This window comes from Manis pentadactyla, chromosome 3 (genome assembly GCF_030020395.1).
Source record: "Manis pentadactyla isolate mManPen7 chromosome 3, mManPen7.hap1, whole genome shotgun sequence".
NCBI lineage: Eukaryota > Metazoa > Chordata > Mammalia > Pholidota > Manidae > Manis > Manis pentadactyla.
In genome coordinates, this window is record NC_080021.1 from 73459335 (window position 1) to 74612767 (window position 1153433).

The 1153433-nt window shown below is 38.0% G+C and overlaps 4 protein-coding genes, 1 long non-coding RNA gene, 1 other non-coding gene and 2 pseudogenes across 22 annotated transcripts; 3 read left to right on the forward strand and 5 right to left on the reverse strand.

The window, feature by feature from the left end:
• Positions 1 to 109745: 109745 nt before the first annotated feature.
• YTHDF3 (YTH N6-methyladenosine RNA binding protein F3) lies at positions 109746 to 147950 on the reverse strand. Of its 8 annotated transcripts, XM_036907507.2 has the most exons (7): positions 147579 to 147808; positions 147089 to 147113; positions 145665 to 145732; positions 143688 to 143833; positions 141306 to 141391; positions 130780 to 132378; positions 109746 to 112841 (listed from the first exon to the last, which is right to left on the reverse strand). In XM_036907507.2, the coding sequence occupies exons 4-7, from the start codon at positions 143743 to 143745 to the stop codon at positions 112818 to 112820; spliced, it is 1767 nt and encodes a 588-aa protein (XP_036763402.2). In that variant the 5' UTR covers positions 143746 to 143833; positions 145665 to 145732; positions 147089 to 147113; positions 147579 to 147808; the 3' UTR covers positions 109746 to 112817. The 8 variants fall into 8 exon arrangements, with proteins under 8 accessions (XP_036763402.2, XP_036763404.2, XP_036763403.2 ...); XM_036907509.2 differs by lacking the exon at positions 145665 to 145732 and having other exon boundaries at positions 147666 to 147820; XM_036907508.2 differs by lacking the exon at positions 145665 to 145732.
• A 47703-nt stretch (positions 147951 to 195653) lies between these two features.
• TTPA (alpha tocopherol transfer protein) lies at positions 195654 to 231758 on the forward strand. 8 transcript variants are annotated; one of them, XR_008996302.1, is made up of 6 exons: positions 195655 to 196257; positions 202466 to 202619; positions 206601 to 206794; positions 207363 to 207445; positions 208377 to 208487; positions 231740 to 231758. XR_008996302.1 is itself a non-coding variant. In XM_036907516.2 (5 exons), the coding sequence occupies exons 1-5, from the start codon at positions 196054 to 196056 to the stop codon at positions 209857 to 209859; spliced, it is 741 nt and encodes a 246-aa protein (XP_036763411.2). In that variant the 5' UTR covers positions 195656 to 196053; the 3' UTR covers positions 209860 to 209926. The 8 variants fall into 8 exon arrangements, 4 of the variants coding, with proteins under 4 accessions (XP_057354017.1, XP_036763411.2, XP_057354016.1 ...); XR_008996300.1 differs by lacking the exon at positions 231740 to 231758 and adding an exon at positions 213151 to 213302; XR_008996301.1 differs by lacking the exon at positions 231740 to 231758 and adding an exon at positions 209782 to 209926.
• LOC130682880 (uncharacterized) lies at positions 205389 to 206129 on the reverse strand. The gene is made up of 2 exons (XR_008996303.1): positions 205748 to 206129; positions 205389 to 205692 (listed from the first exon to the last, which is right to left on the reverse strand). It is a non-coding gene; the product is annotated as an uncharacterized LOC130682880 (long non-coding RNA).
• A 48-nt stretch (positions 231759 to 231806) lies between the features above and the next one.
• Positions 231807 to 252396, forward strand: GGH (gamma-glutamyl hydrolase). 2 transcript variants are annotated; one of them, XM_036907517.2, is made up of 9 exons: positions 231807 to 231958; positions 234753 to 234867; positions 238887 to 238937; positions 241720 to 241804; positions 244312 to 244450; positions 246554 to 246660; positions 246745 to 246835; positions 250403 to 250540; positions 252027 to 252396. In XM_036907517.2, the coding sequence occupies exons 1-9, from the start codon at positions 231850 to 231852 to the stop codon at positions 252146 to 252148; spliced, it is 957 nt and encodes a 318-aa protein (XP_036763412.2). In that variant the 5' UTR covers positions 231807 to 231849; the 3' UTR covers positions 252149 to 252396. The 2 variants fall into 2 exon arrangements, with proteins under 2 accessions (XP_036763412.2, XP_057354015.1); XM_057498032.1 differs by lacking the exon at positions 231807 to 231958 and adding an exon at positions 232082 to 232195.
• A 59500-nt stretch (positions 252397 to 311896) lies between these two features.
• On the reverse strand, positions 311897 to 929606 carry NKAIN3 (sodium/potassium transporting ATPase interacting 3). 2 transcript variants are annotated; one of them, XM_036907519.2, is made up of 6 exons: positions 928948 to 929606; positions 613583 to 613720; positions 604584 to 604664; positions 466597 to 466794; positions 347722 to 347782; positions 311897 to 314739 (listed from the first exon to the last, which is right to left on the reverse strand). In XM_036907519.2, exons 1-6 carry the CDS (start codon positions 928999 to 929001, stop codon positions 314726 to 314728), a joined length of 546 nt encoding a protein of 181 aa, XP_036763414.1. In that variant the 5' UTR covers positions 929002 to 929606; the 3' UTR covers positions 311897 to 314725. The 2 variants fall into 2 exon arrangements, with proteins under 2 accessions (XP_036763414.1, XP_057354018.1); XM_057498035.1 differs by lacking the exons at positions 311897 to 314739; positions 347722 to 347782; positions 466597 to 466794 and adding an exon at positions 549881 to 550114 and having other exon boundaries at positions 928948 to 929054.
• LOC118923549 (bridging integrator 2-like) lies at positions 348901 to 360315 on the reverse strand (annotated as a pseudogene).
• LOC118923582 (U6 spliceosomal RNA) lies at positions 568783 to 568889 on the reverse strand. Its single transcript, XR_005029241.1, has one exon. It is a non-coding gene; the product is annotated as a U6 spliceosomal RNA (small nuclear RNA).
• Positions 929607 to 1094405: 164799 nt separating the features above from the next.
• On the forward strand, positions 1094406 to 1095621 carry LOC118923580 (probable G-protein coupled receptor 160; annotated as a pseudogene).
• Positions 1095622 to 1153433: the final 57812 nt, after the last annotated feature.

Here is a 1153433-nt window from a genome sequence, read left to right on the forward strand (position 1 = left end):
AAACCAAGAGCTGGTTCTTTGAGAAAATAAACAAAATAGATAAGCCTCTAGCCAGACTTAAGAGAAAAAGAGAATCAACACACATCAAAAGAATCAGAAACGAGAAAGGAAACATCACGACAGACCCAACAGAAATACAAAGAATTATTAGAGACTACTATGAAAACCTATATGCTAACAAGCTGGAAAACCTAGAAGAAATGGACAATCTCCTAGAAAAATACAACCTTCCAAGACTGACCAAGGAAGAAATACAAAATCTAAACAAACCAATTACCAGCAAAGAAATTGAAGCAGTAATCAAAAAACAACCCAAGAACAAAACCCCCAGGCCAGATGGATTTACCTCAGAATTTTATCAGACATACAGAGAAGACATAATACCCATTCTCCTTAAAGTTTTCTAAAAAATAGAAGAGGAGGGAATACTCCCAAACTCATTCTATGAAGCCAACATCACCATAATATCAAAACCAGGCAAAGACATGACAAAAAAAGAAAATTACAGACCAATATTCCTGATGAACATAGATGTAAAAATACTCAACAAAATATTAGCAAACCAAATTCAAAAATACATCAAAAGGATCATACACCATGACCAAGTGGGATTCATCCCAGGGATTCAAGGATGGTACAACATCCAAAAATCCATCAAATCACCACATAAACAAAAAGAAGGAAAAAAAACCACATGATCATCTCCATAGATGCTGAAAAAGCATTTGACAAAATTCAACATCCATTCATGATAAAAACTCTCAACAAAATGGGTATAGAGGGCAGGTACCTCAACATAATAAAGGCCGTATATGATAAACCCACAGCCAACATTATATTGAACAGTGAGAGGATGAAAGCTTTTCCTCTGAGATCGGGAACTAGACAGGGATGCCCACTCTCCCCACTTTTATTCAACATAGTACTGGAGGTCCTAGCCACGGCAATCAGAAAAAACAAAGAAATACAAGGAATCCAGATTGGTAAAGAAGAAGTTAAACTGTCACTATTTGCAGATGACATTATATTGTACATAAAAATCCCTAAAGACTCCACTCCAAAACTACTAGAACTGATATCGGAATACAGCAAAGTTGCACGATACAAAATTAACACACAGAAATCTGTGACTTTCCTATACACTAACAATGAACTAATCAAAAGAGAAATCAGGAAAACAATTCCATTCACAACTGCATCAAAAAGAACAAAATACTTAGGAATAAATTTTACCAAGGAAGTGAAAGACCTATACCCTGAAAACTATAGGACACCCTTAAGAGAAATTAAAGAGGTCACTAACAAATGGAAACTCATCCCATGCTCGTGGCTAGGAAGAATTAATATGGTCAAAATGGCCATCCTTCCCAAAGTAATATAGAGATTTGATGCAATCCCTATCAAATTACCAACAACATTCTTCAAAGAACTAGAACAAATAGTTCAAAAATTCATACGGAAACACCAAAGACCCCGAATAACCTAAGCAATTCTGAGAAGGAAGAATAAAGTGGGGGAGGGGATCTTGCTCCCCAACTTCAAGCTCTACTACAAAGCCACAGTAATCAAGACAGTTTGATACTGGCACAAGAACAGAGCCACAGACCAGTGGAACAGAATAGAGACTCCAGGTATTAACCCAAACATATATAGTCAATTAATATGTGATGAAGGAGCCATGGACATACAGTGGGGAAATGACAGTCTCTTCAACAGATGGTGCTGGCAAAACTGGACAGCTACAAGTAAGAAAATGAAACTGAATCACTATCTAACCCCATACACAAAAGTAAACTCCAAATGGATCAAAGACCTGAATGTAAGTCATTAAACCATAAAACTTAGAAAAAAACATAGGCAAAAATCTCATGGACATAAACATGAGTGACTTCTTCATGAACATATCTCCCTGGGCAAGGGAAACAAAGGCAAAAATGAACAAGTGGGACTATATCAAGCTAAAAAGCTTCTGTACAGCAAAGGACACCATGAATAGAACAAAAAGGTATCCTACAGTATGGGAGAACATATTCATAAATGACAGATCCAATAAAGGATTGACATCCAAAATATATAAAGAGCTCACATGCCTCAACAAACAAAAAGCAAATAATCCAATTAAAAAATGGGCAGAGGAGCTAAATAGACAGTTCTCTAAAGAAGAAATCCAGATTGCCAACAGGCACATGAAAAGATGCTCCACATCGCTAATCATCAGAGAAATGCAAATTAAAACCACAATGAGATATCACCTCACACCAGTAAGGATCACCACCATCCAAAAGACAAACAACAACAAATGTTGGCGAGGTTGTGGAGAAAGGGGAACCCTCCTACACTGCTGGTGGGAATGCAAATTAGTTTAACCATTGTGGAAAGCAGTATGGAGGTTCCTCAAAAAGCTCAAATTAGAAATACCATTTGACCCAGGAATTCCACTTCTAGGAATTCACTGTAAGAATGCAGCAGCCCAGTTTGAAAAAAACAGATGCACCCCTATGTTTATTGCAGCACTATTTACAATAGCCAAGAAATGGAAGCAACCTAAGTGTCCATTGATAGATGAATGGATAAAGAAGATGTGGTACATATACACAATAGAATATTATTCAGCTGTAAGAAGAAAACAAATCCCACCATTTGCAACAAAATGGATGGAGCTAGAGGGTATTATGCTCCATGAAATAAGCCAGGTGGAGAAAGACAAGTACCAAATGATTTCACTCATATGTGGAGTATGAGAACAAAGAAAAACAGAAGGAAGAAAACAACAGCAGAATCACAGAACCCAAGAATGGACTAATGGTTACCAAAGGGAAAGGGACTGGGAAGGAGGGGTGGGAAGGGAGGGATATGGGCAAGGGAAAAGAAAGGGGGCCTTATGATTAGCATGTATAATGTGGGGGGGGTCATAGGGAGGGATGTGCAACACAGAGAAGACAAGTAGTGAGTCTACAGCATCTTACTACGCTGGTGGACAGTGACTGTAATGGGGTTTGTTGGGGGGGACTTGGTGAAGGGGGGAGTCTAGTAACCATAATGTTCTTCATGTAATTGTAGATTAAAGATAATAAAATGAATAAAAAAAATAAAGAAGGTAGAACAGCTAATTATTAAGCAAATGAAAAATTAGACTAACTATCCCAAAACTCAATTAAGGGATAGACAAAGAGTACAAAATATGATACCTAATATATAAAGAATGGAGGAGGAAGAAAAATGAGGACAAAAAAAGAACCTTTAGATTGTGTTTGTAATAGCATACTAAGTGTGTTAAATTCAACTCTTAGATAGTAAGGAAGTTAACCTTGAACCTTTGGTAACCACAAATCTAAAGCCTGCATTGGCAGAAAGTACACACCTATCAATAATGAACCTAAATGTAAATGATCTGAATGCACCAATCAAAAGACATAAAATCACTGAATGGATAAAAAAACAAGACCCATTTATATGCTGCCTATAAGAAACTCACTTGAAACCCAAAGACATGCACAGACTGAAAGTAAAGGGATGAAAAAAGATATTTCATGCAACTAATAGAGAGAAAGAGCAGGAGTTGCAATACTTGTATCAGACAAAATAGACTTCAAAACAAAGAAAGGCACAAAAGACAAAGAAGGACATTACATAATGATAAAGGGGTCAATCAAACAAGAATATATAACCATTATAAATATCTATGAAACCAACACAGCATCACTTACATATGTGAAACAAATACTAATGGAATTAAAAGGGGAAATAGAATGCAATGTGTTCATTCTAGGAGAATTCAATATGCCACTCACTCTGAAGTACAGATCAACCAGACAGAAATAAGAAAGGAGACAGAGGCACTGAACAACACATTAGAACAGATGGACCTAACAGACATCTGTAGAACTCTACACCCCAAATCAGCAGAATACACATTCTTCTCAAGTGCACATGAAACATTTGCAAGAATAGATCATATACTAGGCCACAAAAAGAGCCTTGGTAAATTCAAAAAGATTTAAATTGTACCAACCAGTTTCTCAGACCAGTAAGGTATGAAACTAAAAATAAATTATGCAAAGAAAATGAAAAATCCCACAAACACATGGTGGCTTCACAACATGCTCCTAATTAACGAACAGGTCAATGACCAAATAAAAACAGAGATCAAGCAATATATGGACACAAATAACAACAATAATTCAACACTGCAAAATCTGTGGGATGCAGTGAAGGCCGTGCTAAGAGAAAAGTATATTGCAGTACAGGCCTACCTCAGGAAAGAAGAACAATCCCATAAGAGCAGTGTAAACTCACAATTAACAAAACTAGAAAAAGAAGAACAAATGAGTCCCAAAGTCAGAAGAAGGAGGGACATAATAAAGATTAGAGCATAAATAAATAAAATCTAAAAGAATAAAAAAATAGAAAGAATCAATGAAAGCAGGAGCTGGTTCTTCAAGAAAATTAACTAAATAGATAAGCCCCTATCCAGACTAATCAAGAAAAAAAGAGAGTCTACTCACATAAACAGAATCAGAAATGAGAAAGGAAAAATCAATATGGACACCACACAAATACAAAGAATTATTAGAGAATACTATGAAAAATAACATGCTAACAAACTGGATAACTTAGAAGAAATGGCCAGCTTTCTACAAAAATACTATCTTCCAAGGCTGACCCAGAAAGAAACATAAAATCTGAACAGATCAATTACCAGCAATGAAATCAAACTGGTATTAAAAAATTTACCTGATTACAAACCTCTGGACCAGATGGCTTCACCACTGAATTTTATCAAACATTTAGTGAAGACCTAATATCCATCCTCCTTAAAGTTTCCAAAGAGTAGAAGAGGGAATACTTCCAAACTCATTCTATGAGGCCAGCATCACCCTAATACCAAAACCAGGCAAAGACACCACAAAAAAAAAAAATTACAGACCCATACCCCTGATGAACATAGATGCAAAAATATTCAAGAAAATATTAGCAAACCGAACTCAAAAATACATCAAAAAGATCATCCAACATGATCAAGTAGGATTTATTCCTACTTGCAGGACGGTACGACATTCGAAAATCCATCAACTCATCCATCACATCAACAAAAAGAAGGACAAAAACAACATGATCATCTTCATAGATGCTGAAAAAGCATTTGACAAGTTTCAACATCCATTCATAATAAAAACTCTCAACAAAATGGGTATAGAGGGCAAGTACCTCAACATAATAAAAGCCACATATGACAAACCCACAGCCAACATTATACTTAACAGCGAGAAGTTGAAAGCTTTTCCTTTAAGATGAGGAACAAGACAAGGATGCCCACTCTCCCCACTTCTATTCAACATACTACTGGAGGTCCTAGTCGCAGCAATCAGACAACACAAAGAAATAAAAGGCATCCAGATTGTCAAGGAAGAAGTTAAACTGTCCCTGTTTGCAGCTGACATGATATTGTACATTAAAAACCCTAAAGAATACACTCCAAAACTACTAGATCTAATATCTGAATTCAGCGAAGTTGCAGGGTACAAAATGAACCAACAGAAATCTGTTGCATTCCTATACACTAACAATGAACTAGCCGAAAGAGAAATCAGGAAAACAATCCCATTCACAGTTGCATCAAAAAGAATAAAATACCTAGGAATAAATCTAACCAAGGAAGTGAAAGACCCATACTCTGAAACCTACAAGACACTGGTGAGAGAAATTAAAGAAGATACCAATAAATGGAAACACATCCCGTGCTCCTGGATAGGAAGAAATAATATTGTCAAAATGGCCATCCTGACTAAAGCAATCTACAGATTCAACGCAATTCCTATCAGAATACCAACAGTATTCTTCAGCAAACTAGAGAAAATTGTCTTAAAATTCATATGGAACCACAAAAGACACTGAATAGCCAAAACAATCCTGAGAAGGAAGAATACAGCTGGGGCATTATGCTCCCCAACTTCCAGCTATACTACAAAGCCTCAGTAATCAAGACAATTTGGTGCTGGCACAAGAACAGACCCATAGACCAATGGAACAGACTAGAGAGCCCAGATATATACCCAACCATATATGGTCAATTAATATATGATAAGGGAGCCATGGACATACAATGGGGAAATGACAGCCTCTTTAACAGCTGGTGTTGGCAAAGCTGGACAGCTACATGCAAGAGAATGAAACTGGATTATTGTTTAACCCCATACACAAAAGTAAATTAGAAATGGATCAAAGACCTGAATGTAAGTCATGAAACCATAAAACTCTTAGAAGACAGCATAGGCAAAAATCTTCTGAATATAAGCATGAGCAACCTCTTCCTGGATGCATCTCCTCAAACAAGGGAAACAAAAGCAAAACTGAACAGGTAGGACAACATCAAACTAAAAAGTTTTCGTACAGCAAAGGACACTATCAACAGAACAAAAAGGCATCCTACAGTATGGGAGAATATATTTGTAAATGACATATCTGACAAGGGGTTAACATCCAAAATATATAAAGTACTCACATGCCTCAACACCCAAAAAGCAAATAACCTGATTAACAAATGGGCAGAGGATATGAAGAGACAGTTCTCCAAAGAAGAAATTCAGATGGCCAACAGACACATGAAAAGATGCTCCACATCACTAATCATCAGGGAAATGCAAATTAAAACCACAATGAGATATCACCTCACACCCATAAGGATGGCCAACATTGAAAAGACTAAAAACATCAAATGCTGGCAAGGATGTGGAGAAAGGGGAACCCTCCTACACTGCTGGTGGGAATGTAAGCTAGTTCAACCATTGTGGAAAGCAATATGGAGGTTCCTCAAAAAAATAAAAATAGAAATACCATTTGACCCTGGAATCCCACTCCTTGGAATTTACCCAAAAAATACAACTTCTCAGATTCAAAAAGACATATGCACCCCTATGTTTATCACAGCACTGTTTACAATAGCCAAGATATGGAAGCAATGAAAGTGTCTATCAGTAGATGAATGAATAAAGAATTGGCACATATACACAATGGAATACTATTCAGCCATAAGAAAGAAACAAATCCTACCATTTGCAACAACATGGATGGAGCTAGAGGATAATATGCTCAGTGAAATAAGCCAGGTGGAGAAAGACAAGTGCCAAATAATTTCCCTCATTTGTGGAGTATAACAATGAAGCAAAACTGAAGGAACAAAAAAGCATCAGACTCACAGACTCCAAGAGGGGACTAGTGGTTACCAAAGGGGGGGGGGGGAGGGTGGGTGGGGAGGGAAGCAGAAGGGGATTGAGGGGTATTATATTTAGTACACATGGTGTGGGGGATCACAGGGAAAACAGTGTAGCACAGAGAAGGCAAATAGTGAATCTGTGGCATCTTACTACAGTGATGGACAGTGACTGCATTGGGGTATGGGTGGGGACTTGATAATATGGGTAAATGTAGTAACCACATTGTTTTTTCATGTGAAACCTTCGTAAGAGTGTATATTAAAAAGTAAAATAAATAAAAAATAAAAATAAAAGAATTCTATCCAGTGGTGATAAACCAGTGACCCACAGTGCAAATCTGGCTTTTCAGATGTAAAATTCATTGCATAATTTTTTTAAAAATACAAGGTAGTTGCCAACATTTTTAAATATATTAAACTTTTTTAATCCAAATTTTCAGCACACCTGGCATTTATGTACAGACAAGATTAGTAACACAGGAGGAGCAACTGCCCTTTTAGGCTGAGCATGTACCCTGCAATTCCCCACCACCCGCAACACCCTGTTCACCTGTATGTCGCTACCTAATGGGCTCCAAGGGCATTTCAATTTGCTGTCGGATCTCCTTACCTCCAGCTGCTTACCAGCTTCTGTGGTTCAGGCTTTGAAGGGCATTAACATGGATCTCCTCAGGTGCAGAGAGGAGGGAAACTTTTGTGCACCACGGATGAAATAGGGAGGCATGTCAGTGGATGCAGAACATTGGAGAATGGCCGAATGCAGTTTCTACAGGGCCATGAGACTTGGGCAGCTCTGGGAAGCATGTCAAAAATACCAAAACCACTTGAATGGATCAGGTAAGGACTTGATAATAAGTTTCGGCTCCTTATAAGCCTAGGCAATGTGTAGCGGTGTGCTATCCTCAGAAGCTTCTCAGTACTGAAGGAATCAGACTGGCCTGTGAAGTAGGATGGCAAGCCATACTGACCCATATGAAGACATGTGAAATGTCAATATCTGACTGCAGCACCATAGACTGTGAAGGAAAATGGAACATTCTCCTCCAATAGACTCCTTTACAATTCATGATGAGCAACTAGGGCTTTGTTACCCTCCTGAGAAGGCCCACTATGAACAAGTAATACTGAAACTCCCACCATTCTGAGTGACAGCAAGGTGTGAGGGAGGTGGGAGGGCAGGAACCCAGATTTTCAACAAGCCTCCCTGGAGATTCTGTGACATGGATCACTTTGGGATCCACTGCACCAGGGTTTGCTCAATGAAGTTCTTTACAGTTAAAAAATCCCCTGACCTATAGTGTTCTTTTGCATAAAAAAGTGCTCATGGATGGAGAAAAGATGCAGGATGTGGAAACTAGTGCTGAGCACATTGGTTGACAGGGGAAGTGATAAACATGAAACTTACTACCAGGGTATAGGTTCAAAGTAGGAATTATAATTGGCCAATATACTGGTGCCATAATCAAAAACTGAAATCTTTAATTCACAAAAAGGCATGTACCTCATAAGCAAAACAATGGCATTAGCTGTAAAGGACGCTTGCCACTTCGGCCACCCAGCATGTGTTTCCCTATCCTTGAGGCTGTCTGAGTTCTCTTCATGGACTTGTCTTTCCCCCAGTAGCAGATTACAGATGAGGCTGCTTCAGTGAGAGCTTGTGTAAACAAGACAGTTTATTTCTATCTTGAAACATTTAAGTTATTTATTATATAACATAGAAGTTATACAATAAAGAAGTTATTTTTACCAATAACAGGAAGTTATTTCTTTTATAAAACACATAACTTGTAATATTCAAGATGGCGGTCCAGTCCTGAGTGACAGCTCACTGGTGTTGAGCACACACATCAGCTCCTTCCGTCTTGTTTGCTTTGCCATCCATATGGTATGGCCTTTGTCTGTGAGGTCAAAGGTGACACCACAATATTTATATTCTGCTATAAAAAGAGGGAATGAGATAAAGGGTGCATGAATATCTTTCCTTTTAAGGGTACAATTCAGAAGTTGTACAAACCATGTTTGTTCACATGATCCCATTGACTAGAATTAAGGTATATAATTTAGTGTGAGAGAGGCTGGGAAAAAACATAGTTTTTAGCCCAGCTAAAACTCCTATCACCAAAAAAAGAAGAGGAAAGCAGACAAGGGCGAAAGAGTGGCCAAAGAGCCCCATCCTTCCTTCCCCAGCACAAAGGCAGCCAGGAGAGAGCAACTGAATGCTCTCTCCCAGGGTTTTGAGACCTGGGTGAGTGAGGCAAGGATAGAAACTAACACCAGAGGTCATACATTTGTGGTGGCCACGTGCTGAACCAAGGTGCTGCCAAAGGTATGTTGCCATACTTCACCCCACGTCCTGGCACTCTGGGTCCCTGCCCACTCCCTAACCTGGACTCAAAGCCACCTGTTGGTTCTACGGCCCCTACCCTACCCATGGCACCCTGGACACCATTCCAATAGGTTTCTTTTTGCTTTAGTTGGCTCCATTTCCATTGCATTCAATGAAGAGCCTCAAAGACAGAGATTTGGCCTAAGTCTAGGAGATGATAACAACTCTGAACCAAGAGGTCAGATAAACTCTTGCCGGTGCCCTCAGCACCACGGCCCAGGGGAGCCTAGGGATCGTGTCATTACAGCTCCCTGTTTCCAGAGACCAGGACACATTCCAGAATTTACTATTCACATACTGCTCCCCATATATATTAGTTATATTTTGCCACATACAAGTAAATCCCAAAATTTCACAATTTAAACCAACAAGTATCTATTATCTCATAGTTTCTGTAAGTCAGAAATCTGTGTCACTTAGCTGAGGCCCTCTGGTTTAAGATCTCTCATGGGGAGACCACAAAGTTTACTGAGCTTTGGTTCCGGTTGCGGTCTCCTCCGGAAGCCCAGCTGGGAGAGGAGGGTGCCAGGGAGGGGCTCTGCTTCCAGGTCCATCCATGTGGCTGTTGGCAAGACTCAGTCTCCCTCCTGTGGCTCTCCACAGGGCTCTCCCCACGGGGCAGCTGGTTTCCCCAAGATGGGCCATCTAAGAGAAAGCACTCAAGATGGAAGTCACAGCCTTCCACGACCTAAGATCAGAAGTGGTATCCCGCTATTTCTGTTAAAAGTGAGTCACTAAATCCAGCCCACACTCAGAAAGAGAGGCTGACAAGGGGCATGAACACCAGATGGCAGAGATCCCTGGGACCGTCTTAGAGTCTGCCTGCCACACTCTGTCATTTCCTACATGTAAATAAATCACAGGGGAGAGGGAGGACCAGGGGTAAAGCTTACCTAAGAGTATGATTTCCCTTTTTTTTTTTTTTTCATGAAATGGCCTAAAAATATTTAAGTGCCCATTTGCTTTCAAAATATCAGGCAGCAATTGTCAGGCAGAACCCACCATCACCAATTTTTTTATTATAGTATAATTTACATTGCACTGCTATAACTGCTATTTTATATAACATTGCCAAGGATGGTTTAAGCAATGATAAAAAGGACAGTTATAACAATTTCTTAAATGTTGTTATTATTATTAACAATAACAACCAGATGAGCAAAAAGATGTAATGTGTCCTCTTCCCCATTTATCTTATTTTAGTCCTCTATTATGATTTCCTTAGCTACCATTGTAGCTTTCAAAAAGCTGGTTCAATTACTGAAGTACTACCTATTAAATTAGAAATGATGGGTTTGCCAAAGAATTCAGCTATAATTTTGAAATAAAAAGCATAGGAAAAAATACTGCTAACCCTCAGTGAATTTCCAGAAGTCTTAAACCTTTTCAAAGCCACTATGCACAGCAGAACTAAGCTGCCGCTTTTGCAATCTAACAAATTGTTAAAGGCATGAAAGTGACAACACCTATAAATAGCTAGGTTTTCTCAATTATCTAATAAAAGAGCTCATGTGTAAATAAACTTATGTTTAAACATCTATATGCCAATTGTTCAAACATTGGAATCCTTGTTATTTTCCAGAGTTTTCACCTGCACCAGAAAGATGAGGTCCTCCCTCTTGGGGTGGCCAAAAACAGTGAGAAGTCATACAGGGTCAAAAAAATTTTTGCAACATTTTATTTTAATGTACAGGAGGACAGGAGAGGAAACATTCATTGACAGGGTGCTCACACTTCCTTTTAACAAACACATTATCTCATTTAATCCAAGCTTAAATGTCACTTCCGTCAAACTAAATTTCCCTGATCACCTTTCTGAAGGATCTCCAAGACCTGTTCCCTCCTGTTCTCTGCCCCGCACCCTATTTCATTTCCTTCAAGGCAGTTAAGTCTAATTACGCATTTCTTTGTTTCCTTGCACCAGGCGGCCTGGGTTCCAGTCCTGATCTGTCTATCACCAGCTGTGTGACCTCGTGTACAAATTTCTTAGCCTCTTTAGGCCTTACTCTTATATATTCATTACCACTGAATGCCTAAATTGCAGCTCAATAAATACATATTAAGGAATAAGCTCAATTCTCACAACAGTTCTACCAAACAGACATCATTGCTTCTGAACTACAGAGGAGTAGCCCAAATCTCAGAAGCCAGCCAGTATCACACACCAGTTAATAGTCCCCGAACCTGTGTAACACCAAGAAATCTATATTTCCCAGCCCAAATTATCTAGTTTTACATGGTTTACCCTTTATGTTAGTTAGTTCTATTTTCATTGTTTCCCAGTCTTTAGGGAAGATTTCAACCTTAGATGAACTAACTGTATTATGGGGAGTTAAAGGGAAAATCAATCACTTAACGCTTTTGAGCCTTAGAGTAAAGCCCGGAGAGGGTGCCCCCTGCTGGAGGCTTGCAAGGGGTCCCAAGGCAAGGGGATCCTCAAGACAAGAGTTGGGGTTATGGGATCCAGGAACTTTTCCCCACTTTAAGGCTCTTCTCCCTTCATGGCTAGCTTGGAGGAACTGGGCCTTTTTATTAAGGACTCCACGGTTTCCTTTCAATATTTTTGCTAATTTTCACAAGAATGCTGCTAATAGGTATTTTTATCCTCATTTTACAGAAGATATATTGTGGAGAGGAGAGCCCTCCCCGCTCCCCATTCACAGGTGTGGAGCAGGACTGTGATATAAACTAATGGCCCATGTGAATTCAAAATATAACAGTTGATAAGTGACATGTAAAGTCAGATCTCTGAGGCTCTGAATCCTGGCCCACCGACTTAACAGCTAAGGCAAGTTATTTACTATCTCTGAGTTTAGCTTTCTAATCTGGAAGAGACAAGTAATAATAACTATCTCAGTAGGTTGTTGTGTAATTTAAAGTCTGCACATGGAAAGTGCTGAGCAAATGTGCCAGTTGAGGTGGGGGATAGTGATGGCATTTCCATCACGCATGTGGTGATTCTTCACAAGTAAGATGAGTTGCTTAGATGGGCAAGAAAAAGCAGGCAGGTGGCCATTCTTCCAAAGGTACAGCCTGGGAAAGCATAGGACTGGATGGCCCATTTGTGCAACATGGCGTAAGGAGAGGAGGCAGGAAAGACTGGAATTGTCATGAATTTTAAATGGAAGAAAGACATAGGCAGATTTGCATTTAAACTACAGTCTTGGAGCATTGAGTTCAAGGGCTGCACCAGAGGAGACAATGACAAAGACCAGGGCTGATGGTGGTGGAAACCTGAGCTGTGGCTGAGCTTGCAAACAGTGACAAGGGGCACAATTTAACCCTGGGGGAAGCAGACTCGTCAGGATATGACTGTAATTTGAGGGGAACTAGAAGGAGAGGAGGCTAGGATCCTGTGTCTAGCATGCACAACCAAGCAGATGGACCAGCCATTCACAGAGGTAAGACAGAAGGGAAACCAAGCTTCTGAGTTAGGGCAAAAGCCTTCTGAAGGCAGACTTACCAGACAGTTAAATCCTATACAAAAAAGCTCAGACACTGGATGGACATCCTCTTCCTCTATTTTTACCAAAGGAGCCTGACTGGTTTTCCAAGCAGGGTTCCCTGTTCCTTACCCTTGTTCCTGGGCACTGTGCCTGGCCCCAGTATCATGGATGGGAAGTAGGTTCTAAAACAGGCACTGTTTCTTCATTTGGGCACCAGACAAGTAAGCTGGCTTGTGTTTAAGGGTATAATGTGAGAACAGGCTGTATGTTTAAACACTAGAATAAAACTCAGAGTAAAGAGGTACTCACACTATGAGAGCTTCCAGGCCATGAGCCACCACCTTCCTCTCACTCAGTACAAACCTGCACTGAGCCTATCCAGTCAATGCCAGTTGTTATTTCTTTCTCCTTTTCTCCCCATTGTAATTTGCTGAGTAATTATAGTTGGATTCACGTAAATTAAGCATATATGAGTCTTCTATGGAGCTTCAATTAGTCTTTGATAAACAAACTAGTTAATAAGTGATTAAACCTAAGTATCATGTGCTTTCCCAAATTTGCCCCAGTTGGAAGGGAATGTTGTATACAAACTGAAAAAATGGAGTCCCACAAATGATGGTCTTCAAATTTTCTTGTTTGCCTACTCCTTGAAGGAATTTTGGAAGAGTACAATGTGCCCACTAGTGTATTGTAAGTTAATATATAAAAATTTTTCATCATAATTTAAACAGTTTCAAAATGTGTTATTTTAAACATAATATAATAATAATTTTTAAAATAAAGCTATGAGATTACTTTTAAATATATCCAATGGAATATACTATATACTTTTGATATCATTCTTATCCATTTCTAAAATATATACTAATAAGCTCTTCTTTAATACTGAACATTTTTATATTAATCTTTTTCTCCTATATACTTATTTCTATTCCACTGCACTTATAGAATTTTATCCTAATGTAATGTTTCATCCTTAATATTATTTATTATTCTACCATAAGAATACTGGGAAAAATATGTAAACTCATGTTTATTATTAAATTATTATTAATATATTAATTATTTCCTGTGACTCTAAAGTGCTAGGTGTTAAAGATATTTTTCATTCAGAAAGTTATCAACTCAGATACTACTACTGATTACAATTGATCAAAACAACATAAAATACATTAAATATATTGATTAAATATCATTAAACACAGAAAGTTCCTCTCCATTTCCTATTGCTACCATAACAAACTACCACAATTTTAGCAGCTTAAAGCAATACATTTGTTCCCACTCTTCTCTGTGGGTCAGAAGTCCAGGTACAGTGAGGCTCAGCTGGTTCCTCTGCTCAAAGTATCACAAGGTGGAAATCAAGGAGCCAGCAGGGCTGCATTTCCTTCTGAAGGCTCTAGGGGAGAATGCGTTTCTAGGCTCATTCAAGCTGTCAGCAGAATTCAGGTACACGCTTCCATAGACCTGATGTCCTGTTTTGCTATGCTGGCTGTCAGCTGGGAACCATCCTTGTCTTCTAGAAGCTTCTCTCTGGTCCTTGCAGGTAGCCACCTGTGCCTCAGAAACAGCAACTGTGCAATGCATCCTCATTCTCCAAGTCTTGTGCCTCCCCTTCTGCCACATCTCTCTGACTGATGCTTCTACCTTCCTCTTCTGCTTTTAAGGGTTCATGTGATTACACTGGGTCTGCCAGATAATCCAGGATAATCTTCCCTATTTTAAGGTCAACTGATTCGTGAATTCTGCAAGGTTCCTTCACAGAGTACCTAGATAGGGCTTGATTAATTAACCATGGGTCAGGAATCTTGAGAGCACGTCTTAAGAATTCTGCCTGCCACAGTAACTTCTCATTAGAAAAACATTTAATGAGATACATGAGGCTGTTTTATTTTTTCAATTACTCTCTGTGTTTATGGATGAATATTACTCACCAGGAGATATGGTCAATAAAAATTATGTTTCTATTTTTCATTTTCAAGTATGCAAATGCTGAGGAACTTCTCCCTCATAAATTAGTAAATGAGAATGGAAGAAATTTTGTCTTAGCAATGTAACTGAATTCTTCAAACTCCTAAATTATTCTCTAAAAATGTCATGGTGTGATATATCATCTGAAGTCTTTTTTTATTGATCCATCAACTAAACAGCCACTGAGGGTCACCTTCACTTTTACAGAAAGTGAAGAATTAAAAACCATCTGGCCTGCAATAGGCTCTTTTACCCAATAATCCACATTCTCAATTTCTGGGACCTATACCAAAAAGAGTTTGCAAGACTTATTGAGTGACTTCACCACACCTATTGCTCTTTCACTTATAGAGATAATAGGAATAATTTTTTTGGCGCAAACAGATCTGGGGAGAAATAAATGTATCAGTCCCCAGCTGTGTCTTACTAAGTAAACCATATTTTTAAATGTACATACCCAAGTTCCAGAGATTGGCATGGTCCCCTCAATAACCAAAATCCCTCCTAGACAGAGCAAAGGGCAAGGCTTCTTTTATTGTACATGAAGTACCAAGAAAAGGTTCGGAAGTGGTTTAATCACAAAGTCTAAATTAATCTACAATACAAAGTATTTTTTCTCAGGTTGACAACAATAACAATAATAAACTGACTTCCTCAACACCCCTCAAAACTAAAAAAGAATATCTTTTTTAGTTAAACAGATTAATAATCTCTTTCAAAAGCAGTATAACCTCAATAGAGAACAATTGGCAGAACAGAGACAAGATGTTAGGAGTTGAATAGCTCACATATCACATAGCCCAATCTACTTGCTGCATCCTGAGAGGTCACACAACAAGAACCAAAACCAGAATTTTTCCCTTAGCCCACTTTACAACTTACCTGTTACTGTCCCAAAAATATCCCTGTACTAGTTATCAGTGTATTGTCTGCCTCATCTGCAAAATCACCCTTGATTACCTGCTCAGCAAAAATTGATCAAGAGCCTTTACATAGTTTTTCTCCACCAAGTGGAATGATATTAAGCTTTGCCAGTAGAGGGCACTGGAGAGGCACTACAGGAAGAAGGGATTTTCTCTTCTAGTCCAGATGTGCTTTCTCAGAAGGCTCCTGAAGCTCAAGGGATGTCTCTGGTACCAGTTCCTGCTCACGCAGTGCTCACAGCTCCCAGTGGCCAGTTCCTACAGTACACAGCAGCCACCACCTCCACCAGGTACCCCATCTCCAGGCAGGTTTGTAGCAGAGTGCTTCCAAGGAGGTGCCTTTTTACCAACAGGTTTCCCTGGTAGCCTAGAGGGTGGAATCCCAGCAAGTTCCAGAGAGGGGGCTTCCAGCAACTTGAACCAGAGCAACACCACAGTGCCTTCTCTGCCAATCACTGAGCCACAGCCATGCCTTCTCCAATAAGGGCTGACTCTCTACCTGAGGGTCCAGGAGAGGGCCTCTTCCTCAGCTGCCCTACAGCAGCCCTAGGAGTAGTGGCTGCTCCTTATACCTGCTCTTCCTGTATCCTTTGAAGTTCCCTTTACTTCTTATGAACCAATTTTTTGTACCTCCAATTCCCCATTATAATTAATAATTCTTTACCTTAAGCTTTCCCTGTTCAAATTTCTGTGTGGTTTCCCTCTCCTGGTTGGACCCTGTTATAGCCCTAAAATCAGACACCACCAGAAGAATGTCCTTCCACCCAGCTAAGGTAGATATGTCTCTTTAAGATTCACAAAGAAGGAAAGATGTTATAGTATTTAAAGATGTTATCATTTCTCTTTTTAACAAATCACATTGTCTGAGATGAATTAATATTATTTTCAGCAAATTCCCTTATTATACAGGATGAATAATCCCAATTCACTTAACCTTTCGTCAGAAGCTCTCATTTGATTTATTCATCAGTTTTCATTGCTCTTTTGGGATCCTGTAAATGTGAGGAGGGATTCTATAATCTCAGACAGACTTCCAGACATGCTACTGTGCAATTCCGTTATAATAGTTACATTTTCACAAATTAGAACAAGTGAGAAACTTGCTGATGCAAAGCAAAATAATTTTAATAAGTAGAAAAGGCACTCCTTCATCTTTCTTTATAAAAAATGGAAGTGTAGAAAGCAGAGGAGAAAAGAAGAGAGACCACAAAATTGAAGCGACTTAATCAAAAGTAGGAAAGAAGTTGGTAATGTTTAAATAACACAATGGCAACATGGAAGTGAGAATAGGGGGTCTGCTCAGCTTTTAAATCTAAATTCAGACTTTTAAAAAGACTTCTAGTTGGTCTTGGAATTATCTGAAGGACCCTGAAATACATCACCCATCATTTGAATTAATCCTGCTTTTGCTACTGTCTTCTGAAACAAGCCCAGAGAATTCTTCAATACTTCAAGGTAATTTTCTGTGCAAGGGCAATAGAATTCTGCAGTCAATGTAGGTCGATTCAGCAGCTGTAATAACATGAAGCCATCTGTAGCCCTGCATTTAGTATGCACTTGAGAGAAAGCAAAGGTCTAGCAGGCAGTGCAGTATCTTAAATTCTGTACTTCTCTCTAGCTTTCTGTTTACCTCTGGTAAGATCTGATTCATTCATTCCTTTATCAAAGAGCTACTGAGTGTCTGGGGATACAGGCATGAGTTTGAAAGGAGCAGCCTGCTCTGGCCACATGACTCATTTTTTTTCCTTTAGTCTTCCAACCTCCTTTTGGATTTACTTGCCTCTAAAATTCCAGGACCTGTCAGTCATTTACTTCCTCAATTACCACTTCCAGGCTGCTAAGCCTTGTGACTGTCAACGTTTTTGATGATCCTTTGGCCCCAAGCCCATTCTTATGCTAGCAGCTCACTGCAAGTGATGTCACCTGGTTTTTTGGAAACCTGAAGCCATACAGCATTAATTAAGCCCTTTAATTTCCTTTCTTTCCTTCTCAACATTTATTCTAATTTGTCCTTCTTATCCCTCAACCTCCTCCTTATCAATCAGTGAAATCCATATTAGAGAATTTTCCTAACATCTTTCACATCAAGGCTCTGCATCCATCTCTAAACTTCCACCCTGAGGCAAGCCCTAATCTGTTCTCACTGGAACAATGCCAATATACTCTTTGATATCATCTTGTATTGATTAGCATTCTTAGTTGCAAGCAACAGAATCTCCACATACTGGGTAGCTCACAGAATCTCCAAAAGGGCCAGAGATCCAGTTTGAGCTATGCATCCAGAAACAATACCCAACATACCACCAGGGCTGCTCCAGTAAGAGCACTGATAACACCATCATCCAGCACCTGGGTGGATCGAAACTGAGGGCCAGAGACACTGGCATTGCTGCTTCCAAAGAGTCAGGTATGCTGTCTCCACACTTATCACAAGACCAGTTTCCCCACACTCAGTTCCAAATCCAGCACTTGTGCAATTCCGTCTGAATAGTGGAACCAGGGTAACATGCCTGTACTCTAGCTTCAAGGAGAGGAAACTTCGAAGATGAAGGGGAGGACTTTTTATTTGCTTTTATTAAATAAGTATTTCTTCAACACTTATTATGTGCCAACTCTCTTCCAATCATTTTATCAATATTAATGTATTTACTCTTCATAACAACAAAGTGAAGTAAGTACTACTATATCCCAATTTTCAGATAAGGAAACTGAAACATAAGAATTTACAAGATTTGCTTAAGTCACATGAGTACTATGTGATGAAGCTGGGATTCCCAGACAATGTCTCCAGATCATGTGCTCTTCCCACTGTTCCGCACTAACTCTTGAGAGAAGGGATAGGCAGGCACAATTCCAAGAAGGCAGGAAGGGCAAATACAGGGTGCAGGTGAAAGATAAACACCAGGTAAGAAGCACTCTTATCCCATGTAACAAGAGAAAAAGAAGGGGTGGGAGAACCACAGGTCAGTATCACGAGGAGATCATCATCTGGTAACTTCTGCATCTTTTCGTCTAAAGTAAGAGCTAACAGTTTGTTGAGAATAAGGTGAGGCAGGAGGAGCACACATTTGGGAAAGGTAGAAAATGTTTTAGCCATTGCAAACACTGGGGAAACAGTTGTTCAAAGACACACAAAGGGCTGGCTGGCAGGCTGTGTTGAAAAACCATCGAGGGGGTTGGTAACCATGAACTCAGAGTGGTTGCAATCAAAGCCAGCTATGTAGTTTGGAAGGCCAAGCACAAAATGAAAACGTGGGTCCCTTGTTCAAAAAGCAATATAAAGGACTACTAAAGGTATGAAAATATACAACTTGTTTCCTTTCTTCCACTCTCTGTGAGCTTGTAGTGGTGGTTTTTATTTGCTACTTAACATTACACTCCCTTAGACATGCAATACCTCAAGTGAGCCCAGGTACCTCACCCCATGACGCAGCTCACATACGTGTGTGACTCACCTACTGGGTTTTGCTTCCCACCAGTCTCTGGACCAAGACTGCATCCTGCAGGTCTGCCCACACCTATGGCCCACCTACCACCTCGGTCGGATTCAAGCCCCACACAGAGAGGTACCTCGTACCTGGATGAAGGTTGGTTGGAGAGAGGCTCATGCCCACCTGGTCACTCGCCAAATATGCTGTGGTGCTGCCAGCCTGGGACAAGGACGGCCACGACAGGGCCACCCAAGACACAGCCCGGGTGGAACGTGGCCATGGCATGAGGACCAGGAGGGCCGCGGGGGATGCTCGGCGGGGAGCGCGAGAAAGCCTGAGCTGCCTAGGGAACACTCCTGAACGCGGGTCCCGAGCCACCGCGGGCAGAACAGCGGGCTTAGCATGTTTCCCTTATTTCCATCTTTAACACGGATGATGGGGGTGGAGGCAAGAGGGGCACCGTGCTCGCCCATGCACTGCGTACTTCCAGAAGAACAAGCTCTGTGCCCTATTGCTGCCTTTTGCGGGAAGGACGAGGACACTAGGGTAACAGAGTGAGAGGAAAAGTCAGTCTCCATTTTTACCCCCTTGTGTTTTTTTAAGTTTTTTCACCATATATATTACTTCTTTAATTAAAAATTAAAATTAATCACTAAAAGAAGAAAACGAGTGAGTGAGAGGTGAGAAAATAGGGTGGATGATTCTGTCTGTAGATTAGCTATGATGGGAAGACGGGGTTTGCGGTGAGCAGCAGAGGGCGAAGCGCTTTGGGCGCTCCTCTCAGAATGGGGGACACTGTCCAGGCCGGCGGTTCTAACCAGCGATGGGAGGGATGCTGAGCGCCCGGGCCCAGGGAGATGGAAAGACAGAGCGGTATGTGGGGGGTACCCGGGGTCCCGCCAGGAGTACAGGGAAAGAATTAGCCTTGACGAAAAAAGACCTAAATTTTCTAAGACAAGGAGGGGATGTTCATATAGATGTAGGTGAACACGCAGGTGGGCGTGGAAGAACCCCGGGGCCAGATCGCCGCATGTTTTCTGTGAAGGAGGTGACATGGCAGCTTCTGAGACGGGAGGAAGAGGGTTATCTATATGCAGACATTTGGAAAAGGCTTGAAAGAAATACATCAAATAGTTAACACTGGTGGAGTTGGAGTTGGGCGATAATTTAATTGATTCTTTGTACTGTACTACTTTTTCTAAATGCTGAAAAAATGTTTTTTGTTTTTTTTTTAATTTTTTAAATTTCCACTGAACATATTTGTTTCCTCAGGACTCTGGGGAGGCTGGACAATACCTCTGGCTACATACACATCAAAGCAGCCTCTCAGGAAAGGGGCTGGTAGCTGCCATACTCAGACAAAAAATCTCTGCCACGTCCACCTCTCCCGGGATCCACCTCACCCAGGCCCTGGCCGCCTTTCACCAGGTGATGCTCCCCAGAAAGGATCCCAGGCTCCAAACACTGATAACTGAGCACTTTAACAACATCTTTTTCAATAATAAATATATGCAGAAAAGCCAAAACCTAAGCACAAGATAGATCCCTGACTAACTTGAAAGAGTGGAGATTATGCAACTTGAAAGAAGAGAATGTGTAGGCTTAGGGTTTACACGCGTAACACTTCAGAGCCACATATGCTTAGGGAGCATTTCCTCGCCCAACTCATACTGCCTAGTTCACACACCCAAATAACTTGGTCATATTAAACTGGACTTATCTTGTGTTCACCTTGTCACATGCAGAGCAAACGTCTTGCTTCCAAACACTAAGGTGGAAAATAAGCCTATGTTTCTTTTCTGGAAACTCAGATGGTAACTAATCTGCTCCTGCTAATCTGTGTCTCAGGCACCTACCTGTGAAATTCCTGTCTACTCCAACAGTGTTTGCTTCAGACTGACTCCACCCATGTTAACCATAAAATCAGCTTTTATTCCAGGACAATTTTGATAAACTTAATCCACTACTAGTTTCAACTGTGAAGAAAACTCCTGTAAAGAGGCAAGCTTCTGAAGCATTTTCCAAAAAGTTTGCAGTTTACAATATACTAATAGTAAAGCTGTCATTGCTAAGGACGAAGCTTCTGATCTGAAATTCTCAGAGATTCTGCCCAATTTTAAAATTCTTTGAAACTTTAGAAAAGAATTGAAAAGTGAAAAGCCCTCTCTTGTGTCACTCCATCTCATGCCTTCTCTGTGGAGTCTTAAAACAGATATGGAAGGATTTGGACTGTAGTATCTCTCTTTGAAATTGGTAGTAAAAAATTAGTAGTTATGCAATTTAAATAAAAAAAATAGCTTTAAAAATTGTAGACCCTTCCAAAATTGATTGAATTTGAAGAAAAAATGTGTATCTTTTTATTACCTCTGAACTCAAGGAAACTGAACTGAGTGAATGCCTATATTGAACCAAGAAGAGCCATCTTTTTAAACTAAATGAAATAGTGATGATTTTCACAGCGTTTAAATAAAAATTCATTTCCCTCACTCTTAAGCCTAAATCGCATTCAATTCTGTAACTCTATAGAATGATTGTGATTTGAAGACTTTTATAATCTAGCTTTTACTGATGACCTATACACCCTAAAAGAGCCGAGATGCATTTTCCCTAAGAGAAAAGGTGGTGGGGTTAACCCAGTTTATTTGAAGGGCTACTAACTTCCGATCCCCATCCAACTTGGCTTAACACAGAGCACTAGTATACGCATTATTCTTAGAATCTTTGAACAGGGCAAAGTTTTAGAGATCACCAAGTACAACGTTCCACTTTCTTCCACTCATGAATTCCCACACTTGCGAATAAATAACTTTCTCCAAATGTACAAGGCACAAAAAAAAATTTTTTTTAAGCTCTTAGAGAACCAGAAGTGCATGATTGGATATATATAAATAGCAAGAATCTTCTATATCTAGAATGTTGAGGGAAAGAAATCACTTGCATTTTGTCAAATTTTGAAGGAAATGTTTCTAGGTGATTATTACATTTGAAATACTGCATTTTGGGCCAAATCAAATAAATCAGTACTTATTATAGAAGTACTGTTTGCCCTAAACTATAACAAGCTATACCATAAAGTCCATCATGTAAAAGGTACAAACTAATGTGAATTCATTCCGATATTTCTCCCAAAGAGTATAAAGAAAAAAAAAAGGATATTCCACTCCCTTCTGAGAGGAGGAATGCTTGGTTTAAAATAATATTTATGTTAGGGTAATTTCCCTCTTTTTAATTTATTAAGTGGAAAATATTGAAGACTTTTTAAATGCCCAAGATGCAGTCTCAATAGATCGCCTTCCAATACAATCAGCCGTTGGGCACAGTGATCACTCTGCCCCTTCAAACTATCTTCAGTTCCCCTCCAGTCACTGCGCTAGCTTGATTGTTCCTGCTACCCATGGGGTGCCCCTTCTCAGTGTCTCTTACTAGTCCTTCCTCATCTTCTCAGCTTCTTACCATTGAAGTTCCTGGACTTTCCCCTGGCTGTTTCTCTTCTTCACTTGATTCCTCACTGATCCCACCCAAGCTCACAGCTTTAAAGGCCAAATATTCACTGAGTTTTCCAAATGTACATCTCCAGCCCAGAACTCTCCCCTGAACTTCAGACTCATGTATCTAACTACCAACTAGATGCTCCATTTGAATCTAATAGACATCTCAAATCTAACATGCAGAGAACTGAGCCTCCAAACCTCCTTCTTCAAGAATCATCCCTATATCCATCCTTCCAGATACAAGGCAAAGACCTTGGAAACATTTAATTCCTCTTTTTCTCTAATACACCATATCCATCCTGTCAGCAAATTTTGTTTACCTTCTCAATGAATACAGATTGCAACTATACCTCACCACATCCATCACTCCCACCCTGGTCCAAGCCACCATCAACTCTGCTTAGATTATTGCCATAGCTTCCAAACTGGTCTCTCTTTGCCTACCTGTTCTCAACAGTGCAACAAAAATGATCCTTTTAATCTTATCTAGTCTTGCTAGTCTGTATCTCAAATATCTACCTGTGAAGTTTCTATCCTACTTCAAGACTGAATACCTCCAAGTTACTTAACACAGATTATATGATGCCTATGCTTGAAACCCTCCAATGACTTCCCAGCTCACTCAGAGTGAACTGTACCTTACAACTGTACCTTTCCACTTAAGAAAAAAAGATAGATGTAAGACAAAGACTAGAGTTAAAAGTCATGAATACATATTTTTAACTTACTTTGGCTCAATTTTATATCTCTGTAGAGGTCAATTAATGGATATTTTTTACCTTGGACAAAAATGTATATATCAGTTTTTCATGCCTTTTTCAGCCTTAAAAAGTTTATTTCCCATTAAACAAAAAGATATAGATATATAGGGTCATTTTCTTTAAAGCTATAATTTAATAAAGGGCAGTCATGAAGATTGATGTGGTTAATATGGATTTGATTTATTTACAGTGTTTGAGAAATCTGTCTGCCAATCAGTCTAATGGAATTATTGTTATTTTAATAAAGTGTATTGAATATTTAAGCTTAAAAACTCATAAAGCATGCTGTGCTATTACCAGAAAATTGATTACAAGTATTTCCTTGTTATTTACTGCCTGATGTGATGGAACCAAGTGCAACAAGATCTTACTGTCTCTCTTACATACACACATGCACATATACACAGGCACAGACATATATAGTTGGAAAACTTTTGCCACAAAAGAAAAATATTTAATTCCAATTTTTGAAGAGAGCAAAGACCAGGCAAATACATTCAGTAAGATAGGCAATTAGAAGTAGAATAGCACCTTTCTTTAATTTTCAGTTTAGTGCTCAATCCAGGACTAGAAAAAGCATTGTTCTCTCAAGAACAGTATGAAGAATAGACTGTCAAGATTAAAGATGGCAGCATGAGAGGTGAGACAGAGAACTCCTCCTAAAACCACATATAATCTGAAAATATAATCAATACAATAATTTTGAAAGAGCAACATAAAAGAAGGCTGTGCAGACTGCATATACATGGAGAAAAGAACAGACCTCACAGAACAGGGTAACATACCAAAGCTGTGACCCAGGGAGACCCAAGTCCTTCTCCCACCCCAGCACACTGGAAGGAGGAAGAGAAATGGAGCAGGAAGGGAGTGGAGGCCTGGGACTGCTGAACACCAAGCCCTGGAGATCTGCTCGGGGAGCATGAACCTACATTGCATGGTGCTCTGATGATTAGTGGGGCTGGAAAGCTAAGACAGGAGGAATATCTAGAGAGACTGAAATTCCAGCTGCTTTTGGAAAACAGGGATCCATATCTGGCTGCTCTGGATGGGCAGGCAGAGAGACTTCCTAACAGTGAGAGGTCTGCTAAAGGGGCAAGGTATGCACACAGCTCACTGTTCAGGAGAAATTACAGGTAGACAAAATTGTCCAGGTGCACTCCACTCAATAGGTTGGGAATTTTCAGGATATTCATGCACTCCATTCCCCTGGCAGGCTATGCAACTCCAAGGCTCCCCACCATGATACACAGCCTGCTACGCCTTCCTCCCGGCCAGCTGCACCTGGCTCACAAACTGGTAACCCAAGCCCTGGCATCAGGCTAGCCAGAGGGAAGCCCTGCCTACAGCAGCTACAAACGCAAAGTACAGAGGCTTACACCTGTGTGTTTGGCCCACTGGTTATGGCAGTGGATACAGGCATAGCAGCCAGGAAGCAGGAAACAGCACTGCTCCCCTGTGACTGCAACATTGCTCCAGGGGTTGAGCAGCTCCAGAGTGTAGAGCTTCTCGGCACTTCATGAAATGTCAAAGGAATCTGGATCAAACAAAAATACCACTAACACCAGAAAGAGAGACAAATGAAACTGATCTCATCAATCTTCCTGAAAGAGATTTCAAAATAAAAATCATAAACTTGCTCCTGGAGGTACAGAAAAATATTCAAGAACTCAGGAATTAATTTAGGGTAGAGATCCAGTCATTAAGGAACACAATGGAGGGTTTAAAAGCAGAATAGATACAGTGGAGGGGATGATAAATGAAACAGAAATTAGAGAAGAGTAATACAAAGAAGCTGAGGCACAGAGAAAAAAACGATCTCAGGGAATGAAAGAATATTGAGAGAACATTGTGACCAATCCAAATGGAACAATATTCATGTTATAGGGATACAAGAAGAAGAAGAGAGAAAAAAGGGGATAGAAAGTGTCTTTGAGGAGGTAATTGCTGAAAACTTCCCAACTCTGGGGAAGGAGATAGTCTCTCAGGCCATGGAGGTGCACAGACCTCCCAACACAAGGGACCCAAGGAAGACAACACCAAGACATATAATAATTAAAATGGCAAAGATCAAGGATAAGGACAGACTATTAAAAGCAGCCAGAGAGAGAAAAAGATCACAAACACAAGAAAACCAATCAGGCTGTCATCAGACTTCACAGCAGAAACCTTACAGCCCAGAAGGGAGTGGAATGATACATTTAATGCAATGAAATGGAAGGGCCTCAAACAAAGAACACTCTATTCGGCAAGATTATTATCTAAATTTGAAGAAGGGATTAAACAATTTCCATAGAAGCAAAAGCTGAGAGACTTTATATACCACAAGCCACCTCTACAGTGCATTTTGGAGGGACTGCTATAGATAGAAGTCAAGGGATAGACAAAAGAGTACAGAATATGATGCCTAATATATAAAGAATTGAGGAGGAAGAAAAAGGACAAAAAAAACAACTTTTATATTGTGTTAGTAATAGCATACTAAGTGGGTTAAATTAGACTTTCAGATAGTAAGGAAGTTACCCACAAACCTTTGGTAACAATGAATCCAAAGCCTGCATTGGCAATAAATACATACTTATCATAATCACCCTAAATATAAATGGTCTGAATGCACCAATCAAAAGACAAAGAGTCACTGAATGGATAAATAAACAGGACCCATCTATATGCTGCCTACAAGAGACTCATTTCAAACCCAAAGACATACACAGATTAAAAGTGAAGGAATGGAAAGAGATATTTCATGCAATTATAGGGAGAAAAAAGCAGGAGTTGAAGTACTTGTATCAGACAAAATAGACTTCAAAACAAAGAAAGTCACAGAGACAAAGAAGCACATTACATAGTGATAAAGGGGTTAATCCAACAAGAGGATATAACCATTCTAAACATCTATGCTCCCAACACAGGATCACCAACATATGTGAAACAAATACTAACAGAATTAAAAGGGGAAATAGAATGCAATGCATTCATTCTAGGAGACTTCAACACACCACTCACTCCAAAGGACAGATCAGCCAGACAGAAAATAAGTAAGGAGACAGATGCAATGAACAACACATTAGAGCAGATGGACTTAATGGACATCTATAGAACTCTATTAGAATTCTATAGAACTCTAAACCCAAAAGCAGCATGAATCACATTCTTCTCAAGTGCACATGGAACATTTTCAAGAATAGATCATATACTAGGCCACAAAAATAGACTCAATAAATTAAAAAAATATTGAAATTATACCAATGAGCTTCTCAGACTACAAAGGTATAAAACTAGAAATAAATTACACAAAGAAAACAAAAAAGCTCACAAACACATGGAGGCTTAACAACATGCTCCTAAATAACCAATGGATCAATGACCAAATAAAAATAGAGATCAAGCAATATATAGAGACAAATGACAAAAATAATTCAACACTGCAAATTCTGTGGGACACTGTGAAGGTCATGCTAAGAGGGAAGTATACTGCAATACAGGCAAACCTCAGGAAAGAAGAACAATCCCATATGAACAGTCTAAACTCACAAGTAACAAAACTAGAAAAAGCAGAACAAATGAGGCCCAAAGTCAGTAGGAGGAGGGACATAATAAAGATTAGAGCAGAAAAAATAAAATCTAGAAAAATAAAACATTAGAAATAATCAATAAAAACAGGAGTTGGTTCTTAGAGAAAATTTTAAAAAATAGATAAACCTCTAACCAGACTTACCAAGAAAAAAAGAGAGTTTACACACATAAACAGAATAAAAAATTAGAAGGGAAAAATGACTACAGACACTACAGAAATACAAGAATTATTAGAGAATACTATGAAAAATTATATGCCAACAAACTGGATAACCTAGAAGAAATGGACAACTTTCTAGAAAAATACAACCTTCCAAGGCTGACCCAGAAAGAAACAAAATATGAACAGACCAATCACTAGCAATGAAATTGAATTGTTAATCAAAAAGCTACCTAAGAACAAAACCCTGGACCAGATGGCTTCACTGCTGAATTTTATCAAACACTTAGTGAAGAACTAATACCCATCCCCCTTAAAGTTTTCCAAAAAGTAGAAGAGGGGGGAAATACTCCCAAACTCATTCTACAAGGCCAGCATCACCCTTATACCAAAACCAGGCAAAGACACCACAAAAAAAGAAAATTACAGACCAATATCCCTGATGAACATAGATGCAAAAACATTCAACAAAATATTCGCAAACCGAATTCAAAAATACATCAAAAAGATCATCCATCATGATCAAGTAGGATTTATTCCAGGGAGGCAAGGATGTTATTATATTAGAAAATCCATCAACATCACCCACCACGTCAAAAAAAGAAGGACAAAAATCACATGATCTTCTCAATAGATGCCAAAAAAGCATTCGACAATATTCAACATCCATTCATGATAAAAACTCTCAACAAAATGGGTATAGAGGGCAAGTACCTCAACATAATAAAGGCCATATATGACATACCCACAGCCAACATTATACTTAACCGCGAGAAGCTGAAAACTTTTCCTTTAAGATAGGAAAGAAGACAAAGATGCCCATTTTCTCCACATGTATTCAACATAGTTCTGGAGGTCCTCACCACAGCAGTCAGCAACACAAAGAAATAAAAGCCATCATGGTTGACAAGGAAGAAGTTAAACTGTCACTGTGTGCAGATGACATGATATTGTACATAAAAAACCCTAAAGAATCTACTCCAAAACTACTATATCTAATATCTGAATTCAGCAAAGTTGCAGGATACAAAATTAATAAACAAAAATCTGTTGCATTCCTACACACTAATGATGAACTAGCAGAAAGAGAAATCAGGAAACAACTCCATTCACAATTGCATCAAAAAGAATAAAATACCTAGGAATAAACCTAATGAAGAAAGTGAAAGACCCATACTCTGAAAACCAGAACACACTCATGAGAGAAATTAAAGAAGATACCAATAAATGGAAACACATCCCATGCTCATGGATAGCAAGAATTAATATTGTCAAAATGGCCACCTGCCCAAAGCAATCTACAGATTCAATACAATCCCTATCAAAATACCAAAAGCATTCTTCAACAAACTAGAGCAAATAGTTCTAAAATTCGTATGGAACCACCAAAGACCCAAAATAGCCAAAGCAATCCAGAGAAGGAAGAATAAATCTGGGGGCATTATGCTCCCCAACTTCAAGCTCTACTACAAAGCGGCAGTAATCAAGACAATTTGGTAGTGACATAAGAACAGACCCATAGACCAATGGAACAGACTAAAGAGCCCAGATATAAACCCAACCATATATGGTCAATTAATATATGATAAAGGAGCCATGGACATACAATGGGGAAATGACAGCCTCTTCAACAGCTGGTGTTGGCAAAACTGGACAGCTGCATGCAAGAGAATGGAACTGGATTATTCTTTAACCCCATACAGAAAAGTAAACTCAAAATGGATCAAAGGCCTGAATGTAAGTCATGAAACCATAAATCTCTTAGAAGACAACATAGGCAAAAATCTCCTGAGTATAAACATGAACAACTTTTTCCTGAATGCAGCTCTTCAAGCAAGGGAAACAAAAGCAAAAATGCACACATGGGACTACATCAAATTAAAAAGCTTCTGTACATCAAAGGAAACCACCAACAGAACAGGAAGGCATCCTACAGTATGGGAGAATATATTTGTAAATGATATATCTGACAAGGGGTTAACATCCAAAATATATAAAGAACTCACACACCTCTACTACCAAAAAGCAAATAACCCCATTAAAAAATGGGCAGAGGATATGAACAGACAGTTCTCCAAAGAAATTCAGATGGCCAACAGGCACATGAAAAGATGCTCCACATCACTAATTATCAGGGTAATGCAAATAAAAACCCCAATGACATATCACCTCACACCAGTTAGGATGGCCAGTATTGAAAAGACTAAGAACAACAAATGTTGATGAGGATGTGGAGAAAGGGGAACCCTCCTACACTGCTGGTAGGAATGTAAGCTAGTTCAACCATTGTGGAAAGCACTATGGAGGTTCCTCAAAAAACTAAAAATAGAAATACCATTTGACCCAGGAATTCCATTCCTAGGAATTTACCCAAAGAATTTAATTTGTCAGATTCAAAAAGACATACGCACCCCTGTGTTTATTGCAGCACTATTTACAATAGCCAAGAAATGGAAGCAACCTAAGTGTCCATCAGTAGATGAATGAATAAAGAAGATGTGGTACATATACACAGTGGAATACTACTTAGCCATAAGAAAGAAACAAATTGTACCATTTGCAACAACATGTACGGAGCTGGAATATATTATGCTCAGTGAAATAAGCCAGGCAGAGAAAGACAAGTACCAAATAACTTCCCTCACTTGTGGAATATAACAACAAAACTGGAGGAACAAAATAACAGTGGACTCACAGACTCCAAGAAGGGACTAGTGGTTACTAAAGGGGGGTGTGGGCAGGTGGGTGGGGAGGGAGGGAGAAGGGAATTGAGGGGTATTATGACTGGCACACACGGTGTGGGAGAATCATGGGGAAGACAATGTAGCATAGAGAAGGCAAATTGTGACTCCATGGCATCTTACTACACTGATGGGCAATTACTGCAAAGGGGTATGGGGGGGACACGATAATATGGGTGAATTTAATAACCACATTTTTTCATGTGAAACCTTCATAAGAGTGTATATCAATAATGCCTTAATAAAAAAAAGAATAGACTGTCAGTTATGTCAATGAGAACTCAACACTGCTATCACGAGTTGTCATCTCCCCATAACTCACAAACACAATAGTCATAAAATTGTAAAACAGTAAAAATCTAGGTGGCTGCAGTAGGAGGAGAATTTTTGGAGAACTCAAAAGTGGAACTCCCAAAGAATTGATGTTCTCTTTAGGGCTGAAGAGAATGTTTCTGGTAATATTCAGTCTAAAATATTCTAAAGTCCTAAGGAAAGAGGAGCTTTACATAGACCAGCCTTCTCCACCACAGGACAGAGAGTATTGATCCTCAGGGAAAACACACTGGAATTACTACTAAAAGTGGGTGTCACTGAGAAGGAACATCAAAGGAAAGCAAATCATATTTTCCTCTATCATAAATGAGCTAGCCTGAAGGCTCAGGTGGCCAAGTCACTCACATGAATCCCAGTTCTTACCCAGTATCAAGCTTTATTAATAATTTCAAGAAAGCAAATAGCTAAGAGGCCTAGGTGAGATCTGTTATCTCAAGCAGTCTGATATCTCAGGACCCTACTTTCTGCATCAGTTATACCCTCTAGCTCAGAGCAATGGGTGAGATCTCCAGGGAAAGTACGGCTTTTTGTCCTGGAAGGAAGCATCCCAGGTTATGAAATATGTCAGAATAATATCCAGAAAGTTAGATGTGTGACATTTTCTAAGAAGCCCATGTCCCAGAAGCCATAGATCCTAGGTTGGTTTGCCGTAAGCATTCTAAAGCAGATACTTCTTGCTAAAATATTCCACAAAGACTCCCCTCCTATAAAATGCCATTCATTAGGCTGAATTAATAGCATTCTTATCAGGATGTTATACTTGATCACCTGCTTTCTCTCTTGGGCATTGACAAAGAGTCTCTTCTTGACCATACTTCAGTCAGCCTCTTCTAAGCTTGTTTTCAACCAGACTTTGACTTTTGGACTTCTGTATTTGTTTCTGAATTGTCTGATTTTAGCAAGAATCTTGCTAAATCAGTCCAAGCAGAGTGCCTGCCCATTCTTCATATCTAATCATTCTCGATTCTAGTCAGTTTCCTCACCCTCTGCCCTTCCCCAAGTGATATCTCATCTCCTGGGCCTGCTTCCAGCAAGAAGCATGTTGGGACAGTTGGGACAGAATCCTCTCTTACCCCCATGTTTCCTCTTAGTAAATTTCCACTTGCTTACCATTACCCTGCTCCCTGGCTATAAATTCCCAATTTTTATTGTTGTAGTTATAATTGAACCTGCTCTCTCTCCCCTACTGCAAAACCCCATTGTAGTAGTCCCATTGAGGCAAGTCTTCCTTATTATCATCTTAAACAAGTGCCATGAATTATTTTTTCCTTTAACAGTATGCACCCCCATCTTTCCATAAAGAAAGTGAAGGAGGCCACAAGCCAATTTCCTGAGTACCTTAACAGACTAGAAATTACAGCAACTATTACTAGGGAAATGAAGTTAATAATCACCCAGTACTTAGAGTTTGAACCTTAAACCAATGTAGACACACTATCTGGCAATCCTTTGCAATTAGTTCATAAGTTCTGAAATGAGGCAGAAACATTCCAGATCCAATTAACACAAGTTTGAAACACTGTGGCAGTTCAGTCAACAATTTCCCAAAAGGCAACTAAACACACAGTCCCAAGAACACCAACACAGACCTGGGGCACTTAGCTTATACACTACATAGTATTTGCAACTTGTTGTCTACAAGATTATGCTTAAATGAAATATTTATTAAATTGGTATCTATTGCATGGGTGTCATTTTTCTCAAAAAGTCTTCTTATTGTCATTAATATGGTTCCAATGCAATAACTCCCTTCTGGAAGTGTCGTTGAACCAGATGACTCACCAGAACATCAGCAGCATCAAGATTATGGTACCCAAAGTTGGTTTTAAAAAATTGTGCAGAGTTGCTGGAGTGCAGAGTACATTACATGCTCTCATTATTTTTATAAAGTTCTCCCATTTACCATAAGGAGCAAATTAAACACACAAGGTCTTGGCCCTCAAGGAAATTATGGTTTAAAAGGGTCAACAAACTAAGAAATGAGCAAAGGGGCTGTTCTCACTCTGACTCCGCTGAACTGACAGATGCCATTAACACAAGCAGTTAGGCAACAGAAGAACGTGCTCTCCATGAATAAGGAGACCTAAGTCCTGGCTCTGCCACCCACTGTCCATTGGACCCCAGCACACCACTTCCATTTCCTGGATCTCAGTTTTATCATCCATGAAATTTGGATTATGTGAGATAGCTGCCCCTTCAAAGTCTAAGTTCATGGAGGAAAACAAGTAAGGAAGAGAATTAGCAACCATGGCATTGGTATCATGGGATGGATCATCAAGCCCCAAGGCTGCACTTAGCACAGTGTGTATCCGCTGGGAGAATTCGCAGGAATCACCACATAGGGAAAGTGAAGTGTTTTGGTTCTCGTGCTTCTATAAATATTGTGGCTCATGTTTTGACCCCTAGTTACCTGAATTCCATGGGTCTTGCTTAGTCTTGTACTCAAAGGCTATTTAGGTAAAATGTCCTAATGACCTTTATGCCTTTTGTTAAGTTGCATACAAAAATGGCTTGTTTGTAAGAAAAGCAAATATCATTTCAAACTATTAAAAGGTAAATGCAAAAATCTCAGAAAATACATCCATGTTTTCTGATCAAGAGACTCCCATAAGCAGCTGAACTATTTCTGTGAACATTTGAAGGTTCACTGTTAGTGTAACCCACGTGGTCCAGCATATGGAAAACCAGGGGCCTACATGCTCCAGTCACAGAAGGGCTTCTTCCCAGCCCTGACCAGAATGAAAAGGATTATTATAAGTGAAATAAGTGTAACACAGAAAGACAAATGCTGCATGATTCCCTTCATTTATGGAACCAAAAAAAAGTGGAAGTCATAGAAACAGATTATAGAATGGTGGTCAAGCAGGGACTGGGGTTGAGGGAAGAGGGGGAGATGTTGGTCAAAGAGTACAAACTTCAGTTGTGAGATGAGTAAGTTCTGGGATGTAATGTATAGCACAGTGACTATAGTTAATAATGGGGAATGGTAAGAGAGTGGTTAGTTCTTAAGTGTTCTCAGCACACACAAGCCCAAAAATATGTGAGGTGATGAATATGTTAATTAACTTGATGGTGGTAATCATTTCACAAAGTAGAAGTATATCAAACCAGTACCTTGCACACCTTAAATACATACTATTTTTACTAGTCAGTTATACTTTAATAAAGCTGGGGTGCTTTTTACTGGTTTGCTAGGATATTAACCCTTGAAACTGACAAATCATAAGCTGACTGAAAAAGTCATATATTGTTTTTGAGTCTTCCATAACTCTAAAATAAAGAGGAGGGGGGAAAAATCCAGTTTGAATCCTTTTTCTTAAACACTCATAATGGCAGGAACATTTGAATTTCTTAACTAGTGCACAAGAGAGAAAAAGAAATGAGATGGGTAGAGATTTCAATTCAATTCTTTTCTTCTATTGTGTGAGATTACAGCGTCAACAACTGGCAATTGAGAGAAGAGATACATCATTATACTTATTTATAGCATTAACTACTTTACATTCATCCACACAAGTGAAACTGTATAAAAAATTATAAAGGGAGTATGTGGTTCTTTCATTAGCTTGTCTGTGATACTGGATTGGTCCATAAATTAATGTGTATAAGCGGATGGGGGAAAAAAGAATTCAAAGCTCTGCCATTGTAATTACAGCTCTTTAAATATCAAAAGACACAAAGAAAGATTCCTTTTGAAAAGCCTACCAACTCTCTTGGCAAGACACTATTAATTACTTGCATAAATCTGCAGTTTGTACACCCAGATCTATGGGTGACATTATTACATTATCCAAGCTTTTAACAGTCCCCATTGGTCTCAGCACATGTTTCCACAAATTCTTGTTTACCAAGAGATCCCTCTGTAAACTTCAGCTTCCTGCTCAGAGGGAATGAGCAGAGCTCTGGGACAACAGGTAGCGTTGAGTCCCTCAGCCCCGTCTACAATGCGCACAATTCAATTAGAGAAACTGTGCCATGCGAATTATTAAATTAGGCTGGAGATTGCCATGAGCAGTAATAATATCACAATCTTATTTAAAAACAAGACATTTAGCTTCCATAAACAAACTGTTTATAACCAAACCACGTGGGCAAATGGAAAATACAAAGTGGGTCTCAGATCTAAATTAATAGTTAAAGCCCTAGAGAAAGGACATCTAGAGAAGCAGTTATATCTTAGAAAATATTTGCTTCCACATTTCTAGCTTTTATATATAAACTTAATCAACATTTCTCTTCTGAGCATCCATTGCACAGCAAAGTTAATAGAATTAAAATCTGGCCCATGGCTCTATATTCTTGCAATAAATAGAGACTCCCAGAAACACTCTCCAAGCTGCTTTGGAAGAGAGAGGGGGAGTGTGTTACTTGAGAAAATGAAAACCTAAATTCAAAGCAGCAAATGTGTCCCCTGCTGTGCCCAAGTGCCAATTTTCAGCTTTAACCATGCATAAGAAGGTTTTGCAAAAATTTTTAAAAGGAAAATGGACTTATGATCAAGCTGAACTGGCCGACATCATATATTGGGGGAGACAGAAGTGGGAAAAGCAGACTGTGTCAAAACCTAAACTACCCAAAGGACCTGCAGCAGAGAAGAAAGTAGAAGGTGTCGGTGTCGTGCCTCACAGTGGAGGCAGTGCAAAGCCAATGCAGCGGTAGCCGGCGCTGACCCCAAGGCGGCTCCTTGCAGTGGCTGTGCTTATCAAAGAGTCCAGCATTGATCTGAGAGCTAACCCCACTTGCACAGCCATTAAACCCAATCCGGCACCATTTAATAACACAGCTTGTTGTATTCTCCAAATGAATAATAAGCCAATTAAGTATAAGCCAATTCTTTTGATCTCATGAAGCTTGATCACGTTAACAGATTGGAGCAGCTTTGCATCTTCTCAATCTTCATGCTTCTAATCCCTTAGATGAGCACAGGAATGTTTTGCAGTTTGGAGGTTTAGGGAAAAAGCGAGAGTTGCATGTAGGTACACATGTCAGTACATACATTCATGTCAGTAGACTGACCCAATAATAGAGACAGTAAAGTAAAAACAGGAGTCATCTTAAGTAGATGTCTGTGTATTTGTTAAAACTTCCTTGGATTATCCAATGCCTCCTAGGGAAAGATTGCAAAATTTGCAAACTGAAAGATGTTTTGTAGATGTTCTAATACAATTCTTTATTTTACAGACAAGGAAACAGAGAGAGAGAGAAGGTGATAGTTTTCAAATTTTCACAAATAATTTGTGGTAGAGTTAGCATCCAGACTCAGATGTATCTCTTACACGTGAATTCTTCTCCTCTTATGCTGAGAGCAGAAAGTGTAATTTGGTGAACAGTATTTTCCTTCAATCTAGCAAATGCTTTTTGCTATGTTAGCCACAATCTAGCTAGATAAATATGAAAAGAAAAGAAGAAATAAAAAACCAAATATAAAAACAAAGGTATGAGAAATGTTTTTAAAAATACTTGTCTGGAAGGAGGATTGTTAGTCACAAATTGGGTCATGTAATTTTCTTACTTAAAACTTTCAATTACTTCCTTCCATTACTCTTCTACTGAGATTCAAACTGCTTGGCCTTCAAGGCTCTTCTTGGGCTCTCTATCCAACCTTCTCACATGCCTTTCTCCTCAATCACTCCATTCCTGGGCCATCAGCTCCCTCCATTGGTGGAGGGTGTCATCTCCTTCCCTGGACCATAAACCTCTTACTTGTCTTTCTTGTTCATAATTTTACCCATGGTGCCTTGCACACATCCTAGCATACAGTTGATATTCAATAAATACATGTTGAATAAATGAATGAAGTCACACATATAAGAATGCTTGGAAAATTTACAGGATATAAAGCACTATTAAAATGTTAGGCATTTCTTCTATTTAATTCTTAATGCGTTTAGAATCAGATTCTTATCATTTCTAAGGGACAGATTTATGGTCTAAAGCTGCATGCATTGTATTGTACAATGATATCTAGATGAGCCAAAGAAATTAAAAACACACTACTTTAATTACATGTCACCCAACTCCTTGTGCTAACCAAACTGAGCATTACCTCTACCTTATCAAAGAAAAAAAGGGTGATTTAATGTCCAGTAAACACAAAGGAAAAGACAAGTGCCATTCACCTCGGCTCTTCTCTCACCCCTGGTTGCAGAGCAGGGCACTCTCAGGCCACACACAGTCCTCCTCAGGGACAGATGTGTGCAACGGCAGGTATGATGTCACTGGTCCCTCTCTGACCATAATTTGTTTGACTGAGCTGTATTTCTGCTAAGATCCTCTCCAGACAACATGGAAGTGGCCTCAGGGCATCATCCAAACAGAAAACATGACCACCAAGTCTTCCCCTCAGAGGGAGCCTCAGTCCCTCTGTGGATGTTCCCACTTGCTTCTCCCCCTCAGAGCCGCAGATGATTCCTACTGGCTCACCTCCCCAAACATTTCCATCAGGAGCTGGACTTCTCTCTTACTGTGTGTGTTTGTGGGAGTATGATACGTGGGGAAAAGTGTCAACTGCTTTATTTTACTGGACATGCCATGTGAATTAAAACATCTTAATGACTGTGTCATGCTGCCTAGTGTAACATTATTTCTGGCCCATTTATTCAAAAGAAAACACAATCAGTATCTCAAATTAAGCATTTCATCTATTCATTTATTCAGGTCCTAAGGATGGATGGAGGTGTGTGAGTATGTGTGTGTTTAATATATACATCAGACAAACAGGATAGATAGATAGATAGATAGATAGATAGATAGATAGATAGATAGATAGATAGATAGATAGATAGATAGATTGACTGACAGATACAGATGAAACTCAAAGTCTGTATATTCTATTTGGGGGAGACAACAATAAATAAATACATGTCAAAAACTGGTAAGTGCTAAAGAGAATGGGACAGGAGACAGATGATGTGGCTGAGGCATGGGAGGACCAAACTGAGCAGGGTGGCCACCAAGGAAGGACTGTGCAGTAGGGTGATACTGGAAGAACAAATCTATAAGGAACAATCTATGCAAATACCTGTGGAGATAACAATCTACACACAGGGAACAGGAAGTGCAACACTTGCATGGGAATCATGCTATATGAATTATATTTTCTTATTTCTGGGGACTTGCTGATCATAGAGAGAGAGACCCTCCCAGGGTAGCTGATTCCAGGAGACAGCAGACAACTCGCCCAGGGAACACACCTGTTCCATTCAGGGGCACCAGTCCAAAGCCCATGGCCCCAGCCACCCCTTTGATTGTGCTTTTGCACTCAAGGCCAGTACCCCCCTGTCCTAATCTCCCAAGGAGTGGGTGTCAGACACCAAAGACAGCCTCTATACCCTGGAGCCCACTGAAATTATTCAAATAGCCAGTCCCAAACCTGCTTGATCTGCCTTATTTTGTCTTTGCCTGCAGAAACCACAAAAAATGGCTTTGGCCCCTGCTTTCTCCTCACTTCTACCTCCTGGCTGGCTGTGGTCCTTTCTTGTGTGGCCCTGCATGGTGTGCTATGCCTCCTGCTTCTAGAGAACTTTGAATAAAACTTTCTTCCCTCATGACAGTCACTTCTGTCTCTGCATGTGCTATTATACCTGATTAAAATAAATCCAGGTAACATTTCAAAATGCATGCCTAGTGTGTCCATGAAGCAGCAAGAAGGCCAATGTGGCCAGAGCAAAGAGAGTGAGGGAATGAGGAGGACATGACAGAGGAAGCAAAGACCAGCCCATGTAGGGCCTTGGAGACAATTAGGAGAATGTTAGCTCTTCAGCTGAGTCAAATAAAGAGTCATTGAAGATTCAGAACAGAAAGGCATGATTTGACTTACATTTCAACAGGATTAATCTGGCTGCTATGTTGATAATAGACTGAAGGGCAGCAATGGCAGAAACAGGGAGATAACTTGGGGATTTATTACAATAATCTGGGCAAGAGATGCTGGTAGCCTAGACCAGAGTGGCAGTGGGGGAGAAAGCAAAGACAGTTGGGTTTTGGAGATCAAGTCTTTTGAGGGTAGAGTCAATAGGATTTGCTGATAGCTTGACATGAGGTGTGAAAGAATGAGGGAGAAGTTAGAGACAAGGCCAAGTTCTTTGCCAGTGAAACTATAAAAACATAGTTACCATTTACAGGAAGGCAACATCTGCAGGAGGAGCTTATTTGGGCTGGGGGAATGGGTTGCAAATTAGGAATTCAGTTTGGGACATGTCAAATTTGAGATGCCTATTACACACTAATTTTATGAATAGCTACAACAAGCAGGAATAGGTAGAAGTAGGTCTTACTTAAAAGATGGTAAAGTAATCTTCCACATCAGAGAGGCTCATATGGCAAGCAATGAGGATGACCTCCAGGAGCCAGCCAGCTAGTAATAATCAAATAAACAAGATAATCACCACCCTGATTTCATCAGTCTGAAGGAACTGAAACTTGCCAACAACTATGTGAGCTTGTAAACACCAAACAGCCTTCCCCAGATAAACCTTCAAATGAGACCCTCACCTCTGCTGTCACCCCCAGTGCAGCCTCCTAAGAAATCCTAAGTTAGAGGGCCCAGCTATGCTGTGCCAAGATTCCTGACCCACAGAGCTGTAAGATAATATATGTGGATTGTTTTAAGTTGCTAATTTGGGGGTTATTCATTATGCAGCTATAGATAATTTACACAAGGTCATTAGGATGAATGTAGATGGAAGAGAAGAGTTGGGTATGGCCCTGGGCATACCACTGTTTAGAAATCAAGATGAGGAAGACAGACTGGTCAGTGAATAGCAGGGTAACAAAGAGACTGCATGACAAAGGGATCAATGAGAAGGAAATTATTAAATGGTCAAATGCTATTGGTAAAATCAAAAAAGATGAGGTCTGAGTATTTGTTGGACTTGGCTATGTTGATATTATTAATACAATATAAAAATAGTAGGGAAAAAATATTATAAACCTTAACTTCCTCTAAAAGATAGTCAACATGTCATAAATGAGGTCTCTTTTAAGTAAGATACAGCCAGCTCTACCCATGCCTGCTGGCAGAGTTGGACATAAAATCTTAACACTAGAAACGGATTTACAGATTTTCAACTTCAAATATCTTTTATAGATTAACATAATTACCTAAGTAAATTATTCAAGGTCACTTAGTTAGCTAATAAAAGAGTTAGGAATCTAATATGACTAAAGTTCTTGATCTACTGCTCTTTCTGCTACATCACACTACATATCTCCTTGATTTCCTACTTCAAGGTGGATGATTAAGAATCCTAAATACTGTATAACAGCATCAAATATAGTCAACCCCTCTTACCTGAAGTCCAATTTATTTATACATTCTCATATTTAAAAGTTTGTAAAGTTTTTTTATTTTTTATTATAAAGATTTTCCCCTTTATTTTTTATTAAGGTATCATTAATACACAATCTTTTTTATTTATTTTGGTATCATTAACATACAATCACATGAGCAACATTGTGGTTACTAGATTACCCCCATTATCAAGTCCCCACCAAATAACCCATTACAGTCATTGTCCTTCAGCCTAGTAAGATGCTATTGAATCACTACTTGTCTTCTCTGTGCTATACTGCCTTACCCGTGCCCCCCACCCCTATGTTATGTGTGCTAATCATAATGCCCCTTATTCCACTTCTCCCTCCCTTCCCACTCACCCTCCCCAGTCCCTTTCCCTTTGGTAACTGTTAATCCATTCTTGGGTTCTGTGAGTCTGCTGCTGTTTTGTTCCTTCAGCTTTTGCTTTGCTCTTATGCTCCACAGATGAGTGAAATCATTTGGTACTTCTCTTTCACTGCCTGGCTTATTTCACTAAGCATAATACTCTCTGGATCCACCCATGTTGTTGCAAATGGTAGGATTTGTTTCTTTCTTATTGCTGAATAGTATTTCACTATGTATAGATACCACATCTTTATCCATTCATCTACTCATGGACACTTAGGTTGCTTCCATTTCTTGGCTATTGTAAATAGTGCTGCAATAAACATAGGGGTGCATATGTCTTTTTGAATCTGACAAATTAAATGCTTTGGGTAAATTTCTAGGAGTAGATTTCCCAGGTCAAATGGTATCTCTACTTTTAGTTTCTGAGGAACCTCCATACTGCTTTCCACAATGGTTGAACTAGCTTACATTCCTACCAGCAGTGTAAGAGGGTTCCCCTTTATCCGCATCCTCGCCAGCATTTGTTGTTCCTAGTGTTTTCTGTGTTGGCCATCCTAACTGGTATGAGGTGATATCTCATTGTGGTTTTAATTTGAATTGCCTTGATAATTAGCAATGTGAAGCATCTTTCCATGTGCCTGTTGGACATCTGAATTTCTTCTTTGGAGAAGTGTCTGTTCATATCCTCTGCCCATTTTTTCATTGGGTTATTTCCTTTGTGGATGTTGAGGTGTGTGAGTTCTTTATATATTTGAATGTTAACCCCTTGTCAGATATGTAATTTACAAATATATTCTCCCATACTGTAGGATGCCTTTTTGTTCTACTGATGGTGTCCTTTGCTGTACAGAAGCTTTTTAGTTTGATGTAGTCCCATTTGTTCATTTTTTATTTTGTTTCCCTTGCCTGAGGAGATAAATTCAGGAAAAACTTGCTTATGGTTATATTCAAGAGATTTTTGCTTAAGTTTTCTTCGAAGAGTTTTATGGTTTCATGACTTACATTCAGGTCTTTGATCCATTTCGAGTTTACTTTTGTGTATGGGGTTAGACTATAATCCAGTTTCATTCTCTTGCATGTAGCTGTCCAGTTTTGCCACCAACTGTTGAAGAGGCTGTCATTTCCCCACTGTATGTCCACAGATATTTATTGTATATTAATTGACCATATATGGTTTGGTTTATATCTGGGCTCTCTAGTCTGTTCCATTGGTCTATGGGTCTGTTCTTGTGCCAGTAACAAATTTGTCTTGATTACTGTGGCTTTGTAGTAGAGCTTGAAGTCAGTGAGTGTAATCCTGCCAGCTTTATTCTTCCTTCTCAGGATTGCTTAGGCTATTACAGGTCTTAGGCTGTTCCATATGAATTTTAGAACTATTTGCTCTAGTTTGTTGAAGAATGCTTTTGGTATTTTGATAGGGATTGTATTGAATCTGTAGATTGCTTTGGGCAGGTGGCCATTTTGACAATATTAATTCTTGCTATCCATGAGCATGGGATGTGTTTCCATTTATTGGTATCTTCTTTAATTTCTCTCATGAGTGTGTTCTGGTTTTCAGAGTATGGGTCTTTCACTTCCTTCATTAGGTTTATTCCTAGGTATTTTATTCTTTTTGATGCAATTGTGAATGGAATTGGTTTCCTGATTTCTCTTTCTGCTAGTTCAACATAAGTGTACAGGAATGCAACAGATTTCTGCTTATTAATTTTGTATCCTGAAACTTTGCTAAATTCAGATAGATCTAGCAGTTTTGGAGTGGATTCTTTAGGGTTTTTTATGTACAATTTCATGTCATTTGAAAACGGGGACAGTATAACTTCTTCCTTGCCTATCTGGATGACTTTTATTTCTTTGTGCTGTCTGATTTCCATGACTATGACCTCCAGAATTATATTGAATAAAAGTGGGGAGAGTGGGCATCCTTGTCTTGTTCCCATCCTTAAAGGAAAAGATTTCAGCTTCTAGCTGTTAAGTATAATGTTGGCTGTGGGTTTGTCATATATGGCCTTTATTATGTTGAGGTACTTGCCCTCTATACCCATTTCGTTGAGAGTTTTTATCATGAATGGATGTTAAATTTTGTCAACTGCTTTTTTGGCATCTATGGAGTTGATCATGTGGTTTTTGTCCTTTTTGTTGATGTGGTGGATGATGTTGATAGATTTTTGAATGTTGTACAATCCTTGCATCCTTGGAATAAGTCCTACTTGATCATGAAGGATGATCTTTTTGATGTATTTTTGAATCCAGTTAGCCAATATTTTGTTGAGTATTTTTGCATCTATGTTCATCAGGGATATGGGTCTGTAATTTTCTGGTGTCTTTGTCTGGTTTTGGTATTAGGGTGATGCTGGCCTTTAAGATTGAGTTTGGGAGTATTCCCTCCTCTTCTACTTTTTGGAAAACTTTAAGGAGGATGTATATTAGGTTTTCACTAAATGTTTGATAAAATTCAGCAGTGAAACCATCTGGTCTAGGTGTTTTGTTCTTAGGTAATTTTTTGATTAACAATTCAATTTCCTTGCTGGTAATTGGTCTATTCAGATTTTCTGTTTCTTCCTGGGTCAGCCTTGGAAGGTTGTATTTTTTTAGAGCGTTGTCCATTTCTTCTAGGTTATCCAGTGTGCTAGCATATAATTTTCCATAGTATTCTCTAATAATTCTTGTATTACTGTGGTGTCTGAAGTGATTTTTCCCTTCTCATTTCTGATTGTGTTTATGTGTGTAGACTCTCTTTTTTTCTTTATAATTTTGGCTAAGGGTTTATCTACTTTGTTAACTTTCTCGAAGAACAAACTCCTGCTTTCATTGATTCTTTCTATTATTTTATTCTTCTCAATTTTATTTATTTCTGCTCTAATCTTTATAATGTCCCTCCTTCTACTGACTTTGGGCCTCATTGGTCTTCTTTTTCTAGTTTCGTTACTTGTGAGTTTAAACCGTTCATATGGGATTGTTCTTTTTTCCCGAGGTAGGCCTATATTGCAATATACTTCCCTCTTACCATGGCCTTTGCTGCATCCCACAGATTTTGCAGTGTTTAATTATTGTTTTCATTTGTCTCCATATATTGCTTGATCTCTGTTTTTATTTGGTCATTGATCCATTGGTTATTTAGAGCATGTTGTTAAGCCACCATGTGTTTGTGGGATTTTTTTTCCTTGTGTAATTTATTTCTAGTTTCAAACCTTTGTGGCCTGAGATGCTGGTTGGTACAATTTAAATATTTTTTAATTTACTGAGGTTCTTTTTGTGGCCTAGTATATTATCTATTATTAAAATGTTCCATGTGCACTTGAGAAGTATGTATATCCTGTTGCTTTGGATGGGTTGTTCTGTAGATGTCCGTTAGGTCCATCTGTTCTAATACATTGTTCAGTATGTCTGTCTCCTTATTTTCCCCTTTAATTCTGTTAGGATTTATTTCACATATGTAGGTGATCCTGTGTTGGGTGCATAGATGTTTATAATAGTTATATTCTCTTGTTGGACTGACCCCTTTATCAATATGTAATGTCCTCCTTTGTCTCTTGTGACTTTCTTTGTTTTGAAGTCTATTTTGTCTGGTACAAATACTGCAACTCCTGCTTTTTTCTCCCTGTTAGTTTCATGAAATATCTTTTTCCATCCCTTTACTTTCAGTCTGTGCATGTCTTTGGGTTTGAAGTAAGTCTCTTGTAGGCAGGATATAGATGGGTCTTGTTTTTTTATCCATTCAGTGACTCCATGTCTTTGATTGGTGTATTCAGATCATTTACATTTAGGGTGATTATCAATAGGTATGTATTTATTGCCATTGCAGGCTTTAGATTCATGGTTACCAAAGGTTTAAGGGTAAGTCCCTTACTATCTGTCTAGTTTAACTCACTTATTATGCTATTACAAAAACAACCTAAAGGTTCTTTTTTTTTTCTTCCTTTTTCTTCCTCCTTCTTTCTTTATATATTAGGTATCATATTCTATACTCTTTGTCTACCCTTTGATTGACTTTGGGGGTAGTTGATTTGATTTTGCATCTGTGTAATAATTGTTTTACTTCGTTGTGGTTTTATTTCCCCTGGTGACAGCTATGTAGCTTTAGGAATACTTCCATCTATAGCAGTCCCTCCAAAATGCACTGTAGAGGTGGTTTGTGGGAGATAAATTCTCTCAGTTTTTGTTTATCTGAGAATTCTTTAATCCCTCCTTCAAATTTAAAGTATATTCTTGCTGGGTAGAGTATTCTTGGTTCAAGGCCCTTCTGTTTCATTGCATTAAATATATCATGCCACTTTTTCTGGCCTGTAAGGTTTCTGTTGAGAAGTCTGATGATAGCCTGATGGGCTTTCCTTTGTATGTGGTCTTTTTTCTCTCTCTAGCTGCTTTTAATAGTGTGTACTTATCCTTGATCTTTGCCACTTTAATTATTATATGTCTTGGTGTTGTCCTCCTTGGGTCCCTTGTGTTGGGAGATCTGTGCACCTCCATGGCCTGAGAGACTATCTCCTTCCCCAGATTGGGGAAGTTTTCAGCAATTACCTCCTCAAAGACAATTTCTATCCCTTTTTCTCTCTTCTTCTTCTTCTGGTAGCACTATAATGCAAGTATTGTTCTGTTTGGATTGGTTACACAGTTTTCTCAATATTCTTTCATTCTTAGAGATCCTTTATCTCTCTGTGCCTCAGCTACTTTGTATTCCTCTTCTCTAATTTATAGTCCATTTACCCTCTCTTCTACTACATCTAATCTGCTTTTAAATCCCTCCATTGTGTGTTTCATTTCAGATATGGAATTTATTAATGATTGAATCTCCATCCTAAATTCCTCCCTGAGTTCTTGAATAATTTTCTGTACCTCCAAGAGCATGTTTATTTTTATTTTGAACTCTCTTTCAGGAAGATTGGTGAATTCAGTTTCATTTGGCTCTTTTTCTTGTGTTTGAGAGATTTTTGTTTGTACCAGGTTCCTTTGACGTTTCATATTTGTATGTGTCAGCCTTTATTTACCAGAAGCTCTACTCTCTGGAGCTGCTCAGCTCCTGTAGTGAAGTCAGAAGTCACAGGGGAGCCATGCAGGAAAGAGTTGTTTCCTGCTTCCCAGCTGCAGCACCTGCCTTCACTGTCAGAACCAGTGGGCCTAGCACACAGGTATAAGTCTGTGCTTTGCATCTGTAGCTGCCATAGGCACGGCCTCCCTCTGGCTAGCCTGACGCCATGGCATGGACTGCCAGTTTGTGTGCTGGTGTTGGCAGGCCAGGAGGGAGGCACAGCAAGCTGCATATCACAGTGGGGGTCCTTGGAGCTGAGTAGCTTGCTAGAGGGGTGGAATGCCTGAAGCTCCTGAAAGTTACCAATCTGCTGGGCAGAGCGCACCCAGACAATCTTGTCCACTTTTCCTTCCTCCCATGCAGCAAGCTTTGTGCGAACCCATTCAACAGCCCTATCACTGCTAGGAAGCCTCTCAGGTCCCCCACCTTTCCTTTGTCCCAGAGTGGCCAGATGTGGATCCCTGTCCTCCACAAACAGGTGGAATCTCAGTTTCTCCAAGTATTCTGCCTGTCTTAGCTTTCCAACCCCACTAACCTCCAGAGCACCATGCAATGTAGGTTTGTGCTCCCATAGCACATCTCCAGGGATGGGTGTTCAGCAGTCCTAGGCTTCCACCCCCTCCCTGCTCCATTTATCTTCCTTCTGCCGGTGAACTGGGGTGGGAGAAGGGCTTGGGTCCCACTGAATCAAAGCTCTGGTACATTACCCTCTTTCATGAAGTCTGCTCTGTTCTCCAGGTGTATGCAGTCTGGTGCAGCCTTCTTTCCTGTTGCTCTTTTAGGATTAGGTGTATTAACTATATTTTCATAATATATGTGGTTTTGGGAGGAGTTCTCTGTCTCACCTCTCATGCTGCCATCTTGAATTCAGTCTCTGTAAAGTTTTATTTTAAAAAACTCAGTGAAAAAAAAAAACTCAGTGGGATAATTTTTAAACCATTGAAAAGATCAACATGTAAAAAGACACAGGGATATTGATATGAGAGGTCCCAGAGGTTAATTTAAGAGCTCAATAAAGCCAATAAGAGGAATTCAACTAAAATATTTTCCAATAATCACACTATTTTAAAGAATGCTCTACAATTAGTCTTTAATATAAAATACACTTACTTCATAACATTCTTTCAGAAATCCTTAATTATCTTGTTAATTTGATAATTATTGTTGGTTCCATTATACTAAAATGTAGGTTCGTGCGAGTGGTGATCTTAGGTCTCGCTCTGATGGGAGGGGTATGTTCAGCATCAGCAGCGCAGGACAGTAATCCCGGAAGAGGGAAGAGCACAGTCCAGGGACAACAGGGACACTGGCCCAGAGGAAAGAAAGGTTCAGTGAACAGAGAAACAAGAAGGTAGTAAGGGCCATTCAAACTAGAGGATCATAAAGATTCCATGAAGGTGAACACAAGCAGGTGGGCATGGAAAATTCTAAAACCTTGTAGCTATCTTGCAGGAATATTCTAAAACCCCATAACTATCTTGCCGGCACCTTCCCAGTCTGTATTTACATCTCCAAGCCCCCTCCCATACCTGCCCCCAAAGGGAACCATTATACCATTATTTTAACTGTCATCACCATAGATTAGTTTAGACTATTTTTAGATTTCATATAAGTGGAATCATAGAGTTTGGTCTATATTTTGATCTGAGTGGTAGTTGCACAGGTGTGCATATGCATAAAACCAAGCTGTGTATTTAATATTTCACAAGATGTCAATTGGAGTCACAAAAAGGGGCTCCATGTTCAAATAAGCTTGAGAAATGCTGGGTTAAGTCAAGTTAAAACTTATTTTGTTCTTCAAGTCTTCTCTGAGATTTTACTCCATTAGGAAGTATTGTGAACCTCCAAAGGGATGATAAATATCTAGAATTTCTCAAATGTTTTCTTATAGAGTATCCCTCAAGATTCATATATTAAGGAACTCACTTTGGAAAAGTTATGTAGCCTGGACAGTGTGGGAAATGGATTATTGAAACAAGAACTGGTCCCTGAGGGAAATAACTGTCATGGGTATATTCTATCTGAGGTGCCCACAGGTGAATCCATCAGGCACCAAGAGTCCGGGAGTTGCTGAAATGCAACAACAGCATTTGGAGAGTAGGCAGGCCTGGGGGTATTTTTGAACTCTGACAAATGGTTGATGTGCGAAAATCTGTGGATAGATATGGAAAACATCCCCCAGGAAGAGATGGCAGGTGAGATACACCCAGGGCCTCATAGTTAGCTGGGAAGAGGGGAAGGGATCAGGTAAGTGATACAGAGAGAGGAGTTATGAGGTAACAGGGCTTCGGTCTGCGTAAAGCTGAGGCAGGAGAAAAATGCCCCTCCTCCAGGCAACAACACAGGTTTACTGACTCCAACCTCATTTCTCTCCCATCTTCAGCCTTTTGCTCAAAGCTCATCCCAACAGCCAGAACTCAGAGATCCTTAGAGGTTCTATCAGAGGGGTCAGACTTTACAGGATTCTTAAACTAGTAAGAAGAGATGCTTAATATCCACAATACATTTACTTTCTTAAGGTGTTTACAAATTATAAATAAACACATTCTAAAATAACATTTCTGCTCATCTAAAACTGGTTTAAAAGAAAGAAAGAGAAGAAGGGACAGTATGGGTGTGTTTTGTTTCTATCTTGTTTTGTTATGTTTTGTTCACAAAAAAAAGACAATTCAAATTTCATTTGAGTTAAATATTTTATATGCCTGGTTCGACTTAATTAGTAATAGTTACACCAATAGTTATGTACTTTGCTTTCATTATTAGCAGGTATAACAACATTTGCACATAGCATACAGCAAAGGTAGGTTTAGATATGAAGTTAAAAGTCAAGCAAAAAGAAAAAACTAGTTAAGAAGAGGCAACAGGAAGGTGGAAAAAATCATTAACATTTTATGAAAAATTTAGAAAAATAAGATTTTGCAATAACAAAAAGACAACCAGTAAAGATCTTGTTTCTTCCATCTGACTAATCTTGGAGCAGCAGAAAATGCAGTTCATTTTAACCATCTTAAAAAAATGATCTTATAATATTGCCATCTGTTGGCATATGACAGATACAGCATTCCAACGATGCAGATAATGAAGCAAAAATACAGAAAATTAAAGGGACAGATGTGAAAACCTCACTCACTCATTTGGCTTAGTGTTCCACATCTGTTCTCTCAGAAGCCATCCCAGTAACACAAATCTAATTCCTGGATTCAATATCTTGCAATACTATGCTATACAGCGAGCAACATGCCTATGACTTACTGAAGATCCAGTCACGCCAACACATCATGTGTTTTCTCATCAATATTGGTGGGTCTTCTATCCAAAAACTGTTTCTGCTATCAAGGGAGAATCCAGGTAGGTGTACATAGGTGTCTATTATACTAAATTTACTTATCCATGCTTCTAAAACTTTGCCTCACTGGCATTTGAAGTTAACTGCGAAAAGAAACACAAAAAGATTGTCATCTGTATGTTCTGCATACCATTCTATGATCATTCATGTTTTGATTGGCAGAGAGATGAAAAGTAGTAAAAATATTAACCGATTCCTGCATAGCATTTGAATATGTTATTTTAAACATCAGATCCCCTTTTTATACTTTAAAGAATTTTAGCATATATTGCCTACTCAGAAAATTTAGTTAAAAATTATTTCACAACACTTGGCACACACTTGCTGGGGCCAGATACTTTCTATGCACCTTCACTGTGGAGGTACTGAACTGTCCTCATTGTGGAGACCAGCACTTCCCAGTATGGAGTATCTCAAGACAACTGGGAGCCCTTGGCTGCATTCATTTTCTCCCTGGTTTTATTGAGATTTAATTGGCATATAACACTGTGTAAGTTTTGGTTTAACATGTACAGTGTAATGATTTGATATATGTATATTATGAGATAATTACCACAATAAGGTTAATTAATACATCCATCTCCTTACAGTTACATTTCTTTGTTTTGTGTGGTAAGAACATAGAAGACCTGCTCTCTTAACAACTTCAAAGTATACATACAGTATTGTTAACTATAATCACTATGCTGTACATTAGATCCCAAGAACTTCACTCATCTTACAACTGGAAGTTTGTACCCTTTTGACCAACAAATCCCATTTCTCCCATCCCACAGCCCCTGGCAACCACCATTCTACTCTCTGTTTCTGAGTTCCTTTATTTTTTTTAGGTTCCACACATAAGCAAGCTTATATAGTATTTGTCCTTCTCTGTCTGACTTATTTCACTTAGCATAATGCTTACAAGGTCCACCCATGTTGTCACAATGGCAGGATTTCCTTCTTTTCAAGGCCGAATAATATTCCAGTATGTGTATGTGTGCTATACAGATATGTGTATATATATATCTATACATATATACACACACATATATATCACATTTTATACATATACACACATTTATACATCTCACATTTGCTCTATCCATTCATTCATTGACTGACACCTAAGTTGTTTCTGTACTTTGGCTGTTGTAATGCTGCAATGAGCACGGGGATGCTGATACCTATATGAGATCCTGATTTCATTCCCTTTGGTTATACACCCAGAAGTGGAACTGCTGGATTATATGATATTTCCATTGTTTGAGGAAGCTCCACACTGTCTTCCATACCAGTGGAACCAGTATACAATCCCACCAACAATGCCCAAGGGTCCCCTTTTTCCCACATCCTCGTTCAGCTGTATTCTTGATAGCATGACGTTTCTTAGCAAAATATTTAAATTTTGTTTCTCCATTAAACAGTCTTTCAAAAAGTAACAAAAGCATATTGACAATCACATAGATAATAAGTTTATAACTAACCTAATAGGGCAAGAAATGCTGTTTTCCATTTGAAAGGGTCTATCCATCAATAAAATTTGAGAACATTGGTAAAGTGCCTGCCTTAGCATTTGTTTTTATGAATGTGCCAGCACCAAACTGCTCCACATCAAAGGCTCATGTACAATCGACAGAAGTGAACTTGATTTGGAATCATGCTTTGCAGCCTAATGAAGGCCAAAGGACGTCAAGAGCAGCAAGACAGAGATGCTATGCAGCAGTTCCCATGGAGAAGCGGCAGGAGAACGGAGCTCTCACAGGGCACGTGGCGGAGGAGTTACACTGGTCTCAAAAGCTCTAAGTCACCACACCATACTCATGTGGTTAAGAGCAAAGTGGCAGTACTTCTCATGTCCTGTCAAACATATGCTTAATTGTCAGCTTATAGAAACTGAGCGATATTTAACAAAAATAATTTGCATCCATTATAGGGACCTGACAATCCTCTCTCTCACTCCCCTGCCTGACTATTAAAAGGGTTAGCAGAGTCCTTACACTTGAGAAAACCTGTGTTAATGTCATGGCCACCCTTTGGGACACAGCAGCCTGGGTCCCCCTGGACTCTAGCTCTTACTGACTGTTTGATGTACAGTTAGTTACTCAACCTCTCTAAACCTGTCTCTTCACTTGTAACATGAAATAACAACAAACAGCCTCATAGCTTGTCAGGAGGATGAAATGCTGTCACATTTGTTTATAAAAGATGTAGCACAGAGCTATCTATGAGCAAGATCCTAATATATGTTGGTTATTTTTGTAATTATTTATTCCTCACAAGAAGGCTTCAAGGTAGAAGTTATTGAGCCCATTTTAGAGCTGATGAAACTGAGACTTAGGAATTTCTGGGAGCCACTACCCAGCAAGGACCTGAGGGCCTTGCACCATGAAGCCAGGTTGGGCAGGCTCTGAAGCTTGCAATCTTCCCAGCATTCCACATGGCTCCTCTGGAAGGAACCCAAGAATTCCCACTCTCCACAGCTGAAACCACTACTTCCTGGCCATTGGCCAGCACCACCAGCTACAGCTTCTTCTCTTTCATTCCTAGAATCTGGCAGCACTTCTGGCTGTAGTGATCAAGGGTTACCAGTACAAGGGAAGCACCAGTATCATCTTAGCAAGTGCAGCTTCCCTGGACATGACAGAGTGACTGTTTTCAAATTAGATAAATAAAAGCTCTTCTACTCTGCCACCTCCTCCTCTGCCTCCCTGGGCTATAGGAAGCCATGAGCAGATAGTTGTCAATGTCTTATGTCCCTTCAGTCAGATGGCCTAAGGAAGAGGTTAAGATAAGAAGCATGCACACTGAATATATGTTTCCTTTTTCCTTCCAGTGAATCTCCCTAGTTAGCATTACAAGTAGGGAATTTGCTATTTCCATTACCAGAGTGAAAATAAATAGTTGTGAGTTGTTTTTTTTCTGAAGAAACTTCTGCTATACCATGATGTGCCCTCAAAAATCAACTGGGGAAGCAAATGGAAGGAAGAATTGGATGTATAATGAACGTGGCAGCTCACATTTCAGACATTACATTTTCTTCTCTACACAACAGGGAAATAAAATTCTCTAGACTATCAAATGTGACAAGTCTGCAGAACAGTCAATCCTTTTTATTTCTTATCATTAAATGAGTTCTGCATCAGTATAATATGTAATAATTGTCCATGAAATGGATGCCTTTAGACTGCCTGACTTTCAATGAAGGGGAAATAATAGAGATTTGTGATGTGCAGTTATTAGTGATGAGGAGGAGGAAGAGGAGGCAGTATTTTTGAAATGTCTTCTTTTGAAACACTAAAGGCAGCCTATTAAAAGGCCTTGACCACAATCAGTGAGCAAGTCTTCTAGAGACATTTTCTTTTTAAATAAACCCTTGTAATCTTATCATATATCACTGTCCAATTTCTGTAGGATTCCTATTAGTGGCATGAGTCACAACATGGATTGGGAGACCTATACCATGAACACTCATGTTTGTTCCCATTGACACGGAGACACTGAGGCACACCAGGGTGATAAGACCTGTGGGAAGCCCTTACTCTCATGGTATCCTACTCTTCCCCATAAGGTCCAGTTCAGCTTCCTAGAAGTTAAGTTGAAACTCCACAACACATTCCCATCAGTATATACGAGCTTATGTCACATCAGTTGCCTGGAAGGTCATGCTCCTACCAGTCCAAGAAGCTCATAATCAACTGAACTGGGCCCTGAAGAATAGTGGAGTAAGTGTTAAAATGGGAGTTAACATGAGGCTCTGTGGGGGCCCATAAGAGGGGATCTTAATGGGCTTCTTAGCCCAGTCCTACAGGATCAGGGAAGACTTACGCCAGTAAAGTGTATCTAAACTAAGACCTGAAGGCTGAATAGGAAATATCCAGTTTAAGAGAAAGTCACAAGAAGAGTGTCTCAAGCAAAGAGGATATCACACACAAAAGCACAAAGGCGAGGGAGACAACTTGGTGCATTTGCCAAACAGTAAGTGATTCGGGAAGCCCGAGGGAAGAGCCGGAGGGGAGGGGGAAAAGTGAGGCCTGAGAGCTGAGAAAATGCAAATTGAAGAAAATAAAACCTTGGAAGCTTTATTTAGAAGTTTGGTCTTTGGTCTAATGGTCATGGTAAACTATCACAATATTTTAAGAATGGAAATCACATAAGCAGACTAGTAGTTTAGAAATATTATGTAAGTAAGAAAAATAAGATAGAATAGAATAAATAGAGTAGAATAGAACAGAACAGAGGAAAGTGGAAATGAAGACCTACAGCCGTCAGGATAGAAGTTCCCAGGAAACAATAAATAGTATATATATATATATACACACTAATAATTTAGTAATAGTGAAATGACAGAAAAGAAAGGATGGAGACATGTGTAGGATGAGGAGAATATCTATCACTCCATGACTATTTAGCTATAGTAGTTGAAAAGCCAGGAGAAGTCAAGGATGTCTAGGTCTTCTGAGGTGGGCAACTAAATACACGGCTGCGGTAGTCACTGGCATGGGGCCACAGGGAAGGAGTATGTGTGAGGTCACAGAAGTAGAATTTATTTAGGGACAGTTTTAGCTTCAGGTGGGCAGCAAACAATCCTCAGTTGATTTTCCCTGTCCACTCACTTTTCCTTTTTAATTAATCATTTTAGCCATTTTAAACCATACAATTCAATGACTTTCAGTCTATTCACAACATTCTGCAACCATGCCCATTATCTAATTCCAGAACATCTTCATCATCTCAAAAGGGAAACCTCTTATCCATTAAACAGTCACTCCGCACTCCCTTTCCACCCAGCCCATATTGGTAGCTATGGGCTTTGCCTATTCTGGATATTCCATACAAACGAAATCACATCCAATATGTGACCTTTTGTGTCTGGCATGCATGACTGTTCATAGTAACATTACTTATAATAGACAAAAAGTGGAAACAACCCAAAGGTCCATCAACTAGTCAGTAGTGGTATACCCATACAATGGAGTATTATTGAGCCATGAAAAGGAATGAAATACTAACACATGCTACAACATGGATGAACCTTGAACACATCATGTTTTATAAAAGAAGCCAGCCACAAAAGACCACATATTACACAGTTCCATTTATTTGAAGTCTCCAAAATAGGCAACTCAGTAGAGACCAAAAGCAGCTTTGTGGTTGCCAGGGCCAGGAGTGGGCTGGGGCGGGGTGGGTAGTGACTGCTTGGAGGGTGCAGAGTTTCTCTTTAGGGTGAAGTTTTGGAACTTGATAACAGTGGCACAACATTGTAAATGTAGTTAATGCCACCAAATTATATACTTTAGAATGGCAAATTTATGCTATACATATTTTACCACAATTTTTAAGAAAGAAAAAAGAAAGGAGTGAAGTACCGGCATATTCTCTCTCTTCTTTGAAGAACAGCATTCCCACCTCTGAATGGAGTAGGAATGCTGCTTGTGGTTAATACAAACTCTGAGGTCCAATTGCCTGGATCTGACTCATTGCTCCTCCTCTTACCTGATGTGTGACTTTGCATAAATTACTTCACCTTTTTAACTCAGTCTTCATCTATAAGATGGGAATAAAAATGGTACCTGTGTAAGGAGTTAATGCAAAGATAATGTGAAATAATACCTGTAAAACGTTGAGCCTAGTGCCTGCCACATAATTGTTCAACAGTATTAGCTATCCTTAAAATTACTAGTAGTAGTAATATTGGTTATTACATGGCCATAGTGATCAGTTTTTAGAATAGGCACGTGTATAATGGTCCATTAAAGTCCTTCAAAAGACTCTATTTTTTAAATGAAGCTGAAGAAAAGAATTATTTCCCTATCCTAGTAAGATGTTCTGAGATAGTAGCCTACCTGTTGAAAGGCCAGGAACTCCTTAGTGGAAGAAGCTAAGAGAAGCCAGGACAAGTCACTGCGGTAAGTAAGGTCCAGTGCACTAGAGTCCCTGATTCCAGGTACCCAGGCTTTGGTCCCATAATCCAACAAATTCCTTACTTTGGCCCAAGCAAGTTCAAATGTTACATCTGTTCACTATGAATTTGCAACCAAAGAGTTCTAAGCAATGTAACTGTTGACCAGTGGGTCCAGAAGGCCATTGAAATAGAGATATTCAGCAGGCAGCTGGCCTGATACAAGGCTCCAAATGAATCTGGGGTAGAAACATGGATTTAGGAGTCATTAGCCAATAGAAAGTAACAAAATTCATCAGAGTAAATAAGATCAACTGGAAAGAAGATAGAGTGAAAAGACAAGATGGCAAAAAAACAAACTTCAGGGAACAGAACTATCTAATGGGAAGTCAGAAAAAGATAAGCTGGAAGATGAGAAAGTGAGCTAAAAAGGAAAGAAAACCCAGAAGAGTACAGTATCACAGAAGCCAAGAGAGAAAATGCATTTGAAGGAACTGATCAATAAGTATTGTAAAGAAATCGAGTAAGAACAGGACTGAAAACTGTCCTTTTCCATCTGTCAAGTAAGTACAAGTCACTTGAGAAAAAGCAATTACAGAGACAAATACAGTGGTCACCTCCTCAAGAGTGACATGAAGAAGATGAGGGAGAAACAGAGGAGGACAGGGAAAATAGCATGGGTTTGGAGTTATTATTCTGATCCTAACACTAGTTATGCAACTTTGGGCACGTTGCTTACCTTACTGAGCCTCAGCCTCCTTGTCTACTAAAACACCAAAGGTGGCCTACAGGTGCACCACACCGTTAACAGGTAAGTATTAAGATGGAGTGCTGGGCATGGTAAACCCACCCAAGGACCTCTCAGAAATTCCTCTGAGATTTCCTAAAATATTTTTGGCAGCTGTTCCCTTGAAAAAAAGAAAATGGTGATAGGACTTTGGGATCAATGTTCAGTTCCAGGAACTAAGTGATCCTGTACAGCAAATGCCTTAAATCCCTGAAAGAAAGGAGGGGGTGACTCCCGCTGTAGCAGATACTGTGGTGTGTGCTGCCTGGCTGCCCTCATTAGGACTGAACGCTCACATCACACTGCAGACAGTGCCCATGGCAGGCAGTGCTCTGCTCTACCCCAACCCAGGAATTGCCCTTAGTCAGAGAATCATGTGGCCAAGGTCACACCCTCCCTGGGCTTCATCCAGGGACTGGCCTGTGGTTATAAAGTCCAGAGAACCCACGGCCAGCAGAGCCTGGGCTGAGACTGCACCCTGGTTCATACCCGCGCCCAGGCCAGCCGCCTCCACTGCCCACAGGGATGGATCCTGAGGGCCCTCCCAGGAAGGCTCCTCACCCAGGTCTCTACCTGGAGTCTGTTCCACAGGAAACCTCAACTAAGTTTCCATATTTGAAGTTTATTATGGATGAGAAGGAAATGATGGCAGACAGGTGTTAGGAGTAAGCTGGCTTCTACTCTGTACCCCAGTATTGGGAGAGACAAAATGAGGTTCTAGGTGATACTTTGCAGGTGCTCCCTGAACTGCTCTCTAGAGGCCTCAGACCTGAAAGACCCAGCAGCCCTTTGGAGAACCTAACACAAAATTTGTATGGATGAAGGGGGTCAAAAGACAAAAACTGCCAGTTATAAAATAAATAAGGCCTAGGGATGGAATGTGCTGCATGGCAACTACTGTTAATAATACTGCACTATAAATTTGAAAGTTGCTCAGACAGTAAGTCATAAAACTTCTCATCACAAGGAGAAAAAAATCTGTCTGTGGTGATAGATGTTAACCAGAACTATTGTGGTGATCATTTTGCAATATATACCTATACTGAATCATTATATTGTACATCTGAAACTGTTATAATATTGTATGGTCAATTATATCTCAATAAAAAATAAATCTGTAACGTGAAGCAGTGGGCTCCCACGTGGTCCCTGTTGGAGCCACAAATCCATAGAGTCACTTAGCAGCCACCAGGAGCAAGAGTGCCACCAAGGGTCTGCCAGGCCAGTGGGCAGAGCAGGTGAGGGCGGGGCTTGAGGGAGTGCGGCTGACACCGGCATCTCCCCAGGGGCAGCCACATGGAGGAGCTTTTCCTGCACACCAGGGCCCAGATCCATCTATGGCAGATGAGAAGAATAGCCATATATAGTGACACTCACGGGAAGCAAATGTGGTCTGCACAGAGCTGAGGCAACTTGCTTCTACTCAAAAATCATAAAAAAAAAAAAAATATCAGCCCATTATCCTAAGTAGTTGAAAAGTAATTTACTTTTTTACTTCAGAAAACACCAGAATTTTGTAAAGTCCTCCTTCCCCATCTTTCATTCCTACACCCCACAACCTCTCTCCTGTCCCCAAGCTTCCACTTCTTAAACTCAACTGGCTTCCTTATCTCACCTGCTCCTTCACCCTGTCCGTATATTTTTCTTTGCCAGTGGCTCATTAACCTCTCAAATACACCTCCCCACCCCCTCTCAAGCTTCTCCAGTCTGCAGGAGGGTGTGTTTGGTGGGAGAGACACCCTGCCTGTCGCCCCCAATGCAGGGGACACAAGGGCGTGGCCTTGCACTGCCCTTGACACAGGTGCCTTCCTAACAGACCACAGCAGCACCTGCACGCCCATTCCTGTCCTACTAGATGTATTACATTTAAAGACTGACCTTATTTCAAAATTTTATCCTACCTACCTGTGTATGTTAAAATATCTTATCTTTTTATGAAATGATGGTGACAATAAATGGTAGTTTTTTTTTAACATACTTGGCCAAATAAAATTTTGGCTACCTCTTATCAGCCCTCAAAATTTTCTTTGAATAGTCCAAGTCCCCTAAATCCAAAGTCTGGGAATCATTATAGTAAGACAATATGCACAACAGAAACTAATATAATGCTGTACGTTTATCATACCTCAGTCAAAAAAAAATTTAAACACTATGCAGTGAAAGAACAAAATCAGGAAGGAGGAGGCATTTGAGACTCCCCATCTGCAAGATACTTTTGGAATTTGAGAAGAAACTGGAAAAAACAGAAAGGAGCAAGAAGGGTTAGGAACACCCCAGGCAAATGTGAGGGCTGTTGGCATACATCTGCGTGCATGATCTTATGCAGCCCTCACCACCTCCATGTTACTAATGACGACACGGAGGCTCCCAGAACTGGAGGAAGCTGCCCAGGACCACTCAGCAGGGAGGCGGCCAGCTGGTCATGGTGGGGGGCCCTCACAGCAGCGGAGACAAGAGAGCCCACCTGGCTCAGCAGCTGGGTTTAGGAGACAGCAGAATTGTTGGTTAGGCCCTAGGACTCAGCATAAAAGACCCTCAAAGATTGGGGGAGAGCCCGCTCTGTCATCTAAGGACAGACAGGGACATTCATCTGAGGTATAAATCAGTTGAAGAAGCTTACATATAGAGCCAAACCAGTAAAGGATTATTATCCTTAACTCCCTAAATCACCAGCCACCACACATCAACACACATCTATATGATGGGTTATATGGAAATTGAATTCCCTGTCCAACAAGTGTTCCTACTGTATTGTCAACCTCAGAACTTGGCCTCAAGTCATCCATGGCTTTTTCTTTTCTTTTCTTTTCTTTACTTTCTAACAAAGTTAATTCTACCACTGCATCCTGACAGTATAATTAACACAAGCCAGGGGAGAGGAATTGTTCTGCATTAAAAAATAAGTATTATAGACAGATACTTTCAGATCTTCTTGCACAGCTGAGGAAGAATCAGCACACTGAGCGTGAAGCCAAGAGAAGCCAAAGAACAAAGGGAAGGGAACACTAATGAATTCTCAAATGTGCTAGAAACCTGCGAACTCCTGGGCTTAATACTAGATGTAGGGTTAAGTGATTTGGAATTTTTTTTAACTGTAATTTTAAACTCAATATAATCCAAGAATCCTGTCTCATTTTACAAAACTATTAATGGTTACACATGAGCAACATATTACTCCTATCAAAGGGAGTCCCTTAGGAATCCGTCTTCTAAAAGTTTGGGACAAAGATGATTTTCCATGAAATTATGCATCTATTTTCCTGCATGTTTTTCAAACTGACCTTTTTTTGTTTGTTAAGAAGGCCACTTTGCAAAATCATAGGTTTTTGGAGGCTAGAAGGAAGTTCATCAAGTCTTCATACCTTTACTTAAAAGGCAAGGCAATAGACATATCACAGTCCAATACCAGGCAGGGACAACTTCAGGATGACAGCACAGGCCCTGTGGATCTTGGTCCAGGACCCAACCTATCCCATCACTAGCCAGTTCTGGAATTCAAGGGCTCTCTGGGGACTATTTTCCTAATCTATCATCTTGTAGGTTGTCCTGTCAGCTTACTATGAATGAGTTGCTGTCCTTCCTAAATCAGCAACTTCTTAATTGAATACAATGGCATTTACCCCAAATAATCGTCTAGGAAAGTATGAAAGAGTTAGGGAACTACTCCCTGAACTAATATTACGACATCTTTCTGCATGTATATGTAAATCAGTCTACCAGCTATTAATCACAAAATGGGATAGCACATAGGAAAATGCTTGGTCAACTATTCAGAACTCCTTTAATGTAATATATTGTTAATATCATTATTATTATAACTTTTACCATTGCCATATTTGAGTTTGGGATTGAAGCATACAATAAAACGAACAGTAATTTAGACTAACTGGGAGAAGAGTCTGAATCATACACTATCTTGTTAAAACGTAGTGTTATTATCATGAAGCCTGTAGTCTAATTTAATGCTACTGCAACAGATGCAAGTACAGTTTTTGTCTGTTCTGCTTCAAGATAAGAAACATTTGTAGCTTAAATTACACATTTAAGAATCCTTAAAAAAGAATTTATCCTGTTAATTATTGTGACATATCTATATATTAAGACCTCATTAATCCAGGTTTCCAATAATTCAGAGTTTAAGCTCATTTTCCCTATGCTGAAATAAAATATACCTTTCTTTCCAGGGCAGAAGCTGAATTAATAAAGTTTAAGAATACAATCTTTGAAAAGAGAATTTACTTGAAAGGCTTTCAAAATCCTACGTTGCTGCCATCTGGTGGCCAAATGTGGTTAACTAATGAAATTTTCAAATTAAAACTATATATGGATATGTAACAATTTGAACTCTACCATTAGGTGTATACTGTTGCAAATTTAAAAATATTGCCAATAAAGCAACTGAAAGTAGAGAATTTGATAATTGCTTATAAAAATGCACATTTATTTTAGTGACATGCCCAAAGAAATTCATCACTCAAGTATGTTCTAGTGTATTATTAAGAGCTACTGTTTAGAACAAGGTCCCTGCCTATGAATACAACCCCAAAATAATGAGGCCTAGCCTTTATTAAGGCCACTTCATGTTACCTTATTGGTATAATACAGAATCTGTGTGGATTCATGGGTTTTGAGTTCTATTGACATAGATCCAAGCCCCATAGGGTACTACTTATTAGCTAAGGGACTTTTGGTAAAGAACCTAACTGCTATATATGATCTAAACCTTAATTCCTCATCTGAAAAATGGGGATAATTACACTTGCTTCTCAGATCTGTTGTGAGGATTGACTGTGGATGTGTATGAAGGTCTGACACATACTAAGCAAATACCTAATGGTAACTATTAACTTGCCTTTCTGTCCTAAACAGCAACATAGACTAGCCTCCAGGATAATGCAAAATTCTTGTTTGGACTCTACCCCTGAGTTTTGAGTCAGGTTCTACCTAAAGTGAAAAACAATCACACAGAAACATCTAGGAGGAATTTCTTTGTAAATAGTTCTTGTACTAGGAATTTTGCCTTTTGAAAGACAAAAGATTTTCTTGGTATTTTCAAAATAGCCAAGAACATAAGGAATCCACTCAAATATGGGGAAAATGGGAAACCTCCATGAACAACATACATTTTTAACTTCCTTAACCAACAACTTCCTTAAATGGCAAAGTTCTCAGCCCAAATATATTCTTCCAGTGACCCAGCTAAGAGAGGTGCTCTGATTCTGATAATTCCCCACCTGCCTGGGCATTCCAGAACAGAAAAGGGTGTCATCTGGACAGCCAGTTGCTACACCCTACTCCCAAAAAGAGGCAGTGGGCCACCCAGTAGCTAACAATAACTCGTCAAAATTATTTCATTCACTCTCTGGTTTCCCAAAGGACCTGACTCAGGTGTTTAGCTTTAAGTTGTCATTTCTGCATTAGGATGTTCTGTAGCAGGAAAACAGCACGAGAAATTCTGTCGCCTTGATATGGTACACAGCCATGACTCCGTAGCCATAACCAGGACAGACTGGACAAACTGGATCCACCAAACATGCAAGTGGTTAACTTCCCTTGTCTTTTGTATGCATGCATGGATCACTGTGCCAGGCAAAGAAGATCGGTCAAAAATGAATAAATAAAGACATATCCCTATTTTCAAGGAGCATAATGTCTAGCTGGGAGAACCCAACAGTAACAAGGGAAATACTAAGAAACTGCATTCACATAATGCAGAGAGAGGACACGGCTTTTTGCAACATGGAGAAGAAAGGAATCAGAGTACACGGACATGATCCTAAAATGTCTCCCTCACAGTAAACATGAATATCAGGCACTCGGTACAATTCTGTCCGCCATCTAGCTCATCCTTAGTCTACACTGCCTGCCGTCCCCCTGCAAAAAATTTAATAGCAGCTTACTTAGAGAATGTTTTATTGGTCAACAATTACTATGCACATAGAACCTCTGAAACAATCCAATGTACTTGTTCTAGGAGAATATAAACAGGAACTGGTTTATAAATTTCAGTTAATAAGCTTGAAAACAACTAGAAAGGGATTAATGTACAATTCAGATTTGTCATAATCAACCCCTAGATGTGAGAGTCTAGACAGGCAATAATAAAGATTAACAATCTTATCAGGATTATGGGGCAGCAAATTATTGGAAAAGATATCTTTCATTTATTATAGTCATCAAAGGAATTATTCCAGAGTTATAGAAAATGATATGAGTCAAATTCCAGAAGAGATGGAGTTAATTGTTAATCACTGAAATAATTTATATCTTGATATCTCAAAAATCATTTGAAAACACAATGATATTAATTTTGTCTACCTCAGACAGAGGGATATATAGCCAGGTTATCAGCACACTTTTGTAAGAGCCTGAATGACATCAGATCATCTCAGATCTTTTGACATAATTGAATACGTACATAGGAATAACAGTAATGATAATCTATTTACACATTAACATAGCAAGCAACACTGTTTTGTGATAAAAATCCATGAGAAGTCTGTAGTTATGTGGATAAAGGAGCTGAAGGTGACACAGTAACTAATGAATTGGTTTCTAGAAAGTTTTAGGTAAGTAACAGTAGTTGCCTGTGCCTTTTCCTCTTGAGTTCCAAATGGCAGTGTCGGAATTTATGATTCATCCCATCTTTTAAATTAAAAGATTTTGTCTTAGGGCACCTAAACTCTGAAAGCATGTGAGGCAGAAAAGAAAAGATGCAATCAGGAAATAGAGGTGGGGTGTTTTTTGGGGGCAGGGGTTGGGGTGGGAGAGTAGTATAGAAACCTTTGAAGGTGGCACAGAGAATTCAGAAAAGTCAGACTGTGAAGGAAAATCACTCTCCTGGTTGATCATCATTTGCCATATCCCGCAGGACACCATTACATTATATAATGTTATCTATGTCAGTTACATAAGTTATATATAAACTCCGAATTTGTCCGTTCCGCCTAAGCCCCTCACTCTTAGTGACTTGGGATGGTATTTCCCACTGGGGTTACAATAAACATTGGAATGCGAGTTCCCTCAGGGCAGAGGTTTTGTTTGTTTTGTCAATTCCTATGCCCCTAAAATGTGCTCAATAAATAGTTGTCAGATGAATGGTAAATATGATCAGTATATTCACTGAAATTATCTACTTGATACAAGATAAGTACCCCTAAATCAACAGCTTTTCTCTGTAGTAATAATAGCACTTACAAATGCAAATTGAAAAATATCCTATTCACAGAAGTGACCAAAACTATAAAGCAGTAATGCTCAAAAGCACAGCACATATATGAAGAACAGTACAAATACAACTGAAAGACAGAAAGCAAAATTGGAACAAATGCAAAAATACACCATTGTTGGATGGAAAGCCAATTGTGAAAATGTCAATTCTCCCAAAAGTAACAATATAAACCAATGCAATTCTAACAAGTATACACAAAGCATCTTTTATTTTAGTAGGATTATCCTGAATTTCATATGGAAGTATAAATTCCAGAATAGCCAAGAAATCTATTTAAAAATCTAAGGACAATGGGAGATATACTATAAAGACACTGTGATAAAAATCAGTATGGTATTAACCTGAAAATAGATTAAAAAATAAATCAATGGAATAGACTATCCAGAAATAGATTCCAATGTACATAGGACAAAGGCACACATGAATTTCATGACTAATGAATTGATTACTTTAAAAAGCATAATGTCACACAAGCCAGAGCTCCATACAGAGAAAATAAAGTCAGATGGGCCTCTACTTAGAATATATACAAAGCAAACTCCAGGTGCAGACAAGAGTTAACCATAAATAAATAAAATGAAATGAAATAAAAAATGTTAGAAGAAATGTAAGAGATTGCATATATAACCTTGGCATAGAAGAAAATGTATTAACCACGCGAGAAAACCCAAAAGCTGGAATAAAGAAACAAAGAATTAATAAAGGAGAAAGAAAGGGAAGGTAAGGAAGAAGATAGCTTTGACAATATAATTTTTTTCATTTGGGTAAAAGTATCATAAATAAAATAAATGTATAACATAAATAGGGCTTTTTTGGGGGGAAAAAACATTTCACCACACCACATAGAAGACTAACAAAGAGTTACATTTATAAGATATGAAAGGCTACTACAAAAATACTATTAATAACATGGACAAAAGATTTAAAGACTCAGTTCACAGAAAAGCAAACTCATACAACCAGCAAACATGAAAAGATGACTACTTAGAACCCAAGTAAATTCATTAAAAAATAATAGTAATAACAGTGAGATCTCATATCTGGCAAAAATTGAAGTACAATAGATACATGCTACTGACAAGAATGGGGATGGAGGGGAAGGAGATTCACAAGATATAAGTAAAATGTCAATTTCACAGTCTTTCTGGAAAACAATCTAGTAACATCTATTATAATTTAATATACTTACCCCCTCTAATCTAGTAATTCTATTGGAAATCAATGATATAAAAATAAAGTCATCTAAAAATATGTACAACTATGTTTATGTAGTATTGCTGATAGTGGTAAAGGACTTCAAACAACATTAATTTGGGAAATGGTTAGATGTGTTAAGGTGAATTGACATCATGAAATATTCTACATCACTTTAAAGAATGAGTTAGGATTATACTACATCACTTAAAAGATTGAGTTTTTTGAAGTTTTCTGAAGTGAGAAAAAGAAAATGCAGAAAGGTAGCAATAATATAATTCCTTTCTTAAAAACAACTGAAAAATGGCCTTCTGTTTGTATATTTGGGCTAGATGAATGCATCTATATAAAGTTTGTTCACAATTATAGAGCATAGAGTAAAACATGTCCATAAGGGGTAAGGTCTGCCTGATTTGTGGAGGACAAGAGAGAGGCACAGGAGGCAAAGAAGAGAAAGAATTTACAGCCTTACAAAACGTTATGATGTGATCAATCCCATTTAAGCACTTAGCAAAACATTATATAGATACATATATGTGTGCATAAATATAAAGAGAAAAATTTATTTTTTAATTTTAAAAATTGAAAAGAGAAAGGAAGGGAGGGAGAGGGGAAAAGGACAGAGGGGTGGAAAAGGAGAGAGGAAAAGAGACAGAGACAGATAAAGTAGTGTTAACAATCATATGATAACATCATATCAACGACCTACTTCATCTGCAGTGACTAAAGACTGACTCAACCTTGACAGCTTTCAACCATATCAGTCCCAAACGTAATTTTTCTTTCCCTTTTCCTGCCCTTCCCACCTCTTCTTCTTTTAAAAGCATATGTCCTAGTACCAATGTAGAATGTTACAGACATGGCTCAGAATTTTACCTGACTGCCTGCATATCTTTTATCTTTTATGCTGACATGTTTACAATCTGATATTCTTAGCCGTTTATAGCTTATATGATGCTTCAGATAATCTATTAAGGTGAGAGGCTTCTCCTAAAAGCAAAACTGTCCAATTCCAAGAAAAGCTTGCTTTTTCAAAACAGTAACAAAACTTCATCTTCTAAGTTATAAAAGACTAGAGGCTATGTTTCCAACAAAGAAGAAACAATTTCTGAAAGACTTCAATAAATCTCAGGAATTGTTAGAACACCATGAAGTCAAGTAGAAAACAAAGGATAACAATTTCTCAAAAGATCAAGGTCAATAGAATTAGTTTCAGCAACCACTCAATGATTTATAATGAGATCAAATTTGTCACCAAATATCTTGAGAAAATAATTACAATGGACATACTTTGAGGCTATGGATTAGCATAAGGTGTCACCAGGAATTAAGAATGATGATGATATCACAGGTTTAGAGAACAATGGATGAGGAATATGAATACCAGGGAAAGAGGTTTAATATAGACATCAAGTCTACAGAATAAAATTAATATAAAATTTGAATTCAGGTTAGTATCATTCAAATAATCTATATCCACTAAAACTTTATATTCAACCCTCCTTTAGTCATTCATTCAACCTGCCTCCATCACCTTTTCTCTGCTTTCATAGGAATAGAGGACAGACCCTGAAGTACCTCAGTTAATAATCCCAACTTTCTTTTTGTTGATCCCCTATGCTATAAGAAGCACCCTTTATATCCTACCTCATTTAAGCATAATTGCAATTTTATGAAATAGGTATTTATTTCACCATCTTAAGATGAGGAGGCCAAGGCTTGGAGAGGTACAATGAATATGACCACAGTCAAACAGCTAGTAAGTTTCAGAGAGGGGATGCCTGGCCATGACTAACCTCAAAATCTGTGTTTTTTCTGCTCCATGCCATGGATCTCTTAAGTTAATCCTGTCCTGGAGACAGCCAAACACAGAGAACCCACCAAATCCACAGCCATCTAGTTTAGAATCACTGACTCATTATTATTATATTAGGCTATCGTTAACTCAACATCTGCGGGATAGATCAGAAGACAGAGCTGCCCACCCCCACCTGCTTAGCATCCTTAGACCCTCATCTTATGGGAGGACACTCAACCCATCTGCCCCAGTCAGGACATAATCCACTCCCACCTGGCCATCATCAATATTCCGGACTCCTAGAACTCATAGGCAAGTGACCTCCAGAAATGAATCACGACCCAACTCCATACCACCTTTCCTTGGGCAACATACATTTTCTCCTCTTAAACTCAGAAAATCTCATGGAGAGAATATTAAAGGCTAACAGGTGATTTAAATAAGGCTCCAGAATCTTATTCCTGAGACAACTGTGGGTTAAAGCACTCAGGGATTCTATGAGCTAGACATCTCTAAGCTAGCACCCTGACTTCCCTGGTAAGGAAACTGGACTCAAAGAGGTGACATTACCCCATTACAAGGTCCTCCTTGATACAGTCCCTGCCTCCCTTCCCAACCTCATCTCAGGCCTCTGCCATCATTCATGTCCCAATTATAACACATTAGAGTAGCTAAGTGCAATCGACAAACTGCTTCATATTTCTGTGCCTCTCATTTTCAAAGCAGCGATGTTCAACTTTCAGTCCTTCAACACATTTTTAATGAGCCAACATCAAGAACTTTCTAGATAACCTCATAGAGTTTATATGAGGATTCATTCTTTACAATTGATTAGTGAAGTTCAAATTCCATGTAAAACTCTAAGTCTCGTGAATGCTAAATAATTATTCATAAACGTATTAGCTATTGTTAACATTGTTATTTCCTTATCTCACCTCTATACCTTTGTACCTGCTGCCCTGTCTTCCTGAAATGCTCTTCCCAGTATATTCATCCTTTAGGACTCAGAATATCCCCTTCTATGCAAAGTCTTCCTTTTTCTAGGAAGTTAATGGCTTCCTTCTCTGGGGTGTCTTTGTACATATGTCATGTATAGAAATATCCACATTGTACTATATTTTTTCCATATCTGTCTTTTCCTGTTGTCCCCTGGACTCTGAGTTCTTTGAAGACAAATGTGAATGGTGTTTTATTCATACAAGTTCCTACGTTTTAGCACAGTGGCAAGGACAAAATAGATTCTCCATGCATTCATAAGAAGTGAATGCTCTGCCTGAGCATTTTTAGTCAATTGGTCACAGAAGCAGAGATCTCTGGTTCCCTGATCTCCTGCCCCTGGTGCTTTATCTTGCTGATTCTCTGAATCACTGGGGAGAGGAGTAACAATGTACTGAAGCCAAGATACTGCAGAGCACCCTGGCTTCTCAAGAGACCTGACAGTCTGGGTCCACTCAGGAGACAGCACCTACACAGTGATTTAAACAGGGGAAATTTAATATAAAGAATGGTTGCACCATGACTCAAGGATAATTTTAATATAACCCTTAATAAAAAAAAACTCTTAAGGTGCCCTAAAACAGCGGGAGAATACCTAAGAAAAGACAAATACAAAAAACAATCCTTCCCCAAGGCTGAGGATCAGATCGCAACGGAGAAGATAGAGTTTCAGTCCACTAGATGGCAGAGAAGTTTGCCAGTCCATAGCCACAGGGCAAATGAGCAGCAGTCCTCTGTGGAGTGGGCACACAGGTGTGCAGAGGGTGTGGGGCCACCAGCACATGCATGGGTGTGGCCCTTCCTCCTCCAATGTCCTGCCAGTGCCCTCTATGAGAAAGAGAAAGCTTAACATCATGCTCACTGTAAAGGAGAAGTGTTTTAAAGTCACCCTGTCCATTATTGTGGAGAACATACTGAAAGATGAATTTGGAGCTGACAGACAATAAATGGATAACTAGCATAAGCCTGAATGGCAATTTCAGGGTGCAATAACTGCTTAGGATAATTCTGTTAAAGTCTGAAAATATCAGTCAAAAGTGAACAACAGGGTAGATCTGAAGAATAATTAGATAATATAAGTAAATGTGTAGCACAAAGTACACCTTCAATTAATATTTTGTTGTAAAAGCTTCTTGTATTGGTTATGTATGACTGTGTATGAAATTATGCCAACACTTAGAGATTTAAGACACTAAAACATGTATTTATCCTCTTGTAGATTCTGAGCACCAGGAATCTGAACTCAAGTCTAATTGGGTCCTCTGCACCAGAGTCTCTCGCCCGGCTTCAGCCATGGTGTCCTCTAGAACTCCAGTTTAATCTGAAGGCTCAAATGGAGAAGGATTTGCTTCTAAGCTCGTGAAGCTGGTTGTTGGCAAGACTTAATTCATCAGGAACTGTTTGGACTGAGGGCCTCAGCTCCTTAATGGTGACTGATTTGAGGCTGTATTCAGTTCCTTCCCACATGGGCCTCTCCAGCTTGTTTCATCAGAGCAACCTCATGAGAGGAGCCAGAGAGGGTGCCAACAAGACATAAGAAACGGTTTCTCACGACCTAGTCCCAGAAGTGATATTCCTCACCTTTGCCATATTCTACTCATTAGAAGCAAGTCACCAAGTAAAGCTCACACCTGAGAGGAAGAGATCCACAAGGACAGGAGCGTCCGGAGACGGGAGCGTTGCAAGCTCTGTCAGGAGTCATCTACCACATTGCCTTTGCTTGGCACTTCTCACTATTTTCCCTTAAGAGTGTAAAATTAGTAGATGAAATTGCAATTGTTTTTAAATCCCTATTAGAAATCTGAATATGTTATTCTGGTTACATAACATACTTAAAAGAGTTCTGATCATGTGGGACATGAACACAAAACCAATTCTTTAAAAAAATGTTTCATAATTGATCCATTGGCTAGCAATCACAACATCTTAAGTTAGACAATTCAATTATTTGAAATAATGAAATGTTTCAAGAGTAATCTCCAAATTAATAATATGCACTGTCTAGTCATGCACATTTGTAAATTCTTTCTCAAGTGTAATTAGCCATTTTGTATTTATAGCTACCCAAAATAACTGACTACAAAGCATTATTATCGTAGTGAAAGAGCATTTATCAACCATTCAGTTATGCCCACCACTGTATAAATATACATGTAAAGGTTTCACCTTCTAGCACTTCACATTCTAAAGAATTTAACCCTGCTGTGACTAAACACAGATATAGCACAGGAACAGAATCTTACATTACACTTTCTTATTACTCACAGTGCCCTTGCAGGACCAATAGGTATTCAGAAAATGATATATGTGAATTCCACAAATTGTTATTTTTCAAAATGCTGTTATGTCCCAGAAGTCACACTAGCTACTGGGAATACAGTGGTGAATAAGGCAAAAAAATCCACCCTGATAAGAATTGTGCTATAGTGGGAAAGCTAGACAATAAACATGGAAACAAATAATGTAAGCAGATTGCAGTAAGTGTTAAAAGGAAATCAACATGATTATGTAATAATGAGAGAGGTTAGCTTATAAAGGATGGTCAAGGAAGGCCATGTGAGAAGGTGATATTTGACCCAAGATCTCAAAAGTGAGAAGGAATTTTCCCTTCCAAAGAGCTTGAGAGTATTCCAGGCAGAGAGAAGGGTAGGTACAGAGACCCTGTGTGGCAAAGGGTTTGAGTGACTAAGAAATAGAAAAAGAGACACTGTGGCTAGTTCATGATGGTGAATGGGGAGAGAACATGAGATCAGCCTGAAGAGGTAGGTAGAGGTCAAATCATGCAGGACCTTACAGGCCTGAAAAAGGAGTGTAAGAGTATAGAAGTGATATAAACTGATTCATATGTTTATATGAATCTCCCTCATTACTCTGTGGTAAATGGATGGGGTTTGAAGTGGGCAGGACCAGTGAGGAAACTGTTACAGGTGCCAGATGACAGTAGCTCAGACAACTTGCTTAGAAGTTGAGGAAAGGCCAGATTGGAGGAAGGTGATATCAGAAAAAGAAAAAAAAATAAGAGACATTTACAATGAGAGAAATGATAAGGGCACGAAATAAGGGAGTCCTGGTGGAGATAAGACAATTGATTCAAATATCAATGAAGCAATACAACTTCCCAGATTTAGTGACTAGATGGGAGAAATAAGGGAAAGGAAGAGTCAGATACGGCACCAAATCTGGCCTAAATAATTTGATACAAGATGATGCAATTCACAAACATGAAGATGAGCAAATTTGTGATGGAGGAAGGGGGAAGAGGAGTTCAGTATGGGTGCACAACCAGGAGGATCTATCCTATAAGCAGCCGGCAACATACTTCTGAGGTTGAGAAGAAAGGTCAGACCAGAGGTTGCTCTCAAACTCCTACACCTGCTTCTCTCCTCTGCCTTCTCCAGTTCTGTGTTAGATTTCACCTCATCCTTTACTAGCCAATGGGTATGGCTTTTCTTGTTTGCTCCCTCAGCTCTCTGTGTTTATACCACTGGGGAATTTATATGGTAACTCTGTTCATGAGCCTCCCCAGTAAAACATAAGCCCTTTGAGGGCAGAGGTTATGATTCATTCATCTTGTGTAGAGTGCCTAGCACTCTATAAGCACCTATGAATGAATGATGAATAAACTGTACACTTGTAAGTCATTAGTATAAAGTTGAGGGCTGGATTGCTACAGTAGATATAATATTAAAAAGTCTAAGGATAAAACATGATTATCATATACAGATACAGGTTAAGTTCATATTAAAACAGGGCCCCAACAATTGATGTGTAGTTGCTCTTACTATAAATGGAGAGTTTTCCAACTCCTTTTCCTGTAAAATTGTTTATCTTCTAGATACAGACAACATAGTGTTTTCAAACAAACAGCCTCAAACACCATGCATAAAATTAAGGCTATTCTTGTTTCTTTTTGGAAGCTTGTTTTGAAGTCACTAATTCAGCAAATATTAACTAAAACAACTATGCTTCAAAATGTGCCAAGAACTGGTAATACAGCATAGAACAAAAGGGTCATGGCCTTTACCATAAAGAGGACTATTTTCTGTAGAAGATAGATCAGTGAACCAGTAATGACCAAAGTGTGAAGAACAGCATTATAGAGGACAGGATGCCCCACAGGAGATAGAACAGGGATCCCTACCTGGGCATGATATCTGGGAAGAATAGGAATCAGCTAAATGATTGAGGCCCAGGTGAGGACAATTTCAAACAAAGAACAGAGTGTGAGAAACCCCGGGGGTTGTCAAAGGGTATCTTCAAGAGCTGAAAGAAGTCCACTATGGACACAACATAGAGTGTGAAGGGAAGAGTAGACAGAGCTGAACCTGGAGAGGGCTCTGAGGGTCGCTGGCTTATGAAACACTTAAGTTTGGATTTATCCTCAGAGCAGTGGAAGTCACTGAGGGCATTAAGCAGAGAGAACGGTGTGATTTGATTTGCACTTTTAAAAGCAGTCTCTGGCTGCATAGATTGCAAGTGGTCAATGATGGAAAGAGGGAAACCAGGGAGAGGGCAGGAGAGATACTGCCAGTCTGGATGAGGGCAGTGACTGTGAACATGGAAAGAAGTGGGCAGAAGAGATATTTAGGATTACAACTGGATTGATTAGATACTGGGAATGAGGGAAAAAGAGCATTCAAGGATGGTCCCAGAGTTCAGGCCTCGATGCCTGCCTGGCAAGATGGTGGTGACATAAGGAAGAGGAAGCAGGGTGTAGAGAAAGATAATGAATTCAGTGATAGACACAATGAGCTGAGGAATCTGTGTGACATTCTAACTTGGTGTCCAAAAGATAATGAGACCCCTAGATCTGGACCTCGTGAGTAGGGTCAGCACTGGGGGCAGATTTGAGAATCATCAGTATATTTAGATGCTTGAAATCATGAAATGGGATAAGATTCCCTAGGAAGAGAAGTTAAGAGTGAGAAGAAAGAAGTCTCCACCACAGTCCCGAAGGAGACCGGCACTTACGGATATACAGGAAAGAGGAAGGCAGCAAAGGAGCCTGGGAAAAAGCTACCAGAGGGTAAACATCAAGAGAGTTCAGTGCCGCATGAGCCAAGAAAGGAAGGTTTCTGGCCAGAGAATGTAACCAATACTAACAACAGCAGCTGGGACTTCAAGGAAGCTGTGGACTGAACATAAAGCTCGGACTCAGGAACACAGGGATGGGGCCTGTGGCGTCCTCGGAAGCAGTTTCCGTTGGCAGCTTAGCGGGGAAACACACTGCGGGAGGCTGAGTGGTGGGCAGGCACTGAGCGGTCTGAGGAACGCCGGCTGTCACGGAGGACAAAACCAGGGAGGTGGCTGCGGGGATGGCGAGCGGAAGCTGCGGCTGCTACAGCGCGCAGGGGCGGACCACCACCGGGGCTGGGAGGAGCCCAAAGCAGAGAGGCCGACAGGGGGAGAAACGAGACGCGCGCGAGAGGACTGCGTGGGCGGGAGGACCCGGGAGCCGCGGCCTCCAGGGCAAGATTCTGTTTGGTGGGAGAGGTGCCCCGCTCTGCAGCTGACGGAACGGGGCGAGACCAGGCAGGCTGCTGGTGGGGCCGTGAGGGAGTGCCCCTGCGATTCCGAAGCTCTGTGCGCAGCAGGAGGAAAACTGCTGCTGCGGCGGCAGGAGCTGGGGGTCAAGTCTTGTGAGAACATGAATCAGCAGGTGTAAATTAAGGACTGGGAGGCTGGGTGACCTAAGAAGGAAAGAAAGTAGAATTGACCACTAGTGCATGCAGACCTCAATAGGATTTTCCATTGCCATTGTGTCTCTTATACCCATTACACTAGTGGTGGAAACATCATGAGACCCCATAAAAATCAGTGCAGTGGGCATTCTCCCCAAACTCCAAGACCAAGGGAGTGCTAGCGCCTGATGTCTGCCTGTAGCAAATCATTTCTCTCGCATCTCCAGCTGAAGGGAAGTGGAGCCGCATCCATACTCCTGCCCTGCCTTGTATTCTTTGGTTTGTCACAAGGTCTTTTCTGTCCATGGTACTTGCCCCTGCCCTAGTCCTTCGCTTTGGAGGGCCTTGTTTAGGTGCTCCCTCAGCAAGCCCCTTCCCACCAGCCAGGAGCTCACCCCAGACCTCCAGAATAGGCCGGTGCAGGCCTCTCCCCATGGCGCATCCATCTGAGGGGGGGCTATTTTCAGGTTTCGGACAGCTCGGATTGCGAGCTGGGGCTCCACTGCACGCCTTGGCAGCCTTCCTGGTGCAGGCCCCGGGGGGAGGAGTCAGTGCCGAAGGGGCGTCGTGAGCTGGGGCCTACCACGGTCCTACCATGTTCTGACAAGAAATTCTAAGAAACACAAGAATTTTAAGTTAACCTTGATTTATTAGGTCATTATGAAATGTATGTTATCATGGCAGGACAATAAAAGGCTTCCTCTTGCCTTACAATATTTAAGTATTTGGCCAAATGGCACGGAAGCCTCCATTTGTTCTCTCGCCTAGGGCTCCTTGAGAGGTCGGACGGACCCCACAGCCACACAGGCCTACCAGCTGTCCAGGCACAGCGTGTTTGCGGTTCTCCCACTTACCTTAACACGTTGGCATTGCTGCTGCGGCGGCAACCTGAGGAATTCAAGTTGTAGACTAGCCAGATCCAGAAAATTCTCTCTGAGAAAGGTGGCTGTCTTGCCAGTGGGTTCAGCCCCAGACAAGTTCACTATGGATTCAGTGAGGCCGAGGAATGACAGTGGAACGTTCTTGGAGTGAAAAGGCTGTGCCCAACTTTATTCCCACAGTAGCAGGTCAATCCCTAGAATCCCGTCCACTCGGAGCGAGTCTGCAGGTAGCATCCCGGTCTCTGCCTCTGGGCCTCTCTGCCCCCGCAGCCATCTCAGTCTCTGTTTTCCCCGCTGACACCACTCCAGTCTCGTCTCTGCTCTCCTGCAGCCTTGTAGCTGTGCCACCACATCACCCTTGAGCACTGGGAGGAGCTCTTCATATAGAGTCAATAACAACGTATTGCCCACACATGTGTAGTGAGCTAGCTGACCAGGGCCAGGTGAGAATCCTGGCCATAGGAACCTTCATTTTATCACGGTAGCTTCATTCTTCGTGAATTCTACTCCAGGTAAATGTGTCTCACCACGTTTGGGCCAGGCACAGAGACTGCTCTTGAGCTTGGAAGGGGGCCTAGAGTTGTTTCCCAGCTATCATTTGAATGAGGTCTGAAAAACCTATGTCTCTCCCCTGGAGGGTCTAGGCTCTTTGAATTTTCCTGCAACTCCAGCTTCCATTTCCTCTTCCACAGCTGAGCCAGGCCTCCTCTAAAGAGTCAGTTCTGTAGGAAAAGCAGATTTGCCTCATTCACCTTCTCATTTCCTCTCTCCCTCGCTCTTTCTGTCCCTGACTTGCACAATTCAAGAATACAACTCTCCTGTCTCCCACAGTCGCTGTCTCCTCCGCCCTCTCCCTTCCCCTCACTGATCTGCCAATCCAGCTGCCACAGCTGATCCGCCTAATAAGCCACAGGTGACTTACCTCACCATTTTTGTTATATGGCCTTAAACTTCTCTACTCACAACTTTGCAGACAAGTTTCAAATCATTTAGTGTAGACTTGGAAGATAGGAAAGAGCATCTTGAAGGTCATTTGTTTGGAAGATTACACACATACACACGTGAACATAATATGAACTCCTCAGTGGCTTCAATGCAGTTACTTATCATGGCCCCCAAACTGTTGCTCTTGTGGCAAACTTTGATCTTACATGGTTTTTCCATTCGATAAATTCAGATTTCTTTTCAGAGTTAGGGGCATGAAGCAGATTATGGTCATCACTATAGAAAATGTAAACACTTCGCAACTGCAAAAGGATGCACCAACACGAGATCATTTCAGTTCAGAGACAGGAGCTGTCACAATGAGAAAATCAGTTATCCCCCGCATCTCCTCCAAGAAATTAGGCTAATGACATTCCTCATGAGAGCAATAACAAATGTTTCTTCATGCTTCCTTGAGAAATCATTCCTGAACTCCCAGGGGCAGGGTGTGTGTGGGTGGGGCTCTGGTTTAAGGGCTTATTCGATCTCTAAGTTATTCTACTCTACCCTTTTCCCTACAATAGGGGAACATATGCCTACTCCAGTAACACATACTAATGTCCATTTTCTGTCCTTCAGCTTTAGTTACATTTCAGCAAAGTAAACATTCATTCTTTTCCAGCTGCTTGTAATAAGATTTAAAATTTTTTCTTTGGACTTAGAGCTGTATTAAACTTAGCAGGATTGATGATTTCTGTTTTGATCATGTCAGCTTACATTAGCATAGGTCTTGGTTTCATTGCTTAAATTCCAGACTACTAAAGAAATTTAACTGTCAAAAACTACATATTATATATTGGTGTGCAAAGAGAGAGAGAGAAATCACCACACTGTGTTAAATTAAAAGTCCCTGATAACTCCAAATATATAACTTAAAATACTCTATTTTAACAAAAATCCAAGACACCAAAGAGAATTATGTCATTAGAATTGTCAAAGAGAATTATTTGATTGTTGTGAACACAGAGTTATCTGAAAGTGATTCCTTTGCTAAGCAAACCTATACTGGAAAATTTGTGAGAGAAATGTGCCCCTTTTGCATCTTATGAATTGTGGAAGAAATACCTTCTAAGCCTCAGATTAACAGCTGGATGTTATGGGATTTCACCTGCCTTATTTCAAAAAGAAGATGCTCCCAACTGTCCCTCCTTCCCTTGCATGTTTGTATGTTCTAGATAAGGAGGATCACTGTTACTTCTCTTTTGTGTTGCCATTGTATAATTTTTTTCATTTCTGTCTTTTATTAGAACTCTGAGATGGTGAAAATGGCTTCAAATGAGGAATGATGGGAATTTTTTTCCCCAGTTTCACTGAGATATAATTGACATATAACATTGTATTTGTTTAAGGTGTACAACATAATGATTTGATATGTATATATATTGTGACATGATTAACATAGCCAATTTAGTTAACATCTTTCGCCTCACATAGTTACAAATTTGTGATGAGAACTTTTAAGATCTTAAAATATACTCTCTTAAAATACACTTTCAAATAAACAGTATCATTAACTATAATCACTACACTGCACATTACATCCCCTGAAGTTTGTTATCTTATAACTGGAAGTCTACATTTTAATCACCCTCACCCATTTGCCTGACCTTTGAGACCTATACTGCACTAAAAGAGCCATTCTCTTGTCTTAGTCCAGCTTCAGTTGGTTTTCTGTCACTAGCAGCTAAGTGTCCTAATGTGTCTATTTTATTGTATGCTTTCATAGAACCCTGGTCCTTTTCTCATATCTCAGTGTGTTAGTATTCATTTATTTGAATGTATTTTGCTCATGTCTCCTCCTCTCAACAGTAAAGTCCATAAGAAAAAGAAACATTTTATTTTATTCACCATGGTAGTTTAATATTTCCCAGAACAAGTAGGTGCTTTTACATATTTGTTGAATTAATAAGTAAATAAATAAATGAGCATGCAAGCATAGGATTCCAACTCAACTTTTGGATTCATGGAAGAAGCTTAATAGCAGAGAAAACCTGCACTCAACTACTCTTATAATACTCTACCTAGGCTTTCATTTATAAACAGAAATGAACAACCAAGGATCACCATATATTTGGGGAAGACATTTATTAGATGTACTTGATGAGAAAGTCTATCAAAATGTGGAAACTTGAAGACAAAGAATAAAATTTTGATAGAGGAACAAAAGTTAAAGACATTAAGGCTCACTTCAGAAAGCTCAAATCATCTAATATAATTCTAATAAGAGAAAAGAGGTAAAATAAGGATAGAAGGTAATAAAAAAATAAAGAAGAAAATATTGCAAAACTAGAATGGCATGGATCCTGGGTTTGAAAGTACCCAGAACCATGAGTGAAATAAGGTCCATATGTAGACATATCTGTGGAACTCAGAATACCAAAGCAAAGGGAACATACTCTGAGGAAAACTGAAAATAAGTTATACGCAAAGGAGATAGTTCCAGATTGGCCTTAGAATCTTACCAACAACACTAGACTAAGTAAGATAACAAAGCATTGCTTCACAATTCTGAGAGAAAAACAATTTTCAATCTAAAATTATACAACCTTGTAAAATATCAGTAACTGTGATATGAAACATTAGACTTTTTGGCACATGCAAAGACAGAAACTTTACTGTGTACTCACCCTTTATGAAAAAAACATTTACTTGGAAATACTTAGACACAAAAATATCTACTCGATTATGTCATCCAGCAGATGAAAAGAGATCCAAGAAAGATAAAACAGCAGAGTCAAGAAACAATAGAACTAAACTAGGAAGCAATGAAAATAATCCTCAGAAGAGAAATGAGCAGCAGGATCCAGAGTAATCAACCTAAACCAAAACAGGAAGCGAGAGGGCTCAAACGTCCTCAAGAAAAAAGTAAATTTCATGCCCAAGATGAAGCTATTAAAATCTTAAAAATTTTAGTCAAATAGGTAAACCAGCTACAGACTTCTACCATCACCAACAAAAAGCCATTGAGCAGGCGAGAGGGAACAGGAAATAGCTGTACCAGAAAATTGCAGTACCATGTCTAAAATTTTGCATGATTTCAAAAGATTTCTATGTAAGAAAAAATAAATACATTTGACCTTGTCACTTGGGATAGGATAAAAGTGTTTAAAACCTTGACTATGTGAAAATAATGGTACCCCTGACTGAAGCTGGGAAGTTGAAGGGAAAGATGCTGGCTTCCTCATAAACAATATGAGTCAAGAGAAACCGTCTAAAGATGATATATATCTCAAGTATTAAATATACAAAGGTAATTAGTGAGAATTAAAATTAATGACAAAAACAAAAAATTGGAGTTATAACAATGGGGCAATATGAATAATTTCCTCATGTTTCATAGGAGGAAGACATTGAGTACTGTATAAATTAACAAATTAGCTTCTAGTGATAAAAGATTAGAGAGGTATGCTCTAAAACAAGTTAAAATAAAAAATAATTAAAAGTGGTCAATTCAGGGGGTAGTACTGGAAAGACAGAGAATATAGGAAAGTTTTACTCTTCATTGATACCCTTCTGAATAGCTTGAGGTATAATTTTTTCCATAAGTTGGAGTTACTTGTATAAGAAAAAAGGAAAAAATGACCAAAAAAATACATGATCACTGTAGGCATTCTGAAAGATAATTATAAATTTGTTTTTTAAGTCAGATTCATTATAGTATGATTTATCTGAAATAAAATTCACTTTTTGGAATAAAATTTCATGATTTTGACAAATATATAATCATGTAGCTACCACTACAATTAAGAAATAGAATATTTTAACCAAACCTACCATGGACCCTTCCCCAGCCCCAGCCCCTGGCAACCAATCATGTAATCTCAGTCCCTAAGGTTTTGTTTTGTTCAAAATGTCATATGAAATCAAGTCATATGGAGTACAGCCTTTTGATATTCGTTTTTTTCCATTTAGCTTTTGAGATTTATCCATGATGTTGCGTATATCATAGGTTGTTCTTTTTATTGTTGAATAACATGCATAAACATGTATCAACTTATTTATCTATTCTAGTTGGTGGGCTTCTGGGTTCATTCTAGCTTTTGGCAATTATTACTAAAGCTCCTGTAAATATTTGCATATAGGTCCTTTGATGGATATATGTTCTCATTTCTCTTGGGTGAAAACGTAGAAGTGAAACTACAGCACATATGCTAAAGCTATTATTAATTTTACAATAAATTGCCAGACTGCTTTACAAAATTATGTTAATCATTTTGCATTCCTCATGTATGAGAGTTCATTTTGCACCCTGACAAACACTTGATATTGTCAGTCTTTTTTAATTCAGCTATGCTAGTTAAGTGTAGAGAAGTATCTTATTATTTTCATTTTTCATTTCCCCATGACTCATGACTAAGCATCTTTTCATGTGCTTATTTGGCAGCTCTTCTTTGGTGCACTGTCTGTTCAAATCTTTTGCCCATTTTTCAATTAAGTTGTCTCCATATTATTGAGTTTTAGGAGTTCTGTGTAAATACTAGTAACAAGTTATTTTTTATTTATCTGTGTCGCAAATATTTTTACCCACTGTTTGGTAAGTAATTTGGTCTTTCTTTTTATTTTATTAACAGGATATTTTAAAGAGCAGAAGTTTTTAACTTTAATGAATGCAATTTATCAATGTTTTCTTTTACAACTTGTGCTTTTTGTGTCTTAAGAAATCTCTGCCTACCCAAAGTCACAAAGGTTTTCTCCTGATTTCTTCTAGAAATATTAGTTTCTAGGTTTTATAGTTAACTTTATGATCCATTTTGAGTTGATTTTTATATATGAAACAAGGAAGAAGTCAAAGTATTTTTTAATATCGATTTCCAATTGTTCCAGTACCAAATGTAAAACAAAAAATATTTCACTACTGATATATTTGCTTCCTATGTCAAAAATCAATTTGTGGATCTACTTCTGGATTCTCTATTTTTTTGATATATATGTCTATCCCTTACTCTAATGCCATACCATCTTGATTACTGAGGTTTTATTTAAGTATGTGTTAGGTCTAGTGTGAGGTCTCCTACTTCATTTTCCTTTTTCAAAATAGTTCTTTTTCCATTTAAATTTTAGAATCATCTTGTTAATTTCCATTTAAATTTGAGAGTTATCTTGTTAATTTCTACATAAAATATCCTCCTGGGATTTTGATCAGGATTGCATTGAATCTATAGGTTAGTTTGGAAATACTGACATGTCAAAAACATTGAGTTTTCCTTTGAACCTGATGTATCTCTATATTTATTTATGATTTTTTTCATTTCTCTCAGTCCAACAAATCTTTCACATATTTTGTTAAGATTTCATTAAAACTAATCAAATACTAAATCATTAAGTACTTTACGATTTTTTTAATGCTATTACTAGGATATAGAAATATAATTTATATTTTTATATTGAACTTTTATCCTGTAAACTTGTTAATACAGTTATTAGTTCTGGTACGTTTTCTGCAAGCTCTTTAGAATTTTCTACATGTATAGTCATATCATCTGGAAATAAAATTTTACTTTCTCCTCTCCAATCTAGAAGAATTCTATGTCTTGTCTTTGAATGATTGTGTTGTTAAGAACTCAATTACATATTGAAAACAAGTGGTAAGAACTGATAATGTTACCTTGCTCCCAATCTTAGTAGGAAAGTTTTTTTTCTTCCATCACTATGATACTAGATAAAGACATCATAGATACCCTTTGAGGAAGCTGACAAAGTTCTCAGTTTGATAAAAGATTTTATTAACAAGTTGGCATTGGATTTTGTCCAGTGCTTTTGATATATGATCTTCCTCTATATGGCAATTTACATGAATTGATTCCTCAATATTATTAAATTTTACATTTATGGGGTAAAACTTACTAGTTCACAACCTATAAATTATACATATTTATAAATATTTAATCAATCATATACATATATATGATTTGCAATTATTTTGTATTTATTCATGAGAGGTCACAGTCTGTAGTTTCTTTCTTTGTAATGTCTTTGTTTCAGTGTAATGATAGTTTCAGAAAATAGAGAAATATTCCCTCCTCAATTTTGAAAGAAGCATGTGTAACATAGGTGTTCTTCTTTTAACTTAAATATTTGACAGAATTAACCAGTGAAATCATCAGGCATAGTTTCTCTGTGTATGTGAATGTTTTAAAATATGATTCTGGTTCATTTTATAAATACAGGTCCCAGGTCTCTTTGTATTTTCTATTTCTTCTTGATTTGTTTCCATAATTAATATTTTTATCCATTTTTTAGATAAAATAATTTTTCCATTCCATCTAAGCTGTCAAATCTATGAGCATAAAAATATTCCTTTTATTACCTATTTAATATCTATAGGATGTGTAGTGAGGTTGTCTCTTTCATTTCTGATTTTGGTTATTTGGGTATTTTCTGTTTATTTCTTGATTAGTCTAGCTACATGTTTATTAATTTTATTTATCTTTACAATAGCCAGTTTTAGGGGTCTTTGATTTTCTCAACTGTTGTTTTCTATTTCATTGATTTCCATTTTTTGTTACTATTATTTCCTTCCTTCTTTTAACTTTAGATGTAATTTTTTTCTCTTTCTAGCTTCTTAAGGTGGAAGTTTAGATTACTGACTTTAAAGCTATCTTCTTTTCTAATACAAACATTTAAAACCATAAATTTTCCTCTAAAGCACTCTTCCACTTGCATTCATGATTTTACTGGATTTTGTTTTCCGGAACATTCAGTTCAAAGTGTTTTTTTAACTTTCCTTCTGATGTCATCTTTGACCAGTGGTTCATTAGAAGGGTAATGTTTACTTTCTAAGTATTGTTCTATGTCTGATTTAAATCCTTCATATTTGTTGAGACAATTTTATGATCCAGGATGTGATCTATTTTGGTGAGTTATCCATGTGCACTAGAAAAAAGGTGTATTATATCATTGCTGGGTGTAGGGTTTTATAAATATAAATTAAGTCCAGTTTGTTGATAGTGTTGCTCAAGTCTTCTATATCCTTACTAATTTTTTGGTCTCCTTGTTCTCTCAGTTACTAAGAGTATTAAAATCCAACAATAATTATGGGTTTGTTTATTCTTTCAGTTCTGTCATAATTATTGCTTTGTGTATTTTTAGGTCTCTGCCATGAATTGACATTTTTATCATTAAAGAAATGTTTTTCATTATCGCTGGTACTATTCCTTGTCTAGAGTCTACTTTGTCTCATCTTAATATAGGCACTCCAGCTTCTTACAATTAGTATTTTCATGGTATATTTTCCCACCCTGTTTTTATAACCTGTGTCTCTACATATAGAACTAAGCTAGTCCTAGAATAGAGATTACTCTTGACCTGCCCTATTAAAGCTTAATAACAAGCCTCAAAAAATCAAGCTAATCCCTACGCAACATAGCCAACATGTCAAAATGTAATTCAAATATTTTTTAAAGGAAGACAAAATCTAGGAACTAAACTACTTAAGATTATGACAATAAAAAATTACCAGACATGCCAAGGAGGAGAAAAATGTGACCTATAACCAGGATAAAAGATGGTCAATAAAAAGACTCTAAAAATGAGAGTGAAACTGAAATCAATATATAAAGACAAATTCAGGCACTGATGCTGCCTGCCTATGTTGGACAGGCCTGACCGGCCACATCATTTCATTGTTATCTCAGTATGGATTCTTCACAATGTGTTCATATAAGTTATATAAAAGTCCCATCTGGCCTTAGCAGTGGCTTTCCAAAGCCCATAGCTTCACAGAGATATACCTTTAATATACTAGCCAATCATCACTCAGGTGCCCAACCAGATACTTTTGCTGTTAATCATAGCTCAAAAGTCAAAAACATAAAACAAATCTGGCCCTTGGGAGGGTGATCTAGAGCAATAGCAGTAACTTTCTTTTCTTTTTTTTAATTAAGGTATCATTGATATACAATCTTATGAAGGTTTCACATGAGCAACATTGTGATTTCAGCATTCACCCATATTATCAAGTCCCACCTCAGCCCAATACAATCACTGTCCATCAGTGTAGTAAGATGCTATAGAGTTACTACCTGTCTTCTCTGTGCTATACTACTTTTCCCGTGACCCCACTACATTATGTGTCCTAATCAAAATGCCCCTTAATCCCTTTCTTCCTCCATTCCCACCCACCCTCCCCAACAAATTCCCTTGGTAACCGCTAGTCCCTTCTTGGAGTCTGTGAGTCTGTTGCTGTTTTGTTCCTTCAGATTTGCTTTGTTGTTATACTTCACAAATGAGTGAAATCATTTGGTACTTCTCTTTCTCTGCCTAGCTTATTTCACCGAGTATAATACCCTCTAGCTCCATCAATGTTGTTGCAAATGGTAGGATTCGTTTTTTTCTTATAGCTGAATAATATTCCATTGTGTATATGTACCACATCTTCTTTATCCATTCATCTATTGATGGAAACTTAGATTGCTTCCACATCTTGGCTATTGTAAATAGTGATGTGATAAACATAGGAGTGCATATGTCTTTTTGGATATGGGATCTTGTTTTCTTAGAGTAAATTCCTAGGAGTGGAATTCCTGGGTCAAATGGTATTTCTATTTTTTGTTTCTTGAGGAACCTCCATATAGCTTTCCACAACGGTTGAACTAATTTACATTCCAACCAACAGTGTAAGATGGTTCCCCTTTCTCCACATCCAGACCAGCATTTGTTGTATCTTGTCTTTTGGATGGTGGCCATCCTTACTGGTGTGAGGTGATATCTCATTGTCCTTTTAATTTGCATTTCCCTGATAATTAGCGATGTGGAGCATCTTTTTATGTGCCTGTTGGCCATCTGAATTTCTCCTTTGGAGAAGTGTCTTTTCAGCAACTCCACCCATTTTTTAATTGGGTTATTTGTTTTTTGGGTGTTGAGGCATGCGAGCTCTATATATTTTGAATGTTAACCCCTTATCTGATAAGTCATTTACAAGTAAATTCTTCCATACTGTAGGACCCCTTTTTTGCTCTGCTGATGTTTTGTTCATTTTTGCTTTACTTTCCCTTGCCCAGGAGATGTGTCCAGAAAAAAGTTGCTCGTTTATTTATATTCAAGAGATGTTTGCCTATGTTTTCTTCTAAGAGTTTTATGGTTTCATGACTTACATTCAGGTCTTTGATCCATTTTGAGTTTATGTTTATGTATGGAGTTAGACAATAATCCAGTTTCATTCACTTACATGTAGCTGTCCAGTTTTGCCAACACCAGTTGTTGAAGATGCTGTCATTTTCCCATTGTATATTCATGGCTCCTTTACTGTATACTAATTGACCATATATGCTTGGGTTTATTATCTGGGCTCTCTATTCTATTCCATTGGTCTGTAGGTCTGTTCTTGTGCCACTACCAAATTGTCTTGATTACTGTGGCTTTGTAGTAGAGCTTGAAGTCGGGAGTGTAATTCCCCCAGCTTTATTCTTCCTTCTTAGGATTGCTTTGGCTATTCGGGGTCTTTTGTGGTTCCATATGAATTTTAGAACTATTTGTTCTGGATCGTTGAAGAATGCTGTTGGTATTTTGATAGGGATTGTATTGAATCTGTAGATTGCTTTAGGCAGGATGGACATTTAACAATATTAATTCTTCCTATCCATGAGCACAGGAGGTACTTCCATTTATTGGTGCCATCTTTAATTTCTCTCATGAGTGTCTTTTAGTTTACAAGGTATAAGTCTTTCACCTCCTTGATTAGGTTTATTACTAGGTATTTTATTCCTTTTGATGAAATTGTAAATGGAGTTGTTTTTCTGACTTCTCTTTCTGCTAGTTCCTCATTAGTATATAGGAGTGCAACAGATTTCTGTGTATTGATTTGTTATCCTACAACTTTGCTAAATTCAGTTATTAGTTCTAGTTGTTTCTGGAGTGGATTTTTTAGGTTTTTTTATATACAATGTCATGTCATCTGCAAACAGTGACAGTTAAACTTCCTCCTTACCAACCTGGATGCCTTTTATTCATTTCTTTGTGTTGTCTGATTGCTGTGACTAGGACCTCCAATACTATGTTAAATAAAAGTGGGGAGAGCAGGCATCCCTGTCTTGTCTTGTTCCCGATCTTAGAGGAAAAGCTTTCAGCTTTTCACTGTTAAGTATGATGTTGGCTATGGGTTTGTCATATATAGCTTTTATTATGTTGAGATAGTTGCTCTGTATACCCATATTGTTCAGAGTTTTTATCATGAATGGATGTTGAATTTTGTCAAATGTTTTTTCAGCATCTATTGAGATGATCATGTGGTTTTTGTCTTTTTGATGATGTGGTGTATGATGTTGATGGACTTTCAAATATTGCACCATCCTTGCATCTCTGGAATAATCCCACTTGATCATGAAGGATATTTTGATGTATTTTTTTGAATTTGGTTTGCTATTTTTTGTTGAGTATTTTTGCATGTATGTTCTTCAGGGAAATTGGTTTGTAATTTTCTTTCTTTGTGGTGTCTGTCTGGTTTTGGTATTAGAAAATAAGTAGAATGCTGGCCTTGTAGAATGAGTTTGGAAGTATTCCCTCCTCTTCTATGCTTTGGAAAGCTTTAACAACGATGGGTCTTAGGTTTTCTCTAAATGTTTGATAAAATTCAGCAGTGAAGCCATCTCTTCCAGGGATTTTGTTCTTAGGTAGGTTTTTTTGATTACCAATTCAATTTCATTGCTGGTAATTGCTCTGTTCAGATTTTCTGTTTCCTCCTGGGTAGCCTTGATAGGTTGTATTTTTCTTAAAAAATTGTCTATTTCTTGGAGGCAAGCTAGGTGTCCATCAGTGGATGAATGGAAAAGAATATGTGGTACATATCACAATGGAATATTATTCAGCCATAAGAAGAAAACAAATCCTACCATTTGCAACAACATGGATGGAGCTAGAGGGTGTTATGCTCAGTGAAATGGGCCAGGCAGAGAGGGACAGGTACCAAATGATTTCACTCATGTGTGGAGTATAAGAACAAAGAAAAACTGAAGGAACAAAGCAGCAGCAGAATCACAGAACCCAAGAATGGACTAACAGTTATCAAAGGGAAGGGGACTGGGGAGGATGGGTGGGAAGGGAGGGATAAGGGCGGGAAAAAGAAAGGGGGCATTACGATCAGCATGTATAATGTTGTGGGTGGGGCACGGGGAGGGCTGTACAACACAGAGAAGACAGGTGGTGATTTTAAAGCATCTTGCTATGCTGATGGACAGTGACTGTAGTGGGGTGTGTTGGGGGGACTTGGTGAGGGGAGGAGCCTGGTAAACATAGTGTTCTTCATGTAATTGTAGATTAATGATAGCAAAAATAAAAAATAAAAAATAAATAAATAAATGAGAAATTGTCCATTTCTTCTAGATTATCCAATTTGTTAGCATATTATTTTCTAATGATTTTTTGTATTTCCGTGGTGTCCATAGTGATATTTCCTTTTTCATTTTTGAATCTGTTTAGTGTGGAGACTGTCTTTTTTTCTTGATAAGTCTGGCTAGGGATTTATCTATTTTGTTTATTTTCTTGAAGAAACAGTTCTTGGTTTCATTGATCCCTTCTATTGTTTCATTCTTCTCAATTTTATTTATTTCTGCTCTGATCTTTATTATGTTCCTCCTTCTACTGACTTTGGGCCTCATTTCTTCTTCTTTTACTAGTTTCATTAAGTGTGTTTAGACTGTTCATATGGGATTGTTCTTCTTTCTTGAGGTAAGCCTGTATTGCAATATACTTCCCTCTTAGCACAGCCTTTGCCGCGTCCCACAGATTTTGCAGTGTTATTGTGGTCATTTGTCTCCATATATTGCTTGATCTCTTTTTATTTGGTCATTGATCCATTGATAGTTTAGGAGCATGCTCTTAAGCCTCCATGTGTTTGTGGGCTTTTTCATTTTCTTTGCATAATTTATTTTTAGTTTCATACCTTTGTGGTCTGAGAAGCTGGTTGGCACAATTTCAATCTTTTTTGATTTACTAAAGCTCTTTTTGTGGCCTAGTATCTGATCTACTCTGGAAAACGTTCTATGTACACTTGAGAAGAATGTGTATCCTGCTGCTTTTGGGTGGAGCCTTCTGTAGATGTGTTAGGTCAAGCTGTTCTAAAGCTTTGTTCAGTACCTGTCTCCATACTTATTTTCTTTCTGGTTGATCTGTCTCTTAGTGTGAGTGGTGTATTGAAGCCTCCTAAAATGAATGCATTGCATTCTATTTCCCCCTTTAATTCTGTTAGTATTTTTTTTTCACGTATTTAGGTTCTTCTGTGTTGTGTGCATATTTATAATGGTTACATCCTCTTGTTGGAATGACCCCTTTATCATTATGTAATGTCCTTCTTTGTCTCCTGTTACTTTCTTTGTTTTGAAATCTATTTTGTCTGATATAAGTACTGCTACTCATTTTTTCTGCCTATTATTTACATGAAATATTTTTTTCATACTTTTAGTCTGTGTATGTCTTGGGGTTTGAAGTGAGTCTTTTGTAGGGAGCATATAGATGGGTCTTGTTTTTTTTATCCATTCTGTAACTCTATGTCTTTTAATTGATACATTCAGTCCATTTACAGTTAGGGTGATTATCTATAAATATGTACTTATTGCCATTTTAGGCTTTAGATTTGTGCTTACCAAAGGTTCAAGGGCGTCTTCCTTACTAACAGTCTAAGTTAACTAGCTATTTCAAACACAATCCAAAGTTTTTTTTTCTCTCCCTTCTTTTTCCTCCTCCATTCTTCATATATTAGGTGTCATATTCTGTACTCTTTGTGTATCCTTTGATTTACTTTGTGGGTAGTTGTTTTAATTTTGCATTTACTTAGTAATTAATTGGTCTACTACCTTTACTGTGATTTTATTTTCTCTGGTGACAGCTATTTAGCCTTAGGAGCACTTCCATCTAGAACAGTTCCTTCAAAATACACTGTAGAGATGGTTTGTGGGAGGTAAATTCCCTCAACTTTTGCTTATCTGGAAATTGTTTAATCCCTCATTCAAATTTAAATGATAATCTTTCTGGGTAGAGTATTCTTGGTTCAAGGCCCTTCTGTGTCATTGCATTAAATATATCATGCCACTCCCTTCTGGCCTGTAAGGTTTCTGTTGATAAGTCTGATGATAGCCTGATGGGTTTTCCTTTGTATGTGGTCGTTTTTCTCTCTCTGGCTGCTTTATTAGTCTGTCTTTATCCTTGATCTTTGCCATTTTAATTATATGCCTTGGTGTTGTCTTTCTTGGGTCCCTTGTGTTGGGAGGTCTGTGCACTGCCATGGCCTGAGAGACAATCTCCTTCCCCAGATTGGGGAAGTTTTCAGCCATTACCTCCTCAGACACTTTCTATCCCTTTTTCTCTCTTTTTTTCTTCTGGTACCCTATAATGTGAATATTGTTCTGTTTGGACTGTTCACATGGTTCTCTTATTATGCTTTTATTTCTAGAGATATTTTTTCTATTTGTGCCTCTGCTTCTGTTTTCCTGTTCTAATTTCTATTTCATTCATTATCTCCTCTACCTCATCTTATCTACTTTTAAATCCTTCCATTGTATGTTTAAGGTACTGTATGTTTCAAAGTTTGTATCTCTTTCTTGAAGTCCTCCCTGAGATCTTCAATATTTTTCTGTAGCTCCTTGAGCAGGTTTATGATTTTTATTTTGAAATGCTTATCAAGAAGATTAGTGATTTAAGTTTCACTTAGCCCTCTAGTGCCTGATTAATTTTTGTTTGTACAAATTTTTTTGCCGTTTCATTTTTCTAGTGATTCCTATGGAATAATAACTTTGTTTCCTTGGCACCCTCTAATGCCAAGAAGCTCTACTCTCTGGACCTGCCAAGCTCTTGGCGCAAAGGCAGGGGTCTCAGGTGAGTGACACTAGTGCCTGTCAAAAGGCAAGAGCTTTTTCCTACTTCCCGGCTGCAGTGCCTGCCCCCACTGCCAGGTCCAGTGGGCCCAGCACACAGGGATAAGCCTCTGTATTATGCTTATGTAGCTGCTGTATGCAGGGTCACTCTCCAACTGGCCTGACAGGATGGCAGGCCAGCAAGTGTGTGGACTGGAGCCTGCCAGGAAGGAGTGGCAGGCTGCATATTGTAGTGTGGGGCCTTGGGGCTGTGTTGCCAGCCAGGGGAATGGAGTATCTGAAGCTCGTGAAAGTCTCCAACCTGCTGGGCTGAGTGTGCAAGGACGATTTTGTCCACCTGCTCTTTCTCCTGAGCAGCAAGCTCTGTATAATCTTTGCCCCTTTAGCACCCCTCTCACTGTTAGGAAGTCTTTCCGACTGCCCACCTTTCTTTTGTCCCAGAGCAGTGGGTTATGCATACTTGTTCTCCACAAGGGGCTAGAATCTCAGTCTCTCTGAGTATTCTCTCTTTGCTTTCCAATCCCACTAATCTCCAGAACACCATGTAATGTGGGTTTGTGCTCCCAGAGCAGATCTCCAGAAATGGGTGCTTAGTAGTCCTGGGTTTCTACTCCCTCCCCGCTCCATTTCTCTTTTTCCCACCAATAGTGGTTTCAGTTTAGGCCAGTGTGCTGACCTGACCTTCAGAGTTGTCTTTGTTCTAGCCAGCTGCTGCCACCCATAAATACCATTACTTTTACGTTTGGCTCAGCTATCTGAAAACTAGACGCTCTTTGCTGGAGGCTCAGATATCCATTGCTGACAGCAATCAGCATTGTTGTCAGCAATACATACCTATAGTTCAAGGAGAGTTGGGCTCACAGACCCCATAGCAGAGCTGATGAGACAGTGACAAGAACAATGGCAGTGCTTCTCAGTGGTTTGATCAGCCCAGTTCACAGTTACTTCCCTTCCACATGGTACTCCCTTTTCATATCCAGCCAATGGAATGTGTGGCCCTCACTGCCCAAAAGAACCTAATAAGATAATCATGTGAACACTTGTATCCAAAGGAGCCATAAAAATTTGTACCCCTAGTCCTTCCATCCTATTACATTGTACCTTCAAATAGTGTAAGTTCTTCAGTTCCTTACAGGGTCAAAGAGTTCTTCCTAGGATCAGTTCTTTCTTGGTTCTATCCTCACGTTATATTTTTCCAATAAGCTGTCGAACCAAGATAGAGGAATGTAGGGTCAAGCAGCTCCCTGATTTATACCCTCCAGTAGCTGGAGGTTAATCACTATAGAGGAACCTGAAGAGGCACTTCCTCTTTCAATTGTGAAGACACTGCCTCCTGGATCCCACCTCCCCCACTTGATATATAGACCAAATTTCTGCACTGCTCACACCTTCTATCTCTTCTTTGGGAAAAGCTTATTAATCCATATTCATATGGCCTTATTGCTGGTTTACTTTGAAGAGGGTTTGTTTTTATCCCCATTCTTGGTTTTGTCTCAGATTGAGGAGGCATGGCTTTGTCTGTGGGGTGGGAAGGTCTACCTTTAACCTGTGTAGTCACCACAGCTCCTGCACAGGGAATCTGGGTATTAACAACACTATTCCTGGAGTTTTCCACATGGAAGGACAGATTTTAAGAATCCATCAGTAATTCTCTGGGAAGGGGGCTTGTTATTAGAGTTGCCATTTTGTCCCTTGTACAGCTGATCTAAAGAAGCTATAGCTCTCTTGCTTCGAACAGCTTATTCCATGGTATTTCCTGAGACTTTATTAGCCTGGAAAGTCTCCCTGAGTTGGCCATGATGTGGTCATTGAAAGAGAAATCTAAAGCCTTCCTCTGGAGCATGATTCTGTCCCAGCTGATTAATTTGCATAAAGGTTAGAGGCATTGGGGCCTATGTTCGACAGCCTAGTTGCTGCCAGTCACCCTCTAAAAACAGAACGTTTCCCATTTTCTTGTCAGACAGATGCACTTACTGAGTCTCTGAGATCCCTGCTGGGAAATGTTCCCTCTAAGTTCTCAAAAACTCAAGTTTCTTCTTTAGTTCATCTGTCTATGGATACCTTCTCATATATAGCTAAAGGAAACTTTTGGTACTTTGCATTCTGCCTGACAATCCCCTTAGCCAAACTATGTTAAAAGTATGACTTGGCCTTTCACCAGCTCTGTGATATTGGGCAAAGGTATTTAACCTCCTTTACTTTGAATTTCCTCACATCAGTAACAGGGATATTGATGCCATCCTTGCAAGGCTGTTGGAGGGAAAAAAGTGAATGTATGCCAAGAACTCTGTCCACAAGTTCATTAGTGTATTTCCTGTTTTCTATACTATCAGCTTTTTGCCAGTCATGGATAATATGGGTCACCTTATCTCTAACCTCCATTGCCAAGTTCTTCTTAGTCCTCCCAGGGGTCACTAACAATCTCTTTGAGTCCCTTTCCAGCTTCTACCTATCCCAAAGCCAAACACATGTTACAGGTTTTGTGACAGGTCTCTGCACAGGAGGATGAGACAAACCATGTAGAGGCTTTCCTTAGACACTGGAATGGATTGATCTTTTCCTCCATGTAGCATCATGTGGTCTCTCCAATGGGGTAGCCAGATGAGTCATATGACCACTCACAGCAACCCAAAATTTAAAACCAGAAGTTTCCAGACCTTTGTAAGGTCTAGAATCACTTAGGCAATATCTCTTGCACTGCCTTCTGTTGGTTAAGCACTCACAGGCAGGCCAGAGTCTAGGTAGGGGAAGATGGACTCTACCTCCTAATCAGGTTCATAACGAAAGAACTATGGCCATTTTTATCACCCCAAATGGGCTTACTAGAGATGTACTTTAGGAAGATGTACTTTATTTCCCCCCAGATGTATAACCTGGCATAGTGACTTGACTGGCAAAGGTTTCGGCCACTGTGATCTGAGGGAAATCATCTGACTTCTTTGCTGAGCTCTGGGCTCTTCCTAGAACAATGCTTTTCATTAAGAACAGGTTTTGCTAATGCTATTTTATGCAGACACAGTTTTCACTGACTCATTTCCTGGGATAACAATCCTGGCTATCAAGAAAAATAAACCTTTAATTTTTTCTTGGATGGGGGCAGGGGGCAAGGTTTCAAACAGAGATTGAAAAAACAGAAGATAAAACAACACATTTCTTGTTGCTGATAAAAAGCAAAGTGTCAAAAGAAACAGAAAGCTAAAACCAGGCACACTTCGAGCTTGTCACTGAAAGGAGGAACCCAAAGAGTCAGGCAGCACTAAATTTTTATAGGATGTATTTCCAAATTGTATTTCACTTACCTGGATGCAGCACCTTATCACATAGATGCAGTACCCAGTTCCAGAAACATCTTCTAAGCAAGTGAACTATGCCAGTAGTGTTTTTATCTTTTTGGAACAATCAAGTTGATCAGTGGTTCTTGCCATCTAAATGCTTCTCAAGAAGCAGAAGAAAATGCTTGATTATACCTCATTCAACAAAATGGCATAAAATTAGGTGCTTGAGAATATTATCAGACTTGGACAAAAAGCATAGATTAATTCATTCATTCAAAAATGTGTGTTGACAAGACTCTGCTACAGGACAAATGCTGTGTACAATTTCAAAATAAAGCAAAATATAATGAAATATAGGAAAAATGCATTTAAAAAGCAGTAATTCGTAAAAAAGGGGTGACACTGCTAACATGGTAAGACCACTCACTATCTCTGATGCAGGTGATGCCCTCAGGTGCAGCACCTTGTTGACTTCTTTTCTCTGCTCCACGCTGGCTAAATAAAACTCATACCCACCCATAGTAGAAACTACCTGTATAGTTTATTTGAAAATGCCAAATCTTCATTCTGAATTTTCTATACCTATACTTGTCCTAATGTGGTGCCTGGATCTCACCATTTAAATTCACCTTTTAGGTAAGTCATTAGAGGACTGTTGGAAACAGGGCAGGCCTTGCATTGAGCCAAAATCAAGGCTGTTCATACAAATAGCTAGCTGAGAGCACAGCTTGAAGTGAATGAGACATAATACAGGCACAATTTGATACAGAAGTCTAGGAATGGTGTCATGCCACAAAAGAAAAACCTAGTACAAAAAATTACTGCATATATTCAACAAAAGACCAAGGCTATTAAGAATGGAGAAAACAATCTCCCTCCTCAAAAAAATACCTATTACCTCTTACTGAGCACCTCCATCTGTCTGTTATCGTGCTATGAGCCTTCACACAAATTCCCTCTGTCCCTCAAAACAGTCTTGCAAGAATTGGCATAGGTAGCCCCACTCTTAAGTGAAGAAACTCAGGCTAAAGGAGGCTAAATATCTTGCCCAATATCACATGGCAAGTAAAGACTGTATCATGATTTTACCCCAACTACTCCTGAGCAAAGTCCCTTCTGGTTCTACTATATACAGCTGTCTCAAGTGGAGAAGAGGATTACAATTCTGGGACCACAAATGAACACCAGGTAGATCAGAACAAACAGGGTCATGAAAGGCTTCAAGGGAAACACTGATATTGGGATACAATCTTGGAAGATGGTAGATTTATTCATTTAAATTTAACTTATTTTGTTAACTATAAGTAGAAGATCTCAGTAGATGGTTAAAACCAAAGAAACATACAAGACAAAAAGCAAATCTCTCCTCTTTCCTCCCTAATGCCCAGCAAGTCTAGCACCATACTGCAGAAGTAGCCATTGTTATGAACATCTTGTGTATACTTCCAGAAAGTTTACTATAAAATTTTTAAAAATTTCTTTAAATTTAAATTACATATTGAAAGTATATGCAAATTTTGTTTAAATTGTTAAATTTTATAATTCATACCACAGATCACACAGATATGTGCCATGAGTTTTTTCATTTAAGAAAATACATCAACATCTTTCTGCATCAGCATTAATGTCTATGCAGTATTTCTTTGTAAGGAATCCCACAATTTATTTTTTAGATGAACAGTTCATTCCTATTTTTTAATTTGCTTTTACAAATCATACTGCAAGGAGTATCCCCACCTACCCACCCATTTTTTGTGCACTTATGCACAAAAGGAGAAATTCATGAAGAGGAATTATGAGTAGTGTTGAAAAAATGAAGACTGTGGCTGAAGTGTGGAGATTAACTTGGGGTGAGGAGACCTCTGAGGCTGAGGTGGATGTCCACTTAGGAGGCACAGAGCCAGCAAGTAGGGTAGGAGATGAAACATGCCAAGAGCGGAAGTAGATCATATACATGGATGTGACCAAAAGACTGTGGAGAAAGGCCTTAAACAAACCTTTCCACTTCCCTCCCCTAGACACCACTTACCTACATATTGAACATGCATGATTGCGCCAGATCTAGTCCAGGTATAGTCTAGACAGTTATTGTCCCCCCTTCTAATGAGGGTTTTTCATAAAATGCTGTGAATTTTAACCCTTTCAGTCTCATAATCTACCACATATAATTGAAATAGAGCTGAATGATGACCACACAAGCAGTCACTGTTAAGACTTTGGAAGCCCAGCAGAAGTCTCCAGGTAGCCAGGCAATAAACACAATCTGGGACAATAGCCTGTACAGCAGCTGTTTCTGATGCCCCAGATTTACACTAATGGAGTAGACTCATTTCTAAAATTGCCACTGTAAAATTATCATTACTTTTCTTATACCAACTACATTTATGGGAGTGTTGGAGATGATAGGGGCATTGAAGAGGGGGCAAATAGAAAAAATCCCCATTTTCTGTAATCCCAAAGTGCATACACATACTCAAAACTTTTCCTGCATATTGGTAATTGAGATAAGAAAGTCTAAGTGAAAATATTAGCGTTTAAAGAAAACCAAAGGCAAAAAACCTCAACCAGTGCATTGGAAAATGTAATCGAAACTCAATAGCTCCCTCTGCTGTCGTTTTGTGTAATTAAAACAATTATTTGTTTTATTTATCTTTGTTTTAGTTTGTAATTAATTACCCAATTAGGAACCATATTAAGCTGGATAGCATAAAAATCAAGTGTTAAAATACTTATCACTTTTATCTAAAATTGAAAGCATCACTCCTGTATCATGAATAATGACCATCTTATGGTCAAACTTTCCTAATTGAAGGAAGTGATTACATTACTCAAGTGAGAAGTGATACATACTTCAATGACAAGGAAACATCAATCTCTAAAGATCAGACTAATTGTTAAAACAACAGCTTCTCTTGTCTAGACAATTTTGGTCACATGAAGCTTCAAAGCTGATGGCTTCAAAAAGGATCTAGAGAAACTACAGCTGAATGCAGAAAAGGAAACAAACACCTGTCAAATTAGGGAAAGAACAAGTTCTACATGAAAATAGCCAGAACTGCTAGAGAGAAGAAGAGGAGAAAAAGCTGACACACACTGAAGGCTTCAAGATGCCACACAGTGTGCATTTGCATTTAATTCACCAAACAAATCTGAGAAAGGATATTTCTCATTTTACAAATAAGAAAGCAGACAGAGGCATTTAATTATTTGGTCAGCCAACAACTAAGCAGTAGGTTGGGCACAGATTTAGAAGATGGCTTTGAAGTAGAAACTAGAAAATCTGGGCTTGATGTGCTAGTTCCACCACTAACTGGGATCTTGGGATATTATCAGGCAGTCAACTTGTACCTGGGTAAGGAAAATGAGTCACAAAGGCATTTTATCAAGCAATAATAGCAGCACCAACTTTTCCCTACTCTATACATCACCAGCTCATAGACTGACTTCTTGTCCCCAGGCAATGAAGTCCACGACTGCAGCGTCAAAGGACAGGATTGGAAGAGTCAATGACAACATTAACCAGGAGACCCTGAGCAGCACTTTATTATGAGTCAGGAAATGTCTGCGGCAATAAGGAAGACAAAGCCCCTTAACCTTGTGAACCTCATACTTTATAGAACAAAGACAGGGTCCTACACAAACAATTTTAGGTACATTCTATGAAGAAATAACATTCTATGAAGAAATAGAAATCAAGGGAACAGTGTGGCAGAGTAACTATTTGAGATAGGGTGATCAGGGATATCTCTGAATGTTATGTTATTAGCAGAGCCCTGTGACCACAAATATCTGACAGAGGCAGGACAGAAAACTCCAGAGGTGGGAATGAATCTGAAGTCTGTGGGAAGACAAGCCAGTGTGACTGGAGCACACAAGAAGGCAGAGAGAAGGGGGTGTGGGAACCCAGCCGGCTACACTGGGAACCAAGGCTGCTGGTTTGGACAGAAGAGAGAACCAGCTAAGGACATGGGGAAAGAGGAATCACCGAGTACTTGACAATTTCCCTCAGTTTTGTTGACTTTTGCTTGGAGCAGATACAGAGTAGCGTCACAATATTCTCTTACAAATACAAATCAAAACTAATTTTGACTGTTAAATCCATCATGTTCTTCTCAATTTTATAGGGAATAAGCACCAGATGAGGTGAGGAAATGATATCAAGTTAAAGGAAAAGACAGTTCAGTGATAACTAGAAGCTATGAGCCAATAGATTCCTTTTAATGAATGTGTTAGGATGTGTATTCAACTTTGTGTCACCAGACAAGAAGGAAAGCGATTGGTGTGTATCTGTGGGAAGCTGGGGGGCCTGGGGAAGTGTATGGTGGAGAGATGCCAAGACAGGACAACTCAAAAAGTGACTCAACAGAGCTTCTTAAGAATATCCATTTACGCAGAGGAATAGGAACACCAAGTAGTCCACCAACAGTGTGTACCAGAGGAGTGGCCCCCAGGAGTCTGCAACGCCAGGTTTCTGTTCATAATCATACTGAGACTTTTTCACTCTCATTCTCCCATGAATACAAAATCTATTTCCAGAAGATTACATGGCAAGTGATAGTGAAACAGATTCAACACAAGAAAGGTGAGAATACAGCTGTTATTAAATAAAACAATAGTGCCTTCATCTCCAATATTTAATCTCCAATGTTTAATCTCCAATACAGTAAATAGCCAACAGTTATAACCCACATGAACAAAAGTTATTTGGGTACCTCAATAATTTGTGTGTAATAGGGTCTCTAAATTGAAGGTTTGAGAACTGGTGCTCAACCTGTTAAATTTGAAATGTATTATACATTATCATATATTTTATGTAAATATTACAAATATGAACTTGATTGGTGAGAATTTTATTAGCAATAAATTAGGAGCCCATTAAGACCAGATACCTGGGACAGTAGATACAAGCATCAAAATCACTCAAAAACCACACTCGAAGATAGTAATGTGTCTACTGTTGTTCTGTACAATACTCCTGAATGGTATAAAAAAAAGATACACAACAAGAAACATCTGAGGCTTCCCTTGAAAGCAGTGAGCAACTTCATTGTGAATGAAATAGCTTCCTCACTAAACTATAAATATGAACTGAGAAGGAAGGAGAGGCTGTGTCTTTGTGTGAATAAAACTTGGTATTAACCTGTCTTTAAAATTTGAGCCTTTGTTATTTAGAAAGCTGTTCAAAATATTTTCTGTGAAATCTAGTTTTAATCCCATTGAAATTAAATATTGATGCAAATAGTTTATTTCTTATACACATATGCCTTCCCTGGTTTTTCATTGTTTTTAATGTGTGACCTTTCAAATATTGCCTGGAAAACAGTAGAAATTTTTTTTTAATGGGGTGGGGATGACAAAAACAAACAACAACAACAAAAAACAAGCCTAACTGGAAAGCCTAGGCCAGTAATTCCAAGATAGGTATTTAATGGCTAACATCCTCTTCCACCTGCACTTTTTTCCCTTATTAAAAGACAGTGACAGGGGAATACATGTGTTTTTATGAGCTCCTAGAAGTGAAACATTAGCCTTTCCAAAAGAGAAACGATTTACTCAAGGCAATTCCCAAGACTTGACTCAGTTTCAGTGGCTTAAAATTTAGATACTAGGAATTGTTCCTGGGTACATTTCTTCTCTCCAACATTTAATACAGAAAACATTTATGACCATTTAGATATTTGAAATAACTGTAAGTGCTAGCATATTATATTGTCTAAATGGTCTGAATAAAGAGATTATTATATTATTTACCAGATACCATAACAGCTTACCATTATACATGTACATATGCAGCCAGATGCAGAAAATGGCTAACCTGTTTAATGCAGAGGAAAAAAAATCTTGGGACTTGAAAAAGAATAATTTAGATTAAAATCTTAAAAATGAGCAGTGTTAAATAATGAAATTGGTGTTAGGGAGTGCAATCAAAGAAAGTGGCACAAACTTTAAGCATTTAAATTTAAAACAGATGGTTGCTTTAATGCACTAATGATTTCATATATATTCAAGACTTTTTCTTCAAATAGGAAACTATTGATTAGAGCTCCCTGATGTCTTTCTTCTTTGAAACATACCTCACTTCTAATGTATCATCTAAGATTACCCACTGAAGAGAGAACTGAAAAGTTACTTGCAACTATGTGCAAACATCTACATTCTTATGATTTTCCTGACAAGTTTTTAATTTTCTATACCTAATTAGACAACTCACCTTTATAAGGTATTTCCAAAGCAGTAAATTCAGCTTTCATAGAAACAACTCTCTTTCACATTTTATCAGTTCATTTATTTAAATCTCATAAGAGAAACTGGAATAAGCAAATTTAGAGAGAAGCACAGATGACTCTTGGTAAGCACACAAACATAGGTGAACTACAAAATAGCTCTGATATGAAAGTACTCATTGTGCTCTCAGCACTAGGTTGCTGCTTTACAGAAGAAACCAAATTAGTTACTGCAGCAAGCCCAAGCAGAAATAATAAACTTAATGTATGCACTGGAGATCATAGCTTTGACAGTAGCATGCAACAACATTACGCTGAAGCTCTCTCTGTAAACTTTTTAACCTCAAGATATAACCTTCCTTTTGAATACATACTAGAATAGTTAGAACTGCCATCTTACTTTGTGTATATCAAACATCTCTTCCCTCTAACTTGTACAATATCACTGATGAAATACGGAGGTGACACAGCCATAGTAGTGTTTCCATTTTGAATCATACTATTCATAATGATCTTACTATTTCACAATGATAAAATTCATTCATATGTTAGCACCCACAAAATGGGGGCTACCCCATTGGCCAGGCCCACATCACAAATTTAAACCCAAGTCAGCCCAAAAGTAAACCCCTGTCAAGGAAACCTAACACCTACCAATCATGATCCTTCAACTCAGTTTTTGCTACTTTACCCTAGAAATAAGACATGCTAGCCTTATAAGGAAACTCCCGACCTAGCCTGTCCTGCCGTTTCCCCATTGCCTCTACTTTTTTTATGTTTTTATTTTTTTTAAGGTATGATTGATATACACTCTTATGAAGGTTTCACATGAAAAAACAATGTCGTTACTACATTTACCCATATTATCAAGTCCCCACCCATACCCCAATGCAGTCACTGTCCATCAGTGCAGCAAGTTGCCACAGATCCACTATGTCCCTTCTCTGTGATACACTGTTCTCCCCATGACTGCCCACACCATGTGTACTAAACATAATACCCCTCAGTCCCCTTCTCCCTCCCTCCCCACCCACCATCCCACACCCCTCCCCTTTGGTAACCACGAGTTCATTCTTGGAGTCTCTGAGTCTGCTGCCATTTTGTTCCTTCAGTTTTGCCTCATTGTTATACTCCACAGATGTGGGAAATCATTTGGCATTTGTCTTTCTCCACCTTCCCATTGCCTCTTCTTAACACTCAATGAACTTGCTCTTGGCCCATATCCCTTGGGAACAGTGCTCTGCTGCCTCTCAGGCAGCATACTCTCTCAATCTATATATTTTCCTTTGGATAAAGGATATCAAGCTCATTACTAAATTGCTTTAGTTTTGTCATTTGACACTTATATACTTTAAGGACAATCACTATCAGTGGGGCACTTTGACAAGCAAAGCAAAAAAATTACTTTTCAATCTAATTTTCATCTTAGGCTTCAATTTTCTTCTGTTGCTTTTAGGGTGTCTTCTATTCCCCCATATTTGCTTTCCTTTTTGGCCTAATTGCCTTTGGTACTGCCATCTGCTCTGCTCTAGCTGGATTAAAGAACTCTATGTTGGTATATTTCATTTACTTAGAAAAAGCATGGCTGACAATCACTAAAACCCTGGAAACCAAAACCTGCAAAAACAAACGCAAATGATAACTTGAGATTTATTCAGGCAGTGGCTCTTCTCAGGGTCTCAATAATAGAAGAGTATGAATTGAAAATAGTCAACTCTCTACAACCTCTAAACTGAATGTAAACATGTAAAGATTACCCTTGGAAATAAGTATCTTCAATGGTCATCAATACATTCTATTTCCCCTCAAGAGGATAGTAACAGTTAATACTTGAGGATTTGCCACAAGCCCAGAAATTGAGAACTTTGTTACTTCATTCAATCCTTCTGAAATGGGTTCTATTGTCATTCCATTTACTTTTTTAGTCAAAAAGTAAATCTAGGCGTGAAGCTAGTTTAGTGGACACAGGAGTCAAAGCCAGGGCCATAGACTTCCAAAATCCACACTCTTGGCCTTTGAAGGAGCCTCAGAAGTGCTTCAAAAACTTCCATCAAAAATAAAGATGCCAAGCCATTTAAATCACCTTCTCTTTTAACAGGGAAGCAACATTCTAACCGTAAGGTACTGTTTAATCCTACCTGAGTTGTTTCACACCAGTGAAATCTGAATGACCATTTTTACATAAAAACATAAGATCAGGAGCCAAGATGGCGGCGTGAGTGGAGCAGCGGAAATCTCCTCCCAAAACCACATATATCTATGAAAATATAACAATGACAACCCTCCCTAGAATAAAGACCAGAGGACACAGGACAATATCCAGACCACATCCGCACCTGAGAGAACCCAGCGCCTTGCGAAGGGGGTAAGATACAAGCCCCGGCCCGGCGGAACCCAAGCGCTCCTCCCCCCAGCTCCCGGCGGGAGGAGAGGAATCAGAGTGGGAGGGAGACGGAGCCCAGGACTGCTGAACACCCAGCCGCAGCCATCCGGGCCAGAGCACAGACACAGTGCATGCGTGGGGTGCTGGAAACTAGGGAAATAGGGCAGCAAGACCAGTGAGCGGGTCCCTCAGGCCAGTGCCTGAGGACAAAGAAAAGCAAGCGGCTTTTTTTGTTTTTTCTTGGCGACTGCTTTTTGGAAGTCTTAAAGGGACAGGGACCCCAAAAACAGACGGAAGCATCCTGGGACACTTAGTCCAGAGGCAGGAAATCTGGAGATCACTGGGCACTCTAACCCCCTGGGCAGCAGGGAGCACGGAGGCCCCTTACGGAGATAAATAGCCTCCTCGCAGTTCCCCTTCCAACGCAGCTCCACCATTTTGGAGCTGCAGCCCGAGCCAGGCCACGCCCACAGCAACAGCGGAGATTAACTCCATAGCAGCCGGGCAGGAATCTGAAGCCCTGTCTGCGCGCACCTGCCCAGCACAAGCCACTAGAGGTCGCTGTTCTCCCAGGAGAGGAGGGCCACAAACCAACAAGAAAGGAAGTCCTTCCAGCCGTCACTCGTCCCAGCTCTGCAAACTATTCCTATCACCATGAAAAGGCAAAGCTACAGGCAAACCAAGATCACAGAGACAACACCAGAGAAGGAGACAGACCTAACCAATCTTCCTGAAAAAGAATTCAAAATAAAAATCATAAACATGCTGACGGAGATGCAGAGAAATATGCAAGAGCTAAGGGATGAAGTTCAGAAGGCGATCACAGATGCCAGGAAAGAGATTACAGAAGTGAAACAACTCTGGAAGGATTTATAAGCAGAATGGATAAGATGCAAGAGGCCATTGATGGAAGAAACAATGGAAGATGGCCATTGATAAGATGCAAGAAACCAGAAACAGGAACGGATAGAAGCTGACATAGAGAGAGATAAAAGGATCTCCAGGAATGAAACAATATTAAAAGAACTATGTGACCAATCCAAAAGGAACAATATCCGTATTATAGGGGTACCAGAGGAAGAGAGAGAAAAAGGGATAGAAAGTCTCTTTGAAGAAATAATTGCTGAAAACTTCCCCAAACTGGGAGAGGAAATAATCGAACAGACCACGGAAATACAAAGAACTTCCAACAGAAATGACCCAAGGACAACACCAAGACACATAATAATTAAAATGGCAAAGATCAAGGACAAGGAAAGAGTTTTAAAGGCAGCTAGAGAGAAAAAGGTCACCTATAAAGGAAAACCCATCAGGCTATCATCAGACTTCTCGACAGAAACCCTACAGGCCAGAAGACAATGGCATGATATATATAATGCAATGAAACAGAAGGGCCTTGAACCAAGGATACTGTATCCAGCACAACTATCATTTAAATATGATGGAGGGATTAAACAATTCCCAGACAAGCAAAAGCTGAGGGAATTTGCCTCCCACAAAACACATCTAAAGAGCATCTTACAGGGACTGCTCTAGATGGGAGCACACCTAAAAAGAGCACAGAACAAAACACCCAACATATGAAGAATGGAGGAGGAGGAATAAGAAGGGAGAGAAGAAAAGAATCTCCAGATAGTGTACATAACAGCTCAATAAGCGAGCTAAGTTAGGCACTAAGATACTAAAGAGGCTAACCTTGAACCTTTGGTAACCACGAATTTAAAGCCTGCAATGGCAATAAGTACATATCTTTCAATAGTCACGCTAAATGTAAATGGACTTAATGCACCAATCAAAAGACACAGAGTAATAGAATTGATAAAAAAGCAAGACCTATCTATATGCTGCTTACAAGAAACTCACCTCAAACCCAAAGACAGGCACAGACTAAAAGTCAAGGGATGGAAAAACATATTTCAGGCAAACAACAGAGAGAAGAAAGCAGGGGTTGCAGTACTAATATCAGACAAAATAGATTTCAAAACAAAGAAAGTAACAAGAGATAAAGAAGGACACGACATAATGACAAAGGGCTCAGTCCAACAAGAGGATAGAACCATTCTAAATATATATGCACCCAACACAGGAGCACCAGCATATTTGAAACAAATACTAACAGAACTAAAGGGGGAAATAGACTGCAATGCATTCATTTTAGGAGACTTCAACACGCCACTCATCCCAAAGGATAGATCCACCGGGAAGAAAATAAGTAAGGACACAGAGGCACTGAACAACACAGTAGAGCAGATGGACCTAATAGACATCTATAGAACTCTACATCCAAAAGCAACAGGATATAAATTCTTCTCAAGTGCACATGGAACATTCTCCAGAATAGACCACATACTAGCCCACAAAAAGAGCCTCAGTAAATTCCAAAATATTGAAATTCTACCAACCAACTTTTCAGACCACAAAGGTATAAAACTAGAAATAAATTCTACAAAGAAAACAAAAAGGCTCACAAACACATGGAGATTTAACAACATGCTCCTAAATAATCAATGGATCAACGAACAAATTAAAATAGAGATCAAGGAATATATGGAAACAAATGACAACAACAACAACACAAAGCCCCAACTTCTGTGGGACGCAGCGAAAGCAGTCTTAAGAGGAAAGTATACAGTGATCCAGGCACACTTGAAGAAGGAAGAACAATCCCAAATGAATAGTCTAACATCACAATTATCGAAACTGAAAAAAGAAGAACAAATGAGGCCTAAAGTCAGCAGAAGGAGGGACATAATAAAGATCAGAGAAGAAATAAACAAAATTGAGAAGAATAAAACAATAGAAAAAATCAATGAAACCAAGAGCTGGTTCTTTGAGAAAATAAACAAAATAGATAAGCCTCTAGCCAAACTTTTTAAGAGAAAAAGAGAATCAACACGAATCAACAGAATCAGAAATGAAAAGAGAAAAATCACGACAGACACCACAGAAATACAGAGAATTATTAAAGACTATGAAAACCTATATGCCAACAAGCTGGAAAACCTAGAAGAAATGAACAACTTCCTAGAAAAATAAAACCTTCCAAGACTGACCAAGGAAGAAACACAAAAGTTAAACAAACCAATTACGAGCAAAGAAATTGAAACGGTAATCAAAAAACTACACAAGAACAAAATACCTGGACCGGACGGATTTACCTCGGAATTTTATCAGACACACAGAGAAGACATAATACCCATTCTCCTTAAAGTTTTCCAAAAAAAAGAAGAGGAGGGAATACTCCCAAACTCATTCTATGAAGCCAACATCACCCTAATACCAAAACCAGGCAAAGACCCCACCAAAAAAGAAAATTACAGACCAATATCCCTGATGAATGTAGATGCAAAAATACTCAATAAAATATTAGCAAACCGAATTCAAAAATATATCAAAAGGATGAAACACCATGACCAAGTGGGATTCATCCCAGGGATGCAAGGATGGTACAACATTCGAAAATCCATCAACATCATCCACCACATCAACAAAAAGAAAGACAAAACCACATGATCATCTCCATAGATGCTGAAAAAGCATTTGACAAAATTCAACATCCACTCATGATAAAAACTCTCAGCAAAATGGGTATAGAGGGCAAGTACCTCAACATAATAAAGGCCATAAATGATAAACCCACAGCCAACATTATACTGAACAGCGAGAAGCTGAAAGCTTTTCCTCTGAGATCGGGAACAAGACAGGGATGCCCACTCTCCCCACTGTTATTTAACATAGTACTGGAGGTCCTAGCCATGCAATCAGACAAAACAAAGAAATACAAGGAATCCAGATTGGTAAAGAAGAAGTTAAACTGTCACTATTTGCAGATGACATGATATTATACATAAAAAACCCTAAAGACTCCACTCCAAAACTACTAGAACTGATATTGGAGTTCAGCAAAGCTGCAGGATACAAAATTAACACACAGAAATCTGTGGCTTTCCTATATACTAACAATGAACCAATAGAAAGAGGAATCAGGAAAACAACTCCATTCACAATTGCATCAAAAAGAATAAAATACCTAGGAATAAACCTAACCAAAGAAGTGAAAGACCTATACCCTGAAAACTACAAGTCACTCTTAAGAGAAATTAAAGGGGACACTAACAAATGGAAACTCATCCCATGCTCATGGCTAGGAAGAATTAATATCTTCAAATGGCCATCCTTCCCAAAGCAATATACAGATTTGATGCAATTCCTATCAAATTACCAGCAACATTCTTCAACAAACTGGAACAAATATTTCAAAAATTCATATGGAAACACCAAAGACCCCGAATAGCCAAAGCAATCCTGAGAAAGGAGAATAAAGTAGGGGAGAATCTCACTCCCCAACTTCAAACTCTACTACAAAGCCATAGTAATCAAGACAATTTGGTACTGGCACAAGAACAGAGCCACAGACCAGTGGAACAGATTAGAGACTCCAGACATTAACCCAAACATATATGGTCAATTAATATATGATAAAGGAGCCATGGACATACAATGGGGAAATGACAGTCTCTTCAACAGATGGTGCTGGCAAAACTGGACAGCTACATGTAGGAGAATGAAACTGGACCACTGTCTAACCCCATACACAAAAGTAAATTCAAAATGGATCAAAGACCTGAATATAAGACATGAAACCATAAAACTTTTAGAAAAAAACATAGGCAAAAACCTCTTAGACATAAACATGAGTGACGTCTTCCTGAAGATATCTCCCCGGGCAAGGAAAACAGCAAAAATGAACAAGTGGGACTATATTAAGCTGAAAAGCTTCTGTACAGCAAAAGACATCATCATAGATAAATACCATCAATAGAACAAAAAGGTACCCTACAGTATGGGAGAATATATTTGTAAATGACAGATCTGATAAAGACTTGACGTCCAAAATATATAAAGAGCTCACCCACCTCAACAAACAAAAAACAAACAATCCACGTAAAAAATGGGCAGAGGAACTGAAGACAGTTCTCCAAAAAAGAAATACAGATGGCCAACAGACACATGAAAAGACACTCCATATCGCTAATTATCAGAGAAATGCAAATTAGAACCACAAAGAGGTATCACCTCACACCAGTAAGGATGGCTACCATCCAAAAGACAAACAACAAATGTTGGCGAGGTTGTGGAGAGAGGGGAACCCTCCTACACTGCTGGTGGGAACGTAAATTAGTTCAACCATTGTGGAAAGCAGTATGGTGGTTCCTCAAAATGCTCAAAATAGACTTACCATTTGATCTAGGAATTCCACTCCTAGGAATTTACCCTAAGAATGCAGCACTCAAGTTTGAAAAAGGCAGATGCACCCCTATGTTTATCACAGCACTATTTACAATAGTCAAGAATTGGAAGCAACCTAAATGTCCATCGATAGATGAATGGATAAAGAAGATGTGGTACATATAAACAATGGAATACTACTCAGACATAAGAGGGCAAATCCTACCATTTGCAGCAACATGGATGGAGCTGGAGGGTATTATGCTCAGTGAAATAAGCCAAGCGGAGAAAGAGAAATACCAAATGATTTCACTCATCTGTGGAGTATAAGAACAAAGGAAAAACTGAAGGAACAAAACAGCAGCAGAATCACAGAAGCCAAGAATGGACTAACAGGTACCAAAGGGAAAGGGACAGGGCAGGATGGGTGGGTAGGGAGGGATAAGAGGGGGGAAGAAGAAAAGGGGTATTATGATTAGCATGCATAATGGGGGGGTGGGAGAAAGGGGAGGGCTATACAACACAGAGAAGACAAGTAGTGATTCTACAACATTTTGCTATGCTGATGGACAGTGACTGTAAAGGGGTTTGTGGGGGGACCTGGTATAGGGGAGAGCCTAGTAAACATAATATTCTTCATGTAATTGTAGATTATTGAAACAAAAAACAAAAAAAAAGAAAGAAAAGGGGGATTACTCCGTGATAGGATAAAAGTAACTGTAAATCAATGATTAATGCATGCTTTAAATATCCTTAATTTTGATCATTTAAAGGGTGTCACATGATCAGCTATGGAAATACATTTTTCTTATAATAAAAAAAAAACAAAAGCAGTTCCTGTGTGGTGATCTCCAGTAAGTTCTTCACAATGGTATAAAGGGCATATCAAAGTGTGGGCAAAGGGTTTGTTTGTGTTTATACAGAGGATCAAAGCCTAATTTGGCTACCCAGAAAACAAATTAAGATACAATATGAAGAAGAACTTCCAACATCAACATTCTCTGGAAGAGTCATTCCAGAAGATGATCATCAAAAAAAACTTCAACACAGATCCTGGTGCTGTTGCAGTTGTAGCTGCATTCATCCCACCGGTTCCTGGACTTGCCATGGGAATGAAGAAGATATCTAAGCTGGCCTGTGCATACAGTAAAACAACAAATTTGACTGGATCTATACTGTTGGAACTCAACCAAGAATTAGGAGAAGTGCAAGTTCCAGTGCTCCAAAATCTTGCAACTACAGACTATCTACTGTTAAAAGAACACATGGGATGTGAACAGTTCCCAGGAATGTGTTGTTTTAATTTGTCTGATTTTTCTCAAACTATTCAAATTCAGTTAGACAATATCCATCATATCATTGATAAGTTTTCACAAATGCCTAGGGTGCCAAACTGGTTTTCTTGGTTTCACTGGAGATGGCTGGTAATTGTAGGTCTGCTTTGGTTATGTAGCTGTATTCCTATTATGTTTATGTGTGTAAGCAATTTAATTAGTAGTTTAAAACCTATACATGCTTATGTTACTCTACAAGAAGATATGTCAAAGAAATAATCAATCTTCCCATGTTTTCTTCTGTCTGCTACTTCTATAGCTTTTCTTCTTCCTTCCTAATTACAACCCTTAAGTAGAATTCGTGCCTCATATCAAAATTACCAAGTATCGTAATTCTTCCAAGTGGTAAAGATACCTCAAGACAAATGCTGGGCATAAAAGCCACAGTGCATAAATCTGCAAAGAAGTAAAAAGCTAACCTTTTCAAACAATATTGCTTCTCTCTCACTTACCAACTTTACATTTCCCTGTATGGCCCCAGAATATGAATGGTTAGCCAGAGACGGGTAAGATTCCTCAAGGGAGGAACAACCTAAGACAGGCAGAGTAGCAGGTGGGCCATCAGGTGAGAAATTGGGGATCAACAGAAGTGAGGCTTAGAACCTCACCCCGTTTTGAGAGAAATCTTCTGCATCCGTGAATGTTTTGTTGCCTTGTCTAGCTTGGATTAATACTTAGTCTATAGGCACACACCTGATCATCTACATTTGCCCTCTTACAGCACTAAACTATGTTTTCTACCTTTATCTTGCGACTACCTACCACTTCAGCATTTTATTAAAAATAATAATAATAATTAGGGAGAAATGTGGGATTCACATATAAATCAAGTATAAAAAATCAAACGAATATTCATATTTGACCTGATTGTTTATAGTTCATAATGTGGGATCAAAACCGAAAGTTTCTGTGATGACTGCCCTTGCACTGTTCACCATGTAAGAACTTATTCACTATGTAAGAATTTGTTCACCATGTAAGAACTTGTTTGTTATGCTTCAGAAGATTGGAGACTGACGAGAATTAGGCTTGGGGTGGATTAATGATTGTGCATTGAGTCCCCTATACAGAATTTTATTGTTGTTAACAACCATTTGATCAATAAATATGAGAGAGGCCCTCTCAAAAAAAAAATAATAATAATAAGATCAGGGTATTTTGCCATTGTCTAAATCTTCTCTATTAATAACATCTTCAATCCCCTTATTAAAACCAGTGCTCCACTACACACACAATTAGAATTCAAGAAGTAATATGAGTCTGCATTAGAATTCCTCCACTATACATCTGTTCTGTTGAAAAATGAGGAAGGGGAAACAGGGAATGGGAGTAGTTCTAAAGACAGAAGCAGATGGAAGAGGTACTGACACACAGCCTGCTGGGATGAGACCGAGTAGTAATAACACGGTCCCAAATTCCTCTTCAAAGGTACAAGCATAAGAAGGAGCATAACTGCCCACTCAGGTGTGGACTGTGACTCCCTTCCACAGAGCGCAGTATGGAAAGGAGGAAAAGGGTGACTTTACAATGGAGAAAGCTAGTATCACCTCAGTCAGGTAATCAAGGTCAATAGCATAAGCCTATGTTGGTAGTGTGTGTTCTCAATAGGATGTGATGGAAATGGCACTTCACCTATGGGGGCTCCCTCCCCAAAAGCTCATAATCCAAGTCTACTCCTAAGAAAATCACAAGATAAATTCCAAGGAAGGAGCATCCTACAAAATACGTGACCAGCACCCCCCAACACTGTCAGGTCATCAAAAACAAGTCTGAGAAACCACTGCAGTAGAGAAACCTAAGGAGACAGGACAACTAGAAGTGGTATCCTTGATGGCATCCTAAAACAGAAAATGGGTATTATGTCAAAACAGAGGAAAATCTGAAAAAAAGTATGATAATATTATGATCAATATTGGTCTATTAATTATAACAAATGTACCATACAAATGTGAGATGTTAATAGGGCATGGGTGCAAGGTATATCCCTGTACTGTCTTCCCAATTTTTCTGTAAAACTGTTTTTTTTTAAATATAAAGTATATTTTAAAAATACAATGTAAAATGAGAATATATGAAGAAAAACTTGTATTTCTTTAACACACACATTATCTTGCTTTCTACCAATGCTGTGGTAGAAAAGATGGTGATTTTGTACCACGAGACCTCAAAATTCTCTGAAGAGATGTAGTGGTCATATTTTATCAGAGTCAATGAATAAAACATAATTGGAAGTATTTATTACGTGTACTCTGAAAACCAGGGATGACTATTAAAAATTATACTGGTTTCCACTTATTTCCAAAAGAACAAACATTTGCCACTACTAAGTTAAGTCACAGCCTATAAACCTATTCAAATCACAAATTATAAAATTTCATAACTACAAAGATTCCTTTGATGCATTCTATAGCAACCTCCTGATTTTACTAGTAAGTATGCTGACAACTAAAGTAATGATACACTCAGTGTCAATCTACCAGTTAGAAGTATCTGAAGTCTGGTCTTTCAACTCCCAATTCTAAAATCTTCCTCTATACAGTAATTCCATTCTGGTTACAGATGTGACAGAAATGCCCAAGAATGCTTTACAATGACAAGCAAATATCTTAAATTTCTAATTGTGTTCTATGTAAAGGGTAGTCTTTGGAAGAGCAAGCAGGGTGGCAGGATGAGTTGGGGAACCCAATGTTATGAACTTTGCACTCTTCCTTGCACAGTTTTACAAAAACAATCTTGGGGTGATACATAAGGAGAGGTCTGCTTTTCATCATTGCAGCAAGATAAACAAGGGAAGAATACACATCAAGATTATGCAATATCAAGTACTCCAATTAGAAAGTAAAGAAAAATAACCTTGGTCAGTTGACTTCAAGAAAATTTTAGCTCCTGGTCTACAATTACTAAATCTAGGTATCCCTAAGCAAGATAAAGCTGAGCCAGGAAGAATTAGGGTCCCAACTACAAATAAAGCCTCAAATATAAGTATTCTAATGAGCTGCAAACCCTCCCTTTACAAGATTACCAGCAGAAAGGCTTCTGATGTTGCAGCGAGACACCTGGGGTGATTCTGTAAAACTGTGCCTTGGTCAGTAGGCCCGCACTGCTGTAGGCATCTAGCAGGTTTTGACAGCACAAAACTAAACTCTTATGCACCATCCAGATTCACTATGATCCTACTACGTAAGTTCTATGTATCCAAAAGGATAATGTACAGACTGTTAGAAAAGCATTCTTTGGTACCAAGAATGGGGTATTAGGGTTACTAGATAGATCATGCCACTATGAACACCTATTAAATGAAAAGAGCGCTCTCTTGCTCCAAGTTTTAGTATTAAGAGCATGTGATTTGATAAGCTCACTGGAGCAGGTAAAGATTAGTATGAACTGTTTTCCTCTCATTAATTCCCCACTTAATGTAAATGGCCAACTAAAACACATGGTATGATTTGCTCAGTGTCAATCTACAGCAGTAAGAAGTAACAGAAGTCTGTCTTTCAACTCTACTTGTACTGTATGTCAGAGGAATTCCATAATTAGTGGACAAAAATGTTTTCTGTCAGAAAATACCTATTTATAAAGATAAAAAGGGAAGAACACAGATATGAGTGAACAATTTTTATTGAAACCCTCAAAGATTAAAGAGGACCAAATGGTGAGTTTGGGTACCATAACAGAAAATCTCACCTAACTGTACCATCATTCACAGGAATGAACAAACCCAAACACGACAAAATTCAAATTCTCATGTAATTGCTACAAGTGAATGTAAATGAACTAATCATTTTATCATAACCTTTCTTTAATCATATGAAAAAGAAGGGAATTTACATGGCATAACAAAAGATATGCAAAACTTAATGAAAACACAATTCTCTTAAGTTTCTCAAACTTGTATAGGATGCAGAATGCACTTGAAATGATTAAATGACTTAAGCTGATTCTTTTTTATTGCAAACTGTTTCAACATCAGCTTAACCTTCATGCATGGTATTCAAAAAGAACACAGTTTTTGAATTAGAAAGATCATTCAGGTTAAAATGAGCAATTAAGTATTGAAATTAGGAAAAAGGCTGGGGTTTCTTCTGAATCTTCAAGTACCAGTAGGTATAGAGAAAGAACACTAATTTTGGTTACGTTTTTCCCCCTTACTGTTAAATATACAAACAATAATACCTTTCGAAATAAAATACCCATGTAAGATAACTTTAGTAATAAACATTCAAACCAGATCTTGGAAAAATATTAAGAAATCAGTAATTACTGGGCCAATAATGTCTTACTTTGTGAAATTTCAAACATCTGATTACGTGTCTCCTTCTGTAGAGCCCAGGTTCTCTCCCTTTTGGTCCCTACAGTTAAGAAACATTCAGTTAGTTGTGCTATTGAGACAACCTGTGATAATTTCACTTAGAGGAAAAATCATTTTGCAATACACTGACAGACCAAGGAGGAAGAGAAGGTAGGTGCTCTGAAGAAAACTTGAAAGAAAAAAAATTACCAATTGAAAAGATAAAGGTTTTTTTTTCCCCAAAAGGAATGCTGCACCCATGTCACTTAATTTTAGAAATCCAGGTTAAAGGCACTGGGATGTACTCCTTACCATGAACAGACTACTCATTTACATCTGACATTTCTGAGTCTGCTATTGCAATAAGCCTGCTTGCTGAGTGTTTCTGCGACACTTCTTACATAGAAACCTAAGTTGAACAAGTTTGAATCCATTTATAATGTAACTAGTTTTATAAAAATATTCAGAGTTGCTAATAAAGCACCAAGAAAGAGAGAACCTCAGAGAGAGGACTCAAGATCCTTTCTACAAGGTCACCCCTTTAGTTTTCTCTAATAGGACCTCCAGAGTGACAAGAGTCATCCTTGACATGTCCTACCTATATAATCCTCGGGACAGAACACTGCTGTGATGACTATACCCAAATGCCAATTTTCATTATAAATAGTTAAGAGACATGTTACAAGATTTCATGGCTTACTTTTATAAAGGTAAAATAGGTGCAATTTTCCTTTAATAAAGTCTTTATTTTGTAATAAACCATTACTATATTGATGTTCCCTTCAGTAAACACTGATATAACTACACTGGGACTACCAAAGAACTGTAAAGTAAATACAATTATCTACAAATACTGTATTTTTTTCACTTTAGAATACAGTATTTGTTCATTTTAAGAGAACATTCTACAAAAAAATATATAAATGAAAGCCTCAAAGATCTTGTCACTAAATTTTTGAACTGAAGCAACTGAAGACCATAGTAAATGAAAACACTTCTAAACATGATGTAAACATAAATGGAGTAATGTAAAACATCAAGGTATTCAAATCTACTATATTGCTATTTCACCCTTAATGTATCTTCCTACATAGTTTTCTCCTTTTGGAACAGTAATATAAGGGGCAGTACATTATCTTCATAACTTTATGCCATCAAATCAGTTAATACAGATTTTTGACACATTTAATTATACAAAATCAATTTGTTTCAAGTTACAAAATTAATGTTGATATGTAATTAATGAAAAAAATAAGATGTTAAAAAGATAACTATAAGAAGAATACCCAGATATATGCTGTATTCCCATTTATATAGATCTGATCAATAAAACATCAACACATTCACTTAGATACTGATTTAATCCATGGATCAAGGCCATATTTTCAAAGTATTTTAAGGATGCCAGGACACTGCAAAAGCTGGAGAAAAGAGTTGAGGAACAGTATATGCTTGCTAAACAAGAACTATGTTTATTTAGCTAGTGAATACCTAGAGTAATAAATTTTACTTCATGATAGCAATCAGGCTCGCAAACACCCAGAAATAGGAATTAAGGGTTTTAAATGTAATTATAAAGGTCATAAAAAGTCTGATTAGACTGAGGTACATTTACTCAAAATTTTGAGATTCATTAAGTGGTAGCAAACAAAATAATTCCTCAGACAAATGCACATTTTTCAGTATACATATTATTGGGGGAGGAAGGGGAGAAGAATGTGCATTAACTGGTGAACTCCACCAAGCTGCATATCAATATTCTGTTACACCAAACAGTTTGAAGACAAGGGAAATGTTCTAATATAATTTCAGATTATGTTTCATTTGGCTAAAATAGAGCTTAAGAGGTTGCTTTGCCATATTAAAAGTTTACTACAGTAATTTTTCACATAAACATTTAGACTTGAACTCCAGGACTAAATATGGCATGATTATTTTGCTTTTAATCTCTCAAGTAGCTAAAAATCGACAATTTAAAAACTACAACAAAGAAAAAGTTGAAGCAGTGTGACTCTTACATCATTGAACCACTTCTAATGGTTAACTGTTAGTATTTAACAAATTCAAAGAGTTAATGAATCCTTGCATTCATTCAGTCTTCTGTGCCTTAGCTAGGATGCATAATTACAAAAGACAGCAGATACTGGTAAAAGCTTCAGGACAGAAAGTGCTTGACGAAGTTACAGTTCTCAAGTGTGTTTGGTGAGCGTATAAGGGCAGATGCGCTGATGAAAAACCATTACAAGAAGAGTCCATTCTGTGTTAGAGTTCAAAGATGTCACCTTAAGCAGAAAAAAACTTTAATAACGTCTTCTTTGACTTATTAGGCATTTCCAGAGTCTACATCATTAGTGTTGTAATTCTAATAGGACATCTTCATCTGGTTATTGTTTGTTTCTATTTCTCTCCTAAAAAAAAAACAAAACAATGAATTTTAACAAAATACTATCATTAAAGATTTAAATTATATGCACATATAATGTAAACCATCTCCATAAAAGCTTCTTCAAATATTAATTCAAGTAAGTACTTAAAAATAGTTTACTATTACCTACACACCCCCCAATGGGATGATTACAATAAAACATTTTATGGTAACAGACCTCCGAACACAAAGACCTACTTCAGTAAAGTACAGGCCCTCTCCACAGCCTTATTTTCCCATGCAATTTTGTTTAAGGTGGAAAAATTACAATAATGTCCTTCTAGCCCTCAACGAGTTTTTGACGGTGAGGTAGCAAATAGACTAAAAGGCCTCTGTAGCAAAATAGGTACGGTTAGACGGAAAGGAAAAGAGCTACATTAAACTGCATTAAAGTTGCACTGAAGTTCAACTTCCATGTTAAGCAAAAAATACTTTCAATCTCAAACTTCCTCCATATTATATTCTCACATTCAGTGTATTACAACTGTCCATATCAAGAAATACTAATGCATATTATTAGTAATTTGTTCTAAGAAAGTGGAAACCCTTGAACAAAAGTTAAACTGAGTGACCCCTTCACTATGTTTATTAACCAAGTATTTACCTGTAAACTTCTGTCCTTTGAGAAAAAAAAAACTATGGCCAGCATTGTGCAGCCTATCAATTCTATGCACAATGTAGTTTGTTTGTACCACCTTGTTTTAATGTGTAACTCAGTGATTCTCAAACTTGAGCATCAGAATCACCTGAAAGGCTTGTGGAAACATTGACTATTGGGCCCTAAAGGTCTGAACCTAAATCTGAGTCTTTCTAACAAGTTCACAGCTCATTCAGATACTGCTGGTCCAGGGACCACACTCTGAAAACCACTTGAGTTTTTTAACACATTATTAAGATTCTCTCCTTTTGTTTTTAATACTCCCATTTTATTTCTGCCTGAGTAATACATGTTTTATAACAAAGATGAATAAACTTTGCAATAGTCAAATTGGTTTCCCATCCTGTGACACAATCAGAAAACTGTATTTTAAATTCCAAAGAGGCCTTTAAGTTTTGTTAATAAATTCCTTTCTTTTTCATTTTAATATATCCCTAAACCTGAAAAAACAGCATTTAACTCAGAAAGTTAGTAAGATAAATGCCCTAATATATGGTAATTACAATTGAAATTATTTCCTAGACTCTTAAGTATCAGTGGGATACTATGAAATTAAGGAATATGACAAAATGAAAAGAGACACAGAGCTACCTTATTAATCACATTTCAAAAAGATAAACAAAACAAAATCCAGCAATACAAAGGAAAAAAAAGGCAAGAAAAGATTTTGGTACCAGGAAGTTGTAATCTAATTTTATAAAGGCCCTAAAACTTTTAAAAAACCAGCCTAAACAGAAAGTTTAGTTCTCAGCTGAAAGAAATAGATTTCTATGAATATTTTGAAGCCTGCTTTAATTACCCAGATATAAAACAATATAACAGATGAAGCAAGAAAAGATACCAGCATACTGATCATTCTTCCCTATTAAATGGATTAAAACTAAAGAAAACTCATCAACTGCATAAAGAGCCCCAAACTCACAGAAAAAAATATGACACTATTTAAGTTAAAGAGGTTTAACTTAAGGAATATGATCAGTTATCAATGAAGATGTGTTATTTCAATTTGTTAGAGATGCCTCTTTGGTTTGAACTATAATCAACTATGCACTTTATCAATAAAATATACAGATTACATATATGAATAAATATATAAATTACATACAATAAAACAAATAGATTACATCTATGTATGTAATACCTAACTTGTAACTCAGTGGAAAGGAAAAGAGAAAAAAAATAAATCTGATAGGACAGAAAAGGGAAGGGCAGGTGGGGTGGAGGAGGAGGAGTACTTAAAAGATCTAGATTAATTAGAAAGCACAAAATAGAGGGCAGCAGAAATACACATTTACATCACGTAATCAAAAAAAGTAAGTTAATTGATGAAAGCAAAGTAACAGCTTGGATTTTTTTTTTTAAATCATTTACACATGATTTACAAGAAATAAATTTAAAACACAATGATTATTAGATGAAATGGATTTGAAAACAAAAACCATTATTAGAGACAAAATGGCCAATGTATTTTGAATAAGTAACATTTTTAAAATAAGCAATAGTAATATTACACTAAAAAAATAATTACATTTATTAAAAGTTGTCAGAATTGCAAAGAAAACCTGACAGGTCTCTAATTATAGCAGGAGAATTTAATACAGTTCTCTAATTGGAAAAGCAGACATATTAGTAAAATACAGATTGAGAATAAGAATATATAAAACTGGATTGGATTAAAGATGGTGGCATGAGAGGAGAGACAGAGGCTTCCTCCTAAAACTGGATATAATTAGAAAATATAGTTGGCATAACTAATCCCGAGAGAGCAACAGGAAAGAGGACTGTGCCAGACTGCACACACCTGGAGAAAAGAGCAGACCTCAGTGAACGAACGGGATAACATATCAAAGCTGTGGCCCAGGAGGACCCAAGCCCTTCCCCCACCCCAGCTCACCAGCGGGAAGAAGAGAAACGGAGGGAGGGAGGGAGTGGAAGGCCTGGGACTGCTGAATACCTGACTCCGGAGATATGCTCTGGGAGCACAACCTACATTTCATGGTGCTTGCATGATACTCGCGTGACTACCGGGTTGTAAAGTTAAAAGAGGCAGAATTCCTGGAGAGACTGAGATTCCAGCTGCTTGTGGAAAGCAGGGATCCATATCCAGCTGCTCTGGGACAAAAGCTTATACCTGTGTGCTCGGCCCACTGGTTCAGGCAGTGGAGACAGGCACAGCAGCCGGAAAGCAAGGAACAGCTCTTTCCTCCCACCAGGCACCAATACTGCTCCCCTGCGACCCCCGACTTGCTTCAGGGGCTGAGCAGCTCCAGAGTAGAGCTTCTGGACACTAGAGGGCGCCATATACAAACATGAAATGCCAAAGAAACCTGGTCCAGAGTAAAATTAATATAACTCCAGAGAAAAATTTACATGACATGGACCTTACGACTCTTCCTGAAAGGGAGTTCAAAATAAAAATCATCAACATGCTAATGGAGGTACGGAAAGATATCCAAGAACTCAGGAATGAATTCAGGTCAGAGATCCAATAGCTGAAGAGCATGATGGAGGGTATTAAAAGCAGGTTGGATACAGTGGAGGAGACAATAAATGAAATAGAAACTAGAGAAGAGGAATACAAAGAAGCTGAGGCACAGAGAGAAAAAAGGATCTCTAAGAATGAAAGAATATTGAGAGAACTGTGTGACCAGTCCAAACGGAACAATATTGGCATGATAGGGAAACCAGAAGAAGAGAGAGAGAAAGGGATAGAAAGTGTCTTTGAGGAAGTAGTTGCTGAAAACTTCCCCCATCTGGGGAAGGAGATAGTCTCTCAGGCCATGGAGGTGCACAGACCTCCCAACACAAGGGACCCAAGGAAGACAACACCAAGACATATAGTAATTAAACTGGCAAAGATCAAGGATAAGGACAGACTAATAAAGCATCCAGAGAGAGAAAAAAGATCACATACAAAGGAAAGCCCATCAGGCTATCATCAGACTTCTCAGCAGAAACCTTACAGGCCAGAAGGGAGTGGCATGATGTATTTAATGCCATGAAGCAGAAGGGCCTGGAACCAAGATTACTTTATCTGGCAAGATTATCATTTAAATTTGAAGGAGGGATAAAGCAATTTCTAGATAAGCAAAAGCTGAGAGAATTTACCTCCCACAAACCATCTCTACGATCTATTTCGGAGGGACTGCTATAGATGGAAGTGTTCCTAAGGTTTAATAGCTGTCACCAGAGGAAATAAAACCACAGAAAAGAAAATAGAACAGCTAATTACTAAGAAAATGCAAAATTAGATTAACTATCCCCAAAGTCAATCAAGGGACAAACAAAGAATACAGAATGATACTTAATATACAAAGAATGGAGGAGGAAGAAAAAGGAGAAGGAAAAGAAAAGAACCTTTAGATTGTGTTTGTAACAGCATATTAAGCGAGTTAAGTTAGACTCTCAGATAGTAAGGAAATTAACCTGGAACCTTTGTTAACCACGAATCTAAAGCCTGCAATGGCAATAAGTGTATGCCTATCAATAATCACCCTAAATGTAAATGGTCTGAATGCACCAATCAAAAGACACAGAGTTACTGAATGGATAAAAAACAAGACCCATCTGGTATTATTTTTAGTACATATGGTGTGGGGGATCATGGGAGAACAGTGTATCACAGAGAAGGGACATAGTGGATCTCTGGCAACTTGCTGCACTGATGGACAGTGACTGCATTGGGGTAGGGGTGGGGACTTGATAATATGGGTAAATGTATTAACCACATTGTTTTGTCACGTGAAACCTTCATAAGAGTGTGTATCAATCATACGTTAATAAAAAATCTTTTTAAATGTTTAAAAAAGACTTTAAATGACATGTAAAGCATATAATTTTTATTCTATCTTTATATATTTCTGTATGATGTATATTTTTCAGAGGAGGAAATAATATACAGTCAACTTGTAAAAAAAAAAAGAGTGTATAGAACGGAGCCAAATAATTACAGGGTCAAAACTGAACCACCACAAAAACTGACTATATGCTAGACCAGAAAGCAAATCTCTAAAATAGATATCAAAGAGTCCTATCATACAGATCACATTTTCTGATATCAATTTTATAAGCAAAACAAACAGATAACAACAAAAACCTTACTACTACATTAGGAAATTCTGAAGGACACTTCTTTAAGTATTCCCCGAAAAATCACAATGGATATTTGGAAATTTTTTCACCAGTGTAATAACAAAAATGCTCAGTCTAAAGCCCCTCCCCTCAAATTAGAAATGTACCTGTGCAGAATTAAAAATAGAAAAGCTGAAAAGTGAACAACTCATCATTCAGCTCTGTCAGTGCGTCAGCAAATGACTAACAGTAAGCCCCCAAAAGGAGAAGGAATGTTACAGCAGAGGACGTGATGAAACAGAAAACAAAACCAAAGAACAAAAGTTTAGAGGTTGTGTTCTGGGGGGAAAAAGGGAGGGTAATCTAACAATATATAAATCTCTGGAAAAATTCAAAGAGAAATGAAGCATAAACAATATCATAAAGACTTGGGTAAAAAAAAAAAAAACCACTACTGTCAATATGCCAACATGCCAAAGAGCCTAAGACAAAACAGACAACTTCCAAAATACAATTGACCACATACAATTTACCAAACTCAAGAGACTTATAACTAGATAACTTTAATCAACAATTAAAAATCTACCTCAAACAAAAAACCACAAGGCTCACAGTGATTTTAGAGGTGCATCTGATTAATTCTCCTAGAAGTGATCATTCTAAACTCACACCAACTGTTCCAGAGACTAGAAAAAGAGGGATTCTTTTGAGATTACTAACACTTTGATATTAACATTGTCAAGAAAAGCAAGAGAAACCTAAGAGTCCAGTCTCACCAATAACGAAGGAACTCTTAAGGGCTGTTTTGCTGGTAACAAGAGTGTAGAGAAGCAGAAGTGGGAACAGGAAGGCAACTAAGAAGAGCACAGTAATAATCCACCAAAATAATTGCTCTTATATGGGGGTGTAACAAGGAGAGCTAGTGAAAAGTGTTTGGATTTGGGATATGTTTTCAAAGGAGAGCCAACAAGACTTCCTGATAGATTGGATTAGAGATGGGGTGAGAAAGGTAAGTATCTGGAATGACTCCAATATTATTGGCCTATACAACTGGAAGGGCACTGGTGCCCTCTACAAAGATGGAGAAAGTCTGCGGCAGGCAATGAAATTTTAATATAATTGAATTAAGATGTTTTTTGAACAACTAAGATGTCAAAAAAACTCCTGGAATCTGGAGATAAAAGGTCCAGGATGGATATATAGATTTTTAAGTTCTTAGCATGGTAAACATCTGTCAAAAAACTCAAGTCCTCCTGAAGTTTATGGTCCATACCTCTGCTTAAAGACAAAAAATCAAAACAAAAATATCCCACACTTACATTAACAAGGTCTAGAACTGTACCTGAAATTGTTAATATTAAATATCTGAATACAGTAAGATACCTATGGGCCCACCATCAGCCAGAGACCACTAGAAATAGGAGATTAAGAAATAATGAGGTATCGGTGATACCACTAACTTGTTCTGTTCTAAAATGAAGTACATATTACACAGCTGACATCAAAATTACATGTACTAGTGTGCTGCTGATAAGTAACAGAGAGGGAAAGGAAACCTGAATTACAGTAAAGGAGTCTAGTGATAGTTCCAAAGAAGGAACTTGAGATCTCCTGTACACTCTTTAGGATACAAACTTTCCAAAATGATTCAGAGAACTCAATTTTTAATTCTAACAATGACTGACAATTCAAAAAAATTTTTGCAGAGATATCCCTCCACATCCCTTTTCCATTAATACAGTCAGGAGGGTTCAACCAGGCAGATTGAGATTTGAGGGCTTTAAGTCTCTGTTATAGGGCTTCTTCACTACCTTGAGGTGAGCCAAGTCTCTGGACACCAACACAGGATTCTAAGGCCAAGACCCAGAACCTGGCCTGTGGAGATTAATTCCAGGAGAAAGTTTACTTGCCAACCCATGTGTTTTTGACTGAGCTGAACAGAGTTAAGACTTCCTTACCTGGGGATGAGATGGAAAACAAAATTATTTTTCAGTGTCCTCAGAGGAGCCAACAGCTTGCCCTCAACATTGCAGGTTAATGACTTATTTCCTTTTAATAATATGTAGGCTTAACACCATTAGTAATATTTCAGTAATGAGACCTGAGTCCAAATGAGCCATGAGGGAAAAGTAACTACGTATCTAAGAAGCCACATCATCCAGAAAGAAAATCAAGATAAACTACTCAGGACACAGTACAACACAACAGAACTGCTGAAAAGAGACAGTGATCACCTGCAGGGGGAGAAAAAAAAAGAGAAAAAGCAAGCAAGCAGGCAGATGAGATCCAAATGCAACAAAGATAAAAACCCTTTTTCTAGCTTAGAAACCTGATTTGCAAACTGAAAATGTCAGCAGATGAATTAAAGAGGGAAACAGTCACTGCTTCATTTGGAAAGTAGAATATTATGTCCAAGAACTATTTCGAATTACAGAGCAGAAAAAAAAGAGCTACAAATTACACAGAAAAATATCAGAAAACTGGAGCATAGATCCAAGACAAAATGAATATTCTAGAAGCAGGAAGAACTGAAGAGTTAAATAAATAACAACTAAATAACAAAAAATTCCACAAATATTTTAGTGTTCCTCCTCGTTTGGGGTGGGACTTGATTTTCCTCCTCTAGAGTGTGGGCTGGACATACTAACTTGCTTCTAAGAATAGAGAAGTAATAAAGGGGAAAACCTAGCAGATACAACCTTAACCAAGTAATCCAAGTTAATAGGACCAGAATAAGTTATGGTCAGATGAAGAGGACACATCACTTATATGGTATTCTTCCCATAACCTCAGTAATCAGATAGACACTGAGATACCTTACAAAACACCAATTTAGTTAGCCATGAGAGAGACAAGGAAAGACAGAGAAACTATCATAGCTGGGAGGAGATTAAGGAGACATGACAACTAAACACAAAGCTGATGTTCTAGATTTTGAACAGAAAAATACTTTGGTGGGAAAAGTGGGGAAATCCGGAAAAAAGTCTGTTTAGTTAACATGTTGTACCAATGTTATTTCTTAGTTTGAATAAATGTGCTATGATTATGTAACATGTCAATATTAGGAACAACTAAATAAAGGACATACAGAAACTCCCTGTATTATCTAAAACCTAAAGGAATTTCAAAATAGTTTCAAAAAATCATAATAAAGTTAGAAAAACACAACTCCCCAACATCACATTGCAGCAGAAATATGTATCACATATATGTTCTATAGGGAATTCTCATTTTAATGCTTCTTTGTATTGTTTATGAGGTTTAAAATGTTACTTTACTTAAATTCTGCTCCAAAGTAAAACCATGTTAAGTATCAAACTCTATTTTTAAATTTAAAAAATGAATGGTATGCATGTTTTAAGAACAGGCAAAGTTTATAGATGTACAATGGCTGAAGTTAAAATATATAATATATTCAATTTTTCAGGAAAATTAATGATGTACCATGAATGAAATCTACACAGATTGGCTTACAGGACTGGAAAAATTCATGCTAAAAAGTAGAACAAGGGCAGTAACAGATGGATAAAACCCCAGCTGTTCAAAAGACTGTACATTTGTCCAAAGCCATTAAAGTGCTTTAATGCTGAGATAACTGACATGCACTGTCCAACAACATGATGGATCCTTTTGCATTAAAAGAACAAAAGAAAGAGAATGTAAAGGAAATAGACCAATTCTGCACTGTAAAAGAATTCAAAATCAAGAAATCAAAGGGAAGGAACAATGATTTTGCTTTGGAGGTTGTTTTTGGAAGTCAACTGTGAGTTTTCCTGTTTCCATTGAAGTGAGACACTAACATTTGAATCTCTGCATGGCTACAATACAATAAAGAACTGCTTTAAAAAACTCCAGTGCCTAAATATGTGTTTATACAATTAAGAATTATTTCAGGTTTCAGAAAAGAATAGATGTAGTCAATAAGCTATTCATCACCAAAGATCAAAAAACCTCAAAGTGTACTATAAAACTGAAGAATTAGGAATAAGTTCAAATACTGAAAAATGGTGGAGAAGAGTCATAACCGTGTTAGTTTTAAGTGGTCCAAATGAGAGTTAAAAATACGATTCTAAGAATTTGGACTAATTCATGTTTTGAGCTGTGATTTCGTTTCAGCAAAATAACATCACCATACCATACTAAACTAACTTTTTTGTTTATATGTTGTCTTATTTGGGTTTTAGAGTTCTTAATTTCATGTTTAAATAATACTAGATTAAAAATATAATCCAAGAAAAAAGAAGCCTAAAGATCTAAAAGAAATAAAATGATCTTTATTTGTAGACAACGTGACAAATGTCTAAAAGCAAAAAATCCTCAGGATGTACTGTTAGAACTACTTGAACTAATAAAAGTGAATTTTAGCAAGGTCAAGCATACAGGCCATTTCTATAAACTAGCAGCAGACAACTGGGAAGTAAATCTGAAAATGCAATTACATTTACAATAGCATTAAAAAATATAAAACACTTAGCAATAAATTCAGCAAAAGACGTGCATGCCTCAACACTGAAAACTATAAAATGTCATTGAGAGAAACACTCTCTCCAAGATTGAGTTCTATGAAGGGCTATCATCTTTAATCGCTTACTGGTAACCTTTAATATTTATCTGTTGAAAGAATAAGGGAACATAGTCCATAAAAGAACATAAAGTGCTACTAGACTAGGCTGACTAGAATATAAGATGTGTGCAGCAGAATTTAATATTCAGTAAGTAAATCAATTCAATAAATTCAAAGTTTTCTGCCAAGAGACTGTAGTCAGTTTTATTCAGAAATTAAAGTGCAATATAGTCAGTAAATTTCTAAATTAAGAAATTACACATCAAACTTCTAAAATAAACTATTAAAATATAATTGAACAATTTAAGTTACTTCCTGAATTTTTTTCATATTCACTGGAAGTTAAATATAAATGTTCCTTAAGTAATTATTAATTATGTACTTCCTGCTGAAGAAAAATAATTGAAATACATTCAATTTAATAATGACTGTTCATAACATAATAGATACAGAAATATCTCCCCAAGACTTATAAGTACCTGGATAAAACTATAGTAGTTCATTTACTGAAAATTCGTAAAATTCTTTATCAGCACTGGAATATAACACAGCCTCCTTTTAACTCTCCTATGGAATAACAAAATTAGTCTGAGGAAAAAAAACAAATCACTATTATAAAGACGGTAACTGAAACACCTCGTTTCCCACGTATGGAAGCAAAGAATATTTACCAACTCTAGGATAAAGTATTACTGCATTTAGAACAGAATCATTTGACTACTCAAAATATCACTCCATGTTTTATATTAATCAGATAATTCAATATAAAAGTTCATGGTATTAATGTGATACATTCTGGGCCAAAACTAATTACAGGGATTTGAAAACTAATTATTCCTATATGGAATTGAGAGTCACTGAACCAAAAGCTCACCTCAGTTATGTTTCCTGATCAATAAGGATTTATAAAAATAAAAGAATACACTAGGATCTAAATGACTTGCGTTCAGTACAACAAAAGTACAATTTCAATGAAAGCATTGTCTAAGTAGTCAAAAATAAATTGTGTAGATTACTTGAATTTATATTGGACAAATATACACTGAACATTCTTTTATTTTCCAATTAAACTAGCTTTGTCATGAGAATACAAACAGCAAGTTAAAGTAAAAAGTAAAGCTCCCCTACCCTCTTCTAGCTCTTTCTACTTTAAGTTCCTTTATGAGTTGTAACTTTAAGTAGCAAACTGATACATAAATGTCCTACTTTATCAAATGAGACACTATCAATTTCCAGTGGATATAGTATAAAGAGTAATTTAATACAGTGAATGCTGTATTCTCCTTTTCTTTCCCCTACCTCCACTAAGAAGCCACACTATTTTTAGTTCTACTGATTGTCCTTATGACTTCAAATAATATGTTTCGGCACAACTGCTTCATATCATCTTTTAACAATTATCCTTTATCTTCAGACAAATGAGAAAAATAACGTATTTATTTACCTTTCCTCAAATCTTACCCTCCCACTCCATCTTACAACATTTTGTTCTAACTATAATTGAATCTTTATATACTATTGTCCATTTCTACAAATGGAAAAACCAATAGGCAGCATTATGTAACTTGATTGAGTACACAGTTCCTGAAGTACAGTAATTAATTTAAAGAAAAATTCTATGACATTCAAACTTTCTAAAAAGAAACTCTTCAAAGCATTTACTCATTTAACAAATGTTTACTAAACATCTACTTACTATGTGCCAAGTCATTAGGTACTAGGAATTCAGCAGAGAACAAATCAAGTCCTGGTCACAAAGAGTTTATGTTCCAATGACAGCAAAGATCATTAGACATTTTATGTTTTCTTTTTAGCTTCCTTCACTTCTCCAAGGTCAGTGGTTCCCCACTAAGGGCTGATTTCATTTGTCAGGCTTCAAAGACTACAGTGCCACTAACAGAGTGGACAGATGCTTATAGTCCTGAGATACATTACATACAATGAAGACCTGTCTGACTCAAAATGCATGAGTCCATGTTGAGAGATATATGTTCTAGTATAACCGGCTAGCAGACGGTATTATCTTTCTTGAATTTCTTTTTCATCCTGCTGAAATAACTTCCTCATGAAGGATATGCAGCTAAGCTCTTGTGCACCTGAAATATTTATTTTGCACTCCCCTTCACTGATATAATTCAACAATCATCTTTAAGAACATAATTCTATATCCCATTCCATTCTACTCTGAAATAATTTTACATACCAGTACCCAGAATTGTAGATGAGAGAATTCTGATAGTCTGATTCCCCTTCCTTTGTAGGTAATTCATCTTTTGCTCAGGAAGCTTAAAATTTTCTATTCTGTCTTTTATTATTTTTTTCCTTTTCTTTTCCTTTCTTTTCAATTTTATATAATCCTGATGTTATTCTGTAAGCCCAATCCTTGTTACTCTTTCAGCTTCGGAAATTTTTCTTTATTTATTCTTTCCTTTGTCTTTTCCATTAGAGAGATAGTCGGCCTCCTCTCTTTTATCACATCTTTTATCATTTCTGTTTTTCATCTCTATTGCTCATTTGGAAATTTCTTTAATTCCAGATCATCAACTGGATCTAAAGCATGAACATTTTATTACTCTTGTTTGCTCATGGATTTTTTAATTTTGACAATCATTTTCTCTTTTCCAAGAACATTTTCTGGTTTTCTTTTACTTTTACTTATGAATACTCCCTAACAACATCTAAACAACATATCAAATTTTGTTTTATATTTTATTGTCTGCTCCCTGAATGAACTATTTTAGTGGATTTGTCTTGACTGTCTGTCATCAAGGTTGATTTTAATTAAAAAAATACCAATATTATATCAGATTATCTGTTCAAACCCAAGAATGGAAGAACTAGAAAAATATTACAATAACTGGCATGCATTTCTCCTGAGGCTATAAATTTCACAATACCCTTTCACTCAGAGAGCCTGGACTCTTAAGTTTTATAGAGCCAGACAGTATATGCTGGTTGGCTCCCCCACAGGGTGCTTTGCTGCCAAGGGAAACTGGGGAATTCCTGGAAGGTCAAAATAACAAAAGAAAAAAAAAATTAGTAATAAAAAAGACCTAGCAATGACAAGATGGAATTAGCCTTTTAAAGCCCTTGTATGCTATTACAAGCAGGTTCAAGAAATTAAAGAAAAACATGAACACAGAAAGAAAAGAGTGTTGTAACCACAGACCCAGACCCAAATGTAAAATTTTAAACTACAAAAACCTATTATAAAGCATAAGAAAAAATCTTCCCAAAGCTGGAAAAGACAAAGATTTGAAGTCAGGTTAGTATAAGCCTTCTAAAATTATTATTATTATTGAAAACTGTTTTGGCTACTAGGTCCTTTACCTGATCATGGCACAGATCATAAACTGGAAAAAAGATAAAAAGGCTTAAAGGACACTCTGGATCAACTGACAAGAATACTGTGGTTGTTAAGAGAATATTCTTATTCTTAGAAAATACACACTTTACTTTTTTGAGGTAAAGAGCCATGACGTATGGACCTTACTCTCAAATTGTTCAAAAAATCATAAAGCAAGCAGGGAACAATGTTAATCGGTCAACCTGGATAAAAGGCATATGAGCATTCTATGTACTATTCTTATTCTTCCAAATAAACTTAAATTATTTCCAAATATAAAGATTAAGAAAAAAGATTCACTCATAATGCTGCATATAGCTGTAGGCCAATCACTCCACTGTATTATTACAGCACCTATGTATTCTGGCCATTTTCCTGCCGTTGGATATTTGAGTTGTTCCAAGTGTTTGTTTTCTATTATCAACTGTGCTCCTAAGGACATTCTTGTGTCTTCTGGGGTATTTGGGAAGTTTTTCTTAGGTATATATCCTAGGGAAGAACTGCTTAATTACAATGTATATAAAAATGTTTGGCTTTCTAAGAAAAGGAAAAATGCTTCCCCACTGTATCAATTTAATGAATCCACAATTATAACAGCTTTTGTTGATCTATAGTCTCTCCAATGCTCAATACTATTAAATTTCTTAGTTTTGCCAAACAAATGGGTAGAAAAGTCTTGATTTGTATTTCCCTAATTATAAGACTAAATAAGTTTTTATGTACTTTATACATACATATTTGTTTCCTCTCTTGTGCAATGACTATTCATATATTCCACCTATTTTTCTACTGGATTTAACTTTTTCTTAAACTGATTCCAAGGAGTCCTTATATATTCTTGATATTAATCTTTGGTCAGTGTGTCCCAATTTCTCCCAGTTCCTAGCATGTCTTTTTACTTTCTTTAAAGTGCCTTATAATAAATAGATGTTAATCTGGTCAAATTTTATCAATCATTTATTTTATAAGTAGTGCTGTTTTGTGCCTTAAGAAACCCTGCTTTACCCAATGTCTGAAGGATATGCACCTGGAAAAATGACCACCACATATCGAAAGCTTTTGAGGAATTTCAGCTACATACAAGACCAATGGTATCATTTTAAAAGAGAACACTAAATCACTTGTAACTCTTTTAATTAAAAAAAGAAAAAAATGTTAAGAAAAGGAAATTCTAGGAAAACATCACTAATTTGTCCTTTTTCACGGAGCCAAGGATAACATAGGATAGGGAGCACATCCTTCATCACTGGAATGCCAAGAGTACTTAAAAGCAATTATGCTCTAAAGCCAAAATGTAAAAACAAGCCTATTAAAGAGAAAATCTACAAATGAAAATCTCCAAGTTCTTTCTGGACAAGGGGTAACAACACCAGAAAGAAAACTGGGCAAAGACAGATGATACCCCAAATACTAAAGAGTGAGTAAGCAGGAAAATCTCTTCCCTGACATGGCTTCAAACTCAAGCTGCAGTCAAAATTAATGTCCTAGCATAGCCATTGTACTGGCTCCCCCTTCTTACACTTCACAGGCTGATGAATCATTTAACTGGTAAACTTACATCATCAATCTCATCTCCACGTCTGAAATGGATGAAAATATGCAACTAACACCAAAAATTAAAGGGAAGAGGGAAAAAGACAAAAGCAAAAACCTATTTTGGAGCAAATACCTAACCTGAATTCTCTTCCTCGTTCAAGGATGAAAGAAGAAAGCCAAAACAAGTCTTGAGAAATTTATTCACAAAACAGAATACTAACAAAACTATGAGTTCAGATCACAGCTGCCAGAGGTTAGACATGGAGGAAGTATATAGATACAAAGTACTTCTGCTTTGTATTTGGTACAGGGCAGTTTTCTGGGGATGATGAACTATTCTGTATCCTGATGGTGGTGGTGGTTACACAAACCTATGAGTGTATTATAATTCACAGCACTGTACATACCAAAGAAGTTAATTTAAACATATGATTTTTACAAAATGTTTAAGAAAGGATATGTACATGAATTTATAGGATATGCACCTTTATTTACAATCTCCATAACTGTAAACAACCCAAATGTCTCTCAAAGAAGGAAGAGATAAATTGTGGTAAATTCATATAGTGAAATGGTGTGAGTAATTAAAAGGAACAAAGTACTGATATATATCAAACAACATACATAATCTCCAAAGATTATACACTGTGTAGTTTTATTTATATGACTTTATGGAAAATGCGTTATGACGACAGAGAACAGACCAGTGAATTAGAAGAATGGGGGAAGAGAGTGCTAGTTAGTTACAAAGAGTCAGCAAAAGAGAATTTACTGTTTTACTGCATGTAAATTTTAAAAAAAAGAAACAAGTTGGAAAGGATATGGAAGAGGAAGACGTTTCTAAATACAAACTAAAGAGGAAGCAGAAATAAGCTTTAAACAGTCATCTTTGTGCTCAATAAAATCAAGATGAACTCTGGATCAAGAAATTCAGATAAGAAAAAAATCAACAGATGTAAAGGAGATCAAAATGTGATGATATGAGCAAACTAAAACTTGTCACTGAAGAATTCAGAACATCACAAATCAGAATTAACACAAAGCAAACCAAACCAATGACACAGAAGACTCCAAATACAGAGGAAAATACTAGAAATAAGGACTAATGGCACTCAAAGACAAGTATATATTTTTTGACATTACAAGAAAAAGGAAAATAAAAATAAAAAGTTGGCATACAGATAAAGTACTAAGGAAAATTAGAAAACTCTAATATTGTACACATTCTACATGTTAATATTGCAATAATCTTTTGTGCACAGACAGAAACAGTTATTTCCAAAGAAAAAAGATTTAGGCTGGCTTCAGACCTCTCCATAATATAAAACTGTAAATAACATAATGTAAATATAAAACTATAAACCAAAATATCAAAGACTGTGACCCAAGAATTCTATATCCAAGTAAACAGTTGTTCACCTATCATGGCCAAAGACACATTTTTTGCATCTAGAAGGGCTTAATTAAACATATTATCAAATTACTCTTCCTAAAAAAAAATAAAGAAGATTCAAAGTAAACATTATCAAAGGTAAGGTAGACATACTATGAAAAGACTAGAAGTAAATCATGAAACAATTTAAATGTAAAATTAAAAATTTTTTAACTATAAAATTTAAGTCACTGTTGTATATGTAATTATAAGATAATATGCAACTGTCATAAACAATTCCTGAGACAATTATATAAAACTAAATTAGGACTGCATTTTCAGACTGGGTAGGGAGGAAATGTGTCGTGAAACTGACCCATGGCAGAGAAATTGCCTTAACCCATCTTTGTTTGAACTGGGCAAAATGGCAATTGTTTTAAGCCACTGCTTGAGAAGTCAGCACAAGAGCAGACATCCTGATCACAAGACTGATGGCTGTGGACTTTCTGAAGATAAAATTAATAAGTCAATTACTATATAACCAGAGTAGCTTAGCTTTTCTTTTCTTCAACTCATTAAATTTTCCTCATAAAACCCCTTGCTTTCACCCTACAAGTGGAACACTTTAAGGATTTCTACCTGAATCTGTGCTCCCATATTGCAATTCTGATTCCAAATAAATGCTCATTTGCCTCTCATTGTGGCTCTTTATTTGCAGGTTAACAGTGGAAAGACTCACAAGGATGATCTCCCCTTCACTGTGGTAGACATAGAAATTGATAAATATTTCCTTGCCATATATCATTTCACCAAAAGTAATCCCATCCCATTTCTGTGGATTCCAACTGTTTAAGAACAAAACTCCCCAACTCTGTGATTCCCACACCTAATTGCCTCATCAGAGATTTCACTGTCTGTATTTCTCAAAGGTATCTTACAACAAAATCTTCACCTTCATCCCACCTTTCACACCTCAAATCATTTTTCCTGAGCCACTATTTGTAATGACAGTTACAATAAGAGTATTTACTCAGCTGCTGATCTCAAAAACTCAGAAGCTAAGCTTTAGAGTCCCCTTCTTCCCTAACTTCCCACATTTAACTGGAAGAAAACAACTGCATTCAGCAATCCATTTAAATAGTTGAGCAGAACCTTAAACAGGCATCTTATTATTCAAAAGCAGTACATCACCACTAGCACCAAAATCACCTGTGGTGCTTCTGAAAAATGTACCCCACCAAGTCCCTTATCAAATATATAACATTTCTGGGGTGCATTTCCAAGAAGCACCGCATTTAATATTTCTGTGCCTTAAGGTTTGGAAACTACTGCTCTGGGGTCATTTCAACATTATTCACCAGTGAGGAATGTTAGTTGAAACAGTTCCCTCTTCTGCACAAACCAAAAAGCCACAAGACACAGTTCAAACACAAATGAATCACTGATGTTTTACATAGTTAAGCTTCTGCTTTATCTTAATTTTTACATAGGAGCTTTCCATAGTAACCAACCTAAATTACTGAAGAGGCTTCTAACTTAATCTCTGCTTCATTTGAAAAGAAACGTGAATATATTGTCTATGGAAAAATCTGCTAGCTGCCTACACCATTCAGTCTCTCTTCTCCTCCTAAAAACAGGACTCCCAATTTTCTTTTTTAGTTTGGAACAGGAAACGTTCCCCAGCCTTTCTTGCTCTTTGTGACCTGTAATCAAATATTGGCAGATGTGATGCAAGCCTAGCAGTGTGTAACCTCAGAGAAAGTTTTCCCTTAGAGTGTCAGAGAGAGTAAATAACAATTAGAAATCAAATTCTGCAGAGTCTAAATCTAAAACCCATGTCTTCCCAATTCTAAGCTGCCTTCCTAAAGTCAAAGCTTTACTCTATTTTGTACAAGTGCTTTAAGTGTACAAATTACAAAAATGCTTCAGGAGTTTCAAGAGAAAAAAATCTATTTTATTTCTCACAAATACAAAATGGATAATATTCAAGCATTTATTTATAAGCTGTTTCAAACTCCTAAGACATTTTCCCATAAAATTAATGTTGCAGATTAGTGATGGTGATTGGAGTGCCTAAGTGTACTTAATTATAAATGTAGAACTCATTAAACTTTGATGAACAAGACTGAGCAACCTTTATCACCTGAGGAGTATGCAGAACTGGCAAATTCAGAGGAAGGGCAACCTTAGGGAAGGAAGAGGAAATGATTCAAACATGGCATCAGAGGCCATCAAGGGTGTCTGTAGAATTGTTTCGTAAACTAAGTGGGTGGTTTCCTTCAGACTAAAAGTTCTTGAATTCAGAAAGTACAATTAAAAGGCATTAGAGCATACCCATCCATGCACACCCCAGAAAAAATTACTATACTCTTACCCTACGCATGGCTTCCTCCTCCTCTTGACGCTTTTCATAATGTGCAAAGTCATCAAAGATTGAGGTGGTATGCTTGAAAGTAGCAATTATTTTAAGCACTTGCTTAGCTTTTTCTAGGGGTACCTCTTGAGTGTCCCTTGAATTGGTAACTGGTTTGTTGTCATTATTTTCTAAGCGAATATGCCGTAACTGGTTATTAGGAACATCTTTGACAAAGATCCATTTAACTTCAAATTTGCCCTTCCACTTATCCTGAGACCAGACACCAGCATATGCATTATAGTCCACAACAGACTTCATTTCAGCCACTCCACAAAAATGTCCACTGCCATTCACACTGAAGAGTAAATAGAGTGGGCCTTTCCCATTCAGGGAACGGTAAGCTGCATCCAAACGCTTATTACCATGCTCAGTACTACACCAGATAGAGTACTTAATGGAACGGTGTATGTCATCCTCAGAATAGCTTTTAATTATAAACACACGTCCATTCTTCAGGTTCCAGTCAAAGTCTTTGGGATTATAGTTGTTTATGGCCTTTAGCTTTTCCAGCACTGGATGCACTTCCACACTAGAAGGCGAAGCACTGACAGGAACCACACCTAAACCAAAGTTTTCACTGCCCACTCCATTGTTCTGATTGAAGCCAGCACCCCTGTTCCGAGGGGCCACCCAGCGGTTCTGCAGTTGCTGCTGCGGGGGCTGCACTTGGTGAGGCTGGGCCTGCGGCTGAGGTCCTGGCTGCTGTGGTGGCTGCGGCGGCTGAGGCTGCTGCTGAGGCAGTTGGCTTTGCACCAGTGGTGGTGGCTGAATTAATGGCTGAGGCTGTTGGATTATAGTTTGAGGAGGCAGAACTGGTTGGGTTGGTGGAGCCTTTACCACTGACCCCTTTTCATCCCAAGTTCCAATATTCATGTTGTGTTTTATAGGAGGCGGTGGCACGGCAGAGCCCCCAATTCCCACATTGCCCTTGGGTTTAAGTTTCGGTTGAGGTTTGGCGGGCTTTCTGGCAATGGCAGCCCAGGAGGTTGGTTTAGGTGCTGCACTGCTAACTGGGGGCACACTATTGGTGGCGATGCTAGTCATACCACTGCTACTCAAGGCTGTACCTACAGTTTTTGTCACTGCAGCTGTCAGGTCACCACCTATTTTCAGTCCGGTCATACCTTGCTCAATACTGCTAATGCCAGGCACCTTACTCAAAGTATCATTGCCAAATCCAGCCTGTCCATCACTAATAGCTCTCCCAAGAGAACTAGGTGGATAGCCATAACTGCTACTATAAGCAGAACTTTGCGTTGATTGTCCCTGAGATCCACTTGTCCCCCATGTAGAGAAATCAGCATTACCAGGAAAAAAGTTAAATCCATGTTGACCAAGAAATGGAGGGGTATTTCCTAATGCCCCAGGTTGACTAAATACACCATCTGGTATATAATGGTGTTCTCCATTACTCATTTGTCCATAGGTTGTCAGATATGGCATAGGTTGGTCTCCAGCCGTGGACCATGCTGCTTCCCCAAGAGAATATGGAAATCCAATGGATGGAGCATAGTAACTAGGCATGTATGGATCTGACATTGGTGGATAGCTGTTACTCTGGAAAACAAAAGACTGTAATCAGAAGAGAAATGTCCTCTGAAGAATAAGGGGGAAAAAAATGACACCTGAAAGATTAGAATCAAATAGTTGTAAATAAATGAAAAAGACAACTACTCTGAGAACACAAAATTAGAATTTCACACCTATTTGTATCAACAGAAAATTTGCTGATGAGTACTTTTATTTTAAAATATTTGTTAAAAAACTATAGGGCTTGATCGTTCATAGACAGCTTTATTTTACGCAACTGAGGTATCCAAAAATTTATATGCAAAGGTTAAACACACCTGGAAGGTATGCCAATAGAGTTAAATTACAGTACATCTATATGTATGATGGAATCTACAGCAATTAAATTTTGTACTTTCATAAACAAAAAAATAACATGGATAAATGCTCAACTCTGAGAAGAAAAAAGATTCAAGATTACACATATAGCAAGATCCAAATTTACTTCCTGCTTTGTTTTGAATTTTAAAATAGAAGTGAAACAAAATCCATACTGTGGTTTCTTAATGGTGGGATAAAAACTGCCTCTTTTCTTTGTCCTTCCAGATTTTACACAATAAATGTATAACCTTCCTTATCAGAATTTCAAGTTAGAAATAGTAAGTTCCTGTAACTCTTTTCTAAAATCACTGTAATTAACTTTTACTTTTAATGTTAACTATTCATTTAGTAATTTGACAAAAATAAAGATACCAAATTCTATTAAAGGAAAAAAAACCTCAAATTTATTAATAGCCAATGTAAGAAATAAAATATTTTAAGGATTTCTTTTGATGATTTGAAAAAATTAAGCTAATATCCAGTCAGGACTAGTCCCCTTGCAAAGATGAATACCATTTTGAAGGCTGATTATTCATCTAATTTATATAGACATTCTCAATCCAAGTTCCAGGGAGCAAAGTGTTTAACCTCCCCCCACAACCCACTTCTTTTCTGTTACTGTCTTGGGACTATTCTGCCACTGCTTTCCCATTCGAGAAAGTATGTCTACATAAATGTGTGACAATAACATCACAGATACTACCTGGAATTCATTTGCAATTATTTGTTAAAGGCCTATCACTGAAAACTGAGATGCTTTACTACTATTAAATTACTTGTGAAATAGCCTGCCAACTGTTACAACTGCCTATGTTACAATTAGCCTATGAAAAAGCTAGTATTTTGTCTTTGGAAATGATTCTGACATAACAAATTAAAACAACTTAAAAAAATCAAAAAAGGTTGCATTTAAATAAATAGTTATGATAGTTACTGAGTATTTCCAGTAAAGTTTGGGCTAACAGCAAGAAATAACTCTATCACTTACTACTATTTAAAGAAAAAAATGACCTTTAAATACACTTGATATTACATATATTTTACTGTATTCAAAACTGGAAATATATGTGTTACTTATCACTAATCTAGTTGAACACATTCTTTAACTATACTGGCTAATTATTAATCATCTTTGAAAATATATTCAAAGAACGATTATAGTATTATTAGTATGAAGGAAATAGTGTCTCCAAAACCACCACAGTGCCGGTATCACTAGGGAGACCAACACTGGAAATACTGTTACACAAACAAAAGAGAAGTCTGAGGAAAGCTCAGAAGCACAACAGTTCTCAAAGAAAAAATTCTTGAATAAATAATGGGTAAACTTTACTATCCATGAAGATGATGCACTCACACATGTAAACTGATCACTGGACTATTTGCTATAAATAAAAGTATTCAAAGTGCTTCATAGTGACAAGTCACTGACATTAACTCTAAAAAGCTTAATAAAAATGAACAGAAGTTCAGACAATATACATGAACATATAATCAATTAAGATTTTAAAAACTCTTTTAAACTAAAGGTATCCTTTTATTTATTACTTTAACTACCTACGTTTACCATTTACTGAATGCCTAATTAAAAAATAATTCTAAAAGAAATCAGTTAAGAAGATAAAACACAAAGAAGTAAATAAATTCCACATGGGGGAGAAGAAAGAGAGCTAGGCTGAATATGGAGGTAATCAGTTTTGAAATTTTAATTTAGAATGCTGGCACGAAAATCTGGACTCAGTTAAGTCCTTACCTGGATGTGGAAATGGAAAAGCAGACCAGGCAGAAAAATTTTAAGTTCATTCTTTATATTAACAGTGTTTGCAAAATTACATTCTTAACTTACGTATATTCAATGTAAGTTTAAATACAGTAAGAATATTCATCTTTTCACCATCGCAAATGCTAAAGTTTGCATGTCAGTTACATGCCAAGTTCCTGAAATAACTATACCCGTATCCATAGAGTAACTCAGGTATCAGCAAACTAAAGGGCCAGAGAAATAATTTTTGCTTTGCAAGCCAAATAGTTGCCAGTCACTATCATATAGTAACATTTTTAACAACCCCTTTAAAATAAGCTACTAGCTCCATGGTCTTCTCATTGAAAACAGTGCATAGACCAGATTTGGTCCCTAGGCCAGTCTGTCAAACTCATTTTAACTGATTATTTCATCTGTACTGTTTCCTAAAAAATGAAAACCCCCAACCTACACTATTCAATTGATGGGGAACAAATTATTGCTAATCTGTCACCTCTGGGTCTGGAAACAGGCCCAAACCCTTTCAGGTGTGGGGGTTTTATTAGATATCTTCAATTATGTTTAAATATCATGATTTTTACTATGACTATTTCAACCCCAAATTAGTGATTTTGTCAAAATAGTCAGTTTAAATGCTTTAAAATGTTCTCCTTTAATCCAACTGGCTATCAAAGATAACTCTGGCTAACAAGCAGAGATGCACTGCTGTCCCTATCTGACTACAGAGCTGTCCACAGTCTTACTATTACTATACTCCTTGACTATACTGGATAAATGCCTGCTTTCTCCAGTTTATTAAACAACATAACCATTTATTTCCCTATTCTTTCAGCAGTTTTGCTGAATTAGAGTTTTCCTTAACTCTATGAAAGTAACTTAAACAGTGTCCTTTCAAAAAGCAAGGCTTCAGTCTGGTTCTAGTAAGAAAAAAGTCACAGGAAACTCTTCAAAGTTTGGAAGAAAGGTAAGGTCAACACATTTTGAACTGGTAGAGTTTTAACTGTAACTGGAAATATTTTGAAATACATTTTGCTAAATTTAAGATAAAATTTTAATTACTAGCTAAGTGGAACATCAACTAGAGGGATGTATCCTCGTAGTGCAAGAGGAACAAAATTTCCACTTACTGATGATGGAAAATAAACTCAAAATTTACTTTCACCTTTTACTTCAAACGTGGTTATAATTAGACATAAACACTTTATGTCATGTCCAAATAGCTTATTTAAACCAAATGATGTGAAATGTTTAATATTTCTCTCATACTCAAAAGAGTTAGCTGGAAGGAGAAAAATAACATTAACATGTGGTGATATAATAATCAGTGAATACAATTAAAAACACTTGTGCGAACAAATCCACGGACCCTTTACCCACAGCCTAAACTTAGAAACACAACCTATAATGGCCATTTACTGTAAGGCTGCAGTGAAGACCTGAGGTATCTAAATTCTAATCCCAGCTCAGGTAGGGAAAGTAGCCAAGTTACTTAAATTCTGAATCACTTTCCCATCTATTAAAAGGAAATAAAGACATAGTACCTAGGACACAAGTATTCAATCAACATTATATTACAATAGCTTAACTTGCTCCCTTAAGATGTAAATTAATCACCAAACACATAATATATCAAATAGTAAACTGCAAACCTATCCCAAATCTTAAGAGTATGAAGTCATGGCATGATGTAGTAAAGGATATGGGCTTAATGCTTTACTCTTCAACATTCTATGTCAGTGATCTCATCAGATCATTTAACTTCCCTAACCCTGTTTCTTTGATAATACCTGTTGCTCTAATCAACAGTAAAGATTTTTTTAAATCTACTTTGTTAAATGCAAAATGTTATATAGAAATAAAACAGAGTTAATTAAGACTTTACCTTTAGTCTTTGTTTTGTTTTTTTCATTTGGAAACTATAATATAAAAAAAAAATCAATGTTCTTCCTTAGAATTATAAAGTCATTATAATTTTTATTCCTTAGCCTTGTGATATAGGTCAACTGTTTTTCTATTATCTCAAAAAAAACTTGAAGAAGAAAAAAGTTCATGACTACTGTTCTGACCTTAGGACATTTTAACACAGCTCAACTAAAATTAAGGCCTTTTCAGTTACAGTAACTTAACCTTTTTACTTCATAAATACCCAAATTTCCAAGAAAGAGCAATGTACCACATCTTAAAAGTTCAACTAAAAAAGTTAAAGCATTTCACCAATAACTGCACTTCTGCACAGAGGAAAACAAAAACTGTTTTCCATTAAGAACTTGAGGTTTTTCAAACTCTAGAACTGACTTCTAAATTAAACAACAAAAAGTTAAGTTTAGTATACTTTTAATGCTTCTGTATATTTTGTTTTAAAAATGCTGTATTTTCAAAAAAATCTAATCATAAAGATATAAGAAAATAGTATTATATGTCATATTCAATTAACCTGAATATTTCATCAACAATAATTCTTCATCCCTTATTTCCAACAGACAACCTAATGCATTCATTCAATAAACACTCAATGAATCCCTTCTATGTGCCAGATACAGTTCTAGTCACGAGAGGCAAAAACATGAAGAACACGGCCTCTGACCTGGAACACTTCACAGGTCTAGTAAGAAATATGTTACCCTACAATTTGATAGGTACTGTACTAGAAGTACAAAGCAAACACTCATACAAAGAGGACAGAGCAAGTATCCAATTCTGAGGAAATCAGAATTCATGAAATGACAGATATAGGAGTATGTCTGTGTGTACATAAACTAAACATGTAAATACAAAGGTTGAGATCATGAAAAAAAATCCAGAAAATAATGGTACGTCCTATTTCCTTGAGCAAGTTAGATGAAGGTTAACCCAAGATAGGGCAGAGTGTGAAGTAGAGCTATTTTAATAAGAATTCATATAATAAATGTATCCACTGTTGTTAAGTTGTGGTAATTCTTTTCATGGCAATAGTACAATCAGACTTGGACTTCATGAAGACTGACGAGTAGCAACAGAGAATTACCACTTAAAAAATTATGCCAACAGGCAGAGATAATATAAACCTTAACTAAAGGCAGTGATGACAGGACATAAAATAACAAAATTACAAATATTATTTTATTTCTTAGTTCTCTATACCTCTTCTCTGGTAAATATGGCTAGGATTTTCGCCATATGTACAACAAACTCAAATTTCATTTTTTTCAATTTATTCTTCAAATGTATATGCACAAATTGCATATCATCTTTAACAGTACCAAATAAATCTGAATTTTCCAATCAACAACTTGTTAGATTATCCTGAGGAACTTTATAGACAACTAGTTTTAAGATGTAAAGCACATTTACTTTAAAAATTAATATAAAAGCTATTCTAAGAATCTTCCGCATACGTGGATGTTTTATTGCCCGTGTCTAGCGTGGATTAACACAGAGGCTACAGGCACACACCTGATCATCTACATTTGCTCTCTTACAACACTAAACTATGTTTTCTACCTTTATCTTGTATCTACCTACCACTTCAGCATTTTATTAAAAATAGTAACAATAGAGAAATGTGGTATCCACATATAAATCAAGTATAAAAATCAAATGAATATTCATATTTGAACTGACTGTTTATAGTTCATAATGCATGAGCAAAACCGAAAGCTTCTGTGATGACTGCCCCTGTAATGTTCACCATGTAACTTATTCACTATGTAGGAATTTGTTCTCCATGTAAGAACTTGTTCGTTAAGCTTCAAAAGATTGGAGACTGATGAAAATTAGACTTGGGATGGATTAATGATTGTGCATTGAGCACTGACCCCCCTATACAGAATTTTATTGTTGTCAACAACCATTTGATCAATAAATAAAAGATGCCCTCACAAAAAAAAAAAAATATATATATATATACATGCACTTCCAATTATAAAATAAATAAGTAACCGGGATGTAATGTATAGCATAAGGAATATAGTCAAAATATTGTAACAACTTGGTATGGTGATAGCTTGTACCTAGAATTATCATGTATATAAATGTTGAATCACTGTGTTGTACACCTGAAACTAATGTAATACTGTGTGTCAACTACCCTTCAATAAAAAAAAAAAAAAAAAGCTATTTTAAGAAGCGGAGCATTAGAAAATGGAAGAAGTATGTTGCCATAAGCCAACAACTTGTTTTAAAGTACCTTTGGGTTTGAACTGAATTAAATCTAAGTACACAGAACAATTTAAATCACTACTCAAAAACATTAAATACCTCTCCCGATAAAAGACTCATTTTTTTACAATATTAAAATCAGATGAAGGGACTTAATTTTAAAGACATATTATATATTTAGTTGAAAATTCTTTTAATTAAACAATTATTTCAGCTAGGTTGATTCAAGGAACTGTACTTGCATAACTTTAAATCTGCAAATAATTACTTGAGATATTTCACCATAAATCAAGTTTTCAGAAGTCTGCCTTAAAAGCCAATTTTCAAAAATATCTTTACCTAAGTAACTATGAGTTACTTAAATTACTGAATAACTCATCTTTAAGATTTCAGCTAGTTTTCAGTTTTTCTCTCCAATACACTCAGTTTTCAATGTTCTAGAGTGTTAGTATTCTTTAAAAAGTATGTGCCCTAGTTACAGACAATTATTCTTAGTATTAGAGAAGGATAATAGTTTAAAAACTACTCATTAGTACTGGCAAGGAGAGCAAGATAAAATATAGCCTCCCTGAGTGAGTATCAAATTTTAAAATTTCTCTATAAAAGCTTATGAATATGTTGATTGAAATATTAGATGAATTAAAATGATTAATATAAAGCACAATATTTCCCATTTAATCACATTAAAACAAATCTTTATAGATACTTTTGCCCTAATGTAAGGAAATTTTTTAAATACAATTTAAAAACTGAGTTCACTAAATGCCTTTCACACATAAAAAATAATGCTTTTCCAACACTCTTAAAGATTTTTTACAAGTGAAATCTTATGCAGAATTCCAATATACAAAACAGATAAAAAGCAGAGCAGGGCTAGTTGCCACACCAATGGGATATAAGGTACCCCTCCACTGGTTCCCCCGCCTTAGGCGGACCTGAAGCACCACTGTAGAATGCCAAAAAAACAATCTTCTAAGCCCCTGTGAGAAATAAATTATAAAATATCTGTTACCATGGGGTATGGGTGGGGGACTCGATAATATGGGTGAATGTAGTAACCACATTGTTTTTCATGTGAAACCTTCCTAAGACTGTATATCAATAATACCTTAATAAAAAAAATCTGTTACCAAGTAAAACAAGAGGATTCTTACAGGTAACAATTCCACTAAAATTCATTGAAAACAGAGTTTGCACAAGTCAGAGGATCTTATATCCCATCCCTCCTTGTCTTAAAAACTCATTTTACATTATATGAAGTATGAAATCAAGAGCAAAAAAAACAATGATTTAAAATCGAAACCAAACAAATTTTCCCAATTTATCTAATCCATGGAGACTTTTCTGAGGAAGTTATGTATTATACCTCAGAATATCAGAGTTTCTCAAAAAAGTTGGGAAACTGCAGTAGGAGATGTTAACTGAGATCCCTGTAGGGACCTAAATCCTACATATTTCTTTTAAAATATGCACTACATTTCACAACAAATTATCTTCCCCTATTTTCCGGTGATATATTATTTTATAACATTCAGGTGAAAAGTAAATTTATTGAGATTCCAAAATTAGATTATGTAAGTACTAAATGAATTTTTTAAGAGTTGGCAAACTTCCACACATATTATCACCATTATTTTCTTTGTCATTTATTTACTCCTTCTCAACAATGTATACTAGGAATGTAGATCAACAGATAGAAGTGGGTGGTTAAAAAGAAATGATCAAGTGGTAGATCAGGGAGAACATAACCATGGATTTCCACAGTCCTAAAAATAATCTTACATTCCACAAACTGGGAACTACTTTTTGTTCAGATTTTCCCTGGAACTGTGATAATGTTTGGTTCTTTGTTCTTTTATAGTTTAAAAAAAATCTAGAGGTTAAGATTTCAGGTATGTTTTTCGTATCTTTCTTAAAGCATAACAACAAGAGCAGTTTCATTCCAATGTTTTAAATAAAATGGTTAATAATTAAAGTGTATTTTTAAAAAATCTATTTCTAGTAGACATATTTTTTATTATTTAAGCAAAAATGGTTTCTGAAATGATAGAGACCAAATAACATTGTATCTTTGTTTGTCAATGTTTAAATATAAACTATTCCTACATACAAATTCACAAGGTTATTTGTGGGGAAAAAAAAAAAAACCTAGACACAAAGGAACCTCAAAAACCACCAGTTACTTGAACAAAGTTCTCCATGCCTACATGTACGCTTATAAAGCCTTTAATACTACTCTCTACATTACCAGGTTATATTAAAACTCTAATAATCAATGACATTCAAAATGGAATGCCTTGCAGAGAAAAAAAAAACTGTATTTAACCAAAAATTTCAGGCACAAACTAGTCCTCTTACAAACTTCCAGGTAATTAAACCTTGGATTTGCTCTGGCTAGGAAAACATGGTAAAGACATTAAAAAGGTAAATTCTTTCACATTCAAGAAAAATAACCATAACATATACAAATAATGCTAATCTTCAAATCTTCACATTTCAAAGCTAGTTTCAGCCACCTACAATTTCTGAAGAACTCTCCTCCTGTGCCATAAACCTGCAACTGCTATTCATTATTAAGCAAGCACAATAGACTAATTCATGTTATGGCTATCCCATTCAATTAAAATGTTTATTTGAAAAACCATTTAATACTAATATAAGTTTAATTTCCTAAATATGAGACTGTCAGACTTACCTGATTTGTCTGGCTACTTAAGTATGGCTCAAAATCATCATCATTTACAGCATCTTTTTGATGAATCGAACCGTTTTGTACTGAAACTAAAAAATATGTTTGTATTAGATGCGTTATAATTATCTTTATGAAACTCACAGAATAACCTAACATTTTCAGTGTTTTTCAAACCAACTCAGAAAAAATTATCCTGAGTTCTTTCTTTTCATTTAAACACCCTCTTAAGGTTTAACTTAATTTTGGGTACAAATATTTTTGTACTGCCAAAAAATTACACATCTCTTATATATAAGCTCAAGATTACATAAATTCAAATTATATATATACTCTTCCCATTACCAAAAACACAACGTAAAACCCCTATCTCCAGACTGTAGGGGGCAATTAAATTAAAAGGTCTGGCGAGTTCATTAATACTGTATTTGATTGAGTCTAAAATAAACACTTCAAATAGTGTTGCAGGTAAGAGAGATTTCTGAATGTTCCCCACCTTTGTTAAATCTCTATATTATTTAGTCCAATAAGATATATAAAGAATATAACTTTTTTTGGTAACTAAAGTTGCAGTAAATCAATGTCTCCAGTTACAGAAAGTGGCTAAAATTCACTTAAAGCAGTATCAAAAATAATAAACACAATATGAAAAATCTAAATTAAAAAGGGCTTTAACTCTAAACCAAAAAATTATGAAGACTATCACATCAAAGTACAAATAAATATCAAGACACTAAAGATAACCATGATTACTCTTGCAACACGAGAAAACCAGAAAATCATTTATAATGCCATATATGTTCAAAACTCATTCCCATAAATGATCAATGAAGTTGTTATGCTTTGGACTCTGTGTCAGAGTGCTTTTAAGCACAGGCTTGAGGTAAGAGGGTCCTGGGTTTGAATCCCATGTGCAACATGGACAAACTGGGTGATCTCTAGGTAATGACTTAGCCTCTCTCACTCTACTTCTCTGTTCAAGATTATTAATAGTACCTACCTCATGTCATCTGAGTATTCAATGACAGTTCCCAATCTTGGATATCATTACATAAAATATTACAAGAACTAAATAGGATTAAAAATTACTTTAGGACCACATAAATGTGTTAACACTGTCTATGTAAACATACTATTCTAGTTTACTTTTGAAACACACAAGATGAAAAAAGTTGCAAGTTTCTGATGGATGCTGACTAATCGTTTAGAAACAAATCTCAAGAGTTATTGCTCAAAAACAGTGTCACAAAGTACTAGAAAACAAGGTTGAAGGCAATGGATTTAAGTTGTGTGTTCCTAATCTATAAATATTGTAAACATTTTTATTTTCTCTAATTTTCCCAGTTTAGATCACCTAAAATGTAGTAGACAGTGACATGAGAACAAAGACAGGTGAAATATCTTAGTTCCTTGCCACTCACTGGGTAGAATTAATCACTCAAAGAAATGATACTCCTACTCTGTGGAGCCTTTAAAGTACACCTCATATGATACTACACTTCCCCTGAGACTACAAGGGCACCTGAAGGTCACCCTGATCCTGGCTCCACTAAGGTAGTTTAACTGTATTTGATAAGAATTGCATCAGAGACAGGTCAAGCTAAATGTGCTTCCCAGAATTTTAATGTTAACAGCCACTAGAATGAAGAGGAGGGATACCTCAGGTTATTTCTGGTGGACTAATCATTTCAGCCCAAGAGATTGTAACATACCTTTTCTCTTTTACCACTAGCTTTACCACTAGTTTATCAAAGGCAATGGTAAAGCTTTATACATAGCCTATGGCTCTGGAAAAAAATTCTTCACCACACTACTAGACTACACTAGTAAATTCTAGTATCTGAAACAGCTACCCATTTGACAACTATTCATTTCTTGTATTCATTAGAGTCTCAGAAATTTAGTCTATACGGCTAATGTAGGAAAAATAAGTACCTACTTAAAATTTATCTAAATATGTATTATACTGATATTCTTACTCTTTTCCTCTATCCTCTCTAAGCGGCTGAGACTTAAGAACAGAATATTCCCATACAGTAAGTAAATACAGTCTATAGTCATTCATAAATGATGCATAAATGTCTAAGAAGTCCTAAAAGATTATTCAAGGAGTATATCAATCTAAGAAAAAAAATGTTTAATTAGAAGTATTTCACATACTGACAAGCAATTTGCATTAAATCAGAATCTGAATAAGAAACTAGCCCTTGAGTTTCAGAAGTATATCTTTCTTTAAGAAATTCAATTGTCATAAAGACTTTAGTATTTGAATATTACTTAATGACAATCTAATGTCTTGCAGACTGAAAGCCATTAAAGAGTAATGAAATCCAAGCCAGTTCCATAGTCTGTACAAGTTCTTCAGGGAAAAAAGAACAGATGACTTACATGATTCTTCGCCTGTTTCCTCTGCTCTATGAAGCAGAGTCAAATCAAGATAGAACATGGGCCTTAGGAGCCAGGTGATTCTCTGCTCTGGTCCTGACTACATCAAGTTAGGAAAGTCAACAGATCTGGGCATCATGTTTTCCCACCTACAAAAACAGCGACAATACCATATACCCTCTATCTCCTTATAGGAATGTTTTGAGGATTAATAATAAAATGAAGCCCAAAATGACAGTAAAGTGCTTTGCAATCATTTCCAGAGGAGGGGGAGAGAGGAGGGAGAGGAGACAAAAGAATATTGCCAAAATACAAGGCATTTTCCACTACTTTTCTGAAACACTAAAGGATAGGCAAACTCAACCTAATTCTTTTAAATTGCAGTAGTACCACACAATGAGTCTCTCTCTGTGTTGGGTGGGGAAGAGACAGGAGAGGGAAAAGATCAATTCCATTCCAGAGATTTGCCTATATATAAACTTAAGGGAAAGGAGGAAGCAGGCAGCAAGGCCTGAGGTTGCTAGGGATCTGACACTTTTATCTGGGTTTCCTGCAGGGAAAAAACAGTACACTTTCATTCCAGCAACTAAAAATTCTACTTGTTAAAAAACAGAAGTGATAAAGTCAGTTTTAAATTATAGACCAACAGGCAAATAATTATCCTTAAATTTATACTATTCTTCAATACTGTCCTGGCAAAGAACAAAGAGTTCTAATATTTAACATAGGGAAAACCACAATTAAAAAGAATTCACACTTAAAAGTAAACCTAGAATTATTTATACTACAAAAGCATTTCTGCATTAGAAAGAGACTGACTCCTTTTAAATTTTAGTTCCTTTAATGCCTTTAGGCCACTAAGGATACACAGAAAAAAAATTAGCAGAAAACCAAAGACACTGAAGAAAAGTGTTAGGCTACCGCTCTCAACTGAGGTAATTCATAGAAATATAGCATCTCTGAAATTATATTAACTGAAAAAAGATTATGCTTTCAAAACTTGTGGCACCTCCTCAGTGACATGCATTTTTCATAAGTTTGTTAAGTTCTGAGTTCAAGTTTAATACTCATATTCTCAGAATGCTGAGGCTGTAGTTCAAGAAATACAACCTCTTTCTGCTTCATAAAAGTAAAGAGAGTAATTGTAAAATAATTTTATTAGCTTGAAAACCAAGCCAGCTAAGGCAGAGTAGTTTTTCTCAAACGCACACTTAGCTACTCATATCAATTCACTGCAGGTGATGCCTTCACCTTGTAATTCTCCCTGCAGAGGCATAAAAATACAAGCAATGTGTATGTATTTGTGCATTTGCAGTATCTAACACTTTAAAGCATTTTAAATGATTACCAATACTTTTAGGCCAGTAGTTTTTCCTCCTGCCATGTCTTAGGCAACAGTCTTCCTGCACCTTAAAAATAGATGTGGTGAGGAAGGTGAGAAGAAATCCAGCAAATATAATAGCTACTAGATAAGTGGACTATTGTAATTACAACAATTTTCATGAGTTACAATGGGATTTACGGCTAGAATTGTTACTTGGACTTTAGAGGAGAAATTCTGACCAAAAGGTGAATTGTGTTCAAGTTCACTTGCCAAGTCAATAGCCACAGCAAGTATAACAATACAGGTCTTCTAGGATTCCCAGTCATTCATTCTCACCATGACTGAAATTATCAACTGAACAATAAGAGGGAAAGAAGGAAAATTTCTAGGAATGAAGAACTATCCAAGTAAAAACCTTGTAAGTGTGTCTAAATACAACTAACAGAGGTGACACTGATGGATCAAAAAATTTAATAACCAAAAAATATATATTTAGTCAATATAAATTTGTATCTATAATATCAAGATATCACTAGGTCATACCTACATGAAATGACTATGTCATAAATCAAACTGACAGTAGTAAAAGCTTATAAAGCTGTAGATGCTCTATTTTGTTAAACAAGTTAAATACTTCAAAGAACTTGCATACTTACCTTAAAGCAGGTAACACAAAACACTTAGCATTTCAAATAGCCTTGCAAAGTGCCACCTCCCCACAGATCTAGGATAAAATAATTTATGCTAGGCAATAATGACCACAGATTTCACATATGTCCAAGTCTATACACTTCGTAATGGGCAGACTAGCAAAAAATTAATGGATCATCCTTTTTAAATTACAAATAAAATTTTTAAAAACTCATTTAAAATAATTTAACCATATGAAATTGAGGTTTATGCTTACAACATAGGAAAAAAAAAACCCTAACATTTATACTCTAAAAATTATATTACAAAATTAAAATTTATAAGTGTTTATATACTGCAAAAAATACATCTTTAATCAAAACAAAGCAATAAATTTGTTACCTAATACACTGCCTCTATCTGGTATATACAAATACCCAAATAAAATGTACTAAAACTCAAAATTAACTAAGCTGTGTATACAGAACCTGTTCCTTTCAAATCTGCAATAGCAAATAAAAACCCTAAGATTATAAAGAACACCAATAAAGACATCAAACTTACATCTAAAATGCTGCTGCAGATCTTATTTTCAAGAAAATACTTTGCTACTGAAATAAAAAACAGGAAGCATAATTCTATTTAGACTTATTTCAAGCCCTGTTATAAATATGTAATTTGATGTAATGTTAACCGGCACTGTCCCAAGAAAGCAGTTATTGTTCTATACATACTAATGTCACATGACTGTTTCAGTCAGCTGATTGTATTACTCCATATTGATAAAAACAAAATACAATTTTTTAATACTTTACTTTCAACAGTACTTTTTTTTTTTAAGTCTTAAGAGTTAATCAGATAATCCTGCCAGAAACCTCACACTTTATTTCCTTCCCATTTCTTTCTAAAACATCAGATTGAGTCACACCTTGCAATCAGGACTAAACAGAAAGATGACATGCCTTGAGTTTTTCTCTCTCACGTGCTACTGCCTCGTTGCAACTGATTTCAACAGAATCAGTGATAAACAGTACAATTTTCACCAATGTGACACGGAATGCTGTGTGAGCTGCATGTTCCAGTGTAACCAAGGCATGTCCAACAACATGTCCACTGACCGACACATTTGTAGAAATTTTATGGCCTAAGTTATGTAACACAGATAAGTTGCAAAATTAAAGAAATGTTACTACACTCATAATACCTCCTTAACTGAAAATGCAACTAGAAAAACTGTTTCTTGGACCGCTCTGGTTTCAGTAAAACTAGGTTCAAAGCAAGGAACTACCAAAGTTTTGAATAGCATTCGACTGCCTTAGGCGTGATCGATGCTTCTCTAATCTTACGTTTCAAAAAAAAAAAACTGGAGCAAAAACAAAAAGCCCCTCAGCGCAGTTTTAAAGTGACTCTAAAACAACACTGCGAAATAACATAAAATACCCAAACTCACCTTTATTTCCTTGCCCTTTAGGTCTCTGTGACGAAAGGTGTGGTAATGAAAAGAAAAAAAAAAAAGGAGAGAGAAAGTGTGTTAATCAAAGACAAGTTATTTTAAACAATCCGCGTAGGAGTTAAAACCCACCACATCCTCCATAGCCAATCACCCGACCACCTCCAGCCTTTAAACCTCCTCCCAGCCGCTGGAAATCTGGCCCCCTGAGCCCGCTGGTCCCCGCCCCGCATCTGTCGCCCTCGGGATGCGCCCAAGACCCTGAGGGCAGTGCTTCCCCACCCACCGCGGCCCGCGGCCTGCAGCCTGGGCCGCAGGCTCCGGGGCCAGGACGCACGCCCTGGCCCAGGCCGCAGGACCGCAGCAACTTGCGCCCGGGGCACCGTTATGGGGCCAACAGCGGCGGCGACGGGGAGGAGCCGAAGCCCAGCGCGAGGGTGGAGCTCCGGGGCTCGGGCCTTCGCCGAACCTGAGGCCTCTGCTCCCTCACCTGATCCACGCTAGTGGCTGACATTCTTCACCGCAACCCGAGAGCTGCCGCCGCCGCCGCCGCCTGGGCCTCTCCCCGTGCACTCACAGCAGTTGGCTGCCGCTCTCGGCCGGGTGACGTTCCAGCCGCCGCCGCTACCGCCGCTCGCTGGGAGGCCAGAAAGAGGGCTTCGCGCTCGGGAGCCGGTGGAAGGGGCCCGTCTTCTCCGCCTGCAGGCTCCTCTTCCCTCTCTCGCTCTCCGCTCCTCGGGTCCACAATGGCGGACAGGCTCCCTAGTCTCACTTCCGCTCCAAGCCTCCCTGACCTTCCGCTCTCCAGTCTGACGTCCCTGCTCACCTCGCTCTTCCTCCCCCGCCCGCCGCCGACCTTGGCTCCGCCCGCGCATCGCCACGTCACCGGAGACGGGGACCGCTGGCCGGGCCGTGGGCGCGCGCGCCGCCGTGAGAGCCGTCTTCCCGGGCGGCGTTGCCGCCTTTCTTCTGGCCTGCGCGGAGGCCCCTGGAAGCGTTCCGAACGGCGGCGGTAGCGGGAAGCCGGGCCGGAACCGTGTTCCCTAGCACACTCCGGGAAGGAAGCGGCTCTGGGCGGGAGGAGAGTGTGCCCGGTGGTAGACCTGGGCTAAGGCGCGGTGCCCGCACTGGCAACGCCTTCCTGGCGGCGGGGTAGCTGTGGACCTGCTGGGGCCCCAGCCTCAGCCGCGCCGTCCCGGGTGTGCTCCCGAGCCTCCCCAGGGCCACGTGGCGGCTGGGTATAAGCCGCCCTCGGGACAGGGTTGCTGGGCCTGCCGCTCGAGCCAGGACGTGCGGCGAAAGTGTCTGGGCTACTGCCCCAGGCCTTGACACTTAAAAGCAAATAGGTGCGCCGGCAAGTATTTGATATCACGAAACCCTGGGAACATGATAGGAATAACAATTCAACTGGAACCTCTAGAGGCAAACTTTGCCACCCAACTCCTGGATTTATGTTCCCCTGTCCTGGTGTTAAAAGCTGATATACATGAATGAATAAAGTTACCTTGGGAAAGATGCGCATAGTTGCAGGACGCTTTTCCAGCCCTAAAAGGAGAAACATTTAAAGTTCCAATAGAAAATGGTAAAGTTACTTTTCTGCAAATGGGCAAAGCCAAGGTGGCCGATATGCGACAGTTTAAAATAACATCTGTGCAATAACGGTGGAGTGGATGTAGTAAGGACATAATTTAAATGACCAACTCCTTTCTTCAAAGCTAACAAGTAAGTGATAATTTTGAGAGTATAAAATTACTGAATTATAGGATTAATTTTAACCATGTAAGAATATTTTAGAAGCACTGAATAATAAAACTGAAATATCTGGGTTGTCAACTGCTGAAGAGGCATTTTTCAGATCTTCAGCTTTCCATTTTGGCACGATCCCAGGAACTCAGCCTGATTTTCAGCCCTCCTGCCATTTCCCAGTACTACCCCTACCCTTCCAGGTCTTGTTCTCAGTTGCCCCAGTTCACCCAATCCTCCACTCCCATACAGAACTTGTTAGCTTGAAAGAGTTTGCTACTAATGAGTGCGGGAATTGACAGTATTCAAGAGGAAGCTTGTGAAATCTTGGCAGGCCTCCTCTTTGATTCTTAATTATCTTAGTTGAAAAACAGAGTTTAGGAATCCAACCCATCTGAGCTGGAATTCCGGCTAGACTAGAATTAGTTGTATGACCTTCAGAAAGTGACTGAATCTCTCTAAGCCTCACTTTCCTCATGAGTAAAATAGTCAGATATGTACAATTCCTGGCAAAAAGTAAGCTTTCAATAAGCATTGTCTATATATGGCTAATTTCTGGTTCCTTTGCTAAACAATTCTCAGAAAGGTGGCAATAGCGTATATTCACTGAGTGTTCATTTTATGCAGGCACTGTAGTAATCATTTAAATCCTTTCAGCACCCTTGTGTGTTAGAGCTGTTATAAAAAAATGACACCCTGTGAGATTTAAAAATGTGCCCAAAATAACACAGCTAGTCACTTGAGAGCCAGCATCTGAATACAGGCAGTATGGCTCCAAAGCATGTGCACTAGCCCCCAGATAATACTGCCTAATGACATGATGTTTCAATGAGCTTCTATTTCATTCCTGCCTCTCAACAAATATTTTCCATGGCATTGTCCTTACTAGCATTGAGGTCTGGACTTGCAGAATGGAATGGCAACTACTATGAAATAAACCCATTTAATAAAATATTAACTATTTTATTTGAAGTACATCTGGGAACTGCCTAAAGTCATCTACATGAGTACGCAGATGAAATTCTGGAAAATGCTACTCTATTATCTAGATTCTAAAGAAAAATTCACTTTTCCACAGGGTGATTGGTATATCAGCCTCCTAATGAAAAAAAATGCTCTTCAAAGCTTGCAAAGGAGAAGGCAGGCTGGCTTTTAGCCCCCATTTACCCATCAGCCACCTTGCTACCTTTATCTAGTGAACTTATACTCTGCACAATTGTAGGCAAAGGCCCCACACTTCTGCATAACTCCTTGTATCAATTCAAATTAGGTTCAGTTGCAGGTGACATCAAGTCCAAATAAGGTGAACCTAAGCTAGAGGTCTGGTTTTGGTTTTTTCTCTCACACAAAAAATGTCTGGAGGTGGTCAGTCCAGGGCTTGGGCTACTGTCAGTGTCAGGTATCCAGACTCCTAACTTGTTGCTCCACCAAACACTTCCACCTATGGTCCAAGATGGGTGCTCAACTTCCAGTCATCACAATCAATTCCTAGTGGCAGATAGCAAGGTGAAGAAAGATACATCTTTTCTCTTTAAGGACATTTAATAGAAATTTCATTTCCCACTTCTGCCTACCTCCTACTAACTAGAACACAGTCTTCTAAATATACCTAGTTGAAGAAAAGTTGGAAAATATATTCTGGGTGGCCACATGCTCAGCTAAAAATCAGTAAGTTTACTACTAAGGTAGAAGGGGACAATGAATAGTGAAAGATAACTAGTTGGTAATAAATCGTGTGTGCTTAATTACCCAGATACACTTTCTTATCTAGTACTTGAGTATTGGGGGTTACAAATAAATTTTAACTGAGTAGGTATTTGCAAATACAGAATTCAGGAATAATAAGAATCAACTGTATTTAAAGTAAAGAGCAGAATGATTAACACAATGTAAGTGATAATTGTTTTCTTCTCCTCTCTAGGTATAGACTATGTACTGAATTACTAAGGAAAAGTTTACATGAGATCTGTGGTTCTCTGAGTGAGTTAAATATATTAGAAAGCAATGTGGATATTAAACAAATATGTCATTTGTACCTCATTAAAAGTGGTGGTTGGGTTGGAAAAAAGTCAAATATGACCTCCTTGTCTATAAGAAAATCACATTTAGCTTAAATGTTTTAAATGTACAACATTTTTCCAATGCTACATCCACCATAATAAGCTCAAATACTGACTACATGTGACTGAGATTTGTGCTTCCCCGAATTTCACATATACAGAAAAAAAATTTTAACCTAAAACTATGGATTTTGATGTGAAAGTGTTAAAGAATTCCAGTTTTATTTTGTTTTACAGAAACAATTTTTTTGAAGTTGGAAACTTCAAATGGAAAATATTGATATTTCTGATAAATCTAGCTCAATGAAATGATATTTGGATTGTAAAAGAATACAAAAAGACAATGCTCATAAATGTCATTAAAAAATCAGAACTGCTGGATTTTAAAACATTGAGTGAATGAATGTATTATTTAAAACTTGTTTAATAAATTTCAGTGTGTAAAACTGGAACTGACCAAAGACCTTTTTCTTAGTAAAAATAAAATTGTTTCTTATTAATTAACAAATATTGAACATTTCTGTGATTATAGCATTGTGAGGCGTATTTGGAAAGATGTAAAAAAGACATGAACTGACCCTTATCTTCAAAAGAACTTGTCTCGTTATGAACATAAAATATGCCCACATTAATACCTCTGTTGGATAGTGATTAAACTTTTTATCTAGATTCTTACACCAGCATGACCTCAGTCCTCTGAGGCAGGACAGGTAGCATATGATCCATTTGCAAAAGAAGAAGTTTAGACTTAGATTATAATAGGAAGTGATAAGATGATGCAACTGGAAATAAAACACAGATTTTTTCAAAGAGTTAGCCAAGTTTTCTGAATAAGTTTTAGGCAATATTTGAAAAGGCCTCTGCTTTTTCCAAAATAGTAAGGTTCATGTAGTGAGTTCCATAGGAGTTTTACAAGATCAGTCACGGTTAGGAAGTACACCATGGAGAGTATCGTTTACATGGGCAGTGAAGGGGAAAAATCTAGATAGTGGGAGCATCATGGACAGAAGCAGGGGAGCAGAAATGCAGCAGTGGTATAATGAAGTGGAGGGCAAGCCCCCTGGAATTGCGGAGTTGTAAAAAAAGATTAATTTTTTCCCATCAAACTTAATAGTGCTCTTACTCTCTCTCTCCCCTATTCCCCTCCAACAGTGTAGTAAGAAAAGACTAGAGAGTTCTCTTCTGGGTCACTGGATCATGGCCAATGAGCAATGAGTTACCACTGACTTCAGCCCAGCCAGGCAGGTGTTGAAATAAAGTAGCTGCCCTCCCCTCCACTCTAAACCAAAGCATTTCCCTCGCCCTCTGGATATCATGCCCTCTGCTCTTGGGCTGCTGTGACAGTCCTAGAGAGGAAAAGGATCAGGTACCTCAGACTAGGATACAGCGGGAGAAGGGTCAGTGCAGTGCCTGCAGCTATTTCTACCACTACAAAAGTGAACCTACATTGGTAAAAAGGAAAAACAATATATGGGTAGCTGGCTTTGGTCCACACCTGTGAATAGAGAATTGCAAAATGTTGATGGCTATGGAAGGGACATTTTTCTACTCAGCAACACTGGTGAAAATAACAGATTTGAGGGTTATGGCCCCCATAATTTTGTATCAAAAGGCTCAATATTGTGATCTATAATGTTCATTAAGGTAGGGGAGGCTTGTGGAATCAAGTTTTTACTTTCAAAGGTTTCTCTGAATAGAATGATCTGAGTTCCTTCAAGCTTCTATAACAAAGTACCACAGACTGGTCAGCTTATAAACAACAGAAATTTATTCCTCACAGTTCTGGAGGCTGGGAAGTCCAAGATCAAGGTCCCAGCATGGTCATAGTCTAGTGAGGAACCTTTCTCTGGTACAGAGCTGGCACATTCTTTCTGTATTCTCATGTGGCATGAGGGGTGAGGGATCTCTGTGGGGTATCTTGTAAGAACACTAATCTCATTCCTGAGAGCTCTGCCCTCATGACCTAATCACCTCCCAAAGGCCTCACACCTTCCTAATACCATCATATTAGACATCAGGATTTAAAAATATGAATTTTGGGAGGACACAAACATTCAGACCGTAGAACCCTCCCTCACCTGTTAATATTTTCCCATTCTTAAAGATCCAACAGTTACTTTTCCTGCACCACCTTTGCTCTTACCAGGCAAAATTAATTGGTCCCTCCTCCAAACCCCCAGAGTACTTTTTAAACAGTAAACTATCATCAGTTTGACTCACAAATACAATTAACAGAGTGTCTATTATGGGACTGATGTGTGCTAGGTCATTTCTATGTTATTTAACTTAACTTTCACCACAGTATATCTCCCATCTGACACTTAAGAGAACTGGCATTTAGAGGTATTACATAACTTGCTTGAAGTCATTTGGCTAGTCATGCATTTATGGGCCAATAAACACTGTCAAGTTGGTTAGTAATGTGTAATGAGAAGTTGAGTGACAAGGACTCTGTGATAGAGACGGTGTAGGAAGGCTTCCCAAGGTCAGGGAGGCCCTGTGCAAGTGGTATAGAGGCAGGCTCTGGAGTAAGACCACCTGAGTATGCATCTGGCCTTCACATCTAGTAGTTGTCAGCCTTGGGCTAACTCTTCACCATCTCCATGTTGTGTCGTTGTACCTTCCACTTAGGTTTCTTGAGAAGATAAATGAGAGCTAATTATGTGCGGTGTTTGGCACCATCCTTGGCAAATAGTAAACATTCAATAAACATTAGCAGTTAGCATTGTCATCATCATCCTTATCACTAAATATTAAAATGTACCAAGATGTGTGACAAGAGCTCCAGAATTTTACTAAGAAAATCTAAATTCACATTGCAAGTCTTCCTCTTCAGAAAGCATGTCTTAAACAAATATTTAACACTCACAATTCCTATTTCTAAATTTTTTAAATGGAGAAAAATATATTAGGGTTGCTTTGAGTGTTAAGTGAGAAATCCCATCCAAAACTAATCTGTGAAACTTAAATGTTTAACAAATCTGTTGTATCAGTATTTATTATGAATTAATCTTTAAATATTTTGAGCATTTTATACACTGCTATGGGTAAAATTGTAATATTTCCAGAATATCTCACCTAGCTTTAGTGCATCTGCATATCAACAGGCATTCCTCAGGGTTGAATAACTGTTCATCTCTGTATCAATGCGTAATTACCTGGGCAACCAAGAGCCTATATGAACCAGAGAGGTTGGCTTGCTTGCTTCTGCTGGAGTAGGAGAAAGAGACAGCCCAGACTGTAGTTTGTAAGCAATAAATGAGTTTTAAACTTTATTTCTCCCTTTGACTGATTTCAGTTTTCAAGATATTTTGCCCCAGGATTTCCTTTCCCCTAGAGTGACTGCTTTCACACTTAGACTTAAAAAATAATTACTAAATTCAAAAGTGTATGGCTAATGATGAAAAACTTTAGATCTTCACTATCCTTTTTTTCCTTCTTACTTTAAATGAAGACGTTAATGACCAAGGGTTATTTTACTGTATGTAATATATTGTTTTATGCTGTTTAAAGTGTGACAATTCAATCTTAATATACTTAGAACATTGTTAGGAGTTGAATTGTGTCCCCCAAGAAAGGTAAGTTGCCCCCCTAACTTAATATTTTCCCATTCTTAAAGATCCAACAGTTACTTTCCCTGCACCACCTTTGCTCTTACCAGGCAAAATTAATTCGTCCCTGAAGTAAAAGGTACTTCAGAATATGACCTTTTTTGTAAGTACGGCCATTACAGATGTAATTGATTAGGATGAGATAGGAGTAGGGTGGATCCTTAATCCAATCTGATAGGTGTCCTAATAAGAGGAGACACAGAAACAGAGATGCACAAAGCAAGAATGACACATGAGGACAGTGACTGAAAAGATCGAAGATTGGAGTACTCCAGCTACAAGCCAGGAAAGGGCCACGATTGCTAGCAAAACCCCCAGAGCTAAAAGGCAAAGAGGGATTCCCCCTTATGTGTTTCAGGGGGTACATGGTCCTGCTGAAACCTTGATTTTGGACTCCTCGCCTCCAGAACTGAGAGAGAATAATCTTCTGTTGTTTTAAGCCATGCAGACTGTGCTACTTTGTTATATGCCCTAGGAAGCTAGTACACTACTTTATGAACCCCTTTTAAGAATGTCAGATGCTCTTAATTTTTTAAATATCAGGTAATTATTTTGCAGAATTAAAAAATATATATAAGTTATAAAAATAAAGTGAAAAATAATAAAATACTATGCTGCACCAATATTTTTCATGAGTCCAGAATTGTATGAGAGGCAATGAAAAATAGTGAGAACACATTGATTTTTCAGTCATACATAACTGGATTCGAATCCTTGCCGAAACAGCTGTGTGAATGCAAGTCATTTAATGCTTGCTCAGTTTTCTCGTATTAAAAATGAACCATCAGGGTTATTGAGAAGCTTTTGTCCAGTGCTTGAGCCAAGCAGTAACTCAGCCAATGGCAGGTAGTTCTCTCTGAGAAGACACCACAGGATGTTCTATATAGGAGTATGGCAATTGCATTTTAACTCATTCTCAAATTAAGAAATGTAAATGACCCTGAATTCTCCTTGTAGTAACCCATAGGAATATTTCATTCACAAGTCAAGAATTTACTTATGAATATGAAGCAGAGTGTTGATTTTCAGTATTTATCAGTTTTCATCCAAACCCTTTCTCCTCTTTCTTCCCACATTTCCTTTTATCTTCTTGGTTTTTTCCGTTTTTAAGCAGCAGCTAAGCTCGTTTGTATTCAGGGAAGCATTGAGGCTGGTGGGGCAGGGTGGTTTTTTTTTCTCTGGCCTTTGAGTTTTAAAAGCAGAGGCCTAATGATAAAAGAAACTAATGAATAGGCAACAGATTGGCAAGATTGCATCAGTAAGAATACAGTGTCCTCTCCCTCCTCCCAACCCCTCTGCTCCCTGCACACAAGAACCCCCCAAGTGGAGAGGACCTGAGAGATGAGGGTGGAAGATGTGGGCATGCAGCAGAGTCCTACAGAAAAGTACTGTCCCTATAGAGAGTCAGAGGCAGCACCCTCCCAGGTAGGTGTGAGGAGTCCCAGTGGTCAGGAGCTTCAGGGGCAGACTCCCTGGAGGCAGCGGGGCCCAGAGGAAGTGGCTGTGTTGTATGCTCACTGCAGTTCCAAGGTAGCAGAATGAGTCCCAGGACTCAAGGATGGAGACAAATAGAGGAAAGAAACCCTGGCTCAACAGATTCATAGACTAGGAAAAAGGAAGTCTCCAGAGAAACCTGTTGGACTAATTCATGGCCAGATGGGGAACTGATATCTCTAGTGACTGAGGGGACAAATGAGCTTTCATTTCAGTATCTTCATGCCAATATTAGAGAAAAAGAAGGGAAAATAGTGAATTGACCAAGATAAAATTTCTGACAGCCTGGTGAAATGATGTCTTGAAATAGAAATTAAGTTTAATTGTAGAAATTAAGTTGTATTTCTTACACATGTGAATCTGTAGGTAGAGATTCTGTCCTAATATACCAATTTATAGGTTTGGCCTATTAGCCTCAATTTAATCCAATTACTGCTTATGCAGTGTCAGGCAGTGTTCTTGCCCACATGATGCCTACAGTCCAGCGAACTGATAGGTACTAAAAACAGTTGCAAGTTAGATAAATGTTACCAAAAGCGAAGTACATAGAACCATTGATCAAAATGATTTAAAGTACATACTGGTACAATAAATGCCTCCTTCAGGAAATTTTGTTTAAGCTGAAATATGAAAAATAAGAAGGAATACACCCAAGGCCAAATATAATTAGGGAAGAGTGGTAGAGGTTAACAAGAGAGAAGAGCTTGTGTCAGGCCTGAGGGAGTGAAATTCAGTATAGAGAGGGCACAGAGGGCAAAGGGGAAAATGCTAGTGTTCAGGTCTTCAAAAAGTGTTTTTGCTTTTATTATTTCTTTGCTAGGTGAGTGGCTAGAAAATAAAGTAATGTAGTATATGCTTAGGTCTTAAAAAGAGGGACAAGTCTAGCCAACCTTAAAATAGCATTCCATCACCATGTTCCAAATTAAGTAGTAATGACTGATATTTTTAGAGTAAAAATATTTTCACTCCCAGTGCCTATTTCTAGACATTATCTGTAGCGTTATCCTGTGCCCAGATGGGGGCTCTCTGAAGGTTTTAGAGATTATATTCTTGTAGGGATGTCACTATCTTTCATAATGTTTTATGGTGTTCACATGTATAAGTGAATTCTGAACGTTAGCCACTTCCAATGGCACTCATTACATTCCAGGTGTTTTCTTTGGATCAGAATATGATCATTGGTTTTACTTCTGGGTTGGCAGTCCCCAAGAACACATTTATTTTGTTATATCTGTGTGGGCTGGAAACCTAGAACTTAAAATGTATCCTTATGTTACCCTAATATTACAAACAGTGGCTTACATGAGGGTATGCATACTGTAACAGTTTGATTTGGCCCACCTATGGTCTTTGCTTTACAAAGCATCTGTCCTCCTCTTTCTGTTTCTGTTATTACTACCCTCCACATCACACCTTGTGTCAGTTTCCCAAGCCCTATCTCCATTATCTTCTACATGTCCCTCTTTCAAACCCCTCATCCTAGCTCAGGTTCCCATCACTTCTCTTTGACAAATGCCTTTGAACTGCCTGCACTCTCTTTCCCATCAACTGTCCTCCACTCTGCTGCCAAAGTTTCAGGTCTGTTGCCATACCTGCCTCCTTAAAACCCTTCACTGTTCCCCTTCACCTAGAGCAGTTGTCTTCAGGCTTCATGGAACCCAGACCTTTAACCAGAAGAACAATTCTGAACATTCATCCCCAATGCAGCCAAATTCATTTTTAATAATGCATATATTTATATTGTTGTGCTAATATTAGGACTAATATAAATTACATCATAAGAAGGACATTTTAGGATACAAAGGAAGCTAAAATAAATACAAATGTATATAAAAGATAAAAATAAATAAAAATTGTAACTTTTTCTGTGAGTACCATTTTCAGCACACTCACTTCATGGACCTTTGTCTTCCGATATTCCGCCCTTCAATTCCCACCAGCTTACACACACATATGCTCCTACCTTCCAGCTGCAAAAGGATTCTCTCAACATAACTAACACTCGATGTTGATTCTCTATGCACAGGTCATTGCTTCTGCCTGGAAATTCTTTTGCACTTCTATTCCCCCCAGCTCTTTCTTTGCCTCATACTCAGCCCTCAGGGTGTCCTAGCATTACTATCTTCAAAGATATTTTCCTTGATCCTCTCCAATAGGGTCAGATACCTTTCTCCTGTTCCCAAAGCCAACTGGGTGTTGTTTATGTTGGCGATGTCCCTCACTGGTTCTTCAAACTGCTTGGGGATAAGGATCAGGGATTTCATCTTGATGTCATCATCACCAAGCATAATACTCAGTACAGAATATAATATTATATTCAAGCTGAAAACAATTTGGCTAAAAGGTAGTTTGATAGAAAGAAAGCTGGACAACCTGTTGTTCTGGTCATAGGGGTGTTTTTGTACTGTTTTAAGCAACTTTAAGAATTGTTGCCCATTTTGCTTTCCTTTTCCCCCCAGGGGTAGGATTGTACTTTTTTCTTCTGACTTACTTTCATTTCATTTTAACTGCATTGCAATATTCATCATTTAAAAAGCTTGTTAAAGCCTAGATAGCCAATAATTGGTGAACTTCAGAAGAGAATGCATGATATTAGATTTTAGAAAAATAACACGTTTTATAGAGAAGAATCATGGAAGATATAATCTAAGGTATTAATAAACATTTTATTTCAGAAATGGGTTTGTATTATTGAAACTGTTCCTGCTCATTACAGAAAATCAGAAAGCACAAACAAGGAAATAAAAGAATAGTTAAAATTTCATCATCCTAGACACATCCCTATGTAAAGAGAGACGAAAGGAGAAATGTATATGAATTGATTACAAATTGATTAGGAAAGGGGTAGTCTTGATAAAATTTTTAGAGGGAGGCATAGATAGATGATCAAAAGAATTTGATGGGAATCTAGGAGGGATGGCTTGAAATAAACGAGGAATTCTTTTGAAGTAACTAAACTGATCTTCTACCTCACATTAAAGTACAATTCATTCATTTAATTTGAGCCCTGAGTCTCAATAAATTAAGCATACATTCCTAAGCCTTTGTTTCCAGTTGCATTTTCTTCTGTCCCTGTATTGCAGCCAATTTATGCTCCTTATAGTCTCCCCAAATTGTTCCTAACGTTTTCTTGGCTTTCTGTCTGTGCACAAGTCACTTATTATAGAAAATACCACCAATCATTGTCTATTGAAATATGTCCACCTTTCAAAGCTCACCTGAAATGCTTCCTTCTTTATGAAGTCTTACTTCCCACCCCACCCCTACCACTCAACTGATATCTCTTAATTTCCCTTTGACAATTTTTTGCCCCCATTGTCTAACATAATGACCAGCACATTATTTATTTAATAAATATTTGTTAAATAGCATATAGAAATTATTTTCTGCCTCTCCCTTGCCCTTATTCTTTAGGAGTGGCCTTAGGTCTTAAAGAAATGTTTTTTGAGTTTGTTAACCTGTCATCCACGAATTTTTAAAAAGCCTCTGCTCCAGTCACAGCGGAAGTTAAGATGTGCATCTCCCCCACTGAGTTTGTGAGATGTTGGTATATTGTTTATTTCCAGGTATGATAATCTTCAAAGAGTAGGTAATGAGGAATTTTCTTGGGCCTTTACACTTGAACCACTGTATGGATTTGTGCTTGGCATAGATGAGGGACTCATGATATAAGGCCTTCTCTAAGGCTCTCATAATACAGGTAGACCTGCCCCAACTGACAGTGCAGACACTGGTCTTCAGAGTGGCACATTCCAGTTACCTGTGTTCACTTTGGAATATCTGCTGCATATTCTCTCATACCCCAGATCTTGTTTTATGGTGCCACCAAAAGATTTTCCCTGCAACGAATTTCTTCCTGGCCAGCATTTCAAATTAACTTGTCCCTTTGTCCTTTATGGACAGACAGAGCCCCACATAAAATGAAGATGCTTGTCTCTCTCCTTCTACTGGCTGTTTCTAGACCATGTTAGCCTACTAGTCAAACATGAATTTTGGTTTTTAGAATATGAGCTCTCAAGGAGGAAAGTTTGAGACAAATCTCCATTAGATACAGAATTATATTGTTAGATTTATTCGTCAGCAAATTTATTTCATAGATGTGCATTCATGCATTCATATGTATTTACAGAATCATTTGTCTCTGCAGAGACCATTCCTTTCCATTCAATACACATTAATTGTAGTCTTGTTTTGTGCCAGACACCGTACTAGCTCCTGAGGAGAGGGACTTGAATGGATTACAGGCCTTGCCATGTGACTTAGAAACACCTTCTAATATGCCCAGGAGCTCAGTGAATTGAGGAAGACAAATAATTGTAATTCACTGTGAAATGCAGGAGAGTGGACACAAAGCACATCAGTAGTTCAGAAAAATGCAACATTATCTCAGTCTAAGAGAATCAAGGAAAGCTTCACAAAGGTGGCAGGAATTTTGAAGGATATGCAGGGGTTCATCAGGCAAATGGTGGGGTGAGAGCATTCCAGGCACAGGGAACAGGCTGTGCAATTGCACAGAGGTATAAATTGTGTGACACTTTGAGGTACTATAGTCATTAATGTATTTGCCTCAGGGAATTTGCAAGATGATCAGCTGGAATATCAGATAATATATTAGGGCTTCTGTATAAAGACAAATATGAATTAAATCTACATTGACATGTCATGTCCCTGTAGAAAAATCCAAAATTTCTACACACTTTTGATGAGGTTATAAGGTAGGTGCACTTTCCACTGCTGGTGGGAATGTAAATTGGTACAGTGCCAAAGGAAGGCCATTTTGAAATATCTATCAAAATTATGAAACTACAAACACACATGCCTTTTGACCAAGTAATCCCCCTTCTGATAATTATATCTATACATTTTCATACTAGTGAAATGACATATATAGTGTAGTTTATTCATTGTTGCATCATCTGTAATATTTTTGTGATTCATCCATGTTATTGCATGTATGATTTTAATTCCTTTTTATTGCTGAGTAGCATTCCATTATATAGACTTGCCACAATTTGTTTATCCATTTACCAACTGACAGGAATTCCAGTTTTTTCCCCAAAATCTTAGCTATTATGAAAACACATTTGTCTACAAATCTTTGTGGTGTTTTAATTTCTCTTGAATAAGTATGTAGGGATGGATTGCTTGGTTGTATGGTAAATATATGTTTAAGTTTATAAGAAACCACTGAACTGTTTTTCTAAAAATGGCAATTCCCATAGGCAATTCATTAGAGTTCCTCTGCTCTATAGCCTTGTGAGCCCTTATGATTGTCAGGCTGTGATATAATAATGAGTTACAAGAAATACATATTTGGTCATTCTCATGACCAAATATATATTTTCCAAGTATATTTGGTTTTCATCCGTAGTTCCTGACCATGCAATAAAGCCCTCACAAAACCTGTAAGAGCTCACTCTCTCTTTCTAATTTGCTGCTCTGCTTTGCCTGCTCTGCTCGGTTGGATCCTGCTTCTTGGTCGGAGAGAGCTTCTAGCCTTGGGGAACCAGATCGCCTCCAGGTGCCACCAAGCCAGGCCCCAAGCTCCACGGGGACAAAAGCTCCTTTATTTGGGACCCTGCCCTATGTCTCTCTTCCTCTGGCTGTTAACTTTTATCCTTTACAGTATACTTTATTAAACTGGTAAATGTAAGTGTTTTCCTGTGTTCTATGAGCTGCTCTAGAAAATTCAGTGAACCTAAGGGGAGGTTGTAGAAACCTCTAATCTGTAACCAGTAGGTCAGAAGCACAGGGAACTGCCTGGGGCTTGTGACTGGTGTTTGGAGTTGGAGGTGGAGGGCAGTCTTGTAGGACAGAGCCCTTAGCCTGGGAATCGAGGGCTGTCTCCAGGCAGATAGCATCACCATTAAATTGAGTTCTCCAACATCCTGCTGGTGAATTGTTTGGTATAAATACGTGTGGAAAGACCCCCTCCCACATATTTACACACATTGGAATAGGGTCTGGATACACGAATGAAGCTATACTACTATTACTGCTGTGTATAATAATATTGTTACTGTTATACATATATGTAGGGGAAAAATACACCATTGCATTTGGTGTTGGAAGAGTGGGAACAACATTCTAGTGGCTGGGTAGAGGTATCTTATTGTGGTTTTAATTTGCTTTTCCCTAGAAATTAATGATGTTGAACATTTTTCATGTCCTTATTTGCCATCCATACTTCTTTGGTGATGTGCTCCCATATTTTGCCCCCTTTTATTAGATTGTTTGTCTTATTATTGACTTGTAAAGGTTTTTTGTATATTTGGGATATAAGTCTTTTACCAGGTGCTTTAGAAACATCTCCCAGTCTGTGGTTTTCCTTTTCCTATTCAAAGTAGTGTCATTCAGAGATCTGGAGTTTTTATATTTTTATTAAATCTAATTTATTAATTTTGCCTTTTATGGTTTATGCTTACTGTGTCCTATCTCAGAAATCTTTACCTAAACCAAAGTCACAAAAATTTTCTTCTGTTTTTTTCTTAATGAAAGTTTTATAGTTTTATAAACCTAATTCTTGAGTCTATTATCCTTATGGAGTTAATTATTTGTACATGGTGTGTATATATTAATCTTCAATTTAAAGTAAAAAACAAATTCCGGTTATGCTGACCTCTATTTTGATAAGCAACTCTTAGTACTACTCCACCTACTGGACATTTATAACCACTCTCACATTTAATCTGTCAGTTCATATTATGGACACTTAACAATTAATGTAAAAGCAGCTTTTTTTTTCAAAATGAAACAAAAGTGTTTTGAAAACAAATGTTTGCAGATACCATTTAATTTTATTATTGAAACAGATATAAATATATCACCTGTAAAATTAACTCCACACACTTAGAAAACTTGAAAACAGGTTTTTCTAACTTATTTTAAAGTATCCCACTTTAAAATGAAGCATGTGAGGGGGATTCAAACAAGTTTTTAAAATCTGAAAGTATAGCACCTTCCAATTACTTGTCAAGAACAGTTAGTTGACATTAGAAAAAGGTGGAAATTTACTAATAACTGATTTTCAATTAAAATTTCTGAATAAGTGGATGGAATTGAAAATTGAGTATTGGCACTATGTATCTTTGTGAGGTATTTTTTTTAAACAACCTAGTATCAAAATAACCTGAACCGACAACTCAATTTTTATATTACTGTATCAAAAAGTGATAGTCCAAGATTTTTAAAAATGATAATACATATTCATTCAGCACCCACCAAAAACATTGTTGATTGTAAAAGCAGAAAGGATTTTTGTGTGATTAATAAAATAAAATGATTTTTAAATTATTTCTTCTTTATATCACACTATAAAATACTTGTCTTCATAATTTATAACTATGTTACTATATAATAATTAGATGTTTCCCTGAACATATTACTCTATCTAGTTCCTATATCCTCATTTATAAAATGAATGGTATTAATGACATATTCTGCTCAACCTGCTTGAAAACCCTTTGATTTTGTATTTCTATGCCTAGTGATCCCTTTTTTTGGCCTATATGTCTACATTTTTTAAATGACACTATCATTGGCATTCTTTCACATATTTGAAAGAATATAAGACTTAGTTTTCCTTGGAATTCAGACAGCTCATGCCTGAGGTCAGTCCCAATGTTATATAAGTATTTTTTTAGATAAATATTCATTTTTCTCCATTGGGGAATACTGACGGCAAGGAGACAGCATCACTGTGATTGAAGAATGACAAGAAGGATTTACTTAAGGCAGAGGGAAAGCAAAACAGAACAGATGTGAGAAATGACAGTGGGATTTATTTTGAAGAAAGAAATGACAGATCTGGTGATAGGTTGCAGATGTAAGGGATTTTACAGAGAGAAGAGTTAAAGATAATTTAGAAGACTCTAGTCTTGGCAATTAGAAGGGTGATATTATGGACAGATTTATGAACATATTAAAACCACGCTAGTTCATTATAGAAGAATGTTGAGCTTAGTTCCAAGGGTTAAATTTGAAGCAATTTTGTAGATCCAGTTATGATTTTCTCTACTTTTCTATTAAAAAATAAATCACAGATTAGAGAAAAAAGTGCATTAAAATCTCTAATGGATAATGATCATCTATAAATCAATAGGAAAAAAATAAATTTCCAATAGAAAAATGGGCAAGGACAATGGCCAGGAATGTATCAAAGAAGACACCATCAAATGACCAAAAAATGTGAAAAATGCTCAACCTCATAAATAATTCAAGAAATTTGAAATTAATATAATAATAACTTATAGATTATTAGGATGGACTTTAGCCATAATTATGTTGCTTCTTTGAATAAATGGTTCTTTTTTCTTATAGAATTAGACTTGAATGTACTTAGAATATACTTCAAAGCTATGGCTTCTGTGCTCTGGCTTAGAGAAATGAGAACCTGAGAGGTTAACAGAGGCAGAAGCCCAGCTGGCACACAGTAGGTTGATGTGACACAACAAGTGGTCCAGGAATGTGCTGAGAAGAGCTGACAAATGTAGGAATTAATGATGAATATATCAAGCGATAAAGATAACCTTTTGCAAATTGAAATGATGTACCTCATTTCCAAAGATGAAGAAAAAGTGATATACATCCCCTCAAACCAGCTAATCATGGATTCATTAACATAATAATCCCAACATATCTGGAGAAGCTGAGAAGTTGAGAAAGCACCAGATAAATATTGAAGAGTACAAAAGGTGCAGAATCTTAGGTATATCAGTACCTAATATATAAATATATATAACTTTATATAAATACAAAGTTTGTCATATACATACCAATAATATCCAAGAAATGGAATTTTGTTTGAAAATAGCAGAGATGCCCTAGGAATTCAGCAGAGAATGACATTAAAGAAAAAACACCAGAAGAAAACAACAAAATTTCTCCAACTCCATTTGGAATCCACAGAACAAATTCAGGAACAAAACAATGAAGAAGAAACTTCATTCCACCAGCTTCATGACTGTTTGTGGTGTATTTTATGACAAGCCTCTTTTTCTTTTTTTTATTGGAATGGTTGGTATATAGTATTATACTAGTTTCAGATGTACAACATAGTGATTTGATAAATACATGCATTACTAAATGCTCACCAGAGTAAGTGTAGTTACCCTCTGCTACCATACCAAGATATTACAATATTACTGGTGATATTCTCTGTGCCGTACTTCCATTCCTGTGACTAATTTATTTTATAATTTGAAGTTTGTACCTCTTTATTCCCTTCACCTATTTCACCCATCCCTCCAACCCCCCCCAACCTATGACAGGTCTTAATCTTTGTAATAATAGTGCAATTAATTTTTTAGTCTCCATATATATGTATACTGCTGATCATGTATATATCTTTAGCGACTACCTGTTATTCTAACTGAATAAAGCTTAGACTCCTAAAAGTGCATCCTCATTTTGCAGGATGAAATTTTTGAAGCCAGTTTCCACACTACACAGAGTGGAATTTCTGAGGCTAAAGCTCTCACTTACATATGCTTTGGAAAGAAAGTATATTAAAATTCTAACGAGAATCTGAACCTTATCTTCAGTGTACTTCCTTGAATCATCTCTCTCCTTGGAGAGGTACTGGCCTTCACTGAGAAACAATTTTTTGTTAGTTTTCTGTTTTCACAGAGGACTTCTGACTTCCAAGTTGTCTGATAACACATGTGAGTCCGTATTTAAATAACACAGTGTGGATAAAGTGAAGGTTTCTGTGGCCAGGATTCTCAGCTAGCCCTGGTTGGCTAGCTCACTACACACATGTGGGCAATGCGTTGTTATTCATTCTGCATAAAGAGCCCTGCCCAGTGCTCTGGGTGCCATGGTGGCATGGCTACAAGGCTGCAGGAGAGCAGAACAGAGGCTGGAGTGGTAGCAGCACTGAGGACAGAGACTGAGACAGCTATGGGGGCAGAGAGGCCCAGAGGTGGAGACTGGCTTGCTGCATGCAGACTCACTCTGAGTGGATGAGATTTTAGTGATTGACCTGCCAATGTGGAAATAAATTTGGGTATAACCCTTTCACCCCAAGAACATTCTACTGTCATTTCTTTGGTTACATTGAATCCATAGTGAATTTGCTAGGGGCTGAAACCCATTGGCAAGACAATTGGCAAAGTCAGCAGGGTTCATTGTTGATCGAGGAAAAAGACAGGCTACCCTTATGGGAGGCGTGCTTCAGCAGGCTGCCCCTGTGAATGGGGAGACAGTGGATTGTCCCTCAATGGGTATGTGGTCTGAGGTGGCTTGCCTCCTAGAGGGCTGGACGCCACCCCAGGACTGGAGGCAGGTGGAGGTGATACCTGAGGCAGTAGGGGTGGCCCTTGGTATAGTAAGTAGGTCTTTTGAGAAACAGAGTGCCCGTGAGGCAGCAGGGACTGTGGGTTGGCTGGTTCTCACTTGTCTTGCCAATGAGTTTCAGCCCTGGGCAAGTTCACTATGGATTCAATGTGACCAAAGAAACAGACAGCAAAATGTTCTTGGGGTGAAAGGGTTATACCCAACTTTATTTCCAGGTGACAGGTCAGTCACTAAAATCCTGTTCACTCAGAGCAAGTCTGCATGCAACAAGCTGGTCTCTCCCCTTGCCTCTGGGTCCCTCTGTCTGCACAGCCATCCCACACAGGCATCCTCTGGGCCTCTCGGCACAGTCATCCCACACAGCTGTCCTCTGGGCCTCTGTCCTAGGTGCTGCCCCCACTCCAGCCTCTGCTCTGCTCTCCTGCAGCCTTGCAGTCGTGCCACCATGTCACGTGCAGAGCATTGGGCGGAGCTGTTTATACAGAGTCAAATTGCCCACAGGTGTGCAGCAAACTAGACAACCATGGCCAGGTGAGAATCCTGGCCACAGGAACTCTTATTTTATTCACATCATAGTATTAAAAAAGTCTACAGATGATAAGAACATGCTCCCGAAAGAGACACAAGAAATGGTGGCACGAGAAAGTGAGCTGAGAACTGTGGATTCATTGAAGAATGAAATGGCATTGATACCAGAGGAGGCAGCACAAGAACACTGGCAGTGAGGTCCAGTGAAGGAGGTAAAAGATTCCTTACAGAATGATACAGCAGTGCTGCCAGGTGCTCTGAAGGAGGAAAAGGCCATAAAGGAAAAAGACAAACGCCTGAGGGAAGCACAGGTGGAGGTGGCACGAGAACACCAGCTGCGAGGCATTGAGGTGAAGATAAGAGCTGCTGAAGACCGAGGTAGCGTTGCTGCGAGGCAGTGTAGAAAAGGTAAAGGATGTAGCAGAGGAGGCACTTGGGGGAGGGGAGAGAAAGCTGCCAGCAGCCTCAGAAACGGAGGAGCTGGGGAAGGATGAAGGGGTGGTGCCAGGGGCACTGATCCCTCCTCTACTGAAAGCACACCCAGCGGTTGAAAAGAAAATTAAGACACAGCAGCAGAGGGTTTCCCTAGGAGAGGTGCAGCCATCTCCCCAGGTCATGGAGCACTCTATGCTCTGCCCCTATACTCAGGCTGAGCTGGTGGATTTGGGCTCCCAGTTTGGGGAAAATCTGTAATTTAGGTAATAGTCAAGCATAAAATATTAACTCACTGTTTGCTGCAATGTAATCACTGCCTTGACTGAGAGAAAGAATGTTTACGGAAAACTGACCAATTTACTCTGTAATGGATGCTGTGGGGCATGACCCTGGGAAAAGTGAAGCAGTCACTTCCTCAGCCTCCTCCGGGCTGCTGCTGGGTCACAGCTCCTCTCCAGGAATTAACCTCAGCAGATGCTCTTTGGTCCGGCTTACAACACTGCCCCAGCGACAGCTTGCAGCCAATTGCTGGTGGGGTGGGAGACCATGGATCTTCCCTTATCTCTGAAGGGGTATCCAGCTCGGAGCTTGCTCTGGGATTAACTGGGGCCCCCCTAGCTGCTGCAGTGCAGTTCAACTTCTGGCAGCTCTACTTCACTGGCAACCCTAGGGGTGCTGCTCCTGTGCACAAACCCTCAGACACCTCTGCACGCAGGTCGCCAACTCAGACTCTATGTGCAGAGAACCTAAACAGACCTATTCCAAACGTGTTGTCAGGTGTTGTCAGATCAGTCCTTGGGTCTAGCTAGATCATAAGACAGGTGGCTTTCTTGGTAACTTAATTTTGACAACCCTGCAATTGTTTAGCTTAATATGCTTTGAATTAGCTTAACTTGCTTTAAATTTAAATTGCTTTAAATTAATGAGAGGACATCCATCAGTCTTTTCAGAGTGATGAAACAAAGAACAGGCCAGTAAAATTTGTCATTATTTCTACAATTTCATTTGTAAGAAGTTTATACTAAGGAAATAATTTGACTTGAATTCAAGGATGTATAAATAAAGATAATGACTATAACATTTCATCATTGGAAAGGAATCAGGGAATATTGGAAACTATATAAATATTTACCATATTATATGTTAATTAAAATTTAAAAACACATGTAATAATATACACAGTTTGATCTCATGTTAAATGCCTTAAGTATGTTCATAGAATTTAGTCATGATGGGTCATGGCATTAGATGTGGATACAGTAATTACCTAAACAGAGGTGAAACTTGAAGCCATATCATTCTTACAAAACCATAAAATTACATATATTTGACACATTTTTTGTTGAATTTTAGACATATCTAACAAAATGTATATGAAAACAACATTTTATTGAGTTGATATGGTAGAATTTTTAAACAATTTCTATTAATGATGTCCAGGTTAATTCTAATAGCCATAAAGTGAATTTCCAACATACCTAAATGATTTTTCTATCCAGTTTGCATCAACAAACTTATATAGTTCTTTATTGATCATCTATTTGGGTAGTAGTTATTTTATTTGCACTATGTGTCATTTATTACTATCAACTTATGAAGTCAGCTTTTTTCCTGGTCTCTTGAGAAGCAACTGACCTTCAACTAATGTTAATACTAGTCTGAGGTTGAATTACTAGTTCATGGAATTGTTCAGACTCAAACTTGAGACCATCTTTTTAAATTTTTTTGCTCTTGCTAGTTTGCCAAAGTGTATGTTCAATATATATGCATTTTTAGTGGATTCATCCATGAAACATTATTATAAATGTTTGAAACACTTGATGGAACCAAATAAGTGTTGAATGAAACAGTACTAAACATAAACTCCATTTAAAAATATAAATGTGCACACATGGGCATAGAAAAAAATGCTTGAGATCACATATTCTTGAATAGTGGAATAATTAATGACTTTTATCTTATACTTTTTCTTATTTTGTAAAATACTTAAAATAAGTATGTCTCAATTTGTAACTAGAAAAAATAGGATTCTTCTACAAATATAAAGCTGCTTCTCTTTTTAAATGGAGTGTATCAGTCTTCTTGATCCCTTTAGAAGTACAATTTATATTGAGCTTATTTTTTGGTTTTTTTAAAGTATCATTGATATACAATCTTGTGAAGGTTACACATGAAAACATTGTGGTTTCAACATTCACCCATATTATCAAGTCCTCACCCTCTCCATTGCAGTCACTGTATATGAAGCTTACATTTATTTATTTATTTATTTATTTTTGTATGTGCCAATAAAATTTTATTTATAAAAATGGAGGTACACCAGACATGGCCCATGTGTATAGTTTGCCCACCCCTTGAATAAAGTGGCAAATAGATTAACTTTAAGAAAATAAATACTGCAATACTACAATCATCTAATGGTCTCTAAACGAATTACATGCAGAGTTAAAGGGCATAACACATTGATCTCCAAGGGTGATTTCCAAATGCTTGTTTGGAACTTTAAGTTACTTGAACTCACAAGTCATCCTCCCTGTGGGATGGCATTTACCCTTTTATGTCTGATAATCACTTCTGTTGACTAAATTACAAATTGAAACAGTCACTTAAATCACATGCTAAGATGTATCAGGAAAATCTGGGGTTCAGATTCGTTTACATGGCATTCCACAACACACCGAAATTCACTATTGAAATGCCACACGAATTTTCCAATTAAGGGAGTCTTTGGGGATTTGAAGCTTTTCAGACTGATTGTGAAATTTGGCAGAGCCCACCTTCATTGAAAACACGGAAGCCTGAGCTACTGGAGTAATATAGTGCAATTAATGAGTTACATTCTGCATTCTGAGTTTTGAACAAAACTTTTAACAACTCGATTCTATATTTTGTGGTAGTTATTTTATCTTCCATTCCTATGGGAAGTTTTTATGCTTTCAATCATGATTTGATGTGATCACATTCAATTCTGTTCAAACTTTTTGTGAGTTGGCATATATGTTAAAAAAGTTTTTCCCAAAGATATGCAGATGACAATGGGTTTTTCTTGGGTTTGAAAAACCTTTTCTGCCTTCCTTCTTACTGGTCATCTTTTGCTCTCCCAGAGGCTTATGCATAAGCCAGCCAAAGATCATTTTTTAATCCAGCATATTAATTCTATGATTAGGATGATTCCTTAATTAAGAAAGACTTCACTGATGAAAAATGCTAACCATCCTCTGAGCTTTCAGGAGTTCGTAATCTTTTTTGCTGGTGGAGGGTTTTTGCCTCAGTGTTGACGGCTGCTGACTGATCAGGGAGCTGGTTTCTGAAGGTGGGTGTCTGTGGCAATTTCTGGCTTTTGTTTGTCTTGATTGCAGTCCTCTGGCCCTGGGACTTGGACTCGCCCAATGGAAGCGCTCCTCAAGCTTACTTTCAAATGCATCTTTTCTCACCTTATCACTCTTTTTAAGACTTAGAAAACCAATTGCTTTCTCCTAAAGTTCCACTAGGTGGTGCTACAGTAGAATTAATTAATTGCTTTTTAAGACCCAATAATTCTCAAACTGATCTTGTTTTGAAGTTCAAGTAATTTATTTATCCCCCAATCAATCTCTTCATTGTATCACTATCAATTAACAAGAACAGATCACCTCACTGCAACTCTAGTGCTGATTTAAGGCAATACTAAAGCAATATTTCTATTAAATATGATAGAAAATTGATTCATGATTAAGTGATAATATAAGCAATGGTTTATCATAAACATTAGACAGGCATATATCTAACCCTGTTAACCGTGAGGTGCTTGGTGATAACTGAAGATATCTGGACCACACTTTGTGAAGCACTAATCTACAATCTAATACTTGAAGCAATCTGAATCAGTAATTTTTTCCAATTACTAGTAGTTCTCAACTTTCAGATATTCAGCTACAGTAATCTAAAATTATGGCACATGGATGATTACATGCATGTGATTGTGTATGGCATTTAGAACAGTCTCTGCAAAAATCCTAACTGTTCTGGTCCAGAGGTCCTTTATTAGTAAGGCTCAGGAAATTTTCCCCTTTGCTGCACATTTGTTCTCTGTTCATCTCTCTGGTTCATAGGTTCAGTGATCAAAATTTTATCTCATTCTGATATATTCTCTTCAACTTTTTTCTTGGTAATTTTGTCAATAAATGCAACTGAACTTCAGTGCCATTAATTGTAATATTGTACTATTAGACAAATGGAGCAACTAAAAAATATGTCAGAGTTTATTACCTGTGAATAAATTATGTACTATCTATAAAAGGTTGATGTCATAGGCTGAATAATGACTTCCAAAGAGCCATTTATTCCCTGGAAACTGTGAATGTTATCTTATACAGCAAAAGAGAATTTGCAGGTGTGATTAAATTAAGGACCTTGAGCTAGGGAGACAAAACTGGATTATCCAGGCAGATGTGAAGTTATTACAATAGTTTTCATAAGAGACACAGGAGATGTCAACAGCAGCAGAGAAGGCTGTGTGACAAGGGAAGCAGCTTGGAGTGGCGTGCTTTGAAGATGAAGGAAAGGGGCACAAGCCAAAGAACATAGGCTAGAGGCTGAAAAATCCAAGGAGGTGAGTTTTCTTTTAAAAGCCTCTAGAATATAGAAGCCCTGCAAACACCTCAACTTTAGCCAAGTAAAATTGATTTTGAACTTCTGGCCTCCAGAACTGTAAGAAAATAAATTCATGTCATTTTAAGTTTGTGGCAATTTGTTACAGTGGCGGTAGAAAACTAATATAGCTGTGTATCTGATTTTTGCTTAGTTATCTCACCCTATTGATAGAGCATTGCTGCACTAGAATCTTAACCTGCTTAATTAATTGTATATAAAAATTGTAATACATTGGAAAAATAGGTGCTCCTTTTGGTGGATTTATTGATTATTTCAGTTTTTCTGGAAGGTTTAGTAACATGTATTACATTACTTTAACATGTATCACATATTTTAAAATGAAAAAACAGTTTAAAAGGCTCATACTCTTTGACCCAGTAATGCTAGATATCTAAAGAAATAACCATGAATATGTTTAAAGATCTAGATACATGAATGAGCATTGCAAGGAAATAATAAAGATTAGAAGAGATACTAATAAATAAAAAAGAGGAAAACAAATTAATATCCTGCTTTCAGTAATGAGTAAAATAGTGTGACACATCAATAAGAAACAGAAGACTTGAACATATTATGACTCAACTAGGCCAAATAGATATCTATATAATACTCTACCCAATGAAAGCAGAATACACATTCCTCTTAAGTGCACAAGGAACATTCCCCTAGATATATAGTCCACAAAACAAGTATCAATAAATTAAGGAGACTGAAATTGAACAATATCTTCTCTGACCACAATGGCATGAAAGTAGAAACCAGTAACAGAAGGAAACAAAAAATTCATTGATCTGTGGAATTTAAACAATGTATCTTAAAAAATCATTGGGTTGAAGAAGAAATCACAAAAGGAATTAGAAAATACTTAGAGCTGAATAAAACACAACATATCAGAACTTATGGAATGCACTGGAAGCAGCACTCAGCAAGAAATCTATAGCTTTAAATGCTTCCATAAAAAAAAAGATCTCAAATCAATAACCTAATTTTATGCCATAAAAAGCTGTTGTTTTAAGGAACTGATGTTCTAGGAAAAAACAAACAAAAAAAGCAAAACAAAACAAAAAAACCCTGCTGCAAGCTCAAGGATAGCAGAGGGAAGGAAATTATAAATATTAAAGATAAATGAAATAGAAAAACAGTAGAGAGAATCAATAAAATTAACAGTTGGTTCTTCAAAAAGATCAATAATGTTGCCAAAAATTTAGGTAGGCTAAGAAAAAAAGAGAGAAGATTCACATTCATAAAACCAGGGATGAAAGAAAGAACATTACTACAGATCTTAGAGAAATAAAAAGGAGTGTAGGTGAATACTGTGAACAACTGTATGCTAACAAATTAGATAACCTAAACGAAATGGACAAATTCCTAGGAAGACACAAACTATCACAATTGGATCAAAAAGTAGAAAATCAAAATAGAACTAGAGCAAGTAAAAAGAAAGTAATTAAAAAGTCTCACAAAGGTGAGAATCCCATCCAAAGGCAATAGAATACACATTTTCTCAAGTGTATATGGAACATCCTCCAAGACAGATCATATGTTAAGACACAAAACAAATCTTAATAAATTTAAGAAGACTGAAATCATGTCAAGCATCTTTTCCAACCACAACGGTATGAAACTAAAACCCATTACAAGAAGAAAACTGGAAAATTCACTAATATGTGGCAATTAAACAACATGCTATTGAACAACTGATGAGTCAAAGGAGGAATTAAAAATTACCTTGAAGACAAGTGAAAATGGAAATATAGCATACCAAAACCTACGGGTACACCAAAAGCATTTCTAAGAGGGAAGATTGTAGTGATAAATGCCTGCCTCAAGAAATAAGAGAAATCTCAAATAAACTACTTAACTTTACATCTCAAGAAACTAGATAAGCAGAAGAAATAAGCCCAAAGTTAGTATTATCTTTTTTTTAGATTCCACATATAAATGAGGTCATACAGCATTTGTCTTTCTCTGTCTACCTTATTTCATTTAACATAATGCCCCCCAGTTCCATCCATGTTGTTACAAATAGCAAGATTTCTTTCATTTTTATAGCTGAATAATATTACACTGTATATATAAACAATTTTAATGTAGTACAAACTTAATAAAATATTATTTTGAAGTATTATTTGAACTTGGTTAATCTGTGTAACTGATTTCCTGAACTAACTCTGAGGGCAAAAGCTATGTAAACACATGCTGGGTTGGTCTTTGGATATTTACAGCTCTGGGTAGAGTACCAAAGGCCACCACTGAATAAACAGACTGCAGATGCCTAATTGCCTCATTCTTTCTAAAATTTTTCATACAGTTATATATTCCTACTGGGAATAAAATAACCTGTAATAAATAATTTTCATATAACAGGAGAAGTATGTTTTACCCTTTATCTATGAAACAAGATAAATTGACACTATATGCTTAATCAGATGTTAAATAAAAACTAGCACAGGAAATGGCTTCTCTCACAAAATTCCATTCTCAATTGTCACTGTCACTATCATCCTGCTTATTAGGGATGAGAGATCACTTGTAAAGGGAACTTTTCTTAGTGTTAATTAAAAATGCTACATGCTGTGTAGATGCAGCTACTTATGTTCTTTTTACTTTTCCACCATATAGAAGTACTTTCATACAAAGATTTTCACATTTTCTAATGGATGTAATGTGAGCCATATAAAGGCTGTCATTTAAGATATTATACATTTTAGGTTGATAGGCTCAGAATTTTTTAGAGCTATAAAGTTTGTACCTGAGAAACTATCTTGTCCAGTTCTTTCCTTTTTTAGATAAGGAAGAGAGATTGAATGATTCTCTTCACTTAAGTTTTGAAATAAGCTGTTTTAGCTTAGTGATTCCAAAATAAAGATTCATATGACCTTGCACAGGGCCCAGCACACAGATGGCATTGTGCAAGTATTTGTAAGATGAATTACTGCTGCTGGAAGATGTTAGAATGATTTCTTTCAAAATACATAGCCAATATGTAATAGACAAAATATATGAAGAGCTTAGTATAATCCCTGGCATATAGTTAGCATATATCTATGTGATATATAATGTGTATGTAATGCAGTAAAAATCCTCAGTTCAGCATACAACGGGCACTAGGCTACATGGAGATCATCTGTTCTGTATTCTAACAGTGTGAATTGAGGCAAACATGATTTCTCGAGGAGACTGGCTGAAGTTATGACCTCAGTGTTATTTGCCCTTTTATAATCTATATTATTTATTATAATTATAATTTGCACCTGAAATTGCTGACTTTATAAGAAACAGAGCCATGTAGGCCAAAGTTACAAGCAAGTTGTTCCTAAGAGATTTGATGTTTCCTTTAGCGAACTGGTTTGCAAGTACTTTCCCATAGGTCTCTTTGATGATATGAGGTTTAGGGTAACCTCAACTGCCAAAAAAATTCCAGTTATATATATAAAGCCTTAGAAAACAGGTCTATGTGCCTAAGTGAACAAAATTCAGGAAACAAATATTATGTTAACAGATGTGGACATAGACTATTGCTATAATTATTTCTTCCTTAACTATGGCATATTCTAGCAGAACAGAATTAAAACTAACCACAGAGGATGTGAATTTCAGGATTTAAGCTAAGTGGAATTTTGAAGAGCTAAATTTAGTTTTTTAAAAAATGAGATTATTGAGCAAATCCTTTTGAATGTTCAGACAGCTCCATGGTATCTCTTTGATCAACAAGAGAGCTCATCAAGATGGAGGGCAGATACCATGCCAATTTTATACTCACACAATCTGCAGGTGAGAGAGAGAAAATAGACTATCTTCACTTAGTAGTTCTCAAACTGCTTTATCCTAAAAATCCCCTGGAGTGTTTGTTACAAATCCAGATTTCTAGACTTCTTTCCTGGAGATTTTGTTTGATAGGTCTGAATGGGGCTGGAAATCTCTGTCTTTAATAAAACTTCAGGTAAATTATTCTAATGTTTGGTCCAAGTTGGGAAATACTGTCTTGATTATCATTTGTTAAGTAGAAGAGCTGTATGAACACTCCTATCTGGGTCAGAAATCATTAAGACTTGCAAAACTTAGTTCGTCCTTAAAACTCAGCAACAAAATATAAAACTTCCATAGCCACTCCCAAAAGGAAAGATTTAGTTGGTTCAGATTGCCAGGACTTGGTGTTGTACCTCTTAAATAAAAGGTCAAAACAAGGATGGATACTAGTAACTGGGAGTTAGAATGTGAATGAATGAACGTTCCTGTGACCAGGATTCTCACCTGGCCCTGGCTGGCTACCTCACTACACACGTGTGGGCAGTACATTGCTATTGACACTATATAAAGAGCCCTGCCCAGTGCTCTGGGAGACATGGTAGCATGGCTGCAAGGCTGCAGGAGAGCAGAGCAGAGGCTGGAGTGGTGGCAGCACCGAGGACAGAGGCCCAGAGGATGGCTGTGGGGGTAGAGAGGCCCAGAGGCGGAGACCAGTTTGCTGCATGCAGACTTGCTCTGAGTGGACAAGATTTTAGTGATTGACCTGTCACCGTGGAAATAAAGTTGGGTATAACCCTTTCACCCCAAGAACATTCTACTGTCATTTCTTTGGTCACACTGAATCCGTAGTGAACTTGCCAGGGGCTGAAACCCATTGGCAAGACATAGAGTCATAATTTAAGTCCAGACTAGGAAGTTTACAAAATCAAAAGTACAGGTAAAGCTGATATATTATCAAACCTAAGATGCCTTTGATTATAGATGGCACATTATTTCAGGTATCACTTAAAAAGAAAAACATTATGACACAATCGTATCTTCCTTTCACCTGAATACTTTATATTTATAGAACTCTTTTAGACTTAGGGGGCTTTTATCATATACAACTCAATAACTCTCATGAATACATTAAAAAGGGAAATATTATATATGTACCAGTGAGTCTGAGGCACATTTTTTCGCATTTTTACATTGCTGAAATCAGGAGATATATTAGAATTAGTGATGCCATAGCAATGCATCATAATTTAATGCATTTTTATTTTCACAACATACATAAAAATATTGCTTTACAATGCATGGCACCTTAGATTCAATGAAAGATAGTATTAATAAAATATTTTGGCTAATGCATTCCTAAGATTTATTCACACCCAAGGACCACCTCTTTCATATAACTCTTTAATTCAGAGTCATCCATGTCGATGTTTTTTTTACATAATTATTATCAAGTGTGGCATCAAAATGCAGCATTTTTTGAGTCCATGAAATAATTAAGCCTCATTGGTTCTGAACACTAAGCCAGATTTACAATTAAGTAGAACTACTTCATATTAACATTGAGAATGTTAATAATTACATCTGATTAACCAATACCCCTGTATCTTGCCAGTGACCATCTGATTTATGCCCTCGAATGTTTGGTTGACAGGAGATAAAAATTTGCACCAATGGCAGCCTCTGTGAAAAACAGTTGGGCAGTTTCTCAAGTGGTTAAAGATAGAATTGCCATATAGACCGAAAGTCCACTCCTATGTATATATCCACAGGGCCTGAAAGCAAGGACTCGGACAGATACTTGCACACCAATGATTGTAACAATGTTATTCACAATAGCCAAAAGATAGAAGCAGCCCCAGTGTCCATGGACAGAAAAAATGGGAAAAGAAAAACCATTATATTTTATTCAGCTATAAAAAGTAATACAATTTTGATATACACTACAACATGAATGGACCATGAAAACATTATGTTAAGTAAAATAAGTCAGACAGAGAAGGACAAATATTGTATGATCCCACTTATAAAAGGTACTAGAATGGGCAAATTGATAGACAAGGAAATAGAATAGAGGTTATCAAGGTCTTGAGGGAGAGGAATTACTGGTTGATGGGTTTTGGTTGACGATAATGAAAAAGGTTTAGGTATAGATAGTTGTGAATGTATGTAATGCCATTTAATTGTACACACTTGAATGATTAAATGGATAAATCCTTTCTTATGAATTTGACACTATATAAAGAGCCCTGCCCAGTGCTCTGGGAGACATGGTAGCATGGCTGCAAGGCTGCAGGAGAGCAGAGCATAGATCTGCACAACTATTTTATCTCCAGACTGCATTCATTGTACCACACTTTAATCTCTGGATTTGCTTCCATGTCACTCACACTCCTTTGGCCAGTCTTCTTCATCCTGGCCCTTTTGATATGCGAAAGCAACATCTACTATGTCACAACTGTGACATGACTAAATAGCAGTTGGAGGAAGCCATTTAGTTATACACATCCTAACTTCAGAGATGTAAACTATGTGGAAAAATGTGTACCTCAGTAGCAATGAAGTGAAGCTCAGGGACTTGGGATAAAGTTAAGGTGTCATTGTTTTAAGGTCATATAAGGACAGTAATCACAATAGACTACATGTCTCAAAATCAAGAATATATGTGAGCATTTTGGCACTTTGAAGAAAAATATATATTATGAATCTATCTAACAATGTAAAGATCTTGAATAAACAAAAGAATGCTCATTATCTTAAATCTCTGTTTACCTACAACATGCTTTCACATATGTCATCACATTTGATATGATCCTCGCAACATCCCCATGAGGTAATAGAAGGAACCCCACTCAGAGAGGAAGAAACTGAGCCTCATAGCTAGGCACTTTCTTAGAGTCCCACATCTGATGAGAAACAGGATTGTACTCCAACTCTGGTCTGATCCTAAAGCCCAGGGCTTTTGGCTTTACCACAGGAAAGACTGTGTCATCTGTTATCACTGAATATGAGAACCAGTGTGGGATTTGCCTCTGAGTCCAGATGAGCTTAAATTGTGCCCTTTAGAAAGGAGAGTTATTCTAGGGTTCATTCGCAGCTGCTGGACTTGAAATGTAATCAGGGTCAAATACCATGTCCCAGAGGAGAGGTCTAAATGAACATTCCTAACATGCCAGAGGCTCAGGTACACAAATACATGACGCCTGTATTGGGTCTAGTTATCTTACCAGCACTCAAGAGCTGAGTGGCATCAAGTTTCATAACAATGACTAACCTTTTGAGACCCAGTTTCCTCATTTCTAAATAGGAGTAAGATTATCCACATTGCAACACTCTTGTGAAATTAGAGATAATGTATGTAAAATATCTAACACAGTATCTTGCAAAATGGTAGGTATTAGTAATATTCAATATTTACACAATGTCTTGGTTTTTGTTTTGTCACTCATAATGATAGCTACATTGACCCAATCAGTCAATGCTATATTGAAATAATCTGGTTTCCACAATTTAAATACATATGAAAAATAATTGCACTTTTGAGGCATCAGGATATGGTGGCTGAGTGTATGAACTCTTAATTATAAACAACCTTAACTGGACTGATTACTAGCTGTGTGATTATTAAGCAAGTTGCTTAACTTCTCTGTTCCTTAGTTTCCTCATTTCTAATATTGGCGTAATAGACTCTGTCTTGTAGCACTGTGGCAAAAATTAAATGAATTAGTATTTGTAAAGAGCTGAGAATGTTGCGTGACACATGATAGGGGTGTATAAGTCTTCGCTTAACACATGTCATTTTCAAATGAATGATTGACAGCAATTTGTAGAATAACATTTCTAACAAGGGGAGCAATTTTTACTTTTAGTAATCCACATGCTTCTTAATGCACAGCTAAATAATGGTGTGCATCATTCAAAAATGGACAATTAAGTACTGAGTTTACACATTAAATAACTACCTAGTTCACAGATGTGAGGATCCTAGATTGAGAGAAATGCTAAGTCCTCTTGAAGACATTTACTGTTCATATCAGGTATATAATATGACCATTTGCCCTCAGTCAAGCCCAGAGGGACCTGCAGCCATTTATCAGAATAACAGTAATGGAGAAAGAGAAACACTCAGAGCTTTTGAGGGCTACCATATGTTATGAAGCTAATCCCCAGAGTCCCAAATTGCCACTAGGGTCTCCAGTCATAATGGGCTTATGGAGATCAAGTGATAGATCAGATCTTGACCTGAGTTTATTTTACAATTGATCTGATGGATAGAAGACTGATACTATGGTCATTTCCTCACTCACAGATTGTGTAATGGGAATAAGCATATTTGCCATTTGGCAGAATCCCCAAACTGATTATGACCCATGGAGTAAGTGCTATTTTAGTAGAAAGAGTCAAATAGAGGCCCTTGAAAACTGACCACCTCACTCTCCCTCCATGGTACTTCCATTCTTGTGCTATCTCCAAGGTAGTTAACCAGAAGCATTACCTTACCTCTGGGTGACTATGGGTGTGGGGCTCTGTAACTGGCTCCTTTAGTTTCGAAAGCCAAATGGGTCTTAGTCATGACTGTGAATCATTACAAACTCAATCAGGTGTTGGTACCAATTATAGCTTGGGTTAGATGTGGTTGAATGGAGCAAAGAAACACAGGGCTAGTCTCCAATTTCTCTCAGTGAAGACCGTCAGAAGCAGTTTGCCTTTCTGTGGCCAGGATTGTGATCTTACTATAAGGGCCATGCAAACTCTTCTGCTTTCTTGTACACTGTAGCCCAGAGGCCCTGATCATCTTCATGTGTTGCACTGGTTAGTCAGAGTTCTGACCAGAAGGAGATGGCGCACTCGCATTGGAGAGTTTGGGATAGTTTAGTGAAGGGACTATTTACAACAGAGAAGGGATGGGAAACACAAAGTCATTACCACCCTCAGATTTTGAACTGGGTTGAAAGGTGTCTGCCCAAAATTCATGGCCTTCCCAGAACAAATGATGTGAACTTATTTGGAAAAAGGAGCATTATAGGTATAATTAAGTTAACATGAGGTCATACTTGATTATGGCAGACTCTAACTCGATATGACTGTGTCCTTATAAGAACAAAAAATAGATACACAAACACAGATACCTAGGGGAGATGCCATGTGAAGATGGAGACAGGGACTGGAGGGCTACTGCCATAAACCAAGGAATGACAAGGATCGCGGCAAGGACCTGAAGCTAGGAAGAGATATGGAACAGATTCTTCCTCAAAGCCTCCAAAAAAGGAACCAGTACTGCCTACATTTTGATTTTGGACTTCTGCCTCCAGAACTGTGAGAATAAATTTCCGTTATTTAATCCACCTGCTTGTGGAACTTGTTATAGCAGTGGTAGCTAACTACTACAGACTGGAGTGTCAAAGAGTGCACAGTTACGGAAACTCAGAGAGAATAGCTGTATTGGGAAAGAGAGCTGCCTAAAAGGCATGGTGGGCTTCAACTGAGGGATACAGCTGTCCAAAGAAAGCCTTGACCTCATACTCTCCCTGTCTCTGGTCAGTGCCTGGCATTGGCCAAACACAGTTGGGAGCCAGAGGGCAAGGGGCAAACTGAGGAAATCAATCAATCAGCACACAGAATGGGAGAGAAGAGTGGAAGATGCATCTGAAGTGAAAACAGAAAATCTTCAGCATGCTGGTCTGTTACACTGTTATGTGTTAAGTGGGCCTGGTGAACCCGACATAGCCAACAAATGGTTTCATAAGAATGCTGTTCTCCAGAGGTAGGAGAGAAACCTCACGTTAGTTCAGGTGCTGTCACACTGATGATATTTCTAGCCTGGGCATGTTGAGATACTTCCCTCCTAAGGGAGCAATAAGTTCCTACACTTGCAAAGGAAGAGGCTCGAAGTTTGGTTGGGCCCTTTGGATTTTGGAGGCCACCTGTGACCTCATTTAAGCAGGTTGCTGCAGTCCAGTTAGTATTCAGCTATCAGGCTGCCAGTGTTGAATGGGGCTCAAAGTAACAAGACCCTTTGCATTCAGTCCAGGCGACAGTGCCAGCTGTCCTGCTGTTTGAGCTTTATGACTGACAGTGGAGCTGGAAATGTTTATGGTAAACAGAGATGCTCCCTTAGGAGAATCGCAGGAGTGACCTCTAGGGTTTATAGTAAAGCCATGCCTTGTTCTGCTTACCCCTGTTGGTTTCTTGCCCACTCTGCTAAATAGTCCCCTTCTTCAAACTCCAGGCAACCATTCCTTCTGAGGGTGCCTTCTGTTTTCCACTGAGACAATTTCTCAGATACTGTTAAGTGAAGAAAGTAAGACATAAAAAGCATTTATGTTATGCTATCTTTTGTGTAACTTGCTATACATATTTGCTTTTAGTTTCATATAGAGAAAATAGAAGCATTAACCAATCCTAAAAGATGGTGAAGGAAAGAGCAGAGCAGGAGTTGGGGGAACAGATACAAAAATACAGCTTCTCTGAGTGTACCTTCATTTATATTTCTTGACTCTGAAACTGGTTAATGTTTTACTTAATTAAAAATCAAAGTTAAATTACAAAAAAGGGGAAGAAAGCCCTCAAAGCTGAAAAAAAAAAGGTGGGCTAGAGGGACAAATAAACTTACGTATCGAATTGGTTGCATAACCCCTACAAAGAAAAGGATTCCTTCAAGTGAATTTAAAACACTGTATTTTGACTATATATCCATAATAAGATATTGTTAGGTTTTTTTTAATATTCATCTTTATCAATTTTATCCTGAGTGTGCACACGAGGTGTTGTAGGTCAGAGACAGAGTTCCTACTTAATACTTTGAAGTCAGTAATTAATGGGGTAGTCTACCTTGCCCTAGTCCTTGACCTCAGGGCGAATAGATGTGAACTAAAGGGAACTTTTCCTACATGAGTTGCCAAACTCTGAATAGGAGAGTATTTAGGAAAATGATTTTTCTCTGCATATAAAGGAGCAAGAGGCAGCTGTCTTCCTCTGTTCTTAAAACAGTCTCCTCCTTGCCTACCTCCATACCTTTGGTATGCAAATAAAATCTCTCCATCAGCTATAGATCCACTAGTCTCTGTGGACTTTCAGCTGTTACCATTTACACTATTTTTTTTTAACCATTTTTTTTTAATTGAAGGGTAGTTGACACACAGTATTACATTAGTTTGAGGTGTACAACACAGTGATTCAACATTTATATACATGATAATTCTAAGTACCAGCTATTTCCATACCAAGTTGTTACAATATTTTGGCTATATTCCTTATGCTATACATTATATCCCGGTTACTTATTTATTTTACAATTGGAAGTGTGTATATATATATATATATATATATATATATATATATATATATATATATATATAGTGAGGGCATCTCTCATATTTATTGATCAAATGGTTGTTAACAACAATAAAATTCTGTATAGGGGAGTCAATGCTCAATGCACAATCATTAATCCACCCCAAGCCTAATGTTCGTCAGTCTCCAATCTTCTGAAGCATAACCAACAAGTTCTTACATGGAGAACAAATTCTTACATAATGAATAAGTTACATGGTGAACATTACAGGGCAGTTATCACAGAAGCTTTTGGTTTTGCTCATGCATTATGAACTATAAACAGTCAGTTCAAATATGAATACTCATTTGATTTTTATACTTGATTTATATGTGGATACCACATTTCTCTCTTTATTATTATTATTTTAAATAAAATGCTGAAGTGGTAGGTAGATACAAGATAAAGGTAGAAAACATAGTGTAGTGTTGTAAGAGAGCAAATGTAGATGATCAGGTGTGTGCCTGTAGACTATGTGTTAATTCAAGCTAGACAAGGGCCATAAAACATCCACGTATGCAGAAGATTTCTCTCAGAACAGGGGGGGGGAGGTTCTATGCCTCACCTCTGTTGATCCCCCTTTTTCTCACCTGATGGCCCCCCTGCGACTGTGCCTGTCTTAGGTTGTTCCTCCCTTGAGGAATCTTACCCGTCTCTGGCTAACCAGTCATCTTCCGGGACCATACAGGGAAATGTTAAGTTGTTAAGTGAGAGAGAAGCCTTATTGTTTGAAATGGTTAGCTTTTTACTTCTTTGCATATTTATGCCCTGTGGCTTCTATGCCCAGCATTTGTCTTGAGGTATCTTTACCACTTGGAAGAATTATGATACTCGGTAAATTCGATATGAGGCACGAATTCTATTTAAGGGTTGTAGTTAGGAAGGAAGAAGAAAAGCTATAGAAGTAGCAGGCAGAAGAAAACATGGGAAGATTGATTATTTCTTTGACATATCTTCTTGTAGAGTAACTTCAGCAAGTATAGGTTTTAAACTACTAATTAAATTGCGCACACACATTAACATAATAGGAGTACAGTTATGTAACCAAAGCATACCTGTAATTACCAGCCATCTCCAGTGAAACCAAGAAAACCAGTTAGGCACCTTAGGCATTTGTGAAAACTTATCTATGATATGGTGGATATTGTCCAACTGAACTTGAACAGTCTGAGATAAATCAGACAAATTAAAACAATCCATTCCTGGGGACTGTTCACATCCCATATGTTCTTTTAACAGTAAATAGTCTGTAGTTGTAAGATTTTGGAGAGCTACAATTTGCACTTCTCCTAATTCTTGGTTGAGTTCCAACAGTATAGATCCAGTCAAATTTGTTGTTTTACTGTATGCATAGGCCAGCTTAGATATCTCCTTCTTCATTCCCATGGCAAGTCCAGGAACTGGTGGGATGAGTGCATCTACAGCTGTAGCAGTGCGTGGATCTTTGTTGGGGTTTTTTGATGATCATCTTCTGGCATGAGTCTTCCAGAGAGTGCTGATGTTGGAAGTTCTTTTTCATATCGTATCTTAGTTCATTTTCGGGGTAGCCCAATTAAGCTTTGATCCTCTGTATAAACACAAACAGACCCTTTGCCTACACTTTTATATGCCCTTTATATCATTGTGTAGAACTCATTGGAGGTCACCACACAGGAACTTCTTTTTTTATCATTAATCTACACTTACATGACGAATATTTTGTTTACTAGGCTCTCCCCTATACCAGGTCCCCCCTATATACCCCTTTACAGTCACTGTCCATCAGGGTAGCAAAATGTTGTAGAATCACTACTTGTCTTCTCTGTGTTGTACAGCCCTCCCCTTTCTCCCACCCCCCCATGCATGCTAATCTTAATACCTACCTTTTTCTCCCACCCATCCTCCCCAGTCCCTTTCCCTTTGGTACCTGTTAGTCCATTCTTGAGTTCTGTGGTTCTGCTGCTGTTTTGTTCCTTCAGTTTTTCCTTTGTTCTTATACTCCACAGATGAGTGAAATCATTTGGTATTTCTCTTTCTCCACTTGGCTTGTTTCACTGAGCATAATACCCTCCAGCTCCATCCATGTTGCTGCAAATGGTAGGATTTGCCCTTTTCTTATGGCTGAGTAGTATTCCATTGTGTATATGTACCACATCTTCTTTATCCATTCTTCTATCGATGGACATTTAGGTTGCTTCCAATTCTTGGCTATTGTAAATAGTGCTGCGATAAATATAGGGGTGCATCTGTCTTTCTCAAACTTGATTGCTGCATTCTTAGGGTAAATTCCTAGGAGTGCAATTCCTGGGGTCAAATGGTAAGTCTGTTTTGAGCATTTTGATGTACCTCCATACTGCTTTCCACAATGGTTGAACTAATTTACATTCCCATCAGCAGTGTAGGAGGGTTCCCCTTTCTCCACAGCCTCGCCAACATTTGTTGTTGTTTGTCTTTTGGATGGCAGCCATCCTTACTGGTGTGAGGTGATACCTCATTGTAGTTTTAATTTGCATTTCTCTGTTAATTAGCAATGTGGAGCATCTTTTCATGTGTCTGTTGGCCATCTGTATTTCTTTTTTGGAAAACCGTCTGTTCAGTTCCTTTGCCCATTTTTTTATTGGGTTATTTGTTTTTTGTTTGTTGAGGCATGTGAGCTCTTTATATATTCTGGATGTCAAGCCTTTATTGGATGTGTCATTTTCAAATATATTTTCCCATACTGTAGGGTTCCTTTTTGTTCTATTGATGGTGTCTTTTGCTCTACAGAAGCTTTTCAGCTTAATATAGTCCCACTTGTTCATTTTTGCTGTTGTTTTCCTTGCCCAGGGAGATATGTTCAAGAAGAGGTCACTCATGTTTATGTCTAAGAGGTTTTTGCCTGTTTTTTCCCAAGAGTTTAATGGTTTCATGACTTACATTCAGATCTTTGATCCATTTTGAGTTTACTTTTGTATATGGGGTTAGACAATGGTCCAGTTTCATTCTCCTACATGTAGCTGTCCAGTTTTGCCAGCACCATCTGTTGTAGAGACTGTCATTTCTCCATTGTATGTTCATGGCTTCTTTATCAAATATTAATTAACCATATATGTCTGGGTTAATGTCTGGATTCTCTAGTCTGTTCTATTGGTCTGTGGCTCTGTTCTTGTGCCAGTAACAAATTGTCTTGATTACTATAGCTTTATAGTAGAGCTTGAAATTGGGGAGTGAGATCCCCCCTACTTTATTCTTCTTTCTCAGGATTGCTTTTGCTATTCGGGGTCTTTGGTGTTTCCATACGAATTTTTGAATTATTTGTTCCAGTTCATTGAAGAATGTTGCTGGTAATTTGATAGGGATTGCATCAAATCTGTATATTGCTTTGGGCAGGATGGCCATTTTGACGATATTAATTCTTCCTAGCCAAGAGCATGGGATGAGTTTCCATTTGTTAGTGTCCCCTTTAATTTCTCTTAAGAGTGACTTGTAGTTTTCAGAGTATAGGTCACTCACTTCTTTGGTTAGATTTATTCCTAGGTATTTTATTCTTTTTGATGCAATTGTGTATGGAATTGTTTTCCTGATTTCTCTTTCTATTGGTTCATTGTTAGTGTATAGGAAAGCCACAGATTTCTGTGTGTTAATTTTGTATCCTGCAACTTTGCTGTATTTCAATATCAGTTCTAGTAGTTTTGGGGTGGAATCTTTGGGGTTTTTTATGTACAATATCACATCATCTGCAAATAGTGACAGTTTAACTTCTTCTTTACCAATCTGGATTCCTTGTATTTCTTTGTTTTGTCTGATTGCCATGGCTAGGACCTCCAGTACCATATTAAATAGCAGTGGGGGAGTGGGCATCACTGTCTAGTTCCCGATTGCAGAGGGAAAGCTTTCAGCTTCTCGCTGTTCAATATTATGTTGGCTGTGGGTTTATGATATGTGGCCTTTATTATGTTGAGGTACTTGCCCTCTATTCCCATTTTGCTGAAAGTTTTTATCATGAATGGATGTTGAATTTTGTCAAATGTTTTTTCAGCATCTATGGAGATGATTATGTGTTTTTTGTCTTTCTTTTTGTTGATGTGGTGGATGATGTTGATGGACTTTTGAATGTTGTACCATCCTTGCATCCCTGGGATGAATCCCACTTGGTCATGGTGTATGATCCTTTTGATATACTTTTTGTATTCAGTTTGCTAATATTTTATTAAGTATTTTTGCATCTACATTCATCAGGGATATTGGTCTGTAATTTTCTTTTTTGGCGGGGTCTTTGCCTGGTTTTGGTATTAGGGTGATGTTGGCTTCATAGAATGAGTTTGGGAGTATCCCCTCCTCCTCTATTTTTGGGAAACTTAAGGAGAATGGGTATTATGTCTTCTCTGTGTGTCTGATAAAATTCCGAGGTAAATCCGTCTGGTCCAGGTGTTTTGCTCTTGGGTAGTTTTTTGATTACCGTTTCTATTTCTTTGCTCGTAATTGGCTTGTTTAACTTTTGTGTTTCTTCCTTGGTCAGTCTTGGAAGGTTGTATTTTTCTAGGAAGTTGTCCATTTCTTCTAGGTTTTCCAGCTTGTTGGCATATAGGTTTTCATAGTAGTCTTTAATAATTCTTTGTATTTCTGTGGAGTCTGTCGTGATTTATCCATTCTCATTTGTGATTCTGTTGATTTCTGTTGATTCTCTTTTTCTCTTAATAAGTTTGGCTAGAGGCTTATCTATTTTGTTTATTTTCTCAAAGAACCAGCTCTTGATTTCATTGATTTTTGCTATTGTTTTATTCTTTTCAATTTTGTTTATTTCTTCTCTGATCTTTATTATGTCCCTCCTTCTGCTGACTTTAGGCCTCATTTGTTCTTCTTTTTCCAATTTCGATAATTGTGATGTTAGACTATTCATTTGGAATTGTTCTTGTTTCTTCAAGTGTGCCTGGATCGCTATATACTTTCCTCTTTAGTCTGCTTTTCCTGCGTCCCACAGAAGTTGGGGCTTTGTGTTATTGTCATTTGTTTCTATATATTCCTTGATCTCTATTTTAATTTGTTTGTTGATCCATTGATTATTTAGGAGCATGTTGTTAAGCCTCCATGTGTTTGTGAGCCTTTTTGTTTTCTTTGTAGAATTTATTTCTAGTTTTATACCTTTGTGGTCTGAAAAGTTGTTTGGTAGAATTTCAATATTTTGGATTTTGCTGAGGCTCTTTTTGTGGGCTAGTATGTGGTCTATTCTGGAGAATGTTCCATGTGCACTTGAGAAGAATGTATACCCTGTTGCTTTTGGATGTAGAGTTCTATAGATGTCTATTAGGTCCATCTGCTCTACTGGGTTGTTCAGTGCTTCCGTGTCCTTACTTATTTTCTGCCCAGTGGATCTATCCTTTGGGGTGAGTGGTGTGTTGAAGTCTCCTAGAATGAATGCATTGCAGTCTATTTCCCCCTTTAGTTCTGTTAGTATTTGTTTCACATATGCTGGTGCTCCTGTGTTGGGTGCATATATATTTAGAATGGTTATATCCTCTTGTTTGACTGAGCCCTTTATCATTATGTAGTGTCCTTCTTTATCTCTTGTTACTTTGTTTGTTTTGAAGTCTATTTTGTCTGATATTTGTACTGCAACCCGTGCTTTCTTCTCACTGTTGTTTGCCTGAAATATGTTTTTCCATCCCTTGACTTTTAGTCTGTACATGTCTTTGGGTTTGAGGTGAGTTTCTTGCAAGCAGCATATAGATGGGTCTTGCTTTTTTTATCCATTCTATTACTCTGTGTCTTTTGATTGGTGCATTAAGTCCATTTACATTTAGCGTGACTATTGAAAGATATGAACTTATTGCCATTGCAGGCTTTAAATTCGTGGTTACCAAAGGTTAAAGGTTAGCCTCTTTAGTATCTTAGTGCCTAACTTAGCTCGCTTATTGAGCTGTTATGTACACTATCTGGAGATTCTTTTCTTCTCTCCCTTCTTATTCCTCCTCCTCCACTCTTCGTACGTTGGGTGTTTTGTGCTGTGCTCTTTCTAGGAGTGCTCCCATCTAGAGCAGTCCCTGTAAGATGTCCTGTAGAGGTGGTTTGTGGGAAGTAAATTCCCTCAGCTTTTGATTGTCTGGGAATTGTTTAATCCCACCATCATATTTGAATGATAGTCGTGCTGGTTACAGTATCCTTGGTTCAAGGCCCTTCTGTTTCATTGCATTTAATATATCATGCCATTGTCTTCTGGCCTGTAGGGTTTCTGTCGAGAAGTCTGATGTTAGCCTGATGGGTTTTCCTTTATAGGTGACCTTTTTCTCTCTAGCTGCCTTTAAAACTCTTTCCTTGTCCTTGATCTTTGCCATTTTAATTATTATGTGTCTTGGTGTTGTCCTCCTTGGATCCTTTCTGTTGGGGGTTCTGTGTATTTCCGTGGTCTGTTCGATTATTTCCTCCCCCAGTTTGGGGAAGTTTTCAGCAATTATTTCTTCCAAGATACTTTCCGTCCCTTTTCCTCTCTCTTCTTCTTCTGGTACCCCTATAATATGGATATTGTTCCTTTTGGATTGGTCACACGGTTCTCTTAAGATTGTTTTATTCCTGTAGATCCTTTTATCTCTCTCTATGTCAGCTTCTATGCATTCCTGTTCTCTGGTTTCAATTCCATCAATGGCCTCTTGCATCTTATCCATTCTGCTTATAAACCCTTCCAGAGTTTGTTTCATTTCTGTAATCTCCTTTCTGGCATCTGTGATCTCCCTCTGGACTTCATCCCATATCTCTTGCGTATTTCTCTGCATCTCTGTCAGCATGTTTATGATTCTTATTTTGAATTCTTTGTCAGGAAGACTGGTTAGGTCTGTCTCCTTCTCTGGTGTTGTCTCTGTGATCTTGGTTTGCCTGTAATTTTGCCTTTTCATGGTGATAGAAATAGTTTGCAGAGCTGGGACGATTGATGGCTGGAAGAACTTCCCTTCTTGTTGCTTTCTGGCCTTTGTCTCCTGGGAGAACAGCGACCTCTAGTGGCTTGTGCTGGGCAGCTGCGCGTAGACAGGGCTTTGGATTCCTGCCCGGCTGTCATGGAGTTTATCTCTGCTGTTTCTGTGGGCGTGGCCTGGCTCCGGCTGCTGCTCCAAAGTGGTGGATTGCATTGGAGGGGGAGTGGCTGGGGAGCGGGGGGCTATTTATCTCCGTAAGGGGCCTCCGTGCTCCCTGCAGCCCAGGGGATTAGGGTGCCCAGAGATCCCCGGATTCCCTACCTCTGGACTAAGTGTCCCTCCCTGCCCCTTTAAGACTTCCAAAAAGCACCTGCCAAAACAAAACCGCGACCACAAAAAAAATAAAAAAAATAAAAAAATAAAGATAAATAAAAAATGGCCGCTCGTTTTTCTTTATTCTCCAGCGCCAGCCTCAGTCATCTGCTCACCGGTCTTGCTGCCCTCTTTCCCTAGTATTGGGGTCCCTATCCCTTTAAGACTTCCAAAAAGCGCTCTCCAAAACAAACCAGCAAAAAAAAAAAAAAGGCTGCTCGCTTTTGTTTGTTCTCCGGCGCAGGCCTCAGGCACCCACTCACTGTTCTTGCTGCCCTGTTTCCCTAGTATCCAGGGCCCCACGCACTCACGGTGTCTGCGCCGTGGTCCGGATGGCTGGGGCTGGGTGTTCAGCAGTCCTGGGCTCCGTCTCCCTCCCGCTCTGCCTGCTCTTCTCCCGCCGGGAGCTGGGGGGAGGGGCGCTCGGGTCCCGCCAGGCGGGGGCTTGTATCTTACCCCCTTCGCGAGGTGCTGGGTTCTCGCAGGTGTGGATGTGGTCTGGCTGTTGTCCTGTGTCCTCTGGTCTTAATTCTAGGAAGAGTTGTCTTTGTTATATGTTCATAGATATATGTGGTTTTGGGAGATTTCCGCTGCTCTACTCACTCCGCCATCTTGGCTCCACCCCCCTTTTTTTAACCATTTTTACTAGTTCTCAGACTTCTCCTTGAAATGTAAATTCCTAGGTTAGTCCTTCCAGTCTTCCTACATGGGGAAGTCTTCCTAACACTATGGGAACTTAACCCAAGAACTGAGATTTAGTTATTTCACTTTCTCCAGGAAATGAGAAGATTTACTATCCTCTCAAATCAGTGCAATTCACCAGACACATGAGTATATATCTAATTCTCATGGTATGTGAAGATGTTTCTGTGGGTCTTGGCCTTTTTATAGGATAATAGAGTAATCCAGGTAAATTTTATTCCCCCATAGACAAATTCTAAAAATAAAAGGTATCACAAAGAAAACTTTTACTGCATTCAATCATCTTATTTTTAGTGGTATTACTGAAACTGCCAATTTAAAATTACATGTAAATTATATGATTAAAAGAAGTAAGTAATTATGGTAATACCAACGTGTTGTAAGACTTTTAGTGTAAGAAAACAGGGATACAAATATAAAACCAAAGATGATTAGTAACAACATGTCCATCCTAAGTTTGATTTGGAAGAAGGTATGAACTCATGATCTATTTTCTCTTTAAAAAATATTTTTTTCTACTTCTCTCCACTTAAAGCACCTTGCAACTCTGACAATCCAGTAGGAATGAGTAAGAGTAGAAGCACTTACATGCCCTTCTAATCACTACCTGACCCCATTGGTAAATCAATATTCAGATTTCTAACAGATGGTAGTTCTGCCAGGTTTTAAGCTTGTTATCAATGGACCAATATAGCACAAACTCTTGTGTGCCTACCTTCTTTAATTCAGCCTGGTGTTGGAGAGTTGCTGTTATATGTGGTTTTAGTTCCTGCATTCTTGTTACATGTAGTGCTTGATGGTATGAATATACGACACTTTATCCCTCTTAGTGTCGATGGATATTGTTTCCAATTTGGGACATAACACAGAAATCCTATGAAAAAGTTTTTACACATCTTCTGTTAAACATATGTGTTTTACACATATACATACATATTTTGTAGTTCATGTGTTACACATATGTAGGAGTGAAACTGCTGCTCCTAGGGCATGAATAGTTTCAGATTTAGTATAAATTTCCAACCAGTTAATGAAAAGCATTTATCTTCCCTTTCCTATAAAAATGGAATTTTAAGTTAATAACATAGTTAATAAGGGAAAATTCCTATTTACAGGAAAATTTCCTTCTATGATATAAATTAGGAAACGACCATTTGCAATCCCTAAAAAAGTAATGTGCCTAAGCAAAGATTGTCATCAGCAAATGCTAAAACCACTGGGTAAAGGGGAAATAGAAAACTTTGAAATGTATGTATGCAAGTGAGAGCATCTAAATCAACTGATCTATGTTGGTTTACCAAGAGGGTGACAGCACAGATATTATGTAGGGCTCATGTGATGCAAAGAGACACCTCATGAAATATTCTTACCAAAGTAAGATTCAGCCTAAGTCTAATCAAACCTCTAGATCTAACTATCGTTTGTAGGAAATGTAGGAGAAAAGGAACTACTTCATAATACCACAAAGAAGGAATCCACTAAATCTAGAATGTGATAAATCCTAAGGGAAACTGATCTGGTTACCTCAACAAATTAATGATATTTTTACAAAAAAAATAAAAAAGGATGGCTATTCTTAACATTTAGGCTTATCAACAAAGCACAATGTATGAATTTATGTGGATCATAAGTCAAATAATTCAAAAGAGGTATTTTTGAAACAATCAGGGAAATTTGAATACAGGCTGGATATGAGATGACATTGTGGAATTGTTGCTAATTTTTTTAGGTGTGAAAAGTGGTATTATGGAAATGTAAAAGAAGAAAATAATGCACCTTAAAGTATTTACCAAAAAAATGATATGCTATGTAGGCATTCTTTAAAGTTATTTGCTTATAAAACAATATTGGCAAAATATCATTTGTTGCTGAAGCAGGATTCACTACTATTAGTATTCACTGCTATTGTATGTATGTTAGAAATTTTCCATAATAAATATTACTTTAAAATTTTTTAAATAAGCTTTCCCAAGTGATGTATGGGAAATATATGGGAAAACTTCAGTGGGAAACTATGCATTTTATAGACCCTAGATGACACCCTTGGATTATCTGATTTTTATTTAGAGTATTTTACAACTCTGTTAACTGTAGATAACTGATAGCATAGACAAATAATGCCTGGCTAAGAGCATGCAAATTCTGTCTTACTTGGTAGAGTTTCAATTGGTCTCCCTCCTTCACTGTGGAAGTTAGTTTTGCCTCTATTTGCATATTCATTTCAATTTTATTTATTCCATATAAGTGTGAGCTGTTTTGATTTCTCTTTTGAACCTATGTTATAACATCTTCCTGCTTCCTTGCTTACAAGTTAAGTGAAGTCTTTAACACATGTTCATTTTATTATCTGTATGAGAGTCATAATTTTATTCCTTTTCAAAAGTTCTCTCTTAAGCATGATAAATAATATTTATGTCTTTCTCATGAAGCTGAAAGCAAAATAAACTAATTGGTATATATACAAATTATTTTGTGTTGATGAGTAACTCATTGTTAAACAATTTCAGAGCAAACTGTAAGCTAGTTGTACAAATATTAACTAACTTTTCCTTCCATGTCTGTTTCTCATACCATTAGCTTCACAAACTCCCTTGGAATCTTTGTGCCAGAGGCCAGGGTGCATTTTCAGTAACCCTCAGAGCTCACCAGGGTAAAATATGAGTGAAGCAAATCTGAAAATACTTGAAAACAAAAACTGAGTAACATCTCCTGAAAACTTGTGTCAAGAATTCTAAAACTGCTACATAGATCCCAGATACACTGTTGAAAGACACAAGCATGGTGTGTATTATTTAACAAAAAGTCATCAAGTTTTATTGTGGAAGTCTCACCTTATATGTCTATTCCACCACTTCTCCAACTTTTTTTGTTTCTGTATCCTTAACAATCCACTCTTTTCTTCAACTGAACGAACTACAGATATTGAATTTTGTTACAGATCATTGCTACCACTGCCACTTTCTGAATATTTAGGAGCCTTACAGGCATCTGGGCTCCCTCAATCAATCAATCAGTAAATATTCTTTTGCATTCATTTTTTAAGAGTCTTAAAAATGCAGAAATAACAAATTTGGACTCCAACCCACCCATAGTTCATTTCCAAAAAAGGATACTAGAGCTAGCCCATGATCTCTCACGAAATTTCTGCCTAATTCAAACAAGCAGATGCTAAGGACTAAGAACAGGTAGAAAAATGTGTTGAAAAAAATTTGAAAGAAGAAAACATACTTTGCTCTCTCTTGTCAATTTAAGCACTTTAAACTACAAAGGAGACTGTTTCCTTTATAGTTTTATTATTTAGAGCTTTGGGTAAGGCTTTGCATGGTGTACCCCCTTTGACTATACCTCTTCCTCTTCCTCTTTCTCTTTTCTTCCTGATTTCTGCCTCTCTCCTTTATCTAGAAAACTTTTCCAATGCAGCCACTAATGTCAAGCTGCTGTTTCCCCAGTAGCATTTATCACCACCTCTCATACCATATTTTATTGTTTATTTATCTTGTTTATTGTCTTTCTCCCTCCACAGAATGAAAATTCCCCAAAGACAAGGGTTTTGTCTGTTTTGTTCACAGGTATACATTCCTTACCTAGAACAAAGTCTGGAAACAGGAGCAACTCAATAAATACAGTTGACCCTTGAATAACTAGGGAGGGTAGTTAGGGGCACCCACTCCCTGCACAGCTGAAAATGCATGTAACTTTTGGTTCCCCAAAAACTTATCTACTAATAGCCTACTGTTGACTGGAAGCTTTATTGATGACATAAACAGTCAGTTAACACGTTATTTTATATGTTACAATTATATATTGTATTCTTGCAATAAGGTAAGCTAGAGGAAAGAAAACATTTTTTTCAAACGTCACATGAAATGTTTTTTCAAATCTCCGAAAAAATTTTCCCATATGTTATTGAAAAATTGTAAGTGGACCTGTGTAGTGCAAACCAGTGTTGTTGAAGGGTCAACTGTATCCATGAAACAGCAGTCTCACCACCCTAACGGAGCTTCTTAGAAAAGCTTTGTTTTAATTTTTTTGTGCAATTCTAGCATTTACCTGGTGCATGGTATACTTCAGTGAGAATTAGTTTCATGCATTCCCTTTGGGGACAGCGTCAATTCTAGGATAGCTGCAACAGATAGATTTTTTAAAGAAAGCTGATTTAACAACATTTGTGGTTTCCACATCATTCCCCTGCTTCATCTCCATCACAGGTGTGTGTGTGTGTGTGTGTGTGTGTGTGTGTGTGTGTATAATTAGATGAGGTCATCTAAGGACTTGGCTGTCCATTGAGATACCAGACCTGGTGGTGGGTGGGGTGTAACAGAGGAAGTACATGATGTTCAGAATAACTTTTTTGGCACTTGCTATTTATTTGTATATGTCATCACCAGGGTACAGTGCCAAAAACTGAGAAGATGTGGCCTGGATAAGGAAGAAGGGGAGGGGGTAGTGAGTCAGTTAAGGTGGTATTATGGAATGTGTATTTAGAAACCTCACCTGTAATACAGTTTGAGGTGGGGAGTCAGTTTGGAGCCTTAATGGCAGCATCAAGGAGGGCGACTCAGGAGTGAGTCGGCCTCAGACGGAGGGAATGGTTGTTCTAAGGCTCTTCCCAGCTCAAAAAGGAAGGGAGGAAGAAAAGAGAGAGAGGGAGAATGGAAGGATGGAAGGATGGAAGGAAGGGAGGAAGGGAGGAAGGGAGGGAGGAAGAAAAGATAGAGAAAGGAAGGAAGAAAAAGAGTGAGAGAAAAGACAGGTAGCAGGGAAGAAAGAAAGAAAAGGAGGACGGTTGGAAGAGAGAGAGAAAAAGAGGAAAAAGTTCTCTGGCCGATTATTTTTAAAACATCCCAACTAATCGCGGTCAGTGTAGGCAAACAAGACACCTTCCCCTGGGCGGTGAACACCTGGACTTCCCTCGGTGGGGACAGGCGCGGGTGACCACCGAGTGCTTGCTTTCAGGAGGGGGAGCGCCGTGGGGACGCCGTGCGGATTCCTTTCCAAGGAGGCGGCCCCGGCGCACCCACTGGCCGGCCGCGGGGTCCGGGGGTGGGTGTGCGCTGGCAGCCGCCGCCCGAGGAGGGGCGGAGGGTGGCGCGGAGCCCGCGCTTTTCCGAGCAGCCAGTGATCGGCGGCCGCAGGCGCAGCGGCGGGCATGGCGGAGACGCGGCCGGGCCAGGCGGCCGGGCTGCAGCTCAGCTCGCTGCCCGACCACTCGCCGCTGCTGCAGCCGAGCCTGGCAGAGCTGCGGCGAAGGGCCCCGGAGGCGGGCGCCCCTCCCGCGCCGCTGCAGCTCACCGACTCCTTCCTGCTGCGGTTCCTGCGCGCCCGGGACTTCGACCTGGACCTGGCCTGGCGGGTAAGGAGGCCTCCAGCCGCGCCACCCCGAGGCTTCGCCCAGACGACGCGAAAGCCCAAGTTGTGGGACGCGCGACCGTGGGACGCGCCGCCGCGCACCTGGCGGCGGGCGTGTCTGCAGGTGTTCGTAGAAATCCCTCCCCGGTGCTTCCAAGTTTCTCTGGGTCGTGGAAAAGGGCCACCTGGAAAAAGCTGGTACACTCTGGGGTGATGGCCCGTTTGACCCCAAACCCTGGAACTCTGCCTTAGATGAGTCTCCCGACCTACACAATTTGGGGGAAATGCTTTTGCAGAAGGCCGGTGGTATAAACCATCCTAACAGCTGAAAAGTAGGAAGCTTTGATTTATCACATTTTAGTAGATAACTCCACGTGTGGAGGGGAAAATGAAATAGCCCTTAAAACTAAAGGTCTAAAGCCAAAGTCTAGCAAAATAGTGTTGTGAATAGTTAATACTGAAGTGTCAGGATTTTGAGCCGAAGGGTGGAGGATGAGGCCGTTCTTTTGTGAATGACCAGGTAAGTTAGCAGCTGGTAGACAGGAGGGGTGATAGGAAGACGGGAATCATAAAAGAGGGATGTAACCATGAATGCTGTCACCCTGGGCTCAATATCCTCATCCATAAAATAACGGGGAGAACGCGTACCCCACTGACCGGTTTCCATAACAGCTGAAAGGAACAAGATGTGCCCAGGACAGAGCCTAGCCTACGGCAAGCCCTCAGCAATTGGACCTGATCTAGTCCTTTCTCCAGGTGGCTTGCTCAGTGTTATGCTGCTCTTTGGGAGGCAGGGGAGGTATTAGAGTGCAGAATCCCAACTGCTCAGGATAAGGGTTTTTTGTTGTTGTTGTGGATAATTAATTTTTAATTGAAAAAGAATGTGGGTGGTAAAAATACTCATAATAGTAAAAGGGGCAAAGTAAATTTCTAAAAATTAACTTTCTAAAGGAAAAAATGTCCCACCCCAAACCTTGTTTGCCAGTCATCTGTCTAGAGGCATTTACTGTTAAATGTTGTTTGTTCATCTTTTCAGACATTGTGTTCACACAAACATATGGATGTGTTTTACATCTTGTCTTTTTTACCTGGTTTATCACAGAGATCAAACTATTACAGAATGTGTACATACATCGTATTATTTGGGGGCTATGTTCTATTCCATTTATTGTACTAAAGGTCAGCAGTCCCCTGTTACTGGACACAGGAGTGTCATCAGGTCAGTGGCAATGCTGCCATGCATGCTGTTCATTCCTTCATTCAATGACTAGTTTCTGAATTACAATTTGCCTGCAGTAGGGGAAAGGTGGTAAACAAGACAAATGGATTTTTTCCCATCACCAGTTGGATATTCTAGTACATATTTGTTCATATGTCTGTGCGAAAGTGTGAATATATCTTTATGGGATAAGTTGATCCTGCAAAGCCGCTGGATGGAGATGCACGTTTTCAGTGTTGAGGAATATAACAAATGTTCTCCACAGTGTTTCCGCTAATTTTATCACTTCTGTATTACATAATGATGCCTTTTGTTCCATATTATCACTTATACTGTGTTATTATGACCTGTGTGCCAGCCTGCTAAGTGAGGAATTGGTTCTCATTATTATCATAGTGTTCATTTGTTAATTACAATGAAGTTAATCATCTTCATATATTTAAAATTTTTTAAATTCTTCTCCAGTTGTGTTTCTGCCACTTGTTCATTTTCTCCCATTTTGTTTACATAAAATATACATATAATATAAACTTTTATTTCTAAAATCTGTGTATTAAATAAAATAGGCCTCTATCCTACTTTGTTTTTCTTTTCACATTTGTACTGTTTTCTTTCCATGCAGAATTTTATAAATTCTGTGAAATCAATGTATTGATTAGATTGTTCTCTGAGTGCATCTGGGTTTTACAAGCCTTTCTTCTTGCTAAAATTCCTCTAGTAATTCATGACATCTGTTTTTAATGTTGGAGTTGTTGATCTACTGGGATTTATTTTGCTATTAGAAATGAAATAGCAATCTGACTTTAATTATTTTCATTCTGTCAGATGGCTATCCAGGTGTCCCAACATCATGAGTAATTAATATTTACTTGGAAGGTACTGAATATGAAGACACAATCTCAGGTTCTATGAAAAGTACAGTTTAAATAAGGCTTTAAACATATATGTGTGTGTGTGTGACACACACACACATACACATAACTGCATATATACATATAGATGTGTAACTAACAATAAAAAGTATGATTTACTGGTTCCATGTATCTGCCTTTTCTTTTTCTTTTTTTACTTATTTTTTTATTAAAGTATCATGATATACAATCTTATGAGGGTTTCACATGAACTCATGTAGCTGGTTTTTCAAAGTACTGTCTAAACAAAAAAGAAAAAAGTTTGCCTCCAGCCTCTGTTACATATATACATGTATGTTACAGATATATATATATATATATATATATATATATATATATATATATATATTCCCTGTATGCTTTATTTTCCTGAATTGTTTTCATTGCAACACGTCGTTGAGGAACTGGTTAGCAGAACTCTCCAAATCCACTGGATAGGGATCAAGTTTCTGCGTATGAACTCTGTCTTTCTTTTCTGCCAGCTGGAAAGGAAAGGGAAAGGGTTAGAGTGTGAAACTATTTTTTCATTTTCCTCCACAAAGGCAGTTAATTCAACTCAAACTCCTTTGTTAATAGTATAAAAGCCCTAAAGTTTCAGTGTATGAAGAGGGCTTGATGAACCCCTCAGTTATAATTAGAAATTTCTCAATCTAGATTTTGTATTTGAAGTTACAACAAATTAATGAGTTTTTTATAATTCTAATAGCTTATTGAGTTCCAGATACTTTGGTAATTAATGTTTGTGTGACTTATCTCCTTATTTTCATTTTAGAAAAAAGTAGTTGTGGAGTAACAAGTCCAAATTCAAGTACCAATGCTATTGTAAACTAAGGTGTGTATAGGAGTAACAAGTGGTGGAGCAGGGATTTGAACTTGGGTTGAACTCTGGGTGAGCCTATGCTCTCAAGTATACCACATTTGCCCCCTCTGTTTAAAACAATGAACATAAAACGACCAACTGTGAACTTCTGTCTATTCCACATATTCTTGTGAATTCCTGTGTTTCACAAGTGAATAATTCACTTTCTTAGGTTTTTGCTGCATGTGTTGATTTTCATTCTTTAATTTTTTTATGCTTTTGCAGCTTTCAAAATTCCACTGACTCTCCCTGCTAGTTTTCCTCTAAATGTAGCTTCTTTTGTAAAACAGATCAGGTGTTGGTTTCAGTCTCCACTCGGCTCCTGTTATCAAGTTATTGCCCTTAAAAAATACGTAAGTTCTCTAATCTTTAGTTTACTTATCCATAAGATGGGATAACAATAATTACCTTGCAGATAGTTGTGAAGAGGGATTGAAATGATGCCATTAAACCCTATAAAATTGGCACAAATATGATTGCTATTTTGTTTGAAAGTATATGAAAAATAAGAAACCTATTCTGTTACAAAGCCTAATTAAAATAAACCATAACTTTTTACATTTATTTTTTCTTAATTGTGGTACAAAATGGGTACCTTCCCACTTTGAACATTCACTTGCAGCAAGTTTTTTTTTGTTGTGGACATTCAATGGTTTGAAAATTGTGCAGCAGCAGTTTACATCATTCACATGATTTTTGTCAACAGGATCTTTGAATTTATTCATAAGTGGAAAAGTAATACTCAAAGATCCAGGTTTAGAAATTTTAATTTGCAAAAGTTAAGTGACAAAGGCATGAGAATGATCTGTGTGTCTTTATAAAAAAAATTTTTTTTCCAGTGTGTGGATCCTGCTGGTTTACTCAGGCACTAATTTATTTTCATTCAGCACATGAACCGACCGCTTGGGTGCCTAGCACTCAGCACAAATGCATAAGCTGAAGACCTTGCCTCTCTTACCTAGAAAATGTTTTCTAATGAAGCTACAACTTTTTTTCATTTCCTGGGAAAATAAAATCATTAATTCTATATAGAAGTTAATATGCAGCTTCTAGTGTTTTGCTTGAATTAGGATTAAAATAAGTTTTTATGTCTGAGGGAGCTATCAAAAAAGTAATGAGCATTGTAAAATGCTATTAGCACTTATTCTGATGGCCCCTAAGACAGGAAGAGGAAGAGATATTCATCTCATAGAAGAGAATGAATATGTCAGAATCTACAATGTGTCTTCTGTTCTTACTGCTTTTGGAAACTGCTATTTAGGTCACCAATTAGTTCTCTGTTGGCAAATTTACTGACTTTTTCTTTCTTACTTCTTTGTTGCATTTAACTCTTAGAATCATTCTCTTTTTTAAAATAGTTAAGAAAAATTCATTAAATGCCTAAAAGAAAGGAGAAAAAGATAGGGAGGTAATATCAGGGAAAGCGAGAGGAGAAAGGAGCAGAAAAACCCAGATAACTTTTCCTACCGTAATGCTGTTTCTCCTCCAGTCCAACCAGCTTCTCTCTTTCTCCAGCCATTCCAAGCCACTAACATTGCCCAAGGCTCTGAATTTCACCCTCTACTTGGTTTTTAAAATTTGTATTTGTAGTATCTTCTCCAGATCATTACTACTTTTTGGTTGCATTTATCATGTTTTTGTTCCAATGATTCTCAAGTATAAAGTTTGTCTTTTCCTTTCATCTGAACTTCGGTTCACATTGCTAGTAGATCTCTTTAAACTCAAAACAAATATATTGTCATTTTACAAAAACTGAGAATGCTGAAAATCATGAAGAGGACAATTCAAATATAATATCTCTTAACTGTATAAATTGATTTTAGTGTTCTCCACAATGCACTGACAATGTTTGTATTATTTGTTAATATAAAGTAACCATTATTGGTGGTTCTTTTGGAAAACAAAAAGAAAACAGGATTTCTTCAAAGCATATTTTGCTAAGACTTCATGTCCAAGCATACCGTTCCTTAGGCTCTATGAATGTATACCTCTATTAACCAAGTCAATTTTTGTTGTTTTTCTATTAGCTGTAAGTACAGCAGCAGTATTGAAATGTTTATTTGTATCTTTGATTTAGCTCTTTTTTGTAGGAATAAAAATTCAAAAAGTTCTAGTTATCTTTATGTAAACCTCCACTAAATACTTGGATGAGCAATTAACACAGATAACTTTCCTTATTACAAGAACAGTAGCGGTAACTACCAGGCATGATGCCCATATATGCTTTACACAAAAACTTACAAGGCAGATATTAAGGAAATAGGATGCAAAGGAGTTAAATACTTACCCAAGATCACGCAGATAATAAGTGGGGGTGCCCAGGATATTTTGAAGAAGCAGAAACTGAACTTTTCACTACCTAGAATGACCTATATGATCCAGTTGTCACCAAGAAGTCAGCTCCAATGAGAGTAGGGATTTTCTTCTGTTTACCGCTGTCACTCAAGTGCTTAACACAGTTTGTGGAACATTGTAGATGCTCAAAAAATATTTGTAAAACTGATTCACTTGATTTCTACTCTTATTAAAAAAAACTAAATGTGGGTGTTTCAGTTATCTATTGCTGAGTAACAAATCACCCCCACATGTAGTCACTTAAGCCACAACTATTTATTTGTTTGTGATTCTTCAGTCGGGGCAGGGCTCAGTGGGGATGGTTCATCTCTGCTCTGCAGTGTTAGCAGAGGGGAACATGGCTGAGGTCGGACTATCCGAGAGAGCATCTCATTGTCCAGCACCTCGCTCCACATAGCTTTATCATTTGGTAATCATGCAGGGTGTCTGGATCCCCAAAAGCAAAACCAGAAAGTTCCAGGCTTGTTAACCTAGCACAGTGCCACTTCTGCCAAAGCAAAACAGAAGGCCAGGCCAGCCCAGATGCGAGGGGAAAGATCAGATGGGTTCCTCCTCTTGATTGGAAGAATGGCATGTATATACCAGAAGGGGAGGTATCATTGGCAGCTATCTTTGGAGACTCCCCACCTTAGGAGACAATTGAAGAGTACTCAACTTCAATTTGCAATTAACTCTTAATCACCTGAGGTCCTTGATGTAGGGAACTTCTTAGCTTTTGTAGTTCAAATGATACCCTGGATTAAAATCCAGTGTATCACAAAACACAGTGGATGGCAAAGGCCACATGTAATACCAAGGCTTTCCTACCATCTTTATAAAATGTTGACCATGTATGCTCTCTGTAGACAATTTTTATTTTATTTTTCAGCTACTAAAAAACTATTATAAATGGAGAGCAGAATGTCCAGAAATAAGTGCAGATCTACATCCTAGAAGTATCCTTGGCCTTCTGAAGGCTGGCTACCTTGGAGTCCTGAGAGCCAGAGATCCCACTGGTAGCAAAGTTCTTATTTACAGAATCGGTAAGTCGTAAGCATTTCTTTTTCATTTTTCTTGATACCATATCAAAAGCTTTAATGAATCCACATTGATGGATTTAGCTTTATAGGTTTTAACTTAGGTTTAATTTAGATTTTAATGCCCCCCGAATACAAAAAAAACTGACAGTCGTGAGAAAATTAACAAAACCATTGAAAATCCTACTTCATTCTTCCACACAATCAATTGTATAAAATAAGAGAAAAAGAAAATAGAGAAGGTTATAGGAGGAAAAGGTGTAAAAAGGAAAGTAAAGTGTTTCATAAATGCTTAATAGGAAATCCAAATAAGAATTCTAAATTATAGTAATATATGCTCCATGAGAACATGTGAATTCTGTCTGTTCTGCTCAGTATATATATTCTGAGCACTGAAACCAGAGCCTGCACAAAGTAGGTATTATTAAGTAAGACTGAGGTGAGTGAGGGAATGTCTAGTTGGATGCTGCCCCAGGCTTTGGAATAAAACGGCAGCCCTGCCGCGTGTCAAAGGTACTGTACACCATACACCCCCTTTTCTTTTCACTGCTTCCCCTATTTGCCATTAGGTCTTGATAGCATTTCTTGTAAATCAGTGACCTATAACTTCTGCCTCTTCCTTAGACCTGTGTGTGATTAAAAGTGGTGTGTTAACTGAGGATTCACACCGCTCCAAGTATCCTCTCACGAGAGGACAAAGCTAACCAACATTTCATGAGCAGAATCTTATGAATTATAATCTTACAGAAACTTTGACCTCTGTAAATATTCCAGGCAACTTTAGAATATTTATAGATTTGCTTTCCTGCTTGCTTGTAGATAGGCTGTCCGCCAGTAACCCAGTGTTTGCTATCTTGCAAGAAGACACTGCATTTAATTCTTGAAAGGGTATCAGAGGACTAAGTATAAGGACTCTGTTTCTTTTGCTCCAGCTTATGTGTCAAGTACAGCTGGGATAGTCATGAAGTCATTGTCTATAAAATAGGTATCACAGTGTCTTTCTTTGTCCTTTTCTTGCCATACTGGTTTAATAGCAAGTTGAATAAAGTTTTCCAACTCCCTTGGGGATAGAGTTCTGAGATTTAGCAAAGCATCTATGTTTTATGTAGCAAATAAACCTATATTTTATAAAAATATAGGGTGTCCAATTACATTTGAATTTCAGATACATAGCAAATAATTTTTAGTATGCATGGAGCATATTTATACTAAGAAATAGCATCCTGGCTGTCTGCAATTGTACTTTAACTGTGTGTCTTATATTTTTAATCTGGCAACCCTGATACTCAGGGATCCCCAGAACATAAAGCTGAAATCTACAAGTGATGCTTTCTGCAAGTGTCCTGGCTGGAGGTTTATTTATTTGTTTGTTTATTTATTTATTTATTATTGAGTTTGTTCATAAACTAACTGGGGCAAGTTAAGTAAAAATGACATCTTGATAGTTGTAACTCCAGGGAGAGGAAATCCCAGGGCAAAATACTTCTATAGCTGAAATAAGTCAAAGGGAGAAATAAAGTTTAAAACCCGTTTATTGCTTACAAACTGCTGTCTGGGGGCCATCTCTTCCCAGCACCAGCAGAAGCAAGAGAAGCCTCCCACCAAACTCTCAGGTTCAGATAAGTCCTCTGTCACCCAGGCAACTACCCATTGATCGGAGATGAATTTCTCTCCACCCCTTAGGAACGCCTGTTCATATGGTGATGCACTAATGCCAGATGAGATATTCTGGAATATTACAATTTTAACCACATAGTGAAAAAGCAAATGTGCTACTTTGCCCATATATACCTCAACAGTGAGTCAAGAGTCTTATATTATTTAGTGTGGGCTTCTCATAGCATATTAAATTTTAAGTGTCCTATTTAACTCAAAGAGATTTTCAAATCAAGAAAGCATTTAGTTTGAGTGATGGTCAGAACAGAAGGGTACACAGCAAATCTGAATATTATGTAGATTCTAGGTTGAAAAGGAGAATATCAGAGGAGTTTTACATGTAAAACAAAAGGTTAGGATAAAGATTTATAAATTTACCAAATTTAATTGAATTCATAGTATAGACTTATGATATAATGATTTATAAGAAATACATTCTTGGTCATTCAAAATATATTTCTCAGATATACTTGGTTTTCATCCACAGTTTCTGAAAATGCTTCAGAGCCATAAAGGTGAAACAGATGTCTTGTTATGTTAACAAGGAGACTTTTTGTCCCCAGTCAAGCATGGGGGCTGGTTGTCAGGTCACCAAACTTGTGTTTAGGTCATGGGAAGTTTCAGCTCCCAACCCTGGGAGGGAGAAGGCAGGGGGGCTTGAGGTTGAATCAGCTAATGGCCAATAACTTACTCAATTGTGACTATGCAATGAAACCCTCATAAAAAGAGAAGAGCATTTTGCCCCTTCCTTTGGCATCCTATTTCCCTGTCCTCTTCCATGGAAGAGCTTCCATGCTTGGGGTACCAGCACTTCAAATTCTGAAATTCCTTAGGACATTGGCCTCAGCTTCCTCTTTTTTTACTACTTTATCTATCTACTATCACAAAGAACAGCATGGATCTAAGATAATCCCTGTGGTAGGCTGTTACAGAAGTACAAGCAATTCCCAGATTTGTATCTTGACCCTACCATCTCGTCCCCAAGGATCCATACAACCAGCTCCCAGATGTATCTTATTGGATGTGTCACAGTCACCATTTTAACATGTCCAAAACTACTTGTGATTTTTTCCTCCCAAAACATTTCTCTTCCAGTGTTTCCTATCTCAAGAAATGGTACTACCATTCTGCCCAGTTGTCCAAGCCACAAACTTTGGCATTTTGAAATGATATCATTACTTGGTCACGACTTTCTCTCTCTCTCTCTCTCTCTCTTTTTCATTTGTTGTGTTAGGCATTCCATGGGCCTTTCAGTCTGAAGACTGGCATCTTCTTTCAGCCTTGGAAAATTTTTCTCTACCATTACTATTCCTCTCTCCACTGTTCTCTATTTTCTATATTGCTGCCTTCCAGAACTCTGATTAATTTGGATGTTGAAATTTCTGGATCTTCCTGCACACCTCTTTTTATTGATAGATACCAGCTCTTGGCTCTTTTGTGCTGAGTTTGAGAGAATTCCTCAGCTTGATATTCCAAACCATTATGCAATCATCAGCTGTGTATTTTCTGTCATTTGTCCCATCAACTAAAATTTGCATGAATTGTCATCTTTTAGTCCAAGATCTCAACTGATTCATTTTATTCCTTGGGTTTGGGTGCCTTTGTCTACTGAGTTCGGTTCCTCTCTTCATTGTGGGTGTGTTTTTGAAGATACTGTAATTCATAGTGTATGCATATCTGTTTATCAAGATGACCTGCTTGCCTGTGCATTACTGTCATTTCTGCAAATCACACCTTACCCCAGGGATGTTTCTACTCCTTATTTCTACTGGGTGTGGGCAGCACTTAAGTGCTACCTATGCTGCTTTCCAAAAGCCGACACTTAACCCTTCTAGCCTGTACAGACATGACTGCTAGGTGCTGCTTGTCGTTGAGGGGTGTCAGGGACATCAACCTGCCTGTCTGCACCTCACACATTTGCCTTAGCAACCTCTTTGATTACTGTAGGGCCCTCATTACTTTCCATAATCCAGGTCCTTGCTTTTCTCTTTTTCAGCACCTCTAAGTTTGCCGCATTGAGTTTGAGACATTCCCATTGTGAGCCACAGCCCACTCCTGCATGTTTTGGCCTGTAGATCCATTTGGCAATCAAATCCAGCTTGCTTTCGTTCTTTTTTCCCCTCCAATCTGCTATTTGCGAGGAATCTGAGGAGGGAGAGAGAAGTAGTTACATGTTCTTGGAGTGTCAATGTTGGCCACACTATTCAGTTTTTAATCTTGGTACATATTTAATTTCTACTGATCCTTTAAGTCTAAAAAGAATTAGTTCCATTTTTAAGTCTTTCTGATTCTTTACACAATGCTGAGATATGCTATTTTCTATTTTTTTAGCATGCTGGGACCCAAAAGTTTTTACAGCTTATGATGTATTTCGTGTAAGCCTAATCACATCCGAGCTTATTGTACAGGAGGTAGAAACACAACGGAATGGTGTCAAGGCTATCTTTGATCTAGAAGGCTGGCAGTTTTCTCATGCTTTTCAAATTACCCCATCTGTAGCCAAGAAGATTGCTGCTGTTCTTACAGTAAGTGTATATTTTAACTCTTTTGAGATAATAATTACAAGTAATAAATTTAAATTTAGTTACATGTTAGACAAAGAGAAGGGATAGTACATTTATTAGAAAATTAAATTTTAGAAATAATAATAGAATTCAGTAATGCTAAGAGGAAGTAAAGTGTTACTAATTTGTAAAAGAATGTTGCAACAAACTGAAAAGGTAACCAGAATTTATATATTTAAGAAATAATGTAGTCACTTAATTTTTCTGTTGTTAAAACTCTATTAAATTAAAAAATTGACTCAAAGAACATTTATAGTGATGGTACAATAAAATGTTACATAAGTCTTGGTAGGTATAAATTGATGTAGTTCTTCCAGAGATCAAAAAATTTTTTAATGGCCATCATATTTGACCAAGTAATTTTACTTTTAGGAATCTAGCCAAGGAATCATCTTAAATGTAGTAAAGACTTTGTATATAATAATAAGAGCTTACTATGTGCCAGGTACTTTGTTAAGAGTTTCAAGTATGTTCTGTTTATAGCCACACAAGCTTATGACATATGACTATTATTTTTCCCATTTTACAGATCAATTTACTCTGTCAGAGAGGTGACATAGCAATGCTCAAGCACATATATTTTGCAGCAGTGAAGCAAGGATACCAATCCAGGTCATCTGCATGTAAAAGTTGTGCTTATTGCCACCATTGCCTTACATTTATATAGTTACTATTGCACCAGTTTTTTTGGAAGAAAATTACAAGCAGCTTATTTGTCCAGAAATAGGAAAATGGTTACTTAAATGGTGGTATAGCCATTTGATGTATTATTGCAACAATATTAAAACTCACGATGTTTACACAAATTGTTTTATATCAGTGAAACAAAACTGGGTGTACATTATTTAGAGAGCATATTAGTAATTACTTTTAACTAAAATTACACATAAAAAGAATCTGGAAGAAAAGCCCCAACTTGATAACACATGCCTGAAAGCTATGCATAGGTTAAAAAAATAATGATAATTTTGCATGAACGAAGCTTGGCAGGGAAAGTCTGTACATTAACAACACACTTTGGGTAAGGAAAGAATGGATGTGGTTTTTCTTTCAATTGTTAACTTTTAAACTTAAAAAGCCTATATTTCTTTGATGTGAAAGATTTATATCTCTTTCAAAACTTTAAAAGTGTGTGTTTATTTTGCTATATTCAACTTTTATGAAAGTTGGATTTTTTTCTCAAAATAAAAATTTGGGGGAAAAGTTAAATATAAATATCCAGATGACTCATTGGTTCTTTTAAAGAATATGTATATATGTGACTGGGGAAATATATTCTATGTCTTACTTATGAAAGATATAGTATTTCTTAAAATACTTTGCCTAAGCTACAAGGTGAAACCTTTTTAGAGATCTTTTCTTAATCTAATGACAGTGAACTATGAAGCTGGCTATTGTTGTGTTGGTGTGATAAATAAATAAATTTGAAAGTAAAATTACACTTGATTAAGTTTAACATGTGTTTGAAGATGGAACTTATCAATAAGAATTTATATTGATTTATGCTTTGTTATTAATAAGGTGTTTTCTTTATTTTTAAAAGGACTCATATCCATTAAAAGTTCGTGGTATCCATTTGATAAATGAGCCAATAATTTTCGGTGCTGTCTTTTCCATGGTTAAACCATTCCTGACTGAAAAAATTAAGGGACGGGTGAGTAAAACATCATCAAGTCACTATTCCTTTGTACTAAATGTTCCAATCCTTTTCTGTTTAAGGATTGCTTTATTATCTGCCTCTGCACGCAGATACCATTAACCCAGTATTTTGAGTATCTATCTAATAAGTCAACTACTTTTATGAATCAAAAATTCTTTTTAATTTAGAAAATGAGGTTAGTAAGGCTGTGGGGAAACGGCCTCGGATATTGACGCTGGGAGTGTAGCATGGTGTATTTCCTATAGAGGGCAGTGTGGCGATAGTTACCAGAATTACAGCGACTTTGCACTTGTGGAATTTTAAATCTACAAATATACCTGCATATAAACAAAATTACACCTACGAGGGGATTCATTGCAGCAAAAGATGTGAAACCACCAAGTGTTCATCATCAGGGAACTGGTTAAATGAACTATGATACATTTACACAGTGGGATACGGTAATATTTGCAGGGTGCTTTGTGAAGTGAAATAAGAAAATGCAAAGCAGTGTTTATGGTATGCTACCTTTTGTATAAAAAAAGGAAAGAAATCAGAATATTTATATCTTCATATTTATATTTCCACAAATATCAGTTAAAAGGATTTACAAGCATACAAGTTAAGTGGTTTTCCTAATGGATCAGAGTAGAGATGTGGACTGGTTGGATGAAGATAGGGTGGGGAACAAGACATCTCACTGGAACCTTTTATCTTATTTTCATTTCTAGCCATGCAAATGTAGAATTTATGCATTTTAAAAGTAAATCTATTTAAGTTACACGTGTAACTGAAAACCACAGTATATAACTTAATGTCATGTTAGTTAAGAGATTTGGTGCGTTTACCTATCCTGTGGAGCTGTATCTCAAGTGAATATCTAATATCTTTTAGGATTTTTAAGGTATTGAAAATAGAATCTGAGTTACCAAGAATGACAACCACTCTTCTACATTAATCTATAAAGGATAATTTTTAGAGCATTTATTTAGGCAAACATTGGTGACATCTAATTTCTGACAGTTTTTAAAGTCTGACAATTTAAACCTCAAAAAGTATTTAAATACAAATAGCAATAATGTGAGTTATAATGGCCTATTTGGAATATCTAAAAATACATTCTTTCATATTAAGAAAATGTAACATTTTGCATCTAGTCATAAAATCATGACCCTAGAGCTTCTTTTGAGGTTACCCAAAAAGTAATTCTTTCTGTCTTCAAGAAGAACTATCTCTATGAAGATGGCCACTTTTCATTCTAGTGTTTTTATAGAAGTAAATTTTTTTTTCATATTTTTTCTCTCATCAGTGTAGCTTGATAATGGCTGACCACCTTCTGTTTAACTCTGAAAGATCTAAAAATAAATATTTCTATTTTGGGTTATAGTCTGGATAAATAAAAACAAAAACAACAATAAACTGAACCTAATAAATAAGAGAATAGGAGCAAAAAAGAAAGAAAAATAAAAAATTGAGAAGGTAGGTAAAGCATTTCAGTGAAAGTTACTTGACATGAAATGGACTTCCCAAATTGGGGATGGGGACTCAGTCTGTCCACTTTTCTCCTTTTCAACATTTTGACTGTACCCTGCGAATGTTCTTATTTCCCCCTTCCTAAGGCGATAGTAGGATTTCTTTTCAATTAGCTGGCAATATTTAATTTAAATTAACTTATTTTGTGCCTCTTTATCCTCTGGTAATATTCTAAGTTTTCAGAAAAAAACAAGTACTGGGACAGTGAAGCTTCCTGAGTGTAGGAAACTTGTCTCATTCATCTTTCAATCCTTGTCCCTTAACACATAGTAGGTGCTCATTAAATGATTGTTGGCTATATAGATGAACACTTTGCCCTAGCAGATGGAGAAAGATCATTTATTCATTTATTTTTAACAAGATGTACTTATAGCTGAAGGTTCCAAATCATTATTTTAACTTCAGGGCATTATATGATCATTTTTAAAGTTAAAAGTATTTGAAAGTTTAAGCTTCTCCACAATCATAATCTCTTAAGTTTGTACTAGCCAAGAGTATCCATTAACTGTACTACACAAATTATTCCCATGTACCTACTTGTGTGCTCAGATATATGCTTTTATTTAATATGAACTAACACTAGGTAGTATATTTTTATCATCTACACAACAGTCTTGGAATATTAGATATTTTGCTAAGAATCACCTATACATTAGAGAATAGAATGAACAAAATAATTTAGAGTTTTAAAAATCTACTTTTGAAAGAGGAAAATAATGTATTTTATAAATCTTGTATAGTTATAAGAATACAAAAGTAAGAAAACAGTAAGGTAATCAGATTCATGAGAAGCATAATCTAAATACAGGTAGATTCTTAGATTTACAAGCAGAGGAATAAAAGTTGTAGCACCTATACGTGTTCTTCTATGTTGGGGGTTACTAAAGTACTTTATTTTATGGCATTGATTTTTCTACTGGAAATGCACTTAATAAACTGAGAGGTAAAGGGCATACCTTCTAAAATGTTTTGGCTATTTCAGATTCATATGCATGGGGACAATTACAAACAAAGCTTACTTCAGCATTTCCCAGACATTCTTCCTCTGGAATATGGTGGTGAAGAATTCTCCATGGAGGACATATGTCAGGAGTGGACAAATTTTATAATGAAATCTGAAAATTATCTCAGCAGCATTTCACAGACCATTCAGTGAGAAGTTATTTAATGCAAATGGCTTCCTAATTAAAAATACATGCAGGAGATCCTACTTGGTTACATGAATGAAAGAAAAAATCTTAAACCAATAATGCTTGTCGATTTTTAAAAATATAAATATCCTCTGACTTGAGTGACATGAGTATTTAGGAACTTCTTTACTTTGTAAATGCATTTTCTTTACTTGGAAGCAATTAAATGTTAGTTTACCTTCAAAGCATAGAAGAAATTCCTGATTTTTGCACTTGAAAGAAGTTATCTTTAAAGTAGCTGTTCAGGTGCACCTTTGTATGTCACTGGAAAGTTTTCATTTTAACCAGGCTCTCTGATTACATTGATTTAGAAATGTATAAGTAACCCATTGAAAAGAAATATTAGCACAAGTTAATGACAAAAATCTATTAACACCCATTTGAGTGGGTGTCAGAATAAATTATAATTCAGCTTAGAATCTGAATACAGATTTACAGAGTTATTTCCACAGAAAGATAATTCATCTCAGGGAAATTCTATTTTAGGATATTTGCACAATAGAAACTTTTAAAGATCTATAGACCGTAAACTATTACATGTAGCATCGATAGGCCTCTTTGAAATTATACTTGATAACCAAAAATAACTTAGAAAATATTTCAGGTGGAGCTTCTTAATACTGTTTCTGCATTTTCAAAGAAATCCAGAATGTCATTTTGACTTCATTGTTTGTTTTTTTGTGTCATGACCACATAGAGATTTAGAGATGGAATAATATTTACTTGTCATATACATGTACTGTGTTTTTAACTGAATAACCCAACAACACAAGGGAAAGGAAATGTTTACATTTTTAAAATCACTGTCAATTACACATGGAAGTTTTCATGAAATAATTTGAGTTGTACTATTACATCAGAGTATTCCAGCCAAATCCTAAAATTCATATTTAACAAAACACGTAGTTAAAATGGGCTGTTTACTGTAGCTCCTATCAAAGGACATTTCATTTATTAAGAAAAATATGTCACTACAGCTTTCAATTTATGACAATTTTTATAGTTTTTAAATTTTATTTTTAAACTTGAACATGAGAGAACACAGCACAAAGTTTGTTAGACATTTGGTTAGCTTCTTTGGGTTTCAAAAATAATCATGCAAGAGTATTTTGTGAAAGGATATGTGGAGATTGGTTTTCATTATAGGGAAATTATTCTAATTAGGTGAGCTGATAATTCTGATTCTCTGTACATGTATCTTTGAAAACATTGAGAGCGATTGTGAATTTAGAGAACATACTTGATTTTGATTTAGTATTATGAAGCTAACTTTACATTTTAATTCTTACTAAAAAATTAGATTGTGCCTGGTTTCTAAAGAAAGTTGAACTATTCTTTACAAAGTCATACAATTTGAAATTGCGTAATTAAAAATGACAGTAGAATAAAACCATTGGAAAATAATGAAGAATAACAACAAAAAACTGTGGTTTACCCAACTTTCATTCCTAGAAGAAGACTTATATCACAAGATTCCACTTCATTTACATTTGACTACTTAAAGCATTTTCTTAGGACACTGTGAAGGAACGAGCCCTTTAACACAAGGATAAAGGATGATTTTTTAAATGAATTTAAACTGATTCATTGGTGATGTTATTAACAGAAAATAGAATGATAATAAATCAGTCAGTAGAAGTTCATTCTGGGACTTTGAAATTTTTATAAAATGCAACAATTCACAGAAGAACATTGAAAGAACAATGTGAAGTGAGTAGGCAATTTGATAACAAGGCAAGATAACTATCAAATTATCTACATTACCTTACTGTAATTGCAGCAGAAGTGCCTTTTAAAAGATTAACGTGCTTATTGTGTTACTGAATTGCATGATAATTTGTTTTAATTATTGTTAAAAGAAAATAAAGATCTTTCACATGAGCTATAGCTGTTTCTTTTTCATTGTAAAATACAAATATTAGAAATTATTTTTCAAAAACTTCTTTTCCTTACAGAAAAGTTAAAGGAAAACATACCAGATCGAGTTGCCCATTACCCAAACGCCAGTTTTATCTTCATAAGTTGTAACTGCCGGCTGGTTTCCCTGCTGCTTAGCTCATCACCATCTTCCCCTAACGTCGTTTGCTGTACTTAAAGGGACTGCAGACTAATTTCACAAAATAAAATCGTGAATATTTAAAAAGTTAAAACTTCTAAGTGAAAAAAGCCAGAGTGTGCTACTTAATCAGATAATTTGATGTTGAAACAATCTGCTATTATCCTAGGTCATGATTTTGTTTTTCAAACTGTATTATTTTTCTTACAGAGATAACACTGACATCCTAGAGCAAATGTTATCTTTGCCACTGTCTTGCCTGAGGGTTTCAGCCCCACGCAAGTTCACTATAGATTCAGTGAGACTGAGAAATGACAATAGAACATTCTTGGGGTAAAAGGGTTATACTGAGCTTTATTATCCCAATAATAGGTCGAGCACTAGAATCATGTCTGCATCCAGCAGTCCACAGGTCTGAAATCCTCCTCCATCTTTCCCTCCACCCAGAGCACTGGGCAGAGCTCTTTATACAGTGACTCAGTCAATCATAGCTTATAGCCTAAGGGTGTGGAAGCAGTAGCCTAGCAGTAGGCCAGTTACATCATCAAGTAGTTTAGGGTCAGGTGAGGATCCTGGCCATAGGAACTTCCATTTTTCCCACAGCCACCTAAAAAAAAAGCTCACAAGGCAAACATACTGTCAACTAAGAAATGATGCAAACAAAGATCCTGGTCAGGTTAAACAAAGTTTTATTCAAGTTTTGGTAGGCTTGTAGTCCAGAATATGCAGTTTCAAGATGCACTTGAATTATGTTCCAGCAGACTACACAATGGAGAAGGTTTATGAGGCAAAAATCTCAAGATTAAGGAAAATCATATAAGTTGTAAAGGTGAAGGTGCTTAGTATGTAAGGATTGATGAGGGAAATATTAGAACTATAAGCTTACAGTTTGCATCTGGTATTTTGAAAAACTAAAAGGTCACAGCAGAATTCTATCATGTGGGTCCTCAAGACACAGGTTTAACCCAGTTTAAAATTCAAGTGAGGATATGTTGGCCCTGTCTCAGCAACATCTGCCTGGCTCAGTGTGTCTGACAAGCATGACTCCATCTTGACTAAAACAGATAAAAAATATGTTCACAATACAAATCAAATACTCAGCAAACTAGTAAGATGGTGTTTGAAACACTCCCTACTGGCCTTGTATGTTGAACTTTCATACTTAGGAGCTGTGAAGGAGCTGTGAGTTACAAAGACAGAGCCAGAATTGATGGCAATAAAATTAGGGCAGTATTTCCCCAAGAATTCTCTGGTTAGCAAGGACACACAGCATCCTCCTCCTGCCCCCCATACCTAGCACTCAAGTGACTGCTTTCCTCCTCTCTTCAAGTCATTGTATTAATCTATTAAATACCTATTTTGTTATTAACACTGTACATAGAATTAAATACTACAGTGCATAGAAAAATTAACTGCGTGTTACTTGGAAGAGAAAAAATATATATCCCAAACAACCAGGTAAACTGTAGTACAGGATAAGGGTTATTAGAATGGTCCTACTAAAGTGCTTTAGGAGTTTAAAAGAAGACATGATAACTTCCTTCTTACCTGGGAAATGGAGGTTGTGTTCTTAGAGGAGGTATTCTATGAAGCAGATGCTTTAAGGAGAACTGACCCTAGAGAGCATTGAGAACTGAGGAAAAGGAGGATATTCCAAGAAATGAAATAGCACAAGCAAAGACTTAGAGATGAGAAAGAATAGATCATGTCTGAGAAATAATAAACAGCCCTGTATTGCTAGAGGGAGGGAATGAGTAGAGAAGAATGGGGCTTTTTCCTAGGAAAATATATATGAAACAAAATATAGGAGGCCTTGAATGCCAGCTGAAGGGCATTCAAATTTATGGGTTACTTCTTTGGTGACTTACACTATTTCAGATTGACATTCGTTTTGTTACATCTTTGCCAACAATAAAGGAAGTAAATGCCATTGTGCCCATTTTTACAGAAGAGAACTAAGCTCAAAAAGTGTCCATTCTGGACTAACAGTTACCAAAGGGAAAGGAACTGGGGAGAATGGGAGGGAAGGGAGGGGTAAGGGCAGGAAGAAGAAAGGGGGTATTATGATTAGCATGTATAATGTGGGGGGTGGGGGAAAGGGGAGGGCTGTGCAACACAGAGAAGAAGTAGTGATTCTACAACATCTTACTACGCTGATGGACAGTGACTGTAATGGGGTTTGTGGGGGGGACTTGGTGAAGGGGGGACCCTAGTAAACATAATGTTCTTCATGTAATTGTAGATTAATGATAACAACAACAAAAACAAAAAGTGTCCATTCCTTGTTTAGAACCACAGAGCCAGTAAATGCCAGAATCAGACTGAACTTGGCTGGCCTTGGGGTAAAGTCCACACCCTCCACAACACCACCATGCTCTCAATAGACCCAATTTCTAGGCCACAGTGATTGATGGCCACCAGAGTCTATCAGTCCTACCTCGAAATGTCTGACCCATTTCTAAGGCTTGTCATTTCTCGAAAGACCTGCTGTAATAGCCTCCAAGTTGGGCTACCTGTTCCTCATTATTCCCGCCCTTACATCCCCCTTCCAGTGCTGGCAGGGTTATTTTTCTGCAAGAGTTTATTCCCTGAACTCTGAGAGAGCAGTACTACATGCAGGGTAATTTGCTAATTGGCACCTAAGGCCCTTGATGACCAGGCCCAACCTGTTTTTCTATCCTCACTTTGCAGGACTCCTAACCCCACCCATATGCTAGGCACACAACCTTTTCACCACTTTGAGAAATACCATCCCTATCACACAAGCCATGTCAGAATCAGAAGCAGCCAGGGGTGTGTATGTGTGTGTGTTTGGGGGCGGGGGGTGGTGAGGGGAAAGGAAGGCAAAATATTTTGTATTCAGAAGCTTTGCTCTTACTGTTCCTCTGCACCGTACCCTTTCCTGCAGTCTGTGTCGGCTCATCTACAATGTCCTGCTCCCTTGTCATTTCTGAGAAGCCTTCTTCAAGCCTCACAAGAATTCTTTGCTTCTGCTTGTGTGATCCTCTCTGTGGTTATCTAATATCACCTTTAGGACATTGAATTTATAGCTCTTTACCTGCCTGTCTCCCTGCTAGAAAGTGCTCTGAAGTGCAGATACTGTCTTTTGCATCTTAATATAATCCGTGTCTAACCAGCTTTTAGCACAGCGTCAATACAAACAGAATAAAGACCTGTCCACTTTTAAATTGAAATGTTGATAGACAATATTATATTAGTTTCAAGTATACAACACAGTGACTCCACAATTATATACATTAGGAATGCACTCCATGATAAGTGTAGTTACCATCTGTCACCACATAAAGTTATTACAATATTATTGACTATATCCCTATAACACATCCCCGTGACTCATGTATGTTATAATTGGAATTTTATACCTCTTAATTTCCTTCACCCATTTTGCCCATCTCCCCACCATCACCCTCTGGTAATCACCAGTTTATTCTCTAATTTTTTATGAGTCTATTTCTGTCTGTCTGTTCATTGGTTTTATTTTTTAGATTCCATATATAGGTGAAATTATATGGTATTTATCTTTTTCTGTCTGACTTACTTCAGTTAACATAATACCCTAGAGGTCCATCCATGTTGCCTCAAATGGAAAGATTTCATTTTTATGGCTGGGTACTATTTCATTGTATATGTGTGTGTGGACACACAATATACTGGGAAGTTGGGCTGACCTCAGCAGCCTCCTTACAATCCCTCAGACTTGTCCTCCTGTCTACTTTTTCTCTCTCTTTCATCCTGAAGTTTTACAATGGTAAGGTCCTATCCTATTGGGTTTTATTTGTCTTAAACTTCAACCTATTTCTCTGTTTTAAGTATCTTAGCTAATGGCTTTCACTTTTTAGCTGATTTTAAATTTCACTTATTTTAATCACATATAAACATACATACATGCATGCATGCTGGTCCCTAAGGAGCTATACAGGAGACTCAGTAGCTATTGTTGAATAAATAAACCCTGATGCAACTTAGCTCTCAGGAGGGGCTCCCTCTCCAGTCAACAAGAGCTCTTTGGGCAGGTTTCCCACAGAAGAGCTTGACCATGCAGCTCACTCCTCTCCTCGGAGCACCATGCACTTGGGGTGAGGGAGGAGTCTGGAGATGCAGAACAGTCAGGTGGAGCCTCACCTTATACCTGATCTTCCTTCCCTGCTGCTCAGTCTCATCCATTTGTGACTCAGGCAAACCTCCTTTGAGGAACTTCAGTCTGTCCCCTGAAAGTAACTGACCTTCTTATTATTACCTGAATTCAGTATGTAGATGACTTACTTCTCCACTCACCAATGATTGTCAACACCCAATATCTACTCCAAGCTCTTGTCCACAAGGGACACAACATCTCTGAATATAAAATGCAATCAATAGCCCTCAAGTGTATATGACATGATATCCCTTCCAAAGGAAAGACTTTATTCCTAAAGAAATTAACACCACTGTAAATTTTCCTCTCCCTAACACTGAAAGATAACCCCAAGGGTTTCTAAGATTAGTTGACTATTACCAAAACTGGATCCCTAACTTTTCTGCTATTGTCTCTTCCTTACACACCACGACTAAAGAGACCATCACTGAACCCCTTATTCAGGACTCTCCATGTCTGCATTTCATGATCTCAAATCCTCTCTTTACACCTCTCCTACTGTTAGATTCCCCAGTTACTCATTATCCTTTCCCCTTTTTATACCTGAAACAAATGAATACCTTTCAGGGGGCCTCAGCTGAAACACAGCTGTCCTCCTCACCACAAAAACTGCTGCAGAATACAAAGAATACAACCTTGGGTTCACATTTCAGAACTAAACCTTACTTCAAATAGAAGTCTACTTAAACAGGAAAACTTAAACTGAGGGTCTTCTGAAAAACCCCAGGAGTAGATAATGATATAGATAGTGGAATATACTACCTAGAAATATGACTCTTTGACATAAGGATTATTTTGAGCTGAAGGCAATTGAGAAGAAGCAGATACAAGAAAAGCTCTCTGCCTTCTGCCACTTACCTAAATGCAGGACACAAATTAGCAAGTGTGCCTCCTGCCTCATTACCAGGAAGGGCAAAAGATAAGCACTGGAGGCAGTGATTATAAGTCCAAAAATAGCACAAGAGAATCTACATACCAAACTTTACTAGCCCTTATCTTCCAACAGTTCCTCCATATATTTACTTTCCCTCAGTTTGCCACTCCTAGAATCTCAAAGTCCTTTTCCTTTGTTTTGTGACTTCTTCAAAAACCTATGATTTCTTTGCTAAAATGCTATGTAAGCCCAAGTTCTAACCAGACTTTTCAGTTACTCTTCACTGAGGTTCCTCCCATGTGATGTGCACTGCATGCATTAATAAGCTGGCTTTCCCTTGTTAATCTGTCTTTTGTCAGTCTAATTTTACAAGACCCCAGTTATAGAACCAGCAGAGTAGAAGGAAAAATAATTTGTCCTTCCCTATAATGATATGAGGAGGACTGTTTTCCTAAGAACAAGTGTATGACACCCTGAGGTGGCAGCTGCCAACTGAAACGCCTGTGCGAGCTCTATTCCCTCCCCTCCCTGTTTCCCTTTGGATCCTTCTGTTAGCCTCCTTTTCTTGTTCTATTATTGGTATCAAAACTTCTTGAATCATATCCTTCCTTTTCTTTTTTGCCCTTCCTACCATTTCCTTCTTCCCTATTCTTTTTACCTACATTTAGGACCCCAAAAACTTTTGAATGGCTTTTGCTAAACTTATCTATCAATTTTAAATTGTAGCTTTTCTTCATCCTTTCCTTTCAGCACAACCATTTTTCTTCAAATTCTCTTCCCACCCTCACAACCTCTATAACTTAGTTTAGCTGTTTTCCCCAGGCAATGTTAGGAAATTCTTCCTCTATTTTGAATTATCAGTTTAACAAGTATCCAGATCCTATCTGGACCACTTTTATTAAAGTCATGTTGATTTCTCTGGCAGTATCACAGACAGGAGTTTTCTAGGTTCCAGTTTCTCTCTGTATCTTTTACTCTGCCAACTCTGATGACAGTCCTTGTAACTATTTGTCCTTTTTTCACAGAAAAGGCAACCTTATATCAAAACTCCATCAAGGGGTGCTGCCATTTAGAAATGGAAAAGCCCCAATCAGTTTTCTTCCCTTGCAGCTATACCCTTTTCTCAGCTTCTATATTGTAGAAAGGATAACATTATGACAAAGAGTTGCTCAGTTCTCCTAGGCTGTGCCAAAAGACACCTGTTTCATTTGTGGAGGCAGGGTCTACTGATACCTCTCAGCTACTGGCTGGGCTCATATGACCTAGCTAGACTCATTAGTCCTCGCCAGAAATGCAACCCAATCACCTTCTTAAAGTATTTAAATTATTCTCTGCCGTCTTCAGTGTCTGTCATTGGTCTTGACAGTGCACTAGTAACTATTTCCTGAAGATGTGGGAGCCAACACCAGAATATCATGGCCCTCTCCCTTTCTCTGCTGGGTCTGAGGACACTCTTGAAAGGGAAGTTGCAATCTTGGTAACAGATTCGAGGTCTTGACTGCTGCATCTGATCACATTTGAGCCACTTTCCTGCCTTGAGTATCTGAAGTATGGGCTACTTAAAAAGTGAGTAGAAACTCTCACATCTTCCACATCCTACTCCAGGAGATAACTATCACTGCAAATGATGTGATATAGAACATTGAACTTCTTGCCCAAGAACTTCTAAAGATTCAACTCACAGTGTTCCACAACTGACTGGCACTAGCTCTGATCGTGGGGCCTAGAAGGGGATGTGTCCTGTGTTTGGAATCAACTATTGCATGTTTGTTCCCCAAATTTCTCTGACCTCTACCTCCTAAACAAGAACATTAAATTTGCTAATGAAGAAATACACCTCATTGCCACACAGTCCTGACCCGGTCATGGAAGAGGAAGTTTCCGCACTAATCTTCCAGGATCCACTAGACTGGGTGCTGTCTGGGCTCAGGTCTTGGTTTTATTCCTTAATACTACCTGTAATAATCATTTTTCTGCTTGTTCTGGGATGTATCTCCCTGACTAAATACCTTGTCTTCAGAACCCTTCTCGGTCCAGACCACTGTCAGAGCACAGTAGTGGGTCAGCTGTTTCCTTAAGAGCAGTATCAACAAGAAATGATGACTTTGTTGATTGTTTCACCAAATCTTGACCTTTTCCACAGAAATTAATCCCTAAGATTGCTCTGAAACAAACTATCTTTGTTTGACAAGGCCAACAAACACAGATCTTTCTCTTTCGCCTGAACCTGCTGTCAAGGCCAGACACAGACCCTCCATTTTCCCACTCCACTGATTAGCTAAGATTAGAACTCTTTGTCCTCCTGAAACTTGCTAACTACAGAGGAAAGCATTTCCTGTTCAGATATCTGAGACTTCTGCAAAAAAAAACCCTACTATAAATCCTCAATATGCCATGTGTTTATCTGTTTCTATGAAACTCTAAGGCAAACTACCCTACTGAGACACTCCGATATTTAAGCTTGGGACACTCTCCATTTGCAATAGCCAGAACAAAATTAACCTCTTTACTTGTCCAGTTTTTGTCTTTATAGAAGCCATTCTAAAATTTTCTGACAGTTGGGCAGGTGGTTTGTCTGTCTGGAAACCACAGAGGATTTCTGAGGAAGGTTGTGAGCTATCACTTTACCTCAGCTTTGCTCAGCCCCTTGCTACATGAATGTTTTATACAGACACAACGTAACCAGACTCTGCCCTATCAGAGTTACCGTGTTGAAACAAATTTCACATCCAGCACAACACATACACACAGTACACACACACACAGACATTAAAAAATACTATACACTTCTACTAAAGCGTTCATGAGCAAATGGAAAAGAGGGCTAAATTGCAGATCACCTAGAAAAACCTCAGTGTGCCTTTTAACAGTCTTTTTCCAAAGTTTTTTCTTCCTTCTTTTCCCTCCCCTTCCTCTCTGTGGGGACAAGCACTGCCCACTTGCAAGCTTTTGTCTCAGAATACCCATGTGTCCACGTGACTCCCTCCTTCAGTGGTGTGCTGGATATGCAGTATGTTAATGGCCTGGGGTTGGCCAAATCCTGGCCCACCTTATCTATGCAAACATCTTATTTGGAAGCAGATCCTTCTGACCAAGGTGTTGTTCCTTGGGGCCCTGGTGGCACAAGAATGATCCTTTCTAAAAGGGTACATAGTCTCCGTCTCCTCTGCCCATATAAGCAGTCTGCTCCCTTTTCATGCTGGTGGTGTGCAACCTCCTGGACTCCCTGTACATTAAGTCCCAATAAACCCTCCTGTCTCATGGTGTCTCCCAGTCTTTCCTTTGGTTTCTCAAGCACTTTCCCATCACAACTCACTGCCTTGGGTGTGCAATTGGACTTGTGGTCACACACTCTCTTTCCTCTCTTTCTCCCTCTACCCTTATCACATCCCATCACAGGTTCCTTGGGATTTCTTTAGATCCCATATAACTACCTCTTTCCCTTAGCAAAACAAAAGATTTCTCCCAAGATCCACCCTCCTTAAAAATATGGAAATAGGGTAGGGAGTTTGGTGATAACTCTTTACTTTATTCTTGGAGTTTTAATTATAGTCTCTCACTTTTATTTCTTATCTGGAGTTTTTAAATCATTTGAATCCTTATTGTTTCTTTTATTTTTCATTAAAAAATATATATTTTCAAATTTAAGTTTTGTTTTTCCTTTTCAACTACTTTAAGCCTTTTGTTCTCTTATGTACATTTCCTACATTAATTTCCTGCTACCTAGGGGACGCCATAATGAGGGAAAGACTTCCAAGGAAATGCCCCTTTTTGACTTGTGTGACTCGACTCAGTTTCAAACATTCCAATATTCATCAGAATTTACAGAGTGGAGACTCTATCGCCAGATTTCAGCCACTTCCTCTTCTCTCATCTAAGCCCTAGGACGGTTTATTTCACCTTCCCCGTAGAGCATGAGAAAAAACTCTTACGTTTGCTCTTACCAGCTCCCTCTACTCTCCACTCTCCTGTGAACCAAGGAGAACCAGCTAAAACTAGCTCAACAAGGTTGTAGTTCTTCTAGTTGGTGGTTCTCCTAAGCCTTTGGGTCCTGTTTTCAGTCAGTAGAGTCCTGCCTTGGAAGCTACCAGAGAAGAGGTCTTCCTTTCATGATTGCCTTTCCCCATAAATGTAGATCCTGTTTTACTAAACCTAACTGGTTTCACCAAATGGAAATAGATGCATAAAGAATGACTTGATTGGACTTCTGCATGTATGTCCCATTGATAATGTTCCTAACTTTACTCAATTATCCCCTCCTTCCCACCTTCTTCCTCCTCTTCCTCAAGGGGCCTGTTGAGCTCCTTAGTGGACCTCACTTAGTGGATTGCTCTATCTATCCCTTTGAAGAGATGAGTCATCTGAGATCTCCTCAAACCATCTTTGAACTAAAGACCAGAACAGTTGTAATGATAGTGCTTTTTGTCACTTCCCAGTCATACTCAAGGACTAATACTGGAGTGTTCCTTTCTACATCACTGGATTTTCCTGGATTTCAGGGCTTATGAAGAACAGGGCAGAAGAACGGAAGTAAACATCTAAACAGGGTAGTACAGAGGAGGCTGAGAAAATTCTAGGGTGCAGCCAGACAGCCTTCTGCTGCTAGATAAGCCATGAATGATCTGCAGACAGTTGATGATTAGATAATCTATATGTTACAGCGTATATATGAACAGCACCCAGGACTCTGCTTTGGTGATGATGGTATTCTAATAGCAGCAAATGGCCTGCAAATGTGTGGGGTCAAGTGTTTTTGCTGGTAGTTTTCTCTAGAGGCAATAAAGAATGTAAACGTGGTCAGTGTAAAAACCCTGTCCTGACTCTTAGGTAAAACACTGGCTTAAGAAACTGAGACATGAATTATCTTTGGTAAGTAATGGTTTAAAATTAGGATGGGATATCCAGTTAACTAACACATCTATACTTAAGGGGAATAAAGGTTGTCCTTTTTAAAGGAGGGAAAAAGTATATCCTAGGCCCAGTCAGATGTAATAGTACTATTAGAATTATTTAAGAAAAACAAGCTATGAATAATAAATTTTATTATTTCAAATGATCTCTAAACAGATCTGAGGGGAAAAGTCATTCTGGAAACTTGTATCTAAATACCAGCACAGTGGGAAGGACAAGGTATCATTTTTACTTACTTGTTTACTTGTTTATTAGCATGGGCAGTTTTTGTTTTATTCTTTGACATTCCAATGGTGATTTGAATGTATGTCACATTGTTTTGCCTCCTGATTTTTTTTTTCTTAATGTGTCACTCTAAGTGTCCAGTTAAAATTTTTTCTTTTTTGCATTATGCTTCATTAAACTTACCAAGGCTTTTGTTTAGTTGTTTTTCTTAGCTCACTTATAGTACATACAGTCTTAGGAACTAGTATACTAGTAAAATGGGATCATCTGTTGGTGTAAGGTCTTGCAGTTAAAACTATTATACAAAACAAGGGGACATTATCCTTTAGACACATTAGAATTTTTAAATTATTTTTTATAGATTCCAATTCTCTGCTGAAAATTTCTCATCCATTTTGCACATCTTTTTCTCTATTTTATTTAAAATTAATCATATTTTGCTTAAAATAAAAGCCTTATCTTCTAATTGTGGTACCAGGATCATATATGGGTCTTCCATTTAATTTTTCTTTTAAGATTAGTATTACATATTTCTGCTTATTCATATTTTTAGAAATATTTTATTGTATGTTGGACATAATATTTAACTATAGAAGGTCCAGGTAGTATCTTTCATCAGCAATAATTCTTCCTTTCTTCTGTCAGTCAGTCCAATCAGATCTCGAGCTGGGTTGCAGATTTATTCAGTCCATCTCTTGTTTGTCCTCATTCTTCAAGATTGGTCTGCTTGGGCTTTTGATTGATAGCCTGAATTTCCTCTATTTTCTCAGCCTTGAAAGTTCTGTCTTTTGCAGATTTTTAACTTAGTTCCTATCCTTTGCAGGCTTAAAATTTGGCAAATGTCTTCAGGAAGAGACCTGGTGTGTGTTTGTTGCACGCTCCCTTCCTCTAATGGGACTTTGTCTCCAAAGCTGTGCAAGACAATTGAATGCTTCACTCTGCGTTTCCTATTCAGTCTTCTCTAGCTTCTGCTACCATGCCAGAACTCAGCACATGTCCCATGAGAAAATCTAACCATGTACTTGATATTTTCCAGTCTTTTCGCCAGTACTACATTAACTACAGAAAGCTTCACTGATTTCTTTTCCCCAGTAGTATCTCTGTTTGAGCTAGGGTCTTCTATCTTATACCTATATGTGTAGGTACAGGCATACCTTGGAGATATTGTGCATTTGGTTCTAAACCACAAAATAAAGGAAGTATCACAATAAAGCAAGGCAAGTGAGGTTTTTTGCTCTCCTAGTGCATATAAAAGTTATGTTTACACTATACTGTATCTGTTAACTACAAAAGCATTATGTGAAAAGAAACTATGTGCCTTAATTAAAAATATTGCTACAACATGCTGTTATCTGAGCTTTCAGCAAATCATAATCATTGATCATGGATCACCCTAAGAAATATAATAATAATTAGAAAGTTTGAAATGCTGTGAGAAATACCAAAATATAATACCGAGACACAAACTGAGTAAATGTTATTGGAAAAATGGCATCCGTAGGCTTGCTTGACACAGGGTTGCCACAAACATTCAATTTGTAAAAAATGCAGTTATCAGCAAAGCACAATAAAATAAGGTGTGCTTGCATATTTTTAACCTTTATCATGCCCATTCTTTTTTTTTCTATCTGGTTGGTCAGTTTTTAAAAGGCACCTTTTGACTCCCACCTATTAGCTCTACACTATAAATGACCTCATTTTAGTTTTCCCTTCTTCTCCCCATTTCTTTTTTTGTTTACTTACATTCTTTCTACTTGACAGAACACCTGATGTTTATATTCTATTCTCTGACCCATGTTCCCATACTTATTTTAGTGTTAGCGCTACCTTTAAATATATCAAATGCTCACTTGTTAATTATTTTGATAAATTTTCTCAGTCATCTTGTATTGGGATGAAGTTCATCTTCTAGTTGGTTTTCCAGGAAGGGCATGTGAAAACAATTATTCCCTGTTATGTTCAAATCTGTGTTTCTATAGTCCTCATACTTGAAGAATAGCTCAACCACATGTAGAATCCTAAGAATTTAAATTTTTCTTGAAATGATGATCCACCATTCCCTTGAAAAGTGTAAGGCCATCTTAGTATAGTTGTGTTTTTTTTTTAACATTTCTTTATTATTATTATTATTATTATTATTTTAGTATCATGAATCTACAATTACATGAGGAACATTATGTTTGCTAGACACCCTCATCACCAAGTCCCCCCCACAAACCCCATTACAGTCACTGTCTATCAGAGTAGTAAGATGCTGTAGAATCACTACTTGTCTTCTCTGTGTTGTACAGCCCTCCCCGTGCCCCATCCCACACTATACATGCTAATCAGAGTGCCCCCTTTCTACCCCCCCTTATCCCTCCCTTCCTTTGGTAACTGTTAGTCCATTTTTGGGTTCTTTGAGTCTGCTGCTGTTTCACTCCTTCAGTTTTTTTTCTTTGTTCTTACACTCCACAGATGAGTGAAATCATTTGATACTTGTCTTTCTCCACCTGGCTTATTTCACTGAGCATAATACCCTCTAGCTCCATCCATGTTGTTGCAAATGGTAGGATTTGTTTTCTTCTTATGGCTGAATAATATTCCATTGTGTATATGTACCACATCTCCTTTATCCATTCATCTACTGATGGACACTTAGGTTGCTTCTATTTCTTGGCTATTGTAAATAGTGCTGTGATAAACATAGGGGTGCATCTGTCTTTTTCAAACTGGGCTGCTGCACTCTTAGGATAAGTTCCTAGGAGTGGAATTCCTGGGTCAAATGGTATTTCTATTTTGAGTTTTTTGAGGAACCTCCATACTGCTTTCCACAATGGTTGAACTATTTTACATTCCCACCAGCAGTGCAGGAGGGTTCCCCTTTCTCCACAACCTCGCCAACATTTGTTGTTGTTTGTCTTTTGGATGGTGGTGATCCTTACTGGTGTGAGGTGATATCTCATTGTGGTTTTAATTTGCATTTCTCTGATGACTAGTGATGTGGAGCATCTTTTCATGTGCCTGTTGACCATCTGAATTTCTTCTTTGGAGAAGTGTCTGTTCAGATCCTGTGCCCATTTTTTAATTTGATTATTTGCTTTTTGTTTGTTGAGGTGGGTGAGCTCTTTATATATTTTGGATGTCAACCCTTTAGTGGATCTGTTGTTTATGAATATATTCTCCCATACTGTAGGGTGCCTTTTTGTTCTATTGGTGGTGTCCTTTGCTGTACAGAAGCTTTCCAGCTTGATACAGTCCCACTTGTTCATTTTTGCTTTTGTTTTCCTTGCCTGGGGAGATATGTTCATGAAGAAGTTGCTCATGTTGATGTCCAAGAGATTTTTACCTATGTTTTTTTCTAAGATTTTTATGGTTTCATGACTTACATTCAGGTTTTTAATCCATTTCAAATTTACTCTTGTGTATTGGGTTAGACCATGATCCAGTTTCATTCTCTTATATGTAGCTGTCCAGTTTTGCCAACACCAGCTGTTGAAGAGGCTGTCATTTCCCCATTGTATGTCCATGGCTCCTTTATCATATATTAATTGACCATATATGATTGGGTTAATATCTGGACTCTCTATTCTGTTCTGCTGGTCTGTGGGTCTGTTTTTGTGCCAGTACCAAATTGTCTTGATTACTGTGGCTTTGTAGTAGAGCTTGAAGTTGGCAAGCAAGATCCCTTCTGCTTTATTCTTCCTTCTCAGGATTGCTTTGGCTATTTGGCGTCTTTTGTGGTTCCATATGAATTTTAAAACTGTTTGTTCCATTTCGGTGAAAAATGCTGTTGATGTTTTGATAGGGATTGCATTGAATCTGTAGATTGCTTTAGGCAGGATGGCCATTTTGACAATATTAGTTCTTCCTAGCCAAGAGCATGGGATGAGTTTCCATTTGTTAGTGTCCTCTTTAATCTCTTTAATTTCTCTAAAGAGTATCCTGTAGTTTTCAGAGTATAGGTCTTTCACTTCCTTGGTTAGGTTTATTCCTAGGTATTTTATTCTTTTTGATGCAATTGTGAATAGAATTGTTTTCCTGATTTCTCTCTCTGCTAGTACATTAGTGTGTAAGAATGCCACAGATTTCTGTGTGTTAATTTTGTATCCTGCAACTTTGCTGAATTCAGATATTTGTTCTAGTAGTTTTGGAGTGGAGTCTTTAGGGATTTTTATGTACAATATCATGTCTTCTGCAAATAGTGACAGTTTGACTTCTTTACCAGTCTGGATGCCTTGTATTTCTTTGTTTTGTCTGATTGCCATGGCTAGGACCTCCAGTACTAGGTCAAATAACAGTGGGGAGAGTGGGCATCTCTATCTTATTCCCGATCTTAGAGGAAAAGCTTTCAGCTTCTCACTGTTAAGTATAATGTTGGCTGTGGGATTGTCATATATGGCCTTTATTATGTTGAGGTACTTGCCCTCTATACCCATCTTGTTGAGAGTTTTTATCATAAATTGATGTTGAATTTTGTCGAATGCTTTTTCAGCATCTATGGAGATGATCATGTGATTTTTGTCCTTTTTGTTGATGTGGTGGATGTTGTTGATCATCTTAGTATTCTAACCCTCATAAGCAAATTGATTATTTTGCTTGGTAGCCTTCATGATATTACTTTTCCTTAATATACAATAATTCAACTAGGATAAGTCTCAGAGTTGATCACTCCAGGTTAACTTTACCATTTATATCTTATTTACAGAAAGTTCTCTTATATACCATTATAAATATTTGTCCTGTTCCATTGCTTTCTTTCCTTTTTCTTCCAGGACTCCAGTAATACATATGTTGAATCTTTGCCTGTCTTCCATTTTAAGGAGTCCTGGATGTGTTTTACTTACATCACTTTCATTTCCTTTGTTGTTTTTCCTTGTTTTTCCCCTCAGTGATCTTTATTAAAACTGCCCTTGAATCTTTTCTACCTTAGTGGTAATTTGTTTTTCATTTCTTAGATGGTTTTGTCATTTCCTTTGTTTTTTTGCTTGACTTGATCAACTCTTGTAGCATTCTTTTCATTTTTGTCCATTTCTGTTCTTAGGTTGTGTAACTTGAATCCACATTTGAAGCTTACACGCAAATACACATACATAATGTTTTCTGAGGATATTTAATTTTAGTTTGGAGCTTTGTCTTACAGTTTGGGATTTTTTTTTTTTTTGAGGAAGAAATTTCATTAGGTTAAATGTTACAGTTTATTTTTTTCTGTTTTTTTCTCAGAGTAGTTTTGTACTGTGTTGGTTTGATTTTTTTTTTAATGAGCCTTTTGTGGACACTTTCCTAGTAGAAATATTTCATTGTGTCAGTATTATGAAGTGCAATTCTTTTGATAGATAATGTTTATAGCGGTGGCAATTATACATATGTATGGGTGAGGTGAGGTGGCTGGCCTGACTTACTTCTCTTCTGTTTCTATAGGATCCTTTATTTCCCCGGTTATTTCCTTCTTTCCCTTCGCTGTCATGTCTTTAAGGGACACTATACCCTTGTCAATGTGGTTGATTCTCCCTCAGAAGCAGTACTTAGCTGAAGCTGCACCTGAGCCCTCCCTCATATTCAAGCCCCTTCCTAATAGCCAGTGGTAAAACCTACCAAGACCTAGGCTATGTTCAGAATTTTGGCACTTTATGTTTGGCATTTTCTCTCAGGGCTTCATTTTGCATGTGTTGTTTAATCATTCAGTTCCTTTTCTCTTTTTCAAAGATTCTCTGAAAGCCTTGCCTCTCCTACTCTCAGCCTCCAGAGTCTTATAGCAGTGGCAGAATCTTTCTTGGAATCTAGTACTTATTAATTTTCTGGTAATTTCATGGTTGTGGTATCATTTGTCTCTTAGTATTGTTAAAGTTATGAATCATGTGTTATTTTATTTGTACTACTCATATATATACGTAACATATATATATTTTAAAGATGTAAGGAGAGATTCTGGCTCAGACCTTTGATGTTATCCTCTAGACCCAAGCATAATTTATCTCTGTTATTTCTTATTAGAGACTTATCTCTGTTAATAGGAATTTCTCTGTTGATAAGCAGCTCCAATTCATTTTCTTGCTTTCTCGTAGTCTACTAATGATACAATTTATTTATCCATTTTCTTATTGATGGCCATTTACATTGTATTTAATATTTCACTGTTACAAAAAAATGCTGCAAAGAACATACTTGTGTATATTTCTTTGTTCATACATGCAAGCCTTTCTTTAGGGTATATACCTGTTTCTGAAAAGTGCTGGGTCATAGAATATGTGAATCTTTACCTTTACAAGATATTGCCTAATTGCTCTCGGAAATGGTTGTAATAATTTACAGTTCTAGCAGTGTTAGAGAACTGATTTTTCTACATCTTTTAATTATTTTTATCAAGATTTACATTTTGACAGTCTGATGCATGTGATGTGTTATCTTGTTTTAACTTGCTTTGGTGACTAGTGAAGGTTTGGTTTATCTTTTCATGTTCTTTCCCCATTTTTCTATTGGTTGTCCTGTCTTACATGATTTTAGTTCTTTGTATATTCTAGCAATGAATACTTTTAAAATTCTATATTTTGTAAATATAGTTACCCTTGAACAACATGGGTTTGAATTGCTTTGCTTTGGTCCACATATATATTGCAAAATTTTGTGGAGATTTTAGGACAATTAAAAAATTTCTCTAGCTTATTTTATTACAAGACACAGTATATAATACATATGACATACAAAATATGTGTTAATTGTATGTTTATGTTATTGGTAAAGCTTCTAGTCAATAGTTGACTATTAGAAAAGTTTTTGAGGTGTCAAAGTTATACATGGATTTTCAACTGCACAGGGAGTTGGTACCCCTAGCACCTTTATTGTTTATGCATCATCTGTATTTTCTAATTTTATGCCGTATCTTTGCTTAGTTATATAGTTTTTAATTTATAACATTGTCAAATCTATCAAATTTTTCCATTAACATTTATATTTTTTTATATAATGTTTTGTGAAATCCTCTGACAACCAAAGTTATGAACATAGACTTCTGTTTTTTATTTTCAACATACAGTATTTTGCCTTTTACATTTACATTCTTATTTATGTGGAGTTTATTTTGTGTGTAATGCCAGGTTACAATTTTTTTCCTATGTGGATGGTAAATTGCTCCAACACCACACATTCATCTTTATAAAGCCTCCTCTCCTGTTCAATTATGTTCAAACCAGCTGAATACTGAGGTCTTTCTCAGTATCTTTAACATCATTTGGGCTTACCTCTAATCACATCCTCCCTTAGAAGCATTTTTTCTTGTCAAACCAGACTACTAATTGCATTCACTCTTCTTGAAATATTCCAAAAGTATGCTCTTGTTCTCTCCACAAGCTGTGTTCTCTTCCTGTCGTTTTTCCTTACTAACTTGTAAACTTCCTTTTGAAAAGATATTGTCCAATTCTTCTTTGCCTCCTCAATACTTAGCATTGATTGAGTAGGATTTCAAATACTCACCAACTTTATTCTGAATTTAATCCTTACAGGTGGGAACTTCTTTCATAAATATGTATGTAGGTTTTCACCCAGAAAGAGAAAAATTCTTTTTTTGTTTTTTACCTACCTTCCCAACCAAAACATGCCCAGTGATTCTAAGTCTCTTTTAAAATTTTAAACAGAACTTTCAAAATACTTTTAATGGCTAGGAATCAAAGCCATCATTTCTGCTCCTGTTCGCAGGTCAGATGAGCGCCGTTGGCGCTACCAGTATTAGCAGGTACTGCCCTTTTGCAGGAGATGCCAGGAGGTGACCCCTCCTTGACCCAGTTCTGAGGTGAGGGGATGGGCCTCCGATCGTGTTCACAGCCCTCTTCCTTCTCTTGTCTTTCTTTTGTTTCCTTCTGGTGCCTTGACCCAGAAAACAAACAGCAGGATGTGGAATGTGGAAATTCCCTCCGAAGTTAGCCTGTTCTCACGTCGAAGTGTCAAGAGTGGCTCTCAGGGCTCTTAAAGACAACCAGCCTTTCAGGCAGGAGTTTCAGGGGGCGCAAAGTTCTCGGGCAACTTCCAGAATCTCTCACCAGGCTCCCTTGCTGCCTGGTTACCAGATTCGGTCCGGCCGGGACCCAGAGGTTCCCCTTCAACAGCCTGGGGTGGGCGTCCCAGCTTAGTGCGAAAGACTGAAGGTCTCGTCGCTGTATTGGTTGGTAGGGAAGATTCCGGAGACGCAGACACCACCCCGTGCCCCTCCAGCGCTTCCCCGGGTCTCAGCGGGGCCGCCGCAGAGCGGCAGTTCCGGGGCGGGGCGAGACCCGGTGCTGGCGGCTCGATGGGGCGGGTGAGGCCCCGGCGGCCCCTGAGCCTTCCACCTCTGAACTACGCTTCCCACAGGCCTCCGCGTCGGCGCGTCGCCCCCGTCCCCGCGCTCCCTGCGGCCGCCGCCGGGTCTCCTGGCGACCTGTCTGTTGTGCCTTTGAAAGACGGCGGGAGGCTGCAGCGCCATGGCGACCCTGGGCCGCCTTCTGTGCATGCTGGGCTTGCTCCTGTGCGGGGCGGCGAGCCCCCTGCCGTCGGCTCCCCACGCCACCACCACCAAGAAGCCCATCATCGGTAAGAAGGTCGGGTGGGACCAGGGACCGGGGCCGGGTGTCTGCGCTGGGTGCTGCCTGCTGCCGGGCGTCCGCTGGTGCGTGCCTCCTTGCAAATACCCAAGTACAGGGTGTGGGACAAGAGCTGAGCCGAGACACCCTTTGGATCGAATGCCTCTGCTCTCCTCACATTCAAATGACTCTGAAAGTTGGAAGGGAGGGGGGTGCACTGTGAAGAATCCTGTGAATTTTCTTCTTTGTAAGTAGCTAGGGATTTCTATTAATGAAACATTGTGTAACATTTCACTGGCTGAGGGCCTGTTTCAAAGTACAATGTGTAATACATGTGAGAATCGGATTGACAAGATAGTCAAGACATGATGGTACACCTGGACTTGGCCGTCTTCAGCAGCACAGGGCAGCCGCGGCTCCTGTGATCCTAATGTGAATACTATTGGGTGTTAAAGCGAAGCATGTAATTTTATTTTCCAACAAATTTGTGTTTTAAAAAGAGTAAAGTCCGTTTGCACTGCCAGAACAGACACTTGATCAAGGCAGGGGAACCAGGAAAAATCAACCTAGAATTAAAATTTGCCAAAAATAATTTATGTCGGATAATTAGGATTGATTTTCTCTCTAGTATTATGCCATTTACAGTGTTTTTTTTCCTTTCACAAAGAAAAGCACTGTATTCTGTAACTAAATAGAAAGTAGACAGGCATTTTTTTCGTATTGGTAGTGTTCAATTTTTAAATGGGTTGTGTATCAATATTTGGGACTTGGAATGCCTTATTCATAGCTATTTAAAATGGTGGTTAGATTCTCCAAGGAGAATTAACTGGAAATATAATTCTATGTGGAGTGATTGGAATTGTGGGTGCAGGGAGGAGGAAACAAAGAAAGAAGTGAAGGGGGTTCTTTTCCCTTCCTAGAGACAGTGGTCGGCCAGGGTCAAATACAAAGAAAAGGAGTAGGCTTTTATGCTAAGGTCAGTTAAGATGACATAGTTAACTGAGCATCCAGTGTGTGCAAGGCATTGATTTAGGAAGGGCAGAGGATTCAAAGACGAGGAAGCCACAGAAGTTGTGAGATGGCCTTAAACTATGGGGGGCCTTTCAGTCACATTTTGAGGTGCCGGGAATACAGCCTGCACTTTTTTCTCCATGGATGGGAAAAGTGAGTATGGAGTGGGAAGAGAGGTCGGTGGAACTTCACCTACTCTAACGTACTTTTCTCCTTTCTGGTACTTGTGTTCACATACCCCAAGCCCTCCTTTGTGGCACCTCACCCTTGCCTGCCTTCTACTACTCTATTTCCTATGATACTCCCTAACCCTTTCTCTACCAAATTTCAGTTTCTTCAGTGAAGAGATCTCACCTATCCAGAAGGAGAAAAACAGTCTGTTTTTGACTGACAGATTTTGGGTTTTGGTGTATATTAGTTGAGTGCCTGATAAATCCAATTATTTGTAAGAAGCTGAAAATAGAGAAGTGATTGGTGTAGACAGCAGCAGGTGGCCTGCAGAAATACTGAAGGTGTTCCAGGTGGTGAAGTAGTGAATGATACTGGCTTCGTGTATTGTACAGACTGCTTATTAGATGCCAGTGCTGTGCTGGGGCTGAGGTTTCAGCGGTAAGAGGTAGAAAGGTAAGTGGGGCAGAGCACACAGGGTTTTGTAGAGTTTATGAGGTTAGGAACCTATTGAAGTGTTAAAGCCAGGAGGCATGTCCTGCTGATTGGCTACCAGTCTGATCCCATTCCCTATTGCTTTCTTCCCTTGCTCAACTCAGGGCTCTAGTCATACAGCCTCCTTGCAATGTGGCAGGCATGCACCTGACTCAGGGCCTTTGCACACGCTGTTGCTTCACCCTGGATCCCTCTTCCTCCAGTAATCTGCATATGGCTTACTCCCTCACCTCTCTGAAATTCTGGCCCAAATGTCATACTCTACCTTCTCAGGGAGACTTTTTTTGCCCCTTGTACACACCCTGTACCCACCCACCTTGCCACCACACACACACCTTCTCCCTCTGCTTTACTTTTTTTCTCCTTAGCACTTAAGCACCCACTATCACACAGTATCTATTTACCTTTTTGTCTTGTTTACTGTTTGTCCTTTCTCCCCTCCCTCCAACACACTATAATTAAAGCCCATAGGGAAGGGCTTTTTGTTTGTTTTGTTCACTCATGTGTCCCCAGCACCTAGTTCAGTGCCTGATATGTAGTATGATTCAACAGTATATACTGAATGAATGAACAGTGATGTGATCAGATTTATTTCCATGTGGAGAACTGGTTGGAGTTGGTGCGGGTTATTTAAGAAAGGACATAGACCTTTTAAGAGCCTAGTGTACCAGTCCAGGATTGGGGGGGCAAGTTGTTGGTTGTTTGAATTAAGGTAGTATTGGTGATGTTGGAGAGATGTAGATAGAAGATATTTCAACTGTTGCTTTGTTGTCAAGGAGACATTATGTCTTTCAGTGTGTGTGGGAAGGGAGAGGTCTCCTTATATATTTTAAGATCTGTACTCTGGGATCGATTGGATGTTGTCTGAAGGAAGCTGGTGCCATTGTAAGTCTGCTTTGGGGACTTACTTGGCCTTCCTGATGAGGTGAGAGAGAGGAGGCTACTTAAAACTCAGTTCAGCCTCCACTATTCCTTTCCCAAATCCTGTGGATGTACTTGCAGGAGAAGCTTCATATTTAATTCTGAGAATTTAAAGAGTTAAGTAGTGATATTTTTACTATGATGTGTTTCAATGTCTGAGCAAGAAAAAAGGAAATTGCATGAATGTAAAACTTTTTTTTGTCATTTAGGAGTATTAATGCAAAAGTGTCGTAGTAAAAACATGCAAAGCCTGGGAAAATACTATATTGCTGCATCTTATGTAAAGTATCTGGAGTCTGCAGGTGCAAGAGTTGTACCAGTAAGGTATGATTCAATATTTTTTACATTATATAAATAAAAATTGTGTTATCTCTAAAATCATCTTTTATCTTCATTGCTTTCTTTCTGATGATTGCATCATTTAAATGTGGTAATACTGCATCTGATTTTTGCCATAAACTCTTAATGCTTAGAGTTTCTCATTCAGTTGTTTAAAGTATGAAGTCATGTATATCTATACTGTCGTTAGAGGCATCTCATGTGTGTTAGAGATTAAAATGATAGTTTCCTTTCCACCAGAAAAGGTGGTCCTCACTGGACATCATAAAAGTAATCAAGTAACAGAATCTACAACTTAACCAGCTTTATTTCATAATATCAGGATAAGGGAACACTTAGGGGATGAGGAGAATTTTTAGAAGATGACTTTTAAAATATCTTCCCTCTCTAGAAGTTTGTAAATGACCAATTCAGCAGTGCTGCTTCAGTATAAATTACAGATGTTGCATTGTGATAAAATGGCCTAGTAAGTATAAAATGATTCATGTCATATTTTGATTTGGAAAGAATAGATTTTGTTTAACAAACAAAACCTTGTAAATATTTATAATATCTTATCACCCAAAATTAGTCTATTTTAGAATCTTTCAGCATCCCCTTCTAATCTACTATAAATGACTTCACACACAAAACACAACTCTTTGCTCTGGGCAACCTGTTTTTTTAAGTAATTCCACATTAAAAAACTATAACAAAGAAAAGTACTATTCAAATGCAACATTAATAATTAAAATGCAAATATTGTAATTTAGGGAATTGTACCACAAAATGGTTTTATGATTGCCTTCATTAAGTTTTTGTTCTTGTTTAATCTTTGACATCTCTCTTTACCCCAAGAAGAACATTTGCCTTAGACATCAGTCTAATTTTTTAGTAGCAGGTGTAATTTTTCAAATTCAATCTTATTTGGAACCCAGATAACAACCAACTTTTAAAGCTGAGGAGGAGGCTGCAGAGAGCCTTCAGAACAATGTGTCAAAGTTTTGATCATGGAAATGGAAGCTCTTTTTGCAAGGTGTCCTTTTAGGGCATTAGTGCTGATACCATGGATTGGAGGTTGGCAAGACAAAAGGCAGGTAGACCAGTTCTGAGACTGGTGCGGTAGGGTAGGTGTGGAGTTTTGAGGGTGTGGTCTAGAGTAGTGGCTGTAAGATTGATAGGTAAATGTTCTTAAAAAATATGAACAAGACTTGATGACTAATAAAATGAAAGACAGGGAGGAATAGATGGAATGACAGAAGTTTTGAAACTGGGAAGTTTTGAAACTGGGAGCCTTGCAGAATACTGCTATTTATGACAGTCACTGAAAACAGGACTGTCAGCATACTGGTTAATTTCCAGCTTGGGTTCCCTCAGTTCATTTTAAGGTATATTGCTTAGAATTAGAATCATATGATTCTGTAAAAACAGTGTATTACATGGTGGCTAAGTTCCCAGAGTAGCCTGCACAGAATGGCCTGATGTAGAATGAGACTGAAATGGTCACTCTGCTAGTGTTGGATTGTATGACCACAAGTCTGATCACATACCCAAGTGGGTGAGTTGCGATGCGAAAGTGCCCAAGAGACCAAAGGAAAGGCCTGGAGACACCATGTGAGACTTGTGGGTTTACTGGGTCTTATGCACAGGGAGTCCTGGAGTGCTGGCTAGACGAGGCTGTGCACCATCATCGTGGACAGAGAGGGACCCGGCTTACATGCGGGAGGAGACAGAGACGACATGTGCCAGAGCGAGCGCACGATTTATGACTATACTACGTGTTATGCTAGAAGGAATCATTCCTGTGTGACTAGCACCCTAAGGAGTGAAACCTTCGACAGAGGGCTCTGGGCTCTGCATGCTGATAATGTGTCCATCGATAAGAGGGGCTGGATGTGGCGAGCCCCAGGCCATCAAATACCTAGCATACTTCCCAGAGGACACATGGTTATTCTGGGACAAAAGGTTACAGGCAGACAGTGCTTGTCCACCCATGGGTTCATTTCTGAATTTTGGGTGTTGGGGGCCAACATCTGTGTTTTAGAAGGGAAAAGGAGGATGGGAAATGAAGGCAAAATTCTGGAATAGGTAAAGAAGTTGGTCTGTTTCTGTCTTCTTGCTCCTGCCTTCTCTCTCAAGCGCTGGTGCTCTCAGGTTCTCATAGATTCCCTCTGTGGGATTAGTGGAACCTTCAGAGTGTCTTCCTCCTGAGAGGTAGCATGTGGCTGCTATTGGTATAAAGATTGTTTCATTCACAGTGTATTACAAATCAGAAGATTTCACAAAAGTAAATTTATTTTTGAACACAAATACCTGGAGCAGATTGTAAATGAAGCAAGTGCTCTTCTCAGTGGGCAACAATGGGTGTCACTCCTTTTCATGCTGCGAAAGCTGTGTCGTTTGTCATCATTACCAGGCTTAAGCTGTTTTCCTCTAGTTAAAGAGAGCGAACTCTTCCTCATACACTACTGAGAGGGCCTTTTGTTTCATAAAGTCTGACAACATGCAAGTGACATTCGGCCTGTTTTCCCTGCCAGGCCTCTGAGGCACTTGAGTTCTTTTTCCCTATCCCCCAGCAATTAAGCCCCTTAATAATGATAAGCAGGGCCCCAAAATTCAGTCATGGACAATGTGGGAGTCCTCTACATAGAAGGAATGAAATGACTGAACCTAGCCTGCAGGGCTGGCTAGTAGGAGTACTGGGAGTGCCGCTCAGTGATCTCCATCCCTTCTGGTTCCTGGTGGTGGTGATTGCCCATCCTGGTTTAAATATTCATACGGGAGATTCTGGGTCTTGACTCTTCGGTTTCTTTCTGTTGTCACAGTCTGGGGAGATGGGGCTGGCAGAATACTGCATCCCAAACCAGGGCCACCTGCCCTTTTATCCCCCAGTTAAGATGGTGGTGAGCACCGTTGCAGTATCACCCACTGCTTTGTGGCTTTCTGCCAGCAGGAGGATTATTATGAACTTCTGAACAGACCTGGACATGCAGAGTCCTTCTGGCCTTAGAGGAGAGCCCAGATGGGTTTGCTGGCAAAGCCCAGACAAGTTCTGGGCATCATAGGGGTCTTAACACAGAGAGGTGTTCTGATTCCTCCGAGACATTTTCCCTGGGGCAGAAAGGGACTGTAGTTGACATTTAATCTTAAACCTACTCTTTGTGGCAGGTTGAGAGGGCCATGTTATTCTCTTATAGAGCCAGAACACTGGTGAATGTAGGAAAGTTCTTGCAGGAATTTCATGAACATGGTGCTTTCTTCCCTTGTTCTTGCATATTGCTGAACTTTTTGAAGAGCAAATCCATCTTACTATGACTTAATTAAAGGTCTTAGTTGCCTTAGATGAATCCCATAGATTTTCTCTGGAGAAGGGGATAAAATCATCCATATTATGGTGGTTATTAAGAGGCCCTTACAGGATGTTTGATGAAGGATGCTTCAGAATAACCACCTGGGCAAATCAGGCCAGTCCACAGTGATATGTAGTCTGTCCCTAGACCTGAACTCTTCTGTGTTTTGAATATCCAGTAGTATCCAGACCTTTACAGTTGCTGGTACGGGTGGGAGGAAGCAGGGACCTGGCATTTATTTGTATTGTTTTTATCTGCCAAAGCTGCCTGTAGTTAAGAGAGGCACATGACTAAATCTCTTTATTTAGTGTTTACATAAAACAACTGAATGTCTTTGCATTCTTTTTATAGTTCTTGGCTAGTAGAGAAATTATTGGTGCTCAAATCTCATGGTCTTTAGTGTTTAGCATATTTACATGTACTTCACAGTAGTAAATTGTATTAAACCATAGAAAAACATGTTTACTTGTCTGATGAGCAAAACAAGGATATAATTATGTGGTTTTCATGTAGTTTGAAAAAAATGCGTCTCAGAAGGGAATGACATAATACTGTGGTATTTAAAAAGTATTTTTCATCTGACTTGAAAATTAATGCTGTGACTTCATTTAGAGGTTTACTTTTTTTCTTAAGTTTTGGAAATGGATGTTTTGTAACTGTTTTTATTGTTTTCAGGGTTGATCTTACAAAACAAGAGTATGAAAAGCTTTTTCAATCTATTAATGGGTAAGTTGGCAGCACTGGTCTGCTTTTACAAAATTGTACATATACATATTATATGTGTATCTATGTAATATCCTATAGTGGTATAACATTAGTTTTCTGAGTTTTTTATAGGAATTATTTTGTTGAGAGATGCAAAAGTCCTGCAGAGAGGAGAAGGCAGGAGAAGAAATAAATGTTATGTGGTAGGCACATAGAATTTTTTTTTTAATGTGTGGCATAATCTTGGTTCTTTTAATATTTGTCTTAATTGTTCTGAAGCCACTTTGAATGGCATGGCATACTGCTTGTTTGGGGGATTTATAAGTCCTAAGTCTGAGGATTGTACTCAGTTATTTTTCATAAGGTAATTTGAATGGAACCTGGAAAAAGTTTTCTGTTTCTGGCTATGGTTGGTTAGCTCACAGAAGAAAACTTTTAACCATATGAAAAAATGTTCAACATTACTCATAATTAAAGGAAAGCTAATTCCAGCAATTAAAAATCGTTTTAACTATCAAGCTAGTAAATATTCTAATCTTCTATGGTGAGAGTGTGAGGAAACAAAACAATTTACAAGTTTGCCAGAGGTAAATATCAGTTATTGCTTATTATTCCAAATGAGTATTTGTAATTTTCTATGAGGATGAGTCTTCTTTTTTCAGTATCTGGTAATTCTTCCTTCTTAGTTACCCTAGCCTTGTTACCCCTTTAACTTCTTAGGTGCCTGCCCTACCACAGCCTGTGGCTGCTTTTGCCATTTTCTATGTGCTTTGCTTAATTTTGGGCTCCTAGAGAATCCTTAGAGCTCTGCTGATGGCCTCCACATACTTTATTTATGTTATCATCTTTATTTAAATGACCAATTTTGGGGGGATGGTTTTGGAATACCTACTGAAATTAAAAATGTACATACTCTTTGACCCAGGAAATTCCTCAGAAGGAATTTTATTTTACAAATATATTCCCCCCTTACGCAAAGACTGAGGTCCCTACATATGCATTTTAGTATTGTCTGAAATATCCCCAATTTAGAAGCCTATCAATAGTCTATCAGTTGGGAATTAGGTAAGTAAAATAGATTATGTGTGTATAATAGAATATTATATATCTAGGTTGAGAAATGAGGATATCTATAGATGCTGCTGTTAATCACTGTTGTTACAAGAACAGTGTGATACTGTTATATGCAAAAGCAAGGCACATGATGGTGTGTATAGTACACTCCCATTTCCTTTTTATTTTAAAGTGGGGTGAAGAGATATGCATAGCTTGTACCTATCAGGTTAACAGAACAATTATTACTGGTGGTGGTTTCTGATGGGAGTGGGGTGGAGGGAGTCTATTTTATGATAAGGTTTTTATACAAAGTTTAAAAAAATTTAAAAACTATTACTGTATTCAGAACAATTACCTGCTTTCAGTTCAGTTTGGTTCAGTAAATATTTACTGTAAAAGTTTAGTAAAACATTTACAATGCCTGTTATGTGCCGTGTACTTTGGCATGGACAAAGATAAGTCCAGGTTAGAATATATGGTAGAACCTTATTTAGGTATACCAGAAAGCAAGCTGTACTCTAATAGAATTCCAGAAACACCTTTATTGAGCCCCTGTTATGCAGTAGACCCCTTACTGTTTTGTGGGGAAACACAGAGATGAAAAGGCAGACCCTTGCTTTAAAGGAATTTGTCAATTGGGAGGGACAGCTAAGTTTAATTTGATGAAATGAATTTAGGGTTAAACATACCATATATGACCAGTGACAGCTTTCTACATAGTAGAGGAAAAGGAGAACTACTAATGAGTCTTCATTAAGGTACTTTTAATTGTAGGGTTTTCTGCGTTGTGGCAGATGTTCTATTTCACAATTTATGTTTTCTATTAGACTGTGGGCTTACCAAGAGCGAAAATTATTCACCTTTGTCTCTATAGGTTCCTACAAGGAACTGAATATCTTTATTGGAAGAACAATATTAGCAAAGTGGTATTTCACATATTTTGTATTCATACTTAAGTGTTTTCAAAATTTTAGTACACTTAATCCAACTTTTATGATCTCTTTTGAATTTCCTTAGTTATTTTAATACCTGTTACAAATTCTTAAATTTAAAGTTAATTTCAACAGGTGGTATAAAAACATGGTACATGTTTTTCTGTATCTCGCTTTTGTGGGTAGAGGAAAAGAAAAATCAAACATTTGGGACTCTTCCCCTTTTCATCTGAGACTTTTTCTAGAATGGTAATTGTGTTCTTTTTCAAAATTTTCTAATACCATGCTTATTTCTGAAGAGAGTTCAGGGCAATAACAAAAAATTAAATTATTGTGGATATTTAATTCTAGCCTACATATATTTTTGTGACCAGTTTGTTTTCTTTATGGTTTAAAAAATTCTTTGTAAGCCAAAACTGACTCCTGATTGTGAACCCACAGTTGATTTTGGTGTCATAGATTGCCTTAATTTAAACCTAACTATACATGGAATGTTTACCTTTGCTTGATCTCCAGCTTTGTGTGTTCTCCTTCCCCTTTTCCACTTACATACCTGTAATGTATTTACACTGTATTTTAAAAATAAACTTGTTAATCAGAGAAGTTTTGGAAGAACATGCACAAAGTGTTGTTAACTACAGTGGTTTACAAATGGGTAGGATTGTAAGTATTTTATATTCTTTTTGCCATAGTTTTCTCACTTTCTTTAATCTTGCTGCTTATATAATAAGGGAAAAGTTTGTTTTAAAATAAAAAGACTGTTTGTTTTCTATGGGGGAAGGGGTTGAAATGTACCCTATTGGATGTTGTTTCAGGATCCTTTTCCCTGGAGGAAGTGTTAACCTCAGGAAGTCAGATTATGCCCGCGTAGCCAAAATATTTTACAAGCTTGCCATAGAGGTAACTACCAGTTATTGCTTATTATTCCAGATTACTTTTGTGATTTTTCCATGAGGACAAGTCTTTTTTTCAGCATATGGTAATACTTCCTTCTCAGTTACCCTAGCCTCATCACCCCTTTAACTTTTGAGGTACGTGCCCGCTGGCGGCTGGTGGCAGCTTTTGCCCATTTTCTGTATGCTTCACTTAATTCTGGGTTTCCAGGTAACCCTCAGAGCCCTGCCGACTGGCCCTCTCAGTGCTCACCAATGAGAATCAGGTCCTCCAGGTGGCTTAGTGAGCTATTTTCATTATGTACTGGGCATTGTTCATATGTTAGTAATTCTCATCGTTTGAAAGCTCGTTTTCATCCTGACTCATTCAATCCCATTTAGCCTTTCTTCATAGTAATCTTAGACTCCACGTTCAGGTACCAAGCAGAGCCTCTTGACTCCTTTGTAATGTCTCTCACTGAGCCTGCCTTTGCACTGTAGCTGAGACTCTGACTATTTCTCCCCTGGACTATTAACAGCAATTTTCTGATTGATCTTGCTGACCCCATATCTCCCTTACAACTCACTACCCCTTAAATACTTCCCCAAAGAACTTCCTTTAGCATATGAGATACTTGTTTGAAAACTTTTAATGGCTAGGCTAAATAACTTGTAGCCTTTTAGAAAGTCTTTGGGTCAAGACATGTGTGCCCACACTCACCTTTTCCAGCCTTTGCTGATGCAAGTAATTGAAGCCAGGTTGGTATTTCTAGCACATACTCTTGTGTCCTCTTATTTTAAATCAGTGGACTCTGTTTCCTTCCTCCCCAACCCTGATACATGCCTTGGCCGTCTTCCCAGGCCGAGGTGCTGCTCTCCTGTGTAGAGGCCTCTCTGCCTCCTCCAGCTGTAGTGGCATCCTAACCTCTCTTAACTTTTAGAGTATTTTGCATAGAATTGTTCAAACATTAAGCTCCAACTCTATACTGTGGCAGGGTTCACAACCTTAAAGAGTTTATATTTCAAAAGACAGAGTATCTTGAAGTTAGCTGTTCATGTCTCATCATATTTCATGGTTCTGACACCCTTTAAAGTGTTCCTCATTTCATATCATTTTGTACCATGTACTGATACTGAGTACATGCTTAATGGATTTTTTTAAACTAGTGAACAAAATAGAAATTTTAAGTGACTTAATTTAAAATGTGTTTGGGGAGTATATATTAGCATTATGGTCACTCTTCCCTTTGTGTGTAGAGACTCATGCAGTTAGCTTGCTCAGTGTAAAAAAAAGGAGCTACCTAACCCACAAGGCTCAAGATCTATTTTTAAAAAATATAATTAGGTACTTGAAGATTTGATAGCAAAAAAGCTTGCAACAATTAATATAGTTCAGCCACTGGGGTCCGCAGAGCCCTCATTGAAGAAACCCTGAGAAATTATTAGCCTGATAGATCTGTTCAGTTCCACTGTTTGTCTTTTGCTGTGCCAGGTGTGTGGAGGACCCACAGAAAATAAAAGATGTGGTCCCTGAAAGTGGGGACTTAACATTTAATTAAGAAATTAAATTTGGTACATATGGGACCAGAGAAGTTAGACCCTCTTTTGTGTTTATTATAAGTAAATGCAATAAGACTCTTCAATTTAATGTGTACAATCTTAACTTCTAAAAGTAAAATTTGCCAGACATGTATATAAAGTGTTAAAATCCTAACTTGGGGTAGAAAGTACAAGAATTCACATAATTCTATGTTTCTCTCAGTGAGGAAGAGAGAAAAAAAAACCCTAACAATTTCCTCACTTAAAATAAATGACTATTAGGTTCTATTTTGCAGCCTGCACAAGAAAACTGCTAATTTAGAAAGTAACAAAACTCATTTTTGAAACTATTAACACATATGGGTTTAAACTTTAGTTAACTAGAAAATTCAGGTGCTAGAATACTTTCTCCCCAGTCATGTTAGTTGTTGTAACTCCCTTTGAAGAAACCCAGTACATTTGTACTTTTCTAATTGAAAGTTTTTGCTCTGAAAATTTTACTTTTGTGTAGCGTCTTCCTTATTGTACTTTTTTTTCCAGATTATGGGTTTTACCTGATTTAAATCCAGTTAGCTAAAGGTAGAATAATACAGCTATTCCTGTAAATTCTGAGATAATGGAGGAAGACTTTAGAGTGGGTTCAAAACTAAACAATCATCCTAAGCAACAAAATTTGTAGATTTATAAATAGCATTATCTTTGATATTTATAGTCCCTAATTGTACCTTATGTTGTTTGGTAGTTGATTGGCAGATGTCAGTCTCTTTCCCAGCACAACTGACGTTGGATAGTTTAGTTAATTAAAGCTGAATTATTATGTGGGAGCTTGATTTGAAGAGAGATGAAGTTTTAGCCTACTTATGGAGCCTGGAAAATTATTAGAAATCCATGCATAGGTAGCTCAGGTGCCTGCCTTGTAATGACAAACCTAAAAAATGTGTACTTTTTGTTCTGAGAAGTTTGAATAAACTTTATTTTCTCTTTCACTCTTCAAAGGGTTTTGATAATGGAGATTATTTTCCTGTATGGGGCACATGCCTTGGATTTGAAGAGCTTTCATATCTGATTAGTGGAGAGTGCTTATTAACTCACACAAATACTACTGAAATTACACTGCCTCTGAACTTTACTGGAGGTAAGAATTCTGCCTTCAACTCTTTTAACTGGGATGAATTAGTAAGTAGCAAATATCAAAGTAAAAAATACTTGTAACATTTATTAATTTTGAAATTATTTACACAGGCTGAGGATGTGAGTAACCAGTTTTGTACTGAGTTACAAAGATGGCTTAAAGAACTCTGAATTTTGATAACTCATTGCTGCTAATGATATCAGTCCCATGCATGATTAAGACCTGTAAAATCATACCTGGTTTTGAGTCCTTGCTTTGTCATTTTTGCCTTGGGAAATCATTAAACTTCCTTCAGCCTTAAAGTGCAAAGCACTTTAAATACAACTCTCATACGTGTTAGCTATTGTTATTGTAATACAACATTTTTCCCCTAGCTCTGTACTCTATTTCAGCCCCAGCTGGGATGTACTGTGGTTCATTTCTGTCACTGACCACCTGGAGTCAGCACAGACTCCACAGTTAAAGGTCAGCTCCTCAACTAGACTGCCCTTGTTTCAGATACCAGCCATGAGTCATGTCCCTGGGTCACCCATACTTCTGACCAATTGGTCCCAAATTTGTGGATTCCAGTACTCACTGAGGTTCAATAATCCATTAAAATGACTCAGAGAACTCAGGAAAGTGCTGTGCTTGCAATAACAGTTTTATTATAAAGGACATACAGAGGATGAGGTCTGGGAGGGAATTCCTTGCCCTCTCCCTGTTGAGACCTCCCATGCCCTCTCCCTGTTGAGTCAGGGCGCACCATCCTCTTGGCATGTCCATATGTGCACCAACTGGGAAGCTCCAGTGAGCACCAGTGTCCAGTGCTTTTAGTGGGATTTCACTGCAGAGGCATGATTGATTAAATCACTGGCCACGTGATTGAACTCAATCTCCAGTTCTCCTCAAGAACCCTTGGAGGTCAGGCTGGCTCAAAGTTCTAACCTACTCTAATCATGTGGTTAGTCCTCCTGATGACCAGCCTCATCTTGAAGCTAATAGGGGCCTACCATGAGCCACCTCATTAGCATTATAAACCACTTCTATCACTTAGGAAATCCAAGGGTTTTTGAAGCTCATGTCAGAAACCCACACAAAGATCAGACAAATTCTTTACTGTATCACTCTGTACATAGATAATGATTCTTGTAGGTTACTTGATCTATGAACCCTTAGAATTGAATGCTACCCACTATTCTCATAAGGATTTTGGATGGAAAGTTAATACTTGTTGTGTATAGAACCTATAGAATGAGACATACTTTTCTTTTCTTTTTTTGAATGTACTATACTTTTCAAAGTTCTTTCTCACATTACCTCAATCATTGCAAGAACCCTGTGAGAAGTATATTCTTAGGTCAGTCTCTTTTAGTTGCATGTGGTAAAAAACCCAGTGTATACAAAAAAGGAATAAAATCCACTGACGTAAGGTACTTCAGTGAATTTTTTCATTATTTGAGGCACTGAGGTTTGCATGGAAATCATTACCATCCTCTTATGAGGGGCATCATTTAGGGATAGCTGACATCAGGACTTTGAACCTGTTTACGATTCTTTTTATCCTTTTGCTGGTATTTGAGTCAATGTGTCGGACTCCAGAGCTTTCAGGGAGGTATTATTACTCTTTCGAGCTACTTACTGAGTAGAAATTTCTTGGCCTGGTTAATACTCTTTTCTACATTTGGTATTTTTAACCTTTAAAGTCCCAGATATCTTTGAAAATATGTTGAAAGTTCTAGATCCTTTCCTGAGAAAACAAATATATACATGTATGAAAATTTTTATCTGTTTTTCAGCTCTGTCTAGAGAACTCTAGTTAAAGTTCTGCTGCTTCTGCTATGGCTACTTTCTAATGATCATATCAGAAGAATTTTAGTTTCTCATATTAAAATTCTGGAAGAACATTTTTCTTTTCTAGAAATAAAGTACTTAAATATAGAATATATTGGAATTTTTTTTTAACCCAGTTTGTGCTTAACTGGAATACTTCTGTGGAAACTGTGTTTTGCTTATCATTTAGTCATCTTGTGTCCTAAAATGGCCTCTCTTTGGATGTAGATCAGTCAATTCAGTGGATTTTATTTTTTCCATGTTTAAATGATTTCTTCTGTGCTTAAATTTCAGCTGCACTGAAGAGTAGAATGTTTCAGAATTTTCCTGCTGACTTAATTCTGTCGTTAGCATTAGAACCTCTGACAGCAAATTTCCACAAGTGGAGCCTCTCCATAAAGGTATCACATTAATTAAACAGTGAAATTGATGCATTTAGATTAACTACAGTTAATTATTTGTTTTGTTTTATTTTCATACTCTAGAATTTTACAGCAAATGAAAATTTAAAGAAGTTTTTCAATATATTAACAACAAATAGAGATGACAAGATTGAGTTTATCTCAACAATGGAAGGTATATATCACTGCATATACTCCTTATTTCACTTGTCATGTTTACATTTATTAATTTTGATTTTGTAGTTCTCTTTCTTATGAATAAAATCATGTTATTTGGGGGCCTCCAGTTGGAAATTAGGGCAGTTTTGGAGTCAGGAGACATGTTTTGTCCATGTTCCAAGTCAGTCATTATTTACCGGGGTCATCTTCTAGAATAACTTGATGAAGAAGGAAAATAAAGACTAAGGGAGAATGAAAAAAGAAATAAATGGAGAAAATAACTTCTATTTCTATATTGTAAATTAAGTGCCTTGACAGATTCTGCTCCAGACAACAACAAATGTAGTTGACATATAGAAAAGCGTCTTTCTGAATACACTGATGAAGTGACAGGAAGGATGCTGAGGCCAAAAACCCCAAGAGTTAAGTGGAATATTTAAACCAGCATTATTATAGAATCAGGAGGACTTGCTCTGCAGAGCAGGACTTGAAAGGCTATCCTGTCAACGAATCTCACCCAGTGCACTGCAGGGAGAATTGCTCATCTTGAATCTTGGCACTGAGGAAGTATGGATGGTGAATAAGCCTTTAGCATTCCTGGGAACAAGCTGATCTAGTGTGGCCCACATTATACTAACCAGGAAGTTGGACCTGCCTCAAGTCAACAGTTTTGTTTAACATTGTCTCAGACTGATAGTGTCCCAACAGGCAGGGCAGATGTGAATACAAAATAATTCCCTCTGGAGGAAACTACATTTATCCAGACTTCAAGGAATTTCCATATTATGAAGTTTTAAGGAAAATAAGCAATTCATGAGGAAATTGAACAATGAAGAAAGTGAGCAGTTCATACCCAAAAAATCACTAATTCACAAAGAAGCAAAATACCACAAATGAGAACTTGCAGAAACAATAGGCAGTCTTTGAGTTGACGAGGCTGGTTAGTGCTACTTGAGAGGCCAGGGTGCTGGAGTGGAATAAACTGGAGCAAAGTGGAAGTAGTTTGTGTTGTTTAAGGATTGGCCATATCACTGTCTCACCCATGGGAGGAGGTCCAATGTCTAAGGGTTTAGAAACAATATCCAGGGAATTCTGGGAAGGTTGATCAGTAAGATCTGAAGTGAATTTATGTCTTCTTTTCAACTCCTGCCCCCTCTGTTTTTGACTCGAGCACTGCCACGCCATTATGACAGTGTTATTGCCATTCACAAAATCACCCAAAGCCAGAAACCTGGCAACTGCCCTTGTCTTGCTGCTTTCATTCTTCATATCTAAAAAAAATCCATGCTGCTTTCCACTTCCCAAATCCATCTTGACTCCATTACCTCCTGTGTCTCCAGCTTGTCCCTGTCCTACTTCAGCATTACACCTGCCACCAGGATTTCTGTAGTAGGCCCTGGCTGTTCCGCAAGTCTGCCTTCCAGCTGGCTCCTGGTGAGGCCTCTGAGTACCACCAGTCCGGCCATACTGCTTGAGGAGAACTCCTCAGAGGCTGTGCAACACTTGGACGATAAGTCTAGATTTACCAGACCATTTGCTCCATGACCTCTCCCTGCCTTTGTCACTAGCCTATATTCCTCTGCATCCCATTGCGCACACATGCCCTCTACACAGCACCATTTCCCACACCGTGCTTTTTCTTGAGTTCTTTCCTCTCCTCTGAAGATTCCCTTCCTCCCCATTCCCTTCTGTGAGGAACAGTTAGTCCTCTTTAAAGACTGAAGTCATTGGTCAATTCCTAGCGGCTATCCCTACCCATTCCTCTCCACATCTTCCTCCATGTACCCTCAGTGTCTCTTTTTGTACTTACTTGCTCATATTCTATCTTTCCTCGTAGACCAAGAGCTCATTGTGAGCTGGAACTGTGTCTTATTCTTCCTTGTGTTTCCATGGCTTTGTGTAAATCTCAACAGATACTGAGTGAATGACTGTTGAAATGGAAGAGTATTGGGTTGGAAGTTAGGGAACTGGGTTCCCTGTTGGTTCTTTTGCAGCTATGTCCTCATACCAGGCTCATTTGAACATCTTACCATCTGAACATTTTCTGATGCCTGCTAGAAGGGAACACTTGTGTTACTCTTATTTGCATTTTTTTCTTTCTACTCTTGATAGTTTTCTTCTAATCAGTGAGGCAGGGCATGATTGCTACAGTTACCAGGAACCTGCGTTGATTTTTTTAGTAGTGCAGTTTACTGAAGAGTAAATCTCACTTGTTTCTGAATGTCAGTGTTTATCTCTCTCTCTCTCTACTTAACTATCCATCTCTCTCTCTTTCTCTGCATCTCCCTCTAGCTAATAAAACCTTGGTACCATTTATCACTTAAGGCATTTCTTATCCCAAATAATACTTTTCACATCTCAAAGCAATCCATTAGAAGATCTGTCTTTCAGTGAACTATGTGTAACAGTTAATTTCCTAGTCATCCAGCCTGTGGGTCTCTTGCTGGTAGCTTCACATGTAGTCCCAGACAAGAGAGAAAGAAAGTACAAAGACTTAGGCAGGTAGGGAGAAGGGTAGTGAGATGGATGGAGTAGTGTTCAGAGCTGCAGGCCAGTAGATGAACCTCAGGAAGACTGGGATAAAATATGTTTCCTTCTTGTGAAATGATATCTAGAGGCAGAGGCTCATAGGATGTGGGAGGACAGTATTTTTTCCCCTAGATATCTCTACTTCTCAGCTAATTATCTTCTTTTCTCTAGGTACTTTACTAAGGTAGTCAGGTTATAACTTTAAAGCAGAAAAAATAGAGGGAAATTTTTTTCAATTAAAATGAAGAAAGGCATATGTGGAGAAGAGATGAGTATATACATTTTTCAGAAAGTAAATGATATGCATATTCATGTTTTTAGAAAAACTGAAAATTTAAAGACCTATATAAAAGTAGAGAAAGAAATATAATGAACCCTAGGGTACCAATCTCTAAGCTTCAACAACTTTGAACACGTATGTGACCAGTCTCGTTTCGTATTTACTGTCTTCCCATACTAGGTTATTATTTGAAATAAACACTAGTATTTCATTTTTATATATAAAGATATTGAAGAATTCTATAAGTAATTGAACTGTATCACCAAAAATTTTCCACACCAAATTTAAACTTTAAAGAAATTGGCACCATGAAGTCATTAACCATTCCACAGACTGAGAGAACTATATGATTTAGGCTGAGACAAACTGGCTCACATAAAAGGACACCAGAAATGCTGGCAGAGTTCATTCTCATATGAACAAACCATTATAGGAGGGGATGCAGACATGGTCTGAAGGTGGGGGTGAGGGGGCCCATCATGCAGACGCTTGTTCTTAATCAAACATGCACTTCACTGTTACACTGGATATATTTAGAGGCTCAAATATTATTTTCTAGTAAAGCAAATATTACAAATTGTGTAAGGTTGAAAATCAATGAAATACTGTACTGTGAATTTTCACATTGTAAACTGAAATTATTTTGTACCTGAGAGAAGGCTCACAGTTTTACTTTGTCTGACATTATGCATTATCAAGTTAAAAAAAAACTTTTAAGTAACATGTTAGACCATTCTTCTACTCAGTACTTACCAGTTTGTGTTCTTCATGCAGGACAAAAGTATCCAGTCTATGGCGTCCAGTGGCATCCAGAGAAAGCACCTTATGAGTGGGGGAAATCAAAAGGCATTTCCCATGCATCTAGTGCTGTGAAGGCTGCATTTTATTTAGCAGAGTTCTTTGTTTCTGAAGGTAACGTGGATCTATAATGTTATCACTGTAGTGTAGTTTTGAAGGAAATTGACTTCTTCTGAATTTTGTGTACTCTTTTGCTCTGTATATGTTATGTAGGTTTTAACTTTTAAAAAAATCAAATCAAATCAAAAAGCCTTGAAATTGAGATATTAGACATTCAGCTAAAACCAGGGCAGGTATTTCAGTTAATAGTATTGCATACTCTAGAATGGGCTGAATTCTAAAACAATAGCATAAAGATTGTTGGGATCTCTTTTCTTTCTTTCTTGAATACTTTTAAAAGATTCTCCTCCAATACTCTTCTTTTCAGGAATAGTGCTTTACAACACTTACAACATTTATAACATTCTCTGAGAATTAGATGTCATTTTTCCAAGTATTGAATATATATTCTCATCAGTCTGACTTTAAGGCCACCTGTCTGGAGGCATTGGCATGTTGGATAAAAGTGAATAAGCTTTGTCTGTTTTTTCATTATGAAAACACAGACATTTGCATGTGTGTTATGTCTGTGGGTAAAATTGAGAATTTGATGGGAGATGCTTAAGTTTTAGTTGAGTCCTATGGATATAAGACTGAGGTGCAAACGCAGCCTGCAAGCAAAAGAGCATCACACTGTGAGGCATTTGCAGTCTCTCTCCAGGGCTGCACATAATTCTTTGTCAACCCTCCCTCCTCAGTTCACTCTGGTTTCGAATTTGGTCACTTGAATGGGTAGTTTCATAACAAAAACCCCAAGTTAAAAAAAGAAGTTCTCTCGTGTGCAGTGTGAGTCCCAAGGAACATTGATCCATGTGTGGAGTAAGCACAGTGAGCAACGGCAGAGCAGTTTGCTGTAGTGTTACCACAGGGTGAGGCTGTTTATTTTCTCTTCATTTTCCAATACCTTCTTTTTAAGAATCTCATAAAGGCCTGTCTTTATTTTGACTGTAGGAGAAAATCTGAGCATTCACCCCATCACATCCCAGTTTTGGCCACGCCAGCTTCTTTGTGCCTCCTTGTTTCTCATGTTTCTGCCTTACCTGAGGGAAGTGCTTCACTTCTCCATCTGAGCTCTGCCAGTTTCTCCATCCTCTTAACTCTTGAAGCATCTCAGTGAAGAGAGACTATAACAACATTGTAATACATGATCCTGTGTGATTCCTAGACTAGATTTCTTGAATATTAGGAAGTTGCCCAGTTTATATTTCCATCCCCAGGCCCTACATTAAGTCTTGCACACAGTAGGCACTTAGTAAGTGTTGGAACGGAGGGAGGAGTGCATACCTCATGGGATCTGGTACAGGGCACATCTAGTTGCTGCATCACTAGGTAACTACTCTAAATCAGGGGCTGCTTTACTGGGGGGAAATTTTGTAAGGCTCTTCTCCTTTTTGGTGGTATCTTCTCAGTTAATGCTGATTCTAGGAGAAAGTGCTAAAAAGTGGATTTTCAAAAATTATATCCAATCTTTTTAAAAATTAACACTTTCTTTTTCTTGCAGCTCGGAAAAACAGTCATCACTTTGAATCTGATGTTGAAGAAGCTAAAGCACTGATTTATCAGTTCCATCCAACTTACACTGCAAACATTTCTTCATTTCAGCAAATCTATTTATTTGATTGAAAGCCATCGATGTGTAACAGGAATTTTGAATAATGCCATATTTAAACTATTTTGCTAACTTACTGTTCATGGCAATAATAGAAAGCCAGAGATTCCTTTTCTATGATGTTGCTGGCTCTGATTCTCATTCGGTATATTTTACTCTATCACATTTGATAATCAGTGAGACAGATAAATAATTATAGTGTATTTCATTGAAAAGCTTTCTTGTCTCTGAAAATTAAAAAATAAATTTATTGGAAATCCAAGTAATTTTTCTGATTGATTCTAGAAATAACTTGCACTCCCTACTCATCCATGCATCCTTGCTGAAGGTTCTTTTTAAATCCTCCCCCTCGTTCACTGTGATGTCTCCCTCCTTTGAGTCTTTGGGATATTAGTAGTGTGTGCATATGTGTATGAATGTATATATACACATGCATTTCCCTTTCTGCTATTTTAGCTCCTCTAAAGTGTTCAGCTCCTGAAAGCAGTTTGTGTCCTGACCTTTTTATCTCCCACAGTGTCTAGCGTTGTAGGCCCTCAATAAGTACTTGTGACTAGTTGGGAATGGAGCTTTCTTTTCATGGAAAATAATGTAAAATGTTATACATTTGTTGGGTATGTTTTAATATATTTCTCAATCTATGCTTCCCTCTCCCTTCCTTTTCCACCCCTAACCATCCCATATACCCTCACAAACTCTGAAATTTAGAAATTCTTAAATGGAGGACATCCAGGAGGCAGTTAGAAGAGAGGATTTTGTGAGCTGTTTCTGATAGTGTTTATGCGTCTGTTCCCCTTCATCCTACAGTTGTGCTGTTAGAGTTTCCTAGGTGGAAACCCAGGAAATCGAGTGATTGGGCAGGAAGTTAGAGGAGATGATGCAGAAGGCCAACAACAATCTGAGGTAAACCACGAGCTTTGGGCAATAAGGCCAAACACAGCATAGACATTGAAAGAGGTTAACACATTTAGTCAGCCAAAAAGAACTTCAGTAGAAGTCTGGCAGATGTAGTCTCTGCCCATGAACATGAAGATACTTTGTTAAGTCTTATAGTCCAATGTGACATTTCTGGCTAATTTCATGTCTATCACCAAAGACACTGCTATTACTCATACTGCCAGCGCTCTTCCCTACCTGTTTATATTGAAATACTACAGCTCAGTTTGTCTCTGAAGTTCCCTAGTAATCCTCATAATAAAACACTTAATCCTGACTGTATTGTTACTCGAGACGCTGTACCATCCATGCTTCTGCCCATGAATACTGGCTTCTAATTGCTCCTAAAGGTTTTTTTTTTTTTGAAGCAGAGTAAAAGTTTAAGGTTACTTAGGAAGTGCAGGTGACCTCAGAGAGAGGAACACCACACCCTGAAAGGTTGAAAAGAGGGAGTTTAAAGTTAAAAAGTTACCCACTTAGAAAGTGCGGGTGACCTCAGAGAGAGGAGCACCGCTCCTAAAGGTTTTTGCTCTGCTTCATTGATCATGACCACAAATGCAAGAAAACATGAACTGTTACTTGTTTTTTATTCATATTAAGTTTTCCACTTTCCCAACCATGTATTTTTTTTTCACAGTCTTTACATTGGAATTACTTTATTCCAAGAATGGAATCTCTTTCAGTATTGACAAAAGCCCTCTCTCTGACACCCCTGCACCTGTAGGAAGACTAGACAAGAGGCCTGAAGGCAACTAGGGAGAGAGGTCCCATTTGGGTAAGGAATGCCTGTCCCTTGTCTAGTTTGGCATAAGACTGACCCAGGCAGCCTGACCTTGTGATGGCCATGGAGGCAGAGCAGATGTGGATTGGAAGCACCTGTTGATGTTACTGAGAAATAGGAAAGTTCTGGGAGGAGATAGGTGGCCCCTTCTGGAAGATTGCCTGGTATGTCATGTGGAGCACATGGAAGGAGCTTGACCACCTTGGGTGCCAGTGGCTGGATGCATGATGGCTAAAAGATGGGTGTTGCCTCCCACCTCCTTGCAGTCTATTAGCTGGATGTGACACTGTAGTTGAGTAAGAGCCAATGCTTGGGCCCACTCAAGTCAAAGTGTCAGTGGTAGATCTCCAGCCCAGATTCCTGAATTTGTCCTGTGCCCATCAAGAGATCACTTAAAACTGGGGCATGTCAGCACCATGCTGGTCACCTAATCTCATAATCTCATGCAATCCTCTGAAAGAAAGACTGTGCTTACCAGGTGGCCCTCCACAAAACCTGGGTCAGTCTCACAGGCATGAGTCCCAGGGCTGCTCCACACATCTGGTTGGCCCCACAGATGGAGTAGTGTTGGACAGAACTTTGAAGGAGAGAAATGTCAGGGCCTGTGCAGGTCTGGCCAGGCTCAGAATGTCCTGCCTAGATGGCTCTGCCATAGCTGGCTTATCACCACTGGGGTTGGGGGCACTTGGGAAATGTTGAGGCAGGTGTGTCCTGTGAGCAGGACCCACACAGGACCAGTTCCAGGTATGGGGTACCTAGCCGAGGTAATAGCACTTCTGGGCCTGACCAGTTCCAGGAACCATAAACAGGCTTAGGCAACTTTGAGGAAGGTACCTCAAAGTGTGGGGGCCACTGATGGTAAGAGCTGGATCCATTTGCCTGAGTCTAAGGGTGATTACTGAGCACTTAACACTAACCTTAGCCCTGGCCCCTGGACCGGACCCCTCACCATCAGTTTCAATGTCACACCTGCCAAATGAGGAAACTTGAAACACAATCTCACACCCTCACATCACAGTCAGACCCTAACTCTAACCAAAATCCTATTCCCCCTGTACACTTTCCAAACACCTAACCCTAACCCTAGCCCTGGATCTTGGACCAGACCCCAACCATCACCATCGACGTCACCCATGCCTCACTGTAACACTGTAGCTCAATATAACTGTTGCCCTCACATCAGGACTGGAACCTAAATGTAATCATAACCCTATCCTGCCCATACACCTTACCGTGTTCAGGAAGGTGTACAGGGGTGATAGTGTTTTGCTTAGAGTTAGGGCCAGCTGTGATGTGAGGGTGAGTGTGAGATTGTGTTTCAGGTTTACAATTTTGCGGGGGTGACACTGAAACTGATGGTGAGGGGTCAGGTCCAGGGGCCAGGGCTATGGTTAGGGTTAAGTGTTTGGTAATGTGTACAGGCAGGATAGGGTTATGGTTACAGTGAGGATCTGGCTCTGATGTGAGGGCGAGGGCAAGATTGAGCTGCAGGCTTACAATGAGTTGTGGGTGATGTCGATGTTGACCATGAGGGGTCAGGTCCAAGGGCCTTGGCTGGGGTTAGGATTAGGTGTTCAGTAAGGTGTACGGGCAGGATAGGGTTATGGTTACATTTAGGATCTGGCTCTGATGTGAGGGTGACAGCCAGATAGAGCTACATGTTACAGTGAGGCATGGGAGATGTCGATGGTGATGGTAGGGGTATTGTCCAAGAGCCAGTGCTAGTGTTGCGTTAGGTGTTCCGGAAGGTGTACGGGGGTTATAGTGTTTCAGTTAGAGTTAAGGTCTGGCTGAGATGTGAGGATTAGTGCCAGATTGTGTTTCAGGTTTACAATTTGGTGGGGGTGACATTGGAACTGATGGTGAGGGAACAGGTCCAGGGGCCAGGACTAGGGTTAGGGTTAGGTGTTTGGGGGGGATAGGGTTTCGGTTCGAGTTAGCATCCAGCTGTGATGTGAGGGTCAGTGCGAGATTGTGCTTCAGATTTATGATTTGGCAGAGGTGACATTGAAACAGATGGTGAGGAGTCAAGTCCAGCGGACTTGACTAGGGGTAGGTGTAAGTGTTTGGTAATTTGTATGGGCAGAGTAGGGTTATGGTTACTGTGAGCATCTGGCTCTGATGTGAGGGCGAGATGGAGATACAGGTTTACTGTGAGCTCTGGGTGATATTGATGTTGTCCGTGAAGGGTGAGATCCAAGGGCCAGGGCTAGCATTAGGGTAAGGTGTTCGGTTATGTGTGCGGGCAGGATTGTGTTATGGTTACATTTAGGACCAGGCTCTGATGTGAGGGCGACAGTGAGATTGAGCTACAGTGTTACACAGAGGCATGGGTGACGTCCATGATGATAGTAGGGGCCTGGTCCAAGAGAGAGGGCTTGGTTTAGGGTTAAGTGTTCGGGAAGGTGTACGCGTGGATAGAGTTTCAGTTAGAGATACGATCCAGTTCTGATGTGAGGATGAGTCCGAGATTGTGTTTCAGGTTTATCATTTGGTGGGAGTGACATTGAAACTGATGGTGAGGGGTCAGTAATAGGCGCCAGGGCCAGGGTTAGAGTTAATTGTTCAGTAATGAGTATGGGCCGGATAGAGTTATGGTTACAGTTAGGATCTGGCTTTGATGTGAGGGTGAGGCTGAGATTGAGCTACAGGGCTCATGTGAGTTGTGGGTGATGTCAATGTTGACCATAAGAAATCAGGTCCAAGGGCCAGGGCTAGGGTTTGATTTAAGTGTTCCGGAAACTGTTTGGAGAAGATAGAATTACTGTTAGAGTAAGGCTCTGGCTCTGATTTGAGGGAGAGTGCAGGTATGAACTTCAGGGTTTCAGTGAAGCATGGGTGCTGTCGATGGTGACAGTGAGGGTTCAGGTCAAGTGGCCAGGGCTTGGGTTTTGATAGGTTTTCTGTAAGGTGTATGGGAAGGATAGGGTCACAGTTACAGTAAGGATCTGTCTCTGATATGAGGGTGAGGGTGAGATTGAGCTACAGGTTTATGGTAAGGTGTGGGTGATGTCGATATTGACCGTGAGGTGTTTGGCCCAAGAGCCAGGGCTATGTTTAGGGTTAGGTGTTTGGAAAGGTATATGAGGGGAATAGGGTTTCGGTTAGAGTTAGGGTCCATCTGTGATGTGAGGGTGAGTCTGAGATTGTGTTTCAGGTTTATGATTTGGCGGGAGTGACATTGAAACTGATGGTGAGGGGTCAGGTTGAGGGGCAAGGTCTAGGGTTTTGGTTAAGTGTTTGATTGTGTGTATGGGCAGGATAGGGTTACAGTTACAGTGATGATCTGGCTCTGACGTGAGGGTGAGGGTGGTATTGTCCTACAGGTTTACGGTGATCTGTGGGTGTTATCAATATTGACTGTGAGTAGTCAGGTCCAAGGGCTAGGGATAGGGTTAGATTTAGGTGGTCCAGAAGGTGTTTGAAGAGGATAGAGTTATGGTTAGAGTAAGTGTCCGGTTCTGATTTGAAGGAGAGTGCAGGTATTAACTTCAAGGTTTCAGTGAAGCGTGGGTGTTGTCGATGGTGATGCTGAGTGGTCAGGTCGAGTGGCCAGGGCTAGGGTTAGGGATAGGTGTTCTGTAAAGTGTACGGGAAAGATAGGATTGCAGTTACAGTGAAGAACTGGCACTGATGTGAGGGTGAGAGCTAGATTGAGCTACAGGTTTACGGTGAGGTGTGGGTGACGTCAGTGTTGACCATGAGTTGTCTTTTCCAAAAGCCAGGGCTAGGGTTAGGTTCAGGTGTTGCTGAAAGTGTATGGGGGGATAGTTATAGTAAGGGTCCAGCTTGCTGTGAGGGTGAATGCGAGATTGTGTTTCAGGTTTACGATTTGGCAGGGGTGACACTGAAACTGATGGTGAGGGTTCTGGTCCAGGGGCCAGGGCGAGGGTTAGGGTTAAGTGTTCGGTAATGTGTATGGACAGAATAGGGTTGTGGTTACATTTAGGGTCTGGCTCTGATGTGAGGGTGAGGGTGAGATTCAGCTACAGGTATACGGTGAGGTGTGGGTGAAGTCGAAGTTGACCGTCAGGGGTCTGGTCCAAGAGCCAGGGCTAGGTTTAGGGTTAGTTATTCAGGAAGGTGAACGGGGGGGATAGGGTTTCGGTTAGAGTTAGGGTCGAACTGTGATATGAGGCTGAGTACGAGATTGAACTACAGGTTATGGTGAATTGTTGGTGAGGTCGATGTTGACCGTGATGGTAAGGTCCAAGGGCCATGGCTAGGTTTGGGGTAAGGTGTTTGGTAAGGTGAACGGGTAGGATAGGTTTATGGTTACATTTAGGATTTGGCTCTGATGTGAGGGCGACAGCCATGTTGAGCTACAGTGTTACACTGAGGCATGGGTGACGTCGATACTGATGGCAGAGGTCTGGTCCAAGAGCCAGGACTAGCGTTAGGGTTAGGTGTTTGGGAAAGTGTATGGGGCTCTAGGGTTTTGGTTAAGAGTTATGGTCCAACTGTGATGTGAGCATGAGTGTGAGTTTATGTTTCAAGTTTACAATTTGGCGGGGGTGACATTAAAACTGATTTTGAGGGGTCAGATCCAGGGGCCTTGGCTAGGGTTAGAGTTAAGTGTTTGGTAATGTGTACGGCCAGTGTACCCTTTGGTTACAGTGAGCATCTGGCTCTGACGTGAGGCTGAGAGCATGATTGAGCTACACGTTTATGGTGAGTTGTGGGTGATATCGATGTTGACCATGAGGGGTCAGGTCAAAAGGCCAGGGCTAGGGTTAGGGTTGGGTGTTTGGTAAGGTGTACTTGCAGGATAGGGTTATGGTTACATTGAGTGTCTGGCTCTGATGTGAGGGCGACAGCGAGATTGAGCTATAGTGTTATGAAACATGGGTGACGTTGATGTTGTTGGTAGGGGTCTGGTCCAAGAGCCAGGGCTGGTGTTAGGGACTGGTGTTCGGTAAGGTGTACGGGCAGGATAGTTTATGGTTCCATTTAGGATCCAGGTCTGATGTGAGGGCAACAGCCAGATTGAGCTACACTGTTACACTGAGGCATGGGTGATGTCATTCGTGATGGTAGTGTACTGGTCCAAGAGCCAGGGCTAGCGTTCGGGTTAAGTTTTTGGGAAGGTGTATGGGGGGATAGCTTTTCAGTTAGAGTTAGGGTTCCTCTGTGATGGGAGGGTGAGTGTGAGATTGTGTTTCAGGTTTATGATTTGGCAGGGGTGACATTGTAACTAATGGTGAAGAGTCCGGTACAAGTGCCAGGGCTAAGTTTAGGGTTAAGTGTTCTGTCATGTGTACGGGCAGGATTGGGTTATGCTTACATGTAGGAACCGGCTCTGATGTGAGGGTGACAGCAAGATTGAACTACAGTGTTACACTGAGGCATGGGTGATGTCGATGGTAATGCTGGGGGTCTGGTCCAAAAGCCAGGGCTAGGGTTAGGGTTAGGTGTTCGGGAAAGTGTACGGTGGGGGATAGGGTTTCGTTTAGATTTTGGGTCCAGCTCTGATGTGATGGTGAGTGTGAAACTGGGTTTCAGGTTTATGATTTGGCGGGGGTGACATTGAAAATGATGGTGCGGGGTCAGGTCCAGGTGCCAGGGCTAGGGATCAGATTAGGTATTCGGTAATTTGGTAGTGTTACAGTTACAGTGAGGATCTGGCTCTGATGTGAGGGTGAGGGCGAGATTGAGCTACAGGTTTACAGTGAGGTGTGGGTGATGTCCATGTTGACCGTGATGGGTCAGGTCAAAGGGTTAGGGCTAGGGTTAGGTTTACGTGTTCGTTAAGGTATAGGGCATGATAGGGTTATGGTTACATTTAGAATCTGGCTCTGATGTGAGGATGAGAGCAAGATTGAGCTACAGTGTTACACTGAGGCATGGGTGATGTCGATGGTAATGCTGGGGGTCTAGTCCAAAAGCCAGGGCTAGGGTTATCGTTAGATGTTCAGTAAGGGGTACAGGAAGGATAGGGTTCAGTTACAGTGAGGATCTGACTCTGATGTGAGCATGAGGGTGAGATTGAGCTACAGGTTTATGGTGAGGTATGGGTGAAGTCAATGTTGACATTCAGGGGTCTGGTCCAAGAGCCAGGGCTAGGGTTAGGGTTAGGTGTTTGGGAAGGTGTACAGGGGGAATAGAATTTTGTTTAGAATTAGGGTCCAACTGTGATGTGAGGATGAGTGCGAGATTGTGGTTCAGGTTAATGATTTGGCGGGGGTGACACTGAAACTATTGGTGATGTATCAGGTTCAGGGGCCAGGGTTAGGATTTGGATTAAGTGTTCAGTAATGTGTATGGCAGGGTAGGGTTGCAGTTACAGTGAGGATCTTTCTCTGATGTGAGGGTGAGGGCTAGATTGAGCCACAGGTTTACGCTGAGTTGTGGGTGATGTCGATGTTGAACATGAGGGTTCTGGACCTAGGGCCAGGGCTAGGGTTAGGGATAGGTGTTCTGTAAGGTGTACAGGAAGGATAGGGTTACTGTTACTTTGAGGATATGGCTCTGATGTGAGGGTGAAGGCGAGATTGATCTGCAGGTTTATGGTGAGGTATGGGTGGCATCGATGTTGATGGTAGGGGTCTATTCCGAGACCCAGGGCTAGGGTTAGGGTTAGGTTTTCATAAGGTGTACGGGGGGTATAGCGTTTTGCTTAGATTTAGGCTCTGGCTGTGATGTGAGGGTGAGTGTGAGATTGTTCTGCAGGTTTATGATTTGGCTGGGGTGACATTGAACCTGGTGGTGATGTGTCAGGTCCAGGGGCCAGGGCTAGGATTTGGGTTAAGTGTTTGGTAATGTGCATGGGCAGTGTAGGGTTATGGTTACAGAGAGCATCTGGCTCTGACGTGATGGTGAGGGCAAGATTGAGCTACAGGTTTATGTTGACGTGTGGGTAATGTCGATGTTGACCTTGAGGGTTCAGGTCCAAGGGCCAGGGCTTTGGTTAGCGTTAGGTGTTTGGTAAGGTGCATGGGCAGGATAGGGTTATGGTTACACTTAGGATCTGGCTCTCATGAGGGTGCCAGTGAGATTGAGCTACAGTGTTACAGTGAGACATGGGTGACATCGATGGTAATGGTTGGGGTCTGGTCCAAGAGCCAGGGCTAGGGATAGGGTTAGGTGTTCGGGAAGGTGTACTTGGGGGATATGGTTTTGGTTAGAGTTAGGGTCCAGCTATGATGTGAGGGTGAGTCTGAGATTGTGTTTCAGGTTTATGATTTGGCGGGGTTGACATTGAAATTGATGGTGAGGGGTAAGATCCAGGAGCCAGGGCTAGGTTTAGTGTTAAATGTTGGGTAATATGTACTGGCAGGATAGGGTTAAGATTACAGTGAAGATCTGGCTCTGATGTGAGGGTGAGGACGAGATTGAGCTACAGGTTTACGGTGAGTTGTGGGTGATGTCGATCTTGACTGTGAGGGTTCAGGTCCAAAGGCCAGGGCTAGGATTAGATTTAGGTGTTCCAGAGGGTGTTTGGAGAGAATAGAGTTACAGTTAGAGTAAGGCTCCAGCTCTGATTTGAGGGAGAGTGCAGGTATCCACTTTACGGTTTCAGTGAAGCATGGTTGTTGTTGATTGATACAGTGAGGGATCAAGTCGTGTGGCCAGTGCTAGCATTAGGGATAGGTGTTCCGTAAGGTGTATGGGAAGGGTAGGCTTATGGTTGCAGTGAGGATCTGGCTCTAATGTGAGGGTGAAGGCGAGATTGAGCTATAGGTTTATGGTGAGTTGTGCGTGTTGTCGATGTTGACCATGAGTGGTTAGGTCCAACGGCCTGGGCTAGGGTTAGGGATAGGTGTTCTGTAAGATGTACGGGAAGGATAGGGTTATGGTTGCAGTGAGGATCTGGCTCTGATGTGTGGGTGAAGGCAAGATTGAGCTGCAGGTTTACCTTGAGGTGTGGGTGACGTTGATGTTGACCATGAGGGGTCAGGTCCAAGGGCCAGGGCTAGGATTAGGGTTAGGTGTTAGGGAACATGTATGTGTTGGATAGGGATTCGGTTAGACTTAGGGTCTGGCAGTGAAGTGAGGATGAGTGTGAGATTGTGCTTCAGGTTTACAATTTGGAGGGGGTGATATTGAAACTGATGGTGCTGGGTCAGGTCCAAGGGCCAGGGCTAGGATTAGGATTAAGAGTTCAGTAATGTGTATGGCAGTATAGGGTTATGGTTACAGTGAGAATCTGGCACTGATGTGAGAGTGAGTACAAGATTAAGCTAGTTTTACAGTGAATTGTGGTTGATGTCAATGTTGACTGTGATGGGTCAGTTCCAAGGGCACGGAATAGGGTTACAGTTACGAGTTCGATAAGGTATACAGGCAGGATAATGTTATGGTTACATTTAGGTTCTGGCCTGATGTGAGGGCAACAGTGAGGTTGAGCTACAGTGTTACAGTGAGGCATGGGTGACGTCAGTGGTGATGGTAGGGGTCTGTTCCAAAAGCCATGGCTAGTGTTAGGCTTAGGTGTTTGGGAAGCAGTATGGGGGGGATAAGGTTTTGGTTAGAGTTACTGTCTGGCTTTGATGTGAGTGTGAGTGTGAGATTGTGTTTCAAGTTTACCATTTGGTGGGGAGTACATTGAAACTGATGGTGCAGGGTCAGGACTAGGGGCCAGGGCAAGGGTTAGGTTTAAGTGTTCAGTAACATGTATGGGTAGGATAGGGTTACAGTTACAGTGAGGATATGGTTCTGATGTGAGGGTGAGGAGGAGATGTAGCTACAGGTTTACAGTGAGTTGTGGGTGATGTCAGTGTTGACCGAAATGGGTCAGATCCAATGGCCAGGGCTAGGGTTAGGGTTAGATATTAGGGAAGGTGTACAGAGTGCATAGGGTTTTGGTTAGAGTTAGGGTCACGGCTGTGATGTGAGGGTGAATGCGAGATTGTGTTTCAAGTTTACGATTTGGCGGGGGTGATACTGAAACTGGTGATGAAGGGTCTGGTCCAGAGGCCAGGGCTAGGTTTAGTGTTAAGTGTTAGGTAATGTGTACGGGTAGGATAGGGTTACAGTTTCATTGAGGATCTGGCTCTGATGTGAGGGTGAGGGCGAGATTGAGATACAGGTTTACAGTTAGTTGTGGTTGATGTCGATGTTGACCGTGAGTATTCAGGTCCAAGGACCAGGGCAAGGGCTAGGGATAGGTGTTCTGTAAGCTGTATGGGAAGGATAGGGTTATGGTTACACTAAGGATATGGCTCTGATGTGAGGGTGAAAGCGAGATTGAGCTGCAGGTTTACCTTGAGGCATGAGACGTCGATGGTGACAGTAGGGTTTATGGTGAGTCTTGAGTGTTGTCGATGGCGATGGTGAGGGGTTATGGCAAGTGGCCAGGGCTATGTTTAGGGATAGTTGTTATGTATAGTGTATGGGAAACATATGGTTACAGTTCCAGCCCCTGGACCTGACCCCTCACCATCAGTTTCAATGTCACCCCCGCCAAATCATAAACCTGAAACACAATTTTGCACTGACTGTCACATCAAGCTGAAGGCTAACTCTAACCAATACCCTATTACCCCTGTACAACTTCTAAAACACCTAACCCTAACCCTAGTCCTGGCTCTTGGACCAGACCCCTACCATCAACATCGACGTCACCCATGCCTCACTGTCACACTGTAGCTCAATCTCGCTTTCACTCCCACATCAGTCCCAGATCCTAAATGTAATCAAAACCCTATCCTGACTGTACACATTACCAAATAATTAACACTAATCCTAGCCCTAGCTCCTGGTCCTAGCCCCACACCATCACCATTGACAACACCCACGCTATAGCTCAATCTCGCTGTCATCCTCACATCAGAGCTGAATTCTAAATGTAACCATAACCTTATCAGGCCCGTACAACTTACTGAACACCTAAACCTAACCCTAGCCCTGGCCCATGGACCTGACCCCTCATTGTCAACATCGACAGCAACCACAACTCACTGTAAACCTTTAGGTAAATCTCTGCCTCACTGTCACATTAGAGCCAGATCCTCACTGTAACTGTAACTCTACCCTGCCCATACACATTGCCGAACACTTAACCATAACCCTAGCCCTGGCCCCTGGACCTGACGCCGCACCATCATTTTTAATGTCACCCCCGCCAAATTGTAATCCTGAAACACAATTTCATACTCACCCTCACATCAGACTTGTACCCTTACTCTAACCTAAACCCTTTCACTTCCGTACACCTTTCCGAATACCTACCCCTAACCCTAGCCCTGGCTACTCGACCTGACCCCTCATCATCACCATGGCAATGATGACGCTTCACTGAAACCCTAAAGTTCATACCTGCACTCTCCCTCAAATCAGAGCAGGAGCCTTACTCTAACTGTAACTCTATCCTCTCAAAACACCTTCTGGAACACCTAAATCTAACCCTAGCCCTGGCTCTTGGACCAGAACCCTACTATCAACATCGACGTCACCCATGCCTCACTGTCACACTGTAGCTCAATCTTGCTGCCACCCCCACATCAGATCTGGAACCTAAATGTAACCATGATCTGATCCTGCCCATAAAACTCACCGAACCAGTAACCCTAACCCTAGCCCTGGCCCTTGGACCTGACCCCTCACAGTCAACATTAAAATCACCCACAACTCACTGTAAACCTGTAGCTCAATCTCACTCTCACCCTCACATCAGAGCCAGATCCTCACTGTAACCATAACCCTACCCTGCACATACACATTACCAAAAACTTAATCCTAACCCGAGCCCTGGCCCCAGACCTAACCCTCACCATCAGTTTCAATGTCACCCCCACCAAATCATAAACCTGAAACACAGTCTCGCACTCACCCTCACATCAAAGCCGGACCCCAACTCTAACCGAAACCCTATCCTCTCCATACACCTTCCTAAACACCTAACTCTAACCCTAGCCCTGGCTCTTGGTACAAACCCCTTCCATCACGATCGACATCACCCATGCCTCACTGTAAACATGTAGCTCAATCTCACTGTCTCCCCCATGTCATAACCAGATCCTAAATGTAATCAAAAACCTATCCTGCCCTTACACGTTACTGAACACGTTACACTATCCCTAGCCCTGACCCTTGGAGCTGACCCCTCACGGTCAACATCGACATCACCCACAACTCACTGTAAACCTATATCTAAATCTCGCCCTCACCCTCACAAGAAAGCCAGATCCTCACTGTAACTATAAACCTATCCTGCCCGTACACATTACTGAGCACTTAACCCTAACCCTGGCTCTGGCCCCTGGACCTGACCCCTCACCATCAGTTTCAATGTCACCCCCACCAAATCGTAAACCTGAAACACAATCTCACACTCACCATCACATCAAAGCCAGACCCTAAGTCTAACCGAATCCGTATCCCCCCGTACACATTACTGAACAAATAACCCTAACCCCAGCCCTGACTGTTGGACCAGACACCTACCATCAACATCGATGTCACCCATGCCTCACTGTAACACTGTAGCTCAATCTCGTTTTGGCCCTCACATCAGAGCTGGATCCTAAATGTGACCATAACCCTATCCTGCTTGTACACCTTACCGAACACCTAACCCTAACCCTATAACTGGCCCATGGACCTGACCCCTCACGGTCAACACCGACATCACCCACAACTCACCATAAATGTCTAGGTCAATCTCACCCTCACCCTCACATCAGACCCAGATCCTCACTGTAACTATAATCCTATGCTGCCTGTACACATTATGAAACACTTAACCCTAACCCTAGCCCTGGCCCCTGGACCTGACCCCTAACCATCAGTTTCAATGTCACCCCCACCAAATCGTAAGCCTGAAACACAATCTCACACACACCCTCACGTCACAGATGGACACTAACTCTAACTGAAACCCAATACCCCCGTACACCTTCCCAAACACCTTGCCCTAACTCTTGCCCGGGCTCTTGGACCAGATCCCAACGATTACCATCGACGTCAACCATGCCTCACTATAACACTGCAGCTCAATCTTGGTGTCACAATCACATCAGACCCAGATCCTAAATGTAATAATAACTGTATTCTGCCCATACACCTTAACGAACACCTCATGCTAACCCTAGGCCTGCCCTTGGACCTGATTCCTCACGGTCAACATTGACATCACCCGCAATTCACCATAAACCTGTAGCTAAATCTCACCCTTCCCCTCACATCAGAGCCGGATCCTCCCTGTAACCATAACCCTATCCTGCCCATACACATGACTGAACACTTAATTCAAACTCTAATCCTGGCCTCTGGACCTGACTGCTCACCATAAGTTACAGTGTCAACCCCGCCAAATCATAAACCTGAAACACAATCTAGCACTCACCTTCACATCACAGCCAGACCCTAACTCTAACTGAAACCCTAACCCCCTGTGCAGCTTCCTGAACACCTAACCCTAACCCTGTCCCTGGCTCTTCAACCAGACACGCACCATCACCATTGATGTCACCCATGCCTCACTGTAACACTGTAGCTCAATCTCGCTGTCGCCCTCACATCAGAGCTGGATCCTACATGTGACCATAACCCTATCCTGCATGTATACCTTACTGAACACCTAACCCTAAACCTAGCCCTGGCCCTTGGACCTGACCCCTCAACGGTCAACTTCGACATCACCCACAAGTCACAGTAAACCTGTAGCTCAATCTCGCCTTCAACCTCACATCAGAGCCATATCCTCACTGTAACCAAAACCCTATCCTGCTCAGAACTGCTGCTTAGAGACATAAACACTAAAAATATCAGAAGGTTTGTTTCTGAATCCATAGTATGGGTGTTACATTGTACTGTGCTCACAGGAGATACCCCGTACAGTCCCAAGACTCGCAGTGAGCCTGTTCGTGTCTCCCATTGGCCACTCCTAGTGCTGGAGTGATCTGTCAACTGAAAATTACTTGCTCCTGCTTCTGGTCTGAGCAGTGCCTTTCCAGGTGATGTGCATAGGAGCCACCAGGCGGTCTTGTTAAAAGGCAGATTGGGATTCAGTGAGTCTGGGGTTGGGCCTGAGGACCTGCTCACCAGCTCCTGTCAGTGCTGATGTGACCAGTCAGCTGGCTGCTCTCTGAGTATCACAGCCGCAGACTTTTCCGTCAGTGGGAGGGGGCAGAGGCTGCAGGGTGAAGTGTGATGAGGGCATGTATGCATCAGGAGAAGAAAAAGGAAGAAAGAACAGAAGCAGGGTACAGGTAGGTAAGTCTGGGGCTTTCTTTCAACTCGTAGGAGACAGCTGATTTGTATGTAAGCATTTTTCTCCAAAAAACAATTGCCAAAGTTATTACCTTCAGCATTTCTCACTCCCTCACCTATGTGAAACACTGCAAATGGAATGGGAATGTTGCCCTTAAAGGACAGGCCCCATTCCTCATTTCTATTCAAGTCAAATATTTCTAATTGCCTACAAGTTTACATGACCTATTTTATGAAGGGGTGTTGGCTGTCTGCATTTTGATGCTACAGGGCAGGAAAATCTTCAATACCTGGTCAGGCTGAGTTTCCATAGTTAAGATGGTCCTGTAGCTTCAGCACAGTGTTAACTCACCCTGAAGTATTCAAGCCCTGTACTTAGCACACAGTGGGCCTCTGTAAGTGCCCTTCCACATCCCCCCTCCTTCCTGTGTGAACAGCCCTATCTGTGCATGCTACGTTTTCTGTCTTATCTATCAGAACAGCAAGAAAATATACTACTCTTCTCACATGGAAAGAATTAAGAGAGAAGATCTTTTGCTCCTTAGATATAGAACCTTTGGTATTATTTAGCTTGTAATTTTACTGCACTCAATGAACTTTTTGAAATGAGTAGTTTTTATTCCATCCAACATTTTCATTCTAATTGTAGTTTAAAATGCACTGAAGTATTTTGCAGCGATGAATCAGGAACACTAGATGTCAGGAGAGAACCAGCTAACCTAAGTTTAACTGGTTGTGTTCGCATTCAACCATTTAGAGGAGTAGATTTGAGGAGGCTGCCAGAAACCTAAAGAATGTTTAGTAGTACAATTATTAAGTTTATTTAAATACTAACGGTTTATTGAATCACTATGTTGTACACCTGAAAATAATGTTATATGTCAATTATAACTTATTTAAAAATACTAATGGTTGTATAAACATATATTAATATCTAATAATGGCTGTTTTCTGCTCTGATCCAGGAGGCCCTGGAGGATCTGATAAAAAGAAGGGGAACAATTTGAAGCATCCATTAAGGGCCTGGTACTTTCATGAACATGAATTTGTGGACTGTATAAAAAATTCCAATCCTCTTTCCCCACTGCCTAACTGGGTAACTTCTAGGCTAGAGGAATTTATTTTCTGGACAGGTAAAGGACTAGAGTTTCATATAATGAGAGATGCTTCTGGGGAGACCTACAGGGAAGGCAAGAATAAATTGAGGTATTCCTTGATCAGTTACTATAAGCAAGATGTAAGTATGAAAAGCACTTTCAACAAACGTAACCTAGTCTAGATTTCTTTTCCTATGAATTTTCTCAACCTAATGTGCTGTAAATCTTGTCATAATTTCCCCTTGGAATTTAGAAAATGTCTTCAATCTTTAGTTTTCTTATTGAACTTCTTCCTTTTTGCATACAGATAGCATGCTCTGACTTCCACTTCTCTGACGTTTATCACAATTTCTCATAAACAGAATTAGGAGTCTGTTTCATAACATAGGTTGTCCTTAGAAACTTATAATAACACTCTAACATCTTTTGTTGTAGTTCAACATATTGGAAATTTTTCAGGGAGAAACTCAAGGCTGTGAGAGAATTAGAGAATCTCAGCATGGAAGAGCACTTAGATCAAGGTGGGCAATGGGTAGAGTCCATACTTCCATTAGTGAAGTCTAAACAGAATTTAAGGTCAGCCACATAACCCCTGGGTTACACCAAACTGTTCATCAATTTAAAAACCACAATTCCTTGTTGTCCAGTTTTTATCCTCCACCCAGTTTCCCAGCTAGATAAGAGTGGAAAGAATACTGGCATTCAGAGTGCTAATAATAAAGTCCCATTTCTACCATATCCTAACTGTGTCATCTTGGGCAAATCATGCAATCGCTTTGTCATGAAGATTTCTACTCATAGTTGGAGTACTTCTTATCCTTTAAAATTGTCCTTCAAGTTTTAAACCCAAAGTAGATACTTTTACTTTTTCTTTTATACTCTTTTGCCCACTTTTTATAGAGTTAAATAGGACAATGAAAGTTTTCAACTTGCACAGTTAGAACAGCAAATTTTACTTTGCCAATAGTTATAAAAATGACTTTCCCATTCAATTTGATAAAATGAAGTGAGGATGATCATTTACATTTTTTCTTTTCAGAAGGATCTAAATGACTTGCTTGCTCTTCACTAGTCTCTATCCAGGGGCAAAGGAGCTAACAAACAATAATGCAAATCTTTTGGTATAATTAAATATAATGATTGACCTCAATTTTGAGGGCAAATAGCCACATAAAACAATGTTTAAACTAAGAATAGAGTTTAGAACTAAGAATAGAATAAAAATGTTAGAATTTTTAATTAGTTTTTTTTCTGTTACTTCCCCTTGGTATATTTTGAGGTAGTTACAAATATAATTTGTATCTTGCTTTTAGTTAACTGGATCAAAGGTATGTTTTTGTGTTGCTACATATGTGACCATCCTTGCTGGCTGGGTCCATGCCCTTTGGGAGGATTGGGTGGCCCAGCCAAGGACTAAACTCAGTGGTTAGGATTGGCCAGCATGGGAGGTGGGTTGAGGGTTCAGAGAGGGCAAGAATTCTTCTGGGACATGGGCAGTGAGGCATATCCAAACCTGAGTACACAAGGTCAAACCAAGTGCAAGAACAAAAAGGACAAGAGCAATATAGTCACTGGAAAATGGAACCTAGATTTAGGGACTAAACTCAAGACAGCCTGAAGTATGAGCAGGTTCCTACCGCCCAGGACAGTCCAGGAGGTGAGCCTCAATCTCCAAGGAGAGATAGTAGCTTACTTTATGGGTTCAGGTTAGGATATGCCCTTCTGTCTCTACAACAGTGTCAAGACTTATCCTAACTTATTTTAATGACTGTAAGATGTTTATCTATTAAAGCTGGTAGTATTGGCCTACTTGGATGTATAGGATGGTTACTTTAAAGCCAGCACAAATTGATACTTTAACCCCTCTTCTCCCAATGCCCAGGTTGCAGGCTGCCTCTGAGGCCTTCAATGTCAGAATTGCTGTGGGCTACCAGCCACTCTGCCCTCTGTACTTGGGTCTGCCTTCTGTCTGGAGTGGGTTTGACATTCAGGGTGGTTTTATTTCTTACCCTGTCCCCCTTGTGTTTGTGGGTGTTTGGGGTGGTCTGCCTGGCTCTGTGATTCACTGAGTGATGTATAAGGCCTGACTCCAGCCCAAGCCTTGGCCTCAGCTGTGTGAGTGTCTGCTGCCTTGTGGCCAGTGTCCTAGAGAAGGTGCCCATAGGCAGGGAAGCCTGCCTTGCCCAGTGTCCCTTGTGTAAGTTTAATTCAGAGAGAAGTGGTAAGAGGCTCACTGGGTCTTGCGTTTAAGGTATGATCTCCAAAATATCTTTATATAACAATGAAGTGATGACTGTATTGTATTCCTTTCCTGTGTGTATACTGAAGGAACTAGGCTCCTCAGCACCCCTAACACCTAATACCCCTAATACCTGCAAAGGTGAATTAGTTAAAGAGCCTTGCTCCCCTTTCCAGTGAGGTCTGCTGCAATGGCTGGATGGTGCTGTGGCCTCCTGGGGCCAGACCTCCCTACCTCCCCGAGACCACCCCACATGTACCTTCAGATGCACCATTCACCTGTCTGAGATCTCCACGATGCTTGCCTGGTTCTCTGCCAGAGCAAGGGGCTCAGGTGCAGGTCAAACGCACCTCCTCCAGGCACAGTGAGAGCTAAACAGCAACGCCAGGCTGTTTCAGGTAGCTTTTGTTTTTCAACAGCCCTGCCTCCCCATTTTACTGGCTTTAAATAGCCATTTTATTCAGCTCCTGATTCTGTGTGTCTGCTGGGCAGTCCTTTGGTCTGGGAAGGTGGTGGGTTAATGCTTATGTACCCTGCCTGAGATGCACACATCCTAAAGCAAGCCCATGAGGCTCGGAATGCACTGGGAGGGGACTGATTCAATTCTGCATCTGCAAGTGTTGGGCCTGTTACACATTTCTAAAAAATTTAAATAAAAATGCTAAAACTTGTCAACCTCAAGGCTGACAATCTGCTCATCAGCAACTGTTTTGAAATGTAGATTTTTTTTTTCAGTTATGGTGAGGCCAACAGATCAGAAAACAGTTGCCATTGAAAAGGTAGTTATTGCTTGGAGTTTCCAAGAGGAAGGGGTACGCCATGCCACATGGGGCCTAGGTTGTTCACAGGCAGAGAGAGGGAGGGAAGTGTGGGCAAAGCCTTCATTGTGGTTTTTGTGGGAACTAATTGGCCAGGCATAGTAAGAGGGCTAAACAGATTTAGTATTGGCTGGTTTACATAATATCAGCAGGCTCAGGGCATAGGGGCTGCCCCCAAGCATGTAGTGGCTGGCCCTGGGTGTTGAGGGCAGGAGAAGCATGTGTGAAGTGTAAGAGCCTGGGGAGGCAGGTGGTCAAGGGTATGGCCTGTTAACTCTAGGACTTAGCCAGCTCTGAGAGGGGCAGTCCTTCCCTGGTCAGGAAAGCCCCAAATGTCAAAACATCAAAAAGAAGCTAGCTAATGTGACTAATACAGCTACCTGTGCCTTCCATGCTTAGATCAGGTGACTGAGTGCCATGTTCCCATTTCCAAATGTCCCTGGGAGGTTCTTACTTATCTTCCTGTTTACCTTCCCCTATGGTTATGAGACTCAGGTGAAACCTTCACAAAAATGGAAGATGCTATCTTCTGGAGTACTTCCCTGTCCTGCATTCCCTGCTCCTTTGATTATCATGGACTGCCAAGTGAGCCAACATCTGATCTCAGCACGTAGTTTGTGCCTGGATTTGGAGCCTTTGTTCGAGGGTCAGATCCATCTGTTCCCTACTCCTCATTCCTAGACCAAAGCCCAACAGAGTTTGTCAGGTCAGGAGCTACAGCAATCTGCATTTGATCAACCTCACAACTGGCTTGTCTGCCACCATTACCGCATGTAGGAGAGGAAGGGACTGTTCCTTTCATAGGGACAACAGTTTAGCCCTGACTACTTCCTCACTTCCTCTGATAATATAGAGACCCTGGCTGCTGGCCAGTGCCTGGGAGAGCCAAGAGTCTCCCAGATGGACTTCCTGGATGCCTTAGGCATCAATCCTGCTTTTTGAAACCAGCATCTTCCTGAGGTGGCATCTGACGCACAGTGTTACCAGTGTTAAGTGACACCTCTCTCTGGCTCCTGAGATGGCTTCTGGAACTCTCTGGCCTTAACTGGCAGTTTCTGATAGTAAAAATTACTCTATGTAAGTCAAATAAAAAAAAATCAACCAATTTTGGTGCCATTTTGCCCCCTTTATCTTTTATGTCCTTTCCTCAGCTAGAGTCTCCAAAATGGAATTACTGGGAAACCTTTGCTTCTTGATTCCACTGCAAAATTGCTTTCTACAAGGGTCTTATTATGATTGTTATTATTACCATTATTCCACATCTCCTAACAGTCTGTTTAAGCTGATAATAACTTCAAATGCATACAAAAGCTGTATATTTTTGCACTTCCCCCACTTCATTTTTTTGATGTTACAATTTACATCTTTTTATATTGTGTATCCATCAATAATTTTTGTGTAGTTTTTTAAAATACTTTTGTCTTTTAATCCTCATATGAGAGTTATAAGTGACTTATGCAACACCATTACAACATTAGAGTATTCTGAATTTAACTAAATCTCCTTTTACTAGTGAGTCTCACTATACTCATGTGCATTTGTGTTACTAATTAGCATCCTTTCATTTCAGCTTGAAAAGCTCCCTTTAACATTTCTTATGAGGCTGGTCTAATGGTGATGAAATCCTTCAGGTTTGGTTTTTTTTTTTTTGGTCTGAAAAAATTTTCCTCTCTCCTTCAATTCTGAAGGACAACTTTGCTGGGTAGAGTAATTCTTGGTTGGCAAGCTTTTTCTTTAATCACTTAGAATATATCATCCCACTCTCTTCTGGCCTGCAACGTTTCTGCTGAACAGCCTGCTGATAGTCTTACGGGGGTTCCTTTATCTGCAGTAAGTTGCTTTTCTCTTGGTGCTTTTAAGATTCTCTCTTTGTCTTTACCATTTGACAATTTAATTGTAATGTATCTCATTGTGAATCTCTTTAGATTCATCTTATTGGAACTCACTGGGCTTCCTGGATCTGGATGTCTGTTTCTTTCTCCATTTTGAGGATGTTTTTCAGCTATTATTTCTTGAAATAAGCTTTCTGCTCCTTTGCCTCTCTCTCCTTCTTCTGGAACCCATGTAATGCATATGCTCATCTGCTTGATGTTTCCTCATAAGTCTCTTAAGATATCATCACTCTCTTTTATTCTTTTATTTTTTTGTTCCTCTGATTGGATGAATTCCCCTGCTCTGTCTTTGAGTTTGTTGATTCTTTCTTCCACTTGATCTTTTCTTCTGTTGAAACCCTCTATTTAATTTCTGTTCCATTATTCTGTTTGGTACATTTAAAAAATTTTTCTATTATCTAATAATGCTAGAAAAACCATTTGTAAATATGAAGCAAAAAGTTAGCTGTATGATTTCTATTTGGTACTTGATTTTAGCTCTATGATTTCTGTTAAGTACTTTTTAATATTTTCTATCTCTTTCTTGAAACTTTCACTTTGTTTGCACAGTCCTCTTCTGACTTTGGTGAGAAATTTAGTAATGGCTATTTTAAACTCTCTGTTGGGTGTATTTCTTTTTTTTATTATTAAGCTATCATTGATATACAATCTTATGAAGGTTTCACATGAGCAACATTGTGGTTACTACATTCACCCATATTACCAAGTACCCCCTGACATACCCCATTGCAGTTGCTGTCCATCAGCTATAGAGTCACTACTTGTCTTCTCTGTGCTGTACTGCCTTCCCTGTGCCCCTCCCCTATATTATGTGGCCTGTATTAGGTGTATTTCTTATCCCTGTTTCATTAAGATCAGTTTCTGGAGATTTATTTTGTGTTTTTTTCACATATTCCTTCTTTTCTTCATTTTCCTTGACTCTCTGTGTTGGTTCCCATGCTTTAGATAAAGCAATCACCTTTCCCAGTCTTTAAAGACTGGTGTCCAATAAGAGATGAACCTTATCAGTCAGCCAAGTCTAATTTCCTGCATGACTCTCAAATGTTTGTGATTGTTCAAGCCACTGCCCTTTCTCTTGTTGGCTTCCAGAAATTGAGGGTATGCCAAGAACACAGTGTACAAAAGGGAAGGATTATAGTTAGCAACTAGATGCAGGCTGATTAGTAACTGGACTCTCAGACAGCAGCTGGGAAAGTATGCAGCCAAACCTTCCCAGGGAGAAACTAGGAAATGGGTGTTTTTGCCTGCTCTCTTTGTGCTGAGCCCAAGCCTATAGACAGGGGGTGTTCTTCTGCACCTGTTTAAAAGCTACTTCTTTTTTTGGTACAGTCCTTTGGTACTGGTGAATACAAGCTCTATTGGCTATCAGAGATAGTTGATTTTGGGACCTGTCCCTCTGTCGACTGCTGTAAATGTTGGGGCACTAGATGTGTGGACAAGCTTCTTCCAGGGAGATACTGTTGGCTTGGTTTTTTTGTTGGAGTGAGCCAGAGGGAGAAGGTGGGGATGTGTCCACTGGCTCCTTTGGGCTCTGGGGCAGATCACAGTCAGCACCTAGATGTGGGCTAATTAGAAGCAGGTCTCTTAGGTGCCTCTTGTAAAATACAGAGTTAAATTCCTTCCAGGAAAAGACTGGAAGATGGGCATTTTTGCCTGCTCCCTCTATGCTGAGCCCTGTGGGTTAGCTGAGGTGGGTGCACATCTGACTATTAACACTGGTCTTTTGTTTGCTATAGTCTTGTAGGACTTGTAAATGCATGCTCCAATGGTATTCAGAGCTAGGTGACTCAGGGGTCCACCCCTTGGGAGGGCGGCTTAGATGTTGGGGTGCTAAATGTGCTATCCAAGACTTTCATTTCTCACGGGGATCTGGGAGTGGGGGGTTTCCCTCCCAAGTGTTTACTGGGGGTGGCAAGAGTGTGTATCAACATTTTCCGTTTATTGCAATGTTGGTATTCTCTCAGTTTCCTGAAGTATAGGATCTCTCGGCTAGCTTTCAGATTTCTTTCAGAGGGAATTGCCTTGTGAGTGGTATGTCCATGGAAGGAGGGAAATTCAGGAGATTCCTATGTTTCCATCTTGGTCTGACCTAGAGTTTTTTTCTTTAATGATTGTTTATCTTTTTCTTTAAGCCTGGAAAATCCTTTCATATTTTTATTTCTGTTTTTTTTTCTTGATTTTCAATCACATGACTTTCTAACTCTGTAACCCAAACAAAGTTCATTTTGGAGTATGTTATGAAGTTACCAGATAACTTCTTGTGTCATATTTGCAAGTGGTTTTGTTAGCATCACTATCAAATAATTATCTCCTTTGTCAGTTATTTACAATGCTATCTATAGAATATAATGAATTATTGTAAATGCTGTTATCTATTTTATTTTATTTCATGAATTTCTGCTTATTCATATGCCAGTAGTAGTAATTTAATTATAAGGTACTTATAATGTATTTTAATATAAAGCTGATTCACTTTTATTGGTCTTCTTTTAAAGAATTTGTTTTCATATCCTTTCCTATTTATGTGTTAAAATTAATTTGAAGATTATTTTGAGTCCTCAAAACTCTCCCCCACCCCAACATAGATTTTATTGGGATTATAATAAATATATATATTAATTTGAGAAAAACTGACGTCTTTATCTTTCTGACATCTTTAGTGTTTTCCAAATAGTAATGGAACTGTTACTAAGTAGTTTTTTTTTTGGGGGGGGTGGGGAGAGCAAGTGAGAGTATTTAGAGATAAAGTGAGAGGACAGAGCTCCTGGCTCATGCCAGGGTGGACAAGAGAGCCCCCACTAAGTAGTTTTATGTACATTTCTTGTTATGATTTTTCTTAGTTATTGTGTTGTCTATTGCTATTTCACAATGGGATTTATTAAATTACTTTTTTTAATGAAAGGTTGTCAACATATATCCTTTGAACTCATCAGAGTAAAATGTCTTTTGAAATTTCTAACAGTTTTTTGGTGGAGTTGATAGGGACTTGGTGTATTGACTTTCCACTGATTTTTGTCTGTGAATTTTGTACCTATTATTAACTCTAGTAACTTTCAAATTGATTCCCAAGGACTTATTTTATATATATACTTATACATTATATCTTAAATATATAATATATTAAGATTGTTAATACATATTTTCTGTTGTGCATATAGGCATTTTCCATAATCTCTGTGATGATTCTTTCCCAGAAATAAAGAAGTGAATGTGCATGTTAAATTAAGGAGGGCTGAGTCATTTAGATATTGAAATGTTGCTATTAGAATAGCACAGTTAATGTTTATAGACTTCTATAAACATGAATAAAAGCATTTCAATAGGTGGTACAGTAATCACAGTATGTAATTTTCTGGAAAGCATTACCCTAAACCAGCTATTTATGTAGGATCAGATGTGTGTGGATTGTTGATGCTCTGGTACAATAATTAAGCTTTTACCTTTCCTTTGCTTTCAAACAGAAAGGTCTGACAAACTATGTAGTGCCTTCAGGGCCTCTGGGAAACCAAATAAATGGTGCCCTTATGTTGACCTGTACCTTATAGAAAGAACATGCTGCACTAATGAACGTATGTCAAGATATTACCAGTTCAAGTCTCATCACTTGTAATTAGGGTCTCCAGAATTCTGTGACCCTTGCTACATCTCTGGCTTGGGCCATTTTAGTGTGTTTCCATTCCAAAATCTCACTGCTAATTATGATTATTTTTTCCTCTGTAAGATGTCCTAAATCATTCATAGATGTCATTTATTTTGCCTTTCATAATAGAAACTTAATTTTTTTAAAAGCTTTTTAATTTGAAATGATTTCAATCTTACAGAAAAGCTGCAATTATTTTACAAAGAATTCCCATGTATCCTTTAGGCAGATGATGTAGTTGTTAAAAATTTCATACATTCACGTTATCTTTCTATGCTCTTTATATATGTGTAGTGCATATATGTACATGTATGCACATGCACACTCTTCTTTTTGAACCACACAAGATTAAATTGCAGGCATGTTCTCTTTTACCCCTAAATATTTCAAGGTATATTTCCTAAAAACAAGGATATTCTGATAAATAATACCTTATAGCTATTAACATCAACAGACCTTATTAAAATGTTGCCAGTTTTCTTGCTATTGCTCTCTATGGGAAGTGAAAATATTTTTCAGGGCTAGGATCCAATCTAGAATCACATGCTGCATTTAGTTGTCATGCTTTTTGTTTTATAATTTTCTTTCTTATATCATTAATGTAGAATTACTTGAACAACATTATGGTTACTAGAATCCCCCTATTATCAAGTCCCCCCCACATACCCCATTAAAGTCACTGTCCATCAGTGTAGTAAGGTGCTATAGAATCATTACTTCTCTTCTCTGTATATACTGCCTTTCCATGTCCCCCCCACTACATTATGTGTGCTAATTGTAATGCCCCCTTTCCCCCCTTATACCTCCCTTCCCACCCATCCTCCCCAGTCCCTTTCCCTTTCATAACCGTTAGTCCATTCTTGGGTTCTGTGAGTCTGCTGCTCTTTTGTTCCTTCAGTTTTTTCCTTGTTCTTATACTCCACAGATGAGTGAAATCATTTGCTACATGACTTTCTCCACCTGGCTTATTTCACTGAGCATAATATCCTCTAGTTCCATCCATGTTGTTGCAAATGATAGGATTTGTTTTCTTCTTATGGCTGAATAATATTCCATTGTGTATATGCACCATATCTCCTTTATCCATTCATCTACTGATGGACACTTAGGTTGCTTCCATTTCTTGGCTATTGTAAATAGTGCTGCGATAAACATAGGGGTGCATATCTCTTTTTCAAACTGGGCTGCTGCATTCTTAGCTTAAATTCCTAGGAGTGAAATTCCTGGGTCAAATGGTATTTCTATTTGAGCGTTTTGAAGAACCTCCATACTGCTTTCCACAATGGTTGAACTAGTTTACATTCTGACCAGCAGTGTAGGAGGGTTCCCCTTTCTCCACATCCTTGCCAATGTTTATTGTTTGTCTTTTGGATCTTGGCCATCCTAACTGGTGTAAAGTGATATATCACTGTGGTTTTCATTTGCATTTTTCTGTAGCGATGTGGAGCATCTTTTCATGTGCCTGTTGGCCATCTGAATTTCTCCTTTGGAGAAGTGTCTGCTCAGATCCTGTGCCCATTTTTTAATTGGCTTATTTGATTTTTGTTTGTTGAGGTATGTGAGCTCTTTATATAATTTGGATGTCAACCCCTTATCGGATGTGTCATTTATGAATATATTCTCCCATACTGTTGGATTTATTTTTGTTCTACTGATGGTGTGCTTTGCTGTATAGAAGCTTTTTAGTTTGATTTTGTCCCACTTGTTCATTTTTGCTTTTGTTTCCCTTGCCCAGGGAGATAAGTTCATGAAAAAGTTGATCATGTTTATGTCCAAGAGATTTTTGCCTATATTTTTTTCTAAGAGTTTTATGGTTTCACAACTTACATTCAGGTCTTTGATCCATTTCAAGTTTACTTTTATGAATGGGGTTAGACAATTATCCATTTCCCTTCTTTTACATGTAGCTGTCCAGTTTTGCCAACACCAGCTGTTGAAGAGGCTGTCATTTCCCCATTTTATGTCCATGGCTCCTTTATCGTATATTAATTGACCATATATGCTTGGGTTTATATCTGGGCTCTCTATTCTGTTCCACTGGTCTATGGGCCTGTTCTTGTGCCAGTACCAAATTGTCTTGATTACTGTGGCTTTGTAGTAGAGCTTGAAGTCAGGGAGCATAATTCCCGTGCTTTATTCTTTCTTCTCAGGATTGCTTTGGCTATTCGGCGTCTTTTATCATTCCATATGAATTTTAGAACTATGTGCTCTAGTTCCCTGAAGAATGCTGTAGGTATTTTGATAGGGATTGCATTGAATCTGCAGATTACTTTAGACAGGATGGCATTTTGACAATATTAATTCTTCCTAGCCAAGAGCATGGAATGAGTTTCCATTTATTAGGGTCCTCTTTAATTTCTCTTAAGAGTGTCTTGTAGTTTTCATGGTGTAGGCCTTTCACTTCCTTGGTTAGGTTTATTCCTAGGTATTTTATTCTTTTTGATGCAATCGTGAATGGAATTGTTTTCCTGATTTCTCTTTCTGCCAGTTCATCATTAGTGTATAGGAAAACAACAGATTTCTGTGTATTAATTTTGTATCCCACAACTTTGCTGAATTCAGATATTAGATCTAGTAGTTTTGTAGTGGATTCTTTAGGTTTTTTTTATGTACAATATCATGTCATCTGCAAACAGGGATAGTTTGACTTCTTCCTTGCCAATCTGGATGCCTTCTATTTCTTTGTGTTGTCTGATTGCTGTGGCTAGGACCTCCAGTACTATGTTGAATACAAGTGGGGAGAGTGGGCATCCTTGTCTTGTTCCTGATCTTAAAGGAAAAGCTTTCAGCTTCTTGCTGTTAAGTATAATGTTGGCTGTGGGTTTGTCATATATGGCCTTTATTATATTGAGGTACTTGCCCTTTATACCCATTTTGTTGAGAGTTTTTATCATGAATGGATGTTGTATTTCATCAACTGCTTTATCAGCATCTATGGATGTGATCATGTGGTTTTTGACCTTTTTGTTGATGTAGTGGATGATGTTGATGGATTTTTGAATGTTGTACCATCCTTTCATCCCTGCGATGAATCACACTTCATCATGATGGATGATCTTTTTGATGTATTTCTGAATTCGGTTTGCTAATATTTTGTTGAGTATTTTTGCATCTATGTTCATCAGGGATATTGGTCTGTCATTTTCTTTTTTTGTGGTGTCTTTGCCTGGTTTTGGTATAAGAGTGATGTTGGCCTCGTAGAATGAGTTTAGGAGTATTCCCTCCTCTTCTACTTTTTGGAAAACTTTATGGAGGATGGGTATTAGGTCTTCACTAAATGTTTGATAAAATTCAGCAGTGAAGCCATCTGGTACAGGACTTTTGTTCTTAGGTAGTTTTTTGATTACCAATTCTATTTCTTTGCTGATAATCGGTCTATTCAGATTTTCTGTTTCTTCCTGCGTCAGCCTTGGAAGGTTGTATTTTTCTAGAAAGTTGTCCATTTCTTCTAGGTTATCCAGTTTGTTATCATATTATTTTTCATAGTATTCTCTCATAATTCTTTTTATTTTTGTGGTGTCTGTAGTGATTTTTCCTTTCTCATTTCTGATTCTCTTTATGTGTGTAGACTCTCTTTTTTTCTTTTTTTTCTTTTTTTTTTTTTTTTTTAAGGTTATGTCTGCCAGGTTTCTCCTTTTTTTTTTTTTTTTTTATTGAAGGGTAGTTGACAACAGCATTGCATTACATTCATTTCAGGTGTACAACACAGTGATTCAACATTTATATACATGATAATTCTAGGTACCAGGTATCACCATACCAAGTTGTTACAATATTTTGACTATATTCCTTATGCTATACATTACATCCCGGTTACTTATTTATTTTACAATTGGAAGTGTGTTTATATATATATATATATATATATATATATATATATATACATATATATATATATATATATATATATATATATTGTGAGGGCATCTCTCATATTTATTGATCAAATAGTTGTTAACCACAATAAATTTCTGTATAGGGGGGTCAATACTCAATGCACAGTCATTAATCCACCCCAAGCCTAATTTTCGTCAGTCTCCAATCTTCTGATGCATAACGAACAAATTCTTACATGGAGTACAAATTCTTACATAGTGAATAAGTTACATGGTGAACAGTGCAAGGGCAGTCATCACAGAAGCTTTCGGTTTTGTTCATGCATTATGAACTATACACAGTTCAAATATGAATATTCATTTGATTTTTATACTTGATTTATATGTGGATACCACATTTCTCTATTATTATTATTTTTAATAAAATGCTGAAGTGGTAGGTAGATACGAGATAAAGGTAGAAAACAGAGTTTAGTGTTGTAAGAGAGCAAATGTAGATGATCAGGTGTGTGCCTGTAGACTATGTGTTAATCCGAGCTAGACGAGGGCAGTAAACATCCATGTATGCAGAAGATTTCTCTCAGAACATGAGGGGTGAGGTTCTAAGCCTCACCTCTGCTGCTCCCCATTTTCTCACCAGATGGCCCCCTGCGACTGTGCCTGTCTTAGGTTGTTCCTCCCTTGAGGAATCTTACCCGTCTCTGGCTAACCAGTCATCTTCCGGGGCCATACAGGGAAATGTTAAGTTGGTAAGTGAGAGAGAAGCCTTATTGTTTGAAGAGGTTAGCTTTTTACTTCTTTGCATATTTATGCCCTGTGGCTTCTATGCCCAGCATTTGTCTTGAGGTGTCTTTACCACTTGGAAGAATTATGATACTCGGTAAATTCGACATGTGGCATGAGTTCTATTTAAAGGTTGTGATTAGGTAGGAAGAAGAAAAGCTATAGAAGTAGCAGGCAGAAGAAAACCTGGGAAGATTGATTATTTCTTTGACATATCTTCTTGTAGAGTAAATTCAGCATGGATAGGTTTTAAACGACTAATTAAATTGTGCACACACATTAACATAATAGGAATATAGTTACCTAACCAAAGCATACCTGTAATTACCAGCCATTTCCAGTGAAACCAAGAAAACCAGTTAGGCACCTTAGGCATTTGTGAAAACTTATCTATGATATGGTGGATATTGTCCGACTGAACTTAAACAGTCTGAGAGAATTCAGATAAACTAGAACACCCCATTCCTGGGGACTGTTCATATCCCATATGTTCTTTTAACGATAAATAGTCTGTGGTTGTAAGATTTTGGAGTGCTACAATTTGCACTTCTCCTAATTCTTGGTTGAGTTCCAACAGTATAGATCCAGTCCAATTTTTGTTTTACTGTATGCACAGGCCAGCTTAGATATCTCCTTCATCTTTCCCATGGCAAGTCCAGGAACTGGTGGGATGAGTGCATCTACACCTGTGACAGTGCGTGGATCTTTGTTGAAGTTTGTTTGTTTTTTTTTTTTTTCTGATCATCTTCTGTCATGAGTCTTCCCGAGAGTGCTGATGTTGGAAGTTCTTTTTCATATCGTATCTTAGTTCATTTTCGGGGTAGCCAAATTAGGCTTTGATCCTCTGTATAAACACAAACAGACCCTTTGCCTACACTTTTATATGTCCTTTATATCATTGTGTAGAACTCATTAGAGGTCACCACATAGGAACTGCATTTTTTTTTAAATCATTAATCTATACTTACATGACGAATACTTTGTTTACTAGGCCCTCCGCTATACCAGGTCCCCCCTATATACTCCTTTACAGTCACTGTCCATCAGCGTAGCAACCTGTTGTAGAATCACTACTTGTCTTCTCTGTGTTGTACAGCCCTCCCCTTTCTCCCACCCCGCTATGGATGCTAATCTTAATACCCCTCTTTTTCTGCCCCCCCTTATCCCTCCCTACCCACCCATTCTCCCCAGTCCCTTTCCCTTTGGTACCTGTTAGTCCATTCTTGAGTTCTGTGATTCTGCTGCTGTTTTGTTCCTTCAGTTTTTCCTTTGTTCTTATATTCCACAGATGAGTGAAATCATTTGGTATTTCTCTTTCTCTGCTTGGCTTGTTTCACTGAGCAAAATACCCTCCAGCTCCATCCATGTTGCTGCAAATGGTTGGATTTGCCCTTTTCTTATGGCTGAGTAGTATTCTATTGTGTATATGTACCACATCTTCTTTATCCATTCATCTATCGATGGACATTTAGGTTGCTTCCAATTCTTGGCTATTGTAAATAGTGCTGCAATAAACATAGGGGTACATTGGTCTTTCTCATACTTGATTGCTGCATTCTTAGGGTAAATTCCTAGGAGTGCAATTCCTGGGTCAAATGGTAGGTCTGTTTTGAGCATTTTGATGTACCTCCATACTGCTTTCCACAATGGTTGAACAAGTTTACATTCCCACCAGCAGTGTAGGAGGGTTCCCCTTTCTCCACAGCCTCGCCAACATTTGTTGTTTGTCTTTTGGATGGCAGCCATCCTTACTGGTGTGAGGTGATACCTCATTGTAGTTTTAATTTGCATTTCTCTGATAATTAGCGATGTGGAGCATCTTTTCATGTGTCTGTTGGCCATCTGTATTTCTTTTTTGGAGAACCGTCTGTTCAGTTCCTTTGCCCATTTTTTAATTGGGTTATTTGTTTTTTGTTTGTTGAGGCGTGTGAGCTCTTTATATATTCTGGACGTCAAGCCTTTATCGGATGTGTCATTTTCAAAGATATTCTCCCATACTGTAGGGTTCCTTTTTGTTCTATTGATGGTGTCTTTTGCTGTACAGAAGCTTTTCAGCTTAATATAGTCCCACTTGTTCATTTTTGCTGTTGTTTTCCTTGCCCGGGGAGATATGTTCAAGAAGAGGTCACTCATGTTTATGTCTAAGAGGTTTGTGCCTATGTTTTCTTCCAAGAGTTTAATGGTTTCATGACTTACATTCAGGTCTTTGATCCATTTTGAGTTTACTTTTGTATATGGGGTTAGACGATGGTCCAGTTTCATTCTCCTACATGTAGCTGTCCAGTTTTGCCAGCACCAACTGTTGAAGAGACTCTCATTTCGCCATTGTATGTCCATGGCTCCTTTATCAAATATTAATTGACCATATATGTCTGAGTTAATGTCTGGATTGTGTAGTCTGTTCCATTGGTCTGTGGCTCTGTTTTTGTGCCAGTACCAAATTGTCTTGATTACTATGGCTTTATAATAGAGCTTGAAGTTGGGGAGTGAGATCCCCCCTACTTTATTCTTCTTTCTCAGGATTGCTTTGGCTATTCAGGGTCTTTGGTGGTTCCATATGAATTTTTGAATTATTTGTTCCAGTTCATTGAAGAATGTTGCTGGTAGTTTCATAGGGATTGCATCAAATCTGTATATTGCTTTGGGCAGGATGGCCATTTTGACGATATTAATTCTTCCTAGCCATGAGCATGGGATGCGTTTCCATCTGTTAGTGTCCCCTTTAATTTCTTTTAAGAGTGACTTGTAGTTTTCAGAATATAAGTCTTTCACTTCTTTGGTTAGGTTTATTCCTAGGTATTTTATTTTTTTTGATGCAATTGTGAATGGAGTTGTTTTCCTGATTTCTCTTTCTTTTGTTTCTTTGTTGGTATATAGGAAAGCCACAGATTTCTTTGTGTTGATTTTGTATCCTGCAACTTTGCTGTATTCTGATATCAGTTCTAGTAATTCTGTGGTGGAGTCTTTAGGGTTTTTTATGTACAGTATCATGTCATCTGCAAATAGTGACAGTTTGACTTCTTCTTTGCCAATCTGGATTCCTTGTATTTTTTTGTTTTGTCTGATTGCCGTGGCTAGGACCTCTAGTACAATGTTAAATAACAGTGGGGAGAGTGGGCATCCCTGTCTAGTTCCCGATCTCAGCGGAAATGCTTTCAGCTTCTCGCTATTCAATATAATGTTGGCTGTGGGTTTATGATAGATGGCCTTTATTATGTTGAGGTACTTGCCCTCTATTCCCATTTTGCTGAGAGTTTTTATCATGAATGGATGTTGAACTTTGTCAAATGCTTTTTCAGCATCTATGGAGATGATCATGTGGTTTTTGTCTTTCTTTTTGTTGATGTGGTGGATGATATTGATGGACTTTCGAATGTTGTGCCATCCTTGCATCCCTGGGATGAATCCCACTTGGTCATGGTGTACGATGGTTTTGATGTATTTTTGAATTCGGTTTGCTAAAATTTTGTTGAGTATTTTTGCGTCTACGTTCATCAGGGATATTGGTCTGTAGTTTTCTTTTTTGGTGGTGTCTTTGCCTGGTTTTGGTATTAGGGTGATGTTAGCTTCATAGAATGAGTTTGGGAGTATCCCCTCCTCTTCTATTTCTTGGAAAACTTCAAGGAGAATGGGTATTATGTCTTCCCTGTATGTCTGATAAAATTCCGAGGTAAATCCATCTGGCCCGGGGGTTTTGTTCTTTGGTAGTTTTTTGATTACCGCTTCAATTTCGTTGCTGGTAATTGGTCTGTTTAGATTTTCTGTTTCTTTTTGGGTCGTTCTTGGAAGGTTGTATTTTTCTAGGAAGTTGTCCATTTCTCCTAGGTTTCCCAGCTTGTTAGAATATAGGTTTTCATAGTAGTCTCTAATAATTCTTTGTATTTCTGCGGGATCCGTCGTGATTTTTCCTTTCTCATTTCTGATACTGTTGATTTGTGTTGACTCTCTTTTCCTCTTAATAAGTCTGGCTAGAGGCTTATCTATTTTGTTTATTTTCTCGAAGAACCAGCTCTTGGTTTCATTGATTTTTGCTATTGTTTTATTCTTCTCAATTTTATTTATTTCTTCTCTGATCTTTATTATGTCCCTCCTTCTGCTAACCTTAGGCCTCATCTGTTCTTCTTTTTCCAATTTCGATAGTTGTGACATTAGACCGTTCATTTGGGATTGTTCTTCCTTTTTAAAATATGCTTGGATTGCTATATACTTTCCTCTTAAGACTGCTTTTGCTGTGTCCCACAGAAGTTGGGGCTTAGTGTTGTTGTTGTCATTTGTTTCCATATATTGCTGGATCTCCATTTTGATTTGGTCATTGATCCATTGATTATTTAGGAGCGTGTTGTTTAGCCTCCATGTGTTTGTGAGCCTTTTTGCTTTCTTTGAACAGTTTATTTCTAGTTTAATGCCTTTGTGGTCTGAAAAGTTGGTTGGTAGGATTTCAATCTTTTGGAATTTACTGAGGCTCTTTTTGTGTCCTAGTATGTGGTCTATTCTGGAGAATGTTCCATGTGCACTTGAGAAGAACGTGTATCCTGTTGCTTTTGGATGTAGAGTTCTGTAGATGTCTATTAGGTCCATCTGTTCTAATGTGTTGTTCAGTGCCTCTGTGTCCTTACTCATTTTCTGTCTGGTGGATCTGTCCTTTGGAGTGAGTGGTGTGTTGAAGTCTCCTAGAATGAATGCATTGCATTCTATTTCCTCCTTTAGTTCTGTTAATATTTGTTTCAGGTATGTTGGTGCTCCTGTATTGGGTGCATATATATTTATAATGGTTATATCCTCTTGATGGACTGAGCCCTTTATCATTATGTAATGTCCTTCTTTGTCTTTTGTTACTTTCTTTATTTTGAGGTCTGTTTTGTCTGATACCAGAATTGCAACACCTGCTTTCTTCTCTCTGTTGTTTGCTTGAAATATCTTTTTCCATCCCTTGACTTTAAGTCTGTGCGCGTCTTTGGGTTTGAGGTGAGTCTCTTGTAAGCAGCATATGGATGGATCTTGCTTTTTTATCCATTCTATTACTCTGTGTCTTTTGATTGGTGCATTCAGTCCATTTACATTTAGGGTGATTATTGAAAGGTATGAATTTATTGCCATTGCAGGCTTTAAGTTTGTGGTTACCAAAGGTTTAGGGTTAGCTTCTTTACTGTCTTACTGTCTAACTTAACTCGCTTGTTGAGCTATTATAAACACAGTCTGATGATTCTTTATTTCTCTCCCTTCTTATTCCTCCTCCTCCCTTTTTCATATGTTGGGTGTTTCGTTGTGTGCTCTTTTTAGGAGTGCTCCCATCTAGAGCAGTCCCTGTAGGATGCCCTGTAGAGGTGGTTTGTGGGAGGCAAATTCCCTCAACTTTTGCTTGTCTGGGAATTGTTTAATCCCTCCTTCATATTTAAATGATATTCGTGCTGGATACAGTAGTCTTGGTTCAAGGCCCTTCTGTTTCATTGCATTAAGTATATCATGCCATTCTCTTCTGGCCTGTAGGGTTTCTGCTGAGAAGTCTGATGATAGCCTGATGGGTTTTCCTTTGTAGGTAACCTTTTTTTTCTCTCTGGCTGCTTGTAATACTTTGTCCTTGTCTTTGATCTTTGCCATTTTAATTATTATGTGTCTTGGTGTTGCCCTCCTTGGATCCCTTGTCATGGGAGTTCTGTGTACCTCTGTGGTCTGAGAGGCCATTTCTTCCCCTAGTTTGGGGAAATTTTCAGCAATTATTTCTTCAAAGACATTTTCTATCCCCTTTTCTCTCTCTACTTCTTCTGGAATACCTATGATTCTTATATTATTCCTTTTCGATTGATCACTCAGCTCTCTTAAAATTCTTTCATTCCTGGAGATCCTTTTATCTCTCTCTGCATCAGCTTCTCTGCGTTCCTGTTCTCTGTTTTCTAGTCCATTAATGGTCTCTTGCATCTCGTCCATTCTGTTTTGAAGTCCTTCCAGAGCTTGTTTTATTTCTGAATTCTCCTTCCTTAGTTCTTGCATATTTCTCTGCAAGTCCATCAGCATGGTTATGACTTTTGTTTTGAATTCTTTTTCAGGTAGACTGGCTAAATCTATCTCCCCAGATTCCTTCTCAGGGGAAGATGTAGCAGATGCCGAAGCTGTCTGGGTTAGTCTTGTCTGGATCATATTTTTTTGCCTTTTCATGTTGACAGGTGCTATTGACTGTCAGCTGGGAGGGCCAAAATTTTCACTTGCTACTGGCCTTTCTTTACTGGGACAACTGCGACCCCTAGTGGCTTGTGTTGGGTAATTGCGTGTAGAGTGGGTCTTTGTGTCTTGCCCGGCCGGAAGGGAGAAATTTCCCTTTCTGTGGGCGGAATTTGTCTCAGGCTGCTTCTCTGCTTTCGCAGCGCCCGGTGGGGTAATGGATGGGGGGGCTGCTTGACTGTTTGCCTCCGTGAGGGGTCTCAGAGCTGTTGCCCAGGGGGTTAGTGCACCCGGTTTTCCCTGTAATTTCCAGCTGCTGTACTGTGACCTGGGTTGTTTCCGTCAAGCTGTTAAGTCCCTTTCCCTTTAAGACTTTCAAAAAGTCCCCGCTTTTCTTTGTCACAGGGGCATCAGCTTCAGCACCCGCTCAGAGGTCTTACTCCCTGTTCCCCCAGTATCCAGGGCCCCCTGGGCATGTACTGTGTCTGCGCTCTGGCCCGGATGGCTGGGGCTGGGTGTTCGGCAGTCCTGGGCTCCGTCTCCCTCCCGCTCTGCCTATTGTTCTCCCGCCGGGAGCTGGGGGGTGGGGTGCTCGGGTCCCGCCGGGCCGGGGCTTGTATCTTACCCCTTTCACCAGTCGCTGGGTTCTCGCTGGTGTAGCTGCAGTCTGGCCACTGTCCTGCGTCTTCTGGTCTCTCTTTTAGGGCTAGTTGTGTTTGTTGTATTTTCAAAAGTATATATGTTTTTGGGAGGAGATTCCCACTGTCCTACTCACGCCGCCATGTTGTCTCTCTCTTTTTTTCTTGATAAGTTTGGCTAGGGGTTTATCTATTTTGTTTATTTTCTTGAAGAACCAGCTACTGCTTTCATTGATTCTTTCTATTGTTTTATTCTTCTCAATTTTGTTTATTTCTGCTTTAATCTTTATTATGTACCTCCTTCTACTGACTTAGGGCCTCATTAGTTCTTCCTTTTCTAGTTTCATTAATTGTGAGTTTAGAATGTTCATTTGGGATTGTTCTTCTTTCTTGAGGTAGGCCTGCATTGCAATATATTTCCCCTTAAGCACGGCCTTCCGTGCATCCCACAGATTTTGTGTTGTTGAATTATTTTTGTCATTTATCTCCATATATTGCTTAATATCTGTTTTTATTTGATCAATGATCCATTGATTACTTAGGAGCATGTTATTAAGCCTCCATGTGTTTGTGGGCTTTTTCATTTTCTTTGTGTAATTTATTTCTAGTTTCATACCTTTGTAATCTGAGATGCTGGTTGGTACAATTTCAATCTTTTTGAATTTACTCAGGTTCTTTTTGTGGCCTAATATATGATCTATTCTTGAAAATGTTCCATGTGCAATTGACAAGAATGTGTATCCTCTTGCTTTTGGATGAAGTGTTCTGTGGATGTCTGTTTAGTCCATCTGTTCTAGTACGTTGCTCAGTGCCTCTGTCTCTTTACTTATTTTTTGTCTTGTTAATCTGTCCTTTGGAGTGAGTGGTGTGTTAAAATCTCCTAAAATGAATGCATTGCATTCTATTTCCCCCTTTAATTATGTTAGTGTTTGTTTCACATGTGTAGGTGATCCTGTGCTCGGTGCATAGATATTTATAATAGTTATATCCTTCTTTTGGACTCACCCCTTTATCACTATATAATGTCCTTCTTTTTCTCTTGTTACTTTCTTTGTTTGGAAGTCTATTTTGCCTGATACAAGTACTGCATCTCCTGCTTTTTTCTCGCTATTAGTTGCATGAAGTATCTTTTTCTATCCCTTTACTTTCAGTCTGTGTATGTCTTTGGGTTTGAAGTGAATCTCTTGTAGGCAGAATATAGATGGGTTTTGTTTTTTTATCCATTCAGTAACTGTATGTCTTTTGATTGGTGCATTCAGACCATTTACATTTAGGGTGATTATCAATAGGTGTCTACTTATTGCCATTGCATGATTTAGATATGTGGTTTCCAAAGGTTCAAGGGTAATTCTCTTACTATCTAAAAGTCTAATTTAACTCACTTTGTATGCTATTACAAACACAACCTAAATGTTCTTTTTTTTTCCATTCTTTTTCTTACTCCTCCATTCTTTGTATGTTATGAATCATATTCTGTACTCTTTGTCTCTCCCTTGGGTGACATCTATTTAGCCTTAGGAATACTTCCATCTATAGGATTGCTCCAAAATGCACTGTAGAGGTGGTTTGTGGGAGGTAAGTTCTCACTGCTTTTGCTTATCTGAACATTGTTTAATCCCTCATTCAAATTTAAATGATAACCTTGCTGGGTCGAGTATTCTTGGTTCAAGGCTCTTCTGCTTCATTGTATTAAATATATCATTCCACTCCCTTCTGGCCTGTAAGGTTTCTGTTGAGAAGTCTGATGATAGCCTGATGGGTTTTCCTTTGTATGTGATCTTTTTTCTCTCTCTAGCTGCTTTTAAAAGTCTGTCTTTTTCCCTGATCTTTGCCACTTTAATTATTATATGTTTTGATCTTGTCTTCCTTGGGTCCTTTGTGTTGGGAGATCTGTGCACCTCCCTGGCCTGAAAAACTATCTCCTTCCCCAGATTGGGGAAGTTTTTGGCAATTACCTCCTCAATTACACTTTCTATCCCTTTTTCTCTCTCTTCTTCTTCTGGTGCCCCTATAATGTGAATATTGTTCTGTTTGGATTGGTCACACAGTTCTCTCAATATTCTTTCATTCTTAGAGATTCTTTTTTCTCTCTGTGCCTCAGCTTCTTTGTATTCCTCTTCTCTAGTTTCTATTCCATTTACCGTCTCTTCTACTACATCTAATCTGCTTTTAAACCCCTCCATTTTACATTTCATTTCAGATATGGAATTTCTCAATGATTGAATCTCTGACTTAAATTTGTTCCTGAGATCTTGAATATTTTTCTTTACCTCCATAAGCATGTTTATAATTTTTGTTTTGAACACTCTTTTAAGAAGATTGGTGAGTTCAGTTTAATTTGGCCCTTTTTCTGGGTTTTGTGAGATTTTGGTCTGAACCATGTTTTTTTGACATTTCATATTCCTGTGTGGTGCCCACTAGTGCCAGAAACTCCAGTCTCTGGAGCTGCTCAGCCCTTAGAGTGAGGTTGGAGGTCATAGGGGAGCGGAGCTAGTGCCTGGGGGGAGGAAAGATCTGTTTCCTGATTCCAATCTGCGGTGCCTGTCTCCAGTGTCAGAGTCAGTGGGCCACGCAGACAGGTGTAAACCTCTGTGCTTTGCATCTCTAGCTGTTGTGGGCGGGGCCTCCATTTGGCTGGCCTGACATCAGCACAGTGACTGCTGGTTTGTGAACCTGTGCCCACAGGCCAGGAGGAAGGCACAGCAGGCTGTATATCACAGTGGGGGGGCCTTAGAGCTAAATAGTCAGCCAGGGGGATGGGGCGCTTGAAGCTCCTCAAAGTTCCCAACCAGCTGGGCAGAGCATGCCCAGAAAACCTTATCCAGCTCTCCCTTCTCCTACGCAGCAAGCTCCATGCAAACTCCACCCCTTCAGTTGCCCTCTCACTGCTAGGAAGCCTCTCAGACTGCCTGCCTTTCCTGACACTGAGAAGCTAGATGTGAATCCCGTCCTCCCCAAAGGCCAGAATCTCAGTCTCTCAAGCACTCTGCCTGTCCGAGCTCCCCAACGTCCAGAGCACCACACAATATAGGTTTCTGCTCACAAAGCAGATCTCCAGGGTAAGTGTTCAGCAGTCCCAGGTTTCTACTCCCTCCCTGCTCCATTTCTCTTCCTCCTGCCAATGAGCTGGGGTGGGGAAAGGGCTTGGGTCCTGCCAGATTAAGGCTTTCGTACGTTACCTTGCTTCTTGAGGTCTGCTCTGTGCATGAGGTCTGTATGCAGTCTGGTTTAGCCTTCTTTCTTGTTGCTGTTTTAGGATTAGTTGTATTAACTATATTTTAATACTATTTGTGGTTTTGGGAGGAGTTCTCCATCTCACCTCTCATGCCGTCATCTTGAATCTCCAGTTGTCATGTTTTCTTAATCTCCTTTAATCTGCTCCTCAGTTTCTGTCTTTCATGAGTGAAGCCTGTATGCAAATTATTTTGTGGAAGCTTTCTTTTAGTCCTTAATCTTCAACTAATTCCAATGGCATGACCTTTAACTTGCAATTTAGCTGTTGTCTTAATTTCCCATATCTAACCTGAAGACATTTACCTCCTATTTATGATTTAAAAACTATGTACAAGGGCAGAAACATGGAGAAGAAATCTACGTTTGCTGAGCTCCTGCAAAGTCCTTGTACTGGGCAGTTGATAAACATCTCATTTAATTAGCACATGTAATTAGTAGCATAAATTATTAGTGCTATTACCCATATTTTGCAAACAAGGACACAGATGCTCTGAGACTGTACTCTGCACAAAGCGACAGTCAGAGCTATGATATTTTGCAGCCCAAATCATCTGCTTCACCACACTGCTTCTGAAAGGGGGTTAATCTACCTTGAACCTCACCAACACTTGGTTCTGTAGACACCTTGACTTCTAGCATTTCATGAAGGTCATTCATGTACTACCTTTCTTCTCCACTGGATTGGAGAGGAGGAGGAGACCACAAGTTATTTACTTTGTAGTACCATGCCTAACAGTTCCTGAGTGAAAGCATTTGAGAGTATAAAATCTAAGAGGAGTAGGAAATGCATCTTTCCTCCAGTTAAGTTTTCCATGTTCAGGACCATGACCATTGCCTGTACCTTAGAGATGTCCTGAAGCCCTATGGAGACTATAACTCACTGCACAGAACCCAGCGGTTTCCCTGCTGTGGGCTCTGAGCCTGGCACCCTGATGCTGTGATTTGGATTTTGAGATTTAAAACATTTTAAAACATTTTCTAACTTATAAACAGAAAAGAAATGATGAATTATTTTCAAGACATAAGATCAAAGACCAAATCTTTCATGATTTTCCCATTTGTGTAATTTTGTGGTAAAAAAGTGGGAGAAATGTTATCTGCTTCTGGGAAATTCAAGCCTTTTTTTTCTCTTTAGTAAATGTCTGTCTTGAGTGTTACCCGACAGACATATAAATGGTGGCATTGTTGCAGGCTTGCTCCCCACTCATCTATGTAGTTTGGCCGCTGACAGCATGATAATATTGAGAGTAACATGGGATGTGCACATAGAAACATAATCCTTAGAAAGAGGAACAAATTGCCAAGTAGAAAAGAAAACTCAGTGGATACTATCAGATGTGCATTCAATTCTCAAATTCAGTTATACACAATTACAAAAAACCCCAAATAACAACAACAAAAAAACTGCAAAAATGAAAAAGAATATACCCTGCATTTTGTGTATAACCTGGTCCCTAAATGCAAACCAACCATTTCCATTGGTGGTCAGCTGAAGAGAGAGCGAGCACGTGGCCCCTGGCCACAGCCCCAAGAAGGTCCTCAGTGCTGCTGCAGGATCTGCACACGTTTCCCTAGTCTGCTACCTATTCCATTCTTCTGGTTCACTATTTTCCGCCCCTCCTCTCAAATGTCCAGCACCTTCCCTCTCTCCTCACTGTAAGCTGATATATTTGCTTATATAAACTATGAGATACTAGAAAGGATGAGAAGCCTCCATTCCTCAGCTACCCTATCTCTTCTGCAGGCCAACACTCTGCTTTCTCTAACTGTACCCCTGGATGCATCACTACTGACCATCCACGGCCAACACATCCTCCACTGGTGCACCAAATCCTGTCCCTTCTGATCTTCTTGAGGGTCCTCACACTAGCAAATGGCTCCATTTTCCCTACATTGTCAGTATTTCTCTCTGGAATCATTCCGATCAATGCATTTACATGTTATATTTCTTACTTAAATAAAAAATCCTACCTTGATTTCACAATCTCTCTCCTTACCTCTTCATTTTACTTTATCCCTTTATGGTAAAAGCCTTTCAAAGAGTCATCTGTACTTGATGTCTCTGATTTCTCTCCTGCCACTCTCTCTCAAGTCTATGCCACTGGATTTACGGGCTTACACCCTGACACTCCATGGAAACTATTTTTTTCAAGGCTACTGATGACCTCCATGTGGCTAAATCCAGTGGCCAGTCCCAAGTCCCTATCTGACCTGATCTGTCAGCAGTATCTGGAATTTCTTCTACCTCACTAGCTGCTGTTTCTCAATCTTTGTTGATTTATCCTTATCTCTCTGACTGTCAAGCATGGGATTGCCTAGGGTCCAGTCCTTGGACTTATTTTCTCTTTTCTCTGTGTTAACCTACTTTTTGTCCTCCAGCCTCATGGATCTAAACACTGTGTGGCTACTTAAAAATTTGTATTCTAGCTATAGGTTCATCCTTGATTTTCTTTTTCTTTAGTACTCACATGCAGTCCAGCATCAGATTGTGTCAGATTTCAGGTGGTCAGAGCATGATGCAGTGGTACTTTAAAAATATCTTTCAAATTCTCATTGAAAATCAAATAGACTATCAGGGATGGAATTGTGGCCACTCAAAATTCATGTTTTGAAACCCTATCCTCCAATATGATGGTATTTGGAGATGTGGCCTTTGGAAAGGAAGTAGGTTTAGATGAAGTCCTGAGGGTGAGCTTCCAAGGATGAGATTAACACTTCTATAGAAGAAATAGCAGACAGCTTGTCCTCCTGCTCTCTGCTGTGTGAGCACACAGGAGCAGTGTCTGCAAGCCAGGAGGAGAGCTCTCACTGGAATCTGACCATGCCTTCCCCCTGATCTCAGACTCCCAGCCTCCAGACTTGGGAAAATAAGTTTCTGCTCTGGCATTTAAATGATCCAGTCTATGACATTTTGTTATGGCACCTGAGCTGACTGAAAAATAGACAAATCTGTATAGTAAATGGAAAAAACATCCAGGCAAATTGCCTTTGAGATAACTGGATGACAGAAAATCCCTACGAATCACAGAATTCAGACATGCTGTCCAAAGTCCCACCAGCATTAGCACAGTTGTATGGGAGGAGGGGTAGAAAATGAAAAGCAAATGTGACAAATCCTACGAGCCGCAAAACCCAAATATCACCCCAAATCCACTTGTCCCTAAAAGTAGAGGAGCCACCCCAAGTGGAACTTGAGTGAATGATTATGAGAGCAACTACTGAACAGAAATCTTCGCAAGGTCCCAAGTTGCAATGAGTATAGAAAACTGCAGATGGAGCAGAATCAAAGGGCAACGGAGGCTTAAACCCTTGAGATTCTCTAGCAAATAATCTCTGAATTCATAGCATTCCACAGAGGGAAAATAACTAGAAATAGAAAATGCGTTGCACAGAATTGGAACCCAAGGTCAAGGAGTAAAGACTATTCACAGTGGAGGTGTTGGGAGGGGAGGAGAACCTAGGGGAAGTAGATTCCAGAAGGTCCTGTGAATGCTAAGGGCACATGCAGGGCTAGAGGCAGAAAGCCTTCCGGAACCAGTTCTCCATCTGTTCCATTAATAATTGGAAAAAATGTCACCACCTTGTTGGAGCAATTGAGCCATTTGTCCTGTGACTGTCCCCCATTCTGATTTTGTCCTTTTGCCTCCTACATTTCCTGTAAACCGGAAGTTAGCTCTACGTGGTACATTGGAAACAGCCTCAGTGATTTGACAGAAATGGCACACTTAAGCCCTGGATGAATACTACATCCTGCATGAGTTCAGGAAGGACGTAATGCTGGTTTTCCCATATTGTGCTGAGGGAAGATTGATCTGTAGTCCAGGGTCCACAGCTGGATCTTCCTCTGAAAAGACCCCTGTCAACTACTCATCTGACTGGTGACCATGGAAGGCCCCCACTTCTAAGCCACCCTCATCTCTCACCTGGAGTATTGCAACTGTTTCCTCATCTCCTCACCTGTCTCACTTCTTCTTTTGCTCCGCAGGATCTCTTTCAACAAAGGAGCCGGAGTGATTCTTTAGAAACCTGGGTCCCATCGTATTGCTATTCTGCTCAGAACTCCCCTCTTGCTTCCTAATTCACTTGAGTAACAGCCTACTGTGTGCACTGGCCTCTTAGGTCTCTGGGATCTGGCCCCTACCTTGTTTCCATTCTGCTGGCCTCCTCCTGCATCTCCCACCCTCCAAGCACACTTTCACAACTGACCTTTGCATGTGTAGCTCCCTCCCTTCCCAGAGAGCCACCATCCCGTGCTTTCCTCCCTTTCATTCTTCACCTACATGTCAGCTTCTCCAAGAGACCTTTCCCCACTCACTTTAATTAAAGAGGTACTTGCCTCTTCCTTTTCCCTGTTTTATTGTCTCCACACCCCATACAACTACCTGATATAATTTTACTTATTTGCTCATGTAATTATTCTCTCCCTCCTCATCTAGAACATAATTTAGATAAAGGCAGAGACCTATTTTGTCCTACATCATCATGGCAGTGTGGTCGGTGCCACTCACACAGCTGGTGGACAGCCACGTGCTCAGTGCTGAGAGGCTCCTGGGGGCCTGCACTCGGGAGCACCGCCAGCAGGCCCTGTCCCCCAAGTGGGAACCACAGGATCCTTCATGGGAATTTTGACTGTACTTACCTTTTGCTTTATGCACTCACTTTACAATTTAATCCCCTGACTAGGCTTTTTTTCCACTACAGAACTCGGCATCCATGCTGTCTATTTCATAAAGTAAGTAACAAAAACCTGGCAACCTGAAGGTCTCTAAAGTCTCTGGCCACATTTAGTAAGGGCTCATGTCCATGGCCTCAACCACCAAATACTCTGAAAAAATGTACTACGCTCATAGTATCCATTTTGATAATTCAAACCCCCAGTATAAGGTTTCCTTGCCTCCAACTCAAAACCCTGGTCAGCCCAGCACCACACACAGAAAAAAACATAAGTCTGGCTCCAAAAATCACTGTGTGGAATATAGGTCATTAGCCCAAGTTTTCACTTTATTTTTTCATGAGGCAGTGGAGGAGGGGTGCTGGCACTGTCACACACACACTAAGATTTCCTGCCCTGCTCGGGAGACATCGTCCATCCTTAAAATGCCCTAGTTACGCCAATCCCCCTTCCTCTCTGCCTCTCCCTGCTCTCACCTGACCCTGCCCTCTGCCTCCTCCTCTCTCCCAAGTCTCCTGCTTTCTTTTATGTATGTTGTGACTTTCTAATGTTGATCAGGGTAGCTTCTCTGCGTTTTTAGTTAGGTTTAGTTTTTAGTTTTTAGTTAACCCTACTTCCACACTCAGCACAGCAAAAGTGGTAAGTAGGAAGCAGTCTTCCTGAGTCTGGGGTGCAGGCTGACCAGGCTCCATTCAAGGCAGGGGGGCATTTGTGTCCCCCTGTGAATTTTCACTCTGCTGCCTCTGGCTTCTTTAATTCCAAGAGCTGTGTTTAATTCCTTTGGCTCTTGCCCTGTAGCCTGAGCCATTTGAATGAACTGCTGGCGGATACAGAGGACAAACATCTGAAATACCCCTTCTCATGATTAAGCACGCTATAGGATATGCCTGTGCCACACCCATCTAACTGTGGTATGTTTGTTTAATATTAAAATGCTTTTAGATCTACATAAGCCATCTGCTTTCCTCCAGATTCACTGAGCCCTGATGCATTAAGCATCTGTAATGCCATTTCTCTTTATGTCACTAAGGGTGGGAATGTGCTAATGTAAATACTAATTGGAAAGCTGGAGTACTTTTTCAGACATGCTGTTTGCTGTATTATTATTCTGGATTAGTCTACTTTAGGGACAATTTTACAGTATAATCAAAGTCCTGCTTCAATATTTAGATCCCATATGACAGATTTAATGGCCTTAGTTAACACCATGGTGATGGAGGCTTAATTTTATGGTTCACCTGGTTTTGCTGTTTACTTTCCTGAGCTTCAGCCAAGCTGAAGAAACTGTATGAAAACAGAGTCTGATTGTCCATGAAAGAAAATGCCACTTTCTTAGTAGAAAGGAAACTCTGATCCTCCTAAGTTGGCACCAGAAAGGGACTGTGCACATGGGGATGGAGGAAAGGTAGACCCCACAGGGCCTGGCCTTTTCTCCCAGTTTCACCTTAGTCATACCGGCCTCAAGGACATGCTCTGACTTTTAATGTTCTGGATGGAACTGTGACTCTCTTCTTAGTAGCCCATATGGCACTGCTGGCTTTAGATCAAAATATTTTGTTTATTTATTATCAACTTGACTTTTGAACAGATTCTAAAAGGAACATCTACAAAGTCTTCTTCCTTGGTCCACACCTCAGCCACTCAGCCTCCTTCCCCAAGGTGACCCGTGTAACTGATTTCTTTATATCTCCTCAGAGACATTCCATACTTAGACAAATACAATGTGATTCCCTTTTGCACAAACATGGTAGCACACTGCACACATGCTTCCACAGCAGGGCCTTTGCCATCCTCTTGTCTTGGAAATCCTCTAGCACATAGAATCTCCCATTCTTTTCTGAGGGCTGCATAATGAACCACTGTATGGCTATACCATAGTTTATTTAGCCAGTTTCCTACTGATAGGCATTTGGATTGCCTCTGATCTTTTCTTACTCCAAAATCCTTCAATATAAACAATGAATAACTTTTTTTGCACATGTGACCCCTGTAGGACAACTTTCTAGGAATTGGTGGGTCAAAGAAGAAATGCATCTTTAATGTTAATATGTTGTGCCAAATTTACACTAATATTCCAATTTATAGCCCCCTTCACCCCCACCCCACACACATCAGTAATGTATACATGTAACAAGAGTTTACAACAGGTTTGGGAATAATATAAGGAAATAAACTTAGTGACCTGGACTTAGATGGTACAGTTTATGAGCTATGGCTTACCCTTTCTGAGTTAGTGGTCCACTGGAGAAAGGCTTGCCTCCTAACTCTCCCAGTGCTTATACAGAAATGACCTCAGTGAGGTAGTGTTACCAGAGAGACGTCCTTGGTCTTTTTGGCAGAAGGAATTCAAGAATGGACTCAGAAAAGCCATTGAGCATGTAGAGCTTATTTGGAAATTTAAAGTTGAAAAGAAAGGTGAGAGTATGTGCCCAGAGAGTCAGGGCCTGGGCAAACCCAAAGGGAGCCTCGCAGAGAACAACAGGGAACCTATTTTATATGAAGGGAGATGAATACTCACTAAGTAAGATTAGTTTCAAAGTAAACAGGTAGAGTCTTTCTGGAGTTCTGGCTTGCTCCATCACATGGAGTAGAGGGACTTTTGAGTATATTTGGTTCCCACTGGAACTGTCATGGTGTAGGGAGGCTTAATTTCTGCTTTGCTAATGACAGAGCAGTGTGATTTTTACTGTGTTAATGTATTTGGGGTGAAGTTTGTGTCAAGTTCTCCTCCAAGTTGGAATCAGCCGGTTTTGGCTGGTCTGTTATCTATATTCTCACTCCACTTCCTGTGAGAACAGCTTGCATTTAATGTGTAGAATGTAAGCAAGCATTTAGCTGAATGTAAACACTGGATGAAGTCCCCCTCCCCCTCCCCATCTGGCCATCTACCTACCAACAGTACGGGAGTGGTTTTTCCCCACCACCTACCTCACACCCTTCCACCTCTCGAAGTCGAAGGTGACACATGGGCCTTAGATAATACAACTTAGGGAGTAGAAGACATTGTATTTTTCCCATCTCCATTCTTCCTGCACCAACATCTGGCTCAGCTAGGACTGGTGGTCAATGCTAAACACAAGGTCTTGGGAGGGTAACAAAAAGACTGAGGAGACGAGGGGTCATGGAAGGTAGAACAGAGAGAGGGGACAAAGGGAGACATTCCTCTCCTGTCCATAGAGGGAGGCTGTCTGGTGACTCTAGAGAATGTTATGGGTGATGCCATTTACCATTTATTCCCCATGTTGATCTATATGGTTTTGTAGGATGTGTGGAAATATCCAGATTAAGAGCATCATTATTATTCTATGGAAGCTTAAAGTTTCAGGACAATTAACTTTGCTCCCAATCCTCTTGTTTTCTTATTATTGGTAAAATTCTAATACAACAAGTACCTCTTAAAATGTAGAAAATACTTAATAAAATCATTTGTAATAAGGGATTGTTGTAGCAGAGTTTGTTATATGTTGGGCATATTCTGTTTCCCTTTCCTTCTCCAGATCTAGATTCTATTTTTCTTCTTTTCTTGCTCTTTGGTGGGGTCCTGTGACTCTGTTCTGGCTCAAGGAATGTGGGCAGAAGTGATGTGCACCATTTTCAGGCCTGGCTCCTAAGGACTTCCCTCCACCACCATCCCACGGACTCATCTGTACAGCTGGAGGCAAGAGACTCCAAGTCCTTAGACCAACATAAAGCCAGAACACAGGATGAGTCTCGGGTTCTGAATTCTGCTTGAGGAGAGTAATCCAGGACAAGATTTATGTCCTTATTAATCACATGTTAGTTCTTTCCTTGGATTGGTCTCTACTGGCATGTTGCTGTAACATCCAGGTACTTACATGCTTCTGGGTAAGAAGACATAAAGGTAGGTACAGGATTCAGCTTCATTATACCACTTGCCCCAATTTTAAATAAAAATCTTACCTGTCATTAGTAGAAGGGGTCATATAGTTCTTCATGAACCCCCTTAAAATAAACAACAATATAGAGGTTTACTCTGCATGCTAGAATATACTTCTGAATAGACTGAAGTCTATGCCTTGGACCTGCAGGGTTACAGCTAAAGTGAAGCACAGCTGTAAGAACAACTGGGGTTTGCCTTTGGAGCAGGCAGGTGAAGAGGAGAAAAGGGAGGTTGAAAGAGGAAGCATGGGCAAGGGAAGCCTAACCCTTGTAGGGACTCACTTGTATGTCAAGGTCTGTGTCATTTGCTTTAAATGATAACGTGATTATGTCAGCCTCCTTCTACAGATAAGGACACTCTGCCTCTGAGACACTTCACTAATTCAAAGATATGGAGTTAATGAGTAGTGCAACTGGGGGCTGAAATAACATGAAGAGAGGGTCCTCCAGTATCAGAAACGCAGAAAGATGGGAGATGGGAGGAAGGAAAGTCAGAGAAGAGAGGGAAGGAGAGAGGAGGGCACAGGGGCAGAGGGAGTGTGGGGTGCCGTGTTACCCTAAGCAGCACCTCCTCTCCAACTACCCACCCCTCTTCCCTCTGAAGATGTTTGGTTTGTAACAATGCCTGCAGCTCAAGGAAATTGTGTAAGCAGTTCTGATTCCCCAGGGCACTTTCACCTTTAAGGGATTCTTCTGTGAAACAGCTCTAAAAGGACTGCATCGACTGAAGGTATCCCGTCTTCTTTTATTTCTCATCACCAACAGGACAAAGACAGGATCAGGCACCATTAGTGCTGAGGTTTCAGTCCACACAGGTCTTCATTAGAGCCCATTAACAGCAACATTTAAGGAGACCTCAGCTTCAGGGAAAAATACTTTCTGAAAGCAAACTTAGTGGTCATTTCTGCATATCTGGAGGCAGGAATGCCTTTTTTGGTTGAATTTTCATTTCCATCATATTGACTAATGTCAGATATTATGATGTGTGTCATTGTGAGCTGAGCAAGCCTGTGCTTTGCTCTGTGTTGGCACAAGTTGTTCTCACAGGATTAAGATGGCAAAGGCAGGGAGGGGTACAACTACATCTCTGCTTGAGTAAGAGGAATAGTGCAGAACCTTTGTTTTTTGCCAACAGTTTTGATTTTTAGAGATGCATGCAGTTCCTAGTATTTTCTGGTATTTGTTACCCAAAGAGGGGCACAAGAATCTGAGAAAAATAACCAATAGTTTGGTTTAAAATATCTGTATTCAAAATCATGTCGTCATGTTGAAATGATTGGCCTAATTTAACAAAATTAAATTTGATATGGGTGAATATAAAAACCTGAAACTGAGTCTAATAAACCCATTTCAGAGATGCAGGATGAGGAATTTCCACTTAACAGTAGTGGCGTACGGGGAAAAAACCCAGCCTTACGGCTCTAGGTGATAGGAGAACTAGTGAGAACGAACAGGGTAATATAATTGCCAAAATAGCTACCATGATTTGTATTTCTAAAGCACTCAGAAAACTCACAATGTAGTAGGTATAGTTAAGCAGGACCAAAATTCTTAGAGCATAGAGTGATCAACTCTGCTGAGTAGATTCAGAATCCTCCACATAGTAAGGGCTCCGTCATTATAGGTCAAGTTGGCTTTTAATGGGGTAACATTTGAGTTGGATCTTAGAGATTGAGTAAAATGTATCTAGCATTCATGATAACCTGACATTCTACATATAGAAAAGGGCTCCCAACTAATAGAAACATGCAAAAGCAGGGGTAATGTTTGGACAAAAGCATGAAAGAGAATCACATGGTATGGAAAAGGGAGTAGAAAGAGGCAAGGCTGGTAATGTCAGATAATGGAAGAGCTTATATACCCAGCTAAGGAGTATGGGTCTAGTTCTTTATCCTATTTCAAGATTTTAAGCAGAGTGATAAAACAAAGCTCAGATGTGTTATTTTAGAAATATATTGAAAGCAGTTTTTGTGAACAGATGGAGGGTCTAAACTCCGTTTAAAAGGCTGGTTAATTAAAGAATGATGAGAGCCAGAACTACACCAACAGCAGTGAATTCGGAGAGGAGGGCCTGAGAGATGACAGTTAAGTTATTGTGACACAGGTAAAAAAAAAGGAAGAAAAATAAAATTCAACATACCCTTAGCATAGGGAAAGAATATATGCTAGTTTGTTGTTTAAATTCACAGTCATGATTAGATGATGGAATCTAGTCAAGAATATCTAATATGATTTCTATTTGTCCAACTAGGAATAGGAATTCAAATGCCCATCTTAGGGGAAAGGCAATAAGATCAGCAGTTTAATTTTTTAAAAAATTTGCTTGTAAGTACATGGATACGTTGGGACTAGACTCTATTTCAACCTTTTTGATAAATGGAAATGGGGACAAAAAATTTAAGATTTTTTATGTGGTTGTGCTTGCAACTCTGAGGGTAGGATCTGGAATACACTGCTGAAACAAGGCTCTCCTCCTCACCTTTTCAATAAACTGTTTTAAACTTACAGAAAAATTGCAAAAGTAGAGTTCCCATGTACCCTACTACCGTATTTCTCTTTTGTTCTGAGATGAACCTACTGTGAGTGGTTAGTCAGTTGGTTGAAGACAACTTCATTCACTGTTCTTGGAGAAGCCTGCCCCAGGCACAGAATCTCAGTGCCATACTTCAGGCCAGATGTTATCTTCTTTTGTATAATATATATTGTTTATAAAGATAAAGTATTTTCTTCTATAATATAAATAACAGTATTCTTAATGCTAAGGAGACTTTTGCTCCCCAGTTAGGGTGAGGTGGAGAGTATTTCTGGCACCCCAACCCAGAAGCTGTGCAGAACCACCAGTGGGCAGGTGTTCCTAGGGACAAGGAGAGGGCAGGCAGGAGTTTAAGATGAGAGGCTCAGACACCACTTTGCAAAGGTGAGTGGGGTCTAGCCTCTGGTAAAGGCGATGCATTTTTCTGGGCTATAATCTTATTTATTCATCAAATTTTTGTAAGATGTATTAGTTACAAAGGCTTGTTTCCACTTTGGGAAATAAAAAGAGAGTCTGAGTTCCTGCTTTGGGAAGAGGTTGGCTGGAGTGAGCTGCAGGGCTGAGAAGCAGTATCAGAAAGTTAGAGTTGTTGGCACTGGAGCCCAGAGCAGAGCAGCTGTCTGCAACGTGCTAGCAGCAGATGTGTGCAGCTGGCCCCAACCCCGGCGATGCTCAGAGATTCATGGGGAAGATGCTGAGTTTCCTCATCACATAGTCTGAGACTTAACTCTGAGTTTGCCATTGCAATAGAGGGGTAACTGCTTGAAATCTGAAGAATAAAGGGACATTCAAGATTAATGCCTTTTCCAGTTTTATTATAATAAATACATACTGAAATGGGGAAAAACTTATTAAAAACAGTAGTCATCTTTTACTTCAATGTACATTTTTATTCATAATTGAAAAGAATAGTCTATTATACCGTCAACTTATTGTAAATGTACCCAGAATCAGAGGGTCCATAGAGACGTAAAAAATGTATGTAGTTTCTATTAAATAACACTTTCTGGTCACTTCAGAATACGAGTATAATATACAGGTATTTTATGCACAAAAAATGTAAAAAGGAATTGTGAAAACAAATCTTATTATCAATTTGTATAAGAAAAAAGACATTCATTTTTCACGTTTTTCACAGTCTACCAACATCATATAGGATGGTTCCTCAAAGGATTAGATGTTTTTAATTAATTCGCCTGGTAGCTCAAAAGTGTGTAGAAAAGAAGTTAATATACAGTGAAGTCACTACACAGTGTTAAGGGGCAGTAGAAATTCATATTGGTACAAAATATTCAAGATTTTTATATTAAGTTACAGTGTCAAGACTGAGACACATCTTGGTTGGCAAGCAATCTAAGAATTGCTCAAGACTGAAAAGTTCTTTTTTTAAAATTACTCGTGCTGGCAAAAATGTTAAAGGTTAAAAACATGTAGAAATAGACAGGAGTGCCATGTCCTTGCCTTTCTGTCCTCTTACCAGCAAATCCTTGCCTTTGAATTAGAATGCAGTGCTTTAGCTGCTTCCAATATTCCCCATAAGATGGCAGAATTGGTATAGCAAATTGAGAGCAAACTGCTTGCATTTTGTTGGTCACAGCGACAAAGACACTGAGAGCCTTCTCACCATGAAAACCCAGCTATCCTCTTTAATCGTAATAATAATATCCAGTGTCAGAAACAGTAGCAAAGAAACAGTGTGTACTGTGTACCTTCTGCAGTCATGCCATAGCTGCATGGAGACTGCTCTTAGCCTTTCTTCTGCTCCTTTAGTAAGCTTCCTTACCTGTCTGCTCTGGGTTTTATTTGAACACACTGACCCATCTAATTAGACCCAAGGGCATGGTGCTCAGATCACCACAGATGTAACAAGAAAACATCTGCTGATATCACTTAAGCAAGCAGTGACCATGATGGCTTTTGGTCATTAGGAGCTGCAGACTTGCTGTCTTTAGTTCAAATTCAGAGGTCCTTGGACTTGCTTTAGTTTGTTTGAAATGGATGACTGCAGTTCTGGCATTTGTTACTCAAATCCTGAGCAATGGCCTCTCTTTCTGTCAGTTTCATACAGCATTACAGCCCAAACCACCGCACACATCTGTGGCCTAGTGAGACTTCAGGGTAGTTGAGTGAATGGGTGTTGTTTTCAGAGCCCAAACCCGAGGAGAGTCACTTATGAGAGCCACTAGGATTTCTTTTGTAAATTTCTCAAGACAGAGATGTGTGTTTGATTTGTTACTGTCACTCCCCGAGCTGCTTGCATACAGTAGGTGCTCACTAAATGTTAAGTCATAGGGAGACAGAGGAAGGCTGTGAATGGGCTCTCCTTCCTTCTGGGGCTGCTAGGAAGCAGAATCTGGAAGAAGGAAAGGCCGGCATCTCCCAACAGGGCCTGGCTTGTGCGGGACACTAGCCAATGAACCATAAGGTCCCTGTGGGCAAATCTTAGGATTTTGCTTTAAATGGTACCTCTGTGGTGCCTCATAGTAGTAGGCACTCAGCAGGGGTGTTTTGAAAAAAAGCAGCAGCCATAGCTTGCCACCAGTAGATGCTAGTCCACAGTGTGGCTTATAAGGTATCACCAAATCCTGTCTTGCCCGTGTTGCTGGTGTACCCGACACTAGTGTATTAACTATTTGCAGGGAAACTTGAAGACCAACAATGTCTTCTGGGTGTTGTCAGTTTTTACACACCAAAGAGCCAATAAGACTTCAGCATGAATGAAGAAGAAACTACACATCCCAGTTTAGTAGAAACTGCTACTATCAAGGCAGAAGAGTTTTCCTCTTAGAGAGTGCTGATAGGCCAAGAATGTGCCAGGAAGCAAGTTTGCTTTGGTTTATGTAAGCAGGAGGGTAACGACAACTTCCCATGGAAAAAGCATACCACACTCATGCTTTCCACCAAGGCTTTGCTGTTCTGTGAAATATCCCAGGGCTTTGATATCTTTGCAACTGAAAAACATCAGGGCATTTTACCAGAAGAGAGAATTTGGTAACATTCAAAATAGAGGGACATTTATTAAAGAGGACAATTCCAGAGAAGTAGTACCAAGGCCCACAATCTTGAAAACCTTTTCATTTGTTTCAGAGATACATGTCACTAGGACATGGCCCTATTCAGAACATTCAGGGGATGTCTTTGGTATTACTGATACCTTAACTTTTTAATGCCTAAGCATCTTTATTTTAGCAGTTTTGGATAGGGAGTTTTCAAAGATGAAATTTACATACCTAATTATTAAGAAGACCATTTTGACCACAGGGCCAATATAGGGGCACAGCAATGCCACATTTAAAGGGCTCCCATTCAAACTCTAGACAATGAAGATCCAAATGGTTATTTGAAAAAATTTCCAATAGATTAACAGTAAGGTGTCTTATTTAAATAACCATTGATAATATAATCTTGGGATAGATGAAAGGAAAGTATTCCTGTTTCTAATTCCCAATAAATGTTTTTATTGATAAGTTGATTCATCATAATATGAATAAGATGCTGTTCTCTAAAGCAATACGATGTTGCCAACAGACTCACATTAAATGTCCCTAGACAACAGTGCTATAGATTTTTCATTTTCTATCTGTGTGCTTTTAGTTAGAGACAGTTTGGTAAATTACTGTCGATATTTCTGCTTATTTTATGCCATACCTGCCTTTCTGATCTTATGTTTTAAAGCTATATGATTGAAAACCATGCTGTAAAAATAATTCAAATTATGTATAAGTTGAGAGGTAAGCAGGATTTAAATAAAGATTTGAAGAGCTTTTCTATGGGAAAAACTCAGAAGTTTCCGAGAGTGGATTTTATCAAGGGTATTGGGATAGTCAGACTCTGTTTGTTTCCTCGCCCTCAGGCCTGCTGTGGATAAGGAGAGGTTGCCAGGTAGCAAAGTTCTTGTCACATAGGGAGTCTCAGAAAATTTGAAAGGCCAACATAACTGAGAAGACAATGATTTTTTTGTCTTTTTGCCTACAATGGCAGAAATTCCTTAGTGTTTTCAGATCAGAAGGTCTCAGTGGGAGTTCTCACCTACAGGCTTCTACCCCGGGATGAGAAATAACTTTGGTATTCTGAGGCAGGCATCTTGCTTTAGGAACTGATGTGGAAATGAATACTTCTCACTTCAGGTTTTCCTCTAAGGACTTAAAAGTATTTTGAAATGTCAATGCCAAATTCCCCTTGAGTTATACAAGATGAAATTGGAATATCTATGTCTTTAAAAGGAAAAGAGACATGGTCTTATTACAGTTATCACTGATGCTAATAATGCTCTGTGCTGCTAGCAGCTATCACGTGGCACCTTCGATTTGCAGGGAAACTTTAAGGAAAACCATTTTCTTAAGAGGTTGTAATTATGTGGCCCCTTTTTTATAGACACAGAAAGGTGACACTCAGGCAGAATAACATCAAGGAGGGTTGATGGCCACGGACCCTGAAACAAATGAGGAAAGAGTAAAATGGGATCAGGAGTTCACCTTCTTGACACTTCCCACAACTTCCTTTATGACAAAGATTAATGGGACCAATGTGAGGAGACTTGAGAGCTGAGCCTTTGCAGCCTATGAGTGCAAAGAGAACTTTACCAAGGGCCAACCAATTTCAATTGCCGAGTGAACTTTAGATATCTGAGTTTTGTAATCAATGGGCTTTTTTTGTGATGTTAAAAAAGTTGAAGATCAATTTTTAAAAAATTCACCACACTGAACAAGTGGCTTAAAAACATAAATAAAATAGAATTAAAGAATTTTGCTTACCCTGTAAAAACATGTAAGCGTGATGCATGAATTGTTCCAAATTCCATTCTCTGAAGCTATTTCACCTGGCGCTCTATACCTTATAGTCTCCTTAAAATGTTTTGCACAGGAAACTACTTTTCTTATTTACAGTGATGGCAAAAATGAAAAGCCATAGGACCTAAATAAATAATGATTGGTGCTGGTTGCATAAATGGGTTAAATGTGACAGTTTATAATAATATAAACCCTCGACAGTTAAAAGAAAAGGCTGTACAATACAACGTAGGCTCTGATAAGAGAATCCAAATGCTAATTAACTTTCACACATATACTACTCTATTTGCATTGGCACTATCTGGATGCAATAGGAATAAGTGCAATGATTAGGCTCTTGGATTCATACTACATAGGTGACCCAAATAAACTATTTTGTAAAACTGCTTTCAATGGCTGATATTTTAGGCTTAAGATAGCTTTAAGAAGTCAGAAGAGGAAGGGAGAAATTCCCTTAAAAAAGAGGTTTAAAAGAAATGAAACTATGTAAGGCAGTTAAAAAGTGACTCTAACCCATTACTTACAAAATCATTCCCTCAGAAACAAAAGTCTTTAGAAGAGATGGACATTCAGTAGTAAGAAGAATACTATCTCTTCTGGTGGACAACAATCATGAGAAGGTTTGACTAGACCAGAGGGAATTATGTTGAAACCATGAGTAAAGAAAGACTGCAGGCAAGGCCTGAGTTACGGTATCTTTTGGGAAGTGAAAAGCAGTGAGCTGAGGTCTGGGATTTCTGATTTGCCCTGAGAAGACAAAATGGTAGGATGAAAGCCCACTGGAAGGGGACTTTCTGAAGCTCACATCCAAGCAGCAGGAAGGCAAGGTGGGAGGAGCCCACAGCAGGCATTTTGCCCAGCTGTCCTGAGCCTTGATGACCTGGTGAAGAAAATCATCAGGATGCAGCTGGCAGCAAAGGCCTTGTTCAGATGGGATTTGTGACAGCTGATGGCCACCAAATAAAGAGGAAAGAAGGCTGGACTGAAAGCTTGCAGAGAAGACCCATGGGACAGGGCATCATAGTGACCAGCCTCAGTCTCCTATTCTGTATATTGAGTAAATGAATCATTGAGGTCCTCTTCCACTCCACAATTTGATCTTGCAGAGCAATAACACATTGAACTAAACTTATATCATTTAACTTTCACTCCCTAAAATAATCTTGTACTATTTATCATTTAGAGAAAGGGGTCATAGGGAACATTTTAACAATATGATTATTTAGCAGAAGATATACTTAAGTGTTGAAGTTTGTGTGTAGATGTGTGTGTGCCAACATGAATAAGTCAAGTGCTGATATCTCTGTCATCAGCAACAGCTGCCATATTTGCAGGCACAAGGTGTTAGGAGAATATAACTAACACTTTTCAGTGTTTGAAATCACTTCCTGGGATATTGTTTAATAAGGAGTTGGCAGATATCTGTCTCTGTCTCTGTCTCTGTCTTCTCTCTCTCTCTCTCTCTCTCTCTCTCTCTCACACACACACACACACACGCACTGAAGAGCCTGGGAGGAATGTACCGTGAAATCTAATTATAAAAGAACTTTATGATATCTCTTATTACTTTTTTTTCTTAGAGAAACAGATTCTCAAATAATTTAAAATACTCATTCCACTCTAATTGATACTGGTTCTGGAAGAAAAGCAGATGAAGAGAAACACAGAACCAAATTTTACTGAAAGAAAATAATAGAAAAGGAAGGATCATATGCATTCCACTTATGTGTTCTGCCCCACTTTCCTAAGCACCAATGTTTATTACATATTTGTTGAACTGAATAAAAAGAAAATGATGACACTACTAATCAATTCAGAAGACAAATTGCTGCCAAATGAAATAGTTGAAGAGCTATGACCATAGAAGAATTAATTTATTTTTGTAGCAGAACAGTGAAGATCAAGCAATACATTAGATTGGCTCTTGAATTTTAAACTCAATTTCCAGAGCAGGAAAGTTAAAATATATTCTGCAGAATTATGGGAAACACAGAGGATCTTGCATTATAGATTTATATTTTTCTTCCTAAGAAGAAAGGCAGAAAGATGAGGTAGAAATTCTCATTTCACAGACTGGATGAATAATTCCTCACAGTATTGAAAGATATATGTATTTTTTTCTGTAATGTATTGTAATTAAAGTAAATGAAAACATTATTCCTCAAAAATCATGCCAACTAGTTTGAAGTGTATGGCAGAGATTGCTAAGCATTTTTACCACACATTTCCCTTTTGTATTAAGAAATGAAGCCCTTAATTTTTAGACAGGCACAAGGCCAAGAATAAAGACTATGCTTCCCAGCTTTCCTTGCATCTATATTTGGGGTGGGCCCAGTTTTGGCTAATGGGGTATAAATGGAAACAGTTTGTGCAATTTCTGAGACATGTCCTTAAATAGCACCCTTCTCTGTCTGTTTTCTTCCTTTTTGGCTGGAATACAAAAGCAATGGCTGGAACTTTGGCAGCCACCTTGAGTTATGTTATGATCTTGAGAATAGCAGGACACTTAATGAAGCAACAATAGAGAGTGAGTCTGGGCTCCATCTCTAGGGAACTCAAATCTAGCTCTTTACTATCTCCAGAACTTTGAAATATGAAAGGATATAGGCCTCTGTCTTATTTAAGCCACCGTTAGATTCCTTGTTTTTGTCACTTGTAGATAGACCTGTTCCTAAATAATATAGACTGACAAGGTTGTCCCCCAAAGCAAGTTCTATGACCAGATATATCATTGGTTTCTTTAAACTCTTTTAAAAAACTTAGCTCTGGAGAGGAAAGGAAAAGCAGGTCCTAAATTTAAAATAGATCATTGTTTTTAGTCACTCAAAGAAGAACAACTCTGACTTAAGGATTGACATGTCCAAATTCAAATTAGGTAGACTTTCAATTTTAGAGCCTTCTTTCCTTCATTTTCCTTCCTCCTTTTCTTTCTTTTCTTTTCTCCTTTCCTTCCTTTTTACCTTCTTTCTTTTTCTTCTTTGTATATAAATTAACTCTCAAGTTCAAGCCAAAGCATATTTTGGATTTTTTTGAATATTTTGTTTTTAAAATGTTTATCATTTAACATGATCTCTGTGCCTTTTGAATGCCTGCAAGTCTAAGGAAGGTGATTCATTTTTACCTATCATCACATTTTTCCACACTTCAGTATTTAAGAAACTTTTTCCACCTTCTAGAAATGGCATTTTTTCTTCACCCTCAATAAAGAAATTAAATTTTATCAAGATGAAAAAATAGATGTTACAAATTGTGAATTTTTGTAGAAATCTGATTTTTGAGGGTTCTTTATTAAGAAATACATTCTCCTAATACTTATCCTTTCTGCATTGCACACTGTGCAGTTACATAAGCAGTAATATTCTTTATCAGTTCTACTTTTGGACATAACATTCTTAAGTTGTGGGCCTATTGATCACAAATATTTTAACAGGATTTATAGACACTTGCACAAATTTCCTATCCAGCAAAGGTTTTAGATGACTCTTAAAGGGGGAGGACATAAGAAGAAAAAGATATTCAAGTTTTCAAGATCAATTATTTGTATTTTTTACCACTTAATTCACTTTTACCTTGAAAGGAACTACTTAACTACCTTGGGCCAAAATGTCAAGTTAGAACATCTGAATTCTAATCAACTATAAAAGTTCCCCAAGTTACATACTAAAGTAACTCAGAAGTAATAAGTCAGACTCCATAGTGAGTCCGTACTTTAGGATACTATATATTCTATATATGTATGTCTAAAATGAAGATCTGTTTATTCTTGACAAGATTCCTTGCTGATTTGCAACGGTTGCAAAGAGCATTTTCGGTTTTTATCTGCTTTTCAATTTAACAGTCTTGATGGTTTTCCTCAGCTTTGCAATGCACATTTTAACTGATTCTAATGAAGACAAACTCTTCTCAATCATGAGTGTCCCATTCATTGAGACAGATGGCAGCCTTGTTACATTTGTTAGCTCCAGCTCCTTGAAGCTGGCCACTTCCCTTATTTAGGTCTACAGAAAATAGTGGGACTTATTTTTCTAAAAGAAAAAAGAAAGAAGTCAGTGTCTTTCTAGGCAAGACATCAAGTTATCTTCAAAACAAATGAGCAAATAGCCCTTCAGATTTGGAGTGGTATGGACATATGGACACAACCCTCACATTACATGGCAGGTAAAATGCTAAGATACTTGGGAATGGACTAGCTTAGTGCTTTTCCCAAGAGATGTTTGAGATTTCTCTGATGTAGACTGTTTCACGGGCAAGACATATTCTGTTTCTGGGAATTCTCTAAACCCTGCATCCTGTAACTCCCCTGCTTGACTTCCGCTGTTTTGAAACATGACTGGAAGCTGAAATAAATAGAAGGTAAGTGGAAAAACATCCCAGCTGACTATGGCTCCACACAATGTCAGCAGAAGACTTAAGAAAAGGTAGGTCATCTATGAAAGACAGAAGACGAGCTGGGGCAGGGTTGGCCAAGATTTACAAGACACAATGGTTCAAAGAGGAACAAAAAAAACATTGGATTTAAGTTCCCCTTGTACACTCCAGTCAGCACTAGTGGCTAATGTGCAGTGGATGTCCGATCTTCAGCTTTCCCAGGGTTACTTCTCAGAAAACTACTTGACCCTGGAGCTACACTATCTATTAGGATGCTGAGATTCTGGAAACAGGATGCTGAGATTCTGGAAACTGGTACAGGCTAAGAGATGCATTCATCTTCCCTCACTCTGACCAGCCACACACTTGCATATAGAAGAGCCAAGATTTGGCAAGAACGGAGATAGAGTTCACTTTTGTTGAAAACCTTTCTGTATGAGGCACAGGGCAGAGTAGATTCCCTAAAACAGGAGGCAGAAGCTGCCAGAGCTGGAAATGCTCACTCCTAAGGAGCAGGAGTGGTGATGGTACTGCGCTGGAGTTACCCAAGTCACAGGGTGACTGCTGAGTGTGACTGCACAGTGCTGTGCTTCTTTCCATCCCTCTGTCATAAGTAGGCAGAGCCTCTAAAGAGAAGCCAGGGAGAGGAGAGGCAGGGAGAAGACAGTGGGAAGGAAATGAGTTGGAGGTGTATCTCACTTGTTTCTGATGTGGGTCAAATTTTGTGGAACTTTAAAATTATCATGATGGATTACTGGGGTTGGGGATTGAAACCGTTATAACTTATTTAAATGAAAGATTAAAAACTTAAACATTCCATATTAAGTAGTTGCCTATATTGAATATCATAGAAAAATCACTAATGTAAGGATTTCCTCCTCAAATTTGTTACCCTCAGTTAAAAAAGATCTAGGACTCTGCAGTGCATCTCAGAAGCATGTATAAATTTATATGAAGGTAAAACAGTAACAAAAATTAGTATGGTACTATTTTGTGAAATGTTAACTTCTTCTTTGTACATGGGGAAGTAATGAAATGGCAGTTTTGAATATTTAAATACTACTTTTATTCTGCCTTACTGATTTTCTAGGTTTTGTATATTCTATTAGCTTTCTCCAATAATACTAATATGTATTAATCTTGGAATTTGAATATGAGTTTTTCTTTTTTTAGAAATGCAATTTTTAGTCTGCATTATTTCTAATTGCTGAAACATGGGCAAGTTTTCCAAGCTACTTTTTAGGAAACTTAGAAGAGGTTGGTGTTTCTGTGGTCTTTTCACAGCTTTTGGGTGTACAGCAAGAGCTCCAGACAGGGTCCAACTCATTGTTCAGACATTACAGTGATAGCTGTTATTATCACTGCGGAGTGCTTCACAGTTTACAGAGTATTCTCTACATTGTCATCTGATCTTCATTTTACCCTGGGAGGTACAGATTGCAGTTCTACTCTAGATGAGGAAATTCCCAGGGTCGAGATGTCCAACACTGTCCAAGGCCACAGTGATGGATGGACCTGAAACCCAAGTTCCTTTTGCCCTGTAGGATCTCCTTGCTTTGTCCTCTGTCTACATGCAGAACTCTGGACAAATCCACCAGTTCCCCTAGGCTTCAGCCCCTTCAGCTGTGCAAAGGTGGCTTGGGTTTTACTATCTCCCAGGTCCCTGTTAGCTCCTCTTCCTTTTGAATTTGAGCTTAGTCAGCAGATGAAAGTGATGGGATCCAGTGGGTGTCAGTTGACTGAGGGGGCATAAGGTGAGTCAAACAGGCCTCCAGAGAGACCACAGTGCTTGTCATCAAGTGGGAGGAAGCAAAGCAGACTTTGCTGCATAAGTTCTGATTCTTAGCAGACTCATAAAACACATGAACTCCAAAAAAGAAGAAAAAAGGAACCTCTACACACATACAAAAATCTGCATAAAGTTCTAGATGGTTTATAGACTGACTTCTTAAAGATGTATGGGCCAACTTAACAACTACCTGTACACACTTTTACAGGAGGCCTCAACTTGGTTGGTATATAAAGTTTGCAAAACTTATTTTGATATGCGAAATAGTCATTGAAAGACATGAACAGAAAAAGCTGAGATGTGTTTTCAAAACAATCCTTTTTTCCATGGAAAATTATGTTTCCCATGTCATTTTCTTGTTTTTTGGTATGGAGTGGGAGAAAGAGAAGTTGATGTAGAACAAATACAAATACTGTTTTTAGAAATATTTATAGAGATTTGCACCCTGTTTTAATGCTCCTTTTGAATTTCTTAACAACGTTCCTTGTTGCAGATTTATGGTTGTGATTTCTGTCCCAGAAGCCCACAAGCTGTATGTTTAGGTGATACATACACTGTATGTATCACCAGTGTCAGGACTGGGATAAAGAGTAGAAAATATGAAACTCAGAGATACCATCTTCCCTCCAAAGGGCAAAAGTATTCTGCTAATCATTTCACTCTTTCATATGCCCTTGATATATATTTTTCAGAACACACAGAAAGAACAAGATAATATGCACGAATCTGAAAATTTAGATTGACAATATTATTCTGGATTTTGGAAAGTCAAGAACAAAGGAGGACTCCATGTTTTATCTTGCAGGGTTGGAAATATGATCTCTACTTGGCCTGAAGGCCAGATCTACTGTTGTACCCATTTCTCAGCTGTCACAGCATCTAAGTTCATGTCTAATAACCCCAGGTAATGTCTGCCAATGCAAAATCCATCAAGCCTAGGATAACAGCAGCACTCAGCAATACTGACTTAACACCTCAGTGATATAAACCGATGTTTCTCTCAGCATTGACTGTAGCAGGTTTTCATGGAAATTTTCATTTTGCATGCTTCACATTAGATATTATTAAAAAATTAAAAACCAATTTTTTAACAATTTATAAGTATTCATATAAGAAGAGGTGATTAAAAAAATACCCACCCCAGCACCTACAACTCATCTAGTGAACAATACTAATAATATGTAGGCTGTGACTGAAGACTTCCGGGATTCATGGGAAAGCAGGGGGGTGTAGTCCTTCCTCTGGAAAACAGTGAGACGCATTGATGTAGGGAGGTGCTGTCTGCGGTGTTTGCCTCCTACGTCAAGTTCAGCAGCCATATTTCAGAGTCGATGTTATTACTTATTTCGACCTAAAACAGAAAATATGAATTGCTTTAAAAAATACAAAATTGAAAACTAAATTTCCTTTCCATTCATCCAAGCTTTCGAAAATGCAAAATAGCTTTTGGGTGTGCCTTGTACTGTCTTAATAGGTGACTGTGGCAACAGGAAAACTAGAAACCTGGGCTTCCTGGCTCTCATATGAGGGCATGGTGATCAGGTACACAGATCAGAGTATAGGCTTGGTATCCTGGGAGAGACGTGTCAACCATGCAGCAGTTGGGGAATAATGTGAAAAGATTGCCTTTGATTGCCTTGGGATAAAGGTGACAGGGTATATCTCCAAACTACTAAGTACATCCTTAGCCTATTCTTCCTACAGCATTCTGTTGGTTGACTGTTCAAGAATCATCCTAGTCTGGTTTTCTCACCACCTAGCCATCAGTCTATGTCTCTTAACTTATATTCCATTCTGAAATGATTCATTTCATGTACCAACTTGGCTAGACCATAGTACCAAGATATTTGGTCAAACACCAATCCAAATGTTACTGTGAAGGTATTTTTTATGTTTGATTAACAGTTAAATCAATAGACAGTAGACTGAAACAGATTATCCTACATAATGTGGATGGGCCTTACTTAATCAGTTGAAGGCCTTAAGAGCATAGATTGAGGCCCCTGGGAAGAAGCAACTTTGCCTCCAGACTGCCTTCAGACTCGAGACTGTCACATAACCTCCTCCCTGGGTCTCCAGTCTGCCAGCTTCCCCTGCAGATTTCAGACTTGCTGACCCCCATAATTACATGAGCCAATTTCTTAATTTCTCTCTCTTTCTCCACACATACATCCTATTGGCTTTGTTTCTTCAGAATTCACACTCCCATCTCCAGTCACTCCTGTCTCCACATGTTTGACAAAGACTCTGTGCATTCCTTATTCTATACGAGGCTTTTGGAAGGTGAGAGTTCTGGCTCATGTATCTTCATACAATACCATCCTCAACACAGTGTCTGCCACATAGTTGGCACTTAAATGTTTGTGAATCGTTTTGCTGTCATTGTTTCTTTCATGAGAAAAATTTTAGCTGATCCAAATCCTATTCATCATTGAGGTTCAGTTGAAATTTCCTCTCCTCTGTGAAGACTTCTGCTTCTACCTCAGCCACACCACTGTCTAATCCTATCTGTAGTAGCTCTGATGGTACCAGCTGTGCCCCGTGGAGCTGGATGGCATTCATCTTTGCAACTAACTGTGCTCTGATTATTTCACTCAGGTATGTTTTCTCCCTTTGACTAAATTGTTAGCATCATACCAGCAGCATCTCAACATGTGTTGCACTTACTCCGTATCTCCAACTAGCAATTCTCTTCCATTAACTTAGTTCAGTGACTGTCTCTATGACTCGGGATGGATTTTCCATTTGTACCACCTGGCAACCCCTCCTCCGCCTGTGAATCCTGCTCCCTCCTGCACCCCTCAGGGGATGGAGGCCTTTAGTTCTCCCTGTCTTCCTCTTGTGTTTTCTCCACTCTTCTACTTCTTTACATTTTGAGAGACATGACCCATGTGTCTGCCCCTTTTACTCCTCTGTAGTTTAACAGGGACTTAAACTGAAAAGACAAAGGGATGAAATCGTGATGTGAAATTTTTATAGTTCTATACAACATTTTAGGTAGAAGGAAGATTCAATATCCTGAAGTTCATTTGTCCATCCAACAGGCAAGCCTCTTCTAGAATGGGGATAAAGCAGTAGAGGAAGGTGCTTTTCTTTGTAGTGGTAGCAACAGTGGGGGTTTGGAGGAATTTCTAGATTGCCACCACATTTACTGTAATGTCAGCTCTGCTTCTAGCTTATATGTTCTAGTTTTGGGCTTTAACCACATGCATTGGTAAAGCAGTGAAGCAGGCTGAGCCTGCTCCCGTGATGTCAGGTTCTGGAAATGCTACTTCAGATATTGGGAAATCTGTCTGTGAGGAGTTTTCAAAGTAGACAATGAAGCAACTTTGAGAAGAGGCATTGAAAGGGAAGTCTATTGGCAACTCTACCTTAAGTTTTATTAGCAGGTTGATTTTTACAACTCAAACATACACAGAAGTAGAAAGAATGGTTTTAGGAATCCCTATGTGCTCACCACCCAGTTCAACTAAAATAAAAACTATGCTAGGGAAGCTTCACCTATCCACCACAATTTCTTTTCTTGGCTAGAGTACTTAAAAGCAAATCCTAGACATTATGCAAGTCATTCATCAACTCTTCTCTATGCACCTCTAACTTAGTGACTTTTAACCAGGGGACATTTACCAGTCAGCATCACAATTCGGCAGGGTGGGAGTGCTACTGGCATTTAGTGAGTAGAGCCCAAAGATGCTGCTAATTAATATCCCACATACATAGGACAGCCTTCACTACAAAGAATTATCTGGCCCAGAGTTAATAGCACTGAGGATGAGAAACCTTACTCAACTGATAAGAATTTCTTTTTATTAACCTATTCACTAGCATATTTCTCAAAATAGACAAGCATTTCTTAACATCATTTACTATTCAGTCCATATTCACATTTCCCCAGTTGTCTGAAACATCTCATTACAGATGACATGTTGAAATCAGAATCTAAGTGCAATAGACACACTGTATTGACTAGCACATCTCTTAATCTCTTAATCAGTAACTGTCCCCCTACTCTTTTACAGTTTTTCCCTATACTATCTTCTGCATTCTGGATTTGGCTGATTGCTTTCTTGTGGTGAGATCTAATTAATTCTGAATATTCTTGTATTTTTCTGTACTTTCTGCCCAAGATCAGGCTTGATTTTGTGGCATGATATTTCATAGGTGGAGCTGTGTCTTTCTATTGCATCATATCAGGAGACACATAATCTGCAAGTGTCACTCCTTCAATGATGCTGTGATTGATCAATGAGTCTGGGTAGAACAGTCTGAGTTTTGAGATCCTTAAGATTATATCTCTTTTTTAACTGATAAAATTTTTTATTTCACTTCTGAGTTTTTATACGTTTCCTGATTATTCTGTGTCAGGTGGAAACTAGAACTGTTTAAAAGGCATAACACAAATCTAGTACATTAACAACTGAGGATTGTTCTGTTTTTTTCCATATTATTTTCACAACCACGGGTGTGCTTGTGAGGGAGTGTAACCATCACAGAAGAATCGTAAGGCAGAATACTGGTAAGGAAAAACAAAGCAAGAGGAGCTACCAGATGCACAGACAGGCTCGCTGCACATCCATTACTGCCTTTACAAGTGCCTAAGATTAACTGCACCTTTTTTTTTCCAGTTAGAAAGGAGACAGTTTTTTTTTTTTTGGTTTGTTTTAAATCACTGCATGAATGTCTCTTTTCTTATTTCAGCAGATGGACACTATATACAGCTTGGTGGAATGCTACAGGTAGAGAGGGGTAGGCTGGGCTGCTCTTGACTTTCCCCATGCAACCTCCCTGCATCAGAGGGTCTGTTTTAACCACATCTGCAAACTTGGCTGGATGAGTACATGTGGGAGATCTGGTGATAGGTAGTAACAATCCTATTTTATTCCTATTATTTTTTGCAAATATTTGTAGATGGAAGAATGAAATCAAGTAATATGATGGTATTTCAAAGTTGTCCTCTGATAGGCTTCTCATTACTTCTTCTGTTGCTTGTCTAAGTCTCTCTGCACCACTTGTGTCTGTGTGTTTGTGTATGTGTGCACCTTCATCTGAGTATTATATAATTTTTCCTTTGTTTTTTTCTTCTGATAGCCTGTCATAACATGGGGTTATAAATATTTTTTGATGTGAATATAAAATGAAAAAATATGTATTTAACATAAAATTTGGTTGATTTTCATGGCCTTTAATTTTAAAATCAGGAGGATATTTTCTCTTGGAAAAATAAAATTATTTTTACTAACGTTGATTACTTTGGGGGGCAGATGCTCTGTGTCTCCACACCACTGGATATATCTCTTTCTTTGTCATGGATAGCAATGTCAGGTAGTGAGAAAATCCTGAGAGTTCTGGGAAAAACAGGAACTGATGGCTTCTCTGGAGGGCACCTTTCAGAGCTTCCTCATTTTGGAAAAGGCTTTACATACTTCAGGAGGCAGTATGAGAACCGGGCTCCACAGGTTCTGGGGCAATGAGTGAGGTCACAGGTCAAAAGAGAAGGTCTCTGTGTCCCCTGAGGCATAGTGCACGTGTCATGGCAGACCCTCTTGCATGATGCTGGCCACACTGACAGCAGCATCAGTCCTTCCTAGCAAGGACAGTAACGCGTGAAGTGACTAGGATAGTGACGAGCCTGAACTGTGTGAGGCACATGAACACAGCCATTTCATTGCTAAATGGTCAACTGGCTACACATTAGAGTGTGTTCTTACCTAGTCCCTCAAATGGTATAATCATTTCCTATGATGGATCAAAAACTTACTAACATCAGTGACAAGGGGAGAGCGCTCCAAAGCCAGGGAGGGCAATCAGCCCTAAGAGCTGCCCCTTTTGTGCTAAGTAAGGCAGGCAGGTAGGGGAGCCTGGTTCTCTTTTGGGGCAGCTAAGAGGTGCTGAGTGTACTGCTGCTGGAGTGTTCTACACTCTCAAGACAGCCCAGGGGAATTAATGCCTCTGTAAGTGCCCCCCACTTCCAGGGACTGATAGAAGCCCGCAGGCAGCAGAGCTCTGCACTTTACAGCGGGAAAATGAGCAGCAATGTCTATGAGCAGATTGCAGACACCTTGCTCTGCGTACCACAGGGGGACACACAGCATAGATGGATAAATGGGAAAGTGTGGAAGCCAGTCACGGACAAATGAAAACAGGGTAAAGAGAGAGTTATCATTCCATTAGTCTTTAGCTGCTTGGTCAGAAATGGAGGAGGACAGGGTTCATGCAGGTTGTAGACTCCAGGTCCCTCCAGCTTCAGTTGACTAATACATTGCTGGTGGTTCCTGCTTTTTAAACCATGGTTTGAAAGCACATCATTTTCACCATTCTCCCTTCCCCACCTCCTACACACACACACATGCACACACGTATGATTTGACCTCCTAATTTGTTCTTAATCTTGGCAATGTAAATGCAAAATGGCCTGGGCCCAATTCACAGGGAGACTGATACAAAAGCTGTTCTTAAGAAAGAGCAGATGGATGGGGCCACCTCAGGCCCTATCCAGCAGCCTGGCATCGGAGCTAGAATTCCTCTGAGCCTGGCCTCTGGGAGGCAGAGGACTGGCTGTGGGAGGACAGGCTGACTGCAGTGCCAGCCGGGAATGGGGTTAGCCTCCTCTGTCTTCTAGAACTTAGTTCCAACAGCAGACACTCAATCAGCAACAGCCACATGGCATGTAAAAATTTTTGTGAAGTAAAATTAGCTTGTAGCAAAGGCAGTCAAATCAAGATATCAAAGAAAAGTCAAGTTCTCATTTGAAAATCTTGGAAAAAGATTGTCTGAAAGTGGTGGGGAAGCTTTTTTCATCAAGTCTTTCTTAACTGCCGCCCCAGGGCAACTTCCTCACGGAAACCGCTAACATCGTCGATCTGTCCACCTGGACTGTGGAGCTCAGTTCTGAAATTCCACTGCTGTCCTGCTTTGATTAACTGCCTTGCTCTAGTTATTTTTATGTGAAGAATTACTGCTACATGGAGCTTCATTTTCCCACCCTCTAGTAGCTAACCATTTTGATGATTTTGACAAATTTTAAAGTAATTTAGTCGCTCACTATGACGGTCCCTGAAAGCATACCCCTTTCATCGCTGTGTGGGTGCATGCTGTTTGTCCCCTGAGAGGTAAATCTGCTTTGGTTTGCCCTCTCCCCTTGGTGGTACTGCTGCCACCACGATCAGCCACTGTGGTCGTGTCCTCTTCAAAGTCATCACTGATCTAATAACAAGAGCCTACCTTTTTCCCCTTGTGAAAGGTGGTACCAGTGTGCGTAGCAGCAATGAAGGACATCCTGGCGGAGATCCAGGTGGTACTTACGTTGGGAGTTACAACCCCCTCTCTGGCGACTGTGGCAAGACGATGGCCCTCAGCACAGGCTGCTCCTGACCCGTGTGTCACATATACCCCAGCCAGACTCAGACAACAACCACTGGAAACATCTCTATAGCTTTATGCATAAAGAGGGGTGGATGTTGTTTAGATGGCAAAGCAATGTCTGCTGAGGATCTCAGGGCATCCCACCCGCACCCATCAAAAGCCATCCTGCTTGGCTTAACATCTGTTCCCTCAGGTTGGCTCAGTTTATGTGGAACTATGGTGAACATCAGGTTGGATAATCACAAACTTCAGCTTCATCTATTGTAGAATGGCTGACAAATCAGCTTCCATTCAGGGGACACCCATTTTCTTCTGCTGCTTTTGATAAACTAGTCCTTGTTTTTCCAAAGTCAGCTCTCAGCTCAACCCACCCCTTACCACCAACCCCAAATGAAAAGTAATGGTTCCCTCTTCTGCAAAAAAATTACCTTGGGGATATTGTTCTCTATCTACTTATTTCAATATAGGTTTCCTCTCCTAGATTATTGACTGCTGGAGGAGAAAGCTCAAGTATTACTCATCTTTATATCTCCAGCACTCAAAACAGAGCTTAGTGTGTACATGGTAAGTAATCAATAAATAATTGCAAATGGAAGGGAATCAATTTAATCAGTAGGTTTTGATAGTTTGATATCATTACTTTAAAAAAACACAAAGCATGAAAGATCAAATCTATACGTGAACCACCCCCCATCACATCACCCCCAACACACACACTCACAAACAATTTGACTGTGGCCACCAGAAAGGTACATGTTATGGTTACAAGCAATGACACACTCGAACACAAGAATGGAGGCTTCCTGTACAAATCTTCAGTGTTTCCTGTGCAGGGACTGTCTAGTAGTAACCCAGCCAGAGTTGAAGGCTACCTTCCACATGTATATGCCTGGGTAAGAATATGCTAAGGATTCTCCTGATCCTCTTAATAAAGTGGCTTCCTCATAAAAGCTAGTTTGTATTCCATACAGATTAAAGAGAATTAATGAAAGCAAAAACCAGCATTCACTCCCCTCTCTAAGACTGATATAGAAAATTGGCTTTTTCTCCAACCTGTTGCTGGATGGTAATGTGTCATCCCTGAGCTGGGTGCAACAGAAGCCCCTATAAAGGTCTCATTAAAGGAAATCAAACAGGTGGATTCCTGCCCACTAGATAAATTTAGCAGTACCTGCACACTGGCGGGGAGTGCACATACTGAGCCTGTAAATTGTTTCATGCATGACAATTTTAATTCAGGTTTAGTTTGATCTTTCAGATTCCTGCTACCTTCCTGGCTGAAAGGCTTTTTCATGTTTCTCTAACGTAGTAATATGCATAACCTGTCCAAGTAGCCACTTGGTCTATTGCTCCCTGCAGCCTGTAGTTCATGCTACATTCAGCTAAAAAGAGGTAAAAGGTCAGCAGTGAACAGGATAGTTGAGAAAACTCTTTGAGAAAGGAGTGGAGTTATCAGAGCCTTTTAGGTTTTCTTACAAGGATGTTTCACATGTTCCTGATAAATTGAGATGGAAGGGACATTAAGGAGCATAGATGGAAGTCACTTGCCTCTGGGCCAGGCCAGAGAATAGTCTTTGAGATATGTGGATACCCAGGTGTCATTCAAGAAAGGAGATTCCATTGTCAACATCAACCAGTTACAGTTTTTAATAACTTTCCTTAACAGAAAGATCTTTCTTACATCTAACATTTTGCACATTTTGCACTTTCTCTGCTGGATTTTTTTTCACTGTGAAGAGGAAAGAAATCATTCACCACCTTATTACATAACACACACACACACTTAAGACCCCCTTGTCACCACTAGGCATTGTTTCAGCTGTTTTCTCATTTCCAAAGCCCTGATCATCTTGACTATTGTCATAATCCCTGCCAAGTTCCCCAAATCCACAAACACCAACTTTTGGAGTGCACACAGCACCAAGAGTAGTGAGGTGGTGACTGCTTAGTTCTGGAGTGCTATGGAGGGTGAATGTTTTCCCAAACTGGATTTGCTTTAAGAAACCAACATTTATTTAAACATCTATCATGCAGCAGGCAGAGAGTGCTGCTATGTATAACCTGTGAGCTTTGTTTCCTTTAGATCATTCTGCCAGGATAAAATTAATCTGGGGAGGCAGAGGAGCCAGAGCAGGCTTCTCAGGGCTTCAGTCCCCAAAGAGGCTGGGTGGGGCTTGGAGGTCTGGGTAGGGGCCACTGCAGATGGAGGTTTTCATATGTGTTTCTTACACCAGTGACTATTTTCCATGATTTCCTCTACCCCCGTGGAATTACAGCACGTTGGGCTGAAAGACTAGGAAGGTCATCTGAGCAAATCCACAATGTCAGGCATGGTGACACTTCATCAGCCAGGAAAGATCGCAGTCCCACCACTTACTAGTAGGACTTCGGGAAAGTGGTCTAACTTTGATGACCCTATTTCCTTCGTTATGCAGTGGGACAATGAATTTGTACGTTACAATGTTTTCCCGAGGATCAAGTGAGATAATATGTACAAAGTGCTTAGCACATGGTAGCTATTATTTTATACCATTGCCTATTTGCTACTTAGAGTTTCCTGAGAAGGGAGTTATGGTTTCCCTTTTCTTATTTTTTAATATTTTATCAGGCTGTTGACCATGATTCTTCCTTATACTCAACCCAAATCTGTCCAGTTTTAGGTTTGTTTTTTTTTTGTAGTTGTTGACTTCCTTCCATATCCTCTAGGGACTCTTAGTCAAATCATAGGCCACTTTACATAGGCAACCTGCCCTCCCTCCTCCGCCTACTAACCCATATTGCAGGTGAGAGAACCACGTCATAGATCAAGGGATTTTCCTGAGACCACACATGTAGAGCCTGGAGTCTAACTTAGTTTTCTCCCCTTTTCCCCCTGCTATGCTACCCCAAGACACATATTTAATCTCTCTTTGTAGACTTAATACTCCCCCACCCTTTTTTCCAATTTGACAATCAACTACTGATAAGAAAAATAAAATAAAAATGTCATTTTAGAAACACAAACCATGTTGCCTACTTCAAATCCTTTTTGGAATGAATAATAATGAGGGTGATGTCAGGTTACATGTGAAAGGTGTGTTTTAAATATGAGTGGAAAATTAAACCAATGATTAGTAGTAACAGGTTCACATTATTTCATATTTGGTTAGTTTTGACCATGTTAGAAGGATTAATATTTTCCACCTCATCACACCTTTACTTACAGGTTAACAGGCTTTAACTCAACATGATCCTGGTGGTAGGAGTGTGCATCAAGTCCACCTATGAAATCAACTGAAAATATAACATCGCCCAATATGAATAAATGTGTAAATAAAAGCACACGCAATATCAGGTGTTTCAAAAAACATTAACAAAAATATGTCTCCCACAAAATGGAAAAATGTGTATTTAATACAAAGGGTTGCTGAAAATATTATCAATGTTCAAAAATATGGGGAAATTTTAAGAAACACATAAAGAACTTGGTATCTTAGGGACTGAAAAAATCACAGTTGTTATTGGATATGGTGAAAAATGAAGCAACATTAAATAACATTAGATTTTAAATAACGTGTTTGTCCTTAAACATACAGGGTAGAATGTTTTGCCATGTTTCAAAAGCTATACCTTCTTGTCTTGTTGCCAGAATCAATTATTTTTCTTAAGAATATTTATTGCATCATTAGAAAGACTTTGAGAAGTCACATAATTTATATCCATACCTTCTGTCTTCAAGCCATTCCTAACATATAGGTGTCTGCCTTTTACAAAGAAGCTTTCATCTCTGGTAGGATGGTACATGTCTCAGACTCTGTAGGGACTCACTATTATTGGTAATACTCGTTCTACTTTCTTTCTGTTTTGATCACAGCCTCCAACTTTATTTTCCAATCCTAATAATCCCAGCTAATTTTATAATCTTTGTTCATTTCTTCTGTCCTTTTTTTTTTGGGTAGTCCACTAAAAGCATTAACTACTTTATACCAAGCTTTACATTATAGCATGCCAATAATAGGGACATAGCCCTCTAGGGACACTGAACTCTGTGTGTGTGTGTGTGTGTGTACGTACACAGTAAGTGAATATTGTATCATATGCTCAATTCAAGATTTACAGATGTGATTTAGAGATGAATTAGCCCAGAATTCTATTGAAGACTTGACCTACTCTAGGTGCAACCACTTGTCAATCTCTGACCTGCTCTATCCTTTTACCTACATAGGAGAAAAATGAGATTAGGCTGGGTCAATCAGAGCTTCATCAGATCACCGTAAGAACATGAGCTATGAAGTCCTGTGGGGCACACAACAGCCAGTTGGCAAGGAACCATTTCCAGGAAATCTCCCAGGAGACCAGAGGGGCCTGAAGCCCAGCCTTTTTCTACCAGGTCACACAAATAACCTGAGCACTACTTTAAGGAGAGGAGCAGTGAGAGAGGAGTGTTAATTTGGGATACTGAAAAGATTTTTCCAGAGGAAATGAGCAGTGCCTAAAGGAACCATGTAATGGCCAGATTGGACTAAAAATACATCAGATTAGATATGTAATCAAGAATTGGCTTCTTCAACCTGCTGACCAATGGGTGGGAATTTATAAGGAAGACCACATTGATTAAAATTTGAATGAGCATATCACTTACAGGACACTTCTGGAAATTAAAACGGGTGTTAAAAATAAACAAAATTATAAATGTATACATTTGTGAATAAAATGATTCAATTGGGAAATTATATTTGAAGTAAAATTATTTATTTAAATAAAGATAACTATTTTATGTCCATTTCTTTTAACCTGGTACTATTATTTTATCTCCATTCAGGGCATCTTTACTTTTGCCAAAAAATTTTGCAAGGCAAAAAACATAAATGGTATATAGTTATGATTCTTTTCACCAAATATAAATGCTGCAAAATTTTGAGGCCTTTTCACCAATCAATTTCTTTTCATTCTGGTGCAGAATACAAATTTACCCAGTTATAAACAGGAGCTCTGTCAAGACAGTCTTTTCTCAAGTTGAGATATTTCAAAAGGAAATTATAAAATTGAAACATAAAATCTTGTATAATATTTGAACTCTCATTATTGAATTTGTCCTCTCCTCTTGCTTTTGTGAGCATGAATTTCAATGTTCTCCTTTTCATAAGCTTTCCATTATTGCCATTTACTAAAAGCTTCAAAAGATGATTTTTGTGGTGTCTTGCTGAATGATTTGATTTAAATTTTTCAACTGATCTTGAATGCAGTGCGACTAAAATGTAGAAGACACATTTATAAAAATGCTCACAACCACTATAGGAAACTTAGATTAATTTACAAAATGGTTCTTTAAAAGCTGAAATGTTCTTAACTCTGATTGATGAAAAGAAGCAAAAAAGAGAAAATGTATTTTGTCATCCTGAAGTTCTTTCTGCTTGTTTTCAACATCAATCTCATTACAAAAATATTCTCAGGGAAATGCAAATAAAAACCACAATGAGGTACTACTTTATGCCCACTAAGGTAGCTAGAATAAAAAATCAGATAATAACAAATGTTGGTGAGGATGTGGAGAAATTGCAGTTCTCATCTACTGTTGTTGGGACTATAAAATGGTGCAGCCACTTATATGATCCAACAATTCTACTTTTAGGCATACGCCCAAGAGAAATGAAAACATGTCTACCCAAAAATTATTTGTGTATAAATGTTTATAACAGCATTACTCATAATATTCAAAAGATGGGAAGAACATTCTAGTTTATTTACCCTAGTGTGTGTGGTATGTGTGTGTATACATATACATAAATATATATATATATATAAATTCTAAAAACTAGAGTTTCTATTTGCATTGGTATAACACTGCAGCTTTATTGGCAGGCAATTATAAATTACTTGTGCACTTGAATTCCAAATACATTTTTGCTTCACAAATTTCCTAGTTTAATAAGAATGTTATGCTTTTAAAAAAAATCTCTAATACTGTGCTCCACCAAAATTTGTGTTTGTTATAACAACAAAAAAATAATTTTATCTTTAATATTTACTTCTTAGCTGAATCACCCATTATATAAGGTAATATCAGAAGGTTTAGCTTGGACAAGATGAGTATTTAAAGCTTTATTTTGATTCCATGATGGATTTAAAACACAAAACCATATTTGAAAATACATTAATTTGTTTTCTGCTGAAAGCATTTGATGCATTGATAAAACATTGATATTTTAGCTCTTTGGTAAATTTGATTTCCACTATGGGAGGCAGACCCTCACCTATACTTCCAGTGCCCTCCGCTGATCCTGTTGGCCAACCCAGCCATGTTCTGATGCACTGATGTGCTGGTAGGAGCTGAAGCTTCCAGCACTTTTCCCATATCCACTTGACCTTGGAAGGAGTTAGCCATCTCTGCCACCCCTGTCCAAGCATCTGCCTTTTAAACCATTGATTGACAGTGCATACTGTTTTGAAAGGAAGGCGCTTACATTGCATCCTTAAAGGCTTGGGGAGAAGAGGGTGGTGTTGGTTTCCTTACAGATCTCAATGCCTGTTAAGAGAAGATGCTACTCATAGCCCTCACATCTCACACACCTTGAGGAAACTATGACAGAAGCTTAAAGCACTGCCTGTTCACTGACCCTAGATTATTCTAGTACAACTATTCATAATACATCACACTTGAAATCTTAAAAAATCTAAGATAAAGTCTAAGCTAGATAGGATGCCAGGACAACTTGTGTAAACAGGGACCATTTCAATCAAACTAGGACTTGCAGTCACCCAGGGGATGGTCCCATAAATGAGCTATGCTTTCTCTCTATATCACAATTCTAGTGTGATGCAAATTTTGCAAACCTTTAAAAATAAAAATGACATATTGGTAAAACTTAAATTAATAAGCTTACAGAACTAGACAAGAAAGCAACAAAATAACTTTTAAAGAGGAATCATTGAAAAGTAGGGCATTAATCTGAAAACCAGGATCCTTTATGGATGGAACACAAGGTGACTCTTTGGCAGCAGAAGGCTACAAGTTCACAAGGTGATGATGTTTCCATATAAAGAGTAGTTTTTTATGCATATACCAGTGTTTCTCATTTGCCAGAGTGGGAAGATAGTTCAAGTAAGGTGGTAAAGTAAAGCACAAATGGAATTTGAAAGATTCTGAGAGCTTTTCCCCCCCTAAATGTCAATTGCTTTAAAAAAGTGAATTTTTTTTTGAAGATGACTTAATAAAAAACTTGAAAACAACTCAGTAGGAAAGACCTTCAGTTTTATGTTTGCAGAAAGGTGGTCATAGCACACTCTTAAGAAAGGAAAGCAACTATGTATTCTAAAATTCGCTTTCTTGAGAAACATGACAAGAGAAGATGCTGAATTAAGGAATTTCTCCAATAGAAATGAGATTCAATGAAACATGGGATGTAGAAGAGGCATGGATAGATTTTTAGAGGTATTAGGAAGGGGATAAGAAAGGAAATATCCATGAAATCTGTAGTTTTACAGTGAGAACACCATGTAAGGGTCTTTGGCAGAAGAGCAGCCATGGAAGAGACGGAAAGCAGAAGCATGGGTGGGACATTGAGGGAACATCTTGCTGGGTGACCTGTAGAACAATTGAGTTGAGTTCTGCATCCTCTGGTTTTTAAAGTCGTGAAATGTAGAACAAAAAATTAGCACAATTAAGAGTTGGCATCAACTGTCCAGAAAAAGCCAGTTATGTAAACCATTGCTCTCTTTGCCTACTCTCGGAAACGGAGGAGTTACTATGAGATCCCACCAGGAGAGCCTGCAGGCAGGAAACCCCCTTGTCTGTAGTCCTTGCAAACATATTTCCTGTGCCAATTTCTAAAAGCACAGTCAAGAAACTTCTTGGAAGGAATTACATTACTTGTAACCGAACATCTTTGTGGTTACTCACTGTAGCCCTGGAGATTCCCTGACAAACGTTCTCACCCACCTGAAGGAATTACAAAGCTTCTCTAGATGTAAAGCAACATCTTACTGTACCAATAGACTTGTTTCCCACTTGTAAAAGCTACACAACTAATTGCAACTTTTCTATTTGACTACAGGAAACTTTTGGTTATAAATGAAGTTTTCAGTAAGTAATTTAGTTCTACTGACTCAATTCCTCACTCAGAACTGAAAACCTGATTGACTTTATACCCCTGAAACAACATATGCCATTTTTAGTTATCATTCAAACTATCATTTATGTCCCAGGTTTAATTACATTCACCAAATAATTAACCAGCATGTAGGTGTTTTGTTCCTGATGCAGTTACATTGCATGCTGAGAAACATCCAGCCCCGGTAATGCTGCCTTTAGCTCAGAGGAAGGAAGGGACTCAGGAAGTGGGGGATCGATACACATATTTGGTTTGAACTTGCTTCCTAGCCTGTCATGGTTCCTGCTGTGTAGTTACTGGGCTGGTCTAATAAGCATTTGTTGTATAGGTTGCCAGCAATAATGTCTTAGGGAAGCATAGCTCAGGCCTTAGAGAACTCGAGTATGAGGCTGTTAGATGGTGATTTACTTGTTCTGTGATAGGAATTCATAAGAGAAAAGCCAGGGTAGAGGCTTGACACCACCTGAATTCACAGAGAGGATTCTGCAGCACCCACAGATAAAGAGGGTTCTTAGGAGAGACCAGCTATTGCAGAGGCAGCTGGAAACTAAATTCGGCCTTTGTTTCTAAGGAACGAATCACTGCATCACTGATCTGCTGTCTCCTGTCCAGAGAATCTGAGCTTTCAAAGGATATATAACCTGTTGTGCCAAACTGCAAGCCACGGTCAGGATGCTCACGGCACCCCATGTGGCTGAAGGCGGCTGTGATGGCTGTGCTGGGCACAGTGAACTTGACAGTCGGTGCTCTAAAATGCTGTTGATGCCCAGTAGGAGATGCTGAGACCATGCCCCTGCCTGCCCAAAATAACTCTATGAACCTTAAGGGTGCATCAGGCAGGTAGATGATACCCAAGTACAAGCTTTATGGCTATTTATTGTTGTTCTCTTTATGATGCAGGAAGTTGAAAATCTTTTCCTTCGTTCAAAGCATATGCAACAAAAGAAGGAAAGCATATGAGACCAACGAGATGTTTAAGGATAGCTCAATTGTTGCTAATGGCAATTTGGTTTGGAAAACACTGAGAGCTGTCTCGGGGAGAGTCTGGAGGGTCTGTCTGGGACTCCCAGCCCATCCCGGTACTGGGAAGGGAGAGGGGAGGCAATGAGAGCCCAGTAGTCTTCACCTGGGGAATGCAAGTGTACTTGCAGACTTCCCAAATGGGGTGTAGGCAAGCACAGTTAAAGGCAGTCAGTTCCAAGAGCCTTAATTCAAAAATTTGTATGTCCTGACAAAGCACCATGGCCCTTCTGGTTCTCAGTTCCCTCATCTTCTTCCATGAATGTGTTCCTTTCACTTAAAAAAATCTTTTTATTAAGGTATTATTAATATACACTCTTATGAAGGTTTCACATGAAAAACAATGTGGTTACTATGTTCACCCATATTATCGATTCTCCCCAACACCCCATTGAAGTCACTGTCCATCAGTATACTAAGATGCCAGAGTCACTACTTGTCTTCTCTGTGCTACACTGTCTTCCCCATGACCTGACGCACACACCATGTGTACTAATCATAATACCCTCAATCCCCTTCTCCCTCCCTCCTCACCCTCCCCTTTGGTGACCACTAGTCCCTTCTTGGAGTTTGTGAGTCTGCTACTGTTTTGTTCCTTTAGTTTTGCTTTGTTATACTCCACAAATGAGGGAAATCATTTGGTACTTGTCTTTCTCTGCCTGGCATATTTCACTGAGCATAATATCCTCCAGCTCCATCCACATTGTTGCAAATGGTAGGATTTGTTTCTTTCTTATGGCTGAATAATATTCCATTGTGTGTATGTACCACATCTTCTTTATCCATTCATCTACTGATGGACACTTAGGTTGCTTCTATATCTTGGCTATTGTAAATGGTGCTGCAATAAACATAGGGGTACATATGTCTTTTTGAATCTGAGAACTTGTATTCTTTGGGTAAATTCCTATAAATTCCTGGGTCTAATGTGTTTCTATTTTTAGTTTTTTGAGGAACCTCCATATTGCTTTCCACAATGGTTGAACTAGTTTACATTCCCACCAGCAGTGTAGGAGAGTTCCCCGTGTTCTTTCCACTCTTCAGTGAAAGGCATTTATCTCATCCATCTGGAATCCTATCTTGGTGCACTACCCTGGGCAGTGAGGCAGGGGAACATCCTCCAGGGAACTAAACAAAATGGCAGGTTTAATTTCCTAAGATGGTAAAATAACAGCCACCAATGACAAGGTGGTTTCCAATTTTTGCCTTCCAAAATAATTGAAGGAGAACCTAACTGATTCATTAGATCTAATACTTTAAACATAATTTTTGGTGCCAAGTCACTATGTACTTTTTAACATATATCTCAGCCATTTTACTTACAATCTCACTCCTCTCCTTTCCTGTTCCCTGCTGTTTCGCTCTTTTGTATTTACCACTATTTACCATGCTACACTATTTTACTTTAAAAGACCTTTTTTGTTGTCTGATGCCTTCACTACATTTAAACTTTATGAGACAAGAATTTTTGACTGATTTTGTCAGATTTTGTTCATTGCTATATACCTAGCATCTAGAACAGTGCTTGCTACAAGATAGGCTCTCAAAAATATTTGGGGAAGAAAGGAATTAAAATAATTGACATTTCTATAACTTATTTTCTTATATTCTTTCTGTGAGCAAGGTTTCTATAAATATAACGCTACTGCCAAGTATTAAAAGTACCCAAGGTAGCCTATCTCAACCTAGCAATAACTAATATTTATCCATAAATATAGGAACTAATTGAAAAAAAAGTTCTATCCATTTCATTAAGAGGTACCTTCTAGTACATGTTTAAGTTTTCCCTTGGACGTGGTTATAATTACAATTCTTCGTTATCAGTATGATTGAGTAAAAAGGAATATATTCATCAGTATATGTAATATATTTATATTAGTCCAATCATGTTGGTAGCCAATAATTGTAATTATAACCCCATCTGAAGACAACCTTTAATGCTTAAAATCTGGTTACAGAAAACAACTAAATTTTATTCATAGGGATAAATCTAAAACATTTTGCAAATCCTCTACACTGAACACTACAGAATATATTGAGAGATGTTAAAGATGTCTTAAGCAAATGGAGGAATATAATGCAGTCATGGATTGTGAAACTCAATATTATAAAAATATCATTTGATCTGAAGAACAATTAATCTATGGATTTATGGCAATCCCAATAAAAAAATCCCAGTTTAATCAAAATGCTGATTCTAAAATGTATATGATAAAGCAAAGACTCAAGATTAGTTAAGACAATCTTGAGGAAAAACATGAATTTTCCTAACTTAAGATTTAAGATTGATAACTGAAGTATACAAATAAAGAACTTTTATCCATTAAAAGATAACATTGAGAATAAAATTTCAACCTATAACAATTTTTCAATGCAGCAATGTATGACAGACTAAGAAAAAACCTTAAAGAATAAATATATTTCATTAGGACAACATTTGATGGGTGAAGTGGAATGAGGGTACAAGTTCAAAGAGAAAACAGAATGATTTAAAATTTCAACTGTTAAATGAGGCTTGTTCAGGATCTTTTAGAATGGATAGTTATGGGTATTGAATTGCAATGGCATTTAGATTCCATGAGATACATGCAAAAGAATAATGCCTCAATTATATTATGAACTATTGTAGTTATTTTGTAATGTGTCCATTTAAGCTGAAATAATGTTTCCTGAATTCCCCTCTCTGTTGGCTTGGCTCTGAGTTGGCAGTGGCTACAGAAGAATTCTATGTGAGATAGGGAAGAAAGAATGGAAGTGCAGTTACTGTGTCCAGGATGCCAGTTTAGGGTCCCAGGCCCTGTTATAGCTTGCAAATGAAGAGCAGCAGCCCAGAATGAGACATGCTTGACAACTGAGACCACAGTGGGACCATTCTACAGCTCAGTGGGTGCCTGGAGGAAAGTCGGAAATGACATCAGGGCCCAGCCCTACCCTTCATAGTGAATACCACCACATCAACCTTGGCCTCAGAATCAGAGCAGAGGAGGACGACCCCCTGCCCCCCGGGCTCATCCCTGATGTGGTGGACAAATCATGACGTGGCTGAGATTTCCTGGAAATGACTACGTGGGGAATAAATGTGACATCTGGTTTTGTGAACATAAGGGAAGTTACAATTTGTTTTCAAAAAATCATAGGCATAACATTTGTCTAATGTCTTATTCTCTCACATTTTATCGAGCCAAACTTTAATTATTAAATGGTGGGTTCTTCTATTTCACTGTATAGCCATACAGAATTTTGCAACTATTAAAAGTCAACACAACGTTTTTGGAGGGGAGGGGTTTATTTTCACAAGGTGTAGTATTTTGAATTGGATCCTGAGATTGTTAGTCCAATAAGTTTTGCATATTAAATGTTCGGTACTGAAACAAGACAACTGATTTGGAGCAAGATCATTGGGTGTTTTATATTACACATGACTCCCCATATCTACTTCAATTTTCATGGGATAGCTCATTATTTTTCTCCATATTGTGCAAGTGATTTATATTCTCACTTAATATTTAAATGTTTAAGTGTTCTGGTTTTAATCTAGTGTGGGACCAATGTCTCTTTATTTACCTATTTATGGAGAATTTGGTCATTATCCTGTTGGGAAGAAAGGCATACCGCATGTTGGAAAACATGTGGACTTTGGTACCTGAAACACTTGAATCAAATATGAGTTCCACTTCTGACAGGCTATGTGAGTTGGGAAAAATTGCAGTGCACTCATCTGCAAAATGAGGACAATGACTGCCTCACCAAGTGTGGTTACCCTAGATGAGATAATGGCCACAGAAAGCGTGCAGTGAATGGCAGGCTGTTGTTAATGTTACTTACGCATTTATTTTATTCTGATGACACAGTCCCATCAACTATTTATTTCTGAAATTCCAAAAGCTCTGTTTAGTTTAGAATAACAAAGATTTGTGAGAACTAACTGCAACATTCTCTTCCCCCTGCTCCTCAAAAGAGTGTTTGTCCTTGAGGAACCGGTATTGAATTCGTCTCTAGTTTGACTTTCTCACATATGGAAAGAGGAGCTAGTTTGGGGGAGGGGAAATTGATCAGTTCACCACATCTTGAAGCCTGATGTTTCATCTTCTATGAGCATTTTTATTCTGTAAAGTAAGCTTTCATGTATAAAGATATGGTGCAAGAAAGAAAATAAAACTCAGTGAGAGCAGGTGTGGTCATGTGTCACAAGAGCAAGTGGCTCTCCCTCTGTCCAGGGCTGGTGTTGAGTCCATGAGTGGGGGTCCAGCACACACGACCTGTCCAGGGCACAGGTGACAATGTCCACCACCACTTCTTAGCTTTAGTCTGGCATTGCTTTTATTCTCTCTTCTTTTCCCCACAGTAGCACAAACCCTTTGGGGAAATTGCTTTTTTTCTTGCTATTTTTTCTTTTCAAGTCACTCCATGGGATTCTTTGTAGATAATACATCCCCTATGCTCATAAAGTGATTTCTTCCTAATATTTTCAGTGTTATTCCTTTAGCTGCAGAGGTATGCTTACTCCAGTTGTTCTGTAAAGATTCTATAGACTGTCTTCAGTATTTTGTGTTTGATTCTTCTGTATGGGATCTTGGATGTAGTGTCCATTACAGGTGCTTTGATAATAAGCATTTACTACTATGGCTTCTCTCCTTGCTCTAATTCTAAAAGTTGTATTGTCTTTGTAAAGATGCCTATAACATATCTGCTCCCACCATTCCACTTCTGCAACACACACATTTATTATTATTTCTATTTTCTCATATTTGGAAAGTAGCTAGATTTTTTCTCTCCCTTTCTGACTTTAATCATCACTCTTAATAGTACATCTTCTATTGTCTTCAAAGTTACTCAGCTTTTTTAAAACCACACACACTGGGCTCTTTTTTCCTATAGTAGATATACTCAGCCCTCCAGTTTATCTTCATCAGTAGCTCAGTGATTGGACAGAATGGCTGTTACCAGCTCACTGAGCTTTACTGACGGCCCTTTCAAAGTTTTTCAACTACTATCTGTACAGAATCATTGGTGGCTGAAGGCCTTTGTGTCACTACCGCTGGGCTCATTTGGAGAAACATTTCATTCTTGAGAAAACAAGATTTAAAAAGAGTCCTGAAATCACCTCCCTTTTCTATTTTTGGAGCTCCCTTTTCATTTTATTTGTCTGCATTTCCAGCTTTTGTTCCTCATTGTGGGTCCAGATCTCTAGAATTAGATGTTCCCATAATCAGTGCTGACAGTTTCTTCCCACTTACACATTTTCTAAGGGTAGCTAATATTTAAATAATGGAACAATGTTTTACTTTGTTCCATAAATCAAACAGCAAGCACTCACTGACTTTGAAGTCTTTCTATAATTCCTTTTTACTGTCTGCTTCTACAATTTTGGATATTTCCCCTTGAATATTTTCTTCTTTTTTTAATAGCCTCTAATATTTTGTCTTTCCCTTTCCTAGGACAATCTCCATCCAGACTATGCCATTTATTCTGAGATCTCTTTTATCAATCTTTTTTCTCTTTTCATGAATTACTATTCAAAAAAATTGATTCTGATCATAGTCTTAAAGATTCAGTCCATTCATTGATTCCACGTCATCTAGCAGAGCATCCCAACTGGTATGACCTGAGTAGGTACAAACGTGACAAGACATTGATTCCCTGGAGTATGTGTGAGTGTACGTGTACATGTGTGTGTGTGTGTGTGTGTGTGTGTGTGTGTGTTAAGTGAAATGTGGGGTAGCTAGTCCTGTGAGCTGATCATTTCTTGCTTGGAGAAAAGTAATGTATTTACCACAGAATGCCTCATAAATGTTAGTTTTCACTACAAATGCCAAGATATGAAATAGGTCGGGAATCACTGGTGTGAGACAGAATCCAACACCCCTCACCGTCTGACCCCACCATTCACTTCGTGAATTGAGCATATCCAACTACAGTTGACTCTTGAACAGTTCGAGGGTTAAGGGTGCTGAACCCTAAGTTGAAAACCTGAAAAAAAGTTTTGACTCACAAAGGCTAATTGCTAATAACCTACTGTTGACTGGAAGCCTTACAGAGAACATAAATAGTCAATTAACACATATTTTATATGCCATTTGAATTATATACTGTATTCTTACAAAAAAGTAAGCTAGAGAAAAGAAAATGTTTTTCAAATTGTCACACATCTCCAAAATATTTTCCAATATATTTTTTTGAAAAAAAACATGTACAAGTAGACCTGCACATGTTTTGGGTTCAAACCCACAGACACTGTACCCATCACTTCCTGCATAATCCAGGTTTTCCCCAGGCCTTCCTGAATATCCCATGGTTTTCTCAAGCTTTTTTGGACATATTTTCTCCAATATTTAAAGTACATTTTCTTTGTTTCCTTCCTGGTGATATAATATTCTTCTTATGCTCTGAGTAGCCACACTTGGTTCCCCGAGACCCAGTTAGCCTCTGCTTATTTTTCTGTGCATCTGATTCACTTTATACAGACTATTATCTATTAACTATTATTTACATGCCTGGCTCACTTATTAGAATGTAAGCTCTCTTGGGAAAGGGACAAAGTTTTACTGGTTTCTGTGTCTTTGTGATCTAACATACAGAAGCCTTTCAATAACTCTTTTTTGAATGAATGAATCAATAAATCAATAAAGAATTAGTTATTTAAGCTTGTTCAAAGCTCTAAAATTAAGCAATAATATTCTGAGTTTGGACTGTAAGTACTTCTGGGTCTGCACAAGTTGATGACCTCAGAACAAGAAGAGATATGAGAGAAATGCAGAATCCAATCAAACATTTAAATGTCTACAAAAATTGGCAACCTACCTAGAATACAGAAATAATGCAGAATTCTATGAGGCAGTACGATTGAAAGAAATAGAATGTCAACAAATCATCTGTAGAATCACATGGGACAACATTACAATGTTTTAAAGAATTAGTGTATAAAACCAACTAAAAAGAGCCTCTTAATAGGAGGTAAGTCTTCTGTCTCCTCAAATCTAATGGCATCTGAGTCCTGGCACTGTGGCCTGTTAAATTAATCACATTGAAGTGTATGGAATAAGATCTCCTCTTGTTCCATCAACTATTAAAAAAAAAATCTGTAAATCCATTAGTAGAAAGTTAGAATCCCTTTGGAATTTAAGTACTGTTTCCCAAGTGAAAATCCCTCAACATGTAGCAACCTCAAATTGTTTGAGGTGCCTACTTATTGCAGAAATGCCTTCCCAATACAGGGCATTGACTGTAGAGAGAATAAAGTAGGCAAATTCCACAATTCCAATACTTTTTTATGAAGTGTAGATTATGATTCTGTAATCATTGGGATAACCTGTGTTTACTTGGTGTGTAAAGTCTTTGTGATTCTTAACATAATCAGAATCTCCAAGGAGATTGACTCTGTAAAAGCCATGAAAAAGTTGAAGTGGGTAATTAATTTTACACTTCTGATATTTAGATTGAAAGACATTGGAAAAAAATTTTAATTTGTGTAATATTTAAAAACATGGATTTAATATACATATAACCTTATTAGATTTATTAACTTTCCAGAATAGCTTAAAAAACAATGTTTTGTTTATTAGGGCTAATATTTGAAGGACTTCAAAAGAACGATAGCTACAATGAACTCATGAATGTAAGCTAAATGTTTAAAGAACTTCAGTTTAAATTGTAAATGGAACAGATAATTTAAAGGAATTTAGATTCCTGAATTTAAGGAGATCAAATAGTAATTATAAGTTTAATGGGATATTATTCAGCCTTAAAAAGGAATTAAATTCTGATATATGCTACAAGGTGGATGAATCTTGAAAACATGGCAAATGAAATAAGTCAGACACAAAAGGACAAATATTGTATGATTCCATTTATGAGGTACCTGGAATAGGTAAATACGTAGAGATAGAAAGTAGAATAGAGGTTATCAGAGGGCGGGGGAGAGGGAGACGGGGAGTTATTATTTCTAGCACAGAGTTTCTATTTGGGATGATGACAAAGTTCTGGAAATGGGTGGTGGTGGCAGTTGCATGACATTGTGAATATATTTAATGCCATTTAATTATACAATTAAAAGTGCTCATATGGTTAATTTTATATTATGTTTATTTTACCACCAGAAAAAGAGACCAAAAATCCCCAAAAAGTGATTATTAAAATTTGTTAGATTTATAAATGGAGTACTAAAATTCTATGTTGCATATAGAGCCTAAGAAAAAAACCAGGTTTTAAAAAATGTCACTTTAATAAATTGCATAGTGATTTTAAACCCTGAATAAGATATAAATAGAATTCATTGTGCAGAAAAGCTTCTCTCACAGACATCAGAAAATACAGAGACAAAGTCCTAGGGAAACTATGCCTTCGCCTGTTCTCTTGCACCTTTATTGTCTCAATTAGGATGAAAACACAATATGGCACCTTGGCTTCAACTTTAAAACTAGTAACTAAAAGTCTTTGTTTTTCTTAAATAAAAAAGGCACAGATTTAATTTACTTTCCCGAGTAAACATGTAGATGAATAAATAGGAAATGAGGCAAATATAAAAGTGAAGGAAAAGAAAAAACTTCAGTCCAAGCTGTGCACTCTCTTTTCTCACAACATGTGAACAACTAGTATGCTCCTCGTCATTTTCAGCTAGCCTTCTGCTCAACACAGGAAGGCTCTGTGAAATAAGTCCCTGATGCAAGCTGCCTTTTAGTTCAGTACTCTTCTGTGAGTCAGCAGATTACCTTTCGACTCTCCAGAACGTCCAGTATGAAGCTGCTCCTGAAGTCACAGCCCCGCGCACCTGCTGTTCCTTCTGCCAGGAATGCTCTCCTCCTCAGCTACCCCCTCACAACCTCCTTTTTCTTTCAGTTCCAGCTTCTGTGCCATCTCCTGCAAGAGACCTTCCCATGCACACGGGCGGCACTTGCATTTTGTGGGATGCCTGAAATGCTCTCCTCCCCTTCAGTGGTAAAGAACTCCTGCCTATTTCTGTTTCAGAACCCTTCCCTGACCATACACTCTTGGCGGCTTCTCAGCACCTTGTGCCTCAAAAGCACTCATTTCCTGTTCTCAACTTATGTGGCCAGCTCTCCTCCAAGCAATGACCCAGTGACTCAAGTCCTTCAACACTGTGGTTCCACCATTTTAAAACACATGGCTTCCAAAGATTCTGTGCTTGTCGGTATCCAACAGGTAGAAAGTAGAAGAACATGGAGAAGGCTTCCAAAGATTCTGTGCTTGTCGGTATCCAACAGGTAGAAAGTAGAAGAACATGGAGAATCACATGGAGAAGTTAGTTAGGGACCAGGCCTGGAAATGGGAGTATCCCTTCTGCTCACAGTCTATGAGCTAGAAGTCAATTTCAGGGACACTTAACTGCAGGTAAGCTGGGAAATGAGTACAGCTGTGTACCAGGAAAAGAACAAATAGTTGTATTGAGTAGATGGTCAGGGTCTGACCAAGCTTTCACACAGCTCTTACAAAATTTGTGAAGATAGAATTCAGTGAACAAGGTAGGGGAATGTTACAGGCTGTGCAGTTTATCAAACTGTATGTAGCAAAGGAAGCTGTTCTCAAAATACACCATCAACTCCAATCTAGACTTTCTATTCTTAAAATCAAAGAAAGAGCAAGCAAGACCAAGAGAGAGAGGGAGACAGAGAGAGAAAAAGAGAACAAGGAAGAGAGCTCGTAGTTCCTTCCATAAGGGGGAAAAAATGTGGATCAAACTGAAAGACTACTTAGGTATAATTTAGAATTAATTTACCTGGTACGTCATACAACTTAGAAGGAGAGGAAAATGCTTTTATTTCTCCCTTACTTTTTTTTCATGTGGGCATCCAAATATGTGAATTCTCCTAAATAATTCAGTTAGATTTCAGTTTCAATTGTTGCTGCCCAGAAAGAACACTAAATTATTTCTTTTTTAGTCAATACAGTACTTAGAATAAAGCACATGAAGATGAGTATCTTGTATATGCCTTTTATTGTTGGTTACTTGTATGACATTTCTTTAAAGGAATTATAAAATTAGATTTCCATTAAACATTTGGTCTAAGAATATAGCTCTTGAGAATATTATGTGTCATTTTGTTATCTAAAAGGGATAAACATTTGTTTTATTGTTTTGTCATAGTTTAAAATGATTCTGTTTTACTGTCTGATTTTACTTAATCTGCTTCAGTATAACAGTGGGAATATAAACTATATACTAGGATTGGCAAGTTAACAGTTTAAGGACTTAATGATAAATCGCTCTAAATGCAGGGCAAGTCCTTAAAATTTGTAACCTGTGTCTGCCACAGAAAGCTGCTTAACTTGCATAAGTATGTTAGAAATAACTTGTAATTGGTAAAATTAGTGCTGTTCAAGAGATAGGATTGCTTGGCAAAACTCTAAAGATGGGATTGCTTAGAAATCCAGAAAAGAACATTTTCAAGGAAGGAGCAGTCAACAGTGACCAAAACCATCAATTATAATAAAGCTTGATAAGCTCTAAGTGAATTTGACAATTAGGAGGCTGTCGCCGGACTTTGAGAGAGCGTGTCAGTGATAATACAGGACAGAAAGCCTGACAGCAGTGGACTGACAGGGAATAGGAGGCAAGAACACTCTAAGGGTGGAGTACTTTGTAGAAAAGCCGGATGTGGAGGGAAGCATGTGAGAAGGGGAAGGTAAATGTACACCAGGTGGGGAGTCAGGGCAATTTCTGTTTTCATTTCTTTTTAAAAAAATTATGTGACATTTTTCATGAGCTGAGGAAAAACATCCGCTAGGAGGAAGAAACTGGGCAGAGAGAAGGGAGGGAAGGAGGAGAGAGAGAGAGAGAGAGTCTCTAATGGAGCAAGGTGCCTGAATATTAGAAAGATGAACATAAAAGCTCCAAAAGCCACAGGACAGGGGGACGGCCTCTTTCATGCCTCCGTGGGCAGCTGAGGGGCAGCTGCAAAGACCTGAGGGGTCGAGGAACATGCAGTGGGGCGGCAGAACAAGCCCAGGGCAAGGACAAATAGGGGGTGGGTTGGGATAAGGATATTGAATTTATAATGAAAATGGAAACACAGGGGACCCTGTCAGTTGCTGTCAGCTGCTCTTCCCCTGGACTCCTGAATTTTCCCACTAATAAATAACCCAGAATAAAGCCACTGCTCAAGATACATATAAATCCTCATGCCCATTTTTCCTCACTGTGCACTCAGGGTGCCATGAGGGTGTGAAGTTTTTGTTACTTTGCTCCCTCATAATTACATCTGGTTCCCGATTCCCTCATCTTCCACTTGGCACTATCTGGATACCAAATCCTTCATTCTTTCTCCTCCACTTGAAGGCTTAAGGCAGGCGGCACAGCCTGGTGCTGCTGGGAAGGCTGGCCCCAGCACTCCCACCTGTCTGCCTCAGGGACGTAGGGGCGTGGACTGTGCCTTTTGTGAGCAGGCACATGCCTCTGTGTCAAATGTGCTTGAAGGCGGGAGGCCATGCTTCACACTTCATTGATTGTTAATCTGGAGCTGAGAGATCAGGATGTCTTCAACAGCTGCCCATGCTCACCATTTGTAAATGAATGAAGAAAATGTGATGGACTTGATTGCACGCTGAGATAAGCTACGGGCACCATCCACGGAGCTGTACTGTCAGAGCTCAGAGTGCCTTTGGGATCCCTAAAACGTGTCTGGATTTGTGACTGGGCACAGAGCTAGATATTGGCAGAGTTAGGACCACCTGCATTTAAATTATTTCTAACATCCAGTTTCAAGTGGAAACATAGAAAATTAAATCCCCGCTGGGGTGTGCTTACTGGGATCAACTTTCTGTCAAAATGGGCCACAATCAGTAGCCAATGAAAATTTCTAGGGAACTTAAGTGCATAAACTATTTACATCTTATTGTGAATTCATTAGATTTTTTTTCTATAGTTCAGAGAATGGGGAATTTAAATTTTCATAAGGTGTGAGGAAAGAAATATGAGGTAATATAAAGACAGCAAATATGCACTTATTTGCTTTGATGTTCCAGACATTGAAACAGGTACTGGGACCCTAGGATGGGTAAGACATAGTCTCTAACCTCTCTAAGTGGAGAATTCAGTTAACTAACAAATACGCCCAACACAGGTTCAGAAACATGCTTAGGGTTTACTGAGTCTCCGGGAAGAGGGTGTCTTTGGGAAGAAAGGGAACATGTAGGAGTCATTAGTTACATGAAAGGAGGTGACATTGCCCACTTGGCAACTGTTTGGATATGGCAGTTGACCAAAAAGTCAAGGAACATGCCTGAGTTTCTATCTCATGTGAGGAGGAGTATTATCTCATAATTCCCTCCATGATATCTTGTCCAGGACTTGATAAGGTTAATAAGCTCTGGCTCTGTTGTGGAATAGTTGAGGTTTAATCCATCTCCCTATATGTTGCCTTCGAAATTACTTAAAATCCATCCAATTATGTTAAAGAGACACAGGACCTCCCTTTGCCAAATTCATTGGTTTGGGTATGCCTGAGTTTCTATCTCATGTGAGGAGTGGTCATTCATGTAAAAGGGTATAGAAAATAGAGAAGGAAGATCTTTATTCCCCTACTCTGCTGATGAAAATCCTAACCACTTCTGAGTCCATTTGTTCATACCATTATTCATTCAATACTCACTCATTATCTGTTGTCTAAAGTGCCCATTATGTCAGGAAATTGGCTGGGCCCTGGGGAGATTATGGCTTTTAAAAATTACAGTTGTGTTAAATGTTTCCAAGGAAAAAGTACAGTGCAATGAAAACATATAACAGTATACCATGCTGGTGCCCTCATCTAGCCTGGAGACGGTGAGAGGGAAGTGGCCAAATCTGGGGAGAGGTCTTTAAGGCGAGATCTGAAGAATGTATATAAGTTAGGGAGTTACCAGGGGAAGGTGGCTTGGAAGAGCTTGGTGGAATTAGGGCCACACATGTGGCCGGATATGAGGAAGGGAGGAGGGTAGAAAATATGGCTGTGGATAGTCCCTAGTGAATTATAGGAGGCCTGGCTTAGTGAGATAGGCAGGAGTCTAGGCTCTACTTCATGCAGAGTTTAGCACTTTGGAGCTGGTTCTTTTCTATCTTGTGCCTGTGGAAATTCCCCACTTGATTCAATGGTTTGGGTATTTGTTTGTTATGATACTGTCTCTTTTTTTCAGCTTTTCTGAAGTATAATTGACAAATAAAGTTATAATATACTTAAAGTTTACAACAGGATGGTTTGATATATATACGTTGTGAAGTAATTCCCACCGGCTAGTTAATTAACATACCTATTACTGAGAGAGACTGTCTTGATCACCTGCCCAAGGACCAGAAGCCTGTCTCTGAACCATAGCCCTGTAGCGAGGGGCCTGTTCTGTGCTGCCAAGGTCACCAACCTAGTGGTCTCAACTTTTTGACAGTGGGTCTGTCTGCTTGGCCATATTTTGCACTGAGTTCATTCTGTGAGTGCATCTACCTTTCTGTTATTCTGTGGGTGCATCTGTTCCCTCCATGATATCTTGTCCAGGACTTGATAAGGTTAATAAGCTCTGGCTCTGATGTGGAATAGTTGAGGTTTAATCCATCTCCCTATATGTTGACTTCAAAATTACTTAAAATCCATCCAATTATGTTAAAGAGACACAGGACCTCCCTTTGCCAAATCTAAATACTTGTAAATGCATCAGGCATTTCACTAAATTCTAAATGTAAGGGAGTATCATTTCATCAAAATTAAGAGCCTTGGGGTATTGAAATCCATTTTGAACAATGAGTTGCTAGGCTAAGAGAATTTACCTAACTGTGTAAATTCAATGATCACTTCTTTATTGGTTACTATGTGCAAGGCATTTTCTAGGCTATTGTGTCAGGGAACAAATAAAGATCCTGACCTCATAGATCTTCTGTTCTAGTGGGAAGATTAGCTAGTAATCTTGTAGCTATTTGGTAGAGTCTTCTCAACAAATTAGGGGAAATGCTTCAGGCTCTACCCTAAATCTAAGATGTGGTAAGGATAGTTAATACACAACTCACCAGACAGTTACTAAAGAAATCTATACTGTCTGAAAACCAGTGGCTTATTGGGTAACTATTGTGACTCCTTTGAAATGTTGACTGCAGGATCACCCTTACCTGAGTCTCATGCATTTTGCCATCTTTGACTCTCATAAAGCTCTCCTTTCCCACTACCCTTAAATATTTATATATTATAATGTTCACAAGACAATGAACCAGTTTTCTATTCTAAGGATCATCCAGGTTTCTGCTGCTTTCTCTCCTTCCTCTACTGCCTGACCTTTGGTTCACTCTACTTCTCTAAGGCTTCTGATACATTACATAGCAAGAAAAGGAAACTTGGAAATTAACATTGAGAAAAATCAGTTTCTGTACCATTAGCTGCTCTAGTAAATTCATAGAAAGAGATAGGGTTTATTTTTATTTCCAATTCACATCATTGCTATGATAATATGACCTTATCCTCATAAAAGGAATTCATGGGCAGTCAGGCAAATACATGAACACCAGCCTGCGGGAAACCTCAAGGACAGTAGAGATATGGAATGTTTTTCCAAGAGCCAAGTTTTCTTACGATGAAAAATTTTCAAAAAGTGTACTATTAAGGGTCAAATATTTGCATAGTGAGCTATTTTGAACTTTTCAATGTAAAATACTGAGCCCACATCTAGTGGGTTCATCTCTTTTTCAAAAACTAGCTCTAGGGCGTTCAATACTTTTCTCCCATATATACATGTGTGTATATATGAATACAACAGAGACAACCTAGATTGGCCTTTGCAACACAAATGGATATCTCTATTGCAATTTGCAACCTAGTGTCAGGAGTAGAGGTAGCAATAGATTCTCTGGAAACTGGCAATATTTATACAAGTTAATACTATTTTGCAGCATCTTTTGCCTTGCCTCTACACTTCCCTGCATTAAAAAACATTCTTTTTAGTAAGTCTGACAAGGTAGTAACAAGCCTACAAGTTCATTTTCAGCAGTAGATGGTTCACAAACAAGATGTCGACAGGTTTTTATGATTACAGATTCCCAATATCCTGGTTTCACAAAAGTGTTCATAGAGATTGATGGATATTAAAAAATGAAGCAGAGAGATACAGATAGGCTTTTTCATTAGAATGAATGATGAAAAGTATTAATCCACCTAGCAGCATTCTTCCTTTTGTGAGCTTTTTATCTTATTGTCTTTGACTTGCAATCATACTCTTTAAAAGAAACAGCAAAAGAGGCTGACAGGTAACTAAGAAGATGGGTGGCTGGAAATAAATGTTTCCTCAAGTGTTTGTTACCCTTCAGAAATGTCCATCAGCTGAAATGTTAGTCTCATAGAACCACTTGAGCAGTGCAGAGGAGAGCAGCAGGTAGCTGCTATTAATTTTTAAGGCTGGCTGACAGCTCTTGGTCTGAGAACAAGGCTTAACTTTGCATTTTGAATAATGCAGGGATTTTCATTAGTTAGAATAGGAATTGAAATGATAAATGATGTATTGCTGCCAAAATACTGTGACATTACATTATATATTTGTAGTTACATTTCAGAGTAAGCTTTCCAGAAGTATACTTAAGCAAATTGGAAAGCTACCAGCATTATTTTATTATTGTATAGTTAAATTTTGGAAAAACAATGCAAGGGACACATCTTCTTGACTGTGTGTTGATAATGTCGTATCCAGAGGGCAGTTCATTACTGCACCTAAAAGATAAGTGTTGGCACAAATTGTACTAGTCTATGAGATCATTGACATTGGTTTCAGACATTTCTTTTTGCTCACATCTGCCTTCTGAAGACTCTGGGACAATTTAATTATAACTGCACTTTTGATTCCTACTTCTCTCAATAAAAAATGTAAAATTGCACTCACTTGAGAACTATCAGACTAAAAGGTTTGGGATTGCTCTTTGCTGTTATCTTTCTTCCCAAAGATTATCATGTCAAGTTGGTCTAGGACATATTTACTTTGTTTTGAGCAGCGAAGACTCTTTCTGGCTCTAAGTGTTATTTGAATTGGTGGTAACAAAACTACTGTATCCAGATGTCTCTTGGTAACTTAATGTATGGCCTTAATAACAAACACTAGAATTAAACCATTAATAGAATAGGCTGCTAGCAGCTGTTTCAATTCCAGTTTTATCAGTATTAAAATAGCTGATTCAGAGATTTCTATAGAGAAACTTAAGCTAACAAAAGACACCAAAATCAATGGAACTGCAAATATCTGCCAGTAGCAATAAAATACACGTACACTGACATTATTACTCTCAAAGAAGGCGGATGGAAGGTCAAAATCAATTTAGATGAGCCTTTTATTTTGCATGTCATTTTGCATTTTCAAGTTTTGCTTAAAATCACAAGCTTCAAGGAAAAGTTCTTTGTATATTTATTCTACTAGATAAAAGAAGACTATTGATTAATCTGCCTTTTCTCATGCAGTAAGACAGGATGGAGCATTAGCATCATTTGAGAGTCTGCAGTGAGTTCACGAGGACACTTTTGGTAGCTAATCAAAAGTAAGTGATAAGGGATTCAGCTGGAATTTATCAATCAATGTATCTTTGTTTTGAAGTATTTATTCAGCCTCAAATTCTAATGATCTCCTGTTAAAATTGTTCATACTCAGCCAGTTGTTTTTGACTATACAGCCTGTCTTCGCTGTGAGGTGGAAACGTGCTGTGGATTTTCTATACATTAACCAGATCAGATTGTGGAACCATGAGTGGAGTTCCTGTACTTTTTGAAGTTAACCTCATAGTGGGAAGTGTTGTCATTACAGCAACACTTTTGAAATGTCCTAAACTTTCTGGCTTCTCTAGCATTAAAAAAAAAATCACATGCCCCCAAGCAAACATAAAAGATATGATGCATTGTGTTCACATCTTTTCATGGCCTGATAAGTTTAAACTCAGGGTCTAAATATTTCTTCCAGTTGGTTAAGTAAATCCTCATTGTCAACTGGAGTCCAGTTCCTATGCAATGCATGAAATCTATTTGGTGGGATACATTCATCAGACCCCTTTGGAGTTGTATACTAGAAGTTATAATGGTTATCCAGATATTTATCTTCATTTTTTAGAAAAGTCAACAATTTTTTAGGAAAGACAATAACTGCAGTGATGTAACCAAGTCTTCAGGATGGTTGGGTGTGATTTATCTAATTTTTATTTTTAAAAAGTCAATCAAAATTTCCTTTGGAATTATGTAAGCTCATAACAGAGATGTGTCAAGAAGTGCCTTATACATTAGCAGGTACTCAATAAATGCCAGTTGTTGACTTTTGTTGTGATATTTTCATCCACTGAATTTCAGGTCACGTGTCACTTTTTTTTTTTTCCCTGAGTGTTCTGCTAAAACATGAAGGTAACCTCATGACTTTTTAGTATGTCAATTAATTCTTTTATAGAATCTCTTTTTTTATTTAAACACCTCACCTCGAAGATTATCATTTAAAATTTTCTCACATAGTTTATGTATATGTATTTCTTGCTCTAATTTATTGTATTGATGTTATTGCTATTAGTTAGATTCAACCATTCATACAATTTGGCAAGAATTACAGCTTACTTACAATTGGTGGAGGACAAAACAACCCCTTCTTTTCTCCTCAGCGTAATGTTTAGGTCTCAGGAAAAGTGACTAAGACATGCTAAGACAGCAGTCTGCAGGCCTTGGTGTCTCTGGGAATCCTTCCACACAACACAGACCAAGAATTGGCAAAATTTAGTGCACCTATTTGTGCACAGTTTGGTTTGCAAGCATCTAATTGTAGCTTCACTATGTTGAGTTCAAGTATTTTAAGTTCCAAATATGAAAGATTTCATAGCCCTGGAATAATGAGTTTTGGAAGCTCTCAACCAAAATAAACTCACAGAGAGAGAGAATAGTACTTACAGGTGTCCTCTTCTTCCATGAAAATACTGATCACATAACAGGCATACACAAAACCAACCAACTGCAAAAGAAAAAAATACTTTGAGAATCTATCCCAAATAATCAAAAAGCCTATATAATCCAGTAGGTAAAGAATATAAAAGAGTAATGTCTATGAATTTGTAATAGAAAAAAATCTTTTTAAAAAATAATAGCTGTGATTTTTAAAGAGTTTTTATTTCTACATAGCTTTAATAGTTTTCTAAAAATGTACACAGGGATGGGAAATATTTTCTGGATATTTCCCTTAAATTTTGATTTGGGATTTATAATTCTTATATTTTAAAATCACCACAGATTATTTAGAACATACATTTTTTTAAGTTTTGACTATTTATACAGCAATTTGGAGTAGCACTCATTAATACAAATATTTTGGTGTTTAATAGCCACAGAAAGAATCAAAATATGTTTGTTGTGAATTAAATACCAATCATTTACTTAATTATTCAAAAAGCCTGTAGAATGTAAATTCTATTTAAATAATAAGTTGTTTTGTTAATTTTATCATAAGAAAATGCATTAACTTCAGATCATTAGTCAGAAACTAAAGTAGGAGCTAATTGATACTTCGGATGCTAGTGGTTAAAAGACTAAATGCAGGTACCAGAATGTAGGCTTTCTCACTCTTCATGTTGTTTTCTGCACTTATTATAATGAGAAAGCAATTTTTATTCTATGAAGCCAAGACACTATAGTTCCTAGAGTACAAATTGTCAGTGAAACTAACCCAGTCTAACATTACTCTGATAAATACTTTGATGAAAAAGACATTTCAATAGCAGCTGTATAGCCTGTCTTCTAGCCTTTCTCTCCACTGTGAAAGCCTGCCCCCCACCCCCACCCCTCCACCTGGCCCCTCATAAAATAACATCTGGAAAGGAAACTTGTCTGGTAGTCCCCCTTCTCTAAGGCTGAAGTTTCCAATGCAGAGAACAACGTGTCTGGTGTTCGATCTGTCCATGTAGATTAGGAGCCTGAATTTGTCATCAGCCTCCAGATTGTCTAGACTAAGGCTGCAACGTCCCTGGGAAGGTGAGGGGTTAGGGAGTGAGAAGGTCTTGGAGAAAGAGTTTCCAGAGAACCAAAGCCTCCCCCACAGGGGCCCTCTTCTATTCTCAAACCAAGTGAGGGAGTACATCAGAGAATCGCTTCAGGAACTTGCCAGTTTTTCGTAATTTGAGGTACACAGGGGCTTGGCCCCTGACTCACTTGGAAAAGACAAAGGTGAGGGGTGGGAGCTACAGGGTCTTTTGGCAGCAGGGCAGGAGGGGTCAGCAGGGCGGGCATGTGCACGTGGGCCCTTTGCCTGGGCGGTAAGGCCTTCAGCAGAGCGCTGGCTGTGCTGACCTGGCGTAGAACCACAACCGAGTGCACTGCCCACCAGGCCGTGCCTCGGAAGATGGGTGTGGGCACTTTGGTTACAGGTGAGTAGTTGTGTTGAGCAGCGGCCAGAGGTGGATTATCTAGAGAAGCAGGTGAGGATCCTGAAGCAGGGATGGGGTGGACTTTGAAGAACTCAAAAAGTACTCCACAAAGGGAAGAATCCACATCTAGGATCTGTTACCCCCAGAGGGCCACCCCCTGCTGGATTATGACCGAACCAGCCTGTGAGACCTCACTCTTCTCCCATGATTCTTCCTTCACTTCTTCCGGGGAGTAACCCAGAGCAGCTAGTGAGCACAGAGAGAAGTGGAGTAGGAATTGGAGAAAACAGCCACTGGTCCCTTCCTCACCCAGATTTGCAAGTTGAAATTAGGCCCAGGCCAAGGAAGAGCTTTAAGTAGATGAGAGTTTGTGCTGACTTGGGCTGGACTTTTTAATATCCATGAGGGAACAAAAGAGCTCTAAGTTCTGCCTGAAATGTGACCCAAAGGGTAGGGTAGATGGAGGGCACAGCATACACTTGAAGGAGAAGTGAGAGAGAATAAAATTGCCTTTTGATTATATTCTACGAAGTCTCGATAGATCAGCTCATACAAAAGAAAGAAATACCCTATGATCTCATAACTAAAAACTTCCTAATGGACTTTCTTTCAGTCTTTTTTCTCATAGTTGTTATGTACCCTGATTATACTTTCATGATCCAAATCAATACTTTTCACAAGCTTAATTATGAATGACTATATGAATTTTCATAACTTAAATGTAATGTATTTAAGCAATTTCCTATTATTGAAAGCTGTTTTCAACGTTTTCATATCATGCTTTTATGATGAATATATTCATGCTTTCTTGTATTTTGGATTATCTAAAACCCAGAAGTGCCATAAATATTTTTATTCTTGTTTCACACATTTTAAAATTGCTTTTAAAAAGTTTTTTTCACCAGTTATACTAATCCTACTACAGCAGTGCATAACAATGCTGGCTTGTTCATACCATTAGTAGCATAGGATTTTTCATTTCAAAAATACATGCCAGTATAACAGACAAAAGAAATCTTCATTTATTTAATTTGCAATAGCTTTATTTCATTTGAAACATTTTTATATTTTATTACCATTTATATATATTTTTTTCTGAAATACCTACAGAAGTCCTTTCCCCATTTATTAATTTAATATTGTTTTCATTAATTTCTGTGAGGTCTTATGGATATACATACTAACCCTTTGCTACATTTGTTGCAGTTTTTTCTTTTTGTCAGCAAGTGATAGTCGTGACTTCATAACTCATTTTCTTAGTAAACCATATATTGGAAGGCATCTGCCAACAAAACAGCTTCTGATTTCTTGGTGGGCTCTTCTTTAAAGATATATGTGTGTGTGTGTGTGTGTGTGTGTGTGTGTGTGTGTGTAAATCAAGAACTTTCTTATGTCAATGTTCTATTGCTGCTGTAAGAAATAACCACAAACACAGTAGATTAAAACAACATGAATTTATTACTTTATAGTTCTGGAGGTCAGAAGTTTGAAATCCATCTCATTGGGCTAAAATCAAGGTGTCAGCAAGGCTGACCTTCTACTGGAAAACCTGGGACAGTCTATTTCCTTGCATTTTTCAGCATCTGGAAGATGTCTGCATTCCTTGGCTTGTGGAAAAAATCCCATTTTTCCATTTTCAAGGTCAGCAACCTTGACCTTAGTCCTCCATGCAGCCATGACTGTTTCTCTTTCTGCCATTTTGTTCCACTTTCAAGGACCCTTGTGATTAGATTGGACCCACCTGTAATCCAGAACTATCTCCTTGTTTTAAGGTCAGATGATTAGCAACCTTAATCCCATCTGCAACCTTAATTCATTTCCCTTTGGAGGTTAGGGCATGGACATCTTTTGGGGGCCAGTATTCTGCCTACTGCATTTGTGAACTTGAATCCCAGGCTCCCATGGATTATCTTGTTCATTTCTTTCTACTTTGGATTATTTTTTTGTACCTCTTTGGATCATATGCTTTACTTCAGAGACCTTAATTTGAAGATGACCCTTTTGCTTAAAAGACAGTTCAGTTAGTCCAGGTCACATGAGTTCCAGTAACATAAATGCAGGCAAATCAGATTTCTTCTGAACCCTAAAGAGCTAGACCAAGTGACAGCCAAATAGATCAAGAGTCTCCTATCCAGTGTGACAAAGATGGCTGATCCTCTGTGCCTTTTCCAGCTGTACTGCGAGGAGAAGGGCAGTATTCAAATGGATGAATCATGTTTCAATTGAAAAAGTTCTGAACTAGTTTTATTACCTTGCTTACAGCCAGAAATTTAGATGCTACAATGTGTATTTTATCTTGGAAGTGGTTTATTGAATAGTTAGCCCAAAGCTGCTTGATAGCTTTTGTATTCCAATAATTTTTCCTCTACAGCAAACTCGGGTAAGTTAAATCTTGCAAAGTACATTTTTTCATTCATGTTGGTGGAAGGTAAGCAAAGATAAATAAAAATGTTGAGTGCTACAGGACTTTTCTAGTGTAAAGCTAAAGGCCTTTATTTCTCTTCTTTTCTAATAGACTATACTTCTTTAGAAAAAAGTATAGTGCTCCTACCTATACCTTTGCATTGATTTGAAGTAAGATAAATTATTATTTGGTCTTTATAGATATCTTTGGAGATGACAACAATGTCTAAAGTATGTATTAACATATTATTAGACTCTTTGACAGAGGACACATTTTGGTGTTTTCTAACATTAACTCAATTCATTTGGCATGCTGGGTCCATCAGCATTTACTGGTTGGTTTATTGGCATTTACTGGAAGGAAAAGGCCAAAGGATTGATGATAGGGCCCCTTGAGAACAAACTTAGTGATCTCAATGCTGAAACATTGTTCTGATATATCAATATATAGAGTTAATTTGATGCAGTTGAAAAAAATCCCATCTTGAAAGAGAAATTTTGACCTAAAAGTAAATTCACCCTACCCACCTCTGGTTTGCCTTCCAGTTTTCATAAGAGGCTTGGAAAACATTAACTGCTAATTGCTGAACCATACATTGCTTTGTTACATATTTATACATCTAAGGATATCAATCTAAGCACCCTGTAAGGAAACTTTATCATATAAAATAAAAATTTTTTTTTTTGCTGGAAACTTTTTAATGATTCTAATGCAAGTTTCCTTCCAGGCCAAACAGAAAGGGGTTGACCAGATGGCTAACACTGAAAAAACAAATATAAGTTTTATAGTCCTGATTTCATTATTTGAATAAGTTTTTTAGGGACAGGTTTTGGATTAGAGCGAGACTTTGCACAAGTTGAAAGGAATGCATAAGAATATGATCATAGATGTACTTTTTAAAATAAAATAAAATTTTATTTAACAATCGGAAAATCTGTTCTTTTGGCATTAAGTCTTGCAAAATAAATGGTCAAAGATTTGTTCACTATACTCTATCTGTGGTTATGTGTCTCTGTGTAGACAAGTGTCTGTGTCTACAGATGCTTTTCGTTTCATTGACATTTTAGGCTCACTTTAATTAATATGTAAAGTTTTGTTATTCTAATAATTCTAAAACCTGAATTAAATATTCCTTAAGTCTCTTCTCCCAAACCTGCGTCCCTTCCTCCCCTAAGTCTGCTCTTCACCTTACATTAATACTAGGTCTTTAGAGATTACCAGCATTCCTACTGTTTGAGAAATGCATGCTGGATATGGAGTTGCGCTGATTTATATACCCTCTGCCTGAGGAGCTTCTCTGTGGAGGTGTGTGTATGGGGAGGCGTTGGCCATTTTGAATTGTAGATCCTCTTCTTGAGGCTCGAATGCCATGATATTACTCTCTTCTGGAACCATGAAGCTGAAGACCTTGGCTCTCAGGGTAGTCAGTGAGATAAGCTTACTGTTCCCTTTTTTGTCTTCCATCTTTCTTGACTTGCCAGACTGAAGCAACCTGAGAAATAATGGGGTAGAGGAAGGGCAATGTTCTTCTGCACCCAGATTGTGTTTTCCTCTTCTCTGGCCTCAAGAGTTCTCATTGGCTTCTCTGGGGGCTATGGGTCAGGGGAGGCTTCTAAGGGGGCCCTAGTACTTGGAGTCTCAGACCCCAAGAAGGCCCTGGGGTTGATGGGTGAACCCTGTTCAGAAGTCATAGGGTTAGAGGGTATGTTTCCTGAGGAAGGCCTGGGCTGGGAGCAGCCTGGATGGAGGAGGCCTGTTAGGGGGTATGAGGTCCTCTCGATTGAGGCTCTATTCTTTGGTTGTGCATATCCTTCACGTGAGGTACAGGTTTGGAAGACTATTTCTGGGAGAGATGAAGGTGGCTCTGAAGGGGTCAGTGCTCTGCCTGGTGTTGGAGCTGGGGAGCCAGGGAAAGCCTCCTCCTGGGACTTGCCACCCTTCATGGTAAGAGAAAGCTGGGCCTGAGTGGGTCACTGCAGGCTTTCAGAGGCTCATCCTCTTCAGAGGAGCTTGATTCAACCTCTCCCTCCTCTATTTCTTTATCTTTTAAGGGCTCTTCTTTGATCTCGGAGTTGCTTTCTCCCGGGCAGGATTAGGTGCCCGCTCTTCTTCACTCCTGAGATGGATTCCCTCTCACTCTTTAAGGAATGTGTGGAGGGACTGGTAAGTGAGGTGAGAGGGAAGGGGATTTTAGATGTTTGAACTGGGGAGAGATGACTGAAGAGCATCTGCTTCTTTCACCACAAGGACTTTGTTGAACTGTCACTTCTCCAGTTTGCTCACCACCTTGTACAGATCATGATTCAGCTTGCTCATCTCCCTGTAGAAGATGTCCCTCAAGTAGGAACTATTTTAGAAAATAGTCACTTAATAGCCAATAAGACTACTTATAAAGAATAGGTAGCTCCTCTAGTTGATCCTGGTTCAGATCTTCAAACACTATTTTTCTCTGCCTTGGCAGTATTGGCCTCCTCTTTCTTGGCATCCTGCACTGCCTCCAGGTGGTGTCAGGAACTGTCATGGTCCATTAGTTTCTGACACCATTTAATGATTCTTTTCTTAATATTGCTAATCTGGGCTACATAGTTTTCCATGGTTCTCCAAGCCTGGTCAGCTAATTTTTCTTTATGGTCTTCCCAATGAAGATTGCTATTCCCTAGGATGGCCTTCAGCTCCTCATGAACATCCCACTCATTGTTGTCGGCCTCCTGCAAGGTTTCTAACACTTTCTTTGAACTTTCATGCATTACTTTGCACTCACAAAGTTCTTCAGGTCCTTGGATAGCTTGTAGCCATCTGCTGGATTACTGGTTTTATAAAAATATATACAGCAACTCAGAAACAGGCAGATGGAATAAATGCATGGGGCAAGGTATGGGGAAAGGGTGTGGAGCCTCTATGCCCTTGTTAAGCAGGCCACTCTCCCCAAATTTCCAAGTGTTCACTAACTCAGAAGCTTGTATAGATGTTATTTTATAAAGGCAAAAGAGAGTAAGCTTGTTTGAATAATTTTTTTCCAGAAATATGTTTTCACTTAAGTTTATTTGTCTTGTATTTGTCCTTGTACTTTTAAGGTTATGAATTATGCTAACATATTAGATTAACTATGTTTTCTGAAAAGATTCCTTGCCTATACTGAAGAGAACTGGTTAATATATTTATTTCTCCTTTCTTCAATGAGTCTTTTGACTGATAAAAAGAGAGATTAGCTTCTTAATCACAGTGACAGCACAATATCCTTCCCTATTCAGTGAATTTTTTTTTTTACCAATGAAATGTGAGAACACTTAGTTTTAAAAGAACAGAAAAATGTGTATAGCAACAGAAAATTTGTCACATCCAACTCTTTACTAATGGACCTTAATAATATCTTGATAGATGACAAAAGGAATTTTGGCTAGGTAATTGAAATATACAGTACCATTAGCTGGAAAGAGTAAGATAAAGACAGACCATAATAGAAATATGAGATCACGCTCCAGGCCCTGAAACAGAATATGCCAGACATAATGTCAACATTATAATAAATGAATTAATTAAGATAAATCCTTTTACTTTTGCTTTATTGATGGATACACTAATAAAATATTTATTCCCAAATTACTTTTGCTATTGTGATTAACCAAACTGCTGTTTAATTAATAATAACATTCTCATGAGAACTTGTCTAGACATCATGTTAATCACCAATCTGTAGATGGCTGAGTGTTGTGTATTTCTTGGTTTCCCAGAATATGAGTTGAAATAGTTCCTGTAGCTTTCTGCTTATCTCCAAGAAATGGAATAAAATGCATTCTTGCCAAGAGCAACGACACAAAAAGTAAATAATACCAGGATAATCCTGGTTATTTCTGCTTTTAATGTAGTTCTGAAAGAGTCATTCATTTTATTGACACCTTTCTTGTCTTCTATTAAAGCCATCCTTCTCTGTAGTTACAACATTTAAATGATTTTCTCCTCTGTATTGTAAATTCTGACTGCATAAATTCCATCTGTTTTCATATATTAAGTGAACGCAGATGACATAAAACTAGGTTCCAACACCACTTTCTGTATAAGGGATTGATTAGTTTTTGCAAGTAGGATGTGTATGTGGGCTCGATTTGCTCCGGCCTGCAGGCCTTGTATAGGAAGAGTCAGGGCTAGGTTTCACACATGCAGACACTAGGATCACAGCCATTGGCTATGCGACCTGCTGGCTATGGATCTTAGTAAGAATGAACCCAGGAAACGAGTCATGGGTATCTTACAGGTTCACTTTTAGGTGAAATACTGGATGAGAAAATCTCTTCTGAGGAGCTCAGGGAGGAGAGCTGGCACAGGCCCAGCCTTAGGGAGAGAGGATCGGAGGGTGCGAGGGAAGCCGAAAGGATCCTGAACAAAACCCATCTCCCTAACTACTTTCCTGATCTCCCGGCAGTCACATCAACATTTAAATGTTAAAGCCCAAGTGAATTCTTCAGGAATGACTGAAGTTTCTCTGTTTAACACTGGGTTCTAAATACTCTTTGTTAGTCAAATTTTCCTCAAGTTCAAAATGACTGTGTGAAAGTCTTGGCCAAAGCTACCTATGGGAGTCAGGCAGAGGCTGACACACCTCTCTCTGTGTAGAGCTTTATCCCCATGAAGTCATTAAGTTGAACATTTGTGAGTAGAAAGCTTCTGTGTGTAATTCATTTGGGCTAAGCTGTGAATTTACCTATAAAAGAAAGCATAGCTACCTAATGCCAAGAACTGTGCAGAGTTGGAGATTTTACCCCTAAGCCAACAAGTTAGCCTGTTTCTATTTCATGGGTGCTAGTCAAAGACAAAGACTTTATTACTCACAGCTAAGCAGCTGACAAGAGCTTCACACCTCTTTGCTGCGTTCGCCATGCCCCATGAGCTGTGATGGAGCCCTGCACACACTGTGGGTTGTACTCTGGGAGAGGATGCTGAGCCTCTTTCATAGCAAGGGGATGCAAGCCTGTTCTTTTTGGGGATGTGATGGAGGAGAAGTTACCTCATTCCAAATGGTGGCTTGCTGGGAGCACAGCCCTGAGAAATTGCACAGGTAAAGAGTGATTATAAATTTGGAAGTTATTAGTGTATCTCAAGATGGTACTGAAAGCGATGTGACTGAATTAGATCACTAAGAAAGTGAATGAAGTGACAGGAAAGGATGAAGATCTGGAACATTATGACAGTTAGAGGCTGGAGAAAAGTAAGAAACCAGCAAAGGAGACTGAAAAGGCCTGAGAGGTCAAGTAATAGAAGAAACACAGGTAACCAGCTGTGTCAGTGCCCTCTGGTAAGTCAAGGACTGGAGCCCTGAGCCCTGAGTACTGGCCTGAGCAACGTGGAGGACATGGGCGGCCTCGATGGGAGTTGTTCAGTGGACAGTGGGGCAAAAATTTGATCAGAGTGGCTTGGAGGGAAAAATAGACTGTCAATAATTCCTTCAAGGAGCTTTGCTGAAAGGGAAAGTAGAGAATGGATAATAGCCACAGAAAGTGTGAGGTCAATGGGGTGTTTTAGTTGTTTTTTAAAAGTGGGCATTATTGACACATCCGATAAAGGCTTGACGTCCAGAATATATAAAGAGCTCACACGCCCCAACAAACCAAAAACAAATAACCCAATTAAAAAATGGGCAGAGGAACTGAACAGACGGTTCTCCAAAAAAGAAATACAGATGGCCAACAGACACATGAAAAGATGCTCCACATCGCTAATTATCAGAGAAATGTAAATTAAAACTACAATGAGGTATCACCTCACACCAGTAAAGATGGCTGACATCCAAAAGACAAACAACAACAAATGTTGGCGAGGCTGTGGAGAAAGGGGAACCCTCCTACACTGCTGGTAGGAATGTAAATTAGTTCAACCATTGTGGAAAACAGTATGGAGGTACATCAAAATGCTCAAAACAGACATATCATTTGACACAGGAATTGCACTCCTAGGAATTTACCCTAAGAATGCAGCAATCAAGTATGAGAAAGACCAATGTACCCCTATGTTTATCGCAGCACTATTTACAATAGCCAAGAATTGGAAGCAACCTAAATGTCCATCTATAGATGAATGGATAAAGAAGATGTGGTACATATACATAATGGAATAGTACTCAGCCATAAGAAAAGGGCAAATCCTACCATTTGCAGCAACATGGATGGAGCTGGAGGGTATTATGCTCAGTGAAACAAGCCAAGCAGAGAAAGAGAAATACCAAATGATTTCACTCATCTGTGGAGTATAAGAACAAAGGAAAAACTGAAGGAACAAAACAGCAGCAGAATCACAGAACTCAAGAATGGACTAACAGGTACCAAAGGGAAAGGGACTGGGGAGGATGGGTGGGTAGGGAGGGATAAGGGGGGGGAGAAAAAGGGGGGTATTAAGATTAGCATCCATAGCGGGGTGGGAGAAAGGGGAGGGCTGTACAACACAGAGAAGACAAGTAGTGATTCTACAACATTTTGCTACGCTGATGGACAGTGACTGTAAAGGAGTATATAGGGGGGACCTGGTATAGCGGAGGGCCTAGTAAACAAAGTATTCGTCATATAAGTGTAGATTAATGATAAAAAAAAAAAAGCAGTTCCTGTGTGGTGACCTCCAATGAGTTCTACACAATGATATAAAGGGCATATAAAAGTGTAGGCAAAGGGTCTGTTTGTGTTTATACAGAGAATCAAAGCCTAGTTGGGCTACCCCAAAAATGAACTAAGATACGATATGAAAAAGAACTTCCAACATCAGCACTCTCTGGAAGACTCATGCCAGAAGATGATCATCAAAAAACCCCAACAAAGATCCACGCACTGCTACAGCTGTAGATGCACTCATCCCACCAGTTCCTGGACTTGCCATGGGAAGGATGAAGGAGATATCTAAGCTGGCCTGTGCAGACAGTAAAACAACAAATTTGACTAGATCTATACTGTTGGAATCAACCAAGAATTAGGAGAAGTGCAAATTGTAGCACTCCAAAATCTTACAACCACAGACTATTTACTGTTAAAAGAACATATGGGATGTGAACAGTCCCCAGGAATGGGTTGTTTTAATTTATCTGAATTCTCTCAGACTGTTCAAGTTCAGTTGGACAATATCCACCATATCACAGATAAGTTTTCACAAATGCCTAAGGTGCCTAACTGGTTTTCTTGGTTTCACTGGAGATGGCTGGTAATTACAGGTATGCTTTGGTTACATAACTGTACTCCTATTATGTTAATGTGTGTGCACAATTTAATTAGTAGTTTAAAACCTATCCATGCTGAAGTTACTCTACAAGAAGATATGTCAAAGAAATAATCAATCTTCCCAGGTTTTCTTCCGCCTGCTACTTCTATAGCTTTTCTTATTCCTACCTAATTACAACCCTTAAATAGAATTCGTGCCACATGTCGAATTTACCGAGTATCATAATTCTTCCAAGTGGTAAAGACACCTCAAGACAAATGCTGGGCATTGAAGCCACAGGGCATAAATATGCAAAGAAGTAAAAAGCTAACCATTTCAAACAATAAGGCTTCTCTCTCACTTACCAACTTTACATTTCCCTGTATGGCCCCGGAAGATGACTGGTTAGCCAGAGACGGGTAAGATTCCTCAAGGGAGGAACAACCTAAGACAGGCACAGTCGCAGGGGGCCATCAGGTGAGAAAATGGGGATCAGCAGAGGTGAGGCTTAGAACCTCCCCCCTCATGTTCTGAGAGAAATCTTCTGCATACGTGGATGTTTATTGCCCTCGTCTAGCGCAGATTAACACATAGTCTACAGACACACAGCTGATCATCTACATTTGCTCTCTTACAACACTAAACTCTGTTTTCTACCTTTATCTCATATCTACCTACCACTTCAGCATTTTATTAAAAATAATAATAATAGAGAAATGTGGTATCCACATATAAATCAAGTATAAAAATCAAATGAATATTCATATTTGAACTGACTGTTTATAGTTCATAATGCATGAGCAAAACCAAAAGCTTCTGTGATGACTGCCCTCTAATGTTCACCATGTAACTTATTCACTATGTAAGAATTTTTACTCCATGTAAGAACTTGTTCATTATGCATCAGAAGATTGGAGACTGATGAAAATTAGGCTTGGGGTGGATTAATGATTGTGCATTGAGTATTGACCCCCCATACAGAATTTTATTGTTGTTAACAACCATTTGATCAATAAATATGAGAGATGCCCTCACACACACACACAAAAATTATATATATATATATGTATATATAAACACACTTCCAATTTTAAAATAAATAAGTAACCGGGATGTAATGTATAGCATAAGGAATATAGTCAAAATATTGTAACAACTTGGTATGGTGATAGCTGGTACCTAGAATTATCATGTATATAAATGTTGAATCACTGTGTTGTACACCTGAAACTAATGTAATACTGTGTGTCAACTACCCTTCAATAAAAAATAATTATCGAAAAAAAAAAAAGTGGGCATTATTACAACATGTTTGTATTCCAGTGAGAATAAGCTCTTCCTTAAATCATGATCCACAGTTTGGAGTAATAGTCAACAAAGATCATTTTGCCTGTCTAAGCACACACGCCTTTTTATCTATTCTAAGCCCTCTATAATCCTGCTTCAACCTGGATGTCAAGGCAAATCCTGCAGTATTCTCTGCCATGAGCCTGAGTGCTGGTTCATTCTTTGCTTGCCCATGACCCCTAACCTGTTCTCACATCTCTGCTTGTAGAAACCTTTTCATCCTTTAAGCCCTGTTGTAAATGTCTTTGATCTCACCAGTGGATACACCTCTAGTCTGACTTTCTCAGCACTTTGTTTTTGTGTCTCTGATGGTAGTTTCCAGTATTTGGATCACAGCTATGTGTGTGTTTGTGATCTTCTGACTAGGTCCATAAAGGCAGGAGCCCTCTGAGAAAGCTGACGCAAAGCCCACATCCTCTGTGAGTCCCACCTGGTTCCTTCAGGAAGAGGACCAGCCCCTTCCCCTACTTTGGCACCCCCTCATATTCCCTGATTTAAGGCACGTTTCACATGATTATCCCCACCTATTGGAATGTCTGTCTCCACCACCAGGCTATTTCAAAGTGAGAACTTTTTCTTGACTTAACTTTCCATTTCTGACACTTAGTACTTTGCCTGGTACAAAGAAGGTACTCATTAAATGTTTTTGAACAAATAGAGGATTAGAAGTATAGTATTTCAAAGCAAAGTGTGGGAGGGAAATCAGCATGACTGGAATAAAGGGGATGAATTTCAGAATTCCAGCATGTTAGCACCCTGAAATTCCCACATGTGTCTCCGTGTCACTCAGCCAGAGTAAGAGCTTGCTCTGCCCATGTGTATCAGTAGCTATTGTCCTTATTTGATAAGGTCCACAGATCTTTCTGCTTTGTGTTGATGCTAACTGGATCATGCATAAAGGCAAGAACAAATCAATGATTGTACCATCTTAGATGAATGAAACATAAGCACATAGAAAGAACAGGGATATTAGGCCATTTTCACTCATAGGTTTACTATTGGTTAGGTTTACATGAAACTGAACATTTGGAGTACATTGAAAATGTAGTCCCATGTACATACTGCTTTATGAAGAAATAATATGGAGTAAGGATTTTCAGCCACATTATGGCAGTGATACAGTGGCTTTCAGAAGGAATGGTAGTATTCCTTCTCTCACAGCAAGCCTGGATTCCACATGCCTGTTTGTCATATCAGGCTGGCAGTCAGTTGGAAGTCCAGACACATAACATGTGGTTACTAACTTGGGAATCTTCTGAGTCCATCTTCTAGAAAGGATAGGGGTTCAGTTTTGTGCAATGGCTCACCCTCAGTTTTTGGGCTGGGCAGCAGGAGTATCTTTGCTTTCTAGGGAGTTATCAGAAAGCTCTGAGATGGGAGAACAGGCAGCTGGTGGACTGGCTTATCGCTCAGCACCATGAGGACACATTTCTTCCTCTACAGCTCCCAGGAGGGCTTTTCCATGCAAATGTCACTCACTCCCATCTGTTTCTCCTACGTGGCCAGCAGAAGTCTAGGGGCTCAGAGCCTCAGGGGAAAAAGTCCTAGGGGGCACTGGCTTTTTATTTATTGGGATCACTCTGGGAAGAGTGTGAATCTTAGTAAGTCCTAACCTATTTGTTTTTATAATCAAACTGCCTCATTCTTTCCTTCAGGAATCTGGAATCTGAGTTATGTCTGTTCATGGAAGTGTCCTATGCCAAGTGAAGCCTGAAATTATTTGAAGACATTTGGTTCAATCTTCTACACATCCCACTGGCACCCTGGGCTCCAAATGAATCAATGAATATGGAAATAACTTGTTTTCTCCACGATGACCATAAAAATGCACAATAGCAACAGCACCACATTCAGGCTTTGGGGATTTATTGCCCTTACGTGTATGGGAAGCACTTGTGTAGACAGTCAAAGTGGAAAACAAATGGTTTGCTGGCTTTTCCCCGGGAAGATAAGCCTTTTAATGACAAGCTTTTGTGATGCAGACACTCAGCGCAAGCCAGCTGAGCAACATCACAGAAGACGCAAATCTACTCTGACTCGCAAAGAACATTATCCTCAATGCATTTCCAGTGACAAGTTGTTGAAGATTTATAGTGTCCTTCAAACAAAAAGACAAACAAAGACATAATAAATAAAGGTAGCTGTTTAAGTAGATCATTTCATTTAGGTATTTTCCAAGCGTCCACCACCAAATTCAGTAATTCCTTAATGGTATTATGTGAATAGTTTGGTAGGGTCATAGCATCTGAGTGTAATGAAGTAATTTAAAGAAAAATGTCTCTATTAAGAAAAATTTCATCTAGCTTTTACCGATTTTACAGTCCTCAATGTAAACCAAAACAGTTTTTAAATGTGTGAGATTAAAATAAATGTAGTTTGGGAATAAAGAACTGCTCTTGTGATAGTGTCAGAATGTGGCACCCAGCATCTTGGGCGAGCATATGTGTCTTTATGGCTCTGGGGACTTATAAATATTCCAGATTTTATCGAAATCTGCCTCCTCCTTCCCTGACCCTTTAAATGAAGTCAGGTCCAGGAAACGAGTAAAAGCTGGGCTTGGGCAACAGCCCTCTGCCTGTGTCTACTCCGATTGGCCTCAGGCTTGCTTGTTTGACCTTCTGTCCCTTGTTCCCATCTTGACCTGTTGATTTCACTCTGGCAACTTAAACCTCTTGCTCTTAGGACTCATTTAGAATCTGCTCACTAACTTATTAGAACCTCCTGACTCTTTTTTGTGCCCTTCCATTTTGGGGTGCCCTCAGGGTCTCAGGAGAGACATTTCTGCAAACATACCCTCAAATGCAGCTTGCCCCTAGACTGCACAGCCCAACAGTGGGATGTCCATCACCAAATGGTATGTGTTGAGAACCAGATTCCTCAGAGCATCCATTGGAAGGCAGTGGATGGCAGAGCAGCTGTGCTCTGAGCCCCATGCTCAGGCAGTCAGGCACTGCCCCAGGGACATACAGATCCACATGTCTATCCATTGCCTACCTGCCTCCCACTGAGGAGTTGGCTCAGCCAATAAGAGAGCTCTTGAGGGGACATTTACAAGTGGCAGTCTGGAGCCTTGTGTTTTATGGACACTGCTTTCACCATCTCAATAGACTCTTCAGTCCCTTGTTGCAGGTAGAGCTCTGTGTGGATAAGTAGTGTTTATAGAGCTCAGGAGAATCCAAGAGAAAGATAGACATTCCTCTGCTCATATGTCTCTATTGGATTTGAGGGGCGACATTTTGCAATATGGAAGCCTGCTCTTCTGTAATTAAATAGAGTTTTCACAGGCTTCTTAATTTGTTTGAGAGACATATTTGACAGCTCCACCTAGTGAAATGTGGCAGATACTATGATCCCCTGGGCTAAATTAGCAGATGCAGTCAGTTCTACCTAACTCCACCTCCTTAAACAGGAGTCAGAATGAGACTGAAGATATTGTGGCCCAGTTCCGAAAAGGCTCCAGGAAATTCTGTATGAGATGCTGTCCACAGTACCAAGGTGCACCAGCCATTACAACTGATGGACTATTGAGGGAAGCTAGACCCATAGTCTAGGATCTGCCCATGTTTCACTATCACAGCATTAGATCACCAGCCCTCCCCTCAGGGCAAGGGTGGGGAAGGATCCCATGTCATGGCCACCAGACCTCCCATGATGGTCTTGGTGAAATGAAGGCTGAGTACCACCACTTTGCCTGTATTGGTGTTCCTGCACCCTCCTTTGGCTCTGAGCCTCTATATCTCTTTTCTCCTGACTGCTGGAACAACTTCATTTCAGTCCCCAGGACCAGTGATGTTCCTAGCAGCAGAGATTCAAGGAATCCCATCTAACACTTGGGGAATCAACATGAGGCCACTCTTGCTGCAGGTGTCACTCTGGCATAACCAGGTCTCAGGGTGGGTTTCAACTTTGATTCTGGGATCCAGTGTTTCCCTTGCAGCTGATGGTTATGGTAATCAAGAGCCCAGCTTCATGGCTGGAAAGTTCTCAGTTCAAATTTTGGCTTTGCCACTGCTATCTGAGTGACCTTGGATGAGGTATTTAACCTTTCAGAGGCCTAAGTTTCCTTATCTGTAAAACGGGGATAATGATTTATTATGTTATTGATTATTATGAGGATTACTGAGATAATGGATATCTAGTGTTTAGCAAAGGGCTTAGCTGGATACAACTCCAGGCACTGTATGTCCATTAATTCACTAAGTTCTTACATCTCTATCAATAAATTAAGTTCTATTATTAACTCCATTCTATGGATGAGAAAACTGAGGCATGGAGGTTACTTAGCATGTCCCCCAGTCTTAGGTAGGAGGACATACTCTGGTTCTTTAGCTGGTGATGTTAACTCCACTCCTGACTGCTGCTCTGTTTATAGTGCTTTTCCAACCCAATGTTGCATTCACTCAGCAGAGCAGTTAGAAGCTCCTTTACACTATAATTCCTGAGAAGACAGTATAATTTTCCATAATAATCCTTACATAGAATTAGGTGCTATTCAACTATCTGCTTAAGACCAAACACTGTGTACTTTTTAAAGGGTGGTTTAAATGTTTAAAAGCATTTTTTAAAAACACAAGAAGGACCAAATTTGAGTCAAAGCATAAAATAGCTCCAGAACACTTGTGTCTAATAACCTGGATTCTTAGACTTTTCCTTTGGTTTTATTGGATACTTTTCAGTCCAGTGGGTGACAACTGCCTTTATTCCTTATAATATGTTGAAATCAGTAGAAAGAAGTTTTTCACTACTATCCATTTTATTATTTCCCAAACTGATAGTTCCTTTTCTAAGCTGGCTTGGGAATGATTCCAGAACTATATGGCCATAGTTCCCTTCAAGTATTAGTATCTGTCTAGGTCCAGGCAAATTCATTACTATTAGAGATTCATTGATTACTAAATTCTTTGTTGAAATTCAGGTGCACCATGGATTTGAATTCAAGCACAATCTGGTAAACATGACCAAAAATGAAGCAAGGTTAATTCACTCTTACTTATACTTAGAGAGTCTATGCTGACCTCTGGAGGGTTCTATCATCTTTCTTATTTGGAGCCCTTCAGTAATGTGCTTAACAATTTATTCCATTTTGGTGGAAGGATGATGTTAAATTTTCTGCTCTATAATGTGTGGAATTTATCTTTTGTAATAATGGGACAGTTTCCCAGGTCCAGGAGAGAAAATGTAAAGAACCACCCTGGCAGCAATCCTGGTTCTCTGCCACTGCTGAAAGCCAGTTGTGTGATTTATGGGGATGAGCTCTGGGTTGTACATGCCACACCCAAGGTGTTATAATCTAAATATCTCAAATAGAGACACGTGCTTCTAGTGCAGGTCAGTGCAAATGGCCTGTGGACTCTCACAGGGCCTCTGGTTCCCGTGGTGCCAGAGCTCACTCTTGGCGGCCATGGTCATCCCAAGTGGGCCCTTCCAGGGTAGCCGTCTCAGGCTCGATTGCAAACCTCTGTCAAAGTGATGAAGGTTTATATTGAAGAGAAAATGATAGTTCCTATGGCCACGATTCTCAGCTGATTCTGGTCTGCTTGCTCACTATACACGTGTTGGCAATGCATTATTATTGACTCTATATAATGAGCTCTGCCCAGTGCTCTGGGCTGCAATGCTGCAGGAGAGCAGTGACCGGAGTGGTGGCAGTGCTGGGACAGAGACTGAGGTGGCTGCGGGAGCAGAGAGGCCTGGAGACAGAGACCAGCTTGCTGCATGCTGACTTGCTCTAAGGTGGACGGGATTCTACTGCTTGACCTACCACCATGGGAATAAAGTTGAGTATGAACCTTTTCACTCCAAGAACATTCGATTGTATATTTTAGTCTCACTTACTCAGGGCTGAAACCCACTGGCAAGACAATACCTAACAAATTCTGGAAAGGGACTCCAGAAGGAATTTTGCGGTTGGAGTATTAATCAGTGTGGGAAAAACAGAAGTTCCTACAGCCAGGATTCTCACCTGCCCCTAAACTACCTGATGATGTAGTTAACCTACTGCTAAGCTAATGCTTACACACCCATAGGCAATAAGCTATTATGGAGTGAGCCACTATACAAAGAAGCTCTCCCCAGTGCTCTGTGCAGAGGCAGAGATGGGGCAGATTACAGACCTGCAGATGTTGGAGGCAGATGTGATTCTAGTGCTTGACCTACTGTTGTGAGAATAAAGGTGGGTATAAACCCTTTTGCCCCAAGACCAATTCTTGTCATTTCTTCTTCTTACTGAATCCTTAGTGAACTTGCCCAGTGCTGAAACATTCAGGCAAGAAAATCAGTGAGGATATTCAGGCTGGGTAAGGAGGATCAAACTGAAAGAAAGTAATTTACAAACTGTTTTTTCAATTAATTTTTTGGGGAATTAAAATATTTTTCTTTAGAAGCCAGTGAAATTTCTAGATGCTTTAAAGAAATAACAACTAAAAAAGTTTTGGTAGACGTACTGTACCTAAATGAAAAAATAGATATATTCTGTGTAGCTGTGAGTGAAAATAACTGGGTCCTCTGCTTCAATTTCAAGTGTTTCAGCTGAAAAAAGCTGGCGATAGGTAGGCCTGATTATTGGTTTCCTGTTTCAGTTCTGCTTTTTCAGTGATCAGACTGTTTTGCTGTATGCACAACTCAGGAGGAAGGCATTAGGACTGGTTCAGTGGTAATTAGATCTGGGTCTCCCTGTTCTGCCCTGACAGGTAGAAACTGTGGGAAAAGCTTTGGTGCCATGAAACCCAGTGGGAGAGAATGATGTTCAATGAGCTTTAAAACTATGGCATCTTAAAATGTATTCAGGGTTCCCCAAGGCTGTGTCCCTCAGAATCACCAACCAACACAAAGTATATGTTCCCTACCAAGTTTGATAGTTTTCTACTTTTCTACATTATAGAGAATTCTAGAGAAAATCTGAATGGGAATATATTATACTGCTACCTTTATGGCAATAATCTGATACTTTGAGACATTTTATTCCCTTGTATATTATGAGGCATGTTTCCACCTCATTAGAAAAAAGAGACCTATGTAACCATTTGTGGCTACATTTTGAGAATTCACCTGGGACTAGGTACTCCATGGTAAGTTCTTGGTAATTTTCATGACATATTTGTGAGGTGAGTATTATTATCTCTCCTTTGTGGTTGAAGAATCTAAGGATCAGAATAACTTGTTTCATGTTGTGCAGCTCCTTAGTAATAGAATTAGGAATCCAGCACAAGTCTTTAGTCAACAAAGGCCTATGCGTTTGACACAGTTCAAAGTGTCTCCACACTGGGCAAAATCTGAGAAGATGAAGAAGTTGGTTAAATTTGAGATTGTCCACTGACTGTGGCACCATTGCAAGTCGCTTCCTGCTGCCCTCCCTACAGCCCCACCCATTCATTCTTGCTCATTGTCAGACCAAACTAGCCCCACCCTATACCATCTCTGCTTCTCATTTCTTTGCTCCTGCTCCTGGGTCACAAAGTAGGGAACTGTCATGCTCAGGCCCTACAAAGAATAAAACAAATTTAACTTCTTCAGCTGCAGCTTTGGCCTTCATCTGCCTCAAGCTTACCCTTGGCACAGGCTTAGCTTCATGAAGCTGCATTTCCGGCACTTGTCAGATTCTCTTGTCATCGCTATCTCATTATCCTCAGGGATTCTTCCAGATAGTATTAATCTTATGGCCACTAGATTCCTTTAAACCCATCTTGACAAATCCGTTTATTTTATTCATTAACAGTTTCCCGTGTCTTCGAATGAAGAGAATACAGTAATAGATTGCTTCCATAAGCTTTCCCAGCAATACAAATCTTTGACCCTATGAAAGTCCCAAATCTAACTCAACACATTCCTTATTCTTACCTATTACTTTGTTGAGTGTAAATGCTGTTAAAGTGAACCAATTAATATATCCACAGACACCTTTCTGTATTTTCTTTCCTCATTTTTCCTTCTTAATGTGTCTGAGGTTAAAGGATTCTTTCAAGATAATCTCCTCACCATCTGTGTTTTTTTCTTAAATTGATTTTCAGATATCCTTCTTCAGCTTTTTTTGAATTTGTCTCCAACATCTCCTTTTCTCAGACTCTTTTCCTTCTGCCTTCAGAAATGTTCAGTTCCTCCTTATCTTATAAAAATGTCATTTGATTCTGTTATGTCTTATAGCTTCCTCCTTCTACCCACAAAATGTCTGAAATGAATATTTTTATCAGCTGCCTCCCTTCCTCTGTTTTTTTATTCCTTCCTTAATTTACTGCAATTTGGCTTCTGGCCCTACTTTTCTGCTGAGATTGTTCTTTTAAAGGTTAGCAGCCTACATTTTGTCAAACCTAATGGCCTTTTTAACCATCCACATTCACACAGTATTGACACTGTGCTCCAACTAGACTGTGAGGGCAAGGTTCTGCCAGGCTCCCACATCTCCATCCCTTCCAGGGCCATTTGGTCTACTTGTGTATTATAGCCTGGCCACAGCACCTAGAAGCTATTCTTGGAGACTGAAGGACTTGAGGTCAGTAGTGGGACGCAGCAACAAGTCACTTTTTGATATAAGCAGCATGGTTGTGGTGTTACATTGATTTCCCCTTGGGTCAAAGAGAGCCAGTAGTGCCAGTCCAGACATGGTGCACACTTAGAGTGGGAAAAATCTGCCTGGGATCTGGGGAGGAAGGGCTGACTCCAAAAGAAGCTTTAGGAGAACATCAGAGTCAGTTCTGGTCCCAGCTTTGGTCACCTGGCAAGGTTGTCCTGACTCATAGATGCAAGCCAGCCAGGATCTAAGCTCCAGGGTAGTGATACATCCTCAGAGCTCTTGGTTTTAAGGTTTAAAAACCAGAGGCCCATTTAAGAAGTGGTAAGGAAGCTAGAAGCAAGGACAGCTCCATGAGAAAAGGGGACATAGAAAGCAGGAAGAGGGGCAGCTGTTGTTGGAAGCCGCCTTCCTTCCAGTTTAGGAGAGGAGGGTGGGGATTGCAGAAGGAGCCTAACCCAAGAAAGCAGGCTAACAGAACCAGAACTGCTGGCACAATTGGTTGTAGATTAGTGATGACACAGCCTGATGCTCACTCTGGCCCTCACCTACCCCAGGTTCTCCCAAATACCCACAGGACATGCAATCACTTCCAGACCCTAACAGCTGGCTGGGAGAAGGCTCCTAATATACTACCAGGTGTGTTTGTCACTAAGCTGGGACTTTAGAAGAGCTGACGGTATGCATTGCTTCTCAAGTGCTCACAGATATTTCCCAGGCTCTTGTTAAATGGCAAATTCTGATTTAGTAAATTTAAGGTGGGACCTAAGATTCTGTTTTCTAGCAAGTGTCCAGGGATGCTGCTGTGGTGGTGAGCGGATTGCTGTTTGAGCAGCAAGGAGTGTAGGAGCAGCTGGGGTAGGGCAGAACCTGGCCTTCGGAGGAATGAGCCTAGGATGTGTCCTTTGGCTTTGGTCCTACTAAAGTCTGATGAATGTGGTAGATAGAGTCAAAAGCAACAGGACTACTTATGCCACCGTTGGTTTAAAAAATATGGGGGAAAATGCTCATAGGCTTTTATATTGCAGTAAATTGTTAGTTGCTTATTTCATTTGTATTATTTATTCTTTACTAACAGGATCCCTGTGTTTGGGAGTGGCAACGTGCCCAGCCTAAAATCTATCCCCTCAGACGGGGCTAGTCATAGGACTTCTAAAGCACTTTAAAGGGACCTGACTGCTGGGAAGCATGCCCTGTTGTTCTTCCTTCATCGTGGCTGGAATGGTGATGTGATAGATTTTACTCTAGTCACCATAGTCATCATGAGGAGACTTTCAGGATGAAAACTGCATCCCAAGAATAATAAAGAAGATTGAGAGAGCCTGAGTCTCTGATGACCATGGAGCCACCATCGTGGGCTTGCTGTGCCCACCTCCAGACCCCTCGGATGAGAGAAAAGCAAATCTCTACCTCCCAAATAACTGTTGTTTAGGGTTTCTTTTCTGTGTAGCTAAATTCCATTACCAGCTGGTACTATAGGCACATACTGTTTGTCCAAGGTTATCTATGAACTGCTATTTGCTATTGTCTCGGGGAAGGGGACCTGGTAATACCCTGTCAGGGGCTGGGAGGGAAATTTAAATTTATGGTATGCCCTTCTGTCCTTTTTGGAGTTTTCTTTTCAAGAGGATACCAACAACAAGCAATAGCAAATAACAATAAATAAACAAACAATGACAACAACCGAAAAAAGTAAACAACTGAAACAGAAGAAGTGAAATAATAATGTGAGAACCTTGAGTTCTTGTGAGTGTTGGAGAAAGACGTACTTTGAATTTTCAATCCCTGTTTTCCATCCTTTGAGTGATATTTTCATGGAAGATGAATGTGGACCCAGCTACATTATATGGATTTTATCAGATATTTGTACATGAGTGGAAGTGAGCATGTATAATTGACATTCATCTCAACTCCTATTTCCTATCTCGCTTTCTGCAGATTTTACTTCAGGATCACTATGCAAATAATTAAAGCTCCTGCATTTTTGCCACTAAAATCAGATTTCCAAGATTTTGAATTCACATTTATGATTGATAAGTTAGTAAATGTCTGGGTCTTGATACAGTTTATTGAATCTGTTTAATGAAGTGCTGGATTTTCTTTGATAGTGTCATTTTACAGCAAATATCATAGGCACAAACCTTTATGTCTGATGAAAATGTAATTAATCAAGATCATTCAATCATCTTCTGTGTATACGAACATCACCACTTGCCTTTTCAGGCTTTCTTTTACTACAAAGTCAATCTTCTTTCTTCTTTAGCTGGGAAAAATTTCCCTTCATTCACCTGAACTTTCCATACTGTCTCATTATTCAACCCTTTGATCATGGATCTTTCTAGTGTCTGGATGGCCCCCTTCCTTTTCACCTTCCCTGCTTGTATGTATCTTTGTGTGCACACATGGGTGAGCACACACGCACAAACACACACTACACACATTCACTGAGAACTCATGCTGTGTTAGTGAATATCACAGGCTTCTCTAACATACATGGAATTTCTGAAGTAAGTGTCAAAAATTGATGTCCTTTGTCTACATCCAGCCCACAGATAATACTTCATTTGGTTCATATGCTGTTTCCTTAAAATGTTAAGATTGTTACCAAAAGTAAATTATTTTGGAAGATGTCACAAAAAATGTCAAATATCTAATTTCCCTTAAAAAATTGGAGGGAAATTCCTTATGTCTATAGTCAGCTTCAACTAATAGCTGCTGCTTTTTAAATAGAGCAGTCTCAGGTTTTCTGGAGACTGCACACCCTATTGCCAGGCCTCTGAGGCATATGAGTCTTTCCCCTTATTATTGGGCATGGGGAACTTAAACTGGGACACAGAAGCATGAGTGGGGAGTGGGGATGAGCGGGGTGACCCAAGCACAGATTCTATGGCAACATCTGTAGGTATCTACATGTGTCTGGAGAGAGTCCATTGTCTCAGTCACACTTAGAACTATGTATAGCTGGCATACAGAGCCCTGCGCAGATTGTTTAGAGCTGCATGAAATGATTACACAATTTATTTTCCTCTTATTAAGCCAATTATTTACATGAATGTACACTTTGAAGATGGAATGGAATATTAAGTATTAGCTCCCCCGCCCCGTCCCACTTATCATAGGTCAGGAAACTGACTCACATAGCTGGTTATCACTACCTAACAAATCTCATTACTGTTTTATCACTATTTTGTGCCTGTATGTCTGACCTTTCCAAATTAGCAGCAGGCTCCTGGAAGGAGGGTATCTTCTTATGTGTTTCTGGAGGCTAATAGAAGACTATGTAAATACATATATATAAAATAATAGTACCTAAATAATTTTTTTACCATATTAAGCCCCTGGGATTTTGATTTGAGAGCACCTTTACCTCCTAATATTTATATTTAAGATTTTCTTCTCTTTACATTTGAATTTACTGCCACTTGAATTAGAGTGACAAACCTGGTTTTGTTATTTATTTTCTTTGGCAGTACATTTTGTATCTATATTTTTAAGCATATGACCTGAGCATTTGGGGCTAATAACCACAGACTGGAAAGTGTAAAGACAAATCTTATTCACACTTCATTAGTTCAAGAAACATTTTCCCACATCAGTTAATAATACGAAAATAGTTCTCTAAGCATCTGCCTTCTTCCCCCTCATGGTGAAATGTGAAGTGATGTTAATCTAAGACTTGTAAGGAAACAGATTTAGAAAGAGATTTTGCTTATATCATTTGAAATGCTAACCTTTCTAGATTAGGCTCTGAGTATGAAATCATGTTATCTAGACCATTGTGCTGTTACCTGCCTTTAACTTTTTTCTGTTTATTTTTCTTTAATTTCTGAAAGCTTTTACTTTGCATGATACCTAGAGTTCTTTCTTCCCAGAAAATCAATTAAATGACTGTATAAAAAAGAACTATTAAAATATACTTAATCCTTGCTAAAATGGACAAAAGCCACCTCTGGAATCTGTTGTAACTTCTCTGTAACCTCACACGTACTCATCAGTCCTGGTCTTGGTATTTTTGCTTTTTCACCACTTTTAATAATCCTGTGAGTAGAAGGATAAGTTTAAGGCTTATTCCACTTACTCTATTATCTAATGGACTGTTAAATAATTTTCTACAGGGGCTTTCTGGACATCCCTTCTCTGCTCCTTTCTTTCAACTAATTATTTTTATTGTGTGAATATGGAAGTGAGGAAAGAGATCAAGGAAAAAGAAGGAAAAGTGGAAGAGGAAGGAGGAGGAGGATAGAGCGAAGAGGGAGTCACTTCATTCTGACAAGAATTTTATCTGTGTTTTAGAAATAAACAATTCACCATGTGAATTGCTAAATGAGGAGGGAATTTTGTCTCTGCTGGAAAGGCTGGACAGGAATAGTATTCCAGTGAGCCAACATGGCGGCGTGAGTAGGACAGTGGGAATCTCCTCCCAAAAACATATATACTTTTGAAAATACAACAAACACAACTAGCCCTAAAAGAGAGACCAGAAGACGCAGGACAGTGGCCAGACTGCAGCTACACCAGCGAGAACCCAGCGACTGGTGAAAGGGGTAAGATACAAGCCCCGGCCCGGCGGGACCCGAGCGCCCCTCCCCCCAGCTCCCGGCGGGAGAAGAGCAGACAGAGCAGGAGGGAGACGGAGCCCAGGACTGCTGAACACCCAGCCCCAGCCATCCGGGCCAGAGCGCAGACACAGTATATGCCCAGGGGGCGCTGGATACTGGGGGAACAGGGAGTAAGACCTCTGAGCGGGTGCCGAAGCTGATGCCCCTGTGACAAAGAAAAGCGGGGGCTTTTTGAAAGTCTTAAAGGGACAGGGACTTAACAGCTTGACGCAAACAACCCAGGTCACAGTACAGCAGCTGGAAATTACAGGGAAAACCGGGTGCACTAACCCCCTGGGCAACAGCTCTGAGACCCCTCACGGAGGTAAACAGTCAAGCAGCCCCCCCATCCATTACCCCTCCGGGCGCTGCAAAAGCAGAGAAGCAGCCTGAGACAAATTCCGCCCACAGAAAGGGAAATTCTCCCTTCCGGCCAGGCAAGACAAAAAGACCCAGCCTACACGCAATTACCCAACACAAGCCACTAGGGGTCGCAGTTGTCCCAGTAAAGAAAGGCCAGTAGCAAGTGAAAATTTTGGCCCTCCCAGCTGACAGTCAATAGCACCTGTCAACATGAAAAGGCAAAAAAATATGATCCAGACAAGACTAACCCAGACAGCTTCGGCATCTGCTACATCTTCCCCTGAGAAGGAATCTGGGGAGATAGATTTAGCCAGTCTTCCTGAAAAAGAATTCAAAACAAAAGTCATAACCATGCTGATGGACTTGCAGGGAAATATGCAAGAACTAAGGAAGGAGAATTCAGAAATAAAACAAGCTCTGGAAGGACTTCAAAACAGAATGGACGAGATGCAAGAGACCATTAATGGACTAGAAAACAGAGAACAGGAACGCAGAGAAGCTGATGCAGAGAGAGATAAAAGGATCTCCAGGAATGAAAGAATTTTAAGAGAGCTGAGTGACCAAACAAAAAGGAATAATATATGAATTATAGGTATTCCAGAAGAAGTAGAGAGAGAAAAGGGGATAGAAAATGTCTTTGAAGAAATAATTGCTGAAAACTTCCCCAAACTAGGGGAAGAAATGGCCTCTCAGACCACAGAGGTACACAGAACTCCCATGACAAGGGATCCAAGGAGGGCAACACCAAGACACATAATAATTAAAATGGCAAAGATCAAAGACAAGGACAAAGTATTAAAGGCAGCCAGAGAGAAAAAAAAGGTTACCTACAAAGGAAAACCCATCAGGATATCATCAGACTTCTCAACAGAAACCCTACAGGCCAGAAGAGAATGGCATGATATACTTAATGCAATGAAACAGAAGGGCCTCGAACCAAGACTACTGTATCCAGCACGAATATCATTTAAATATGAAGGAGGGATTAAACAATTCCCAGACAAGCAAAAGTTGAGGGAATTTGCCTCCCACAAACCACCTCTACAGGGCATCCTACAGGGACTGCTCTAGATGGGAGCACTCCTAAAAAGAGCACAGAACAAAACACCCAACATATGAAGAAGGGAGGAGGAGGAATAAGAAGGGAGAGAAATAAAGAATCATCAGACTGTGTTTATAATAGCTCAACAAGTGAGTTAAGTTAGACAGTAAGATAGTAAAGAAGCTAACCCTAAACCTTTGGTAACCACAAACTTAAAGCCTGCAATGGCAATAAATTCATACCTTTCAATAATTACCCTAAATGTAAATGGACTGAATGCACCAATCAAAAGACACAGAGTAATAGAATGGATAAAAAAGCAAGATCCATCCATATGCTGCTTACAAGAGACTCACCTCAAACCCAAAGACACGCACAGACTTAAAGTCAAGGGTTGGAAAAAGATATTTCAAGCAAACAACAGAGAGAAGAAAGCAGGTGTTGCAATTCTGGTATCAGACAAAACAGACTTCAAAATAAAGAAAGTAACAAAAGACAAAGAAGGACATTACATAATGATAAAGGGCTCAGTCCATCAAGAGGATATGACCATTATAAATATATATGCACCCAATACAGGAGCACCAACATACCTGAAACAAATATTAACAGAACTAAAGGAGGAAATAGAATGCAATGCATTCATTCTAGGAGACTTCAACACACCACTCACTCCAAAGGACAGATCCACCAGACAGAAAATAAGTAAGGACACAGAGGCACTGAACAACACACTAGAATAGATGGACCTAATAGACATCTACAGAACTCTACATCCAAAAGCAACAGGATACACATTCTTCTCAAGTGCACATGGAACATTCTCCAGAATAGACCACATACTAGGCCACAAAAAGAGCCTTGGTAAATTCCAAAAGATTGAAACCCTACCAACCAACTTTTCAGACCACAAAGGCATTAAACTAGAAATAAACTGTTCAAAGGAAGCAAAAAGGCTCACAAACACATGGAGGCTAAACAACACGCTCCTAAATAATCAATGGATCAATGACCAAATCAAAATGGAGATCCAGCAATATATGGAAACAAATGACAGCAACAACACTAAGCCCCAACTTCTGTGGGACACAGCAAAAGCAGTCTTAAGAGGAAAGTATATAGCAATCCATGCATATTTAAAAAAGGAAGAACAATCCCAAAGGAATAGTATTCCAGCAGCTATCAGGAGCTCAGACGGCTCTGCCTGCCTCTCACCCCAGCCCTCTGCTCACGGGCCTCGCCTCCAGAGGCCCATGCTCTGCGGTCTTCCATACTGCTCCCCTCCAGACATTCTCAGCTGCTTCCTTGGCATTGAAGTAAAATCAAAGCTTTCTTGCAGTCTTCAAAGGATAAAATATTAATAGGATAAGGCCATCTAACAATCTTAGAGGGACAGAGCTTGAGAAATGGCCCACCGACTAGTGAGTGAGGAAGGGCTTTGCCTGGTGGTGAGAGGGTACGTGTGAGTGACAGACCTCACACCCCAAAGGAGGCGGCACCCACTTCACTTGGGGCGAGCAGGCCAGCCCTCTGGGACGACCTTGAATCCTGTCTCACTTGTTGGTGAGAGGCTGTAGGTGAGTGTCCAGGCATGTACGTGCTGAGAACACAGACACCTGAAGGGCATTCCAGTTAAGGAAGAAGAAACCTAATGGATTTGGAATGACAATTTCTTATGTTTGAATACATGTCATACACTTCTTCTACACTATTATATAAAGGCCACGGGGGAAAGTAAACACTTTGAAAGTAAAGAAGGAAATTACCTTCCAGTAAATTAGAAAACAGCTCATGGAACATAAAGAACTGGTATGAATAGCAAGTCTCTACCTGCACTGTGTGTATAGAAGGTGGGCTTGAATAAGGGAATTACCTGCATGACATATTCTTTCATCACCATTCAAATTATCTAAGAAAAGGAAAATTAGAGACAGAGACAGAACTATCAGTGCTCATTTGCTAACGATCTCCGTTGTCAGTACACTTGTTTGCTGTCAGAGCATAAAAATGTTTTCATAATCCCCTTTGAAGGGCAGTGTTTTTAAAAATTTAGTAAATGTTGGCCTGCTATCTTCTAAAGGGGCCTATTAAAACATTTTAGTGCTGCTTCAAATCTACTGGTTTAAGAAGGGTAATGTGGATTGCAGATTCCAATAGCTAGAACTGTCAGCCAAGCCAAAGACTGTTCAACTGAAGAACATGTTTAAAATAAATTGTGCTTACAGCTATTGTAGCACACTGCACTTTAATTGGGAAGGTGATTTTATGTATATCATGCATATCAACATATATTTTCAACTAAAATCTTCCTGGTATAAACTAAGTTACTTTACTTTTCTTTATGCCACTCCATTGTAGTTTTTCAACATGAAACTAGAAATATTGATAATAATATATTATCAGAAATAAATAATAATAATTGCTAATAAGATGCATTTTTTTACTTTCCAAATCCACACCTGATTAAAAGTCACACTACATTCACACCAATGCAAGACCTTGGCTCACCAAGTTCTCCTCTCCTAATCGTGGCCACTGTTCAAGCTCTTTCCCAAGTGCTCTGGTGTGGAGACTTCCTGAACCTACCTTGGACTTCTCTGAAATTCCATGTCATGTCTATTTTGAGTAGCTAATAATTCTGGTACCAATTCTAATGTGTCCCCACACCACCAAGCAATTCTGTGACACTAGCTGGGTATCCTACTCTTCAACTCCAATCTGACATATTTGCCCAGAGATATTGTCAGATCCCATAGCTTAAGGGCTCAGTTCCACCAGACTGCCCCGTCCCTTCTTCCCCACTTCAGACACCAATTACAAGTCCAGGTTTTCACCTGTGTTGCTGACTGGCTATAGATTGTAGGTTCCAAAGACTTCCTCCTTGGGTTTGTTTAATTGGCTAGAGCAGCTCACAGAACTCAGAGAAATATTTTACTTACTAGATTACTGGTTTATTGTAAAGGGATATCACTCAGGAACAGCCAGATGGAAGAGATGTACAGGGAAAGTTATGTGGGAAGGGGCAGAGCTGCCATGATTTCTCTGAGTGCACCACTCTCCCCAGATCTCTGTCTGGTCGTAAACCCAGAAACCTTCTGAGCCCTATCCTTTTGGAGTTTTATGGAGGCTTCATTACATAGGTATGTTTGATTAAATTATTGAATACTGCATTGATTCAGCTTCCAGCCCTTTCCCAAAGCTAGGACAGGTGGGATTGAAAGTCCCCACCCTCTAATCTCAAGGCTGGTTCTCCTGGCAACCAATCCCCAGCCTTTGGCGCTGGCCAAAATCTGCCGCATTCACACAGTAAGATACTTTTGATGACTCATCACCTAGGACATTTCAAGGGTTTTAGGAGCTCTTTGCCAGAAACAGGGACAAATATATATTTATTAATCATATCACAGTCTTCAAATGACATACCACTTTACCTGTTTTTCTTAAATTAAGAAACCAGAACCAGAACAAATTCTCCCTCTTCCTCAGGTAGTTTTTAATCATTGAAAAAGATATCTATACAAAAGCATGTATCAAAGCTCAATAATGGTTAGATTTTATCAGTAGGAAGTGATGGCTAGTTCCTAGATAGAAGCACCGGATTTACTATTTCCATGCCTAGTTTGTCACTATCATGTTTCATTATCTTGGTGGAGTATTTTGAAGGAACTCTTCTAATGTTCAACAAGATTTGAAATTTTTATTGTTCAGTCACTTTCCCTTATTTTCCTTCCTAACTTGTGCCTAGTCATTGGCACAGAGCATTTGTCTGATAGACTTATGCTAAAATACTGAATAGTTTTTGGAATTTCTTGAATGAATGCAACAAAAGATAATTAGGGCTCATTAAAAACTTGCCTGTTAGAGAAAGAAAAGACAAATAGACCAGTGGAACAGAATACAGTCCAGAAATACACCCACATAAATATGGTCAGCTGATCCAGGACAAAGAAGTGGAGGTAATTCAAGGGAACAAAGATAGTGATTTCAGCAAACTAAATGCAAGAACAACTGGGCCTTCACATGCAAAAACAACCTGAACAATCCCTTCACAAAAATAAACTCAAAAAAGACCACAGATCTAAGTGTAAAATTCAAAATTATAAAACTAGAAGATAACATAGGAGAAAATCTAGGTGATCTTGGAGATGGTGACCTTTTTAGATATAACATCAAAGGCAATATCCATTAGAGAAATAATTGATAACATGGACTTCATTAAAATTAAAGACTTCTGCTCTGCAAAGGACACTGTCAAGAGAATGAGTAGACAAGCCACTGACTTGTGAAGTATTTCTTCAGACTTCTTCAGACTTGTCGAGAAAATATTTGCAAAAGACCCATGTGATAAAGACTGTTATTGAAATTGTATAAAGAACACTTAAAACTCAGCAAAAAAAATGGGCCGAAGACCTAAACAGACACCTCACATTGGGTGAATGCAGCGACCCAAAACAGAGTCATCAAAAGTGTCCTGTTATGTGAATGCGGCAGATTTTGGCCAGCGCCAAAGGCTGGGGATTGGTTGCCAGGAGAACCAGCCTTGATATACTGATGCAAATAAGCATATGAAAAGATGATCAACAGCATATATCATTAGAGGATTTCAAATTAAAACAATAATGAGATACCACTACACAGTTATTAGAATTGTCAAAATCCAGAACACTGACAACACCAAATATTGACAAGAGTGTGGAGCAACAGGAATTCTCATTCATTGCTGGTGGGAATGCAAAATGGCTTACTTTTGGAACAGTTTGATAATTTCTTACAAAACTAAACATATTCTTATCATTTGATCTGCAGTCACACTCTTTTATATTTACCCAAATTTGGAACTGCAAACTTATGTCCACACAAGAATCTGCACATGGATGTTGACAGAAGCTTTCTCCATAACTGCTAAAACTTGAAAGCAATCAGGATGACCTTCAGTAGATAAATGAATAAATAAATGGTGGTATATCCAGCCAATGGAATAGTATTCAGTGATAAAAGAAGTGATTTGTGAAGGCCATGAAGAGATATGAAGGAACCTGATATGCATGTCACTAAGTGAGAGAAACTAAGCTGAAAAATCTGCATACTGTTTGATTCCAACTATTTGACTCCTGGAAAAGGCTTTTGAGACATTAAAAGGATCATTGGTTGCTGGGGATTAGTTGGGAGGGAAGGGTGAACAGATAGAGCATACAGGATTTTTAGGGCAGTAAGACAATTCTGTATAAACCTATTGTGATGGATGTGTATTTTTACACATTTGTTAAAACTCATCAGATGTATAATATTAACAACAGTGAACTCTAATGTACACTAAGAACTGTGAATGATCATTATGGGTCAATGAAGGCTCACTGACTGACACAAATGTACCCCCTCTGATTTGAGGGGGTTTTTTGATTAATAAACTGCTTTTTGGAGCTTTTTTTTGGGTTCACAGTAACACTGAAAAGAAATGGCAGAGAGTTACCATATACCCCTGGTGTGGGGTTTTGATAGCTGGGGAATCTGTGCATATGCAGGACAGTGAGTACATAGGAAATATCTGTACCATTCATTCAATTTTTTCTGTGAATCTAAACTGCTCTAAAAAGTAGGGCTTATTAAAAAAAATCTCATAGAAAAAGAAAGCAGATTTGTCTTTACCAGAGGCAGGGGATGAAGTGGGATAATTGGATGAAGGTGATCAAAAGGTACACATTTCCATTAAGATAAATAAGCACTAGCTCTGTAGTGTACAACATGATGCCTACAGCTAACACTGCTGTATGGAAAATTTGAAAGTTCCAAGGGGGGATCCTAAAAAGTCTCGTCACAAGGAAAAACATTAAATTTTTAAAAATCTATATGAGATGATGGATATTAATTATTATTTATTGTGGTAAGCATTTTGCAATATATGTCTCTCAGGTTATTATGCTCTACACCTTAAAACTACGCAGTGCTGCATGTCAATTATATCTCAATAAAACTGAAAGAGAAAAGTCTATTAAAAAGAGGTCAATATGGTACATAAATTAAATATACAGATTAAACCCAATTCATAAATGATTTTGAATGTGAAGCTTCACTTAAATTTGAAATTAACAATCGACTTGTACCCTTAGCCATGACCTCCCACTTCCAGTATTTTGTAGATTTGGGGCTCTGTCCATTGATCAGTAGGAAGGTAACTAGGAACAGGTGTCTCCAATCTGAAGACCCCATGGCGGAATCCTTGCACCAGCTACATCCTGCTTCGTCTTCTTCACAAAATGGAAAGATCTGGGGGAGGGCTGTGTGTACATAAAACCATAAGTAAATCTTTTTGAATTCCTGTTTTGAAGGCAAATAGATCAATCTCTTTCAGTCTAAGTAAGCAGTTACTGAAGGAATCTTTTCATTTCTAGCTGTGTTCCTTTATCTCCTCTCATCCTAAAGTCTGTTATAAAATAACAAGTGCCTTCACTCTGTGATGAATTTGGGGCCCAGACCTGGCAGGAGACTAGGGTATTGGATTTTAAATAAGGACCCTTTTTGTTGTGGAATTGATTGTGGGACGTTTGAAAATGGATTTCTATCCACTATAGGCAGTCTAGGTGGAGGCACTGGATGATCTCAATGAACCTGTGCAAATTCACTTCCTTTGTTTCACTTGAGGAGAGGTGTTTAGCATGGTAGTAAGATGCATGGTAGTAAAATGCCCAGACTGCCTGAGTTCTTATCCCAGCTTTGCTACTGATTGATGTATGAGGGTAGACATAGTAACAAAATAAAAAGTTGGTATCTCTAACTTCATATTGTATCTGTCTCCTTTGCTGCTTAAACATTGGGTCAAAAAGCTACTGCTCAGTCCTGCAGCCCCACATGTAGGCTAGTTGATCATCAGAAGGAATTCTGCTCATGACATAAGACTGATGCAGCCAGCCCCTTACCCAAAACGTGCCTTAACCGAGGAGATAAAGAAGTATGTACAAAATGGTGACAGGATTGCTAAGGACTTACAGGAACATCATGTCCAGACCCATGTCAGTGAAATGACTGGAATCAACTGCTCAAGGATGAGGAGCTCCTCAGAACCTTGCTGACGTCCAGACGTCTGAGGTCAGTCGTCACCTCCTGACCTCAATCCTCCCATTCTCCCAGTTCCTTATTATCAAAGAAGTTTGAAATCAGCCCAGGTTAAGATGGTGCTTCTGGTCCACCATCTTCCCCATCTGCAGGCTTTCTGAATAAAGCTTCCTTCCTTGTCCAACAAGGTCTCTCCACTGTGGCTGACCTTGGACTTGATACCATGTTTCTCTTTCTCTCTGTGTCTGTTTCTTCCTCTATAAAATGAGGGCAATACTAACAATATCTAGTCCATGAATGGTTATGTAAGCATTACATATGCACATAACAACAACAGATTAAAATTATTATAGAAAAGTATTAACTGAGGTCAGGGAAGCTGAGGCACTTCAGAAATTAATGCATCTGCCAGCAGCTGCTAGCAAGACTCTCATGTCAGAGCAGCAAAACTACACATTTAGGTTTTGTTTTTTTGAAAGGATATATTAACTGATAAGAAAAGGATTATTTGATTAATCAAAGTATTATCTCCATTGGGATTTTGTAGGTTCAACTCTTTTATAGAAAGAAATGTAAAAATAACAAAGCAATATAGTCTTCTCTACAGACATCTAATCCATTTATTTCTGTATTAAAAAATCCTCCCAGTGTGTTAAAACACCAGCAAAAAATGGCAAGATTGATATAAAGCAAATTATTGCACATATCTGATCCTTGGCTGAAATGCAGTCTTTTCTTAGATCTCTTTTTATCTCTCTACGTGTTGATAACATTGCTAACAGAAAAATAACCTTCTTTGACTTATTCATTGGGAAAGTGAAGGATATAGAAGTTTCAGATTTTGATAGGACTAAAGAACTTCTAATTTTAGAACTAAAATTTTAACTACGGTGAAGAAGAGTCTGGCTCCAGATCAAAATCCTACCTGTGCTCTTTCAGGCCTGACCACAGGCAGTTAGAGAGTCCATACCTCGTAGGTGTCCTGGGAAAGCTGCCCTCCCTGCACTACACTTGGTGCACAGTCAGGGCACTGTGGGCTCTGAAGGGAGCTGGGGTTAAAGACTCAGGTGCCCCCTATAGGCTGCCTCCCACCCCCAGGGGCCATGCTCTCTTGCATATCTGTACTTCCAGCCTGGGTGCCTCCATTTGGAGGACTTGGTCTTAGGCGGCTCTCCACTGAGGCCTTTCCCAGTTCTGCTGCTGAGACCACGTTAGCAGGGACCAGCTTGCAGACGCTTTTCCCCACTCCACTTCAATAGTTAGCACTCTCTCAGTCCCAGTCCTTTCCCTGACCTCCAAGTCTATAAAATGGCAGGAGCCTTTGGTTGGGGCTCCCTTGGCAGTGAGGTGATCCCCCCCTCCAGCCACACGAATCCATCTGACCCTCATACTGGTCTCACTCCGTGGGGAAAGGGACCGCTGAGGGAGCCAGCGCCTTCTTTCTAGCCTCCTGCTTATCATCAGAGTCCGTGACTAAAGACCTGACTGCTGCATCTAGTCTGGCTCCTTGTCTACTCACCCACGTGGACACCCAGAAGCTCAGCTCTCTTTCTCGGTAGGGAACCCATTTGGACTCATGGTACTCACTCCTTCCCCTCTGAGAAATGCATCTTCTGTCCACAGTGCCACTTGGCATGGTTATCCCTTTCTTACGCAGTCCAAAAACAAAAGCACATAATGGTATCACCGTGTTCAAACAGCTCTCAGGTCTACTTCCTCAGGCTTGGGCAGGAAGGGGACCTGAACATGAGTGTCAACTTGGACTTTCCTGGGTTTGCATTTTCAGCTGTGCTGCTGAGGGAACCTCACCCTTTGTGCATGAGCCTTACGTATCCCAGATGTCACTGGGGTCTCCTTGCCTCTTAGGTTTAGGATACTTGTCTCAGAACTCATGCAAACCCTAAGTTCCCTCTGTGATCTCAGCAATTTCTTTGCCCTCCATCTTACCGCCAGAGTTATCTGGCCTGTGTTTGCTCCATTACAAATCCCTGAGTGGCTTTTATTTCTACTTTTCTAAAGATAGATATTATTAACCTCCCTTCTAAATTATTTGTCTCCTGGATAAAGCACAAGTGAGGTATTCTAGGTGGGGTACAGACCTCTGATTTCTCATAATGTTTCACAAGAAAACTAATGAAATTGGTGAAGGGCCCCAGGGAGGAATCCCATTCTGAGCCTTCCACCTGCTCCAGGGGTTCCTCTTCCCTTCCAGAAGCCCACCCAGCTCCTCTCCTGCGACACTCCCTGGCGCTTGGCCCTGGAAGGACAGCCCAGCCTGGCTCCACTGCTGACGGAGAGCAGCAGCTGCCTCAGACCCAGGCTTTCCTTTCACCATGAAGCCTGGGGAATAACGTCTTTTTCATCTCATTATGTTTATTTGCTGAGCTCTACCTGGCTACTGCTTGAAAGAAAAAAAAGTAAATATCATGCCATTAGGGTAAAGTGAGTCTTCTGTTGCCTTTAGCTTATAGAATCATTCCAAAGAGCACTATACCAGAAAAGTTCCCTCTGAGGAAATTTTTGTTAAAAACAAAAGCCAGTCTTTGACTCCAGTTTTCCCAATATGTATTTTCTTCTGCTTAAGAAGACAATCTAAAAACAAACCTTTTCCCAGAACCACTTTTCCAAAGCTAAACAGTAATAGTAGATGGCTTCATTTAATAATTTGCATTCTTTCTAATCTCAAATGAATAGTAACTTCTTAAAATCTCATTTAAATTTTACATTTTTTTTACTTTGTCATGTTAAAATAAGTTTCTACCCTTCCTTTTATCAGTTTTAAAATCAAAGAATTTTTTTATTTCAGCTCCCTAGATCGATTCTACTTAGCTTATTCCTTATTCCTCAGGTTAGATATCATTAATCTTCCTTCTAAATTAATTTGCCCATTGGAAAAACACCACCAAAAGACAATAATTTTATTTTCCTTTCTTAAAAATATCTTTGTAAAAAGGTAAAAACATCTCTTTAGAAGAGATATCTCTTTTCCCAAGACCATTTCAGAGGACTTGCAGACACAGGAGCACCCCTCTCTCATTCTACCATTTTCATGATGAGGTTTATATTTCTCTTGTCCTCACCCATTTCTTGCATACACTCTGTTCCCCTCAATCGAGCCTGTTGCCAGAAAGCTACAGGGGCAAGGAAAGAAAATCTAATCTTTTGGATCTTTTTCCTTTCTGCTTCAATCTTTTTACTTTTCTCCTCTGCCTCTACCAGGAGCAGCAGTGGGAAAGGTGTGAATGCTAGTTCAGCAGCCACCTTGGTCCAGCTGTAGATGTCACATGAAGTCCATTGGCTGGGCTATGGAAACGCTGCATGTGATGCCATCTTAAGGCAGAGTACCCAGTGACAGTCCTCCTATTCAACACTCATTCAAGTATTTAGAAGCTGAGCTTATCAGGGCTTATAAATGTTGTCCCTTACTAAGTTTTTCAGAACATGAGAGTTGAGTAATGGTGTTCAAAAGTCAACATTCACACCAGTGATAATGCTGCAGCTGTCACAAAAGAGTCCCAAAGCACAAACAGGACTCACTGGACTGGATGAATCAAAGTCAGAGCACTGTGGTGTCATCAATACATTGTTTTATGTCTGAAACCAAACCAGGTCTGGGGTTAATTCAAGCAAAAATTCTCCTTTGTCTAAAACATCTTGCTACTTCAGATATAAATTGTTTCTGCCTGAACTGTTGAGAAAAATGCCTCCTTGGCCCTTTTCCCTTTGCTAGTATAATCCTAGCTCATAATAGAAGCTCATAGTAGAAGACCAGGTCATGAGGAGAAAAATGAAAATGAGCTGAGAATGAATGAAAAGGAAATATGAACAGAAAGAAATACTCTGCCACTAGCATGATAAAATGATTTTTGCTTTCATTAAAGTATAAGGGTCTCCTGCTGCACTGGAAAGGATTATTTAAAACTGTTGTAAAGCTCAAGTGTTCATAATTTGTCCTTTTATTCTGGTGAGAGCATCTGCTTCCTTTTCTAACAGCCCCACTTTTCTCCTTTTTTCTTTAAAGATGTTTTTCAAACACTAGACTCCCTGTTCTCTTAATGTATTCTGGTCAGATCCAGTATATTCTTTACAGAATGTCATGAGAATAACGTGCAAGGTTTCCTGCCAGTTTAATGATTTAGTCCTGATGTGCTTCTATGTCTTAAAGCCATTTTGTTCTTACACAGCTGGATGTACTACATTTCTCTGTACACGTGTTTGTGACTATATGTATATATTTTCAGTGTAAACACACTCATGCATATACAACCAAGTGATCAATTTCATTCCAGGAAGCCTTTTATTCTATGTTTATAGACTGCTGTTGAAGGGTACTTACTAAAAATATGTGATTTGCTACTTTAAATACCTAAATTAAACAGCAGAATATTGGATTCATCATCACTAACTAGAATTTCTTACCACTAGAGTGTGTGCTTTAGTATAAAATTTATTATGGGAGCTCACTATTCCTGGACTCTTAGAGTTTCCTTCCTAAGTCAGCTGTATGGTCACAGGCTGCTCAGAAAAGAGCAGCCAGTGTTGTAGGAGCTGCATTAGCGGAGGCTGCAGGTTCCCATTTGAGTAAGTCTTTGAGCAGAACAAATACTGGCGAACCACTTCTCAGTTCTCTTCTGCCATCTTCTATTTTCTCCCTAGACTTCCTATTGTATCTTATTTTGTTTAGGGTCTGGTATGTTTATCAGTAAAGATACTGAGTACAGCGACTATCGGTATTGGTTACACACTTTGTGCCAGGCATGTGTTGAGGGCTTTGTACATCATCTCACTCAGTTCTTAAAATAATCATATGAAGAAACTACTACCATTCTTATTTTGTAAATATGACATAGAGCCATGGGAAAACTAATTAAATCATCTAATGTGACACAGTGTAGAAGTGGTATATCAGAGTTTGAACTCAGGTGTGTACGACTGAAGATCATATTTTTAACCATTAGACTATTCTGCCTCCCCCCTGAATCAAAAGAGACTCTGTAATTTACTCTTTCTTTGCTTTACCACTTCCTAAATTTCAGAGATGCATGATATGAAGATTCACTGTGTCTTTATGTACATACACATGCACACACATACACAGGCAAATACTTGCATGCATACATATGGATACACATCACCTACCTGCATAAAACACATGCACACACATAAACACACATCCATATGCACAAACGTAGACCCTTAACTATGGGATTCACCACTCTTGCATTGTGGGATGGAAAAAATAAGCTGTTTGTAAGCTCTTTTTAGAGTTTATGAAAAGAATAACTCCTCTTGCCTTTCCTCCCAATCTGTGACCCCAAAGCTATACTTGTGTTATCTAACTTCTTTATGGAATATTCTTTTCTTTTCAGTCTCTGTATTAATTCTTGTGTCTTTATTCTTTCAATTTCTTCAAGTCATTGACTTGTATCCTCTCTCTCTTAAAAGCTATAAATCACTCAATATTATTTTCTCCAATTCCAAAGTGATTTTCAGTAACCTTTAAAAAGGCTCGAGTGTACTTCATTTAGAACTAAGAATTTTTCATGATTTTTGGCACCCTTTTGCATGAAAGAAGGGGAACTCAGATATTATAATAAATGCTGAATGTCTCCTTTCTTTTTTCTCTGAAAATGTCTCAACTCATTTCTCAATTACATCCTTTATTTCAGGTTTTAAATACCTGCTCCTCTTTTCAACAAACCAGTTTTCTTCAGTCTCTTTGATTTTCAGTGATAAAGGTATTTTAATTTCTATTTATTCTTAATTACAAAAAACTGTGATTTCCTATGTGACCTTATTGTGATCTCATTCATTAGTTCTGTAGAATTTTTCTTTTTCAAATAACCCTCTACCTTCATTGAACTGAAGTGCTTTATACCCTGTCAGCCACATAGAAAGTTTCTTCTCTTTGACTGTTTTACATGATGCACTGGATCTGTCATGTAAATGGAAAGCCAAATCATTTTTTTTTTACTCGCTTAAAATACAGGGGGACAGCTGTCTAGTTTTATTAATATTGTTTTCATAATTGGATTCCTGATGGTAGATTCACTTTTTGGCTTTTGGTATCAAGGACCAAACTGAATTACAGATCAAACAGATTGCAGCAAGTACAGTATGGTAAATGTAGAAATTTAGTTAGGTCAAGCACAACTTTATAATGGAGCCCGAAATGTATCATATGGGTATCAGGAGAGTTCATTTGTTTTACACATGACATGACAAGCTTACATGTCATCTCCTTCATATCACACTGAGAGGGACCTATATTCTTCATACTTTCATTCATTTAAAGTCTAGACTATGAAGATAAGGCTACGGATTCAAACCTGTTCATAGTTTAATCCTGAAATCATTCACAGTATCTAACATTGATTAAATGCCAAACTACTAATAAAAATAGCACTATGCTTTATTCGTGACAAACATGCTAATATCCTAGTATAATTAGAAATTACAAAATTGCATTAAAGTCATACTGTTTGGAAAGAATGAATATGCCATTTCTTTTGCAAGGTAGTCACTAACTTGCCTTTTTTCAAGTAATACAATGAATTCTCACAATATTTAAAAAATTTTGCCATCCAAAGCTTACATGAGGTTGTTCTCAGGCTAATCTAACAGACACCCATGAATTCTTTTTGGGATCACAACCAAGGGAAATACCCCTTTCTGTGATGTTGGCTCACCTGGACAGATGAAATTCAGGGTAGAGTAGAAAGGCAGGGGCTGTGAGTCCATAGTGAGGCAAACGGAACTGAATCCTAGCAGGTTAATTGTGAAAATAGAGCTTTGACAATTAACAAGATGTAGTGGGCAGAGGGAGTGGGGTACTTTATGGTTCCTGACAAAGCAAGGGGGAAGGTACAATCTACACTGCCAGGGGTCACAGCAGTGGACAAAGGTCCAGCAACGAAGAAGCTGAGACATTTGTTTTGGTCCAGGGAAGGAAGAATAAACAAGTTGCAGGAAGGCTGAAGCCCAAGGTAAGCACCTTAGGTAGCTTTGAGGGACAGAGAAGCTCAGAATAAGATCTGAGACAAATGTCGTCTCTTTGTAGGCAGCCCAAAGACGGACCCAGTCAAACCCACCCTAGCATCTGTCATAGTCGATCCAGTCCCCAGTATTAGGGATATGCTCCCACCCTCTCAGGAGGCCTCTGTTGTCTATGTCTGCAGCAAGGGTGTATCTGAGCAAATCTGGGCCTCCCGTGGTGGGGGTGTGTGTCGCACTAGGTAACAGAACGATCTCTGCTATTCTTCAGAACCCACAAATAACCTGTTTTCTTTGTGTTGTTTATGTTGTATTTCTTTGTTTTATAGCCAACTAATGCAATGTAGGCATGAAATGGACAACTGAATCAGGTTTCCTATCTCAAGGACTTTCCTAGAGTTTACTGTTAAGGTCAATATGTATCCTGCACAGGTGTTTGCTCTCTTGCCTTAGAACGGTCCAGGGGCAGAGGGAAGTTGGTGCTGAAGAGTAATGAAGATAAAATCAGTGATTAATATGGCAAAGGATGTTCTGGGATAGAGGATGGGTGTGCTTGAAGAAGCTGGCCTGATTTTCTCTGACGGGTGGTGTAAAGGGAAGAAGGGGCTCTATGTTAGTCAGGTCTGCTATAATATTTGTTTTGAAAATGTAGATTTGTCTCAGTAAGATGGACCTATTAGGGAAAAAATTGATGATTTTTTTTTGTGTATATATATATATAATATACACACATATATATATATATACACACACACACACACATATATATATATATAAACAAATCATCAACTAAAACATAATGCAGATTTCACTTTGGCTTATGCATGATTTTGCCCAAGAGAAATAATAGGTGAATACACAAAACAACTAGCTGAATAATTGAGTTGTGTATTCCTGGGATTCCAGGATAAGAGTCCTCCCAGTCCACCATTCTTCTTGAAGGCTTGTGTATAGAGTTTTCAGTGGCCACAGAATGATGTTTGCCTAACACTATCATGAAGAAGTTGACAGAAATCAATGTGCCTGAAAAGCAATGCAGACACTGTGTGGAAGTGATGGAAGATGATTCTGGCCTCACTAATGAGTGCTCTTCTGGGACTAGCAGGGGATCCTTTTTTTTTTTTTGCTGCTGCAAGGTGAACAATAGAGAGTCTGGGCAGGGCTGCAAGATGGACAAATTCTGTATGAATAGCAGGCAACTGGATAGTTAGGGACCTTCAGGTATTAAAATGTAGGGGGTTTACAATTGGTTTTCTCACTCTGTGATTTGGAATGATATTGGATCTTGCTGCCAGACCTCATAAAATTAATATGTCACCCAACAATCAGATTATGCAATAGCCTAATATAACCATGATCAGAAAAGGCTGAGTAGCCTTACTGAGTATTCAGAATGGCCATAATAGGTTCAAGATATGTTCTCTCATCTTTCCTCATGATTATGACTGGCTGTATGTTTTCAAAAATCCCTATTTGGTGTAAACTGTGGTTTGCCTTTGCTAATACAGCAAGCCAGGAGTCAATGGGAAGGTATTGATTTTGGGTAATGATTTTACTTAGCACCTGGTGCTCATTGCGCAGATGTGCATCCTTGCTTCTCCTCTTGATGAGGAGATGGGCAGATGGAGCTCTTCTGTAGGTTTCTTTCATTAAATTCTCCACAAGATGCCATCTTTGACTGATCATGGATACATGTACTTGGCAGAAGATCAATAGCTGAGGCAGAAGGCTGGAGGGAAGGCAGGGTTTTGGCTTGAAAAGTCTAAATATATTTCAGAATCCTGGGCTTTCTGTGTTACAAACAGTACATTTTGTTTTCTTTTGTACTTCAGTGTGTATGCTTGTTGAGGGAGGCTGTTGGAAGGGATAATGAAAGCACTAGAAGTTAGCCTTGGTTTTCAGTGATTTCAAGGGATACTGGTTACTACCTTGCTTCCCTAGAGTTATAAGGTTGTCAGGGAACAGGTAGTATGCAGAAATGCATATATTTGGTGATACTCAAAATTATTTTTGAACCTCCTGCAGCTTTGAAGAGAGACTGAGATTGTCTTTGGATGTTGGATTCATAGTGTTGTCGCCCAGCTGTAGTAGTACTCAGTCATTCCATCGTGCTCTGTGTATGTGGAGACAGCCATCTGTTTAACAAGGGCCTATGTCCATATTGAACTAAAGCAGCACCTTGAGGATTCCCAAAGAATGGTGTTTCCAACCATCACTGGAAAGGGAGAGGGTGAATCTAACTAGAGTTAGACTCACAAATAGCTTGTGTAGTATTGGGGATTGGTAGGAAAGATCTAGTGTATATTGCTTATATTATTTATTTATAAAGAAGGTATTATTATTGATAAAGAAAGGGAGAAGAAGAAAACAAGAGTTCATTTTCTTTATGTTTGAGTCTGGTTTTATTTGTTTTACTTTAGATTCTCCATATAAGAGAAATCATATGGTATTTCTCTTTTTCTGTCTGATTTCATTAGTATAATACCCTCTAGGTCTATCCATGTTATTGTAAATGGCAAGATTTCATTCTTTTTTATGACTGAGTAATATTCCATCACATATATATACCATATCTTCATATATATATACCATATCTTCTTTATCTATTCATCTGTCAATGGCCAATTAGGTTGCTTCTATATCTCAGCTATTATAAATAATGCTGCAGTGAACATAGAGCTACATGTATCTCTTCAAATTGGTGTTTTCATTTTCTTCCAATAAATACCCAGAAGTGGAATTGCTGAATCATATGGTAGTTGTAGTTGTATTTTTAACTTTTTGAGGAACATCCATACTGTTTTCCATAGTGGTCATACTAGTTTACACTCCCACCAACAGTGCACAGGGGTTCCCTTTACTATACCTCCTCACCAACCCTTGTCTTTTTAAATAATTATTTGAAAACTGTGTGATCATGTATAGGTTTTTAAAAATTCAAATGCTGAGTGAGATTTTTCTGTCTTTTGGGTTATGATCAAGTCTTGGAGGTCTGACATTCTGGATTCATTCTCTATCTTTTAAAAGGACTGGGGGCCCTGGTTAGTTGTGTGTTGGTAAGAATTGTGAAGCAGGTATATTTTTACTAAATAAAACAATAGAGTACAGGAAAGAGTGTGAATATTGTACTTAGTAAAATTAAGTCCATTTGGTAGCATGCATGGTGGATGTGTTGTGAACAAAACCCGTCATTCCACTGGGTGACTCCTTTTTTCCTTTTTTTTCTTTTTTAAACATACTGTCTAATCCTTGCTAAATAATGCCAGTTTCCTCTTACTCCCAGGCCTGCCTGCCAGGATATGGTGCCTGATCAGCAAGCACATTTGTGTGGCCTGTTAGGTGAATGTCAGCTTAAAAGTTCCTTTTCTTCCTGATTTTATTTCACATCTTCTGGGATAACTGTGATAAACAAAGGTAACAAATACAACCACTACATCATTTACTTTGCAGGTTTTCAATTCTCTCCTGATCCTCTTTCATCACTCATTTTGGGTGCTATACTGACTCTGTCCCTTCTGTCCAGGACTTCTCCTGTATAGGACTCAGATTCAGGTGACCTAGATTCAGAGCTAACAAAGCCCTAAATTTCTTGCTGAACTTCTTGTTTGGTGAAAGAGCTATGGGGGCTGGGGGAGGGGGAATAAATCTAGGGCAAGAAGTCAGCTCTGTTAGGTACAGGATTGTTTTCATCACTTAAGCAGCAGTCAACAAATCTATATTATGAAGAAGATGAAGGTTTATAAAACATGTAAACAGTATGAGAAAGAGAACTGAAAATACTTAAGCCATGAAGGCATCCCTTTGGATACCTGCCTTTATATTAATACTAAAAATTATAGCACATGGCAAAATATTCCTTTTTAATATCCAATCATCCACATATGTTCCAGGTCTGGATAGCTGTTCTTCAATGATTTATGGTTGGGTACAATATGCTTGGTGAGTAAATCAGACATGATTTCATCCAAATGTCCTTTCAGATGTAGAATATGAAGGTAAGTATGACAGTGGAGGGCATGAGCAACATAGCCTTAACCTTCTGTGAGAGTGTTTCCTTGCTGGGTGATGGTAATGTAACTCAAGGAGTGTCAGAGCTGCTGGGACCCATCAGTTGCCCAGGTCCAATACTTCTGTCCCCTGACAGACCAGGCTGTGACCAATATCCATGGGAAGGCCAAAGGGAACAGACATCATGAGAAGCAAGTTCCTTTGATCAGTAATTCTTTCTCATTCTTGCTATCTGCCTCCATCTTCCCTTAACCTGGATTTCAAGAAGATCATATTCAATTCTAATGCATCAGCATTTAGTATTGATAAAACTAATGTAGAATAAGAAACCGAGTGTTCCCATTAGGATATCGCTATGGACACCTGATAATAATTAAGTCAGGGGTAATTAAAATTGTCTCTGGTGAAGGTGAAGGAATGAAATCCTCTTACGAAGAAAAAGTCCTCTACTTCATTTCTCGATTAAAAATAAAAATTTTCTATTACCTTGATTTCACATTTTGTTATAACCTAAAGCTTAAGTAAGTCTTTCAAATGTAAGCAGTTCATCTGGTTTTCTGAAGGGAATCTGAAATCCTTACTATCCTCAGAAATAAATCATCTGTCTTGGACATGAAAACAGTTTCTAAAAAGTTATTTTATTCTATGGATACACTCTCTTTCAATCCAGGTTTACACTCAGTAACCCTGGAGAACTTCCCATTCTGCCTTCTGTAAATAGTGGAATCCTTTTTTTTAAACACTCAAGGCAGAAATGCACATAGTTGAGTTGCAAGAAATATCTTTTCATGCCCTGTTATATCATCCAGGCCAATGAGCTGCATGTTGGGGGCATGTTAAGGTCATATTTCAGCTTTTGCTCACACAGTTATGCTTACTATACTATGAGTTTGGCATACAAATAGCCTTTTATTGTGAAGTTGCAAAATGCCTCAATTCACTTCTCAGGTAAAGGTTGGAGGACCTTTACCATAAAGTTTGAGACCCCTAACACCTAATGAGTAGTCCTCAAAGCTTTCTCAGTCTCCCAAAGCATGGTATTTGCTCAGAGAGGAAAGGTCATGACTTGGTGTAAACACCAGCACAGGAGAGAAGCCAGGTGGCAGTGCTGGGTAACCTCCTCCTCTCCCAGCAGCCCCGCAGAAACAAAGCTGGAAAAACGCTCTTAGTTTCCTATTGCTGCTGAACGAAATTGTCAGAAACTTAGTCACTTAAAGCAACATATTTTCTTATCTTACATTTTTGGAAGTCAAAATCTAAGACGAGGCTACCTGGACTAAAACCAGGGTTTGGGAAGGGCTACGTTTGTCTCCGGAGGCTTTCAGGAGGATCGTTTCCTCGCCTTTTCCAGTTGCTAGGCATCGCCTTTATTCCTTGCCTTGGGCCCCCCTCCATCCTCAAAGCTGGCCTAGGCAGGTTGAATTCTCACACCTTCCCTCTCCTCATTCTTCTGCTCCGCTGTTCCACTTTTAAATACCCCTGTGATTCTGCAGGGCTCATCGCATAATCCGGGACAGTCTCCTCATCTTAAGGTCCTTAATCTTATTCACATCTGCCAAGTCCCCTGTGCCCGTAAGGTAACCCTTTAACAGGTTCTCGGGATTAGGAGAGGCACATCTTTTGGGGGCATTATGCCACCTACCGCAATGCCTGGCTGCATAGACACGTGAGCCCTCCAGCTCGCCTCTCCAGTTTGAAAGCCCCTGGGGGAAAGGCAGGAGCAACACAAGAAAGTGTGCACTGCGGGCCCGGAGATGCCATGCTCAGGAGACGCTGGGCACACCTGTTTAGGTGATTCTTCTTTCTCAAATATCCTAAGTTGTATATTCAATACAGACGTTTTTCCCCTTCTTCCTTTGTCACAGCTGTATTTTTCCTTTGTATGAGTTGATTTACCAACTTTTATTAAGGATCATTAATATACATTCTTATGAAGCTTTCACATGAGCAACATTGTTGTTACTACATTTACCCATATTATAGAGTCCCCCCCATCTCACTGCAGTCACTGTCCATCAGTGTAGTAAGATGCTATAGAGTCACTACTTGTCTTTTCTTTGCTACACTGCCTTCCCCATGAACCCCCTAAATTAAGTGTGCTAATCATAATGACCTCTAATCTCCTTCTCCCTCCATCCCCACCTAGCCTCCCCTACATCTTCCCTTTGGTAACCACTAGTCCCTTCTTGGAGTCTGTGAGTCTGCTGCTGTTTTGTTCCTTCAGTTTTGCTTTGTTGTTATACTCCACAAATGAGGGAAATAATTTGGTATTTGTCTTTCTCTGCCTGGCTTATTTCACTGAGCATAGTACCCTCTAGCTCCATTAATGTTGTTGCAAATGGTAGGGTTTGTTTTTCTTCTTGTGGCCGAATAATATTCCATTGTGTGTATGTACCATATTTTTTTAATCCATTCATCTACTGATGGACACTTAGGTTGCTTCCATATCTTGGCTACTATAGATAGAACTGTAATAAACATAGGGGTGCATAAGTCTTTTGAATCTGGGATCTTATTTTCTTTGGGTAAATTCCTAGGAGTGGAACTACAGGGTCAAATGGTATTTCTATTTTTAGTTTTTTTGAGGAACCTCCATATTGTTTTCCACAATGTTTGAATTAATGTACATTCCCACCAACAGTGTAGGAGGGTTCCCCTTTCTCCACATCCTTGCCAGCATTTGTTGTTCCTAGTCTTTATGATGGCCATCCTAACTGGTGTGAAATGATATCTCATTGTGGTTTTAATTCACATTTCCCTGATAATTAGTGATGTGGAGCATCTTTTTATGTGCCTCTTGGCCATCTGAATTTCTTCTTTGGAGAAGTGTCTGTTCATATCCTCCGCACATCTTTTAATAGGATTATTTGCTTTTTGGGCATTGAGGCATGTGAGTTCTTTATATACTTTGGATGTTAACCCCTTATTTGATTTTTCATTTATGAATATATTCTCCCACACTGCAGGATGCCTTTTTGTTCTACTGATGGTATCCTTTGCTGTACAGAAGCTTTTTAGTTTGATGTAGTCCCATTTGTTTATTGCTTTTGTTTCCCTTGACTGAGGAGATGTGTTCAGGAAAAAGTTGCTCAGGTTTATATTCAAGAGATCTTTGCCTATGTTTTCTTCTAAGACTTTTAAAGTATCATGACTTAACATTCAGGTATTTGATCCATTTTGAGTTTACTTTTGTCTATGGAGTTAGACAATAATCCAGTTTCATTCTCTTACATGTAGCTATCCAGTTTTGCCAACACCAGTTGTTGAAAAGGCTGTCATTTCCCCATTGTATATCCATGGCTTCTTTATCATATATTAATTGCTCATATATGTGTGGGTTTATATCTGGGCTATCTATTCTGTTCCATTGATCTATGCGTCTGTTCTTGTGCCAGTACCAAATTGTCTTGATTACTATGGCTTTGTAATAGAGGTTGAAGATGGGGATCATAATTCCCCTCAGCTTTATTCTTCCTTCTCAGGATTGCTTTGGCTATTCAAGGTCTTTAAGTGGTTCCATACAAATTTTAGAACTATCTATTCTAGTTTGAGGAATGCTTTTGGTATTTTGATAGGGATTGCATTGAATCTGTAGATGGCTTAGGGAGGATGGCCATTTTGATGATACTAATTCTTCCTATCAATGAGCATGGGATGTGTTTCCATTTATTGGTGTCTTCTTTAATTTTTCTCTTGAGTGTCTTGTAGTTTTCAGATCTTTCACCTTTGTTAGGTTTATTCCTTGGTATTTTATTCTTTTTGATGCAATTGTAAATGCAGTATTTTTCCTGATTTCTCTTTCTGCTAGTTCATCATTAGTATATAGGAATGCAACAGGATTTTGTGTATTAATTTTGTATCTTACAATTTTGCTGAATTATGTTATTAGTTCTAGTAATTTGGGGATGGATTCTTTAGTTTTTTTTTTTATGTGCAACATCATGTCATCTGCAAACAGTGACAGTTTAACTTCTTCCTTACCAATTTGGATGCCTTTTATTTCTTTGTGTTGTCTGATTGCTGTGGCTAGGACCTCCAGAACTATGTTGATTAAAAGTGGGGAGAGTGGGCATCCTTGTCTTGTTCCCAATCTTAGAGGAAAAGCTTTCAGCTTTTTGCTGTTAAGTGTGATGTTGGCTGTGGGTTTGTGGCATATGGCCTTTATTATGTTGAGGTACTTGCTCTCTATACCCATTTTTTTTGAGAGTTTTTATCATGAATGGTTGCTGAATTTTCTCAACTGCTTTTTCAGTATCTATTGAGATGAGCATGTGATTTTTGCCTTTCTTTTTGTTGATGTGGTAGATGAGGTTGATGGATTTTCCAATGTTGTACCATCCTTGCATCTCTGGAATAAATCCAACTTGATCAGGATAGATGATCTTTTTGATTTATTTCTGAATTCAGTTTGCTAGTATTTTGTTGAGTATTTTTGCATCTCTATTCATCAGGGATATTGGTCTGTAATTTTCTTTTTTTGTGGTGTCTTTGTCTGGCTTTTGGTATTGAAGTGATGCTGGCCTCATAGAATGAGTTTGGTAGTATTCTCTCCTCTTTTACTTTTTGGAAAACTTTAAGGAGGATGGGTATTAGGTCTTCTGTAAATGTTTGATGAAATTCAGCAGTGAAGCCATCTGGTTCAGGTGTTTTGTTCTTAGGTAGTTTCTTGACTACCAATTCAATTTTGTTGCTTATAATAGGTTTGTTCAGATTTTCTATTTCTTCTTGGGTCAGTCTTGGAAGGCTGTATTTTTCTAGAAAGTTGTCCATTTCTTCTAGGTTATCCAATCTGTTAGTTTATCATTTTTCATAGTATTCTCCTATAATACTTTGTATTTCCGTGATGTCTATAGTGGTTTTTCCTTTCTCATTTCTGATTCAATTTATGTGTGGAAACTCTTCTTTTCTTGATAAGTCTGGCTTTTTGTTTATTTTCTCAAAGAATCAGCTCCTGGTTTCACTGATTCTTTATATTGTTTTATTCTTCTCAGTTTTATTTATTTCTGCTCTGATCTTTATTATGTCCCTCCTTGTACTGACCTTGGACCTCATTTTTCTCCTCTTTCTGATTTAATTGTGAATTTAGACTGTTCATTTGGAATTCTTCTTCTTTCTTGAAGTAAGCCTGTCCTGTAATGTACTTCCCTCTTAAAATGGTCTTCTCTGTATCCCACATATTTTGGGGAGTTGAGTTGTTGTTTTAATTTGTCTCCATATATTGCTTGATCTCTATTTTTATTTGGTCATTGATCCATTGATTATTTAAGAGCATGTTGTTAAACCTCTATGTGTTTTTGGGCTTTTTTGTTTTCTTTGTGTAATTCATTTCTAGTTTCATACCTTGGGGCCAGAGTAGCTGGTTGGCACAATTTCAATCCTTCTGAATTTATTCAGGCTCTTTTTGTGGCCTCGTATGTGATCTATTCTGGAAAATGTTCCATGTGTACTTGAGAAGCATCCTATTTCTTTTGGGTGATGTGTTGTGTAGATGTCCATTAGGTCCATGTGTTCTACTGCATTGTCCAGTGCCTCTGTATCCTTATTTATTTTCTGTCTGGTTGATCTGTCCTTTGGAGTGAGTGGTGTGTTGAAGTCTCCTAAAATGAGTGCATTGCATTCTTTTTTCCCCTTTAATTCTGTTAGTATTTGTTTCACATGTGTAGGTGCTCCTATGTTGGATGCATAGATATTTACAATGGTTATATCCCCTTGTTGGAATGATCCCTTTAGCATTATGGAATGTCCTTCTTTGTCACTTGTTACTTTCTTTTTTGAAATCTATTTTGTCTGATACATGTACTGCAACTACTGCTTTTTTCAACCTATTATTTGCATGAAATATCTTTTTCCATCTCTTTACTTCTAGTCTCTGTACATCTTTGGGTTTGAAGTGAGTCTCTTGTAGGCAGCATATCCATGTGTCTTGTTTTTTAATCCATCCTGTAACTCTGTGTCTTTTTATTGTTGCATTCAGTGCATTTACATTTAGGGTGATTTTTGATAGATATGTATGTATTTCCATTGCAGGCTTCAGATTCGTAGTTACCAAAGGTTTGAGGGCAGCTTCTTTACTTTCTATTAGTCTACTTTAACTCACTTATTATGCTATTTTAAACACAATCTAAAGGTTTTTTTTTCTCCCTTCTTTTTCTTCCTCCTCCACTCTTTATATATTAGGTGTTATATTGTGTACTCTTTATATATCCTTTGGCTGATTTTGTGGGTAGTTTATTTACTTTTGCATTTGTTTACTAATTAATAGGTCTGCTTCTTTTACTGTGGTTTAATTTTCTCTGGTGGCAGCTGTTTAGCCTTAGGATCATTTCCATCTAGAGCGGTCCCTTTAAAATACACTATAGAGACTGTTTGTGGGAGGTAAATTACTTCAACTTTTGCTTATCTGAAAATTGTTTAATCCTCCCTTCAAATTTAAATGATAATCTTGCTGGTAGTGTATTCTTGGTTGGACACCCTTCTGTTTCATTGCATTAAATGTATCATGTCATTCTCTTCTAGCTGTAAGGTTTCTGCTTATAAGTCTGCTTATAGCCTGATGGATTTTCCTTTGTATTTGATCATTTTTCTCTCTCTGGATGCTTTTAATACTCTGTCCTTGTCCTTTATCTTTGCCATTTTAATTATTATATGTCTTGGTGTTGTCTTCCTTGGGTCCCTTGTGTTGGGAGGTCTGTGCACCTCCATGGCCTGAGAGACTATTTCCTTCCCCAGATTGGGGATGTTTTAATCAATTATTTCCTCAAAGAGACTTTCTATTCCTTTTTCTCTGTCTTCTTTTTCTGGTACCCCTATAATGTGAACCTTGTCCTCTTTGGATTGGTCACACAGTTCTCTTACTATTCTTTCATTCCTAGAGATCCTTTTTTCTTTCTGTGTCTCAGCTTCTTTGTATTCCTGTTCTCTGATTTCTATTCCATGTACCGTCTCCTCTACCTCATCTCATCTATTTCAAATCCCTCCATTGTATGTTTCATTTCAGTTTCCATATATTTCAAAATTTCTCTCTTTCCTAGAGTCATCCCTGAGACCTTAAATATTTTTCTGTAGCTCTGTAAACATGTTTATGATTTTTATTTTGAAATCTTTATGAAAAAAAATTCGTGATTTCAGTTTCACTTAGCCCTCTTTCTGATGTTTGAGGAATTTTGGTTTTCACAGAATTCTTTCGCCATTTCATATTTCTAATGATTATTATGGAATAATAATTTTGTGTAGGCAGTGCCCTCTAGTGTCCAGAAGCTCTACTATCTGCAGCTGTCCAGCACCTGGAGCAATGGTGGGTATTGCAGGTGAGTGGTGCTAGTGCCTGCTGGGAGGAGAGTTTTTTCCTGCTTCCCAGCTTCAGTGACTGCCTCCACTGCCAGGGCATAATACACAGGGAGGAGTCTTTGCATTATGCCCCTGTAGCTGCTGTAGGTGGGGTTACACTTGGGCTGGCCTGGTGGAATGACAGGGACAGTAGGTAAGCAGACCAGTGCCTGCTAAGAGGAAAGAACTTCTTCCTGCTTCCTGGCTGAAGTGCCTGCCTCCACTACCAGGGCCTGTGGGCTGAGTACACAGGGAGGGGCCTCTGCATTAGGCCTTTTAGCTGCCTAGGTGCGCTGCTCTCTAGCTGGCCTGGCGCAATGACAGGGGCAGCAGGTTTGCAAATTGGTGCCAGCAGGGAGGAAGGAGCAGCAGGCTTCCTATTACAGTGTGGAGCCTCAGTGCTGTGTTGCCAGCCAGGGGGATGGAGAACCTGAAGCTCCTGCATGTTCCCAACCTGCTGGGCTGAGTGTGCCGGGATGATTTTGTCCACCTGTCCTTACTCCTGAGCAGCAAGCTCTGTGTAATCCTTGCCCCTCTAGCAGCCCTCTCACTGTTGGGAAGTCTTTCAAAGTGCCTGCCTTTCTTTTGCCCTGGACCAGCCAGTTGTGGGGTACCTGTTCTCCATAAGCAGCTGGAATATCAGTCTCTCTGAGTATTCTGTCTACCTTTGTTTCCAACCCTAATCTCTAAGGCACCATGTAATGTGGGTTCATGTTTTTGGAGCAGATATCCAAGGGTGGGTGTTTAGCAGTTCTGGGCTTCTACTCCCTCCCCACTTCTTTTCTCTTTCTTCTGCCAGTGAGCTGGGGTTGGGGGAGGGCTTTGGTCCCACCAGATCATGGCTTTGCTACTTTACCCTTTTCTGTGAGGTCTTTTCTTTTCCCCAGATGCAGGCCATCTGTTGCAGTTTTCTTTCTGATCATTCTTTCAGGATTAGTTGTATTTGCTGTATTTTCATGTTTTATATGGTTTTGCAAGGAAGTTTCTGCCTCACTTCTTACAATGCCATCTTTCCACCCTCAATTTACCAACTTTTTAACACAGAAACTTGAGAGTGGAAAGGTATGTAATACTGCTTAAATGGTTGGAGAAATCACATCAGTGGTATTTGCCTTGCTTAGAATTAGAAAACATATTTGTGGAACTTCTTTCATCCTGGAAGATCAGTCAGCACTGGAACAGCAGAGCTACCAACAATATGACTCTTTCAGGCAGTTGGGCTCTCTGGAGCTCTCTCCATGGAAATACTTTTTAACACTAAAAATGTAAAGAGCAGGGTAAAAGGACAGGCATCAGAAAAAAGAAAATCTTGCTTTCTTTTTTATTGCTTTTTCCTGACCCTCCAGGTTTAAATACAGCAAGCCCTAGAGTAAAGGTGAATCCATGTTTTACAATGAAAAAGTAATTGTATAGAAACCTGGTGACTCTGTTTACAGTGGCACTGAACAGATTATGTTAAGTGATGGCATATGCATTATAAACTCTAAGTATATAACTAGATCACTAAATAAGTCAACAGCCCTTGGAGAGCTCTTTCACGTGGAACTAGGAGTTCAAGGATAATGTGTGATAGGGAAGATGTATGCCAGAAACATTTTTTCTTCCCTAGTGATGACAGTAGGGCTTGGCTCATGTTTACAAAAGCCATTCATTCATTCAAAATACATATTGAATGCCTACTAAGAGCAATGCTGTGGAGGGATGTATGTGGATGTGAATATATAAGCATAAAAATAAAATCCACCCTATTTTCTATTTCACTTATACTCTAGAGAGAAAAGACAGCAATGTGTGTGTGATTCCTGAGTGCAATGAGGACATTTTATAAATGTCTCTTATTTTCTACAGTGTGAAACTCATTTCTGATTTCATTTATCAAAAGGAGGCCTCTAAAAAGATTTACTTCCTTTTATTTACAGTTTTAAAGGCCAAAACATAACCATTTCAGATACGAGTATCTTTTGTTTTTTCCAGTAATTTTGAAAACGGCCTTTTTGGAAACCCAAATCCATTTGAGCCACAGATCATATATATGTCACTCTGTATTGGTGTGAAAGTCTTTTTTAAAAATATAGGCAAAACCCCATAAAACTTTTAAATAGGATAGCCTGTCAGGCTTGGCATGTTTTAGGTTGGCTAAAGAAAGAAAATGGAGATTTTGCATAAACATGGGAGATGAAGTTAATGAAAGGTAAACAATTTTTGTTATTAAGCCTTTAGAAGGAGGATAAAAGTAGAGTCAAGAACAATATGACATAGAAACTGCTTCCCTGTCAGATTTCTGCCTGCTAGGAAGATGGGAGTGTGTATGTTTTAGAAGGGGCTGAAGTTATGTCTGAAACATCTACATTCTGTGGTGCTCAGGTGAGGAGCCAAATCCATGTAATCCATATACTCAGGATCAAGGAGAAGCCCTCAGTGTATATTGAAATTTCCCCCTTCTAGTTATCCCAAGCAAAGAATGCTAATAAAAAGAAACACATTTCAGTCCATTAGGAGAGTCCAAGTTTTTCTGATGACCCCAAGAATACAAATATCATTGACTGGATCAAGTTGTATATTGACAATGTATATTTACATTTCACTCGAATGATTGAAAATAGGTCTATCAAATGCTAAGGAGTTTATTCCCTTGGATATGATCACTGATTATTTTGTGTAAATTAAAATATATATGCGATGGTTTTGCTAGCTAATAATTTCATCTTAAATGTAAAATCTTCCATATTTATAGTCAATAGATCCCCTACCAACCAATACCTCCATCTGCTAGATCTAAAGAATGGATCTTCTCTGTTAAAATGACATAGGCCATACTGGGGGGCAGATTAACATTTACACATCTAATAGGACAATTATGGAATAACTTGAGAGTTATCTTAGCTACATAATTTTGTTTGCATTTTCCATTTCTTACTAAGTTTTCACCAAATCCACCAATCTCTTCCTAAACGTCCTAGCTGTCTCCTCTGGTGTTTAAAAAACACTCTGAATAGTGTCTTCCCCGCACATTTGATGCCACCACACACTTTTAAATCCTAGGGTTTATCTTCTTCCTCAATATATGTTTTGCTTTCCTAAAAAGTTTTTAAGAGTCAAGGAGCCTTATCCTTAGTCTTAAGGTTCTCATTAGCTCTGAGGATGTAGTTTGCAGATAGTAGACAGTTAATGAACATAGACTGCACAGACAAATCGATTGAAAAATTTAAGTTCACTCTCTCTAGCTATCAACCCCCAAGCATCCTGCAGCTCCCTACAAGAGCTCCCTTTAGCAGGAGTCATATACAATCATGTTTAAGGTAAACTGCTTTCATGACTTCGAATTGTTTTTGGTGGGAGGGACACAGTGAATCAGCTCTGGGTCTTTTGTTTCTCATTAACTGCAAAGCATATTGCATTTTTAAAAATAATGTGGATATTACTTGATAATGCATCACATTTTGTCAAATCTAGCTACTCCAAAAATTACTCTGCTACAAATCAATAGATGGATGGAAAATATGAAATCTGAGAGAGAGAGAGAGAGTTGAAACAGAAATAGCCTTCTCTGGTCACCCAAAATACCACTGTTTGAGTACTGTAATATAATGCCATGCATACTGTTTTCATGTTCAGGATAAAACATTTTTTGGTGAACAATTAAAAATCATTCTAAGATATAACTCTAAAATCTTACTGGAGTTTTTAGGCATGGGCAGAGGATACTTTAAATTGCATAATATCTATGTGGGAGTCTTTCCTGTGTGTCCATATTACTGACTAAACCATATATTACTGAATTAAGTCATTAATCACTGATTTAAAAACATCACGAGGTAATGTTCTAATCTTAAATGGAGATGATGTTACCTTCCCTGTCTCATGAAAAGCCATAGACTCAATTGACTTCAAACATCTTAAATAAATTGCAAGTTTGTGAAGACAGAAAGAAGGTAACAGTCATTAAAAATAAATGCCAGTTCATTATTTACAATGTCATTTACAAGGTCCTAACACTGGGGAAGCTGATTACTCCTTGCTAATATTTTCTTGGAAAACAATAGTGGAATCTCTCAGGAATGTCACAAGAAGGTAGAACTAAAATGAGTCTAGTTTTCTCCTGTGGGTGAATTTAACAGAAATCGCATTTACTCCCTTTAGTGATAAGTGTACCCATATAACCACACTACAGCTTTCCAGGCAAACTTGTTTTTTGTTTATTAAAAGTTTAGATTTCAGTCTCTGCTTGAGTCTTCATACAGCTTTTTGTGTTGTTAATTCCCTGAACTGACTAAATGCAGCTTAAGTTCCTGTGCCGGTCCCTGAATCTTGTTTCTTAATTATCTCTGGACACAACTTAACTGCCACCATGTACCTCACTAGGGAGATCTGAAGGCCAACAGAGCTGAAGTATATGAGTATATGAGGGAGGCACAGGAAGAGGCCCCTAGCCAAGCTCCGCGGGTGAGCCAGGTCTGCTGGCTGCCTGGCTCCTGATCCGTGCTGGTGACTTTTTGTCTTCTCTGCTCTCATGGCTTAAGAAAAATCCATACAATTCTAGGTGCTTTACAAGGGCAGCTGCTGCTTTGTCTTCTGGTTTTACTAAAACGGAATCTTTTATTTTAAGAAATTTTTTCCAATTTTATTAAGAAATAATTGACATATCACTGTATAAGCTTAAGGCGTACAGCATGAAATTTAATTTACATGTATTGTGAAATGATCACCACGAAAGATTTAGTTAATATCCATCATCTCACAGAGATACAATAAAAAGAAAAAAAGTTTCTCCTTGTGATGAGAACTCTGAGGATTTACTGTCTTAACAACTCCCCTATACATCATACAGCAGCGTTAGCTGTAGTCATCACGGTGCACATTACATCCCCAGCACTTATTTGTATTATAACTGGAAGTTTGTACCTTTGACCACTTTTATCCAACTACCTTCTTCTCCCGACTTAAAAGAAAATCTTGACATTGGTCAGAGAAGGCCAGGATGACAATAGGCATCTCAAAATCCTGAAACTTGTGGATGAAAGATAGGAATATATTTAATAAATTTGTTAAATCTTTCTTATAATTTACAGTTACAGGGCATTATGTATTATATTAGAAATCTAAAACAAAAGAGCATGTTATATTAAAACACTTATTTTAGACACGGGGGTAGAGTGGGAATTTTATGTTTTATGTTCTAGCACAATGTTTTCAACAATACAGCTACTTTATGGTTGTATCAAGCTATGAGGGTGAACATACATTCAAAAATCAGAAAAAAAATCAGTACTAAAGACGGTGAAGCAGAAGGAATTCATTTAACTTTAGAATGATTTACGCTAAATTATATTAATCAAGCCCTTGTTATGTGCAAAAATCTTTATTGAGTGCATTCACATTTATTTATTTGATTATTCAATCCATTAGTTGAGGCTATTTACTGTTTATAGAAATCCTTGAGTTTAAGCTTAACACTCAGATTTAATTTTAGTACATACATGTTAGTTTATTGAATACAGAGGGAAAATATTTTGGATTTGTTTATTCCTTGGTGGAAGAAATCAGTAATAATTAGTATGAATCTTAGATACTACCTGATAAGTAGTCACCAAAAGATCATTTAAAGAATATTCTAAAATGTTTCGCTAGGTGACTTATAGTCACGGAAAAAAATGTTGGTGTGTGAAGGCATAACTAGAAATGATCTATTTTCTGTCATGAATCTTAGATCCTTTCCATTTCTGTCTTTCTGAGTCTACTTTCAGCACTGTGAAGTTCAATAATGTGAAGTTCAAATATATGACAGAATTCTGGTTCCTCCTTTGAAAGATGATTTTGCATTTTGTGATTGGAACAAAATTCTTCAATTTACTAATTTCCTACTTCATTTCAAAATCAATTTGAATCAGATGCAGAAATTAAAGAAAAAATCCCTTTCTTTCATTTTCAGATGGAAGGTAGGAAACATGTCTTCTAGGAGTCTACTTTCAGCACAAACAGCTTTAATGAAAATAAATTAGTATTTACAAAAGAAAGATAGGTGGTTATAGTTTTTTAAAAATGCTCTTTTCTTTCAAATATATGTGTTTCTGTATGTCTGCATCTATAAGAAATCACCAAAACTAGCCTATAGAACAAAGAAAAAGAACAAAAAATAACCTTGTACCCTTCCCTCTATATTAAGTCATTCTTATTTATCAAAAATCATAAAATCATCATACTTAAATATTCTATTAATGTGATGTGGCTATTTAATAAATACCAATGTTCCTACCCATTCTTTGCAATGCACCTGGTCTTATTATCTCCTGTTTTCATGCCCATTTGGAATCTATGCTCTGCTGTGCTTCCTTCAGGGGCCTTTTTACCTGGTTTTCTTGTAGCAGTTTTTTTCCCTCATTGAATTTCTTTATCTTTTCTGGTAGTGACATGTGACATTGTCTTCTGGGCCCAGCCAGTTCTAATTAATCTTTTCAGTGTGTCCGAAGTGCTTGGGATCAAGCATCAGGATGCATAAGAATCATATAGTAGCTTGTTCAAAATGTGCCTTTTTGGATCCCCACATTAAGAGATTCTTATTCAATAGGTGTGACAAAGTGTGATGGTGGGGGTTAACTTTTCACCAAACTTCAGACTGCTTTGGTACAAGTTGTCGAGGTTGACACCCTAGAGAATTCTGCAATAAGACAATGGCTCATGACATAGAGGCCTACATTTTCCTGAGGAACTCTTTCAGTTGTCTATTACTGTATAACAAACCACCCCAACAGTTAATAGCTTAAAATAATTCAAGTAATTAATTTTTCCCATGAATCTGCAATTTGGGGGGGGCTTGGTGGGAAGGTCTCTTCTCTGTCCACGCAGTGTCAGCTGAAGTAGTTTGCATGGAGCTGGATACCCACTTCCAGCATGGCTCTCTCCTGGTTTGGAAAGTTGGTGTTAGTTGTTGGCTGGGAGCTCAGCCGGAAGGCCATCAGTCAGGGCCCTTGGTCTCTTCTACATGGGACTCCCCAGGGAGCTGCATGGGCTTCCTCATAGCGTGGTGGCTAGGTTTCAAGAGTGAATTTTCAAGAGAAAATAAGTGGAAGCCCTCAGTCTCTTAAGACCTGGTCCCAGAAACTGACAGAGAATCATTTCCTCTGTATTCCATTTATAAGGCCTGGCTTGATTCAAGGGGAGGGGACATAGACTCCACCATTCAATGAGAGAATTGTCACAGATTTTTTGACTATTTTTATTATCATAGTAACTTGATTATTTTAGTACGGTCACTAAAAGGGAATTGAGAGGGAATCTAGTCCATTGGCTTCCAATTTAAGGTGGGTGATGAACGATTGGGGTGCAAAGACAAAATATTAAGAGTTCATTACATTTTCCTCATGACTTTTTGGTACATTATCTTATAATACAAGGGACATATTTGCTTTTGGTGTACACTGTTAAGACATGTATAGATTTGTATAGCCACCACTGCAACCAAGATGCAGAAAAGTTTCAGCATTTCAAAAAACCCTCTTATTATATTCCTTTATACTCACAACTTTAATCTGCCTATAACACTTGGCTATTGCTGATTAATTTTTCATAACAAAAATTTTGTCTTTACAAGAATATCAAATAAGTGAAATAACAGAGTACACTGCCTTTTGAGACTAGCTTCTCACAATGCCTTCGAGATTCATCTGTGTTGGTGCATTTCTCAAAAGTTTGTTCTTTTTGTACTCCTGAATAGCATTATATTGTATGAGTATACTGTCTGGCTTTTGTACTTACCTGTTGGAAAACATTTGGGGGAAAAAAGAGGCACAAAATCTCAATGATAATATAAGTTGGTCACAGGGATGGAAATGCAGCATAGAGAATATAGTCAATAGTTCTGTAACATCTTTTGTGTTGACAGACAGTAACTGCACTAGCTGGAATGAGGATTTAATAATGTGTGTAACTGTTGAATCACTATGTTGTATCCTTGAAACCACTATAATATTGTATATCAACTATACTTCAATTAGAAAAGGAATTAAAAAGAAAGACATCTGTGTTGTTTCCAACTTTCAGCTCTCACAACTAAAGATGTTACGGACATTCATGTACAGAATTTCATTATGTCTAAACTCATAGTTTAAAAATATGAGGTTTGTTTTAAAATGTGTAATATAATGATATAGTAATACATGTTTATACTTTACATATAAGCTGTATGTGAGTTCTCAACTCAATGATAAGAGTATATGATTTAAAAAAGTTGGGAGATTGTGTAGCTAATAGCTGAATTTGCACGATGGATACATGGAGTTTTGTTATATTGTACTTTCTACTCTTTCATTTGTTTCAAAATTTACATGATATAAATTTTTAAGTTTTGTAGACCTCTATCTGGCTCAGCCCACTCATGTAATGGATGTAAAGCTGAGTCTTGAGTATTATCAGACATAAGGAGTAGATGGTAGAGAGAAAACCAGATCTTCTTTCTTTCCAAGATGTTATGCTACTACCCAGCTGATTTAGGTAAAATAACGAATTACATAAGAATGTTACATTAGCTATACACATTCTCACATTCTAGCACTGGTAACCACATATTTGGAAGAATTGATCTATACTTAAAAAATCACATTATGAGAGCAAATCAAGGTCAGCAGCACTACTCTTGGTCAATCCTTGTTCTTGTTTTTTACCTGGTGCACTAAACATCTGCACTGCAGAGAATGAAAATTATTGGGCTTCTGAGAACTGAAGGTTCTCAGTCTCTTTGCCTGGAGTGGGAAGAGATTGTTTGACTCTTTGTTACTAACATCAGCAAAGAGTAGTGTAACAATGGGTGAAGACTTTGTCTTGGTTATGATTCTGTAGCACAGAGGCAAAGTCATCTAATATGCCAGAAATCAGCGTATGCCAAAGCTTCCACCTCTTTATTGTCACTGGCCCATTGGTTTGGGTTGGGAAATTGTTTATTTACTATTTATTGCTATTTGTCTATTGCTTTTCTCTGTAAAAGAAAAGTTGAAGCACCCAGACAGCTTGGCTAAAACCGGCCAGATGACAGAGTTCTTTCTCTTCCACACTCTTAGAACTTGAGGGCCTATCAGAAATAAAGGGTAAAGACTGACATTAGAGATACACAGTTGTATCCAAAGCAGCCAAGGAACCCAGATTCAAAACAAATGACTATAGTTCATTAGAATTCAGCATATGTCAGCTATGTAAGTACTGATTTACTTCCTCTAGTTTCCTAGTTACAGTACAAGGAGGGCATTGTATTTCCAATAAATAATGTATAATTAATTAGCATTTCCAAAAGCATAGTACCCTCCATATATAATTGCCCTCTCTCTACCAAAACAGCAGGTACTAATGAGATCAAGTTTTTTTCTTGAAACAATCAGTTCCTGTTATCTGGCAATTATGGAGAGCTTAGGGAATGGAACTCAGTTTCTCTGGTTTCATCTATTTAAAATCAACCTTATTACTATGGAATGGATAGAATTCTTCTAGGTTGGAGATTTATTTAACAAAGTTAGAGAAAAAGGCATTTGCTCTAAGGAAATACTAACATGTGCCACCTTAAAGAACTTAATAATTGTGAATTGGAGAGGTGGTTCAAAATGGCAGTGTAGGAAGATCCCCAAACTCATCTCCTCCCACATACACAACAAAACAAACATGTGAAATACTTTTTTTCTGAAAAAGACTTTTTTTCTGAAAACCAGCTGAACAGCTCCTCTACAACAAAGGGTAAAAGGACTCCATGAAGATAGGCACAAGAGGTAGAGTTGCAGTCTCCCCTAAAACACAGTAACCCACACATGCAAGGGTTCTCACAAATACAGTTTCTCCCCAGGGAGGGAGGATTTTGTGCCCCACATCAGGTACCTCAGCCTTTGGGTCCTGCATTAGACAGAAAAGCCCTCCAAATGTCTAGCTTTGAAAAACAGTGGGACTTAACATCTAGGAGAACCAAAGAGTTGTAGGGAATGGAGATTGCATTATTAAAGGGTTCATGAGCAGACTCACTCACCTGGAACCCAGCACAAAAGTAGGAGTTTGAAAAGGGTCTAGACCATAAACGAAGGAGACTGATTTGTTAATCTTAAAGCATCTACCAGAGGGGCAGGAGCTTGTTAGAACTCTCTTGGGGGATGAAGGCACTAGTGGGTGCCATTTTTACATCCTCCTTATACCTTGCTAATGCCATTATACCAGGCCCCATTTTTGCACTCTCCCTCTAGTCTGCTAGTACTAAAGTGTGCAACTCACCCCTGTGCTGTGCCTACAGTCCCACCAGAGCCAGTCCTATGAGAATCCCACCCCAATGCAGTTCCCCCGCCCCCTGAGTGGGCAGGCATTTTCCGCCCACACAGGAGATGCCCTTTGAGTGTCTGGCTCTGGAGGACAGTCTTTCTGGGTTTCACAGGTATAAAACAATCAGGGAGACAATTCTTAGCAGGCTACCATCCCCAGGGCACTACACAACCAGCAGACTAAAACGTACCCCCAGTCTTCCTGTGAAAAAGGCATATTTTGTTGTCCTGGAGCTTCAGCCTAAGGGGTATGTTTTAAGGTTTCCACATATTTAAAAGCTGTGGAAATGCTCCCAAAGAATTTAAGTTGGGTGATAGCATCTTTATGCTATTGTTTGCCTTTTCTACAGTTTGCCACTACCTCCCAGAAAGGAGCTTATACACTCATCCAGAGCCCTGAGTTTTGCAACCACTACATTACATAATGACAAAGGGTCAATTCAGCAAGACATTAACACATCTGTAAAAATTTATGCACCCAACATAGAAGCACATATATATATAAAGCAAATATGAGCAGAGTTCTGTTAACTAAAGGGGAAAATTGGTAGCAATACAGTAATAGTAGGATAATAGTTACTTACATCAATGGGCAAATCATCCAGAGAGAAAAGTTAGCCTTACACAACACATTAGACCAGATGGATTTAATAGAGATATACAGACATTCCGTCCAAAAACAGCAAAATGCACATTTTCAATTGCACATGGAAAATTCCCCAGATAGATCATATAAGAGGTCACAAAACACATCTCAATAAATTTAGGAAGACTGAAATTATATCAGGCATCTTCTGTGACCAGAGTAGTATGAAACTAGAACTCAATTACAAGAAGAAAATTGGAAAAAATCACAAATATGTAGAGATTAAACAACATGCTACTGAACAAACAATGGGCCAAAGAAGAAATCAAAGGAGAAGTTGAAAAAACACTGAAAATTGAAAATTGAAATACAACATGCCAAAATCTATGGGATGCAGCAAAATGTTTCAAAGAGGAAGATTGTAGTGCTACAGGCCTATCTCAAGAAACAAGAATATTCTCCAATAAGCAATCTAACTTTGTACCTAGAGGAACTAGAAAAAAAAGAACAAAGCCCAAAGTTAGTAGAAGGAAGGATATAATAAAGATCAGAGAGGAAATAAAATAGAGACTAAAAAAGACAATAGAAAACTAAAAGTGAAACTGAAAGCTGGTTCTTTGAAAAGATAAACAAAATTGACAAAACCTTAGACTCACCAAGAGAAAAGGAGAGGACACAAATAATAACTAAATAAAATCAGAAATTAAAGAAGAGATGTTAAAACTGATAACTAAAGAAATCCAAAGGATCATAAGAGACCAATATGAACAATTATATGCCCCCAAATTCTCAACCTAGAAGAAATGGATAAATTTATAGAAACATCCAATCTTTTTAAAGACTGCATTATGAAGAAATAGAAAATCTGAATAAACTTATTACTAGCAGGAGACTGAAGTAGTAATCAAAAAACTCTCAACAAACAGAAGTCAAAATCTCAGAGCATCACTGGTGAATTCTCCCAAACATGAAAAGAAGATTTAATACCTACCCTTCTCAAACTCTTCAAAAAAACTGAAGAGGAGGGATCACTCCCAAACTCACTGTATGAGGCCAGGAGTAGCCTAATACCAAACCAGACAAGGACAACAAACACAAAAAAGAAAATTACAGTCCAGTATAACTAGATGAACATAGATGCAAAAATCCTCAACAAAATATTGACAAATCAAATTCAACAGTACATTAAAAGGATCATACACCATGATCAAGTGGGATTTGTTCCAGGGATGCAAGGATATTTGACTGACATCCTCAAATCAGTCAATATGATACACCATATTAAAAAAACAAAGGATAAAAATCATATGTTTATCTCAATAGATACAGAAAAAGCATTTGACAAAATTCAAAATCCATTCACAATAAAAACTCTCAAAAAAGTTAGTATTGATGGAACATAACTCAACTTAACGAAGGCTATATATATCAAGCCCACAGCTAACATCATATTTCAGTGGGGAAAACCTGAAAGTCTTTCCTTTAAGGTCAGAAATAAGACAAGGATGCTCATGCTCATCATTTTTATTCAACATAGTATTGGAAGTCCTAGCCAGACCAATAAGGCCAAAAAAAGAAATAAAAGGTATCAAAATGGAAAGGAAGAAGGAAAACTGTCACTGCTTGTAGAAGACATGATTTTATATATAAAAAACCACAAGACTCCCTCAAATACTGTGGGAACTAATAAACAAATTCAGTAATGTTGCAGGGTGCAAAATCAATATACATTTTTGTATACAACAAACCATAGAAAACAGAAGTTAAGGAAAGAATACCATTCACAATTGAATCAAGAAGAATAAAATCCCTAGGAACAACTTAACCAAAGAGATGAAAGACTTGTATAGTGAAAGGTATAAAACACTAATGAAAAAAGTGGAGAAGACATAAATAAATGGAAAGATATTCTATGCTCGTGAATTGGAAGACTTAATATTGTGAAAATGTCCACATTACCCAAAGGAATCTGGTTGCTAGGTGGTGGTTGCTGGAGAGGATGGAAACTGAGGTGGTGGGAAAAATGGATGAAGGGTATCAAGAGGAACAAACTCCCACTTCTATAATAAATAAGGGGATAAGTAAATAATGTACAGCAAGTGACTGTAGTCAGTAATATTGTATTGCAAACTTGAAAGTTGCTAAGAAAGTAAATCTTATAAGTTCCCATCACAAGAAAAATATTTTTGTAACTTTGTATGATAGATGGAACTAGACATAGATTCAATGAAATCTCTATCAAAATTCCAATGGAATTTGTTATAGAATTGTAAAAATTCTAAAGTTTGTATAGAACCACAAAAGACCCTGAATAGCCAAGGAAATCTTGAGAAAACAAAGCTGGAGGCATCACACTACCTGATTTCAAACTATATTATAAAGCTATAGTATTCAAAACAGTATAATATTGGCATTAAGAACTGATCAGTGGAATAAAATAGACACCCCAGAAGTAAACCTACACATATTTGGTCAAATAATTTATGACAAAGGGGGCAAGAATGTGCAATGGGGAATGGATAATCTTTTCAATAAATGTTGTTGTGAAAACTGGACAGCTACATGCAAAAAAATGAAACTGGACCACTATTCTATAACATACACAAAATTAACTCAAAGTATACTAAAGACTTCAATGTAAGACCAGAAACCATAAATCTCCTGGAAGAAAACATAGATGACAAGCTATTTGGGATTGATCTTGGCAGTATTTTTTAGCATCTAACTCCAAAAGCAATGGCAACAAAAGCAAAAATACACAAATGGGACTATGTCAAACGAAAAAGCTTCTGCACAGTGAAGGAAACCAACAGCAAAATAAACAGGCAACTTACTGAATCAGAGAAGACAATCTTAAGTCATATATCCAATATGATTTGTAATAGGGGGTTAATATCCAAAATATATAAAGAACTTATATAACTCAATAACAACAACAAAAAAACCTAACAATCTGATTAAAAATTGGGCAGAGGATCAGAATAAACATTTTTCCAAAGAAGATATACAGATGGCCAATAGGCACATGAAAGATGCTCAATATCACTAATCACTAGGGTTTTCAAATAAAAACCACAAGAAGATGTACTTCACACCAGTCAAAATGCCAATTATCAAAATGAGAAGAAGTAGCAATTGTTGGCAAGGATGTGGAAAAAAGGGAACCTTTGTGTGCTGTTGGTGGGAATGTAAATTGGTGCAACCACTATGGAAAATCATATGGTAGGTTCTCAGTATTTAAAAATAGACCTACCATATTACCCAGTGATTCTACTTCTGAGTCTATCTGAAGAAAGCTAAAAAACTAATTCAAAGAAATATATGTACCCCTATGTTCATTGCAATATTATTTTCAATAGCCAAGATATGGAAGCAACCTAAGTGTCCATCAATAAATGGATGGATAAGAAGATTTGGCATATACACACAACGGAATACTACTCAGCCATAAAATCTTGCCATTTGAGACAACATGGATGGACCTTGAGGGTATTATGCTAAGTGATATAAGTCAGATAAATTTTAAAAAGTAACTATATGATTTCCCTTATATGTGGAATTTAAAAAAACAAGACAAATGAACCAAAAACTAAACAAAACAAAACTCACAGACACAGAACAGATTGGTGGTTTCTAGAGGGGAGGGAAGCGGAGGTGGTGGGCAAAATGGATGAAGGGTATCAAGAGGAATAACCTTCCACTTCTATAATAAATAAGTCATGGGGATAAATAAATAAATAATGTACAGCAGGTGACTATAGTCAATAATACCATATTGCAAATCTGAAAGTTGCTAAGAAGGTAAATCTTGTAAGTTCCCATCACAAGAAAAATATTTTTGTAACTTTGTATGACAGATGGAACTAGACTTATTGCAATTATCATTTCACAAAATATACAAATGTTGAATCATTATGTGTACACCTGAAACTAATATAATGTATGTCAATTATACTTCAATTAAAAGAATAATTCAGTCAACTGAGTGCACTAATGGCATACAAAGTTTTAAAAATAATTGAATTGAAAAGAATGGAGAAGTCATTAGAGGTGTTGATCACATTTTTAAATATGGCTCTGTCTGCTATTTTAATTAATAGTCTTACTTAAGCAAGTTTAAATAAGTAAAAGTTTGTTCCCTTTATTATTTTGGGCTAGATTTTAAAGTTTACACACACTTGTTAAAGAAACACTTATTGTAATACCAAATTTATTTACTCCCATAAGGCCTCAAATAGCCCACAAATTCTTTTAAATGATCTATTGTTCTTTTAAGCTAGGAAATGTGCTAAAGTAACATACATCATTGAAGTGCAATACCTGTTTAAGCAATTTCAGCATGGTGATTAGGGGTGAACAGAAGAGGGGGTACAGTTGGTGATGTGGTGATGACTGGGGAGGAGGAGGCCTGAACCAGGGGCCTTTATTGTGACAGAGAATGAAGCATTTGTTATAATTCAATTTCAAGGATATTCTTGATATGACATGTAAAATATGTGTTCTTTGTTTTTTGAAGTATGGCTGCTGTGTCCTTATTCTCTTACTCTAGACCTCTCTGATGAGGTGGCCAGGGACTGTAAGCCAGGAAGCATGACCACTTTAGCCTCTGCATTAGCACCATGGAGTGATGAGCTCTGTCACCTCACACTTTACAATATCATTTCCAAATGGCTGCACGTGAGGACGACCTGGGAACTTCTCATGTGTAGCTCTCTGGACCTCACTTAAAACCCACTCAGTGAAGGTCTCTGGAAAGTGGGATTCAGGAACCTTTTAAAACATCCCTGGGTAATCCTGACTGTCAGCACTGCTGAGTGACCATTGCTTCACTCAGTTTTTAAAAACTGGTTTAAATAGAGATATGCATAAAGAGAACACACACATACATACAAATTGACATAACTAATCTAATCTAACCATGGGTTCATTTAATCTAGTAGATTTTCTCTCATGAAAGCACCGGGGCACTTTAGGAGGCAAACTGTAGAGATTAGAGAGAGAACAAGAATATTTCCAGTTTCTCCATAATAAGCTAACTGGAAACATATGCTAGATTATGGATTTTTCCTCAACCCTCTGGTGAATCTATAATAAAAGACACTTATATTCTTTCCTAAATATACATCTAGTAACACTGAACACTGCAAATGAATTATAAATAAGATCACTAAGCTGGATAAACTTTGCCTATTATTTTTGGGCAAAATCTACTTCCTAATGTCTATTTCAAAGTTTCCTTAAATTTTCTGAGACTGAAACTCATGAGTTATTTCATTCCCTGGAGGTAACTGTATAAAGTAGAGACTGGGAGTCCATAGACTTGGTTCTGATCTTAAATATTTACTTTTTCCAGGTGGGAGACCTCAAGAAACTCATGATCTCCTTTCTTAGCTTTTTATCCACTTGGGATGCTTGCTCAAGATCGTGTCTAAAGTCTACTTGGGCTCTATACTCTGTGATGATAATCACCTATTTAAGCAACTGCCAGTACTGTGTTGGCCACTCTCCTGTGGCCTTTTACCATGTAAATAGGATGACATGACACCTCCATGAAATGATAACTGACATAAAGCATAGGTCTAACTATAGTACAAAGCAGAAGTCTCTAAGATCCCAAGGTGGTTTGATGAGGGAAGGCCTTGTGGCAAAGTTAGAACCAGGTCAGTGTCTCATGAAGAACTTATAGCAAAAAAGAGTAGAAGGGGCATCGCAGGCACATGAGAAGTGTGGATTGAGCTCAAGCCCTCATTCTCCATGGAAGACAGACTGAATCTCCGCATGAAGTGAAACTCCCTCTTCAGCATTCTCAAAGCATGTTGCAATGACCATTATTATATACTGACCACTGTTTCTTTTCTGTATTTTTTCCCCTTAGACTGCAGGACGATTTTCCATTCACCTTTATATTGCCAAAACCCAGCATATATATAGTATCCAGTAGACTGAGTCCCTAATATATATATGTTACGCGAATGGAGAGGGGAAACAATGAGAATACGGGGCAGGTGAGACTGGTGTAGTGAATGCTGTGGCCTATCACTCAGATGCCCTACAAGGGACCAGGTACTCATTCCCCCAGCTATTGGGAGTGGCGATGATTGATGGCTCTCTACTCAGCCACTTTCTGGGAATTGCTCTCAGTGGAAGAAAGCTGTCTCTCCCTTGGTCAGGTCCCCTCTCCACAAAGAGTCCTTACCCAATGACTGGTCAATGCCTGAGTATAAAAACCTAAGTACCTGCCTCAAACTGTCACAGCTCAAGCACACCCTGTGGGATTGCTTGATGTTTTTGTTGAGTTTGCATTGCGGTTCACCTCTCCCATCTGTTCATTCCTGCTTCCTTCACTTCCTCCTGGTGTCCATCCTATGGGCACGGTCCGTTACATTTCTGGTATGCAAATTTCTACCTCCGAGTCTGTTTCTCGCAGATCGAATCGAATCTAAGACAGCTGGTGCGGGAGTTTAATTTTGGATATTATAGAGGCTAAATTTGGAACAACCCTGCCTTGAGCCTAACTGACACCTTTATGGAACTTTGAAGAAGTTGCCCTTACTCATCTTCGGCTCCATAATATCCATGAAATACATCATGTGAGTTTTTCTGTTCAGTGTTACATGCAATTTATCTGTATTTAGCATTATAATATCAAGAGGGAAATGATATATGGTTTCTTGTGTATTTGTATATTTGTTTACTAGGAAACATCTTCAGCAGGAAGAAAAGTCTCCTAAATATAGTCCTGGGACTTCACAGGCTATGCATTGTGCAAAGACCAAACACTCAGCCCAAGGATGGCAAGTACAATATAATATCAACACCGTCCTGTGCCTGTGCAGAAAATGAGAGCTGAAAATAAATTCTCAAGTTTGGTTGCAACACGTCTCCCTTGGATTACCCTAGATTAGTTAATCTAGGCATATAGTATTCTATGATAGTAATACTTAACTGAGTTTTTCTCTTCAGTGTTATATGCAGTTCATCTGCATTTAGCATAACAGTGTCAAGAGGGAAATGATCTATGGTTTCTTGTGTATACGTATATTTGTGTGATTACGAATACTAAATTATAATACAAAACCACACAAACTTGTATGTATGTAATGTACATACAAGTTGGATTTGGTAAAGTCAAATGCTTTAAAAATTGATGAGCACAGAATTGAGCTCATATTAATGCTTTTATTGAAATACTCTTCTCATATTAAGGAATATTTCCATTGGTTTCTATTTTTGTACTTTTATCAATATAATTTTCCTTTTAATGCCTTTTACTCAGAATCCTTCCAATATTCTCTTCCATCCCAGTGAGAGGAAATAAATTATGCCCTACCATCAAGAAGATAAAATCAGCAATAGAACTACTTTAGATCAGCTGGTGCCTTTTTCTTTTGACAATATGCTTCATTTTGATAACAGAAGGATTTGGCCACCTTGCTCAACCCAATTTAAACTTCACAGAGGGTCATAAACTAGTAATGAGAAACTGGATTTTCACAGTTGCATCCCCGAGGGAATTTTTTTCCAGCCCTAATCTTAGCTTTGCCCATCAGCCTCTATATAATGTTTTTTCAATAGCCAGGCTATAGATGTATTGCATAAAAAGGTACTTTTTATTATCTCAAGTTTCTCTTTTCAGTGACATCATGTCCCATAATAAGACCCATTTATGGGCACACGACCACAAGGACCTGGCATGACGGGTTTCCTAGGCATCTCCCAACTGTTGTGTCCTCCAAATGAGAAGAATATGGGAGCTCAGGAAGGATATTTTTAGCAAGTGAATATGCTATCTTTTATAATCTCAGCTAATATTTGTTTACATGTTGAAGATGTGAATCAGGGCATACAGGTATGTGTCCTTCACTTTAATATATGACTTAGAAATTCATGACCACTTCAAAATAATGACATGCTTCAGAATAAGATAGGAAGCATCATTATCTCTCCAATGATGTTATGCTAAAAAAAGTCCTCCGCATTCCACATTAGATGACTATCTGTTACATCGATGGAAAGCACCAGCCAGTAATCAACTGCTCTTTCTCCTTCAAAGGTTATACTCCTGGACAGAAACTTTTATTGGTAATGAGAAAGACATTTATGTGTTGAATGTTAAAGCTGACCTTTGGTATGGAGACAAGACCTCAATCTTGATAAAGTGAATGAGGAAATAAAACAATAAACAAAAGAGAAAATAAAAGTCACTCCTGCCCTGTCTATATCTTAATGGATTGTGAAGTGCAAAAGTTGGCCTCAAATTATCTCCTGTTAGACAGTTAGATATTTGAGTTGACTTTTCCAGGTTTGATTAAAAGGAAACATTTACTATCAATAAAGAGGGGAAAGACATTCTACTAGGCAGTAATTGGTAGCACTCCTACCTCAACTGTCATTTTATAGAAACCAAAGCTCATTATTACAAAGGATAATTTAAGGTTTGAATTGTGCAGGTGTCTCAAGGTAAAATGCAATCAGCATAATTAAAATACGCCGGTTTATAATTATGCCTATGATAGGTTCAGGAGAACAAAAACTGCCATAAAACAAATACTGCAAAGATAATTAAACAAAAATAAAGGCTTTGTTGACTCAGATTGCTTCAAATTATTTCTCTAAATGTGCACATTTATGTTTATGTTTGTTTCCTTGGAGTATCTTCCTCATGGATTGTTACAGCTCCCTAACAGGTACCCTTCCATAATCCAGCGTTTCCTCAGATCTCACCTAGTCCATGAAGCTTTTCTGAAATTGGTAACATTTCCTATTGTTCTCTTCCTCACTCTGCCCATTGCTTTTTAACTTGCATCACTATCCTTCACACGCTAGTTTGTGGGTTCTCTGGAGTGCTGCCTTTGATCCTGTCTTCTCCTCCTACATATTTACTTCAAAAAAGGAGAACTAACTTCTTGTCCTAAATTGTCATCCTCAGCTCTGCCTGGATATCCTGTAGACCTTTAGAGTGAACATGCCTAATACAGCATGCATTATGAACTCCTTCCCCAAACCTGCTCTAAATTCTGTGCTCTCCGCTTTGGTTGATGACGTTACCACTGAGTCATTCTCCCTGTGCTTCCACTGTGCTTCTGAATCTTAGTCATCTGTCTCAGACAATCATCTCTTTCCATTCCCATAGCCACAGCGTAGTTCCCGCTCTCGTCATCTCTTGTCTGGACCATTTCAGAAGTTTCCTCTCTTTGATGCTCCTGTTACAGATCATCCCCCTTTATTCCTGAGATACCTACAAAGCAAATACAACTCTGTTATTCTTCCATTTCAAACCTGCACTAATTCTCTTTTCATTAGGATTAAATATGAATTTGTAAATTAAGAAAAATTTGTTGGTTAAGAAATGCTCTTAGCCATAAGTTTACTACCTGTCTTTCAATTTTTTTACATTCCTTCCCCTGCCCCAAGCCCCCCACTTTGGTTCCCAGCCTGCCCGTGGCACTAGCCATTATTTCCCTAACATAAGCTTTTTTTTTTTTCATGCCTGGAATGATTTTCCTTTTCTTCCTTCATCTAGCAGCTTTTAAAAATAAAATTTGTTTACTGAGACCATTTGAAGTTTACTTTTTAAATTATTTTTTACTTTGTGCAAGTTTTTAAATCCTATCAGCTTATTCTCAGAGTTAAAAGGGTGGACTTACAATTTCAGAGCTGGTAAAAATCATTCATAAGTCCAATAATAATGGAGACAAAGAGATCTTTTCTCCAGTATTTTTTTCTGAAAAAAAATTATTCTTCATCCATCCACAGAGGAAACACAAATAGCTTCAATAAATTATTTTTCTCCCTGATGCCATGGCTGGTACCTAATTGGAATAAAGAAGACTATGACCCAGAAAAAGAAAATATTACTGCTGTGACTGAGAAATCAATCAGTGCTGTCAATGTTTCAGAATAAATTAAAATACAGATTAGGTGTTAAAAGTTCTGCAGCTATTAGGTAAAGTGTTGATGATTAAGGAATATACTTTACTTTTTGTAATGGAAATTTCCAAACATAGAATTAGCATAGGGAGAATAGTGTAATGAATTCCCACTCACCCATCAACCAATTTCAACAGTTGGTAAATTTTGTCAATTACGTGTCATCAGCCACAATTTTGTTTTTCTGGAATATTTTAGTGCAAATCCCAGTCATTAGACTTTTATTTGTGATTTGCAACTCTGACATAAAGGATTATTTAAAATTTAATAGAAATGTCATTATGTTCCCTAACAAAATTAGCAATAATTCCTTAACTACCATTATTAACACATGATTTCTTCATCCATATCAATTTAAAATAAAGTCATTATTAATAATCTTTACTATCTCATCCAATTTGTTTTCTGATCTCTGATTATATCATAAATGTATTTTTACAGTTGTTTTATTCAAATGGTTCTATGTATTTTATTAGGTTGATATGTTTCTTAATTATCTTTTAATCTATAGCAATTAACCCAACTCCATTTCTGTTTATGTAATCTATTTGTTGAAGAAATTAGGCCACTTTTCCCACTGAATTTCTCACACTTTTGAAAAATCTCTACTTATCCTTTAAGATTGAGCTCATATGTTCACTCTGGAATGCTGTCAACAATTATTGAAGACAGATTTTTCCACCTACATGTTCCTGCAGCACTTAGTTCCTAGAATCATCAGATTATTTCATAGTTTTTTTTTTTACATGTTTTTCTTTTCCAAAAGATTAAAAGATCTTGAAGATAAGAAGACTCATTCATCTTTATATTCCCTGGGCTTAAAGTCATCCGTGACATATAACAGGTGTTTCATAAATTTTTATTAGGTAAATGAGTAAATGGACAAATAAGATAAAGGACAGGTCATATTTGGAAAAAAAGTTTGCATAAGAATATGATCATTAGGAAAGGAGATAAAGTAAAATTTAGTTAATGCTTTCCATTCTTTATAGGGTATATCATATTTTTTTCTCCTCCAAACTGCCTAATTCTTGCATAAAACCCAACAAAAACAATCCCGCTATTTCTATGACTTTATATCCTTAGTTTTTTTTTAATTTTAATTTTGAAATAATTATAATCTTAAAGAAAGATGACAAAATAGTACACTGAATCCTGGGAACCCTTTATCCAGCCTGCCTCCCTGTGACATCATACATAACCGTTGTAAATGTCAAAAAAGGATTGACATTGTCACAACACTGTTACTATTACAGACTATATTCAATTTTCTCCAGTTTTCATGAACTTTCTGTGTTTGTATATGCACATATGTGTGTGTAGATCTATGCAATATGACAGAACCTAAGTTTTGATGGCAGATTTATCTCAAAATTTAAAATTATTTGAATCATAAAATCACAGAGAAAAATGTATTGGTTTTAGTTCAGATTTTCATCCAATTGGTGCAGTTCAAATTCTGGTATTCCTCCTCTGCTTCAAATACACATCAATAAAACATAAAAACATCAAGTAAAAAAAGGACATTGGTGGGTTCAAAGATGAATTAAATAGGTAGCAAAATAAGAAACAGGAAAGAAACAAAAATAGTGAATGAAGACAAAGGCCCAGACCTGCTGGTCTCTGGTTGGGGATCAGGAGTGGCTATGAGGCTTTCCACAAACACCCAAGTCAAGCTCATTGAAGCACGGGGCCACTATGGGGGGGCCTCCTTTTCCATGGGAAACCAAAATGGCTGAGCTCTTGGGGCGTCATACTGTAGCTTTGCAGGAAGCTCCCTGAGGTTCTGGGAAAGTGAGTGAATACTCATCCCCATAATAAGAACTGAACCAAGGTGTCTGTTGGCTCTGTGTCTGGATCTGTGATATATGCAATATTCATAGGGGAGAGCTCTGAACATTCACTCTAAGATCTCATCCACAACTGAAAGTATAGGTTCAGTGACTGGAGTATGGGCAATGAGGTGACAAAATGCTAGACCAGAAGAAGGCAAATTTAGCAGAAGAAAGAGAGCTAAACAAACTTCACACTCAAAATGATTTCACCAATAAAAATTCTAGAACATATGGAAATCTCTCAGAAAAATAGATAACAAAATTGACAACTGGAACATGAATTTATTTCAGACTAAAAAAAAAAACACCTTAGTCCAAAGGCTTAAAGCAATGTGTACTTAAGATACTCAAGAAAGTAACTGAAAAATATGCACTGGAAAGGAATAAGAATTTATGAAAAATAACCATGGAAAGAATAGTTAGAAAGATGGTGGCATGAGAGGAGAGACAGGCTTCCTCCTAAAACTGGATACAATTAGAAAATACAGTTGGCACAACTAATCCTGAGAGAGCAACAGGAAAGAGGATGGTGCCAGACTGCACACACCTGGAGAAAAGAGCAGACCTCATGGAACAGGGTCATGTACCAGAGCTGTGGCCTGGCGGGAACCAAGCCCTTCCCCCAACCCAGCTCACTGGCAGGAAGAAGAGAAATGGAGCAGGGAGGTAGTGGAAGGCTTGGGACTGCTGAATACCTAGCTCCAGAGATCTGCACTGGGAGGACAAACCTACATTTCATGGTGCTTTCATCATACTCTTCTGATTACAGGGTTGGAAAGCTGAGACAGGTGGAGCTCCTGGGGAGACTGGGATTCCGGCCGCTTGTGGAAAGCACGGATCTATATCTGGCTGCTCTGGGACAAAAGCTTCTACCTGAGTGCTCAGACCACTGGTTCAGGCAGTGGAGACAGGCACAGCAGCTAGGAAGCGAGGAACAGCTCTTTCTCCCCACAGGCACCAATACCACACCCCTGTGACCCCCGACATTGCTTCAGGGGCTGAGTAGCTCCAGAATAGAGGTTCTGGACACTAGAGGGCGCCATATACAAACATGAAACGCCAAAGGAAACTTGTCAAGAGTAAAATTATTAATACAACTCCCAAGAAAGACTGAAGTGATATGGACCTCGTGACTCTTCCTGAAAGGGAGTTCAAAATAAAAATCATCAACATTCTAATGGAGGTAAGGAAAGACATCCAAGAACTGAAGAATGAATTCAGGTCAGAGATCCAATCGTTGAAGAGCATGATGGAGGGTATTAAAAGCAGGTTGGATATGGTGGGGGAGACAATAAATGAAATAGAAACTAGAGAAGAGGAATACAAAGAAGCTGAGGCACAGAGAGAAAAAAAGGATCTCTAAGAATAAAAGAATATTGAGAGAACTGTGTGACCAATCCAAGTGGAACAATATTTGCATTATAGGGATACCAGAAGAAGAAGAAGAGAGAGAAAGGGATAGAAAGTGTCTTTGAGGAGGTAGTTGCTGAAAACTTCCCCAATCTGGGGAAGGACATAGTCTCTCAGGCCATGGAGATCCACAGATCCCCCTACACAAGGGACCCAAAGAAGACAACACCAAGACACATAGTAATTAAAATGGGAAAGATCAAGGATAAGGACAGACTGTTAAAAGAAGCCAGAGAGAGAAAAAAGATCACATTCAAAGGAAAGCCCATCAGCCTAACATCAGACTTCTCAGCAGAAACCTTACAGGCCAGAAGGGAGTGGCATGATGTATTCAATGCCATGAAGCAGAAGGGCCTGGAACCAAGATTATTTTATCTGGCAAGATTATCATTTAAATTTGAAGGAGGGATTAAACAATTTCCGGAGAAGCAAAAGCTGAGAGAATTTACCTCCCACAAACCATTTCTGCAGTCTATTTTGGAGGGACTGCTATAGATGGAAGTGTTCTTAGGGTTGGATAGCTGTCACCAGAGGAAATAAAACCACACTAAAGAAAGCAAAACAGTTAATTACTAAGCAAATGCAAAATTAAATTAACTATCCCCAAAGTCAACCAATGGATAGACAAAAAGTACAGAATATGATACCTAATATATAAAGAATGGAGAAGGGAGAAAAAGGAGGAGAAAAAAAGAAGAATCTTTAGATTGTGTTTGTAACAGCATACTAAGTGAGTTAAGTTAGACTCTTAGATAGTAAGGAAAGTAACCTGGAACCTTTGGTAGTCATGAATCTAAAGCCTGCAATGGCAATAAGTACATACCTATCAATAATCACCCTAAATGTGAATGGGCTGAATCCACCAATCAAAAGACACAGAGTCACTGAATGGATAAAAAAACAAGACCCATCTATATACTGCTTACAAGAGACTCACTTCAAACCCAAAGACATGCACAGACTAAAAGTCAAGGCGTGGAAAAAGATATTTCATGCAAGCAACAGAGAGAAAAGCAGGTGTTGCAGTACTAATATCAGACAAAATAGACATCAAAACAAAGAAAGTAACAAGAGATCAAGAAGGACATTACATAATGATAAAGGGTTCAGTCCAACAAGAGGATATAACCATTCTAAATATATATGCACCCAACACAGGAGCACCAATATATGTGAAACAAATACTAACAGAACTAAAGGAAGAAATAGAATGCAATCATTCATTTTAGGAGACTTCAACACACCATTCACTCCAAAGGACAGATCCACCAGACAGAAAATAAGTAAGGAGACAGAGGTACTGAACAACACACTAGAACAGATGGACCTAATAGACAGCTAAAGTACTCTACATCCAAAAGCAAAAGGATACACATTCTTCTCAAGTGCACATGGAACATTCTCCAGAATAGACCGCATACTAGGCCACAAAAAGAGCCTTAGTAAATTCCAGAAGACTAAAATTCTACCAACCAACTTTTAAGACCACAAAGGTATAAAACTAGAAATAAATTGTACAAAGAAAGCAACAAGGCCCACAAACACATGGAGGCTTACCAACACACTCCTAAATAATCAATGAATCAATGGCCAAATTAAAACAGAGATCAAGCTGTATATGAAAACAAATGATAACAACAACACAAAGCCCCAACTTCTGTGGGATGCAGCGAAAGCAGTCTTAAGAGGAAAGTATATTTAGTAATCCAGGCATATTTAAAGAAGGAACAGCAAACCCAAATGAATAGTCTAATATCACAATTATTGAAATTGGAAAAAGAAGAACAAATAAGGCCTAAGCTCAGCAGAAGGAGGGACATAATAAAGATCAGAGAGGAAATAAATAAAATTGAGAAGAATAAAACAATAGAAAAAATCAATGAAACCAAGAGCTGGTTCTTTGAGAAAATAAACTAAATAGATAAGCCTCTAGCCAGACTTATTAAGAGAAAAAGAGAATCAACACACATCAATAGAATCAGAAACGAGAAAGGAAACATCAAGATGGACCCAACAGAAATATAAAGAATTATTAGAGACTACTGTGAAAACCTATATGCTAACAAGCTGGAAAACCTAGAAGAAATGGACAACTTACTAGAAAAATACAACCTTCTAAGACTGACCAAGGAAGAAACAAAATCTAAACAGACCAATTACCAGCAACGAAATTGAAGCGGTAATCAAAAAACTACCCAAGAACAAAACACCCGGGCCTGATGGATTTACCTTGGAATTTTATCAGACATACAGAGAAGTCATAATACCCATTCTCCTTAAAGTTTACAAGAAATAGAAGAGGAGGGAATACTCCCAAACTCATTCTATGATACAAACATCACCCTAATACCAAAACCAGGCAAAGACCCCGCCAAAAAAGAAAATTACAGACCAATATCCCTGATGAGCATAGATGCAAAATACTCAACAAAATATTAGCAAACCAAATTCAAAAATCCATCAAAAGGATCATACACCATGACCAAGTGGGATTCATCCCAGGGATGCAAGGATGGTACAACACTCGAAAATCCATCAACATCATCCACCACATCAACAAAAAGAAAGACAAAAACCACATGATCATCTCCATAGATGCTGAAAAAGCATTTGACAAAGTTCAACATCCATTCATGGTAAAAACTCTCAACAAAATGGGTATAGAGGGCACATACCTCAACGTAATAGAGGCCATATATGATAAACCCACAGCCAACATCATACTGAACAGTGAGAAGCTGAAAGCTTTTCCTCTGAGATTGGGAACAAGACAGGGAGGCCCACTCTCCCCACTGTTATTAAACATAGTACTGGAGGTCCTAGCCATGGCAATTAGACAAAACAAAGAAATACAAGGAATCCAAATTGTTAAAGAAGAAGTTAAACTGTCACTATTTGCAGATGATATGATATTGTACATAAAAAACCCTAAAGACTCCACTCCAAAACTATTAGAACTGATATCGGAATACAGCAAAGTTGAAGGATACAAAATTAACACCCAGGAATCTGTGTCTTTCCTATACACTAACAATGAACTAATAGAAAGAGATATCAGGAAAACAATTCCAATCACAATAGCATCAGAAAGAATAAAATACTTAGGAATAAACCTAACCAAGGAAGTGAAAGACTATACCCTAAAAATGATAAGACACTCTTAAGAGAAATTAAAGAGGACACTAACAAATGGAAACTCATCCCATGCCTCTTGGCTATGAAGGATTAATATCATCAAAATGGCCATCCCGCCCAAAGCAATCTACAGATTTGATGCAATCTCTATCAAATTACCAACAGTATTCTTCAACGAACTGGAACAAATAGTTCAAAAATTCATATGGAAACACCAAAAACCCCGAATAGCCAAACCAATCCTGTGAAGGAAGAATAAATTGGAGGGGGGGATCTCACTCCCCAACTTCAAGCTCTCCTACAAAGCCACAGTAATCAAGACAGTTTGGTACTGTCACAAGAACAGAGCTGCAGACCAGTGGAACAGAATAGAAACTCCAGACATTAACCCAAACACATATGGTTAATTAATATATGATAAAGGAGCCATGGACATACAATGGGGACATGAAAGTCTCTTCAACAGATAGTGCTGGCAAAACTGGACAGCTACATGTAAGAGAATGAAACTGGATCACTATCTAATCCCATACACAAAAGTAAATTCAAAATGGATCAAAGATCTAAATGTAAGTCATGAAACCATAAAACTCTTAGAAAAAAACATAGGCAAAAATCTCTTAGACATAAACATGAGAGACTTCTTCATGAACATATCTCCCCAGGCAAGGGAAACAAAAGCAAAAATGAACAAGTGGGACTGTATCAAGCTGAGAACTTCTGTACAGCCAAGGACACCATCAATAGAACAAAAAGGTACCCTATGGTATGTGAGAATATATTTATAAATTATAGATCCAATAAAGGGTTGACATCCAAAATATATAAAAAGCTCACACACCTCAACAAACAAAAAGCACATAATCCAATTAAAAAATGGGCAGAGGAGCTGAAGAGACACTTCTCCAAAGAAGAAATTCAGATGGCCAATAGACACATGAAAAGATGCTCCACATTGCTAGTCATCAGAGAAATGCAAATTAAAACCACAATGACATATCACCTCACACCAGTAAGGATCGCCACCATCCAAGACAAACAACAACAAATTTTGGCGAGGATGTGGAAAAAGGGGAACCCTCCTACACTGCTGGTGGGAATGTAAACTAGTTCAACCATTGTGGAAAGCAGTATGGAGGTTCCTCAGAATGCTCAAAATAGAAATACCATTTGACCCAGGAATTCCACTTCTAGGAATTTACCCTAAGGATGCAGCAGCACTCCAGTTTGAAAAAGACAGATGCACCCCTATGTTTATTGCAGCACTATTTACAATAGCCAAGAAAAGGAAGCAACCTAAGTGTCCATCAGAAGATGAACGGATAAAGAAGATGTGGTACATATACACAATGGAATATTATTCAGCCATAAGAAGAAAACCAATCCTACCATTTGCAACAACAATGGATGGAGCTAGAGGGTATTATGCTCAGTGAAATAAGCCAGGCGGAGAAAGACAAGTACCAAATGACTTCAATCATATGTGAAGTATAAGAACAAAGAAAAACTGAAGGAACAAAACAGCAGCAAAATCACAGAACCCAAGAATGGACTAACAGTTACCAAAGGGAAAGGGACTGGGGAGGATGGGTGGGAAGGGAGGGATAAGGGTGGGTAAAAAGAAAGGGGGCCTTACAATTAGCATGTATAATGTGGTAGGGGGCATAGGGAGGGATGTGCAGCACAGAGAAGACAAGTAGTGACTCTATAGCATCTTACTATGCTGATGGACAGTGACTGTAATGGGGTTTGTCGGGGGGACTTGGTGAAGGGGGGAGTCTAGTAAACATAATGTTTTTCATGTAATTATAGATTAATGATAACAAAATGAATAAAAAAGAATGGTTAGATATGAGAAAGAACTATTAAGACAAATTCAAAATTTTAAAAAGAAGCCATTGAAGTAAATATCAATGAGATAGTCTGTACACTTGAGGGAGGGAAGAATATATAAAGAACTACCAAAATTTCAACAGTAAAAAGCAAACAACCAATTAAAAAATGGGTAAAATATATGAAGACATTTCACTGAAGAGGATATGTGGATGGCAAATGTGCACATGAAAAATGATCCAATGTCACTGATCATGAGCGACATGCAAATTAAAACCAAAATGAGAGTTTACTAAATACCTATAAAAATAGTTAAAATAAATATAATGACATGCAGAGAATGAAAATACAGAGAAACTAGGTCACACACACATTACTGGTGGAAATGTACATTGGTATAGCCTCTCTTGAAAAAAACTAGATAGTTTCATTTAAAACTATATATGCAATTAGTACACAACACAGCAATTACATGCTTGAGGATTTATCCCAGAGAAATGAAAATTTTTGTTTATGGAAACATCTGTACATAAATGCTCATAATAGCCTTATTTATAATAGCCAAGAACTGCAAATGGCTTGGATGTCCTTCCTCAAGCAAATGGTTAACCAAAATATCATATATCCTTACCAAGGAATACTACCAGTAATGCAATAAAAAGGAATAATTGATAGGCCACCACTTAGGTAGACCTGCAGGGAAATATGCTGAGTAAAGAAAGCCAGTCCCAAAGCTTTACATACTGTATATGTTATATAACATTTTTGAAATAACATTATAGAAATGGAGAACAGACTAGTAATTGCTAGAGATTGGGGATGAGGTAGGGTAGACAGGGAGAGGAGGGGAAAGTGCGTGTGAGTTACAGAAAAAGGATCCTTGTGGGATGGAGTCATTTTGTATCTTGACTGCAGCAATGTCAATATCCTGGCTGTGATAAAACTGTGCTACTATAGATTTGCATGCTATAGATATCATAAGAAGAAACTATGCAAAGGTATACAGGCTCTTTTTCTTTATAATTTCTTATGACTGCATATAAATCCACAGTTACCTTAAAATAAAAAGTTAATTAAAAACAAATTTTAAAAACCCTATAATTAATCTTTAATGGAAGAAATACATGTACAGTTTCCAAATGAGCAGCAAAAACATACACATGTAAATACATACACATGTAAATACATAAATAAGTAAGATCAAGAATACTTAAAACTTGATTAGTTTAACAGAAGCCAGGTAAAGAGAAAAAAGAAAGCAAAAGTAAATACCTACCTAACTACGTATATACCTATCTAAGTGTATCTAAGCATACACACATATTATGGTAAATAAAAACATAAAATAAAAAATCCAAGCTTGCCCAATAAATGGGAATGTGTTCAGCTTACATATTAAAAGCCAGACATCTTCAGATTTTACATTTTGTAAAAGAAAATACATGCCCAGGGAGCCTTAATGATTTTTCAATGCTCCCTAAGTGAGTTGTATCCAGGTCCAGACTGAAACCCAGACCCCTAATTCCCATGCTTACATGGTGTAAATAAATAATAATAAAAAAACCTTTTACCCAAGAAATGACCTGTTCCACAAAATATATCCCATTAGACTTGCTGGCATGCCTTGTGATATCCTCAAATCATAAAAGAAGTGGAATGTGCCTGAAAACTGAATCATATTTTTTCTCCAGAGTAAAGACTCTTCTATATTTCAAAGGTCATTTATTTTTCAATTTTGCCATTTTTCAATTTCTCAACACGTGGCTGAGGGCACCCACCCTGAATCTAAAACTTGTGCACATGCTTTACTCAAGCAGGTAGCTGAGCTCCTAATGTTCAGTTTCTAAAGTAGAGGTGCTTCCTCAACCTTCAGGGGCATGTTGGGGGGTCTCTGATCATTGAGGTTAGGGGACTGACTTCCACCTTGGATTCTACCTTGGACCCCCTGAGGAAGATGACATCACAAATAATGTGATGATTAAATGAGAGTGACTGAGTATAATTAGTACTATTCAATTTCCTTTAGCTGTCATAAAAATATGCAAAGGGATAAAAATTAATATTAATTGCAGAGGAAACTATACTGGTTTGGAATCAGAACACCCATGTTTGCATCCCGTGAATAGGATACCTTAACTGTGTGATCAAGAGTAACTCCTATGACCACCTAAGCTTCAGTTTCTTCATCTGTAAACTGTGGAGTTATTAAAATGTCCTGATTGTGAGACTCAACTCAGTGGGAGAACCTCTGGCCTTCAACAGGCATTTAATACATTTTTTAAAAAACTAAATTTACATGATTTTGAAAAGACTTAAATGTAGCAGTAGTGGAACTGTCCTCTAAAACTGTCTTAACATGGAAATATCCAGTCAAGTACTTTCTTCACATAGACGTGTTTCTGGGAATGCTTGCCCACCTAGGGTGACTAATAACATCTGACAATTACAATAGACGCCAGAGGATGATGTGCTCAGGAAAATAGCTGTTGACCTAGAGCAACAGTTGAGCCAAACTACTATTAGAGGAGGAAGCTGAGATAAAGACGTTAAGACCAACAAAGACAGAGTATACTGCTCACAAGTTCTGTGAAAAAACTACAAAATTATACACTTTAAGAACAGGGTGACTGAGCCTAACAAAAAGAGTAATGTATGAGAAGCAATAGTGACCAAAGAAATCGTTAGGTATGTGAAAATATCACAATAAGCAACTTGCGATAAAAGTGTTAGTTACTAAGTTGAAGTTCCCCATAAATAAGGTGGACTTAAACGACTAGACAAAATTATATGAAAAATGAGAGGGACGTTAGGAATTACAGGGCACAGAACTTTATGTCCTATTGTGTTCAAAAGGAAGGTAAAATATAAATTAAGTTTTGATTTTTAAATCAAGTATATATGTAAAACTTTAAGGGTAACCATTGAAAGGCCAGAAATAGATGAAACTCCTTGATGAGCAGAAGAGAAATGAGGAGAACAGAGAGGACGAGTGAGTCCCACAGAAAGCAGGAAAGGGGAAGGTAAGAAATAAAGGGAGAATGGCAAACAGAAGACACAAAGCAAGAAATTTTAAAACAACTTATAATCTATATGTTGCAAATAATTCCGTATCTATTAATTAGACAAGAAAATGAAGGGAAGGATACTCATTAACTTCAGGATAGTGGCTACCTCTGAGGAGAGATGGAGAAAGCAGTTGCAGGGGACTTTGCGTGAGATCAGTAAAGTTTTAACTAGACCTACTGTGCTGAGCATTTCACAGTGTACATAAGTATTGAAGCACCATGTTGCATACCTAAAACAAATATAGTATTATATGTCAATTATTCTTCAACAGAAAAATAATTGAAACAAAAATGGCAAAATATTAATATCTAATACATTTCAGTACAAGGATATCTGTTATATTATTTTCTGTTCATTTGAAATATCTGACAATAAAAAACCCCATAAATTACATATATTCACAAGGGCATATGTGTACAAATTGACAGAAAATATCTATCTTTTGTTGTGAAAAATTAGTAAGCTAAATATTAGATTTGTAAAATAGGGGAAGTATCATATGTGATGTGGAGAAAATTCCCGTTATGATTTGGGATAGAGGAATCAGTGTACCAGATTGCTTGTCACCCATCCTGCATTCTACACCATTCATTCCATCCTTCAGAGGCTGGGCATTAGTCTCCAGTACAACTTCTGCTTGGTTTAATGTAGACAATTGGAAATGAGCAAGATACTGGTCTAGTGTTTTTGAAAGATGGGACCACGTTACTGAATTCTCTGTTGTGAATTGATGGTGGAGAAAATCCCTGGGAGGCCCAGCATGGCTTGTCTTTTGATCTAGGTCACGATTTTCTGTTCAGTGTACTGGGAGTTCTTTTAGGAACAGACCTGAGATTTCATAATAAAATGTGATACTCAAATGGAATTCCATTACAATAAGTAAGCAGCAGAGTGGTAGGCTTGGTCTTGATTGAGTCAAGTTTGGTCTTGCTCCATGGTCCTGGCGATTTTAACCAGTGTGCTAGACTGCTTTGTATCAGAGAGCTGGGCAGAGGGCCTCACACAAACGCCCTCCCACAGGCAAGATGGATAACTGGCAGAACCAACTGCTGGTGTATACCAGATGAGAATCTAGTTATGTGTAGAGCCAATTTAACTGTAAGTAGGAACTATGCCCCAAACAGACTGACGTTCCTTGGGCCCACTGATTCCCACTTTTGCATTCCTCCTCCTGACCACATCTTTTCTCCCTAGATCCCCACATGCAGTTCTGCCTCATTCCCAGTCCCCATATCAGTGTAGACTTGAGGGAAGAACAGTAAACCAGCCCTAATTCTGACCCTGATGCAGTTTGGGAGCTACTAGATCTCCAGCTCCTCGGGCAGCTGTCCCGGTCTTCTCCCTGAGTCCTTGCCTGCTGCCCACCTTGCGTCCTGGCCCGGGTTCCTGCCCATCTCTTCCAGGCAGTAGAGCCCAGTTCTTGCCTTGCAGTTGGTGGCCAGGCCACTTCCTTTGGCAGGTATGTTCTCTTGATGTCTTCTTTCAACACTGAGGACGACTTCTACATTCTTCATTGCTGGAATGTATTAGCTTTCTATGGATGCTGTAACAAAATACTGCACACTGAATGGCGGAAACAACAGAAATTTACTGTCTCACAGATCTGGACACCAGGAGTCCCAGTGTCTGCGTCGTTGTGCTCCCTCTGAAGGCACTGGGGAGAGCTGTCCTGGGCCAATCTCCCAGCTTCTGGCACTTCCTTGGCTTCGGGCAGCAGAACTTCATTCTTCACACGACGTTCTTCCGGTGTCCAGGTCTGTCTCTAAGTTTCCTGCTTTTATAATAGCACCAGGGACATGGGGCTGAGGACCAACACCACGCCAGTTTGACCTCTTCTTAACTAATTACATCTGCACAAACCTATTTCCAAATATGGTCATATTCTGAGGTACTCAAAGTTAGGACATCACTGCATGAAGTTTTGGAGGACACAATTCAACCCATATCATGATAGTTTCTTTAACTTATTGAGACACTGTTACTCATTTTTAAATTTTTTCATTCATTGCTTTGCTCACTTATTCATTGAACCGGTATTTATCAAAAGCTCTCTACCTGTCAGACATTCTTCCAGGCCTTAGAAGACACAAACAAGGCAGTGAGAGCCTGAGGAACCTGTGTCTGTCAGCAGACACAGTGAACAATGGAAGAGCACTTGTTTTGGGTCCTGCACTGCACATTTAAAAAGGATGACCCATTTTTCCCCAGACAGTTTTAACCGGTCATGATCTGCCTGATTGTAATACAACCAGTCACCTAATTTACATGTCCACAAATTTCCTGAAAGTGCCTTTATTTAATTTACCTATGCCCAAAATGTCTATAACTCTGATTTTCACCCATTTGTTATTTATAAACTGTATTTTCCTGAACATTGCGGTAAGTAAGAGGGCTCATTTATTTAAGTTTGGGGGTCTCAAAAACCAAGTTATTATACTATTACTTAGCTATGAAAGTGAAGCTGACAAAGAAAAAAACGGTGAGAAAAAATTTTAAGCCTCCTGAGGAGGATCCTTCTCCAAAACAAAGAACTCTGCCTTTTCCAGAGAATAAATTAAAGAGTGAGTCAAGCGAAAAATACAGAAGGAACAATAGATAGAAGATATTGTCATCCAATTCCTGTTCCATCACAGTGGAGTGTTCAGCCTCTAAACAAAGTGCATGGGAGAGTACTCCATTTTCTCTTTAAATAACCCAAGTGACCTTGTGAAATAAACTCTTCCTTTGCTTAGGGGACCAGCATGTCAGGGTAAAGTCACACTGAAAGTGCTAATGGACAGCTTTCAAAATGACAGCCTCTCCAGAAACTGCCTTTAAATTCCCGGTCAGTTCAATGTGTGTGTGTGTGTGTTTGTGTGTGTGTGTGTGTGTGTGTGTGTGTGTGTGTTTGTGTGTGTGTGCATGTACACGCATGCAATAAGAACCAGTTTTCTCTCATCATAACAATATGCTTTCTTCGTACTAAATTACAGTGTGCTCCGTAACCTGTTACACCCATAAGACAGGCTAGAACTGAGCTCCTGGCTCAAATGATCCTTAAAGATTTAAGTGGTAAGAGTACATTCCCTGTAAATCCAGATGTTCTAGATACATTTAGGTATCACTGGCATATGTGTGAGGAATACAGATTGGCTGTCTGCAAATGGATAAGTGCTGAGCATCATGTACATATCTGTGCAGTGAAATCATCTAGTCAAACTAAGCAGCTTTCCCCACTCTGCAGAGGCCAGAGGCAGTGTCTGTTGCCCACCACTGACTTCAAAATCTGGTAACGTGTAATTTGGTGAGCTGCAAACTCAGGTCAGGAGAATTCAAGGCAGTCATGTCATTGCCCAAACCAATATACTTTTTGAAGCACTCACAGGCTCTGTTGGGATCTGGATGTTTGGTGGATTTATAAGGAATCATAAATTTCAGAGTTCTGGTCATTTTATACATACAGACATGCACATATATACATATGTTTGATTTGAAATATATATATATATATATATATATGCAGTTACTGGATAATAATTCCAACCAAAAATAAGACTTGCTGATGTGGTTAAAGTGAACTCATATAATATTGATTTTCTGGGCCCAAGGATGTTTTAATGACTAATATTAATGTGGGGTGGACTGACAAACATACACTGAATATATTTTTGAACATTCACAAAGTTCCAGGCTACTATCTACATTAACTAATTAAATTTTTAAAAATGAAGCATTATTAAGTTGCCAATTAACTTTTAATTGCATTTTAAAGTTGAAAATAACTAAGACTTAGAGAAGTTAAGTGAATCTAGTCTTATAGATTGTAGATTCTGAAGCTGAGACCCAACTGAAGACCATCTGATTCTAGAATGAGTAGTGCCTTTTCCACTACATAACGCTGCTTTAAAATCTCTGTTTATGGGACTTTTCAGGATGAGGTTCACAGACAGCCAAGGGGTTTGTGAATGGAGTTCAGTGGTCCATGAACTAAGTGGGAAAAATTACATCTTTCTTTTCATTAACCTCTAACTGGATTAATTTCAACCAAAAATGTTAGCCACAAACCTTATAAGTATTAGCTTTGTTTTTCTGTTTGGTTTTACACTTATGAGGGAGGGAAAGAATAAGGTTAAGAGTTGAATAGTGCAGGGAAAAGCAAAAGAGTGCTCTCCTTGTTGACGGGAATCCAGGTTATACACACTTGTACTGTAGCCTCTAAGTGGTGCTCATACACGTTTGAGAGTCAGAATTCCCCTTTGAGTTAGTGAAATACACGAATTCCAGGACATTGCTCTCCAGAAATTTTTATATCGTTGGTTTGGAGGTGAATTCTGGTCATCAGCACCATGACATACACACAGAACAGACACAATAAATGCTCTGATAGGGATGGATGGATGGATGAATAACTGAATGAATGAACAGAAGGAAAAAAAGACAGTAAAAGAAGCAGTAGGAGCCAAGAGACAGTGGAACCAGTGTCTCCCACTAAGTGCTGTGTGTTCTCGAGGTCACACAGCCTTTCACCACCTGTTCCCCTGTAGTTCCTCTCTTGGGGATCTAACTTGGCATCTCCATACAGCAAGGCTTTTCTTTAATGATGGAGAGGCAAATTATGCTCAGTGCCTTAGAGATACAGGCAACCATCAGGAAGTCTCCCATGACTGGCAACTCTCCTCCAGGTAAGTAAGACAAGCACGAGAGGAAGAGAGAAGAAGGCGACTCCAAGGGGAGGGTCGCGCTCGAAAGGGCGTCCAGTTCTCTGCTCACCACCTTTCAATTTCCCTTCCTGAATCCTCACTCCAGAAATACTTCAATAGATGTCAGAACAGTATTTTAGGCAGATTTGTCAGGGGAAGGGGCTATAGATTTTCCTGGGAGTCACTTCAGGGTTGAGGACAATTTTATAAGTATTGTTACTGAGTTCCGTTTTGCCTGATGACATTTTATTTATTGGGAACATTTATTAGTGACAGTTGAATGGATTTTTCGTGTACTTATACACCACATAGGAAGTGGAAAAGGAATTTTCTATGACATTTGTTTCATGCTCTATTTGATATTTATTAGAGCCAGACTAGAATCTACACGTTAAAAATAATCACCTCATTATGAGGTCATTTATTGCCAGTCAAGCCACCTTAATTCCTGTAGAGAAATAGCATGCTACGTGTGCAAAGGCCTTACTGATGGAGGCAAAAAAAAAGACCTAAGAGATGGTAAGAAGGGGCTGAAGCTATTTCCAGCACTGCAGCTTACTTGTTTTCCTAGGAGCTACTGGCATGGTAAGAAGAGTTTTTACTTAAAAAATCAGAAAACAGATATTCAAGTCCTACTATGGGTATAAAGGGAATAAAAGGAATGATTGCCAGCTATTGCTTATACATTCAAAAGGATTTAGTTAATAAAACAAGGCATTATGCTATTGATTCTTAGTTAGTGATTTGTTTTCCCTCCTTTGGGCTAAAGCTTAAGCAATGATAGGAAATATTAAACCCAGAAATGCCAGGGATGATGAGGATTATGGATATTCTGGGTAATGACATTAAGGATGCATTCTTAGGTATTCTTGGAGCTGAAAAGGAAATGTTAGAGGGTAGGTCCTCTCAGACCTCTGGAACTGACCCCAAGGCTCTTACCCTGAGCTTCCTGGGGGAAATCAGTGGTGCCCCTCAGGGGCCTGCCTGCCACATCCTCCTCTGAGGGAGGGGCCTCCCTCACTGTTCCGTCACTGAGTGGCTGCGCTATTCCCATAGTCACAGATAACTGATCTGCAGGTGGGCAGTGGACCCAAAAAGAGACAGCTAGCTAATAAACTGGCCTGTGACCTACAGTCCAGCACTCTAAGATGAGCTGGGCCAATGACATTTATCCTCTCAGAATTCCGAAACGTGTGTGCACATTCTCAATTGATGGAGAGCCAGAACATTATGACTTGGAGAAGATCTGGAGTACCCTGTCTATAGTAAGTTGATGGCATGAACAAACGGAAACCGCGTAAGCCAAGGAAGTCAATTGATAGAGCAGGAAAACTGGGATAGATCAACAGAAAGCACAGCAATGCCATGGTGGGACCAGAGTGGAGGTCATTTCTCTGTGTTCTCCATCATGTTCAGCTGAGTTCAGTTGTCCTTGGGGTCCTGGGAGAGCTATTCTTGCTTCCCCTCAGTAAACAAACCATCCTTTACCTAAACAACATTAAGGGGACCTTTTCCTCATAAGCATACGTGTCAAGTTAGACTAATATCAAAATAGCAAGGTTGAGGGCTACACAGATCAATTTTAGAAGTTTGAATCTTTGAAATTCCAATATTTGACTCTCTTGTTCTACAAAAAGGTCAGTTTCATGTGGTTCAAGCTGCCTGGGATAGGAAGCCAATACTTTTTAATCCCTTACCTTCCACCATTTTTTCTATTGAATCTTAGGTTTGGTTAAGTTGTCACATTTCCCCAAATCATGCTGTTTCATATCTCCATATAATCAGTTATGCCATTCCTTCTGACTGGAATACTATTCCCCAACTTTTCCACCTGTAAATTCCTATTCATCTTTTAAGACCTTTTAATGCCAGCTCATCTGTGAAACTTCCCCTGACTTCACCAGATTTAATTGGTGCCTTCTTCATTCCACTTTTTCCTGCTACCTAGTCTGTTCATTTTGTGTTAGTACGTACCACACAGAGCCACTCTTACCTGATAAAATTCTGTCTAAAAGGCTACCTAAAAGGCTTTGAGGTCCTTGAGAGCAAGGACCACATTTTTTCTTTTTTCTGTTTCTGGCATGAACCAGTACTTGGTAAATGTGTGTTTTTAATTAACCCAAGAAACCTGGGATTTTACAAGATGATCCCCCAAAACTAAAAAATTCCAAAATCAAAGGCACTCATCATAATGTGGTAACATCGCACATATTATATCCTACCATCTACATGTGGAATGAAGTACATTTGGAAAAATGGAACTAAACCCCAATATTTTAAAATTTAAGGCACTAGGACACAACTTACATTCAATATTTCACTGGAATAATTGTTGAATATGCTGCTTGCTTATAAGCAATAAAATGAATCACCTGGCCTTTGAAATAACAACTCAATTTCCTTCTTCTATATTCTTCCTTCTATTGAAAGTTTAAGAACAGTTTAAATTAACCTGTTAATTTATTCTGAAATCTATTGATAATACTGGTTTGGAATGGACTTTGTGGTTAAAGAAGAGATGTTAACTATTTTTTTAAGTAGAGAAATTAACAATCAGATTTGTGTTTTAGAAACATGTAGAGAAGAGTCCAAAGAGTGAGAAGCAATAGGCAGGAAGACCTTTTAAGGAGCTGTGTACAGAGTCTAAATTAAGGCAGTGGCTGTGGAAAAGGGGAAAGGAAGACAGGGAGAAATGTTTAGGAGTATTCACAGCAAAGTCACCAAATGTTCCTATACACAGGTAGATGTGTTTAATGATATCTACCTTCAGGTTTTTTTGGCAAGGTAGTGGTGTTAATTTTTCTGGAATTTGTGTTAATATTGGGGGTGCCTAACATTTTCTTTCAGCGAAGCTTTCAATCATTGTATAAGTGATCAAAACACTTCTTTAAAATGAGCGAATTCTCATACTTGAGGAATGGCATTTCCACAGTTAGGAGGATGCCACTAAGGGCAGACGTAAACACGTTTTCCATTACAAGTCTTAACGTACTTGGAATACATGGAAAGTATTGAGAATTGTTCATTTGAATATAGCTTTGCTCTATCTATTTCCCAGAAAGTCAGACATTCATATTTTGCTCATATACAAAAAAATAATTGGTGTAAATCAGGTATATATGGATTCATGCTAATAGACCTACTACACAAAAGAGTCTGCACATATTAGCCCTTGAGGAACAGATTCAAAGCAAATTCAATGACATTTTAAATTACACGGAAGATTATAATTCTCAAAACAACCTGAGTTGTTGGCTAGTACATTTGAAAACCTTATCAAATAACACAATTTAAAATTGTAGTTTAAATTGTGGGCTGATTCTCAGTTCAGAATCAAGTGCTTTCCAAAAATATCTACCTAGTTGTTCAGGACATTGAAAATTTTGTCATCATTGATTTCCTTTCTTTCCTTTTTCCTCCCATGTCCAACCAAACATTAAGATCTATTCATCCTATCTTCTAGGTGGTCTTCCCATCCCACACCCATGTGGAAGAATGCCACACAGCCACAGGACACTGCAACTCCTCTCATCAAGAGGTAGAATTTATTTCCGCATTCTTTTGGATCTGGGTTGGTTTGGGGACTTCCTCTGACCAATGGAATGCTACGGAAGTGAGGTTTGAGGAATTCCATGCCTTGGATTCAAGAGACCTTGCAGACTTTGCTAGCATGGTCTTGGAGCCCTGTGACTGCCATGAGAAGAAGCCCCATTTAATCCTCACAATAACATAATTACTTAGGAGGTAGATACTACTATCAATCTCAGTTTAAAGATGGGGAGCCTGGAGCAGAGAGAGGGTGAGTAATTTGGATGAGGTTATAGAGCTCATCATGTGTCATATAAGCTAATCATTGCCTAGAATTCAAACGCAGGCATTCTGATTCCCAAACCTGTACCCTAACAAGCACATTCACATGTAGATGTAATACTCTGGTTAACCAGGAACACAGGTAGAATCTCCTTGTTATTGGTGACAGGAAGAGTATGCACCCATTGCTTTGGGTAACATTGATCTGAGTGAGTTGCAATCACTTAGTCAAAAGTATGTCTTGATAGCTTGTAAGAATAGTGAGGGTGAAGCATGTTTGTCTTGTTCTCTGTTTATCTCCAGTGCCTGGAAAGGTACCAGACATATAGAAGATGCTTAAGAATTATTATTTCCCTTTTAGAATTCCTGGACTAAAAATTCCAATCTTCAAATTCTTTAGTCTCTGAGCTTTCATTTTAATTGTCTTTGTACCACACATACACCCACACCCACACACACCCATAAAATGAGCCCATTGCTCACTGTCTATCAATACTCATCATCACATCAATAACAAAAGAAACAAATGGTGAATTGTTCAGTTTTGAGATGGTATCATAACTTTTTAAGATAAGAGGATGGTAGTATTTATTCACTGAGTTTTCCTTTCTGTTCTGGTTGCAAAGGAAGATCATAATTAAGGATCATGCTTAGTTATTGTTGATTTTCTCAGCTGGCAGATTTTGATCTCTTTTTCTTTCCTTTCTCATTTTTTATTATTTTCTTTGTTTTATCAATTGTTGTTTTTGGACTTTTTTGTGCTTTTATTATGAGCTGCCTAAATTTTTTTGGTAGTAGACAGGATATAAAAAGATCTGTAAAACCATAAGTGCTACATTTTTTATTTTGTTTATTTGACATACACAGCATATAGAATTGGAAATGTAACATGTTTATTACTTAAGCAATGCCATATCTTCCAAAGAAAGAATCAGTTTGTTTCCTTCAAGCCACAGTGGAGGGTTGACATTAGATAATGTATGTAGATACAGAATCATCTCAAAGAAGGCATTTTTCCCCTTCCTTCTTCCTTTGTTCCTGTGTTCAGTTTATTCATGAGGGTTGATCCTTATTCCCAACCATTCGAAGTTAAATCTGCTAATCCGTGGGTTCCACATTGCCCCGCTTCAGGTCGGGGTAGGGAGCAGCTGTGGGTTTGACAGCTCAGGCCCTAGAGCATATGCTCACAAATGCCCTCCGGGGGCGTGCCTCTGAGAGCGCATTCAGAATGTTCACATGTGCCCTGGGCAGACTAGCCTTTAACAAGCTAAGAAGTAACCAAATCATCGGGGTTTCATACTTCACTGGCACTGTGCAGGTTACAGACCTTTAACAAAGGGTAAAAGCTTATACTGCTTTCTTTAGCTCAGCAATAAATATTTATAGGCTCACCAGCCCATTGTAAATGGGATAACCAAATGCATTCTAATGCAAAACTGCTGGCTGCTTCTCTAGCTGTTTGACAGAATGCAGTTACACGACGAATTCCCTTTTTGGTGCCCTTCTGTTACTGCTCGCTGGATCCCCCAATGATAGGAGGTGTTCTTTTTTTCTCTGTTTTCCAATTTTCCAAGCACTCATTGTAAACAAGGTTAGACTAATCAGCATCCCAATAAGGACTGGGATATACTGTTAATGTCCTGATATGAAAATACTATTTCTCTTATTACAACAGATAATCTCACTTAAAATCATCTACAGCTAATTAATTGTCTTTGTTTCCAGTAAGAGTTAGTGCCTTTGATGATTCATGTATAATCATATTATATGTAATGCCTATCATTTATGTGACACCCTTCCCAGAGAAGTTCCAAAAATCTTGAGAATCTTGAGCTAATTTATCATTACGGGCATGCTGGTGTTTGGGGCATAATCATCAGCCAAAATTTATTGAGTGCATATTATGTGCCAGTCACTGGGCTTAGTTTCTTATATGTATAATTTTAAAGTCAGGATAAGGTAGAGCTAGACTTTCAGTCCAAGTATGTCTCTCATTACCACTGATGGAAAATTGATATGATGAGGGTTGAATTGATTCCCATAGGATCCACTAGCAAAGATTATGTGTCTTTAAATAAATAATTCAATATGCATCATTCTATATGAGTAGATGAGTAGTGAGGCAGAACCTGGCTACTCTCTGTGATTATATTTGACACTACCCACCCTGGGAAGCAGGTGGCCATCTCTTAGGAGTATTGGAGTGGGGAATGGTTTTCCTGCAAAGTCATAATCACCTCCAAGCAGCCACTCCCCCCATAGAGGAAATTGGAGGGTACTTTAAAAAGATATTACTCCAGGTTGGTAAAACAATTAGGCACTACACTGTTAAATGCTATTATTCTTAATCACTTGTTCATGCCACATATATTTATAATAATAGGAATTTTTAATTATGATTTTCCTATGTCTACAGTAAGTGGCTCTACAAAACTACTTGAATTTGTGCATCTATCTCTGTTCTTTGTGTATATATTTGGAGGGACTAAATTTTCTCTACTGAGTTTGGGATCCCTTGAATTCAGGTCTTTTCTTTTTGTTGGGGGGGGGTGTGGAGGTAGGGATGAGAGAGCCAGTCTGCCTGCATAAAGCATATGTTGTCTGCTCTCTGCCACTGTTTTCAGTACTAGCCCCATGGGAAGGCCTTATTGTACAGCTGTGAGGAAACCTAATTTGGGAAGCAGGGATCAGAGAGCCCATGTAGTTGTCTATGTAAAGTCAGACTTTTCAATTGGATTTGTGGGGAAGAAAGCTCATATTCTGATTTCCATTCTTATATTCCTGAATGCTTTTCTTGCTTGATAAAATCTGTTTGTTGCAGTATTAATATCTCACTGTGGTTTTCATTTGAAAATAATACTTTTCATATGTTGCTGGGTTCAGCATGCCAGTCTCTGATTAAGGATTTCTGTCTATGTTTATAAGAGATATTGGTCCATATTGTCTTTCCTTGTGTTATCTTTGTGTGGTTTTGGCATCTTAGTAATAGACTAATAGAAGGAGTAGAGGTGTTCTCTCCTATTCTACATTCTGAAAGAGTTGGTCAAGGATTGCTATTATATATTACAAATATTTGTTGGAATTCACCAGTGAAGCTCTCTGGGCTTAGGTATTTCTTTATTGACAATTTTAAATTATTAATTCATTTTTATTTATTTCCTCCTGTTTGGTCTATTCATTTTATACCACTTCTTGAGTCAGTTTTGGCAATTTGTCCATTTTATGTAAGTTATCTAAATCATTTCCTAAAGCTGTTCATGGTCTTCTCTCATAATCCTTTTAATTGCTGTGTGGTCAATAGGGATGGCCCTTCTTTCATTTCTGATTTTGATAATATATGCCTTTTTTTCATTTTGCTTCTAGATGCTTAACTAAAGGGTTAGGCAGTTTTGTAGATCTTTTAAAAGCACCAACCTTTGATTATACTAATTTTCTCTATTGTTTTCTATTTTTATTTCATTAATTATGCTTTGATCTTGTTGCCTTAATTTTGCTTGCTTTGGGAGAGTTTGCACTTCCTTTTCCTGTTTCTTAATGTGATCACTTAGAATATTTGAAAATATTATTCATTCCATTTATAGCTCTAATAACTATTGGCTGTGTCTCATAAATTTTGGTATGTTAATGTTTTCTTGTTTTCATTTAGTTCAATTTTCTTACAGTCAGAGAACATACTTTGAGTAATTTCAATTCTTTTAAATTAATTGAAACTTGTTTTATGGCCTAGCATGTGGCCTGTCTTGAAAAACATTCCATGTGCTCCTGAGAAGAATGTGCATCCTTCTCTTAGGTGGGATGTTTTATAAATGTCAGTTAGGCCAATTTGGTTACTAGTGCTGTTGTGCAGATCTAGGTCCTTGCAGATTCACTGTATATTTAACAACTATTTTGAGTAGGGTATTGAAATTTCCCAAAACTATATTTCAAAATTTTCTATTTATCTTTCCCATTTTTTTCATATGTATCTTTTGGGTCCTGTTAGGTGTGTATATATTGTCTTGAAATACTGACCCTTTTATCAATATGAAATCCCCTCACCTTTTCTTTTTTTTTTTTTTTTTTTTTTTAATAATTATTTTTTATTGAAGGGTAGTTGACACACAGTATTACATTACATGAGTTTCAAGTGTACAACACAGTGGTAGAACATTTATATACATAATTCTAGGTTCCAGCTATCACCCTACCAGGCTGTTACAATATCTTGACTATATTCCTTATGCTATACATTACATCCCGGTTACTAATTTATTTTACCATTGGAAGTCTGTCCTTTTTTTTTTTTTTTTTTTTTTTTTTGTGAGGGCATCTCTCATATTTATCCCTCACCTTTTCTTAAAGTCTGTTTTTTTTCTAATATTAATTATAGCTCTGTTACTGTTTCTATTTGGATGGAATATCTTTTCTGTCTCGCTACTTTCCACTACTTCATGCCTTTTAATCCAAAGTATGTCCCTTGTAAACAGCATACAATTGGATCCTGATCTTAGAAAATACTAGTCTATTCTGACAATCTCCATCTTTTGATTAGAGTGTTTGTCCATTCACATTTATTATAATTATTCACATGCTTGGATTTATATCTGCAATTTTTTCCACTCTTTTCCATATATTTCATGTCTCTTTTATTTATTTTTTCCACCTTTTGACTTTTTTTGTGTTAAATATTTTGTTTATTGTTCCTATTGTACCATGTAAATTTTCCTATTGATTTTTTAATGGTATTTTAGCTGATTTTCTCTATGGTGCTTGTAATGACTACAATATACATCTTTATTTATCACAGTCTGATTAACCTTCAGGTTAAAATTGGCTTAATTATGGTAAGCCATAGGAACTTTGCTCCTCTATAGTTCTATTTCCTTTTCTGCTATTATTGTTTTATATATATATATATATATATATATACATGTACATATATTAGAAACCTAACACACAGTATTAAAATTATTTTTTTATATGATCTTATATCTTTCAAATAAATTAAGAGAAGAAAAAAGAAGAAATACATTCAGGAAGTTTTTTATGCTTGCCCACATAGTTACCATTTCTGTTACCCTTCATTGCTTGTAATTGAAATAACTTACTGGTGTTATTTTCTTTCAGCTTGAAGACTTTTCTTTACTATTTCCTGCAACATTTTTTCACAGCCAGTCTTTGTTTATCTGGGAATGCCTCTTTTTCATTTTCTTTTTTTTACCTTGATTTTGTTGGAAATTGAATTCTTGGTTGATTTATTTTCTTCTTAGCACTTTAAGTGATCATTTAATTGCCTTCTAGCTTCCATTTCTTCTGATGAGAAATCAGCTGTTAATTTTTATTGTGATTTATTTGTATGTGATGAATTGTTTTCTTTTACTGCTTTCGAGATTTTTTTTTGTTTTTGACTTTCAACAGTTTGGCTATGATGCATCTAGGTGTGGATCCCCTTATGTTCACTGTTTATCCTATTCAGGGTTAGTTTAGCTTCTTGGATCCATAAGTCATTTTTTTCCATTAAATTTGAGAAGTCATGGGTCATTATTTCTCAAAAAAATGTCTTTACCACTATTTCTGTTATCTCTCTTTCTAGGACCCCAATTACATTTATGTTATTATGCTGTCTCCAGATATGTGTGGTTCTATTTTTTCTTCAATTTTCTTCCCTCTGTTCATCAGAAATAATTTCTACTTCTCTTTTTAAAGCTTAATGATTCTTTCTTATGCTATTGCACACCTGTGATTGAATCCATTAAGTGAATTTTTTATTTCAGATATTGTAATTTCAATTATTGAATATCCTTTTGATTCTTTCATAAATTCTATTTCCTCATTAGGATTTCCTATAATTAAGTCATTGCCATCGTATTCTTCTTTAATAATTTAAGCAAGATTTACTTTAATTTTGAATACTTTTATAAGTAGTGTTTTGAAGTCTTTGTCTTCTAAATACAACATCTGAACCCACTAGGAGACAATTTCTACTGACTATTACTGCCCCAACCCTGCCATACACACACACACACACACACACACACACACTCCTCTCTCCTCTCTGCCCCAGAGTTTATACTTTCTTATTGCTTTGCATGTCTCTTTTTTTTTTTTTGATTGTTGTTGAAAACTGTACATTTTAGATCATAGCAACTCTGGATTTTGCTTTTTTTCCTCACTGAATTGTTGGTTGGTTTTGTTTTGTTTTAATGTAACTTGTCTGGGCTTAATCTTGGTATGTGGTTTCTAAGGCCTCTGCTTTTTTTTTTTAATCCTATTTTGTTTTTATCTGGGATCTTAGAGGTTACCACTATATCTATATAGCTTAATAGTTGGTCAGTGATTGATTAGAAGTTTGCTTAAACATGTAGCACTAGTAAATATTCTTCCCTCTGTTGATGCATCTATGTGTGGGTCTTGGAAATCATTTCAATATTCTGGCAATTTTCTAATTTTTCCTAGCTTTTACTCTTTTCTATGTATCCCCCAAATCTGTCATTCATTTGCATGCAGTCACCCAGTAAGCCAAAGGTGTTTGGAGAGTTTGTGCCCCTTATTTTCTGTGCATGTGCAGCCTCCCACTTTAATATAACATAAAATAATCACGGAATGACATCTCATCACTTTTGCCACATATGCAATATATCATGGGATGGATATCTCATCATCTTTGCCATATCCTATTAGTTAGAAGCAAATCCTGGGTGCTTCTCACACTCAAGGGGAGGAGATTATGTAAGGGCATAAATACTGGAAGGAGAAAATTATTGGAGGTCACCTTAGAATCCATCTATTATATAAAGAATGGTTATGGGGGACTCTGTAGTGGGAGGCTGGAAAGGCATAAAATAGGAGGATTTCTAGAGTATGACCACATTTCCAAACTGTTTAGAGGCATCACTTTAACTCTTTCAATTAACTAGGTTAGAGACAATGGAGGTTTAGAAATTTTGGATTTGATGTCACAAAGAAGGCTTATTGACCTGGGGTAAGAGAGAAACTATGGAATACTGAAGGTGCTTATTTTTTAAGTAGAAGGAAGCATACAATGACTTACAGAAGGAATAATGAGATACAATGGAAACTGGCTTTTTAGATCGTCTCTATGAAGTCATCTTAGGCTGGGATTATTTGATCAATATTTTTTTTGAAAAATTAGCTTGTCAATTTTTTGGTGAATAATTTTTCATATTGATTTAACTGGGTTAAGTGAATTGAATTAACTGACTGTTTTGGGGCAGCAGGTAGGCAGAATTTTAATCCATGAATATTAATAGAAATAGGACAAATATGGGAGTTAAAAGGCATTTAAGTGTCTTAGTATCTATTGACACTTTGAATTAGATTTCATCACTATACAATTTATAATTTCATAATTTACTTGTCTGGAAAATAGGGCATATTATTGTACCCACAAAAACTGGGTGGTCTTAATTAGTGCTTGGCATGAATTTGTCTATTTCACTTCTTTATTAGGAAATTTATTTGCAATAAAAAGCTTTCCCTAGACAAGAAAACCTCCTATTTGATCATTAGACTAAAATGTGGATTCTAGGGGTTAGTGATGAAATCAAAATTAAAATGATAAGAAATGAAAAAAGAATCAGTTTTGGAGAGTCAGATGTGTTGTTGTTTTCAAAACTGTCAATATGCTGAAATGAAGGGATTCCAGTTAAACAGGTTTAATTTATCATAGATGCCCACAACTTTGTAATGAAAATATTTTTAAAATATTAAAAACTACAGACATTAACAGTGTTTTAAACCACAACTTTTTATCTTGAAAGGTTTGAATTCTATTTGATTGTAAAAATAGGCATCAAGAACATGAAACTTGAAATCTTTAAGACATACTAAAGTAGCAATCTGCAGCATACAATTCTTTGGATTTTTTTGTTTAAAAGGGAAATTAAATGTCTTGGTATTTCTTTAAGGACACTCATGACAAAGAAGCCATCTCATCTCTTGTTACAACCAATCTGCCTTCATGAAACCTGGGTTGGAGCAGGTTATACTGCAACAGATGCTGTTGGCTGCTGAAAATGGATTCAGAACTGCCATTTTCTTTTGATAACTGTCCTCTTCTTAGCCCAAAGTCCACATCTATTTCCCATGATAGAACTCAGAGCAGAGGAAATCATCCCTGCTGACTGACCTTAACTTTTGCTTCTCTCCAGGTCACAACTTATGGGTCAGAGAGACCTTCCTAGGTCTCAAACAGAACTCTATACCTTGTCTATAGCTTCACAAGCAGGAGGCAGAGCCAGGTTTTGTGTTAGGCATAACAAGATCATGGCTAATAAGCCTGTAACAGTTGTTAATACAAGTATAGGATCCTGTCAGCAAAGCACCAATCAGCAATGTCTGTGATATCCTATGACATAAGATAGTGAAAGATGGGTTGTGTGGTAATCTAGTAAGAAACCAAAGGAGCCACATGTGAATGAAGAGTAGATACTCTGTGATACCCAAGAGGCAGGACTCGTGCCAAGAGATGAAAGTTTCAAGGTGATGGATCTTGGATCTACCCACAAATGATCATTTTTTAACACTTAGGACAGTTCGATAATGGATTGGGCTGCCTCGAGGGGTCAAGAGCTGCACATTCATAATGAGGCTACATCACCATTTGTCAGGGATGCCAGAGACCAGCACTCTCCAATGGAAGCATGACAAGAGCTACAGATGTGATGTTACAGTCTAACAGTCTAGCAGCCACATTAAAAAAAAGAAACAAGTAATTTTAATATATTATATTTAACCCAATATATCCAAAGCATCATCTCAACATAAAATCATTATAAGGAACTTTTCAATGAGATATTTAACATTCCTTTTTATGTACCAAGTCTTCAAAATCCAGTGTGTATATTATAATTAGACCACATCTCAGTTTGGACCTGCCCCATTTCATCTGCCCCATAACAATGTGGTTGCCACACTGGGTAACACAGCTCTAGAAGGTGTTCCTGGACCATGAGGAAGATTGGGCCAGATGACTTCAAGGGTCCCCTTCAATGAAAAATTCTCAGTTTATTTTAATAGATGAAATAATTTTACTTAGTAGTAATTAAATATATATATTTATATATATATTTACATTCATTTAACAATTATATAGCTAAATATATACATAAACTATATAAGTAAACATATAATTACATATTTACATATATATACTTATTTAAATATATGTATATATATGGTTGTATCTATAACTGACAATTCAATTAACTTCCGCATAGGAAAGTTGTTGAGTTTTTAATTCCTCCTTCCTTACAGTCTAGCTATATACAAATATAGATTCTGACTCAGGAAAGAGTCAAACAAGAGCACACCTGTGGATTAGAGACAGGTGCATGCTGCTCAGGTAGTCTTTCCATCAATCAGAAAGATACAGGGGTGGAAAGAAGTACTGACAAGTTGAGAAGGGGTTCTAGTTTAGAGATAGAAATCCCTCTATAAATTGAATTCTCTGGGTGGAGGCAGAGACAAAGGAGGATTACAGACTTGCAGACTGTTGGATGCAGATGTAATTCTAGTGCTTGACTTGTTGCCAGGAGAACAAGCCTGGTAATAAGTGCTTTCACCCCAAGAATGTTCCATTGTCAATTCTTTGGTCTCATTGAATCCATAGTGAATTTGTTGGTGGTGAAACCCATTGGCAAGACAGGGAATAATTTCAAATGGAATTTGATTCTTCTGTCCAATGCATGTGGGACATAGAAACCTCACAATTTGAAGATTTTGACTTGCACAAAATTGTGAAATAAATGAATAACTTTTGCTAACTGATTCTTTAGAACTCTAGTATCTTTCCAAAGCATATGTTAAAAGATACATTTATATGTATTACCTTTTTGTTTTATGTATTATCAAAGTTTCTTCAACATGCATAGTAGTTGGGATACATCTGAATTAAGTCTGATGCCCCCTCCCTAATCACTGAGCACTGTGGAGAGCCAGGTGTGATGTCACCCCAGAAGTGACATCACCAGATCAGGGCACCAGGGAGTGATATCACCAGAAACAGAGGTGACTACACCAGATATGAGATCAGTCTAGAAGTGACATCATTATGAGCTTGTGTATATAAGTGGTGCTCAGAAAATAAAAACTGTGTCACTTGTCTGCTATTATCAGGCAGTGAACCTCCTGATCCCAGCTTTGGTTTCTGGGTCTTTCTTGTATCTTTCTCTGTGTTTTCTTAAAGCTCCTCACCCACTCCACTCAGGTTCAGCTGGTTTGTGGAGCTAGTCTCTGCAGAGCACAAGATCTTGAACCAGGTATTTATTTTATGTCCAAGTTCCTTTGTATATAATTAGAGATAATAAAGCCCCCTTTGCATTACTCTTGAGAAGATTACACAAGATAACACTTCAAAGGAAGATGCCACGCCCATAGTATACACACAGTAAATGAGAGAACTAAGGTTCTTTTTACTATCATCCTTGGCTTTAAAACCCTTTACAGTAAAGCCTTACAACACAGTTTTCTATTTATTTATATTAGTTGAGCAGATTAATTAAAAGCTGTTGTGTATCCTGAAGATTTTAACTCTTCTTATTTCATCCTTTGCAGGACTTCCTGAATACCTAGGCTACTAAGTAATAATTATGCATTGCAAATATTTGCTTAAATTTTATATAAATCCATTTTAAATGGAAGGTATATTTATAATGATCAATTTAAACAAAGAGCACCATTTCCATGTAGCTTTCTTGCTATCAAATTTACTTTTAGTCAGATGTGACTGGCTGATACTGCACTAATTGCTTTAATCATTATGAAATGAGAACTAATTTTAAGCCATTAGAATGGCAGGGTTTTCCATTGTGAGAATGCATACCTTCTACTTTTAGATGATGCTTCTTTTTAGGCCAACTGTGTAATATTCATGATATATCTAGAAATATTTCTCTAATTATTAAAACTATATAAAATATAATCTGTTTGACTGCTATAATTTTATACATTGCAAAAAGATAAAAGCTACCAGTGGAGCAAGATTCTCATCTCAGCAACTAGTATAATCATCTACCCCATTGCTCAAATCCAAACACTAAGCTCCATCCTTATTCCTTCCTGTTCCTCACATACCACTTTCTTTCTTCCTGCAAACTATTTTCTAGGAATTTCTATTTCTACTACCACTACCCAAAGCGAAGTAACCATCTTCTCTCCTGTGGTCTATTGGAATAGCCTACAAAGGTTTATTTTCTTCCACTCTTATTCTCTGCCAATCCATTCTCCAAGCAGCTCCAGAGTTGCTTTCCTAAATGTAGATCATGTCATTCTCTTGGTTGAAACAGTAATACCTTCCCAGTGTCCTAAACTCCAACTCAAATTTAGTACCATGTCTCCCTTAACTTCTACCTATTTCTTTGATGTCATATTTCAGCACTCTGTCTCTTATTCCCTCAGCTCTGGCCATATGAATCTTTATGTTTCTTCTGGAATATTCCTAGCTCCATTTGTATAAACTCTGCCATACATATACCAGTATTTATTAGCAAATAAAACAAACCAGTCACAAAGCCTGTTCTGCACGCTAGATGAAGTCCCAGCTCTCTGTCCTTTTGGGAATCTGAAAAGCTGCTTCTGACAATATTCTAGTAGCAAGATGCAGCCATACTTCAAGTTGGAGTCATGCAACAGTATCTTTAAATATCTGTACTAAGGGCTGGTAGGAGCCCCAAATCTAGAGCCCATTCCAGGGCACGTAGGACCAGTGGGCTCAATACATATGCATTCTCTGTATATGCACAGCAACCAGAAGTATATGAAGAATATTTCTAGATAATTTAGATAACTTAAGAACCATTCAAATCACGAATGTAACACTTCTAATATTCAGTATGCTAAACAAACACTTTCTGGTGTTGATCAGAGAAAAGATACTAATGGCTTTTGGAAGCTGACTCTGACATGTCAACTTTTTATGTTGAACTACCCACTGATTAAGGTACTGGAAGTGTACATGCATAATGACAGGCTTACTTCTAGCCCCTCCCCCACAGCATGTGTAGTAAAATGGATACACATACACAATGCATTGTTTACAGCCTATAGTATTTTAAAGGAAATTATAGATAGCATAACACATGCCCAAACTCCCTCCTGCACTGCAGTTTTTTCTTCCCTCATATGACTTTTGAGTCTCTGTGATGAGCTTACTTAGTTTAGTTTATCTGTACATAAATGTCTCACAAGCCAGTAATTCTGTGATACATACTGAGCATGTAATATCCAAGCACATTAAGCTCTTCTGGTTCAAAAAAATTATTTTTGTATGCTAGGATGAACCTACAAAGAAAAATAAATGGGAAGTAGGAAACAGCAGAAAATAGTAGATATAAAGTGTAAGGAACATCTGACATTGCTCATTTGGTGCCAACCATCCCTCCGCCCTGGCTGCCAGATCCAAGGGCTTCATGATCCTAATGTTGGCCAAATTCTCTAGTTGTCAGAAAGCATTCTTTCAGGCTCTTCCTCAAGTTAAAATTAAAGTCCTTTACAATTTTTTTATTATGCAATGGATTAAATGAAACAGTTTAAGTTTACCCTCAGTAATCCTCTCCTCTTTCTGTAATGTTACTGTAATTTTACTTGCCACTTGGTCTCAACACTGGAGTGTTATTTTGGGGATTTTCTTTTCTATTGCTTTCTTATCTAATCAGTGGCCAAGTGTTCCTTATTGGTCTTTCTCCCATTTGTCTCTCTAGTTCCATTTTCCCCATGCTGTTCCAGCTCAGGCTTCATCATCTCTCACCTGGATGGCTTTCTTTCTAGATCTAAATCTTCAACTGCTATTTAATTCAACATGCTTAAGCTCATTTCTGATTATGTCACTCCCTTGGTGAAGAGCATTCCATTGGTCTCCAACTTTATTAAATTGAGCATTGTTAAAAGTTAGAAAGTTTCGATATTTTAGAAACCAACCCTTAAAGTTAGATTTCTAGAACAATTCATTCTCTGAAGGTTCTGTATAATTTGTAAGGCATTATATTACTGAGTTTTTAAAAAATAAACATTTATATAGAAGCTAATAATTCAGGAGGTAATCTTGATACTTTCATTATAAACCTGTTGTTTTCGTTTTCCATCTGATATGTGGCCTGGGGATGTATCCAACTGCTTGACAAAGAGAATGTAATTTAAAAGAAAGTTGCTTTGTCCCTTTATTGTTTTACGGAGTGTAGACAAATCAATGTAAGTAGCCATGTCTTTACTACTAATAGAGGAGTGCTAGAATTTGAGGGACCATCTGAGAATCTCCAGGGACCATATATTAAGTGGAAAATTTCAGCAGCTTTAATAAAACAAGTGCTATTGTTTAGTTCTAAAAAACTATGGAGCTAAAAAATATGAATCCATGTTTTCAAAAATTCATGTTAGAATTTCTGAGAATTCTTTTGGAGGATTTTTGTCTCTAGTTTCACTTCTTCACTTATTCATTGCAATTGGGGGGGCTAGATTGATTGAAAAAGTGAGAGTAGCTCTTTATCCCAAACAGGTACCAGGTAAAGTGCTAAGAGCAGGAATAAAGTCAAGACTTTTCATGTGTCCAGACCTGAACTTGTTTGTTCTTTTTGTCAACCCAGCTCTTGCCCCAGCAGGTATATAGATGTGGACAACTCTGCCCTCCTTGGACACCCAAGCAAACAGCCCTCTGGTCTCCTTTGCCTTTATTATCAATCACTTTCTGAGTTTCAGTGATGGTTTTGGATCTCTCCTCTGATTTCTGTCCCTACTGATGGTTCCTAACTTTCCCTTAAACCAGTATTGCCCAAAGTGTGGGATAGGTATTCCAAGAACACTCTGGACATATGGGTACAGATTATTATAAAACTAGCCTGATATATGTTCCTGTTTATTTGATCCATCCTGCACCTGCCTCTCAGAATAGCCTCCTGAATTCAGAGGTGTGTGTGTGTGTCATTTACCTGCTTATAAACTGAAAATAACTCTAGTTCATTTAGGGTAAAGGCCCAAAGCCTTAATACGGCATTCAAGCCCCTTCAACAATCTTTTTTTACAACTTAAGCCACAACTTCTGTGCATATACTTTTTGCTCAAGCCAAAGTGAAGTACTCACTATTCCCCTGGTTCCTTACTTTATTTCTCTACTTTCACAGTTCATTCTGTATGGAACACATGTAAGAAATAACGAAAGGTTCTCTTTGTTGCAAGATCCAACCACAGCCATGGGAAATCTGACCCTCAGTTTTTGTTGAACTTGCCTTTGACTAGCTGTAATAAGAATCAATATAACTCATGTCTGGGCCTCTCTTTGTTCTATTTCCTGGGACTGTTTACTCCAGAAGGAGTTTCTCTGCCTTCTTGTTAGGACAATCAACCGCTGCCTGTTTTTGCCCTGTTGAATGCCTCCTTTTTGCCCTTTGTGACATGCTTTAATATATTGCTTTTATGTGTCCAAGAAGGTTTGCTTTAAGTTTAAGAATTCTTGATTCTCACTGTGGGGGCATGAATGGAAGCTTCTGTAACTCCAAGAGTAACTCATTTGTATTGTTCGCTGAGGTTAAATATCACAGCTACCCTGAATGCTACCTCTTCCTATGAGTCCAGTGGCACTTAGAATCTTAATTATGCAATTCTCATTTTCTGTCCTGTTATGGCCCTTTGACTGCCTGCCTGATCTCCCCTAGTAGATAGACTCAAAGATACCATGGGGAGGACCACGTCATATTCCTCCCCAAAGCTCCTAGCACAGTGCTTTCTTTGTATAGATGCACTGTTGGGGTTTATGGGTATGTTTTTCTCAATAAATGATAAACTGCCTATCTTTTTATAGAAAGAATACAAAAAAATGACATAAGATTTCCTTTATGGAATTTATACAAAATTTGGTCTTTTAAAAAGAGAGTGTAAATATTTTTAAATTAATTCTTATTATTATGAAAGCTACTTTTTTCAACCTAATTATTCCTACCTGGGGCTAAAGATGAAATGTCTGCCAACCTCTGAATGACATTAAATTACCCTAACTAAAGCATCAATAAAATCAGCTTTCTTGCTTCTAATGTCTTCATAAGCCTACAGTCACAATGTTTGTCTTGATTAATTATTAAACATATCTCAGATTTTCTATATAATGTTTTTTGTGCTAGATATGATTTCTAATTAAGCTTTGCATTTCTCTGATGAGATTGTACTTGAGCCTATGAAGTGTCATAACTCAACTTTTGCATTTAATAATCAATGTTTAGCAGATTATTTGAAACTAGTAAGACAGTAATAATTTATGAAGACCTGTTAACATGTCTGGGATAAACATTAGTTTTGGGGCCTCAGGAGATTTAATTGTGTTGTTTGGAAATGGCATGAGATTTGTGCCTTGAGACATAAATGTCTATGATAACTGATTAACATACAGGATAAAATCCAATCCTATGCATACTATTAAGGAGAATGTAATGGTATAAAAGGAATATGATCTTTAAATGCTCACATGTTTTATGTCATTAAAACACATAGATGCTGTGTAAAAGTGGCAGACATTAGTATTAGATTTATATAAGACCAAACATCTATATAAGAGCTGATAATTGCTATCTGTAACTTAAATGCGACCAAAACAGGAATATATATGTAGATAAAATATATGGTAGAGGCACTCATCCCACCAGCTCCTGGACTTGCCATGGGAATGAAGGAGATATCTAAGCTGGCCTGTGCATACAGTAAAACAACAAATTTGACTGGATCTATACTGTTGGAACTCAACCAAGAATTAGGAGAAGTGCAAATTGTAGCGCTCCAAAATCTTACAACTACAGACTATTTACTGTTAAAAGAACATATGGGATGTGAACAGTGCCCAGGAATGGGTTGTTTTAATTTGTCTGATTTTTCTCAAACTATTCAAATTCAGTTAGATAATAACCATCATATCATTGATAAGTTTTCACAAATGCCTAGGGTGCCTAACTGGTTTTCTTGGTTTCACTGGAGATGGCTGGTAATTACAGGTATGCTTTGGTTATGTAACTATACTCCTATTATGTTAATGTGTGTGCGCAATTTAAGTAGTAGCTTAAAATCTATACATGCTGAAGTTACTCTACAAGAAGATATGTCAAAGAAATAATCAATCTTCCCATGTTTTCTCCCGCCTGCTACTTCTATAGCTTTTCTTCTTCCTTCCTAATTACAACGAATTCTTAAATAGAATTCGTGCCTCATATCAAATTTACCGAGTATCATAACTCCTCCAAGTGGTAAAGATACCTCAAGACAAATGCTGGGCATAGAAGCCACAGGGCATAAATATGCAAAGAAATAAAAAGCTAACCTTTTCAAACAATAAGGCTTCTCTCTCACTTACCAACTTTACATTTCCCTGTATGGCCCCGGAAGATGACTGGTTAGCCAGAGACGGGTAAGATTTCTCAAGGGAGGAACAACCTAAGACAGGCACAGTCGCAGGGGGGTCATCAGGTGAGAAATTGGGGATCAACAGAGGTGAGGCTTAGAACCTCACCCCCCCTGTTCTGAGAGAAATCTTCTGCATATGTGGATGTTTTATTGCCCTTGTCTAGCTTGGATTAACACATAGTCTACAGGCACACACCTGATCATCTACATTTGCTCTCTTACAACACTAAACTATGTTTTCTACCTTTAGGTTGTATCTACCTACCACTTCAGCATTTTATTAAAAATAATAAAGAGAGAAATGTGGTATCCACATATAAATCAAGTATAAAAATCAAATGTGTATTCATATTTGAACTGACTGTTTATAGTTCATAATGCATGAGCAAAACCAAAAGTTTCTGTGATGACTGCCCTTGTACTGTTCACCATGTAACTTATTCACTATGTAAGAATTTGTTCTCCATGTAAGAACTTGTTCGTTATGCTTCAGAAGATTGGAGACTGACGAAAATTAGGCTTGGGGTGGATTAATGATTGTGCATTGAGCATTGACTCCCCTATACAGAATTTTATTGTTGTTAACAACCATTTGATCAATAAATATGAGAGATGCCCTAACAACAACAACCAAAAAAAAAAGTACACACTTCCAATTGTAAAATAAATAAGTAACCGGGATGTAATGTATAGCATAAGGAATATAGTCAAAATATTGTAACAACTTGGTATGGTGATAGCTGGTACCTAGAATTATCATGTATATAAATGTTGAATCACTGTGTTGTACACCTGAAACTAATGTAATGTAATACTGTGTGTCAACTACCCTTCAATAAAAAATAATTATCTAAAAAAAAAAAATATATATATATATATATATATATATATATATATATATGGTGGGTAGCCTAAATTCCACTTAGGGTTTTATCAGTGGGCAGATGAGGGTTTTATACATATGAATTGTAGTTTTGAAAATTCTGCTAAATATTGTACATATATCTGTAACAGACAAAAGTATTAAAAGTAAATATGTGGTAGAATATTATTCAGCCATAAAAAAGAACAAAGTTCTGATACATGCTACATGAGGAACACTGAAAACATGGAAGCCAGCCACAAAAAATCCCCTTCATATTATATGATTTCACTTAGATAGAATGTCCAGAATAGGCAAATCCACAGAGACAGAATAAGATTAATTTTGGCTTAGGTTGAGGGAAGAGAAGAAGGGTTTGGCATTGATAGCTCAAGGGTATACAAAGGTTTCTTTTAAAGGGAGGAATATGTTCTAAAATGGACCACAGTGATGGTTGCACATATCTGTGAATATCCTTAAAACTATTGAATTGTACATTTTAAATGGGTGGATTGTATGGTATATGAATTATATCTTTGTAAAGTCTTTCAAAATGTATGCACATTTTAAAGACAGAATATACTACTTTGACATGAATACTGAGAGAGAAATGACTTAAAAGTACAGTTTCCCAAACAAACACTTGCAAATCCAAACAATTTTACTTGATCAGGTATTCTCTGGTGCCTGAACACTGATCTGCCAAAGACCTTTTGGTATTGCTGACATAACAACTCCCCTCCAACAACCACAAACCCTTCTCAATATTTTGATGGTCCAATAGTCGACTATTTGTGGAACTTGATAAACTGTTGGTTCAGTTTTCTGAGGATAGAATTTATAGAGACCAGAGATGGTATATGGGGAGTAACTGATCTAAATACTTAATAATTTTAGGTAGCACTTAGAGTTTGCTCACGATTTGGTCCAAGCAGAAATAATCTAGTTTATAAAACAAAATAAAATAAAAAGGATTCTCTAGGAAAAGGGTGATTCTGGGAAGAATTTAGGGCAGGGGAGGCTGACCATGATTTATTTTCTGTTAGTAGTACCTAGAAAATGCCAGCAAGCATTCAAGAAATAAAGAGCCTGATACGTTTAGTATTTTATGAGTGTTGAACTCCTCCATTTTTAACAACAAAAAGGTGGTTAAGAGATGTTTTCAAGGGTGAAAGGAAGTATTTTGGACTATTCACTCCACAAATCTATTAACTGTCAGATAATTATTAATTCTTCTCTATTACTTTCAAATACTGCAGCTGTGAAGTAAACACTGTAAACACCACAGGAGATTCACAGCCTTACAGCTCTGAGAAAGTTTACCACTTACTTCATCAAAGGGCTGTAAGGAAATGGGAGGGTCTCTCCCCAAAGAGAAAGCTCAATGAAGCAGATATGTCCATGGACTCCAGAGTCCATATGCCTAATCTGAGGTCCAGCTTCACTCATGCACAAGCTGTGTGATCTTGGGCAAATTACTTAACCTCTTTATTTTCAGATTTCACATTGGTGAAATAAACAAAAGAATACCTACTTCTTGGGTCATTTTGAGGCTAAATGTGTTCATATTTGCAAAGCACTCAGAGTAGCTCCAAACATAAATGCAAATGTTGACACAGCAATAAAACACAAAAAATCTTTTAACTACATTTACATTTTTGGAGGGGTACAATCTATAGCAATGGGAACTTACTTCCAATGCTTTTCTTTTGACTTGCATTCTTACACTGTGTGAGTGTATGTACTGAATTAGCAATAGTATTATCTGCTCCTGTTACTGTGTCATTTAAGCAGATTGAACAGATATCCATACTGCCTTTTAAAGATAAAGACGCCACAGGATTCCCTGTGTCCTAATGGTACCTTTCACTGTTCTCTATTGAGTTTTAATTTATCTTTAAGCTGAATGTGTCTGATATGAAGGACAGAGACCAGTGATGAATGTTGATGTGACTAGATAGATGCAATGCAAAGAACACGGGATGACGGAAAACCCATTCTCAGAGTGCTCTGACACCCAGCTCTGGCCGTGGTGACAACCACCAACGATGCTAAAGAATGAGACTTGTCACCTGTGAGATGTGAAGGAGAATACCTGACAGTGAGGAGTCAAGACAATATATATGTAAAATTAACTCCAAAGGGAGATAGATAACATGAGCTTTAAAGATCTTTTCCAGGTTTAGAGATTAGGATTTGTCTACTAGGTATGAAAATGAGCTCCTTTTAGAATCTGTTGTTTAAAGGTTAACATAAATAAATGTATCTATTTACCAGCAAAATTACAAAGGGCCTTAAATTGCATATTTATGATTGACCTATTGACGTCAGAAATAGGCAGTTTACTAAAATGGAGTAACTTGTAATAACTAAGGTTTAAGAGTGCCTCCAAATGATCAAATAAGTATTATAAGATGTTTAATAATCTAAGAAAAACAACCATGACATTTCTTCTACTCTTCTATACAAACCATGTGATGATTAAGTGGTACTATTGAAAATGTGATACAACATTTAAAAGCAATTTTAGGGAACACACACACATAATTCCACATATAAGTTTTGCACCTTCTTATTCCTTGACTATTTTATCTGGTCTTAAAAATTAACATAGCCATTGTTATCTATCTAATAATGATCATGTTAATATACTGTAAATTGTCACACTGTTTTTATTAGTATATGCTTAGACATACCTAGGTTTGTATTATGAACAACAGTGAAATCCACATCATGCAGGTAGCCCTTCCTTTCTGTTATATCATTTTCTTAAGAGGAAATTCCATTGAGTGGAGTTTTAGGGCCAAAGGGTATAGACATGTTAATGGTCCTTGAAGTAAAGAATGCTTTTATCAACAGGCAAATAACATGTGTTATTTTTCAAAGTTGCTAAATTGGTGAAAATAATTTTTCAGATTTAATTTGCACATATCAAGTTACTATCAAGGCCAATTCTTTTTATATCTTGGTTCATCATTTGGAATTTATCTTATGTGATTACATCTGTTTATAGTCTTCATTGATTCAATTATTGAATTTTCATGTTTCTATGATTAATTTAAGTGATTTTATCATGTCTTACGGATAACAACCTTTGCCTGTCATGTGTGATGCAGTTGTAACTTTTAGTTTACAACTGACCCTTAAACAAATGCAGGGTTTATGTGTGCCAACTCCCATGCAGTCAAAAATCCAAGTGTAACTTTTGACTCCCCCAAATTTAACTACTAATAGCCTACTGTTGGCTGGAAGCCTACTAGTAACATGAACAGTCCATGAACACATATTTTGCATGTTACATGTATTAAAAACTGTATTCTTACAATAAAGTAAGCTAGAAAAAGAAAATTTTTTTTCAAAATTGTTGCAAATCTCCAAAAAATTTTCCAACATACTTATTGAAATAAATCTGCATGTAAGTAGTACTGCTCAGTTCAAACCCATGTTTTTTCAAGGTCAACTGTATTTCAGTTTTGTAAGTTTCATGTTCAGATGTTTGGGAGTTAAATGAATAAATATAGTGCTGTAGAATGACATTAAGTGGTAATAGAGATTCTTTCAACCTAAAATGTCTAATCCATATTCTCTAGTAGAAAAAGGAAATATTATACTTTGGTCTGTGATATTTAATTTCATATATATGTTTTCTCTTTAAATCTCTGCTGTTAAATTTCCAGAGTGAGAATCTGATTAGAAAATACATACAATATAGTGTTTGAAATTTAAGTGGACATAGTTTAGAATTTTCACCAGTAACTCTTTTGATACTCCTTAATGGGAGCAAAGCAACTATGCTAGATTAAACTAGTGAAGTCAGTCTCAAAATAAAGAACACATGGATATGGAAAAACAAATTAAAAGGCAGAGTTATGATCCTGGAGCAGATTTACTTTTCTTCTCCTCACACCTGGGTACCCTCACCAGTCCAAACAAATGGCATCTGCATTGGACGTAATTTGGAAGCATGTTTTCCAGATAGGTTCTCAAGACATAGCGTCATCAAATTAAATCCAATGTTTAAAAATTACACATTTGTTTTTATAAAATTAGAATCTTGAAAATTTATAAAAGAGTTTACTCAACAACCCTGAATCAGTAGCCACCCTGAGTTAAGTACAGCCCTGGGCATTAGGGATATGGGGTAAATAAGGAGTCACAGTCAGAGTCCCCAGGAGCTGTGGCCTCTAACTGGCTACTTCAGTCCTTGTTTCTCTGTATTAATTCTGAAATTTTTCATGAACCTATAAGTTTATTTAGTCATCCAAATGCTCTTGTGAGGTGTACATAAGAAAGAATTCTAGGAAGCCAGAATGATGAAAGTAGATATAAATTAAATAAATGTTTGGTACTCAGAATAGGGATTTATGATTCAGTATCCTATGAAGATCATTTTTTATGCAGGAAATGACTGTCAGGTGTGGGACTGAAGAATTAAGAGTTCAACAAATGGCACCCCTGGGATGGAGCCCTCAGGTGTTTGAAGAAGGACCAGCTCAGACTGGAGAGAGGCAGGCACTGGGCAATTACAGCAGATACATCAGTGATACAAAGCTAATATGCACTGAGTGCTTCTGTGCTGTGCACTGTGCAGAACAATTTGCCTCCATCCCCTACTTCCCAGATGAAGGACATCCTCACTCTGGCTCCTGCATTTAGTCTAAGCACTCAGTCTTACATTTTTCGATCAATGGATTATTCCTTTTGTGTTTATCCACTTAGAACTTTGGAATCTCTTATTTGTTGGTCATTTATTCATTCACCAAATATTTATGTGTCATCACTCTGCTAGTCACTGGGAATACAGAAATGAAAAGCAAGAAAAGGGCACAATTTCAGCCTTCAAGGAGCTTTCATTCTGTTAAGTAGACAGATCAGAGACTCAACGATTAGGAAACAAATGTGTTCACATGGGAGGTCATCTAGTACAGCCTGGGGGCACATGAGTTGGCAGGTCTAAGAAATGCTCTAAATGACCCAGGCACACAGTTGTTTAGTATAACACTCTGTATAATAGTTACATAATATAGAATTATAATACATAATTGATATTATACTCTGTACTATATATTATGTTAGTTACATTATATATGTTATATATATCCAAAAGCATTATATCTGGGTGAGGTTGATATCCATCAGTAGGGGACCATTAAAATGAAATGCTGATGTGCTGGGATGAAAATAGCTCAAAGAAGGCCTCAGAAGAGTGCATGCCATAGGCTGTTTTTGGTGGTGGAAAATAAGAATATTGAGTCATATTTTCTTGTATTTGTATAGACACCTTGGAATTATATGCATAACACTGAAAAACAAACAAAACTGGTTGTTGGGGACTAAAAATGGGGGGAACAAAGGTAGGAAGGAGTATTTTCACCACAACAATTTTTATGCTTTTGAACTAAATGAATGTATTATCTATTTAAAAAATTAAATGAATATATCCTGAGACTTTGGGGGGAAAGATGTTTTCTAGTGGACTGTGGCCAGGTGGCTGAGGTGCTGTGGTTGGGGTGAGGAGGAGAAGGGGGTGGTGGAGATCCATTCCAGGCAGAGAGCTTCAGGTGGAGAGGTGGAGAGTGCTCGCTGAATGTATCACGTCCTGTAGAGATGTTAAATGGCTCCTTTAGGGGAGTGCTGGGAGATAAGGGTGGGAGTCAGGCAGAAAACAAGACATGAAGACCTCACGTGACAAGGTATGGATTCAGATTTCATCTAGAAGGTAATGGGATGCTTTGGCAGGTGGTCAGAAGAAAAGCAGGTGATCGGATTTGCAGTATGTGGTCACTTCCCCTGAGCAAGTACATGCATGATGGTGGACAGGGAAGAAGTAGATTTGGTGATGGAAGACTTCTTAAGAGACTACTGGCCATCCTTCAGGTGAGAAGTGACCAGCATATGGACCAAAGCAGGGGCAGTGCACACGGAGAGGAGGGAGATATCATCCCGCAGCCTGATCCTGGTGACCACCTCACATTCGTCATCCCTTCCATGGCTTACATTTCGGAATGCTGTTCTCAGCCTTGCTTTGGGTCCCACCCTGATCTTGGTGTTGCTGACAGTTTGCAGAAGGCTTGCTGTAGGCTTCAGCAAAATTAGGGCAACAAGAACATTCTTTCTGCCTTCTGCTCTCTCTTGCCGCCTCAACCTGGGTGTCTATGAAGTAAGCACAAGACCGAATGCTGGGCTCTGTGCTGGGGCCTGCTGAGGGCAGGGAATGTGTGTGATAAGGTGCAGATGTTCTCAGAGTCCTGAGTGACAGTCCCACAGGGGGTTTCAGCTCATCACCTTCTCTCTGAGTTCTGCTATATTTTTGGTTTCCATCAAGCTTATCCACAGTTCCTGCAGAAGGCTCTTGATGGGGATTTCTTTTCTTTCAATGCTAAGCTCTGCTCATATGCAGGACAATTGTACAGGCAGTATTCACCAGCAGAGCAGAGCTGTATCCACAGGCAAATCATTCCAGTACTTCTCTCTCACTTGCCAGAAAGCTGCTGTCCTGTAACTCTGAGGGGCCCCATCCACCATCTTGGCCACCTCCATTGGTCCCTCCTTTGTTTCCTTCTAGATATTCCCGAGGCTCCAGCAATTACAGGGGTAATTCCTGGTGCAGCAGGACCTCTGGGAGCTCGTCCCATCTCAAAGCCCTGTGTTTGCCTACGTGCTGCCCATGCAGTGCATGCTGTTATATGTGACAACTGGTACCCCTTGCTGTCAGCAATAAGATGTACATCTCAGCACAAGATAGATAACTGATACAGGAACTACTCCCACATCATCAGATTAAAAGAAAATCACAATTCTAATAATTGTAAGCATATTCATAGGAAATAACTGGAAAATACAAAAAAATCAATATTAAATCACCTACAACTATAATACATAATTTCATACTTGTGAAAAAATTTCAGAATATATTTTATTTTAATATGAAAAGATATCATTGGAATCTCATCCTACAGGCATATTATACAAGAAAAGTCAGAGATCAGCAATTAATCCTTTTATCTCCAGAAGGCTGAACAGAATAGTTAGGTCAAAGTGTGCAGGTGGCCAGCTTTGAATGTTTATTAAAACACTATGTCTAGGAATTCATTTATAAGTGACAAATACCTTTAGATAGCAATGTGCACTTTATTTAGTATTTCTCTTTAGTGTAGGTTTTTATGTGTCATTTCAGCTCCTTATCAAATACTTTCACCTTGCTATTCATTTAAATTGGAGTTACTATGGAGAAATGACTTGATTCTCCAGCATCCTGTTATATTATAAAGATGTGGACATCATGCCGTCATTCCACAGAGCAGTTTAGCAATTCACTATGAATAATTTTTGCTGCAAGGAGGGTGATCTGTTTACATATGAAAGATTCTAGGAAAATGTTTTGGTATCAAAAAAATTAATATGAAGCTTTAGAATCTACTACATGACAACAGAGTACTTGTTTACCTTAAAATAAACTGAAAATTTTTAAGAAAAAATGTACATCCATATTTTTTAATAGAAAGATTAAAACATTTTGCCATAGTTTCTTTGGTAATTGCTAGGAATTAGAGAGAGACCAGAGAATAGGAAAACACAGATTGACAAAACACAGAGACCAGGAATAACCAGATCCCCTATTACAATTCTGGAAGAACATTCCTTAGCATTGATGTACAACCTCCTCCTTCTTTGAATTCAGTGTAGAATTTGCCTTTTTTTAGATTGGAACACTGAAAAATCTTCGATTTTTAAAAATTCTAATCATTAATCTTTCTGGAAAATTATAATTCAAATGTGCTGTAAAACTCCTGACTCACAGAACTCTAAGCAAATACTGTTTTAAATAATTGCATTTTGGAGAGGTTTGATACCTAGCAGTAGATAATGGATGCAGTAAGTGATAGCAAGGATTTTCTCAAAGTTCTTTCTAAAAATAATTCCAAGGTGTATTCTTCACTGACACATGCCTTTTATATTTCTGCAATTTCTTTATTTATTATTGAACTTGTATCTTTTATTCTGACTCTAATTCTAACCAGCTGGACAGAAGAACTGAGATGGCTGGTTTATGTGAAAAATGTGATTGAGAATGGCTTCACTGTGTATTCACTCAGACAACACGTGAAGTCCTTGTGGGATCTCAAAGGAACACCGTTCTTAATGATGGTAATATCTTACATTAATTCCACTCCACACTGATCAAACTGTGGGCAAGACACTCTGTTATAAAGATTTAGCTCCCAGCACAGAAACCTCCTGTGTTCCAATCAAATCATTTCCTCTGTTTCTTTATATGGAACTGTATCCTGACACCAAATTTTAGGCACTAAAATGTGTAAGACAGGGATTTGTTTTCTTAAGGAGTAACTATTTGAAATATGGGTTTATTAGGCTGAGTAAGCCATGGGTTGTGTTTCTTCCATCCTTCTTGAAATTAGTGTGAGTTAGGAAAAGAATGCATTAGAAGTAGTAATAGTATCAGAAGGGTTAGAAGAAGAACTCAAGATAGTGAATGGAGAGTGCATCACTTCTGGGGGACAGTGATACTATTTCCTTGAATGGTGTAGATTGTGTCTCAAGTTAGAAACCACAGCAACTAACTCGTTCTAAAAACAGTGTCTGGATACCAAGAGGAACAAGGTGTAACTGCCATGAAGTATAACTAATGTTAGTATAATTGCTGCTCATTCCAATGGTGAGAGGATGTTCTCTGTGTGCTTATTTATGGCATTACCTCCCAGATGGGGGTGGACAGAAGGCTTAGATATAAAATGCCAGTAAAGGGGAATCCTGATCAGACAACCACACAAATGTGACACTTACAGAGAGTAGTATTTGGATGGCGCTGTGGATGACCTCCAGGTACTGGAAATCGACAATGCAGCCTGTGACGGAGACATACGTGTAATCATCCATCATGCCGTGAGCTGACGGAGGCAGCACCCTTCGGACACAACCAGGCCCATGTTCCCGCCACCACGACCGGTGTACAGAAATGTTGAACGTCATTAGATCTGTATCCTGGATGGGCAGGAGACAAGAGAAAGAGAGGAGACAATCACACCACACCACATCTTGGATTTTCTCCTTAACAAAGAATTCAGGGAGGACAAAATTGCCAAAATCATTTAAATTTCAAGTGAAAAGTAACAAAAGACAAAAGTAATATGCCTATGTCTCATAGGCCTAAGCTATTTATAATTGATCAATGTAGAGATACAATCCTTTGAATAGTAACATTTTAAGGTTAGAGCACATCAAAAATCCAGAGACAGAGATGGCCTTTCCATATGTTCATTTTTAAAATTATTTTGTTCATTTGGAAACTTTTGTTGCTTCATCATCGTGGACATCACCATCGTGGGCTAACATTTCTTGGGTGCTTTACTGCATGGTAGACATTGTTTAGGTACTCTTCATATTTTATATCCTTTGATACTCACTTAGATCTTATTATCAACCCAATTCACAGTAGGCTGAATCATAGTTTGCTCTAAAGACTTTTATGTCCAACTCCTTGGCACCTGTGACTGTTACCTTTTATCAAGGACTTGGCAGATGTGATTTTGAGTTAAGGATCATGAAAGGGGATTATCCTGGATTATCTGAGTGGGCCCTGCAGGGACCAAGAGCAGGCTTCCCCAAAATGTGTCTCTTTTGCATATTGATAACTTTAAAGTAAAGTGACTGGAGCAATAGCTGTACTAGAGGGACACTGACCCTCCTCTGTTCCCCATTGAAATCAGGAAATAAATCTCCCATGCGAAGGGTTCCCTCCCTGTATAAGGAGGTGGAGAAACTTCCTTACCACCAGAGACAGGAAATTCACAGTTGAGAAGGCTGCATCAATAAACCTTGTTACTTTTTACTAATTTACTATCTCAGCACAAATGCTATTTAGAATCCCTTACTGATTGAAGCTCCCAAACCTAAGTTCCCTTTGTCCTGCCAATTCCTCACAAATTTATTGTCTTTTTGACTAAAGTGTATAAAATGTGCCTACCTTGATCAATTTCATTATTGGGCCTCTGTGCACATATAAAAGTGTTGGGTTTTTTTCCTCCTATTAATCTGTCACGTTAATTGAATTTTTAGAACAGCTAGAAGAAACTTGAAGGGTAAAGGAACATTCTTCCTCCCCAAAAGCCTTAAATGTACCTATGTGTTCCTTATGAGAGGAGCCAGAGGGAGACTAGACACAGGATGAAGAAGAGAAGGCGATGTGGCCATGGATGCAGGGACTGGAGTGATGCGCCCACAAGCCCAGCAATGTTGGCAGCCACTAAAAGCTGGAGGAGACAAGGATTCTCCGCTGACACTCCAAAGGGAGCATGGCTTTGCCAACACCTTGACTTCAGCCCAGGGACACTGATTTCAGGCTTGTAGTCTCCAGAACTGTGAGGCAACAAATTTCTGTTGTTTAAGACATGAGGTTTGTGGTTGGTCATTATTTAGCTGCCAAGAAACTACTACAGTTGAGGAAAGTGACAGAGAGGTCAAATAAATTGCCCAATTTAGTTAATAAATAAATGGCCTATTAATGGTAGATTCAGGGCTTGATACTATCCAGTCTGTACTTTTTGGGATCCTATCACCTGTGTGTTCTCACCCGCTCCCAACCTCACAGCCCCTCACAGCCTGGAGGAAGCTAGGTCTTTCTGCCTACGTTGTTTCCAGAAAATACAACCACAGCCAGAGCAAAAGAACAAAGGGAGCAATCCCTGACATTTACATATCCAAACGAGCTTTGGAGCTCTTAGCAGCACAGTCCCTATGTTTAATCTTAAAGAGATGCCCTTTAGTATTTGTGGAGTGTCAGCCAGGAAGGACTAAGATCATGTGTTTTTGTTGTAAAAATAGACTAAAAAGAATGGGTGAGAACCCAGGCTCTTGACTCCCAAACCAACCAAAGATTACAGCTGCCGTGGAGCAGGAGGGAGGAGGAGCGATGACGGAGAGAGGGCATGGGAGACCTGCAGGAAAGCTGTGGGCACAGGAGCAGGGTCAGCTTTGCTGGTTTCCCAGCCACCACCCCGAGCAAGCTCCGTTGTCCATGAGGTGGGCTGGAGCAGCACCACACAGGGTCTTTGTTCAGTGGCCCAGGAGCTGCCAGTGATTGTGCAACACAAATGATGCTCATCCCCACCTCTGTGGAGCAGGGACAGTCCCCACCTCAGTGGCACAGGACACTTGTAAGTGCCAGAAATTGAGTTTGGAACTGTGAAAGCAAAATGAAGTTGGTGTGAAATAAAGGGCTCTAAGCTTATACACATGGCAGGAACATAACCAGTGTGGGCGCTCCCTGAGCAACGCCAGTGGGGAAGCCCTCTTGCTATTCTCTGCTTTATATGTGCATGAAATGTGAAGTTAGAAATACTCCCAGTTCGTGTAAGTAGGCAAAGTTACTCTACAGTTCAAGATTTTCCTCAATTTAAGGAATTCAAAGTTCCATTATAAGTATGCCTCAGATTTTTCAATAATAAAACATTTACATCTTTTTTTTTTTTTTTTGGTTGTCGGTTTGTTACATTGTATCATTCAGTTACCTTCACAGTTACAGCACTTTATTGATAATAAAACATTTTACATCTTTTTTTTTTTTGGTTGTTAGTTTGCTATATGTATCATTTGCAGTTACCCTCTGAAGGGAAATATTACAGAAAAATAATTGCTTCAGCTAGCGAATTCAGTTTAGTATACGGCCATTTACCTTCAGGCAAAGCGCGCACTGAATGCTCCCTTTCCTGGCCATCAGATTTAATCGCTTATAGTTAGTCTTCATCACTATGGAAGAACTATTATTTCCCATTTTAATAGAACTCATTAGGTTCAGGATGAACTAGCATGATCTCAAAATTTATGGCAATTTCTATTCTTTAAGCATTCTTACCCAGGGGCCTTTTCTCTTGTAGGACTATAAGTTCCTTTAATATGACTTCTTTAATATGAGTTTGACTAAAATTTATACTACACAAGTAAAACAAAAGTGAATTTATGAATCTAATGATACATATTTGTTACACTCACAAAATCTCTCAGTATATTTCTCACTTAATTTGTTGGCACTATAGCATATTTATAAACTGTACTGTTCTTTGCCATGGCTGTATTAAAATTTGAATGAGAACATCAGTAGCATCTAATTATATTTAAATTTCAAACTTCTTACTTAAATTTGGTGTAAGGTTTTTGTCTCCTAAGTTTGTGTCTGATTTCTGTTCCTTTCAGTAGCTCTATTTCAAACACTTAAAAGGCCTTAACACATGATAACTCAATTTCCTGTATGAGGCACTATAAAGGAAGTGCAATATAGGGAAGTACATTTTTTTAATAAAGAAAAATAAATGAATACAGAAGATTACTTTTGTTGAAGATTTTCGTTACCACATCAAACCCTGTAGTTTTGAAATACATGGTTATTGCAAAACCATAGACCAACAAACTAATCTTAAAAATAATTTTGAGTAGCTCAGATGTCATTTCTCTTTCATTGCTTGGAATTAGAATATTACATGATGCTTTAAGTACACCATGGTTAAGAAAATTGACAACTGACGTCCTTGCCATTTGTGGGTAAAATTGCAATATTTCCAGAATCTCTCACCTGGCCTTAGCTCATCTCCATATCAATAGGTGTTTCCAAGGGGTGGAGAGAAGTAATCTATCTCCGTAACAGTAGGAATTATAAGGGCAAGCAAGGGCATACCTGGACCAGAGAGGTTGGGTGGGGTCCCTTTTTGCAGCCCTGTCTTGAGAGACGTGGGTGAGCAGAAGTGGATGACTGCTATAAGCAACAAACAGGTTTCTTCCACTTTACTTCTCACTTTGACTAATTTCAGTTTCAAAGGTAATTTTTCCTGGGCCTGGAAAATATATTCCTCCTGCCCCAGAGTTACACCATTTTTTTTTTAGAATTTAAAAAATACGAACAATGGCATTTGTGTTTATGCAAGTGTATGTGATTACCAAGGGACAGTTTTTAGAACAAGGAAGAAGCAAGCAAGAAGGGAGAAGAGAAGTGAAATTAAAGGAAAAGGGCTTGGGAGGTGTAAGGACAGGCTGGACAGACAGTATATCAAAGCCAGCAGAAGAGAGAATTTAAGGGCAGTTGCTAATGCCATAGACTGAAAACCTCCTAAAACAAAACCAGTGAATTTGCTGATTGGTGGGGCAAAGAGGACAACAAAATGCAATGCCAGGAGAGTATTGGGAGTAGTGAAAACCTGGATTACAAGGAAGGGAGGGGACTGAGAAGAAAGGCTTTAGTGTGTGTATGTGTATTTATTTATTTTTCTTCATGAAGTTGGGGAGTCAAGGTAGTGAGAACATAGGATGGTAGGCAAGGAGAACAAGAATTAATACCTGGAGAACCAGATGTTACATCTATCTGCTCATACTCACAAAGATATGACTTAAAATTTTTTTACAGAGTATTTGATTTACCCCTAATATCTATTCAAACAAATGTTAAATGCTTCAAAGTTATTTCATCTCAGTTGATTTTTAAACTTGTTCCCATTTTCTTAAAATACTTAAATTAAAAAAATGGAATTTCCAGAATTCTTTGAAACGTTCATTAACTATATGTGGACATACCCCTCCACCCCCATGTCATTCACAGTCAGTGTAGCCACAATAGTGCAATCAGCTCACATCCTAAAAAATTAAACATTCAATTATTTTATACAGTATGCCACTACTTAATTTCTCATTAATCAAGGAGCTAGTCCTTTATTTTTTGTTCTTTAAACCATCTGCTTTTCTGGCATGTTTCTAATTTAACTTTAGCTAATCTTTCTATTTCTAGAAATGGATTCCAAGTACTAATAATGTTCATCTTTTTTATTTATCCTTAGTTGTGACTCAAATGGCCATTGAATGCACTTTTGTATGGCTACCTACTTTCTTTGTCTTTTCACTTTCTTTTATCACTAGCCAGCCCATCTGGAAGTGACGATGCAACCTTAGGGAGAAGTTCACATGTATTTAAGAAAGTAGATTTTCCTCAATTTTAAAGAGTTGGCTTAGGGCTTATACTTATGCCACAGAACTCATGTTTGTTGAAACCCCTTTTGAAATGCTTGTTCATCTCAGATATGAATTAGAAAAGTTAAAACAACTTTCTTACATCTCCAATTATTTTTACCAAAACACTAAACATTTCAGAGCCCTGTAGATCTTTATAATAAAGGACCAACACAGTGCTTGTTAGTGAGGTCTGAGTGTTTGGAGTGTGTCACACAAATTCTCAGCACCAGTTCAAATGTATAAACAATTATATGCTATTTTCCTATGTTAAAAGTAGCTCTTGCAGGTAAGGTATTCAAGCTTCCATAGGGAACTATTTGTCATTTGTGGTTGCTTTCTTAAAGAATCCTTCCTGCAAGCCACCAAATCATTATCATTTAGGCCAGTGCCTTTGGTGTAAAATATAAAAAGCAGTCTGCAGAGCAAGGAGTTAATTGACCATTTTGATTTCCTGTTTCTCATCTGTACAACTAGATACTGCTGGGTTTTTCAATTCTTTACCATTAATCACAGGCCAGAGTCAGAGCTACTTTTAGTTCTTTCTGGGGCTTAATTCCCTAGATTGGACCACTTTAGCAAGCAATGAAGTTTCATCAATCCATTCAACAGATATTTATGGAGTTTCTAATATGAGTTTTGCATTGGGATTTAATATTGGACATAAGAGATTTTATCCCAGACTTCATAGAACATTTGTTCTAGTGGAGAAGATAGGTAATTCAGTAAGCAAATATGCAAGCAAAAGTAAGTTGACAGTGTGAAAACCAATATAAAGAAACTGTTGTGCCGCCGAAGAGTGATTTAGATGAGGAATGGAGTTACTTTATACAAGGTGGTCAGAGAAGACTTCTCTGATCACTGATACTTGTTAGGTAAAACCTCTTAGATGAGAAAGAACAAGACATATGAAGATCTGGGGAAAGTATGTTGCATGCAAGCACATTACATATGTAAAGACCATGAGATGGCAAAGAGGTTTAAGCACTCCAGGGATTGAATGAAAGCCCAGTTACCTGGAGGCAAGCCCTGTGGTGAGGAGAAGAATGGTTTATGGAGAGACTGAAGACATAGGCAACAAGCCATGACAGAGTCTGGATTTGATCAAATCCAGCTGGGAAGGCAAATACTGGTATCACCTGCTTTGCATTTTTAAAAAGACCATTCCAAGAATTGTACAGACAATGGATTTAACTGGGGCAAAAGCGAAAGCCACTCAGGGGGTTATTGGAACAAGCAAGGTGACTTGGAGAACGGAGGTAGCAAGAGAGAAGGGCAGAACAGAGAGGCGAGATATATTTTAGAGGCAGACTAGCACAGTGGAGATGAGAGCAGGTGATAAATGAAGGATGACCCTGGATGGAGTCAGGAAGGCTGCTGGCAATCCTATGAAGAGGGCAGCTGTGAGCCATGGGCAGTTAATAACTACAGCAGCTGGGAGATGGGTGGGCATACTGGCCACTGAGGGAGAAAAAGATGGAAAGATGGGCCACAAAACAGTATTTTCCAGTGGATTTATATCAGTTTGACAGTTTAAAACTGTCTTTTTACATTCAAGTTAAAACGAATAAGTAATCAACTTAAGTGGTGTTAAATATAAGGATTTTCAGTGTAAGAGGAAAGAGCTGGTTATAAAATCAAAGAAAAAAAGGGTAAATATTATGACTTGGAAAACAAAGAGTCTACCACTCTTGTTGGTAATATACATTTAAGCAATATATTTTACCTTTTTCTTTTTTACTTTAGAAATTAGAATTAAATTATTGCCCAGTACCAATTAATCTTAAGAATGATGAAATAAGTTCATTTAAATTTCCTCCTGATGTTACTTAAATAACTTTTTTTTATTATACTCTGGGTTTGGGCACTAGTCCATCCAGTTATACTGGTAATTATATAATATTCATGAAAATATAGAATACTTGTGGTCATTTATTTTGTTCTGATTTTATAATTCATTCAGTTGAATACTTTAGTCCCAAAGTAAAGAGCAAGCACCTTAAATGTATTGTGGAGTCTTTTATTTATATTCATATCTGGATCAGCTGAATTTTAGAATCGGTACAGTTTTAGTCTGTTAGTGTGTACATGCATTGCTTCATCTAAAGGACAATATAAGCTCTACCTCCTCAGCATTTGGAGATTTGGCATTACATATATTCATGGCACCTGATACATCGAAGTAAAATTGTATTGCGGAAAAAAAAGTCCTGGGATGTTAAATTGAATGGAAAATATCAAAATACGCTCATGATTTAAAGTGATTATAGAGTGTGTGTGAGAGAGTGAGAGCTCTGTCCACTGAAATGGCTGAAAACAATGTCACCCCAGTAGCAACAAGCACCTCTGGATCATGCGCTCTAATACAATTCCCCACTGAAAAGAACCAAAGTTATTCCCTGGAGAAAAGCTAAATCTAGGTATAGTGTGAGGCAGGAACACTCGGAGGGTGGAATTTATTTTTTGTTTAAAAGCAAGAAAATTTTCAAACTTGATGAGTCATGCTAAAAGGATGTGGCCTGTCCTGAAAGGTCTATCACTGGTTAAAGTTGTGATAATTGGAATATTAAAAAGGATAATGATTGAGGTCAACAAAAGACATCGAATCAATGAAAATCTGTGACTAAACAATGCTCAACAAAGGCAGAAAAACTCATTTAAGATATTTAAAGCAGTTATTTAAACATTTTTTCTGATTTCTGCTCAATTTTGCTGTGAACAGCTCTAAAAAAATGAAGTTTATTAATTATAAAAAGGAACCTCACTTGAAAAATGAGTAATTAAAGGGAAAGAATTAAGCATTTATTTTGTCTTTCCAGTAGGAATTCTATATCAAGATAACTTAGTTGATGAGGTAAAGCTCTCCATTATTTATGAGTGTGAGGTAATAATTATAGAAGGAATGGAAAAATTAAAGAAAAGACAATTTTGCCAATTCTTATGAAAATTGATTCTTGCAAGGATTAGCAATTGACTATCTTTAAAAACATTGCTAGTTAATTCATATAGTGCCAAAGTTCATAACACAGATTTATTTTTAGTGTCAAGCAATACTTATATAATAATAATAATACATTTCAGAAATTGTGAAATATACATACAATGATATTCAGAGAAAAATATATAGTATTAAATGTTTATAATAAAAAGCTAAACTTTAATGAGCTAAGCATTCAGTTAAAAAAATTTTTAAAGAATAACAAGTTAATATTGAAGATTTTAGAAAGATACAGATTAAGTTAACAAATATTTGTTATGTGCCTACACTGCTTTGGGATCTGGAATTAAACCATAAACAAAACAGGCAAAGCCCCCTGCTCTAGTGTAGCTAACATTCTAGTTTGGAAAGAGACTATAAATCTAACAAAAAATAAGAGATATTTCATGTTAGAAGATGAGTATATTTTAAAGAGTAGAGTAAGGACATCAGAAATATATAAAACCAGAATTAATTAAAAAGAAATCAAAGATACAATAGAAAGTACCAAAAACACAAAATTGGTTCTTTAAAAATCTAATAAAATTAACAACACCCCAGTAAGAGTGTTCAAGCTTAAGACTGTCATTGTCTAGGCATGACATGGTTGGTCACTCAGATGTAGGACAACGGCTAGGTTTTAGAATAATGTGACAGCATCTAGAAGTCTAAAACGGAATGCCTTATGATTCTGTAATTTTATGCCTTGTATTTATCCTAGCTGATATATACACCTGTATACATATATAAGAGGGTTCATAACACTAATTTAAAGAGCTATCTACACCTTATATTCATTGCAGCATTATTTACAGTAACTAAGATATACATACAATATAAGTATCCATTGAAGAATGAATGTATAAACACAGTGGAACATAGCATAAAAAAGAGTGAATTCTTGCCATTTGTATCAACCTGGATGGAATAAACCTGGAGGGAATAATGCTAGGTGAAATAAGCCAGAGAAAGACAAATACTGTACGATTTCATTTATATATGGAATCTAAAAAACAAAACAAAAGAACAAACAAAACCAAACCAAAGTCACAGGTATGGAGAACAGAATGGTGGTTGCCAGAGGTGTGAAGTCAAGGGGTGGGTGAAATGGGTGAAGGGGGTCCAGAGGTACAAGACCTCAGTTCTAAAATAAATAAGCCAAGGAAATGTAATGTACAGCATGGTGACTATAGTCAAATAATATTGTAGAGCATACCTGAAAGTTGCCAAGAGGGTAAATCTTAAAAGTTCATTTTGTATGATGGTAGATTTATTGTGGTGATCATTTAACAATGCATAAAAATTTGAATCATTATGTTGTATACCTGAAACCAACATAATGTGATATCTCATTATAAATAAAAAACAAAAACAAAGAACAGGTAAGGTAACAGACTCAGAGAGGTTGAAACACTTACTTAAGGTCACACAGCCAGGAAGAGATAGCAATGATATAAGATGCCTAGCCCAGTGCCTGACACCTAGGGCCTTAACCACAGCTAGCCTCCTTTCCATTTGATGACTTTGTTCAAACTTCTGAGGCCCTTGTGTGCCTGGAGGTAGTCTTATTGTTTGCCTTTGAATGCCTGCTCCTAGCTGTATGGCCTTGACCTTTCTGTGTCTGGAAAATAGGCAGTATGTTAGTTCCTACTCTAGGAGTGTTAACAGGTTTTATAGTCACAGATGGAAATGGAAGTCACTAAGCACAGTGCCTGGCAAAAGTAAGTTCTCAAAATGTAAATGATGATGACAAGGACGATGATGATGGAGGTGGTGGTGCCTTTATGCCTCTCAGCTTCTAGGCATATAGATATCTATTTATTCTTGCCTCACCTTGCTCTAGGGGTCTGTTTCTGAAATTAAGTGAAATCATTCATTTTATTCCAACTTTTACCCACACAGTCTGAAAATGCTACTGATCATTCTTCTCATGTCCTGTTTAGTCTGTCCTGGGAAGCTGGATGACTACGTGGCTGCTGTGGCTTGGAAGAGAAGCAAGGGATAGAGACTAGAGCTGCATGTAGAACATGCATAAACACACACACAGAGTGCTGTCAACACTTTCTTAAGATGTAGTTGACTAAAAGGATATTTTTCTTCCCAGCTCACTTGTTTATCCATTTAACATTCCTTATAAATGGTTTAGATAGACATTTAAAAAAAACAAACTTTATCTGCAGTAGCAAAAACTCAGGAACAGTTTTAATGTCTATCAAAAATTAATGAATTGGCATTCATGCCATGTGAAGAAGAAATAAATCAAGTAGGCTCATGTATACTAAAAAGGATGGATCTCTCAAACATAATGCTGACTTAAAGAATCAAGTGGTGGAAAAAATATTTCATGATTTTAGTTATATAATTTAAAAAGTTATGTAATTCTATGTATTATTTAGGAGTACACATATATGTAGTGATATTTTAAAGAAATGCCCAAATATGGTAAATATTAAATGTGGAACATGTTGGGGGTAGAGAGAGCATCAGGAAAGAGTGAAAAGGAAAGGTTTAACCATGTTGGAGAATTTTTGTGTCTTTATTTCACTGGTAGTAACATGGGATTTTGACTTGTTTCATTATTTTTTTATTAAGTATTAGATACTACTTGAAGATAAAAAAAAAACCCTTCCATTAAAAAAAAAAAATTCCAATTGCCACTACCCTAGGCTGGTTAACCGTTGTTTCTCTTTGCGACAATTGCAATAACTTCTAAATGGAACTCCTGCATCTTCTCTTGTTCAGCCTCCCATTTATTTCCTTTTCTACAACCAGAATAATATTTTTTAAACCCAAATGAGTTGATGTCATTGGTTGCTTTAAACACGTCAGTGGTTTCCCACTGCCCAAGGATAAGATGAACTCTTTGGCATAGCTCGCAAGGCCGTTCCTTACCTTGCTTCTAATCATTTCCCAGACTCCTTGTTTCCCTTGCAGTCACACTCTGCGCTTTAGCCATACTGAGCTCCTTTCCATTCCCCAAATGAAGTGTTGTCCCCCACCTGCTGGTCTTCACACACCCTGTCCCACCTTCATAGTGTACAGTCTTGGATTCTCACCAGTCCTCTGCTACTCCTATTTACAGTCAACCTTTTCTACCCTGGTTTCCTGGCTAATTCTTATTTATTTTTAGGTTTCAGCAAAGATATCACTTCTTTGGGAAAGTCATCTCTGGCTCCTGGAAAGCCTAAGCAATATAAACCTTCAATGTGCTCCCACGTGCCCAGTTCTTCCATATAATTTTATATATTTTTGGGTGGGTATGGCACACTGTTTTCTTAATAATCAACTTTCTGATTCACTTGCCAGATTGTAAACCAACTATAATCTGTACTGCTTTCCAATGCCAAGTTCACAATAGTAGCTCAATACTTATATACACACACATATATATGTGTGTATATATATATATATATGTGTGTGTGTGTATTTTAATCAAAAGAATGAAGAGACCTAACTGCTAGGTTTTTGAGGCACAATCTCAATTAAGAATTAAGAAAACCTAAAAGAAAACAGAAGTCACTTCACATTCATCAAAGAGCTTCTTATATTGATAATGGGAGTGTGAATCTCTGCAGCCACTTTGGGAAAAAAAAACCCTATAACTTCATTCTTCTCACTGAAGCCAGACATGTGTATGCTTTATGACCTGGTAGTCCCTCTCCTGAGTATGAAGCTAGGAGAAATGAATGCATTTGTCCACCAAAAACCTGTTCAAGAATGTTCTTAGCAGTTTTTAACAGCTCAAACCTGAAAGTGTCCAAATGTCTATCAACATAGCACAGATAAATAAATGTGGTGTGCTTATGCAATGAAAGTTGCACAACAAGGAAGAAGAATGTCCTGCTGATACACACAAGAGCATGGCTGCATCTCAGACATGATGTTGAGTGAAGGAGGTCCGACTCCACAGAGTACATAACATATGATCCCATTTCTATGGTGTTCTAAGAAAGGCAGGACTGATGAAGGTTGGAACAGTGAGGAGGGATATGACCACAAGTGAGTGTAATTCCTGGAGCTGGGAATTAAGTGTTAGAAAACTACATAATTTCCTCTAAACCACAAACCTTTCTTCTATATGAAGAAAGTTGTGGTTGTAGGGATTTTCAAATTTACACTTCCTTCCCTCATTCATTTGGAGTTGACATAAGTCTCATTAAATGCATTTCCTAAGAATGTAAGTGTTGAAAGGATCAGCAATCTTTCTCATGTGGAATTAAAATAACTGAGATAGTATGTAAACCTAGAGGAAAAGACCATAGCCAAAGACTTCATCACCTTCTTTAAAGTAGCTTGTGTGCCAATGGATGCTATTGAAAGAAACCAAACAAAACCCCCCAGTGTCCTAATAATGACTCTAGAGAAATCATTAGTCCCAGCAGAAGAAAATGATGTGAAGGAAGCCCACTTTTATTGCAGGGCCCCTTGAAGAAGGGTGGGTTAGAAATAACAGCGAGAAGTTAACAAAAATCTGTAATTTGCAGGAAACCTTGTGTTCTTCTTTCAAGTGTCAAATTCCTGTTCTCGATCTGTGTTTACTTTTTAGTGGCCATTCATTAGTTATGCCTTCCTTTACACTGGGTTGTCTACTTTTGATGTGCATCAGATATAGATCCAGGAATGAGCCTCTGTAAACTGCCTTTCAAAAGCTTCAGAGTGCTTGGGCATTGAAAGTATTTCTTGCTAAGTGATGCTTCAAATATTAATTATTTGTGAAAGTATAATGTACATTCATAGATATTGACATTTATGGTATGTAATTGCTGCATTTACCTACAGATGACTTAAAAAAAAATAAGTATACATTTCTTTTGTAATCTATGAGTTTTAAACACCTGTAGTTTACTTAGTTAATCACCAAGCCCATTCAACACATCTGGCTTCTCTGTCTTTGTTTTAATCAATAATTATTTGATTACAATGTTATGCCTTTTATGATAATTAGGATTTTGAGACCATAAAATTGTGCTACCTTTGTGCTTCACACCAGCACTAATGGGTTATATTTATAGTTTGATGTATTCATAATTCATGCATGCATACGCATGTATGCACACATTCATCTGCACAACAGAAATTTTTGTATTTAATCTGTTTTCTTGCTAAGTTTACTACCTAAAAATAACACCCTTGCTTATTTTTCAATTTTGGTAGGAAAAATTTCTTGTTTTAGAGAAAAAATAGATGTTTGTTTTAATGTGATAGGATTATTTCAAAAAAGGAAAAGGAGAAGTCATAATCCTTTGAATTCTTCCCCTTTTGAAAGGTAGCTGGATAAATCGAATATTGGTATTCTTGACCTATGGATATGGCTGTTGGAGTGATTTAAAACCCTCTGCAAAAGAAGACTTTCTCTTAATTGCTTCTTTTGCTAAAATAATTGTGAAGGCTGGAAAGAGGTCTGATTAATTGCAAACTTGGATGTGGTGAAAACCTCTCTGGCAGGTTCCTATCTACCACCATCAATCTCAACCAGCAGGGTCACCATCTGGGATAGCTTGCAGGAGGCAGCCTCTTGGGATTTGGAAGTTTCCAAGACAATGACTCACAGGCAACTCTCAGGGTGGATTTGCATTGCAGTGATGAGATGTGTGTTAGCCCATTCTTATTGTCTGACTCCTCATTAGGGTCTTTAGATGTCCATACACATCATGGCTGTGCATATGAGTGTGGTTGTGCTATCACTTTGCTGTGGGGGAGGAACTGAACTGAGAAAAGCCCACACCTGCCATGTAGCTATACTCATTTTGAAATATTGTCTCTCTTCATGTCTCCATAGATTCCTTGATATGACTGCAGGTAATCACACCACATTTGGACATGACTCACACCAACACTGGTTCTATGCCCTTTATCTAAACAAGATTAAGTTATCACTAGCCAGATATTCCATCTTTTAATTCTAATTGACACAAAAGAGTTACCTAATAATGACAGTGTTTTATTTTATTATTATTTAATTCTTTTGGGAGGAATGGAATTTAAGATCATTTCCTTTTTTTTTTGACCCCCTGGCTGAGCCATGTGGGTATCTGTCCTAGTGTTCTAAGGAGTTCAAACCATAGTTAATTCATATTAGAAAGTGAATTAACTAATTCATATTAGCAAGTAAATTCTTACTTGTAATGTTTAACCCCAATAATTTTAATTCCCCTAAATGTAGTTAAAACCACTCTTAGTTCTTCCTTAAAGTTGAATTTGAAATTTTCCAAAAAATATTTGAATCTTTTTTTATTTGCAGATCATGGGGAGACATACCTATTTTCGGTTCTCCTTACAGATAGTGGTGACACTTAAATCAAAATATCTAACTTGTCCACAAACATACTTAGCTACACTTTCCTTAAATACCTAGACAAATACACCTACTATCATCCAAAGTAGAAAGCCTCCTCCCTTTCACAGTTCTGCCTCTAGCCCCCCAAAAACCTCTCCCATGAGCCAGGCTTATGGAGAGACTTGCCAGGTGTAAACTTCAAGGAATGTCAGGTGGTTCCTGTGACTATGTCTTCTTCTGTGTCTGAAGCAGCCTGACAATAGCCTGCCTATGTTCTGTCCTATTTCTCCTTTGTCTAAACACAAGGAGCCAGGAAACATGGTGAGTTTCCTCTTTATAAATATAATGATCCCACTATGCATATGGATCACTATAAAGTTAAAAATCTCATTAGGTCATAAGATCTCTGAGAATGAATGCACAAAGTTTTCCTTCTCCATTTCTGTAACAGAAAGGCTGCTTATAGTCATTCTCATCATACTGCAAAAAAAACCTTCATATTTTCTTAATTGGCACATTCTAATCTAAAAAATACAAATGTATATTAATTATAATATATTGATGAATACAGAAGAAATTTAATTCACAGCCATTTATGTAGAAAGTGACTCAGACAGTCTGATATAGTTTTCCTGTAAGAATGATGCCTCGAGCATCTTGTCAACTTCTGATAAGGCCTGGTGGCATTTTATTTGTTATTTGAAAATAAGTGTTATACTCAGGAGCTCTATGCTCACTGAAAGGCATAGTACAGAGGCCAAGGTTTGGGGAATTGGAGGATGGCCCAATCAGTAACCAGGATATGCCTGCACAGACCCTGAGGCTGAACACATCACCAGTCAAGGGGCCAAATCTTTCTCTGAGGCTGGGAATGAAATAATCAGTTTTTGAGGAAGTCTAGCACTTTAAAAGTTAGCTTGGAGCCTTTCAGGAAATAGATCAAACAGAAGAAGAGTTTTTTCTCTTACAGTCAAAACTATCATCCCTTTAAACGCCTATTTTCTTAGGAGGGGCAGTGTTCCTGAGGGTTGTGTGTGGTTGAGAAAGAAGAAGCAGTAGCTTTCAAAGGCAGTAACTAGGTCTCTGGCTGGCGAGTGATGGAAAAGGCACAGTTTTCTGCCTTTTAATTATAGTCTCATTAGTGTAAAAATAAAGGATCTCAATTTGGGTAGGATGCTATTGGCTAATTGTTTTTTCACACCTTTAATTAAAAAGGGAATTGAAATTGTAGAGAATGGGAACTTGTACTCTCCATATATCGTTTTTAGTTTTTCATATACCTGTTTAACATTCTCTAATTTCAGGCCATGTGCAAAGTATCAGTACTATAATATTTAAGGTAAGGTACATAGAATTTCAATTTCATATTAAAAGTCTAGGTAGTTTGAGGACAGGGGAAAAAATGGGAGAGTGACAAGTGAGATAGAAACCTCCTCTCAAAACCACATATAACACAAAAGTACAGCAAATACAACTAATCCTGAAAGAGCAAACCAAAGACTGCAATAGACTGTCTACATCTGGGGAAAAGAAAAGACCTCACAGAAAAGGGTAAAGAAGCAAAGCTGCAACTGGGGGGACCCAAGCATACTCCCACCCTAGCCCACAGGTGGAAGGAAGAGAAACAGAGCAGGGAGGGAGTAGAAGCCAAGGACTTCTAAACACCCAGCCCTGGAGATCTGCTCTGGAAGATTGAACCACATTACATGGTACTCTGAAGATTAGAGGGGTTGGAAAGCAAAGACAGAAGGAATACTCAGAGAGACTGAGATTACAGCAGCTTGAGGAGAACAGGTATGTACAACTGGCCCCCTTGGGACAAAGAAAGGCGAGCACATTGAAAGACTTCCCAAGAGTGACAGGGGTACTAAAGGGGCAAAGATTACACAGAGCTCACTGCTCATGAGAAAGGGCAGTTGGACAAAATCGTTGCCTACCTGGCATTGCATCAGCGATGCCCCCACTGTGGTACACAGCCTGCCACTCCTTCCTCCAAGTGGGCACTGGTCCCACACACCTGCTGCCCACCATAATGCCAGGCTAGCCATAGTGTGACCCTGGTTACAGAAGCTACAGGGATGTAGCACAGAGGCTCCTCCCTATGCACTTGGCCACCTAGACCTGGAAGTGGACACAGGCATTGAAGCTAGGAAGGCAGGAAAAAGCTCTTTCCTCCCAGCAGACACTGGTTCCACTCACCTGTGACCCCCTCCATTGCTATAGGTGCTTGGCAGCTATTGAGAGTAGTGCTTCTGGTCACTACAGGATGCTGCCTACACAAAGTTATTATTAGATAGGAATCATTAAAAAAAAGGAAATGGCAAAAAATTATGTCCAAACAAAAATACAGGAAAAGATGCCAGAAAGAGGGCTAATGGAAACTGAAATCAGCAATCTTCTTGATAAAGACTTCAAAATAAAAATCATAAATATGCTCACAGAGCTACAGAAAAATATTCAAGACTCCAGGGAGGACTTCAAAAAAAAGATAGAAATTTGAAAAATACAGTATCTGAAAAGAAGCATACAATGGAGGGATTTAAAAGTAGATTAGATGAGGTAGAGGAGACAGTAAATGAAATAGAAATTAAAGAACAAGAAAAAAAATAAGCTAAGGCATAGAGAGAAAAAAGGATCTCCAAGAATGAAAGAACACTAAGAGAGCTGTGTGAACAATCCAAATGGAAAAATATTCGTATTACAGGATACCAGAAGAAGAAGAAAGGGAAAAAAGGGATAGAAAGTCTTCTTGAGGAAATAATTGCTGAAATCGTTCCCAATCTGGGGAAGGAAATAGTCTCTCAGGTCATGGAAGTGCACAAATCTCCCAACACAAGGGACCCAATGAAGACACTAACAAGACATATATACTTAACATGACAAAGATCAAGGACAAGGACAGAGTATTAAAAGCAGTCAGAGAGAGAAAAAAGATTGCATACAAAGGAAAACCCACTCAGCTATCATCAGACTTCTCAGTAGAAATCTTACAGGCCAGAAGGGAGTGGCATTATATATTTAATGCAATGAAATGGAAGGGCCTCGAACTGTTATCATTTAAATTTGAAGCTGGAATTAAACAATTTCCAGATAAGCAAAAGTTGAGGGAATTTACCTCCCATGAATCATCTTTACAGTGTATTTTAAAGGGACTGCTCTAGATGGAAGTGCTCCTAAGGCTAAGTAGGTGTCACCAGAGAAAATAAAACCAAAGTAAAGGAGGTAGATCAATCAATTACTAAGAAAATGCTAAATTAAATCAACTACCCACAAAGTTAGTCAAGGGATACACAAAAGAGTACAGAATATGACAACTGATAAATAAAGAGTAGAGGAGGAAGAACGGGGAAAAAAAAGAACTTTTAGATTGTGTTTGAAATAGCATAATAAGTAAGTTAAGACAGGCTGTTCAGTAGTAAGGAAGCTGCCCTTGAACTTTGGTAACCACAATTCTAAAGCTTACAATGGCAATAAGTACAGAGCTATCAATAATCACCCTAAATATAAATGCACTGAGTGCATGAATCAAAAGACATAGAGTTACAGAATAAAAAAAGCAAGACCCATCTATATGTTGCCTACAAGAGACTCACTTCAAACCCAAAGACATACACAGACTAAAGTGAAGGGATGGAAATAATATGCAAATAATAGGGAGAAAAAAGCAGGAGGAGCAGTACTTATATCAAACAAAATAGATTTCAAAACAAAAAAAGTAAAACAAGAGACAAAGAAGGACATTCCATAATGATAAAGGGGTCAGTCCATCAAGAAGATATAACTGTTATAAACATCTATGGAACCAATATAGAAACACCTAAATATGTGAAACAAATACTAACAGAATTAAAGAGGGAAATATAATGCAATGCATTCATTTTAGGAGACTTCAACACTCCACTCACTCCAAAAGACAGATCAACTAGACAGAAAATAAAGGAGACAGGACACTGAACATGCATTAGAACAGATGGACCTAACAGACATCTTCAGAACACTCCACCCAAAAGTAATAGGATACACATTCTTCTCAAGTGTACGTGTAATGTTCCAGAGTAGACCACATATTAGGCCACAAAAAGAATCTCAGTAAATTTAAAAAAGACTGAAATTGTACCAACAAGTTTCTCAGACCACAAAGGTATGAAACTAGAAGTAAATTATGCAAAGAAAACAAAAAAGCTCACAAACACATGCAGGCTTAACAACATTCTCCTAAATAATCAATGGATCAATGACCAAATAAAAAGAGATCAAGCAATATTTGGAGACAAATAAAAACAACAACTCAATAGCCCAAAACCTGTGGGATAAAGCTAAGGCCATTCTAAGAGGAAAGCATATTGCAATACACACTTACCTCAAGAAATAAGAACAATCCCAAATGAACAGTCTAATCTCATAATTAATGAAACTAGAAGAAGAAGAATAACTAAGGCCAAAAGTCAGTAGAAGGGGGGACATAATAAAGATTAGAGCATACATAAATAAAACTGAGAGGAATAAAACAATAGAAAGAATCAATGAAATCAGGAGCTGGTTCTTCAAGAAAATAAACAAAACAGATAACCCCCTACCTAGACTTTTCAAGAAAAATAAGAGTGTAAACACATAAACACAATCAGAAATGAGAAAGGAAATATCACTACAGATATCATGGAAATACAAAGTATTATTAGAGAATACTATGAAAAACTATTTGCTAACAAATTGGATAACTTAGAAGAAATGGACTTTTTAGGAAAATACAGCCTCCTAAGACTGACCCATGAATAAACAGAAAATCAGAACAGACCAATTACCAGCAATGAAATTGAATTGGTAATAAAAATACTTAAGAACAAAACACCTGGACCAGTTGCTTCAAGGCTGAAGTTCATCAAACATTTACAAAAGACCTAATACTCATCCTCTTTAAAGTTTTCCAAAAAGTAGAAAAGGAGGGAATACTTGCAAACTCATTCTATGAAGCCAGCATCACTCTAATACTAAAACCAGGCAAAAACACCACAAAAAAGAAAATTACAGACCTATATCACTGATGAACATAATTGAAAAAATGCTCAAAAAAATATCAGCAAACTGAATTAAAAAATACATCAGAGGAGGTGCTCAAGATGGCGGCGTGAGTATGGCAGCGGAAATCTCCTCCCAAAACCATACATATTTTTGAAAATACAGCAAAAACAACTACTCCTAAAAGAGAGACCAGAAGATACAGTATAACAGCCAGGCTACAACTACATCTGTGAGAACTCAGCATCTCATGAAAAGGGTAAGATACAAAGCTGTGACCTGGTGGGACCTGAGTGCTCCCCCCACCCCAGCTCAGAGGCGGGAGGAAAGGAGTCAGAGTTGGGAGGGAGTGGAAGTGCAGAACTGCTGAATAACCAGCCCTAGTAACCTGCACTGGGAGCACAGACACACATCGCATGGTGTACTGGATATTAGAGAAATGGAAAAGTAAAATCTAAGACAGAGACTGCAGGCAGGTCCCAACAGCCGGCTCCCCTGGGATGAAAGAAAAGCGGGTGCTTTAAAGTCTTAAAGGGACAAGGGTTTAACAGGTGGACAAAATCATCCCAGTGTACTCAGCCCAGCAGGCTAGGAATCTTGAGGAACTTCAGGTGCCCTAACCTCCTGGGTGGCAACGCAGCTCCAAAGCCCCTCACAGCAATAAGCAGCCTGCCATTCATTTCCCCCCACTGGTGCTGGAGGCAAACTGGCTGACCCGCCACTGTTGCAGAGCAGCAGAGAGCAGCCCCACCCACAGCAACCACACAGTCTTCTCCTAGCATGCAGCTAACCAGGACAGACCCAGAGGCTGCTGCCAGCATGCAGCTACCTGGCACAGACAGAGGAAGCTGGTGCAAGGTCTGGAAGGCATGAAGGGGAGCCGTTTTCACAGGAGAACACACCTGGTGCATCTGCAATCCCCGCAGTGCCCTAGGCTCTCCTGAGGGTCACCCCACCCACAGCAGCTCAAGGGATAAACCCAGAGACTGCTCTCTGTGGGCGGGTAACTGGCACAGTCAGTGAAGAAGGGCAAGGCAACCAGCAAGCAGGAAGGGACTTTGTTCTCCCAGCTGACACACACGCCACCTGCTGGCAATCACTTCTATTGCCATGAAAAGGCAGAAGAATCTGGTCCAGTCAAAAGTCACTCAAACAACCTCAGAGAGAGGGCCTGGCAAGATAGATATCGCCAATCTTCCTGAAAATAAATTCAAAATAAAAGTCATAATCATGTGAATGGACCAGCAGAGAAATATGGAAGAGCTAAGGGATGAAGTCCGGAGAGAGATATCAGAAATGAAACAATCAATAGAAGGACTTAAGAGCACACTGGATGAGGTGCAAGAGACTGTTTGGAATAGAAATCAGAGAACAGAAATAGAGAGAAGCTGAGGCAGAGAGAGATAAAAGGACCTCTAGCAATGAAAGAATATTAAGAGAACTGTGTGACCAATACAAACGGAACAATATTCTCCTTATAGGGGTACTAGAAGAAAAAGAGAGAGAAAAAGGGATAGAAAGTGTCTTTGAAGAAATAATTGCTGAAAAGTTCCCCAAGCTGGGGAAGGAAATAGTAGCTCAGACCATGGAAGCCCACAGATCTCCCAACCAAGGGACCAAAGGAGGACAACATCAAGACATATAATAATTAAAATGGCAAAGATCAAAGACAAGGACAGGGTATTAAAGGCAGCCAGAGAGAGAAAAAAGATCACTTACAAAGGTAAACCCATCAGGCTATCATCAGACTTCTCAACAGAAACCTTACAGGCCAGAAGAGAATGGCATGATATATTTAATGCAATGAAACAGAAGGGCCTTGAACCAGGAATACTGTATCCAGCAAGATTATCATTTCAATTTGAAGGAGTGATTAAACAATTTACAGAGAATCAAAAGTTGAGGGAATTTGCCTCCCACAAACCACCTCTACAGAATATTTTAAAGGGAATACTCTAGATGGAAACTCCTAAGGCTAAATAGAAGTCAACAGAGAAAATAAAATCACAGCAAAGAAAGCAGACCAACCAAATACTAACTAAAGGCAAAAAGTAAAATCCACTACCCACAAAAGCAGTCAAAGGAAATACAAAAGAATACAGAATAAAACACCTAACATATAAAGAATGGAGGAGGAGGACTAAGAAGGGAGAGAAATAGAGAATCATCAGACTGTATTTATAATAGTGTAATAAGGGAGTTAAAGTTAGACAGTTAGTAAAGAAGCTACCCTTGAACCTTTGGTAAACATGAATCCAAAGCCTGCAATGGCAATATGTACATATCTATTGATAATCATCCTAAATGTAAATGGACTGAATGCACCAATCAAAAGACACAGGGTTAAAGAATGGATAAAAAAGCAAGACCCATCTATATGCTGCTTACAAGAAATATACCTCAAACCCAAAGACATACACAGACTAAAAGTGAAGGGATGGAAAAAGATATTTCATGCAAACGTTAGGGAGAAAAAAGCAGGTGTTGAAGTACTAGTATCAGACAAAATAGACTTCAAAACAAAAAAAGTAACAAGAGATAAAGAAGGAAATTACATAATGATAAAGAGATCAGTCCAACAAGAGGATATAACCACTATAAATATCTATGTACCCAACACAGGAGCACTGACATACGTGAAACAAATACTAACAGAATTAAAAGAGGAAATAGAAAGCAACACATTCATTCTAGGAGACTTCAACACACCACTCACTTCAATAGACAGATCAACCAGACAGAAAATAAGTGAGGACACAGAGGCACTGAACAACACACTAGAACAGATGGACATAACAGACATCTACAACTCTCCCCAAAATAGCAGGACACACATTCTTCTCAAGTGCACATGGAACATTTTCCAGAATAGACCACATACTAGGCCACAAAAAGAGCCTCAGTAAATTAAAAAAGATTGAAATTCTACCAACCAACTTCTCAGATCACAAAAGTATAAAACTAGAAATAAATTGTACGAAGAAAAACAAAAAGGCTCACACATGGAGGTTTAACAACATGATCCTAAATAATCAATGGATCAATGATCAAATTAAAACAGAGATTAAGCAATATATGGAAACAAATGACAACAACAGCACAATGCCCCAACTTCTGTGGGACACAGTGATGGCCATTCTAAGAGGAAAGTATATAGAAATCCAGGCCTATTTAAAGGAAGAACAATCCCAAATGAATAGTCTAAAGTCACAATTATTGAAACTGGAAAAAGGAGAAAAATGAGGCCCAAAGTTAGCAGAAGAAGGGACATAATAAAGATCAGAGAAGAAATAAATAAAATTGAGAAGAATAAAACAACAGAAAAAAATCAATGAAACCAAGAGCTGTTTCTTTTAGAAAATAAACAAAATAGATAAACCCCTTGCCAGACTTATTAAGAGAAAAAGAGAATCTACACACATCAACAGAATCCGAAACGAGAAAGGAAAAATCATGACGGACCCCACAGAAATACAAAGAATTATTAGAGAATACTATGAAAACCTATATGCTAACAAGCTGGATAACTTAGAAGAAATGGACAACTTTCTAGAAAAATACAACCTTTTAAGACTGACCAAAGAAGAAACAGAAAATCTAAACAGACCAATTACCAGCAATGAAATTGAATTGGTAATCATAAAACTACCCAAGAACAAAACCCTCAGGCCAGATGGATTCACCGATGAATTTTATCGGACATATAGAGAAGACATAATACTCATTCTCCTTAAAGTTTTCCAAAAAATAGAAGAGGAGGGAATACTTCTAAACTCATTCCATGAAGCCAGCATTACTCTAATACCAAAAGCAGGCAGAGACCCCACCATAAAAGAGAATTACAGACCAATATCTCTGATGAATGTACATGCAAAAATATTCAACAAATATTAGCAAACAAAATTCAAAAATATATCAAGAGGATCATACACCATGACCAAGTGGGATTCATCCCAGGGATCCAAGGATGGTACAACATTCGAAAATCCATCAACGTCATCCACCACATCAACAAAAAGGACAAAAACCACATGATCATCTCCATAGATGCTGAAAAAGCATTTGACAAAATTCAACATCCATTCATGATAAAAACTCTCAGCAAAATGGGTATAGAGGGCAAGTACCTCAACATAATAATGGCCATATATGACCAACCCACAGCCAACTTTTTCCTGAACCCATCTCCTTGGGCAAGGGAAACAAAAGCAAGAATGAACAAATGGGACTACATCAAACTAAAAAACTTCTGTACAGCAAAGGACACCATTAGTAGAACAAAAAGGCATCCTACAGTATGGGAGAATATATTCATAAACTACTTATCTGGTAAGGGGTTAATCCAAAATACAGAGAGAGCTCACACACCTCAACACCCAAAAAACAAATAACCTGATTAAAAAATGGATTTAGGATCTGAACAAACACTTGTCCAAAGAAGAAATTCAGATGGCCAATAGGTACATAAAGAGATGCTCCATGTCAATAATCGTCTTGGAAATGCAAATTAAAACCGCTATGAGATATCACCTCACACCAGTTAGGATGGCCAACATCCAAAAGACAAGAAACAACAAATGCTGGCCAGGATGTGGAGAAAGGAGAACACTCCTACACTGTTGGTGGGAATGTAAATTTGTTCAACTGTTGTGGAAAGCAATATGGCAGTTCCTTAAAAAACTAAAAATAGAAATACCCATAATTCCACTCCTAGGAATTTCCTCGAAGAAAACAAGACCCCTAATTCAAAAATACATAGGCACCCCTATGTTTATCATAGCACTATGTACAATAGTCAAGACATGGAAGCAACCTAACCTAAGTGTCCATCAGTAGATGAATGGATAAAGAAGATGTGGTACATATACACAATGGAATATTATTCAGCCATAAGAAGAAAACAAATCCAACCATTTGCAACAACATGTATGGAACTAGAGGGTATTATGCTGAGTGAAATAAGCCAGGAGGAAAAAGACAAGTACCAAATGATTTCCCTCATTTGTGGAGTATAACAACAAAACAAAACTGAAGGAACAAAACAGCCGCAAACTCACAGACTCCAAGAAGGGACTAGAGGTTACCAAAGGGAAGGTGTAGGGGAGGGTGAGTGGGGATGGAGGGAGAAGGGGATTAAGGGGCATTATGATTAGCATACATAATGTAGGGGGAGGCACCGGGAAGACAGTATAGCGCAGAGAAGACAATTAGCGACCCTATACCATCTTACTATGCTGATGGACAGTGGCTGCAGTGGGGTGGTGGTAGTATTTAATAATATGGGTGAATGTTATAACCACAATGTTGTTCATGTGAAGCCTTCATAAGGTTGGATATCAATGATACTTTAATTTTTAAAAATATGTTTAAAAAAGTCTAGGTAGTTCCCTTACATTTTAATTGAGGCAGTTTTCAGCAAAGAATTATGCTATCTTGTACATCAGTTTCTATCTGAGGAACTCTATATATTTAAAATTTCAGCTTCTAGATGTGACTGATATGGGATATATTATTACTCCAGGACAGACTAGGCCATGAAGAAAGGCATTGGGATTGGAGCATGCATGTGACACAAATTCTTTAAATGTTGGAGTCTTCCCAACTTTCCACTCCCCATGGTCTCATATTATATTAGAGACCAGTAGATGCAGTTACATGGTCTTCAGTAAAAATCCATGAAGACAAGAAGCGACAGGTGTGTAACATGTCCCAGATGCATTTTGGGTAAGTATGTACTGACATTACATAACTCAAAAGTACAGTTATGTGCAAGACTGCTGAAAAGACAGCAACCACCTTTTCTAATGAGCAAGGTAACAACAGGAAGGACAATTACCATCCTTTTCTCACCTCCTCCCCTTTGTGCACAACCTCAATAGTAGCTTCTCTCTGAGTCATCCAACAAATGGGACCAATTTCAGTAGGAAGGCTAGTAACTTGGTGGCTTGGGCCATCACTGGTTTTTAGTTTAAAAAACTAAAAATAGAAATACCCATAATTTGGGGGATAGTATGTGGATAAAAGGGATGGAAAGAAAAGGGGAGATGAAATAAATGCTGCCATTGTCAAAGAAACATCAACTGCCTGGGCCCAAGAAGAAAGAAAATTTTATGGGAACATTCAGGAAACCTGGAATCTATGGGTCAAAGCTATGCATTATATGCACTTAATGCAAGACAGAATTCTAATTACAAGATAATAATTCCAGTGAGAATTTCTGTACCTATTTAATGATTCATGGTATTCTTTAGTTATTTATTTTACTCATGGCCATGGATATTGCTCTCAGATAGCTTGCAATAGAATTCACTATACAATGCATATTTATTTATCAACATTTAGAAATAAAGATGTTCCTATAATTTAATGTGAATGCATAAATGTGTTAGGATTATCATCTCATCATAAAATACCAGGAATTGTTATTGAAAACATTTATATAATGATATACTTAGTATTGAAGGTTATATGTTGGGGGATGTATAAATTACAGCTCCTTAGTTTGATAAATATTCAATTTGGCCATAACTACATATAAAATGAGGGCTTGGTTTAGTGTTTGTGTATAAATTATGATAATTTTTTGCTAGGTCAATTCTCCCATCTGATACAAATGTAGCAGAGAGCTAGAGAGTGTCAGCTAATCCACACCATTAGTGTTATGATGGTCAAAACTTAACCTGTCTGGAGAAGTGTAAGATAAACAGATTATTTGTGGTCATTTTGCTGAGAATCAATTGTGAATAAACCTAGATGTTCAGAGTGAAAAGACAAACAAGACCTCAGCTGATTGTAGGACAATGATTCATAAGACTAATTCATTGCAGAACTTTTCAAAGCATCTCCTTATGGACTAATGTCTCAGAGGATAGTTGCCAAGAGAATCTAACCAGGCTCTTAGTCAACACAGCTACCAATGAGCAGGATTAAAGAACTCTAGCAGCAAGAACGGGGTCCATTTTTAAATACTTCTGATAGTTCCTAGATTTTTAATGGAATGATGGCAGATCTTCCCTATCTTTCTCACCCATCCAAGCTTCCATTTTATTCCCTTCCATATATGCCTTTTGTACCAAAACTGGGAAACAGAATAATGTGGAGGAGACTCTAGGGAGCTCAGCTTCTACAAGATGAAGGAGAGGTCGATTCCAAATAAGCCTTCTCTGATCTATGTATCTCACACAGGTTAAACTTATTGCAAAAATTCTGAGGACTGTTTTATACATAATATTTACCTGGAAAGCAATCCTAATATTCTGATCTTCATGGACCTATTGGATGGACATGTCAGCAGCAGCCCTACCAAATAACATTCGTCTTTTGTCTCATCCAGCCTTGGACATAGCCAGTCCATAGTCAAGAGTACAGCTGCTTTTTTCTGCTACTGTGAGTCCAGCTTTGTAGTGCGAGTGTCCCATGATCTCAGCATCCCAGCTGCACTGAGAAGCAGAACCCTCGGCATTAGAGAAACTACCACTACTGGCAAGGCAGTGATCTCCTTGCTCTTTGGCTCTTCCCACACTGTAGTGGAATTTATCTTGTTATGGCCTGTCCGCTGATTTTATGTTTCTGAAGAGCTGCATGAATTCACTTTTGTACACACAGTGCCTAGCAGAAAGTCAAGCATATAGTGTGTATGCAATGACTGTTCATTGGGTGAATTATTGGTTCTCAAATAAAAAAAATAACATGCACCCTTCAAAATCAAATGGCCAATTTCATACCTACTACAGAGTCACACAAACTGTAAATGTAAAAGAATTAGAGAAAATAAACATGAAAATTTATCTTAGGGTGAGGGAATAATATATAAACAAAAATAGCAAAAGAAGAAACAAAGGAAATGGTGGAGAATAGACTTGATAAATTTGATTTAGATGACAGCTAATGAGAAGTGACACTGAAATCAAGAGCTGACTGACTGCAGCTCACCTGTGCTGTGCTAAGCTACTTTAAAAAATGGGATTGCCACAATTGAACATTTCCAACCACAGGTTAAGAAAAATATTCACATGAATAGCACTGTGTTTACAGGGATAAATTGGTTTAATAAAGCATTAAGGAAAAAAGCTACATGAATTAAACAAGATACATTAAAACATCTTTTAAAAAGTTATCAGTGAATAATTGGTTTGACTGTATTTTCCAGATTTTTGTCAATTAAGGTGTCCCTTAGGTGACCTCAGAATTAAAGTACTAGGGAATTACTTACTTAAAATTTGACAAAAATATAATGAACAATGGTTCTTCTGTTTACCACATGCTTTTGTGCTGAGACTGTTCTACAAATAAGACTCTTGCACTACGAAGTCAATCTTATTAGGCTGAAATCATTAATTGATGAAGTAAAGAGTAGATCACAAAAATACATAAAAGAAATCACCTTTCAAATTTGAGAAGTTTCATATGTTGTGGGGAACATTCTAATGCTTTGAGAAAAATGACTTACTGAAGGATCTCCAAAACATAACAACATACTTTAGCTAGAAAACAAATACTATTTCTACAGATAAGTGTGACTACTTAGCAATACATGCCACAAGGTAACTGAATGAATTGTGGCCTCTTTGCATTTTCAGAGTCTGGTATGAATCTCTTTCCAGTTGTAGTCATACTCTCATTTATAGTAAAATTCAGTGCTACCTCTTAATCAAATGTTCGTTTGCTCCAGAAATTTTAAAAATAGAATTGGAACTATGATAATTTATCTGTAGACATTCCTAATTTTGAATATCAGACACAACTTCAGTAAGCAGGTATTATTTTCTAGTAAATTTTGGTGGGGCTTCTTGAGAGATGATTCTTAAAAGCTGCTGTTCTGTTAAGTTTTTCCTCTGAGACTTCCAGTTTCCAGGTCAGAAGGAGCAACTCCCTATGTGTCTCTTCATGTTCTGATGCTAGCTCTTTAGAATGATATTAATCTCTATGCCACAGATTCATGTATTTTTTAATCGACTTCAAGAACAGCAAGGATATAATGGCCCATTAGGAAACATTAAATCCCGATCCTTTCGTTAATGTTCTCACTAATATGTGTTCTATAAAGTTGTTCACTTTTATAACTAAGATTCTAGTGTCATGGGTTAATGAGCCACATAGCTTCTAATGTTGTTCATCTGCCATTAATCCATTATCAGCAAAGGACTAATCTATCGCCCCAGCAGATGGATCAGAAGTCCTGTAGGGGTAAATTAACCCCCGTCCTTTATTACTCTGTCTTACAGATTTACAGAGCATTTTCAGATACTCTCATATTTGACCATTCTCTGAAGTCAGGAGGCTGTGTCTTACTATTCTGTTTGTTTGAAGGGCCTGGCAGGGAAGCACAGAGTCCTGTGATCTGATCATTGACCAACAAGGGCTGTGTGTGGGGTGTCTCTTCTCACTGGAAGGTGACTGGCAGGCTGTGCTGCTTCCAGAGGACACTGTGGGAGCAGTGAGAGGGGAAGAGGATGTACGCAAAACAACCCTGGGTGACTGCATCCCAATTTTTGGGTTAGGAGTCTGTGTTTCCACCGAGCGGCAGTTGTGTGCCAGAGGAGGGAGGTAAACTCTGGCTGTTGACTTGCTCTTCGCCTTTTCCACTATGCCTTAGGTCAAGTTCTTGGGGTACACCGAGGCGGACAGCTTCTACTCCATATTCACAGCAGATGAAAAAGTAGGGGGTGGGGCTGTTACTTCCTGCGCCATCCCCAGATGGCCCTGTGTCTCGGGGAAGGGGCCTCTCCCCTCAGCCCTGGGGTGTCCTGACTGTTGGTCTCAGCATGAACCTGTTATCCTATCTGGAGATTGTTTCAGAAAAGGGCTTAAAACCCAGCTCCTGAAAGGCAGTTAGATACGGAAATCGGCTGCAAAGACTAAAAATTTTCTCCCCACCTAAGAGAGCACCCTCATTTCTTTTTTGGACATTCTCACAACAGCAATAACAAGAAAATCAGCAATGACAATAACAGCTCACTTAGAATGTGCCAGCCACAGTTCTTAGCACTTTTTGTATTTTAACCGACTTCATCCTCTCAAAAACCATTGGGGAGGTGGTATTCTGCTGACCCTGGAGATGAGGAAATGGGTCCCGAGTGCTGCAGCCTTCCTGCTTTTGGACCTCAATTAACTTGGCAATGTCGCCTCAGTTACACTCAGATATATGGGGGCCCATTTTCAGTTAGTTAGGTGATTTGCTTTAACCTATAGCCAAGAAGAAGCAGACCTGATTTCAGAAGCTAGACTAATGTGTCAAAACAGAGACATGGCACTAACCTCATGTTATTCTTGATGTCAACCGACCTTAAAAACCTGCTCTACTTTTGGGTGGGGGATGTGAGATGTTAAGTGCCCTTAAAGTATGACAGTTTGAGACAGAATTTCTATTACTTCCAGGATAAAGTTTCCCAAATGATCCAAGAATCATATGTTAGCACCAGCTATGAATGCAACTGCTTGTGTTTGAATTTCGGCCTTGTGATTTGGGGTCAGTTATTTTTTCTCCTGGTGGGAAAGTGTCCTCTCCCTTTTCCATTTATAAAAAGGGAAGGATAATGGCCTCTACTTCATATGTGCACTGAGGATCAACCGATACAATACTTAAAACAGTGCACAACTGGAGTTTGCATTCATTAATATCTAGTTTATAATAGTTATTTCAAACACTATTATTGTTATTATAATAGTAACAAAAGGCAAACATTATTATTAAGCCTTGCTGTATTTCTAATCGGTAGAATGTGAATAGCAGTAAGTTTATAGGATTGTTATTAGGATTAAATGCAAAAACTTACAAAAGGTGTTTAACAGAATACCTGGCATCTAGAAAATATTCAAGAGATTGTTGAAAATATTTTCTTTCTAATTATTTTTTTATTTTCATCAAAATAGTAAGCATATGATGTTAAAGGTAAAACAAATGCTAGACTTATAATGAAAATCAGTCTTCTCTTTTTATGAGCCAAAGCTATCCTAGCCTGTTATTCTACTTTAAAAAAATCATATACATTAAAAATAGTAGTGTCATCTTTTATGTAAAGATTTACTCCTTCAATAAACCAATTGAATACAAACTTCATACTTTTTATTTTATAAATGAAAATCAATTACAGTCTGTGCAAACTGTTATATAAGAAATGCCATGGTATTACACAAGCAATTGGTCTATTTCTAAAGTGAAAAATGAAGACATGTCTGGGATTATATTGCTTGCTGATCTGTAAACTTGTATAGATCAAATATCCAAGTACAAAAATTAAATATCTAATAGTATACTGTGAAGGAAATATTATATATCTGGATAAGCTGAAACCTTGATCTATCAAAATCTAGTGGTTGAAGTATAATTCTGAGAATTATTAAAATAGCAACCTGATTCTAAAAAAAATTCCAAATACATTACAATTAACTTTCTAGCTGTCAGAAACTGATAAAGCTTTATATAGAACCAATGAACTAAAAGTCTGTTTGCATTATTAAATTTAGTAATAGACTAAGGATTCTATATAGCAAAGTCATAGTGACACATGTAAGTCATACAACTGTTTACTTCAGTCTGCTCTTGATGTGGGAGCAAACAAATCTTAACCTATAAAAATTCATTTACAGGAAATTACTACTAATTATATGATATACAATTCATAATAGACATGCTCAGTAACAAAAGGCAAACATTAGTCTCAGTGATCATTAGTGACACTCTGCCTTCTCAATGAATATTTGTTGACTAGGTAAGAACACAGTTGGAGAAAAAAGACATTTTTCCAATATTGGTATTGTTACTTACGTAACCTATCTATATGTTGCATTATTGGAGGAGAAAAGAGATATTCAGTTTTATTAACTTATCAAATACATACATCTGTAGTAGGTGAAAATGATATAGTACTATGTTTTGACTGTTTTCCTCTATGCAATTCTGCAAATACTAGTTTAGTGTCTACCATGTGCAAGACATTACTGTATACTATGAGAGAGTCAAAAAGGAAAACTATCTTGGTCTCTTTCTGAGATAAGGTAAGAACAAATACACTTAACAAAATCTATAATAAAAGGATATATCTTGAAGACCATAATCCACAAAGGTGGGGAAAACATGAGAGGAGGCAAAGGGCACACAGTTATGAAAGAAGGAAGCAGATGGATGAGCGGTAACTAACATTAGTGGAGAAGGATTGGGACAGACCCAAGTTACACCTGTGGAACCATGAAAAGCATCAGTTGTTTCTGGAACAGAAAGGCAAAGGGGGGTTGTTCTGAACTCAGGAATCCTGGGTAGGATCTGTTTGAGAACCAGTTAGACCTTTTATGTCTTCTGCTCCTCACTGCTGCAGGCGCCTCCTATCCCAAAGTCTCGAGATGTATTCACTAGACAGGGAAAATGAGGCACTTGAGTCGGCGAATGCCACGTACAGTTGGGTGTATGTTCTATGCCAAGCACGTGGGGATAAATTATGAGATGCATGCCAAATAAAGAATACAGAGAATCCCAGCTTCTGCCCCTAATTGGTCCTCAGGATGCTGGCTTCCAGACTCCTCCCTTCTAAGTAGAAATTGAAAGATTCTTTCCTGAAGAATTTGATCTATTCCAAAGCAGAAAAGATAAAGACATGGACACCTGGGATCCCTGAACAAATGGTCAATTCATTAAAAAAAATCATTAGGGGCATGTGCAAACTAAAAATAGAATTCTACTAATGTAGAACAGTCAAATTAAAAAAAGAATAATTGAAATTAGCAATACATAATACATACGAAAATTCAGTAAAAGGATTGGAAAATAAGCTTTACAAAAGCTCCCTGAAAGTAGAATAAAAAGACAAAAGAATGGAGGTAGAGAAAAGGCAAGGGACTTAGAAGGCTAGCCTAGAATATCCAAGGTTTAAGTGACAGAATTGCCATTGGAAAATGGAGGACATACACCATAGAGGGGAAAGGTTATCAACAAGTGATATAAGAACTTTTCCCCAAAACATACGTCATAAGTTTCCAGGAAGAGAGCGCAAACAAAATGTTCAGCATGAGATGCCTTGTGAAGAGACTCAGGTTTGCCAGGACTCATTCATGCTGGGTCTGGTGAGGCCCTAAAAGGCTTCCCAAATCCCTTATGACCGACCATGATTTAACTCTCTCAGTGCCTTGAATCTGAAAGACTAAATTCTAGAAATGCAGATGATAAATTAATTGAAAAATAATAAACCAGTACAAGAAAAATCCCTGGACAATATCATATTATTTAATAAACATGTTAAAAATAAACAGAAAGAGAAATGTGCCCATAATGTCATATTCATGCAACTTTTAGAACATTCATCATCCACATCAGAATGTGATGCACCTTCTGGGCTGTTGACTTCTTTAACAAGTGTTTCATGTTTGGAATTATACTAGGTGTTGTCAATAAAAAACGGATGATTCTCAAAACTTTTTATTCCATTTGACCAAATCATTGTTCTCAGCAACAAAGGAGGCATACAATATGTTCTTTAGAACTTTCAGACTACTTATTTTTAGTTCAAAAATAAACCTTTCCTAAACAAAGTATTAAAAAAAAGAAGAGCAAGAGTAATCCCTTCACCTTCTCAGATTCCTTCAGCTCATCATCCATTCACTCAACAACTATTTAATTAATCCCCTACGGTTGTAAATTATACTCCTGATGCTAAAAGTACACAGAAATAAATAAGAATTCTCGGCCAAGATTGTGGTTTGAACAAATATATATATTTTAGTTCCTTCTTCAAATCTCACTAAATTATCAGTAAGAGTTTTATGAAAGGTGTGTATCTGTGCAAGGATGAAGCCGGGCTTCCCCTGCTGGGCAGGAGGCTAGAAGACTCTCCTGGGGTATCTGCCCAGCTGGAGGGCCAGACTCAACCTGTTGCCCTGATAAGAAGGAGACAGTTAAGGCTCACAGCATGTACTGAGAATTTCTGAGCAATCCCTCTGCAACTTTTACATGAAAACCTACAACTAAAGATTATTAGACATTTGGATAAAGCCACTAAGATATGGGACAGAGACGACAGCAAATAGGAGGTAAATGAAGGGCTTGAAAGAGACAGACACCCTGATGGCAAAGAGAGCTTCCTTTCTCCAGAGAAAACACTATCATTCATGTCCACAGAGAGCAAAAAGAAATACTGTTCAACTATGAAGATTAAAACTTCATAGAAAGGGAAGAGATAGGGGAAAATAGTCTGTTCAGCATTAAAAATATTATGGTGTAGCTCAATTAGAATTGTTATAATAAAGCTCAAGATATCTTTCAGAAACTCTAAAGAAGTTTAAAAAGGTCAGGAAAGAAAAAGTTTCTGTATTTTATATGTCTCATCTGTGAAGACTACTTTTATAGTCAGAATAAATAAACATTGAATACAATAAATAATAAGAAAACAAAATTAACAAATTCACCTTGCTAATTTGTAGGCATAGATGTGAAAGCCTATATTTCATGACTATCTTGCTGAAATGGTCTGTTGATCTTAAAAAATCCAGATTAAAAAATTATATTGTTAAAAAGAAAAAGAGAATTTGCTTCAGAGTCTACCTTGTGAAAAATGAACACATGGTGGATATTAAGAGATTAAGCAATTGTATAACTCAGTTTAACTGTGGTTTTAGGTAATATACTTTTAATAAATTAAAGTAATGAATGTATGTACTGCTTGCAAGGTATTGGCAATTAATTTGGTAGCTCTTTTGTGGAACAATACCCTTGTCCCCCCAGCCCTGAAAATAATGAGCTCCTTTGGAATATATTATCCTAATGGTGATCATTCTCGTGATACCTCAGAGTGAAAGGAATGAAGTATTAGCACAAATGGAGGCAATCATTAATGGTGACAATCTGGTCCAGTGCAGCATAATTCCCTGTAGTGTTTGTTTCTTAATTCTTCTATTATTATATGGCTTCATTGACATTTACATTGATATGCTGTGGGATCTTAATATTTCTTAAATTTGACTTAGGAATCAAAATGAAACAACCAGGTAAAATTTCCCATACCAAAATTCTGGAAACAAAACCTTCAGTGTTGCTAAGTGGTGTAAGAGGAGAATTTAAAATCAAACCAACTAGAGTTTTCAAAAATGAATGTGAATAATGACAGAACATGGGTAACAATTCACAAAAGTCATTAAAAATTAAGTTTTAATTCCTGACCTCTAAATTGCAAAATGTATATCACCTCGAAAATTCCAGAAACCATGTTTGGCTCTGTCATGGGTGTTCATTCTTGGTAATACAAATAAAATAGTTATTAGTTTGGTAAATGAATTTTCCACAGGGATTTTGCCTTTCTAGACACACTATCTGGATAGGAATCTAACTTTCAAGGCCATAATAATGGCATTTACTTGTAAAATGTCAACAATTTCCTTCTTAAAATATTTTGCCAATGCATTCAACAGGTCCCCGTCCCCATTATTTTAAACATTATAATTGTGTGCTTTCCTAGCTTAAATTGAATGATTTCTGAGTGGAATCAAACCAATAATATTGGCTTAGAAATTGTACTTCTATGTCAAATATAAAACACAGCTGACATATTCAAATTCTAAAATGAACATATGCAGCCATTGGAAAACTGAGAGTTGCATGGTTTTATTCGATATTCTACTTTTCACTCAACTTTCAACATTCTTTGGTAGCAGGCTATCAAGTGCAAAGACACTGTGTGGATTACACAGAGGAGTGAGGTACAGCCACTTACCTGAAGATGCTTATAATCTAGACATAAAGACAAGCATGTAAAGAACTAGATCATCAAACAAAGAAGAACGGGAAAAGCTGTCTGAATGGCACACACACACGTGTGGCCACTGTTAGCCCATAGGGTACTGGAATTTGAAGAAAAAGATGCACCTGTGGATGGCGGCAGTGCTGTGCATCCCACACATGTGGGAGCCGGTGGAGATCATCGCATTCAGCTCTGTACATTAGTGCTTTGGAACTGCAACAGAAACATCCATTCCGAAAGGACATACACAAGGAGACTTCCAGGAAGAGGTGGCATTTAGATTTGGAAGAATAATATCTCAGTTGGTAGAGAAGCCTGAGAAGCTCAGTCTGCTTCTCACTCGGGTCCATCTCCAAGTGACAGAAACAGGGTTCCAGAGACTCATTTTGAAGAAAGCTAATCTGAAAAGCTGAGGCACTGTATACTTCCCCTCATGTTCCCACACAGGATCCTGTTGAATCTGACTCTGCAAGTTTAGTGTCCCCATGTTCTCAGTGCTGAAACAGGGCTTTACTCTTTTTTCACCATAGCCGAAGCACAGGAGTGACAGTAAATCGTCTGTGGGGAGTCTCGCCTGATCAGCATTTAACTGTCTGCCAATTTTTTCAGCTGTCTGTCCATTTGAAGGACCCCCTGTGTTTCCACAACCCATAAAACGTGTAATAACTAAATTTGAGAGTTTTCTAATTGAGAGTTAGAAAGCGTGACCAAAGCATACGTGGCCACAGTAAACTGTTGGATACAGGCTGTGCCTTTTTGACAAATGGCTGGTTATGTGTAGTAAAGAGGTGAACATCAGATGCTGTTTCAAACTGAGACTCCATTGGTCTGATGCCACATTTTAAAATGCCCAGATGGCCAAATCCTAACATCTATTGCATTACAGCAGTGTTATGAATCAAAATGAGAGAAAAGATTCTGGGGCCAAAAAGTGGTTATAGTACAGTGGTAAAAAGCTTACAACCTAAGCAACACACGGGGATTAATAAAAGGGAAATCTGGTTGGATTTGATGCTGACCTTCAATGAAATAATTTACTTTTCAGCAATCACAGATGGGTTTATAGGAGAAAAAACTAGCTATGCATAATTTTACAGCTAAGGTAAAGGATCAAACTGCAAGAATAATATTTAGAAATAATTTGTTTTGGCCAAAAGTACCACATGGAGAATCTAGGGTCCATAAAATAAATGGTTGGAAGACAGTGGTATAAAAATGTAATATTTTTCAGTTTGGAAAATATGGTCTGATGATGATTTATTTTATTTTGCCCATAACAGAGAAAGTCTAACATCTTCAAACTATGTTGAAAAAAATTCAATCAACAACACATGAAACAATGCAACAGTTAATTGATTGTTTAAAACTTGTGCTAAAATAAATCCCTTAAAAAAAAAAGAGTAAATGCAGCATGTGCCTCAGACCATGTATCTGCACTTATTATCCAGAACTTGTTATTTTTCGCACCTCCATTTTCTTTGCCAAAGGTGATGATTAATAGGTGATTCAAGGTTTAAATAATACATGTCTACCAAATTGACCATTCTGATTGAATTAGGGGATGAAGGAAAAGGAGATTATATTTCTGGGTGTCTGCACAGAATTTCATAGTTCATAAAACATTTTCACATTTGAGTGAATTTATCCTGAGGCAATTCTGGTTTCACCATTTTTTTAGTGAAGGAAACTGCAATGTGGAACCGTAGCCACCCAACCCAGAGCACCAGCTTTTAAGCTATAGACCTGGGATTGGCTTGTTCGTCACTTACTTTGCCAGGGCTCTTCCTTTTACCCTGTGCAGTCTCTCTGAATTATCAAATAAATCCAAACCGAGAGAATTGCTTCAGATATTTCTCCTCCCCACCCACACAGATGCTTAAGTTGGTTGTCCTAGCATAGCAGAGAAGTAGCCTAAACTACTTAGTCATTCTGAATTTCAAAGGCACCACTAAGCAATTAAATAACCACATTTTAAAAAACATCTTGCTCTAAAAATATCAAGATTCTAGGCAATAACTCATAGGTGGCCTATTTTTCCACTCTGAAAAGTCCATAACTTTGAGTAGCATAAAATACTGTGAGTTTACCATTCTGTGGTATTCTACCACAAAGACCACAGTTTCTAACTAACCATAATTTCAGGAGTGTTAATAACAGCCAAAAAAATGTAAAGATTTTCCTTTAACAGCACCAAATGAATATAGATGAATAAACCATGGGCAAAGGTTAGGCTTTTGAAAATCTTAAGTTCAACTAACAGATCCCTACTTTCCCATTCCACAAACACAAAGGTAGAAAAACAGGTGGAAGAGAGGCAGATACTCAGAATCATTTAATATGCAGGGTTTCCCAGTTAGTTACACCAATAATCATTTAATCAAAATTTCCACAATATCAAAAGCAGTTTCTTTCATTAGCACTAATTCCATTTTGAAGGTCAATGGCGATTAGATATTTTTAATTCATCATCATTCATGGTTTAATATAGGTTATCAATGTAATTGATTTAGAATTAATAATTAACAGAGAAATCTAGCAATGTGCTTTATAATAATGCAGTATATCATACTAATTTCCAACAACTTGTTTGACCTTTTCTGAATAGCTTTTGTGGGGCTATATCAAGTTAATTTTCTAATTTTCAAGAGGTAGGAAGCAAAACTATGAAAATTATTATTGTGTACCTAGCAAAGGATTTTAAGATACATTATTAAAAAGTGGTGTGTAAAAATCCCGAGGGAGGTCACAAGGGACCCAGAATGTGTCTAATGATAACAACATATCAGGATTTATTTCTATGATAGGATTAGTAGATAGGGAATGCAGAGAAATAGTTGTTCAGGACTAGTTCTTAAACTGGTAAAATCTTAGGCAATATTATTATTCTTAAAGTAGAAAGAAATTTGAACAATCCATAAGTAGCTTAGAAACAACCTATATTATAGTACCTCACTGGTACTTATGAATAAATTGATGTCAATCACAAGGAAGTTTCCACTGCTACATGATTCCATCTCTTCCTCTGTCCTCTTCCATATTTTTCCAATTACATTTCTTAGGTAAAGAAATAGAGGGCATACTCCCCCTGCCCCAATCTGTAGTTAAATTTAACTTTATGATTAGTAAGTATACAAATCAAAATTGCTTTTTTGACATGGTATAACCATTGGCTGAAATCTACCAAATTTCTATTTGATTGGAAAAATATAAAGTCCTACACATTTCACTGAACACAATGGGAAATATGAAGCCTAAATTTAATTCTTAGGAATTAAATTTAACAGGAATTCCATGTGAGTCATTAACATAACCTCAAGAAAAGCAAACATGATCTTAGGCAGAATTAATAACAGCAAAACATCTAGAAGTGAGAGGACAGTCAGGCTCTGCCCTGTGCTGCAGGGAGCACCCTGCATGTTGCTCCAAAATACATGGTAGAGGAAGCGACTCAGGTGACAGATGAACTTGAACTTATGTCAATTGTGAAACAGTTCAGTGTTTAGCCTCTTCCAGGATAGACTAAGCACTCCACTGGGGCAGGAAACTCTCTTCAAATATTTGAGTGTCGTATTTAGAAATGAGGTTTAAGGAAAGAATTAAAATTTTTTCCTTCTAATGGGCATAATCACACTGAAACAATACCTATTGAACTGACTCCATTTGTGAAAAATGGAAAGTTTTTCACCATTTTTCTTGGTCCTGTTTATTTTCTTTCTATTTCCCTCTTTCTCTTGATTTAATGCGTGATTTTAGATGATACTTATGATTCAAGTATTTTATTACATTATATTGGGTGTTTGAAGGAATCAGTGAACAAAACAGGCCAAGACCCCTGCCCTTAATGACCATATGTTCTAGCATGTGGGAGGTGATAGAGACTGAGAGGAGGAGAGAGACAAAGAACAAAAACCAAACATAATAAACAAGCAAATTATTAAGTATCTTAGAAAGTGACAAATGGTATAAAAAAAGAAAAAATAGATTACAGTTCATTGGGGGCAAAGGAAGTTAGCTATTTTAAATAAAGGGTGTTGAGTGTGATCCCACTGAGAAAATGGCATCTGAGAAAAGATGTAAAGAAGGGGAGGCAGAGTCATGAGAATAACTTGTGGAAGAGAAAACTAGACAGAGGAAAGAGCATGTGCAAAGTCTCCATGCAGAGTATTAAGCAGAGGGCTGCCATGGTCTGACCTATGTTTTAAAAGGATCATCACTCTTGCTATAGCTTTGAAAATAGACTGTAGAGGGGCAAGTGTGAAGAGATTCAGGCCGAGTTTTTTCCATTTATTCCCTAGTAAAGCAAAATGGAGGAAATTTAACAGTGTCATTTTGCATTTATTATATACTTTTTCTGAGTTTTAGCAGGAAAAAATGTAACAGAGCACATTACAGAGAAATCACTGAATTATATGACTGCAAGAAACCTCGAGAAATAATCTGTTCCACTTAGCCTCAATTAGATAGTATCCCAATAAAAGATTTCAGACATATATGAATCTCCTTTATGATAGAGCACTTCTAGTAAAAGAAATTTCACAGCTCCTTATAATTCACACTTCAAAGCTTCAGAGATGTCTCTTTTGGAAATTCTTCCTTATGTCAAATCAGAATTCTTTATTCTGTAAATTGAAATTTATTCTTTTTTACTTTCTTTTTTTTTTAATGGAAACTTAAAACAAAGAGTACTAAATGCAGAATTAAGAATCCAGATTCCTAATCACACAGGATTCTAATCACAGTGGCATGCCCTGTAACCTTTGTTAGATCACTATGTTTCTATGTATAAATTAACAGACGTAGACCTTCTTTCAGTTCCTAGGAAGAGATGAACTCTGTAAGTCCAGGATACAAATAGAATCATTGTTGGTATTATTCTCTTCTTATTATAAATGGAGAAATAATCCTATCCCTTACTAGGATTTTAACTCAGCAAGATGGTGTGTGTTGCCTATAGATATGAAATCTTCAGGGAGCACCAGGTCATTAATTCTGAGTTTGGGGAAAAAAACTCTGAATTTGCCAAAAGCTTTTAATCCAGATTTAGATCCATTCTTACTCTATTACAATGAGTGACCTTTAAGGAAAAAATCCTGGCAGTAATTTAAAAGAAGTTTAACAGAACAGTTCAGTATAGCTAACATAGATTCCCTTGAAAAATGTACTTTTAGGTTAAATCACAGTGATGAAATTAGATATTTGGCTGAGTGAAATTTACTAGAAGATAATTAAAAATTACAAATCAAGAGCTCAGTTTCCCCATTTAAACATTTTATATATGTGTGCCTGTTTTTGTACACAGATACATACTACATACACCAAAGTTTATATATGTATATCTTTAAAATATATAATATGTAATATTATATGTATAATGTATATAATAATGAATTATTATATAATATATAATATCTTAATATATGTGTTATATAAATATATAAAAATTATGTGTATCTTTAAAATATATATTATATATATAATATAATATGTATGCAATATTCTCTACACTTAAAATCATTATTCCCAAGGTGCTAGGAAACAAAGAGGTTGATTTTTAAAAACTCAAACACCAAGTGGTCTCCAGGGTCAGAGAAGAGCAATGGAGAGAAGCGCGCATAGACCCTGGTCGCTCTAAGGGTTGTTGACAGGGTCATAAAGTCAGTAATTCCCAAGCCCACACTGTCCCCTAAGTTCTGCTTTCAAAACCAAGGAAAGTACAAACAGCCACAGGCCAGCAACAGCCAACACTGTGCACAGTGGAGTACATACTGGCCACGCCAGAAAGGAGTTCAGGTTCCCCTTGATTTCCTGAGGCTCGTCATTAAAATCATTTATTCTTGGCTCCAGGCTCAACTTTGATTTATCGTCAATTACTCCTACCCTTTCAAGCCCTCACTGAGTACTGTGTATTCCATTTTTGGAGATGCCACTGTTCTTCTTTGCTCAATGTCCATTGACAATGTCCTCCTTCACCTCATTTTTATTATCACCTGCCTGAGTTATTGAGTACCCTCCTAACTGGTCCCTTGCATACAGCTTCCTGTCTTATTCATTCTCCATGATGTTTCCCTACTTATTTTTCTAAAGCTTTGCTCTTATTATTTATTCATCAAGTACCACTGAAGCATCACCAGGTGCCGTGGACTGTGTTAGGTGAAGGTAAATACGACATGGTCTTTTCACTTGTGGAAATTGCAGTTATGTTTGGCAGAGAGACCTTTGATTATCACTTTAATATAGTGTGATTAGTGAAGCAGTATGAGCATGTAAGAAGTGTTACAGCAAGAGGAGGAGGGAACTGAGGTTGCATAACGTGAGAGGAATGAGGAACAACTTCAGACAGAAGAGGGTGATGTGGAATCTGCGTATGGAGGGACAGGCCGGCTTCACCAGGCAGCAGACACTGGGGAAATGCTAATACTAGGCAGAGAGAACACTATTTGCAGGGACATGGAGATATGAAATATAGCAAGTTTGAAGATATCTAACTCTGCAGCATTGCTATAGAGCATAGGATGAGGGTTAAGAAACAGGAATTGACAACAGAGTTCGGGCAAGAACCTGTCTAAGGTGGGTTTTATGTGGCAGAGAGGCAGTTGAAACTTGATTTCTTATTTCACAGATAATGGAAGTGATGGGTAATATTTGGCTTTAGGAAGATCATTCTGTAAAGTGTTCTATTAATTGGATGGATCAGGAGCTGGCAGCAAGGAGACCAGTTAGTCTCTCACAGGAGTCCAGGGAAGAGGTCATTGGGCAATTCAGGGCCAGGAAGCAATGGCAGGAGTCAGAGGGAAAAGACCCCATGCTGGAATCTGTACATTGGAGGCTTTTTACTGGAATTGCACTTCACTTTACTGGTCAAGATTCTGAATCCAATCTCTTCCAATAATGCAACATATTTTCTTTTTTTGTTTCTAGAATTGGTCTGATTTAGCCCAAGTCATTGTTTATTTCCATATAAATGATGTTTGCTCTTTTCCTAGAGTATACTGGTCTGTTTCCTCTAGGTCTGTGATTTTTAAATTGGATTCTTGGGCCTTAAGATTAGTTAGAGGTGCTCCAGGGGCCTTGCAAATGGAGCTTAGAAGGGATTGTGGGGAGAACCAAAGGGCAAAATTCTCATACCTCTACCACACACTTCAGCAAAGCCAGCCCTACTTTTGGTTGTTTTACATGTGAGGTCCCACATAAGATTTGTTTGAGCACAGATATTTAACAACTTTTGCTCAAAGTAGTGGTAGGGCTTATGCAATTTTAGTATTCACTTAGTACTGACATAAGCCTTGGAGGAATAACCTAATGCATTTTGGGCCAAGATGTAGAAAAAAACTGGGCTGAGCTTTTGCTGTGACCGTGGAGAAATAATATATACCACATGACTGTGAGTCACACAAAGATGATATTTCTGGGACCAAGTGTATATGAAAGTCAAAAGTCACACTGGAAACTTGCTCTTTCCATTCTTACCAGATAATGCATTTGCCTCTTGTACTGGGGTACAAATTCTTATGTTGTTAATGCTTCAAAGAATGATAAGGTCTCTGGTCAAGATACCATTGCAATGTAAACAAAATCATCTTCCAATTACAATTAGGTCAGCTGAATTGTTTCTGTCCTTCCTACAGAACTTGGAGAACCCAAGGAACCACAGCCATGGATAATGAATAGAGTGGTACAGTACTGATAACGCATTAGGAAAAATTTTGGCAGGAACTAAGACTAAATGTGAGAGGTGAGACAGAGAGGATGCCTAGGCCATTCCTGAGCTTCTGGTTGTGCATCTGAATGGATAGTAGTGGTCCTTAACTATAAATATACACAAGAGAATGAGAAGCACAGAAGGGAAGATTATGTAATTAGCTTTGACACAAGGTGAGTTGGAAATGCATATGGAGTATCCAGGATGCATTTAGATCAATCAGTCCAGAGCTCAGGGGAGTGTCTGGGAGGACTATAGATCTGTGAGTCAACAATATGGCCTAGTGAAAATTAATGAAGTGGATGAACTTGTTGAGGGGCAATTTTTGAATGAGAAGAGAAGACTAATGATGGAATGTTTGGAAGCTCTAAATTGAGGGAGAACAGGGAAAGAGAGCTAATAAATAAAACTGAGGAATAAATATTAGATAAATAAGAAGTAAGCTGGGAAAGAGTAGTTATTAGACCCATAGGATGAAAATAAGGGAATGGAGATCAGTGCTAAACTCTGCAAACAAGAGATCCTCTGTTATAACTCTTTGTGCCCTCAACTGATAGTAGAACAAAGCTCTAATTCTTCATGTGGAATGGAAATCCCTCCCAAATCTGATTTCTAATCCTCTTTCCCACAACCCCCAATGTTTTTCTGTGATTGCAAACAAGATATCTTTTTTCTAATAGCAGTTCTTTGGCCCTTTTTGGAAAATTTTTTGAGTTTTCCTCATATTGCTCCTTATGCCTGAAAGCTTTATTACATGTTACCTTTGCCACTTATCAATGAAGTTTGTGGTGGCTTGGTTGCAAAAATGACCCCTTTATCTATGCCCCTTGCAATATAACTTTGAAGATCCTTCTATTACAAGGTGGAGTCTATGTCTTCTCCAGCTCTTGAATACAGACTGGCTTCCAGACTTGCTCTGGCCAACAGAATGAGCAATGTGAAGCATGGCTGTTCTGAGCCTTACATAGTCTCAAGAGCTTTCATTCTCCCGATCTCTTGGAACCATGTCATGACTTGAGAAAAAGCCCAGGATGGTCTGCTGGAAGATGGTAGACCAGGTGGAGAAGAGTCAAGTGCATCACAAGCCAGCTACCAGCAGCATAGTCCTGGAATACATTTAAGACAACTCAGCTGTGAGTGGAGTGGTCTGTCCAACCTGGAGACAACCACAGATGCATGAATGTTGCTGAGTCAGACAACCTACTAGCTTTCCTTTAGACTCCTGAGCAATAACAAATGTTTATTATTTTAAGCCACTGTGTTTTAATGTGGCTTGTTATACAGTAATTGCTAACTGACACAGTGGTCTAGCTCAGATCTCATCAATTCCATGAACACCTGCCTTGATGAACCTTGCCAGGAAGAAAAAAATCAAAAACAAAAGCAAAGTAGTGTATTTCCTTTCATAGAAGCCAGTGACCTCAGATGAGGAAATAGAGGATGACAGGACCCAGAACAGGCAAGGCCTGATGGGATTTTAGAATTTAACATTCTCAAATATAGCAAATGTTTTTTACTCTCCCTTGGATTAAAAATGAAACAAAACAAACTACCACCACCAACAAAAACAAAATCTTAAAATTAAGCTTAAATTTTAAAAAAATTGAAATCTGGGAATAATTGGAAATCTATGTGAAAACACGCAAGAGCTGTTTTCTTCAAGTCAGACCAGGATGCCATGAGAGCACCAGCCACTGCAGCCAGCCCAGACCGCCCCCAGGCTGCCTGTTGTGGAAGCCACACATTTGGAACAGCACTTAAGAGGCAACAGAAGGAGCACAGTCTCACCCTCCTCCTCAGGATACATTCCAGAGCATCTGCATTAGATCCTCAAGGTTCATTTGAGTCAGTCTCTCTACCATAACACCTGCTTGGGCGCAGGAAGTACTTCCATGAAGGAGGAGATAATGGGTAATACGAGATGAAGAAGCACAGGTTGCTACTTAGCTTCAAGCACTTCTTATAAAAGACAGTGAGCTATATGTACTCAAAAACCGTGGAACTCTAAGCTATGTGAATGTTGTTGCAGCCTGCTGGGAGCTGGGCAACTTGATGGCAAGGATTGTAAGTCTAATACCTTCCTGCATTACAATAGGGAACAAATCATTATCTTTGTAATTTATTCCATGGCTTCTCATTAGGATCCCAAGTATCAGGGCACATGGTGAAAACCGGTGAAGCAATTAACAGCGCTGCGCTCTGCCTGAGCTGAAGCAATAACAGCGGCAGGTGCTCTTGCATCCTCCCTCAGACGTGCTGTGCATTGAAGCTCATGACTTTGCACCTTTCCCAGAGTGGAGCTCTCTCAGACCAACTCAAGTGGCTGCCTCTTCAGTGGAACATTATGCTGGTGTGAAATGTGTGCAGCTGTCAGGGAAAAGCATATCAGCTCTACAATCTGAGAAACTGGCTGTCATAATGTGTGGGTTCCCAACTACCTGGCTTCTGGACAACTGTCTTCTCTTCAGTGCTACCAGCCAGGCAGACTGACACAGAGACAGAAACTTCCATGGAGATACTGAAGCTGAATACCCCACGCTTTTCAGGGATGAATTTGGAAAACTTCCCAGTTGCACATCTGCCTTAGTGTAATAGCTTGCACTTCAGAGAATGAGGCTTTCAAGGGAGACTGTGAGAACAACCACATCTATTCACAGAGGGAGGGTGGCAATTCTTCCTTCTTTCAGGGACAAGTGCCGGCCTTGTTGCGCTCTTTCCAGTAATTGTAGCTGTCTGTGAATGTGTGCAGTCAGGAAGTGCCCACTTGGCACACAAGCCCCTTGGGGGAAGCCCTGTGGCAGGGGCTCCAGCCCAGCCAGCTCATGCAGAGAGACCACTTCAGATGGGCAGAGTGGATCAAGGCGGGAGACCGGGGTGTACGTGTAGCAGGGCCAAGGGCCCTGGTTCCCTCTTGTCTTTCTCATCGACTTGTAGTATCTGTTTACCTGTTCAGTGTAATGGCCAAAGAGATAGTGCCAATGAGCTCTTGCTACTACCTGAGGAAATTGAGATTTAATGTATTGTCATTTCTCTTGGGGAATGTATATGCTCCACTGATACTTTGTAAATCTCTTTCTTGGGTTAGTCATCTTACCCCATAATTAAATTTCACCTTACATTCAAATTTATATAATTTCAACCAAAGAGAAAAAGATACAGAGGAAATTCTGATGGGCGCATAGGAATTCTGGGCACCTGAGTGGGGTTAGTAGGAGTACCAGAACATTGTTTAAAATGTGTTCTTCTGATATAATCTATAGTGAGATACCATGAGGTCCACTTGATAAAGAAATAGTCTTTTAAGACCAAGCACATACTCTTTTTAAAATTAAAATCTTAAATTTTTAAATCAGGTTTATCAGGACAACATTGGATGAGAAGGTACATCAGTGGGGTAAATGGTCTGAACCAGTTGTTTGGGAACTTCTGATGAGGTCAAATCCAGGCCTTTCTGAAAGGCAAAAGGTACAAGCAATGTACCTGCATCAATTCCTACATCAACACCTGCAAAAAGGTACATGCATCAATTCTTCTTAAAACGGGAAGAAAATGAATGACGTGGGATGAAACCAAACTGATGACTCACACAGAGTGCACAGGCCAGGAAGAGAAGGAGCCTGGTCTCTGAGTGGTGTGTCCTAGGTCAGAAGCACACAGCTGGCTGGACAGAAAATGCACAAGACTAGAGGCGTTTATTTCAGGCATCTACTCAGAAGGGATGATACACAAGCACTTCTGGTCACTTCACAATGGCAGCAGGCCTAGTGATGAGGCAAAACTTATAAATAAGTTTAGATAGCTTATAAATAACTTTGATACAAACTCCCAAAAGGAAATAGATTATAGTTTCTGTTAAAAATTATTTCCCCCCTCAACGTTACAGCAACAAATATAATTACAAATAAAAATTGGTACATAGAATATGAGACCTATAAAAGAAATGTATGTTTGTCTCTGTTATTTTACATGTTGAAAAAGACTTAAAAACATGAAAATAATTTTGAATAATGTGATTTCTCTATTATTAGCCTTAAAGTTAACTTGAGGGATCCTTCAATTTTCTATATTTTAATAGGTGAAACTAAGCTACCCCATAATCATGCCATCTGAGGATCAGATGAAAACACTGTAATCTTCTTGAAGTAAGGTACAAGCAATGTACCTGCATCAGCTCTTGCAAAAAGGTACATGCATCAATTCTTCTTAAAATGGGAAGAAAATGAATGATGTGGGATGAATCTTGGAATCTTCTTGAAGGAAGACTTTGTAGGGGGAGGTAATATATAATGTTTGTGTGAGCATGCATGTAACAGAAAATGGACTTGTTCTTTATGCTTCTCTTTGTATGTGTTTCTTAGTAGCCTGGTATTGTCTTTCCTAGCACTTCTAACATTTGTAATTCCATGTTTGTTTTGGATACACTGTATGTCCTTAGGACAAAGTATACATTTGTTTTACCCTCTGCTATATTACCTTGGCCTATTCCAGGGTTTGGAACAAGGAAAACACTAACTCATTATTTTATGACTGAATGAATGATTAAGTTTGGACTATTATTGGACAGAAATAATATTTAGTAAACATCTGCCACGACAAAATAAACACTCTACCAGGTATGTATGTATGCTTATGTCATTGAATGTTCTCTATGATTCTGAAAGAGAGATCTTGTCAGCTCCATTTTGTATGTGGGGAACCTGAAGCATATAGAGACCATCTGAACCACCTCTGTCTGTTTAGGTTCAAGGCCAGTGATGGACATCCTCTGCAGCCCATAAGGAAACAGGTGCCATCTCAATATATGAATGGACTTTCTAAGAAGTCTAACACATCAGGGATGCCCTCTCTTATGAGGAAGTGAACTTCTGTCACTGGAATTATGGAGTCAGTTTGACCATCTGTCGGGAACATAAAATGGAGAAGAGGTGAAAAGAGCTGAATTAGAAAACCTCTAATGTTCTTCTCAACATTAAAACTTTAATTTACTGCCTAGCCATATGGGGAAGTGGCAGAACAATATGGTTCTTCTCCCCTTTGGTACTGCCCCTTTTTCTTTTCCCTTTAAAGCAGATGGTTGCTTTTGCGCTTGCTGCCCCAGGAGGAGGATGCTCAGAATGACAATCAGCAAGGCTGTCTTTTGGCTTTTCTGCGACAGAAGCCTAAGCCTCTGGGGATGCTGGAGGCTCAGGGGCACTAACAAAATATTTGAGAGAAAAGTAACAAAAAACAGTAAGTCTTCCCCACCAGTTTGAAAAAGATAATCTGGACTGAAAAGCCAGTTAAAACACTGTCAGGAAGGAGTACCTGGGCATATACAGCCGGACGGAGTGGCAGGTGGTACCAGGGCTGAAGAGGACCCACCCTGACCCCCAGCCTGGCCTTCAGGAGCCTCCTCCAGCTCAGACCCATTCTGGGGAAGGGTAGGAACAAGACCAGTGGAGAAGGGGGCTTGAGAATTTGTGCTGAAGGGTCATCAGACCCAAGACTGAGAATGCCTTTTTAATCCCTTACTTACCATTCCTGTGTTTTTTTGCTGCTTTTATCTAGGTGAAATGAAATGAAAACACACACATTCTTCCAATGAGAATAGTTTAATGTGAGTATTCTGAATAATCCAAATGTGATTTTGTGATGGAATTCATACTTCAGTGGGTAAACTTATTTATTTTGAAGATTGTTTGCATCCATTTTCCATTAACTCTCCTATTCTTAAATATTAAAAGAAGAAAAAGAAAACTCCCTAGGTTTGGAGCCTTATGTAAAATTACACACTTCTGTTTCCCCTAGAGGTAATGTTAAGTGACATGGGAGAAATGAGAGAAATGGTAGATAGCATCTTTCTATTCCTTTCTCTAGTAACATGCGTTTCCTGTAGGTTATAGTTTGTCATGTCATTCAGGGTCCTTTGTGAAACAGACACCAAAAGTTGCAAGAGCTTTAATGGGGAAAAGCCTGTGAAAAATAGAGGAGAGAGAGAGAGCAGGAATTGGCAGGGGGAGTTTTCAGTCCACAGTGCGGGTATGGCCCCTTGGAGGGGAGAGAGGGGGGGAGGAGGGGGGTAGGAAGGGGCCTGCATTGCAATGCAGGTCTGAACAAATGGGGGTAAGGAGCACCCCAGAGGGGTGAGTTACTGACAAACAGCAAAGCTGAATTTTTATTCCCCAACACATCATTTGTCAATAAACCAGTTACCAGTTATTCATGGCAATAAACGGTTAATAATACCTATTCTCCTGCTGCAGCAGAATGTGACCTTTTGCAACTCTCAAGCTCTGTTTTCCTGGTAACTTGGTAAAGATGGCAAGTGCCAACTACATTATGAAGCCACATGGAGTACAATAAAAAGTGACCCAGGATTGGCAAATTACATCTGGACTGGGATTATCTGTTTTATGCCCATGGAAAGCCGTGTTTTGTGGCTTTCCTAAGTAAGTACCATGTCCCTAATAGGGACTCTAGAAGCTATGTCTATTTGTGTGCTAAACAAGGTTGCGGTTCTTCTAATGTAGGAAGTTTTTAAGTTAGCACAGCTCCCAGACCCATTTGAGGTAAAACCCATCTCAGACCTGAACTGCTGCATGGATCGTTTTAAGAACTCTCAAAAAGAAAACTGATGCTGCCTTGCTGGCAAATTCTACATGCTGCCTGGATCTTTCTGGTGACAAGTGTGGTCTATGATGGTCTGGAATCCAAATGTTTAATGGGACATACGAAGACTTTCTTTGGGTGTTGCTTACTTATAAAAATGGTTGAAAAAATTTTGCAGCCATGACAAAATGACTGGCAGAATATTTGCAAGCACCACTATACATGGCTTTAGGGTTAACCTTGAGGAATCAAATCTACTGCTTAGTGGTACCCCATCACTTCCAATGGGGGCAGGAATTCCCTCTTCTCTCCAGCCCCCACCCCACATATTCCAGCATTTTCTTTCATGGATTTTTGACCTTCGCTTTTTTTTCTCCTTGTTAATTGTCTTTTTGTTTTGTTTGTTTACATTTCTTAATTTTTTAATTTTTTTAAATTTTGTTATCATTAATCTACAATTACATGAAGAACATTATGTTTACTAGGCTCTCCCCTACCCCAAGTCCCCCCCACAAACCCCATACAGTCACTGTCCATCAGCATAGTAAGATGTTTAGAATCACTAGTTGTCTTCTCTGTGTTGCAAAGCCCTCCCCTTTCCCCCACTCCCCACATTATACATGCTAATCATAATACCCCCTTTCTTCTTCCCCGCTCTTATCCCTCCCTACCCTCCCATTCTCCCCAGTCTCTTTCCCTTTGGTAACTTAACTGTTAGTCCATTCTTGGGTTCTATGATTCTGCTGCTGTTTTGTTCTTTCAGTTTTTCTTTTGTTCTTATACTCAACAGATGAGTGAAATCATTTGGTATTTGTCTTTCTCTGCTTGGCTTATTTCACTGAGCATAATACCCTCTAGCTCCATCCATGTTGTTGCAAATGGTAGGATTTGTTTTCTTCTTATGGCTGAATAATATTCCATTGTGTATTGTGCATATGTACCACATCTTCTTTATCCATTCATCTACTGATGGACACTTAGGTTGCTTCCATTTCTTGGCTATTGTAAATAGTGCTGTGATAAACATAGGGGTGCATCTGTCTTTTTCAAACTTGAGTGCTGCATCCTTAGGGTAAATTCCTAGAAGTGGAATTCCTGGGTCAAATGGTAAGTCTATTTTGAGCACTTTGAGGAACCTCCATATTGCTTTCCACAATGGTTGAACTAATTTACAGTCCCACCAGCAGTGTAGGAGGGTTCCCCTTTCTCCACAACCTCGCCAACATTTGTTGTTGTTTGTCTTTTGGATGGTAGCCATCCTTACTGGTGTGAGATGATATCTCATTGTGGTTTTAATTTGCATTTCTCTGATGACTAGCGATGTGGAGCATCTTTTCATGTGTCTGTTGGCCATCTGAATTTCTTCTTTGGAGAACTGTCTGTTCAGCTCCTCTGCCCATTTTTTAATTGGATTATTTGCTTTTTGCTTGTTGAGGTGCATGAGCTCTTTATATATTTTGGATGTCAAGCCTTTATTGGATCTGTCATTTAAGAATATATTCTCCCATACTGTAGGGTACCATTTTGTTCTATTGATGGTGTCCTTTGTTGTACAGAAGCTTTTCAGCTTGATATAGTCCCACTTGTACATTTTTGCTTCATGAAGAAGTCACTCATGTTTATGTCCAAGAGATTTTTGCCTATGTTTTTCCTAAGAGTTTTATGGTTTCATGACTTACATTCAGGTCTTTGACCATTTGGAATTTACTTTTGTGTATGGGGTTAGACAGTGATCCAGTTTCATTCTCTTACATGTAGCTGTCCAGTTTTGCCAGCACCATCTGTTGAAGAGACTTTCATGTCCCCATTGTATGTCCATGGCTCCTTTATCAAATATTAATTGACCATATATGTTTGGGTTAATGTCTGCAGTCTCTAATCTGCTCCACTGGTCTGTGACTCTGTTCTTGTGCCAATACCAAATTGTCTTGATTACTATGGCTTTGTAGTAGAGCTTGAAGTTGGGGAGTGAGATCCCTGCCACTTTATTCTTCTTTCTCAGGATTGCTTTGGCTATTTGGGGTTTTTGGTGTTTCCATATGAATTTTTGAACTATTTGTTCCAGTTCGTTGAAGAATGTTGTTGGTAATTTGATAGGGATTGCATCAAATCTGTATATTGCTTTGGGCAGGATGGCCATTTTGACAATACTAATTCTTCCTAGCCAAAAGCATGGGATGAGTTTCCATTTGTTAGTGTCCTTTTTAATTTCTCTTAAGAGTGTCTTATAGTGTTCAGGATATACATCTTTCACTTCTTTGGTTAGGTTTATTCCTAGGTATTTTATTCTTTTTGATGCAATTGTGAATGGAATTGTCTTCCTGATTTCTCTTTCTATTAGTTTATTTTTAGTGTATAGGAAAGCCACAGATTTCTGTGTGTTAATTTTGTATCCTGCAACTTTGCTGAATTCCGATATTAGCTCTAGTAGTTTTGGAGTGGAGTCTTTAGGGTTTTTTATGTACAATATCATGTCATCTGCAAATAGTGACAGTTTAACTTCTTCTTTACCAATCTGGATTCCTTGTATTTCTTTGTTTTGTCTAATTGCCATGGCTAGGACCTCCAGTACTATGTTAAATAACAGTGGGGAGAGTGGGCATCCCTGTCTTGTTCCCGATTGCAGAGGAAAAGCTTTCAACTTCTCGCTGTTCAGTATGATGTTGGCTGGGGGTTTATCATATATGGCCTTTATTATGTTTAGGTACTCGCCCTCTATACCCATTTTGCTGTAGAGTTTTTATCATGAATGGATGTTGAATTTTGTCGAATGCTTTTTCAGCATCTATGGAGATGATCGTGTGGTTTTTGTCTTTCTTTTTTGTTTATGTGGTGGATGATGTTGATGGATTTTCGAATGTTGTACCATCCTTGCATCCCTGGGATGAATCCCACTTGGTCGTGGTGTATGATCCTTTTGATATATTTTTGAATTCGGTTTGCTAATATTTTATTGAGTATTTTTGCATCTACGTTCATCAGGGATATTGGTCTGTAGTTTTCTTTTTTGGTGGGGCCTTTGCCTGGTTTTGGTATTAGGGTGATGTTGGCTTCATAGAATGAGTTTAGGAGTATTCCCTCCTCTTCTATTTTTTGGAAAACTTTAAGGAGAATGAGTATTATATCTTCTCTGTATGTCTGGTAAAATTCCAAGGTAAATCCATCTGGCCCCAGTGTTTTTCTCTTGGATAGTTTTTTGATTACCGCTTCAATTTCTTTGCTGGTAATTGGTTTGTTTAGATTTCGTGTTTCTTCCTTGGTCAGTTTTGGAAGATTGTATTTTTCTGGGAAGTTGTCCATTTCTTCTAGGTTTTCCAGCTTGTTAGCATATAGGTTTTCATAGTAGTCTCTAATAATTCTTTGTATTTCTGTTGGGTCTGTCATGATGTTTCCTTTCTCATTTCTGATTCTGTTGATGTGTGTTGATTCTCTTTTTCTCTTAATAAGTCTGGCTAGAGGCTTATCTATTTAGTTTATTTTCTCAAAGAACCAGCTCTTGGTTTCATTGATTTTTTCTATTGTTTTATTCTTCTCAATTTTGTTTATTTCTTCTCTGATCTTTATTGTGTCCCTCCTTCTGCTGACTTTAGGCCTCATTTGTTCTTCTTTATCCAATTTTGATAATTGTGACATTAGACTATTCATTTGTGTTTGTTCTTCCTTCTTTAAATATGCCTGGATTGCTATATACTTTCCTCTTTAGACTGCTTTCGCTGCATCCCACAGAAGTTGGGGCTTTGTATTGTTGTCATTTATTTCCATATATTGCTGGATCTCCATTTTCATTTGGTTGTTGATCCATTGACTATTTGGAAGCATGTTGTTAAGTCTCCAAGTGTTTGTGAGCCTTTTTGCTTTCTTGGTACAATTTATTCCTAGTTTTATACCTTTGTGGTCTGAAAAGTTGGTTGATAGGATTTCAATCTTTTGGAATTTACTGAGGCTCTTTTTGTGGCCTAGTATGTGGTCTATTCTGGAGAATGTTCCATGTGCACTTGAGAGGAATGTGTATCCTGTTGCTTTTGGGTGTAGAGTTCTATAGATGTCTATTAGGTCCATCTGTTCTAGTGTGTTGTTCAGTGCCTCTGTGTCCTTATTTCTGTCTGGTAGATCTGTCCTTTGGAGTGAATGGTGTGTTGAAGTCTCCTAAAATGTGTGCATTGCAGTCTATTTCCTCCTTTAGTTCTATTAGTATTTGTTTCACATATGCTGGTGCTCCTGTGTTGGGTGCATATATATTTAGAATGGTTATATCCTCTTGTTGGACTGAACCCTTTATCATTATGTAACGTCCTTCTTTATCTCTTGTTACTTTCTTTGTTTTGAAGTCTATTTTGTCTGATACTAGTACTGCAACACCTGCTTTTTTCTCCCTATTGTTTGTATGAAATATCTTTTTTCATCCCTTGACTTTTAGTCTGTGCATGTCTTTGGCTTTGAGGTGAGTCTCTTGTAAGCAGCATATAGATGGGTCTTGTTTTTTTATCCATTCAGTGACTCTATGTCTTTTGATTGGTGTATTCAGTCCATTTACATTTAGGGTGGTTATTGATAGGTATGTACTTATTGCCATTTCAGGCTTTAGATTCGTGGTTACCAAAGGTTCCAGGTTACTTTCCTTACTATCTAAGAGTCTAACTTAACTCACTTAGTATGCTGTTACAAACACAATCTAAAGGTTCTTTTCTATTTCTCCTCCTTTTTCTTCCTCCTTTATTCTTTATATATTAGGTATCAAATTCTGTACTTTTTGTACATCCCTTGATTGACTTTGGGGATAGTCAATTTAATTTTGCATTTGCCTCGCAATCAGCTGCGCCACCCTCCCTACCTTGGTTTTACTACCTCTGGTGACAGCTATCCAACCCTCGGAACACTTCCATCTATAGCAGTCCCCCCAAAATAGACTGCAGAGATGGTTTGTGGGAGGTAAACTCTCTCAGCTTTTGCTTACCTGGAAATTGTTTAATCCCTCCTTCAAATTTAAATGATAATCTTGCTGGACAAAGTAATCTTGGTTCCAGGCCCTTCTGCTTCATGGCATTTAATACATCATGCCACTCCCTTCTGGCCTGTAAGGTTTCTGCTGAGAAGTCTGTTGTTAGTCTGATGGGCTTTCCTTTGTATGTGATCTTATTTCTGCCTCTGGCTCCTTTTAATAGTCTGTCCTTACCCTTGATATTTCCTGTTTTATTTACTATGTGTCTTGCTGTTGTCTTCCTTGGGTCCCTTGTGTAGGGGTATCTGTGGATCTCCATGGCCTGAGAGACTATGTCCTTCCCCAGATTGGGGAAGTTTTCCGCAACTACCTCCTCAAAGACACTTTCTATCCCTTTCTCCCTCTCTTCTTCTTCTGGTATCCCTATAATGCAAATATTGTTCCGCTTGGATTGGTCACACAGTTCTCTCAATATTCTTTCATTTTTAGAGATCCTTTTTCCTTTCTGTGCCTCAGCTTCTTTGTATTCCTCTTCTCTAGTTTCTATTTCATTTATTGTCTCCTCCACTGCATCCAACCTGCTTTTAATATCCTCCATCATGTTCTTTAACGATTGGATCTCCAACTTGAATTCATTCCTGAGTTCTTGGATATCTTTCTGTACATCCATTAGGATGTTGATGGTTTTTATTTTGAACTCCCTTTCAGGAAGAGTCACGAGGTCCATATCATTTAAATCTTTCTCGGGAGTTGTATTAACAATTTTACTCTTGACAAGTTTCCTTTGGCGTTTCATGTTTGTATATGGCGCCCTCTAGTGTCCAGAAGCTCTATTCTGAGCCCCTGAAGCAATGTCAGGGGTCGCAGGGGAGCGGTAATGGTGCCTGGTGGGAGGAAAGAGCTGTTCCTCACTTCCCGGCTGCTGTGCCTCTCTCCACTGCCTGAGCCAGTGGGCCAGGCACACAGGTATAAGTTTTTGTCGCAGAGCAGCCAGATATGGATCCCTGCTTTCCACAAGCAGCTGGAATCCCAGTCTCCCCAGGAACTTTGCCTGTATTAACTTTCCAACCCTGTAGTCATACAAGTCTCATGAAAGCACCATGAAATGTAGGTTTGTGTTCCCAGAACAGATCTCCAGAGCTAGGTATTCAGCAGTCCCAAGCCTTCCACTCCCTCCCTGCTCTGTTTCTCTTCCTTCCGCCGGTGAGCTGGGGTGGGGGAAGGGCTCGGGTCCCACGGAGCCACAGCTCTAGTATGTTACCGCATTCGCTGAGGTCTGCTCTTTTCTCCAGGTGTGTGCAGTCTAATGCCATCCTCTTTCCTTTTGCTCTCTCAGGATTAGTTGCACCAACTAAATTTTCTAATTGTATCCAGTTTTAGGAGGAAGCCTCTGTCTCTCCTCTCACGCTGCCATCTTTAATCCCTTTCAATTGTCATTTTTTTAAAAAAATTGCTAATTTTGGGTGGGGGGGAGCTGATTACATGCCAGACAGTTTTCTTAAGCACTTTTGCAAATCATTTCATTTAATGCACATAGTCTCAAATGAGGTGAGACGATAATCTTCATTATAAAGACCAAGATAAGTTTAAATAACTTCTCAAAATGTAATTACTAAGCCCTATAACCATGATTTAAGCTATCATCTGGGAAGTGATTTAAAATCATATTTGAGTGATACAGAAGAATCTTTTGTTTTTTTTTCCTTTGGTAACTTATATGAACAAACTTTATTTCTTTTTAATTTTTAATTTTCTATCTTTAATGTACAATTACATGAACATTATAGTTACTAGATTCTCCCCCTATTATCAAGTTCCCATCACATACCCCATTACAGTCACTGTCCATCAGCGTAGTAAGATGCTATAGAGTCACTACTTGTCTTCTCTCTGTTATACTGCCTTCCCCATGTCCCCCACCGCTACATTATATGTGCTAATCATATTGCCCCCTTTTCCCCCTTATCCCTCCCTTTCCACCCATCCTTCCCAGCCCCTTTCCCTTTGGTAACTGTCAGTCCATTCTTGGGTTCTGTGAGTCTGCTGCTGTTTTGTTCCTTCTATTTTTTCTTTGTTCTTATGCTCCATAGATGAGTGAAATCATTTGATATTTGACTTTCTCTGCCTGGCTTATTTCACTGAGCATAAGACCCTTTAGCTCCATTCATGTTGTTGCAAATGGTAGGATTTGTTTTCTTCTTATGGCTGAATAATATTCCATTGTGTATATGTACCACATCTCCTTTATCCATTCATCTACTGATGGACACTTAGGTTGCTTCCATTTCTTGGCTATTGAAAATAGTGCAGCGATAAACATAGGGGTACATATGTCTTTTTCAAATGGGGCTGCTGCATTCTTAGGGTAAATTCCTAGAAGTGGAATTCCTGGGTCAAATGGTAATTTTATTTTGAGCTTTTTGAGGAACCTCCATACTGCTTTCCACAATGGTTGAACTATTTTACATTCCCACCAGCAGTGTAGGAGTAGGAGGGTTCCCCTTTCTCCACATCCTCACCAACATTTGTTGTTGTTTGTCTTTTGGATGTTGGCCATCCTAACTGGTGTAAGATGATATCTCACTGTGGTCTTAATTTACATTTCTCTGATGATTAGGGATGTGGAGCATCTTTTCATTGCCTGTTGGCCATCTGAACTTCTCCAGAAGTGTCTGTTCAGCTCCTCTGCCTATTTTTTAATTTGCTTATTTCCTTTTGGTTTGTTGAGGTATGTGAGCTCTTACATAATTTGGATGTCAACCCCTTACTGGATATGTCATTTATGAATATATTCTCCCATACTGTAGGATGTCTTTTTTTTCTACTGATGGTGTCCTTTGCTGTATAGAAACATTTTAGTTTGATATAATCCCACTTGTTCCATTTTTGCTTTTGTTTCCCTTGCCTGGGGAGATATTTTCATGAAGAAGTTCCTCATGTTCATGTCCAAGAGATCTTTTCCTACGTTTTTTTCTAAGGGTTTTATGATTTCATCACTTACATTCAGGTCTTTGATCCATTTTGAGTTCTAGATCTAGTAGTTTTGGAGTGGATTCTTTAGGGTTTTTTATGTACATTATCATGTCATCTGCAAAGAGGGACAGTTTGACTTCTTCCTTACTAATATGGATGCCTTTTATTTCTTTGTGTTGTCTGATTGCTGTGGCTAGGACCTCCAGTACTAAATTGAATAGAAGTGGGGAAAGTGGGCATCCTTGCCTTTTTCCCCATCTTAAAGGAAAGGCTTTCAGCTTCTCGCTGTTAAGTATAATGTTGGCTGTGGGTTTGTCATATATGGCCTTTATTATCTTGAGGTACTTGCCCTCTATATCCATTTTGTTGACAGTTTTTATCATGAATGGATGTTGAATTTTGTCGAATGCTTTTTCAGCATCTATCTAGATAAATATGTCATTTTTGTCCTTCTTTTTGTTGATGTGGTGGATGATGTTGATGGATTTTCGAATGTTGTACCATCCTTGCATCCCTAGGATGAATCCCACCTTATCATGATGGGTGATCTTTTTGATGTATTTTTGAATTTGGCTTGCTAATATTTTGTTGAGTATTTTTCCATCTATGTTCATCAGGGATATTGGTCTGTTATTTTCTTTTTCTGTGGTGTCTTTGCCTGGTTTTGGTATTAGAGTGATGTTGGCCTCATAGAATGAGTTTGGGAGTATTCCCTCCTCTTCTACTTTTCAAAAAAATTTAAGGAGGATGGGTATTAGACCTCCACTAAATGTTTGAAAAAATTCAGCAGTGAAACCATCTGGTCCAGCTGTTTTGTTCTTAGGTAGTTTTTGATTACCAATTCAATTTCCTTGCTGGTAATTGGTCTATTCATATTTTCTGTTTCTTCCTGGGTCAAACTTGGAAGGTTGTATTTTTCTAGGAAGTTGTCCATTTCTTCTAGGTTATCCAATTTTTTATCATATAATTTTTCATAGTATTCTCTAATATTTCTTTGTATTTCTGTAGTGTCTGTTGTGATTTTTCCTTTCTCATTTCTGATTCTGTTTATGTGTGTAGACTCTTTTCTTCTTGATAAGTCTGGCTAGGGGTTTATCTATTCTGTTTATTTTCTTAAAGAAACAGCTCTTGCTTTCATTGATTGTTTCTATTATTTTATTCTTTTCTATTTTATTTATTTCTTCTCTAATCTTTATTATGCCCCTCCTTCTGCTGACTTTGGGCCTCATTTGTTCTTCCTTTTCTAGTTTCATTAATTGTGAGTTTAGACTGTTTATTTGGGATTGTTCTTCTTTCCTGAAGTAGGCCTGCATTGCAAAATACTTCTCTCTTAGCGCGAGCTTCACTGTGTCCCACAGATTTTGTGGTGTTGAATTATTTTTGTCATTTGTCTCCATATATTGCTTGATCTCTGTTTTTATTTGGTTATTGATCCATTAATTATTTAGGAGTATGTTATCAAGCCTCCATATGTTGGTGGGCTTTTTCATTTTCTTTTTGTAATTTATTTCTCATTTCATATCTTTGTGATCTGAGAAGCTGATTGGTGCAATTTCAATCTTTTTGAATTTACTGAAGCTCTTTTTGTGGCCTAGTATATGATCTATTCTTGAAAATGTTCCATGTGCACTTGAGAAGAACTTGTATCCTGTTGCTTTTGGATGAAGTGTTCTATGGATGTCTGTTATGTCCATCTGTTCTAATACGTTGTTCAGTGACTCTGTCTCTTTACTTATTTTCTGTCTGCTTGATCTATCCTTTGGGGTAAGTGGTGTGTTGAAGTGTCTTAAAATTAATGCATTGCATTCTATTTTCCCCTTTAATTCTGTTTGTATTCATTTCACATACATAGGTGATCCTGTGTTGGGTGCACAGATGTTTATAATGGTTATATCCTCTTGTTGAACTGACCCCTTTATCATTATATAATGTCCTTCTTTGCCTCTTGGAACTTCCTTTGTTTTGAAGTCTATTTTGTCTGATAGAAGTACTGCAGCTCCTGCTTTTTTCTATTAGTTGCATGAAGTATCTTTTTCCATCCCTTCACTTTTAGTCTCTGTACATTTTTGGGTTTGAAGTGAGTCTCTTGTAGGCAGAATATAGATGGGTCTTGTATTTTTATCAATTCAGTGACTCTATGTCTTTTGATTGGTACATTCAGACTGTTTACATTTAGGGTGATTATCAATAGGTATGTATGTATTGGCATTGCAGGCTTTAGATTTGTGTTTACCAAAGGTTCAAGGGTAATTCCCTTACTATCTAACAGTCTAATTTAACTCACTTCATATGCTTTTATATAAATAACCTAAAGGTTCTTTTTTTTCCCTATTTTTTCTTCCTCCTCTATTGTTTGTATGTTAGGTATCATATTCTGTACTCTTTGTCTATCTCTTGATTGACTTTGGGGGTAGTTGATTTGATTTTGCATCTGCTTAGTAATTAATTGTTCTACTTTGCTGTGGTTTTATTTCCTCTGGTAACATCTATTTAGCTTTCGGAATACTTCCATCTATAGCAGTCCCTCCAAAATGCACTGTAAAGGTGGTGTGTGAGAGGTAAATTCCCTCAGCTTTTGCTTATCTGAAAATTGTTTAATCCCTCTTTCAAATTTAAATGATAACCTTGCTGGGTAGAGTATTCTTGGTTGAAGGCCCTTCTGCTTCATTGCATTAAATATATCATTCCACTCCCTTCTGGCCTGTAAGGTTTCTGTTGTGAAATCTGATGACAGCCTGATGGGTTTTCCTTTGTATGTGATGTTTTTTCTCTCTTAGCTGCTTTTAAAAGTCTGTCTTTATCCTTGATCTTTGCCATTTTAATTATTATATGTCTTAATGTTGTGTTCCTTGGGTCCTTCATGTTGCAAGATCTGTGCACCTCCATGGCTTGCGAGACTATCTCCTTCCCCAGATTGGGGAAGTTTCAGCAATTAACTCCTCAGTAACACTTTCTATCCCTTTTTCTCTCTTCTTCTTCTTCTGGTACCCCTATAATGAGAATATTGTTCTGTTTGGATTGGTCACACAGTTCTCTCAATATTATTTCATTCTTAGAGGTCCTTTTTTCTCTCTGTGCCTCAGCTTCTCTGTATTCCTCTTCTTTAATTTCTATTGCTTTTACTGTCTCTTCTACTACATCTAATCTGCTTTTAAATCCTTCCATTGTGTGTTGCATTTCAGATATGGAATTTCTTAATGATTGAATCTTCATCTTAAATTAGTCCCTGAGTTCTTGAATATTTTTCTGTACCTCCATGAGCATGTTTATGATTTTTATTTTAAACTCTCTTTTAGGAATATTAGTGAGTTCAGTTTCATTTGGTCCTTTTTCTGAGGTTTGAGATATTTTGGTCTGAACCAGGTTCCTTTGATGTTTCATAATTCTATGTGGTGCCCTCTAGTTCATAGAAGCTTTAGTCTCTGGAGCTGCTCAGCCCCTAGAGTGAGGGCAGGGATCATAGGGGAGTGGCACTGGTGCCTTGGGGCAGCAAAGAGCTGTTTCCTGATTCCTGGCTGCAGTGCCTGTCTCCAGTATCAGAGCCAGTGGGCTGAGCACACAGGTGTAAGCTTCTGTGCTTTGCCTCTCTCACTGTTGTAGGTGGGACCTCCTGCTGGCCTGACACCAGTGCAGTGATTGTCGGTTTGTGAGCAGGTCCTGGCAGGCCAGCAGGAAGATGCAACAGGCTGCGTGTCACAGTGGGGGGCCTCAGAGCTTAGCAGCCAGCCAGCGGGATGGGGTGCCTGAAGCTCCTCAACTTTCCCAACGCACTGGGCAGAGCATGCCCAGACAACGTTGTCCAGCTATCCCTTCTCCCCCATAGAAAGCTCCGTGAAAACCTCGCCCCTTCAGCAGCCCTCTTGCTGCTGGGAAGCCTCTCAGATTGCTTGCCTTTCCTTTGTCCCAGAGCAGCCAGATGTGATCCCTGTCCTCCACAAACCGCTGGAATCCCAGTCTCTCAAGCACTCCACCTGTCCCAGTCACCCAACCCCAGCAACCTCCAGAGCACCACACAATGTAGGTCTGTGGTCCAAAACAGATGTCCAGGGTTGGGTGTTCAGCAGTTCTAGGCTTCCACTCCCTCCCCGCTCCATTTCTCTTCCTTCCAGTGGTGAGCTGAGGTGGGGGAAGGGCTCAGGTCCCACTGCATCAAGGCTTTTGTACGTTACCCTGTTTTGTGAAGTCTGTTTGTGAGGTCTGTATGCAGTCTGGGCAGTCTGGGCAGCCTACTTTCCTGTTGCTATTTTAGGGCCAGTTGTATTAACTATATTTTCACACTATATGTGATTTTGGGAGGAATTCTCTGCCTCATCTCTCATGCCGCCATCTTGAATCCTCCTTATCCAGATCTAATTTTATTTTTTTGAGGGTTTATCTCTGCTAACTTCAACTCTCCTCATTACTTAATATGGGAAAGAAAAAAAAATGTCTGTATGACATGTTTTTCCTTATTCTAGCCCAAAATGTCTTTAATTACAAACCATTACTGGAAATATGGAAGAAATTAAAACTGTAAAGTCCATGGTTGTGAGAGTAAAGATACAATAACTGAATATCAACTGTATTACAACACCCCCAGAGGAGACCATAAACCTTGAGGGAAGACTTAACTACATGAAATTGAAACGTTTTCCTCAGGAAGGGAAGAAGAATGTGAAAGTTCATGTGCTAGAATCTCTCATCCAATAATCCAGAGTTCTTCCTAAAACATAGCTGACCCAGTTGAGGCGGCATTTAAAAACACTGTAATTACATTGAAATTCTGAAAGTATTAGCATTTTTTCACTTTTAAAATGGGCATTCTGAGCAAATACAGCTCATTGGGCAAGGGTCTGCATGAGTATCTTGACTGGATGCTCTTATCAAGTAGTATGATTCAGGTATGGTATGCCATGTTTCAAGATTAAGGGGCTAAATATTTACCAAAAAAGCTTTTATTCTTTATTTAAATCATTCTAATTCTAACTTCATAAGTTCATATTCAATTGCTGTTTCAAAAAACCTTGGGAGATCTCTACAATACATATGATGTTTTCATTCATTAAAAATATTTACTTGTCTTACTAACTTTTTTCTAAAGTCCCAATTACTATGATCTGAGACAAAATTAGTTATAACTGAGTGAAAATTAGCTAGGAAAATTTATATAACTAAATAGATAATTATTTACCTGGAATAAATTACTATAAAAATATGATGAAAAATTTTTGCAAAGAGACAGTAAGACATACAAAAAACTCAGGTATCAAAAGTTTTAGCTCAAATTGCACATTGTAATGTTATTTTACTGAATTTCAAGGTTCCAGAGATCAGAATATCTTATCACAAAACATCAGAGTTCTACAGAATATGCCTAACGAAAGAAAGAAGTTACTTTTGTCCCACCTCTGGCACTGAGCATGCTAGTATTTGATACTAGAATTCCTCAACATCTTGAAAATTTGGTATTTTTTTGCCTAAATATGGAAGAAAAGGAAAAGAAAAGAAGGGCAATAGCCAAAATCCTTTCTAAGTCATCCATGTCTCTTGACAATTAAAGCTTGCCTTTTGATATCTGTATTAGTTTCCTATACGTGCCATAGCAAGTGACCACAATTTAAGTGGCTTAAAACAACAGAAATGTACTATATCACAGTTCTGTAGATCAGAAGACTAGGTGAGCTCTATGCACAAGGCTGAAATCAAGGTTGGCAGGGCTGTGCTCCTTACTGGGGCATCTGTGAAAAATCCACTTCTAAACTCGCTCACGTTGGACAGAATTCAGTTTCATGTGGTTGCAGGACTGAGGTCCAGGTTCCCTTACTGGCTGTTGCTTGTAGAGGTGGTCACATTCCCTGCCTTGTGGTCTCCTGTATCTTCAAAGTCAGCAGTGGTGGGTCAAGTCCCTCTCATGATTGAATCTTTCTGACCTCCTCCTCTCCTTTGTCTCACTGATCTCTCCTCCCAGCCAAAGAAAGTTCTCTGCTTTTAAGGGCTCATGTGATTAACTAGTGCCCACCAGGATAATCCACCTATTTTAAGGTCCCTAATCTTTACTATATCTACAAAGTCCCTTTTGGCTCTTAGATTAACCAATTTAGGAAGGTAATACATTCACACGTTCCAGGGATTAGAGGCTGGGCATTTTGGGGGGATATTCTGTTTACTATCCTGTTAAGAGTTGGCTGTGTATCTCTGTCCTATTATGTCTGACCCCTTCCAGATACCTTCTTTAAGCTCCACCTGCAGATTCTGGATGTGTCCCTGAGCCTTTGCTAACTTCTGTTTGGAAAATACACAATGATTCTTCTCAGAAATGGCCTATTTCCAAGATCTCCATTATTACCAAATTATCAAATCTACTTTTCTGCGGGCTTTATGCTGCTCCTTCAACTCTGACAGATAATTTCTTCCCTGCTATTTGCCTGGATGTTAGAATATCTGATTTTCTTTGCCCTCTGTCTTCTGGTTGGTCAACATGGTTTCTAAATTTGTCAGTTCCCAACATGCAAACTCCAAATGTGTTTTTCTAGACGGTCTCAAGTTTATCTTGTTCTGGTCCAAGTTACTCATCCTACCATGAGGCACTATTGCTGTCATTTTTTTTGTTTATTAAGAACTATCACTAGGTGTGGAATGTTACTAAAATGCCCGTTATGTGTTCTAGCAATTATTCCCTAGAAATATGACACATTTATCAGCTATGGGTTAAGCTTCTATCTGTGTGTTACGGAATGACAGTGTGCATTCAAAATTATTTTTCAAAAATCTATATGCCTAGATTAATAGAAAAACATTTATATAGATTGGATCAACTATTTTCTATACATTTCTGATAAATTATTGAATCATGATACAATTACATTGAGGAGATTGCTAATATGTCTAAAATGACTGAGCTATAAAATATTCACCTTGGTAAATTGAGTCATTGTTAATAATGAACTGTATTAATGTTTTAATAATCTAATAAGCTACTTGGTAATTAGTTATTAGGCAACTGGGACACAACTGTGGTTATTGGGTGGAACTGAGTAGTTACTGTCAAAACTCTTACTAGGCTATTTCAAATATTATGTGACTTCATAGGCTCAAATTACAAATATTTATTTATGTCTACAGAGTACAATTCACTGCAATATAAATGAAACAGACATGGATTCTTCCCCTAAGGCACTTACAGGCACCTCAATACATGGACTTCAAGGCGGAAAGTATAAGGAATATCCTACCAAAGGCACAGGGGACGCATTACAGAAATTGAGATGAGAGAAAAAAAAAAGACTCCACTTTCAAGAAATGTACATAGTACCTACTCTAGAAGAGACATTTAATAAATATAATTGAGTGTATTAAGCCTCTCATTTGGTATATATATATATATTTATATTGAGATACATGATACATTTATATGGTATATATCATATATATATAATCTTGATATATTTGTACTCAGAGGGTGAAACTAATAGTCTATCAAATGAAGAAACACAAGAAAGACAAACCAAAGCACAAAGACAGCCTAAGTTCTAATGTTGCAGCTTTTACATGAGTTGCTTAGTTCTCTGTCAACTAGGTCATTCTCATCCACATTTTTCTCACCCTGGTTGCTATTATTACCTAGTCTTATCTGCCTTCTCCTCTCCTCCAACCTGCACACATGGACTCACAAAATTTTTCTATCCAGGGCAGGAAACACGTTGCTTGCCATTCTCTTCTTTCCATTGCATCATCCCCATCCCAGGTAAGCTTGGTCTACTGCAGTGACCCCCCGAGTGGTGTCCTTGTCTTTGCAAAACTCCTTACTGCCATTCAAACTCTGAAGGCACAACTCTGAACATGTCACTCACTGCAGCAAAAGTATAATGTCTCCTGAATATAGTCTGGTCCTTACCCTGCTATCAAGGGTTCTGTGTTCGATTCTTCCCATGGTGCTGCTGTATTTCCCTCCCACTATGTACACAGTTCCTCTCCTCCAGCCCAGCTGGCCTACTTGCTCTTCATTGTTCCCTGATCTGCGCACACTCTCCCCTATTTGGGGGGTTCCCATTTCCATTGCTGTTCCCTATCATTTCTTACATCTGGAACCTCACACATCCTTAAAGATTCACCTTTTTAACTGCCATAAAGCTTCTTACCTTCTCCTCTTACCTGGAAGTGATATTTGTCCTTTTTGGATCCATTTTAACTTTTTCTGTATTTCTCCTATATCAGATTCCACTTTGTTAAAACTAGCTTTCAAGCTCCTTGGAAGAAGAGTATATACTTCTTTCAAATGTTATGTCCTTACGACGGTTACTTAACAAATTATCTGTAATGGTTTAATGAATGGTCCTTCCCCGTTTTATTTCTCTGCAGAATATTTGTTTACTGTTTGATATTTTCCACTTAGTTGGCTGAGTAAATGAATCTCCAAACACTAGTGACTTTTTTGAGAGCTCTTAAGTCTTTTTTATTGCTGAAACCTAATTGTCTGAGATAGTGTTTAGCATGTCTTAGGCCCTCACCCAGTAAGTGTTGAATAAACAAATGAATAAATAAAAGTGAAAGTCTAGAGAACAATGCTGCTGTCTTCATACACAAAACAGCTTTATTTAGTGATTCAGAGTCACTTTTATACACCAGAAGAACACTTCCAAAGTATTTGTGGGCTTAGTACTCTTTTATTTCCAGGTATCTTGTCATACTATTGACATGTAGGAGGGTTGTAGCTTTCTTCACTATTAATTACAGGTAGCCCTTGAACAATGCAAGGGTTAGGGATAACCAAGCCCCTGAGGAGTCAGAAATCTGAGTAAAACATCTGACTCCCCCAAAACTTAACTACTAGTAGTTTGCTGTTGACTGGAAGCCTTACTGATAACAAAGTAAATTAACACATATTTTGCAAGTTATATGTATTATATGCTGTATTCTTACAATAAGGTAAGCTAGAGAACAGAAAATCCTTTTTCAAGTAGTCAAAAATCTTCAAAATACATATATTTTCCAATATATACACATGCAGTTTCAATTCATGTTATTCAAGAGTCAACTGTATTATGAAATGTAGATATTGTACAACTTTCTCAGTGATACTGAAGTTTGGGGGAGAGGGAGGTAAGTAATTATCTACTAATGTTTCCTACTCCCTAAAAAATTCTAACTAGTTAATTGCTAACATGCTTCTTTATTATTCTCAACCTGCACACATGGACTCACAAAATTTTATCTATCCAGAGCAGGAAACATGTTGCTCACCATTCTCTTCTTTCCATTGCACCAACCTCATCCCAGGTAAGCTTGGTCTACTGCAGTGACCTCCCGAGTGGTGTCCTTGTCTTGGTAAAACTCATTACTGCCATTCAAACTCCTATAGCACAACTCTGAACAGGTCACTCATGTTCTTCTATGGTAGAGAGAAGTATGCCTATGTGATGTGATTATCAATCCCATTTTGCAGGTTAAGAAAACAGGTTTAAAAGTTTAAGCCATTCATTTGAGGACACACAGCTAGAAACTCATAAAGCCAATGTTGAAACCCAGGCTGTCTGATTGCAGAGCTGGCATGAGAACCTTACCTTTACTATATAGCCTCCAGCCCAGCTCCTAATATTTCTAAAACTTTCATATAGAAATGTAAAACGGAATGGGTTCATGGGGAGCAGGATCTTGGGAGTACCACTGATGCATGTGTTACCTATGGCTGTTGTAACAAATCACCACAAATTAGGTGACTTGAACCAGTAGGAATCTATTCTTTCACCATTCCAGAAGCCAGATGCCTGAAATCAAGGTTTTTGCAAATTTACACTCCCACCAGAGGCCCCAGGGGATGATCCATCCCTTGTCCCTTCTGGCTTTCGGTAGCTGCTGATATTCCTTGGCTTGTGACCACCTCACTCCAGTCTTCAAGACCAGTATCTTCAGATGTCTGTGCTCTGTCTTCACACTGCCTTCTCCTCAGTGAGTGCCGAGTCTCCCTCTTTTAAAGACACTTGTGAAGGTATTTAGTCTACCTGGATAATCCAGGACAATGTCCCATTTCAAGATCCTTAACTTAATCATTCTTGCAAAGACTTTACCATATAAGGTAACATTCAAAAAATTCCTAGTATTTATGGGAGACTCCCATGACAGTGTGGACTATTTCACCAAATCCATGAATCCAGGGGTTATGACACACTATGTTCCAATAGTGATAAAAATACCCAACATGGTCAGTCTACTCAGACCTAGAAATGTATGCAAGGACTATACCCTCAGGATAGATATAATCTGGAAAAAAATAATCTACCACACAGAAAGAAAGGGAAGGCATCTTGCATGTCTCAACCTTGGCCACATCTGGGGACTCTAGTAGTTAAGCCACCTATAGGAGAGGCGCTGGCTGGGGATGAGGGTGATTTTGAATGGAGGGCAATTAGTTTCTCTTGTGGCCTCAAAACCAGCACAGCCATGGGGCTGCAGTTGCCTCATTAACCTTTCTTTTATAAATTATCCCAGGAAATGAGACCATCCAGAATCCTGGAAGAGCTGATGTCATATTGGGTAAACTTACATGGATCAATGCGCCTCCAGGACACAAGAGAGAGCTGCGGTGCACTCCGCAGTGGGTCTCTCAGGACCCCTTCGGACCAGGGCAGTCTGCTTGTCTCTGCAGGGCCAGATAGCTCTCAGTCAGGCCTTTTCCAGGAACTGCCTGCTCTGGGAGGAAGTAGCACCACCCAAGGTTATGCTTCCTCAGGGTATCTAAGGCTTCATGTGGGATACAAAGGCCCAGCCCCCTGGCCAGGGTGGACCACTGCAAAGCTCATATGGCCTCAGAGTTCACCCTGGGATGATGGTGGGGCCTCGAATGCAAACACATCACCTCTCAATGTCCCTCTGTTAATCCTGTCTCCCTCCCCATTCACAGGTCCCCAGAGCACTCCTCATTGGTTCTCCAGCAGGTACTGTTCATCTCGGGGTCTGTTGCTTGGGGACTCCAACGTGTTGAGTATTTGAAAAATACAAAAACACACCAACAAACCACACCCAAAAAATATTAAAGCCCCAGGATTTGTCCAGCTGTGTACCCCAGCAAAAGGCAGTTTTACACTTAACCACCACACAGTTGGGTTGCATATACATAAACTATGTACAATTCAGCCATAAAGTTAAAGCTATTGCTAGTTTTTAAAATGTCCTGGTGATTTAATTGGACCCACAAGATTGTGTACCTGTTATTTCTAGAAGGCATGTTTGGCCTGACTGTAGTCTACAGTCAGTGCCAGGAGGATTTGATGTGCTCAGATGACATGCCCCTCTGCTTCCATGGGGACTTCCTTCCAGGCTTCCCTCCCTCACTGCCTTCCTATCCGTTGCCTACTGGTCTTGAGGTACACCTGGAAGCTTTAGAGGAGTGAAGGAAGGGACAATAGCTGCTAGTCCCAGTTCACTTCCCTTCTCGCCCTTCTTGAAATCTAAGAATCCCTGACTTTCAAAGTCTGCACAGAACTTCACAGGCATCCAGTTATGGTTTAAACATGGTTGTTCTTTCAGGAAGGAAAACGAATCCTGCTGTTGGTGTTTTCTATTGTCTGCATAAATCAGGTGTCCATGAAGTTTGGATGGATTTCTCAAGCCTTAGAAGAAAAGTGTGTATCACCTTCCTGAATAGAAAGGTTATAATAAAAAATATTGACCTTGATTTGTACTAACTAGCTCAGTTATTTTTGTGCATATCTTTCAAGGTGGTTAGGAAATATGCATATACTGACCATGGAAAAGAGAGCTGAATTCAGTGATATTTGACCATGTACAGGGCAACTGAAAAGTTTAATAGAAATGAGACAAGAAAAAGAATCACTTCTCATTTTTACAGCATCATGCAGGTTGCAAAGCTTTTTTGCATATATTAATGTTCATGGTAATTGTTTAAGAGAGGCAGGTTATGTATTCTTAACCTCATTTCCCAGATGAACAAGTTGAAACTCAGAAACATTAGCACAAAAGAATTTAACTTCTTCATTCCCAAAGTTGGGCAAAGACCACACTGCTCTCTGGTGCTTCCAGAAAGCCAGCATAGCAGCTGCATGTGGGAGCTGCATGTCTTACAGCTTAGTTTAAGATCTTGGGACAGGGGTACAGAGGGGAGAACTGGATGTCAGATCCGTCCCCTCCCCGCATTGTCCTTATCTGGGGGTTTGCAACTGGCCATGGTGTCACGAAAGGCACAGCAAGAACATTTGTTCTGCTGTGAAGTGAGCAGTGAAGCGAAAGGATGCTGACAGTGTTACTGCCTCTTCTCTCTGCAGACTCTGCCATTGGGATTTCTTCCACAGCTAAGCGCATTTCCCTCTTAGAGTTGCCTGCTGGCAACTCTACCTGGATGTCTGGCTAGTGCTTAAAACTGACTATGCCCAACTGGAATTAGTTAGCATCTCCATCAAAATCTACCCTTCTACATGTTAAGCAAATTAACAACAAGGAACCAGATTAGTTAATTAAATTAAAATAGTTAATTCTTTGTTTATATTTCCTCTATTACCTTTTGTGTCCCTTATGATAGTGACACCATTGTGTTGAAGGCAACACCAAGCACAATACTTGGAGATATTCACTTAATTAATGTGAATGGGGCAGTGCTAGGCACAATAAAGGGAGCTTGACACAGGGACAAATACAAGCAGATAGGTCTACGAAAAGGACAGAAAAATTATCAAGAAGGTTACAGTCATGTCTGCTTCTGATCAAATAAACAATACCTTCCCAAAGGAGGGACGCCTGACTGGTTCTTGAATCTGTGTTCACCAGGCAGGCAGGCAGGGTAAGGAATTCCAGGTAAAGAGACAGAATGAACAGATATATGGGCCTGAAAGAACCTAGCATATCAGGGAGTTTTGAGGTCTTCCCTAAGTCTGGATGAGACAGGTAGGGGTCAGATTCATAGAAACCTGCAGGTGTTTGCTAAGTAGAGTGGACATTATTCTGTACACCAGTGATCAGCCCTTGCTGTGTCCCTATACATCTCCACACAAGAGATTGATTTAATCTTGCTATTGAAGCCCTGGAATTATTTTTTATAGTGCCAGAGGTGATTCACAAGCAATTTCTTGGTATAAGCAAGAGAGTGGCACACTCAGACAACTGGTCCCCCTGCCACTAGGGAGGTTATTTGAGGAGGGCAACACCACAGGTAGATATTCTGGGTAGATTTACTTCGGCTCTTCTATCGTTGTGGTTCCTCCCACTTCATACTTGGCAAATCATAAAGATTATGCCTCTGGCTTTCTTGAGCCACTTCTCTATTTTTTCTGTTTCCATTTTATGCCCTGATTCAGTGCCTCACTGTGTTTTACCTTATATTGTTCACAGTGCACTTAGCTGGTGAGTACCTATACGTCTAGTTTCTCTTTACTCAAGTCAAATCTATTCTTCACACTCACATTAATCTTCTTAAACCCTAAATTTAAACATATAATTTCTCTGCTCAGAAACCTTCAGTGGCTTCCTATTAACTTACTGAATTTTGTAAACTTTTCAGTCTGACATTAGAAGTCTTTACATAGTACAATGATACTGTTTTCTGTTCCTTAAACATCCTCTTTACTTTTTTGCTTTGCTCACAGTTTTTCTTCCTAGAAGACATTTCCTTAATATGTTTATAAAAGTCTCTCCCATTTTTCATCAAAGAGGTTTGGCTCACATCACACCTCTTCTATGAAGCCTCCCTTGATTGTCCAACCTCATTGCAGATTTCCTAGTATCCTTTCAACAAACATTTGTAACTTTTTAACATCTCTATAACCATCATCTAACACCATCTAATGTGCTGTCAGATCACATCGTTATTAATACTGGTACATAATTGGCCTTGTTGCAACTAAAGATGATGTCTTGTTTATCACTGTACATTACTACACACTTTGTTCTACAGGGACTTGCCCATTCCAGCATAGAAAACAATAAAACAAATAATTTGTAAATAATGTAAAAATTAATAATTTTCAGTAAAATTTGAAAAAATGAATTAAGAATTTTCATTGTCTCTAAATATGAATAATTTTTCTTTTTAACATTTTTAATAATGAACTAGGGAAAACACAAGGCCTATCTTAATATTCTCACATTGCAGTTACACATGTAAAAGACCATTGATGTTAGAATCAGACAAATATGGAGTTGAATTCTACTTCATCATTTACTAATTATTTGACTTTGAGAACATTGCTAGATATTTTTGAGCTTGTGTTTTTTCCTCTAAAATTGGACTTATGTTACCTATATCACGTGGATATACAATGTATAAATAATATAACAGCGTGTGATGACCAGCATATAGTAGATACTCAATAAGTATTCTTTCAATTTATATCTGTTAAATTAATAAATTCTATAAAAGGTTAGTAAAGAATATCATTTACATGGTATATTAGAACAGAAATCATATTTTTACCCATAAGATTTACCTTATAAAATTAAACTTTAAAAGTGACTTTAAAATTTTCCAAGATATATAAATATATTTTAAAGAAATAGAGTGGTTTCTGGATGAAAAATACCTATTGAAGTTTATCTAAAGAAAGAGTGAGTCATTCAGAAAAGGTATTAGCAGCCATAAATCATCCAAAAGGTGGAGACCATGAGGCAACCCTGGTTAGTGTCTATCTAAGCCCTGGGCTCCGACAAGCACTCACCTATTCAGACCTGGTTGAGGAGGTGCAGGTACCTGACCAGGGCTATAGGCATGGCCTGATGCCACTAAATACCTGAATTACAAAACTAACCATGCCTCTTCCAGTGCCATATATATTAGACATCCTTCTGATAATAATTTGGCTTTTCCTGTAGCTTGCTTATAGCAACTATCTGGTCACATTCCAGAAAAAAATGATTTTTTTTTATTTAACTGGATAAACTGACCTTTGAGTTCAGGATATTATGAATTCTATCAGTGTGGAGTAGTGTTTCTTAGTTCAATTTATTTAGGATGTTCACAAGGTCAACATTCTGAGACCTTCAGATCCATGCCACCCTGAGCAGGCTGCCCCATTAGGAAGCACCTTGTGTTGCCTCATTCTCCAAAGCCCTGGTATAGAGTGACAGATGGTGTGCATGAGCCTTGCACCACATTCTATGTGTAGTTCTTCTGAATTGACAATGGCAATAAAAAGGAGGATGACTGGACACTTGCTGGTTATCTGTATTGTGTCTTTTTCTCCTTTCCCCCTTCCCAACAGTTTCTTTTGGGGATTCATGTGGTTTAGGAGAAGTTGAGTGCACCATTGTTCTGGGATGAAACACATGACCTAGAAAGCAGAGCTTTCCATGACTCTGGCCACAGTGATTGGTTTGTAGTGGGCAAGGGATCTAATCCAAATGGGTGGTACTGAATCCCAGGTCTTCTTGGAATCATGTGACTAAGGTAAGCAATCTAGATGATGTGGGGTATGGCCATCAGGCCAGGGACTGCTGCAGTCATTCTTTTCCTACCATGAGGGAAGCTATCCTGAAAAAACATCATGAGAGGAGTAAAAAACTAAGAAAAATGTAAAGAAGCAGAGCTGGGATCTCAGTAATATCATAATCCCAAGAATCAATCTGTGCCTGAATCCTGACCCATGTGTGACCTCTCAGTGTACAAGCCAATGAAGTCTTTCTTATTTAGTTCAGTTGAGTTTTATGTTATTTGCGAAACAAAGGGCCCTACAACAGAAAAGTACATTCCTGCATCATCCTAAATTTTTATTTTCTCAAGGCTTAAAATAAAAACCTGAAAAGAACTCTTAAAATTATAAACCGAATAGCTTCCTGGTATTAATATTTCACAGAACAATTCATATTTTCATTCTTTCAAATTGATTCTACCACAGTTCAGTAACTTTCTGATGTCACTAGGAAGACAAGTTTATGGTGCTTACTTATCTGTATTCTCAAGTCAATAAAATCTTGGCACTAAATTTTCAGTTTTAAGCAGCTAAATCTTAAACTATTGTCAAGAGTACCTGAAATATATAATGGAATGTTCTTGGGCATGAATAGAATTTTTTAAAGTAAAAAGTTGTCAGGCTCTCAAAAATCTCAACTCATCAAGAGAAGTAGGATGTGTTCTCATCCAGTTGCATCCTGGGTGACCCTTCTCCTACATAGACTGAAAAGTTTCGATTGTGTGAGAATGAAGGCAGAATACTAAAATACCCTAAAAGAGATGAGAGTCTAGGAGAAAACATGAATTTATTGAAAGCCACTAGACATAGCTCCCTTTATACATGAAAACATCCATCATACTCCTCTTTCTTTACACAAATAATTGTACATGTTCAACGTTTGAGGACAGGGACAAACACATACCTCACTAGGGTTTTGCTTCTCTGCTTTTTTAAAGAATAGAAGATTCAGAATTATATCATCAACATAATTAAGATTCTTGGTAATAAGCAAGAGGAGGCAACTCTAGCTATTTGAGCAAAAAAGACTTACTTGGAAGGAAATTAGGATGTATATGTGCATAAGCAGATGTGGGGTTTCACAGAAATGGTGGGAGACTAGGGACCAGTCTTAGAAATAGGTAGAAACCAAAGAAGCTACAGAAGGATGAAAATCTGGGAATACCACAGTTCCCATATTTCAACCTGTCTAGGCCCCCACCACTGGGATTAACAAATCTGCAACCATCCCCTCTGTCAAGGCGTTACTTGCTTGTTCTAAAGTCCCAGAAGAGAATTCCTTTTGCCATATACTTGCCCAGGAAAGTAAGGATCTGGTCTCTTTAGCTTGCCTAGTGAATAGTCAGCACCTGGCATTACCCTCCCAGTGGGGCCATACCCAATGCAGAAAGGTTCACTTCCAAAAGAAAAATTGGGGTACAATTTGGAAGGGACTAATTCATCGCCAGCCAAAGAAGCATGCATTTTCACTACAGCATCTACAGATGCAGGGAACCTGGGGCAAATTTCTGCCTCCTCAGATAGACATGGAATGCCAAGGGAGTCAACAGCATGGCAACCACTCTGTGTTTTGTGCCAGAAGTCTCCAGCTTTGTAATGTGTATTTCAAGGATGAAGTGCCAACGCTCTTCATGGCACAAAGATTGAACAGAAGCAATTCCTTAAGGAAATGTCTGATTAGGTGTTTTATCTATTGCAGATAGAGGAAAATGCCTATGGATGCTAGTCCTGTTTTTGTGCCATTTAAAGAGATTGAGCTCCTAAAGTCATACACACATAATAAGGAATGATTCTCCTAAAGGAGAAGGGCTAGTTTCTTTAATCCTTGAGCAAAAAGTAAGTGCTTTGCAAGTCTTCATTCTCTATGTCTCTCCACTTCAAAGAATTTTTTGGTTATTATTTTAGTGTATAGGGTAGAACCTGGTTCTAATTGTGTTGCCTTTGCTATTTTGGATTATTTTAATCTAGCTAAAAAACAGATTTCATTTGTGGACTAAAACCTTTGTAGACAAAAGCATTGGGAGTTTGCTTCCACTATAGTTCAGTAGCACAAAAGTTGTGATAAGAAGAGGAAGGAAAAATAGAGCACTGTTTTTTATCAAATGATTGTCCAGTAGCCAATTTCCTGAACACACAGAAGGGGCAATCACACTTCCCTTATTGTGGCTATTTGTAAGGGTAATGCACTAATATAATGTCTAAATACTCAGTGGGTTTCTGACAGTCCCACCCATGGCAGAAGAACTCTCACATGTCATCAAAGCTCAGCCATTCTAATGAGCCCAAGGCAAGGGAAGGTGAATAGACTGTGAAGCCAATCAGGTCCTTAGGTCCATAACTTTGCAATGTATGCCTTTTGTTGTCTTTTTCCTTTTGTTTTGAGGTAATCATTGTACATGCCAGCATGGTTATGTACTAGTGTAACCATCTGATGAAATACATTTCCCTAAAATGACAGAAAAAAGGAACTTAGAAAATATATTCCTTTGGTCCTTTTGGAAGTAGATCCTGAGACAAAATTAGGATAGCAAGAGGTTTATTAGGCACTAATATCTGTGATGAAAGAAGGAGGAAGCAGGGTTGAGCAAGGAAGGCTTCAGATTGAAGTGCAGATCTCATAAAGTCTGGACAAACTGAACAGGAAGTCTAATGCAAGGACTGCCCCCCTGGAGTTCTGCATTGGGAAGAAATGGCCAATGCTACCGTCCCAGCTGGCTCACTCATTGGCTGGGAGCTGCCTGAGGTGACTGAGATCTTGGCTCTAAAGAGGAAGCAAATCATGCAGAAGACTGTCGGCTTCTAGCACTTCTTGCAGATAAATAGCAAGTGCTTTCTCAAAAGAAATTCCATGTAGTAGACCTTCCTGATTGCATTAAAATAGAACATGGTTACGTCTCAAATTCGATACAGGTGTAGCTCCAGTGATTGAAGTTAAAGAATAAGTGTCACCTACTGGCTTTATAATTTTTATGATTACTATCAAGGAGCACAGTCCTAAATTTGTAGGTGGAGGGTATGAAAACTTAAAAATTAATTATAATGGCTATTCTATTAAAGGAAAGCATTTATGATTTGTTGTACACCAGGTAAAAATTATAGAAATGTTGTCTTTGTTTGAGCTTCTATAACAGAATATTATAGACTGACTTAACAAACATTTATTTCTCACAGTTATGGGAGTTGTAAAATACAAGGCCAAGATGCCAGCAGATTCTCTGGTGAGGTTACTTCCTGGTTTGTAATTGACTATTTTCTCATTGTGCCTTCACATGGGCAAGAGCAGAGAAATATCACCTCTCTCATGTCTCTTCTTACAATGGCACTAATCCCATTCATGAGGGCTCCATCTAACACCTAATTATCTCCCAAAGGTCGGATTTAGGCCTCAACATATCAATCATGGGGCCCACAGCAAATTGAGCCCATAGAAAATATTTTTATAAGTCAAAGAATACAGGTAAATAAAACATTAGAAAGTGTAAACTGACAATCTCTCCTTTCCTTACCCTCCCTTCCACAATTTATTTTTAAGTAAACTGCTTAAGTATATCAATAGTCAGTGTTGTCTGGTATTGACTCAATAGTTTTTACTCTAGACATCTTATTAAAGATTATTAAACTAATATGTGGAATCTTGAATAAACATATTTTCACCAGACCTACCATCTAGGAAGATAGCATGCATATGGTAATAGAAATACCACAGGTAGGAAGTGAGAAGACTTGCTCTGGTCTTGAATTCTCCTCTTAGAGTTAATATCTAAATTCTAAGCTTCAAAAAATAATTTACTTTCTATTAACAATTGCATTGTAGATTTTACATTATCAATATTATAGTAGACAAGACCAAAAGCTTTTAGATGGGGTGGTCAAGATCATCTTCTTCTAATGGACAAGAAGATGGTGGAGCAGATATATAAACCATGTGCAAGGGAAATATAGGAGGAACAGCAAGGGTAAAACTCTAGGGCAGGAGAGAGCAGAGCCTCTTGGAGGAACCCCTGACAGGTAAGTGTGAGTAGATCATTGTGGAAGATGCTGCCTGGGGGTGGTTTTTAGGCAGGCTGACCTGATCCAATGTATCTTTAGGAAAGATGACTCCAGCTGCTCAGGGGAAAGCACCTGAAGGATGTTGAGAATGGAAGCCAGAAGCTTATGCACTGGTCCACGTTAGCACTGCAAGTGATTTAGACAGTGAAGGTGGTAGCTGGTCTGCTTTACAACACATTTTGAAGGTGGAGTTGTCTTGAATAGCTGATGGATTGGTTATAGAATGTGAGGATAAGACCAAGATCAAGAATGACTTCCAATCTGAGCTGCTGTTTAAGTGTGGAGCTCAAATCTGATATCATGCATTTGACAAAAATCAGGCGTGCTTGCCTTCTGTGGGCTTGGCCTACTTTTTGGTTCTGTGACCATAAGCAATGAGGGGAAATTTCAGGATGTGGGAAAGGGTATGCTGCCCTTTTATTTTTCACTCACTGCTTTATTCTCTATTCACTAACAAAACCTCAGTTGATGTTGGATATGTATTAGAATTTATATATATCTGACTGGATCTGCTTTTGGGGAGGTGGACAGGCACTTTTGACCAAACTTGGGCCTCTGCATCTGAGAAGGGGCTTTCTGATTGTCTCTGTAAACCCTGCTCAGGATGGAAATGATTGGCAGTGATGATATCCAATAAAATCCAACACCTCATTGTGGGAATTTAATGAGTAAGACCTTTTCTTTGGTAATGATACAAAAGCACAAGCTGGCACAATTTCTGAGAAAGGCAGACAGAGAGAGCAGCTGGCCTTCCTTCAGAACCACAACCTAGGCAGGAAAGACAAGCAACTGCTTTGTGACCTGAAGCTTAAAGAACTTAGGAGACCTTCTTTGAGGTAAAGAACAAATAATGTCAAGTACAAAAATTAGAATGACACCTTATTTAGTATAAGAAAAAAAGCATAACATGATAAATATTTGAAATGAATACCACAGGCACCTATCATGCACACAAATACTGTATTTTAAAAAATTGATTAATTGATTGACATACTATGAAATAATTTTTCCCCTACATTTTTTGGGCTGCATAGACTTTGATTGCATTAACACAAAACAAAATTTAATCATTTTTAAATAGAGAGCATAGAGAGGTCATTCTGCTTTCATTCTGGCATGGCTGATGAAACTTTAAAAATTTATTATTGGGATGCATCAAACATATGTCTTTTCATTCAGACGTATTGACTGTTTGGAGAATTATGTCCTACAAATAGAGAATTCTGAGTAATTCTATTTTTCATTTTAAAAAAATTCCTGTTTTAATGTTGGAAACAATTTTGAAAAACTATCTTTGGGCTCTGCACATTTCAACCATTGAACTTCTTCCTCCACTATTCATGGACAGTTAGTGTCAGGCACACAGGCACCTTTGCATCATGATCCAGCCGCGGCCCTGCCCCTCTGTGTTAGGATGCTGGGGGGAAGCTCAGGAAGCCATCCCCGTGTTCTTGGAAGCCATTCCTACACTGGGAATGCTACACAAAGAATGACCTATGAAACTCATACCTATACTCCATTCAACAAAAGCTGAGTGTATTCTTAGTTTAATTTCCCTGTAGGCAAATACCAAATGTCCATGTCCATTCTAATGCCATCCTGTCACCCAGGGATGTCATAACATTGGAAGTGAAAAGAGATAATAGTCCTAAACGATTTGAGCAAACTACTTTGGGAAACTTTACTAAAACGTCATGTGAACACATTGCCGGTACCCCTCCCAGCACCTTGACAGGAGCTTGAGCAGCGAGGGTCCCTGCAACTTAGGTTTCATTTCCTGGTAAATCTTTTTTTAGTCAAGAGTCACAATTTGGTATGTCTTTTTATTTATAACTTGCTAGAGAGAAAATAATAACTAAATAAGTAGTAAGCTATATAAGAGCTTCAGGCTCACAGAGGGAAATTTGTTCAAGAATCTCTGAGCACGGTGAAGAGGAACAAAGAGAAAATAAAAGATCTGGTTTGAGGGTGCATTAGACTTTAAATATTTTACTCCAGTGCCTCTCAAACTTACATGTTCATGTGAATCCTGAGGATCTTGTTAAAATGTAGAGTTTGACTAAATACTTGCGAGGCAAAGCCTGTGATTCTTCATTTCTAACAAGTTCCTAGGCATTCCTAGTGCCAGTCTTAAGATCACACTTTGAGTCAAAAGATTTTAGTAATAGTTTAAGTCATGATTTCAAGTCCTTAGAATTAAAAAGAGAGTTGAGGTTTAGAGGTAGAAGTTTTGGGTGTCATCAGCATGAGATTACCTGAGTAGTGAGAGCTCAGAGATGAGAAAAGGACTTGGGATGAACTGTAGGGCCCAGTGACATTCAGAGCAGCCTTTCTTGGCTGGAGCACTTCATCTACAGCACAGAACCACTCAGTGGTTTCAGTGGCTATATTTCTCCATCCTGAGGATGGAGTCTAACCAACCCTTAATAGATGCGTAAAGGGGAGGTGACATCAGTGGACACCTCGGTCACCAGGGCTTTGCACTTTGGGAACTCTGGCTGTGAAAGACGGACTTAAAATACGGGAAAAGGAGAAATGATTCATCACAGGAAACTAAGACTGACTGGCTGAGAAGTCAGAGTGATGGAGTTTAGGGCTTCCTCAAAACTCAGTAAGAAAAATGTGTCAAGAATGAGGGAGTGATCGACTCTATGAAAAATTGTTAAGAGATCAAATAAAGTGAGAACAGATGATTGATTACTGTCCTCTCCTCTCACAAGACAGGTTATTGTGGCCTTGATGAGAGCAGTTTTGGAGAGAGGGAAATAGGTTTGATTTGAGTGGGTTCAGGAGAGAATGCAATGTAAGCAAGTATAGATGGTGAGTATAAACACTCTATTTTATAGATTGGAGAAACTAGGCTCTAACTGGACCCCCAAGAGGAAAGGTTAGGAAGATTTTTTTGTTAAAAATGGGAGCTTTCACAGCCTCTGTTCTATACTAATCAGTATGATCTAGTAGAGAGGAAAAATTGAGGGTTCTGAAGTGAAAAGTGATAATCTTAGGAGTAAAAGCTTCTTAGGAGTAAATCTAGGGAGTAAAAGGATAAAGGGGATGGAATCTACCAGAAGGTAGAGGCTTTGGGCTTCCAGGAGAGCACGGAATGTGTGACAGGAGGGGAAGCAGAACATATGGGCTGGGGTTTAGGGCCTAGATAGATGGAGAAAAATAGTGAAATATCAGTGAAGGACAGATGTCCTCACAAACACCTAACTTTCCCACCCTCTGCAATACTCTTTTAGGACCATGTGTGCAGCTCCACACAAAGTCAGCTGACCCTCACACAACGCTGGGGTTATGGATGCTGATAACTCTTTTCTGTGAGTAATCCACGTATAACTTTTGACTCCATCAAACCTAACTGCTAATAGACTCTTGTTGACTGGAAGTCTTACTTATGTTATAAATCTTAACATAGATAGTCATTTAACATGTGTTTTGTATTTTACATGTATCCTATACTGTATTCTTACAATAAAGTGAGCTAGAGAAAGACAATTTTCTTTTCCAAATTGTCACAAATCTCCAAAGAATCTTCCACTATATTTACAGAAAAAATACATGTACAAGTGAACCTGTGCATTGATGCCCATGTGTTCAAGGCTCAACTGTACAAGATTTTATTTTCTTATTGGAAAAGACTGGGAAGATAATATAACATAGAAAGTACCGGTTAAGATTGAGATATGGGAGGGAGCCCAAGTTTGAGTATCATTGTGGAACTGTAGTAAATCCTTCCCTGTAAGGCTGAATACGGTTGAATTGCCAGGAGTACACGTTATGTAAAGGAGGTAGTTGAAGGCAACCATAGGTCTTAGTCTCCCCTTGTCCCAGTGCCATCTAACTCCCAAATACTCTGGTTGGAAAAATCTTGGGCACCCTTGACCCTTCCTTAAACTGCTTCCTAAACTTTGTCAGCTGAACCTCACCAGTGTCTCTGGTACCTCTGGAACCTGACCCCAGATTTTCATTTCTACACCTACCACTGCATCTCAGCCCCTCAGAATTCACTGCCCAAATTTCTAAGATAGCCAACTAACTGGTTTGTCTGCTACTTCAAACCATTTCTTACTCTGCTTCCTGAATCTCAGGCCAGATCTGCCATTGTCTTCTCAAAATCTGCCAGTTAAAGAAAGCGTGGACTAAACATGGTATTTGGAGCCTACAAATCTGACACTTTGAACTTCATCCTTTTCTTCCATCCATCAAATCATTCTCTGTGGGAACTGCACAGGGCTACTTGTCCCGCCTGCCTTCTCATGCCCTTCCATGCCTTCTTCACTTCTCTAAATCTGTTTTTCAAGTGTTAAGTGGAACATAGCACTTATCTTGGCCTTTCAAATTATTTCAAGAATCAACAGTTCTATATTCTTGGTAAAGCCATCTGAATTGCCCTTTCTTATACATCTCCATAGAAGTTGCACAGACATGACAGTATTTACTTATGTCTTGTCCAGAGATACATGTTTTTCTGTTTATTTCCCATACTTGATTATCAATTCCTTGCAGAGGGACAGTAGTTATTCATCACTGAATAGTCTCCCAAACACATTCGCACAATGTCTCTCAAAGTGCTTTGTATACAATAGATGCTGAAAGAATTTTGCATGAATGCATCATCCAACTCATAGAGTAATTTTTCATAAAAAGTGAAATGAAAACAACTTTAGGTCATTCACCAGACTATACATGCTACAAGGGCAAAACTTCTTATGACATTTTTAGTCCAGCACAAAGAACAAAGTCCAACTCAACAAAAGTTTTTGTACACATGATTCAAAAAATTCTGAGAATCCAAGTGTCTCAGGCCTGTCTGATGGTTAAGGGGAAAGGATAACTCCAGGGAGAGAGGTGATCAATCAAGAATAACTTCCAAACAAAAGGAGAAAAAAACAGAATTGTGAAGTCAGTCACAGCTGGATTAGCAATGCCTGGGATGTACAGGAGAAATCTGCTTGTAAAAGAAGCTGAGAAAGGACATCATCCCTGGCCAGAAGCGGGTGATGAGCAGAATGAGAATATTGACAGAAAGTCTGACTTGACATGCTCTTGTTCCCTTGCTGTGGACTGTGTGGAGAGACTGAGGGGCAAGGCTGTGATGTACAGAAACCACAGCAAGTAAGTGTGGCAGCTCAGACGTGTGGGGAGGGAGGGGACTGGCTTAGTGCTCCCAAGCCTGGAAGCTCAGAAGAGACCAGAATGACTGTTTCCTGTGGGGTAAGGGTTGGTTACGAGAGCTGGGGAGCCTCAGACGGGCTCATTTGCCCCAGACTAAGTGACCTTGAATCCAAGGGCTGATGGGTGATCGGGACTCAGGCAGTGATGTGGCGGGTGAACTGTACTGGTCAAAGCTGCTCAGCAGTGAGGGTGCTGGGCTCTCCAGGAGCACAGTCTGGCAGAGCAAACCCACCAGAGCTTGAGTGAAAACACTGGTGGGCTTGTTGTATTCAGACCAGATCCAGCTTTTGCAGCAGAGACCAGCCAGAGGACAGCCAGGACTGAAGAGCCTGGGCAGGGGACCAGCCCAAGATAACTCATCCTGACATCGGTAGAATTTTTACAGGAAGCTTTCCCTACAGCCAGCAGCCATCTGGGAAGGAGCTGCAGTGTAGGGGCAGGGGCACAGGTCTGTTAGTGAAACTACTTCGATGGCCCATTTACCCCACGGAGCTGATCTGGTCTGAAATTAGCTGTGGGGCCGCTAAGTGTACATCTCCCCCAGCTTCTTGGCCCCAGTTTCTTGGCCCCAGCCCAGGGAAGTGGAGGCTGGTGAGGGGGGGTAGCTCAGTCAGAGACAATTAAAAGGAGCTATTTTATTTGGTTTTGTGAATCCATTGTGTTAAACTGCAGTCTGTCACCTTGTAGGTCCAGGGTCTGTGAGCAGAACAGCTTCAGTCAGAAACCAAGTGATGGCCTGAGACCCAGAGAGAAAAGGGCATCACTGTCCTCGGTGGTCACAGTGGCCAAGGAGAGGAGGGCCTGGGGGGAAGGGCAGAGAGAGGAGACAGCGGAGGGCCAGAGCATGGCATGAGCTTGCTTCCAATCTGCTCTCAAGTAGTGTTTCTATTCCGATCCTAAATGTTGGAGCTCTAACTATCCTTAATTGTCTGTACTGAGTATCTGGAGGTGCACTAGGAAGCTGGCAGCAATACTGCGTATATGTCAACCCACGCCAGTCTGAAGCGTTCAGCAAGGGTGTTCCACTGGCAGAAGGGGTGGGGGCAGGTACAGAAGCAAGGGGAGGAAAGCCTCCCGATGCGGGGGGCCCCAGGAGGCAGCCCCCCGCCTGAGTGGACTGGACCACGCGGCTGCTCTCCCTGTCAATTAACCTTCCTCCTCCTTTGCTGAGGGATGTGGGCACAGAGGACGTGGATGAAAACTTCAAAAGACAGCTGTGCGGAGGGGTAACCATTTACTGCTGTCCAGGACACGCCCGCACCCTGCACTGGGCTAGGACCCTGAGCCTTTCTTCTCTAGCTACCTCTGGCAGATGTCTTTCCTCTGTGAAGCAAGACGAGCTCCTCACAGTTGGTCTCTCGACCCACTGTCGGGATCCGCCTTTCGTCACCCCTGAGCAGTGCTGGCGTCACGTGCAGCTGCTGCGTCAGAGCTTCCGCCGCAGGCGGGGCTTTCCAGGTCGTCATCCCTGCTGGTGTGAGACCAGCGCAAGTGGGTTCTTCACTTTGCTTAGAAAGGAGAAGAGAAAAAAAATCAAGGTCTAGTTCTTGAATGTGTAACTCAGGTGTGGATACCTTCTCACTATTTATAGACTTAATTACAGATAAGACTAATTATGTGGGGTCTCCCTCTGACATTGCTCTAGATATTCTCAAGTAATCTTCACTACATCTCTGTGGGGTGCAGCCACTGGATTGATTATTCCCCTTCGGTGGGAAGAAGAGAAGAGAAGTAAAGTGGGTTGTCCAAGGACACTCGCCAAGTAAGTGCCAGGGCCCCACAGAAAGCCCAGTGCCAAGATTCCTGCTCCTGTGCTCGGGCCAGGAAACCGTGTGCCCCCGAACCACGGCACGCCCTCAGGAGTGGCTTGAGTTTAGCTAAGCAGGTGGACCTCATCCAGGGCTTTCGGCCAGCCAGAGAGGACGCAGCCCACCGCAAGGCCAAGTCTACCCTCACCTTCAGACCAGAAGGCAGCAACACTAAACGGATTGCATGACGGCAAAGAAGCTGCCTCACCGCTCCAACCAGTGAGACAGAGTGGGCTGGAGCACCTCAGTCTCATAAGCCCTTTGTCACCACCATACACAAAGAAGAGGTGCAATGTCCCTGTGAGTCACATCTGTCTATTAAAAAATGGAGGGTTTAATACATGCAAGGTCCCCAGGTATAACCCTTACAAAGCACCAACAGGTGCACATCGCCACCCCACTGCACAGCCATGAGAGCCCAGGCTGGGTCTGAGCCAGAGTTTCTCTCTCCAATCTCTGTCGTCAGGGCAGCGGGCGGCATGCAGGTGAGTCCTCATGGAGCGGGTCATTGCTGCTCATGGGCATGGAAGAGCAAAGTCTAGTAAATCACCTCAGAAGCTGGCTCAGGAGGAACCAGGAGGTGGGGTGGAATGTGTGTCCCTCCTGTAACCTCTTGCCTGTGGTATTAATGTACCATGTGTGACCTTGGCATAGTCACGCCGAATGGCAAAGTGACTCCACAGCCATACAAGTGATTTCTGACTAAATGGACACGTGGAGGATAGAAAACAATGAATGCATGTGCAGGAGGGGCTACAGGGATATGTTGCTCAATAGGTTGGGCCTCTTACTTTTTATCCCTCTTTTTTCCTCATCACTGCTCCATTTTAAAGAGCCTTGAATAACCCTGCATCCCAGATATACACTCCAGTGTAAATATGCAGAACATTCTGACACTTAAAAATATATCTATGGCAAAGTAGGACAGGTTAGAATTACAGTGTAGCCTGTAGGCATAAGGGAAAGAAATGAGAAGGTAATACTTCACTTCCTGAAGTTAGAAGGAATGGTTTACCAGCCAATTGCTGCTTAGGGAGGATAAAATTACTATCCAAATCAACAAATGCATAGGCTAGAAAACAAATAAATTATTTCAACACTATTTCAAAAAGCCATGTCTTATTGATGATAAATCACTGAATGGAAGGGAAGCTATGAATACTGTACTTATTTTAAAGACTCAATATCTTCATGGTGTGATATATTCATTTATTCAAAAGTGAACCATCAAAGTATCTGAATGGGTAAGCCTCATTTACATATAATATGCCAACCAGTGATAAATTAGAACTCTGAACATCTACTGCCTCAGTTCCCCAATTATAAACTCAACTGATTTCTTCCCAGATAAAGCAAATAAACAAAAGAATTGTTTCTAAAGTTTACTGGAGAATCTTGCACTACATCCTCACCACCAAAATCAGTTTTGTCAAAGGATGGTGTGTCATGTTTAGGGTGCTCACTTTCTCACAACTGTCACAGGTCTGGGTGTCTCATAAGCATCCTTCAATGCACAGCAGATAAAGACATGTCACAAGTTTACCTCCAAGCCAATGCCACGGGACCATATCTACAGTGTGATTTCATGATTTTGTGAGAACACACTTTCAGAATGTTCCACAGAGCACTTTCAAATTTAATTCCAAAGCCAAACATAAGTGCTTGGGATTATTCATGCCTTGGCTTGCCCTCCATGAATGCAAATAATTAAAAGCTGACTTTAAACAGAGGCAAGTGGACTGCAGAGATAAACTAGGAGATCTGCATAGTCATTCTGATTTCTTTTGTCCTTTTGGTTATTTGGATATTTACAGAGCTTTCTCTATTTGTTCCACCTAATGCCTGCTGAGCTCCAGGGTAGATCCTTTTATCCTCATTCCGCAAATGAGAAACCTCAAACTGTGAGACAGAGACTCGGCCAAGGTCACCTGAGAAGGGTCAGAAAACAGAAAAGATTTCAGGGCTCCTGTTTCCTCACGCAGGGCTCTTTCTACTATGCCATTTCTATGGTGTATTTTACAGGATCCATCGACAGTTGTGCCATTCACTCATCCAACAAGCGCAAACGTGTACTCATTATGTGCAGGGGCTGATTTTACGTACTGCAAATAGAATGCTGAACCATGTAAAGATCCTGTTTACGTGATCCGAAGGGACTGATGATGCAACATATAAACCATGAAGGTTTATTTTTTTCCCCTTCTTTCAGCTTTCTACCCAAAGGAGAAATGAAGAATTAGGGGATGAACTTTGAACACAAAAGACAATAAAAATAGGATCCCTTGCTTATTTGTGAGAATCCTAGTTTCTTGTGATTGAGAATTGGCTGTGGGTAAACAACAGGATATGCTTTGCTTCCTATATAATGCATATGTCAAATGTACCGCAGTGAAAATAATTAAATGTAAGATATTGACTGACCAGTCTGTTAAAGTGAATATTATTCAATACATGTAATACTACATTATTTCAGTTTCTAAAATGGATTCTGACATCTTAAGAGGTTTCATTGTATGCCTCTGAAATATTTATAGATCTGTTCTGAGCAGCTGATAAATAAAACAACTTTCAGACATGCTTAGATAGCTATTTTGAAACACAGAATTCCATCTATAGGCAGACCGTTTAAACAGTATGAAAGTTGAAATGTTTTAGATACTGTTTCTAGATCTGAATAGCCAAAACAATGTAAGTTACATACAGAATAAACTGTAATATGGCTTCATATGCTGGAAACTGGCCTTTCTAATGCTTGCATTTAGAAAACACAAAGAATTTTAAAATAAGTCACTTTCACAGATTTTTAACAAAATCTTCAATTATTTGGTAATATATTAATTTACTAGCCTCTTCCCTTGTCTTTCATTGTTTGTACATTTCATTATCTGCCCTGAGCAGTCTTCCTGGGAGGCCACCTCAGAAATACAGAAGACTGTTATAGGTGACTCTTTAAAATAAGAAAAAAGTGGTGGGGCCATGATTAAAAAAAGAGCAGATAGGAAAAAGGAGTTTATATTTAGCTTGGGAGTTAGGGGAATGGTTGGGATTAGACATTTTAGAGTAACCATGAAAAACACTCTTATTCTAATTTAGGCTTCTAATGAAGCCTAAAATAACTTATGTGTTGGGGAAGTAGGATGTTTAAATATACATACAGTTTACAAAGTGAGGCTCTAATTTTATGAGGCTGGTTGCCCTAAGAAGAACCCTAAACACAGGACTTTCTAATTCTGTCCTCTTTGCTCACTTTGTTTCTTTAGTTTGCTACAGGTTTCCTGATGTATGAAATAATTCCTGCTGAAATTCTGCAAAGCACAAAAAATATTCCCAAGCTTCAAAATCTATACCCTAATTTTCAAGACTGAGGTCAAAACAAGGTGCCGAATCAGATTTTCTAAGTTGGAAAACAGGGAGTTTAATGGGTAATCAATTGTAGCGATGGATCAGAACGACAGCCAAATTAGCTCTAGACAGGTACCACTGCTTCCCATGATGGCAAAGCCACTGCTCAAGGAAGGCAGCCTTAGTCGGCACTTCCTCAGTGCCACTTTCTCCCTGAGGCCCCCTTCCTAAGCCATCCCTCTGGTCTCTCTGGGAGACAGGACCACAAGGTTTGGCAGGGCAGGTGATTTGGGTTTAACTTTATTTGCAATTCAAAGGAAATGAGGCTTATTTTATCTCCAACACAGTCTTTCCCAGATAGCTATTATCTCAGTGATTGATGGTGAGTTCTACATTGATTCTACTATTTTTTAATATGGATATATTGTGTCCTTTCCTCTTTATCCATCTCTACCATCACTATTTTAAATGTCTTGTCTGCACTACTGCAACCTCCTAAATGGTCACCTTTTCTGTAGTCTTACTTCCCTCTAATCTATTCTCCATCCTGAAGCCAAAGTTATGTTTCTAAAATTCAGATCTGATTATGTTGCTCTCCTGCTTAAAATACACCAGTGACAACCTATGACATAGAGTAGTAGCTTTCAATATTTTGGCATCAAAAGTCCATTCTTCTATATGTAAAGTATATCCAAGAGGTGGAAGTGGACTTGTTCTGGTTGAAGCAAAGGAAATGAATCTCTAGAGTATAAAATATTGAATGACATTATTGATCCCCAGACCCTCAACCTCTCTTCGCCCAACCCACAGAGTTTGAAAAGAGCTGATTGATATAATTTTATTTTGAATGTTTGATAGAATTCACCAGTGAAACTGTCAGGACCTAACCAGAACACTTTTGTTTTATCTTTTGCAGGATCTTAATCAAACCTTTCAAATTGTTTTAAAAGTTCAGAGAATGTCCAAAAGATGTGAATTTTTAAAATGAACCTTCATTTGAATATAATTTTGATTTCCCACTAGTACCTGCAAAAATAAATAATCTTTTCTGAATGGAAAAGAGAATGCATTTGTAAGATTATTCCCCTTTAGGAAAATGGACATTTTTTTTTTCAGAATAACGCTGGTAAGTTTTCTTTTTTTTAACTTATACTTTATAACTTAATTTTTATACATATTTTATACTCATATTTGCATGATTTAAAAAGGTGTGATATATATTTTAAGCACCCCTTTATGGTCTGAATATGGCTAAAGAGAGTCATCCAAGGAATCAAAGAGGAATTAACAATTTTTCAGTTTCATTTTGGAGCAATTTGCCTAACTCTACAGTATTCACCTTGCGAAGTGTTATTGGCAAATGACTGTCTTCCTTATGGACCTAAACATTATTTTTCTACAGCAACCTCAGCGGTTTTCATACCAATCTTCTATTTTCTATATGTCTTAAAAAATATGTTAAAAACATGTAGCATCAGGACTGACCTTAATTTCCATGAAATAATAAGAAGAATAAGCAAAATAAGGGCAGGCATCCTACTGTAGCCTATGGTCAATGTCCACACACTAAACTGTGGTCTTGAATTGGTGATGATTGGATACCCAGAGCCCACATACTGAACATTGGTGTTTAATTAGTTACAGAAAATAACTTTTCATTTAATTTGCCTAGACCTACTGAGAATCAGCAAGAATAAGAGAAAAGAAGACAGAATTATATTCAGCTAATAGTCATAAAGGCAGACTATGTGCTCTAAAGAGAACATATAAATAAAATTCCCTATGGGTGTTTAGGAATGTGGCCTTTCACTGCATGATTTAACTGATGCTGGGACATTTAATTAACTTTGGGATTATCTGCTCAGTTGTAGGGTATATGATGATGGATTGGTGCAGTGACTGGAAGCACAAAGATCAATTAGGGTGCCATTATTCTATTCTAAGCCAAAGGTGGAGAGCACCTGAATTCTGTAATCTGTTTTGAATAGGAAAGAAAGTGGATATGAGAAATGCTGTAAAAGAAAATTGAGACTGCAGTGATAGATTTTCTCTGGAGCAGTCCCTTTATTTTTAGTTATTTTTTCCAACTTTACTAAGATGTAATTGACATACAACACTGTGTGAGTTTAAAATGTACAGTGTGTTAATTTAACACACTGATATATTATGAAATGATTACCTGAGGCTGAGGGGTGGAGGAAATGGGAAGATGCTGGTCACAGAGTACAAACTCCCCGTTATAAAATGAATAAGAGCAGGTTTAGAACTCCTTTAAAACCTTGATCTCAAATGCTTTCTGTTATTTCAGGTAAAACTTGAATGCAGCTTACTCTGACCTTTATACCCTACCTTTTTCTCCAGGTCCTTTTCTTGCCTCTCAGGAATCTTGGGGATTTAGGCTTTAGCCCTATTGAATTTTTATTTTCTCATGGCTCCATGTTCTCTCTCACCCTCAAGTCTTCACATAAGCTATTTTCTCTGCTTAAAACAGTCTCCCCTCTCTTTTCGATCTAGCTAATTTCTACTCATCCTTCTGACCTCAGCCTAGACATTGCTTCTTCAGGAGGCCCTGCTCTGTCTCCACCGCTCTCCCCGTCCAGGGCCGGGCCTACTGCCAGAGCTCCCACCGGCCCTGCACAGTGCTCTCACCGCACACACGGTGCTGAACCACACAGGCCTTCACTTCTTCCCCTTTCCATGTGGGGCAGGTTCTCTGTCTTCCTTCTTCAGTTTAAAAATACTCTGACTATTAACACCTTTCTAGCTGGTTTTGCCCCCCAACCTTTTGTTTTGCATCATGTCCTAGAGCATCCATGCTTCCTCCCCAGAATTTCAGACAACTCTCGTGTGTAGTCTTGCCCTTGAAGACTCTCTACCAGCTTTTCTTTAAGAATCACGAGTGATGGCATTAGACTTTTAATCAACCACGTTCTCTAAGATAGAATACGTCATTGGCTAGTTTTATGAAATAATGGCACATAGGTGTGAATGGTATCATTTTTATATATCTCAAAGTTTGCTGCCTTTCTGTCTTACGAGGTAAAAAGCCCGGTCTTTAAGAATAATTCACAGCAAGTGAGTAAATGAAGCACTTCATCAGCACTGCTGCCAGAGACGATGTGCAGGGAGCTGCGGCCACAAATCACCTTGTTCATTTATGCCTCTTTGAGCTGAGGTTCAGTGTTGTTTCTCCCCCATGGCTCTATATTGGGGTTTTACTTTTGGGATTGCCCTAAACTATTGTAGCTTTAAACATAATTTTTGATTATCATAACTTTTGCTGTTTTTGTTTTATTCTCTGCTGCTTTACATGATCATGTGCATTGTTTCCATTATAGTTTTTTGCTCTGTTTACAGTTTATTATCTGTTGAATAGAAGTTGCTGATGGCAATTTTTAGGATTATAAAACATAATAAGGGCTCCTACCATAAATGAGAATTTGAAAATGGAATAGATTTCCAAAGAAATCAACTTTATGTAAAAGCTAAGCCTCTTCAAAATGGATAAATACAGTGGCTTATTATAAACATTAGGCACATGTAATTAACCTCTGCATTTGAGGTTTATGTTCAGAACAAGCTATTCATAAGGACATTTTTATATCTAAGTATTTTATCTTCTGCACTTGTTTTCTTTAGTATCTTAACTGACTTATCTAGAATTGGCTGAATGATTGAAAAGTCTCCATAAGCACAGATTCAAAACCCAGCACTGTGCCCTGGTTTGCAGTTTTGTATGTAAATGTATGCCTCAGATATTATTAGTAGGAGTGGATTAGTTCTTCACTCCTAACCTACCTTACAGCCATCGTTGATTAAAAGCCACCTCCTAAGTTTTACTTTATTTAAACCTGTGAACTGAGTTCATTACGGGGTTGTAAGGACAAAGCTGTCTGGTAGACATGTGATCAACAACATCTAGTCAGCCAGTATGTCTGCATCTACCTTCCTCACAGGATGAAAAAAATACCCTATGAGTTTTGCCATTGCAATGGATATATCCATATCAATACCTGTATCTCAGATGCTTCATCCCCAATGTTTTGGTATGTCTTTCAAAATAATAAGTTTCAAGATTTCATCATAAAACAGAAAACAGCTTTTGAGAACAGTAACATTTTTGGAAAGTAGAAACTCAGTTACATGTAAATGGTAAAAGGATCCTCAGATTAACTAGGAAATCCCTTTGAAAATTGTTTTGGGGACTACACAGCTGAGAACTTGGGTCTCAGATGACCTTCCTCACAGAAGTGCAGTAAGGACGACAGTTGTGGTTGAGACAGGAAACCCCAAATATCTTTAATTGTCTAAAGCAAAGCTGGAGCTCAGCAGTAATGATGCCCTGTGCATAGAACTCAGGAAAATCGTACTTTAGAAATGCTCATCTTTGAGCTTTCAGAGGATCCATCTCTTTGTATAAATTTGGTTAATTCTTTTATCTTCAATCCAGTGTGTTATTTGATTTAAAAAGGAAGGGGAGCAGGATTTTAAAAGTTGTGTGTGTTTGTGGCTGTGGAGATAATCTCTTTGCTCTTGATTGTTTCATGGATATTTATCGTCATTCACATTTAAATAAAACCTCAGAAAAACCAAGTACTTCCTACTCTTACTCTCTTCTGAAAGGAGCACAACTTCATTACATTTAACACAATAGGATAAGCACTGCAATTCATATATTACCTGGTAGGATTTGTTTCTCTCCTTAAAAACTGAAGAAATACAGAGCAAAAATTTGAGGCAAGTGGAAAATTTTGGGTAAAATTTGCTTAACGTATGAACACAGACAGTATCTTCCAAGAATGGCATTTCAGCTTCATGCCAAAATTGTCTTTATTTCTCTGCTCTCCAACTCTGTGACCTATGCCATTGAGGAGGGACTCACTGTGCAGTAGCCACCCAAGCCTTACACGCCACGGCTTCTCCTGCCCAGGGCTCATAATTAGCGTTGACTGCATCAGTAGACTGCTGTGATTTGACTTAGCGGAATGACAGCCTAATCAAGCAAAGCTAAGGACCTTTCCTACAAGAAATGTTTGTTACCTGTTTCCCTTTGGGTGTTCCTTTAACCTACCTAATGAGAAAATGCAACAAAACTCTAGTTTTCCAGAAATAACATAGCAATGGCCGCTCTGCCTGCATATAAAACTACAGAGCTGAGTGAAGAGAATTGCATAAACAATTAATTATCCAAATAAACTAATCAGCAATCAGTTATTACTCATCTGTTTTGGGCTTGGTGTGGTGGATGATAAAGAATGAAGAACTTCCAGTGCATTTTCATTTCTGAGGGAACATTTTAAAGGCCAAAAACATTCAGAAAGTAAATGCCAAAATCAATACTTATAATCAATATGCAGCTTTTGGACATAACCAAAATAACTCATCTGTAGTTATCCTTTCCATAGACTTCATTTGTGAACATCTGAGTCACCTAATTGTGAAAAGCTTCCTAAAAGTCATAATTTTGAATTTTTAGAAAATTTGTGGTTAAGTGAATAAATAGATATAACAATAAATATGTTAAGTAGGGGTTTATTCCTTTGGTGGTATAAACATGTAATTTCGAAGGATTTTTCTTTCTCCTGCCCCTCTTGAAAAAAAAAGTAGCTATACTACTTAAACAGACTATTGAGCCTGATGTGCATTAAAATTACTTTGACATTTGTATCAGTTGGGGTCTCAAAAGGAAAGAGTTGGCACACTTAGATCAGGGCATTTTGAGGTATTTATTTGCAAAGGAAATGATTTCAAAGACTGTGACAAGGTCTAGAACTACAGAAGACAGTGTGGGACCCCACACACCAGTTGCCCTTCCCAGGCTTGAAGAAATTAGGGAGGGAGAGGTCAGCAAGAGGGAAAGAGGCACATAGAAAAACCAGCATGAAGTAAAGACACCCCACCAGCCTGGGATGGTCACACAGGGAGGAGCCCAGAGGATTAGCATCCCCCACTTCAGCCTCATTCTCCCTTCCATTGTCTACTGGTGTCTCCATTTGTCTGAACCATTTGGAACCCAGAGAGCATGGGAGTCCCTCACTAGAGTAGAAACAAAGGTGGTCTCGTCATTTGGGAAGAGTGGAAGGTGGACTGGAAAGTCATTTAGAAGATAACTGGTAGTACATTGAAAGAAATTTTGCATCTCCATGACTAACCCATTAAAACAATAAGAGATCTAGTAACTTATGGATAAAGACAGGAACAGTTCTTTCTCGATAGATAGAAAGAGAAACTTAGCAGTGTTTGGAAGCTGGTGAAACAATTTCCTAGGTAGATGTTGAGCAACAAAGGCAAATACCCTCAGAGCACACACAGTGGGCCTCCTAAAGCAGGTATCTTATTTGGGGAGCAGATGTCCACTGTACATAGAGATCCACGGTACCACCAGATTTGGGGATCCTGGCCTTGGGTTTGGGGTTATCAAGATGTGCAACTGGGAAGCTGCTTTGTGCACGTCTCAGCCTATTGGTGGTGAGGTTATGTACCAAATGCTGGGGCACTCACCTGTGTTCCCTGAGCTCCCCATAGACATCTCCCCTTTCCAAACCAGTGATACCACTGGAATGACATGGTTCTTATTGTGATGGCAAGAAGTCTTTCAGCAACAACAAGGAACTTTGAAAAAAACAAAGGTTTATTACTTATAAGACCTGAAAGTTATACAGCATACCTGGGTCACACAGTGAGAGCTCTAGTAGAGAGAACGTGCACTTATGAGCCAGGGGTTCTGCTCTCATTGGAGTAGACAGTGGAGGCCCAGGGATGCATAGGCTCACTCTTTAATGGTGAATTTGAAACATGGGTGAGAATTTAAAGCCTTGGAGGAGGAAAGTGGCCCAAATTCAGTCACTGAAATCATCAAAGTTCTCTAAAACAAAGGAGCCTTAGCAGGGAGAGGTAGGGCTAGCTCTATATCCAGTCTTGGGGCTGGAAACACTTTTGTCTTTGAAGAGGATGTCTCTTTGAAGTGGATACCTGAGCAGTCAAAGCTTAAGTCAGGTACTTACATTACAAAAAGAAAAATAAAAACAACTGTTAGGACTTTACAATGGAGAAGGCTCCTTTCCCTGCAGGGCCAGGGGCAGGGTCTGTTTTATCCCTGCAGCTCATATGATCTTGGGGGCCTGGGCCCAATTCCCCATGTCTGAGCTCTACAAGGACTGATTAGCTTGCACACTCAGCTCTGGCCAGTTTTCTTGGTGCCTTGCAGGATGCATCTACTCTGGGAGACCAGCCTGCAGGGAATCATTCGGGGACAAATTAAGCTTTACCTGTGTAGGTAATGTTTTGCATGTTAACTTCCCAGCTGATGATATATTATTTCTATTACTACCACATTAAAGTTTGAAAGTTGTATTTTAGCTTTGTAGAAGTGTATTGGATATGCCAGGATTTTAGAAATCTTATTATGCATTTAAATCACAATACTTACTCTAATTGAATGAATTAGTTTGTTTCATTTTTCTGGTGCTCAATTGCCTTATACAAAGGAAAGCGGCTGAATAAGATGATCTCAGAAGATTCTTTTAGCATTAACAGTCCTCGGTCATTTCATTTATCTTTAGATCACAAAAGAATGCTCTTCAAACTATGACCCAAACAAAACTTCGAAGGTGACCATTCTGTGCTTAATAATGTATACATTTTAGATAATGCCAGAAATATTTTTTATTTTATTTATCTTGTTATTATGGAAAATGCATGCCTCATTTTGTATTCACTAACAATTCTCTATGTTTACAAAATGTCAGCCTGTGAACTAATTGAGGAAAAGAGTGATACAGAGCTTCTAAATCAGCTTCATGTAGGAATGGTATAAAAAAGGAGGATATGCGTAAGAAAGCTCATTACTATTTGATTTGTATTTAACACGACTTTTGATAAAGTAAACTGCCTACTTTCTCTGCAGGAAAAAGAACTAAGGGGAAAGCTACTAAAGAAAAGAGGTTAAGTTTTTTAGATTATTATTAAGGTGTGAATTCAATGGGATATATTTGCTTCAACAGAAAAAAAACCAAAGAGGAATAAGTTCAGTATTTATAGTCGACCCTTGAACAACAAGTGTTTGACTTATACGGGTCTACTTAATATGTTGATTTTTTTCAATGAATATATTGGAAATTTTTTGGAGATTTGTGATGATTTGAAAAAAAAAACACTTTCTCTTGCTTATCTTATTGTAAGAATATAAGAATATAGTATATAATACTTATTAAATACAAAATATAGATTAATCAACTTTAGTTATCACTAAGGCAGTCAACAGTAGGCTATTAGTAGTTAAGTTTTGGGGGAGTCAAAAGTTATACAAGGATTTTTGATCACATGGGAGTTAGGGTTAGTGCCCCTAACCCCTGTGTTGTTCAAGGGTCAGCTAGACTTACATTATGCATTATATTGTTTAGCATTGTACAAGTAAGGGAAGGAAAAGGAAATTAAATCACAAAGATGAGGCTGTCCTTTGAGAACCTGGGAGTCTGAGTTCAGCACCAGCATGACCTAACTGAAATACAACTGGAAGCCTAAAAAGCAATTTCTTTAAAATAACTATGGGATGTTAGAATAATAAATAATGAAAATGATATTGCCCTTGTCTAATGGACTGTGCCTCCCAGCATCCTACATGAATATGTTCGGCTGAGAAACCAGAATTCTGACTGATGTTTAAGTGGTAGTTCTGCTGTCATATGACATGATCCCATGTTGGGACATCAAGTGTACTAGTGACAAACTGGTTTCTCTTTCAATAATTAAGTTTAAAGTGGTTATCTCAGGTGAGATGAGTGGATGAGTAGTTTTAGTGTTTTCCCAATTCCCAAACTTTCAATAATCAGCTTGTATTACCTTTATTATAATAAAGGTATCACTTTCCCTAAGAATGAGTGTGATTGTTGGTCTGATTCATTTTATCCACATCTATCAAGACAGAGTTCATCCTAACATCCTCACAACACATTGCTTGGTGACTCACCACTTTTATGGACATTTAATAAGGGCCTTTTCTAATGCTGGTATTCATTTCCAGATAAGATTAAAAATACAGAGAGAATTTCTGAAATTTATCATTGCTAAGTGCATCACAGAATTAAGTGGAAAGTAACTCCCTGAGAGAAGACTTTGAAAGAATTTGAAAGATTTGTAGCACAGAAGAAGGCTGTATCTAAAATTTCCAATTATTTGTGTTCTTCATGTTTTGTGAAAGTAATTCTATGATTTACATATTCAAAAGTAGGTGATTCAGACAACTAACCCTTCTGGATTTGCAGCTTGCTTTATCAATAAAGTATTAACTTGCTAAGCAGTATTTTACTGCCCAAGAAACATTTCCCTGTCTTTAGGAATTTAGAGCCTGATTAGGATTAGGTTTTTGAATAACATTGAGGCCGTTTTCCAAACTACCAGTTGTCCTCCCCGCCATTTATCAAGAGTTTACAAACAGTGAGTGTGCTACAAAGCATTAATGGATTATTGAGAGCATTTTTGTTATTGTGATTGGGTATTTCATGTCTAATTTCTTAGCTGCAGTTTACACGGAAGAGTCAGCCTATTTTAAAGAGACTTCAGCTTTCCTGACAATTATAAAAAAATCTATCTGTTCCTTAGGTCTGGATTTACCCACCAGAAATATAGTAATATAATGTGCCGTTATTTGTGAATGCAGAGCAAAGTAATTATTTACATTTTCGTATGTTTTGCAAGGTTTCTGTTAGCATAATTACACAACCTTGTTTGGCAGCTTCTCTTAACATAGAGAAGAGTGCTTATCAAACTTTGGTTGCTTAGCGATCACCTGAGCATTTGGTTAAAGTGCAGGTTCTGATTTAGGAGGTCTGGGGTGAACCTGAGATTCTGCATTTCTGATAAGCTATCTGGAGCTGATGCTGCTAGTGCAAGGACCAGCATCCTCTGAGAAGCAAGGGTCTAAAAAAATGAATGAGGTGTTTCTCTTCTCTTTCCAGGGCACACTCTGTGACTTGAGCTACCATAATGCTGAGGGTCAGAATATTGAGATTAAAGAATTTGAGCACCAAAATGGGAGAGGAACTGGCCACAGTTCAGAGCTGCAAAGAAAGAAACTAGAAACAGACTCCTCACACTGGTGCTTCCTCTGGCTCTAGACCAGATTGATGAGGAGAGCACATATCTAATGGGCTTCAAATGTGGACCCATTCTTGGGTGCTCAAAAGAGTTACATAGGATCCTTGTCATGATATGTAAGCTAAGGTAGACCTTGTGTTTGCCAGGCAGAGGGTATGCAATTAGTTATAAAAGCATCTATATTGATAAGGTACAAGACAAAATGAGGAAGTACAAGAAACATTTCCTGAAATGTTTCATGCAGCTTATTCAATCATAAACTCCACAAATGCTTATGATGTACCTACTTGCCAGGACCCAACCATATACCCTGAAGAAGATATCAAGAAATACAACTTGGGGACTCCACTTTGAGAAACAATTTGGGAAAATACGATCTTCACAAAGTACTTACTAATAGCGTGAGGTAGTACATGCTAAATGCCAAGTTAGAGATCAGGACTAAGTTTATGACTACAGATTTTAAATGGATACTTAGTGAAGCCTAGGAATCCTACCGTAATTCCCCAGTTCATTTGTATTCTCATTCTCTAGTGATTACTGACTTTGTTTTTTTCCCCATTCCAGAGCCCCCTTCTCTATTCTCATCCATGACCTCTCTCAGTGTTTATTGATTAAAAGGGAATTATTCAAAAAAGAACTAGTTTGGCCTCCCATCACCAAATCAACTCAAACATACACTCCCTGAACCCATATACCCCCCTTTCCTCTTTTTGTATGTTGCAGCTCCTGCCTATGCCCAACCTTTCTACTTTCATTACCCAACTTTTCCAATTTCCCCCTCCCTTGCAAGGTCAGTTTCTTCCTTTCTACTAGAAACAGTCCACAGACTTGCAAAATGTGCTTTCATATTGCCTAGAATGAAAACAAAAACAAACGCTCCATGGATACAGTATCTTCTTCAGGTCACTGTCTTAAATCTTCATCTGACCTTCAGTACACCTTTTCAAAGTAAGTTATTTCTTTTGCACTTTCTCCTCATCCACACGCTATGAGTGGGATTCCTGCTTTGCAAACCCTGTGAGCTTTCTTTCCTCTTTGTCCATCCACATGTGTGTTTTTTGTTTTTGTTTTTGTTTTTGTTTTTGCCATGAGGCCTGTTTTCTGTCCTTCTCTTATTGTAACTCCCGGTAGCTTTTGACATGGTTGACCATGTCTCTTCTTCTGGAATCACCCTCTTCTCTTGGCCTCCATATCAGCACTCTCTTGGTTTATCTTATGACTCAGTAGAAGCTGTTTCCTGCTGCAACCTCCACAGTGTGGAGTTCCCAGGGCTCAAGCCTTGGCCCTTTTCTCTTTTCTATCTACTGTCAGTGTATGAGGGTCTCTCAGTTCTATGCTTTTAGGTCAACTTAAAGGACATAGTGTTGGGTTTTCAGATTTTTTGTCCAAAGCTCTGAGATGTGAGAAGAATATCAAAATAGTACATGCAGAGAACAAAATTACAAACAGCTCCAGAACCATCTCCTAGGGAGACCCAGGGGCAAGAGAGTCTATACTGGTTTAGGGGCCTTTCACATTAAGAGCTACCTAGTAAGAATAAGGAATGAGGCAGAAATTCCCCTTGGGAGAGGCCCAAGGCTTGTGGAACACCAATGCTCCTCCATCACTTTCGGAGCTATGTCACATATCCTGCCCTGCACTTACAGAACGCTGGTAATGGCAGTGCACTGAAGCTCTGCTGGGATTCGGGGAAGGGAAAGATAGCATATGGCTGTGAGATCAGGCTAGAATCATAGCATTGGGAATGGGCTGGCTTTTGTTCTGAGCATTAAACTGGGGCAAGACTATTAAAAAGTCTTGAGAAAAAGAAACAGCATCAACAATATTAATAGATATTGGCATTTTTGGCATATGGGATGGGGGAGACCCAAATATACTCTGTAGCTGGGCACCTGTACAATAGCTAATCTACTCATTAAATGTACTTCCCTAAGGGCACACAGATCTTCAGATCTTAGGTCATCTTGGTGACTTAGAGGATGGCCAGCAATTTTGAAAGGTGGATGTAAGTCATGTGCTGATGACAGAGATCATATCCTGTCGCTTGGATTTTTTGCCTCTTTGTGTCTCACATTTCCAGTTACTGCTTCCTACCACCAGCCCCTGATTTGTGGCCTGTATTAATAGGCAGGCCAAGAATGAATAGAAAGAAGGGAGAAAAGTGTTTGTTTTTTTTAATGGTAATTGTCATAAAAATCCTAGAGAAGGATTTTTATTCAAAATCAATCTTCCTCTTGCCATCACTGTTTCATAAATGTTTTTTTCTAAGGAGGTTGCAGACTATTAGACTCATTCACCTTTTTTGGTCAGTCTTGGACTAGGAATCAAACATTTTAGGAACACTCATATTTTGATGAAGCCGTATTTCTAAGATTTTTATATATTTCCAGAAGACAGAATATGTTATTAGTATAATGTGAGTTGTCCTAGCTTTAGAATATTAATTGAAGCCCCAGAAGTTAGTGAGTCTACTGGCTACTCCTTCTGGACTAAATACAGAACTACCATAATTATATTACTATGCTTTCCAGGACAATGTTTCTAACATGTGGATAGGCGGTGGTTGGGGGGAGCAATATAAAATGGGTGGCATATTTCGCCTCAAAGAAACCTGACTCTCACATTTTCCTATGGGGTCTTCCTCCTCGTCTTCCCTTGTTGGACCTCACTGTCTTGTGCAGGACAGAAAGTTGTTGCCCCCAGGCCCCTGACATTGAAGGTATGCAGTCAACTGCTGGGAGGCATCTTTCTGCTCTACTATTTGCACCATCATTATGCATCTTGATTCTCTAAAATGAAGTAATGACAAATGCCCAGGACTTACAGGACTTCTCCTCTGCAGGATAAAGTTGGCCTGGAAGTCTATTTAGGCTCATCTAATAGTGGTTCCAAAGCACGGAAGATTCCTTGTAATGGAACACTAAATGCAGATAAAAACCTTCCCTGGAGAAGTCTGCTAATTGCCTGGTTTCATTAATTTGTTTCTGCGCAGGAAGCTCCAGGCTGAGAGAGCTTCTCATTTCTCAGCAGTGATCTGATTATAGTGTCTTGCTTCTGGAGTTTTCCTGTGGGGCAGGGAAAGAGCAGAAATCACCGGTCCAGCGGGATTTGCAGAGGTGGAAGCTCATTTCCATGCAGGTGCTACTGCACAGGTGATGTGTTTCTTCCACAGCCTGCCCAGTCCGGTCACAAAGGGATGCTGCTGTGAAATCTGCGAGCAGCCTCCGGAGTGCTCTTCAGAGACTCCAGGCAATGAAAAGGAAGAAAATGTCTTTCTAAGGTTAAACACTGAACTCAATTAATTAGAGGACAATGTTGGTTTCATGGCTGGTTATGTATGGTATTAGCTTTTGTTCTTTAAAAAATTTTTTTTATCTATTATAAGCTTGAAACCTTTTCCAAAACAAACTAAATTCCTTTTTAGAGGAAACTGATAGCTGTTGATATGTGTAGAAAATGAAAACAATTACATTTTTAAGTAAAATAAAGAAGTTAATTCACTACAAAGAAGCAAAAAAATTCAACTTTTAAACAATTATAAGTAGGAGAGAATAGGTTAGAGTTCATCATGTCAAAATGAGAATTGCTAACTATTTTGTATTTTTAGATATGAATTTATCATCACTAATTGCTATCATTATAGAGTATGAACATAAGACTAATGGGGATTTCTATGTTCTGTAATGAGGTTCTTTTTAGCAAAATTTACACCAGTGATATGATTTCCTTTTGTTTATGATATCAGTATAATTAACTCAGTTCTCTAATTATGAGAAAAGTCCTAAATAGAGATAAAAATTTCATCAATGAAAGCATGCCCACCAAATGCTCTCCTAGACATGGTTGCTATTCACAAAACAATGATTAGTCTCAAAGTAAACTTTCAGATTGAGACTTCATTTTTCTCGGAACCTCTATGGACTCTTCCAGCTCAACATTGTTTAGTGATTTGTATTTTAAAGTGTTTTCTGTGGTTTCATCTTTTGAGGGTACAAAGAGAGACTTCCTTTAGTGTCCATTCAAAGTATTCTTTGTATTCTTTGACATAACAAACAATGAATAAAGTTCACTAGGAAAATTTTGACAGGAGCTATTTCCATGTATGACATACATGTATGGTGTGTGGTGTGTGTGTGTGTGTGTGTGTGTGTGTGTGTGTATCTCTTCACAGGCCAAACCATTTGTATAATTTTTGGAAGCTGTGAAATATGAAAATTCATCTTTCCTGAATCATTAATCATGAATCACTGATACAAAATATTTTGAGGACTGCTGCATCACAGGTTAGGAGATGAATATTTTTAAGAAATGTATTACTAATAGGATTGGAAATTTGGCCTTCCCAAACCATAGTTTTCAGCTTCAATCTATTTCTGAATCTGTGAAAGGGAAGACAATCAGTTATAAGTGTGATTTCTTTTATTTTCTTTTCCTATTAGAATCTATGGTTGATATACAATACTATATTGGTTTCAGATGAACAATATAGTGAATTGATAATTATATACATGAATAAATACTCCTCATGGTAAGTGTAGTTACCCATTACAAACCAAGATATTACAATATTATTGGTTATATCTCCATATTATTCTTCCATTCCTATGACTAATTTATTTTATAATTTAAAGTTTGTACTTCTTTATCCCCTTCACCTATTTCACCCATCTTCTCACCTCTCCTTATGGTAATCAACAGTCTGTTGTCAGTATTTATGGGTATATTTCTTTATTTGTTTCCTTGTGTGATTTTTAGGTTCCACATAAAAGTGCAGTCGCATGGTATTTGTCCTTCTCTATCTGACTTATCTCACTTAATATGATACCCTCTAGGTCTATCCACTTTATTGCAAATAGCAAGATTTCCTTCTTTTTTATGGCTGAGTAATATTCCATTGTATATATGTACCATTTCTTCTTTTTTTTTTTTTAAATATGGAACGCTTCACTAATTTGCGTGTCATCCTTGCGCAGGGGCCATGCTAATCTTCTCTGTATCATTCCAATTTTAGTATATGTGCTGCCGAAGTGAGCACTGTACCATTTGTTCTTTATCCAGTCCATCTATTGATAGCCACTTGGGTTGCTTCGGTCTCTTGGCTATAGGAGAATATATTTTCAAATTATATATCTGTTAAGGGGCTAATATCCAAAATATCTAAATAATTCATACAATTCAAAATTTAAAAAAATAATAATCCAACTAAAAAGTGGGCAGAAGAACTGAATAGACATTTTTTCCATAGAGGACATACAGATGGCCAACAGGCACATAAAAAGATATTCCACATTGCTAATCATCAGGGAAATGCAAATCAAAACCACAATGAGGTATCACCTCATACCAGTCAGAATGGCTACTATCCAAAGGACAAGAAATAACATGTGTTGGTGAGGATGTGGAGAAAAGAGAACCTTCCTACACTGCTGGTAGGAATGTAAATTGGTGCAGCCACTGTGAAAAGCAGTATGGAGGTTCTTCAAAAAACTAAACATAGAAATGCCATATGGCCCAGCAATTAGAAAAAAAGTCACTCATTTGAAAAGATATATACACCCTTAGGTTCTTTTCTTTTTTTGTTTGTTTGTTTTTTCTTTCCCTGTTCCCAGATTCTCGTGGTTGAGACAGTGCCACTAGGTAATTGGAATCCCTAGATTCTCTTGTCTGATCTGAATTTTGAGCTTCTGTCTTTTGCTTCTCTGAGCTGAATCTCCTACCTAAAACAGCACCCAAATTTCTTCTTTCTCCTTTCCTTCCATGATTCCTGTTTCCTCCTCGTCTTCTGCCTCTATGTCCATCTCACTGTCCTAAGGCAATCAAGCAGCCCCTCCATTCAGGTTTGGTTTATCCAAAACAAGGACCTCCACTCACTCGCTCTCCTTCTTTTCCTTCTTTCCTTAAAGGCACTTTCAAAGACTTTTTACCATGAGGCTCTGCTGACATGTTCTTGTTCCTTCACAGTGCTGCCCCTTCCCTCCCACTGTCCCTGCAGTGTCACCACCAGGGATCACGTCTTCCCAGCTCTGAGAAGCACAACCACTACTCTTCTGGGACATTATTTTAGAGAAGAAGAGCACTTATGTACATAACTACATTTCTAATTTCTTGGTTTCAGTTACACTGAACATGCATTCCCAAATCCACCCTATTTTTTTGAGAGAGAGAGAAAGAGAGCAGGGAGAGTCCCCACTCCGTAAGTAAATACTCAGTGCTCCTGACCCTCCCTGCAGGCAGCAGTGGTACTTGCTGAGATGTTGAGGGGCAGGGAGGTGGGGAGGGAGCTGTGAATGACAGGTGCCTCCTGCAAGAGGCTCACACCCTTTCCTATCCTCTGAAATTCAGACTAGCCAAGTGTAGGTGTGATGTGTGATCGGGGTTCTGCCAGGCAGGGTTCCTGCCAGTGCCCCTGATTGGCTGTCATTCTGGGCCAACACATCTGACTTCAGTCACATGGCTGAAACTGGAGGGTAACCTGGCAGAAAGCATAGTAGCTGTGCTTAAAGACAGGCTGCATTTTGAGCATTTTGTTCACAAGGGGCTACAACCACACCAGGCATTTTATGGACTTCTCTCCAGCATACCATTCTTCGTTATCTGTGCTGCCTTTCTCTACTGTATTTATCTTTCTTGTAAGTTTTAAAAGCAAAAATATCAGATTCTAGCATTTTTTTTAAAGACTGAGTGTGGTTTAACTTTGCTTATGATGTACTCATGTAAATTCCTTTCCTTGCTATTGATCTTGACCACAATGAGAAAAATGATTATCTACTTTTAAGCACTGTCTGCAAATACCTGGGGCCACTGACACCTACTCCCATGGGCCTGTCATACAGGTTAGAAATAAATATATGCAAAGTCTGGATATTCAGTTAGTGACCACTGTTATTATTACTATATTTTATTCACCAATGGGTCTTTCCCATTGCAAGAAACATGGGATGTGAGACAGTCAGGGCTGCGGATGTAGACATGAAAACCCCATCCACGATCACAAGACTGCTGAGATCGTAGGTATTTCAGTTATTGGGAAGTTCAGGACTCTGCTGTGCTTGGTGATGGAGTTACCAATAGGGACACAATGAAACAGTCATTTGGAAAATGAGGAGAAGAGGAAGATGTATCCCCAGAAGTACTTTTATTTTCATGCCTTCAAAATATTCTGTAATAACAGTCCTTTAACAGCCTGTGAGATCTGAATTAGATTTTCCCCCATTTTGCAAGATGTAGAAACTGAGGCTCAGAGAGGCAAGGTCACTTGCTCTGTTACCCAGCTGCTAGGCCTTAGGAGGCTGAGTGAGGATGTGGGGCAGGAGTAGCAGGCTCCCAGGCCCTAGCTCTCATCCTACACGTCAAAGCCTCCACGCTTCCCAGACAAGGAACTGCCCGGCCTCCCTGCTCTGCCTCTCAGCCAGCGACCAGCCTGCCTCCGGTTCTGGGGCAACCGGTACAGAAAGACAGAGCTGGAGTATTGCCTCTTCATAGGAAAAAGTCTGTAAGAGGCATATTTTTATTAAATTTCCTTGAAATCAGGGTGTGAATTTATTCTCTCATTCTATGAAATGCACAAGCTTTCATGGTCACTCAAAGCTAACTTTAAATGTATTTGTAATCAAGAGTCTTATAGGCTTACTTCTTTTCTGTTTCAACCCACAGAAGCTTCCATTTTCCTGTCCAGAAAACTGAGAGGAGAAAACAATTTAATTTAAGGCATATGCCAATATTTGTAAAAGGCACCTTGGTATTTTCAGTTTATACCCTGGCCCAGCATTTCTCAGTTATGTTCCCTGAAGGGTTAATAGGGGCTTCAATTTAAAAAAATCATGTTAACAGGTTATATTAAAAAATATATAAAGGTTATGTTGAAAAAATACATGAGGCACTATTAAACCAATATAAGTGGTTGCTCTTACTTTTGTGATAATCTACATGTAAGAAAATAAGTGTCATAGCTGAGCAAATGAGGCAGCCACTGAGACAACCCCACAAAGGCAAGGCCCAGGGATCCCTGGTGTGACACATCGGCATCCACAAGCAGCTCAGGGCTTGTCTTGTCAGTATTCACTCAGCCATTGACACCGTGTTATCTTTTCAACATATGATGGTATCTGATGCCTAATCTGTGCCAGATGTTCAAATGGGCCCCATGATTAAAAACATCAGTAAGACATTGTACCCACCCTTATGTGCCTTAAAGCCTAGCTAGAGAGACTTTCAAACCAACTATGCATCCTCAATGCACAGATGCTGAGAAAGCAGAAGGGAGAGGGTCCTTGGAGTTCACAGGAGGAAAGGAACTTTCAGCAGAAAGGATTTCAGGGGAAGTGGTGCTGGAACTGGACTTGAGGATAGGGGGTTACGTAGGTGTGAAACAGATTAGGGCTGTTCTGGAGACATGAGATTCCAGAGAAGTTTCTGGGAACTAAAATTAAGTTTGAATAGATGGAGTGAAAAATACCTGTGGAGGAAGGTTACGAGGAGAAAGTGGAAAATTCAGCTAAGCCCAGCTCATGAGGGACTCAGGATATCTTGTTTAATGTATTTGCTTTTCTTCTGAGAGCTGTGAAAAACCACTGCAAAATTACAAACACAGGACTGCCACGATCAGATTTTCATTTTAAGAAAACTACTGGGCATCAGGATGTTGTAGGCATGGAAGAACAGGGAGGGTATAGGACAATATTCCATGTTTTTGGATTAAGCTTTGGGTGGAGGGTGGCATCCTTCACTAAGGTACAGAATATCAGAGAAGGAGCAGGATGGGGGAAGAGGAATTCAAGGTTAACCCCCAACATGTGAGACATCACAGAACAGCCATCAAAGAGATGCCCAGGCATGGCAGACATCCAGAAAGATGGGGTCATGGATTTTAGAGAGAGTTGAAGAGAGTGTGGACAAAAGTTTACAATGCTATAGAAAATTCTAGTAGAGAGGGGCCCAACAGGTACTGACTTGCATTGACAGGGGGAAGTTATTAGTGACCACTGAGAGGGCAGTTCCATTGGACAGCCAGAGTCCCTCCTTCTGGGTAGTGAATGGGAGGTTTGTAAGTTGACACAGTATTGGTAGATTTGTCCATCTAGAAACTTGGGTGTGAAGAGATACAGGGCAAGATCTGGGGGAAAGTTGCCTTTTTCTTCATATTGGAGAGAAAGCTTGAGTCTTGCTTATATAATAAAAAGAAAGACCCAGCTGGGATCAGGGAGAGTAAAAACACATGAAAGGTGCCATTTCTAGAAGAAGTAGAAAGTGTTGAGTGGCAGCGCACCTGAAGGTAAACTGAGGAAAACCACAGCCACCTCAATTTCCACTTTGAAATGACAAGCAATGTCATCTCTGGTCTATACATGTGTGATATTCTTAATGTTTTGTATAGGTCATATCTTTAATCACTGTTAAGGGTACGGTGAAGGGAATGGTGAGGGTCAGTCAGTACCTTTAGCAAAGTATCTGAGGTGGAAGCCCTGGGACTGAGGAGGTACATGTTCTGAACACACCTCATCACAGTTTCGGTGACTTGCTGATATACCTGGAAAAGCTAGAAATACTATTTTTTAGGGTCAGATCTCCCATCAGCCTTGAAGAACCTAAGCCTCATTACTACATGATCATAAAGGGCTACCTTGAAGGAAGTCTCATCTGTGCCTCACTAATTAGGTTAAATCTCATTGTAATTGCTGTGTAGCTTACACTTCATCTTACTGCAGAACAACATTTGTATTCAGTTGGAAGAAAAGCTCCATCCTACAATATATGTTCACAGTTCAGACTCTACCTCTTGTTTAAACAATTTTCTAATGTAATTACATTAGAATTATTATTATTTACCTTTTAAAAGATGCTTAATGAATGAAAATTTTGGATACAGATTCACATATAAACTTCATAGATTCAAATTCCTATGTCCAATAAAAAGGAGTGAATTTGAAATACTCAGATGAGTATTTTCCAGTCTAAAAGAGCATATGTTGCCCCCAAATTCCTGGACCCATCACAGTTCAACACTTCAATTTTTTTTTAATTAGTGATGATGAATTTATAATGAACTATTTGTTCTCCCTCAATTTCCTCGTAATCAATGGGAAACATATTTATCTACTGAGTCTATATATGTTGTTGCATAATAACGATGTCTAATATTACTGAGTGCCAACTATGTGCCAGCATTGTTCTAGACTATGATTTCACTGGTATTATCTCATTTAATATTCCTAGTAATCTTAAGAGATAGGTACTATTATCAACATGAGATCATGAGAACAAGGATGTTTCCATTGTGCTCACTGTCCACAACTGCATATGGCACATGGTAGACATGCAAAACATATTTATTCAATAAATACAACTTCATTTCACAGATGAGGAAACTGAGCCATAGAGATGTCAAAGAACTCATCTTACTCCCTAAGGTTGTAGTGAAAATAAATGAGTAACTATAAGAAAAGCACTTAATAGAGGGTAGTGGTAAGAATGAAATCTGCTCATCTATGTGAGTTCCAAGAACTGGACTTGGTACATAGTAACACTGTACTGGTCATTTATCAACATTACTAGAATTATCTGTGTACTTTTGTGACTTTTCTTTATGATTAGACAAGGGGTTATCCATTTCACTACCCCTAGGCCAGCATCTTACATAAATCAGATAGTACGGAAATATGTTGAAGGATAAAAATGTTTTCAAATAGATACTTTTGAGTTTACTGAATTATCTGTTTTAATAAAAGTAAAATGAATTTAAGTCATACATTCAATATTCTTTCAACAAGTATATATCAAGGACTACTGCATTCCAGGTACTCTGTGGGGTCTTTGGAATAAAATGTTGAAGAAAGACAAAAAAGACAGTCCCTGCCCTTATAGAAGTTGCCATCTGGGGAGGCAGACAGACACCAATATGCCTTATTTTTTATAGTCTTGAATAGGAAGTTGTCTAAAACTATATAACTTATGCATATGGAATCTATACAAACTTCTTGAGAGACTAGAACACAAAAGTGCTAACAGTCATTAAAGATATGACCTATACAAAACATTAAGAACATCACACATGTATAGACCAGAGATAAATAATACTGAGAGAAAAGGGTACCTGCTTAGAACTATTTGGAGCAGAATAACCAAACAGACTAGCAGAATTACTTAAAATGATTTAGCATTGTATAATAAGATGTAACAGTATACGATCCAAAAATGAAACATTTAGATTGGAAATGAAAAAATTGGTAATGATAAAACTGGTTAACTAATGGGATAATTTGTCAAGAAACATCCTATTTTCAAATATAGGTGATGACAAAATGTGCAAAATTTGCTATGCAAACCATATATAAACCCAGAGGGAAAAACATTAGCACATCAATAACGTACTTGGTTGTGCGGCAACATATACAAGCACTTAATTCCACCTCGAGATAACGACATTTTAGTATCTCACTGACATAAGCTTGGATATAGGCCCAATCTCCTCTCCAGGCCCCATGACTCCTGAGATGTTTCCCAAGGCTAATGTGCAAGGTAGCTTTAGAGTCCTGATCCTGTGCTTTGACCCTTGTGGGCTTCAGGGTCCCCGTCTGTGAAGCAGAGTAACGATCTAACTCACAGTGACAGAAGGATCACTAGCATTTACAGATACCCCACAGTGCTCCAGAGTGCAAGCGGCTTTACAGATGGGTACGACTCTGGCAACACGGGACCCCAGTTACTGAGCACCCTGCATAAGGCGTGTTGTTCTCAGGATCTTATTTAATCCTATCATGGTGTGTGAAGTGGGTGTTACTGTTCTCAAGGATGAGGAAACTTGCCTTGCCGGGATTCAGGGGCTTGTCTGTATGGGTAGAACCAGGAAAGCCCTTTGGGCCTCCAGACTCCACTTACTGTCTTCCGGGTCCTGTTACCTCCTATGAAATCGCTTCTTCCTTCAAACCTCTGTGAACCCAGTAACCTAATGATGTCAAAAGAGGCACCCTGTCCAGTCCTCTATTTTATTAGACTTGTGAGTTTTTCATAAGATACATATCTTTTTAAACTTGAAAAAGCATTGCGAAAAAGCAAGTTTTAATTACTACAGTCACCACCCTGTCCTCAACGTGATGAGCAGTTATATCAGGGCCGGCATCAGCTTCATGTCAAAGCCTGGACAGCTAGCAGAATTCTCCCATCTTTCTCTCTGGACCCCTCCGCATCCCAGCTTCTGAGTACTCCATGTGCCAAGAAATGCCCCTTTCCCCATCATCCTGCCCACAGCACAGGGAAGGCTCCCATCACCTGGCACCCCTGGCCCCAGCCATGTCTGAAAGGAAAGCAGCTGACTGCCTCTTGAAGTAATTCATAATGGCCTATGAGTAACTGCCAGGCAAACCCAATCCTCCTAGGACATAGGGATTTTAATCACCAAACCAAGGCAGTAATCATATCTAGCATGGCATAGGGTGTTACTGCTCACAGAGATATTTAAAGCATATTTAATTCTGTGAAGTGATGATATCTATATTTCTCAAACAGAGAAACTAAATTCTAGCCACTGTAATTGGCACTGGGTCACTGCTGCTAAGTGGCAGAGCTGCAACTTGAACAACACAGAACTTCTCATTCACAACTGCATATTCTGTCCATGTCCCTCATGGCTGCTCATGGGCACCGTCATTTTTTGAGGAGGGTAACCTTCTTCTGTGGCTTTTTTATAGTTCTGTCCACAAGCACATCCTTCCTTTAAGCCATGGCATGTACAAATCATGCAGCTGATAATTTGGCAACCACCTTCAAAAATGTGCTAATAGATTCCTGTAGTCCACTGACTTGTGGAACAGAGTTAATTATTAAATTTGGCAACATAGAGGCAAGAATGGATGGCTTACTGGGTGAATTTAGTACTTAAGCCCAGTGGAAAGATGCTATCAGCAAAAGTGAGCTATTTTTTTACTGTTTCATTTAATGTGTGGTGGGTACTATTTTTTGCACTTTATATACTCTACCTCATTTAATACATTTGACCCCCCTAAGATAAACATGCTATTACAATGTGCACTTTATAAATGACACATGGAGACACTGCTGGGGAGCCTGAGAGCTAGCAGGTGGAGATGGGATGCAAAAGGCAAGAGCATGCCCCCAGACCTGCTGCCACTAGACCCCATGCTGCGCTGGCCACTTGATGTGTTTGCTCTGTAAGACCAGTCTCTGGAATCTGGAATCTTCATTGACCTGAATTCAACTCCTCTCTCACAGGAATTACTGCGTCCAGCGTGAAACATGAGTTTATGTCATGAACAAATAAATCCATCCCTGCATTCCATCTGAGTGAGCCTTTTCTCCATGGAAATCCATGCAAGTTGAGTGGCTCTGTGGGGCCTGCCTGAGATGTGTTCATACAGAATACTGAGCTCCTCTCCTACTCACTGTGGTGGAGAAGAAACTCCAGGGGGTACCTCAGCAGGGAGGGTGGGGCTGGGAGCTAATGAACACAGAAGCATATCAAGGGCCAGTGAGCTAGAAAATTATCCATCTCAAAAATTATGCATACCCCAAGCTTAGGACTCATGAGCTTTGGTCCTTATGCCTGTTATTTAAACTCTCAGAGCCTCAGTTTCCTTATCATAGGGCTGCTGTTTGGATTATGTTGTGATAACATATGTAAAATGTTTGTAACAATGTTTGAAACTAATGTAGTAAGTGTTCAACAACTGGGAATCTCTTTGCTGTTGATTCTTGTCAGTAGATGATAGGAAAAGTGAGAAAACTGGTCATAGCTCAAAAGAGACCCATTAAAGGAGACAGAGGAAGGACATGGAAATTTCTGGTTCTATTTCACCCTTTGACTCCCTTATCACGTGTCACTTTTCCTTAAGAGCCGTTCTCAATCCTTAGGAAAATTAAAGTTCCCCTTCTCCTGAAATCCACATGCTTTGTTGAGTTCTCTGTCAGAGTAATTACCATGATAAACACAACCCAATGGGGTAAGAACCATTATTGTCCTCATTTTCAGATGAGGAAACTGATGTTTGATGTTAAGCAATCTGCTTGAGTTACAGAGTTGGAAATTGGTGGAGGCAGGACTCAAATAGAGCTGAAATATAATCATTGGTTTTATATAACTCAGTGTAGCACAGTGCTTAATTACTCTTGAGTCAGAAAAATCTGAGTGGGAGTCCAAGTTTCACCATTTATTAGCCATATGTCCTTGGGAAATCTTTAGTTTCTTGACCTGTACAATGTGAATAGAGGCGTCTGCCTCTTGGGATTCTAGGGAATTTGAGAGAGCACTTACAGAGAAGCTGTAGGGACCTAATTAATTGAAGCTTTTATTAGAATAATCTACCACAGCTAGACCTTGATCCTGGCTTTATATCTCCAGCACAATGTCCAGAATGTCATGTGTACTGATGAATGAATGGATGGCTGAATGAGACATGAAGGATTAAGTTAGGCTGAGAATATTCCACTCTGAAATATCACATCAAAGCAATGTTCTATATAAGTTGTTCAGACCATGGTTAGCATTATCATTTTAATATAAACATATTCTCTACTGGACATTTTATACACTAGGTAATGAAGTAGAAATCATACACATATAAAAGTTAGACATAGCTATAAACTTCATAAATGGCTTTATCGATTGATTAACATTTCTAGGTACTTAAATAATGTCTGTACAAATGCATATTTTTTTAAATCATAATACCCATTTGTACCTGCACTACGTTATCTAGAAATACCTATTCATTATGTTGCTGAAACATCTACCATCAACCATTTATGCTCCATAACATTTTTATTATGACTATTGTTCCTCAAATCAGTACCCTGTCTTTTGGTGTATGTTGATTATCCATATAAATTTAAAGGAATGTGAAATATTTTTTCTTGCATCATTGATCTCATTGATGAAGAAGAACATACTTAATCATGTGTGACAAAAGGGGTATCTTATGATCTGCCTCTTGCCCAGAAGGTTCCCTCATTGCCACTGGTTTAAAGGAACATTACATTGCTTTTATCCAGGTGGAAATATGGAGATTTTCCCTTCCCTGAAGGCAGTGGCCTTGGGTACTGAACTTTCTCTTCCTTTCTATCTATTTGTCTCCAGAGAGGCACTTTTTTTTCCTTCTGTTTTCGTCTCCCCTGGAACCTTTAGGCTCTTTGCATAGCTTGTAACCAATGAACATGTTTCCTCTATTTTCATCATTCTATTATATATGTTCTGTTTAACAAAAGAGAGATATTGACTCTGAGACTTTTCAATGGTCCCAAAGCATATTGATAATTACAATTATGAGGTCAATAGAGGAGAGAGGTTGGAAAAAAAGTGTGTGTGAACCTAGAGCCGTGAATTCTCCCCATTTCTCTCCTTCAGGATGTGCTCCATCTCAACCTCTTTCTATCTTCTCTTCAGGCTTTGATCCTGGCTCACAGCTTGCTAGCTTAAATGACATTCTTGGAAATTAGCCTCTGTTTCTTAATCTAGACATCTATGTTAGATCAAATTGGACTATAAACAAATGTATTTATACTGTTTTATTTAAAGCTATTTTATATTTAATTAGGGAGGAAAATGCCATAATGGTTACATAGACAAATTTCCTTTCTAGGGAAGAACTTCCTGATTTTTTAAGTTGTTGATAATATTTTAATTCAGTTGCCAGTATTAGCACTAGGTTAATATTCTTCATGGTAAGGAGGAGAAATAACTGAAAAGAAAGAAAAGCAAGGTGAGGGGATTGAGTGGATCAAAGACCTCAGTTGCTCAGCAGCAGGAATGGGGGAGGGGACTGAATGATGAATGTGCCTTCTGGACTAGATCTCTGCAGAACTGGAAAAACCAGACAGCCAAGGACAATCAGTTTGAGATCCCTTATCTCAAGCTGCTTCAAATAGACTATAGTTTATTCTTAGCGGATATCCTATAATGCCTCTTTTCTCCTATCTTTACTTCATTGGTGAAATTATTGGTTTAACACTCAAAAAAATCTCCCATTGTGAGCATATTAATTCAACCTTATATAAAGAATAAAATTGAATCTTAATCAACTCAAAATGGATCACACACTTAATATAAAACATAAAATTATAAAATTTATCCAAAAAAGGAAAATCTGCAGGATCCAGGGCTAGGCAAAGAGTTCTCAGACTTGACACCAGAAGTATTATCCATGAAAACAACAACTGATCAATTGGATCTTGTCAAAATTAAAAATTCTGCTCTGTTACAGAGTCTCTTACGAAGATGAAAAGATAGATTACAGAATGGGAGAAAATATCTGCAAACCACCTTTCTGACAAAGGACTTGTATCTAGAATACATTAAGAAGTCTCAAAACTTAACATTAAAAAAACCCAATAAATCCAAGTAGAAATGGACAAAAGACATGAAGAGATATTTTGCCAATGGCAAATAAACTCATGAAAAACTATTCAACATCATTAGCCATTAAGGAAATGCAAATTAAAACCACAGTGAGATTTCACCATACACGCATCAGAATGACTAAAATAAGCAACAATAACAACACCAAATGCTGCTGAGAATGGACAGAAATGAGATCATTCATACATTGATATTGGGGCTGTAAAGTGGTGCTGTCATTCTAGAAAGCACTTTGGTCGGTTTCCATTAAATGAAACATGCGACTTCCAAATGATCCAGCAATTACACACTTGGGCATTTATCCCAGAGACCTGAAAACTTAAATTCATACAAAGCCTGTACAGAAATCTTCATTCTATAAATAGCAACTTCATTCTAATAGCCAAGAGTTAGGAAAACAACCACATTTCCTTCAGTGGGAGAATGGTTAAACAAACTGTGGTACAACCATATCATGGAAAATATATTCAGCAATAAAAAGAAGTGAACTATTGATACATGTAACAACTTGTATGAATGTTCAGAGAATTATGCTGAATGGAAAGGGCTAATCCCTAAAGGTTATATCCTGTATGATTCCATTTATATAACTTTCTTGAAATGACAACAATCATAGAAATGGAGAACAGATGGGTGGTTTCCAGAGGTTAAGGACTGGAACGAAGTATCAGTGTCTAGAAAAGGGACCCTGTGGTGATGGAAATATTCTGTACCTTGAGTGTGTCCACATGAATATCCTGGTTGTGATATTGTGCTACAGTCTGCAAGATGCTACCACTGTGGGCAGCTGCACAAAGGGTACACAGGCTCTCCCTGCATTATGTCTCACAATTATGTAAGCAAATCTACAGTTGTCTCAAAATAAAAATTTAATTAAAAAGGTTTTCAGAAGATATAAAATAGGAAAGTGCTCTTAGTATAACGTGAAAAGCAAAATATGAAACTATATTTTACATAATGGCATATGCATATATCTATGCTGAACTGCGTATGTGTGTGTGCGTGCACACATACACACACAAAATCTATTTATATGCCAAGTGTAATAAATGGGAATACTAAAATACAGTGAGTGGTAGAAGAGGGGAAAGGTAAATTTTTTTCTTCATTATAACTCAATATATTTTCCATTTAAAAAAATGTTGATATATTGTATTTATAATCAGCAACAACAAAAAATAGCTTAGGTTATGACCACCCATTCAACTTACACTTCAGAACTTCGGACCTTTTCAGGTAGTGTGTCAGAAGAAATGGTAATTTATTGAAAACCTGGTTCTGATATTTAATAAATTATCCTTTTCTGCTCTCCAAACTGATGACTTTTATAATTAATGGGCTAATTTAACTGCATATTTCAAGTCAGTAATATTAATTAAAAAGAAGGCATGTAAATGACCTTCTGAAAAGGACTTATCTCTCAATTTGCCCACAAATGAGCACTTGCTATTCCTTCTTAATCAATACCAGGAAGCTGGCTAGAATTAATGCCAGGCCTCTGAGTTTCAGCCACTTTTTAAGAGCTCTTGGGTCACCACATGCAGACTGTTCAAGTCCAGCCCTATATTTTCTTTTAATTTACCTGACCTTTCAGGCAGGGAGAGAATTTAAGGCCTTTATAGGCTTGTCCTGAACAACTGGCAACTTTCATTACTTTCATCATTGACCACAAGCTTTGGGAAATGTCAGCCTTTCCTGTGCCATTGTTTAATATGCTAATAAGATCATTAACATCTTCCTTTGCTGAGAAAAGGACCTGATACCTAAAGAAAAAGGTAAGAGGATGGAGGTGGAGGACGATGAATACAACTTTATTTTTATTTCTGGGAGAAAAATGAATTTCTTTCCTCCCTACCTTTCCTCTTGCATTAGATGGAGCATAAATGGCGGCCACCAGGTTTCTAAGAATTGACACTTCTAAGAAATGCAGTCACCTCTTATGGGGAGATCTGGGTCTCAAGTCAGTGTATAAAGTGAAAATCAAGTACAATGTATTCCAAATTACCCCTGGCACCCCTTAAAGTGTTCAGAAAGGACATTGCTAGCATACACTTGTATACAACATATCCCTGTAACTCTTTCTTCAAGTGCTAGCCCTCGAGTAATTCACTTTCTTCCTTAAGGATGTTGTTGACTTGTTTTTTTTTTCTTTGCATGTATTAATAAGCATTCCACTAACTTGCCAATAGTTAGGAAGACCCTTAAAATTGCTGGCACTTTCTTTGGTAAGTTTTACCAATACACATTGGCTGTTTAAGGCTTGAATGCTTCCATTCCCTTGATTCTATGAGTACCCCAGTATGGGACTTGCCAAGTTGAATTCAGTTAAGGTAAACGGAACAGAGAGGCAAAGATGAGTGTGATCATCTGCTCAATGAAGTGCCATCTTCACATGAAATCACTGGTTACATTTCACTGCTTAAATTAGTACAGGGTCTCTCCAAGTTGGAACTTAAGATCTAACAAACATTAGCACCAAATCAGAATGCTTATAAACATCACCAGTGTAAAAAAAATTATAGTATAGTCTATTTTATTTCTTGTTTTTCTATAAAGAAAAAGCAATGCCAACTAAATAAGTAAATGGAGGAGGGGGAAAGCCACTATAGCTAGTTGTCCACTGAAAGGGAGGCAATCATAATGGCTACACATGTTTCTAGACACAGTTGGATGGGACAGTAGCTCTGAACTGGCTCGGCGTGAAGATACAACCTCACTCATGGTGGAATTGATAGTCAAGGAAGTTACTGGTCCCTGATAAGTCACATGCTGCCAAGCCTACAACTGGATTACATCTCTGAAAACATCCATGGACTTGGTTGGCTGTAATGGTCTAAGTTTGACTCTCCTGCTAGCCAGTCATTTTGTGTGTGTGTTCACTAGAGATTTTAACTTTTCAGAGATATGATTTCCTCGTCTGTATAATGGGATGAAGGGTATGGATCAGGACTAAATGGGGTGACATGGGTAGGCCTGCTGTAAGTCACAAAGTCCCACTTCAGATGGTACAAGGAGGCTAACCTCTGAGGACAGCAAGTGGCTAGCTGGCATTTCAGATCCTAACTACAAGGGTGAGAATATCGTTTTTCAGATAGTTCAGGGTGAAAGCCTTTCTGATATCTGAAAATACAAATGTTGGTTTAAAGTCTTTAATGATTGAATTCCCAAGATTACTATGCTAAGTCTTCTTATCATTTTGTGTTAGGTAACCCTGGAGTCAGCTGCTTGGACAGAGTTTTGTTTATTCATAAATCTCCCATGTCTCAGGCTTTCAGGCAGCTTAGATAAGACAGAGCACTCCTGACTGATGAGGGAGAAGATGTATGAATACCATAAAATGTCTGCCTGTTTTTTTTCTTCTTCTTCTTCTTCTTCTATTTTGAGTTACTCTTACATCATGGAGGCAACTGTCATAATGGATATGATCTTCATCTTGGAGACAGAAGTCAGGATTAAGAACTACATTTGCCAGATAAAAGTTGTCTGACCAGGGGTAAGTTATTTACCTTCTATAATCCTTCCATTTTCTTATCTGTGAAAGGGGAAAGGCCACTTTCATTAGGAGATTAGCATCTTGATGATGAGCACCCTTGGTGAACTTGCCCGGTACCCAGTAGCAGACTGGCAAGCCCTTGCCTCTTTGTTCCTTTTTACCTGCTTTAGGCCCCTTGCCCTCAGAGACAGGTCTTTCTCATTGTGGTTGAACCTCACCACCTAGTCACAGGGTCCTCCCAAAAGTTCTTTTCTCAGTGGGATAGTAATTAAGAAGGCTACGATTAATGTGGTATGATAAAAAATACATATTTGACGGTGGTGTTCATTTCTGGCACAGAGCTTCTAAAACCGTTGGGGTTCCCTGAGTGATAGAAGTGTATTTTAGTATTTATAAGCCTCTTTTGACCTTACCTGAGTTTATGTTACTGAGGTGACTCTTGGGGGTGGGGGCCCTGAATGCGATGAGAGCCAGATGCCAGAAGAAAGGACCACATGCGTAGAGGGTGGGAGATTTCAGCTCCAGTCACCCTGGAGAGAGGAAAGGGGCTGGAAGATGAGTTGAGCCACCAGTGGCCAATGAATTCGTAGATTATGACTGCGTAATGAAATTTCCCTAAAAGCTTTTGAGCAATCTAGTTGGGGGAGCTTCTGGGTGGTGACACCCCCACACATCTAGATGCTGGCAGAGCGGCACACCCGGAGAAGGCATGGGAGCTCCACATCCCACCCCCACCCCCTCACCTTGCCCTATTCACTTCTTCCATGTGGCTGTTCCTGAACTGTATTTTTGTTATGAACTGGTAAGCTTAAGTAAAGTGCTTTCCTGAATCCTAGGGGAAATGATGGGAACCCTGGAATTTGCAGTTTTCTGAGCAGGAGTGTGAGTAGCCTGGGAATGCCGTTTGCAGCTGGTCTGTGAATTGGGGCAGTTTTGTGGGACAAAGCCCTTGACCTGTGGAATCTGTGCTGACTCTAGGTAGTTAGTGTCAAAATTGAACTGGCCACGTCGATACCTAGTGGTGTTGAAGAATTAGAGAATTGATTGGTGTCAGAAAAAAAACACACAATTAGAATTTCCCAAATGATCAAAATAAGCACTTAAATATAACTGATTCTCATTAAAATTAGAAGAATTTCATGGTAAACATGTACAACGTGGTAGAAAAGTACTTTCTGATTGTGAGCACAATTCCAGAATCTCTTGCTAGGCTTCAGTGCATCTCCATATTAACAGGCATTCCTAAGGGGTGGAAAGAAGTAGTTCATCTCCATATCAGTGGCTAATTACCTGGGCTAGCAAGGGCTTATCTCAACCTGAGAGGTTGTGGGGAGGTCTTTGGTTGCTTCTGCTGGAGCAGGAGAGAGACAGTTCCTGGACCACAGTTTGTAAGCAAAAAATCACTTTTAAGCTTTATTTCTCACTTTGACTGATTTTGGTTTTAGAGGTATTTTGTCCCGGGATTTCCTCTCTCTGGAGTTACATATGGCATAATCAGCAGTACCTCTGAACCCAAAATCTGTCTAAATGGGTATGACCCTTGGGCAGGCTGCCCCTAGATATGATGGGAAGATGCCTGGAATCCCCCTGTGGATAGTGGGGAGTCCCCAGTAGATGCAGTGGCAGAGGGTGCAGCTTCACCTGGAAGCCCCCTTCCAATTTGGGAGCCCCTAGTGGAGAATTGGTCTAAGGTAAAGCACCTCCTAGAGGGGTGGGGCCTTCCCCAGAACTGGGGAAGGGTGGAGACACCAGAAGCTGAAGAAATAGTCTACTGTGAGATGGAAGAGTGCTTAGAGGCCTTGAGTGGCTGTATAGCAGCTGGTAGTGTAGGGTCTCTTTTCCTCCAGATAATGGAAAATGTTATTGAGGAGAGAGGGCTATTGAGGAGAAAAAGGGGATTATCAAGAGGGTTAGCAAGGAGAGAGAGGGACTTAGGTGGGAGAGAGACACACTTCAGCATCGCTTGGAGGAGCTGGGCGAGAACCTATGGGGTGCCATTAAGGAAGAGAGACAGTTATTGAAAAGACAGGTCACGCTCCTGGAGGATTCCTTAGCAGTGGCAAGGGGGGAGGTGGCAGGAAAAGGCATGTTGCAGGAGGCTGTGGGGAAGGGGGAGGAAAATGTGCTGCCTTCAGTCCCGGAGATGGTGGAGGAGCCAGAGGGAGAAGAGGAGGAGGCGGGGCAATGGGCCGATCTGCAGCCGAGGCCACCACCTGAGGTACCAACTTCTGTTTCAAAGGCCTGCCCAGCTGTAATTAAGAAAATTAAAAAAAACAACTGCAGGATCTTCAGGAGGAGGAACTGCCCCTCCCCAGGTTGCGGAGCACACATACTCCACCGTTATACCCAGGATGAGCTGGTGGACATGAGCGTCAAGAATAGGCAGAAGCCCTCGGAATCTCTCCCTACATTGCTTTTACATCTCTGGGATATGGGGATGGAAAACATTGTTAGGTCGGGTACTGAGATGAGTAGACTGGCTTTCCTGACGACTCACCCTTCCCTCTGTCAGCCACTGCAAAGTGCCCATCAAGCTTCATGGAATCACAAACTCCTGGAATGGCTGACAATTGTCATCAGGGTGATTAGCCTAATCAGGGTGATTTGCCATATTTACCCACTAGTTGGAAAATGTAGGTTTAGCTCCAACAGATGTTGCTGGAATTGGGTACAAAAAATATCATCTATAATATGGACCCCTGGGCCCCAATGAGGAGTTGTTCACCATAGGAATGAGAAGTCTGGTGCTGCATACAGCTTCCCCATCTCTCTTCAGGTCCCTAGTGACTACTCTTGCCCCCGACATAGGGCAACCCATAAGTGAGGCTACTCGTACTTTAGCAGATCTGGGGGAGGTTGAAACAATAAAGACATGGAAGGAAGTATAGGCTACGACTGAAAGGAGAGGTGCAAAAGGCCCTGTGAAAGTCTCAAGGACCCAGATGTGGGTTGATTTGATAAAGGCCAGGATAGTGAAAGAAAAATTTGATGGGAAGTCCAGTAGAGTCTTGTTGGAATTGTGGCACCAATTAAAGCCAGAGCAGCAGTTCCAGCCACTGAGGTCCAGGACACAGAAACCAGTCAAAGCCTCATGCCCTGCCTGTGTCCCTGCAAAACTTCCTGGGGACAGTACTCAGGACTCACCTGGGCCCTCACCCCCACAGGAGGATGATTGGGCATTGCGGTTTGACTGGCGGGGGTCAACTTCCCCACCTTAGGTGACATGGTGGGGACCAGAGGCCACATGTAGAATTAGCAATTCATTGGTCCCCTGTGAATGCACAACGTGTCCTGGCACTGGTGGACACAGGAGCTGAGTGTTCTCTGATTTCTGGCAACCCTGAGCATTTTCCCAGGCCCCCTGCTGTGATAGATGGCTATGGGGGCAAGGCAATTAGACTGAAGAAAGCCCAAATCTCATTGGGGATAGGGTGTTTACCCCCAAAGGAGTATACTATGTACATTTCTCTCATCCCTGAATATATTTTGGGGGGTAGATGTCCTGCAGGGCCTGTGGTTACAGACCACTGCAGGTGAGTTCAGACTGAAGGTACGTGTGGTAAAGGCAGTTCTGAGGGGACATGTTAAGCACCCACCTGCAGCTCTGCCTGTACTTCGGTGGGTGACAAATACTAAGCAGTATAAATTGCATGGGGGCCACAAGGAAATTGGAGAAACTCTACAGGAGTTAGAGAAGGTGGGCATTGTAAAGCCCACTTATAGTCCCTTTAATTCCCCAGTGTGGCCAGTGAAAAACCCAGATGACTCCTCATGTATGACCGTGGACCCCAGGGAATTGAATAAAATCATACCCCCTTTGCATGCTGCTGTCCCCTCTATAGCAGACATTCTGGACACCCTCAGCCATGAGCTGGGAACGTATCATTATGTAGTAGACCTTGCTAATGCTTTCTTCTCTATTGACAGCACAGGAAAGCCAGGAACAGTTTGCCTTCATGTGGGAAGGCTCACAGTGGACACTCACTGTCCTTCCAGAGGGATAACTCCACAGTCCCATCATCTGTCATGGACTTGTAGCCCAGGACTTGGCCACATGGAAGAAACTGAAAATGATGCAGCTGTATCACTACATTGATGATATACTCATGTCTGATTCTCTTTCAGATTTAGAAGGGGCAGTTCCTAGACTGCTGCAACATCTACAGGAAAAAGGATGGGCTGTGAACAGCATCAAGGTTCAGGGACCTGGTTTGTCTGTAAAGTTCTTGGGGGTTGTCTGGTTGGGTAAAACTGAAATTATTCCTGAAGCAGTCATAGACAGGCTTTCTCTACCCTTACCACTGTGGCAGTATTACAAGAGTTTTTGGGTCTTTTGGGCTACTGGAGAGTGTATATCCCTCACTTGGCAAATTCTGAAGCCGTTATACCAGTCAGTACAAAAAGGCATCAGGTGGAAATGGTATTAGACATGTGCAGCTGCTTTTACTGCTGCCAAGTGGACAGTCAAGGCCGTACAGGCCTTGAGTGAAATGGACTCATCAAGGCCCTGTGAGCTAGATGTTCATGTAACCGATGGGGTCTTTGGCAGTGTCTTGAACAGACACACCAACATATTGGATTCTGTCCCCTCTATAGCAGAGGAAAGGAGCAGAGGTCTGGTACACCTTGACAGAGAAGCAACTGGCTGTTGTGTATCATGCTTTGCTGGCTATGGGGCCCATCACTGGAACAGCCCCAACCAAGGTAATAACCACCTATCCCATAGAGGGGTGGGTGCGAGACTGGACCCAAAGGCCATGGAGTGGCGTGGCACAGATGCCTTCATTAGCCAAATGGGGCACATATTTATAGCAGCATAGCACCCTCTCTACTAGCCCCTTAAGTGGAGAACTCCAATGCTTATTGGGGCCAGTGACCTATACCAGTGGAAAGCAGGAAGCACTTGCTTTTGAGTCATTGGTAGCTGAGAGTCATTATCAGGAGGGAAGAGCTCCCATACCTGAAGATCCTTGGTACACAGACAGATCCAGTTGTGAGCAGTCCCCGAAGTGGAGGGCTATGACTTTCCATCCTAAGACTGAGACAATATGGACGGAGGATGGAGAGGGGAAGAGTGGGCAATGGGCTGAGTTGCGGGCAGTATGGATTGTGATCTCCCAGGCGCCTTCCTCCATAGTTGTCTGCACTGACAGCTGGGCTGTCTTTCAGGGTTTGACCCTGTGGCTACCAACATGGTACTGTGCCAACCGGATGGTTGGTCACCAGCCCCTTTGGGGGCAAGAGTTGTGGCAAGACCTACGGACCTCTGGTCAGACTAAGACTGTTACCGTATATCATGTGACTGGCCATTTGCCTTTGGCATCCCCAAGGAATGATGAAACAGACACCTTGGCCCAGGTACATTGGCTAGAAGGAAAGCCTGCCTCTGATGTGGCTCAATGGCTATACCAGTGTTTGTTGCATGTGGGGCAAAAGACAACGTGGGCTGTAGCCCATAGGTGGGGCTTGCCATTGACCTTTGAAAATGTCAGCAGAGCCCAGAGGGAGTTCCTTGTGTGCTCTAAGAGGGTCTTACACCAAGTCCCACAGTAACATGGGACAATAGTAAGGGGGCCAATACCCCTTGTCAGATGGCATATAGACTATATTGGGCCTCTGCCTTTATCAGAAGGGTATCGGTATGCCATGACTTGTGTGGACACGGCTTCTGGACTATTGGTTGTTTTCCTGCATGTCATGCAGTTCAGCAAACCACCAAAAGGGGCCTGGAGCGCCTCTTTGCAGCCTATGGCCAGCCACAGGTGATTGAGAGAGATCAAGGCACCCACTTTACTGGACATGCATTACAAGAATGGGTGCAGCAGTTAGGAATAAAGTAGAAATTTCATGTACTATTATATAAAACTACTGGGGCAGGCATGATAGAAAGGTACAATGGTTTGTTGAAATCTGACCTGAAGTCGGACACCAAGAGTGTACGGGGATGGTCAGTTTGCTTATGGAAAGTGCTATAGCGTTTGAATGAGAAGCCCCAAAAAGGATAGCCCTGTGGATATGCTCACACATCTTTCTGCCTCTCCTATACAACATATGTGCAAACCAAAGAAGAGTTATTGAAGCCAGGATATGGCCAGCAGAGCAACATCCTGCTGCCAACCTGCACTGGATTAAACCCTGGAGACACTGCTGAGTGGATGTGGCCCTGGACATATTAACACATGGATCAGCGATGGCTGGCCCTTCTGGCACCTTGGGGAAAAGGCTTGGCAGCTGGCTCCTGTGTGTTCCTGGAGTAACAGCAGAGTGGCCCCCAAAGATCACGGTAGTGTCGCTAAAACGTCTAGGAGGTAAGAGTATCTTAGGGGGAAGTTTTGTTTTATCTTTATGGCCATTGCATGTACCTCCCATAGCCCTATATACTGACCCATCTGTAACTCCCACGGCAGGTATGTGTGAAAGTCTTGTATCCTAGACCAGGACGAGATCCCATCCCTGCCACTGTCCTATCACAGGACCACTCTCTTGCATGTATCCTACCTGATGGACAAGATTTGCCTATGCTGGTGTCATTAAAACATGTAACCTATTGCCCTTAAGGTTATTTTCTTCTACAGTCCCTTTGGCTTGGATGTGCCCCCTGGCTGCAGCTGTCATGTGGTGATTTCCCTGAACCCTCTACCTCTTCAGCTACCTGCTGGAATGGGCGAGCTGTGGATTTAATCTGTGTAGGACTTTGAACCTAGCTGAATCCTTAGGCTTGAGGATTATCATGATTTTATTGCTGTTGCTATTGTATATCATTAGTTGGGTCACAATGCTCCAGTTTTCTCACCGAGGGGCAATTGTGGAAGAGGGGGAATGAGTAGATTGTAAAATGAGATTTCTGGTGGCATGGCCTATGGGTAAAATTGTAATATTTCAGAATCTCTCACCTGGCTTTAGTGCATCTCCATATGAACAGGTATTCCTAAGGGGTGGAGAAAAGTAGTTCATCTCCATATCAATGGGTAGTTACCTAGGTGACCCAGGGCTTATCTGAACCTGAAAGGTTTAGGGGAGGTCTTCACTCCCTTCTGCCAGAGGAGGAGACAGACTGGCCCCCAGACCGTAGTTTGTAAGCAATAAATGGTTTTTAAACTTTCTTTCTTTCTTTGACTGATTTCGATTTTGGAAGTACTTTGCCCCGAGATTTCCTCTCTCTGGAGTTACACTGATTCTGTTCAAAAGGCTTTTTTTTCTCTCTCAGTGCTAAAAGCTGTCTGTAGTTGAGAGAGGAAGCGAATACTCCACATTTTGCTTCTTTGTTTCTGTTTTTTCACTGTATTTGTGATACATCTGGTAGAAGTACATCACCTCTTAAGCCGAAGATTGTGATCAGAGTCTAAACATGCAGAAAGCTAGGTTGAGGATGCCTCACTTGCATAGACCCCTTGTGTGTTCATAGACAGACCAGCTGGCAAGCATGGTGTCCTTAATGAGACATTAGGGGGCAAGAACAATACATAAAACAACAGAGGAGGAGCAGGAAACAAAAGGAGGAAAGTAAGGGGTGTGAAATTAAAGAGAAAAGAAAGAAAGAAAAGGGCTAGCTGGGAAGGAGGAGGGAGTGCACACTCTTAACACTCCGAGCGTTTGCTCTGTGCTGCGGGAGGCCTCAGCTCTTCTCTGACTTGACTGTGGTGGCTCTCTTGCAGGTGAGGAAACAATGGCTACAAGACACCACATGTGGCAGGGACAGAATTTAAAGCTCTCTCATCCCACCACCTCTGACCCATTAGCAAATTCCGTCAGCTTTGATTTCCAGCCATATTTCAAATCTGATCCCTCTCCCCTCTGCCACTGCCACCACCCTATCCAGGCCACCTTATTTCTTACCTGGACCACTACCACCCTTTTTCTATGGGTCCACTTGTTTCCACTCTTGTCTCCTACCCAGAAGTCATTCTCCTATGTACAGCCTTCTGTTGGGTTCCATTATATTTAGACCAAATCCAAGTCCTTCCTATGGCACATACAGTTCCTACAGGTTCTTGTTACTGCCCAGCTCTCCAGACTCACAGCCTTGCTCCTCACCTTGTTCATAGCATATACATGTTGGTAACACACCACAGCATCCCTGTGTTTCTTATGCGTGCCTAACATGCTCCCATCTTGGGGACCTGGCACCCCCATATCTTTACATGGCTTGCTTCTTTCACCCACTCAGATCTTTAGCTTCATCCATTCCCATGAAGTCGCTCTGTTCCCAGATCCTGCCTTTTTATTTCTTGATAGCACTTAGCACAACATGATATATCATGTATTATTACTTATATATTATGTCTCTTCTGCTGAAATTAAAGCTCTATGAGAGTCCGTTCTTCTCCTCACCTAGTTATACTCTCAGAGCAGATGTTCAATGAATTTGTTGAACAAAAGTGTTTGATTTCAAAGCTGAGAAAAGAAAATGTTTAAGAAAGTTGGACCTTATATTAGAAAAATCTCTAAAAAGATGATCTCTAGAAAAATGTAGGAAATGAATATCCTCCAATAAGCACTGTGCCTTTGGCACATTTGCCCCACCAATGATTCTTGCCTTACATACTGGACAAAGTGTTAGAATGATTGTTGTCATGTTTTGTAAAGCCCCTTGAGCTCCTTGAAGGAAAATACAATATAAATGCAAACTAATATTAAGCCACCTCTCTGTTTGGTACTTATAATAAAGTACATGAGGCTTTTGATGATTTAGTGAAAAATAAAGTAGGGAGTTTCTAAATGTAAAGAAATAGGCCAACTCAAAATCATTATAGTTTAATTCAAGCAGCAAGGGGCCTTTTTGTGTAAAGCTGTCACAATTTAGACTTTAGAAATTCACTTCTCAATGTTTTCAACACAACGGAGAACCTCCTACATTCATGGCACTCGGGTAGGTTACTACCATTACTATACCCTATCAAAACTGTAGGCAAAGTGATAAAACCCTGATTTTAGTGTCTATCATACAGCTATCTCTAAATAAGGCAACAATTTTTTCCCTTGTGGAAATGTATTTTTTCTTACATTAAAAATACTACAGATAAAGAATAATAAATAAAAATATAGTTAGTTAGACCTACCAAAGTCAAGACTGTACAAATAATTTAAAACTTTCTTTCTGCAATAATTATGAATATATTTGTCACTTTTATAATAAGAAAGTTTAAGGAAATTAGATTCCAAGTTTATATGACTTCATTATAGGTTCTTGTATTCCATAAAGGAGGATATTTTGGAAAAGTTGTTTATTAGCATTCTAAAAATATGCTTCTAAAACTATCAGGTAAAATAACACATTTGCCAAGACTGTTTTTCTACCGCGGAGACACTTTAGAACTATGAGTCTTCAATGTAATGTTTCAGAAGTAGTTCATTCATGTGGACTTTCATTTTATTTATTTTTTATTAAAAAAAACCGAGCTCTAGGTAAAGCCAGTGTTATGTTCTAATATGATTCTTTATTAAACGGTTTAATTTTTGGCTTTTATGATAAATTTGTAGTATTTCATATTTTGCCTTTACTATTTGACATAGAAGATGAAAAATAATTTATTAAATGGTCACCTCTTTTTCTCCTTTTGGGAAAGATTATGGGGAAAAATGATTAAAGTAATACCTAATGTTGCCATCAAATTTTAAAGGAGTTTATAGATCCAGATGGGCAAATAGAGAAAGAAGGAAAGAAAAAACAAGGTATTTGTCTTAGTTTGCAGACTGACTCTACTGCTAACAATTATACAATTAGGAAATTTTGACTTGTTTCTCATATGGAAGGCTAAACTCATTTTTTAAAAAAATAGCTACTATTGGCATATATGATGCCAGCATAGCAATTACAATTACAACTCTGATTTGCAAGAATCCTTGGAGAAGTTGAGAAATTAATGTAAACATTGAGAATAAATTTCAAAATATATCAAAAGTCCATTTTTTGGTTGTGCCCCAAAAATGATCAACCATGTTTAAATTATAAAATACTACATTTTATGAACACTCTTCCTATAGAAGTCATCCTTCAGGCTACCTTAGAGTTTCACATTCCACCGGGGGCTAAGTCTACCCTCATTTCACTTTTTACAAATTCAAATTTGAAGAAATCATTGTTACTGGCTTAATCCCACTAGGGAGAAGAAGTGGAATGAAACTGCACTAATAAAAAGGGGATTTTCCTTTAATCAGCTTCTTATAAAGAACTGCAAAGTTAACTCCTGGCACAGGATGAAAGTGATTATACCACCCAGAAACTAGAGGACTAAAGAAGTATACGGACAACGATTTCTTTTCCAAGAAATAAAAGCCATCACCGTGCTTTCTCAGGGACAAGTGCATTAGAGCACTGAGATGCAAAGGTGCTTAATGGTTCCCAGAGAAGGTGTACCACCTTCTCAGCAGCGTACATTTGCATACATGCGTTTCGTCCCAAAAGGGGGTGGGCATTCTGGGATCTTCCAGAGCAAAAATGTAGACGTTCTCAGGTAAAAGCCCTTCTTCACTAAACTTTATAGCCTCATTCCCAACTCCAGTTGTCAGTTAACAGCTTTCAGAATGACATCTTAAATCAAGAAAATGTCACATGTGTACAGTAACTGGCCTAATCTTTTCTGTAAATTGCTGCCTGTGGTTTTCAAAAACATAGTAAATTGCTGGCAATTGACAATGTGTCTCCCTGCATGGTTAACTTCACTTCTGCATAGTTAACGAATCTGTATTAAATTATTCATCAGAACACCCAATGTCTAGGCTCTCCTGACTGTCATTGATTTCATGGATCAGCAGCCTGCCTACCTTTTATGTTGAAGAGAAATTCATGCTCTCAGCATGTAAGATGAATTGCATGCAGGAAACAATAGCACCACTTACTGTTCCAGTATCTCAGTTAATGGCGAGCACCACTCACTGTACAACCAGTGCTCTGTTTGCTGTCTGATGTTGCCCTGCCTCGGGACAGAGGATTTACACAGGCTAATACTTACAATAGACTTCATGCCCCTCAATACTTCAAATATACAGAGGGAGTGTTTTCTCTATTTGTCTATAATTACAGGATAGGAATACAATGATTAATGATATATACAAACTAAAACATCAGATGGCCCACTGAGAAATGATGCCATCAAACCGCTGTTCGTTGTTCCAGAAACAGGGTCAAATCAACTCCCCAGACTGCTGAAACAAATTGAATTTTTGTTGCTAAAATAAGTATAGGGATGGAGTACTTGCTCTGAAAGGACTTCTCAGCACCATCTGTCCTTCAGTAGCATACAGGGGATTTTGCAGGAAGCATTTTGACCCTTCCTTGAAATACTTTTTGAATCAGTACTGGTTCTGAGCTGAATAGTGCAGTTGTGCAGTCTTACATTTGAGGAGCAAATTTGTCTATGCTCAGAGAAATTAACTCCAGAGCACTTCAAAAGGACCCTCAGCATCCTGGCATTTTCTCGTAACTGCCTGAATAGATTTTTCTAGGTCACTGGTAGTCATGGCCTGTAACTTGATAGCTTCCTGTTTACCTTGTGCCCCTACAAGACCCCCTCCCAAGGGTAGTGGCCTGGGCTCTGATGCATGTAATCCCACGGAGTTCTCTCTCTCCAATATGTGCTGGCCAGAAGAAAGTCTGGGAAAAGTGTGGGATGGAGGTGGGTGGATTGATGCAAATCATTATGGAGACTTAAAAAGAGTAGCAGCCCAAAGCACTTTCCTCACAGGTGGTAGATCAAAACAGCATCAGAGCTTTTGAAGGTCTGCATGGTGCTCATCACGCTGTTCTTCACTGAGTATGTACAGTCCTCATCCCATTTTCCTTGAGAGGCCTCCCCTGATCTGGTGAAAACTATGTTCCCTGCTCTATGGCATCAGAATGCTTTTTCCACCATTATCATAACACTTGTTACATTTTTTTGTTATCACTCACTTAATGTCTGTCTTTCTTATGATAGCTGTATCATTTTGTGATGGTAGAAGTGGACATAGTCTTAGTAGCTGACACAGTGTCTTAAACTAATATTAAGTAAAATTGTCTGTAGAATTATCTATGATCAGTTAGGTGTTGTTTGCAGCTGCATATCAAGCCCCACAACAGTGGTTTAAAGACATTTTCTAATCTAAAAGAAATCTGGTCATGGTTAGCTCAGGACTGGTGTGGTTCTTAGGGTTCCAGGCTCCTCATTTCCTTTTAGTCCCTTAATGTCATGCATGCTTGACATCCTCTAGGTGACCTTTTGGTCTGCCACCACCGCAGAGCAGAATAATGACCCCAAAGATGTCTATATTCCAATCCTCAGCAATTGTGGATGACAGTGGAGGGGCTTTGCAATGTGATTAAAGTGAAGGGCCTTGAAATGCTGAGATTAGCCTGTATGAGCCAGGTAGCCCCAACCTGATCACATAAGTACTTAGGAGTGGGGAAGTTTTCCTGGTTGCCAAAAATCAGAGAGGTGGCAGAATGAGAAGGATTTGGGCTGCCATTTCTGGTTTGAAAATGGAGAAAGGAATGTGGGCAGCTCTAGAAGCTGGAAAGAGAAAGGAACAGATTTGACACTAGAATCCCCAGAAAGGAATATAGCCCTGCTGACATCATGATTTTATTTTACTTTCTATTGAGATATATTTGACATATACCATTGTATACATTTCAGGTATACAACATACTGATTTGCTAGACATATATATTGTGAAATGATTGCCACAATTGGTTTAGTTAACATCCATCACCCAACATAATTACATTTTTTCTTATGATGACTTTTACCATCTATTCTCTTAGCAGCTTTAAAATATACAATATTAATTATAATCATCATGTTGTATATTATATCCCCAGAACTTATTTATCTTCTAACTGTAAATTTGTACCTTTAGACCACCTTTACCCAACCCCCATACTCTGCTTCTGGCCACCACCAATCTGATCTCTGTATCTGAGAGTTTGGGTTTTTTTTAACATTTATATAAGTAAGATCATATAGTATTTGCTTTTTTTGTCTAATCTATTTCACTATACATAATACCTTCAAGGCCCATCCATGTTATTACAAATGGCAAGATTTCTTTCTTCTTTAGGGCTGAATAATATTCCATTGTAGATGTTTACCATCTTTTCTTTATTTATTCATCATCTGTCAGTGGACACTTAGGTTGTTTCCATGTCTTTCCTATTTTAAATAAAGATGCAATGAACATGGGGGTCCAGATATCTCTTTGGGATAGTTACTTTATTTCCTTTGGAAATATGCCCAGAGGTGGAATTGCTGGATCCTATGATAGTTCTATTTTTAAGGTTTCAAGGAGCCTCCATATCATTTTCCATAGCAGCTGTCTGACACCTGGATTTTAGCCCACTGAGATTCATCTAGGATTTCTGACCTACAGAAGTGTAAGATTTATATTCTTTTAAGTGTAAGATTTGTATTCTTAAAGTCACTAAGTTTGGGCACGTTTCCAAATTGAATTACCTCCTTAGCAGCCTTTCCAGAAGTCCTTCATGATTCTTCTGCTTATATCCCAATGGCCAGAACTTAGATGGCCACACCTATCCACATAGAGGCAAAGAAATACCTTTTTTTTTTTTTTTTTTTAACATTTCACCTCAGATGAAATCAGGGCCCTCCCTGACTCTTAGCCAAGAGAAGGGGAAATAATGGAAGATAACTAGGAACTTCTGCCACCATTTGTTTAATAAAAGAATGATTAGATGGATGTGGTTTGAACACCTAGAGAGTTAGGAAAGTGATATGATTTTCACAGAAGTTATATTTCCCATTTGTAAATTAATGAATCCTTCCTTTTTCTCTTAAGTTGGCTAAATTTCTTTCAACTTTGTCTCTCCTATCTAATTTTAACCTTAAAGACGTATGCTTTTTAACTTTCTATACTTTTTTTTTAGAATATTGAGAACTATTGATATTCTTATTCCATAAGTTCTCAGAGAACTTGAGAACCAGCTGCTATAAAAATAAAGCTGAATTTTTTTAAATGCCTCCATTTGTTTTTCCAGTTTCATTTGTTATTTAATTGTGAGATATTGTCTGTTTTTTGTTTTTTGTGGTAAACTGAAAGTTCCCAGAAAAAAGCCAGCCTTTTAGGGTGTCTAGACTACTGGATGTTTCAATGTGCTGATTTTAATACACAAGTGCACTGACAAGTCCTATAAACGCAACTGAATCTTGTATTGTTGCTGTACTTCTCCTGTCATTCCTGAGTCAGAAAACAGCTAAAGGCAGATCAATGCTGAGGGCTTCCAAGGGGCGAAAGAGATACAAGCCCAGCCCCGACACTTGGATCCTTTGTGTGTCCCTCCCCTTTTTCATTTCTGTCACCTCATGCCTCTGTGCTGTGGTCTGTGCTGCCTCATATTCTTGGCAATCTTTGCTCTTGGCACTTTCTCTTCATCTTCCCCTGTCTGGCCTCAGATAGGACAGGGAGAACTGAAACTGCTCATTTCCTGACTCTTTTCCCTGGGCAGGTTTGTGCTGCAGCCGACATCCCACTCAGCCTTGCTGGTGGGCGCACACGACTCTTAAGGAGCTTCAGACCAAAAGGCATGTCGTTACAAAGACTTCTGAACTGTCATTCTGTTAGCACTCCCTGCATCACAAAAAAGCAAAACATACATACATCCCTTGCGCCTCTCATCTTTGACCCTAATCTTCTGGCCAAATAATTTTTCCACATCTTTCCCTATGTGCCTGGTGTGATTTCCTCATCATTCTCCTCCTTCTGTGTTCTCAAGCTTATGCTTTATGAGACAGGGATCTGGAACTTTTGTGCTAACACAGCTGGTGGAACAACATCCTATGCACAGATACTTTCAGGGCTCAAGAACTTGAACTTTTAGGGTTCAAGACTCTCATCTAGATCAGGATGGCCTGTAATTCCTCATGCCATCAAAGCACCATGGCTCAGAGGAAAACTTCCCTGGTGTGAAGAGAACTTTATAAATATGATCATTGTTCTTAGTGAGCCCCCTGCCCCCTCCCACCCAACTTCACATGCTACATAGGAAAATTTGACGCAAAGCATTTAAATGACTTGTGATTGCCTTTATCTGAGAATAGCCTTGGGTAATAATTATCATAGGCTCCTCTGGTCCTGCAGGACCCTTCAGCTTAATGCTCATGGGTTATAATTTGGCTGTGTGGTGCTATTTTATTTTATAAGACTACACAGTGGTATATGCTGCTATTCTGGTTTTAAAAAGTAAATAAATGTAACTCAACATGCATATCAGGCTCTCTGTTATAATCCTATGAACTGATGCAAATGTAATCTGAAATTCTTCATCATCAGGATGGACTCTTAATTGACATTTCATAACAAGGAGATTGTGTCTTCAAAGCAAACTCATTAACATCACAGCAAGAAAATCCAAAATCTTAGTGGTGTTTACTCATGTTCCATTCATTTTCCGCATTGTTCTTCTACAATGATCCTAGGTTCAATTGACTACATCAAAAAGAATGAGGCAGCTACTTTAAATTGTCTTTAAAAACAGAGCAAAGTATTTAAATATAAGCTAGAAAAGTATGGTTTCTCTGCAGCAACAAATTTTCTTGAATATTTATGCATGCATGGAAATTCAGCAGCCATGGCAGACTCAGAATGTCACATAACCAGTGGCTTAACAAATTCCTGTCTACTAGATAAGTATAAATTTACTCAAAATAAATATTATTTTATCAAATTTAGTGGGATAATTAGCCATACTGGAAACTGTCACATCAGCAGAGGCTACTGTCAGTGACAAGAAAAGATTTAAGGCCAGCATGAAGTCAGGATGTGGTCAGGATCCCTGCAATGTTCCCCATCAGCTTCAGGTCAGCCGTATAAGTTGACTATGTCCTGTTTCCTCTCCAGAGTTGTGGAGTCAAGAGAAGGGAGGAGACAGGGGTGTGTAAAGGCCTTCAGGTGGTCGGCTGCAGTAAGGGGAGAACGGAGTCTTTGGGTCTTTGGGTCTCATTTCTATTTAATGCCTGGATGCAGCCTTTGAGAGTTCTTCCTTTATAAATCCTTAATAACTGCATAGAAGTCCATTACCACCTCTATCCCTTCCCCCGACTCCCCACTGCCTCATTCAATATTACAGACAAAAATAGTCTTTAAGGGCATCAGGATAAATATATAGGAATATACTGGTTCAGAACCTGAAATATTTTGCTGTTCTAGTGAAGTTTATTCATTTTCCCAAAGTGTCTTATTGATATAGAGGTAACATTCACTTCATGATATAGTAAATACTATGCCATTCTTGTAGTTCCAAATGTAGGCATTGTGTTGCTGGGTTTCTAGGATGCTACTTGTGTATAATTTGCTGATACACTATTCTTGAATAAAGGTATTTTGTACCCTAGCTTCAGCCCTCTGTAAGCATACTTCAATATTTCACTTGAAAAATGTCCAGGTAGGAAGAGCTTCTCAAAAGGAAAAGATAAATGTAAGTTTAATACTCATTATTAGGTTCAGTAAGTTGTATTTATTTAAATAAAAAGAAATATACATCACTGATTTAGTTTGAAACTGCTATTATAAAAAGATTTCTTTGAGACACAAAAATATTCAGAAGGTCTAAAAAAATGTATAGATTGTAAATAGCTTCAGGGAACTGAGCAATTGCTCCTATACAGAACTCCGAATTATCTAAAAGTTTTCTACTTAAAAGTACCTGTTCAAAGCCAAAGTTATTGGAAGATTCCAGCCTTGAAGGAAAATGAATCTTGAGCAAGGAAGAGAATTTTCCCAGTAAATATCAAGAACAGTTCAGGCTAGGTGATAAGAATGAGCCTTGAAAAAGAGGAATTATCTCATTGACCCTGTCTGGCTGCTCAGGTGAAATATTCAACTGAAGAATCTCACAAGAGAAGACCCTCATGAATGAATGGTGACAATTTAAGTCAAAAGAGGACAAGAAAGTGCTATTATTGCCAGTTGGGGAAATGGCTTAAAGTTCTTTAAGAATCAAAATCACCGCAAGTTAGGTCACTGTGGAAACAGTGCAGTTGTTAAAACATGATATAAAGAAAAAACTGAAGGTGGGTTTTGCTTTTGTGAAGGCAATATAAAGCACCTGTACAGGGTGGAGATCAGTAAGGGTTACTCCATCTCCCTCCCACGCCCCCTGCCTATAATTTGTTAGAAGGTCCCTGATCAAACTTCATGATTAATAAAAGACAAATCTTCATAGAATTTCTTTACCATCATTTTTATGTCTAAATTATGCTCATGCAGTCCTACACATTCTGAATTCTATGAAAATGTGACACACTGAAAATTTCTAGGTCTCTAGTGTGTAAGTTCCACACATCTTTCAAGAAAAGTCAATTAGAAGAAATATTAGCCTAGTTTCTACAATTTGGAGTAATCAAAAGATGCCATTAGACATTTGCTTAATTCCTTTGGAGTTAAAAAGACAGTATAACTTGAGTTCTCAACATAACTTATTCTTCAGCTTCTTTAAATGTAGCAAATGAGGTGGGTTTTCATATTTACATTCTGAATGTATTCCTAGGGAGGAAAAATGGAGCAGCAACTGCCAAAGAAGCAGCAATAACTTATTAACTGTGCCCATGGTGGTCTTAAAGTATGGCATGAATAACAGCCTTAGAGACTTCCAAAGATGCACAAAGTTCTCCAAGTGGGAGCAGTAGGGACACCAGGAGAACCTACAGAAGTATTTCAAACAGCTATTTACGTGTTCAAAGAGAGAATATAATCAACAGGGTCGCAACTGTGAAGTTAATAAATGGGTCTGAGGTCCTATCACAAGGGACTGGTACATGTTTTTTAAAGAAGTCACTCAATCCCACATCTTTTCCCTTTTACAGTTTCTTGAATAGTAATAAATTTACGTCCCAAAGGTTTTCAGGGTGAGAATCATATTGTCTGTCATTTCTTCAATAATAATAAAAATGATGATATTGATGGCAATTATGAGAACCACTATCCTTTATATGCATCATCTTATATAATATGCATTTCATCTTAAACAATCCACTAAAATCAGTGCCATATTTTCCTCATTTTTGCAGGAAAGGAAACTGAGGCTACAAGAGATTACGTAAATGCAGACACTTCTGGTCACCTACCCACAGTCATCCCCGACTCCCCAATACATGTGCACATTCCTTAAAAACAATACAACCATTTTTCTCCAGGTCAAGAAGATCTGGAGAGAATCAGGACCCTCCAGACTACAGTGACAAACGCATGATGTGCAGCTGTTTGACAGATGAAACAAAGTGAAGGAAAATTCAGGAGGACAGCATCGAGAATCCCCATACAGGCCAGATGTGTGGTGGTTCATGCCCATCACAATCTACACTGTTAGTTAGTGAAAATGGCTAGGCTTAATAATGGTTAGTTAATAAGGCTGGTTAGGTTATTCCCTGGAACAACAAATAGAGATGTTGTGGAAATTAACCTGAATCTAGTTTTTGGGAAAAATATTCATGATTTTAGAATGGATATTTTGGGCAAAAATTAAGGTATATGGAGGCTTCTGTTAATTTATCTAAGTAGTAATTCTGAGAAATGCCTCCATGAACTAGCAGGAGATGGAGAGCTCTAGAAAGTATATAAACTGGTACATATAGACAAGGATTTTCTTATGAAATGGGGTCCAACCTGGAAGGCTGGTAGAGGTGCTTTCATTTGCTAAGGGTGCCTAACTCTGCTCTACTTTTCAGAAGAGATTTCCTACATATTGGAAGAGAGGATAGGCTGTGGCTAACCAGGGAGATGGTACCAGACTTTGAGGAGGTAAATAGGAGACCAACAAAAAATCTTTAGGATCATCTATCCTTTTAATGACCTAGAATCCTTGGTTGGCTGCTCACAGCATTTGAATGGGTAATGGAATGAGTGACCAGGACTATTATATCCATATTTTTAACCTTGCACCCAAAGACATGAAGGAAAAACAACAACAACAACCTTTACATGGACATTGATATTAGAAAAGCAGTTACAATAAGCAGTTCACAAAATTAGCAGTGAAGGGAAATCAGGCGCGTATGGAACATTTTCTTAAATTACTTCACAGGGGTGTTTTGAAGTTATCTGAGTTACCATATATGATGTGCTTAACACAATGCTAAGCACCCAACAACCACTTATTACTATCATTATTGTCAAAGCTGGTCCTGTTTTTGTATTTCGCAGAGACTCAGCATGGTTAAACAACTAGCCTAAAGGCCCACAGTTTAATAAATGCTAAAGACAAGATTCGAATGAAAGACTTATGGATTGAAATTCAGTCTTCTTTCAACACACTATAATGCCAATTCCATAGAACAAATTTCTTCTGGTCTAATTTATTCCAAATAAGTTTATATGGAAGAAAAGAAAAGAGAATTTCTACCCAGTGAAACAAAATTATGATTTAAAATGGTCATTCAGGTTACAAGACACAAAATGCTATGGGTTGAAAAATGCTATGCTACACTTATTATTCACAACTATTTTATTGGTAAAATTTGCATTTTAAAATTACTTTATAATCCACATGTTGCAGAAGATAACTGGGCTCTGATTTAGTACTTTTTGCTGTCTTAAAAATTGGTGGTGAAATGTGATTAATAGCACAAATATTAAAGGTAGATGTTAGTGCATTTGTGTGGAACTCAGCATTAGATTGTCATTTCTTTTTCCTGAATACACTTGCCAGTGTGAGAAAATGGTGACAAGTTCTAATTATAAGGTTATTATAGTGTAGAACAAAGAGTAACAACCTCTGGAGGTTCTGGAGAAAATCCTTCAGAGATTTTTGCTGCTTAGCTGAATCACAAATTCTTTGTTACCATATGGACTTCAATGGAATCTAACAATTCTAAAAGTCTCTGTGCTAGCCAAGGCAAATTTTCTAAGATCTAAACCACAAATGCTGGTGGAGGACTATTACGTTACTTAGAAGATTTGACACTATCATACAAGAAGAGAATAAGTTAGCACAAACAGAGTTGATAATGAAAAATCTAAAAAAAATAAGTACAACTTTTTGTAATTATACAGCCAAGTTCCTTCTCTATGATTTCTACAAGTGAAAACTGTGCTGGTTATAAGAAAAATGTTTAAGAAACTCTAGCTAGAGTCAACTAGGGTAAATGCCAACTACATTAACTAGAAACTTAACCCAAGGTGCTCTTAATTTGGGTGGCAATCAATTTAGTTTTGCAGGCATCACAGTGAAAATCATGTGCTCTGCCGATCTTGCTTCTAGACTGATAGAAATAACATGTGCATTATGTTGCATTAAGAAAATTCTCTTCTGTCTGATTAGGATTTAAGATGGGAGTCATTGCACTGATGTGCTTAGTTATTAGCAAATGTGTGCTCCACTTACACGTATAAGGATTTCGTTCTTTGTCAAACCTTTTTTCCAGAACCAGTATTCAAGCAGATAGTAACTTGCCATTCATGTATGTCATATTAACATCTTAGTGAACCCCTTTTCCCACTTAAATACAAGAGTGTTCAGAACTATTTTCACTTAACATTTGGGGCTGTGCTCACTGTGACATTAGGCTTTTTTAAACTGGGTGTGAGGATATGCTGGAAGTTGAACTCCAGTAGAGCTTAACAAACTAAAACATAAAGCCACCGTTTTGGAGTTCCATTATATTAACCCACTCCTAAGAGCATTCTATCTGAAAGGTAACCAAACTAATATTTGATCAGTATTCCATGTACAATGTTACTAAGATTACTTATATATATAATCATATGTAGTCACAGTAACTACTTAGTGTACTCTCTTTTTTACTGAAGTATAGTTGATATACAATATTATATTGGTTTCAAATATACAACATAGTGATTCAACAGTTATATACATTATTAATTCTTCAACCAACTAGTGTAGTTACTGTATTTTAAAGTGTACTTTAAAAGCATAATAAACTTACCTTAGAGAGCCCACCGACTTCCAAATAAAAGCAGATAATGAACACATTCCAGGTGACCCAGAGGGCAGTCCATACTGTATACTAGAGAGAAAGTGTGGGGAGAGGGAAAAAGAGAAGAAAAATGTGTAGATGAAAGGCATGTATACTAAATAAATCAATAATAAAAATGTCAATAAGTCTGTCTTCTGGGAAGAAACAGGGCATGCTCAGAAGCGTGTTCCTTATGTGGTCTCCTAAGATCTCCAGAAATTAAAAATCCAATATTTTCTACTGCTTTCAGTAGAGGGCAATAAAGCTAGATTTATTTTTAGAGTGCTTTGCTGACTTGGAGATGCAAGTTAAATCCATGTTCTGATTTGACTTCTGTTTTCTGAATATTTGCTTTTCCTGGGAATGCAATCAGGCAAATTTTCTTTGGGTTAGCTATCAGCCCTCTCTCATCTAATTCTTAGGTAACTTTTAAACAGTCAAATTTTATGGAATGCTACTCAAAACCCAGGACTTCCCTATCCTTGAATGAAGATTGTGTTTGAAAATGGATGTATGGAGTAAAATTAACAACTTTCCTCTGTTGGGTTACTGTATCAAGAGTGGAGTGTGTGCCTCTAATATAATCATACACTACAATCTGCTCATAGAAAGTATTCGTTAGATCACACAAATTGACAAACAGGATTAAGAATGAACAAATGAACAACAGATTTCCATAATGGAAACTATCTTCCCACCACATCATCCAATCAAATCTAAACACGCTAGCCTAACTGATAATTGGTTTTATTCATGTATTATATATTAGGAAATCCCTTCCTCGAGAGTATTAGCTTGAATTCAGGTAGCCTTTGATCAAGAAGCTTCAATGGAGAGGGTCTCAGGGCTCAACGCATCCAGTTATTGAAAAAGAAACTGAAGCCTGGAAAACTGACATACACATTAGCTTGCATGACCAAGGATGGAACTCACTCTGAGAACACAATTAACAGATCAAATACATGGTTTGGTCATTCATTTTCCTTTACCATAGAAATCTATGAATTCTTAATTTCATAAGTCAGCACACTAATTAAAATTTTGCTTTCTAGCAGTGATGATAATCATTATATGCTCTTGTCAAATTAAAATAAATTTTGAAATCATTTCATTAGCTTTTCCTATGCTGTGTCAAATAAAAGCATTTATGAATTTCAAACACTGTGTAAAATATCCATGTTACTATTAAAAACCTTATCAGAAGTTTTTGACTATTTGTTAAAAGAAACTTATTACTGTTCTTTTCTTTACATTTTGTATCTCTCTGTCATTTATGATATTTTAAAGGCTTTCAAAATAACCTCATGTAGTTGTGTAGTTCTAGAACTGGTTACATCTGATGTCACATCATATATCTTTTTTTTCTTTCTGGAAAGGAGGTTTTGCTTTTGCTTTGTTTAATTTTGTTTTCCAAGAATAATAAAATTATAGTAATGAGTAAAACTCCAGAATCATTGGAAATTTAGAGAAGTTGGCAAATATGTTAGAATGTTGATGTAAGTTTAAATGTATATTGAGGCTTTTGATATTTGCAAATATTGTTGATACTGCTATCTTCTGTTAGTGAAGCTTCTAGTCTGAGTGGACTTAGACAGTTTTGAAAATGTGCCGAATGCATTGAAACACACTTTCTGAACCACAAAATATTCCCATGAATTTTGAAAACAGCTAAACTACATCATCAATGTACACTTTTTGCAAACTGATTGAGTCACAATAACCACATCAAATTTTAAAGCTATTGCTTGTAAGAGGGCATCTGGTACCTGCTATTTTTTATTCTAATTTAATCTAATTATGAGTTTATTTAAATGAGAGAGCAGTGCAGACCACTAAGTTATGAGAAAACATCCGGTGATAAAGGTTAAGGGAAGGACATAAAATAAAGCAAGATTAAAGTAAGGAAATGAATTGAATTAAATGCAAACCTTTACAACCTATAGTTATAACAAATGCATAATAAAACAAATTGATTTAAAAATCATAGCTGAAGCTCAGTGATTGAAGCATATCCAGGATCTCTCACAAATTGTGTCATTGATGCTACTTCTGAACTTGCAAAGAGAATTACCAGGCTAAGTAGACTCCAGTGGTCAGCTGCTAAATTCTTAACAATAAAGAGTCATTACTGTGATGCTTTCCATGTTCCTGGTACTGTGTCAAGCACTTTGCACAGATCAGGTCATCACACTAAAAATTGAGGCAGAGAGGTAATCATTTGATGAACTAGGTAGTATCAGCCTTGGGATAGGAATTGCAATAGTTTGCCCCCAGAGCTGGAATGCTTAAGCATTACATGACAGGCTTTATTCTAAAAGATCTTCACAAATGGACTATGGGTTAATTTGCAAGTTAACACTACACCAAATTTTGCAATTTATCAAGTGACCAGTCAACAAATTATCTATTTACCAAAAATTTATTTCATTTATATATATTCTACAACTGGCAATGTTCTTTGAATAACAATTCCTTTTATATTTTGCAACTAATGTGTTATGCATGATATAAATATCATGTTCTTTTTATAAAGCAATATTGTAAGTATCTTTCTTCCAATACATTACTTTGTTAAGAATAAAGGACATTTGTATGATTGAATTTTGGATTGTTAGGGGATGAAAGCTATATACTTCAGTGTGCACCTGAGACTCAAAGTCTGTGCACAGAGATAAAAGGGGAAGAAATTTCTAGCAATACAAACCCATCCATACACATTTACCTAGGCAAGAAGTATTAGGACAACATAAGTCATCTTTTTGACATAGGTTATTTTATTTATAATTCAATTGAAACAAGAATAAAAAATGAGATAAGACTCAATTTTTGGTTATCACAAAGCATGCATACATGCTCTATATCCACATAAATATATTTGCAGTGTGGAAGAGTTAACTTCCCAATGTAAAATAAAAATATTACTCTGTATTATTGTCTATCTATCTATCTATCTACCTATTTATTTATCCTACTTTGGTTATGCTCAGTTCACATATTTTAAATCCTAATTTACATAGACAAGGACTATAAAGATGAAAAAACATGTTGATGAATTCTATGTAACTTCCTGAGTATCTCCTAGTTTTGCATGGATATTTCAGATTTTTAAGAGTGAAATTAATTTTAGAAGGCTTGCTGTCTATTTCTTCTTCACTGAGCAATTAGTCTATAACATGAATTATTTTTACTTCCTGAGCTTATTTTCCAGTTACCAGAAAGGCCATTTATTCATTCATTCACTCACATGTATATCAATCAGATACAATATTATGCACAATATGTTAGACTTATAAAAAAAATAGGTAGGTTTCTTGCTTGTTCATTGTTCCAATGTTTTCTGGAGTTCAGTATTCATGTCCAGAAGAACTTTAAGAGCAATGTACTATCCTTTTATTTTAATGGTTAAAAGAAGCAGAGTGAAAGGGAAAAAAAATAAGACATATTAAACTTTCAATCATTTATCAAGAACTTACTCTGTGTTAGGTTATGCTAAGCAAACCACATGTATTATATAATTCTCAAAAATGATCAGAGTTAGGTTTTTACAAATGAAGTAATTATTATACAAATAAAGCAAATAAATGTCTGAAGTCTTCACAGCCGATAATTGGTTGAAAGTGAATTTAAATGTGAGACCAACTCAATGGAAACTGGATGCTCTTAACAGTCATGCTGAGCAGTAGCTCAGGAAGGAGGTTAAGAATGACCTACTAGGGAAATTTCCCTACACAAGAATTCAAATTGGAGCAAATTCCTGTTCTTTGCACATGAGCATTTGCATAAAAGTCCGATTAACTAAACTGTGGATGTAGCAAATTTACTTGGCTTTTTTTTGTTAATTTTAAGACAGTTTTTGAGTTAATTATAATTCCAAAGTTCCTATTTATTCAAAAATTTAAATTAGCTAATGCTTCTGCATTTAAATTAATTTGAAACAGCTTGATTAAATTGTTGCCTATGAAATAATAAAGATTGAAATAGTTCTAAGGCAGAATCTCATTTTGGAATTTATAAGTAAGATTTCAAAATATTTGATTAAGAGTAAACAGATGGGAGTAAAGAGCTGACTCTTGAGCAGTACTTTATGAATGGTAAGTATGATTTCAAAGCCTATGCTTGGCTCTATTTTGACTATAGAAACACAAAAGATACATTCAAATCCTACAACCAAACTCTTAATATATATACCTTGACTTGCAGCTTAGCCAAAATATATTTTAATAGTAAAAGAGTACCATATGATAAAGTTGTCTTTGTGATCTAAAATTAAGCTAAGTACCTAACCGGCAGAGCTAGTATCCAGAGGGAAATTATTACTCTTCCATTTTGTGACTTGGGTGCATTTTTCTAATAGCCTTTGCTGTGGGACCTCCTCATTACAATGGAAGGAGCTCTCAAAATTATATTTCTTAGAAAAAATTAGATGAGGAGTAAGTCAGTAATGGTAGGTGTAGGCAAAACAGCACATATTATTTTATCATGTAATCCTCAGCTGAGTTCAGATGCAGATAAGCAAGCAGTAGGCCAGTTTCTGTTGCTGAATGATTGTTGACATGTTCTGAGATAAGAAATCACTGTTCAGACTGTCCTGTAAAATAATTTCATACAATAACCTTTCATTCATATGGCATTTGTACATTCAGTATTAAGCATCTTTAAAGCCCCATGCGTACTGGGCTAGGCCCAAAATATAGCAACAGATGGGCACAATGCACAATCTGCCTTCCAGGAGAACACTGCTGATGGAGCCAGAAGGGCCTAGAAGCATGCAGTGCAGCCATGCAGAATGCTAGGATGGCAAGAGTCACCAGCACCTATGGGAGCAGAGTAGGAAGGCACTTATCCCAAGGTAAGGGGGAGGCTGGGGAAGGCTCTTAAGAGTGACCACTCAGTTGAAGGATTATTGAGAATTTTCCAAATGGGTAAGGAGAATAGGGCATTCCAGGGAATGGGTAGAGTGGGTGCTAACTCGGGAGGCAAGAACCAGCGTGTCATCTTTGGAAAACACAAACCATTCAGTATGGCTGGGTTGAGGAAGGAGAAAGTGAGGAGGCAGATTTGCAAGGAGAGATAAGTAAAGAAGCTATTTTATAAGCTTTGATTTCCACTTTCAGGATTTGAAGTTTGCCTATAGACACTGGAGAGCCTGTTCTCCATGGTTTTTTTCCTCAGTACTTTCAGAAGGGTCATTAATTCTTTGATATAAATTGCGGTAATTCTACTGTGTTGCCAGAAATGGCAATGGCTTACCGTCTGTGTTTTGGGTGCTCCAAAATATATTACTTTTGAAATGGATGAAATTTAATTGGCATTATTGGTGATTATTTCAGCCAATAAAGGAACCTAATACTAAGAACAGTGCAGGTGAGTTGGGGAGAAATCGCCTGCAATCCAAAAGCTTTTTCTGCTCATGAGAAATCAGTAGGATTTCTAACCTAGGTTTCCTCTTACTGCCATTGAAAGTTGGTGCCTCCTGAAACACACCTTGACTGAGGTGACATATGCTATATTCATTTTCAAGCTTTTTATACCAGAATGAATCCCAAGCCACCAGTGGTAGTTTCTAACCAAAGCATTCATGAGAACAACTCAGGGACAAACTCCTGTGGTGTGATAAGTGATGCAGCTACCTTCCCAATAAAGTGATCATCCCAGTAAAGGCATCTTTTGTGAACATATTTCCCATGCTCATGGATTCATGATTCTTCAAGCATTTCTCCCAAACAGACAATGTATATGTTATATGTTGATATAACATGCTATAACAAGAGGTAATTTGGAATCCCACACAGTTAACAATATTCTATAATCATCTGAGGAGGTGGGGTAGGATCATTTCCAGTATCAAAATTTATACTGACAATGACATCATGTCATCTAGAATCTGGTAGTGGAAACAAAGCATAGATTATGATAAAGTAACTTCATAAACCTAATAACAATGGAGGTGAGGCTGACACATTTTCACTTCTACCACTTACAATTTAGGTTCCTTGAGTAAGGCACTTAATCTTTCCTTAATTCTCTCCTAGTCTGTAGAATTAGAGAGGCTAATATGTACCCATAGAACATTCGTGAAGGTTAAACCCAGTGACATGTTTGGCAGGGAAAGCTTTCCCATCCATTCATTGCTTTCTTTCTCTCCCATTCCTGGGAGAGGGTCTTGAATAAAATAGCAAATAAAATGATCAGATCTGGTTGGCATATGCATTAAAAGGAAAATCAAGATGGGCAAAAACATGGATTGTTCTCTTATAGATGTTTTTCTTTTGAAGATTCTGGAAGATCTAAATCTGCCTCTTCCACACATAGGAGGGAGAAGGGAGAGAAGGAAGTGGAGGAAAAAGACACCAGAAAAAAAAAAACTGATGCCAGTTCTGTCATAAATAGGCTTTGGACTGGTAGGCAGCCAGATGGGAAAAACAATGAACACATATTTATTAAAAGAGCCCATTACACTCTGTGTTCTTAAAGAACTCTTTGCCTGCGGGGGCAGACATAAACAGGAACAAAGTATAACACATGCTCAGGACACAGAGCAAGGAGTGATTAACTGTTTGGGTGCATGGGAGAAGTGTGAGCAAAGGACTGAGGAAGGGCTGCTGGAGCTGGAGCATAACCCCCAAGCGGGACTCGGGGGAGCGGCTACTGGATGGGAGGAGTGGGGGCTGACGGGCGCCAACTTTCTGCTCTCCCACAGCTCTGAAGCCGGCTCAGGCCGTCCCCAGGCCTCCGCCCCACTGCTCTACTCAGTCTGCTTTCACTGCCATTTCATCACCTCCTGGGACCCTGACCCTGTGCCTCCCCACTCCTTAGAGTGGAGAGCAGGGACACTAATTACATTCTTTCCTACTGATCCAGCCCCAGGACAGTATAGTGAGTCCTCAATAAATACTTAATGAGTGACTGGGAACTACTGTTACGGCCATCCTACTACGTGCTCTGGAGGCCTTCCACTCAGAAGACCCTTGGTCCCCTCTTGATGGTGAATCCACACCTATGCTGTGGACTTCAGCTCCGTGATCACTGGGGCAGGGCCAGGTCAGTCTCCCCATTGTGTATCTCCTGCCCAACGTGCTCCTTTGTAAAATTTGCTACAGTTGCAGCTGAACACTTAGGTGGGTGGTTATCTGATCAAGGTACACCTGTCTCACTAGACTGGGAAGGCAGAGAATACCTGTCTGTATTTGCTCACCAATGTACCCCATACTTAACACAATGCCAGATTCATAGCAGAAACCCAGTAAAGAGGGTTTGAATGAGTTAGTAAATGAAAAAATGAAGGAAGTTAAGAAAGAAAAAAGGGAAGAAGGGAGAGAGGAAAGGGAGAAGAAAGGAAGGAAGGGAGGAAGAGAGGAAGAACAGATTAAGTGTGAGACTTGAGTTTGGCAGGCCACGAATGTTCTTAGACTTTATCCTGCTAATAGTAAGTGTTTTAAGCCAGTGACTTAGGAAAAGTGCACAGGACACACTGGACAGGAAGGAGGCTGAAAGCAAACGCTGGTCCTTAAGCAGGAAGGAGAGGCCAGAAGCTCAACCAGGGCAGAAGCTGTGTGAAGAAGGTGTAGGGCTAATATTTAGACGGTAAAAGCAATAGGAGAGATAATGTCGCTAATGTAATACCCACAGCTTCATTCCATGGCAGCCACTGGTTTCATAGCCACCTGGTATTTTGTGCTTCACCAGAGCACCAACATCATAAAATAAAATGTCTGTTGGCATAAAAGTGCTCTGTCTTCATACCAACAAACTAGAATGTAGAATCCAATAATAGTTGATATTAGGCATATTAAAGCATCTGAAACTGCAAGATCAATTCCATGAAACACCTTTCTAATAGTTTATACAGTGGCTTGGCAGAGATTATCTTTCAGAGTCGAAAAGTAAAGCAGGATTTATTAAGCCTCTGCAGCCTGCTGAGTGACAAAAAACGCTCCGAGCACCCAGGGGCAACTCTTTTTGAGTGCAGAGTCCCTGCTGCGGCCCAGTTATCTTCAGCTCCATGATATGCAGAAGATACAATAATGCCAATTTTGAGATTCAAACTAAAGAATTCATGCATGTTGACAGACATGATTGAATTAAATCAAAATTGAAAGGTGTGTGTGTGTATGAGTCTATGGTTTTCTTCTATGGAGGCAATGTCCCTGCATTCAAGAAAATACTCACTGATCCTAATGAACACTGTATATTTATTCAGGCTCAAAGTACATTTTAGAGTATGGGGCTCCTGTTTACCATTACTTGTATGTACTTTTTATTTCTCACAACCTACTTGTACATGTAGCCTAAAATATTGCTTTTTTAATAAAAAAGAAAACTAATCACTGTGAGTAATTTCCATTCAGTTGTGAGGCACAGCAGACACTTCATGAAGCTGTCCTACCATGGAGGGTGTGCTGACCATGCCTGGCATAGTTTGGAGAATGGATTTATTCTTAAAATTTATCTTTACAAAATGGACAAATGTTCAGCGATATCCAGTGTGAAGTACATTAGTGGAGGGCATCAAATGCCCTTTAGTACATGCATTTGTAATGTTGTAAATAATTAAAATTAAATTATATTATTATTATCAGTTAGCAAACAGTTATGGCTAGATAAGTTTGGTTTTTAGGTTTAGTGACATACACCATTGAAATGACAGTTAATGCGCATTATATTTCATCATAACATCAGACCATAACCAGACCTACTCTATCCAAACCCCATTTTAAATTTCCTTGTGAAACTAGAATTCAGTTACACTGTGAGTCCCACTGTGCCTCTCAGACATACAATCATGATGCCTAACATCCACTGAGTTCTGTCTTTTCCACAGAAAATTGCCTCTTAACAGAATTCAGTACGTGAAGGCTAGAACAGCAATGCCACATCATAACAGAGGCAGCACTTAAATTACATTATTAATCTTCTTATATCAAATGTGTAGTGTTTCTACAAAGAGACATGGTAAAAATAGGACTTACCACCACAATGTATCGAGGTCTGTACTGAATGGTTCCAAACAAACCCAATATGACGACTATTATATGTAGAAAATTTCCAAGAATAGGTGCCCACTGGAAGCCAAGGAAGTCAAAGATCTGCCTCTCTAATGCTGAGAGCTACAACAAAGCAGAGAGAGAGGCCGTTAGCAGCTCAGCCAAGCCCAAATCTTTATTTCACAGCTAGAGAAGTCTGCATATTCAATTTCCACCTCCCTCATAGACATCATTATCCATGTGATGCCTATTCTGTGTATGTTTTATGCAACTTCTCTCAGCAAATATGCTAAGATAACTTTGTGTATTATGACTGCAAGTATACAACGGTTTTAACCTAACTGGAAAGTAGAGATATACTCCTTTCATCATTTTCTATAGCAGCAAATGCAGGCAGATATTTTGTGACATCATACTCTATAACATTAATTCATCTTATTTTTTTAGTAGAATGATTGCCTTCATGTACCACACTTGGGATAATAACTACAGGCTTGCAATGCTAAAACTGGTATCTTTTGGAAACAAACAAAGGAACATCCCTACTTAGACCTGCCTTCCTATGTGAAACATAAATTCCCAAGTCTTCTGTTTGTTTCTTTCTTTTCATTAGACAGTCATTGGTGATAGTGGCTAATCACTTTTTCAAAATGAAGCTTAATGATTAACTTACTACGGGTTCAAGGCCCTGATGTGAAACTACAGCTAAAGTCTCTGAAACATATTTTATTGAGATCAGAAACCTACATTAAAATTTGTCTTAGTTTAGGTAAAATCCTTTTTGAATACTGAAAAATTACAGGGCCATAACACTTTTAGACAAGTCATCGTTTATTATATATGCAATATACAACTACATTTTAAACAATTATAAATGTATTAAAATATACACTTACATCATTCATGATGAAACAGGTGAATTTCATATGGTTCAGTGAGTGCTAACGATGTCATTATCATGTACAAATGATGTTTATCACGTTCTGTATCTAAACATTTTATAATTCCACCTGCTGTATTTGGACACTAATCTTATACAGTTCAACCATTTTTCTAGATTTACTTTGATAAAATAGTAATTCTAATAAAATGATCCAATGATTAGTCATGCTCATGGAACCAGAGTTGGCATATTTGAAATGAAAATGGCACCCCAGGTATTTTTCTAGTTGCGTGGCAGGTGTACAGCTTTAATTTCCTTGGACATAAAGAAATGTCCTGCATCCAATAAGCTGAATTTACCTTGGTTAAAATTCACCTTCACCAAGCTGTGGAGGAGAAGAGAAATGAGCGAATGCCCAAAGACAGCCACACCAGAGCCACATTCATTTCATGGGTATTTCCTGACCATCAAGTGATTTGTCACCATCCCCTGTACTCACGAATGGGAAGATGCACAGAAATGGCTAAAGCACAAGATCATCAGGGCAAGGTAAGAAGCAGCACCAAGTTTTCAATCCCCTGCTTGTCTCTGCTTTTCTGACTCTAATTAGGTCCCAGGAACCTTCCCCTAAAAATGCAGCATTTTATTTATCATCCCATCAGTGATGTAAATATGCAGTTTTTAAATGTCCAAACAGGATGGATGTGCTCAGATAAAAAAGAAACCCTGAAGAGCAGCTGCAGGCAATTTATTCTGAAAAGCAACCCTAGTTTAAAGCTGTCGCGCATCACAAAAACCTTCAAAGTGAACTTTTCAAACAGAGAAAAACCCATTTTCTCTTTTGCCAGAAGATGCCTGGATAGCATTCTCTTTTATGATATTAAAGAAAACACACATAATGAAAGAGAACCAAATTAACACCACTTACCAGAAAATTTTCATCCTTTATTGAAAACACTATATTTCTCTATTATTAATATTTATTCTGATAATTTACTTAAAAATGGGTTTACAATGGTCTTAAATAAGAGCAAAAATAAAAAGATCATAAAAAATTGAAACAGGTAGGGTATCATATCAAGTATCAGGTGAGAGTTTGCAATAATGGCTATACAAACCATGAAAACTAGATTACTGTATTTTAAAAAATCAACTAAAATAACAAAAATCCCTTAAAAAATAAACAAAATACTGCTACATTTTTTACTTAATTGTTTTATCTAATTTCCATGTTTAGCTACCTAGTCATTCTTTCATAGGCAAATATCTTGCGTTTAAATGTCGTAATTTCTAGGGACACAACTTTTTGCCTTAGAGCTTGACATTAATAATGACCCAGAGCCACTAAATGAAATTAAATGATAACCAGGTTGCTTTGTTAACTCAGAAAGAGTATGAATATATTTTAGAAATATCTGTCAAATTGTTTTTTGTCAATGGTGTGATGGTGTAGGTTTGGAGGTGCACATTGAGTCACACATCTTACCAACTTCATGGTCAGTGACCTCAGATTGGGAATTAGACATCAGCCTTTATGGGAATACTTATAACATGGACTTTGGGAAATGATAAAAATCAGGGTTTTGTTTATCTGTTAAGAGAGCCTATCATTAAACATTTCCCTGCATCTCACTGAATTCAGTACCTAAAAAGCAGTGGTTCTGGCTCAGGAGAGCAGCGCAAGGAAATGATCAAATGTGCAGTGCACAGTCCCAGTGAGAGGAGGAGGCTGGAGGGCTCACAGAAGGTATCTGCGGAGACACCACAGCAAAGAAGAGAATGAATGAGACATTTGAAGAGCCTGAGGTTTAAATAAAGGTTTAAATAAAGAGATTTCAAGAAATATAAAAGCAAGGAGACACTACAGAGAAAGCAAAACCAGCTAGTTGCCAGTTTAAAACAACAGGAAGCAGAGGACAAAAACAAACAAACAAAAAATGGAATCATTTATAAGTAGAAGGTAACATAGCTGTAACTCTGCAATCTGTAACACTGTGATGAGGAGTATGCTTCTTTTCCTAGGAAGTTAAAAAAAGGTAATCAGCATCCTAATAAAAAGGAAGGAAAGAAGGGATGGAAGGAGGGAGGGATGGAAGAATAGAAGGAAGGAAGGGAGACAATTCAGCCATGCAAGAAAAACTCAGTTCAAAGAATCCAGGGAAATTAAAATGGGGAGTGATTTTGAAAGTAAATATGAGAAGCCATTGGACACTTTTATTGAGTGGCATTAGGGATGGGAACATCGGAGCTATGGGAAAGAAATGTAATCCTAGCTCATACTTAGGGTTGCATGAAAAATATTCCACACTCATTATAATGTACATGTTGCTAACTGGATTGTAAGTTTCAGAATCAAATTGTAGAAAGCTTGAAAATCTTCATTATGGTTAATGAACAAAGTGTAAGTATGATTCAACCACATATGGTATTGTTGGACAGCTACTTCTGGGGAGGTCACTCCTTGCACACTAGGTGAAACCTCAACCTGGGTGGCAGAGCATTCTTGACTCTGAACTAGAAAAAAATCACTGAGCAGGTCGGACAAATGAAGGTAAAGAAGGAATTCATTAAAGTGAGAATAGCAGTGAATAGGCAGCAGCTGTTTAGGCAGCAGAGAGCAAGAAGAACAGAGGGAAGAAAGGGAAGCTTATTGAACTCCTGTTCAGCATTGGGAAAATCTCTTGCCAATTCCTAAAATCAGGGTCACCTGACATCAAGTGTCTGCTTGAATCTGCACAGCATGGACACTAAGCCACTAAGACCGCAGGTTTTGGGGAGCCACAGAACACTGGAGTGAGATTATGTTCTGAGAACTTCCCAAAGGCAAAAAAGGAGGTTTTCAGGCAGGCTACTAAAGAGCATGATCAGACAGCTGTAGTCCTGTCTGGGTCACCCAGGCAACAGGAACTTGCAAGCCCAAATCAGAGCTCTCAGTAGCCCCTCCTTACTTATCTGAAGTAGGACAGAGAGAGTGAAGACTTGTGCTTAAGTATGGAAAATAAAATGAAATAGCAAAGTAACAAAGACACTTACCACTGGAAGAGTGCAGAGACAAAATGCAATAAGTTGATAAGTGAGATGTCTTTATTTAAGGCAGAAAGTACACATTCAAAGAAAGGGGAGTGCAGGCAACTTCAGAGAGGAGACACACTTAAGGGCTTAGGATTCTGTCTTTTAAGGCTTTCAAGAATGGGGCAAAGGGTGGAGGATGGTGGTGTGTAGGCTTGACATTCGATTTCATAATGTCTCTCTCTGTGGAGATACATTATGTCACCCTCCACCATCAGTCCTCTAGATAATTCTGTAAGATAAAATTAACACATGAAATTTACTGATCCTGTTCTTTTCCAAAATAGTGGTTACCCTCATGCACTGTGAACATAGCAGTTATGCCTTAAGATAGGCTGTTGGCTGATTACCAAAGAATATGTTAGGAATCTTACCTCCTAACTCCCTGGTTTTTAAAATGGAATCTTAGCCTTAAAATGGAATCTCTTCTGTTCTTACTATACTGTATATATCTCAGCATTTTCATTGTATGCAGGAAAAATTAATCTTGATGCTTTTCACATATCCCTGCCCTACCTCAGTATGTCTAACAGAGGTTGTGAGAGGTTGAATGTTCTGTGCCTAAAAATCGTGTGCATGCAGCAAGGGCAGTAGCCGGGTTGTAAAATTATTCCTACAGTGTCAGACTTCTTTTCTTTGATTTCCTGAGTGTGTACTTTCTGCTTTAAATAAAGACATCTCACTTCTCAACTTACTGCATTTTGTCTCTGCACTCTTCCAGTGATAAGCGTCTTTGTTACTTTGTTATTGCATTTTATTTTCCGTACTTAAGCACAAGTCTTCACTCTCTCTGTCCTACTTTAGGTAAGTAGCCAACTTCAAAGTGGAAATGTTTCCTATAAAACTTTGAACCATGAACCACACTCCACATTAACCACACACACTCCCAATAGCTCAAGAAGAAGAGTCCCTGCTTTGTTGTTTTATGCCAAAGCAATGTAGACAAGGACAAATAGGTGCACCTTTAAAATACAGTAACTTTCTTATTGATCCCTTATTATGTTTAATGCTTCACATGAAATTTTGCATAATTGCTCAGAATTATTACTAATTATGAAAATTAATTTACACTGATTTGAAGAGTTATAAAAGTTCCAGCTGACCAAATATTTCCTGGGCCTTTACTAGGCTGGGTCTACACAATAAGCTTCTGCCCAAACAGAAGCTGGGTAAGAATGCTCATTCTTCAGGAGCCAGTACCCTTGGAGATTCAACTTCACAGTAAGAAAAGTGAGCTGCCTTTTGCTCTCATTCCCCTTAGGCTTCTCCTCTGCTCACTAGAGACAGACTCAATAAAAAAGACCCAAACAGGGTTACTTATGTTGGCAGAATAATAAGAAAGCATTTGTTCAAAAGACAGTGAAATTAAAGCTATTGTCTCATTGATAGTCTCTTCTGTATAACCTCTAGCCTAGGAATACATGTATTAAGTATTTTTTAACCATGAAGGTTCAATTCCTTCCTGAAAATGAGAATTCAGAAGCTCTAATTAACAGTCTTACCAGCTAAATTGATATATATCCCAAGTCATTTCACATAAGTTCTGGGTTACTGGAGTAGATTTATCTATGTCTGGAAAGTTCATGCAGCCCCCTGCCCCACCACTCAGCATTCTTGCTTCCTTTGTTCTACAATCTCAGGACTATTCAAGTCCTCAAGGGCTTTTCATGCTTGAAACTGATGATACCCAACCTTTGTGTCTGCAAACCTGGCTTAGGCCAAATTACTTTCTCATATTTTAAGTTACAACTTGTGAATTTTATTTATTCATAGCTCTGAAAATAGAGAATAGAGAAAAGGATCAATAGCATGTATGTCACTATTCTACTTCCTAAAGACATGACACAGAGTGTTCTAGTAACTTGGAGATTTACCAGTAGGTTAAAGTAGGTGCTATTCTAGAGAAGTTTCTATGTGTCTGTAGACAAGTAACCATGGTGTAGGATGCACACACACTTCAGTGGATTCAGGAACTCTAGATCTGGCGTGCTTATGGTTTGGTTCATCCTCTGAAGACAGTAACAATGTTAAGGACTTTACAGTCTCTGCATAACTTTTTATCTTTGGTAGGGGTTCGATGGCAAAGGCTGTTCCAGTGAATCCAGAAGCCAATCATTTAGCGAAATGAATAAAGTCAAATCAAGTTTAATCCTTTGCCTGTTGCTTGATCTTTAGTAGAATATGCAGTGGGCTGAATGATCACAAGGGCCTCAGCAGCTTAGAAGAGGGGGATCCACGAATGCTCAGAGGAAGAGTATTTTCCATAATGCCCAGCATGACTGAATTTTCCTTGAACCAGTTTCACTAGGTGAAACAACTGTCTCCTAAATATTCGAAAAGTCTTCTTGAATTCTGTCTATGCGTTTTGACTCCCTATATCTCAAAGTCAAATGGGCACCTCCTGCTCTTACAATTCAATAATAAAGATGTAAACTACTTGGTTGAGTAAACAATACTGGAGACTGGAAGACAGGTACGTTATGTTGCAAATCTGTTGTTTGAAGAAATATGGAACTGTGGGTAACATATCAAGGAAATTTTCCTGTTAAAAAAGTAGATATTATACCACAAATGACATGACAGATTTATGGAGGCTGATGAGATGAAAGAGTATATGTGAAGGACATTTACATACCACAAATTCACTCAGGAAAGTTCTTTAGTGTATTTGGTGCACTGACTCTGCCTATCAACTGATAGGGAGACAACTATTTAACCAAAGTCTCAATATGTCAGAGAATAAGCCTGTGGACTGAAGAAGTGCTCAAAAGCCTAAATGAATAATAATACTATGGATATGACATTATTTAACATTTTAATATTTTCATATCTATTAATTTAATTAGATGCTAACAAAATAGGTTAAACATCATTATCCCTATTGAATAAGTGAAGAAACTCAGAACTATCCACTAATTAGCATCAGAGATGAGGCTAGCATGTTTATGTCCTGACCCTATATTCCTTCTTCCATACTGCTCTGAAATCGTTCAGTAAAATGCACATTGTTTAAAAAGGTTAGATTCTGAAATATTGTTCATCACAAGAGTTAGAAATACCACAGGACACATAGTGGTGTGTTTCATGGTTTAGTCCTCTGTCCTCCTATTCCACCCAGTTCTAAGTGGGGCAAGCCTTCTCTCTGTCCTTCCGAGGAAACAAGGTGCTCCTGTCAGAAACTGACAGGCTGTGCTATCTTAGTCAAGCTTCAGCTTCTTCATCAAAAGTTGATAATAATAAGCTTTGCCTTGTAGATACTTTGCTATGCATGTTGAGCACAGAGGTGCCAATCAGTAAGTGCCAATGGTAGTGTATTCATTTCCCATTGCTGTTTCAATGCTCTAATAAATCACTATGAACTTAACAGACATTTATTGTTTTCCATAATTCAGAAGTCCAAAATGGGTCTCGCTGTGCCCAAATCAAAGTGTTAGTGAGACTGCATTCTTTCTGGAGGCTCTCAGGCAGATTTCCTTTGTTGACTTTTCCAGCTTCTGGGAGCTGCCACATTCCTTGGCCACCTTCCTTCCTTTGTATTATAATTCAAAATTTGTGATGCAGATATTAGGATTTTGATGTAAATAAATTTAGTTTTAACTCCACTAAAGTATCTGTAAGACTTTACTATTAGTAAAATAAGGCATAATGGAAGGGAAAAGATAAAAAGGGAAGGGAAAAGTTCAATACATCCCAGTAATACCCTATTTGAAATGAAAACATTCTGAATAAGTCTTTATCCTTTGCCTAGATAAAATCGCTTTCATGTTAATGAGGAAGATCACTTGAGCTATGTCTAGTGATAGCACTACTTAGCACTCTTGTAGCAATTTTGCAGAAGAGGTGGCTATTGAATGGGGTTCCCAAAGAATGGTGAAAAGTTTTCATGCAAAGAATGGTGGAGGCAGAACAACTACAGCAAGAGGCAGAGCTGAGCATTCCGGTGTTGGAAAATGTTTGATGTGCTTGAGACAAATGAATTAAAAAATATTCAATTTAAGTTCCTGTATTAGTTCCAAGTTCAGTTATTAAATTTAAGTTCACTTTTAGGAATTTATCTTAATTGGGCAAATGTAAAGGCAACATTGTGTGGTATTAGACAAATACAGACTCTTGGGCTAGACAGGCTGATTTCAAATCCTAACTTAGTTTCATGATCCTTTACCTTAAATTCTCTGCACCTAGGCTTCTCATTTGTGAAATGACAGAACCTATTTCACTGTACTTTTGCACACTAAATGAGGTAATATACATAAGGCACTTAAATCTGTGACTGTTGCACACACACACACACACACATAATATACACATATATGTGTGTTTGTATTATATGTATACATGTTTGTTCTTACATAAGTATGTTCACAAAAAATTATGTTCATAATGAGGGGGGATTGGAAACTAAGTATCTGATATGATAAGATATTAAAAGCATATGATGATATATCCATAAAATGAAATACTACATACCCTTACAAAATAATGTAGATCAATATATATTGATATAAAAAAACTGATCATAATATATTATGTGGAACAAAATCATGTGTATGTATAATGGATTCTATTTGATAACAATAAATTTATATCTATTTAATCAACAAATATTTGAGATCTTTTTAAGTGTATGAAATGCTTGTATAGTTCTGCATAAAAATTAGGTGTTTGTGTGTGTGTGTAGAAATATACATTAAATACATTTATCTAAATTATATTGAGTGGAATTTGGGTTGTTTAAAAATTATTACTGTTCTAATTTGTCTAAAATTTTAATCAAACTTGGATTACAGGTGTTAATAAAAAGATCTGCTGTGCGTGTGTGCGTACACATGTGTGCTTGTCTATGGGTGTGTCTTACCTCAATCCATAGTAGTAGATTTTACATCTTGTATAATATAACAGACATTCTGAAACAAAATATCAAGCAATGCTTAATCCTATTATGTGTGCCATAGTGTGGTCTATTTCATTAACAATGCAAGCCTAAGCCAACTAAATTGATTTCCAACCAGTGGGTCAAGAATTGTAGTTTGCAAAGCACTGGTGTAGAGCATATGCTAGCGAAGGTGCTTCATAAGGGGAAGATGAAGACCAAGGTGAGCTTGGTCAAAGAGTTTGAGATTTACCTCCAGGAGTTAGGAAGCCAATCAAAGAACTCCTCATACACCAAGGAGCTTCATAAACAGTATTACGCTTTGGAAACCATCGGTCAGAGGTTTGGGAGTGTTCTCATCATGTTTTGTAACAGTAGCGAGGAAGTAATGGGGTGAAAGATCAGACCTATACTGAAGGGAGGTAAATGGTGGAAGCTATTGCAATCATCACATGAGAGAAGATGTGGGAACCTGAACTGAGACAGTGGCCAAGGGAAGTGAAAACAGGGACAGCATGGAAATATTCAAGAACTAGAATCTCATGGCCAATTTCACGTGAGAGGTGAAGGATGAACCCGGTCAAAGGGGCTGACAGCTTCACTCCGACCAAAGAAAACATGCTGGGTGGATACTGTTACAATCACCGAGAGCTGGAGGAAAAGTAGTTTTGAAGCTAAAGTGTTTGAATCCCTTAAAGAAGGTTTTGTACAGCATCAAATTACATATTCCAGTGATGGGCTTTCCCTGCTCTTTTATTTTAAAGGCAAAGTAAAACCCAGTCCACCTTGATAATGCCTCAAAGCAAGAAGCTGTGAACTTCCTAGCTAAGCTCGATATAGGTATGGAGACCCTTTCATCTTTATCAGTATGCACACAAAAAGCCAAGTACTTTTCAATTTAGGTTAAGCCAAATATAATTAGAACGCTTGAAATAATAGGTAAGGACTGGGCAAAAAAATCACGTAAGGAACCTAAAGCCTACTAAAAATAACTTTTGGGTTACTTAATTGTTCGGGATTATTCTAATCACTAGTCTCCTCACACCTACCCAGTTAGTTTATCTAAACCTGCAAAGTTTCAAGCTGTGGGTTTAATTATGGGAAATAAGGTTCTTTTAATTAACTTTTAAAATATTTCCTTTGGCAGCACACATTTTTAAAGAGTGTGACATTTTACCAAGAGAGTGTCAAGAGAAGGGTTTTCATACTTGTTTTCTAGCACTGCAAACAATGATATGAATAAAAGACAAACAATACTGTAGAGAAGATGGGAAGAATACTGCCATTCCTCCTTTAACACTGAGACAATGATATTCTGGGTAAGAATTTCGCAAAAGTTAGGCAGAAGGGAATAATCTGTTACATTTCTTCTAACAGGTCTCTTAGTGTCTAATGAGGGTGATTTCATCATCTGATTCAGCTTCAAGTATTATTTCCCTGCCAGAAATTAACCCACAGCCAACACCTTCAATTCTGTCAACCAGAAGCTGACGTTAAGAAATGCAGTTCCCATCCATGAAGAGCTCAAACCCAGAATATGGCAGCTACTTTAGCACAAGCCCAAACTGACAATTTGTTACAGAACAGTGGCTGGAGATTGCAATTCAGTTCTCCAGCAGAGCCATAATGGGTGCAAGACCCTCAAATTGAACCCGTAGTCTGGGTGACCAATACCAGCCCACAAGCAGCTGGCAGGAACATGTCTGCCATGGTATTTAAGACTTCCATGAGGTTTTACTTAAATGGCAACCCAGGATAAGAAGACAGGAGAGAAGAGAGACAGAAAACTTTTATGGGCAATAAGTTTCTTTAAGGGCTTTTTTTTTGGTAGTGGAGAACATCTGCAATAATTCCTTTTTGAAAGAAACCCTTTAAAGTATACATTTTCAGTAAGAGCTAGATTTTTTTTTTTGGAAATAAAATGCTTCTTCTATAGAAAAAACTAGAACATGTCCAAGTGTTTATGCTATAGAGAAGTCATTCTCATCTGAAAACTAGAATGTACAGTAAACTTTTAAGTAATAAACAGTTAATGGTGTTAAAGTGGGGCATACCGTTACCTGTATATTTTCCTTTTCTCTCCACCTTTCTCTTGCGAATCTAAATGCATTCTGCAGCAGCTGCTTGGGTGTCCTGTTGCTGTTCATAGCCTAGGCAGGGTGCTGGTAATGCAGTAAACTGCTTACCAAAAATGGAATATATCCTTGATTCTAGAAATACTGAAAACTAAACAATGTTTGACGGGTTTCTTGTGTTAACTTGCATTTCAGTTTCTTCTTTGCAGTTATCCTAACCAATATCTATGACCTAATCTGGTGAAATGATCTTCATTAACTTGTTATATGTGTCTTTATTCTTTAGCATCTCAGGGGACAAACTGAATTAACCAGTTTTTAATCATGCTCATACTTTTTGAACATTAAAATGTTTCTCAAAGGACCAGTGAAGTTTGGTCAGCCTCATAGTTTACAGTTTTTTAGATTGTAAATGTATAAACAGACTAAATAAAAGAGATCCTATCGGATGATCTGTCTTCTGGGTCCTTCATGGGGGACAAGGGTTGAGTGAATGCTCATTTTAGGAGTTCTGATGCAGCTACGCTCATCACACAGAGATACCCTGTCAACAACCTGAGCTTTCATCTCAGCCATGCTCACTCCCTTGCTTTCAGTGTGGATCCTTATTTGCAAAGGCCTTTATAGGGGGAATGCTTTTTCTCACAGTCTATGTACAATATATATACACTTCCTGTTTCATACTGTAGCCTAAAGTGATTTCAGTGTTACAGAACATATTTATGGTGCTTTGACCTATGTTTCAGAGAGCTTGATATTTTAAAATAAAAGAAGGGCTAATTTTTATTACAAACCTATTTCCATTTCTGATAAAGTTAAGGGAAGAAGAAAGAACTAATACTTGCCCATCACCTATGGTATGCAAGACATTAAATGTAGTACCTCATTAAATCCTAATTTTAAAAAATGAGAAAGAGGGTGTTTTTACCCTCCAACGAGATTTAAAAAGCACCTAACACACTCCAGGGACAAAATAAGTGAGTACTGAAACCAGGATAAGGACATAGGTCAGTCAGACTCTGGAGTCCAGAGTTTTGATACCACAGTATGGTCTTTAAACCTTGAAGATTAATTTCTACATGACTTAAATATTTTATAAAAATATGTGTATGGTTTATAAACTGCATCTGTAGACATCTTCTCATGTGTGCCTCTTTCATGGATTTCTGATCTGTGGTAGCAAGGTTATAGGAACAAATTTAAAAAAACACATATTTTTCTCCTGCAGAAAGATGGAATAGACATACTAAGTACGTTTGGAAACCTCAGACATCATGTTTAAAACAACATGAGAACACTGAAGTGGGAGAGAAGAAGGCAGTGCAGCCAGCAACCTGAGGAATAATGAGGTGGTGATTTTCCTGGGTTTTCTTTTTGCTGTTCCTAGGTTGGAACTGATGAAGCTGGTAATTCAGAAATGTCAATGGGTGCAAACAAAAAAAGTACCCCTAAATGTGCTCTTCCTAGCCAGGGGACCAGGAAAAGAGCAGCCTACTAAGGAGAAAACTTTTGGGCAATAATCACCTACTCCAGTTAATACTACAGAAAAAAACAATGGCTACTTCCTCACTGATGCCAAGAAAGGCTGAGTATGGAGCCTAGCATTCCACCCCAGTGAGGACGTGAAATGGCAAGGATGGTGTCAGAGAAATCCAAAATAAGGAGCTAAGACATTCATCCTGCCAGCCAACAACGAGTCCACTCCTCTTCCATAGTGCAGAGGGGGTCACATGAGGAGCATGAACTTGCACTCTCGCCTGGCACTAATGAAACATGCTCTCTCACCACTGGGGTATAAGATGAAGACCAGTGGAGAGCTGAGACTTTCACTGTCACCCAGACGTAATGAGCCTCTTTGCACCATGGTGTCAAGGGAGACGTTTGGAGAGATGAAACTCCCATTCACACCCAGCAGTAATGAGGAGCCCCCCACCTCAGGTGTCAGTACTGTCTCAGTAGAGAATCTGTACTTCTATCTCCACCTGGCAGTAACATGGTGTCACATCCTCTTCTCTTGCTAAAGTGGTGTCAGGAAAAAAGAGAGTTAAAACAGAAGATTTAAACAAAATCCAGAGTCTCAAATATACTACAAATCTCCAGGTTTCAATCAATGTCACTTGTTATACTAAGAATCAGGAAGGTCCTCAAACTAAATGAAGAAAGATAAACAATAGATCTCAATGCCAAGAGGAGAACCATGTTAAAATTATCTGACAAAGATTTTATAGTACCCATGACAAAAATGATTCACTAAGCAACTACATGCATATTTGAAACAAATTAAAAATTAGAAAGCCTCAGCAAAAAATAAAAGTTCTTAGCAAAGAAATAGAGAAAAAAAGAACCACATGGAAATTTTAGGACTCAAAATACAGTAACTGAAACAAAAAGCTCAGTGGATGAGGTCAACAGCAGAAAGAAGAGGACAGAGGAAAAAATAAGTGAAATTGAAGACAGAACAATAAAAATTACCCACTCTGAAAGACATAGAGAAAATGGATGAAAAAGAAAATGAAAAGAGACTCAAGGGCCTGTGAGACTGTAACAACATATCTGACATTTCTGTTACTGGAGTCCTGGAAGGAGAGGGAGAAGGTGGGATTGAAAAGGCATTTGATGAAATCATGGCTGAAAACTCTCCACATCAGGCAAGAGAAATAAACCCACAGCTTAAACATGTTGAGAGAACTTCAGGTTGAGTGAATCTCAACTAGAATAAATCCAAAGAAATCCACAACAAGATGTATCATTATTAAACTTCAGAAAACTAAAGACAAATAATATTATCTTGACAGTAGCCAGAGAAAAACAAAACCTTAATTACAGAGGAAAATAATTTTAACAACTAGTTTACAAGTCCATGTGAGGTCCAGTCTTTCATGAATATGCAGGAGAAATTTTTATTTTTCTCCATCTAGTCCCAAGGTTGGAGGCAGACAATTTTGACTGTCTTTGAGGATGGGTTTGGGTGTAATTCTCACTTTCAAGTTGAATCTATAGATGTTTGGGGTTTCAAGTTTATGAAAGATTTTATTAGACTCTTAACTTGGGGAGTCCTTTGGGGTTTATCTCTTCTTCCTCATTCTTTGAGCCTTGGAAACTGAAGCTCAAGTTTAGAACTTAGCTTATTCATTCATTGATGGAATTAAAACATTTCTAAAATCTAACATTTACAGTTGTTTTTAACAGCAGTATTGATCTACCATACTGCTGGAAATACATCTTCCAAAGATGTTTTTGATCTCAGGTAAATATTGCTTCTATTACATGTTCCTTTTATAGAATTACAATGAAAAATGTCATATATCAAGGAAACGAAGTTTCACTGATGTGCTTTATCAGGAAACTACTGACATATGTCCTATGTATATTTTGAGGCAAAGTAGGAAATTGCATTCATTTAGTTCTGTGTCAAGTGATATTTTTGCTTAATGCTAAACATTGGAACAAAAACATAAATCCTTTTATAATAATGATTAAAATCTAATTTTCCATTATTAAGTTATGCATTTTTTAGAAATTCATGGATCATACTGTGTTAAGTAAAAAAAAAAGGCTGCATGCTAATTTTCATCACGTAAACATTATAGATGGAAACTTTCTGTGGCATAGGATATAATGTTTTAATAATCCAGGCCCTGAGTCAGCTTATATTTTTTATCAGATAGCACACATAATGGAATAGAGCAGTGTTTTGCATACTGTGGCTGTATGATAAATATTTGTCAAACAACATTCCCTTTTCTTCAGAGAAAAGGAAGATACTTTTTTTTTTCTTTTTTGAGAGAACTTCCAATGAAAATACTTGCAGGGCAATCTTGCTTTAAATCATGATAAATTCAATAAAGAAAATGGATATTTACATGGGTTAGATGAAATCAAGGGAATGGTTTGACAAATGAAGTGTGAGAGGTAACTCCTGATATGGGAAGTAAGTAGATGAATAATGTGATAATTTTAATGGTATATTTCTGCATTGATGTGGTACAAATGGGAATATCAGCCTTCTAAGTGAACGCATGACTCTTCTCTGAATTGTTGAATTCCACATAACTTCTACCGGGGAAGAGGTTTGGGGCTTTTATTTCTTTGTCTCCACCACTGCCACTACCATCTGTTTTTCCTCTTATAGCCATCTCTCCATGGCAACACATATTGACTGACCAGCATGACTGCAATTGTTTGGCCAACATCCTGTAACCCTGTACTGTCAACCATGAACCCAGCCATTTTATCTTTCTGCCTTTTGTTTCAGATCACCTTCCAGTGGCTGGATTGCTGCATTTTAGAGCATACTCCCCAGAGGGGTGAGGTGGCATTTTTGAGTCAAAGGTGCTTTTATCCCAGCAGCCGTCTCAGAGCCAGAACTTCTCCAACAGTTCTTTTGTGAAAGTTAAGACCTGGCTGGCAACTGAAAGTGTAGATACTTGTCAACAGCATTAACTGAGATGTCAACATATCAAACCACACAAAAGAGAAGCAGGGAAGCTGGCATCAAATTCAAAAGTCACTTGTTGCTTTTTCATTTGTTCTACATAGTGCCTTTCAGAATAGGGTTTAATGGAACTAGATGCTTATCCACTCATTGAATAGTGACATCTCTGACAACAGAAACTGTAAATGAATTGATTATCAAGATTGGACCTTCTTGCACCTTTAGGGTTCAACAAAGAGGAGGCATTGCATTCTTGCAGGCATTGCATTACGACAGATACTGATGCAAAGAAATCACTGAACTGTCCAGAAAGGAATTATCCAATTTGTGTTGTGAACAGCTTAGCACAATTATGGACTGTTTTTCCACTGCAGATCTGGAGTCAGCACACTATTTTTATTCTGATTGAACTAGTAGGTTAATCAGTGTAAATCTTCAAATATGTGAGCAAAGAAGACATTCTTAGAAAGTAAGACAGGAAATATTAGAATGGATTATAACAAGTAGCCATAGCCCCCACAGTGCTCAGCAGCATCTTTGCTGTAGATCCTCAACAATTATGTGTCTGCTGCACTACAACATTTAGAACATGTTGAATTCAATAGCTATATATAGAGTAAATGAATTATGTCTTGAATCAAGGCATAAAGAACTCAATGGAAAGACCCACATCCTCAATTACTTTGGTATTTTGCATGTAGTAAGACTTAATTGAAAACATTTACAAAGAAATGTGAATCAAAATGTAGTTTTTCCACCCAAATAGAGTTAAGGAAGAGTACTTGCTCCTAGAGAGAGGTTGCTCAAGTTAAAGATGCAGGATCATACATGGCCAGCAATATCTCTGATACTAAGGCTTATCTACCAATACTTCAAGGATAAGCATGTTTTGCACATTTTCTATCTTACTTCTGCATCCAAAAGTGTTCTTGCTGAAAGTACTGACAAAGTGACTGGCTGGTTTTTGCGGTGATATACTCCTGTTGTCTCTGAATGAAATTCTAATTACAAACTCATTTCCAAAGGTCTCAGAACAGCTGTTCAAACATAATAGCTTTTTGTCTTCTCTGACTTTAGGAGGCTAAGTTAAAAGTTTGAAAGTCAAGAGCAAGCCCCATGCCAGTATCAAACGCTCAAACAATGCAGTACTAATTTCTTCTGTTTTTAAAGATTTTTCCTTATTTTTCTCTTTTATAATAATTACTAAGGCACAGATAGGCATCATTACCATTGCTCCTTCAGTTTTCATCTTTGTCATCATTCAACTGCACTGATATTTCAAATTAAACTAGTCCATGGTTAAACAACAATGAAAACAAAAACTGATGTCTGTGTAATTGTCTGCTCAAATTACAGAAATCCTAACAAAAGAGATAACGAGCTGAAGTTGGAGAGCCTAGAAACTCAACCTTTGCCCTTTCCTCCACCATTCTACCCCCATCATTCCCCAATCACTAAGAAGGAACATCATTTGAAAAATACTAAAGTAGATGATGAAATTATTCTCACATTCTAGAAAAGCTACCAGTAGAGGTTTCCTCTTCTTGAAATCTTTATTCACCATGGAACTTTGCATTAGCAATCCAATATAAAAATGTTTTGTCCTCTCCTCTGTGTTAAGGACTGAGTTTGGTCCACCCAAAGCCCAGGTCAAGTTGAGGAGATGGGCAAAAAAAACAGCTATACAAAATACTGTGAGACAGTGAAGGGGGAGTAAGAAAGAGGTAGAGACGGCATTAGGACCCTGTGGAAGACAGTCAGTAGCTCCAAAGTCCTATTGGGACATGAGAGTCAGAATTTATAAATAACATAAGGAATTACATCATCATCCTTGAGCCATCAAAAACATATTTGATCTTTTCTTCTTGTACATACTCCCCTCCCCCTTTCCTATACAAAGGTGATCCTGTCCCAAGTATGTGTAGAAGTCCTTTATAATGTATAGCATCTAATTTTATAGAAACACATTAAATGTACCAAAGTCTTCAAATTTCTATAAAATGCAATGTTCACTTTGTCTCAGAGAAGTTTAATAAATTGACTTTTTTCCTTGAGAACTTTATAGTTTTAAAATGATTTCTGCTCTCCATCTCTGGATAAACATTATTTAAAGGAATTGTGTTTCATTGTAGAGAATGTTTCAAATTCTATGTTCTATTCAGTCAATGCCAGTGATGTTCTAGAACCAATCTAGGCAATATCAGAGACTAAAAGAGAGAGAGAGAGAGAGAGAGAGAGAGAGAGAGAGAGAGAGAGAGAGAGAGAGAGAGAAATCATTATTTTCCTAAAAGACCTTAAAACCTAGTAAGGGTGGTAAGTAAAGTTTCCAAAGGACAAAGCAGAATAAGATGAATGATGCTAGAGAAGTATAAACCAAATGCTGTCTTGGTTGACAGGAGGATATGGAATTATAGCTTCTTCAGGGTTGTCCATATTTTTCAAGTGAAGAAGGAGAGCTGGTGTGAAAATAAAAAGGTGAACATCTTTTAAAGGCCATGGTTAGACATCAAATAGTGAAGCAAAGGAGAAAGAGAAATATTTACCAACAGAAGTGACATGATTGAAGATACTGACAAGAGGACAGTCCCTGTGGTCATGCATACTCTAACTGTAAGAGTTCCTTGTATGTTTTCCTTTTCTGAGTTCTTACCTCGCTATTGATAGCATGCGTTTATTCTTTGATTCACATATTCATTCCTTCCATCAACATACACTGAGTGCTCTTCTAGGCTCTCAAGGAACAAGGTAAGCAAAGACAGACGCATCATTTTTTTTTTCATGGATGTTGCACCTCTAAAAACATCAGAGGGTGTCACACATATGTGTGCAGGTGGTGCAGGTGGGAGCATATACATGCGTTTGTACATGTATGCATGCATTTGTACATGTAAGTATAAATTCTCAAATATTTGAATAAAAATGTTAACACATTTATCTAGAAATGTAGATTATTTAAGGGAGAAAAAAAATCAGAGATAAAGAGAAACTAGCTGGGGGAAGACTGGGAGAGAGAGGAAGAATGTCCAGCTGGAGAAGAGAAAATAATCAATAGGCTCATCTAAAATTATGAGTCAAACTATTTCGACAAGGACTCATGTTGTCACATTTCTAAGCAGAATTTTTACTTCTCAGTTAAAATTTAAAAAGTTTATGTTACCTTATCTGCTAGTTGGTTTTATCTTATCACATCCCTTTCAAATTTAAAAGTTGGAGGCAGAGTACAAAGGGACGTGCCTGTTGCTGAGGGTTGATTTTATACAAGATGAAAACAAAGACCTGATTTTAAATTAGAAAAAATAACTTTAATACAGAGGCCAAAAGAAAAGAGGTGCAGTGGGGAAAATACTATACAATTGGATTTGCACATCGGGGAGCTGTGCTATACTACATTTGCTCAGGTGAATCCCACACCTATTATTCATTTTCCTGAGTGTTTGGATGAGGAAAGAATAAAGTGAAAGGACAAGAGCTTTTCCTTAAGCGGTCTGTGAGTTTCATCAAATTTTAGGGAGTACTATGGAGTTTACAAGTAAAATAAAAGCATTAACATAATCTATAAAAATTTATTTGCTCTTATAATTAGATGTTTCAAAATCTGTCTTAATTTCTCTAATGTGAGTCTTAAGTAGAGTGGGCTTTTGCAATTGAAAACATGGAGGGAAGCAAGAATGATGTCTAATGATAGTAAACTGTTTTGTGGTTTCTTTTTATTGTTTTGAAAACTGCAATATAAAAAAGGAATATTTTTAAGAGGAAGTTAAATCATCCATAATCTATACTTTGACTAGCCTGCTTTTGCTTTCCCATGTTCCTTTCTGTTAACCATTATTTATACATATAAAAATTGTAAACCCCCACACAAAAATGCATTGATACATCCAGCTTTTGTTCACTTAATATTATAAAATTTTCATGTTAGAGTTGTTGCAATTATTATTACTTCCTGAGGTACATTTTATTCTACCAGATTAACACGCCATGATTTACTTTATGTATTTATTCCAATAAAGACTTTTTGGGTAACATTCATTGAGCATGTGCAGGTGCCAGGTCCCCTGGATGGCATGGACACGGGGCTGAATGGGGTGCAGAGCCAGTCCTTGGAGCAGGGTGAGAGCTCCACGCAGCATGGGAGGTGAGGTGCTAGGAGTGCATGACCCCTGGCCAGGGGGAAGGGCCAAGCTGAGTCCTCACAGGGGAGTAACAAACAGATTTGGGACTGTAAAACACTGTCTTCAAAATTATCATTCTTAATGATCCCAACTACTGTATTTGTAGCTCAGCAAAATGTGAAATAAGTTTAAAACAGTAAAATACTAAATATATTTTCAGTGCATTTATTAAAGCTCAACTTAAGCTAGTTTACTTTGTGACATCAGAAGGAATGAAGGTGTTATCAGAAAAAATCTACTGATCACCTTTTTGTCATTGTAGAAATGAATTTCTGTTCACTTATGTCCAGGTAAGGAAGGGCCTGGGAGTGGACAGGTTTTGCAGGAAGAGCAACCCAGGGCCCACAAACCCACAGAACATGTTTGTATCTTCAGCTGTAACTTAAAGATTTAGGACATAAGATGTCATATACTCAAAGTGTGGGTTGCATGCCAGCAGCTGCAGCAGCTGGGAGTTTGTGGGCACTGCAGAGGCCTGGGCCTCACCAGGAACCAGAGAATTTGCACCTGCATCTTAACATGATCCCCAGGAGACTCAAAGCCCAGGAAGAGCTGACTCTTCTTGCTGTGCTCCCTAGCTAGCGATTGGAGGAGTCACTTTATCATGTGTATAGACCATAGCAGAGCTGGTGGCCAGGGGCCATTTTAAGTAATGGCCTTGAAATTCTATAAGCATTTTAAAACCTATTCAAACAAAGGAAATGTAATCACCAAAGTCATGGAATTACAGGCATAAATCAGGGACACTGCGGCTGTGTTCCAGACCATTACAATAAAGCGAATATCACAATAAAGCAAATCAAATGAATTTTTTAGTTTTCTAGTGCGTATAAAAATGATGTTGATACCGTACTGTATAGTCTATTAAGTGTGCAACAGCATTATGTCTAAAAACAATATAAGATTATTTAAAATACTTTATTGTTAAAAATGCTAACCACCATCTGATCTTTTGACCTGCTGTAATATTTTGCTGGTGGAGGGTCTTGCCTCAACATTGGTATCTGCTGACTGGTTAGAGAGGGGGGTTGCTGAAGGTTGGGATGGCTGTGGCAATTTTTAAAAATAAGACAACAGTGAAGTTTGCTGCACTGATGACTCTTCTTCTCATGAACAACTTCTCTGTAGCAGGTGATGCTGTTTGGTAGCATTTTACCAAGAGTAGAACTTCTTTGAAAGTTGGAGCCAATTCTCCCAATCCCTGCTGTTGCTTTATCAAATAAGTTTACGTAATATTGTAAATCCTTTGTTGTCATTTCAACAGTCGTCACAGTGTCTTCATCAGGAGTTCTGGAAGTATTTCAACCTTTTCCATTATTATTATGTTTGCTGTGGTGATCTGTGATCAGTGATCTTTGATGTTACTATTGTAATTGTTTTGGGGCACCACAAACCACACCCATATAAGACAGTGTACTTAATGGATGAACTCCATCTTAAGAAACCATTTTCTTTGCTCATCCATAAGAAGCAATTCCTCATCCACTTGAGTTTTATCATGAGGTTGCAGAAGTTCAGTCATATCTTCAGGCTCCACTCCACTGTAGTTTTCTTGCCATTTCTACCAATCTGCTGTTATTTCCTTCTCAGAGGTATTGAACCCCTCAAAGTCATCCATGAGGGCTGAAATTAACATCTTCCAAACTCCTGCTAGTATTCTGACCTCTTCCCATGAATCATGAATATTCTGAATAGCATTGAGAATGGTGAATCCTTCCCAGAAAGTTTTCAATTTATTTTGCCCAAATCCATCAGAGGAATCACTCTCTATGGCAAATATTGGCTTATGAAATGTGTTTTTTAAATAGTAAGACTTAAAAGTTGAAATGATCCTTGATCCAAGGGCTACATATTGGATATTATGTTGAGAGGCATGGAAACAACAGTAATCTCAGACTTCTCCCTGGGAGCTCTAAAGTGACCAGGTGCATTATCAATGAGCAGTAATTCTTTTTTCTGAGCAGTAGTTCTCAACAGTGGGCTTAAAATATTCAGTGAACCATGTTGTAGACATATGTGCTGTCATCCAAGCTATGTTGTTCCAGTTATAGAGCACAGCAGAATACATTTATCATAATTCTTAAAAACTCTAGGCTTTTGGAATGGTAAGTGAGCAATGACTTCAATTTAGAGTCACCAGCTGCTTTAAACCTTAACAAGAGAGTCAACTTGTCCTTTGAAGCCAACCTCTCCTAACTAGCTATGAAAGTCCTAGATGGCTTCTTCTTCCAATAGAAGGCTGTTTTATCTACATTGAAAATCTGTTGTTGAGTGTAGCCACCTTCATGAATGATCTTACCTCAAATCTTCTGGATACTGTGTTGCAACTTCTCATCAGCACCTGCTGCTGCACTTTGTACTTTGATTTTATGGAGATGGCCTCTTTCCTTAATCCTCATGAACCAACCTCTGCTAACTCAGTTTTCTTCTGCAGCTTCCTCCCCACTCTCAGCCTTTGAAGAGGTAAAGAGAGTAGTTAGGGCCTCACTCTGGATTAGGCTTTGGTTTAAGGGAAACTTGTGGCTGGTTTGATTTTCTCTTCAGACCACTCAAACTTTCTCCATAGCAGCAATAAGGCTGTTTCACTTTCTTATCACTGGTATGCTCACTGGAGTAGTACTTTTAATTTCCTTCAGGAACTTTTCCTTTCATTCACAACTTGGCTAATTTTATGGTGCAAGAGGCCCAGCTTTCAGCTTCCAATATTCCTTCCTCACAAAACTTAATTATTTCTAGCTTTGATTTAAAGTGATAGAAGTGTGATTCTTTCTTTCACTTGAACACTTAGAGGCCACTGTAGGGTTATTCACTGGTCTAATTTCAGTATTGTGTCTCCCGGAATACGGACGTCCAAGGAGAGAGAGAGACAGAGAGACAGGGAAGGGCTGATTGGTGGAGCAGGAAAATCACATACAAGTATCCATTAAGTTCACTGTCTCATATGGGTGCAGTCTGTGGTGCCTCAAAACAATTGCAATAGTAACATAAAAGATCACTGATCACAGATCACTGTAGTAAGTATAATAACAATGAAAAAATTTAAAATATTGTGAGAATTAGCAAAATGTGACACAGGGCCACAAAGTGAGCAAATGCTGTTGGAAAAATGGCACCAACAGTCTTGCTTGATGCAGGTTTGGCACAAACCTTCAACTTGTAAATGATGCAATATCTGCCAAGCACAGTAAAGTGAAGGGCAACAAAATGGGTTTGCCTATAAAGACTACTAGTTCTCCTACCACCAGTTTTACAGCCTCTAAGTGTTCCCTTTATTACAGGAAAATGTCCCTGAGAGTCAAGTAAAGCTGCCATAAGCCAGGACCTTATTTTTACTAATTATTAGTGATGTGCCTCCTTACACAATGTTCTTTTAGTTACCTTTGCTCTTAGAAAACCCATCAGGAGAAAACTGAACCTCTGAGAGCTGGAGAGAAAGAGATACAGTACTGGATTAATAACCAACCAGTCAGGAGCTAGAGGAGGTGATGTGCCAGTGCAGACCTCTCTAAGGAGAAGGATGAAATTGCGACAGCTCATATCAAGTGCAGATCACTAAGGACACTATCAAGTTATTCAAAATTTATTTGATTGTAGCACTTGCTGGTATCTTTTTTTGGGCACAGTTGTAACTCATTAATGACTTCATCCTTACCTGGCTTTTTCAAGTGAGTTCCTCAACCCATCTTTAGCCCTTCAACATCGATGATGAAGAGGGTTGTTCATCATGAAGGCTCAGGTGCACCTGGGTCTTCACAAACCCACTTCCTCCCTGGCATCACACACCAGATAATGGCATATTCATTATTCACATAAAACTATGTGCTACATTGTCACAGATCCCATTGTTCAATATTTAATGCTACAGTAGGTCCCCTGAGACCCTCTGTCAGAATACTGAGGATAGTACGCTAAGTGTAATGACAAGATTTAAACATCTACTATTTTATTTCCTTGTATTACTCTTTCCAGCACTTTTTAAACTGATGTTTAAAAAGAAGTGGATTTGTATAAAATATTTCATCCAGAGGCAACCCAGAGACTTCTGGCTTAAAACAGTGTCTGGTTCAGGCTCATGACACAACCTTTCCAAAGTCCCACAGTGATAACGATGAAGACACTAAAACAGTGAAATTTCCAAGAAGTAAACACAAGTAAAGGACCAACTGCAGAACTGGGGGAAATAATCACTTACAGCTGGGCCAAAAGCCCACTTGTGCTTTGTTATTTGGAAGCCAATCAAGCCTGCAGTCATGACATAATTAAATGCCACATCACCCCATCATTTCAGAGGTTTATTATGTGCTACTGAAAACAGAAATGCAAGATGCACAGCAGCTCTGAAACTCATTTATTCTCTTATGTAGCCAGGGTACTGTGGCAACTTTGCCCCTCAAGTGCTTTTTCCTACATCCATTCTAACTATAATGCCCAGAAAATGACTGGGATTGTAGACTGAGTGGTGTCATGAAGGTTTCTTCAATCTTACCCTTAAATTCTGAAATGGCTATGGACACACAGGTAATGCATTAACACAAGTAATCCAGACATAGGAATAGAACAAGCCCTGGAAAAAGGCATGCTGGGAATATAGTTTTTCTATGCACAATGTCAGCCAGTCAGCAGCAGTCAGGTTTGGATGAGTGCACAAACTCAAGGAAATGTACATTAAAATAAAAATTTGTATTTTTGTACTACTCAGATTGGCAAAACACTTGAAGACTGACAATATTCAGTATTGGTGAGGATGTGAAGAAAAAAGGCATTTTTGCATATTTTTTGGTGTAATTTATACTGCCTTTTTGGAAAGAAACTGGACCTTCCATTAATATTAAATATTCATTTATCCTTTGATTGGATAATTCTACATCTAGGACTTTGATTAAAAAGACATTTTACCCATATATGCAAAATGATCTGTGTACAAAAGTACATACATTATTGTATGTAATAGTTAAAAAACAGAAAGCAATGTTAAGTGCCAGTCATTTGGGGAATTTTAACATAAATTATTGCATATCAATGTCATAAGCTCATTAACAAGAATGAGATTTATATTGCTGAGATAGAAGATGTGTTCATTGTAAATGAGGAAGTTTAAAAATGACCAAGTTAAAAAAAAATGACCAACCTATGGAATAGTATGTTATAATTTTATTTAAGTAAGAAAATTTAAAAGTTGGTGTGTACACCTGTTTATGTTAGTATGTGTAATATATAGGTATATTTGAATCTTAAGAAATGCATACTTTACACAAATGTTTTAAGTATATAAACATAGAGAGTTCTGGGAAAATACACTACAAAATTTATAGGGGCTGAACCTTAAAGAATTCCAGGGTGATACAGAGAAAAGGGAATCCTAATTTTTCATGCTCTATAACTACATTATCTATATTTTTAAGTGAATATTTATTAATTTCATTATTAAAAAAAATTTTTAATGGAGGCCTTAAAGAAATATAGAAGTATAAACTTTTAAAGTTGCTGTATTTGAAAATATTCTGGGTTTAAATTTCTTATCTAGTTCTGTATTTTCCAAATTTTCTGTAGTGAACATATATTATCATTGTTATCACAACAATTATCTTTTAAATTTAACATGTCAGTTTTGTTTCTGTCATTACAGGAAAGAAGAAAAAATAACTTGAAGAAAAGCACACAAATATTAACAATAATTCTCTTTGGATAATGACACTTTGGATATATTTTTTGATATTTCTTACTTAACTACATTTCAATTTTTTTCTATATGTTCTACTTTTGCAGTGACAAAAAAATTAAAACAAAAAATAGATGAAAACCTTCCAAACTTCGGAGATGCAGACCAAAACATCTGTATATTACCAAGCACCTAAAATAGAAAGTATGTCAAAATGGGAAAGGAATTAAATTCAGGAAACCATTTGAGGTTTCTGGTTTCTTATGTACCAAAGATGTTACTTACTGGCAAAGATTTTGCCAAAGTATTTAACTAATGAGCCTCTCTAAAGCAGATAAAGATTAGCATTTGCTCTGGGTGCTAAAACTTTGGTACTTTTGAAGTATCACATTCTTGACCAATGTGACAGACAATACAGGGCATTTGTGGGCATCCATGCTGAAATCCCTTCTGTGAGTCCACTAATCCCAACAGAGTTCTGCAATGTGATGGGCACCGTCCGCTACAGGCTCCTCACAGCGGTCACACTGAAGCTCTTGAGGAACACTGTGCCACGTCTGAACCGCTGTTCACATAGAAAATGAAGGCTTGATCTACTAGAGAGACATTTCTCTTACATGTTCCTTCTGGAATGGGCATGGAAGGAAAATGAACATTTATAAATTCTCTACCCACACCAATGGGGCATTTATGAGCAGGGTGGACTGCAGGAAGGCTTGTTGCCTGGAGTGCCAGGAAAAGCCAGCCAGTGGCAAACTGTTCCAGACAAACAATATGAGTGAACTGACAGTGTTACCAGCAGTCTTGTGCACCAGATGGGTTGTAGATACAGAAGTAGGCTGACAGCCACTCGACAACAGCCTATTTTCTAATGTACATTTTTGCTGAAGAGATTGTCCCTTTGAGTTTGATTATCTCACAGAGAGACTGAATGTTGAGAGAAAAAACCTGCATGTTTAGCAACTGTAAAGTATTATACAGTGCTTAGGTGTATACACATAGTGAACTCAAACAGGAAAGCAAAGGAGAGTGAGATCCTGGAAGGATATATCAGGGACACTTAACTGTGCACTGAAGGTCCTTTCTAAAGTTCGGTAGTGGGTTATGGGAACACACAAGACCTTTTTTTTTTACATATTCCCATGCACTTTAAATATTGCAAACACAATTAAAAATTAAAGGAGTTAGACTCTAGACTTCCCACCCCCACTCACTCCATGCAGCAAAATGACTGTCCCTTCTCAATTCTGGCAGAAGATGAAACATTTACCATCTGGAAAGGATGATACAGAGAGAAGTTAGACTGGGTAACACAAAGCCTAATTTATGGCAAGGCTCCTATAAAGAAAATTATTAGAGGTCTGCAAATCTATAAATCAGGTATTCCAAACTACCACTCCCTCAGGTTGCTTCCCACATGGGGGCTCAGGGCACTGGGAGTTGGGCATTTACTCTCTGGGCAAGAGCCTCATGGAGGGATTTGACATGACCAAGAGAAAAAAACCTAGCAAGGCTGCCATCTGGGTCTTCTTCCCCCAGTGCAACACCTTGGCCAGATTAGGTTACAGTGAGGTCCACAGAGAGCAAGCCCCACCTAAAGCACAGGGCTTTGTATTAGCTCCTCTTAAATGTGAGCAGACAGGCAAGGATAACAACCCATTTTTAATATAAAAGATTCAAAAAATTTAAAAAGCAACTCAGAGTTGTGCAGAGAGAAGAAAATTCTACTTCAATAAGAAATAACTCAAAATCTATCACTTATATTCTCAGAGACATAGAGGAAGATCATATTAATAAAGCAAGAATAGGACCCCACAAGGAGGAAACACTAGGAACACACCAAAGAACTTTTGGAAATAAAATATAGCGGTGTTAGAAAGCTCATTATGTAAGATAAATTTGAGAACATATCTCAGAAAACAAAATTAAAAATAGGACAATAGGAGAAAAAGGATGAGAGATACAATAGCTAAATAATAGGAGTTCCCAAAGAAACAACACAAAAACCAAAGTAATCTAATAAAATTTCTCAAAGCTCTAGAACAAAAGTTTCTAGATACAAGATTCTCCTTCCCAAACAAGGGCCCAGAACTGATTAAAATTACCCTAACAAACTACCTCATTATCATATTCAGAACATCGGCTGCAAAAAGAAGATTCTATTGTTTTTCTTTTCTTTTTGGGGAGGGAGGCAGATAGGAAGTTATATACACATACAAAGGGTCTAGAATTACAATCACATTGGACTCCAGTCCCATTCATGTTGCTGTAAATGGCAGGAACTTCTTCACTTTTCAGGCTGATTAGTGTTACTTATATACACTACACTTATACATATACATATACATATATATATACATATACATATATATATGTATATATATATATAATGCTGGTTTGAATATGGGATTGCAGATACTGTTTTGAGATCCTAATTTTCATTTCCTTCGGATATATACACAGAAGTCAGATTGCTAAATCATGAGATAGTTCTAATTGGTAATTTTTTTGAAAAAATGTAAGGTTTCCCTAATGGCGATAATAATTTTTGTATAGTATACTTGAAACAGGCTAAGAAGGTGCTCTCACCACACACACACCCCCCAAGGTAACTGTGAGGTGATACATATGTTAATGAACTTAATTGTGATTATTTCACAATGTATACATATATCAAAACATCAAATTGTGTGCATTAAATATATACAATTTTTGTGCCAGTTATACCTTAATAAAGATGGGAAGGAAGAAAAAAGAATGTTATTGGACTTCTTCATTCAACACTAGAAGCTAGAGAACAATGGCCTCATGCCTTCAAATTTGGAGGAAAAACAATTTTGAACCCAGAATTCTATACCTATTTAAACTCTTAATTGAATTTAGGATATAAAAAAATACAAAATATATATATAAAATATTTTTATAAAGTCTTAAAAAACTACTTCTTTCACCTGTTTCTTAGGTATCTTCTAGAGAAAGTGCTCTACCATAATAAAGAGTAACCAAAAAATGTAAGACATTTAGACAAAAGGAGAGTCTACATAGAGGAAAGACAAAAAGATCCCAAACACCTAAAATAACAGTTGAGGAGGCTCATTGGATGCGAGCCAATGAGCAGGCTCACAGATAAGAAAGTGATTCTTCATGTTTGGAGCTCTTCATCACTCAAGAAATTAATTCTTCACAGTGTCACACTTGTACAGGGATGCTGCTTATTCGGCACTCAAGTTCAAAAGGAACTGATGATCAGCTCAGACAGTGCCAGAGCCGATGGACAATGGCAGACAGGGTATAGACACAGGAGTCAGGAGGCAGAGTGTGTCAGGCTTGGAACCAGGACTGGGAGCCCTACCAATATCTTTTATTAATTTGCCAAACATCCACTGGATAGCTCTCATGAGCCCTGCATTGTTCTAGGTAATTAGAGGATAGTGGTTGTAGATAAATAAATCTTTAATACGTATGACAGTATAAAGGAAAATGGAAGAGGGTAAGGGGTAGAGTGGTAAGGGAAAGGCTATGGTATATTTCATTACCTGTTTAAACTTGTATCAGTTCAATTTATCCAAATTAGAATAAATAGAGGTCCACTAGGATTCAAGGCAGTAGGAACAACTTTATTAGAGAAGTGCTCTGTAATGTAGAAGAACATACTGACGGTACAAGAACACAGAAATCAATAGTACATTCAACTTAGATCACTAAGGCTGAAATTACAGTTATTGCTAAAGAATATTTGAAATTTGTCACTAGTAGAAAAATCTTCTTGTAGCATGAACTCTAACAAGATTCAATTTTGTGGCTGAAATGAACCCATTGTGAATTTTATGACAATAACCTGAAAATACTTTCTTTTGGAACTCTAAGATTTATTTTGTGGGGGGGAAGAGAGGCAATAATAAAACTACTTGGTAAGAAGACCTACCTTTTCAAATGACACATTCAGGGATTAAGCCAGACCCACAATTCTCCAAAGTTCCTCAGGGCTCTGTTCTCCTTCCCCTTCTCCCAGAGCTTGGATACCTGCTTTTTGTCAGGGGAGGCAGCTCCTGGCAGAGATGCCGGACTGGTGGAGGTTGGGCTATGATCACAGCTGCCATCATGGCGAGGAACGGCCCCAAGGGGACAGCTCTGTCCTTGAACTTGGCTTCTCCGAGGTTGTGTCAAAAAGTGAAGGTCATCCTGCACAAGGTCCCACAAATGCATCATTGAGCAGGAGCCCTTTTCAAAAACAACCCCATCAAAGCGGCTCAGAAAGTGGGATTCAGCTTTACAAGTCTCCAGCTCCACTTTGTTCGTGACTGGGTTTGTGCACGTTTTCAAACAAGATTTATTCTGAGATTCCCAAAAAGATCCTAACTAGTATCTGTGAAACTACGCATTCATGCTCAAGGGAATTATTGATTGAGAGCTGCCTGGTGAAAAATGTAAAGACCTAAGGGGGACATCAAGTAGGGCATCACTACATAGAACAAGATGCAGTTAGGAAGAAGTGGCCAGGAGTAACGAAGTCAAACTAAGGAAAGGAGAGTCTTCCTGGAAGGGGGACAGGAGGAGATGAGTTTCTAATTGAAGCCCTTTTATCACTTTTGACACCATTGTAAAGATTCTGAGCACTTCACAGTAGCGGCAGGACCAAGGGTGAGATGCTCTAGAATGCCCAGAACCTCTACTGGTTTCCTTTCGCAGCCACCGTAAACAGAGAACTACAGAAGTAGAAAAAATATATAAATATAAAAATTACATTTTCTATATATGTTTATATATTTATATTTCATTTACTATATATTAGATATGGTTATATTTTTATATATTTACAAACATATATATATAAAATATAAAGGTATCTTTAAGAAAAATTTGCCAGTATATCAGTAAAATCAGTACTTAACACACTTAAAAAATTTACTTAACAAACACAGCTTCAGACAAATTATTCCTCTCTTTTTTCCAACTAGATTGTCCCTGAGCCCCCTTCCCTTCCCTCCACATAGAAATTCAGGAGTAGCCCCTGCTTGGTTAAACAACAACCAATTACATAATGAGTCCTTTTAAGTCTGATCCCCAGGACATCTTAACATTCTGTCCCCATCTGAAATGTGCCCTACCAGGAATTTATTCCAAAGGAAAAGTGTAAGGTTACTATTCATCTTTTCTTTTCTTTCTCTTTACTGAAAGGCTGTCATGCTTAGAGCAAGAACCAGCATTTGAACATGTGTTGCCATACATCCACGGCCTTGCTCCCTGACGAGATGGGCCTTGCTTCTGATTACTACTACTGTCTTTTAGATCTTCCCTCTCCTGGTGAGAGGCAGAGCTCAGAGACACCAAACTGAGTTGGCAAATCGCAGCTCTCTCTCCATGAGCAGGGGGAATACTGCCTGATTGTAGGTTGAGGGTGCTTTGGCCTGTATATAAAATGTGTTTCAGTTTGAGAGAAGTGGGTGGAGGCTAATTGCCAGTATTCTGATATAATTTAAGAGAATCTGAGCAAGTAACCTCTCTAAACTACAACTGCTTCAAATGTCAAAATAATTGAATTTGGGAGAGAGGAAAAAGTAGCAACTCCTTCAAGAAGGTTATATAGGTTCTTCCAGAGACAGTTTCACATTTACAGAAGCTGTTCTGGTCACGCCTGAAACACCCGGGAGTGCCTGCTGCTGTGCTACTGGCCCTCTACCCGGTTTCTACAGAGGACAGACTACAAGCAGATGCAGGTCAGTATGTCCAATAGATTGGGCTCTACCTCCCTTGGAGAGCAAGGACATACATTAACATCACTGTTAAATTAATGCTTGACATACACACATAGTAGGTGTTTAACAATTGTTCTGCATGTATACACCTTAAAAATATTTTTTTTTCCATATTTAACAGAGAAGCAAGTGGATAATGCCACCCTTTTCTTCTTCAGCTAGAGGTCTGGCATCATGGGTGTTCATAGTCTTACTTTCTGAAGGCATTATTGATACATTTATTTTTAAATGTATTTTACCCTTAAAAATGTTACAAACATTTTTCATTCATGTCCCAAGTGGTTCCACTAAAAGTATATGCCAAAAATATATGGGGTCATTTCCTTGAAATTTTTAATGCACGTCTAAGGGAATTTTAAGAATTTTATATATATATATATATATATAAAATATTAAACAGACATATTTATGTGTGTGTTTATTTATATACATACATATGCACATATGATATTACATATATCACATGACCTGTATGTTTATATGATTGAGGCAGGACATGTACTGTGACATATGCTGTTGGTACTTCAGTAAGATGAACAGTCTATGGATTCAACTCAGTGCTCATCTGTGAGTTCCATCGGTTTTGGATGCAAGGAGGAATCAGTGTTTAACTGAATGGTGGTAATGATTCCATAAAGACAGTCCAATTCAAAGTTTTACAACTATGCTACTCACAAACAAAGCATGCACACAAATCAAGCTGAATTCCAGTATACATCTGCAGTCGGGAGAGTGTTATTTGTCTAGCTGTGTTTCACAAGAAGCTGCTTACAAACACTTCCTTTGGGACCATTCTACAGTACTTTCAGAAAATCAGAAAATACACAAAGAAAAAACATTAATGGAATGTTATTACTCTTTTTTTTGGCATGAAGAAAGAAGCACTTCCCTGACAGAGAGGGGCTGTCATGTGGAAAAGCAGAGGTATCTGTTAGGCCAGCAGTTCTCAGAGAGTGGTCCAGGAACAGAAACAATGCAAATTCCCTAAATTACGTTAGAAATAGGAATGCCTGGGCCCACCTCAGATTCTCACGGAGGAGAAGTCTGGGGGTGGGGCCCAGCAATGTGTGAGGCAGCCCTCCAGGTAGTTCTTGGGCGTGCTGAAGCAGGACAACCACCAGGTTAGGTGATCAATGATAAGCAGCCCATGGCTTTTAAAGTTCACATGAGACTCATCCTACATTGGCCTTTTGGGGTGAAAAATGTATTTAATTATAATCCAAGTTACATAATTTCCAACTACCAAATGAAGTGTGTTGGGGGGGGGTAATGTACTTCAGTGATATACACTTTGCCAATGGGAAGCTGCCCTACAGAGTCAGCCCAGACGGGAGCAGTTCTACTTAGTAGCGCCCCTCCCTGTTGGCTGGGGTTTATGTCCTTCAGACCAGTTTGGGTGTCCATCTCAGCTAGCCTGGTTCTTGCTAAACTTCAAAGGAAGCAACTCAACTCTTCCCACTTAACGGCTGCTGTTTAGCTTGGAGCCAGGCTTCCTGTGCATACTCACTGGAACACATGGGCTGGAACCAGCCTACTCAGCTTTCATTCTGTGCCCATGGTACTTAATAAAGAATGGGGGATCCCAGGCAAGACAATCCTCAGAAGTATGGACAACCTCAGAAAACTCAGGAGCTGGGCAAAGCTCAGCCCACCGTCCGTTTTTGTGGAGTTGCCCTGGGGATGCTGATGCAGCTGAAGTCAGGGGCTTTCACCCCTGGGGACCTGCAGGGCCTCCTGTGGACCCACATTCTCCAGTGGCTCCAGTCCTCAGTTTCAATCTGCCGCCTTGCTTTCCTGTCTAACAGTGGGCAAGCTTGGCAGACGTTGCAGAATGATTATCATCACAACTTGGTTTTCTATAAATCCATGGTAGACAAGTTCTACTTACTTGGAGTCTGGAGAGAAAACAATTAAAAAATCCAAGCATAATGACCATTCCTGTGAAGAGAATATGAACTAGTAATTTGTACATATGGACTTTTCCTCTCTCTTCAACTAATAAGCACTTAAGGAAAATGGTGAACCATGTGACAAGCTTAAGAAGCTTCTAAGAAGTATCTACAGAGAGAAGAGGCAGCCAAGGTGAGGGGAGCCTTTAGTGAGATTTCAAAGTGGAGAGAACTGTCTCCTAAATGTAATTCAGATTCCTCAAAGAAGGTTTCTTCCTTTTCAAACATCCTGAGATGCTGGTGTGAGAAGCAGGATCAGAAGTTGCCCATGTAAGGCCTTCCAGCCATGGGGCTGAGAGGCTCTGAACCAAATTATAAAATAGGAGAATGTGTTTTGGGTGTCGCCAGAAGGTGTCTGAATCTAATTTCTCCACTGCAGCTGAGTCATGCCACAAAGTAACCTCCTGGATGGTATCAACTGTTAACAGCTTTCATTGTTACTGGTTAAAATCCTATCTTTTTACATTTTTTCCCTTGAAACAGTCATACTTTAATGGAGTTCTTTAAGTCATATTTCAGTGGGGCTTTTCCTGATCAAACTGAATTCTCCAACTCCCTCTATATTTTCCTGTTTTCTTTTCCTCTATAGCACATCTCATCATTCCAAAATTACATATCTTGTGTATTTGTTTGATTTATTTTCTGTATTCCTCCACTAGCATGTCATAAACTTTTTGGATGGCCAACTCATGCATCGACGGCACCTAGAGAGGTGAGCAGCATGGGCCAGACACTGAATAAATGACTATTTTGGTGATAGTATCTTCTGGATCCAAAACGTCCACTCACCAATGCTGGAATGCAAAGCATTAATCCAATGATGATATGGGACAAGGAGCAGAATATTTCATACATAGTCCCTGAAATCAGTACCTAAATCAATAGGAGGATTGATTTAGTCTAAATCCTAGAATAAGGAGGAGACTCCAGAAACTGCCGGGGAGAGTTCCCACAGGCTTAGGTTACATGAATAAACTTTCTACAGAGGAGATTGAAAGGCAGAGCTGCATCACAAGGCAGTTACAGCCATACTGACTTCTGATCGGACCCACATACAAAAGCATTTCCAGTATGGTGTTCCTACAGACACTGCTGGAAGGCTGACACAAACAACCCCGCTACAAAACTATGTACCATCACAAAGCAAATGCAAAATGCTGAGCTTGTCTGCTAGGGACACTAATTCTTTAAGAGATTAGCTTCCTAGCTCTATGCAAACATGGATAATTATAGCATCATGTTTATTATGTTATAGCTGGCAAAGCACACATTCATTATACTGCAGTTTTCCCCCCTCCCTTTGGGGCTTCAGTACAGATATAGATGTTATATTTTGGACTGGATCATGAAGGCACGTACTTTCTTGAAGGGTGGAATTAGATCACAGCCTTGGCACAGGTGAGGGGCTGTGTCTCTCTGCCAGGCGTTGATAGCATCACCTGGTACCACAAGGCTGGCCTTAACCTTCAGCTGACATGACCAGTATGATGGTAATGGGAGATGACCATCTCATTCCTCATGGACGCCATAACAAACAACAGTTTAATAGAGCCCTGGGCCAAACAGAGCTGTGCTCAGAGAAGACCAGGAGGTTTTGCCAGAGAACAGATGCCAAAATTAGTCAAAAACATGTGTCCTTGGGGTGCATAAGGAGATTCTAATGTTTTCACAGACACACCAAGGGGAGGTGTATTAAGTCCCCTCTTTGTTAGTGTCATCTCAGGGAACTAGGCAGTCCTGAAAACACTTGGCAGGCAGCTGGATGCATAGAAATGATCCAGACTCCCTCTTTCCCAAGAATGAGCATGATTCTGTGCAGCTGAGAGGAGAATGCAGGCCAGGAAGGGAGGCACTGCTGCTGGTCAGCCATACAAACAGTCTGGTATTTCCCTTCACTGTTTCTTCACTTCCAGTCAGACCAGGCACCATCTGAACAATTGTTGGGAGAAAAACTCCACCAGACCATTATTTACTTCAGACCATCTCTCTTAAACTACACTGTAGGTTGATTTATTTTTTCATGCCTTTACTCAGAAAAAATGTATAAGCCACCTACTCCATACCAGACAGAGAGCTGAGGGCACAAAAAAGACCGTGACAGTGTTCTGGAAGTGCCTGATCTAGTTGGGAAAACTGACATCTGATTAGATCTTTGCAATACAGAGTGAGAGTGCTGCTGTGGTGATAAAAAATAAAGCCCCAGGGGGCTGGGAGTCCAAGGAGGGAGCAAATAATACTATCTAAATACAGAAGGAAATAAAACACATGAAACATAGGCAGAGTTCATAGGATGCTTTAAGTATAGGTAAGTCAGTTAGGACCAACCCATGAGATATGTTAGGCAGAGTTATTAAAGTATTAAAGATGTGTCACCTAATCAGATGACACAGGGAGAAAGAACAGAAAGAACAAGAGGCAAAGAATGTTCATAATCACCTAATATTCATGACTTACTAAAAAGACAGGAGGTACCATCAGGTTTCTGGTGAGCTGTAGATGTGGACAATAAGCTGTTGTCATATTGTACCCCACAAAGAGAGACCCATGTGTTTTGGCTTAGGGACTTTTTGTCTCTGCCCCCTGACTCTGATCCTCATAACTACACAATCCGTGAGGACACCTGATGTGGCAGAGACAGAGCATATGAACAGCATGCAAACCAGGATTCCTGACATGTGGCTCCTTCTTAAAGTCAACAGAGCTGCTCTGAAGTAGTGATAGACCAAAACTGAACAGAGACTCAAAATCAGAAAACAGAGTTGAGAAAAAAGCAGAATGCAATATTATTTACATTTTATTATAATTGAAGGGAATTTATTTGCAGAGGACAATCATTTTCTGAGTTTTTCAATAATTAGTGCTTTAGTTCAAGAACCAACAGCAGCAGAATTGTTTAATATCATCATGTTCTGGTCTGAACTCATGTGGGTCTCCAGTTACCAAGATATCGATTCTTAAGGTCATAGAATAAAGACCTAATTTTAAAGGATATATGAACCCCTACATTCATTGGAAACAATCAAAGTGTCCAACAATAGATGAATGGATAAAGAATATGAGGTACATACACACATTGGAATATTATTCAGCCATAAAAAAGAAAGAAATCTTGACATTTGCAACAACATGGATGGATCTAGATGGTATTACGCTAAGTGAAGTAAGCCAGTCCGAAAAAAACAAATACCATATGATTTCACTTATATGTGTAATATAAACAAAATAAATGAACAAAACAGCAATAGACTCACAGACATTGAGAATTGACTGGTAGTTACCATGTTGGAGGGGCTGAGGTGGGTGGGTGAAATAGGTGAAGTGGGGACAAAATCTCAATCAATATAAATTAGTTACAGGGATGAAAGTACAGCATAGAGAATATAGTCACTGATTCTGTTAACATCTTTCTGTGTTGACAGATAGTAACTACAATAGTTGGGGTGCACATTTAATAATATAGATTACTGTTGAATCACTATGTTTTATACTTAAAGCTGATATAATATCATATATCAACTACACTTCAATAAATGAAGACCAAATTTTAAAAAGTTACCTGAGCATGGGTTGTGATTAAACTAACTTAGGTTCTCCTGCCTATTTAATGGAAGTTACATTTGAAGTATATTTACTACAGTAATGTGCTAAAGAATACGGGACTGTGAAGAAGAAACAGAAAATGGGTCCAGTGTTTGCATCATGTTTTGGAGTCACCTCCTGTCTTGGAGGTAACTGATTCTTTTCAAGGCACCTAATCATTCTGTCCCCCCATTTCACTGCTTAGTTCTTTCTGCTGTTTTCCATTACAAGTTCTATGACTTTTATTGTAAGTTGTCTCAAACCTTTTTGAATGTGGTAAGTAAATGCATTTAATAAAAGCAAACTAGTTAGTGCAATGTCTACAGGGCAGTGTCACAGCCAAGCCAGCTGAAAACTGCACCCCTTGGTGCCAGAACTAGTACAGGAAACCTCAAGCACTGTGAGCAAAGATATTGTGGGATTTTTTCCACTTACTCAAAGATACCAAGACCTCAGCTTGACACTCCTGACTTCTGGTACTCATTCTATAAGCAGGTTATAACTCATCAGCCCACCAGCAGGTGCCTAAAGTTAACAGAGCACACCTATTTAATTCACACAGTAGGAGGCAGAAAAGAGCAATGTGTTAATGAGATTTATCAAAAATAATTTGAAGTTAAACTACAGAAGGATTTAGTGAGTCTGGGTATTTTTTTCCCTTTTAAAGGAAAGAAATTTCAGGGTTATCATGTAAGAATGCCACTCAAACTTGCAACCTGATTTGCTTTCTTGAACTACAGAGAAAAAGGATGAATTTAATTATGGGGAGAGGCCAGGAATTGTATTGAACTCAAGGAATGCCTGTGGGAGTGTGTTTAGTATGTGTCCCTCATCTGCTATGTATGATAAAGGAGAAATAGGTTGAGGAGTGCTGGTCTAGCAGAATAAAAATGGGCCTTGGTGTCAGACTGTCTGATTATAATTCTGCTTCTGCCACTGTGACTCCAGTCAAGTCACTCAGCTTCTATGCACCTTGGTTTTCTCATCTGTAAATGTGGGGAAATGCTATTTACCTTTTAATGGGATAATATGACATAAAGTTTAGGCACTCAATATATGACTTAGTTCTTCCTTTCCCAAGTGTTCTACGTAATTACAAGTTCAGAAGCTTTTGGTTACAAATGACAGAAAAAAACAACACAAACTGGTATAAATCACATGGATTGTGCTAGCCCCATAATTGAAAAATTATGTAGGTTTGGCTTCAGGGATGTTGTGATCTACTGGCTAAGAGGGTGACCAGGAACTTGTGTCTTTGTACTTCTCAACTCTGCTTTCAACACAGCCTAAGTGCCCTCCTAGTACAATATGGCTATCTACAGCTCTCAGGCATATGAGCTTGAAGGGGAGGGGGAAGAGAAAGAAGAGAAAAAGAGAGAATGTGAGAGAGATAGGCAAGGATCACCATTTGTCAGTGATGTCGAATGTCAGTATCATTCAAACAACACAGGTGTCACACAGAGGGAGAGCAATGGCTTAGATCACAGGCCTGGGAGGAAGCCATACAGTCCACTACGGCAACAGACTGGCATTTTGAAGTCCTCATGGAAAACTTTAATGTGACATTTATCCTACCAAAAAATATATAAGATAAATATGCTGTATTTATTCATATATACGTATTTAGACAGAGAGGGAAGATTTTACTCTAAGAAGAATAGAAAGAAACCATAGATAAAGAGTCCAGCCACTCTGACACAATCCCATCACTTCTAGCAAGCGCAGGAGTCAAGCAGAGGGTTCATCTTCTCTCCAGAATTCATCCAGTTGTTTCCTTCTTTCTACAGAATCACACGTATAGATAGATATAATGGCCAAGAAAGAACTAGACATATTTTCTCACTAAAACCATACACACACACACACACACACACACACACACACACACACACCACCAACACCACCAAAAATCTCTTTAATAAATCCTTTATAAGCAGCCAATTTCATATTGATATTATCAAGTGAAAAATCAGACCTGGCAAGAATCCTGAGGATTCATTACACTCTTGACATTTCAGAAACCATTTTATACACAAAGCATGAACATTTCTGATTAATGTTTTTTATTGGACCCTGTCTGGATTGGACAGGCATGCATACTAATACATTTTCTAAAATATTAGTTCTTAACTTGTCCATAGTGTTTACTAAAGAGAAAATATTCTTCACATCTGAAATACAGGAAAGAAAACTGAAGGTAGTGAATTAATTCCCAAATACAAAGCAAATGCTGTGCTCATTACATAGGGATTATGCCTCCTGACATTTCCAAACCTGTCACAACTTAAAATTCCTTACCTTGATGCTTCAAATGGAATGCTTTACCCCCTTTATTATTTTGTAAAGCTCTGGTTCCTGGTTTGATGTTCTTATTGAGGGAGAAGGTATAATTAGCCTCAAATTTCAGTTAACAGTGGGTTAATATATGTCAGCCCTTAGATTGCAGATAACTTTTTTTTCTTTTTCAATAATAGACCTGTTCAAGATGGTGACACAGGAAGACTCAGAATTCACCTCCTCCCATGGACACAAAGTCTACAGCTACCTATGCAACAATTCCTCTTAAAAAAAACCCTAAAGGCTAGTTGAGTGACAATACACATCAGGCAAATGAGAAGAAACCACACTGAAGTGAGAAAAAGATGCTAGGACACAATCTTGCCATATTTTCCAGGCCTGGTGCATGGACCCACAGCTGGGAGAAAACTCAAAATCTGGAGATTCTCCCCAAGGAGTAAAGCATTCAGACCCCACATCAACCTTTAGGAACTGCAACTGAGAGGTTAACCCTAACAGCATCTATCTTTGAAAAGTAATGGGGCTCACATCCTGAGACCCACAGAGATGCAGTGATCAGGAGACAACTGTTAAAAGGGCCTGTGTGCTCACACCCCAGGGCTAGTTCAGAAGAAACAGATCACACCCAGACTTAAAGTTAAGGAGGCTCACCTGCTTGTATTAAACAGCAGACCTGAGGGATAGGCATCTAACTTAGCAACACGCATCAGGGAGCCTGCTGGGACACTCTCTAGGGACAGAGACGGGCGGGCACCATCTTTGCACCTCCATTTGCTGTGCTCCAGAGCACTAGCACCAGCCAGGAGGAGCTTTCACACACATTTGGTGCCCCAACTTCTGTAACTGCTGCCCAGGCGATGCCTCTTGAATGCCCAGCTCTGGAGGCCAGGGAAACTGTGTTCCTGCTCCCAGGGGACTGTAATAACTGGTGTCACCCAGAAAGGAACTCATGCCTCTATCTGGTGCCCTGATTTTTGCAGCTGCTACCAGGGGACACCTCAACATTGTGTGGCTCTGGTGGCCAGTGGGGCTTACTCTTGTGGGTTCCACAAGGACGTAACCAACAGAGAGTTCTTAAACAGCTACCACCCCCGGGGCACCGCCAAAGGCAAAAGACATGGGAACACAGTCTGTCTGTGAAGGAGGCCTATTAGTTAATCATCATGAATGTGGCCTGAGGGGCAGGCTTCTAATTAAACACGCACCCAGGGTCTGACTACAGTCTTCTCCAGAGATCTTGGAAGGTGACTGCTGTCTTTCGCTCTCCCTCAGCCATGCAGGAGAGCCAGCATCTCCGAAGGGTAGTTTTACATGTCACTGGTGCCCTGGTTTTTATGTTTTGCACCTCAGTTTTTCCAGCTGCCATCCAGGGGACACACCATGATTTCCTGACTCTGGTGAGGGAGCTTGCATTCCTGGGTCCCCTGGGTCTGTGGCAATTGAAGAGAGATGATTCTTGGCTGACTGCCATCTCCAGAGGGCTGTGCAAATAGCAGACTGAAGCAAACCCCATCCCCTCCATCTTTCTGTGAAGGAGGCCTCTTGGTTTATCCTGCAGCTCTGGCTGAATGTCAGGCTTCAGGTCTGGCACTCTTAAGTGGTCTATGCAACTGCACTCAAGGCACATGTGCCCAGTTGTGGGCTCCTCTGTCTCTGGTTTGTGGACCATACAGGGATTCCAGTCTAGCGGCCAGAAAGACTGAGATTTACCTTTGCGGCCACTTGAAGTTAGAAGGCAATTATGTATTTGAACTGAACTCTGGTTCTCCGTTGAATCCAAAGATTTTTGTCCCCCCTCATTCTGTCTTTTAGAGAAATCTTTCCTATGTTTATGTTTATATTTGTATTGCACATGGATCATGTTATGTTATTTATGTCCCTCCTGGCCTATCCCCTTTTTTTTGTAATTGAAGTATCATTGATATACAGTCTTAAGTTGGTTTCAAATATACAACACAGTGGTTCAACAGCTAACCATATTATTAAGTCCTCACCCCTTCTAGTGTGGTTACTATCTATTAATGTAGAAAGATGTTATAAAATCATTGACTATATTCTCCATTCTGCACTACCATCCCTGTGACCAATTTATACTGTGATTGTGAATTATTGTACCCCTCTATCCCCCTACCCCTCCCCTCCACCAGCCCCAACCTCTCCCCTGTGGTAACTGCCAGACACTTCTCAGTGTCTATGAGTCTGCTGCTGTTTTGTTCCTTCTGTTTTGCTTTGTTTTTGTACTCCACAGATGAGTGAACTCATATGGTGTTTGTCTTTCTTTGCCTGGCTTTTTTCACTGAGCATAACACCCTCTAGATCCATCCATGTTGCTGAAAATGGGAGGATTTCTTTTTTTTATGGCTGAATAATATTGTGTATTACTGTACCACATCTTCTTTATCCATTCATCTACTGATGGACACTTAGGTCGCTTCCATATCCCAGCTATTGCAAACAACAGTGTGACAATAAACATAGGGGTGCATACATCTTTTTAAATCAGAGCTTTTGTTTTCCTTGGGTAAATTCCTAGAAGTAGAATTACTGGATCAAATGGTATTTATATTCTTAATTTTTTGAGGAACCTCCATACTGCTTTCCACAGCAGGTGTACCAATTTACATTCCCACCAACAGTATAGGAGGATTCCCATTTCTCCATGTCCTTAATAACATTTGTTATTTCTTGTCTTTTGGATAGTGGCCATTCTAACTGGTGTGAGGTGATATCTCATTGTGGTTTTGATTGGCATTTCCCTGATGATTAGTGATGTGGAGCATCTTTTCATGTGTCAGTTGGTCATTGGATTTTGTCTTTGGAGAAATGTCTATTCAGGTTCTCTGCCAACTTTTTGACAAGTTATTTGTTTTCTGGGTGCTGAGGAAGATGAGTTCTTTATATATTTTGGATGTTAACCCCTTATCTGATGAGTCACTTATGAATATATTCTCCCACACTGTAGGATGCTTTTTTGCTCTACTGTGTCCTTTGCTGTACAGAAGCTTTTTAATTTGGTGTAGACCCACTTGTTCATTTTTTATTTTGTTTCCCTTGCCTGAGGAGATGTGTTCAGGAAAAAATTGTTCATACTTATGTTCAAGAGATTTATGCTAATGTTTTCTTCTAAGAGTTTTATGGTTTCATGACTTACATTTAGGGCATTGATCCATTTTGAGTTTACTTTTTGTATGGAGTTAAACAATAATCCAGTTTCATTCTCGTCCATGTAGTTGTCCAGTTTTGCAAATACCAGTTGTTGAAGAGGCTGTCCATGGCTCCTTCATCATATATTAATTGAGCATATATGCATGGGTTTATATCTAGGCTTTCAATTCTGTTCCATTGATCTATGGGTCTGTTCTTGGTGCCAGTACCAAACTGTTTTGATCACTATAGCTTTATATTAAAGCTTGAAATCAGGGAGTGTAATCCCTCCAGCTTTGTTCTGCTTTCTCAGGATTAATTTGGCTATTCAGGGCTGTTTGTGTTTCCATATGAATTTTAGAACTATTTGTTCTAGTTAATTGAAAGTTGCTGTTGCTGTTTTGATAGAGATTGCATTAAATCTGTAAATTGTTTTGAGCAGGATGGCCATTTTGACAATATTAATTCTTCTTATCCATGAGTATGGGGTAGATTTCCATTTATTGGTGTCTTCTTTAATTTCTCTCATGAGTGACTTACAGTTTGAGAGTATAGGTCTTTCACTTCCTTGGTTAGGTTTATTCCTAGGTGTTTTATTCTTTCTGATGCAATTGTAAAATTGTAAATGGAATTGTTTTCCTGATTTCTCTTTCTCCTAGTTCATTGTTAGTATATAGGAATGCAACAGATTTCTGTATATTATTTTTGTATAGCGCAACTTTGCTGAATTCATTAGCTCTAATAGTTTTGTGGTGGAATCTTTAGACTTTTCTATGCATAATATCATGTCATCTGCAAATAGTGACAACTTAACTTCTTCCTTACCAATGTGGATGCCTTTTCTCTCTTTGTGTTATCTGATTGCCATGTACTATGTTGAATAAAAGTAGAGAGAGTGGGCATTCTTGTTTTGTTCCCGATCTTAAAGGAAAAGCTTTTAACTTTTTGCTTTTAAGTATGATGTTGGCTATGGGTTTGACATGTATGGCCTTTATTTTTGTGAGGAACATACCTGCTATATCCATTTTGTTGAGAGTTTTTATCATGAATGGACGTTGAATTTTGCCATATGCTTTTTCAGCATCTATTGAAATGATCATGTGATTTTTGTCCTCTTTTTTGTTGATATGATGTTGATGGATTTTCAAATATTGTACAATCCTTGCATCCCTGAAATAGATCCCACTTGGTCATGATGGATGATCTTTTTGATGTACATTGTAATTTAACTTGCTAATATTTTGTTGAGGATTTTTGCATTTATGTTCTTCAGGGATATTGGTCTACAATTTTCTTATTTTGTAGTGTCTTTTTCTGCTTTGGGTATTAAAGTAATACTCTCCTCACAGGATGAGTTTAGAAGTATTCCCTCCTCTTCTACCTTATGAGATACTTTAAGAAGGACGGGTATTAACTCTTACTTAAATGTTTTGTAGAATTCAGCTGTGAAGCCATCTGGACTTAGATAATTGCTTTTTGGGTAGTTTTGATTACCAATTTGATTTCATTGCTGGTAATTTGTCTGTTCATATTTTCTATTTCTTCCTGGACAGTCTTGGAAGGTTGCATTTTTCTAGAAAGTGGTCCATTTCTTCTAGGTTGACCAATTTATTGGCATTTAATTTCTCATAGTATTCTCTAGTAATTCTTTGTATTTCTATGGTATCCATTTTGATTATTCCTTATTTATGATTTTGTTCATGTGTATACATTCTTTCTTTCTTGATAAGTCTGGCTAGGGGTTTATCTATTTTGTTTATTTTCTCAAAGAACCACCTCCTGGTTTCATTGATTTTTCTGTTGTTTGATTCTTCTCTATTTTATTTATTTCTGCTCTGATCTGCATTATGTCCCTTCTTCTACTAACTTTGGGCTTCATTTGTTCTTCTTTTTCTAGTTTCTTTAATTGTGAGTTTAGACTGTTTATTTGGATTGTTCTTGTTTCTTGATGTAAGCCTGTATTGCTATGTACTTTAGAACAAATTTGCCACATATTTTAGGCTATTGAGTTTTGGCCCATTCTTTCATCATTCACCAATTGTTATTCCTTCTCTCACTCCCTTGTTCCCAGGCCTTTCATTCTGCAGTTTTCCCCCTCTGACCCATTCTATCAATACCTCTCATAAAATATGCCAGATACAATCATCTTGATGAGGTACGAATTCAAAAACCTGGATATGACCTACAAACTGAGCACAAAACTGGGGTATGTTATGCCTTTTAAAAGCCACATTGTAACTTATGACCCATTCAAATCCCCAGTTATTTAATGTGTACAGCTTTTTACTTTTTATCCAAAAGTTTAATATGAGATGCATACATCTGATTAATTACAGACAAGCTGCATGCCCTCAGTCTGTGTCAGACGAGTGTCAGCTTCCTTGGATATCTCTGACTTGTAGAAAAGACCACATAACTATGGTTTTATCAGATAAGTAGCTTAGATTTTTGAAACTTTAGATAGCAACAATCATAAACATCTACAAAAGTTTTAACATATTTTAATTGCATCAGGAGCTTTATATAATTGATTTAACCTTCATGAGACTATCAGATAAAATCTAACTAAGAATATTTGGAGAAAAACTCTTGATCTACATCATCTCATTTTCTTTTTATTGTAATTATGAATTATTTCAAATCATATCATATACTTAGTACTATATTTGAAACAGAATTCTTTTTTTTTTAAGCATAAAGCACTGAGGATGCAGCAATGCCCAATTTCCTCTGTCCCTGCTTGTCTTTTCTGGAGGTAACCATTCTATGAAATTGGTGTCTGTCATTCCCATGGTATTTTTATATTTTTGTTATGAATTCATGTATATGTAAATCACATATGATTATTTTTGTTTTAAGCATTTATATTAATGATATCATGCTCTGTATGTATCTTTTTGTAACTTTCCTTTTTTTTTCAGTATGATGTTACCAGTTTTATTCATGTTGATATATGTATATCTATCTCATTCATTTTGATGTATGTATATATGGCAAATCTCTGAATAGCTAGTTTAATAGTAAACTTCTTATGGAAAGGTCAACTGATTCCATATGATTTTTCACTATTACAACCAATGCTGCAGTGAATAACTTTATACATAGCTCTTTGGTGTATGTGAGAGTTGTCATAGGGTCTATCCTTTTAGTGGAATATGAAGTTAAATGGAATTGTGAAGTTCCAATTGTGAATCAGATATTTGAAATGGCATATATGCATGTATTCAACTCTCTAGCTATTTACAAACTGCTCTCCAAATGGTTAGAGTTATATTCTAAAAAAAATACAATTCTATATGAAGATAAGACAAAAATTACCTTTGACTGAACAAAAGCAAAATGCTTAGAAAGACGAATAAACTTACGGGGTTTGTTTACAGAGACAACAAATAAATAAAAAAACAATTTAAAAAGGTAAGTGCAAATTCTAAGGCACTATTTGGTAAAATGTATTCATTGAAAAACATTAGAAGAAAAGATTTTATTAAATTCTTCACTGTAACTAGTATGGGGGAGAAATGATCTTATAAATGTCCACTGTTTTACATAATGGCTACTTTGCAGATGTTATAGGAAAGATTCCTTTGTGGAACTGTAGGAAAGCTGTATTTCTTATAGTCTGGTTTTATCTGATCCCCTCTATTATGTGAGTGCTATAACTGTTGATGTTTTCCTCTTTGCTTTGACCTGTAAGATCTGATGACACAACCAAGTGTGTGGCCCGCCACTGGCAATAGTGCAAAACAGAATGGCAGAATGTGCTTGGAACTCCCTTTTACTACTTATACAACCAAATTTTCCAATGAATACATTTCATCGAATGATAAAAGCAGTATTTTAAGGAGCTGCCTCAATTCCCTTTTGGACTGGAGTAAGATGTATAGGACTGAATGGTGAAAGAAACAAAAAAAAAGTAAGGAAATAAATCTCTATCTCCAGGTTTGAGTACAGTCCCAATTTGAAGCTGTGGTCTTGCTTTTTAAAATACCTTCCAGATATTTCCAGTTAAATGACCCACAAATGGCTTAAATTCACATTAAAATGTTATATTGATTATTTTTCATGATAACACTTATTATGCATATTATTACTGATGGTAAGATGGTGGGGAAGGGGGATTCCACTTCCAAAATTTCCATTAGTCTCCTCCCAACCTCACTTATGAAATATTATTAAATATAGGAATTTGAAGTTTTTCTTAGTCTCATTTCAAGCCTGAAAAATGGATTGTTGGGCATGTCTTTTGTGTGTCTACATGTAATTGTACCCTATGTTCACTGCCAGGAACACACAATGAGGTGGACACAATTCCTGCTCCCTGAGAAGTTCAAGAAATCACAGCAGCATCTTTGATCTTTTTATCTGCTCACCTTACATACAAGTCACCAAATGTAATTGATTGTCCTTGTGCATTGTCTTATGGGATCCCTCTTCCATTCTTGTATAAGCACCACGGCTTACAGATTTGTCATCACATTCTCAGATTGTTGGGGTTCCTTCCTCACTGATTTCTATAATCCTAGCTTCCAATCCTGCTATCTTGCTGCCTACTGATGCCACATTAATACTCTCCAAATTAATGTGGCTGTCTCTCTCTTGCTTCTGAGAGCTCTCCTTCCCCATTTCATCCCTATGGCTGTCTGTCAGCCATCCATTCAGTGCAACTACACCCCTCCCGATTCCCACAGAGCCTCTCCAATGCCCCATAGCTCCCATTTCAAGGCAGGCCCACGTCCCCCGCTTCAGAGAGAAGCCTCAGGTTCCTGTTAACTCCTCCCTTCCCTGCCATCACCACATGCAACATGTCACTGTCTTCATTTACCTATCTTTCATGCCTTCCTTCAACTCCCAAGTAAAGTGTGCTCAGTCATTCCCATGACTTCCAAGTCTGTATAGATAATATGTGCTCTGGTGAAGGCTACTTCTGCAGCCCTGACAAATAGAAGAGACCTTGCTAGATTCCACTTGACAAAGAAGCACAAAAGACCGGTAATTACAGTCAGTGGTCACACCCATAGCAGAGCATATTTACTGTGGTAAACCACCTTTCATGTGTAATCTATGGGGAAAACATTAAGAACTTACCTAAATTAAATACAGGTATTTAGAGTCTTGAAAGCACTCACTCAGGCAGGTCAAGTATAATGGTAAAATGAATGTGATTAAATTTTTAAAGGAGAAAATATGGGCTGGAAAATAGATTAGATTAAATGTAACTTCCATTTTTTTATATGGGCAAAGACAGGAGGAACTGTTCAAATGAAATTTTTGATGTAAATCCCTCTGTTATCTGGTGTGCGATGCCAGGGAGGAAGTGGATTTGTAAATACCCAGGTGCAACTGAGCCTTCATGATGAACAACCCTCTTCATCATCGATGTTGAAGAGCTAAAGATGGGTTGAGGAACTCACTTGAAAAAGCCAGGCAAGGATGAAGTCATTAATGAATTACAACTGTGCACCAAGTCCTACCCTCTTCCAAAGAAGAACAGAATAGAAGCCAAGAGAGATGCCTTCTGGAATGCCTTGGCAGGCTGACCTGGAGAGAGGGCTCCTTCTGATGTTATCCTTTCCTCTGGTTATGACTTTGCCTCTTCTACTGCCTCCTCTGTCTCCCACTACTCAATATTTGTTTCTTCTGAAATGTCAATTTTTGAAAAGGTTACAATTGCCTCTTACATATGCTTCACTGAGTAAGCATTTGGAAAAAATGAATCAGCTCTCCTTAGGAGATTTTGTGGCAGGATTCTTGGCACACAGCTCCCTACTAAAGCTAATCTGAGTGTAGTTGATGGTAGCAGAAAGTATAAAGCTGTTGGCAATAGAAGAAATTGATACAGAATCATTCACCCTTTGAGGGTCTCTTCACCTCACCTCGTCCACAGTAGCATCTGTGAAGGATAAGGTGACCAAGCCATGGACGACTCTGCCAGCAAAATCAACCTTTATATGCAGTCAATACATCTTTAATATGACCATATACATCACCAAAGGAATGCAGCTATTAAACAAGAGTATCTCAAGAGTTCTAGGAAGGCCTGCATTCACTTTATAAAATCTCAAAACAACTTCACTAGTAAAAGTAAACAAGTAATGAACGTGGCGTGGACAGAGTGCTCTTAAGAATAGAGTGAAAACAGCATAACTGGTCAGCATAAAACCTCTGCAAAGAAAAAAAACCAATTTGAGAATTTCTGGATAGCTGCCTTAGAAAGATGGGGTGAGCCTGGAGATTTCAAATAACTGAAGAATGCCGTGAGGGTTAATTGATGTCAGTAGTGCAAGGCTGAAGAAACCACTCACTGTGGATTGAAGGTGAATAATTTGTTCCATCCAGGGCTCTTCCAAATGACTTATACTGATGCCCACCAGCAGACAGAATTAGTTATCACTGCCAATGTGTCCCTTCAGGGCTTGCTCATTTTTCAACGCACTGTCATGCGGTTGAGTTATTCCCTAAATGAATCAATCACTAATTCATAATTAGACCTAATGACAGCATAAATCCTTGTAGGGGAAAACTTTAGAAATGACAATGTGAATCTTCAGACATATCAGAGATAGCATGTTTGTGATTCCTAAAACCAACTGAACCTTGGCTTAAAATCTTGGTCAGGATATATTAGCTAGGTTTTTGCTTTTCTTATTGTTTGATGGGCTTACTGTGATGAACATAATACTTCTTTTGTTATCTTCTCTTGGTTTTCCTTTACACACATGATGCGTATGCTACATTAGAGGATTTATCAATTTCATTGCCCTAAAAACTCTTGTTATCAGCAATATGTCATACAGAATATTATATGAAAGCAACTATTGTTACTTGAAAGCCAGATCATCATCATTGAGGGCCAAAACCAAAGAGGAGAAATTCCCTGTGGCTGTGCTAAAATTCTATGAAATAGTGGACTCTAAAATAATACAGCCAGATGGATTTCTAACCCGTCCCTCTCTCTGTGAGGCTTGGAGGAGTCCTAGCCTCCAGGGGCGTGCTGCGGTGTCACAGTCAGAGCTCAGCACTGCTTCTTTGCTCCACTGCGCACTCCTAGGAACAGCTGACCTTACATGTCAGAGTGAAACAAGCCTGTCAATGATGCATTCCCTCCTCACCCTCTTCCAATATTCAGAGTGCTGGTGCCTTTGCGGTCCTAAGAGAACCCAGAGATTCCAGTGTGAGAGCTCATGGGACTGCTCTGCAGGCCTATAGTGTGGACCTTTCCATTTCTTTCCCCTGCACCAGGAAAATATTTCCCACTCCTAGATATTTTGATTTCTGGTATGCAAGAGTGCATCCCTGAACTGCCTTAACACTTTGTATCTGTTCAGGTAAATCTAATGAGTACTGAGGAATGTGGTCAGTACTAAGAAACTTACTCACTGTGTTGTTGTGATTCATGGATGAACCAAACCCCAGCTTTCTTAGCAAACACAGTATCTAAATGAATACATGTTTCATGTATGTATATTATGCAATTTCACCTCAGAGCAAATGCTAGATTGCTGCCTTTTTTTTAGGTTCTTTGCTTCCCATTCTCAGTCCCATGACAAGAATAGGGTAACTTGAATGTCATTGTCGGCAGGGCTTCTTAACAACTGTGTGGCCCAGAGAATGCACGCCAAATCTCAAGCAAACATTGAGAGTTTCTAGTCTCACATTCAAAAAGTTTTAAAGCAATTATAGCACTTATGAATTCAGACTTCTCTGGACTAAGAAATAAAGTGATTTAGGGAAAACCTAAACTAAATCTTATCTAGGAATAAAGATTCTGATGACATCAGCCAGAGATGTTTTCCAGTTTCTGGAATCATTCTTCTTGAACTGACAACCTCTAAGTACTCTGCATCGATGAGTCTGAGATAAACCGGAACTGGTGATGTGGAGAACCACAGGCTACAGTCCATCTCCAGATCCAACGTGCTCTTTCTGTCTGTGATTCAGCTACATTACCAACAATTAAAGCAACACAAGATCATTTGAAAGTGCAGTCAGTGGACTGACTCTCTGCAGTTTATTCAACATGGATGTGTCCTTGGCCTCCACAGTCTTCTGCAGACCACTTAACTGGGATGCAGGCATGCCCCTCAGAGATATACATGGACAGTACTGACCATTGACCACGATCACACTTCTGATTGTGGAAAGGACCCCTCCACCCCTCCAGAACTTTTCTGTCTTTTCATCGCTACACACTTCTCAATTATCAACACAATCCCGGGAAAGAGAAAGTAGTTAGAAAACTCTGAGTCATGTAATCACGTAGATTAATTGGTCTTCCTGAAGCAACATCTAAAAACACCTGGTATGTAGCCTCTCTACCCACAAGTTATCTCAGAATCACAGGATAAGAGCAGGAAGAGACCTGAGAGAACACTGATGCAATCACCCTGTCCTTCAGGAAGCCTGGAACTAAATCATCCAGACAGAGGCCCATTTGCCCCAATATGAATGAGTTCCAGGGACAGTGCTCTCCCAACATCCTATTCTGACTAGAGAAATCCTTTCTTACAAAGCTAAACAATCTCTCCCTTTGGAACTGAAGCCTATCCATGGTGTCTGGCTGTTGTTGGAGATGGAAAAGGGCCTAACAATTCCTGAATCATATCCTTCCCATGTCAATGGAAGCTAGCTCCTTCCTTGTGGATCATATTGCCCCCAAACTTTTAAAACATTAAAATAGTTTTTGTGACATTCACTTGTTCTTTGATGTTATCTCTATTGCTCCTTAGCTCTCACATCCAGACATAAACATTATTTTCCAGTAAAGTCTAATGAGATCTGAATAAAATAAAAAGTCTCTGTGCTGGCCAGTATGGCAGCTGTTAGCCACACGTATGCTTGAAATGAGGCTGGTGTGCCTGAGAAACAGAATTTTAAATTTCATTTAATTGTACTTAGTTGAAGTTTAGCTCTAAAGACTGCTGCTTGCTACTATTTGAAAAACTGTAAGTATGTTTGGAACAACTTGGGTTTGTGAATCAACTTTTTCAAATATAACTTTTATGCAAATAAATAACGCTCAAATATTGCTGGTGAAGACTTCACACCCACTTTGAGATGTCTTTCAGTGTGTGACAGAGGATTTTGCAAACTTAATAGAAAAAGAATTTAAGTATCTTGTTAATATTTTTTATCGATTGCATATCAAAATTATAATATTTTGGACATACTAGATGTTATGGACTGAATGTGTGCCCCTCAAAAATTCATATTTTAAAACCCAAATCCCCAATGTGATTGATGGTCTTGAGAGGTGGAGCCTGTAAGGGGTAATGAGGTCATGAGAGTGGAGCACTCACCAGGACCAAGCTATGCTGATCTTGACTTCTTAGTCTCCAGAACTGGGGGAAATAAATGTCTGTTGTTTAAGCCACCCAGTCTATAGCATTTTGTTATGGCAGCCAGAGCTAAGACATCGGGTTAAATAAAATATATTATCAAAATCAATTTTATCCTTTTCTCTTCTTTTATTTTTTTACTATTTTTAATGTAACTAATCACAATCCTGAAAGAATCCCTAAATGGGAGTTCTCTCTCTTATTACATTTCCCCTCACAAGTGTCATACATATGGCACAGGATTAAACAGTTAAGAGAAGGGAAGAAGGGAGTCAGAACAGCAGGATTTTAAATCTTGTGCCATAAGGTCATGATTAGAAGCAGCCCATGGAAGAGGATTTCAGGTTGCCTACATGGTCTCACAGTCTAGTTAACAAATCCAAGGCAGGGGAACATATATTAATGTACACAAGCAAGTTAATTTGAAGGGTTTTTGTTTTTTTATTGTTCTTTGTTTCACTTTTGACATGTGGTAGATATGAAGTGGGAGTCTGCAAAAAAAGAGACAAATGCTGTGAAAAGAACTTTTTATGTCCTCAGTTCTTCTGGCTAGTCTGGGAAGGCCTCGGACCAGCCCCTCTGCAAAGGGCTGTGCTGGGCTATACTCAGTGTGATGTGTGTGCACAAGTTTGTGGCTTGAAACGTGCACTGTAAGGCCATATTCTTAGAGACAAGAGGTTCTGGAAATTTGAAATTTTAGGAGGCTATTTTAAATGCAACTGGCTATGAAAATATTGGCAACGTTATACCATGATTTGAGCTGAGAAAGACCCAGACCCAACTCTGTCTGGTGGAGACTGCATCATGAAGAGATGCCCACAGACTGTGGATTTTGGGGTTTGTCATTCACTTCTGTCACCTTAAGTTAAAAGCTGTTTTTCTATTTTCTCTTAGAAGCTCCTTCAAGTGTCTTGTAATGATACCAAAGGAAGACTCTGTGTGTACTCCCTGTGACTGCAGGCATTGATATTGTATATGTCTAGATGTATTCTGATCATCTAAGAAAGTAAAACATGTAATGATAGGCAGCTTTTCTTTGCTGTGACACGTCTTCATGACAGCACCATTTTCAGGGTCAGGAAAGTAAACCTGGCCTGTTCTTACTGAGAAGCACCTGGAGGACAGAAACAGAAGACATGAGATTCCTGCTTCCACATCCTTTAATGAATCATTATGAGAATCTTAGCCAGCCCACTTTCCCCTCCAACTTTTCCTCAATCTTTTGAAATATCAACCTCTGGTTCTTTCACTTGTTTTTAATATGCTAACACTGCCAGGTATTTAACCACACTCTGATGGGCTTGTGTTTCCAATTTCTTTTGTGTTTCCTGAGTTCATGTGCATACATGATCTGGTATAAAGGCCCACATGAAATATTGCAGAGAATTTTTCTTTACCCTTAAGAAAAATATGTCCACATTGGACATTGTTAAAATCATTAAATACTAGAATTTGACTGCTGCAATGACTTTGAGAGATTGCCCAGTAAATCCCCTCATGGGAGGACTGACAAAGCTGGGGTCCAGGCATTGACGTCACTTCTAAATCCTGTAGCTAGTTAGCAGAAGACAGCAGCTAGAATCCAGGTCATGGAAAGCTTTGCTTCTTTAGGCCGTCTTAGCAACAGCTGAGATTATTTAGGTGGACATTTACAAACAACTTAAATTCACAGACAAGTATTTCAAAGTTGACTTTTGGGTTTTTCCTTTCAACTTTAAAGAGTCATGGTATTTAAAAAGAAGTAATTTTTAATTTGTTTTAGAAAAAAAAAATCTTTTGATGCCTCATGTCATTGATGCTAAAAGTTAAAGCCAAATGTTTAATACAAGTTGAAATCGTACATCCTTAACACCCAGCATCACTTAGAGAATATCTACTCTGTGCCAGGAACTGTGCCAACCACATCACATGCATAATCTCATCTAATCCTCCTATATCCCAAGGAGGTAGGCATTAGCACCATCATGACTTTGCAGCAAGGAAGCTGACACATAAAGAAATTACCTAAATAGCCCAAAGTCAAACAATAATCGATTTCCATGATGGGATCAGATGGGCATCTATAGGTGCTGAGTTTCACTTGCAGCTTCAGCATCTGCCCACACAATCAACTTGTTTGCCTGAAGACGACCACTTAGAGGAGCACCTGCTGTGAGTCCCATGCCATTTGAACTGGGAGATACAGTTATTGGCATTGATATAGGTATAGATGAAAATATAGATTTATTTCTCCTGGATAGTTCTCTTTTCTACTGAAATTCTGAAATGCAAACATTAAAAATAGACCTACGATCAACAAACAACCACAGTGCCTCACAGTCCTGAGAGGACACAGTCATAAACCACAAGATGCTAATGCTGGGAGGAAACATGCAGACATCAGGCTTCAGGTGAGGGTATTTACTTCACTGGTCTTTACTTCACTGGTCATTCACCATTTGTGGTGGAAACTACCGGTGCTCACTCACAGCCCATTCTTCATGGAGGATTAAAGTTCCCTGCCTCTTTGTAGTTAGGTGCCAGTTCTAATTAATGGTTGATGAGTAGAAATTAAATGTGTAAATTCTGCCTAAAGCTTCTGATTCTTGATGAAAAGCCATCCAGGATTCTCTTCCCCTCCAGTGCAAATGGAAAGCTGTTCGGTTCCAGATTATTTGGCTACAGGACGGTGCTGACTCCGTTCGCCTGCATCACTAGAACACTACATGGAGAGCGTAGTTCTCTAAGAATTGCCTAGAACTCTAGCAGCCTTTGTTTAATAAGAAATAAAACTTCAGAAATTAGGTTTATTTGTTACTACAGTGTATGTTAGGCTATTCTTAATTAATCCCCTCTGCGGTTTTGAGAGTAAGCTTATTAGAAAAACAATCAGCCTTGCGATGACAAATCATTATTTCAATGTAAGCTTAAGCAAGAAGAATATTACTGCCACAATCTAAAAGTGATAACCTACTTGTGCAACTGAGGAAATAAATTATTACAATAATTCATTCATTTATGCAATCAATATTTATGTTGTAATTTTGGAAAAAATCTACTTGTATATAAATAATTTTGGCATTAAAATATAACTTAATGATGTATTGAATGGGATGGTGCAAAAGAAGACAGTGCAGGTAGGGAATCAGGAAATGATTTATGACTACATGTCTGCAAGGAGCTGAAAGGAGTTCCAACTGTTAAAATGTCAGAGACTGAAGGTGAAGGCATTTTGGGTGAGGTAGAGATCGAAATATCAGTTGGGTACACAACAAGTTTTAGATAAAAAGAGATTCCAAAATGGAAATGTCACGTTGGCAATTTGATACATATACAGGGCTGATTTTCAAAAGAAAGATTTGGACTACTAGTATAGATTTATAATAGTGATAAAATTCTTAAGCATCTAGGAATTATCTGAACCAAGAACCTATAAGATCTGTATAGCACATATTTTAAAAATTCTTTTAAGGGCATCAACCATATGTAAACAAAAGGAGAAATATGCTTTGTAAATGGATGGATGGATGGTTTCACACTTTAAAGACCTTAATTTTCTCAAGTCTGTCTGTAAATTTGAGACAATGCCAATTAAATTCCCAGAAAAGGTTTTTCAAAGACCTTGGAAACTAACATAAAAGTAATGTGACTCAGGTTATTTTGACAAAGAAGAGCAAAAGCAAAGATCCTGCTTTATCATCTATGAAAATCCTAGTAATAAACAGAGGACTGTTCTGATGAAAGATACAGAACTCAAAAAAATACTGCATAACCATGTTAACTTTATATATGATCATGCTGGCACCATTAATCAATGGTGAAATGGTAGACTGTTTAGCAGAAAGTATTGGGAGAAAATCTGCTTACCAATTAAAGAAAAAAAACAACAGAATTCTAACCTTGTACTACACAGAGAGGGGATCAGGATGGGTTTGAGAGGTGACTGTGATCAGAAATGGACAGTGAGAGTTAGAGCTATAAGGTTAACATGTGACCATATATTTTGAGACTCCTAAATATACTAACTATATGTCCAAAAATATTTGAAAGACCTGAGTACATCTAAATTTTGACATTTTGTTCAGTGGACATTACCTTAAACAAAGTTGACAGATCATAGGTTGGAAAAGATTTATAATGTCTAAAATAAAGAAGAGGGTAACAACTTAAAAACATAAGGAAATTCCTACAAATCAAGAAAAAGAGAGGACATCAAACTAAAAGGCTTCTGTACAGCAAAGGACACCATCAGCAGAATAAAAAGGCATCATACAATATGGGAGAATATATTCATAAATGATTTATCCAGTAAAGCATTAAAATTCAAATATATAAAGAACTCATATGCCTCAACACCCAAAAAAATAAACAACCCAATTAAAAAATGGGTGGAGGACCTGAACAGACACTTCTCCGATGAAGAAATACAGGTGGCTGTGGAGGATGGAAATGTTAATGATGGGGCTGTGCACGGTGCTTGGCTTGCTAAGATATAGATAGAAATTTCCAGAAGGCATCATGGGACCACTGTATGGTGGTGTAGACCCTTGGAATGCCGTGTAGACCCTTGGAATGCCGGGGTCTGCATAAAGACTTTATTGTTGGAAAGGTAAGAGAGTCACCTGCTCCTGTTGTTCCCATGAGTGTGAAGGTGTTTCTCACAAATGCTGTTTTTGCATAGTATAGTTCTAGTTTAACCAAACATGTAGCACACATAGAGCTCTGCTTTGTGTCTCTGATAATAACCAACACATGAAAACCTGTGATTGTATGAAAGGTTTAAGATTAATCACACCCTGTAACTTTCTACACTCTTGTGATCTGCACCTGTGGTATTTTTAATCATGATGTAAAGATTTGAAAGCACATAATAAATATGATAGTAAACAGAGGAAAGGGGTCTTCACCTCTGAGGGCTGATGCCCTTGACTTCTCCTCTCTTGTTGTAAAGTAAGGTGTGGAGTAATCCTGCATCTATCATCTCAGGGATTGCTGGCCATTCCCGGCAGACTGCCAACAGGCACGTGAAAAGATGCTCCACAGTGATAATCACCAGGGAAATGCAAATTAAAACCACAATTAGATATCAGCTTACACCAGTTAGGATGGCCACTATCCAAAAGACAAGAAACAACAAATCTTGGCAAGGATGCAGAGAAATGGGAACCCTCCTACACTGTTGGTGAATGTAAACTGGTGCAACCATTATGGAAAGCAATATGGAGTTTCCTCAAAAAACTAAAAATAGAAATACCACTTGACCCCATATTTCCACTTCTAGGAATTTACCCAAAGAAAACAAGATCCCTGATTTGAAAAGACATATGCACCCCTATGTTTATTGCTGCACAATTTACAATAGCTAAGAATTAGAAGTAACCTAAGTGTCCAACAATAGGTGAATGGATAAAGAAGATATGGTACCTATGCACAATGGAATATTATACAGCCATAAATAGAAAAGAAATACTACCATTTGCAAAAACATGGGTGAATCTAGAGGGTATTATGCTCAGTAAAATAAGCCAGGAGTAGAAAGACAAATATCAAATGATTTCACTTATTTGTGGAGTATAAAAACAAAGCAAAACAGAAGGAACAAAATAGCAGTAGACTCATAAACACCAAGAAGGGACTAGTTGTTACCAAAGGGAGGGACTGGAGAGGGTTAAGGGAGAGGAAGAAGGGGATTAAGGGGCACAATAATGAAAAGAAAAAAAGTAAGAGAGGAAATCCAATAGAAAAGCAAGCAAATGGTGTAAATTGGCAATTCACATAGAAATCCAAAGAGTTAACATGAACATGAAGAATTGATCAACCTCATGAGTAATCTAATAAATACAGGTTAAAATGAAATATAACTTCATCTCTATCAGATTGACAAAAATTTGAAAGCCCAAATAATATAAAGTGTTGGTGAATATGTAGAGAAACCAAAATCCATGCAGAATTGTTATGAAAGTATAAATTAATATAGCCTTTCTGGAAAGCATCTGGCAGTGTTTGGTACAAGTGATTATTTATGCAACCTCTGATGTAACAGAAACATCCCTGGGTGGAGAGAGATGACACAGATACAGCTGTAGCTGTATTGATATATAGATAGATACCTAGGTATATAGATATAGATATACATATAGATATAGATATATAGATATATTTCTCTTATGACAAAAAAGAATATGTCTAAGGATATTCATCACAGCACTGTTTATGACAAAATTCCTCTATTCAAGAGATAGAGGAAATTTAGGAGAGAAGAAATGAACAGCTCAAGGTTTATGCTATGGAACTTAGACATAAATTATGGGTACTTGTGCCAACTTGCATAGATTTTGAAAAGTGTTAAATAGAAAAAGATATTAAGAACCAGAATGACCCTTTGGCACAATTTTGTTTTCTTTCAATTAAGCATTATTTGGTTTTCTTGAAAACATACAAAGACAAAAACAATATTGCAATGGTGTATCCATATTCAAGGACATAATTCAAGGGTATTCTATGTAAGAAACTAAGCTGCTGTTATTTGTAAATCTATGAACTGCAATATAATTTTAGTTTTCTTAACCCAATGGAGTAGAGCCAAGTCTATCTACATATCTTCACTACACACATACAATTGTTGAAGAGATATTCAGAAACTTGTATTTATCATTAGTTATATTCCAATAGGGAAATTTGGTTTAGAAAAGCAATACTTAAAATTTTGGAATACAGAAACACAAATAGATGTGCCCTGTAGTATCATGGTCATGAGTGTTTTCGTGCCTGTGTCTAGAAAATCTGAGTGAAGAGTCTGGTACTGAACACGAGCTGCTGTGATAGAATGTAGTTTGCAGATGTGTTTTCTGAAACCCTGCATCTCATTGCAGTAAATGGCCCTACTACTTTTCTTCTAGCAAGGGATGAGGCAGTTTTTATTATAATGCATTACCACTAGGTACATACATGAGGCTCAGCATTACCTCTGTCTTCTAGGAATGCAAATGCTTTGACAAGAGAAGATTATTTATTTTCCCCAATAACCATGTTCCTAAGTAAATGTACATGATGCTAACTGAGCTGTCTGATAGTTTCTTTTTACTTTCATTTTTTTCCAAAAATGGATCTTATGATGCCAGTAGGAAAGCAAATAGTGTGATAAACTCATTTACTTAGTGAGTTTCCTATATACCCTGCTGCCATATTTTTTGTGTGTGTGTTTAATTTTATTTGTTTCTAAATACTTCTTGGGAAGATTGTTATTTGTCACTTGCTGGTAATGTACCATCTGTTCATAGAAAATGACAAACATGATAAATAAAAGTTCTCCTGATTAGAAAGGAAAGCCAACATGAGGCTAAACCTGAAGATTTACCTGAGTTTAAATATGCAGTTACATAAACAGACTCCCCAGGTGAGAAGCATGATTTTATTTGTAGCAGCAGTTGGGATACAAACAGTCTGACAACATATAGTTTGTTTGTTGCAAAGGAAGATTTCCCAGCATCAGAACTGCAGTGTGGACACTGCCCTTTAGGACCTGGGTCTACGGGGCTCCTGCAAACTACCCATTTCCCCTCAGGGAGCTTCCAGATGAAAGAGTGAGCAAGTATAACAATAGAGTTTGAGCTTAAGGGAGGTGGCTTGGAGGATTTAAAAACCAAAATAAATATCAACCTGAAACAGTACTGACTGCAAAGTTGAAATAACAATCCTTTAAAACCAGCAAACATGCTCACATATTAGAGGATTCCTGTTTCCTTGGTCTGATCACAGGAGGCAGAAATGAGAACATGTTTCCAGGCCCTCATTAATTATTTAAGAGAGAAGACTGGGATAAAAGAAATGGGTTAGGAGCATTAGAGAGAAGTGCTAGTTGTCAGTATAAGGGATTAACTGGCCAGGGCAATAAACTCCTTACAAACCTACAGTCTCCCAACAGCCACAAATGCCCTATATTCACAATCATTCATTAAATCAATCATCCATAAATAATTTTAATAACATTCATGGATAAAAACTCATCAAGGCCCTAGGAATATCATGTTAAATTAGAATTGTCTCAGTTCTCCATAATTTCATGGTATAAAATAGAAATTCAATTCACTGACTCATTTTTTGCTAAGAGAACTTTGTTTACTGAGGATCTATCACCTGCCAGGTACCACACAAGATACTGGGAATATAAGCATGAGCAGAATAAACCCACCTGATATTTTCACAGAGATGATTAATTCATTGAGATAACTATTTAGATGGGGAAAATGTAGAATCATGGAAAAAACTCATAGTCATAAATAAAGATAAATACAATGGATAAGTGGGGCAAGGTTTTCTGAAGACATGGACCTGAAAGGTAAGAAAGTCTTTTCCAGGGAAGTAGTTCTTGAGCTGTGATGAAATAGGTGAGCAGGGGTTAGTTTGGTGAATGTGCAGATAACATTCCAAGCAATGGAAAGAACATTTGTGGAGATTTGATGAAGGAAGGAGATGGCATGGCATTTTTGAGTAAATGAAAGGAGACCAGTGGGATTTTGGTAGAGAGAGCAAGAGGGAGACAGATGTGTGTCAAGGATGAAGAGGCCCCTTTCAGGGCTTTATATGAAGTATAAGGATCTTTACCTAGCTCCTGAGAATAGCAAGAACACTTTGAAAGTGTTTTAAGCAGACATCAGTCATCATACTATTTTTGTTTGGAAAACATCATTTTGTTTCAGCACAAAGTGTAGTTTGTAGAATGGCATAGGACTGCAAAGGGATTCATAAGATGACTTTTCCAATGATCTGCGTAGGATCTGACAGTGGCATGAGTGGGCAGGTTCCAGTGACCTTGGAGAACTTGGAGAGCCATTAATCACTGAATCAATGATGAAATATAGTGAGATAAACCTTATGAAAGGTGGGCTGAAGGGACCCCAGAGGAGGAGAGTCATAGGAACTAGATTGCAGAGACGCTCCTTGAAGGAAATGCCTCTTACATGAAATTATGATTGAGGAATTATTTGTTAGATAAAACCAAGGAGAGGAAGTAGTATTTCAGGGCAAGCAGGAAGCATGAGGGGAGACACAGAGGTTGGGATGTGCGCTGGGGCCAGACCAAGGGCAGAAAGCACAGTCAACAGTTTGTGCTGGAGATCTGTGAGCCATAAGTGTAAATCTGGTACATTCACATGGGTCCTTTAAGGGGGGTGAGATGAGGAGAGAAACTGGACAGAAACTTTAGAGCACTGCCATCAGTGTGGGAGACACAGAGCAGAACAGGGAAGCTCCCCTGAGAAGGAGTAGCTTCTGACAAGGGTTGTAGAAGGAAAACACAGGACAATGGGAGGCACAGAGGACAAAGGGGAGCCAAGCCCCAAGGGCAGGTCACCTTAGAACACTCTAAGCTGACTGTGGACCTTAGCAACATGGGATTGACCTTATAACAGGGCCCCAAATATTATCCAAACTGATCTCTTACTATGTTACCGAAACTCAACTTTTAAACCATTTTCCTCTGTCCTCCTGTTCCTCATTCTTTTCTTATTTCTTCTTGTTCTCCTCCATCTCCTCCTCCCCCTTTCTTCCTTCTCCTTCACTTCCTCCTCCTCCTCCTTGCTAACAAACCCTGGTTTTGTAAGGGACTCAGTCACAACTGGTGTAAGACATTCATGGTGAGTCCACTGCCTTTCCTGTGCATGGCCCAGAGATGGACAGGAGTTTCAGTGTTGACATGAGCGGTCAGGGCAGAATGACATGAAGAGCCAGTGTTCACAGGATGATGGAGTGAACGCAGAAAGGCCAGGCCCCGGGTGACACAGCAGGGCCCAAGCAGATCCTGGGGCCGGCTACGTCCAGGCTTCTTGTAGAGCAAACCCTGAATGTCTTTCAATTAGAGATGGTGTAGCAGTGTTAGTTATTGTTTTCCCTACCATCTGAAAGCATTTCTAACAGATGAAACATCTAACTATCCTCTGTTCCTCATACAAACTCCATTCCAATCCCTCTGCCAAGACAACCTTCACCAAACCTTCATAAAGCCCAAAGCAACCAAAATTTTAAGTCCCTTCTAAGTATCACTTCCTGTACGTGGTTTTTCTCTCTTCTTCCCAGTCCTAAGTCCCTTCTTCCTACCCCTCAAACAGCTAACTCCCTGTCTGTAAATCTCTTTGATCATTTCAGATGTAGGTATTCATGCACTTGGACCTTAATTTACTCAAGGGTAAGATCCATGTCCAAATTATTTAAATTTCCCAGTACCTAAGGTAATATTTTGTCCATTGTAGGGCCTTCATAAATTGAATGACTTAATAAAATGTCCAAAATGTTTCAATATAACTAAAATTTGTAATAGAGATATATGGACAATATGACATTTAGGAGAATTATGATGAGAGAAAATTCCTAGTAGAATACTCACAGTTAGAGGAAAGAGTTACTAGCAATTTCAGATACAACTTCATGGCAAATGACTTATTACTGGAATGCAGACCCGTATCTCATAGCATTTAGTGATCATAGTACACTGGTGGCACTTGGATGCTTATGGTGGTTAAAGATCATAATGCAACCACTGCTGCATCTCATTAAGAGCCCATAGATCCAGGATACCAACCCCAAGGCTCTTTTGTTAATCCAGAGACACTCAACACTGGCAGAAAAGGAAAGGAGCGTATGGAGCACAGACATAAGTGAAAGTGACAGATAAAGAATGAGAGGAGCAAGGGCCCCAGTCTCACTAGATGGGACGCTTCATCTGGACAGATGGCATGGTGCGTGGTCAAAGTTATTCTGAGTTGGTAGCACAGGATCTGAGGTACAAACTGTAAAGCAAGGTGCAGGATAAGAAGAGATGTGTCTAGAAATGCCTTCTCAGCCCTGGACCCAGCTCTCCTTGACACTGCCTGCTGCACATGCTCCCCTGTACCCTTTAATCTGGGTCTGAGTCCTCAGAGAGAGAGCTTATGCTGACCTGCACACACTTCAGAGGCGTCCTCTGGCTGCCCTTCACTTGTCCTAGGTACTTTTGCTCTCCCAACAAGCCTATGAGCTGGGCCCCCATGTAGAAAGCTACCTCCTTGCTAAAGAGAGGACAGAACTGCGACACTGAGGGAACCACAGAGGATGGTGGAGAAACATGGAGGAAGTCCCGGAAGACCCTTCTTGACAAACGTATTGAATTGTGAAGGGGCATGTGGGGCAGGGGGTACTGATGATAATGTTTTCTTCCTTTCTCTGGGTGTTTGTTAGAGTGGTATTTGTTTTGTGAAAATTCACTCCATCACACACTAACAATTGGTGTATATTTCTGTATGCATGTAGAGAAATAAAATTCAATGAAATTTTAACTTAAAAAACTTATTTAAAAAGCATGATGAAATATGTCCATTCTGAAAGAAAATCCGTAAGAAAACTTATATGAATACAAGCACCCAGCTGAGGGATATGGACGGACACTGAGGGACTAAACCGTAATCACTGTAGAATACTGACTGTGTCATCTTGGAAAAATGCTTTGGAGCTGGCCAAGCACTTTGAAACACATTATTTTTGGAGTGGGTGTTCTCCCAGCAAACCCATGAAATACACATATCTGACAGCACACAAGGGACTTGGCAGGCAGCTCCAACTGTGGTTTCAGGAGCTATAGCCCACTGTGACAGCGGATGGGACATTTGTGATGTGCAGCAAAGGGAAACTGTGAACTAGAAAGTAAGGGAAAATGCAAAACGTAGTGTCTGAGATGGAGGGGGTAGGGGCGAAAATGGATCTTCTGCAAAGGGTTAAAAACAGTGAATGTGCTAGAACTGGGCAAAAAATGTTCTCCAGTTGTGAAGGCTTGGCCTGGAGCAGTTAAGGCTTACCCACCGTACCACCTGAAAGGATGACCCTCTTCTCTGCCGGCTTCCCCTTTGTATTTGTGGGAAGGCCTCACTGCTCTCTAATCAAAATCTCCCCGGGTTTTCATAGACCTGCTTTTTTTCTCTCCAGCCCTGCGCACAACTTTCAGTGACTATCTAAGGAATGGGACATACAAGGAATTATTTCCCAGAAGTAATAACGCACCACCTTCTCTATGGAAGCCCAATCATTAAGTTATGACAGGTCCGTTTCAGCCAAGCCTGAAAAACAACACACCAAGATGTTTTTCATCACTTTTAAAACCATGGATCTAAAACATGGCACTTTCATACACCAGTGCATGAGCTTGCAGAATATCTCCCAAGGTTACCTCATAGAATCTCAGTCCCCACCTCTTTTTCCATGTCCTTTCTGCAAGCCCTTACTCTATCACTGCCTCTTGCCATAGGCAGCCCGGGACAGGCACCATTCCTCTTACAGATCCTATATGGGACAGCTGTTAATCTGTTGAAAAATTTTTTCCAACTGTGGGATACAGAAGCAGGTTTGTAACAGAAAGGAAGAGAGAGGCATATTAATACTGTCTCCACCATCCATGGTGGGACACTATTTTGGGAAAAGAGACAGAGAAAGAAAGAAATGACAGCAGCTTTGAGGCTTTCAACCAGGTAGAGTATAAATTTTAACATTTCTGAAGGTGATAGCATTTAGCAGAAAGCTTAGTAAGAATTGGGAGTGAGCATTAGCTTGAAGTATGGCCTGGACAGGTGTCACATGAGTCACTAATCTGACAGATGTGTCAATCATTTTTACCTGATTCAAATTAAGTTTACTGAGAATACAAAGAAAGAGTGACTAGGGGGAAAAGGTGAAACATGATTTTCATATTCAAAATAATAAGTATTTATTGAGTGTGTACTGTGTGCAGAACTAGACAGTTGCTGAGTTACTGATTACAGATTTTAGATAAATCCTAGTGAGTAACTCATAACCCACAAGCAGCATTTTATGCTTTGTTCGCATTCCAGGCTCAAATCAGACATCTTCATCCATCTGGTTGTATCTACAATATCCAAGATTGTTTCAATTTTGTAAAGTGAAACTGGCAAACATAATAGAAACATTTTTTTTCTAACCACTCACATGCTTTGGAAACAATGGGAAATTATTCACACTGCTCAAAATTATCGTTATTCAGAAGATCACATAAGCAGCATGTTCGGAATCAAAAACATTTTACATTAGCAATAAGCACCAGTCATTTATGCAAGAGCTTCCCAGGGTTGGTAGATATTTTTATTGCTTCATTTTGCTTCCATCAAGGAAATGGAATAGATGCTTTTAACCTATTATCAATTCTACATCAGGTGCAGAGTAGGGAAACGCAAAACATTAGAAAGAAATGGGGAAGGGAATGCACTTCCAATGTTCCCTGCAAAGAAAGCAGATTCAGACACAGTTACCCCAGACACCCTTTTCTAATCTCTAAACTCACAAAGCTGAAGAAAATGTGTATGTCCTAAGTCACAATGACACATATCCCTACACAACTATCCATGGATTCTAAAGAAATGCAACTTTTGTTGTTTAGGGACAAGGTCCTGAATTACATCATGCAATTTGTTCCCTTGAACAGGTGTTTGGGAAGTTACAATCTCCATTGCAAATTAAAGGAGTCCAGTAAAATGGTATGGCGGGTAGAATGGCCCCCCAAAATGTCCTCACACTAATCACCAGGTTATTGGATATATTACCTTGTATGACAAAATGGACTTTGCAGATGTGCTTAAATTAAGGACTTTAAAATAATATTACCTAGGATTATCCAGGGTTGTCCTGTCTATTCCCATGAGTCCTTAAAAGCAGAGGATCTTTCCTGGCTGTAGTCAGAACATGTGACTGTATAATAATGACCAGAGAAATGCAATGCTACTGGTTTTAAAGGACTGTGGTCAACCTCTTGATGCTGGAAAAGGCAATGGAACAAATTCTGCCCTAGAGTCTCCATAAAGGAACCCAGGCCTACCAGCACCTTGACTTGAGCCCCGTGAAAACTGTATGGGACTTATGGACTACAGAGAGGTAAGCATTGTGAGATGATAAGTGTGGTTGTTGGAAGCCACTATTTTATGGTACTTTTTCTTACAGCAGCAATAAGAAACTAATGCATACAGGCTGTCAGATAAGGGTTTCTTGGTGGTGATATCTCAAATAAATGCACAAAATCATTCTGACTAGGATGTCAATGAGAAAACTGGATATGAGTCCAACTATATTCAGTAAAAAAAAGGTACAGAATCAAATAACTGTGCTTGGTTTCAACCATTTAGCAACTCCCTACTACAAGTAGGTGATATTGATTGCTTTGCCATATTATATCTTAATTAACAGTCTTTAAAAGTTATACTTCTATTTTTATGAAATATTGTTGGGATCCTTATCCTTTATTTCACTCAATATGCACTATGCAATGTTCCAAAGAGGAAACTGTTCTCAAAGTTTAGAACCAGGAGGAATTTTGCTCTTCATGATGAAATATTGTGCATATTCCTATAATATTATTCAAACATGGGAGGCAGATCTGTCTTGTTCTTAGTTGCCTTTCAACACCTAGTGCTAGGCACAAGGGATTCACCCAAAAATGATGTGTGAAGTGAGTGAATTAATGGCTGAATCTTGGCTGATCAGGGTTCAGAGCTAGGTTTTGTGCGTAGCCATAGTAATTCCCTTATCGTCATACTACTTTATTATTGACAGAATTGCTTTTCTTGGTTCTTCCTTTGCCATTTATATTCATTTTTCTAGCTTTTTTACATTTGTTTTGTCTGCTTTCAAAGGAGTTAGCTTGTAGAGAAAAAGAACACTTGCCTACAAACTATAATAAAATGAAAATGCCCTAAACAGAACCTCAAATTTATAGGAATCAAAGTGACAAAGTGGCAAAAAGTTAACTGGCATTTTCTTCAAGGAAGAAGGACATTCTGAAGTAAAGGAATGTCACTGACCTAGATAGTTGTTCGGGGGGACTCAATAATCTAGTGTTGCTACAGCATAAAGTAGTGAGAGAAGAATCTGGACAAGATAGCAGGAATAACATTGCAAAGAGCAATGCAAGCTAAGATAAGGAATTATAGGAATTATGGCATCATACCTTAGGCAACAAGGAGCTACTGAAGGGTATTTTTTTTTTTTTTACTGAAGGGTTTTGAGAAGACTAACCTTTTTATTGCTGTGATTCAGGAAAACAAAACAAAACTCCAATGCCAATATAATGGATGGTTTGGAGAAATGACAAACTGAAAGCAGAGAAATCAATTTGAATGCTATTGTAATAATCCAGGGAGCAAATAATACGGACCAAAACATTGACAGGTGGGGATGGATTCAAGGGAAACTAAAGAAGCAGAATCAACGCGACATGGCCAGTGATTGAATGTGAGGATTGGGGTAAAGAGGAAGAGGAAATGACTAGGAGATGATGGCATTTTGATTAAAAGCAATAGGAACATAACAGGAGAAAGAGGCATTGAAGAGATGGTATAATGCAGAATATCTCCTATGTAATGAATCAAATGTATGACAACCATTTGCTAGGTTTTGTTTCAGATATTTTATATTCACAGTTATTCTAGAAAGTAGATTTTACAGTTTTCTTTTTACAGATGCACAAAAAATTTCATATTTTCTCCAAAGTCCTGCAACAATTAGAACGAATGTCATGCTTTATGCTATTCTTCACAGTCCAATTTCATTTTGGACACATTGGATTTGGAAAGTCAGAAGGACATCCATGCCCAGCAAGCGGTTATAAATGTGTATGTGGTGTTTATGTCATAAATGTGTATGTGAGAATAATTGGTACACATAGATTTCAAGTCATCTGAGGGCAGACAGTGGCTGACGTACCTCCAGTAATTTAGGGAGGACACATGGGAAAAGAGAAGACCAAGAATGTTATACTTAAAGGGTAGGTGAAGAGAAGTCAGTGGGGAGCCCAAGAAGTAGAATGAGAAGAGAGAAATGACTGAGAAGAGCATAGAGTCACACAAGTCAAGAGGGGACATGTCAAGAAGGAATTTGTTGTCAACAAGACTACCTAGAAAAAATATATGAGGGTGGAAACAGGAAAGTGCCATTGGATTTTGTAACAGGAAACTCCTTAGGGATGCTGAAAGGGCAGATCATGTCAACTAATGGATATTGGAAGAGCTCAGAAGTAAGACTGTAGGGTTGGGTGGTAAGGAATAGTGAAGAAATAAAGCCTGCTATTAATGACATTTAGCAACTGAAGGACTAGAAATAGGACAGAGGATGTAGGAATAAGGAGAAAAAGATAAGGCTTTTTTTCCTGTGTATTTTAATATCTATAGGAAGACTTATTTGTGTAAAACAAGGCGGGGAAGGGGAAAGAATATGCATACATGTGAAGGAGAGAGATTCCCCTCCCTGTCATGATAGGTCATTTGGTGGCAGTCTGAGCAGTGATGCATTAGTGCTGGACCGAATCCCTGTGATGGCCATCTGCCATGACTGCAGGGGCTGCTACAGGATGGACCGCAGACACAGCTCTGGGCAACTCTAGGGGATACCTAGAAAAGGAGGATGACTTAAGCCCTCTTTAACTTAAACATAGCATCCAACTAGGTTATACTGGTATTTAAAATGCATTGCTAAAGAAAAATGCTGCATCCTAGATATGACTCATCACTTGATATCATTCTATTGTTAGTGAATAGCAAGGATAGTCACTCAAGTTTATGATTTTACTTTGCATACATATAGGAGCACTGAATTGAATACTTACAATACATGTAAGTTGAGTGGCTTATGTTTGCTACAGAAATTGATCTCAGCTTTTAAGTGAGCAATCACAAAACAAATATTTAAAGTGCCATAGGAAAAAGAGCTGTGAAGGTCTAGCCGCAGGTCTGAGGCATATACAACAGTAATAATGCACATTTTGCATGATGGCTAGACATGAAGGCTGGAGAGAATAGAATAGAGTTTGACTCCCAAAAGGGGAGCTACAAGCAACAAAAACTTTGGAATCAGCCACAAACATGAGAAATGAGGAGACCCCAAAAAGACATGAGTAAATAGAAAGCTTTGTAACTTGGAAGGACTTGACAGAGTGAATGAAAGACAGAAAAAGAAACACAGGAGTCCTGGGGGGGACCCACATGGAATATCACTCTGCTGCACCCTAGATCAGCTGTCCGTGGGAGAGCAACTTGTAGACAGAGAAGAGACAGACGTAGGAGGATTTAGTGGGGCTAGCAGGTCAGGGTAGGCGTGGGGCTCCACCAGCCTCACAGAGGGTCAGAGTCAGATTTCTTCCTCCCCATCCTATTCTTTCAGATAGTCCATCCTATGGTCATACAGTGTTCATAGAACAAGACTAGGAGATCTGGGGATAATACAATTACATTATAAATGGTCTTTGCCTTCCCCAAATTCTCAGCTCGGACAATCGGAAACAAAAAATATAGGATAAGTAGAATAATTAGAAAAAAGGAACATGTGTAACAATAGGTTTATGTGCACAGAATTATAACAAAAGCATAATTGATATTTTTTCAAATTTTCAGAAAAATGAAAATGTTTTGCTTTGCTTAGCAATCACACTTGGCATAGCAAACCCCAGGTTCCCCCTCATGGCTGCCGCTCCCAGATGAACACTGGTCTGGTCACTGTCCCTTCCTGGTGCCCTGGGGCCCTCTGCCTTCTCTGGTTCTCTCTGATGATCTCCCTCCCTCCCACTGACATTCCACCGCCTCCCTGTCCAAAACCCTCTCCTTCCCTACTGACATCAAATACAGCTTATTCTTCAAAGTCCAACTACAGGGTCATTTCCTTGACTAAATCCTCTCTGAGTCTTTAGTCCTTCCCACTCACCTGGTGCCAAGAGGTAACATCTAATTGTTCTCTGAGCATGTCTTACTTTTTAGAATAAAGGCTGACATTTTTCTCCTGGGATTTAAACCTATGTAGCATTTGTCCTTGGTTAAGGAAGACATGATAAATGCCATTATCTAAAGCTTACAACTGCTGATAAATCTCCAAGGAAGCTGACAAGATCCAAAGAGCAAGGATGAGACAAACTATTTGGGTTCAGATCCAGACTCTGAACTGAGCTCACTGGATGCTCTAAAACATGGCATTAACTTTGCTGGGCCTCAGGTCGCTCATGTGCAAAATACCAGGGTTGAGGATAATAGAGTTCTCTGGCATTCTGCAATCCTAAGGCCCAGTGACCTTGCTCCGTGTCAAGCAGTACACGCACTCAGACCCATCCAAGCACGCTTACATGAAGTGCTCTCCGAAGCTGGTGTCAACTTTAACATGTGGGGTCTGATCTTCCTCCTGAAATAAATCATCAATTCTCCCTTCCTGTTATCAGTTCTTAGAAGATGCTTCAACCATGGCAAGGCATAATGAAAAGGAAGATTAATTAGTGAACTGAAAAATCCTCACAGTGACAAGGACACACACAAAAAAGAGAGAGAGGGAAAATAAAACTGGCCACTGCATTCTTTATCTCAGGTTTCCAGGTTTTATGAGTGGGATGACCAGCTCACATCCTTAAAAACATACTGCCTGAATTATTAATTAAGAGAAGTAAGTCTGAATCTTGTCATTAGCTAACCTTGACCGAAGCACCTATTTATGGTGACTTTCACCCTCTTGGGAGGTGACGCTGTATCCTTTGCCACCTTATTTCCCCTCCACAGTGGTACACGGAACACCGTTTTCTTCTCAATTAATGGAAATAAAATTTAATTTTGGGGACTTCACATGAAATACTTCTTAATAAATTTGAGATATCACAAGTCCTACAAGGTAGGATTTGGGAACCCTTCAGTGGCGTTCTGTCCTAGACAGGCAGCAGAAAGAACAGAATATACAGTTTCTACCTTCAAAAAGTGTGATACAGCTAATTTTACTGAGGTCTCACCATGGGCCTGAGAATACCTTTCCATACTTGCAGCAGTCCTACTGCCAGTACCACTGTACCTCCATCTTAGTTCTGTTTAGGACAAGGGCATGGCCCAGTGTGCCAACTACTACACAATGGTCTGAACAACGAGCCCCTCACAGCCCTTGGAATCTCAATGGATAAAAATAGGAGAACACAGAATAAAAAGGATTACAATTAGAAACCAACTTCCTACGGAAGGTGACATGTGAGTGAGTCTTGAAATTGTTATTAATACAAGTAAATTGTATTAAGGGTAAAGATATTTCAGAAAAACAGTGTAAGGAAAGTCTTATCACAATGACACCTGTACTTTCCTCACTCCACGCTGGTACCCGACTGCATGGTAAGTCCCATCAACTCTGGGTCTCCTGCTTGGAACTGCAATTTCAAGTCCTAGTATATGGAATATAAGTTGAATGAAGGAAAATACATATATTATTTAGTGGATTAAATTACTGTCCCAATTCTATCTGCATCATATATTCAGGACTTTTGCCATGTAACTTTTCAGCTCCTCCCTAAAATAAGTGCACCTTACCACACTGTTATGGACTGAATGTTTGTGTTCCTCCAAAAATTTATATGTTGACACCCTAACCCCAATATGAGGGTATTTGGAAATGGGGTCTTTGGGAGATAATTAGATTTAGATTAGGTCATGAGGGGAGGACCCTACTGAGTGGGATTAGTGATCATAAGAATAAGGGACACATCTCCCTCTAGGCACAGGCATGGTGGGAAGGCCATGTGAGCACCACTATCTACAAGCCAGGATGACAGCCCTCACCAGGATCTGAATCTGCTGGTCCTGATCTTGGACAACCCAGCCTCCAGAGCTGTGAGAGATACATGTCTGTTGTTTAAGCCACTCTATGCTATTTTCTTATACCGACCTAGATGACTAAGACACTCCTTCACTTTGGGCTTGGCCATGTTTTGCTTTAGCCAATGAGATTCTAGTCAATGTGATCCAAGGAGAGGTTTGAAATGCCCTTGCCTTGTGCCCGGTGCTCTGCCAGCACCACGAGGAATACACAGTGGAGTGCATGGGATAGTGGGGTTTGAGAGCTGAGGGGCCAGTTGGACAGGCTCCATGTCAAAGGTGAAGCCGTGTGACCTGCGTGTGTCAGAGAGAGGAGGTGCAGGTAGGAATGAGGCAAGGGGAAAGCAGTTGAGAGATGGTCTTCACAATCAACTTAAAAAGTTTATATTTCAAAAGGGAGTCTGAGCAGTAGGGCAATTATATTATAGAATGTTTACAACAAAGTTGAGTAAGATAAACCAGAAACTAGAGACTACAAAAATAAAGAATTCTTAAGACCAATTCTGCCCTGATCAGATCCTTAATGACAAGGATTGCAATCTGCTGTCTTTACGCTATGTTTTTTGACAAAGCAACCAGGGATCTTGTTTTACAATGTGTTATACAATAACCCTGGCTAAATATTATTCTCAATCCAACCCAAAGGCTTAATGATTACCGACCTTCTTTGTGATGGCAGTCTACAAGCATAATCAATGTACGCTTGTTAAAAACACACACACACACACACACCTGGCAAAGTTCTAAAAACCAAATAAAGGAAACTAAGCAACAGGATTTGAATCCATGAATACAAATAAAGTTGCTTAGCCACCTACCCCTTAATCACTCAGCCACCTCAATGGTAGGTGCCAGCAGGCTTATTGACATTAATCCTAAGTTTTTGTAGCTAGTAAGTACAAGCTGGCAATGTCAGAAAAGTCAGCCTGCACAAATTAGTAAACTACGTTCCCTAAGGCCTGGCATCCAGGCAGCCATAAATGTCCAAGGGCTTCAGAATCAGAACACTGACTGTACAGCAGAGGACTCTAGACTTGTGCATCAAATCGAATTTGACTCTCAGTGTGTTTTATCAGGTATATTTAGGGCCTCTACTAGATACTCAACATTGCTCTCCTGATACTGCACATTGGACGTGGCTTCGCTGAAACAGGATGTTTCCACTGAAAATAGACCTGAAACCAAGCCAGGACTTTCAGATAGGAGATGAACTGCAGGATTAGCAGATCATTTTCTCACCTCCAATAGTAACAGTTTATTCTAAATTAAGCTGCCCACAAGGCAATAGACACCTTTATGACTTGTGCCAGGAGTTTGATAAGAAAATTGAGGGTATCTAAAAGTTGTCACCTGTATATCTCACATTCCACACAGCATGGCTTCAATTATTATTATTTGTTTTTATTACTAAATAGAATAAATATCTAATCACCATTCTTACTTAGTTCTCAAAACTGCAACTGAGAATCCATTTTCTCTGTAATTTGTCATTCTCTTTCTTTCCCTCAAATTGCATATTTTATAACTAAAAATGATTATTAGATTATGTTAAATTATATATTTTGGTAGTTTTCTGTTTTTGTAATGTCAGCCAAAAAGCATTTCAAACACTTTGAATTTTGTTAAGGTGAGAAATAAAAATTTATTTTTTGGACTTACAGCAGAAGAAACCACTTCTTTCCAGATTATCAACTCTTTAGTTGGCAGCTGTATCATTAGAGAAATGTCTTTTCTTTTTTAAGACCTTGAACTTCAATGCCTTCTTAATTGTGAAACTCATTAAGTGCTCAGAAACGACATTATTCGCTAAAGCTCATGCCCATTAAGCAGAGCATATCCATTGTAGTTATTAAGATCCTAGGGAAGCGCTGTTATCAGTGAGGAGGCAGGAAAACGGGAAGCCACACACTGAAATGAAAACATTGCCACCAAGTAGTTAACTGCTTAAACAATAAAGAGCAAATGAAACTTCTGCTCCTCAAAGGAGGAAGTAAAGTCAGCCCCATCTATTCCAATCATGCTGCACAAGCCATTTTAATACTACTTCTTCGAAAGAGTTCTCTAGTAACCTTTCTGGAGTCTTCCTATATTTCCTGACACCCTTGAAACCTACTCTTCATATTATCTCCATCAGGAGGTCTGCTGAATAGACGTATGCATGAATAAATGGATGAGTGTAAGCTTTGAAAAAGTAACACCAGAGTGACTTCTCACTAAACTTCATTCAGCAGTTTTATGTGTCAACCAGAAACAGTGGGCAAGATGGTGATCTGCAGAATTCCTGGTCTACCATCCCACACTTTTCCCAAAGTCTCCATCCTTCTCTGGCCAACTTCAGCACCTTCAACATTATTTTAGACAAGACTAGGGTAAAGACCAGAAACTCACTAGAGTTATTGAAACACGTGTCCTTTCCCGTAGGGTGAGGCTGGTGTGAGAATGCTGGCTCTCTCAGTTTCTTATGTCTATTGGAAGAGCTTTTAGTTGTTAGTCATCTAGTTTAAAATAGCTTATTTATTCTTGCATGTATTTATAATTTCCTGCCTTTCTTTTTATGCTTACATATTATAAGCAATAAGCACATCATTACAAGCCATTAAACTAATGAAGCATAATGATTTTAATAAAACCATATAGTCACAGATTATACAAAAAGATGTTCCAAAACTCACTGTTCAGATACTAGACTCAAAATTCCTTGCGCTTAGGCCAATTTAATGGGGTGAGCTTTGACCCAACAGTGCTGTGGAGTGAACCCTGGGCTAGGGTCTGCACAGCTGGGGCTCCATCACAAAAAAGCTTTCTAGTGGAAAGGAGTAGCCTGGAGATCCGTCCTGGGGTTGACTTACTTGCTGTGTGACCTTGGGAAAGCTACCTAACCCTCATCAATCTCGGTTATCTGTAAGTTAGGACCCTGAGTTCATAGAGCACTGAAATATTAAATTAGCTAATGGGGGTAAATGGTTTAACATAGTACAAGATAAATGAGTAAATGATAGTGAAAAATATCTGTACTTTGGGTGCTTCAGCTAACTCTCTGTAGTCCAATTTTCTTTCTTTTTACCACTTATTAAAAAATTCTAAGATCCTTCTTTTCCCATAAGAGTACATTTTAATGTATTTTTATATACTGTCTGCTTAATTGTTCCCCAAGAGCAGAAAGCAGTTCTAGGTTTGAATCCCCCATAACACTTGCATCATTGATCAAATGAATTTCTTTAAAAAGCTGAGTTAGCACTAAAAAAGATGAACCTGTATAATTCTGAATTACATAGTACTGATTTTTAACATTCATATTCATATTCTGCCCTCATTTATTCATTTATTTCTAGTTCTCAGCTCTGGATTTCCTTTCCTTTTGCTGGCATAATCTATTTTTCTGACTATATAACCATGTTCTTATTCATTAATTTTGGCTCTTCATTCAAATTCATTCTTAGTTTTTGTTTCAAAAACATTTAATAAAGATTATAGAACCTACATGTAATTGGGCATGAAACAGTTACAGCACAATGGCAGCAGTGCAAGCCAACAGTTTTAACTGTAACTGCTGCAGCAAAGTAGGATAATGGATAGTGAGAGAAGCAGTAACCATTGAATAAGGGGTTTCTGATAATGGAGGGACATTTCCAAGCAGCCCTCAAACCAGACATTGCACTTTCTCTCCAAATTTGCTACCAATTAAATTACTGATAGCTATTTCTATTATTCACAGGCAGCTGCAAAAAGCATAATTGCAAAATTGGTAGGAAATTGTACTTCCGACATTTCCACAGATTTTTGAAGTAACATTTTAGAACATCTGAACTAACTACTACAATAGAACAATAGTTGGAAGGTATGTGTTCAAAATTTGAGCCACTGAAGACAGAGTTGGCTAAATCTTAAAATTAGTATGTTAGGTCTGATATAAAGAAGAAAACAATCCAATGTGGTAAGGCATGGCCATATATACAGTACTGGTAAGAAGAAAACCAAGAGCACAGACGACTCACTCCATCTTTGAGATATTGGTTCCTGGATTTGAAGTGAGGCTTGGGAATATATATTTACAAAGTTTCACTGGCAATTCAGGTATAGTGCCAAAACCAGATGGTACTGAATCCCATCATATTTACTAAACAAATACAACACTCCTCACTTCTGAGACAAGCGACTGCATCATATTTTTTTGTTGTTGCTGAACACCATCATGGACTGCTAAGATCCACCAAAAGTTCCCCACATGGCCCTCTCTTCATTCTTTCCTCCTTAATTGAGGAAGCTTTTTACAATTTTTGTGGCCTCCCTTCACCTGCCATTCTTGACTCCAGTGATTGTAATAGATCTTCTACATTCACAAATCAAATTAAACTGGTTTCATTTGGGTCTCATGACCCCCTTAATGAATAAATCTAACAAGTGTTTTTAGTCCTCAGTTTTCTTGGCTTCTCCCTTCAGAAGCAAGTGACACTATTGACTAACCCTCTTTAAAATAGTCAATCTTTTATCTCTTCTTTTGGCCTTTACCATGGGCTTCTCTTCCTCTTCCTATAGGTTAATATTTAGTATTCTCTGGTGTTCTGTTCTCAGCTCTCTTCTCCTTCTACTCCAGATGTTTTCCTAACTAATCAAGAATATGGTGATAATGCTCAGATAATTCTTGGTAGCCTAGACTTTAATTTCCTACAGTCACTCAAATAGGACCTAGTGTCCAAGATGGAATTACCTTCACCATCCTCACCCTCCTGCACATGACACTTGTTTTTTCTCCTCTCTTTAAATGATTTTCAATGCTTTTTAAATTTGATCTAGGTTGCAATAAATTACTTCTATCTGTCTGTGTCATTAAATCCCTAGAGTTCATTATTTGTGTTTGCCTCTAACAAGAAATAAAAACAAGAGAAAACTCTAGAATTGGTCTTTCAAAGGACAAATCAAGTCTTTCAAAAGACAAGTCAGATGTAGTGGTTAGACTGAGAGAACAAGGGAAGCCCCTATATTCAGTTACTTCTAAAAGATCTAACTTATAAAGAGGTAGCAATAAAAAGGCGATCAAGGCATAATAATAGAGGGAACCACATGGGCAAAAGCTAAACCAATAGTTGAGCATTCACCTGTAGGATCTGTCTGAGGTGTACCTGCAATTTCAATTGCCTGGTAATGATGCAGAAGAAACTGTGCTTTGCCAGTGAATATGCTAAGGGATCAGTTTCTTAGGAGAAAGTATGATGAGATTTGTAATAAATCTTTCCACACAATTTGGAAGCATGTTCTAATGGTTTTTCTTTGGACATTTACTATTTCTTCTTTCTTGTAGAAAAATTGGTATGGAATATGTAAGTGTTTTTTAAGAATAAATGATTAGCCATTACAGATGCTTCATTGTTGTTGTTAATCAATGATGTCTGAGTAAGAAGTTCAGAAAATGAGAAAGAGCATAGTGCGTTAGGAATCCATAGTCCCAAGGGCATATGATTAGCTTTTTATTGAGTGTTTATTACATGCTAGCCCTGTACATGCATTATTTTTTTATTTTTATAACATCCCCAAGAGAAAAGTATTGTTACTCCATATTTACATTAAAAAGTAATATAAATAAGCTTCAGAGAGGTTAAATAACTTGTCCAAGGTCAGGCAACTAGCAATGATTCATCAAGGCATGATTCTAAACCAGGTCTGTTTGACTCCAATTCCCTATTCTTCCCACTATGACTTGATATGCTGCCTCTCCCATGATACCAGTCCTATGACTGGATTGATGGGCTGGATCTTCCTTTTGCACCCATGGATCAACTTTACAATTTATAAAGTGCACACAGAAATGAATGTACTTTTGTTATTTGCTGAGTTAACACATTCCCATATTTCAAAACTTCTGGATGAGTACTTATTCTTTTTACTTCCCATGGCCCTCCTTCCCACCAACCTTCTGAAGAAGGTTTCTATTAACCATTCCGAATTTGTGAGGTACATAAGATGATGTTTTCACCTCTTACTATCTCCTGTATTTCCTATTATACTTTCCCCTTAAGTACATAATTTGTGAAATGCTATAGTATCATCCAGAGAAGTAGAACCAGTAGAAGAAATATATGAAGAGATTTAATGCAAGAAATTGGCTTACACAATTGCGAGGCCCAGATAAGTGAGTAAGACAGGCTGTCACAAAGGTCAGGTTAAAGCTATTAGGTAGGAACAAAAGCAGAATTTCTTCTCAAACAAGTCTAGCTCTGTTTTTAAGTCCTTTCAACTGACTGAATCAGGTCCAGCTAGATTGTCCAAAATAATCTTACTTAAAGTCAACTGAATGTGAAGTTTGATCACATCTCCAAAACACTATCACTGTAAGACCAAGATTAGTGTTTGAATAACTAGGGATTATACCTAGCCAAACTGACATATCAAAAAGACTATCACAAATACTGTTACTACTTTTAATATGAATAAATAATAGTTTTTATGATACTCTGCATGTTTTCAAATTATTTAAGATCTGATCCTGAAAACACCTCTGGGAAAACTAGATTAGGGCTTATTGTGACCAATTTATAAAAGAGAAAACTGAGACTCAGATAATCTTAATTTATGTAGGATCACACATAGGAAGCCAATGGAGTTGGGCTGGAAGCCAGACCCTTGGTTCCATGGGCTATTCTTGGCAGCACTTCCTGATGTGGGTCCCTGTTCCAATTATTCACCAAACACACCAGGGCGATATTCATGAAAGGATGATGCTAGAATTTCAATTTCCAAGTTAGGAAAGTTCTGTCTCAGACAACTCTCATAAGTTATTTTAAATTCAGTATGTCACGCCCTTGGGTTAATGAATGCATCAATGATATTTGTTGTGAACAAAGAACGTAATTAAAATAAAACACAAACTACAACTCTTTTGAATATGCTAATGTTTTGTTTTCATTTTTCAAACTTGGTATTTCTTAGAACCTCCCAATAGTAGAGTTTGATTTTTTTTAACTTCCATTATTCAGATATTAAAACAAGGCAAAGGGAAGCCTACAAAGGAATTTCAGAGGCCTTCCAGTTTTCATTCGCTCTCAGCTACCTCCCTGTGTAACATGTAACAGATACTGAAGAGGTTATTTCATTTCCATAATTCAAAGATGACATCACTTTAAAGATTTCAGGATATATTTTTAAATTTAATGGTATAAATACATAATTTAATATGAGACTTAGAAAAATGTACATTTAACTTTAAAATTTTCAAATCAGATAAATTGGTGATTAAGTCATATAATAAATATAATAATAATAATAATAGCTAGCATGTATTGAACTCTTGGCTTGTCTGCCATTTTGCTAGGATACTTGAATATAAAATACCATTTAATCTTCCCAGCAAACTTAGGTGGCAGCTGCAGTTACAATGGAGGCTATGGATACACAGCTGCTAAGGGGCAGAGCCACAGTCTGAACCCAGATCTAACTGACTCCAGGCTCTCAGGTCTTAGCCTCACACAGAAATATTCCTCAAAAGTGCAAGCTTTCCCATTCTGTGTTGCTCACAGTTGTCTATTGTTCTTTTTCTTTTACTAGTAGCCATTCCCTCCAGGTATCCTTAGCTCCCCTCTACTGATCTGATTGTTGCAGGCTAATAAGAAGCTTGCACACATGTAACTTTTACATGAGCAGGACTCCCAGTAAATAACAATACATGTCAGTCATTACTTCCCTTATTCATGCATTCATAGTAAATACTTACTGAGATAATGTGCTACCTACTCAGGTAGGTGATGGTGTAGATGAGAACGAAAATGTCTGCTCTTGAAGAACCTGTGTGTTGGGGGTGGGCAATAGGACAATTACATAAAAGCTAAGTGTCATGATAAAGAGGCATGCATGTGCTGTGAAGTCACAGGGAAGTTGTCACTCAGCTCATCCTCAAAACATAGGTCAGAATTAGGAAGAAGAGAGACAAAAAGTCTTCAAAGTGTCTGATGTGTTTCTAGAACACTGATGTTCTCTGTGGGAGATTGAGCGATAGCAAGGTAAGAAGGTAACCTTTAGGATATGAGATTAGGACTAAAACTTGGTTGAGTTGTTATTGCCAACATTATTTCAGCAATGGATTCTATCCAGCCAAAGTGATATGACTTTCTTAAATTCCAGCTTAAAGAGAGAATGCTAAAACTCATAAAAATAAAAATTAGATTTTAAGGTGAAACATTGCCAAAAATGAAATAGATCAATAAATTCCCCCAGCATTCCAGTTGCCTTCCTAGTAATCTCATCAACCACAAAAGAGAACTCCTTACATTTACTGACAACATCAAAATTCTTCAAGAGATTTATGGATATTTGTCATTTTTCTGGTATACTTCCCCAACTCTATTCCCACATGTAATTTGGAGCTGGCAACAGAACTGGCCTAAATGCAGCTGTTACAAAGATTGACAATGGGTACATTCAAGGGAATGGGATAGGCTTACAAGACATGTGGTGCTCATGGGATTGAATGACACTACTATTAACAGGTTCAGAATAATCCCCTTCTATTTTATCATAGTTTGTTGAATTGTTTAGTGTATTTTGTAATCATATTTGACAATGCATATATCCAAAACTCTTGAAAAAAAAATCTCAAATGGGAATATCACTAGAACATTAAGGCAGTAAAGAGCCATCATGGAATTCAACTGTCTCTCTTCATGATAATGTCACTATTTGATTTACAATGTGAAATGCTTGCTGTCTTTGCCTCTAATACAACATTTTCTTGAGATTCATATTTAAAAAAAGAGGAGTGAATTTTCATTTTAGAAACCAGCCCCCCAGAATGTCCATGTCCACATTCCCCTACCTCTTTGCCTCAGTGTGTAGTTTTCTTCAAGGGTCTTCCAAAGTCTGCCATCCATGAGCAGAGCATTGCCGTCCTTTTTCCATGTAACAGCTCCCATAATTCAAAGTTTTGATAATTGCAAAGGAAGCACAGATTCTTTCAGCTCCTTAGCACACCTTCACCATTTTGGAAACCGAAACCTGCATGTCAGGAAACTTGCTCTGCTTTCCTAGGCTCACCAATGCACCATGGCTAAAAACTGCTTGAACTGAGTGGGAAGTGCCATGAGGTTGGTTAGTGCACTTTGTGATATTTCAAGTGTTGAGGCCTTTATTTTGATGATGGAGAACTGATATAGTATGGTCTGGGCTTTCCAGTCAATGGTCCAATTGAAAGAGAGAGGTGTGAAAGGTGTGAAAGGTGTTAGTGCTTATGAGATCCAGAATGGGTTTGCATGGAATGATTGATAATGTCGACCCGCTTGCCTCCACATTTCATTGTACTAGATGATATCTAATCAGCCGCAAGTAAACTTCCAAAACCAAACTTCCAAAAACTTCCAAAACCACACTTCCAAAAACTTCCAAAACCAAAACCTACCCTATTTTAAATGACACCCTTCCCAGTCTTGCATTCTTCCACTTTGCAACCTTTCCTCAGAAAAAGGATGCAGAATGAAATTGCTGCCAGTCACTATTTGTTGAGATTTAAGTCATTAAATCTGTCCTGAGAAGGTTAATAATGGCTTCCTCACTTCCCAGTCCATGGTGCATGTTAGAAGTTTTCTCTGTGTGTTCGTGAAACTGTAATAAAGGATATTACTTTTCTCATGGCCTTAGGTCAAGGACACCATGTCAAAAATCAAATGCAAGTGAGCGAGATACACTGCTCAGCTTGTGGCTTAACTGTGCCAGAGATGAAACTTGCTTCCAAGCTTAATTTGAGTGGTATTTCAAATTTCCATGAGGGGATGTTCCAAATACCTAATACATTCACTGTCTAAGCACCAATATTCAGGTGAAAGGATTTACCAAAAAAAAAAATGTAAAGAAGAAAGAAAGAAACAAACCCTTTGATCCTGAGCTGAGCATGCCATGAGTTAAGTCCCATGACTTTCATCTTTGTGGTAAGTAGATGCTGACTTACTGAGGTCCACTTTCTTCTCTACTTCAGTGTCCACCTCCCTTTCCTTCAACTCTTATCTCATAGCATCATTCTCTCAGACTCACTGGACTCCAGTTGCTTGGCTCTCTCAGTCTCCTCTTCTAGCTCTCATTTAATCTACCCCCATAAAGGTTGGTGTTCCCTAGGCCTCTGTCCTCAGCATTTCCTTTTTCTGCTTCCAGGTTCTATGTGACTTAATCCTCTCTCATGACTTTGACTATATGCCAACAATTTCCCAAATTTTCTTTCATCTCCAGCCCTGATCATCCTTTTCAGCTGACACTCGCTCATACTCAACTAAAAGGCCTACAATAATTTCCTAATTAATGTGGACTTACTGTCATCACTCAGCCGTACTGCCCACCTATATTTCAAAAATCAATTAATGCTTTATCAATCCCCTGCTTATTCAAGCTAAAATGCTCCCCTTCGGGCTTCTTATCTGATTTGTCATTAGATCTCTCAAGTTGGCTGCCAAAACTTTCTCAAATCATCCTCTCTTCTCTTTTCCCAGGGTACTGCCCTGCTCAGATACTAGTCTTTCCTCCCTGAATGAGTGTCACAGACTGCAGCCTCGTAACCCACCTGCCTCCCTTCCCACTCTTGTCCCTTCAGCCTAACGTGAGCACTGCTGCCCTATGTGGCACAAAGGTCACGTTCTCCTCTGTGTTCCTGGCTCAAAGCTCAACTTCTTAGTTATAAAATAAAAAGGTCCTTAAAAGCTGACCCCGATATGTGTAACTTCGTCTCTCTCACTATCTTCTAGCTGAGCAGATAGCAAATGCAATGAGCGTACAATCAACGTCTATTGAATGAATAAATGAAAGAATCGTTTTCAAACAGGATTTCACACATTTGTGCTATAAAAATATCACTTGCCTCTCAGTGTGATGAAGACAAATCAAAGTAATCTAACACATCGGACCTGAAGCCATACATACTGACCCCTGTAGCTTTCCAAAGCCTCTTAGGAATGGATTTTAAGAAAATATACCTCAGAGTTGACCCATGATTCTCACTACCACCATTACCAGAGTTTCTCTCTAGAGTTTCTGTCCCCATTCTGATGGTCTGGAGACAGAACGAGCGAGCAGGCACTGCCTGTGCTGGGCATCTGCCAGGACAAGAACCCACCCTGCAGCAGTCATGGCTACATCTCTTCTGGCTCAGGGGCTCTGCCCGGCAGGCACTACTCAACAGAAACAAATAATTAGCATATAACGTAGTAAGCCCAGTGATAGAGTTGTGCACAGGGCCTATGTGTTCTGGATGGATGGGAGGGCTGCTGCCCCTCAGCGTGGAGCCCAGTGAATGCTCTTCTGCCCCAGAATGGAGTCCCTACCAGGCCCACAGCCGATGCTGCCCAAGTGGAGGCTGGGCCAGGTCGGCCGTGGCTAGAGGCCCCACAGCAGCTCCCTGTGCTGCAGCAGCGGCTGCTTGGGGAAATGATGCTGAAGACCAAGGTCTCCCCATTCTGGGTCCCTGTCTACATGGGAGAGGAGAGGATAGCCCATACAAAGTGGGAAGGAAGGGAATAGATTCTTGTTTCTCCTGAGGGATAAGCTAGAGTACATTTTTCCATTCCTCACATATATACCATAAAAAATGCCCAGCTTTTGGTTAAGCAAACTGTCCTGGAATGCAAAGCTTATGAGAGAAAATTTGGAACGTGAAGTCAGATCCAGCTCAGAGTAACTGCTATGTTGTCTCTGCACTGAAAATCTTAACAAAAGGGTATTTATGACAGCTATCTGTATACATCAGAGACCCCACACAGCAGAAGGCAGGACCCATTCAACTAGAAGGGAATAGGGAATAATTATGAAAAACAAGTAGACATTTTCTCAGTGGATGAGTGGCAGGGTCGGGGTTGAGTAGGAAGAAGCCTGGGGGAGAGATATCCTAGGAAGCAGGAAAGACTTGGGTAGAAAATATGGAAACACCAAGAGCCCTAGAAAAGCATATTGTGGGAATGAGATGTAACAAGAGATGAGTCCAGTGAGGAAAATAGGAGACATCCATCAGAGAGTACCATCAATGCTGCTCTCCAAGAGGTGGAATTTACCTGCATGCATGGGAAGCCAGCGAAGGACATTAGACAAGAGGTCAGCATCCATGGTGTGACTGTCTGCTGGAGATGCATCAATATCACCCCTTCACCTTGAGTGGCTATTTTAAACAGGTTTGTTTGCTAATAACTCTGTTACTAGCAAGATGAGGGGTAGGTTGTGGGGTAAGGGGCTAAGAATCGAAACAGAGAGACCAATTAGTACAGTACTATGAGAAGGCATGTGCCAGACTCAGGTAGTAGTTACAGGCATGGAGAGGAGGCGACGATTATAGACGGTAAGAAGCCATCTATGGACTGAATGTGTCCCCCCATATTCATATGTTGAGCCCTAATTCCCAATGTGATGGTATTTGGAGGCTGGGTCTTTGGGAGGTGATTAAGGTTTGATTATATCATGAGAGTGGGCTCTCGTGATGGTATTAATGTCCTTATAAAAAAAGGAAGAGATATGAGATCTCTCTCTCTCCCCACCACCATTCTCTCTCTCCATATGCAAACACACCAAGGAAACTTCATCACACTGAGAAGACAAAATGAGAAGACGGCACTTTGCAAATCAGGAAGAGGGTCCTTACCAGACACTAAACTTGCCAACACTCTCATCCTGGATGTTCCAGCGTCCAGAACTGTGAGGAATAAACGTTTGTTGTTTAAGCCACTCAGTCTGTGGTGTTTTGTTCTAGCAGCCTGGGGTCTAAGACACTAAGATAGAAATGAGTGAAAGGGAGTGAAAAAGGAGAGGATAGAAAACCGCAGTGGGGGGAGAAGGGTTTTGTGTAGGAACTGAAATTATCATTCTGGAAGTGACAACAGGGAGACAGGAAAATGTTGACAGGACCTCGGGTTCTAATATGTTTGAAATTATATTCAAAGAGAAACAGCAGAGCAGTATTCCAGTGGAGGAAAGGTCAGCTATACCATGGGTTACCTAGGACTTTATGGGCTAGAGGGCTGGGGTGGACACCTGACCCCTATTGACAGCACAGATTCACTCAGTCAGTACATTCTGAGGCTCAAATAAACAATATATTTAGTTGAGTGCAACTTAATCTATTCATAAGTGAGGAATTCTATGTTTAAAAGAGGATTTTATCACACTCATCATGTATTGCATTTCAAAGCATATGATGATTTCTTTGGTTTGCCTTGTAATCCATCAAGTCATAAGGAGAAGATTCATTAAATTTTCAACTGCAATTCTTTCTATAGATTTCTAGAGGAGCTTTAGTAAAAGCTGTCTTATAAATTTTCATTTTTAAAATTCTGTCAGTTATTCAATCAGCAGATATTTACCCAATGTTACCATTGAACCTACCTCTGTGGTAGTTGAAAGGGATTTAAAGATGGGCAAGTCCTATTCATGGATCTCAAGCAGCTCACAGTTCTACTTGGGGTGACAGAAATAAACAGATAGTTAATATGTAATGGATTAAGTCCAATGACAGAGCCATGCACAGTAACTTTTATGTTTGTATGGAATGAGTACATCACCCAGCCTGGGGACTTCTTAGCCAAAGTGCCACCTGAGAGGTATCTTAATGGATGACTAAGAGATGGCTGGGGAAAGGGAGGAGAAAAAGGAAGGGAGCATGGAGGCTGGAAGTAGTGAGATCTGTGCAAGGAATTATAAGCAATTAGGTCTTCCCGGAGCATCTAGTGTGAGAGCAGGAATGTCAGTACAGGATAATTTGAATAATCATTAACATCACCTGGGCTGGAAGAAATTAAACTGATGATCAATATTTAAATCAAAGGAGACTTTACCTGTCACAAAATCAATTAATAAATATGAGAAAACAATGATATCATGATTTTAAATATGAAAAGCAGGAGAGATGTCGAGTTTTTAAATGACAATGCACAGATCTTATGGTAACTGTCCATCCTGGAAGGTGCGGCTGTGCCTGTTCTCTTGAGATTAGCAACTTCCTTGTCAGAGTCCTCTCTCCTGCCTCTTCTCAGATCCTTGGGGAATGATTCCATGAGTATTACTTCTCAATTTTGTCTCTGTAAGTTCTGCACTCTGTAGACGCTGAGAAAAAGCATCCCCTGCTCATTTCCCCCACCACCACCACCCACCAGGGCCTCCTGCTCATCACTGTTTACTGGGCTCCATAAGTCCATAATTTTGGTGTCCAGCTTCAAAGAAAGCTCCTGAGTTATTAAAGAAATGGTTTTTTTTGGGTCCAGTTCATTACTGTCCTTTAAATAGAAATGCAGAGTTTTTCTCAGTTAGTCGTGGGGTATCCCTCCTCTAGGACTGTTTTGAAAGTATTTTGGGCTTTCTCCCCCCTTTGGGGATTTGGGGGAATCCCAACTTTTTGCTCCTAATTTCTGTCTCTAAACAGAAATGATAATTTAATTACTGCTTCCTCAACTTTATCCTGAAAACACTACTACATGACAAACTACGAGTGATGAATTCCAACTTATGTTCCTGTGAAGAGATATATTATATAACAAACAAGTGGTGTTTTAAAAAGAAATCTTCAAAAAAAAAGAAATCTTCAATTCAAAATAAAATCAAGCTTGCTCCACATCGCTAATCATCAGAGAAATGCAAATTAAAACCACAATGAGATATCACCTCACACTAGTTAGGATGGCCAACATCCAAAAGACAAACAACAACAAATGTTGGTGAGGATGCGGAGAAAGGGGAACCCTCCTACATTGCTGTTGGGAATGTAAGCTCATTCAACCATTGTGGAAAGCAATATGGAGGTTCCTCAAAAAACTAAAAATAGAAATATGATTTGACCCCAGAATCCCACTCTTAGGAATTTACCCTAAGAATGCAGGAGCACAGTTTGAAAAAAACATATGCACCCCTATGTTTATTGCAGCACTATTTACAATAGCCAAGAAATGGAAGCAACCAAAGTGTCCATCAGTAGATGAATGGATAAAGAAGATGTGGCACATATACATAATAGAATATTATTCAGCCATAAGAAGAAAATAAATCCTACCATTTGCAACAACATGGATGGAGCTAGATGGTATTATGCTTTGTGCTCTGTGAAATAAGCCAGGTGGAGAATGACAAGTATCAGATGATTTCACTCATTTGTGGAGTATAAGAACAAAGAAAAAAACTGAAGGAACAAAACAGCATCAGACTCACAGAACCCAAGAATGGACTAATGGTTTCCAAAAGGAAAGGGACTGGGGAGGATGGGTGGGAAGGGAGGGAGAAGGGGAAAAGGGGGCATTACTAATAGCACACATAATGTAGGGGTGGGGACATGGGGAAGGCAGTATAGCACAGAGAAGACAAGTAGTGATTCTATAGCATCTTACTACGCTGATGGACAGTGACTGTAATGGGGTATGTGGTGAGGACTTGATAATGGGGGGAATCTAGTAACCACAATGCTGCTAATGTTATTGTATATTAATGATACCAAAATAAAAAATTAAATAAATAAATAAAATAAAATAAAGCTAAATTCTAGAATATTCTGGGAAGATGCCAGGATATTTCTCATCACTTCTCTTCATTCCCACTCCTTCACCTTTCTTCCTTGTCTTGTTATTTATAATTTCATTGGTGGTGAGGGAGACAGAAATAGGCTGACCAAATGAAGCCTGTTAAATATTTCTAAGGTTGATTTACTTCTGGAAGTTAACTCTGTGCCCTTGAGGGCTGGAGTATTCCTTATTTTACTTCTCTTTTCCTGAGAGTCATAACGCTTAGAAATAGAGAGACAAAAGACCCATTTGCCCCATTCCCACTTTGAATAAGGTTATTGCTGAGTGCATCCCGTGTTTCCAGAAGCACTGTAGCCCTTAGCTGGCCCTTCTCTCCCCTGGGGAACCAAAACTGATTGATTATTCTCAAGACTAAGGACAATTTGGGATGAGTCCATACCAGATGAGATGCTGCCAGCAGTCCTAACAGTGACTCAAGCAATTCTGGCCAAGATAGTAAGAACATGGTGGAGAGACTGGGCTTTGGAGCTGGGATCTGGGTTCAAATTCTGACTTACCTCTTAGAAACTATGTAAGTCCAGGCAACAGGATTTCTTTCTGCATCACTTTCTTCACAGAAAAATTGGAGTAATAGCATCTATCTTGCAGAGTTGGTTTGAAGATTAAATGAGACAATATATGTAGAACCTTGGATGGAACAGATGCCTAAAATATTATAGCTCTAATAGTGATAATAATAACAAAATTAACTCATAAAGACTTAAGCCATGCCACTTCTTGCTAACACGCTCCCATACAGGGATTAATTATTAGACTCCTCAGGTTCAGTGAACAGTCAGCCTAAGTAACCCATCAAGCACAACACTATATCTTACGGTGTCTCATGACCCCAGAGACTAGCACCTTGCAGATGACATTAGGTACACAGTAAGACAACAGCCACATAGAGAAGCATCAGAGTCCCAGTGTGAGGCAAGACTTGTCTGATATTGGGGTCCATGAAGTTCATCCCTATACTGCGCACTCCACAAAGCAGGGTGCTCAGTTTTGTGAGAACTTCCTCAGTCCTAGCAATGTGCCCAGCTCACTGCCATATGCAGCATGCTGCCCTACAGGTCATATGAGTATTAGTTGACCAACGTTATTCTTAATCCTACCTGCACTTTAGCATTATTTAGGGAGATCCGCAAAATACTAATAGTGGGCCCCCAACTGCACCCACCAACTCCTTCATATTGTGGTTCATTTGGTATGGTATATGGCCAGGAAATATGTGTTTTTTTAAAACCTGTCCAGTTGGTTTTCAAGGACTATCAGGTTAAGAAGCACTGTGAAAAAGTACTACTTTACTTATATTAATAGAGATGATTAATAATAATGATGGTAACACTAATTCTAATATGCATTGGAGATTTACTCCATGCTGATTGCTATGCTAACTGTGTGGTTACTGAGTTTGTCAGTGGTGGATTCATGACAGGGGCTGGACCTGAGTGACTTCAGTACTGGTATTTTTTAACAAGTACCACACATGTGTCTGGTGTTAATTTTACATTTGATGGGCCTTTCACACAGGATGACTGAAAACTAGCAAACTAGCAAATTGCATGACTTTATTTTCTTCCAAGGTAGTATACAGTCATTTTTGCAGTGGCCACCAGAGTCTGTGACCTCAGCTTTGTAAAAAGCATTATAGTGTGGTGGTCAAAGTCCTGCATGAACACGGGACATGGCTGACCTTGATTCAAATATTGGCCTTACCACTAGGCCAGCTGAATGACTGACTCTACTTGTTAGCATTTGCTTAACCTCTCTTGTTAGTTTCCTCATCAATAAAAATTAGAATAATAAAAATACTTTATAGAATGCACTATGGAAGATTGGATTACTATACATGTACAGTGCTTAGAACAGTGTCTGGCATACGGTAAGAACTATATACGATTTTTGCCTTTTTTAAATCATTATATACCTAACTGGGGCAATGACCTTTGGTGGGAGTTTCAGGAATCATGTCCAAGAAGACATCTGTGGATGATTAGCTTATTGTCATGTTTCTAGGATCATGCTACATCTGTGGCAATTCACTGTTGAATCTTTAGCACACACAGTGAATTACATGCGCTAGTGATTCTCAATGGGGCTACTATTTTCTAAAGGAATTTTGGAATGTGTGGGGGCACTTTTTTTAAATTTAATTTTTAATTTTTATTTTTTATTAAGGTATCATTGATAGACAATCTTCTGAAGGTTTCACATCAGCAATATTGTGGTTACAACATTCACCCATATTATCAAGTCTCCTCCACATTTCCCATTGCAGTCACTGTCCATCAGCATAGTAAGATGTTATAGAGTCACTAGGTGTCTTCTCTGTGCTATATTGCCTTCGCCATGACCCACCTACATTATATGTGCTAATCATAATGCCCCTTAATCCCTTTATCCCTCCCTCCCAACGCACCCTCCCCAATTCCTTCCCTTTGGTAACCACTAGTCCCTTCTTGGAGTCTGTGAGTCTGCTGTTATTTTGCTTTGTTGTTATACTCCACAAATGAGGTAAATCATTTGGTACTTGTCTTTCTCTGCCTGGCTTATTTCACTGAGCATAACACCCCCTAGCTCCATCTATGCTGTTGCAAATTGTACGACTTGCTTTCTTTTTATGGTTGAATAGTATTCTATTGTGTATACGTACCACATCTTCTTTATCCATTCATGGACGCTTAGGTTGCTTCCATATCTTGGCTATTGTAAATAGTGCTGCGATAAACATAGGGTTGCATATGTCTTTTTCAAACTGTGCTTCTGCATTCTTAGGGTAAATTCCTAGGAGTGAAATTCCTGTGTCAAATGGTATTTCTATTTTTAGTTTTTTGAGGAACCTCCATACTGCTTTCCACAATGGTTGAACTAATTTACATTCGTGGGGCATTTTTATGTCACAAGGCAAAGGGAGTCCCTATACATATGTAGTGGGTGAAAACCAAGGTTACGTCATGTTCTACTCAAGGGAGAATTGACTCTCCCAAAATGGCAATAGCACCCCCTTGAGGAACATTTACGAGGTAAGAAATAGTCCAGAGGGACTCTATATATGAAATATTTTAACCTATAAAGCCAGAGAGAAAAGGACAATTTAGGTTTCCTTTACATTTAAAAAGGAAATGTGAGGGAGAATATTTACAGAGTGAAAGCGGCAGCCAACGGAAATGCAGTTTTGTTAGGAGGACCAAGGGCACCCCAGGGTAGGGTATGAAGCCTCCCAAACAACAGCATTTAGCCTAGGCATTTAGGGCCCCAGGCTGTAGGGAGGACACATTTTAAAAAGTTGTGTTATAATTATTATTGTGTCAGAATATGTAAGCTTACAAACAAAGAATATAAGGAGAAAAAGTAAACAGGAGTATTTTTTAAAGTGTTAAAGTAATAGGACTATGCATGATTTTTTCTTTCTTTGTAGAGTAATAACATTGTGACAAAACCATAAAATGAAAAATTTGCAAGCATAATGACTTCTAACCATAATGTTGAAGATAAAGCTAGTGTTAAAAACAGACATTCTTAGACTGGATAACAACTCAAAATGGAGATAACAGACAAGCAAAACTATGACCTTGACCTCCTTCTTAAAAAAAAAAAGCCTGTTTTTATAAGCGTTAGGTACAAAGTGATTTATATTTTTGACTTGTCCTTCTAGTTAATCTAATCCACTCTTCATTTGCCTTTTCATAAATAGAACTTTCAGAGTTCATAATTCTTGAGAGAATTAGGTTATTCCCCCTTCTTGATTTCATAATTTTCATAGAAATGACAGTTAATTCAGGTTCAGTGGATAGACCTGAGGGTGCTTTACTTCTCAATTTCAAATTCAACTTTTCTTCAATGAAGACATCATTTGATAAGATAGGGTCCATCTTAAGTGGAAATCTTGTGCAATTTAACCATTTTTTCTCTAGCTATATTCTACTTTTGTTTCTGAATTATGCATAGCCCATAAAACTGGCTGCTCAACATGGGAAATATTACCCTCCCCAGGCCAATGTCAAACACCTGAGCAGATTTTATTCTATTTAATTAGGTGTTATACAGTGCTAAAGGTAATACAAAAGTACATATTCAAATTCAACATTTCTATAATCTTGATGCCTTTGATTCACAATGTTTTCTTCAGTGGTTACATTTTCTTAAATGTGATACTCTGTAAAACCTGGAATATCTGATTTTGATACGTTTGTACCTTTAATTGAATGACTTATAGAAATGAAATCTGTAACTCTCTTTTCAAACATCTTGGGATTTTTCTATCTTGTATTTGAGGTGGCATTTTCCTCCCCTGGTGGTAACTTCTTATTCTGATTTTATTGCACTTAAATGCTTACTGTCCCTCTTATGTTTCACTTTTTACATAGGAATTTTTCACTTTCCGCAAAGCGTGCAATATAGGGATTCATTTTATGAGCTATTTTTTTTTTTTTGCCAATCTTTTTTCTTAAGGAACAATATTTGTTTCAGGTCTCAGGAGCATCTTGTGTATGAGATGGGATCATCACAAAAACCTGGGTATTTCCCATCCACTGCCTTATTTTACTACCCACAAAGTACAGTAAAACAGAATATTCCTCGATCTACCTTTCTGCTTATTAATTTTCAAATTTTGTTGCTATAATAAAAAGTATGATGCTGAGACTTTTTTTAGTTTTCTGTTTCAGATGCCCCTATGATAAAAATAATATGTTATTATGTATTTCCTTTTGCTCTCAGTATTTAGTTTCCTAGGGACAAAGTTCTGGAAACTACAAAATATTTTTTTCTAATATTTCTTTAATGTCCTATGTTTATAGATGGGCCTGTTTTCTGCCTTTGTTCTCAGGATGTCGTTTCCCTTTTTCTCAGCTTCAGGCCTGTGCCCACACTGAGTTCTTGCCTGTTGATTATATTCAGTGGGAGTCACAGCGGTTTCTGTTTCACCACCGAATCCATCTTTTCCATTTTCTTTCTCTGTGGGACTTTCCAGGTCCTAAAATACACACCTCCCAGAAGCCTCCTTCACATAATGCTTCAAGCACTCTTATCTCCTAAATATACTGTTTCTCTAACCCAAGGAAGCTCCACATAGGTAAGTATAAAAGGGATAGATAGCCACCAGAAACCATTCTGTTGGGGGAATTGTTTCCTGGGCTCCATGGCCAGGATGGGGGAGGAGCAGGGTCCTCTGAGAGCCATGAAATCAATGAGAGTAACAGCCGGGGTTGCTCTTTCCCTCAGCTTCCTGTGCACACAGCTAGCCCACTGCTCTCCATTCACCCATCACTGGTAAACATTTTTCACTGCCGCTGGGAAAAGGATGGGCTATTGTCACTGTCCTTGGAAAAGGGCTCCGAAAGATGCGGCTGTGTGTGTATGAGACAGAGAGAGAGGAGAGAGAAAGAGAAGGAAGGAGTAGTAAATCTAAGCCCATCCTCCCCTTCGTTCCCATCCTGGCAAGGTGCCTGCCTGCACTCTCCTGCTGCTCAGCTCCATGTGCATTTCCACACAAGACTGATACTCTCAACATTTTTAACCAGCTGTTTCCTCCCTGCATGAGCATTTCCTGTACTGACTTTTCCCTCTGCCCAGGAGATCTGTAATTGTTTCCTCTGATTGCTTTTGTACCTTTCCTATGATTTCTCCAATCTAAAGCTGCCACTGCATTTGCAGTCAAACCACTTATCTTTCCATCCTCAAGTCCCAGAGTACACCCTCTCCTCTTATGTCCCCTTGTCTTAGTGTAGCAATCCATATTTTAAATTCCTGTGATGGCTTTAGAGTGTCAGAGAAAAGCAGAGTACTATTTATAAAACAAGAAACAGGGACAAAGAGCAGTAAATAAATAACTTAAAAAAGTTGTATGCAGAAGGGTACCATGGTATTTTAGTTATTACTATAGAACAAGCAACTAACTATACAACATGTACACCCTTCTAACAATCCTTTATTAGCAAATAACAGTGGTTGTATTCTATGCTTCCATAGAGTAGTTTCAAAAACTTGCAAACTAGAATTTCCTAAATTCCATTTGAAAAAATGAACAATTTATTACCCTGCTACTTTCCTCTCTGTTTCACATATCTACGTATGTCTATTTCTCAGTGACAATATTCCTATCATATAAGTGCCATGATTATAAAATTCCAAGCCTCTTATTTGATCATGGAATAAGACAGCAAAATGCCTCAAGTGGGCCCAAGCACAACCTTAATACGAAATTGCTAGCCATTACGATAATGCTCATCTTAATTAACATCTAGTAAATATTTACCATGTACTAGGTATTTTTCCAAATAACTGACTTCTTTTATTTCATTTTAGTCTCATCACAACCTCATGAAGAATGTGTGTCATTACAGACAGGGGACTAGAGGTTACCTGAATTTGAGTGACTTGCTCAAGTTCACAAATATATGAAACAAGAGCACACTTTTCTGTGCTCTTGTTCTTAACCCCTACCCTCTGCTATGTTTTTTATTAAAGTTTTCTTTAAATTTTAAATTAAGTTTTATTTAATGAGTTAAAAATGTTTGTTCATATTCTTTAGCAAGATTTATACATTTTAAACCAATGTTGAGTTTTTCTATGGCGCTTAGCACCACCCCAGAGAATCCATCACAAACAATGCAATGTAGTGTGCCTCTGGAGTGGGGCAATGCCAGAACCCTGGGTTTACCATTCGTTTCAATGAGCTTATTCTCACCATTGGATAATGAGATCTTTGTGAACTTCCCAGATTCAATAAAAAGGCAAAATGAAAGGATTCGGTGGGAAGAGAGCAGGATTATTGATGTGGTTGAAAACTTTGGTGTTTTAAAAAGTCGCCTGTGGGAGGGAGCTTGTTACACATGTACATATTCCTGTCTACAGCCCACATTTTGTTTCGCTGAGTTTAGGGTGGGTCCCAGGAGTCTAAAATTTAACAGAGTGGATGGAAGAAATGAGCTGATGGGTACAAGGTTTCTTTGGGGATGATGAAGATTTTAAAAATTAGGTTATTGCAATAGTTGCAGAACTCTGTAAATATACTAAAATAATATTAAATTGAATCCTTTAAATGGGTGAACCATTATAAATTAGATCTCTATATAAATCATATCTCAATAAAGCTGTTGGAAAAAAGTCATGAGCACAAATGACCACACAGGAACAGCTTCCAGGCAAGTTCCAGTGGTCACAGACTCACAGAGAACGGAAATGGATCATTGCTCTGAGTTATAAGTGTGATGTTTTTCTCATTCACTTTGGGAAATTTAAATCGTTTATAACAAAGAGCTCTCCAGAAAGACACATTGTCTCTGCTCCTTTTGGTCCTTTGTATTATACGATCCTTCTCTTCATCTTATATCTTTTTTTTTGTTTTGGAAAGGAATGGTATAAATGACTAGGTTTTGGTATCTTCTCTAATGACTTTTTAGCTATGCATCTTTTTATTATTTCTGTAATCATTGCTCTAGGCATTTTCATATGCATTCCTAATTTACCATGATCAATCCTGAATTAATATTATGTTTTCACATATAATGTAAGACATCTTAATTGACTTTTTAAAAATTTAAGAAAGAAAATGATTTTTTATATTTACCCTTTTTTAACCCTTATCAAAGTTCTTTACTCCTTATTTTAGATTTGAATATCCACCTAGTACTTTCTCCCGTCAGCCTAAAAATTCTCTTTACTAGTTTCCATAGTATGAATCTGTCAACTATTTCTCTAATCTTTTGTTTTCTGACAATATTTTCATTTAACCATAATTTTTGAAATATATTTTTACCTGTACATAGAATTCTAGGTTGACAACATTGTCTAGTTTTTGTGTCTTAGCACTTCAAAGGTTTTGTTCGATTTTCTTTTTGCTCCATTGTTTATTTATTTATTTATTTTTATTTTGATATCATAAATGTACAATTACTTGAACAACATTATGGTTACTAGACTTCCCCTATTATCAAGTCCCCCCCACATACCCCATTACAGTCACTGTCCATCAGCATAGTAAGATGTTATCAAATCATTACTTGTCTTCTCTGTATGTACTGCCTTTCCTGTGACTCGCCCGCTACATTACATGTGCTAATCGTAATGCCCCGTTTTCCCCCTTATCCTTCCCTTCCCACCCTTCCTCCCCAGTCCCTTTCTCTTTGGTAACTGTTAGTCCATTCTTGGGTTCTGTGAGTCTGCTGCTCTTTTGTTCCTTCAGTTTTTTTATTTGTTCTTATACTCCACAGATGAATGAAATCATTTGATACTTGTCTTTTTCTGCCTGGCTTATTTCATTAAGCATAATACCCTCTAGCTCCATCCATGTTGTTGCAAATGGTAGGATTTGTTTCCTTCTTATGGCTGAATAATATTCCATTGTGTATATGTACCACATCTTCTTTATCCATTCATCTACTGATGGACACTTTGGTTGCTTCCATTTCTTGGCTATTGTAAATAGTGCTGTGGTAAACATAGGGGTGCATATGTTTTTTTCAAACTTGGCTCCTGCATTCTTAGGGTAAATTCCTAGGAGTGGAATTCCTGTGTCAAATGGTATTTCTATTTTGAGTTTTTTGAGGAACCTCCATACTGCTTTCCACAATGGTTAAACTATTTTACATTCCCACCAGCAGTGTAGGAGGGTTCCCCTTTTTCCACATCCTCACCAACATTTGTTGTTGTTTGTCTTTTGGATGTTGGCCATCCTAACTGGCGTGAGGTGATATCTCATTGTGGTTTTAACTTGCATTTTTCTGATGATTATTGATGTGGAGCATCTTTTTGTGTGCCTGTTGGCCATCTGAATTTCTTCTTTGGAGAAATGTCTGTTCAGCTCCTCTGCCCATTTTTTTAATTGGCTTGTTTGCTTTTTGTTTGTTGAGGTGCATGAGCTCTTTATATAATTTCTATGTCAGCCCCTCATCAGATACGTCATTTATGAATATATTCTCCTGTACTGTAGGATGTCTTTTTGTTCTACTGATGGTATCCTTTGCTGTACAGAAGCTTTTTAGTTTGATATAGTCCCACTTGCTCAATTTTGCTTTTGTTTCTCTTGCCCAGGGAGATATGTTCATGAAGAAATTGCTCATGTTTATGTCCAAGAGATTTTTGCTTATATTTTTTTCTAAGAGTTTTATGGTTTCATGACTTACATTCAAGTCTTTGATCCATTTTGAGTTTACTTTTGTGTATGGGGTTAGACAATAATCCAGTTTCATTCTCTTAGATGCAGCTGTCCAGTTTTGCCAACACCAGCTGTGAAGAGTCTGTCATTTCCCCACTGCATATCCATGGCTCTTTTATCGTATATTAATTGACTATATGTGCTTGGGTTTATATCTGGGCTCTCTATTCTGTTCCACTGATCTATGGGTCTGTTTTTGTGCCAGTACCAAATTGTCTTGATTACTGTGGCTTTATAGTGGAGCTTAAAGTCAGGGAGCATAATTCTCCCTGCTTTATTCTTCCTTCTCAGGATTGCTTTGGCTATTTGGGGTCTTTTGTTGTTCCATATGAATTTTAGAACTATTTGCTCTAGTTCACTGAAGAATGCTGTAGGTATTTTGATAGGAATTGCAATGAGTATAGATTGCATTAGTCAGGGTGGTCATTTTGACAATATTAATTCTTCCTATCCATTAGCACAAGATGTGTTTCCATTTATTGGTTTCTTCTTTAATTTCTCTCATGAGTGTCTTGTAGCTTTCAGAGTACAATTCTTTCACTTCCTTGGTTAGGTTTATTCCTACGTATTTTATTCTTTTTGATGCAATTGTGAATGGAATTGTTTTCCTGATTTCTCTTTCTGCTAGTTCATCATTAGTTGTATAGGAATGCAACAGATTTCTGTGTATTAATTTTGTAATCCACAACTTTGCTGAATTCAGATATTACATCTAGTAGTTTTAGAGTGGATTTTTAGTTTTTTTTTTATGTACAACATCATGTCATCTGCAAACAGAGACAGTTTGACTTCTTCTTTGCAAATCTGGATGCCTTTTATTTCTTTATGTTGTCTGATGCCGTGGCTAGGACCTCCAGTACTATGTTGAATAGAAGTGTGGAGAGTGGGCATCCTTGTCTTGTTCCCAATCTTAAAGGAAGAGCTTTCAGCTTCTTGCTGTTAAGTATAATGTTGGCTGTGGGTTTGTCATATATGGTCTTTGCTCAATTGTTTCTTATAATGTCACATTTATTATTATTCCTTTGTAAGTACTGGTCTTTTTTTCTGGCCACAAAATCATAAGGTCTTTTTCCACTTTCCACCCCAGCATCCAGCCTCTGCTTATTCAGCAAAATTCCCAAAAATGGACTTACTAGGAAGAAAGGATCATCTTTGCATTTGGAGCAACATCAGATTCAAGTATAGCATGGCTGCCCACAGACTTGCCCAGAATTTGCTGATTTCTTCTAGAAGACCACAAATAGTCTTCCTCTGGCTGGTATCTTCCTCCATGCTCCCTGACCACAGCCTCAGAAATTGATTTACTCCATGAGCTCCTCCTTCTAGTATTACTTCTTTAAAATTTCTTTCTACCCATAATTCTTCAATGTCTTTAAGAAAAATTACAATTTTTTTGTTTGTATGTTTGCCTGGTGACTTCTGATTTTTATTGCATAAATGAAGATTTTGTACCTCCTTTGTATCCAAAGTGGAAGTGGAACTCCTCTCTTTCCAAGGAGTTTAAGATCTGACTGAAGGCATACAACAGATCTAGGTTGGAAATAACAGGTGAAATAAGTGAATGATAAGGACAATCAATCTCCCAAGAGTTCAGAGGAATAAGTTGAATTGACAGCTACAATACAAGATATCCAGTTAAGTTTGAACTTCAGGTATACAAAATACATCTTTTAGTAAAAGTATTTCCCAAATATTGCATGGAGTACAGTTATATTGAAAAACAATCTTTGTTTATCTGAAATGCAAATTTAACTGGACATCCTATATCTCTGCTAAGTATGTCCCTGGGGGAAAGGGACCACTAATTGGGAAAGAAGGCTCTGGAAGCAAGTAGAAAACAAGTCAGGCTGTTCAGGAAGAACTGAGATGTTCAAAAATTAACACATAATATGTATGCAGATAAGTAGTAGGAAAGATGATCAGAGAATGTGTCAAGTTTAAAACCCCTGAGGATTCTGAATGCCAGTCTAAGAAGAATGGACTCTATTTTGCTGCTAAAGATGACTAACAAAGATTCTCTGTTTCTCACTTCTAACCTCTTTAAAGGTAACAGTGGCAATATGAATCAGTTTTATGATATAGGTCTTCCAAAGCAAAGACCTTTTCAGATTTTATAGGGCTTTTTGCTTTGAAAAGATCCCATTTTCCTTTTTATGTTTTTCCTTAGGTTTTTACAATCTTCCTTTGTTGAAGTATAAGAAATGATGATGGCTCTCCCCCTTAGGAATGTGAGGCAAATAAGATTTTCTATTTCTGCTAAATAAATGAAAATCAACATCACGTAGAAATTGACAAATGCCAAACAATAGACTTTTAACCCTGTTTATCTGAAGCAACTTGCTGTACTTCAGTGCACAATTACAAATCATCCTTTCAAGCCCTTCAGAATCTCAGACCTGCCAAGAGCTAATTAACTGCTCTGACAGTGGGAAGGAGTGGCAACATAAGGCACTGTTTCTGAATGACTGTAAGGTATTTAATTTGAATAAAAGAAGAATAAAAATGCAGCAGTGAGCAAGACTAGTAGCAGACAGAGAATGATAATATTAACCATTCTTACTTGATTTCAAAATAATCCCCTGGAAACTGATCCTGGAAAAAATGTTTCAATGTGTCAGGCCACCCTATATAGCAGAAAGCAGTGACATGGGGCAAAGAGCGTGAGTTAGCTTAGGTGCCGATCTCTCAGCAGAGACAGGCATTTCCTCACTGAGCACCTTTCCTGTTCTTCTGACCAGCAGTCAGAACCCCAACGAGGATGCTCTGAGCTTAGCATCATGTTAGAACAGCGCAGCTTCTCCTGCCACGTGAGTGACTGCTGTATCCTAACTAATTGGAGGGATGCACACACAATTGAGGAAGTATCCTCATCATTAATGTTAAACTGTTTTCACTCACCGGACAGTCTAACCTTCACCCTAACTCCCAGGCCTGAGAAGTGGCAGCAGGGATGGGATTGTTCTTAGACCCCTTCTAAGAGAGCACAGATAAGGTCAACTAAAGTCTTCTCTCTGTCTGCTCCCTGTTTCACTTCCAATGACACCTACCTGAACGGGTGGAGAAGAAAATTCCTTATTTGCAGAGTCAAAAACTTTCCTGTGTTATTTCATGAATTCACATAAGAATTTTACCAGGATAGACTTACTCCTATTTTCAAGGTAAAGAAACTAAGTCTCATAAGTTTTCATATCGTGCCAGTCATTCAAACTCAGGCAGGCTGACTACAGCCGCCTTGGCCTCCCACCTTACTGCACAGTCTCACCACACAACCCTGCCTTCCTCACTGCTTCTTCAGCTCTGAGTTTCTTTGAGCTTCGAATTATATTCTGATTTCATGTGGAAAAAAAGGCACCTGTAACTTCCTTCCTACCCAAATGTAGACTCCTATCTGTAACTGAGGCCAGCTCATCCCAGGAATGAGGTTGACTCGTCCTTATCAGGTCAATGTGAGGCAGCTCCCTGAATGCCCAAGACTTCTCAGGACTTCCATTCCTTCACCCTCAGTGAGTTAAAGTACGAAGTGCTGTTTAGGTTCATAGCCATGTGACTCCTGCCATGTAGGGATCTGATCATTTTTCACAGCTAGTTTCCCAACTCATATGTACCTCCTCCCACAGAAGGCAGCTGAGTATATGCCTATAAGATTGTTTCAGCCAACAGTTCTAATGCTTTTACTATACACATAAGATGCTCCTCTTCTGAATAATATCCTACAAGTTTTTATAGAACTTAATTTTAAAAGAACTTAAGAAACATCCCAAGTGTATTTAAAAGTATAAGAAAAATACATCTACATAATTATCAACAAGATTGAACAGATGTTAACATACAACAGTTTGCTCCAGATCATATTTTAAAAGAAATAAAATGTTATAGATCTTATTAAAATGCTACTTCCTTTCCCTTACCCCTTCCTTCCTAGAAAAATCTACTCTTCTGAAGTTGGTGTGGATTATTCTCATGCATGGTTTTGACTTCTATGTAAATACATTCATCCATAAACAATATGTTTGTGAGTTTCAAAGATTTACATGATTGGAATACAACTGCACATATCTTTTCACAGTTTGTTGTCTTCCATTCTTTATGGGTGTCTATCCTGAAGAAATAAGATGAGCTTCAGGAGCTGTGCACGAGGATTTTCACTGACTCACCGCAGGCTAGTAAACAAAAAATTAAAACAACCTAATTGTTCCTCTCTTGTGCAAACTTTACAAAAATGTGACTCATGGAATGGAATGCTAAAATTGCCATCCAACAGGTAAAATGGATCAACAAGATCTACAAAATTTACAGAACTTAAGTTCTTTATTTTTTTCCAGAATGCATTTAGGCCAAGGAAAGCAATAAATATAAAGTGATTTTTTATAATAGTAGGTTTCTGTTTGCTTCTTTTCAAGATTGATCCCTTGATAATATAAAATATTAAATGAGTTAGTATATAAAAATTCATAGTGTTACCACTGGTGGAAAAAAAGAAGTGTTTCAGTATTTTCTTTATTTAAACTTCTCTGCTCTGTCTTCAGATCATGTGTTGACTCCTGCAATACAAGTAAGCAGAAAAATGCAGGATTTGGGCATTAAATTAAGTCAACATGTTAGCAAACTCTCATTCAGTCCCTGTCGTTGACTCCACTAAAAAACTCAGAGTAAAGGAAAATATGTCTTTCATTCTTAAGAAATTGTTCCCATTTGTTATATTTGTGGATGCAATCAGATCAGTGATGTTTTTCAAAGACTTGGCCTTTCTTGCTATCTGGTCTTATCAGGTTAGTTCTAAAATTTCTTTAGAGAACATATTTGTATGCAGACCAGAATTTCCAAATTGGCAGCTCTAACTACCACAGCATTTGAATTGCCATATATAGCTGACAGTAAATTACTTTCAGTATTACCTCCAGACTATTAAAGCTACAGTGGTATGAGAATAATGTATGTGTGCATATTGCTACCGTCAGTAGGTATCCAATCAATAAAACGATGTTGCTCAGTATTTCAGCAGAACAGAGGTCTGATAAGGTAATGGTAGCTTGAAATAGGCTGATAAATATATTTAGTAAAACCTCTATTAGTGAAGACAAGGCTGCTGTGAACTGGGAGAGCTGCAAAGCATGCTGGGACCCGTGCAGCTAAGAGCTGGAATTCTGCTGAAGAAACTTTGTTGTGGTTGGACCTGGAAGGAAAGTGATGTGAGTTAGATGGTAAGTGTTGAGCCATCCAACTGGGTTGGCAAAGCAAAACACCAACTCTCTGACCTGCCGAAATAGGTCAAGTCATCCTGTTGTAAGCTTTTATTGTGCCCTACAACCTTCCTTAGTAAGCTTATCACATTAAGTATGCAGTTCTTTGTAAAATTATGTGATTAAGGTTTCTTTCCCAGCCAGATGCTTAGCTGGATGGAAGGGACAGTGCCTGTCTTGTCTGTTACATTTCTGCAGGGCCAAGTGAAGCTCCTTGAGCACATTTAATAATAGAGTCCTAAAATAGTTAAAAGTTATGAGGGGAGGGTCCCAAAGTAGAGATCCTACTGAGTACCAGCCCGGATAGGGCAGGTCTTCTCTATGTCTCCACCAATCCAGCAGGAGCAGCAGGTCAGTAATTCCAGGAGCAACAGAGCAGGGTTCAGAGTATAATTCTGAAGGGTTCAGAGTTGGTTCACATTCAACTGCAATATTCATCTGCTTTATGACTTTGAATAAGTTATTTAACTTATCTAAGCCTCCACTTTCCCATCTGTTAAATGGATAATAGTTTCATACATTGTTTTTAAGAATGAGATAATCTAGGTATTGCTTAGCTATATTACTCACTTAAAACATGATATCTATTATGGCCATTATTATTCAAGATTAGAATCTATTCCTAAGGAATGAGGGTTGATAAAAAGTAAGAGGGCACGAAACAAGCTCCAGACACTGGAACTGGTTTAAGATGGGATTCCAGTCCTCCAAAAGGGTGAGGTCTCAGATAGAATCACTAGCGTATTTCAGAAAACAACCCAGATTTATGGTCCAGGCCAACACAAAGGTGGTGCGCTGGGAGAGGGTGATGAAGTTCTAGGCCTTCGGGGTTTGAGAAAAAGCAACCAAACACTGGGCTGGATGAGAATAAGTCTACTTATTGGGAAGAATGCAGAAATCCAACAGATCTTCACAAGGTGTTGGGATTAGGGTTGCCCTACTCAGAAATAGTTGATTCGATTTTGAGAAGCTGGCAAAAAGAGAGGCAGTGTCAGGAGTTGACCACTTATTTTATCCAGAGATAAATATGACCTTTAGCAGAACTAAATTTTAAGGATATCAGAAAACGGGAGTGGTGGTGTAGGGTAAATGACAGAACTTCCAGAATCTCCGGCCTACCCTTAGTTCATTTACATATCAATAGGTGTTTACCACTGCAGAGCCTCCCAATGATCTGGGCCAAGGGGTAGAGAGGAAACTGCTTTTCTTTCCTCCTCTCTGTTCCTGGTACATAATTGGTCTGGTGTCTGCCAGTTGCCAAGGTTCCGCCAATGGAGTTTCTCATGGAAGGGGTAGGCAGGAAGTGGAGAGCGCGCCCTGGTGGCACAGCCTGAGTGGCAGCCAAAGGAGATGGATGGGGCCGAGCCTAGCTAGTGAATTCAAGCAAGCTGTGAGCAACAGGAAGGGTTTCTCCCAACCTATCCTCTCCCTTGATTTATTTCAGTCTCAGTGGTTTCATAGGGGTTTCGCCCCCTGGCTGGGAATGCCCTTCCTCCCAGAGCTACAGGTGGCCATATACTTATTACACATTTATTGAAATTAAATCACAACAAAAGAGAAATCGGTATGGATAAATAGTGGATTTAGATTACTTTTCGCTTTTGGCAAACATTTTCACCACAATGAGGAATTGTGCCAAAACAGTGAAGAAACTTAAAAGAAATAATTGACAACCATCATCTTGTCCAGAAATTGCCAATATGTGGCACAGCTGCTACTATCTCTGAATTCTGTGTCCCTCAAGGAATCATCTCTGAATTATTCCCTGGAGACAGCAAGAAATTTGAATATGGCACAGTAGCCTCCTCCAACCACTCTTTTGGCACAAAGAGAGGACCTTCTTGCCTTCCCTTATCTAGACTATCTCCTAAGTATTTAAATGAGATAACTGAGGGGTAACCACCTTCTTAAAAACTCAGAGCCAGCTATTCCACCTCTTGTGGGTAATATATTTCCCTTCTCTTTTCATGATCCTCATTTATATTTCTATTCAATTAACGTTATTGTTACACAAAATATGTTCAGACAAAAATCAGATATTAATTAATTAATCAAATGCTCTTTCCTGAAGTCACATGACAAGTGGATCATAGACTCAGGACGCTGGGCAAATAACCAAGTATTTGTGTCTGAATCCACCAACCATGTAAGAAAAGATGAATGAGAAAAATGTTGACTAAATTAAAAATTAAAAACTCTTATCCACGGAAAAGACATAATATTTGAGCATCACAGGGACTCTTCTTTTCTAAGGAAGTATATAATCTATTTATTTCTAAGAAATACATGGAAGTAACATGCAGAAAGCACCGCATCTACAGTAACTACAGAAAGCACTAGCATCTCTGACTTGAGTGGAACTGGAGGGGTAAGGGAGCAAGAGTCAGCTTTCCAAACAGAAGTAACAAGAGCAAAGGACCAGAAGCAGGAATGAGTTAGGACCTTCTAGGAATAAAAATGCACCTCCTGTGTTTGCTACACAGTAGACCTGGACAACAGGAAAATAATCAAGGGGAGAGAGAGGTCAGATCTAGGTCAAGTAGGTTCTTGTAGGCTATGGTTAATAGCTGAATTTGAATTTAAGCCCCCCTGAGAAGTCATCTGAGGGAATTAAGCAGGCAAATGCATGACTTGATTAACCTTTTAAATGAAGAGATCATTTTTCTTTGAGTTAGTGTTATTTAAGTAAGTAATTTAACTAGACACAGGACAGGGACCATTTCTGATTCATCTCTGGCACCTCATATTGTCCAATTCATAACAAGAATTCAAGGCCAAGAATAAATGTGCACCAATTGACTAAGATTAAATGGCTTACGGAATGAAGAAATGAATACAGGGAAGAACTACCAGTGTGCATAGAGTTCAAAACACATACTGAAACAATTCTGGCCACATCTAAGTCTGAGTGAACAGGAAAAAGATTTTTAAATAGTTATGATTTATTGTTGGAGATATAATTAGTCCATGAATTTTTTTCCTTTTTTCAAAAGTTTGTTTATTCTGTAGTTGTTGTGTTAACATTCTTGTTTTATTTAAGTATCTTCTTGCTGATTAGCATGCATTTATATAGCCAAGATAATTAGATTGAATTACATCAATTTGGAGAGGTTAAATTCTAGTAATTATACATTTGCAACTTAAAATTAGAGCATAAATCTCATGATGGTATATTACAATGCATATGATAATGGCAATTTAAGATGTCGTCAATGTAGAATTCTGGATATTATTGACTGAAGCAATCCATTTAGTCTATAAACATGTTTGAGTTGAATATTCTAAAAAAATAAAGCTATGAGTTGTTACCTTCCCATTTTATAGTTGAAAATGCTATATTGTACCCATCTTTTAAATATTTCCACATAGGCAGAAAGCCATTTAGGAAACCACATTAGAAAACAGAAATCCTTTCTACATGCTAAACTCAGACATTGAAATACCCATTCCATCTTCATATATAAATTATAGTCTCAGGTATATCTGCAAACAAATTGTAAGTTGCCCTATTAAATAGCTCTATGATAATAATTCACAGGTACACCTCTGATTCAAATTTCAAAAAACAGATTTATGTACTTAGATATGTGAAATGTGCTTGATACCAAGAGAGATTCCACCTCTGACACTTTTCGGAGTCATCACTGAATAACTGGAAAATTTAGTTGGCAATAAACAACTATTTTGCTTTCTAAAAATAGTTATACCTAAAGATGCTGGCCTAAACTAAGGGTCTTTTCTTATAGTAGAAGATTTAGAATGTCATCAGGATATATCTGTGGACATCTTCAAATAGAACATTCTAACTAGCATTTAAAATATAATTCTTAGGATTACACTTCTAACAAATATTAAAATGCTGCTGAACAAAAACAAGGAAAAAGGAAGAACCACATATCGACTGACTTTGTAAATGTTATTTTATGAATCAAATAATATTAATTGCTCTCTTTTTAACTTCCTTTTATGTGAATCCAAATACACATACACATGTACACATACACAGGTATTACACATTAATAATTACACATTAATAATTGTTGAATAAAATATGCTGTTATCAAGAGTAACTCTATTGACTTCATGATCTTCAAGAGTAGCAAGATGCACTAACTTTCCAAGTTTTAACTTGAGAATACTTTCTAAACACTGCACCTTTCATTTGCTTTTGAATAAACCTTGTTTGGGGACAATTGAAGAATTATAGAAGGTTGCAAAGATAATACGGTTCCTGTACACCCCTCACCCAGTTCTCCCCTTTGTTAACATTTTAATTTTTGTCCTGGAATATTAAGCTACATATCTACAAATACAAAGCAAGGGAAAGTTTACATATGAAATGAAAGCATTAAAAACAAAGATTCAGCCCTAGGGAAAAAAGGAATGAGTAAATCACCCAGAGTTAATACAGTTTTCTACGTTGTGACATAGTTTTTGGATACCACAAAATTCAGTCCAAGGACATGAGTTTTAATAACAAATTTGCACTCAACAGGCCCTTGGCACAGTTTAGGGTGTCTGCTGTCTTCCATGACAAGACTTAAAAAACACAAGTTACAATATTATCATGCAGAGCATAATAGGAATTTTGTGTTTCTGCTAAGCAGAATGCATTGCAAGATGAATTGCATTGATTTTCAACATTTTCCAAGGTAACATCAATGCTAATTGCTAATAAGCCTTGCACTGTGCCTAAAATAGATTCAGTATTTGCTGGATTCTATTAAACTGAATTTTAATAGACCAAACTTACTTTTGTTGCATATTTTGTTGTCCTACTTACATAGAAACATTTATTGGCTCTGAGTAGAATTACAAAAATTAGTGAAATTGCCATCCCTCCTTTAAAGGGAGCTCAATACCCAAAAAGGACAGACAGGAAGGAAGATAAACAAGATTCAATAACAGAATGAATATAAGAAATGTGGCAAGATTTAAGCCCACAAAATACAGTGGAAACCTTCGGAACATGTGTGGCTGGAAGAAGCAGACTTTAGCCTATGGGAATGAATAGAATGTTCTGGACACTCAGTAATATGAGAGAAGGTCATTCTCTGAAAATAAAGTGGTATGAACCAACGTTTGCAAAGCTGGCAGATGGAACGCATATGCCCTGTGAAGAGGCTAGTTGCCAAATGGATGAGTTTTAGAAGCATCAAAAACACCTTCCATCTGACAAATGAATGCTATTCTACAAAGGTGAAGGCTTGGAAAACCATCTGCCTCAGCTGCTTTTCCAAATCAAGGTGACCAGCAGGACACAATTCCTTCCCGTCCTTGTCAGTGAAAGCTGACTCAGGGTCTGGAACTAACTTACCAACAACCATTATGCCATTATGTCATCGAAGGTTTGGGTACCTCCAAACCCAGCCGCACATCACTTTCCAGTCTCCTTTCCAGGCCCAGATATGTTTTGATATGTTAGTATTTTTAAGATGCCATATTCTTTTTTAATAACACGTCCATTTAACATGATTGGTTGTACACATGCTTTCTCAGTAATTTTTCTAATTCCTTAGGTTTGGAAAATAAGTTTTTGTAGAGATAGCACTAGGAGTAAGCAATCAAGTCAAAGGACAGAATTTAAGGAATGGGCTATTTCAGAAGCAGCAGCCTCAACAATACAGCGGAAGAAGACAGACAGTTCATCATGACAGAGTCAGACGTGCAGACACTCAGACAAGGAGATAATGATATACTTTGAGTTGTCTCTCATATTACTGTTATTTTTGTTTCATGTGAAACTGAGCATTTGAAGACCCAATAAAATTATACTAATACACTAACTATACCCCTCTGGGATCCACATGTAGCCACAATCCAAACAAAAGAGACAGAAAATCTGTAGGTAATCAATAATGAGCCTATTATAGTGTATAGTGGCTTAGGTAATTTTGGCCACATGCCTATTTTATACACATGAAAAAGTCTTGAATAAATCCTCCCTGAAAAAAAATAATTAATTTAATTGAGTGTAAGCAGGTGCTAATGGCCATGGTAAGAAAAGCAATTTACAATACATGTCAGACCCAAATTGTTTCTGATTCTATCCACATCTGCCTAATTTAATATACTAAGAACTACTGGTGTAAATTTGAACCAATGGTAAACTGCACCAAAGTCATGCTTTACTCAATATTTTTTATCAATCATTGTCTACCTAGAAAAAAGAACACACAGCTAGAAAAAGGGGAAATGGGTTTTCAAATGAAATTAGGAAGTGTCTTGAAAAGAAGACAAATAAGAGTTACAAACCACAAGTGGAAATCATTGTGTGCTCAATTAGATTAATGTCACACAATCATAAACATCAATAACGCTGTAATTGAAAAAAGAAACATCAGCAAAACACGCCCCCCCCCCCAAAATCATACAATCATAGTTGGAGAGGAACAAGTCAGCAGGCCTGCTGTGTCCTCCAACGAATTCAAAGCATTTGCCCTTGCTCACCCCCCGGGGCATTATCTCCTGCCTGAACACTACTCGTGGCAGAGAACTTGATACTTTGCAAGGTAGCTCTCTTTGCTCATGGGTGAACATTCTAATTTACTTTTAAGTCCTCCTGAACCAAAACATTTATCAGTAGCTTCAACTCAGCACCAATCTCCCTATTGCCCCCTGGATACCACAAAATAAACAAATACCTGTTCCATCCAAGGACCTCCCAAATATTTGAAGACAAGTTTCATATATCTCCCTAATGTAGTCCCATCTCCATAAACAGTCCCAATCCACCACTTGCCATGTACAAGATTTCCCCAACTTTCATCATTTTCGTTTCCATCCATATTCAATGGTATTATTGACTGAGCATCACTGCATGCGAGGCACTGGGGATATGCCAATGACTGGAGCGACACAGCAGCTGCACTCTGGAAGCTCACAGCCTATGAAAAGCAGATGCTTTAAGCAAGACAATTAAATATGTGATGTGTGCTACAAAGGGAAGGTCATGGGCACTATTCAGGTCTCCAAATGCTGTTCCTAGATGTGTCTGTAAAACTCCGGGCATTGTTTTAATGAAGGCAAGGTATATTAGGATGATTTATCACCTTGATCCAACCTGTGACTCTTTTAATCTGGCCAAGTTTTCAATAACTCAGAAATTACATCACAGCATGGAAAATACTCATGTGAAGGCTAAGACAAACTAAAAATTTGGTATACAGTTCAAAGTAACCGTGGACTCTTGTAACGCTACTGAGGTGCTGCAGGTGGAAGTACAAACTCTTCTGCAGGAAAACTTCAAATGAAGTCCCCTGATTCCATAGTTGGTGCCCCTGTCAGATAACCAGACTGCATGCCAGTGACAGGGGGGTCCTCATGTAGATGGAGAAAGGCTTGCTCCACTTCCATTTCTTAAGACTTGCATACATTAAAAGCAATGAAGAACAGCCAAAATGAAATCCCTAGATTAAACTCTTTGCTGCTAACAAGCCAGCAATTTTAAATCAATAGAAAGATTGCATATGTGTAATAAGATCCCCTAGGGCTATCCCCCCAGAATTTCCTCCAACTCCATTCTACTCTGACATAGATTTCATCTTTCCTGTGTTTTTGCCACATTTTCCCAAGCATGGTGAATGTGTTATATTATCCTTACTGAGTGGGTCATGTTGCGATGTTCAGATATTCATAATTACTAATTGAGATCTCCTGGAAAATAAGTAAAGTAAGCAAAAAGTAGCATGCACAATAGGTAGTATTCTACTAAGCAGCTGGGTACCCTTCACTCCCCTTTAGCTCTTCTGACCTCAGATATTTTGCTAAGCAAGTGAGAGGTCATTTCTGAAGCCTTCTAGGTTGTTTCTATCTTAATGTCTTATGAATCTGAATAGTATTCAATGAAGTTTACATTACTTTCCTACCACCATCTCCATAAGGTATGGAAAAGAAAGATTAGGAGTCAAATCAAAATACAAAAAATTACAACTTTTTTAAAGTCTCAAGAATACTTCGACTATGAATGATGTTAATCTATTTATACTGTTTGAAATATTCAGTCCTTAGGATTCTACAAAATGTTTTTATGGCAGATTTGAGCATAGATCTTCCTATCAAACATCTATCAAATAGCATGAACCTAGAAACACATTGCTCACGTGGTGCTTTTTACCACTTTTCATTTTTTCTGGATGAGCTGTCATCCAGCTAGCTAAGTTGAGTGATGCTTGAAATGTTCTGAGAGTACTAGTCAATGCAGAAAAAAATGGCAGGTAACATGGATGTTGGGATTTTACCATGCATCAGTTTGCCATTCGTTTGAACTCAATTTTGGTTTTGTAAACTCAGTAACTTCTACTTAACTCCTTGCCTTGCCTCAAGTGTTTTTGCCTTTCTTTGTAAATTATCAGATGTAAGGAGTGACTTAGCTGGCCAAAGCTCAGTTTGAATACATACCATCCTGGAGAGAGAGGGAATTGTTAATGCCATTCTGGGTCTGCAAGTTTATATAAATGCGCACACAAGTGTGTGTGTGTGTGTGTGTGTGTGTCTGTCTGTCTGTCTGTCTGTCTGTCTGTCTATAGAGTGCTCAGGATGAGATATAGTGAAGGAAATACATAGAACTCAAAATCGTTTTCAAATACCATTTAGAAATATTTATTTCCCTCAGATAGTAGCAATATATTTGATATCCATGTCAGAATGGCCATGGGATTTTTAAGTTAAACAGACTTTTCAGCACCAAGGACTGTTTTTCAAGGAAGAAGAAAAGGTGTTCCAATAGTGGGCACTTGATTTTTAGTTCATTGTATAATCACATGCTGCTTTGAAATTACTGTAACCATAGTCATGAATGGCAGCTGCCTCTTCTCCAAAAAAATGTAATCAAAACTAATTTCAAAAAAAATAATGATAGTTCTTTTTAATATTTTCAAAATTGATGTCAAAACATAACTTACCCACTCTGTTGCATAAGCACCATCTATATGACTTTCAGGGGAAAATCACTGCATCTCTCACTGTTCACTGTATCTGTCTCAACTACAAAGTGGATTAATCTTCTCTGCCTTATTTTATACAAGGTTGTAGTGATGTGCTTTCAAAGTATATCACACCAAAATAATATAAGACATTCTTCCACAAGATAACACGACAGAGATGAGTAGCTAAGACTATGCAGCCACACTGCCTGGGCTCCATCTCCTGAATTGACAGTTAACTTTATGTGTGATCTGGACAGGCTACTCCTCAACCTTTCTGAGCCTCAGTTTTTCACTTAAAGTGAAGTGTGAATAATAACAGCTTTCCTTTATTGGGTTGCCTTAAAGGTTAAATGAGTCATTATTTAAAGTGCTTAATGCAATGCCTGTATACAGCAAGCCCCTGTGTACATAATTATTACATTACAGGCATACCTTGGAGATTTTGTGGGTTTGGTTCCAGACCACCACAATAAAGTGAATGTTGCAACAAAGCTAATCAGATTAATTTTTTGGTTTCCCAATGCATATAAAAGTTATGTTTACTGTAGTCTGTTAAGTGTACAACAATAGCATTATGTACATATTTTTTAATTAATTAAAAAATGCTTTATTGCAAAAAATGTTAAACATCATCTGAGCTTTCAGTATGTCAGAATCACTGATCACAGATTACCAGAACAAACATATTAATAATGAAAATGTTTCAAATATAGAAGAAATTGACAAAATGTGACAGAGACACAAGGTGAGCAAATGCTGTTGGAAAAAGGATACCAATAGATGTGCTGCACAGGGTTGTCACAGAACTCCAATTGGTTCAAAACACATTATCTGCAAAGTGTAATAGCATAAAGCACAACAAAGGAGGTATGTCTGTATATCGATTAAGTGGCACTTGCTCTAGGGAAGCAGACGAAGGGAACTATTGGTTTGTTGCAGAATATTAAAATATTTGAGATGTGAGTGGAGGTAGGATTCCAGCACCTGTTCCGCTAGTTTTCCGGGTCTGGGAAAGCCATGCATTTTGCCCTTCTCCTACTTTCCTACCTTACCTGCACCCTGACACCAGACCTCTTCTTCAGTTCACATTAATGAATACTTTTGAAACAATATAGATATGAAAAACAAGCAGCCACCTGCCTTAAATGTTGGAAATTAGTATTCAGATTAATTCAAACATCACCCCTTCAAAACATCGCTCAGAGGACATTAATGAACCTAGATGATTTTCTTTTTCACTGTGCTCTTGGCAGTCCTTAAATAAGGTTGTAGTAAATAGTGAAGGCAAGTCAGACTCCTGTTAGTTAACTCAACCATAATAGCAGTAAAAAGAACTTTGTTTAAAGACTGCAATGCTGTTGATAACAACAATACACCTAGGTCATCTGATTTATGAGGACAGTGGCTTGGAAGATTTAGTGGACTTTCTAAAGTACAATTTGATACATTAGAGTAAGTTTTAGCCTCAATTTTTTATTAGAAAGATTATAACATTGTTCATGCATTAACAAAGGATGGCAAGGCAGAGGACCAAATATGACTGAAATAAAGATCAGAAACAACAGATCCATCACCAAAAACTAATGTAATTATCCCTCAGAAAGGTACAGGGAACAATAAATAAGCATTAAAACTCACAAGTAACCCAAATACAAAAAATATTAAAATTAGAAATAGATCATTTTGCTTTTCCCTGAGATTCTGGTCTTATGTATTGTGGATACACAGTTATGTTCTTGCTAAGATTCACTTCAGTCAAAGCCATTTACGTCCACTATTGACAGAGAGCAAACCCAGTACAGAAGGACCACACATGGTGGCTTTCCTCGTGTTCTATGTCACGTCATATATGGTTTATTCGATTTCAGTAAGGATAAGTATTTCTGACAATTCAATAAGGCATAAACTTTTAAGAAGTAAAGGGAGGAGGTGGGGACACACGGGAGTTGTTCTCTTTCTAAACCATAGCATATCTTTCAGTATTTTAGTACTTAAACCTCTCTTATTCTGAAGAGATATTCGACCTCACTCAATCATGCATAACATGACCCAGGGCTGGAAAGGAAAGAAAAAATAAACAAAACTCAAGTGTATTTGAAAGTTTATTGTCATGATGGAGCTCAATGAAATCAAGAGAGCAGTACTGTAGCTATATTTGACATAAATGGACAAATCTGCCCTAAAAGTCACAGCACAGGGCCATGTAGGTGAAACAGATTGTTTTATCAGACCTGAGTGCTTCATGGGTTTTCAATATTTTATGCCTTCCCATTTGTTCACGCTTGCAGTCATTTACAAATATAGAATAGAATACAGCAGGTTAACTCTAGAAATCAGGCACAGATCTAATAGACTATAGAGAGATAAACCTGGCTTCTAGACTTAGGTCTGTTTCCATTCGCTTAGAATCTCAAAAACCATGGGTAAACACAACATGGTGAAATCCTGGAAGAGTATGCAGAATAGTAGATCCCACAGCTTTGTAAGCACTGCTTCGAAAGGCCAGTCATTCTTCCCTTAAATGAAGCTGTCTAACCCAGACAAGAAAAGCATGTTGAGCTTTCTAGTGCACTTTAACTATAAAGAGTTTCTTTAAAGATCACATTACAAACATTTTCACATGATAAACCTTTGAGTTAGCAAATACAAACCCTAAAAAAAAAGAAGAAAACAAACAACGGAGTTTAGAAATCCTGGTAACATCCACTCCTTCAACAGACAAGGGGTACGACAATGTAAGGTCCAACTAGCAACTGGTTCTCATCGCCAGTGACACCAAAGAAGAAAGACAGTGAAAAAGATTGATTAAATGGAGTTTGAGGATTTTCGGTACATTTTAAAAATCCATAATACATCAAATCCCTTATAACCTTAAAAATTGATCTGGACTTAAGTTCAATAGTTCTTTACAAAATCTCTGAGATTCTTACAATAATAGCCTTCTCTACCTTCTGTCATTGACTTGCAGAGCTGTGGCTTCTAGCTCTGACATCTTTTTTTTTTCTGCAGTTTTCCCAATGTGTTTGTTTCAAAAATAGCCTTGAGAATAGCCATGATATCAGAGAAAACTTTAAGATTCTATGTATTATACAAGCTCAGTCTTGTATAAGACAGACACAACAGATAGAAATCATTCTCTCAAATGTGAATGGCTTTTCTTATCTTCTTTATATTTTTCTGCATTTTCTAAAACTTCTAAAATGTATTGGTATTACTTTTATACTTCTAAGAGTACATGTTATTATAAGCCTTTAATCTGTTATCTACATATCTGAAATCTGCCATCTCTAAAACCTTAAAGTTTTTCATAATTTGTACTCCATTTGGAAGCACAGCCTGATGTGATCTGGCAAGAAACTATTTATAACCTTTATCTTCCTTGTGAGAATTCTGATATATTCTCCTGCAGAAATACTAACATGTTTGATTATGAAATACTGTCTCAGACTATACTGGGTTTTTACTAAATTTATAGTGTTTGTATCATATTACAATTCTGAAATCTAAAAAGTTCTGAATTCTGAAATACATCTCCCCTTAAACAATTTGGATGAGAAAGGGTGAATCTTTAAAAAAATTAACATTTTGAGTAACATCTTTCATGAAGCTTAAATAATACTATATGACATGACCCTGATCCAGTATCACTGAGGTTTCAGCAGACATTTGGTTCCAAGATTAAATAGGCCATAGCAAAGAAGATACCAACAGCCATTCTTTATTTAGAGCATCACAGTAAGGTCCACTAACTCCTCACTGTTGAAAGTCCTTGTAATTTTGAAATGGGACATTATCTTGTATGAGGCTTACTTACATAAGATTAACCTCAGGAGGCTGGACCAGCACCACTCTTCCCAGGGCTGACATCCAGATGGTAAAGTCATCTATCCTGCTTATAACTGGCAAAACACAAATTAGACAAGCTCTTCTGATTCCTATGATAATGTGTTTTGCTTTGTTTCATCCAGCATACATCCTGTCTCAAGACCCTGGACAAAAACTGTAACATCTTGGTTCTGTATTGTTTTTAACATTCTCCATCCCTCTTAATAGGCAATATGGATAGAGCAAACTCTATAGTTTCTGGGGTTAAACTGCCAATGATCAGGTTTTGCCTTGCCCACTTAGGAGATCTTGACCTTGAATGAATTATTTAACTTCTCTCAGCCATTTTTTATCAGCAAAATGGAAATAATTATATATAACTTGGCAAAATTCTAGGATACAGGCAGTCAGTGAATATACAGAGTCTCTAGCTTTGATTTTCCAAAACAGTATCTAGTAACTCAGGGAAAGCAAGTTTAATGAAATTTTACTTTTTAGATCACAATTTATTTTACACATTGTAATTTCAGGGCTGGTTAGTCCTTAATAATTTTATGTTTGTGAAATTGAACTTGAAAGACTATCACTGGGTTTGGGAAAAAAAATCTCATTTTAGCTGACTAAGTGCATGGCTGCATCAATGTCAAACGCAGTCACTATCTACAAGTTGAATTTTATTTTATTTTATTTTTGTTTAGTTATTCTTTTTTATTAAGGTATCATTGATGAAGTTTCACATGAAAAACTTTGTGGTTACTACATCACCCATATTATCAAGTCCCCTCCATACCCCATTGAAGTCACTGTCCATCAGCATAGTAAGAGGCCACAGTCACTACTTGTCTTCTGTGTGCTACACTGTCTTCCGCATTACCACCCAACACCATGTGTACCAATCATAATACCCCTCAATCCCCTTCTCCCCACCTCCTCACCTACCCTCCCCCACCCCTAGCCTTTGGTAACTGCTAGTCTCTTCTTGGAGTCTGTGAGTCTGCTGCTGTTTTGTTCCTTCAGTTTTGCTTTGTGTTTTACTCCACAAATGAGGGAAATCATTTGGTACTTGTCTTTCTCCACCTGGCTTATTTTACTGAGAATAATACCCTCTAGCTCCATCTATATTGTTGCAAATGGTAGGATTACAAATTGAATTTTAAAAACTGTTCTATCATCTTCACCTGTCCTTTTAATAGCCAAATTGTCATTGTATTTGTGTTATACAATGTTTTTTACCCTCAAGTATGATTCAGAAATTAAACTGTTTATATATGTAACATTGTAGGTAACATTATATGGATATGCTGTCTATAATATACATACCAAGCATGTATATGTAAAGAGAGAGACAGAGACACAGAGCTCACTACATAATTTCCTAAAACTTTTTGTGTGTATGAAAAAGTGACAAAAGCATTTAATAGGCATTTTTTTTCTTTATCAACAAGCCTCATGAATTTACAGAACAGTTTATTTAAAGAGGATTAAAATTTGGAGATTAAGTCAAACAATATTTTGAACTACTTTTAAAATACAATTTTCTAAGAATGTTAATAATATTGTGTATGTCCCACTTTAACTGAAAATATTACAGAAATATTTACTTGAGTAATACTTGGAAAGTTGCTTAAACTATTTTGTTAAAGGTAATGTTATTTAGAGATCATCTTATGAGAGTCTTTGTAAGACTCAAATACAGGATCTCTCTTACATTTCTGAAAGAAGAATTTTATGAAAAAACTCATCTTAGATATAAATGTGGCATATCACAAAGCAAAGGGAGTAAACTCTTATATATAATAAGCAATTTGTTAATTATAAATTTATACAATTAGAAATAGATTCCAAGAAGCAATTCTCACTTTTTCCTGTCTTTATCTAATAATGGTGGTTATATGGAATAAAATTTATAGAACTTGTGTCTTAATTAGATTTTAAAATTCAGAATTTTTCAAAATTCAGGTTAATTTTCTCCTTTATGTTAATTTATCAAAATTATTTCCTTTCCCTAGGAACAATAACACCTAATACTTTCCATCCCCTCAACAAATAAACAAGTCTTAACCTGGACTTTACATTTCAAACAGTATGTCACCTACTTAAAATAGTTTCCCATTTATCTCTATTATTTATGAAAGAATTTAAGAGGGCTAGATTCCAGTCTCCTATTTCCATTCTTCTTTGGAAGACTCATACACTGATAAAATCAGTGCCCACTGTCCTATATATTTTGGATATTCAAAAGGGTAAAAAAAAGCAAATTAGCTACAGGGATCAATGGATCACTGGGATGTATGAATTTTTGCTTCTCATGAATGAAGGGAGTAGTCATGAGAACCAGACATAATTCATGAATTTTGGAAGTGATTACTAGACTTAACTGCTTGCATTACTTGGTTGTAACCATATAGGAGAATGAAAAGAACCAAAAGCACAAACTTCTTTTGTCTTGTGTTCAATTATTCTCTTCTCATGGCATATTTGGGTTGACCACTGACAACAGGGCTAGCAAAGGAAAACAACAGATACTTAGATATGCTTGATGTCAACTCTACTGATCATCACCATTTCCTCAGATCACATCAAAGGGCTGAGTTAAGTGGTTAACTCACAGGAAATAGATGGTTTTGACTCTATTTCACTTAATAGAATCTTAATTGTTTAAAATTACTAATATACTTCCTAAATTGAAAAACAGACTTCACTTTCCAATGAAATTAAGCTAAATATTTCCACTTCTCCATTATCAATCACTATAAACTAAAAATTCAATTTACACAATTACCCTTCAAATGATAAGGGAGCCACATGGCCAGGTTTGCTTGAAACCATACTGATTTATGCCTATTTTTTCTGGGTAAATATTAACCATACTGATTTTTATTGTCAAAAGCATGCTGGTTGGATGATAAATTAAATAGTCATCTTAACTACAACTGATATTCAAAAATGCTTTAAAATTTCACCAGGAATGGTGTCCCAGCAACACCAAGCATTAGATTTGCCATATCTTGTCAATTTGCATTAATGCCTAAAAGATGGTTTTTAGATACTCAAATCATACATAAAAAAGGAAGCCTTGCACGCCAATGAACATAGTAGCATTATTAATGACAGCTAAAAAGTAGAAATAACCCAAATTTCCATCAAGAAATGAGTGGATAAATAAATGCCGCATATACAGTGTAATATGGTTCAGCTTTAACAAGGAAATTCTGAGACATGTTAGAACATGGATGAACCCTGAAGACATTATGCTATATGAAATAAGCCAGTCACAAAAGGGTACATATAATATGATTCTGCTTACATGGGGTACCTAGAACTGTCAAATTCATAGATATAAAAAATAAAGTAGAGGTTTCCAGGGGCAGGGAGAGTTGGGAATAAGGAGTTATTATTTAAAGGGTACAGAGTTTCAGTTTGGGATGATGAAAAAGTTCTGGAAGTGGAGTGGTTGGTCAATAAAGTGAATGTATTTAATGTCACTTAAGTGTACATTTAAAAAAGGTTAAAATGGTAAATTTCATGTTATGCACATTTTACCACAATAAAATAGAAGTATGTATTAAAACTAGGTGAGAGTAATTAAGAGGTACATACTTCCATTTTATAAAATAAGTAAGTCAATGGGATATAATGTCCAGCATAGTGAATATACTCAATAATTTTGTACTAACCTTGTGTGGTGACAGACTTATCATGGTAATCATTTTGAGATGCATAAAAATATCAAGTCATGATTCTGGGATTAAAGATGGTGGCATGAGAGGTGAGACAGAGGCCTCTTCCCCAAATCACATATAATACAAAAATATAGTTAATACAACTAATTCCGAAAGAGCAACAGAAAAGAAGGCTGCACCAGATTACGTACACCTAGAGAAAAGAACAGATCTCATGAAACAGGATAACGTACCAAAGCCATGACCAGGCAGAACCCAAGCCCTTCCCCCATCCCAGCTCACAGAAGGGGGAGAGAGAGAAACGGAGCAGGGAGGCGGTGGAAGCCTGGGACTGCTAAACACCCAGCCCTGGAGATCTGCTGTGGTAGCACGAACCTACATTGCACATGCTCTGGGATTAGTGAGGTTGGAAAGCTAAGACAGGCAGAATACTTAGAGAGACTGAGATTCCATCTGCTTGTAGAAAACAGGGATCTACATCTGGCTGCTCTGGGACAAAAGAAAGGCAGGCAGTCTGAGAGACTTCCTAACAGCAAGAGGGCTGCTAAAGGGGCAATGATTACAGAGAGCTTACTGCTCAGGAGAAAGGACAGGTAGCAAAAATTGTCTGGGCTCACTCTGCCAAGCAGGTTGGGAACTTTCAGGAGCTATGGGTGTTCCATCCCCCTAGCTGGCTATGCAGATCCAAGGCCCCCCACAATGATATGCAGCCTGCTGTGCCTTCCTCCCAGCCAGCCGGCACCACTTGCAAACCGGCAGCCCCTGCACTGGCATCAGACTAGCCAGAGGAAGGCCCCGCCTATGGCAGCTATAAACCCAAAACATAGAGGATTACACCTGTGCATTCAGTCCAGTATTTCTGGCAGTGAACAGACACAGTAGCCAGGAAGCAGAAAACAGCTCTTTCCTCCCCCCAGGTATCAGTGCCACACCCCTGCATCCCCAACATCGATCCAGGAACTGAGCAGCTCCAGAGAGTAGAGCTTCTGAGTACTAGAGGGAGCCACATACAATTATGAAACATCAAAGGAAACTGGTTCAAACCAAAATCCCCAAAACACCAGAAAAAGGGCCAAGTGAAAATGAACCTCTAAATCAACAATTTAACAAAAATAATACATTATGTTCCAGTAGGTTTTAATTTAGGGATACAAGCATGTTTTATTATCAGAACATCTGTAAATACAATCCATCAATTTAATGAATTAATGGAGAAAATATAGGATTTTCTCAGATGGAATAAAGGTATTTGATGAAACTCAACACGACAATTTTTAAAAATCTGAGAAAAGTAAAACTAAGGGAAATTCCTTAACTTGATAAAGGCAATACACCAGAGACCCACACAAATATAATGGGGTAATTTGGAGCATTCATTTTTCCAGTTCTATTGAAATATATTAACATACAGTGCTGTAGAAGTTTAGTGTATCAGCACAATGACTGACTTACGTGTATCATGAAATGCTTACCACAGTCAGTTTAGTTAACATCTATCATCTCATAGAGATCGAAAAAATAAAAAGAAGAAAGCAATAGATATATGTATTTTTTCTCTTAATGAGAGGTGTTAGGATTTACTCTCTTGACATTAATATATATCATTCAGCAGTGGTGCATAGTTTTAAAGGAGGAAATGAGGCAAAGATGTTACTTACCACTGTTTTTTATTTTATTTTATTTTATTTTTTCTATATAGTACTGAAAGTCTTAGAAAATGCAATAAAATAAAATAAAAAAGTTATAAGTACTGGAAAAGAAAGAGATAAAACATTCATTATTTACCAGTATAAGTTTATCTACAAGGAAAATCCAAGAGTACATAGGTAAATTCTACAAATAAGATAGTCTAGAAAGTTGTCAGATATTAGATCAACTTTCAAAAATTCTTCCACACCAGGAATAGCCAAACTGAAAATAAGATTAGTTAAACTAGCAAAAAACAATGAAATATCTAGAAATTATTGTAATTGTTGTATAAAGAATGCATAAGACATTATGTAGAAACTCTTTTAACTTTATTTATTAACTCCACTAACAGATATGAAAGACCTGAATAAACGGAGACTACACTCTGTTCACTGAGAGACAACATTGTAAAGATATCAATTCTTATCAAACACATTTATAAGGAAGACTTGGGAGAAGTGACTCATCTAATTAATTATGCAGACACCAAAAAGAAACAATAAAATAAAACTAAACAAATTCCACAGCAATCATAGTAAAATAGCATAGAGCTTAAGTATCTGTTAAAATCAGTAACATTATATACTGTTTATTAAAAAAAAATAGGAAAAAAAAGGAATAAAAAGCTTAGCCCTTGGTTTGAACCAATGGTTCCTAACTAGAGAATGTCTGTATTCAAAAATGTAAATGTAATGACAACCTACAGGGTAAAGCAAAGGAGAAACAGAACAGAAAACCAACCAAGGTGAGCATGTTGACTAATTACCACCAGATGAAGCCTTAGACATGGAGGGGGATGTATGGCAGCGTTACAGCAGCTCAGCACTGAGGATGACTTTGAGAGAAAAATTGGCATGGGGGTTTGACATAAGTCCAGGATATTTTCTGCAAACATTTCTTGCCTCACACTTAATACACTCTTGCAATAGCCACAAAACTGATCTATCTACCTCTGGCACCCCATAGCCTGATTAATCTTTCTCAAACACTGCATGTCAGGTATTTAAAAAATGTCTGAAGATACAGATTCTCATTGCCATGTTTAGTTCACAGTCTTTAGCTCTCTCTAGATAAAAAAATAAAAATAGGACAGTATAGCCATTAGAGAGTTATTGAAGAACAAGGGAGATTTATGTATATATGTATATTTTATATATGTACAAATACGTATGTTTATATATCTATGTAAATATAACATATTTATATATATAACATATATTATATATTTATATGTTATGCATTTATTAATATTAACACACACAAACACACACTTGAGCATGAATATGTGTGTAGCTGCAGGGAAACTAGCCAGCACAAAGTTTGAGGATGAAGGAGACATAATCACAATGAAAGGAGATAGAAAAGCGCTGGATGAAGAGCAGAGTCAGATTATGGCCTAGCACAGGAGGAAGGAACCTTACTTTCTGAATCTGAGTGACAGTGACACACTTGTCAGTATATTGGCTAAACTGATTCCTCCCAGATGAAGTGGCAAAACAGCTGCCTTGTCAGCTCTATATTTGGTCTGAAGTTTCACCAGCTTTTCATCCCTACAGAAGGTTGGACAAGAACACTTGGGTTGACATTAATTCCTGATCAAGACCAAGGAAGTCATAAAATTTACACCTGAAGGGCACCTTTAGTTTGGTTTGGATTCTGTTCCAGTGTTTATCTTCTAGGTCCTTCAGTGTTTAGTATGGAAGGTAAATAAGAAGACCGACAAATCAATATTAAAGATAATGATGTTTTCCTAATTCAAGAACTCAAGTGCCCTGACCTTGAATTGCATAAAAGAGTAAATAAAATGCACATTTTAGTAAAGGCAGAGCATCCAATCTTGGTTACAAAGAGAAGGCAGAATTCAATGAAAAAGTGGGTCCTAAATCTTTCCATTAAAATCATCATCCAAATGCAAGCAAAAAAATCATTTATTCTCATGTTAATACCTGCTTCCCAAGAGAGTAAGTAAAACAACTCAAACAAGAAACCATTATTGAAACAATAATTAATTTGATGCAGTTAAGTAAAATGCTTCCCAACACAAGCACATACTCGTAACTTCATAGCCAACAAACAAAACAAAAATGCTTTTCTGTTGACTGCACCTCAAGTTTGGTGCCAATGGTTCTTCTATGCAAATGAACAGAGCAAAGTGTGAAAAGAGAACATCTTTGATAACATCTGCCTGCAAATGTTCAGAACACCCACATTTGAATCCATGTGGCTAAGTACAAATGTTAATGGTTCTGCATTAGCTTGAATGGAGTTCTGAGACTGCCAAGTCTGACAACAAGAGTAATGATGGGGAACAATCTGCGTGCTGCATACATTTTTTACTCAGGATGAACGCCGAAGTGCAGAGACTCTTGGAGGAAATCTATCCATTCAATAATATGATGCTGGTATTTTTAATTTGCTTTCTTGCTCCCAGGCTCAAACACCTGCTAAGTGTGAGCTTTTCAGGAAGTGAAAAGCATGGGCTGGCTGGGATTAAAATTTTACTAACAGAGAAGCTGAGTGGCAATTGTCCTAGTGGTTTCCTGAAATGTCACACCTCCCTTATGACTTGTAAACTACAAGTTGTACTTTGCAGAGCCTTCCTTGCAGTTGTGGAAAGGGACCACATTTCACAATCCAGAGGACCCAGGCTCTCACCAGTGTCCACCCACCAGCTGCGCAAAGATAGATCATTGCCAAATCATTTACTTCTCACATCAGAGCACATCATTCTCCCCTGCTTAAAATCTTCCAAAAGCTACCTAGTGACTCTGGCATAAAGCCCAACATCTTCGGTCAACACAGCCTAGAAGGTGCTGCCTGCCTGGCCTTCCCTACCTCTCAGGCCTCAGTGGGTGCTGCACCCCCTATTTGCCTGATTTGCCAGCCCCACTGGCCTCTTTCATTCCGCCACACCAGCACTGCTCTGGCACCTGAGGAGCAGCAAATTTGGGGATATCAGCACTCCTGAGCACAGATACTGGCATTTTCATGGTGGCTGCGCCTGACACTGGCCTCAAGGGCATCTCTGAGAAGTCACAGAACCAAGGACAGAGAGAATATGGTAGATGACCTGAGATGATTCAGTGTGACAGACCCATCTGTGGGCTAAGAGACGCCCTGGGGCACCCATCAGCCACAGAAGTGGGAAGTTAGGGGCTCAAGCAACTGGAATGGGGCATAAATGTAAATGTCAGTCTATACCGAACACAGCTGGCATTTTATTTTAGCACACTGACCGCCCATCCAAAGTACAGCTCAAGAAAGAGAAAGCAAGAATTGATTGTATTCTCTCCTCCAAATAAGGACAGGACCCTTACCTGTGGAAAGATAAACAAGAAAACTTTGAAACTTGCCCAAAGAAGCACGGAGATGGGGCTGGAAGAAAGAGGAGAGAGGACGCAAGATGGCAGAGCAGCAGAAAAAGGAGCACGGGGCCAGATGCAGCCAGTTCTCTTGCAGGACGTACTGCATTCCCTCCAACACGCACCTGCTTGGGGGATCACAATGTATTTTCAAATAAGGGAGCATTATATTATAAATATAATTCACGTGTCCATTAGAGAAAATTTTGAAAAATTAGATAAGTGGGAAAATAAAAAAGAATCCCCCAAGGTACATGCACAGTAAACCAAATAATGTTAAACCTAAGCTGTTTTTCCGGCCTTTTTCTACATACATAGTTTCAAGGATTATTTTTAGATTTTCACACAGCTGATAATTTAGTCCTGTTATAGCAGTTTCCCAACCTATCATAAATTCTTCCTAAATTTCAATTTCAATTACTATGTGAGTTGCATCAATAAGACAGACCGTCATATATTTATCCACTTTCCTTACTTGGATATTAAAGTCCCTCCTAGTTTTTCCAATATATAAATAGTCACTGTGGCAATAATTTTTGCCATTATATATATCTAAGCTCACAGGTTCTAAGCATTACCTGAGGATGGACAAAATACTGTCTTTACTGCTGTCTGCAGCTCCCATAACTTAGAATTTTCAGACCCTACCTTGCAGGAGGGTCTTACCCTGAAGCCTTTATAAGTCACTTGAAGTCATTGCTAGAAGTGACAGAAAAGCACTGCCCAGTCATCAGTCAACATGTCAGGATGTCCACGTTCACAGCTAAAATGGAGACTGGCTACAAATAAAACATCTCGATATTCTGCCATCTATGTGTATCTGTACACCCAGGGGAATTTATTTTGCAAAGCAATTTGAACTTTTCTTTCTTTAACTGAGTGCTAAAGCTTTGTTTCCACTCAGGAGAAATTTTAAGATGATCGCTTGAGGGAAGTTCAGATAAATTAGTCATACCTGTTTTTTGTGGTTATTCTGTGTGATATTATAGGCCATTAATGGTCTCATGGTTTTTCATATGTGTTTAGCTTCTCTGCCAAAAGAAAGCTATTCTAGCTCTGTCCATGCTAATCTTGAAAACTTCACATTTAATAATAGCAATTTGTAATCACGTATTTCCCCTTGCTATCTCATTTGCCTCTATTTTAACCTCATGACATGAAACAAAGTGATTCAGAAAACAATGCAGTAAAGGATATAAAACAATCTTTCATTTACTTTGGCACATTTGATTTAAATTTAAATATAGTTGTCACCTTATTTTAATATGCAGCCCTTTCTTTTTTTGTGTATATCATACATCCAAGTGCCTTTTGTTTTCATTTTACAGGGATCTTAATTCCTTAATTCCATTTGTGCAAAATCTGGTACTTTTGAGTAATGCCAAAAGTGCTAATTGTCAAGTCAAATGACATCTGTTCAATGAAATCAATCAAATGACACCGATGACTTCACCATTCACTTCGCAACAAGGTGGATCTCTGATTGAATACTATTGTGTCAAAGCTACTCGACATTTAGACTATCGTTAGTTTAGGAAATTGGTCAATATGTGAGAACTCCTAATTAAGTGAACAAAACAAAGATGTCTGAAAATGGAGACTCTCCAGTTTCTATGTTAATCTAATTGCTTGATTGTGTATTTAACAACTATTAACAACAAAAAAAGATGAAGATTGGAATCTATCAATAGTTAAGTAAAATTCTTACATTCATTAAGCTGATGTTCACATCTGTTTTATAACCACTTAATCTGACAAGGAAGAATGCAATGGCTTTATTCTGTCTCATTCAAAATCTCCATATTAAATACCATTTAAATAAATGAAAGATGTCTATATTGCTTAGACTCTTCTCAGAAAATCCAAAAATTATGTAAAATTCTCAGTTCTGAATTCAACTCCACTCAGGGGCAAGAAAAAGTTCACCTGATTGCCTTAATCATAATAGAGCTAGTAAGATTTGGGGTAAAAGCATGAGTGAAAGAAGACTTTTACACAACTCTTTTTGACACTTTAAACTCTCTATGCATTAGTACAATGGAGAGACACTGGCTCTTGCACTCTCAGCATCCCACAAAACATCCTTCACATCTCCGACTTGTCTTAAGTATTGCTCATTTTTATCACCAGCCCTCAGCAGACGCCCCCACAGCGTGAGTCCTCTGTAAAGATATGCAGATGAATGGCTAGTAGGCTGAAAATCAAAGGCCCAAAAGGCTGACAAGATGCTAAAAGGCTGAATCCACACCCTTGCTTGCCTTTCACATTCATTAAAGACTTTAAAGGTTTTCAGCCTTCTATCTGATCATCTGCAAGACAGATACACCGGCTGTCCTCATGGAGCTTGGGGTCTGTGTGAGCTGGATGTGGAGCACACCTAGGCGAACAGGACAAATCTGAGGAAGGAACTGCGTTAAAATCCATACGTACCGCCTGGATAAGTACACTGGCAGAGATGACGACTGACATTGTAGGAGGCGAACTCTGCGTTTCTTGAAAAGTCAGAGAAGCTGCCCTTTATCAGGTGACGTTTGTGCTGAGTCTCAAAAGTGACCCTGTTGCTATCATTAAGTCACGAGTGTCTCAAATTTATTTATTCTCATTTCTTATGCATACAACAATACTAAAGAGAACACCACACGGGAGAAGCTATAGATATTTCTGCCAAGGAAATTTTTTAACTCCTCTGAATCCAATTAACTTAATCAACTAAATTTGATGTCAAATGAAATTTAAAATAATAACCCAAAGTTTGGGACTACTTAGATAAACATCCCCATTGCCTTATTAAACAATTAGAGGGATAGATATCCAAATTCCCATTTCTGATAGGGCTTTCTAAAATGGTTTCACTGGGCACAGGGCTTAAAAAAAATCACTATCAAATGCAAAGAAATTTATCCAAACCTGTGAAGACTGCATTTGCTGTAACTTTGCTTGCATTTAAGAGATGGACACTTGGGATTGTAGTTTTGCTTCACTAATATCTGCAGCTACTTTGGAATGGTATTTTTTAAGCCTTTATTTTTTTTTAGAGCAGCAAAATTAGGGGGAAGGTAAGGAGATTTCCTATATGCCTCTTGCCCCTACATGTACATAGCCTCCCCCATTATCAATGTGCCCTACCAGAATTGTACCTTTGTTACAACTGATGAACCAGTTATTTTTTTTCTCTTTCTCAGTCAAATTCTATGAGCTGCCCATTCCTATTCCCTACCTTCTAAGAAGAGACTGTCAGTAACCTGAGTGAATAAACTGACTATTTAGTAGGGATTGATGCTTCTGTTAGGAGATGGTGCACAAATTTGTGATTTGAAATTTAGCAGGAAATGCCCCGATTGACCGTACGTTTTCAATTGCATTGAATTGAAATCATTAAAATTGTATTTGAATAAAGAGATGCCAAAAACAGTTAAATTACTTTTAAAAGGGCCACACTTATTAAGCCTTTACAACCATAAAATGTTCTGTCAAAGTAATTAACTAAGGATTATTCAATTTGGGATTGAGAAGGCAAAAAACTACTTCAAGGGGTTAGTGGGTTGTCACATGTTTCGGGAGGAGACAGATTTATTTCCCTGGCTTAAGATATACCAAGTCGCTGGAGGGAGCATTGGGGCTCAGGTATGAAGGATCCTACTGAGTATTAATCAAATATGAAAGCACTGCTTGGGATCAATAGGACTGAGGCAGTGTGAAATGCATTGCAATCTTCTAAACGACAAGTCAGATTCCAAGGGACAAAACAGTCTCCCGTTCTTGATTCATTACTGCAGGCTCAGGTTCGGAGATAAACAAACGTTTGGAGCAAATATGAAGTCTATGTTCAAAATTCAATTCACACAGTCCAGGCCAAAGTGTTTAAACTGGGATGCATTCTCTCTTCCATAATGCATTGTGCTTCGGATAGGCTATTTCCTTTCACACAACCCTCTAGAAAGATCAAAGAGAGCATGAAAAATAATAATGTCCAATATTATGACAGACATCAATATCATGCTAATATAATGTTTCTGTCACAGATTAATTTGATGCATAGGCCCTTAAGTCACATTAGTATCATAGAGGATTTTCTGGATCACAAATCAAAACCATTCTACAGTCCTCTTTTCTAATGTAGAAGTAGTTCATTAAAATGATTTTCTAGTTGCAAAGGAAATAATTTTCCTATTTCTTGAAGTTCTTCCAAGTGATAAAAGAGCACTTAGGCTAAGTTTTTCCTTGACTGAAAAGGCAGCACTCAGCTGGGAAACCAAATACAGCCAGCCACTTCTGCAGGGATTTCTAGTCTCTGATTTCAGACTTAACAAAGAACCACTGCATGATCCCTTATTCCCTTAGTATTTTTACAACATCAGAGACTTTCTTGTGCATTTCTATGGATTATTTTGAGTGATTGGGCTATCTTTTAGGGACAAGCAAATTGAGGAGACTATAAAAAGGAATGGTCAAATTAGAAGCTTTTGGAGGATAAACCCACATAGTATTCTGTTTGGCTCCCCATTACTTTCCTATCACTTATTTCATTTCTTTTGCTGAAAATGATTCTGTCCCATATACTTAAATATCAAAAGGGTTATGAACATGGGATAACTACATGTCAGTTAAAGTTTAATTGGGTGGATACAGTTCTTAGAGCAAATTAATTAACTTTTTCCTTTTCGTATGTCTTTCTTTTGGTTATTAGAGCATCTCAGGCAGTTAATTAAGCATTCTCTAAGGCACTTTTACAGTCCTTCTTACCATCGATTGCTAACAAGACTTAGGAGAAAATAAATCACCTTTTTTTTAGGTTACCTGAAAACATTAAAAAAAAATCATTTGTTATTTTAGAGTACAAGAAAATCAATGCTAGAGCAATAATACTCTTCAGATACAAGCCTGGGGTAAGAACAAACACAAAGATGTTATTAGTTTCATTTCATGATAGTTTAATCTACTTGTTAAAAGAACCTTTTACCTGAGAGTACGATTGTTTTCCCCTCATTCACCTTTCTGAATTCACAGCTACAAATAAAATATTGGTTTATTGTCAGTCATATATCTTAGTCAATGTAACATAAATCAGTTTGGCCAGTGCTCTAGGCAAATAAAAGAATATGGTTGGAAAGAAAATGTTATTAATATGCCTACTTTGAAAATAAGCTATATTTAACTTAAAAAGTGGAGATACAAGTGAAAAAGTATCAGGTCCATCTTAGTTCTTTATGTTCTTATGTTAGGTCTTCATTAAACACATTTAGAGAACCGGTTTTCATGTTTTCAGAGCACCTGCTTTCAAAGACTACAGCCTGATTAATGGCTAGAATTAAAGTAACCCAAGCAGGAATCACTCTTAGATTCAGAGTGGCTTTGGAGTGACGTAAAAAAACTCACCTAATGAAAAGAAGAGTGATTTCCAAGTAACATTAATTACCAAATGCAAAGTCGTAAGTATCTGTAAAATATTCAAAGGGTGCTTTCTCTCCCTATCTTTCTAAAACAAACTTTTTCCTAAATCATATTGTTGTGCTATTGCTCCGTAACCCAGGTTCATAATACCTGTGCTCACTTTGTGCCCCTCAGCTGATTTGGTGGTGCTTGTCTGATCTAAAGGTGCTTTATGAGGATTCAGAGTGGTATTTACTACCCAGGTCTCCACTTTATCTACATTGTGGCCAAGCTAACTGACATGAGCAGAATATAATCTTTTTCTTATCAAATTCAGCAGCTCAGGAAATAACATCTGTGGGGAAGTTGGAGTTCCTATGGCCAGGATCCTCACTGAACTTAAACCACCTGATGATGTAACTGGCCTGTTGCTGGGCTGCCACTTCCACACCTTTAGGCAATGAGCTATTATTGCGCTATATAGAGAGCTCGGCCCAGTGCTCTGGGTGGAGGTAGAGACGCTAGTGCTCGACCTACCACCGGAGAACAAGACGGGTAATAAACCCTTTCACCCCAAAGAATGTTTTGCTGTCCATTTCTTTGGTCACACTGAATCCATAGTGAACTTGCCGGGGCTGAAGCCCACTGTTAAGACAACATCTTAATATGGATACATTTAATAAAGAACAGAAAAAATAACAAACAAACTGGAAAGCAAACCAAGGAACACTAAAGTCAGAAGCTTCAATACTGCTTCTATAGAAGGTCCCCATGAAATATTCATTTGAGATTGCTTTACTAAGCTCTTAATTAATGAAATGTGCTTCAGCCAACCAAATACAAAGAACCAAGGAGAAAATGGAGCAAGTTTGGGAAATTACTGCAAGCAGGCAAATGTCTTGAGAGCAAAATAGCCAATCAGAAGCGCTGTATTGCAAAAAGAATGTTTTTAAAAGGCAATATTCCCATATGCGAAAGGCCACTTCACAGTTAAATGTTTCTATTCCCATGGCAATGGCTGCTAACCACTACTGAGTTTCCTTAAATATCTGTTCAGTTTAAGATTATGCTGCTTGACCATCAAAGAAATGTATTCTTATTCTAAATTCACATTCTGAAATGATCAGCTTATCTACCTCATTTATTAGTGGAGTTCTTATTTAGTAAGGCTCACTTAAAGAAGTTAACAAGCACTTCTAACAAATAACCACGATCAACTGTTCCATGATACCTTTTATCCTCATCAAATTGGAAACTGGGGTCATTAAGTCACTGTGTGTTACCAATGGTGGATTTACTGTGCTCATCATTATCGTTTCTAAATGGGCAAGGCTTTCAAGTTAGACCTTAAAAGATTTAAGCAGGTATTGACCTGACATTTCTAACTTGAGTAAATGCTCTTGATGATTTCTGGTAATAATATAAATAAATTTTTGAAGAATGTGAAAGGCTTCTGACTAGCTATTAGAATCAATCAATCACTCAATCACTAAAGCAGAGGGGATGTTAAATGCTCTTTTTCTGTTTTGACAAATATCCTTATTTTTTATAAAATTATAGTATCTGAGTACCTAAAGTCTATGTAACTGGTAGAGTATAACAGTAGATTTTCAGTTAATACTGCACAGGTAAAACAAACATGGAATGTTGAGGCTGTGGTTAGGTGAGCACAACAAGCTATCAGGAAAGCATGTGTTTGACACTAAAGTTCCCATTGAATATCAATATTTTGAAGAAAGTCAGCATACCTTCTAAGACACCTGGTACATTCATACATCATTCTTTTTCTAAATTCAAGCCAAGTGAAGCGTTAGACTCCCAGCTTGCCTGCATACTAACTATATGACGTCACAGGTACATGTTATTCAATTAATCTGTATTTCAGTTTTCCCCATAAGTAAAAATGAGACAACAGTCCCTATGTCACTGGACTCTTATAAGGATTACATTATATTAATATAAAGCATACTCTAAGCATTTAACCTACACTTGCTACCGAATGGTGAGACTGCAGCCTGGTTTATGGGAAGAGTGGATTCACATTCGTAGGCAGGTGCAGAAAGAGGGAAATGAAGTCCCACCGAGAGCTAAATTTTCCTGCAGCCTTTTCAGCTGATACAGAAAAATGAAATCCACCCCAGGCAGATGGTAGGTGGTGTCCTCCAGAAAGGCTACTTTCCAAAGGACAAACCCAAGGGGTTCAGAGTCTCCTCCTGTGCCACTCAGCACCACCACACACTAAGGCTTACACTAAGAAGTGCTGGGTCACAGAGGGCACAGGGCACAGCGGTCAATAGAAGTAAAAATTGGCACGAACTTTCTGAAAGATGTTTTGGTCACCAACAACCCAGTTGACGTGCAGGCAAGAATCCCGGGGGAGTTGACCTTGCAGCAATGGTGCACTTCTCTCCTACTTGCAACAGCTGTCTGGCTGGGCTGAAGCCAGAGCTTAGTGCCAAAAAGTAACAAGAAATTTGACACTCTGCCAAGGACCAGGCAGCTGGAAGACTGGAGCTAAGGAGGACAGAAGAAAAACCCACTTCATGGTAGGGATTGTCCTTCTGGGCACCTGGCTGCTCTGGTTTATAATCCCAAATCTTGTGTAGTGTTTGCTCAGCCGCTGAAGCAGAGTTGGAGGCCTGAACACGTTGAGTGGATCATTTGCCATGTTAAAGACCCAACATGGTCACCCGACAGAGTGATAAAGTCTGCCCTCCGATGTTTATGCTGTTTCCATGTAGTACAGCTGTTTAATCTCTGAACTCTGTTGAATAAAAAGTGGATGCTACATAAATCACATCTTAGCAAATCTTTTATAAAGACCACACTGTATTTAAATTCACTGAACTATTAAAAGAATAATTTATGGTTATATATTTAAATTTATCTGAAAGATCATCTAATTTCTATTTTAGTCCTATTTTTATAAAATACACAGATACTTTTTTTATTCTTGAAATTTGGTTTACTGTTGATGTAAACATTGGGTTGATCTTCATTAATATAAACTCTCAAATTTATTGATCGAAAAGATACCCATTTGAATGGCTATTTGGATAATTTCTGACAATTTCATGAAGCCTAAACATGTAAAACTTGACATGATTATTTTTAAATCATTTTTAAAAATTATTTTTAAAAAGCTAAATAAGCCCCAGATTCATGCCACTTCTCTATCTCTGTATGCTACTTCTGTATTCAGGCCAGTGGCTTCCACAAGAAATACATTTTCACTAAAAATCATTTTTCAATTCTAGGCTTTATTATTCTAACACATAAACACAAAAATTTGTGACATGGAAATACTACTGACACTTTTAAAGTAAATGCCTCTCTTTGGAATAAGAATTGACTATATAATTGGAACCACCCTGTTAAATTGTGAAAAATCAGATCTTCTGACATGTAAGTTCAAGTGGACATAGCAGTAGTCTATTGCTTGATGGAAATCATGTATCTGGGACTGGGCCTGAGTAAATTATACAAATAGGTAAGCCACACTCCATGTTACCTACTTTACCTTCTCCCTCCATGCACACCTCTGGCCTCACGTGAGATTCCTGACAACTAAATGACAGAGGAGAAAAGAACTCTAACATGGCTCATATGATTTGTTGGCACTAGCTAACAGCTGACTGCTGATGCACTGTAGCTCCATTCAAAGTTTGTCCTCCTTTATAGTAGGAAATGGAAATACTTTCAGCTGACATGTTTGTGGGCTACAAAACTGATCATCTACTTCATATATAACTAGAAGTGGTCTTAATTACAAATATGCAGATAAATACTCCTGATAAGTGGCAAATGGCTTGGCAAGTTGATCACTGACCTCAAAGGTACAATATTGGAAAAGCAGGGATGGTCATTTCAAGAGGTACTCTGTGGCTGGATCTATACGAATGGGTACAATTCATTTCAAACTTTGTATCACATATTAGTGCCCTTTGGAGAGTATCTACTAATGTGGAAAGTTTAAACAGTCAGGAAGACTTATCCTATGAATGCCAGCCAGCATTTCCTCTAGGTTATCTCAGGGCTGCTGCAACGGTGCCATGCACAGAATGACCATGGTGGCAGAGATGAAAGGCATGAGTAAACATAATAGCATGGACTCCCTCTCTCAGCACAAGACTGATCTAGACTGTCACTTCTGAATGCCCAAGCTATTAGCAGCAAAAACTTACACTGAGCCCTCTCGATGACACATGGGAACACAATGTTGCCATTTCTTGGCAGGCCAGTTACATCAGACTTCTTCTACTAGAGCAGTAATTTGTCCTTATCAAAGGTAAAAAGTCTTCCAAATTTCATTCCTGGATGTAGAGTAGTCTCTGATAGCATGACTTTCCAAAGATGTACTTGAACTGCCAGTGCGGTTTGCATATAGCTTTGCCTTATTTGAAGGGAGCCATTTTAAGAAAAAGGAAGTGTACCAGTCCCAACATGGACATAGAGCTCATGTACCCAGTCACCTAGAAATAGCTGAAGAGACTGATGAAATAGCCTCATAAAGTCTCAACTGAAGTATAAGCTTAAAACCAATACCTTAGAGGGACAAGGTGCTGACTTTCAGGATGCAGGATATTTACTGAATCAATGGCCAATATATGCACCCATGTCCCTATTAGCTAGCCTACTTGTTTCCTGAAGCCAAGGGATAGTAGGATTGGCCTGTTTTACCATCACTCTCAGTGGTCCACTTATAGAATACATTTGTCCCATCCCTGCAGCTTTAGGCTATGGAGGGTTAGAAATCCTAAAGCCCAGTAGAGAAAGGCTTCTGTTAGGGAACATATTAAGGGAACTTGGAACTGCAACCTCCCTGGTTCACAGAGTGCTCCTCATGCCAGTGAATCCACAAGCAAATAAAGGAGTTGCTATACTGGTGGAGGGAAACATTCATGATTGCCATGAAGAGTCAGGGTTGTAGATATACAGTGGGGTCTTGGAAGAGTAAGTGTGACACTCAAGGCATTCCATAGGACATCTCTCTGTACCCCACATCCAGTTTTGAGATTAAATTAGAGAATGCAGTAACCATGACTCTGAGACACCAAAGATAAGGAAGGAGCAAAAGGAAGAAGGGGGCTTTAGCCAACTCTAAAATGAAGATTCACATCACCCCACCAGCCAAGTCACTTGGACTAGCCAAAGGGTTGTTGAAGAGTGACGGAAATCTAAAATGCATGGTGGAGAAGAGAGATGATGTAAGTATCAATTACAACCTCAAGACCAGCTAAGAAACAGAGTCTCTAGCTGATTCCAACAGACATACTGGCATTAAACTTTCCAGAGGGCGCAGCTGGCTACCATCTTAAAGGATATCCTGTGACCTGATTGGACTTTGGGAAGAAGTCAGGGCTATTTACTTTTTTTTATTTTGGTGTAGAGCAGGATGTAATGGAGGGAATCTCAGTAGCTGAATAACGTCAAGGATAGATTGTATCAGATTCCTCTTTGTCACCAGTTTCCATCTCTTCCCCCTCAGTTACCCTTTGTTCCAACTCGCATGACCTCTGACAGTCTTCATGCAGGCGTAACCAGATGGTGCTTCATCTTCCCCCATGTACGTGCCTCTCACCTCCCATTTTCACACATGCTTAACCTTGAAAATGCAGAGCAGATAATAATCCACAGAATAAGATGTAAACCAAGAGAAATGGAGATGACTGATGCACACTTTCCTTATACTTCTGACAGGTGGATGGTTCCCAAATTCAGTCTATCCATCTTGAGGAACACACTTCCTGGATCAGACAGTGTCACTTGTGGCTGCCAGCTTGATAATTCTTCTCACAGACAGAGCTGGAACTGGGATGAAGTGGGCGAGGCACTTGTTTTGGATGAAAACTTGAAGGGGACATTAAAATCTCCAAATATTTTAAAGCAACTTTTAAAGTTCAAAATTAATTTTATAACATCAATATTGACAAAAGTATGAGAATTTTAAATAAATACAGGATCAGGTTTCCTACTGGTTTCCCCTCCTACCTTCCTTCATGCTCCCCCTTCTTTGCTCATTCTTTCTGGATTATGTTCCCTAATAAAACATCAGCCATCAGCCTTCCTCGTCCAGCTCTGCTTTCTAGACAGAAACAATTTGTATCAAAGGAATATGTCCAAAGGAAGGCAAATTGGAGGGTCATTCAGGGAAATATGAGGGAAAAAAAATGCCTTCTGAGGAGAAAAGAAAGGAAAAGAAAAGGCAGTGGAAGATGACACAAGAGAAAGAATCTAACACCCTCACACTCATCACACAGAGAGAAGCAAGCATGACCTTTTGGAAAGAGGAAGACAGTGGGCTCACCACAGCTAGCAGATCCTTGTTGGGCATGACCTTGTGGCTTTCTGGAGGGTAAGGAGTGGAGCAGAAGGTCACGGGTCCCAGAATGCCCCTGGAAAGGCAAAAGACGCACCCTAACCAAGGCCTGACACCTGGCAACCAGGGGTCTCACCTCCTCATGGGTATGAATGCTTAATAGAATTATTATGCCAAGTCATTTGTACCAGCATAAGAAAGAAGGAAGTTTCTACAGTTTACAGAGCATAATCAAAATGTCCTTGAGGAATACACACAAACATCAACAAATGCCTCACTGCAAAACTAAGCCTTTAGTTATCTGTGATATAACCTACAATAAAAAAATGAGAAATGTTGGAAGGTAGACTCTAGATATCCTTAAAATTAGAATATGGTATTAGCTTTTATGTATCATTAAGTGCTATGTTAGAAAATATAAACATGCCTGACCAAGATATTCAGCTCCTTCATGACTCTGTAAGAAGTTGATTTTGATTATGGCAATGTTGATGATGATAATAAAGACATACCACTTGTTTAGTGTTATGATCCAGGCTTTTTTGATGTCTCTCTTTCCCTCTGTCTCTCCTTTTTTCTCTCTCTCTCTCTCTCTCTCTCTCTCTCTCACACACACACACACACACACACACACACACACACACACACACAAATCTATCATATCAAGTTCCACCAGCTCAAGAGGCAGAAATAGATACTACTTCTAAATAATTTCTAATTCACAGACAAGTAAGGGATCTCAAGAGCTTAGATACTTGCCTGAGTTTCAACCCAAAATCCGTGAGATTCCAAACACCTGGTCCTAACTACATTCCATATGCACTCTACCTATTATATCATTGACTTGAAAGTATTCAGGGTAAAAACCCATGTCAGTCACCAAATTTCCACTCTGAGGATATCTACAAGTCATTAATGCTAAAATACTGCTTGTGTATAATGTGTTTCCTAACATTCCCCACTGTTTCATGTTATTTCTCACTGAAAGCAGGTAACATTTCACACATCGTAGCTAAATACTGACCCCTAGCTAAGGTCCCCCACCAAATCTGCCAAAAAGAAAACTCAGCAATTTCATGAAATATAGCGCTCTTTAGCCATGTTCACAACCTGTCAAGGCTTGGTAAGACTGCTGAAGAAGTTTTTATTTGGCTTAATTGAAACTAGTTTTCTGAAAATAGAAGAATTCATGTTTCTTTGACTGCTCTTATCAAATCTTGAGAGTTCTTGTCATGAACAGCAGAACTGTTGCTAATAGTCATACCTTACATTTTGTTTGCTAGGAAGTGACTATTCCCTGGAACAAAGCATCATAAAAACAGTATCACTGAAAATGTTTTCCACCCTCTCCATTCCTTAATTTAAATGGCAAATAAGTGAAACTGAAAGTGTGTTGACAATTACATACTGTACTTGCTTCATCGATGATGCAACTTACTCTATTTATACAGTATGCAGAAAGGTCAACTGAAACAGAAGAATATGTTTAAAAAGAAAATCTTGCTCTAGTTTAAAATAAAGCAATATATTCCAAACATGGTCGGCACACTGACGTCAGGAGGATTGGGGTAGGGGAGAGGATTGGGAAAATGGGAAGTGTCTTTTTCAACCCAAAAAGCATTCAGATAGCTTAATTTTACTAAATGTCCCAAATAGAGTATTGTATATCAACTATATTTCAATTAAAATTTTTCAGGTATACAACATAATGATTTGACAATTATTTACATTACTAAATATTCACCAGGATAAGTGTAGTTACGATCTGTCACCATACAAAGATATTAAAACATTACAGGTTATATTCTCTAGGCTGTACTTCCATCCCTGTGACTAGTTTATTTTATAATGGCTATTTTATTTTATTAAAAAGTTTGTGCCTCTTTATCACCTTCACGGATTTCACCCATCCTCCCACCCCATCCTCTATGGTAACCAACAGAACATTGACTGTGTTTATGCAAATTTACATAACAAAAGATACTCTGAAGCTTCATCAATATTTATTTTAGGTTTTGGTCATTGCTGATTTACTCAATGATTGGTGAATAATTTATTATCTATATACCTTGCCATGTGTAAGTTCCTATTACATTTAATACTTATAAAGAAAAAAAAGTAGAGTAAAATAATGTTTTCTGTATATACTTATAATAGTAAAACTAATGATTTTTAATTTTATTAGAATAGGTTTGTAAATTATAATTCAAAAGGAAGTATACCATCTCCTATTTAGTGTTTAAATTAAGTAAACTAGAATAATAGAAAGTGATTTTTCTACTCTGCCATGTTTTCATTTAATAAAATGTACATTTATTCTGTGATAACTACACATTTTATTTCATTAAGAAAATAAACATAGCCAAAACTACTTAAAGAGTCTTGACTTAAATTTCATACTTTTGATGTTTCCTTCCAGGTATTCAGGGTTTTAAAAATTCAAATTTCAGCATTGCTTCAATTTATTTAGCTCTTGTTGACTTAAATTTAATTGGAGGAGCAAAGATTTAAAATGATGGTTTGGAATTTATTGATCTGTGAACACTATATATGAAAACTATTCATACATTTAAGACTGGGAGATAAATGCATCCTCATCATTATTGCTGAATGATGGAAATATTTTAGAGTTTATTTAATTCACAGGATAACCAGAAAGATAGTCATGAGCATTTTTTTAAATATTTTAAATATTTGCACGAATAATTTTTAAGAGTAAGAATAAAAAGATCATTTAACTCAACTTAACTAAGACATGTACAAATTTAAACATAAAAAACATTTTATACCATATTATCCCGGTTTTGAAGAATATATGTATGTATGCATACATATATCTGTAATGTTTATATGAACTGTACAATGTCGCTTGAATGAAATGAACTAGTCATCAACTTCCATGAACTTGGAACACAGACACCTTATAACTTCTAATTCCAAATGTTAAATACATCTTTAATCTTTACTATACCTTATCAAAATTTCTCATTTTTCTTTCCTTTGAACTGTCAAGATGCAATTCTTCTGAAAACCCAAGGTTTACTATAATTTTGTTTCTGATCAATCCAATGGATTTTTTTCATTTCTATATTATGTAGTTCCTTTTCACTACCTTTATATACATACCAGATCTCCTGAATCAGAACCTGAGGATGGCACCCAGAAATCTATGAAATATTAGAGAGATTCCCATTAGAACTAGGAACAAAATTTGGAGGATGGCTATTGCCATAGTTTAGTTTTTTTTGGAAGTCTTGGCCAGTGTTTTAAGTTATGTAACAGAAGTAGGAGATCAAGTATATTTAAAGGAAAAGATAGAATGTGTAATCAAGACAATTGATTGGGAAACAATTTCAATCAATATGATGGCTGTAAAGTGTTGTGTAAAAGGTGGATGCATAATAACCAATAGCATTTCCTGCTACTTACATTGGAAGTAAGATTTGATTCCCAATAGTAGTAAAAATATAAAATATCAAAAATTACAAGAAATAGTCTTGATTTACATTTTAACAACCATAAGACTTTAATAAGATATTAAAAATTTGAATAGAATAAAGATCCATACTTATAAATAAAAGGTGAAATGTTGTAAATCAGCCAACTCTTCCAAAGTTAACTTAACATTTTAATACTTACTCAAATTTGGCCAAACAAATCTAAGAAAATAAGTAAAGAATAGATAAAAAAAAAAGAGTTTAAAGCATCAATTACTAAATAAGTATTTATTCTTCAATTAAGGTTGAAAAACTTCCATTAAAGGAAGAGTCAAGCAAAAACTAAAGAGCAGACCCAAGAGTGATGGTTGAAATATTTAACAATGGTCTGGTAGTCACTCCAAACATTCAGAATGATCTTGCTAGAATGCTCCATTCTCATGTATCCTGGCTAACATCAGTCCTGGAGAAGGCAACAAAATAGAATTGATAATCTTAAAGAGATGCTAGTCTGTATAAGAACATAATATAAAATTTTACAAAATTTTCAATACAATGTCAAATAGAGGTTATTTTTTAAATTAATAAACTGATATTAACTAAATAATAACTATTCAAAAAATTGTATTACTCTTAGCATTTTCAAAAAACCACACCAAAAAAATAAACCAAAAAACTGCTGCAGATATAAACAGGATTACTAGTGAAAGTTATCTGTTTTAATCTTAGAATGAAATATTGATGAATACAACTCATCTTGGGGAATCAGAAAACTTTCTAAGAGCAATAAAAATATTATCATAGGTGTTTGACCACATAACCGAGAAAGTTCCCATAAATCAAAAACATTACAAAAATGTGAAATAACTGATAATAATTAATAAATCCTTTAACAAAATTCTCACAAAAAAATTAATGCAATGAAAAAATTAGCAGAGTGTACTAATGTGTAAATCACAGAGGAGACAACCTAAATGTATGAAAAGATGTCAACTTCACCAGGAATCAAAAAAAGTGCAAATTTAAGATTTTCTATATGGCAGAGTAAAATAGTCCTTCAAAACTGCTATATTTCCCTCAATTAGTTCCTAGTTCTACCTAGGTCTAGAAAAGACAAAAATAAATACTTTATCTTACAATTTCTCAGATAGATTTGGCTAGGTGGCTAAGGTCTAATTAATGCAATGTGCAATAAACTTTTATAAACAAACTGTGCATTGTACCCTTAAAAGGAGGGAAGAACCAGGTCCCCTTTTACACTTTCCTCAGTTGGGCTGTTTGGAACACAGTGCTTGAGGTGATAAGCTGTCTTAGACCAAATAAATGAATGGAAGCAAAATGCTGTGGTAGAGAAGCACAGGTAGAGCAGCAAAGGTCTTTGAACTACAGTGTGAAGAACCCGGTTGCCAGGCATGAGCCTTCCCAGCTTGCCTCTGAGCCATCAAACAAGAGAAGAAGCAACTTTTTTCTTCCTTCCACCACACTTTTTTTGATATCTCTACTAAATGCAACTAAACCTTAACTATTGGTCAATGAAAAACAAGGTTTTTTCCCATCTTTTGAAGTGTCTGTGATTATAAAAGTGCTTAGGCTACTATTATATTAATATTAGTGAGGGTGACATGTATATGCTCATACCATGCAGGGGGAAGTACTCACCAATTCTGTTGTATAAGTTGTGCACAGTATAATTTCAGAGGTTTCTATTCTATGTGCACAAATACACTTATTGGCCCTAGGTAGTTGTATAAATTTGTACAGCCTCTAAAAATGTTTAGAAAATGTTTATCAAGAGTCTTAGGAGCTCATGATTTCATTGGGGAAATCTATTGTGATGAATAACGTGATGAATACCTAGGGCTATGTTCAAAATCTTGTGTTTAACTTTCACTATATCTTCAAAAATGGGAAACAATCAAAGCATCTTAAAAAGATGACAAACTATGGTATTACAAATAGGATACACTATAATGTAGCCATTATACATTATATTTTTTAAAACTATCCATTGTTATGGAAAACAGAATGGAGGTTTTCTGACCCAGCAATTCCATTTTTGGGAATTTACTCAAAAAAATCACCACAAAATTACTAATTTGGGAAGATACAGTCACCTCCATGTTCATTGCAGCACTATTTATAATAGCCAAGATATGGAAGCAACCTAAGTGTCCATCAATAGATGAATGGAGAAGATGTCCATATACACAATGGGATGTTAGCCATAAAAATGAACTCTTGCCATTGGCAACAACATGGAAGGACATGGGTATTATAAGTGAAATAAGTCAAACAGAGAAAGACCATTATCATATGATTTCACTTGTATGTGGAATCTAAAAAAGCAGAACAAGCAAACAAATGAAACAGAAATAGACTCATAAGCACAGTCAGTGGAATGCAGGTTACCATAGAGGATGGGTAGGGGTGAAATAGGTGAAGGGGATAAAGAGGCACAAACTTTTTTACAAAATAAAATAGCCATTATAAAATAAATTAGTCACAGGGATGGAACTACAGCCTAGAGAATATAGCCTGTATAATTGTAATATATTTGTATGGTGACAGAAGGTAACTACATTTATCATGATGAACACTTAGTAATATATATCACTGTCAAATCATTATGTTGTATACCTGAAATATAATAGTGTATATCAACTATATTTCAATTAAAAATTTTTTAAAAAGAAAGCTGTTGTCAGATAATATATTAAATGTACTGTTAATGTTTTTTAAAAAAGCTCTCTTTATACCATGATCCCAAGTCTTTTGGAAGAAAAAGACACATATAAAAAAGGGAGGACTATATAAAATATCATATTTATCTGAGTGATGATACTGTTTTACTTATTCTCTATATCTCCCTAATCTTTTTTTCTATGATAGTCATGTGTTATTTTGAAAATCAGTAAAAATAAATATTTAAAAATCTCCTTTCCAGTTGAATCCTGCATGGAAAAATTGTTGTGAATTTTTCATCTTCAAATGTCTAGTTGATTATAAACATTCTAACTTAGTCAATGGTGTGGTATGAGTATTTGTGTCCACCCAAAATTCATCTGTTGAAATCCTAATTCCCAAGGTTATGATATTCGACAGGGGAGTCTTTGGTACATGCTTAAGTATCGAGGCTGGAGTTCCCATGAGTGCGGTACGTTCTCATAAAAGAGACCCTGCAGAGCTCCCTAGTCCCTTCCAGCATGAGAAGACACAGAAAAATGGTGCTTTCTACAAAACAGGAAGTGGGGTCTCTCTCACCAGATGCTGAATCTTTCAGCACCATGACATTGGACTTACAGCCTCCAGAATTGTAGGAAATAAAGTTCTGTCCTTTATAAACTATCTAGTTTATGAAATTTTTGCTCTAGTAGCCTGAATGGACAGTCAGTGATTATAGCATCAGCAACGTAGATAACTAACAAAATTACGATAAAGGAATATATATCTTATTTACAACTAAAAATAACTAGAATAACCACTTGAAACTTACTCTAAGTGAATTTTTTCATTAAAGTTTTTGTATAAAAATACATATGGAACAATAACATTGTCTATTTTATGTGCATAATCACATACAAATTTGAGAGAAATACAATTTCCCTTTTCAGGTGTAGAATTAGAGACAGGAATATATAGAAGGAAGAATAAAATTCTTAAATACTTATGCTTAAAGATTTTTGTCTAAATCAGTGCAAATTCATTAAAATATATTTAGATCTAAATAAAAATGGTATAGATGGTATCTCTATTTATGTAAACATGGTATTTTTAATATAATACCTTAACATTATAACAAGTTCTGTCACACAAGCAATGTTTGAGCAAAAGCTGAGAGCCCAGAAATCAGGGAATAGCAGCCTTACAATGTAAATGAATGTTATGTTAAAGAAAGAGTGACTAAAATATCCTATATTTATAGGAAAGAAAGTTTAAGCCTTATATTTTAAACATTGAGCAACTTATAATTTTATAATCCTGTATTTGGAAAACACATCTTGGGCATCATATAAATTTAATGTATTTCTAAATTTTTGTAGGGTCCCTCTTAAGAGCTCACACACAGTTTCATCTATTACAGCAAACTGTAATTCTAGTGAGGTACAACCTTCTCCATGTTAAGTTGTTGAAAAAATATTTAATGAAAACATTTACATGCCTTAAATATTTAATAGTTGCCCATGTCAGGTCAATACCTGGTGTGTATTCGGCCAAGTGTTAGGGATTGAGGACAGAGACTCAGTATAAGGCATGGCTCCCCTAAGAAAGGCTTTGGAACAATAATTCATTAAACATTTGTGGTGACTAAGATGAATTATCCTTGGTTATATTGTAGTGAGCCATATTGATCAAATAACCCATTGTAGAAGGAGACTCATAAATTTCCAAGAATGGTACAAAATAATTTACAGTCAAGTGATAACTTGCATGGAACACATTATTAATCCTTTGTTAGTTAAGAGAAGGGAGAAATTAGTGAGCTTATAAAGGGAGAAAGACTCACCAAGAACATGTAAATTTAGACTTAAAACATGAGCAAGATTAAGTTTGGGAGCAAAGAGTGAAGGTTATAGCTGGAAGAGCACAGGATAAATGGCATGAAGATGGGAGTGACCAGGGTATGTGGAAGGTAAAGTTGAGTGATCAGTAATTTAGAATAACAGATGAGAGAGTTGTAATAAGAGTGAAATACATTGTTGTAACAGCATACTTTCACCAAGTATACATTAGAAATCTGATCTATATTATCACTTTAGAACCAATAGGGGATATGCAAATGTGGCCTGGAAGCAGCCCTGAGCAAATTAACCTCAGGGTGGGAGAAATCAGTAAACAACCTGGCCACAGAAATGAAACCAACTGAGAGAAATACCTGAGACCATAGCAGGCATATAGACCTTATAGACCTTATGCAAGAAATAAAGCAAGCCAACTAAGGTTTGAGAGCAACTTTAGGAAAGATAAAAAAGAGGTTGGAAAATTCTTATACTTCTGTGACCAAATAAAAATTACTAATTGTGGCCATTGGACTCTAAGCTACCCTCCCCAAGATCCCAGCCCCTGGTAGTCATATCTTTGTGTAATCCATCCCCCTTGACTTAGTCTCTCCCCAAGATCCCAGCCCCTGGTAGTCAGATCTTTGTGTAATCCACCCCCCTTGACTTGGTCTAGCTGAGTGGCTTGCTTCTAACCAACAGAATAAGGCAAAAGTTATAGCATCTCTCTTCTGTGATTAGGATACCTATGATTTTGACTTCTGTCTTCTTAGCAGACTCTCTCCCTTGCTGGCCTTGGTGAAGCAAGTTGCCATGTTGGGGAGGCCCACATGGTAAGGAACTAAGGGTGGCCTCAACTAGGAACTGAGTCCTCCAGACCAACAGCCCTTGAGGAACTGAAATCCAACCCACATGTGAGCTTGGAAGTAGATCCTCTCCTGCAAATCTTCAGATGAGACCTCAGCCCTGGGTGACATAATGGTGGCCTTGAGAAAGACAGTGAGACAGATTCCTGACCTGTACTCTGAGATGATAAATTGTGTTGTTCTAAGCCACTAGGTTTGGGATGATAGGGGTTATGGAAGCAATAAGTAGCAAATAAATTTGTGTTCAGAATCAAGAAGAGTAAGGGAATGAAGAACAAGAAACATGCAGAGCTGGACTAGGGAAGAGGGTTTTTTGTGGGGGTTATGGTTAAGAGGAAAGATATGAGGTGTGAGGTAAGAACTCAGATGAGTTAAAAAGGAAAGCATATTTTTTAAAATACTAGTTATTTTTTTTACGTTCTTTTGGTGGTTGGGTGTGTAACCTTCATCACAGGCGCATCTCCGACGCTGCATCATACGGCTCATGACAGCAACAGGATAAGGAGGAAACATCCTCTAGGAGTCCCTGTGGCGTCTGCTGCAAGCACAGTTAAGGCTGATCAATGTCTCTGTTTTGTTCCTTCATGACCTTAATCTCTGAGAGGTTGCACAGAGCTGCCATCTTCCCAAAGGCATGTATTCGTAGCCATTCTGGAGTTGCTTTCTCACCCCACTACCTCCCCATTGAAGACAGAAGGGAAATAAAGATGTGGTAGAAAGCTCCCAATGAATTAGGAGACAGACCTATAGGAGCTGCTGAGCAAAGATTTTCTACCTGTAACTTGGAGAACCTGATATGAAAGAGGGCTAATGCAATCAGCCGGCTGTTATGGAACCAACACTTTATAAGCAGTATAGATATTGCTTTTCAAGGGTAGGAAAAGTATTTTTTCATGGGCTCACCACAGGTTACCAGAGTTCTTCCCAAGGTAGATGACATTAAAATAACTAACAATTTTGAGCACTAATTATATGCCAGGTCTCTAAGCTATTTCCATATATGAACTCATTGGGTTCTCACAATAACATAAGAAAAAAAGTTTCTACTATTATCTCCATCTTTTAGATAAAGAAAGAGGCAAAAAGATGTTACATATTTAGTTAGCCTAAGCCTACAAACTATAAAGGAGCACCAGTGAGGTTACAAATCTAGGCAGTTTAATTTCAGAATTCTTGTACTTAATAAAAACTAATATATATTGATTGACCAATAATAATTATGGAGAGATTCCCACAGGCAGAGCCGTACACTGGTAAGTTTAAGGAGAAACTTATATAACATGTATGTGAAAGTTTCCTGGATTAAAATGTCCCTTATAGTTATTGCAAACAATTATTTCAAACGAAACATCTTTGTAAACTTCTAAAACCAAATTTTCTTTTTGTGTGATTCTTCAATTTAAACAACAAAATTCAATTAAACAAAGTGTGTATAGATTCCTTTTTTCTATCACTCCTTCACCTTCAATCTATTAGAGAGTCTTGCCAACTCTGTCTCCCCAGAGAGATCCTAAATCCAATCCTTTCTTATTGCTAAACCCTAGTCAAAGCGGACTACTGTGAGACTTCCTCCCAGCTTCTCTGCTTCCACTTCGATCTCCCTATTTTTCATTCCTTAAGTAATAAGAAGAGTGATTTTATTAAAACATAGATCATGCTCAAAATTCTCCAAGGGTTTCTGAAAGCAATTCATGTGAAATCAAAACACTGTACCATGATCTACAACATGCCTCTTGAACTATCTCCTGCCCACTCTCAGTCTTCATGACCTACCATACCACACGTTGGTCACTCTGCTCCAGACACACTGGCTTGATTTTTGTCCCTTGACTTTGCTTAGCTAATCTGTCTCAGGGCCCTTGTACATGCTATTACCACTTACCAGAATGTTCTATTTTCAGAGCATCACATGGCCCTCTCCTTTACATTTTTTAAGTATCAGCTCAAATTAAAGCCTGTGAGCATTTTATCATCTTGATTTATATACTTGATAACACCTATCACTTTCTAGAATTATCTTATGTCTGGAATATCTTCCTTACTACATTCAATGAAGAAGGGGGCTTTATGTAATTTACTATTGTGTTCCCATGTCTAGAGCAGTGCCCAACTTTTAGGAGATGCTCAATATATAAATGTTGAATGGATAAGTGAAGGAATGAATGATTAACCAATGCTGGCCAGTTCAATGTTAATGTTAGAGATTCAGAAGTTAATAAGAACATACAATAATCTGGCCTCAAATCTCAGGATTTGCTTCTGTTCTCTGTATGGAAGTAAAGTGAAATGTGAAGAGCCAGAAGGAGTCACCCGGGTGGAGAGTGTAGGAAAAAATTTTCAAAGGAGATGATCTATGCAACACTGAGGCCCAGAGGTAAGAGGGAGCTGATCCAGTGGGAGGCACTGAAGGAAGAGCAAGAGCGTGGCTGTCATGCAGACAGACACAGAAAAAACCAGGTGTGTGGCTGAACAGAACAGAGTGGAATAAAATTGGTATTAGGCTGTTAGACTTTACTATTTATAATCTATTTATTTAAATGTCTATGAAATTTAACACTGCAAACTGACTTCATCTTAACGGTACCCACATACAGTTAGCAATATGCAGTATTTCAGAAAATTAGCTTTTGTGTCCTTTTCTTTTTTACAGTTGTATACCGTTCATTTTGTTTTTATTTCACCTATACCTGTAATTACCAATGGCCAGTTTTGAAAAACAAAAATGTTCTTGTTTGTATGTGAATAATTTATTCACTTTTGTACCACCCACTAATTTCACTGACATTGAAATGTGTCATAATCTCAGGCATATTGTTATTAATATTGAAGTCATGCAAAACCAGGGCAGAAGTCTGTTTGGTGTTAATAAAAGGCCTTATCAATGCAAAATATTTTCATGTTATCAAAATTAGCAATGCAAAAATGCAAATATGGTTCTCCAAGGATTTAAGAACATGACTTCACTGGAATGTAGGTATTTCTGGGACTCCTGTAAAACTTTTATTCAATGTACTGACCTAGCAGATTTGTAAACTTTGAAGGAATCATTCTATTTCTGGTTTAGCAGCTGTGAAATTAATTAAATCACATGTGAAAATACAGAAAATGTCTAGAATATTTTTCTTCACTTACTTCCCTAAATAACTAAAAAGAAATAGACAATGGAAAGCTATATTTGTAAAGATAATATCATAGGGTATTAAGAAGAGAGTAACCACAATAACTTTTAATATTAAGATTTGTTGGAGGCGGAGCCAACATGGCGGCGTGAGTAGGACAGTGGGAATCTCCTCCCAAAAACATATATACTTTTGAAAATACAACAAACACAACTAGCCCTAAAAGAGAGACCAGAAGATGCAGGACAGTGGCCAGACTGCAGCTACACCAGCGAGAACCCAGCGACTGGTGAAAGGGGTAAGATACAAGCCCCGGCCGGCGGGACCCGAGCGCCCCTCCCCCCAGCTCCCGGCGGGAGAACAATAGGCAGAGCGGGAGGGAGACGGAGCCCAGGACTGCCGAACACCCAGCCCCCGCCATCCAGGCCAGAGCGCAGACACAGTACGTGCCCAGGGGGCCCTGGATACTGGGGGAACAGGGAGTAAGACCTCTGAGCGGGTGCTGAAGCTGATGCCCCTGAGACAAAGAAAAGCGGGGGCTTTTTGAAAGTCTTAAAGGGACAGGGACTTAACAGCTTGACGGAAACAACCCAGGTCACAGTACAGCAGCTGGAAATTACAGGGAAAACCGGGTGCACTAACCCCCTGGGCAACAGCTCTGAGACCCCTCACGGAGGCAAACAGTCAAGCAGCCCCCCCATCCATTACCCCACCGGGCGCTGCGAAAGCAGAGAAGCAGCCTGAGACAAATTCCGCCCACAGAAAGGGAAATTTCTCCCTTCTGGCCAGGCAAGACACAAAGACCCACTCTACACGCAATTACCCAACACAAGCCACTAGGGGTCGTAGTTGCCCCAGTAAAGAAAGGCCAGTAGCAAGTGAAAATTTTGGCCCTCCCAGCTGACAGTCAATAGCACCTGTCAACATGAAAAGGCAAAAAAATATGATCTAGACAAGACTAACCCAGACAGCTTCAGCATCTGCTACACCTTCCCCTGAGAAGGAACCTGGGGAGATAGATTTAGCCAGTCTACCTGAAAAAGAATTCAAAACAAAAGTCATAACCATGCTGATGGACTTGCAGAGAAATATGCAAGAACTAAGGAAGGAGAATTCAGAAATAAAACAAGCTCTGGAAGGACTTCAAAACAGAATGGACGAGATGCAAGAGACCATTAATGGACTAGGAAACAGAGAACAGGAACACAGAGAAGCTGATGCAGAGAGAGGTAAAAGGATCTCCAGGAATGAAAGAATTTTAAGAGAGCTGAGTGATCAATCGAAAAGGAATAATATAAGAATCATAGGCATTCCAGAAGAAGTAGAGAGAGAAAAGGGGATAGAAAATGTCTTTGAAGAAATAATTGCTGAAAATTTCCCCAAACTAGGGGAAGAAATGGCCTCTCAGACCACAGAGGTACACAGAACTCCCATGACAAGGGATCCAAGGAGGGCAACACCAAGACACATAATAATTAAAATGGCAAAGATCAAAGACAAGGACAAAGTATTACAAGCAGCCAGAGAGAAAAAAAAGGTTACCTACAAAGGAAAACCCATCAGGCTATCATCAGACTTCTCAACAGAAACCCTACAGGCCAGAAGAGAATGGCATGATATACTTCATGCAATGAAACAGAAGGGCCTCGAACCAAGACTACTGTATCCAGCACGAATATCATTTAAATATGAAGGAGGCATTAAACAATTCCCAGACAAGCAAAAGTTGAGGGAATTTGCCTCCCACAAACCACCTCTACAGGGCATCCTACAGGGACTGCTCTAGATGGGAGCACTCCTAAAAAGAGCACACAACAAAACACCCAACATATGAAGAAGGGAGGAGGAGGAATAAGAAGGGAGAGAAATAAAGAATCATCAGATTGTGTTTATAATAGCTCAACAAGCGAGTTAAGTTAGACAGTAAGACAGTAAAGAAGCTAACCCTAAACCTTTGGTAACCACAAACTTAAAGCCTGCAATGACAATAAATTCATACCTTTCAATAATCACCCTAAATGTAAATGGACTGAATGCACCAATCAAAAGACACAGAGTAATAGAATGGATAAAAAAGCAAGATCCATCCATATACTGCTTACAAGAGACTCACCTCAAACCCAAAGACGCGCACAGACTTAAAGTCAAGGGATGGAAAAAGATATTTCAAGCAAACAACAGAGAGAAGAAAGCAGGTGTTGCAATTCTGGTATCAGACAAAACAGACTTCAAAATAAAGAAAGTAACAAAAGACAAAGAAGGACATTACATAATGATAAAGGGCTCAGTCCATCAAGAGGATATAACCATTATAAATATATATGCACCCAATACAGGAGCACCAACATACCTGAAACAAATATTAACAGAACTAAAGGAGGAAATAGAATGCAATGCATTCATTCTAGGAGACTTCAACACACCACTCACTCCAAAGGACAGATCCACCAGACACAAAATAAGTAAGGACACAGAGGCACTGAACAATACACTAGAACAGATGGACCTAATAGACATCTACAGAACTCTACATCCAAAAGCAACAGGATACACGTTCTTCTGAAGTGCACATGGAACATTCTCCAGAATAGACCACATACTAGGACACAAAAAGAGCCTCAGAAAATTCCAAAAGATTGAAATCCTACCAACCAACTTTTCAGACCACAAAGGCATTAAACTAGAAATAAACTGTTCAAAGAAAGCAAAAAGGCTCACAAACACATGGAGGCTAAACAACACGCTCCTAAATAATCAATGGATCAATGACCAAATCAAAATGGAGATCCAGCAATATATGGAAACAAATGACAACAACAACACTAAGCCCCAACTTCTGTGGGACGCAGCAAAAGCAGTCTTAAGAGGAAAGTATATAGCACTCCAAGCATATTTAAAAAAGGAAGAGCAATCCCAAATGAACGGTCTAATGTCACAACTATCAAAATTGGAAAAAGAAGAACAAATGAGGCCTAAGGTCAGCAGAAGGAGGGACATAATAAAGATCAGAGAAGAAATAAATAAAATTGAGAAGAATAAAACAATAGCAAAAATCAATGAAACCAAGAGCTGGTTCTTCGAGAAAATAAACAAAATAGATAAGCCTCTAGCCAGACTTATTAAGAGGAAAAGAGAGTCAACACAAATCAACAGTATCTGAAATGAGAAAGGAAAAATCACAACAGATCCCGCAGAAATACAAAGAATTATTAGAGACTACTATGAAAACCTATATGCTAACAAGCTGGGAAACCTAGGAGAAATGGACAACTTCCTAGAAAAATACAACCTTCCAAGACTGACCCAAAAAGAAACAGAAAATCTAAACAGACCAATTACCAGCAACGAAATTGAATCAGTAATCAAAAAACTACCAAAGAACAAAACCTCCGGGCCAGATGGATTTACCTCGGAATTTTATCAGACATACAGGGAAGACATAATACCCATTCTCCTTAAAGTTTTCCAAGAAATAGAAGAGGAGGGGATACTCCCAAACTCATTCTATGAAGCTAACATCACCCTAATACCAAAACCAGGCAAAGACACCACCAAAAAAGAAAACTACAGACCAATATCCCTGATGAACGTAGACGCAAAAATACTCAACAAAATATTAGCAAACCGAATTCAAAAATACATCAAAACCATCGTACACCATGACCAAGTGGGATTCATCCCAGGGATGCAAGGATGGCACAACATTCGAAAGTCCATCAACATCATCCACCACATCAACAAAAAGAAAGACAAAAACCACATGATCATCTCCATAGATGCTGAAAAAGCATTTGACAAAGTTCAACATCCATTCATGATAAAAACTCTCAGCAAAATGGGAATAGAGGGCAAGTACCTCAACATAATAAAGGCCATCTATGAAAAACCCACAGCCAACATTATATTGAATAGCGAGAAGCTGAAAGCATTTCCGCTGAGATCGGGAACTAGACAGGGATGCCCACTCTCCCCACTGTTATTTAACATAGTACTGGAGGTCCTAGCCACGGCAATCAGACAAAACAAAAAAATACAAGGAATCCAGATTGGCAAAGAAGAAGTCAAACTGTCACTATTTGCAGATGACATGATACTGTACATAAAAAACCCTAAAGACTCCACCCCAGAACTACTAGAACTGATATCGGAATACAGCAAAGTTGCAGGATACAAAATCAACACACAGAAATCTGTGGCTTTCCTATATACCAACAATGAACCAACAGAAAGAGAAATCAGGAAAACAACTCCATTCACAATTGCATCAAAAAAAATAAAATACCTAGGAATAAACCTAACCAAAGAAGTGAAAGACTTATATTCTGAAAACTACAAGTCACTCTTAAAAGAAATTAAAGGGGACACTAACAGATGGAAACGCATCCCATGCTCATGGCTAGGAAGAATTAATATCGTCAAAATGGCCATCCTGCCCAAAGCAATATACAGATTTGATGCAATCCCTATGAAACTACCAGCAACATTCTTCAATGAACTGGAAGAAATAATTCAAAAATTCATATGGAACCACCAAAGACCCCGAATAGCCAAAGCAATCCTGAGAAACAAGAATAAAGTGGGGGGGATCTCACTCCCCAACTTCAAGCTCTATTATAAAGCCATAGTAATCAAGACAATTTGGTACTGGCACAAGAACAGAGCCACAGACCAATGGAACAGACTAGACAATCCAGACATTAACTCAGACATATATGGTCAATTAATATTTGATAAAGGAGCCATAGACATACAATGGTGAAATGACAGTCTCTTCAACAGATGGTGCTGGCAAAACTGGACAGCTGCATGTAGGAGAATGAAACTGGACCATTGTCTAACCCCATATACAAAAGTAAACTCAAAATGGATCAAAGACCTGAATGTAAGTCATGAAACCATTAAACTCTTGGAAGAAAACATAGGCACAAACCTCTTAGACATAAACATGAGTGATCTCTTCTTGAACATATCTCCCCGGGCAAGGAAAACAACAGCAAAAATGAACACGTGGGACTATATTAAGCTGAAAAGCTTCTGTACAGCAAAAGACACCATCAATAGAACAAAAAGGAACCCTACAGTATGGGAAAATATCTTTGAAAATGACACATCCGATAAAGGCTTGACGTCCAGAATATATAAAGAGCTCACACGCCTCAACAAACAAAAAACAAATAACCCAATTAAAAAATGGGCAAAGGAACTGAACAGACGGTTCTCCAAAAAAGAAATACAGATGGCCAACAGACACATGAAAAGATGCTCCACATCGCTAATTATCAGAGAAATGCAAATTAAAACTACAATGAGGTATCACCTCACACCAGTAAGGATGGCTGCCATCCAAAAGACAAACAACAACAAATGTTGGCGAGGCTGTGGAGAAAGGGGAACCCTCCTACACTGCTGGTGGGAATGTAAGTTAGTTCAACCTTTGTGGAAAGCAGTATGGAGGTACATCAAAATGCTCAAAACAGACTTACCATTTGACCCAGGAATTGCACTCCTAGGAATTTACCCTAAGAATGCAGCAATCAAGTATGAGAAAGATCAGTGCACCCCTATGTTTATCGCAGCACTATTTACAATAGCCAAGAATTGGAAGCAACCTAAATGTCCATCGATAGATGAATGGATAAAGAAGATGTGGTACATATACACAATGGAATACTACTCAGCCATAAGAAAAGGGCAAATCCAACCATTTGCAGCAACATGGATGGAGCTGGAGGGTATTTTGCTCAGTGAAACAAGCCAAGCAGAGAAAGAGAAATACCAAATGATTTCACTCATCTGTGGAATATAAGAACAAAGGAAAAACTGAAGGAACAAAACAGCAGCAGAATCACAGAACTCAAGAATGGACTAACAGGTACCAAAGGGAAAGGGACTGGGGAGGATGGGTGGGTAGGGAGGGATAAGGGGGGGAGAAGTAGGGGGGTATTAAGATTAGCATCCATAGCGGGGTGGGAGAAAGGGGAGGGCTGTACAACACAGAGAAGACAAGTAGTGATTCTATAACAGGTTGCTACACTGATGGACAGTGACTGTAAAGGAGTATATAGGGGGGACCTGGTATAGGGGAGAGCCTAGTAAACAAAGTATTCGTCATGTAAGTGTAGATTAATGATTAAAAAAAAAAAATGCAGTTCCTATGTGGTGACCTCTAATGAGTTCTACACAATGATATAAAGGACATATAAAAGTGTAGGCAAAGGGTCTGTTTGGGTTTATACAGAGGATCAAAGCCTAATTTGGCTACCCCGAAAATGAACTAAGATACAATATGAAAAAGAACTTCCAACATCAGCACTCTCGGGAAGACTCATGACAGAAGATGATCAGAAAAAAAAAAAAAAAAAAAACTTCAACAAAGATCCACACACTGTCACAGGTGTAGATGCACTCATCCCACCAGTTCCTGGACTTGCCATGGGAAAGATGAAGGAGATATCTAAGCTGGCCTGTGCATACAGTAAAACAAAAATTGGACTGGATCTATACTGTTGGAACTCAAACAAGAATTAGGAGAAGTGCAAATTGTAGCACTCCAAAATCTTACAACCACAGACTATTTATCGTTAAAAGAACATATGGGATATGAACAGTCCCCAGGAATGGGGTGTTCTAGTTTATCTGAATTCTCTCAGACTGTTTAAGTTCAGTCGGACAATATCCACCATATCATAGATAAGTTTTCACAAGTGCCTAAGGTGCCTAACTGGTTTTCTTGGTTTCACTGGAGATGGCTGGTAATTACAGGTATGCTTTGGTTAGGTAACTATATTCCTATTATGTTAATGTGTGTGCACAATTTAATTAGTCGTTTAAAACCTATCCATGCTGAAGTTACTCTACAAGAAGATATGTCAAAGAAATAATCAATCTTCCCAGGTTTTCTTCTGCCTGCTACTTCTGTAGCTTTTCTTCTTCCTACCTAATCACAACCTTTAAATAGAACTCGTGCCACATGTCGAATTTACCGAGTATCATAATTCTTCCAAGTGGTAAAGACACCTCAAGACAAATGCTGGGCATAGAAGCCACAGGGCATAAATATGCAAAGAAGTAAAAAGCTAACCTTTTCAAACGATAAGGCTTCTCTCACACTTACCAACTTCACATTTCCCTGTATGGCCCCGGAAGATGACTGGTTAGCCAGAGACGGGTAAGATTCCTCAAGGGAGGAACAACCTAAGACAGGCACAGTCGCAGGGGGCCATCTGGTGAGAAAATGGGGAGCAGCAGAGGTGAGGCTTAGAACCTCCCCCCTCATGTTCTGAGAGAAATCTTCTGCATCCGTGGATGTTTATTGCCCTTGTCTAGCGCGGATTAACACATAGTCTACAGGCACACACCTGATCATCTACATTTGCTCTCTTACAACACTAAACTCTGTTTCCTACCTTTATCTCGTATCTACCTACCACTTCAGCATTTTATTAAAAATAATAATAATAGAGAAATGTGGTATCCACATATAAATCAGGTTTAAAAATCAAATGAGTATTCATATTTGAACTGTTTATAGTTCATAATGCATTAACAAAACCGAAAGCTTCTGTGATGACTGCCCTTGCACTGTTCACCATGTAACTTATTCACTATGTAAGAATTTGTACTCCATGTAAGAATTTGTTCGTTATGCATCAGAAGATTGGAGACTGACGAAAATTGGGCTTGGGGTGGATTAATGATTGTGCATTGAGTATTGACCCCCCTATACAGAGATTTGTTGTGGTTAACAACTATTTGATCAATAAATATGAGAGATGCCCTCACTATATATATATATACATATATATATATATATATATATATATATATATATATATATATAAACACACTTCCAATTGTAAAATAAATAAGTAACCGGGATGTAATGTATAGCATAAGGAATATAGTCAAAATATTGTAACAACTTGGTATGGTGATACCTGGTACCTAGAAATATCATGTATATAAATGTTGAGTCGCTGTGTTGTACACCTGAAACTAATGTAATGCAATGCTGTTGTCAACTACCCTTCAATAAAATAAAAAAATAAAAAAAACTTGTAAAAAAAAAAGATTTGTTATTGTATTTCACAGAGGGCTTTAGAAAAATAATGAAATGTGGATTCTGGTATAACATTGAGGGAAGGATGTGAAATAATTTACTTAGCAAAAACGGCACATAAGTAGGAACATAGTTGGAGCCTACATTATCCCAATCTACCTAAAAATCTTCATTTTGATTTTGTGCAAATAACTTTAGCTTAGGTCCACTTCTAAGTTGAGAGAAAATAATTGTACCCTTAGAAATATTCCTATGTTATATTTTTTCTCATGTTCTTAACTTTATACATGGAGAAACCAACTAAAATGACATTTATAATCAAGAAAATAGAAATCCAGGATTCTGTTTAGTTTTGTTCTAATTTGAGTTTATGACGTGATCTTGCCTAAATGTTTAACTTGTTGGAGTCTGCATGCGATGTGAGCCACAGAGCTATGCCACTCCCGTGTCTTTGTGGTCTACCCTCATTTACTGAAGACTGGACTGCTGGTCACTTGTCTCCCTCCCCACTCAAGCCCTGCCATCACCATCTAGGCACTTTTAGTGGCTGTGGGGTGATGTGGTGGTTCTGTGGGCCATTTCTGGACCAACCTCTCCATCGCCTTCTCCACCCCAGGACCTCCTACTGCAGCAGCTGCCAGGAGGTCCACAGCTGTGCTAACTGTGCCACCATGAACTCATGCTGCACAGCGGCCGGTGGCCTCCATTCTTCTCTGGCTGGCCTGTCACTCCTGTTATCCATCTTTCTCATCTCTACAGTTAACACCTCAGTTCCTCTCCAGAGAAGAGCTCATCTGTGAGAACTGTGACATCTACCACACGGAACTCTCTCACCTGACCAGCCTTAATTGTAGTCTCACATTTTCCCTTCACTCCTGAGTGAATAGAAGGAACTGCTCCTCTTCTCTAAGACAAACCCACTACTTCTGCTTGGGGTCCCACCCCTCCTTCTGTTCAGGAACCTTACCATGTTTATTATCCTCCATCCCCTGGATCATCCCCTGGCTTCACCCTATCCAACCCTTTTTCTCAGCTTTTAATAATTCTATAAAAGCTCTTACATCTACGAGACAGTTCTTATGTCCTCTGTACTTGTAGCACATTAAATCACATTCCTGGGCTTATTTTCTCCATTTCTTTACCTCCCTTGCATTCTGCAGGTCACTGAAATCTGGACTTTCTAGATAACTCATTGGGATAGTCAGTAGATATTGGTTGAGAGCTGACTATGCACAAGACACTGTTGTAGGTGCTGGAATATAGCAGTTAATAAGACACATGCCTTCCCAGTCATGCCGAATCTTCCCAGAAGCCCCTTTCAGAGACCAAAGGAGGTGTCTACATTTTCTTCAAGACTTACCATCCTCTCCATTCTCCCTTTTTCATACAATTATCACTTGTCTAAATAAATCTCAGAAATTGATATGTATTTCATGTCCTAAATTCATCTTATCTTCTGAATAAATAATTTAAATAATCTGCAGGCAAAAACAAAAAAAAAATAGAATTGAGCAGCTTTATCCTGTACACACTGTGACTCTAATTTTGTATTTTAAACAGCACAATCGACTCCGATCTTCCAGAAGATACATTAGACCTCACTGAGGAATCAAAATAGATAGTAATGAATAAAACAGCATAGTAATAGTTCATTCTGCTAATGATCATGCTTCCATTTATTTCTTCAAAGCACCATGACCAAAGCACTACTATGTGACTAAGGATGTTGAAATGATATTCCTTTTGCATCTTGTGGTATATGTATTTTAACTGACACCACTGGAAATCTTTGAATTACTGTCATATACCTTCAGTTTGTCATTCCCTTGATAGCAATCAGCTCACCTGAAACCTGCCTGGGCGTTTGAAAGGGAAGAAGCTTTGGGGAACAGTGAGAGCTCTATTTTCAAGCAATGCTTGCTCATGGTGTGGTTTAAATTTGCCCTTATGTTCACTTAATTTCCATATTTATATGTGGACAATGACATCTAAGGATGGAGTGTCATTTCAGTTGCATCCATCTGCACAAATAGAGGGCAGTATAATCTTCAGCGCCCAATTCTCCAGCTATTATTCTGTGTCCCAGAACTGTCTAGGTCATGCGTGTCCCCAACATAAGATGCTTTGTCACCACTGCTGTCTTCTTGTTTGCCTTCTTCTTGCCTTTGCCCCGGCAGCGGTGAGACAGCTGGCCTGGAGGACGCTGGCAGAGAGCCCAGAAGCACCGAGAGAGCAGCGATGTGACTGTAAATCCAGATCTGTAGACACCCTTACAAACTGTAGGTAACTGAGAGTTAGCATCACGTAAATGTATCCTGTATTTGCTAGGACAAGGAGGCAGGTAGTGTGAGCTAGTGCACAGAGAACTAATTGGGAGCCCAGCGACCCTGATTGCTTCTGAGTTCTGCTACAGCTGTGCTCGGTGACTCAGAGCAATTTGCCACATCACTCTATTTCAATTTTCCTCCCTGTAAATTGGATAGAGTACTTATCACCTATAGCCCTCTGCAGAATTTGAAGATCTAAATGAGTTATTGCCTGTAAAGTAGTTTGTGCTCCTGAGGAAAAAGAAGTAGATACTTCATGATAGAAACACTTTAATTTAAACAAAATAAACAGCTCCAATACTAGCATATCTTCACTTTGTGGAACAGCAAAGTGTGAATTTTAGAAGGTATTTCTTAAGGAAGAAGGTAATTAAAGACATAGGTAGGGTGATAAAGTTTATTTTCTACTCTAATTAAATGTCAGGATGGTAGTAAGAATCAGTACCTTTAGAGTAACAAGGCCATTGAAATCCCTATGAAACTCTAAAATCTTAAAGATTGTGAAGGATGCCACTGATGATAGAAGTGCCATTTCTGAACTGGGAGTTTTAAGATGATTCATCTAGAGCAACCCAAAGAATACCCAAATTTCCCTAAAATCCAAAATAATATTTAGTGGGCATCTATTGTGTACAGCATCGGACTGCTAATATATATATATATCTTATATCACTGCTGGTTCAGGGGCTCCATCCTCTCTCTCCAATGGATAAACTGAGGTTAAAGCCATTTAAGCATCACAATCACTCAGCAGAGCAAATGCCAAAGGAAGTCACTGTAATCTGGTGTCCAGAAACAAAATCACATTAAGAAGGTTCCCTGAAGTGGTATGGGGACATTTTCCTAATGGTAATCAACACAAAAAAAGTCACAGAAGCAAAATAAATGAAGGGATTGTTCTGAGAGTAAAATGTAAACTAATCTGGCTTAGTTTCCTATAAAATAGACCAGCCAGTTGGGCTACAATAGTCAGAAGATTAGAGAGCAACCACCACATACCACATGTATTTTTCTAAATAGGGGCTACCATTCCTTAAGTAACTAAGTGAAATGATAATGCTGTAATAAAACATAATAGTATTTTAAACTAAGGAGTGCCCAGGAAATACCCTGCCTTTTAAATACAAGGATGTCTGAAAATTAATTCCCTTAAATTCATTCATATTCCAATGCAAACTACTTTTGTAAGGAATACTTGAAGTTTTCATGGAATTGTCTTAAACACTGACCCACTATAAGGAAAGAGCAGGCCTAATGACCAGGGTACATCTTCATCAGATTAGATTTGGGCAGTTGGCATGTCTCTAAACTCAGTTTTCTCACTTCAAACAGGGAATAAATAACAGTACACTAAGGATTATTAAAATTTTTCTAGTAAGCACCAATTTCTGCCTAGTGTCCTATTAAAAGTATGCATATAGAATTTTGGATGAATATCTTTATTACAATTGTACATGATGGTCTAGAATTCACCCCAAACACATCTAGAAAACAGAAACTCTTTGAACTAGAACTAAAAATGAGGCTCTTAGTTAAACAATTTTAAATATCTGCAAAGGGACCATTTTCAGTTTGGTTCATGGACATATTTTCATAAATCCTTTAAAATATTAGCAAAATGAGTTCAACTACACACCCACACACATATGATAACTTGCCAACAAGTGTAATTTTTCCCTGGGAGGCAAAGTTGGTTTAACTCTTAAAGATCAACTATTATATTATATCATCCAAATATAAAAAGGGGAAAATGGCATGATCATTTTAATAAAAGAAAAACATTTCACAAGATACAACAACATTCATAGTAATAAAAAAAGTTCTCAGCAAATTAGGGATAAAAAGAAATTTCTTCAACCTGATAAAGGATATCTATGAAATATTAAGTAACATTATAATCAATAGTGAAAACCAGAATGCTTTCTTCTGACACTAGGAAAAAGACAAGGATGTCCACTCTCACCACTTCTAACCAGTATAGCAAAGCAAAGCAGAGATAAATGATACGCTGGTTAGAATGGAAGAAACAGCAATGTATTTATTTGCATATGACATGGTATGTACAGAGAGCATCCTAAGGAAATCTATTAAAAGCTCCTAAAACTAATGAATTTAACAAGTCTTAGGATATAGGATCAAATGCAAAAATCAATTTTATTTTTATACGCTAGTGATGAAGAACATGAAAATGAAACAAAAGTCTGACTCACAACACCAACCATAAAAAGTAAAATTCTTAAGAATGAATTTCACAAACGATGTGCAATGCCTGCAAACTGAAAACCACAAAACATTGCTGAAAGGAATGAAAGACAATGTGTCTAAATATAGATACATACTATTTTCATTGATTGACAATTCACTATTGTTAAGAAGTCAATTCTTCCAAACTTGACACACATAAATTCAATGCACTCAGGATAAAAATCAGAGCAGTCATTAGAGAAGAATTTGACAAGCTAAGGCTAATATTTGAACTGAAAGGCAAAGGATCTAGAGTAGCCCCAGTAATTTTTAAAATGGAGAAAAATGTCAGAGGAATCAAATTAGCTGATGTTCAAGATTTATAATAAAGATACATTATTTAAGAGAGTATGGGATTGCTATAAGGATAGGCATACAGACCAATGGAAAAGAATTGTGAATCCAGAAATATGCCTACAATTATTATATATTATAAATTGATTTCCAACAAAGATGCCAAGGAAATTCAATAGAGTAAAGACCATCCTTTCTATAAGTGGTATTAAAACAGCTGGATATCAACTTGGAGGAAAAAAAAGTTGAACCCTTTCTTCACACCATGCACAAAAAATAATACAAAATTGATTATCAACCTAATTGTAAGAGTAAAACTTTAGAAGAATAGTTAGGAGAAAATCTTAATGGCCTCTAGTTAGTCAATATTTAGAAGTATAAGACATTAAAAAATATCACCCATAAAAGAAAAATCTGGAGAAATTGGACTGATTGAAATTAAACTAAAATACTTTGGTTATCAAATTACTCCATTAAGAAAATGAAAAGGCAAGCCAACTACTGGGACACAATACTTGCAAGGCATATATCTGACCAAGGGCTTATTGTATTTACAATACAGAAGAACTGTTACAAACACCTCAATTGAAAAGTGCACAGAATACCTGAACAGATACTTCACAAATGAAAATACATGGATTCAAAACAAGTACATGAAAAAATACTCAAAATCATTTCATTAGGGAAAATAAACGAGATGATGTGGAACTTCATATACTGTTAGTTGGTATCACCAATTTGGTAGTGCAGTTTAGCAGTTTTTTTAAATGTTACCATTCACTTTCAATAGAACTAAGCAATTACACCCCTTTACACCTATTGATGAGATGTGAAAATGTGTAATCACATAAAGACTTGAATGTGAATGTTTATAACAGTATGATTATTCATAATAGCTCCAAACAGGAAACAGTCAAATGCCCATTGGGTGGTGAACAGAGAAACAAATGGTGTATCCACATAACGGAAGAACAGTCGTCACTAAACAGGACTGGATTAGTGTACATCCCACACAAATGAATTTCCAGAATATCATGCTAAATGAAATGAGCTACACCTAATAGACTACAAACAATGTATTTAAAGGGATGCCTAGAAAATGCTGAGCTATCTAGATATTGAACAGGTCAGCAGTAGCCTAGGCCTGAGGTGGGTGTGATTATTAACTGTCAACAATCAGCACAAAGTTTTGGTTCGATGGAAATGTCTAATTCTTAATGTCATGATAGTTTCTCAACTATATATATTTACCAAAGCAATTGAACTTACAATGGAGGATATTATCAATTATATCTCAGGAAGTATATAAAAAACTCTGATAAGTGTCAACTTGAGTAATATAGATATAGGAAAGAAATATACAGTTTGAAGATGGATATTAAAATATCCATCTGGCAAAATATTTTATTAAAATTATAACATAAAAAAGTTGAAGCAAGCAACTACTATGTGAGAAAACTAACACTAACCCACTTACTGGCTGAGTAAATGACAGAATTCACTGGGTGACCTGGTGAGGTCACCCTCGCCCAGAATCACGTCAGGGAGCTGGAAGCGTCTCCACCAGTAGTCCTCAGGCTGCCACTGTTCTCAGCATCTCAGCAAGCTAATCTAAGCACATCTAAAGCCCAAGAAATGCTGGCTGCCTTATGAAACTGGATGATTCCTACACACTGGGATCCCCTCTCCATCCCCAACAACTAGATAAGAAAATAAAAAATCCAACAGAGCCCCATCACAGCCCTCTGGGCACAGACGCAGAACCCACTGAAGTCTCTCCAAGCTGCAGATAATGTGCCACAAGAGAAGGGATTCTGCCCATTTTCTTGAGGGCTGCTGCATTTCCTTCCCTAGCACAGTATTTGGCATGGTGTGTATGCAATAATTGAATGATTGATGGTACATCTTTGGACTCCATGTCTATATCTTAGGTTCAGCCCAGATTCCTAAGTTTTCTTTTACTTTGCTGAGATTTCTTGCCAGTGCATCTGCACATTCCTGTATTTCTCATGTGTCCTTAATTCTATGTTCTAGATACCATTTAGTCTTCAGAAATAGACACTGAAATGCCCAATTCAATAGGTCCAGGAGATAAATTTTCAGAAAGACACATAGGAAAAACCAATACAAATTTGTTTAATAACAATTACGGCAAATTCTGTTAATTTTACTTCCAAAACATATTCCTAATGCTCTAAGTTGTAATGGTTAGGCCTTTTTGAACCTCTAGAACATTAAGCATATGAAGCATTTGGAGCAGCTGGGAATTCATGCTGATGGAAGAACCTCTTTTCCTGTTCGGAAGCAGAAAAAGTCCAGCTAGCAGTGGGGTAAACAGAATGCATTAATTTTTCCCACCCCTCTAAGTCATTCTCCTCCTCATAACAAGAGGTAGGTGTTATTTTCCCTTCTGAATCTGAGCTAGTTTTTTGTGGCTTGCTTTGACCAATGGATTGCTTTGAGGTGCTATGTATAAGTGGTTTCACCTTCTACTCTGTGGGAACCCTGAGTGGCCATGTTGAGCCACACTGCTGGGGAGTCTGTTCCAGCCATCCCAACTGAGGCACCGGCTGAGTAACATTACACTGGGTCAGCCAGCCCGACTGGAGGCTCTGGATGACAACAGTCACTTAAACGACCTCAGGTGAGACCAACAGAAAACCAGCCCAGACTACTTAATCATGTGCAAATAAATGATTGTACTGAGGCACTCATTTGGGCTGGCTTATTACATAGCAATAATAATGATACAAGCCGGCAATGGGGTAGCAGAGAGGGGTTTAGTTACTGGCTCAGGTTTCTGGGAAGGGACCTCTTTTCTTTCCACTCCTCTAGGGAAAGCCCCAGTGTGAGGTGGACAGATAAGGAAAGAATCCTTAAACAGATTTTCCTTTTGGAGAAGAGGTGTCTGATGTGTGATGAGGTGTTTGATTTCTGGGTGGAGACTAACACAGTTAGCTTCTCAGAAAAGACTGTAAAAGCAGTCACGAGGCATTAGTCTAATAGAAGAGATGGGCTAACACGTCGGGAGGATGTGGCAGGAATGAAAACTCAGGACTCGTTGAATTTAAGCCTTGAATTGACTGACTGCTTAATTTGCCAGTCTTATCCAGAAGTAATTAGATCAAATGGCAGCAAAGGAAATAGGGACTTTCATTTTGAAACTTAACATTTATAAAAAAATGGTTGCATTCCTTGCCCACTTAAATCTGTGACTACCACACATGTATTGTCTTTATCTCTAAGTTTATGAATTCTTTACCACTGCTCCTAGATTACATATTCATTTATAATTGTTATGAGGTCTGGAAAATTCATCCACAGTAAACAAGGAGTAAATTTTGACAGCTTTAGTAGAATATTACCAATATATTTCACTGGTATTCTTCCAGTCTTCTGGGGTAATATTCTTAAGTTCTATATATTTTTTAATGGTTTTACACTATAGTATAAAAATTGTAAGAAATTAAAGACTATTTTGGCCCATTCTGTTGTTAGGATGCATGTGTGTGCGTGTGTGTGTGTGTGTGTGTATATGTTGGTTTACATGTTTGTGTTTTCCCACAAACAAAAGGCCTTTTGTTAATGTTGCTCACCTAGTTGTGACTGTGGTATGTAAGTATCATTTAGGGAACTGTTAGTGTTTTTATAACTTTCTATAATTAGTAACTTTTATAACATCTCTTTTCCCAAGCCTCTATGATACTAATAAAGTTTGGATCCTTGAATTCCTAATATTTATTTAAAAGTGCAAAGACAATCATCAAAAACAGGAACACCTAATTTACAAGGATGTTTTTCTCACCCAAAACCGTAAGACCAAATGATACCTTAATGAAAGAATTCCCAATTAGGCAATGAATTTCCTCAAATACCAATTGTAGATATCAAGTGATATTACAAATAAAAACACTTTGGTTCCTTAAAGACAATAGTGATTGTGCATTATTCCCGTGTCACTTCCTAGCTAATAATGCTTCATTTACATTTTCTACAAACTATGAACGCAAAGTTTTCTGGAACAGAACATACAGAGTCCCACACTGTAATAACCTTACTTAACCTTTTACCTAACCTTTTATGCCAATAAGCCAGTGCCTTATTGACATAAAAACGAGCACCTCATGACAGTTCAACATGAAGATTTTTGCTGCTGTTATAGATCAGGAAACTGAAAGTGCTGAATAGGAAATCAAATTTCTTATGTCTAAGTCATATATTTTCTTTCTAGTATTTTCGAAGAAAGTAGTTAGAATATTTTTATCAAAGTCTAATCTGCAGCCCTTAAAGATGACAAAACATATGAATTATGATGATGAAAATGGAAAGACAATTACCCAAAATAGTTGCCTCTTTCTTCATCTTACAAAACAGACACCACATTGACAGCTAATCAACATAGTATTTTTGTTTTCTTACTATACCTAGCCTGTTCAGAGATGACCTATTAATTTTAAGGGTTTGCTGGACTCCCATTTAGTGGTTCAGTAAATATAACACATTTGTGCTTTTCTCTGCATCATGAAGTTGCCAAGTAAGCTAGGTAACTCTTTGAGATTTTTATACCTACAGGCTCCCAAAACAATTCAAACATTTTAACTTTCCATTACAAGTAACAACAAAACTTATCTAAATTCTATCCTTAATTTGCAAAATAGCTCTAAAATGAGTTTCACTCCACTACAAAAATGTCCATCAAACTATATACATTTAAAAAAATTTAGTTAGCAAAATGCTCCTTATGAGAGTGTAATAAATTTATTTCTCTTACATGTTTATTTAAATTTGAATTACTCTAGAATACAGTAAGTGCCAATAAACTTTACTGTTCAGAGTAAAAATATTCATCAATAACAACCTTCAAAAGGATATACTTATCCTACAAATTTTCTCATAGCCTTATCCTATTAGAGCATTTAAATATTTGGCAACTCTGATATTTCACCAATCTTAATTATTTTATACTGTGGTTTTAGGGCTTTAATTAGAACTTTCTCAACTTGGCTAGTGAAATTTTTGTTGTTATTGTTACTAAGAGAGGCTCAGAGATTAACATGCCAAAAAGAAAAGATCTCAGTTGGGACAGAATGAACCAGACAACGATTGAAACTTCACTCTGTGAAACATGAAAAAATGTTCGTGATGTTCTGACACTACATATCTTTCCCAAGTGAATCTAATATTTCACACACACACACAGACACACAGACACACACACACACACACACACACACACACACTTAGCTTCATACTGCATTAAACCATGCAAGGTTTTAAAAGTTTACCTAATATTTCACATTTCCCAACATAATCTACAAATTATATATCAAAAACTGGTACTTGCTCTTATTTTTTTTTTGAGAGGGCATCTCTCATATTTATTGATCATATGGTTAACAACAATAAAATTCTGTATAGGGGGCTCAATGCACAATCATTAATCAACCCCAAGGCTAATTCTCAACAGTCTCCAATCTTCTGAAGCATAACGAACAAGTTTTTACATGGTGAACAAGTTCTTACATAGTGAATAAGTTCTTACATGGTGAACAGTGCAAGGGCAGTCATCACAGAAACTTTCAGCTTTGATCACGCATCATGAACTATAAACAAAAAACTATAAACGGAAGAAAACATGGGAAGATTGATTATTTCTTTCACATATCTTCTTGTAGTGTAACATAAGCGTGTATAGGTTTTAAACTACTAATTAAATTGCGTGCACACATTAACATAATAGGAATACAGCTATATAACCAAAGCAGACCTACAATTACCAGCCATATCGAGTGAAACCACTTGCTCTTATTTTTATAGGTGCTTTATTTTCACTAAAATCTATTTTAAAGTCTTTACATGCATTTCACTTCTTAGCCCTAGGCATTCCTAACTTTCTGACTTTATCCCATTTCAGTGTACATATCCTCTTCTTCCTTCAGTGTGTCCAAATTACTTTTCTGCACATTAAGGGCTGCTTTCTTTTTCATTTTCATCTTTCACCTGTTCTCTACCTCCAGGTATAATTTTAATGCTCATCCTTTCTGTTCAATGTTGGCTCATGGTTTTAACCTTATTATCACACCCTGAATTTGATCTTTATTTCCATCAATCAAACTAGTGCTTTAAGTAAAGCCACCCCTTTGGCCCTTAAGACTGCAACAGAGATGTGGTCTCCACACAGTAGCTCAGGAAAGTTCCAAGAAGAAAAGGTGTGTGCACCTGCTCAGGCAACTGTTATTTCCAGCACTTACCATCCCCACAGAGACATAAAGACAAATCAGGCTCTTCTTAGACTGAACTGAATTCCATTATTCAACAAAACACAAACAAAACTAGGCAAAATAACATTACCTAAGGTAAATCATTACTGCTAACTAAAGATACTCAATAAAGTAAGTGATACAACAGCCTAGAAACTTAATTGCATTACCCTCAACTACTAAACTGTGGCAAGAAACTACACAATCAAGTCATTCAACTTTCTTTACTTTGTGTCTCCTTGATACGACCTGAAGGTTTGTAATCCCTACATCCAGACATCCTACACAAGTTTACTCAGTCTCCCTTTTCTGCAAATATGTTTATTATAAGATGTCAAGAAGAGGAATGAGGTTAATTATTCAGTGATCTTAAACCCTTTCTGTCCCATCAAAAGAGGGCAGCCTAGATAATTCCCTCAGCTTGGTGTGTCTGAGGGCAGCGCTGGGGTGGCTAGAGAGGGACACCATTGCCAGGCCTTCCCATTTTCACCTTGGCCTTAACATGGAAGTCATTCTCAGAGCATCTCTCTTCATCAGTGAAGTGCTGGGAAGGCTGTTTCTACCTTTATTTCTCTCTGTTTCTCTTCTCCACAGGAAAAGGAATCAAACGTCAGGTGAGAGCCAGTGTTTCTTGGGCTATGTTCCTCTAGTGGGTGGAGTTAAGGTATTAAAGAGCAGGACTCAGGTGTGTGGTAATACTGTGAATCATATTCTTCTGTGGATGAAATTGTGCTCCAGTTGGGAAGGTCTGTGTTTCCAGGTTCCATGTGGCAACCTCCCTCCCCCTGGCTAGAATCCTTCCAGGCAAGGTGTCTGCCCTTTCCAGGTTCTCTACCTGTGGTTAAGCAGGTGAAGCCAATATGGGCTGGAACCTGGACGGCCAGCTCTACTTTTTGTTTGTATTTTGGGGTTATGGGACACTCATCTGGCCCATTAATAAAGCCGATGACCCAATTCTACACTTGATCACAGAGTTTTTGGTCAGCTAGTGATTTTGCTACAAGTGGAAGAACTGGACTCTGGAAAGTGTTGGCTCACCTTACACCCAACTGTACTCAACAGCTTAATGGACATCCAGAGACATGAAAGCAGTAAGAGCTGGCTTAAATCCAAATTTGGAGACAAGGTAATTGGGAAAGTTGTGTGATCTCATTGAGCTCAGGTCACTTTATTTTAAAACTATGATAATGCAATCTTAATGGTTGTTTTAAAAATTAATTTAAATATGGCTGTAAAGTGCCAAGAGTAGAACTTGGTGTGCAATATAATGGCCAAGGTTTGATAAAAGTAGCTAAGTAGGTGTGAACTGCAATTACACCACTTACACTTGAAGATTTTCCCCAGCTACTTGGGATAGTTTTTAACCACGTATTACCTTGTTGGGCCTGAATAGGCAATGACCAATTATTACAAACATATTTTTTCTGAGATTTTTTTTTTCAAAATTCTGAAATAAATCCATGTCCCACATATAATGTTCAACTATTTAATTGTAGCTAACTACATTTATAAATGAACAAGGCAATCTAGTAGGTTTTACATGTCAGGAATAATTACATAAGTTATTAATCTGAAAAAAACACTTTTGGGATACCAAAATCATTTATAAAAGCCAGAGAACTTTATCCAACATGTAAAGCCTTCACAAACACATTTGTAATGTAAGTGTTGATTCATGGAGCTGATCACACATATTGTTTTGGTGGAAAATTAGTAAGTTAAGATCTGTAACTTTTTAAAAACAAACATTTTGGAAAGTTATTAAATATTTTAGAAAGTCAGTATTCAGTGGTAACAGGTAATAATGTACTCTGGTACTCCACAATGTCACTCATTAACAAGGTGTAAGAGTTTAATATACCCAGGCTAAAAATACCCTGGCCTATGGGAAGACTTTTTGGAAAATAAATGTTTTACTTGTATAAATGGGAAATCTTTTTTTGCCAGATATTTACCAAGGCAACAAGAAGCCATAAGCAGAGTTACTGCTTCTCTTTGTTCAAGATAAGACAGAAAAGCTCATTGAATAGAATGCTTAAAATTATAATTACTACCAGTCTTGCTACAGGACACATGGACTATCAAAGGTAAAAATCACTGGAGATTTAATTTAGTTCAATGTCTTAATTTTTTAGAAAAGGGAAGGGATTAAAGGAGGACTTTCTCAAGGCACCATACCAGCACCCAAATATGTACCAAACTAGGGGGATGTTATCACAAAAGACAAGTTTTTGCATTTCTCTCCTTCAAACTGGGAGTGGGGTCATACTTAAGAAGAAAGGGGACAATGGGCAAATGTGATCTGTTTATTCACGTGTCCTCCATAAAACAATGGGTCCTTTCTTAACGTAAGCACCACTGCTGAAGGAAAGATGAGCCGCTACTCTTACTTCACATGGTAGGTTTAAAAAAGATGGTTAGAAATAAGTTGACTTAATCAGATGTCATAAATGGCAGCCTGCATGGTGACTTCACCAAAAGCATATTTTTATTTGATTAGCTCCATGTTTGGAAATAATCCTCAGCAAAAATTAATTAATTAATTTTGTATTCCAGCTTATTGAAAAACCCAGGGCCCTTACGCCATCTGGCCCATGGCCCCAGGTGGCAACATTCATCTAGATATAAGGAACAGTTGATGGCCTACTTTTGACAGGGTAAGAACTCTTCCACTTGCTGCAGAATCCCCCACTTCTTGCTGTGTTTCACTCAATTCAGTTTTTACCTGTCTGGCCTGGCCTTAGTGGGCATTTATGACTATCTGTAAAGATGATCATATATGTTAACAAAATACTTTACTGCAAGCAGGATAACCTTTCATGTATATCCCAAACCTTAGAGAAACAGAAGCTGTTACCATATGCGTGGGATGCATGATTTACTGCCCCTCTTCCTCTCCTTGTGTATTGATTTGGAGTTTCCAAGTGCACTGTTGCCCTTGATCCTCACGGCAACATGTGAGGTGAATTACATGAGTTTTTTGTGTCATTTTATATACGATGGAACTGAATTTAAGATTCAGGAACTTGCCCAAGGCCAGTAAGTGGCAGAGCTGGTGCTCAAACTCTGGTCTTCTTGATCAACAGGCTTTCAACTCTATCATGTTGCCTTACCATGCTATGGATTCTAGCAATATGACTGCCCTTGCACTGTTCACCATGTAAGAACTTACTCACTATGTAAGAACTTGTTCACCATGTAAGAACTTGTTCGTTATGCTTCAGAAGATTGGAGACTGTTGAGAATCATACTTGGGGTTGATTAATGATTGTGCATTGAATCCTCTATACAGAATTGTATTGTTGTTAACAACCATTTGATCAATAAATATGAGAGATGCCCTCTCAAAAAAAATTAATTAATAATAATAAAAAATAAATAAACTTTGCTTTCAGTTTGTTCCCCCAATAACCATGTTAGGTCAGAAAGCAAGAGTTATTATATTATAAATTAATTCATTATTATTTTTATTATTCATATTTATCATTTATTGAAAATTTAAACATAAATCAAATAATTAACTTAAAATGAGGCATTGAGGTGGTAGAATCACCAGAAACTAGCATTCCTTATTGGAAAATGCACATGGAAGGTCAGACTACTTATAGTAAAGTATTTTGTTAGTTTATATGATCATCTTTATCATAAATACCCAGAGAAGCCAGGCCAGGCGTGTAACAATTGACTTGAGTCCTTTATACCCTAGTGTCCTTGGCCTAACAGTAACTTTTCCAGGTACCTCATAGCTACTATTTAGCAGTGACAGGGCTTTATTAGGAACTTTCCATTTAAAAAAAATGTTATAAAAATCTTCAAAGCATTCCTAAGAGGTGGGTATTATTATTACTACTTTATAGATGAGTAAATTGCAATTTGGGGAAGTTACCTGATTTTACACCATTTTTAATGTGACTTTGTCACACATCTTTTCGAAAAGTGGAGTCTATTTCTCCACACCATAACCATGAGGACTTCCTTCGGTGCAAAGAACAGTAACAAATTAGATGTTAGCAGAAAACAGAAAAATGTTTATGCAAACAAAAGAAAGGAAGGCCCTGTGCACAAGCACTATTCCATCCACTGCATGGAGAACAATGAGACCCCCATGTGAGTGAGCCCATTGCTATTATAGGAGAGATCGGGAGGAGAACTGAGGCTCACTGGCTGATAGCCTGGTGACCACCGGGCCTTGGATGAGGCCCCATTTTAGGCTGTTGAATGAATAAATAAACTTTCGTAGGTGTACAAATCCATTTCATCAATGTTGATACACACAGCAAAGTGTATGACACTCAAAAGCATTTTACTAAGTGAGAGAAGCGAGACCAAAAGGCTGCATACTGCAGATACAATCTACACACCATTCTGGAAAAGGCAAGGTTATAAAGGATAGCAAGCACGCCAGTAGTTGCCAGAGGTTAGGGGTAGGAGAGGGTTTGACTACAAAGGAGCAACACAAGAGAATTTGGGGGACAGGACTATTCTGTATAGTGATTGTGGCTATAGTTATCGACCATGCATTTGTCAAAAATTCATAGAACTGTAACCAAAGAGTGAATTTTAGACATATAAATGAAAACAAAATTTTTTTTTAAACTCTCTCTTCCCCCACATTAACTGTGTAATCATGCAGAGTTGGCAGGGTTGAAATTATAAGGGTCTGGATTATTTGGATTCTGAATTTGCTGTTAACTATCAGAGTGATTTAATAACATTATAATGTCTCTGAGCCTCAATTTATAACATCTACGATGGAAATAATAATACCAACCTTACACTTCCACATCTTTCTTCATCTGTGAAATGGTGAAGAGTTATGGTTGGGAGTTCAGTGAGATAACACCGTAGAGGGCCTGGTACAAAGTAAATACTCAATAAAGGGAAATGATGATGGTGTAAATGTGCATGATGATGATAATGATGCTGATGAATGAAATGATGATTTGCACTATGGGGACACAATTTAGAGAATTTATGCCTCTAGGAAATTGGTAAGATTTTCAGAGTTCTAATTCTAAATTGACATTTGATATATGTATCTTCCCTAAAGATCTTTGCATCTCATGGGTCCATGAGACTATCAACAAATGGAGGCTTCCAAGATGAATGCATTCAGAAGATATATATTAGACACCAACTGTATGCAAAACACTGTCAAATAGGTGTTCTATGTAGTAATTGAGTTTATAATATCTAAAGGCCTCTTCTAACAAATTACAATGGTATCTTACAGATCTTTGACTTATCCTTGATTTAGGAAATTCTGCTGTAACCCTACTTGATACCTCTGACTGAGGTCATCCTTTGAAATCTGTTTTGTGGAATTCTGGAGTCTTTTAATCTGTGATTATAATTTTAGTGAAAGCTTTTATATTATTTTGATTTCCTTACCTACATCAAATCCATAAAATCAAGAAAATCACCTAATGATACTGAATGTTTGGATAATTAATACTCAAAAGACTAAACAAGGTGTTTGCTCACACCTGAATGCAGTTCAATCTCAAGAATTAGACGGCAAGCTCACTGGCAGAGGCAAGAAGAAGTCTCAGGCCACCTTATCTTCCCTAACTATGGAACTTTTTAACTTAGAAGTGATGGAGTTTAACTAGAAGTAAGAAGAGGGAAAGATCAACTTGCACATGGAGATCAGTAAAAATTTTATGAAGATGTTCACGTCTAGGGGAGAAGTCATGTATGCATATATTCATTGATATTAACCAACTAACATATACTGAAAGAAGCACCAAGCTAGAAGTCAAGAGAGCTGGGTTCTAGTCCTGGCTACAGATCAACGTCTCTCCGTTCCATCTACCGAGAGTCCTAGACTGGAGTGAATTAGTTTAATTTTATCTACTTTGGTGCAGGCATGGGGAAATGATAGACCTTTATATTGCTAAACACCTCATTTCCTTGTTCTATTTAATTTTTAAAGAGTTTTTTCTTAGTTGAAATAAAGCACCTTCCTAATCAAACAGTATTTTATAAACCTAAAGGATTAGATGTTAGACCTCTGGGGTCATTGAAGGAAACAATAAAAGGGCACCCTGGTATAAACTGCATTCAAGAATGCTTGAAGCTTTAGGCAAAGAGTACAATTTTAGCTTTAATTTGATTGGCAAGATAAAAATATCCTGGTGAATGTAGAAGGACACTGATTCTCAGTATTCTTAGAGATCCTCATACAAAGAAAAAGTAGGTATAAAATTTAACTACAGGAAAAATTGTCAATGCCAAGGGAAAGAAAAGAAAACTAATTAAAGTTCCAACATTCAGAAATGATAAAGGATCTTGGAAAGGATAGAAATAGTACTTTATTCACCTTTATGATTCTAGAAAATGTAATGTGGAATAAAGCACAGTTAATTTATGTTCTTAATTGCAAAACCAAGTAATTGATATTTTTTAAAACAGGGATACTCAAAAGTAGATCACAGTAGGTTTTTTTCAATGGGCCCCATAAGAAGTAAATTATAAAGTCCCCATCTGTGCCTCAGAGGAAAAAAAATCCATTACCATTTGCTCTTTATTGGCATTATAGCTCTTCAAAATGGCTTACAACTGAGCTTGTATTTCACACATGAACGTTTGATTGAGCTCACCTATTGTGATCTGCTCTAAGTGCTCACATTTTCAGTTGCAGCTGTAGATTGCCCAAACCAAGGCTTTTATAATGTTTTAAAAATAATTGAAGGAACTCTTCCTTCGTTTTGCTCTCACCTTATCTTCCTTGAATGTTAAGCAGAAATTACTCAAGTTTGGAAACTTGATGGGGTTGATAATGGAAGCTTGCTTATCTCACAGATTTTAAACTGCTTTTCCTACCCATTTATTGTGATCAGGCTTTCCTGAGACCAGCACAGGAGCTATACGGTCCTGTTAACTGTCACCTTTATTGAAGCTCCAACACACGAACATGCTAAGCAGCTGGAGCTGTTAGAGCCTTGGGGGCTTTTGGCTAATGCTGGCAAGTGGGACATCCATCTGCTGCACTGTCTGATGAGCCAGAAGATGTTGACATACCTAGAATGCTCTAGCCCACATTCCTATTGTCAACTTATGGAAGAAAGAAATGGAAAAGCTCATCATATGAAAGTGGTGACCAAGAAGAATAACAACTAGATGTAAAGCAAATAGAGAAAATCTAGAGTTCCACGTGGTGGTCTTGATTATCCTATTGAGGCATGGGAGTGAGTTTATTTATCTTTTGAAAGTGAAAAATATTTATTAATTAAAAAATCTCATGCCATCCTAGGTCATACTAATGGCTATTTTGTCTATCTCTCATTCTTCAGGCAGAACTCTCCCTAAGCCATTTCAAACAAAAACATGTTATCATGTTTTAAACCATGATATACTAGTGAATAAACTCCTTTCCTAGTCCATTACTATTAACAACCTTTTCTGCCAAGAAAATTTTCCCTGCATATAGTTGATTGCCTCAGACAGTGAGATATAATGGCAAGGAGATCTATGGAGACACAAATCCCAGTTCTCTCAACAGAAGAGCCCTGTCTGAGTCTCATTATCCTCACCTGTAATATGGAAATGTCAGCTTGAGGAAATAACATCAAGAGTAAGAGTTCCTAGTGGAGAATTTGTATGAAGAAATACAGGTTATCTCTACCCATGCTACATTCAGAGTGCATCCCTTTATATTTTCTACTTCATAAACACAATAATAAATACATAAACACAATAAAAGTCCATATACCTGAAAATGGTCACCTCTTTCTGATCCCTTAAATTGCATATGTGTGTGCACATATGTGCATGCAGAATGTGCACAGTCCATTGAAAATTAAAACTATGGTGTGCTTAATAATCAAACAAAATTTTTAAAAGGAACAGCTGTCATGCTGAAAATGGTTCTGAGAAACAAAGCACTTAAAAGGAAAACAAGTCTTAAATAATTTTTAGAAGTCTAAATAAGAGAACTTGGGGCATTTATTTTTAAAAAAGAATAAATAATAGAGTAAAACATTGTGGTCATGTATATGAAACTGCATTGTGTGTGTGGTGGGGGAAAGTGGGGTATGAGAGACTGAGAACGAGATGAAGAGACAGTAAGAATTTTTTTAATGAAGAGTATACATGTTCTCAGCAATCAAAAGTTTTTTCATAGTAGAAATGAAAATTCAGTCCTAATTAAATACTACTTATGTAGTAAAATGTGTTTTTATTCTATTGTTAATTTTCCATTACATTAACCTTCTCATCAAATCTTATGTTTATATACTAAAATTTTCTAATGAGAGAACTTCATGAAAAAAGTTTAGAATGATTTATCTACATAAAATATAGGTTTTCCTACAGGGTTATTATTTTGTGCTCTGTAGAAAAAGAAATAGACATAAATAATTAAGTGCAAAAGTAACTAAAAGTCAGGAGTGTTGAAGACGGTGGTGTAGGAGGAACCTGAGCTCACCCCCTCCCACGTACACAACAAACATAGAACAGGATATGAAAAAATGTCCTCAGAAAAAAAAACCCTAAAAGAGGATGAACACAGCCTCCACAATGAGGGACAAAGGGCAGCATCAAGCATGTAGAAGAGGCAGGCACAAGGTCTTGCAAAAAGGAGGAGAAAAAAATACCCTAGCAGTGATTCACAATTGAGAAGGATCTCAAAAACATTCAACCTCTCCAAGGAGCTGGGGTTGGAGCTCCTCATCAGATACTCCAACCCTTAGATCCTGCACAGTATAGATGAGCCCCCAGATTGCCAGGCTTTAAAAATTAGCAGAGATTATATCCAGGAAAACCACAGGGAATGGAGAACTTACTCTTAAAGGGCTCAAACACAGTTCCATTAAACTAAGGATACAATGATAAAACACCCATTGGAAAAGCACCCAGCACATAGCTGCAGGAGACTGACATACTGGTCCTGGAGTGCCTGACAGGGAGGCAGGAAATTGCTGAGTCACTCTCTGGGGAAAGAGACACTGTTGGGTGCCATTTTTGTGAACAAATTATCGTTTGCTAGTACCCGCACTGGCATGAGCCATCTTGAAACTGGTCTCTAACCTGCTAACACTGGTGAGCATACCCTACTATGAGCCCTACCTACCACAGTTCCCAGTGGGAGACTCCAACCTGCTGTTGCAGTTGCAGTGGAAGCCATGGTTATCCAGCCAGCCAGGCTATAGAGGGAGAGAGAGTCCAGCACATCTTCAGAACCAGAGCTGCAGCTACAGCTCCTGTCAGCTAGGCTTCAGAAAGAGCTCTGCCCACTGCCCCAAAGGCAGGCACACACAGCTCACACAGGAGATTCCCACTGAGTATCTGGCTCTTGTCACCAGGAGCTATTGCATTTCTGGGACCCATGAGATATCTCCTACAAAAGCAACTCCTTCAAGACTAGAAAATGTGGCTGATTTGCCTAACACATAGAAACAAACAAAGAGTTAGGCAGAAAGAAGAGAGAGAATGAGAAGAGACAACAAAAGGGATAGACAACTTATTTGAAGAAATAATGGCTGAAAACTTCTCTAAACTGGGGAAGGAAACAGACACCCCCGTCTGGAAAGCAAAGAGGCCCAAATAAGATGAATTCAAAAAGATCTACATCAAGACACATTATAATTAAAATGTCAGATATTGAAGATGAGAGAATCTTGAAAGCAGCATGAGAAAAACAAATAGTTACGTACAAGGGAATCCCTATTAGGCTATTAGCTGATTTCTCAGCAGAAATTTTACAATCAGGAAAGGAGTGGCATTATATATTTAAAATGCTTAGAGGAAAAATCCTGCCACCAATAACACTGTACCTGTGAAGTTTATCACTCAGATTTGATGGAGAGATAAAAACTTTTTGCAGACAAGAAAAATCTAAATGAGTTCATTGCCACTAAACTGGCCTTACAAGAAATGGTAAAAGGACTTTAACTGGAAAGGAAAATGGCATCACTGGAAATGAAATATATGAAAGAAAAAAATCACACTGGTAAAGGGAATTATATAGTAAAGGTAATGGATCAACAACTCATAAAGCTAGTATAAAGATTATAAAACAAAAGTAGTACAATAAACTATAACTATAATAATGAGCTAAGGGATACACAAAAACAAAAAGATATAAAATATGATGTCAGAAACATAAAACATGGAGTGGGGTAGTAAAAATATATTTCTTTTGGAATGCATTCAAACTTAAGTTAACATTCACTTAACATAGACTACTATATATTTAGGTTGTTACATATGAACCTGATGGTAGTCACAGCCGGAAACCTATAATGGATATACCAAAACAGAAAAGGCATTCAAACATAACATCAAATCACAAGGGAAGAGAGCAGTCAGTGAGGAAAGTAACAGAGAATAACTACAAAAGCAACCAGGTAACAATTAACAAAATGGCAACAAGTACATACCCACTAATAATTACTTTAAATGTAAAAGGACTAAATACTCTAAGACAAAAGACAGGGTGGATGTATGTATAGAAAAACAAGATTCATTTATATGCTGCCTATGAGAGACTCACATCAAATCTAAAGTGACAGAGAGACTGAAGTGAAGGGATGGAAACAGTCTATGAAAATGGAAATGAAAAAAAGCAGAAACAGCAATATTTATATCATACAAAATAAACTTTAAAACAAAGGCTGCAGCAAGAGACATAGAAAGTCATTACATAATGATAAAGGGACCAATCCAATAAGAAGAAAAAACATATGTAAATATTTATGCACCCAACAAAGGAGCACCTAATTATATAAAGCAAATATTAACAGACATTAAGGAATTCATTGACAGCAATACAATAAAACTGGAAGACAGTAATTACTCACTTACATCAATGGGTTGATTATCCAAAAGAAAATCAACAATGAAACATTGGTCTTAAATGGCACATTAGAACAGAAGGTCTTAATAGTTACATTTCACCCAAAACAGCAGAACACACTTTCTTTTCAAGTGAATATGGAACATTCTCCAGGATCAACCACATGTTAGGCCAAAAAACAGGCCTCAATAAATTTAAGAAGGCTAAAATCATATCATCTTTTCCAAGTACAATGGTATGAAACTAGAAATCAGTTACAAGAAGAAAACTGAAATAAAAAACACAAAAACTTGGAGACTAAACATCATGGTACTAAGAAACAATGGGTCAATGAAGAAATCAAAGAGGGAATCAAAAAACACATCAAGACAAATGAAAATGGAAACAGTGTTCCAAAATCCATGGGATACAGCAAAAGCAGTTCTAAGAGGGAAGTTCATACTGATAGAGGCTTAATTCAAAAAACAAAAATTCTTAAATAAACAATCTAAATTTACACCTAAAGAAAATAGAAAAATAATAATAAAATAAATCCAAAGTTGTAGATGAAGGAAATAATAAAGATTAGAATGGAAATGAATGAACTAGAGACTTACAAATACAAAAGGGTTCAAACTAAGAACTTGTTCTATGAAAAGATGAACAAAATTGATAAATCTTAGCTGTACTCATCAAGAAAAAAAAAGAGGCCAAATAAATAAAATCAGAAATGAAAGAGGAAGAGTTACAACCAATAGCACAAAAATGCAAAGGATCATGAGACTACTATGAACAATTATATCCCAACAAACTGGATAACCTAAAATGAGTAAATTCCTAGACACAAACAATCTTTATGAATCATAAAGAAATAGAAAAACTGAATAGACTGATTACCAGAAATGTAATTGAATTATAATAAAAAACTCCTAACAACACAAGTCCAGGACCAGATGGCATTCACAAGTGTTTTCTACCAAACATTTAAAGAAGAATTAATGTCTATCCTCAAAATTAGCTCAACAGGCCAATAACCATGATGACCATAGATGGAAAAATCCTCAAAAAAAATTAGCAAAACAAATTCAACAATACATTAAAAGAATCATATACCATGATCAAGTGGGATTTATTCCAGGGATAGGAGGATGGTTTAACATCTACAAATCAATCAACATGACACACCACATTAACAAAATGAAGGGAAAAAAATCATACAATCATCTCAATAGATGCTAAAAAAGCATCTGAACAATTCAAGATCCATTTGTGATAAAAATTCTTAACAAAGTGGCTACAGAGGGAATGTACCTCCACATAAAAAGGTCATATGTGAAAAACCCACAGGTTACATCATACTCAATGGTGAAAAGCTAAAAGCTTTTCCTTTAAGATCAAAAACAAGAAAAGTATGCCCATTTTCACCACTTTTATTTGACACAGTATTGGATGTCCTAGCCACAGCAATCAGGCAAGAAAAAGAAATAAAAGACATCCAAAATGGAAAGGTAGAAGTAGAAATTTACTTATATGGTATATACAGGAAACCATAAAGACTCTAGCAATAAACTGTTAGAACTAGTAAGTGAATTCAGTAAAGTTGCAGGATACAAAATTAATATACAGAAATCTGTTGTGTTTCTATACAATAATAACAAACTATCAGAGAAATTAAGAAAGCAATCCCATTTACAATTGCATAAAAAAAGAGTAAAACACTGAGGAATAAATTTAACCAAGGAGATGAAAGACCTATACTCTGAAAATTATAAGACATTGATGAAAGAAACTGAAAATAAAACAAATAAATGTAAAGATAACTGTGCTCATGGATCAGAAAAATTAGTAATTCTAAAATGTCCGTAGTACCCAAAACAATCTATAGATTTAATGCAATCCTTATCAAAATGCCAATGGCATTTTTCACAGAACTAAAGAAATAATCCTAAAATTTGCCTGGAACCAAAAAAGCCTTTGAATAGTCAAAGAAAATTTGAGAAAGAAGAACAAAGCCAGAGGTATCATGCTCCCAAATCTCAAACTATAGTACAGAACTGTAGTAATCATAACAGTACATTACTGGCATAAAAACAGACACAGAGATAAGTGAAAAAGGATAGAAATGAACCAACACTTATATGGTCAATTAATCTATGACAAAAGTAGCAAGAATACATAGTGGGGAAGACACTCTCTTTAATAAATAGTGCTGGAAAAATCTGACAGCTACATGCAAGAGAATGAAACTGAACCACTTTCTTACACCAGATACAAAAATAAACGCAAAATAATAATGAAACTGGACCACTTTCTTACACAATATACAAAAATCAACTCAGAATGCATTAAAGACTTAAGTGTAAGACTGGAAACCAGAGATTCAAGACTGGGGTCAGAGATTCAAGATGGTGGCATGAGAGGTGGGACAGAGAACTTCTCCCAAAATGACATATGATATGAAAATATAGCTAATAGAACTAATCCTGAAAGAGCAACAGAAAGAAGGTTGTGCCAGACTGCATATACCTGGAGAATAAAGCAGACCTAATGAAACAGGGTAATGTACCAAACCCTTGATCTGGTGAGACCCAAGCCTTTCTCCCACCCCAGCTTACCAGCAGGAGGAAGAGAAATGGAACAGGGAGGGGTGGAGGCCTAGTACTGCTGAACACCCAGCCCTGGATATCTGCTTTGGGAGCACAAACCTACATTTTATGGTGTTCTGGAGATTAGTGGGGTTGGAAAGCTAAGACTGGTGGAAACTTGGAAAGACTGAGATTCCAGCCATTTCTGGAGTACAGGGATCCACGTACAGTTGTTCAGGGACAAAGGACAGGCTGGCAGTCTCAGAGACTTCCTAGCAGCAAAAGGGCTGCTGAATGGGGGGAGGTTTACACAGAGCTTACTGCCCAGGAGAAGGATAGGTGGACAAGGTTGTCTGGGCATGCTCTCCCCAGCAGGTTGGGAACTTTCAGGAGCTTCAGGCACTCCAAACCCTGGCTGGACACTCAGCTCCGAGGCCCCCCACCATTTTGACTGCTACAGACATAAAGCACAGAGGCTTACACCTGTGTGCTGGCCCACTGATTCTGACAGTGGAGACAGGCACTGCAGCCAGGAAGCAGGAAACAGCACTTTACTCCCCCCAGGCACCAGCGCCACTCCCTTTTCGATGCCCGACATCACTCCAGGGGCTGAACAGCTCCAGGGACTAGAGCTTCTGGGCACTAAAGGGTGACACATACAAATATGAAACATCAAAGGAACCTGGTTCAAACAAAAATCTCACAAACACCAGAAAAAGGGCCAAATGAAATAGAACACACCAATCTTCCTGAAAGAGAGTTTAAAATAAAAATCAAAAATATGCTCATTGGAGTTATAGAAAAATATTCAAGAACTAAGCGATGAATTTAGGATGGAGATTCAATCATTAAGAAATTCCAAACCTGAAATGAAACACACAATGGAAGGTATTAGAAGCAGATTGGATATGGTGGAGGAGATGATAAATGAAATAGAAACTAGAGAAGAGGAATACAAAGAAGCTGAGGCACACAGAGATGAAAGGATCTCTAAGAATGGAAGAATATTGAGAGAACTATGTGAACAATCAAAATGGAACAATATTCACATTATAGGGGTACCAGAAAAAGAAGGGAGAGAAAAATGGATAGAAAGTGTCTTTGAGGAGGTAATTGCTGAAAACTTCCCCCATCTGGGGAAGGAGATAGTCTCTCAGGCCAGGGAGGTGCACAGATCTCCCAACACAAGGGATCCAAAGAAGACAACACCAAGACATACAATAATTAAAATGGCAAATATCAAAGATAAGGAATGACTTTTAAAAACTGCCAGAGAGAGAAAAAAGATCACATACCAAGGAAAACTCATAAGGCTATCATCAGATTTCTCAACAGAAACCTTACAGGCCAGAAGGGAGTGGCATGATATATTTAATGCAATGAAACAGAAGGGCCTTGAACCAAGAATACTCTACCATGCAAGATTATCATTTAAATTTGAAGGAGGGATTAAACGATTTTCAAATAAGCTAAAGCTGAGAGAATTTACCTCTGACAAACCACCTTTACAATGCATTCTGGAGGGACTGTACAGATGGAAGTATTCCTAAGGCTAAATAGCTGTCACCAGGGGAAATAAAACCACAGTAAAGAAAGCAGAACAATTAATTACTAAGCAGATAGAAAATCAAATCAACTACCCCAAACGTCAATCATGGGATAGAAAAAGAGTACAGAATATAATACCTAATATATAAAGAAAGGAGGAGGAAGAAAAAGAAAGAAGAGAAAAAAGAAACATCAGATTGTGTTTATAATAGTGTAATAAGTGAGTAGACTGCCAGATAGAAGCTCCTCTTGAACCTTTGGTAACCATGAATCCAAAGCCTGTAATAGCAATAAGTACATATCTATTGATAATCACCCTAAATGTGAATGGACTGAATGCACCAATAAAAAGACAGAGTCACTGAATGGATAAAAAAGCAAGACCCATTCATATGCTGTCTACAAGAGACTCACTTCAAACCCAAAGATGTACACAGACTAAAAGTGAATGGATGGAAAGAGATAGTTCATGAAAACAATAGGAAGAACACAGCAGGTGTTGTAGTACTTGTATCACACAAAATAGACTTCTAAACAAAGAAAGTAACAAGAGACAAAGAAGGACATTATATAATAATAAAGGGGCCAGTCCAATAGGAGGATATAACCTTTATAAATATCTATGCACCCAATACAGGAGCACTGACATATGTGAAACAAATACTAACAGAATTAAAGGAGGAAATAGAATACAATACATTCATTTTAGGACACTTCAACACACCACTCACTCCAAAGGACAGATCAACCAGACAGAAAATAAGTAAGGAGATAGAGGCACTGAACAACACATTACAAGAGATGGACATAATGGACATCTACAGAACTCTCCTTCCAAAAGCAGAAAGATACACATTCTTCTCAAGTGCACATGGAACATTTTCAAGAATAGATCATATACTAGGCCACAAAAAAAATCTCAGTAAATTCAGAAAAAATGAAATTGTACCAATGAGCTTCTCAGACCACAAAGGTATGAAACTAGAAATAAATTACGGAAACAAAACAAAAAAGCCCAAGAACACATGAAAGCTTAATAACAGGCTCCTTAATCATCAATGGATCAATGACCAAATAAAAACAGAGATCAAGCAATATATGGAGACAAATGACAACAATAATTCAACACCACAAAATCTGTGGGACGCAGCAAAGTCTGTGCTCAGAGTGAAGTATACTGCAATACAGGCCTACCTCAGGAAAGAAGAACAATCCCATATAAACAGACTAAACTCACAATTAATGAAACTACAATAAGAAGAACAAATGGGGCCCAAAGTCAGTGGAAGGAGGGACATAATATTAGAACATAAATAAATAAAATCAAGAAGAATAAAACAATAGAAAGAATCAATAAAAGCAGCAAATGATTCTTCAAGAAAATAAAAAAATAGATAACCCCCTAGCTAGACTTATCAAGAAAAAAAGAGAGTCTACACACATAAACAGAATCAGAAATGAGAAAGGAAAAATCACTACAGACACCACTGAAATCCAAAGAATTATGAGAGAACACTATGAAAAATTATATGCTAACAAACTGGATAACATAGAAGAAATGAACAACTTTCTAGAAAAATACAACCTTCCAAGGATGACCCAGGAAGAAACAAAAGTCTGAATAGACCAATTACCAACAATAAAATTGTATCAGTAGTAAAAAAATTACCTAAGACCAAAACTCCTGGAGCAGATGGTTTTTCTGCTGAATTTTATCAAACATTTAGTGAAGGTGTAATACCCATCCTCCTTAAAGTTTTCCAAAAAGTAGAAGAGGAGGGAATACTCTCAAACTCATTCTAGGAGGTCAGCATCACTCTAATACCAAAACCAGGCAAAGACACCACAAAAAAAGAAAATTACAGACCAATATCCCTGATGAACATAGAAGCAAAAATACTCAACAAAATATTAGCAAACCGAATTGAAAAATACATCAAAAAGATGTCCATCATGATCAAGTAGGATTTATTCCAGGGATATAAGGATGGTATGACATTAGAAAATCCATCAACATCATCTACCACATCAACAAAAAGAAGGACAAAAACCACATGATCATCTCCATAGATACTGAAAAAGCACTCGACAAAATTCACCATCCATTCATGACAAAAATGGGTACAGAGGGTAAGCACCTCAACATAATAAAGGCCATATATGACAAAACCAGAGACAACATCATACTTAACAGTGAGAAGCTGAAAGTTTTTCCTTTATGATTGGGAACAAGTCAAGGATACCCACTCTCCACACTTTTATTCAACATAATTTTGGAGGTCCTAGCCACAGCAATCAGACAACACAAAGAAATAAAAGGCATCCAGATTTGCAAGGAAGAAGTTAAACTGTCACTGTTTGCAGATGACATGATATTGTATATAAAAAACCCTAAAGAATCCACTCCAAAACTACTAGATCTAATATCTGAATTCAGCAAAGTTGCAGGATACAAAATTAATACACAGAAATTTGTTGCATTCCTATACACTAATGATGAACTAGCAGAGAGAAAAATGATGAAAACAATTCCATTCACAATTGTATCAAAAAGAATAAAATACCTAGGAATAAACCTAACCAAGGAAGTGAAAGACCTATACTCTGAAAACTACAAGAAACTCATGAGAGAATTTGAAGAAGATATCAATAAGTGGAAACACATCCTGTTCTCATGGATAGGAATAATTAATATTGTCAAAATGGCCATCTTGCCTAAAGCAATCTACAGATTCAATGCAATCCCTATCAAACTACCAACAGCATTCTTCAATGAACTAGAGCAAATAGTTCTAAAATTCATATGGAATGACAAAAGACGCCGAATACCCAAAGCAATTCTGAGAAAGAAGAGTAAAGCTAACTGGGATTATGCTCCCTGACTTCAAGCTCTACTACAAAGCCACAGTAATCAAGACAATTTGGTACTGGCATAAGAATAGGTCCATAGACCAGTGGAACAGAATAGAAAGCCCAGATATAAACCTAAGCATATATGGTCAATTAATATATGATAAGGGGGCCATGGATATACAATGGGAGAATGACAGCCTCTTCAACAGCTGGTGCTGGCAAAACTGGACAGCTACATGCAAGAGAATGAAACTGGATTATTGTCTAACCCCATACACAAAAGTAAACTCAAAATGAAACAAAGACCTGAATGTAAGTCATGAAACCATAAAACTCGTAGAAGAAAACAAAGGCAAAAATCTCTTGAATATAAACATGCGCAACTTTTCCCTGAATGCATCTCCTCAGGCAAGGGAATCAAAATAAAAATTGAGTAAATGGGACTACATCATGCTAAAAAGCTTCTGTACAGCAAAGGAAACCATCAGCAGAACAAAAAGCCATCCTATAGTGTGGAGAATATATTTGTAAATGACATATCCTGCAAGGGGTTAACATCCAAAATATATAAAGAACTCACATGCCTCAACACCCAAAAAGGAAATAACCCGATTAGAAAATGGGTGGAGGATATGAACAGACAATTCTCCTAAGTCGAAATTCAGATGGCCAATAGGCACATGAAAAGATGCTTCACATTGCTAATTATCAGGGAAATGCAAATTAAAACCACAATGAGATATCACTTCACACCAGTTAGGATGGCTAACATAGAAAAGACTAGGAACAACAAATGCTGGTGAGGATGTATAGAACAGGGAACCCTCCTACACTGCTGGTGGGAATGTAAACTAGTTCAACCATTGTGGAAAGCAATATGGAGGTTCCTCAAAAAACTAAAAATAGAAATACCATTTGACCCGCAACTCCACTCCTAGGAATTTACCCAAAGAAAACAACTTCTCAGGTTCAAAAAGACATATGCACCTCTATGTTTATTGAAGCACTACTTACAATAGCCAAGATATGGAAGCAACCTAACTGTCCATCTGTAGAGGAATGGATAAAGAAGATGTGGTACATATACACAATGGAATAGTATTCAGCCATAAGAAAGAAACAAATCCTACCATTTGCAACAACATGGATGAAGCAAGAGGATATTATGCTCAGTGAAATAAGAGAGACAGAGAAAGACAAATACCAAATGATTTCCCTCATTTGTGGAGTATAACAACGAAACAAAACTGAAGGAACAAAATAGCAGCAGACTCACAGACTCCAAGAAGGGACTAGTGGTTACCAAAGAGGAGGGGTGTGGGAGGGTGGGTGGGGAGGGAGGGAGAAGGGGATTGTGAGGTATCATGATTGGTGCACATGGTGTGGGAGTAGGGTCACAGGGAAGACAGTGTAACTCAGAGAAAACAAGTAGTGACTATGTGCCATTTTACTACACTGAGGGACAGTGATTGCAATGGGGGGTACTCAATAGTAAGGGTGAATGTGGTAACCACAATGTTTTTTATGTGAAACCTTCGTAAGAGTGTATATCAATGATACCCTAATAAAAAAAAAGACTGGATTTTTTTTCCTAGAAGAAAACAGTCAGTAAGCTCTTTGACATTGGTCCTAGTAGTATTTTCTTGGGATCTGTCTCTTTGACAACAAAAGCAAAATAAAGAAATGGGACTCTATCAAACTAAAAAGCTTTTGCACAACACAGAAACCCATAATCAAAAGAAAAAGGCAGAAGATATTTGAAAATCATATAATTAATAAGGGTTTAATATCTAAATTATATGAAGAACTCATACAACTGAACAAAAAAAACCCTAGTAATCCAAAAAAAAAATGGGCAGAACACCTGAATAGCCATTTTTCCAAAGAAGATTACAGATGCCCACCAGGCATAAAAAGATTCTCAACGTCAATTACTAATCATCAGGGAAATGAAAATCAAAACCACAGTGAGATACCATCTCACACCAGTCAGAATGGGTATAATCAATAGGTAGGAAATAATAAATATTGTTGAGAACATGGAAAAAGGGAACCCTCATGCAAGGCTGATAGGAATGTAATGGGTACAATCACTATGGAAAACAGTATGGAGCTTCCTTTAAAAATTAAAAATAGAACTACCATATGATCTAGCAATTTTTCTGAGTTTTTAGCTGAAGAAAAGAAAAACAGTAATTCAAAAAAATCATACACAGCCCTACATTTATTGCAGTATTATTTATAAGAGTCAAAATATGGAAGCAACCTAAGTGTGCATTGATAGATGAATGAATAAGGAAAATGCAGTGTATATAATGGAATATTACTCAGCCATAAGAAGAATGAAATCTTGCCATTGTGAAATCGTGCCATTTATATATATATAAAATGTTAAGTGAAATAAATCAGAGAAAGACAAATACTAAATGATTTCACTTACATGTGGAATCTAAAAAACAAAACAAGGAAACCAAAACAGCAACAGGCTCATAGACATAGAGAACAAATGGTGGTTGTCAGAGGGGAAGAGGTCAGGGGAGGATATAGGAAATATAGGTGAAGGGGATTAAAAGGTACAGTCTTCTAGTTATAAAATAAATAGGACAAGGGGATATAATGTACAGGATAGGGAATATAGTCAATAATATTGTTAAAGCTTTGTATGGTGACAAATGGTAACTAGACCTATCATGGTAATAATTTCATAAACAATATTTATTGTATATAAATATCAAATTACTGTCATATACCTGAAACTAGTATAACATTGCATGTTAATTATACTTCAATAAAAATAATGATAATAAAACTAAAATTTAAGGTAGCTGTTGTGTCTTAAGTGGACATCTTCCACAAAGATTCCATTCTAGATGAATCAGATTAGGTATGAATTTACCAATATCTAAAGAAAAACTGTTTTGTATTTACTATTTAAATTTTCCTAGAACCACATCAAATCTGTCCTTTTACTTAAAGAATAAAGTCAAGAAACTAGTATTTGAAAGTGTCATAATATCACTCTCTTATCCTTCTATAAATAACTGCTGACTTCCTTGTCGGCTTCTGAAGAAGAGAGAAATTTAACCATCTTCATGCTCCCAACATTTAGTAAGAGCTTGGATCATGGTTGGTACTCAGAAAATGTACTGGAAACCAAACAGGTCATGCAGGTTTATTCATGATTCCCCAGTAAAACTTGTGCATTTCCCCCTGTTCATCTCTGTTCCTTCTGTCAACCAGAAAAGTCCTCTTTTCTCTGCTTGTTTCAATTCCATCTGTTTTTAAGGATGTACTAAAAAATCACCTCCCTCATAAAGCTGACCATCTGCACTTCTTGTAAATATCCACTGACTACACCGACTCTTCAGGAAGTAATTGTTGTGGCAACCAGATCTGGATTAGCAAGGCAAAGCGACAGTGCAGGGAATGGCAGGACCCTTCTAAGAAGTCGTGTAGGTGGATCCTGGGCCAGACATTTGCATATAGGAGCAACAGTAGGGGCAGTTCTCTCCAGTTTACATTTGAAAACACCAGTCTGATTCTAAATCACTCCACAGAGAAAATAGCCTGTGAGCCTAACAGATGGGCCAAGAGGCAGGGTGGTCCCAGACAGTGGCAGGCACCTGCAGATCAGGGAGGTGTCATCTGAGATTCTCTATCACAGAAAAACCATTTTTTAAGAGTGGACATTACAGCACCTGGGAACACTAGAGGGACGGAGACAGCCAGGAACAGAGAGGGTGGAGATGCAAGCTGGACGTGGGCCCTTTGGGAGCCCCCATGAAAGGGATATATCCAGGGTTAAGGCAGTAAAAGAGGCTACAGCACTGAGGTCATCAGGAAAGGCCTCCTGGCAGAAAGGCACATTTTCTAAATTGCACATTGGAGGTTAGCTGTGAAAATCCCATTAATACCTCACAGCATTTCATGTGCATTGAGTGTCTATGGAGGTAGAAGACAGATTCAGAGATAGGTGAGAAGAGTTTCCAAGATCCCACAGCCAGTGTGCAGCTCCCTCAGAGCCCAACACACAGACAGCCCTTCTACATTCGGCATCTTAATTGAGTGATCTTCTTTAGCGGCTGTATATAAGCACTTTGAGGGCAGAGGGCGCATCTGTTCTGTTCTTGACGGTGTTCCTAGCCCCTAACAGAGGAGAAAACTTGGTGTGTGGACTTAAGAAACAAGATGTCAAGGAAAGGAGAGATCAAAGCTGCTGCAGATCAAAAGCATCAAGGTGCATGGACTGTAGCTGTGTCAAACACAAATCCTGAGAATTTATTGTTTTTAAATACAATTTTTAAAATAAGATTTTAAAAGAATGCATGTAAGTCAAGCATTCTAACGATATTAAAAATTCTTTCTGTAACTGGGTGCTCTTTATTCCACATAGGCTGTGCAGGCAGTAGGATATGTGCTGAATATCCTTTGCTTATGAAATTCCACCCTGAATCTCTGGGAGAAGTACTGACATTCGACAGTCCCAAATATAGTATTATTATTATATACTCTTATGAATTAAAAACCAACGGAAGCTCCAAATGGCTGAATAAATGACTTGTGGCTCATGGCCACTAAAGTAGTCTAGAGAATGTCTGAATCAATGCTGACCCTCGAGTCTGAGCGCCTTCCACAGCACGCCACCCGGAATCACCGTCATGGCGTGTGGTTCACGTTTGCTTGTTTCCAGGGCATGCCCGCTGTGGGTTGCAAATATGTTTTCAAAGGGAAGACCTGCAATGCTTATCAATATTACAAAGCCTCTGTGCTGTCCTTCACAGTGTTCATAGACCCGATATAATTGATCTTCACACTGTGTGAGGAACATAGGCCCAATCACATTGCCCCATTTTATAGGTGACAGATTCGAATCTCTGAGCTGAAATGACTTGCTATGATCAAGCAGCCAGTGGGTGAAAAAGCTTGTCTGGTTCATTGGAAACATGTAAGATTGACTTTGAATTGAGAATCATCAGTTTGTTTCAAATAATGTATGTGGACCAAAGAAGCATGGACTGTTTAATTCATGTCGGTGGGGGTGACAGAGCATTTACACATAAGAGGTATTGAAAATAGAATACACAAAGGAGTAACAAGCCCACAGAGAAGCAAAACTTGAACAAATGCTACCAAAACACTATGTAGCTCTCTTGTGGTGCACGTGGGTTTTAGTTGGGATTACTTTTCCTGAAGTTCAACGTCCTGTGTTCAAATGCTCACTTCATCTCAAATAAAAGGAATAGGCAGGTAATACACTGTAACGTTGCTGGCTCAGTTAGGTTACAACTTCTCATTTGAGCACGTTTGCTTGAGGTTCCACTGACTCGGGCTTTACCAGATTATTCCTTTCTGCACGCCAGTTCTACTCCCCACCTCCCGCCTCTACTACTGCTTAATTGCCCTGACTTTCTTTACTTAGGTGAGACTGTGAAGCTATAAAGTAAAACCATGAAAACTGACTGCATAAATGTGTCATTTGCTGCTAAGACAGCCTCATTTCATGGTTCAGATTCACAGTTGAAAGCTGACAGCAACCTTTCTGAGGATGGGCAACATTCCTTAGGTCGCTTCAAGCTGCCAAAATATCCTTCTTGGCTTGGACTCCCAAATTGCCAGGCACCTGAGGCATTGCATTACTCCTAGGAAAACCACAGCATAATTTTATCCTCATCTGCCAATTTAAACTAAGTAGAGCTGGATTGCAATTGCCAATACTAATGAATTATACTTGGACTCCACAGCCTGTGATCTGGTACGGAAAATATTTTATGAAATTTTTAGTGAATAACCTTAGGCCAAAATGACTTTATTCCAAAAATGGCCACTGATATTCTCAATTTGGGTATTGTATTTTGAGGGTGCCTTTGTGAATCAAGGAGGATAATTCCTACAAAGGGTATTGGGAGTCAAGTCTACAACTTTTTTCAGTGGCAGTGAACACCTTGTGATAAGGAAGTGCCTTATGTAGATGCACTGCTGCTGTGAATGACAACTCATTTCCTCAGTGCAATAAAATGCAACTGAAATCTTCATTTAAGTTAAGGTTTTGATTTGCTATGCTTGCCTTGCAGCCTTACATCAAATGATCCATTATTTCAACTGTAGAGGTGCTTGATGGGAACTAAACTGTATGTCTGAAATACCTTGGTTTAGAAAATTTCCAAACTGGCTGAATGCAATGAGACATGAGAACCAAACAGATTAGCACAATTTCTCTGCCTTCAATGAAAGCAAAAGGTCCCAAAGATATTGGTAGGTAGGCAAGATTTCTGATATTTGCTGTAAGAACTCTAGCAACTCTTATAAAATCATACTGATTTTTTAAATAAATAGAAGAATTGTAATACCAAAATCTTAAAATTAAATCTGTCTAGGAAAATTTTCTAATCCATACTTATGTAATGTTCAAATATTCAACATAAAACACTTTTATTTTTCAAAATTCATCTAAAATTTGACAGTCTGTAAGAGTGACCTCCATTTATCTGAACTAAAAAGAGATAATACATGAGATGAAACACAGCACCTCACACAGATCCCAGCATTTAATTATCAAAAATAGTTTCAAACCAACTCTCTTTTTAGTGATATTTTAGAACAACCCAGGGTTATTTTCTCAAGTAGTTTGTCAGAAGTAGAATTTCTGAGTTAAAAGAAATGCAAGGATTCTACAAGTAAAAAAAAATGTTTTGCTAAGTTACTTTTTAGAACTTGCTTGTCCTAGTAGCATGTATAAGAATGCTCATTTTCCAAAGCAAAAACCAACAACAGGAACTATAATTTTAAAAATCTCTTCAAAAAGAGGGAAACAGACTGTTAACAGTTTACCTGAAGAACAACAGGCCTTCTGCATCATTTTGACTTTCTTTCAATTGTAAAAACTTTCTTTTAATTGTAAAGAAAGTGGAGGGAAATCATCCGCGAAAAGATAAAATCCAATGAAATACTCTACGCTTTTAGCCATTCTCCAGTATTACTCATGGCATCATAACCAAAAGGACTTTTAGGTCAGACATCACTATCAAAAATATTTAAGTACTTAAAGGGAGAGATAAAGGGAATAAGGGGCATTACGTTGAGCACACATAATGTAGTGGGGGCACGGGGAAGGCAGTACAGCACAGAGAAGACAAGTAGTGACTCTACAGCATCTTACTACGCTGATGGACAGTGACTGTAATGGGGTGTGTGGTGGGGACTTGATAATGGGGGGAATCTAGTAACTACAATGTTGCTCGTGTAATTGTATATTAATGATACCAAAAAAATATTTAAGTACTTAGAAACCCAAAAGCCAGTCGAAAATTATGTGAAAGATACCTTTTCAAGTAGTAGATGAGTTATGCGTGCTTACTGTAAGATTTGTGAGGAAAAAGTATTATATGCACAAATAACAAATATGGAGGGAAAGGAGCAAATGTAAAATATATTGTTAAATTCTCCCTTTGGTTACCTCTGGCAAGGTTATATGAAGCATTGCCTTGTCAAGGGCTCAGGACCACTGCAATGATGTTTTACGTCTAATAGGTACCAACAGTACATCAGGAGGAAATAAACAGCAATATCACACAGCATAGGACAGTGAGTTTTCTATATTTTAACTACATTAGTAAAGTTTGTTTTCAGCATCAAAAAAAAAAACTGAACTTGTGCTCAAAGCAAACTGCAACTAATCGACCTCGGAAAGACAAAAGGATTTGGAGACAGATAATCGGGGGTGATGCAGCGCCGCTGAGGACGCCCCTTTTAAGTTAGCAGTTTCTGAGATTTAGATCTTTTATTGTCATTTATCAGAACTTCCACCAGAATGCCCCAACTGAGTCATGTCCAAACCAGATCCTTTCGATGCTCAGTCAATTGCCCTTCATCGAAACCTGCAAAGCCTGCTCCTAGTTTCTAATACTAGATCATCTCTTTTTTACCATCATTGATTAGATCCTGTAGATCTATCCTTTCAGGGTTTAGAAAGACTAAAAGTGGAAGGAAATTTAAGTCTCAGAATATACTAAGTATACTCAATCTGATTTATTCGGAACAGCTTTTGAGATCATCACACACAAACACACACACACACACAAATGTTCTTAACTTAGTATGTATTTTTATACTCAGACTACAAATACAACAAATTGATAAACTCTTTCATTTTTTGAATCCCCTTTGAAGCCATGTGTTTTCCATTTCTAAAATTAAAGTCATAACTACCATAATAGTAAAATTCAGCCATGTTAGTGGATGTTTCTGCAAGTTGTGTTACATACATAAAATCAGATAACCTCCACCACAGTCAAGATATAGAACATTCCCATTAACCCACAAATTCCCTTTTGCTTCTTTGTAATAAACTACTCCCCCCTCCCTCCTGGTAACCACTTTTCTTAAGGTTTTGCCTTTTCCAGAATAACATATAAATTCAATCACATAGTATGTATGTTTTTGAGCCTATCTCCTTATACTTAGTGTAGTGTATTTGAAATTCATTTGTTTTGTTCATATCAGTAGATCATTCCTTTGTATTGCTGAACAATGTGGAGATAGCGCCATTTATTTATCCATTCCAAAATTCAAGGACGTTTGGGTTGTGAAACCTAACTTTATATGTATCTTTTTATTTCTTCATTAAGAAAATGTAAGGTTATATGGTCCAAATTTCCAATTTTAGACCTTTGACTCACTCTTAAATTATGTTCTCTTTCAAAGCTTCTGGCCTTGAGATTATACTTATCTATATTCCATTTTTTCAATCTTCTGATGCAGGTTTTATATCATTCTCTTGTTACTATGAACCTGAAGGTAGCATCACTTCTTTTGAAGGTTATCATCACTTCCACATTCAAAGCCTATTTTTCTTTATCGTGAATGCACATGTTACCAGTAGCAGAGCCTGACTGAACATATTACTGCACCATTTAAAAATCAGGCATTGGTAAATGAGAGGACATTCGATTTTACCTTTACATGTAGGCAAACACGTGCAACTTGTTTGTTTCATGGAGAGGAGATGGGACAAGCACTCCTTCCAGACTCCCCTTACTACTGAAAATTCTGCCATTGTGCCATGATGAAAGTAAATGCTAGCTATTATTTCAAAAATAAATATCTTCATACAAAGTGAATTTAACAAAATATTAACTGTAACTCATACCTAATACAGAGTTTGCAAAATGTGATCTCTCTTTGTCTTTATGTGTTTTTTGCCCTTTTTGTAAATACTTCATAAAGTTGTGATTTTATGAGATTGTGACTGGTTGTCATCTTTGTAAAACAACCTAGAAACATAAAATAAAAATGAATCAAAGTATTGCCTCTTTAGGATGAGGCCAGTGTATAAATAAGCATATAAAATTCAAATTGTAGCTATCAAAACTATAGGAAGCGTATCCCTAGTTAAATAACATCTAATGATCCAGCTACTTAATTTTGATACAAAATGTGTGATATGAAGATCCACAACCAGAAAAATGCCTAAAGATATTCATTCAGCTGGCAGCTTTTTCTTCCTTTAAGTAGAAAATCATGTATTTGTTAGAAACATGAAATGGAAATATATTAGCTCCAAAGTTCAGAAAAAATAATGAATTAACTCCCTATGCATTTAAAAAACAACACCATTAAGAGAAAACAAGATGCATCTATTTATGACATTTTATGTTTTTTAAGTAAAAATTAATGTATCCTCTGCATATAAATAGTATTTAAAGTATATGTGTGTGATTAATCTAAAATGCATATTTCTCTTTATCTTTTTAAAGCAAACTCTCATACAGACTCACATGCATATCTATAGTCTTAATTAAATTCCTTGTTATAATTTCCTGGGTCCCACAATTAATCAGTACAGCTTTTCTCAATCTCAGAAAATCAAAAGTAAAGGTATTTTATATTGATTGGTTAAACCAGGACTAAGTTATATTCTGATATGTTTCCATCACCAGGTATTAGAAAATAGGAAAAAAAAACAAAACAGAAAAGTAATGACATTTTGGTAATATTCCATCAGAAAGGGAAGAGGAGCCTAGTTTTCAAGAAACAAAGGAGGCGCATGTTACTTAAAACAGTTCACCATAGGAATCACGGGGAAATTTTAGAAACTTCTTTAGTATTCTAACTAGTGCATGCAAAGCAGAACAGGCTGAAATTAAAAACAACAGCATGCAATAAAATGGAGAGTGAAATAAGGAGTGAATTCAAGTGCAGTAAAATTACCACAAAATGCAGAAGCAGAATGAAAATTGACATTGGAGAGCAGGAATTTACATTGCAGAAAATAAAATCAAGGGACTGGAATACATGGTAAGCTCTCCCAGAATTCAGGAGAAAAGCCCAAGATATTCCAACAAGAAAACCTATCAATAATTGTGGAGAGCAGAAAAGAGTAGTCAACCTATGGATTATAGTTGGTGCTGAGGAAGAAGCACTAACTTAAATAGAAACCTAAGATAAAATGGGACTAAATTTTTCATTGAAGAAAACTTTTAAAAGTTCTTACTAAGCATATAAACACTAATTTCATTCCAGCGAAACAATAGTAGAAAGTGAACTCTATGAAGGTAGATCTTAAAAGTACAAAGGAAGTAAAAAATAAAAATAAAATAAAATACAAACAAAAACAAAAGGCAGAGAAAGGATGGAGGGAGAGGGAGAGAGACAGGGAAAGAGAGAATTAAGCCAGACTGCCTTCACAATAACAACAGGAAAAACAAAATAGTGTTGTGTGGATTTGGCTTCCCTGGAGCACTAAGTGCAAAAGGACACACACATAATGTGGATAGAATTCTGGGAACGAGATGACATTGGTGAGGTGGCAGCTCCATTGTTACTGGGGGGGGTCATGCAGCAGAAGGGTAAACCAAATTCTGCAATGACCCAGGAAAGATCACATGTATGCGTTCCTGTTTAAAAATGTTCTTTAAGATTTACTACAACCCAACTTGAGAAGAAACAAATTCACAACTCAGGATTCAGATAAGGCTAGATTGGTGAGGCAGCTTGGGCAGCTGGACTTTGCAGAATTCCTGCAGCCTTTCTTCTAGATCTGCTCCATTCCCATTCACAGGAAACAAGTTTCTTAAACCAATTCATGCCTACAGTTCATACAGAATGTTTTGTAGTTTTAATAATTATCTAATGCAATAGTGTTAATTGTTCCATTTTTGAAAATATTCCTTAATAAACAATACTGAACATGGTACTAGGAGAATCACTAATCAAAAAGGTTCTTTTTTCCTTTCATTAAAGCTAACTTGTTACAATTAATCAACAGTCATAGGTCTTAGGATTTTCTTTTTTGTTTTTACAAATCTGAAGCCTATTGAATGGCATATGCCATTTTTTCTTTCATAGTGAAGACTAATAATTTATCCATTAACAAATATCTTCTAACTTCTTATCTTCCATCTAAAACATATGACTATTCCCGAGTTAATTATGTTTAAAATCAATATATGGTGTATAGTCATAACCATGAATAATGATATTCAAAATGAGATAAGTAAATGCATTAAAATATGAAGTGCTAATAGAAGTTATCCATAAATAATGAAGCTATAGGCAGTTACTTTCTTTTTCCAGTTTTTTAATGAGCATACTGTAACTGAATAGTCTTGAAAAATATATAAAGTAAATATGCAGATGTTCGTGCTCACACTACTCAGATAAATGAAAATCAAATCAACAAGATATTACTTCATAAGCCAAAGATAAGCAAAAATGTATGGTCAGGAAACACTGAGAGACAGTAGAGCAGTATGCACTCTGGTACTGCTGGGAGGAGTACTAAGTGCAACATTAGGACTTGGTAAGCTGAAGATTTGTGCTTAGTGCTCTGATTTGTACACTTCAATGTCTAAGCTTTGCGAAATTCTTGTAGCATGTATAGAGGATATATGTATATGTTCACTGCAAGAGTTCATAAGAATAAAAATTGGAAACAACATAAATGTCCATTCTTCCATATAGAATACTTTATAGAAGTGAACTAGAGCTACGTGTGTCAATATGGATAAATCTTAAAAACATTAAGCTCAGCAGAAAAAACAATAATAGTACTATACTGCACATATTTAAATTTTATGTACAAATACTTAAATAAAGCTTAAATATGCAAAACAATACCATATTGTTTATGGGACCATACATAGGAAGTATAAAAGATTACTGGGAAAAATAAACACCAAATGTTGCAATGTGGAGGACAGGAGAGAATGGCCTTGGCAAGAGATACCTGTGTAGGTGTTCGGGTCTTTTTCTTTATACTTTTCTGTATGTGTGAAATACATCAAAATAACAATAGTGCACTACAGTGAGATGAAATTTTTTGATGTTAACAACCCTCTCAAGTATCAAAAGAAGGAAGATGGTTTGAAAAACAGGCTGTCTAGATTTTGTCTGACTTGTAGATGCCACCTATTTTGAGTCTCCATTTTAGCTGATCTTTTAACAAATCACCTTTAAGTTCTACTGATTCATCTTGAAGGGCAGCTTGGACAACACCTCTGCAAATGGAGATTTTCAACACATGGATATTTTAACTGATTCAAGCAAGAAAAGCTTACGTCAACTATGGAATTGAATTATCCCATAGGCAATAAAACCAATTAGAATGGGAAGGATAGAAGAGCAAAATTACCTGCAATGCTTTTGAAACTCCTTAGAGGAGAGAAACCACTATATGAAAATGTTGGAGTCTGTCATGAATATAAATAAAGTCCTAACACTGGATTACATTCAATGTTTAAAAGGAGTTATATGTAGGTGAAGTTTAGTAAAAAAGATCTTTGTCTTTGCTAAATTCTTCATGATAGAATTACATAATTTATAAGCTTTCTAAGTTAGAGAAGTTGAATGATTTGGAAAAATACAACTTTTACAAAGGTTTTACAATCACCTTTAAGGCACTGCTGTAAGTCTTGATTTGCTAATTGAATTTTTGTATGTTAATAGGCTTACATCTATTAATATACACATTAAGTAATGCCCTAATTTGTTTTAGTGCTTTCACTTAATGGAAATACAACAGAGCACATATACAAAACTATTCATTCGCCCATTAACATGCCTAATAAACATTCACTTTTCCTTATACTCCGATGGGTTTTAAAGAAAGGGATGTGTGAAAAATTTTAAAGTCACATAAAATTCTAGATGGAGAAGGAAAATCCAATGGGGTATATCCTCTGGGTAACCATTCCCCATTATTATGGTACATTGCATCATTCTACATAGGTTTTTTATTATTTCTAATCTGTATTAGAAAATAGAAAGACATTAAGAACTGATTAAACATCTTTCTAATTTCAGACTAGCAATTCATTTCTTCCACTTGAAACTCTTCCTTTCAAATGGGACCAGTTATTGCATAGATTCACCAATAGAATTTATGATAAATGTTGGCCTGCTTGGGGGTCAGCTTGTGGGACAGACACAAAGTAATTTTTCTCTAAACCCTGGTCATTTTGTTGGATTACTTGAGGTAGAAATGCTCTTTCTCTGAAAATTTAAAAGGCACTTGAAACATATATCCTCATGTTGAAATGTTTGAATAACAAATTTTATTTACCCCAGTAACAATCATTAACATTGGAGTAGCACTTTACAATGTATCATCACACAGCTGATGACAACTTCATTTGATGGGACAGTACTGCAGCTCCAGCCAACTCTTCTAGGAGTAGAAGAGAGACAAGGTCAAGTGTGCTGAGGAGAAACACCGGATGTTCACAGTCCCAGGCAGTTAGTAGCTGTCTACTGCTCCCATGATGGCTCAGCAAGATGAAATCTGGATTGTGGATGAATAGTCTAAAATATGACACATTCCACAAAATGATCTCCAGTGATAAGATGCTGGCCATCAATATGCAATTCATTGTCAAGAGAATCAAAGTCCTGAAAGACACCTTAGTTGTGCACAGAGGCAGTAACAAGAGATGAATGGGAACAGCATCACCAAACATGTGCTGCAGGGTGCTTCTCCCACTGTCTGCAGAGAACAGAGCTCAGTTACCAGGTTCTTTCAGAGCTTCGCTCTCCTCTCTCTATTTCTTTACATTCATACGTTCTTTCCTGCCTTCCTACACTATTCCTTTATCGGCCTCTACCGTATGGTGACCTTCACATTTTTTTTTTTGCAACTGTCAATTTATCTTTTCTGCAGTTTCTTCTGCCCTCCCATTCATGCAGTTTCCCATGCCTCATGGTGGCTGCACCCAGCTGAGCCACTGCCCTGCATATGACACCTAGTGTTCTTTCTGCAGCTGCTGTTCCCTCAGCCAGTGTGATCTGTGCCCATTTCTCCTGGCCCTATGTTCCACTCCCCTTGCTTCTGGAATTGACATAGAAGGCTGGGAAATACCTGGCATGAGTTGATAAGATACATGCCCAGCTCTTTAAAAGCCAGAAATCATTATGACCAGTTGAGTTATGTTGAACAGTCTGAATTTGTCCCTCTGACCCTGCCTCCTGCTCCTATAATGTTTTCCAAATTCATGTACTGTTATGTGAGAATAATTCTTACAGCATGCCCATTTGCTTAGCCCTTCATTCATTCATGCACTCATTCAAGGTTTACTGAAATTCTTTGCTGCATCAGACACTACACTAGGCGCTGGAAAGAATCGCAACCATGAAGACCGCCATGGTGTTGCTGGAGAAGTAGACCAAGTGACCAGTAAGTCCCAGTGCATTATGAAGGGGGTCCAAGCAGGTAGCCCAGAATGTAGGGAGCCCATCTTGTGGGAGCTGAGCATGCCTCCTGGAGGAAGAGACATGGAAGGTAAGGCCTAAAGAAAGAACAGGGGTTAACAGGTGAAAGGGCAGGGAGTGTGCATTACAGGTAGAGGAAACCACACGGGTTATGTGGAGAGGCAGAAACAAGCATACGGAGGGCTGCTCATTGCTGCAGCTGCTGGACATGTCAAAGGAAACTGCATTTCTTAACACTCAATTCTTCATTGCTTCCTTTACTTTACATCAATTCAAAATAAATAAGTACATATTTATGTTAAAAATATGAATCATTAAGCACACAGTTATATTAAGAATATGAGTCATTAAGTACATTTAATAAAATCATGAACCTGCAAGGACTTTCAATAATTCATTTGCCTTGATTCCCTAAAAAGCTTGAGTTATTAACAACTATTCACTGTTTAAAACTATAGTGAAAAAGAAAATGGGGTACTATAAGCAAAATTAGTAACTTTTTAACTGCTTTTAATTCACTTAATCATGGTACAAACATTTCATGAGCCTCCGCTCTTGCCCAGCACTTCTCTCAGGATGCTGACAATGAGAGTGGGGGGGTGGGGGTGGAGACACCAATACTGAAACAAGTAAACAGCTGAATAAATCACGCAGCACTTCAAATATGAACATTAAAGGAAAAAAAGAGCAAATGATCTATAAACTGAAGATTGTCTCATTAAAAAGTTCATTTACTGAAAATGATGTTGAAATTAAATCAAAAAAATTCTTTCTAATAAATGGCATTAGTTATATTTCCTTTACAACTTATGAAATAACCACAAGTCAAAGATTCATTTACTAGAATTAGACTCAGTATAAGGGATAACAAATACTTTTAGTATATTAATATCATGCAATATAATGCAAAAAGCAGCATCTCATAGGGGTTAGGCACTCTGGCATAGAGACCGGCTCTAATCCTTTTCTGCAAATTTTCTAAATGGTTGGATTCCAGGAGGTTATTGAATTTTATGAGAATCTCGTTCTATTTTTTATAATACGAAGACACAAATTATAATGTTAGTACAGACTTGTTGAGTTGTTTCAAGACTTACTATGAACTAACTCACATTAAATAAATTAATTATTGTTAAGCTCTTAGAACAGTGCATGGCCCATTCCAAACATGTTATAGAACATTATAATCCATTAACCGAGGGGTAAAGATCTTTGCTGTTGAGAACTACCAATGCATTTTTTAACTATTTCTGTCTTCCTAGGTCCTCAATTGCTATCAAGAAAGCGCTATTCACTACCCCAAATGGAAGAAAGCTGGTTTTCTTTCAAACAACCCTACCTGGTTATGTCCTAATTGAATATCTTTGATATTAAATACTCAGGGCATACTGACAGTAAATACTTTGATATTCAATAATTAAGCACAAGCTGCTTAGGAATCTCCATCAGTGACTGGCCCATACACATGGAGATCCCATATGCAGACTCATGGACAGTCACACGGAGGACGACAGCTGCTCAGTGTGACAGTACCCTGCTGCTCCATAATCTGGACAGACACCTCCTCCCCTCCCTGGCAGCCTCCCCCTGGGCCGCTGCATGGTGTGGGAACCAGAAGGGCTCGAGAACGAGTGTGGTGAGGCTGCAAACACTCAGGTGAGCGTTCTGACATGGGCGGCCTGAGTAGTGGTGTGGGTCACAGGCAGATGTTGTGGCTGATGTTGCTGGACACTGCGGAGCTTGATACCAGGACTGTTCCTCCTTTGCCATTTATGTCATGATGGCTCTGGAATCAACCTCTGTCCTCTCAAGCAGAATCAAGACCACCAAGTTCCATTCACCTTTGACACAAGGAAACAGAATGGAGGCATCTGTGGGTTTCCTGTTGTTTCCTTGAAGACAGCCCAGGGCCGTGGCATCTGCAGAGGAAAGTGCAGTGTGCGCACTCCTATCTAAACGACATGGGTTACCTGCATATGGAGCATTCCTGAGAGTTTGTCAGTGGAGATGATGTTTGCTGCCGCTCCTCTGGTTCCTAAAAGAAGACTTATTTTGCCCCTTGCCTCATCCTTCCTCCTCTCCACAGCTGTGGAGTTGTGGAGCCACAAGCTGGCGGGTGACAGCCATTGGTCCTCTTCATCAGGTGGGGCATGGGAATTTTGTCTGCCTTCCTCCCTGGGACCAGAAAGGCTGCCATCCTGGGTTGGTGTCTCTGCTCTGCAGACCCAAATCTTCCCTCTGATGTGGTGGTCCATGTTCTGGCTTGGAGATCAGGACATATATGCCCACTTAACTCGCCAACAGGTATAAGCTACAGAGTTCAAGAACTCTTTATTAAAAGCCAAATTGACATTCTGGTCTCCATCTGACTGTGCCTATGTCTCAATGGGTTCCAAACCAGATAAATAAAAAGGATAGAATAGATTATATTTATCCAATCCAATCCCAACAATTAGTTCTTTAAAAAAATGGTTTGCAAACATAAAGTCTTAAACTAAAGAACATGGGAATTAGTTAATGGCTCTAAAAGCGTGGCTCAGAAAATGGAATCTCCTCTAGGAATTGACTTTGTCCTACTGCTTTTGCTTGTTTTATTACTATAAATCAGGGAGACGTAAGAGCTGACATAAAACAATAATATGTACACTTTTATTTTATTTTTATTAATAAACATGAGAAATAAGTGGAATAAACTACTTATACAAGCAGTTGACCTTCTAACTTAAGGCATGACTTTTCAGCAACACAAATGCTGAAGACATCTTTTGCTGAATTCTGTTAAAAGCCAATTTGCATCTGAGGGTCCTGAGGAACGTGTGTGGAGAGGTGCTGTCTTCAGCAGTGTTCAGCTCTCACAAGTTACATATTCTACCACTCATATCTAAGAGAAAATGTTGAATTTTTTGAACTAATGCATAAAAAATGCAAATGTGAACCCATTTATATCTATGCTTAACATATAATGGAATAAAACTTCCTCTTTTGGCTTACGTAGCACTTTGTACCTTATCAACCACCATTAAAATGCATTAAATGGCTCTAATAATGATGCATAATTGACCTGCCCAATACTTCAGCATTCCTAGTCACGTCTAATTTCTGTCTGAAAATGAAGAACAGCCTAATTATCAAACTACTAACTTCAGGTCCTTTGAGTATTAAAAAAAAAAAAAAGTAAAACAACATTAACTAGCTTGAACTCTCCATTTTATAAACTTATGTACTTCTTGATAAAACTGCCAGTTACATATTTCCAGCCTTTCCTCCACAGATTTGCCTGAGATATTAACAACACCAAGGCGTGATTAGTTAGATCTGCTTAATGGTGCTTTTCCAACCATTATCTCCATAGCATGCCTCTGTAATGCATTCCAATGTTTACTCTTAAAATATCAACCAAAATAAGAAACCTAATGCTTAATTTGTCCTTTAAAACAGATATGCTACCTCCAATGAATAAATAGCCTGATGATATCTGTAGGTGTCAAAGAAAAAGACTGGGTCATACATTATCATCTAAGAACAATTTTATATATATAATAGAACTAACACATGATACAACTTAGCATTTTTAGAGTGTAGATGATACCTTAGTTTCTGAGGAAATTAAAACTCTCTCTTTTTCTTATAAACTGTGCTGACACTTATTAGTTTGGGGGCCAGGGGTTAATAGGACAGGTGAGGGGTAAGGATGGAAGGAGCAGGGCAGGCCCTGGACCACGCTTAGGAGTTAGGGCTTTATTTTATAATATGACTTGCATTGTCCTATATGCTTTACTTAGAGCAGTAACTCATGTTTTTCCAAACAAAAGAATTTTATTATCAAGTGATTTGGGAATATAACATTATTTGGGAAAACAAAGATCTGTCTTTACTCCAGGACTTCTAAGAGCCTTTATATGCAAATGAGCATTTTTCAGCCACAAGAAGTTTGAGTATACTCTACAGAATTTCTCATTTTCTTTTTACTACCGAATGCTTTTTTTAAGAGAATTTTTTTTTTAAATAGAAGTATATTTGACATATAGTATTATTAGTTTTAGGTGTACAACACAGTGATTTCACAATTACATACATTACAAAATGCTCACAATAGTATAGTTATCATCTGTCACCATACAAATAATATTATGATATTATTGGCCATATTTCTTATGCTGTACTTTTCATACCCATGATTTAATTAATTTATAACTGGAATTATACATTTTTTGTATGCTTCACCTATTTTGACTACAGCCCCACACCCCTCCCCTTTGACAACCTCCAGTTTGTTCCAACAGAACATTTCTTTATAGAACTTGAAATCATGAGATGCATTTTAGGTATGTTTGGTCAAAGAGGAGAGATTTGGAAATTTTAATCTTAGGAGTGACAGGGTTTGATTTGCATTGAAGACAGAGTACTCTGATGATAGCTGTGTGAAAAGAGGCTGCAAGATGATCCTGGAGCCTTTCAAGACAAGATGATTAAGGTCAGAACGAAAGCAGTAGTAGGTAGGAAAAGGAAAGCAGAAAGACTAGACTATATCTGACAAAAAATCTGGCAGGACTTGACAATTAGTTTGATAAGGGAGTAGAACAAAGATGCCTCCCCAATTTGAAGCTGAGGCAACTGGGAGAACATGGGTGCCACAATTAAGTGAGAGCATAATGGAGAAAGAGCATCATAAGCAAATACACAACCATGTCAGCTATGGTTTATAAAGTTCTTTCACACTCATTATTTATCCAGCACTCATGACAACTCTAAGACATAGACAGTATGCATAGTTTTCCTGTTCTAATGATGAGAAAAATGGGATCCACATTTTACTCAACTAACATAAGCTAATAGCACATGTATAATAAGGTGAGGATTACACTCCACCCCTCAAATCATCTCTCAGTAAAGTGGATATTTTCTTATATTCAGGTTCTTAGGAAATCTCTCACGGTTCAGGGGACTGTATGACTGTCTTTTAAAGAAACTGAATTAGCCTGAAATGTTCTCCAGCAATTCTAGTTGAGATGCTTCTGGAGCTCAGCTGAATGAATTGATCAAAAGGGGAGCCAAAAAATATAACCTGGATTTAGGATTAATATTTAGGATTATGTCCTCATGATGCTTGGGCTCTTGTTCATGGAGTCGAAGAATGAACTTCATGAACAAGCAAGGAAGGAGATTTACAGAGAGAGCATTACTCAGGATAAGGGAGAGTACGGAACTCCCCACAGGTGTAGGGAGGGGCAAGGCTGCCGCGTGGGGTCTCGGTGTCTAGATTTTATGCTTGTAGCTGTGGGAGTTTCCTTGAGGTTCAGCCAGAATGCTAGTTATGTTTTAACTTATCTCTGTAAAGGCTACCCAGATACCCTACTGTAAACTAATGGGCCCAGGTGTGTATGGTCAGCAAGCTATTCTATACCACTGGATCGTGGTGGTGGTGGTGGTGGTGGTGGCGGTGGCCGGCGGGGTGCATTGTTACATTGCTTCAATCTCAAGCACCCTGTTCTTTCTCTACATTTCTGAAGCCTCAGTAACACTGTGTCCTTTTCCAGGGCCCACACCATATTCTAACAGGGCAGAGATTACTCCCTGCTGCCTCCCTATCTCACTCATACCTGCTGTACTAGAAGTTACTGTCCTCAAAGTTTTAAAATATTGCTACAAAAAGCCATAGACTACATTGTTACATGTTAAAGACCATGACATACTTACAACATAGTTGTAAAAAGAACTTTCCTAATATATTTATGGTTTAAGATAAAATTTGTAGTGACATCATACACAGAAATAAAACTATTGAATTTTAGAAAACATATATGAATATAGAAATAATGTTCAAAAAAATCTACATTAGATGCCCCCAAACAGGCTTAAATGTTGAAAGTGCATGCAAAGATTTTGCATGACATTATTTCAGGAAATATGAGAAAAAGCAGTTTTGCTAATAAACCATATAATTGCATATGTGAGTTGAAGTATGTATGAGTAACTAAAATGATAAATTAAATATTATAAATAAGGCATAGACTTCCATCTACATCTGTAAGAGTTATTTAGATTAGACCAAAAGATTAGCTCTGCTTATTGAGAAAGTGGGAAAATCATCTTTTATGATGTTGCCTTCTGTTCAGGATTATTTGACATTTGGATCTGTCCTATTCTTCACTATCTCCGTTTCCACTGACTCAAGAGGTGCCTGATAAAACCCTATCAAAGCTGAATTTGGGAAGCTAGTGCTGACCTTGGAAGCAAGGGGGCCAATGAAGTAATGTGGAATTAGAATAACATATACGGTACTGACTCTCTACATCTTATCATGAAGATTTCAGTTTGCTTCTGAAATTGGGAGGAACAAGTCTCCCAGGAAATGGAAAGCTCTATGTCCTACACATGCTGCTGTGACTGCGGGCGTTCCCAGGACAGTGGTGGTGTGGTGGGAAAAGAGCCCTAGGCTGGAAGACAACTGTGTGGTCTCCTAAAAGTGACATGTCTCTCTGGGAAGGCCATTCTCCATGGACCCTGCACATTTCTGCACATCCTGGCAGTGAGACATTGACTGCTCTTTATTTTGGGCTATGTTTTCAAAGATAATACTTGGATAGCAAACAGCCTTGGAAGCTGGAGACAGTGTCTCCCTTCAGAGAAAAGGGCAGGCATATTTACACACCAGTATAAGAAAGATAAATCTCCTTGCAGAGGAAAGAACACACATGCTTCCTGCCCACTTGAGAAGATTCAGAGTCCCTAAGCTCAGGGCTCTTCTGTAATGCAACCCACTGCTTGTGCAGGTGTCAGATGGCCTTGGCTACATCCCCCTGTGGGAACGGGGCTGAGGGACTGGGTGCACAGATGCTGCCACATTGGCTCCGTCTTTCCCGTGTGAATACACTGGCTTATACCTCTATATCCAGGAGTCTTGGGTCTTCCACCAGCATCCTGGAAACTGGGACGAGCTAACTTGCACATTTGCAAATAGGTTGAAGTCTTAGACCCTTCACAGTTCTTGAACTTCTTTACAGTCCCTCCTTTACTTGTCTAGAAAAAGCAGCTTAGGCTTGATGATCTTTACTTCTCTTTCCAGCTCCGTGAGTCCATATAATTAATTTATATTAGAAATATAAATAGTCTTAGCAAAAATGGTGGTTATGGTTTATGTTTTTATGGTTTAAGAATTCTCAAAATTGTTTTTTTATCCAAAAGAATGCCATGTGTCTAATGCTTTGAGTTATACATGTTTCCTCTTTAAAAAACCAATAACCTGAATTCTTTCCAATTGTTTTTCAAAATACAACTTGCTGTATTCAGTTAAAACTTCAACTCTTAAACATCTCAGACTGAGCTGTAATCAGTCCCCTCTCCAACCCCTCATGCACACTCACTTCAAGAAGCCACTCAACTAAAGCTTTGGTTTTGAAGGTTCTCCAGGCACCTTAAAATGTCTATTAACATCATACCTCTGAAATTGTATACCAGTTGGTCTATTTCATATCTAAATTTTGTCTTTGTGGCTATTTTAATTCTAGTGATGTTAGTAAAAAGATGTTACTCTCCATATTTGATAAGATATTCATTCATTCATGCTTGACAAAAAATTCTCTCTGAGAGCAGGAAGTTTATTTATTCATTAGTAAGTTTTAATAATTAGTAATATTTATTATTATTAATAATTCATTATTTATTGAGTTTTTACTATATGCCAAGAACTATAAAAGAGAGGCTATGATAAAAAATTAGGAAAACATAATGACTACCTTCATCAAATGTCCAATAAAATAGAGGAATTTAATCTAGTGACATATAGCCTTAATTTCCTAGGAAAACAGATAACATACCATTCATACATTAACAAAAATTTCTGAATAATAGCTAAATGAATGAATATGAATATTGAATGAATGTTTAAACACAGTATGCAAACTGAGGAGAATCCAGCATCAAATTGTGTTTTGGCAGCCTTGGGAGTTCTGAAAACAATTCAGTTAATAGTACTATGAAAACTCATTTCTTTCCAGAAAGTAGAATTTAAATCCTAATTGCATTAAAATCCCTGGGCTAATACTTCTTACTAAGAACGTACACAAGACTACTAAACTACACTTAAATTTACCATCTTTGAATTGAGTATTTCTTTTTTCCTTTCATGAAGTAGGCAAAGATTCTCCCAAGGATCTACACCAAGGCACATGGATCTTGCAGATTGGTGGCCCAGGTCTACTGGGACTGGTCTACACACTGAGGCTTTGTAGGTTTGACCTTGAAGACTCAGAGTCCACTATATCCGAGAATTAGGCTGTTGAGTGGATTGGATTGCTCATCAAGGAATAAGACAGATGGCCTCTTCTTCTTCCTATTGGTGCAGACCCTGGAGTCAACAATCTGTCTAAGAGTGCTGAGAATGAGAAGTCTGGGTCCCTGAAGCAGTGGGTGTTTGTAAGAGGCTAACCCCTTGAGATTTTCACCATTATGGCATTCACTCCACAATGACTGATGAGGTCCCTAAGCTACAGGAGCCACTGCCTAGGAAGGAGACCGGCAAGGACCCCCAGTGTCTTCATGGCCCTGAGGAATCTTCAGGGCAAAGGGGAGAAAGGCATGCTCACTAGAACGCCACAGGCAATGTCTGCAGGGCAGCTGGGAGTTCAGATAATGTGAGATAAAGTCATCTCGAGAGAAAAACAACTGTTTTTCTACCTGATTCATCAAGATCTAGATCAAATGTTTTCTTTAATGTTGGCAGGGGTAAGGCCATTTACGTAGGTGATGTTCAGCTTATTTCTTTTTCCTCAAGGAATCCTCCGGAGCGTCCAAGTGGCTAGTCCCTTTCTCAGCTTCTTCATCTGCTCATCTTTGTTATTTAATTCATTTACTCTAAAACTTCCAGGGAGGCAGAGAAGACAATGCCTCTCTCTACACTTAAAGTTTAATAGGTAGGTTGGAATCAGCATTAGTGAGTAACATGATACATGTGTTTTAAGAGGAATGTGTGAAGGAGGGCAATGGAGTTGTCATTTTATCAGAGGAGATCTTGACCAGTGCATTGAGAGCGGAGCGGGCATGCACTGCGCAGACAAGGAGATGAGACGCATGAGCACAGCTCGGCAGCATGAAGGTGTGAAAAGGGGTGTGCCAGCACCTAGGGCCCCATGCCCACTGACCTCCCTAAGCCTCCCTGCTCTGATAAGAAGTCGGGCTTGTTCCAGTAGTCCAGTAGTGTACTTCTCTCTTCCTCATACATCCTTTCTCCAATTCTTAGCTGATTCTTTGGTTTCAATCCATCTCCCTCCCTGGTTGTGTTACCAGCCTTCATTCCTGGTCTTCGCCCAACCCACCAGCTTCATCCCTATTTATTCATCCATAACTTTTACTGACTCAGCCTGGGAGGAACAACTCTGTTTCCATCTTGAAACATGATTTCTGCAATCCTGCTTCTTTCCTGGCTGCCCAGGATAGCTACCCAGTATCTCAAAATAAATATATCACTACCTTCTGGTGACACTACTTCCTCTTAGATTCATAAATTCTGAAGAGTTGGAAGATACTTTTCATGATGTTAGTCCAATAGAAATGAACATTTAATGGGCATTTGGTAAAGCACAAAAACTGTTCTGAGCAGATTCATATTTATCATGCTACTTGGCTGGTCTAACATCTCTTCAATTTAGGGACTATAATTTGTACTTTGGAAATCGCATATCTGGAGAGAGAGAAGTTATAACTTTCCCAAAGTCACACAGCTAGTAAGTGACTGATCCACGATTCTACCTCCAGTCTCTCTAATTATGATACTTCTTACAACAAAAACAAACAAACAAACAACAAACAAAATTCCTCTATCTATGTCTCTGTCTCTGTCTGTATCTCTACATATCCTGCCTCGGCTGAATCACTGTTAGTGATGAAAAGTTCATTACTCTCTAAGGCAATGTAATATTTTTGCTCTTACAATGATTAAAAGATACATGACAAATTCATTGCTAAAAATAAATAAACTCTTAAGCGAGGAAAAGACATGGATGTTAAGTGTATATTACTAAATGAAAGAAGCCAATCTGACAAAGCTACATATTATGGGACTCCAACTATACGACATTCTTGAAAAGGCAAAACTATAGAGACAGTAAAAAGGCCACTGGTTGCTGGGCTGGGGGAGAGATGAATAGAGCACAGAGGATTTTTAGGTCATAAATACCCTGCATGATATTATAATGATGGATACTTTTGTCCAAACCCAGAGAATATACAAAACCAAGAGTGAATTCAAAGATAAATTGCAGACTTTGGGTGATTATGATGTGTCAATGTAGGTTTATCTTTGGCAAAATATGTTCCATCATTATAATAGGTGAGTCCATGCATGTATGGGGCCAAGGGGTATATGGAAAATCTCTATGCCATCCTCTGAATTTTGTTATAAAACTAAAACTGCTCCAAAAATAATAGTTTTAACAAAACAAACAAAATATAAACTTCACATAAAATCTATCATTGGAATTAATTTGAAGTGTACAATTCAGTGGCATTAAGTACATTCACATTGTGCAACTATTACCACCATCCTTCTCCAGAACTCTTTCAAATCTTCTGAAACAGAAACTCTGTACCCAGTAAACAACTTCCCATTCTCCTTTCTCCCCCCAGCCTCTGGTAACCACCACTACTTTATGTCTCTGTGAATTGGACTCTAGAGACCTCATATTTCAAATCACACATACCTGTTACATCTGTATTATTTTATTTGTCATGTTGTAAAGATTCGTCCATGTTGCAGCACAAGTCAGAATTTCATTGCCCTTTAAGAAATATTTAATAATATTCCATTGTATGAAAATGCAACATTTTGTTTTACATTCATCCTTCAGTGGACATTTAGGTTGTCTCAAACTCTTGATTATTGTGAATAATGCTGCTACCAACATGTGAGCATCAAGACCTTGCTTTCAATTATTTCATTACATACCCAGAAGTGGAATTGCTAGATGGAGATTACTGCATTTAATTTTTCTTTTTGAGGACCTGTCATATTGTTTTCCACAGTGGCTGTACCATTTTATATTCCCATCATCTATGCACATGAGTTCCATAAGGCAACATATTTTGGACCACACAAATTCAAATGTAAATAGTAATTTGTCTAGAAAAGTGAATCCCTTGAGAGAACACAACTCTAAACCACAAAGGAGTTAAAAATGTTGAGGGTGAGTGTACCTTTAGGTGTTGGGGGAAGTGGGTTGAGACTGGGATGGGTTGAAGAGTTTTCAAGATGGAATTTGCCTGAGAGGACATTCTCTTTCACTCATGTTTAGAAAGACTGCAAGGACTTCAATAACCTGGTGACTGCATCTGACCCGCTTCCTTCTCCTCGATAGACCCCAACTACTTTTCCTGTGTGCTCGACCCTGTTGGGACCGAGGGTTATGCCAAACACATATTTACCTTTAGTGTCTTTGCCCACACCCACTTTTAGCTTCCACTTCTCCAACCACACTTTTCCTAAGTTTTATCTTTTTCTCAACTTTAAATTTTATGTTCAGGACCATCTTTATCCACTAAATGTATGTGATTACTACCAACTGAACAAATTATAGTCTGTCTTCTCTAACACCCATGCCCAGTTCTAATCTTTATCTGTCTGGTTAGTTTTTTGTTCAAATCTAAGCTGTAACTTTCTTGAATCTATTTCTGGCTCCAATTTCAACCATCCTGACTCCCTGCCTCTCTAAAGCAGACCTTACTCCAACACTCCTTAGGGAAATAAAGTTGTTTTTTTTTTTATTCTCATTGCTGCTCATCCATATGAAGACGCTTGGCTCTCCAGCTATCTGGGGAGGTTACCTCCTTGCGTGCACAGCTTCTCTTACACAATTAAGCATGGCAGAAGAAATACAATGATGTATTTTGAGAACTGAAATGAGAAATATTGGGAAATAGTATGAGGCTCAGCAAATACTCAGACTCTTCCCCTGCCATATGGAGTTGTTTATAAAATGACTAATATTAGAATTAGATACTTGAGGTCAGCTATGTTTGAGCAATAGCCCATTCAAGGATTACACTGCCACTTGAGCAGATGAGAGCACCACTTCTAGTAAACTGAAACTGAAAATCTGAAACTAGAAGGGACTTATCTAAAAGCCAGGCACAGCAGGGGGATTCCTTGTCCCACTGAAGGGGGTAGATGGGCTTTTTCTCACATTTCTTGGTAGGTTCTACTAGGATGAGCAATGAGTAAACCAAATTATTTTTCTTATATTTGAATGTTTCACCATGTTTAATCCATTCCAGGCTGTTATCTCCAACTGATTCAACAGTTTCTGATACAACCTGGTTTTCAGTGCCCTCAGTTAAGGAAACTTTAATTTATTATGTTCTGTCTTAAAACTCATAGCCCAAAAGCAAGCCAGATCCTTGACATAAGGACTTCTCAGTAGAGTTCTGTTAATCTCAGCACTGCATACCCGTAGGGCAACCTAAGATTGTATTAGTTGTTTTTAGAAGTCAGAGATGCAATTGGCTACCATACAAATTATGAGCAACTAAAACCTCTGGCTATTTGTACATTAATGTTGATCAATATATATTCTCACATCTTGTGCTTGGGAGGCTGGTTTCTTTAATATATATATTTATCTTGCCTGTTTCTTTCCATTATGCCAGCCAACAGAAACATTTTTCAATTTTGGTAATGTCACTAAATTTATCTGCAATACCTAAAAGGCTGTCATGTACATTCAATATAATATGAAATATGCTACTTCAAATATAAGCATGTTTTCTGGGATTAGTAACCCTACAAAAGAGAGAAAATCATTTAAGTTGGACGACTTGTTTTTAGTGAACCCATGAGGTCTCCTAGTGATTACTAGATTCTTTTCAAAGTATTCATGTTATGTTCCTGGTTTATTACCCCTTTGCTGGAGATAATATTCTAATAATCTATACAGCTGCTTAAGTTTATCTTTTTCCCAATTTTGGCAATCAGGATCAAGATTGCCTATCTCTGAGAGCCAAGTATGTTTATAGACAAAGAGATTTCTAAACAAAATACTGACAGTAAATCTAAAATCGTATCTTCAAATTCTCTTTAAGACCTAACAATTCTTCTGAGATTTGACTTACTTAAACAGCCAGGTACTTTCTCACTGTCTGATCCTTTATGTAGTATATTCATTGATGTGAGTATAATGAGGAGTCCCGTCCCTGCAATTTAAAGATCATTTTCCTGCCCAGACAAAATGGAAGAAAGGAAGAGTAGGTCATTCTTGCTTTCCCATTGTGATTTTTATAACCTGATATTTATCTGTCCCAGAAATGAGCCTATCATAGTTTTCTTGCTATTCTTGCTCCAACCTTTGCAAAATATGTCTTAATTTTTTTTCATTTTTCAAAACAACATCCCATTTTAGTCATTAGACTGCCTAGCATTATATTTAAACATTTATTCTTCTTTTTTCAGAATCCTTACTTAGTTATGCATCTTTCCTTTGCTCTTTTTATTGCATCTCCTTTCAAAAGGTTGATTGATTATGAACCTAATAATATTTCCACAGAAATTTTTACATTTTGATCTTCATTAGGATCATTTGTAATTGCATCATCAGGATTTGCCATTTAAAAGTCTCTTATCCATTCTCAAAAAATCTCTCTTTTAGAATTTTTAAACATGGAAATGAATCTTTTTTTCTACATTTTTCTGATCTCTTCTTTAGAAAATATGGCATTCATATCTGGAGATGCCAACATTTCTTTTCCACTGTGATTTTCAAGTTAATAGCATTGTGAGCTCCTGAGATTCCCCCAAGATCTAAATCACCAATACATTTTCCTCTTTGGACAGAATTCAACAAAAGCTCCAATCTTACTTTATAGAAATGTAATTTTAAGTTATGCAGGACATAGATAAGCCAAATATTCTGCTTTTAGTGAATGGAACCTAAAGTAGATGTCTTTACATTAAAACACTTAAAATTACTACTCTTCTTCAGAATGACCTTACAGTTTGTATTGGAAAATGTCCCTTGCAACCATAACTGTCCATGTCAGATATTTGCATTAATTCTTCAATACTAGATGTCACTATCACTTCTCTAAATGTCTTCAGTTCTCCTGTTGTATATTATCACTTGTCATTAGAATTTTTGTTTGACCCTAAGAAATGAAAGATGAAATGGGGATGTTGTATCATTCACTTGAATAAGGTTACTGAGCAGTTATTATGCTATTTCAAATACTGTGTGATGGTCTCTAAACTATTGTGCTTGTGTTTCTTTGAATTATAGAGAACTCAAATATTTATGGTCTACAATGCCCTTATGATTCAACAGTGACCTGCTGATATAGCATAACATGCCTCATGTAATGCCGAGCTCCCATAACATCAAAGTAGAGCCTCCGGGAGACTTAGCAATAATCAAATCCTGCCATCTCCTTACTTTCTAAAGCCATGTAGACTGATTTGAGACCTTAAAAATAGGACTAATCATCCCTTTCACAGAAGACTCATTTATTATGAATGTACATAACCTAAAAACCTTTGGATTGGTTGTGTGATTATTTCCAAGATCATTTTAAGGCATGACAAAGGGCATGTGAATTTAATAGTTGAATAAGGCTTAAAAATCATTGAAATTTTGTATTTTATTGCCTAATAAGGTATATTACATAATTCCAAATTTCTTAGTTTTAATAGTGTTTTACTAGCTGAATAACAAACTGGAAAACTGACTTCAGTCAACACATGTAAGCAACTGAGTTGCAAGATAAAAAATGTAGCAATTGAAACTATAAAGTACTTATTAGATCAAACAGGTCACCCCTTCCCACTGGCAACTCATAAAGAAAAGCAAAGTAGAAAGAAGAGAAAATATAATGCACCATTCTTTATTAAAAGCCTACATATAAATATTAAACTTTCTAGATGAAAACAATTCCAAAGTAGAGGGTAATCTAATGTTCTCATTTCAAAATGCCTTTTAATGGTTCTTCTCTCTTGTGTACAAAACTTTTAAATACCACAAACATGAGTATTGTTATGATAATAATTGAAAATACAGATATCTAGAAACATTGTGAACACTTACACTTATATAGTACATATGTACATAGTAAACATAAATACTAAATGTGTTTATGTACATATATTTACCATTTACATCAAATATTCTAAATAGAAGTAATAGAAATTAGGTTACTTAATATTTAATGTTCCTTAAACTCACTTCAAAAAAATGTTTTATTTATTTGGTTTTCAGAGGAGTCTATCAAGATTCAGTCCGTGAATTGTGATACACCAGAAACCTTTACAACACTCCACACACCATCCTAGCTGTCACATGTATTTCTGAATCTCAACAATCAATCCATACTTTCTAGTCAAGATTAAAAGCCTTTTCAATTCTTTTTCTTATCTTAAACTTATTGATATATTTGCCTCATGTTAGCAACATTAACTTTAAAAATATAAAACAACACTTGGGTACCAATTATACATTGACCATAATGACTACCATGATAATCCATGAAGACGATCAAAATGTGGTTTCTGTACTATAGAAATTTTGCACTCATTTTTAAAAGGCTAGTTCCCATAAACAGCACACTAACTATAGGTTTTGAACATTTGTTAAACAAAGGAATGTTCAATATGACAACAGAATAATTATAGAAGTTTTGTGAAAAGATGAAGAAAAAGGAATCAGAGTACATAATCGTGGAAAATCACCAATCTACGATGGTATGAAGCAAGAATAGAAGAAATAATGATGAAATTAGAAAACAACCAGAGAACAGTTAAAAAGATACCATTAGTAAGTTCTTTTATATCAGTGATTTCTCTATGTAATTACTCTAAATGTAAGTGGAATGAATTCTCCAATCAAAAGTTACAGAATGTCTGGATAGATTTAAAAAAAATAAAGACCCAACTATATGCCATCTATGAGACATACTTCAGCTTTAAGGATACATATAGAGTCAAAATGAAAGGATGGGAAAAGACATTTTATGCAAGTGGAAACCAAAAAAAAGTGGAAGTAACTATACTTTTATCAGACAAAGTAGACTTTAAACCCAAAATGTTAGTATGAAAAAAAGAAGGTCATAATGCAAGTTATCAAGAAGATATAACAATTATAAATATACACTCAATATTAGAGTACCTAAACATGTTAAGCAAATACTACCAGATATGAAAGTAATACTAGGGGACAATACCCTACCTTCACCATTGGATAGATTATCCAGACAGAGCATCAACATCACAACATTGGACTTGAACCATATTTTAGATCAAATGGACCTAACAAATACATATAGAATGTTCCAATGAACACCAACAGAATATACATTTTTCTCAAATCCACAGGGAATATTCTCTAGGACAGAACATATGAGAGGCCACAAAATATGTGTTAGCAAACTGAAGAAGACTGAAATAACACTAAGTATTATCTTTTCTAAATACAATTGTTTGAAATTGAAAATCAACAATAAGAGGAAAGCTGGAAAATACATAAACACATGGAAACTAAACACACTCTTGAACAACCAAAGGGTCATAGAAGAAATCAAAAGGGAAATCAAAAAATTTCTCAAAACAAATAAAAATGGTAACTGGATGAATCAAAACCTATGGGATGCCAGAAAAGCAGTACTTAGAGGAAAGTTTATAGCCAATAAATGCATACATTAAGAAATGTTTCAAATAAACAGCTAAGTCAGCACCTCAAGAAATTAGAAAAAGAACAAACTAAGACCAAAGTTAGCAGAAAGAAGGAAATAACAAAGATCAAAGTGGAAACAAATAAAAGACCAGAAAAAACAATAGAAATATTAACTAAGAGCTTAAAAAGTAAACAAAATTGACAACCAATTAGTTATACTAGTTAAGAACAAAAAAGAGAAGACTCAAATAAAAAAAATCCTAAATGAAAGAGGAAACATTATAATTGATACCCCAGAAATGCAAAGGATCAAAGAGATTACTATGAACGATTACATACCAATAAATTGAACAACCTATTCCTAGAAACATATAACTTATCAAGACTAAATCATGAAGAAATAGAAAATTTGAACAGACCAATAATGAGTAAGAAGATTGAATCAGTAACCAAAAACATCCCAACAAAGGAAATCCAAAATCCAAAATCCAAAATCCAAAATCTAAAATCCAAAATCAAAGGTCCAGACAGTTTCACAGGTGAATTTGACCAAACACTTAAAGAAGAATTAATGCCAATGCTTCTCAAAGTCTTCTAAAAAACTGAAAAAGAGATAACATTCCCAAATTCATTAGGCTAGCATTATGTTGATACCAAAGCCATATAAGGACACTACAAGTAAAGAATCCTGCATGCCAATATCCCTGATGAAAACATAGATGCAAAAACTCTCAAGAAATTACGAGCAAATAAAATTCAACAGCACATTGAGAGAGGCTTATGATCAAGTGGGACTGATCCATGGGATGCAAGGATGCTCCAAAAATACACAAATCAATCAACATGTTATACCACATTAATAGAATGAAAGATTAAAAAATACATAATAATCTCAATGGACGTAGAAAAAAATTGACAAAATTGAACATCCTTTTATGATAAAAACTCTCAACAAACTGCATATACATGAAACATAATAAAGGCCTTATATGACAAGCCCACAGCTCACATCAAACTCAACAGTAAAAGGTTGAAAGATTTTCCTCTAAGATTGGGAACAGGACAAGGGTACCCACTCACACCACTTTTATTCAACATAGTCTTTGAAATCCTGGCCAGAGCAATTACGCAAGACAAAGAAATAAAGGGCATCTAGGTTAGGAAGGAAGTAGTAAAATCTATTTGCATATGACAGGATTTTATATATAGAAAATCCTGAAGACTCCTTGAAAAAATCATTAGGATTAGTAAATGAATTCAGTATAGTTGCATGATATAAAATCAGCATACAGAAATCTGTTGTGTTTCTATACAGTAGCAACAAAATATCTGAAAAAGAAATGACAGTTTCACTTACAATCAAATCATAAAAAATAAAATGCTGTTATATGTCAATTATATCTCAATCAAGCTGGGGGGGGAACAACAAAATACGTAAGAGTAAGTTTAACCAAAGAGGTGACAGATCTGTACAGTGAACACTGTAAGACTTTGATAAAAGAAATTGAAGAAGACACAAATGGAAAGACATTTCATGTTCATGGATTGGAAAAATTAATATTAGTAAAACACCCATACTATGCAAAGTAATCTATAGAGTCAATGCAATTCCTATCAAAATTCTAATGGCATTTTCATGAAAATAGAAAAACTATCCTAAAATTTGTATGGAACTATGAAAGATTCCAAATAGCCAAAGCAGTCCTGAGAAAGAAAAACAAAGCTAGATGCTTCACACAAGTCTTGATATCAAATTATATTGCAAAGATACAGTAATCAAAATGGTATGATACTGGCATAAAAACAGACACATAGACCAATGGAACAAAACTGACAGTCCAGAAATGAACCTTACAGATATAGCCAACGAATATTTGACAAGGGAGCCCAGAATACTCACTGGGGAAAGGCTAGTCTCTTCAATAAATGGTGTTGGGAAAATTGGATAACCACATGCAAAAGGAAAATAAAAGAAAATTGTATCTTGTAGAAGTTAAAAATTAATTCAAAATAGATTAGAGAGCTATACATAATACTTGAAATCATAAAAATCCTACATGTAAACATAGGGAAAATTTCCTTGGTGTTGGTCTTGGCAATAATTTTTTGGATAGAGCAAAGATCAGTAAGCAAGACTACAACAAACTAAATAGCTTCTGCACAGGAGAAGAGACAATAAAAAAAATGAAAAAGCAAGCTAAAGAATGGGAGAAAATATTTGCAATCCATATACATAATAGAATATTAATATCCAAATTATGTGAAGAACTCAATAACAAAAAATAACAATCCAAGTAAAATATGGGCAGCAGACATTTTTCAGAAGACATCCAATTGGCAAGCAGACATCCATGAAAAGATGTTCAATATCACTAATCACCAGGGAAATGCAAATCAAAACCACAGTGAGAGAGCCATGTGCGTTGCTGAAGGGAATACAAATTGGGACAGCCACTATGGAAAACAGTATGGAGTGCCTCAAAAAAATTAAAATAGAAATACCATATGATCCAGTAGTCCAACTTCTGGGTATATATCCAAAGGAAATGAACACAGGATATCAAAAAGATATCTACACTACCATGTTTATTGTAGCATTATTCACAAGAGCCAAAATAAGGAAAAAAACTAAATGTCCAACAATAGATGAATGAATAAAGAATATACAGTATATATATATATATATATATGTATATGCATATATATACATATGTATAATACACACACAAAAAAGAAATATTATTTTCCCATGAGAAAATAAATCCTGCCATTTACAACATCAATGGACCTTAAGGATTTTATGCTAAGCAAGATAAGTCAGACAGAGAAAGATAAACACTGTATGATATCACTTATATATGAAATCTAACTCGTAGAAACACAGAGTAGAATGTAGGATGATGGTTACTAGGGACTGAGGGGGTGTGATAATTGAGGAGATAAGGTACAAACTTACATTTAGAAGATGAATATGTTTTGAGGATCCAATGAACAGCATTGTGACTCACTTTACAATACTGTGTTATATACTTGAAAGCTGACAAGATAATAGATTTTAAGTGTTCTCACCACAAAAAAAGAATGATACGTATGTGACATGATGGAGTTGTCAGGTAATGTTATGCTGATAATTATTGCACTGTGTATCAAATCAACACATTTTATAACTTAATCTTACACAGTATTATAATGTCAACATTATCTGAAGAAGAAAGGGAAGGGAAGGGAAGAAAGGAAGAGAAAGAGGAAAAGAGGAAGGAAGAAAGAATAAAACTAATGGCAGAAAGGCAGCCAAGGTTCTAGAAAACAGCCTAGCATGTAAAAGTTGAGGTAGAATGCTGGGATGACTGACTTAGGGCCCTGCCTTGATACAGGTAAGGGAAAGCCTGAATCAAGGGTGCTGACTTAGAACACTCTCCTCTCCAAGACCAGAAGAGGGTGGGGATGGTTCAGTCTGGGATTGGAACAGGGGTTCTTATCTTGGTTCACCAAAGGGTCTTGGATAGAATTCTGGGAGTCTGCAAAGTAGATGGGAAAATAACATGTAACATCTAATTGAAATTTATCATTACCTTCAATTATTGAATGTAGGCAATAAACCATAGTAGTATTAGTAGTATCTATGACTTGGTTACCAATAAAAACCACAGATATTTTCATTTTATTTCACTCTGTATTATTGCAGGTATCAAACACTGTTGATTCTCATTACTACTTTGAAATTATGAAAGTTATAGAACCTCTCATAGATCTTGTTTACTGTTTTAAGAAGCACATTCCTATATTACACTATAAAATGTTTAAAAACATTTTGATAATTAGATTTCAATATCTCTGATTTCCTTTTTAATCCATTGTGTTTTACTTTGTGCATTTAAAACTACTATTTTAAAAAGCAATTCATTAGCTTCAACAGATTGGCAAAGAAGTCCTTGGACAAATGGTCAAGAAATTCAGGGTTAGATGGTATGGAAGAGAGCAGATAGCTGGAGAGACTCCACCCCTTCGAGCCTAGGGGAAGAAGTTCTGGTCAAAGAGAAAGTGAGGGGATGCTCTGGGAGGCTCTCGGACGCAAGCAACTGGACTTCTGCCCACCCATGAGGGCTGCAGTCTGCTCCTGGGTGGTCCTCAGCTGGCCTGGCTCCAGAGGATGGAGCTGGAAAGACTTGGGTCCCAGGAGAAAAAAAAAAGTTTTCTGGTAGTACTTTTACATATGTAAGGGAGAGAATGATGTTTTATCAGGAAAATAATTTGTCACTTGAGTAAACAGTAAATGGTAAAAAAAATAAAGATTACTCAAAGAGTGCTGACTCTGTGTCAGATATTGTTCCATATGATTTACAAATACTAGCTCCATTAACCCTCACAAGAATCCTCTACAGCAGGCACTACTGTTACCTCCATTTTGCAGATGAAAAGGCGAGGCAAAGCAAGGTTATGTAAATTGCCCAGGGTAGTCTAGGAGTTAAGTCACAAAACCAGGGTTTCGATGCAGTCTGTTGGACTCTGGACTATGTATGCTTATATAGGCTGCAAAGTGATTTCTGAAAGGACTGATGATAATAACCAGTGTTATTTGTACTCTGCAATAATCATCATCATCATAAAGGAAATACAATATATAACAGGAAGAAATAAAAAATAACATTCTATCCTTATATTTTCCACTCTGAGATTCATTTCATCAGAGGTGCTTCCCACAAATATATTCTGTTTCCCCTCCAAATGTCCATTATTGGAACACAAGGAGTTATGTTAAAGTATGCCTTACTCCATTTTTCTAAGAAAGCAAATCTTAACCTCTCAAGGGCAGCTCTTTCTGTAAGTGACAGCCTAACCCAACTTTTGACGTTACTAATACAGCCTTTTCAGAGAATATTACAAAGCGTGTGGGCAGCTGTGACATGCTGGCTGTGGCTGCTGTGATAACCCTGCTTCCATTCAGCACGCCCATAAAGAGCTGCCCTGTAACTCAGTGCCACCAGAGGAGAAACACCAAGAGCTCTGAGAGTTCCTTTGTGCCAGAGTCTCAGGCTTCCCCAGTGGGGAGGCGACCTGATGCCCAGTCATATGTGACAGGGTGATTTTCAAACTGCATTAATGGTTTCAGGAAGCAAGAAACCAGACGCTTTTGTTAACAGAGGAAAAGCTTGATTAAAAAGGCTTCTTTTCCACTGTATTGGTTTTTGTGGATACTGTATCTACTTAGAAGAAAACCCAAATCTGTCTGAAACTTCATTGTGGATATACAGGCATTAATATATGATTATGAACAATTCTCAATGCCAAAAAAATTATATAAACTTCCAGGTTTCCCAAGCAAGCAACCAAAATAAACCAAAAGAAACATTTTCTTTTTTTTTCTTCTCTTGCTTCAGAGTTCAAAGGTGTAATTAGTCTGTTTTGAAATGTGAGCCCAAGCTGTAGAAGGAGGTAGACACTTCTTTTACTTCATATCCTCCAAATACTGGCAATAGCTTTTTCTCTGTTGGAAAAAAACAGAGACATGAATGGTTTTCCAATAATGATAGAATGGATTGAAATTTGGATTGAGAGTTAGAAGGCCTGAATTGTCTTTACTTTGCCCCTGAGCATCTATTTCTGAGTAATTTCTGAATAATTTACAATAGCTTTCAAAAGGGATTTGTGGAGTAACTTGCAATCAAATCTTACATACAAAAGCCCACCAATTCTTGACAAAAGAAGTAGTTTCCATTTTTCTGTACTGTTTTGTTTTGTTTCCTGACCTTAAGTTTTAGAAAGAATTTTTTCTGGTGGATTTTTAAATAAAAAGCCATCAAGTTAGATGACTCTTCCGCAGAAAATGCAAAAGCACTAGCTAAAGCTTAAAGGTATTTTATTGAATTATAACATGAGCTGAAGGAATTTATTTGGAGAGTTAATGCACTGCAGCTCAAGTAAATTGCTTCTGATGCTCTTGCCTGGTGAAACACGTCACCAAGCAGCCCTGTGACCTCTCGTGTCTCCAAGTCAGTAAAGTAGGGATTTTGATTAGGTGAAACACCAAGGTTCCTTCTAAGTCACAGACTTTATTATTTCTGGGATGCATTTCACCTAGACTTCTTGTTACCATTAACATGCCATCCTAGCCCAGATGCCCACAGTATAGGGATTTCCACTATCTTCTTTCTGTCATAAAAATCACATTATAAGTATATTTGGAACCAAATTGTGTGCTTTAAATAAGAGACAGGATCTACCATAGTGCCTATGAATAAATCAGTGAGTACAAATATTTCAAAGTTCCCACTGCCACTTTTACACCATGTTTTTAAAAGACTAGGTTAATGGCTAACAAGTGAGCTGTCTGTATGTCCTGTGAATTCTAAAAGAAACAGCATGAAGTCTTGCTATAGCTAATAATGGTTCCTAGGGTAATCGAATTGCACTGACGTGCCTGCAGCAATTTCTAGATAAATAAAAATGCAATTACTTTAATGGGTAGTGAAGGGAAACAGAATACACCACCCCAAGATAGTCCTCTTTGGCATACTGATTATTTTGAGCTGGTTATTTTTAAGAAATGGCAGACACAGAAGAAGCTCTGGAAACTGAGTTGAGCTATCCTTTTGTAAGAGACATTCCTAAAGGAAATCTTTATTTGTAAGGGTTGGCTCCCTTTGTACCAGGAAGTAAAGGATGAGTCTAAATCTCTAGAAACACTTGTCCACCAGAAGGTGTGAACTTAAATCTGCCTAACAACCATCCCCCTGTTTGTTGAGCCTTTTCTGGTAACATCCCACAACCGCCTTCCCCAATCCCACTGCAACATCTTTTGTTTTTAGCTGGAGATGTTATTTAAGGTAGTGGCTTGCGCCATTTGGAGAGTCCCTCAGTTTTCCTGGGTCTTTCCCATTTATACAGTAGGTACATATATCATTAAATGTCTGTTGCTTTTCTTCTATAATCTGTCTTGTTACAGAGTGGGTCTCAGTCTAGAACCTAGAAGGGTAGAGAGAATTACTTCCCTCCCCCACAGTTCAGAACAAATAAAGGTAGCATTCTCATTTCCAATTTTGTTCCTTGCTAGTTCAATCTACACATAGCAATCAAAATGAACTTCTTAAAACCAGATTTGAACCTTGCCCTCTCTGGCACCTGAGCAGCTGCTAAGGGAAAAGCAATCTGCACTCCTCCCTGTGGCCTGGGAGGCCCTGCCTGAGGGCTCCTGCGTACCTGCCTCCCCCTCCCGGCTCTGATAACTCACTAGCCTCACTCTGGGGTTTCAGTTCCCAAGCACAGCACCCCTCCTTCCCCTGGACCCAGTACCCACTCTCTGGAACAGTCTCCCACTGGTCGAACAGCAGGCAGCTCCTCTGCACCCTTTACTCTGAATTGCCACCTGCTCAGAGCTGCCTGCCCTGACTACTCTTTGTCAAGAGCTGATAACAAATTCTCAATTTCTGCTCAGTTTAGTCCTTTCCTAGCATTCACCACAACTCAGTTATTTTGTCCACTGACTTGTTTTCTCCCAACTGTCCCTGAAGAATGTAAGTTCCATGATGGCAGATTTGTGTTGTCCTGTTTACTATTGCATTTCAAGCACTAAGTAAACTCTAGTTTAGTGGATAACTATCGATTAACTCTACCTTTTATCATCATCATAGTAACATTATAATCAAGTCCATTTCATGGGCATTTTCCCATTATTTTCCTATTCCAAACCCTCAGTATGCATAGACAGTTTCTACACAAACTAGAAACAAATGATAGACTCTTCTTATCATAAAATGTAATGACTTTTACAATGATGGCATTTTCACAACCTACCAAAGTTAACAAGGTTTTACAGTTTCTTCAAACTAATGTCTTATCAGAGCAGTTCAAAATTAGCAGACACATCACTGGCAGAGAATCAACTAACATATCAAAAGACACCGGGCATATGTTGAGTCAGCAAAGCCACTGGGTAAAGAATTGGTGTGAAAAGTTCTTTCATATCCCCTATGAAATCAATTCACAGATCTTCCTGTAGAGAATAAATTTTAACAATAAGTTACTATGCAACTGTGACCCACAAAACTCTGTCCTCTGTCTCTCCTAGATAGCTCTTTTTAATTAATTTAATTAATTCAGTAGACAATGACCAGAATTTCTGAAAGTTAAGTATAGTAGAAAAAAATAGGAAAGAGTGAAACACACCAGAGTACATTGCACAGATGTAGAAGACCTGCTATTGGAAGAAATTCGTTTCAGTTTTCTGTTTCAGTGTGTTTTGTGTGGGTGTGTGCTGTGCATATTTATTCTGGGTCACAGTGCAAATCACAGGTTGCAGTTCAGAACAAGTAAAAAACACTATACTTGACAATCAAAGAGATAAAAACAAGAGCAAGTGATCACTCGTAGAACATGTGCATCTATCCAGATTTGTTATACTCCCACAGGGTATCAATGGGGTTCAGGACTCTACCCCCAAATATGGCACCCTAGTATATTAAACTAAAGGAGTTTTCAAAGCCAGCAGAAGCAGCAGGTCGCCCTGACCTTCCTCCCACCCTTCTCCAGAAAACAGGTCCAAAACCCTCCTGTGAGATCTGTGCCTTATACCTGGAAGAAACAGGGGCATCCTCATGCTCACAAACAGGCCCTGCTGAATGCCACCCAGGTGGCACGAGCATCACACTCTCTGGCCTGCAGATTTCACATGACTGCCCCTCCCCCTCGCACCTAGCACAGGGACACTTGGGTCTGTTTCTTGGCGTCTTCACTTCCTTACAAAGGCTCCTGTGTCACATAAAACTTATACTAAATAAATTTGTACATTTTTTCCCTGTTAATCTGTCTTTCTCAGTTTATTTTCAGACCCAGCCAGGGTCTGAGAAGGTCAAAGAAGACATTTCCTCCCTTACAGTATTCACACATTTTATTTCTCCCTGTCCTTGATACATTTCATTCTGCTTCATATTTTAGATAATTGTATTCATATCTGTTTCCAACTATACTGTAAGCTCCTTGAGGGTAGGAGTGTGTTTCATTCATCAGTGGATTGAATTAAGGTCATGTATTATGTTGGATTAAAGATGGTCACAAAGGGTCTGACACCATTTCTATTACACGTGTCCGTGGAGGGCCATGCCTTTCCTCTCTCGGTCTGGGAGGGGAAGTCTATGGCCATGCTGACCCCTGAAAATGGCAGAAATGGTAATGTGGCGTGTGCTTCCAGACCTACACCTTACAATGCTGGCCGCTCCCACTTCCAGCCTCCCAGAAGACCCTTGGGGCCTGAGCTGCCCTGTGAGAAGTCACTACCATGCTGGGTAAACCATGGAGAGAGGCACTGTGATCCCCCAGGGACAGGGAGGAGCCGTGCTCTGCTCCCTTCCTGCGGCTTCACGAGAGTGAAGGTCATGTGCATGAGGCGGTCTTGGCCACACTGACCAGGCACCTGCAAGCCACTGCCTACAGGGCAGCCACCCGATTTTGTCAATAAAAATCTGTAAGAATACACCCACAGTCATTTGTTAACATATTGTCTGTAGCTACTTTCACATCACAACAGTGGGACTGAGTAGCTGTGCAGCCAGAATATCCCACAAAGTCTAAAATACTTATGATCTGGTCCTTCAACAAAAAAGTCTGCTGACCCCTGTTCCAAACCATCTCAGCACCTCTAACCACATATGACACTACATAGAGCAGAAGAATCTCTCAGCCAAGCTATGCCTGCTTTTCTCATCCATAAAAATCATGAAATATAATAAAATGATTATTGTTTTAAGCCACTTGTTTTAGGGTAGATTTTCACACAACAGTAAACTGGAATATAATTCATTACCTGGAAGTGAGGTGCTGTTGTATAAAACCTGTGGCACGTGTCAGTGGGTCAGCTGCTCTGCAATTAGGCAGTAGGCAGAAGCTGGAAGGGCCTCATGGAGACTGTGAGTGGGAAGGAGCCTGTTAGTAAAAGCAGGAGCCTTGAAAAGGCTGTCGGTGAAGCCTTGAGGGACACACTGAAAACATGCTATGAGAAGCTGGAGAGTATGGGAAACTCTCTGTGTTGGCAGAAAGTTTGGCATTAGTTTGCACATGTTAACAAAGAAAGTGGAAAAGGGACCTAAGAGTTTTGTGGATTTGGCAGAGAAGATTAACAGGCAGAGCAGGGAAAGTGCCAAATGGCTTCTGACTGCCAAGGGTAAAATATAAGAAGAGAGATGAGCTAAAGAAGGAAACGCTGGGGTTGTGATCAGGGTTTAGAGGAAATATAAAGGAGCCAGGGCAGGCAGGGTATGAAAATAAAACTGTGTCCCATCCCAGTCTCTCCCAGCAAGAGACTTGCAAAGCCAGGAACGGCCCCCAAGATAAAGGTTAAATCCAGATAACTATCTGTAAAACTGAGCATGGGGTAAACAATTTCAAGGATGTTCCTGTGCTGGGACCTCAAAAAGATTTGAGGGCAAGCCTAATAAGGCTTCTAAGAACCTTAAGGGTTGTACTTCTCAGACCTGCTCTGCCAGAAAAAAAAAGCCTCAATGAATCTCAAGATATTCTCAGTAACCCATTTCATGTTGACAAAAAGGTTTCTTTGCGTAATTGGTAGAATACCCTAAATTTCAGCTCAAAGAAGAAAAAGGACTATATCAGAAACAAATGTGTGCCTGGCTTTTATTTGGTGAATTGGATTATCATTTGATACACAGGAGCCCTATAAAGTTTTTGTGGATAAAGAGGGAGGACTCAGAGAGCGGAGCCAAGAGCCATTACAGTCGTTTTTAGGAAAGAGGACTAGACCCTAATCAAGGAACTGGGGCTTGTCTCTGGCTGGATTTCAGAATTAGTGTGGGACAGTAATTACTACATGCTTCTCATTTTCTCTTTGAAGAGAAGTATCTATGTCCCTGTCCATGTCTGACCATCATATGTCTGTGGGAGGAGAGCAGTTAGATTTCCCAATAGTTCACAGGTTTTCAGAGTGAGGAAAACCATACTCAAGCACCATCATCCATACACAGCTTTGATTTCATTATCAGCTTTTAAAATTCAATGATGCAATGAGGTGAAATTTTGTAATGTGGGAGGAATGTAAGCAATCTGTGGCCCGAAGGTGGACAACAGCCCTTCCACAGTCATCCCTGTCACCTTAAACCCTGAGGTGCTCTGGGGCTATACTGACCAGTAGAAAATAGTGGAAGCTTGGCCCTTAAAAGACTGAGAGTTGATCATTGCTGTCTCTTGGGTTACTTTCTTGGAACCCTGAACTGCCATATAAGACTTCCAGCTACTCTGCTCAAGAGAGCTTATGGAAAGGTCCTGAATCCACAGCCTTGTAGTTGCAAATGAAGCCATCTTTGATCTTCCAGCAGAGCACAGGCTGGATACCACCACGATACCACATGGAGAACTGTCCAGCCAAACCCTGCCAGAGTTCTGGCCCACAAAATCCTGGGATATAATGAAATACTTACAGTTTTAAGGCACTAAGCTTTGAGGCAATTTGTTATATAGCAATACATAATAAACACACATTTCACACTGGCACTAAAAGTACACAATCATATTTTCAAAATACCTAATCTCCAAAGTCATTGAGTTTAGAAATATGGATTGAATCATGTCTCCCAAAAAGATATGTTGAAGTTCTAACTCCCAGAACTAGAGGACCCTGCCAGAGGGCCCTAATCCAAAGACTGATGTTCTCATAAGAAGATGCACAGTTGGATCCCAACACAGGGGAGAAGGTTTGTGAAGAAGGAGCAGAGCCTGGAGTGATACACCTGTAAGCTGAGGACTGCTGGCAGCCACCAAAGCAAAGAAGGAATCCTCCCCTAGAGCCTTCAGAGACAGCATGGCTCTCCCACCACCTTTTGGACTTCTGGCCTCCAGAATTGTGAGAGAATAAATTTATGTTATTTTCATACCTCTGGTTTGTGCCACTTTGTTACTGCAGTCCTAGGTTATTCATCTCATCTCCAAAAGCAGGTGGCATAGAGTGGAATTTACATGTCTGCCACCAATGCTTCTGGCAACATATAATACATCTTTTGGTATATTATCAATGCTGGCTAGATCTTCACATGGCCCAGTACATATAAATTCCAAATATTTAGGCTGGTTCTCCATGTTGTGCCAACCCTTTTTTTTTTTTAATTTAATGCTGATTCTTGAAGTCACAGAGCTGGAGTATTCTGGACCTTCACTCCGCCTGCCCCTTAAAATCCACCTAATGGCTTATAGACCTCATACCTGAGGAACAGTCAGAGACAAAGGGGATAAAATTAAATGAGGCAATATCATTACTTGCCAGCAGATTGGTGATGGATATCTGTAATTATTCTCTAAAATGGAATTTGCAAATTTTCTCTGGCTTTTAGTTACTCTTTTAAATACCTTCAGATAATGGCACTGGGGCCCAAAGCCATAGGTAAAACATTTAATGATGTACATTTCTGCCTCTATCAATACTTCAGAAGGGCTAGCACTCTAAAAACAGGAGAAAAATTTATGCTGTTTATTTTTACTATATGATAATACAGACAGTTAAGAAAAATGATGTATCAAGTTAATGCTTAGTAAATCCTCTTCCAAAGTGGTTGTTTACACCTCTCTTCAGGAAAAGACCAGATAAATGTGACTATCATAGGATTGCAGTAAGGCATTGCAGTATTTCATGATTCACATTAAGCCTCTCTTAAGTAGCTTCTGGTACACCTATGCAGAATGCAGAATTATTGCCTTATTATTATTAAAAATGCATGTCATATTTCCAGATTGTATTAATTTGGCCACTGGGACATGCACTATAATAAGCTGGTACCAGATTCATCTGTGCTATAAAAATAAATAATTACTACATGATCATCTTTTGATGTACAGCCAAGAATCATTTAATTTCTAGAGTCATAAAAGGGTGAAATGAACCACAAGTCCAAAAACGCCAATGAGGACTTGAAGGAAAATCCTTTAGAGACAGGTAACTGCTGCTTTTCCAAATGATAAAAAGATTAATTTCTTAGGGGAAAAGTTGATAGTAAAAGGACATATTTATATGCTAGCATAATGGGAAACAAAAGTATTTTTTTGAGCATTGTTTGTGAACTTTAGAGAAACATCTTGTAAATCGTGCTAAAAAAGCTTTTTACAAAGAAACTAATAAACAAAAACAAAAACAGATACGTTGGTTCATAGCAGACCTAGGTTCCTGCAGCAGCTCATTCACAGGTTATCAGGATTTCTTTAGTCACCTACCCTCCTCAGACTTCAGTCTCCCTGTATGTAGAATGAAGTGATATTATTACCTAGGTCACTAAATCATTGCAATGAAAAATTAGAAAAGTGCATGGCAACTTTCCTTGTAACTGCAAAGAATTATACAGATATCATGTTACTCATTGATCTACTTAGGAAAGTAACTCCAAATTACAAACTTTCAAGTACCTTGTAACTTGAGGATTTAAAAAGTAGCTTTCAATTTGGTTTATGCATAATTCTTTCTGATGCTGAGTCTTTGTTTTCACTCAAAATATAAACCCAGAGTAAACTAAGCCAGGCACTTATTGACAATGGATATTTAGAATAGAAACATGTTCCCCTGGAAGTCTAAAGTATATGCTGTTAAAACATTCTTACTGACCTTTAACAAAGTCTGTTCAGCAGAAACAAGGGGTTAAGAATGTAAAGGACTTAGAAACATTTTTCTTATTTCTGAAGCACTTATGATTTCACACGTTCCCTTTTCAAAGTCTTTTCAACAGTTCTGACATGATGCTCCATTGAAATTTCAGCTGGGAAGTAGACAGGTTGAAGAGCATACAAGTAAAAAGGCTTGCTATTAGAATCAAAATGGAAATAACTCCTTAATTGTTCACTTCAAATTCATATCATGATCAGTCAGAGCATGTTTCTGCCCTGGCCATCCAGCTGGGAGTTTCCCCTGACTTCAAAGAAATCGCTCAGAGAAGACATCAGCTGAATCATATCTGAAGACCAAGTTAAACATGAAAAAGAAAATTTTTATGATTCGTATAGTACTCTCACAGAGCACTGTTTAATTAGCCTTTCACAAACAAAGACAAAGATCCACAGTAACCTATAGGTCCTGGAAATATAAGTTAGTTGTTAAAAATTCAGTTGGGAACTGTTGGCCCCTAATTCTCATTAATTCATTTTCCAGTTCATCCGGGATAAAAATCAAACTCTCACCTATAGCTGAGAAAAAAGAATTACTCAAGCTCTCCCAATTTTTAAAAAACAAAGGCTTCTTATGCTCAGTACTTCCTTTGGATCATATTCTTCAGAAAAAGAAGTGGTACATTTGACTGTAATGCTCTTTCTAGTCATTCAGCCATTTCACATGCATTTATTGTCTATATTAAGCCCGATTCCGTTCTGGGTACATGAAGAATAGTTCCCACCTTCAAGGAGTGCAAGCCAGTAGTAGAAACTGCCGTGTGAGTCACAAATGATCAGACTGTGGGATGAAGCCCCCATAGATGGGAATCACGGGTATCAGGTTAAGGGTCCAAGAAAAGCTAGAGTGACACATAAGCTTTTATCTTCAATGACACGTAGGACTTAGCTGGGGAAGGGAGAATGGGGGAGCCAGTCACAGGATAGAGCAGGTTTGACAGGGTATAAATGACCCCCATAGATTAATTAAGCTGTGCATTGGACTTTGGAAGGGGAGAGAGAGTGGGTAGGACCAGAGGAACCTGGACAAATGAGCCAAGGGATTTGTGTCCAACAAAGTTTGGACTGTGGCCTAAGTGGTAAAGGGAACCAGTGAAGCATGTCTGAGATGTGGGAGAGTGCTCACATGAGTGTGTGTGTGTGTGTGTGTGTGTGTGTGTGTGTGTGTGTGTGTGTGTTAATGGCACTAGCAGGAGTCCAGAGAATTAACAAAGGTATGGCTCAGAGTAGAATGGTTAGGTAGCCATCACAGAACCGGGGGAAAAGATGCAAGGGTTTACTTAACACTATTTAGTGGGGGAAAAAAGGGGAAGGGAAGAATGAAAAAGGAGTATTTCTGGGTGCTAACTGGATATAGCTACAAGGAAAAGGGATCTGTTTCCAATAATTTCCAAGTTTCCCCATTGAGCAACTGGGTCGTCAGGGATGTCTATCACCAACACAGCTGTACTAGAGAAGGAGCAGGTATGAGTTAGGTCTCCTGGGGTCTGAGTATAGAAACTATAATAATATATGTCAGCCTCAAATCCTGTCCTTCCTCTTATGCCTCAGATCCAGCCTCTCAGCCCCCTGCTCTACCCTCTACCAAGCTCCCCCCACTGGCTCCTGTCACTGTGCAGCACCTCCTTGGCTAACCTGCCTCATACTCAGAACTGTAGACATGCTCCTGCCTAAAGGGGCTGTCCTAGAACTTCAGGAGAGAAATCAAACTCCTTCCTTATAGCATCTGTGCTTCTTTCCAGCTGCTACCCACTCACCTCTCCATTCTCATTTTCTGTCACCCCCATGGCCATGAATCCTATCCCTGGCAACAGTTGCACTTGCTTCCCCTGCCCTGGGCCTGTGCTCACTCTCTCCCCTTATCTGCAACAGCTTTCGCTGCCCTAAGCTTTCCTCTGGCTACTGCCTCATTTTCATCCTTTGAGCCTCAGATGAGGCGTCATTTCCTCACTGTCCCTGGCCTCCACAACTCAGTGGTGCTGCTCTCAGTACCCTCCTTGCACTACCACTGGTTTAGCAGTAAAACAGCAAATCCCTAGTTTTTCTGGACTAGAAGCTTCTTGGAGGCAGCAACAGTCTTATACATCTGCATGCCTCCATACTAACTTACCTATTGCTGTATAAAAAAATTGTCCCAAATGCATCAGGGTAAAAAAAAACAAACACTGATTGTCTCACAGTTTCTGAGAGCCAGATTCTAGAGCAACTTCTCTAGGTGGTGTTGGCAGGGCCTCTCATGAGGCTGCAACCAAGGTGCCAGCTGAGGCTGCCATCATTTGGAACAGGACTGGGTTACACAGAATCCACCGGACAGTTTACCCACATGACTGCTGGTAGGAGGCTACAGGTCCTGACCACATGGGCCACGCCACAGAACTGCTGATGACATCGTTTCCCCAAAGAGTGATCCAAGAGATATGAGGCCCAACACGGAGGCCACAGTGTTTTACCACTTAATCTCAGAAGTGACATGCTAGAATTTCTGCAATACTCTATTGTCACACACCCACCCCTGTTGCCATGTCAGAGAGAACTAACAAGGGTGAGTAGCCAGAGACAGGAATCACTGGGAGCATTCTTGGAGGCTGGATCTCCCAGTCTCCAGTACAGGCCAGTGGTACTAGCCTGTAAGAGGTCTTAATAGATGTCTGAGATGAATAAATGAATGAATGAATGAATAAAGGTAAACAAGTTTGTGCAAAGTTTTGGGCTAATTATTCTGTAGAATGTAAAGGTGTTAAAAAATTGATTTATTCTCTTTTTCATTTCTTTTTCTGCTAAAAAAGAATATACAATAATGTTAAAGTCTTCTTTTGCATAAGATATCTGACACAATGAGGACTGGTTTCATGGCATATAATTATTTATTCCCGGAAGGCTAAGCAAACAGGTAAGCTCTGTTAGATAATATGCATATCATCTCTTTGAACCTTGAAAAGAAAAAAAAAAAAAAGAAATGAAATACTGTTACCCATAGATTCTCAAGCTTTACTTGTAACAGGACTTGTCTTATTATGGGTATTTTGATACATTAAAACTGATTAAAAGGTAAAGGAAAACAATGTCTGAAATAGAAGGTCCATTAAGCAAGCAAATGAGAACCATAAACTATGGAAAAGATATTAAACTATTTTACCTTTCTTTGGACTTATGAATTCTGTAGAAGGTAATGCTGAGTTTGGTGACATGTATTTCAAAAACTAAATTATTACAATAATAGGCTTGTCTACTGGTACTATTTTCTAGCTATACTGCATTAAACGTCATTTAACTGTTCTAATAAATTTTTAGCCCATGGGTATAATTGATAAGCATTTCTCTATCTGCCTATAAATAAAATTAACTGGCCTAACAGATGGATGAATATGTAATAATAGCAAGCTAAGAACTGAGCCAGTAAGAAAAAAAATCATTGTCAAGGTAACTGCTTTAAAATAACAAACACTTGAAAAAGAAAGCTGCACAGAGGTAACTACAAAACATGGCTGAAAGAAATTAAAGACATAAATAAATGGGAAGACATCCTATGTTCATGGATCAGAGACTTAATATTGTTAAAATGTCAATATTACCCAAAGGAATCTACCGTTATCATGCAATCCCTATTGAACTCCCACTGACATTTTTTGCAGAAACAGAAAAATCCACATTAAAATCTGTTTGTAATCTGAAGGGACCCTGAATAGCCAAAACAATCTTGAAAAAGAACGAAATTGGAGAACTCACATTTCCTGATTTTAAAACTTACTGCAAAGCTACAGTAATCAAAATAATATGGCACTGGCATAAAGACAGACAGATAGACCCAAGAATACGAAGGAGAGTCCAGAAATAAACTCTCACAAACATGATCAAATTATTTTTAACAGAAGTGCCAAACCCATTCAGTGAGGGAAAAGACAGTCTTTTTAAACCATGGTGCTGGGACAACTGTGCTATCCACATGCAAAAGAATGAAGTTGGACCCTCACTAAACACCATGCACAAAAATTTACTCAACATGGATAAAAGACCTAAATATAAGAGCTAAAACTATAAAACTCTTAAAAGAAAATATAGGACAAAAGCTTTATGATATTAGACTTGGCAAAGTTTTCTAGGTGAGACTCCAAAGGCACAGGCAACTAAAGGAGAAATAGACAATATGGGCTTCATGAAAATTTAAAACCTTTGTGAGGACACTATCAACACAGCAAAAAGGCAATCCACAGAGTGGGAGATAATATTTGCAAACCAAATATCTGGTAAGGGATTAATATCCAGAACACATAGAGAACTCCTAAAATCCAACAACAAAAAACAGCCTAATTCAAACATAAGCAAAGGATTTGAACAGACATTTCCCCAAAGATATATCAAGGCCAATAAGCATAAGAAAGGATGCTTAACATCACTAATCATTAGGGGAATGTAAAACCAAAACCACAAGGAGACACCACCACACACCCATTAGGATGGCTACCAAAAGCAAACAAACAAAAAACAGAAAATAATGGGTTTTGGAAAGAATGTGGAAAAACTGGAACCCTAGTGGAACATTGAAGAGAATGTAAAATGATATAGCTAATGTGGAAAACAGTATGATAATTCCTCAAGAAAATTAAAAATAGACCTATCATTTGATCCAGCAATTCCACTTCTAGGTATACACCCAAAACAATTAAAAGCCAGGTCTCAAGGAGGTATTTGTACAGCTACATTCATGCAAGCTAAAATATGTTCACAGTAGCTAAAACATGGAAGCAACCCAAGTGTCCACGGACAGATGAATGGCTATTCATGAAATGCAATAGTAAGTCAGGGCTCAAAAAGGCAGGAAGTTTTGATGCTACTGCATGGATGAACCTTGAGGATATTATACTAAGTAAAATAAGCCAATCACAAAAAGACAAATACTGTTTTATCCCACTGAGAGACAAAAAGTAGAATGGTGGTTGGGGAATGGGGAGGTATTGTTTAAGGGGTACAGATTTTCAGTTTTGCAAGATGGAAAAAGTTCTGGAGATAGATGGTGGTGATGGTTGCACAAGAATCCAAATGTATTTAATACCACTGATCTACACCCTTACTAATTATTAAGATAATAAGTACTATGCTATATGTATTTTACCAAAATTAAAAATTTGGAAAAAATATGTAGAAAGAAAGAAAAATAAAGAAACAGGATCTGTGTGATGGGGGAAGTGTTTGTATCTTGATTCCATCACTGTCAATATCCTGGTTGTGATATTGTACTATAGTTTTGCTAAATGTTACCATGGGAGGAAACTAGGCAGCTGTACATGGGATTCTATGTATTATTTCTTGCAGTTGCATGTGAATGTACATATGATCTCAAATCAAAATTTAATTCATATAAAAATGCTTAAAATTTAGTTAATGTATTGGGTGTTAAGATATGCATATGTGATTAAATTTTCATTCATTAAACAAGCATTATTCAGCACTTATAACTTTATAATAATAATGTTCTCATAGAGCTTACATTATGTTTCAAACAAAGTACAGTTATCATAAGGTGAAGACTAAAAACTGTCTTACAGAAGGAAGTGCATAGATAACAACCTGATGGTGTATGAAATAAACTACATCTGGTGTCAGGAAATAAGACTGTGCAATGAAGGACTTAATTATTTAGAGCCTATATTATACAAAATGAGTAACATGGCAGCAACCATTTATAAGATAATAAAAGTACATACATTTTTTTGAACCAAGTCCATCTGAGTTCATTTTCATGGGCAAATTGAAAATACCCATTACAGTCTATATACTTTAATAACTAGGGGGTTGGGGCTCAAGGGGCGGGCAACACTGCAAGATGACAGATCTTTTTATATCCTATCTTTTTTTCCCAGACCAGTAAAGGACATAAAGGTCCAAGATGTCCAAGCTTGCAGCCAAGAGAGAGAATAACCAATTTACCACTTTGGACTATCAGCAAAATAGAAAGCTACATTTCATTTTCACGGGTGGAATGCTGTGACTTATCAAACTGTTAATCTTCAAAGATCCCATTCCTTTACTAGGGAGCAGTCAAAATGGTTTAAATGTGCTTTGTTGCTCTGTTGACTTGTTGGGAATTTAGTGCTTTTTTCTGCTTTTCCTGGCATTTTTTTTTTGGTTTAACTTAAGTCGATTTAAAGGAGACTGGCTCTTAAAGTTTTATTTAGCTCTCTTTTGTAAAGAATGCTTCCTGAATAAATATGCTTTATGTAACAGTTGATAAATAACCCATCTCTAATACACATGTTACTAATTTAACACATTGTTAACCAAATCAATCTCAGTTCCAAATTACTGATAGAAAAGTCAGTTTGAATTAGTGAGAGATTATATAAGATTTTTTTAATGTAATTTTATTACCAACAAGTGTATTTTATAGACTAGATGCAAAAGTTTCTGTTTAGAGACCCAGCTGAGCCTGTGTAATAAGTTTGTAGTCTTTTTTTTGTAACAGACTATTTGTTGGAGTAGTTTTAGATTTACATAAATATGAGCAGAAATTAAAGAGTTCCCATTTACCCCTTGCTCCACAGTTTTCTCTATTATTAACATCTTGCACTAGTGTGGTAGGTTTGTAACAATTAATGAATCTCTATTGATACTTCATTGTTAACTAAAGTGCATAGTTTACATTAAGGTTCACATTTGGTGTTTTGCATTCTCTGAGTTTTGGCAAATGTATGATGATGTTACAGTGTCACACAGAATACTTTATTTCCCTTAAAATCCCCTTGGCTCCACCTAGCCATCTCTCCCTCTCTTCCCAGCCCCCAAATTATGACAACCACTGATCTTTCTTCTGTTGCACAGTTTTGCCTTATTCACAATGTCACATAGTTGGAATCACAGAGTTTGTAGCCTTTTCAAATTGGCTTTTTTACTCAGCAATATGTGTTTAAGATTCCTCTGTGTCTTTTAATGGCTTGATAGCTAATTTAGTTTCATTGCTAAATAATATTTCATTGTACAAATGAGCCCTAGTTTGTTTATCCATTCAACTTACTGAAGGACACCTTGGTTACTTCCAAGTTTTGGCAAATAATAATAAAACTGCTATAAATGTTCATGTGCAGGTTTTTGTGTGGACATAAGTTTTTAACTCATGGCAAAATATGAAAGGGTGTGATTGCTGAGTCATACAATAACAGTGTGTTTTAGTTTTGTAAGAAGCCACCAAACTGTCTTCCAAATGGCTGTACCATGTTGCCCTCTTACTGGCTATGTGCGAGATTGTTGTTTGATATTTTTGATTTAGCCATTCTAATAAGTAAGTAGTTTTAATCTACAATTCCTTAAGGATATATGATGCTGAGCATATTTTCATATGCTTACTGGCCATCTGTATAACATGTGCTAAGGTGTCTGTTCATGCCTTTTGCCCATTTTTTAATTGGGTTGTTTGTTTTCTTACTGTTGAGTTTGAAGAGTTTTTTGTATATTTGGATACCAATCCTTTATCAGATTTATTTTTTGCAAGTATTTTATCCCTATCTATGGTATGATCTATTTTTAATAGCTTAACTAATTTGCTCATTCACCTTTACATGACCTTCAAAACTTAGAATGGGTCCCTTTGATACTATTTATTCAGTAAGTGTTTGAAGATCCTTATTTAAAATCATTTCCCACTAGAATATAGGTTTGCATGAAAAAAACTGTTTTGTGTAGGCACACTTTCAAATATTCTGCAGCAATCATAATGTATAAATGCTGATACATTTCCACACACCCTCCCAAAAGAAAATTTGAGTTAGCTTACAGTAGAGGGAAGCTAGATGAAAATATATCAGTCCTCTTTTAAGACTGCCACTCATATCACAGTTACCTGTATTTACATTAGAAAACTCATCTTTTTCTAACTGGACACCAGCCACCAGTGAAAAAAGATTTATGCCATTACATTACTACCCTGGACCAATATGGCCACATCCTGATTTCTGCCCTGCCAGAACAAATCAAACCTATGATTTTCAGATAAGTTTATATTTTAGACAGTGGAAGCAGGACATTCCAACTGTCATTTCAACTGTCCATGATAACCTCTGGAAAATATTTCCTTTGCTAAATAAACCCCAATGAAGTATTATGGACCAGTGAGTGACTTCAACAGAATTAAGGGTCACCTATCCTTCACATTTGCAACAAATCCTGTAGAATCTCTAAAAACCGAGGTCAAGACATTTAATAGATAGGTCCTGGGCAGAAAGTCCTCCTCTTTACTGTAACAGAAATCTATTAAAACCACTACTCATGGCATTATGTTTATATTACATTTTGTATTTGTAGTTGAACTCTGGAAATTGACTATGTAATAGCTTTCTATGAATTCCTTTTTTGACAGTATTTTCCCTTTCTACCTCCTTTTGTAAACAACTATAATACACAGTTAGGCAAGCACAATAGATAATTTGTGCTAACATGGATTTGCTAGCCTTGTCAGAAAAAGGATATGTGTCCTATATAATGACTGTGTCTTAAAAATCTATTAGGTCTTCCTCTGTGATCCATTTACACCAAATACAAGGCTATCCTATCCTTAGGAATATCCTACATGCTGAGCACAGTTAGTGAAAACAAGCAAGCTGGGTGAGTTATGTCATCTGCAACTTACACAAGTTAGAGCTCTCATGAGTCAACCTAAAACAAAGAGTTTTCTTTGAAAGACTACTTTGAACTCAGGTTCATGATTATAGATCCTTGTCACATAAGAGTTTTCTAACATTAAATACAGTATAAAATACATATTAAAAATATCTTCTGCATAGTAAGCAGTATGTTGATTATTGGCAATATATTATTATTTGGCAAATCATCACAGGGATACCACAAATGGATGGGATTCTCTTCAATGAAGATTACTTATCAAAGAAAGTTCCAAATCTTAACGTAACACAAGTGTAACACAAGGGAAAATACTTTGGTTCTATTTCTTCCCAGAAGGAAGCCTAGCACTACAATTTGTGCCAGGTAACAACTGTTGAAAGAAAAACCCCTTTATTGACTGAAGGAAACAAAATTCCTAATCCAAAAAGATATCTGCACCCCTATGTTTAGGGGTGCATAACATTATTTACAACAGCCAAACTAGGGAAACAACCTAAATGCTCACTGACAGAAAAATGCATAAAAAAGATGTGGTGGCTATATACAATGGAATATTGCTCAGCCGTAAAAAGGAATGAAATCCTGCCATTTGTGACAACATGAATGGACCTAGAGGGTATTATGCTTAGTGAAATAAGTCAGACAGAGAAGGACAAAAACCGTCTGATTTCACTTACATGTAGAATCCAAAAAGAAAAGAAAAAAACAACATACAAACAATCAAAAATAAACAGGAATAAACTAATAAACACAGAGAACAGACTGCTGGCTGCCATAGAGGAGGGGTTGGGGAAATGGGTGGAATAGGTGAAGGGAAAGGAAATTAGTGAGAATGTTTGATACCTTGATTTGGGAGATGGTTTCACAACTGTATACACATGTCAAAATTCATCTAGGTGTACACTAAGATTTGTGTATTTTGTTGTATGTACCTCAACATGAAAAGTTTTCTTTAAAAAGAAAGAAAGAAGAATCCCTTTCACAAGGGAAGATTGCCTCCAGGAGAGCTAAGGCTACCTGTCAAGGAACCACTAATCTAAACTCAAGGGCAGGAGTCTGGTTCCTTCACAGGCCTTGAGGCTCTCATTGGAGCAAGAAGGTACCTTTCCACTTGCTCATTTTGGTGGGAACAGTAAGATCCAAGCAAAGCCACAGATGCTGGCACACCTAGACCACACTGCCACCCTGTAGTGAGGCTGAGCCTCTGCGGTGGGGCAGAAGGATGACAGCTTAATACAGCTGGAAGATTTTCTGGGGTGCTATTCAATATTGAAAGAGCGAAAATGTGCCTTGTAATTTAGGAAGTTTAAAATGTTCAATAAGTTAAGCTTTATATATGTAACATATTGTAGTAAATGCAGAATGATTTAAATCTTCCCTTAACTTATGGCATCACTCTGAATGTCTCAGTAGCAACTTGAGAGAGAGCTAGTTCTGAAGATGGATTCACCCACAAAAGGAGGCTCATAATCAGTCTAACATAAAGAGACAACAGAAGCAATACTGATAAAAATGCATGCATGCATTTTAATGCAATTCTCTTTCATTGCAAACACTGTTGTGTCCCTTATTTGTCCCCCAGATGGGGTTTACCTTATTGAGACCAATATCTCCAGGCTTTGTATCCCCAATAAATGTTTATGAATAAAAAAGGACATGAATGAAAGAGTTTGAAAATTCAGAACCCTAAGTAGCTTGACATTTATTCTGATTGTGGGCTTAATGCACAGTTGAGCTAATGTCTATGTAACAGTTATGTTAATATCTGTGTTCTTTTACAAAGGTACTGGAATTCTTATAACACAATTTCTTTTATGCTTTTTGGAACCTGTGAGTAAAATATGGAGAAATTCCCCCGAAAGGAAAAATCTTTATGTGTTCAGCCCTTTGTGTCTATTATTCCCATCAGAAATATCTAATATTTCCCCTTAAACTCCTTATAATTAATATCGGATTTTTCAAAATTGCTGACAGTTATGCCCTGAGCCCTTGTTCTTCCAAAGAAACATTCTGACTTACGTCACAGGGAAGTTTCCACGCTAGTTGTATATCAATACCTATGCTATCATTTTTCTCCAGCTTCTAGAATAAAAGGAAGAAAAAATCTGACTGGTTTCAATCTAGGGATCCAGCCAAGTCTGCCCTACCTTTTCTTCCTAGCCTACAACCCCTAACTCAGTGCTATGCCCTCCTAACCTGCTAGGTGCATACTGCCCCCTGCCTAAGGGAATGTTATCTCTGAGCCTTAGCAGCTCCATTAGTTCTGAGCAGCGCTACTGCCTTGCTCTACCCTCCCCACACCCTATCTCAAACCTGTGCCCTGATTTAACTCTCCATTCAATTTTATATCAGTTAATACACTACTAAGGCACAATCCACCACCACTCACTTTATCCCAAAATACTTCAGCTAGAAGTGCTATCTCCTTTTGTCAACAAAAACACTTTGTACAATTCATATAAGACTAAAAAAAACACTTTGTACAATTCAGGTAAGATTTCTCATATTCTGCCTAGAGTTGTGTTTTTTTATATTTCCTACACATTGAATATCACAACAACTTGAGGCCAAGCTTTATGCTTTTTGTGTCTTCCACAAAACCCAAAATAGGGCTTGCACACAAGAAAAGCATACTACTTTCTTACAGAGTTAAACTGAATTCATGCCACAATTGAAAAATACTTTAAACCTTTCAGTGCATATTTGATTATGTGCTTTTTTCTTCAAGAATTTAAGGTTTTTGTATCCCTAGTACTTGGTAGTGTGGTCTGGTACACAGTGATGTTCAAAAACACATGTGGAAAAAAGGAAAGAAGTAAAATAAGGAAAGAGAGTGAGAATGAAGAAAAAAAAAAGAGGAGAAAAAGAGGAAATAGGGAACCTATTTATATATAAAGTTGTGGCTACTGTTCTCTACTTAATTTCAGAACAATAAAACTATTTATGCAGCATTTTTAATAAAACAGTGTGAATGAAACTACAAGGGAAAAAGAGCTGTTTATTTCTCTTAAAATGACTTAAAAATGGCATTTAAAATGGAATCACATGCGGGTGGTCAGTGTGTCACCAGGAGAAGCCAGCTGCTTAGCGACCCAAGGTGTCATGTGGTGGCCGCAGATTGACAAGGACAGACCTCTCAGCTCCACAGGCTCAGAAATACAGCAACCTTACAGCAGTAGATCATTTCTTGGGAGGATATTCAAATTACCCAGCTTACAAAAATCAAAGTGGTAGAATAAGAATGCAACATGACTCCTAATGTCGCTGAGAAATGGAACTGTTGCAGAGCTGATGAGGTCAAGGCCAGCACACTTTCTCCCTGTGGACACACTGGCATGAGGTGTCAAGTATTACCAGTAATAATTCTTGGTGAGTGCTGGGATCAGAGCCAGGCAAGTTTATTATATGATTTAAAAGGGTAATAATAGTATTAGATTAGGACGGTTTGCAGTACCTATCTGCTTAATGGCCACTCAACCAGAACATGGAATTCTATTATCTGGCTCTTTGGCTAAACCTATCACTCCACTAAAACCATCAGTTATTGAGTGATGGGTGTCAAAATCTGACACTTTGACTCAGTCTTTTCTTTGTTCTACTGTCAGTCTATACCTTCCTTGGATCCCCCCACCACACAAACACACATACTGCCTTCTAATGATTGACACATCCTTTCTATATCTTACGAATATGTTCCATCAGATATTTCTCTGGCTAGGAAAGTGATCTCATTAAGATTTGCACAGACCTGCTCCTACTTACTGCATTTTGCTTTAATAGCTTAACCTTCTGAGCTGTGTTATTGCTCTTAATTCTAAATTCATGGCAGATATCTAATTATTCTCCACCTACCATGTACAGTAAAAGGAAAGAAGGTCCCCTTTCAAGAACTCATTCAAGAACTTTGAAGGTGGTCAAAAGGTACAAACTTCCAGTTATAAAATGTCCTGAGGACATAATGTATAGCATTGTGACTATAGTTAATAACACTATATTGCATATTGGAGCATTATATTGTATATTGCTAAGAGATCTTAAAAGCTCTCATAACAAGGAAAAGAAGAATTATAACTATGTGCAGTGATATATATTAACTAAAATTATTTTGGTGATAATTTTCCAATATATACATATATCAAATCTTTATGTTGTACATCTGAAATTAATGCAATGCTATATGTCTATCATATCTCAACTTAAAGAATAAATCCTTGACAAAAAGTTATAAAATTTAGTTATCTCCCCAAATGCTAAAATTCAGTAATGTAAATACTAAGAAAACAATCATCAGCACTTAAAATAGTAAGAAAGTTAACAAATTACAGGCAGAACTGAATTAATGGCAGATAAAAACTAAATTTTCAACATTGAAACAGTTTAAAACTAATTAGTGAAAAGAAAGCTCAATCAATATTTGACTACAGATCAAAATTCCAAGACAGATATGAGCAGTTCAAGAAAGCCGAATACAATGACAGCTAGGTTAGGAGTTACCAGCCCCTACTATGACCTTCCGTGCTCATCTGAGTGCTGTCCAACCTGCTTCACCAGAACTCAGGGCAACGGCTGGGGCATTAGACAGCAGAGCACAGAGAGCTCAGTGCTCAGAGGCCAAACTCCCCATTTACAAATGGGACAGATGAGAATGAATGAATCAAGGTCCTCGATACTAGTAGGACCATAAATTCTTAGAACCCAGATGGAGAAAGCGAGTAGAGACCAGCTTTACATTTTGTTTCATCCGTTACCACATGCTAGTGCCCAAGGACTGAGAAGAAGGGCCTGGCAACACCATCCTGCTTAGACTTTGGGGAGATTTGACAGGCATTTTTACAGGACTTACCAAGAGGAATGGTTTCCATAGAATTCTGTAAAGGAAGTTAAATATTGCCTTTTAAGAAATAGCAGCCTCTAAGAAGGCATTTGTCAATGATAAACAACAAAGTGAGTAGGAACTTTACTGGTACATATTTATCCTAATTAATAACCATATTCTGTGTTAAGATGAGTTTATAAGGTTGTTGCAATATAAGTTTTTGCAATATCCCCTTCTCAAAATTCCATCCATATGCATTATGGAATTCCCAGAGATTCTGCTTTCTCCTAAAAATCTGATTAAAGTTTTAACATCATATTTAATAGAAATATCTTTTCAAAACAGTTAACAATTAAAACAAAAATAGTAAGTAAAATATAAAGCAATAAAAATGGATGTGGCTCTGAGAGTTGAAAGATAAGAAAATAGTTCTTTAAGTTTTGTATAGTCAAGAGGGAGCCATGTTTTATAGTAAATATAAGGCTACAAATCATCACGGTTTATGAAGTCAGTTTGTGCTAGGCCAAGTGCTATTTTCTTTATATAGCCTCCTCTGTTCTTTGCAACAACCCAGGATTATTCTTATTTTACAGATAAGGTTAACTGGCCCAAAGTCACACAGTGAATGAGCATTACAACTGGTATTTGATCATCCAAAAATAGATTTACCTGTGATTTCAGAGTAGCTTCTGCTGACCTATGAGCTTTACACTGGACATGCATATGCCAAGGACAGCAATTGTATCAGATGCTATCACTCTAGCCAAGTTAGAACAGAGGCAGACACTTTTCTATGGCATGCAGTGGTGCTTAAACTCCTGGTATGTGAAACAATTAAATCACAGAATACTAGTCCTGAAATGTTTAGGTAATCAACCCAGGACACGGGTCAGTTAGCAACAGGGAGAAACTAGTCTCTTACACTTGCTGGCTCTCAATTTCTCCTTCTTCATCCTATTTGCATATTTACATTTCAGCAAATACACGCCAAGTGTCTACCTGTACTAAGTAAATCAACTTCGAAGACTCAATTACGCATGAGAAAACAGCTTCTGAGGCATGGTATTAGAACAAAGGGAACTGGACCTCCATCAAGCTGCACTACCTTCTCTGTCCTTAAACTGGGACTGGCAGAGCACTGTGACCTCTGTCCTTGGTTCCCTTCCTACTGGTCAACATGCTTAAGCAGATGGATTTGGATAGACACACATCTCTGTCCATTTTCACACAATTCTCTAGCATGTATTGCTGTAGATGACTATGCTTGACCTATTCCAATTTAAATATAAAACAGTGCCTTCTCCAGGATCCCATGACAGGCTAAGGACAAGGTAAAAGTCTGCTCCATTTTCTACTTCCTTGCTCCTGGAAATTTCCTTAAAGGACAGCTGTAACATTTTATTCTTTAAAAATGGAATTAGATATAGAAAATTATTAAATAATGCCTTGTAATTTTAACCTATAGAATTGTAACAACTTTTACAATCTACATTGGTTATTTTTATTCTATGTATTTATAATCCCATGATACTAAAATTAAAATATTGGGATTTGAGTTTTAGGTGTTGTGTTTCTTTTATTAATTAAGCAATATTTTCAATATGTACTTTTAAAGATTCTATAATCCCAAGAACTTGGAATTCAACGTTATCTAATTTTTCAAGTGAAAACTTTCAAAAAAAAAAGTTGCTTCCGACCTAAGATGTATGATACCCAAAATCAAGAGAAAGCAATAAAACAGAGGGCTTGTCAATGCTGTTCTTTCTTAAGTCAACTATGTTTTCTCATAGCTTTCAAATTATGTATGTAAACATCTTCACCACATTAAACTACAATTTCCAAAAGGGTCCTCATTTTAAGGCACTCTATTCTGCAACAAGCATTTTCTGGCCTGGATAGAGCTCCCTCGGGTACCCTGACATATAGTTTAGATGTTAGCAAACACCTTTTGGGGGGATATCTCATAAAAAATGTAGGAGATAGAAAATGAGTCGAGTAAAACTTGGATCCTCAGTCACTGGCTGTTTTTCAAGAGTCCTGTGCTATCTTTAGGAAATTAACAAACAGGGAGCTTTGTTCACATCAGAACACTTCCAGGGTGATTAGGTTTATCCAGGGATCATTCAACAGTTTCACACATTTCATTTTAATTGTTACAGAATGAGTGACCCAACAGCATGACTGTTTTCAAAAGAAACAGTAAATCAGCCACTGAAGAACAGATTTTCCCAATTGTCCCTGCTCTGTTGGAATTCTATGCCTTGTTTTTAACAGTCCCAAGGAGTCCAAAACCGTGACCAGGGAACAAAATGTTCTCACTGTATAATCGCTCCATCCAATAGAGTTCAGGTATGCAGCTCAAGTGATTTGCTGCACGAAATTGTCAAGATGGCACAAGTGGAAGTTGATAGCCCAAACCTCTACACATTATAGCTGCCATAAAAGAAACATCATCCAGGGATGGTGAGCATATCTGTTTCAGATGGTAAAAGAGAAACATGAATCTTTTCACGAATAGCCCTAAATAATAGGTCCTTATGATCAGATTAAACACTGCTGCCCTTACTTTTCCATTACACATTTGTTTATTAAGAAGAAAAAAACTCTGTAACATGTTCTCTGGAGATCTGTTAGCTTTTCTCACCTCGGAAACAATACAGAGGATAAGCTTTACATCTTGAAGCAGCAAATATTCACTGAGTACTTTCTATGTGCTTGGCACTAGAACAAAAGCCAGACATCACCTCCAAAACTCCAGTGGACATATTGATATACTGACCACTAACTTGGGCTATAGTCTGTAACTATAATGGAGCATAAGTTTTGTTCAAATGGTATCTTTAAATTAACATTTACATGTTCCTTGTTATTGATATAGCTGCTAAAATGAAGCTAAAGAGAAACAGCTTTTTGTTAACACATTGTAATTGTTGCTCTGGAGAACACCTAGAAATAATGCCTACTCTTTGAAATACTGAACTGTAAATTTTCCTTTGATTAAAAAAAGAACTGCAGAAGAAGTTGGGAACCTCCAGCTGAGGTAAGAAGAAAGGATGCCTTTTGTTCCTGTGGTTTAGGGAGCTAGAGGGACTAATGAGCAAGAATAGAAAAGAGCTTTCTTCTTAATGAATAGGTAACCCACATGAATGAATGCCCTTGGTTTACCCATTTGGTGAAGCTGAAATGGAAAACACTGCCAAGCGATGCCTCAATGAACAGCTGCATTTGAGAATTCGGAACATGTCAAGGGGGTAGTTCTAGATGAATATGTTTTTACTCATCTTGGTAGTCTTGTACAGTAATTAGGGAAGTGAAAACACAGAGTGAGTGAGGAGTGGCACTCGGGCTATTTTTACAAGAGTCTGTGGTGGAATCTTCTGAAACCAAGGACTTTCCTAAGGGGATACGATGGTCCTCAGTAGGGCTTCTCAAGATAAAATCCAGTTTGAAGTCCCTGATTCGATTTCAACTTAGGTTATGTGTACAGTAACATTGGTACTCACTTCCATTGTTCTTTTATACACTACCCTAAAACACTGAGTCATATTGGAAAGACTAATATTGGGGTTTTTGGTTTTGTTTTGGCCACATTAAGACTAATAGCAGTCACTGTGTGTGTGTGTGTGCGTGTGTGTGTGCGTGAGAGAGAGAGAGAGAAAGAGACAGAGATAGACAGACAGAGAGGATTGAGGAAAGACACAGAAAAATGGAAGAACAGAGAGAGATGAGGGAGAAAGAGTAAGTATGGAATAATTGGTCTGAAAGAGAAAAATCTGAGTATTCCCACTTCCCTGCCCAAGTTGAACTGCTTTAGTTCTATTTCAAGTATAGCTGAGTCATGATAGGGTCTAATGATGCAACTAAATCCTGATTCTGCTCTTTCCCCAGGAATTACTGAAAGGTTATAAATTGCATGAAGCTCTAGATCTCTTGCAAAAGCTAAGCAGACAGTGATCAGTTGATGAGGGTGTGTTCCCTTCATGAGGGCAGCATTCATGCCACTTCCAGCTTGGCTCTGGGTGGTGGACATATGCCCAAACAGTAGGAAAAGGATAGAGATGGAGAGTACCAGCAGTGGTATGCACTTTACAAGAGACCAGAAGAGTCCTTTCTAGCCAAAGCTGGGCCTCTCTGCTCATCCTACCAGTGGGGGAAGCTGGAATCACAGATCCATACAGGAAAGCTCTGAGACTTGTAACCACTGTTGGCTGAGCAAGATCACTTTGGCTCTTCAACCAGTGGGCTTCTGTCTGACAAGTTGCAGTGTACATTCCAAACAGTGGGGTCTGCAATTAGAGATCCCTGCACCAGTGACAGTAACTAAAAGGAACCTACCAAATGGCTACTGACCCAAGAAGAACTCCTGCTCATTTACTGTGCTCCACTCCACCCTGTATATGTCTCTGTGATGGTCTTTCCTTAAATACAACAAAGAATAAGCCAAGTCTATCTTCAGTGAGCCTCTAATACTAGATAGGAAGTAGATTACAATTTAGAACTCAAGACTTATAAAGTATGGTAGATTGATTTCACACACACTATGCTCCCTTCAGGTCTCAGCATGAATATTATATCCTTGAAGAAGCCGTCCTTATCCCCTACAGCCCTCCAAACCAGTCTGGGTCCCTCTCATTCCCACAAAACGTTGGTATTTCTCCTTTGAGCCCTGAACCACATTCCACTTCTCCAGGGCCAGTCTTCACCACTTGGCCAGGGAGTCCATGAGGAAACCCCATGTGCCTGGGACATAAGAGCTGTTCAATAAATATTGGATAAATATGACATGAGAGCCAGGAGAGAAAAGTCAACAGACACAAAAGAGTGTCAAGTAAGACTGAGATGTCAGCAGTGTGAGATGCTCCAGGAAGTTCAATCAGACCAGAAGAAAAGGAAAACTGAAAGTCTCTGCGGCATCTGTCAGTAAAGAAAGTGACATTAATATTAAGATTAAGATTAAGATTTAGAAGAATAAGGGATAAAAAGAGACTGCATTTCCTTAAGAAGTAAATTAGAATAGAGGAAGTAGAGATGGAAAGTGGAGACAGACTTTGAGAAAACATAGATTAAACAGCTAGAAGGAATCAGGTAAAGGACTCAGTTAAAAAAAGAAGAGGCTGAAAATATAAGAGAGAAACCATCAAGTAGTAAAAAAACAAACCGCACATGGGAATAAACATTTGTAATGTATATAACTGCCAACAGATTTGTACCCAGAATAAATAAAGAACCCCCTAACAATCAATTAATTTTAAAATAGAGAACAGTTGGTAAATGGCCTGAACACACATCACACAAGAGGAAATTCAAATGGCCAACAGGTATACGAAAGGTGCTAAACCATGCTAATAATTAGGACAAGGCCCATTACAACAACAATGAGGCCACTATTACCCTACAGAAAGGAGGAGAAGAAGACTATGGATGTAGATGTAGCTGGAGGTCTGAGATGGAGCAGTTAAGGTGGTTCAGGCCTATCTTTTATTCAGTATGAGAGGAGCTATTAGTGACATGAGGACTTAAAGTGATTCATTAAGTTTTGGAATAACCAGTGTATGCTCTTCAGAACAAGAATCTGAAAGTCTGATGAGTTAGCCAAATTGTAGACTCCAAATGTGTATCAGCAACAAACTACAACAATCATGTTATTTTCTTCACATAATTCAAAAATCCAAGTGCAGGTGGAAGGTTAGACTGCTTAGGGTTAATCATTTATAGGGTAGCTGTATCTGACTGACAAAGGGCATTGAAATGAGGACAAAAGAATAGTTGAACTATGGATTCACGGTACACCTAGAAAAGGAAAACATTCCAAGATGAGTAAATAAACTGGAAGATAAAGAAGGTGACAAGGCGCACGGGGATGGTGGGAACTGGGAATGAGAGAACAGAGCCTAAGACTTCAGGGCCCAGGCAGTTCCAGGAGGACCACTGGGAGTGACTCCTGCCACCACAGGCCTTTGAACTCTTCCCCTGCACAACTCTGGGGGCCGTAAGGACTCTTAATTTCATTGTCTCTCCTCTGTTGAGACCAGTTCTGAAATATTAAGCCTATCAACGACTCAGTGAAACAAATGGGAAACTGATAATGTAACATGAAAACCAAATACTCTTTTATTGTTTTTGTTTTGTTTTTTTTGCTTTGTTTTGTTTCTTTAACCTGATTTATACCTGTCAGCTTGGAGCCCCCTACATGGAGGTCTTCTTATCTAGCTCCCTGCTCCAAGCAAGTCATGTAGGCTCTCTACACCTTGGTTTCCTCACTTTCAAATATGATGACTGGATGGAGCCTTTTATGTCCACTCTACAGGACTTGTAAGAACCAACTCAGTGAGATAAATTCAAAAGCACATAGAAGCTTTTGTTGTCATATGTACTATGCCATTACTAGTTTTTATCACATCTCATTAAAATATTTTCATAAAATATAAGCTTTACATGAAAGTGCAATCTTGACATTTCCTGGAAAACAGTTTACATTGACCGTTAATTTTACCAAATATATAATCAAACAATAAAAACTCATTTCTTCTGCAATTTACATACTGTTCCCAAACTACAAGCCTCAGGCCATCTGTCCTCCCTCCCTCTCAGTGGGAAAGTGACAGGAAGGCTTAAGATGAAATGCTCCACCTAAAGAACTAAGTCCTCTAGAAATGTGGCTATAGTTATTGTCACCACCATCATTGCCATCATTGTTGACCAGAGCCTAGAGTTATTTATAGCTAATGCATTTAAAAGAAAAACCGTAAATTTTGACCACAGTCAGACAGAGAAAGTGCTCAGACTAACTCACTCAGATCTGTGGTGGGACAAGAACAGTACAAAAGTGGACAGCACTTTGCAAAGCTATAATTCTTAATGATTCCCCAAGTGCACCACTGAGTATTTCAAATGGCTGAGTCACCAGAAACAAAGAGGGGTAGCCTAATTTTATATTCCTTAGGACTCAAAAGCTTAACTAATATGGAACATCCACATTTTTATCTCTCTCAATATCCCATTCATCTTTTAAAACTAGTATTTCAGTATGAGCTTGTGATTTCAAGTATTCCTTTTTGAACTGTATTGTTTGGATAATCTGTCACTGAACACAGTTGTAATTGAGGCCAGGAATCATGAATTGCCATTCTCCTCTCTATTTGACTGGATTGTCTCATTATAAAATATGCTAAAGGAAAGTACTTTTAATGCACACATACCACTTTTCTTCCTGGGAAATGTCTGTTAAAAGAGAAGGGAACACAGTTCCTTGAAAGTTGGCAGTTGAAAAGGTCTATTTGCAATAATGTATACATAAGTGTGTACACTCCCATACATAGAACATTATCAGAAAATAATGGTAATTATGTCATTAACAAATATGGATTTCCAAACATATATCTCCCAGAGCAGTACAAGATCTAGGTTTATTATTTATGTAAAGGAATCTTTTTCAGGCACAAAATCTCAATCATAATATAAATTAGTCACACAGATGAAAGTACAGCAGAGAGAATATAGTCACTAGTTCCGTAACATATTTCTATGTTGAGTGATAGTAACCACACTAGCTGGGTAAGCATTTAACAGTGTATATAACTGTCGAACCACTATGTTACAAACTTGAAACCGATATTATATATCAACTATACTTCAATTAAAAAAATATTTTCCCCATTCCTAAATCCAAGATATGTATTTTTAATGCTATCTTAACTTTTCTTGGAAGAGAGAGCCAATCATAACACATATAAGAACAGATCCACTGACCACATGCACACATCATATATATAATCTAAATAAATATAATATAAATAAAAAGTAGTAGATCATTTAACTACTTGTCCATTCACAGCACAAACCCTTTCCAGCACACGAGCTATCACTCTATCCACAGTCCTGCCTCAGGTGTGCCCAAAGCAGGCAATCATTAAATACATGTGAAATGAATGAAAACATGAGTAAAGTTGCTTCATTCTTATTTTGTTTGTGGAGCCCTCCAGCTCTATCTTCCTCCCGTTTGATTAGAACATGTTTTTATATAATCTTATGTCCAAGCAACTTAATCTGAATTTAGTCTTCCTACCTGCCTCCCACACTCCCTCCTGGATTTAGCCTCTCCCTGATTAACCACTCTGGAATTTAGATTCAGGCTCCCTTACTTCATTTTTGGATTATTTTGTATTCCAAAAAAATGCTCAGCCCGAGTCCTTGGCCCTGCAGATACCACCCAGAACACAGAGGGATCCCATGACATGTGGGAACCCTGAAGAGGAGAAAGGAGATATGGAATAGGTGCAGCCAGATTCAATTTGTTTGAGTACCCTCTGTTCAGACAAGTTGAAATGACACAGAAGATACATGACAGTGGACAAGAAAGCAAAAACAAATTGTGGTGTTGGTCCCCACACAGGAGCATAATTAGATGGGTCAACACTGGGAGCTGGCTCTGAAAAGAACATGCTAGGTACATAAAAAGAAGGACAGATGGGGACATTCACAGTAACTCGACTTTACACCAATGGCTTTCTATAAGAAAATCCTAAATAAAATAATCTATGCATATAATACCATAGAATACTTGTTCAAGTGAAAATGAAATAATTACCCTTCTAATGTTAAAATTTTATTTAACAACTTACATCATCCATTCCTAAAGATATCACTTATCTTGTGTAATAAAAATATATATTCCAAATTGACACTTACCATGATATTCAAATGATAATTGTTTTGTATACAGTAAAGCAAGCCTTTCAGAATAAAAATAATTATACATATATAAAAATATGGTGTTTTTCTTTGCTTATTAGTTTTGGAGTATATGAACTTACCCAAATTCTGATTTTTAAACTCTCTAAGCTTATTCTTAATAAAAATTATAAAATGATGACACAAATTTTTGAGTAAAAATAAAACATTCCATTATCTTTATATTCTTGTATTATGTATGTATATTCCTTTCTTGTGATTTTAGACATTTCTTACCTCATTATAATAAAAGTACATAAAATTTGTGTCTTACATTCTCAATTATCATGGTATATCTAATATTTTTCTTTTTGGTTTCCTAATTTTCTATCTGTAGCATTATTTTAAAACATGCCTATTTTTCTATCAAGAAGATATTCTCATTGAGTATCCTCCCTATTTTTGGATAGTTGTCTTATTTCCACTCTTTTAAGGAATGTCACAGTGAACAGCTTTTGGCATTCATTTATTGGGCTTCAATAATTCTCTTATAAAAATATCTCCATTATGTCCTTGCAAAATATTTCCTTAATATTTTCCTTGCTTTTTACATTTTTGCCATAAAATTTTTGCTTGTCATGTAATCATAGATCCTTTCTTTTGTGATTTCCCAACCTTAAAAAAATGGAGAACTACCTTTCTGATAGCTTGAGAGAGGTTTTGTGCCCTAAACTTCTAATACTATTGCAATGCCACTTATTAAGTAATCCTACTCTCTCTTTATTGGTTAGTAAAGCTTCTTTTATAACTTGTTGAATTTCAAAATATAAAGAAATATTTCTAGGAAACCTGTTCTGCTTTAGAGGTCTATTTTTGTGCCAAACCAGAAAAGTCTGTTTTTAAATTAATTTGCTTTTTAATATTTAATGTATCTATACTAGCTATAGCTATTTCCCCTTAAATCATAATTTTTTTAAATTTTTATTTACTTCAAGTGACCTTTAGAACAATTTGTTTGAATTTACAGAATTTATTCTTTAGATCTATATTTAATTTCATTGAACATATAGATTGGATTGTAAAGAATTCATATTTCTGTACATTAAATATTTTCAAAATAGAGCAATGACCAGTCTCTTTGTGAACTGAAGTCAGTATGCTCTATGAAATTTGGTAGTCTTTTGTCTGTAGACCTATACAGTTTCTACTAAGTTCAACTACTATTTAATATACATTCTATTTTCTTCTAGTATACTCTCTTTTTCATTATAATATATACTTTATAATGACTCCTATATTAAAGGAGCTTCAAAATCAGGCTGAGGAGAAAAGAGGGCACACTTTTAAGGAATGTGTTTGACTCAGTGGACCAAAAATGTACTTTCTGACCCATTGAACCTTCTGTGCTGCCCCCAAAATTGTCTTGCCAACCAACTGTGATTTCTATAAACTTTTATCATTTATATGAAAAATGTTTTGTCATTTCCCCATCTGATGTCAAACATTAAAATTTAAGATAAACTCTAAAATTTATAATAAAGAATTATTTTAACTGAATAAAATATTTTTTAGGCTCCTTTTATTTATCTCACCTGTAACATTTTTATTTCATAACTAATTGTTTTTAACTACTAGAAATATATATTTTAAAGGTGGTGATAATAGGTTAAATTTGTGATTTTTATTATTTATAATTAGAAATTAAACTTTTTACTGAAGCCTGTTTTTGCTTTTTCATTTGAGGGGATAATCTCATTACAATCCCTACCTACCTTTGTCTAATAATGTGCCCCACACAGAGGTAAGTGACATTATCAGTAGGATTATAATTTCATTTGTTGTTTCTCCTTTAATTTAATTTTTATACATCTGTTTCAAAAGGGTTATTCTTGTCTATTTTGAATTAAAGTAATGCAATTATGTCTCAGGTTATCATAACACACTTTTTTCATGTTCACTGCCTGGCCACCTCTCAGGAGGGCTTCCCCCATCCAACTCACCTACTCACAAACACCTCAGCCACCACACATATAAACTAGAACCCAACTGCATGATACAAATGTTGCTTCTACTCAACAGTATCAACATGTTAAGTTACTACAAACTGTAAGTCATTTAGCCCCTGAGACACTACCAATGAAAGGGAAATAATTCTGTTCAATTATAATTTTAAACACAGAACCACCACTTCTCAAATTTGTAATCTAGACTTTCCTGATCAACATTAAAATTCAAAGTAGCACATTTTTTAGATAAAAATAGACCACAAAATTGATAACAAAAATAGTATTTCTTTTTAAATGAGAAATGTGGAAAAGGCATTTAAAAAAAACCTTCCTATATCCATATAGTGTTCAATTAGTGTCATATTTCCAAGAGTGACTAAATAAACCTTATTTTAATATACCATGTATGAACAGTGCCATAAAAGTCTGTTAAATAAAGGAAGCAGGAAGATTTGGAGTAATGCAGAGAGAGATTTTCCTTTTTTGAATTATCATCAGCTCCCAAATTCACAAAATGTTTCTCTAAAATTATCTTGCATGTAGATCTTATCTATACATGAAAAAGTGCAGTGATAAAATAAAATTCATTTAAGCTAAGCCTTTCTGTGAAGGAGGAAAATATCCTCAAGGGAATGCACGCGCGATCCTGAGTTCGCCATCCGAGGAGCCTTATTCCAGCAGTTGACAGGGCGCCCAGTCCCCCGGGAGGCAGAGCTGTGTGACCTGAGGAAGAGCATTCCGAAGCCTGTGGTCAGGGGCTGCCTTTCTGGCCCGGGCCACTGAACCCCCCGCCGTGGCTCCACTTATGGCTCCACTTACTGTAAGACAGGCTCCTGTCTGAGTGCCACTGCACTAAAACCACTGCTCCACAGAAACATGGAGGCAATGAGTGTAGCTATGGGTGAACAGGGAGGTTTTTCTCTTTACGTGGAGTGTTCGACACTAATTCCCAGAACAAAAAACAAACAAAAACTAATGTATAAAAACATGGAATATGATAGAATAGTAAAACATTTTTCATAATCTAAAAACATTTTATTAACAAGGGAGAAATGACCAAACCAAAATGCATATTCAGCCTTGTTAGCCACTCCACGTTAGTACTCAGACCCTAGTTCCTTGGCTCTGTGAGACACGATGCATGGGGTCCTTCACTTTGAGAAGCTATGTCTTAGAAATGCAGGGAAAACCCTGTCTCTTCATCTCAAAACTTCTCGTCATGCATTCATTCACTCAACAAGTATTTACTGAGTATCCGCTCTATCACAGGGACTCTGTGAGTGACAGGGTGCAGCAGTGAGACAGCCAGACGGTCCCCGATGCACATGGACATCTCTTGGTCTTGCAGGGACATGCAGCACACTAAATAAATATGTAGCTACAAGTTTTGATAACTGCCATGAAGGATGACAATAAGGATTATAACTGGAGGAACAGATTTGTATTAGAAAGTAAGAGAAAGATTCTTTACAAAAAGGTGACATTACACTGGTTCTTTAAAGAAAAGGGAGGAGAAATCTGCATGGTCTAGCCAGGAGGAGTAGCATGTGGGAAGAAGGTTCTGGGTAGAAAGAAACTTTGGAAGACAGAAAACGGTCACTGTGGCTGAAGCCAAGTAGACCAAGGGAGGGCAGGTCTAGCAGGAGTTCAGGCAAGAGAGGAAGTTAGGGTTCAAACAGTATAGATTGGGGCTTATCATCTTCACTATGGTGGGCAACGGCAGACACACAGCATGTCAGAATGAGATCTGAGCTATTCTTTGAAAGATCACCATGGCTGCCAAGTGGAGAATGAGAGGCAGTAGAGTAGTATATTTAGCAGATGATAGCAGTGGTCTAGCAAGAGGTGATAGGGCAACACAGAGAGGTTAAGGGATCAGGTACTGTAACAGAGTAAAAAAGTTGGCATATTGTTTCTCTCTCCTTTTCTATCTTAATCTGTGGGTTAAAAAGCTCCTGCTCAGCCCTGCAGCCTCACATGTAAGCTAGTTGATAATATAAAGGAGTTCTGCTCATGACTTAAGATTGATGCAACCAGTCCCTTAGCCAAAACTCATTTCCCCCAAGGAGAAAGAGAAGTATGTATAAAAATGATGATGGGATTGTCAAGAACTTACAGGAACATCGTGGCCAGACTTGTGTCAACAAAATGACTGGAGTCAGCCACCCAGAACACAGAGCTTCCCAACACTCCTCAGACCTTTGCTGACGTCCAGATGTCTGAGGCCAGTCATCATCGCCTAACCTCAATCCCCTCCTGTTCCCCCTCTTTCCTAATAAAAGAATCTTGAAATAAACTCAAGGTGGTGCTTTAGGATAGTAATCCATCATCTTCTCGGTGTACTGGCTTTCCAAGTAAAGTCAGCTTCCTTGTCCCAACACTGTCTCTTGGCTTATTGGCATGTTGCAAGGCAAGTGGCATGAGCTTGGACTTGGTAACAGTAGGAAAGATGTAGGAGAGTGTGAGGTTCACAGGTTTCTGTAATAAACAACTGGATGGCAACCAGTACCAGGGGTAGAAAAATGGCTAGAGATGCTGAGACAGGTGAGGGCAGGGGGCCCAAGGGCTACACTTTGGAATTTGTACTTGAGGGAGTCCAGTTGGCCGTGAGGATCAGAAGCACAGAAGGAAGTCTGGGCAGAGACAGGAACAGAGGATCCTTTGGCATGAAGATGGCATATAAGAAGGGAAAAACTGCAAGAACTGGAAGGACAGAGAAGGCTGCCTCCCATTGGACCCTGGCCATGTGGTAACACACGGACACTGCACATACAGATCTCACAAAGAAAGAAAGTGGAAAATAGCACCACAGAAGGGACTCAAACAGGCTGTTCAGGGAAAATGGTAAGGGTAGCAAATATGGCTAAAAGAGTAAGGAGATTGAAGACTGAAATGTGAATATTAAGTTTATCAATAAGAAAGTCACAAGAGTCATTTCAATAGAATATCAGGAATGGAAACCATATTGATGTGAGTTGAAGAGTAAACTGGAAGAAAATGAAGATAAGTGTAAAATAGATTGTTGATAAGAATATCCTAAAAGTATTCTCGTAATGTTGAACACAGGATATTGTGGTTTTATCTTTTATCTTAAAAGAAGAGAGATGTAAGGCAAATTTGTATGCTAAGAGGGATGATGCAGCAGAAAGGGAGAGAATTCAAGAGAGAGAAAACATGCCCACCTAAGAATCCCTAACCTATGGGATCAAAGTAGATAAGCTGGCCTTCGAAAGGGGTGGTCACAAGCAGAGAGGAGAAAACACTGGCTGACGGTCAGACAATGAATGAGCCTATTTTATGGCTTGTTTTCTCACCTGGTACAAGTGTGGGATGAGGAAGGGTGGGAGATAGGGAAGAGAGATGAGCTATTAATGCCCAGAAGGCTTGAAGAATACAGGAAATGTGTGGAAGTCATTGCAGTTTAGGAATTCATGGAAAAAGACTGGTGAAGTTGGTGATAATAAATTTACAGCAGCACTAATACACCCAGTTTCTTGACTCATCCTCTATTACCTCCCTGAATTAATACCATGTATCACCCACCCAGGTGCTTGGGCATGAATGCTTGGTGTCATCCTTACCCCTCCCTCTGCATGTACTTCCAGCTGCTCCTCAACCCTCCCCAGTCCCATGTCCGTGGACCCTGTTCAGTCCCTTGTCATGGCCGGAACGGACAGCTGTGTAGCTCTCAGTTGTCCATCCTCCAGGTCCCCTACTCTTGACACCTTCCCCCACCCCACAACTTTACTCACCACCCTCTGGCCCTGCTCCCTGTAGCATTGCCTTATTTCTAAGCCTCTTTCTTTACCCTTTGTTTTCTCCTGGAGTTCCCTTTCTCCTTTTAGGCTAAACTAATTTACTCCCTCATTTGCAGTCCTAGCATTTCTATGTGTCCAGCTTCCTACTGACTTGAGAGCTCTTCAAAGGAAGGCAGTGTCAGTTCACCTCTGTGTCACCAATGTCCAGCAGCAGGACCAGCTACATAATTTTCAGGGCCCAGTGCAAAATGAAAAGGTGAGCCCCTTGTTTAAAAAGTTATTAAAAAACTAAAATAGTAACTGTACAGCAATAAAGGAAATGCAAGGCCCTTCTCAGCACAGGGCTCTGGGCAACCACATAACTCATACACCCAGGAAGCCAGCCCTCCCAAGGAAGTACCTACAATGTATCATTCAGTGAGCCACTGAAGCATAAATAAGGAACTTAATGAGGCATAAATAGATTTAGATATAATCACTGATTAGGTAGGGCAGTACTAAGATAAACACAACCCTGGATTTGATCTAGGATCCTAACTGGCCGTCTGATCTTGGATAACTTCTTTGATCTTCACTTTCTTAATCTCTAAAATGAGAACATTGAATTAGACAACTCCTCACCCATAGTTTTAAAATCCTAGAAGTTGTAAATGTACTCAGGCCTCAGCTCATCTGACAAGCCCTCCTGCTAGCAAAAAAAAAAAAAAAAAAAGGAAGAAAGAAAGAAGATACTAATGAATTTCACAAAACCCACATGGTTCTCTTTATTTATAAACTCAGTATCTGTTAGGAGCTTTAAGGGTCCCACTTGAACAACATGAGAGTTTTAAAGGAATGTTATAGAAAAATTAGTAAGATTAGAAACTAATAGCTAAACAGGAAGGTTCAAAAAACAAGGCTCAAGTAGACAAACAAGGAGGAGGAGGAGACGTGATTAATTTGGGCAACACTTTGGTTTTCTGAATGCTTACAATGGGCTTCACAGGGTGCTGGGCCCTGTGGATTCAAATACAGTTACGTGTCCTGAGCTGAAGAAACGTGTACTCTATATTTCTGCACAGACATGGTTAATAGAGGTCTTTTCCCTTTGCAGGCCTTGTCCTATTAGGGGTGAAAGACAGACATTCAGGGCCTCTATATCCACATAGCAGAAAGGAGAGGGACAAACATGGAAGCTAGTACAGAGATCAAGTTGAGAGCTAGGACTCTGGAGTCAAAACAGCCATTCCCTGACTTGGGCAAACTACATATTCCTCAAAAACCTTAGTCGTCGACTCTGTATGATGCCCTAAATATCTGCACCTTTCTTGTATTTAAACACTGAATGAGAAAAAGACTGCAATGTACATTGCACCAGATAAGTGTTAGTTTATATTTGTCCTGTATCCTTCTAAGCACAGGTGAACTAATAATCATAGAGAAACTATTTGAAAAACTCACTAGATATACTCCTGAGCTTATACTTGATGCATGACTTAGGATGGCCAGCTAGATTGTCCTGTGCTCAACAACAAAACTAGTTTCTGCTCTGTTGGCCTAAGCATGATAGCTCTCTGAATTAATTTCATGATGTTCTGTTCTATCTTACATAAAATTAGATTTAATTAAAAGAAAAGCAGGAAAAAGGTATCTTCAAATTACTCTTAAAATATATTTTGAGCAAAATATGACCCTCAAAAGTGTTTTCAATTTCCTAATAAATTTTTCTGATCAGTATCAACTTACCCCCATGTAAAATAAAAAGTAGCCAGTCATGAAATTTTGACCAAAGTGGTCATAAGTAGATAAATACAACTTAAAAACTTAACTGAATATTTCTTATCTTTCAGTTGTGGTTTATTCCACCATCTCAAAAAACAAAAGCAAAAATAAAAACACTTTTATGAGCAAAAAGATAAAACTCCCTGGCTCTAATAAAATAATACCTCCTCCCTCCTCAATATTAGATTCAGGGGAAAATATATCTGCAACAGTACTAAAGTATGATATGCAACACCAGCCATCTTCTAGCAAAACATGCCTTTCAGGACATAAGTGGTTTTTATAAATTTATTTTCATATTGAAGAAAATCTATAAAAAAATTAATATTTCCAAAGATTTGGGGAGTCATAAAAATGAAAAAAAATATTTTATCATTAACTGGGGCCCTGTGTTATATTCTAAACACTTACACATTTTCAATATAAGGGAGAAGAGTTTAAACATTTTTCAAAGTCTGTCTAGGTAAGGTATAATCATACTGCTGGAAGCATATTTTTTCTTAACAATCATATTTAAGTGTATAATGAACTCTGGTTGGGTTATCCTCATGAAAATAAAACATACGCATGTTGAAAATACAAGTTGATGATTACTAGATTATTTTTTTAATTCAAGAATAGCCTCAGGAAGCTGTTTTGTAATTATTTTGTTCCACTATTTTATAGTGGTAAATAGTATTTAATTTTGTTACAATAAATGTTATTTGCGATAAGAGACAGCTGAGTCGGGGGAGGTTAACCATTTTATTGTAAGGGGATGTGGTGGGAAAAGTGACTGAACAGGAATAAATCCATTATAGTCATTTTACTTTAAAATATTGATAATTGTCTTGATGTCACAAAAGTATGAATTGAATCCAGAAAGACAAAAAGGTGTTGTATTTTTTAAAATATGATGCTGTTGTAAAACAAATCAACATACTTAGATACATTCTAGTTCCCATAATTCATGAATGCCTGTGGACAGACAGCCTTTCTATAGCAAATGGACACCAAAGAACATATTTATTTTCTCTTCTCTTGATGCAGATTTACAAATTTACAAGTTTTACAGTTGCTCTAACATTAAACTTTGAAAATTCAAGTTTTCAATCATTTGAAATAAATCATTCTTTCTTGCTTTTCTGAAGATGTTAATTACAATAACTGTAGAATATCTCTCCTTGTTTTACTCCAGTAAATATGCTACAGCTATCCCTGAATAATAGATAATGAACCCAGAGATTTCCAAACATAGCCACATGGAATTTCTTTTAAATGCTTATTTGGGATAGCTCTTATAAAGTTCCCGTCAGATTCAATTTCCTTACAAATTAGTGACTGGTCATCATATAATGGTTGCAGGTAGTCTGCACCAACTCATGTAATTTAGTTAGTCAAGCTCTTTTCCAGCATGTTTCCAGTCTGCCTCATGTAAGTTATGCACACTCTTCCTATTTTTCACCTTTTCCCACCTTTGACTGTATCCTAACAGGAAACACCACCAGGATTTCAGCACCCACTTCTTCAATTGCTTGTTTGTCAAGAAACATAAAAAGCTAGCTGTGAGAAATTTTGCTTTATGTCTAGGAGACTTTAAGAGAGTAGCTAGAAATATGGGAATGTGCTCTGAAGAGTCTTATATAGAAAATGCTGGGAATGTGGAAATTTGAGTGTAACTAACTCCTTTACCCTCCACTCCTAGCTCCAGTCCAATATGGCAGCTTCTCCAGAATCAATGGTTTCTGACTCTGTGAGCAGCTGGGAGCAAGTGAGGCCTTGGACCATTCCATGATGTGTGGAAATGGCTGGTGCAAAACTTGCTTCCCTGTTCCCAGGCAGAAACCTGCACGAAGAAGTAGTGTTTGGCTTAGAGAGACTTATAGACCCCTAGGGGAAGAGTAACATCAGCTCGACACAAAGAATACCTGACTGTCCTGGCCTTCCAAAGAGCAAGAAGTGGCTGGGCCAGTGGGCTGAGTGCCCCTGATATCGGAATCAGTGAAATTTCAAGGGGACTGGGGAGGTGAGAGCACAAAAGCTTCTTCTAGGCAGGAGAGAACAGTTGCCCGCTTTGACGTTTTCTTTTTCTTCACTTACAAGACACCAATATTTGGGCTATTTGGGCAATGTACAAAGAAAATGAGCACAAACTCACACGCAAAGACCATTTAAGGGTGCCCTGTGGCCAAATAGGAACCAATAAAATATAGGGCCTGGAGAAGAGTGACAACCTGAATTAAAAAGTCAAAAAGCATGAAAAGAACCACAGAACCACAAAGGTATTCTTGAGTTAATAAATAAAAATGGTTTCCAACTAGACACCAATTAGATGAAAAAGAAGAGCATGGTTATGTTGGAGGCCCAAATCAGTGACTTAAAGATCAACTGCAGAAAATACAGGAAGCTTAAAAAAATTACTTATACATATTCTGCATACGTGGATGTTTTATTGCCCTGGTCTAGCTCGGATTAACACATAGTCTACAGGCACACACCTGATCATCTACATTTGCTCTCTTACAACACTAAACTATGTTTTCTACCTTTATCTTGTATCTACCTACCACTTCAGCATTTTATTAAAAATCATAATAATAAAGAGAGAAATGTGGTATCCACATATAAATCAAGTATAAAAACCAAATGAGTATTCATATTTGAACCGACTGTTTAGAGTTCATAATGCATGAGCAAAACCGAAAGTTTCTGTGATGACTGCCCTTGTACTGTTCACTATGTAACTTATTCATTATATAAGAATTTGTTCTACATGTAAGAACTTGTTTGTTATGCCTCAGAAGATTGGAGACTGACGAAAATTAGGCTTGGGGTGGATTAATGATTGTGCATTGAGCATTGACTCCCCTATACAGAATTTTATTGTGGTTAACAACCATTTGATCAATAAATATGAGAGATGCCCTCACAAAAAAAAAAAAAAAAAAAAAGGACAGACTTCCAATGGTAAAATAAATAAGTAACCGGGATGTAATGTATAGCATAAGGAATATAGTCAAGATATTGTAACAGCTTGGTAGGGTGATAGCTGGAACCTAGAATTATGTATATAAATGTTCTACCACTGTGTTGTACACTTGAAACTAATGTAATGTAATACTGTGCGTCAACTACCCTTCAATAAAAAATAATTATTAAAAAAAAAATTACTTATACATACACATGTGCACTATTTATATACATATATATATGATATACACACATATTTGTATGCATATACATATATAGATAAATGCTTATTTATATATATACACACACATATGTATCATATACACACACACACAGGAATGTATAAGAGACTAGAGAACAGACACAAAAGATCTAACATCAAAAATATATAGTTTCAGAAAAAAAGCAGTTGGAGGAGCCCCAGTAATTAAACAAATAATGGAAATAGTGATCAAGTAAAGAGATTAGGCAAGATCTGGTGAACACTTTTTAAACTTCAAACACAGGGAAAACCTTACAATGTTCTAGGAAGAAAGGATAAGCTACCTACAAATGAGATAGTATTGGAGTGTCATCTGACTATGTTTTCAACTACAGAACCTAGAAGTCAGTGGAATACCATTTACTATCTACTGAGAAGAGAGACTGAAATTCAAAATCCTATAACATTTATCTGTCAGAGTGAAAGTAAGATATTTGCCAAGACATGCAAAATTCATGTAGCACATCATCTGTGTTCTTTAAAGGAGAAAAACACTTAAATTGATTTAAACGAATAGCAAATGAAAGAGAATAGAGATATAGAGATGGGATAACAGAAAAGGGAAAGCAGCCCCTGACACCTGGCAGCTGGCCTTACGCTCAGAACCAGGTCTTGCATTCTCCCACTGAACATAACCTCAGTTATGTGAATATCAGTATCAGACAAGACCCCTCTGTCTATGACGGTCATGCCAAAAACAAGATCACTCTGTAATGTCGAAACTCAGAATAAACATGAACGCTGTCCAAAACACAAAATGCCAGACAACTTCCTCTCCCAGATAATAGGAATGTCTGCTGCTACTTTACCAAGTATAGCTATAGATTCACTCTGGTCTGCCCTCCTTGTGGATAAGATTTATAAGATGTAAGACATATGTTAAGATATATCAATTACTGAATTATACCCACTCCTTGCAGTACCCAGTCCTCTTCCTTAAGCTATCTGTCCCTCAAATCACTGAACATAAGCCCAATTCTATGAATCCTTTCTAACTCCTATCACTAAGGTTCTCCATGATTTCTTGGGGTGTGTTAATGCCTCATTGTTACAAACAATAAACTCAACCTGCTCAGGCCAGGTGTATTCCTAGGGGTCTTCAGTGATATTGATGATGAAGAGGATAGGGAACAGCAGTGAGCAATGAACTTTGCACTACACAAAAATGGGTAAAGATAAGCTGACTGGATGTTTGCAAAAAAAAAAAAAAAAGAGGTTTAATAAGGAACCTTGAAATTAAGGAGATACATTTCAAGGGAAAGTCTAATAGTCTTAAATAGGCTCAAATTAAGAGTACTAAACTATTTCAGCAAACCCTAGAATTGCTGAGGGTAGGAAGGCTGGTATACTCGGTGGGAGGTGGGGTAGAGAAAATGGAAAAGAAAAATCAATTCAAATGATCTCAGGAAGAGGGCAGGTGGAAAAAAGGATAATTTTATAACACACATATTTTCATTTATTCCACAGCTATTTATTGATTGCCCTTTGTATTCAAGGTACTTTTCCAAGTACTCCAGATACAACAATGAAGGCACAACAGTTTTTGCTCTCATGGAGCTCTTATTATATTGGAGAAAGATAATAAATAAAAAATGTATCTACATAATGTGTTTTCATATATTAATAAATGTTTGAAGAAAAATAAAACTGGATAAAGAAATAGGACATGATGGGAGATGTTATTTTCAATACTCAGTTGAAGCAACAATCAAGCAGAGACCTGAACAGAGTCAGGGAACAAGTTATAAATATCTTGGGAAGGTTAACAAGGCAGAAGGAAACATGAGAGCAAGTACCCTGACTTGAGATTATTCTTGCTTGTTTCAGAGTAGCAAGAAGCCCAGTGTGGTTTGGAACACAGTGATAATGCATAATGGCAATATTATGGGGGAGAAGTCAGAGACCAGATCATGAAGGTTTTGGATTTTGAACAAATAGAACATTTACTTACAGAATAAGAAGTCAAACAGTCAGCAGCTATATTAATTCAGTTGCCCAGAATCTCTGTCAAGCTGTTCTACACCTCTGCCATTCTTAGGGCACTGGCTCTTCATTCTCAGGCTTGTTGCCACATAGTTGTAATGGGGCTGCTGCAGCTCCTACAATCACGTGCTCACATAAGAGCCCCAGGCAGGAATGAAGGTAAAAGTGTTCTTCTCCTGAGGATATGTTGACTAAACCACATGCCTAGATAAGCACTGACAAAAGGAAATGGGATGCCAATTACGCCAATTGCCCAGGGATAACAATCTCCACCCTTGGGAATGGGAAAGGCCACCCTTTTCCAGATCAAGGTAGAAGAGTTTGTTACCAAGAGAAATGGGTAGAAGAAGGAATGGCTGTTAGGTAAACAACCAATAAGTCAGCCACCAAAATCTATGACATCTACAAATTTAAGGAGGGAAACTCCTATGTCACATCACGCTGGCAACTTGGCATTTAATTCTAATGAAACTAAGTAAAACAAGAAAAGAAGAAAATTAGCAAAGACCAACAGAAATATTATCCTCAACTTTAACTCAGTAGTATCCTTTATCTCACTTGCGATCAAAGATTTGAAAGCAATAACCACTCTTTCATTGTTATTTCATGTTATCTCAAATGCTGTAATGAATGCAATAAACCATGAAAATTAAGTAATCTATACAAATGTTTAAGAAAAGAAAATATGAAACTGCATCTTTTGCTGATAGGATTAGAAATATAAGATACTCTAGTATAAAGTAACAGGCAGAATTAATTTATAATTTTGTAAGGTGCTGCAATACAAGATAAATGTACCAAGATTGATAGTTTTCCTTATTCACTATATTCATTATATTCATATGGTTTTCCTTATATGATTTGGAAATGTAAATCAAAATACATTCCATTCTCAACTGTTAAAAAAGGTAGGAAAACACTATAAAATATTAAGGAATATAATTAACAAGAAAGACATAGGAATTCTTTGAAAAAATGAAAATTATATTGATGGGAATCAACAGGAACACATTTTTTCATGGGATGGGAATAGTTAGCATTATACATGCACATGTACACACACACACACACACACACACACACAACACACACCAAGTCTTCTAAGACTAATACATAAATTTAATCCAGTTTTTATTAGACTCCAGAATCCAGGATTTGTTTTCTGCATAAAATGATATTAAATTTTATATGGAAGAAGCTCTCAAGAATGTCTAAGAAGAAAGCAATGAAATAGAAGCATATAAATGATCCTGAAAGATGTGTGTTAATATTCTTATTTTTATAGATCACAAAAGCTCAAAGTCATTGTGTTGTCATAGGTCATGTAGCTAGTCAGGAAACAGGTCTCAAACTCAAATCATCTAAATCAAAGCATACATTGTTGCCATGGAGTCACACTGAGTCTACAATTACTAGGATGATTGCCTGACACATCTATCAGCTTCACTAAGGCATTTTTGCTGGTTACTAGAGCTTAAACCTTACAAAAATAAGAGTCAGAGACTAATCTTACTCTTATATGTGCCCACCTTATATGAACCAGGCATCTACTATACTCACCATGTCCCAGATGAGGCGATATTCCTATATATCCATGTTTTGATTTGGTCTGCAAGGGTGTACCATATTGATACTGAAATGATGAGTACCAAAAACAAATTCAAGGAAAGAAATCATTCTATGTAAATTTTTGCCTTATTTTTCTTCAAACCAACTTTGGTCTTGCTTAGGCCTCCTAAAGTCTGAGGAGGTACAAGGCCACATGGATTTCCAGAGGAGAAAAGTAATCCAAGGATTCACATAAAATTTCATTCCCAACAAGATGATGCAAATATTGGAACATGGCCCAAAAGTTAAAAAGGCCCTAAGACATATGTAATTGTTTCAGGAACAATAGAAGCTTTGAGTCCTCTCAAGAATCTAAACTATCCAATTAATGGATTACCTTCTCATTTTCTATAGGAGAATTTCAGAATAGAAAGGACATATCTGTTAATGAACTCCTACTGAGCAGGGTGCTTACTGTTCATAATTATTTTGTGTAATTCAACTAGAAAAGCTGAAAGAAAGAAACTTCCTGTCAAAGTTCCTGATAAATTCACTTCAATAAACACTGAGTATCTAATATGAGCAAGGAACTGGAACACGTATGATAAAATCTGATTAAAACACTGTTCTCAGAGAGTCTACAGTCTAGTGTGTAGGACAGGAATATGCACATGAAGACAGAACACGATACTATCCAAGGCACTGTGGAAGCACAAATCAAGTGGAAAGGTCTACTTTACCAGGATTAAAGAAGGTTCAATTGAGAAGGAATGATATAAACTGGGACTGGAGTCTTGATAGGCTATCAACAGTGAGGACAGGAAGAAAAGGGGTAGTCATTAGGTGGGAAAACACTTAAAGATTAGGAAGCACAGGTTTATGCCAGGGCTGAGCAAGCTGACGTGGCTGGAGCACAAACAGCAGGCATGAGATGCATGTGCCTCATGAGGGAGGCAGGCAGGCAGATAGTGGGGAGAAGGTGGTAGAAGAAGAGATAACCAGGCTAGAATCAGATTGTGGAAGGACTATGCAAAGAATCTCTACTTGTTCTTTAGGCTATGGAGACCCATCAAAAGATTTTTTAATAGATAGATCATGAGGGGAATAATCCAGAAATTTCTGGGTTGCACTTGAAATACATTGGGATTGACCTTATATTCTTTCACAGAAGATGTTTTGTGAAAACAGATCTGCAAGGAATTCAGAAATATTCCACTCTAAATTTTCAAAAATAAAACCAAGCATTGTAGAAACACATTTATAAGTACCTATATTCTCAGTGCAGACAAATGCCATTGACTTGCTTCCTTTAGCTTGCCCGCAAAAGCTCAGTTGCATCTCAGGCTTGTTCTGAAGTGAGCTGGCTTCTGTCCAGGTAAGAACCTAAGTCAGGCTCCTCACCCACCCATGACTGAATGCCAATATTGCCTTTTCATGGGATTGTTTCTTTAATCACAAATGACTAGCTGGGCTACTTGTTAGAGAATCATGAACTGCTGGGTACTGGGAACCTGCCAAGAATACTAACACTTGAAAGTGATAGTTTAATAGGAATCCAGTCACTTCAATTATACAAGTCCTATTATATTAAGTTAGTATATGAACAGAGGATTCCTAGACAGCATTATCTCTGGCCCACAGAGTATCCCAGCACTGAAATATGGTACAGTACTGTGCCTTCTACCTTGAGAGTGAGGATATGAGAACTGTTCATCTGAAAAATATTTCTGTATCTTTTGTATAAGCTGAAAAAAAATCATAGTTAAGGTTACTGACCGCTGTATTTCTCCACTTCTTTAAGTGAAGCATGAGATACATTTTCTATTTTCTTACTTTCAAGGTAAGATTTCTGTGCTGCTTTGTCAGAAACTACCTCCTGAACAATTTATTATGAAGAGAATAGTGTGAATTTAGGAAGCTCAGACTTAAATTAATGGCCTAATGATAACATTTTGTTACATTCAAACATGTGGTATTTTTACTTCCTTCCTTTAAACCATCTTTGCTCTACTTTTAATTCAGTTTGGCTTAACAAATATTTATTGAGTATCTATAATATACCAGTACTTGTTGAGACATCTGGGATGCAGAAATAAATATTCTGCACTTTAAAAAACTATGTAAGCTACTAAAAATCCAGTAAATGGAAGAATGTACATCATAAATCAATAGGCCACATGCATAACACACAGATTCAATTTTCTAGTAGAAAAGTTGTGTCTAATTTAGCCTTTTTTGTTTAAATATACAAGAACAGAATACTGAATTGGTAAATCGTCTAAAATCCTAAGAAAAACTACAATTGCTTTCAGGCTTCCTGGTCCAGACATTTCTGTAGGAATGTGTGTTATCCTGGTATCGACTCCAGAGAAAAAGGGAGAAGACAGGGGTGGAATCTGAAGGCCCTTGTGTATTGAGTTTCATCCAAAATTCAGGAGGTGGCATCAAGGGGTTATATGTGTGTATGTTTGTGTGTGGCAGGGGTGGGGGGCTATACCCAGAAAACCTTAGAACAGGATCTTCAGAACAGAAGAAAAGCCAGACCTGGAGAGGAAAATAATTTAATTACCTATTTTTCAGGAGTCCATGAGAAATTTATTAACAATCAATTGGCCATTACAGAGAATAGACATAATGGTTAACAAGATGGAAGAAATGGTCCCTGCATTAACATACCGTTTAATGAAAGGATAAAATGCAGGACTGACTGAAGACTACAGACAATATAATGTCTGTAGTCATCAAAATGTAGCACTAGAAAACCTAAATTGCAGGTAACTCTGCCACATGTAACAGTAATTTGTACAAAATGTGCAACACTATAAACATTCATACGCTTGGAGTACTGAAAGGGAGTTCTATAACACAATACTCAAACATATACCATCAACAGAACAAAAAGCATTCTACAGTATTGAAGAATATATTTGTAAATGACATATCCAATAAGGGATTAATGTCCAAAATATAAAAAGAGCTCACACACCTCAACAATCAAAAAGCAAATAACCCAAGTAAAAATGGGTGGAGGGCCTGAGAGGATTAAAGATGGCGGCATGAGAGGTGAGACAGAGGCTTCCTCCTAAAACTGCATATAATACAAAAATATAATTAATACAACTATTCCTGAAAGAGCAACAGGAAAGAGGACTGCACCAGACTTGATATACCTGGAGAAAAGAGCAGACCTCATGGAACAGAGTAAGGAACAGGGTAACATACCAAAGCTGTAGCCAGGCGGGACCCAAGCCATCCCCCCACCCCAGCTCACCAGTGGGAGGAAGAGAAAAAGAGTGGGGAGTGAGAAAAGGCTGGGGACTGCTGAATACCTACCTCCAGAGATCTGCTCTGGGAGCACAAACCTACATTTCATGGTGATTTCATGAGGCTCTCATGATTAGGGGATTGGAAAGCTAAGACAGGCAGAATTCCTGGAGAGACTGAGATTCCAGCTGCTTGTGGAAAGCAGGGATCCATATCCAGCTGCTTTGGGACAAAAGAAAGGTGGACAGACTGGGAGACTTCCTAACAAGGAAGCCCTTAGCAAGAGGGCTGCTAAAGGGGCAAGGACTGCACAGAGCTTACTGCTCAGGAGAAATGACAGGTAGACAAAATTGTCTGGACTGGGACCAGGAGGTTGGGAGCTTTCATGTTTTGCAGGTGCTCCAGCTCCCTGACTGGCTACACAGCTCCAAGGACACCCTCCATGACAGGCAGCCTACTGCACCTTTCTCCCGGACAGCCCCACCTGGCTCTCAAACTGGCAAACCCTACCCTGGCATTAGGACAGCCAGAGGAAAGATCTGTATACAGCAAGTACAAACACAAAGCATAGAGACTTATACCTGTGCACTCGGCCCACTGTTTAAGGCAGTGGAGACAGGCATACCAGCCAAGAAGCAGGAAACAGTTCTGTCTTCTACCCAGGAATGAATACCACACCCCTGCGACCCCTGACATTGCTTCAGGGGTTGAGCAGCTCCAGAGAGAAGAGCTTCTGGACACCAGAGGGGGCCATATACAAATATGAAATGCCAAAGGAACCTGATTCAGAGTAAAATTAATGTAACTCCTCAGAAAGATAACATGGACCTCATGACTCTTCCTGAAAGGGTGTTCAAAATAAAAATCATTAACATGCTCATGGAGGTATGGAAAGATATTCAAGAACTCAGGAATGAATCCCAGTCAGAGATCCAATCATTGAAGGGCACAATGGAGGGTATTAAAAGCAGATAGGAGGTCATGGGAAGATGGCGGCATGAGAAGTTCAGAGGAAATCTCCTCCCCAAAACATATATATTTATGAAAATACAATAAATACAACTATTCCTAAAAGAGACACCAGTGGATGCAGTACAACAGCCAGGATACATCTACATCTGCGAGAACTCAGCATCACATAAAGGGGGTAAGATACAAGCCGCGGCCAGGCGGGACCCTAACGCTCCCCCACCCCAAAACCCAGCAGGAAGAAAGGAGTTGGAATGGTGAGGGAGTGAAAGTCCAGGACTGCTAAACGACCAGCTCTAGAAATCCGCATTAGGAACGCAGACACAAGGTGCACGGGGTGCTGGATATTAGAGAAATGGAAAAGCAAAACCTGTGGGCAGGTCCCCGCAACTGGCACCCCTGAGACAAAAGAAAAGCAAGTGCTTTCTGCAAGTCTTAAAGAAACAGAGAACCCATAGCTGGACGAAGTGTCCCGGCAGCTGGGAATACTGCGGAAACTTAGGTGCCCTAAATGGAGGCAGTACAGCTCTGAAGCCCCTCACAGGACTAGGCAGCCTGCCAGTCATTCCTCCAACTGGCGCGGACCCTGACACACAGGCCCAGTAGCAGAAGAGTGGGAGTGTGCGCTGGGGGCAGAAGTGCTAGAAGGAACTGAGAGCAGATTGGTGCACCACAGGGTTATCCCACAGTAGCGCAACCAAACAGCCCGGGCACGGCTCACGTGCACCGGTGCCAGTGAAGCCAGAGCCTGGTAGAAGCCTGCGTGGAAAAGCCCTGCATGCACTGGCAGCAGAGCCAGAGGGAGCAGGCACGCTCCCAGGAGTCAACCGGAATCTCAGCCCAACGCACAGCTGCCCAGGACAGACCAAAGGTTGCTGCTGCCACACAGCTGCCCGGCAGGGTTGCCGCTAGCACAGAGGAGCGCACCTGACGTGCCTGCGACTCCCTGCAGGGCTCTGTGCAGCTCTGACAGACACCACGCCCACAGCAGCTTAGGAGATTAACCCGGTGGCTGCTCCAGGAGTGCAGGTAGCCATCACAGGCAGCACAGAAGGGCAAGGCATCCAGCAAGCAGGAAAGGATTTTCTTCTCCCAGCTGACACACCCGCAACCTGCCTACAGCCACTGCAATCACCATGAAAAGGCAAAAAAATCTGGTCCAGTCCAAGATAGTTACACCTGAGAAAGGATCTTCAGAGGCAGACCTAACCAGTCTCTCCGAAAAAGAATTCAAAATAAAAATCATAAACATGCTGACAAAGCTGCAGAGAAATATGCAAGAGCTACGGGATGAAGTCCGGAGGGAGATTACAGACGTCCAGAGGGAGATCACAGATGTCTGGAGGGAGATTACAGAGGTGAAACAAACTCTGGAAGGATTTATGAGCAGAATGGATAAGATGCAAGAGGCATTGATGGAATAGAAACCAGAGAATAGGAACGCAGAGAAGCTGATGCAGAGAGAGATAAAAGGATCTGCAGGAATGAAACAATAATAAGAGAACTGTGAGACCAATCCAAAAGGAACAATATCTGCATTATAGGGGTACCAGAGGAAGAAGAGAGAGAAAAATGGATAGAAAGTGTCTTTGAAGAAATAATTGCTGAGAACTTCCCCAAATTGGGGGAGGAAATAGTTGCTCAGACTACAGAGGCACACAGAATGCCCGAGAGATGGGATCCAAAGAGGTCAACATCAAGACACATAATAATTAAAATGGCAAAGATCAAGGACAGGGACAGAGTATTAAAGGCAGCCAGAGAGAGTAAAAAGGTCACCTACAAAGGAAAACCCATAAGGCTATCATAGACTTCTCAACAGAAACCTTACAGGCCAGAAGAGAATGGCATGATATATTTAATGCAATGAAACAGAAGGGCCTTGAACCAAGGATACTGTATTCAGCCGATTATCATTTAAATATGAAGGAGGGATTAAACAATTCCCAGACAAGCAAAAGTTGAGGGAATGTGCCTCCCACAAACCACATCTACAGGGTATCTTAGAGGGACTGCTCTAGATGGGAGCACTCCTAAAAAGAGCACAGAACAAAACACCTGACATATGAAGAATGGAGGAGGAGGAAAAAGAAGGGAAAGAAATAATCATCAGACTGTGTCTATAACAGCTCAATAAGCAAGTGAGGTCAGACAGTAAGGTAGTAAACAAGCTAACCTTGAACCTTTGGTAACCACAAATCTAAAGCCTGTAATGGCAATAAGTACATATCTTTCAATAATCACCCTAAATGTAAATGGACTGAATGCACCAATCAAAAGACACAGAGTAATAGAATGTATAAAAAAGCAAGACCCATCTATATGCTGCTTACAAGAGACTCAACTCAAACCCAAAGACATGCACAGATTAAAAGTCAAGGGTTGGAGAAAGATACTTCATGCAAACAACAGAGAGAAAAAAGCAGGTGTTGCAATACTAGTATCAGACAAAATAGACTTCAAAATAAAGAAAGTAACAAGAGATAAAGAAGGACATTACATAATGATAAAGGGTTCAGTCCAACAAGAGGATATAACCATTATAAACATATATGCACCCAATACAGGAGCACCAATATATGTGAAACAAATACTAACAGAATTAAAGGAGGAAATAGAATGCAAGGCATTCATTTTGGGAGACTTTAACACACCACTCACCCCCAAAGGACAGATCCATCAGACAGAAAATAAGTAAGGACACAAAGGCACTGAACAACACGCTAGAACAGATGAACCTAATAGACATCTATAGAACTCTACATCCAAAAGCAACAGGATACACATTCTTCTCAAGTGCACATGGAATGTTCTCCAGAATAGACCACATACGAGGCCACAAAAAGAACCTCAGTAAATTCCAAAAGATTGAAATCCTACCAACCAACTTTTCAGATCACAAAAGTATAAAACTAGAAATAAATTGTATAAAGAAAGCGAAAAGGCTCACAAACGCATGGAGGCTTAACAACATGCTCCTAAATAATCAATGGATCAATAACCAAATTAAAATGGAGATCCAGCAATATATGGAAACAAATGACAACAATAACACAAAGCCCCAACTACTGTGGGATGCAGCAAAAGCAGTCTTAAGAGGAAAGTATATAGCAATCCAGGCATATTTAAAGAAGGAAGAACAATCCCAAATGAATAGTCTAATGTCACAATTATCTAAATTGGAAAAAGAAGAACAAATGAGGCCTAATATCAGCAGACGGAGGGACATAAATAAAGAATAAATAAATAAAATTGAGAAGAATAAAACAATAGAAAAAAACCAATGAAACCAAGAGCTGGTTCTTCGAGAAAATAAATAAAATAGATAAGTCTCTAGCCAGACTTATTAAGAGAAAAAGAGAGTCAACACACATCAACAGAATCAGAAATGAGAAAGGAAAAGTCATGACGGACCCCACAGAAATACAAAGAATTATTAGGGAATACTATGAAAACCTATATGCTAACAAGCTGGAAAACCTAGGAGAAATGGACAACTTCTTAGAAAAATACAACCTTCCAAGACTGACCCAGAAAGAAACAGAGAATCTAAACAGACCAATTACCACCAATGAAATTGAATCAGTAATCAAAAAACTACCCAAGAACAAAACCCCCAGGCCAGATGGATTTACCTCGGAATTTTATCAGACATACAGAGAAGACATAACACCCATTCTCCTTAAAGTTTTCCAAAAAATAGAAGAGTAGGGAATACTCCCAAACTCATTCTATGAAGCCAACATCACCCTAATACCAAAACCAGGCAAAGACCCCACCAAGAAAGAAAACTACAGACAAATATCCCTGATGAATATAGATGCAAAAATACTCACCAAAATACTAGCAAACCGAATTCAAAAATACATCAAGAGTATCATACACCATGAAAGTGGGTTTCATCCCAGGGATGCAAGGATGGTACAACATTCGAAAATCCATCAACATCATCCACCACATCAACAAAAAGAAGGACAAAAACCACATGATCATCTCCATAGATGCTGAAAAAGCGTTTGACAAAATTCAACATCCAATCATGACAAAAACTCTCAACAAAATGCGCATAGAGGGCAAGTACCTCAACATAAAAAAGGCCATCTATGATAAACCCACAGCTAACATCATACTGAACAGCGAGAGGCTGAAAGCTTTTCCTCTGAGATCAGGAACAAGACAGGGATGCCCACTCTCCCCACTGTTATTCAAGGTGGTACTGGAGGTTCTAGCCATGGCAATCAGACAAAACAAAGAAATACAAGGAATCCAGATTGGTAAAGAAGAAGTCAAACTATCACTATTCACAGATGACATGACATTGTACATAAAAAACCCTAAAGACTCCACTGCAAAACTACTAGAACTAATATCATAATTCAGCAAAGTTGCAGGATACAAAATTAACACACAGAAATCTGTAGCTTTCCTATACACTAACAATGAACTAACAGAAAGAGAAATCAGGAAAACAATTCCATTCACAATAGCTTCAAAAAGAATATAATACCTAGGAATAAACCTAACCAAGAAAGTGAAAGACCTATACCCTGAAAACTACAAGACACTCTTAAGAGAAATTAAAGAGGTCACTAACAAATGGAAACTCACCCCATGCTCCTGGCTAGGAAGAATTAATATTGTCAAAATCGCCATCCTTCCCAAAGCAATATACAGATTTGATGCAATCCCTATCAAATTACCAACAGCATTCTTCAATGAACTGGAACAAGTAGTTCAAAAATTCATATGGAACCGTCAAAGACCCCGAATAGCCAATGCAATCCTGAGAAGGAAGAATAAAGGGGGGGGGGACTCACTCCCCAACTTCAAGCTGTACTACAAAGCCACAGTAATCAATACAATTTGGTACTGGCACAAGAACAGAGCCACAGACCAGTGGAACAGAATAGAGACTCCAGACATTAACTGAAACATATATGGCCAATTAATATTTGATAAAGGAGCCATGGACATACAATGGGGAAATGACAGTCTCTTCAACAGATGGTGCTGGCAAAACTGGACAGCTACATGTAAGAGAATGAAACTGGATCACTGTCTAACCCCATACACAAAAGTAAACTCCAAATGGATCAAAGACCTGAATGTAAGTCATGAAACCATAAAACTCTTAGAAAAAACATAGGCAAAAATCTCATGGACATAAACATGAGTGACTTCTTCATGAATATATCTCCCCGGGCAAGGGAAACAGAGGCAAAAATGAACAAGTGGGACTATATCAAGCTAAAAAGCTTCTGTACAGCAAAGGACACCATCAATAGAACAAAAAGGTATCCTACAGTATGGGAGAACATATTCATAAATGAAAGATTCGATAAATGATTGACATCCAAAATATATAAAGAGTTCACACTCCTCAACAAACAAAAAGCAAATAATCCAATTAAAAAATGGGCAGAGGAGCTGAATAGACAGTTCTCTAAAGAAGAAATCCAGATGGCCAACAGGCACATGAAAAGATGCTCCACATCACTAATCACCAGAGAAATGCAAATTAAAACCACAATGAGATATCACCTCACACCAGTAAGGATCGCCATCATCGAAAAGACAAACATCAACAAATGTTGGCGAGGTTGTGGAGAAAGGGGAAACCTCCTACACTGCTGGTGGGAATGTAAACTAGTTCAACCATTGTGGAAAGCAGTATGGAGGTTCCTCAGAATGCTCAAAATAGAAATACCATTTGACCCAGGAATTCCACTTCTAGGAATATACCCTAAGAATGCAGCACTCCAGTTTGAAAAAGACAGATGCACCCCTATGTTTATTGCTACACTGTTTACAGTAGCCAAGATATGGAAGCAACCTAAATGTCCATCAGTAGATGAATGGATAAAGAAGGTGTGGCACATATACACAATGGAATATTATGCAGCCATAAGAAAAAAACAGATCCTACCATTCGCAACAACATGGATGGAGCTAGAGGGTATTATGCTCAGTGAAATAAGCCAAGCGGAGAAGGACAAGTAGCAAATGATCTCACTCATATGTGGAGTATAAGAACAAAGGAAAACTGAAGGAACAAAACAGCAGCAGAATCACAGAACCCAAGACTGGACTAATAGTTACCAAAGGGAGAGGGACTGGGGATGATGGGCGGGAAGGGAGGGACAAGGGCAGGAAAAAGAAAGGAGGCATTACGATTAGCATGTATAGTGCGTGGGGGGCACGGGGAGGGCTGCGCAACACAGAGAAGACAAGTAGTGATTCTACAGCATCTTACTATGCTGATGGACAGTGACTGTGAAGGGGTATGCGGGGGGGACTTGGTGAAGGGGAGAACCTAGTAAACATAATGTTCTTTCTGTAATTGTAGATTAATGATACCAAAATAGAAAAATAAAGAAAAAGCAGATTGGATACAGTGGAGGAGACAATAAATGAAACAGAACATAGAGAAGAGGAATACAAAGAAGCTGAGGCACACAGAGATGAAAGGATCTCTAAGAATGAAAGAATATTGAGAGAAATGTGTGATCAATCCAAATGGAACAATATATACATTATAGGGATACCAGAAGAAGAAGTGAGAGAGAATGGGATAGAAAGTGTCTTTGAGGAGGTAATTGCTGAAAACTTCCCCCATCTGGGGAAGGAGATAGTCTCTCAGGCCATGGAGATCCACAGATCTCCCAACATAAGAGACCCAAGGAAGACAACACCAAGATATATAGTAATTAAAATGGCAAAGATCAAGGATAAGGACAGGCTATTAAAAGCAGCCAGAGAGAGAGAAAAGGTCACTTACAAAGGAAAACCCATCAGGCTATCATCAGACTTCTCAGCAGAAACCTTACAAGTCAGAAGGGAGTGGCATGATGTATTAAATGCAATGAAGCAGAAGGGCCTAGAACAAAGATTACTTTATCCGGCAAGATCATCATTTAAATTTGAAGGAGGAATTAAACAATTTCCAGATAAGCAAAAGCTGAGAGAATTTACCTCCCACAAACCATCTCTACAGTTTATTTTGGAGAGACTGCTATAGATGGAAGTGTTCCTAAGGTTTAATAGCTGTCACCAGAGGTAATAAAACCATAGTAAAGAAAGTAGAACAGCTAATTACTAAGTAAATGCAAAATTAAATTAACTATCCCCAAAATCAATCAAGGGATAGACAAAGAGTACAAAATATGATGCCTAATATATAAAGAATGGAGGAGGAAGAAAAAGGAGGAGAAAAAGAAAAGAACCTTTAGACTATGTTTGAAATAGCATATTAAGTGAGTTAAGTTAGACTCTTAGATGGTAAGAAAGTTAACCTTGAAACTTTGGTAACCACAAATCTAAAGTCTACAATAGCAATAAGTACATACCTATCGATAATCACCCTGAATGTAAATGGACTGAATGCACCAATCAAAAGACAGAGTCACTGAATGGATAAAAAACAAGACCCATCTATATGCTGCCTACAAGACACTCACTTTAAACCCAAAGACAGACACAGACTAAAAGTGAATGGATGGAAAAAGATATTTCAGGAAATTAATAGAGAGAAAAAAGCAGGAGTTGCAGTACTTGTAACAGATAAAATAGTCTTCAAAACAAAGAAAGACACAAGAGACAAAGAAGGACATTACATAATGAAAAAGGGGTCAATCCAACAAGAACATATAACCATTATAAATATCTCTGTTCCCAACACAGAGCACCTACATATGTGAAACAAATACTAACTGAATTAAAAGGGGAAATAGAATGCAATGCATTCATTCTAGGAGACTTCAACACTCCACTCACTATGAAGGACAGATCAACCAGACAGAAAATAAGTAAGGACACAGAGGCACTGAACAACACATTAGAACAGATGGACCTAATGGACATCCACAGAACTCTACACCCAAAAGCAGCAGAATACACATTCTTCTCAAGTGCACATGGAACATTTTCAAGAATAGATCATATATTAGACCACAAAAAGAGCCTCAGTAAATTTAAAAAGATTGAAATTGTACCAGCCAGTTTCTCATATCACAAAGGTATCAAACTAGAAATAAATTATGCAAATAAAATGAAAAATCCCACACAAACACGGAGGCTTCACAACTTGCTCCTAAATAACCAATGGATCAATGAACAAATAAAAACAGAGATCAAGCAATATATGGAGACAAAGGACAAAAATAATTCAACACCGCAAAATCTGTGGGAAGCAGCCAAGGTTGTGCTAAGAGGAAAGAATATTGCAATACAGGTCTACCTCAGGAAAAAAGAACAATCCCATGTAAGCAGTCTAAACTCACAATTAATGAAACTAGAAAAAGAAGAAAAAATGAGGCCAAAGTCAGTAGGAGGAGGGATATAATAAAGATTAGAGCAGAAATAAATAAAATCAAGAAGAATAAAACAAAAGAGTGAATGAAAGCAAGAGTTGTTTCTATGAGAAAATAAACAAAATAGATAAACCCCTAGCCAGACTGATCAAGAAAATAAGAGTCTACACACATAAACAGAATCAGAAATGAGAAAGGAAAAATCATGATGGACACCACAGAAATACAAAGAATTATTAGAGAATACTATGAAAAATTATATGCTAACAAACTGGATAACCTAGAAGAAATGGAAAACTTTCTAGAAAAATAAAACCTTCCAAGGCTGACCAAGGAAGAAACAGATAATCTGAACATACCAATAACCAGCAATGAAATAGAACTGGTAATCAAAAACCTACCTAAGAACAAAACCCCTGGACCAGATGGCTTCACTGCTGAATTTTATCAAACATTTAGTGAAGATCTAATACCCAACCTCCTTAAAGATTTCCAAAGAGTAGCAGAAGAGGGAATACTTCCAAACTCATTCTATGAGGCCAGCATCACTCTAATACCAAAACCAGGCAAAGACACCACAAAAAAAGAAAATTACAGATGCAAAAATACTCAACAAAATATTAGCAAACCAAATTGAAAAACACATCAAAAATATATCCATCATGATCAAGGAGGATTTATTCCAGGAATGCAAGGATGGTACAACATTAGAAAATCCATCAACATCATCCACCACAACAAAAAGGACAAAAACCATGTGATCATCTCCATAGATGCTAAAAAAGCATTCAACAGAATTCAACATCCATTCATGATAAAAACTCTCAACAAAATGGATATAGTGGGCAAGTACCTCAACATAATAAAGGCCATATATGACAAACCCACCACAAACATTATACTTAACAGTGAGAAGCTGAATGTTTTTCCTTTAAGATCAGGAAAAGGACAAGGATGCACACTTTCCCCACTTCTATTCAACATAGCACTGGACATCCTAGCCATGTCAATCAGACAACACAAAGAAATAAAAGGCATCCAGATTGGCAAGGAAGAAGTTAAACTGTCCCTGTTTGCATATGACGTGATATTGTACATAAAAATCCCTAAAGACTCCACTTCAAAACTACTAGATCTAATATCTGAATTCAGCAAAGTTCCAGGATACAAAATTAATACACAGAAATCTGTGGCATTCCTATACACCAAGAATGAACTAGCAGAGAGAGAAATCAGGAAAACAATTCCATTCACAATTGCATCAAAAAGAATAAAATACCTAGGAATAAACCTAACCAAGGAAGTAAAAGACCTATATTCTGAAAACTACAAAATACTCATGAGAGAAATTAAAGGAGATACCAATGAATGGAAACACATCCCATGCTCATGGATAGGAAGAATTAATATTGCCAAAATAGCCATCCTGCCTAGAGCAATCTATAGCTTCAATGCAATTCCTGTCAAAATACCAACAGCATTCTTCAAGGAACTAGAGAAAATTGTGCTAAAATTCATATGGAACCACAAAAGACCTCGAATAGCCAAAGCAATTCTGAGAAGGAAGAGTGAAGCTGAAGGGTATTATGCTCCCTGACTTCAAGCTCTACTACAAAGCCACAGTTATCAAGACAATTTGGTACAGGCACAAAAACAGAACCATAGACTAATAGAATAGACTACAGAGCCCTGATATAAACCCAACAATAGATGGTCAAATAATATATGATAAAGGAGCCATGGATATGCAATGGGGAAATGACAGCCTCTTTAACAGCTGGTGTTGGCAAAACTGGACAGCTACATGCAAGAGAATGAAACTGGATTATTGTTTAACCCCATACACAAAAGTAAACTCGAAATGAATCAAAGACTTGAATGTAAGTCATGAAACCATAAAACTCTTAGAAGACAACATAGGCAAACATCTCCTGAATATAAGAATGAGCAACTTCTTCCTGAACACATCTCCCTGAGCAAGGGAAACAAAAGCAAAAATGAACTCATGGGACTACATCAAACTAAAAAGTTTCTGTATGGCAAAAGACACCACCAACAGAACAAAAAGGCATCCTACACTATGGGAGAATATATTTGTAAATGGCATATCTGACAAGGGGTTAACATCCAAAATATATAAAGAACTTAGAGGCCTCAACACTCCAGGCAAATAACCTGATTAACAAATGGGCAGAGGATATGAAGAGAAAGTTCTCCAAAGAAGAAATTCAGATGGCATCAAAAAATGCTCCACATCACTAATCATCAGAGAAATGCAAATTAAAACCACAATGAGCTATCACCTCACACCTGTTAGGATGGCCAATGTAGAAAAGACTAGGAACAACAAATGCTGGTGAGGATGTGGAGAAAGGGGAACCCTCCTACACTGCTGTTGGGAATGTAAACTAGTTCAACCATTGTGGAAAGCAATATGGAGGTTCCTCAAAAAGCTAAAAATAGAAATACCATTTGACCCAGGAATTCCACTCCTAGAAATTTAATCAAAGGGAACAAGATCCCTGATTCAGAAAGATATATGCACCCTTATGTTTGTCACAGCACTATTTACAATAGCCAAGATATGGAAGCAACCTAAGTGTCCATCAGTAGAATGGATGAAGAAGAGATGGTACATATACACAATGGAATATTATTCATCCATAAAAAGAAAACAAATCCTACCATTAGCAACAACATGGATGTAGCTAGAGGGTGGCAGGCAGAGAAAGACAAGTACCAAATGATTTCACTCACTTTTGGAGTATAACAACAAAGCAAAACTGAAGGAATGAAACAGCAGCAGACTCACAGACTCCAAGCAGTTACCAAAAGGAAGGAATTGGGAAGGATGGGTGAGGAGGGAGGGAGAAGAGGATTAAGGGGCATTATAATTAGCACATACAATATAGGTAGGTCACAGGGAAGGTAGTATAGCATGGAGTAGACAAGTATTGACTCTATAGCATCTTACTATGCTGATAGACAGTGACTGCAATGGAGTGAGGGGGTACTTCATAATATGGGTAAATGTTGAAACCACAATTGCTCATGTGAAACCTTCATAAGATTGTAACAATCAAATATACCTTAATTTATTTTAAAAAGAAACATGTTTACCTTTAAAAAATTTTAAGTTTTTGTTTTGACATAAGTTTTAATTTTTCTTATTTGAATACCTAGAAGTAGAATTTTGGAGTGGTTAAGTATATGTTTACATTTCTGAGAAACTGTTAGTTTTTCAAAGTATTTGTACCATTTTGCATTCTGCCAACAACGTAGGAGTATTCCATTTGCTCCACATCCTCACCACCATTTGTGCTCTGTCTTTTAATGTTATCTATTCTAAAGAGTAAGACATAGCACTTCATTGTAATTTTAACTTGCATTTTCCTGATGAACTGTAACTGTGAGAATATTTTTCATATGCTTACTGTCCTCTGTATGTTTCTTGTGTGTCTCTTCAAGTCCATTATCCATTTTTATATTGGGCTATTTTTCTTTTGATTATCAGTTTGCATTAATTCTTAAAATATTGTAAACACAAATCCCTCATCAGGATGGTGTAATGCACGTATTTTCTGCAGTGAAAAAAACTTTTCATTTGCAAAGTTTGTCTTTTGATGAACAGTTATCATTTTATGAAATAAAATTATCATTTTTTTTTCCTTAAGGTTAATGCCTTTGTATATGGTCTTTGCTTGTTCCAAGGTCACAATGCTCTTCTCCCATGTTTTATTCTAGGAAGTTATGAGTTCAGCTTTATGTTTACATCCACATCCTTCTCAAATTAATTATTTTGAATGGCATAGAATACGAGCCAAAACTCGTATTTTTCCATTAGTCTCTCCAGTGTTCCAGCACCATCTGTTGAAAAGATTTTCTTTACTCCCTTGAATAGTCTTTGTCAAAAATTAATAGATCAACTACCTGTGGTTCTATTGTGCATTCTTTATGTTCTTTTAATCTATGTGTTTATCTTTATGCCAAGCCACACTGTTTTGATTATTGTAGGTTTATAGTAAATCTTAAAATCAGGTCATATGAGTCATCCAACTTTGTTCTTTACTAAAACTGCTTTGGGTATTTGGATGTTTGGATTGCTTTACCACAGTTGCTTTCCATATACAGTTAAGAATAAGCTTTACAGTTCGTTTAAAAAAAAGCTTTACAATTGTTTTTATTAGGATTGTGTTGAATCTATATTCTTCAGTTTTTGAGTATACTATTTTATAAAACATGAGTCATGTTGATTTAGTTTAAAGGGTAGTGTAAATCTTTTACATCCTTAGTGATTTTCTTTTTGTCTGATTTTCCTGATTACTTAGAGTTATTAAAATTTGCTGACTGTGCACTTAGCTAATTTTTCCCTCTAGTTCTCTATATTTTGCTTAATATATTTTGAGACTCTATTAATAGTTGAATGCACATTAGGGTATTTTTTTTTTATTTACTTTTTATCACCATAAAAATTTTTCATTTTATAATGGGCAATACTCTTTTCTGATTTTCATTTTATCCAATATTCATAAAGCCCTCCTGCTTTTTGATGTTTGGTGTTGGTATAGTACATCTATCCCCATCTGATTTTTTATAGGATATATCAGGGCTTGAATTTTTTATGCAGTCTGACAATACACATCTTTTAATTGGAGTGTTTAATTAATTTATATCTGATGCAATTATTAGTTTGGGATTTTCTATAGCATCATAGTATGTTTGCAAATTTGTCAGTTAGGATTTTTATATCATTGCTTCTCCCTTCTTGCTCTAAGGCCATTATCATTATTATTATTTTTAATTTCATTTTTCCTGCTGGTTCAAAACTACACCTCTTTGAACTATCTTTTACAGGGAATTTTTTTTATAGAGATTACAATATGCATCCTTTACTTACTGGTCTACTTAGAAATTAATATTATATTACTTCACATAAGATATAAGAATCTCAGAGCAATATAATTCCATTTATTCATAACATCTCCTTGCATATATTTTATATATCTATATGTAAAATAACTCTCATACATAATACATGCTATTATTTTTATGTTGTTCTCTTCTAAAGAAATAAAGACAAAATATCCAAATATTTATAATTTCTGATGTTATTCTTTGCTATTTGTGTATCTGTTTTTCTTTCTGTTATCTCTAAAGCTAAACGAGTTTCCTTCAGCATATCTTGCACTGCAGTTCTGTTGGAAACAGACTCTTTTTTATTTTATTTATCTGAATATTGTCTTTATTTTGTTAGAACTTTTGAAGGACATTTTAGCATGCTCAGTTATCACATGACCTTTTTTCTTCCTGAAATTTAAAGATGATATCCATTGTCTTTCTGGCCTCCATTGTTAAAGATGAAATGTGAGCCATAATTCATTTGTATACATATATTCCTTTCATGTAACATGTCTTTTTTTTTTCTGACTACTTTGTAGGCTTTATCTTAGGTAATCAACAGTTTTATTATACGTGGTTTCTTTGTATTTTATTCTTTGGGCTTACTGATTTCTTGGATCTGTAAGATTATTTTTCTTCATGACATTGGAAAATTGTCTGCCACTATTTCTTCTAATGTCATTTCTTTTTCTATTTTCTCTGTCCATTTCATATTGTTTCACAGGTTGCTGAGATTCTGTTCATTTTTTTACTTGTTTCAACATTTTCTCTCTTTCTCTTAACACTTTACATTTTTTATTCATTTTTCTTTAGGTTCACTGGCTCTCTCTCTTCCATGAACAATCTGCTGGTAAGCCCATTAAAGGAACTTTTCATTTGTGTTATAGTACTTTTAAGCTTCAGAATTTGTTTGGTTTCTTTTCTCTTTCTCTTTTTTTACTTTCAGTTTGTCTACTGAGTTCTTTCTCTACTCATGCATCATTTACATGTTTTTCTTTAAATCCCTGAATATAATTATAGTAGTATTTAAAGTCCTTGTCTGTTCATTCCAATATCTTGATCATTCTGAAGTCTGTTTCTGTTGTCGACATTTCCTCTAAAAAACTGATGGATCAATTTTTTGTTTATTGTATTGCTTGACCGAATGTCTAATTTTCAATTGTGTTCTGGACAACATGGAGTCAAGTCATGTGAAGTGTTATGAATTATATTGAATTCACGTGAATCATGTGAATTATGCTTTTCTCCTTTAAAGGTTACTGGTATTTGTTACACTACTGGCAGGATCTTTGTAAGGTGCCAGGCATGGTTTCATGCTTTATGTAGTAGGTCTACTTTGTTTATTCCTTAATTCTAGCATGTGGACCCTTACTTTAGAGTGTAATGACTCTTACTCCTAGCATGGTTTTTTGTGATACCAATTACCTGAGGGGTGTTCAGAAGGCCTCTTCTCTATGCTCCACCCAAAATCCAATGGTTCCCAGGACTTCAGGACCTCTGTCTCTAGGTTCATCTCTCAGTCCTGCAGTAGCCTCTCTATGCTGGGCTTCACAGAGTCTCACTCTGAGAATGTGTAGTCCAGTCCACAGCCAATATCTTAAGATAACAACCACCAGACTCCTTATTTCCCACAATGTAACTCTCAATCACAGTTACCTGCTCTGCAAATTTCAGTCCTGACCTCCAATACCTGCCTCCTCCTATCAGTAAATCTCCTGCTGTCTGGGTAGACTTCAGACCCTGCTTCACATTCAGTAAGTACCCTTTAAAGTCTACTTTCTTTCAATGTCACGGTCCTGCACTGCCTGCTGTCCATTACCTGAAAACCACCACCTCATCTAATTTGCCCAGTGTTACAGTTGATTATGTCAAAAGAGCAAGTTCAATACCATTATTTCATCTGCCAGAAGAAGTCTACAGATAATTAAGCAGGACTTTAAAAAATAAACAAAGTAAACTTTATTCAAGGACATATCCTAAATCCACATTAACTTCCTTAATCCTATCCATAAAACAGAAAATTTTAAATCCCCATATGAAATCTCCTTATTTTGGGTTTCTAATGGGAAAAGTAGCTTTATGTAAATAAATTTCATCTTCACTTTAAAGATGACTATATAGCAGATGGTTTCAGAGAGGATAATACATTTTAATACCATAGAAGCTATGTCACATAAAGGATAATGATTCATCTTCCTTTCTGAGGAGAGGTCAGGCACCACCATAAGCCCATAGCCCACAGAGGGAAAGCTTGCGACATGGGGCTGCCCAGAAGGGTCAAGAGTGTGAGGGACTGACGTTAGCAGTCAGCAATAATGCCATGCTGGTCACTTACACTTCTATACATCATCACAAACCTGCCCAGGTCTAAGTTTAATTTTGGAGAAAATTAGATGCTCAAAAATACAAACCACTTTTGGTTCAGTTACAAACTAGTAATTACATAGATTTCAGAAAATATATTGTATTCTACACAATAACTCTCTTGAGAGGTTATTAAAAACTTAGCTGAAATACATTTCTTCCTTAATAATGAGCATATTCAACAGTATTTATCCTTGACTTTCCAAAATCATTTGTTTTGGGACATTTTCTGAAAAAGGCATTCTACACATCATTATTAACATTGAAATTCAGTGATCAATAAAATGTAACTATTATTAACAATAAATTAAATTATGTACATCACAAAAAAATTACATTAGTCAAAGATCAAAAGAACAGAAATGTGTGTGATAAAGTATTGAGGACTAGGAGAAGAAAAATTCAGAAAAATAATGCATTCAGTAAAAACATGCATTTTATTCATAATTGAAAATAAAGCCTAGTGGGAATCTAGTAACCATAATGTTGTTCACGTAATTGTATATTAAATAAAATAAGTAAATAAATAAATAAATAAAGCCTAGAAACATTTGCTGAATTCTAAAAGTTAAAATAAGTACTTTATTGTGGCAGTCAACTTAAATTTAAACTATTCCTACTGTAGAAAGCACTGAAAATTGCCATACTAATTAATTTAAGGATGACTACTTAAATTCCTGGCCTCTTAATTTTAACCTTTCTTAGTGCTTTTTTGAAAATTGCATCAAAGAGACAGATTAACAAATAAATTGGGAATTTTGCAACCTAATACAAAAAAAGTTATGTTAACAGACAAAGCTGGTTATGTAGATAAATTCAAAATTAATATGAAGCATATGCATACTTTATAGCACATGAGCTCTCATTTTTATGTCCGGTCATTAGGATAGAGCTTGAGGTCATTATAAATACAATAATTGCTTTATTTCTAGTTTTCTCAAGTCTGGTGATGTTGCCCAGCAATGCAGAGCCTTGTCACCAATGTAAAAACTTCTCCTCGGTTACCAACTTAAAAAATAAAAATCAGAACTGACATATTAGATGTAAAAGTAACCTATGATACTATCAAATCTAAATATTTTTTCCTGTATTTTGAAAATATTGGGCCTTATTTAAATCCAAGAAAAAGATAGCCTGAGCTTCTATAGCCAAGTTATAGCCTCAAATAGTTTATCTTTCTTCAGCATCTAAAAAGTCATGGGAAATCCCAAGAAGAAAATGAATGGCAAAGTTTTGAATTCAGAAGAATGTATATTGTTCAATCTGTCTTCTCCATTTCAACATTAAAATAATTCAAAGGCTCACATTATGGCAGTAATCACAGAAATCATTTTCTGATAATAAAATTATATTAGAAAAAGTATTAGGAAAGTCCTTTCCAAATGGGATGCAATTTACTTTCAGAGTAACAGACAAACGCTGACTATGTGTGTGTGCAAGTTATCTCAGGGGAAAAATGTTTAGGGTTTGGTTTTTATATTTCATTCCTCAAGCAGATGAAGTGCTTGTGTGATTAACTTTCACTCTCCAGCCACATGTATTACATAAATTCCAGGTTTATTTAGAAGACGTAATCAAGATAGAAAAAGAACACCCTGTTACAAAGTCCTGGATATGAACTTCTTAGAAAATCTTCCTGTTACTAAATCTTGCAATGTTTACAAGACGTCTGGTGGAGGCCAGTAGGTGGGCCAGGATGTCCTTGAGAAGGGCAGGAGGGAGCTAAGACTAAGTGCTAACTCTTTCCTTCCCACATAAGGTGCAACAGGACCCAACTATGATCTCAGAAGCACACAGACATTTGTATAGTTAAGCTTAAGATGGCAGGAAAATACCACTTGGGCAAATATCTCAAAAGTGGCAGGTGCAAGAAGCCAACTGATCTCTTCTCAGCAAAATGCAAGAATGCATGAAGAAATGGATGATTTACTAAAAGTTAGTTTTACATGACCAATATTAATTTTGTTGGCATTAATAGAGTGGCATGACAAGAACTTGTCATAGACAGGCATCTTGATTCCAGGAAGAAAATACAGACAATCCCTTAGTGATTCTTGAAAGAAAAAGAGTAACTGTGCTTCTTGATAGACGTTTGGTGTAGTTTCATGAATTAGTTGATGGTTAAACTTTGGAAATCAGCCATGTTTATCACACAGACCACTAATCATCTTAAACCAAAGAACTGGTTATGTGCATGGTATATGACTTTCTTTAAGCTTTATTCTGTTCAAGGTGTTTTTGTTCTTATGTAGAGAATAATTAGATAAAAATATAGAAGTCATGTCGTAGGTAATACAAAGTAAAAAAGAGTTTAATATTTTATTGCATAACAATTGGAATAATTAGAACTCGAGGTTCTCAGCTGGTAGGTATGATTGGCTGAACTCAATATAATATGAACAAACACGATTTGACAAAAACTACATTTGGATTTTAAGCTAATAATTCTTTAAGTACTGAACAGGGGTTGGCAAACTGTGGCCCATGAGCCAAAACTGTCCTGCCACCTCTTTCTGTAAATAACATTTAACTGAAACACACCACCCCCATTCATGTACTGGCTACGGCTGCTTTCATGCTTCAATGGCAGAGTTGAGTAGCTGCAATAGAGACTGAGTGGCCTGTGAAGCCTTACGGAAAAAATGTGGTAACCCTTGGTACAGAATGATATAAACTTAGACTGGCAACAGTTTAATGAAGATTATTTGAACTTTTAATTGATAAGCTAACATAAATTTTAAAAGATTAATGCAATCTTAGGTTGCATTAATAGAAATAACAGTAGTTACAACTGTAGTTAAGCTGTAAGTTGGTTATAATCACTAAGGCTACAGGCACTCTGTGCTGTGCAGTCAGGACACAGCTGAAGGACAAGGCCAGCTTGCAAGTGCCCCCCCTTAACAGGGCCAAAGAGAACCTGGTAGCCCCCTCAGGAAGGCAACCAGAATGGTTAAAGTCAGTAAATGAATTCAAGGAGTAACATTAGAGGAAGCTAGCAGCAGTCTGTTCCTTTGGTGGACAGAGGGGGTATTAATAGGAAGAATTGTCAAGGTTTTGGCTCAACATAAGGAAATCTTCTGAAGGCTGTATGTCCAACAAGGTATTTGGTTACTTGATAAAGTAAGGGCTTTCCTGTCTGTAAACTTCCTATCAGAGAACTTAGATGGAGACTCAGCGCTTCTCAACAGGAGGCTGTTTATTCTTTTAGGCAAGAATTCCTCAGTGTGCAGGACTCCTTTTTGCTGAAGGACATTAACATCTCTGCCCTTTGAGAAACTACGTGTCTGCAGCACCTCATACCCTCCACCACCCGCGTCACTGTGACAACCGAATGTCCTCACCCAGGTGCAAACACCCTAGGTGGATGGAAGGGTGCAGTACTGCCCCAGGTTGACAACCAAGCTGAGATGATATGTTGTTGGAACTCCAAAGGCAAATTTACTGAATGAACTGAACCGAGGGTCTCTGCTTCTACTCCAAAGTCTATCCCTTCACTCCCTCACTATTAAGCACTTCTTATGTGCAAGACATAATCTTACTATTTCATCTGAGAATGGCTGTAGGGAAGACTTTTATGTAATTTAACCACCAATTACTGTCTCGATTATTGGCCACATCTATTTTATGAATTGCTCAACAGCACTGCACAAGTAGAGCAACATTTCCATCCGGCAGTCCTGCCTCTAACCACAGTGGGAAGGCAAGTTGCCTCTGGCTCACCACAGATCCTTGTGGACTTTCCTTAAGTGTTGTGGAGAATAAAGCTGGAGAGCCACAGGATTTCAGCCTCCCAGCAGACCCTCTGAAGAGACGTGAAAACTGAAATCCATTCTCTATTATCAGAAGAAAGGGATGTGGTAGATGATTTCTAAAGCATAATCTTTTATAAAAAGGAAAAAGATGTTAAGTCCTTTCCAGTGCCATCACACCAATACAACTCCTAATATCCTGAGAGAATTAAAATATGATTGGTATTCTTTCCTACATGGAACATACAGCATTCAGAAAGCATGACATTATTGGCCTGATAAAGTATAATTGAAATTCTTAGTTCATCCTACCCTGCAAGCCTCCTAATACAGCCACTTCAGAACTGGGGCTTATTTATATACCTCAGCTCTTAGGCACACCCTGATACTTTATCACAGACAACAAAACCGAGCTATTCTCCATTCTTTCCCTGAGTCAGTCCCACGTAAAGCTTTCTTTCTAAAATCCCCAATTCCTGGACCTGCCACAAATCTTGAGCTTAAAGACAAGAGTAAGAACAGACAAGTCAAAAGTTTATTGCAATAAAAAACCTCATTTGTAGCCCTATCTTGATGTCATAAACTATTCTATTGAAAGTTTAGGTCACAGCAAATCTTTTTCATGCTGCATTCCTATCCTGGTTGAAACAGACCCACTTAGATTTACAATTTCAGTCCCTGGCTCTCTGTATTCTTTCTAACTAAAACTGGAGCAGCCTATAAACACTGTGAACAATTTTTCAGGAACAATACTCTGAACGTGGTTCACATCCAATACTAAGAAAATACAAGGTATATGTATGTTCTTATGAGGGTCATCTAAAGATATTCATTGACTTTAATACCAATTTTTAATCTTTTCACAAATTTTCAAAAGAAAAGTAAGAATAAACTATTTCACAAGCCATCCTAAACTTTAACGTAGCCTCCCCTTCAATATGGCAATACCAGTATTGCATTATGTACTCAAAGTAAAAGCTTGATATTTGAGTTACCCAACAATGGATAAAGGCATGAAGATGACCTCCACATAAGCTAAAATAAAATGAATTAATTAAATTGTTTTTCATTGTTCATACTTCAACACTAATTATTACTTTTATTTTACTTAACCTAAAGTACATGGAAAGTCTTAGAAAATAGGTGGATTTATATTGCCCCAAGTTTTGTTTTTTGGCTTCTCATGAAATGGTGAATATGATAAGACTGTTTAATTATGCACTATTATATGCTGGGGGTTTTCATCCAAAGGCAGTATCAGTAACATTAAGGAGCCTCATCAAATGCTACCCAAGTCAAATGTGCTGACCTGAAGTAGCTTACAAATGAGTTTAATTAACAATGTATGGCTGCAATAGGAAACACATACTTCAAAGTGGACCAGCATAGCTTGAGAAATCCTAAAGTTTTCAGAAATATGATAATGAAATCTACATATTTTGGCATTAAAGAGGAATGTTCCAAAACTTATTTTCTCAGCCCTATAGACTTTGCGATGCTGCATGCATTAAGTAGAACAGAATATCACCTGCAGAAAGGAACATGGTCAGAGACAATTAGGATCATATGCCCAGCTCAGAAGAATGAAAAAAAAGAAAGGATCGTGCCAGAGATGTATCATCTAACCTATCTCGAAAGCAATTTTCTAGGGAATTGGAATATGAAAAACTATGAGATCGAGAGAGAATTCCATAAACTGGGCAATTTTCAGTTTACCAAAGAGCTTTGGTGCAAAGAAGTGTTTGAAAGGTGGTTGTGTAGCCCTGTACTGGGTTCAAATGGTTTTTGAAAGCTCATGAAAGCCTAGGTAAGTGACAGCAGTGTTGATGTATAGCATTGTCATATTAGTAAAGTTTCAAGTTATCCTCCACGACCAGCGTTTTACTGAGCAATCGTCTTCTAGACTGCAGTATCACAGATAATACAGCTGTCTACTTACTAGGTCCAACCCCCCAACAATGGGGGGGGTCCTTAGGCCCCTAGAGCAGAAATGACAGTGAGAGATTATAAGGGGATGCTCTTCAGGCAGCAGCAGATAGGGTTCACATGTTAGTGACCAGAGAAGAAAATAGTGCAGTCCCATGTGCCAGAAACCCAGTAATTATTCTTAGATATGTTAAGATACATCACATCACTTATTTTTTTAAAAGGGCATCACTCAAGTCAGTGTCCCTGGGCAGACCTTCCCAAGTTTCTGATGTCCTCCACATCCCAAGTCTGATGTACACTGTCTGGCCACACTATGGGCACCAAACAAAAACAGCCTTTATAGAATAGTTGAAAGAACCTGGGTCTAGACACTCACCAAGTAGGGCTGGATTCCCAGTTCTGCTCCACCAACCAAACAGTGATATGACCTCGGGCAGGAAACTTAACCTCTCTCTGTCTCATTCTCCCATCCACACAATAAGGTAACATTGGATATGTGTACAGTATTGTGTGAAATATGAAGAATTATGTGACATACCTCGCCTAATAGGTTTTCTATAAAGTTGAGCTATTACACCTCCCCACTTGCTGGTTTTGGCAATTTCTGATCATTTTAAAATCTTTAGAGAACTGTGTGGAACATCCATTTGCTAGTGCTTCTGGCTGGTAGACCCTGAGTCTGTTCATGCAGGGAGGTGTCCCACCCAGAGGATGTCATGCCAGACTAAGTCTTGACAGTTCGGCAGGGGATTGGTCCAGGGAGGGTAGGTGGCCCAATTCTGAGCAATTAAGCATGGGAGAAATCTGGAAAAGATTTTCTTTCCAGATGAAAAGAGGGCTAGGAGAAAGGACAGGCTCTTTTCCATCTGCCCATTTTCTTCCTGAGTTGAATATTTTCATGTAAAAATATGAAGCTTGTAACTGCTGAAGGCAAATTGTAATCAGGATGGGAAAGCAAGAGAACCCCAGAAACACTGCCCCCAGAGCCCCGTTGTTACTGAACTGGTAATCCAATCCCACCAACCACTTCCCTCTTTATGCTTTGTTATGTGAGATTTATTAATAAATACTCAGTGTCTGCACTTGTGCTTCTCCAATACGCTGTAATAAAGGAGACAGGGTTTATTCTGTTTTCTGTTTTTTGTTTTTTTAATTTTCAATCAGTTGAGGATAAAACCTTTTGTAAAATACCATAAAAACAAATTCCTAGAGTAATGGTTCTGTTATTTGAATGTCATGATAAATTCAAAGTGCTATCAATGTTTCTAAATTGCTTACTTTATTACTTAGCTCCTTGCAGATCAGAAATGAAGTTTGTGAACTGATACCAATCTGTGGATCACACTTTGAGTAGCACTGGTATAACCAGTGTTTCCCTGGGTGCTTTGCTTCTTGCAACCCAAAGCATCCTGATCATACAGGAAACATAAAACTCATCCAGAATTCAGCACATATCTATTGAGCAGCTCATGTGTAAATCAGGGCACACAGGTATTTGAATACAAAATCGAGGAAGCCAAGAACCTTTCCGTCTTTATAATTTGTGGAAATATATATAAATATTACAAATAAACTAAAAAATGATAGCCATACAGGACACTGCACAGAGTTATAATTCAGAGGAGTAAACCATCTCCAAGTATAAAACACTCATGTTAATGTAGCATGTTATCTGTCATAGAAGCATGCAGGTAATTAGGGGTAATAAAAGAAGCTGCTGGTATTTGCCCTAAAAATACTTAAATTTCATACAAATTTCACCAGGCTTCATTGGTTGAGTAATCTACTTAAAAGGAAATAAATTGGTAAGTTTTCCATGTAAGAAAACTTCTGTGTCAGAAAATCACATTGAGTGACTTGCACGATGGGTACAATTTTGAATCATATATGCACGAGCCAAAACTTCAGTTGTGGAACACGATGAGAGAGTTCTATTTATTATTTGCTATAATTCAGAAAGCAAAGTTATTATACTTTGGAAAATAATACAGAATAGTGAAAATATGTTTGCTTTAAATATAATTATTGTACAATGGCAATGATGAGTGCCAAATGCTTCAAATCTTAAATGGGATATGTATTACAATTCGCAAGAGTCCCCTCAAAAGACAAACTATGTAAAATGAACTAAGTCATGCTATGTTCATCTTTGACCATGTCTGAGTTTTGATAATATGTATTAAAAATAACCATTTTTATTTCATACATGTATATATTTATAAAGGCATTTGCCATGAATTTAATAAGAAGGTATGCATGTGAAGAGAGAAATCTTAATTTTTTGAATCTGGAAATTCCTAGCAAAAATTTTAGTAAATAAAAATAAATGCATAATCTAGACTTGACTCAACCTAGAGCCATTTCACACTTACTAAACGAGTGTTTTTAAGATTTGTTTCAGTCACAGAACCCCTTTCCCAAATAAAGTCTTTTTTAGATTTCGGTGTTTATAAACATAGAATCCTAACTGCTCTGCTTGAAACGCCCTGAGCCTTCATTCCCTACAGAGTAAGATCAGGGGTGGAATCCAGGGCCCCTTGCTTAAAAACCATATTGCTCCCTTCTGAGCATCCAAAAGGCGCTTTCTGTAACTCTAAGACCCCTTAGGATCTTTCAGCATATGTGTCAAGGAGCACATTGGTGCAATGACGTATGTTTTAATGTTCTCACCTGTTATTTGCTCTGTTGAACAAGGTAAGGTGGATTGTTCTGCCACCAGGAAACTCCATTTCCTATTGACATTTCTCATTATTATAGATATTGCTAATGCCCCATGTGATTGATCTTCTATTTTGCTCACAATAATACTGTGCATAAATTAGTTACTTGGGATTATATTGATCAGCTAAACTTATCCAAACTGGTTGACACTGAGCCACCATCCTTTGCACTTTGCTCCAGTCTGATTTCCTCCTGGAAGCCTCCACACATGCCCTGATCTCATGCTGAGTCAGATGTGTACTCAGGAACCCCAGAACTCCAGGCTTTTCATAGCACATTACACTGACACCATTTACTAAATTGTCTCCAGTCACAAGACTGTGAACACCTCAGGACAAGTATGATTTTTAATTCATCTCATAGAAGTCATAAAGAAAAATTACTTCAAATAATGTTAGGTCATGTTAATATTAACCATTAACTTACTATAAGCATTAGCCAAAAATCTCAGATGTATGTTGTACAATTACTCACATTATAATCCTTGTACTTCAGACATGCACTGTTGGTAAACAATGCTTTGTCATCATACACACTGCACTCCAGGAGGGGAGCATTATGCATGCCCTCCATCTTCAGCCAGTATCTGGTACAGAGCAGGACATATGGTTTAGCCCTCAGTAACTACCCCTGAATAAATTCATGAATAAATGACTGAATGGGGTGAACAAATGAATGTAATGGCTTTTGAAATTTAGTTCAGATCTATCTAATCACAATTCTCTGTTGTGATTCCATTGATGAGTCTCTGAAAAGCCTCACAAATAATCATGTTGATGGAAGTACATTAATTTTAAGTGTTACAGGTATATCAAATAGGAATTATAATGTTCAAAAATGAATCAGCACTCAGGAAAAATATGTGCTATTATATATTACCAACCATTCACACTCATGTGCCTCTACACAAAGTTAATAGAAGGTAGAAAAGAATGTAAGACAATAAAAAAGTATATAAACAATATAAGACAATAAAGGCAGAAGGAAGGACAGAGATAAGAGTGGATTAAGAAAGGAGGGAGACAGGGAGAAGGCAGGGGGAAAAAAGAATGAGCTCCCTTTGAAGTAATGGAGGACTCAACTTAAAGCAGTCTTGTGGGGCATGGAACACCCTGAGAAATATGTCCCCAGGGTGCTGTTTATTTTCTCTGTGGTCATATATGATAAATGCAGGAATTACATTGCATATTTGAATTCACTGACTTTCAGATACTTAAAATATCAAGCCAAACTTATTGGGAAGGCATCATGCAATATTAAAGTTTGTAATTGTTTTAAATCTCATGTCTACAAATCCAAAGCAACCTGATTACTGTTTAGATACCACATCCACACATAAAAAGTGTACTGAAAAAATGCAACCAAAGAAGCTCCACCAGGTAGAGCTTCCCCGAGACTCTAACTTAGAGTGTTAGAAATTTAAGTGTGAATAAGACCCTGAGTAGCCAAAGAAATCCTGAAACAGAAGAGCAAAGCTAGAATCATCACACTTCCTAATTTCAAGCTGTACTATGAAGCTGTAGTCATCACAACAATATGATACTTGCATAAAACAAACAAATAGACCAATGGAACAGAATCAAGGGCCCCAAATTAAATCCAAGCATATATAGTCAACTAATATTCAACCAGGGAGCCAAGAATACTCAATGGAAAAAAGACAGTCTCTTCAATAAACACTGCTGGAATAATTGGATATTCATATGTAAAAGAATGAAACAGGACCCATATCATATACCACTCATAAAAATTAACTTAAAATGGATTAAAGACTTGAATGTTAACACCTGAAACCACGAAATTTCCTAGAAGAAGACTTAGGAATAAAGCTTCTTGACTTGGGCCTTGGTAATGATGTTTTGGATATGACACCTAAAGCATAAACAACAAAAGCAAAAATAAACAAGTGGGACTACATCAAAGCAAAAAGCTTCTGCACAACAAAAAAAAAAACCATCAACAAAAAGAAAAGGCAGTCTATGGAATATGAAAAAATATTTACAAACCATATATCTGATAAGAGGTTAATCTCCAAAATATATAAATAACTCACTCATACCATTCAAGAGCAAAAATATATAAATAGCCCAATATAAAAATGGGCAAAAGACCCAAATACACATTTTTCAAAAAAAGATACATGAAAGGCCACCTACATGAGAAGATGCTCAACATCACTAAGTCATTAGGAAAATGCAAATTAAAACTTAAAACCACAATCAGATATTTCATGCCTGTTAGGATGGCCATAATCAAAAGATAAGAATAACAAATGCTAGCATGGATGTGGACAGAAGGGAAACCTTGTGCACTCTTGTTTGGAATGTATATTGATACAGCCCCTATGGAAAACAACACAGAGGATCCACAAAAAAATAAATAAAAATAGGATTGCCAAATGATTCAGCAATTCCACTTCTGGGAATATACCCAAGGGAAATAAAAACACTAACTTGAAAAGGTATCTGCACCCCCATATTCACTGCAGCAAGACATGGAAACACCTAAGAGTCCACTGATTGAAGACGAATGGATAAAGAAGCTATGATACTAACTGCAATGGAATATTACCCATAAAAAAGGCAAGGACATCCTATCATTTCTGAAAACATGGATGTGCTCTGAAAGCATTATGCTAAGTGAAATAAGTCAAACAGGGGAAGATAAATACTATATGATCTTACTTACATTTAGAAATTTTTTAAAAATGAAAAAAATGCACCAAATTCATAGGAAAAGACACCAGAGTTGTGGCTACTAGAAGCAGAAGAGGATGGAGGAAGGGTAATTGGAGGAAGGAAGGTGGTTAAAATGTGCAAACTTTCAGTTAATTTCAAGATAAATGAGTACTAGGGATGTGATGTACACAATGACTACAGCTAACACTGTTGAATGATATATTGCAGAGCTGTTAAGACAGTAAATCCTAAGAGTTCTCATTACAAGGAAAAAAATGTTTTATCTCTTCTTTCTTTTCTTTATATCTATGTGAAATGATAGATGCTAGCTGAACCTATGGTAATAACCATTTCACAAATATGTAAATCAAACCATCATGCCAACAGTTAAACTTAAAATGATATGTGTCAATTATTTCTCAATAAAACTGGAAAAAAACTATTTCTAGGTGTGCCTGTGAAGGTACCTCTGGGAAGAGATTAGCACTTCATCAGTCGACTGAGTGAAGGAGATCTCCCTCAGGAATGCTGGTAGGCATCATCAGATCTGCTGATGGCCCAAGTAGAACAAAAGGGCAGAAAGAAGGAGAATTTGCTCTCTCTGTTTGAGCTGGGACATCCATCTTCTCCTACCCCTACCATCAGCATTCCTAGTTCTCATGTCTTCAGACTCAGGCTGAATTACACCACCAGCTTCCCTGGTTTCCCAGCTTACCGAGGGCAGAAGATGGGACTTCTAGCCTTTGTCTCCACCTAAACCTATTCCTATAATCAATCTCCCCAAATATGCATAGACTAGGATATATATATGTGTAAGTCATACTGGTTCTCTTTCTCTGGAGACCACTGACTAATACAGGCTGCATCAATTCTTTTGGACTAAAGTAGCCTCAATCTATTCTATTCTGTAAATCTTCAGAGAATTAATTTCCAAAGTCTTTTTCAATCAACTTCATAACACATCTTGTTCCAACAGAAGTGTTTCCCAAATTTGCTCATGCCTGCCATGTTGTAGAAGAGAGTAATTGCAGGGTGGTCGTTGTGCTTGGCTTTACTATGGAGAGAAAGCAGCAAATGTAGCAGCAGAAAGAAACATGCATGCACTCTCAAACTCCAGGTAGTAACTTTAAACAGTGATTTGGAAAGTAGACAGTTAAGAATTAATCACATTCATACCTAAATGAACATCAAACTCATCTTCTATAATGACACCTTTTATGCAACTGTTTTATCCACCATGTGGTGTCATAAAGCACCAATTCCTGCTATCACATATTCTCTTTTGTCAGGGAAGTGGCCTTGTTGAGAATGTCACATGGCTCCTTTCCCAGCCATATAGGTGGAAAATGCCAGATCATAAACACTTCTCCAGATGGCCTCTGAGAGTCTCCATAAGAGTGTCACACTCCAAGAAATACAACTGAGGAGAGAATTCATGGCATGATGAGGGCAGACAGTGGTCTTGAGAGCAGGGGCACAGGCCTTGTTATGTTGTAATTTTACTACCACAATGGACAGCTGAACATATTGAACTGCAGCTGGGCTTTGAAGAATGAGTAGCTCTGTAATGAAAACCAGTATGTAAACCTCAGTGTCTCCCCCTTTCTCCTTGGTAAGAGACTGATGCATAATACAAGGTAGAGTCACGAGCTAGCAGTTGTCAGAGCTTGGACACTAGCATGAAAGCTCGGGAACCAAGCGGTAAGGAGTAACAAGGGAGCGCTTTTGGAAGGCGAACAAGTTTCTCTAGGATGTCATCTTGTTATATTGTCTTTCATTCTATTTGCTTCTGAGAAAAAGGGGCTTAGGTACATGACTTAAAGTCCTAAAGGTGGCCAACCGAAGAGCCAAAGATAAATGTGCTATTCTGGCTCTCACTACTAGCTCAGAAACAGGGCTGGCTCAGAATAGGCAGAGTTGGATAATGATTCCAGGGATAAGGAAAACAGACTGAAGCAGGCGGCAGAGAGATAGGGTATTTTCCTTACAACATTCTGAGACAGCTCCATGTAATACTAATAATCCAACATTAGGCTAAATAATCTATTTTCCTTCATTTTTCCTTCCAAACTATTCCTAAATTAGCATCTCTTTAAGTCCTTACTCTTCTCAAAATACTTCACTGTAAGAAATAGGAAATTATCACATTCTTTTGTTTAAATATACCAGATCAATATTGACAAGACTGGATTGCTAAATATCATGCTTATATGAATGCCTTCCAATATTCGCTGCTTCAAGAATATGCAATTGCTGATTCATCTTTTGTCTGTAGTTTATTAATATTCAGATCTTTATTTCCAGGGCTTTCTTGCAAAATGTTATCATTGTACATAATGGAGTTTACACATGAATATGTAGTTGAATCCTTCCAAAAACCATTTTGCCTGTACTTGAATGCAATAGAAGAAACTAAGTACAAATATCAGGAACTCTCAGAAATGTTCAATGATTTTATTCACTGGGATTGTAGGTGAACATTTTAACATTTGCATTCTTTACAACACTAGCTTTTCACTCACACTGAGTTTAAACCTGTTTCTAATTTCTAATCTGACTCTCTGGTGCTAACTTGGTAAATTATATCACACTCAGTGTTGCTCTTACAGAGCTTGATCCTGCCATCTTGTTGTGATTCCCTGTGTGAGGTCAGCCTCTGGCACTCACTCAAGCACCTTGGGGAAATTGTGGTTACACAGCAGCTAACTGTCCATCAGCATAATTCTGATGTCTGTGGTAAAAAGGTTCTCCACTGCTTTTCCTTTTGCTCAGGGACATGGAAAACACCTCATGGCAAGTGATGCCTGACCCAAATCTAAATTTCATATTACCTCCTAGCTAAATATAATATGCAAAATACATATTAACTAAAGAAGTATATTTCTATTTATAAAAAAGAGTTCTAACTACCTTTGTCTTAAGGGTACTCTGAACCTTTCATTAGTAGAATGGCAATTAATCAACATTTTAAAATCAAATAAAGTTGTTAAATATGAAAAAATATAGGGAATAAAAGTTTAGATGTCTGAAAATATGTTTAAATACACTTATCTCTTCAGCGTCAATATGGTCCTCTAAAATAAGAAAATAGTATTACTTTCCAACATAATGGGACAAAAATCCATGCACAGTTTCTTCAACTACTAAACCAGTTTGTCATCAATAAGGAAAAACACACTAAAAAGATCAACATTCTGTGCTTTGTGTTGTCTTGAAAGAAAATCAAGCCATTGCTTATGGCTTAAACTCCCCAAAACCTTTGTCCTCCAATAAAAGTATCCTCCGTAGTGAAGGACTTTAAAAGTATGTGTAAAGAAACTTTTGAGCTAGTCAAACAAACATATTATAATAGATGACTGCTGCCCTGCTGCATAATGTAGTCTGTGAAATGTTACAAAACATTAAGTCTCCTACTTGTGAAATGCTTCAACAGAACCACATCTTGTGAAGGACAGATCCCTAAGGACAACTCCATCTATATTTCCAGCCACAGCTCTTTTAGATGAAAAGACTATTAGGACATTTTTGCAGGCTTCCTAATGGTTCAGTGACTTCATCTAATGCTTTCCTCTAATTGGCCCTGCATTTCAGACACTCAGTAGATGGTGTGGCTGCAACATTCAGATATTTGATAATAATGCTCTCCAAGGCCAAGGAGGAGTTTCCTATCAGAGAGAAAAAAGGGTTTTGGCTTAAGAACTTATGCAGAGAATGGATATTTCTGAGGAAAGGTCCCAATGGCATTACAAGATTATATGTGGACAGTGAAAACACTGTCAGAAGACGTTCATCTGTTGAAGAAAATAGAGCAAGCAAAAATGCAGAGTATTTGGTCTACAGAAAGCTTGCATTTCATTCTTTTGCTCAAGGAGAAATTGCAGTGCCCCCTGAGGGGCTCTAAAAATATATATCAATCATGAGAAAGCCACCTCCTACCAATGGAAATGGAAGGAAAAAAAACTGTTTAAATAGTTATGCCTCTTCTTATTAATAAAGTAACCTGGATCACATTTTAGAGGTAAGAGAAAAGATGGTGGCATGAGTAGTGTGGCAGAAATCTCCTCCCAAAATCATATATATTTTGAAAATACAGAAAATACAACTGTGCCTAAAAGAGTGACCAGAAGCAAAGTGCACCAGCCAGTCTATATCTGGAAGAAGTCAACATCTCACAGAAAAGGGTAAAGTAAAAAAGCCATGACCTGGCAGGACCCAAGCACTCCCCACACCCCAGCTCACCAGTGCGAGGAAGAGAATCAGAGCAGAGAGGGAGTGGAAGCACAGGACTGCTAAATACCCAGCCCTAGAAGTCTGCCCCTGGAAGCACAGTGCTCTAGAGATTAGAGGGGGTGAAAACCAAAGTCTGAGACTAAGACTGCGAACAGGTTCCCACAACCACTGCCTTGGGACAAAAGAAAAGCAGGTGCTTTAAAAGACTTCTCAACAGTTAGAAGGCTGCTAAAGGGCAAGGGTTTAGGAGAAGGAACAAGTGGACAAAATTGTCCTGGCACACTCAGTCCAGCAGGCTCAGAACTTTCAGGAGCTTCACATGCCCTATCCTCCTGGTTGCCAACACAGCCCTGAGGTCCCTCACTGCAATAAGCAGCCTGCCACTTCTTCCTCCCTGCCAGCAACTGCATGCAAACTGGCTTTCCCCGCCATTGCTGCAGATCAGCCAGAGGACACCCCTGCCTACAACAACTACACAGCATAACGCAGAGGCTTCTCCCAGTGTGCAGCTAACCAGCCAGACCCAGAGGCTGCTCCCTGCATATGGTTAACCAGCACAGAAAGTGGAGACAGGCATGGCGACCGGCAATCAAAAAGGGACTTTGTCCTCCCAGCTGACACCCATGCCACTCACCAGTAACCAAACCCATCACTCCAAGACCATAAAAAGGCAGAGAAGAACCTTGAATCCCAAAACACCAGAAAGAGGGCTCAGAGAGACTGAAATCACCAATCTTCATAAAAAATAATTCAAACTAAAAGTCATAAACATGTTAATGGAGCTACAGAAAAATATTCAAGAGCTAAGGGATGAATTCAGGAGGGAGAAAACAGAAATGAAACAAACAATGGATGGATTTAAAAGCACAAAGGTGAGGTGGAGGAGACAATTAATAGAATAGAAATCAGAGAACAGGAATACCCAGAAGCTGAGACAGAGAGAGATGAAGGATCTCTAGGAATGAAAGAATATTAAGAAAATTGTGTGACCAAACCAAAAGGAACAATATTCACATTATAGGGGTACCAGAAGAAGAAGAGAGAGGAAAAGGGATAGAAAGTGTCTTTAAAGTAATAATTGCTGAAAAATTCCCCAATCTGGGGAAGGAGATAGTCTCTCAGGCCATGGAAGTCCACAGATCTCCCAACACAAGGGACCCAAGGAGGACAACACCAAGACATATAATATTAAAATGGCAAAGATAAAAGACAAGGACAGAGTATTAAAAGCAGCCAGAGAGAGAAAAAAGATCACCTACAAAGGAAGAAAAGGTTTTTTTTTCAAAATGAGTTTCATTTTTATAATGAAAAAAAATTTTTACACAATCAACGTAAACACACCAAGTTGTTTTTTTGCAAAAAATATTTTTAAATAAATTTTTGTCTTTTTTTTTTTACATTCTGATATACATATGTAACAAGGTTTGTGGCACTGTAACCAGAATTAAATTTTAAAAAATTATCAAAGGAAAAAGGTGGGAAGGAAATAATAATTGGTTTTGTTTAATTCCTTTCTCTCTCCACACTGGCAAATTTGCCCTATTTGTCTATTATTCAACTGCCAGCTCTAACTTGTTTGCACATGCAAACACCATTTTATTGCACAAGAAGCCAGTAAAGACATATGGTATAATGGTCAGTTCCTTGCTATTTCAAAAAAATCTCTTAAACCCAGAGCAGGCTATCATCAGACTGCTCAGCAGAAACCTTACAGGCCAGAAGAGACTGGCATGATATATTCAATGCAATGAAACAGAAGGACCTCGAACCAAGAATACTCTACCCAGCAAGATTATCATTTAAATTTGAAGGAGGGATTAAGCAATTCACAAATAAGCAAAAATTTAGGGAATATACCTCCCACAAACTATTCCTACATGTATTTTAAAAGGACTGCTTTAGATGGAAGTGTGCCTAAAACTAAATAGCTATCACCAGAGAAAATAAAACCACAGCAAAGGAAGTAGACCAATTAAATACAAGTCAAATGCAAAATTAAATCATCTACCCATAAAGTCAGTAAAGGGATACACAAAGAGTATAGAATATGACATCTAACATATAAAGAGTGGAGGAGAAAGAAAAAGCAGGGAGAGAAAAAGAATCATCAGACTGTGCTTATAATAACATAATAAGTGAGTTAAGGTAGACTGCTAGATAGTAAAGAAGCTGCCCTAGAACCTTTGGTAACCACGAATCCAAAGCCTGCAATAGCAATAATACATATCTATCGATAATCACCCTAAATGTAAATGGACTGAATGCACCAATCAGTAGACAAAGAGTAATAAAATGGATAAAAAAGCAAGACCCATCTATATGCTGTCTGCAAGAGAGTCACTTCAAAACCAAAAACATATACAGACTAAAAGTGAAGGGATGGAAAAGATATTTCATGCAATAAAATAGGGAGAGAAAAGCAGGTGTTGGAGTACTTTTATCAGGAAAAATAGACTTCAAAACAAAGAAAGTAACAAGAGACAAAGGACTTTATATGATAATACAGGGGTCAGTCCAACAAGAGGATTATAAATGTTTACATTACAAAACCATTATAAATGTTTATGTACCCAACACAGGAACACCCACATATGTGAAACAAATACTAACAGAATTAAAGGGGAAAATTGAATGAAATGCATTCATTTTAGGAAAGCAACACACCACTCACTCCAAAGGACAGATCAACCAGACAGAAAATAAGTAAGGACACAGAGGATAAGTAAGGAAGAGCACATTAGAATAAATGGACCTAATAGACATCTATAGAACATTCCACCCAAAAGCAGCAGGATACACATTCTTCTCAAGTCACATGGAATATTTACCAGAATAGACCAAAAATTAGGCCACAAAAGGGGCTTCAGCAAATTCAGAAAGATAGAAATTGTACCAACCAACTTCTCAGATCACAGAGGTATGAAACTAGAAATAAATTGTCCAAAAAAACAAAGAGGCTCACAAACACATGCAGGCTTAACAACATGCTCCTAAATAATCAATGGATCAATGACCAAATTAAAACAAATATTAAGCAATATATGGAGACAAATGAAAACTACAGCACAATGCCCCAACTTCTGTGGGACACAGAGAAGGCACTTCTAAGAGGAAAGTATATAGCAATCCAGGGATATTTAAAGAAGGAAGAACAATCCCAAATGAACAGTTTAAATTCACAATTATTGAAACTGGAAAAGGAAGAGCAAATGAGGCCCAAAATCAGTAGAAGGAGGGACATAATAAAGATCAGAGAAGAAATAAACAAAAATTGAGAAGAATAAAATAATAGAAAAAATTAATGAAACCAAGAGCTGGTTCTTGACAAAATAAACAAAATAGATAAACTCCTAGCCATACTTATTGAGAGAAAAAGGGAATCTACACACATAAACAGAATCAGAAATGAGAAAGGAAAAATCACTATGGACACCACAGAAATACAAAGAATTATTAGAGAATATTATGAAAAATTATATGCCAACAAACTGGATAACCTAGAAGAAATGGAAAACCTTCTAGAAAAATACAACCTTCCAAGACTGACCAAGGAAGAAACAGAAAATCTAAACAGACCACTTACCAGCAATGAAATTGAATCAGTAATCAAAAATCTACCCAAGAACAAAACTCCCAGACCAGATGTATTCACCACTGAATTTTATCAGACATTTAGAGAAGACCCATTCTCCTTAAAGTTTTACAAAAAATAGAAGAGGAGGAAATACTTCCAAACTCATTCTATGAAGCCAGCATCACTCTAATACCAAAACCAAGAAAAGACACCACAATAAAAGAAAACTACAGACCAATATCCCTGATAAATATAGATGCAAAAATACTCAATAAAATATTAGCAAACCAAAATTCAATAATACATCAAGAGGATCATATATCATGATCAAGTGGGATTCATCCCAGGGATGCAAGGATGGCAAAACATTTGAAAATCCATCAACATCATCCATTATATCAATAAAAAGAAGGACAAAAATCACATGATCTTCTCCAATTCAACATGCATTCATGATAAAAACTCTCAACAAAATGGATATAGAGGGCAAGTAACTCAAAATAATAAATGCTAAACATGACAAACCCACAGCCAACAGCATACTTAACAATGAAAAGCTGAATGCTTTTCCTCTAAGATCAAGAACAAGACCAGGATGCCCACTCTCTCCACTTTTATTCAACATTGTTCTGGAGGTCCTAGCCACAGCAAAAAGACAACACAAAGAACTAAATGACATCAAGATTGGTAAGGAAGAAGTTAAACTATTACTATTTGCAGATGACATGATATTGTACATAAAAAACCCTGAAGAATCCACTCTAAAACTAATAGAACAATATCTGAATTCAGCAGAGTTGCAGGATACAAAGTTAATACACAGAAATTTGTTGCGTTCCTATGCACTAATGTTGAACTAGCATAAAGAGAAATCAGGGAAACAATTCCATTCACAATTGCATCAAAAAGAATAAAATACCTAGGAATAAACCTAACCAAGGAAGTAAAAGACCTATACTCTGAAAACTGCAAGACACTCTTTAGAGAAATCAAAGAGGACACTAATAAATGGAAATTCATCCCATGCTCTTGGGTAGGAAGAATTAATATTGTCACAATGGCCATCCAGCCTAAAGCAATCTACAGATTCAATGCAATCCCTATCAAAATATCAACAGCATTCTTCATCAAACTGGAACAAATAGTTCTAAAATTCATATGAACACAAAAGACCCTGATTAGCCAAAGCAATCCTGAGAAGGAAGAATAAAGCAGGGGGGATTACACTCCCCAACTTCAAGCTCTACTACAAAGTCACAGTAATCAAGACAATTTGGTTCTGGCACAGGAACAGACCCATAGACCAATGGAACAGACTAGAGACCCCAGATATTAAACCAAGCATACACGGTCAATTAATACACAATAAGGGAGCCATGGATATACAATGGTGAAATGACAGCCTCTTCCACAACTGGTGTTGGCAAAACTGGACAGCTACATGCAAGAGAATGAAACTGGATCACTGTCAAACCCCATACACAAAAGTAAATTCGAAATGGATCAAAGACCTGAATGCAAGTCATGAAACTATAAAACTCTTAGAAGAAAACATAGGCAAAAATCTCTTAAATATAAACATGAGCAACTTTTTCATGAACATATCTCCCTGGGCAAGGGAAACAAAAGCAAAAATGAACAAGTAGGACTATTTCAAACTGAAAAGCTTCTATACAGCAAAGGACACCATCAGTAGAACAAAAAGGCATCCTACAGTATGGGAGACTATATTCATAAATGACATATTCAATAGGGGGTTGACATCCAAAATACATAAACAGCTCACACACCTCAACAACCAAAGAGCAAATAACCCAATTAAAAAATGAGCAGAGGTTCTGAACAGACACTTCTCCAAAGAAGAAATTCAGATGGCCAACACACACATGAAAAGATGCCCCACATCACTAATCATCAGAGAAATGCAAATTGTAACCACAATGCGATATCACCTTACACCAGTTAGGATGGCCAACACCCAAAAGACAAGGAACAACTAATGCTGGCAAGGATGTGGAGAAAGGGAAACCCTCCTACACTGCTGGTGGGCATGTAAATTAGTTCAATCATGTGGAAAGCACTATGGAGGTTTCTCAAAAAACTATAAATAGAAATACCATTTGACCCAGGAATTCCACTCCTAGGAATTGACCCTAAAAATGCAGCAGCCCAGTATCAAAAAGCCATAAGCACCATTATGTTTATCACAGCACTATCTACAATAGCCAAGAAATGGAAGCAACCTAAGTGTCCATCAGTAGATGAATGGATAAAGAAGAGGTGCTACATATGCACAATGGAATATTATTCAGCCATAAGAAGAAAACAAATCCTACCATTTGCAACAACATGGATGGAGCTACAGGGTATTATGCTTAGTGAATAAGCCAGGCAGAGAAAGACAAGTACCAAATGATTTCACACATCTGTGGAGTATAACAACAAAGCAAAAACTGAAGGAACAAAACAGCAGTAGACTCACAGAACCTAAGAATGGACTAACAGATACCAAAGGGAAAGGGACTGGGAAGGGAGGGTGGGAAGCGAGGGATAAGGGAATTAAGGAGCATTATTATTAGCACACATAATGTAGCAGGGCACGGGGAAGGCAGTATTGCACAAGGAAGACAAGTAGTGACTCTATAATATCTTACTATGTTGATGGACAGTGACTGTAATGGGGTATGTGATAGGGACTTGATAATAGGGGGAAAGTGTAAACCACAAGGTTGCTCATGCAATTGTATATCAATGACACCATAATTTTAAAAAGTCACATTTGTAATAAAGAAATTGCTTGCTTAAATATTTACTCTTTCCCACAGGTTTGGCATAAGCCCAGAGACAACTCTCTCTTCTAAGCCAGTCATAAAGTAACACATAAAATTTTGTTATCCATATTTCTACATTTCTGATGGCTTAAGCCATGTCATAGTATATGATTTCAATTCACTGCTTAATCTCTCCACATTTCAGTTTTCTCATCTGGAAATTGGAATATAGTCACATCTGCCTCATGGAGATGTTATAAAAATGAAACAGGGGAACTGAAGGTCAACATTTGTTCCACAATGTAACAATGATTTCTTTTTTAAAATCCAGAAATTGACTTTATAAGCCAAATATCTTATAATGTGTTCTCAACGAAATCATCTCCTCATATCCTCCTTCAAGACTGACTATTTAAGATCCCAATGTGGGGACAGTGGACAAATGAATTTTATCAGAATCCTGGAAGAACCAGATGTGGTGCAAGAAGGTATTCTGATCTTTTTGCCATCAATGACATGACAATCCCTATGGAAGAGCTAACGAGGCTCAATAGGGTGGAGGGTGGAATAGCTGAGACTGGAGCAGATCCTCCCTCATGAGTGAGAATCCGTTTACACCCATTAGGCAGACATGACTCTCCCTCACAGTGAGGGAGGGATTCTGGAGTCTAGTCCATCACCTGGAAGTGAAACCCTGACCTATTATCAATTCTGGATCATACAGCATAAATCAGTTATCAACTACAGTGTTTAAGGAGATCCCGAAGCTTTTATATAAAAGGAGTCAATATTGAAATGTTAAAAAAATAAAACCTTCTATGTTACGTTTAAACAATTTTACTGATGCACTCAAAGCAATAAATTAAACATTTATGTTAGGCAATATACTGTCTGTTCATGCATTAATTAGTTGCATTAAGGACCTATAAATCAGTTCCTGCTTGTACCAGAAAGAAAATTGGATTTCTTCTGATGAAAACCCCTGCCCAGTGGTGTGCTGGTAAATGTTTAATAACTGTCTCTGAGGGGTGGAAGGAAGACCTGATGTGTGGTTTTGTGGATTTAATGATGTAAATACTTCCACCATAATAGATTTCTAGCTACTAATATGATATCACTAGCTGCAGAGTTGGAAAGAGATGCTCAGAGCACACAGTTACAAAGAATTTCTAACATACACACACTATAGATACAAAAATAATCCCTGGAGCATAGATAACAGCACAATACAGTAAAAAATAATTAGGATGGGTTGAGTTTGGAATATTTATTACCAGTGTTTTTGATATGGTTTAAAATTATATAATTCATTTTTAATAAAGGCTGTAAATAACAAGTCTGAAGAATTTCTGGAAAAGTAACAGTAACTCTCCACAGGTGGTACAAACTGGCTCTAGTACATCACTACATCCATCGGCTATTCATTGTCCAGATCAAAAGCAAATGCAGAGAAGACAGCACAAAAATCAAAGCAAGAGAAATTCAATTTAAATATATATGGAGGATTTCACGAACAGTAAAAGTTTCCATTCCCAACAGGCTTCAGTACTGAAGATTCATGCACAGTCCAATCATGGTGTTCATAACAAGTCCAGCTAATTTCTTGTGTTATCTCTCAAATCTAAGAAATGTTACCTTTCATGAACTATAATTTGAAAGAGCTCACTCATCCAGTATTTATACTTTAAATATAAATTTATAAAGAGCTGCCATTAACAGGAATTTTCTATTTCCCATTATCTTAATTATGATCAGTTACAGCTAGTTATCAGGACAGGAAACATAACTTTCGGATAGAGCATTCCTCTTTGTACCTTAATTAACCAATTTAACCAATCAACCTCTACAGCCTGGGGCTTCCCACATGTACGCACTTATTATGCTACATATTAATCAATACCAAAGTACCACCACCATGTCTCTAATTACTGGAAAAGAAGCTGTCAGAAATATATTTACGACTTATCCATTGAGATCATATCTCTTATGAGAATATGATAGCTAAAATCATATTCCAGTACCTCGTGTTAATTAAGAAACTGGGCACCTGTATGAAACCATTCATAAAACAAATACCTGTGGAGAGAAGGGAAAGAAGAAACTCAAACGTTTAATTCTACTTAATCAGTCAGGAATACAATCAATCAGCAAAACCATTCGAAAGAGTGGTCCTTTACACAAAAAAAGAAGAAAAACTAGAAAAAAAGAACGAGATGACTAACACTGCATGATCTTGCCCCTGATTCCCTTCACAACAGACCATCAGTCGTGCTTCCTCAGCCCTCGTTAGCATTCCCGAGCCCGCTGCCCACCAGCCTTCATTCTTAACTCCCTTTCCCAACAGACACAGGCTTCTCCAAATCAAGGAACTGGGGATTCTCTGATTAGCATCAAACAGAACAGCAACCTTCTAGTTTGAGAATTGCACCTTCCCTATCTTAGATCATCAAGTAAGACTCAATGCTTTCCCAAGATTTATTTTTGTACTATGCCTATCTTAAATTATCTTATGATAGGGACTACTCTCTTAGGGGGAAAAAGAACTAGGCAAAATGAAAATCCACATAGAAGTAACCAGAATAAAAATGATTTTATTAAAATTGGGGACAATATTTTAAAAATCAATAGCATTTGATATTTTCTGAAGAATTAAAGAACAAATACATATAAACATTCCCATTCCAGTGAACTCTGTTCATTTTCATTTTCCATTTTACAACATTGAGTGCTGTTTTTGGTACTGTTTTCCACTATCTTTTCACTCTCTCTTGAGGCAATCTTGTCCAGGTCTTTAAATACCGATGTTGCTCCTGATGCCCGATGCTGCCTATTCTGTCCACTCTTGTTCTCTTAGTTTCAAGCTCATATACTTGACAGTTATTTGGCATTAGGCATCCAAATTTTAAAGTGCCCAGAACAGAACCCAGATATCTCCAAACACACACTCCTGCTCCATCCCACACCCACAACACCTAATTTTGCCACCTGCAGTGAAAAGTACCACAATTACATTCTGTTATGCTGTGTAGGTCAGCCCCTCAGCCAATCCTGGGCTTTCTGCTCCTAAATTATGACTCCAGTCCATCATTTGCTCCATCCATGCTGTTATTACATGTGTCTGGCTCACATTATCTCTTGCTCAGAAAAACAGAAGAGCATCCTGTCTCCCACTTCCTTTCATTTCCCTTAATCTGTTCTCTATTCAGCAATGAGAATATTTTGAAATACAAGCCCCATGATACAAGGCCTCTGTTTAAAAGGCTCCAGTGGATTCACATGACTCCTTAAACGAAGTCTGGTGTCACTGCACACATCCAATGCCATCTCATTGGACACATGCTGTCTCATACTGCACCCTAGCTACATCAGACTCCTGTCACCTGGAAACTTACCATACTCTTTCCAAACTGGAGGCTTAGCACAGTTTCCTCTGCTTTGAATAGTCCCCCTTTCTGTGCATGACTGACTGCTGGTCACTCTTTCAGAGTCAGCTTCCAATTTCTGGGAAGTCTTCCTGACCACCTCATCTAAGAAAATCGTACCCCCCTACCTCTCTGTGAAGGGAGTATATTACACTTTCCATGTCCTCCATGGCTCTTAACAGTATTTGTAATTAGGTACTATTTGTTTGCATATTTATCTACAGCTCTCTGCCCTCAGACATAAACTCTATAAGAGCAGGTCTACATCCAAGGAGTTCACACCTGTACACCAGTGCTTAGGGACTCTATGAATATTTGTTGAATGTTATTGATTATTTTAAGTACAGGAAGCAAAGAACAGAGTAAAGAGAGTATGGACTCAAATCTAAACCCTGGTTCCATCATTTACCAGCTATACGGTCTTGGGCGTGTTACTTAAACACGCTTTGCTTCAATTTCTGAATCTCTAAACTGACTGGTTTATAAGAACTACATAATTTCATAGATATAAAGTACCTAGAAAAATGCCCTGAACATTAAAAAGTCAATAAAGTTTAGCTCTTCATTTATGCATTAATTTATTCCCCAAATATTTACTGCATGCTTACCCTTTACAGGGGGTAGTGGAAGATTCTGTGTCTAAATCAAAGTCTTTGCCCTTAGTGGACTTAAAATCCAGTAAAGGAAATAGCACATAACCAAGGAGTTAAACACAAAGATTAGTGTCCTGTGAAAATAAAATAAAATAAAAAAATAGAAGACCTGCATTAGTTTGCTAGGGCTGCTGAAACAAAGTACCACCTGCTGAGTGGCTTAAACCACATAAATCTATTGTCTCACTCACAGTTTTGGAGGCAAGAAGTCTGATATCAAGGTGTTGGTGAGGTTGTTTTCTCCTGAGGGCTGTGTGACAGAATCTGCTCCAAGCCTTTCGTCTAGCTTTGCTGCCATCTTTGGCTTTCCTTGGCTTATCAAAGCATCTCCCCAATCTCTCTGTTCATCGTCACCGGGTGCACTTCCTGTGGGCATACCTGGGTCCACGTGTCCCCCTTTCTATGAGGACACCAGTCACACTGGATTAAGGGCCCACCCTACTCCAGTATCACCTCCTCTTAACCTAAGATCAGTAATGTTCTGCAATGACCATTTTTCCAAATAAGGTCAGATTCTGAGTTACTAGGGTTAGGACTTCAACATAAGAATTTGGGTAAGCAGGACACAGTTCAATCTGCAACAAAACCATAAGAATACAATATTTCCCAAATAAATTAAATACTCTGAATGTACACCTGGATAACAAGGGAGCTGTAAATACATCTAGATTAGAGGAAAAAAAATGGATAATTCAACACCAATCACATAATAACCAGTCTCATTATGAACCATAATTTTTATTTCCCTAAGCTTTCCTAAGTTCCATAAGAAAAATATCTAAATATAGAAAAAGAATGGGAACTAAATGAGTAAGAACTACATTCACAGAAGAGCTTTTAAATTCAAAAATATGTTAAAAGATTCAGTCTATCTACATAATAAACTAAATGTACCTCTGTATCTACAGCCAAATGTCTATGAAAGGTGACTTGTATATTTCATAGAACTTAGTTTAAAAACGTGTTCCCACAACACACCACCGTTATTCAGATACCTCTCCACAGAGGTTATCTCAGCACTATAGTGTCACAGGTGGTCAAAAGATGGTTTGAATGTGGTATGAGAGAAAATTAACTTGGTTTTCACTGTAAGAAAAAAAATTACTAGTTTTAATTTGAGAGGATGTTCTCTAAAATAAAGATATATAGTCCATCAACGTGTTAAAAGCTGACTTTCCTATAAATCTTCTAAAGGTTTCTATTACTGCAGATATGTAAAGTGATAGTTTTGAATTTTGTTCCACTGATTAATAGGCCTAACAGGAATCTGGCTGTCACCTTTCCATAAAGATGCAAGGTACCATAAACCTCCCCTGGTAATAACAACACATAATAACAGGGACAAAATTTTGTTGAAAATGTGTTACAGTCTGACCTCTGTGATGTGAAGACTTCCAGAGCTCTGTGGGAACCACCCAAGTTCAACACCAGTGAAGCCCCTATAAGAAGACATCTCTGAAATGGCATGTGGAGTAAACTTTAGAGCTTAAAAACATGCAATTCAGACTCATTTAAATGTGGCAATTAAAAATACTTTACTAAAAGGATATGACCCAGTGTTCCTTTTTATTTCTAGGTAAAAAATATATATATATATGATAATACAAGACACATTATCCTAAGACAAGCAAAACCAAAAGTATCCTTACAAAAAATAAATATATTTAAAAGTTCTTGGATAACTATGAATCTGCTATACTGGGATGGATTGCTTTTCCAGAAAAGATTTATTTTGTACAGTTTTCTATGGGCATGTATTCATACTTTCCACTTTCCCTTTAAATTCAGTTAGCAGAATTAAGAACATGAATGTAAATAAAATCTGGGGCAAACACACAAATGTGCTTGGGGGTAGAAGTATGGAGAAAAAGTAATGGTGCAGGATGGCCAGAGCAATGGAAGGAAGGAAGTAGAAAAAAGACTGAGAATTTGCAAACCAAAGCTCATCCAAATACACTAACCTAAAAATGATAAATTCTCTCCAATTTTGTTCCCAGTCTGATGTTTTACTGTGGAGGAGGGTTTCAATGAAACATGAATGAGATAATAAAAACCTTTCATTTGTTTCTTTGACTTTTAGAAGGAGCTAATGTGCCATCTTTTAATGACCTGAACAGTTACTCCTAGTCATTTAATGTGTAGATGGTCTTCAGCAAATGTGTTCTCCAAATGCCATTCCCCTCTCAACACCCACACTGTTTACTGCTTCACAACCTCCACTTCCAACAGTTGGTGGGAGCAGAAAAAGACATGAAAGGGAAAAAGAAGACAGCTGGTTGCTGTGGAAATAATAACTAGATCCAGGAGTCCTATGTGGAGGAATGCTGGAGTCGCTTGTACCAACTCAGCGTAGGTTAAATTTGTAGAATTTTGTGAGCCAGTTGTTAAACAAAGGCATTATTTAAAAATAAATAATATAAATATATTTAAGTAAATCATATTAAAAAGAGTGGTACTAAATATTTAAAATGAATTACTTGTTAATGATTTTACTATTTCTTACTTTCTCTGTGCTTCTGAGGTTATTTATGCTTCTTTTATCTGTATGATGGGAATACCATGTAATAGTGCACTTCAAATTGGCAAAGGTGGGAGTATTTACACCAAAGAAATTGGCAAATGCTAAAAGCTGGGGTGTAATATTGTTTTGTTGATTGTCTAAACTTAAGTAAGCAATGGGGAATGCTTTCTAATAATGCGTATTAAACCTACAATGTATCATGTCATTACATTGCCAGCAGCACAAAAAATTGAGGAAATAATCTTCCAGTATTTCAAAACTATTACCCAATTCAGCAAAGACTCTGCTGGTGCTGGAGGAGGTCATGAAGAGGACATAACCAACAGGTGACCCTCAAGCGGGACCAGAGCAATAGTGTAGCCCCTCCCCTGTCCTTGGAGGGCAGATTCTGCCCACCATTCCCATAGTGGGAGCAGTTTCAAGGACACAGCCTTGAGAGAGCAATGTATTGTTGAGACCGTCTGAACTGTATACACGATTGAACTAGGTAAGGCCTCCAAATAAACTTTTTAAGATTCTGGCAGATGGGTGTAAAGAGCTACTCATCTTGCAGCCACTGAACAAGACTTGTACGTAAGTTCCTTGCCTCTTAAGCATGCCACCTACCAACCTGGAGGAGCCTGCCTCTTCCTTCAGTCTCCCCTTGCTCTCCTTGCATGGGAGCCAAGTTTGAATTTCACCCAGGAAGTTCCTGAGGTTACAAACCAACATCAGGTCACTGATGGAGTAAATGGCTTCCTTGTTTCACTTTCCTATTACTCCTCAAAGTAAATAAAAGCACAAACTAGCATTCATGTCAGAACTATAGTACCAAGAGTTCATCATATTCAACAAAAGCACTCTGCCAGAAATTGGCTATATAGAATTTACAAATAAGAACATCACATATTTTATTATTATTATTTGCCAACTCAATGTTACACATCCTTTATATATATATAAATGTAATCATAAGAATGTTGTATATTCATATATTTTTTTTGTCTGATATGTATTTATAAAGTGTTTATCATCACCTCTCTACTACCCAAAAACTACTGATTTGGAAAAGCTGTTTAACTCTGTAAGTACCCTTGTCTGCAAACTAGTGAAATGAATGCCTTCCTCAGAGGAGAATTTTAGGAGTAAAATAAAATAATGTTTATGCAAAAACACTGCATGGATTGCAAATATTAATTACTATCATAAATTCAGCAGATATGTATCAGCTCCTAATAAGAGTTCTCCTGAGGACTTGTAAGGTTTGCAAAGATGAATAACGTTTCATCCTTATCCTCAGGTTGCTTATGGTTTAGTGAAGGGAGATATGTGTAAATAACCTAAAATAATGTAAGAGGATGAGATGTATTCTATCAGAGAGAAAAGCACTTTTGCTATGCAATTAAAGAAAAAGAAGTGATTGATTTTACCTGAAGCACCAGGGAAGACTTCTTAGAGAAGGTGGAATTTTGAGACAAACTTTGAAGAGTAGGTTGCATTTAGATCAATTGAAAAGGTGTATGTGGAAAGTGGAAGCCTTCCAGGCTGACAGATGAAATACCAAATATACTACCATCATAAATATTAGAATACCATCTAAGGAAATCATAATTGTTTTGATGAATCCACTGCATCAAAACCCCTTACATGTTATTTCCATAAAAAACAGAAAGAATTATGCCATTGTAGATTATACAGTCTAGTGTGCCTATCTATAATCTTGCATATTCAGGAATGGACTAAATACTTATTCACTTTTTCCAATTTATAAGCCATATCCATTTCTAATAAACAAAGTGTCAATTAACTTATGACCTTTCCCTAGTGAAAGAAAACATTCATGTTCAAGTGGATTTTTGAAGTATTTTTTTTTCCAGAAAACTCCATAAACTATGTCTTATTTAACAGGATAGAAAGGACCGTCCCATAGATTTAAAGTAAAGTAGCCACTGATTTCAAATCTGTCAATACAGAAATGATGCACACATGTGAACAATGAAGAGCAGGTCTAAAGTGAGGTTATAATGGGAGAGTGGAACACTGAGGCAAGAGAAAAGTGAAACCTTTTAAAACATTCATGGAAACAAGGACTATTATAGGAAGAGCACTATTTTATCCTTCAGTTAATGAGCCTTGCAAGGGTTGATATTACTCTGTAAAGTTGAAAAGCATTTTCCTCTTGCTAGTCGAGTATGCTAGTTAGTGTTTGTGATTTTAAAAAACAAACAACACTTCAGAGAAAACTTGGCAGAGCATCTGCAGAATGTCTGAAGTGTAATAAAAAGGAGATGGCTATTAATCCCTTACACACAAAAGTCTGACATAAAACGTCTGCAGACTTGACCTCAGACGACTCTGAAATAGACCACAGTCCCGTCTATGTCCCGGTAGGGCCAACGGTATAAAAGCTTTCGCTCCACACTGAAATTCCTTCTATCCTTCACTCTGGTCTACAACTTCCATTTCATGCACTCCCTGGGCAAGCCACCGCGCCATGGGATCCTTTCACTCTGTTGTCTCCCTGATGACAGCTGTCAGTCTGTCGCTGACTGGACATGCAATATTTCAACAAAACCTAAAGAGAAACTGAAAGGGCAGGAGCTGAAATACTCGGTTTAAACACACACAGCCAGACCTCCCTGAAGATCTCCTCAAGCACCACCTTTCAACCTGCTGAAGGTAAGCACCATCTCACTCTTTAAGAGTTGGAGCTCCTCGTCTGCTCAGAACGTGGGCATTCCCACGCACCTTCTCATTAAACAGCGTCCCTGGAAATCATCCCAAGAGAAAGAGCTCACAAGCCCCCGTGAAACTTCAGCAGGAATGCGGAGGGTGCTAAAGCCAGTTGTCCAGCCGAGGGGCGGGGAAATCGCTCACTCTCCCGGCGCCTCGGCACCAACCTCCGGACCTCGTGGCGACGCCCGGCGGTCGCGTGGGGCCAGGAGCGAGACCGCGCCCTCCGGCACGGCAGGGGCGCCCGGGTGAGTGCCTGCGGGCTCAGGGCAGTGGGGTCGAAGCGGTGGGTACAGTGGGGCCCGGCGGGAGGGCCCGGCGGGAGCGGCCGGCTCGCCGCCCGACACTCCTGCACCCGGGGCTGTGGCCCGCGGAGGGAGCCGGCAAGGCCGGTTCCAGGGCAGGGACGCGCGTGGCAGGAGGGGACCCGGGGCAGAGGCCGGTCCCCGGGCAGGGGCGCGCGGGGCACTCACCAGCTGCAGCGCACAGAGGCAGATAAGCGAGCAGCGCCCGGTACAGCAGCCCATGGTGCCGGCGGCGTCCGAGCGGCGCTCGCGGCCAGAGATCCGCGTCCTCAGGCTCCGCTGCCTCCTGACTCCGGAGCAGTCCCCGCCCGGCGCTCGCCAGGCCCGGCCCGCGGCCGCCGCTCGCAGCTGTGGGGGTCTGGGCTCGCGCACCGCCTTTGTTAGTTTCCCGGGCGGGCAGAGGTCAGTACCGCGCACTCCAGCCGCGCGTCTGGCAGGGGCCCTGCCTCCCACTGTGCGGGTCTGCTTCTTGGGGAGGGGAAGCCGCGCGGGCGGGAGGGAGGCTACAGCTGGCGAGTGGGTGGAAGTCTGTTTAGGGGAGGGGAGTCCGCAGGAGGTGGGCGTCTGAGAAGTGGAGTGGGCTGTCTGGGTTGGGGTGTGTGTGTGTGTGCGCGCGCGTGTGTGGTGGTGGGAGGGGATGAATGAAAGGGAGTGCCACGGAGGAGGACTGGCCTGTCTTGTTAGGAGTCTTTGGAGAGAGAGGGAGAGGGGGAGAGAATGCGAATGTATGTGAATGAGCGTGAACTAGGGCGGCAGGTGGTGATGGAGACCCGGGCGGCCCGTGCAACTGCGGAGACCTCGACTCGGCTTTCTTGCTGCGGGTTGTGCTGGGTGTTGGGAGGGTGGTCGGAGTTGTGGGCAAAGAAAGGGACAGGGTTTTGTTTAGCTGCCCCGAAATGGGCAGGGTGGGAATTGAGATGGGCTGGTGTGCGGGGAAGAAGGGCCCAGAGGCGAGGAGCCAAGGGCGGCGAGAGCGGCGGAGTTCCAGGAGGGGCTCCCGACCTCGGGGCTACGAGCGCGGACCGGAAGGGAGCCGGCGGGCCAGTCCGCTGCGCCCCGGCTGGGCTGGATCCTCGGGGGTCTCAGAACCCGCCGCAGTCGGCTGCCGGGAGGGCGCCCCTGCTGGACTCTGGCACGGAAAGTTGGACTGAGTTGGCCTTGTGAGGGGAGAAGAGATGCGCCGGCTGGCAGCGCGGGGATAAATAAACCCGGACACCGAGAGGAGACCTGGCTTAGGCTCTTTGAAATTGTCACCAGGCATGAAAGAAGAGAAGACGATTAGGCTCTTTGAAATTGTCACCAGGCATGAAAGAAGAGAAGGCGAGAAAGCAGAGAATGTGTTGCTTTTTCTAGTAATAGAGAATATTTCGGAGATGAAGATAAATATGATTTATACCCAGAGATAATTAAATTTTTTGAGAGGGGATTAGAAAAAAGACCTGATCGCGGATAGTTAAGATCCAGGACTAAGTGTCCAGGATCCCAGGGAGACTCGATTGCTCTCTCTCACCTCACAGAATAGAGCAGGGGAGTTGTTCACAGGACTAAATTTCATCAGGGCTCCATGTCAGATTTCATGGGCATATTTGTGGTACCTGGTGGAGCTAAGCAGGGAGCTTGAGCGAGCCCGCTACAAGAACAGGGAACAGCCTCCAGGCCAGTTGTCTCCGAAGTGGCTTTCTTCAGAACTTGGCACAGAAACCTCGTTTCCAACCCACTGCTGCCCTCCTGGGTCCTTAGTGGTAGGTTACTAAGAAAAGGAAAGAGTGCCTTTAAAACACTCGCTCCATACAAGGAAACTCTGCTCAAGCCATTCCCGCAGGATTAAAGTTCTGTTTTTATTTCTTTTGTAATTTATTGGCTCTTTCTGAGCCAATATGTTTATAACTTAAAACTGTTATAGCCCCCAGGAAAATCTTTGCATGATATCTTTGAAATCTTAATAGGGACACAAGAAAACCTCGGGATTTGGGTCAACAAATGGGTCAAGAACCTTTATTATTTTAGGTGCCACCTCTGTCCATTATCTTGAAGTAGCGGAAAGTGGAATCAGATGTTTTTTTTTTTTAAACCCAACCTTTAAGACTTAAGTGATCAGAAATTATGAAGGCATGCTTTTTGTCACAAATAAACATAACTATCACTGTGCATGATGACTGAAAACAATAGAAAAAATGGACCTGACAAATAAGTAAGATAGCATATAGGAGTGTTCAATGCACCAACCGCTCTCAAAGCTGTAGGAGGCAGCTGCAGAGGGTGAGGACGTAAACAAGTCTATGTACAACTCCTAGAAATTATTGTAGCCTCTTCATCTCCAGAGATTGTGATGAATGATGATGATAAACATAATGACCCTTCCTATTAAATATGTTTATCCCAATATACTTTTTTCATCATTTTTAGTTGAGGAAATACCCAGTTTGCAGCTAACATGCATTGAATCCCTGCCAGGTACCAAGTACAAGCATCAGTCTAAGTGCTCTCTATGTATATTCACTTATTTAATTGTCACCGATGAGAGGGATCCTGTAAACATTCCCAGTGAAAAGATGTGAAATAGGGACAGGGAGTCAGTCCCATGGCTACTGAATGGGTGGAAAGGAATGCAAAACCGGGTAATCTGACTAGGAACTCCTTGGTTTACACATTCACTGTGCTGTCTCTGAAGTTTCAGACCCAAGGAATGTCTACACTCGAGCTCACTGCTGGCTGGGAAGTAGGCACAATAATTTGCACTGATCCTGCCTCAAGCATAAGTTCACCCATGTGGTGTGATTTCAGGAAACCAGGAGAGTCCTGTACCTTTCCCTTTTCCACTGCCCCCTGTACTGATCCACCCCTTGCATAATTTAAGACAGCTGAAAATGGCTTTGGCTTCCAAAGAGACGCAGAGAGAAGAAGCAAAGGTAACATAATGCTAGTAACAAATCTGGGAAGTGTGTGAAGCTACTTTTATTTGTCTCTGCAGACTTTTAGTCTCATTTTCTGAATTGAACTGCATCCTGAACTGAAAATCTTCCTCCCTTCCTGTTTCCTTCCTTCCTCAACCCAGCCTTCAAATATGTCTTACTCAGTTCATTTCTTAATTGCTTATTATGTCAATGGCTATGCTGGTTGCTAGGTTTGCAGTTTATATTGCAAAAGTAAAGGATACAGTCCCTCCCCTCCTCGCAGAGGCTTGGTGGTGGGAAGGGAGAGTATATGAGTCAAGGAAGTTGAGCCCATTCTGAAAGAGTTTTCTTCCTGGGAGGGTGAGGGAAGGCTTAAAAGAGGAATCACATGACTCTTGGGTAAAAGGGAAGAGAATAGAGAAAATGACAGAACAATGGAAAGAGTGGTGCCAGAAGAGGATTTTGTAAAAGGTGAGGAGGAAATAATAATCTAAGTAGCCAATCTGATATATGGTAGGTTGTAGTTGTATAGCCAACTTCCTCACTGTAGAATCTCAGGTCACTGCTTCCCCGTTAAGTCCCAATTTTCATGTGTAAAGTGGGTATGATGACAAAATTTGCCCCAGAGGACTAAGCCTGACATTTGTTCTTTATCCCCCATCTACACGCATCCTGCACTCAAGCAGGTTTCAGCCTCATGTCATATCCAAGAGCCCTCACTGACCACACCGTCTGAAATAACACCCCAGCCACTCTATTATAATTCCACTCAAAACACTGATTTGTTTACTTTATAATTTCCTATTTCCCCACTCAAAAACAAGGCTGTTTCTGCAATACTTATCATGAGTTAAACTCAAGATTTGTTGAACGAAAAAAGATAAAGTGTGCACATTTTCAGCATAATATTTCACACCGTTTTTAATATATATACACATATATGTAGGATATAATAAGTATTAAACATGTTGCACTCGTGTGCATATGGCATATGCACATGTGGCATATGATTCTATGGAGTCTTTTCTTTCTCTTGCTTTCTTCTACCCTTTTTATTTCTCAGTTTCTTGGTCCAGGCTCTCCGAAAGTTGAGAGAGAAGCAGTTTGTCAATTCCAAGACTATAAGAACTTAGTAGAAAACAGCAAGCCTAAAGACAAGGCTGGGAAGTGCAACTCCTAGATTTTATAGGATTTTCAAATCCTAGGTTTTGAGACACTAGCTTGAAGGATTTAAAGTTCCTCCTTAGTTATTCCACTGTTTCATTGTTTTTGTTTTTGTATTTTGAAGGCTTCCACTTTGACACTTTAGTTTGAGTGAAATGCTGTACAGTCTGGTCAAGCATTCTGCCATCTCCACTAAAAAGTTCCTAAATGTGCCACAAAGACATTCTTTTCTCTGGTGCCTCCTGGATGCTGGGCCACTCCTTGGCACCTTCTTGGAGCAAGCAAATTGCAATCCTCTACAGCTTTTCATATAACTGGCTGAACTTCATGAGTATCTGAACAGACATTGTAGTTCCAGGATGGCTGCTTATTTGGAGCAAAGATAAGGTCTACACTGGAGCAACATTTAGAGAGTTTGAAGCACAGCCATGGGGGCTACAGTGCATTAGTGTGCTGCCCAGTCAATGCCTGTTAAGATCACCCTACTAGTTAGAATTGATTCACTTGTTATGTGTAGCAATGAATGTTCCAGAATGTGGGAGCAGGAAGAGAGGTGATGGTTATAATTACAATATTTCCTTACTCCCTAAGAAGAGAAATACTTCTTGCAATTGTAAGCACTTCCCATCACAGCATTTGAAAGTGATCCCCCAGATGGCTATTTTATTGGGAGGAAAGGTGAGAAATCCATTGGCAATGGATATGGGGGTAGAAGTGCTTTTAAGGACACCGCAAAGTGTGGAGGATGTGAGAATTATGAAAGAGACAGAATAAGGAAACTCCTTTGGTATATTTTGCTTCAAGAAATGTTAGTAATACCTAGTTTTAAAATTTGAAAGGGATAGCCACACACCATCTTTTTTATTTCTGCTTGGGTTAAAAAAAATGAGCCACAATTCATATTCACCTCTCATACTCTTCAGTGTTCTAACAACACTGATCTTGCTGTTTATTATCATAATTAGTATTGCAATAATGTGCATTTAGAGTTTTTCTAATGTCCTGCACTGAACAGCCTCAACTGACATCAACAAGTTCAAGCATGTCTCACCATGTCATTTATTGGCCACCACTGGGGATTTCTCTGCAAGGACATGACTATATGCCTTTTATGTCAGAGTCCTCATGACAGAGACACAATCACTTCCTTACCACCATTAAAATGTGCTCCCCCGCCCCTGCCTTTTCTCCTAATTCCAGAAGCTCAGATCAGACTCCTCTATATAGTGACTTAACCCCTAACAACTGGTGAAGAAAAAAAGGAAAAGAAAGGAAAAGGTAGCATGACTGAAAATAAAAAGAAAACATTAATAAAAAGTCAGCAAATCCTGATGCCACCCAACTCGTTTTTTGTATGTATGCATACATGCATTTATCTGTCCATTTATCTATTTATTGGATTAAATTACCTGTTCCAAAGTAAAGAGAAGACTTTTTTAGGAAGGTAAAAAAAAAACACATTTTTCGCATATGTGGAAAGAATACCTCTGTAAGATGATGAACCTTCACAGTACCTTCACATCCATCTGGTTCAAGGATCAGTCCTATGTTAGTGCCTAGCTAAGATGTTAAGATCAGGGAAGGCATATAGGTCTCTGTAATTTACTTTGGCACCTCTTTTCTAAGTCTATGGTCATTTCAAAAATAAATAGTTGAAAATAAGAAAATCATATAAAATGTGTTACACATGTGCAACTGGCCTATGCAATACAGAACAAGCCACCCATTAGAAATGTAAAACCTAACATAAAGTACATTAGTTCAAGCTAATATGGAGCAAACAACTTTTTAGTAATATATAAATAATGGATTTTTTTATTTGCCATGGTATTTTCATATGCATATAAAATTCCCCAATATTAAGCCAGTGCACATAAATATACATGTTTTATTTTTAAAATTAGTCATACAAACATGATTCACAATGAACCTGCTGCTGCTTTACCCATGTGTTTTTACTTGAGAAATCTAGAGAATTTCAAAGTCATTAGAAATAGTGCACTTGTATAATTCCCCTTTATATTTTTTAATGGGAAAATAAGAAAACAAGGTTGGTAGTGAGAGAAAATGAGTAGTCATTTGTAAAATCATTATGATATAAGAACTGTCATTCAAAGCCAAATGGTGTGGATTCCCTTTGCATTTACTAGATCCCAAATGTGTCGTCAGGCCATGGTCTCCTCCAAAAAGATGCAACTCACCACACGAAAGCATGTTTTGTTATAGTGTCCTATTATCTTAGATGTGTCTAGCATGTTTTCCATAGTGTGCATACACTAAGCAGTGGCAAGGAAGTGACAGATTTGAAATACTTGTAAATATAGCTCATATTTTAATGTGGCAGATATAAATTGATTACAGTAAAAAGTAAGAGACATAGAAACCCAAGTTTTGATTATAATCAACCCTGAGTCACAGGTCCTCAGGTGTGCAGCCAAATCACTGGCGCTGGGACAGGCTGGGAAATGCATAAATATAATTGTTCCAAGAAGCACACCCAAGGTAGAAAAAGTCTTGTGAAGATAGCAAGCATCAGGGATTTGTAGTAGATGCTGGGACTGTCCCACCGACACCCTTTTGCCTTTACTATTTCAGTGCAGAACTTACCCCTGGTAGGACCCAGATTTCACACGCAGGGCAGGCTGCAGTTTGGAGGATTCCCACATCCTAAGAGCAGTTCTGGAAGCCCAGATGATAGGAATTGGTATATAAACACCTCAGCTGCCTGGACCCTCAGAGAAGATGACTCGGAGGTGCATATTCCGTACTATTTCCACAGGTCCCCAACTTCAGTGACCCATGGAGGTAATTTGTTTCATAATCCACCCTTTCCTGGCCCTTTTCCTACTTGGTTTCATTTCTGCCCTCCTCTCTTGTGATTTCCAGGCATCATGTCCCAAGCAAACTGCTTGCACTTGAAATCCCATCTAAGGGGCTGCTTCCATAAAAGCCCAGCTAAGACACGGTCACACTCTCCTGCTCTTACATTTCTGGCACCAGCATCTTGAATAAATAATAAGCAGAATTCAGTTCCATTTTTTATACTTGAAGACAACTTGAAGGATTCTTTAAATCTAGATTTTATAAAGATAACAAAAAGCTTAGTGGATAATGACTTAACCCACAACAGGATCAGAACTGCATACAATTCATAATTGCTAACCGAAGCATGGCAATATGCTGCATACTAGAACACAGTGGAAGTGCTGACATGAATTTCCCATTCCCTCCTCACTAAGGATCTGGAACACTCTCAGCAAGAAGTGACTACAAGAAGTAACTATCTGTTTTGTTTGCTTCTGTATTTCTCTTCTAGCATTGATGGGTTCTGCCAAGCATACTTTCAGATATTCTGTATCATGATGATCTCCAATAAAGCAATCTTGTTCTTGCGTCAAAACTCTTATTCTAATTATGTACCAAATATTCTCAGTCTCTGCTTGTATGTAGTTGCAAAAATATTTATATATTTTCCATGCAAAGTGACCATCTCTTGTATTCCAAAAAATTGCTTCTGACATGAGTTTTCTCCTGCTTGCCCCTCACCACTCTCTTATACCTCCAGGGAGGGCTTATCTCTCTATTAGGCAGAGCTCAGTTCTCTGTGTATGAGTTGTCATTTGGAAAAGAAAGGGGAGCCTTTATGTCTCTAGTCCTTTTGGCAGGAAGAATAACTTCCAGATGGCATCTTTGAAATGGAAACAGAAAATTCACCTGTGATACAGGCTATCAAATCAGCTCAGAGCTTTTACTGCTTCCCTATTTAATCCCAGTCATGTGATGACATACTGATTAAGGAGTTGGCTTTTCTCCCTTAAGTCTCCTTGGATAACAGACACTTCAAGATTGAAAGATGGAGAGAGAGAGGCCCATCTCAGCTGCAGTTAAACTTGAACCTTTGGGGGCACACGTCAAAGTAATTAGAAACAAAAAAAGCTGCCTGAAGAACATCGTCAATGGTTCTTCTGCCATAAACACGTACTATGAATGACTGTGCTTGGCAGACAGTCTGTGCAGCATGAAATGCCCCTAAACTTAGGCATGACTACTTGTTAATATTAATGCTTTCCCAGATTTATAACTCTAAGGTGCTGTTACATCTTTTAATTCACGTGATTCTCAAAATAACCAGAGGTACTTAAAATGAATGATAACACAGCTAGTCAGTGACATCTTTCCCTCTTTCTGCCTCATGGCCATTGCTTACCATCAGCAAAACACATGTAAATTGTATGAGTTAAGGCAAGCCATATTAGCTCCTACAGCAAACAAATACTAAATCTTAGTGGCCTTAGGCACTAAAGTTCACTCTCTTCCTCACACAAATGTTCCTAATTGATGGGGAAAACTTTCCATGTGGTCATCCCTTGACTTGGCTCCTTCCATCTTGTGGCCCCACCTTCTTCCCATTCAGCTGATTGAGGAGAATGGATGAGAGAGTGGAGACTGGTGTGGGGAGGTTTCTAAGGGCCAGACTTGGAAAGGAAGATATCATTTCTGGGCTCATTCTTAAAACAATACTCAGCCACACAGCCCAGCGCAAGGGGAGCTGGAAAAGGTAATTAGCTCTGGGACCAAAGAGAAAAGAAGCAGGATTTGGAGAACACATGGTACTGTCTGCCAAAAAAAATATGCTGCCTCTGTGCTCCCCATCGTAGCCTGTCCTCTCCTCTGCCTAGAACACTTCCTCCCCTTCACATGTTTTCCTTCCTTAGAAAATGTTCACTTATCACTGCAGCTGAGCTCAGGAACTTTGCCTGCTCTGAGAAGCCTTCATCTCTGTCTCTACTTTATGTAAGATGACTCTTTTATTATTCCCTTTCTATGCTCAGTTATCCTCTATTATTGACTTACTTTAACTCTATTAACATTTTGTATCTTTGGACAGCACAGGTGAATGACAACACATATTTGCTGAGCTACTGAAAAAAGGAAGCCCATCATTCCTCTTGCTACGTCATATTCTCTAGTGGTACCCAAACAGCAATCCTCCAACACATGCAGACTGAATTCATAAAAATCACCTGTAGAGTTCGTTTGACCTAATCCCTCAGTCCAACCCCCAGGTGGCCATTCCTCCCCATTCAAGGCAGAGTATACCTCCCAACCTCACTGACCTCAAGCTTGCTCTGTGACTTGCTTTGACCAATGGAATGTGGGCCAAAGTGAAGGTGGGTAGTTCAAAACATGAGCTTTAAGGACTGCCACATGTTTTCATTCACCATTGTCTTGCCAATGGGTTTCAGCCCCGGGCAAGTTCACTATGGATTCAGTTTGACCAAAGAAATAGACAGCAAAAAGTTCTTGTGTTGAAAGGGTTATACCCAACTTTATTTCCAAGTGGCAGGTCAGTGACTAGAATCCCATTTACTCAGAGCAAGTCTGCATGCAGCAAGCCGGTCTCTGCCTCTGGGCCCCTCTGCCCACACAGCCATCCCGCACAGCCATCCTCTGGGCCTCTGTCCTCAGCGCTGCCACCACTCCAGCCTCTGCTCTGCTCTCCTGCAGCCTTGCAGCCCTGCCACCATATCGTGTGCAGAGCACTGGGCAGAGCTCTTTTTACAGAGTCAACAGCCATGTATTGCCCACAGGTGTGTGCAGTGAGCTAGTCAACCACAGCCAGGTGAGAATCCTGGCCACAGGGACTCTCATTTTATCCACAACCATATACTCCTGCCACCCACCATGAAAAGAACAGGCCCCCAGGTGTCTGCTGTTCCTGCAGCCTATGCTCTAGAATGAGAGACACATGGTGCAGCCCTGAACCCAAGCCACAGCCCAGCCAAGCCACTACCCACTAGCACACCTCTGAGCAAGAAAAATATGTAAGCCATTGACCTTTTTAGCAGCATTTGTTACCCAGGACTGCTGAAGCAAAAGCTCACCTAGTAAATTCTTCTTTCATGATTCTTTTTTAATTGTTCAGGGTGAGGCCTGGAAATCTCTAATTTTCCAAAGCCCCCAAGGTGATTTGGATGGTCAGCCAGCCACATTTGGAAACTTATATTCACATTGTCTCCTGTTCAACAGGAGGGACAACTACTATTTAAGCCCACAGGACAAGTCACCTATAAGGCCTTTATTGTCAGCCATTTCCCCAACCCTATGTAAGGGAATGTGACTTCAGATAGAATCCCAGAAATTCTCAGGTGACGGCTGAACATGAGCCTCACAGCAGGGGATGCTGTGGGAGGCAGAAGGAGCCTAGCAGTGGGTGCTGCTCTACCCTCCCACACTCAGTATGGGCCAGGGCGCTGGTGAGCCCATGCTGGATGGAGGTTGATGTGGTTTTTTTTCCTTCAACCTGAATTCATCATTTCATCACAATATTAAAATGGATCAGATTACTGAATCTTCCATGATCACTTTATTCTAATCATTAGATGACATAATTTAAAGGTAAAATAATTGTTTTCTTCATACAATCATACAAAATTAACAGATTTGGTTAATTATGACTAGCATAATTACTATTTCATGTCTATAAGGTTTTTTTTTTACCCCCTACATGTCTGATCTGTAAAAGGCTATTGTTGGCCATTTATTTAGAGGATGCTTACATGATTTTTTCTGTCTCCTGTTAGCCCTATCAGCATCACCACATACTATTTCTCCAGTCATATGTTCTCTGTCTGTGAATCAAAGATTTGCAATATGCACAAAGGAGCCGAACTCCATGATAGCTGTTCTTATGTGCTATGATCTAATAAGTGACACAGGAATTTGACCTTTGCTATTTCTTTGGCAGAGTAGGAAAGGTGTAGGGAGAAGAAACATACTTAACTCTATAAGTACTATGTCTTATTTTCTTATATCATGGTAGAAAAGGAAGAGGAGATAGTCATAAGAATATGAGAAATTTGTCACATCCATGAATTACATTAGGGAGATTAAAATACTTCTTTTTAAAAGTAGTTGACAGTACCCTTTGTGTCAAATACAGAGTCATAATCCCAAAGGACAGGTATATAATTCTCAGAATCCCCCCAAACTTCAGTTTGCCACAAGCAGCAGTCCTGGATCATTCCTTGTGTTTGCCCTGCTGCAAGCATAGGTTCTAATTTTATAAATATTTGTTGAATGAATGGATGGGCAAATGAGCAATGATGGGGAAGGGAGATTTCTGCTGAGCAAAAATGGGAATCATTGAGGATGATAATCCAAAGAGCTATGCAGGTGGTTAAGCAAACCAGAAACCTTTTGCCCCTTGTCCCTGTGCAGGGAAGGTCTGTGCTCACACCCATCACCTGGGGTGCCTGAGATGACTGAACAGGTTAAGTCTTCTGTATCAGCCCATCACTGCCTCAAAGGCTGGAAGCCCCTCCTTCTGATACAAGTGGTTCAGAAGGCTTTTGTCTGCTGTCATCTTTTATACGGAAACCATTTAGTATTTAATAGTATCCTTGGTGTTTTTAGCAAATCCTGTTCTCAATACATCCTTTAAAAGACAAGCATAAAGATGGTCTCATTTTAAATTCATGTATGCTTATATCTCATGGTGGGAAATAACATTCTTCATTGAAATTGAAGCAGTGTATGTCAAATGACTAAGTTACTAAGTATTTGTAAGCAAACTGAGAGGAAGGGTTTTATCTAAATGCTTTGCAAAAGGATAGTATGGAAGAAAGCATAGCCCTCTTATCATAACCAACATATGTAACTGCTATTAATCTTTAACTTATGCAGTAGAAGATAGGAGTGGATCCTGTGACCTTAACCTAAAGAAAACAGGCAGTTTTTTTTCTCTCATTATTGGTTGGTCTAAGCCACGGGAATTCAAGTAATACTTCTCAGTACTATGGAGTCTAAGTCATAGGATGAGGATAAAGGGAAGTACCACAGACATTCTATAACACATCTCCATCATTTTAAACCTAAACATCATTAGAAAATTAAAACAAGGAAATGCAGATGGTTTAGTCCTCTTATTAGAAAACACATGATAACAGAAATTTTGAACGAGATAGAAAAAGTGTGGGCACTCCAAGCTAGGTTCTAACTACAGTGTTGCCCTTCATCTCCATGTTCCTTATCTTTTAATGCCTGGAGCAAAGCCTGGCTAATGATACCCAGCAGCTCTGCCAGGAAGACAGTCTTTTTAGAAAATGTTTGGCTAAAGAGGGCCTGGGTTTTTCTCCCTGGTCCAAAGCTGTCACAGAGTTCTCAGCCTGGGGATGCAAGTTTCACCAGTGGGCCTGGTCAACATTCACCTTCTCTACAGAAAATTAGAAACTATATTGTCTTTGGGACCTCCTTAGAGAGCCAAGGCCTTACATAGACAGGATCCAGGCCCCTTATCCCAACTTAACTATGGCTCTTTCCTAATATAAAATACCAAAAGCTACTGCAAGTCTGGCATTCTCTTCTCCCATGCCTTTTTCTGAGATGAAGACAGTATGACCTGAGGGGGAAGAAAACAAGCTTTGCAGAGTTTGACATTTCTCTTCCACTCACTGGCTGAGAGAGGGACCCACTGAATGACAGCCATGATCATCTGCAAATCCAATTTCTGTTTCTTAGTCCTTGTCTCTTCTTCTCCCACCTGTCAGAGCACTCTTCCCTACCACATCCAATGCAGTTTTCCTAAAAATATTGCGATGACAACAGTACTAAGTCAAATATTTATTGAGACTCTACAATGAACAAATATTTAAGCTAATATTTAATTGAACTAACATTTTAAATAAAGCTTAATTATTAGTAGGTGCTGGGAAATAAAACCTCGTCCCTGCCTTTAAAGAACTTACTGTCTGGAAAGAGAAGTAAGATTACAGAGTAATAATGGCACACCTCATAACATGTAAATAGTACTGGTGGGAAACTAATAGAGACAATTAGAAACTACATCATTAAAGTTTGGGAATGCCTGCACGAGTAGCTTCTACTTTATTTGATAAGTCAGTTCTGTCTAAATTCATTTCATTCATGTACCATTATTGGCAAAAATAACTGAGAACACACCAACGAGCAGGCAAACATACACAATGCAGTCAGTCAGTCAGTCCTTGTGATTCACAGAATCTGTATTTGCAAATTCGCGTGCTAGCTAAAATGTACTTGTAACCCCCAAAACAATGTGTATAGCACTATTGCAGGCCTCTGCGGACATGGGCAGGGGGAATAATTTGAGTGACTGACTGAAAGCAGGCTCTCCAACTGAAGTCAGACTAGGTAAAGCTTTGCCCTGTTGCTTCAATCCTTACACTACAAACAAGTGTCCTTCCTGTGGTCGATTTAATGCCATATATATATATTTTGCATTATTTGCTTTTTGGGAGGGATTTTGCAGCTTAAAATGATCCCTAAGCTTAGCACAGAGGTGCTGTCTAGTGTTGCTAAGCATAAGACAGTGTGATGTGCCTTTTGGAGAAAATGCATGTCTTCAGGGATTTTAGTTCAGTCATAGTGCTGTTGACTGTGAGCTGAAGGTTAATATATCAGTATATATTAAATAAAATGTCTTTTAAGAGAAGTACACATAAAACAAAACTTTGTTTTACCAGTACAATTTTTTCCAGCTGGGCACATGAGGACAAATTATAATGAGTTGATGTAGACAGTTCAAATATTTTTTCACATTTGATGGACTATTAAGTCAAAATAAAAATCATTGAATGAAAATATTAATATAATCTAGCCATAATAGGATTGTGGAATTTCACCAGTTTTAAATTCCATAATATGTGCTTTACAAAGTTACCATCCTAAGCCATTTTTCCTGTTGGTAGTTTGACCAGGTATTTATCCATGGTGTGCAATTTCTATTACTGAGTGCATTATGAAGCCCCATCACTGTCTGCTGGAGGCTGTATAGAAAACAGGACTCTGCTATCCCCAATAAATGGAATCAGAAAGACCACAGGAGGGGACTTTCAGCAGGAGGCATGTGGTGGCTCCTCAAATGAGACAGAGAAGCCAATATTTCAGTCTGAAGAAGATTAGAGAGCGTCCTTAACAAGATCTATTTCTACTGAATGCTAGATTCAGAAAGGGGCCTTTAGGAGTTTGAAATTTCGAAGATGAAAGAATGCTGGCTGATATAAATGTCCAGATCACAATCCTGGGGAACTGGAAAAAAAGGTGATCAGAAGAGAAAATAGTTAGACATTACATGGCTGAAGAGCACTACTTCCTTGAAAATGGTAGGAATTGGGATGGGAAAAAAAAAAATCCAGGAATCCAGCACTAAAGTTCCTCCTAAAGGCAGAAGAGGGACCCAAAGGCTGGTGATCGTACAGCAATGGGAAGAAAGGTAGGATTCTAGCCTGTTGCTTACTTTTTTTTTTTATTAATTTATTTTTTATTTTGGTATCATTAATCTACAATTACATGAAGGACATTATGTTTACTAGGCTCCCTGCTTCACCAAGTCCCCCCCCACATCCCCGTTCACAGTCACTGTCCATCAGCATAATAAGATGCTGTAAAATCACTACTTGTCTTCTCTGTGCTGCACAGCCCTCCCCGTGCCCCCACACACACTATACATGCTAATCGTAATGCCCTCTTTCTTTTTCCCCCACCCTTATCCCTCCCTTCCCACCCATCCTCCCCAGTCCCTTTCCCTTTGGTAACTATTAGTCCATTCTTGGGTTCTGTGATTCTGCTGCTGTTTTGTTCCTTCAGTTTTCCTTTGTTCTTATACTCCACATATGAGTGAAATCATTTGGTCTTGTCTTTCTCCACTTCACACCAGTAAGGATCGCCATCATCGAAAAGACAAACAACAACAAATGTTGGCGAGGTTGTGGAGAAAGGGGAACCCTCCTACACTGCTGGTGGGAATGTAAATTAGTTCAACCATTGTGGAAAGCATTCATCATTCCTCAAAATGCTCAAAATAGAAATACCATTTGACCCAGGAATTCCACTTCTAGGAATTTACCCTAAGAATGCAGCACTCCAGTTTGAAAAAGACAGATGCACCCCTATGTTTATCGCTGCACTATTTACAATAGCCAAGATATGGAAGCAACCTAAATGTCCATCAGTAGATGAATGGATAAAGAAGATGTGGTACATATACACAATGGAATATTACTCAGCCATAAGAAAAAAACAGATCCTACCATTTGCAACAACATGGATGGAGCTTGAGGGTATTATGCCTGTTGCTTACTTTTGGCTTCAATACATTCTTATTGAAAAATACAGCAGTAGTTGTTTGAAAAGACTTAGGGTAGATTACTCTGAGTTCAGAAATAGGCAATAACATTGCCCATCTGTGGAGCTCCCACCTTCCAGGAAATCTTTATCATCTTGGACATAGTAGGATCTGGCAGGGGAATAATATGAAGATGATGAAAATGTTGAAGAACTTGTTCGCAAGTATTCTGGACCTCCAGATCCTAACTGCTGGATTCCCCTGGATGCAGTTTAAGGCTATTGAGAACATGCCAAAGGGTAGAAGAAGAGACCCATGAAAAGCGTCCAGAGACACCTGACTTTTGGTTAGGGCCCATTGATTACCAAGACGTGGAAAACAGAATGTATTTCCCAGCCACAAAAGGTTCCTAAAGTTGATATTAACATTACCTTCATGCTAGAATTGGGTGCAAGTGTCAGGTGTTATCAGGGACTGTGTGGTCTATGCAGACTTTCCTCTTTGAGGCACACTAAGTGACCCATAGCATGCAGAAAGGTTTTGTTCCAGCACAGCTTGCTGAGCTGTGGCCCAGGTGTGGGGTGAGGTCTGAAGGATGGTTCACAAAGCTCTTTGGTACCCATATTCACCTACTATTTCTCCTCCTGGCATGATATCCCCCCTCCACAAATGATATAGGCATGATGCACATGCCCTCGCAACCTCTACTCAAGGAATTCATATCAAATTCAAGTGTCAACTACTCTGTGAAATTTCCACTGCTCTGCAGAGTCTTATCCAACTACCCTTCCCTTCCCAAGCACCACCAAACCTCTCCTTCAAGCCAAAATGTTCCCAGAACCCTTCAGTATAACTGAAAGTGAACTGCAGGTGGCAGAAGTAAATGGAATTAGAAGAAATTGATGCGCCCTTAGACCCCTAAAGACATGGCTGATGTCCGTATCTGGTAGAGAAGGCACTGGCAAAGTTTAATTGTAAATGATTATGTAGGTATATAGATCCAGCCAACGAGCCAGCAACATGTTGTGGCAAATCCTCCAGATCCTAACTGCCTGGGCTCAGTCCAGCTCTGAGGGATTAGCACCATGGCGTTGAACACTTAGATCATTTCTGTTTCCTTCTCTGTAAAATAAGGATCATGATAAAGGGATCATGACAATATAATAGATATGATGAGAATTAATGAATACATTAATATAAAGCCAGGAACTGCCCCAGGCCCATAGTGAATGTGCAGTAGGAGGTAGTATTATTTTGATGAGCACAATTTTTGAAATTCTCTTGATTTTAATTGAAAATTGATGTTGCATTGGGTTACAATATTGATTTTGGTTTTCCTTTGATTTTGTTCATTATTTGATACTTTCGGTTATCTCTCTGTTTTGGAGGAATTCAAGCAATGAAAAGGAAATTAAAGAAAATTGCTAGGAAACACTTAAATTTGCCCTAAGTTTAATATAGCTTATGCTTCTTTTCAAATTATGGTTTGATTATTTTTTACACTTAAGAACACATGTAAACATACACATGATAATCATTTTTAAATAATTTTAATCAGTTAAGAACTTATCTCATTGTATTCTATCCATAATCCTTTAAAAAGAGATTTCTATAAAGTATTTTTAAATGGGCAAAGGAAAATAGGACTACGTTTAGACAGCGTTTTTAAATTAGCATGAAATTCTGCTTCTTTTTCTTACCAGTTCTTGCTCCTCCAAGTCTGTATGTTATTTTAGATAGGGATTTCTTACTTGTATTTTTTATTAGAATCATGTGAGAATGTAAATACTGGAAGCTTTTCAGATGACACTGATGTATAATGTTTCTACATTTCGGTAGAGCTCTATTCTCCTCTTAAAATAAAATAACAAGTGGGAAATTTTAGGACTTGAGGCCTATTTTATTAGCAGGCTGCTTAGGACGGCATCTGTACTCTCCTTTCCTGGAAATCCTACTAACTCTGCACTAGCCAATCCATCACGGCTACACAAAGGAGGCGAAGAAAAGCATGCCTGTCTCCTGCACTTAAAATTGAAATTAGCCTGATTGGATTGCACAAAGAGTCCTCTGCAGTCAGCCCTGGTTGACTTCAAAAGAGTCATACATTGCAAAAGAAGAAGAAAAAGATCCAAAGCTTCAAAGCATTGAGAATCTGGTGCAAATAATGTCATTTTTTAACTTAAAGCTGAAAACAAAACTCAAAAAACAACAACAAAAAAAACCCCAAATACCAATGAAATGAAACCCAGCAGTTTCCAAACAGTTTTAAAACTGTATTTATGTGATTAACCTATTTATTTATCATTTAACAGCTACAGGTGGCTCTAAATATTACTACTCAAGTTGAAGTCAATTATTTTCATGTAACATAAAATACAACTTGCTTTGATAAGTGAAGAAAAAATAAAAAGGGATCAGAAGCAGAAATGATAAATATTTACTTCATATTTTTAATAAAGAAAAATTAGAAAAGGGAAGAATGATGTTAACAAACTTAATGTCTAGAACTTTAAAAATTTTTATATTATCTTTTATGTTCTATTTTCTTGTCCTAATATCAGTGCATATAATTTTTATGTAATTTGTAACATATAGAAACTAACAACATTAGATTTTTCTCCTAAGGAGGAAAAAAAACCTTTTATTTATTATTTGTCTTCAAAGCATACATATTTTTCATACACAGACCCAGGCTTTGCCTCCCAGAAACATATGTGCATGCCAAACACACCAGTGGTCAGGAAAAATACTGACCTTAGACAGTCCTTTGGCGTTTCTTGTTACTGTCTTCCTATCTTTTCTTGGCTCCCAGTGTACCTCCTAGAAAGTAGACACAAGTCTAAAGAAAGCAGATAAAAGCTTCCCAAGTCTCTTATTAGTCTGTTCTGGCCATTATAACAAAATACCACAAACTGGGTGGTTTATAAGCAACGGAAATTCACTTCTCACAGTTCTGGAAGCTGGAAGTCCAAGATCATGGCACTGGCTGGAGATCTCTCTGCAGCTCTTTTATAAGGCACTAATCCCATTCATAAGGGCTTTACTCTCATGGCCTGAGTACCACCCACAGGCCCCACCTCTTAATACTTTCACATCAGCCTCAAGATTTCAACATGAATTTGGGGGAGGAGCGCAAACATTCAGACCACAGCACTGGCAAAGCTCAGAGCCTCTGACCTGTAATTTCCTCCGAAGGAGACACATTTCCACTCTGACTTACCCGTTAAAAGTACCCCAGCTTTTGGCTTGAGCTACACCCACTTTTGGAAAACTGGATGTCTTTTTCCTCAGATGAGACTGTCACAAATATCAATTTGTTAGCATCTACCTGTGGACAGAGCACTCAATAAAATAATTTTATACTAAGATATCTATGAATCCACAGCTTCAGGGGATACACCTATACCGCTGTGTACTCAGGTGGCTCTGCTTAACTTTCTCTGATTGTATAAAGTCTTGGACAAATAAAGATGCCTCATTTGATACTTTGATCAAATTGATCTCCTTCACCCATCTGTTTAAACTATCGAAGTGTGATTATCAGCCCTGAGCAGAAGGCCCTCCACCAGCATAGAAGCGGCACTTGCTGTAACATCTGACTACAGGGCTCCCATTGCACAAAGGATGACGTGTTCTGTGAGTCTGAAGCAGTGGCAGAGTTTAAATCCTGCTCTTCCATTCTTCTTTGACTTGACTACTACGTATTCGACTACTGACCAAAATCCACAACTCCACCCCTATTACAGGGCCCTCTTTAAAAACAAAGCTGTTAGGTAGATGGTGAGAAAAGTGACAAGTGTGTAGGTTCTAGGATATGCTGCTGCACTGGTAGGTCATTGTCCTTCACGAATGACCATGGCCCATTTTACAGGGACTTTAAACACTGAGAGATTGGAGGGCTCCCTCCTCTAAAGTTGAGTGCTGTAAATACTGGTTAACTAAATGAATAATACTGTTTCAATTATCAAGTCACAGGCAACTTTAAAAAGAGGAGAAAGACCATTTTTTAAAACAATCTCAAATTTTCCTCCAGATTCATCTCGCATTTTGTACATCCAACACCAGCTCATTTTATTCACTGTGGGTATCATAACCCATTTAGAAATACCAAAATACCTTCATGACCACATAAGTAATTAACCAAATAAAAGACAATCTATGAACCAATTATTCAAGGGCCTAAGCTTATTCTTGGAAGGAAATCTGATAATTGGAAGTTTGGATCACTTTTTTTTGTTCTGTTTTAGGAGTATCAAACTAATTCCTGAATAAAATCTAATGCACTAAGATAAGCTGATTCAATAAAAGGAATAGAACCCTATGCCCTTCCTAATGAAGAAAATTAATTTCCTGGCATATCTGAAATGTCAAATTTCACACTCAGGAGTCCTGTGAACGAAAATAAATCAGCCAATAACAAATAGTTCCAGAAAAAACACTGAAATAATGGTGTTATCAAATGAGCTATATGATAATGATTTCCCTTTAACAAAGATTTTTGTACATTTTCCTAAATATAAGTTCTTCAAGGAAAATAGAATGTTCTGTTAATACAGGAGAAACATTCAAATGGAATAAATGAATTTCTGTTCCTCTTTTGAATAAAATAAATGTCAGTTTCTTGGCCCTTGATATACCCAGATAGATACACAGAAAAAAAGAATGTGATTAAATAGCTTCTCATTTGGTACATTGTTTATGTATTCTGTCTTGATGATAATGCACTCAAACACAATCGATCACTGATTTTAATTTGCTTTATTGTGTTACAGACAGATGAAAAGGAAAGAGAATTAAATGAGGGAGCTGTTTAGCCAGGCTGTGCATTGCCTCTCCATCCAGATGGTACACACAACCTGCATTCTTTGCAACATGCATTTGGCTAAGCAATAAGGCCCACCTCACACCAGGACATGCAGTTCGTTCACAAAGCACTTTCCTAGGAGATGGCATTAGAAGATTCATTACCTTTCTCTTTATGGAGGTGAGAGGGGTCATAAAGTAAAGCTTAATTTCATGATTTACATAATAAAAAGCAGTCTCATATTCTGTATGTTCCATGTTCTAAAAATTACAGATCAATAATAGATACACTTTGACACCACTAAGGATTAAAAGTCTGTTTGTTTATACTTTTCATTATAAGGTGTTTGGCAATTCCTGGTTCTTTCTCCCTGTCTTTTTTTAAACTGTACAAATGTTAGAGTTTATAATATAAAGTGAATGAAATTATTGGGTAGAGATGAGGGTAATAATTAATTTTTTCTTCATTAAATGGAGTATTTTCTGCAGAAGTAGAATAAAATCTAAAGAAATGATCTGTAATTCAAGGACTGAAATTTCTTAAGCTTTATGTCTAAAGAGAATATAGGGTTTTTAAAGCCTTTTATTCTGCACCCAGGTTTACTACCTGAGCTTCAATTAGTTCTGAAATCTTTTAGCTTGAGCAATTGTTTCTTCAAGAAACCTCTTCAAAATGCTTGGCTTTTCCTGGAAATGCATACATACAGTCTCTTACCTTGGACATCCATCAATACAACATAAATACAACTGATTTAAAAAGTAAAGTGTTTGGTGATTAATCAAGGATCCCTCTTCCAGAAAACTTTGTGTGATACAATCCCTCCCTTCTTGGATGCCTCCCCATTTCGATTCATACAGCACCAAATACCCAAAGGAGTTTATTTCCTTCTGTGCATTTTATCCCGTTGACGGTGTGCTCCTTGAGCTGCAGAGTCAGCACTTCTCCATCCCCCAGGGCCCAGCACTGTGTCTGGAATCTGAGTTCAATAAAATGAAAAGGATATGAAGAATGAAGAATCCTCATATTAAAGGAAACTCCCACTTTGAATTTCTTGTCATTGCATCTCTAGATATTTCTGAATAGTCCAGCGAACATTTAAAACCTATCACACTCTTCTTCTGTCTTATGTGTGGTCTGTCAGGTGTGGTCAAAAGCAGAGACACAGGAGAGAGTCAAACATCTAATACATTACAGCTCCCAGCGTACCATGCAGGGCCACAGGGGGAAGACTCAGGGTGGTGAGGAGACAGAAAGCAGGGGGCGAGGGGAGAGCTGGGGCTAGACCCTATGACCCTTTTTGGGGGGTTCCAAAGGAAAGACAAGGCAGAGCAAACAGTTTAAGACTGGCCAGTTCCAGTCATTTCAGCAGGCTCCTAGCTATAGGACCCTAGCTGCCCAGTGCTGGTCCCAGGATGCTCAGGGCAGAAGCATATTACCTCCTGGGGTAGAGGTCTGGCTCTGGATTGGTTAGTTTGCATATCAAAGGCATGCTTTGGGCCAGGCCCTTTAGCTCCAGGATGGGCACTCTCTTCCCAGCCAGAAAGGTTTTTAAGATGCCAAAACCTCATAATATATAGAAAACTTTAAATATATATATATAAACAATACACACAACCTCCTGGAAAGGCTCCTGCAAGTCGGGAAGCAGAGAAATAGTCTGCCATTTCTTTCAGGGTCATAACCACTTATCTGCACCATGGCCCATCTCTCTTTTCCTTTCCCAAAATGAAATCTCCTTTTCCATGCAAGGTGGTGGGTAGATGAGTAAGACTAAATAGCAGGGACACAGAAGTAGGGAAGGTGATGTATTGGTTATGCTGAGATTCGGCACAGTGGGGTTACATGGTAGAGAGCCAGGGAATTTAAGGTATGAGGCTCTCACCATCTTGCTGATTTTGCAGCTCCCTTTCCAAGGGTCACCTGCAAAAGTAGTAACAAGGAATCACGGCAAGGCTTCAGGTTCCAGGCCACCAGCCACAGGGACAATAGAAGTGCTCTCCATTTTGGCATCTTCACAAGCCTCACCAGCCCAGCCATGATGCTCCTTTCTACTCCCCAGGGCTTTCCATTCTGATGAAGTTCATTCAGTGCAGGACCAGTGCTTCACAGCCATCAACCCTGTCAACTACCTCAAAAGCAGATGCAGACCCAGACGACTCCACTCCATGGCCTGTCAATTCCACCCCATGCTGATTTTCTACTGAGCTGCTCCTACCACTGTTCTACTTTGCCCTCCCTGAAACCACAGCTCACAGACCCTGACTGACCCTAGGCACACGGGTATCCTCATCAGTGATGTGTCAGTTTAGAGAACTCAGTCACACTAATTTCCATGATTGTTACAATTCAGCATTTTAGCTTATTGCAAGGGATTATATTACAGAATGTTTACCCCCACCACCTGAAGCATCATTTTTTTATATCAAACTGGAAGGGAGAATAAAGAATACATGCCCACACATAAATTCTGATTATTTCCTCTCTTCTTCTGGAATGTTTTTAGAAAAGCCTCCTGCCTGAAAATTCTTTCCCTGCAGCTTTGTCTGAGTGAGTACCTGTGTTGTCAGAATTTGGCGTGTGCCATTCAAACCTGTTCCATGTAAAATCTAGTGCACTGAGAATATAACCTAAACACAATTAATCCTAAAAATTATAAATTATAGGAAGTAAAACCACCATGACAAATTAATATCCACTTCAGTGTACGTACAGTAGTTAGAAAGGGCTTCCCACAGCTCATACTCACTCCACCTGCAAACAGAAAAACACACAGCCGAGCCCAAGGTCACAGGTACCTTCTCCACCCTTACCATGGACACTGGATACCAGGTTTAGAATGGGACTGAAACCTATTGCAATCAATAACAATAACCATAAAAAGTGTGTCCCTGTAATTCCATGGAACTACTTTCCATAAATTGTCACTTAATGAAATTGAGCTGAAAGTGGTTCCGAGACATTCATAGCGTTCTCATCCTCATGCAGGGACACAGCGCCAGAAGCCCCCTAGAGTATCAGACCTCAAGGTCAAGGAGAGGAGTAAGACTGCTGTTGTGTCTCCTCCCATCTTGAAGCATGGCAGTGTGCTAAGTGTCTGCACTGATGGAAGGCAAGAGACAAAGATATAAAACAGCAGACATGGTCTCCAGGAGGAACAGGTCCCCGGGAACATGCAATAGAACAAATATAAATGTATTCAATGGAAAAGGGAAAAAAAGGCCTTTTCTCTTGCCATAAATGGAATTAAATAGCCAGCAAAAGGAAAGCGTACACACAATGGAAAACACTCTACTGTGTGACTTCCTATCCCTGCATTTTTGACAGTGACACACTACTCTGATCCCATATGCCAGACAATCGGAACCACATTAAAAATGAGAGTGCATATAAGAAGAAAGGTGAAAACAAACCCTCAGTAGAATGATCAAACTACTTGGGTGGAAGTGGAAGGGCACCAATGATTGCTTTAAATCACCATCTCAGACCTTACAGAGTTTATGCCTTTAAGCTTCCATTTCCTTTCCTACCTCACAAATTGATTTGAGAAATAATGAACTGCTGCTTGTAAAGCACTCATATCCTTAAATAATGACTGTAATAGGAAGGCAGATGATGGCCAAAGGAGGAAGTATTCTTTTTAGAACGAAACAGGTTGTATCCAGTGACATCACCTCTGAGATTCTGGCCGCCTAGGCTGGGATGATAGTCTAATGCCTGGACCTCACCTCTTGGGGAGCAGCAGTTATCCACAGCAACACTCCGACGCTGAGTACTCGGTCTCCCTAGCAGATCAAAGTTGCCATTCTCAGCTCTCTTTTGGAAGGTAAAATCAAGAGTCATATGTGCATCCTCACACCAAAAACTGAAAACTAGTTAACTGTCACTCCACCTGCAGAGAAAACTAATGGCACTGAAGTCACCGTGGCATAGGATATTTAAAAAATAAAACCTGTCCAGCTCCTTGCTTATCAGAATGAAAAAAAAAACAACAACAAATAAATTGCAACTGACTAGTGCTGCAGTGTTGGAAGTCTCAAAAGTGCCAGGTTGTTTATATTTTCTGCACTGCTCTTAATGCTAAATTAGAAAAGATACAAAATGCCATTGGAACTGACAGTGTGTAGAAAGTGATGGCTACTGAACTGCTTAGAAATAGAAGGAAGTCTTAGCTTTACATGTCAGGTCCAAATTGATCTATAGACAGAGAGACTCCCTCCTGGAAAAAAAAAATTGCAGCCAAATGCTCATCAATAGAGACAAAAGATGAGTTTGGCAAACTTAGAGGGCCAGTGAAGCTGTTTGATAAACCACAGGACAGAGACAAAGCTCTCTGTTAAAAGAGCAGTTTGAGGCTCTGCACTCAACCTGCCAACTGAAGCTAACATGAACATCTCTTAACAAGAAATGTGCAGTGGGTGGAAAAAATGAGGGAGTGATTCCCTGGATGAGACGGAAAGCTCCCGATCAGTCAAAGAAATCACCTGAAACACCTGGAGTTGGTTATATGCCAAAGCTCAGTGATGCAGCCAAAAAAAAAATCTGTAATCAACTGCTCAGAAAAGATCAACATTCAGCACACCCCGAACTTCACTAACTTTTCATTTAATATTCTGCACATCTGGGGCAGGGCAGGACTGAACGGGCTGAGCCAAATGTCATGGGAGAGAGGATAAGTGCTGAGTGTCAGAACAACCATCTCTTCTGCCGGATTCAAAACAGCCTGGCAGATGAAGCCTTGCTCAGAGCACTTGGGACTACACGCTCAACTCTCAACTCTGATTGTCTTGACAAATTTTACTCCAAGCTATCAAGAGAACCTGGGCCAGGAATTATATATGCTCAAAGATTCAAAATAGGATACAGCTGCTTTGAAAACAGGTTTGTGACAACTGTGGAGCTGTTTCACTACTATCTACCTCAAGAGCACCTCCTGCTGAGGGCTAACGTGCTCTGAGGTACCTGTACTGAGGGCCTGCCTCCCTCTGCGGCTCCCTCGGTGACTAGGGCAGGCCGCATATGCCTCACGTGGGGCTCTTCTGACAGGCGAGCTCTGCTTGGGGACCTCCTAACAGCATGATGAGACTATCTTAGAAGGCAAAGAGGTCTGAGGCCCTCCACTCCATGCCCTTCCATGCCCTTCCCCATCATGTGCCACCCCTGTGTGACAGTCAAAAGGCTCCTTCCTCCTACCCCTATGCCTTCCTCTTTATCCCCTTCCTCCTTAAGTCCCCTGTGTGTCTAGCCCCGCCAAGGTAAGTGCTTCTTCGAGATCCCATGTAGCACAAGCTTGTGTCTAGATGGCCATTGTCTTTGATTCTAAAACTACAGATTCTACCTGCAAAAGAGACAAGTGTGATTTATCAAAGGTTTGTTTACAATTAGGGAAGTATAGCATGAATATTCTAACTGTAAAGCATGTAAAAGATTGAATTTTCTTTTCCAATCGGCTTACTAGAAGGATTCACAAAGGAAACGCAGAAGACATTTGTATTGTCACAAGGTACCTGGCGATGTCACACATCTGACTGTATTTGGGTCTTGAGCACAGTGTGCCGATGGGTGCTGACTAGTCCGTCAAAGGACACTTCAGAGGGAAGACTGAAGGGAGCGGGGGAGAGGGGTCTTCGATGAAGAGAGAAGAAAGCAAAGACCTCGAAGGCTGATGCTGTCACCCTGGAGATGCTTTCCGGCATTTACAGTGCACCAGGCTGCATGTATGTAAAGCGCATTACATACTGTATGTGCATAAAGACATGAAACCAAACATCATCCTTCAGATAAGCCTGTGAAAGAGATGATTTCCTTTTGCTAAGGATGAGAAAGGCAAAGTCTGGGTGGTTTAATGAAAAACTTGAGAAAGAATGCCCCATGGGGTAAGGGCCAGCATACAAACCAGGTCCATCTCCCTCAGCCTGCCCTGACCACAACCCCTGCCTCCTGTCTTTGGAGAAGGATTTCAAGTTCATTGAGGCCAGTCTTTGGATATGCACTGTGAGACAAGGGCACCCTTTGCACAAGGCAAGGGTACAGTTTGCAAAAATACCTGCAGACCTTTTTCATGCTTAGGGCAGTCCGTGAGAGGGCAGGAGCACATGCCGCGGGGCTCCGGCTGCTCTCCAAGCACTGACACAGACACCACACAGTGTGGTGTGGAGAAGAGTGGCTACAGGACGAGGTCCAATGTGGGAAGGGGTGAGTTAGGTCAGGTGATGAGGTTACTCCTTCCCTGTAAAGCCACATCGAGGTAGACATGTCACATGCTCCCTCACAGCAACTGGGCCCGCTCTGATTTCAGTTTTAACTGCGGTGGACAGTCCCAAAGGGGCTCAGCCTGCTGCTGTACTGCCTCATCCCAGCTAATGGAGCCCCTTGCTCCCATGCTATTCTCTCATAAGACCTTAGCCAACTCATATGCAGCCTCCAAGTGTAGAACGTTCAGCAGCTCCATTAGGGGAAGGGAGCCATTGGGTAACTTGGGGGGCATTCTCTCTGCCTCTTAACAGTCACAGCAAAATCGAGCCACTTGTGATTCTAACAGTGTCCTAGATAATATGTCCAAATAGTGGCTTTTCACCATTCCATGTCTCAGTTTCCCTGCTTCCTCATTCCTATCTGATCTCCTCCCAAAAAAAAGTAGCCATGCTCTAACCCTTGTCAGAGACTTTCCTGTCAGGGGAGCTTAAACTGAGACAGCTGGTTGCAGAAAGTGCTTCTGGGATGTACTTGGAATGGGATTCTGGAACTGGGTCTCCGCAGATCATCACCCCATTTCTGAAGATTAGAGGGGGGTCAGTAATCTCTTGCTTCAGAATTACTAAATCATATGTGAGGTGACTGGGATGGACAGGAGAGAAGGGTAGGCAGTGGTTACACGGTTGCTCTAGCACTTGAACAGTAAGGGGCAATGGTAAAAATAAGGAGGTGATGGAGTTGGCTGACTTTTGATAACTGCCTTAGAGCCTTGAACGAAGCAGAGAATCTAGGCTCAGGCTAGTCAACTATCAATAGGGCAAACTGTGCAAAAAATGTAGCCCAGAATTAACGAATAAGGGCGAGACCGCATGGAGACTAAATGTATGATCTTGAGGTATCACCTGCTGAAGTCAGGCTCTCATTGGAAATGATGGCACCTTGAGGCCTGGGATGGGGACGGTTGGCTCTGCATCAATCCAAGGCGCAGGCACCGCCCATCACTTCCAGCCACCCACCTGCAGGATGTGTGTACACAGGACTATGCCCCACTGAGTTAAAGTCCAGGGGAGAGATAAGAAACCCATCCCACCCAGGGAGGGTGTTGTTACCTGAACTGGAGCTCGGATTGATTATGTTAGACTCCTAATTTCAGCACAGAAGGAGTTGTATTTTTCAATGTAACTGACTCTGAAGGGGGAGTTTGGCTGCAACTTGGGGATGCCCTGAGGTGCTCTGACACTTCTACGCCTACCACTTCCTGAACTATTGCTGCCACAGCAAGGGCAGGGCAAACAGAATGCAGATCCCTCTGGGATGATGGTCTGTGTCTCTCCACCAAGTAAGTGACATTGTTCTGCAGCAGTGATGGATGAAGGGAGGGAAATCTAGAAGGCGTGGCTGTGGAGGGCAATGATATATCCCAGTTGTGGTCTTGATACAGTTGTAACAGGGGAGACTGTAGTTACTTCTTCTTAGCCTGCCTGATTAAAGCTTTTTGGCTGGAATGATCTCCAGTCCCACTTTAACAATGCAGTGACAGAGTGGACATAGTGAGGGACATGACACAACCTGAAGAGTGCAATAGGCTGGACTGTTGCAGATGTCACTTAGATCATCTCATTTTTAGCCTCACCTATAGTGGACAGGGGCATATGAGCTCTGATTCACCTTACTGCTGGGCGTACGTGTAGCTACAGCTCAAAGCTAATACCCTTGGCTGACCTTCAACCAATGGGAGATGAGAGTCAGTGGATAGGGCTTCAGCCTCCTGACATTCATGAGGACATTTCTGGGAAGTATTCTATTGACTTCTTGGGGGTTCTGGTCAAATTGCACAAATGCCTTTGGAAGTGAAAACAATAATGTACACTTATGTCAGCTTCTCCTTCCTCTGAGTCTTTCTGTCTCTCTCCCTTGCCTCTTCATGAGATCACCTCTCAGGCAAATCACTGGCCCTGCAAGCCCCTTCTTAAGCTCTACTTTCAGAGGAAACCAAACTAAAATGCACAAAATGTCTCCAAAACCTTCCTGTTTTCTGTTTTATGACAAGCATGCTCACCCCTGCTGGAAAGGTAGCTGGATTGAATACTGGATAAGGAATATTTATTATTCAAAGCCCAAGTAGTATGAGTCTGGGGTTTGTGCCAGATTTCAGCTTTCTAATGCTTTGCAGAATCTTCACCATAAAACTTGGTAGAGATGCTGAAAACCCAGTCACAGCCAGATGAGTTATTGCTACTGGAATTTTTAAGTCACTCAGATAACATAGTTTTAGAAAAGAATCCACCCCAGAACAAAATTGGAAGCATTGGAGGGAATATACCTTATAAGCCTATAATTTTTCACCTTTCAGATTCCCCTACATACCCAGTTGGAGCTATCATTAATATTGCTTTGGGGCATTCCAAGTTGTCCCCAGTGAGCAGTCTGCTACTAGCTCTAACCACTTTCTAAGAAACATGAAGTTCAGGCAGTGTCTAAAAGCTTAGATCAATGAGTCATGAAGAAGCTAAATGGGATGACTAGCTTTCACAAAACTCCCAGACCCCACACGCAACACGGGAATGCTGACAGATGCTTCCAGAGGCACCACAGTTACAATATCATAGCTTAGCAGTTTCCAGTCCCAAATTATTTACTGCAATATTGTATATTCCACAGCCATGCCTTTGAAGTTTGTTATAGTGCCCTAATTTTTCTAAATAGAGGAAAACAGATTAAAAGTGACTTATTTAATATGTCATGGTAAAAAAAAAAACACTTGGAATTCAGTAGCTCCTGAGTTCAGGGATCTCTCTCCTTTGCTTGTTGAAGTCTGAAGATTTCTAACTGGACTTATGTGTCACCCAAGAAGTTGTTGTTTTCTCTATGCTCTTTCTTGCTGTCTTCTAGAAGCAAATGACATCAACGAGTTCTTTGAATGGGCTTTGAAGTTTTGGCTTCAAACTCTTGAGAGTGAAGGATATTTTTGTTGCAGTCAACAGGCCATAGAGCTTATGCAGAACTGAAGAGCCTTTGTTGAAGACAGTAAAAAATATCTACTACCTTACTTATTTCAAGTAGACCAAAGGGAAGATGCAGTCTAGAAGGTGTGGGTTGACAAGTAGGAGCAGGGAGGGGAATTGACATCTTCTTGTGTACCCACAAGCAATCCAAAATTGAGGTACCATTCCTTTATTATGCTACTGAGTTAATAGTTTTCCTTTAGCGTGCTTGTTGCAGAATGTGAGTATAAGGAATTCATTTTTGTATATTATGAAATTCCTTTTGAAATGTGCTTAAAATGAATCCATTAATTAAATTATTTTAAATTATCTTTTCATATAGACACTATGAAATTCTGGGCATAGCTATATCCCTGACAAACTAATCATTTCCTCAATACAGATGAATCTAATGAAAACTAAAGAGTTTAGAAGAAAGAGAATTACACTAATATAAATTCTCATGATGTTTGAAACTAAACATTGATGCCTAAGAGCCATTTTCTCAAAAATCCCTGGGATGCTTATTAAAAATACAGGTTTGTGGACCTCACTGAGGACCAGTGAATCAGAATGTCCCAGGGGAGAATTCAGGTACCTATGCTTTTAAGAAAACTCCAATCTGCCCTTCCACCCACCCACTCCACCCCTAGCACATGATTTACAACGGAGTCCTAGGAAATGTGGACAAACAAAAGATGCTGCACATTGTACTTTTGATCTCCATGTTTGGACAGCAGCAAGTTACATGAAGTCTGGTTATAAAAGCATTCTTAAGTTGGGATTTACTTTTCTTACACATCAAGAAGTCTGAATGAAGGTCCCAGTTTTGCTCCAACAGCGCTGTGACACCAGGGCCAGTACCTGCAGATCCTCTTGGTCTCTTCCTCATGACTGTCACTTTACACCAGGAAATACAGCCCAACTCACACTTAAAACCCCTGTTGTCACTCCTCAGAGGGTGCAGCCTAGGGCAAGGACACAGGGGGGGTGGGGGGGCACTGACAATTGTATTAGCAGCATTGTCTTTTGTCTCTTTCTCTGAGCCCCCTGCTACACTGCCTACCTCTGATCCTATCACCTATAGCTGTTAGGCTGCACTAATAGCTGACTAATGGCTCAATGTTTGCACTAATGCCTTGGGGAGCATATTTCTCAAACGTCTGATAGTCTTTGTAGGAGTATTTTTTTAGTTCAGTATTTGAATTTGTTCTGATCCAGAAGGGCTTTTTTCCCTCTTTTTCTCTAGTTGTCTCTAGTTAAGTAGCTGCCCTGTGATTTAGCTTGCTGTTCTCATGGAGATACCAACCTTCTCTTAATAGCTTCCACAAAAATTTCAACCTTAGGCCTGAACATTCCAACACTTAGTTTCAAATAAAGTCAGTTTCTTTGGAGAGAGCTTCAGAGTTCTGCCCTGCCTCTATCTGAGCAAAATCTCTGAGCCACTGCTCTTGAGCTGGGGATGGGCCGTGGCTTTCTTCTTTCAGAGTGACACTTCTGATATATGAGCAGGATGCTGGGTGACTCAGGTCACCTCAGCTTTCTCACAGCTTTGAACTGCCAGGTCTGAGTGACCTGGGAGGAAGATGGCTAGGACCTACCAGGCCTCAGAGGATTCTGCCCTGTAAGTGCAGGCTGGGTGGAGGAACAGCCCAACATCTTAGGCTCATTTGGAATTTAGCCTCTGCAGCAGGGAGGTGGGAAGACAATAAGAAATCTTGGCAGCCTGTTCCTCTGGAGACACAACAGAGTCCTTGACTAGGAGCTGTGAGATGAGACAAGGGAGCCCTATTTTCTCAACCACATCTACCTAGGGAGTGGATCTTCCTTCAAGCAGAGCTGGGTGGCAATGTTTCTTCATTTTCTGCATACACTTGGCACTACTTCCAGAGACTACATGCTCTCTTTCTTCTCTCTAATTCCTGTTCACCAGTCATGATTGTGTTGCTGGGGATGGGCCTGTGGAACTCCTCATGCTGCCATTCCGGACAGAAGACATCTCTTTCTTTAACTTTTTAGACCCAATAACACATTGAAGAATTGGCATCTCCATCTGTGATATTCATTGCAAGTATTTTCTCCTATTTTGTCATTTGTCTTTTTACATCAATTATGGTGTATTGTTTTGGCATGAAATTCTAAAATAATATTGTCTGTAGTTTGCTTAATCATTTTCCCCTTATTGGATTTTGAATTAGTTGGAAAAGCATTCCCCACTCCCATGTTATAATATAACTCACTCATTTTCCCTTGGTACTTGTACAGTTTAATTTTTACACTTAGATCTCCCATCATTTTTAGTTTATTGAAGTTAATTTATGAGGTACAATTTCTAAATTACCTTGTTCTAGTGGCTATTTAGGTGTTCCATACTAATGATTAAAAATTCCATCTTCTTCCCAGGAACTTGGGATGCACCATTATCACTTAAAAGTTTTCCATACATATTTCAGTTGTTTCAGACTCCATTCTGTTTCTGGTATATTGATCTATTTATGAGCTAAGACTATATAATCTTTTATTTTATAAAGGCATTATGTTATGTCTCTAAATGATTAGCCTCCTGCAACTCAGTTATTCTAATTTTTCAAGAGTTTCTGTACATATTTTATTTATTTTTAAATTTTGCCAACTTTATAATTAGCTTGTATATCTCTAGACCAAGAAAAAAAAATTAAACTTGTTGAATTATGTTACCACATTAAATTTATACACTAACTTGAGAAGTATTGATATCTTTTGATTGAGTTGCTCTATTAAAAATCATACAATGTCCATTTGATTGAATCTACTTACTCTGCTTTTCAGTGGTATTTTAGGTTTTTCCTTATTTAGACTTTCCACATGTCTTGTTAAAAATATTTCTGGATATTTGTTGCTATAATAAGTGGCAGTTTTGTTTTCCAACATATTTTATACATTTTTATTGGTATTTTTGGTCTATAAAAGGGTATGGAATTTTGTATTTAAATTTTATAACCTGCTCATTTACTGATTGTCTTATTGTTTGTATTAACTCTTTCATTGATTGCCTTTGGTTTTCAAGGTACACTATTATATAGACTACAAAGAAAAATAATTTTTCTTCCTTTAAATTATTATGCTTCAAATTATTGGTCTTGTCTGAAGGATTGGCTAATTCCTCCAATATAATAATAAGTAGGAATGGATAATTCCTACTTTGTTCATGAAAGTAAGAATTCATGTAGAAATTCTTACTTTGTTCATGATCTCAGTGAAAACGGGAAAGATATTTTCTTGCTAATTAAGATGCTGCTGTTGCTTTGTTTTCATTTTCCTGGAATAAACCCCTCTTAGTCACAATACATCTTCTTTATGGTACTATTGGATTCTGTTTGCTAATGATTTATTGATAAGTTTTAATCAATATCTGCAAGTTGTAATTTTTTTGGTTGTGCAATTGCCATTGTCATCATTATCAAGTTTGGGGTTTACTTACCTTCCATTCATGAAATTAATTTGGAAGTCTTCCTTATTTGATAAGCCCTGGAACAGTTTAAATAGCAGTAGCATTAATTGTTGAAAGCTTGATAGAAGTCCCTATGAAAATATATGAGTGAGGTCCGTTTCTGGGGTGTAGCACTTTGATATAATTCTTTATTTCTTCTAAAGACATTGAAAGTCTAACCTTCTCTTTTTCCTGGTGTTAGTTTTGCCAAATTTTATTTTCATAGAAATTTACCACGTTTATCCAAGCTTTCAAACTGGGTTACAAAGAATTGTGTGAAGTCTTCTTTTAAGAACTTCTTTAAATTCTTGTAATTTCAAAAGGTATTTTCCCTGCCAGTTTTTATTTGTGTATGTGCATTTCCTTTCTTCTTAGTTGATTATGTTAGCTACTTGTTTGTTAGGTTGATTAGTTCAAAATGCCAGCTTGTGTATTTATATATTACATTTTCTTGTTTTCTAATTTGTTAATTTCTGCTTTTGTCTTATTTCATTCTTTCTGCTTTCTTCATATTTATTTTGTTCTTTTTCTTGCCCTATGAAGTGAATCCCCCCTTCCATTTTTATTATTTGTATTAAGAGCCAGAATCTTCCTCTGAACATTGCCTTAATTGTATTCTATAGACTCTCTTTCATACAGTTTTAATCATTTCTAAAAGAGATTCTTCAATTTTGAGTTGATTTTTCCCTTTGAATTAAAAGATATTTATAAGGAAATTTTAAAATTCTAGTTGTAAAGGCTTTCCACTCTCTTTAAAAATTAACCTCTAGTTCAGTGTATCATGACTCAAAATGATTTTGCATTATTTGTTTTAATGATACTGACTTAGATTTATCCCATTTTTATATATTGGAACTTATTAATTACTTAATAATTTTTGTCCCAATTACTTATTTTAGCTTGCCAATATTTTGTTCAAGTCTCTTATTTGGTGTTTTTTTAAGTTTATTTCCTATAAGTTTTATGAAAATTGTTGCTATGCTATTTTTTCATTTGTGCTCATAAATGTTTTATATAATCACTGCAAAAGCATGGCCAATTTATTAAAAACCATCATTATGCAACCTTTGAGACAATCTAAAACTACAAAGAAGAGGATAATTAACCTTTATGTATTTATAACCTTTAATAGTTCTCCACTCAAGACCAGTCTTGTTCTATTTGTATTTCCACAAGCCCTCCATCTGCTTCTCTGCATTATTTTGAAGCAAATTATAAAATGAAATAGGAAATTTTTCTTTTTTCTATGCTCTCAAATAGTTTAAATAACAGTAGGATTATCTAATCTTTAGAACTTTGTCAGAATTCCCCTTCAAACCCATCTGGGTCCAGTGCTTTTTTCCTATTAGCTACATCTTTTCTTTCTCATTTGGCAGGTGTTCTGTCTACTGATAGCAGTTTTTGTGAATTACACTTTTTCCTAGAAGATCACATTCCATCTAGTATCTCAAACATATGCAAGCAGTATTATAAAGTATTGTTTCTCTTGATTAAAAAATATTCTCTGTTTTATGGTTAATTCCCTTTTTATATTTCAGCATTAGAAACTTTGGCTCTTCTGCTTTTTAAAAGTTACTATTAAGCGAATAAAAAGAAAAACTTCAGACTAGGAGAAACATTTCTAAGTAACATATGACAAGGGAAATTTCTCCAAATATATAAATAACAGTCAAAATAATAAGAAAACAAGCAGTCCAGTAAAAAAAAGTGGACAAAAATTTCAGACAGGACCACAAAGAATATACATGAATGGCAAATAAGTACATGAAAAGAGGCTCAACATCACTAATCCTCAAGAATTGCAAATATTTAAATCACAGTGAGATACCACTTTACAGATACTAGATTGGTCAAAAACAAACAAAGCAAAACAACAATACCAAGCACTGGTGAGGATATGAAACAAAACTCAAACATTGCTCGCTGGAATCCAAAATGCTACAGTTGCTTTGTAAAATAAACATCATGTAACCATATGACCCAGCAAATTCACTCCTAGGTGAAATTCACACAAAACTGTGCATGAAAGCTTATAGCCACTTATTCATAATCATCCCAAACTGGGAAGACACATCATGTCTTTCAACTGGTGAATAGATTTTGTTTTAATGTGGTGCATTAACACAATGAAATACTTCTCAGCAATTCAAAACAAATGAACTATTGATACACAACAACGTGGATGAATCTCTTCTATGCTTTGGTAAGAGACGCTGGACTTAGAAGGCTAGCTACTATATGATTCCCTTTATATGGTATGGAAGAGAGAAAGCTACAAGGAAGGAGAGTAAATATCATTGGGGGCCTGGTCGGAGACGGGAGAAGGATTGACTGCAAAGGAACTGCATCAGGGAATCTGGCAGGGGCAGGGAGTGATGGCATGTTCTGTACCTGGACTGACTGTAGCTACACAACTCTTTGCACTTATCAAAACTCATAGCATTGTACACCGATAAGAGTGTGCTACTGTATATAAATACAGAAAATAATAAAAATAAAGTAGTAGGAAGCAGAAAGATTTTACAGGAAAGGTAAAAACAAATTTAAGGAAAATTTTTTAAATGTTAGGTCTTGTTTTTTACTACAAAATCATTCTTACTCCTTCACACTCTTCTGTGTGCCAGCAAGCTGACCTGTTAGGTACATCAACATGTCCTTTCCCCTCAGTGTTTTGGTGGGCTTGCCACATCATGAGATCAAACGAAAGAGGAAGGGGATGTCAGGGTATTGATTCTTCTGGCTCCTTCTTTGTGGGCTGCCGCAGGCTGGCTGTGACCGCCCACCAATCACCAGGACTCCTCGGTTCATCTTACCCACATCTCACCTTGCACTTGCAGCATTAACCTCTTCCTCTGATCCCTTTTGATGCAGAGATGGTTAACAATTTGCACTAACACTAGCTCTAGAAATTACACTATCCTTAGTGGTTTCCTAACCTCTGTTCATACTTTTGTAAGTATTCCTCTATTAAAATCTCTCCAATCATCCTATTTGAGTTTGCAGAGACCTTAACTAATACAGTGACTCATGAGTATGAGTCTCGCATATTCTTGCGAGCATTGCACTTGCAGCATTAACCTCTTCCTCTGATCCCTTTTGATGCAGAGATGGTTAACAATTTGCACTAACACTAGCTCTAGAAATTACACTATCCCTAGTGGTTTCCTAACCTCTGTTCATACTTTTGTAAGTATTCCTCTATTAAAATCTCTCCAATCATCCTATTTGAGTTTGCAGAGACCTTAACTAATACAGTGACTCATGAGTATGAGTCTCGCATATTCTTGGGACAGTAAGGAGACCAGCTTGACTGGAATAAGACAATATAATTTGAATGAGAAATAAGATCAAATACATAGAGTGAGGCCATAATTCGCAAGGTCACAATAGTCAAGATATCCAAAACTACTAGGTCACTCTTAACTATTCAGGGGAAAAAAATGAAACCATTGGAAACTTTTGAACAGAAAAGTGAAAGTATTAGAGTAATACTTAATAAAGATTGGTTGTAGTATACAAGATGGATGGGAGAAGGAAACATTGAGGTTAAGAATTGTAGATGTCATCTAAGCTGAGGGAAGCTACACAGTAATTAGGTAGTGGAAATGACAAGCATAAATTAGATCTTGGGAAGTCAGTAGATACAGGACAGTAAAGAATAAAATGAGCCAAAGATGGCTTTGAAGCTCGAAACCAGGGTGACGGGAAGGATAATGACATTACTAAAGGGTGACAGCATTACCAGCTGAGGTGCTGTTCTTCCCAGGATCGTGTCTCCAAGGCCAGGAAGAATGAAGCCAATAGACAAGAGTCTGGATCAACCAGCAAAGCTCTTCCCATGAGTGAAAAAGAAAGCTCCTGCTACTCAGCAAGGAATTCAAGGGAGGAGGCTGTCAGGACTGCATGTCTGGTGTTTACACTGCCTCCTGAGGGAAGGAAGTCTCACCCTCCCCAGACCCAATAGAGAACTGAACTGATGACATCACAACTCACTCTTGATTGGCTGAGAGTAAAATGCTTCATTTGCATAGGGCATAACCAATCAGAGCTGAGGTCTTAGTGTACTTTTGAATGGCTGAGTTGGATTGGAGCTTTTTGAGACTTAAGAGGGCTTGAATCCTATAAGGGCCCTGAAGCTTCTTGGAGCTTACAAGGGCCTTTAAACTTACAGGGGCCCTGAATTTTGCCTGCCTCCATCTATCACCTGTCTCAACAGGGCAGACTGATTTGTAAAGGAAGATAATGTTTAAAGATAAGGAACTCATATACTCACACCACCATGTCAGGAATTAGCTCTGGTTGGTGGGTTTGATTTCATCTTTGAAACATTTTTTTTCTCCCTATGTTGAAGAAAAAACGAAAGTTATTAATCCTGTTGAGAATCAGAAGATGGTTCAATGTGCAGAATTCAAAGCATCTGATTCCAGGAATCACTGGGAAAAGAAGCTCTAATTCTAGGAACAAGATAAAATAATTTTGTGACTTCATTTGACATAATGGGTCAGACTGGTGGCTGGAATCAGGGGAATGTTATTTGCGTTGAATTTGAAAAATGGAAATCCTGTCCAAACTAGAAGGAAGATGGGTAATGAGAGCTTATCTAACAGAGCTGGGCCACGCAGGAGTAAAGGCAAGAAGGATCATTACACTAGACTATTTATTTACTTAGCAGATTACCAGACAGACCAAGGCTGATTACTTGAGTGTTCAGTAGCTTGGGAAGAACATGGCATTCGGATTCAAAGACCACGGAAGTGGGGGGTGTCACCTCTGATTCTGATTGGTGTTCTCTACTTGTTGCCGGTGTGGGAACCCAGCCTCGTGATCAGACCACTGAATCTGATGTTTGAGAAGCACAGTTTTTAGAAGCAAGCTTAGGTTCCTCCTGCAATTGTTGATACTCTGCTCTAAGTGTGAAATTTGGCTTGAGAACTACAGCAGGAGAGAAGATACAGGCTGAGGACATCTTTGAACTCAGGTGAGTGAAAAGAAGATGCGGAGGAAGATACCTCTGCCTGAGTTTTGTGAGGAGGCCTGGTTTCTATTTCTTTTTTGGTCTCATACATAGCCTAATACAACACTGGATTTATAGAAGCTGTTCATATATTTTAAATTGAATTGATACTAACCCAGGATAAAAGCAGTCCTACATCCAAAATAGAATGTTATCCCTTGAAAAGGTGTAAGATTCAGGGACCCCAGAAGATGTTTAAGTTCTGAAAAATTGGGTATGTGCCGGGGGCATGAAGTGGGGTCCTCAATAGGTATGGTCAGTGTCTTCTAGGAAAGGTAAGGTGATATGACTGGCTAATATACATAGCAATAAATACTGAAGATATAAGAACAGATAGGCAGACAGGAGTTACTCTTCTGTATTTTTCAAAATCCCAGGGGCAATGTAGTTAACGAGATGTATCAGGGAAGGATCAGCAAACCAGTGATTTGTCTGACTTGAATTTAAAACAAGAATAGCACAGTAGGTCTGTTCACACATACATATATACCTCCTAAGTTTCTTTCACCTCAAAAGACTGAGAGTAGGTATTAAGGAGACATTTCAATGATCAATTTCAATTCCATCCCCTCCAAATGAGTAAAGGCACTGTAACCAAAAGTACAGGTACAGATGAATTTCTGAAGCCCATCGCTGAACCATTTCTTCCTTGAATATTCTTCTCCAGCAGTGTTTTCCAGTGGTCAGAATTTTCATGATTCAATGTTGACAGTGAACTTTTGAGTTCACGTTTTTATCATTGAATCAGAAAGTTCAGAGGAATTGCTAATAGAGACTGAAAGAAACCTAAAGGAAAAATCTACCTCCATTGCTGGAATCATTTGTTAGTTTATTAGGAAATATACATATCCACAATGCTGGATATCTTCCAATTGTAGAAGAAATCACTGTTTTAATGCTTTGTCCTTGGGTTTTCTTACTGTCTTTGTCCAGGAAGATTCAAGTAACAGGACACAGGCAGTTTACTGGGGGCAGGCCCCAGACAAACCAGTGAAAGAATGTTCTACTCTTTCAAATGTGTTTATTAATTGCCCACAATATGTCATAAATGGGTGCATAAGTATTTTTAACAACATGTTTTTAAATATATATTTTAATTGTGGTGGAGATAATTCTCCAAGAACATACATCGTATACCATAAGGGCAGAATCACTCATATTTGTTCTTAATTTTACTGATACAAAAACTAAGGCCTATTTATCAAGAGAAATGCCCAAACTCACAGAACAAGTTAACTCCCATACTACCGTAAGCAATAAACTCACCCAATAGTTAAATATGCAAACTCATTTTTCTCAAAATATACACCAAGAAACAATGGTTTTTATTTTTACAGCATCAATAATAGTAACTTAGATCTATTAAGGAATTTCTAAGAGTCACTATGACATCTAATGAAACAACACCTCTCAATATCAATATATTGTAGCAGATAATAAGGGGAACTTTAAGTGGATGGGTTAATAAGTATTTATTCATTCTTGATATTTCATTAACTTATTCAAGTCACAAAAACTCTAACAAGTACTTCCCTGCAGAGATAGAATAAACAAAGAAATACAATTGAAGGGGCATTTCATTTTAAAAAAAACAATATACATTATCTTATTTAAAAATTTATTGATAAAAACCTGAACTAGTTCTTTTCTTCAGGCTTAGAGAAGAGCAGAAATTCCCTTGGGAAATTTTCTCAGCTTTCCTCAAGGCTTAAGAACTTGGTTTTATATAGATTAATAACCTTAGAATTTCATCCTCAAAGAAATGTTTAATAGCCTGATGGATTATGGTATCATGCAAGTGATTTCCATGAAATGCTATCTTCACTTGTTTTCAGCACAGCCAAAAGGGACCTCATGTAATTGTAGTCTCCCTTGCTCAGAGTAGTTTCCATTACTTGCTGAGTTTATCATGAAGAATAATGATGGCTTTGATTATAAAAGGAACATCACTGCTGCACTAGTCAGACCTCACCAAGGGCAGACCTGCACATCTTCCTCTTACTCCTCCCCCATAAACATGACAGAGAACAATGGTAAAATACATCAGATTATGACAATTGTGCAAGGACTGCTATAGGTCTTCAGTTCCTCATGAAACGTTTCTAACCATTGCCATGCATATACTCATTAATCTTCAGTTTCCCTGCTTTATAAAATGTAGACATATGCTAAAGAAGCAAGGTCTATCAGCCTCTAGCCCATCAGGCCAGAGGTATTAAGGCATTAATGTGAATCTAAGATCCAAGGAGAAAGGGCAACATAAGCAATTTAATATATACTCTATTTCCTTCTTAGACTTTTCCATCCCCTCTCTCACTTCTCTGGTTCAGTTTCTTATCTCGCCTAACCTGATTTATTGCAATGGTCTTCCAGCTGATTTGCCTGCTTCTTATGTCTTGCCTCTAAATCCATTCTTCACATATTTTAGAAAGTACTTTAAGTATAAACTATACTCTCTCACTGCCCAGGAGTTTTAAGCCTCTTGGGTTCTTGACCCTCCTGCCTCCCCACCCAACCCCTGCCAGCCACAGGGAATATCCTGTACCCCCATTCTGCCTTCAGTCTCTTCCGATTTCAGGGCCATCTGCTTTGGCTTCTGTCACCTTTTCCATTGATTCTGTTAGCCTGGGCTTCATGTTGTTGTCTCCCCAAGTTCTGTGACTGTAATTTGCTGAGAACCTTTCATGGATAAAACATGATAAGCTTCCAGTGGGTTTAAGTTAACTCATCTCACAGAAATATTCATGTGTATCTGTTAAAATACTTGTTTTTTTTCATCTTTCTTTTTTTTAATCATTAATGATATTTCTTTCATATTATTCCTGAGACAATTTGTGATATTTTTAAAGGCTAACATTTTATATTTTGTTAATCACTTAAAGTATATAATAAAGCAATATAAATATTCTCAATGTATTGTCAGGGTATTTTTGAACACTGGAAACATTTCTGGGTGAAGTGCATTGTTCTCCTCTTAACATTATTACTCATGTAAAGGATTGTGATTATCTTCTATACTTGGAGTTCTACATATGACCACAAGTTGTATACACAGATGATGTAAGTTCAGACTTAGTTATATCGGTGTTTTGTTTAGGATTTATATTTGGAAATGGTTCATAGGTGAATGATTGGCCCTGACCTTTGTGGAAAAAACAATCAGGTGACATAAATATCCCACTTGATATTGTTGGCTTTGACTTTAGATAACCTACCTTGTACAAAATGTAGTCTGAGCAAAAACTAGTTTTTCTTCTCCTTTTCATCATTTTTTTTCTCATAAAAGCAAATTTTAAAAGCCACATAGGTGCAGTCATTCAACAATGTGGGATTCACTGTTGAAAGCTACTTGGTCCCAGAGCATATACTCTGTGAGATGGTATCTGTATATAGCCCTTTATTCAAACCCTTGAGACAAGATGTGCCTGTGAATGCAGAATTTTTCTAATCTTAGGAAAATAAAACAGTGCACGCATCTTCTTTACAAAATACTCCCAGAGGAACCCTGGGCTGTGTCCTATAATCAAACACATTAATGTGTCGGCAGTGGCAATCATGACTATTCACTTAGGAATAATGAAGTTTGTAAATGGTGTCACATCAAGATAAGCAAGGTTTTATAGCCAAATGAGTTACAGAGACAACTTTTACTTTTTTCAGCTTTTTGGATTTCAGAAATGTAGATAAAAGCTTGTGGACCTGCAGTGTTTACTAAAAATAGAAATGTCTGCTCTCAAAGGAAACTAGTGTGTTCATACTTAGCTAGTTCATACTGGTAGGCCCATACTTGTACTAAAATATTGAAATATTTGTTTCATTAGTGGCCATTGTCCAAAGCCATTCAAGGACTGTCCCCTCTAACCCATCCATCCCTTGCATCCCTAGTACTTTCCCTACACCTACAATGATTCAACAGTTGAAGGAATAACTCCTGGCTCCACAACCAGTCCTGTGTGGTGGGTGGTGTCTGAGCCATACCACTTGTTCAAAATTTGAATATCATGCCTGAAATCACAGGACAGTAAATTTCTTCCAGTAGAGCCAGAGGATTTTGACAGGGAAAGTAGAGGTTGGAAGAACTAAGGAGTTTTGTTTTAAACTTTTATAGATCAGAAATTTGGGTGAGCAGGAGCCAATGAAATCATTATCCAGGGGGTGTGCTTGCCACAAAGCACTACTTCTCAATTTCTGCTGACATGTTAATTGTACTAAACAGTCGGCTGCTATCTATTCGATTTTTCCAGAGTCATGCAATCAAAGCTACTGAGCTTCTCTCAGCTTATTATCCACCTTTCTTGTGTTGTCACTGCTATTGCTGTCCTCTTTCTCCCTGTCCCTTTCTCCTCCTCCTCCTTGTCCTATTCTCGTCCTCCTCCTCCCTCTAAAATTCACCTATAATGCGCATCTGTTTGTACAAAAATGTATGTAACCTGCATAGAGAATATAGTCAAATGTCTGTAACATCTTAGTAACTACTCCAGTTGGGGTGAGTATTTAATAATGTATGTAACCATCAAATCACAATATTGTATACTTGAAACCAATATAATATTGTGTATCAACTATAGTTCAGTAAAAAGAGTATCAAAAAAATATCAACCTGTAATTATTTTTTATTCTTCCAACTTCCAACTTCCCATCCCTATATTCTCCCACCTCATCTTGAGACTACCGAAATAGCTCATCTCACAAAATAGAGAGGTCTCCATTCTATTGTCATTACCTCTTCAGATTCTGCCTTCTCCTCTTTAGGCATTTCGTTCTTATCCTTTCACGCATGTAATATTGTGACTTTTACACATCCTATTACAACCCTCATTACAATTCTTAAGTACATCCCACCAACTCAGTGTGATCACTTCCCTCAGTTTCTGTCCTACCCACAAATTTAGTCATGTTTCCTAGCCTATGTCACAGCTTACTGATAGTCTTACATTTTCTTTTCTATATTCTAATGCCTATTCCTAATATATCGTTTGGAGGCATTATTGTTAAGGCCACAATATTTAAATGGAAAACAAGAAGCATCTAAGTTCATGAAGTAAAGATTCTGATACTGTAATTTTTCATATGTTAAAAAGAGTTATGTTTTCAGTACATTCCTATAGAATTTTGTTCCATCTCTACATGGTAAGCCAAAACCTTAAATAAAAAATTGCACTTTGGGATAACACAAACTCAGTAGGAAAGTTTATTACCTTTGCTCACTTGACTTTGTATTAGGAATTTTGGCTGCCTTATGCCACCTTTTTTAACTATGTGAAATTAAGAAAAGAATATAGGAAACAGACTAATAAAACTACTCATATACAATTTATGTTACTCATCATTGAAAAGGGTGAATGACCCAGAAGGCAAGTATGGAGGCTCAGAGAGCAGAAACTCAGTTTTAGAGGGTGGAGTCATGGCCAAGAAGGTGGGCCCAGTAGTGCTAGAGGATTATTTTCAGGCCTGGAAGCTGACAGAGGTTTACATTTCAAAACTGGATCTCAAAATTGCTTGACAATAGTGATTTCTTTATTCATTCCATTTTCTCCCTTTCAGGATAGGAATTGGGATAATTCCTTCCTTAAATATTGGTAGAATTCACCAGTGAGACCATCTGGTCCTGAAACTTTCTGTTTTGTTAAGTTACTGATTACTGATTCAATTTATTTAGTAGATATAGGCCTATTCCAATTGTCTGTCTCTTCTTATGTGAGTTTTAGAAATTGTGTCAATTTTTTAAAAGTTTGTGCCAATCATGTAGGATATCAATTTTCCTTGTGACTTCCAGGATTTTTTTCTGAATCTAATTAAGAGTTCTTCAACTTTTTAAGCAACATAGTTGAGGTGTGAAAGAATGTAATAAAAATGAAGGATTAGAAGATTTTATTCATTCAGTTCTAGACACTTGAGCTCCATAGAATGAGCTTTCCTCCCAATAGAGGGGAGAGTTTGTAAATAGAGAAGAGGGAGAAGCTGACAGAGATCTGGATAGCAAGGGGCACAGTCTTGAGCATGGGTGATGACTATCTTTGAATAGAAGAGGGAAACTCCTTATTGAAAACTGATGATTCTGTTACTCATTTGTAGAGATGTTTAAACATAGTGAGGCTTGGTATCAATCTCCTTTTAGGTAGAAAGCTGAGCTAGCAAAATAAGATATAGAGAAGTGCTAATAATGCATGTTCAGAAGGCAAGTGGTTCAAATGATACATGTGCTGCTCCAAAAACCACAGAAATGCCAATAGCAAACATTAAGCATAAAGAATTTAGAGGACAAGCAAAATGGAACCCTTTCACCTGGGAATACTTAAACTGTGTAATCATAAATAATACAGTGATATTATGAGGGGAAAAAAACAATTCCTGAAAAGAGAGTTTCTGTTGGTAAAGGCCACTCTTGCTCACAAGACACCAACATGCACAGAAATCGTGGCTTAGCTTATCCTTGTCTGCTGGATAATAGTTTGTTTGCTGAGATCAGCTTGGAATGGCTGTCTGTGTGCCTAACACATGACTCATACTGCCTGACCACAATTTGTCTGACTCCTTTTCATGATTCATCTTTCGTTTTCAGTTTTGTCCCAGGCTCTTGTAGTGCTCACAGGTGTCCTGGACATCTTTGCGAAGAACATTTGATGATAATCACCCAGCTTGGCTGCAGCACAAGCACTTCGTGGAGTTGGGGGCCCTTGATGGAAAATCACTTACTCTATTCCTGAGAAGTAATATTTTCAGTTTACTTCACACAGACAACACTTTTTCAAATTCAAAGTGGATGTCTGTTTCCATAGCCCAGGTAATTTATTCCAGTTACTTAAGACTGAGCTCTAAATCCATGTGCCATTGGTAATTTGGGATGGATATAGGGAGGAATTTCCTGAGAGCCTTATGGGTTATTAAACACTGAAATGTGCTACAGAAGCAAATTGGAGGACTCTCTTCCTGTAAAGGTGTTTAAAAATGGAATCAATGAATATTATCCAGTGTGAGCCAGGGACCCATATGAAGGCAAGGATATGGAATAGATGACTTCTCAAGGTCTTACAGGGCTAGCATTCTGTGATTCATGCTTTAAAATCAATGATCTGTGTTGAGAAAAATTATATCTTATAGGTATGTGAAGAAAGCAAACATAAAATATTCTAGAGGCAGTGATAAGCATTTATAGTGTACTAAACCAGTACTGCTGCCTTAGAAGATATTTACCAAGTTTCATTGATGGTAGATGAGGCAGTGATACTACAATCTTGGGGGGAAACCTACAATTTTTAATGTGGCACTTGAAACTCATGCAGTGAGAATGGAGAAAGTCTTCCCAAAAAGCATTCATTTACTGTCTACATGCAGTAACCAGTAGAAGGATTAGAAACCTTCCAATATGCTGCTCCTGCATCCATATTATGGAAGAACCTGAAGATATGAATGGCTATAAAGATTATACTATGCTATTTTAATTTTTAAATGGCATATAACCCATTCATTTTTCCATACTCATAGATCATTTAGGCAATTCTTCATTTCACATGGCTATGCTCCAAAATTTGGGGCTTGAGAAATGAGAATACATTTTTCTTGATGAACAATGTTCATTTACTTGTCTACTTAGCCTCAGAAACATTAAGCAGCATAATGAATGAACAGTAACACTGCTTTAACCTTAACGATAAAAAAAATGAATAAATTAAAGTAGGATTTTTGTGTTTCATTTCTTCATTTTAAATGTCAGAATTGGAGGAGGTAGAAGGACATTTCTGTAGAAATACCACAAAGAATTTCTGGGTATTTTCATAGGTTCTGGTACTTAGTGTGACACTGGGTACCATTTGTAATTTCCATTGAACATTTTTTACCTTTTTCTGTGGATAGGTAGGTCATTATTGATAATTTTTCACTTAACTCTAATGGTGTTCACATTTCTATCTATTTATTGAATGAATAATTTCTAAGCACTAAATGTATTTCAGGCACTGTGCTGACTGCTGGCATATAATAGTGATAAAAAAGATGAGGCCCTTGTCTTTGTAGGTGTTACAATCCACTAGAAAGGACATACTGACAAGACCATCAGAGCAGAAGAGTGTGTCACATGTGCACACATTATAGGCTGAAGGGCATGTGAAGTACAGAACAGTGTGGTTGGAATTCAGAGAGCAAAAAGGGGACAGTTGTGTGGGATGAAGCTGGATACTGGAAACCAGCACTAACACAGTGAGGACACAGTGGAGAGTGTTTTGTAAACAGACTATTAAGTGAAAGAGAGAGGAAAGAAAGATAGTTGGATAGATTTCCTTGAGTTAGCTGGGGTAAAATGGGCAGAGGGAAAAAAAATGGGTTATATATGAGGTATAGAGTGATTAGGGAGAATAGAGGAGCGTGACATAGTATACAACTGATGATAATATATAGATGCTTGTATACTAGATGTGCAGACTTCCAAACTGAGGCTGCTGAGAAGTTGCCATGCACACTTTTAGGGAATTCTTGTCTAACTCATAGTGTGACCTCAAATTATGAATCATTGGGGGAAGAATAAGATCAGGGGCTATATATTCTTTGCATTCCCTCCATCAAGAGGTGGGCTGTATTTCTTTTCCTTTTGCATCTGGGTTGACCTGTGACTGTTTGACAAACAGAATGCAGCAGAAGTGATGCTATGCCATTTTGAGGTCAACCCTTTAAGAAAACTGGCCCTTTATGCCCTTTGCCTTAGAGTCCTAAGCCACCATACTAAGAAATCTGACTACCCTACAATAAAAACCACGTGGGGAGGCTCTGAGACCACATGAACATGAAGAGGGGCTCAAGTGAGCTCACTGTTCCCAACACACCGTTCAAAGTGCGAGGCATGGGAGTGAAGCTGACTTGGACCCTCTAGATGAGCCTCCCCACTAGGAAAATACTGAGCAATCCCAACGGATACCTCATAGAGCAAAAGAATCACCCAGTGAGCCCTGTGCAAATCCCTGACCCAGAAAATTATGAAGTATCAGCAAGGCTGTTTCACACCACTAAGTTCAGGCACTTTGTTACAGACCAACAGACAACTGGAGCAGTGTCTGTTGCCAGGAGTGATGTGGTGCCTTAAACAAAAATCTAAAACCAGTGGCCTTGGGGCCCAGCAGAAAGAAGCTAGAAGAGCCCCAAGGAGACTGTTAATGAGAATGGGAAGAGCCTTGGGGAGGTTGTTGATGAATATGAGAAAGACAATGGGGAGAACATTGTTGGAACTGAAGAAAAAAGACCCCTAGGTCTGTAGGTCCAGAAAGTCTGGCAACCCTTGTGACTGGCAGTAATGCAGAGGATAAGAGATGTATCTAACTAGTGAACTCAGTGATCAAGCCAAGAGGATTGATTTCCAGGCAGGATGCTGAAATGTTGACTCTTCTAGCTGTGATAAAATAGTTTAGTCTACTATAAATATATAAAATGAAGTGGAAATTATTCAGGTTTTGAGCTGAATTAAGAGAGCATATAAAGTGCTTGGGACAGTCTTTTTAGCCAGCAAAAGATTCTCAAAGAAATGGCCTTAGGGCGAAATTAAAACCAAGGCAGTTAAGACTCAGTCTCTGTGAAAGGCTGAAGTCAGGATAAGGCCATAAAAACCCCTTGTTTAATACTGCAGAAAGATGTAAAGGGTATCACACTTGCTTTTTGTTTCACATTAATATTTTTAAGAATTTTTTTTTCCAACAGACTCACTAGTTACCTATGACAAGTAAGTGGCCGATTTGGAAAGTAATATTAGTATGGCTTTTATCTAATGGAGTGAAATACAACCCGCTATATTAGACACATACTAAATTTTAAGAGATGTGTACTAGTTGAAAGACTGAATTAAAACAGATGTAGACAGTACAAAAAGAAAGAAAGAAAACTTTGGTATTTGGTCTAGTAACCATCCATGAAAAGGAAGTAGGCTGAGAGAAAAAAATGACTCAGATTCAGGAAGGGTAGATGCAAATACCACTGAGAATATTTCCCAGGGATCAGGACAGAGCCCAAATCACGGACCTGGCAACATGTACCCGCTCAGATTTTGGGTTGCTATGAATCATTGTCCATTATGTGCCTTCTATTTTCCCACATTTTGACGATGAGTGTCTATTGTGGTTGCCCTAACTCTCTGTCTCACATTGTATATTGAGTACGTGGGGTACAGATTATTTATCTCTTTAGTTCACAGATCTTCAGAGCATGAGGAATCAACTCAAGGGAACTTATCCAAGTCTGGTCCTAATTTAGATAGCAAAATCCTGGACTTTGAGATGATGCTATAATGGGATGAGACTTTGGTCACCTTGAAAGGGGTCAATACATTTTACATATGGAAGAAATAGTAAATACAAAAAATGTAAATAATTTGTGGCTGTAGGAGAGATGGTAGCAGAGTAACCATGTCTGTAAATTATTTGATATTTCTGTCTTTGAGAGGTTGGACCTATTTCTCCACTGCCTGAGATTCCTTTGAGCATTACACCATGGTAGGGGAATGACTCTATGTCAGTTCTACGCCTACACTTTAAGGGAACTGCAAGCCTCTGCCCTGACATCTTAAAGCTCTGAGATGTCATTTAAAATCTAATTCCCAGATTGGATACCACAAGAAGAAGGTAAGGAATACAGCTAAGGTCATCTTTCCAGATACCCCGTTCCTAGTGCCAGGCATGTGATAAAGCTAGTTGGCCTTCCAGAAGAGTCTAGCTGAATACCACTGAGTATGCCAGTAAATGTCAAATAGAGAAAAAGCACCCTAGTAAACCTGCCCAAATTCTGATTCACAAAGCCACGAGATAATATTGAAATGCTTTTAGTTTCAAGCCATTGTGTTCTGAGGTAACTAGTTTGCCACCAGAGATAACTGTCACAGCCCCCAAAGAAACTGAGTTGGAGGAACTGAAAATCTGAGTGGAATGTGTATATTTTCATCAATGGAATCAGTGATTGAATTAAAGATAGAAGCTTTAGGGATTGAAAATAAAGATAGACCTTTGGTGAGAATGCATTATGATCCCAAGGCAACTGGGAATATTTACAAGTTTTTAATCCACATAAGCAAATAGATCTCTGGCAAGCCATGTGAATAATGAATATCGGTGCATGTAATTTATGAGTGTATCCATCACTGTAAGAACTTAAAAGTGGCCATGGACTTAGATGAATCTGAGGAATAGAGTAGGTGGGGCTTCAGGAGTTCAGATCCTAAAGAGTGATTGGCCTTCTTCCTCAGATAGAAACTTGAGGTCCTCAGACACTTGATAAAAAATTCTTACATTATTCATTATATCCATTCATTCAACAATATTTATCGTATCATCTACCTATGCAAGTTCAGCACAACATTCTGTTAGGAATACAAAAGAGGAGATTCTGTCCTTGCCCTCCAGGGACTTACAGTAGGTTAGAAAATGTCAGTCAAGGGCTAAAGTAATGCTAATGTACAAAAGCAAATAATGATTTCTAGCATTGGAGAGGATTGACTGGCTCCAAGATTTTAGAATCTAGTCAAGGAGCTTCCTAAGTTGAAGAGGTAAGAAATCAGTCCCTGAATAGACTGGGGAACCATAAAAGGGCAAAGGAATAAAGAAGGATCCAGTGACCAGGTAACGCTTACCAAGGTCACAGTGCAATTTGCAGAGATTGATTATATCCTGAACCCTACTACTTCAAGGAGCCTTTAGAACCAGGAAGATACTAGAATCTCATTTGGGGGGACCTGAAGGAAAGTGCAAATTACTCCAGATAAAAAAATTAGAGGCCTACCTGAGATAGAACCAATAAAAGTAGTTGAGGTGTCAGGAATTCCATGAGAATCTGCTATGGGAAATTTTAACAAAATCCCTGTTGGAAGAGTAGGATTCTGACCAAGTTGAATAGATTTTATGCCAGATGCTGCTGCTGAAATCCCAGAGCCAGTGCTCCACTTGTCCTCAGTCCTTCTCTCCTGTTTTCACCCAATCCTCTTCCTCCTAGAAAATTATTCATGTCCACCCAGTAATTACACTTCTAGGAATTTCCCAAAGAAAACAAAATCTCTGATTCAAAAACATAGATGCACCTGTATGTTTATTAACCCATTATTTTCAATAGCCAAGATATGGAGGCAACCAAAGTATCCATCAATAGATGACTGAATAAAGAAGATGTAGACATATACAGAATGGTGTATTATTCAGCCATAAAAAAGAATGAAACCTTTCCATTTGCAATAACATGGATGGACCTAGAGGGCATTATGCTCAGTGAAATAAGCCAGGCAGAGAAAGAGAAATACCATATGATTTCACTTACATGTTGAATCTATTAACAAAACAAAACAAAAGGAACAAAACAGCAGTAGACTCATAGATACTGAGAAGTGACTGGTGGTTACTATGCAGGAGGGATTGAAGTGGGTGGGTGAAACAGGTGAAGGGGATAAAGAGGCACAAAATCTCAATCACAATATAAATTAGTCACAGGGATAAAAGTACAGCATAAAGAACATAGTCAATAGTTCTGTAACATCTTTCTGTATTGACAGATAGTAAGTACACTAGTTGGGGTGAGCGTTCAATAATGTAGATAACTGTCCAATCACTATGTTGTATCCTTGAAACCAACATAATATTGTATATCAACTATACGTGAGTAGAAATTATATAAAAATAATTGATCATACCCTATATCACTCAGCTCAACCAAAGGACTCATCTGCTTGCCTTCCCCCCTCTCCCTGCTCCAGCAATGTATGCTTGTTCAGGTTGTTAAATAATATTCAGAATTTTTTTTTAAGTTTTACTTGTTTTTTTTATGAGAGTCCCTCCTCAATACTCCCTTTCCCAGCTGCTCTTGCAGCTGTGGTTGGTCATCACAAATAGCTTCCTCCAAGGAGGCATAAGAAATCTCAAGTTAGTTTAGGAAAGACAATTTGTTTCCTTCAAGAAGAGATTTCTTAAGGTGCCACTTTCCCCTTCTTTCTACCTTGAATGTAGACATGATACCTGAAGCTGCAGCAGGCATCTTGCAAAAAAGAGGCAACAAGCATGAAAATGAAAAACAACACATCTGGATGACAGAGAAAAAGGAAAGAAGGATTTGGGTCATTGATGACATTGTTGAGTTTTCAAATCAGCCATGAGACCTCTTGTTAAGGACATAATAAAATTTCCTTATTTAAGCCATTGATACTTACACAGGAATGAAAGTCTAATCATGTTATTGTATTTCATTAAACATATAATGCAATTTATTGTAACTATATTGTTCTTTATTGTACTACTGAGCAGGAAAATAAGCCACATAATAAAATGTTCAGCACTTGTAATTTTTATTTTATACTTCTGAAAAAATGCTTTTCTATTTAAAAAGGCATAGATTTTTCATCATATATTTCATATATTCCATTTGTGAATACATTAAAAAATAAGTGGTATAAATTTGTTGGAGTGCCCTGAAACTTCTTCACATTCAGTGTACAATTGTACTGAATACTTTCAAATGCTCCATGTTTTTTCCACATATCATACTTTGTCTTCAACAATGTGTATGATGCACTATTTCTTAAACTAATCCATAAAATAATTAATGCCAGTTTGGGGACTTTCGGATCTGCTTTACATGTGTGTAGAGCAAAATCAATTTTTGGACCTCCACTGCAATATCCCTAAACGTGTATTAACAATTTCTAGTACCCTCTTTCCACACTATTGGTTTCCTAGATGTTGAGAGAATGTGTCATCCCTGAGATTATCTTCCAAGCCGGCACCCATTCTGAGAGTTTTACTTGCCAGTGCTTCTGACATTCATTCATTTGTGCAGGCAGTGAGTACTACATCAGAGCTCCTGTTCTTCCACCAGCAAATGAAGATGTATCCCAATGAACGTAAGATTCGTCTCTTACATCAGTCTGGATGAAGTAATTTATTGAAGTACAAAGTGACTGGCAGCAGCCATAGCTTTTATGTTTTGTAGGACCTTCACTATGCACCTCCCTCTGAGAACCAGAATCTCCAGATTTGCAGAGCCTAGAGTTGTGGCAAAAATTTATACCAAGTAGGTCACTGGAACTGGTGAGTGAGCTACTCCTATTACTCCACTTTGATTTTGGAGCCTGTGTATTCTACATGTGCATAATGCACCTTATACTGATTTAACATGCATATAACATACTGTTGAATAACATAGCACAGGATGTCATTTCCAAGCTGACACCTCAATTGTAGCTTCAAGAGAGTGTTATACTACATCAAACACTTTCTCTATTTTGCAGTGTATATAGAACCAGGGGATAACACAGTTGCATGCCTACTGCTCTATCTCCTTTGCTGTAAGATGAGTCTCTGTGGTGGACCGTAGTGATGTTGCACAGGGTGCCATGCTAGTAATCTGAACTCCGTGGATAGTGGTCCCAGCTGAGGCACTGAAGACAAGGAAGGCAAAACCAGGCCTAGAATAGTTGTCAATCTGATCAGAATGAAAAGTTGCCTGTTAAAATGTGGAGGATGTCAGCTATAATCAACTTGCTATCAAGTTGCTGATTTGATTCCTTTACAGATTATACTTCAGCCTGGCACTAATATCTCAAAGAAAAGTTGTAATGGTTGAGATGAAAAATAAGTATGAAGATGAAAAATAAGTTCTAAGGCTGTACCTACAGAGTTGGAGAAGAAGAAATTGAATGTGTGTAAGAGAAACTATAGCAATAAAGTCAGGAGTGAGACCCTCTCACCTATTTATAGTGGGAGAAAAAATTATGAAGAAATTTCTGCAAAATTAATTTGCAGAATAAACCAAGTACCAATGTTATTTGTCCTTGAAATTCCTTTTCTTATAATCAATTCTTAAGACAAATTTAAATTTACTTGAGAATTTAAGTAGAAAATAATAGGGCATATGGTATAAAAATATCTTAATTGACTAAAAAAGTAGAGGTAAAAATTAAATAAATTATGTTAGACCCATAGAATGGACTATTACACTCCTAGTGAGTTACATCTTAGTAATGGCACCAGCTAGACCTGCCCTGGTGACTGGGACACCATGTGGTTGCAACATTTATGCTTCCATCTTCTGTCGAAATGACTATTCCATGCTGGAGCCCACAGTTTAGGTCTTGGGACGGTACATCTGCCAGATGAGATATCCTATCTACTTGAATGTTTAGTGCCTCTTCTGCAGTGCATGCTTTCAGGTGAGTACTGACCTATAACACAAATATTTCCACACTTTGTGCCCGCTTCCATAGGTCCAGCCAATCTTCAATAGATGAAAGGTTCTGTAAGCCCTTGGAGGCTTACTCCACAATAAGCATCTGGCTCCCAATCCGCTTTCTCTCCCAGATGCCCTGAAAGCTCAGCCTCCTAACGGTCTTGTATTATTGTACATTGTTTTGTACTGTATCTGAACCCCAATGGTGGGTGACACTCATTTTTTACTCTTGTGCATATTAGGAGATGCAACTGGTTATCAAATTAAAGATATATATCCTTTAGCTATGCGGAGTAAAGATAACTGCTAGGGGACACTGTGGCCTGTTTTTACTAACTTTCATCAGAGTCCCAGTTCTGGTTCAGGTTAGAGAACCTTTGCCTGTGCCTGGTACAGTGGTTGACCTGGAGAAAGGCTATGTGGTGTTAGCTCCTTCTTCTCTTCCCCAACCTTCTCAAATCATAGTTAACAAAGTTCTTACATCAACTAGTGCTTCTACGTATTTATTCATTCTATTATTTTAGGTGATAATGTTATTTTAGTCAATTTCCAATCTAGGTTCAATGTGCCATGTCTAGGGATGCTAAGACACTTGCTTAGTGACTAGTGGGATACGCTGGTAAATATACTAGTAAATATCAACCGCTATGTCAGAGCCTAAAAGGAGAAAGAGAAATGTAGTCAGGCCACTTTTTTCAAGGCCCAATCATAGGACATATCCCTGTCTCCTTCTTCCTTCAGGCTGTCACTCAATCCTGTTGCTTCATTTCTTAAATTGTAAAACATAGATTATGATTGTTACAGACAGTTTAGAAGATAATAAGTAAGAGGAAAAAGAGGAAGTTCATCCTTACAGAAATAAACATCATAAACATTTTTATGTATCTCCTTGGTTTTATTTTTAAGATACATATATTTCTATGAAAATGGAATCATGCGTAAGCAATATAGTAGACTCATATTTTCTTTTAAGTTTCATATCATAGTCATTGAGTGACATCAATAAAATCACTTTAGAAAATAACTCAATAGGAGTAGAATAGTCCATTTTATGGTTTTAACATCATTCGTTTAATTTACCTCTGTTTAAACTTTGTATTAAGATAAATATTTTTGTACCATGAGTCTTATTGTTTATTATTGCTACTTATATACTCATCTAAATTTATCTTTAGAATTAATACTGAGAAATGGAATTACTAGCTCAAGTTAATACTTAGTTTGTTCTACAAATTAATTTTGCAGAAAAACTTTGATTTCCTCTCGCACCATTAATGGGTGGGAGAGCCTCTCTGTATATACCCTCTCCTGACTTTATCACTGTAGTTTTTCTTACACACATTCATTTCTTGCTCTCCAACTCTATAGATAAATCCTTAAACTTCTGTGTTTATTTTTCTATCTCAAGCATTACATCTTCTTTTAAGCTTAGTCCCAGTATAACGCTATGGGTTAGTAAGAGTCCAGTACAGTACTGGATGTATTGGTAAAAGTAAACCAGAAAATTCTAAGTCTCATGAATGTGTTTTATGCATAAATCATTGTTTTGACCACATTCTCCATTTGCTCCATGGCCAAAGACCCACATCCATATTTCCCAAAAGACTCTGTTTGGTTTATAAACTCAGAGTTATAGACCTGTAGTGACTCCATCTCTCCAGTTTATATTGATCTCAGGTTCATTAAATACATCTACTAAAGTAACCTTCCCTGATTAATTTCTTTTCTACTTGAAAAACTTCCTTAATACTAACTTCTTTTCCATATGCCCACCATTTGCCATATCCTTTCATGTTGAAAAGAAACATATCTTGGGAACTCTTCCATTCATTCATTCATTCGTTCATGCAGAAAATAGATATTCCTGTGGAAAGCCCTAGATAGTTTCTGGAATCCTGCTTTTCTGGTGTGCTACAACTGCCTGGAATTCCTGAAGGATCTCAGGGGTCAATAGTGTATAACTGGTGATGCTTAATTGCTCCAGTTCACTTTGTGTTTCAATTTCCATTATTCATCACCTGCCACAGTGTGAGGGAGCTCTAAGGAAAATGCATACCACCTTCTTACTCTATATTGTAAAACCACACTATCAGTGTCATCATCTTACAGATTTCATATTGAGTATATATATTTGACAATATCTACCAAACTTTCTTTTCATTTGCTTTCAATTTGACATTAACCACTGTGTTTCTTTGCTAAGCTGATCTTATTTATTATTCAATTTATAATAGATGTTCCCAATAACAATGATCACATGTTTACACAGCACTATAAATTGTTTTGTTATAGGTATGCCTCCTAACTCCCAAAACTACTTTTGTATCTTTTTCTAATTAGCCAACATCTTTAACATTTAAATGTTAGTTATTATCTTGAGTTGGAGGTCATAAGGATGACCCAAAAATATATTTAGCATGATGAAAAAAGACTGGAACCCCCTAGGATTCCAATTCAGAGAACTGAAGATCTGAGGAGAGTTGATTTGGCCTTAAAAGCTGGTCTCAGAGCACATAATTAGGCATTTTAAGATAATCAGGAGGTCTCAACAATTCTAGCCCTATTTCAGAAGCACAAGGTGAGCCTCTGGATCAGAAGACTAGAGAATAAAATCTTAAAATGAGTCTCTGGACCCAGAGAGAGACCCCTGGAAGATACCTAGTCTTTTAAATTAGCATCAGTTGGCAGACAAGTTGTGTTGGACTCAAGGTCAACAAACATGACTGTGCAGTGCTCAACCCTGTGTGGTTCATGGAAGGGAAAAGGGAACCCTATGTTATGGAAAATATCACATCCCAACTAGGCTTTAGGTCTTAATTATGTTGAATTGCTGCTATACAGCGGAAAGGTAAGGCAGGAAAAAATGAGGAGGGTCAGGACTGGCTGAGGAGCTGGGGCAGACCTGGACTGCAGATGACAGCATCTTAGAGGAAGGTAGCTTGAGGGGTCAGAGAAGCAAGAAAGAGCCCTGGAAATATGTATTTTTGGTTCTGCTTTTGGCTTCTATCCCAGCTTTCCCTTTCCTTTCTGTATACTAAGGGATTTTATGTTGGATGTGACTATAGCAACCTCTGTCTGAATTTTTGTTTATTTCCCTCCCATTTCTTTGAACCTATTAAAAGGATTCTCTGCCTTTTGTCTCTGGTAGCACTACTGCTAAGCTCCTGCAGAGGTTAGTCATGTAGCTTCTTTCAACTCACTGAGGACTTGCTTTGTAAGGTACTGTCAGGTGCTATGAGGAATGCAGATAAAATTTTATGAAATAAGGTTCCTCAAGGAACTAAAATATAGTCAAGTAGATGAAAATACAGGCATGTATAACTCTAGTACAAAGCAGTATGTAAAAATGTTCATGAGAAAAAAATATATTTTAATTTTCCTTGGAAAAGACTGATTGTTCTTTGGCCATAGTAACAAGTAATGCCCAGATCTGGTATTAACAGTCTCAATTGATCAAGGACAACTTTGATCATTTCTGGATGCCCCATACTTCTAAAAGTATCAATAACAGTTACATTACAATGATCAACCAACCACAGCTAAGATCAATGCATCCCTAACAGATCTTGCTTCTGTACATCACTAATCCTGAACTCCATGCTTCTCCAAATCCAATACAAGATTACCAATAGCTTTTTTCAAAAAGATTGTATCCTGCAAGCACAATTTTTCTTTGTTTACTAAGCCACAAATTCATCTTTCTGCTTTAGAATTTGAGGGATGACTTCTTTCTTTGATATCATTGATTAAACTCATTGGTCCATTTGACCAGGTGTGTTTTCCCCTGGAGTCATAAGCTATCAGGAAATGAGCAGTTTATGAGGAAACAACCTTCCAATTCTAGACTAACCAATCATAAGTCTTTAATAATGCTGTTACCAAGTCTAGTGTTCTGATCTTGAGAAATAGTTATGCCAGCTATCAGGATATAGGTGATACCATGGACAGCAGCTTTGCTCATAAGAGCAAGATATCAAACAATTTTGGCAGGAGGGATATAAATGATAAAGCACATTATCTCTCGCTATGGAGTGCCAATGTCAGAATGGGAATCGTATAAAATGGTTACCTGAGCCTGTGAGGTCAGTGATAATCTGCCACCCTCCTCACCACCTACCATTTAATTAGGATTAAGATGGCCAGGCCTCTTATCTCTATGATATGTATTTTTTTTCTTTTACACTGAGAGGAAGAAGGCAGAAGCCTTAAAGAAAGGGGATTTTTTTATAAGTCAAGGCATGTAAGAGAGGAAAACTATTAAAATCAAAGAAGAAATTTAAATGATCTGAATTATTATATTTGTAATGTACCCACTGGGAAGTATAGTCTGGGAGTCTTTCTAGTATAATAATAGTTGCTTTATAGATAGTTGGAAATTGAAGGTATGTAACCATGGCTTGACAGACACCACTGCTCACTGGAAATAGCAGGCCCAGAGCAGGTGAAAAATCTCTCCTGTTTAGCCAATTCCATTTGGTGGAAAAATCTTCCATCTTCTAGACTAGGCTGTATGTGGAGGCACATGGCAAACTGAGAGCGAGGTCAGCAGAGGAGAATTACCATCTTCAGCACTCACATTTGGGTGATGGATAATGAATGTGCAGATAACTAAGGGTCTACAGTCTTTCAAAAGAGAAGGGATTTGGAGAGACAATTATATGTGGGGCAAATGGATGATATCCCACAGTGCGGGAGAACACTGGGCAGAGATACTTCCCATCCAGTAGCACCCACAAGGAGATGCTAATATGCTCAGTTATCGATGACAGGTCACTGAGACCCATCTCCTACATGCTTTCTGGCTAACTCTGCAGAGAGGTCTTTTTAAAAAATTTGCTCATTCTACATTCACAAGCATAGTTATTAAAAAATCCATCATTCTTTTAGGGTAGCTGAGCATTAAAATAAGAAGTAAGGCCAGTATTCTTTCTGTTCTGAACTGCCAAGCAAGGTCATGCTGCTTTTTTTTTTGTAGACTGTGTTTTGTTTGGTGATTCCACAAACAAGAAACTGTCTTTATTCCAAAATTATATAATGCAGAAACTTGGCCCTAGCCAACCTCTCCTTAGCACACAGAAGTGTAAAGAAATCTCCAAAGTCTTATAAACACTTATTATTTGATGAAATTAATCCAGGAAGGAGGCACCTTGCCTGAACAAAATTATCAGCTGATCTCTTTCTTGTTAAACAGCTGCCTACTATATGACATATCCTAGGACTTGTGATTGCACAAGCAAAAGCCATGTATTTTAGATTACATAATTTGCTACAAAAAGGGTGGAAAGAGCCAAAGATCCACTAAAGGCCAAGTGAAAGAATAAAAATGTTCAAATTAGGAAATGCATTATTTAAATACCAGCTCCTGACATATTTTCTATATATACTAATTCTATATATAATCATATTAAATTAAAATTAAATTAAGCAGAAATGAAAATAGAAAAGAAAATAATGAAAATAAACAAGGTAAAAGGAAAAATTTTTAAACTCAAAAGAACTCAAAATTTACTAAAATAGATACAAAACAAAGTATTAAAAAGAAAAGAAAATTTCAAGTGAGGAATTGACAAAACAGATTAGAAAACTTCAAAAGCACCAGAAGTTTAAAATGAGACAATATAATCAGATTTAAAAATAAGCAAAATGAATATTATTCAAAAGACTAGATTAAAGAAGAACAGCAAATAGACCAAAGAGAAAAAAAATTAAATGAAGTGACGATAATGTTCTAAGACTTAATACCACAGCACTGTTGCATATGGCCTCATAAGAGATCGCCAGTGAGCACAGCACCTTTCCTCTTATGTATGTGCAAAGAACCTTTACTTTCTTATTTTTTAAATCAATTCCCTTTTATAGAAAATGAAAATGAAACAATATACGGATACCATTTTATTGAATTAAAATATTCATCACATTTATAATAGTAAAATAGAAAAACATTTAACTATAAACCAAGGTTTAAGTTGAGAGTGACATAGCCACAAACTCCTCCGGCTAGGTGAGTCCTGGGCCCGACTGCTTACTCAAGGCTTTCTCTTCTGCAATTTTTCTTCCAAATTTTAAGTCATGAAATTATTCCCATCAGCATGCAAACATACTGTAATATTAATATTACCCATGTCTTAAAATAGCCTTCAACCAATAAATCACTCACATACAGAATATAAAAACAGTATCTACAAATCAGTGACTAAAAGAGAGCTAACTAGAGAAACATGGGCAAAATGCTTGATCTGACACTTACCCAGAGCAACGTCCAATTGGCCAATAAACATCTGACTTTACTGGTCTTCAGTGAAATGCAAATTAAAACCATCCCAGGAGTACTGATATGTTGGCAAATGTATTCAGCAGCTGGAATGTACAGTGCTTTAAGAAAAAAAAATGTAGAGTTGTTTAATTTATAATTAAAATATGTGTTTTCAGTGACACAGCAATTTATTTCCTAGGAAAATTCATACATATGTTCACCCAAAGTCATACACTAGAAAATGCAAGATGAGAACCTAGAAAATTATGACTAGTACATAGTAACACTATTCATAATAGAACAAAACTTGGAAATTACCCACACTCCTTTCAACACTGTAATAAGTAAATAAATTATATAAATATATTCAAATAATAGGAAATTAAACAGCAGTGAGAATGAAACACCTACAGAGACCTGCAACAAAGTGAAAAATCCTCACAAACATAAGGCCCAGCAAAGAAAGTCAGACACAAAAAAACAGCCGAAAGTAGAGTTAGACATTGATATAGGGGTTTTTCTGTTGGGGGCAATTAGTGGCCACATGGAACACTGGGGACATTTAGGAAAATGGTAATATTCTGTTTTTCAATCTGCAGGTTATTGAGTTTCTGAAAATTCATCAAGAAGTATATTTAAGATACATGCACTTTTTGTGTTTAAATTAAAAGTAATTATAAAAAGACCCTACAGTGCCTCAACTACTATACATTCGTATGACCTTTTATAATAAGCCTTCTTAACTAAGTGTCCTACACTTTCTGCATTTACTGTACCCACCTTTTCACACAACTTCTCTGTAGAACCTATTCCAACTGGTCTTCTGTACCCACTGCTCAACAGTATGACTCTTTTCAAAGTCACTAGTGACCTTAAACCAATGGCTTTCAGTCTTCACCTTAATCAACTTCCCAGGCACTTGCCACTTTGATTACTCCATTGTTCTTGAAAAATCTTTCTCTCCTTCAGCTTTCATTCCTTCACTACTTTCTCCCCACTGGTTGCTCCTCTGTAGTATCTCTTGCTCAACATAATGAATTAAACCAGGCAAATGACATAACTAGAAGTCATAGAACACTACAAACTTCAAATTCTTTGAGTGAACTTGTAAGTACAAAAGTAAATGCCAATTTTTGGCAGAGCTATCTTAAGCTTTGCAGACAGATGAGGGGAGGGGAGGGGAAGGACTTTAAAAAATGGCTGTGGAAGGGGGAATAGGAGAAGAAAGGGCTGTGATTGATCTAAAATATCCTCAGAAAGAGATAGCCTGCAATAAGTGTGAAAATACTGAAAAATATCTGTGATAATGTCAGCAGGGCAGGACATAACAGTGTGTGAGGCTCACAGTGATAAGACTGTGAAGCACTGATTCTGAAGGATGAGAGACAAGATGGGGAGTGGTATCCTTGGGAGACTTGAACAGAAAGAGGAAAATTGTGGTCTGACAGAAAAAAGAAAATAACAAACAAAATCAAGGGCACCCAACTCTCCTCAGGCTAACCAAGAATTTCATGTTCTTGAAAATGAAAACTTGTAACCCATCTGGCCAGCATCCTGTATTCAAATTGCACTGATGGGAACTGTCTTCATCTACCTGTAGCTACTCCAGGAGGAAAACAGAGCAAGCATCAAATGTTTCACCTAATGAAAATTCTTTCTCAGAAAACCAACCACAAAGCAGAAGAAAACCCTGACACAATATTCCAAACTGTATTAAATATCTTCAGCCTAGCATTTGTGGACCTGGAGCCAGAATAAGAAGTGCATATATTAAGGAAAAAATGAAATGATAGTTGATTTTACTCAGAGGAGAAGGAGAAGAGAGAGAAAATTATAACAGCCATGATGACTAAATTACATAAGGCACCCCAGGAAGAACAGGATTACACAAAAAATTAATCAGGGACTTTGGAGAAAGGTAGGAAAGTAATCTAGAGAATAAAAATGAGTCAAAATAAGAAGTAAAAAAGAAAGGGTGAGAGGGAAAGTGGTTAGAGTGGAAAACAGGCAAATATTTAAATATCAAATACAGAATCGTTAGCAGTGGAAAACAAAATAATAAAGTAGAACTCACATTTAATTCTTTAACATTAAAATTCCTAAAAGTAAAGTAAGTACTCTTTCTAAATATGAAACACACTTAGTAGGTATTTGAGAATCTTCTTGACATGAGTGTGGAGAAATAAAGTTGGAATCATAAGCCATTCACAGCAAAATGACAGTTGGCTAAATTGTTAACACTGGGGTGAGAGAATAACCTCAGACACCTCAATTCAAATCACGACCACTTGGCTTCTTTAGCCATCTTGCCCACACTAGGGCAGCTGCTAGAAATCAGTCCACCCTCAGCATTATTCAAAATCCCTTGGGGGATTCTGTTGTATGCATATATACACAACCAATACTTCTGCTCTCTTCCTATGTCTAGGCAGCAAAGAGGTTCCTAGGCCAGGACTCCTCCCACTTTGCATTTGCCTGAGTAATGACCCTTTGACTTATTTGCACTCAAGTTGCCTTGGTGATGTGTGTTTTGACCTATGATAATGTTAAAGGAGGAAGAGCTGGCCAGGTTTGACCCTAATAGTGGTCAACTCCAAGATGCATGTTAATAAATCTATAAAACTTTAATGGTTAAAAAAGATCTTTAAGACTTACAGGCAAATCCTTTTGAGTTACACGCAAAAAGATCAATAACTTAAAAGGACAAGATAATTGGATGGATGTGATTTCTTAGAAGCAGCATAAAAAGCAAACAGTAGAACAAGCATTTTCAATGAAAAAAAGTGAATCAAAGATTTTATACTCAGAAAAACCATCATTTAACTATCAAGTCTATAGAAAAATGGTTTAACATATAACAACCCAGTTTTCACTGTACTCTCAAGCTCTCCTTGAAGAATCATCTAGATCATTGCCCCACCAAGAGAAAACTGGGGGGATCTGAAGCAAAAGGAACTGTGATAACTATTTATTTCATTAAATTGTAGAACTGAGATCAAAGCTATGGTGTGGGGGAAGGTGGAAGAATGGTAAATAAATGTTACATGTTCTGACAAGTTAAAAATAATGCAACTAAAATAATGGAAGAAAGAAGAATAAAAGAAACAGAGTAAGTTCACTGATTTTTATATAGGCAGTTGGCAGAAGTCAAAATACACTGTTAAAAAACAACAAATAATAAATGTTTGCTTAAGAAATCAGGGTGCTAAGAGCATTAGAAAGACATAAGTACAAGGTAATTATTAGAAAAAATATAAACTATTTTAAATACCAAATGAAATTTAGAAAGGAAAAGAACAAAGTACATACAACCAAAGCAGAAAGAAACATAATACACACCATAAACATATAATTGCATTTAATTGTATAAACTTACAAAAATTATCAAATATGAGTTATCAGTACATGTGAATGGGTTTAACTCAGCTATTAAAAGAAGGCTTTTAATTTTATTGACAAGGTAATGCCAAACCATAATTCTGTACATAAGTAGTATACCTAAAATAAGATGATTCAAAAGGCTAAAATATAGGAAAGGTTGGGGATATATTGGTCAAACAAAAACAATTTTTAAAAAGACAGGATTTATGATCCCAAAAGGCAATGTAAAGTCAAGCAAAAAAAAGAATAAAGTGTGACAGAGGAAGACACTTTTAATGATAAAAATCAGAATTCCTAATAAAGATGTAACATTTACAAATGTGAATACACCAAACAAATAATACATTACACTATTGCCTTTATTTTTTTAACATAGAAAGATGTTACAGAACTATTGGCTATATTGTTTATGCTGCTCTTTCATCCCCATGGAGAATTTACATGATAATTGAGATTTTGTGTCTCTTTATCCCTTCACCTCTACACCTAATACATACATATTTATAGAGTAGAAACTGTAGGAAGTTATAAGACATGAAAAAGATTTTGTAAAAAGAAATGAATAGAAACACACTACTAAGAGAAGACAAACATCATTTTCAGTGTAATACAGATCAAGTGATTTTGAAATAAATAAGGTCATAGAGCACCTATGTAACAATCAATAAGATAAGGTACATTGTATGAATATAAAAGAAACTTTACACCTACCTAACAGAAAATACACCTTCTTATTAAGTGTACATGCAACATTTACATAAGTTGATAACAAAATCCACTGGTGATTTACTGATTCTTAAGAGCACATCCATAGTTCCATAATGTAAAAATATTATGAATAATACTTTCTGACTGCAATGCAATTAGAATAGAAAATAATGGCACTCCCCTCATAAATCTCTTCCAATTAAAAGTTATACATCAAAAAAGAAAATCTTTTGAACAGCTCTTGAAATAATATTGAATAAAGATAAATATTAACTGAAAACACAAAATATCTTAAAATAATAATAAATAAGTGACATTTTGTATATTTAAATATATATATTCAAAACAGTAATCAGAAGAAATTATTAGGTTTAAAATTACTATAGCAATAAAAAATAAAGGATGAAAATAAATGAAATGACTCTCTGCTTAGTCTCTCTCTTCTTCTATCACCTCCCTTTTCTTTCCTTCTCAGTTAATTCATCAAAAACTCTTTGGTGGGGCAGAACAAAGAGGATGACTTCTTGGAAAGGGAGGCAGCTGGGGTGGAGCTAACTGGAATGAAGAGGGCATCCACAGCCTCCCCACTGCCAGCACTCCCCACCAGAGTGTACATTTCTCACAACTGATGAACCACCACTGACACATCAATATCACCCAAAGTCCACAGTTTATGTTGCAGTTCAATCGTGGTGTACATTATATAGGTTTGGATACATGTATAATGACATGAAACCATGGTATCATAAAAGCATTTTCACTGAAGTAAAAATGTTCTGTGCTCTATTCATCCCTCTAACTCCCCTATAACTCCTGGAAATCAGATTCTTTTACAGTCTCCACAGTTTTGCCCTTTCCAGAATATCATGTAATTAGAATTATACAGTATGTAGCCTTTTCAGATTGGCTTCTTTTACATAGTAGTATGCATTAAAGTTTTCCCCATGTCCTCTTGTGGCTTGGTAGCTCATTTCTTTCTAAGGCTGAATACTATTCCATTGCTTGGATGTACCACAGTTTATTCAAACATTCACCTACTGAAGGACATCTTTGTGCTTCCAAGTTTTAGCAAGGATGAATAACAGTGCTATAAACAACCATTTGCAGGTTTTGGTATACACATACATTTTCAATTCATTTGGTTAAACACCAAGGAGAATGATTCCTGAATTATATGGTAAGAACATGCTCAGTTTTCTAAGAAACTGTCAAGCTGCCTTCTAAAGCAGCTATACCATTTTGCATTTCTACCAGCAATGAGTGAGAGTTCCTACTGCTCTACATCCTTACCACTATTGATTGTTGTCAGTGTTCCCAATTTTGGCCATTCTAATAGGTGTGTGGTAGTGTCCCATTGTTTTAATTTGAAACTCCCTGTTGACACATGATGTTGAACATCTTTCCACATGCTCTTTTGCCATCTGTATATTTTCTTTGGTGAGATGACCATTAGAGTCTTTGGTCTATTTCAATGGATTATTTGTTTTCTTGTTGAATTTTACAAATTCATGCAGTTTAGATTTGTTTTCTTATTGAATTTCTTATTTTCTTTATTACTTATTTTCTTGATGAATTTTTCATATTCATGTATTTTAGATAATAGCCCATTATTAGGTGTGTCTGCAAATATTTTTCGCCAGTCTGTGTTTGTCTTCCCATTCTCTTGATATTGTCTTTTTCAAAGCTGAAGTTCTTACTTTAAATTAAATACAGCTTATCAATCATTTTTTTCATGGACCATGCCTTTGATATATCTAAAAAGTTATTGCCACACTCAAGATAATTGAGATTTTCTCCTCCATTATCGTCTAGAAGTTGTATAGTTTTGCATTTTAGATTTAGATCTGTGATCTATTTTGAGTTAATTTTTTGTGAAGAGTGTAAATTCTTTGTCTAGATTAACTTTTTTGTATACGGATATCCAGTGGTTCCAGTATCATTTGTTGAAAAGACTGTGCTCCATTGTATTGCCTTTGTTTTTCTGTCAAAGATCAGTTGACTATTTTTATGTGAGTCTCCTTCTGAGCTCTCTATGGTTTCATTGGTCTATTTGTTTATTCACCAATACTATACTGTATTGATTACTGTAGCTTTAGAGTAAGTCTTGAAGTCAAGTAGGATTAGTACTCCAACTTTGTGACTGTCTTTCAATATTGATTGACTATTCTGGGTCTTTGATTCTCCGTGTAAACTTGAAAATCAGTTTTTTGATAACTACAAAAAATTTGTTAGGATTTTAATTAAGAATGAACCTACAGATCAATATTTTGTCAATCTTGATAAATATTTTGGTGACTTTTCACTTTTCTTCTTATCAAAACTGTTATAAGTTAGTATGTTCTACCTTTGCAATGGGGAAACAACATTTCAAAAATGTCATTGGTGTCCTTTTATGTGTCCTATTGTGTCCCACGGGCAGTTTACCTCTTTTTATCATCTGTGGCTTAAATATGTGTACCTATAACACAAAGAAGGTAAGGAGCTGAGAGTTCTTTCTCTATATGGCAACAACTATCAGCATTTGGAAAAGGCCTTTCTTCTAATGAGGCAGGAGCTATGGTTTCAAATGTGGGCTTCTGGAGTCAGGTAATAGCCATTTCCGAGTCCCAGTGCTACCTGCCTTACACTCATTATGTGACTGTTTTAACCTCTCCAAGTCCTGGTTCCATACATATGAAGTGAGGATCATACAAAACCTTATTTTTCATTGTTAGGAAAATGAATGAGATGCTATACTTGGTGTAGTGCTGGTGCATGACAGCAGTCAATAAGCTAGATTTTTATCTATTTTTTTGTTCATCTCCCTAAGATGAAATACTCCATGTATTTATATAATTCAAGTTGTATAAATGTATCAAAATCCACATACTGAATCAAATACATGGAATAAATAATTACAAAAGGATTATTTACTTCATTAAAACAGATCCACAGCAAGACCTTCTTAAATTGTTAGCCACTCTAGTACATTTATTTGTAAGTAATTCCCAAAAGACTTTTAATTGTAATATTAGTAATTTTAATAGTCATTAGTAATTAATAAATTTAATATTAGTAATTATTAATAAGCAATTCCCAAAAGGCTTTTAATGGACACGCAAATATACATAAAAAGAGAACCAAGTGATTAGGATTTATATACACAAAGAATATACACATCACATTCACATACTGTCAGTTATTCCTAATAATGTTAAAGCAATTGAAATTTTATTATCTGTATCAGTGAGTATATTCTAGATTATAATCAGGTGGAGGACAGGCAAAGGCTAAATTTACCTTGCCTTCTTCCTATCCTTTTATTTGTATATACTACAAAAATTTAATGTCAACAAGCTGACCTGATATTTTCCAAAGTTTCTCAAAACTAATGCTGTTATGCAAGTGTGCAATTCAGAGGAAAAAAGTACATCTTTTTGTGCTTCTCTCTGGAGGTGACTGTAAGTGTCAGGGCACCATGATGATCTCCTTCCTGGCGCTCAAGGGCAAGAACAACAGAAAGTGTTTTACCTGGTTACTGTGTGGTTGTGAGTAAAGTGAAAAGTGGTACTGAGAAATGAACCCTTAATCTAAAAAAAAAATTCTAATACTATTATAGTTTTGCCATTATGAGAGAAAGCAGGGGCTCTCTGCCAAACAATTCAGATGAATGTAGGTTTTCCCTGGTCTTCTGGCAGCAGAGAAAGAGAGAGGAATGTCCGCCGTGTCCCAGCCGTTCGCCTCCAAACTCTGTGTGAGTCGTCATTGCCACACAGGGAGAGGCATCCTCCCTCTCTAGGTCCCAGACATGTTCTGGAGAAAACAAAACAGTGACAGGGAATTTAAAGGGCAGCAGAAAGAATAAAAGACATAAAAGGTCAGTTGATCCTAGCAGTCTGGCAGCCAGAGCCTACAGGACCCTCTGAGTTAGGAGACTGGAGGCAGTTACAGCCCAGATACAAAGCCACAGGGCCAGGGCAGCTGGAAATGACTGGCAGTAATTTAGCTCAACAGGAAGCCCACACAGGTAAACCTCTGTCCTCCACACTGATAGAATCAAGACAGGAGTACTGCCTTTCTGAATAAGCCCACCCGCCATCTCAGAGAGACCTAGGTTTCATCTTACCTAGGCTACAAGCATTCTCCAGAGGACACGTCAGCAAGCCACAAGCCTGCTAAAAACCCTGGCCATAAAAAGCCTCTTGGCCTGTTAGAGACCCCTTTTTTTCCTTTGTTCTGCTCACCAGAATAGAGAAGTCCCTCTCAGGGTTAGCAATAAACCTGCTTGGACTGCTGAGTTTGCATCCCCTCTTTTCCTTTCATCAATCCTTTCTTTTTTCTTTCACATATAGTGTCTTGACTGTTGATCAAATTATTCTTTAGGTAGAAACTGTCACATGAAGACTGTTGATTACATTGGGGTTCTTTGAAAAAAAATAATTTCCTGAAGAACCTCCTCTTTCAGGCAGTACAAATATCTTTAAGATCCACAGACACAATGTTATACTCACTAAAATAAAATGACAGTTGCTACTATCTGGGCCCCTATGGGCTAAATTAATGAATGGGACACACACACACTCTCACAATAGGCTTTCATTTTTCTGTAGGCTAGAAGTTCAATTCATGGAATGCAATTTATTTGTATATTTTTCTTAGAGACCAGTTCTACTTTTATAGCCCATGTTTTCTGGATGTTTTTGAGCTTTAACCCCATCTTCAAACCCATCCCTGCTCTACTTTGGATTGCTGATGAGAGGTGAAAAAATTTACTGATTCTATGTAAATTCATATTGTGTCTATTTCTCCATGCACTTACATGTGAGACTAGTTGGTTATGTATGTATAAGGTATGCCTATACTCTTAGTAAGTTAATAAACAAATATAGATACCTGGAGACTTAAGGATGTTAAAGTATTGTTAAATCCACTAGAAAATAACCTTAAAGTAGATGCTATTAATGTCCCATTTTATATTGCATTTGTTTGACTTTCAAAGTTATTTTGAATTTGTGGCAAATTGTTGCTTCTGTCATTGTTCTTATGAGTCCACAAGGGAGACAAAAGAAAAAGAGAAGGAAACAGGGAAAGTTAGGAACATGTTTATAACAATGCTTTATTTAGGTAAAGATAATGTATACTGCTAACTATCATGTACTTGGTTGTAAGATTTATTTTCAAAATGTCTGTTAGACTTTCATGTATGATACTGGTATTAGAAACACCAAAAAAATATTTTTTATTTCCTTAATTTTTTAGATTAGGGAAAATCTAATTTATTTATTCCCCTTATTGTTGAAAAAGTGTGAATGAGTAATCTAACAATATTCAATAGTAAAACTGCAGAAGACATAATTAAAATCAATCTAAATATCTAAGGTACCTACAGTATCTGCCGTGGCTCCTACTAGCCTAGAACACAGGACTATTCTTAGCCTGACCCCTAGTGTTAACAGCAAATAAGTGTGGAATCTGACAATATTAGACCAAGAAAACTTATTTTAAAAGAAATGCATAACAATAATATTACATTATAAAATAATTCATCCTTCATGAGTAAGTACTGAGCACAGAAGCTTCAATCCAGAAGGAACTCAGATTAACACCTTCATTAACAGAAGGGAAACCAACTTGATTGTTTTTAGGATCACAGAATTAGTCTGGATTCATTTACAGAACTGCATTTCAGTCTCGGCATCCATGCCACTGGCTGCCGTAATCCATGTACAACTGTGGGAAGACAATCTTTGGCTTTTAATTCCTCCCATCTCTATTCCCTGAGCATCCCATGGCTGAGGCGTGGGTACACACCTTTCCTGCTCTGAAGCTGGCAAGCAAGTTCAAGTCACTCAAAGGGCACAGCAGAAAGGTCCAAAGAAAGAATTTGTTCTTTGATCTGGTTGAGTTTAGAATGGTCTGATTTTCCTCCTATCAACTGTGACGGTCTTAGTGATTATCCACCCATTGGCAAAGCATTTCTAAATAGAGCTCCTTATAATTCAACCAACTCTGGTGTTCCCTCTTTTCTCTGGTAAGAGGAAATCTCTTCTTTAGGCGGAAGCCCTTTGAAGTTTTAAAGGGAGTGTCTCAACAAATGAAGTTATCCGCAGGGAGTTACTTCTACCCATGACTTCAGGTGATATGTTTTTCACAGGTAACTTAGAAGAAATCGTGAGTTTCTTACTTCTTTTCTTGAAGGTTTAGAACATTGAGCTTCTCTGAGCTCCTTTGCCCTCACATACTAATCTTTAGTTTTAATATCCTAAATCTGCATTATTTATTTTTTCGTATTGATGAATTTTCTACTTTTTTTGATCCTGAACTTGGTAACTTTATAAATTTTCCATATGGTGATTGTTTAGCAGTAGATCTTGGATAATTCCACTTTGTTTTCTATTACCAAACTAGTAAATATATTTGCTTCCTAAACCAGAAAATATTCCCCAGGGTATTCTAAAATACAATTTTTATCACCTTCACCTATTTCACCCATCCTCGCCTGCCTCCCCTATAGTAACCACCAGTCTGTTCTTTGTGTTTGAGTCTATTTCAGTTTTGTTTGTTCATTTGTTTTTCAGATTCCACACAAGAATGAAACATACAGTATTTGTCTCTGACTTACTTCACTTAGCATTTGCTAAGATACTTTTGACTAGATGTAACCTAAAATCAACCTACTAAATTGATTTCTCAACAGAAGTCTGAGTAACTGATGTTCCAATTACCACTCAATTTCTTTCCTTGGGAATATCTATAACCTGATTAAAGAAAGTCATGCTTAGAGGTAGCCTAATTATTATTGGCCTTAAAATGACGTAATTCTCATTCTCAACTGTTTGCTCCTTTGTCTCTTAGTGTATTGATGGAAACATTTGAATTAAAAAGTGCTTTTAGAGATGTTAACAAAATAAGCTCAAAATAAAGTTTTGCAAAATTTCTGATGGAGCAATAGCCCATGCTGCATGCAGTTACACATTTGAATTTTTGCTATATTCAGAGGTTTGTCAGGGTTAAAGAACATACATGACAAAGACAATTTTTGAGTAAATACTAACTCTCACATTGTAAACTATGGTAATTCAGCCCTTTCCACACTGCTGTCCCTGAATCAGTTTAACTGCCATCTCTTTCCCCTAACCCTCCAGGGCTCCTTGACCTCTCTCTGTCTTCCAAATATGGGGCCCAGAAACCTAACAGTTCTATGAGCTGATCCAATAGTGTTTTGATTGATATCCTTTACTTCTAAATATTGGTTTCTGTTGCCTGCATCCAAAAGCTCTAACTAACCAGGTTAGGAACATTATAGGTAACAAGCAAAAGCTGTTACATAAGCCAAAAAATGGCAGACAGCAGCCACTGTCCCTATCCATAAACCTAGAGAGGAATGTAGAGCTCCATGGAATGAAAAGGCTAGATTAGTTACATTACCACCTGTACTTACCCAAAATCAATTCCGGTTGATATTAAGACTTTGAAACACTCTATTATTTCTGCCATGAAGAATAAGAGATGTTCTAGACCCAGGATGACAAAGGTCAAGCTGACGCATGCTCTGAGGCAAAAATGGTCATCATAAGAAGCAGTAGAACTGGCACAATAAACTCATTTTGATTCACAATATTGCCATGGTCAACTGAACAAGAGTTTCCTGGAAGAAAACAAACAATAGCAATAAAAATTCAGGTCTAGGGAACACATGCCTGTTTTGAGCCTCCATAATGAGTACCTTCAGTCCTCTCTCATTTCCCAGACCTAAAATAGCTCACAGATAAGAGCTTCTTCAATAAAGGGAAGCAAGGTGGAATCCAAAATGAGCCTTGCCATGTACCCATTATGTATACCCTGCGAAATTTTTCCTAACCATAATCAAAGGGTCTTGAAGCTACTTAGAAGTGTAATTCTCTGATGGAATGGAAATACCAAATCTTTCAAGGACTGTCAGGCATTGTCTCTGAGCTAATTCCTGGGAACTCAAAACACTGCTGCATACTCCCCATCCTATTTGGGGCCTATGAGCCCCAGGAGAACAGTGGCATTTTCTCATTAGCCTCCTGGCAAAACAAGACCTTCAATCCAAATTCAAGGGTATTTTAACAGTTCCTGTGTTTATGGTTTAAATAGACATCTTTAGAAGCAGGCAGCATTCCTACCTCGATGACCAAGACCAGTAGTTACACAGGGCAAGTGGAAGTCGCTGGAACCTGCTCTTCCTACCGAGCAGCACACCATGGATCCAGTACCCTAACTTGTTAGGAGAAATAACAAGGACTGGGGTGCCATCACAAACTTGAAAGAATTAGCAGTGGTAATTTCTCACACATTCCCATTTACTCATGCAATTTCACTGATGCAAAAGTGAACAGGCCTAAAGTAGCTGACATTTTGGGGTTTTGTTTACCTTTAAACAGTTCTCACTTTGGCCTAATTCATGAGAGATAATTTCCCTGGACATTAAATTCAATGTCAGTAGTCATTTTCTTTTAGCACATCAGAGACATTCTCTCTTGTAGCTGTCATTTATACTTTATAGAAGACACTTGTCAGTCTAAAGGCTACTACTGTGATTTTTTTTCTTTGATTTCTTACAGTTTCACTACGATTATTCTTGGTATGTTTCTTTTTGTTTAACCTCTGTGGAGTTCACTGGGATTTTGAATGTGAGGATTGAGATCTTTCATTAGTTCTGGAACATTATAAGCCATTATCTTTTGAAATACTGCTTCTGTCCCATCCATTCCTTTCTCTCCTTCAGGAACTCATGCTTAGATCTGCTCACTCTCTTTGGTAGCTTCTTCACCTCTCCTTTATTATCTTTTTTAATCCTTATCCTCAATTCTGGATATCTTCTTACTATCTTGATTTTCTGATCTCCCACTGATTTTCTCTTCAGTTATATCTAATCTATTATTAGTATGTTCATTGAATTTTTAATTTAGGTAACTTACACTCAGTTAATTTTACCGTTTAATTAATTTTGCAACAGTTCTGGGTTTATAGAAAAATTGCAAAGCTAGTACAGAGAGTCCCTATATACTGTCCTTTATCTGTCCTTTATATAATTATTTCCTATTACTTATATCTCTTATTATTAATGTCTTACCTTATGATATATTTATTATAATTAATGAACCAAAACTGATGCATTATTATTAACTATAGACCACAGTTTATTTAGGCTTCCTTAGAATTTATCTAATGTCCTTTTTCTGTTCCAGGATCCCACATTAAATTTAGTTGTCATGTCTCTTTAGCATCCTCTTGACTGAGACAGTGTCTTTAATGACCTTGGTAGCTGTGATGAGTACTGATCAGCTATTTTGTAGAATGCCCTTCTACTGCAATTTATTTGATATTTTTCTCATGATTAGACTAGAATATAAGGAGGAAGATCACAGAAGTAAAAGGCCATTATCATCACATCATAACCATCATAGACACTATCAATGTGATTTATGATTTTTTGACAACAGCTTTAATCACCTGGCTGAGGTAGTATTTGTCAGCTTTCTCTGTAAAGTTATACACACACACACACCCATTACTACACTTTGGAAGAAAGTCACTATATGCAGCATATACCTAACAACAGGGAGTTATGCTTGCCCCCTTGAGTAGAAAGTATCTATGTAAATTATTTGGAATTCTTCTGCAAGAGAGATTTATCTCTTCTGCATTTAATTTACTCAATCTTTTACTTATATATGTATGAACTGACGATATTTATTTCACATTTTGAGTAACAATCCAATACTACTGATTTATTTTGTTGCTGAAATTATTCTAGCTTTGACTACTGGGAACTCTTTTAGTTGGCCCCAGTGTTCCTTTGACATATTCTAATCAATGTGTGAGTTTTATTGTTTGTTGATGTTTAGCAATTTCTTATTTTCTGGCACTACAAATGCTCCAGGCCCATCTTGTGTATTTTCTGCCCCAGTCCTAGAATTAGCCATTCTCCAAGGAGCCCTGGTTCGTTTTATTGGAGAATAGTATTAGAAACCAAAATTTGCATGCTATTTATGCATGTTCCAACAGGAGTGTCATTTTGGGAAGCAATTTCAGCTAAAAAGCAAAATAAAAATATGTTTATATTAATACCTGTGTATTTAAATATATCTATAAATCTTTCTGTATGTAACCATCAGTATCTATATTAAATTGATAATTCAATCTCTTCCCCTTATTTAATTGTAAACTCCCACTCCAACAGTGAGACATCTAGTGCCCATTATCTGTCATCCATATACTTAAATGTTCCATTCCAATATACATGTAATAATACGTATTAGGTTGTTAACCAATAACCCTGTGGGGAACAATTTTATCAACTAAAGTACCGTGCTTATGTGTATGTCCTTCTATCTTTAGTCAAACAACTGTCACTCTTTTCCAAAATTACAGAGCTTACCACCTTTCCCCCAATCCCTTCAGTGAGATTCTTCCATATATTTGTAACATAATTAGACTCCCTTGTCATAGTCTGAATTTCTTCCTGGGATACCCCAGCCTATTAAATGATACTTTAAAATTTGCACCCATTAAAGTTTAATTTTTGTGCTAAAAAAGTTCTATGAGTTTTGACAAATGCATAATGTTTTCTACTCACAATTACAGTATCATAAAGAATATTTTTATTCCCTTAAAAATCCCTTGTGCTTGACCTATATCTTTATAGTTTTGCCCTTTCCAAAATGTTTTATAACTGGTTTCTTTCACTTAGTATTATGTATTTGAGATTTTTACTTTTGCTTTTGGGGCTTTGTAGTTCATTTCCTTTTATTGCCAAATAATATTCCAATGTAATGGACTATAGTTTATTCATTCAGCTATTAAGAGGATATCTTGGTTACTTCTAGTTTTTGGAGATTAGCAACAAAGCTGCTATAAACATTCACATGCAGGCTTTTGTGTGGACTTGGGTTTGCAAATCAATTGGGTAAATACCAAGAAGAAGCATGCTTGCTGGTTCACATGATAAGATTGTGTTAACTTTGAAGAGACTGCCAAAGTATCTTCCAAAGTGGCTAAATAATTTTGTATTCCAACCAGCAATGAATGAGAAACCCTGTTGTTCATTATCTTTATTATCTTCCAAAATATTTTTGTTTGTTTTACATTTCACATTTATATTCACCCAGAATTGATTTCCATATATATGGGGTAATGTATGGATTCACGATTTTGCACATGGATTTTTTGATATGATATTTGATGTTTTTGCAATTATAAATGATAGTTGTATTTCATTTTTTAACAGTTTATTGATGACATGTTGAAATGAAAAGAATTTTTGTACATGGATCTTTTTTATCTAGCACTATTATCAAACTTATTAATTTTAATCAGTTATTTCCAGAGATATGCAGATTATCTTAATATGCAATTAAATCATCTTTGAATAATGCCAGTGTTGTTTCTTCTTTTCCAATTTTCAAGCCTTTTATAGATCTTTCGGGCCTTAATGCACTGGCTAAGACCTTGTGTACTCTCTAGAACAGAAATTGATATAGTGGGCACTTTTATCTCATTCCTAATCTCAGAGGTAGAGCATTCAGTATTAATAAGTAGGTTCTTTACTGACGTCTAAAACAATTATAAAGTTATTTGCAATGATCACATCATCTATCAGATTCTTGTTCTTATCAGAGTAAGACAGTTTCTTTCTATTCCTAGATGTATAAATGCTTTTCTGTTATAAATTAATAATAAATTTTATCAAAAGCATTTTCTTTTATGTAGTGGGTTGCTCATATATTCTTCTTATATTCTATAAAAACCATGCATGACATCACTTGATTTTCTAATGTTAAACTAACTTTAAATTCCTGAAATAAGTCCAATATGTTTAAGATGTGTTAACTTTTATAAATATTTCTGGATGCAGTTTCCTAGATTTTTACTTAGAATATTTACATTTAAATCACAAGATGTATATAGGCTTATCATCTTTACTAATGCCAGTGACAAATTTTAGTTTCAAAGAATTTGGGCTTAAAAAATTTGTTTTGACATGTTCTCTTTTTCTATTCCCAGAGGAATTTATGTAATGAAGGTATTATTTCTTGCTTAATATTTGATAGAATTTTTTCACTGATGTATTCTGGGTGTGGAATTTTCCTTGTTGAAAGAATAATTACAGGATCATTCAGATTTTTCCACATTATCTTAAATCAGCTTTGGTAAACTGTATTGTTCTAGGAAGTTGTACCTTTCACTTACTATTAATTGGCATGAAGTTGTTCCTAATTTATTGTGTTATAACTTGTTGTTTGTAGGATACACAGTATTACACCTTTTTACTCTAGTATTGGTTATTTGTATCTTCTCTTCTTCTGTTCTATAAGTTTAACAGGGGTTTTATTATATTAGACTTTTCATAGAAACATTCTGTGAATATTTTCTTATACACAAATTTTGGTTCATTTAGTCCTTTTTAATTTGTGCTTATTTTCTATACCTTCAACTTCTACTCTTAATTTTACTTTCTTTCTACTTCTTTCATTGGTTTAACCCTGCTGTTTTTATAACTTCTTTATGAGAATACTTTGCTCATGTATTTAAACCTTTCTGCTATTTCTATAAATAAATCTTAAAGCTATATATCTCTCTTAAAGCATGACTTTAGCTACATACAACAAATCTTATAATGTAGAATTTTAACATGGTTCATCTATTTTTAGTTTACATTGTGATTCCTCTTTAATTCAAGAGTTAATTATACATTGCTTAATTTCCAAAGAAACAATTTTCTGGTTAAGTGTTTGTGATCAAATAAAAATTGTTTATACGAACCCTTTGAAAGGTTGCCCAAGGTGTGCCAAATTTTTATAAATATTTTAGGTGTACTAGATTGTGTATTTGTCTACTTTCATTTTCTTTTATGTGAATTCTTGCTTCATGCATTTTGAGACTACATTATCAGATATACATATATATATATATATATATATATACACACACATATATATATATATAGTATACTACTATTCTAGAATTTGTTTGGTCCTTTTTATAGTTATTCAGCTAAATTCTCATTTTCTGTTTATCCTGACCCTGACCATGCCAATCACAGATATTTCAATGTAAATTTTAAAAATAGTTATTTTGGTAACTCTGTTATCTGAATCTTTCATTGATTACTTTCAACTGTTTATGATTTTTCTTGGCTTTTGGTAATGTCTTCTAATATGCCCTGGTATTTATTACTTATTTATTTTTATTTGCTATTAGATATCAAACATGAAAAACTGGAAAGATCACTGGAAGCTGTAATGGCATTATCTTTCTCTAGAGAGGATGTGCATTGAATTTTTTTAAATATTATATCAGTTAATGTTTATTAAGCTTCATATCTGGTGGACCAAGTCTATGGTCCAAGCTCTTATGCTAACTGATTTCTTTTGCTGTTGTTGTTATCATTAATCTACAATTACATGAAGAACATTATGTTTACTAGAGTCCCCCCTTCATCAAGTCCCCAACACAAACCCCATTACAGTCACTGTAGTAAGATGTTGTAGAATCACTACTTCTCTATGTTGCACAGCCCTCCACATTCCCCCCCACCACATTATACATGCTAATCGTAATACCCCCTTTTTTCTTCCCCGCCCTTATCCTTCCTTCCCTCCCATTCTCCCCAGTCCCTTTCCCTTTGGTAACTGTTAGTCCATTCTTGGGTTCTGTGATTCTGCTGCTGTTTTGTTCCTTTAGTTTTCCTTTGTTCTTATACTCTACATATGAGTGAAATCATTTGGTACTTGTCTTTCTTTGCCTGACTTATTTCACTGAGCATAATACCCTCTAGCTCCATCCATGTTGTTGCAAATGGTAGGATTTGTTTCCTTCTTATGGCTGCATAATATTCCATTGTGTATATGTACCACCTCTTCGTTATCCATTCATCTACTGATGGACACTTAGGTTGCTTCAATTTCTTGGCTATTGTAAATAGTGCTGCAATAAACATAGGGGTGCATCTGTCTTTTTCAAACTAGGCTGCTGCATTCTTAGGATAAATTTCTAGAAGTGGAATTCCTGGATCAAATGGTATGTCTATTTTGAGCATTTTGAGGAACCTTCATACTACTTTCCACAATGGTTGAACTAATTTACAATCCCACCAGCAGTGTAGGAGGGTTCCCCTTTCTCCACAACCTCTGCAACATTTGCTATTTGTCTTTTGGATGGTAGCCATGCTTACTGGTGTGGTTTTAATTTGCATTTCTCATTGTGGTTTTAATTTGCATTTCTCCGATAACTAGCAATGTGGAGCATCTTTTCATGTGTCTGTTGGCCATCTGAATTTCTTCTTTGGAGAACTGTCTATTCAGCTCCTCTGCCCATTTTTTAATTGGATTATTTGCTTTTTGTTTTTTGAGGTGCATGAGCTCTTTATATATTTTGGATGTCAAGCCTTTATTGGGTCTGTCATTTATGAATATATTCTCACATACCGTAGGGTACCTTTTTGTTCTATTGATGGTGTCCTTTGCTGTACAGAAGCTTTTCAGCTTGATATAGTCCCACTTGTTCATTTTTGCTTCTGTTTTCCTTGCCCGGGGAGAGATGTTCATGAAGAAGTCGCTCATGTTTATGTCCATGAGATTTTTGCCTATGTTTTTTTCTAAGAGATTTATGGTTTTGTGACTTACATTCAGGTCTTTGATCCATTTCGATTTTACTTTTGTGTATGGGGTTAGACAGTGATCCAGTTCCATTCTCTTACATGTAGCTGTCCAGTTTTGCCAGCACCATCTGTTGAAGAGACTGTCATTTCCCCATTGTATGTCCATGGCTCCTTTATCATATATTAATTGACCATATATGTTTGGGTTAATGTCTGGAGTCTCTAAACTGTTCCACTGGTCTGTGGCTCTGTTCTTGTGCCATTACCAAATTGTCTTGATTACTATGGCTTTGTAGTAGAGCTTGAAGTTGGGGAGTGAAATCCCCCCTACTTTATTCTTCTTTCTCAGGATTAGTTTGGCTATTCGGGGTCTTTGGTGTTTCCATATGAATTTTTGAACTATTTGTTCCAGTTTGTTGAAGAATGTTGCTGGTAATTTTATAGGGATTACATCAAATCGTATATTGCTTTGGGCAGGATGGCCATTTTGACGATATTAATTCTTCCTAGCCACGAGCATGGGATGAGTTTCCATTTGTTAGTGTCCCCTTTAATTTCTCTTAAGAGTGACTTGTAGTTTTCAGGGTATAGGTCTTTCACTTCTTTGGTTAGGTTTATTCCTAGGTATTTTATTCTTTTTGATGCAATTGTGAATGGAGTTGTTTTCCTGATTTCTCTTTCTATTAGTTTATTGTTAGTGTATAGGAATGCCATAGATTTCTGTGTGTTAATTTTGTATCCTGCAACTTTGCTGTATTCCGATATCAGTTCTAGTAGTTTTGGAGTGGAGTCTTTAGGGTTTTATATGTACAATATCACGTCATCTGGAAATAGTGACAGTTTAACTTCTTCTTTACCAATCTGGATTCCTTGTATTTGTTTGTTTTGTCTGATTGCCGTGGCTAGGACCTCCAGTACTATGTTAAATAACAGTGGGGAGAGTGGGCATCCCTGTCTTGTTCCCGATCTCAGAGGAAAAGCTTTCAGCTTCTCGCTGTTCAGTATGATGTTAGCTGTGGGTTTATCATATATGGCCTTTATTATGTTGAGGTACTTGCCCTCTATACCCATTTTGCTGAGAGTTTTTATCATGAATTATCATGAATGGATGTTGAATTTTGTCGAATGCTTTTTCAGCATTGATGTAGATGATCATGTGGTTTTTGTCCTTCTTTTTATTGATGTGGTGGATGATGTTGATGGATTTTCAAACGTTGTACAATCCTTGCATCCTTGGGATGAATCCTACTTGGTCGTGGTTTATGCTCCTTTTGATATATTTTTGAATTCGGTTTGCTACTATTTTGTTGAGTATTTTTGCATCTACATTCATCAGGGATATTGGTCTGTAATTTTCTTTTTTGGTGGGGTCTTTGCCTGGTTTTGGTCTTAGGGTGATGTTGGCTTCATAGAATGAGTTGGGAGTATTCCCTCATCTTCTATTTTTTGGAAAACTTTAAGGAGAATAGGTATTATGTCTTCTCTGTATGTCTGATAAAATTCCAAGGTAAATCCATCTGGCCCAGGGGTTTTGTTCTTGGTTAGTTTTTTGATTACCGCTTCAATTTCTTTGCTCATAATTGGTTTGCTTAAATTTTGTGTTTCTTCCTAGGTCAGTCTTGGAAAGTTGTATTTTTCTGGGAAGTTGTCCATTTCTTCTAGGTTGTCTAGCTTGTTAGCATATAGGTTTTCACAGTAGTCTCTAATAATTCTTTGTATTTCTGTGGAGTCTGTCATGATTTTTCCTTTGTCATTTCTGATTCTGTTGATGTGTGTTGATTCTCTTTTTCTCTTAATAAGTTTTGCTAGAGGCTTATCTATTTTGTTTATTTTCTCAAAGAACCAGCTCTTGGTTTCATTGATTTTTTCTATTGTTTTCTTCTTCTCAATTTTGTTTATTTCTTCTTTGCTCTTTATTATGTCCCTCCTTCTGCTGACTTTAGGCCTCATTTGTTCTTCTTTTTCCAATTTCAATAATTGTGATGTTCAACTATTCATTTGGGATCGTTCTTCCTTCTTTAAGTATGCCTGGATTGCTATATACTTTCCTCTTAAGATTGCTTTCACTGTGTCCCACCGAAGTTGGGGCTTTGTGTTATTGTTGTCATTTATTTCCATATATTCCTTGACTTCTATTTTAATTTGTTCATTGATCCATTGATTATTTAGGAGCATGTTGTTAAGCCTCCATGTGTTTGTGAGCCTTTTTGTTTTCTTTGTACAATTTATTTCTAGTTTTATACCTGTGTGGTCTGAAAAGTTGGTTGCTAGAATTTCAATCTTCTGGAATTTACTGAGGCTCTTTTTTAGTGTGTGTTGCCTAGTATGTGGTTTATTCTGGAGAATGTTCCATATGCACTTGAGAAGAAAGTGTGTCCTGTTGCTTTTGGATGTAGAGTTCTATATATGTCTATTAGGTCCACCTGTTCTAGTGTGTTGTTCAGTGCCTCCATGTCCTTACTTATTTTCTGTCCGGGGGATCTATCCTTTGGGGTGTGTGACGTGTTGAAGTCTCCTAAAATGAATGTATTGCATTCTATTTCCTCCTTTAGTTCTGTTAGTATTTGTTTCACATATGCTGGTGCTACTGTGTTGGATGCATATATATTTATAATGGTTATATCCTCTTTTGGACTGAGCCCTTTATCATTATGTAATGTCCTTCTTTATCTCATGTTACTTTCTTTGTTTTGAAGTCTACTTTGTCTGATACTAGTACTGCAACACCTGCTTTTTTCTTCCTGTTGTTTGCATGAAATATCTTTTTCCATCCCTTCACTTTTAGTCTGTGAATGTCTTTGGGTTTGAGGTGAGTTTCTTGTAAGCAGCATATAGATGGGTCTTGCTTTTTTATCCATTCTATTACTCTGTGTCTTTTGATTGGTGCATTAAGTCCATTTACATTTAGGGTGATTATTGAGAGATATGTGCTTATTGCCATTGCAGGCTTTAAATCTGTGGTTACCAAAGGTTCAAGGTTAGCTTCTTTAGTATCTTACTGTCTAACTTAACCTGCTTATTGAGCTGTTATAAACACTGCCTGGTGATTCTTTATTTCTCTCCCTTCTTATTCCTCCTCCTCCATTCTTTATATGTTGGTTGTTTTATTCTGTGCTCTTTTGTGTTTCCTTTAACTGCATTTGTGGGTAGTTGATTTTATTTTTTGCCTTTAGCTAGTATTTGGCTGGTCTGTGTCCTTTGCTGTGATTTTATTTTCTCTGGTGACATCTATTTAGTCTTAGGAGTGCTCCCATCTAGAGCAGTTCCTCTAAAATACCCTGTAAAGGTGGTTTGTGGGAGGCAAATTCCCTCAACTTTTGCTTATCTGAGAATTGTTTAATCCCTCCTTCATATTTAAATGATAATCATGCTGGATACAGTATTCTTGGTTCAAGGCCCTTCTGTTTCATTGCATTAAATATATCATGCCATTCTCTTCTGGCCTATGAGGTTTCTGTTGAGAAGTCTGATGATAGCCTGATGGGTTTTCCTTTGTAGGTGACCTTTTCCTCTCTTTAGCTGCCTTTAAAACTCTGTCCTTGTCCTTGATCTTTGCCGTTTTAATTATTATGTGTCTTGGTGTTGTCCTCCTTGGGTCCCTTCTGTTGGGAGTTCTGTGCATTTCTGTGGTCTGATCAATTATTTCCTCCCCCAGTTTGGGGAAGTTTTCAGCCATTATTTCTTCAAAGACACTTTCTATCCCTTTTTCTCTCTCTTCTTCTTCTTCTGGTACCCCTATAATGTGGATATTATTCCTTTTGGATTGGTCACACAGTTCTCCTAATATTCTTTCATTTCTGGAGATCCTTTTATCTCTCTCTGTGTCAGCTTCTATGTGTTCCTGTTCTCTGGTTTCTATTCCATCAGTGGCCTCTTGCATCTTATCCATTCTGCTTATAAATCCTTTCAGAGATTGTTTCATTTCCCTAATCTCCCTCTGGACCTCATCCCTTAGCTCTTGCATATTTCTCTGCAGCTCCATCAGCATGGTTATGACCTTTATTTTGAATTCTTCTTCAGGAAGATTGGTTAGGTCTATCTCCTTCTCAGGGGTTGACTCTGTGATTTTGGTCTGTATCAAATTCTTCTGCCTTTTCATGGCGATAGACGTAGTTGTGCCAAGCTGGCATGTATGTTGGCTGGGAGAACATTCCTTCTTGGTGGTTTGTAGCCTTCCTCTCCTGGGAGAACAGCGACCTCTAGCGGCTTGTGCTGGGCAGCTGCATGCATACGGGGCTTCTGATTCTTGCCTGGCTGCTGTGGAATTAAGCTCCACGGTTGCTGTGGGCATGGCTGGCCTCAATCTGCTGTTCCAATATGGAAGAGCCACATCGGAGGGGAAACAGGCGGGAGGCTGTTTATCACCATGAGGGGCCTCCAAGCTGTGTTGCCCCCCAGCGGGTTAGGGCACCCGGAGTTTCCTGGGTTCCCAGCTGCTGGGCTATGTGTCCCGGGATGCTTCTGTCCAGATGTTGGGTCCCTGCCTCTTTTAAGACTTTCAAAAAGCACTCACTTTTCTTTGTCCCAGGGGTGCCAGCTGCAGGGACCCACTCACAGGTCTTACTGCCCTGTTCCCTAGTATCCAGCACACCACGCACTGTGTGTCTGTGCTCTGGTGCAGATGGCTAGGGATGGGTATTTAGCCATCCTGGGCTCCCTCTCCCTCCCCACTCCGACTCCTCTCCTCCTGCCGGGAGCTGGGGGGAGGGGCGCTCAGTTCCCACCAGTCTGTGGCTTGTATCGTACCCCCTTCGCAAGGCTCTGGGTTCTCGCAGATGTGGATGTAGTCTGGCTGTTGTCCTGTGTCTTCTGGTCTCTCTTTTAGGAATAGTTGTATTTGTTGTATTTTCAAAAATGTATATGGTTTTGGGAGGAGATTTCTGCTGCTCTACTCATACTGCCATCTTGGCTCGCCCCCCTCTGCATTGATTTTTAACAAAAAATAATTCCTTACTATCTCCATCTGATCAGGAAGCGAGATGGTTTCTACCCAGTTCTTAAAGAGGTTGATCTATTCTCAGTTTAACTTTCCTTTTTGGTAGAGACTTGCAGAGCCCAGGGCTTACCAGGAAGCTTGATGGACCTGAACTCCAGTTTCTGTTTTCATAGGTCTGAGAACTGACTGAAGATTTTCAGGATCTTGGAGAAAATTGGTCTCTCCTAATAAGCTAGAATCACCTCTTGGGTATTTTTGTTTACTTAGGGATCAGTACTTTAATTCTCCATAGGCATAATGGCTCTTCGGTATCACTCAAAAGATTAAAAAAGTATCTTACATATTTCTCAAGTTCTTCTGATGTGTAGTATTGTCTGAATAACTTATTCTGCCTTAACTCAAAATGAAACTTCTTATGTACTATGTGGGTATGAAAAATTTAAAGGATTTTGAGAACAGGGAAGAGAATGAGGGATTTCCTTTTTCTTAATATTGTTTATAAAATATGAAGGAGATGAAGCAATGTAAAAGACATGAAGTTATGTAGAGAGTCTTTTCTTATTTCCAACTGAACATTTCTCATCCTTAATTTCCTGTGAATTTTTAAGTGAAAATATTAAGTTTAAGCTTTCCCATAAACTGTTTTTGTACCATTGCTATGAGAACATTTATATTTCCATACACAAACTTACTGCAGTTCAGGAAAAAAAAAACAGTCTGTGTTATAATTAAATAATTTTAATGCAGGTCATGTGAAGAAAGCCCCTTATAAGCTTTTCCAATCACTTGGACACACCTGACCAATTCATCTGCAAAGGAATGAAACAGCAAATATTGCTGTAAGGAACTGGTAGGAGAAATTTGGATAGGGACCCTGGAATCTCAGTTCTCTGAAATTAGGAATGGTTTAGCTACTCGTATTTTTCTCTTGTTCAGGATAGATCACATGCCTCTAGGAAGTTCTGATTTAGTCATGTAGTTTTAATATTCAGTGTGATGAAACTGTTATTTGCATCTTTTTATCATGGATTATGAATTCAAGCCTTTCTGATTTCCTTCTTTTCTTTAATTAATGTGATGCCACTAAAAACATTCTGACCTTCAGGCCAAGAAACTCACTATCTGAATGACAGTGATTAGTATAGGGCAGTGTTATTCTGAGCTGTTGAAAAACAGTGTTTGGAGTTCCTTTGGTAGTAAGAGCAGACAGGGTACCCCAGGGTGCCCTGAACAGCCAGCCCTCAACGCCGCCCCTGCCTAATAACTATCACCCCCGAGCAGGGGCCACAGCCGCCCCAGAACCATCACCGCAACCACGAGCTGTGAGGCTGAGATCCGGCCAACACCAGCCCCGGCACCTGGGCAGCAGCTCAGGGAGCAGTGGCCCTGACCGCCTGACATCAGTGCACCTGCTGGCGGAGACAGAGGTCATCACAAGGAACGTTTGGGGAACAGTAAAATGGTTCAATGTAAGAAACATGCGGTTTCATCAACACGAAAGACACGATGTAAGATGTATTTGTACACGACTGCCATAAAGAATAACCCCAGGAAGTCCCTTCGCAGTGTCGGGGATGGAGAGCCTGCAGAATCTGATGTTGGGAAGGAGAAAAGGGTGTGGAGGCAGCACGTGTTCCCGGCCGGTGGAGTTCCAGCGCAAGGCGGTAAATGAGCCGCAGACCCTAATAACCATTAAAGACACTATCCACGGGGGCAGGTCTGCATGCAGTCCCTGCAGAATTACCAGAATAGTGTGAGTGGGGAAAGTGTGAGGGATGGGGGTGCTCCTGAAGGCCGGGCCCCACAGTACTCCCCTCCGCAGGCCACAGGACCCACTTACTACACATCTGCATTGATTTTTAACAAAAAATAATCCCTTACTATCTCCAGCCAATCAGGAAGGGAGATGGTTTCCACCAAGTTCTTAAAGAGGTTGATCTCTTCTCAGTTTAACTTTCCTTTTTGGTAGAGACTTGCAGAGCCCTGGGCTTACCAGGAAGCCTGATGGACCTGAATTCCAGTTTCTGCTCTCATAGGCCTGAGAACTGACTGAAGACTTTAAGGATCTAGGAGAAAATTGGTCTCTCCTCATAAGCCTACGGCGTGGACCACAGTATCCCAGCCCTCCTGTGCAGGGAGAGGTGGTGCAGGGGGTGACAACCAGGGGATGGGAGAACAAGGTAGGCCAGTGAGACAGAATATGTAAGGGGGGAGCGGTTACAGGCAACAATTCTGCAGGGGTCCCCCTCGCCAACACTGGCCTAGACAGGACGGCCTTGAAGAGGATAAGGAAAGTCAAGGAGAGGAGACCCAAGGTCAGCAGGCACCTCAAAGTCCCTACATCTGCAACTTCAATTACCACCACAGATGTCCAGTAAACCTTAAGCCACCAGACGGCAAGGAGACAAAAGCAGCCGATCCACCAGCTGAGATTTCATCCGCTCGGAGGCTGAGCAGCGGGCCTGAGGAAATGCTGACTTACCACCCCTTCCATCATCCGGTTTAGTCATCCAACAAGAAGAAATGCATATGAAATTCCTGCAATAAGAAATGAGTGAGAGTTGGAGCTTGCTTTTTGGGCATTAACCAGATAACCAGAAGTATCTGCAATATCTATGGAGTATTGGGTTTTCATTATTTTTACCTTAAGTTTTCTCTTTTTGGTAATGGCAAAATGATGTTTTTTTTTAAAAATGCCTGGTTTTTCTCAATACACCTTTAAAGGTTTTTTAATTGTTTTATATCTGGTCAAGATTTTTAAGAACCTCATTTTTAATTTGTAATAAAAGTTTACAACTTAATTTTTTTAAAAAAGTCAAACAGTAAGCACCTATTAATAAAGGTCTTAATAAAGAAAAAACAATGTTTGATATGTCACATTACCTTCTTTTGAAACAAAGATAAAAGACTTTGGATAGCAGATCCCAATGGAGCATTAATTCCATCAGTATTTGAAATATTAACAAGGATAGCTCTGTAAATTAAAATATGTTGTGTTCCAGAATGCAAAGAACATATTAGCAGTTGATGCATAAATTGTTTATATTAATCTTATCTTTTCTCCCTATTAAATTTATAGGGAATTAGAAATATAAAGGCCTAAGAGGCATAGCACAGAAAGCAGACTATCATTCCTCACTGATTAGCTATATATTAATCAAACAAGTGATTGAGAATAGCTGACAAGTTCTAAAAACTGTTTTTCTAGAAACTGAAATCTTTACCAAAAATTAATAATGTAGAAAATCTGTATTTTAATGCTGAAGATATACAGTGTAATAACCTGGAAACTTTGATATCTTTATTTATTTTTGCATTGGTATATTGACTTCTAACTGCTTAAAATCACTTAGGAGGTCCCAGGGATATAATGATATTAGAAAATCAGATATTCATGTTTTTAATCATCTATCAAGTTGCACACTACTCTACCTTGAGAACTGTATATTTGAGGATAAAATTCAACCTAAATAGTACCTTTTTTTTCCCTATAGAAAAACTGAAAATTCCAGGTCATTAATGTAGTATACATAAATTACCCACCTAATTCTTCATAATTCTTTTAGTCTCTTTCAAATTATACTCAGTTTGCCCTCCATGTTTGTATTCTGCTACCTACACCCAGAAAAAACAGTATAAAATTTAATAGTTTAAGCTAAGCAGTGTATCCTATCAAAGAAAACATGGAATTTCTATAAAAAGAAAACCACAACAAATGGTGAACTTTAACAATGCCACAACCTTGATTCCTTAGGTGTATAATAAACACACCAGCAAGGGTTTTATGTGTGTTATTTTAAACACATGGATTAATGTCCAATGTCATCCTGAGAAAAATTCTTCATAAGGGAAGTTCGAAACCTACTGACCAACAAGACACAAATTCCAGTGCAGGAGTGAGGTCCTCTCATGAGTACCTTTCCATCAGGAAGATTGAAAGACAATTCAGAAGACTTTCTTCAAGTACTGTTCCTATGGGAACCCAAATTTTATACTCCTTATTCAGTTTTTATAATCCCATAACATCACCATGACCACATGTAATATTGTTCATGCATAGTATTAAGTATTATGTGAAAAATACTTGAAATGTGGATAAATTCTGTATTCTTATCAAAGCACTTGCCACATTAAAAGTTTTAATTCATGAACTAAGAAATCTACTATTACACTTAAACTATTTTTAAAAAGTGATTAAAGCCATAATAATTTAGAAGCCAACAGAAGGCATTTTGAACCTAAAAGTGAAAGATGAGGACTTAAGACAGCTGAATAATTCTGACTTGTCCATTAACTTTCAGCAAGACATTATCTAAGGTCCTTAATCCTCTTTTATCTCAATTTTCTCTTTTATTGAATGAAGAGGGTTGAACTTGGGTATTTCTTAGGCCCCTTATGTATTTGATGTATAGGAATTGAAGAATTTGAAGGACCTCCCCATATTCTGGAGAATTAAGGCAGGAGGGCAATCTGTCACTATTTCTGGAGTGGATCAGGACACAAGGGACTGAACTCACACCTACTTACGCCTTCATCATGAGAAATAGTGACGGGCCTACTCATTTGGTATAATGCCAGGTTTCTCCTAGAGCCTCAGGTTCATCAATGAGGGTGCAACCAAAGTGCAAGAACATTCCTCACCCCACCGCTGGGGTGCCCGGCGTGCTGAGACTGATAAGCTGATGCCTCTTGAGCTACTGCATCCTTATCAGAGGCAAAGAGACAGCCCCAGGAAGCCATCTTCCTCCACTCCCCAAACTCTCAGCCTTCCCTCCACTACCTGCTCTGAATCGATGGGGACTAAGTGTGCCCAGCTTTGATTCTTCTGTCTTCGGTCACCTCAAGAAGCCCCAGACCTAGCACATCAGTCACCCTCCAGTCCCCTGTGGTCACAGGCACTGCCCCTCTCTTTTCTATCCCCCTTTCCCCTTTATCTTCTGAAGCCCTTCCATGTGCCCTCTGAACCTTACCTTCCATCATGAGCAAATGTCCCCACATTCTTAGCCTCTTCTCAGTGCTTCTCTCACATTCTTGATGTAACCAAACCTGGCTGTCCCCCAAGGACCTTACTTTCCCTTCACCCTCTTAATTGGTGGCTGTTTTCTTCCACCTGTGCATTGTACTGGGGGTGGGGGGAGATGGCTGACTTGCTCTTCCTTGCTATTTTCAAACTATTTTTCTTCCCTTCTTTCTAAAAACCCCCCAAACTCTCAGTCTCGTATAACAGATAATGCTTTTAATAACTTTCTTTTCTTTCTTATTTCAATTCATTTCTATTGACTCTAGTTTCTAGCTCCTACTATGCCTTTTATGAAACACAGATTTTTTTCTCCTGCTTTAATTCTTGGCAATTTTGGTATACATGTAGCTACTTCTCCCCACAGTCTAGCCTCTCAGTTACTTGATCCCCTCTCTGCAATGATCTTAGCCACTCACTTTTCTCAGACTCACTCTCATGGTCATACCCAAGATCTTTTCATTATCAATAACTACAGAACAAAATGGCAGCCTCTGTTTATATCTTAATCTGCAACACTAAATATTACAGGCATTCAGCTGCCCTGGTCACAGAGTTGTTCAACAGCAGCCAAGGCTAAGTGCCCTGGAATGTTGAGAATTCAGACTGGCCCAAACTCCTCCTCCTACGGAAACATAAAAGGTGGAGCCATGGAGCATCTTTTGCTCTTAATAGAGGGATTCAAACAAAGATGTGTATCAAGACAATTAATAGCATTTACCACCCCCCTGTGCTGCTTTAACATGAGCTCTAAAATCCTAAGTTTTCTAATATACATACGTATTCTACAAGCACCAAGAAAAAGAAGAAGAAAAAGAAGGGTTATGGGAGGAGAGGAAGATCCCTCTGTAACTAAAATTTTTTTTAGAAAGCAAACAAAATAGCAGCTCCTAGTTAACTTACTCAAGAAAACAGTTTTTGAATTTACCCTTTGTAAACAGCTTAAATGAGATTGACCAGGTTAGTGTGTTGAAGTTAGGGCTATGATTATCCAGGTTATTTAAATTCAAATTTTGAATGCAAGTTACTGTCAAAAATGCAAGGGATTTAGTTTACCCTAGTGAAAGAGCTCTACTTTCTAATTACAGGCTTAATGTTAAATTAGGTCCTGTTTCTCTGCAGCAGCAAAGTAATCAGATGAGAATCCCATGCCTCTATTAAACATTTACATTAGAGGTACCTAATTACACCAGATTTGTTTGGAAATGTTCTGAAAGGCTGTGGAAAAGGCAGGGACTCTTTCACAGGAGATGGGCACCAGCTTAGGACCATCCTGAGATCAAAACTAGTTATGTGAGTGTTCATGTAGGTCACAAAATGTACTAGGTACTCGGGATGAGGATTCAGTAATGTGTGCAATTATTGAACCACTGTGAAGTATACTTGAAGCCAATAAAATATTGCGTATCAACAATAAAAAAATTTTAGAAAACCACAAACTAAATAAGTACATGGCTAAAAGTTGGATGCACAGAGACCAATGTCTATTAGTCAAGAAAAAAAAATGTACTGGGTGCTTCTGAATATAATTCAGTTCAATAGATCATCTGAGCATCTGTAATGAAGTTATTTGTTCTCCATCTGCCTCAGGAAAATACAGCAAGGATTCACAAAAGAAGCCCATAAACCTTTAAGCTTTCCAAAATTCATTGTTATGGAGATAGGAAGCTGTTTAAGTTAGTGTAAACAAAATTTTAATGTTGAAAAATAAATTCACATAGGTTTTGTTTGGTTCAATTGGTCACACGTTTCCTAAGCCCTTTTACATCCACAAAGACATGATATTTGTAACGCTATGAGATTTTACCATTAGAAGTCCCTGTGGTTCATAGTTGAATAGATAACACCCAGCCGTTGTCACTCAACAAGGAGTGCAGCAGGCTCTGTTTTCTCTATTTCATGTCATGATGCCATGCTTGAAGGCATAGTTGAAGCCAAAGAAGGGAGAATGTGGACAGTCTAGGTAACATGAGGCATGCGCAAAGAAGTGCACTCCTGGTCCAGATTTACTACCTGTCTTCTCCTGCCCCTGCCTGATACGAAAATGCTTCCTCAAGATCTCCTTTCTCAAGGTCAGCACATTCCTCCCTGCGCTGTGAACTTCCCACTTTTCTGATGCTATCTTTGCTTACCACCTGGGCCCTCCCTCTCTGCCTGAGTCCCTCTGACAAACAAATTGGTTAGACAGTCTACCTGATTTTCATTTTAAATTCTTCCCCAGGAACCTACTCCTTGGGTTCCACATAGAACAGCCCATGAGGACTGACCCCCTTCCTGTATTCCTTCTTCCCACTGAACCTGATTAAATTCCAGAAGCACACAGTGCTCAGGGCCCCCACATTTTCAGCAATGGGATTCAATAATACCTATATGTAGAAACATTTTAGTGTGGGATTTTTGGAGGCAAAAAGTTACTTGTTGATAAGAGAGTAACATTATGCAGCATTTCTTTGAACATAAAGCTCACCCTCTTCTTTAAGCCCCACCAGTGCCTTTCCTACGATATACAGAATTCATTCTTGGCCTTTCTTTCTGCAAGGTGCTTAGAGATTACATCACGGGAAACCAATGCCATTGATGTCTGGTGTTTTCTTACTTCATCACCCTATGAACAGCTTCTTCTGTTTGCTCGGGTCTGTTGTCATCCTTAGAATCACAGAGCTCCTTGACCTTTTAAAAAAAATGTCTGGGTAGTATCTTTCAACTCCCACTGATTTTCAAGACAGTGTGGAATTAACAACCATTTTAAGATCTTTTTACTGGGAGCAACTGTTTTCTCTTTGGGGTCCAATTCCCAGTTACCTCAGTCAATGCCCCTCATGGAAGCATTAGCCCAGGTTAATCCCTGCTTGATCTGTTTCCTGGCTGCAGTGTCCACAGCTGCACACTGAGCTGCTATGCTTGCAGTGGCATGACTTTGCTGGTGGCTGCTGTGGCCACTCGTTCATTCCATCTGCACCCCTCTGGTCATCTGCATTCCATCTAAGGCTATGAGCTGTCTCCTAAATGTTCAACCATAAAATGAGATTTTGATGCAGGTTCTGATCTAACCTCTGACATTTCATGTGCTCTCAGAGTCTGACTATTAAGGAGTGATAAAGGCTGAGAAGCTTTCTGGAAAAATGAATGCGGCAATGATCTGCCTATAAAGAAACCATACCTCCATGACAATGGCAAAGGAAGACATGAAAGGGGTGTGGCTTAATTTCTACTATGCCTAACTATATCAGGCACACTTTATTTTTATTAATTTCCCATCTTATTACCAATATAGCTGGAAGAGGTAGAGGGAAATGTGTGCCCACAGAATGTGCACAATAAAAACTTATGTTTTTAATAGCTTTAGAGCCACAACATTACTTGATTATTTTTAAACTTTTAAATGAAATCTCTTAAGAAATATCAGGAATGGTGGACATTCCAAATTATTCACAAATTGCCTCTGATTCACTCCAGGACGTCCGAAAGCCAGTCCAAGTTATGTCAGGCCCAGAAGTCCCATGGACTACTACAATATGGAGCTGGTTTTCTAAATCCTTTTGAAGCCATCAAACTGCAGTGGTGATGGAAATGGGACCCAAGGTAGAAGTGCCCATCTTCAGAGGCCCTCTCCACTGACCAGTGATGGAGACCTAGCTGCACCCTCTCAACATGAAGCAGCCAGAGCGGTCGTCTCCCCCTTTCCCTAGCAGCAGCTAGGGTCTCCATCTGTAGAAGGGAGAATGAGACAGGGACCGTGGGCTCAGACAGAGTAGGGAGAGGGCCTCTGGAAAAAAACAAAGCAAGATTATCCATTGTGAGATTTGCTTTGGCCTGCTGGGGGGGCGCAGCTTATTTTTCCGACTCTACCCAGGTGCTGCTTTTTCTTCCTCCAGCCCTAAACAAATGATTGCAACCTGGGCAATGTAGCAAGCAAGCCGAAAACAACATAGTAAAAACAGGAAGGATTTCATCTTGAAAATTAGATTGCATTTTAAAACCCAATTAGTTAAAAAGTAAGTTTCTTAACAGACAATTCTAACTCAGCTCACCTTGGGAGCAAAGCAGGCAGCCTTGAGTGATACACTCCCAGACCAGGAAGCTGCTATCCTGGGAGGAAATCAGAGCAGTAAAATTCTTGCAAATAACCAGGAAGAACAATAAGAAACTTAGTGTTTCTTCAAAGGTAAACATTTTGGGACCACTTGGCAGGTGTGCATCCCTAGCCTATAAAACCCCTAGAAAATGTACCACCCTGGCCTGAGCCAGGAGCTCTGTTCCCTCGCTTTCTCTCTAAATAAAAGCCTCTACCTTGCTCTGCTAAAGAGAGAAAGAAAGAAATATCAGGAGTTGCTTAAATATCAATTTCATGGACCATGAGTGAAAATTACTACAAAACGTTTTGCTCTACTTACATATAATCTGTATCTGCTATGTCAACAATCATGGTTGCTTGCTTGAAAAATAGGCACCAACCTGTATTCTGAACTAAATAAATTATTTTCTATGAAAGGGAAATGGCAAGCCTTGTTAAAGTGTTTTTAGATCTTTTTTATTAGTCTTTTATTCATGGGGAAGAAAAAGATTTTTTGACTCTAGAAAAGAGTCTTTTTATGAAAAATGGATTTTTAAACCCAAATTCCCAATGGATAATTCAGAAGGAATTATTAACACCAGAAAGTATAATAGATTTACTTAAGATTTATAGTATATCTTATACAGCATTTTATGAAATGAAATATTTTGAGGTTATAAAAATTGAAGATCCACATTATTTTTCAGGACTTATCATTTAAACCATCTGTATTAAATGTTAAAAATGATACATGATATTTATATCATTTTGTTAGTATTTACAAATATATTTGTGTGGCTGATTATCAGCATTCCCATATGATTCACTCTCATAAAACAGGTGTGAGAGTGACAAGAATGATCAGGAAATTATAGTATCGAGATGACCAAAATCTGCATTATGTAGGTCTTTTGTGGTGGACACATACTGATGTGTTAGATTCACATATGCAAAAAACTGTGTATTTCCTTAGATGATTAATTGACATCATTTTCCACTCACTTAATAGCTTGCACTTTCAACTTTAAAAAAAATTACATTTCCTTGGCTTCCAAAAAACTTTGATTCAAAAACAATTGCCAATAGGTGTTTTTTTTTAATAGCAGCTAAATGGAAGTGTTTGTTAATTAGTGATTAAAAATTTGCTAATTGATAGCATTTACATGTGCTTATGTTCTTTTATTGTTCAAGTTACTTAAATCTTCTATCAAATTTTGCTCTACATATAGCCAGAGTCCACTGAACAAACTGTACATGGGTTACTCAATTGTAGGTGGGTTACTTTCTGCTTTTAGACCTTGACATGTGTAGGGCTTCAAAGTTTGATTTCTCTAATATTTTAGATCTTTTCTATGGTGTGCCACTGTTTAAAAAGCTTTCAAGGACACTTCTCCAATCACTAGGAATATAAACATCTAAAGATCATTTTTAAAAGATTTCCAGGGACTAGACATTTTGAGTGCATTTTTTAAGTACTCTTCCTTTTCATTGGACACACAAAACTGTTCTGACTGGCCTTAGTAGGAATCTATGGTTAGTATCATAATGTTTTAAAGTATACAACTGAAAAGAAAAGCAGTACAATGAAAACTTGGTCTTTTATTTGGAAATTTTATAAAATTATGAAGAATGGAAATAATTGATAATATGTAAGATGATCTGCAGATAATATGTTTTTAGTCTGTGTATAATGTTACTGTGTGCTATGTAAACCTGATTGGCCCAACAGGCCTCCAGATAGGCTAATAGATGGCTGTGATTACTTTGTTTCCCGAATGGAAAAGAAGAATTCAGTAAATACCCTCAACAGGAAAGATTGAATCTCTCAATTGGAACCCCAGAGTTTTCCCTCCTAATATCTGGCACTGCTTCTCCCAGTCTGTTCTGTGTATGGTAGCCTGATCAGTTCTGTTGGGATGAGAAGGTTCTATACTCATATGTTCTGGCAGCGATGAACACTATAATCCATTTTTAAAGCTTCACAATGAAAGTTAGCCTTGTATAAGCACTGAGAAGTTCTATAATAAAGATACCTGTTAAATTTCATTTGCCTCAGCACTTTTATTACCATAGAATTATTTTTAGAATGAACACCTGTTAATATTCTATGGAAAACTTCAAAAATTGCTATACTAGACAAACTAGGCTTGCTTACAAGGTTATGTTCATTAGGATGTGTTTTCTTCTTTCCTTTCTTTCTCTTTCTCTTTTTTTTTTTTGTGTGTGTACATCAGATCCCAAGAACTTATTTATCTTATAACTAGAAGTGGTATGTACCCTTTGACAAACATTTTCCCATTTACCCACCCTCCAGCCCCTGGTAACCTATTTCTATGAGTTCGGCTTTTTTAGATTCCTCATATGAGTGAGATCATGCAATATTTTTCTTTCTCTGACTTAATTCACTTAATAATCTGTCAAGATTCACACATTGTTGCAAATAACAGGACTTCCTTCTTTCTCGTGGCTGAATAATATTCCACAGTATACATATTAAAAAATCTTCTTTATACATTCATCCATAGATGGACACTTAGTTTGTTTCCATATCTTGCCTATTGTGAATAATGCTGCAATCAATACAGGGATGTAGATTATCTCCTCTAGATAATGTTTTCATTTCCTTTGGACATACACCCAGAAGTGGATTGTTGGATCATATAGTATTTTTATTTTTAATTATTGGAGGCACCTCCGTACTGCTTTCCATAGTAGCTGCACCTATTTAACCAACCAACAATGAACAAGCTTCCCTTCTCTCCACATGCTGGCCAGCACTTGCTTTGTCTTATCTTTTGATTCTAGCACATGTGAGGTGATATCTTATTATGGTTTTGATTTTCATTTCCCTAATAATTACTGATGTTGAGGATCTTTTCATGTACCTGCTGTCCATTTGTATGTCTTCTTTGGAAAACTATCTATACAGTGCTCTATGTACTTTAAAATCAGATTTTTTTTTTTTTTTTGCTATTGAGTTGTATGAATTTGATCCCTTTTCAGAGAAGGTTTGCAAATATTTTCTCCCATTCCACAGGTTGCATTTTCATTTTGTTGATGGTTTCTTTTGCTGTGAAAAACCTTTGTAGTTTGGTGTAGTCTGACTTGCTGATTTTTGCTATGGTTGCTTATTCTTTTGGTGTCATATCCAAACAACCTTTGCCAAACCAACATCAGGTAGTTTTTTTCTTGTGTTCTCTTCTAGGAGTTTTATGGTTTCATGTATTATGTTTAAATTTTTAATCATTTTAACACCATTTGTTGAAGAGACAAGACTATCCCCATTGAATACTCTTGACTCCCTTGTCAAATATGTGTGTGTATGTGAGGTTTTACTTCTGGACTGACTCTCAATTCTGTTCCTTTGGTGTATTTGGCTTATGTCAGTACCATACCATTTGACTACAATAGCTTTGAAATGTAGTTTGGAATCAAGACATGTGATGCCTCTAGCTTTCTTCTTCTTCCTCAGGATTGCTTTGACTATTTGGAATCTTTTGCAGTTCCACCCAAATTTTAGGATAGTTTTTCTATTTCTGTGAAAAAATGCCATTAGAATTTTGACAAGATGAATGTACAGATAGCTTTGGGTAATATGGGCATTTTAATAATTTTAATTCTTCTGATTTATGATTGTGGGTAGCTTTTAATTTATTTGTGTCTTCTCAAAGTCATAGTTTTTAAGGTTCAGATCTTTCCCCTTCTGACTCCTGTATGCTGATATTATATCCTGCAACTTAACTGAATTCATTTACTAGTTCTAATAGTTTTTGGTGGAATCTTTAGGATTTTCTATATATAGAATTATATCATATGCAAATGGACAGTTTTACTTCTTCCTTTTCAATCTGGATGCATTTTATTCCCCCTTCTTACCTAATTACTCTGGTTAAGACTTCCAGTATTATATTGAATAGGAATGGTGAGAGTGGGCACCCTTGCCTTATTCCCAGTCCTAGAGCAAAAGCTTGTGACCTTTCACTGTTGAGTACGATGTTAGTTATGGGCTTGTCATATATGGTCTTTATAATGTTGATACTCTATACTTTGCCCTTTGCCCTTTATACTATAGATATGCTATAAATAAGGAGGTAACACACCACGTTACACTCTTTTATATGATACCTTCCTTACTTCCCTTGTGAAGAAGGAATTTTTTCATCCTTTGCATTCTGATATTTTTATTGTACTTCTTTTATGGCATTTAATACTTTCAATTATGAATTATATTTATCTGTGTACCCATCGTAATTCATTTATAAACAGTAAAATTGAAACAGATAGGATCTGAGTCTGAGTCACCTTTGTTTACTCTTTGCCCTTGTAACCAGCCCATTACTTTCCATGGATATAAGCTCAATACATATAAGCTGATGTGTGAAGGAACACCTAGGAACCAGCAGTTGTTTATCTTCTCTTTGCACACTTTTTCATCTGAATAAGGCCAGCTTTACCAGTAGCTGTATATTCACTAATCAGATGGTCACATCACATTCTGCATAAGTTTCACTTCTTCAGATTCCAAGTTTTAATTTTCACTATTACTTAGTCACTTTCGTAAATATTCTTTAGGACCAAATTTTCTATATAAGTCTTAGTATGGAATCAAAGAATCTCTGTATGATATCCTTGGCCGAATTTGTAGATTCCCCCCCAGGGTCTGAGGCTTGCACTGTCTACTGCAAACAGTATGGATTCCTCACCATTCATCTTGACATTTCCATCTTGCTTACCTCTTGCCTTTCCTCCACTTTTGTCTGTCAAAGTCAACTCAACTTCTAATTTTCTGAAAAACTCTGTCTGCTTCAAATACAATGGAGCTTTTATTCTGAGTTCTGACCGCTTTTCACACTTTTTTACCCCTGAAATTGTTAAGTAATGCAACAGAGTAAAGACCACCCTCCAACATTTAATAGTATTATTTATACAAAAGTGTTCAATATATTTAGGCCAAACAGGATCTATTCAATAGTCAGCTATGGAATCAGATTTTTCCAGTTAGTGTGAAGCAGTAATAGCCAACTTGTCTTTTCTGAACCATTTGAACTTTTCTATAGGCAGCAGGCTTTCTCAGCATGTTGGCATAATGTGTAAAAAAAAGAAAAGTTTAGTAATTGAGGGGGTAAGGGCAGCATCAAATAAACCAGTAAAATGGTAGAATAGAATTAAGGATGTACTGGATTTCCAAATGTCAGTGTAGTGTCTGTGTCAGAAAAAGAAAATCAAGAGATGGGCAGTCTTTTACAAACAAACACTGTAAGAAATAAGGATCTGTGACTTCACTATAGCAGGGAGGAAGAAGAAAGGAAATGGCACTTAAAAAAAATTTTTTTTAATACTATGTGTGTGATTTCAGTAATTTCAGGGATTCAATGGGTAAGGTGTATAGTAGAAGTAATCTTATCTATAGAAAAATGTCAGGCCTGTGTTGAATGTGCAGTTGTGAAGCTAAGGAAGGGGCTGGGCACACAAGGCCAGTTCCACTCAGGATGTGGCTGGGACAGGAAGGACCTGGGGTGACAGAAGGAGCAGGCCATGCTGTCATTGCGGTCAGTGTTTCCTCACATGTGGGAAACAGATCACTGTGGGCACATTAGCTAATTTTAGATCATATTAAACAGATACTTTAAAAATTTATTTTATGCTTGATACATTTACAAGTAGTAAGTAATACTATACAAAGTTTTGCTGATATTGGTGCTCAGAGGATGGCTAAAGGAAGCAGTGTTGTGTTGATCCATCCAACACAGACAGCATGAATCTGAGGTGGGTCCCTGGATGAAGCCAGGAAGAACATATAACAAGAAATGAAATTTGAGAAACAGTGTCTCAAACTGACAATAACCCAAAGAACACTCTAGCTTTGCTAAAATCATAACCATTTTTTTTTACCAAATTTTTTGCCATCTGATGCTTAGCCTTGAGAGAAAGTTGGCATATCTTGCTATACAACAGGTTGTCTGGAAAAATGTGATGGGAGTTGAAATAGTCATCTACCCAGGCAAATATGGGGGCTAATTTCCCTACCCATCTGTGAAAGGAAAAAAATCCTCTACTTAAATAAGTATTTTGAATATATTATGTGGCACAAACTTAGAAGCAAAAGAGATTATTTAATAAAAAATATTCTATAATTTCATATTTCATTTCTTTTCTCCTTATCACACAAAAAAGAGTTGGTTGCATTTATTCATACACTTCCATTGTTCCAAAGAAATAGTGTGATGGAACATTATTAAAAATTCAATTTTGGGAAAGAGTTTTAGCATTAATTCTAATCCCTAAGCAACATAAAAATAGTATTATTTTGTGATGTTTATACAATTTTCTCTTTGTGATTTATAGCAATTTACTACACCTTCCTCTTTCTACTGCAGTCACCTACCACTTCCTTAGAAAGAAAATGAAAAAAGGATGAAAGCATACTTCCCGGTAAATGATTTGTAATTATTTTAGTGGGTCTTTTTTTTTTTTTTTTGGTAATTGAAAACATTTTGATATAATTGTTTATACTGAGGATGGAATAGCAGAATCAAAATGAATTGCATTTATTATAATATATATGGTATTTACTGAGATACATTACTGAAGCAAAGAATCAAAACAGAACTGAGTCTTATGAAATATGGAGTATTAAAAATGAGACTGTGTGAGTATATGTATGTGTGTATTCATATGGTGTGAGTGTGTAAAGAGAGACAGAGAGGGAGAGAAATATAACTAGTCAATATGAAAAATGTGAATTCTTTTATAAATAGAAAGCATTATTATTTCAAATAACTTTTGCCAATAAACCATTTCCTCATGTAGGACAATGTAATGCTATAACATTTGTTCACATAATATATTACTGAATTAATAAACAGTAAAACACCTAGGCCTTTAAAAATGCAAGTGTGGGAGATTAAAGATGGTGGTGTGAGAGCTAAGACAAAGGCTTTCCCCTAAAACCACATATAATACAAAAATATAATTAATACAACTAATCCTGAAAGAGCAACAGGAAAGAGGACTGCACCAGACTGCATACACCTGGAGAAAAGAGCAGACCTCACGAAATAAGGTAACGTACAAAAGCTGTGGCCAGGTGGGACCCAAGCCCTTCCCACACCCAAGTTCACCAGAGGGAGAAAGAGAAATGGAGTGGGGAGGTTGTGGAGGCTTGGGACTGCAGAAGACCTAACTCCAGAGATCTGCTCTGGGAGCACAAACCGACATTTCATGGTGCTTTCATGATACTCTCGTGATTAGGGGATTGGAAAGCTAAGACAGGCAGAATTCCTGGAGAGACTGAGATTCCAGCCACTTGTGGAAAGCAAGGGTCCATATCCAGTTGCTCTGGGACAAAAGAAAGGTGGGCAGTCTGAGAGACTTCCTAACAAGGAAGCCCTCAGCAAGAGGGCTGCTAAAGGGGCAAGGATTGCACAGAGCTTACTGCTCAGGAGAAAGCACAGGTAAACAAAATTGTCCAGATGCACTCTGCCCAGAATGTTGGGAGCTTTCACGATTTCCATGTGCTCCAGCCCAATGGCTGGCTACACAGCTCCAAGGACCCACTCTGTGATATGCAGCCTACGGGGCCTTTCTTCCAGCAAACCCTACCCTGGCGTTATGCCAGACAGAGGGAAGATCTGTCTACAACAACTACAGACACAAAGAATAGAGGCTTATACCTGTGTGCTCAGCTCACTAGTTCATGCAGTGGAGACAGGCATAGCAGTCGGGAAGCAGGAAACAGCTCTTTCCTTCCTCCAGGCACCAATGCCATTTCCCTTCGACCCCCGACATTGTTTCAGGGGCTGAGCACCTCCAGAGAGTAGAGCTTCTGGACACCAGAGGGTGCCATTATACAAATGAAACACCAAAGTAACCTGGTTCAAAGTAAAATTAATATAAGTCCAGAGAAAGATGACATGAATCTCATGACTCTTCCTGAAAGGAAGTTCAAAATAAAAATCATTAACATGCTCACGGAGGTATGGAAAGATATTCAAGAACTCAGGAATGAATTCCAGTCAGAGATCCAATCATTGAAGAGCACAATGGAGGGTATTAAAAGCATATTAGATACAGTGGAGGAAATGATAAATGAAATAGAAACTAGAGAAGAGGACTACAAACGAGCTGAGGCACAGAGAGAAAAAAGGATATCTAAGAATGAAAGAATATTCAGAGAACTGTGTGACCAATCAAAATGGAACAATATTCACTTTATAGGGGTACCAGAAGAAGAAGAGAGAGAAAAAGGGATAGAAAGTGTCTTTGAGGAGCTAATTGCTGAAAACTTCCCCAATCTGGGGAAGGAGATAGTCTCTCAGGCAATGGAGATCCAGAGATCTCCCAACACAAGGGACCCAAGGAAGACAGCACCAAGACATATAGTAATTAAAATGACAAAGATCAAGGATAAGGACGGACTATTAAAAGCAGCCAGAGAAATAAGATCACATACAAAAGGAAGCCCATCAGGCTAACATCAGTATTCTCAGCAGAAACCTTATAGGCCAGAAGGGAGTGGCATGATGTATTTAATGCAATGAAGCAGAAGGGCCTGGAACAAAGATTACTTTATCCAGCAAGATTATCATTTAAATTTGAAGGAGGGATTTCCAGAGAAGTGAAAGCTGAGAGAATTTACCTCCCACAAAACATCTCTACAGTCTATTTTGGAGGGACTGTTATAGATGGAAGTGTTCCTAAGGTTTAATAGCTGTCACCAGAGGTCATAAAACCAGAGTAAACAAAGTAGAAGAGCTAATTACTAAGCAAATGCAAAATTAAATTAACTATCCCCAAATCAATCAAGGGATAGACAAAGAGTACAAAATATGATGCCTAATATATAAAGGACAGAGGAGGAACAAAAAGGTGGAGAAAAAGAAAAGAACCTTTATTTTGTGTTTGTAACAGCAAATTAAGTGAGTTAAGTTAGACTCTTAGATAGTAAGGAAGTTAACCTTGAACCTCTGGTAACCACGAATCTAAAGTCTGCAATTGCAGTAAGTACATACCTATCGATAATTACCCTAAATGTAAATGGACTGAATGCACCAATCAAAAGACATAGAGTCACTGAATGGATAAAAAATCAAGACACATTTATATGCTGCTTACAAGAGACTCACGTTAAACTCAAAGACATACACAGACTAAAAGTGAAGGGATGGAAAAAGATGTTTCATGCAACTAATAGAAAAAAGTAGAAGTTGCAGTACTTGTATCAGACAAAATAGACTTCAAAACAAACAAAGCAATGAAATTGAACTGGTAATCAAAAACCTACATAAGAACAAAACTCCTCAACCAGATGGCTTCACTGCTGAATTTTATCAAACATTTAGTGAAGACCTAATACCCATCCTCCTTAAAATTTTCCAAAGACTAGAAGAAGAGGGAATACTTCCAAACTCATTCTATGAGGCCAGCATCACTCTAATACCAAAACCAGGCAAAGACACCACAAAAAAAGAAAATTACAGACCAATATCCCTGATGAACATAGATGGAAAAATACTCAACAAAATATTAGCAAACTGAACTCAAAAATACATCAAAAAGATCATCCATCATGATCAAGTAGGATTTATTGCAGGGATGCAAGGATGGTAGAACATTCGAAAATCCATCAACATCATCCACCACATAAACAAAAAGAAGGACAAAAACCACATGATCATCTCCATAGATGCTGAAAAACCATTCAACAAAATTCAACATCCATTCATAATAAAAACTCTCAACAAAATTGGTATAGAGGGCACATACCTCAACATAATAAAGGCCATATATGACAAACCCACAGCCAACATTATACTTAAGAGCGAGGAGCTGAAAGCTTTTCCTTTAAGATTGGGAACAAGACAAGGATGCCCATTTTCCCCACTTCTATTCAACATAGTACTGGAGGTCCTAACCACAGCAATCAGACAACACAAGGAAATAAAAGGCATCCAGATTGGGCACGAAAAAGTTAAACTGTCCCTGTTAGCAGATGACATGATATTGTACATAAAAAACCTTAAAGTATCCACTCCAAAACTACTTGATCTAATATCTGAATTCAGCAAAGTTGCAGAATACAAAATTAGTACACAGAAATCTGTGGCATTCCTATACACTAACAATGAACTACCAGAAAGAGAAATCAAAAAAACAATTCCATTCACAATTGCATTAAAAGAATAAAATACCTAGGAATTTAAACCTAACCAAGAAAGTGAAAGACCTGTACTCTGAAAACTACAAGACACTCATGAGAGAAATTAAAGAAGATACCAATAAATGGAAACACATCCCTTGCTCATGGATAGGAAGAATTAATATTGTCAAAATGGCCATCCTGCCTAAAGCAGTCTACAGATTCAATGCAATTCCTATCAAAATACCAACAGCATTCTTCAACGAAGTAGAGTAAATAGTTCTAAAATTCATATGGAACCACAAAAGACCTTGAATAGCCAAAGCAACTCCGAGAAGGAAGAATAAAGCTGAGGGGATTACACTCCCCAACTTCAAGCTCTACTACAAAGCCACAGTAATCAAGACAATTTGGTACTGGCACAAGAACAGACCCATAGACCACTAGAACAGACTAGAGAGCCCTGATATAAACCCAACAATATATGGTCAATTAATATATGATAAAGGAGCCATGGACATACAATGGGGAAATGACAGCCTCTTCAACAGCTGGTGTTGGCCAAACTGGACAGCTACATGCAAGAGAATGAAACTGGATTATTGTTTAACCCCATACACAAAATTAAACTCAAAATGGATTAAAGACTTGAATATAAGTCCTGAAACCATAAAACTCTTAGAAGACAACATAGGCAAAAATCTTCTGAATATATGCATGAGCAACTTCTTCCTGAACGCATCTCCTCAAGCAAGGGAAACAAAAGCAAAAATGAACTCATGGGACTACATCAAACTAAAAAGTTTCTGTACAACAAAGGACAACATCAGCAGAACAAAAAGGCATCCTACAGTATGGGAGAATATATTTGTAAATGACATATCCAACAAGGGGTTAACATCCAAAACATATAATGAACTTACATGCCTCAGCACCCAAAAAGCAAATAACCTGATTAACAAGTGGGCAGATGATATGAAGAGACAGTTCTCCAAAGAAGAAATTCAGGTGGCCAACAGACACATGAAAAGATGCTCCACATCACTAATCATCAGGGAAATGCAAATTAAAACCACAGTGAGATATCACCTCACATCAGTAAGGATGGCCAGCATCGAAAAGACTAAGAACAACAAATGCTGGCGAGGATGCAGAGAAAGGGGAACCCTCCTACACTGCTGGTGGGAATGTAAGCTAGTTCAACCACTGTGGAAAGCAATATGGAGGTTCCTCAAAAAACTAAAAATAGAAATACCATTTGAACTGGGAATCCTACTCCTTGGAATTTACCCAAAGAATACAACTTCTCAGATTCAAAAAGACATATGCACCCCTACGTTTATCGCAGCACTTTTCTACAGTAGCCAAGATATGGAAGCAACCTAAGTGTCCATCAGTAAATGAACGGATAAAGAAGATGTGGTACATATACAGAACGTAATACTATTTGGCCATAAGAAAGAAAAAAATCCTACCATTTGCAACAACATAGATGGAGCTGGAGGACATTATGCTCAGTGAAATAAGCCAGGTGGAGAAAGGCAAGTGCCAAACGATTTCTCTCATTTGTGGAGAATAACAACAAAGCAAAACTGAAGAACAAAATAAGAACAGACTCAGGAACTCCAAGAATGAACTAGTGGTTACCAAAGGGGAGGGGTGTGGGAGGGTGGGTGGGGAGGGAGGGAGAAGGGGATTGAGGGGTGTTGTGTTTAGTACACATGGTGTGGGGGATCACAGGGCGAACAGTGTAGCACAAAGACAGCACATAGTGGATCTGTGGCATCTTGCTGCACTGATGGACAGTGACTGCATTGGGGTATGGGTGGGGACTTGATAATATGGGTAAATGTAGTAACCACAGTGTTTTTTCATGTGAAACCTTCATAAGAGTGTGTATTAATAATACCTTAATAAAAAATTTTTAAAAATGCAAGTGTGATTAAATAAACCCAAAGCAGCCATCAAAATATTTCAATCTGAAATCCAGTGTGTATAAAAATTCAGTTGTTTCTTTCAACTTTTACACACTAGGTTAAGAATTTATTCAAACAGCGGGTCAGAAAACAGATGAAAGCTGGAAAACTGAACAGGATAGTAAAAGTTCTGTCACCAAATCCAGCGAGTGTGTGTGTGTCAGGGAGGTTCCCCACACCACCAACAATGCTCTGGACACCTGCTGGGTGTCCTACAATTCAACTCAATCCTGACATTGTCTAGCCTCAGATTCCACAGATTAAGGGCGCAGTTCGACAATACTGGCCCTCCACACACACACACACTTCAGACATCACTCACCAGCTCAGGGTGTCGCCTGTGCTTTGACTAATCAGTTAGACATCGAGGTTCCAATGACCCTGTCCTTGGGTTGATGAATTTGCTGAAGCAGCTCACAGAAGTCAGGGAAATGTTTTACTTACTAGATTATTGATTTATTATAAAGGGATATAACTCAGAAACAGGTGGGGAGAGATGCATAGGGCAAGATCTGAAGAAGGGGCATGGGACTTCAGTGCCCTCTCTGAGGACCCCACTCTCCCCAAATCACCCCCTGCTCACCAAACCGGAAATTCTCCAAACCCTCTCTTTTGGGGCTTTCATGGAGGCTTCATTACATAGGTATGATTGACTAAATCATTGGCCATTGGTGACTGAACTTAGGCTCCAGACCTTCTCCCCAACCCCAGAGGCCAAGGGCAGGTCTGAAAGCTCCAATCCTCTAATCACACAGTTGACTTGACTGGCAACCAGCCCCCCTCTCCAGGTGTGGTCCAAAAGTCATTTCATTGATACAACAAAAGACACATCTATTACCTAGACACTCTCACCACTTAGGAAATCCTAAGGATTTTAGGAGCTCTGTGCCAGGACAGGGACAAAAACCAAATGTATATTTCTTATTACAAATCACAATACCATAGATATCGATCTTTCTACTGTGGGGAACTGAAGCATAGACAGATGTAATTTAAATACAAGATTTTAAGTTACGTGGCCACGATGTGGATAATACGTAAGTAAGTCTGCAGAACTTGAGAAGTGAGAAATCACTGTGACTGAGGGTTATCAGAGAAGTCTGCCTGGAGAAAATACTTTTGATTAAGACCTCAGGACAAGCAGGATTCAGACATGCAGAGAAAAATAAAAATGGAGACATGAAATTCTAGACATAAGGACCAATGCAGGCAAAACAACAAAGATAGGAAACGTGGAGTGAATGCTCTGCATATAATAATAAAATGTTTGTGAAAAAAGTGAATGTTTATAAAGGAAAGCAATACAGTAACATTAAACATTTACCATATGGCCTTATTTTTGTCATTAAAAATGAGAAAGGAATAGAACTTTGAAAATACCTATCTTGCAGTACACAGTAGGATATTTAAATTTTTACACAAATAATTATGAGAGAAAAAAACAGTATGGGTCAATTATATTTCATCAAAAAGTAGTCTTTAAAATATTTGGAATACAAAAGAGAATGAAGAGAATATATTCCCTTCTCAGAGATTAGTAAACCAAAAAAGATACATGTTTAGTATCCTTGACAGTTATTAGTTACATTTTTAATTCTTTTAAATGTGGGGGGCAGGCAGCATAGGTATGACTGCTATAGTAAAAGTAAATCAATAACAGCTTCCAGTATTTGCTTCTATCAAGCCAACACTATACAAAATAGCAACTATTAATTATTTAATATATATAGGCTGTATACATTATAACTCTTATGCCAACAAATTTAATAACTTAGATTAAATGGACAATTCTTTTAAATATAAAACCAAATACAACACAAGATAAAATAAAAATAATATGAGTACATTCACATATATGTAAATTGAAATGATGATCAAGCCATTCAATGAAAACCCCAGATTCAGATGCTTTTGCCAGTGAATTTCATCAAATATTTAAAAAAGAAATGACACAAACTATACACAAACTCTTTTAGAAATGGAAAAAGAGTGAACATTTTCCTAATCATTTAATGGGGCTAGATTATCCCTAATAACAAAACCTGAGAAAATAATTACAAAATGAGAAAATTACAAATATCTCTCATGAACATGGACATATATGTCCTTAACAGAATATTAGCAAATAAATTCTAGAAATATATGAAAGAGATAATGCCCCAAAACCAAATATGATTAGCCCAAGGATATAGACCGGTTTAGCAGATAAACTATAAACCCTACTAACAAAATAAACAGGGAAAAAATCTTATCAATTTTTTCTTTATGGTTTTCATTCTAAGAGATTCAACAAAATCACTTATCAAAATTCAATACCTATTCATGATAAAATCTCTCAGAAAAATAGGAATAGACAATTTTGAAACCTGATAAAGGACACCTCTGAAAAACCTATAGTTCACATGATATTGTATATTGAAATACTAAAATTTTCTTCCTAAGATTAGGACAAGGCAAGAATGTCCCATCTCATTATTATTGTGCAAAAAGATCCTTATCAGTGAAACAAGGAAAATAAATAAATGTATAAAGACCAGAAATAAAAAATTAAATCCCATCTATTTGCATATGTCTTTTTTTTAATATTGAAAGTCTAAGGAATGTCAGCACAATGACAAGAGCTAATAAGTGAATTTACAAGGTCACAGGTTACTAGGTCAGTATATATAAATCAATTGTATTTGCTATGCAGTAGCAGTGGTAAAGAAAAAAAATCATTCTATTAAACAAAAAATTACTCAGTGACACTCATTAAAGCATTGTGAGATAGACTTTATTTAAGGGAGGCCATGGCAATAGGTGTAGGAACCACTGCTAAAGGGTCTTGCTGCAAAAGAGAGATTGGACTCAACTCTGAGTACCACACGGGTAAGTGGGAATTTATAGCCAAAGAGCAAGCAGGGTGGGGGTTATAGGAGCAAACATCAGGAGCAAAGGGGGGATTGGGCTGACCTGACCGAACAGGATTCTTTCTGAAGGCAAGTCAGGGAGGTCAGACATCACCTGGTGGATGACAGAGGATGAGGAAGCTGACCAGCGAGCAAGGTGATCAGACATGGAGAATGGGGGAACCTAACTAAAGCAACTTAGTAGGATTCTTGCAAAAACTGAACAATGCAGGGATGAACACAGAAGTCCAAAAGTCAAGACTTATTTGAGAAGTTCAGGCGAGCCTGAGAAGAGTTTAAATCTTTGTCAGTATCCAAGTTTAAAACAATTAAATTTAAGAAAAATGATTTATAATAGAATCCACAGCATAAAAATTTTTAATTACATATTTAACAGAAATCATGTAAGTCCATGAATTGAAAAGTACAAAATATTTCTGAGAGAAATTAAAGATTCCAAATAAATGGGGACATACCATACTTGTGAATTAAAAGACTCAGTATCATCATGTTAATTTTCTCCAAACTGGTTTATGAATTCAACAAAATCCCAGCAAGCTTTTATCTTTTACTTTGTTTTCCTCATCCATTTCCTTCTCCTTTCTTCTGTTACGAATTGACAAACTGAGTTTAAAATTTATAAGGAAATACAAATAACCTACAATAATCTAAGTACTTTTTATCTTTAGAAATAAAAATAGTAGAGGACCTATATTAGAAACAAGAATGTGTGGTACCAGCATAAAGATGAAGAGTAGATCAATGAAGCATAATAGAGTTCCCAGAAATGCATCCACATTTATACACTTACCAATTTTCTAAGACACCAAAACAATCCAAGGAAGAAAGGAAAGGATTTTCAAAGGAGGCTTCTGGAACAATTGGATGTGCATTCAGAAGAGAAAATTGTGAAATACTTTTAATTGAAAATGAAAACACCCGGTTTCAAGATTTGTGAGATGGAACCAAACAAGCACTGACAGGGAATAATATCACAGAGCCTGACGTGAGTGTGAGGATTAAATGCAATAACACATGAGCTGGTCTGCGACCTTGGGAGCTTTCCGGGAGGCGTGCGGCGGGGGGCGCGTTGGGAGGTAAAACTGGCCCCCGCACCCGAGGGCAGGAGAGCCCAAAGGAAACGGGCGGACGCTCCAGAGAGGCCGGCGGCGGTTATGAGACGCAGGGCAACTTACACAGCGGCTTGTCGTGGGCCATCTCAGGATAAGTAGATCTCCGCTCCCACCGGCCAGATTCTTAAAAATTTATAAAGAAGACTTACCCGAGTTCAGTCGCAGACGCCGTCCGGGTGGTCTCAACACCGCATGCTCTCTCCAGGCTGCGTCCTCACAGCAGCTCCCAGTCTGGAGGCGGCAGGCGGACCGGACACTTCGAGGACGTGGAGGGCCGAAGAGCCCCTGAGTTCCCGCCTCGGCCCCAAGGTCAGCCAGCGGTCACGCTCTCTTGTGGACGTTCTCCAACTGCACGAGTTGACCCAGGGGCTGGGCACCTTGCATGGGCGCATGCGGGCTGCTGGCATCATCCTGAGAGGCCAGCGGAGGCTGATTCTGGGGACTGAGGTTCTCTGAGAGGCGCCGCTGCTGGGTGGGATCCCAGGATGCCTGGAATCCAGGTGAGCCAGAGCCTGCGGGCGCTGCTGTCTGAACCCAAACTCAAAGTGTTTTTTGTGAGGAAAAACTAAATTGCTCTGCTTAAGGTTTCTATTACATAGGTAAATAGCTGGTGGAAAGAATTCTCTTTTTTGTAGAAATGTAAATCACTTTCCAAAAATCCCCAAAGGCCACGCTGTTCTTCATTGGTGTATTTAACTCATGTACTCCTATTATTTAATAGAGAAAATGATAACCCATTGGCACTAATTGTGAAATGTTCATTCATTTTCCCTACATATTTTCCCAAGAGCTATACAGACTTTGCACTGGTTTGGGTCTAGAAAAAAATGTCTTTTTCGTAATTCGACAAGTTCTCTAAATGGAATAGTTTTTTCCTATGAGTTACTTTAGAATATTGAAAGTGCCTTTTCAGAATAATCTTCTTTATCTTTTTATCTTTGATATATAAAAGCTGTAATTTTTTTAGACATTTAGACTGTCTCCATCTTTAACAGTTGGAGATTTAATTTGAAGCCAAGATTGATTTCATGATTTGAAAATTTTGTTTTCTTTTTCCAAGTAAATTTATGTCCATAATGCTTCTTCTCTGACTGTTCAAGTCCTAATGAATAGTTAATGATCACAATTAAGCAAGTAAGACTAGTTTTTATGCACATCTAATCATCTGCTCTTTATCAAACCCTCAATTTATATATTGCTCTAAGGTGTTATACTGGGCACTTTATACTTATTACCTAATAATTTTCAAGCAATTGTTACAGTTAAGTCATCCTAACTTAAAATTGAGAAGCCAGGGCTCTGTGATATTAAGAACAATTCTTCATTTCTCAGTTAGGTAGTCTCTGAATTGGGATTCATTCCAGCTCTGTCTGTACCTAGAATACATGAGCTTTTACTAGCTGTATGACCATGGTGGACTTAATGTAGTTGTTATTTACTAGCAAAGAAATCTGTGGCCAAGTGGGAAGCCAGCTTCTCAGTTTTATCAATGGGCCACAGAAGTTCCTCCAACCTGTTAAGTACAGGATTCTTTGACAAAGCCAGTAAAAAGGCTCCAGTAGGCCCCTGAAGACAAATCCAAATTGAATTTACCCACTCGGATGTAGGTGGAGAAGCTGTAGCATGGCGAACCTGTTCTCTGAGAGGTTCCAAGCTAGGGAAAGAGAAGTTTCTCCCTGGAGATTGTAAACATGAACCCATAGAACCAGAAACCAGTTGTGTCCACAGCAAACATGCACAGCGTCATGACACACATGAACAATGCTTTAAGGCCTTAACCCCACCCCCTGGAGAAACATGACTCAGACCGTGCTTGCCTCTCACCAACAATAAGCTTAAGATCAACTTGTCCTGTGAGAAGTAATAAGAATATAAAATAAAAATGGAAGTTTCTTCTTTTTGCAACTTACTTTTATGGGTTGAGGAAGAAAATGAGAAAAACAAACAATAGTTTCACATAGTCTTTCCAAGTTACTCCTAAAGAACATCTGAGTTTGGACTATCTCTGCCATACAGAGTGGAAAAATCATGCTTTAAGGCATTATTCATTTTTGGATTCAGGAAGGGCTCAATAATGCTGAATAATTAGCCCATCACTCTGCTTAAAAGTTCATGAATGAACATTTTTATAAAGAGGTAAATTATAAATACTTTTCTATATCTGCATTTCTTGAATGGATATAGTCATGCATGCACGTGAGTAACAAAGGAAAATTATTCAATACCTTTGCTCTTCCAAAGAACAGAGTATCTTATTTATTAAGCTGCTTTCTGATACAATTTCATAATTGCAGGGAATCCAATTAAATTTTCAGCCTCCCTGAGGATCATTTAAAGCCATGTAGTAACGCACTGTCTTAGAGAATTAATGTTATTTTTCAAATTCTTTTTCTGTTAATAAAATGGATATTCAATTTAGTCCTAAGAAGAGTACTTGCCTTTATAGTCCAATAGGGATAAACATCCTGGGAACAATAATCACTTGCCCACTTCCATATACCTTTTTGCTTCTGGGGATAGACAAGGAGAATCATTGTCACTGCCCCTAGGAAAGCCACTGAGAGCCCTGGCATCTTGTAACTTTCCTGGGGCACCAGGGGGATGGCCACTTTGGGTATTCTGTACTTTCTGAGTGCTTTAGGGATACTGGTTGGAGATATTAGTGAACAAAGGGGTAGTGCATATATATATTTCATAAGAAAGGAGTTAAATGAAATCACTAACTTGATCATGGTAATAAGGGTATACTACAGGCTGTGAAATAAGGTAAGAATCCCAAAGACAAGGTGAAATTAAGATGATACCTGGAATAGTTGGAAAGAGATGAAGATGAGAACAAATAAATTAGCATAAAAGAAGAATTTAAATGTGAAGAAAATTTATTAGAATGTAATGAAGGAAGAAGAGAACAGATTAAGCATAGAATAAAAGGAAGAGTTGTGAAATTCTATGGATAAGAAAGACAGAAAATATTATTTCTAAATAGACATAAGAAAATAACTTTTTTAAAAGGGAGACAATGACAACTTTGAGATATAATTCGCCACTTTAGATTGGAAAATATAGAATAGGACATACCCTCTAACTCCAGAGTAAAGTGACACAGCAAAATGTGAACCATTGTTTCTCTAAAGACATTTTTTTCTATTCAAGCTTGTTGTCTTCTGTTTATTTCCCACCCTCTACCACTTTCTTCTCCCCAAAGACAAGGCACACAAACACACATTGACCAGCATTCACTACTATGCTTCTTGAAGGTAAACTACTCCTTGGAGTTCCTTGGTTATTGATGATAATTAGTATTTGAGAAAGACAGTAAGGCCTTTCCTAATTTTGAGAATGGAAGTCAAAAGGGAATAGATAAATTAGCTGTCTGTACAAATAATTAGTTTGACCTTAATAACAAGCTATTTGAGGTCTTCCAGTATATTTTCTTATGTCGGGTGCTTTCTAGTATTTTCTACAGGTAAGAATGGGTATTAAGAAGATGAAAGTGCTGTGAATCTTTTGATCATTTAACTCTAATTGTAAATTTTAATAACTAGGCAACCTGATTCATACTGCACAGTGCTGTGCTTTTGTTCACGTGGGTCCTCCTGCCTGCTTGACCGCTTTGCGGGTGTTGACGGGATCCGGTCTCTGAACCACAAGTTGAAGGCTGGCTGCAGGATTGCCTTGTCTGTGCCACCTGCTGGTCCAGCTGATGTCTCCTGTGGCTTGTCACTGCGGTGGCAGCAGTAACCTTCATTCCCCATGTCTCTAAAATGTCTAAGCCATAGTGCCTACACAAACCTTGTAGTTTTAAACATGTTCACTTCTCTTGCCGTTATCTTAAAAGACATAATGGTCCCAATCCTTAATTTGATCATTCTCTTTTTTGGAAATGGGTGTGAATAGAAAGTGCATGAAAAAAACATCAGGTACTCAAATAAGAACAGCAGATATTTATTGAGCACTGTGATGCATTATTTCATGCAGTATTTCTAATTATCATAAGAGTTTTGCCAAGTGGTTATTATCTCTAAGACCTTACAACTGTAATGAAAAAAGTTAGATTCAACTGGGGAATGTATATAGTGACAAAAAAATTGTTTCAAATATGTTTTCAATATATTTTCTATTACAGTAAAATTGTTACCTGGCTTATTCTGGACAACTGCTTTAATATAGCTCTAAGTCATTAATTTATGAACTCTTCCTTGTATTTAAATAAAGCAATTAATAAACATACTAATAAAGGTTTAATAACTGAAACTGTACAAAGTTATGTTGGAGAAACTAAAAATACTAAGTTTGATAGTCACGACCTAATGTAATACTTTAATTTTTTAAGTAAGTCTTTGAGAAGCTTTGTGAAATACCTAGACTTTTAGTATTATTGTTTTTACTGAATATCTTTAATCTGAGTTAAATTTTAAATAATTTTTAAATGAAAATAAATATGTAACTTAAACAGAGAAATAAATTTATTTCTTCTGTATTGCCAACCATAAAGTCTTTTAAAAAACAGCTTTATTGAGGTATAATTAAGTAAAATTCAAAGATATTTGAAGTGTATATCGTGACAATTTGGTATAGCTATACATTGTGAGAGGATTTCTCCCATCTAGTTAGTTAATGCTCCCATCACCTCATATATTTACCTTCTTATTTTTTCTGGTGCAAACATTTCAGTCTACTTTCTTAATAAATTTCAGTTATATAATGCCGTGCTATCAGCTATAATTGCCATATATTAGACCCTCAGGCTTTATCCACCTTATAACTGAAAATTTATAGCCTTTCTAAAAGTGTACATTATCAAGGAGATTCATTCAGTGGTTTAAAGCTTATTTTTATAGCTAGACTACAAGTTTACACAGAGAATTTAGAATGTAATTTTATTAATAATATTAATGGAAATGGGAAATATTTTATTTGTTTTGGGAGTCTCTGAGAATATTAACTTCAAAAAGCTATTTTACTTACTAAATCACTCCTTTATGCAGCAAAAAATACAAATGCATTTTACTTATTGAACCAATAAGTGGAGTCCAGTGTGCTATGAAAATTAATTGGTCAGTCAGGAATAGGGTATGTATAGGAATGGAAAACAAACAAAAATATTAAATACCTAAGCAGATTAACTCAAGTTCTGCATCTGTTTATCCGGATGAATGGAGAAGCACTAATTTTTTTTGCTGTTCCATTTTCATCTATTATAATTCATGTGTGGTTGTATTCCTTAAGTGATGCTGAATAGAATTAAATGAAAATTTTATAACCATCTTCTTCAGCAATACTGCTAATACATTCTATGACTTGAAGTAATGAAAATTGATTTCCTATTCAGCCCTATGCTCTGCTAACCTGCAGCACCAGAAGATACAAGTTACATACATCGGCATCCTGATGGCAAGCTCAGAGGCACTGGTGTATCATCGGGAAAAGCTAAGTGAACAAACAGGATGGAAACAAACCTTTTAAAGTATAGAATCTCATAAGCTGTTTCCTAGAGGTTGTACTGAGAGTAAGTGTACAATAAACAATATTAACTAATAAAGGACATTCCAATAATGCACTCTGTTTTCTGAGGAAACCATTGTCTGGAATATAATTCATTATTTCACAGATAGAACTTAAGGCATGTTATTACCCTCACTGTGAACTACTTGAGTTTGGGATTTTTTACTTTTTCTTCCTTCCTGCCTTCCTTCCTACCTTCCATTTTCTCTCTCTCTCTCTCCATCTCTCTCTCTATCTCTATCTATCTATCTTGATTTTTGCCTAGAAAAAAATTTCCTTCCTAATATTATTTTACTATTTTAACAGCAGTTATGTAATTTATGGTTTCCAGGTTTTGTATGCGTCATAGAAGTTTGTAAAGAAAGTGTAAGGGAGGACCAATAATTTTCCCTCTATCCTTCTACATTCTTGGCTGAGATTCCTCTCTAATAAAAAAAAAAAAGACAAACAGTAGGAAAAAATTCCACTTTTAAATACATGTTTATGTTCTATAGGAAGTCCACATGAATGAGAGAGTCCAAACGATTTGAAACTCAAAAGGTACCCAGAGGATTGAGACTTATACACCATCGTGAGCTCAGCAAAGGGATAGGGGTTTGGGACTTCGAGTTTGGAGGAGGTAATTCACAGCAAGGTGAGAAAAGGAAATCTTTGGTAAACAAAGGTTGCCTTGCTGTGCAGATCTATTTTTTATAGGTAAAGTTTCTCTGGTAGTAGCTGTTTTCCAGGTACAGGTCCCTTTTCGAATGTAAATTTCTCTTACAAAAGGGTAACTTCTACTCTGTTATCATAGCTTCTCCTGTGTTTGCTGTCTCTGAAAATGATCAGCTCAAAGTAGTCCTTATGCCAAAGAGACTTACTTTGGGATGGCATCCTTTGCTACCCTTCAAAAGCAGGTACAAAAATTGCTGAGTACAGAAGGCCTAAATGACCAGTAGCTGTGCTCACCACCAAGTAAATTATGCCGCAGAGACTACACAAATAGCTATATGTAAAGGTCTTTGTTTATTCAAGAAGGCACACACATGAACATACATAACCAGAGACACAGAACCAGATATCCGCAGGTAAGGATGAATCAGACAAGTCAGTGTTCATGATTTCCATAATAGTCTTCTTTAACTTTCAAAAGCATTTGGAAACTTGGGGAAAGAAAGGAAGGAAGGGAGGGAGGAAAGAACAAACATATAAATAGATATTACATATATATAACCTACGTATGAAATGTTGTGCTTAGATTTGGGCTGCAATTCCCACCCATGGGATTTTACTATGAGAAGGAGGCAAAGGAACTGTGGGACCCTTGGTTCATCTGCATGAGTTCGCTCCTCTGGCACAGACCAAACCAGCTTAGAATGGTTAGCAATTGCATCTCTTCCTGAAACTTAACTGAAAAAAACTTTAAAAGACATCAAGTGCCTTGGAACCTTAGGGTCTTGAAACAAAAGTGGATCCAAACAGACTTTTGGGCTGCCCAGGGCATTAGCTGTGATAATATTCACATACATGCAGGTGTTCAATAGACAGGGGTAAAAAATTCAAGTGTGTGTGTGTGTGTGTGTGTGTGTGTGTGTAGAACTCATATATATCATGTATATATTATACATACTTTATATTATAACTATCTATATACATTACATATATATTTATTATAGACTATGATTAGGCAAAAATTATGCAGTGTCCTGAATTAAGATATAAGGGGCGGAGAATGAGGGAGAGAGACAAGGGAAGGTTATCAGTTGACAGCAGCAGGTCATAGCTAAACAGAAACCCCACATTCCTGGATGAAGTCATTTTTCAGCAATCATCTTGAAGGTCCAAAGAACCACTGCCTCCCCCTTTGGAGTCACCAGTGTCTGGCCATCATCAGCAGCCAATCCACAAGCCTTCTCTATGGACTAAGCACTCATCCTAGGACTCTACCCACTTCACATTAGCCTGCATTCCATATCTGTAACCAATGTGAATTTAGGGAGCTTTCTTTCCTTGAGACCCCTCGTGAATGTGCTGTTTCTTGAGTCTGACTGACAAATTGTTTCTGTTAATTGGCCTTGCTGCTTGCTAGTGAAGCAGAAATTTCCCATCCCAGGACTCAGTCTTTATTCTAGGGTAGCATCTCTTAACAGCTCAGTAAACCATTTTATTTTAGAGATCTCTTGGTCTCTACAGTTTTTGATTTGCCAATAGTAGTAAAGAATTAAAAAGCTTGAGATAAAGATATTGTATGTGTGGTGTGTATGCATTTCCAATATCACCCATATGGTGTGCAAGAAATACAAAATATTAGGTCTTTTTAGTAAGAGATTAAGCCCCCATTTTTCTGATGCAGAAAACTTAATCCATTCAATTACTGATTGATTTTTCTCAAATTTAGTAATTTCTCAGTCAATTCTGTTTTAAACTCAACTGACATAAAATTCCTCCCATCCATCCTGCCTCCTGACTTGTCCCTCAGAGTGTACTAGGTTCCTGATCCACAGTTCCTAGCAAGGCTTCTACAGGCAATGGTACTCAAACTAAAATCTGCAAGTCCTCTGCAGGCATCTACTAGCAATGGTACTCAAACTAAAATCTGCATCAAAATCTCCTGGAGGGCTTGTTAGAATACAAACTACCACTCCTGCTCCCAGAGTGTCTGATTCAGTAGGTCTGGAGTGGATTCTGAGAATCTCCCTTCCTCACAAGGCACTAGCTGATGCTATCTGCTGGGTTAGGGACAACCACTGCACTCTGGCATACCTTGCATGGGTTGATCTTTTCTCTACTGAACCTATTTCTGAAGACAGTTCAGTAAGTCAGTGTCACACCTAAATCCCTGTAGTCCTAAGAGACATTCCTAGGCCCTCTCTTTACTTTCTGTGGACCCAGAAGATTGAGGAGACTGGCGTATGCCCCTTCTGCTTGGCCATGTCTCGCCACCATTTCTGTTTGCCTGCTACTTCACCCTTCCACTGTAACTTCAGACTTCACTAAGCAAGTGGGATCCAGGTCCCATCTATTTTTAGACTGCCCTCTACCTCTAAAATATATCAAAGATCCTTTTATTCTCACTTCCATTCTCTGGGGCTTTGCCCAAAAGAGAGGAAAGAAGAACCAATTCTTGCTACCTTGAACTCAATTTCTCCCTCCCCTGGAACTTCATCTTCTCTGCAGAAACATTCATTCTTGTATCATCATGCATTCTTCTCAAATGTATTTTCTTATGTCTTCACTCCCTTAGCAGTGGTAGTTTCAGACATGTTTCTCCCAAGAAAAGCTTAATTACTAAGCTATTAAAGTTGATGCTTTAAATTTTATCTAATAGGATTTTTGAAGTCCTATTTTATAGGTCAAAACCCAATTTTCATGTTTTATTTTTTATTTTAAGCTCCTCTGAGATAATAAAACTCAGTTTAAGATCTAATTTTAATTATTGCAAGACCACAAGGGGAGAAGAACTACTTAAAGCAGCAGTAAAAAAAAAAAAATTAGTTGAATTTCAAAATTTTACCCATTTTAGACACATTTGGGTAGTTTTCTTAAGAAGTGGCATACCTGTTATCTTATCACTTTTGGTGAAAATGTTACTGCTGTCCGCTGAAAGAAAAAAAATACCTCCATAGGCCATTGTTAGAATGTCTTTTATCATTTTAATAGTCATCCTCAGGAGATTTAATTACAAGGATGTCAAAGATGTCATGATGCCCCCTCTGGGTGTGATCACTTGGCTTCACAAGTAGAGAAGCCTGTCCTACCAGAGCAGAAGGCTCATGTGCAAACTCTCTTAGTTTTGCCTCCAGAATCCTCTCATTGTGAATCCTGAATGAAAAGTCTGAGGAAGCCAGATGCTGGAGGGGATTGTGTTTGAATGAAGTTACCCTGAATCTAACTTGGCTGCACACTGTATTTAAAACACAAGCATCCTTAGTTGCACATAGAATGTTATGTTAATTAGCATATGTTTGCACAAATAACATACAGTCAAAAGATTTACAGATTTAAGGAAACAAAGTGTACAGATTTAGTAGAAATACAAGTTGACCTTCTTGCTGCCTCCGTTCTAATAGGAAAATGACAGACTAAAACTGAGTTGACAGAATTAATAGTCTATAATGAGCTAAGGAATACTTATATTGAAAGAGGTCCCCAAAATTTACAATTCATGAAGAGACTTTAATGTTAAAACCTTCCAAAGAAGTAATCTGTTAATAATCAAAACTCAAACAGCATAATTTTGATATAATCATTTCACTTATAGATGTATGTGTGTATATATATATAATCAGCCTTGTCTTTTTGTTTCTTACTGTATTACTAGCTACCACTCACTCAGTGCCTACTCTATGTTAAACCTTCAGTAATGTATCTTTAATATATTATGCCTGTGAAGCAGAGGTTATTACCTGACTTCTACAACTGAGGAAACTATATCTCAAAAGGTTAAGGACAGTTTAAGTCCAAAAAAAATTTCTAAGCATGGATTTAAACCTAGATATGTCTAAATCCAGAAATTCCATAATTTTCATTTCTTAATTTATATTCTTCTACTTGTTTTGGTTTTTTTAATTAAAACAGTATTTATTCAATTTCTCTAATCACCAGTGGACACCATGTGCTGAGTTTCCCACCAAGCAACAGAAGCCCAGGGCTAAATAAGAAGAACAGAAAGAAGTAGATCTTAAGTGTTTTCCCCAGGAAAGAAAGAAAGAGAGAAAGAGAGAGAGGGAGAGGGAGAGGGGGAGGTTGAACATTGGTATTTTAAAATATTCCTCCCTGAGATCTTGGTAGGGTGGTACAATATGATTTCATTATGTAAATGAAAGGCAAATTAAAATTATCTTAGATAAAAAGTAATTACTGAGAGCTATGGCTGCTATGAATGAATGGTCTGATTGAATCTGACCACTTTAACTTTTTGTGAAACATAATTTAATAGATCCGCACATGAATAGAAGAGAAAAAATTAAATCAATTTATTTAAAATAGAAAATTCTAGAAGAGTTCACAACTGAAGTAATCTCACTAGACAAAAAGCATGTCTTCTACAATTGTGAAATGATAAATATATTGCAGAAGAGAGAGTATCATTTGGCCCAGTATTGGACTGGCACTGAGCCATCCTGTCAATCACCCAGTGAATGACAAAATTACATTCAGTCCTGAATGTTGAATTATAAACATTAGCAAGAAACCTCCATCACCACCAATACTTCTATTTGCCCAAATTATGATCTCACTATGCAAATGTGACTTAATTACAGCCTTGATTAACTCAGGTTCCATGCTTGGATCCCTATGTAATATGATAGCATTACCAACTGCTTTTAAGACTCTTCTGGATACTTCTAGTCCCTCAGAATAAAGTCCACATTCTTAACAAAGTCTATATGCCCTTTGTGATCTGCTTTCTACCCTCCCACCTCAGTATTGATCCCTGAGTGCCTGTCTCCAGAAAGCCATCCTGCTCTTCCTTTAGTGCTTTCAACAGGCTCAACCCCTTCTTAGCTCTGAGCATCAGTGATCCTGAGCCCATTGACACGGAAAGCTCCTTCCTTCACTATCTACCTGGATAACTCACTCCTCTTCTTTGAGTGTCATTTTACACTTTACCTTCCTGAGGAGAAAGTGATGAGATCCCAAGATTGGAAGATAGGTACTGTGTTTATCTCATTGAATCTACAGCATTAAGCAAATTTCTAGCCTTTAGATTTCATTCATTCTTTCAATCATTCATTCATTATTCAATAAACAATTACTGATCATCTATTACATGTGAGGCATAATTCTTGATATGAGGGATGCCATGGCATCATAAGACGTCTCTTCCTCCTGAGTCTTTCACTATTATAATTAATATAGGCAACTGAGACACAAAGACAGATCATTTCAGAAAGCAATAAATACTATGAGGAAAAGTCAATCATGGGTCAGGGATAAGACCTCCTGGAGAGAATGTCATTTGAGCTGGGTTCTAAAAAATGAAGAAGAAAAGCATGTTAAACTCAGGAGAAACAACATTCAGAGAAAATGCAAGTGCAGAAGCCCAGGATGAGCATGAGCTTAGCATGTCCAGAGAACAATGAAAAGTGAAAAAGAAGCATTGAAAAGAACAAGGGTGATAAGAACTAAGCTTAGGCAGCAGCCAATTCCTGTGGCATATTGCAGGCCATAGTTTGCAGTTTGGATTTGATTTTATATCATAAAAGAAGCCACTGGACTGGAGGATATGGAGCAGAGAAGGGCCATATTCCTAAATACCTTAGAGAAAATTGCACTGCTACTAATGAAATGTAGAAGGAATAAAAATGGCAGCAGAAGTGATGCTGGCTTAATGTAGGCTTTAAAGTAACTATTGTCAGGATTCAGGATCTAATTTGGAAATGGAGTTCTGAAGCCATCTGATCATTTAAATGTAGAAGGTGAAAGAAAAAGGAATCAGTAAATACTTACTGAATTTTTTTCTTTAATTTCATTTTAAGAATGATACAAAGTGAATGTTTCAGATTACATTATGGTTTCTCAACCTCACCACTATCAGTGTTATGATCTGGAAAGTTCTTTGTTCTGGGGAACTGTCCAGTGCTTTGTAAAATGTTTAAAAGCATTCCTGGTCCCCACCCGCTAGACACCAGTAGCAACCCTTGATTTTGACAACAGTGTCTCCAGACATTTCCAAGTATTCCCAGGAGATAAAAATCTTTCCTGGGTGAGAACCACCGGGTTAGATATATCAAATGTTCCTTCATTTGTAAGAATATTGTAAATACTAGGCTATACTTATCAGGAGAAGTAATAATATTTTCTATCCTGAAAACTTTCCAATTAAGAGATCATAAAAGATCTTGTTTACAGCTGGATGATTGTTTCCAGCTGTTTTTGTGAAAATCCTTTCAGATGTATCATTCATCAGTTACCATTATTCAATATTTAAATATTTTATATTTTGATATTAATAGTAGTCATGTTAATATTTACTTAATAGTATTTTAATTAAATATTTTATAAAATAATGACTTATTTTAATTTTTATTTACTAGTCCTTAGAGCAAGCAATCTACAGTAGATGGCCTAATAATAATTTCTGCCTATGCCATTCACTAGCTGTGGTTAGTGATGATACTAATAGAAACTTTCTCATGGGGATTGTTTTACATTTAAATCCTGTAAACCCATTTAAAGCATTTAGAATAGTTCCTGGCATATAGTAAAGCACTCAGTAAACTTTAGTTGTTGTTATAATTATCTACTCTGAAAAAACTACTGGTAAGTTGTGGGGGATTCCATAAAGAAAAATATTTTTCTTCTCTCAAAGTACAGTATCTGTACTTCTGCAAAATAATAGTAATATGAGGTGGTTAAAATGAACTGTGATTTATTTCAGGGTCCCTGTCAAGATGAGAGGAGTCACAGTTAGGGGGTTTATATAGAGGTTGTTCTACACTTGTCTCACATGGTTCAGGGACATTTCTGCCTAACTTCACTCCCTCTCCCCTCTCAATACGGAGACACTTTAGGTGCAGTGACTAGGGGAGCAGTGAGTGGCTCTTTGGAAGTTATTGAGAATGTGGGTCCTCACAGGAATTAGAGGTACAAACAAGATGAAGAGGGACATTGGTTAGCCTTTTAACTCATGAAGTACTTAAGAGATGCAAATTTTTTCTTGTAGCAAATATCACAGTATAAACTTGATGCTCACTATAATTACACTGACATCATGAATCATGTGGTCCAGTCTCAAAACAAAAACACAAAAATCAACAACTATAAGCAACTACGAAATAACTCAAGGGTTTATATTTTTCATATGTAGGAAATAGTATACGTCTGCCATGGCAATGAATAGCTTTCATACTTTTCTTTTTCACATAAATCCCTTACACCATATCTTATATCTACCATGCCCCACATTTCTTCCCCTGTCCAGTCCTACCCATCTCTTCTTCTACTACCCCTTCTCAGTTTCAATCTGCAACATAAAGTTCAAAAGGAGGAATATGGTAGGCAAAGGGGAAAGACACTGTCAGGGAAGGCAGGCCTATTCAATGATGGACAAGTGGCAAGAATGTATGGGATGATGTTACGTTGGTATATTTTTGTCAGATGTCAGTAGTATATAATTTTGCCACACTGTGATTTTTTTTTTTCCTAAATCTATTCTCATGTTTTAGATTTGCCTCATTGGTCAAATCAAGGTTCAAGTGGTATGTTTATCCACTATACCTGCAGTGCTTTCTCTTGTTTTGTTTCATTTTCCTGGCCACACTCCACTGGCTTCAGGTAAATTAGCATATGCCCATTCATCTCAGGGCACATTTTAAAATCCTCCATGATTTATGTGCTATCCAGTATTAATACAGGTTAAATTGCTAATATAAGCATGCCTAGATTATATTAACATTTAATATAAACTCCTGTTTAATTAAACTATTTCTTCAACTACTCTACGTATCCATCTTGTTGCCTTGTGCGTATGCTCATCTCCACCTTTATGCCACTATATGAATATGCTCTTCCCAAGCTGTACTCTCCATGCTCTCCTTTTTATTTAACAAAATTTTGCTCATATTTAAGCCTCATTTCAAGTATTTCCATTGAAACAGTCCTACTTTTTTTAATTCACAATAATTCTTCTAATAAATGAAGCATTAATAATTTACACTATACAAAATGTCACTTGACTAGAATTATTTTGTACTAATTACTAATTGTTTCTACTTTATAAGCTTCATTTACTCAATAAGATTGTGAGATCTTTAATCAGTGGAGCTTGCTACAGTATAACTAAGAGAGACTTATGTTAATTATCACAGATGATAAATTAAGTGTCATTTCGATGTCTTTCTTAGGGAAGATATCTTTATCCTAAGTGTGTCCCTTGGTGTCTACCACTTGAATGGGTACATCAAAGTATCCAATAAATACTTGATATGGAAAATATGTTAAAAATTTCATTACATATATTTTTATAACATAAAAGGGTAAGTGATACCCCTCACTAAAGATCATTTGCCTGTAATACATGAAATGTGTATGTGAGCTTTTAGGAAGTAGAATTCTATGTAACATTTTTAAAAACACATTTAATGGATACTAAATATTTTTTTCTCCTAACCAGGAAATAAAATTATAAGTTGTAGAATGTAAGCAGTGGTTCTCCAACTTTAGCATGAATCAGAATGTCTTGGAGAGGCTATTCAACAAATTGCTAAACCCATCCCCAGGGTTTCAAATCCAATAGGCCCAGGGTGAGACCCCAGTAATTTGCATTTCTTACAAGTTTTCTGCTGATGCAGGTGCTGCTGTTCCTAGAAACATACTTTGAGAAGCAGTGTGTAAAGTATTCATTCTTTTACAGAGAAAAATCATCTATTGCAGTCACACCACCACCATGTTCCAAGAAGCATGATGAAGGAAGGCAAAAAAATCCAAGGAGATAAATATGTGTGATTATTTTATTTAAGGCAAGGTATTCCAATAAGAGGAGGCTAATTTCCTCAGAAATGAGAAGGCAGGTTGTTCTCATTGGCAAAGGAGTAATAGTGTGACCAAGGGCATCAGCTTCAACTGGTCTACCAAGGTATCCCAGTTCCAAGCCTCAGCATCCCACACTTTCCCAAAGATAATCCTCATTTCACATGAAAAACGTAACAAGACTGAACCAACACATGTTGTATTTCTTCAGCCTTCACAACTGAAGTCTATGATACTTTTTAAGAAAAATTTATCCTGTGGCTTCATAAATAAGAGACTCTTCGAGGGCTACTATAAAAGTTCTTTGGTTTTCTGATCATGACTTGATCTGAGAATTTACAGACTTGAGTTTGTCATTGTTTTATAAGAATTCCAGGGCACTCTGAAAAACCCATCCCATGCAGCCATGTATTGGAGCCGGCTCATACCAGCTAGAAGAAAATGAAGTGCACATCTCTTCCCAGTTCTAGGTTCAGTGACACCACATTCCTAGATTGATATTGGCCATGGTAGGAATATTTACTCCAAGGAAGTTGACCATGATGACAGATAAGAATTTTTTTTGAAAATCAATTATTAAACATCTACCAGCCCAACACTAGTTTCATGTGCCTGTTTAGTTAGTCAATATTACTATAAGATGCAGTACAGAAACCCTATAGTCCTCAAGACACTTATTTGAAAAGGCACTTTATCAAAATCAATCACAGGTGGTTACTCATAATGCTGCAGCATCTTATGACTAACTACCAGGTTTTAAGATTTAGAGGTTTGGAAAAAGAGCCCCACCAAGCTGAAAGTCAGACCTCAGAGGAGGGAGCTAATTCTATTTGGTTAGTTCTGGTGTTTTTGAGCTTGAAGAGGGTGCCTGTATCCTGGAACTCTAACAACTATGTAGAGGATCATGTCAGGCCGATGTTGGTGTCTGTGTCAGCATGCCCTAGGAAAACAAATACAAAGTCTGAAGGAGGAGCAAATAATGATACAACAAAAGCATTGCAAAAACATAGAGAAATATATTTGGGAACTGGTTCCAGGGTATTAGACAAAGGAAAACATGACATGACAGTGGATAAGACCAAAATGATTGATGTGGGTGCACTTAATAGAAATTTGGATTTAATGTGTTAGTGACTGCATTTGAAAGTTTACTTGATTTTATAACTAAAACTTGGACTCAAATATGTTCTAACTTTAAAGATATTGAGAAGATTGGCTTAAAGATGGTGGTGTGAGAGGTGAGACAGAAACCTCCTCCAAAAACCACATATAATATATAAAAATATGGTAAATGCAATTAATCCTGAAAAAGCAACAGGAAAGAAGGCTATGAAAAACTGTCTACATCTGGGGAAAAGAGCAGACCTACAGAAAAGGGTAAAGTACCAAAGTTGTGATCTGGTGGGACCAAAGCCCTTTCCCCACCCCAGCTCACCAGATGGAGGAAGAGAAATGGAGCAGGGAGGGGGTAGAGGCCTAGAACTGCTAAACACCCAGCCCTGGAGATCTGCTCTGGGAGCACGAACCTACATAACATGATGCTCTGGAGATTAATGGGGTTAGAAAGCTAAGACAGGCAGAATACTGATAGAGACTAAGATTCCAGCTGCTTGTGGAGAACAAGTACCCACAACGGGATGTTCTGGAACAAAGGAAAAGTGAGCACTCTGAGAGACTTCCCAACAGCAAGAGGGCTGCTAATAGGGCAAGGATTTCACAGAGCTTGCTGCTCAGGAGAAAGTGCAGGTGGACAAAATTGTCCTGGCACACTCAGCCCAGTAGATTGGGAACTTTCAGGAGCTTCAGGCACTCCACCTCTTGGCTGGCAACAGCTCAGAGGACCCCCACCATGATACACAGCCTGCTGCTCCTTCCTCCTGGCCAGGACCGGCTCACAAACCTGCTGCCCCAACCATTGCGCAGGCCAGCCAGAGGGTGGCCCCATTTAGAGCAGCTATAAGGGTATAGCATAGGAGCTTCTCCTTAGATGCTCGGCCCACTGGTGCTGGAGGTGGAGGCAGGCACTTGCAGCAGGGAAGCAAGAAACAGCTCTTTCCTCCTGGCAGGCACCAGTGCTGCTCACCTGTGATCCCAGCCATTGCTCCAGGGACTGAGCAGCTCCAGAGAGTAGAGATTGTGGGCACTAGAGGATGCCACCTACACCAAGTTATTATTACAAATATGAAACGTCAAAAGAACCTGGTACAAACCAAAATCCCAGAAACACCAGAAAGAGAGCCAAGTGAAACTGAACTCACCAATCTTCCTGAAAAATATTTCAAAATAAAAATCATAAACATGATCATGGAGCTACAGATAAGTATTCAAGACCTCAGGGATGAATTCAAAAGATATAAACTTTAAAAAATACAGAATATGAAATGAAACATAAATGGAGGGATTTAAAAGCAGATTAGATGAAATAGAGGAGATGATAAATGAAATAGAAATTAGAGAATAGGAATACAAAGTTGATGCACAGAGAGAAAAAGGGATCTCTAGGAATAAAAGAATATTAAGAGAACTGTGTGACCAATCTAAAGGGAACAATATTTGCATTATAGGGATACCAGAAGAAAAGGAGAGAGAAAAAAGGATGAAAGTGTCTTTGAGGAGATAATTGGTAAAAACATCCCAAATATGGGGCAGAACATAGTCACTCAGGCCATAGAGGTGCTCCGATCTCCCAACACAAGGGACCCAAGGAAGACAACACCAAGACATATAATAATTAAAATGGCAAAGATCAAGGATAAGGACAAAGTAATAAAAGCAGCTGGAAAGAGAAAAAAAATCACATACAAAGGAAAACCCATCAGGCTATCATCAGACTTCTCAGCAGAAACCTTAAAGGCTAGAAAGAAGTGGCATGATATATTTAATGCAACGAAACAGAAGGGCCTCGAACCAAGAATACCCAGTAAGATTATCATTTAAATTTAAAGGAGGAATTAAACAATTTCCAGAGAAGCAAAAGTTGAGGGAATTTACCTCCCACAAAACATCTCTATAGTGTATTTTGGAGGGACTGCTCTAGATGGAAGTGCTCTTAAGGCTAATAGCTGTTATCAGAGAAAATGAAACCACAGTAAAGGAAGTAGACCAATTAATTACTAAATAAATGCAAAATTAAATCAACTACCCATAAAGGTAGTCAAGGGATACACAAAGAGTACAGAATATGATACCTAATACATAAAGAATGGAGGAGGAAGAGAAAAAAAGAATCTTTCGAGTGTGTTTGTAATAGCATACAGTGAGTTAAGTTAGACTGTTAGATAATAAAGAAGCTACCCTTGAACCTTTGGTAACCACAAATCTAAAGCCTGCAATGGCAATAAGTACATATCTATCAATCATCACTCTAAATGTAAATGGTCTGAATGCACCAATAAAAAGACATAGAGTCACTGAATGGATAAAAAAAAAAGACTTGTATGTATGTTGTCTATAAGACACTCACTTGAAACCCAAAGACATACACAGACTAAAAGTGAAGGGATGGAAAAAGATATTTCATGCAACTAATAGTGAAAATAAAAGTAGAAGTTACAGTACTTGTATCAGACAAAATGACTTCAAAACAAAGAAAGTCACAAGAGACAAAGGAGGACATTAAATAATGATAAAGGGGTCAGTCCAACAAGAGGATATAACCATTGTAAATATCTATGTACCCAACAACACAGGAGCATCTACATATGTGAAATGAGTACTAACAGAATTAGAGGGTGAAGTAGAATGCAATGCATTCATTTAAGGAGACTTCTACACACCACTCACTCCAAAGGACAGATCAACCAGACAGAAAATAAGTAAGGAGAAAAAGGCACTGAACAACACATTAGAACAGATAGACCTAAAGGACATGTACAGAACAATCCACCCAAAAGCAGCAGGATACACATTCTTCTCAAGTGCACATGGAACATTTTCCGGAATAGATCACATACTAGGCCACAAAAACAGCCTCAGGAAATTCAGAAGGATTGAAATTGTGCCAACTAGCTTCTCTGACACAAAAGTATGAAACTAGAAATAAATTATGCAAAGAAAACAAAAAAGCCCACAAACACATGGAGCCTTAAAAACATGCTCCTAAATAATCAGTGGATCAATGAGCAAATAAAAACAGAGATCAAGCAATATATAGAGACAAATGAAAACAGCAACTCAATACCCCAAAATCTATGGAATGGAGTGAAGGCAATTTTAACAGGAAACTATGTAGCAATTCAGGTGTATTTAAAGAATGAAGAACAATCCCAAATGAACAGTCTAAATTCACAATTTATGAAACTGAGGAAAGAAGAACAAATGAGGCACAAAGTCAATAGAAGGAGGGACATATCAGAGAAGAAATAAATACAATCGAGATGAATAAAACAATGGAAAGAATCAATGAAAGCAGGAGCTGGTTATTGAAGAAAACAGAATAGATAAACTCCTAGCCAGACTTATGAAGAGAAAAAAGAGAGTCTACATATATAAAGAGAATCAGAAATGAGAAAGGGAAAATCACCACAGACACCCCAGAAATACAAAGAGTTTTTAGACAATACTACGAATAATGATATGCTAACAAACTGGATAACCTAGAAAAAATGGACAACTTCCTAAAAAAATACAACCTTCTATGCCTGACACAGGAAGAAACAGAAAATCTGAACAGACTAATTACCAGTAACAAAATTGAGTTGGTAATCAAAAAATTACCTAAGAAAAAAATACCTGGACCAGATGGCTTCATTGCTGAATTTTACCAAACATTTAGTGAAGACCTAATACCCATCTTCCTTAAGGTTTTCAAAAAGTAAAAGAGGAGGGAATACTTCCAAACACATTTTATCAGGACAGCATTACTCTACTACCAAAACCAAGCAAAGACACCACAAAAAAAGAAAATTGCAGACCAATATTCCTGATGAACATAGATGCAAAAATACTCAACAAAATACTAGCAAATGAATTCAAAAATACATCAAAAATGTCATCCATCATGATCAAGTAGGATTTTTTTTATATCGTTAATATACAATTTCTTGAACAACATTATGGTTACTAGACTCCCCCTATTATCAAGTCCCCCCCATATACCCCATTACAGTCACTGTCCATTAGTGTAGTAAGATGCTGTAGAATCATTACTTGTCTCCTCTGTATATACTGCCTACCCATGTCCCCACCCCACTACATTATGTGTGCTAATCGTAATGCAGCATTTCCCCCTTATCCCTCCCTTCCCACCCATCCTCCCCAGTCCCTTTCCTTTTGGTAACTGTTAGTCCATTCTTAGGTTCTGTGAGTCTGCCACTGTTTTATTGCTTCGGTTTTTTCTTTGTTGGAATACTCCACAGATGAGTGAAATCATTTGATACTTGTCTTTCTCTGCCTCACTTATTTCACTAAGCATAATACCCTCTAGCTCCATCCATGTTGGTGCAAATGGTAGGATTTGTTTTCTTTTTATGGCTAAATAATATTCCATTGTGTATATGTACCACCTCTTCTTTATCCATTCATCTACTGATGGACACTTAGATTGCTTCCATTTCTTAGCTATTGTAAATATTGCTGCAATAAACATAGGAGTACATATGTCTTTTTCAAACTGGGCTGCTGCATTCTTAGGGTAAATTCCTAAGAGTGGAAATCCTGCATCAAATGGTATTTCTGTTTTGAGTTTTTTGAGAAACCTCCATACTGCTTTCCACAATGGCTGAACTAGTTTACATTCCCACCAGCAGTATAGGAGGGTTCCCCTTTCTCCACATCCTTGCCAACATTTGTTGTTACTTGTCTTTTGGATGTTGGCCATCCTTACTGGTGTGAGGTGATATCTCATTGTGGTTTTAATTTACATTTCCCAGATGATTAGTGATGTGGAGCATCTTTCATGTGTCTATTGGCCATCTGAATTTCTTCTTTAGAGAACTATCTATTCAGCACCTCCAATTTTTTAATTGGATTATTTGCTTTTTATTTGTTGAGGTGTGTAAGCTCTTTACATATTTTGGATGTCAACTCTTTATCAGATCTGTCATTTATGAATATATTCTCCCATACTGATCAAGCAGGATTTATTCCAGGGATGCAAAGATGGTACAATATTTGAGAATCCGTCAACATTATGCACCACATCAACAAAAAGAAGGACAAAACCCACATGATCATCTCCATAGATGCTGAAGAAGTGTTCGACAAAATTCAACACCCATTCATGATAAAAAATCTCAACAAAATGGGTATAGAGGGCAAGTACCTCAACATAATAAAGGCCATATATGACAAACCCACAGCCAACATTATACTTAAGAACAAGAAGATGAAAGCTTTTCCTTTAAGATTGGGAACAAGACAAGGATGCTCACTCTCCCCACTTTTATTCAACATAGTTCTGGAGGTCCTAGCCACGGCAATCAGACAACACAAAGAAATAAAAGGCATCCAGATTGGTAAGAAAGAAGTTAAACTGTCACTGTTTGTGGATGACATGATATTGTACTTAAAAAACCCTAAAGAATCATCCCCAAAAGTACCAGAACTAATAACAGAATTCAGCAAAGTTGCAGCATACAAAATTAATATGCAGAAATCTATTGCATTCATTTTTACTAATTATGAGCTAGCAAAAAGAGAAATCAGGAAAACAATTTCATTCACAATTGCATCAAAAAGAATAAGTACCTAGGAATAAACCTAACCAAGGAAGTGAAAGATCTGTACCCTGAAAACTACAAGACACTCATGAGAGAAATTAAAGAAGATACCAATAAATGGAAACACATCTCACCCTTATGGATATGAAGAATTAATATTGTCAAAATGGCCATTCTGCCTAAAGCATTATACAGATTCAATGCAATCCCTATCACAATACCAATAGCATTCTTCAACAAACTAGAACAAGTAGTTCTAAAATTCATATGGAACAACAAAAGACTCTGAATATCCAAAACAATCCTGAGAAGGAAGAATAAAGCTGAGGTGGATTATACTCACCGACTTCAAGCTCTACTACAAAGCCACAGAAATCAAGACAATTTGGTACTGGCATAAGAACAGACCCATATATCAATGAAAACAGAATAGAAACCCCAGATATAGACTCAAGCATATATGGTCAATTAATATATGAGAAAGGAGCCATGGACATACAGTGGGGGGAATGACAGTCTCTTCAACAACTGGTGTTGGCAAAACTGGGTAGCTACATGTAAGAGAATGAAATTGAATTATTGTCTAACTCCATACCCAAAAGTAAAGTCAAACTGGGTTAAAGACTTGAATGTAAGTCATGAAACCATCAAACTCTTAGAAGAAAACATAGGCGAAAATCTCTTGAATATAAACATGAGCAACTTTTTCCTGAATGCATATCCTCAGGCAAGGGAAACAAACTAAGAAATGAACAAATGGGACTACATCAAACTAAAAAACTTCTGTACAGCAGAGGACACCATCAGCAGAACAAAAAGGCATCCTACAGTATAGGAGAATATATTCATAAATGACATATCTGACAAGGGGTTAACATCCAAAATATGAAAGGAACTCACATGCCTCAACACCCAAAAAGCAAATAACCCTATTAAAAAATGGGTGAAGGATATGAACAGACAGCTCTCCAAAAAAGAAAATCAGATGACCAATAGGCACATGAACAAATGCACCACATCACTAATTATCAGGGCAATGCAAATTAAAACCACAATGAAATATCACCTCACACTAGTTCGAATGGCCAACATCCAAAAGACTAGAAACAACAAATGCGAGTGAGGATGTGGAGAAAGGGGAACCCTCCTACACTGTTGGTGGAAATGTAAATTAGTTCAACCACTGTGGAAAGCAATATGGAAATTCCTCAGAAAACTAAAAATAGAAATACTGTTTAACCTGGGAATTCCACTCCTAGGAATTTACTCAATGAAAAAAGGTCTCAGATTCAAAAAGACATATACACTCATATGTTTACTGTAGCACTATTTATCAATAGTCGAGGTATGGAAGCAACCTATGTGTCCATCAGGAGATGAATGGATAAAGAAGATGTGGTACATACACACAATGGAATATAATTCAGCCATAAGAAGAAAGCAAATCTGACCATTTGCCACAACTTGGATGGAGCTAGAGGGTATTGTGCTCAGTGAAATAAGCCAGGCAGAGAAAGACAAGTACCGAATGATTTCTCTCATTTGTGGAGTATAACAATGAAGCAAAACTGAAGGAACAAAACAGCAGCAGACTCACAGACTCCAAGAAAGGGCTAGTGGTTAAAGGGGAAGTGTTGGGTAGGGTGAGTGGGGAGGGAGGGAGAAGGATATTGAGCGTTATTATGATTGTCACTTATGGTGTGTATGGGGTCACAGAGAAGACAGTGTAGCACAGAGAAAACAAGTAGTGACTCTGTGGCATCTTACTATACTGCTGGACAGTGACTACAATAGGATCACTATCCTGTTGATAATATGGGTGAATGTAGTAATCACAATATTTTTCATGTGAAACCTTCATAAGAGTGTATATTAATGATACCTTAATAAAAATGAATGAATGAAAAAGAGGACGGAAGGGAGGGAGGGAGGGAGGGAGGAAGGAAGGAAGGAAGGAAGGAAGGAAGGAAGGAGGGAGGGAGGGAGGGAGGGAGGGAGGGAGGGAAGGAAGGAAGGAAGGAAGGAAGGAAGGAAGGAAGGAAGGAAGGAAGGAAGGAAGGAAGGAAGGAAGGAAGGAAGGAAATTTGATATTCAAATTCCAGTACTTGATTTATTTTTGTCAAAATTTATATTTTCTAGCATTATACTCTATGCAGCCAGATATATGGAATGACAACTAAAGAGCCTAATATTGTACCAAACAGAATGGTCATGTTTCAGGGTTGTTAAAATGAATTCTCATGAAAATCTTGCACATTATCTGCTAAGTTAAGCCTGCCCCTTTGGGATTCCGAAGGAAATTTTTGGCTGGTGACTGAAAATGTTATTTTACTATTATTTGCTAGTTTTAGTAATACTTACAAAGATTAACAGACCACTGTGAAATTACAACCAAGGACATATGATCTGATGCTATATTTATTAGTAAGGTTCATTTTTTGGAGACTTTCGTTGATGCAAATACGTATTGAAATGAATATTTTAGTCACATTTTAATGTTTTCTTAAGAATCAGTATAATGAAACTTTGAACTGAAAAATTATATCTGAAATAAACTCTTTGTATTTTTTGCCTAAGACCATAGCCTTAGGTTCTCAATAATATAGGAGATATGGCTATCTATTGAAAATGGACTATAAAATTTAGGGCCTATTTAATTTTTTTTTAAATACTTATTTCAATTTTACAGTTTTTGGGTACTTTCTGATGTACTTACCCTAAATTGACATCTAAAGATGTGTCTCTTGGATCAATACATTTAAACATTAAAAAATATTTTTTATCCCAATTTTCATATAAATAATAAATAAAAATTCAAGAAAACAGAAGTAAATCTATACAATAAAAAAGTACTTAAGGCATAAATTGTGTGAACAGAGAAAGAATAGGAATTCAGGGAATTATTTTTAAAATCAAATCAAATAGATTATTATAAAATAATTTTAATAAGATTTTGATATCAGAGAGATCTAGGTTCAAATTCTGGCTCTTCCATTTGCTTGTGGTGAGACGTAGGTGTTATATTAAAATTCCTCAGTTTCTGTTTTTCTCTGTAAAATGGGGATCATGCCTAACTTTCCATACAACACATGCCATATTCTCTCATTGGAATGTCTCTCTGTCCCTCATCGCCACTTCACGTGACATCTGTAGTTCACAGTTTTAATATCACTTCTTCAGCAGTCTTCCCTAATCACTTGAATTTATCCTTTATAGTTTAGCCATAATGGTTTGGAGATTGGTTAATGGTGATGATTGTTGGATGTGTCTCCCCTTCATTAGTTTATTTATGAGAGCAGGAGCCATTTCTCTATTATTTAATGGCATCCCTTCAGTAGGTGCTCAATATATCCTAGCGGATGGATGAATGCATATCATGTAACACCAGTTGATAAGCAATAAATGATAGTTAATACTGTATTCATCATTTGTACTTTTATATTATGATTGCTAAATGTGGTAGGAAGTCTTTAATAAAAATTTGCTGTGGTTTTTTTTTTTGTGCAGTGACCCTATTTTGTCCTACAGAGATTAGAGACTATAACATAAAAATCAAAGGGCAAATTTTATCACTTCATCAGTTGAATATGTTGGGTCTTTTACCTGCAGAGTTTTATAGATGTGAGACTTTTTAGAGTAGAAAGTTTTCCCTTTGTGTCTGTGCTAGAAAAAAATGGCTGACATTCTCTTTGGTTTGTACTCAGAATTAAAGACTTTTTAAAACGATTCACTTTTGAGTGTAGATTCAAGCATTAAAACATTGTGGATGATCCACTTAGCATATTTAGGTATCTTTCCTGTCTATGTGGCTCACAAACTTAGCACAGAATTAAAGGTCATAACCCAAAGCAACCAGGTGGCCAAAAATCACCTTTCCTCCAAACTGGACTTTTTCTCCCAGCTCCCTGGTCCCAATAAGGCTATTGTTAATTTGTTTGTGCCTACTGAAATTCACCTGACATCTGCCTAGCCAAGTCAGTATTTCCAAGAGGAGAGAGAACTCTTTTTATAAGACTAACTCCCTTTAAATACTTGACTCCTACCTCACACAGGATTCGTACAAAGGAAATTCCACTGAAAGATTAAGTTTCCTCCCTGGGTATACCAGGATCACTCCTTCAATGATGATTGAGGAAGAAATGGTGTGCTCTTTTAAAAAATATTAGGATTCTGACTTAAATAGCATTACTGAAAGGAAAAGAAGCACAGGCTATATTCAAAGTATTACTCAATTATTTCATCACCAAAGTCATAGAAACTGATTGTAGAAAATTTAGAAAATATAAGTAAGCACAATGGCAATATACAATGATAGTAAATTTAGGTACAGATCTGTCCATACCTTTTGGAAATGTGTGTGTGTGTGTGTGTGTGTATGCAAATTTATTAGTTAGACAGAAAGATAAATCTTTAGTTCTTTTCTACTTTATATACATGAAATAAATGTAAAATATGACTATACCATGATACTTTACAAACATCTTTTATGTTACTATATATCATTCTACAATATAATTTTATTGATTCTGTAATGTTCTGTTTTATGGAAATAAAATAACTCATTGTTGGAAAATTTACCTATTAACCTTATTGGACACTGTAGAGTTGTACTTCTTTCTTTATACATATGAAACCCTAGTATTCTTTTGTATATATTTGCACACATTACCAATGATTTTATTAAGATAGATTTCTAAATGTATAATTTTTTAATAAAGTATATGCAAATCTTCAAGGATGTTGACCCATAATACCAAACCATTATCTAAAATTTTTGTAGCAATTTATACTCTTATTAGTGTATATGAAGAGATCTGTTTCCTGGTGCCCTCCCAAACACCAATTACTTAATTAAACTTAAATGTGCTGTGCTGCACTGGTGCCAGAAAAGAATCTAATGCAGCTTTGGGCTTTGGAAAAATAGCTGTTTGAGTAACATTGTCCAATCTGCTCTTAGGCAGAGTTAATTTTCTGGAGTAACTGAAAGAGTTCCTGAAGGACTTCTGTCCATGGGTGCCTTTCCTCTCCCTCATTTGCCTGTGGATATGAATCTGCAGAATTTCTCTACTTGTTAATGTGTATTAAATGCTTACAAAGCACTTTATACTTCTGTAATTTAAGGTTTACAGTTACCCATTACATAGCTACTGTTATCCCCAAACGGAGACACAACAAAGTTAAATAAATAATAGCTGGTATATTTGGCAACTATTAAGTGATGAAGCTGGTTCAATCCAGAACATCCACTCTTCACCACTGTGCAACGCGGCTGCAGAAAAGAGTGGTGATGAGTGGGAATTTACATTTCTCTCTGACATGTCTCTTTATATGAATAGAAAATGTATGAATTTATTTGACTAGTCAAAAGCATATGCCATACCCTTACTATGTAGACCAAAAACAAAACAAAAAAACAATAGGTCAGTAGGATTGAGATTAGGGAATGCTCAGGGAGGATTTGATGAATGAGGTGAGCTTGAACTCAGTCTTGAACAATGAATGTGTTACCAGGCAGATGGGACATGGTGCAGAGAAAATGTCAAAGGCCTACCAAGTAAGGGAGCAGTTGGGGAAAACATGAAGGTGTGAAGAAGCATTATGCACCCACCATTACAGCATGTGCCAGTACTTGACTTTGTGGGGAGTAGTTGTCTAGCTGTTAGATTTACTTTTCTTCTTCTTCGGGGTGGAAAAACGTTATCTTCTGCTTCCCATGTCTAGAGTTTAAGGGCTAGGGCAGAGGTTTCCTATGATATGTGTCACATTCTTTATCAAAATTTCCCAGAAAGAGAGAGATTACTCTAGGCAAGTGTCTGTTAAATGAATGAATGAATGAATGGTTTCATTCAAGTGTAGGGACAACTAGGTTAAATAAGAAAAAAAGCAAGATGAGGAATTAAGTCTGCTCTTGATTTGGTTTAGAGACAGCTAAAGGGATGTTTCTACTTCAAAAGTGTTTGAGTTAGTGATTATAAATATCTCTTCTAAACATGCTGACATTTTTATCCAATTATCTAGAATGCTAGTTGCAAACAGGATTATGAATTAATAGAAATGCATCAAATAGTTCACACCTGCAGTTAAATATAGCTTGTGCATAATCCAAAATAAAAATATTAATAACATTTTTTTCCTGTGGCAACATATCCTTTTATATACCTGAAGGTCAGGATGAACTGATTTGTACTGCATTGACTGAGACATAAAACTTACAGTAACCAGTATTATAGTTGAACTTGTGAGTTCTGAATGGTGGGGAAACACTCTTTGTTTCATGTATATAAGCCTCTTGATAGACAGATTCAAATGTAACAGAATGAAACAAGGGGCATCTCTGTGTTTGTTCTATTCCCAGCTTGTGTCTGAAACACATAATTGCTATAGTAATTGACTTTATATACTCAAAAATAACAAAGACTTTTCAAAAATATTCTATTACCTTAAAAAAAAGAAATCACTTTCTGCTGTCTTATTAGCAATCAATAGTAGTAAAGACTGTAAAAGTGCCTTAGAGAATGCTTAATTATCTTTTTGAGATCCTCTGAGAACTGAAAAAAGAAAGTTAATTAACTTGTCCTGGGAACTATATCCATCCAATTAAAGTATACATAAAATATTGTTAACTTGCCATAGGTTGTTTAATATATGATGGATAACTTATGTAAGAGGAATAAATAAGCAATTAAAAACATTTCAGAACCAAATGGTTGCCTTACCTTACCTGTTTCCCTTAAAAGGTATGTGCTCTAGTTTGATAATTTCTCTTTATTATTCCTTTAAATTACTCTTCCTGAGAAGATGGCCTAGTACCCAAAATAATGCACAGGAATACACACAGAAGGTCTCTGATCTTTCAAAGATGCTCAAGGAAAACAGGATGATTGTAATCCTTATTTCCAAGTCTGAAATCATCATAAACTACTGGATAATTATCCCTTTAGACTGGTCAACTTTCCAATTCAGTCTTACCTTGCAAGTGAAGGAAACATTCAGCCTAGGTCCTCTCCAATCATTTTAAGATCCTTTAACAAGAAATTTGGAAATATTTTTTTAATTATAAGTTAAATTTTATCATTTTAGTGAGCTACTATATAAGAAGAAAGTGTTTTAACTCCACATTCTCTCTGTAGTACTGATGTGATTCAAGGACATATACTTCAGGGCAACCTAGGAAAGACATTAGCATTCATTTTATGCCTCATACTATTATCCATTATATTTTATTAGGTTGTCTCTAATATTTTCATAGGGAATACCCTGACTGAAGTATATTACACTTAAAAAATTTCTGGCTTGTCTAGACCGTGTGATTTGAGTATGTATTTATATCATCACCAAAGGTTAGCTTATCTCAACATGAGCATGCAGCAATGAATATAAGAAATAATGAGTGTTATGTCCCTTAACATTGCTATCTACAAGACTGCAATGCATTTTAGGCTTGCTTGGAACTTTTATCCCCAGAGTGTTTTCATATTTGATCAGTGCTCAGTACTAAACACTAGTCTTAGTCTTCTTTGATAACTTGGTACATGTTGGTTCCCATGTTGGTACATGGGAATTAAGTCTCTCTAATTTAGAAACATCCAAGAGACCACACACAACTCCTACAGCAGAGTGGGAAAATCCCAAGTGGACTAATAATTAATTTATAATTTCATAGGATCTTTTATACTTATAAGAGTTTAACAAATATGTAGTCCTGATTTTTACATCTAGATAAAAGGCAAGAAGGCTCAGGAGACTGGTCTTTCAAATTTACCAGTTAGAATACAGCAGAAAAGCTGCAATATCACAGTAAGACATGTTAGAGTAACCAGAATCAAATTTTGCCTCCTGGTATGAACAACTAGAAAAAGAAGTGGATACAATATGTGAAATCACTGATTTTACACATTAGACAAGAAAGCATTTCAGGGCTGTGATCCCTGAGATAATTAAAATAAACAAAGCAACTAAAAAGTTGCCCTGAGGTTTCTCACGGAGGGACTATCAAAATCAGCATGTAAGAACACATCATGGAGATTTTGCTGAATTGATGAGACAAAGTCACATTTTGATAAAGCCCTAGTGCCAAAATTTTAAAGACAGTATCAGAGGGGAGGGAGCTATGCTGAAATGAGCTCTAGAAATTTGCAGAGAATGCCATTTGAGTGTGCTGCTGAACATTAATTTGTGCATGTATGAGGTAAATACTCTGAAACCAGACAAAGATACACTCATGTTTATAAGATAAATAATTCTCAGAGATCACCAAGAGTTATAACATATTCAAGTTATAATGTGCCATAGCAGAGATACCTCACTGAGCAACCAGGGCATATCAGTAGAGAAATTTGGAGGATCATGTCACAGTAAGGCTAACCTACACCTACACTGAACTCCAGTCCAAGCCTGCCCTAAAAAGCTTTAAAAAGAAACTTCAAATCAAACTGTTTCACAAATAACTTGACTATCAAAACAAATTCTAATATTTTTTAAAGATAGACAAAATACTCCATACAAAAAAATGTAAGAGAATGATCAGCACTCAATTAAAATTGACTAGAAATGGAAAAACCATCAGAATCCTACCCAGAGCTAGAAGAAAAACAGGGCTATAGAAAAAAACAAATATGACAGAGATGATAGAACCAGTAGAAAAAGACCTTAACATAATTAAGAATTTCAAGAAAATGTAAACCTAAGTCAAGACACTGAAGTTTTCATAAAATTTATGATGAACAAATATTACTTCTAGACAAGAAAAATACAGTATGAAAATGGAAAAAATCCTTTATAGTTTAACAGATTATTAGATACTTATAAAAACATTCATTAAACTTGAGGACATAGCAAAAATAGGTAGGTAGGTAGATTAGATAGATAGATAGATAGATAGATAGATAGATAGATAGATAGATAGATAGATAATAAATAAGCAGAGGGAAAACAATCTTCAAAATCATAAAAGGCCTCAGCAACCTGTGAGAAAATATAAAGCAGTCAAAAATATGTTTAATTAGAGTTCCCAAAATGGGGTAAAGCCAAAAAATATTTGAAGAAATAATATTGCTCTACTTGTTATTAGAGCCAGGAATTTTTTAATTGATGTTTTTGTGGGTTTAATACATAAAGAATCATGTCATCAGGGGACAAACTTGTAGTTCTTCTGTCCCAGTTTGTATACTTTTTCTTTTTTCATCTTATTTCAGTAGCTTGGACTTCTATTTCAATTTTGAATAGGAGTTGTGAGAGAGAACATCCGTGATTTGTCCACAGGGGAGAATATTCAATTTCTCACTATTAAGTATAATGTTAGCTGAACATTTTTTTACAGATACTCTGTATCAAATTAAGGAAATTCCCTTCAAATTCTAGTTTTCTGAAACCTTTTATCATGAAAGGTATTAAATTTTGTCATATCTTTTTTTTTAGCAAATGATAGTCATATGATTTTTCTTCCTGAGCCTGTTGATAGGGGGACTCCACCAATTAATTTTCAAATGTTGAATCCATCTCACATAATTGGAGTAAATCTCATTTGGTTTTAATATATGATTTTTTTCCTACATTGTTAGATTCAATATGCTAATGTCTTCCCAAATATTTTTGCATATATGTTCATGAAAGATATTGGGCTGCAGTTTTGCTTTCTTCTAATGTCTTTATCTGGTGTTAATATTAAAATAATGGTATTCTAATAATAGAATGAATAATTAAATAGAATAATTATTCTATCTAATAATAAATAATGAATTAGGAAATGTTCGTTTACTTCCATTTTCCTTAATTATTTGGTAGCATTCACTAGTAAAACCATCTGAGCTTGGTGCTTTCTGTTTTTGGAAGGTTTTAAATTTTCGTTTCAATTTCTTTAGCAGACATAAATCTATTCAGATATCCATTTCTTCTTATATAAATTTTGGTAGTTTGTGTTTTTCAAGCAATTGGTGAATTTTATCTAAGTTATCAAATTTGTGCACATAGAGTTCCTTATAGTATTCCTTTTTTATTCTTTTAATGTCAACAGAATCAGTATTGATAAACCCTCTTGTATTTTTTGTAGTGGTTATTTGCATGTCCTCTTTTTTCTTGGTAATATATTTAGAGACTTACTAATTTGTGTGTGTGTGTTTTCAGAGAACCAGCTTTTGTATTTATTTCTTTTCCTCTATTGTTTTATTATTTTCATTTTCATTGATTTCTGCTGTAGTGTTTTATCATTTCTATTCTTCTGCTTGCTTTGGACATAAATCACCCTTCTTTCTCTGGCTTCCTTAGGTGGAAGCATAAATAATTGATATTAGATCTTTCTTCTTTCCTCATAAATTCATTCAATGCTATAAATTTCCCTCAAATCTGCTTCATATGCCTCACACAAATTTGTGTTTTCATCTTTATTTAGTTCAAAATATTTTAGAATTTCCCTTGAGACTTCTTTGACCCATGTGTTTTAGGTTAGTTGCTTCATTTCCAAATATTTGGGGCTCTTTTATCCTCATTTGTTGATTACTAGTTTAAATCCATTGTGTCTGAGACACAATTTATATGATTTTTTATTTTAAAAACATATTTAATATTGTTTATGGTCTAGAATGAGGTCTGTCTTGATAAATGTCCCATGCAGGCTTGAGAAAAATGATTGTTCTGCTGTCGTCCAGAGCAGTAGGATATAAATATCAGTTAGATCAGGTTGGTCATTGGTGCTTTTCTGGTCAATCATATCCTCAAATATTTCCTGTCTGTTTTATCTATCAATATTGAAAGTGTGGTGTTGAAATCTCTAACTGGATAATGTAATTGTCTATTTCTCCTTGTAGTTCTATCAGTTTTTGCCTCATATATTTTGACAATTTGCTGTTGGGTACATATACATTCAAGATTGTCATGCCTTCTTGAAGGATTGACCTCTTTACCATTATGTAATACCACTCTTTAGCCCTGAAAATTCCTTTTTTTTTTGTAAGTCTTATTTGTCTGAAAATAATACAGCTACTTCATCTTTCTTTAGGTTCATGTTATCACAGCATATCTTTTTCCACCCCTTTCCTTTGAAGCAGTGTTGATATTTAAAGTGGTTCCTTGTACAGTTGTAATACTTGGGTCTTATTTTTCATTACCCACCTTGACAATCTGTCTTTAAATTGCTGTATTTAGATCATTCACATTTAATGACTTGTTTAAATAGTTGACTTAATATTTATCATCAAAATCAGTTTCATGTATTTGTCCTTTTGCTTCCTCCTCTTCTTTTTCTGCTTCTCTGATTTTAATTAACCATCATATGTGATTGACTTTATCTCTTAGCATATCAAGTTTACTTCTTTTAACATATTCAGTGAGCTCACTGGAATTTGCAATATGTTTTCAAAGTAATCTAAACCCACCATAATAACATTAGGTCAGTTTTAACATGAATAACATAATATAAATAACACTAGGTCATTTTACAATGTTTTTAAAGTAATCTAATATTTTAAAGTAATTTGCAATATGTTTTTAAAGTAATCTAAACCCCCACCGTAATAACATAAGGTCATTTCAACATAAACATAAACAACATAACATAAATAACGCTAGGTCATTTCACACATAGTTCAGGTAATTTGTGACAGAGTAGCCCACATTCCTCCACCCCACCCCTTATTGCATTGCTGTCATTCACTTATCCACAGGCTACTATCATCTAATACTCTATCACTAGTATTACTTTAAATAAACATCTTCTGGATGAATTGATGATTTGAAAAATAAAATATTTATTTATACATCTTCACTTATTTGTATAACCTTCATTTATTCCTTCTTCTATTTTACCTTCATTTTTCATTTACACTCTTTCTTTTCTAGATGACATGTGAGTTTCTGACCTACGTATCATTTTCCTTTTTCCTGAACATCTTTTAGCTACTTCTTGTAGAATAGGTCATTTGGTGATGAATTTCCTCAGTTTTTGTTTGTCTGAGAAAGTCTATCTCTCCTTCAATGTTAAAGGGTAATTTCATTGAACATAAAGCTCTACGTGGTGGGTTTTTTTTGTCTTTCAACACTTTAAATATTTCTTAAATATGTATTACTTATTACTTAAATGGCTTCTGATGAGAAATCCATATTTCTTATTTATTTACTTATTTTTTTTTCTGAGGTTAATAGGCCCTTAGTGTGAGGTTTTATGCTAATCTGGCTAAGAGTTGAGTTGTATTAAATGTTTATTGTAGGTTGTGGTGCCAGAGACTTCATTTCCTTTAGAATTTGTCTTCGCTGTTGCCTTTGGGCCTTCCTATGAACTCCTTTTAAAAGACTTCACATCTTGCAGCACTTTCAGCTGTAATCTACTGTTATTACCCTGAAGCCTTGTTGGTATGGTAGTAAACTATGGGGATGGAGGTATTTTATAATCCTGTGATTGAATGTCATCCTTTTACCAGGTATCCTTGGTATGCAATCTTCTAGGATATGTCCTTTGGACTGTGTTCTTGGGATGTGACCCTCACAAGCGTTTCTTAGCTTTCTTTTCCCTTTTAGGTAAATCAGGAAAGCTAGAGGGACTGAAGTCAGAGATATGCCTTTCTCCCAGGCAGGGTAATGATCTGGTAAGGCATTTTCCCCTAAAGAGATGGTCTTTGTGTTTGAGAATGTTCTAGTCATAATTTATAAGTCTATTCCCCCTGCCAGAACCAAGAGGAAATCTATCTTGGTACTTCACCATGAGAACCTGTCGCATTTCCAGAAGCTAAAACCCAAATAAGTGTGGGGGTGCCCCAAAGAATAGGGCCCCAGAAGTTTCTCATTCTCAAGTTAGTTCTCACTGAGTTGCCATCAATTTACCAAAATTACTATTTAACTGTATCTGTCAGTTTATGGCTCCAGCAGCTTCTGTTCCTAGTAGGTAGATCTTGATTATGACTGTAGGGGAGCCAAAATGTGTTTCTTTGGCATGTAGATGATTTTAAGCTGATTATTTTTAAGAAAAAGAGGCTCAGGGAGAAACTTTGACTTTTCCCCTGACTTCCCAAAATAATTTAGAGGATATCCCAGAAGGAAACTATCATCATTAATAAATACAGTATATGAACTAGGTATAGTAGATGGGGAGAATTTAGCAAAGCCTGTTTGTTAAAATGCTTATGTCCCACCATTTCTGGATGTCCCAGCAAATATTTGTTTACCAACACTCACTCTCTCCATTCTCCCTACAAATTATCTTCCTTTCCTTTGAAGCCCCAAATACCCTCCCTCTTCTCCTTGGCCCAGAATGACATATAAACCTTACTTTGCCTGACTGTCTTTGCAATACCTCATGTTTCTGTGGATTTGCTCATATGTCTGTTATTAAACTTGATTTTCTCCTGTTAGTCTGCCTCATGTCAATTTAATTCTTAGACCAACCAAAAGAACTTTGAAGACTGGAGAAAAACTTTTCCTCCCCAACATGACTTTCTGTATTCATCTGTCCTTCTCAGCTGTGAGGGTAGTGAAGTGCCCTGCAGCCTCAGTCTTCTGATGGCTCCAAGGAAGGTCACTGATCTTCATTCACTCTGCTTTGTCTTGTGTGAAGACAGCAGTGATGACTGCTGAGCTCTTTCCAAGTAAGAGAAGAAACCAATAGTCTATTTTACTATAACTTTTATCAGTCCTTTTATACTTGGAATCTAGGTGTTCATTACACTATCTCCTATGATTTCACATAGGGTAACAATATTTATTTCAAATTACAGTTTGTGAGCATCCCTCTTTTATCCCTTCCATGTGCAGAAGCACATAAGTTACATGAAATTCTCTGAGCTTTTAGATTGATGTGTCAGTTAGAATCACCTCAAGACATCAACTATATTCTCCTTCTCCTCCATGTCTCACATTAATTAAGTTTGCTAAAAAGCTTATGTCAGGAATCCCTTTGCTTCCAAAGATGACTGTGGCCATTGTGAGAAGGCCAATGTCTATTCTTAAAATGTTGTTAACTGATATTTCCAAGGTTTCCTCTCCTTACAATGTTAGAGACATGCTGAAGGAATACCAGTATGGCTGTACTATAAAAATTAAGCTGTCATGTAGTCCAATTTAGATTGGAGAGGCAGATATCATCTTGGAGGACATGTTAAGGAATCTCAGTAGAAGCTTTGGAAAGGTTTTAAGTTTAAAAAGTGCAAAATCTTTTAATGTGCATATGGTCAAAAGTCACCCAGCTGGCAAAGTATATATAGGTTTTTATCTAAGGCCCACAATTTTCTAAAATGTATTCCCTTTCCACAAAGGCTTGTTCACGTTCAATATACTATTCAGAAACCTAGTGATAACAGAAGTAATATATTTTGGAAGTCTATTAGGACACTGCATGCAATCCAACTTCTCTGTTAATATTCTTTGACTCCATTCAGCCTTCCTTTTCAGTTCATAGAAAGACCAGGCTTAGCAGTGTTGGAGCGTGAAATGCAAGTCCAAATGAAAATACAAGCACCACGGCCTGGCTGACAAGCACATTTCCCTCAAAGGTCTTTACATTCAGCATTCATCCTAAGGGGGAAAATATTCTGTAAATAGATATTATCTCTCTCATATTATACCAACCATGTCAGACTTGGGGGTCTGCATACTCCTTCAGTATGACCCAGAAACCTTTCACATGACACATCGATTCAAATGATGAAAGCTCTGAGCATTTTCAGGCAGATGTTTTCAGACGTTTTTTGCCAGTTTCCTCAGTAAATTTGCATAAAACAACCATTGCCACCGAAAATGAAGTGCAATCAACAAAAAAACAATTTGTGTTTATTATTGAGATCTGGGAATATAATATACCTGTATTGAGGAAGGATTCTTCCTTTATTATACTAAAAGTACTTTTGTTGGAAACTAAGTTTTTCCATTTAACCTGGTATATACAGATATGTATATATATGTATATAAATGCTTCTGCCAACAATTTCATAAAACTGATGGTACGGAGGAATGGATGAACAGTTATTGTTTTTTCAGTTTGAGTAAGTTGAACTAAAAATAAATCAACAAGGGGGGCAGAAGGAAACTTTTGGAACTGATGGATAAGTTTGTGTCTTTGATTGTGGTGATAGTTTATCTCCAAGCTCATCAAGTTGTAAACATGAAATATGTTCAGCTTTTTGTATGTCAAAAAAAACACATACACATGCAAAAGTCAATTTTATTCCTACATACCAACTATAAAAAATGGACTTTCATTTTAAAATGCTCTTTAAACTAGTACTACAATATAATAAAGTACTAGCATATAATTATGACAAAATATATGCAGGCTCTGTGTGATCAAAGCTGTAAAACATTCATGACAAATTCAAAGATCTAAACAAATGGAAATATTCCCTGTTCATGGATTGGAAGACTCCATATTGTTAAGATGTCAGTTTTCTCATTTTTTTTTGCTGGGGATACAAAATAATACAGCCATTTTGTGAGACACTTGGGTAATTTTTGAAAAAATGAAGCATATGCTTACCATATAATCCAGCAATCCTACTCCTAGGTATTTACCCAAGTGAATTGAAAATATCTGTTCACCAAAAGCCTGAACCCTGTATTATTTACACAGCACTTTTTTCATACTCAGAAAAAAAGTGGAAGCAACCCTATTATCTCAACAGATGAATGGATAAATAAACTGTGTTATATTCATTCAGTCGAGTACTGTAGCAATAAAAAGCAGTAAACTGTTGATTCATTCAACAGTATTGATTAATCTTAACTTCATTTTGCTAAGCGACGGAAGTCAGATCTAAATGGCTACATGTTTCATGACTTTCTTAGAGAGGCAGAACTATGGATGTAAAAAACAGATGGGTGGTTATGAGAGTTGTGGAAAGGAAGTAATTGAAAAGGACCTAGACAAAGGAATATTCAGGGTGATGGAAACTATGTTTCATCGTAGCAGGCCCATGACTACAAGACTGTATGTATATGACACAAATATGCATTTGATTTAAAATAAATCATATAATATATCAGGATCCTATAATGAAACACAGACTGTGATCATTAAATCAAACCGTATTACAATGTATCAAATAACATCAATGAAGAGGATAGAAAAAAAGTGCTAAACTAAGTTGCCCTGGAATATGGTGATCTTACTGGATATTGTTAGCCTACAGACAAAAAGAACTAATAAATTTACTATAATCTGCTTGATAGCTTGCTTTTCACAGGGGTGAAGATACTTTACATATACATTAGAGCTGAACAAATAAGTTAATAAAATGCAGATAATGGAATAAGATTTCTTAGTGTCAGAGAAAGAAATTACAGATAAGCAAGGGGGGAGGCTACAAAGAATCCTGTGGGACCAGGCAAAAGCTGGAGATATCAGTATGAATGCATGTTTATTTAGTTTATATAGATATGTAGATGTAGAACTAATCATAACTGTGTGTGTGTGTGTGTGTGTGTATACATGTTAGTGAAGATACATATATTTCCTAGCTCTGTCCACTGAGAGGGCCAAGGCAGTGACACTCAGTAACAGTGAGCAAACCCAATATCCAAACACTGGTTTCTAAATACCATTCTCTGAAAAAGGATCAAGGACTTCTTGCAGAAATGGCTGATTCTAGTATTGGGACAGGTTGTATACAAGTTGATATGAGCATCTTTTAGTATCAAAAATGTAAGGAAGTTAAAAAATAAAAGATAGGAACTGATCAAAAAGACACACAGTATAAGATCCAGCCAGAGAGAACCCCCAAGTGGCTGAAGCTGGAGTAATTTGAGCAACAAAGTAAATGATAATACTAGTATGGGATTATAACACAAGGAAGGGGCCAATCTTTCTTGCAGAATATTTTCTAATAATGTGTGTAAATAGTTTACCTTTTGCCAGTGAATGGAAATTAAGGCTCCTAACTTAAGTGTGGGTTATACTTAATCATTCAATTACAAAGACTAGATTATAGAAAATGAAAAATAGTAACTTAATAATGGAGAATCCTGGCAGACACCACCTTAACTAAATAATCAAGGCTAACATAACTAATGATAGGTCATGTTGGTATCATATCCTTGTATTATAATGAAATAAGAAGGGTGTTTTACCTCTGTGATATTCTTCCCCCAAACATGTAACCCCAATTTAGCATGCTGAATCATCATTTTAATGTAAATTGAAGAACATTCCACAAAATTCCCTACCAATATTCTTCAAAACAACTAAGGAAGCTAAAGGGGGGGAAAAAAAGAAACAACAAAAAAATATGGAGAAATTGCCACAATTGGGAGTAAATTAAGAAGATACAATGATTAAACTCAATGTAGTATCCAGATTATAATCTGGAATAGAAAAAGGACTTAAGTGGAAAAATTGGTGAAATCTGAATATAAAATCTGTAGTGCAGTAGTTAATACTACTGTACCATTATACAGGCATTTTAAATTTTGACAAATTAGTCACTTTACAGTGAAGAAGCCCTGCAGACACTGAGATTAATCTCACTAGTAAGAAGCCCTATTGCCATCATGTACCATCTGATAGGAGGCAGTGAGAAGTGTAAACATCATTTCTGTGGCATTCTTGCCCAACACACAACCCTCAGTATAATTATGAGAAAACATCAGACAAATCTAAATTGAGAGAAAGTCTATGAAATATTTTACCAGGATCATAAAATTGTCAGGATCATGAAAGACAAGGGAAAAAAAATAAAGAACCATAATAGATTAGGGGAGACTACACAGACACGGTTTAATGCATTCTGGGATCCTGGACTGAATTCAGGAACAACAACAACAAAAAGGCATTTTAGGGAAAAGCTGATTAAATATGAATAATATCTATAGCTTAGTTATTAGTGTTATGCCAATGTTAATTTCTTAGTTTTGGTAACTGGACTATGGTTATGTCAGTATATGACATCAGAGGAAACTGGGTGCAAGTTATTCATGGACTTTGTGTACTGTTTTGCAACTTTAATGTTATGTCTAAAATTATTTCAAAAAATTGAAAATGCAAAAGACATATCTTTTGGCTCTAGCACAGAAATGGATGTGTAAAATTAAATGAAATGATAAAATAATGAAAAAAGCAATTTCCAAAGAAGAATTTATAATACTACTACTTAAAAAAAATACATCTTTGATTGTGATACATTCAGACAATGGAATATTATTCAGTATTAAAAATAAATTATCAAGCCATGAAAAGACATGGAAGGCACTTACATGCATCTGAAAAGGCTACATACTGTATGATTCCAACTATTTGATATTCTGGTAAAGGCAAAACTGTGGAGATAGTAAAAGAATCTGTGTTTGTTAGGGGCTAGGAGAGAGGGAACAGAGGAACACGTAGAGCACTTAGGATTTGTAGGGCAGTGGAACTATTCTATATGACACTGCACTCATGCATAAATGTCACTGTTCATGTGTCCAAACCCATAGAATGTACATACATACAACACCAATAATAAACCCTAATGTAAAATATAGAATTTGGGTGACAATGTGTCAATGTAGATTCATTAGTTTTAACAAATATACCATTCTGGTGGGGGGGTGTTAATAATGGGAGAGGCCATGCATGTGTGGGGACCATAAGTATATGGGAAATCTTTGTACCTTCTGCCCAATTTTGAGTAAACCTATGACTTCTCACAAAATAATAGTCTTATTTTTAAAAAATATATATCTGTATGTACAGAGATACATTTATATATGTGTACATGTCTATATTTGTATTTATATTAACCTATCCACATAAGAACTCTGTAATACATGCCAAATTGTAATTGGTTTTCTGTTTGGGAGAGACAGGTGGGTAATCAAAGGCATTTTACCCTTTCTGCTTTATGTATTTTATATTTTTCTGTCATATTTGAATCTCCATAATGAAGTTAGATTCATTTTGAACAAAACAATAATAATAAATTTTCTTAAAAAAGAATATGTTTAAAAATGAGTGCATGAAAACCACATTTAGAAACTAAACTTGCCTTGTCCATAGTTCACTAAATGTGTGCCTGATTTCCTGAACCACTGCTTCAGTCAATCTGCTGTATCCCAATTTATATCTGTGTTTGACTGGAAACATTAACAAATAGGGAAGGTATAAAATATTTAAAGCTCGTGGAGCACTTAGACCATCAGAATGATCTATTCCACACACAGCCCTATGCTGTGGCTTTTAGGCCAGAATTACCTGTTTATGTGAGCTACAGCTACAGTGTTGCTTTTATTCATTTGCTTGTATCATAAAGATAACAATCAACTTTGATACATATTAAAATTCCTTTTACTTTCTATCCTTCCAATCCTGTGTAAGTGATTTAGAGTGGCAGAGTATATTCTCTGCAGGAGGAATTTTTAAGTATTAAAAACACCTACAAAATACATTTATAGTTTAAGGGGGGGAAATTACGTTGCCATCACCCCCTATCTCCAAGCCATTTAATTCTTGCTGATGTTGTGTCTTGCTGTGTTTTCAAAATGAACCAAACTTGTAATGAGCTGCATTACGGTTATCCGTTTTCCGCATGGACCACAAGTAAAGTTATCATCACTGGGCATGCGGCCCTCCAATGTGGGACCACCGCATGTCAATAATGCATTCACTTTGGCTGAGTGCAGCTGAAAAAGGAAATGAATGGGGCATTACAGTCTCTTCAAAAAGGATATTGGGGAGATAATAATAATGTAATTTTCGTTTCAAAATTCAACATATTTCAATGTCTGGTGAGTTTTATGCCTGTGTGGTGTTTCATAGTGGCCATTATATTCTGCCTTGGGTATCTGTACTTTTCGGTCCTTCACTTAGTTATGTTTCACCCTTCTTCCTCCTCCAATACAGTTTGGTAACCCCTGAAGTCTGTCATGGTCTTTCAAATAAAAAACCATGAAATAGTATTAGGGTAATATAGTAATTTGCACTCTACAAATTGTATTTAATCTGTAAAGTCACTTTCTTAGTGATTCAAAGTAACCAGGACAGTTATGTAACATGGCATTACTGTCCTTAATTTGAAGCAAGCTCTTTGTTGTTGCTATTACTGTGATGAATTTGAGCCAGTAATGGTATTGGTGGGCACTGGCAGCCCTAGCCACTTATGAAAGCATAATGTATGGATTTGCAAGGAAATAAGAAAAATGATGTGATAAAAATAAATTATCTGGATGACCTCATAAGTCACCACAAAGTGCCATTTTAAGTTAGGGACAAACTTAATCTTCATTCCAAGGCTCCATGCTCATTCCCGTTACTATGACATACTTTTAAAATACATACTAATGTATGTTTAAATCACTTCTGTTTTGAGGATTGCTTATGGATTTGTAAAGCCCCTTGAGGTACCTAGAGTCAACCAGAGATATTTCCAATGAAAGATGAGAATATCTGAATATTTTGACTTCATTTTGGGGTTTGAATTCCTGTCTCCTAAAGCAGGGACCTGCAAACTTTTTCTGCAAAGAACCAAAAAGTAAATAGCTTAGGCTTTGTAGCACTATGGCTTCTGTCTCAACCACTCATCTCTGCCACTGTAGTGCAAAAGCAGCCACAGATAATACATAAACGAATGGGTATGGCTATGTTCCAGTATAGCTTTACTGGCAAAAATAAGAAGTGGGCTGGATTTGACCCACAAAACACCAGTTTGTAATTTGATACATTCCTGATAAAGTACAGCTAAATCAAATTTGTGCCAATCAAAAGGAAAGTTATACTTTTATGGACACCCATGGAAAATAATACAAACTTGGAAAATAGCACAAATTGAAGAATCTATTTGCAAACTGAAAAAAAAACACTTAGGTGTATTTTTTTTAAAGCGTTTTGAAGTCACAAAAAATTCAAACTGACTGATGGTATTACTGAAATTGAGGAATTCTATAGCTTGTCATTAGAAATGCAAACATGAGAAATGTCTTGGCTGAACCATATATTACAAATAAGTGGTTAGGGGCTCAGGGAGATCATGTGACCTGCCCGGAGTCTCATAGCTATTAGGTGCCAAACTAAAATCCAAATATGGTGTCTTCTGTCCTTGTTCTTTTTGTAAATCATAATATTACCATTTAAATATTGAACTAATGTCATGTGGTATTACAATAATCTACACTTTCTGGCCTATATCCAGGAAAATGTAAATTATACTGGAAGGTATGCAAGAATGAATTAACTGTACAATTAATTCCTTTAGTAATATCATCAGTCAGTTTGAATTTTATGTGACTTCAAAGACTTCTGTAAAAGAACACGTACATAAGTTTGGGTTTTGTTTTTTATTTCAGTTTTCAAATAGATTAAAGCCCTTTTGTGACTCAATTAATGCTGGCACTTTGCCTTTCACACAACTCTTCTCCAAGGACATGAAAAATACAACTCTCTAAAGATTAAGTATAATTATTAAAGAGAACTTTCATTGAAGGTTAAGTATAATGATTAAAGAGAGCAAATGACAAGACTAATGTAAGTAGAGACGCTTGCCTTTCAAGTAATTTTTGTGTCCAAAGGCAGAGATGTACAGAAGGAAATTTAATCCTATTAAAATAAGCAAATCCAACTTCGTGACAAAGAAGTGAGTTCTTAGTAATGAGTGATTATAAAATAAGGGATGTCAGCTAAGGTGTACTGGGGTTGGCAGCAATACTGGCTATGCACCGTTTCATCTCGAAACATAGGAGTCGACTTTATACAGCTCTTGGAATATGAGAAGAGCAAAGACCGATGCTTGTCAGTGTCAATGAGGATGCAATGAGGATGCACAAATGTGCCCAAGTGTTTGGTGTGCACTGTGTCCAGGGACATGGGAGAAAAAAATTCCGTTCCTTCTCTTATTTTCTGCCTCTGCCAATGAACTCTGGGAACTCTAAGGGGGAAACCAACATCCCAAATACAGCAGATGTTTACTTACTGAGTGTTCCTGAATTTTTATATAAAATTTCCTGGGGAACCAGACCTAAGACAAAATGCTTGGTCTATTCCTTTGTAAAGTGATTACTAATATTATGGCAAATTGTGAGGCCACAAGAAGTTCCTCATCTTACAGTGTGCCATTAACATTTCTCCCACCAAGACATGGGTCCTAGGTTCCCTTTCCCTGGTGGGCCTCAGACTATGGCAGAAATGACACTCATGACTCCCAGGTTAAGTCATAAAAAGGATACAACTCCCTCCTCCCTAGACCCAGAAAAGCCTCCCAAGCATCCCTAAACTTGAATCACTGCACTGCCCCACCTGCTCTGTGGGACCATTTTTCTCAAGTTTCTGTCTTCTTACACAGGGTTCTACACAGCTCTCACAGGCAGAAAACTGAGGCAAATGTGTGGGCTTCCCTTTTCTCACAAACCTCAGTCCTGTCCTGCCTGCTTTCCAATGCTGAAGCAGTTGAAGCAAGCTCTTTGTTGTTGTTATTACTGTGATGAATTTGAGCCAGTAATGATATTGGTGGGCACTGGAAGCCCTAAATAGTTTTTACCACTTATGAAAGCATAATGTATGGATTTGCAAGGAAATAAGAAAAATAATGTGTTAAAGACAAATTGTCTGGATGAGTAAAGTTTGATAGTTGTGTACCATAGAAAAGGAAGTCTGATCCCAGTTAGTTTTGTCATACCAGAAGTGGAAGTTTGCCTTTCTATTGTATGTACGAAATATTTTTATATTGTGTCCCCTGTTTAAAAGTAGAGCTTGTTATATTAATGTTCATAAACTTAAACTATTAAGTTGGCCATGTAGCTACATCTGTGTTTTTGTAGAAACTGACCCATTCCTGCCTCTAATGAATGTACCATTGCTTAGATCTGTCAGCATTTCATGTGTATCAGGCTGAAGATGAGAAAAAAACGAGGCTCAGCTCTCCTCTCTCTATTGGATATGCAAAAGGAAAGAAGTTGGATTCTAACTGACTCCATCCCTGGAACGTTAGTTGATCTTGTAGAGCTTTTATCCCATCTAGTATCAGAGGTCTCTGCTGCAGGACATGGGGAAACAGCCTGGGTCTGAAGCCTGCACTGATTTTGCCCTTTCAGACTAGGTCTGATTTCAGATCAGGTGGGATTTTTCCCTTCTAGCCATTATTTTATTGATTCAACATATTTTACTGAATATTTGCCATGTACCAGAAATTTGGCAGTGAAAAGTAGATTACTTTCTTTTGGAGGGAGCCAAACATTACTTAAATATATAATAGACTAAATATGTAATCTGTAATGCAACCAAAGTGCTATGAAGGAAATAGCTCAAAGTAAGAGGAGATTCCAAGGCTGAGACTTCCAAAAAGCAAGAAGCAGAAGTTACCAGACAAAAGAAGGTCATTGCCCTTTTCTGATGCACAACACTGTTTCCTCCATATTCTATTGGTCCAAGCAGTCACAAGCCTGCCTCCATTCAAGGGCAAAGAGGAATAGATCCATCTCTTAGTGGGGAATGGCCAAGTCACATGCAGAAAAGCACATGGGGTGAAGCCACCACTGGAAAATGGGTTTGACTATGGTTTACATGCCTAAATCGCACTAATTATTGCCACATGGTAACAGATGCATTTGTGAATTATCTATAATAACACCATTGAAGTGAAAAATCAAAATTTGCAAAAATAGCTGAGATTATCTTTCACATTTGAAAATCAGAGTATTTTAACATACTGATTTCATTTTGTAAAGGGAAATTTTTGTTTCTTTTTTCATCTTTTAAATTATTATGTACCTATTTGGAAAATATTTAGGCAGATTAAACACAGTGTATGTATTCAAAGAGAAATGAAAAGCTATTACTCTGAAGTTTTATTTTTGAGAATAGTTGAGGTCAAATCAACAGAACACACTGTTCCAAGTTTATATCTTATTAAATTGCCACTATCCTACCTATTGTTACTCTTACATCATATTTATTTTATGATTATATGTTACAATGTATAATTATAATAATTTAACCTCTCTGTAAAGATGTAATTTAACAAATTATCCTGCCTATTTAAATGCATGGTAATCAGCAAGAGATTACTTAAGTAAAACAAGAAAAATGGACACAAGAAATAGAAAATAAACAAATTCTAGAGAAGAATAATTTCAGGGACTAATTACATCTCCTACAATAAATCACAAGTGCATACTAGTGTAAAGACCTATTCCTTTCCATTCAGATTTTAGATATACCCAGAATTGGTCCAGTATGCATTCTATATCCTAAGCATATTAATAGTTCTGTTCTCATATTGAATTATTTACTCAGTAATCTATTCATTCTTCATTGTTTCATACATTTGATGAATGTTTACTTCTGGCCATTCATAATTATGTTGGGTGCAGTGAATTAGGGTTCTCCAGAGAAACAGAACCAATAGTGTATATATACATATATATAAAGAGATTTACTTGTTATAAGGAATTAGCTTATGTGATTATGGGAGATGAGAAGTCCACAGTGGAGAACCAATGGTAGAACTCCAGCCCATGATGGAAGGCCTGAGAGCCAGGATAGCCAGTGGTGTAAGTTCCAGTCCTGCTCAGAGTCAAAAGGTAAGAGAAACTAGTGAACCAATGCCCCAGCTCTAAGACAGTTAGCAGAGAGAAAGTACCCTTTCTTATTCACCCTTTTAGTCCATTTAGGCCTTCAGTGGACTGGATGAGGCCCACACACATTGGGGAGAGAAATTTGCTTTACTCAGTGTACCATTTCAAATGTTGATCTTATGCCAAGACATCCTCACAGACACACCCAGAAATAACGTTCAGCAAAATATCTGGGCAGCCGGTAGCTTCATCAAGTTGACGCACAAAATTAACTACCACAAGTAGTTACGAATACAAGAACTGGAGATTAAACAAAACCTCCTCCTGATCTTGAGTTGCTTATTGGGTAGTTTGCAAGGAAGTTATTTACCAAAATAACAGTCATTGGAACTTAAAAGGCATAACATCACTATAAAAGATAAGTCAGATCATGTCAGTCCACCACTTAAAGTTCTACTATGACTTCTCAACATATTACATTTAAATCCAAATTTCTAATCTTGGCCTGGACAACCTTCCATCACTTTCTGACTGCATCAGCTTTGCTGCACCCACTGCTAGAGTCAGGGCAAAACTATTCATTCCCACCGTGCCACACTTCCTCTTGGGTCGGGGCCCTTGCTGTCTTCCCTCCACGGGGACGGGGGCTCCCCTGCCCCCACTCCATACCACACAGGACAGAGACTGAGGCAGCACTTTCTTTGTGCAGCTTCTATCTATATATCTAGAAACTACATCACAAATAGATCATGTTTTTCATAGGAAAATAATGAGGAAGTTATGACCAAGAATTTCACAGCAGATAAATCATAGACACGAGAAAAATGTTTTGAAAGCAAGGATATGTCCACGATAAATGCCTATAAGCATTGTAATGGATGCTGAAATACTACAAAGTTGTAACTCCTCGTTATTCAATGTATAAATTAAGTACCTGGTAAAAAAAATAGTTTTCTCTGTGATGAATCTGATCCACATTCAACCAGGAAGCTAAAATCAGCTCATAACATTAATTACCTGTTATTTTTATTGCTTCAGATTTACAAGTTTGGCAAAAAAATAATTTGAAATGCCCAGATCTCTGCAAAAAGCTGCTGATGGTAGCTTGTACTTAGGTCATTTTTAGTAACTTTCTTGGCATCAACAAAAGATAGTGAAGATTTTCAAATATTGTGTTTCTCCTATTGAGAAGCATCTTTAAAAACAAAGCTAGTGCAACATTTTCCTTTTCATAGTTGCCTATGTCATTGACTTATTCAAAATCACAAGTATGAATACTTAGTGCTTAACTAGAATGCTGACTTACTAACACCTGCTTATGTGACTTCAGGAAAATTGTTATGCTTAACAATGTTATATACCAATATTTTTCTTACCAATAATTGATATAGTTTCTAATTATAAAGTTATTTGAATAAACAGAAATAGAAATGAGGGTCAGACAAAAGAAGGGAAATCACTTTTCTTATTCAAACATAGAGTGGGTGATTTATATCAGAGAGGGTGAGTAGGCCCCTCTTGTGTGCCACCCCTGATCGGCTGGAAGAGGCCACTGCACTGTGACGAGGACATTCCTGAGGCCACCTATGGGCCCCCCATAGCAGAATACCCAGATCATTCGGTGAGGTCTGCCAAAGTCGCACACTAGGATATGGCAGCAGATCTGCCATTATTTGGCAATTTCTGGACAAGTTTATGGTTGTCAGTGATTCTTTTAAGGGTCTTCATCGTTTGGGCATAATTTCTCACTGTGCAGTGACAAATACTTTGCAAATAATGAATTATCTCATCTGGTATATGTATTCATTGATACCTCTGGTTTGAACTATTTTAGTAAATATAGTCCCCTCACTTCCTTTGTCTGACATCTTGAAAAATCTGAGCATAGTTCCTGACCTCACCTAGCTGCGTGTCCTTTAGATGAGAAAACCTTCATCAAGTAACTAAACAAATAATGACATAATTGTTGATATGCTGTGCTCTACCAAGGAACAGCATAGCACACAGTGGGAAGTATCTGACCTGTGCTGTCAGGTCTGACTGACGGCTGTGCCTCATCTCCTGAATTGGAAGGTACTCTATGTATCCTTTGACTCACACTTGCTTTCCCACATAGGAAGTACCGAATGTTTATTCATTGATTTATTTCAAGCCACCATTACCGTAACAGACCTCTGCTCTGTTAAAATACTGAGTAATACTATTTTATTGATTGCATACCTTCTGACAGTTGCAATGTGCACACATGCCTTATTCTCATACCTCTACAGTTTTAATAGTCTGAAAGCAATAGTGAAAATAATGTATTCTTGTCTAGGTGCAGCAGTTTAGATTTTGTAATAGTTAGAGCTGCCAATTTGGAAATGCACACAATGAGTTATCTAAAGCCTTTGCAGAACTAAGTTGATATATCAATCAAGATGCTAAGAGAGACTAAGCTTCTAAAAAGCACCACTGATCTGATTATTGTTTGCAGCTATAGCATATGGGAACTGTTCTTAGAAATGAAAAAGAAAAGTTCTTTTAGTTTTAGTTTTATGTTTCTTGGTGGAGTCAATGACAATGGCTGGATAACATGTTGACTCGCTGCAGTGTTGAAATTCTGCATCCTTCAGTTGACTTTAGTACAAGATTCAACACATGAGCTGAAGGCTTTGTGTATATTCAGAAGAAAATAGTGATTGCACCAAGAGTCTTATTGAATGAAGTTATTCAATATTTTATATTATCACAGAAGGGATACTTATAAAAAATAGATAATTTTAAGAAATCATTTTACATATATTGCACTCTCTTTTGGTTTAAGATTTTCTTTAAAAATCCTGAGCTTTGTACATCTTATCCACTTATTTTGGCTCCTAAATAGTATATTATTTAATTGATAAAATTTTTTATTTATATTAACCCACTATGGGATGATTTAGGCATTTATAATTTTTTTCCACTCTTACAGATTTGTGGTAAAAAATCCTTATATAGACACAGTGCATAGCTAGTTTCTCTGGCACCAAGGAATAGCCAGAAAAAAAAAGTTGCAAAAGAATGGGCACAGTAGGATACAATTGACATAAACTTTTATTACACTAAATGTTTCAGTTTTGACTGAAGAAAAGCACAAAAGTACATGGGAATGATTTCTAGCTTCAGGATGGCAGTAACCTTTGGGGAGTGAGGGACATAGAAGGGATGGAGACTTAGCTATATCTTTATCTTTTCTGCTTTAAAATGAAACAAAAACAAACAAAAAATGTGGTAATGTCTGTTGAGTCTTGATGATGTTATATAGGTGTCTGTTTTATTGTTTCCCATACTTTTCTTGAAGTGTTTCATAATTTACAAAATAGTCTTAAATTATATGACCAAGTTTAGGAAACTTTAAGAAAACCCAAATGTGTTATAAGTGCATTAGTCACATATAAGAGGATCTATTAGCATACACATCTAATTTCCTCATTTGAATGAAGTTAGCTATGCATTTTTAAATCACAACCATGAAAAAATTGACATGTAAGAATAGGGTTCACAAAGTAAAGGAATTAAACAATGTTTATTGGGTTTAAGAGTGCACCCCTCAAAAAAAAGTGTATATCCACCTAGAACCACAGAATATGACTGTGTTTGGAAACAGGTATTTTGCAGATATAATTAGTTAATATGAGTTCATATTGGATTAGGATGGATCTTAAATTCAATTTCTAGTGTCCTAATAAGAGGAGAGGTCACACACACACACACACACACACACACACACACACACACACACACATAGAGGGAAGATGGACACATGCAGATATCTGAAGCAGAAATTTTTAGAGTGATGAGGCACAAGTCAAGGAAGGCCAAGGATTTCCAGCAACCACCGAAAAGCAGGAAAAGGCATGGAAAGGGTCTTCTCTGTCCTCCGGAGGAAGCATCCAACACCTTTATACTGGATTTCTAGCCTTCAGAGCTATGAAGAACGTTTCTGTTGTTTTAAGGCCCTCATTTTGTGATACCTGGTTACACCAGCCACAGGAAACCAATATTTACACTTTGGGTTCACTGGTTGTTGGATCTGGAACTAGGGCTGTTTTACTTTCCCATGATCAGGAAAATGAGTCTTATAGGTCCTGTCAACAATAGTCTATCTCATTTCCAGGATTAGCAAACTAGGTTACAGGCAGCCCTCCACTCAGATGAGAAGGAAGCTTTCTGTATCATTAATTCCACAGAAAATCAGAAATGAGCCAGAGATAAAACACAAAGAAAATCAGAGCAGATCTGGGAAGAAACACAGGGCAATTCTGGGAGCCTGTGTCATGAGACGCAAATCCTGCTGCAGTTGGGCTGCAGCTGGCTGACCTGCATTTGAAATGTGGGGAGTCGCAGTTTCCTCATCTGGAATATATCTTCTTGAGAGTTAAATGAAATAACATATACAGACCTTGGCACTGTAAAAGTTAGGTTTCTCTCCAGGTATGAAAGAAAACAAAATTGGAGATGAGATGAACCAATCCAGAGTCTTTATCTGAAGCTCTATCTTAGAAGGCATGATAGCTAATTTTATGTGTCTATTTGGTTAGGTCTCACTACCCAGATATTGGACCTAACATTAATCTAGATGTTTCTGTAAAGATTTTTTTTAAAGATAATATTAACACTTAAATCAGTAGACTTTGAGTAAAGCAGATTACATTACTCTTCATGTTGTGGGTTGGCCTTATCCAATCAGTTGATGGCCTGAATAAAGATGTATCTCCCTGGAGAAGGGAGAATTCTGCCTCCAGAGATCTTCAGACTCAATCTGCAACACCAGCTCTTTCCTGGGTCTCCATCTTGCTGTCCTACACTGTAGATTTTGGACTTCGTAAGCTTTACAATTGCATAAAATAAATTCCAATTCCTTAAAATCTTTCTCTATCTCTCTGTGTGTGTCGCTGTCTCTGTCTCTTTGTCTGTCTCTCTCCATATAGACAGAGATACAGATATAAATATAGATCTCTTTGTTGGTTCTGTTCTCCAGAATCTGGAAATTCTAACTAATACAGAAGGGATTCAAGAAAAACTCAAAATGAATTTCTTCTGAGACCGGATAATGAGGGTGGTGTGCAGAGTTGATTAGTGGTGTAGATACTTAGATCCCGAAAATATTCCTCAATTTTTAAGGTAATTATTTGCAGGTGGGCTGGTATTGTTATTTGCTTCATGTCCGTAGGCATAGCGGAAGCCTGGCTATTCAGACCCTGATGCCATTAACAACTAGAAACACTGGGTTAGCTTTTCTATTGCAAAATTACAGAATGATAGCTTCCCTTGCTGGTATTTACAGTGTAAGGTTCTCTTTGTGATAAAATATGTGTATATATATATATAAATCTTCAGGCGATTCATTTTTGAAATTAAATAAGAACCATTTAGCCAGCATATTTTATCTGCTGATATGCTTGCTAACTGCTGCCCTTTAATTCTTCTATTGTTCAAATTAAATACCTTGCAGTCATTCAGAAACTGAATCATGTTGCCACATCTTCCCATTGCCAAAACTGTTAATTAGCTCCTGGCAGGTCTGAATATCTGAGAAGATTACAAGGAGGATTTCTAATTGCATACTGAAGTACAGCAAGTTGCTTAGATGTCTTTTGCTCAGCATTTACAATTTCTACACCATTTAGATTTTCAGTTTTCTGATAGAAAATAGAAAACTTTACATTTCATATTACTGCTGGTGGCATCATCATTCTTTTAGCTGGATAAAAGGAAAGCAAAAATTGGATCTTATTGAAGCAAACAGCTCTATAAAATCTGAAGAGGACTTCTCTAAAGAAGGTGGTTAACATAACATTTATTCTTATTGTTACTGATACCTTCAAAGAAGTCAGATTTGAAGGGTTTCTTGGAAAAGTCTTCTTTCCTTTGAAAGCAAAATAAAGTTTATTGTTTTTATATTTATACTGGCATTCAAGAACTTCAGTAGTTTTTTAACTTGGCAGGTAGATTTCTCTGACCATTTTACCTCCAACTTTTCTTCTCTATATACATAATGCGACATTTAAATAGAACTTCTGGGGATGTTTTTTTCCAAATTATTTTCATTATAGCTCAACTCAATTTTTTTCTCCTTTCTGAATCCTTTCAGGGCTTCCCACTATTTTTTTTCTTTCAATTTTGAAATCCTGTGTTGTGTAGTATCTGTACTTGCCACTTGTCACTTCTTAGTTTCAAGCAAGTCTATTGTCATAATTCTCAGTCAGTCTTTTCTGCTTATTGAGAATAGAAATCATGTCCTTTGTCTTCTTTTTGGATTATGTTGTTTGATATTTCATAGGTAAATAAGAAAACAATCCTGTTGTTCTCAAAGCCATCTTTCTTTCTAGACTCAGAAGACCTTTTCTAAAAGGTAGTATATTCAAAATCTTTTTCCCCAAGTCCTTTAATAATTTTTCTTTGGATTCTGCATCTATCCATAGATAGTCCAACTCAATTGTCCATAGAAAAAATATGAAAATTTGGAATCTAAAATAAAATAATCTTGTACTTCTCTGTGTTATTTAAGTCTCTTCTAGACACATTGGGTGGTAGAGATACTTGTTCCAAGGGTTGTCTATCTTCTAAAGAAACAATGTCCAGGCATAGTGATCAGAGGGAGAGTTAGTATCCAGAAGAGATAGAGAGACTAGTATACTGGACAAAGCATAGACACAAGAGAATCTATAGGAATCATGTTGATCAAGGAAGTCTCCTGAAGTAGATCAGAAGGAGGGTGTCAGGAAACAAGAACTCAACCATATCAGCTCCTGCTCAGGATACCATGTAGGCTGGAATTCAAGTCATGGCCCCAAAATAGTAGTTGGAGAACCATCTGAAAGAAGGCTAGCTAGGAGGGGATTAACACCACAGCCCAGTCCTGTGATGTGGAAGAACCCAAAATCATCAAAGAAACACTAGACCTTGGAGCCCACCTAAGTATACAGATATGGAGGCTGGCTGGCAGCTAAGCTGTTAGGAATGAAGTTAATTTGCTCTCTGGTCGTCCTGTAGCAGTCAGTGAATATAGGAGAGCAGGAGTGGAAAACGGAGCATTCTTAAGCTTCACAACAATGGACTAGACAAAGAAGGGGAAATAATGCACAGATGACTGTACTACTGCTGGTTACCTCTTTCCTCTGATGGACACTCATCACTAGCAGTTGGGCTCAGAAATCTGCATGTTTCACCAGAGTTCGAAAAGCACTACAGCAACACTTCTAACCAAAAGCTCCTTTTATCTGTTTGTTAGACTTTAGAAGTTCACAAGTATTATAGCATGAGAACAATGCATGGAAAGTTCTTGTCACTGAAGGCCCTATGGTCTCCCATCTCTCTGAAGTGTACAGGTCATGCTGTATTTGTGTGCATGGTGCTCTTCATAAACAGGTTGATTTAATAGAAACGTCATGCTAGAGTTATCAGCAGATACTAAAGAGTGGAGCTAAAGAGTATCAAAAGTGTAGCTTATTAAAGAGTTGCATAAAGGTGTGGTCACCTCCTCTGCAGACAAATCATGGTTCTGCCCTATGTCTTACTGAGGAACTTGGTCAAATTAATCAAACTCTGTGTCTCAATTTATTCAACTGTAACAATATGTATTTACAAGGCTGAAATGAGACTAAAATGACACTAAGTAATGGGCTCAGAAGTGTGCCTGGCACAGAGTAAACACTCTGTGAACACTTATTACCACTGTAGATTGCAGTTAGGATATTTTAAGTAGACTTGCATTAGCAACGTGGTAAAGCTTTTTGCTTCTGTGTTCCAGGATCGCTGAGAAGGCTGACATTTTTAGAACCAGTACAATGATACTTATTTCAGATGAACTCTGGGCCACTGAGAAATAGATTTATGGACACATAGGGAAGTATCAAGAGAGTAACTTACTTTTTCTTTCTGATGGGATTTGAAACAGACACGTCTGCACATTTGAAGACTTACGCGATGGAAGAAGTGAATGACCCCTGTACGTTTGTTTACACATTGCTATGAGTGTGAAATTTGTAGAGTAGATGTATATTTCTCTAGTAGTTCTAAAAATACATGAAATGTTTCCTTCATTTCCCCCTTTTCTCTTTGGTAATTTATGTGTTACTTTCCTCTCTTTGTCCCTGTCTCCTTTCACCTTCTTTCATAAATAATACACTTCTTTTCACTGTCATCCTAATGGGGTCATGGAGACTTTAAACTAAACTGATACAGCTATAAAGGGGGAAATGACAGGCAAAGGAATACCCCATAGCTTTAGGAAGGAAAGAGATGTGGTTTGACTGCCAATATAGAGGCAGCTTTGATTGAGGTGAAACATAGGAAAAATCCAAGAAAATCAGAGAAAATTATCACAGATCTCCTGGGCAAAGGGGAAAATGTTCCTGCCTGAGGATGGGGAGGAAAGAGCTGGGTAAAATGTTAGAATATCAACCAAATGGGGGAATACAGTGGAGCTCATCCAGGTGGAAGCACAGGCTTTGTAGGGGTCAAGGGCAGCAACCCCCAAATGTGCCACTTTGGCACAGAAACAGCCAGTGCAAGACCACTCTGACCTCCCTTTTTTCCTCTGAAAGCAGAAAATAAATCTCACGTGTGAAATGTATCTTCCCCGAACCAGGAGACAAAGAGACAACTTTATCGCCAGAGAGGGAATTCAGGGCAAAGACAGCTGTAAACAAACCTTGTTACTTTCACTAACTTACCAATCAAAACTTTTGAATATACATTTTCTTTGTCCTACGAACTGCTCACAGATTTATTGTCACTTTGTCTATAAAGAATGAAAACAGCCTGCCTTTGTCATTTTCTTTAGGTCTCAATTTCACTATTAGGCCTCTGTGTGTATGTAATTAAACCTTTTTTTGGCTTATGTTTTTTTCTGTTAACCTGTCTTGTGAATGATTCTTAGACTAGCAGGGAGAAACTTAAAGGGAAAAGGAAAATTTTTCCTCCCCAATAGCAACTTGCCAGGGCTGAAATGAGGGTAAGGATGAATGGAGATTTACATACTCACCTGCACTCACACAGTACACACATTTTAAAGGTCCCCTGACAAACACAGCATTAAGAGCGTACCTGTGCTTTCCTGGCAGGGAGGAATGTTACCTCATTCCTGTGAGTGGGGTAAATGGGGAGCAATGAGCTTTCTCTGTGCAAGCCACTGTAGAGGCAGCCTTGGGAAAGAGCAGCCTGAGTATTATTTCACAGTTCCCAGAAATTAGGCCCTGATAGATTTGCCCAGTGCACTCCATTTTGCATACCCCATCATGTACTGAGACTTCTTGTGTGTGGGTTCTGCAGGTGACCTGCAGACAGGGTTCTATCCCCTATACTCAGACTGATTTATTTGCTTTCCAAGGATACTGTTGCTCACATGCTGGCCATGAGCCAAGGATACAGTTTCCATGTGGGTGGTATTCAAAGGCTATGATGTTTAAATACTACTAACACTGTATGATATTGGATTTAGAAGGATGTAGTCTTCATGTGAACACTGCAGAAGGACACTTCAGATATGTTTCAGGTTCCGAGAAGCACCACTGAGAAGCAAAAATAACTGGGAAATTGGTGATGAACGAAGGGAGTGCAGGAACTCAGTGGAGAAGCATAGAGAATAATTGTGATACTAAATGTAATGTATACAAAGGGAGAAAATCACAAAACAAATCGAGGGTAGTCCAAAAATTATGGAATATAACAAAGGGTGTAGGGGAAGAGAAGAAGGACAATACCCCTCTGGTAAACCAGGAACTCGGCAACTACGAAAGAAAAGCTGTTAGTGTGGGGAAGTTGGGGTTCCTATGGCCAGGATCCTCACTGAACTTAAACCACCTGATGATGTAACTGGCCTGTTGCTGGGCTGCCATTTCCACACCCATAGGCAATAAGCTATTGTTGCGCTATATAGAGAGCTCGGCCCAGTGCTCTGGGCGGAGGCAGAGACTCCTGTGCTCGACCTACTGTCGGAGAACAAGCAGAGTAATAAACCCTTTCACCCCAAAGAACGTTTTGCTGTCCATTTCTTTGGTCACACTGAATCCATAGCGAACTTGCCCGGGGCTGAAACCCATTGGCAAGAAATATTTCTTTGCCTAACATGAATCCAATCTAGAGGAATGAACTAGCATTCGTATAAAGAAAAATATGATTCTTTTTTATTTTAATGGATCTTAGGAGAGCTATAAAATACCAGCATTATGCACTGAACCTCACTGAAGGAATATGAACACTGACAAGGAGAAATAGTAAAAAAAGAGTGTCAATGTTTCATTGTAGTTTATGTGTAATACACTATGATTAAAGATGGAAAATAATCTGACTTTTGTGGACATAAGACCTTATTATATCTGAGATTCTCCTATGACCTGCAAGAGAAATTGTTGCATAGGAAACAAACAAGACTGGAGAAAGAACAGCTCACAAAATATGCATACATGCTGTGTGTATTTGGGGGAGAAAACTATGCAAAAATGAAATCGCATTAGGCTAGTAAGAAAAAACGTCATCTAAGACCAAGGTAATACTTGGTACTAATGAGAAAAATATCACAGAACAGACACTTCTCTAAAGAAGATGTAAAATTGGCAACAAGCCCATGAAAAGATTGTTAATATAAGTCTTCAGGGAAATGTAAATCAAAGCTACAATGGGATACTACTTCACTCCCACTAGGATGGCTAGAATCAAACAGTCAGATAACAACAACTATTGGCAAAGATGTGGAGAAATGGTAACCCTTGTACCTTATTAATGGAAATATAAAATGGGGCAGCCATTTAAAGAAACAGTTGGGCCTTTTCTCAAAGGATTAAACATAGAGTTGCTATTGGATCCAACAATTCCTTTCCAAGGTAGATCCCCAAGAGAGATTAGAATATACGTCCTCACAAAAACTTATACACAAACATTTCTAACAGCATCATTCATAATATTGATGCCTGTTCTTGTTCACAGAGTGGAAGAATGAACTTCCCAAACAGTCAAGCTAGGAGAGCAAGGCAGAGATTTTTATTTAGAGATAAAGCAAAAAGACAGAGCTCCTGAGCCAGGAGGGGACAAGAGAGCCCCAGGGTGGTGCATTGTCTAGGGGTTTTATAGGCAGTTGAGAGACTAAGGGCTAGGGATGTACACCTGCTAAGTGGTCCTAAAATGTTTACCCTTTGAAGAAACATTAAGTTTCCTCTCTTGATTTCCTCCTAGGATAGCAGCTTCCTGGTCTGGGAGCATATCACTCACGACTGCCTGCTTTGCTCCCAAGGTGGACTGAGTTATTGTCTGTTTGTTAAGCAACTTTATAACTAATTGGGGTTTAAGATGGAATTCTTCATGTTCTTACTATGTTGTTTTGGGCTTGCTTGCTACATTGCCCAAGTTTCAACAAATCATTTGGTTAGGGCTGGAAGAGAAAAGCAGCTCCTGGGAAAAGTTAGAAAAATAAGCTGGCATCCCCCTCAGCAGGCCAAAGCAAATAGCTTGCTTTGTTTTTCTCCAGAGCCCCTCACCCTACTCTGTCTACGCCCATGGTCCCTGTCTCGATATTATCTTCAAAAGATGAAAACAAGTCCAACATTCAACAGAAAAATGGATAAGTTCGGTATATTGACCGCACTTCCTGGTCACCTGGGGTGGTGAGGGTGGGGGTCCCTGCTGGCCTCCTGGTCTTCCCTCGGGAATGCGCGGGGCGGGGCGGAGCCGTGCGGGCACGCCGGGCTCCCAGCCCGACTTCGGTGGTCCCCTGGGCCGGGAGGAACAGGTGCCTGGGCTGCGTCCTCGCCGTCCTAGTCTAGCTGGCGCCCAGCGCCGGGGATGCGGAGCGAGGGCCAGGAGCCCCGCGCCTCGGCTGACCCCAGGAGGTGCCGTCAGGGCCCGCCCCAGCACTCCGGAGGCGACCTCCTTTCTGTACCAGTTACATCAAACAAACCAGCTCCTAGATGGTAACTGTCATATTATTCTTGATTATACTTGGGAAAATATTACTAAATATCTTCACACTAGGAATGAGAAGAAAAAACAACTATCAAAATTTTATGGAATATTTTTGCATTTCACTAGCATTCATTGATCTTTTACATTTGGTAAACATTTCCATTATATCCTATTTCAGGGATTTTGTACTTTTAGGCATTAGGTTTACTAAACAAACACCACATCTGCCTATTTACTCAAATGATTTATTTTACTTTCAGCGTTTTGCATTATCCTGTTTTCCTGATAGCTTGTATAGATTACTGCCTGAATTTCTCTAAAACCACCAAGCTTCCATTGAAGTGTCAAAAATTATTTTATTTCTTTACAGTAATTTTAATTTGGATTTCAGTCCTTACTTATTTTTTAGGAGATCCAGCTATCTACCAAAGCCTGAAAGCACAGGATGTTTATTCCTATCAATGTCCTTTCTACGTTAGCATTCAGAGTTACTGACTGTCATTTTCCATGGTGATGGTTTTATTTAGGGCTTTTATAACCTCTTGGTCAGAAGTTATTGCCTTGGTACAGGCTGTTAGGATAGCTTCCTACATGAATGAGACTATCCTATATTGTCCCTTTTCATCTCACTCCAGTTATACTATGAGCTCTAAAAAAAAACACTCTTGCCCAAGTTCATTATCTGTTTTCTCGGTACATGGTCACCATTTGTACTACTTCAAGTAATTATCCTCTTACTTAAAGTACAGATTCCAGCATATATTGAGTTAAATGTTCCATGGTTGTACTTTGTCAATTGTTTCCTCGTTGCCACAATGTATTGGTTTAATTGTCAAAAGCTTGACGTAAGAGAGACTGCATTACCTGGGGATCCGTTTGTCAACTGGAAATGCTGCTTCATTCCATTTACAATTCCTAATTTTGAGCAAATTGAAAAGCTTTTATCAATAATAATTTGTTAATATGTTGCCACATTAAAATTAAAGCTTATACCTACAGTAAAAACCATAGTTTTATAATGATTAGTTACAACATAAAAAGAATGAAAGGGGGAGCCTAGTAAACATAATGTTCTTCATGTAATTGTAGATTAATGATACCAAAAAAAAGGAATGAACTGAAGCTTTCCCCCAACTTCTGCACTCCCACTTCCATATCTTTTCAGAATGTGTCTTTTGGGACTATGCTATTGGTTTGTTTGTTTTTTTTTTTTTTTAAACAAAAAAATTCCAAGGAAAACGTCTATACCTGTTCAGGAAAAATGCATGTTACATATATATACATAATATATACATATATACATAATACAAAAGTGAAATGAGTTCAACATTTGCTTACTGATGTTTGTGTTGCATACCCTAAAAACTCTATGCAAACTGTTAGGTACATCTGAAATTTGCTGCCAACTTATAATAAGACCTTAAACATTTTTATTAAATTCAGAACAAGAAAATCAGGATCATTTTCTTAAAATGATTTCAAATAAATATTCTTCAGTGTAAGGAGGAGATGAGCTCAATTTAAAGTTAGCTAATTTTTTAAATATCTGTTTTTAATGCATGTATTCCTGGAGGAAAACATTTGGTTACTTACTTACAGAATTGGGAGTAGTGACTAAGATCTCTTTCCATGACATACCAGATTCATTTTCAGTTATAACTTCCATGTCATACTTGCATGTCAGATCATAATCACATGGGAAATGTATCACACTGTAAGGTTGAGTTTCTTATCCTCAGCACTGTTCACACTTTGGGTTGGATATTTCTTTGTTGTTGGGGAAGGCTGTCCTGCCTATTGTAGGATGTTTGGCAGCATCCCTGCCCTCTAGCCAGCCGCTGGATGCCAGCAGCACCTCCCTTTCTCAGTCACAGCAATCAAAATGTCTCCAGACATTGCCGAACTTCCCCTGCTGGGCACAACTGCCTCCTGCTGAGAACTACTGAAGTAAAGCAATCTGAAAGGCAGAATAATCTGATGTCATTTTGTTAATTAAACTATGAGATATGGCCTAATCTGTCAGTTTCTAAACCTGGCCCTTCTATGCTTTTGTGTTACTATTCCCCTGAATGTGTTTGTTGCTAATTGGCCATACCATGGGACTGAGATATTTTAAAATATACCTAATTAGTAAATTAGTAAAGATTTTTTACAAAGTAAATATTTACTCTGTGTATTTTTAATTAGGCAAATTTATAACTGTAACTATTTCAAACTCTTTGTTAAACTTTTTGTTTACTTAAGCTTAAAATTTGGTAAATTTCAGAAAAAAAATTCCACTAAAATTCGGAAAAAAATTCGGTATATCACAAATGGGAGGGGTGGGGGAGGGCGGGCGGGGAGGGAGGGAGAAGGGGATTGAGGGGTATTATGATTAGTACACATGGTATGGGGGGGTCACGGGAAAGACAGTGTAGCACAGAGAAGAAAAGTGGTGACTCTCTAGCATCTTACTATACTGATAGACAGTGACTTCAGTGGGGGTATGGGGAGACTTGATAATGTGGGTGAATGTAGTAACCACAGTGTGAAACCTTCATAAGAGTGTATATCAATGATACCTTAATAAAAAAAAAAACCTAAAAAAAAAAGAAATTGGGGTATATCAGGCTGCTCCTCTCTGAGGTTGCCAACATTCCCAGCTGAGTGTGTACTGTCTTATATAATAAACTTCTTGTTGCATTAAAAAGAAATTGTGGCATAACTATACAATGATACAATGAAATAGTATTTGGCCATAAAAAAGAATTAAGTGCCAGTGCATACTACACCATAATTGAACCTTAAAAACATGCTAAGTGAAAAAAGCCAGTCAGAAAAGACCACATATAATATGATTTCATATATATCAAAGTGCAAAATAAGGAGATATATTCAGACAGAACACAGTAGTTTCTTTGGACTGAGGAAGGAGTGGGAGATTGCTAAAGAGCATGGGATCCGTTTCTGAGGTCACACAAAAACATTCTGAAATTGTCATTGTGATTGCACACATCTGTGACTATACTAAAGACTATTGGCTTGTATCCATTAAATGTGTAAATTGTATATGAATTATATCTCAATCAAACTGTAAATAAGTAAGTAAATAAGCAAATAAATCAACAGAAAAGTTGGAAAGAAGACATTAAGATGTTTGGAAAAAATAAGCTAATAAAATTTTCCTATTTCTTTGCAACAGATAATACAATTACAGGGGAAAACATCTCAATAACAATTTTGTACATAAACTATCAAAACAGAAACATTTAAAAGAAATTGTAACCCCTAAAAATCTCCAGGCCAGGATGACTGTACTGGAAAATGTTTCCAAACATTTAAAAAAGAACACCAATTTATACAATCTTTTTTAAACAAAATAATAACAAGAGGGAACATTTTCCTACTCACTTATCAGAGTACTTACTTGACATCAAAACAAGACGAAGATAGTTTAAAAAAAAAGAAAGAAAGCTATAGACCAGTATACTTCATGAGATAAGACACAAAAATTCTCACCAAAATATTGTGAACCTGAAGATATTCTATCAGCATTTTCCAGATCTATAGACTATCAATTATCTCAGTTTTTGTCTATCTGAGAATGTTTTTATTTTACCATCAACTTTGAAGGATATTTTTGCTGAATATAAAATGCCACAGGGAGGTGAGCAAAGCTATGAGTGCTCCCAGGTTGGATCCTGTGCCCATGGATATACAACCTAGGTGTGTACAACATCACACAATTGGAATGGTAACAAAAGCCCATGGAGAGGTATTGGTAATGGTGGTAACGAGGATTCAATAATTAACTCTAAACCACAATCTTTTAAAGTTTATTTTTTTAGGAGGTATCGAGAAACTGCATGGCATTTATAGATATGATTTACCATCAAATGGGTTAAGTATAATTTGTTTTTGCCATAGGAGAAATAAAGATTGATTGTGTATTTTAGGCTCAGATTTTTAAGAACTATTCATATTGCACCAAAAGTTTGGACTTTATTCTATGAAACTATAGAAGCAGTATCTCAGAGGACAGACATAATACTATGTTGTATCATAAAAATAATCCTGAAAGCAGCTTTTAGGATGGTGTGGGTAAAAGTGCAATATTTCCAGAATCTCTTGCCTACTTTAGTGCATCTCCGTATCAACAGGCATTTCCAAGGGGTGGAGAGGCGTAGTCCATCTCCATATCAATGGGTAATTACATGGGCGAATGAGAACTTATCTGGACTGGAGGGAATTTTATCTGCGGGAATCTTTTTCCACCACAGCAGGAGAGAGAGAGAGAGAGAGATGTGGGGCGACTACTTGTAAGCAATAAGCGGATTTTAAACTTTTTTCCTCCCTTTGACTGATTTCGGTTTCAAAGGGTTTTTGCCCCAGGGTTTCCCCCTCCCCGAATTTACAGATGGGTAGGAAAGAGAGCAGATAGGAGAAGGGAGATCACGTTTGCTTTGACTTTTGCTTTTAACATAAACTCAGAGTGAAGAAACCAAAGCCAAGCTATGGTAATTAGATCACTGGAAAGCAGAACAGAGGGTCAGAAATACATTTTAGAGGGTGATCTGACAAGCATTAGTAACAAATCAGTTTTGAAGTATATAGGGATGTTTCTAATGTGAATGACTAAGTAATTAGAATGTATTAATTGATGTATGAAATAAGCAGAGGAGCAGGCTTCAGAGATGTCAGTCACCCCACATTCTATGCTATTTAGCTGAACTATGTCATTACATTTGGGATTCTCACTGAGAGGAGAGGTCAGAAATGGAGATCAAAGTAGATGTGAGAACTTTTTTTTAAATGTACAATTGCATCTGTACGAGAAGAGTATGTTTCAGAAGTAGAAAACAGACTACAAATAGGAAAAAGCTCACAGTGTCCTGGGGACAACAATATTTAAGAGGCAAGATGAAGAAAATGATTAAGCAAAAGAAACTGAGAAAGCCAGACAAGCAGACAGGTAGGTGACAGTAGTACAGTGGAGGCCATGGGAGGAGTGCCAAGAAATGGGGGTGGTCAACAAGGTCAAGGGGCTTCTCACAGTTGGCACCTTGCTCCATGATTAGTCATGCAAGGAAGGCAATTCACTGCATTCTTAGCTCAGGGTTATGGGTGTCTCTTTAAAAAAGTTCTTGTAGATACTTTAATCTAAAAAATGGTGCCCAAATAGCATTTTACTTATTTGGAATGGGGTACTAGGGAAGCTTGAAATGTTCAAATTAAACCTGAGAGCAAGGCTTACCTCTTACACTACTAAGCAGAGTTGGGTATCTTGATCACTTTTATTTGATTTTTTGACAGGGAATCCCTGTCCTAAACCAATGAGAAAAAGAAGTTTACTTTATGACAGCTTGACAAATAGAGAGAGAGCTTCCTTGATCCCATGACTGAAGTCAGGAAAACATTGTTAATCTTCCTTCCACTGCTATTCTTATTACTGCTGTGCATGTCTCAAGGTGGTGACTGGCAACTCCTTCATTCCAGCATTCTTTCTCTAAGGAAAGGCTTTAAATTGAAGAGGCAAAGAATGTGGAAGATCATTTAGACCAGGATTGATAATTCTGCAAACACTTTTGTTGCTATTTAGATATCTTTTGGTGCAACATAATGGTCTTCTAGATGAGATAGAGAGCTCGGACAAAATCCATCTCATATAGAGCCAGACTGAATCTCAGGAGAAATAACATCTTTTATTTTCTTTTTCCTCAGTTGAACCATTAACCAGATGCCCTGTTCCCTGGCCCTGCCAGATAAGAAAACTCTCTGTAATTAATTATAATAAGAGCTTAACTATTTAAAATAACTTGAAAGGTAATAATTATCCTCACCACATTGAGGACTCACCTACATTTTAAGACAAGCTCTTGGCAGTGGGTGCTGTGATTGGGGCAAAGCTGTAGCATTTGATGAGCTTGAGATTGGAGAGTGGGATTTCTGATAAACACATTTAGTTTCCAAGGTGACACAGAATGTGCTGAGGAACTGCAAAGGCCTTTGCTTCTTTCTTAAATGGCACAAATTCAGAACTACAGGGGTCAATCCAGGGAATGAAGGGCCACTGAGGGACGACAGGGTGGGAAAAGCCTTGATGAAGTGTTACACAGGGAGGCAGCATATCTACTATGTATTGGGTCCATTAATTTCTTCAAGGAACATTTCTGTAAGGTAAATTCATCTCTTAAAAAACTTTAAATATGGTAGATGCAGCAGCATCTTCTGTTGTAATTAAAAATAATGTTGCAAATATGAAGAATCATGGTGAAATTTCCCCCTGGCATAATGACTACATTATTACTTTAATGCTTTGCTGCTAGCTTATTTAACTTTTTCCCAAGCAAATGGGATACATGCATTTTCAAATGTGATGACAAACAAATACATTTACAATTCAGTAATTTACAAAGAGCTAGGGAGATGTGGCTGATTTTAAACTGTTAATGTGTGTACATTCTCAAACTTATTATTACCATATGCTTTGTAAACCAATTGCATTCTCTTGATATGTGCAGAACATTGCTCTCTATAAAAGCTCCACTCAACTCACATCTAGTCCTTGATCACTAGCCATACTTTGTTCTTGATATACCCATGAGAATGGAGTTGGAGAGTAAACTGGAAGAATGATAGTATATCTCTTGAGGGGGTCTTGGTGATATTAATAAGTATGAGAAACTCACTTTTATAACTTACTAGATTTCTGGGAAAACAACTGGATCACTGAAGAATTAATTGGTCCATTTCATTCTTGGCATGTTTTATGATAATTTTCATTCTTTAAATTAGAACTTCATAAAATTTAAAGCATTTCAGCTGCAATCAAATGCAGTGATGTCATTATTTGGCAATAACCCATCCATGCATAAGTCCAACCTCTCCAGAGTCCAGAGACATCATCTCTAAGTAATCCAAAAACTTCACCATGTACTGTTTTCTTTCCTTCAAGAATACACAGGGAACATCTACTGTTCAAAACACACACTCTTTAATGTACTTTGAAGTTATTCCTTCATTCCTCTGCCTAATTCTACTCCATCCTTCAAGGAAAAGCTCATATATACCTTTTGAGCTAAAAATGCAGAAAAGAAGCATTTTTAGATTCTAGGAATCCTGCCTTCATGAATTATTATAATCTGTCTGTCCTTGCTCTGAGTCTTGCCATCTTTTTAAGTAAATTGGGAATAATAATATTTATCTTATGGGAGACTGTGAGAATCAAAAGAGATAATGCCTTTATAGAGCTCAGCCTATAGTAAGCACTCTGAAAGGACAGCTAATTGTTAATCTCCTGAACCTGAGTATCCTTAATGCACTACCCTTTCCCTCGTAGACTGTACACCTCACTAGGACACTGCACAGGTCACCAGCTTCTTCAGCAGAGCTCATTATTTTCTGTAATCATCAGTCACATATTCCCTGCCTATTTTGCTAGAAAAAGAGATATATTAAATATCCAAGGAATAGTATTTCAGATTAAATTCCTGAAATTGGTTGAGCAATGTATTATGTATCTATTGACCTAATCTCTAACCGTGTAGACTTCATTATTATTGCTTCTCTCTCTCACCACTTTTCAGTTACATCTGTTCTTAGTAAAGTGAGTAGAAATAAAGGAAGAAATGGTGCTTCGCCTCCCTTTTTCTCCTGAACTAGCCACTTTAAATCTGAAAGCTTTGCTTTCACATGTTAGCAGGTTGCATGGTGCCTACTTTAATTGGAATGTATTTACAATAATACCAGGAATATTATTCAAAAATACCATCCCTTGGACTGTAGAGTCTTACTCAACTTATGACTTATGAAAAATGCTCTCATATTTTTTAAGATGTGGGTGAAGATAAACATGTATGTTAAAAAAATCTAGATAGGACCTAAGTAATGTTGGGGGTTGGGGGTGTTATTTTGCATACCTAAAAGCCTTGTATAAAAATTTAATTTTCAAAATTAAATTTATGAAAGTTAACAAAGAATGCTTAGTTTATATATAGCTGTTTATAGTAACCACTCTCTAGTGCTCATATCATAGCAATTGCCTTTCCTCATTTTATCTACTTTTAATTATTAATTCAACAAGCACACTTGGGGGAAAACCAGACTCATCTCTTTATGGTTTTGTGACTACTAAGCATCTATACTCGTATCTTGTGCTAAAGCATCCCGATTGCCATATTCTTTTTGAGGAATTATTTTTCATAAAGAAAGAAAAGTAATGCAGTGTGGTGATAGTGTCAGTTGAGATGGTGTGCCTTCCATGAGCCTAGGCATGTAGCCCAAGGCAAACCAGTTGGATTCTCTCTCCTGTGATTTTGGAACATGAAGAAAATAATGCCAAAATGGGAAAACACAATTGGAGCCAATTCATCTAAGTGTCGCTACCCAAGTTTGGTAAATCCAGTGACTCAGCTATGTCACTAAGGGCCTAGGATCTTTCTGTTTTATCTTTATAGCCACAGGATGTGGACTCATCTTTTTTTAGCTGCCTCTCTCATGGTCTCAGGATGGCTACTTAGTTTCAGGCGTCATAAGACAATATGACTGTAGAGTGGCAATTAGATCAGGGTTCAGCAGGGCGGCTCACCTCTGCAGCCATGGCAGCTCCTAGGCTTGGTCATGTGATGAAATAAATAAATACATACCAACTATAATTACATTGTTCTAAATTTTCAAATATTCTTATTTCACAGATCTGTGAAAATATCCTAAACACAATATTCTACTAATTTGCAATTGTTTTTTGAAGTTGTACTTTAGTGCTGGAGAATACTTTTGTTAGGGGGGCGTTGTTTATTTTCCTTGATCCTTGTCCCCACCGCAACCAAAAATTGAGGGCAGAGACACAGTAGTGAAGCAGAGGAAAAGTTTTATTTAAAGTTGCACACTTAAAAAGAGAAAAAGTGCAGGCAACCTCAGTGAGGAAAGGCGTCCTGAAAGGTTGGGAAGAAGTTTTATTTAAGGCAAAAAGGTGCGCACTCAGAGAAAGGAGAGTGTGGGCTACCTCAGAGCAGAGGCGCTGGAAGGTTTAAGTTTTATTTCAAGAAAGAAAGTGCATACTCAGAGAAAGGGGACTGTGGACTGCTTCAGAGAAAAGGCCCTAAAAGATTGGGAAAGTTTTATTTAAGGTTATGAACTTAGAAAGTGCGGGCAACCTAAGAGAGGGTAAAGGTTGGGGGTCCCCCCTTTCAAGGATTTTTCAGGACTGTGAGAAAGGGCTAGGAATGTGGACTTGTCAAGTGGTCCCAAGATGTTTATCTTTGATGAGAGATATTAAGTCTTTTCCATTATCAGTCCTTTAAGTAATTCTGCAAAATTAACACAAGAAGTTTATTGCTCGGATTCCTTCCCAGAATACAGCTTCCCTCTGGGAACATTCCAATTAAGACTGCTTGCCCTGCTCCCAAGGTGGGCTGAGTTATTGTCTGTTTGCTAAGGAGTATTTTAAGAATCTTACTTCTTAATTTCTTGGGTTTTAAAATACAATCTCAGCTTTAAAATGGAATCTTCCTGTTTTCACTATGCTGTTTACAACTAGGCATGTTTGTTAAATTAATCATGATTCTTGTCTCCTGCCCAGGTTGCCAATCACTTGATCAGGGATTGGAGGAGAAAAAAATAGCATATAGGTTAAGTTAAAGAATAAGCTGGGCCTTTTAGCAGGCTAAAGTAAATCTTAAAATGGCATGATCTAATTGACAGAATGAAGACATGGGCTGCGTTCAGATACTTTTCTTTATCTGGGGAATATTTGGACATTCCAAGTTATTCCTGGCCTATGGAGCTTCAACTGATTAACTCTTTAACTCTGTGAGTCTTTTCTGGCTCTCTAGTTTTAACTGGCTAACTCTTTGAGTCCCTTCTAAGTGGGCTTTACTGGCCTTATTCTCTCTCCAACTGCTCATTTCTATTCTTCTGCCTAAAACTTACAGTGTCTTTTTGGTAGCAATTTTGGAGGGAAGAGAAAAACATCTTTTTGCCATAATTCAGAAGTCCTTTACTCAATCTTATTTTGTTTCTCTCTATACAGAATCCCATCCAGTTTGACAATGCACTGGAGTTTTTCCTTTTCAATTTCCTGTGCCCAGTTACATCTGAGATATGGGGATCTTCATTAAATGCTTGTTGAATTAATAATTAAAAGTAGATTAAATGAGGAAAAGCGATTACTAGGATATGAACACTAGAGAGTGGTTACTATAAACAGTAACATCCACACAGACATGATTTCCATAAGAGAAAAGCAATGTATAGCTGAGCTTAGAAAACTGAAGGACAGCAGGATATGAGCAGCACATTAAGAACACTGTCTTGGGATTCATGAGACTTGGCTCTGAATGTTGTAAGAATCACTCAGGCACATATTCTTGACATGGACAACCAACATTTTTTTTGTTGTATTATTTGTTTGTTATAAAATTCATTCAGTCAACATTATACCTGTGACAAATACACACGGAGAAGTTGGCTCTACTCATGATGTGCAAACTAATAGGAAGTCTATCAAATTAATATATTTGTAAGATTAGAAGGACCTAAATTTATTTCTCAGTCTAACTTTTTCATTTTACAAATGAAAATATTAAAGTGTGGAAAGGTTCAAACAACCCATATTATTTTAATAGCATCTATTAACTAATTTTGTGCTGCTTTACACATATTGTCTTGTTTAATGCTCTCCACAATTCTATGAAGAGTCCCAATTTATGTATCAGGTAATGAAATTCAGCAAGGTTAAATAACTTGCCAAGGACACACAGCTGTGTTTCTGCTCAGCCATGGGGCCCAGCTCTGTTGACTCCTGGCCTAGTGCTCACTCCACAGGACTGTCAGCCAAGCCTGGACCTTGGAAACAGCCCAAATGGAGAACCTGGGGCTCAGGAATGAGGCATAGGGCTTTAGGTGGCCTTTATATGCAGGTTGTAATATATGACTATATGTTTTTATTAAGATCATCATGCCCTATTAATTTAACAGCTTTTAATGATATGCTTACTGTTTACAAATGTAAACATAAATGGAAAAGCAGAAAATCATAAAACTGTACCTAATGAAGTAAACTATTTTAAGCTAGATGACTCACTGCATTCTAATCAGACTGAAAAACAGTGAGCATTCCTAATGTAGCATAACCAGGTTGATGGGGGGCAGAAGATATCATGATTAATAACTGCAATAATATCATTTTCTGTTTCTGTCTGATGCTGTTGAAAGCACAGAGTATCAAGTCATGGCCAGAGTGCCATGAGACTGAGAGACTAACAGGGCTCCTGCAAAATGAGTCAGAACTGTATGGGAAAGAGTGCTATTCACTGTCACCTTACCCGTTGATTCTGGTTAATACATAAAATGCCTGTAATGAGCTTAGCAGGAAACCTCTCCTTGTTCAGAACTAGGGCTATTCACTGATTCATTTACACATGCATTTATTCAATTTGTCATCACAACTGAGCTCATATGATTGGTAGGTTGCAATTGTGGCAGGAAATATGGGAAGAGGTCTGAAACACTACTAGAGATCCCTCTCAAAAAGCAGAGTTAATATGCTTGGTAGCATAATTCCAGTAGATGAGACTAACTTAAATTCCTTCTCTCTCTAAAGGTAGAAGCTTCATTGTCTCCATTGTTTTATGTAATTAGTGTCCTAGCTAGAAATACTTTTTGCTCAATAGTCTCTCATTTGCCTGTCCCTTTCCCAAGACAGCATTTCCTGGTGTCTTAATAACTACAGAGGAATGGCTATGCTTTGCTTAATGGGCATGAGCTTTAGAAAATAATGTCATTTCTGAACACTTAACAAGTTTCACAATTAAGAAAGCATTGAGGTTCAAGGTCTTATTTAAAAAAAGACATTTTCCTAATCATAACATGGTTGTCTGAATTAGGAAACCAACTCTTCTTTTTTTATCTAATTTAAGGCTCAAAAACATTAATGTATGCCTATTTCTCTCTGACCTTGAGATAACTCAAAATATTAAATGCTATTTGACTACCATCAGAGAAAACTACTATGTATGTGTAGGCAGGCATGTGTGTGTATGTATGCAGCTATATAAACTAAATCTAGTGTAATGTAATATATGATACAGATATAGTAAATTATATCTATACACACACACACATATGCAGTGGTTTGTGTGATGATTGTCAACCTTATTTCATATGTTGAATTATGTCAGTCATAAATAAATATGTTTGTACCTATTATGCTATATATATAGTATAGTATCTATATCTACTATGTATATTCATTATAGTAGATATAGATCCATATTAACATATAGAGTCATCTTTTAATTGTTAATACAAGTTGAGGGAAAAAAAAGTCATAATTTTAAAGAATGAACCAATACACATAGGATTCTGTTTTCAGTCTAGACTAGAATATTAGTAATAGTGAAAAGCTTCTTATATTTATTTTCTATGTGAGAAACAAAAAGAATTGAAGCTCAGTGGAATGTGTGGTACCTGGGCAGTTACTACAGGTATACTGTGAATTTTCTTATCAAGGATCTCACAGGATTGCAGAGGTGTGTCTCAAGTAGCCTAATGAGGCTAATCCTAAATTCATTTCCCAGCTCCAAGACCCTGCATAATTCCAGACCTATTTGCAGTGGACGGTCCTGTCCCTAGGAATTGTCTTCCTATTACAGAAACCATTCTGATTTGTAGAGGGTCCTAAATATCTAATCTAGGATAAATATCTTATAAAACTATCTGAGAGATGAATTTGAATTTGAGCTGAAGTCTAGGTATTCTCCACAGGAGACTCAGAACTTGACTCTGCTGTCCTTGGCCTTCTGTTCTCTCCAGGTTTCAGCCAATTTAGGCTTATTATCTAGAAAAGGCTTAGTATTAACCTTGGTAACTCTTTTGGCACCCACTGCTTGAAGCGTTTGGCTCTGTGATTAACATGCAGAACAGCTAATGCCTTTTACTTGGCACAGTTAATTCAAATTCTGTATTGCTGCTTTGTTACTTTTATTTAGTTTTAAAAATGGTAGTAGATACCCATGGTGCTATTTAAATGAGTGTGTATTGATGATGATTGCAACTACCATCACTATTAAGGGATTCTGGGCATCATTAGACTTTTGAATTCAATTGAATGATAGTAACATTTAGCCAGGCTCATTTTTAGAATAGTACATGGAATACATGCCATAATGTAAGATCTCTGGGTTTTGCTAAAGAAAGGTAGTGAGTTATAATCCTTTTCTTGAGCATTTCAGTACTCTTTAAAAAAAATTTTATTTATGCAGTTTCTATTTTTTTACTTCATCTTACTCAACTACATTTTTAAACACAATGATTTTATCATTTCATTATTTTTCTCTATAGATTTCCCCATTGAAATTTAAACTTTCATCTTGATATTCCTAATTGCTATGCTCTTGCCCTATTCCTAACTCTCCAACACACACACACACACACACACACACACACACACACAAACACACACACAACATCAAAACTCTTGGACTTCATTGTACTCATGTCTTAAAACATCTCATCAGTTCTTATAATCAATCAATTCTTTATCAAGTACAAGTATGCAGTCTGTCAGTGACTGCTTCATAAAAAATAGCCTGCAAATTTCAGTAGCATGCAATGATAAGCATTGGTTTTTCCCTTCTACGATATTGAGTTATATTGTGTTAGCAGAAGTGACTGCACATCAGGCCATAGTCATTTCCATGCCCTACATATTGCTGAATCTAGTACCCAGACCTGACCATTCAGTAAGTCTGACCAAAGAATTCAGGCAACCACAGAGCCTATCCTACAGCCTCACTTGGGTAGGGAACTAAGTCAACAGTCCTTACAACTGTTCTTAGCCAGTGGCATCCTATTACCCACCACTCCCATCCTAGAAGCTTGAATGGTTTTCATGCCCCACAATAGAACATAACAGCAGGCCTCACTGCCCAAGGACATTGCCACAAGACACACCCAGAAGCACAAACTTAACTGGTAAAGAATGGCCTCTTCCAAAGCAAAACTATAGAGTCTGAAAGAGAAGCCCATAGCTCACATGTGCAGATACCAATGTGTAGCAAAAATAACCATATATATAATAATCTGTTACTAGTTACACAAAACAAAAAAACATGTAAATTGTAACAGCAATAACCTAAAATGTGAACAGGAGAAGAAATAACAGTGTAAGGTATATGAATTATATTAAAGTTGTTATCAGTTTCAAATAGGGAGTTATAAGTTTAAGATATTTTATGTAAGCCTCCTGGTATAACTGCAAGGGAAAATCTTGTAGTCATCACACAAAAGAACATGATAAAGAAGGCAAGACCTACTGACAACCAAATACATCAAAACATTAAAAAAGATAGTAGTATAAGAAACAAGGAACAATAGATCTACAAAACAAACAGAAAACAACAAAATTTTGATTAAGTCCTTCCTTACTACAAATATTTTAAATGTGAACATATTAAATACTCTAATCAAAAGACATGGAATGACTGAATGGGTTAAAAACAAACAAACAAGTGAAAACCTCACAATTTTCAGCAATATAATGCCTACAAGAAACTCACTTTAGTCTTAAAGACACACACAGACAGACAGTGAAGGGATAGAAAAAGATATTTCAAGCAAATGGTGGGGAAAAAAACAAGGAGAGCTAGGCTTATATTAGACTAAATGGACTTTAAACTAAAAATGGTAAAAAGAGACAAAGGTGGTCATTAGATAATGATAAAGGAGTGAACACATCAAGAAGAATAACAATTATAAATATTTATGTGCCCAACATCAGAGCACCTAAATATATAAAACAAAACTAATAGAGCTGAAAGGAGAAATAAACAATAAAAAAAAATAGTTGGAAACTATAATACCCCTCTCTCAAAAATGAGTAGATCATCCAAACAGAGAACCAATAAGAAAATAGCAGATTTGAACAACACTTCAGACAAAATGGGCCTAATAGATGTGTGTAGAACATTCTATCCAACAAAATCATAGAATACACTGTTTTCTCAAGAACACATGGAATATTTTTTAGGCTATACCATATGTTAGGTTACAAAACAATTCTTAGCAAAATTGTGAAGAATGAAGGCATACCAAGTTTCTTCTCTGACCATAATGGCATGAAACTAAAAATCAGTAACAAGGAAAATTCATAAACACATGGAAATTTAAAAAATACTATTCTGAATAACAAATGGGTCAAGGAATAAATTAATGGGGAAATAAAAAATATCTTAAGACAAACAGAAGTGCAAACACAACATACCAGAACATACAGGATGCAGCAGAAATAGTTCTAAGAGGGAAGGTCATATTAAAAAATGCCTACATTAAGAAGCAAGAAAAATCCCAAGTAAACAATCTAAATCTACATTTTAAGGAACTAGGAAAAAAGAACAAACTGAGCCCAAAGTTAGCAGACGAATGGAATAATAAAGATTAGAGCAGAAATAAATGAAATATAGAACAGAAAAGATTAAACCAAACTGAGTTAGTTCTTTGAGAAGATAAACGAAGTCAACTAACCCCTAAGCTACACTAACCAAAGAAAAAGGGGAAATGATCCAAATCATCACAATTATAAATGAAAAAAGACGTCCATGAATACCACAGAAATTTAAAGATTCATAAGAGGCTACTATGAACAACTGTATGCCAACAAACTGGACAACCTAAAAGAAATTTAAAAATTCTTAAAAACATACTACTTATCATGACTGAATCAGGAAGATATAGAAAATCTGAATAGACCAATTACTAGTAAGTAGATTGAATCAATAATCAGAAATCTTCCAATGGAGAAGATTGTACTACCAGATAGCTTCACTGCTGAATTTTACCAGACATTTAAAGGAGAATTAACACCAATCCCTTCAAATTTTTCCAAAAAAATCAAAAAGAAGGGAACATTTCAAAACTCATTTTGAGACCAGCATCATCCTGATATCAAAACCAGAAAAAGACACTACTAGAAAAGAAAATACAGGCTAATATCCCTGATGAATATAGATTTAAAAATCTCAGTGAAATACTAGCAAACCTAATTTAACAGCACAGTAAAAGGATCATCCACCATGATCAATGGGATTTGTACCTGGGATGCAAAAATGCTTCAAAATATGAAATCAATCAATGTGATACACCACATTAATAAAATGAAAGAATTATATGATCATCTCCATTGATGCAGAAAAAGCATATGACAAAATTCAAAATCTATTCATGATAAAACTTAACAAATGAAGCATAGAAGGAAAATATCTCAACATAATGAAGGCCATGTGTGACAAGGTCTCAGCTAACATTAAACTCAATGGTGAAAGAATGAAAACTGTTCCTCTAAGATCAAGAACAAGACAAAGGTGCCTGTTTTCACCACTCTTATTCATCATACTACTAGAAGTCATAGGTAGAGCAATCAGGCAAGAAAAAGAGATAAAACTACCACAACTGGAAAGGAAGATGTAAAATTGTCTTTATTTGCAGATGAAATGATTTTATATACAGAAAATCCTAAAGACAACCAAAAAAGTTGTTAGACACAATCAGTAAATTCAATAAAGTTTCAGGATACAAAATTAACATATAAAAATAAGTAACTTTTCTATATACTTACAATGAAATTTGTGAAAAAGAAATAAAGAAATCAATCCTATTTTTAAAAGCATCAAAAACAATACAATACATATTAATAAATTTAACAAATGATGTAAAAGTTCTTTATGCTCAAAACTATTAAGTCATTGATGAAAGAAATTCAGGAAGAACCAAATAAACAGAGATGTAGCGTTTGTTCATGGATTTGAAGAATTAATATTGTTAAAATGTCAATACTACCAAAAGCCATCCATAGATTCAATACAATCCCTATCAAGATTCCAATGGCATTTTTTACAGAAGCAGGAAAAAACCCTCCTAAAATGTATATGGACCACAAAAGACCCTGAATATCCAAACAAATGCTGAGAAAGAACAAAGCAAGAGGTATCATACATCCTGATTTCAAGCTCTACTACAAAGCTATAGTCACCAAAACAGTATGGTACTGGCATAGTAACAGACAAGTAGACCAATGGAATAGAATTGAGAGCCCAGAAATAAACCCCAGCATACACAGTCAACTAATATATGACAAGGGAGCCAAGAATACTCAACTAAGAAAATAGAGTCTCTTCAATGAATGATGCTGGGATAATTGGATATTCACATCTAAAAAGACTGAAATTGGATACCATATACCACTCAAAAAATTAACTTGAAATGGATTAAAGACTTAAATGCAGGACCTGAAACCACAACACTTCTTAAGGAAAACATAGGAACAAAGCTCCTTGGCATGGGTCTATGTAATGACTTTTTGGATATGATACCTAAAGCACAAGAAACAAATAAAAAATAAACCAGTGGGATTATATCAAACTAAAAAGCTCTTCACAGGAAAAGTCAAAAGACAACTTGCAGAATGAGAAAAAATATTTGGAAACCGTATGTCTGACAAGAAGTTAATATGATGGATCCAGTGGAATTGCTGGATCATATGATAATTCTCTTTTTATTTTTTTTTTTGAGGAACCTCTTTATATGTTCTGGAACATATAAGGAACTCAAACAACTCAATAGCAAAAAAACAAATAAGCCAGTAAAAAATGGGCAAAGAATAGACATTTCTCCAAAGAAGACATATGAAAGACCAACAGATAAATGAAAATATATTCAATGTTACTAGTTATTAGGGAAATGCAAATTGAAACCACAATAAGATATCACCTCATACCTGTTAGAATGGCCATCATCAAAAAGATAAGAGATAACAAATGCTGGAGTAGATGTAGAGAAAATGGGGAACTCTTGCACCCTGTTGATGGGAATATAAATTGGTATAGCCACTGTGGAAAACAGTACAGAGGTTCCTCAAAAAATTAAAAGTAGAATTACCATGTGACCCAGCAATTCCACTTCTAGGAACATATCTAAAGAAACTTAAAACACTAACTCAAAATGATATCTACACCCATGTTCACAACAGCATTATTTACAACAGCCAAGCATGGAAACAACCTGAATGTCCATCAATGGATGAATGGATAAAGAATTTGTGGTATAAATATATACATAAGAATATTATTCAGCCATAAAAAATGAGGAAATTCTATCATTTGTGACAATATGGATGGACCTTAAAGGCATTACGCTAAATGAAGTAAGCCAGGTAGAGAAAGACAAACATTGTATGATCTTGCTTATATCTGGAGTCTAAAAGAAAAAGAAACTAATAGAAAAGATCAGACTGTGGTTACCAGATGTGGAGGTAAGGGGGAGGAGGAATTGGAGGAAGGTAGTCAAAATAAACAAACTTTCACTTACAAGATAAATAAGTACTAGGGATGTAATGTATGACATGATGACTATAGCTAACAATGCTATGTGATATGTAGTGGAGCTGTAAAGAGAGTGAATCCTAAAAGTTCTCATCACAAGATAAATTTCCCTTTATACTTTCCTTCTTTCTTTTCCTTTTATTGTATGTATATGAGAAAATGGTTGTTAGCTGAACTTATTGGGGTAATCATTTCACAAATGTATAAATCGAACCATACTGCTGTATGCCTTAAACTTACACAGTGACATATGTCAATGATTTCTCAGTAAAACTAGAAAAAAATATTGACACACTTTACACATATTAGAATGGCTAAATTTTTTAAATCCTAAATATTTCAAGACTGGTGAGGGTGTACATTGACTGGAGCTCTCCTGGTGGGAATACAAAATGGTTCAGTCACTTTGGAAAACAGTTTGTGTCTTTTTAGGAAGTGAAACACATGCCATAAGAAACAGCAAACCCCTTCTCAGGACTCCTTTACTCTTTTATCTAGAATGCAAAAATGGTTTTGTTCCGTTGGGGCTCCTCTTTGGGGATGCCAGGTTTGTTTTGCTATCTTTTATTTTCTTTTCAATTTCCCCACACATTACCAGACTTCATGTTTACTCAGATCTTTTTCTATTCTCATTTCTCATGATTTCAATGCTGCTGATTGCAAAGCTGTCATTGCAGCTCTCCTTGCATAGTCAAACCACATTCTACTCTTCCTGTTATAGCTACTTGTTCTGCAAAATGTGCATTATTGTTATTGTGTGTACTCCTTACCACAGCTGGACCCATAGCCTATGACTCTTACACAGCCTTCTTACGTCATGGTCCTTAATTCTTTCTTGACCCCTCAATATTTATTTTATGATCACTTATTTAAAAGGTGAAATACAGAGATTTCTGTAGTGAGCATAAGCTACTAGTTTCCACCCTTTGATATCTGAATAAGTACTATTATATGTGTACATAATACAATCATCTGCTTGAGAAAATAGTTTTAATATTTCTTCATGATATAAATATGCTAAACAGCGCATGATGTTTGAGATATGTGATTTCTCACCGCAGGTGCATTTTACATGTCAGGGGAAATAACTTAATTAGATATGATGCTAAAGGTGAAGAGGGTTAATGTTCCAGTTTGCTGAGTTTGTCATTAGCTGCTCCTTAGCTCTGCCTGCAGCTACCATGTCAGAGGCCATGTAGTTAGAGCACAGAGTAATACATCTTCCCTCACTTCTTCTCTCTCACTTTTTTTCGATATCTTTCTCACCCACTGCCTTTTTAAACTTCAATAAGACCTCATTATAGTGAATAAAAAAGGAAAGCAAAAACCGATACACTCAACAATGAGAAACTTCTTTCTGATGCACCTTACTCACCCCTTTTCCATCTCTATCCTTTGATCACTGCCCAAAAATCACAAATAAAAGGCTTCAGTTTTTTATTGTGTCTTCCTCTCTCAATACTCTGAAGTCTTGTTTCTAACAGTCTCTGATAGCTGAATGCTGCTGCTCTTTCTCTAATGAATCCCTACTTGCAAAACCCAGGTACCTCTTCTGGAATGTCACCCTCACGTAACTTTCTGCAATATTTGACATTGCTGACCCCTCATTCCTTCTAGACATGCTACTTATTGGTTTCATATTAATCTCCTATTCTCATTCCGCTACTTAACTTGTTCTATGACTTGCCTTGCTCCACCTGCCCTTTAAGGTGTGACTCTGTCCAGGTTATGTCCTTGGTCTTCTCTCACACATTGTCTCTAGTGACTTCAGCCACCACTACAGTTTCAACTGCCACCTCCCTCCAGATAATTCTAACTCTGTGTAGACACCACACCCACATTTGCAACCACTTGCTGGACAGGGATGTTTCACTTATTCCTAAATTCAGTATACTCAAAATGAAAGTGCGCAATGAGGGATAGTGCAAAGAAGATGGTTTTTGAACTCAGACAAAGGTTTCTTGAAATTTTGCCTTGACTTCTTATCCACTGTATGTCTATGGAAAAGACACTTAAGTGGCATATAGAGCTATAATTTGGGGAAAAACTCTCTCCATAGTTACTGGGAGGATTCACTATCTAACACATTGCCCAAAATATGGTGGTGCTCAAGACCTAGGAGATATTCTATGCAATTATTTTCTATTCAATGACTATTTTGCTTCTAGGAACTCTATATCCATTAATGGCATAGTCATATTCCTATAGCAATTTCATTTCACTTTCTAGCTTCACATCCCATCAGTGGTCAAATCACATTGATTCTAATTTTTTCATTTTTCCTTGCATCACTATCTATCTTTCTCTATATTGGCCATTATTAGCTACAACTTAGATTATTGTAAAACTTTCCATTGTTTCTTCTACTTTGAGTCTCTTACTTCTCCAAAATCATCCTTCATGCTGCCATTTGAGTTATTTTCCTAAAGAACAGCAGTAATATCTTTACATCTTCCCTCAAATTGCTTCAGTGTCTTCTAATTGCTGAAGTGTAATGACCAAACTTCTCATCCTAGCATTCACAGTCTTTCTCAGACTGATTCTCAGTTGCCTTTTCAGTTTTAACTCTTAACTACTAATCTTTATGAACTCTGTGTGCTAGCCAGACTGAATACGTAACTGTCCTCCAAAGAAGCTCAATAAAGCATGCTCAGTACAATCCCCCCCTTCAAAAAGTCTCTCTTATCTTGATAAATTCCAATTAGACTCAACTGCTTCTTCCTCGGGGCCCATGTAATATGTTGTCTGTGTTTCTGTTAAATGTTTTGTCTTTTTTCCTTCCTCACTTCTATTGTTCTTAGGTATAAAGGTTCCTTTTTTCACAAGGCGATTCCTTTGGAAGCAGAAATGACAATACAATAAAGCTAGTAAAATAGAAATGAAAAATTACAAAACAGGGCTGAGAAAAATAAAAACACCAATATTATGGCCCAGTGCAATTGCTATGATCACTGCCAAACCATGCTCTACACTTCTTAGTAAACAAAATTCATTCATTTCACAAATATATTTTGAATGTCTTCCCTAAGCCTTGTGCTGTGCTAGATCCTTGGGATTCACAGGAAACCTAAAATGGCCAGATATAAACCTCAAATTTTCCAAGAGAAGGAAACAACATTCTTTATATGAAGCAAAAATGCTCCAGTACTAACATTTGAGAGAGATTTTTGATGGGGGACTTTATGAAGGGGTCATTGAAAAAAAAAAGGACAGGAGCTCAGCAATTCTATATGACTGTTAAAAAGCAACTTGTACCACTATATTATAAGTAATATCCAAAAGCACTAGTGCCTCATTCATCAGTATCTTTCTTAAACACAGCCCACTGATAACAGCATCTTTATACATCTAGTGGTTCTATCCATTCATTTAGCACTAAGTAATCCTTGCATGACAGCCCTTACATGTGGCATTTTCCAATTGATTGTGTGAGTTGTGACTGTAACTACTAATTAGCTATTCAAAGAAGCAAACTATGAAATAAGTCTGCACCCACCTCTTGAAACAAAAATGTCTTACTTTTCCTTGAACTCATAGATAATTGTATATGTGTGTGTATGTATCTTGGATTTCGGACATGTTCATTTTCCTCTGGCTTCCAGTGTCCGTCTTTGGAATCAGAGTACAATAAGCTGGTGTGCTCTTGCAGTTTTCTCCTCTGTCAGGATTCTGTTTCCTTCTTAGAGATCATTTCCGCTCCCTTCCCACTCTCTCTGCACTTTCACATCTCATGAGTAATTGATAATAGATTGAAAACATCTATTCCTTTGACTGAAGCAAAGAGAAACAATAGTAATATCTACCAACAGTGGTTAGCACATACCTGACTTTTACTGTTATGGTAAGATGTGTTAGTTGTGAACATGCTGCTTATGTGATTTGCTGAATAATGATAATTTCATACTGTATGAATGATTTCTCATTGTTTGCCAAAGCATCTGAGTGCTTAGAAGATATATTGCCACTATGAGTCTGCTGGTTTCCCTTCACAAAATTTTAACAATCTTGGGCAGTATGGATAATAATCCAGATGCATGAAGACTTTTTATTTGAGTCTTAAATGTGAACAAAGCACACCATGCTTCTTCCGGATTATGAGGTACTCCCTGGGATTTATTTAAAATCCAAGCAAGCACTGCCTCAGCACCTGTCTAGTTTTGTACACATAGCAAGAATTCAATAAATGCTGAACACACAAATAATAGAAGTATTTTCCAGTCTTCCTCTCCATAGGTACCTTTATATTCTTGCCAAGGCTCATAGAATTGGGAATCAGATGGACATTGTCACTCATAACTAGGTTACACTTAGCACTGAAGTCATACATGCCATCTTCGGAGCTAATACCCACACTAAGATATCCTTTATTGTTCTATAAAACACACCGTACTAGATCTTTTCTGAATGCTCTAAGAGGGTTACCACCCTCCTCAGTAATATTAAAATTATTAAAATTGTACTCCATCAGGTGAGAACAATAAGCCTGACACTGGATTTGTCATCTTTTGCTTTCTGTGGAGGGAGGGGTTGTGCACTAATTCAAAGGAGGACACAGCACTAATTGGAGTCTTTCTTGCTTTAAATACCTCTTGTTTACATGTCCATAGGTGAAACAAATTAGTCAACAGATTAAAAGCCTAATGAGATATTCAAAAGTCATGATGCCTGTACCAGACGTCATCTGCCCATTTCAAGTGTTAGAAAGCGAATAACTTGCAGAAAGACCCATGAAAAGAAATGGGAGATGAGGCAGGGAATGAATCAGAAGAGATTTTCCAGCTCATATGTTGCTACCAGAAAATGACAAGTTTCATCTCCATGTACAAAAACTAGTGATATGAACAAGACAGGGTCCATTGAGAAAAAATATCTCAGTTAAAACTTTGCTGCTCAAGCTTGCTGCAGGAAGGTGATAGGTCATTACTTCCAGGAAATAATTCCTCATATGTTCTATTCCCTAAGAAGCCTCTCTTCAAATGCAAAGAAGTCACGTGATATTGAACACACGCTGAGTCAGGAGCCTTCAGTTCCAGTCCCAACTCTACCAATGATGGTGTGACTTTAGGAAAGTCACTTCATTTCATTTTTGACAAAATGGGTGTCCTCTCAGCCCTTCCAACTAAACTAATAATTTTTCCCTCCCCTTCCATTTCCCTACCAATGTCTCATTAAAAAGGACTCACTCTTTGTCTCAAACAATCTCTTCAGGTCAAGCCTTCAGAATCATGTTTTCTCAATTTAGTCTCCCCCCTGTTGCCAACTTGCTTTGGGCACCATTCCTCTTACTCATCCTCCCAGCCCTCAAGGGTTTCCCTTTGCTCCACACTCCAAAGCGGCCATGGCACCTGAGCTTGAGACTCTCCTGCTGGAGAGGGCCAGTTAGGCATGCCTGCTAACTGGAGAGGGCCATTTAGATGTACTTGGAGGACCCAATGAGATATGTGTTTGGTTATGCTTATTAAACTTTACAGCATCACACAGAGGTGGGCTTCCTACCCAGATTCCGTGATGCCCACTAATTTGGCTCCTTCATTCTAATTCAGGCCTTCAATAGGCTATAGAGAGAGAGAGACACACACACACACACATACGTATATATATATGCACACATACACACACCATATACATATATATGTCATACACAAGTGTATACCTATACACATATACAGCTTATATAATTGACATACATGCATAATTAGCATTTATTTTTTTATATGTAATGTTTGCATGGCATATCTTTTTCCATCTTTTATTTTCAACTTACCTATGCTGTTGAATTTGAAATAAGTTCCTCGTAAACAGTGTACTGTCAGGTCATACTTTTTATCCACTCTGTTGAACTCAGTCTTTTTACAGGTTATGTAGATCACTCATACATAATAAGATAATTATTTAGATGTTTAGTATGTTTTTATTCATCTTCCTGTAGGTTACTTGGAAATTTTTTAGGATTCCATCTTGATTTGTTAATAATGTTTTCAGTGTGTCTCTTTGTATAGCTTTTATATTGGTTGCAATGGATATTACAATATACATATGTGACTTAACACATTCTACCAGTAACAATGTTTTACCACTTCTAAGGAAATGTGGAAACTTACTTCCATTTAGGTCCTTTACCATCTCCACATTTAAATATCTTCATCTTGAATATCAGATGGTAATATTGAATTTTTATTTCAATTATCAAATTGATTTATGGAACTCATAAGCAAAAGGATGGCCTATTGTATGTACTCCATTCTTCTCTCTCTATTACTGCTTCTACCTCCCATATGCTCCAAGATTTTTTCCTTTTGAAGATTCTTTTTGTCTGAAGACATTCCTGTGATCTGTGTTTAAAGGTAGGTCTGCTAATAACAAATCTTTTTAGATTTTTTTTTTTTAGTATGAGAAACCCATTCCCTTTCATTCTTTAAAGATAGGTTTTTTTCCCCTCTATGTAGAATTCATTGCTGACAGTTCTTTTCTCAGTTCTTGAAAGACATGTCACCTCCATATGGCCTCCAAGGTTCCGTAAGAGAAATGTGCTACCATTTGAATCGGTGCTCCAGCATGTGGGTCATGTGCCACTTCTCTGTCTGCTTTCAAGATTTTTTTTTTTGTCTTTTGTTTTCAGAAACTTAATTATGATGTGCATTGGCATGTATTTCTTTGGGTTTATCCATTTTGGGGGATCACTCAGTTTCTTGAAGCTATAGGTTTGTGCCTTTTCCCAGGCTTGGAAGTTTTCAGTAATTATTTCTTTAAATACTCTTTCAATCCAACTCAGTCTCTTTTTCTTCCTTTCTGAGGTTGTGATAATAAGAGCATTAGATCTTTTGTTATACTCCCACAGAACCCTGAGATTGTTCATTTTGAAGGAAGGAAAGCTGGTTGTTTTCTTATTTTTTTCCTATTGTTGAGATTGGGTAAATTATGTTAATTACTTCAAATTCAGAGAATCTATCCTGTCATCTCCAATCTACTCTTGAGCCCATCCAGCAAGTTTGGTATTTTTGTTTTGACTTCAGTTCCTGTGTTGTATTTCTATAATTTCCATTCAGCTCTTTTTCATAACTTCTATTTCTTTGCTGAGTTTTTATTTTTCATTTGTTCCAAGAGAATTTGTAATTGATTATTAAGCATTTTGATGATAGTTTGCTTTAAAATTCCTATCAGATAATTCCAACCTATGATTATCACAGTGTTGGAATTCATTTCAGTCAGTTGTCTTTTCTCACTCAAGTCTAATTTTCCTGATTCCTAGTATAATGGATGATAGCCTGGACATTTTGTCTGTTACGTCAGGAGATTCTGTGTCCTATTTTAACTTTTTATTTTAGCAGGCAGTCACCCTTTTCAGACTTCACATGTGGATCCAGAACTACTTTTCTGGATTGCAGTTCTAATGGCAATTTAATTTTTAGAAACTTCTTGGTGTTTTTTGGGTCTACCTGAATTATCTGCTTTTGGAATGGAGAAGTTCCCCCAGACCAGGCAGACAGGCATCTCTAGTGCGGGAAGGATCTCAGGTCTCAAGCCTGGCACACAGGTACCAAAAACTTCCCTGGTCTGACCTCTTGTTGAGGTAGGAGTCTCCAGCTGTACGGCTTGTCTCACCACATGTCTCTCACTGGGGCGGGGCTGGAGTGCTTTCCTTCATGAAGATTGCTGCTCATTGTTAGCAGTGTTCTAGTGGTCTCCCTTTCTGATGGTGCTGGACTCTCCTGGTGTTTCAGGAGAGACTCCTGTTCAATCTGAGGGAGGACTGAGCCTACCTGGACTGCCTTCTGCTGCTAGGTTGGAGAGAGAAATACTGGGCCCAGCTCATTTTATTTCTGAGCACTGGGCCATCATAAAATGCCCTACTACTGCATTCTTTCTTCAGCCCCATGGTCCTAAACCAGTCCTTCCTCTCATCACCTTCCAGGCTTCTCCTCTGGTTGTCTCTAGCACCCTTTCCAGTGACTGTGGTTCTACTTGCCACGGAGAATCAAGGAGAAACAAGTCTATGCCATCTTGTTGGGTCATAATGGTCCCAGCATGACCATGTTAGGTCAATATTGGGTCAGGGTAATTACATTCATTTTTCAACAAGGATATATTTATAATTTATTCAATTTATCACTCAAAACCCTGTATTGTTTCTTCATAATATGGAGAGTCTACCCTAGGTTTTGGAAGAATGAGGATTTCTGCACAATGATTAAGCAAGTTTCTACCCCTGGTTGGTTTGTAGTCTTATTGATGAGGGCAATGAAAACAAGAAACAAATAAAGGAAAGTAAAGAAAACAAGATAACTACAGGAAATAACTCTATGTTTGCAAGGCCATATTGTATATGAAAAACTCTATGTAGGGAATAAAACTGATTAAAGGTAATAGGAGATGGGTTGGTGTGGGAAATGTTAAGGTTTTGACACAATATTGAAATTAGGAGAAAAACATTCATTGAGATTATTTTTTTGTTGTTTTTTTAAAAGAGCAAGGCAGAAACTTTTATTTAGAGAGAAAGTGAGAGGACAGAGCTCCTGGCTCAGGCCAGGAGGGGACAAGAGAGGCATGGGGTGGTACATTGTTTAGGGGTTTTATATGCAGTTGAGAGACAAAGGGCTAGGGATGCACACCTGCTAAGTAGTCCCAAAATGTTTACCTTTGAAGAAACACTAAGTTTCTTATTAGTCTTCCTGGTTATTTATAAGAATTTTGCTGCTCTGATTTCCTTCCAGGATAGCAGCTTCCTGGCCTGGGAGCATATCAATTAAGGCTGCCTGCTTTGCTCCCAAGGTGAGCTGAGTTATTTATTGTCTATTTCTTAAGAAACTTACTTTTTAACTAATTGGGTTTTAAAATGCAATCTTATTTCCAAAATGGAATCCTTCCTGTTTTTACTACATTGTTTTACTACATTGTTTTGGGCTTGATTGCTACATTACCCAAGTTGCAAATCATTTGTTTAGGGCTGGTGGAAGAAAAGCAGCACCTGGGTAAAGTCAGAAAAATAAACTGGGCCCCCCAGCAGGCCAAAGCAAATCACACAATGGATTACCTAGCTTTGTTTTTTCTAGAGGCCCTCACCCTACTCTAAGCCCATGGTCCCTCTCATTCCCCTCTCTACAGATGGAGACCTTAGCTGCTGCTAGGGGAAACAGGTTGATGACCGCTCTGGCTGCTTCATGCTGAGAGGGGGCGCAGTAAAGGGTGCAGTTAGGTTTCCATCACAGGTCAGTTGAGAGGCTCAGAAGATGGGCACTTCTATCTGGGGTTCCATTCCCATCACCATTTACAGTTTTATGGCTTCAAAAAGATTTAGAAATCCAGCTCTATACTGTAATATTCCCTGGGACTTCTGGGCCTGACATAGCTTGGACTTGGATTCAGAGGTCCTGGAGTGAATCAGAGACATTTTGTGAATAATTTGGAATGTACACAAAACACTCAATTTGATGTCTAGTGCCATTCTATTTTATACAACTGCTTGGTGCATTAGTTTTACTTTAGTATTAAGGCCTTTTGAATAAAATTGGTTAAGAATTTGCTATGCCAGATTACATCTTCTAAACCAAGAGATGGTATAAAAATGAAGGCTAGGTGATCATACCAATGAAAAACACTCCTAGTCCATCGATGTTGGAGGTTTGGGAAGTTTGCAGGGTGTGGGATGTTCTTAACCCAACTCCCTTGCAACCAAGAAGTTGAGTTACTACACTTATTTAGTTCATTTGTTCTTAACAACCATTCTAGATTTACAAAACCTTCACTAAACATGATAAAGTCAAGCTTCTTTTTAAGCATTCTTTTATTTTTAAAAATTTAAGGCTGTACTGCAGAAGATAAATTTCTTTTGTCTCAGAGTCTAGTTTAAAAACCTCCCAATTTTTGAGGATAATGATGAACCCAATAAGTAGAATAGATTTCCAATAAAAGGATTTAGAAAACCAGTTTTATACTGTAGTCACAGGACTTTTGACCATTTTCCTTCCTTGTGGCAAAATTAATTTAGTTGCATAACCTTATTATATTGATCAGAGGGCCAAGCCTCTTGATCAGAGAGTTTGTACTGAGGCCAGGCTTGTGTGCAGAAGAAGATAAGACACTTTTTTTCAGAGTTTGGGGATCAAATTGTTCCCAGTTCTTCAGAATGCATGCCAGAAGCATGTCTGGCTTTAAACTTGAAGAGGATGCTGCCATCTGGAAGAGAGATAGAGAAAGGCAGGTGTGGGACACCTGGTCGGCCATTTCTGTGAGGGCGTCCCCTCGCCTTGGAGCCTGGGTGGCAGTGGTCAGTCACTTCCTCTGCCAGGCCTGCTGGACTTAACCACTCCTTACCAGTGTGGCCTTCACCTTGCCTTGATTCCCCTCTTGTCTTCTCACTAAGCAAGCATTGCCTCAGAGCTCTGCATTTAGTGGGACCTTACCAGTGTGCTCTTACTTTCATGCCAGAGGGGTGTCTAGCTTTAAACTTGAAGAGGAGGCCCCCATCTGGCCTTTTCTCTGTGAGGGTGTCACCTCGCCTTGGAGCCTGGGTGACAGTGGTCAATAACCTCCTCTGCCGGGCCTGCTGGACTTAACTACTCCTTACCAGCGTGGCCTGTACCTTGCTTTGATTTCTCTCTTGCCTTCCCACTAAGCAAGAGTCACCTCAGAGCTCTGGATTTAGTGGGACCTTATCAGTGTGCTCTTACTTTATGCCTTTTAGGAGTTCCAATCCAGACCCTAGTTTCTTCTTCACAGGCTTTAGCATAGTAGAGTCAGGATCATTCTTTGAGAGGCCCCTGCCGGTCTGATAAGTGCAGGGACTGTGTGACCTCTCATTGCCAGAACAGTGATTGGTCAGAGACACAAGCCTGTTCCACTTCCCTGGGGCTGCAGAAAAGGAAATGCTGTACCCCAGGATGACTGCCTTAAAGGAAGAAAGGTCAATAGAATAGAGCCATTTACATGTTGGGCTCAGTGTTCTGTTTGACTACTTCACAAACCTCATTTACGCTACACAGGAGAAAGTGGCACAGTGCCAAGAGGACTGCTTCAAATGAGGAGCAGGGGAACTTTTTCTAAGGCCAACGATAAAATTCAGACAGAGGCTGCCTTGGACAGTTAATGAAGGAGGGGATATATACTCTCAAATACCAGTTTCTGCTACTGCCAGGAAATTATCCTGTTAGTCACCCACTGTAAGAAATCTGACCTGTCAAAGAGGTCAGGGGTCACCTGCAATGCCCACATAGGCAGCAGCCTAGCCAGAGGTTCACTTAGCACCAACGGATCAATTGGCTTGAGCTGAGATCCAAGGACCACTGTTTACTAAGTCTGTTCTGCCCTCAGAGTCCACAAATTAGGATAGGAAAGTAGGAAATCATCCCAGCCACTCCCCAACATTCCTGTCCGGAGGCAGGGGATCAAGGAGTGGCAGACACCGGGAAACCTTTCACCTGAGACTTAAGACTGGTAACCGATGCTAATCATCTTTTAAGTGGCTAACAGGTGCCCAGACACATTTTTATGAGCTAAAAAGTACAGCATTTAGTCAAAAATAAGAGTGAAGCGTAGATCTCCTACCTTCCAGTGGTGAGCATCAGGTTCCGTGAAATCGATGAAGTTAGAGGCACACATAGAGCATGTAAAGAAAGTAAAGAGTACCCCTGCCTCACTCAGAGGCCAGGGTGGCCTGTAGAAGGAGGCTGAAAGTTACAGAGAGAAAGAGAGACACTCCTCACAGATACCCAGTCAGGCTGTCAGGGTCTGATTCCAGACATGCAGACCTTTGAGATGCCACTGAAGTGTAGCCTCAGCCTAGACTCTCGCAGGTGCCCACAGCTTTCCTCAGTCCCTCGCATACAAGGAGGTGCCTCTGAAAGGGAATCCTGGCCTCCACTCAGGTGACTTTCCCGGCTCCCAAGGGAGATGCGAGATCCACTGAGGGAAGTTCAGGGGAACCTGTCACTCAAGACTTTGAGATTGGCAGCCAGGCTAGTCCCATTTAAGTGACTGGTGAGCACCAGATTTTGAGTGCCATAGACAGCTTCCTTGTATAAGGAGAGTGAAAGAAAAAGGCAGGCTCAGATGCCAATACTCACCTCCAAAGTTATCCCAGACAAGCCCCCAAAGATGGTGCCGGGGTTCTTGTTCGTGGAGTTGAAGAATAAACTTCGAGAAACACTCAAGGTAGGAGAGCAATGCAGAGGCTTTTATTTAGAGAGAAAGCGAGAGGACAGAGCTCCTGGCTCAAGCCAGAAGGGAACAAGAGAGCCCTGACATTATTGTTTTTATTTTACACCTTACTTTGTCTCTCCTATCTCCAGTTCTGCTTCACTTCATTGAGGTAACCTTGAGTACACTGTGGGGTCCAGATGTGATGTGTCCCCGGAAGTGACATTACCAAATCCAGGCACTAGGGAGTGATATCACCAGGAGGTGATATCACCAGATATGAGATCACTAGATATGAGATGAGTCAACTTTATTAAATGTTTTATATTACAGATATATCCAAATATCCTTATATCAACTGTCTTATAGTAAGTTCTCCTCAGATCTTTAACCATTGTAAATTGTAAGTCTTTTGTCACTTACAGTTTATTATTCTTAAACTGATAAACTAAATGCCAGCAGTGGTGCATATCTGGGGGAGAGGTCATGTCTGCTGAGGTCCTTGCTGGCTCCCTGAACAGCTGGTCAAACATCATACAGTGGTCAGCTCCTAAAATGAAGATGAAAACCACCGCAGAAGTTTGCCTCCCTTAGCACCCAAAATCACCTACGACTTCAATTAAAGAAAGAAGGGGGAAAGCTCCCAGCCCCTTGAGGATTTTCCAGTCTTTTAAAGGTTTTCCAATCTTTTCATCTTTCTTCCTATTTGCTGGTTCTGTTTTCTCTTTCTTTCTTTAACAAAGCCCTTTCTAGAACCTCCCTACCCTGTTTACCCCGTTGTTCCAGGGGAGCATCTTACATTATAAAAAATGGCCTGAGTTCCCTAAAATATATTACCTGAACTAGGGCCCTGCCGGCTGACAATGAAACCCTAAAGCATATACTGAGCATGGAGGCCATGGAGGCATAAACAGCCAGGGAGACAAAAACCGATGCTGCCTCTCTCTCCCTCTCATACCTCACATCACCCTGATTGGCCCCAGAGGATGACTGGCTAGCCAGAGACAGGTAAGATTTCTCAAGGGAGGAACAACCTAAGACAGGCACAGTTGCAGAGGGGACATCAGGAGAGAACTTGGGGGCCAACAGAGGTGAGGCACAGATCCTCACCCCCTCGAACTTGCAGAGGCCTGAACTTTCACCATCTCGGAGAGGTCTCCTCCTCCAATAGCTGCTTCACTGCCCATGCTTGGCTCAGATTGAGAACCAGGCTGTGATCATAATCCCACTTTTTTATTTCACTATGGGAAATTAAAGAAATCTTTTACTACAGGAACTTAAAGGAAGGGCTATATTAAAAACAGGATATTTAAGGGAAGACTTTCTATAATCTCTATTATGTCCATATATTACCTTCATTTTTAATAAAGTAAAAAGGGGGAGATGTGGAGGGCAAGTTGTGATGTCACCCCGGAAGTGACATCACCAGATCCGGGCACCAGGGAGTGATATCACTCAATATGAGATCACCGGATATGAGATCAGTCCAGAAGTGACATCATTATGAGCTTGTGTACATAAGTGGTGCTCAGAAAATAAACTGCACCACTTATCCACCATCAGCAAGCAGTGAACCTCCTGATCCCAGCTTTGGTTTCTGGGTCTTTCTTGTATCTTTTTCTGTATTTTCCTTAAGCTCCTCACTCCCACTCCACTCAGGTTCAGCTGGTTTTCGGAGCTGGTCTCCCCAGTGCACACCACACCATCTCTCCAGGGGAGGGCCTCCTTCCAGTGAGAGTTGTGGCCTTATTCTTCTCATTCTTCATCTGTCACTTTCACTGCTGCCATGTTCCATATATTCCTTCCTTTTATTGTCTATATTGTGTATTGCTGACCACACAAAAATTGTTTTGTGTTTGGTATTTTTTATTTGATGTGATCTTAGTGAATTGCAGTAGTGGTCAGCTCACCATGAGACCTGACCCCACAATTGCCAAAAGATGTCATATCACTTCTGACTTTGGTTCTTTTGATAGTAATTTTTTAATTTTTAGTAATTTTCCCAAATATATTATTATCTGTTTTTCCTCTATCACTAACCTTGTTCACATAGGGACATTACAGGACATATATTTGGTGCATGTCAGTAATTCACTAATTTAATCACTAGTTTGAAGCAACTGCTATGGGCAGAACATTGTGATAGACACTGGAAATATGGATGTAATTTATAATGGATTCTGCCCTCGTTTGTCTCACTAACAATAGGCATCAGGATATTTATAAAAAATGCTTTTGTTTTAAGCAAGCAAAAGACTGACACAAAAGAGATATGGATGTCCAGATAGTAGTAAATTCTTTGGACTGTATGAAGATGGTGGGAAAACTTCACAATGGACTGACATTTAAAGCAGGCCTTTTCATACTGCTTCAATTTTTGGATATGTGAAGTTCAAAGAACAGGACACTCTGGACAAACAGTATGAATAGAGGGAAAGATGGATTTATAATGGAGATTGTGCAAGGAACAGTAAATTATGAGTTAGGAATACTTTTAGGTGTGACAGGAAACTCTTCTAAAGAGTGACTGAAATACAAGAATAGTTATAGTATATTTACAATAGTATATTTACAGGAAACCTGAAGACAGAAGAGCTCAGGATATGTTTCTTGACTCAAGCATGACATCAAAGACGGAGACCATTTCCACCCTTCCACTCTTGCATCCTTGCCATGTTGGCATTTATCCTTGAACTTCCCGCTAGTATCTCCTTCCTAGAACTGAATTGTTTGTCCCTGTCTAGACCATGGGGAAGAAGGAGTTGAAATGGCAAATATCATTCTGATTCCTTCCTTGAAGCTAGACATGTTATTTCCCCAACAATAAGAGTTAGGAAAATAGCAGTGGGCAGGTAATCTGATAGGCAATTGACAGCATCTGCCACACTTTGGCTTAAACATTGGGTTTTCAATGTTTTCAGAAATACATCAGGTAAAAACTTAGGAAGAGTATATTGAGACCAATCCATGTTGTCAATCCAATGGACCTATTTCAGCCCTCCATTTACCTGACCTCCTTATGACATTTGACCCTATTGACTCACCTTCCTTCTTCTAGCTCCTCTTTGAGCTCTTTGCATTACCCTTTTCCCCCCAGACTTCCTTCTTCCTCTTTGGTTATTCATTCTCAATATATTTTGCTGGTGCTCTTCTGTTCCTCAAAAAATGTCTCTGGTTTCTCTCCCAAGTCCTTGCCTTTTCTCATTCTTCCAAATGAAATTCATATGCCATCTTATGTAGGTTTGCTGCTATATTACCCGTATAAATCTCTAGCACAGCCTCAAACTGCTCTTTGTGCCTCTATAGTCATTTTTGCCTTTGAAGACCCTCTGATCCATTTCATACCTGTGGGCCTCCCTCTTGATCTTTGTTCCACAATCCCATGGACCTTCTTTCATTTACCCAAAAGTGCCGCGCCTTCTTCCTGCTAACATGGGGTCTTTACACATGCTCCTTCCTTTCTTCACCTTCACCAAATGAAGTCATCTGTATGAGCACAGCTCAGGGATCACTTACTAAGAGCATTCTTTAACATTTCAATTATGCATTTTCATAGAGCTTTATCCCATTCTTCCAGTGCGCTTATCTTTGAAACATTACACTTAATCTGTGTGGCAATTTGATTAATATCTTTCCCTCCCTACACAGTAATCCCCATAAGAGTAACATTATATCTACATTTGCTCATCTTTGTATTCAGTTTCCCACAGTAATTGGCATCTATTGCATGTTGATAAACATAATGCTTGTTTTATAAATTTATGAATTAAATTAATCAATACATGATTGGAGTGTCTCTTTTGTTATGTGAAATTCAGGACCTTGCACAGTACTTACCCATGAAAGCTATAAGTTATTATTGAATGATTGAAGTAGGGAATGATTTTGGGGTGATGGGGTTTAAGGGATTTGGTTTCTTGTTCTCTCTTCTTTTATCTAGTTCGGACTTAATTTGTACTGTGTCAGCTTCGTGAAACCAGAACTACATTTCCTAGGTTCTCGTTAAGTCTCCAACACTGAGTTAGCTATGGGGAAATTAGCGTGAAATTTGGAAGGCAGAAGTTAAGCAGCAACCACTACTCTCTGATGTCAGTTGGTTTCGCTTCTTCCCCTTCTCCTTCATTTTGTATCAAGCAGTTCCTCCCAGTTGCTGTCCCAGTTAGCCAACAGCAACTCCAGGCCATTCACCAGACATCTGGCTGCAGACCCACAGAAACAGCAGCTTTCCCTGGGATTTGGCACCAGCACTCACTCCTTCTACCTCTTTAGCAGCTGGTTATACATAAATTGTCAAATTCACTAGTTGGTGACCACTCTGATCTCTAATGCTTAATTTCAGATCTCACTTTCCACCATTATGTAAGATTTAATTACTCCTATAGTTAATACCATTTTCCCCATAATGCATTGTTGTTATGCTTCCCAGTTGAGCCCAGACTGATACAGAAACTAGTATCTGGAAAAAAGATGTTACTCTAACAAAAACCAAAAAACGTGTAGCAATGGCTTTGAGATATTGGTAATAACAGAGAGCAGGAAGACTGAAAAGCTTTGAGAAAATTTCTACTGAAGGCTGAGAAAGGGAGATTCATTTTTGCATTGCTGGAGCAATAGACATCCTGTAGTAAAATAAAAGCTAGAAAATGAATTTGTGGGTCTGGCTGAAAAAATTTCCCAGCAGAATATCCAAACTGTCAGTTGACTTCTTATTGCTGCATTTTATAAGGTTTTGCAATGGAGAGATGAGAAAAATAAAAAGGCATTTTTTTCAAATAGAATTTATGGAACATATTTCAACAAAACTTGGTTTGAAAATTAAATTTGTTTTCATTACCAGCTTCTCTTACCCACAAAAATTCGCAAATTAAGAAATGTCCTCAAGGTAAAGACCAAATTGAAAATGTTGAGAGAAACTGTGCCCTTTGGATCAAGAGTAAGGCTCTAAGATTGTTTGTTAAGACCTTAGAATGTTGTAGATACCTCATAGATCCAAAGGTGTGCTGATGTTGGCTCAGATTAACTCATGAGAGCTGACTTTGTGGATCTTCCCAACCAGAGTTCCATGATTTCATATTAGTACCTTTAAATCAGCCATGGTGGGAGTATTTACACCACAGAAATGGGTGAAACTATAAATCAGTCCCTTACATTCCCCCACAGAGAACTGCTTGTTAAACATTTAACCTTATACTACTGTTTTTAGAGATGATAACACTCTTAGAGAAGATAAAAATGCTAGAGTGTCTTCCCACATTCTGATTCTCAGTCCATAATAAAGAGGGATTTGCCTCAAAGAAACATCTGTTTGAAGACATTTTTCTCTTTATTTTGAGTTCACTAAAGTTCATAATGAAGTTGTAAGAAATAATTAGGAAAGATCATGCCTTCCATTTACTCACTTTTACTGTTGGTAACTAAATCTTGCAAAACTATAGTAGAATATCATAGCCAGGATACTGACATTGTTGCAGTCAAGTGCTCCATCGCCATAGAATACCTCATATTGTCCTTTTATAGCCACATTCACCTCTTTTCCCCATCCCACACAACCTATTCAATAACCCCTGTCAACAACCACGAATCTATTCTCCATTTCTAAAATTGTATAATTTCATGAAAGTTACATAAATAGAATTATGGGTATTGGGTCTTAGAATTTTTCACTAAACATAATTCTGTAAAGTTTCACTCAAGTTGTTGCATCTGGCAGTGGTTTGTTCCTTTTCGTTGTCATGTGGTATTTATGTGGCATGAATATACCACAATTTGGTCAACCATTTACCTGTTGAAAGACATCTGGGTTGTTTCCAGTTTGAAGCTATTACAAATAAAGTTGTCAAGAATATTGTGTGCAGGTTTTTATGTGAAACTTGTGGGTTGTGTGGTAGTTATATGCTTAGATTTGTAAGAAAGTATCAAACTATATTACAGGGTGGCTTTACCATTTTATATTCCCAACAGAAAAGTATAAGTGATTCAGTTCTTTTGCATGCTTGACAGCATTTGCTGTTATCACCAATTTTTACTTCAGCCATTCTAAAGGGTGTGTAGAATGATAGTGATATCTCATTGTAGTTTTGATTTGCATTTCCCAAATGGATAATTACATTGAAATCTTTTTCACTTGCTTATTTGCCATATCTGTGTATCCTCTTTGGCAAAATATCTGTTCATGTCTTTTGTCCACTTTATAATAGAACCATATGGGGTTTTTTTTGCATCAAGTTTTGAGAATTCTTTATATTTTCTAACTATTAGTACTTTGGCAAATGTCTAGTTTTAAAGTATTTTCTCCGAGTCTTCAGCTTCGATTCTCATTCTATGTACAAGGTTTTGTGCAAAAGAAATTTTTTTGACAGTTTATTGATTTTTCCACTTATAAAATTGTGCCTTTGGTGTTAAGTCTAAGAACTTTTTGCCTAGCACTAGATCCCAAATATTTTCTCCTATGTTCTTTTCCAAAACATTTACAGTTTTACATCTTACATTTAAATCTATGAGGTATTTTGAGTTAATTTTTGTGTAGGGTGTATAACTTTTCTTTTAATTAAGAGGATTTGATCCATAGCTCCCAAAAATTTTTAATGGAGATTTACCTAATTAGACTGGTAAGTTCAAAATAAAAAGAGGCTTCTGAACTCTCACATATCTAAGAACATAAAATGCATTGAAATTAGTGTTTATTTGCCTTTTTTTTTAATGGGAAGAAATGATGACTATGGATGCAGACCCAATAGCCCAGAGGAAGGATACAAGAACTGGGGAATTCTAATGCTAGGGCAAGAACTTAGCCCTAGTCAAGCAATAGTCCCTTGATTAGGAGCTCTAAAAACATTTTTCTTGTGGGGTTCGAGTAGAGTTAATATGAACTAGTCATTGGCTACCACATGGAGGATAGGAAAATGAGGAACTATCTTGGATTTCTGGACTTCAGAAGATTTGCCAACTGTATGCAGTACAAAAATGATATTATCCTACATGTGAATAAGTATGCAGCTAACCCCTGCAAGCCAAAATATCATGAGAAAGTATGACCTGGTGCTGTTTTTTTGTTTTTTTTGGTATCATTAATCTACAATTACATGAGGAACATTATGTTTACTAGACTCTCCCCATCACCAAGTCCCCCCAACATACCCCATTACAGTCACTGTCCATAAGCGTAGTAAGATGCTATAGAATCACTACTTGTCTTCTCTGTGTTGTACAGCCCTCCCCATGCCTGCCCAACATTATACATACTAATCATAAGGCCCCCTTTCTTTTTTCACCCCCTGTATCCCTCCCTTCCCACCCATCTGCCCCAGTCCCTTTCACTTTGGTAACTGTTAGTTCATTCTTGGATTCTGTGAGTCTGCTGCTGCTTTGCTCCTTCAGTTTTTCTTTGTTCTTATACTCCACAGATAAGTGAAATCATTTGATACTTGTCTTTCATCGCCCGGTTTATTTCACTGAGCATAATAGCCTCTAGCTCCATCCATGTTGTTGAAAATGGGATTTGTTTCCTTCTTATGGCTGAATAATATTCCCTTGTGTATATTTACGAAATCTTCTTTATCCATTCATCTACTGATGGACATTTAGGTTGCTTCTATTTCTTGGCTATTGTAAACAGTGCTGTGATAAAGATAGGGATGCATGTGTCTTTTTCAAAGTGGGCTGTTGCATTCTTAGGGTAAATTCCTAGAAGTGGAATTCCTGGGTCAAATGGTATGTCTATTTTGAGCTTTTAGAGGAACCTCCATACTGCTTTCCACAATGGTTGAAAAATTTACATTCCCACCAGCAGTGTAGGAAGGTTCACTTTCTCCACAACCTCGCCAACATTTGTTGTTGTTTGTCTTTTGGATGGTGGTGATCCTTAGTGGTATGAGGTGATATCTCATTGTGGTTTTAATTTGCATTTCTCTGATGACAAGTGATGTGGAGCATCTTTTCATGTGCCTGTTGGCCATCTGAATTTCTGCTTTGGAGAACTGTCTGTTCAGCTCCTCTGCCCATTTTTTAATTGGATTATTTGCTTTTTGTTTGTTGACGTGTGTGAGCTCTTTATATATTTTGGATGTCAACCCTTTATAGGATCTGTCATTTATTAATATATTCTCCCATACTGTAGGATGTTTTTTTATTCTCTTGGCGGTGTCCTTTGCTGTACAGAAGCTTTTCAGCTTGATATAGTCCGACTTGTTCATTTTTTCTTTTGTTTCCCTTGCCCGGGGAGATATGTTCATGATGAAGTTGCTCATGTTTATGTCCAAGAGATTTTTACCTATGTTTTTTTCTAAGAGTTTAATGGTTTCATGACTTACATTCAGGTCTTTGATTCGTTTCGAATTTACTTTTGTTTATGGGGTTAGACAATGATCCAGTGTCATTCTCTTACATGTAGCTGTCCAGTTTTACCAACACCAGCTGTTGAAGAGGGTATCATTTCCCCATTGTATGTCCATGGCTCCTTTATCATATATTAATTGACTATATATGTTTGGGTTAATATCTTGACTCTCTATTCTGTTCCACTCGTCTCTGGGTCTGTTATTGTGCCAGTACCAAATTGTCTTAATTACTGTGGCTTTGTAGTAGGGCTTGAAGTTGGGAAGCGAGATCCCACCTGCTTTATTCTTCCTTCACAGAATTGATTTGGGGTCTTTTGTGGTCATATGAATTTTCAAATAATTTGTTCCAGTTCATTGAAGAATGCTGTTGGCATTTTGATAGGTATTGCATTGAATGTGTAGATTGCTTTAGGCAAGATGGCCATTTTGACTATACTAATTCTTCCTAGCCAAGAGCATGGGATGAGTTTCCATTTGTTAGTGTCCTCTTTAATTTCTCTTAAGAGTGTCTTGTAGTTTTCAGAGTATAAGTCTTTCACTTCCTTGGTAAGGTTTATTCCTAGGTATTTTATTCTTTTTCATGCAATTGTGAATGGAATTGTTTTCCTGATTTCTCTTTCTGCTAGTTCATTGTTAGTGTAAAAGAATGCAACAGTTTCTGTGTATTAATTTTGTATCCTGCAGCTTTGCTGAATTCAGATATTAGTTCTAGTAGGTCTGGAGTGGAGTCTTTAGGGATTTTTATGTACAATATCATGTCATCTGCAAATAGTGATAGTTTGACTTCTTCTTTACCAATCTGGATGACTTGTATTTCTTTGTGTTGTCTGATCGCTGTGGCTAGGACCTCCAGTACTATATTGAATAACAGTGGGGAGAGGGGTAATCCCTGTCTTGTTCCCAATCTTAGCGGAAAAGCTTTCAGCTTCTCACTGTTAACTATGATGTTGGCTGTGGGTTTGTCATATATGGCCTTTATTATGTTGAGGTACTTGTCCTCTACACCCATTTTGTTGAGAGTTTTTATCATGAATGGATGTTGAATTTTGTTGAATGCTTTTTCAGCATTGATGGAGATGATCATGTGGTTTTTGTCCTTCTTTTTGTTGATGTGGTGGATGATGTTGATGGATTTTTTTAATGTTGTACCATCCTAGCATCCCTGAGATGAATCCCACTCAGTCATGGTGTATGATCCTCTTGATGTATTTTTGAATTCAGTTTGCTAATATTTTGTTGAGTATTTTTGCGTCTATTTTCATCAGGGATATTGGTCTGTAATTTTCTTTTTTGGTGGGGTCTTCCCTTGGTTTTGGTATTAGAGTGATGCTGGCTTCATAGAATGAGTTTGGAAGTATTCCCTCCTCTTCTATTTTTTGGAAAACTTTAAGGAGAATGGGTATTATGTCTTCTCTATATGTCTGATAAAATTCAGCAGTGAATCCATCTGGCCCAAAGGTTTTGCTCTTGGGTAGTTTTTTGATTACCACTTCAATTTCATTTCTGATAATTGGTCTGTTTAGATTTTCTGTTTCTTTCCTTGGTCAGTCTTGGAAGGTTGTATTTTTCTAGGAAGTTGTCCATTTCTTCTAGATTTTCCAGCTTGTTAGCATAAAGACTCTCATAGTATTCTCTAATAATTCTTTGTATTTCTGTGGGGTCCATCATGATTTTTCCTTTCCCATTTCTGATTCTGTTGATGTGTGTAAATTCTCTTTTTCTCTTAATAAGTCTAGCTAGGGGCTTATCTATCTTGTTTATTGTCTCAAAGAACCAGCTTTTGGTTTCACTGTTTTTTCCTACTGTTTTATTCTTCTCAATTTTATTTATTTCTTCTCTGATCTTTATTATGCCCCTCCTGCTGCTGACTTTGGGCCTCATTTGTTCTTCTTTTTCCAGTTTCAATAATTGTGACTTTAGTCTATTCATTTGGGATTGTTCTTCCTTCTTTAAATAGGCCTGGATTGCTGTATACTTTCCTCTTAAGACTACTTTTGCTGTATCCCACAGAGTTGGGGCTTTGTGCTGTTGTTGTCATTTGTCTCCATATATTGCTGAATCTCTATTTTAATTTGGTCATTGATCCATTGATTATTTAGGAGCATGTTGTTAAGCCTACATGTGTTTGTGAGCCTTTTTGTTTTCTTTGTACAATTTATTTCTAGTTTTTTACGTTTGTGGTCTAATAAGTTGGTTGGTAGAATTTCAATCTTTTTGTATTTACTGAGGTTCTTTTTGTGGCCTATTATGTGGTCTATTCTGGAAAATGTTCCATGTGCACTTGAGAAGAATGTGTATCCTGCTGCTTTCAGGTGTAGAATTCTGTAGATGTCTGTTAGATCCATCTGTTCTAGTGTGTTGTTCAGTACCTCTGTGTCCTTACATTTTCTGTCTGGTGGAACTGTCCTTTGGAGTGAGTGGCATGTTGAAGTCTCCTCGAATGAATGCATTGCATTCTATTTCCTCCTTTAATTCTGTTAGTATTTGTTTCACATATGTTGGTACTCCTGTATTGTGTGCATATATATTTATAATGGTTATATCCTCTTGTTGAACTGACCCTTTTATCATTATGTAATGTCCTTTATCTCTTGTTACTTTTTGTTTTGAAGTCTATTTTGTCTGATACAAGTATTGCAACACCTGCTTTTTTCTCTGTATTGTTTCCATGAAATGTCTTTTTCCATCCCTTGATTTTTAGTATGTGTATGTCTTTGGGTTTGAGGTAAGTCTCTTGTAAACAGCATGTAGATGGGTCTTGCTTTTTTTATCCATTCTATTACTCTGTGTCCTTTGATTGGTGCATTCAGTCCATTTACATTTAGGGTGATTTTTGAAAGATACGTACTTATTGCCATTGCAGGCTTTATATTTATGGTTATCAGAGGTTCAAGGGTAACTTCTTTACTATCTAACCATCTAACTTTACTTGCTTATTAAGCTATTATAAAATAGTCTGATGATTCTTTATTTCTCTCCCTTCTTATTCTTCCTCCTCCATTCTTTATATGTTAGGTGTTTTATTCTGTACTCTTTTGTGTTTCCTTTGGCTGCTTTTGTGAATAGTCAATTTTATTTTTTGCCTTTAGTTAGTATTTGGTTGGTCTGCTTTCTTTGGTGTGATTTTATTTTGTCTGGTGACATCTATTTAGCCTTAAGTGTGCTTCTATCTAGAGTAGTCCCTTTAAAATATCCTATAGAGGTGGTTTGTGGGAGGCAAATTCCCTCAACTTTTGCTTGTCTGGGATTTGTTTAATCCCTCCTTCATATTTAAATGATAATCGTGCTGGATACAGTATTCTTGGTTCAAGGCCCTTCTGTTACATTGCATTAAATATATCATGCCATTCTCTTCTGGCCTGCAAGGTTTCTGTTGAGAAGTTTGATGATAGCTTGATGGGTTTTCCTTTGTAGGTGACCTTTTTTCTCTCTCTAGCTGCCTTTAATACTCTGTCCTTCTTTGATCTTTGCATGTTAATTATTATATGTCTTGGTGTTGTCCTCTTTGGGTCCCTTGTGTTGGGAAAACTGTGGGCTTTCATGGTCTGAGAGACTATTTCCTCCCCCAGTTTGGGGAAGTTTTCAGCAATTATTTCTTCCAAGATACTTTCCATCCCTTTTTCTCTCTCTTCTTCTTCTGGTACCCCTATAATGTGAATATTGTTCCTTTTGGATTGGTCACACAGTTCTCTTAATATTCTTTCATTCCTGGAGATCCTTTTATCTCTCTCCCTCAGCTTCTCTGTATTCCTGTTCTCTGATTTCTATTCTATTAATGGTCTCTTGCACCTCATCCAGTCTGCTCTTAAGTTCTTCCAGAGATTGTTTTATTTCTGTATTCTCCCTCCTGACTTGATCCCTTAGTTCTTGCCTACTTCTCTGCCGGTCCATCAGCATGGTTACGACCTTTATTTTGAATTTTTTTTCAGGAAGATTTATTAAATCTATCTCCCCAGGCCATCACTCAGGGGTTGTCTCAGTAATTCTGGACTGGACCAAATTCTTCCGCCTTTTCACGGCAATAGAGGTAGTCACAGGCAGGTAGCGCGTGTATCATCTGGGAGAACAAAGTCCCTTCCTACTTGCTGGTCACCTTGCCCTTCTCCACTGCCTGTGTCAGTTCCATGCACACCAGGAGCAGCATCCGGATCAATCCCCTGAGCTGCCGTGGGTGGCACAGCCATCAGGGTAGCCCATAGTCCTGCAGGGAGTGGCAGGCGTGCCAGGTATGTTCTCCTGTGAAACAGCACCCCTCCGCGCCTTTCCCCGGCCTCCTCTGCCTGCACTGGGCAGCTGTGTGCCGGTAGCAGCCCCTGGGTCTGGCCCCGGGCAGCTGCGCACCAGGAAGAGACTCTGGGCCATTGCTATGGGCATGGCTGCTCTCCAGCTGCTCGGCCACTGTAGTGAGGCCTCACTGGCCAGGGGGAACAAATGGCAGGCTGTTTATCATCATGAGGGGGCTTCAGGGCCACACTGACACACAGGGGCCTGGGGCGCCTTAAGTTCCTCAGGATTCCCAGCATGTTGGGCTGAGGGTGCCGGGACAATTCCATCCATCTGTGAGTCCCCTGTCTCTTTAAGACTTTCAAAAAGTACTCTTTTTTTTTTTTTTTTGTCCCAGGGGAACCGGCTGCGGGAACCCGCTTGCAGATTTTACTTTTCCGTTTCCCTAATATCCAGCACATCATGCAATGTGTGTCTGAGCTCCCGGTGTGGATGACTAGGGCTGGGTATTTAGCAGTCCTGCGCTTCCACTCCCTCCCCGCTCTACTCCTCTCCTCCTGCTGGTGAGCTGGGGTGGGAGGAGCACTCGGGTCCCGCCGGGCCGCGGCTTCTATCTTACCCCCTTCGTGAAATGCTGAGTTCTCACAGATGTACATGTAGCCTGGCTCTTGTACTGTATCTTTTAGGAATAGTTGTATTTATTGCATTTTCAAAAATATATATGGTTTTGGGAGGAGATTTCCACTGCCCTACTCATGCTGCCATCTTCCTGGTGCTGTTTTAACAGTCACTGTATTATGTAGTAGTTATACAACAATAGATAATTAAAATAAGCCTCTTATTTAATTGTACCTATTAATCTTCTCAATCTCACCCATTATTCTGAAATTCCACTTTTATGTTTGTTTATTTTTTATGTCTGGAAACCACAGGAAAGTAGGCACTTTTCAGTGATACTATGGTCTTAGATCCTAAAGTGTGAGAGTATACCAGAGTTGTTTCTACACAAAAATCTTTAGTAGTAAACAGCCTGCACATTCGGTCATAAATTTAATATTTGTGCTGCTGCTTCAGTTCTCACCTCTGGAGTTTTTGTGTCACCACATGTTTAAGTTTTGGTGAATTCTTGGTTGTAACTTTACACTGACTTTCTTTTTCTCATTAGGAAAATTTTATTTATTATCATTTCATATTCACTTTCTCTGAACACATATTGTATTACTAGCAATAATTTAGAAATAAATTTATTTTTAAGTTGTGGCAGCCAGGTATATAAAATGTCATTGTGAAAATGACTATAGCACCATTGGTAACTATTGGCATCATGAAAGCCATTATGGAAAAATATAAAATATTAAATGAAACTGATTTGGATAGCATATCTCCTTTTCAAGACAATTAATAGGGTAAAAACAATCTTTTTTTATTTTGTCAAAGCATTGGTATACATGGAGAAAAGCACTGTTTTAGCCTTGCATACTTAAAATGCATTATGATAAATAGATGCCTCATACCTCCCTATGAGAAAAAACTAATTTATTGCAACCAATTGTAATGCAGATTTTTTCACACTTCTCCAAAATTGCATTCTATCACATCAGCTCAAAGAATGTCAAACTTACCAGAGGGAGAAAAAGAGAACATTTACATCTAAATTTAATTATCTTTAGTGCACTTGTGACTAGAAGACATGTTGTACATCCATTGTAATTTCTCTATACTGTGATTTTAAGATACTGCCATTTCTGTATTAGAATAGAACTATGAATACACTTAGTTTGCTCCAGAGTTTTTTCAAATTATTTATTTGTGTAGTGAGGAAGGGTAGAGTCAGTTCTATTCAACTAGTTAAATAACTTACATTCCATTCTGTCTCATAGATCCACCTGGTTAAATTGTTTTGTATAGAATGTCCATTAAAATATGTGCTTTTAGAGGACAGTATCTATCTTATATGCCTAGATACTGCACAGGGATTTAATAAATTTTTAATTAATTAAAATGCTTAGCTTTGATTGGTAAATTATAACCCATTTTGATAAAATATTGGTAATTTTTTAATTGTGTATAAATATTTTTATTGAGTAAGTTAAGGTAAAATAAAAATAGGAAATCTAGCAGCATTGGTGATTATCATTTGTACTTTTTATTCCAACATATTAATTGTATTGCTTGCTGATTTCTGCTAATTTTTATTGACCATGCTACCAACCTCTGTTCTCTGAGATATTCCTTCTTGTATGTGAAATACTCAATATTGTCTGGGCCCTGTAACCCCAGAAAACAGAAATAGTTAAGAAATATCTCCATCCTTTTATCTTCCTGGAATGACTAATCTCAAAGAACCACCCCACTCTTTCTTTATTCAGAGATAAGACCCACCTCCATTCCACCTCATGACTGCCCTTAGGACTTACTGCCATCTTCATGATCACCTTGTTTAGTTGCCTCTGAGTTTTCTCCTTCTTCTTTGAGACATTCTGCATTAATGACTTTTTCTACTGCAAAAGCCTGAATAACATCATCCCCTTAGTTGTGCAGTACATTCCATCTTTCATATGAGAGATGCCTTGGAATTATAATAAATGATTAGAATAAAATAAACAAGGTAAGTAAAATAAAAACATTAATTACTTTATTAACAATTCTATTTTAAATTGAATACATACACAATGAAAGTATTCAATAACATATCTTAGAGAGAAAAGTGAAATTCAACAAGTTACTGGGATAAAATAGTCTCTATAAGAGTTTATTCTATTTCTTGTGTTTTTACGTAGTTTATTATTAAAATAAGAGCAAATATGAGTTTACAATCATTTCAATAATAAAGCAACTATTTAAATGTATGATTTAAATGTAGAGAAATAATAGTCCTAGTACTTTAAACTACTTTGTGTAGTGTATTCATTTCCCATATAAGGAGCTGTAACAAATTACCACAAAATTAGTGTCTTAAAACATATGAGTTTACTACCTAACAGTTCTGGACATCAGAAGTCCATAATGGGTCTCATTGCACTAAAATCAAGGAGTCAGTAGGTGTGTGTTCCTTCTGGAAGCTTTAAGGGTAATCTCTTTTCTTGCCTTTTCCAGTTTCTAGAGGATCTCCACATTCTTTCAATTTATGGCCCCTTCTGTCATTTTCAAAGCCAGCCACACTGGGTGCGCCCTTATCACATCATAACACTCTAGCCTCCTCATCCACTTCCTTCTTCCACTTTAGAGGACCCTTGCGATTACCCTGGGCTCAGTTGTATAAATGAAGGTAATATCCCCATTCTCAGCTGATTAGCATCCTTAGCTTCCCTTTGTCATGTAACATATCATATTCACAGATGTAGAGATTCACCCTTGAACACTCAAGCAGCCATTCTTCTGCCTACCACAGATGCACGTTTCACCCTAAGCGCAAATAATTTCAGTTGTTCGGGGAGGAACAGTTGTAAGAAAGTGTGCTGTGGATGAGGCTTCTCTGCTGTAATCTGAGATCTTTCCTTTATCCAGGCTGCTGCTGTGCCACCTAGGCCTTTTGCCAGCCGCTCTCTCTACCGTTTTATTCCTCTAACCTGATGGGTCTACCTAATTCAGTTCTAGTACACGGGTATGAGGCCACTGGTTTAATACAGTACAGGTCTTCCCTCACCAGATTTTTATCATTTAACAGATATTAACCTGTTTAATTTCAGAGATAAATGTGTAGATATGGGAAACATTGCCCGGGTGTAGGTGCTTCTCAGAGCTCTGAGCCACATACATGAGATCACTAGGATTGTACTCTTGTGAAAGTTCCACCAGGAAAGCTAGATTTCAGTTTTAGACCTTGCTAAGAGCATAAGTAAATGATTGCCCTGGCCACTGAGCTTCATCACATGGCACAGAAACAAAATAAAACCCCTTTAAACCTGCATTGGCCATGAAGTTAATGCTCCTTATGTGGATCTTCTTAATATTAGGTCCCCTTGAAAACAGATAAAATTATTAATACCAGGAATAAAATAGAAGAAATCACCAGAGATCCTAAATATAAAAAGGGTAATAAATATTATGAACTAACTTTTATTCCATTAAATCAACAACATAAATGAAATAAATTTTAGAAAGATACAAATTTTCAAGCTCATTGATGAGGAAATAGAAAAATGTGAATAGTCAAATATCTATTAAATAATGAATTCAGAGCTTAAAACTTTTCCATGCAGAAAATTTCAGGACTAGAGAGGTTTCTTGGGGAATGCTCCCAAGAAAGAATAAATAATACCAACTATACACAAAACCTTACAAAAAATGAATGCTGTCTTATTCATTTTAAGAAGGCAGCATTATCTTGATATCAAAGCATTGAGGAAGTAAAACCATAGACAGTATCTTTCAAGAACATAGATACAAAATTTCACAACAAAATGTTGGCAAATCATTATATATGATAATAATTCATGACTTTCTCAACAATGGTGCTGGGAGAAGTGGATACCACATGCAAAATAATGAGGCTAGATCCTTATCTCACAATATATCAAAAAAACTAACAAAATGGATTAAATATCTAAATATAACAGAACTAGAAAACTCTTAGAAGAATAGGATTTAATCTGCATGATCTCAGATTTGGCAGTAGATTCTTACATGTGACACCAAAGCATGAACAACAAAAGAAAAAAAAGACCTCATCAAAATTTAAAACTTTTGTGTTTCAAAGGACACTATCAATGAAGTGAAAAGCCAGCTAACAATATAGGAGAAAATACTTGCAAATCACCTCTCAACAAAAATTAACTCAAAATGGATTAAAGACTTAAAGGTGAGCCTTCAACACTACTGTAGATAAAGACGATGTTATACATATGTGTGTATACGCACACACACACTCATACACAGTGGAATATTCAGCTTTAAAAAGAAGGAATCCTGTCATTTATGACAAAATGGATGAAACTGAAGGTTATTATGCCAAGTGAAATAAACCAGACAGAAAAAGGCAAATACTCTATGATGTCACTTTTATGTAGAATCTAAAAAACTCCATAGAAACAGAGAATAACATGGTGGTTGCCAGGGACTGAGAGGTGGAGGAAGAGAGAAAGGTTGTTAAAGGTGTAAAACTTCACCTACAAGATAAATGAAGTCAGTAAAATATGGTGATTACAGTTGATAATGCTGTATTATGATTGAAATTTGAAGAGTAGAATTTAAGTGTTCTCACCGAGAAAAAAAGGTAAATATGTGAGGGGATGGATGTGTTAAGGACTTGATTATAAGAATCCTTTCACAACAAATATGTGTAAAAAATCATAGCACTGTACACTTTAAATATGTTACAATTTTATTTGTCAATTACACATCAAAAACTCAAAAAATACAGTTGACATCACATAAAATGTGGAAAGACTGCTCAGATACAAGGCAACAAATGATGTTTGCTCTCATCATTTCTATTTAACATTACGTTGGAAGTCCTAGCCAGTGCAAAAAGTCGTAACAGTGAAATAAGTCATACTAGATTGTAATAGATTGAAATGATATAAAATTGTCTTTATTTGCAGACCATATAATTATGTGGAATAATCTGAGCAACCTACAAAAAGCTAATACATTTAATATGTGAGTTTAGCAAATATATAAGGTCAATAATCAAAAATCAATTCTGTTCCTACTAACAACAAACTGGAAGTTGATATTAAAATATCATTTATAATAGTATAGATAATATAAAATACTTAGGAATCAATTCAACAAAACTTGCTGTTAGAAATTAGGTCTAAATAACTGGAGAGATATATTACTGTCCCCAAATTGAGTAATAAATGCAATCCTGATAAAAATCTGAGAAGGAATTTTTTTGTTGAACTTGACAAAAATTTATATGGATTGCTTATAAGGACCAGAATTATTCAAAAGTAGTGACAATTTTAGAAAACATATGCTGTTCAATTTCAAATGTCACTATAAATCTACCACAATGCTTTGTATAAATATATAGATCCATGGAACAGAATAAAAAGTCCATAAATTGTCTCACATATATATGATCAAATGATTTTGACAAAAATGCCAAGTTCATTCAACAGAGAAAGGAGGAAATTTTCAGGTAAGAGTACTGGAACACCTATATCCATTTGAAAAATTCTCTCCACTTTAAAAAATATAAAAATCTTATTTATGTTTCACATCATATACAAAAACTGACTTGAACCTGATCATCTACATTTGCTCTCTTACAACACTAAACTATGTTTTCTACCTTTATCTTGCATCTACCTACCACTTCAGCATTTTATTAAAAATAATAATAATAAAGAGAGAAATGTAGTATCCACATATAAATCAAGTATAAAAATCAAATGAGTATTCATATTTGAACTGACTGTTTATAGTTCATAATGCATGAGCAAAACCGAAGGTTTCTGTGATGGCTGCCCTTGTACTGTTCACCATGTAAGAACTTATTCACTATGTAAGAATTTGTTCTCCATGTAAGAACTTGTTTGTTATGCCTCAGAAGATTGGAGACTGATGAAAATTAGGCTTGGGGTGGATTAATGATTGTGCATTGAGCATTGACTCCCCTATACAGAATTTTATTGTTGTTAACAACCATTTGATCAATAAATATGAGAGATGCCCTCACAAACAAACAAACAAAAAAAAAAGTACACACTTCCAATGGTAAAATAATAAGTAACTGGGATGTAATGAATATAGTCAAGATATTGTAACAGCTTGGTATGGTGATAGCTGGTACCTAGAATTGTCATGTATATAAATGTTGAATCACTATGTTGTAACACCTGAAACTAATGTAATGTAATACTGTGTGTCAACTACCCTTCAATAAAAAATAATTATCTACCAAAAAAAAAAAAATACTGACTTGAAATGGAAAATGAACTTAAATATAAGAGCTAAAACTATAAAACTAAAAATTCTTGTGACCTTGATTAGACAAAAATTTCTTTGGTAAGATACATTAAGTATTAACCATAAAAATATGATAAATTGTATTTTGTAATTTCAAGCTTTGTTCTTTAAAAGGGACTGCTAATAAACAAAAAAGAAAAGATACAAACCTGGAAAAACCATTTGCAAAAAACATAGGTAATCATAGCCTTGTATCTACAATAAACAAAGGACACACAACTCTTGCAATTCCATAATAGAAGACAAAGCACCATATTTAAAAACTTAGATAAAAGATATGGACAGACACTTCTCCAAAGAGGATGTGTGAACGGCAAGTAGGTGTATGAAAAGTTGCTCAGCTTCTTTCGTTATTAGGAAAATGCAAAGTAAAACCACAATGAGATGCATCTCCACACTGACTAGAATAGATAAAATTAAACAGATTAACAATACTAATTGCTGTCTAGTATGTGTAGCATTTAGAACCCTAATATATAGTTAAAGGAAATGCAAAATGATACACAATTTAGAAAATTAGCACTTTCATACAAAATTGATCATATCCTTACTTTGTAAGCCAGCAGTCTCACTTCTAGACATTTATGCAAAAGAAATAAAAACGTGTCCACACAAAAAGTTACATGCTAATGCTCACTGAAATTTTATTCCTAACAGTCAACTCAAATTTCCATCAATTTGTTGAACAGATTGTGCTATTTCCATGAAACAGAATACAACATTTCAATTTAAAATAATGCTACTAACACATACAATGTGAATGTGTCTCAAAAACACTATGCTTTGTGAGAGTTGCCAAATATAAAATATTACATACAGCTGATTCCATGTCTAAGAAATTCTGCAAAACTATAGTGACAATCAGATAAGTGGTTTCAGGGACTGAGGGAAGGCATCTGTGAATTGATTACAAAGTGGGTTGAAGGAACTTCTGCCCTGATGAAACTGTTGTATATCATGATTATGGTGGTGGTTTCATAAAGGAATATATTTGCTAATTTGCATCAAATTGTATACTTAAAAATGGAGAATTTGACATAATGTAAATTATACTCTAATAAACACAGATGGAAGTTCCAGTTCCAGTAATAAAGTGGCTTATATTGGTTAACTCTACATAAATGACAGTTACATACTCTGGACAAAATATGAAACAGCTCTTTGAAACCATGGAAGAACCAATAAAAGTAGAAGCTATGGGAGACTCTAACTTCGAAAGAAAAGCAGCACACTGGATTTCTTGAAAATATTCCACTACCCAAATTTTGGTAAACTTGAATATCAAAATAAGTAATAATAGTAATAAATTACAGCCTTTCATATTTTAAAAATAAATCCATATGTCCATGTTGACATCTATGCAGAGAAAAAAAATTCTTCCCTATAGAATTCCAAGTTGCACATTTAAAATGAATGATGGAGTCAGAAAATCATCAATGGGTACTAAAATTATTGGTGAAAGTTGAATGTGGACAAGTTTATTTGGTTAATCTCAAAGCTATTTCTTATAAATTAAAAAAAGAAAAAGAACTAAATGAAGCAATAACTAAAATAATTCCTGAATTTGATTAAAGAGTATACTGGTATTCCCTGTACTCTTTTCCAGTTTTCTATAAATATTGAAATTATTTCAAAATAATTCCTTTAATTTGATACAGATTATAGACCTTATGTGAATGAAATGTCTACTATTTTGAGAATGGGTAGACAAATTGCAGTATATTCACACTTTGGAATCTATTTAGTAATAAATAATGAACTATAGGATATACAATGAAACAAGGACAAACCCCCTAGGTATTATGTTGTATGAAAAAGCTAGACATAAAATTCACACTGTATGATTCCATTTATGTGAAACTCAAGAACAAGCAAAGCTAATTAATTTATGATGATAGAAATTAGAATAGTTGTTATCCATGAAGAATAGGGAATATACGGGAGACAGCATAAAGAAACATTTTGGGTGCTTCATTTGGTTATTTTTCTTTTTGTAAATAAACACTTCTTTTGTAAAAAAAAAAAAAGAAGTAAAGAAACATTATAGAGATGTTCTGTATATAACAGGAATGGTAGTGACTGGTGCATAAATTCATCAAAACATCAAGTTGCACACTTCAAATCTGTTCATTTTATTATTATTATATGCAATTTTACCTCAGTTTTTTTAAGTGGTTTTTTCCATAAAGCCACTTTATGAAGTTCACATATAAAAGCAGAAAGAGAAAATTAAACTTTAAAATGTTTTAGCTATGTATTTTAGCTATTCATGGAAGCCCACTTATATAATCTTAGTTAAGGCTAAGCCTCCTATCCTGTGCTCAATTCTGATTATGGGCCCATTCTCAGATCTAATCCATGTGTACCACTCAAAATAAATTATTTTTAGTAGCACATGCTACTAGTAATTAGATAGCCAGACTAATTTTCAAATACAATTTCCAAACTTTTAAGCAGTCAGGAAATGGGATTCTAGTCTTAGTTCCCACTGTTCACTAGCTTTGGGGTTTGGAAATGGCCTAATAAACCCAGACCACAGCTCTGCTGAGAGTTAACCAGGTCAGCTCCAGGATTTTCTACAATTCTCATATTTTAATTGGTACTTCAATGTATGAGGTAGAAAGTTTTCCTCTTACAGCAAATCATAATAGACCATTGTTCTAGAATAGATCATATAAACAGTATGATTTTTGCTTTCAAAACACCTTCTTTAAAGTTGAAAACAAATTCTTACCCTTGAAGAGATTCCAATACCTATGGGGTTAAAGAGCTTTCAGTGCTAACATGTTACAGAGAGAAAGGAGAAGGGCTGGTAGTACAGAACGTCTAGGAAGAGACAGAGGGATAGGTTGACTTGCTGAAATTCTCAGGATGATTCATTAACAGAACTGGGAGCAGAAATTTTATATCTTCTATTCCACTGGTGTATTGTCCTTGTAGTGGGGTCAGATTCCGTTTTCTGATCCTTAAAATAATGCTGCTGTGAAAACCAAGAAATTTCACACCAAAGAAGAGCTGTCTCTGACTTCACATTTTATTTTCTCTGCCAATTAGAATCTATGAGAATTCTGTTATTTATGTGTGCATTCACAGAGGGCCCCCGAACATGTGTTTGGCATCCTGAAAAGACTCACAGAAGAAGATCCCCAAAGACAAAGAAATTTTTCTTTTGTTTGTTTTTATTTTTATTACATTGTTTCCACTACATGAATTGATAAAGGAAAAGGATTTCTTTCAGCCATTGGTTAAAATACTGTGCCATCTATGTGTGAAAATGCATAAGGATACATCAATCTTTTGTTTGCTTTATTAAATTACTTGCCCCAAATTACCAAACATTTATATTGAAGAACTGGTAGGGAAAAAATGTAAAGGTATATGAAGAAAGTTCATGTATGTTCTTCCTAAATCTTTTCCATTTTAATCCCTATTCCCAGTAGTTTATCAATACTAACAGTCTTTGCCTTACTCTAAAAATATTCAAACATACAGACACTTATATAGACAGTTCTTTTCAACTTGCTTTTCCCTTTTAATAATACATCATTGGCATATCTCAGACCAGTAAATAAATAACTCAGTTAAAAGAGGCTCTCAAATTAGGTCATAGCTGGCATTTACAATGTATGTAGTCAAGAACACCCTCTGGGCTTCTGGTCCCTTGACCTCCTTCCCTATGAATGTATTTTTGTGCTTCATCCTGTCATATCAACCCAGGTCAGGGTACCTAGAGGTCTCCTGTAAATGCCAGGGAGAGGAGGGACTCCTACATATTCCTTTATTTTTTCACATTCTTCATTTTAAGGCTGGTAAAAGGAAAAGAATGAGTACCCATAACTGAGGTATTCCCTGACAGGCTGTCCTCTCAAGGCCAGCAAGTAAGGTAAGGCAGGAGGAGTACATGCTTTTCAATGGAAATCTTCTGCATGTGGCACAGAGATGAATGTCTTCCCTGGAAACCCCACACTGTTATGGTATCTCTGCACGATCAGCTTGCACCTGGCTGGTGTGGGTTTCTGATGATGACTCATTCTTAGCTCTAACCCATGATTTACCACTTACAATTTTATTTAAGATTATAATGATATTAATATTTTCATAACAAGACTGTTGCTTTCAAAATTTCTGTTGAAGCTTTCAGTTAGTCGGAAATTCTTATCTATATGAATTTGGCCTTTGAATCCCAAGACCCAAGATGCTGTAGACCTGTTTTATCTACATGAAACTCAGCCCAGCCCTCGGCAGGTAGGCCCAATTCTCAGAGCCTCTGACACAAGCTGGACATCTTGAGGAATTCCAAAGTTCCCTTTTCAGCACTTTTCTTTTATTCTGACTCAGCCTTCTTGTTGATAATTTTCAAAAGTTTGAAACAAAAGAAAGAGGAAAAGACTTTGAAGACATTGTACTAAATAAAATAACCAAACATAGAAGTCTGGGAAATACTATCCATGAGGAAGACATTTACTCAGATTGGTGTGGAAAGAGTGCATGATACAGGAAATGTCAGAGACTCTTCCCTCTCAAAACACAGCACAGCAAAGATAAATAGAATTCAGCTCTAATGTGAGAGATTGTTTAGTTCTAAAAAGGGATTTCTCTCTAGACAGAATAGGAAATCATGAGAGCTCTGTGCTTGGAGCTCACTAGAATTGGGCAAATGGGCCTCTGTCTGGATGATTTAGTTCCAGACTTCCTGAAGGACCGGGGGATCACATCGTGTTCTCTCAGGTCTCCTCCTGCTCTGATTTTGGGATTCTGGGATTCCATGTGGGTGGAGAGGCCACATGCCAGCTGTCTTTAGATGTTTTGGAAGAACAATTTTTCTGTGATTACATAAATAATACTATAGAATTTCTTTATTTATTTTTTTGCCTTGGTAATTTGCTGATAAATAAGTAGGATCTTTACTTTAGAAGTGGGAAAACTTGGAGCTGGTAGGAAAATTATCTCCTATAGAAAAACTGTGAACATGTTTAACAGGCATTAAATTCTACATCTACCTTTGAGGGCCACACATCAGAAAATTCGTGTGGCCAAGGATACATCCATGTTGAATTAAATGCAGAAGACAGGCCTGTGGACCTCACTTACAAATGATGATCATCTGCAAATGATTGCAAATAATCTATAGTGTGGCTGAAAAAATGGGCAAAAAAAGAGCATCTTAAATCTGCAGCTGGGTTACAGTAACTGGTTCTGTACCCTATCATTTTAAATTTACCTCAGGAGATATATTAACACAAAGTACTTAGGAAAGATGAATTTTAGAAAGAGTGGTCCCAGAGTTGATATAATGTAAATTTTTATTACAGAAAAAATTTTCTCTAATGCACTCTATTTATAATGCTAAGGAAGTATCAAGTCTGAAAATATGATTACTTTAAAAAGCATGAAATATGAAACAAGAAGATCTCATTGTATTGGGTTAGGTTAGACATGGGCTCCTTAAACCAATCAGTTGTTAGAAAGCAGTGATAGTAATAACACTGAAGCTCGTAGTCTGAATTAATTCATCCTGCTTATGGAGGTGAAACTAAGAGAAATAATTGGAAGGCATATTATGGTCACAAGAAGTAAAGATAGTAGCATTATGCCTCATTATGTGCATATATGAAACAAGTATTGATTTTAATATTGCCAGAAGATAGAGCAACTGCTACAGTCTGAGCCAAAATAGTTTTTTCTTTTTTTTGATCATCTGACACATAGTCCTTATGGATTTAATTAAATCCATAAACATGGTGAGTGGCTCAGTGGGAAAGGAACAGCTAGATAACTACCTAATACAGAATAGTTGAATAACCACTACTATCCATTATTATGTAGCAGAGATCTGCATGGGGAAAGATGTGTCTGTGCAGAGAAAGGAAATAGAAATGGCCATACCATAGGCGTGCCCCATGTGGGACACACTGGGGTCCCCAAGACACCAGGAAGGAGATATCATGCCTTATATTATAGGATAATAAAGGGTCTCACTCCTTATTTGTGTGTTTATCTGCTGTTTTTAAGTCTCACTTTCCCCTTTTGTCTTGTTCACCTCACACCTGGGAAAGTAGATTAAAAAATCTCAGGTGCTCCCTCCTTAAGCACCTGTGGGAGATTCAAACTACACAAGTCTCTACTTACTCACACACAGGAATCCTCACACCAGCTCTACCATTAACCAAAATTTTAAAAACCTGCTCTTTCAAGCCATTTTTGACCCAGCTTGAGAAATCTGCCTTGTTCTCTCCAGAAAACCTCATTGTGAGATTACTATTTCCAGCCAATTTCCTCATCACAATAGTCATGAAACAAACCAAGGAGTAATAAACTTCTTATACCCTTTTGCTATGTGTATGTGGGCTGTCATCAGTTTTGACATCCAAACCAAATTTGAAGGGAGGACACATCCTAATTCTGCAGTGTATCACAACATTACATATCCTCAAGGGCATTAGGACTCAAAATGTTGGAAGAGGGAAAGGAATTAAGTATCGGTAATAGGTTTGCCTGTTTGACTCTTTGTGCAGTGGAACAAAACCAGATGTAGAGGTTGTAAACTGGATACCAGTAGTACTAAACTAAAATCTGAGACTATATCAAACACTTTAGGCTGAAAGATTAAGTAGAAATCTGGCTGGTTTATTTTATGGTGCATGGAATTTTATGCTAACTTCAAGGGATTTCTCATGTACAACTTTGATAATCAAGAGTGATGATGGAATCTTAAGTGTCTATTTTAATCTTTTAATCGGTTTTAAAATATATTTTAAAGATTTTTTCCATAGGTGTTTTTGGTAAACTTGTATAACATACTCAGATGAAGACAATACATTTTATATTAGCAAACTTTAAAACCCACTAATCTTTAACAGTACCTTCACAAGTATACAATGATTTAAAAGAATTGAAAGAAAAAGAATTAAATTTATTAGACTGCATCCATCCAAATAAAGTTTTAGTTAATTTACTTTCACCACAGAATAATTCAAGGGCAATTAAGATTTGATGCTGTATTAGGAAGTTATTATGTTTGTCTAAGAAAGACAAACACACTGTATTTCTGAATTGTAAATATTCCCACTGTCGTCCCCAAGATCTTCCATTAGGAAGATTTATGTTGCCATTTGGTCTAATTATAAATCAATGATTAGATTCATTTAGAGATTAGTTTGATAAAATAAACATTCATGAAGAGAAATTATCAGTAATATCTCAGGATTGATGATTAGAAAACAGGAATGAAAGATAAATATTTGTCTTCAATTCATCAATAACTTACCCTGCTAACATTAATAATGCCTAATGGCATTTTTTCAATTAATAATATTTCCATATTTATATAGTTACCCAGAACATTTCAAGTTTGTTTTCTTAGGAAAGGTTTTAATCAGGACAACTATAATATTTAAACTTTTTTGTATCTAAACTCTATATTCTTTTTCTTTTTTTCTTTTTTTTTTTTTTTATTGAAGGGTAGTTGACAACAGTATTACATTACATTAGTTTCAGGTGTACAACACAATGATTCAACATTTATATACATGATAATTCTAGGTACCAGCTATCACCATACCAAGTTGTTACAATATTTTGACTATATTCCTTATGCTATACATTACATCCCGGTTACTTATTTATTTTACAATTGGAAGTGTTTATATATATATATATATATATTTAGTGTGTGTGAGGGCATCTCTCATATTTATTGATCAAATAGTTGTTAACAACAATAAATTTCTGTATAGGGGGGTCAATACTCAATGCACAATCATTAATCCACCCCAAGCCTAATTTTCGTCAGTCTCCAATCTTCTGATGCATAACGAACAAATTCTTACATGGAGTACAAATTCTTACATAGTGAATAAGTTACATGGTGAACAGTACAAGGGCAGTCATCACAGAAGCTTTCGGTTTTGTTCATGCATTATGAACTATAAACAGTCAGTTCAAATATGAATATTCATTTGATTTTTAAACTTTATTTATATGTGGATACCACATTTCTCTATTATTATTATTTTTAATAAAATGCTGAAGTGGTAGGTAGATACGAGATAAAGGTAGAAAACAGAGTTTAGTGTTGTAAGAGAGCAAATGTAGATGATCAGGTGTGTGCCTGTAGACTATGTGTTAATCCGAGCTAGACGAGGGCAATAAACATCCATGTATGCAGAAGATTTCTCTCAGAACATGAGGGGGGAGGTTCTAAGCCTCACCTCTGCTGCTCCCCATTTTCTCACCAGATGGCAGATGGCCCCCTGCGACTGTGCCTGTCTTAGGTTGTTCCTCCCTTGAGGAATCTTACCCGTCTCTGGCTAACCAGTCATCTTCCGGGGCCATACAGGGAAATGTTAAGTTGGTAAGTGCGAGAGAAGCCTTATTGTTTGAAAAGGTTAGCTTTTTACTTCTTTGCATATTTATGCCCTGTGGCTTCTATGCCCAGCATTTGTCTTGAGGTGTCTTTACCACTTGGAAGAATTATGATACTCGGTAAATTCGACATGTGGCACGAGTTCTATTTAAAGGTTGTGATTAGGTAGGAAGAAGAAAAGCTACAGAAGTAGCAGGCAGAAGAAAACCTGGGAAGATTGATTATTTCTTTGACATATCTTCTTGTAGAGTAACTTCAGCATGTATAGGTTTTAAGCTACTACTTAAATTGTGCACACACATTAACATAATAGGAATATAGTTACCTAACCAAAGCATACCTGTAATTACCAGCCATCTCCAGTGAAACCAAGAAAACCAGTTAGGCACCTTAGGCATTTGTGAAAACTTATCTATGATATGGTGGATATTGTCCAACTGAACTTA

Coding starts and splice junctions, on each gene's coding strand:
- TTPA (XM_036907515.2), top strand. CDS start 196,054: ATGGCGGAGACGCGGCCGGGCCAGGCGGCCGGGCTGCAGCTCAGCTCG. Junction 196,258..202,465: donor ACCTGGACCTGGCCTGGCGG/GTAAGGAGGCCT, acceptor TTTATTTTTCAG/CTACTAAAAAACTATTATAA. Junction 202,620..206,600: donor AGTTCTTATTTACAGAATCG/GTAAGTCGTAAG, acceptor CTATTTTTTTAG/CATGCTGGGACCCAAAAGTT.
- NKAIN3 (XM_036907519.2), bottom strand. CDS start 929,001: ATGGGCTGCTGTACCGGGCGCTGCTCGCTTATCTGCCTCTGTGCGCTG. Junction 604,665..613,582: donor GACCTCGATACATTGTGGTG/GTAAGTCCTATT, acceptor CTTTCTCTCTAG/TATACAGTATGGACTGCCCT. Junction 466,795..604,583: donor AAGTCGGTGGGCTCTCTAAG/GTAAGTTTATTA, acceptor CTGCCCATCCAG/GATACAGATCTAATGACGTT.
- GGH (XM_036907517.2), top strand. CDS start 231,850: ATGGCGACCCTGGGCCGCCTTCTGTGCATGCTGGGCTTGCTCCTGTGC. Junction 238,938..241,719: donor CTTTTTCAATCTATTAATGG/GTAAGTTGGCAG, acceptor ATGTTGTTTCAG/GATCCTTTTCCCTGGAGGAA. Junction 250,541..252,026: donor AGAGTTCTTTGTTTCTGAAG/GTAACGTGGATC, acceptor TTTTTCTTGCAG/CTCGGAAAAACAGTCATCAC.
- YTHDF3 (XM_036907509.2), bottom strand. CDS start 143,745: ATGTTCTATCTTGATTTGACTCTGCTTCATAGAGCAGAGGAAACAGGC. Junction 141,392..143,687: donor GGAAACAGGCGAAGAATCAT/GTAAGTCATCTG, acceptor CATATTTTTTAG/TTTCAGTACAAAACGGTTCG. Junction 132,379..141,305: donor TAAGTAGCCAGACAAATCAG/GTAAGTCTGACA, acceptor TTTGTTTTCCAG/AGTAACAGCTATCCACCAAT.